Source organism: Chlorocebus sabaeus, chromosome 12 (genome assembly GCF_047675955.1).
Source record: "Chlorocebus sabaeus isolate Y175 chromosome 12, mChlSab1.0.hap1, whole genome shotgun sequence".
Lineage (NCBI taxonomy): Eukaryota > Metazoa > Chordata > Mammalia > Primates > Cercopithecidae > Chlorocebus > Chlorocebus sabaeus.
The window spans coordinates 47,585,306-48,416,696 of NC_132915.1; the positions used below are offsets into that span (position 1 = coordinate 47,585,306).

Below are 831,391 nucleotides of genomic sequence, written 5' to 3' on the forward strand. Positions count from 1 at the left end.
AGACTAGACTCTTCCTGAGCTTCTCTGCTTGTACCAGTGGCACCAACATTACCTTAGTCAAGTTGTCATGAATGCTTAGTGCAGTCATATGCTCTTCTTCAATGAGATATCAAAGATACACATCCAACCTCTGATATAATTTTGCATTTTTCCTTTTTTTATACCAACTGCTACTACCCCAGATAAGGGCTGGAACACTTTTGCTAAATGAAAGAGAAATGGTTTTGTGTGTGTATGTGTGGGGGGGGGGGGGGGGGAGGGGGCAATTTATAGCTGCCTACAACACTGTGTTGAGAAGAACTCGGATGTTGCATTTGCGAAAGGGTGCATTATCACCTGGCAGTGTTTGCCAAGAATGTGGAAGAGAGAATGGCAGCCTGTCTGGCACAGACTCTTTCAAGAGTTTTCTAATTTATCTGCTCACTTCTAGCCTCTCCCTCATTTCTCTTCATGTATAAAACACTATAGATTATTCTTCTGAAAGCACAGTTCTGTTGGCTCAAAATTGTCTGCTATATTAAGTAAAAACTTCCTAGCTCAGAATCCAGAATTTTCACATTTTTCATCCTAAATCCCATCTACTTCTCCAGTCTTTGACTCATCTGCTGCAGCCAAACTCAATTACTCTCTCCTTCCCAAACATTCTTGCCCTTGCTTTCTCCTCTTTATCCAAAATGTGATCCCTCACTCCTCCCCTTCACCCTTCAAGCATGAACTCATGTAATGAGTGTGTATTACTTTTTATTTGCATTTTGTTTGAAGGGTCTGAAATGGAGCTTGCATCTGACAAAGACTATCAAGGTGGGAGTAACAAGTTAAGGTCTGTTGAGCTGTTACATGGCAGGTGTTAGATCAGGGAATTCCTACCTCAGTATATCAGGGACGCAAACAAAGATAAAATCCAAAACATTATTAAGAGAGTCTAAAGCAGCATTGTCCAATGGAAATATAATGCAAGCTGCATATGTAATCTAAAATTTTCTAAAATACATTTAAATGAAAAGAAATAGGTCAAATGAGTAATTTAAAATATTATTTTGACAATCAATATGAAAAAATTGTAAATGGGATACCTTATATTCCTGTTGTGATAGTAAATCTTAGGAATTCCTGTATTTTTCACTTATAACATGTGTCAGTTTGGACTAGTCGTATTTCAAGTGCTCCATAGCTACTCGTGGTTTGTGACTGCCTTATTGGGCATTGCAGGTCTAGAGTATCACCCAAGCAAAGGCACTTTAGGCTAATACAAAAACTGGAGTTCAAAATTGGAATTATGGGGTTGAGAAAAATGGGTCAGGATATAACTGGGGTCCTTAGGTGTCCCAGTTGAGAAGTCAGAATGGAAGAAGAGAGTAGGTGGCATCCACCAGCCCTCCACTGAGTTCCCAGGACCTTGATTAGTGTCTGGTGGAAAATAAGAACACAGCCTTTTTTTTTTTTTTTTTTTTTTTTTCCCCAGTGAAAGAGTAAAATTAACAAAAAGCAAAGGAATCTGGTCTAAAGTTTTTACTCAGACTGCATTTTGAGTAGCGACACAATTTACCGCTCTGAGTTTTTAAACTTTAAATCAAGCTTCTGCATGCAAAATTTCATTTTTTGGTTGTCCTTTGCAATCAATTAGCTGCTCCTTAGAAACCCAAGTGTCACCGTTTTATTTTTTGTGGTCTGAATTGAAATCTTCAAGTTTTTTTAGACAAATTAGCAGAGAACTACTCTTGCAAAAAGAATGGCGAATTGTTGCTATTACGATACATTAAAAGTTATTTCGTCCTATGTCCCTCTACTGGCTGCTGTGGGTAAATTACAGACACAGATTAGACACAGATTCTGCCCTTAGGGAAACTATAAACAATCAAGACTTTTATTTTTTAATAACCATGTCATCCTAGAGCCATCTGGTGTATATTTAGAGTAATGTAATTTCTTCTCTTGCTTGATGATACTGATATTATACAGCAAATATATTGCATTTAGAAGAATAATTGGGTTAATTTCTGCATGTAATCCAACAGTGATTTAATCTTTCATTCTCTGTGAACCACAATAAATTCTGAATTAGTTCCAGTTTTAGAAAAGTCATAGAAAAAGGGGTACACTGAAAGGCCAATGTGTATTACCATTTGGAAACACAAGATGATTTTTAAAATATGTTCATCTGTTAGGCTGGTCTAAGGGTACCCAAATAAGAGAAAGATAAAAACATCAGATACAAGAGGAATGGAATCTAAGCAAGGATAATAATAATAGTTATTATTTGTTGAGTATTTACCTATGTCAGGCAGGAAGTGCCAAAAAGACTTTAGCTACATTTTCTTATTTAATTTTTATAACAGTTCTCTAAAGTATCTGCTATTTCACCCTTTTTAAAGATTAGATAAATGATTCAGAGAAATTAACTTACTCACTAGAAGTTTGATAGCTGCAAAGTGACATATCTGAGAGAATACTCTTCCATATGTTTTAATATGTGAATCGTAGCAGGAAGACACACACACACGCACACATGCACATACATACACACCTACATACATACATAGTGGTGGCACCACTACCAGTAAGAACCACATCAAAATCAAATACCTTCAGAAAGAATCGGCATTACAGTAGGCCCAATGTAATAAATACGTGGTGTGGAGAGGAGATTTTCTGATGACTGCAAGACAATGTATTTATTACTCTTTCTAAAACTCAATTCAGGAACTCCTAACCTCGGGTTTGATTGGGCTTCAGAGAGGTTCATGCAGTCATGTATTTTCTACAGAACCTAGTTGTGCATATGTTTTTCTGGGTATTAAATTTAGATTCTCAAAGAGATACATGACAAAAGGGTTAAGAATAGTCACATTAATAAATATAACTATGGAAAGTGTTGAAGGCATGAGATGTATAGCATTTTATTCACAAATAATAACCACAATATCCCATGTTCTAATATTAATAGTAACAGTAATAGCAAATATAGCATTTATAGCTAATGTAGTCATCCATCTATGACACTAATAAAATTATCAGGGTGCCCTAATGAGAAACAAGATATAATAATTATCATAATTACTTATATTTTGAAGAAAAAAAAATATCATTTATCTCTTTATTCATCTATTTTCATCAACAATTTTCATTCGTTTGTTTAACAAATACATGTTCGGAGTTTATGTTCCAGGTGTTTGGGACATAGCAGTGTTCTCAAAGTTCTGTCTCTTGTGGAGTTTACCTTGAGGGAGGTACTGAGAAAAGAAATAAATACATACCAAATACTAAGTTGGTGGGAAGTGCTAAAATGAAAATTGAATCAGAGAACAATGGAAAATTATGCTTGTATTTTATTTTAGTTTATTGATTGATCGAATGCTATTCTTAATCTGGTGGTCCAAGAAGGTCTTTCTGATAAGGTAACATGAAGGCAGAGGCCTGAAGAAAGTGTATGAAGAAGCCCTGTGGCTACAAAGCAGAGGCTTCATGGAGGCCTGTGTTTCTAGACGGAGGGAAAGGCAGAGGAAGGGAAGGAGGGAAAGGCAGAAGAAGGGAAGGAGGGAGGGAGGAAGGGAAGGAATACCAGTTGTAGATAAAAGATAAAACAAGTGTATGTGGAAAGGGCAGGTTCTGGGAGGCCTTGCATGCCTGGTCAAAACATATATATATATATATATATATGGATTGGATACTAAGGTAGGAAGCTGATGGAGTGCTTTGTGCAGAAGATGTCTTCATCTGTCAGCCTAGGTGGTAATTTTATTTTCCTTTTCACAGACTGGGGAAGATATTCCAAAGTTGCTTTCTTTATTTGTGGTTCGTTTAAAAGGTTTCTCATTTGTGTACTGGCCGGGTGCGTTTTAGTTACCAGGAAACCTATGCCTTATTTAAGCCTGAGCTTAATTGAATGTAAAATTTACAGGATGCAGCTTTGAACATTGCTAGATGCCATAATTTTAATATTTTCAAAAGGAGTAAACCTGAGTATTCACATTGCTCATTCTCTATGGCAGTGCAACATGCAATAGCTGGAAGAGAGGAGGCTCACATGTACCCCATCCTTCCTTTCTGAAAACGGCATCAGACAGGGTCAAAGATGTTGGACTGTGGATTATGCGGTATGTAAAAAGATTGGCTTCCCATATTTTCTATTCCAGACTGCTGCATTGGGACAAGAAAAGCCAAGGTGTTTTCAACCAGTTCAGCAGCCCATCCAGGGGCTAATTTCCAAAACACTGTTCTATGTTATTGAGAAATACTAGGTCTGAACATTAACCAATAGGTTGAGTACTAGACAGTGGTGCCTGTAGTATATAAAAAAAAAGAACTTTGTGGCAGTTAAACTCTTCAACCAAAGCCATGGAAAGAAAATGAAGCAGTAGCATATAAAAATCACAGTCAGAAGGTTTCAGAGCCGCTCCAGGGCTAAGACTCTTCCACGTGCCATTCATTGAGTTCCTGGACTGCAGCAAACACATCCTCCATTAGGGGGCCCATAACCCTTTTCTGATCTGTGTGCCTTGTCACTACAAAGAGATTCCAATTCTGATTCACCCTCTCAGTCTGTCTCTCCCTCAATCAATCTCTCTCTTTGAAAACAAGATAGGGTTAGTTAGTCAAGAATGTATTGTGTGTATTATATTTTTTCTTACATAGTTGAATAAATCCCAGCTTTTGAACAAAGAAAACAAAGTACTGTGTGACATAGTAAGGAAAAGTTGTGAATGTAGCACCGTTCTGTACCCCGTACACAGTCTGAAAATTCATCTGAGTTTTTGGATAGATTTGCATATGGATTGAGTGACCGTAGACTGATGAGAGGATTCTTGGATGTTGTGAGGAAAGAGCTCTAGATCTCCTGGAGACATCCGTGATGCGAGAGAGCCTTGCTTGTCTGCCCCTCACCTTCAGACACGAAACAAGGAAGCCACGTCAGCAGTTGTTTCATTAATCCTGAATGAGAAATAGCAAGTTGTCAGTAAAAAATAGAAATGATGGAGTATAGGTAGGATATTATAAAAATATTCCCATTTGCTCAAATCACAAATGCACATTCTAGACTTGCCAAGTGGAAATTAACAGCATATAAATGCATTTTTAATGGTTTGAGTCTCAGCTTATTACCTAAGTCTATAGAAAGTTATCACTTCTGTCAATAAGAGTCTTTTGAATTTAATACAAAATACTTCAAACCTACAGAGAGGGACATTACATATAGAGACATTAACATAGAGACATTAATATAGAGAGGGACATTGCAAACACCAATATACTCATCCCTGGATATAACAAATCTTACTCTTTGCCACATTTGTGTTAGGTTCTTTTTTTAGTAGATCAAGTCATCCATTAAAAAAAACTAGGCTACTTCAGCCTACTGTTGTTGTTTCGTGCTTAATTAGAATATTTTATATTTCATGGAAATTCTTATGTGGCATTGCTAAGACCCTGTGACTCAAGAGTAATCAACCGTTACATTTCTTGAAAACCCTATGGATACATAGGTCTCAAGGCTCCTCATGTTACTCTCAACCAAAAGCCAAAACCAAAATGTGTGCCTCAGAAACTATTGAAATGAACTATTTTTTGGAAGGGAGAGTTCAGGGCAGAGAGGTTGGCCTGGACTGTTATTGACTAGGGTGTAATTCACGGACGGGGATAGGGTTCTCCGAGGAGCAGTCTCTAACCTGTTTGGAATCCTTGATGTAGTTCCCAATGGAATCATGTACTATGAGGCTCCTCAAAAATATATACTTATTACAAACAAAACAGCATGCTAATGATTACCTGTAATAAATACTATCTAATATCCTACCCCTTTGTATGTTAGTGTGAATTAGTCTTGAAGTAGAAAAGTGTTATCAGTGTAGCTTACACGAGTTAAAGTTCTTGCTTGCTACTATCTGCTGATAAATTTCCTCATTCTATTTTAAGTACATTTGAAGTCAGACACAGAAGCCTGCCCTCCAGTCATTCTATACATTTTTTTCAATGAGCATTTGAATTCCTCAGGGTTATCATTGAGATTGTCTATAACTGGAAGATGACTAAGGGTCTGAGAAATGTCTGACAAATGTCCAGTATTTCATGTGTTGAAATCCAGTAACTAGATATGTAGGGACAGGATTGAATGCCTGTTCCTGACTCCCTCTTTGGGAGAGATGTCTGGAGGGTACCATTGAGGACTGTGGTTCTCTTGAGAGCATTAGGGACTAAAGAAGTAGGGGATATGGTTGCCCTGGTTCCTGGTGAGAACCTAAAGAATGGAAGCAGAGGAAAAGAATGTCCTTTTTCAAGACAGAGCGAAGGCCCAGCTTTAGACACTACCTTCTGAGCCCTAGAAAGCCTGGGAATCCCTTCTGCTCAAAGAGGCTCCTCAGCTATGGAGTTGATCTCTGTGACCTGGAACGCCTAAATCAGTGCTGCAGATGTCTGGGGCCTTGTGAAGTGATGCCCATGGAAGTCAGAAGCGTTCTCACGCCTTGCTTGTGGGAGAGGGGCTTCGTGTTCCTGGGAAGCTGGGGATACAGTGGCGGTTTTCCACACCCCGTTCAATGTTCGAGGCTCCTCATTCCTGAATGAATTCATTGCAGATGGTTAAGTGAAGAAACGACTCGTTTTCTACCACCAGCCCATTTGCCACTGCTAAGGAATCTCTACCAACCTTTGTGTGAGCGCTAAAGAAACACAAAACCCTGGTCGGGAGAGAATAATGACAACTCACTAAAGAAAAATGTGATCCTGACTGTGAACCCGGCTGTGACTGTCCTAGAGCAGCAGGTCTCAATGAAGAAATAGAAGAGAATGTTAACAAAAAACAGAAACAGCACAGCACTGTCAGGAAGATGTAATTAGGGTACCAAAATTTAACTCTAAAACTAAAAACAAAAAAGAGTATAATTAAAAATTAATAGATAACTGGATTAGAAGAATCATTACTGTGAAAATTGAAATTGTGATGTAGAAGATCAAAAGGCAGAAGTTGAAGTTTACAGAAAACAGACTTGGAAGACATATCTAGAACACACAGCATGCACTCATAGAAGTTACAGGAAAAAAAAAAATGGAGATAAAAACAGGAAAAATCATTAATAACATATAAAATAGTTTTCTGAAGACAGTCCTAAGTTTCTAGACAAGAAAGGTTTATCGAGTCCTGAAGGAAGCATTTTGATGTTTCTGAGTGTCTTTCTAAACTTCAAAAGGACAGTGAAAAAAACCTGACAATTTTCTAGACAGAAAGTACAAGTTACCAACAAAGGATGTACTTCTGAATGGCAGTAGAGTATATGACAGTATCATAAATGCTTATCCTTTAAAATTATTTTAATTGAATTCATTTTCTATTAGAGTATCAATTGGGTTTATGTATTGTTTGTTTGCAGAAAGGGACTGGATAAAATGATTTCAAGGCTCACATGAAAGAAAAAGGGTGTGACGAGACCCAAGAAAGTCCTGGGAAAAGAGTTGTGTGTGGAACTTGCCTTACCGGCTATCAGTAGTTTCTGTAAAGCTACTAAAAACCCAACAGGATAGAGCTGGCACAGGCACAGACAGAGATATTGGTGCAACACAGTAAATATCCAGAAATAGTTTCAAATATGTGTGAAAAATTAAAATTTCACGAGGATGGCATTTCAATTCAGTGGGAAAAATTTGGTTCAACTAAAAATTGGATAGCATTGCTGACCTAATGACTGTCCAACACAGGAAAAAGCAAAGCTAAATGCCAATCCATATTACAAAATGAATTCCAGATCAATTAAAGGTATAAATATAAAATATGAAATTAAAAATATTTCAAAATTTCCTACCAAGACAGGAAACCAAGATACTAAAAGAAAAAAAAAACGAACCATGTAACTTTTTAAATTGGATGATATAAAATAGTGTAAAAAGAAGAAAGAAAAATGAGAGGTTAGGAGAAAAGTTGCAGTACATAGGAAAGAGGAAGGGTTAGTATCCCTAATATTAAAAGTTTCTATAATTAGTTTTTAAAGACGTATAACTCAGTAGAAAAATAGGCAAAGAATTTGAAAGTGGAATCCAAATGGCCTATAGACATGAACATGACCTATAAACGTGCTCAACCTCATTTACTAGTTCTAGAAGAAATGCAAATTAAATTAAAAATGAGATACAGTTGTCCCTTGTTATCCATGGGGGGTTGGTTCCAGGACCTCCCATGGATACCAAAATCCTTGAATGTTCAAGTCCCTGGTACAAAATGGTATACTATTTGCATAAAACCTACACATAACCCCCTGTATACTTTAAATCACCTCTAGATTACTTATATACCTGATGCAATGTAAAGGTTATGTAAACAATTGTTATACCATTGTTTAGGAAATAATGACCAGAAGAAAAAAGTCTGTACATGTTCAGTACAGATGCAATTTTTTTTCAAAATTTTCTATCCACAGTTGATTGAGTCCGTGGATACAGAGCCCACTAATAAGGGGGTGCTGACGGTATTTTAAAGTCCCATCATATTAGCAAAACTTCAAGAGTAAAATTATCTATTCCTGGTAAGAATGTTAGCAAATTAGCATCTTAAATGTTGCTGGTTGGGTATTAGTTGTCACCATTTTTGAAAATTATCTTGCTGTATCTAATAAAATTTACAAATACATATCTTTGACTAAGCTATCCAACTTTGGAGAATCTCTGGAAAGCAAGCAGCAGGAGGTAAACATATGTTACAGTATGGTTATTGCCTCATTATCTTCCAGTGCTTTAAACTGTAAAGAAAATAAATTTTCACCATTAGGAAAATATTTGAATTGATTATGGCACGTCCATATTATGGAATATTGTGTGGCTATTTGTAAACAATGTTACATTTATGTCCGTCAATTTGGAGAGGTGTCTGTGATGTAGACGTCATGATGAGTGAGGAAACCAAGGTGTAGAACAATATGTATGGTACTATCTCATTTCTAAGCCAAATAAACTGAAACCTTATTTATGCCTATATATGAGTGTGTATGTCTGGATATACAGAAAGTGGTAGAAGGATGAACATCGGATGTTAATATTGGTTACCTCAGGAGGGAGGGAATGAAAGGGACTCTGTGTGGATGGAGATGACTCATTTCTCCTTTATATATCTTTTGAAGATTTTATTGGTAACAATGATCACGTATTAGTTTAGTGCTAAAAAATAACAAGAAAGTAAAATAAAATAATTCTAACTAGTTGTCGAATTTTATCAAAGATAGTGTAAAAAGCTAGTCCTGTATTTCTTTTCTAAAAATAGAGTGAAAACTTCCACTTCCCCCATTACTATAAGAAGCATCATTGATTATTACTTACTAAATCCCAATAACAGAAGCAGCGGACAAAAAATTAAAGTGCATTCTGAGTGACCTGGGTTGTATATCTCTCGCTGCTCTGTGGGCAAAGTCAGGGGAAAATGCCCGTTTCTAGAAGTTGTCAAGCTTCCCTGCGGTCTGGTTGGTTTCTTGTTTCTAGCTAGAACTGCTTTTCAGGTCTTTCCTTTTAATCTAATTTTATGCTTTAAAGAAATTCTAGCTGGTAGGAGCAGCCCCAAAATTTCCAGAGATCTCCCCTTAAATAACCATTCTACTAGAATCTTAGCTTCACAGAGCTTTAGGAAAATGATAGAGCTGTTTTAAATAACCATTCTACTAGAATCTTAGCTTCACAGAGCTTTAGGAAAATGATAGAGCTGTAGTTCTTAGGTAGTGGGGATGAGGCAAGCACCAGCAGTGATAATGGCATGCTTTTTAATGAATCTTTGATGATATACAACTTTTCAAGCGCATTCCCATCTTCATTCCTTTGGCAACACATTTATACCAGGCCAATTCATGTGCTGACCTATCTGTGTGCAACCGCCACTGTAGACCAGATATCCGCGTGTTTGGGAGGCAGCACCTCCCTGAGAGATTAAGAGCCTGAGCTCGGGAGTCAGACTCCCTAGATCTGAATTTTACCCAAGCCACCCTGTAAGCTGTGTGGTCTTAGACTCAATTTTCTCCCCTGTAGGATGGGAGAGCTAATCACATCCTCCTCATTGGTTTGCTATGAGACAAACTCTATAAAACTCTTAACAAGTAGTGTGTTAGTCATCATTATTATTTGAGAGCTAACATTTACTGACGGTGGCCACCTTTTCATAGTGTCTTAAACAGCCTCACCTATGGAACTACCCTCAATACTCTTTTTTTTTTTTTTTTTGAGAAGGAGTCTCGCTCTGTCGCCCAGGCGTGATCTCGGCTCACTGCAAGCTCCGCCTCCCGGGTTCACGCCATTCTCCTGCCTCAGCCTCCCGAGTAGCTGGGACTACAGGTGCCCACCACCTCACCCGGCTAATTTTTTGTATTTTTGGTAGAGACGGGATTTCACCGTGTTAGCCAGGATGGTCTCGATCTCCTGACCTCGTGATCCACCCGCCTCAGCCTCCCAAAGTGCTGAGATTACAGGAGTGAGCACCGCGCCCAGCCCGCCTCAATACTCTTAAATACACTTTGCAGTAAGGAGAAAGTGTGGGAAGAAGGGAATTGTGAGTGAAGCATTTTACAATCATTTTTAAAATTAAGAATAGTTGGTATGTATAAAGTTATTAGCTATGTGGCAAGAAGGGGAAAATTGGTCTGCTTTGCTAATTTACTCTTTGTTAGACTTAAATATGATACATAAGGAGCTAAATTTATGACATTATCTAGAGCAACAATTAAATTAGTCATCTTTCCTTGTCTTAGCAATAGAGACCCAAGTTTCCAAAGCTAACTCACCTGCATTTGATAATCTGTAGGTTATATTTTTTCTGTAAAGTGTGACCTTACTGGATTTGCAAATGATACTGCATTGATCTTCATTAAATGTTTGAGTGTAAGTTTATGTATCTGACTTGTCTTCATTTTTCCTCCCAATAAACTTGGTATTGTTTGAAATCTTGTTTGGCATTATAATATTAACAAATTCAAGCTTTCAGTGTTTTAGTGTCCTGGCTGTCAAGGGACGAAAGCTGAAGGGCCCCGTGTATTTGCACGTTTGTGGGCTGTAACTTCACCCAGAAACCACTAGGGGGCGCTACCGCATTCTTTACCTTGTAGCAGGCGTATGAACGTTTGCTAGCATCTTTAAAGCATGATGTGTGTATGCTCATACTTAGAAAAAAAAAGAATGAGGCTTTGAGAGTAAAAACAGATGAAACTCTCAGCAGGTTTCACATGTCAGTACTTAATTTCTGCAGAGTCAGAAAGAAGGCTTTGTTTTTTAGGCTGTACTCCTGTGACCAACTACTTATGTTAACTTCTAGAAAAGCTTTGAGCATTTCTGTGACTCCCCAGTGCATTTAGCATTTCCTATGTAATAAGAAATAGGCCTTTTACATTACAGGATATGTATGAATAAAGGTGTGAAATATGAACCAATCATAAATATAGTGGTTTCCTCTCTAAAGGAAATATCTATGTTTGCAAATCCAGAGACAGGTGAAAATGAGGACTTTGTCTTTTCATAGGCTGTTATTAAATCTTATTTATTTGGATGCAATTCATTGTTCTGTCGAAATCCCACTCCTTGCTCACTCCCTCCCTCCTCTCTGCCTCTTTCCTGGTCTCCAGCTGGCCCTTGGTAAGCCTTCCCATCTACCCTCTTTGTCGGAAGACCCAGGGCGTCTTTCTGACCACATAACTGAGAAGCAGAGATTATAATCTGTTTCTAAATCTGATTGTGGTCTTGTTTCTCATATGCTGCTGACTTTTGCCCCCATCAAAGAGCCCTGTTTTTGTTTTTCATGTCTGGATGATTACAACATTATCTTTGGCAATCTTCCTTGTTTCCTAAAGATTCTCTTCCAACCAAAAAGTATAATTTCTCTCACTCTTATGAGACTCCATTTCTTAAAATGTGACATATTGCTTCTCTGAGCATAGTCTACAAGTCTACATTCTGCACCTTTAAACCGAAGGTCCCCTCCTTACTCAGCTTCCATGACATGACATCTCATAAATGACCTTGAGGAAGGTTTTATTTGTGCTAGATCAAGGGCAAAGGGCATCGTGCAGGCTGGGAAGTTTGTCTAAGCATGAGGAGTGTGACAAAGATGGAAGATGCTAGGCAGGCAATAGGTTGGTTGTAATAACAAAGGGCAACTTAGACCCTTGAACTCCTGATAGGGTTTCCAGGAGTTCCTCAACGGTAGGGTGTAGGTACAGGAAAGGATGCAGAGTACAGTTCAATGAACCCTGAGGTTGGAGGATATAGATGCTTAATGGAGCTTGCAAAAGTCATCGTGGACCTTCTCTGTCTAAAACACTACCCTAGATGTTAGAGGGTGTTTTGAAAAAGAAATGGGTATAGACATGACATGGTTTCTGACATCAAAGGAACTAACAGCCCATTAGGGAAGAGCAAGGAGCCAATGCTATAGTAGGAGAGGAACAGAGAGGCTTAAGAGCTAATTGCGGAAGCTACTAGCTTCAGGAAGTTTTGCTTCTAGCCCAGGATTCATTGCTTACACATGAACCAGATGAGCCAGCGGTGTTGCCCAGCAACCATCGTAATATACAGCCCGGGTGCTGTGATAGTGACATCTCCCTGTCAGCGCTGCCTATTCCCTGGGAATGTTTTCTTTGATTCATTTTCCCAAGAAATTTCATTAAGGCATGTTCAAAGTAAAAGAGTTAAACTCCCACTGACTTTTACTCCTCTTCTGTGCTTGTACTTTATCTGCCAGAGAAGTCCCAGAGACAGCTGTACCCCTGCCTCAAGCTTACTTACATATTTCATGAGAGTGGTTTTTGTTCATTAAAAATAATTTCCTGATATCTTCAACTTATCTTAAATCCATCCACAAAATAAACTTGATTGATGGACAGGTAGAATGTTGGATAGATGACAGGTATGAAATAAGTCAAATATAAAAAGTATCAATTACAAAAACTAGATGTCAGGTATGGTGATCATCACAATACAGTTCTTTAAATTTTCCTATTTGAAATTTTTCATAAAAATGTTTTTTAAAACAAAAAAATTATTTTGTAATTTTTTAATTTATCGAGAGTATCTTGCTATGGAATGGAGGAGATCCAAAAAGACAATGTAAAAGGCAGAGAATTCCACACACACAAAAAAAATCCAAACAACTCAATTAAAAATTTGCATTGGACTTGAATAGACATTTTCTCTAAAGATATACAGATGCTCAATAAGTGCATGAAAAGATACTCAACATCACAGTTATTAGGAAAATGTACAATAACACAACAATGAAAGACCACACTACAATAGTTAGTATTCCAAAATAATAATAATAACAACAGAAAATAAAATGTGTGGGTGACAATATAGAGATATTGGAATCTTTGTGCGTTGCTAAAGAGAGTGTAAAAGAGTACAGGCACTATGAAAAACAGTTGAGCAGCTTCTCAAAAAGTTAAGCACAGAATCATTTTATCTAGCTATATTGTCTTTCTAGGTATACACCGCTAAAGAATGGAAAGCTCACACCCATGTTTCTAGTGAATTATTCACAATAGCCAAAAGGTAGAAACCACAGACGAATGGCTAAATGAGGCCTAGACATAAAATATTATTTGGTCATAAAAAGAAGTGATTCTGATAGAGTTATAATGAATCTTACAAATATGTTAGGTAAAATAAGGACAAATACTGTGTGATTCCAATTATAGAAGGCACCTAGAATAGGCAACTTCATAGAGAGAGAAACTAGAATTGAGATCTTCAGAGCAGAAGAAAGGAGGGAAAAAGGAGTTATTGTTTCCTGGGTACAGAATTCCTGTTTGGGATGATGAAAAATTTCTGGAAATAGATCTTGGTGATAGCTGCACAACATTGTGAATGAGTGTGCTTAAAGCTGCTAAGTTGTACACTTAAAAAGAGGTAAAATGGCACATTTTATGTTATGTGTATTTACCAGTAATAAAAGAAAAACCAGAGGTTTTGCTAAATTGTATACTTAAAAATAGGTAAAATGGCAAATTTTATATTATGTGTATTTACCAGTAATAAAACAACAACCAGAGTTCCTTTCTCAAACAAGATGCATACCTAAGAAAAAGATCAATGAAAAGTCAAGGTGATATGCTATTATGCAAAATGAGGAATTATCTGAAATAAAAGAGTTGGAGATGACAGAACACTGGGAGAAAGAGGGTTCTGAGCCCGAAAGCCACACAAGAGAAAAGGGGGTGGGGAATGCAGGGAGAGCCTCAGAGCATGCCAGGGCCTCCTTGTAATTCCAACTTTCTCTTTTCTCTGTTCTTCCCTTAATCTGCCATACTTGCCTCTTGCCATTCTGTTCCAAAGGGAGAGGTCTCACCTAGCAGAGATAATCCCATTCCTGTGTGACCTGGATCTTCACATCCACCACCAGTACCTTCCTGAGGACCCCATGGCACCAGCATCGCCGCCCACATTGTTGATCTTTCCCTGGCCCCTGGAGTCTTCCGGCAGCACTTCTGTGTGCTCACGTTGCTCTCTCAAATGAACCAACAAAGCCTGCAAATTCTGCCTGGTCCCTCACACACCAGGTTGTCTCTCATCTTTCTCCTTGTCATAACCAGGCATCTTCACTTACTGTCTACACATCCTTTTATTCAGTCTTTATTGTACTTTGGCTTCTCTCCTGATTATTGAATGAAATTGCTTCTGCATAGGTCAGCTATGACCTCTCACCAAGTCCAGTGAACATTCCTCAATCCTTACCAGAATTGCCACCATCATTTGATGTACTTGACGACTCCCTTCTTGACATAGTCTCTGCCCTTGGCTTCCAGTTAAGTAGCTTTTCTTCGACTCCGAGTCTTCCTTGTTGGCTTCTGTTTCCTGCATATTTCTCCTGGCTCCATATTATATCCTCTTTCCTTCTCTCTACGTTCATTTCCTAGGCAATTTCTTATGCTCATGTGGCCTAAAACACCATCCATGTGCTTACCAAAGTCATAGCTTCCAGCCCAAGCTTTAGGAATAGCCAACCACCTACTACCCATCTTACTTAAATTCTTCATCTACCCTTTGGGAGGCTAATGCGAGCAAACCACTTGAGCCCAAGAGTTCAAGACCAGCCTGGGCAACGTTGTGAAACCCGTCTCTACAAAAAGTACAAAAAATTAGCCAGGCATGGTAGTGCTTGCTTGTAGTCCCAGCTACTCAGGAGGCTGAGGTGAGCCCGGGAGGCAAAGGTTTCAGGAAGCTAATATCCTGCCATCACACTCCAGCCTGGATGACAGAATAACTCTGTCTTACAAAAAAAAAGAATCCTCATCTAGCATCACAAGCTCAATGTGCTCAGGTACTACAGCTTACAAGTCTCCCGGTGGGCACAGCCCTCGTCTTTCTGCCCCACTCTTCCCCCATCACACCTCCTTTGACTTGTTAGGTTTCTGTCACTGTGACTTTTCTGAAAGTTTCCTAAATGTGCCAAACTCAAATTTTCTTGGGAACTGGGGTCTAGTAATGCCTAACGCGTTTGTAAGATGAAATAAGATAATAGGTGAAGTGCTTAGAGTAATAGGAAATGATACCAATGGGTTATCATTTTTATTCCTATTCATGCTAGTCTTCTCAGTTAAAAACAAAAAAAAAAAAGGAAAGAACAATTATATAAAGTTCACAATTATGGTTGTTTTTTAGTCACTGTGAGATCATGATCTTTTTTTTGTAACTATTTACCATTTTTAACTCATTCAAGGAGTTGGAAATAATTTGCTGATACGACCTATCTTGGAAATTAGTTTTTATCTTATTTTAACATTAAGGCTGGCATTTAAACCATCAAAGGCATCAGCCAACTCAGGGTAAATCGTCACACTATTATGTATTGTTTATCCTTGGGAAAAGCTTTAATTCTATTTCAGCTTTCCAGCTAGCAATGTTGGCATTGTGTAGACACCACCATGGATGGTAAAAACGGGGACTGGCCAATTAAAGCCCCCTGCTGAGTCTTCTACCCACTGAACTAGAATCCTTACTTTCACACAGCTCAAAGCAAGAATGCTTCCAGTACCAAATCATTTGGCAGTCTTCAATGGCATGAAAAACAACTGTTTGTACAGCAAAATATTTTCCAGAGCTAGAAGCCCATGAAGATTATTGCCTTCTTTTTCGTACACAGAAATATTCTGCATACATGACTGTCTCGGCTTTCAGCAATATGGCACCCACCAGGGAGAAGGCCCTCTCCATTCCTACCTTGTTGTCTACTCTTGGGCTACCTGGGCCTAGGATCCTCCATGGTGCCTGCCCATCCTCCCACGAGTCAGGCTCACCATTGGCCATCCCAACCTGAAGAGAAAGAAAATCCAGCTGGCGAGGCTGGCCCTCCCTGCTGATGTGGGGGCCTTGGCATTGTTTCTGCTGCCAATCTGGTTGCCTACTTGTTGCCTCTGGAAGCCTGCACTTTCTCTGCGGCTTTTGTGGTCGTTTCCATCCGCCAGTGTGGTCCCTCTCCGAGGCACTAGTGTGCCAGACCAGCCTATTTGAATTGGTGCCAGGCCACTTACGGGGGAGGTGAAGCCAAATCCCATATATTTAAAACTGTAATGCTTTGCTTGTCCACCTAGCTCCTGTCTCCTGAAGTCATTAGTTGTGGTTTTACTTTACTGTTAAAACACTCTTCTTTTTTTTCCCTTCTCTCGGCTCTGGCTATGTGCAGCTCTATATATTTAGCAAGTTGTATGTAAGTAGAGATTCTGCTGTTCTACTTAAATCTCCTCATTTTTTTTTCTTTTTTTTTTGGTGTGTCCTACAGAAAGAGAATGTGTTTCCTATTAAATGGGGAAAAGGATCGGGGAGGGGGGAGATAGAGAGACCTGACGTTTAACTAGAATGGAAAGTGATAGAGAGTGGCAGTCTGTCCAGCAACACAGGAGTAGGGTGAAGCCCATTTCTGTGGCCACAGGACAAATATCATCCCTGATCTTGAATTTCTTTGGGAAAATAGACCTGTGGTTGCTTGAGAGAGGCCTTTTGTGCTTCATTTTGCTTGGCACATTTTAAGGTCCTTAGAATATCACAGGGATCCCTTCGCACAGCATCTAAAGCTTTGTAAAGATAGAGCATGGTTGTGCAATCTAACACAGATAAATAATAACATTTCCATCCGACAGCTGCATTAGGCAAGTAAAGTGATTTTCCTGAAATCCCTCAGGAAGCTCGAGACACATCTAGGAACACAACATGTGAATTCTAAGCCTCAGACCTTTCACCCATGGACACATTGCTCTGTCTCTATTTACTCTAGAATTCTGCACGTATGTTTTTCAAGTAAATATTTGGTTCTGGGGAGACTTTAGGGGAAAATATTCCAACCTTTGACAGTTAAAGGTGCTGGATTAACAGTGCTATAGACCAAAGTCTGTCGTTTATCAGTATGTAACCATTCCTTGAATAGCTGTTGTCCCACAGTGTAGATGCTGTGGGCTTACACTGCAGTCCTAACAGACCTTGTATTTACTAAAAGCAAAAAGAGAACTATTGTAGCTGGCACTCATATAATATGTGTTTTCTGGAAGCACCCTAAATAAAATAAAAAATGGAATTCACAGCACGGAGAAACATTCTTTGTGGGGTGACAAAATAGTTTCCAATAGTTGGTAAATATGAAGGCTACATGAAAGAAACATGGGCTAATGAGTCTCTACCATAAAACCTATGTAATTAATCCTCTGCAAAAATACATGAATTTCTCATCTGACTTAAAAAATGCAATTACAATATGTGTGGTAGATAGATGTACTGGGACTTGCAAAAGGTGAGAATTTGACTAATGTGTTAGATACATATAACGTGTTTGACTAATTTGGTAGATATAGCCAAACAAACCCTACAACTTCATTTTAGATAGATCTTACCAGAGTGAGGGTCACAAATTTAAGTATTTTCAGAGCCTGATAAATAAATAAATGAGAGTAATGACTGGTGGAGTATACAGGAGCTAAGGATCATATATTAGGGAGTGGTGGAGACTGTGTCAAAATAGAACACCCAAGGCCCTTGTGAAGGATGCAGTGCCCACAGCTTCAACTAATGCATGTCAGGAAGGAATGCAGCCCCAGTGTGGTCAGATCATCTGATCTTTCAAGAGAACATGAAAATCCAGATTTTTACATAAACATATTCCAGTTTTTTAATGTGAATAACTAATTTTTTTAAATGTATGCCCTGTGTTGGCCAAAGAAAGCATATTGTATAAGAGACATTCTTCAGGGGATAGAGTACCACTGAGCTTCTTCTATTCTTGAGGGTGACAATTTATATGATGAAATATGGGAGCTTCATCATCACTCGCCATCAGAGAAATGCAAATCAAAACCACAATGAGATACCATCTCACCACTTAGAATGGCAATCATTAAAAAGTCAGGAAACAACAGGTGCTGGAGAGGATATGGAGAAATGGCAACACTTTTACACTGTTGGTGGGACTGTAAACTAGTTAAACCATTATGGAACACAGTATGGCGATTCCTCAAGGATCTAGAACTAGAAGTACCATATGACCCAGCCATCCCATTACTGGGGATATACCCAAAGGATTATAAATCATGCTGCTATAAAGACACATGTACACATGTTTATTGTGGCACTATTCACAATAGCAAAGACTTGGAATCAACCCAAATGTCCATCAGTGACAGATTGGATTAAGAAAATGTGGCACATATACACCATGGAATACTATGCAGCCATAAAAAGGATGAGTTTGTGTCCTTTGTAGGGACATGGATGCAGCTGGAAACCATCATTCTCAGCAAACTATCGCAAGAACAGAAAACCAAACACCGCATGTTCTCACTCATAGGTGGGAACTGAACAATGAGATCACTTGGACTCGGGAAGGGGAACATCACACACCGGGGCCTATCACGGGGAGGGGGGAGGGGGGAGTTATACCTGATGTAAATGACGAGTTGATGGGTGCTGACGAGTTAATGGGTGCAGCACAGCAAGATGGCACAAGTATACATATGTAACAAACCTACACGTTATGCACATGTACCCTAGAACTTAAAGTATAATTAAAAAAAAAAAAAGAAAGAAAGAAATATGGGAGCTTCTTGCAGGAGTTAGTAGAGAATGGAAAAACCCAGGGAGAAATGGGATGGTTTGGTATAAGTCAGAGATTCTCATTTGGCACCTACAAGAGCAGTATGTTGATCACAAATAAAAAGTCCTCCAAAAATATTTCAAATAGGAAAAGACCAAGGGAAATCCAGAAAAGCTCATTGGGGTATTTGTGCTCAAAAGATAAACTGATTCTGATTGGTTTCTGCAAGTAGGAGAGCAAGAGATTATATGGAATGTTCAAATGACAAAAGAGAAAGTGCTTTTGATCTGGTTACACCAGGATCCACTCTGAAAGAACACATCATTTGAACTAGGTGAGAGCAAAACTTGGAACTAGTAAGTGAAATATAAGTAACATAAACATCTGATTAATGAGTTACGCTGTGCCAAGATAATTAAACCAATGACAACTGGCTACAAGTACTGAGCTAATATGCACAGGATGTATAGCCCAGTGCTTGCTGACATCAGTAAAGTAATTGTTTCACTAGGAGGATCTTAGAAGGCATGTGTTATTTATCTTTTTCATCACAGCCCCTATCACAGTGGTTGGCACATGAGAAGCCCAGAAAATGACCACTCAGTAAAGAAACCATAACCACATGATAGCACATTTTGGACTGAAGGGGACACAGGGGAGCAATGCTGTATTTAGTGCCAGATTTAATGGCTACTTCTCAGTGCACATACTCTTCAGTGAAGGAGATCTAACATTATTGAAACTCCAATCATCCTCTCTTAGAATTTTCTAATATCTCTCTTTCCTCATCTTTTCTTTACCTTTCTATTTTTTGGGCTTTACCCCTTTAATCTAATTCCCTGGTTCCGGTTGCTTCCTCCATGTGCCTCTTCAATGTTGGTGTCACCTGGTGTGGTAGAACTCTCAGCACTTCTCCCTCTACAGTCTTCTTTGGTGATTGCATCCATGCAGTCAGTTCAGTTCTCATTTATATGTTGACATCCCCACATTCCAACCTGACCTCAAATTCCAAAGCCAAATTTTTAGCTACTGTTGCGGACTGAATGTTTCTGTCCCCTACCCCAATTCTTATGTTGAAGTCCTAATCCCCAGTGAGGCTGTATTTGGAGATGGAACCCATAAGGGAGTAATTAAGGTTAAATTAGTTATAAGGGTGGGGCCCTGACATGATAGGATGAGTGTCCTTATAGAAAGAGACACTAGAAAGCTGGTTGCTCTATGGACATGCACCACAGAAAGGCCACATGAACACACAGGGAGATGGTAGCCGCCAACAAGCCAGGAGGAGAGCCCTCAGCAGAAACTGAATCTGCAGCTCCTTGATCACAGACTTTTAGCTTCCAGAACTGTGAGAAAATAAACGTCTGCTGGGTAAGTCACAGTGTATGGCATTTTGTTAGGGCATTCTGAGCAGACTAAGACAGTTCCTGGACATTTTAACCAAATTAATCTATCTATGCATTAAATGCAACCTCTTTAAAAGAGAACTTGTCAGTTACCTACCTCCTACATTCTATTTTCCTCCTGTCTGCCGTGTCTCTATTACTAGCATCTAGATTCTCTAGAATTTTTAGTCATTGTCTATTCCTCCTTCTTTATGACCTACTTAATCCAGTTATTTATTTATTATTATTAAAGTCCTAATAATTTTGTCTCTCAAATGCCTTCAAATGTAGTTTCTTTTTCTTGATTCTGGCTATCTCATCTATATTTTAGGACCTCACCATGTCTTGCTTGAAATTTCTGTTAATAGATCTGTACTTCCAATGTATATTCTACCTTATATCCGGAATTATTCTTATAAAACATCTGATTGTATACCAGCCCTGACTCCTGCCCGGTGTCTAAGCAACTTGATACGACATAGGAGAGCTCTGTACTGAAGACATGTCCCATTCAGAATAACAACCTGTAAAGGCTGGGGAGTGATGTCCACAGATGGGATATGGAAGAAGTCAAAAGTCACAGACACTACCTCAGGAGTCCCCTTAACAAGGACCCCAAGGAAGCTGAATGAAACAGGCCCCTGATAGGAGTGAGATTTGATAGTAAAGAAGTAGAAAGTTTAGCATCTGGATGCCACAGGGAATTTTCACTTCCAATTTAAGGACTTAATGTTTATTACAGGTTATTCCTGGTGATTATCAAGCATGCCTACCAAAATTGAGTTTGCCACAGATATGATGGAAGTAGCTAAATATTTGAAACATCTCTGTATCTCTTGTATAGGATATTAATTCTTGTTGGAGGCTCTGGACTCAGATTTAGACTGCCTAGACTTAAGTTCTGGCTTCACCTCCCATTGTATGTCTTTGGGCAAGTGACTTTACCTTGCCAAGCCTTCGTTTCTCTGTTACATGCATACGTAATGATAGTATGTTTTAATAATAGTAAATTGTCTTACAAAATTGTTAGAAGGATTAAATAAAGTAAAGCACATAGCACAGTGCCTGGCCTATGGGAAGGACTTGGTGAATGTTTACGCTGGTGTTAGTCATAGCCACAGGAATAGTATTTTCTAATAATGTTTTAGTAAAAGTGCTAACAAAAGGCACTTTAGAATTCTAGAGCTCAAGGAAGCCAGTTTGAGAAACGCTGACCTAAGCTCCAGACATACTGGCCTCCTCCTCTCCTTAAATATGCCAGGCCTCTTGTACCTTGGGGTCTTTTCTCTTTCTGTCACTTCTTCCTGGATACTCTTCTGCCAGAGCTCTGCATGTATTGCTCCCTCAGTTAATTCAGTTCATTTCAGACTCACCTTCTTGGTGAGGCCCATCGCCCCACCCATAGCCAGTGCTTCCTATCTATTCCTCTTCCTGATTTATTTCTGCTCTTGAATACTTATTACTAGCCCAGTATTTATTATACTTAATAGGAGAGACTTTTATTCTCTCTTTCTCCCAGTACATGAAGCCAGGGATTTTTGTCTATTTTGGTTCCTAGCACTGATAGAGTCTCAGTAACTATTTATTGAATGACTGAATGAATAAGCTGTGGTAAAATATTTAACATAAGGGTGTACACCCTGAGCACAAAATGTTCATTTAACAGCACCTGCTAAAATAAGATTTTTTAAATGCTATTTATTTTTTTAAAAGAATATACTAACTGTTGTACTCATACGAGCATTGAGAAATTTTTGCCAAAAATGTCTTTTAAAATAATCTGAAATAGAATCATTGCACATGGCATACAGTTCTAAAAGAAAGGAAGACACCTAAATGTTTAGGAAAATGAAATTATGGGAAAGGGAGGTTAAAATGCAGCATATTATAAGTTTTTAGATACGGCACAGGATCAGTGATGTTACCTAAATCATAAATATCACCTAGAATGAAAACCACTATTGTGAAAATTAGACCTGGCTCCTGCCAACAAGGACATTTACTATTTTTTGAGGGATATTTGTGACATTAATATAAAATAACTTAAATTTAAAATAAAAATAATTGAAATTTAAAGTAAAAATAATTTAAGAACTTTTTAAAATTTAAATTTATAAAGACCACTCTGGCTTATAGCATTATCATTATTAGGCACCAATATCCCAGAAGTGCAATTTACAAAGACAGCAGGCGCCACTGCTGCTCTAATTATACGCTTCTCATTGTCTTGCCTTCTGCCTAGTAAAGCTTATTTTCTCATTCATATTTCTTTGCTGGTGTTAACTTTTCCACCTAGATAAACTGTGGTTTGGTGGGAAGAATGCCTTAGCAAGGGCATGGGTCACATCTAGGAGGCCATCACCTCCTGAAGTCACAGTAGACCAGAGCCTGGTCCTCTGTCCAAAAATTCCACTGTGTTGGATAATCCTGAGTCAGTCAGCCAAGAGAACTGAATGAGACTCACTAACCAAACTGATTTGAGTAGACAGCAACAGATACGACTATGGATATCTATTCATAATCAAAAATGATACTTCATGAGCTTCTGGTGTCTTAGGAGCTATTGAGTGAGGGTCAGACTCTTTCTTCCCATGGATGAGCTCTGGAAAAGTTAAAACTTGAATCAGAAGTTATATTTGTTTGTTGAGTTTTCAGAAACATAAAGCCAGAACAAATTCATATGTCTCTAAAGAGTCACCCTCAGGAAGGATGGCGTGCTTCCATGGTCCTCATCATAGTGATGGTCTCACTTCAGGGGCCCTATCGATTAACCCCGTTGGCCAAGACTCAGTAAACATGGCCAACTTCTGACTCTTTGGAATGTTTTCATTTCTCACATCGATGGCTCCTTTTTTCTTTTTATAAATCTTTCTCTAGACAGATGAAAAAAGAGTTGATTAGGTATTAGCTTGCCAAATTACAATCATATTCCAGGTCCAGGCTCCTTGCGACAACTTCTCCTGAGTCCTTCCTGTTGGAATTGCATTGTTTCTAACCTCTTCAGTTTCCCACCTGAAGACGACATGCACAACAGGAATGAGTTTGCTCAGGTGCAGGGGAGATTGCAGGCCACATCTTGCCACTACTTCATTTGATCTGACTTCTTTGTGCTTTGCAAATTGCAGTGGCATTTAGCAGGCCTATCATACAGGACCTTACAGACATCACTTTATGTTGCTGTTCTCTGAAGCGAACTGGAGCTATTTTGAATCATGTCTGGACTCCCAAAGCCAAGTTAGGTGCAGTGTCATTTGGGGACTATTTTTCAGAGGCAATATAATCAGTCATGCAATGATTTCTTACTTCATAGTATGAGTATCAGCCAAGCTCAGTTCCAGATGGTGTTTAAAGGGTAACGTTTTGAGCTTTTATCTTTTATAGTTCTTACAGGTGAGAGAGCTGGTAAACACAGGACCTGACTCTTGCATGTGGCCAAATTGAATTTAGAGTAGTTCATACTCAGAAACTTATCAGAAACACATTTTTCTTGCCACCAGAAGAGAGGACAAATGGCAGGAAATGTAAAATTTGTGCATTACCATGCTTCAGCGCATGGCTTACAGAAATGAACCTGTCATTGTATTCAGGGCCACAGGAGTTCTTAGTTAAGAGGCAAGCACTCTATGAAAACTGAAGAAAGAATAGACAAAATTGCATCAATAAGTGTTCCAATTGTAAATACTCAGTTCCTGACTCACCTTTATAAGTGTTTTTTAATAATTTGTTTTAAGTTTAGAAAAGTGAATTGTGAACCCTTCTATATTTCTCAGGTTACTCAAAGGCTATTTGCTCCTTTCAAAAAGAAACAAAAACAAAAAAAACCTTAATCTCAGAAAAATAAGACACTGGGCCCAGAAGCCAGGACTTTGTCTTGTAGTGTCTTTGAAAGATACATTCTTCTTTGAATGAAAGGATTCTTAGAGATTTTACTTTGACTTCTAATTTCTCATAATCTCACAATGTACAGATTTCTCATAATCTCAGAATTTCTCATAGTCTCATAATGTACAGATTTTAAAAATTTAAGCATTGTGCTTAGAAGTAAAATGTATTTAATTAGGAAAGATTGATTGATTTAAATATAGCCAAGAAGATGTGAACCTTCCTTTGGTATAACATTTTGTCTTTCAGCATAAAGCTTTGGAAGCTGAATATTATGCTATGTGTTTAAAATGCAATTTATTAGATACTTTAAGTCACTGTGTTTATTCTGATATCTCTATTTTGGCTGGTTTCCTATCATCTATATCAAAAATAGTTTGAGGTTGAGTCACTGCTAGTTGTATTGATTATAATAGTATAACATGTGAGCAAAATAACCGCTTTTTGGTGCATATTGCTTCCAAAACCACTGGTTTTCCCCCCCCTTCTTGTTAGTTTCTTTCTACTCTGATTTGGTTTATCAGTTTTGAATTACAAAATCACAGCAGCTGCACAAAAATGCACATGATGGGATTTCAGAATTGCTCTTTTATGTCGTTTGGTAAGGTATCAGTCATTTAAAGATATTTAGGAGAAGGAGAAGGAGGGGACATTGAAAACTATGACACATGTGTGAAGCATTCCCATCTTCTCTGGGCTGACAATGCCTCCATTCATTTCTCTAGACTCTGGGGAATATGTTCTTCCTTTCTTCCAGGAATGTAGGTTGGCCAGAGAAAAAGAAAAAGAGAGAAGGGCAGTAGAGTCCTCTCTAAATCATCAAATACCTTTCCAACTGACAGACTGGCTCATTCTCAGTGTGGACTTTAAAAGAAGGAAAGTTGAAATAAGTTCTTTCAAAATAGCATATGGTGATTCCTTTACTAGTAAGATCTTGTTGTTTATTCTTGAGATTGGAAATAAAAGCAATTGGGTAATAGTTCATTAGATTTTTTTCTTGAGTTCTTTTTTTCCTATTGTATATAAAATTGTGTAGCACATTCCTTAAAAAAATGAACATGTATTTCTCAATAAGGTAAGCTTTCAGTGTCATCAAAATCTCACAGAACACTGTTGTAAGCAAAATATCCACCTACAAAATGGTATTTCTTTTAGTTTTGCAGTTCTATACAAATCATTGTATATAACTTACACAGTCTATATTATCACATAGTATAAAATAAGAAGAAAACCAGATACATGTTAATTTTTGGTAAGCATTTACCTAACCATGATAAATAATCCTATGCGACAAAGAATATTCTATAGATTAAAGTAATGTGATATATTATGCTCAATAAAATTTGTAGACTCTTGCTTTATAGTTATTTATATACGTATCATTTCTCTCCAGCTGCACGGTAAACTCTTTGAAGGAAGAGATTAATTTACTTTTGAATTGCTCACAGAGCTTAGCATAGGGACTCTGCATCATAAGTGCTTAATAAACATGTACTACATGAAGGAAATAACACTGTGGGACCCCTCTGCATGGATTTCTTGAGACCTTCTCTATAGGTCCTACAAATAAACTTGACACTTGGAGTTCTAAGAAGGTATATAACACATCAAATAAAAACCTGACAATTGAACACTAGAAAAAAAATACTAAAGGAGAAATATATAATGGTTTTCTAAGAACAGAGAGATGTGGTCTCATTATTGATAAATTTGGCAATGGTTTTCCTTCAAAACATAGAACCAATTAGATCATAATAATCTTGGTCACTAATTGGTTTTGCAAAAATGTCTTCTTTCATTTTATAACTGATCTACTTGAAAATGTGGTGAACCATAAAAGGCCATTTCCTTGGAAAAGAGTATGGACAAGCCCCTTGCAGTTTTGTTTGGGTGATATTCAAAGCCAAACCCTAAGCCTTTCCCAGAACTTGAAACAAATGCTAGTGTTACCACAAACCAAACGGGGAAACTCTGCAGAGAGTTTGTTTCCTCTTCATCCCTTTTTTTTTAAATTTGTGCATCCCAACTGCTTATTTAGATTTATTCTCCTTTCTCATGGATGTGTTGTTAGCTCTATACAGTGGAATCTCAGGGACCAGGTCTTTGGAATAGCAATTTTTGGGAGGTTTATAATCTAATGCCATCTCTGCAAGACTCCTTCCCGTAATAGGCCAGAAGTGACTTTATCATAGTCCATTTAGGCTGCTATAACAAAATACCATTGATTGTGGAGCTTCTAAATAATAGAAATTTAGTTCTTATAGTTCTGGAGTTCTTATAATTCCAAAGTCAGGGTGCCAGCAGATTTGGTGTCTGGTGAAGACCCACTTCCTGGCTGACAGATGGTACCATCTTGCTGTGTCTTCACAAGGTAGAAGGGACTAGTTAGTACTCTGGGCTACCTTTTATAAGGACATGAATCTCATTCATGAGGACTCAGCCCTCCCCAACACCATCGTCGAGAGGGTTAGTATTTCAACATATGAATTTGCTGGGGAACACAAACATTCAGACCATAGGAGACTTCTAATGGGATAATTCAGCTGCAATCCTAAAATCTACAAAGGCCAAATTATGTTTGTATCCTTACCTAGATCCAAAAAGCCTTTGCTGAGAAGCTGAATCTTTGATAAGGTCTTTATAAAATGATAATAATTGAATGGGATAAATGCCAGCTGAGAAGTGAGTATTGCCTGTATAATGCCTTATTAATATTTCTATAATAATCCAGTCAACCTATTGCCTTATTGAAACTTGTATCCAGAAAGGCAACATAATTTAGATGTAGTGACCTTAAACATATATACTTTCAGAGGTGTGGTAGGGGCAGCTAACAGACCATCACAATTTCATGTTCCCCTTTCACAATGTTGAGTTGTCATGGGGAAGTAACTCTTCAGCCAAGGACCACATTTTTCAGCCTCCTTATATCTAATTCAGCCATTAACTGGTTCTACCCAAGGCAAATATGAGTGGAAGTGATATATGTCACTCTGGCAAGTGGTGAAGAGGAAGCTACATCTTTTGCATAGTCTCTTTCCCTGTTGTTCTGAAGAAAGAAGACTCTAAGACCCTAAGAAGGGAGTAGGGCCACAAGATGGAAGGGGCCTGAGTTTCAGAATTACCATGCTGGGGCATGGTTGGAAGGCTACCCAACTGGGGGCACCTACATTAGTCTGCATCATGAGCAAGAAATGCATGTTTATTGTTGTAAACGGTGGAATTTGGGAATTTACCTGTTCTAGTAACTAACATGGCTCTAACAAATACAGGGGATAATAAAAACGTCACAAAGGTATTATGAAATCAGATTTTCTCCTATTCTCTATTTTTGTTGAAATCTTTGGATTTAAACAGTGAAGGCGGGTTTTGAGTCATATTGAAGTTGTAGGATTTCTAAGAGAAGGCACACATGTTTCCTGGATGCTGACCTATTCCTAACTAAACTTCACAGAAAAATGGTTTTCCTAGACATTGTGTTCATCCTGGAGGCTCATCTCTCTTCAATAGACCTGGCCCTCTCTTAACCATTTTTTTTCCACTCCATTTCCATCTCCTCCGTGGAGCCTTTCCTTACTACTAAAGAGATCATTTCTTTCTTTGAGCTCATAACAGTTAAAATCTGCACCAACCTTTGTTTTGCCTCACGTGCTGCCTAATGAGAGAACTAATGAGAGAACTCATATTAGTATGTTACTTTTTAATGGGTAAGTGCATTATTTCTTACAGTGGGGGAGAAGAACAAAATGTTATAAGTAATTGGCATTGAAATACTGAAAATAGATACTCATTCTTTTGTGTGCAGAAGGATGATTGCACGGACCAAAAGTCCAGGTTGTTTTATACCTTGCAGAGTCTCACTCTGTTGCCCAGGCTGGAGTGCGGTGGTGTGATCTTAGCTCACTGCAACCTCTGCCTCCCAGGTTCAAGCAATTCTCTTGCCGCAGCCTCCCAAGTAGCTGGGACTACAGGCATGTACCACCATGCCTGGTTAATTTTTTGTATTTTCCGTAGAGACGGAGTTTCACCATGTTGGCCAGTTTGGTCTCAAACTCCTAACCTCAAGTTATCCGCCTGCCTTAGCCTCCCAAAGTGCTGGGATTACAAGTGTGAGTCACCACGCCTGGCTACCTCACAGTCATATTGACATCCATAGTAGAACACTTTTAGTTGTGTTATTAGATATAGCAGTCTCTGAGCCTTTTATGTTCTCACAAAAATTAAGACTTTTATTTATAAGCAGAAAAGTGGAAAATTGGTCAGGGCCTGTGCAGGCATTTCTAGTAATTTTGACTCTGCAGGCCCCCTGGTTACATTTATCTTCCAAATTTGAAAATATATTTTCAACAAATGTAGTCCTTGGCATCATTCTCATTCTACCACTGAGAGTGTCAAGTGTGGTACCACTAGGATGGCAATTTTATGTGTTGATCCAACCTAAAATTCAGATTCATTCTACTCACAGTGCCAACCATGTGGTCAACTTCATCTAGTTCCTTGGATGTAACCTAGGTTTCAATGGACAAAGTGTAATGTGAAGGCTCCATATCTTATTACCTAATTCTGAGTGATCAGTCCTCCACTGTTGAGTATCAAATATCTACATTCATCATACCAGATCTTAATCATGGTCAACTGTGCAGAAAGATCCTTAGAGATTTTTATATGCATTAAATTCTGGAAATTCTCAGGTATGTTTCCCTAAAATCTGTAAATCCTGCTGCTGTCTTGTGTGCACACATACAAATCATAATTTAAATGGCCTATTTAACATTTAGGTTTAGATCATTTGGAGGGTGAGTCCAGAATGAAGCCATGGAAGAGAAATTTTCAATGAAGGAATTTAGATATCTCTCACTTGTATTGCAAAAGCAAGAACTGTGAGTTCCACTCATGCAGCTTAGTTTGATTTTTTCAAATGTGCCATGGGAAGAAAGCTTGAATCTTTATCCCTATCTCTAAGCATGGTTTATTTGATGCATTTGTAAAAATGTGCATAATATCTAGTGCTCTTTCTTCTTGCACATTAAGCTTTGATTAACATATGGTAATAATATAGCATTGTTGAGTTGTCCAAATCTTAAAAAACATGAAATGTAGAGTACAAAAGCACACATGTGCAAACTGAGCTAATATTTCTTCCCCCAAATAAGCAAATTTTTCATCTAGCTTATTTTCAGTTATAGCAATTGATTATATCTTCATGAAAAGAGTTAGTAGTTTGAAAAGAAATCTGCAATGTCTGAGGTATTTCTTAATACAGCAGGAATAGGCAAAATAAAAAGGAAGTTTGTACCTAATGCAAAAAAAAGATTTATTATGCTAATGTAGAGAGAAACAAATCTGAAAAATTTTAGCACCAAGGTTAATTTTTATTATATAATAAGTGCGCTAAAACAGAGTTTGGAAAAGGCATGATTTTCAACCACTTTTTCTAGCATAAGACAAAAACAACAAAAACTAAAATGAGGCAAATCATTGCAAAAGAGACTATCATAAAAGATAGTAAGTAAATGTATACAGCATTCATTATATCAGCCTGTTTGCAGCACTACATTTGAGATTGTGTCAGCACTTCCATTATAAGCCTGTACTTTGAGGAATTTGGAATTTGGCCAATAAAAGATCATTCTGAACTAAAAGTTGGCACAGAAAATTTCCTCCCTTGAGCAAAAGTTGTTTTCATTATTTCTTCTTCATCATTGTCTTCTTTTTTCTTTCCTTTTTACAAAATTCCATGAAACCTCATCTGGTTGCTTTTAAGCTTGGATATCTAAAGTAAGAGAGCCAACCCAATGGTTTGAAGACAATACATCTTTTGTCCATCTGGGCAAAATTTGTATTTGGCATTTTATGTGAAAGAGGCATACAATTCAATTGGGAGTATTTAAAGAAAGAGTAAAAACTAATTTCAAAAGACCTCTTAGTCATTACCTCTAATAATGAAGTTAAAAGGAACAAAATGAGGGTGGGAGAGCTTGTTCACTTACTCCCATTATTGTGTGCATTACTTTATAGCTATTATAAAAACTCTTTTTCAGAGCGCTTCTGCATAGTTTCATACCCATTTATTTTACAACTTTATTGATGTGTTTTATATATACAATAAAATTAGCCCATTTTAAGTGTACAGTTCTATGAGTTTTGGTAAATATGAATAGTCATCCAACTATCACCAACCACAGTCAAGTTTCAGAACAATTTCATCAGCACAAAAAGTTCTCTTATCCTACTTGCCAGTCATTGCCCACCCCTAATCTCACCTTAGCCCTAGGCAACTACGGATCTGTTTTTATTTTTTTGCCACTACAGATCTGCCTTTTCTAGAATTGTCTATAAATGAAATCAGATAATATATGATGTATTATGTCTAAATTGTTTCACATAGCATGATGTTTTTGAGGGTCATCCGTAATCTTTAATGTATCAGTAGTCTATTCCTTCATATTGCTGAGTAGTATTTCATTGTTTAGATGTACCAGAATTTGTTAATCGTTTAATGAGTCATAGACATTTGGAGCTATTTCCAGTTTGAGACTATTATTAATAAAACTGTTAAACATACTTGTGTGCAGGTCTTTATGTAGGCATGTTTCTACTTCTCTTGAGTAAATACCTCAGGGTAGGATTGTGGGCTCCTATGATAAATGTATGTTCAACTTTATATGGAACTGCTAAACTCTTTTCAAAAGTGTATGTGCCATCTTGCATTTCCACCAGCAATATATGAGGGTCTGGTTTCTCTACAGCTGTCCTTTCTGAAAGTTTCTTACTTAAAGTCTGTTTCGTCTGATACAGGTTTAGCTACCAAAAGTCTTCTTTAGTTATCCCAGTGGTTGTGTACTGGTATCCAATTGTGCTTATTTGCCATTTGTATATTTTCTTTAATGAGTTGTTTTTTCAGACCTATCACTCCCTCTTTTTTATTGGGTGTTTGTCTTTTTATTATTAAGTTGAAGGGCTTCATTAAATATTTTAGAAAAGAGTTCTTTGTCAGATATATGTTTAGCAAATGTTTTATACTAATGTGTTGCTTCCCTTTTCATATTACTGATGGTATTTTTTTTGATCGGCAAAACTTTTAAGTTTTATGAAGTGCAATGTATATATTTTCATTTATGATTTATTTACTATGTGTCCTATGAAAAATTTGCCTAACTCAAGTTCTCTACGATTTTCCCATTTTCTTCTCAAAGTTTTATAGTTTCAGCTGTTAGGTTTGGGTGTCCTACATATTTCAAATTAATATGTGTGTTATTCCATTTTGCATCTCTATAAAGGAATACCTGAGGCTGGTTGATTTATCAAGATGAGAGGTTTATTTTGGCTCACAGTTCTGCAGGCTGTACACGAAGCGTGCTGCCAGCACCTGCTTCTGGTGAGGGCTTCAGGAAGCTTACAATCATGGCAGAAAGCAAAGGGGGAGCAGGTGGTGGATACCACATGATAAGAACAGGAGCAAGAGAGGAGGTAAGAGGTGCCAAGTTATTTTAAACAGCCAAATCTGGCATGAACTAATAAAGTGAGAACTCACTCATTATGGTGAGAATAGCACCAAGTTATTCATGGAAGACCCACCCCCATGACCCAAACTCCTCCCACTAGGCCCCCCTCCAACGCTGGAGGTCACATTTCAACATGAGATTTGGAGGGGACAAAACATCCAAGCCATATCAATGTGTATGCTGCATCCAGTTGTGTTTGCCTCAAGATTTTTAAATTTCCCTTTTAATTTCTTCTTTGGCCTATTGGCTATTCAAGAACATGTTTAATTTCAATGTATTTGTGAATTTCCAAGATTTCTCTTGTTATTTGTTTCTAGTTTCATACTATAGTGGCTAGAAAAGATACTTGATATGATTTTCGTCTTCTTACATTTAAGACTTGTTTTGTGACTTCACATATGACCTATCCTGGATAATGTTCTTTGTGCACTTGAAAATAATATGTATTCTGCTGCTGTTGGATGCAGTATTCTGTATATGTGTGTTCAGTACCTTTGGTCTAAAGTGTTGTTCAAGTCCACAGTTTCCTTATTGATTTTCTGTCTGGATGATCTATCCATTATTTAAAATGCCATGTTAAAGTCCCCTATTAATATTGTATTGCTGTCTATTTCTCCCTTCAGTTCTGTTAATATTTGGTTTATATATTTAAATGCTCCTGTACTGGGAATATTAAGTATTCCTCTACTGGAAACATGTATTTATGGTTGTTATATTGTCTTGATGAATTGACTTCTTTATCATTATATAATGACCTTCTTTGTTGTTTGTGATAGTTTTTAACTTAAAGCCTACTTTGTCTCATGTGAGTTTAGCCACCTCTGCTCTCTTTTTGTTACTAGTTGCATGGGCTGTTTCTTTCTATTCCTACTCTTTCAGCTATGTGTGACTGTAAAGCTAAAGTGAGTCTCTTGTGGGCAAAATGCAGTTGGAACTTTTTTCAGTCCTTTCAGTCATCCTATGTCTTTTCACTGGAGAATTTAATCTATTTACAATTTAAATAATTACTGATAGGTAAAGACTTACTACGGCCAGTGTAGTAATTGTTTTCTGACTGCTACTTATTTCTGAAGGAACAAATAGTTTCTTTATTCAATTATTCCTCTCTTGTTGTCTTCCTTTGTGATTTTGATGATTTTTTTTTTGTAGTGGAATGGTTTACTTGCTTTATCTTTTTTGTATTTTCTATCTGTGTGGTTGTTGTGAAGCTTACATAAAATATCTTACAGTAGTCTATGTTGAACTGATAATTACTTCAACTTCATATAAAAACTCTCCGCTTTAATTATTCTCCCCTACATTTTTCCCTGATTATCTGTGATCCTCTGACCTTGCTTTGGTGTCTGTCCATTTGAAAAACAGGCACCACTTCCATTCTTTTCAGATTCGCTTTGTCAGGGAAAACCCTTCACCACTTGGGGAAACATGACACCACCAAAGTGAAAAAATAAATCACTAGTAACTGACCCTTAAGAAATAGAAATCCACAAACTTAAATAATTCAAAATACAGCTGACCCTTCAACAACACGTTTGAACTATGCAGTTCCGTCTACACAGATTTTTTTTTCTTTAACCAAATGTGAATTAAAGATGCAGTGTTCACAGGTTCCACAGTTTCTTGGCAGGCCATCTTGTGGGGCTCACAGGTGCCAGCCTGATGCTGGCGTGGTTCTGAATGCTGGGTCTATGGGTGCTGGCCTGAAGTTTAGAGCTGCAGGGGCTTGCTTGGCACTTGTTCAGGCCTGAAACTTGATGCTGGTCTGGAGCCTAGGGCCCAAGGGGGTGACTTGGCACTGGGGTAGGCCTGGAGCCTGCAGCTGTCCATGTAAATTTTAGTCAACTTGTTTATCTCTCAAAAAAAAAAAAAAAAAAAAAAAAAGCTTTCTTTTTAATCCTACTGGAGCTTTTATGGACTGTGATGTATTTGTAGATCAGTTTGGCAAGAATTGTCATTTGAACAATATTGAGTCTTCCACTTTGTGAACATGGTTTGCCTCACCATTTTGGCAGAGTGGGAGGTTAGGCCTTCTTTAATTTATCTGAGAAATGATTTGTTTGCAGATTTAAGTGCTCAAGTTTTATACATTATTTGTCACATGTATTAAGGTTTTTGGTTACTTGGCATTATAAATAAATTTTAAAATTGCATTGTAAAATTGATATTAGTTATGTAGAAATATAAGTGACTTGTCTTTCAACTTTGTATCCTATGATTTTGCTAAATTCACTTAATTGTTCCAGTAGCTTTCCTTTGGATTCCTTAAGATTTTCTGATACAAATATTTAAGGCTCTAAATTTCCCCATAGTTACTGCTTTAGCTGCATTCCACTTTTTTTTTTTTTTTTTTCTGAGACAGAGTCTCACTCTGTCACCCAGACTGGAGTGCAGTGTGGTATGATCATAGCTCACGGTAGTCTTGAACTCCTAGAGTCAAGTGATCCTTCTGCCTCAGCCTCCTGAGTAGCTGGGACCACAGGTGTGTACTACTACGCCTGCCTAATTTTTAAAAATTTCTTGTGGAGACAGGTGTTCTGTGTGGGAGATGCATGAAGGGAGAAGAAAAGGCACACACACACAATACCTTTAAGAGTAAATAAGCTTTATCCCATGTAAATAGCAATGCAGATATAATAAGCAAATGATATAATAAGCAAACTAATATAATAAGCAAATTGCGATGGGAAGGGAAGAAGGGAAAAGATATATATATATATATATGTACATATTTACACTCACCAGACTATGCAGGATTCACCACCGGACTGGGAAGCAGCAGTCTGGGCTCCAGAGTCAGACACTTCACTCACCAGATTACAGAGGATTCAGCACCAGACTGGGAAGCAACAACCTGGCTCCAGAGTCAGCCACTGGTCCGTGCACAGACGAGGAGAGGTCTCATGAAGTTCGGCGCAGTCTGGGACCATAGCTCTTTTTGTAACAAGTTGTTTGGCATGAGGCCCAGTCACAAGGGCCCTGCACAACTGTGCTCAAGGAACACAAAAAGGTCAACTTGTTTTTGCGATCGTCTATTGTTTTTCAATAACTAGCATGTAAAAATAGATTGAAATAGAGATTTCTCTGAAACAACGCTGGGTGAATGCCACAAAGGGCTCTCACAACCTGTTTCGGGACCATTGTTTGTGTCCATGTTCAATTGAGTCCAAATTTAACTTTTCCTCCACAACAGGGTCTTCCTGTTTTGCTCAGGCTGGTCTTGAACTCCTGGCCTCAAATGATCCTCCCACCTCAGCCTCTAAAAGTGCTGGAATTATAAGCATGAGCCACTGCACCTGGCCCCATTCTATAAATTTTGATTTGTTGTGTCATTTTCAGTCAATTCAGTGTATTTTCTTATTTCTTCTTTGACCCATAGGTTATTTGTTTTTGTTTTTGTTTTTGTTTTTTAACTTAATTTTAGATTCAGGAGTTACATATACATTTTCCTTCCATGAGTATATTGCATACTGCTGGGGATTGGGCTTCTAGTGTACCCATTACACAAATAGTGAACCTGTACCTAACATGTTATTTTTCAATCCTTCCCACGCTTTTAGATTTCCCAGTGTCTTTTATTTCCATTTCTACGTCTATGTCTATGTGTTTTATTTCCATTTCTACGTCTATGTGTACCCATTTCTGTTTCTGTGTTAGTTCACTTAGTATAATGGCCACCAGATCCATCCATGTTGCTCCAAAGGACAAGATTTCATTCTTTTTATGGCTGCGTAGTATTCCATAGTTTCTGTATACCAAATTTTATTTATCCAGTCAACTCCTGATGGACAATTATATTGGTTCCATGACTTTGCTATTGTGAGTAGTGCTGCAATGAACATACAAGTGCAGGAGGTATCTTCTTAATATCATGATTTATTTTCCTTTGTTATTCATGGGTTACTTTGAATTGTAACAATATGTGAAAATTTCCCAGATTAATTTATATGATTAATTTCTATTTAAATTCTGCTATGGTTGGAAAATAAAATTTCAGCTCTTTAAAATTTATTCAGGCTTGCTTTATGGCTTAGAATATGGTTTGTGCTAGTGAATGTTCCATGTGCACTTGAAAATAATACGTGGCCGGGTGCGGTGGCTCACACCTGTAATCTCAGCACTTTGGGAGACCGATGCAGGTGGATCACCTCAGGTCGGAAATTCGACACCAGCCTGACCAACACAGAGGAACCCTGTCTCTACTAAAAATACAAAATTAGCCGGGTGTGGTGGTGCAGGCCTGTAATCCCAGCTACTGGGGAGGCTGAGGCAGGACAATTGCTTGAACCTGGGAGGTAGAGTTTGCAGTGAGCCAAGATCACACCATTGCACTCCAACCTGGGCAACAAGAGCGAAACTCCGTCTCAAAACAGAAAAGAAAATAATATGTATTTGTTTTTAACCTGAAGTTTTCTATACATGTCAGTTAGTTCTGGTGGCTTATATAGTTTTTAAATCTTCTGTATCTTTGCTGACTTTTTGTCTACCTTTTCTAACAGTTGCTTAAAAGAAGAGAATTGAAATCTTCAACTATAACTGTTGACTTGTCTATTTTCTTTTCAATCTTAGTTTTTGTTTCATTTGTTTTGTTGCTCTGTTGTTAGGTGCATAAGTTTATATACTCTTACAATTGGTGTATCTTTGATCCTTTATCATTATAAAATACTCCTCTCTTTCTCTAGCAATATTTTTGTTTTAAAATCTATTTTGTCTGATATTAATATCGTCTCTTCAGTCTTATGCTTACGCTTTGCATGATATATTTTTCCATCCTTTTACTTTAAACCTATCTTTAACCAGGTGTAATGTTCATGACTTTAATGCCAGCATTTGGGAGGTCAAGGCAGGAGGATCACTTAAGCCCAGAACTTTGAAAACAACCTGGTCAACATAGTGAGGCCCCATCTCTACAAAAAATTTTAAAAGTTAACTGGGTATGATGGTACACACCTGTAGCCACAGCTACTTGGGAGGCTGTGGCAGGAGGATCGCTTGAGCCTGGGAAGTTGAGGCTGCAGTGAGCCATGATTGCACCACTGCAAACCAGGGTGGGTGAAGGAATGAGACACTGTCTCTTTAAAAAAAAAAGAAAAGAAAAAAAAAAAAAAAGAAGGCCTGGTGTGGTGGCTCACACCTGTAATCCCAGCACTTTGGGAGGCTGAGGAGGGCAGATCACCTGAGGTCAGCAGTTTGAGACCAGCCTTAACAACATGGAGAAACCCTGTCTCTACTAAAAATACAAAATTAGCTGGGCATGGTCCCACATTTCTGTAATTCCAGCTACTCAGGAGGCTGAGGCAGGAGCATCGCTTGAACCTGGGAGGCAGAGGTTGCGGTGAGCTGAGATCGCACCATTGCACTCCAGCCTGGGCAACAAGAGCAAAACTCCATCTCAAAAAAAATTTTAAAAAAGAATTAAAAAAACATTTTTTAGATAAAAAATACATGATGATACTACCATAGTTGCTTTTTATTTTCCCCCTTTCTATTCCAGACTTTGTCCATATGCTTTTGTACCAATTTTAGCATATTCAGTTTTAGCAGTTATATTTTTTTCTACCATTAGAACTTTCCATCTTTATTTAATATATCATGTATATTTTTGATGATGTGATAGTTCACAATTCCATGTTGCTTCATCAGAATTACTTGTATTACTTTAATGCAATGTCTGCACTATTTCTTATGATAGATGAGGAAACTTAGGTGTAAATAACAGAGTTAGGAAGTTGCAGTACCAGGTTTTATAACCAGGTAGTCTGAGTCCAAAACTCATGGCCTCAAGTAATAGGCCTGTTTCCTGTGTGATCATGTTGAATTTTTCTTTAACATAAAGAAGAAAATAAAACTTACCTTTTATTTCATAACCCAAAGATAATACTACTGCTCATATTTTATTTCCTTCCAGACTTTTAATGCAAGTATGGATATTTATTTTTTACCAGAAAGTAGCATATTATATATTGGTGTATTATCTGAGTTTCCTCACTTAGCAATCTGTTACTAATATTTTATATGAAAAAATAGAAAACTATCTGCATTAACATTTTAATGGCAGTTTAGTGTTTCATTGTGTAGATGTGCCACAATCTGTTTAATCAATCTAAGACTATTGAACATTTTGGTCACTTTGAAATTTTTTCTATGTTCAAACAATCATTCAAGGAACATCTTTGTGTTTGTATCTTTGGACACATCTAATGATTTTCTTAGGGTAAATCCCTATGGTGAATGGTTGGATATTCAACAGTATTTTTACAGTTGTTTTTAAGATGTTTGTTGTGTCTAGCTAAATTGTCCTACAGAAAAATAAATACATTCAGACTCTCAAAGGCAGCATATAAAAGTGTCCATTCCTTCATATTACATATTTTATGAAATCGTATATGCCAATTTTATAGTAAAGAATCAAATCATAATAGCATTTATTGAATTTTACTATATTCCATGTGCTATGCTGAATACTTTATATGTTATCTAATTTAATTCTTATATGACCCTCTGAAATACATACCCCATTGTACTGATGAGAGTGAGGGTCAATATGAGAGATGAGAGAGTCAATAATTTGCCTAAAGTCGCAAACATTAATAAAGTAATATACCCTATAGTGATCTGACATTAATTTTAGAGTTGTAGCTATTGCAGTTTATTAGATTCCAGTGTGTTTCACCTTTTAAATACAATTATTAGATATTTATACTACTTTGGAAACTCTGCAGCTGTAACCTTTCATTTCAAAATTTTCTCTTTTCTTTTTTTAAGATGATGTATAAGGAACCTTGTTGTGGCAGGAATGTTGACACTGTTTCATCATGTTATACAAGTTTGTCCCTTTCCTTTGTTTATAATCATTTTGAATGGTTTAGTTTTTACTGTAGTCAAATATACCACTCTTTACCTTTATTATTTTTACCTTTGATATTGCGCTTAGGGCTTCTCCAATATTAGAATTTTTGTTGTTTCTGTTTTCTTAAATACAACAGCATTATCAAGATATAATTCACAGTGCAATAGAACTTACCCATTTGAAGTGTGCAATTGAGTGTTTTCTTTTAGCATATTCATAGGATTATGAATATGTCCTATTTAAGAAGATTTTCATCACTCCCAAAAGAAACTCGATAGCAGTCACTCCCCAAGTTCCCAACCCCCTAGCTCTTTGCAACTGGTTACTTTGTCTCTCTCTCTCTGTGGATTTACACCTGTATTTGTTTTGCTAAGTCCTGTTTAAATAAGAAAAGAAAAGCATCATTTCTATGTTGGAGGACAGTACTCAAATCAACCTTGTGGGCCAACCATGTTCTAGCAAACGCTTTTCCATATATGTGTGAAATTTGGAGGGAAATTGTTTAACGTGGTCTATATATCTAAAAACATAAACCTAGTTATGATTCTGTATTCAGTCTAAGAACATTTAAACTTAGAAAAGTAGTACATAAAATGTTCATGAAATACAGGAATGGACTCAGTGAATATGTATTAACTTATTTAGCTTCCTTTGAATATACATGATGATAATAAACTTTTTGTTGGCTCCTTTTCTTTTTTTTTTTTTTTTTTTTTTGAGACGGAGTCTCGCTGTGTCGCCCAGGCTGGAGTGCAGTGGCGCGATCTCAGCTCACTGCAAGCTCCGCCTCCCGGGTTCACGCCATTCTCCTGCCTCAGCCTCCCGAGTAGCTGGGACTACAGGCACCGCCACCACGTCCGGCTAGTTTTTTGTATTTTTAGTAGAGAAGGGGTTTCACCATGTTAGCCAGGATGGTCTCGATCTCCTGACCTCGTGATCCACCCGCCTTGGCCTCCCAAAGTGCTGGGATTACAGGCTTGAGCCACCGCGCCCAGCCTGGCTCCTTTCTATTCTTCTTTTTAAAAGATACTTCACTGGTTAGCTGGCTCCTGTTTGAAAATTAGAGGGTAGAGAGACAGAGTCAGAGAGCAAGAAATCCTCACAGCCCTGTGATAAACAGAACTTGCATCCAAAGATGACAGTAGATACTTTGCGTTTGTATAGCAATTTATGGTTTGCAGATCTCATCATTTTAATGCAGCAGTCCAGACATATTGGAAAGTAACAGGGTCTTTCTGAATCTGTGCTCATATTTGATGTTAAATTCCCTAGAGTTATCGAAATAACTCCTAGGATTATGCATTATCAGGCCCATTCCCATAAAAGAATTTTCCATAGAAGAGAACAAACACATTTCTTTTCAGTCTCCAAAGACTAGAAAGATTCCCACCTAACTATAAAAAAAAATGTAATTAATTCACTACAGTAACTCACAAATTTTGTGTCTATGTTATAAAATATAGATTTTCCTTCAATCTCCCTTAAATAATAGGATATTCCCTTCACCTGTAATGTATATAAAATAGCATTTAGTCTTTGTGAATCTATTAAAAACAAGTTAAGAAATAAACTGTATAAAACACTATCAGCCAGGATAGGCCAAGGGTATAATGTGGTAACAAATAATCCCAAATTCTCAGTGCCCTACACTAACAAATATGAGTTTCTTCCCTTCTTCTGCTATATGTCTGCCACGGGTCAACTGTAGTTGTACCTCCTGTAGGCTCCCTCCACGATCCAAGGTAATAATGTGGCCTTGTTACTGGATATTGCCAGTATCACTGAAGAAGAAAAGGTGACAAGCCACCTACCAACTCTTAAAGCTTCTGCTTGAAGATAAAACACTGTTTTGGCTCTCATTCCATTGGGCAAAGTAAATTACATGGCTCAGCCTGGCATCAATGGAAGTATATATGTAATATTTTTACATATATATGTATATGTATTTTATATATATATGTAATCTATTTACATATACATGTAAGTATCCCCCTTCGTAGTTCCTACAGGGAGATATATAGGGGTGCATATATATAGTCTTCCAGTAGGAAGGGACCCCACAGAACCATAGTGGAACAGTAATATAATCACAATAAATTATATTATTGTCAAACTATTCACCGCTCCTCTAATCCCATTCGAGTTTTTCTCCTAGTCCCTGAAGTATATGTAATTAGTAATAAGCTCAACTTAGCCAATTAAAATGTAGAAAGCTTTCTTACTGACAGTCCTAAAGTGTATTGAGATTGAGTTCTGCTTTGGATCACACCTAGGACTATGCTTGAAAGAATTGAGCCTGAGAGGTGGCACTGGCTGTGGGGAATGAAGAGAGAGGATGACAAAGCCAGGATGGACAAAATAAATGGGGCACATGATTGGGAAGTTCTAGGTGAAGTAGGAATGAAACCTTATATCACATTCAGTCAACAATCTCGGAAGTTTCCGGCCAGTATAAACAGACCAATGAGAACGCATACATTGGAAATTAAGACCGTTATCCAGTGAGGAATACCAGTTCAATGTCTCCGGCAGTCAAAGCAGTTATCGAGAAAGAACCAAGCTGGGTGCACCATCTGGATAAATTCTCTGGCGAAGGTTTATGTTACTACATATTTTTTATGTTTGCTTGTTTGCTTAGGTATTTGTTTTTTTATTGTTGTTGTTCTTTAAATGTAGCAGTTCTGAATTTTTCAACTTTAAAGGACCATATTACTTAGAAGGACTTTCTTTAAAACTGAATTAGATTTCTTAATATTGTATATAATACTTAGGTCATGTGATTAGCTGCTTTAGACGTATGATTTGAGATTCTCTAAGTTCCCTTCATTCAAACTACTTCACAGAGGCAGAAGCCAGGAATGCAAGAAGGCAGGAAGGCAGGAAGGTAGGAAGGCAAACAGGCAAAGAGAAAGGAAAAGAAAAAGATAAAGAAAAAAAGAAAAGAAAGTAAAAGAGGCAGCAGAGGCTAAAGAAGCCAGCCAGCTCTAGAAAGGATTCACAAAAATGAGAAATATCCTCAGGGCTCTCAGCCTGAAGGCTGCCCTGGCTGTTCCCAGGGTAATTTGACAAGAACCAGAAACAAAGAGTATGATCTAAATCAGAAGTTAGGAAGCCAGTGTGGTATAAATGGGCTAGTTCACTATAGAAGGACAGTGTTTAAGAAACTGAATTGATTGGCATTGTGAAACTGTAGGTGAGTTCCTTAGTCTTTCTAGCCCATGGTTTCCTTACTTTCAAGGGGATTACACCAGAGGATCCTGAAAATTACTTTAAACTGTAAATTATATGAGTCTAAGTTAGAGGTAGTAGAATTATGTATTAGTCTGGGTTCTCCAAAGAAATAGAACCAAAAAGATATATACCTAATACATATCTTATTGGTGTGTATATATGTATATCTATCTATCTATCTATCTATCTATCTATCTATCTATCTATCTATCTATCTATAGAGAGATATAGATATAATTACTTACTATTAGGCCTTGGCCCACATTATTTATGGAGGCTGAAGTCCCAGTTTCTGCACTTGGCAAGTTGGAGACCCAGGAGAACTGATGGTATAGTTCCAGTCTAAGTTTGGAGGGCTAAGAAGTACCCTCACAGACACCCAGAATGATGTTTAACCAAGTATCTGGGCATCCTGTGGCCCAGCCAAGTTCACACATAAAATTAACCATGCAAATTTACCAAAACCCAGGAACAAGAAAAAGACTTGAGATAATACAATGATACAGAGTTCAGCCAACCATAGGAATCAGAATACCAGGGTGGCGTGTAGAGTTGCTGAGATTGTTTCCCAAGGAGCCAGTATTCTATTAACAGGGAAGACTGCCCAGTAGCCAGGAATTTAAGTGCAATCAGCCAGAGAGACTCAGTTACCACAAAACCCTGACCTTCTCAGATCTAGCTGTGGTAAGTATGATCGTGTTGAGGACGAAAGGAATGCAAAAATGACCTTTGTCCTGAGCTCCTTCCTCAAGTTTCTTTCATTTTTATTCGGCTGCTGACACCTAGAGAGGCACCAGCTCTTTTTTTAATGTTCTGGCCAAAGTATGACAACTTTTCTTCTCCCGATTTCCCAAGACAGGCTGGAACCTTCAGCAAAGTTTCCAGTTTATAATTCAAAAGGAAAACAATATGGAAACAAATACAATGATTGCAAAGGTAACCAGCTAGTGAGAGATACTGAGATGTCTTTTTACCCTCTGGGAGGGTGTTACGGCAAAAGGAGATAACATTCTCTAAGAAAAAGTTAGCAAATTCTTCACAGCAGGTTCAAAGAGGATAATTTTTCAGTGTGAGTGTGCCTGTGCCTTCCAAGACCAAAAAGACTAGACTGGGAACTGTAATCATCAAGGGATGTAAGAAATTACAGGCAAGGATACATATCTTTTAATAGAAGAGGTGATTCAACTTGAGCTCTGCATGTTCCTTGATGAAAAGCGAGAGTGCCTATATAGTACTTATCACCATTCCCATTAAGTCAGGGCTGGGTGATGTTTTCTTTGAAAGCCGCTCTGCCAGGGGACTAGATTTTTTTTTTTTTTTCTGTTGCTGCAGGGTTGTGGAGAAATTGGCAGGAGCAAGATGACAAAGCAGTGAGAAGGGATAATGAGGAGATGTGTATTCCCACAATTTGGTGTGCTGAGCCAATGTGAGTTCACCATAGATCACACAGACACCAAAGAATGTGGCTGGGATTGAACCATCTTGCAAGAATTCTTTCCTTCCTGGCCCCACAAAGATAATAGCCATGGTAGAGGCTTGGGATAGGGTAGGGAAGAGGTCACTTTTAAAATGGCTCTCTCACATGGGGGCTGTGATACAAAAGGCCACAATAGGATCTTCCCCCAGCCCAACATACGTACTCCACGGAAGAAGCCAAACACGCAGCTAGAAGCTATGCCATCCATTGTTAGACCTAGAAAGGAAAAGAACCAATGAAAGAAGGAATCACCACAGGCAGTGTTCCCCTTTACCTTACTCGATCACAGAGTGTTAAGGGCTCGGGGTTGAAAGCTGACTTATGAATTGGGTAAGAGATGAGATTTTGCCCTAAGTCATCTAGCTAGGGATATAGGTAAGCTGAGGAAGAATAGAGGAAGAGGGTTCAGAATTAAATGAGACTTAATTTTTAAAATAAGTGAGACTAAATCCTAAGAGCTAGAATGAAGCTTGATACCCATTGGTAGCAGCTACTGGAAAATTAAAATTGATTTCATATTTATTTGTGAATAAGTCAGAACCCTTCAATAACATCAGATGGTTCCTCAGGAAACAAAAGCCAGCTTACAAACTAGAGGCTCTGATGCTCTTATTTATTCATTCACTCCATAAATATTTACTAAGCACCTATGGTATGCTAGACCCTATCATAGGTGCTGAAGACATAGCAGCAAATGTGGCTCTTGTGCACTGTCCTTCTCAACTTACTGTCTTAAAACACCTACTTTAGCCCCAAGGTGATTGAACCATTTTGTACACTTCATAATTGCCTTATGTAGACTCCCTTTGTCTCTCCTTATACCTCCCACTGAAGATCCAACTACTGGATTCTTGCCCACCATTATAATCAAGACCAAAAGGCAATCTCTCCACATCATCTCTCTCTTTCTCTCTCTCTCCCTCTCTCTCCCTCTCTCACACACGCACACCCCTACCTCTCTTAGAGAATCTCCTTAAATTCTGTTTCGTAGTCTAGAAAGCATACCTCTAGACACAAAGAATGCCATTACCTGTCTGGTGAGACTTTGGCCCTTCACACAAGGATATGCTTTTACGCTTTGCAGCCAATATTGTTCATGCAACATCTCATTAGCCATATTTTATGAATTATATCCATTAGGTATTAAGAACTGAGTGACGTAGTAAGTAGCCCAGGGAAACCGGAGCAAGTGGAGAACAGCAGAGCTGAGACTCAGAAGCAGAATTTTGTTTATCATAGAAGACCAGCCTGTGTCAGAGCAGTGTTAGGCACTGAAAATACCCAAGGCATAAGCTGGTCATTTGGTAAGTGGAAATACCAATCCAAAGAAGGATCTGGATCTGCGTCATCTGTCTCTAAAGGAAGCTTCAGGTGATCTTCCAAGAACCATTAATTTAGAAGTTCATACAAAGTCCAGATGATGGGCCAAGCTGGATAGGTGAACAGCAGATAATTGGCAGAGGCCTGGGCCAGCTCGCCATCTTGGTAGCTGTAATGGATATGATAGCAGTATGATCAAATGGTAAATAAAACAGTTAACAAGAAACTAGGGTGGTAGGCAAATTTTCAGTCTTAGGGACTGTGATGATTAATATTGAGCATCAACTCGATTACATTGAAGGATGTAAAGTATTGTTCCTGGGTGTGTCTGAGAGGGTGTTGCCAAAGGAGATTAACATTTGAGTCAGTGGACTGGGAGAGGCAGACCCTCCCTTGGTCTGGGTGGGCACCGTCTAATCAGCTGCCAGTGTGGCTAGAATAAAGCAAGCAGGAGAAGATGGAAGAGCAGACTTGCTAAGTCTTCTGCCCTTCATCTTTCTCCTGTGCTGGATGCTTCCTGCCCTGGAACATCAGACTCCAGGTTCTTCAGCTTTTGGTCTGTTGGACTTAAACCAGTGGTTTGCCAGGATCTTTGGCCACAGATTGAAGGCTGCACTGTTGACTTCCCTGCTTTTGAGGTTTTGGGACTCAGACTGATCCACCACTAGCTTCCTTGTTCCTCAACTTGCAGATAGCCTACCATTGGACTACCTTGTGATCGTGTGAGTCAGTGCTCTTTAATAAACTCCCTTTCATATATACATATATCCTATTAGTTCTGTCCTTCTAGAGAACCCTGACTAATACAGGGGCTCACGGCTAGTCATGGTTGTTGAGGAACTGGAGGTATCAAGATTAGAGTAGAACCAGTTGGAAAATGAAGAGGAGGTATATTTAATACTTTGAGGTAATACTAAGTGCCAGACATGATCTTATTCTTTATGGCTGCATCGTATTCAGTGGTGTATATGTACCACATTTTCTTTATCCAATCCACCATCGATGGGCACCTAGGTTGATTCCATGTCTTTGCTATTGTGAATGGTGCTGCAGTGAACATGCAGATGCATGTGTCTTTTTGGTAGAACAATTTGTTTTCTTTTGGATGTTTGCCCCATAATGGGATTGCTGGATCAAATAAGTAGTTCAGCAATACAACTTTATTTTAATAGATTAAGCTGCCAGCTATATTTGGTCCACGTAGTTTGGTGACTCCTACAAGGAGGCATATGTCATCAAGAACTGAAGACTAGCTAACTTGAAAAATCATATTAATTGACTAGACCAGCAGTCATCATCTTAAGAATACTGTCTGGGCCAGTACTGTGGGCCTGCTGGTAGCACAGAGGCCCTGGGTGCCAAGTTCAGTGGAGAACACCGAAAGGTATGCAGAAAGAGTGAAAAAAGATGAACTTTGCTGATCTCACACTTTTTCTCAGGTCGTACCAGAGTGAGCAAATGAAGAATCATGGGGAAGATAAGACACTGAGAACTTCATATGCGATTTGGCCTTATTTCCCTGCTGCGGGATTGTACATGGGCTCTGGCCCATATAAGAAGGAAAATAAACTTCTGTTTAACTGGTTATTGTCAAGATGTATTACCTTCTGCCTGTAAAGTGGGTCTTAGTTCTAGAGACTGCATGAGTTACTTATATAGACTATACAACTGAAGGATTTGCAAGTACTAAATAAGGAATATGGTACTTCTAATAGGCCAAAAATGGGTTGGAGGATGGGGTGGAGGAGGAGGTGATATATTGTAATAGCCATATTAAACTGTACTAAACATAAAATAACAGGGAAAATATTTCCTTGAAGCTAATAGGAAAAATCAGTTACCAGACTCAGAACCATGAATCTAAGTTGTCATCCAGCTGCACGGGCTTATGAGGAGAGTTCCTGTGCTGAGGTTTTCATTATAAAACACAGAGGCATTATTGGGGATAAATGAACCAATATGAATGAAATACCTGTAATTGCCAACCTGAAATTTCACGCCAAAAATCATCTGATTCCCAGGTTGATGTGGAGTGGTTTTCTTACAGTTCAAAAAGAATCCACTTTATTAGTGGAGTGGGATGCTTTAGCAGGAGTGTATTTATAAACTTGGAATCCTTCAGGTTTCCTCTAATATTGGAAACAGAAATAAAAGGAAGTTCTTCCTTGAATTGTTTTTCCTGCATCTACTTGTGGTCTTTTGTTTCGTGTGCTAAAAATAACAGCAATGCTGCCCAGCCATAGGAGTGAGGAGAGCCAAAATCTTGCCCAGGCTCTGTGGCTGGACTGGGAGCCATTGTGACTGTGTTTTCCTGGGGCTGGGTACCTTTGTCTAATTCATCTGTCCAGGTGGGTTGCCTTTTTCCAAGTTTGCACAGAGGAGCCACATAGTCTAAGCTGGCATTGCCTGGTGGTGATATTGGAAGACTGGGCCTGTCTTGAACTAACGGGGAAGGGAAAATGCTGTGGGAATGCTTGAGCCCTTTCTAAGGAAATCTGTTAGTCTAGAGACTCCAGAGGGGGCTCTAAACTGAGCTGTGCACCCCCTTCTCTCATACCCCCAAGTTCTTCTTTTTGAAGAATTTTTCAGAATAAAGTCACATAACAGATGATACCCAGTGGAAGGTGGGTAACTATTGGAGGAAACTGAACAAGAGTTTTATGGGAATCCCCATGGGTTGTGAGAGTCAGAGGAAGGCCTGCCATGCTTTCTCTCATTTGCTTGTATTAGATAGACTTCTGTGTCCTTCTGTCTTCCCTCTTCCTCTTTGCTCCTTCTTCTGCTCTCTTTCTCCCTTCCCCTTATCAGTACCAAGATCAGCTTAGATCACAGCATGTGGCTCTCTCTCCCTTCTCCTCCCAGGCACTCACACCCCATTTCCTCTTGCTGTATGTGTGTGTGGCATGCTGCTGCTTAATGTCCTTAGAAAGCGTCAACCTGTATGCTGCACTACATAACATGGTCACAATAGAATGGGCCACACAACTGTGCAACCCAAAGGTGATGAGTTCATTAATTGTGGCAATGAGGACCCAGGTCAGTAAATCATTAGCTTTACCGAAAGGTCACAGTGTACGAGGCACCAAATTGCCAACATAAGGAGAGGGCAAAATGGATGATATTAAAATAGAATTCAAGGATGGAGATTTTGACTGAAACTGTTATTTTTTTATTTTATTTTATTTTTTTAGACAGAGTATCAGTCTGTCACCAGGCTGGAGTGCAGTGGCGCGATCTTGGCTCTTCAACCTCTGCCTCCTGGGTTCAAGCAATCCTCCTGCTTCAGCTTCCTGAGTAGCTGGGACTACAGGCATGTGCCACCATGCCCAGATGATTTTTTTGTACTTTTAGTAGAGATGGGGTTTCACCATTTTGGCCAGGATGGTCTCAATCTCTTGACCTCATCATCTGCCCACGTTGGCCTCCCAAACTGTTGGGATTATAGGCATGAGCCATGGTGTCCGGCTGCAACTGTTATTCTTAATCACTTTTGTATCTTTATTCCCTTTGAAAATGTCTTGAATTTCATCCTTCCCAGGAATATGCCCACACATAACATTTTGCAAACAATTCTAAATAGTTCATGTACATACTCCAGGCATGGATCGGGCCTAAAAATTCTTGCATTAGAAAAAATCTGTAATGAATCATACACAATATAATTAAGTACCATCAAAAAAGACATAGATTTGGGTTTTCTAAAATGTATTAACATAAAGAAGAATATGTGCCTTATGTTGGAGAGATCTGTCACCACCTTAAATTAAGTGATATTAAGTGATTAACCTTAGTATTACTAATATAACCTAGTATTATGTGCCTCTTGATAATGATGCAATGTAACATGAAATGCATAACCAGTGACGTATCCTGCCCAAAAATGTTTACCTTGCATCTAAACAAGAATTTAGGCCTAACTTTTAGTTGACAGAAAATTCAGGAAATAAAGGGACAAGTTAATGAATATTCAAGGGAAAAATCAGACAAATTCAAAATATGAAACTTTCTAAAGACAACTAGTCCCTTGAGAAAGTCAAAATCTTTAAAAAGCAAACAAACAAAACAGCTGTAAGGACTGTTATAGATTAAAAGAGAGTATAAAACATAACCAAATATAACATGTGAACCTTGATTGGATTCTGGTTCAAACTGACAAGCTGTAATAGAATAAAAAAATTTGGATAACAGGGAATATTTAATATGGGTTGGATATTATATTAGGGAATTATTTTTGTCTTAGATATGATAATGGTATTATGGTGATATAAGAGAATTCATATTAAATAATTTAGAGGTTAATTGTCATGATGGCAAAAGCTTTCAAAAAGTTCAGCAAAAGTAAACAATTTTATGTATCTATGTTAAATATGGGTGGATATACATATAAATAAATACAGTAAAACCTTAATGTTGCATTATGTTATTCTTTAAACTTTTCTATATGTTTGCAGTCTTCAAAATAAGAAGAAAAAATGAATTTCATACAGATATTTTTTAAAAGGGAATAGGACAATGAGTTTAGTTCTTATGTATTTTACCAGTTTAAAGTCCTCTGCTGGAATACCTGGCTCTAAATAGTTCACAGATCCAGGATTGAGCATTTTGCTGTAGATCATCCTTGAGCAAGAAACCAGTGTGGCTCTCTTGTGGTTTCTCTCATTTATGCTGGAGGTCAATGTAATTAAGAATCTGTCCCTTTCAGGCTAAAAATGCAGCATTGCTTTGGAGGACTTTGTATCTCAGAGGCTTAAACAATAGTTGCTGGCAAATGCTGAAGTTGAGTACTTTTTAAAAGAAAACATCCCACAACTGCCACTGGCCACCACCACCTCCACCAGGCTCCTCTGATGTAATAAAAGGAGATACACAAAAGTTAAGGAAATGTTATCACCTGAAGATCACATTTTCCAACTGGAATTCACTGGGAAATAACAAAGTTGGACTTACAGAGTCACGATTTTCCGGCATCCCAGAGTCTAATTAAGTCAGCCCATATTATCTCATGTCCCATTTGGTGCAGTCTGTGTAATGCTGCAGATTACTGGGGATTGCCAGGGACTTACTACACAGTATTAAATTGTATAGATAATGACTTTTGGCATTTTTGTTAGGAGGGACTGGTTTCAATATGCAGTAAGGCAACACCATTTTACTCACAGTGGTTAGTTCATCACCAACTAACTTTTTTCATTCTTTCTTTCTTTTTTTTTTTTTTAAGTCCTGAAAATAGCTTACCAAAGATTTGTCATTTCCTGCCTGGAGAAAGTTCTTCAGTATTTGTGTTTTTATAAATATCAGATGTGTAATCTCAGACGTGAACTTATAACTAGCCCCAAGGCATCATGAACTGCAAGTTGCCACACAAAAATTAAAGGGGTCAAATTCAAAAGGAATATGTGTCAAAAGGTTCCGTAAAAGGGCATGTGCTTAATATGCATCCCTCAGATGAACCTGCAGTTGCCGCAGAGCCTGCCATCTGTCTTTCGCTGTTGGTTAGGCTCCCAAATACCTTTTGCAGCCCCCTAGGGGTGAGTAGTGTCCCTTGGGCTCAATTTGAAGAAAAATATATTAAGTTGGCTCTTCTTAACTGAAGGGAAAAGGGAGAGAAGTGTTTAAAAGACTTACTATCTCTTGGGCTCTATTTGCTCTGTTAAAAAATATTGTACCTAGTATTTCAGAAGTGAGAACCCTTTGAACCGCAGCAAAAGTCTTTTGAGGGTCATTTGGTCTCCTTTTGGAGCTGGGGACTTGATGCTATTGTTTTATTGGCAGCATTTATCATTCAGTCCCACGTCCTATTTTACCTTTTTCTTTAACATGAGATGATAAAGTAGCATCATAAAAACAGACCTGCAGGTTTGAATTAGTCTCCATTCCACTAACCCATTGTTTGTCAATTGGAGTCTGCCACAACCAGGCAGAAATCCCGTGAGCTAGGACGTATTCCCAGAAGAGTGAAAAGACAGAATTCACAGCTCGGGTGCGGGTGGAGAGTAGAATAAAAGGCAAACTCCTGGGAGGCTCCAATTAAGATAAAGGTATGGAGAATGGCAATTATTTATACACAGGAAAAGAGGGACCAGATACCAAAAGTGCCAGAGACCCGAGCAGGGTAAAAATGAAGATATATGGCCCACGAGTCTTACAGAGAAACAGACTCTTCTTGTTTAACGGAAAGGGACACCAGAAAGCAAAATCAGATGACAAAAAGTGTTCTTATCCAAAATGAAAGGAAGGAGGAGCTGCTTTGAATCCAGTAGCAGTAACCATGTGGCACAAGGCACTGACTAAATTTTGACCTAGAAACATAATCTCTGGTCCAGACAGGTCAGCTCAGAATATTTGAGTAAAAGATGTGTGTGTGTTTGTGCATGTATGTCTGTGTGTTATTCACTACTTATTGTGACCAACACTGAGCGAGTGCTTTATGATCATTTAACTATTTCTTCTCCAAAATTACCCTATAAAGCAAGCACTCTCAGTATTTTCATTTAACAAGTTAAATAAAAAAGTCTGGAAGTAAGCAATTTTCTCCTGTAATTGGTGTTAGTCAAGAACAATAATAATCGCCATTGTTTTTGCTAAGTAACGTGTATATTTACCTCATTTAGTTCTCATAATAGCTGTGTGATATAAGTACTGTTTTTTATCACCATTTTGCAGATAGAGAAACAGGCTTAGAGGAGTGGGTAAGTTTCATGAACTCATACACCTAGTAAGTGTGAGAGCCAGAATTCAAACCCCAGACTACTAGCACCTGGCTTCTGAGCCGCCACAATCTTCTGCCTCTTTAGGTATTTTTTACTGTATAAATTTGAACTCCCTCCCCACACATGTCTACCTCTATCTTCTCCATTGGTAGAAAAAGTACTTTATTACAAAATATGAGTTTTCTATTTAGATATATGGATATGGGAAATATTTCTCCTTCTACATGTGTAGATCTTGCCTCTGTATCAAAATTGTAAAGTATTTGAAGGCCTAAATTCAAAATACTCTGGTGCCAAACAGAGTGCTAGGTATATAGTGGGTACTCTATAAATACACACAGGTTGATTTTAATGTGACTTAAACCCTTTTTCTAGCTTAGGACTGAAAAGAGTTAAGTGCATATGTAACAGTCTAATAATCATTTACGCATACTGCCTTTTAATGCTTTGTCTTATGTTTCTTACTAATGCTTAATGGTGGCTTAGATTCATAAGAATCTTTTAAATTTTGTGCTTAGAAAATTTATAATGAGAAAGTGCTCATTGAAACAAGGCCATTTACTTTTTAACTTTACAATGTTACCTGAGACTTTTATATTTTGGTTCTTACTTTTTTGAATGAGTGCATGTTGTACATGGGAAAGAGAAATATCTAAGCTAATGAGATATATTGGACATGAAGGTATCTGAAAAACTTTTCCAGAAAAGAAAGTTCAGTTAATAATGGTCCTTTAATACATAAGAAAAGATGCAGAGAAACTCACACTTTTATCTTTTACCATTTATCAAGTATCCTTAAATAATTGAAAGGGTAGAGTATGGAAAATGTCTAGCATTGTCTGGTTAGTTAGTAGGTACTTATTTAAAGAAAATAATGGAGATAGATGCTGAATACCAGGTTTGACATTTAGAGGAATCAGGAAATCCTCAAGGAGTGTTCATGTACAAAAGTAAGAAACCAAAGATACATAGCTGTAATAATTTCTTTTTAAAGAGTTGTTGAATGTCCTGCCTCGAGTTGGATTGCCTACCCTGAAGAACTTTCTCCAAACTTTCACTCCTCCCAGGAGGCAGAACTAGTCAGGTCTTCCAACCTCAGCCAGAGAATGAGATAGGTTTTTCTTCAATAGGTTTCCCACAGCTTCCTGTCTGGGATGCATCACAGGGAAAGGGGAGCATTAGCTGTTCCTTCTGGCAGCACAGGCAGTGACAGCTCGCTCCACTCAGCTCAGTCCAAGGCCATGAGCAGGCTTCTTCAGCTACCATGAAGGTCAACAGAGTCACTGTGAGTGGGTTTCATGTTTAAGTCCCTCTCCACAGTTGCTGAGACATCCAGCTGAGGGAATGAGGGAGCTCTAAGGGAAAGAGGAGAATGACAAGAGTCACGAGAGGAAGAGAGTGCGCAGAAAGGCAGGGATGAGGGTGTGAAATAGTGGACCTTGCTGAACCCAAAGAGAATAAAGAGCAATCCCGTCTAATGAGGAGAAGGGTGATGGTTTTATGACCATTAATGGATTTAGCAGTGATATTTTTCTTTTTAATAATCCTGGAGTCCATTTGCAATTTTGACCCGGGCTTGAAATATCCTGCTTTTCTCTCCTGCACCCTGCTATGCTGTCTTCCTTTCATCCAACAGCCTTTCAGTTCTTCCTTTCTCTGAGAGGCCTTTTTGGGCAGATCAGTAGGGAGGTGACAGCTCCCTTCCCAGAGCTCTCCACCAGTTTCGACAGTTACACTGCTCTACACCAATAAAATGCATTTAACCTTGGCCTGTGGGGGATGTAAATCTTTCAGGATCTATTTATGTATCAATTTAATATTTTTATTTCCCTGTCTAGATGTCCTCTATGTGTCTGTCACTGTTATAAAACAGTGGCTTTCACTTTTTTTTTTTTTTCTGTTACAGAACACTTTGTTCAAACTCATTCTCACATAGAACCCAATTTGTTTGGAAAGCAACATGAACCTGGGATCTTTGAAGTGACGGTAGGAAGAAGGGGGTCTGGAGCTTGGCCCACTTCTTTTACTCCTGCCCCTACCCTCAACAGGCCCTGAGGGGCCTCAAGGAATAGAGTTTTGAAAAAGACACTTTTAAAAAAAGAAAACCTTGTGAGCTACTGGGTGTTGGAAATGTTTATTTTTTAATTCCACTGTACTATGCCTAGTGTTGTTTATCATGTGATATTAAAATAGCAAAACCTCAATTAAAATTTGGAATCAGTAATTCTTTCCAAAGAGTGCAGGCTCAGATTTGTCTTGTACTATTAGTGGAGCAAAGGATTTTCTCAAAAACCCACACTTAAAAACATATATAAGCATGTTGTTTACCTACATTGAGAAAATAAACTGCATCCAAACACATTTGGTATTGCTGATCTGGACAGGTTTGGTAGCATAAGGGCCTAAACTTTTATTTTATTTTATTTTATTTTTTTAAGGACTATTCTTTAGTATACTCATTATAAAACTTCCTCTCTAATGAATAGGAAGATTCTGAAAAAAATAGTATCTTTGTTACTTGTATGGAGTATAGGCATATTCTATAACTCATATTTGCATTAATTCAAAATGACTTTCTCATGGCTCTAAATTAGGAAAGTTTTTACTATAAACTATTTTTATAAGAAATAGAAAAATGTTTCTGTTTTATTCTAAGAAAATATATGCTTAAAAAGTGTACATTCCTGGGCAAGATGGCTGAATAGGAACAGCTCTGGTCTGCAGCTTCCAGCGTGATCAACACAGAAGGCTGGTAATTTCTGCATTCCCAGCTGAGGTACCAGGCTCATCTCACTGGGTCTAGTTAGACAGTGGGTGCAGCCCATGGAGGGTGAGCTGAAGCAGGGTGGGGCATCGCCTCACTGGGAAAGTGCAAGGGGTCAGGGAACTCCCTCTCCTAGCCAAGGGAAGCCATGAGAGACTGTGCCATGAGCAACACTGCACTCTGGCCCAGATACTATGCTTTTCCCATGGTCTTCACAACCCACAGACAGGAGATTCCCTTGGCTGCCTACGCCACCAGGGTCCTGGGTTTTAAGCACAAAATTGGGTGACTATTTGGGCAGACACCGAGCTAGTTGCAGGAGATTTTTTTCATTCCCCAGTGGCGCCTGGAACACGAGTGAGACAGAACCATTCACTCTCCTAGAAAAGGGGCTGAAGCCAGGGAGCCAAGTGGTCTAGCTCAGCGGATCCCACCCCCAGAGCCCAGCAAGCTGTGATCCACTGGCTTGAAATTCTTGCTGCCAGCACAGCAGTCTGAAGTTGACCTGGGATGCTCAAGCTTGGTGGCAGGAGGGGTGTCCGCCATTACTGAGGCTTGAGTAGGCGGTTTTCCCCTCACAGTGTAAACAAAGCCACAGGGAAGTTCAGACTGAGTGGAGCCCACTGCAGCTCAGCAAAGGCACTGTAGCCAGACTGCCTCTCTAGATTCCTCCTCTCTGGTCAGGGCATCTCTGAAAGAAAGGCAGCAGCCCCATTAGGGGCTTATAGTGCAAACTCCCATTTCCTTGTGACAGAGCACCTGGGGGAAGGGGTGGCTGTGGGCGCAGCTTCAGCAGACTTGGACATTCCTGCCTGCTGGTCCTGAAGAGAGCAGTGGATTGCCCAGCACAGCACTCAAGCTCTACTAAGGGACAGATTGCCTCCTTAAGTGGGTACCTGACCCCCCGTGACTCCTGACAGAGACATCTCCCAGCAGGGGTCAATAAACACCTCATACAGGAGAGCTCCAGCTGGCATCTGGCAGGTGCCCCTCTGGGACGAAGCTTCCAGAGGAAGGATCAGGCAGCAATTTTTACTGTTCTGTAGCCTCCACTGGTGATACCCAGGCAAACAGGACCTGGAGTATCCAGCAAACTTGCAGCAGAGGGGCCTGACTCTTAGGAGGAAAACTAACAAACAGAAAGGAATAGCATCAACATCAACAAAAAAGACATCCACACATAAACCACATCTGAAGGTCACCAACATCAAAGACCAAAGGTAGGTAAATTCATGAAGATGAGGAAAACCAGCACAAAAAGGCTGAATATTCCAAAAACCAGAATGCTTTTTCTCCTCCAAAGGATCACAACTCCTCACCAACAAGGGAGCAAAACTAGATGGAGAATGAGTTTGATGAACTGATAGAAGCAGGCTTCAGAAGGTGGATAATAACAAACTCCTCCAAGCAAAAGGAGCATGTTCTAACCCAATGCAAGGAAGCTAAGAACTTTGAAAAAGTTAGAGGAATTGCTAACTAGAATAACCAGTTTAGAGAAGAACAGAAATGAATGATGGAGCTGAAAAACACAGCACAAGAACTTAATGAAGCATACACAAGTATCAATAGCTGAATCAATCAAACAGAAGAAAGGATATCAGAGATTGAAGATCAACTTAATGAAATAGATCATGAAGACAAGATTAGAGAAAAAAGAATGAAAAGGAATGAACAAAGCCTCCAAGAAATATGGGACTATGTGAAAAGACCAAATCTACATTTGATTGGTGTACCTGAAAGTGATGGGGAGAATGGAACCAATTTGGAAAACACTCTTCAGTATATTATCCAGAAGTACTTCCCCAACCTAGCAAGACAGGCCAACATTCAAATTCAGGAAATACAGAAAACCTCACAAAGATACTCCTTGAGAACAGCAAACCCAAGACACATAATTGTCAGATTCACCAAGGTTGAAATGAAGGAAAACATGTTAAGGGCAGCCAGAGAGAAAGGTTGGGTTACCCACAACGGGAAGCTCATCAGACTAACAGTGGATCTCTCTGCAGAAACCCTACAAGCAAGAAGAGAGTGGGGGACAATATTCAACATTCATAAAGTAAAGAATTTTTAGCCCAGAATTTCATATCCAGCCAAACTAAGTTTCGTAAGCGAAGGGGAAATAAAATCCTTTACAGACAAGCAAATGCTGAGAGATTTTTTTCACCACCAGGCCTGCCTTACAAGAGCTCCTGAAGGAAGTGCTAAATATGAAAAGGAAAAAACAGTACCAACCACTGCAAAAACATACCAAATTTTAAAGACCACTGATGCTGTGAAGAAACTGCATCAACTAACAGACAAAATAACCAGCTACCATCATAATGACAGGGTCAAATTCACACATAACAATATTAACCTTAAATGTAAGTGGGCTAAATGCCGCAATTAAAAGACACAGATTGGAAAATTGGATAAAGGGTCAAAACCCATCGGTGTGCTGTATTAAGAAGACCCATCTCACGTGCAAAGACACACATAGGCTCACAATAAAAGGATGGAGGAGTATTTACCAAGCAAATGGAAAGCAAAAAAAAATCAGAGGTTGCAATTTTATTCTCTGATAAAGCAGACTTTAAACCAAAAAAGATCAAAAAAGGCTAAGAAGGGCATTACATAATGGTAAAGGGATCAACGCAACAAGAAGAGCTAACTATCCTAAATATATATGCACCCAATACAGGAGCAACCAGATTCATAAAGCAAGTTCTTAGAGACCTACAAAGAGACTTAGTCTCCCACATAATAATAGTGGGAGACTATCCTAAATATATATGCACCCAATAAGGAGCACCCAGGCTCATAAAGCAAGTTCTTAGAGACTTACAAAGAGACTTACACTCCCACACAATAATAGTGGGAGTCAATATTAGACAGATCAATGAGACAGAAAATTAACAAGGATATTCAGGACTTGAACTCAGCTCTGGACCAAGTGGACCTAATAGACATCTACAGGACTCTTCACCCAAAATCAACAGAATATACATTCTTTTCAGCACCACATAATATTTATTTTAAAATTGACCACATAATTGGAAGTAAAACACTCCTCAGCAAATGCAAAAGAACAGAAATCATAACAAATAGTCTCAGACCACAGTGCAATCAAACTAGAACTCAGGATTCAGAAACTCACTCAAAACCACACAACTACATGGAATCTGAACAACCCGCTCCTGAATGACTACTGGGTAAATAATAAAATGAAGGCAGAAATAAATAAGTTATTTGAAACTGATGAGAACAAAGACACAACTTACCAGAATCTCTGGGACACAGCTAAAGCAGTGTTTAGAGGGAAATTTATAGCACTAAATGCCCACAGGAGAAAGGGGGAAAGATCTAAAATCAACACCCTAACATCACAGTTAAAAGAACTAGAGAAACAAGAGTAAAAAAATTCGAAAGCTAGCAGAAGACAAGAAATAACTAAGATCAGAGCAGAACTGAAGGAGATAGAGACACGAAAAACCCTTCAAAAATCAATGAATCCAGGAGCTGGTTTTTTGAAAAGATCAACAAAATAGACCACTAGCAAGACTAATAAGAAAAGAGAGAAGAATCAAATAGACACCATAAAAAAATGATGAAGGGGATATCACCACTGATCCCACAGAAATATAAACTACCATCAGAAAATACTATAAACACCTCTGTGTAAATAAACTAGAAAATCAAGAAGAAATGGATACATTCCTGGACACATACACCTTTCCAAGACTAAACCAGGAAGAAGTCAAATCCCTAAACAGACCAATATGATGTTCTGCAATTCAGGCAGTAATTAATAGCCTACCAACCAAAAGAAGTCAAGGACCAGATGGATTCACAGCTGAATTCTACCAGAGGTACAAAGAGGAGCTGGTGCCATTTCTTCTGAAACTATTCCAAACAACAGAAAAAGAGGGACTCCTCCCTAACTCATTTTATGAGGCCAGCATCATCCTGAAACCAAACCTGGCAGAGACATAACAAAAAATACAAAATTTCAGGCCAATATCCTTGACGAACATTAATGTAAAAATCTTCAATAAAACACTGGCAAACCAAATCCAGCAGTATATCAAAAAGCTTATCCACCATGATCAAGTCAGCTTCATCCCGGGATGCAAGACTGGTTCAACATATGCAAATCAATAAATGTAATCCATCACATAAACAGAACTAATGACAAAAACCACATGATTATCTCAATAGATGCAGAAAAAAGCCTTGGATAAAATTCAACACCTGTTCATGCAAAAAACTGTCAATAAACTAGGTATTGATGAAATGTATATCAAAATAATAAGAGCTTTTTATGACAAACCCACAGCCAATATCTTCCTGGATGGGCAAAATCTGTTTTCATTCCTTTTGAAAACTGGCACAAGACAAGGATGCCCTCCCTCACCACTCCTATTCAACATAGTATTAGAAGTTCTGGCCAGGACAATCAGGCAAGAGAAAGAAAGAAAGCGTGTTCAGATAGGAAGAGAGGAAGTCAAATTGTCTGTATTTGCAGATGATATTATTGTATATTTAGAAAACCCCATCATCTCAGCCCAAAATCTGCTTAAGCTGATAAGCAACTTCAGCAAAGTCTAATGACACAAAATCAATGTGCAAAAATCACAAGCATTCCCATACACCAATAATAGACAAACAGAGAGTCAAATCATGAGTGCACTCCCATTTAAAATTGCTACAAAGAGAATAAAATACCTAGGAATACAACTTACAAGGGATGTGAAGGACCTCTTCAAGAACTACAAACCACTGCTCAAGGAAATAAGAGAGAACACAAATGGAAAAACATTCCATACTCGTGGATAGGAAGAATCAGTATCATGAAAATGTATAGATTCAATGCTATTGCCATCAAGTAACCACTGACTTTCTTCACAGAATTAAAAAAAAAACAAAAAAACAAAACTACTTCAAATTTCATATGGAACCAAGAAAGAGCCTGTATAGCCAAGATATTCCTAAGCAAAAAGAACAAACTTGGAGGCATCATGCTACCTGACTTCAAACTATACTACAAGGCTACAGTAACCAAAACAGCATGGTACTGGTACCAAAACAGATATATAGACCAATGGAACTGAACAGAGACCTCAGAAATAGTACCACACATCTACAACCATCTGACCTTTGACAAACCTGACAAATACAAGCTATGGGGAAAAGATTCCCTATTTAATCACTGGTGTTAGGAAAACTGGCTAGCCATATGCACAAAACTGAAACTGGATCCCTTCCATTCACCTTATACAAAAATTAACTCAAGATGGATTAAAGACTTAAATGTAAAAACCCAAACCATAAAAAGCCCAGAAGAAAACCTAGGCAGTACCATTCAGGACATAGGCATGGGCAAAGACTTCATGACAAAAACCCCAAATGCAATTGCAACAATAGCCAAAACTGACAAATGGGATCTATTTAAAGAGCTTCCTCACAGCAAAAGAAACCATCATCAGAGTGAACAGCCTACCTGTAGAATGGGAGAAAAATTTTGCAGTCTATCCATCAGACAAAGGACTAATATCCAGAATCTACAAAGAACTTAAACAAATTTACAAGAAAAAAACAACCTAATCAAAAAAATGGGCCAAGGATATGAACAGACACTTCTGAAAAGAAGACATTTATGTGACCAACAAACATGAAAAACATGGTCATCATCACTGGTCATTAGAGAAATGCAAATCAAAACCACAATGAGGTACCATCTTATGCCAGTTAGAATGGCGATCATTGAAAAGTCAGGAAACGACAGATGCTAGAGAGGATGTGGGGAAATAGGAACGCTTTTACACTGTTGGTGGGAGTGTAAATTAGTTCATCCATTGTGAAAGGCAGTGTGGCAATTCCTCAAGGATCTAGAACCAGAAATACCATTTAACTCAGCAATTCCATTACTGGGTGTATACCCAAAGAATTAGAAATCATTCTCCTATAAAGACACATGCACATATATGTTTATTGCAGCACTGTTCACAGTAGCAAGGACTTGGAACCAACCCAAATGCCCATCAGTGATAGACTGGATTAAGAAAATGTGGCACATATATACCATGGAATACTATGGAGCCATAAAAAGGGATGAGTTAATGTCCTTTGCAGGCACATGGATGAAGCTGGAAACCATCATTCTCAGCAAACTCACACAGGAACAGAAAACCAAATACCGCACGTTCTCGCTCATAAGTGGGAGCTTAACTATGAGAACAGATGGACACGGGGAGGGGAACATCGCATACTGAGGCCTGTTGAGGGGTAGGGGGTTAAGGTAGTAATAGCACTAGGAGAAATACCTAATGTAGATGACGGGTTGATGGGTGCAGCAAACCACCATGGTATGTGTATACCTATGTAACCTGCATGCTCTGCACAAGTATCCCAGAACTTAGGGTATGGTAAAAAAAAAAATGTATAAATCCTTCAGAATGGTATCGTTTTATCACTGTCGTCGCCTGCTGAAGCTAGTAGAATCAAATAGCACGTCAGTGTGTTTCCATTTCAGAGTATCAAAGTTAACAAGTGTAGTAGCTGCCCAGTAGCTGGAAGTAGCAGAGTCAGCCTGGCTCCATCACATTTATTCAGTATTGATCTGTACTCTAGGTACTTCCCTAGGCCTGAACTGCTGAACATCATGAACAGATAGAATTGGCCTCAAGTCTCAGTAAGGCTACAGACCATAGAATCCTAATGGGATTTGATGCTGGAATCATTCATGGTTTCAATAAGAGTTTCCTGAGCTTGAGCCAGGGAGCCCTGAATGTGTCATATTGGCAGGGAGGCAGTCAGTCCCTGCCTTCAGGACTCTCACAGTTCAGTGGGGGAGATTTAAATGGGAACACATTTAAAATATATCTACAATACAGTATTACAAAGGGCTGCAATAAAGATCTCCCTCCTTCTGCCCACAGTGGTCTAGAGCTGTGGCTGAAAAGGCATTTGTCAAGTGGGCAAGGAAAAAAATGTATCCCAGGGATAGGACAGCATGTGGAAAGACACAGACAATTACATATTTGTCGAATGCCTTTTACGTGTTGTTCTGGGTACTAATGATAAAACAGCAATTAAAGTTCCAATTCCCACCGAGCTTACATCCTAGTAGAATGAGAAAATGTGTAGTATTTAGGCAATAACAAATAGTTTAGTATAAAATAGGGGAAGTGGTGAAGATGAAACTGGAGTACAGATTAGGGGTAGCTGCCATCTGAAGGGTCTTGAAGGACAAGTTTAGGAATTTGAACTTTAACCTGTAAGGGGGTTCCAGGGACTATTGACTAGTTTATCATCTAGAGGGCAAGATTGGTGGCAACTTCCTGTGGATAAAATTAAAACCACATGGTATATCTAAAAACTCAGTAATATTCATCCTGGCATTTGCTTGAGCAAAAGCCCTGGAGTTGATTTTATATCCTCTGTTGGATGGGTATTAAGTGCCACATCATTGTATCTAAGAGGACTTAAAAGGAGAAAAATTAGAGTAAGAGTAGGAGTTACAGGAAATGGCTGCTAAGTGGTGACCTTATGCACTGGCCTTGGCCTTGAACCTGAATTGCTTTTGCCTGGCAGTGGTGTGGACTGTGCATATGACTTCACCTGAGGCAGCCAGATGGATAACTGTGTTTGCTATGCCAAGACGATCCCACTGGGTATTTTAAACATTCCTGGAGCAACACACAACTTCTGTACAAAGCCTAGAAATGTGTAAGCTGGGAACCAATTTTTCACCCTCAGTTTGAAAACAAATCAAGCCTGTTGATTCCTGTCAGCCCCCACCCCAGGCTCTCCAACTGTCTTGAAAGTGCCCAACATACAACTCTCTGCAAAGATGATTGATTTTTTTTAATGACAGTCACTCTAATAGCTTAGACTCCAGTGGAAAGAGTATTTTTAATGATATTTTTATGAATGATGTGCTGCTTCTGGCCACCACCCACTAACACATATACTTCTGTTCTTTAGAGTACTAATAAGGGACACTGATTCATTTACATTTGGCCAAAGGCTTGGATTAAAAGTATAGTCTGTGGAGATAATAAAGCTTCTTCTTTTATACAGATCAAACTCATGACTGTGGCCTGAAATAGCTCTTTAACCAGTGATTCTCGAAATTTTCATGTGGATTGGAATCACATATGACTATTTAAAACACAGATTGCTGGGCTATACTTTCAGAACTCCTGATTCAGTGGATATGGGGTAAGGTCCAATAATTTGCATTTCTAACTAGTTCTCAGGCAATGCTGATACTGTTCGTCCTCCAGACAACTCTTTGAGAACTATTTATCTTGTATTCCAAATTTCCCTGACTTATTGGAAAAGAATTTTCGGGGGAAGAGTCCTCAGATGCTGATATTTTTTTCAGTGTCAGGTGATTCATTTGGAAAATGCTGTTAACTCACCCCAGGTGAGTTATGTGGTCATTATTTCTAACTTATTTTAACAATCATTCAAAGAAGTGGTTCTCAACTTTGGACACACATCAGAATCATAGAGAGTTTTTAAAAAATACCAATCTCTGGGTCAAACCTCCAGAGATTTTGATTCAGTTGGTCAAATGAAGCCTGGCATCTGTCTCTTTTTAAAAGCTCTCCAAGGAAAGGATAGTCTTTCCAATAAACAGTGTTTGAAAAATGAGATATCTACATGCAAAAGAATAAAATTAGGCTCTCATACAAAATTTAACTTGAGATTTTTTTAAAACTTAAATGCAACACCTGAAACTGTAAAACTCCCAGGACATGAAGAGTGTTGTAGGAGTTTCCTAGAGGAAAATATAGGGAAAGAAACCTCTTGACATCTTGGCAACAACTTGATTGGTATGACTGCAAAAGTGCAGGTAGTGAAAGCAAAATAAATGGTAGGATTACATTAAACTACAGAGCTTCTGCACAGCAAACAGTCAACCAAATGAAAAGGCAACCTATAGAATGGGAGAAATAATTTGCAAACCATATATCTGATAAGGGGTTAATATACAACATATATAAGGAACTCAAACAACTCAGTGGCAAAACACCAAATTACCCAACTAAAAGAAAAATGGGCAAAAGACCTGAATAAACGTTTCTCCAAGGACAACATAAAATGCTGACAGGTATGTGAGAAGATGCTCAACATCTATAATCACTGGGGAAGTGCAAATCAAAACCACAGTGAGATATCATCTCACATCTGTTAGGATGATTATTATCAAAAAGACGAGAGATAGCACGTGTTGGTGAGGGTATGGGGAAAAGAGAACCCTGGTTTGTACACTGCTGAAGGGAATGTAAATGAGTTCAGCCAATATGGAAAACAGTATGAAGGTTCTTCTCAAAATAAAAAGTAGAAATATGATCTAGTAATCCTACTTCACAGTATATATCCAAAGAAGATAAAACAGTATCTCAAAGGGATAGCTATACCTCCATATTTATTGCAGCATTATTCACAATAGCCAAGATATGGAAATAACCTAAATGTCCATGGATGGATGAATGGATAGGAAATTGTGGAATATATGTAGAATTGAATTTTATTCAACCTTTAAAAATAAGAAAACCTTGTCATTTGTGACAATGTGGATGAACCTGGAAGACATTATGATAAGTGAAATAAACTAAACGTAGAAAGGCAAATACCATATGATCTTACTGATATCTGGTGTGGAATCTAGGAAAAAAGCCAAATTCATAGAAGCAGAGAGTAGAACAGTGATTACCAGGGGCTAGAGGAAGGGATGGGGAAAAGGGTAGATGTTGGTCAAAGGCTACAACTCTCTGTTATAAAATGAACAAGTTCTGGGGGTCAAATGTACAGCATGGTGACTTTGGTTAATAATACTGTATGCTTTACTTGAAATTTGCTAAGAAAGTATATCTTAAGTGTCCTCAACAAACATACACACACACACACACACACACGCTCACGTGAGCAGATTTTAACTAAGTTTGGTGATGGATGTGTTTGCTAATTTGATTGTGATAATCATTTCACAATGTATCCATATATAAAATCATCACATTTGTACACCTTGGATATATACAATTTTTGTTTGTCACTTATGCCTCAGTAAATTTGGGCTGGCGAGCCCTTCAGTATTTCTCATGTTCAGCCAGGGTTTGGCTGAAAGCCTGCTAAAAGGCCTTTAGTCCCCATCTTTACCAGACTATTTGCTTCAGCACCCAGCCTGCTCACCCCCAGGTCTTTCCTTACACTCTTACACCTCTATCCCTGGCCTTGGTGAAGTGCTTCTCCTCTGCAGAAGCAATATTTCCATCAAAACAGTCGGGACAAGATTGGGATTTAACAGTTTCCCCTGTTAGAAAACACTTCCTGAGAACAAACACCAGGGTTGAACTTTCCCTGAATCCCAGTGCCTAGAGAACCGGATTTAGCCAGCTCTTTAAGAAGTAAGTGGAACTGTTTTGTTTTCTGCACTGCTTAGTGCAGGATAACATAGGCCAGATCTGGCTCTGCCCCTTACCAACCCAGAACACTGGACATGTTAGATATAATTTTAATCTTGCTGAGCTTCTGTTTTCTTTTCTGTAAATTGGACACCTCTTGGGCTAGTTGTGAACTTTAGAAGAGATGACTAATGTACTGCATGTCTCATGATGCAAAGTGTGTCATAAGCGATTTAGAAAATGTGGGTTATTTTTATGTTATGTTAATTTGCATTGGTGAGTTCACTGTATGTTCTTCAACATTATCGCTGTGAGAGAGGTCATAGTTTATCCATACGTGGCAATGCATTTTAGAGAATGGCCCCAAAGTATGCTTTATGGACGGGTACTTCTACTTTCTTGAATTCTTAGACTAATGGTTTTCAAACTATGGTCTGTGTCTGGTCTGACAATATCAGTCAGCACTACCTGGAAACCTGTTAGAAATGTAAATTCCTGGGTGCCACACCAGACCCACTGAATCCAAAACTCAGATTCTGAGTAGCAGTAATCTATGTTTCAACAAGCCCTTCAGAAGATCTGGATATACACTGAAGGTTGTAAGATACTGGTTTAGAAGAACCACTGTTTAAAAACATTTTAGCAACCTGATACACCTTCCTAATTCTTTCTGAACCACTGGTTCCTGACCAGAGGAGAGAAGGATGACACCTCTTCCTTACAGTGGTGTATCAGGTCTCTGAGGGGCTTATGTGATTTGAGAAAGTACTGCAGAGATTCTGATATCTCCTCTAGAGGCCATGTTTCTTGTAGCTGATTTTTTTTTTTTCGTATGTGATTTTAGGCCATACGTTTGGAAGCAATTCAGATTCAGCAAGTCTAACGGCTGAAGGATATTATATGGATGTATATTTAAAGGATATTATATGCCAAGCTGTATGCCAAGTGCTTTTATAGATATAATTTTATAGATATAATTTTATTTAGTCCATGTGTCCACAACTTTATTATTGATACTTTACAAACAAAGACACTGGGCACAGTGGCTCATGCCTGTAATCCTAACACTTTGGGAGGCCAAGGTGGGAGGATGGCTTGAATCCAGGAATTTGAGACTAGCCTGGACAATATAGCAAGACCCCATTCCTACAAATTTTTTTTAAAAATTTTCTGGGAGTAGTGGCACACCTGTACTATAGTCCCAGCTACTCCTGAGGCAGGAGTATCACTTATGCCCAGGAGTTCAAAGCTGCAATGAGCCATGATGGTGCCAGCCTGGGCAACAGAGTGAGACCCCATCTCTATTTAAAAAAACAAAACAAAACAAAACTGAAGATCAGAGAATGTAAGCAGCATGCCTTTAATAACAGATAATAATGACGGAGCTAGATTTAAACTTCCTAAATCACATGGAAATGTCTCTTTCAATTATATTTGTATTTTCCACTTACGTGGCCTCAGTCTATTGATCTTTGAAATGAATTAAATACAAAACAGTGTTAATTTAATCATCCTGTTATTATCAGTAACTTCACTGCTATGAACTATAGTAATAATATTTCTCCAACTTCAAAACCAAGGGATTTAAAGGGAAAGTTTTCACTTCTAATAATGGCTGACTCTCCCTAGATAACTATGTAAACTCTCAAAGATATAAAAAATAAAAATCTGAAGACTATGGGGAGAGATAAAAAGCCACCTCACTTCTTGGCTTGTAGCTCCCCCATTCAGGAGGGAGTTTGACCCTTAAAAGAAGAGCAGTACATTTGCTGAGATCCATATCTATAGATTTCACATGGAAGAACAACTATTAAAATGGCAGCTGAATTCTCACCAGAATGGAGTCTATGGTTGGCAGAATAATGTTCACCTGCCCTAAAATGTCCACATCCTAATCACCTGAATCTGTGAATATGTTACCTTACACAGCAAAAGAAATGTGGTAGATGCAATTCAAGATATGGCCTGTAGAAGGGGAGGTTATTCTAGATTATCCCAGTGGGCCCAGCTGGAGTCAGAGAAACATATGAGTAGAAGACAAGAGAGATTTGAAGTGTGATAGGACTCGAAGCATTGTTTCTAGCTTTGAAGGTGGAGGATGGGGGAGTTGCAAGCCAAGAAATGAGGTGGCCTCTAGAGTTGAGAACAGCCCTCATCTGACAGCCAGCAAGGAGACAGGGACATTCATCCTGAAAATGCAAGGGACTGAATTTTGCCAACAGTCTGGATGAACAAGAAAACAGATTCTTCCCTAGAGTCTCCAGAGGGAGTAATCCCTGCCAATGCCTTGATTTTTGTAGTGTGAATTGCTAAGAAAAGGAACAGTTAAACCATGCTATACCTGAACTTCTGACCCATGGAACTGTGAGATAATAAATTTGTGTTGTGTTAAGCCACTAAGTTTGTGGTAATTTGTTATGGCAGCATTAGAAACTGATGCTGCAGAAAATGCATCAATATCTTTAAAGTCCTGAAAGAAAAACAAGTCCACATATAGTCCTATATCCAACAAAAACATCCTTCATAAATGAAAGTGAAATAAACACATTATCAGATAAAGGAAAGCTGAGAGAATTTGGTGCCTGCAGATCTACACTGTAACAACTGCTGAAAGAGCTCTTCAAGATGAAGGGACATGATACATGATAGCAGATGGAACTCCACATCTAGAGGAAGAAATTATAAATAAGAGGGTAAATACAAAAGACAGTTTTCTAAATTTCTTTTAGAAATAGCTGGTTTTTAATGCAAAATTCCAACATTACATTATGAGGTTTATAAATGTATGGGAAATATATTAAAACGTTAACACGAAGGATGAAGAGAGGTTAATGGAATTATGCAGTTGCAAAGTACCTCTATTTCTTGTGAAGAAGTATGATGTTAATTCTAAATAAACTGACAAAGGGTGTGTATGTGTGTAGTAATATCCAAAAATGTGCAAAAAGATACAGTTAAGCCTTTAGAAAAATTAAGATGGAATATTTTTAAAAATGTGTATTCAAAAGAAGGCAAGAATAAGAGGCAGAACTATAAAAAAGATGAGAAATAAAAAACAAATAACAAAATAATAGATATAAATACAACTCTATTAATAATTATATTAAATATTAACTGAATAAATTCAGATTGAATTAAAAAGTAACACTCAGTTTTACCTTGTTTATATGAAACACACTTTAAATGTAAACCCACAAGTAAGTTTTAAGTAAAAGGATGGAAACAGATATGACATGTAGACAAGTAAGCATGAGAAAGTTGGCATGGCTCTGTTAATGTCATACAAGGTTCATTTCAGGACAATATGTATCACCCAATATAAAGATATTTTGTAATAATAAAAGAGTTAATAAGAAGACAAAAGTATCATAAATGCGTAGTAACAAAATTTAACAATGTAGAGAGCAAAAACGGACATATTAAAGGGAGAAAAAGGTAAATCTGCAAACGTGGTTGATGATTTTTAAAAGCTCTTTCGTAGTGTTTGACAGTACAACTAGACAAAAGAAATCAGCAAGAATATATAAGATTTTATTAACACTATCAATCACCTTGACCTGATTAACATTTATAGAGCATACAGCCAACAACTCAAAAGACACATTTTTAAGTGCATTCTTTTCAAGTGCAGTTAGAGTATTTACCAGTGCATCACATGCTATATCATTAAATAAGGATCAGTCAATTTTAAAAGATTAAAATTTTACAAGATATGTTTTCTGGTGACAATGGAAGTAAATTAGAAATCAATAATAATAAGATATCTAGTAAAAATCACCAAATATTTGAAAATTAAACGTATATTTTAATCTATAAGTCAGGTAAGACATCAATGGGAGATTAATAAATATTCCAAACTAAACTATAATGAAAATGTTAGAATTTGTGGAATGCAGCTAACCTGTTGCTTAGAGAGAAATTTATAAACTTTAAGAAAGGTTTAAAATCTATCAATTGAGTTGCCCCTTTAAGATTTTAAAAGAGGAATACATTGAACCCAAAATAGGTAGATAGAAAGAAATAATAAAAATAAGAGCCAAAACCAATTATATAGAAAAAAATTAAGTTAAAGTTCAAACTACAGTTTTTAAAAGATTAATAATTTTGTTAAACCATTAGCAGTATCGGGCACGGTGGCTCACACCTATAATCCCAGCACTTTGGGAGGCCGAGGTGGGAAGATCATCTGAGGTCAGGAGTTCCAGACTAGCCTGGCCAACATGGTGAAATCCTGTCTCTGCTAAAAATACGAAAATTAACCAAACGTGGTGGCGGGCACCTATAATCCCAGCTACTCCGGAGGCTGAGGCAGGAGAATCGCTTGAACCCAGGAGGTAGAGGTTGCAGTAAGCCAAGTTTGTGCCACTGCACACTACAGTCTGGGTGACAAGAGCGAAACTCTGTCTCAACAACAAAAATAAAAGAAGAAGAAGGAGAAGAAGAAAAACAGAAAAACCATTAGCAATGCCAATAGAGGAGATAAGAAGAAAGAAAAAACACAAATCACCAATACCAGAAATAAGAGTGGTTATTATAGATCCATAGATAGTAAAATGATTAAAAAAAAAAGAATATCAACAACTTTATGCCAATAAATACAGCAACCTAGATAAAATGCATACATGAATGCAACTTTAAAATGTTACAAGAAAAAATAAATAGAAAATATCAATAACTCTATTTCTATTTCCCTCACAAAACAACACACCAGGCCAGTTTGTTTAGACTAGTGAGTTCTATGAAGCATTTAAGGAAGCGCTAATACCAATCTTACACAAAATCTTTCAGAAAAGAGGAGAGAATACTTTGCTATTTGTTTTGAGACAAGTGTGACCCTGATACAAAATCTCAGAAAAAAATATGTTGCAAGACAGGGATATTACACATCACTGTATCTCATAAATATTTGCAAAATTCTCTAACAATGTGTTGTAGATCAAATACAGTAATATACAAAAAAAATTAATAGAATATTAGCAGCCCAATTAATCCTAGGAATGCAAGGTTGGCTTGACATTTGAAAATCAATCAATGTGACATACCAAGAGAATAAAAAAAAAAAACTATAGAATCAGCTCAATGGTGTCATAAAAATCATTTGACAAAGTTCAACACCCATTTGTGATTTAAAACTTTTGGCAAATTAGAAAGAGAAGGAACTTTTAAAATCTGATAAACAGTATATAAGAAACCTAAAATTAGTATCACAGTTAATGGTAAAATAGTAAATCCTTTTCCCCTTAAATTAGAGCAAATTAAGGATGTTGCACCTCTATACAATATTTTACTGGGTTATTAAGTTAGAACAAGAAGAAAAAATCCCCTAAAATTAGCAAGAAAGAAGCCAAACTCTCTTTATGGACAGACAGTATGGCTTTATTGTCCTAAATCATCTACAAAAACACTTAAAACTAGCAAGATCATAGGAAACAAATTCAATATACAAAAATCAGTTGTATTTCTGTATACTAGCAACAAATATTTGGAAATTAAAATTTAAAAATACTTTTTTTCAATAGCTTTAAACATATGAAATACATAAGGGATACATTTAACAAAATACATGGAAAATCTGTGCACCTAAAATCACAAGGGACTGCTTAGAGAAATCAAATAGGCCTAAATAAATGGAAAGATATGCTATGTACATGGGTTGGAAGATTCAAATTGTTAAAGATGCCAGCTCTCCTCAAATCGATTTATAGATTCAGTGCAATTGACTTAAATTGCAACAGGCTTTTTTGTAGATATTGACAAGCTGATTTTGCAATTTATATAAAAATGCAAAAGGCTCAGAAGAGCCTAAAGACTTTTGAAACGAAGAATGAGATTAAATAGGATTTATACTACTTGATTTCAAAACTTAAAGTAATAAAGGCAGTGTGATATTGTTCTGAGAATAGACAAAATAGATGAATGAAGCAGAATTGAGACCAGAAATATACCCATATGTATATTTACTTTTTACAAAAGCACCAAGTTAATGCAATGGGAAAGGAAAATCTGTTTAACATGTATCCTAGAAAAAAGTGGATAAACATATGGGAAGAATGAACATTGATCACTACTTCACACTCACACAAAACTGAATTCAAAATGGATGATGGGCCTAAACCTAAAAGCTTAGAAATATCAAGCCTTTCGTAATAGCATAGGAGAAAATCTTGAGTGTCATTATGAAATAGAATACACAAATATATGTATATTTTTTACAGGGAGCACAAACAGTATTAAATGAAAAAATAATACACTACATCAGGCTGGGTGCAGTGGCTCATACTTGTAATCCCAACATTTTGGGAGGCCAAGGCAGGCAGATCACCTGAAGTCAGGAGTTCGAAACCAGCCTGGTGAAACCTCATCTCTACTAAAAATACAAAATTAACCTGGCGTGTTGGTGTATCCCTGTAATCCCAGCTACTAGGGAGGCTGAGGCAGGAGAATCACTTGAACCCGGGAGGTGGAGGTTGCAGTGAGCTGAGATCGTGTCATTGCACTGCAGCCTGGGCAACAAGAGCAAAACTCCATCTCAAAAAACAAAACAAAACAAAAAGAAAAACAAAAACACTACATCAAAATTTTAAATTTTGGTATCTTCACCAAAAGACAACATTAAGAAAATATAAAAGTAGGCCACATCCTAAGAGGAAATATGTACAATACATATCTGATGAGAGACTTCTAAATCAATAATAATGAGGTAACCCAATTTCTTAAGTGGGCAAAAAAACAGACACTTCACAGCAAAAGATATGTGGTTAACCAATAAATATATAAACAATGTTATCAGCAACATTCATCAGGGAAATGCAAATTATAATCACAAGAAAATATACACTCAGTAGAATGGATATAATTAGAAGACTGACATCACTAAATGTTAGCAAGAATGCAAAGCAACCAGAATCCTCACCTGTTGATGATGACTATGTGAACTGGGACAACCTCTTTTAAAAGGTTCAACAATTTCTTAGAAAGTCAAACATATACCTACCCTATGACCCAGTGATTCTACTTTTGTGTATTTATCTAAGGGAGATGAAAACGTAACATCCACAAAAACATATGCTTAAAGTATTCATACCAGTTTTGTTTAAGCCAGCCTAATGTTGGAATCACCCCAAAATCAACAATAGAATGGGTAACACGATTGTGATATGGTCATACCACACAGTATGACTTAGCAGTCTAAAAATAACTATCATTACATACATATTCATGTGGATGAATCTCAAACATTATGTTGAATGAAAGAAGTCTGACACAAAATAAGATACACTATTGGATATATGTAGGATATATATTTGTTTGTGCTGCTGTAGCAACATACCACAGACTGGGTAATTTAAAAATAATGGAAATTTATTTCTCACAGTTCTGGAGGCTGGGAAGTCCAAGATTAAGTGCTATCCTCTGATCTGGTGAGAGTATCCTTGCTGCATTCTCACATGGTAGAAAGGGAAGATAATGTAATCTAGCTAGGCGTTGCCTGAAGTCTCTTTTAAAAGGATCTTTTTTTTTTTTTTTGAAACGAAGTTTTGCTCTTTGGCTTAGGCTGGAATGAAGTGATACAAGCTCCACTCACTGCAACCTCTGCCCCCAGGATTCAAGCGATTCTCCTGCCTCAGCCTCCCGTGTCACTGGGATTACAGGCATGCAACACTACGCCCGGCTAATTTTTGTGTTTTTAGTAGAGACAGGGTTTCACCGTGTTGGCCAGGCTAGTCTTGAACTCCTGACCTCAGGTGATCTACCTGCCTTGGCCTCCCAAAGTGCTGGAATTACAGGTGTGATCCACCATGCCCGGCCTAAAAGGATCTTAATCCCAGTAGAGAGGGAGCAGCCCTCATGGCCTAACCACCTTGTAAAGGCCCCATCTGTTAATGCTGTCATAGTAGCAACAACTGAATTTTGGAAAGGATCAAGTTTCAATACGAATTTTGAAGGAGACAAAAATATTCAAACCATAGCAGCTGTGATGTACTATAATAAGGCAAAACTTATCTATAGTAATTGGAATCAGAACAGTGGGTACCTCTGAGAAGGAGGGCTTAACTGGAAGGAGGCATCAAGGAATTTTCTGGGGTTTTGGAAATGTTCTGCATCGATTGTGGCAGTGATGTGGATGTATTTTTTTAATCAAAATTCATCCAGTTATACACTTAAGATGTGTGCCTTTTTCGTATATGTAATTTTTTACCTCAAAAAAAAAAAAAAAAGTAGAGATGGAGAGGAGTCAACAATTTGAGACTGGTTGCTAGACATTTTTGAAAATACAGGTCATAGTGTGCTGGCATGCTTTGTATTTTACTAACTGTAAGAAAATACATTTTATTATACATTTGACATTTAATATATATCAGGCATCTTAAATATTAATCAAAAATTGATTTAGAAACATTAGAACCTTAGCACATTCCTCTTGAGTAATGGATTTTCACACATTGGCCTTGCATGGGTCCATGCATCCCTTCCCCCTTGGTAAATGAATGCAGGCTATTGAGGCTGTTTTGCAGATCAGAGCTTCATTTTCCATATACTTGACCACTTTATAGTATTTGAGTATTTCTCAGAATGCATTTTGCCTAATGTGGAACTTTTATATGAAAATGTCTCTAATATAAGGCTACTTGCCATTATTTAAGTGAAATATGACCTGTTGCTTGCAACTGGATTTGAATGCTAAGTCAATCTTGAACAAAAAATTGAGACCAGTTAAATATTTTTTCAAAAGCCCTCTTTTGGCTAATGCAAAGGGAAACAAAAAGCCAACAGAATTTTATATTTAAAATCTGTTTAGCAAATAAGGAATGATTTTTTGGTTTGCAGTAGAGGGAAAACTTAGCGAAAGCTGATTAAAAATTTTTTCAAATTACTGGTACTCTACTTTTGAGTTTCATAGTAGGTCATTTTTAGTTATATGCAGCTTCCTTCTAAAGAGCAGTGACACTCCTGTTTCTGTAATAACTGACTGGGCAAAAACCTCTGCTCTTCTGATATTGCATTTTACCAAATAACTGAAACATAAATAGAATTAGACTTATGGGTGTTGGGCATGATGTCATACTATGGTTATGCTACTCTTGACCTGAGTGATCTATTCCGAAAGAATGAATTGAGGAGACCATTAATAATCCCAGAGTAGAGTCAGGCCCCGTGGGCATACTTTCTCTTTTTATTTTGGGGGATTTAGAAGCTGACCTTTCAACCCAAAACAGGGGAATCTGGGCTCTTTCCTTAGCAGAGTTGGAAGTCAATCAGCCCAAGTAGGCATTTTTCCCCTCTTATCTGTGAAAAGTAACAGTATGTCAGAGATGTTCTCCTCATTTATAGATGTAGATACTATCATAACAACAAACTGGGTGACTTGGGGTTTCTAAAGCCTCAGAGTGAGGCAGAGATCAGCAACAGTTACACTTCAGGTTCCCAGTTCTTGATCCAATAGTTTAATGTTTGTTTTGTTAGGCAAATGGACTTATAATCAGTTCATATGAGTGCCTTTGAGCTAATATAAAGATGATTATAAAATGTCTCAACTAAAAGCTTAAAGAGTTATATGCTGAGTTTATATAATTCAAAATAAATCCAATTAGGAAAAGAAATGTTAGGCAGAAGCTTAAAGAGTTATATGCTGAGTTTATATAATTCAAAATAAATCCAATTAGGAAAAGAAATGTTAGGCAGAAATAGATCTTGCTTACCAATCTAACCAAGTTCACTTCTCATTTATCCATTCAACCATGATATTTAGCTGTGTCAATTGTGGAAGCTCAAAGATATTTAAGATGGTTTTCCTGTTTTTTGTTTGTTTGTTTGTTTCCTGTTTTAAAGTAACATACACTCTATTGTAAGAACAAGAAATCCACACCAGAAAGCTTGAATTAAGTAACAGGACAAGATTCAAATAATGTTATAGTATATCTCTCAAAGAAGTGTTACAAGTCAAAGATCATCAGTGATTACACAGATTTTGAGAAGGAAACTGAATATCAAGGAAGAATTGAATCCTGTTTGCACAAAGTGCTTACGTGGGTGCCACTTCAGCTGTTTATCCAATTTTTTTAGTTTTCACGGCTGTGCAGAGTGCATGTGTGTTCTCAGCAGAATGAAATGAGCTGCAGTTCTTATTATATGTATGTTTAACGGCTGGAGCTGCCTATTATAACTCTCCACACAATGCATTATAATCAGTTATTTTCCTATTTGTCTCTTTAACTATATTCAGTGCCCCTGAGGGCATGAACTGTGACATAACAACAACCAGCATTTATTAAGCTCTTACTGCATACCAGGTATCATTTTAAATTTCAAGTGTTTTCCATGTATTAACTCACTTACTTAGCCCTCCTAATAACATCATAACATAGGTATCATCCCCATGTTTAGAGATGAAGAAATTGAGGCATGGAGAACTGAAGAAACATACCCAGAAGGGATAGAGAACATGTGGCAGAGCTAGGCTATGAAAACAGGCAGTCTGCCACTAAGAGATCATGCCTTAATCCGTACACTGTGCCACATCTCATCTTAGTGTCATTTGTGCCTAAAATAATGAGTGACACGGTATCATTGGCTAGATGAACACATGGATGAGGAATAGTTTATATAACTATGAGTTTTTAAAAAGGCATCTGAGTATTAGTAGAAGCACATGGGAGGCAACTCCAGAAAGGGTCACTGACCCTGGAGGATACAGAGTACACAGATGCCCCCCAGAAATGACAGGATGTCCCCAAACCATGGATGTCCTTATGCTTTTAGTCCTTCCTCTATTCCTCTCTTGAGCTACAGTTTACATTTTAGCTTGGATGATTGTCCAATCAAAGCTTTTTCAAAAAACAACCCCTATATATATATATTGCTATAGTCTGAATGTTTGCATCCCTTCAAAATGTCCTATGTTGAAAGCTAATCCCCAGTGTGATGATATTGGAGGTGGGGCCTTTGGGGAGTGGTTAGGTCATGAGGGTAGAGCCCTCATGAATGGGATTAGTGCCCTTATAAAAGAGACCCCAGAGAGTTCCTTTGCCCCTTCTACCTGTGAGGACACAGTGAGAAAATGGCCATCTATGAAGCAGGAAGTAGGTTGTCACCAGACACTGAACCTTAATCTTGGGTTTCCCAACCTCCAGAACTATGAGAAATCAATTTCAGTTTTTTATAATACACCCTAGTTTCAGTTGTTTATAATACATATTAGCCTAAACAGACTAAAATACCCTCAAACTCACTCAAGTATTAAGTTCATGAAGAGAAATCTCATGCATATAAGTGGAAGAACATTTACTGGGGTAGAGAAAGAACCAATTCCTAGAGATACAGTGTGACCCAAGGAGTCCTCCCAAAGGTGTCTGCTACAAGAATGTTAAATTTGTACTTTTACATGTTATGAAGTAAATGTCACTTAAGGATTTATTATGTTTTTCTCGTGGTTTAGGGATCTAAGATACTCAAATGAAGGCAGTACTTAAAACCCCTCATTCAAATAGGCAGTGGCGCCGGGCGCGGTGGCTCAAGCCTGTAATCCCAGCACTTTGGGAGGCCGAGACGGGCGAATCACGAGGTCAGGAGATCGAGACCATCCTGGCGAACACGGTGAAACCCCGTCTCTACTAAAAATACAAAAAAACTAGCCGGGCGAGGTGGGGGGCGCCTGTAGTGCCAGCTACTCGGGAGGCTGAGGCAGGAGAATGGCGTAAACCCAGGAGGCGGAGCTTGCAGTGAGCTGAGATCTGGCCACTGCACTCCAGCCTGGGAGACAGAGCAAGACTCCGTCTCAAAAAAAAAAAAAAAAAAAAAACAAATAGGCAGTGGCTTATCTTTATCAACCACGCTAACCTAGTCATGTCCTGCAAGGAATCGAGCCATGTATCCCAAGTGCTCTGGCCAAAACCAAAGTTCTCATGCCTTTCCTCTGAATACAGGGTATTCATCCATCAAAGCATTCATTTCCCCAATTATGTATGCATTCATTCATTCATTCAGCAACCTTGCTATTCCTTGTTCTTTGCTTTGTATTTGCCATGGCTGGCACCAGGCAGTGCATATGGAGTGGTTAGCAGAACAGTCTCAGGCCATGATTTCTTGGAGTTTACAGTTTAGTGGTGTCAATATATAAACATGTATCTTAGTGATTTTCTGTATATGTCATATGTAATTCTTAGGCATTTAAATTCTGAATCTTGTTTTCTCATCTGCATAAGGGGGTTAAAACAGGCCTGGCCTTTTTCACGTGATGAAATGAGACTTAATGTCAGTGAAGTTCCCTATTTTAAATGTCAAAACATAACCCAGAAATAAAATGTCCTTATTTAATCAGTTAACTGACATAGATAATGTTGATAGCTGGAGCTATCTTGCAAGGTATCATCTTGCAAGGTAGTTTGGAGGACAAGAGAGAGTTTGTGAACCACTTGACACAGTTAAGTCTTCAATAAATGCTGGCTATTATTTTCAGTATCATCAGTTGTTCAGAAATTACATATTAGGATTGTTAGTTTTCCTAAGTATCTTCCTTCTGCCCTTTTTCTGCCTCCCTGATCCTGCACTCTTGCATTCACTGGCATTGTAGTCACCACCTACAGTGCCCTGTTGAGGACTACCTCAGTATCATAACCTTCTTTGTTTCACCAACAAAAACTAAAATTTCTCATCCTATTCCCTCAGGGTCCTGCTTTCCATGTGGATGCCCGAGGCTGATGGTATCATTCCAAGATGAATTCTGTTGGTTCATTTGTTGTATGCCAAGTGTGTGCTGGGTGTTTTAGCTCAAGTGTTCCTCCCAAGCAAATATTATTTCCATTTTATAGACATGTGGGATATTATCCCAAATTCACACAGTGGAAAGTGGTAAAACTGGGATCTGAACTCTTTCTCCTGAATCTGACACCTACTGACTCCCTATAGACAAATATGAGTTATAAAGAAATACAACCTTTAAGATAGGGCAGTAAGCAAACCAATAGTTAGGGACTATATTTTATGAAATACATGGCTTTTGTAAAAGCAAATGCATAAGACTGCTGATTAACTGTTGTTTACTGAGCACCAGTTACATGCCAGGGACTGTCCCAGATCTTCAACATACAGAGATGGATAAGCATGATCTTGCTTAAAGAAGCTCATGTAGCTGGAGGAAGAGAAGTGAAGATAAAGTCATGTAACTATGAAATAATTCAGCCTAGATTGGGTATGGCATAGTCAGGGCATATTTCACATGTTGTTTTGGTGGAGGGTACTCACAGAGAGAGGAAGGAGAACAAGTGGATCCAGGGTAAAATAAACGCTGTGACAAGGCAACAAAGGTGTAAGACAAAGGAGCTGTTTGAAGAATTGCAAGAAGGAGTGTGGCTCGATAGAAAAATATGTTCATGGAGAAGAGTGAGAGAGGATACTAAGGAAGTATGTTGAGGTTAACCCAAAGTGACAGAAAGGTCTTTGATGCTATGCTGAGGCTGAGGTTATAGACTTGAGTCTATAACCAGTGAAGAGCCATAAAAAGTCTTTGTTTAAAACTGTATTTTAAAATAATAACTGTGTGAGTATCGTCTATCCCCACTGTGTTGGCCTATGGTTTTTAAGATACCACGCAGCAAATTGTGCCTCCCTCCTGGATATACTACAGGGTAAAACCTTAGTATAATTCAGTCTGAATGAACAATAGTAATTAGTCCTGAACTATGCCTTGGTGTTATAATGCACTGCACATGGTGATAGAAAATAAGCCCCCGGGGACTCATAAACAAAATGAATGAATTATTGAAATCCCTGAACTAATTTTATCTCTAGTGTAGATGTTGAACTATCCATTAGAGCAATTCTAGGAAAAATACAAAACAAAAACAATTTGCCACAAGACCTCAACTTTTCTATCCTACTGTCACCTTTCCTTTCTATCTTGAATTCTATTTGAAGCTGTAACTTTCCTAAATCAGATGCTAGAGTTTTAGGAGCTATGCATCAGTAGCTCTGGCATGGCTTGAAGTCTTCCTTAATCCAGCAATGGAACTAAAATGAAAATAGAATTACCAAAAGGCCAGATGCAGTATCTTATATCACTTTTATTATATTATATTTTAGCAGCTGAGACAGGAGGGGAGAATATTATAGAATCAGCTTGCTGCAGTCTCGCCTATAATTATATTTTTCCTTGATAAGGCATTGGCAAGTAGCCCACCAAAATATTGATGCGAAACTTGATCTCCCAGGGATGTGGAATTTCTCCAGCCTTGGGATTGAGACTGAGAGGTTTTGGAAGTGTTTGGCAGCTGTAGTAAATTCAGGAGCTGGAGGCAAGGAACAATTCTTCTAGCACAAGCCCAAAGTCAATATATTATATAACTACAGAAGGCACACTCCTCACTCTACTTTTATACTCTTCATTGACCATGTTATCTTACATAGATGTAAACATACACTTTACATACTATTTGAGAGAAGCTGGGAGTCCTATAAAGTCTTCGTAATTTTATATTTAGGGATGGGTATGTTAATTATAAGTGGAAATGAGGATTCAGGATTTCCCTCAAAATAAGAGGAAGTGAGAAATTATCTGCATGCCCCATTTTATCCCATAGTTTGAGTTTTGCCCTGTCTTGCTATCTTTTTTATATGCACCAGCCCAATTTTTCTCCTTTTCTTAGAGACAAAATCCTACTCTCTCACTCAGGTTGGAGTACAGTGTTACAATCATAGCCCCCTGCATCCTTGACCTCTCAGGCTCCAGCAATCCTCCTGCCTCAGCCTCCTCAGTAGCTGGGACTAAAGGCATATGCTACCATACCTAGCAATTTTAATTTTTCCTTTTTTTAAAAAATTTGCTACAGTATGGACATACAGCATCAATAGAGTTTGTTGATAACCACACAGTTATGGTTATAAGTTAAGTTATTTTAAATTAGAGCCTATATAGTTATTTTCCTAGGTGAAACTGCAGGCATCGTATCCTCTGGCCCATTGAACCACCAGAATTCAGTAAGAGTGTGTCAGAAGGCTGCTGGCAGAGTGAAAAGAGCATAAGGTTAGGATCCAGACACACCTGAATTTAAAATCCCAACTCTGGCACTTAGGAGCTGCATGAGCTTAATGAGCATCTGAGTCTCTTTCATCATCTGTAAGCATATGAGGAATAAAATGGTATCATGTACAAGAAGCACCCAACCATTGTTGGCACCTAACAGGCATTATTTTCCCCCATTTTCTTTTCTCTTTCCCACTTCAGAATGGCCAGAATTCCAGGAAATTTACATCACAGATTATCTAGCAAGTAAAGTATTTGGTGATCAAGGTTTTCAAAATGGCTTCAGGTGTGATTATTTTTATTTTTTAATGTTGCCATGTATTTATACCAAGTGATATGGTTTAGCTGTGTCCCCAACCAAGTCTCATCTTGAATGGTAATGCCCATAATTTCTACGTATCATGGGAGGGTCCTGAAGGGAGGTAATTGAATCATTAGAGCAGTTTCCCCCATGCTGTTCTCATGATAGTGAGTTCTCAAGATACCTGATGGTTTCATAAGCATCTGGCATTTCCCCTGCTGGCGCTCATTGTCTCTCCTGCCTCCTGTTAAGAGGTGCCTTCCACTATGATTGTAAGTTTCCTGAGGACTCCCAAGCCATGTGGAATTGTAAATAAGACTGTTACCCAGTCTCTGGTGTTTCCTTATAGCAGCATGAGGATGGACTAATACACCAAGCCAATTTTGTAAAAAATTATTTAAGATAGCTTTACAAATAAATTCAGTTGGTGGGATAAATGATAGTACAGTAAAAAGATAGAGAAACAGGGACAAAATACTCTAAACCAGTTGCCGTAACTGAGTACAATATTTGGTCAGGGAATTTCCCAAGGAATTTCCATTATATGTAGCTTCCATTATAAGAAAAAAGCAAAGTTAACAGTTCATCAGAGGAGACAGAGTTTACCCTAGAAAAAAGAAAGTTCTTATTTGAGTAACTGTGTTGAGATTCTTCAGAGGGATTATTGATTTGATATGACAGGCAATATTCTTAATTCACACCCTTGAGAATCTAACTAGAGCAATCAGGCCTGACCGTGGCCGCAGGGTATACACAGGGTCTGTCCATATCTTCCATTAGAGCCCCAGTTCTGAGTCAACTAGCTTCACAAGCGACCCAGAGAAGACACTGTGCTAAGTGAGGATTTCCTAGACTCTAAAGCTAAATCAACTTTGATTCAAACTCAGATCTGCCTCCTACTATCCTTGAAGTTTGAGCAAGTTAGTGTAGCTTTCAAATCATAGTAAAAAGTGATTAATAGTACTTACTTCTTAGAGTGTTAGTAAGCATTTAATGAAAAAAAAAATATGGAAAGGGAGAAGTATGTGCCTAAATGGTCTGCCTTTGGTCCCAGGAGTGCCATTTCATTCATTTTCTAAGCACAATACAAATTGGAATTGTGAACCTCTGATTAGGCTCTATTCATCCTATTGTTGGAAAAGCCTCAACAGAGAGAAGGCTTTCAAGCCATCAGGTCCTTAGCAAATGCTTGGGCACATACACGTGTGCACATTTGCACACATGCAAGAGATTAGTTCTTATATATTATATTGTGAATTATGAAAAATTATACCAGAGAATTATGCCTATCCTGTTTTGTTTAAAGTGCTGCTGTTTGCACTTTAATTCCAAAATTAAATTCTACATTATTGGCTGGATTGTAGGTTTGAAACTCTTAGTCGTAATAGCGGTATTACCCAGTCAATATTTTGTTTGTTTGTTTCTTCAACATTGGACATACTTACAAATCATCTTCTTTATAAAGCAATTCATCTATCTAATTTCTGCATTTGTTCCAAATTCACATGGTAGACAGAATAATCTTCTAACAAACAGAGTCTGTTATCAATTTAGGTCACCAGTCTGGGACTTGGAAAAAACAGAAACCAAATAGAGTAAAGACTTCTCTCTTCTTTTATTTAAAGCTACCACTTCCATTATAAGAAAAAAGGAAGGATTCTAATTCATCAGAAGAAAGGGATTTTGTCCAGTATCCAAGTCAGGAGCTAAAAACAATTCTCACTTGGTCAATTTTCTAAGCGTTCCCTTTTCTAGTTCTTTATTTGGAATATTTTCTATTGTTTTATTAACCAAGACAGATCCTCATGCATGTAATCATATAAACTTGAAGAATTATTTGTATATCATATATAATACAAATTCCTGATAATTTAGATTCCTTAATAACCAGAAAGTATATAAGGCATTATGAAACTACACCAGCATCTTAGTGTAATGACAAAGACAATCAAAGTAGTGATAACGATCTTTGATAAAGATATGTCCTTCTTTCTAAGGGGCTCCATTTCTAGTAGAAAAGAGGCAACATATTTACATAGTTGTTTTTTTAAAAAATATATTGAACATGTCCCTAAAGTTATTGGGTTAAGACAGGCAGCAGATAGAAAATATTCTAGGCAGCTATTCAACTTATTTTCCTCTCATTCTTTTTTATTTTGTTTATTTTTATTTTTGTAGAGATGGGGTCTTCCTGTGTTGTCCAGGCTGGTTTTGAACGCCTGGTTCTATATTTACCAACAACCAACCTACTGACCACAGATTGATTCCAAACTGGGGAGGCAACATATCACAACCTTCGTAGTGGGGCTGCCACAGGTGGTAATCTTTACAGAGGTATCGTGTGTGTTTGGTTATTGTAACCTAGTTTTCTGAGGACAGATGACCCCATAACAGAACAGATTCTGGACCCCTCTTAGGTGCTTCACATGTTCAAGACAATATTACTGTTCACTATTCCCATTAAATAACCTCATAGCTTTCCCACTTTAGAACCAGGTACTCCAAAAATAAATCTTCAAAAACAAAAATCTGAACTATCTATGCCGTGTCTGTATAAGGTGATGTAAAACATATATTAGTGCTGTTAGATTTTGAAAGTATTTGGAGGTGCTGCCATATTTTACATGGGCTTTTATTACTTTTAGACTTTCATAGAACAACAAGATAATTGAAGATTTGAACGTTTGCCTAGTTGAATTTGGTAGGTTGTAGAAATGTTTCCAGAAAGAGAAACAAAAGTTCTGGATTCCTGCTTTTAGCATCTATAGGAAGGAGTATATTCTATAGTTTTACAGGAGAGAATAATTAACCTAGCATTATGGGAGGGGCATTGAATCAAGTCTCTTTAAGGCATAGTCTTATACGAAGATAAGTAAACAAGTTCAGGTTTTATTTCATTGCACGTAGTGTAAACTGGAATTTAATACTTTACATAAGCCTTATCCCAAAACTTATGCCATAGAGTCTATATAAATCCTGGTGAAACATTTAAAGAGTTTGTGTTCCCAGTAGATGGACCTATGAAAGAGCTTAGAGTTTGTTTGGAGAAATATTGTTTTGTCTGTAAGACAAAATTTAAGTAGCTTGTAAAGATTACTTATGATCTTTAAACATTTTGCTTTTAGGGGAACAATGCAATTTCTTTTTTTTTTTTTTTTTTTTTTACCACAGGCAACAATTTTTCTACTTGGACTATCAGCCGTGAATACATCTAAGCTGAAGTGGAAAAAAAAGATATCTAAATATTTAAAGTCACTCAAGAAAGATAGTTAGATTATTTCAGTTTTTCAAAGAGAAAGTAAAACTGTGAGAGAAAAACATACAATGTTGAAGGTAACAATCTGCCGGGCTAAATATGTAAAAAGTAGAACCATGTGGTTTGTATCAAATTCTTTAGACAATACAGAGTCTTTTACATCATAGTATTTAAAATTTTTAATGTAGCCTAACGTCTATTTTTATAGATAGGTGAAGTGGAAGATTACAAAAAGTAAAAGGAACTTGGCAGATCTTACCCTGCCTGTTTACCAAAAACATCACCTCTAGCATTACTAGTATTAGAGGCACTGTTTGACAGTACATGCAAGTTAATGTGAATGTTGGACTAGATTTTAGATTTCTATCTTTGTCTATTTATAAATAAAGATCAGACTGTGTTTGTTGAGATGGTCATCTCATTGGGACCATGTGGGAGCAAAGAAACTCTAATAATGATATTATAATAATATCATGACTATGCACATAAACCTCACTGTGTGCCAGACATTGTTCCAAGCCTTTTATTTTTATTAAGTTGTCTTTTGAATTAATGCAGTGGGTTATTGTGATGGTTAACATTGAGTGTCAATTTGATTGGATTGAAGGACGCAAAGTATTGTTCCTGGGTGTGTCTGTGAGGGTGTTGCCCAAGGAGATTAGCATTTGAGTCAGTGTACTGGGAGACATGGACTCACCCTCAATCTGGGTGGGTACAATCTAATCAGCTGCTAGCACAGCTAGAATAAAAGCAGGCAGAAGAACATGGAAGTACCAGACTGGCTGAGTCTTCCAGCCTTCATCCTTCTTCCACTGGTGTAAGACCCTTGGACTTATACCAGGGGTTTGCCTGGGGCTCTAGGGCCTTTAGCCACAGAATGAGGCTGCACTTTCAGCTTCTTTACTTTTGAGGTTTTGGGACTTGGGCTGGCTTCCTTACTCCTCAACTTGCAGATGGCTTATTGTGGGACTTCACCTTGTGATGGTGTGAGTCGATACTCCTTAATAAACTCCCTTTTATATATACATCTATCCTATTCGTCCTGTCCTTGTAGGGAACCCTGACACATACAGTTATTATCCCCATTGTTTCTTTCCTATCAGTATTCTCGTTTTACAGATGAGGAAGCTGAGACACAGTGAAATTATATAGTTAACCCAGGGTTACACTGCTAGTAAGTGGCAAAATTGGGATTTAGACCAAGGAGACAAGTTCCAGAGTCTGCTTTACTGTTAACTACTACAGTATGAGCTAAAGTTTAAACTCTTCACCTCATAGGCAGAATGTAATTAATGAACAAGTTTTCGTATGTTGGTCATCACTGGTGCTGCAGTTCATGGAGAAAATAAATTCCTTCTGGGTTATCGACTGTGATTGTATCTTCAAAGAGAGACATCTGGAGATACAATACTGAAAAGTGGTAGAAATACTGAATATAGTATTGAACTTTGGAAATCAGCCAAACTTCCTCCCTGCCAAATGGAAATTCTGGGCTCCACCTGGGCTAGGTTCTACAGCTCTGACTGGTGTGTGGGGGTGGTCAAGCCTGTCTTGGTTACAGGAGTGGGGCAAAAGATGAAGTGGTACAGGGAGAAAGATTATTTAGGATCCTGAGGATCCATGTAGAAAAACCATACAACTTTGTTGATTACTTTCACTGTTAATACATGGTCTACTACCTCAACCAGGTCCTCAGAGCTACCTAATCAGCATTCTGTTTTTCATAGTCCGCTTGCTCTTCCTGGATGCCATAGTAAACTGTGTTTTTGAAATGATGTCTTCTAGCCACTGACCCTTAACTTTTCCACCGCACTCTCAGCATGGAGAAAATAGTCATCAGCCTGGAATTCCCTTGGTCTCCTACCACCAAGAGATGAATTTCCCACACGAGCATCCACCTTTGGCCCCTTTCCTAGCTCAGTGGGCTTCCTTCCTATTAGTGGCTGGTTTTTTATTTCCATTCAGGTTCCTACCCTTCCTGCCTGCTCAGAGTCCTCACACCTCATGTAACTGATAATCCCCTTTTCTGGTTTTGGCTTTTGTGTTTTTGAGACAAGTTCTCATCCTGTCCCCAGGTTACAGTGTGGTGGCATAATCATTGCTCACTGCAGTCTTGAACTCCTGGGCTCAAGCGATCCTCCTACCTCAGTCTCCTGAGTAGCTGGAACCACAGGGGTATGCTACCTTGCCCAACTTATTTTTCATTTTTTAAAGCTTTTCTTTTAGGTTCAGGGGTACATGTGCATGTTTGTTATATCGGTAAATGCATGTTGCAGGAGCTTGACGTACAGATTATTTGTCACCAAGGTAATAAACAGTACCTGATAGGTAGTTTTTGAATACCCTCCCTCCTCCCACCTCCACCTTCAAGTAGGCCTCAGTGTCTGTTGTTCCCTTCTTTGTGTCCATATGTACTCAAAGTTTAGCTCCCACTTAAAAGTGAGAACATGTGGTATTTGGTTTTCTGTTCTTTCTCTTCCTTTGTTTCCTGTAACTCAAAGTAATTACCAAGCTCTATTAAGTCTGTGATATGGTTTGTCTCCCTACCCAACTCTTACCTTGAATTGTAATAATCTCCATGTGTTGTGGGAGGGACCAGGTGGGAGGTAATTGAATCATGGGGGTGGGTTTTTCCTATGCTATTCTTATGATAGTTGAATAAGTCTCATGAGATCTGATAGTTTTATATAAAGGGGAGTTCCCCTGCACATGCTCTCTCTTGCCTGCTGCCATGTAAGATGTGCCTTTGCCCCACATTTGTCTTCCACCATGATTGTGAGTCCTCCCCAGCCATGTGAAACTGTGAGTCCATTAAACCTCTTTCCTTTATAAATTACCCAGTCTTGGGTATGTGTTTATTAGCAGCATGAGAACAAACTAATACAGTCTACTTACCTGTCTCTAAAATTTGTTTATTTTTTCTTTATCCCCACTGTCACTACTGTCATTATCCTAGACCATTAGCCTAGATCAAACCCCCACCACTTCTCAAATGGGTGATGACTACAGTTTCCCAACCAGTCTGCTGTGCTTAGGGTTTGTTCCAGCAACGCAGCCTGGATGATCTGTCAGGAACACAAAATTGATCATTCTAGTCCCTATTTCAAACACCTTAGCAACTTCAAGTTGTCCTCTGGATTAAACCCAGACTCCCTACATGATTTGCAAGGCTCCTCACAAGCTGGTCTCTGCCCATCTTCTCAGTTTTATTCTCAATACTCCTCTTTCAGGCTCTCTGGTCCAGTCTTAATGAAAAAATTTTCATCTCTGAAAGTTTCATGCTGTTTCTTTTGTCTGGGTTTTTGTTATGCTGTTCCCTTTGCCTATTCAACATTCTTCATTATACCCTTTATCTTCCTAACTTGCATTACTTCTTTATCTTCCTAACTTGCATTCATCTTTCAGGTTCCAGTTTCCAAATGACTTTCATTTTGGAGAGTGTTTTCTGGCCTTCCACATCCAGAAAAATGTCCCTCCATAGCCCTTTTGACTTCCTATATGATGGCACTTATTGCACTGTATTATAATTGCCGGCACTGTGCTTGGATGAATAATTTATAAGTATTTAATAAGTATTTAGTTGAATAACAGAAACTGAATAATATTTTTTATTTTCTCTCATTTTAGAAATTAAGTCAGTAAAACCTGACAACTATCACCCCACAAAATAACCCTAAATTCATTATAGTTTTATATAACTTCATTCTTTGGTCTAATAAACCTTAATGTATAAATGTTTCTCCATTGCTTATGTAGACATAAAATAAGATATGCCAAAGGCGGGTAATGGGAGAGAACTGAACCAAGTGTGCATTAAACCAAGGCATTATGTTCAATGAAAAACAACATCTACAGGTTTTAAGGGCTAAGATAAAGGTATACTTGGTTGATGTCCACTTTGGTTTGGTTAGTATTTATTGGGCATAATATACCATATAATGCCGTATTCTCTCTGTACTGAATACTTTTGTATGGAGGATTTATTATATGACCAAATAATGAATTAGGTAAAATGTCATGCTACCATTTTTTCCCACTTGCTGCCTCAAGGCTGATCCTACTCCCAGTTCTTCATTTCAATGAAATTTTTCTTCCCCCAGTGTCTATATGTGGGGCTGATTCATTGAAAAGATATGGCACAGGCCCAATGAAATTGCAAGCTGATTACAACTTGGGAAAATTAGGCTTTTATTTCCTGGATCTTTCTTTGAATAATCTTTTTTAAAAAATATTTAGACAGCATATAGGTCATTGACTTTAACTTTTATCTCATGGCTTTCATGTTGGTTTGTAAGTTTCAGACACTATTCTCAAGTTTCAACTCAAGTGGTAAGAAGCATTTGGGCTACACAAATGGCAAAGAGAGTAGCATGGCAAAAGGACTAAGAGGAGGGTCCACTCATTTAGGAAAGTTGTCTCGTAGCTTGTCTCATTTTAGTTGCATCTCTCTAAGTCAGAGAATTATATTAGAAAATATCACTTTTTACTTATTAAACATATGTATATATTTTAAGTATTTAACCTTTACCTTTTGGCTTCTAACAGATCAAACCATGGTTTAGTGAGATATTTTAGTGCTGAGAAAGTGGCCATCATGGCTAGTGCTGCCCAACCTTCTTCTTCCCCATGTGGTTGTGCATATTTAGAAAAGCTGAGACCTTTGAAAATCTGTGTACTGGTTGTTTATTTCTGAGTCTTCATTTGCTTTACGTTATAATATTTAACATCTTCTCAAGGATTACTTCTCTCTGTTCTGAATTTAAAAGAAACTGGACTCAAGAAAGATTTGATCTGAAACTTCTGATATCTCAATTTCTCTCTGCCAACAAACCCTAGCATGTCAGTACATCCTGTAATATGGCTGCTGGTGCTTGGATGACAAGATACACTTCAGCTTAATGGAAGTGAGCATAATTCTCACTAGACTGCACCCATTTTTCATTCTCTTTCAAAAATGTGGGGTTTTTTTGTTTGTTTTTGTTTTTTGCCATGGTTAGTAACTCACACCTGCAATCTCAGCACTTTGGGAGGCTGAAGCAGGAGGATTGCTTGAGACCAGGAGTTTTAGACCAGCCATGGCAACATAGTGAGACCCTGTCTCTACAGGAAATAAAAGTTTTTCCTTAACATATACATCAACTGAGTGGTTAGTTTTTCATTCTCTTTTAGGAAAGCTTCCCCCATATGCAATTTTTAAAGCACGTTTGTTCCTCTTTCATCTTTCAAACCTTATCCTATGCCGCTACTTCTATGCTTTCCTTTTCCCCCTCTCTCTCTCCCTTGCTTGCATATTAATATCTAAAAATGAGGTTTTCTGCTTCACGATCTGGACCCCACCAGTGATCAATGAAGTGGGTATCAGTTACAAGCACAAGTCCAGCAGGAGCCAGTTTGGCTGAAAATCAACCAACCTTGGTAAACCAAGAGAATATATAATCCTGATTGATTACTCCTAGGAAATATATTTGTGTCATTGGTAGTCAGTGCAATTGAACTAAAATAGTTCTTAATTCTAAACCTTCTTTTAGATTTTTACCTTCTCACATGTCTATGCCACAAGTAAATGGTTTGGATAAAGAATGAGGAGATGAAAACTTATTTCAGAGCTTCGTACAGTACTGACTAGGTCGCACCATCTGAGCTCCTTAAGCTTCTTAGAATTTGTCTTAGAGGATGTAATAAACTGTGATGCATTGATCTGGCTTAGGGTCCCCGGGCATTTGTGCTTGAAGAATTCCATTTATTGAATCCTTGACTCTACAGCAGTGACTCCAGGCTCAACCTATTATCAAAACAGTTTTATGTCTGAAAAATAGGATAAGCATGCTTGCTTCCCTAGGAAGCAGAGTTTATGATTCTGTGTATGCAAGTCTCTCCTGAGGCCCAGGAGAATATCTCTTGCTACAATCCCATGTTATTTCTTCATCTTTAGTACAAATTACTAAATCATCAACTTTTCCCCAGAATTACTTCATCTTTTTCAAAAACACGCATTGGATAATAGTCCTAAAGCCTGTCTTTGCAGTCCAGATCTCACTTTCTTTGTCATGAGTATAAAACATGTTTTAATTACCAAAAATAAGGGTTTGATTCACCCGAATACTGAAGTTCTTTTGTTTAACTAAAATTCCTTAGGCTCTAATAATTTTTTTTCATTTATTTTCTATATCATTCTCATAAAAAACTCTTCAGATTCTCAAAGGAGTAATCTAACTTTTCCTTTTGCTGTTTAATAACGTTTTAATTATTTTTTTAAATTAACAAAATTAGTTTTTATAGAGATGGGGTCTCGTTATGTTGTCCAGGCTGGTCTCAAACTCCTGGCCTCAAGAGATCCTTCTGCCTCAGCATTCCAAAGCACTGTTTTGTTTTGTTTTTGTTTTTGTTTTTTTTTATTACAGGCACCTGGCCTTAATTATTTTTAATGACATATTCTGCACCATATCTATATGTATCTTTTAAATTTGGAAACTTTTACGTGCATGATACACATGTGAGATTCACAAATAGGCTCTTGTTGATAGTAATGGTAGAATACATTTTAGCATTTCATATGGAGAGGTCCAATCCTGAGTGCATACACTGACAACGAATTGGGGGTTCTTGAATCCTAGTGTTTCCTTTGGCCATTAACATTGATACAGGAGCAGCAAAGCAAAATCCTGGGGAAGAGCTAAGTGGAGCTACAGGGCTGAGATAATGAGTAACTGTGAGGTGGAGGTGGAAACATCAGTAGCAACAGGGGCTGAGTCTAAACACCTCATGCTTGAAAACTAACATTCAAGACATGCTTGAAAACTAACATTCAAGACTTGATCTGAGGCCGGGCGCGGTGGCTCAAACCTGTAATCCCAGCACTTTGGGAGGCTGAGACGGGCGGATCACAAGGTCAGGAGATCGAGACCATCCTGGCTAACATGGTGAAACCCCGTCTCTACTAAAAAAAATACAAAAAACTAGCCGGGCGAGGTGGCGGGCGCCTGTAGTCCCAGCTACTAGGGAGGCTGAGGCAGGAGAATGGCATGAACCCGGGAGGTGGAGCTTGCAGTGAGCTGAGATCTGGCCACTGCACTCCAGCTTGGGTGACAGAGCGAGACTCCGTCTCAAAAAAAGAAAAAAAAGACTTGATCTGAGTTCAGAGCCCATGGGGTTCTGGAGGAAGCTCAACAGGAGACCTTGGAAGCTCTTTCCTCATCCCGATGGAGCTGTTTAAGCAGAGTTCCCCTTAGGAGGCCCTCTTTTGACAGCCTTGTGGATATCCCTCCACTAAGCTCAAAGGCATGGTCCTGGCTTCCAATAGACATGAGAGTGGCCAGGTGACTCCGACCTCCTTCTCCTGTCCCTGGAGGTTTGGTCTCATCATCCAGAGATAGTGTTATACTTTCCTCACATTCACTTTCACTCTGACTTCCAGTTCCCTACAGGATCTAAGTGTCTGTCAAGTATATCCACAAGTCAGACAGCATATTGGCCACTGCCTAAATAAGGGAACATACAAGTTAACCCTTTTCCTGTCTAGAAAAATAAGAAAAAGTGCAACTCACTGCCAATGCCCATTTAATTGTACATAAACATAGTATTTGAGGCTGAAGCAAATCTAACTCATTTTCAATGTGAAAATAAAATCTAAAAACTGTTCTAGGAGTTATTTCTAAGCGGAACTAACATCCAAATCAACTGAGTCATCAGAATCCTCTATTTCAGAAAAAATTGAATAAATCAAATGAATCTTTAGCCAATAACTCTTCGAGAATGATGTTAACATCACATGTAGGAATGCTGTGTTTTCTCGGATTTGACATTTTCGGCAATCGAGAATCACTATATTTTGTAAATGGACATACCACTACTAAAAATAGAATGCTATAAATAGAATGATGTCTTTTGTTTCCAAAGTCGATATACTAGAGCAATGCAAAAATAGTAATAAAATTAAGATATTTTGTGGCAAAGTTATCTTAGGGTAAACGCTGCAGCTGCAAGCACCACTGGAGAGTATTCTCAGGGCAAATGGGAAAGGGAATGAACGTGTATCTCAGAGGTGAGAGGAGCTGCTTCTGTAGCAGCTACCATGGGGTTCCAAAGCTCACATGCCATTGGCACAACACAGAACCCTGAGCTGCAGAATTGGCCACTTAGCATCCAGAAGCCCATGTGACAGGTGATACCCCAAATCAATGATGAGGAGTTGAACATGGAGATCCACTCAAGGACTGCAGGCCCCGCAAAAAAACAAATCAGGGACTTCAGCCCACTCTGTAGCAGTGGGCCTGGCCCTCTCATTTTTCTCCTTTTGTGACTGTCTCGTCCTGCTCTGTTCTTGGATCAACCCTCTTCTAATCCTCCCTAATCTGTACCTTACCCCCTGACCCTGTACGCTACACATCCATTAGCCTTCTGCTTCTTGTAGGTTTTTATTATTTGTTTAAATATAACAAACACATTGATCTTAGTACTTTACAAACATGAATCCCTACAATGATGAGATGATGAGGTAATCCTAGCGTTACCCCCACTTTGTAGAGGAATTTGTCGTCACTTTTGCCTATTAACGTTCCTAGACACTGCATATAGCCAGTCTCTTGGGCACCCAGCTAGTTCAGCATCACTATTATCAGTCTCCTATCAGTGCCTTTCTCAGAGCAGGGTTGGATGGTACCCACTGTATGGTAGCAAAAGAGCTTAAGCTTTTGGAGCTGGGCAGTCTGGGTCTGCACTTCACGTTTCCCACATACTAGCTGAGTGACTCTAAGCAAGTAAGAGTTTTCACATCTGTAAAGTAGGAATCAGATCTACCTTGGAGAGTCATCCAGGAGGTTGAACATCACATGAAGAAAACCCTAGCACTGTGCCTAGAACAGAAAAGTGATTAGGAAATGATAGCTACTGTTACTCCCCCAGGAGTATACAAAGTCCTGCTTGACTACATTGCACACAGTTGAAACTTTAGAAGTAAAAGTGGCCTTCGATTTTGGCTAGGTGGATTCTTTCCTTGTTGAATGAGGAAACTGAAGCCCAGAAATCTTTAGACATTTTTGAAGTCACCCGCTAATTAACAAGAAAACAGAGAAAGCACTGAGGCCACCTGATTCCTTACAGTGTCTTTAACTACCACCACACCCTGCCTCTGCTGAACTTGAAAGGCTCAGTCTCACAGGGGCAGAGCCCAGAACAGGAGATGATCTGTCAGACAATGGAAGGCCGCAGCACATTCTCCTCCTTCCATTCATTTTCCAGTAGAAGCAACTCTTTGCCTCAGATGTCTTCAGGTTCAGAGAATAACAAAGCTATTGTTCAGAGACAAATACACAGAGCTCTTGCTACAGCTGTCTGCTTTTCAGTCACGGTGGTTTTTGACTCAATTCCTCCAAGTTTTGTAGAGGCTCATCTTGTTTGAAAGAGAAATGTGCCTTAGTCTCTTCTTTTCCTCCTTCTGTGAATGGTTACCCCACTTGTAGGGCGATAAATGATATTGCTTTAGCTTATATTTATCCTCTCCCAATAATTTACAGATTGAAATTTACTTCTTAGAGACAAAAAAATATTCCTGGGGCTGAAGTTGAACAATGTGATGTCTCTGGTAGCAGGAATTTTGTTGTGGTAATATCGTTACCATATGGATAAATACATAACCATTGAAAACTGGGATGAGAATTCCAGGACATTTTACTGGGACCACCAAGATGATGAATGACATATTCAATTCTAAGGAACTGAAGTGAAGAAGAATTCTGCATTTTAAATTGGAGTATCATGTCAAAATGAAAACCTTATTATAAATAAAAGTACATATACACATAGGAGCAAAACCTCTTCAGCTCTGGGAAGGATCTGTGTGACACCAACATAGTTAGAATGTTTCAGAATTGTTTAAAAAAACAATGAATCAGCACAGCTGTCATCATCATTTATTCCTTTCTTTCTCTATAATGAAGCACTGCTCCTTTTCCTCTCCCAAATGAAAATCAGTTGGGCCTGTCCTAGAATATTGAACTATTTGGGGTTTTCAGGCCTTTTTGCTCATGATATTTATCATTGAGGCGACTGACTGGTGAGCTGGACCCATTGTGCTCTGAGGAGATTTTTGTTTCAAGCACTGCTTTGTTTTAAGTTAGGTGTTGAATGCGGCATCAAAGGTAGGCAGGCAGACATTCAGAGGCAGATGTGGGCACATTCCCAAAAGTTCAGTGCCAAGGGCCTTGTGTTTCTTAACAGAGGTGACCTGGAAAGATTCCAAAAACAAGATGAAAAATACAAAGTTGAATTTAGTTAAAGGGAAGGAGAAAGGAAAGCATTGAAAGCTTGAATCCTGTTAACTTGAAAAGTTGAGTTCTGGTCTTTTAAAAGCTTCCTTCCAAAATAGACCCAAATTAGTTTAATCTCTCGCCAATTGTAGGTTTAAATTTAGCTTCTCACACTTATTAATCTTTTTAGCAGTGAAAATAGCCATTGTTGCTAATAGGAAATTGATTTAGTATTTTCTGTTTATAATGAACTTTTAGTTAACTTGGATGGTTAAAACAAAGACCCTCATTACTGATTTTATTAATGGGTCCCTAGCTGAACAGACGGAGGGAGAGTCACAGGGTTAGGGCCAGCACACAGTCAGCCATACTTGCACACGTCTTCCATCACTTCCACTACTGCTGCTTTTCATTTCAAGCACTGCTTTGTTTTAAGTTAGGTGTTTAGGATGAATTTTGGATTTTGGACAAGTTGCTTAATTTCTCTAAACCTCACTATTGTCATCTATAAAATGGGAATATTTTGTGACATGTAAGTCAGCAAATGAATACGAAGTATAACACTTGCTACATAATGAGTACATTCTATAATTCATAGACATGTTAAATTGCATATATTTGGAAAGATCTGGAAGTAGTATCAGGACCAACTGCAGACTTCCTTTTTAAACATGAAGTAGTGAAATAGAGTTGTCAGATGCTTCACCCAGGACCATGTGGCCCGCAAGTCACAAATTTGGCCCGAGCTATGGTGAGAATCCAGATCTTTACCTTCTTTCCGTTGAATCTACTTTGTATATGTATAAGGCTATTTTAAATCTAATTGCCGTAAAATAATGATTTTATAGTGATATAAGATATGTATTATTACAGTGATATAAAACATATTATAACTCCTATATAAAATAACAACTACCATTTATTGAACATGTATTGCCAGTCATTTTACTAAGTATTTACATATATTATCTCATTTAATCCTCATATTGACCATGAAGGCAAGTACTACTATTGTACCTATCTTTCAAAGTTGGAGAAAGTTAAACACAGAAAATTTTTTGTCCAAAGTCATACATTTACTAGTGGCAGAAACATGATTTGGATTCAGGAAACCCGTCCGTGAAGTCAGTGCTCTTAACCATCACACTGACTGTATTTGAATATTTGAAAATGAGAAGAAAATGAGGCACTTGGATATTTGAAACTGAGAAGAAAATGAGACGTATGTGAATTGTTATCACTCTCATATACATGGGTGAACTTGGACAAAAATGAGGGCATGTTACAAAGAACAGTAAATTCAGATAGCCACGTGTTGGTCATCACAACTATATGGCTGCATTTAAATGACTCCCCAGAACGCGTAGGTAGCTGTGTAGCTCTTAAGGAAGTTCAGGTGTCAGATGCCCCCTTTTCAGGTGTCAGAAGCTCTGTTTTCAAATCCTGCCTCTGTGTCTTTCTAAAGAATACCAAACTTGTGTCCTCATACTTGTTGGGCTTTGGTTATCTGTTTTGTTAAATGAATATGATAAACATCAAGATATTATTGGGGGGATTTTAAAAGATGTAAATGCAATTGTATGGCATATAAAACGGCCCCAGAGAGGGTCCCTGCCTTAGCGGAAAATATTTGGTATCCTTCTCTAGTTTCCCTGAATCCTCTACCAGCTTTTAGAGAATTAAACCTAGTAACACATTGACCCGTTTCCTTTGGGCTGGAATCTGTTCAAGGTAAAATGCAGTCATTCCCGGGTCAGCCCGCCTGAGGCACAAGCCCTAAGCACAGGACTGACTGCGGACAGTGATCCTCTTAAGGGTTGACTTAAAGGAGAGAGTTTCTGCCCCCCTCAAGTGTTTCAGAGCGTTTAGCTTTCAGAAGCACACATCTGCTAGTTTGAGAGATGCTTTCTATTAGTAATGTGTGTTTTTATAATGGCTGTTTTTGCCGTTACTTTTGCACAAACCTAGTATTTTTCTTTGAGGTTAGACCTCCGAAGACAAAGATAGACAACACAGCACAACGTGTTGCTGGCCTGCAGTAACCCGGGCCTCAGCACAGCCAGAAATGGAAAAATACCCTCAGAGAGCTAGAGAAGGGGGAGCAGATCTGAAAAGGGGTTTAACTAATGTGGCAAATGGCCCGGCACACACTCCCCTCTCCTGGTTTGTTTTGATACATCCCCACCTGGTCCCCAGGTGTGTAAGAACCACAAAATACTCTTCATGCCACTGCTCTGGGCCAGACTCATGCAGTGGGAGCTGGGCTGTGCACCTCAGAACAATGGCTTTATTCTTTCAGGTGCCTGAAGAGAGGTCTGAATGTAGAAGGAGCTGCTGCTGCTAAGGGCAGGGGGAAAAAAGAGGTTATATACCTTGAGGAATTTGGGCCCAATGAAGAAAACTGGGAAGTGGAAGTTGCAAGATGCCATGTTGAAATGTGAAGCCCGTCCTTCCCTTCTAGCCTGTACCCCAAGTTTGAGATAACCGTGAAGGTGAATTGACTGCATATTGAGAAGGGAAAGGAGCAAGGAGAAAACATTTTTTTCTGCGAAAACCCAGGAGTTTAAGTCTAGAAATAAAGGAAGTTTTCAGAACGGAAAGGTAGGGGGTGTTCTTGACACCACACAAAGATCTGTAGTAATAAAGCAAGTTCTGGGGAGTTTGTTTTGGCGTTAATTATTTCACACTGGAAATCATCATAACAAAATGGCAAACTCTGGAATTTCTACTTTTCCTTCACCTGAAGAGGGTATACATTTTTACTTTGGCCAGACAGAGACCTCATGTTATTAGAGACAAGGGTGAATTGGAAAGAACAGTTTTCCACCTCACAGTTTTATGGAATTGGCAGGAAAACTTTACTAGTCTCAAGGCAAAATACAGACTATGATATTCTCAAAGTTTTCTATTAGGAGAAAAGGTGGCAAGAACTTCATAGAATTTTGTCTGAGGAGATTTGGCAAAGCATCATGTAGATGTATATGTGAAATTAAATTTCTTATCTGGAGCTTTTAGCAATGGAGAAAACAAATTGTATCTCATATAAATGGGATGAGACTTAGCCATTTGTAACCTCATTACGTTGAAATAACTAAAATTGTAAAGAGATATTAAATAATAATCTGCCTGCCTAAACATGGATTTTCTAGTTTGAAATGAATGCTTTGCATCTAGATTAATAAGGTGACGCAAGACACTACATCATCTGCCAGGGGAAGATTTAAAGCAGGTCAGGTTCCTTGGGAGGAGAGAAAAATAACTTTTAAGATGAAAGACCAAAAGAAAAAAAAAAGAAAGAAAAGAAAAGAAAAACCTGTGTGTGGTCCAAACTTCTTTTTTAAAAAACAATTTGCCAAAGGTGTTTAAGGTGCATGGTGATAGTTTTCTCAAAGCTTTAATGATTCGCTTGCAAGGCATAATTAGTCGTATCTTTGAGCAGATGAGGAATATATAAATAAACCCCCCCCTTTTTTTTTAATCTTTGGTGTTTAATTCTGAGAGTATTGGGAAATGTGATGAGAGAGGTGCATGTAATAATGCCTATTTCCCAAGGAGGGTTGAGAGAGTGTTGGCATTTGATTGCCCATAAATCTTTAAAAATATAAATACTTAGTAAGTTTAGGCCAACAGGGGAAAGAACTCTTCGGCTAAAACAGGACAGACCTCCCTGAAAGCTTAAACTTGACCTTCTTATTTCTGCTCTTGCAATGGGTACACTATTAAGACCTTCTTAACCTGTGGCTCAAATCTTCGAATTAGGAATACTTTGTCTATTTATTGCACTTTGAAAATACATGTGCGGGTCTTCCTGAAACCACATTCTTTGAAGCAACCAATGTGGTACAGAGTAGCTTTATCACCAGAAAATTAGAGAGACCTTTTAAAGAAATACATTTGTATATTCTTTTATACTTCACTTGGTAGTTAGGGAGTATAGACAGCGGTTTCAAATATCAATGATGACCTAGTTGTTTAATTACAGTCAATCACTCTGTAATTTGTAGCTTCTTTTAGAGCCGTGAGGAGTAATAGATGGGATTTCTTGTCCTAGCAGCTATGTAGTTGCTAGGGTTTAGCAAACTTTTTTTTTTAGTATCTTAAGTTCAAAATATATAAAATAGATGTATTCTTTGTTCTTATTTTAAAATACACAGTTGTAGCTTCTATGGTGTTATCCTTAGTGCATCTTTGAATGGAAAACAAATAGTATATACTATAGAGACTGACGCTAATGAGAAATCTCTTAACGTTGTAAGAAGTGTATGGAAAAGGAAACAAACAATGAATTGTACAGGATTTCAGGTGTTACTATATGGGGGAAATGGCTTGAAAGGCAGATACTGTAAGATTTGGAAATGATTTATAACTACGCTTTGCATAAGGATGTTGTTCTAAATCTTCCTTCTACCCATCCTACAGATCAGTATCCTGAGGACATGTGCCAAGTCAAATAATTCCTCAACTCAGTTGACCTAGTGTCCTATTCTAGGCCTTGTTCTGTATGTAACTGTCCCAGTGCATGTCTTCTCTCTGGACAGCCACCTTCTTCAAGTCAGGGATTACATTTAAATTTTCTTTGTATCGCAGTATTAACGATAATTGTATGTGCATGTGTTCATGTCCCTTTGCCTTTGTACTTTGTTAACGTATTACTCTATTTTCCACCCATACCTAAAAATGTACGCCATGTGATTCCATTTTGATTTATTCCCTACAGAAAACCATCAGATTATTTTATTTTTTATTAGGCAATAAATACACAGGGTACAAAAATTAGAAGTCATAAAAGGGTATGCAGGAAAAATACGTTTTTACCATATTTCTCAATCATTCAGCTTCCCTGGCAAGATGCGAAGTCTGTTAGGTATCTTGTTTCTTAGGAATCCTCCTAGAAATATTTAACATACATAAGCAAATAACATATATTTGGTAGTCCATGACTAATCCCATTAGAGGCCCTTAATACAGTGAGAAATAAACTGTGACAAGGTAGAGATTTCTTGGATGGCAGAGGCACAGACTCTTGAGTGTTAGCATGATATGCCCACTGAGCGCTCCTGAAGCATTAAGTCCCCCATTCTGGGTTCCTCTGTTACGGTGATTACTACGCATGGCTGTGCTTGACTTGAATGTCAGACTTGCTTGTATCGGGGCACAAGGGAAGCCCTGAGGAACTCAGTTCATTTATATTCTTATCTCCTGGATATTATTTGTAGTGCTTCTTCATTGCTGGGTGAAAACAGTAGTTGCAGCAGTGGTAAAGTGGTGAATACCTTCATAGCGCTTACTATGCACTAGACAGGGTTTTGAGTATTTACTTAACTCATTTAAACTAAAGTAAAATCAACCTTAAACCTGGACTCAAGTGTCTAGTTCGAACACAGCTTACTGAAGAATTTACTCCCATATGAACTGGATCAATAACTTTACATACTTTTGAGATAAATTCATGGACATCCATAATATTTCTGGAGGGTAAAAGGATTTTTTGGCATAATCCACAAAAGCACAGGTTAGGGTGAACATGGACACACTCTTGGTCATAAAACTATAATTTATCTGACTTTGAATTCAAACATTTTATGGGTTAAATATAGTTAGTAAGGAGGCCCATAAAGCTGTAACTTATCTGACTGTAGAATCAAATATTTTATGGGCTAGATGTAGCTATTAAGGATGCCCATAAAATTTCTATATTGCTCCACCAGGGGACAATGGAAAGTCATAGTCATATTTTCTGTTTTCACAGTTATAAGGTATAAACCAGAGGTTGCCATCTTTATGTGGATGGGTGGGTGGATGGGTATATAAAATTCAGTCTCCTTTTCCTCCAAAATGAAAATAGCCTTATTATGTCTTCTGATTACAAAAGTAATACATACCTACTGCAGAAAACCTTTGAAAATTCAGTCAATTATAAAGAAAAAATAAAAGTCGTAATCTAATCTCTCAGAAATAGAAACCAGTGCTAACCTTTGCCATTTTATATCTTTCCAGAGATTTTCTATACATATATATATCTTTATATACATATATATCTTTCCAGAATTTTTTTCTATACATATACATACCTATAAATTTTTATTTTCTTTTTTTGCTAAAATAAGATCATATTCAACATAGTTTCCTTGTCTAATGTAATATATCACATACACCTGTCTCTGGTATAAATACATATTTATATTACCTTTTAAAATAGTTGTATAGTGCCCCCTTGTATAAATGTACCATAATTTAATTAACTAGTCATTTATTGATATTCTTTTAGATATTTGAAAAGTTTTGATAATATAAATAAATATTATTGTACATAGATCTTTATCTCTGGTGTTTTTCACGTATTTGGTTAAGCTGTTAGATAGATTTTTAAACAAATGATATAACCACATATTCCATAAGTATAGTGATGTCTACATATGGAGTGATAATTCAGAAACTTTGCTGTTACGTTGGATGTCACTTCTTTTTATTTTAATTGAGAATCCATTTCTCCTGACACAATGAGATCACTGACATGTAGTAATAATCAAGATTTCATTACCCCTTCCTCTGTTCATTTTTGAAGAGGAATCTGGAAGGTGCAAATTGATGCCAGTGCAGACAGTAGGCAACACAGTGGTTAAAGGTGGGAGAGTGGTGTGTGTCTAATGTGGTTATGATGACTTAAAAATAAATATCTGGGCCAGGCATGGTGACACGCCTGTAATCCCAGCACTTTGGAAGGCCGAAGTGGGTGGATCAGTTGAGGTAAGGAGTTCAAGACCAGCCTGGCCAACATATAGTGAAACCCCATCTCTACTAAAAAATATAAAAATTAGCTGGGCATGGTGCATGCCTGTAGTCCCAGGTACTTGGGAAGCTGAGGCAGGACAGTTGCTTGAACCCGGGAGGCAGAGGTTGCAGTGAGCCAAGATTGTGCCAATGTACTCCAGCCTGGGAGACAAAGCAAGATTCCATCTCTATAAACAAACAAACAAACAAACGGACTAGGAAAATTGACAAAGCACCTTAATATTGCCCCTCTCTCCTTCATGCTAAGTTCCAGGGAGCCCCAGCAAGACCAGGTTTGGAAATCCGTAGTTGAGAGTCTACACCTGTGAGGCCCTCACTGATAAGGTCCCTGAATCCTGCTGTTTCACCTTTTTGATATTGTATATCTTTATAGAATGGTATCACTGTTCTCCCTTTCTCAGGCAGTACTATAAAATGAACCAAATACCAGTTATTTAAAGATCCTTGAAACTCTAGATGAAATTCTTTAATGGTAGAGAGCTGTAATATAAAGTATATATATTTAAAAATTTTTATAACAAGTCTAAAGTAGGCTGATCAAATGACTTAACTTGTTGCATAAAGTATGTGTATTTTAGGAATACCAGCAGAATATTAAGCTGGCTCAAAGATTGGAGGTGATGTTTTCATCCCTATCCGTTGTCATTCCATAGCAAGGATTCTTAAAATTGTATAACCCCTTTTCAAATTCACATGAGAATATGAGATGTTTCTAAAGCTATTTTGATGTATTTCTGTAGTGTTAAAGAAAGACATTGATAAAAATACTTATAGTATCTAAAACTCCATTCTGTTTCAGACCAGTCTATGGATATTCCCCAAAGGGAATGTTAAAAGGGTTGTTCAGATCAATCTTAGTTTCTTTAACTTTCCCTAAATACACCAAGTAATGCTTCTTACTAAAAAAATTTAAAAATTTTAAACTGCTGGCCAGGCGTAGTGGCTCACATCTTTAATCCTAGCACTTTGGGAGGCCAAGGTGGGAGGGTTGCCTGAGGCTAGGAGTTGCAGACCAGCCTAGGCAACACAGCAAGACCCTGTCTCTACAAAATATATATATATTTTTTTAATTAGCCAGGCATGGTGGTAGCACAGGATTTTCTTCTCAGTTACTTTGCAAACTGGGGACCTCCAGCCAGTGATGCCGTGCCTGGGCCTTGCTTGGCTGTGCTACCTGATGCAGGAGATGGCCCACTCACTTGGCCCAGCTGGGCTGAGTCTGACTTTAGCAGTGGTTCCCAAGTTCTTGTCCTGTGCCCAAGAAGAATGAAGATGCGCTGACAATCTAAGAGTGAGCAAGGAGAATAGTTTTACTGAGTGATTAAAACAGCTTTCAGTGGAGCGGGGATATGGGGGTGTCTCCCTACCCAAAGGCAGGAACATCCCTCAATGTGGCTGAGTCCTGGGGCTTTTTCTGGGCTCAGAATAGGGGAAGAGCAGGCAAACGGAAACAGAAGTTCACAGTTTGGCTTGCAGGTTTCATCCAGGACCAGCAGTATATTCTTTCAGCCTTCAGGCTGTTTTTGGCTTGATGGTGGGGTTTCACCAGGGACCTGCCCCTGTCTGCCTAAGCATTTGGCTGCCTCCTGTTGCTGCCAGTGGCACAGGCCTGTAGTCCTCACTATTTGGGATACTAAAGTAGGAAGGTCAATTGAACCTAGAAGTTCAAGTCTCCAGTGAGCTATGATTGTGCCAGTGTACTCCAGCTTGGGTGACAGAGTGAGACCCTGTCTTTTTTTTAAAAAAAAAAAAAAAAAAAAAAAAAAAAGCTATCATCTGCAGCCTAAAATTTTTATGCAGCTACTCAATACACAATAAAACACACACACACACACACAGAGACACACACACACACACACACACACAACTTTCGTACTTCGTTTTGCACTCTTTCTAGAAGGTATTAAAGTGAATCAATAAAATTGACACATAACCAAAGTCAGGAGGTAAGGGAAAAAAGCTCCATGGTCAGAGAGATATAGAAGCAAGAATGGATCTAAGTAAATGAAGATTTAGAACAAACTGCTGACTAGCTTCATAGAAAAAGAAAGCACTATGGTCCATTAATTCATGTTCTAAGAAGCAGAAAACTTTTCACATATCACACACACGTGGACATCTGTGCTGAGATCTATCTATGCTGAGTTTAAAGTCCATCACTCCTAGTATAATTTGTCCTGGCTTATTCCTGTAATAATTTCTTAGTAATGTGTACATGGAGTCCTTTTAATACGTATTAAACAATACTGTCAAAGCTGGGAGGCCTCAGATTTGTCACTGCCACCCATCTCTAAAGCCCACACACACATATCAGCCATACTGGGACATCTTTTCTTCAAATTTGCAAAAAGTTATTGGGTGCCTGAAATGCATAAGTTAATGCTTTTTAATAGAAAGGGCTCTAGAGTATATGCCCTAATCAGAAACCTCCTCTGGAGGCTCTTGGTTAAAATTATAAGTAGGGCCACCCCAAGCAAAGTATTTTTTTTAATTAGCTCAAAATAATCCTGTTAAAAAAAAACTGAACATTTTGATTAAGCACTCTAATTAAATATATGTTGAGGTCCAACAGTTGACAATCCCTTTGGTGGAAGGACTATTAATATGTTCCGTTTCACTTCAGCAGAATATGAAAAAGGATGAGGATTGAATTCCTCTGCCGCATAGATTCCTAGAGGGCAGGGAGTTCTAGAGCAGAGTTTTTCTAACCAGAAGAATGCTTCAAATGCTTCCTAGGGTTCTTTGGTGGGTATTTTGCAAGCAGAGATTAGCTTAAGCATTGCTAGCTTTTTTTTCACTATTTCAAGTTTGCATAAGGATAATATTTCAGAATCTGAATCTAGTTCCTCTTTCTTCATCTGAATTGTATTCTTTAGTTATATGTATTTGTTCTTAAGTATAGTCAAATATAGTGCGAAAAGCTCAATAGTCTAAGTATTGCCAGCTACAAGGTATAATATGTATTTCATTTGTTCTTCCATAACCTAGAATTGGAAAACATGAAAATGAAGAAGACCTGTCATTTACAATTATGCAGCCTCCATCTCTATATTTATTATTCTACTAGAATGATACTGCTATCATTTCAGACCTGGAACGCTCTCTACCCTGTCCAGCTCTCTGCATATCCCTACCCCCACTGCTCCAGTATGAATTAGACTCCAAATAATATATTTTACTTTACTGTTCAGTCTAAAACTCCCTCTCACCCTGTTTTCCAAGGAGGCTGTATTGAATAGTGAATGAGAGCGTTAGGCTTTGGACCAAATAGACCTAAATAGTTCAAATCCTGGCTGTTCCAGTGACTTAGACATGTTACTTTGGTCACGTCAGTTAATCAGTTTTCCCATCTGCACATTTAGAATACCAGTATATACTTACAGTTGTGAAAATTTAGTGAGAAATATATTAGGTACATTACAGTGCATGGAATAAGGGAGAGCTTAATGAATGCTAGTTAACTTCAGATCTGTTTCCCCAGATATTGAAGTATATGGAAGAAATGATAGTTGGAGTCAATTATTTTTCTGTTCTTTGCTCCTTCCTTTTGTGGGAAAAGTAAAACCATTAAGAACTTTTTTGCATTTTTTATAGAGATAAAATTCGTATAACATAAAACTCATTATTTTAAAGTATAAAATTCAGTTATTTTAGGATATTCACGATGTTGTGTAACCATAACCACTAATTCCAGAATGTTTCCATTATTCCAGAGAGAAATCTCATACTTATTAAGCAGTATTCACTCTCAATTCTTCCCCAACCCTTATCCCCTGGAAATGACTAATCAACTTTCTATCTCTATGAGTCTGCCCATTCTAGACATATTATATAAATGTAATCATGTGATATGTGGCCTTTTGTGTCTGGCTTTTTAAATTTAACATAATGCTTTAAAGGTTCATCCATGGTATTGCATGTATCCATACTTCATTCCTTTTTATGCCTAAATAATGTTCCTTTTTATGTGTATACCATATTTGTTTTTCCGTTCATCGTTTGATAAACATTTGGATTGTTTCCATATCTTGGCTCTTATTAATAATGGTACTATGAACATTTGTGCACAGGCTTTTGTGTGAACTTACGTTTTCAGTTAAGACCATTAAGAATTTGCTTCCTGATATCACATGCTAACTAGTAGCGATTATTGTAATTTTCTACAGCAGACATTCAGAGTCATGGAGGATGGGGTAGGGGTTGGGAATGTCTTAAATTTCAGTGACTTCAAAATGTTTAAACCCTCCTCTCTTTTTAGAATGCATGCTACAAGCAGATGTACTGCCATGCTCTTATCCTGTAATTTAGGTAAAGTTAACTAAATAATAATTATATACAATTGTGTAACATACATGCAAACATATATGCATGCACATGCTGGGCTGAAGTGACTTTTTTAGTTCAAAATAAGCTCTGGTCCTGCACCTACTTATTAAGGAGTTTTGTGTGTAAAGATATCCCCTTCCCTCTGTCGGGGCCCTTTTGGATCACTTCAGCCTCCATCTTTTCCATTCTTCTGCCCCCAGAATCTGATGCTGTCCTAAGAATGTTTGGCACCAATCATCTTTGAGAAAAGGTTGCACAAATTAAATATTTCAGCAGGGACTTATAGTTTAACAATGTGCTTCTTTTCCCAGAAGTAGTTCCACATTGAAGGAGAACAAAGTGAGGACAATGTTTGACACAAAAGATGGTTACTAATGGTGGGTTTTTTACTCATCGGGAAGATATTTGAATCAAGGTCCTTGCCAGTGTTCATAGCTTCCCATTAGGGAAATGTCTGCTTTGTTCTGCACCAAGATTGTGTTTTCAGATCTTTTTCCATCTTCTGTAAGCCTTCACCCATTTTGATCATGTAAGATATATATAAAGCCTGATTCATACTATTTTTAACTTTTCTGAGGGTGTTCCTTATTAAAGTGTTGGCATTATACTAGAAGTCCCCATTCAGCAGGATTAATGCCCCACCCCACACAAATATCCTGCTTTGACATTTGATTCCTTGGACTCAAGTCTTGTTAAGTAACTTTGAAAAAGTTATTTAAGCTCTCTGAGCCTCATCAGTGTCCTCAGCTCTATGACAATACTACTACTAATAATGTTAACCCTCCATAATTATTGGGCAGATTAGAGATGAAAACATCTAGCAAAGTACTTAGCACTTGATTAGTGCTCAATATATAGTAATTGTATTATTGCTGTTGTTCACAGTGAGAGAAAAGTCAGACGTGGTTTCCTAGGTCCTTCCTATTTACAAAAGGTTCCTGTGTCTGGTGTAGCTTTCTTAGGTTATGCTCTGTCCTCTGATCACCAAGCAGCTGCCTCTGTCTCTTTATCTCAATCACTTTAACTCCAGATTGAGTTGAATTGAATTGAAAGCAAAGAGAAAGGAATAGTAATTTGAAGACATATGATCTAGGAGCTACACAAAAACATGTTGAAGGGAAACAAACAACCTAGGAGTCCTGTCATGGTTTCAGTGCACTGGATTGTAGGAAGTCAGAAACTTGGGCGCCAGTTCTGCTTCTGTCATTTGCTAGGTGCAAGATTCTGGGCAAGATTTTTGAACTCTCTGAGCTTCAGTGCCCTCTTCCATAAAATGGAGTTAACATTGATACTACTTCATGCTTTGGGGTAAAGAGGTGAGATACCCTATGTGAGTGATGACCAAACAGAGGCAACTATAAATAAAAGTTTCTTTATTTCCCCAGTGACTGAGGGGAGGCTGTTACTGTTGATGGGAACAGAGACATTAACACTCTCCAATGTGGGGCTGTTACTGTTGATGGGAACAGAGACATTAACACTCTCCAATGTGGGGCCGTCCCATATAACAAAGAATTGTCCTATGGCAGATGTCAGTAGCACTCCTATTGAGAAACACTGCACTTAATGAATATGATTTTGAAATTTTAACACCTAACATGAAAAATCATTCCAGTGCCCACCAATTAATACGTGGATATCATTGACGGGGGTCTCTCATGTTCTGTGACTAGTATGTCTTGAGCATATTCCTAAACTTTTCATTTTCCCTCAGAAAAATGGACTCCAAAACAACCATTTTTAAGTTTCCAATCTCCTGCTTGCCGTGCCACCAAATAAATGAACAAATCTCAATCTGAGTAAATCTCAGGAGTTAACAATTGGTAAGAAATGTATCTCAGAAAAATGGTCATTAGAATCATGAAATGAAGCTTGTTAAATATGTTTTGAGCCCGTTGGAATGCAGGAGTTTTATAAAATACAAAATGGTATTGTTTTCCCCCGCATGTGGGTGCCTCCATGAGTTGTACTGTCGACAGGTTTACATTTTACAGCAGTATGTGAATGGCATGAGAAAAAACAAAACCATCTGTAATGTATCTAGGATTCTTTTCCAATAAGTGTATTTTTCTATTATAAAGAGCATTAAAGTCACATTATAGAAAATTTGGAAAATAGAGAAAAGAACAGAGGAATCATCTATAATTATTCAACTCCTAAAATAACCACTATTAAAATGTTGATGTACTTCTTTTTAGTGCATTTTACTTGGTATATTCTCAATTTTCACCAACAGTTTTGTCACTGAACATTACATCTAATATTTATATGATTCCTTTTGAAATTAGAAGTTGTTTGGCAGTAAATGTCTTTATGGCTGCAGGCTTTAGGGGCAAATTGTAGGTTCTTCCATTTAAATGACTTTGAACTTAATGATGTGTTGTCCCTTCAAGCAAACAATAGGGAAATTATATTTTCAGCATCTAGAGTTGTTTGTGTTACACTCCAAAGCCACTTCTTTTTTTCCAGTTTTTAATCCCCTAGAGTACTTGAAGGAGCAGAACTATGAGAAGCAACATCACACTAATTTAGTTTTCGTGCAGAGAAAGATTCTAGTGCTGGATTCAGATATTTTTGTGAGCAAATAAAATCTCCAGAGACTTTGTAGCTTAGTGAATAAAGGATTGGCTTCCAACCAAACCCAACTAAATGAATTTGGTGGTCTCAGCTGAGTTTCCAGCAAGTTTTAGCCTGCATTACAAATTCATCATGCACAATTATGTGCAATTTGGCACAACTTCCAATCCCTGCTTAGTAGAGGGCCCCTGTTTGGGACAGAAGGGGAGCATAAAATACTTCTTGTGCCTAGAGGGAGCAGTTCTCTTAGGTCAAGGTTGTGTTACATATGGAAAGGGATGGGGTAAAAGTGTTGTCAAGCACAAAGAATCTAGGAATACATGGGTACTGAACATTAGCTGTGTTTACCATTTGAAATTTCTCACTGTAAGTATCTTCATTCAAACAGAAGATGACAGTTCTGACACCAGTGGGCACATAGGTTCTCTCCTAGCTAAAATTGGAACAGGTGAGTTAAGATCCATACAATTTTGTACTCACCTAACACTGGAATATAGAGCAGAATGCAAAAGCAGTTTAGAAGGTAGTTGGGAAAAAACTCAGACCTGATGAAGTGCCTAATATGTTGGAACAAATATATTATGAATCTCTAGAAATATCAAATATGTCTAGTATTGCAGTAATGCAGAATAATTGTTTGACTGAACATAGGCCAACTCAGGAAATGAAAATTTTAGCAATTAACTTTCTTTCCATGGTCCATTCTTCTTATATTCCATATATTCAAGTTGGGTTTGTTTTAATTATTTGGAGAGAAGTATATTGAATAGCTGAGTGTTCCTTGCTTTGTGTTCTAGTTCTTAAAGAGCTGGCATTTTGCTGGCAGTTCATGCTGCGTAAGATGAAATGTATAGATTCCTAAGTATATAATCATAATCCATAATCAGAGATTGGACAGTGAAACACCATTAAATGTCATGCATTTTCTAGGTCTGGGTAGCGAGGTAAAGCCAGTCTGGGAGAGGTGTTAATTGATAAATCAAGATTTCCTTCTCTGAATGAGTCTTTCATCAGTGTCTAATATAACCAGAATACTGAGACTAGAGTTTGTTGGTAGTTAGACAAAACCTAAAATAGCCTCTGCTGATTGCATTATCAATAATTGAAACTTAATGGAAACCAACAAACTTGATTTATCTAACAGAGCAAAGAAATCCAACCAAGTAGCCAAAGGAAAATAACCCCGATAAGCATAATGTTGACATTTCAACTCTTATTCCAAAAAACGCTGGCATGGATATTAAACAGATTGTCTTTCTAATTTAGAACAAAAGGACTCAAACTAGCCAAGAGGGCAGAAGTTGATACCAGAACTTCCTCTTTCAGTTTCACACCGAGAAGTGTCATGGGAGACAAAGCAACTGATGAGGGAACCAAAAATATCCCAAGGCAGTTGGTTGAGTGGCAGCCCTAGCCTTCTCTTTCCCGGGGAAAGGTTAATACCTTTCTGTCTAGATGAGGTGTTGACTGAGGGACCCACACCACTCCCAACAGCTAACCCATCAGGCATCCTGCCACAAATTGTTGGCCATAGCTAATGTGATTCTTCTGAGGTCTCTCCTAAGTAAACAATCATAAACTCAGTTGTGTAGGCAATCCAATTTCTCATTTGCCTATTATAAGACGACCAGTGTATACAGGATTTAATTAATTCTTTGGGAGACAGCATGGAAAGAACTTGGGCTTAGAAGTCAGATTAATGTTCAATTTTGCCTTGCCTCTTCTGTGTGACCTTAAGTTAAATTATTTAACTTTTTGTGGTTTGGTTTGTTCACTCTTAAAATAGGAATAGATAATTCCTTACATTTTTTAGTGAAGAATGCTTATAAACCACTTAACATAGAACTTGGCACACAACTGTAGGTATTACAGATGAACTTTTAAATCTTGGTATGGTACTTATGGCGAGTCCATGATATACAAAGGCAATAGTATGTAACAAAGCCCTTCTGATTAATGCTTGAGGAAGGGGAAAATCAGAGCTGACAACTCCTCCTTTCTAACATGTTACATCCTCAAGTAATATCTAGCTGCTTTGGTTCGAGAACAAATGAGAGAGGGAAATTAAAGGAGAAAGAGGTGAAGAATGAAACAAGCAAGATAAAGAGAGTGCAGAGGTGCCTCCTAGAAACTCTTGATAGAGGAGAAGCAGGATTAAGACCACTAGAAACAGAGGAACATAGTTTCTAGCAACATGGTCTAAGCCTCCCAGACAGAACACCTGAAGATACAGAAAAAAAAAAAAAAAATCGAATCACATTTTTTAATGCAAGTCTAAGCTGGAAATTAAAAGAAATTCCTAGAGGCAAAAATGAAAAGAAAGAGTGAATCTGTCAGGGAAAGGCTGGGCTGGAGTCCATTGGCAAGCCCTGCTGGCCTTATATTACCAGGACCAGAGACAGAGCCTGAGAGCCATAGATGAGTAGGAGGTCAGAGTGGAGATTCCTTCATAAGACTGCAAAACCCCCCACTCAACCAAATAGCAGTACACTCAGTGAGAAAAAACACCTGGCAGAGGAACATCCTAATCTTTCTTGTCTTTACCATGACTCTGAATAGAAAAATTCTCTATAGGATGGATACTCACAAACACAGGTTTGAGGACCACTAAAAAACTCAGGTGACAATTTTGGTTAAATTGTGTCCATGTTGATAATGCCTCAGGGGTAGAAGCAAACCCCAATTCTCTCTCAGACAATATAGTTTAATCTCTGATCTTAAAGAATTCCCAGAGAGAAAACTCCAAGAAATATGAGTTCTTAATCAAACTCACTGAACCTGTGAAAGCCTTCATGAGGTCCAATCAGTAAAAACAATAACCTGTATAAACAGACCCTCACAGAATATTGGAATTACAAGATACAGAATAACATGCCTGTATTAGTTCATTCTTGCATTGCTATAAAGAAATACCTGTGACTGGGTAATTTATAAAGAAAAGAGGTTTAATTGGCTCACAGTTCTACAGGCTGTACATGAAGCATACTAGCTTCTGCATCTGCGGAGGCCTCAGGAAACTTACAATCATGATGGAAGGTGAAGGGCAAACAGACAGGTCATACATGACTGGAGCAAGAGGGAGAAAGGGAGTGGGGAGGTGCCACACGCTTTTGAACAACCAGACCTCACAATAACTCACTATGCAGTACCAAGGTGGGTATTAAACCAGTCATGAGAACTCCACCCCCATAATCCAATCAATCACCTCCCACCAGGCCCCACCTCCAACACCGGGGATTACAATTTGACATGAGATTGAGTGGGGACACAGAACCAAACCACATCAGTGCCCATATCCTATGACCCAGATATGTACCCTATATAGGGTCTGGCATATTCTCCTGGAGATAATGTACAGAATATTCACAGCAGCAATTTTCTTAGTAGCTCCAAACCGTAACCAACCTAAATTTCCACCAGTAGTAGACTAGATAAGCAAATTGTAGCATGTATTTTCAATGGAACACTTACCACTGAAGCCCATACAAATTAGTGAATTATAGATATACTTGTCAGCATCATCCAAAACATCCAGGAATAAAGAGAAGTCACAGATACTTATACCAAGTATGTTTCCATTAATATCGAATTCAAAAGCAGCATACTCTTTAGAGATTCATTCATATGTAGAAAAACTATATGTGAAAAAAAAAAAGCAAAGGATTGATTAACACAAAATTCAGTATACTAGATACCTCAGAGCAGAGGCGACTCTGAAGCTGAAGGAAGGTACGCAGGTGTTCATTTTTTAAAACTTTCTGCAGACTGTCATGCACATCATATATATTCTTTGGATATATGGCAATTTAACAGTAATAAGCAAATAAAAGCAGGAATTAGAAGAAAAGGGAAAGAGGAACAAGAGCAGTTTTTTAGGCTAGGGTGAGTTGAAGGGAAAAAGTGGGAGATCCTAAAGTGGAAAAGGGAAAAGAGTGTGAGAGAAAGAAAATGGGGGAGCATGATTTACGGCAGGGGTGTCCAACCCTCCAGGCTGTGAACTGGTACCTGTCTTTGACCTGTTAGGAACTGGGCCACACAGCAGGAGGGGAGCGGCTGGGGAGCCAGCATTACTGCCTGAGTTTCGCCTCCTGTCAGATCAGCAGTGGCATCAGATTCTTACAGGAGTGCGAGCCCTATTGTGAACTGCTCATGGGAGGGACCTGGGTTGTGTGCTCCTTATGAGAATCTAATGCCTGATGATTTGAGATGGAACAGTTTCATTCCCAAGCCTCTCGCCTGCCCTGTCCATGGAAAAATTGTCTTCCACGAAACCGGTCCTTGGTGACAAAACGGTTGGGGACCACTGTATTTTGAGTGTAATCTCCCTTTGGCATTTTTTAGAGAAATACTAATAACGATGTAATCTACTTTTTTATTTATTTTTGGGTGCTGGAGTGAGGTTCCTTTGAATGCAATGAAACAAGAAACAAGGCAGTTCAATTTATATGGGTTTATGTACATAAACTCATGAATTTATATGGGCTATACAGCCTTTCTTTCTTGTGTTTGTATTTGCTTGTGCAAGTTTTTCATAGCAGAAAAAGATTGAGCCTCCATCAGTTTCCTTATATACATATGGCTGAAGTCATTGCCATGCTACCTCTCATGTGCCTTAGGCTATTTTTACCCCATTTCTGTTCCCCTTTTTTTCATTTGTCCCATATACTATAATCCTCATTTATATGTACATTTGTAAGCATCATCATATACTGCTTTCTCATTTTGGGGACACACAGGTTTTTATATTATAAAACCTCTTTGGAAAGTGGGTGGCATTTCATAATCAGCCTGCATATTCATTGTGGTATATTAATTTTATTTTCTCTTCCAACAAAAGCACTGTTATTTAAATGAATGGTGCCTCTGAAATTGCCAACCTTTTTTTTTTTTTTTTTTTTAAGACAGAGTCTCACTCTGTCACCCAGGATGGAGTGCAGTGGCACCATCTCAGCTCACTCCAACCTCTGCCTCCTGAGTAGCTGGGATTACAGGTACCTGCCACCATGCCGGGCTAATTTTTGTATTTTTAGTAGAGACACCAATGGCCAGGCTGGTCTCAAACTCCTGACCTCAGGTAATCCACCTGCCTTGGCCTCCCACAGTGCTGGGATTATAGGTGTGAGCCACCACACCCAGTCAAATCACCAACCGTTTAAAGTGAAAAGAATATGAATATAAATACTTATCCCTTACTCTTTTTGTCTCATTCAAGTGCATTCTCATTTAAGGCAAAATCATTTCCCCTCCCCTGAACTTGCTAAGTATTTAAATAGTAACATTTCCTCATGTCAACTGCCCTTGCTGCCTTTTTCTTCTTTAACTCTTTTTTCTACACTACTTAGAAAATGTGTATTTCTCAACCTACCAATGTAATCTGCCCATTTAATGGTTCCTAGCAATGTCCAAATTGACAAAGGTAATAGCCAAAAAATAACTGTGACAAAACACATGTGAATAAAATGTTTTATTTAAAACAAATCTAAGATACAATCCCCAGGAATGCATGAAATTCATGCTTTTTCATTTGTAATGGACCATAAGAATTTAGTTACTGGAATTAAAGTATTTCAGATAAGTGAATCTTTCAGATAACAGAAGATAAGATTTTTTTTTTTTCAGGGAAATTTCATGACATAATGGAAAGAAATGGAACTTGGCATGAAAATATCTGCCTGGGTCTAAGCCCTAGGGTTGCCATTTACTAGCTGTGAAAATGGGGAAGCCAAAATCTCTAAGTCTATTTTTGAATCTCTAATAATATTTTAAGACATTAATAATAGAAATAACTTAATATGCTATATATAATATATATGGTATAATATATATATATGATAGCTATGAGGTACTAGCCACTGTTGTTCTAAGGACTTTACATATTCTAACTCAACCCTCAAAATAACCTTATGAGCTACATACTATTATTATCACCATTTTGAACAGTGGCAGAAACTTAGGAACAAAGAGACTGAATAACTTTTAGGCACAGAATTACACATTTATAGGCACAGAGTTACACATTTAGTGTCAGAGCCAGATTTGGAATCCAGGCAAAGGATGGGTGGATGGATGGGCGGGCAGGTGGGCAGCCAGACGTAGCTCTGAAGATAAGGGGGTCTTTTAAAAGTGTATCACGTGCTTGCTGGCCTCATCAGTATGAAACATCAGTTAACCTTTTACTGCCACTACACGACTTTCACCATGAGCACACATTAAAACACACTGCTGTACCAGAGTGATGCTCCCATGCTGACTGCTGTGGTAATGGGGTGTCTTTGTAGAGATGCCTGTGGTCCATGATTGGAACAAAAGGCAGTAGAACTCATACTTGTTGCGTAAGTACAGCATGTGTCCATTTTCCTGCATATTTTATTTGGACAGATTTTTTTTATCACCATGTTACAGAAGAGGAAATTGACTCAAAGAGGGCAAGTGATTTGCCAAGTGTCTCACAACTCTTAGACAGTAGAGGCAGGATTGGCGTGTAGAATAGTTTGCCTCCAAAGTTGGCCTGCATTCTTTATGCTCACATGCTGCCTTTAATGTTTTTTATGTTATTTTTAATTGACAATCACAATTGTATCACATGCTGCGCCTTCTGTGGTGAGACTAGACCCATCATTCCGAATGGTGAATATGTTTTATCGGTTTATAAGCCCATGTTATGATCATTTCAGTAACATTCATTTAGTGCAGATATATAAAAATTGTAGACATCAAGTAATGAAAAAATAATCACCACTGAGATTTTAGGGCACTACTATTTTGTTCAGGATTTTGTGAGGAAAGTATAAAACATAATACTTCACTGATGGTTCAAACTGATATGTGTTCTTTATACTTTGCCTCCTGATTAACTTTGTTTATACCCAAAATGAGGATTCCATTCTAGAGTTACTATTCTTCACTTGCAGATGTGTCTAAATATGTTAATGAAAGGAACTGGAACTGTGCAATGTTATAGGGTATTATTGAAACTGATCTATTAACTATAGTTTATATAGAAAAAAGTTGGCTAATGTAGTACTTTTCAAAAGAGATTTCATGTTTTAAGAAAAGCTCATACTTCACTAGGTATAGCATAGGCTCTTGAATTAGAGTTTCTTAGCTGAACCCGCAACTCTACCTCACGACTCTCTAGTTGTGAGATTTCAAGCAAATTAATTAGCCTAACTAAATCTTAGTTTTCTTATCTGTAAAATGGATATCACAATTGTATCTATATCATATGATTGCTGTTAATTCAAGTGGCCAAGAAAATATGATAAAGTATTCAGTATCACTAATCATCAGAGAAATGCAAATTAAAACCACAATGAGCTACCATCTCACATCAGTCAGAAGGGCTGTTATTAAAAAGTCAAAAAACAACAGGTGTTGGTTAGGATGCAGAAAAAACAGAATGCTTATACACATTGGTGGGAATGTAAATTAGTACAACCACCATGGGCAACAGTATGGAGATTTCCTAAAGAACTAAAAGTAGAACTACCATTAGACCCAGCAATCCCACTACTGTATATCTAATCAAAGGAAAAGAAATTATTGTATCGAAAAGACACCCACACTTGTATATTTATTGCAGGTATATTTATTGTAGCACTATTCACAATAGCAGAGTCCTGGAATCAACTTAAGTGTCCATCAGTGGATGCCTGGATGAAGACAATGTGGTATCTATACACCATGGATACTATGTAACCATAAGGAAGAATGAAACTATGTCTTTTGCAGCAACATTTTGCCTGTCTTATAATTACCTGGAGGCCATTAACCTAACCTGAAATAACTCAAATACAGAAAATCAAATACTACATGTTCTCACTTATAAGTGGGAGCCAAACAATGTGTACACATGGACATAAAGATGGAAATAATAGAAACTGGGGGCTGGGCACAGCGGCTCACGCCTGTAATCCCAGCACTTTGGGAGGCCGAGGCAGGTGGATCACCTGAGATCAGGAGTTCGAGACCAGCCTGGCCAACTTGGTGAAACCCTCTCTACTAAAAATACAAAAATCAGCTGGGTGTGGTGGTACATGCCTGTAATCCCAGCTACTTGGGAGGCTGAGGCAGGAGAGTCGTTGGAACCCAGGAGGCAGAGGTTGCAGTGAGCCGAGATCACGCCATTACACTCCAGCCTGGGCAACAAGAGCAAGACTCCATATCAAAAAAAAAAAAAAAAAAAAGGATACTGGGGACTTCCAAGGGGAGGAGAATGGGTGAGTGTTGAAAAATTACCCGTTAAGTATACTCTTCACTATTTGAGTGATGGGTTCACTAGAAGCCCAAACTTCACCATTATACAACATATCCATATGAAAACCTGCGTATGTACCCCCCTGAATCCCATAATACAAATTTTTGTTTTAAAATGACACAGCCCACTTAAAGCACTTAGCAGGGTGCCTCATGCATGCCAATGGCTCAATAAATGATAGCTGTTCATATTTGTATTGATATGGTTGGTAACAGAAATTGTTATAGCCTTCATTTTATTTATCATTACTTATATATCTAAGCAATATGTCCTCTTTTGGGTTGTGTGTGTATTTCATACATAAATAAGGTGTGTTTGCAGAGAATCTTTTTTTTTTTTTTTTTTTTTTTTTTTTTTTTAGAAAGAAAGCACAGCTCTTTCCTATCATTTCAGCAATGCTGGTTATGAGCCAGGCACAACCTTCTGACTAAGTGGATGTAGACGGAGACAAGTGATATTACCCTTGTTTTTTTTCAGATAGAGAAATTGAGGTACATAATCCCAGGTGTTCCTCTCAAATCATAAATTAGCATACAAGTTGAGGGAAGTGTTGATAGATAAATATTCTAGATGTAGTCATTTTAAATTGTATTGCCTTTTGCTCTGATTGTTATAAGACGCTGCCTTGAAAGCCATTGTTTAAGAGAGTAAAAGCTTTTTATTGGAATTCTTTTGACCTTCATGTCCAATTATTTTTTTAATTGCTATATTTGAGTAACAACATATCTCAATTTAAAAACTAAATTCTTGCTTTAAATAATACATGGATTCAAATAGAATAGTGCAATACTCAAATAGAATTGTGCAATACTTACACAATTTTTATTCATGTTCTGATGCTTTGTTTTCTGAGCCACATATGTGTATATGCATTGTCTACTCTGACCTTGTTTAAAGATCTTGATTTAAGTTTGCTTTTTGATATAAAGTTCAGCATAGCTATCATGCATTCCATCATTAGAATAATACATTCTGATTAAACACCAAGTGTCTGTCTCCTGCAGTTGGTATTTTAATAAGGGTGGAGTACATCTGAAACTTATATCACATTGCAAGCTGCATATATTGCCAAACCTTAAAAACACACTAGACACAAGAGGGAGGTCTTTCTTTTTAATGGAATCTGATATTATCTGAGTTGTTACACTTAGGTTTACTGGGTATTTTTATTTCTTTATAAATATATGTTTGCTAAAGCATAATAGTTTTATTATTGTGATAGGTTTATGTATTTCTTTTCACATATATTGTTAAACACAAAAGGATAGTAAAGTTATATTGAATAGGGTTTTAGAAGCATGAAATACATGCCAGTAAAAATTTATCAACTTTTTTTGTTACATCCTGAATTTTGGAAAATGCATTTCACAATCACAAATAAATGTGGGCATTAGGATGTGAGGAGGCAAATTTTATTCTAGTTTAGAATCTCTCTCTGCTGCCAGATGTGGTTTTTGATGAAACCCGGATAACTTGAAGGGTAGATATGTTATATAAATAAAACAAAGTTTCTTCCCTATAAGAGCTCTGGGCTCAGCTCTGATGTTAGATCTCTGCATGCTTTCTCACCATCAGGCACCAGGTAATTCTAACACAGGCAAAATAATGTGTTTTATTATAAAATAAATTTTACATTTCAAACAACAGGAATTTTTAATTAATACAAGATTAGTCTTGAATAACAAGGAGACTTGAAAGTCAATAGCAAATCCTTCAACTGTACTTCCTCAATGACTGATTTGGAGAGCGAAATCTGGGAGCTTAGAGGTAGCAAAATAACATTTGTCTGCTGTACAGCACTTAAAACAAGAGGGAATACATAATAAAGTAACCTAGAAACTGACTTAGAAAATGCAGCTCTCAGGTCTAGGTAGTACCAGCAAGAAAATAAATAAATGTCTTCATTAGGGTTTGGAGGAGAAGAAAGGCCTGGGGAAGGATATGAATGAGTAACCAGAAGGGTAATCGCATGCCATGACTGGGATTATTTTGGAATAAAGGGAACAGCACTTTGCAGCTTTACAAAGACCTTTAAGATAACTATCTCATTTGATTGCCATGACCACCTTATGAGAAGTACAGCAAGAATCATCTACATTTTATAGTGGATCAAAAACTAAGGGAGAAGAAAGGGGATACAGGCTAGCCCAAGGTCTTAATAACGGGCTTGAAATGAGGTCTTCAGACCTCCTAGTTCAGGCTCTTTCCATTACCACACAACCAAATTTCAAATTTCACAAGTCTTATTTTTCCTAAATTTAATGTCTGTTCACCAACATTCTAAAAACACATAATCACTAAGCTCTATCATCAAGGTCTTTTGGTTTGGCTCTTAATTGAAGGCTTGCTCCCATCTATCATAGAGATAATACAGTATTGAAGGTTTTGGTTACGTGTGGGTCTCTTTAAAATATATGCCTTCTGTATACCTAACCACTTCCTGATTCCAGATTGAAATATGTGACAAATCATAATAAAATCATAACCACAGCAAAAATAACACTAAATGGGACAAAGCAACAAACTATGGAATCATCTCACTTCCTCACTTATTCCCAGTGCTTGGGCTGAAGCCACATCATAAAGAAGATTCTGTCCTGAGCATATGATAACTCCTAAAGTGAAAGTGAGGCTGGTATCAGGGAAAGCCTGAAGGAGGCTAGCTGCATGATCCTTAGGGAATCCCTTATCTTCTGGAACTTCCTGCTATAATTTCTAAAATTATAGGTTTAAGTTGGATTATTTCTAGAGTCTCTTCCCATCCAACTCTAGGGTTTAATTACTCTTAGTTGACCTTCTCAGTCCCCAGAATTTTGATCATTAATCCTTATGTCACAAAATAACCTCTGAATTAACTGTCCCAGCTCACATTTATTGAGAATTTATTCTAGGCTGATCACAAGCCAAAGAGCTTTCCACTTTTCTGTGAGGTCATCTGGAATTTAACCTAGTTATAAACGTGCAGAAAGTGTGGCATCATTTAATGAAATTACTTAATCCTGATTATAAGCTGACCACCCTGCTGGATGGGTAGTGCCTTATAGTATTCCAGTCATCTTTCAGTTTACAACAATATTTTCATACCCTTTCTCCTTTTTTTTCTTCCTAAGGTGGCATCTAAATGCAGGTTGGTTTGGCTCTACCCTTGGAAGTTAGGAGTCATAAATTTGCAAACTGATTCTCCTCTACCATTGTCCTCTGGAATAGTAATACCTTCCGTCATCTGCCAACAGGGGCTCTTCTAAATCCAAGGGAGACTTTGGAGATCTACACTTGACACCGCTGCCAACTCTAGCAGCCTAACCATGCCACACCAAAGAGTTTACTCAGCTGCACATTCCCCAGGCTAATACAAGGGACATAGCATTGTCCCATTCTAGAGTGCCAACTTACAAACAGGGCAAAATCTCCCTACTTTGGTCTTGCCTGCTACCCACAGCATTCTCCCTCTAGGACTTTCACCTAGCTACTAGGAGCACTAGGGAATGCCATGACACACATATCTCCCCACCTGTGTCTCCTACCACTGTCCCCAGCTCCCCATAGTCTCCAAGTCCTGAAAGGGATGATAGTAGTCAGCATGTGTTGGGCAGTTATCATAGACTAGGAACTGGGCTAGGAACTTTCCATTTGGGGAGCTTTCTGCTATACCTTAGGATCACCTGAGGAGTTTCAAAATCATAGACAACCAGCCCCACCCAAGGAGATTCTGACTTAATTGAACTTGTGTATGGCCTGAGCATCAGCAATTTTAAAAGCTATCCAAATGAGTCTAATAGGCAGCACAGATTTGGAACCCCTTACCTTTGCCAATGCCTACTCTTTTTTGCCCTAATATTTGCCCTGGTCCTTCCTTGGAGCCATAAAGAAAGGTGCAGTTCTGAAAGAGAGATACTGACTTAGCAATAGGGGACTATGCATTGCCAGATATTTTATTTTATTTATATTTATTTAATATATATTTTTTTTATTTTGTGGGACAGGGTCTCATTCTGTCACCCAGCAATTGTGCAGTGGTGCAGTCACTGCTCTCTGCAGCCTCGATTTTCCAGGCTTGAGTAATCCCCCAACCTCAACCTCCAAGTAGCTGGGAATACAGATGTGCACTACCTCACCTGGCTAATTTTTGTATTTTTTGGAGAGACAGATTTTGGCCATGTTGCCCATGCTGGTCTCTAACTCCTGGGCTCAAGTAATCCTCCTGCCTCAGCCTCCCAAAATGCTAGGATTACATGCGTTAGTTACTGCACTTGGCCTGACAGATTTTTTTTAAACATTATTCCTGTTTCACCTACAAAACACACTTACTCCTTAAAGCAAATGCATTGTACAAATGAGTGGGATTCTATTCAGCCTCACCTGTCTACATGACCTAATAGTATTAAAAAAGCAGTAGGCTTGCCCATTCATTAGATGCACTAAAGAAGAAAACAGTATCGGTCACCTATCAACCACCTCTCTCCATTTTCACATCACTTGTCCCAGGGCTAGATGTTCAACTACTGGGGGATTATCCCCCTTGGATGAATGGAGCTGACAATAGTTAATAATAGTCAGTCATTTGGGACTATGATTTGAATACTCTAGGTACCTGTCAATTGTTTCCTAGATACCTGTCGCTGGCACAGGTACCTTCAGTAGCTTTTAGGGCACTGGGAAACATCTTGCTCACTTCAAAGTAAAGGAATCAGCCTGGATCACCAGATATCCATCATCTAGACAAGAGGAATGTGCCAGCCATAGTACAGTAACCCCTGACCAGAGCTGAGACAGTTCATGGAGCTCTTCCTCAGTTCCGCCTTAGGAGAAATGAACTATTCTGATAGAGAATAGCCCTTACTGGTTCATTTCTTCTAAGACTGTTACACTAGAGGAAAGACACAGTCATTATTTTTCTATGGATTATTATCTCAGTCATATCCTATAACTGATTACTGGTAGGCTAATTACTAGTTTTTAATTTATTTATTTTATTTAATATTATACTTTAAGTTCTAGGGTACATGTGCACAACATGCAGGTTTTTGGGCTTTACCTGCCTTAGGTGGACAAAATGCAGAAATATGTAAAGGTACACCTTTGTTTTTGTCTAATTTGTGCTGACAAATACAAGTTTATTTTAAATTCATTATACACGACCAAACAAAAATGTACTAACTGCACAACATATTTAGTATGACTCCTCCTTCTGTGTCCAGAGTTGGTTCCTTCCTGCGGGTTTGTGGTCTTGCTGACTTCAGGAATGAAACCATGAACCTTCACGGTGAGTATTATAGCTCTTAAAGGTAGTGTGGACCCAAAGAGTGAGCAGCAGCAAGATTTACTGTGGAGAGTGAAAGAACAAACCTCCCACAGCATGGAAGGAGACCCCAGCAGGTTGCCACTGCTGGCTGGGGTGGCCAGCTTTTATTCCCTTTTTTGTCCCCACCCACGTCCTGCTGATTGGTCCATTTTAAATAGTGCTGATTGGTCAATTTTACAGAATACTGATTGGTCCATTTTACAAACTTCTAGCTAGCCACAGAGCGCTGATTGGTGCATTTTACAGTCCTAGCTATGGAGTGCTGATTGGTGTATTTTACAATCCTCTTGTAAGACAGAAAAGTTCTCCAAGTTCCCACCCGACCCAGAAGTCCAGCTGGCTTCACCTCTTACTTCTTCTGTTCCAGAAATAATATTCTGCAGAAACTTCCCATGCAGTAAATAATGCATTCCTTTTGCTCTTATTTCCCAAAATAAAATGATCACAAACAGAATTTTAAGATGTTTCTTGTAAGCCTTAGAGTTTATAAACATCCACTCATTCAAAAATATTTATTAAGAACATGGTTCTAATAGGGAAGATAAGATATGTACACAGATATCTATGATGCAGAATTACAAGGAAATGTCAAGGGCTGTCAGAGATAACATGGGTGAGGGTGAGAGCTGAGAGGGTGGAGAGAGAACCTAAAAGCAGTGAATGAGGAAATGAAAAGAAGAATAACTTGAGAGATACTGAAGAGGAAGAAAGAGAATTGCAAACAGCTGTTCACCTTCAACAAAGAAAGTAGATGTAATAGAAATAAAAGACATAGGGCCGAGTGCAGTGGCTCATGCCTGTAATCCTAGCACTTAGGGAGGCAGAGGCGGATGTATCACCGAGGTCAGGAGTTCGAGACAAGCCGGGTCAACACGGTGAAACCCCGTCTCTACTGAAAAATACAAAAATTAGCTGAGTGTGGTGGCACCCACCTATAATCTCAGCTACTTGGGAGGCTGAGGCTGGAGAATCACTTGAACCCAGGAGGCAGAGGTTGCAGTGATCCAAGATCGCACCACTGCACTCAAGCCTGGGTGACAGAGAGAGAGACTCTGTCTCAAAAAGAAGACTTAATATTGATGTTTGTTCAGATAGTCAAGAAAACTGATACTATTTGGTTGACCACATTTCTATATGCCATTGCAAATACCCTTACAAATAGTTATTTAATATAAAATACATGTTTTTATTTACATCTTTATTTTTATACATGTTACTTATCAAACATTATCATAGAAATTTCATTTTGATTCAAGAACAGAGCAACCAGTTTGTGAAAACAAATCATCAAAATTCTCACAGGTAGAGTCTGATAGAGTTTTCTTCAAATTTATCAAACTCAACTTTATGAATATAGACTGAGAAGTTTGAGACAACGGTTAAGACCATGGGCTCTGAAATTGGATTATATGGGTTCAAGCTCTTTCACATCATTTACTAGCTGTGTAAACTCAAGGAAGTTATTTAACTTCTCTGTGGATTTCTAATCTGTAAATGGGGAGAATGTAATTGTACCTCTTGCTTAAGTTTGTTATGAGAACTGCCTAAGTGCATAGAATAGTGTCTGGCAGTAGTAGGCACTCAGTGAATATTATATTTTGTTTAAAGCATTCTTTCTGATAGTGGAATTACTGTCTACATCCAGATATCGAGATCTTAATTTTTCAAGAGTGACTGTGAAAACTGAAATCATTGTTTAACTTAAATTCATTAAATACAATGTGGATTTTTTTCAAGAGTGACTGTGAAAACTGAAATCATTGTTTAACTTAAATTCATTAAATACAATGCAGACATTGGCATTTCTAAGTATAAATTCATCAGGCGGGAATTTCAGTTTGTGCAACAGGACTACATTTGAATTGTGAAAGATTCACTTTTTGTTGTTGTTGTTATTTTTGTTTTTGAGAGAGAGTCTCACTCTGTCACCCAGGCTAGAGTGCAGTGGCACGATCTTGGCTCATCGCAACCTCCGTTTCCTGGGTTCAAGCAATTCTGCCTCAGCTTCCCAAGTAGCTGGGAATACAGTCGTGTGCCACCGTACCCCGTTAATTTTTTGTATTTTTAGTAGAGACCAGCTTTCACCTTGTTGGCCAGGCTGGTCTTGAACTCCTGACCGCAGGTGATCTGCCCGTCCGGCCTCCCAAAGTACTGGGATTACAGGCGTGAGCCACCATGCCTGGCTGAGAGATTAACTTTTATAAATACATTTGGAAAGGCCTAGTGTACATAGACTCCCTCCCCCTCAATTCTGTCCCTATAATCATAACCTGAAATGGGCAATGTGTTTCTCAGTACCCTGAAAGCTGCTGGGGGTACCCCTGCCAGCATCTTGGCACTTCACCTTCGATGAGCCCCCTGATGATGAGAACATGATTCTTCTCTGGGAAAAGGCATCTTCTTTCTTCCCTTCTTTTCTCCTCTGTGTAAAAGGGTGGCAAGAGGAGGAATTAAGATTGCTTTTGTTGACTCATATCTCACGGCTCTGAGGACAAGGGACCTGCTTCTAGTTCTGCCTTTGACGTAGGAAATGAGGCTTTAACCAAATTAAAATGCAAAGATTGTTATTTGAGGACTAGCGGAAATAGTGTATGTAAGCTCAGGTGTCTGGCACATAGTAAACACTCAATAAATGGTAGCTATTTTGAGCTATTTTTCAAAAGTGTAATGAGAGTAAGCAAGTAGAGACCTTGAATAAAGAAATCGTTCAAGAATCTTGGCACTAAGCCAGGGAGGGATATAGGATTGAGGGGTCTTTTTAATTTTGCTTATATGCTTTATTTCTATTTTAAAGATGAGAGATATCAACTTAAGATATTAACTTGAGAAGCACATCCAAACAGAAAAATGTCTTTGCTGACATCTCTTCCATGACGCTGAGGTAGATCCAAATGATTCCCCTGGCAATATCCCATTTCTCACACCTCACCCTCTTCAGAACAAGCCTTTCTCCTCCTTTACCTACCCGTATCAGCTTTTCCTCCTTCTTCCTTCTCTTTTCTGGCTCTCCTGATGCCCACTTTAGTTCTTTACTATGTACATTAAGTTCATCTCTTTTTTCTTTCATTCCTTGGCTTCCTCTCCCTCTCTGGTCATGTCGTCCTCTGACCAGTCCCATATCAATAAGTAGCTTTTTTTGTTGTTGTTTGTTTTTCATTACAAAGGTTAATGGAATCAAGACAGGGATAGGGGATAAACATAATTGATAGAGTAAGGTCCTTGGAAGGGATAGGGTTGAGAATCCAGATGAAGAATTAGCTTTGGGCTGCAGGACACTTGGTCATCTGAAACCAGACAGAAGCAAGAAAAAGTAAGTAGAATATCAGATACTCATGAAGGGGTCAGAAACATGAGGGAGCCTCTACTTTTTTCTGTAAGGAAGGAGGCAGTGTCATCTTCTGAAAGTAAGGGGGGTAGTCACTGAGGCAAGGGGCTAGATGGTGTTAAACAAAAGTTATAGAAGGCCACTGTTTTGGACAGAGCTTCTGCGCTAGGCCCCAACAGACCAGACCAAACCAAATGGAGTCACTCATGCTAAATGCCACATCATCAAACAGAAACTCCAAGGAAACAGATGGATTTCAAAACAGACTAGTTTTTCGTGAGATCGAGAGATTCCAATCTACCTGAGTCAGGGTAATGAGGAAATCCCCTCTGCTCTAACCCTTGCAAAAACATAAGTAGAAGTAACCTGATATTAAGCAGTCAGCTTTTTTTCCCTATTGTTCAGTTTCCTTGTTCCCACCTTACAAAATCCACTGTTTTTGCCATTGCCCAGTGGAGGCTCTCATTCTATTTTGTACAATGGAAGCTGCCAGATTCATGAATTACAAGTGATAACCAATTAGATCTATAATTAAATTTGTTGGTTTTTTTTGTTTTTGACAATGGGAATGAGCTGAAGGACCAGGACAGCCATGGAGAGTGTGGGAGAGGAAGCTGACTGGGCTGACGAAGGCTCTCCGGGCTGTCTTTAAAGTCTGGGAAAAGGAAAAAAGAGAAACTGGTTTTATACCGGATGAGAACATTAAAAAAATGGAAAAATGATGACTATGAGATGAAAGAAAAAATGTAAAGTAGGTCATAGAACAAAAAAGAAAAGCCACAATTATTGTAAGAAGGTGTAAAAGTGAGTCAGTAAATTAAGAAATGAGCAGCACTTCCCATTTTTACATTCTTGGCCATTTCCTTTACTCCATCCTCCCATTGGGGATTAAAGGCTTTCATTAAAGCCCCCCTTCCTGTTTTCCCATTCCATGGGCATAAAGAAATAAAGCACATACGGAATGGGATCGCTGAATTTTGGGAGTACCCAGGGGCTGTTAAAATAAGAAATTGTTGACTATTTGCCTACTTGCCCATTTTTCTCATTCTTTCTTTCTCCTTGCTGTCTCCTTTCCCCTCTATGTTCTTATTTCTTCATCTATTTTAACTTTTTTAAGATTTCTGACTGTTTATTTTAACAGCCTTTCCTCCACTTATGCATTCCCTAAGCTTTCCTTTTAATTTGAATGTTGTACTGTCACTGTAAGACTCTAGAAATTAGAGTATGGGGGAAGGAGGATTACAAAAGATTAAAAAATGAGAAGAAATTGGCTCAATGAGAAACTGGAAGTTTTAGAATGAATGCACAATTTGTGAAACAAAAAGAGAGGCGTAATACATAGGGAAGAAGCAGAATGAACAGAAGATATGAAATACAGGTAGAAATAAAACATATTAGGGAAATAAGGGAATAAAAATTAAGGAATAGGTATATTTTATATAGATACTATACAGCAAGTTTGAGTTTGATGTTTCTTCCCTCCCTTCCCTCACCAATAACCCTCATAGTCATTTTTCAGTTATAAATAATTTTTTACTTGTTGGCTTTACTCTTCTGGTCATCCCATCTGGGAAAAGAACATAAAAAGTTGCCATTTACACATGAGGCAAAGAGCAGTTTAATGAAAAAGTTGGGAGGGAAGAAAGTGCACATTTTCATGAATAAGGTTTCACATGACTTGGTCAATCTGGAGAGTTCACATTTTATATATTAGAACTTCATAAAAAAAAAGAATTTTGTGTTATCATGTTTTTCTCATTAAGGCTGAGTTCACCTCCGTTTCTGTCCATTCTATTTTCCTCATTTACTACAGTCTGTCAGGTGAATGCATGCCACAAACAAATGCAGCATGAGCTGTTACACAATACAGGGAGAGGAATTGATCCTTCCCACTAAAGAGAACCCTTTATTCGGAAGGAGCTACAGACATCCCAATTGGTCTTGATTGAAAACCCATGTGAGTAGCGTGTGTCTCCTGCTAGTTCGTCTCCTCTGTCCCAGAAGGTGTACTAGCATATTTGAGTATTTATGTGGTCTTCTTTAGACTGTTGAGTTCTTATTCCGGCTGAAATCATGAAAGTGGAATGCACTTGAATGGGTGAAAATGCTTTGGGGTGAAATGATAATGTTTATATGTTTGATTTAAATAATGATGCTTACAATGGACTTTCCCTTTAGGCTAATCACTACATTATTATTTTAGTTTTCCATTCATCTTTTCCCTTATGTTTAAAGTTTGATTTTCTTCCTGCTGTCAAAAATCAGTAGGTCTTTGTGTTTGGCTTTCTTACAGTATAATAGTAGTATCAATCACGGCTTCCATTTATTGAATCCCTACTTTATCCCAGGTACTGTTTGGATATTTTATCTTTAGTTTTTCGAGAAACTTTGGAGACAAATATTAGTCCTATTTTATAAATCATAAAGCTATGGCTTAGAAAAGTTAAGGTTCTTGCCCAAGGCCTTATGCCTATTTTAGAACAGGGCCTCACGTGTGTCTGGGACATTCTGACTCCTCCACTACATGCTGTGACATAATCCCACATTGCTGGTTGAGATTGCATTAATAGAACAGAAGCCTTCACCTGGAGAAGAAAGAATTTTCTTCTTTTTCACAGAGAAGGAGAAGGTTCCTGTAATGAAATGTGTGTAGAAATCTGGAATTTACACTCGATGAAGGGTCATGATGTTACTGGCTCTGTAAAGAAGCAGGGGAAGAAAAATGAGCCAATTTTTGAAACTATGTATCACCGAGAACCTGTTTGGAGCAGGAGAGGGGGAATTAGACTTTGATTCCCTTCACATGCTCCTGGTGAACTATCGCGCCGTCATTAGTAAGGATCATTTTAAAGACAGCCAAAGGATGAAAGAAAAACACCAATGTTTGCACCTTTAATTTAAAGTGTAGTGGTTTTAGATATTTTCTTTTTCCCTTCCCTAGCCTGTAAAATACTGTTTCTATGCAGCTCAATGAAATATTTTTTCTGTACTACATCTTGGCTTGTTCCTGATGGCTTCTGCTTCTCCTGTAGCTGCTGGTGCACGAGAATGATAAAGCAGACTAATGCAATGACTGTGTAGATCGACTTGCTGCTAGAGAATTTTGACTGGGGGCAGGTAGCATGCTCTTCCTTGCAAAGTGCCTTGGAAAATGAGTGGCCTTTAAAACCAGAAAACCTTACCATGATTATGTGTGTGTTACCTAGGCTGGCAAATGCAAAAGGGTAGCTCAAGTTCAGAGATCTGTTAAGTCTTTAGGATGTCAGTGAGGACTACATCTTTCTGTAGTGAACTCTAGCAATGGTTATATTACTAGTTGCCAAGCATATTGCCACATCTCACAGTCTTATCACGTGTGACCTTCTGATTTAGATTTGCTTGGAAATTTTAATTTTTTCAGAATCCTGGCAGGAGAGATGACTCCAACATGCATGTCTAAATATAGCCACTTTTCCTTTCAACTGTGGTAAGATTACGTTTCTCTTTTTTTAATAGCGAGAACTGCTTTAGGGTGGGAAGAGTGGGAGGAATGTTTGTTTTGGAGAACCTCTACTGGCACATGGAGTCTTACAGTACAGCAAGGAAAGAAATATCAGTATCTCCAAAGAAACAAAGGAGCCATAAAATCCAGAGCCTGTTTAAGGGTATGTTAATGGCAGGAAGGAGACCAGGGCTTCAGGATGTACCCTGAATATGTGTGAGACTGCGTCATGAACGACATCACAGTGTACTTCTTGTGGTTTCCTTGCAATTACCCCTCCGCCCTACTGAACACCTAGTGAAAAGAGATCTCCACTAACAAAGTTCTAAGTTATGATGAACAATGCTCATTATAACACAGCTCTGTGAGGCTGGTCGTCTTTGCAGACTTCCAAATGGTTTTCAGATGCCAAATTGAAGGATGACAAGTATACAGAGGGAACATGGGAAAACTGCAATCAGATCGCACTGAAACAGAACATCAAACAATAGAACATCTGAGTAAATGTGGAGTAATAACCCTGTGTTCTCTCCTTAGACATTTCCTTAAATGAGGTAGAAGGGGACAGCTAGACTAGGATCCATTTCTGGCCCAACCATGTGCATACTGTCCCTCTGAGAGTTTCTGAAATGCATTAAGATTAACTTTCCTAATCTGTTAATTCTATATTATAGGACTGTGGGGTTTTGTGAGGGAAGGGAGTTATTAAATAAGGTAACTTAAATTACAAATGTCACAAAGTCTTCTATACTTTCTTGTATCTATTGTATTTCCCTAACTCTTCAGGGAGTTTTCTGTAGACACTGCTTTTGGCCGTGGAGACAGTGGTAAGGAGAGGACACCGTCACCCCAGGTTAAAGACTTTTTTCCTTTCAGTACATGTTTAAGGCATTTGAGTACATGTTTAAGGCATTTGAGTACATGTTTAAGGCCTTTCATTTGCAAAAGGTGGGCCCAGGACAGAGAAATGGTTCTCTGGTAATGGAGTCTTCAGCTGCCCACAGAGATCAGCCAAGCCAGAGACCAGAACTGCCCAGCTGACCCCCAGAATCATCAGAAAATTTTTTAAAGTAATAATTACTTTAAGCCACTGTGTTTCAGGGTTGTTTGTTACTGAGCAATGAATAACAGATGTGAGGCTTCTGAGATGATGGAAGCATCCTGGTTGACTGTCCCCTTGGACTAAGGTTAGATCCTGAATTAATCAGATCTTTGCCACAGCAAGACTATTTTCAACTGAAAGACACCGCCCTACCTTGAGGCTACAAATGAAAAGTAGTTTTTCTTCCAGCCAGATAGAACTTGAGGGCCTGTGATGAGGCTGAGTTCAGGTATGGAGGAAAAATGTTACATTCCTCTACTTTTGAATACCTTTTTATGAAAATTGACAATGGTGCTCCTGAAACTTTACATATGAATCACCTGGGGTCTGGTTAATGCAGATTCTGATTCAGCAGGTCTAGAACAGGCCCCAGATTCTGCATTTGTAACAGGCTGCCAGGTAATGGTGGTACTGCTGCTCATTGCTTTGTGGACCATACTTTGAAGCTTTGCATTACCAAATGCTTGGTACCTGTATTAAGTCTGTTCTCATACTGCTATGAAGACATACCTGAGACCAGGGCTATAAAGACCTGAGGCTGGGTAATTTAAGAAGAAAAGATGTTTAATTGACTCACAGTTACATATGCTGTATAGGAAGTGTGGCTGGGGGGGCCTTAGGAAAATTACAATATGGTGGAGGGCAAAGGGGAAGCAGGTACCATCCTCACATGGTGAAACAGGAGAGACAGCGAGTGAAGCGGGAAGTGCCACACACTTTTAAACTATCATATCTCAGGAGAACTCAGGATCACAAGAACAGCAAGAGGGAAATCTGTGCCGTGATTCAGTCACCTCTCACCAGGTCCCTCCCCCAACATTGGGAATTACAATTCAACATGAGATTTCAGTGGGGACACAGAGCCAAACCATATCAGTACCTGATCATGTAGATGATACTCAGCAAATGTTAGGTCCTTCCTCCTTCAATGCCCTCATCTCTCTCTCTCTTTCACAGCTCCCTAAGAAGTCTTATATGAAGAGTGTTGAATCCAAAAATGCCCTCATAGGCATCAGTAATGAGGTGCCTGCCCCACTGGGTCATGTATATCTCATTCCTTTGCCTCCTGTAACTTCATAGGCAATCTTGCCATCCACTGAATTGTGGTTGGATCTCTGATGTCCTCTGGGTCAAACCCAATAGGATTCCTTTTACCAGAGCTCCCTTTCCTTGACATTCCTCCTCCATTTGTCACCACACAGCACCTTAATGTGGAAATGTTCTCTTCCCATCGATGTTGTTGTGCTTAATGAGCTCTCCTGATTGTACTTCCATGTACAATCACCTTACTCTTTCCTGGTCCCTCTTCTTTCTCCCATTCTCTTCCAACATGCCTTGTAAACATCTTGCGGAGAACTGCCTCTGTGTACAGCTTCTAAATCTACACTTTGGGACTTCATCTTCCAATCTTTTGTGTCCACTCAGTAATACACCTTCACTGAACTCCTCCTATAGTGCCAACTCCCTGGGGATGCAGACATAAATACTGTATTTCCTTCCCTCCCAGAGCACACAGTCAAATGGGGCCACATTACAAGCAAAGTTTGGATGGGCAGAGACATTTAAATAATGCTATTGTGGACAGTCTGGACTATTTTTCTCTTTTACCCAACGTAGAAAATTTTATCCACCAACTTTCCCACCTAAATCCTTTCTCAGAATTGACCCTTTGCCTGCATTTCTTGAACTCTTCCCTGGTTGTCTGGCTTTATGATCTACCCAGATTCCCACATTATCCTCCAAGATCTAGTGTTGCCAATTGCCAGACATCCCTTGAGGGTAGGGGTGGTGTTACTCATTGTATGGTTAAATGAATGAAGTGTCTCCACTGAAAACAATGAGGAATTTACTTTGATTTGGTTCTAAAAGATTTCTCTTACTTTCACCTTGCTCCTTGAAATTATTTCAAACAGTACATTAGTTATAATGATTTATTTTAACCAAAAATGCTGTTTATTTACATTTAATTTGAAGATAGGTAATAATAAAGAATTCAAACTACCTAGCCCTTCATTTTGCAATACCTTTTCCATACAAGAGTTCCAAAAGCTTTGAGTAATGTTAGCTGTAAAATGACTACTCGGTTCTAACTTCAGCTATGAAAAGAATAGTTATGCATCTTTAAAATTTCACCCCTCTTTTTAAAAAGCAAAAAATTAATTTTTAAATCCTTGATACATGATGAATTGTGGTTTTCCCCACTCCAGTAGTATTTGGCTGACATTTCATTTCATGCTTGTCACATTTATAGTCCCAAACTAGCAACACATGGTGCAGGAAAGGAGTTATAGGCAGTGGGTGGCAGGATTTGTTTTAAATGATGTGAGAATGTCGGTTACTCATTCTTGTTTCTCAAGTAGGTTTCTCCCCACCTGCACCTTTTCTATTCCAAGCTCAGATGATAATAATAATTTTATGGCAGCATATAAATGCCAGCAAAGTCAAAGAATGCATAATAAAACAAGCATCCGAAAACCATTAATTCATCATATCTGTGCTTAACTATTTTTTTTAAATCAACAAAATGTTATTTTAGCTCTAACTCCCTCCCTCTTTGTTGCAGGATTAGTGTTCTTTTAGGATTCATTGTCTAAAAGAGTTGCTTGATAAAGAGTGCTGAAGAATGTTATTTTAAACGAACTTGAAAATACACTGTTGGTTCATGGAAAATGATCACTGGTTTACCATTTCAAAATAAAGGCAACAAAATGACAAATTGCTGAGTGTTGAACCTTCGATTTGATACGGTTCAGTTTTTCAGCTCTGCATGATTTCTCAACCATGATGGTTAGTGGTGAGGTAATTACTGGAGCCCGCGTAATTAGGGACTATATCACATTATAGACACTGGAATACTTGGGTTCAGAATTACTGCTGTGTTCCAAGGTAATAGTGTGCCTCCCCACAGATTTGCTATCAGACTTCTTCATGCAAAATTTTAAAATGTTTTTCTCCTTTTTGAGAATTTTGAGCATTTCCTTGTTTAGAAAGGTGGCTCTCTTTTCTCTTTTGATTTTTATACTTAACAGAAGGTTTACCTGGGCTCATTCTGTAATTTTGTGTACCTTTATCCAAATTTGCTTTTATTCCTTATGTGCTTACCTAATAATCTGATCCAGATTCTTAACTTTGTGACATGTTAATTTGATTTATATTGTATTCTGCATGTAGTCATTGTATGTCTTTTTATATTTCCCTGTTTAACATTTTCAGATCCTTTAGACTGACTCCAAAGAATTTCTTTGCTGTTTTGGATTTCTTCTCAGCAATCTTTCTCACTTATTTTTGAGAAAGCACAGTGAGCCGAATATTAAAGACTATATTCTTTAATCGTCATCTTCCTTTCTTTAAAGCTCTAAATTTCATAGTTACCCAAATTTTATATGCTTTCATGGACAAAAATCAAGAAGGTGTCCAAGAAAGCAATTTGTCAGTATATACCAAAGGTCTTATAAATGATGTGGTAGAAGTATATTTATTGATGTGGAAGGGATGTTCATGAAGTACTGTTAGGTGAATAAATAACATTCAAAAATTAGTGTGTGTATATATATATATATATATATATGGATCTCATTTTTATATATTTTTATAGATATGCTAAATATTTTATATTTAGGATATAATATATAGAAAGAAAAACCTGTAAGGATAGGTGCCAACATAACAAATCGTTTTACTGTGAAATATTTAAATATATAAAATGTGAAGAAACATATAAGATAAATAAATAGTCATACACAATAGGCAACTTGTGTGCCCATTGCCAAGTTTCACCAGTCTTAAAGACATATAGTAATGATACCATGGAATCCTCGTATGCAGCCTTACTATATTTCATCCCCTTCCTTCCTCCTATGCAGTCTTACTATATTTCATCCTCCTCCTTCCTCACCCAAAGTATGATGATCCCAAAGGTAATATTCATTATTCTCATGTGCATTTCTAAATTATTACTAAATTTGTAGGCATCTATAGATCATATATAGTATTACGTTACATTTTAAAAATTATTTCACTTAGTATATAACACCACTTGCTTTTTTCTCAAAATCATGTTTTTGAGATTTATCCTTATTTACACACGTAGTTCTGGTTTATCTTCATTTTTAAAATTGATTTTGGATTTGATTGCATTATAATCAAATAACATTATCTATATAATGGTCTTTTAGACTTTCTTTAAGACCAATTACTGGGCCATTTATTGTAACTGTAGGCTTGAAAAGTATTCACACTCTAGAAGTTGAGTGCAGAGCTATGAATTAGTTGTTCACATTTTCTCTGTTCTAATTTTTGTTTGATCTATCCATCGAATGACATGTTTTTGACGTTTTCCTCTAAAATTCTCAATTTCTTCTAATAATTCTGGAAATTTTGCCTTCTGTATTTTGAGGCTGTATTATTAGGTACATAAACATTCAAAATTGCTGTATCTTTCTGATGAGGAATTTATATCTTTTTTCATATGTAATGTTCTTCTTTATGCCTATTAATGCTTCTTGGTTTGATATTTAACAAAATTAGGCCTGTTTTATCTTGGATAATATTTGTCAACTAGTTTTTAAACCCTATATTTTGAACCTTTTTATGTCCCTGAATTTTACACATTTTTTTTGTAAACATATCTGGATTTTGTTATTTTTTATCTAATCTGATAATTGCTATTTCATAAGTAAATTTGGTCTTTTATACTTGTCCTTATTAATGATTTATTTATATCTATTTATACTTGATTTTTTTGTTTTGTTTTTTTTTTTTTTTTGAGACAGGGTCTTGCTCTGTCTTCCAGGCTAGAGTGCAATGGCACAATCACAGCTCACTGCTGCAGCCCTGACCTCCTCGTTTCAAGCAGTTCTTCCACCTCTGCCTCCTGAGTAGCTGAAACTACAGGCACACACCACCAAACCTGGCTAATTTTTGTATTTTCTGTAGAGACAAGGTCTCACTATGTTGTCCAGGCTGGTCTCAAAGTCCTGACCTCAAGTTTTCTGCCCGCCTTGGCCTCCCAAAGTGCTGGCATTACAGGCCTGAGCCACCGTGGTCGGCCTGGACTTTTTATTTAACAGACTGTTCCTTTACTGCCTTTTTTTTTTTTTTTTTTTTTTAAATTGCTTCCTTTCTAGACTTTTCATTTTCTAAATTTTCTCTGATATCCTTTTTTCCCCCTCTACTGGTTTGGAAGTTAAGTATTCTATTTCAATTTTTGTTGTTGTTTCTGTTTAATAGCATTGAATTTTTTTGTTGTTGTTGTTGTTGAGACAGAGTCTCGCTCTGTCACCTAGGCTGGAGTGCAGTGGTGCGCTCTTGGCTCACTGCAACCTCCGCCTCCCAGGTTCAAGTGATTCTCCTGCCTTGTCTCCTGAGTAGTTGGGATTACAGGTGCCTGCCACCACGCCTGGCTAATTTTTGTACTTTTAGTAGAGACAGGATTTCATCATCTTGGCCAGGGTGGTCTTGAACTCCTGACCTCGTGATCTACCCGTCTTGGCCTCCCAAAGTACTGAGATTACAGGCATGAGCCACTATGCCCAACCCTAAAGCACTGAATTTTAACACCTATATTTGACTTCAATAAATTTAAAATGTATGAATATTTCTACCCTTTCTTAAATGATAGAGAGATCTCAGATTTCTTTTTATTTCAATAACCCCAATTTCTACCTCTTTTTTTTTTTAAAGAAACTGAACAGAGTTTCAGATTCTTTGCTTAATTCCTGAAATATAAGACCTCTTCAGGAATATATATATAGGCCATGTCAGTAAATTATTTCAAGAACCACTTTCTGTGTATCTTCTAGAAGATGTAAACTGCTTAATGTACATAACTCAATGTCATTTTGGTCACCAATCAAAAAATTTGCACTGATGATCAAGTACATTTCCAGAATTGTACCAAATATCCTGAGATATGTAAAGAAGCTGGTCGCCCAGTTCTCTCTTTTATCCAGTCAGAATGGCTATCCTACATTCATATTATTGAAATCATTTCATCCAGACTTAGTGAAGCTAGTTGTGTTGTAGTTCCTATTAGGAATTGAACTCCATAATTCTTATGTCGCTGCTTGTGTCACAGATCCTAAGTGTGGAGAGTTCATATGCAATATGTAGGGATAAAACTTCATAACAAGCCTAAACATAAAAAATTAAGCTACACATTCTCTTCATCAATATATTAATTTCTGAACACAGGAGTTAATCGTGGTGAGTACTTGACAAATAAAAATACAGATGGCCATCATAGTATCATTGGAATAAAAAGTAAATCCCATAAAGAGAAGAACAATTGAAATTACAATCTTATATTTAGTGGTTTTTAAGTCCAAATATTTAAAGATACATAGCTTACATGCCTCAGAGAAGCACAAATTGTCTTTTCGCAGTGATGTCTCATCTTATGTATTCATCTATACTTTGCATTGTTCCAAAAAGGGCTTTAAAGAAAACAATAGAATATAATACGTGCAATGAGATCAAATAAATCCTAAATAAGTATTTGATGAAATTTGGGCAGGTTAAAAATTAGAATAACAATATTTAGTTTAAGCCAGATTTCAGCAAAATATCTACCATGAGATTGTATACATTTATTAGAAGTGAGATACAAATTTGGCTCTAGATTTCCTAGCAGCTAATATGGGGCGGGAAGGGGAGATACTTATGTGATTCATCAGTGACCATATGATTAAAAAAATAATTGCTTGAGAAAAGCAAACCATTTCTGTTACAGAAACCAAGAAGTAATTTTCCTCCGGGTAATCACGACACACTGAAATGTAGGGCATGCTAATCTTAACAACTAGCACAGTAACTTCTGCAGTAAGATGCACAGGTGTTTTCTGGGCAGACAAGTGACATCAGATATCAACAAAGGCAGTCTGCAATATTGAGTTCTAAATTGAAGGGAATTTGTTGGACTGTCTTTCAGGCAACCCAAACTTCATTTCTCTCAGTCAGCTTTTGCTTATGTACTGCATGACAGTAAACACGAGAGGTTTACCCCATGGTGAGCATCTGGAGTGCAGCTATTCTCCCTATTAGCAAGTGTGCAGAGCCGCATGCTGTAATCATCAGCTGCGCTGGGTCTGGCCAAAATCTCAGGAGTGTTGACAAACTCCCAACAAGAACACTCAGGAGAAATCTTCCCCACCTCCCAGTGGAGGAAAACAAGATACTTGTGCTCAGCACCAATGTTTTCTCAAGACACAACTCAGGACCCACTCTAACAAACAGATAAATACAAAAAAAAAAAACTCAAAACTCCGACAGTGAGGACCCACAGAACTTTAACCTTTCCTAGTATAAGTAAGTCTGTCCAAAAAAGCCCTCCAAGATAAACAGGGTTGGATAATAATGTATGCTGAGATAACCGGAGGTGTTAATTTGTTTATGGCTGTTAACTATAGGCTGGATGTTGGGGTCATCTAATGAAAATGATTGCTTTGGCTGTAAGAGGAAGGATCTACAGGAGCCCTTCTTCCTGGCAGTCATGAGTGAGTGGGGTCTCTTGTCGATTCACTCTATTGCTATTTAATAACAGCAAAGTCATGCCTTGTGCCTGGAGGTGAGGAATCTCATTTATTTTGTTAGACCTAAAACACTGGGGACACTTTTGATACCTAAACTCTGGTCATTTTTATACCTTTTTCCTATAAAAACTCTGATATTTTAAAATCTACTTTCTTGACCTTTTCAAGTTTTAGAAGCCATTTCAGTATAATTTTATCAAAATTACTAGAGATTTTTTAGTGGGAATTACATCCGTGTTATAATAGTTTGCTAAATTTTATAAAATTATATCGCTTATTTACTCTCTTCTATAATGCAAATGATAGAAAATTATTTTACTAGACAGGATGTTACATAGTTTAGTTGGTAATTTAAACATTTTTTTTTTTTTAGAGACAAGGTCTTGCTCTGTCACCCAGGTAGGAGTGCAGTGGTGCCATCATAACTCACCGTAGCCTCGAACTCCTGGGCTCCAGCAATTTTCCTGCCTCAGATATCAATAATTGAAATACGGGGTTATTGGGCCATTATATTCATTGGCACAATAATTATTCTCATGCTGAATATTTCATGCTTCTTCCAGAAACAATGTTTAGGAGTAGATTTTGTCCTGAAAACCAATTTTCTTTAGTTTTTAAGAGAATTTTTAATTAGGGAGCGTGATTCAACAGAGAAGACAGTGACCGAAGACTCAGAGGATTTTGGTTCAAGTCCTGATTCAACTACTTTCTTTTTTTTTTTTTTTGAGACGGAGTCTCACTGTGTAGCCCAGGCTGGAGTGCAGTGGTGCAATCTCGGCTCACTGCCGGCTCTGCCTCCCGGATTCGTGCCATTCTCCTGCCTCAGCCTCCCGAGTAGCTGGGACTACAGGCGCCCGCTGCCACGCCCAGCTAATTTTTGTATTTTTAGTAGAGACGGGGTTTCACCATGTTAGCCAGGATGGTTAACCTCATGATCCGCCCGCCTAGGCCTCCCAAAGTGGTGTGATTACAGGCATGAGCCACCGTGCCCGGCCCTGAATCAACTACTTTCTAGATTACCTAGCACAAGTCACCTAAATTATAAATCTCAGTTTATTTGTTACAAATATGATTAGTAATAAGGGTCCTACTACTTTACAGTACTGATGTGATTACAAAATAATGTCATATGTGTGAAAACATTCAAATTACATAAAGTCACTGTTGCTTTAGTACTTGTGGTTAATAGACACTCACTAGCCTAACTTCATGGTGACAGAAAAAGGAACAGTGCAGTAGGTTGTTTAAAAAGCTTTCTGTAGTTCAAACTATCATGCATACAGTGGCATCTTAGTGCCTGCTCTCCAATAAGCATCTCTTTACTTCATCCTACATCTTCACTTGGCCTGGCTTGCTCTACAAACCTGCTACTGACAACAGTTTTCCCTGCTGATAGCCCTTCTCTTTTTTTTTTTTTTTTTTTTTTTTTTTGAGACAGAGTGTCGCTTTGTCATCCAGGCTGGAGTGCAGTGGCGCGATCTGGGCTCACTGCAGCCTCCAGCGGGTTCACGTCATTCTCCTGCCTCAGCCTCCCGAGTAGCTGGGACTACAGGCACCCACCACCACGCCCGGCTAATTTTTTGTATTTTTAGTAGAGACAGGGTTTCACCGTGTTCGCCAGGAAGGTCTTGATTTCCTGACCTTGTGATCCGTCTGCCTCGGCCTCCCAAAGTGCTGGTATTACAGGCGTGAGCCACCGCACCTGGCCGATAGCCCTTATCTTTATCTCTGTTACTTAGTATTTTTGAAACTTCTATCGTTGGTCCCTGCATTCTGGGCATCCATTCCAGGCTACCTGTGTGTACATGTTCAAACAAAGTAACCTTATACAACATAACCTCAAAAACATAGTAGGATGATGGAATCAACCAATCCTGTAGCTTAGAGAATTATGCAAAATAATTTATTTTCACATTTGTAAACTTCAGAGGATACTCTAAATTCATACAAGAAAAAAATAATAATCTTAATTATGAGCCAGAGCAGAAACTTTTCTTCACCTACCTCTACTCTGGGGCCTCCCTCACTTTTGTGGTAGAAAATCAGGTCTTTGCTTCTGCCAGTCTTAGGCTACACATGGCTATTTCACATGCTAGCTAAGGTAAAAAGATGCTTTACTTTGCATTTGACTAGTACATTCAGGATGACAATTATGGAATACTTGTCATATTCCAGGCATAATGCTATGTGTAAGAGGCACATGATTTTCTCTTACAGTGCTTGTGGACTACTTGTAGAAAGGGGTCTGCTTTGAGTATTCTACTCCAGTTATTAGTGGATGAATGAATGTGGGAAGCGGGAAATGAAGGAACCTCTAAATTTTACTCCAACTTACAGAGTCTGTTATCCTCTATATAAAATATAATTATTATCACAGATTATATACATACACAGTATGCTGGGGTTTTTAAAATTAGAATTATAATTTGGGCATTAAGAAGTACTGTTGCTGTTGCATTCCATTTAATTGCCTGTGAATGTATTACTTCCTCTACATGTTCAGGAGAGTTCATGGTTGCTTGGACCTGGTAGGGATTAAAGGAGAAGGTAGAGTAATGACTCACCATCCCAGTTGTCTCAAGACTCATCCAGTTTTAGCACTAACAGTTCCACATACTGGGAAACCCCTCAGTTCTGAGAAAACAAGGATAGCTGGCGCCTTAGAGAATGTCTGAGTCATATTTCTTCTTATATGTTGCATCATTCAAACTTACTGTGGATGTTAGAGAAGACAGTGTGGTGATAATTGAGGTTGGCTCCCAACATCCATTTCATCCTAGTAAACTTCTACACTCTTGCTGTGTTTTGTTAGAGGTGGCAAGGGCTAAGGCAATTTGGCTCAAAGTGATGTTAGGAGAAGCTTGCTGGGGACTTCTGAACATGGCAGTGCCTTACTTTTAAGAGAGAACATAGAAAGGCAGCCTTTCTCTCCTGTTAAATGCCCCAATATTCCTGGCAGTCATCCCACAACCTTGAAAGGAACAAGGCTTGGAGGGAAGCCAAAAGTGAAGGCAGAGAAAACAAAACCTGGGTCTTAGATGATACTGTTCAGTTGTGAAATAAACCAACTCCACAGCCCACTGGACCTCTGACTACTTGTTGGTAAACAAATATCCTAATGTGTAAGCCAGTTTAAGTAAGGTTTCTGGTTTGTTTGTTCCAGCTAAAAGCATTGCAGATGATGATCATGGAAAGTAATAAAGCCTTTAATTACCAATTGTCCTGACTGAATGGGTGAAAAATGTATCCTGGCATAAGAAGACGGTCATGCAGTGAAAGCAGAGCCATAAAGAAATTGTTGCTTTAACTTTAAAAGTACAACTAGAACAAGGAATGTTTTTGTTTTTTAAAAAAGAAGAAGCTGTGAAACAATGGAATAGACCATTGACCAATAAAAATTAGCTGGAGGTTGCATTGTTTTAAATCCTCAAGTTGATTGTTAAAAATAGTAAAAAGTTTTTAAAGGCCATATGCTTTAAAAGGAGGTAAGATGCCTAATTCCAATAACAGAATCTATCCACAGCACTGCTTTTTGGTCCCATGCCCCAGGAGATCCCTTTTGGTTTGTCAGATGTTATTTGTTGAATGGATATGATATTCCTGACATTGTAAATGTAAGCCCAAATCAAAAAGGATAGAAATAGAAATGAATAGACCCATTCTGCAAGACAGAGAGAGACAGAAATGAAGAAAGAATAGGAGAATAAGAGAAAGAAGTTTGTTATAAATTATTGTGCTTTCAACTTATCACAGAAAGCTCATTTTTGTATTCCCAAACTGCAAAGACAACAGGTTAAAATAATAACCTTGAGTATAGATAAAAGAAAGTTGATTAGAAATTCAACATGGGTTTCATTATTCGTTCTGTATCTTAAGATGACATTCATCATAAAGGCACACCAACCCAGAAAATAGTTACCAACTCTCCATTTTAGACAACATGAGACAGTATGAGAACAGCAGGTCTGAAAAAAGGAAAGCATTTTTTGCATTACACTATTAAATGGAACACTTAATCAGCTTTTTTTGCCAAGAGAAAACTTCCCATTATGTTAAGTTATAAATAGGGCTATGGGGAAAATGTCTGCAAATAGAAAGGCTGTGGAGATGTGTCCGTCGACTTGAGTTGTTTCATAAAGTGTTAAGAGAGTCAGCATTTGTCAAAGATTCTTGGAAACCTTGGTTTAAGAAATTCTCTTTACGTTTTAGTCTGAGATTTGATGTCCCAACTTGGTAAATAGTGCATTTTTCAGGACAAATCTGTCAGAGTTTCCTCTTGTTCCCCCTTCACTCCTGTTCCCCCTTGTCCTTAGGCCATTGCCAGGTGTGTGAGTATTATGTCAGATCTCCAGCATTATGTCATGGAAAAGCAACAGGAAGATCTGTAAACTGCCTTTCAAAATAGTTCTCCAGGAAGCCAGTCTGAATTTACTCTGGTTTTAAAAAATGAATCATGCGTTTGACCAGCAGTGACTTTAAATCCTGCTTTTATCCACAAGAGATAAAGAAATGAAAATGTGCGTATTGGTTTTTGCTGGCAAGATGTTGACCTAAAGTTTGTAGCATTCAGCATAAAATAAATGCACATGCTTTATTCAGAAATCTCATCCATTGTTAGATGGGATCATTTAGACACAGGACTAATAGACTCTACCTATTCTTCTCCAAAGGAAGGCCTTGAGGATTTGCACTCTGTATGACATGATGGAAACAGACCCATTTTCTGATAGAGTATTTATTTGTCAAAATCCAATAAATGAATGGTTGGAGAGTCGGTATAGAATCTGTTCTGGAGCTTCTGAAGCATCCCTAGACTGAATTATATCCTGAATTATACAGGTCTATCATCCTTCTCAACTGCAAGTGGTCAAAGAGCTCTGAGCCTGTGTATTTGAAACTGACTGGTGATGAAAAGTGTAGTTTAACTAGTCTTGATTCAGCCTGGTTTAAGCGGGACACATTTTAGTTTCTTAGGTTTGTGACACAGATGCCTGCTGGATGAGCACGATGCTAGAAGATGAACTAAAATGTACAAATATGTCATTTTTCTGCATAGGTGATATATACATCAAAGAAGAAGTACAAGACCCCTATATGTTGTCTTCTGCTTTCCAGATGTTTCTGAAATTACTTACTCCCTTTCAGTCTGGCCTTTCTGTAGAAGGAAACCTTTGATGCTAATCAGCATTTGAATTAGACCACTGATGTTGAGAGTTCTTGGGGCTAGCTTTTGCCTCTGAAGAGAACTTGCATAGGTTATCTACTGTAACCTACAAGGCAGTCAGTGCCCCCATACTTTATCCAACCTTACAGCACTCTGGTTCTTTTGATTAAACTATTGGCCGCCTCTTAGGTGCTCCTGCCCTTGCACAGTCCCAGTTGATGATAAGACAGTTGGTGGCCATGGCTGTGGAGATTTAGCTCAATATGGAAGTAGTCAGGAGTTTGACTGAAAGCTGGAATGTCAGGGTACCCCCTCCTGGACTTATTCAATATAAAAATTAGATTCTGACTTAGTTCAGAGGAAGTTTGCTATTAATCCGTAAAACCTGAGTCTCTTGTGCTGCAGTTTCTGTGTTAATATTATTTTAACCTAAAAAAATTCATTAATATTCTAATAAATAATAATTTAATATTAAATTTTATATTAACAAATATTAAACTTTAATAGGAATGAAATTATAAATTATATTAATTTATATCATGTAATATAATTAAAATTAATATTAATTAGTTTTTACATTAATAAATATTAAATTTTAATAAATATTATTTTTATGTTAATATTATCCTGTGCAAATAGAGTACAAGCCTTTATCAGCTTAAAAACTGGGTTCCCTTGCACAAAACTATATCCTTGTTTTGCCATGGTGTTCTCAACTGTCAAGGTTTAATCACTCACATTTTTAAACTCTTATTAGTTCACTTAGTCACTTCTAAATTACAAGTATAAAAATTCAGCACATTTTTATCATCATGCCACCGCACTTCAGCCTGGGCAACAGAATAAGACCCTGTCTCTATCTTTTTGTTTAAAAACAAAAACAAGAAACAAAACCTTACTACATTCCTAAATAGGTGTCCTAATAAATGTATGCCTTGGTTCTATATACACTATGCCTATTTATATCTTAACATTGATCTGGCTCTTGTATCTTCTAACAGAATCCCTGGTGATGATTTTTATTCTCTGTGCCATGGTATTCACAGTGATCCTGGGATCTACTATTTTTAACCCCTATGCATAAATTAGACATTATCACTAAGTTTAGGTTTGTTTAGATTTCTTATCCGATTTTTGTTTCCTCTTTTTCCCCACTCTTTTACCCTTATCCACAGGTGGTATTCTTGAAATGATTTAAATAGTCTATGGAGTTATGAACTTAGAATGAGTTGAGAGTGCCTTGCTTCTTTTCCCATATGATATTATCATCCCAGAAGGAAATCCTGCCTTGTGGTATAGTTCTTTTCAAGACGAGAAAGGAACATATTCTCTGAGCTTTAAAAGTACTGTATTTCTTGAGTATATGATGCCATTGAATCCATGAAGAAAGATGCACCACTAATATTACGTGCACTCCAAAATAGAAAAAATAGAAAAAAAAGCTCAAGATGAAAAATCTAATAGACTTGCACTTAAGAGGGCTACATCATTACTATGTGAGTAATTAAATGAACAAACAAAACCACCGTGTGAAAAGAGACAGCAAGAAAATGTATTTCTCAACATTGGCACTGGTGGAGGAAAGAAAAAATTCTCCCCTGATTATTTGAACCAAAACCCAGTACAAATACATATTTTCAGTCTGAATTCATGAAAGTGATCGTAAATCACCATTGGATTATAGGACATACCACAATTTTAGAGATGATGAAATACATTGAAAATTGTTTATTTTTAAATCAATGAAATACACTAAATTGTTCAAAAGTTAGTGTTTGTCTATATTTTTCTTCTAAAAGGTTTGGGTAAGCATCTATACCTCATTGTCCTACTCCAAACTGGATTTCCAGATGTCTTAAGGTCATTTATCACTGAATAAACCTCTCTGGATTCAACTTGATGTTTTCTCCCAGCCTCCATAAAGATGGAATATTTTAGAGGCTAATGTCCATAATGAGGTGTGTACATTTTAAAGACCCTGGGAGCAATACAGTATTGTCTTGCTCAGGGCAGTGTACATCAAGATGTAATTGTCAGATGTAAAATGACACTGAAAGTATATTCAATCTAACAGCTGGCTTTATAATATTGGTTTTCAACACTCTCTTTCCATCAGAGCCACAATAGACTATCATCTTACTAAATTTCTCAAATTAAATAGAATCAGCCTTCTCATTCATATTGAATGGTAGACTCCCAGTGAATACCCTGATGCTTTATGCAACATATGTGCGGTTGAATTACTCTGCTACTGACCCATAGGTTCTCCCATGGTGTCATTATGATAAAATAGAAGTATGAGGTCATATTGAGTAAAATAATGTAAAATGTTTTTGTTTAAGAATGACCTGAACACTGTCTGTTCATCAGATACAGTTATATGCAAATTTTCTTCTACTTCGATCTAGATCAGAGTTTTCCACTCTGGATCATTAGTGCAGTTATTAATATTAATTAAATTTGGAAAATTCTATCCACTCTGTTCCCTTCCTTAGAATGTCACAATGCCCATTTGAATTTTAAATGCCTTGAAAGGCCCTGGGATAAGGAGATTTAACTTTTCACAGTCAACTTTTTACAATTATTTTACCATGAAGCCATGTCTTTCACACAGAATTTATTCTCATTTTGCTTTACACAGTTTAAGGTGCTGTCTAGATCCTATTTATTCATTTTCACTCTATTAGCAATGATTAGAGAGGCAGATCTGGTAGGACCTTATAGGCTGTTTTAATAGGAAGTCACCGAAGGGTTTTATAGGGGAGTGATCTAATCTGATATACAGTAGGAGTAAGGAAATCAAATTCCCTTCATCAATAAAAAGTTCATTCATTTATTCATTTAACAAGTGTTTAATGAGTTTCTATTATGTATGAGGCATTGTATTAGATATCAAAGAGTGAAATTCAGATGATAATGTAGATGGTACAATGTGACCAATACAATTACAGCCATCCCAGGGCCTGGAATCTTAAGATAATATATTGAAGTGTAAGGGTAGGGAAATTCAGTTCAATAAACACATACCACAGAGCCACTTATGTGCTAGTTAGCTGTTCTCTCCTGGGGTTACAGAGATGAATCCAGTACAATTTTAGCTCTTGGGGAGCCTACAAGCTTGTGGGTGGAGCCACAACTGTTCACTGCCAAGTGTCAGAAGCATTTATAGATCAAGAGTTGAAGAAAGCAGAACAATCTTTTCTTTGCCCAGAAATAACTCACAAACTTAAGGACTGAAGGAGCTGATAAATTTCTTTAGTTCCTCTGTCTACTTTACATATATATTTATATATATGTATTATTATTATTATTATTATTTTCTTTTTTTCTTTTTTGAGACAAAGTCTTGCTCTGTCACCCAGACTGGAGTGCAGTAGCACGATCTTGGCTCACTGCAACCTCCGCCTCCCGGGTTCAAGCAATTCTCTTGACTCTCAGCCTCCCAAGTAGCTGGGATTACAGGCTCATGTCACCATTCCTGGCTAATTTTTGTATTTTTCATTGAGACAGGGTTTCGCCATGTTGGCCAGGCTGGTCTCAAAATCCTGACCTCAAGTGATCCACCCACCTCAGCCTCCCAAAGTGCTGGGATTACAGGCGTGAGCCACTGCACCCAGCTACTTTACCTTTATTTTAAAGTCTTTATTTTAGAATACTGTATGCCATAACTTTCAAAAATAATGCATTTTGTTATCAAAGACTATAGGAAAATATAAAAAAGAAAATTTGAAGATTTCACAGCCATGGAGCTGGCTTGTTCCAAGACAAAAACCAAAGTTTCCTAGAGTTACCTTGGTTCCTGACAGATTTTTTAGTTTTGGTGCTAGTCCAAAAGGTTCTTATAATCAACTCCCTTATTATAGGCAATAACTCAGGAAAGGTCTGTGTTTATACATCAACAATCACAATAACAACAACAACAACAACAAAACTAATTAGATATACTGTAGCACTGAGGTGATAGTGCTATAGTATATCTAATTAGTGATGATTGATGAGCGCTTTACTTTCCAATAAAATGTGATTTTTAGCTACTGGTGCTCAAGATAATGTCTTTCACTACGTTATTGTACTTAAATCTAACCCTAGCAACGCCCTCTTTCCAAAGCCATTAAGTTATGACAGAATCTTACGAAGTTGGCTTCATTAATTTGCCCATTTTCTAGATGAGGAAGCCAGGGGTTTGTGACTTGATTAACCCAAGATGACACTGCCAGTAAGTGGCAGAGCTGTGATTTCAGTCTGGGTTGGTCAAATGGATTGCAATGCTAATTCTGTTAAGGGCAGCTTAAATGCTGCTCATTTATCATATTTTCTCATTTTCTTGTAATCTTTTTTTTCATTTTCCCTATTTTATTATTATTTTATTTTTTTGAGACAGAGTCTTGCCCTGTTGCCCAGGCTGGAGTGCAGTGACATGATCTCAGCTGACTGCAACCTTCGCTTCCTAGGTTCAAGCGATTCTCCTGCCTCAGCCTCCAGAGTAGCTGGGATTACAGGCACACACCACCACACCCAGCTAATTTTTGTATTTTTAGTAGAGAGGGGGCTTCACCATATTGGCCAGGATGGTCTCGAACTCCTAACCTCAGGTGATCCGCCCGCCTCAGCCTCCCAAACTGCTGGGATTACAGGCGTGAGCCACTGCGCCTGGCCCTTCCCTATTAAATTTTAAGTTAGTTCCTCAAGGAAGGAGACCTTGACCAATTTCTCTGTCTCAACAGCTCCCAGCACAGAGCCTAACACATGGAAAACTATCACTAAATAGGTGTTTAATGCCTGGATCATAGATATATAAGTGAATTAATAATTTTGGCATCCTAAAGACATTGATTACTTGCTTGTAGAGATCTGTGGTAGGTACCATTTATCTTTCCTCACCACACTGTCTCCTCCATCTCATATTTTTGTTGCTCATTTGACTGGCATGATCTTGTCATTCAGTTTCTTTTGAAATTTTACTTTCTTTATCTAAAGTTTAATAACATTTATTATGTTACCCAAAAATATTTTAAACCGGTGTTCTTATGGTCTTCCACATATATTAACTTTGAGGGCCTGTTGTTGTTTTTGGTTGGGGAACGGCAGGGGTTATAGTGATATGTGAGCCTTTTATGTAAAACTATACTTCCAAGAAATTTCTCAAATCGAGTGCCCCGTGGAAGGATCAATAGAAGGGAATAATGATGAGGTTATAGCCTCTGTTCTATCATTTTATGGCTTACAATAAAATAATGTTATAATTGTCATAAGGGTGATGTTACTTACCCTTTTCTCATAGAAACTTCTTTCACAAATAATACTCTATCTCATCACATTCTAGTTTCTCTGACTCTAGATTAATTCTTTTATTTCAAGTATCTGCAATAAGTTTATGCTTTTTAAAAGTTATTTTATAGAAACATTTTTATCTTGTTTCCTTCATACTTCAATTTATTAGGCATGATTAACTCCTGAATACTTTAAGGCCTTCTTCATGATGTATTACCAAACAGTGATGTAGAATCATGGCAGTTGGTTGTCGTGAAGGATTTTATGAATATTTGAATCTAAAAAGCCTCATTCTCCCATAGCTCAAAGAATGCAGGGTTTACATGTTTCTTTCTAGTTGCTTTGAACCCATGGGGAACACAGGTCTAAATCATATTAGGTTTTGTTCACCAGGCTCAAGTCAGCCTCTGAGGTGGTGCCCTGTAGTCTTGACCTCTTTCCAAATGACCCGATGATGAATTCACCCAGGCTTTCCCTTTCAGCTACAGTTCTCCCAACCAACCTAAGCGTCTTTTGACAAACAGTCTGAATATCTTAATCAGTTTTTCTCCTCTCTCATTACCTCTCCTGTCAGGACCCTGGCATTGTGCCCAGTGGAAGAAAAACAGTAAATTTCCATTAAAGATCATCAGTGGGGTTTCCATTGGATTTCTAGGTGCCACCTTTGAGAGTTGCAAAGGCTCCCATTACAGAAGCTGCCCAAACTAGGTGTTTTGGAATTCTTGGCTCCCTGGAATGGAAAACCACTACTCACCCTTTTATTCCACTTCCCCCTTTTCCAGTTTGTATCCTGTTGTTCCATATGTGCCCCTCCCCATCTTCTCTGGTTCATCTCTCTCCCTCTCTCCCTTTGCCCCTGGATCTAGTCTGCCATCGAGTCTGGCCAACAACTTTCTTGACTAGACTTGCCTTGAATCTCCCTCTTCCTTTTTTTCCAGAGCTAGACCTCCCCAACTGGCCCCTAAATACCTCACATGTTTGTCTCCCTCCAGCCTCATGATGTAAGAGCTGAGGCTCTACCTGCGTAGCTGCATCTTTTTCTTTATGGTGCTGTGCAGTTCTCACTATATTGAAATTGACAGAAAACACAAATCCTCATTTCCAAGGCCAAAGAATTACATGACTTTCTGATCATGCCAGCCACAGCAAATACCTTCTATTCAGTGTCGTTCCGCATCTACGCCTCACCCTCAGCACAGCTGCTGTGTTTTCTTCATTTACGTAGACTGAAGGCAACTAAGTTGTCTCCAGACCATGAGGTTGATGAGAGGATGGAAATGGAAGACAATAGTGATGACACAGAAAGGTCAGGTAGCAGATGGCAGGGGCACTTTACCAAACCTCTGTGAATGTCTACAGTTTAAATTCCAAAATCATTCTATAGGTTTGGCATTGGGCCACCCTGGGATGTAGATTCCAATCAGGCCAAGCAGCAGTTGATGTGAGAGGAGGGAAGAAACATCATGCCATGCTCATGTTCCTACAAGTTTTCTCTTTGGAGAGAAGAAAGGGCAAAACTTGGAAAAACAGAATGAAAAAAAAAAAAAGACTTACCTTGGGCTCAAGTTAATTTAAAACTATTATGATGGTTCCTTGAAGATTACATATAGCAGTAACTAAGATTTTATATAATAATGTATCATGTTTAGATATAGAAGACCTTTAAAAAGACAGGGAGGAAACGAAATATCACTCATATTAATTAATGTAATCTTGTGGGTATTCTTCTTCACCTGACCATTTCATGGCCCCAGATAGCTTGGTTTGGCTCTATTTCTTTTTTTAAAAGAAACAATTACTCTTGGGATCTATTTCTGCTCTTTCTAAGCAGAGAAAGCTACAGTTAAGTTACCCACATAATTTATCATAAATATCTTTAAACCTGGTTGCTTAGCTCTTCTTCGGAATGTTAGGTCTTGAACAAATTATATTTTAGATACCCATGATTAAATTGGCAAGACGTGCAAGTTGAATGTAGTCCAATTGTGTTTTAGAGATTTTTCTCCAAACACATCTTCTCTTCACTAATTCATAAAGATTTAGGTCTACAAAGCAATCTAGTTTTCCAATTCCGAATGCCTGAGGGAACAGAGAAATCATAGGGTCTTTGGTGAAGAACACCCTATTCAAAGAGTATGCTTATGAAAGTAAAAATAAAATGGTATGGCTCGTTGGTATAAGACAGTTTTTTCTTTTCTTTTCTTTTTTTGAGACAAAGTCTCACTCTGTCTCCCAGGCTGGAGTGCAGTGGCACGATCTTGGCTAACTGCAACCTCCGCCTCCTGGGTTCAAGCAATTCTCCTGCCTCAGCCTTCCAAGTAGCTGGAATTACAGGCACACACCACAATGCCCGGCTAATTATTTTTGTATTTTTAGTAGAGACGGGCTTTCACCACGTTGGCCACGGTGGTTTCAAACTCCTGACCTCAAGTGATCTGCCTGCCTCGAGCTCCCAAAGTGCTAGGATTACAGGCATGAGCCACCATGCCCAGCCAAGAAATATTTTGTTATGGAAAAAATTTTAGTGGAAAACTGCTCCTTTGTTTCTATTAACTAGTAATCTTTATTATTTAGATAAGCAAAAGTCATTAATATTATCTATTGTATTCTACTCGTGTTGCTTAATTGTGTTTTACTCCCATATGCACTGGAACCCTGGATACAGAATGAAGATTTGAGTACATGTTACCGGTCTGCCATTAAACAAATGTGTGCTTGTGGGAAAGTTTTGTTTTTCCTTATTTGTAAAATAGAAGTCATATTAATAATATCTACTTCTCAAGGAGGTTGGAGAATTGATTTTGAGAATAAATGTGAAAAGCAGGTTTATAACAATAAAAGATTTATGTATTCATCCAATGAACATTTATTGAGTTTCTGTTAGGTAACAAACACTATCCTAGGAATTGGGACTATAACAATGGAAATCAAAGCCCGTCTCTATGGCACTTTGCTGTCCAATGGAGCCCATATTCAAGCAGTTAAAGAATGAGATACTTCCCTGAATTAAAGTCTATACAAAGTGCAGGAAGAGCAAGGAAAGCACTCAAACCTGCCTGGAGTTCTCACAAGAGCTTTGCAGAGAAGATAGACATTTGAGCTAAATTAAAGGAGGAGGAAAATTTTCTCAAATGATTGAGCAGTGGAAATTGATCCAGTGAGAAGAAATAGAATGTGTGCAGACCCAAAAGCATGAGGGAAGATGGTACATTTATCATCTGGAGCTCAGGATGAAGAATTGAGTTGCAAATAGAGATCTGGGAATTTTCATCATAGAAGAAGCAATTGAATCCTGGATAGAATGAGAAAAGAGAGTTAAGGATTGTTTCAGAGGGAAGATGGGGATAAACATCAAGTAAACCCATGAAGAGGAATGAGAAGTAGTAGCCTGGGAGGTAGATGGGAAGCCAGGGTAACGCAATGTTTTGGCAATTAATGGAAGAGAAAATTCCAAGAATAAGGGAGTGGCAATAGTTTCAAATACAGCTGAGAGATCAAACAAGGTATCTACTAAATTAAAAACTTAGATGTCTTGATCATCTTAATGAGGATCAGTGAAGAGGTAAGAAGTGGAAGCTTACAGCAATGTTTTGAGGTGTTAATAGGAAGTCAAAAGGTGAAAAGATTATTATCTCACCTTTGGCTGAATATGGAAAGAGAAAGCTGAGACATTGTCAGAGAAGAATGAGAGGGTCAAAGATGTTAGAGAATGTTGATTCTTATTTCCAGCAGCTTTGCTAGGAGAAGAAGAAACTTTATGGAGATGTAACTAGGGAAGACTGTAATGTTACAGGGGATGTTTCAGTTCGAATAAAAAAGACTGGAACATTTTTTTAAAAATTTTACATATATATAGTATATATATCTACATAATTTAGAACATTTTGAGTCCCCACAAAGTACATTGTGATGTTTTTATCAATTAAAATATGAATATGAGTATTATAGCCTATGACTGAAGATAGATTTTAGAAACACAGGTAATTTTCTTTAAGTTCAAGCTGAGAGGAACAGTTATCCATCCTTTCATTTAAGAAGTATATTAAGGGCCAAGTTCTGTGGCTTACGCTTGTAATCCCAACACTTTGGGAGACCAGGGCGGGTGGATCACCTGAGGTCAGAAGTTCAAGACCAGCCTGGCCAACATGGTGAAACCCTGTCTCTACTAAAAATATAAAAAAATTAGCTGGGCATGGTGGTGGGCACCTGTAATCCCAGCTACTCGGGAGGCCGAGGCAGGAGAATTGCTTGAACCCAGGAGACAGAGGTTGCAGTGAGCTGACATGGTGCCTCTGTACTCCAGCCTGGGCAATGGAGTGAGACTCTGTCCCCTCCCCCACTACCACTCCCAAAAAGAAATATACGTAAAAGACAAGTGTGTTCCCTGCTGTTCTAGAACTTACAGTCTAATAGATGAGGCAGATACCACTGTTAATATTATAAAAACGATTATTGAAACAAAAGTATGTTCAGTCTCATTCTAGATATGAAAAGTATGTTATGTGTCATTCTAGATATGAAATCTCACATTTCTAGTTTTCGAGTTGTTAATAAGTATCACAATTATCCCCATTGCTATCCACAAAGATTTCTCATTTCAGCAGGCATTTATTGGACATAGAATGTTGTCAGGCCATCAGGCATAAGAGAAAACAAGGAGTTGGAAGACATATGTTCTGCCATGATAGAAATAATTGTGCTAACTGAACCCAAACCTTTTAAGAGTAAAATATAATATAGGGTCACATAAAATAAGTTTAAATGAGAGATAGATCAAACAATTTTCATAGGAGTTTTACAGATTTACTTTGATACACATGAAGCTTTTTTTTTTTTTTTTTTTTTTAACTGCTCTTTTAACTTATTAAGATCATGGAAATTAGAACTATAAGGGATATTATTGATTGTGTAATCTGTTAATCTATTTTTCAAATTGGAAAACTGACATCCAGGCTGGGCACAGTGGCTCCCACCTGTAATCCCAGCAGTCCGGGAGGCCAAGGCGAGCAAATCACCTGAGGTCGGAAGTTTGAGACCAGCCTGACCAACATGGTGAAACCTCATTTCTACTAAAAACACAAAATTAGCTGGGCATGGTGGTGTGTGCCTGTAATCCCAGCTACTCGGGAGGTTGAGGTGGGAGAATCGCTTGAACGTGGAAGGCAGATGTCTCAGTGAACTGAGATTGCGCCTCTGCACTCCAGCCTGGGTGACAAGATTGAAACTCCGTCTCCAAAAAAAAAGAAAAAGAAAAAGAAAACTGACATCCAGAGAAATGAGGGACTTACCTAAGATCCCACAACTTAATCAAAAATTGACATTCTAAGCATATACTTCCATTTGCATGTTATGCAGCCATTAAAAATTGAGCTATAATGTTAAATACAACAGGAAGATTTTTATGATACAGGGTTAAAATTTTTGATTATCACTTCTTTGTGATATCCCAGTTTAAACTGTTTTTGTGTGTGTGTTCTTTCCCTAGTTCTATTATTCCCAGTTAAAACTCATGATGGTCAGTTTTGGAGTCTTCAAACTAGACAGCCATAACATGTGTGTATGTATACATATATGTATCATATATACATAACATATATGTACACATACATATATGTTATGGCTCTCTAGAAGACTCCAAATTTTTTATATATATAATGAAAATTTATATATGTATACATATATATAATCAAAATTTGTTTCTTTCCTATTCCTGAATGTTATTTATTTTATGCTCTTCAAACTACACAGCTAGGATATCCATTATGATAGAGTCTCAATTACAAGTATCTTTGCTTTCTTCCTGAGTTTAAATGAAATACTTTTAATATTTTAATATTGAGCTTGGTGTTTAATGTACACTTTTGTAGATACCCTTTATTACATTACACAAATGTTTAATCCTATCCTTAGTTTAAATATTTTTTTATGAATCATTGTTGAATTTTATTAAATGATTTCTGAATCTAATTAGTCTCCGAATCTTTTTTTTTTTTTTTTACTTCTTTTTTTTCTTTCAACTTTTGTTTTAAGCTCAAGGGTACATTTACAGGATGTGCAGGGTGGTTACATAGGTAAACATGTGCCATGGTGGTTTACTGCACAGATCACCCCATCACCCAGTTATTAAGCTCAGCATCCATTAGCTATTATTCCTGATGTTCTCCCTCCCTCCGATGCTCTCCCACTCCCTACAACCCCCAACAGGTGCCCAGTGTGTGTTGTTCTCCTCCCTGTGTCCATGTATTCTCATCAGTCAGCTCCCACTTATAAGTGAGAACATGTGGTGTTTGGTTTTCTGTTCCTGTGTTAGTTTGCTGAGAATAATGGCTTCCAGCTTCATCCATGTCCCTGCAAAGGACATGATCTTACTCCTTTTTATGGCTGCATAGTATTCCATGGTGCATATTTATCACATTTTCTTTATCCAGTCTATCACTGATGGGCATTCAGGTTGATTCCATGACTTTGCTATTGTGAATAGTGCTGCAATGAAAATACACATGCATGTATCAATATCTTAGAATGATTTGCATTCCTTTGGGTATATACCCAGTAATGGGATTGCTGGGTTAAATGGTATTTCTGCCTCTAGGTCTTTGCCCTGAATCTTTTAATCTATTAATGTATTTAATCAACTGGTAGATTTTCTCTCTCTCTGTCTTTTTTTTTTTTTCAGATAGAGTCTCGCTCTGTCACCAGGCTGGAGTGCAGTGGCATAATCTTGGCTCACTGCAACCTCCACCTCCCAGGTTCAAGTGATTCTCCTGCCTCAGCCTCCCAAGTAGCTGGGACTACAGGCGCACACCACCATGCCTGGCTAGTTTTTGTTTTGTTTTGTTTTGTTTTGTATTTTAGCAGCAACAGGGTTTCACCATGTTGGCCAGGATGGTCTCAATCTCCTGACCTCATGATCCACCCACCGCGGTCTCCCAAAGTGCTAGGATTTCAGGCATGAGCCATCGCACCCGGCATTTTTTTTTTTTTTTTTTTTTTTTGAGACAGGATATCTCTCTGTTGCCCAGGTTGGAGTGCAGTGGTGCAATCTCGACTCGCAACATTCACATCCCAGACTCAAACGACCCTCCCACTTCCACCTCCCACGTTGCTGGGACTACAAACATACCACCATGCCTGGCTGATTTTTGTTTTTGTTTTTGTTTTTTTTTTTATAGAAAATAAGTTTCACCATGTTGCCCAGGCTGGTCTTGAACTCCTCAAGTGATCCACCCACCTTGGCTTCCCAAAGTGCTAGGATTATAGGCGTGAGCTCCCATACCCGACCTGATTGGTAGATTTTCTAATGTTAAACAGACCTTAAATTTTTTCACTCAGTTCAACTTGATTGTAATATATGTATACAATTTCTAGATTTATTATCAGAATTGTTATATATACAATAAAAGAATAGTAAAACACACCCTAATGTTATCACCTAGCCTTAAAAGATATCAGTATTTTGCTATTTTTTTCTTCATCTATCCTTCCCCTACCTCCATTTTTTAGAGTATTTAAAAGCAAATCTAAGACGTCATGTCATTTCACCCATAAATATCATAATACGCATCATTAACTGGTAGGCACTTTTAGAAGATATAGCAGCCATCCCATTATTACACCCAAAAGAATTAATGGAAGTTCCTTAATATAATTTAATACCTGTTTTATACTCACATTTTCAGGAAAGTCTCTGAGGTACTTTTTATGTAATTGTGTCCTCCCCACATTATTATATAAAAGGAGGTTCATACACTGGAAATTGCACATCACTTTTAGGTCTCTTAAAGCTTCTTTATAGCAGTCTCTACACCATTCATTCCCTTTTGTAAGACATTGACTCGTCAGGGAAACTGGATCATTTGTCCTACAATATTCATTCTGCATTTTGCTAATTGCTTCCTCATGGCACCATTTAACTTATCCTTCAGTCCCCACTTTTCCTGTTAACCAAAATTCACATCTAGAGGCATTATTTAGGTTAGATTCAATTTTTCAGTCAAGAACACTTCATAGGTGGTACTGTGTCTTTCCTATTGCATCGCATTGTGATGTACGAAATATCTGATTGACCCACACTTGGTGATGTTAAGATTAATCGGTGGACACAGGTGGAATCAGCCATCGTAAAGTCTCCCATCGTCATTTACCTAATGGTTTCAGCATCCATCTACAATTATTACCCACGTGTATTATTTCATTACAGGTTGTAAAATGGTGATTCTTTAATTCTATTATGAATCTTGCATTTATTAACTAACTCTTTTTCGTAAAAGAACATTTCCGTGTCAACTTTTTAGGTATAATGAAACAGAGTTCATACAGGAAAGATAGGATAAATGCTTCATTCTTTTCCTTTATTTATCAACTTTCAGACTATGAATTTTTGTCCTAGCAGCCACCAGTGATGATCAATGAGGTGGTTTTGGTTTTGTGTTTTTGCTACTATGGATTTTTATAGTTCTAATGTGTTTCCATCCAATAGAGTTACTCCTTTTGATTTTCAAGTTATCCCATGTTAGGCCACTAGAAGTCACTTCTCAATTTATTCTATTTTCTTTTGACATAATTTCATTCATGTTTAAAAGTCTCTTTGCTTTCTGGAACAACAAGATGTTCCAGGCTAAGCTTTTTTTTCTTTTTTTTTTCTTGCCTTTATCAGATATAGAGTCAGCCATTTCTTCAAGAAGCTCTGGTTCCTTTAAATGGGTATAATTTATTGATATTTTGTACGTGATTTTTTTGCATCTATATTCAAGAGTGATATCAGAGGTATCCATATGTGTATGTGTTAAACACACATTGCCTTGTCATTTTTTGTTATCAAGTTTTTAGTAGGCTCATAGAAAAGTTAAGGCACGTTTTACCTTTTTCTATGCTCTGAACTAATTTGTGTAAGAGGAGAATTACCTGTTTCTCGACTGCTTGTGTATTTACCTGTAAGCCCTCTAAGGATAATTTTTTTTTTTTTTTGAGACGGAATTTCGCTCTCGTTGCCCCATCTGAAGTGCAGTGGTACAATCTTGGCTCACTGCAACCTTCGCCTCCTGGGTTCAAGTGATTCTCCTGCGTCAGCCTCCTGAAGAGCTAGGATTACAAGCACCCACCACCACTCCTGGCTAATTTTTGTATTTTTAGTAGAGATGGGGTTTCACCATGTTGGCCACGCTGGTCTTGAACTCCTGACCTCAGGTGATGCACCTGCTTCGGCCTCCCAAAGTAGTGGGATTACAGGTGTGAGCCACTGTGCCCGGCCAGGATAATGTTTTCTTTTTGAAAACATGCTTATCTACTGATTCGGTGTTGGTAATATTTATTTTACCACCAGCTCAGCTGTGACTTCAACAAAAAAAATAATTTTTAATATTTTCCATAGCATTTTAGGTGTTTTCTATTGGGAGAATTATCTCAGCACATCTGGTACAGTATATTGACTTATGATTTGTTTTTAAGGAAGGCAAGATGGAAGAAAAAGTTTCAATTACCCCAGAGCCTAACTCTTCATTCTCTTTTATTATCGAATTGTTGTGGCTTCAAAGTCTTAGTTGTAAAGTCTCTTTCCTCACACAGCTTCCCGTCCCATTTTTCTTGCCTTCCATCATGGCAGAATTATTCAAGACATGTTTATGGGATTTCCAGCAGAGCTTTAAAATAAAAGATTGGCCACAGTATGATATCCTGGCTAAATTTTCTGTTTCTCAGATACTCAGAAGAAGAAAAAATGCACGATTCTGTCTGAACTACTAAATCTTTAGGAAAATTACAAATTCTGAATTGTTGGAGCATCACAGTGAGTGGCAAAAAAGCAAAGGGACTTGCCAGTTGACTCAAGGCAGTGAGATGTTGGGTATAGCTGGTGTTTTTAATTAGTTACAAAAGATATTTTCTCTACAGTTGACTATTCAAGTATGAGTGTAATAATGACCCTAAGGCTTATATCATAAAATGTTGTCACTTCATCAATTTTAATTCTAATTCTTCTAAAGAGGTTTACCCTTCAAAGAAGCTAAATCTGAGATGTCACATAAAATAGGCTTATTAATGCATTTATCAACATCTGGAACGTACAGTATGTTCTCCCTACTGATTGGTTCTAAAGAGGACTTTAAGATTTGAACAACGCAATCAACTAACTGACATTTATAGGATACTCTGGACATTTATAGGATATTCAGTCAGAATACACATTATTTTCAAGTGTAGATGGCACAGTTACCTCAATAGACTGCATTCTGGGCCATGAAACAACTTTTCAATAAATGAAAAAGATCCAAGTCACACAAAGTATGTTTACTAATTAGACTGGAACTAAATTAGAAATGAATAACAAAAAGATGTCTGCAAAAATTTTCAAAATATTTAGAAATGAAATAACCATTGCTAAGTGAGCCATGTACCAAAGAGGAAATCAAGGAAAATTATAAAGTATTTTGAAGTGAGATTCCACTAGAGCATTACTTGAGAGGAGGAATTTATAGCGCTAAATTTCTGTTAGTAAAGAAAAAAGGTCTTCATACAATGACCTTGGCTTCCACTTTAAACGAGAAACTAGAAAATAAAGGCTAAATGAGACCTAAAGTAAGCAGGAAAACAACAAAACAAAACAAAGATGAGAGCAGAAATTAATTTAAATTGAAAAACAATAGAGAAAAAAATCAATAAAAATAAAAGCAGTTCTTTGAGGGAAACAACTAAATGGATAAACATTTAAAAAGGTCAATCCAGATAAAAAGAAGAATTAAATTACCATATCAGAATGATAGAGAGGCTATTATAGACTGTGTAGAAATTAAAAAGAGAATATTACAAACAACTCTGCTCATCTAAATTCAACAATATAGATGGAATGGACCAATTCCTAGCAAACCACAAACAACCAAAACTCATCCAAGATTCAACAGAGTAGTCCTGTAACTATTTAAAAAGTTGAATTTGGAGTTAAAGTTCTGTCAAAAAAGAAACCTCCAGACCCAAATGGTTTCACTGCAGTTTTTTACCAAACATTTAAAGAAGAAATAACAGCCTGTCTACCCAATCTCTTCTCAACTAATTTTATAAAGCCAGAATAAGCCTGACACAAAAACCAGACAAAGATAATAAAATAAAGAATAACACTATAGAGCACAAAAATTCTCAACAAAATATTACCAAATCAAACTCAGCAATATAGAAAAAGAAATAATACAATACGACCAAGAGCAACCTATACTGGAAACTGTAGGCTGATTTATTACTTTTAAAAATCAGTCAGTGTAATCCACCACCTTAATAGTGTAAAGAAGACACTGTCAATTGAGGCAGATAACAAAACTCAATATTCTTTCATGATAAAATCTCTCAGCAAACTAGAAAAAGGAGGGAGTTTCTTCTACCTGATAAAGAGTATCTACTAAAAAACCCAACCAAACAAACAAAAAGTCACTACAGGTAACATCAAACTTAGTGCGAAAGACTGAACTTTTCCCCCCAACACTGGAGAAGACAGTGATGTCCAATCTCACTGCTTCTATTCAACATTGTACTGGGAGTCCTAGCCAATGCAGTAAGAAAAAGAAATGAAAATTATATAGATCAGAAAGGAAACAAAACTACCCCTATTTGCATAATACGCAGTTTTGGTTGTCTATGTAGAACATCCAAGGAATCTACCAAAAACTACTAGAAGTTTAAGTGAGTTTAGCAAGGTAGCAGGATACAAGATGATCAGACAAAAATTAACAGTATTTCAATTGATAAATGAAATTAAAAATCAATACTATTTAAGAAATAGGGATAAAATGGGGGAAATGATATAGGGCTAACAAAATATGTATGGGATCTGTATGCCAAAAACTAAAAAGTGCTGATGAAAGAAATCAAAGAAGACCTAAATAAATGGAAAAACATACCTTATTTATGGACAAGAATACTTAACATGGTAGTGATGTTAATTCCCCGCAAATAGGTCTATAGATTTTACACCATTCCACTCACAATCCTATGAGGTTATTCTATATATACACAATCTGATTCTACAATGTATATGAAAGGAAAAGGAATAAGAATAGTTGAAACAATTTGGAAAAGAAATAAAGTTGGAGGAATTACATTACACAGTTTTAAGACTTACTATAAAGCTTCAGTTATCAAGACAGGGTGGTAATGGCAAAGAGAGAGACAAATAGATCAATGGAACAGAATAAAAAGTTCAGAAATAGATTCATATAAACGTGGCCAATTGATTTTTGGCAAAGTTGCATAGCAACTCAATGGAGAAAGAATTGTCTTTTTAACAAATCATGTTTTTAAAATAGAAATCTACATATGCAAAAACAAAGCAAAACTCTCAACCAAAACCTTATACCTTATGGAAAAATTAACTCAAAATGGATCATTTGTCTAAGTTCAAAGTATAAAACTTTTCAAAGAAAACCTAGGAGAAAAATCTTTGTGACCTAGGATTAGGCAAAGAGTTCTTAGACATGACACAAAAAGCATAATTCAGAAAATAAAAGATTGATAAATCTTAATCAGAACTATTAATTGGACTTAATCGAACTATTTTTTTCTCTTATTATAAAATGTTGAACATGTACTTACCATACAACCCAGGAGTCCTATTGCTGGATATTTACTCTAGAGAAATAGAAAATTATGTTTGCACAAAAACCTATATATGCATATTCATAACAGCTCCCTTCATAAGCACCCCAAAATTCACCAAGATACCATTCAACAGAGGAATGGATAAACAGCCTGGTACCTTTGTACCATGGAATACTACTCAACAAGTAAAAGAGACACGCTGCTAGACACACTACATGTAATACCTTGAATAAATCTCAAAAGTATGCTGAGTGAAAGAAGTCAATGTCAGAAAATTACACGCTGTATAATCTCATTTATTTGACTTTTTGTTTTGAGACAGAGTCTCGCTCTGTCACTCAGGCTGGAGTGCAGTGCGATCTTGGCTCACTGCAACCTTCGCCTCCCGGGTTCAAGCGATTATCCTGCCTCAGCCTCCTGTGTAGCTGGGACTAAAGGCACATGCCACCACACCCAGCTAATTTTTGTATTTTTAATAGAGGTGGGGTTTCACTGTGTTGGTCAGGCTGGTCTCAAACTCCTGACGTGGTGATCCGCCTGCCTCGGCCTTCCAAAGTGCTGGGATTACAGGCGTGAGCCACCGCACCGGGCCTATTTGACATTCTTAAAAAACAAAATTGCAGTGTTGTATTAGGTTGATGCAACCGTAATTACAGTTTTCACCATTACAGTTTCGCCAAATAGGAGGCTAAGCATTACTTTCGCCATTACTTTTTTTTTCTTTTTTTAATTTATTTATTTTTATTCATTATTATTATTATACTTTAAGTTGTAGGGTACATGTGCACAACGTGCAGGTTTGCTACATATGTATACTTGTGCCATGTTGGTGTGCTGCACCCATCAACTCGTCATTTACATCAGGTATAACTCCCAATGCAATCCCTCCCCCCTCCCCCCTCCCCATGATAGGCCCCGGTGTGTGATGTTCCCCTTCCCGAGTCCAAGTGATCTCATTGTTCAGTTTCCACCTATGAGTGAGAACATGCGGTGTTTGGTTTTCTGTTCTTGTGATTTTAATGGCAAAAACCGCAATTACTGTTGCACCAATCTGTAGAACAAATCAGTGATTACTAGGGGTTAAAATTGGGGGTAGACTTTGGTTATGGCATTTATAGGATGAACTGGAGAGGACAGTCTGTTACAGTTATCCATATAGGAGGGGATAAGGGCTTGAACTAGAAGGGTATACTGATTATACATCTGTAGACCCAGGACCAGCATTAGAAATAGAAGTGTATGTGTCTGGCATGGAATCCCTTATATGGTGATAGGGTGGACTCTTGGATGCTAACCTGGCCTTTTCTCAAATGTACGTAAGAAAGGCAGCAAGCCTACAGCTCAGAGTTTCTCTGACCTGGTGGCTTTCTCCTTCCTCTCAAGCTGTCAGTACCTCCAAATATTGGACATGCCTTTGTGAGGAACTAGGGTGGCATGGAGAGCTGTGCCCACTCACCTGTGTTATCTGGTGTATATTTACTCTTTCAGTGCTATTGCTGGTATCATTGATAGCTGGGGACCTGTTGAGCAGGAGAGGGTTCGAAAGGGAGGATGTTGCATTCAATAGCCAGCACATGGGAAGCTCTTTACAGTTTGCTGAATGAATGGAGGAATGAAATCCTTCGAGACACTTTAAAAGGTATATTCCTTAAGGCGATTAAAGAAAAAAAAAGGACTAGATTCAGGGAAAAAAAAAAAATTGTCTTGAATACCAACTCTGAATGGTAATGGGTGCCTAGAGCTCCCAGTTGAGTGGAAAATGAAGGCTGTGTCTTGGCCCGCTGAGAAAATGTGCCAGGCGTAATCCTCAATGTCTGCCTAGATCATAGGAGAAGGAATGGAGGATAGGAAGCTAAGCAGAGGCTGAGAAAGAATTCAGATTGGGCAGACTGGGACTGGAACATCATCAGCAAAGGTGAAAGTTGAAGCCTTTTCAGTAGATGAGCATCTGAAAGAGGAAATGCAGAGGGTAAGAGAAGTCCCACATCACTGGAATGTGTTCCCTGATCACCTTCCTCTCCTGTTCCCAGCTACCTTTCAGTTGGGCTGAGTGGGAAACAGGGAAACATAGCTGTAGCTATTCTTTAGACACATTTAATATTATGAGTATAGATTGCTGTTAATAGCAGCAAGGACACAAATTTTGCTGTCCTATGTTTGAATCCTGGCTCTATCGCTTAGTAGCTCTGTGATGTTGGCCAAGTGTCTTAGCCTTTCAGAGCTGGTTTTCTCACCTGTAAGAATAGAATGATAATAACTTGTAAAAACTTTGCAGTATGAATGAAGTGTGAAATAAAATAGGTGTTCAATAAGTGGTAGTTATTACAGGTATGGCAGAGTTACTCAAATGCAATACTATATTTACCAATGGGATATTACTTTTATATGGAAGTAGATTATTATAAATAGTCAAGGATTTAAGAATGTAATTGCAGGATGTTTCTTTCATCGTCATTTGCTGCATAATCCTAGCAAAGTAATTTTAGTATTAATTAGCTGAATGCTACTGGAACTGGTGATAGCTTTGTTATACAGAACTAAATAAAACGATGGTAGTCATTTAAATGTTGTACTACCTATATCTGTTAAACACTGTAATAAAATTGGCGACTTATAACTGTATCCGGCTCATCTCTGTTTCATTTCTCCCTGGTATCCTATAAAATCTCCCTGGTGATTTTCTTTAGTTAAAAGTGCAATCTGTTCTGCCTATTGAATAATATCATAAACACACACACACACACACACACACAAGCCACCTTAAACATGGAAAGTGTGTCTAAGATGTTTGCCACTTTCTAAATTTGGATGAGGCTCCTAAAAGTTCTAATCATCGAAAGAGATACCCCTCTTTCTGATGTCATTCTCTGGCATCTTCTGTGAGTTATTCCTACACCTCACTGAATTCCCTTCTTCTAGACCATGAAATAATACATTGATTTCTCTCTGAATAATGGTAAATTGTGTTACTGTGGCATTCAGACACATCTTCCCTGTGGGTTTTTATGTGGTTTGTCATCCATTTTTTGAAACAGCATTGGGCATGAATTGGCGCCTGCTTTCCTGAGCCTCATTGTTCACCCACATAGAGAACAGGCTCCAGCTACTCCTGCTTCTTATATTTCACCATGCACTGCGTGCCGCTGCATGCCTCTGTGTCCTTTTACCATCTTGCCCTCACTATTCAGAATACCTTTTCTAGTTTTCACAAAAACTCACCCTTCAAGTGCCCACTGACACATCTGGGAAGCCTTCCTGGGAATTCATCAAAGGGCGTAGATCCTTCCTCTTCTGTGTTCCTGCAGCATCTAGTATGGCCTCTGTCACAGCCTTCCCCATATAAGCCAGCAACTGGTTGCTTTCTTGTATGTCTTCTCACCCCTAAAGATAACCAACAGCCCCCTGTGGATAAAGACTTCGTCTTGCTTCTTTTTGTGTCCATAACACCTATGCCAGTGTCTTACTGGCATAGAAATAATTAAATGCTACTGAGTGACTAAATGAAATAACCTTGCCCTCTAATGTTCTTTCTCATGGTTGACAATAGCACTGTGCTATTAAATAGTGTTCATTGCAGAAGCTTCTGGAAGATCTCACTTGCCTTCCAGACTTTGGTGTGTCCTGTGTGTAAGACCTTTGTATCGGATAGGAAAACTCCCTCATGTTGTAGTGACCAATTTCTTTAATTTCTTTCCCCTTCCTGGAAATCTCTTTAATTAAATTTTCCGAGGCCTTTCGCTGGTGACCTAAAGGCCCCAAGGGATTACGTGTGTAGGAACTAATCTGGCTCTGAGCCTAAGAATGGTTTATTGCTTCGGAGAAATTACTTTCTGGACAATTTAAACTAGATTTTCCTTCTGTATATGTTTTTAGATAATAATGGAAAAAAATCATAAATTACCCAGAACCTAGGAAAAAGGGTTTTAACCTTGTTGTATTACATAGGTCACCTAAATAGGAAATGAGCATTTTCAAAGATGCCAACAAAAAGCTGATAATCTTGAGTCTCTGGTCCAATTGATTCCCCATTAGATTCATACTCTCATCCCCATTAATGGTTAAATAGGTAAACATATGTACTCAGTCTCTTTGGTATTTTTTGAGAGAGAAGTCACTTAAGTGAATGTGTTCAACAAATCTTTCATGAGAATCTGTTTGAGGCAAGGCATTGTACTAGGCACTTTCAGGGATGCAGTTCCTTAAGGACAATATTGTCCCTGCTTGCAAGGTAAGAAACATAAAGAAAGCAACATAAAAATGGCATTATGCCTTGTGAGAAGTATAGGAGCATGCTTTTGGAGGTCAGAGAAAAAGAAGGGCACATTTGCCTGAGCTGCATTAGAGAAGATTGGGTGTTAAAGCCAAATCTCCTGGTAAAATGTCCAAGAAATCCATCTTACTTGCAGTGTAGGGACAAAATATGATGGCTTCCATTATCTTTTAAAATAATTTGGAGATTTAAAATGTATACATATCTTCAATCCTAACTTTCATATCTTTAGTTTTCCAGTATGAGATTAAGATAAACATATGCGCGAATGGCACTTATCCTCAAAGTCTTTATCCCACAGGCTAATGGGCAGAGTCTTGGTATGTCAATAATGCTTCTGAAGAAAGAGCAGAAATGTAGCTGAACATGAGAATGTTTGAGTTACTTATTCAAAGATATGCTAAATTTAATCTCAAAGAAATCACTTTAGTGGTATCTCTGAATGTCTTCTAAAATAATATCAATTTCCCTCTGTCTGGAATATTTTAAATATGACCTTGCTTAATGTTGAAAGAGTAGACAAGAAGCTGAACTATTAATGTTTCTTCCATTTCCAAGACTCTCTGCTGACCCTCTCAGCCAATAAAATACAAGGAAGTGGGACTGAGAAACAATTAATTGCCCTGTTGAACTCATGCTATGAGAGAAGTTGTGCAATGTCCAGGGACACATTCAGTGAATACTTTAGACAAAATACTGTGCTAAGCAGAGGGCCTGGAAAGATGAATCTTATACAGTCCCCATGACAGCACTCATAGCTCAGTGGGGCAACAGTGAACATGCATCTCCTATATTACCATCAATCAATACATAACATAATAAGTGCACAATAAAAGTGAAACAAGTAATATGGGGTAGATAATTCTCCAGGATAGCCTCACAGAATGATCTCATTTGATAACATTGAATAATAAACCCCAAAGTTAGAAAAATGCAAGAATCAAAACACCAAATATATACGAGGGGAGGAAAGCTGTACCCATATTGTCCTGTTTATTAGAAAGAATGAAGATGATTTACTCACTCATAGTCTAGAAAGAAGAGCTTTGCATTATCTTTCTGGTAGTGATTTTCATGGAGTCATTCAGACCTACCCAGTCTTTTGCATGATCAGGATGGGCCTTATTTTCAAGTGGAATCTTGAGGTTTTTGTGAGGAGGTGTTCTACATCCAGCCTTTCTGACCCACTAGGCTCTTTCATACTGTTATGGTATTTGAAATGTGGTTCGTCGCAAAAGATGATGCCTTGGAGTATTTACGTCTTTTAGTCTTCAGATGACCTCTTATCCACATATACACCCAGAAAGTGTTTGAATTACCACCCGTGATCTGAATATTAGTTGGCAACTGGCTAAAAACAATGCTGAACCATTAAAGGAAGTAGTACAACCTTTACAAACACTACTAAAGGTGCTAAGAGGAGAGATAGGGCTGAAATTTGAAACTGATAGTATCTGCTTTGCAATTTTTCTGTACAGTGTGCTTTCTCTCTCTCTCTCCCCTCCTTCCTCTACCTGCTCCCCTACTTCAACTTCTCTCTCATTTTCTCTTCCAGCCCTCGTCCTCCCAATCTCATGCTCTCAACTAAAAAAAGAACTGTAAAAATACTAGAGTAATGGGAGTTTTCATAGTTGAGTAGAACAACCTTGGCAAGATAGGTACAAAATGCACACGTGCCATCTTACCACCATTTCTTAGCCAAATTTACTACTCAAAGAGTTCTATTAGAATAGCAAAAATATACCTTCTCCCAAAAATATACCCTCTGCTAAGCACCAGAAATCCCCAAACATTGCTAAAATATCCAAGAGCACTTCAAACGTCTGAAACTCTGGTTAAGGATAGTTCTTAGTTTTACAGCAATAGTTCTGTGTGAGTTAAAAAAGAAAATTTTCCAGGCACAGCAGCTTGCATCTGTAATCCCAGCTACTCTGCTCAGGGGGCTGAGGAGGGAAGATGGCTTGAGGCCAGGAGTTTGAGACCATTATGGCATCAGAGCAAGACCCCATCTCTAAACAAGTTAAAAAAAAATAGCTGGGAAGGTGGTGCATACCTGTAGTCCCAGCTACTCTGAAGGCTAAAGTGGGAGAATAGCTTGAGCCCAGAAGTTTGAGGCTGCAGTGAACCATGGTCACCCCACTGCACTCCAGCTTGGATGACACAGGAAGATCCCTGTCTCTTAAGGAAAAAAAAGACCTGTATAGATTTGGGAAGTGAGGGGAAAAGATGTTATTTTGGAAGGTGAAGGATGAAAAGATGTTATTATTGAAAGATGAGAAAAATTTCCCAGAAAAGGGCTGACCTGTTTAGCATCAGATGTGGAATGTTTATATTTTCCCCTTTATGTTTAGTTTATTTCATCAAAAGTGTGGCTATAGTAATCCTAATCAGAACACTTTGCTGGAAGGTCACTGACCCCTAAAGTTCTCAGAATCATGAAGAGATCAGATAAGGCAGCCTAATTTGTGGCACTACTTGGTTAAGAAAAAAATCCCAGGGATAGGAGGGAGAATCCTTGCCTAGGGCCCAGTCCAGTGGCCAGCTATGATACACCCAGGAAGTCTCCACGACCCAAGTCATAGAGGGCTGGGATAGAAGAAAGCTTTATAGGAAGAAACTCTTCACTTTGCATTCAAGTTATTCTCTCTCCCTAAAGGGATACCTGCATTTTCAAGTTCCCTTAAAGTTAGATTGGCAAATAATTCCCTAAGTATAAGAAATGTGTCTTAGAAATGTGTAGAGTTATAAACACTCAGTAATTAATCTGCATTTGGGACTTAGCTTCTGCCTCCTGGAAGTAACCATAATTATGAACTTGTCTACTAATAAGAGCTACTATTGGTTGATTTCTTACTATAGTTAGGAATTTTCTAAGCATTTTAAGTACATTTTCTACTTGTAAGGTAATGACATCTCAAATGATGAGACTTTAGGTACCAAAGATCACAGATTTAGTGTAGGGACATAGCTCTGAGCCCAGGGGGTTTCACCCTCAACCAAGAAGCCATGCTGCCTCCTGGAAGGAAACTGAGGCCCTGAGATACTTTTTACTTGCCCAAGGCAACTTGACTTGCTGAATTCAAATGTGGGTCCAAATCTTTCTAAATTTTTATGCTCGTAATCTGAAATGAACAAGCTTATACACTAATCAAATGAAGAACAGGGAACAGTTTATCATTTTATTTTTTTCAAGGAAAGCTGTTCCTTAATGAATCTTATTAAGATTACAAAGGGTTTTATTGGGAGACTTGGAGAACTGTAGTATCTTGGAAGCATTTTTATCATTTTCTGTACACATCCCACATAGCACCTTGCTCTGAAGTCACAGCTCTCTTGACAGACTTTAAGCAGAATGGATATTTTGATGCTTCCATGATTATCATTCCCAAATGTTTTTTTCTTCCATCTGCCAGTCTAATCATCTAAGACAAATCTTGTAGCAAATTGAAAAACTTGTCATGAAATAAATCTAACTAAAACTTAGTGCACACAATTCTTAATTACTTAGGAATGGACTCAAGAATTATCAGCTATAGTTAGAAAGATTCCAGTTTAGATTTGTATTAATTGAGTTACTGAATTGCTGAACAGGGATATACTCAGCTGTGTTTTCAGTGGATGCTTTCCATGGCTCAGACTAGGGATAATTCCTGTATTTTTGAACGAAAGCCCCTTGATAGGTAGAAAAACAGGTTCTCGAGCTATGTCATAGAAGTGTGTTACTAAAATATTTGGAAGCTGACTTCTATATCTAAACAAATTATAAGTCACCATAAACAGATATTATAGAAAGTTGATAAAGCAACAATGGCAAAAAGAAAGAGAAATATGATTTTTTTTAAGTTTCAATCCTTTTGTGCTTCTTGGCTAAGAAATCTACTTCTTTTAGTGCAATTCAACTTAAACTAGAGGCCACACTTTTCTCTGGCTCTCTTAAACTCTAAAGAGATTGTCTTGCTGAGGCAGGAGCCCAGAACCTGCCTTGAGGCTTGAAGTTTCAGGAGGTAAGCACAAAGCCTTGCAGGTTACATTTTCCTCAACCTTTCAATTAGCTAAAAAGTTTCATTTAAGCTTGTGTTGGCTCTCGAAAGCAGAGGCGGAGCCTGCTCTGCCATTCAAAATGAATGTAGAGGCGATGAGACTGCTCAGTTCCTACTCATTTCCCATGACTGTGTTCAAACGGATGTGCTTAATACTTGGTAAAGAGTAGAGTACCTCTTCCTTCTTCTGTGCCTAGTCCAGGTCTTTGAAGTCTGATGTCTGCAAAGCTCTGCAGTGCTGGAGCTGTCAGGCAGTTTGCCACCCTCCTTCTCCACCTATCCTGTATCCCCCAAACAAGGTTATTTCTTAAGGAGTACCCTTTGTTTTAAACATCTTACAGTCATCCAAGCATGGTAAAGCAATTTTGGATCATTATATAATTTTTCCACAAACTTCAATAGGCTTTTATAAAATCTGTTGTGTTTGGCACTGTATTTGGACCTAAAGAGGAAACAGAATATTTGGAACATAGTCCCTGATGAATGCAAGGTTCTCTCTTGTTTACCAATAAAAAAAGAAAAGAAATTATACAAATACAAGAATTGGGGCTGGGTTTGCCATCCCACACCTATCAATAGCTCACATCTATAAATCCCAGCACTTTGTGAGTCCAAGGTGGGAGGACTGCTTGAGTCCAGGAGCTTAAGAGGAGCTTTAGTAACATTGTGAGACCCCTATCTCTACCAGAAAAAAATAAAATAAAATAAATTAATTAGCTGGCAAGGTAGCACGCACCTGTAGGCCCAGTTATTCAGGAGGCTGAGATAGGAGAATTGTGTGTGGGTCCAGAGTTCAAGGCTACAATGAGCTATGATCACACCAGTGCATTCCAGCCAAAACCCTGCCTCAAAAAACAAAACAAAAAACAAGAAAAACACAATTGGAACATATCAAACAGCGGCATGTAAATAGAAGAAGCAAATTGTGCTATATATAAAAGTGAGGCAATCTACATGATTTTTGACCATTTCAACTGTATATTTCTTTAATGTGCATAAATAAAAAGCTTCAGTTCTTTTGAATGCCTTCTTTCTTACTCATTCTGATCTTTAGTGTGTAATCCATAAAAGGCCATTGCACCCTCCATAAATCTTCTTTAATTCAAAGCATAACTCTCAGAGTTCAAAAACTGAGCAGATTAGCTATTGCTGCTCCTCACTGAAATTGTCGGTGTATAAACGTCTCCCTGGAGTCACCACTACAGTCGGCATAAAAATAAATCAAAAGTCAGCTATAAGTTCCAATGATTTATCAATGAGTTTTTTAATGATGTGTGTCTGAATTATAGCATTTTTACAAACCCCACCACCAGTTGCTATTTTCATTAGTTCATAGCATTTTTGAGTTTATGTGTGTATATAAATATACATACATACACATACGTGAATTTGCATCTATAAATTTTGCATTTCATAATGACATATTCTTTGCCACTAGATCAGCTATACTATTTTTGGAAACATTACTCTCTACTTGGAAATCATAACCTCTCAGTCAATCTAAATATGACTTCATAACTTTTATAGTTTTTACCCATACTTTTGCAAAACCTTATTGTGATTGCAAAATAGCTCTGTGTGGTTAAGGGGATAAAAGAGAGTAACCTTGCATTACATACCCTAAAAATGCTTCGAGTCTCTGTTTGGGTATTGGGATCTGGATATGTCTGATGTGTCCGTGTGCTAGTGTGAGCAGAAAATCTAAGAGGTTAAATAAGTGAGGGTTTTTAAATCAAAACTTTGACTCTATTTCTTCTCCAGTTGCTAATTAAATTAAAGTCGAATACCCAGAACAATGCTTCCAGGATTCCCTTGATCCTGGAAAAAAGATTAACATTAACTTAAAATGCAGAGCAGCATTAATTTTATTCATTAGGCCTAAATAACGCTCTTATTAATTTATCATTCTCCTTTAGAAGGGGGGTCTAAAAGTTCTATTGTCAAATGCTAAGGATTTTTTCATTAAAAATTTTATTCTACTTTAATTCTCTATTGACATGATAGTAGTACATTTTGATTTTTGTTTTTGTTTTTGTTTTTTGAGATGGAGTCTTGCTCTGTCACCCAGGCTGAAGTGCAGTGGTGCTATCTCGGCTCACTGCAACCTCTGCCTCCTGGATTCAAGCGATTCTCCTACCTCAGCCTCCCAGGTAGCTGGGATTACAGGAGTGTGCTACGACACCCAGCTAATTTTTGCATTTTTAGTAGAGACAGGGTTGTACTATGTTGGCCAGTCTGGTCTCAAACTCCTGACCTCAAGTGATCCACCCACATCAGCCTTCCAGAGTGCCGGGATTACAGACATGAACCACCATACCCGGCCGATAGTAGTAAAATTTAAAACGACTTCTTAAAATTTTATATACACAAAAATCACCTGGGGATATTGTTGAAATGCAAATACTGATTCCGAAGGTCCAGAGTTGGGCCTGAGATTGCGCATTCTTAATAAGCACCAGGTGGTTTCTAGACAACATTTTGAACAAGATTTTAAAGTATCTAAGCATGTACTGCAAAGTTTCACCAACAGCATTATTTTTCTGTGACCCACAATGGCTTCCTAAAGTGTGCTTGCCTGAGTTCTCCTTCTGATGCCAAGTTCAGCATTACTCACTCTTTTCTTACTTATGTTAGAGGTTGCTAATCCAGAAGAATGTCTCAATAAACCTTCTTATGGACTTGGAACTGATCTAGTTCTAACTTTTCTCCAGGTGTGTGTTTGTGCGAACCTTAAAAATATTCTAGCGGTGTGTAGAAAACTAAAGCATGCTTTAGACACATATTTTGTGCATTTAAAAGGGTTTCATGTGACTTACTCCTGGGATCTCATCCCAAACTGCCTATACTGTTTCCCTAATCCCCATGCATGACAGAACTAAAAGAGGCTGGTGAATTCCTCTATACCAGAGATACTAGGGCAAGGCCAATCCATTGCCTTTCAACTTCTCCTTGCACGAGGCACACATCCCTTGAGCTAGAATGAAAACTGTACATCTCAAAGGGATAAATAAATGTTTGCTGAATGAGATTGAATGAGAGGGGCAGAAAGTTGAGGCCCCCTGTACCACTAACAGAACAGTAAGTACTTTTAATTGGGCAGGAAGTGGGTTAGAATGATTAGCCCCATAGTGATTTAGCCATAAATGATCTGTACAAACATAAAACAGGCTGAATGGGTCATATGACATTTGGATATATTAGGTCCCTACAGAGATGGTAGGGAAATGGTGCCAAACTGCCCAGATGCGTACGCTAATCATTGAATGCCAGAGAGACTGTATAGGCCAGGGATGTGGAACAATGGTTAAATGCCCTCTACTAGGTGTACACACTACACACACGCCATACCTGTGCCATCAACCCCTGGTCACCTACTGGACAATATCCAAAAAGTAGATTACATTCAAGACAGACCTAGGGGACCAGTTCAGGTTCAGAAATGCCCCAGAGGTGTTTTTACTTGTTGAAATGTTGAATTTATATGTCCAGCATGCAGATGCAGAAGAGGGCTGCTTAGGATGACTTTCAAGAGTCTGGCACTGTCAGAAGAAAATCCCATAAAATATCCCACTGTTGGAAGAAGCTAAAAGTGTATCAGTGTGCCTCATTATTCACAAGTCTCTCTTGGACTAAGCTTGTACATGTTCATTCAGAGACAATTATGAACATCCTTTAAGATGTTTGAAGACCCAGATTCCTGAAATTTGGAAGAAACTGCACTGGGGATAAGAATTAGTATATAGGACTCTATACTAGAAACTTAAAATCTTAGACTTGGAAGCAACATTAGAGGTCATTAGTCCAAACTGCCACTCAAAGCTGGAATCCTCTTTGCTATATTCCTTGGCAGATGGTCACCCAGCCTCTGCTTGAACATTTCCAGAAGTCTTCACCTTCTTCCACCTTGACAAAGAAAATCTCTCAGCTGCCCCAAAGTCTTCTCTGTCTCAAGTCAACAGCCCCGTTCTTCTAACTTTTCTTCCCTTGACCAATCCTTACCCACCTAAATAAGTAGCAAATTATCAAGATCCTTCTAAAAATGTGACCTCCAGGACTGATCATGGTACTCATAAGACCTCACTAGTACAGATGCAGCACAACTAATGTCTATGTATGCTGGGTTGTTTTTTTAAATTCATGTGGCATAAAATTGTACATTTTTCCACCAGCCATGACACTTCAGAATTTTACAAAGTTTATAGAAAACTGAAAGCCCATAGCATTTTCACATGAACAATGATAAAACCCTTCCTTATTCTCTGTAGGATAATGAATTTTCCTTTTAAACCTAAATTCAGAATCTGACATATATCTCTTTAAAGAGGCCAGCTCATTAACTTTGGTCTGTTGTTCTGGTTGGAAAGGAGTTTTCTTAGCTACTCATCTCAGTTGTGTGCCAACCATAGATTACATAAAATACTCTTTTTTGTGTCTTTAATCAAATCGTTGATGAAAATGTTTATTAGACCAATCTTGAGTCTGTCACATATCTCTTTATATTGGCATTAATTTACTAGTTTCTGTAGACCTATCAGAGAGCCCAGCACATAGTAACTGCTCAATAAATGTTTGTTGAGTTAAATGTACAGGTTTTCACCACGTATGTATCTTTCAACTAGAATCTTAGGTAGCCCACATTATTCTGTGTTTCCCATAGCAAATAACCAAAAATTATCAAATGCTTTGCTAAAATAGTCATATAGTAGAAATGAGCACTAGATTGAGCCGATAAAACCCACATTCCGAATCTTATGTAGCTTACATTAGTCTGTCTTTCCCATAGCACATCACCAAAAATTATCAAATGCTTTGCTAAAATAAAGTAGTCATATAGTAGAAATGAGCAGTAGATTGAGCCAAGAAAACCCACATTCCAGTGGTTGCTTGCTGAGGGCCTCAGATAACCTCTTTTATTGTCCTTGTTTCCCCTTTGTTTGAAAACAGGAATCATTAGTACCGGCTCTGACACTCACACAATTATTATAAGGATCAAGTGTGATAACATATGTGAAGATAGTTTATAAATTATTTGTAGTATGATGGTTCTTCCATGAGTTAAAATTATGCCTGTACCTTTAGTTGTGGGATTTAGTGTCTTCAGGTAGTAGCAAGTGTCCCTACCTCCTTTGTTTCGAATCTTGCTTTAGCTTTTGAAACTTTGACTACTGGAAAATATATAGAGGTTTTAATTGACGTTTACTCAAAATAGGCAACATCGTCTAGTAGGATTAGAATGAAAACATTTTCATCTTTCTTACTATTTAAATCTTTTAAAATAACTTTGGCTAGTTGTTTTTAACCAACAAAACCTCCTGTTTGTTTTTAAAAGAATGGGGAAGTGTAAATCCTGTAAAATGTGAATAGATGAGTAGGCTTTTATAAACCCTTCCCATGCTGGCTACAACTAAAAACAAAAACATAAAAACTTCATTTGTATGACTTTATCACTCAAAAGTTGTGAACACTTTTAATGACTGTACATTAATTCTTCATATAGATTCTATTGAAGGCCTATAATAACCAAAATGGTATCAATGTTTGTGTTCTTTCCCCTAAAAGAATAAATGTCTTTATGAAGTGAAACATAACAGAATAACTCCTTATTTCCTCTGGCCTAGATTGGATAATTTTATTCATGAACTATGATATAAATTATTGGAATGTCTTAGGATCTGTAATGGGTAGATTTAATTTAATATTGCCATTAAGAAAAAACAATTTTGAACTTCCCTGATGGGCTGATATTGGGGAAGCCAAATTGCTTTTAATAGACTTGATCTTGATATATGTAAAGTTGGTGATATACCTCAGCTCAAACTGGGCAACTACTCAGAAAGGTCAAATTCAAGGCAAAATTTGAAAAGGAAGCCATGATTTTATAACCAGCTTTATATTAATCCCAGAGATCTGAGCAGAAAACTTCATTTATTCACTCAAAGCTAATTAAACCTAACTACTGGCTACACACTTAAGAGTGGACTAGGAACATTTTCAAATAGTTCCACAAGTTTTAACAAAATGACTCATAAAATTGTAAAAGATCTGTTCCATAATGTGTATATGTCCTGACATATAGAACATGGAATTTCTACTGGATTCAATACAGAATGTGTCCATATAACACTTTGTTGTTTAGGGGAATGCTAACTGCAATTCTCATATCTTTTCACCAATTCAAAGAGCTGTTAGAAACTGTAAATTTTAGTGTTTCACACAGGTAGGTTATCATAACAAATCATCTGGCCAGGAGATGCTGAACCTTTCTGTAACTTTTCCAACACAGGAAGGATAGCTTGTTCCATAGCTTCAGCAGCTTAGAAAAGAGCAATTTTAGGGAGAGTACATGTTTATATTTAGCCCTAAGCTGAGTTCCATCAAGGCAGCTCTTAAGAGACTGCAGAAGTTTTTAAAATTATCTTATTTAAAAGAATTCATTGTCATAAAAGCTTTGGTCAAGGTCCTTATGGGCCCATTTTCATGAAAAAAACAAAAAAAAAAAAACACAAAAAAACAAGAGGCCGAGCTCAGTTAGTAAAGAAGAAATGATATTATTCCCAGAAGCTCCAGCATGCATCTCTTCTGTCTCACCTCCCAAACACAAAAGTTAAAATTCAATTTTGGCAAATTTTTATGGATACCTAGAGTATGCCTGAACTATTGTATATACTCTGTAGTAAAGAACAGGATAGACAAGATTCCTGATCTTCATAGAGCCAACTTTCTATTAGAGCAGGCAGATGGGATACATGAGAACAGAAAATGAGAAAAATAAAAGAAAATGTTCAAGAGTAATGAAGATTTTGAAGAAAATAAAACAGGTAGATTACCTGTTTTAAATTGGGCAGGTGGTTAGAAAATTCTGCAAGAGGTATGGCATCTCCACCCTGAAGACAGAGTGATATTTTAGAAATGCAGTTGGTTAATGTCACTCCAACCCTGAATTGAAACACTCAAATGGCTTCTACAGTCTTTAACATGACCTGCCTGCCCTGCAAGATCTGGCTGAGTCTGCCTCTCGCATCTCATTTAGTACCGTTCCCCAGCTTGCTGGTATCACCTTATTCAGTATTCAGTTCTATGTGCCTCTTCAAGATCATAACCACAGTTGAATTTTTCATGTATGTGATGCTTTGACTGGTGTCTAAGTCAACTATTAGACTGGGAACTCCATGAAGACAGGGACTACATCTGGCTTTGATCACCACTGTATCCCCAGCACCTGGTGCAACATCTGGGTCACAATAGATGCTAAATGCATGCTTTGTAACTTGTGAAAGCATAAAAGTCAAAGAGGGAGCTGAGATGTCATGGCATAGCAGTTCCCAAAACCAGTCTGCTCTAGGATTATACAATCTAGTAATTCTTTTCAAGAATCATTTTAAAAGTTTATTGCTCACACAGGTATGGTATATTGAGTGCCTGTTGTACAAGGACTTATACTAGATACTTTAGGAAATAAAAAGATGAAAATACATGGCCTCTGTCACTACAGAATTTATATCTTTAGTCTCTTCATAAGTGAGAAAACCTTAAGGTAGACTGTAGCAAGTATTCATTTATTTATCCAACCAATAAATGTGCCAGACACTGCTCTGGGGATGTAATGGTGAGTCTCTGACTTTACATAGTTATGATCTAATGGGGAAACCAGAATTGGTCAAATACTCACACAAATATGTAGCTGCAACACTGATCTGTGTTATGAAGGAACACACTACTATGAGAATATATGGAAGGGGTTGGAGGTAGGGGCTCTGATCTATTTGGTTAGGTAGGAGACTTGAAGTCCAGGGAAGGGTTCTGATGGAGAGTATTCTAAGAAGAAATGGAAGTGAACTGGACCTTTGAAGAGATCTGTGAAGCCAGGACAGAGAGCAGAGGAATGTGGTGTATTAATCCATTTTCACGCTGCTGATAAAGACATACCCAAGACTGGGCAAGCCTCACAATCATGGCGGATGGCAAGGAGGAGCAAGTCACATCTTACATGGATGGTGGCAGGCAAAGAGAGGGCTTGTACAGAGAAACTCCCATTTTTAAAACCATCCCATCTTGTGAGACCCATTCACTATCATGAGAACAGCACGGGAAAAACATGATTCAGCCATCTTCCTCAGGTTTCCTCCCACAACAGGTGGCGATTATGGGAGCTACAAGATGAGATTTGGGTGGGGACATGGAGTCTAGCCATATTATGTGGTTAGATAATATTTGACCTTTTACTTTAAAGAATAGGTAAACGTGTTTAAATGGATAATCTTGCGTAAAGCTAGAAGGGCAGGTCAGGGAAACAGCAACAACCAGATTCAACAGTAATAGAATTGGGGGCACCCTGGAAGGTTTTCAGGGGTTTAGATTGGTTTGAGGATTGCAAGTCTGAAGGAGGCTAGTGGGAAATAAGGGCAGAAGTAGAGGCTGAAGAAGATTGTACAGGACTGTAAATGCTCAGGGAAGGATGTGGGGCTTGCTTTAGGAGAAGGTGTCCAGCCACTCACCTCTTCCATTTCCTTCCTTCACACTTCTCTATGGCCAGTGTCAGAGAAAAGCATGACTGGACCACATCCCATGCACCTCCTCAAGCAAATCACTTTTTTCATGCTCTGCTCTTTTCCCAATTTCAGCATCCTCTTTCTTGCTCTTGCTTATTTCACCTCTAGTCAGTTCTTTTCTGATCAGGGGAACACTTGATTCTGTATCCTTCTTTACCTTGCACTACATTGGCTCCCTTTATCTCAACAGACAAGCTTCTTCAGACAGTGGTCTGCACGGCCTCTCTGCACTTCCCCAATTGCCCAGTACATCTTCAGCCCACTGCTCCTTTAAACTACTCTTGCCAAGGTCACCCACGGCCCACCTCTCTGTTGCTCAGCAGACACTTTTCAGCTCTTATTTTACTTTACCTCTCTGTGAGTAATTGATGCTGCTGATTCCTCCCTCCTCCAGGAAAATCCCTCTTTAGTTTCCAGAACCACATCCTTTTTTCTCAGCCATCTTCATAGAATCCTTTCTCCTGCACTATATTATACAGCATGACCTGGAAGCAGACTCTGAGATGGAGAGCTTCCTGCAAAAATGTTTGTTGGGGAGTGCCCTTGAGAGATACACCTGTAAGGAAGACAGGAAGGCAGGAGCAGTAGGTGGAGGGTTAAGCTGACCCACCGTCAAGTTGTAGCCAACCATAAGGGACACTCTAGAGCTAAAATAACCCTTCGGAATTGTCTTAAATTGTAGCCAGAGTGGCTCAGTCTTGTTATCTGAGCATCAGCCAGTCATTGGCTGTGGGTCACCATCTAGGACGGTTGTAATCTTGGGCAAGGCAATTCTCTGTGGCTAAGAGGGATTCCCATGGAGGGCCACACTGCATATCAAAACTGAACTCACTATCTCCACTCCAGTCCTCTTGCAAATCCACTGCTTATCTTCATGTCTCAACTTCCTCAATAGCAGCAACAGCGTCTGCCTAGCTAGGCTGCCAGAGCAGTGTTCTCTCCATGTCCCGTGTCCAAATAGTCACCATGGCCTGTAAATTTTACATCATTCACATATCTTGTATTCACTCCCTTTTCTCCATCCCCAGTGCTGCTAGTTTGGTTCGGAGTCTGAATTGTCCCTCCAATTTCTCCCAATGAGACCCCTTCTTCTAGTCGTGACAGACTGCAATCTATTACTCTGTTTTGCACAATGCTTAAAATCCTTAACTGCCTTCTCACTGCTACAGGGCCAAGTCTGAACTCCTTAGGATGTCACAGAAATCATCTACTGACCTGCCTCCCTGTCCACCCCCAGCACCTCCCTTTCTGAATTCTTTTTGAACTTGCTCCTAGCTAACTGGCCTTCTAGGGTCTAAGTTACAGAGATAACTTTTGAGAGGTAAGGAAAGCTACCGACAACACTAGATCATATTATACTTGGCAGTGATTTCTTCTCAGTGACAAACAAAGCCCTTGACCCAGAACAGTGATAAGCAAAGCATTTCATTAAATACCAGTATTAACCCCAGGAGATCACATGACCTTTTGAGCTGACCAGCTTTGGCAAAAACACAGCTCCTGCCTGCTAGCTGGGCTAATCTGAGACTGAAAGTTGCCACTAAATCCTGATTAAGCATGACTTATGCCCCCAGCTGTTAACACTGATACACTCGCAGTGCCAAGACCAGGCGCCATTCCCCAGGCACTTACACACGCCTGTCTGCTAATGCCCGCTGCTGTTGCTGCCCGCTGGAATGGGAAGGAGAGGATCAAGGTCACTCTTGAGTCAGTGAGGAGCCAGGAAACTTTTGCTAACGCGTGCCTGATGGTGGTATGCTGGTTTTTGTTTATTCTCTGCATCAGGCCAGACAACGTCAAGCAGAATCTGAAGTCTCTTCATTGGCATTATGTGACCTGAAAGCATTCGCTGCACGTTTCTAGTCTTAATCATAGGAAGAGAAAGGAGGGGGAGAGATGGAGAAAAAATTAGGATAGGAATGATAAGAGAAAGAGAGAGAGAGAAAGACTATCAACCGAACTTGTTATTTTTGAAAAATAACTTCTGGTGAAAATGGAGCTCCTCTGGAAAACACAGGCCAGTTTTGCTTTCAGAGCAGGAGCTCGCCTTTTGATCTTTTGCTAAGAACCCAACACCCTCAGGGCAGCCACCCCCACGGACAGCTGAAGGCGGCCTCCCAGCCCCTCGGGTGGCCAGGGATGTTTTTGCTTTGGTGTCAGCAGGACCTGACGGCAGTATTTTGGAACCAAGGCTGGCTTCCTTCTCCTCTCTCCGGCCCCATCCCCTTGCTCGGGTTTCAAGCGTGTCCCTTCTGCACTGCCCTCTTGCATTCGCTTTCTTCTCGAGCTGGTGAATGTTACCCTAGAGGGGGCTGCAGCACCGCAGGCTTCCTCCTCGCCGCCACCATTTGCTATTGTTGGCTGCGACTCCGGTGCCCGGCGCCAACTCCTCCGCAGCTAGTGAGGACCCTGCACTCGGCTCACCCAAACAGACGAGCCGGCGCAGAGTCTGCACACGCCGGGCAGCCCCTCTCCCTCACCCCCACGATTCTGAGCACGGAGATGCTCATTGCACCACGTGTGCATTTCCCCACGTGTGCATGGTCCACTGCACCCAGGCACATGCAGCCTCGATTCACACTGGCTTATCTCCAGTCCGGAGCCTTTGTCCCCCACCCGCGTTTATGCACACTCCCCTGCGCCCATGATGGGTTGTTGGCAGGGTTTTTTGTTTTTTTTTTTTCTTTTTTCTTTTCCTTTTATTTTCAAAGGATCCATATTAGTTTCCTGTAAAATTCCTTTGGAGGCTTCCTGGACATTGCGTTCTGAAAGCTTTTTATGAAACACGGTGTCATCTTCACTAGGTCATGACCGCCCTGCCAGGGACTTGTGTGTCCTGCATTCGCAAATTCCAAGCCCCTCAGGCAACATGGCCTAGAAACAAATCACCCCTGGTGCCTATGTCTTCATTTTCCTTTAATGTGTTCCAGTAAGGCATTAAAGAATAGATAACACTGTAACACTGAATTTGCTCGTTGTTATTCCTTACTGAGGATGCTCAGTTTTTGGAAATATGTGGCAGATATCAGTAAATGGCAAACATCATTATAATAGCATTTTTGTTTGTTTCTTTGTTTGTTTGTTTGTTTTTGAGACAGAGTCTCGCTCTGTCACCCAGACTGGAGTGCAGTGGCATGATCTCAGCTCACTGCAATCTCTATCTCCCTGGTTCAAGCAATTCTCCTGCCTCAGTCTCCCTAGTAGCTGGGATTACAGGTGTGCACCACCACACCCAGCTAATTTTTGTATTTTTTTTTTTTTTTTTTTTTTTTTGAGACGGAGTCTCGCTCTGTCGCCCAGGCTGGAGTGCAGTGGCGCAATCTCGGCTCACTGCAAGCTCCGCCTCCCGGGTTCACGCCATTCTCCTGCCTCAGCCTCCCGAGTAGCTGGGACTACAGGCGCCCGCCACTGCGCCCGGCTAATTTTTTTCTATTTTTTTTAGTAGGGATGGGGTTTCACCATGGTCTCGATCTCCTGACCTTGTGATCCGCCCGCCTCGGCCTCCCAAAGTGCTGGGATTACAGGCGTGAGCCACCGCGCCCGGCCTAATTTTTGTATTTTTTGTAGAGATGGGGTTTCACTATGTTGGCCGGGATGGTCTCGATCTCCTGACCTTGTGATCTGCCTGCCTCAGCCTCCCAAAGTGCTGGGATTACAGGCGTGAACCACTGAGCCTGGCCTATAATAGCTAACTTTAAAAAAAAATTGGAAGACTTAAAATTGTATTTTGTTCATGGCTGTATTCTGAGACTCTAGTGTCTGACTCTTGAATGCTTTATCAGTACTTACTGGAGGAATGTCAGGTAAGGTGCTAGGCACTTTATATTTTATCCCATTTCCTCTTGATACAGCCATCTGATAGATGACAAAAGGATAATTTGTGTGTCCAAGATCATATAATCAGAAAGTGGTTGACCCCTGATCCCTCGTGTGGTCTGAGCCTAAGTTTTTAATCTATAGTACACTACTTCATACCATCCAGTAACTTACTATGTGTATTCAATTTTAAATTTGTACTCAATTTTAAATCTTCCTCAAACACCCTGAGATATGTTCACTGTGGTACTAGCTAGCTAGCCACTGCAGATCCTGCTTAAAATTCTCTTAAAATTTATTTATTATGTTTTTGGTAATATTCTCAGGTAGCCTTCCTTGCATTATTCTTCGTGATTATGCTTTTACGCAGACAAGAGCTCTGCTGTGGTACAATATGCATCTCTGGAAAACACCTTGCATCCTGGGAAACACACACTAGAACCAGACTCATGAGAAAATTAGATACAGGCAGACCCCTCAATACCCATGCAACTTTGTTAACAGAACACCCACAAAAACAGTAACAAATCTGTAAAATCACTAGCACAGTTTAAAAGATGTGTTAGGTTTCTATAAATACTACTATAAATATAGGACTCTGTCTTAAAAAGTAAAAGTTTAATGACAGGGTAGATAAGGACCCATTCTTCCACTCATTCAATAAGCACAAGACACTGCAGTCAGCATCTAGGATGCAGTAATTGGCCTGACAGTCCTACTTTATGAAAAGCATTTTAGGTTAAATTTTTAGGTAAATAAAAACACGACTTTATTTTAGGAAACACTAGACTTTATCAGATATATAATGTGTATATATATGCGTTATCTGTATATCTTTAATTCAAAGCCAAATGCTTCTTTATTATAGGTAGGCTTTCCTAAAAATTACTGCAATTTTAATATGATGCATCATTTTGAAGAGATGGTCATATTTAAGGGCCATTTACTTTTTCCAGTGATTTTTATTGAGATATGAAAGCAGAAGAGGGGAAAATCAAGAGGTTTATTTTTATTTACCAGACTACCAGGAATTTCTTGACTTCAAAATCTATTTGGTTGAGCTATTAATATTTTAGCATATAGGTTAATCTTTTCCTTAACGCCATTTGGAGACCCATATTAGCAACTCGCCCGAACAAAGAACAACAGTTTATGATAGGCAAAAGAGCAGAAAATGTGAAATATTATTTAGCCGTAAAAAGGAATGAAGTACTGATTCATGTCACAACATAGATGAACCCTGAAAACATTATGCGTTGTGAAAGAAGCCGGACATAAAAGGGCCCATATTATATTATTCCATTTGTAGTTAATGTTCAAAATAGTCAAACCCATAGATACAAAAAGTAGATGAGTTGCTGTCAGGGGCTGGGAGTGGGGAGAGGAACGGGGTTTCTTTTGGGGGTATAAGAATGTTCTGGAGTTAGTGATGATAGTTGTACAATCTTATACAGTTAAAACCACTGCACTTTACACTTTAATTCACTCACAAAAAAGTGAATTTTATGGAATGTGAAATCGTATCTCAATTTTTAAAAAGGAAAGAAAATGCTGACTCCATTCATTCTTCTAATAGCTGACCCTCTTTGGGGAAATCCAGACTACTGAGAGATTTGTGTGGGCTGGTAAATATTAGTTCTTAGTCACAAGGCTGCTATACATGTCTTACTTCTAATCAGTTTTAAAATAAGACAGGATTTCAGATCCAGTGTTTTTTTTCTGTTGGGGATAGAAAGGAAGATCTGGGAAATTCACCATGGACTGCCAAGGGAAGGAAAAGAATTCACTACAGAAAATACAAACAAAGCTAAAGCCTCATGTGTAATGTCAGAAGATGAAGAATGGCATGATGCCTCTTCAAAGACCTTCTGAGTTTGTAAAAGGAATCCATTTTTTGTTCTATAATAGGAGATGCTAAGAAGACAAAAACCTTAAATATGTGTGTCCCAGGAGGCAGAGAATGTAAAGATCTCAGCCTGGGAGGGATAACATTTTGAAATACGGTTTCTCCAAATGATTGAGCATACAGTTTTGAGCTATATTACCTGGAACAAAAGGTTCTCAGTTCAATTTTTAACTAAGTTTTTGGTGCTGCACAAGTATACAAATATTTAAAAGGAAAAATATATGTTATAATAATAATAATTTGTAATGCCAAATGAAAACCCAAATCCACTAAAGGGCTACTTTGGGATAGTTGGATGATAATGGTTATTATTCTCACACATATAACAATTGTGAGTAAAGTTTTGGCTATAGAAGAGCAGCTGGCTTTTTATTATTACTTTGTGTATCAAAAGTTTCCTCTCTTTTAACACTCTTCATAGATGAAATTCGAAATATCTTCTGAAGACAAATGAGAGCTTTATTCTAAAAGAGTCATTGTATCAAAGAGTTTGGTTTAAACTTTAAAGGAAATGTTATACATCAAAGTAACATAGGATGTGTGATAAATGTATATTTTTATCTACATAGCAGACTCCAATCTTCTATTTTCCTGTAGTAAGATTTCCAAAGTTTGAGGAAAATTTCGGAGAGAGAGAGAGAAAACAAACAAACAAACAAACAACTTTCTTGCGCTAACATTTTGCCAGGTGTTTATTAGGAGGATTAACGTGGACTCGTAAAGGTTAAGTCGTATCTTCTACACAGACTTTCAAAGGCAGTTATTAAGATTCAAAGCTGGGAGGCACTGGCTTTTCAAATGACTCTGCAAACAAGCAGCTCAGTTGAATGTGTGGTTTGCTGTCTTCAAAAAAGAAGGAAAAAAATCATAGGTCCTCAATTTAGTTATATATTTCTTTATTGAGTCTCTCAAATGTGCTAGGTATTTGCTTCTATAGTCTCAGATGATATTGACTACAGGATTTCAAAATGAGTTGAGTAATATACCTTTAGCTGCTATGATAAGGAGAACCTGACAGATTTTTCTTTTATCATTTAAACTGTTTAAGAAGATGGAGCTCCTGACAGGTGGCCTTGCTGTCATGCAGACTGGGTAGTAAAAAGGAGCGCCACCTAGTGGCCTGCAAGTCATTTGGTCAGTGCTGCCCTCCAGGGGAAAGCGGGGCTAAGGAAAAGCAAATAGGAATTACACTTCTCAGCCTTCTACCACCTGCCACAAACCAGCACAGTACCTGATTTTATAGAACAGAGTGATGGTTCCCCTTCCATGCCAGCCCCTCCCTAGTCAGGACTGGTGTTAAACTGTGTCTTTACAAGCCTGTGCTTGCAATTTCTAGCTTTGCCGTTGCCACTGCCATCTGCTTAAAATGAAGGCTTTGGGGGCCTGGATATACCTCTTTCCAAATGGCCAGTCATAGAAGACTTTGAAAATCTGGCCTTTGATGTATTTTATAGGGATAAGGAGCCATATATTAAAGTGAGCTCTGCTGCACACACTAGGCCACATAACTGGGTCAATACTAAAGTTGTAATTTCATCTTCAGTTTTTGAGGAGCTTAACTGTTCTAGCTTCCCTGTTGCTGATGACATCATAGGAAGTCACTGATGAGCTGACAACCTTTTATGATCTAGCTGAGGATACATTACTTTTTGTCTTTCTCCTTCAGTGTGTAATGAATACCAGTGCTTACATAAATGTTAAAGAATTATCTGCAGGAGAAAACTGAACCTTCTCAGTAAGCCAGCAGTAGATTAAAAGGCAAAGCTAGTGAGGTATTCTTCTCAGGGTTTTGTCTTTTGCTCTTTAGTAAGCCATGGGAGTTACAGGTATAGAACTCATTCAGCGCTGGAAGACAGAGAGTGGAGGAGTGTTTCTAAGAAGATGAATATTGGAGATTACAAGAAAGAAAATAACTTCATAAATCAGTTCAGGGTGAATGAAAGTTTGGATAGTTTGCAGTCCTTTTTCAGTCTAAGTGTGTACTATACTGACTTGTAGTTTCTCCACAAAGATATGGAGAAATCTGCTGTATACATGTGGCCCAACTCATGAATTCAGTGTACATGGCTTATAGCTCCGTTAAAATGATCTTAGAAGAGAAAAGCTAGGACTTTCTCTGTACATAGACTATGACATTGTCAGCATGCTTTTGAATAGATTGTCTGTATATGCCACAAACAGAAATGGATCTAAACCATAAAATAGCAAACCATTTTTTTCATTAATTGATGAAATTGTGAAGTATAAGTACCTGTGATGGAGATGATCTTGTGTTCTAATGGCATAGGTGTAGATTATGTTCACATTTAGGTAAGAAGAACAACTATGTTACTAGTATTTACTATAGAAATGATATTGTTTTTGTGAGGATGTGTCAGAAGTTATTTTACTTGGGGATAAAACAGACTAAATAATGCTTGCAGGGTTTACCATGATGTCTAGTATGTGTGACAATGGCTGCATGGTTTTAGAGAATTCTTAGAATCTTTATCTTTTTAGTTTATGCAGTGAATGAGAAAAGAAAAATTATTGAGAAAATACTAAGGGTGAGGCATTGTGCTGGGCACTTGGCAAATGCCATCTTATTTAATCCCCACATTGATCTTTTGAGCTAATGGGTAATATATTCCTTTTATGGATGAGGCCATTGGAGCTCAGAGAGACTAATGAACTTGCCTAAGTTCATTACTAAATGGTGGATACGGGATTTGAACTTAGGTCTTTCTGATTCCAAAATTCATTGTTCTCCGATGTTGACTTATATGTGAACAAAGAAATAAATATGTATTATGTATATGTAACATTCCACTAGACTCTACTATTTTGAATTTTAGCCTATAAGGATAAAAACATAAGCCTTGAAGACTGGCCTCAAGCAGATCCTCAGTATTTCACCTGTGTACACCTCTGTTTCTATTTTAAGAATAGTCCACTTCTTGAGAACAGGTTTATGTCTTTTGCTTTACCTTAAATAATTGGTAAAGGGAAAACAGATGCAGATAATAATGGTAGTACAAGTTAAGGCCAAAGGGATGGTTCACAGGCAGGAGGATAGGAAAACATCCTTAAAACTTTTGTTCAAGTGCAGAAATGCTCTATTTAATGTCTTTCCTCCTATTGATTAAAAGACATCTGTCTATGAATCTTACCAAGAGACTAATAATATCAGCAACAGCTAACACTGTTGAGCACTTAATTTGATCCAGGCCCTTTTCTAAGTATTTAGCATGCCTTCTTAGGCACTATGATTACCCTTATTTCACAGGTGAGAGAACTGAAAGTCAGAGAATTTAGGTAATTTATTTGCCTAAGGTCAAATAGAATGTTATGGATTCAGGATTCAAACCCAGTCAGTTGAACGCCAAAGCTCAAGTTCTTAAACACTGTGATATTCTTCAGTTCAATAAATGTACACATTAATTTTCCTTGGTGGGGATGGTTCCTCCTCAAGAAGTTTGAAATTCTTCTAGATTGTTCTGACGGCGATAACCAGTTTCTCTCTTCTCTATCTGTTTTGCCGCCCCTTAAAGTACAACTTTTGGTTTCAGAGCTAACCAATCTGTCACTACCATTAAGCATCAAATATATGTTTTATCCTTGGGGAAAAATTAAGATCATTGATAATGAACTCTTTGACTTTGTTTGTTTAATGCAAAAATAAATTGAACCTTGAACTTGATAAGACAAAATCTTTATAGTTCGCCTACATTCCTACATACAAAATGATACCCTTGTGGTACATCTTTTAATCACAGTATATTTAAGAGTTCTTCAATATCCCATATTTACAAAATGGGTAGTTAATAGTAATATTTGGTATCTGTATTATTCTGTGATTTCAAAGTTTTGCCATCCCATTTTATTGATGGGGAAACTGAAGACTTAAAAGTATTTGTTATAAACAAAGAGTTTACCAAATGTACACCAAAAAAGAAAATACTACCCAAGACTCATATACAAAATGCTGAAAGTATTCGATTTCCTAGTTGACTGGAGACACCTTGAAAAATTTTTTTTATCATCAGTTGAGTTTTTTAAAAATATCTTTAGTTGACCTTTACTTGCATGTATTTAGAAAACACAATATTTTTTAAAACCTACATTTAATTCTTGTCATGTGAAGAAAATTACAATTAACAGAATAATCAGAACAATATACTAAGGATAATAAGGAGCTAGTAGTGACTATATGCACAATACTGTATCAAATATTTGTAAACATTTTTACATTTAATTCTTATACTAACCTTATCATGTAGGTATTCATCCCCCTACTTTATAGAATAAACTGGTTCATGAAGATTAGTAACCTGCTTAAGACCATATAACCAGGAAGTGATGGACCGAGAGTTTGATTCCAGATTTGATTCTAGAGCCCAAGATTTCTTCCTGTACTGAACAACATTTACATTAGCTCAATTTTGCGATTACCTCTAGTAGAAAGGTAGAGGTATAAATGTCTTACAGGACAGGAAAAGGAAAAAAGCAACTCCACAGTGATCTTTTAGGATTGACGTTCCAGAAACTCTATACATGGGCTTAAGTCTGAGATGAAAACTAAATCTCACTCCCAAATTCTCCGTGGGAAGATACGCCTGGAGGAAAAATGTTGACATAAATATTAGTCTAGATTCATGCTGGTATACTTGGTTTTCTCAAAGCATTTAAAGGCATGAACTGAGAATGTTCTGCTACTCTAAATTTGTTTTTCTTTCTTTAAAATGCAAAAATAAACAAGTATGGGCTTTATTGATTTTTAAATCAATTAGAATTCTACCAAATTATAAAAAGTATCACAAAATGTCAACCAGCAAGGATGCCTGTGCAGGTAGTTGGGTTGACATGTTTATTGTAATGTGAACGTGCAGAAACTGGACCATACAAAAGGCCAAAGGGGTCCATTCCAAATCAATCTTTTAAAGCAACTTGAGGTAAACAAGGCATATTGGTCCTAGAACAAAATAGAATCAGCAAAGCCTCTGACATATATCTTCATATGGATAAAATGCATCTGGGTGCAAACACATGTTTTTCTCAACATGTTCTTACCTATGTCATCTAAAAAATAGTATTCTTGAACTTAAGGGAAATAGTGCTTGTCTTAGAACAGAATTAGGCCTACCTTGGACCATATCCAAAGAGAAGATTTGGTTCCAAAAGTACCGTAAAAGGAGTTCATTGTAACATGATTTCCTATGAAGGCAGTCAGAAGTGTGGACTGAAGACAGTTTTGAGGGGTAAAACTTGCTTTAAAATTTCAAATTAACATGAACATTTTTTTTTTAAAACAAAACTTTCCTTGTGCTGGAAGGGGAGGTGAGACAATCACAAAATGTGTGTCACACAATCACTATGCGGGTTGTTTACATAGTTTTTGACTAGTTTGGAACAATGGTAGTAGAGAGTGTTTTGAACTCTGTTTACCACAAGTAACAAAATCAAAATAAATATTCAGCTGGCTTCATAATGAAGCAAATATTTTCTGTGTTATATAGTAATGAAAGTCAGTGTGCATGGTAAATAAAGGTTGTTCAAGGGCTCCGTGAGAAAAAGCCAAATGCTGAATGACAGCCAGAATTCTACTACAGAGCAAACAGAGCTTGGAAATGTGTCCCAATCCCTGAAGCTGAATGTTGCAGTGTGTTTGGTTTGGTGCTTGCTTTATTTTGTAGAAAGGGGAAAGTGTACAGTGCCGGTAGGACTGGCTTCATGCCCTTGGTGTCATTACTCATTGAAGTAATGGGGAAAATGAGTGCCAAACCTGTGGGGAAGAGGGAGGGAGGGAGACTTCACAAATACCTCAGTTCAGTATTTAAAAGGAAGAGACAAAAATAGAACCACTAAAAGAAAGAAAAGCAGTGACATTGTCCTGGATAGGGGAATCAGGCTGTTAGAGTCACCTGATGTAAAACAAAATGTCTCGCAATTATAAGTGTGTGTTTGGAGGCTTAGCAGGACACACACTGCTAAAGAGTCCTCAGGGAGCTCTTTGCTAGACCCTCTCTGAATGTCTATTGCTGTTCATTCTTTCTTGAAATAGAGTACCTTCCTCCGGAGAGTCTCATACGCCTCTCTGCCAAATGAGTTTGCTTCCTTTCTCTATATGCATGCCCCTCAGGGGCCTGATGACAGGAGCTCTTTGAATGCAGAAGAGCCTAAACTTTGATGTATAAAAAATTGCAGGTGTCGGGTACACATGGTTGTGCATTTGTGGGATGTGAGCAATTTGGTTTGGTTTATGAGTTTCAGTCCAACGCTTTGAAAACTTTGGAAAACACTTTTCAAGACTCCACCAAAACAAGAGATTTGTGTGCGTGCTCACTCTCACTCTCTCTGTCTCTCTCCCTCTCTCTGTCATAAAGTATTTGCCCAGAAAACAAGAGAGAACAAAAATCAATTAATAAACAAAACCCGAAGCCTCAATAATAAATTCTTGTATACACTTTGGAATACCCGGTTAAGAACCACTCTGGGTGTTTCGTTCTTTTATGATGCTTTTGCTGAGCTGCTCAGGAGGAATGTCAAGGAGGAGGCTTGGAGAAAGAAGTTTGGCATGAACAGTCAAGGGTCTGCTGCCAGCCAGCCAATGTGGGAAGGACACAGGACACTGGATGAGCTAGCCATCCACTTGGTGTCAAGGGAAAATTATTGCTATTGTAACCACAAACTGAGAAGCTTGAAACTAGGACAATGAGATCAGGGCCAAATGTCACAACTGCCAGGGAGAAAAGGGAAAGAATTACAAAGGTCGTGACCCACCTTTCCAAATTTTTACTTTTAAACCCCTAAAAGAATTTAGAAAATATCTATCACAAGCACATTTGTAAGTTGGCATTTAAAATTCATTAACATAAGTTGAAATAGTTGCAAAGGAAGTTATATCTGGAAAATTATAAATATTAATTGTAGATATTTCTACTAGAATGTAAATACCACGCCACTTAGATACGAAGTTATCCGTAAAAGTAAATATATTGGACATTCATCTCATTTTCTTTTCTCTTTAGACTCATGCTATCATAATGTAGTATATTTTACAATTGAAAGTTTTCCTCTTTCTGCAAAACAAAAAAGAACTAAAAGTATGGCCACCCAATTATACCTTACTGCAAAAAATATATAAAACATAGAATTTAATTTTAGAGTTTAATTTTTAAAAATGTTCTATGGTTACAAGGCTCGAAGGTTTAAAATTTATGTGAGTGATATTATTTCAAGTATTATTAATATCAATGGCACAAATAATATAAATGTTGATAATATGCTTTATTGAAAATACTAAATAAAATAAATGGGGGTTTTCTTTTTTCTTAAGTAGTTCATCAGTGGATAAACATTTCTTGCCATAGTGAGACATCGTTACTCATAAATCCTATTTTTAACTTTCACATTTATTCATGTGAGTGCCGAAGAGCACTGATTATATAAAAAGCATGGGTTGGGGGGATTTGGAGAGGAATTCTTAAATAGCATAAATTCTTTGAAGTTTTTCTGAGTTGTATGTCAAAAATCACTTAGTAATTAATGGTCAAAAATTAAATTTAGTTTATCAGCTAGCAACTATTATATAATTTAAAAATATAATTATATACTTTATATTTAAAAATCTAAATAGCTTGACATGCAAAATGATTTGTAAAACAGTGATTAGAGCCAACCGAGTCATAGAGCCATTTGCCTTCTTGCTTTCTGGAATGTATAATACCAAAGGGCTTTACCAAGACTTAACAAATGACTATTAATTATATCTGTTGGTTTTTCTCTTAGAGGAGCCTTGTTTAGCTTAATATATTCAGAAATAATTAGGATAATTGATATATACTTAACTTATCTTTGGCAATACAATTTATTTTGATAAAATGGTATTATCACATCTCGTGTTTTAAATATACTATTTCCAAGGCTTTGTAATTGCGAAAACATATGTCAGATAAAGGACTTGTGTCTAGAATATGTAAAGACCTCTCACAACTCAGTAACAAGAAAATAACGCAATAAAAATTAGACAGAAGATCTAAATAGAAAATAGATGCAGATGATAGATATGGGTGTCAAATTAGCACATGAAAAGCTTTTTCAGCATTATTAGTCATTAGGCAAATGCACAGTAAAATCACAATGATATATTACTATATACCTGGTAGAATGGCTGGCATTTTGAAAACTGACAGTACCAAGTGCTGGCAAGGTTGCAGAAAAACTCTCTGACATGGTAGTGAGAATGCAAAATGGGAGAGTGCTTTAGAAAATAGCTTGGCAGTTGCTTATATTAAGTTAAATATACACTTAGCATGAAATTCAGCAATCCCATTCCCAGGTATTTGTACAAGAGAATGAAAAAATGTCTCCTTGCAAATATATGTACAGGAATGTTTGTAATAGAGTCGTAATCACCAAAAATTGGAAGCAACCAAATGTCCATTAACTGGTAAACAGGTAACTAAATTATGGCACATCCATACAACAAATGTATATTCTGTGATAAAAAGTGGAACTGGCTGACTACAACAAGACACAAGGGAATTTCATGGAACGATGGAAATATTCCATATCTTGATTGCTGTGGTGGTTACATGATTGTATATATTTGTCAAAACTTATAAAATTGAATGCCCAAAATGGGTAGATTTTATTGTATTCAACTTATACCTCAATAAACTTGATGTTTTAAAAAAACGCACTTTATAGCTGCAAATTTAGCTCACTCAATTAATGAAAAAGTATTTGCCATATAAGTAAATCAGCAAAGTCAGTCAGGAAAAGGCGAATTTTATCTTTCAGTTGAATGGATGTGTTAATATGTAGCTGCATAAAAACCACATCTCTTTTTAATTCTAGGAACCCAGATTCATATATACATATACATGTGCATATATGTGCATGTGTGTGTATACACACGCACAACATAGAACTTTTCTGTGACTCAGGTAAAGTACGTTAATCCCCTTTACCAAACTTACCAAACTCCCTTTGCTTTGTTGTCACTAGACAACCTCTGAAGTGATTCATTCTTTGACAATAGTTGAGAGAGTAGGAAGAGGCAATGTGGTTAAGTGAAAAATGTGATCATTTCCGTTGTCCACTCTACAGTACATATGGATTCAGAATATCATTACATAGAGTAAAATATCCTGCTTCTAAAGCCATGCTTTGCTTTTACAAAATAATTGTACAAAACAGGGAAAGACAAGAACTGCAGTCTAGGTTTATGGTGCCTTAATTAAAGAAAGTTTCATTTAAACCAGTATTTTGAATCATTCATTTGCTTGGGGTCCTGAGTTTTATACCCAGGGGTAAGACACCAAGGTAAGGTTCAGGTACTTTTGAAAAGTCAAAGAAACATGCTATAAGAAGGGGCACTGAGATAGGGAGCCATCAGCACACCACAGCTGCATGTGCATTCTCCTGCTGTTCAGTTTGAGGAAAACTATTTTTACCAAAGCTGAGAATATCCTTTTCCTTGAAACAATCATGTTTGTATACTCCTTGGAAAGATGTTGAGTACCTCCATGCATACCTCAATGTAAAGGGCATACTAGTATATCAATTTTTATGGTAAGATCGCCACATAAGATAACTTGCTGTCATTTTTTCAACCTAGCTCATAATTAGTTTAAAAGTGATTTTATGTCTACAATTTCCATATAATTTTATACCTGCAAATTGAACAGAGCTTTACCTGTCTAAATGAGGTTCTTTATGTGTACCTGTAATATAGCCATGTGAATGAACAGAAGAGAAGAATTATGTTACTGAAACCATTATTTAAGCAACTTTCAGAAAAGCTATTGCTACTTACATAAGTATTAGCTTAAAATTTGTATTACTCAACCAGCTCTTGTGTAAATATACTTGTTTATCTGGCTACCCCGGAAATGAAACCTTACAAATTTCAGCTCCATGTGTTACTAATTTACTCTATCTGAATTCATTGTTTTATTGCTTACAGTTCTTCTTCAAGCCTGAAAAGGATGGAGACTGTCTTAGTCCATTTTGTGTTGCTATAACAGAATACTACAGGCTATGTAATTTACAAAAAAGAGAGATTTATTTCTTACAGTTCTAGAGGCTGGGAAGTCCAAGATTGAAGGGCCCACACCTGGCAAGGGCCCTCATGTTGCATGGGAGAAGGTGGAAAGGGAAGAGAGGATGACAGTGACAGAGCAAGAGAGGTCCAAGCTCCCCCTTTTTTTTGAGACCAAATTTCGCTTTTATTTCCCAGGCTGGAGCGCAATGGCACAATCTCAGCTCACTGCAACCTCCGCCTCCCAGGTTCAAGTGATTCTCCTCCTTCCTCAGCCTCCCGAGTAGCTGGGATTACAGGCATGTGCCACCACGCACCGCTAATTTTGTATTTTTGGTAGAGATGGGGTTTCTCCATGTTGGTCAGACTGGTCTCAAACTCCTGACCTCAGGTGATGCACCCGCCTCAGCTTCCCAAAGTGCTGGGATTACAGGCATGAGCCACCGCACCCTGCCCCAAGCTCCCTTTTATAACAAATTTACTCTCAAGATAATGAGCCCACTTTTATAATAATAGCATAATCCGTTCACAAGGGCAGAACCTTCATGACGTAATCACCTCTTAAAAGTTCAGCCTCTCAACACTTGCACTGGGGCTGACTTTCCAAAACATGAACTTGGAGGAATACATTCAAACTATAGTATTCTGTCACTAATCCCTAAAGTCACATCCTTCTCACATGCAATATGCATTCATTCCATTCCAATAGTTTCAACAGTCTTAACTTACTCCAGAACCAACTCAGAAGTCCAAAGTCTAATCTAAATCAGATGTAGATGAAACTCCAGGCATGATTCATCCTAAGTCAAATTTCTTTCTAGCTACAAGCCTATTAAACTAAAGTTATCTAACTCCAAAATACGGTGGTGGACAGGTGTAAGATAGACATTCCTATTATAAAAGAAATAGGCCAGAAGAAAGGGGTAGCTGCCCCCAAGTAAGTCTGAAACCCAACAGGGAAAACAACGTTAAGTCTTAAAGCTGGAGAATAATCTTTGATTCCATGTCTCACATCCCGGGAACATTAGGGTAGAGGTTGGGCCCCCAAGGCCTCAGGCAGCCTCATTCCTTTGGCTTTGCTGGGCTTAGTCTACCAGCAGCTCACATAGGTTGGAGCCCCAGGCCTACAGCTCTGATAGCCTGAAGCTGTAAGCTGGTAGCTCTATAGTTCTGGGTCCAGGGGTGGCCCCATTTCCAAAGTTCCAATAGGCTTTGTCAAGTAGGAGCTCTCCGCGGTGGCTCTGCCCTTGTGACAAGTCTCTATCTGAGCCCCCAGGCTGTCCATGACATCCTTCAAAATTTAGATGGAGGAAGCCATGCCCCCACAGCTCTTGCTCTCTGTGCACCTGCAGAATTAACACCATGTAGCCATTGCCAAGGTTTACAGCGTATGCCTTCCAGAGCAGTAGGTTGAGCCTCACCTGGACCGGCTTGAGCTATAGCAAGGGTGGATGAGAAGCCAGAATGCAGAGAGCAGAGACCCAAGGTAGCTCTGGGTGACAAGCCTGTGGAGGGTGCCTGGGGCTTGTCTCCCCAAACCATTCTGCCTTCCTAAAGCTCTGGACCTGCAATGGGAGGGGCAGCCTTGAAGCTCTGAAATGCCTTCAGCATCATTCCGTTATTGACTTAATAATCCCTTCTATTATCTATCTATACTAATCTCCTTAGCAAATGGTCACTTGGCCACACCCTTGGTTTGTCATCTGAACATGCTTTTTAAACTTTTTTCAGGGCCAGGCTGAAATTTTTCAAAATCTTTTAGTTTTGCTTCTCTTTTAAATCTAAATTCTATCTTTAAGTCTTTTCTTTTTTCTTGCAGCTTACTTTATTCAATTAAAATTAGCCACACAGCTCCCTCAGTATTTTGCTTAGAAAGCTCTCCTGCCAGATACCCTAGTTTATCACTCTTAAATTCCACCTTCCCCAGACCCCTAGAGGATGGAAATAATTCAGCCAACTTCTTGGCCACTTATAAGTGGTTGATTAGGAATATGAAATGCAGATATTTTGTGTATCTCTAAACAGTTCATACCATGAACTATCAGTGCTCTCTGTGCTATTAGAAATAGAGTCCTTAGCATTTTTTGATCTAATCAGACTAGTGAGCAAATTCTAGAAACCTCCAAGCCAATGAAGGAAACTCATTCTTATAATTATCTTCCTCTAGAAGCACTCATAGTACCAAAATCCGTATTAGTCAGGGTTCTCCAGAGAGACAGAACCAATATCTGCCTATAGATAGACAGATATAGATATTGGTATACAAGAGGTATATTAGGGGAATTGCCTCATGTGATTATGGAAGCTGAGAAGTTCCATGGCAGGCCATCTCTAAGCTGGAGACCCTGAGCATAGCTCAGTCTAAGTCTGAAAGCCTCAGAACCAGAAAAGACAGTGGAATAAATATCAGTACAAGGCCAAAGGCCTGAGAATCCAGGGGGCTGATGGTGTAAATCATATAACCCCAAGACTGGAGAAGCTGGAGTTCTGATATCCAAGGGAAGGAGGAGGACACTGTCCCACTAAATGAAAGAGAGAGAGGAAATTATTTTCTCTCCTTTTTTGTTCCATCTAGGACCCCAGCCGAGTAGATGGTACCCACCCACATTGAGGGCAGATCTTCCCCACTCAGTCCACAGACTCACATGCCAATCTCCTCTGGAAACATGCTCATAGACACACCCAGAAATAATGCCTTACTAGTTCTGTAGGTATTCCTTAATCCAGTCAAGTCAACACCTAAAATTAACTCTCACAGAGACCAATGACTTGATGCAAATGTCTCGATATGTCCGGGAACACACATGTCCATCTCAGTCATTGTTACGACAATTCAGGCTTGCATTTTGTGCTACCAGATCAGGATTCCAGAAAACAGAGTTCCAGTCCCACTTTATCTCATTATTTCTGGCCCTTAATTTCTCTGCTAGTCTATATTATTCCACCTTTTTAAAATAATGGAGCCAAGGCTAATGTGAGTTTAAATTTGTATTGTGTTTTATAATATAATTATTTTATACTAAAAATGAAATTATTACTGGTTAGCAAATTAAAAAAATAGGTTACAATCATAGACAAACCCAACCACATTTATTTCAAAGATACAAATGAGCTTTTTAGGCTTCATAAACTATGTATCTTCTACTATTGCTTCAAATTTGGAGGTAAAAACAAAATAGAATTTAATGTTTCACCTGCTTCACAAATACTGCAATTCTTCCCTACCCCGACTTTGCACAATTCATAGGGTGGGTGGGTGTGGATATTATCTGTATGCCAAATTGATTATGATTTTTACTACACTACTTCCTGTGGATCTCTAAAATTTATATTTATTGAAAACTGTTTAGTCCATCAAGTTAAAATTACTGTTTATTGCAAAGTAAGCTTTAGGTATGAGAAATTTAATATGGAACTTGATAGTCCCCCACTTAGTAACATTATGATTTCTTTCAGTGTTTTACTGCTTGCTTATAAATACATTTTTTGTTAAAACAGAATAGTGTATTCATAGTCACGATTGTATACAGGTACAAGTTGTGCACTTTTCTCATACATTTGGAAGAAATGCAAACAAAAACCATATGTTTTAAATATTCTACAGAATACCTTTCTCCCATTTACTCATATGTTGCAAATGTTTTTAAGGTGGTACTATTCCAGAGGAGTACCACTTACCCCCAGTTTTATGACAAATATTTCTATATATATTCATAAATGCATTTTACACTTTAATGTAATTTTAAAAACCCAACATTAAACTCCTAATCTTTTTTTTTTTGAATCTTTAGGACAGCCATACATGTAGGTCTCAGAGTCACCTAAGTAGCTTATAAGATGCTAGGCAAACTTGAAAAGGCCCCTCTCATTCACTTTCCATCTTCAGACCAGTGCTCTTCAGCTCATCTAAACAGATGAGAATATAATCCATTTTTTAAAAGTAGTGGTTTTTAAACATTGCAGGCATGGACCCAATCTAATAAAAGTTGCCAATCTCTTCCCACCCCCCTCAGAATGTACGTACATACACATACACCCACACAGTTTTGCATTGAGCTTGGCAAGGATCACTATCCCCATCTATATGGAAGGCGTTCAAGGATCTTATGTTCATAGCCCCCATTTCACAGTTTACAGAAAGAGACCCAAAATGCTTGCTAGGTAACTCACTGTGTTTTGGATACTTTCTAATCCAGAAATTCTTATCTCTAACTAAAAGCCTTACCATTTCAACTTGTTCTCTTCCTAGAAGTCGTAAAGAACAGTTAGTCACCATTATCTTTCATATTTTTGAAGGCCCTGTTAAAGGCACACCTTGGATATGTCCTCACCAAGATAAATAATCCCAGCTAAGTGATTCCAGTTTGGCTATACCTTTTCTCAGAGGCCCCATTATTCAATTCTTAATCATCTTCATTGACTTCCTCTGAACAGCCTTCAAGTTTTTCATACTCCTTTGAGTTTACTGAGGCTATAATTATTCCTCAGACTCTAGCGAAGGTCTACATAAGTGTGCATAAGTGACTTGGTCCTTAACAAGCCTTGAATAACCAACAGTTGAATGTTTCTCCCATGCATCTTCCTCCTGCCACACTGGTAATCCTGAGCTGACACATTGCTGCACACTTCCTCAGTGGCACTCTTGGTTGCTTGGTCCACTAGATTTTCCTTTTGGAATACATAAAATATCTTACACAGGCTGCCAAGGTTGTGAGCTGCACTCAGCAGGGGTGTCATTTCCATAACACAAGGGACATCACTGGCAGCCTGAACAAAGGTTAAGAAGAGGTCCTTCCCTTAGTACCTAATGGATTCATTTAAAATTAACTTCTATAAAAATTTTTCACTGCCTGGATTTCTTTGTTTTTGATTACCAATTTTCTATTTTGTTTTCTTTTCAAGTCAGGAGATTTTTAAATAAGAACTATTTAAATATTAGTGCTCTCACCAACTTGCTTTATTTTCCCTAGAAACCTTGGCTTACCTTCTTCCTGTTCACTGAGATCTTGGTTCACAGGTCATCCCTAAACAACCACCTCAATCTGATTTGCACTTCAACCCCACCACGAAGCTACTCCTGTTTGCTTTTGGTCGTAGCACTCACTGCTATCTGAAATTACCCTGTTCATTTGTTTAATTTTTTCCATACCTTTCACTTCTGGCTAGAATGTAAGTGCCACAGAATCAGAGATCTTACCTGGCTATCTCATTCATTCATTTAGCATCTAGAACAGTCCCGGACATAAGTGAGGCCCTCAGCAAAAGTATGCAGTTTTTTGTTTTGAAAGAAACTGTTTCATCCTCTGTTTATCACCTTGTCACTCCACACTTCAAGATCTTTAAACTGCACACACAGTGAAAAACTACTTTTCCATGCATTTTGTGCGTATTATACTGGAGTGCTGCAGTCTTTCCAGTTATTGAGCTAATGTTGAGGTATTACTTTTACAAAAGCCAAAAACTGTTTGGTAAATGGTTTACAAAAAGGGAATAAATGAGGAATAGTGACACATCAGTTAAAATAAAATCACAGAAAAAATGTTATATAGACCTATATTAAGGAGGGAATAATTTCTTTCTTTTGTGTTTTTAGAGACAGGGTCTCGCTGTCTTCAAGGCTGGAATGCAGTGGTGTGATCATGGCTCACTGCAGCCTCAAGCTCCTGGGCTCTAGGCATCCTCCCACCTCAGCCTCCTGAGTGGCTGGCTAGGACTACTTGCATGTGCCACCATGCCTTTTTTTTTCCTCAGTTTTTGTAGGGACAGTATCTCACTTTGTCACTCAGGGTGGTCTTGAACCCCTTGCTTCAAGTGATCCTCCTGCCTCAGCCTCCCTCAGTGCTGGGATTACAGGCATAAGCCTCTGCACCCAACCAGAAGAATTTCTGTTAGGTGTTTCCACTTCTAGAACTTCCCTCCATGTCTTCTGGAAGCTAGTATGCATTCTGAGTAATGCCTTAGACAGAAATACAGTATGCTGAGGAGGAAAGAGGAGTTAGAGAGAGTGATAATGTTTTTCCTTTCTCCAAGGGATGTAAAAAGAATTCCTAATTGCAATTTTCTGTATGCATATTATACTTCAATACAAAGTTATTCAAAAATCCCTTGTCTGGCCTGTATTCTGTCTAGCTCTTGCACAGTCACCGTTAGGCATAGCTGACATCTAGCCTCCATCAAGCACTAAATAGGGATTTTACCTATGTGTATGATCAGATCCATTATATGGGAGAGGTTGAGGTCAGTGATCTTGGCTTCTGGCATTCAGAATCAATGGGTCTGTTTGGTGCTTCTTTCCTTTAAGAAAGAAACCTTTCTATTCATACCCTACTCCTTTTTTTTTTTTTTTTTTTTTTTTTTGCAACTGCATGGGATGCCCATAGGATGTTCAGGATTTCATAGAAGTAATTATAGAGTTTGAAGGGAACTTGAAAAGCTGTTTTCATTTAAACCAAGAGTTTTCAAACATTTTTTAGTGTGTCCCACTGGAAGAAATAAATTTTACATGATGACCTAGTGTGTATATACCTACACTGAAACACACACACACGCCTGAAATAAAAGTTTCACCGAACAATACATATGCTCACTATGTGAGATATACTCAATCTTTTCTATTCTACTCTGAACATTTTTTTATACTGGTTGTTACAGATGAAATTGACTTCATGACCTATTAGTGGATCACTGCCCACAGTTGAAAAATAATGATTTAACCATTCCACAAAACAGCTCATGTGCGATCTGAACACTTTACCTAGTTTTGCCCTAACCTTCCATAGCCTTACGTGTCTTCCCTCAGTTTGGGTGTCAAGTTCCCAGACTCAATTATGGCCCATGATAGGTTCTCCTTAGCTATTTCACAAGATTTTCAGAGCATTCTTAGAGGAAAAAGACTTTCTACTGCGGCTTTATATATCAGGAAAAAGATTCGGTCCAGGCGGTGCTGAATCAGTGAGGATTTTCTCTCCAATGACAAAATCCTGAGTGACTTTAAAAGGCACTGCTTCCCCATGGGTAATTATGGGTCATTTGTTTTTTAAAAAAGAAAATACCAGAGTCACGAAATTCTAGATCTAGAAGGGACTTTAACAAATCCAGCCCAGCCCTTTGATTTTATGACAAAAATATTTCCTTGCATGTTCTGAGGAGTTCAGAGCAAAACTCCTGTTCCCTTATCAACAGTATTTTAAAAAACAGTATTTGCTGCCATAAGCTGACATATATTAAACAGAACCTTTGTGTTTAAAGAAATAACACAGGCCTAAAATTTTCTAGTATTATAGTTTGAAAGGGGGAAAAGGTGGGATCTTATCTTTGTTTTTTAAGTTTGCCATAATAACTGAGTTGTAGAAGCCCTATACTCAAAATCCACATGTCTGCTTGAGACAATAGTCCTATGCACATGGATTTTCCATTATTTAGACATTCATTAAATAAATATTATTTGAGAACCTAGTATCTGTTCTCAAGCGGCTTATATTATAGTGAAATATAGAATGTTTGTTTTTTATATTACGAATTATATTATCCAGGAAATAATACCTCATAAACAGTGTATCTTTTATATTTCATTGGTCAGACTTTATCGATGTTTTATTGGACATAGTTGATGTACCACTCTGGATCCTAGTTTACTAGCATGGATCTAGACCTTTTGATTTCAAGTCCTCTGTTGCACTTGAGGACTTCCCTCACTAGTTACTTTATTTATTCAATAAATATCTATTGACTATCTTAGAATAGTCAAGCTTTGTTCTAAACACCGGAGTTGCAGAAGTGTGTTAACAGGAGTCACCAAATCTCTGCACCCAGGGAACTTGCCTGCAAAAGAGCCCCATCATGACTTAGTTAATCGAGTCAGTTTACTAAGCCCATCTGGCTTAGTTCATCAGACCCTTTGGGAGAGTATTGAACATTGAACTATATCGTATTTTACAAAAATTGATTCTCAAACCTCAAGCAGAACTAAGGAGACTGACGTTCAAGGCGTTGGATGTATTAGGTCATTGTAAAAATCGAGAGCTTATTAACCCACATTGCTGAGTGTTTTGGAGGCAATTCGTAAATACGGTTCTTCTCATTTGGTTTTAAACCACGCAAGAACAATGACATTACTAATCAAAAATTGACAAAGAAACGCGGAGAGAAGAGAAGGATAAAAGGAATGTGGGAGGAAGGTGGGTTGCAGGGGTGGATGATATTCTCAGAATGAAGAAGCAAGCAAGAATAAAATCAAGATTTGCCGAGAATATTATCTGAGTCATGAATAGGCATAGTAACAGGAAAACCTGCTAATGCTCCTAACTTGAATAGAGTTGACTCTAGCAGAAAAAGTGGGAAAGCTGTTGGCACTCTCATTGCAGAAGGGCATTGTTTTGATGTTCTGACTCAAGTCTTAAGCATGACATTTCATGATCAGCTAAGCTGCTGAGCAACCACACCCTATTCTTGGCAAAAATATGCATCATATTACATTACCAAAGACAGCACAATGGAAAGTTTTTCAAAATAGTAAATAAACACCATATCTTATTTATAAATCTTGTCAAGATTTTCAAGGACTTGCCCAACTCCATGGCGAAATCCCTATTTGCTGTAGAAGATACAGCATGCAGAGTATCTGCCTGAACAGCAAGCTCCTTTTCAATTTCAACTTCTTCAGCCCTAACCAAGGGGGACTATCCTCTTTAGTGGTAAAAGTAGATCCAGGTTTTATGGCTGGAGAGAGTCCAGGGCACTCAAAAGTGAAGCAGACGGTTGTGAAAAATTATTTATGGCAGATTTTGTGATGCCTGTGTTGTACTCTGATTTAATAGGGGGAAAATGAAATCTGAAGCAGAGTGAATTCATTTTCCAAATTTTACTAGGTGTACATGCAGGTTTACACCAGGGTACTATCGCTACCCTCAGCTTCTTTTCATTGCTTTCATACTTTGCAAAAGTAAATTCTTCCCTGAACAGACTCATGAAAATACTGCATTGGGTTACCCACAAGAAGCCTCCAAGACAACGCTTTTGACATCCATAGAGTGGACGTTTCTTCTGCAACACATACAATAAATGACATCCTCTATGTATACTACTATGAACAAACTCACATTTCAATGAAAATCACCCCTCAAGAAAGGAGAATAATAAGAAGAAACCTAAAGCAAATGACACCTCAAATTGCTCTTGCAGACTCTTTATAAAAGCATTTTATTGGCATGTGAGTGATAACATTGGCCATTTAAAGATATCAGAACATTGTCATTTTGCAAAATGACGTGTACAGACACGTGTCATTTTACTTGTGTCCAATCTAATTTTTAACAAATGTAATTTTTAAAGAAAATCCTGATTGTTTTTCCATGCCTCATTTTTAAAGGGAATATTGCAAATCCAAGAAAGTTGCATAAAGAATAAGCAAAATAAATCTTACTTCATTGTTAAGAAACATTTTAGTAAATATTAATTTTTATAGATTTTAGTAAATATCAGTAATAAATATTGCATATATTTTATCATATAATCAAAATGTTATTGTTGATAAGAATATTTCATTTGCATCATCTTTTTCTCTTTGTTAGGCAATCAAGTTAATTTATCATTATTATTTTTCATGTAATTTTACTTTTTTAATCAACAAAAATTGTATGCATTTATAGTGTGCAACATATTTGAAATATACACATACATTATTGAATGGCTAGGTTGAGCTAATTAACATATGCATTACCTCACATACATTATTATGGTTCTTCTATTATGGTTGATAGACATGTTCAATATATCACTTTTGTTCATAGATAAGGTAGATGTAGATGAATTTTTCTTTCCTTTTTATTTAATCTGCCTAGCCTCTTGCATTATTCAACTGGTATTCTAGAATAAAATTTAAAGAAAAAATGAAATTACATTCAGTTGCAAGGCATTATCTTGCCCTAACCTGTCCAGCACAGACCTCAGGAGTGAGAGAAGGGAGAAATGAAACAAGATACTGAACCGCAATATTAGTATTTGAGGAAGCAGGTAGGAAAGGAAGTCGACACAAAGAAACTTCATTTTGCTTCACTGACCCATTGACTAACAGTTAGAAGATAAATAGTCATCCTTTGACATACATGGAGGATATTTGTTCCAGGACACACCCCCTCCACTCCCCCATGCCCTGACATCTTCCCCTTGCCACATATACTAAAATCCATGCATTCTCAAATCCAGCAGCCGACCCTGTAGAACCATGTATATGAATAGTAGGCCCTTTCTATGTGTGAGTTTTACATCCCATGAATATTGTATTTTCCATCAGCTTTTGGTTGAAAAAATCTGTGGGTAAGTGGATCTGTACAATTCAAGCCTTTATTGTTCAAAGGTCAAATGTGAATATGTTTACAAATACAGATATGTATTTATATAAAGTTGCAGTGTGTGTTTAAGGCATACAGAATATGGGTCTACATTATATATATATATATATATATGTGCATGTGTTGTATAAAGTGTTAAAAAATGAAATGTCCATTATTTATTACTGACTTTAAAAAACTGAATGCAATCAATGACCTTCAACACTGCTGTATAGAAATGAATTTATTTCTTCAACAAATACTTGATCATTCAACAAATATTTATTGAGCGCTATGCTACATACTGGGATACAGTGGTTAACAAAATGGAAATGGTTCCTGTCTTTATGGAGCTACATTCTAATGAGGGGAGAGAGACATTAAATGTATATTACACAAATAAATATAAATACAAATAAAAATTTTTATATAACTATGAACTTTGGTAAGTCCTGTGCAAGAAAACAAATGACAGAAGAGTCTAGTTCAGGGTGACAGATCTATAAAGACCTATCTGTGGAAGGAACTTTTAAGATGATATATGAGCAACCAAAAGGATTTAATCAGTAGAAGAATGAAAAAGGGGCCGGGGGTGGTGGCTCACGTCTCTAATCCTAGCACTTTGAGAAGGCAAGGCGGGTGGGTTACCTGAGGTCAGGAGTTTGAGACCAGCCTGGGTAACATGGTGAAATCTCATCTCTACTAAAAATGAAGAAATTAGTTGGACATGGTAGCACACACCTGTAATTACAGCTACTTGGGAGGCTGAGGCAGGAGAATCACTTGAACCTGGGAGGTGGAGATTGCAGTGAGCTGAGATAGCGCCACTGCACTCCAGCCTGGGTGACAGAGTGAGAATTCATCTCAAAAAAAAATTAAGAAATTAAAGAATGAAAAAAGGGAGCACTCCAGGCATCAGGAAGAGTAAGTGCAAAGGCTCCAGGAGCACAGACTCATACCCATCTAAGCTAAAATAACCAAATCCAATCAACATATGTGAAAATTTACTCCAGAGAAATACTTCTTTAATATTGGCTTTTCCTTTGAGTGAGGATGGCATTGTTGAAGTAGCATTGATAAAGCTTGTGTCTTTTTTTGAAACTTACAAGAAATTAGTAATTAGACATAGTTCATCACACCTATTATCACATTGAGTTTCTGCAGTTACTTGGCACAAGATTTCAGAGTTCACATAGGGGAATTTCATTGAGATTGCTTTTACATAAGTAAATTTTGTAATTTTTCTGTTACTATCTTTTTTCTCTTCTTTAAAAAAAAATTTTGTGGTAAATATATGTGACGTAAAATTTACTCTTTTAACCATTATAGGTATATAGTACTGTGGCATTAAGTATATTCACATTATTATGCAACCATCATCTCCATCTATCTTCAGGACTTTTAAATCTTCCCCTACTGAAACCCCATACCCGTTAAACATTAATTCCCCATTCCCGCTTCCCTCAGGCTCCTAGCTATCACCATTCTACTCCCTGTCTCTATGAATCTCTCTACTCTAAGTACCTCAAATAAGTAGAATAATACATATCTTCAAGGTTCATCCATGTTGTAACGTGTCAGAATTTTCTTCCTCTTTAAGGCTGAGTAATATTCCATTGTATGTATATGGGAACATTTTGTTGATCCGTTCATTTGTCAGTGAAGACTTAGGTTTTTATTTGTGGCTGTTGTATTAATATATAACACTGCTATGAACATGGGCATACAAATATCTGTTTGAATCTCTACTTTCATTTCTTTTGGGTATATACCCCAGCAGTGGAATTGCTGCATCATATGGTAATTCTTTGTTTGATTTTTGGAGAAATCAAACCTGTGCTTTTAAAATTCATACATTCGGCAAATGTCCATTAGACTCCTATTATGTGCCATGCAGCTATGCCAGAGGTGGGGAATGAATGAACAGGCTTACTGTTTCGTGTGAGTAGCTGTTGTTACTGTTGTTCTTTCTTTAGATGGTGATAATGATTTACTGTAGAATCGTTAACTCTCTTTCCCAACCTTCTTGAGACTATATAGTACATAGTAAGCATGCCCTCATCATCCCAAGCTTCATTAACTTGAAGTTCGGAGCCAGAGCCTCAAGCTAGATGCAAACATTACATTGTCATGACTCAGGATATCTATAAGAGAACCCCTCTCCCTTCTGTGTCATGTGTGGTAGTAGCTTGAAGAGAAAATTATTTCAGCTAAATCAGAGATTTGATTAACAAAAACCTGTACAAATGAAATTGTAGTATTGTTACACAAATAATACTATTGTATATCATAGTATTATATGAATTCTATTAAGATATTAAATTTGAATGAGAGAAATAATTTTTCCATTTGAACGACATTATTCCAATAGAAGTGATACATAAGAAAGGAAAATCCGCTTTGAATAAGTTTTCTTACCAAAATGTGAAACTTTGAAAGTATAGAATAGCCTTTGAAAATTTAATGAGTTATGACAGTCAACAAAAATTAATCACCATAAGGATAAAGAAAAACAATGTTTTCATCACATGAAATCAATCTGATCCTGCCTTCTCCTTAGGAGAGTGGTTCATAGCCACTTTACTTTTCATAATTACAGTGTTTTATTTTGTATATTTATAACACCCCTTCTTCCAAACAAACCAAAAGCTCATTTAGTGTAAAGTTGCACTGCAAAAAAGACAGAATCATTTACATGGAGTAGGAAAATGAACATCAAGAGAGAAAGGGTGAGATTTTTTAAAAACTATAGCCTGAGAAAAGATTTAGCCATTGAGCACAGATTTTTCTTCTGAGCTTCCTGGTAGCCAAAGAAAAGATGGCATCACAGAGAGTGATAGAGCTCTCATTATCTAAAAGATAAAACATAATAACCAACAACACATTTCTTATATTTGATCATTATATTCTGAGAATTCGATGTAGGGATTCCTATATAATTAAGCTACATAAGGAAAATTATCCTAGAAAAGTTTACAAAATCTCAGGAGTATTCCACATACACATGTTTCTATACTGGTCATTAATCAAAGCCAGGGGCATGTTTATTCACAGACTTTCCAAGGCAATTCTCCAAGAGGCCAGTATGAAATGGGCCAAGCTTGCAGCTTTCAGCTGCTAGAAGGATATATAGCTTGGCCCGTTCTTTTAATAGTTTTGCATAGTCCTGCCACCCTGTATTGCTTTAAAACATACATGTTGTAATAAACACACTTCTGTTTCTCATAAAAGTCTGGAGATGGGCAATCCAGAAGCATGGTGATACCCTAGAGTTTCAGGAAGCCAGGGCCCTTTTTCTGGTTCATAATATCCGCTTCAAGGTTACTTCGTGGTTCAAGATGGCTGCTCCAGCCTTCACATCATCATTCCAGACACACATGGGAAAGAAAAGGAAAAAGGGAGACAGGGTATGTCCCTCTCTTTATGGGCGTTTCTTGGAATTGCACCCCTTTGCTCCACTACATGTCCTTAGTGAGAACTTGTCACATGGTCACACATAACTGCCAAGAGAGGTTAAGAAATGTTTCTGTTCTGGGTAGCCATGTATGTTTGCACCAAAGGAGAAAAAGAATAGCTATGGAGAGATGGCTAATATTTCTGCCAGAAGTATCTTTTTGTTTTGTTTTGCTTTTGAGATGGAGTCGCTCTGTCGCCCAGGCTGGAGTGTACTGGCGCGATCTCAGCTCACTGTAACCTCCACCTCCTGGGTTCAAGCAATTCTCCAGCCTCAGCCTCTGGAGTAGCTGGGATTATAGGCGTGTGCCACCATGCCCAGCTAATTTTGTTTTTTTAGTAGAGATGGAGTTTCACCATGTTGGCCAAGCTGGTCTCGAACTTCTGACCTCAGGTGATCTGCTCACCTTGGCTGCCCAAAGTGCTGGGATTACAGGAGTGAGCCACCGTGCCCGGCTTCAGATATCTTATTTAAAAGAACTTTTTGTCCTTTTAAAATGCAGATAGGCATTTAAGGAGGAAGTTTTTCCCCTTTATCCTTGGGACCCTGTGCTTTCCATAACTGCCAGTTTCTGTGCTGGGAAAACGTTTGGGATTTTAACTTCTAGGAAATTGCACTTGTAAAAAGAGATAAAATGCTGAATTTTTTTGAACCTATGTTTCTCTCAGTTGCACGCCATATTTTTCCCTCAGGACACCTGCATATATAGTAATAGTTTTATTGTTGTTGGCTTGTATTCAGTTCTCCATGCTGTTATCTTATATTTTATTTCCTTCTTGCCATACTCAACAAGTTCCAAATTCCTTCATGAAAGTCATTTCAAAAGAAAGGCCCACCATAGTTTCAAGTAGGAAAGATAAAATATCCAGTTTTACCCACAAATTCCGTGTCCTTTCTGGAAACTTTAAAAATAAACCACAAAAAAATCTTAAGTATGTGAAGTAATGCATAAGTTAAGTAAGTTAATTTAGCCATTCCACAATGTTCAAAACATAATGTTGTACACCATAAATATATGCAATTTTATTTGTCAGTTATTTAAAATAAATGTTTTTAAATGAACTATACTACAAATTAACTTTAGTTATAGGGTTTTTTTTGTATTTGTTTGAAGGATTTTGGTATTTCTTTGTGACAGTATATTTAATTATGATATGAGATAATTTTTTAAACAGAGAAACTATTAATCTAGTTCATGTTAGCAAATATAAGCAACCCAGAACAGGAATAAAATTGAAGAGCACACAGTGATCTGTTATATTTTAGGGGAAGAGTACTCTGATTTTCCATGGTTTAATTGCTTTTCTGAAATTCAAATTTCCTTTCATTTTTTATCTACATTTTCCTTGGTTTTCAGAAACCATCTTTTCTTTTGTAATTCTACTATTTGCTTTTCTTTTTCTCTACTGTCATCTCTGTGACTATCTCATATGTTAATAACTCACATGTTAATTTAACAAACATTTATCTAATGGCAGTTATGTAAAGGGTGCTGTGGTCTGTTCTGTGAATACGAGAGTTTGTAATCTTGATATTTGCTTTCACAGGATTTACAATCTAGTTGAAGGAGAATGACACTCTACTTACAAACAGAGTGGCAGGTGAAAAGTACCTATAGATATATGAGACCCATTTTGTAGGGGTACACAAAAAGGAACTATTATTATTTGCTATTTAGATTGGTTAAACAATTAAACATTAAAATGTCAAATTAAAAAATAGAAAAATGTTTGCCACCACAGAGAAAAATAACTCTTAAAGCTTGAAGCAGTGGAAGAAATCAGAAATGAAAATGATCAGTAACTCTTTGACAGGTTTAAAACTTCTGTACAATAAAAAACTAGTAAAACTAATAATATTAATAATAAAACAGTGGGGAAGATTTTTTCCAATAAAAGGAGGACTCGTATCTATGATATATAAACAATGTATTCAAATATATTGAAAATATTATTAATATTCCAGCAAATAAATGAGCAAAAGGAAAAAGGTTTTAAAAAATCACAGTTAGGAGAAGGCTTTGTGGAGGAGCTGACATTAGAGCTATATCTTAAAGAGTAAAAAATATAAATTTTAGCAAGGTAGGGATAGAAGGAGGGACCTTCCAGGCAAAAGGGACAGGATGAACAAATACACAGTAGTCAAAAGACTTGGAGTAGTTGGGTAATATTTCAATCGAGTTGGAACATGGCTTTCTATTATCCTGGGACTGGAAGCAGATCAGGGAGGTCCTTGAATGCCACGCTGAGGAATTTGGCTTTTGTATTTTAATCCCACTCTCTGTATATTGTCTATAAATCTGTTAACAGCTCTTCACCTTATTGTCTGGCTCTGGTATAATTGTTTTATCTGTGGAGGATGATGTCATGGAAATAGAACTGAACTAGGAATCAGAGGCCTTGGATTTATGTATTACACTTGGGTTTACTATATGAATATTGCAACCATAATTCAAACCTTAGCAATTAAAATGATAAGTTTCTCTATGTCAAAAAGACTACAAAAGAGAGTTTATTGCCAGGATTCTCTGTAGCATTGTGCATTGCATACAGCAGGTGCTCGGTAAGTGTTGAATCTAATTCAATAACAAACCTCTTGGGTGCAGCACACCAACACGGCACATGTATACATATGTAACAAACCTGTACGTTGTGCACATGTACCCTAGAACTTAAAGTATAATAAAAATAAATTTAAAAAACCCTCTGAGATCTGTGCCATAATTTCAGCAATGTAGAAAAAAGAACAAGGACAGCAGGTTTAAGGGTGCTGAACAAGTCTATCCTCCTGGTTCAGTTCAGTGCTCTGCTACAAGTTCTTTTTTGTGTTTTGTTTTGTTTTGTTTTGTTTTGGGGGCAAGTATCTTTGAATTTGAATCTACATTACGATAATATTTTTCCCAGAGTTTCGTTAGATCTTTCAAATGTGGAAAAATTGAGAGACAAGTTCGGTGGCTACTTCTATATCCACCACCTAGAATGGTACTGATTTATTATCTCCTGCTTATATCAGGCTCTTAGCTAGACACTCTACAAACCTCTCACTCTACTGCCCACAACTGCCTGGTGGTGGTGAACGTAACTCTCATTGTCCAAAAGCCTAAAACAGAACAAGCAAGCAAACAAACAAAAACACTCTAAGCTCAGAAAGTTTCAGCAATTTATTTCCTTAAAGCCCTTCGAGTAATAAATGCAACAGCTAGGATTTAAACTGTCTGGCTCTAAAAACTTGAGTTCTTTCCATGGTACCAAACAGCCTCCAGAATTCCTTTCTTCTACTAACTGGGGTCACAGATTTTAACCAAGCACCTACAGTATGAGAAGCCCTGAATTAAGTCTTGTAGGAAGAACTGTAAGCTGAGGCCCTTGGGGCTTCTGTCCGTTGGAGATGAATCAGATCAAATTTTACAATTGTTGAGTTTGTCACGTAAGTAACACATGCCATGCTGGACACTTTGCAGGGAAAGAGAGGAAGACCATGGGACAAAGAATCTAAAATCATAATTTTTGCCCATTACACAACCTGCAATAGTGAATCAGATTGAGTAAAACAGGAGTCTTACCTTTTTCTGCGTTCTCTCTGCGTGCTCTGTTCTCCACAGCTGTAAAGCCTTTCCTTAGTTTCTTTTAATTACCTAAAAGTCTGTGTACATCTCAAAGCCTTTTTCAGTTTCCATTTTCCTCTACCAAACTCCTCACTGAGTCCTTAAATAGGCACTGACATCTCCCTTCTCTGAATTCTCATGGCCCTTTGCTTTACAAAGAGTCAGTAGTGGTTATGAATACAGATTGCTTGGGTTTAGATCTTGGCCTTTTCCCTCTTTGGAGATATGATTTGGGCAAGTACTTTAATTCTCTATGCCTCAGTGTTCTCTGTTAAAGGGGATATATCAGTTGGGATTCTGTTGCAAAGAACAGAATTTATTCTTGCTATTTTAAGCAGAAAGTGATGGGTTACAGGATATTAAGTAAAACATAACATTTGAGTTGCCAGAGAAAAAGACTCTAATTTGAGCTTTCTGAAGATTCCAGTGCTACTTTACAGAAACACATTACCATGGGAGTTGCTGCCTCTTCCACAGCCAGGAAGTCATCTGTTGAATGGAAAAGCTGAATATGAAATAGCAAGTGCTGCAAGGGCCATGCCCGCCTTCCCTGATCCAGCTAATAAATGCATGTCCCATGCCTGCCTCTTGACACCTGCAAAAATAGCAACTGGTTAGCATGGTTACAAGGAAAACCTCATTGCTTTGTAGCCATTTTTATAAGCAGAGAGAGCAAAGTGTAGTAGTTTCTGCCTCACTTCCTCCTTCCAAATTTTTGTAGTACTTCAGAGTGGCCAGTTCTCAATTCCATCCAGTACCCTAGCTGCAAGGGAGTCTAGAAAATGTTTCTGGACTTCAGGCACTGGTTGGGATGAAGTTGACTGCCAATCCATCATTAAAAACATCTATGTGAGGTTAATAAATGTACCTACCCCAGAGAGTTATTGTAAGGATTACATGAAATAATACATACAAAATACTTAGAAAAGTGCCTACACATGGGAGACTCTCAGTGTATATCTATTGTCTATTTTCATCTGTCAATGTCTCAGATGGTAGTCCTGGGGAAAGTCAAACAGCCTTTGATAGAGCCCCAAATTTCCTGTCTGCTAATAACTTTGATGAACCCATTTTCTATGTAGGAAGACTGGTTTCCTCATCTGCAAACTGGGGATAATAATCACTCTCTGACTCCTAGAGTTTCTGTTCCTGTCACATTAGATCATGTGTGAAAGGTGATTTGAAAACTGTAATGAATGCTCTAATGGCGTTAGTGTTAAATAGATACTAGGTAAGTTGGCAAGTTATGGAGTAATGCTCAAATTCCAGTTCTGCCCCTGAGAATAGCAGTCTGCTTCCTATACTTTTATCTTAGTCACCCTTACTTTATTTTTCAGAATTAGCCAGGGAAATCAAACTTCACTGCATCCCTGTGAGGAAAACAAGGCTCAGATGCTGCCATAACGACCTCCTTAAAGAGGGGAGATTAGGCCCTGGCCAGCTCTTGAAATCCTCCCAGCCCTGAGTTCTTTCCAGGAGACCCTGTGTCCCCTGTAACACCAGTTTCTGCAGCTGACGGGCTAAGCAAAGAGGCTCAACCTGAAGAAAGAGACAGGTGGCTCCAGAGCAAGGCTTGTAATGAATTCTCCCCAGGGAGAGAAATACCGAAAGTTTAGCTCACTCTTTCCTCCCATAAAGCACACTGAATGTTAACAGCTTGCTTCTGTCCAAGCTGGTGTTTTTTAAATTAAGTATTGTTAAATCCATACCATTTGGAATGATGCTTCAGACAGCCCTGACACTCTCTCTTGATTCTGCTTTCATTTCACCTAATATGTTGTGCATGGAGCCAGTAACCAGTATTATTCGGCTGCGGCGGCTTCTGCTGGTGCTGCTGCTCACACACTTGCAGACGGCTTTAATTTAGATACCTGAAGAGGAAAAAAGGAATTTGGCCAACACCCTGCTCAGATGCTATAAGGGGTCTTTTCCCGGCTGCCACTAATATGGATCTAGATTACCTAAAGTTTTATGTTATTTTTCCTAGGTGCTGAAAAAGTTTTAGACATGAGAAAGTCAAGAGACGTAGAAGCTGGAGGCTAAAATAAGATACTTTCCATCGTCAGGTAACATATACCCATAGTAAACCCTGGTAGCCTACTTTCCTTTTCCTATAAACATCCCCCTTCAACCACATCACTGCCAACATGTGAATATATGTGTGTGTATACATCATATATAGATATAAATGCACATATGTGAATATGAGATGAGGGTGGATTTCGATTTGGTTTATGGCTCAATGGCCAGTTCTAGCCAGCAAAACTTCAGTCAAGTTACTTAACTTCTCTGAGCCTCAGTTTCCACATACATAAAATGGGGTGATTACTTAATTTCGAAAAGTAGTCACAAAGGTCAAATGAGATAAAAACTTGTAAACCATAAAGATAGCACGTAAATTTTGGCCATTATCAAAATGAGTTCATTACCAAAACTTTCCCCAATCATCTTAACCCAACTTGATTTTGTTCTTCCTTTTCTGAAGTTGTAGTAAATTTGTAATTTCCCCTGCACTGTGTAGCTCTGGATGTGCAATTGCTTTTCCTAGTTTCTCTGGGTATTCCTAAGAGGAGATAATGCTGTGAGGAATCAGAAGCATGAGACAACGTGGTGGGCATCCTCCAGGCATTCAATAGGTGATCGAGGCCTGGACTTTAAAATAGTGTATTATTCATTGACTTCATTGAGGTGACCTCTTGCTGTACATTAGCATGCCCATCAAAACTCCAAGGCAGAAATTCTGACTCAAAATACCAAGGCAGTATTTATTTGCAAAGCAGAAAGGAATCTAGACTAGCATACAACTGGTTGCCAGTTATTTTCTGACCATGCCGATTATTTTTCTATTCCTCTACAAATAGTATCTTGTCGTTAGCATCGTTGCTACTTTTCTTTCTTCCATTACCTGTTCTTCCCTTTGCATCTGCTTAGTGAGCGGGGTTTATGTGTGAAGAGGGAGAACGTGGTATTAGGTAAAATGTTCCATTAATAGAACTAGTTGAAACTCTTCAGTTAATGACTCTGATAGGAGGGAAAAAAATAAACCCTTTAGCAGAAAGCTCTGGTGTGTAACAGAAAGACACATATAACATAGCTTTATATATGAAAGTTTATTTCAGTCAATCACCTTTCTTTAATGTGATGAGGATTTCAGATAAAAACAATAGTGGAAAGACAAAGTTAAGCATTTTTATATCTACTTGTGAATCCACTTTAGCTTATGAGCATTAGCTAGTTTTTGAGAGATTTGTAAAACAAATCTTTCTAAAAGGGAAAATATATTTCGAGAATAGGCTCTCTTTGTTATGGATTTGTACTATCCATTTTTCTAGGTCCGCATACTTAGTATTGAGAACAAAGGTGAATCTTCGTATGACCTTGACTTTCCTAACAGCTTGAAAATAGGATTTTTAAAGTTTCTCTCTCTTTAATTGATATACCATATGAAGTAGGTAACCTAAAGTTGAACAACCTGCTTTTCTTCACCTTTTTGAAAAGCAACACAGCAGGTATGTATATAGGCAGACCTGCCTGTATTCACATGCCCATTATGGCTTGATCAGGTTTTCCATATTTGTGTATTTCATATCTCTTCTCAGTACTTTTTAATAATGAAAGGAAAGAACGTTAATTCTAAATGTCTTGTGCGTCCACCGCATATATTTCTGGGCTATCAGGAGGTCCGTAAAGGGAAAACGTCCTGGTGACACACCTATGGCAATGTAAGGCCAAGGCTGCTCTTTTATTCTTTCAAAACTCAATGATTTCCTTTGCAGATAAGGGGAAATACATCCTTGTTTGACAGTTGACACTTTTCTAAAACTGTAATAAAACCTTCCTCTGGTAGAGTCAAATCTCCCTTGCTGGTGGATTAAGCAGCTTCAGAAGCTTCCTGACCTTCTCGTTGCTGTTACTGGCCTTGTCGTCATTTCACTGCTCATTAGCACTTCCTTCAGGGTTGGACTGGCCTCCAAGGTCATCTCGTCCAACCCTCTTGCAATAGTGGACGGAAAAATGAGGTAAAACTCAGTTCACCCTTTTCTGTATTATAGCAGCTCTGATAAAGGATGTGGGTGAGGTGCAGAGGAAGCTGAAACTTGGTTAAAAGAAGGTTTGAGGATTAACTGAGGATTTAATTCATCCTTTCTTTCTCTCCCGTGGCTAAAGCAGATAGTTGAGAGTTGGCAGTGCATCAAAACCAGGCTGCTCCTGAACCCCAAATTTCAACCCCACTCATCCTGGAGTCTTTGTTGAGGGCTTCTTTTTAAACTGGGGGATCTAAATTTCTAATTGTGCCTTTACAATTAGCAAATCTTAAATGCCTTAAATTGTCACTTTACAAAGAAGCAACTTGCTTTGTGGGTTTTTTTGTTTTTTGTTTTTCTTCCAAATTAAGTCCTTAATAACACAAAATAACTTATGCCACTGTTTAGGCTTAGTGAGGAACCTTCAGAAAATGTATAGAGTGTTTATTTTCCAAGTCAAGAGAGAAAGTAAAGAGGAACTTTATGGAGGCGAAATAAAACAGTTGTACAGAACACATTTACAGGGCACATTAAGTCGGTTTTTGTCTATGGTTCTTTCCCTTTATGGCATATGTTATATATTGACAGGGATTAAGTTTCTCTCCTGAATGGAACAATACACAGTCACAGGGAGCTACTGTACTTTACAAAGCAACAGACATCAGCACAGGCAAATGGCAAATAGAAACGCATCTCACAAAGAACTAACCAGGTCCATGGGAAGCACAGTGCTTGACTTCATCTTTTGCAATTCTGCATCTTTTGCATTTCCCTTCTCGCTCTGCTGCTCGCTCGCCTTTCTTTTTCGTCCTTTTCCCCCTTTTTTGCTCGCACTGTTACACTTTCTCTGTCCTCCTGGCTTTGTTATTCAGCATGTCTGATTAGCAGGAGCCTGATTGGCTGGCTGCCTGCTCCGAGAGAGATTCCATTCAGCTTACCCCCCACCCATCCACCCACCCACCCCTCGGTCAGGAAATGTGAGCGGGGCTGATGGAAGCTGATAGGCAGGACTGGAGTGTTAGCACCAGTACTGGATGTGACAGCAGGCAGAGGAGCACTTAGCAGCTTATTCAGTGTCCGATTCGGATTCCGGCAAGGATCCAAGCATGGAATGCTGCCGTCGGGCAACTCCTGGCACACTGCTCCTCTTTCTGGCTTTCCTGCTCCTGGTAAATGTCTTTTCATTTCAATACATTGCTATTGCCATTGAGTCTGGGTGCTGGGGTGTGTGTGTGTGTGTGTGTGTGTGTGTGTGTGTGTGTGTGTGTCTTTATCTTAAAGCTCCAGGTGAAATAACGTACACGATTACAAAGAGAGAAAACTCCTTCCAGAACTTTGAACCCCAACTTCCCAAGCAAGATGAAGTCTGCAGGACTTTCTGGAATTAGTTACTGCTATATCGTAATACTGATACTGAGACATGAACTTTGGGACATACTGCATGGAGTGTGGGAGCTGAGGACTGTATACATGGTGGTGCGTATGCTCGGAATTTGGATAACAGACATCCTGAAATCAAACTCACTCACTCTGGTGTTCCGAACTTTTTGAAGGATAGGCTTTGCCGGGCTTGCCCGTACTGCCTTTAATGAATTATTTTCCGTCTACGCACATGTACTAAGGAGCCAGGTAAACAGGGGAATGAGAGGCTCTTTGCAGCCAACCCAGATTATAGCTCATAATTACTGCAAGTCATTTATGGATAGAAGTTAATGCTAGGATTTATGAATTGAGGATTATAGTCTTTGATCTCTAATTTACTTTTAAAGAAGAAAAAAGAATGATGACTTTTAGTACGGCTGATTGCCACAGCCATAGTGATAAGATGCTCTGCTCTTGAACATCAGTACACATTGCATTTTTGACTCAAAGTAAATGTTCCATTGTGACTCATACTTGGTTTTATGGGCAGAAAATGAACATTTACTGTCCAAAATAAATCTACACTCAAAATATTAATAGCAATGCACATTTTTTTAAACCAGAGTGTTCTGGGCAGGCAGCTTAGTAAACCTCATCTGAAGGTTTGATTCCAAAATTTGCACACACTGATCCAAACAAATGTGATTGTAGTTTTTCCTGTCACATTTATAACATGCCAGAACTTCCTCAGAAGGTAACAAGGCAAGAAGAGAACAAGGTAAAAATGTAGTAAATGAATAGGTTGCATTGATTCCTTGATGGGGAAGGAATGTTTTGTTCTGATTAGATTCTGACACATCTGATCTGCCCTATAATTTTGAAGTAGGGAAGCAAGCCATTTGGTACAAATTGAAAAAGTCCAGGAGATTCATCAAATAGAGTAGTCAGACAGAGATTAAATATTTTATACATTCCCACTTCTTAATGATTTGCATCTTTGTAGCTAAGGAATTATAATGCTGCATTGCAGGTGCTATAAATATAGAAATATATTTTTAATATATTTTTCATAGAAATTTAAAGGCAAACTACATTTTAAGCATGAATGAACTGTAAGTTTTAGCTGTTCTGAAAAATATAAAGAACAGAATGTTTAGGTATGCTTTATGACTTGTGGAGCAAGCGATTTATGAAAGGTGTCTCATTTTTTCCATATGGGATGTGTTACTTGTATACACCATTAGTTTGTCTCATCTTTCCTTCTTTGTGATTTTTTTAAGTGTGTGTTATTTTCCCATTATATTGCATCATAAAGCAAATTACCAGTACACATTACTTTTTTTGATATTTTCATATGGAAGCATGATCTCATTATACTTTAATAAAACTTTCCCATTCAGGAATAGATTGTTTTGCTATCCATTTGGTAAATGCATTATATCCCTCTGATATCTTGAATATTCATATATGTATTTGAGCATATAATTTGACTTATGTGGAATGAAAAGGTATGTATGCTTATTTCAGAAGGACTTAAAACATATCATGTTTAAATTACAATTATCGTATTATAAAGATAAAATTAAAACAAACCTAGGTTTGTTTTACCCCTGCATTTAAATGAAACGGAAATCTGAGAGTTATGCTACAAAAGAAAGAACTGACTGGTGTTTACATACATCCCTTTGCAAAGCAATAACAGCATTAGTAATTGCTGTCATGTATTTTCTGGATGAATATGGCTAGTTGTTTGAAAATCATTACAATGAATCCTTACAATAATCATACAAATAAGACATTTTTAAACCCATTTTTCAGGTAATGAAATAAGCTTGCATTTGAATCCAAAGGTCAAATAATGGAGAGAATAGAGCATGTTTGCTTCGTATGGTGGTAGTAAATATTTAGCAACAGTGAAAACAGTGGTGCAGGTTAGTCTGTACCCTTTGTTGGAGATATTTAGGCTTTTTGCATCATCTTGGTCATTAAAGATATCTACAATATCATGAGCGCTTGTTAGACTTGCTCATTAACAGCCCCCTTTAACATTAAATTTAATTATTGGCTTAAGAGACTGTGACCTTTAGCCTGTTCTGTACTTGATTTAGAACTACAAGTGTAGCATCGTCAACTCAACCTTCAAGCTTGATAGAGAAATTGAATTGAGTTTTTTTGTTTTTTTGGTTTTTTGGTTTTTTTTTCATTTACACATTGCAAGGATTCTGTCTATTTTTGGACTTACTTTGGGCAATTTCTAAAGGTCTCTGTAACTTAATTGGAAAAAATCCTGTCCATTTAGTGGCAAGCCCAGTTTCTACCTTATCAAAATATCCTTCATTTCATTGACAGCTGAATCATCTGTATCATGACTAGGTTCTTCAGTGTATACAAATATTGAAGGTTGTTCAGCCTCCATTCTGTCAAAATCCTTTCCTCTTGGAACTTACTTCTTAGAGAATGGGCTTCCTGTGTCTTGAATCTATTTTAGGTTACCACCCATATTTTCATGCAAAGAACATATATCATAGGTTTTTCTTATATTCTGGACACAATAGGACAAGTCATACTGATCAAGAGATTTCATTTGATATTCAGGTGAAATTAAACTACATAATGCCATTTTCCCAATCCTCCCATCCTGCTCTCTCGTTTTTATTCTCTCTCCTTTGTCCCAATTTGTTTAGCTCAAAAAGAATGTGGCAAAAACCATGACCGGCCATTGACATATGTGTCCATCTACACTTGAAGTCAAATCACTTCTTGTCAGAAAGGCGTTTAATCAAATTTGCATTTGCCTTTTGTTTCTTTTAAGTAGTTTTAAGCTCTTTCGCCTGCTATTGTGAGAGTTGCAAGAGTAACACTAGGAATTATAATAAAGTACATGTGTTTTTCTGTTGAATTTCTTTTTCTTCTCTGCCCTAATTTATACATGGCAACTAGTCAAACACAATAGCCCATTCCCTTCAGTCCCTCTGGCACTCTCTCCCACTATTATCTAAGTGGATCTATCTTGGATGGGGAGAAGCGCCATTAGCTTGTGGAATGAATGTTAAGTCCCTTATTTACAGGAGAACACAGCCTGTTCCAGCAGCTTGTATGTCTGTGTGTGTTCATGTGCATGCACAAGCACCTTTCTATTAATTGTTCACTCCACACAGATTTCTTATTCTCAAGCCTAGATTGTCCTTAAATCAAGCCTGAAGACTTTTCACATAGATCTAAAGGACACTATGAAGCATTTAAAATTTAAAAATCACTTTCTTCAAGTTTTTGTGAAGTTTCTTATCTAGATATGGCCAGCTACATTTTTTTTTTCAGGTTCCTGTTTTTAGTGTTTCAGTGTGTTCAGGACCACTTTCTGGCCCCCATTATTATTTTCACATACACCATTTATGTTGCTGCATTTAAGTTGAGGGAAGAGTGTCCAACAGTGGTCACTAGTGAACTGCAGAAGAATCTTGTTATACCAGGAACATTTTTCCTTGAAAATGTATATGAATATTGAAGTCTTTTGAAAGACAAAGAGAATGAATAAATAAATGCATGTATGTGTTTGTACATTTGTAAGTTTTAATACATGTTGGTGCCCTTTACTATTATATATGTATAATTTGGAGAGCAGTCTTCTAGCACACCATGCAGTAGGCTATTACTCAAACTTAGGAGGTGCACAAAGTTTATTCTTATATCCTACTAACAAAATTACAGTTAGGATTTGCCATTTTTATCAGTTAAGTGTGGTTAACCCTATACAAGTTACTCATTTTTTTTTAAACTTAGTTTATTTGGGCTGTATTTTGTTTGGGGATTATATTAGCATGAGACATGGTCTGGGTGTTTTGGTTCTCCCCTTTATTATGGCTTACTCAGAAAATAATTTTAAACTCTTCCAGGAAAAATATAGTGTCCTATGAATTTCTGCTTTTCCCGAGTGCCGTGTTGATATGTGAACTAAACGAAAAGAAAAAATGACTTACAGAGACTATCAAAGGGTTCTTTAATTCTTCATATTTTCAGTGATTCCTAAATTCATATGTGTAGTTCTGTTTCTTTGGTCAAGTGGCAGCTCTGCTTTTAAGGCATGTATCTTTCAGTTTCCGGGAATGACACACTCTCAGGTATGGCTATATACGTTTATTTGTGCCCTCCTCTCAGTAAGCGTATTCTACTGTTTCTGTGGTCTCATGAGTAGAGTGACCCAGAAATGACCTCTTCGTAGCATAAGGACTGGAGCCTTTTCTTGAGTGAGGGCATTCTTTGAATCACCATGAATAACCTACTGGTTAAGTGTGTTGAGATAGTCACAGGAAAATGTGTCTCAATCAAGTTTTAGAGTCTTGTCATTGTTACTAATTTTCTTCTTTTAGAGAGCTGGCTTCAAACTTTGTGTTTTCACCAGAATGAGACAAGTGCATGTCATTTTCTGTCTACATCATAAAAACCATACCATGTGGTTGAATTTTGGCTTGATTGGCAGTACTGGCTCATGAGCAGCTTAGGACTGGCATACCAGAGGTGATGTAAGTCCTAAAGGATCCTAATTGAAATAGGCCAGCACAGCTGTGTGGGGAGCCTGCCTGCTAACTGGGGTAAGCTGTTGCTATCAACCCCTTCTTTCCATGAGCTCAAAAATAAATGACTAAATCTTCCCAATTCCCGAACTTCAAGATTAAAACCTACATTGAATAAAGCTTAACTGTTCTGTTTCGCCTCTCAGGGACTCTGTTAACTGGAGGACCCAGCCTGGAGGGCAGTTAGTTAAAAGTTTTCTGGCCTCGTCAAGAAGATACCCAATGGCCGTAATCTGCAGCCAACAGTGACCTTGAGCTTTTTGTTTATTGTCTTTCCCAAGAAACTCAGTATTTATAAATCCATTGAAATGTTTTGCTGTATTCCCAGGCATTCTTTGTTTTGATTACAGAAATATACTCTATCTCATGAAGTAATTGTAACCTTTATTAGGAGAAATACCGTAATTTCTGTGTTCAGATAGTCTCATCCCAAACTCTACCCATATATAGCTATGTGTATAGTCAGCACTTAGTAATTGCTTGTCAGAAGGCATAAATGATTCATTGTAATCTCTCAAATATTGTATATGTGATTTTTATAGTTCTTGGGCTACTTTGCATTTATCTGTGCCACTGCCCGTCTCCTACTTATCTTATACTTCTGTCTGTTCCACAAAGCTGTGGGGGACAGCAGAAGGAGTGACTTGTTCCTCCTGCCTCTTTCAGAATGCCTGGTAATTTGATCTCAATAAATGTGGGTGAATGAATAAATAAATGGAAAAATAAGAATGACTTGGCAAGAAAAGGTGAAAACAAGGAAAAGTACAAGTAGGAAGGAAAAATGTAAGCATTCATTTTACATGTGAGGCATTTCACTATTTCTGGTTTTAGTAAGACCAAGTCAACAACCCTAATAAATGCAAAAGAGGAATATATTCTGTATTCCTTTCTCTGTCTCTTAAATATACATAGCCACACACTGAACAACAATTAAACAACAACCCCTTTTGCTCTTGTTAATTAGAATGAATCATTTTGGATGTTTCATATATTTTTTATCCATTTAGTTCTCAAGTATTTTTCCTTTTACAAAACTTGTCCTCAGGAAGAAAATGATATTTACATTAGTCACAGTTTTATAAAACTTGAAAGTACTTATAATAAATTCTCATGTTAGCAGAGACAATGCTGTGGATTCACTAAAACCTATTTCTTCTTACCACTGGGTACAATGATAAACTGTATTTGCCAGCCTTCCCTGTGATTGGATGGTGCTATGTAATTGAGTTCTCATCAGTGAAAAACAGCTAGAAGTACTATACTGCACTTGTAGGCCTGATCCCTCAGCTCTATGTGATCCTCCAAGCATCAGACACTCTCTTTACCTGCCTGCTGGATGCAGAGAATCCACTAGAAGAAACTTCATGGATCTAAGGAATGGCAAAGCCACCAAATGGAAGTCTAGGTCCCTGAATGACTACATGGAGCACGGCCCCTCAGTGTCACTCTCACAGACTTACACTGTGAACATTCATTTAACCACAAGCAAGAAATAAACTTTGTTTTGTGAAAACCCTGAAATTTGGGGAAAGGTATTGTTTGTTATACTGAAAACTTTTAAAAAATAACATATGCTTCAAATTTGGATGCTATGCATGCCAGTACTTACTCATAAGTAAGTACTAATACCATTTTCCATTTATTATATGGGAAAAGAGAACTAACAAGATGCCACATCATCCTAATGGTGGTTTGATCTTTGTGGTTTGCAATTGACTGCATACCTAAAGTGTGATAAGTAGTTGGGGGTATGTGTCAGTACTACAGGGAATATAGGAAAATGGGTCCACTTTTAAAACATAGAATCTGGAAGTGGATGAGGGAGTGGTAGAAAATGAGGAAAGAAAACCGAAGAGGCAAGGCTGTGGTGAAACAGTTAGAATCTCCTGGGACAGAGTGGGATCAAACAGTGAGGCCAAGGACACAGAAGCACACAGATCCAAGGGGAAGGCAAATATAACAGAAAAAGACTCTGAGAAGCTGAAACCAGGGTGCAACACTGAAACTGCTCCAAGGGCAGAATGTCAGAAAACCAGAGTGAACAATTCACAGAGAGGGGAACAGACTCCCAAAGGCAAAGAAAACAAATGTTTTGTACAGCGGTATACAAAGCAAACCACACTTCTTGAATATCCCTAGTTTTAAACAATCTTTAACACATTTTTCTTGGAGGTGTTTGAGTGCCGTGAAAGAACAGTGATTTTAGGCTGGGTGCGGTGGCTCATATCTGTAATCCCAGCACTCTGGGAGGCCGAGGAGGGTGGATCACTTGAGGTCAGGAGTTCGAGACCAGCCTGGCCAACATGGTGAAACCCCGTCTCTACTAAAAATACAAAAATTAGCTGGGCGTGGTGGCAGGCACCTGTATTCCTGGCTACTTGGGAGGCTGAGATGGATTTGCTTTAACCCAGGAGGTGGAGGTTGCAGTGAGCTGAGATCAAGTCATTGTACTCCAGCCTGGCGACAAGAACAAAACTCCATCTCCAAAACAAACAAACAAACAAACAAACAAAAACACAGTGGTTTTAGAATGGAACCATCTGGGCAGCAGCACTGATTCCAGCTCCATGTCCGTGGCCCAGTCACACAATTCCCTTCAGCTTCTATCTGCTCATCCATGCTCTACTGCCCATTGCACCCAGCTCTCCAGGATGCTGCGACAGGCAAAGGCACTGTTAGATGTCGAGGTGTTCTGGAAACTCCCAAGTACTGTAACAATTCAGGTGATTACCCTCATTCATGTGAAAATCATTTCTCTGTCACCAACTGTCTACCAGTGGGTAGAGCCAGGCTTCAATGGAGACAGACAAAGACTCCATGAGAGATTAAGACACTATCTCTACAGTGAAGAACTTGGTAGTGTGTTGGACATTTTGTTGTCAAGAGTTGTTTGTTTTTTAATTTTTCAAAACACAGCTCTTCTGTAGGCAAGTTTTTTGATGGACATTATTATTTTCAATTTCCCCACAAGCTGATTCATCTTGTAAATAACTCTCTGCACTTGCTTAGATGCTGTTTGTTTAACCCTTTTATCCCTGTGTAAGTGTAAATCATGGCTTTCCATAGATTATGAATGTGTTATTTTCAAATTATCAGTCACTATTTGACTCTGAACATGAAAAATTATTTTTACTTTTTGTAGAGTTCATAATCTGAGTTTGTGCAACAGAACACATTGGAACAATTTTTTTAGTTAATATTCTTTAGGGAAAAACTATTCTCAAGATAAATTGTTATCTTTGAGAGGATTATCATTATGTGTGACCAATATCTAGAGAGTTTTCATCTGCCTGGTAATTTGATCTCAATAAATGTGGGTGAATGAATAATAAATGGAGATTCCCCACTATCACTGGGGAATCTGCTGCCAGATTACAATCTGTACATAGTTTCTACTACATTTTGCTTTCTTTGCAACAACCAAAATCCATGCAAAAAACAAATACATTCCATTTGGAATTACATTTCTGTCAGTGCAATTACTATACAAGGTTGGATCTCCCATCCTCGTTAGAATTATACCTAAAGTTCTTATTAAAATAAATTAATTACAATAAGACCAAAATGGCCTTGTGCATCAAAAGGAGGATAGTTGAAGAAAGGGAATAGCAGAAAAATCACGTGCATGAGCATATGCCATTTATAATACAGGAGATTTATTCCACTTCTGAGGCAAGAAATTGCCGGACTCTAATAGTTTCACCACCTGTGAATTATTTGGGTGCACCTCATAAGCGGGTTCTTTCTTCTATTTGTTTAAAGAAATAAGTGGTATGTTTGCCAATTCTACACTACATTAATTTTCACGGAGTTTCCATTTTCATCTTCATTGCTTTTTCAGATTTTTTTCCAAAGCTTCTGCCATTCTCCAACTAAAGCTTTGGGTATTTTCCCCTTCAATTTTTGTCCAGGGACTTTCTCTAAGTCAATTCAGTTTGTTGGCATAAATGTTGGGATGAAAAGAGTGTGATAACCTAAGACATCCTGACATAAATTCCAAGAGCACTAAAGAAATGAGACAGGAAATTGTGAGCAACCTATAATAAATTCAAACTGTCTAATAAAATAAATATACCTCACTTTGTTCCCATAGTAAGGTATGGTAGGGTGTCTGATTTCTCAGCCTCCTTTGCTGGCTGTCATCTCAGTCACCATCTGAAGTCTGTAAGAGTATTGTTAGAATATTGTACTGCATCAATAGAACCAGGAATGAAAAAGAGTAATGGAAACAGTAAGAACTCCTACTGTTCAGGTGTTCTTAAGTGAGATTTGAAGGGAACATTTTCAGAACTAGCTGGTTCTTTTATTCTAGTTGTTATAACCATTTGTCACTGAGATCTAATTTAATTTCCCTAATACACCACACACTTTTAATTCTTATTTGGGGCTTGTAGCTGGTCTGAGATAACAAACATGCTTTGAAATTACTGTTATGAAGTTAATTGGCATTTAAATTCCCAGCCCATAGATTCATAGCATTTCAGAATTAAAGGGAATCTTTGATGCATGCAGAATGTGACCTCAGTTGACTGGGATCTCTTTGAAGGCAGGGGTTTTGTTTTATTTTGTCCTGAATATCTTTGTATGTCTAGCACCAGACAAAGAGTTTGATATAGAAAAACTGTTCGATGTAAGTTTGTTGTTTGAATAAATTAATTAGTTGCCTATTCTAGCCCTTTCATTTTGCAGATAATTTAATTTAAAATATAAATGTCTGTAAAGAGATTCGAGTCATATTTATTAGGAGCACCTAGTACATAGCATCTGGATACCGGAATCTTGTGCTGTTTCCTTTGAGTCTGTTCTCCTTCTGTTGAGTTCATTCTCCTGTATTATACTGTGTGGCCCCTTAAGGACCTTTCAATAACAGCCATCATGCTGGCTTTGGTAGAGAGGGATTCAAATGTTGAAATGTCACGTGCAGAAGAAACCGAGGATCGAATGAAGCTGCTGCAAAACAATCTTCAGTTAAAACTCAAAGATTGTTGTTGGCTTATAAATATCAAGGTGACCTGACAAGAACAGAGAACTAAAATCTGTAAAGTTGTGTAAACTAAAATCTTCCCTAGAGTTGTGTCTTACCAATAAGCCTCATTTATCTTGTTTCCCTATTAATGAAAAATGTGGATAATTTGGTGATGTATGTGTGAAAATAACTTCATATGGGATCTTGCATGTAGCAGGTCTCCAAGAAGTGCTAGCTTTCTTTCCTCCCTCAGTGCAAAATAGCATCTTCATTGAGAACCTGCTATGTATCAGGCACTGTGCTAGGTACTTGCTATGCTGTGTTGAACAAAACAGACATGGTCCTAAAGATGAGTCCCTCTACATAGAATATCAGTAAGGATTTGGGACAGGGGTGAGGAAGACAGGAATTAATTGTCTAGTACTTTCCATCGGTTTTATGTTGCTGTCATGATATTATTTTCTTTAAACTGTATATTTAACTATTGCTGATGTAAGGGGGTTTCTGCCTAAAGAAATAGACACATTAATTCATTATTTATAGGGATTCAAGAAAGAATGTGTTAGAAAAACTCTAAATCTCTACAGATTTATATTAAGGTCATTTCTTTGACTTTTGCCTTTTTTTCCTGAAATCCTCTTTTTTAGGAATACTGAAACCTAAGCTTAATGAGTGTATTACTTTGTCTCTGTGTTTATTTGATACATAAACACCTGTCTTTTCAATCTAGAGCTATACTAAAGTAGTAAAACCTTTAAACCAGCCCTCTTTCAGGCAAATAAAAGGCCAGTCAGCTGCCTAGAGAAGGCTAATGACAGTAGGTTTTCCCACAAAGGGTTGGCTAACTTCAGTTTGCTGGTGCTGGGACTCTTATTAAGCAGGACTGTTTTGGCTGCAAACTCCAGGATCTTGATTTTAAGAAACTCGATCAGTGGGTTTTGCCCAATTGAGAGTTCTAGATGATTTACAGCAGTGATTCTCAGACTTTTGAATTTCATAGACTATTAAAATTTCAGAAGAAAAATAAAGCTGGTTGGCAGGTAGGTAGGAGTTATGGAAAATAGAGACAAAATTTCTAATTTTTTGTATTGTTAACTAAGGATGCTAATAAAATAAATTTCTATCACCATAGTTTCATCAATGAAATAACATTAGTTAATACTAAAGAGAGTACTTGCTTCAAAGTAAGGAGCACTTTATAGACACTGCATTAAATTGTCTAATTCCCAAAAGAACCCTATGGACGGAGTCATGACAATTTTCCATCTTGACAAGGAAACTGAGGCACAGAGAGGTTATGTAACATGCTTAAGGTCTCTCAGTCAGTAGGGGAAGGGTACAGATTTGAACCGAGGCAGAGTTCATTCGTGTCTCAACTCTCCCATTTTCTTTTACCAGTACAAGAAATTAAAGGTCATTTGAAAAAGCCAAAAGTCCCAGGTACATGATTTCAGAAGAAAAAAATAACTAAACATGTTTAGCTTTATGGAAAGCTAACCAATGTCCTTATTGTCTTTATTATATGTGTCAACACATGCTTTGTCATGGATTGGCCTGCTCTCTGCCAGTCACTTTCCTTGAAACACAAAGATGAACAAGACCGAGTCTTACTCCCCAGGAAGCTCACAGGCACCAAACAAAGTTTTAAAAAAATAATAGACTGAGGCTGAGCAGAGGATATGAGGTTCTGTAGTAGCACAAAGAAGAAAACAAAGAATGGGAAGGATGCTGGCATTTTTCTGTCTGACGTGTCCCAGGCACTGTCCTAGCAGAGAATAACTCAATGGAAGTTCATCAGGCAGATAAGAGAGGGAAGAGGGGGCATTCCCAGCAGAGGGACCTGCACCGGCAAAGGCCCGGAAGAAGGAAAGGGAAGGGAAGTTCAAGGAACAGTGAGTGAATCCCTATAGCTGGAGCACAGCCAGATCATGCAGGGTGTTGCAGGCCACCCCCAGAAGCTCTGACCCGAGTTTTTGTTTTAGAAAGACAGCTGTGATGGCCACATAGAGTGGAAAGGCCTGGAGAAGGGAGGCCAAAAGTTATTAGATTATTACACCGCTCCTGGTGAGAAGCCACGAAGGCAGTAGCAACAGCAGCAGCAGTAGTGATGACAAAGAGGCCTAAACGTCCAGCTGCAAGGCTGCATAGTTACTGGTAGCAAAAACCTCGTGTGGGCTCCCTTTGCTGTACCTCTTGAGGCCCCAGAGGCTCTTATAAAGTGCCAGCTGGGTGCTAGGGTTCTTTAGATCCCACTGTGTAGCGTAGAACCAGGGCCTGGAACTGAGTCGGTGCTCAACAAATGTTTGCTGAATGAAAGTGTGAAAGAGTTAGTAAATTTATTCAAGGCCCCCCAGTTAAAATTTTTGACCTATAGTTAGGGATTATTTTTCCCAAATTATCGAAGGTCTTCAGGAGCAACAAATGTATCTGTATCCTCAAAAGTTAAGAACTTTCTGTCACCCAGCAAGGTGTGAATTGAGGCCCAAGTTTTCTGAAGAGACTGCCAAACTGTTGTGACTTAACCCTTTATTCACTCTAAGCAAACTTTTGAAAATAAATAGAGGCTATTTCAAAAGGGCAATCCTGGCCTGGCCAGCATGGTGTCTCACACCTGTAGTCTCAGCACTTTGGGAGGCCAAGGCAGGAGGATCACTTGAGCCCAGGAGTTCAAGACCAGCCTGGGCAATATGGCAAAACCACACCTCAACAAAAAATGCAAAAATTAGCCAGGCATGGTAGTGCATGCCTGTAGTCCCAGCTACTCAGGAGGCTGAGATGGGAGGATTGCTTGAGCTGGAGAGATGGAGGCTGCAGTGAGCCAAGATGGTGTGACTGCACTTCAGCCTGGGTGACAAAGTGAGACCTTGTCTCAAAAAAAAAAAAAAAAAAGCCGGGTGGGGGTGGAAATACTGTGCTTTTGAAAGCTTTGCCTCCCTCGTGTAACACAGAGCCCATAACCGGCAGCCATTTTTATACCTTCGAGTGACTATTATTATCTGAGACTGTAGTAGTTTCCCATGTGTGATCTTTATCTGTTTTCTCACCAAACAGTGTCCTACTCCACTCCTTAGATTCATGTCACAATTACGAATCTTTCCATGGGATGCTAGCAGATCGCTTTGCCCTAATTCTTGCAGCTTTTCACATTGTCTAATATGGGCTCCACATGTGAAGTTCCCTTTGAAAACAGCTACAAACGCTGGTAAAAGATGTAGCATTAAGGGTCTAAATGTATCTGCCCTGTGGTAAAAGATGTAGCATTAAGGGTCTAAATGTATCTGCCCTGATTAAATATTAACCGTGGTCTTCAGAAAATAATCAGGCCATATCTGAAATTCCTCAATTTATCATTTTATACTAAAAACCATAATTTGAAAAAATAACTCCTAAGTTATATTAAAGTGAGTTAAATGTCACATAAATTCTTTATGCTGTTTCTTTATTAATCAGATTGCTAAGGCATCAGATTTTTAATCAGGCATTGGAATCTGGTGTATAGAATTTCTTTTCCTAATTATAAACAAATAGTCTCCACTGTGCATGTAGCTCTTTACACAGCATTAGTACAAAATTGATTATAGCCTGGCCTCACCTCATAAAGTAGATTTGCTTTGGAACAGCATCAAATAGGTATTTATGTTTTAAATCACATGGTCCTTCTGACTTTCATTCAATTTTGGACAATTACCACTTTTACTTTCCTTCCGCCTTCCCTGAAATTGACTGCAAACACCATGAAAATGTCTTTAGACTTAGCAAAAGGGAAAAAGAAGTTAATTTCAGTCTCCTCCTAGGTGCCAAGTACTGTGCTATTTGTTTATGTATGTTATGTCATATAAGCCTGACCACAACCCATTTTACCGGTAAGAAAACTGAGTACCAAAACCTAAAAGGTGATACTAACTTCTCAACTTTTCATGTATGCATATTCAGTGCTTATAGCAAACAAATATTGAAATATGCAGTACAGATTATTTTCCATGTTGTTTGAACTATGTTTTTGGCCTTGGTTAGCAGGAGCCTCCCCAGTGTGCTGAGTGATTTCCACAGCTTCAGAACCAAGTTCATTGCAGTTCACAGCTTGTACCGTATTTCATCGATCCTAAGATACACATTTTTTTTCTGATTGTAGCAACTTGAATGAATTTCATAATTATGGCAGCCATAGTTTAGTGAGTGGCATTTTTAAAAGGGTTCATAATGGTATATAAAATGAGAATGTCACTTTAATCTATAGTGTCTTAGGTTTGATGCAATGCTGTATCAGAGTCTTTCCCATACCTAACCAATGGGAGCAAAGCTAGGCTTAAGATTCAGATGCAGAAATATGATTATGGAACTCTCTCATTCCCTGTCCTCTGATGTGGAATATTCCTGCCTTTACTTACTGATCTCCCCAGTCTGAGGCCCTGGAGAGAGTCTGTATGTTGGTCTCACCCTAGATCTGTTCTGTTCCTTACCAAGATCAAAACCCTCTGCCCAGGACCTCCTTTCTTCTTAATCTAGGGGTGCCTATTTCCTTATCTGGAAGCAAGTATACTGTAATTCAGTAGTTTTCCATGTTTGGTCAGTAGCCAAATCAGCTGGACACTTGTTAAAATTATGAAGTCTCTGGCCCTTCCTACTTCAATGAGTATAGACCTCTGGGTATTTTATTAGCTTTCTAGGTAAGTCTGATACACACCAATGTTTGATAACCACAGGAATAGTGGTTAAGAGATGGACTGCCTGGATTTCAACCCTGGTTCCACCAGTGTAACCTTTCTGTCATTTTCTGTGCCCCAGTTTCCTTGCCTGTAAAACAGGGATCAACAATGGCATGTACCTCAAAGGATCACTGTGAAGTTTAATAAAACAAGTCATGCAACCTACTCAGCACAGTACCCCACACAGGTAGCAGGTGCCCAATAAACATCAGCAATTATTACTCTCTCCCTGCAAGGCTGACATTTCCCTACCTCATTCCAGAAACCAACCTCTTGTCCTTCCCTGGATTCACAGCAGCTGACAGTGTTGCCTTGTGCCTACAGTCTTCCATGCAATCTCAAAGAAAGGGACTGAGATGAAAAACTAAGATTGCTTTTGAATTTGTGGGGTCTGGAGCCCATTGAAGCCAGTAAGTCTAAGACAGAGTAAAGATAAAAATTGGTTCAAGAAAGTCATCCAGTGAATTCACCCATACATGCTTGTCTAATTTAGGGTTCTCAACCCTCTTCTGCATAAAAATCACCTCAGGAATTCCAAAGAAAATATCTGGGTGGCTGGCAGCCTCCACCCCCAGAAGAGATTCTGATATGGTTGGTCTGGGGAGAGGCCCAGACATTGGCAATTTTCCCAGGTAATTTGAATGTATAGACAGAGTTGACAATCACTGATCTAATGGAATATTTAAAGGGTTCCAAAAACCTCTTAACTGTTAGGGGATATATCTCTTACATTTGAAGGTGCTTTATAGACTCCCATCCTCCCTGTGAAAAATCAAAAACTTAGCAGTCCCTTGTCCCTAAAACAGGGATGATATACCGATTCCAGGAACTCCTGTAGTTGATGTGAATGCACTTTGTAGATTGTAAGTAAGCACGTGAGAGGAAGGATTCTGGTGCCTAATGTGAAGATGATCATCCGATCCTGTTACATAGCATGCACAGAGATTCAGAAATCCTCCAGTTACCAGGATGTCGTGTAATCTGAAGTATAATCCACCAGCAACTTCAATGTATACACTTTTCATTCAAAAGTAGGAACCATGAACATGTTAAATCATTTCATAAAAGATAGAAGAAATTGAAACCTTCCTGATCCAGATTTGAAGGGACAAAATAAAACAGATATGCTGAGAGCATTCAGTCTTCCACACAGACTAGTCATCTCATCTTTTATTTTCTTATTTTTCTTTTTCTAGATGGCCATTGTGTGAGATTAAGTATTTGGTCATATTTCCCACTCCTCTCCTCAGACTGCTAAATTTAATTCTTATCTGAATGACCAGCTTACCTATCTATATCCCACTTAATTAGACATAAAGAGATCCTAAATTTCTCTCATCTGTTGAGGAAATGATGGTAACCTGGCTTTCTCTCCTATCCTTTAACAGCAACCATCAGTTCCCCTTTTTCCCTAAAATGCCCATAAACCTTCAGTGCCTCATAGAAGTATTATGAGGATCAAATAAGTATATGTAACTACTTTGAAAACTGTAAAACCTCAGTCATCTCGTGCTCAAAAGCCTTCATTGGCTCCAGCTGTCTGGAGTCTACTCAAGGACCAATCCCAAACCATCATTCCTACCTTACGTTCAACTGTTTTACTGCATGTGTCCTGGCACACTGAGACCCATGCCACAGAGGAACTGGCCTGGCCAGAGCTGGAAGCAGACTGGGGTCCCACTTGTGTGTCACGTAGAAGACTGCAGCAAGAAGAGTCTGAATGGGGGCTCTAGAAGAGAGAGGGAACAGAAGGAAGCTACACAGCAGAAGCAGAATAGGTGGCACAGGCAATTGATTGGAGGGAGGGAGAGGGGGTAGATGAAGGGGATGAGGAGGAAGACAGAGGAGTCTGGAGAAAGGGGAGTTGTTGTATAGCAGCATCTGTATGTTCATCAATGTGCTAGGGGAAAGGACTGCTTAAAGACTGGGGCCGCAAATACTAGGCTTGGTTTTGGATGTGCTGAGTTTAAAGTATCAACATGGCATTCAGGTAAGTGGAACTAGAATCCTGGAGACTGGAAGAGATGTAGATTTGTAAATCACCTGCAAGGAGAAGACAGTTCAAGTGAGGAAAGTGGGTAAGATCAATTGGAGCACAGAGAGAACAGGGGCCTAAGGAAAGAACCTTGGGGATGACAGCATTTGCTAGTCCAGATGAGTAAGAAAAGGCAGAGGACTAAACAGGAGAGAACTCGCTGCCAAGGAAGCCAGGGGAGCATATTCCACAGCAAGATGTGAGGGAAGGTCATAGGATGTGGTGAATTTTACAGGATGCTGGTGAATTTCAGAGGAGCCACGTCAACCAAGTGGTGGGCAGAAGCCAGATTACAAAGCACTAGAGAATTTGGGGGTATTGGGGAAGTGGGTGCAGTGAACATGGGTTAGCCTTTCAAGAAGTTTAGAACTGAAAGGAAGGCAAGCAGGAGACAAGTTAGACCTCACCACTGACAAAGTGGAGTGTAAAGGCAGGAAAACACAGAGCAGGAGCTATGTGATAAAAGGGAGCTTGGTTTTAATAAAAAGAAGAGAAAGTGCTTTCGTCTTAATAGCTCAAAGAATGCTGATAGCAGCCGTGTGTGAAATTGATTTCTGAGGCCCAGCACCAGAGACAGAGAGGCTGTGAGGCAAATGGGGTAGTAAACCATGATTTAGCACCTTCACTTTCTCTGCTTATTACAAAACAGACTTTAAAAAAGATGCCTGTGGTGCGCCTCAGCAATCTTGATATTGTCTGTGGCCAGGATCCATTTTAATATATTCCTGAGGCATTTTTGGTAATTCTAACACTGCTTGAGACATTAATCTATTAACTTTTCACATTGCTAAGCATGTTAATGCAATTTAAATATTATTTCTCTATTAAACAATATTGAATGATGTGGAAGGAAAAAGAACTATTCTTGCTGGAAACAAAAAGGTAACAGGCTGAAAATGCTTACACATTGAAAAGCACAATTAAGCTTTATAAACTCTCAAAGTGTTTGCTTCTACTTTGCAAGCATTGAGAGCCAGAGAGGGCTCACAAGAATCACAAAAAATCATGTCCTGTTACATGTACTATTAATAATAAACATTTAGTAAGTCGTTTTGGAAATGGCTCCTTAACATGATCATTTAATTTATAAATTAGAAGATGGCAGTCCTTCCTGTATATATAATATCTGGATGATATTTTTCAGTTTTAAAATGCCAACAGTACACAGAATTTAGCCAGCCCCAAAACATAAATATTTCTGTTGAACTTGACTGGAAGATAGGAAGACTGCTATATTTGTCTCTAATCACCATTATTATTTCCCATTTTAATACAAGTAGAGCTGTACTATTTACAGATAATGATGACAAATTATAATGGCCTGGGAAGGACAGGTTCTTTTAGAAAGTTATTTTAAATAGGGCACTTATACTACAATCTACTCTGGACAAGATTTTAAAGAAAAAATTGTAGAATACCATGTTTTTGAAATAAATACCTATTTAACTAGAAAATGCATGGCCTGATTGATGTAGTTACAACAAATGCTACACTAAGACAATAGTAACTGACTCTCATTTATTATTGATAAAGGACTTAATATGTAGGAAAGCATTTTTTTATACAGTAGGGAAGCACAATAACAGGGTTTCTGTTTTGATACAAAACAAAGTATGTCATGAAGATTATTGATATAGCCCATTATAATACAAACATCACAGGAAGAAAAAAAAACATCATTCCTTAACACTTGGCTAGGAATTAAGTCAATACAGAAACTGAAAGCCATCAAATAAAGCTGACTTTTATCTCATCATTTGGAAGACTTTTGCTTACGAGCATTTATTGCTTTTCCATGTATTAAAGAGTAAACTCATTAATAAAAAGTACAGATTATAATTTAGCATTTCTTTTATTATTCAGAAGTCACTTTAGGATCTGCCATAGGTTCTGGATGCAGAAAATTGTACTAGTAAAGAAAGAAAGTCCCAGCAGAGATTCTCTGTTTCAAGAGTTGCTTTGTAACAAAACAATTCTTAGGACTGAAGCTGTAGGACTGCCTCTACTTGGATTTCATTTATTAATTGCACTGCACAACGTTTTTTCATATATTAGCACTTCTATTGAAAAAAATAACTGTATGAGTTATATAGAACAAATGCTCACGTTCCATTTTACAAATTAGAAAATTGATTTGTAAATGTGCTTAAATGAAATAGACTAATTTAGAATCATAGACATTTTTGTAGCTAGAGGTGTCTTAGAAATTATCTAGTCGAAATTCTTTTTCGTGGAAGCGACTAAACTGAGGCAGACAAAACTAAGTTGCCTAAAATACAACAGCAGCAAAGTCAAGATATAACAAAAACACCAGAGTGGCCAAATCCTGTTGCCTAGACTGTGTCCCTGTTTAGAAGTTTTTGCTCTCAGGCCAGGCGCGGTGGCTCAAGCCTGTAATCTCAGCACTTTGGGAGGCCGAGACGGGCGGATTACGAGGTCAGGAGATCGAGACCATCCTGGCTAACACGGTGAAACCCCGTCTTTACTAAAAAATACAAAAAAATAGCCGGGAGAGGTGGCGGGCGCCTGTAGTCCCAGCTACTCGGGAGGCTGAGGCAGGAGAATGGCGTGAACCCGGGAGGCGGAGCTTGCAGTGAGCTGAGATCCGGCCACAGCACTCAAGCCTGGGCGACAGAGCGAGGACTCCGTCTCAAAAAAAACAAACAAAAAAAAAAACAGAAGTTTTTGCTCTCGATATTATGTATGTATACTCTGAAACATTTTTAAATTAGAAGTGCTCACCAAAAACTCAGCTGAACAGTAAACATCCATTGAACATTAAACTCTGTATCAAGCCTTGTGTTAGACATTAGGGGTTAAGCTGAATATCACCTAGTCCCTAGCTTCAAGAACACTGTATTGATATTTTGCCTCTATAAATTTATTTTAACATGAGAGCTCTATTATTTGAATTGCAAGATTTAGTTTTACGGATAATGTAATGGAAATATATTCTCCCGAGTCCAAAACTCTGACTTTAAAATGTGTGCCCAGATTTGCTTCTATCAGGTTATTTTTCCTGATTAATTCTGCTCAACTTTACATCTTTCTGTGATCTATGGTTATCTATATATTGTACTAATTTTTACACTCACTAAAATATGATTTAATAAGTATTCTTTACTTCTTTTTAATTGGTAGAGGCCTATGCTTTTAATTAAGTCAGGACTTCCTCACCCACCTCTCTTCGTTCTCATTCCCAGTTCTCCTTCTAATCCCAGCACACTCATCTTCAAAAGCACAGCTTCCCAAGTGCTGCAGAGGGATGAAAATTGTTTACTCAGTGACGAGGTCCCTTTGGCAAACAAGGATCTAGTACTTGGATAAAGCTAGATTAAGCCAAGATGTGACAGGTTAATCATCTTTCAGCTTTACACATTTTGGGTAAATTTAGAGTTGGCATAAGAAGACATGTGAATAAGCAGAAATGTGATCCTTTTTGTGCCCCCATGGTTCAGATTCATTTTTGTCCTCTTATATTCCCTTGCTTATCTGCAGTTTCTGCATGTATTTTTCCCTCTGCCTTTAGATAATTTGAATGTATACGGACAAGAGTGAAAGCTGACAGCTGTTATGAATTAGACATTCAACTGCAACTTATCCTAGCCTGCCTTGTGTTAATCATTCTTTTAACGAATATTCCCTGAGACCGATTACGTATCTGGTGTTCCACAAAGTACTGGGCATATTCAGAGGCATATTCCTCTTTGTCACAGCCCTTAAGAAGCACACAGTCCACTTCTGGGCATAGATGTGTAAACAAGTAACTATACTGGGTGGCTGACAAATGCTAAAACAGCCATTTGTATCAAGTTCTAGCAATATGCTCAAAACACACAGGATGGCCGGGCAGTGGCTCACACCTATAACCCCAGCACTTTGGGAGGCAGAAGTGGGCAGATCACCTGAGGTCAGGAGTCCAAGATCAGCCTGGCCAACATGGTGAAACCCTGTCTCTACTAAAAATACAAAAATTAGCCAGGCATGGTGGCGGGTGCCTGTAATCCCAGCTACTCAGGAGGCTGAGACAGGCGAATCGCTTGAATCCAGGAGGTGGAGGTTGCAGTGAGCTGAGATCACACTACTGCACTCTAGTCTGGGTGACAGACTGTCTCAAAAAAGGAAAAAAAAAAAAGAAAAGAAAAACAGGCCAAGCAGTGATTGATTCTACCTAGAGATAAGATAAAATTTTACTAGACGATGGCAGTGGCATTGCATCTTAAAGCAGGAGCAGAAGTACACAAGTCGAATGAAATAAAAAGATGTGAGCAAGATGGTGAGGAGGGGAATCTAGGTACTACCAAGATCATGACCCGATTACTAGAGGTCCTCACAGCACCTGTGTGACTGAGAATCATGACCCATTACTGGAGTGTAGAGGCCATGTATGATCACAAAAAGCAGGAATGAATCTAGAACGCTGATTTAGGGCCAGTTTATGAAGGGTCTTGTATGCTATGCAAATAACTTGGACTTTACCCTATATCCAATGGCTCTTCACCTTTTTCGAAGAATTTGATAAAAGCTATAAATTCTCTCTCCAGAAGTATGATAACACACATATGCTCAAAATGTGGCATAGAGTTTCTGAGAGTTCACAGCCCACCTGGAATTTATTAATACTACTAGGTCCCACCAGTTTTAGGCAGTGGAGCCATAGAAAATCTCCTAGCAAGGAGTGAACAGTTGAGCTTTGTATTCTAGCAAGATAACTGGCAATGATGAAGAGGACAGATTGGTGGGAAGAGAGGCTGGAGGTCGAAAACACCAGATGGTAAGTCGATTGCAAAGTGCCAGACATGAATGGTAGTACTAGAATTATGTCAGTGAAAGTAAGATTGGACGGGGTGAGAATGGAAGAGAAAGGCATTTCAGAAATGGAATTGATAAGACTTGATGTCTGATTAATTACAAATGATGTTGAGCAGTTAAATATTTTGTTGTTATCTTAATCTTCCCCACTAAACTGTAAATCCTCTAAAGCTGTTGCTGACTCAAGCAGGACTCAGGGAATGAGCAGGAATGAACACATAAGCATGCAGGATTAGAAACTTCACATTCATATGAAAGCAACAGGTCCCTCAAAAGCCAAGAGGCAGAGGGCTGTGAGGTAGGGTAGTGACCTCTGAGGCTAATCACTGTTTATGGACACACAATCAAATAAGGTGCTGTTGAAAATAGTAAACCTGAGTAAAGTAGTGATTAACTTGTCGGTTGCCATCTCTACCTTACGTGGTTTCCCCGTCCCAGAGCATCTCCTGGATTGCTAAGAGACTAGGTTGGTTTGCTTTACATTCATAATGGGAAATTATGACCAGAACCTCAAAATCAACCTACTCCCAAAACTGCAAAATTTGCCAAAGTGTTCCAGATATCCAAGCTGCTGCCTGTAGTTACAGCTACAGGTTAAGCTAGAGGAAAACGTTATCTATTAAAGGTACAAAGATATGGTCATTGAGAGAGCAACTGCTTTTTAGAACGAAGTCATCTAAGTTGCAGGCACAGAGTTTTTGATGGAATTCATCTCCTAGTGTGTGTGTGAAGGTGGGGGAGTGATACATATTTGAGCTGGAGAACAGAAGAAAGTCCCCAAAATGGAAATCACTTGGCAATTTTAAGTGACTAGATATTTCTCATGCTTTTGCTTTCTACCCCACCTTATGCTTACTCTATGCTGTGTGTACCTTTTTGAGAGATAAATGACAAATATGTAAACATTTAAAACAAAACATACTTCCAGGCATTTCATCATTGATTAAATATTTGTTGAAATCTCACATTTTCTTCAAAATGATATTCTTAATAATTATTTCAATAACTGCAGATAACTCAAAAATAGAAAGCATCACCCCTGCCTTTAAAGAGCTTCCAGTCTAATTGAGAAGATAATTGTTAGACAGAACGATAATCCCAAAGAGCTACAAAGTCTTGTTTTAATTTATTCTATACTGATTCTTTGTAAACTGATACTACATAATGAGACATCAAGTAACTTCAGGTTAAAGAGAATATTGCAATACTAAGAGCTTATCATTCTACTTTTTCTGAGTAAGGAGAACTGAACTTAAGCAAAAGTAGAAACAAGAATGTAAAAAAGAAGAAAGCATAATATTAAGCCAGGGAGAATGTTTTAAATTTCAATCCCATACATCCTACAATATCTAGATGGTATTTAAGAGAGAATGCATCCAATTATAAGCGTAGGAATAGAACCTAAACCACATCCAGCATCCCATGGAACTTAATTCAGAACTATTACACCACATTTTTTTTCTTGGCTCAGATGGCACAATAGTCAACCAAAGAAGAGAGAAAGTTCTACCAAAACCAAAAGCTGACTTGTTTGAGAGTGACATGAAGTTAGCTAGTCATTTCATGCAGCTTCCCTTTTATCAGTTATAATTTGGGTTTTTTTGCCTATCAAACCCTAAGCCATATTAATCTATTAATGTTCCAGTTTCCTCAGCAAATCACAAAATGAGATTTTTCTCCAACAGGAATTCTTTCTCTATGATTCCAAACCCCAACATGTGCTTTCCAGAGCCTCAGATGTTTCCTTGGTTCTACAGATGTTTTGTAAATTCATTTCAGCTAAATTTGCCAGCGCTGCAGAAAGTATCTATGGCTGATTGGAGTCACAGTTTGGATGGAGCTCTAGTTAGATTAGATGGAAATGGAAACTAAAACTTCTAACTGGCTCACCAGGAAGTCAGGAATTCACAAAAAGAGCAGAGAAGGAATTTCGTGGGAGGGGGTGTTTCAAACATGCCTGTTTCGGGGAGTGGAGGGTGTGGAAGCCCTGGGGGGTGACTCTTCACTGTTTTCCTTGGTGTTGGGCCTACATATTATTTTCCACTGGAGATTTGTTTTCCTTTCTAAGTATAGGAAAAAGAAGAAAACAAAAAACAACAGCAACCAGGAACAGTTGCTTCATTTTTAGAACTCCAGGTTAAATGGCTGTTTCACACCTGAGGTGAAATAGTATCAGGGTTTAAAATACCCCTACAGGCCAGGGGCCAGGAAAGTGATGACTTCCTTCAAAATCATGAAATAAATGAATTTTTGAAAATGACTATAGTTTCTACAGGATACAGTTCTCCTGTTGTCCACTTTTCCTTTGTAAAATACATGAATTACCAGCTTCAGCCTTCTACTCCTAATTGAGCACTCCCTAGGTCTAGAAGTTCAGCTATTATAGTTATTACAAAGCAGATTATTATCATGGAAAAAGAGAACCAGACTGACAGGCTATTTCTAGTAGAAAATCTCCTTAAGTCTTGCAAATTAAAAGTGTTTGAAATCTCTATCAGAAAAAAATGCATTATAATGTTTATATTAATATTCTCTTAGTCTTATGACAAAGCAGTTATAGTGTTTCCATTTGCTAAGTTTGTGCTTTTAAAGTAATAGAAACTGACAGTGATCAAATATTTTATCTATGCCTTCCCTTGAGATAAGCTGATTCAAAATATTTAATGGTCCGTCGAAAATTTCCTGAATACTAATCTTTGTTCATATTGGCAATTATTGATTTTAATTCAACTGGCTGTGAAATTGTGTTCCATTGAAGCTTTCCAAAACGCCCAGAGGTTTCTCAGCAGTTTTCTAGATGAGCTATAATCCAGGCTTGACCTTGGATAGAAAACAAAATAAAATCAAGTTACCATAGTTCTGAAATGAAAACCTTACAGAAGTATTTGACATTGAACAGAGTCAGATTTTTGTTTCCTAAAAAGTGATGAAGCTGTTTTAATTTCATCTCCAAATTGTTATCCCGGGTTGAGAAGGAATTCTGAGAACAAAATAATATTTTAGAAGAAAAGCAACACAGTTGTCATTTTATAGTAAATTAACATACTGATAAATACTCTTTGAAAAGGAAAGAAAGGTCAAAATATGCAGCTAGGCAGCAAAAAAAAAAAAAAAAAAAAAAAAAAAAAAAAAAAAAACCACACAACAAAAACAAAACAAAACAAAAGATAGATATAGACATAAAATCTGGCTTTACCAGATATTAGCTATGTGACATGAGTGTGTGTGTGCATTTGTGGTGTGGGGGTGGGAGCAGGGAGAGATAAAATAATTGGCACTAATATTCCAGAAACTACACTAGGTATTTCCCATGTGTTCTCTCTGTTAATCACCATATTATGAGAGGTATCAATGTTTCCTTTTTCTTTTTTTTGAGAATGGGGTTTTACTCTTGTTGCCCAGGCTGGAGTGCATCGGCCCAATCTCAGCTCACTGCAACCTCCACCTCCTGGGTTCAAACGATTCTTGTGCCCCAGCCTCCCAAGTAGCTGGGATTACAGGCAAGCGCCACCATGCCTGGCTAATTTTTTGTGTTTTTAGTAAAGATGGGGTTTCACCATGTTGGTCAGGCTGGTCTCAAACTCTTGACCTCAGCTGATCCGCCCGCCTCGGACTGTCAAAGTGCTGGCGTGAGCCACCTTGCCTGGCCACTGTTCCCATTTTATCCATGAAGAAACTCTGGCTAAACGAGGTCTGACAACACGTCTAAGTCAAGTTTACCAGTATATGACTAGGAAAGTCCATCTCACTCTCAAGTCTGTGCTCTTTCTCCTGCAGCATGATACAGGTTGTTCAATCTCACAGCCTCAATTTTCTTATTTCTAGAATAAGGAAAAAAAAATTCTTACCTGACCTGGGTAATTGTGAGGATTAAATACAATCATTTGTCTAAATCTTGGCATGCTTCCTGGCATGTAGGTACTTAAGAGACCCCAGTTTTTCCTCACCGTCAACTCTTTAGGCGTAGGTGCAGTTAGGTGCCTTAACAGGAATGTGCAAAAGTGCACTGGAATGTGTGCATAGATGCTGAGAAAGCAAAAGGGAGACAGGTACCCAAAAGTCCTCCTTGGCCTGTATAGCTTTTACACCCTGTTATAGAATTGACTTTTCTCTTCAGTAGCAAGGGACAGGCTTCATGCAGTGGCCTCTGAAAGACCATGCACTGTGTCACTGGCAGTTCATCATATCTCCCAACAGTGCAGCTGTGATAAGAACCAGATGATCCAAATTTCCTAAGCAAAGCCAGCAGCAAATATCATCTGGGAAGGCGCATGCCTCAGTATCCACACACTACACTCTTTAAGAAAGTACATCAAAAAGCTAATGGACTTTTACAAGAGCCCAGTTACTGCTTAATGTCTGTGAGCTCTCAGGAGCAGGGAATCACAACCCCTACCATGTACAGTTGGCGGCAGAACCAGTATTCCAACTTGTTAAAGAAGCCAAGGATTAGATAAGATTTATAGAGACCTGATGTGGGTAGGGCAGCTAAAAATGGAATCTGCAGATTTGTTTCCAAAGCTGCAGACACGGCCAGGATGTTTCTGTGTATAGATTGCTCCACTTTGCGTGGGCAGACCACAGGAAAAATGGTTCTCTCATCACTGGAGGAGTTGCCCCTCTTTTTAATACAGAACTGTGTGACATCCATTTGATACAGCCACATACACAGCTCCAGATAGCTTAAGCTAAATGCTGTCTGTCTGGAAGTGGAAAACCAGAGGTTCAGGTACCTTCTTGATGTTCTTAGAATTGTAAGCGCCATTCTTTGCCTTGTCTCATAGCCTTTTTGTTACTTCTGAGGATCTGTTGACATCTGAAAAACACTTCTCTTATACTATAACTTCAGCTGTTACATGACTTCATTTTTACAAAAAAAAAAAACTATCAAGCATTTCCTCAGCACCTACTTTTTTTTTTTCATTTAATTTTGTATAGCTTGACCTCTTGTTTTAACATTTGGAAAAAATATTTTCCAAGTACCCTGTATGTATGTGTCTCTGAGCAAATATAACTCTAGTCCTTCATTGCTAATTTCTGCTTCATCTTACATCTTTCACCTATTTGATAACCTGTGCAGGTTCCAATGAAAGAGGCTATGGATAAGTAGTACATAGGAGGTCATTCTAAGGTGAAGTGTCTATTGGGCAGAGGGCTGCAGGGAAAACATTGCTTCATGTGATTACTCAAATTGTTTAACTACTTGTAGCTGTCAGGCTTGGAGCTGTTCACCTGAGACTTTGTTGCTGCAATTGGCTCTGGAATTAACCACAAAACTATCAGATGAAAACCACGTTTAGATAAGCCAGTAATGGCAAGAAAATGACACCATTCTGAGGTTGATGGATGCAGGAGAGTTCTTCTAGTATTTGTAGAAGGCATATAATGATCTGTGACCACAATCTGTATTCCATGCACCTGGCATTTACTGAGGCTGAGAACGTCTTGACTGGCCAGGAACAATGTATCAATGGAGTTGGGGGGTTGATTGCTGAGTTTCTGAGAAGATAGCAGTTGATTTAGGAGACTTAATCAACACTACATTTAAAGGTCAAAATGTGGCACCAAAGATCTAAAAATGGCTGAACTGTTTCTAAATTCAATAACTCAATGGGCCTAGTCAATTTCCATAAAATTATAGGGCCAAAAACTCAGGCACTTCTCTCAGTGGATTTCTCAAATGCTAGATCAAAACAGCTGCCAATTGTCCATTCTCACTCATCCAATGCCTATAAAGTAAAATAGTTGTTGTAATAAGAAAGGGCTTTATAATGGCCTTTTCCCTCAAGTTCAATATGAGATGCACTCTAGACTTTTTATGATAAATCTCCTACTAGTGAAACATTGCCTTACATAAAGAACTTACTGGTTGTTCTTTAGTTCTTTGTCATTGATATTAATAGCTAAAGACCATCATCTCACATGAGATTGCTACTGAAATTTCCAGCAGTGGGGTCAGGGATAATCTTTTGATCACTGTGTTCAATAGCACCCATAACCTTCCTTTTGAGACACTGAATTACAACATTACATTTATCTGATGAAAATCAAATTGAAGAACATTGGCTGGCCTGTATAGAAAAACTTAGATGTTTTAATTTCAGAAGCAATCAGCATTACTTTTAAGCAACCCATTATCTGCTGTTTATTTTTCTTCTGCCTCTATTTCCCCTGCTAGATGCAATTCAAAGTTTACCCTTTAGAAAATTGCTGCTGTAAAGTTAAAAGGACTGTACATTCAAAAGTAAAAGAGTAATGGGGCCGAGCATGATGGCTCATGCCTGTAATGCCAGCACTTTGAGGGGCGAAGGTGGCTGGATAGCTTGAGCTCAGGAGTTCAAGACCAGCTTGGGCAACATAGCGAAACCTCGTTTCTATGAAAAATACAAAAATTAGCTTGGTGTGGTGGCAAGCACCTGTAGTCCCAGCTACTCAAGAGGCTGAGGGAGGAGGATCCCTTGAACCCAGGAGGTCAAGGCTGCACTCCAGCCTGGGAAACAAAGCAAGACACTGTCTCAAAAAAAAAAAAAAATGTAGAAGAGAAATAAGTATGTGTTCTACCAGGGCCAGACACAAAATTTGTTTATCGTGAAGAAAGTCTTAAAAGCTGCAATAAGCAAATACTTCTAGATTTTAAATAATCAGAAAAGCATCTCTAAAGAGTCATTGCTGGTTATAGATGTAAATGTCTGGCACAGTTAAAAAGCAGAAAAATTACTTTCTCCAACATTAAACATGGATTCCATTGGAATGAATTATGTTTATTCTACTTGTTAAAAGAAAACTTGGAGTTTGTTTGGCTTTGTGAGATAGACCTATCACTTGCTTCTGGGTTTGCATGAGATCTCATTCAGAGACATCGTGGGCACTTACTATGTGTAGTGCTGAAACGTGTAATATGTGATGAGATAAGATGCTTAGCAGTGAAACCTCACCATTGAAGCTTTTAGCACTTCTTCAAACAAGGCACATGAAAAATATCAAGGAACTTTAGCACAGAGTTTGAAACAACTTGTTTTTCTAGAAGAAATCACAACCGTACATTATTTACCAAATATCTTACCCAGAGAACAGCCAGAGGGAAACTCCCCAAGGATCTGGCATTGGAGTGTTTTTATCTCATATGAAAATGCAGTTTGCCAGTGAATGTTGCATGTGGATTTTGTTTTGTTTGGTTTTGTTTTGTTTTTGCAGTTGTAGTAATGGATAGCATCAAAGTTTGTAATCACTCATTTCAATTACTGCATGAACCTTAACATTTGTGATACTGGTTTCATCAAAGTCATATTGAATGTGAGTAAAATGAGAGAAATTGCATCACACAAATGTATATTTGTCACACAAATAGAAACTGCTTCAGGAAAATCCTGTACCTCTCTCAGCAGTCAGCCATCCTGTCTTCTATTCACATGCAGCAAACAAAGAGTTAGAAGATACACAATTAACTTTTAAAAATCTGAGGGATGAATTTAATGGGCCATGGAGAAGAAATTTGGGTATGGCAAAGAATCTTTTCTCTCTCACTGTTTTCGGTTCTGAAAACAGAGCACCTCATATTGCAGTGATTAAAGATTGATTTTAATCATCCTAAAAACCAGGCTTTGGAGCTCAATAAATTCTTCCTTTCAAAAGTACAGATTTTGGGGTTACCAATGTGGCTCTGTTACCCAGGCTTTGCCACATTTTATAAGAACATAAAACTGCTGGCAGATTACATCACCAAGCAGATGCAATATGACAAGTGGCTGCAAGGTCGTACTGTGGGAAAGTCAGGGATTTCAGGGAGATGATATCTTACGAGTACAGTGTCTCAACTCAACTCAACAGCAAAAAGCCTGGTGCCTTACCAGTGTACCTCCTGTAAACTTTCAGAGCCCATATATGTTTATACATATTAATAATAAGTAATAAATAATGTTAAATAATAATAGCAACAAATGCTTATACAATGTAGTGCTTATTATTTAGGCCCTATGTACTTTTAAAAATATATGTGCATATTTGTTTTTATGGTAGTGAAATGTACTGATACAAAATTTAACATTTTAACTATTTTTAAGTATATAGTTCAGTGACATTAAATACATTCACATTGTTTTGGAATCATCACGACCATCCATCTGCAGCACTTTCTCATCTTCCCTCACTGAAACTCTGTATCCCTAAAACAACTCCCCATTCCCCTCTCTCCCAGCACCCCCTAGTCTAGACGCAGACACAGACATTTCTGTGTCTATGAATTTGACTATTCTAGGTACCTCAGTAAGTGGAATCATGCACTATTTGTTCTTTTGTGTCTGACTTATTTCACTTAGTGTCATGTCTTTAAGTTTCATTCATGTTGAACCTGCATCTAAATTTTCTTCCTTTTTAAGGCTGAATAGTATTCCATTGTATGTATATATCACATTTTGTTTACATATTCATCCACTCATGGACATTTGGGTTATTTCCACTTTATGTGCTTTTTATATATCAACTCTTTTACTGCTCACAAAGATTCATTGATTCGTTCATTGATACAGTATCTTTATTATCTCCATTTTATGATAAGAAAGCGGAAGCATATGAGATTGTGTATGTGCCCAAGTTTATGGAGCGAGGAAGCTCTGAAGCCAGTATTGCATCCCAGGCTGAGTAGATCCACAGTTCCTGCTCCTAATCACTATGCTATCTCATCTCCCTTTCAAATGATTCAGGAAGCTAAGTATAGCATGCACCAGTTGGAAAACCATTTGTGTAACATCCTAAGGCCAAGTTTCTGACCTAATTTGTACAGGTTTTTTTTTTTTTTTTTTTTTTTTTTTTTTTAATTTATTTATTATTATTAAACTTCAAGTTGTAGGGTACATGTGCACAACGTGCAGGTTTGCTACATATGTATACTTGTGCCATGTTGGTGTGCTGCACCCATCAACTCGTCATTTACATCAGGTATAACTCCCAATGCAATCCCTCCCCCCTCCCCCCTCCCCATGATAGGCCCCGGTGTGTGATGTTCCCCTTCCCGAGTCCAGGTGATCTCATTGTTCAGTTCCCACCTACGAGTGAGAACATGCGGTGTTTGGTTTTCTGTTCTTGTGATAGTTTGCTAAGAATGATGGTTTCCAGCTGCATCCATGTCCCTACAAAGGACACAAACTCATCCTTTTTTATGGCTGCATAGTATTCCATGGTGTATATGTGCCACATTTTCTTAATCCAATCTGTCACTGATGGACATTTGGGTTGATTCCAAGTCTTTGCTATTGTGAATAGTGCTGCAATAAACATACGTGTGCATGTGTCCTTATAGCAGCATAAGTTATAATCCTTTGGGTATATACCCAGTAATGGGATGGCTGGGTCATATGGTACATCTAGTTCTAGATCTTGAGGAATCGCCATACTGTTTTCCATAATGGTTGAACTAGTTTACACTCCCACCAACAGTGTAAAAGTGTTCCTATTTCTCCACATCCTCTCCAGCACCTGTTGTTTCCTGACTTTTGAATGATCGCCATTCTAACTGGTGTGAGATGGTATCTCATTGTGGTTTTGATTTGCATTTCTCTGATGGCCAGTGATGATGAGCATTTTTTCATGTGTCTGTTGGCTGTATGAATGTCTTCTTTTGAGAAATGTCTGTTCATATCCTTTGCCCACTTTTTGATGGGGTTGTTTGTTTTTTTCTTGTAAATTTGTTTGAGTTCTTTGTAGGTTCTGGATATTAGCCCTTTGTCAGATGAGTAGATAGCAAAAATGTTCTCCCATTCTGTAGGTTGCCTGCTCACTCTGATGGTAGTTTCTTTTGCTGTGCAGAAGCTCTTTAGTTTGATGAGATCCCATTTGTCAATTTTGGCTTTTGCTGCCGTTGCTTTTGGTGTTTTAGACATGAAGTCTTTGCCCATGCCTATGTCCTGAATGGTACTACCTAGGTTTTCCTCTAGGATTTTTATGGTATTAGGTCTAACATTTAAGTCTCTAATCCATCTTGAATTAATTTTCGTATAAGGAGTAAGGAAAGGATCCAGTTTCAGCTTTCTACTTATGGCTAGCCAGTTTTCCCAGCACCATTTATTAAATAGGGAATCCTTTCCCCATTTCTTGTTTCTCTCAGGTTTGTCAAAGATCAGATGGCTGTAGATGTGTGGTATTATTTCTGAGGACTCTGTTCTGTTCCATTGGTCTATATCTCTGTTTTGGTATCAGTACCATGCTGTTTTGGTTACTGTAGCCTTGTAGTATAGTTTGAAGTCAGGTAGCGTGATGCCTCCAGCTTTGTTCTTTTGACTTAGGATTGTCTTGGAGATGCGGGCTCTTTTTTGGTTCCATATGAACTTTAAAGCAGTTTTTTCCAATTCTGTGAAGAAGCTCATTGGTAGCTTGATGGGGATGGCATTGAATCTATAAATTACCTTGGGCAGTATGGCCATTTTCACGATATTGATTCTTCCTATCCATGAGCATGGTATGTTCTTCCATTTGTTTGTGTCCTCTTTGATTTCACTGAGCAGTGGTTTGTAGTTCTCCTTGAAGAGGTCCTTTACATCCCTTGTAAGTTGGATTCCTAGGTATTTTATTCTCTTTGAAGCAATTGTGAATGGAAGTTCATTCCTGATTTGGCTCTCTGTTTGACTGTCACTGGTGAGGTTTTAAATGTTCAAAGGAGTAGTCAGTTTAACAACCGAACCCCATAGCAACTGATTTATAAAGGATCCCATTGCTACAAAATAAAAATTAGTGCTCTGCTCTGGCACTAGTTCTAGGTGTGCTAAGTTCATTTTGCTAATCTTCCTATATAATATGTGCGTGTGTGTGTGTGTTTGTGTGTGTGTGCGCAGTAGCATGGTTATGTTATCCCCACTTTGTAAAAAGGGAAATTGGAACATAGGAAGGTAGTAAGTTACTTGTTCAAGGACTCATAATAAAAAATAGAACCTGTACCCAAACTCAGATAATCTGTAACTCCAGAGCCTATTCTCTTAAGTATAGCACAAATTTTATCTTTTTCTTGAATGTGAAGCACAGCATTGAGACCTGTACATAGCCACAAGTATTCTTACAGTGTATGGAAATTTTCCTAGAAAGCCTGTAAATAACCAGCAAGTCTATTTGTCAAGAGACAATCCCTGCATTACTAAAGTTATTTGTATAGTTATTTCAATGAACAAATCTGAAAACTAGGAATGCAGTTGCTTTATTAAAAAGTTGTCAATGGTATAAAACATTGTTAGATTTTGGGAAGCAGTTTAGTATGCACATGCCAAGCTTCTCAGGACAGAAACATTCTGAGAGCAGCTTCTTTCCCTCACAAAGAGATGAAGAATACACTCATGAACCCTGAGCAGAATTGTGACTTCAATGCAACTGATTGTTTTCTAACCCAAATTCCTGTTTCTGGCTTCCTTTTCCATTTGTTCTATTTGTTCCATTTGTACAACCTCGTGCCCACCTCAGTCATTGCCCAGGGCCCTTAAATTTAAATATCCCTCTCCCTGAACATACAGGCAGTATGAAATGGAAAAGAATCCGAGAATCTTGATTGCACGTTTTCATTCCTGGCACGGCCACCATGTACACACGTACAGGCCAGTCACATTTTAGGACACATGTTTCAGGGTTCCATGGGGATATGATGCTGACCATTCTTTTGTTTCTCACAGAGTTCCAGGACCGCACGCTCTGAGGAGGACCGGGACGGCCTATGGGATGCCTGGGGCCCATGGAGTGAGTGCTCACGTACCTGCGGGGGAGGGGCCTCCTACTCTCTGAGACGCTGCCTGAGCAGCAAGTAAGTCCTGCACCCTTTGAGGGTCTTTGTGAGAACCAGAGGTAGCAGGTTTGAGGCATACTTTCGTGATTGGGTTTAATGAAGAATATTTTGTTGCTTACAGATCCAGATAAAAGAAAATAATTAAAGGAACGTACAAATAATTAAATTTGTGTTCTTACGTGTTTTTACTTGTGTACTTATGTCCATCTCCAGCCAGGTCTTTATACACTCTTATCAGACGATAAGCAATAGAGAACTTATCATCTTTACCAAGCACATGTTATCTGTTTTCATGTTAGGACTGGAAGGAGAATTTATTGTTAGGAATGGTTCTGGAATTATTAGCTCTATAATATATTGTACAATATTGGTGTTAGTAGCATATTGGGTTTATGCTGGATTTTTAGTATTACCAAGTACTTTACAAGTGAATAGCATATTGGTTTATCTTTGTAGATGTCCTAATAGCCAGAATTTTCTTAAAGTCATTCAGTTCAATGAATGATGAATTTTGGATATAAGGAAGTTTGGAAAAATAGAAGCTTCAGTGGAAATCGGGTCAGGAATAGTGAGAGGGATGAAGAAGGTAGACATGAGGGTGGCTAATGACATTTAAGCTAAAAGGAAAGGGCCTGAGGCCTTAGAATGGAAATTTTTACTTAGAGTAATAATAATTTAAAACTCCTTCTTGAGCTGTGTGATCTGTGACTAGATCTGTCTCCAAACTGTAAAATATAAAGTACTATGGTAATATTTTTAATGAAAGATTTTATTTGACTCTGAAAAGTGTTATGTACAGCAAGTAGGAGATTTGATCAAAATTACTGTATATACTATATTATAAAACAGGAAACAGAAAAAGAATTCTAGACATTTCATAAACAAATAGCAGAAAGTGGTGAGACAGAGGTTCAGAAAAATGTCAACTTACTTTAATGAGAGTGAGAATATCTTGACATCAGCATCTGAGCCTTATTCCTTTCTGTCTCTCCAAGGCCTGCACAGGGTCTAACAGATATTAGAAGCCCAATAGATGGTTCTTCATTGAATCACGAAAGACCATTTTGGCTCCAGGCAGGTCTCACTGGAAATGTTATAACCTGAGATATATCCAACAAAACACCAGATCAATTCTGATATTTGGCCACTGTGGCATTGAGGTGTGCACTAAAAATGGGTCAATGTGATTATATCTACCAGTAAGTTTGTTTGTCTCATTTTTGAGGCTAGCTTCGAATCAGCGAGAACCTTAAGCTGATAAGAAAGACTAGACTTTTGCTCCTTATGATTCACCTGCTCTCTTAATCTCGAATATACAAAACTTCCTAAATCTGCAATATATGCTGCTACAGGGTGATAATGTAACTGATAATATTCATACATCAGTAAAGCCAAAAAGTATAAATTTAGAATGTTCCTGTTACCTAGTTTTCTCAAATTAGCATCCTTGAATATTTTTTAGAGATGAGCCAAAACATGTGTCTCATAAAACTAATAAGAAACAAAGGGGAATTTTCATACTGTCTCAGTGATATGTATGTTAGATTGCGGTAGGATCTTTTACTAAGTGAGAGACTGAGAAGCAATTTAGGGAGTACATTAAAATCACAAATCATTCAGCAACTAATCAAATATTGATGCCATGTGGAATTAAAAATAAAACCAATTTTGCCACCTAGTAAGTTAAAGCTCTAGGTGTTAGGGCTCTATTATGAAACTACAAAAGATATCAGTTGTCTTCTACTTCTAAAGCATTAGAAAAGTAGGATATAAATGCTGAAATTATAAACATATAGAAGATATGTCCCTATTTTACTTTCAAGTATTAAAAACATATATTCAGTAATCTCATACAAGGCTGAACAAGAAGTTTACAAAATGGGGCAGAGGTACACTACCCATTCTTTAGGAAATTGAGAAGAAAAAATGTCTCCAAATAGAAGGCATTTCCAAATCCAACAAGAATATAAAGAAATATTAGTTTCTTAAAAACCAGTGCTTAGTATGGACTGATACATTATACACATGGATATGTTCTATACTGTTAAATTCTAGTAATTCTTTAGCAAATCGAAAACTTGTCATCATCATTAAACTCTGGAACAATCTGGACAGAAATGTAATATATATTTTTAATTGTGAAATAACTATTTATATATGCCCTGCCATATATTTTGACGTCATTCTTCAATAGGATTTGTATTGTTAGGCTAAACTGTATTAATTCTGATCCTTGTAAGACAAACAACATAGAGGTTGATTTAGCTGTTCAGTCTGAGATTCTAGTGGGCTTTCTGGAGACAAGCAGCTCATGATATGACCACATTATCGTATTACCTCTGTGCCCTAATGAGTTAAATCTTACAGCTACGGATTTTAAAAGGAGCAAAACTAAGACTGAGTTACTGTCTTTGGGGGTGTGTTGATTGTAGAAAATCTGCATCTCCAAGGACAATTTAAAGATCTACAGTGACTAAGTAAATACTTTATAATAATACCAAAAAAGTATGTAACCCGTTGAATGTTCATAAATGTTATAATGCTGACTTTTAACCTATTAGGTTGGTGCAAAAGTAATTGCAGTTTTTGCTATTACCTTCAATTCACTAACCCAATACTTTAGCTTTTATGGCAAGTATACACTTATTTTCTAGAAGGCACAACAGAATATGCTATTATTGAACCACTTAGATAGTTCCTGCTTTGATTCAAGACCTTTGTGTATGTTGCATTTTTCAAAACAAGGCATGCATATACACATGCAAACCCCCCACCCCACGCATGCATTTGTGTGTGTGCTGAGCTGTGATAGAAAATATGTATCATTTCAAAAGAGTCTGAAAGCTTCTGTTGCAGAGAACTTAACCTGGCAGGGGCCCTTTGTGGATGCTAGTCAGACCCACTTACCCAGGGGAGACCTTATCCTAAGTGACACTGGTCCTCAATCAAAATTCAGTTTGGCCAGGCACAGTGGCTCACGCCTGTAATCCCAGTACTTTGGAAGGCCAAGGTGGGTGGATCACCTGAGGTCAAGAGTTCAAGACAAACCTGGCCAATATGGAGAAACCCCGTCTCTACTAAAAATACAAAAAATAGCTGGGCATGGTGGCGGGTGCTTGTAATTCCGGCTACTGGGGAGGCTGAGGCAGAAGAATCGCTTGAACCCCAGAGGCGGAGGTTGCAGTGAGCCAAGATCGCATCACTGCACTCCAGCCTGGGTGTCAAGAGTGAAACTCTGTCTCAAAAAAAAAAAAGAAAAAATTCCATTTTCTTTACCATGGGATTATTATGTTTGGAATCAGAGATTCTCAAATGTTTGTGTGTCCCTGGCTTTCTCTTTCTGCTGTTCTGTATCACTTCACAAGTTTTATTAATAGGATTTTAGCCCTGTGTTTTCTCCTTTTTTATGTGTAATGAAAGTGTGGAGCAAGTCCCCTTTGGTATCTAAAGAGAATCAGACAGTTTGGATGATTTCATTTTAGATGATTTATATTCTCCTCCCTATATAGTTTGAATGCATCTGCTCAGGATCTTGGATGGAAGCGTAGTTGTCTTCATTATCTTTTAACTTCTCAAGCACCTAAGAAGCTGTTTGTTTTCTTGATAATTTTTATTTGCAATCAAGATCTTTCACTATTAACAGAAATTCCTGGGTTACAGCCTCATGTTTCAAAAAGCTAGGTTTCAGCTATCAAATTTCATGGAGATACCTAGCATTGATTAAACTTTTCAGTTACAGTCATGTATAAAAATTTTAATTTTCATTAAAATAGATAACTTTAAGCAGTAAGAAATATTAAACAAGTATACTTATAAAAACAAAATATAATATTAATGAAATGCATTCCAACATTTTTCTCATTCATGCTTAACTGTAATTAAGTCATTGCTTAAGTATGGCCCTAAATCAGTCCTTAGGCTGAGTTTAGAATGTATTTTGACTCTTATAATTTAGAAATAAATATGTTCTGAGATACGTGCTCAGCCTCAAGACTTCAAATCAGTTTGATTTTTAAAGTTTTCAAGTTTTTTCCGTCAACAACTGATTCTATCTATTCTAGTACCAGCAAGAATTTATTAGTATACTCTCCTTAGTTCCGTACTCTAATGGAAACTCTAATTGGTGTAGCAGTTATTCAGTGCCACAGTAATGCTACATAACAAACCACTAATCCTCACTAGAATATCAGATACGGAATTATTGCTGGACTAGGTGGCTCTGATGGACTTGGATGGTCTTCATCACATATCTAGGGTTGGCTGGATGTTGGCTGATCTAGACTGGCTTCATCTGAGCCAACATGGGAAACCCAATTCTGCTCCACAAGTTCCTTATCCTCTGGCAGGCTAGCCTAGGCAAGTTCTCATAGTGACAGCAGAGGAGGTGTAAGAGAGAGCAATTCCCAGTGCAAAACCTGTTTCCAGCTTTTGTACCATATTTGCTAGTATCTCATTGGGCAAACTAAGCCACCCACCAAGTCCAGAGTCAGAATGGGAAAGCCAAAATGTTACATGTGAAAGCATGAGTTAGAGAGAGAGTGAAACATTGGGACTATTCTTCACTCTACCATGAATAGTCTTCTATGGCTTTCTTACTCATTTTTATTGGGATAATGAACTTAATGGGTTCTGTCTCATTTATCCACTCCAAATTTATGCATCTAAATTCAGTTCAGTCACCTTATATGCCTTCCCAATAGGGAAAGATCAGAGGTTATGAATGTATATATCTTAGAGGCCTAGTAGGTAACTGGAATGTATGTAGTAGCATTCATATTGAATCCAAATAAATCCCATCTACCAGGTAAATTAACCTGCCAGGCCAATTTTCCAACTCTGGTAACATGACCTCTTAGATCACTCTCAGGTCTGATAAGTTTTTCAAGTCTATCAGCCAATGATTACTCTATTCCCAATATGACAGAACTGTAAAGGAAACTAGATTACTCAGATTTTATGGAGTAAATGACAACTACACATGTTAAATATGAATACCTTCATTCTCAACAAGCAGTACTTGATACTGGAGAGAAGGTTCCGACCCAGGAACATACTGAGCAGAATTCTTTCCTTGGTTTCTCCCCTCCCCTTTCTCTGAGGCTTGCAGAAAGTAGGCAGTGCTTGATTTTCCAGATTTATGATATTGGAATACTGATCATTGCCTTTACCTGCAACCTTGGTTTGAACAACAAAGACAGTGTATGAACATTGTCTCCCACCTTTACTAATTTTTGTAAGATTATATGAGGTTTCATTGAGTAACTCTTATAATGTAACTTTTACTAATCTAGTATCACCAAGTAGAATATAATATCTGTTTTTATTTTTCATCAATTAGAAAAGAGACTATACCTACTGGTGCTTGATGATGGACATTTATTTTACTTCAAATGAAGTACTAGCTGCCTTGAGAAGCTGCTCCTCTCTCCAGTTCCTCAACCCTCCTACTAAATACTCTGAAATAATACTTATAGTGAACTCATTTGTCTAGCTTTTTAAAAAATACTTGATACTAAAGATCTATCTTTCAGAGCTCTAGGTTTTTCTTCAGCCAGCTAATTTAGCTTTGCTCATAAGAAGTTCCAAATGCATAAGACACTTAATATGGTATGTAACATTGTCTGTCTTATTGTATTAAGTCAATGCCAAGACCAGGCTCAAAGGAGGAAACTGCAGCTCGTTTGAGATGGCAGCGAGTCAGATAGCTGGCTGCTCTTAGGCGTGATGTGAACCTTTGCACTGGTGACTAAAGAAGATTTAAAGGTCTTCTGAGACCTTTTATACTGTCTGAAATGCCAAATTCATCTAGCTAATAGTATAGATTAATACTACATCAATATTGCATTAAGAGCATAATTAATTAATACAGTCAGAATACAAATATTATGCTAAATCTTAACTGATACAATGATGGGTTTGGCTGTTTCATATCTATCCAAATAGCAAAAACTGATCTTATGAAGGATGGCAGAATTGTTAAAACGTTAATATATTTTGAGTTAAATCTTAAAATTGAATTTAAAAGTTTTTGAGGTAAATACGATTATTAGATGAGCAAGAAATAAAAGTCACATGAGGGGTGCCTAAAACAAGTAAGATTATAGTATTATTCCAAAGGCATGTGGCTGCCAGAATGGTGTCAACATAAACACAGAAAAATTAAAATAAATAACCCCAAGGAGTCTTAGTCCACAGGAATAGGAAAGATCATTCTACAAGTCTCATTTCATAATAATTGTGCTAAGAGAAAGTAAGCTGACTTCTCTGATTTTTAATTGCAAACACAGATATTCTGCCATGAAAATATTGATGCACTAATATAGGCTTTAGTTAGCGTCTTATTTCTATACTGTATAATAATATATACCAAAAGAAAATTTTCAATGGTAAGATTTTGCTTCTAAAACAAATGTTTGTTTTTTTCTTTCAAAGACATCTCATCTCTATCATAACAACCAATTAAGGTTCACAGGACTTGTTTTAAGAGATTTTAGAACTTTCAGGTCAAGTGAGCCCCAAAGCAGGCTTTATCTGTTATTCTTCATCTGGTGTTGTATGTTATCACCCTAGTTTTCCTTGGAAATGTTTGAATTTTTGTTTAAAAGAAAGATATACAAGTTCAGAGTGGGTATGACTACTCATGTCATTTGTATGAGATGGTCTTTTTGTTTCATTAAAGGAGACTGCACATTTTGGAACAGATGCTTAAGAGTTTGCAGTTGCCTTCCTTTTACTTTTTGGGTGAAAGCCTAGTCTAAATGTATTACCAGGACTTCTAATATTTCAGGTCATATATCTTAGGGGGCGGGTGTATTGTTCCAAGATCTGATCTCCTTTCAGGAGGCAAATGCTCTAAGGCCAATGACTGAATGTTTAAGACCAATTTATGGCCTGTTTTATCCCGTAAGCCAATTTGTTGGAATAAAAGATGATTGGAAATGTGTTTGTTGTCCATAACCTTTACTTGCCATATCAGGAATCTGTAACTCTTAGCTGTCTTTTTCTGTTTATTAAAAAAAAAATCCTTACGTGGCTTGTTCAGTAGCCCTTCTAAAATTTGTATATCTCCTCAATTTTAATTCATTCATTCAATAAATATTTATTGAATACCTACTATGCATTAAGCAAATTGGTAGGTATAACCAAGGATAGAAATCCCAAGGGGCCAGAGTCTCAAGAATTTACCAAATTATTAATCTGCCTCTGAGTTTCTACTGATTATAGTTGTAAGATATTTTAAGAACTAAGAGAACTTCCCCCAATTATGTAAATAATACATATGTAGAACTGGGTTTTTAAAATATTTTATATGTATTGTTATTTTATTATGGTAGCATCATTTTATATAATAATGCTTTCTTTTTCTAATTAAGTTGTATGAAGTCCTCCTTTTTTACAGTGCTTAGCACACAGCAGACACTCAAATGTTTAATAATTGGCTTTTAAATGGTATATGCAGTATTGTCATTTTATTTCTTCAATCTGTACTTTAAAGAGGAGGAAAACTATGTGATATTAAACATCTCTACAAAAGAATTGGGAACCTAATCCCTATACCACAGAACCAAGGTTGGTGGAACCAATTCTGCATTTGCAGAATTAAGAAAATATTTCAAACTTAGACCTAGACTGAGCTGAGAAGGATCTTAGAGCTAATCTCCTCTCTAATTCCCTCTTTTTTATTTTCCTTCCTTTTTTTAATTTTATTTTTATTTTTTATTGTGGTAAGACAATTTAGCATGAGATCCACCATCTCAACCAATTTGAAGTGTTCTATACAGTATTGTTAACTATACTAGGAGTGCTGTGCAGCAGATCTCTACAATTTACCATCTTGTGTAACTGAAACTAGACTCCTTGATTGGCAAGCACGATTTCTCCCTCCCCACCAACCTCTGGCAGCCTCCATTCTACTGTCTGCTTCTGTGTACTTGACTAGTCTAGATACCTTATATACGTGGAATCATGTAGTACTTGTCCTTATTTCTGACTTATTTCGCTCAGCATAATGGCCTCAAAGTTCGTTCATTTTTGTTGTTTCCTTTGCTGTGCAGTCTCTTTACTTTGATAGTCCTACTTGTCTATTTTTGCCTTTGTTGCTTGTGCTTTTGGTGTTACAGCTAAGAAATCATTGCCAAATCAATATTAGGAAGCTTTGCCCCTATATTTTCCAGTTGGAGTTTTATAGTTTCAGGTCTTACATTTAAGTCTATAATCCATTTTGAGTTAGTTTTCGTATGTGGTGAAATTTTGATAGCTGTTTATTCTTTCACATGTGGATATCCAGTTTTCCCAGCACCTTTCCCCACTGTGTATTCTTGTAACCTTTGCCAAAGATCAGTTGACTGTATATGTGTGCGTGTTTTTCTACGTGTTCCATTGGTGTGTATGTCTGTCTTCACACCAAGGTGTCTTTACCCTGGCATATCTTTACACCAGTACCATACTGTTTTAATTTCTGTAGCTTATAAAGTGTTTTGAAATCGGGAACTGTGGTGCCTTCAGCTTTGTTCTCTCTCGATATTGTTCTGAACATTCCAGATTCTTTTTGGTTTCATATGAATTTTAGAACTGTTTTTTCTATTTCTGTAATAATCAGTTACTGGGAGTTTGATAGGCAATGCATTGTATCTGTAGATTACATTGGGTAACATGGACATTTTAACATTATTAACTCTTACACTCCATGAACATGGAATGTTTTACCATTTATTTGTGTCATCTTTAATTTCTTTCAGTAATGTTTTGTGATTTTCAGTATACAAGTCCTTCACTTCCTTAGTTTATTCCTAAGTAGTTTATTCTTTTTGATGTGATTGTAGATAAGACTGTTCTCTTAATTTCTTTTGTGGATAGTTTGTTCTTAGTGTGTAGTATTGCAACTGATTTTTCTATATTGATTTTGTATCCCTTAATTTTACTCAGTTTGTTTATTAGTCCTTCATGAACTGTTTAGAGTTTTCTGCTTATAAGATCATGTCATCTGCAAACAGAGATCATTTTACATCTTCCTTTCTTTTTTGGATGCCTTTTATTTCTTTTTGTTGTCTTACAGATCTAAGACTTTCAGTACACTTTTGAACAGAAGTGGCAAGAGTGAGCAACCTTGCCTTGTTCATGATCTTAGAGGAAAAGTCATTGAGTGTGATATTAGCTGAGGACTTTTCACATATGGCCTTGGTTATTTTGAAGACATTTCCTTCTATGCCTAGTTTGAGATTTCACATCATGAAAGATGTTAAATTTTGCCAAATGCTTTTTCTGCATCTGTCAGAGATGATCATGTGGTTTTTATTCCTCCTTCTGTTATGGAAGTAATTCTTAATCCTAGTTAAAAAATACAAATATCTGGGCCCTACCTGGAAAGCTTTTAAAAAATAAAAATATCTGGGCCCTACCAAAGAACAGTTAAATTAGGATCTCTTGGGGTGGATTCCTGACATCAGTAATTTTTTCAAAGCTCTCCAAATGATTTTAATGTGTATCCAGGGTTAAAACTGCTGCTGTCTTGAAGGGCGTGATAGTTCAATGATGAGGTTTATCTCCAGCTCCCTGAAAAATTAGAGGTTAGGGTGAAGAAGAAAGGAAGAATTTTTGTTTGTTTGTTTGTTTGTTTGTTTTTTCAGACAAGATCTGACTGTATTGCCCAGGCTGAAGTGCAGTGTTGCCATCTCGGCTCACTGCAACCTTCGCCTCCCAGTTTCAAACCATCCTCCTTCCTCAGCCTCCCGAGTAGCTGGGACCACAGGCGTAAGCAGCTATGCCTGGCTAATTTTTGTATTTTTTCTAGAGACAGGGTTTCATTATGTTGGCCAGGCTGGTCTCTCACTCCTGAGCTCAAGTGATTTGTTCGCCTTGGCCTCCCAAAATGCTGGGATTATGGGGGTGAGCTACCATAGGATTTTCTGATAAAGAAACTTCTTTTATGTTCAAATCCCCACTGAAGTTTCTGTGAAATGATGGAGTCTGCCATGTGGGAGAGAAGTCGTGGGTACAAGCATGTCAAGGTATAACAGTGGGAATTGCCCTAGGTACTACTCTGTATCTGCTTTTCTGGTCTAGTATTAGTCATCATCAGCCTTGTCCAAAGTGGTGAATGAACTAAGTGATTTCTGACTTATTCTTTCATCCTTTTATTACTTAAGCCTACAAACAGGATCCTTTAAGCTTCCAGCTTGTTGGTGAATGACCAGGTTAATGTCCTAGTGATTCTTGGGTTGTTTATTCAAATTCTCGGAGACTCACCTCTCCTTAAAGTCATTAAACTTCCTATCCACATAGTTTAGTTGAGTTTTCCATCTTCAATTCAGCATCCATCCCTCCAGGTCCTCCCTCACCTCAACTCCACACACACACACAAAAAAAAAAAATAGAAAGAAAGAAAGATTTCCTAGTGCTACTTACATTATTACTTGAATTATTTCTTTGGTTTGGGCCCAATTTATAGAAAATAGAAAAGAGTTATCTGACCCTGTTTTCCTTAGTTTCAGTCACTGAGAAAGAGAGAGAAAGGAAGAACGAGAGAGAGAGATGGAGACACATACTGGATATTAAGAGCAAACAGAGGGTGGTCCATCCAAATCATATACAATGGGGGATGGGCACCTCACCTGGAGGCAGGAAGAATAACTATAAAACCCTAGGTGATGTTACATCCATGCATGGATCATCAGCTGAAGCCCCTAACTAATATACCAACCTCAAACAGCTGCAGAGCCAGCCCCTGCCTTTGGGCTTTGGAATGGGAATCCCTGGTCCAGATAAAGACCTTTTCCTACTGGGAGAGAACCACATGTTGTGGGAACCAGAATTTGTAGCAGTGAGTTTCATTGCCTACTTTGTGGATTATTCCTTTTATTTTATTTTTCGTAAAACTACTGATTTTGAATTTTGGCACCGTCCTCTATTTGTATGACGTTGGACTAGATTTGAGTTTCTCTGGGATTTTGTTTGCTTATCTGTGAAATCAGGTGGGCAGTGCCTGGAACAGAACAAGTGTTCCATAAATATTTTTGAACAGACATCCAAGGTGCCCTTCAACTCTGAAATGTGTGCCCCTAAAAAAGAGAGAGTTTCTCCTCCAGATATGCAGTCAAGCCCATTTTGCTGTTAGATTGGAAGAGGAGCAGAACTGCTCTTCATATAACTGGTTTTAAAGAAATATGTTGTGACTCTCCAGACCCCCATTTTGCAACGAACATCTGGGTGACATGGAAGGATTGGAGAGCTTTTGTCTCTAGCCAAAATAATTCATAAATTTCCAACTCAAGGCTTGTATCGGGAGAGGTTGTTAGAGTCCTAGAGTTTCATAATATACATTTTCCTCAGAGGGAAGATGGAAAAGTTGGACTTGATGTTGCTAAAACACATTTGTTTTTATTCGCATTCTTTGCCTCTTTTGGCTACCGAGCAAATGTAAGATCATTTGCAAACCTTATGGCATGTGTGTGTATACTATAAAGTCCATGTCCTTCCTGCTAGTGGATCTTTAGCCAAAGGCAGCAATCCCCCGGCCCCCACCCCTAGCCATCTTTCAGAGGAACCAAATGCATTGCAATGACAAACACAACTTATAATAAATATATGAAAATAAACGTGTTCATTAAAATAGAGCCCAGTGTTTTTTACTTTGGTAGCTATTTAGTTTCATTTTAAACTTTTCATCTTGTTATAGAAAGATTTTAATCAGGTTTCAAAGTTCAAAAATTAGAACAGATGTGAGGCTGAAAGTTCATCATGGCCTGAAATTATCTTTATAACATTTCCTTCTGTATGTTTCTTCCTTCTTCCTTTGGCCATTTGTTCTTTCCTTCCCTCCTTCTATCCCTCGTTCCCGGGATTCTTTCCTTCCTTCCTTCGCTCACGAAATATTTGTAAAGCACTAACAGTACACCAAGCACGTTGCTAGATTCTGCAGCTCAGAGACCAAACAGACTGCAAGGGAGAAAAGTAAATCAATATCCAAAAATATTTACTGTTTTTTATTTTAGATTCATGGGGTACACGTGCATGTTTATTACATGGGTATATTGCATAAAGGTGGGGTTTGGGCTTCTAATGTACCCGTCACCCAAATATTCAACATTGTACTCAATAGGCAGTTTTTCTACCCCCATCCCACAAACCCAGCCTTTCCTCTTTTGGAGTCCCCAGTGCCAAATATTTCCATCTTTATGTCCATGTGTACCCATTGTTTAGCTCCTACTTATAGGTGAGAAGATACGTATTTGATTTTCTGCTTCTGAGTTAATTCACTTAGGATAATGGCCCCCAGCTCCATCCATTTTGCTGTAAAGGACATGATTTCATTCTTTTTATGGCTAAGTAGTATTGATGGTGTATATCTGCCACATTCTCTTTATCTAGTCATCCATTGATGGACATCTAGGCTGATTCTATGACTTTACTATTGTGAATAGTGCAGCAATAAACATATGAATGCAGGTGTCTTTTTTGTATAATGATTTCTTTTCCTTTGGGTTGATACCCAGTGTGGGATTGCTAGGTTAAATGGTAATATGGTTTTCTTTTTTTTTTTTTTTTTGAGACAGATTCTCCATGTGTCACCCAGGTTGGAGTGCATTGGCGCAATCTCAGCTCACTGCAACCTCTGCCCCCTGGGTTCAAGCGATTCTCCTGCCTCAGCCTCCTGAGTGCTGGGATTACAGGCATGCGCCATGATACCTGGCTAATTTTTGTATTTTTAGTAGAGACAGGGTTTCACCATGTGAAAACCACCAGGTTGGTTTTCTAAAAGTGAAAGAGGCATGGGTGCTACAGGTTGGTGTCCTAGACCTTTAAAGTGCTGGCCTTTTGCTGCCTCTGTGCCTCCTCTCCTGGTGAGCTCTTCACCTACAATGTCCCTCCCTCCACGTGCTTATCTGTCAAAATCCTAAATGTTATTTAAAGCCACCTTCACCTGTACCCCTGAGTCTCACCATGCTGTATTTGTGGGGCATTTTGTTTGCACTACCTTTAAGTCACCTTTACATAGTCTGGCTGTGTTATCGTTATTTGTATAGTACTGTCTCTAATTAGATTATCAATGTTATGATCTCGGGTTTTATTTTCCTTTTCTTTATACCTTCTTGCCTTGCACAGAGTAGGTATCTAGTCACTGTTAGGTGAATTTACTGAATTAAAACTAGGGTAAGAACCTAGTGTAGTACTCGAGGGAGCAGGAGTAGGAAGGGATGACTGAATCACAAAGTAAGTCTCCTTTCTCCCATCACATTCTTGGAACTCCTATCACCCATATAGGACCTCCCACCTAAGATACTTCCTTTGTAAGCTATTGCCGTCTCCTCAATCTCTCCTTTTTCAATTCCTTCTGTATTTCATATTCAGATCATTCCTATGAGTTTTTCACCAGGCATTATACTGTTGTGTGTTCTATTCTGATTTGTGTGGATTTGTTCAAGTAAATAATAACTTTGATAAGAATCAGGGAGGTCATTATTTTTGTCTTTCACAGTGCCTTGCTTAGTACTAGTATAGACCAGATGTCCAATGAATGTGTTAAGTGACTGCAAATTGGAAAACATTGTACAAAAAGTGTGTTAACCAGGAAGCGCTGCCCGGGGCTCATTTTCCCCACTGGGGTGTTTATCGTACATTGTCTCAGATTTTTTGAGCAGTATGTTCAGAGCAGTTTCTGGCTTCATTAGAAGCTGGGCATGACCTTCATGGTCTATGTTCTCATTCTCGCCTTTTTCTTTTCTGATTACATGAGTATACTCCTCATTTTCATAACTCCAGCCCATATTTGTGAAAACTTGATGCTTTGTTATAACATGTCTTTCTTTGAAGAATAGGCAGGGATATGTAAAATCATACTTGTTTGGAAAAAAAAAAATTGGCAGTGATTTTTCTAGTTATAATTTAGACATACCAAACAGTCATAATAGCAAATAAGCCAATTTGAAACTTAAAGGACAAACTCCACAATTCAGCCATAACATTCTCATGTGGGTCTAAATTTTAATTTACCAGCCTCCTAACTGTTGCTCAAAAACCTGTAAAAGTACAGAGATGCTTTCCTTAGTTCCGTCTGGTCGAGAGAAGATCAAACAGCCGGAGAGGATGTTGTCTTAGACTGTTTTCCCCAAACCTACATAATTTCCATTTATATCAAATTTAGTCTCCACAATAAGTTTTAGTAACTCTCTGGATATACATAAATCAGTGTTTCCAAGTTGGCACTGTGTTCAGAACATTTTTATAATGACAAATTAGGATCGAGCAGAAGTGTTGAATTATAAAACTGAGGTCACAGAAATATGTTATCTATGCCAAAGAAACACTTTTAAGTCTAGTTCACAAGTTACAGCACCATTTTTTAATGTGGACCTTCACTCTCCCCTGATCAGTTTAAAATTGCTTTGAGAATGCAGCTTTAAGGGCGATTCTTCTTTTGGCTCCCTAGGGCCCTGTTAGTGCCTCTGGCACACTGGGATGAGCTAACATGGCACCAGGGCTGTGTCTCCAGCTCACCTACTGATGGATGATGCCTGGCAGCATGCCACCTTGTTGTTTCTTGTATTATTACAACAGAAAGCATTTTCAAAAGCCACATTTATCAAGTCGTCATAATAGTTTGGCTTGTGTATCTATCTATTCAAAAAATAAATAAATAAATCTTTCCCTTAGCACTAATCTGTTTGAGCCACGTGATGTCTCCCATGTAGAAAAGGCAGTGGAAAACTGCGTCTATGTGGGATTCAAGGACCTTTCGACCAAATGTTTAGGAGAAAGGGAGATTTTTTTATTTATGCTTTTGAAAGTCCCAAAGCACCAAGAACCTCTGTTTTCTCCTTTCTACTTTTATATGTACAGGGGATGCATTTAGTTCTAGAATTATAGTGGCTTTGTTCAATGAAGGAGATTTAACCTTAAATGAGAGAAAAATGTGAACGTTAGCCTCAAAAAAGGAGAAGGACACATTTTAATGTTTAAGGTCAGTTTCCATAGGCAGGTGTTACCAGATTAAACATTACTTGTTATGAAGTGTATTGTAAGCAAATTTCTTTTTTTTTAAAAATTTTTTATTATGCTTTGAGTTTTAGGGTGCATGTGCACAACGTGCAGGTTTGTTACATATGAATACATGTGAAATGTTAGTGTGCTGCACCCATTAACTTATCCTTTATATTAGGTATATCTCCTAATGCTATCCCTCCCCACTCTCCCCTCCCCACAATAGGACCCGGTGTGTGATGTTCCCTTTCCTGTGTCCAAGTGATCTCATTGTTCAGTTCCCACCTATGAGTGAGAACATGTGGTATTTGGTTTTCTGTTCTTGTGATAGTTTGCTGAGAATGATGGTTTCGAGCTGCATCCATGTCCCTACAAAGGACACAAACTCATCCTTTTTTATGGCTGCATAGTATTCCATGGTGTATATGTGCCACATTTTCTTAATCCAGTCTGTCACTGATGGACATTTCGGTTGATTCCAAGTCTTTGCTTTTGTGAATAGTGCCGCATTAAACATACGTGTGCATGTGTCTTTAGAGCAGCATGACTTATAATCCTTTGGGTATATCCCCAGTAATGGGATGGCTGGGTCAAATGGTATTTCTAGTTCTAGATCCTTGAGGAACTGCCACACTGTTTTCCACAATCGTTGAACTAGTTTACAGTCCCACCAACGTGTAAAAGTGTTCCTATTTCTCCACATCGTCTCCAGCACCTGTTGTTTCCTGATTTTTTTAATAATTGCCGTTCTAACTGGTGTGAGATGATATCTCATTGTGGTTTTGATTTGCATTTCTCCGATGGTGAGTGATGATGAGCATTTTTTCATGTGTCTGTTGGCTGTATGAATGTCTTCTTTTGAGAAGTGTCTGTTCATATCCTTTGCCCACTTTTTGATGGGGTTGTTTGTTTTTTTCTTGTTAATTTGATTGAGTTCTTCGTAGGTTCTGGATATTAGCCCTTTGTCAGATGAGTAGACTGCAAAATTTTCTACCATTCTGTAGGTTGCCTGTTCACTCTGATGGTAGTTTCTTTTGCTGTGCAGAAGCTCTTTAGTTTAATGAGATCCCATTTGTCAATTTTGGCTTTTATTGCCGTTGCTTTTGGTGTTTTAGACATGAAGTCCTTGCCCATGGCTATGTCCTGAATGGTATTACCTAGGTTTTCTTCTAGTGTTTTTATGGTTTTAGGTGTAACATTTAAGTCTCTAATCCATCTTGAATTAATTTTCGTATAAGGAGTAAGGAAAGGATCCAGTTTCAGCTTTCTACTTATGGCTAGCCAATTATCCCAGCACCATTTATTAAATAGGGAATCCTTTCTCCATTTCTTGTTGCTGTCAAGTTTGTCAAAGATCAGATGGCTGTAGATGTGTGATATTATTTCTGAGGGCTCTGTTCTGTTCCATTGGTCTATATCTCTGTTTTGGTACCAGTACCATGCTGTTTTGGTTACTGTAGCCTTGTAGTATAGTTTGAAGTCAGGTAGCGTGATGCTTCCAGCTTCGTTCTTTTGACCTAGGATTGTCTGGGCAATGTGGGGTCTTTTTGGTTTCCATATGAACTTAAAACAGTTTTTTCCAATTCTGTGAAGAAAGTCATTGGTAGCTTAATGGGGATGGCATTGAATCTTTAAATTACCTTGGGCAGTATGGTCATTTTCACGATATTGATTCTTCCTACCCATGAGCATGGTATGTTCTTCCATTTGTTTGTGTCCTCTTTGATTTCACTGAGCAGTGGTTTGTAGTTCTCCTTGAAGAGGTCCTTTACATCCCTTGTAAGTTGGATTCCTAGGTATTTTATTCTCTTTGAAGCAATTGTGAATGGGAGTTCATTCATGATTTGGCTCTCTGTTTGTCTGCTACTGGTGTATAAGAATGCTTGTGATTTTTGCACATTGATTTTGTATCCTGAGACTTTGCTGAAGTTGCTTATCAGCTTGAGGAGATTTTGGGTTGAGACAATGGGGTTTTCTAAATATACAATCATGTCATCTGCAAACAGGGACGATTTGACTTCTTCTTTTCCTAACTGAATCCCCTTGATTTCTTTCTCTTGCCTGATTGCCCTAGCCAGAACTTCCAACACTATGTTGAATAGGAGTGGTGAGAGAGGGCATCCCTGTCTTGTGCCAGTTTTCAAAGGGAATTTTTCCAGTTTTTGCCCATTCAGTATGATATTGGCTGTGGGTTTGTCATAAATAGCTCTTATTATTTTGAGATACGTTTCATCAACACCAAATTTCTTGAGAGTTTTTAGCATGAAGGGCTGTTGAATTTTGTCAAAGGCCTTTTCTGCATCTATTGAGATAATCATGTGGTTTTTGTCTTTGGTTCTGTTTATATGCTGGATTACATTTATTGATTTGCGTATGTTGAACCAGCCTTGCATCCTAGGGATGAAGCCCACTTGATCATGGTGGATAAGCTTTTTGAGGTGCTGCTGGATTCGGTTTGCCAGTATTTTATTGAGGATTTTTGCATGGATGTTCATCAGGGATATTGGTCTAAAATTCTCTTTTTGTGTTGTATCTCTGTCAGGCTTTGGTATCAGGATGATGTTGGCCTCACAAAATGAGTTAGGGGGCATTCCCTCTTTTTCTGTTGATTAGAATAGTTTCAGAAGGAATGGTACCAACTCCTCCTTGTACCTCTGGAAGAAATCGGCTGTGAATCCGTCTGGTCCTGGACTTTTTTTGGTTGGTAGGCTATTAGTTATTGCCTCAATTTCAGAGCCTGCTATTGGTCTATTCAGGGATTCAGCTTCTTCCTGGTTTAGACTTGGGAGAGTTTAAGTGTCCAGGAAATTATCCATTTCTTCTAGGTTTTCTAGTTTATTTGCATAGAGGTGTTTATAGTATTCTGTGATGGTAGTTTGTATTTCTATGGGGTCGTTGGTGATATCCCCTTTATCATATTTTATTGCGTCTATTCAATTCTTCTCTCTTTTCTTCTTTATTAGTCTTGCTAGTGGTCTATCAATTTTGTTGATCTGTTCAGAAAACCAGCTCCTGAATTCATTGATTTTTTGGAGGGTTTTTTGTGTCTCTATCTCCTTCAGTTCTGCTCTGATCTTATTTCTTGCCTTCTGCTAGCTTTTGAATGTGCTTGCTCTTGCTTCTCTAGTTCTTTTAATTGTGATGTTAGGGTGTCAATTTTAGATCTTTCCAGCTTTCTTTTGTGGGCATTTAGTGCTATAAATTTCCCTCTACACACTGCTTTAAATGTGTCCCAGAGATTCTGGTATGTTGTATATTTGTTCTCATTGGTTTCAAAGAACATCTTTATTTCTACCTTCATTTCGTTATGTACCCAGTAGTCATTCAGGAGCAGGTTGTTCAGTTTCCATGTAGTTGAGTGGTTTCTTAGTCCTGAGTTCTAGTTTGATTGCACTCTGGTCTGAGAGACAGTTTGCTATAGTTTCTGTTCTTTTACATTTGCTGAGGAGTGCTTTACTTCCAACTACGTGGTCAATTTTGGAATAAGTGCGATGTGGTGCTGAGAAGACTGTATATACTGTTGATTTGGGGTGGAGAGTTCTGTAGATGTCTACTAGGTCCGCTTGGTGCAGAGTAGAGTTCAATTCCTGGATATCCTTGTTAACTGTCTGTCTCGTTGATCTGTCTAATGTTGACAGTGGAGTGTTAAAGTCTCCCGTTATTATTGTATGGGAGTCCAAGTCTCTTTGTAAGTCTCTAAGGACATGCTTTATGAATCTGGGTGCTCCTTTATTGGGTGCGTATATTTTTAGGATAGTTACCTCTTCCTGGTGAATTGATCCCTTTACCATTATGTAATGGCCTTGTCTCTTTTGATATTTGATGGTTTAAAGTCTGTTTTATCAGAGACTAGGATTGCAACCCCTGCTTTTTTTGTTTTCCATTTGCTTGGTAGATCTTCCTCCATCCCTTTATTTTGAGCCTATACGTGTCTCTGCATGTGAGATAGTTCTCCTGAATACAGCAAATTGATGGGTCTTGACTCTTTATCCAGTTTGCCAGTCTGTGTCTTTTAACTGGACCATTTAGTCCATTTACATTTAAGGTTAATATTGTTATGTGTGAACTTGATCCTGTCATTATGATATTAGCTGGTTATTTAGCTCGTTAGTTGATGCAGTTTCTTCCTAACGTCGATGAACTTTACATTTTGGCATGTTTTTGCAATGGCTTGTACCTGTTGTTCCTTTCCATGTTTAGTTCTTCCTTCAGGATCTCTTGTAGGGCAGGCCTGGTGGTGACAAAATCTCTCAGCATTTGCTTGTGTGTAAAGGATTTGATTTCTCCTTCACTTATGAAACTTTGTTTGACTGGATATGAAATTCTGGGTTGAAAATTCTTTAAGAATGTTGAATATTGGCCCCCACTCTCTTCTGGCTTGTAGAGTTTCTGCTGAGAGATCTGCTGTTAGTCTGATGGGCTTCCCTTTGTGGGTAACCCGACCTTTCTCTCTGGCTGCCCTTAACATTTTTTCCTTCATTCCAGCTTTGGTGAATCTGGCAATTATGTGTCTTGGAGTTGCTCTTCTCGAGGAGTATCTTTGTGGCGTTCTCTGTATTTCCTGAATTTGAATGTTGGCCTGCCTTACTAGGTTGGGGAAGTTCTCCTGGATGATATCCTGCAGAGTGTTTTCCAACTTCGTTCCATTTTCCCTGTCACTTTCAGGCACCCCAATCAGACGTAGATTTGGTCTTTTCACATAATCCCATATTTCTTGGGAGCTTTGTTCATTTGTTTTTACTTTTTTCTCTGCACTTCTCTTCTCGCTTCTTTTCATTCATTTGATCTTCAATTGCTAATACTATTTCTTCCAGTTGATCGAATCAGTTACTGAAGCTTGTGTATTTGTCACATAGTTCTCATGTTGTGGTTTTCATCTCTGTCAGTTCTTTTAAGGACTTCTTTACATTGGTTATTCTAGTTAGCCACTCGTCAAGTCTTTTTTCAAGGCTTTTAGTTTCTTTGCACTGGTTACATAGTTCCTCCTTTAGCTCTGAGAAGTTTGATCAACTGAATCCTTCTTCTCTCAACTCGTCAAAGTCATTCTCCAACCAGGTTTGTTCCATTGCTGGCAATGAGCTGTGTTCCTTTGGAGGGGGAGATGTGCTCTGATTTTTTGAATTTCCAGCTTTTCGGTACTGCTTTTTCCCCATCTTTGTGGTTTTGTGTGCCTTTGGTCTTCGATGATGATGAGGTACTGATGGGGTTTTGATGTGGGTGTCCTTTCTGTTTGTTAGTTTTCCTTCTAACAGTCAGGACCCTCAGCTGCAGGTCTGTTGCAATTTGCTTGAGGTCTACTCCAGACCGTGTTTGCCTGGGTATCAGCAGCAGAGGCTGCAGAAGATAGAATATTGCTGAACAGCGAGTGTTGCTGTCTGATTCTTGCTTTGGAAGCTTCATCTCAGGGGTGTACCCAGCTGTGTGAGGTGTGAGGTGTCAGTCTGCACCTAGTGGGGGATGTCTCCCATTTAGGCTACTCAGGGGTCAGGGACCCACTTGAGCAGGCAGTCTGTCCATTCTGAGATCTCAACCTCCATGCTGAGGGAACCACTGCTCTCTTCAAAGCTGTCAGACAGGGACATTTACCTCTGCCGAGGTTTCTACTGCTTTTTGTTTAGCTATGCCCTGTCCCCAGAGGTGGAGTCTACAGAGGCAGGCAGGCCTCCTTGAGCTGTGGTGGGCTCCACCCAATTCGATCTTCCTGGAGGCTTTGTTTACCTACTTAAGCCTCAGCAATGGCAGTTGCCCCTCCCCCAGCCTTGCTGCTGCCTTGCAGTTAGATCTCAGATTGCTGTGCTAGCAATGAGGGAGGCTCAGTGGGCATGGGACCCTCTGGGCCAGGTGTGGGATATAATCTCCTGGTGTGCCATTTGCTAAGACCCTTGGTAAAGTGCAATATTAGGGTGGGAGTTACCTGATTTTCCAGGTGTTGTGTGTCTCAATTTCCTTTGGCTAGGAAAAGGAATTCCCTTCACCCTTGCACTTCCCTGGTGAGGTGATGCCTCCCCCTGCTTCAACTCTCGCTGGTTGGGCTGTACCCACGGACCAGCACCAACTGTCCGACATGCCCCAGTGAGATGAACCCGGTACCTCAGTTGAAAATGCAGACATAACCCATCTTCTGTGTCACTCACGCTGGGAGCTGGAGGTTGGAGCTGTTCCTATTCGGCCATCTTAGGTGTGCCCCCCCAGCAAATTTCTTATTATTTGAGGTACAGTGTTATCTGCAAGCATGTGGCATAGAGGAGGGGCCTCAAAGTACATTTTAAAAGTACTAAAAGAGTGTAAGTAACTTGTTTGTAACATAAAGGATAAATGTTTGAGGGGATAGATACCCACTACCATAATAATTATGCATTGCATGCCTGTATCAAAATATCTTCTGCACCCCATAAATGCATACACCTACTAGGTACCCACAAAAATTAAACATTTTTAAAAAACATTGTCCTGAATAAATATATATTTATTCAATGTTTATTAAAAATAATTTAAATATGTTAATATTAATAAAGTACTCACTAGAGATGCATACTGGAACATGTCTAATTGTTTAGAGATATGATATATAATGAAGATACAATATAAGCATGATTGTCTGCAGATACTTTTAAAGAGGAGACAGTGCTGAATTGACTCCTCTGGTTGGGAGCAAACTCCCTCAAAATAATGCTTTTACATAAATAAGTTTCATTGTAATTTTTATTTATGACATTACAAATTAGAATTAAATAATAATTATTTTAAACACAGAATAAAATGTAGAACATGATAGAATGACATTTTTAAGTACAAGAGTAAAGCAAAGCTAAGAAAATGATTAGAATATGGGACTTGTGAAACTGTGAAACCCACAGGGACGGCTTGTCATCTAACTCCTCTTTCTCTCCCATACAAGGTAAGACCACAAGTAACCATCTGTTATGCACAGGCTCCAGTTCTAGTCCCTGGGTGTTCAACATCCAGTTTGAACCACAGATGAGGACAGTGAGCATCTGAGAAGAGCTTTACACACAGGGTCCAGTGGTTCATATAGTTTCCTATTTCATGGCCAAGTTGATTGACATCAAGTAGTTCCTGAAAGAACCTCTTACAATAATGTGTCTGTGCTAGGGACTACTACAGAGGAGGAGGAGGGATGGGGTTATGAGCTGAAAAACTATCTAACAGGTAGTATGCTGACCACCTGGTGACAGGATCATCCATAATCCCAACCTCGGCATCATGCAATGTACCCATGTAACAAACTTGCACTTGTACCCCTGAGTCTAAAATAAAAGTGGAAATTATTTAAAATAATAACAGTGTATCTGCAGAAAATTAAAAGAAGCTGACAGTACACTTGCGCTTGGTTCTCTCAGTTGTTCTCAGAGTTTATTATTCCTCTTGAGTTCTTTGTAAAGAGCCTCAGAAATGTAGAATTTTTTTAACTGGCTGGTTGGGGCAACCTCCTGCAGTATAGCTTCAGTGAGTACTGAAATGCTCATTTGAAGTGAAGGGAGAAACCGTGTTCCAGTACTACTTGAAATCCCTCGGTGGGGTTGCAAATCCGCTTGTCTTGTTCTAATCTATGCTTGCTCTAAGATCCACAGTCTGAATGGCCCAGGCTTCCTGGAGCTTGAATTGCAAAACATGGCTTTATGTCTTTTCTCTTGTAAAGAGCTCATAGATTTCTTTGGATGACTGAAAGAAGTGAGATATGCTTGTATTCACAGTGCTTTAGGAGGCTGAGGTGGGAGGATCACTGGTACCCAGCCGTTCATGGTTCCAGTAAGCTATGATAGTACCACTGCACTCCAGGCTGGGTAGCAGAATGAGATGAGACGCTGTCTCAAAAAAAACAAAAACAAAAACAAAAAAAACAGATGGACCGTCCTGTTTTAAAATTCTTTGCCATAAGTCCTTATTTGAAAGGCAAGTAATGTTCAGGGAAATACAGTAACCCATTCTTGCTTAGCAACATTCTTTGCTTTTTAGCAATCAGAGATAAAGCCTGGGGTGCCATGAGCCTTATATAAGTGCAATTGTCCTTAAAAACCCAGAAGTGTTAAATACACATGATCAGATTTTCTTGAAAGAGTTTATTGACACCAGGTATAAGTCTGGCTATGTCACCAGAAGGATCTTTTGCTTAGTGAAGAGATGACAAGAATAAAGGCAAAAGAGCGATAAATCAAATGCCTCCCCCTTTTTAAAAGGCTTAAATGAGAAGGGGGATGGGGAAATAAGAAGTCAACAAGTTGTTTGACCCTAGAGAAAACACTTTTAATTTTTCATGTCAGTTCACCTCTTCTCAGGTCGTTAAATGATGACAGTTGAAACTATAACATCAGGATTTTAAGAAGTGGAAGTTTAGATGGTGTATTATGTGTTAATGAGAGACAAAGTATGTATCGAGTCTATACTAATCTCTTAAGTGAATTAAAGTCTGAATAATTCACACATAATAGCTTGTAATTGAGATTATTTCTATTTTTGAGAGAAGGAATTAAATCAAAATTAATGTGACTGGCCTGGAGTAAAGAGTTGATTAAGCAAATAAGGAACTTTCGATGCAAATTTGAATTAGAAAAAAAAAAAATATATATATATATATATATATATATATATATATATATATGTAGCCCAGGCTGGAATGCAATGGCACAATCTCAGATCACTGCAACCTCTTCTTCCTGGGTTCCAGTGATTCTCCTGCCTCAGTCTCCCGAGCAGCTGGGATTACAAGTGCCCGCCACCATGCCCTGCTAATTTTTGTGTTTTTGGTAGAGACGGGGTTTCACCATGTTGGCCAGGGTGGTCTTGAACTCCTGACCTCGCATGATCCGCCTGCCTCAACCTCCCAAAGTGCTGGGATTACAGGCATGAGCCACCACACCTGGCCCATTTTTAAATTTTTTTTTCTTCAGCTTTTATTTTAAGTTTGGGGTACATGTGTAGGATATGCAAGTTTGTTACAAAGGTAAACATGTGCCACGGTGACTTGCTGCACAGATCAACCCATCACCTAGGTACCGAGCCCAGCATTCATTAGCTATTCTTCCTGGTGCTCTCCCTCCCGACAGTCTCCCCAGGCCTCAGTGTGTGTTGTTACCCGCCATGTATACATGTGTTCTCATCATTCAGGTCCCGCTTATAAGTGAGATTGATTTTCTGTTCCTGCATTAGTTTGCTGAGGATAATGGTTTCCAGCTCCATCCATGTCCCTGCAAGGGGCATGAGCTTCTTTTTTATGGCTACATAGTATTCCATGGTATATATGGACCACGTTTTCTTTATCCAGTTAGTCATTAATGGCCATTTGGGTTGATTCCATGTCTTTGCTATTGTGAATAGTGCTACAAGAAATATACGTGTGCATATTACATGTTTATATTAAAATATATTCTAATACTTATATTTTGTTCTTTCATACTTCACCCAGTTTCTGAGTTCATAATTGATATAGTTCTGAACTGCCTAAACACAGTACTGTAACTATTTTATGGTTTATATTGGGAGGACATCTTTATTTAAATCCTCTCCTATCGTTTGTCTACAGCTTTCCTCAGACATCATTTTGGACTGAAATTTCTAATGTTTGTTTTCATCCCCAGAGGTGAATTTTACTTTGTTTAAATGTGAAAGAAATCCCTCAGCTGTTTTGTATTAATGACCTGTTAAAAACATGAAGGAAAATATTTTTTTACTGCTTAATTCTCAGACAGGGATTTTGTGCCCAAATAAATGCCTTGGATGAAGAAATTCACACTTGGCAGGAATTAAATCCTTGTGGTGGAATAGTCACTTAGCTACTTATGTAAAATTTATGTTCAAATTTCATAAACTCGAACTTTCAAAAATATAAGCTTCTCTGCACTGAAGTTCTTTCACATTGCATTTCACTGATGAGCATGGTTTTCTTGGAAATGTTCCAGTGTGTGTCTACCTATGTTTTTCTAGAAGTGGATTTACCAGAATTGAGAAATAGTTTATAAACTGATATAATAACAACAAGGCACAGTCAACCCTCAGGCCAATTCCCCTCTCAGCTTTCGGGATCTTTAGCTTAGTGTTAGTATACTGTGTATCTTGAGCACATCATGTTCCTTTTCTTACTGTTTGATAGACTTAGGAGTTAGTCACGCCTAAATTCCAATCCCTGGTTCACTTTTCTGTGTATGTAGCTTTAAGCCTCCTCAGCTTTCTCTGCCTCAGTTTTCTCATCTATTAAATAGGAATAATAAAATTTTATAGAGTTGTTGGAAGATTAGAGATAATATATACAGAAGACCTAGCACTGGGCCAACTACCTATAGCAGGCACTGAATAAATAGTAGAGACCAGTGTTTCTATTATAATCTACAATTTGATAGTGTCTTTCAATAATGATCACTTTGCCATACTTAAGCATTACCACCTTAATATCCTATTTCAGTCAAATTAAAGAAGCTCTCAAAAAAGTAATATATTAAAGGGAAGATAGTTCAGAGGCATCCATAAATTACTTGCAAATCCATATTAGGCGTTAGACAATTACAGGATATTCTTTGGAAATTATGACAAGTAGTTTTTCTTTGCTTTGCTTTTGTTTTATTTTGCTTTTCCTAAATAATAAGTATTTAAATCAACCTTTTACATTCTATGCTAATATCCCCTGTTATTCAATGATGCCTATAAAATTTGTGTAGGTATTTGCAGATTAAAATATCTGGGAAAAGGCTCGTTTAAACTTTTGAAACGAGTATTTTTCTGCTTCGTTTTGTTTAGGAAGCGGTATCTCTGTAATAATCCCTTGGCGTTTTAACAGAGCTTTTGTACATTATTTCAGTTGGTGATCCTAACTTTATGCATAGGTATTCCTATATTCATTTGGCAGATAAGGAAACTGAGACCCTAAGAGAACAAGAGGTTTATGCAAGTGGAAGAACAAAATCTATATCCCAGATCTTCAGACTCCTAATTCAGTTTTGTTTCCATTATTTCTTTCATGGATATAAGGTTAGGTAAAAAATAAAAAATAAAAAAAGAATGAAAAACAAATAGTGTTAAAGTCCCAATAGTTAACACCAGGGTTTACCTTTTAAAAGCAAAATCTCACCATTGAATCTCCTCTGTTTTAATACCTTCAGTGGTTCCCCTCTGTGTATTACAAAGTTCAAAATTAGAAGGTATTTCACTCATCTACTACAATTCCCCACATAAACCCTAAACCCCACAAAACCAGAACTGTTTGAAAATTTGGGAGCACACCAAATCTTTTTGTGCATCTATGCCTTTGCTTAGTTTCTTCTCCATATATCCTTGACCTCCTTTCAATAGCTATTATATTTTTACATCTATTATGTACTTAATTAATTTATCAAATGTCTACATAATGCTTACTGTGTCCTAGACACTGTCTGAAGTGATTCACAAATACTTACTCAGTTAATTCTTATAATTCCAGGAGATAAGTAATATCATCCCATTTTACCAAAGATAGAACTGAGGTATAGAGCCAAGATTCTAGAATGCAGAGGCTGTTTTTAAACTGGGTACTCTTAAGCACTGCACTGTGGTACATATGCAGCAGGAACTTCAAAATTGAAAAGCATACCGTATTTTGCAAACACTGATGTCTAGATGGGATGCTACCAAAGACTTCCCAGTTGTAGAATTCAATTACCTTGTAAATTTACCATCAACTGGAACCTAGCTCTGAGTCAGAAACCTGATATTTTTCAGCAATAGCACCAAGAACACATCCTTTTCTTGGGCGTGTACTCACAATGACTCAGCCCATGAGATGAATATTTCAAACTAGAGTGCCAGTTGATTAATTTACAGCAAGGAATAGAACTGTCCATCACATGGACCAGAGTACCCACATCGGCATGGCCAGCACTCTCTGTTCTCAGCAGTCACGAAAATCCAGATCACTCTTGGTAAGTAGCTTGGTCAACCTGATACTATAATGAGAGGTGGTACTTGGACGAGCTGAATGTTCATCGGTATCAGCAAGGTCAGCATGAGTCATCTATGTGGAGATTGCAGCAGTCTTGTCAATGGGACACGCAAGACTTGAAATTCATTGGCCTTTTGTCTTGGACATTGCTGGACTGGACACTGACAAACATGTGTCTTTGTTTCTATGGTTCCAATGCCTGGCCAGTCATTCCTTTTCTATTTTTAATGCATAGTAGTAGTCAGTCTGATTACAGTCAAGTGTTTAGGAATAGGAACCTTTCTATATTTTTAAGATAGTCTGTGTATCATTGTATTGTCAGATGACATTTTCCTTCTGGTAACATTCTCAAGACCTAATACAATTACTATGTGCATTTCTTACATCAAATTATATGATTAATTTTCTTAATAACAAAGACCAAGTCATATTCATTCTTCTTTGTATTCTTTGTAGTAATTTCATTGCCAAACACATAACAGAAGCTCTGTGGACATTTATTGAACAAAAAAGTAAATTAGGAGGCATTAAAGCATTGTGATCATGAGTGTATGAGTTCTGAAGCCAGATGGCTTGGTTTCAAATGTCAGCTCTACAACTTAATAGTTGTGTCATTTTGGCAAGTTACTTAACCTTCCTAAGCTTCAGTTTTGTCATCTGTAAAGTGGATATGATGATGATATTCTATCTCTCAGGGTTTTTGAGAATATTAAATAAAGTAATACATATTACAAACTTATAAATGTACCTGGAATTCTAAAAGTACTAGGTATTAGTATAATCATTCTCACAGGATTTTATAGTATATTTTTACTTTTTAAAAAAGTGTGACATATTTTGAAAAGAGTACAGTACTGTTTTTCATGACTTAAGTGTCAACATTGAATGTTTTATCAAAAGTTGATTGTTTTTATTCATAAGAATTCAGTAAAATGGAAACTCCCATGTATTGCTGGTGGGAGTATGTAATGGTACAACCTTTATGGAATGCATTTTGGCAATATTTATGAAGAACCTTACAAAAGTTCATTCCCTGTAGTCTAGTAATTCTCTTCTAGAAATTTATCTATTCAAAAAGCAGAGTCAGAAACTTTGATAAAACATAAGCACAAAGTTGGTTTATCATACTATCATTTATCAAACCCCAAAGTGGAAATTACTTAAATGACAAATAATGAAAGAATAATTATGCAAAAAATTAGATCATTTGTTAGAATATTATGTAGCTCTCAAAATGGTGTTTTTAAAGTTATTTAATACTGTGAGAAAATGCCTCCCAAAATATTTTAAAAGGAAACAAAAACAGGCTACAAAATTGCATAAGTGATGTGATTTTTTTATTTATACTGGAAAGGGCTAAATAAATCAAAATAATAGTGATTGTCTTTAGATGAGGCAACTAGCAGGGGACTTCTTTTTTTTCTTTTTGCTAATCTGTCTTTTCCAAAACCTCCATAATGAGTATATATTTTAGAAATAAAAATAATTTTTTAAAGAATTATGACTTTCCACATTCTTAGAATTATGATTTTAAGACATGTTGAATATTAATTCCATTAATTCCAATTTATTTTCAAGATCTAAGTTTTTCAGTGAAATATATCTTCAGTTTTATATCAGAAATAAGAAAGGATTCATTGAATATCAGTTTTTTCAGAAAACTTTGCACTAACAGTTATTTGATTAAATATGCACTACGCACTTATTTTGAAGATTTTTGAAGCAAGACAAATACTTTCAACCCTTATAGAGAACAATTGACATCTATAACTTCTTTAGATCTGCTCATTTGATTTTTAATAGTAACCCCTCTAAGAACATGCTTAGAAGAAAAGAGAGGCCCTTTTACTAGTGTTTAGAGGAAAATTTTTATGAGAAAATATTTCTGATTTTGAGCCTTTCATAAGTAGTAATTTTTTTTTCTTTTTGCAACCTAGGAGCTGTGAAGGAAGAAATATCCGATACAGAACATGCAGTAATGTGGTAAGTATAAGGTTCTGAGATTGTGATCATGTATTTTTGTTAGCACTGAATGGTGCTAAGCAGTTTTATATCCTGAGCAGGAAATCAACCAATTAGAATTTCACTGAAAGTTTTTATCTCATACTGTACTGATTATGCAGGACTAAAATGATATTTTTAATGTTCCTCAATATAAACTTCTGATCATTTGAGCAGCTTGAAACTAACTAGACTGTTTCAAAACAAGGACTCTGCATTTCCTCCCTACTTTCTGCCTTTTTGCATATAGATCTCATGAGGATGAGTAAGAGGGATGATAAGAGGGAAACAAGTTGGGGTATCATGAAATAAATATTAGTAAATCAAACTCAGATTTGACAAACTCATTCATTTATTCAACAAATATTATTCAGTGCCAACTATGTATGAGGCACTACACTAGTACAAGAATAAATAACATATGGTCCCTGTTTTAAACATCTGTAGTATAGTAAGAGGTATAGAGAAAGAAGACAGATGTGCATTGCACATAACCACACTCTAGGACAAAATATGACAAAACTATAGGGAATGAATAAAGTTCTTTGTGGGTTAAAACAGAGAGAAATCCAAAGGGTCTTAAAGGAAAAGGTGATTTGAGATAGGGCTTGCAGGACTATGACTAGCCCATATTGGGTTTGAAGGGATGACAGTCAGTCCAATGGAGAGGACATAAGGGGCAACTTTGGAGGCAGGAATATCTGAACACTCATTTCGGTAGAGTTGAGTATAGCAGTATAAAAGAGAATTGAAATGTATTTTTGAGGTTATACCATAAAAGGATTCGAATGTTAGTCTTCAAAGTTTATATTAGTTCAGTGAATAATGGGAGTTACTAGAGCAAGAGAATGGTGTTGCAGTTTCACTTTTAGAAAGGTTAATTTTTTGGTGATACAAGGGTTGCACTGGAACAGGAAATGGATGAGGAGCAAGAAGTAATGAAGGCTTAAACCTTCATTAGTAGTCGCAGCTACTCAGGAGGCTGAGGCAGGAGGATCCCTTGAGCCCAGGAGTTCAAGACCATCCTGGGGAACATAGCAAAACCCTGTCTCTTAAAAACAAAAAGAAGAAGAAGAAGGAGCACTTAAACCCAGAGGAAATACTAAATAGATACAAGAAAGATCAAAATTAAGTTCACTCTGCAGACTTGAAAATAATTTGATATTAGAATGATAAGTTGAAGTGGAAATAAAGGAAACAAAGAGGCATATGCATATTTAGGGCTTTTGTACTTGCTGATTCCTTTGTTGAAGAAGCTCTTTCCTCAATATTATTGACATTTTTATTATTCCACATTTCCCTTCTGCATTGCCCAGCAGGGATGCTCTGTGAGGGCTCCACCCCTGCAGCAGACTTTTGCCTAGACATCCAGGCATTTTCATACATCCTCTGAAATCTAGGCAGAGGTTCCCAAACCTCAGTTCTTCTGCACACCTGCAGGACCGCCACTACATGGAAGCTGCCAAGGCTTGGGGCTTGTACCCCCTAAAACAATGGCCTGAGCTGTACCTTGGCCACTTTTAGCTACAGCTGGAGTGGCTGGGACACAGGGCACCAAGTCCATCCAGAGGCTGCATAGAGCAGGGGTCCCTGGACCTGGCCCAGGAAACCATTTTTCCCTTCTAGGCCTGTGGGCCTGAGATGGGAGGGGCTTCCAGGAAGGTCTCTGACATGCTCTGGAGACATTTTCCCCATTGTCTTGGTGATTAACATTCATCTCCTCATTACTTATGCAAATTTTTGCAGCAGGCTTGAATTTCTCCCAGAAAAAAAATTTTTTTCTATTGCATCATCAGGCTGCAAATTTTCCAAAGTTTTATGCTCTGCTTCCTCTTGAATGCTTTGTCACTTAGAAATTTCTTCTGACAGATACCTTAAATCATCTTTCTCAAGTTCAAAGTTACACAGATCTCTAGGGAATAGGCAAAATGTCACCAGCCTCTTTGCTAAAGCATAAATAAGAGTCACCTTTGCTCTAGTTCCCAACAAGTTCCTCTTCTCCATCTGAGACCACCTTAGCCTAGACTTTGTTGTCCATATCACTATCAGAATTTTGGTCAAAGCCATTCAAGACTGTAGGAAGTTCCAAACTTTCCCACATCTTCCTGTCTTCTGAGCCCTCCAAGTATCCACGAAGTTCCGAACTTTCGCACATTTTCCTGTCTTCTTCTTAGCCCTCCAAACTGTACCAGCCTCTGCCAGTTACCCAGTTCTAAAGTCACTTCCACATTTTTGAGTATCCTTATAGCAGCACCCCACTCCTGATACCAGTCTACTGTATTAGTCCGTTCTTATGCTGCTTTAAGGACATACCCAAGATGGGGTAATTTGGAAAAAAGAGATTTAATTGACTCACAGTTCTTCAAGGGTGGGGAGGCCTTAGGAAACTTACAACCATGGCAGAAGGGGAAGCAAACACATCTTTCTTCACAGGTGTCAGGAGAAAGAAGAATGAGCACTGAGTGAAGGGAGAAGCCCCTTATAAAATCATCAAATCTTGTTAGAACTTACTATCATGAGAATAGCATGGGGGAAATTGCCCCCATGACTCAATTATCTCCACCTGGTTCTTCCCTTGACACATGGGGATTATGGGAAATACAATTTAAGATGAGATTTGGGTGGGGACACAGCCAAACCATATCAGACTCTGACCTCATATTACTTAAAATCCATAGCACTCCATGAGCCAAAATCTTTTTAGCTTGTAGAATCAAACTGACACTGAATTTTTTAATGAGAATCTAGCTTCTTCAAATAATTTGAAGCTTTATTTTCTTGCTTTTAGTAATGACAGAAGCAGCATTGCCAAAAAACACAAAAATAATTTTTTAAGAAAGAATCTTTTCATGATCACATCCCAGTTTTTCAAATTAGGAAGTTTAGAACAATTCAGTTAAATATTCTTTGTTAGATGCTTGATTTGGAAAAACTTGAGAGTCTCCAGGGTCATCTTTAATCCCTGGACAACTTCCTTGGGGCACTTCTGAACTACTTCATCTCCAAAGATTCAGCTTCTTTTCCTATTTTTTGTAGAATTGCTACGTATAACTTTTTGGGGAGTTCATATTCCCCAGGATAATCTGAGGAGTAGAAAACATGTCCCCAGTTTCCCCTTTTTTTTTTTTTCCTGAAAAGTCAGCTCACAGACTTTTAAAAATTTATTGCCAACCACTCTATAAGTGGTTTGTCAATACAAGAAAGTTAAAGTTCCCATAATGTTTGCATAGTTCTCATAGTCATGGTACTTTCTTACATTCTGTGTAGCTGGTTCAAGGAGACTATTTTCATTCCTAAGGACAGAGTTTATCTAATCTTTCCCATTTTACAGTTGCCTGCTCTATTCTAAGGAAGCAGCAAGGTGCTCCCTCTCTGGAAGGAGAGACAAAGATGCTATTGGTAGACAATAGATGTGAGCTAGCAAACCAATCAAACAGGTCATTTAGGTCTCAGAGATTTCACCACAAGACTAACTGAAGGAGTCTCTCAAAAAGGTTTCCTTAGGTCATATCTTCACATTAAACCTCAAATTTGATCCCCTTGAACTTAATTAGGGATTTTAAAGTGACTTACAATGTGTTTAGAGTACTTATAAACTGTTTCTTTTGCACTCTCCTTAAGGTTCATATGAGTTGGTGTTTAGGAGACAGTGACCATAATTAGCAACATAATAGGCCACGCTGCTTGTGGTAGCTGGTGGTGCTCTTAATTTCTTTATTAAATTATTTGTTGCTCACTACAACATTTTACTGTTTTTAAGACAACAATATGTATTAAGCTCAAGAATTGTTCTTGGTCCTGGGGTTCATTGTTAAATAAAACCAAGACCCAATTCTCCCGAAGCTTTCGTTCTAATGGAGGAAACGGGGTTACAAACAAGCATGCAAACAAATTATTTAAAAGGAAATACATGAGATAGCAGTTGGTGCAATGCAGAGAATTAAGCTATTGGTAGCTAGTTCAGAGAGGAAGGTCAGAAAATCCACTTGAAGAGTAACACTTGAATAACAAGAAGGAAACAGCTATATGAATACTTGATGAGCAGAAATCCAGAAAGCACAGCTAGTGCAAAAGCTGTGAAGTACGAGAGAACTTGGTGTGTCAAGGAAAGCATAAAGCCAATATACCTAAAGTCTAGTGTGCAAGAGAAAGAGTACTGGAAGATAAGAAAAAATCAAAACCAGAGGTAGGTGGGAGCTAGATCATGCAGGACACTGTAAAGTACTTATGTTATATTTTAAGTTCAAAAATTAGCAGCTACTGGATGGCCAGGCACCATGGCTCACACCTGTAATCCCAATGTTTTGGGGTTGGGGGACAAGGCAGAAGGGTCACTTGAAGTCAGGAGTTTGAGACTAGCCTGAGAAAAATAGCAAGACCTTGTTTCTACAAAACAAAAACAAAATATTAGCCTGGTGGTGTGCACCTGTTGTCCCAGCTACTGGGGAGGCTGAGACGGGAGGATTGCTTGAGCCCAGGAGTTTGAAGTTGCAGTGAGCCTTGTTTACATCACTGCACTTAAGCCTGGAAGATAGAGCAAGACCCTATCTCTATTTTAAAAAAAAACAAAAAACAAAAAACAAAAAAAAACAGAAAAAGAAAAGGAAGAGGGAGAAGCTCCTGAATAGTTTTAAGCAGGCGAGAGTAGAACTGGACTTAAAATGAAAAAGATGGGTTTGGCTGCAGGCTCAGCCTGGAGAATGGATGCAAAGCAGGGGAAAGGAGCAGAAATTCTAGGAGGGCGATCACTGCACTAGTTCAGGTGGGTGCTAATGGTTGCGTGGACTAGAATGGCTCTGGTGGGAGCATTTGGGTATGTTCTAGAGATAGAAGTGCTTTTCCTAAGTTACGGTGCCTCATCCTCAATTTGACATGATTCACTCTTGAGATCTCCAGTATTGTTGTGTGGAGCAGGAGGCAAAGGCCGCAGCATTATAGCCAGAGAGAACAGAATGATCATGGCAAGTTTATAATTTCTTTGAGCCTCAGTTTCTACACTCAAACAGTGAGAGATTTGAAACGGATGACCTCAAAGGTCCCGTCCACCTCTGAAATTCTGTAATTCTTAGGGAGTATCATATCTGGACTATACTGGATTTGGATCTGAATGCAGATTAATGAAGATGTCTATGCTAGTTTAGTAATTGGCATGACTATAGTGAAAAGATTCATAGCCAGGGATAAAGTAGAGTCAGAGCAAAGAGAGTCAATGTGGAGAGTAGAAGCAAAGTTCTCATCCTTGCTGTACAATTGACCATTCATCTTGACTAGTAATTCTCACTGAGGTTTTGAAAATTCACGGGATTCACAGAATTGTTTATGTGGTTCTTAATGGTGGTCATAAGGTAAATTACCATTTGGTCTATATGTCCATTTTTCTCATAAGGCCTTTGTATATCACGAAGTCAGGGAACATTTGCTGCTTTATGTCAAGGATCAAATGGAACATATGGAAGAAACAATAACTCTGCTACAGGTCTTCCTTGGTCAGAATTTGAAAGAAACTGTTTAAACAACATTCAGACCAGAAAAATGCCCCTGAAATCTAGATAGATGCTCTAGAAAATAATAACAACTGCAGGAGTTGATCAGTGAGCCTGCACACTGGACTCTTTCCAGCCAAGAGGCACTCTAAGATGGGAAGTAGGCTAATAAACTTTCCCATAATCTAGTCCTTATTATTCTAGCAATTGAAAATAAGGCATGATGCTACTTGCCAGGGCCATTTATTTGTTTGCGTATTCACTTATTCATTCTCTTGATCAATCAGTTTTAAAACAGCATTTATTGAATACCCAACTCCTGTTCTGCACTAGGGATATTAGGAGTTGCCACCATCAATAAAGAGATAGGCAGGCTGCCCTTGGGGAATGTCAGAGGCTACTAGAAAAGATAAATACACAAACACAAAACTAAATAAAGTATGATGCATGCTCTCAGTATGGAGGTAAGAACAAAGTGCTAAGTCATGGAAGGACCATGTCTCTTTCACCCCTGTACACTCAGGGTCTGGCATTCAGTGTCTGACACCATGCCTCTTGCACTGTGAACTGGGAAATGCAGAAAACGCACAGACCTGCCTCAGGATATTTTAAATATTTATGGGAAACATATCAAGACTTAACATATATTGAACACTCTTTGAACTATTTGATCATGCTGTATTCCTTTCTATGGCATCTTATCTTCGTAAAGTTGGGTTTGCTTTCATAAAAAGCAAGTACTGTGAGAAAAACAACATGGAATAGGAAACAAGAATGAGGATTATCCAATCTGATTCCAGGCTTTGGGAAGTAGTACAGGCACACACATCCCATTAGTAAATAAATGTTATTTATGAATGAAGTACAATAGTACCTTTCTCTCAAGTTATATGCATTGTTTTTTCAAATGACTATTAAGTCGTTAGGACACAAATATATATTAAGTTGCTTGGACCTAACTGCTTAATAAATGGAATTGTTTGGTATTCCTGCTGGCCTAGGAATACCACAAAAAATTGCCCAGACATTAATGGTACTGTAAACAGAAATTAAGAGCCTCTGATCCAACTCACTGTAGTCATTCAACACGTAGGATGAATGAAAAAATGCATGACATTCTAAATAAGGTGACAGTTGAGCTGAACTTTAAAAGATGGGAGGGATTTTTTTCAGGCTGCAATGAGAGCGAGAAAGAGAGAGAGACAGAGTTAGTTTTCTGAAAAATGGAAGTAGAATCAACAAATCCACTGGGATTTACTAGGTCTCAGGTACTTTCTCTAGGCACTGGGATATAATATTAACAGAGAAAGATAATGCCCCTGTTCTTATGAAGCTTATATTATAGTGCAAGAAGACAGATGATAAATAAAGTTTTAAAAGATGACAGTTTCATATAGTGAAGATTATGCTACACTTGATCTTAGCCAAAAGGCTGAGAAGCAATAGTGAATGATTATGAAAGAAATAAAGCAGAATAATGGGATAGAGAGCGACACAGGGGTGGAGGGTTGCTCTACATGAGGTGGTCAGGAAATTCTCCCTGAGGTGACATTTAAACATCCTTAGTATGTGTGGAAGGTGAGGCATGAAGGAGCCCAGCTTATTTGGGGGCTTGTGGGTCATTTTATCAGGTGCAGTACAAAGTATATTATGGGGGAAGAAGTGGGATATTTATCTGTGCTGAAGAGTCTGAACTTAGCCCCAGATGTTATTTCATAAGGGACATTCTTAGCCCCTCACTGAGGGTGATGAGCTTTGGAAGAGCAGAAGGCTGAAAGAAAACTTGAGGGCTCTATCTACCCCTTCTGTGCATTTCTCTTCTCCCAGGCCCGGTCTGCCAATCTCAGGTGAAATATATCCAAGGCAGGAGAGGGATTTCTTAACCTCAAGTAGGAAGACTCTTAAGTGAGAAAGAAATTCTAATTGCTAGAATGTTGGATTCTTCCTAATAAATGTGCCAAATCCCCCACCTACTAAGGAGGGCCTCCAAGGACCTGGCTGCTGCTTCACCCTGCCGCAGACACACTCTTTCCAGTAGTGGACCAAAGAAATGCACTTCTCCCCAGACCCATCCATGCTTCAATCTTCCCTGACCTATCCAGCTGAGAAACAGAAATTTCCCTCATACTATGTAACCTTCCCTGAGATAAACATTGCTCTCATGTTAAAGTCAGATAGGCCGTGTCTTTTCCAAGTCACTTGATGAAGGCTTGATTTGTACGCTGATATAACAAAATTTGGAGCAGGCTCTCCTCTCTTTCAGTCTACACGCATTCTGCATTTGGACAACCTCTAAAAGGCTATTACAATGTATGAGTGGCCAGGTGCAGTGGCTCATGCCTGTAATCCCGGCACTTTGGGAGGCCGAGGCTGGTGGATCACCTGAGGTCAGGAGTTCAAGACCAGCCTGGTCAAGATGGTGAAACATTGTCTCTACTAAAAATATAAAAATTATATAGGCGTTGTGGTTGGCACCTGTAATCCCAGCTACTTGGGAGGCTGAAGCAGGAGAATCACTTGAAACCAAGAGGTGGAGGTCGCAGTGAGCCGAGATCTTGTCATTGCACTCCAGACTGGGCAACAAGAGCAAAACTCCATCTCAAAAAAAAAAAAAAAAGAGAGAGAAAAAAAAAGATGTTTGGGTGGGAGGAGTGTGGAGAGTAATTTAAAGGATATATTTTTCACTTTTCAATCCCATGGATAATGAAGACTTAAAGCAGTGTTACATAGCAGAAAGAACATGGACTCTCCTGAGTCCTGAGCTGCCACTTACTAGTTATGTGCTTTCAAACAAATTTATGAACCTCTCTCAATCTCAGTTTTCTTACCTATAAAAATATCCTTCTAATGCATGTACAGAGAATGTTAACACAATGTTAATGGTAATTTTAAAATTGGAAACAAATGGAGGATGGCTGGTTCAATAAGGTATGATATGTTCATAGCATGGAATGCTATACAGTCTTTAAAAAGATTAAGGTGGATCTATTTGTACAAACCTGTGAGTTCTCCCAAATTGTCGTTAAGAGCTTAAAAAAGCAAATTGTGGAGTAATAACCTATAATATGATCTCAGTTTTTAAAAATCCCCAAACTGAAGTGTGTCTGGTTGTGTGGCACCGTCCCAAGGCATTGAAGGACACACATCCAACTGATCACCTAATACAGAGCAGGGAGGGACTGAATGAGTTAGGGGGACTTTCATTTTTTATTCTATATGCTTTCATAGTGTTTTAATTTTTGGTAATCAACACATATTCCTGTATTTGTAGTATAATTTTAAAGAAAATACAAAACAAAAGAAGATGAGGTTGGGCAAAAATATTTTATATATAATTGAATTTTTATTTGTTTTTGAAACAAAGAAAAAAATACCACCTCCCAGAGTTCTGCTGAGGATTAAGTGAGAAAATGTCTAAAATGCACTCAGCCTGGTACCTGACTCAGTTGTGTTGGCTCTACTCTTCCTTATTACCTGTTGTGGTTTGAATTATGTCCTCACCCCATTATGTGTTGAAATCCTAAACCCCCATACCTCAAAATGTGACTGTATTTGGAGTTGTGGTCTTTAAATGTGTAAATAAGGTCATTAAGGTAGACCCTAAATCAATATGGCTGGTGGTCTTTAAAGAAGATATTAGGATGCAGACACACAGAGAGAAGACATGTGAAGACACAGAAGAAGGCTGCCTTCCACAAGCCAAGGAGAGAGCCCTCAGTAGAAACCAACCTTGCAGACCCCTGATGTTGACCTTTTAGACTCCAGAATTGTCTAAAAATAAATTTCAGTTGTTTAGCTCACCCAGTCTGTGGTATTTTTTTACGGCAACCCTAGTCAACTAGTATACTACCTTTATTCAACTTCCTCCTCTCTTCTGACAAAGTACTCTTTCTGAAAGACTACATTCTTTTTTAAAAAGTGAAAATTAGATCACTTTGAAATTCCAAAGATCAGCCTTATTCTATGGCATCATAGGTAATTTCTCCTGATTGTTTTGCCAAATGACAAGTTCCAGGTATTCTGGAAGGAGAATGTTAGACCTCATTTCTGGCAGAACTGCAGGCTTATAATGGCCCTTCTTTTGGACGAACTTTAGAAAAACAGACTTTCTATATAATGCCCAATTATTAGACTGGACAGTCAGGTCTCTGGCAACTATCATGGCTTGGCTGTTCTTTGGCCAAATACTTGATTGGAATTGCTGTATATTCTCAGAATTATATCCCAGGGGACAAATCAGTATCCACCAAAAGAAGTCTAACTTACTGTAAAGCCAGGATGAATGTAGGATGGTGACTAAACTCATTACAGGACGTTGTGGTTTGTGTGTTTCTCCTTTTTGGAGTTGAGAAGAACTGCTGTTGCTAGAACAAAAGGATGTTCTTTAGGCAACACATCTGCAAAAAATCCTAATTTCTCTGATTTGACCCACAGCTTTTTTTTTTTAATGCTAAAATTAAATAACAAAGGGAAACAATGTTTCTGAAAAGAGAAATGATGAGTGACTTTGATCATTTCTCTGAGGGCAGAGTCCCTATCCAACCTGCGATAACATCAAGGCTAAATGAGCTTTCAGTATCTTGCAAATAAATTAATCTCTAAATGCAATTGCACAGCATGCCATGTGGACAACTGGAGGTTGACTTTGGTTCAAAACACATCATTTCTTTTTCCCTAGTTAAACACTGAGCATTAAGAGTAATGGTTGAAAATATTTGCAGCAATTATTCTGGGAAAAAAAAAAAACCCTCATATTTTATGACTAACTGGTTTATCATTTGTGGCATAAAGAAATAAACATTTTTTTAATGATTCACAGATTCCTTCATTTGGTGGATCTAGTGGCTGTAGATCTCCCTGCAGTGCTTGCTGCCAGGCAGCTGGCCAAGTTCACTGGGTGTCCCCCAGCCCCAGTAGGTTAGGCCTTCTGCTTTTCCTCTCCCCTCGGCCTTCTTCTGACTGCGGCACACATTTCTTTTTTAATGCTTTTTCTGACATGTCTTTATTTTACTCCTCCTTATTCTCTCTCCTTTCCCTTCTCCTTAATGTGTTCTCAATTTCTTATCCTCTGCTTCAACTCTGACTCTCTGGGGAGGGTTCTGGTGTGAACACTAGTCAGAGAAACGAACACAGGCTTGGGGGCTCTGTTACTTACTAACTTTGTGGTTTGGGGAAGCTCTTCAGCTTCTCGTAGACTCAGTTTCCTCAGTCTTAAAGTGGAAATAATAGTAATGCTCAGTTACAGTATTCCTTTATAGGAGTCAGTGCAATAATGGAAATACATGGGAAATACTCAATAAATTTTAGCTCTTTCTTCCACGTTACCTCGGTAAAAGCTAAGTGAGTGATGCTCTTACAAGAGACAGGGCCCAGTGAAACCACAGCCCACAGTATCACATCAGCATTAAACATTTCCTTCCAAAAAGTTAAATTCCTTGGCTAAGGACAATTTCACTCTTGTTCATAACTCAAGGTGATATTTAAAAAACTCCAAATTGTGAGGGAACATATAAAAAGGAATATATTAGTAAAACTGATTTCTGCTTGATGGCATCTTTCTGGTATACTTAAAGGGCCATACGAGACATTGTCCCCTAAATTGATCATAGTTTTTTTTTTCAGCCAACATCATCCCATGGAGACTGCCAGAGTGGGGGTTAGCAATAGTTGTAAATGACTTTGAGTGATATGAACTGGCATTCCTGGCCTGAAGAGTCACATCTTCCAGCTCATTTGTGTAATGCTGACTGACAAGCAATCAGCTATATTATTGTCTTGTGGATTGATGGCTAATGCCAAGCATCTACTTTCCTTGACTCTTAGTATGAATAGGAATGCCTACTTGGCCAACCCAGAATTTCCTTCAGTATTGCCATGATCAGTTGTTATATTGAGACCCTCTCAGCTAGCGCTAACTCCTATTATTAATGATATAGTAATGACTAAATGTATGTTTAAAGAAAAGAAAAATCATTCAACAGCTCAACTTTCAACTGATGAAGAGAATTAAGAATGAGACCATCATTTTCCACAGGGTTGAAAATTATTAGATTGAGAAAAGGTGATGTGAGTCCCCTCTCCCGGCTAGCTGCATGAGCTTAGGCAGACAGCTTTCGTCTCTGTCTGCCACAATTCCCCTTATTGACAATGACAGATCAAGACTGATTACATACCTCAAAGAGATCCTGGCCAAGTTATAGACTCATAGAATACTAGAATTACAGAAGAATTAGTATATTTGGGTTGTCTGCCCTGTGCCAGGCATGGTACCTTATGACCTTTTGCCCCAAACTTATTCAATTCTCACAACTGCCTTGAAAAATGGGCATTACCTAATTGTACAGATAAGGAAATTGGAACGTTTAAAGATATGAAATGCCTTATTTAGGCTACACAGCTAAGGAGTGGTCCTGTCAGGTTTGTAAATGGCGAAGCACATGCTTATTTCACCATAACACCAGGAGGTATATGGATGATCTGGACTAATTCTCATTTAGTAAATAGCAAAACTGAGATACAAAAAGTTTAAGCCTCAAGCATTTTTACAACATATGCTTTTTTTTTTTTTAAGAAAACAGATATTCAAACAAGTCTACTATAGCAATTATAATTCTTCAAGGCTAGAAGTATATGAACTGCTGAGAATTTTAAGTGTGCAAATTAAATACAGCAGAAAAAGTAAATCCAGGAATCCTTGCTGAAGACATCTCTAATTCTGTCTCCTTTGAGCGTCGCTGCCTGTCAAGAGGATATAAATTTATTAAGTCAATACTCCTCAGAATTTACTTTCTCAAGTCCTAGTTTCTGAATTTCATAAAAAGAATGCTGGCCTCTAGTGAACCAGATAGAAGCTTGAAGCAGGGATTTGAGAATGATTTAGAAAGAAATTACTACTGCAGTTCATCCCTTGGCAAGGCCCTATGGAATAAAAAATAAGCTGCCATGCCTAGGCTGCTAACATGCAAATACTTGCCTGTGCTCAGCCTGGTTTATATGAGCCTAGAAATGATAAGCAGCATCAAATCTTCTGATTAACACCAAGATGTGCTGAAACTCAAGCAGCATGAACTTGCAGGTTTTTCCCTCCAAGACATCACTTTGTGCTGGGTACTATAAGCAAGGACCGTTATTGAATTAGTTAACAAGTTTTTGTACTATCATTCTAGAAATCTTGTCCTTCCTATGTTTTCCTTTGCATTTTAAACATTCCCTTCCTTTTAAGAGGAAATTGTGAAACTTAAAGAGGTTATCTTTGAGTTTTGGCTATATTTTTCTTTATAATCTTGCTATGAGCAGTAACTACATATGGCTGTTGGAGAGTGTTTAGTTTGGGTTTCAACTCAGTTAAGAGTTTTGAGTGAAATATGGTCATCACAGTGGGAAGGCTAAAGAGGCATTATTATTTTCATTATTATTATTTTTTAGAGACAGGGTCTCGCTCTGTCCCCCAGGCTGGGTTGCACAGGTACAGTCATAGCTCAATATAACGTCAAACTCCTGGACTCAAGTGATCCTCTCACTAAAAAGCATTATTAGGTTCCTTTTCTTTTGAATCTTCACTGAGCAGATATACTTTATAGCTCTTTAACATGCATATCCAACAACGTACCAACATCCCTTTCCTAAGCAGCATATTCGTTACCAAAAAACTCCTTTCTTCCCCAAATAGAAATTTTTAAAATTTTTTAAATTTTTAAATAGAAATATATCACTGTTTTACATTGTGTAATTTATAACTTTTTATTTTTTTTCCCATTAAAATATGACTAGGATTTATTTACTTTGAATTGTTATAGATATTGGAAGTAATTTAGGCAAAACTCTCAATTCTTATAGAACAGTATTTTGAAAAAACTATTTTCAAGCTACTTTTTATATTTGACTACATGACTGGGCAATGAAGACAAGCAGCCAGATTTCTAGGCACACCACCCCTGTTTCATTCAAAACAACTCTGCTTTTAACTGCTGTATTTATCAGCATCCTATGTGGATTTCTTTGGAAGAAAAATAATTATGCAACAACAAAAATAAAGTTTGAAAACACCTGCTTTATGATATCCCATGAGGTCTTCTAAATTTTGCATGGCTATTTCTAGGTAAGAAATTCTCCAACAAATGTCTATTTTGTACACTTCTAATTGCCAAGAAGATGTTTCTTACGCAAAATGATGTGTACTTTCTTATTACCATTTAATTTAGTATAACAGATGGTTTTTGACTATGTGCAAAGCATGGCTCTAGGAGCAAATGAAAATTAGAAAATATGTAAGATTTTGTACTCTCAAATGTTTTAAAATCGGAGGAAGGACAAGAATAAAGACAAAAATATAGATAGGATTTGATGCAGAATAAGTTACAAAACTGTAACAGAAGAGCTCAGAGGACTTCTATGCAATCTATTAATATCTATTAATCCTCCCCTTTCCAAGCAAGCAACAATCACAGATTAAATATAAAATGATAAAACCAGTGGCATAGCCAGGTTCAAAAGCAACAGAAAAAGTCCAAGGACCAAAAATGGAACATAAATGCAAGATGGTGAATGGCACTGATTTCATAGGCTTTTTGGCTCCAAGACTGGAATAAAGCAAAGATTGGCAGTAGCTTGACTCCGGTAGGATACCAGGGTTGGATTTCCTTCACAGAAGAAGCGGGACCTAAGCCAGGTAGAAAACTTGATGTCAGGAGTTTCAAGGAGGCTCTCTGTTGTGAAGAGAGGCTGTATATCAAAAAAAAAAAAAAAAAAAAAAAGAGAGAGAGAGAGAGAGAGAGAGTTGCCAGTTACCTAGGATGAGAGCTTTATCTGAAATTGTGGGTCTAAGAGAGGCTGGTTGATGGACATAGATACCATATCATGAACTGAAACTCTACCAAGCCGTACTTTTCCTCTGGATCTAGACTTGCAATTTCTTCATTATGGATTAAAACCCAAAATTTTAGTACAGTATCTGATTCTGGACCAGGGGCCATGTGAACCATATGGAGATAATCATAAAACCATTGGAACAGGCAAGGACAGAGAGAACAAAAGGAAAACAAACAGCTTTTCACTAAAAATGAGCCTGCAAATAAAAATTCCAAATCATAGGAAAAATATGTATATAATACCAAGAAAGACAACAAAATTAACCTTCACACCAGATAGAATTCTGCAAAACAGTTTGACAAATAACTTCAAAATTAATAAAGTCAGTCCTCTTTATTCATGGATCCTTGCCATTGTGAATTTGTCTACTCACTAACATTTACTTGTAACCCCCTAAATCAATACTTACGGTGCTTTTGTGGTCATTCATGGGCATGTGAAGAATAGCAAAATCTTTGAGTCACTGAATGAGCATGTTCCCATCTGTGGTTGAACAAGGGACACTCTGCCTTCCTGTTTGAGCTCTCGTACTGTAAACAAGTGTCCTTTTGGCAGTCTATTTAGTGTCAAGTTTTTCACGTTTATTTTTGCGCTTTTTTGGTGATTTCATTGTTTAAAATGGCCCCCAAGCATATGCTGAAGCGCTGTCTAGTGTTTGTAAGCTCAAGAAAGCTGTGATGCGCCTTATGGAGAAAATGTGTGTTAGATAAGCTTCCTTCAGGCCTGAATTACAGGGCTGTTGGATGTGAGTTTCATATTAATGAATCAACAATCTCTACAAGGAGTGTTTAAAAAGAAACATACATTAAATTAGGCTATCTACAGATCAGTTGGTTAAAATGTTGTGACCAGAGACATGAAGGAACTGTATTTCTCCCTAAGTGCAATGGTTCATTATTTGCTAATTCAGCATTTATGGTAATTTTCTAGAACGAAAGTGACACAAATCATGAGTACTGACTTTATGTTGAAAGCAAAACATATTGAGAAATAACAACTCTTAAAAATAAAGAATAAATTAGGGAGTAAAGACAGAAATAAAGTATTAAATAGATGGATGAAGAAAATAAATTATTAGAAATTTGCAATTCAAAAATCTAGTAATTGAAATAAAAATTTATCCACAGAGAGGATAAATTCCAAACAAGACACAGAATCAGTGAAAATTTGAAGATAGGAGTTAGAAAGTTTACCCAAAATACAGCCCAAAATTCCAAAATATATAATACAAAAGAGCCCTTAAGAGATACAAAGAGTGAATAAAAGTCTCCAATATACATCAAATAGGAGTGTTCAAGGAGAAGGGGCAAAATTACATTTAGAGTATTCCAGAAAGGAAAAAAGTAGTTATCAGACTAAAATTGCAATGAGAGTGCTGAACAGGAAAAGTAAAAATACATAACCAGACATATCATAATCCAGCATCAGAAGGAGATTCCAACTTTAGGATAAGGGGGAATAGTAAAAGCTACCAGAGAAAAGACAGAGTACCCACAAAAGAATGAAACTTAGACTAAAGCCTGAAACTTCTCGGTCATAATGGAGTCTAAAAGATGAGTTAGTATCTTCAAAATATGAATGGAATATAACTGTCAGTGTAGAATTTTGTACTCTCAACTATCAATGAAGAGTGTAAGCAAAATACAAACATGTCCTGATCTACAAAGATGAGCATTTACTACACATGGACTTTCGCTAACATAATTACTACAGGCTATATTTGAGGAAGAAAAATATAGGAAAGTTGGGCAAAAAGGAAAACAATCATGATCCCCAAAGGGATATGTGAGTGGGTATATGTATGTATGTATGCATGTTACATGGCGTCTCTTCAATAATATTTCCGGTGTTCTTGTCCTAATGAGTATCTGGGACTACTGAACTTCCCCAACACTTTGAAGTTAGACATGACCACATACGTTGCTTTGGTCACTGAAATGTGGGTTTAAATGAGCTATGTTACTTTCTGGAGGAAGCAATCAAGGGACACTGTGACAGTCCCCAAGTTCTTTCTTGCTGTAGTGATCAACAAGTCTATGTGCCCTAAAATCTTGCTTCTCAAAAAGTAGTTTGGGCCGGGTGCGGTGGCTCATGCCTGTAATCCCAGCACTTTGGGAGGCAAAGGCGGGTGGATCATGAGGTCAGGAGATCGAGACCATCCTGGTTAACACGGTGAAACCCCGTCTGTACTAAAAAATACCAAAAATTAGCCAGGCGTGGCAGCAGGCGCCTGTAGTCCCAGCTACTCGGGAGTTTGGGGTCCAGCAGCATCAATATCAGCCTGCTTCCTATGAGAAATGAATATCAAGTTTCATCTTTGGCCTGCAGAATCAAAATCTTCAGTTTAACAAGATCTCCAGGTGACTCATATGCACGTTAAAGTCTGAGAAGTACTGATCTATCAGATGGTCCTTCCTCTCCCAGCCTGGGTCACTGAGTTACCCCACAGATGACAGCTGCTCTGGAAAGACATTTTATGAGTAAGAAATAAATATTTGTTGTGTTAAACCAAAGAGATTTTGGAGAGGAGTTGTATTTTCAAAATCACCTAACTTATCCTGACATCTGCAGTTAATATGGTAACACAATGGTTCTCCAAAGATATCTGTGTCCTGATCCCTGAAACTTGTGAATATATGTTACATGGCAAGAAGTATGTACTTCTGTAATTAAGGTTGCAGACCTTAAGATAGGAAGAATATCCTGGAGTATTCAGGTGAGCCTCATCTAATCACACAGACCCTTAAAAGCAGAGCACTTTCCTCAGCTGGAGGCAGAAATGATTGTAGCAAAAGAAACCAGAGATTCTAAGCACAAGAAGGCATTCGTGTACTGTTGTTATTGACTCTGAGATGGAGGGGGCCGTGGCAAGAACCACAGAGAGGTTTCTAGGAGCTAATGGTATCCTCCGGCTGATGCCTAACAATGAAGTGGGATATCTGTCTTAAAACCCCAAAGAACTGAATTTGGCCAACAACCTCAGTGCATTTGGATGTGGATTCGTCTCCGCAGCCTGTGAAAAGTAAGCCCTTCCAACGCCTTGATTTGGGCCCAGGGAAACTAAGAAAAGGACCCACTGAGCCATGCTTTATCTGGGTGTCTGTACTACAGAATCGTGAGATAATAAACTTGTGTTGTTTTAAGCACCTATATTTATGATGAATGTTTATGGCAGCAATAGAAAACTAATAATTATTAAGCCAACTGCTGACCATAACTTTGGTGGGTTTTTTGAAAAAACATATTTGTGTATTACCAACATTCCAATGTTTAGTGTGTGCTAAGATCCCCCTTGTACTGGGGAGGAAAATGGAAACACAAGATAAGGTTACCTTTTTAGGAAACGCAACTTTAGATGTATATTTAAAAATTTTAAATATTCATTAACAGACTAGAAATATCATCTGTAGCTTCCAAACTAGCAGAGAAAATCTAGAGAATAAAGAGAACCTTACCAATTTAATAGAAGCTAGGAAAAGAGAGAAAAGAATCAAAAAGGATGGTAAACAAAAAATACAAAGCAAAATGCCAGCGTTTTCTAAAGTGGTGGTTTCAGTCCATACTCCCACCAGAATTATACTTGTTCTCTTTGCTTCGTATCCTTGCCTTGATATTGTAAGACCTTTTAATTTCTTTTCCTATCTTGTGGGTGCATTCCTAGAATATACCCAACTCGCTCATAATATATTATATTGCTTACATACTTCTTGTTTTGGTTTCCTAATAATTTGTTTAGAACAATTTGCCTCTATGTTGATGAGTAATTTTATTTCTTATATAATTCTTATCTGATTTTAGTAAAAGAAATTGGGAAATGTTTCTTCTTTTTCTAGTCTTTGAAAGAGTTTATTTTATGTTGAGATTGTCTATTCCTTTCATGTTTAGTAAACCTTGCTTGTAAAATTATGAGAAGGGATTTTCTATGGGGGAAGACTTTTCATTACCGCTGAATTTTTTAAGTCTACATGTAGTACAGCACAGTGCCCAAAGAATGAGTTTTGGAGGCAAACTGTCTGGGTTCAGTCTCAGCCCTGACTTCCTTACAGTGTAGAAAGTCATTTAACCTCACGGTGCCTCAGTCTCCTCATTTGCAAAATGAGGCACATAGGGTCGTTGTGAGGATTTCATGAACTGATATATGTAAACATGTAGGATAGTGCCTGTCACATAGTAATACTATAAACATTTACTTTTATTGTTATTTCTCTTTCTTCTCGAACAGTTTTTTTTTTTTTTCTCATTTGTCTAAGACTGTTTTTAAGTATGATAGCTTAAAGTAGGTGAACTTCTCTGTAACTTTCTCTTCAACTCTGGTTGTATCTGCATCTGTCTCCCTATTTGCATCTCTAATGGTGTTTGGGATTTCTTCTTCGTTAAAAAAGAAGAAATTCAAACTTCATCATTTAATGAAGTTTGTCGGAAGTTTATTTTATTAATATTTTCAAGTAGTAGCCTTTGGCTTTGTTGAGCCTATGGTTTTTGTATTTTCTATTTCATTGATATTTATATTATTTTCTTTAGTCTACTTTCTTCAGACTTATTTTAGTGTACTTTTTGTAATTCCTTAGGTTTGAAGCTTGGTGTTTTACATTTCAGACTTTCTTGTTTTCACAGAAATGTTAAAATAAATACAGCTTTAGTTGCATCCCACAGTGTGATAAAAAAAATTTTCATTATTCAGTTCTAGATATTTTTAAATTTCCATATGATTCCTTCAAGTCATAAATTATTTACAAGTCTGTTCATTAACTTCTAAATATATGGGGGTTTTACATTTTTCTTTATTAATTGCTAACAATTGCATTGTGCTTTTTCCAAAATGGCCTTTTTATTCCATTTCTTTGGAATTTGTTGAGACTTTGTTTGATGACCTATTATCCATGTGTTATTGTAGAGAACATGTTTTCCTGATCTGGAGTGTAAATTTCTGTACGAGTATATCAAATGGTTTGAATGTGTTTATTAACTGTCCTAGTTCTTTAATGATTTTTTAAAAATACTTGAGAGAATGATTTTTAAAATCTTCTTGTTTATTAGGTTAATTTTCCAATTTCACCTTGTAGTCTGTCTGAGTTATTTTGGCCTGTCTTATTAGGTAGATATACATTTAAAATTGTTTGATCTTTCTGAGGAAGTTAATCTTTTTTCATGAGTTAGTGACTATCTTTATCAGTAGTAATTCTTTTTGCCTTAATATATAGTTTATCTGATATAACTATCCCCCTTTCCTTTGATTAGATCTGTCTCATATCTTTTTCTTTTTTTTTTACTTTCCACCTTTCTTTATATTTATGGATATTTAATGTAAACATTTCTAATTTTTAATCTTATAATCTTTGCGTTCTTCCATCTATTTGGTGTCACTATGATTACTATAAAATTAGACTTATTTCTGTCTTTATGGATATTTAATGTAAACATATTTTTAATTTTTTATTTTATAATCTTTGCTTTCTTCCATCTATTTGCTGTCGCTATGATTACTGATAAAATTAGAGTTATTTCTGCCATCTTACTTTCTAATCTCTATTTAGCCTGCTTTTCCAAGGTTTCCTCTTTTCTTCTTGCCTTCTTGGAACTAGTCCCACTCTTTTTTTTTTTTTTTTTTTTTTCTTATTATAGTCTTCCCTCTTCCCTCTACTGGTTTAAAAGTTATATATCCGTTTCTATTTTTTTAGTAATTACCCTAACTTTTAATATGCATACCTAAAGTTAAATAGTATCTCTCCCCACCTATCAAATAATTCATGTCTCTTCAAACACTTTAACTCTGATTACCCCCTCAGATTTATGTGCTATTTTTGTCAAGTGTTTTAGCTCTATTTTTCTTAACTCACAGTTTAGACACTTGATATAGTCAAAGTTTATTTAGATATACTTGAAAACATTCTACTTTATTTGATCCCATTTTTTCTCAGATCATAGATCTTCAAGGATTACTTTCCTTTTATCTGGAGTATATCCTTTAGACATTCTGTTAGTGAGGGGTCATCGGAAGTGAGTGGTTTTGGTTTTCTGTATTTTGTTTGTCTAAAATATTTGTATTTGATGCTCTCTCTTAAAAGTTAGTTTTGCAGTGAACTTAACTCTAATTTGACAGTTATCTTGTCTCAACACTTCAAAGAGAATTGTCCACTGACTTCTAACTACCATTGTTGCCATTGAGAAGCCAGCTGTCATTCTAATTTGTTCTTCCTTTATCTTTTCTCCCTGACTTCTTTTATTTATTGTTGGTGTTCAGTAGTTAGCTATGATCTTTGTAGAAATGAATCATTATTTTATTCTCATTAGACTTCTAAATCTGAGGATTTGTATTTTTAATTATTTCTGGAAAATTCTCATAAAATTATTCTCTATGTAATTCACAATTCTTAGTCTGTTATTAATATTTTTATATCTTTGTCTCTCTATATTGTATTTTATATAATTTCTTCAACACTTTCTCTCATTTAACAGTATCTCTTCCCAGCTGTATCTAATATGCTTTTTATTTGACCTAAAAATTTATAAAAATATTTATATCTGCATTTGTATGAGTTCTGTTTTTTTTTTTTTTTAAATCTACATGATGACACCTGTTCTTTGGTTACTCTTTCAAAATTCTTCTTAAAAATATCCATAAGCATGTGAAATTTTTTATTTTGTATCCTGTGTCTGATAATTTCACTATCAGAATTTTCTGTAGGTCTGATTGTCTTGTTTCTGCTGTCTGCTTTTCATATTGCCTTGTTTCCTCATGTTTTATGATATTATATGCTTTCATGATTGTTGGAATTTAAGAGGGAGTTTCTTATAATCGGGTTTACGATGTGTACTTCCTGGAAGAATTTACATTTTACTCTTGAGGAGGAGGATGTTGGCATGGCGTGACCCAATGCTAATCCAAGACTGCTTTACATTCCCAGCTGTCCGCACTAAGTGAATTGTGTCCCAAACTCTCATGAGTCCTATTGTTAGAAACTCCAAAGGAAACTTCTAACCCCAACCTTTACCCATAGCCAACCTGAGATAAGCAAGTTTTCCTTATTATTTCTTTATGGGGATCTGAGTGGAGTTTTTTTATTTTGCTTGTTTGCTTTTATTATCTCATTTTATTTTAATTTTTTAGAGAAATTGTAGGTTCACAGCAAAATTGAGCAGGAAATAGAGAAGGTTCCATATGTCTCTGCCTACCACATGTACAGTCTCCCCCACTATCAATGTCCTGTCCCAGAGTGGTACATTTGTTAGAATTAATGAGCTACATTGACACATCATCAGCTAAATCCATAGTTTACATTAAGGTTTACTCTTGAGTTGTACATTCTATGGGTATTCACAAATATGTGATGAACATATATCCATCTCTGTAGTATCATACAGGATAGTTTCACTACCTTAAAAATCTTCTGTGCTCCACCTATTCATCCTCACCTCCCCGTAACCCCTGACAACTACCTGTCTTTTTATTGTCTCCTTAGTTTGGTGTTTTCTAGGAGCTGAGTGTGATTTTCTTTTCGTAGTTTATTCCTTCTCTGAGGGTTTTGCTTTGGAATCCTGGCATTATGAACAGATCTTCATCTTCTTCTGCAACTTGCAGTTCATAGACTTTATCCCCTGTTCCCTGCTTATATAGACTGTTAGAATGGAAAGTTCAAAACCATCAGAAACTGACAGATCCTTTCAGAATCGACTTCCATCAACTTCCTCTCTGGATTTGTGCCTTTTTATTGTTTTTGTCTCTGAGGAAACTTCCTTGCCAGCCCAGCTGTGTATTAACAATTTTTTAAATTTTTATTTATACTTAAAGCTATTATTTTTAGTCACTTGTAGTGAGAAGCTTTCTCAGAGTTTCTAGTCCTACATCCTGTTGCAACTACAAGGTCCTTAATTCATTCCTTGATGAATGTTATTTAGCATTCATTTTGTATCAGGCGTGGACAAGGCCCTTGGGTTTTCACTGTTTTGGAGGACACAGATAGAAAAAACAACAATGTGTGAAGTCCAAAGATGGATGCATGCACAGGGTGCTGTGGCATCCCAGAGGCAGTTGCCTCACACAGGCTGAGAATAGGGAGTTGTCAGAGAAAGAGACCAGGAAGTGACACTTGAGCTTTGAAGGAGTTAACCGGGGGAATAAGAGGTAACCATGTTGAATCATGTCAGCCAGAGGAGTGAAACAGAGAGAGAATATCAAATATGCCAGCATCAAGTGTGGGCTGAATGGTGACAAATAGGAAGAAAAGAAGCTAGAAAACAGGCAAAGCTGGGTCAGCTCCTCACAGAAACTTTGTGAGGTATTTGTTGCATTGCCACACCATGTAGAAAGGAGAAAACAGAGACAGCTCAGCTCTCAGGATCAGTAAGGAACACTGATGACTTGCAGGGCAAGAAACAGATTTGACATTCTTTTTCCTTTACTGACTTGCACAGAATCAGTCTTAAAGAAAGACAGAATAGGAAAGGAAGTTGGCTTTGTTCAAAAGTAATCGTCCACTTTTGAATTATCTGCCCCTCTGTCTATAATTCTATCATTATAATAAAAGCTTGACTTATGGTCTTAGCATCTATCTTTCCCCTTTAAATTGGAAGTACATGAAGGCAGGAACAATAATTGACTTTTTACTATAGCTGAGTGCTTGGTAAATGTCTCTATGTTTTTGAACATATGTGGCCAACAGTTATTGAGAGTGATTAAGTGGAAAGCATCATTAATCATGCAAATCTTACTCTAGATAACTTGAATCAGTTTTTCCCCCTCTTTACCTTTATCTAAGTGCAGTCCACTGAAGGAAATGTAATTTTCATAGGAAGAAGAAAGGAAAATTAACTTTGGAGCCTAGTACTATTCAGGAGGGGGCTGGTGCTAAGAGGCTGTGCTGTAAGCCCCAAAGGACAATCTAAAAGCACTGGGTTTTAGAGGTCAGAAAATACATTTCTCTATTTTTTAACTTTCTTAAAATATGTCCATGCTCCAAGATCAACAAACTAAGAAGTATGAGCACGTTTGAACAAAGTTGAATGTTGTCATCCATTAAACTTATAACCCAGTACTAACCCAGTAAATTTGGCACATGATATTGTTTGATTAGACTCATATGTTAAGCCACTCATATAAGTCACTTTAATTAAAATTATATTTAAAGAAATTATATTTAAAGTGGTTCTAAAGGCAGCAAGGCATGGTTTTTAACCTTCAGTTTGGAAAGAATTGTCACCAAATCTATAATGAAGCTTTTTGAGACCTAAAATACTTTTACACGGGGTCAATTTATATGGCATTAACCATGAACTTGGATATCTGTAGGAGGAATTCTGATCTAGAAGTTGGAAAGAGATTAAGGAAGGAAGTGACAGGGTCATTAAACTCTTTCCATGGTTTTGTCCATATGAACCCTACTTCTTTCCCCTCATTCCAAAGGCTGTAAGGAAAGGCACAGATAGTCTTCAGTGGTATCATGAAACAGTCTGAGAACTCCTTGCTTTCTCTCTTTGGACAATGAGACATAAGAGAACACCCTGTCTCTTGCCAAGAGAATTTGTATTAGTGGTCAGGGTTAGAGTTTACCACCCAGGGAGGAATCTGGGTGACAGGAGACTGTTTTCCATTCCAGTGATTAGAGAATAGATGTCTTTCTCTTTCACCCATAGACCTGGAACTTTCTCTCAGGTGAGAACCACCTCCAGTTCTAGAATCATTCTTCAATGAACTGATTCAATAGTGATTAAAATGAGAGCTTGACGTTGGCTTTGCAGAAACTGACCCAGGTTAACCTTAAGTTGTATGCTACAAAAATGTTACTAAAAGAGGTATTTCAAGTCATTCATGGTGCTATGTTGCATGCCGCCAGTAAAGGAGCATTGATTAGATATATTGCCAGGAAATACACAGTGTTATCAGGATTCACTGACAACCAAAAAGAAGTTAAGCCTGCAGACAATATCAGGTGGTTTGTTAGAGACTGGGAAGGAGAGAAGGTGAAGAGAAATGCTAGAGTCTTCTGCAAGTTGCCCAACATGGCATTTATCTTTTAATTGCTCTAGAAAGTGCCTTTTTCCATTTGTCTGGTAAATGACTGGCATAAGAACCACATGTTCCATGAAGCAACTGCAATCTCCATATTGGCAATCTATCAATCTCACCCTTTCTCATCTGTCTGTTTTTTTTTTTTTTTTTTCTATTTAGCATGTTTCATTGTAGATTAAACAGATTTTATTCCCTGTTGCCTGGTAATTATATATAATTAAAAAGCACAGCGGAATGTGCACAAAAGCACGATGAAGTAATAATCATATGAACAGTGTCTTATTTGAACTGTTGCTTTTTGAAAAAAATTATACTTTAAGTACTGGGATACATGTGGAGAATGTGCAGGTTTGTTATGTTGGTATACACGTGCCATGGTGGTTTGCTGCACCCATCAACCCATCATCTACATTAGTTATTTCTCCTAATGCTATCCCTCCCCTAGCCCCCCATCCCCCAACAGGCCCCAGTGTGTGATGTTCCTTTCCCTGTGTCCATGTGTTCTCATTGTTCAACTCCCACTTATGAGTAAGAACATGCAGTGTTTGGTTTTCTGTTCCTGTGTTAGTTTGCTGAGAGTGATGGTTTCCAACTTTTATCCATGTCCCTGCAAAGGGCAGGAACTCAACCTTTTTATGGTTGCATAGTATTACATGGTGTATATGTGTCACATTTTCTTTATCCAGTCTGTCATTGATGGGCATTTGGGTTGGTTCCAAGTCTTTGCTATTGTGAACAGTGCTGCAATAAACATATGTGTGCATGTGTCTTTATACTAGAATGATTTATAATCCTTTGGGTATATACCCAGTAATAGGATTGCTTGGTCAAATGGTATTTCTGGTTCTAGATCCTTGAGGAATCGCCACATTGTCTTCCACAATGGTTAAACTAATTTACACTCCCACCAACAATGTAAAAGTGTTCCTATTTCTCCACATCCTCTGTAGCATCTGCTGTTTCCTGACTTTTTAATGTTCACCTTTCTAACTGGCATGAGATGGTGTCTCATTGTGGTTTTGATTTGCATTTCTCTAATGACCAATGATGATGAGCTTTTTATCAGATAGTTGTTGGCCGCATAAATGTCTTCTTTTGAGAAGTGTCTGTTCATAGCATTCACCCACTTTTTGATGGTGGGTTTTTTTTTTTCTTGTAAATTTGTTTAAGTTCCTTGTAGATTCTGGATATTAGCCCTTTGTCAGAGGGATAGATTGCAAAAATTTTTTCCTATTCTGTAGGTTGCCTGTTCACCCTGATGATAGTTTCTTTTTCTGTGCAGAAGCTGTTTAGTTTAATTAGATCCCATTTGTCAATTTGGCTTTTGTTGCCATTGGTTTTGGTGTTTTAGTCATGAAGTTTTTGCCCATGTTTATGTCCTGAATGGTATTGCCTAGGTTTTCTTCTAGAGTTTTTATGGTTTTAGGTCTTATGTTTAAGTCTTATTCCACCTTGAGTTAATTTTTGTGTAAGATGTAAGGAAGTGGTCTAGTTTCAGTTTTCTGCATATGGCTAGCCAATTTTCCCAACACCATTTATTAAATAGGGAATCCTTTCACCATTGCTTGTTTTTGTCAGGTTTGTCAGAGATCAGATGGTTGTAGATTTATGGTGGTATTTCTGAGGCTTCTGTTCAGTTCCATTGGTCTATATATCTTTTTTGGTACCAGTACCATGCTGTTTTGGTTACTGTAGCCTTGTAATATAGTTTGAAGTCAGGTAATGTGATGCCTCCAGCTTTGTTCTTTTGGCTTACAATTTTCTTGGCTATATGGGCTCTTTTTTGGTTCCATATGAAATTTGAAGTAGTTTTTTCTAATTCTGTGAAGAAAGTCAACGAATGGTAGCTTGATGGTGACAGCATTGAATCTATAAATAACTTTGGGCACCATGGCCATTTTCACACTATTGATTCTTCCTATCCATTAGCATGGAATGTTTTTCCATTTGTTTGTGCCTTCTCTTATTTCATTGAGCAGTGGTTTGTAGTTCTCCTTGAAGAGGGTCTTCACATTGCTTGTAAGTTGTATTCCTAAGTATTTTATTCTCTTTGTAGCAATTGTGAATGAGTGCTCACTCATGATTTGGCTCTCCGCTTGTCTATTGTTGGTATATAGGAATGCTTGTGATTTTTGCACATTGATTTTGTATCCTGAGACTTTGCTGAAGTTGTTTATCAGCATAAGGAGGTTTGGGGCTGAAACAGTGGGATTTTCTAAATATACAATTATGTCATCTGCAAAAGAGACAATTTGACTTCCCTTCTTCCTATATTTGTATACCCTTTATTTCTTTCTCTTGCCTGACTGCCCAGGCCAGAACTTCCAATATTATGTTGAATAGAAGTGGTGAGAGAGGGCATCCTTGTCTTGTGCCAGTTTTGAAAGGTAATGTTTCTAGCTTTTGCCCATTAAGTATGATATTGGCTATGTGTTTGTCATAAATAACTCTTACTATTTTTAGATATGTTCCATCAATACCTAGTTTATTGAGAGTTTTTAGCATGAAGGGATGTATAATTTTATTGAAGGCCTTTTCTGCATCTATTGAAACAATCATGTGGTTTTTGTCATTGGTTCTGTTTATGTGATGGATTACATTTATTCATTTATGTATGTTGAACCAGCCTTGCATCCCAGGGATGAAGCTGACTTGTTTATGGTGGATAAGCCTTTTTATGTGCTGCTGGATTCAGTTTGCCAGTATTTTGTTGAGGATGTTCACATCGATGTTCATCGGGGATATTGGCCTGAAATTTTCTTTTGTTGTTGTTTATCTGCCAGGTTTTGGTATCAGGATGATGCTGGCCTCATAAAATGAGTTAGGAAGGAGTCCCTCTTTTTCCATTGTTTGGAATAGTTTCAGAAGGAATGGTACCAGCTCCTCTTTGTACCTCTGGTAGAATTTGGCTGTGGTCTGCTCCTGGGTCTTTTTTGGTTGGTAGGCTATTAATTACTGCCTCAATTTCAGAACTTGTTACTGGTCTATTCAGGGATTCAAATTCTTCCTGATTTAGTCTTGGGAGGGTGTATGTATCCAGAAATTTATTCCTTTCTGCTAGATTTTCTAGTTTATTTGCAAAGAGGTGTTTATATTATTCTCTGATGGTAGTTTGTATTACTGTGGGATCAGTGATGATATCCCCTTTATCATTTTTCATTGTGTCTATTTGGTTCTTCTCTCTTTTCTTCTTTATTAGTCTGGCTAGTACTCTATCTATTTTGTTTTGTTAATCTTTAAAAAAAAAAAAAATAGCTCCTGGATTCATTGATTTTGTTTTTTGAAGGGTTTTTTGTGTCCCTGTCTCTTTCAGTTCTGCCCTGATCTTAGTTATTTCTTATCTTCTGCTAGCTTTTGAATTCCTGTTCCTGTTTTGAAATCCGTTCCTGTTTGCTCTTGCTTCCCTAGGTCTTGTAATTGTGATGTTAGGGTGTCGATTTTACATCTTTCCCACTTTCTCCTATGGGCATTTAGTGCTATAAATTTCCGTCTAAACAGTACTTTAGCTGTGTCCCAGAGATTTTGGTATGTTGTCTCTTTGTTCTCATTGGTTTCAAAGAACTTATTTATTTCTGCCTTAATTTCATTATTTACCCAGTAGTCATTCAGGAGCAGGCTGTTCAGTTTCCATGTAGTTGTGCAGTTTTGAGTGAGTTTCTTAATCTTGAGTTCAAATCTGATTGCACTGTGGTCTAAGAGACTGTTAAGATTTCCATTCTTTTGCATTTGCTGAGGAGTGTTTTACTTCCAATTATATGGTCAATTTTGGACTAAGTGGGATGTGGTGCTGAGAAGAATGTATATACTGTTGATTTGGGGTGGAGGGTTCTGTAGATGTCTATTAGGTCCGCTTGGTCCAGAGCTGAGTTCAAGTCCTGAATATCCTTGTTAATTTTCTGTCTTGTTGATCTGTCTAATATTGTCAATGGGGTGTTAAAATCTCCCAATATTATTGTGTGGGATTCTAAGTCTCTTTGTAGGTCTCTAAGAACTTTATGAATCAGGGTGCTCCTGAACTGGGTGCATATATATTTAGGATAGTTAGCTCTTCTTGTTACATTGATCGCTTTACCATTATGCAATGCCCTTCTTTGTCTGCTTTGATCTTTGTTGGTTTAAAGTCTGTTTTCTCAGAGACTAGGATTGTACCCCTGCTTTTTTTGCTCTCTATTTGCTTGGTAAATATTCCTCCACCTCTTTATTTTGAGCCTATATGTGTCCTTGCATATCAGATGGGTCTCCTGAATACAGCACACTGATGGGTCTTGACTCTATCCAATTTGCCAGTCTGTGTCTTTTAATAGGGGCATTTAGTCCATTTACATTTAAGGTAAATATTGTTAAGTGTAAATTTGATCCTGTCATCATGATGCCAGCTGGTTATTTTGCCCATTAGTTGATGCAGTTTCTTCATAGTGTCAATGGTCTTCACAATTTGGTATGTTTTTGCAGTGGCTGGTACTGGTTTTTTCTTTCCATATTTAGTGCTTCCTTCAGGAGCTCTTGTAAGGCAGGCCTGGTGGTGACAAAATCCCTCAGCATTTGCTGGTCTGTAAAGGATTTTATTTCTTCTTTACTTATGAAGCTTAGTTTGACTGGATATGAAATTCTGAGTTGAAAATTCTTTTAAGAATGTTGAATATTGGCCCCCACTCTCTTCCGACTTATAGGGTTTCTGCAGAGAGATCTGCTGTTAGTCTGATGGGCTTCCCTTTGTCAGTACCCTACCTTTCTCTCTGACCCCTTAACAATTTTTTCTTCATTTCAACCTTGCTGAATCTGATGCTTATGTGTCTTGGGGTTGCATTTCTTGTGGAGTATCTTTGCGACGTTTTCTGTATTTCCCAAATTTGAATGTTGGCCTGTCTTGTTAGGTTGGGGAAGTCTCCTGGATAATATCTTGAAGAGTGTTTTCTAGTTTGTTCCATTCTCCCCGTCACTTTCAGATACACCAATCAAACATAGGTTTGGTCTTTTCACATAGTCCCATATTTCTTGGAGGCTTCATTCATTCCTTTTTATTCTTTTTTCTCTAATCTTGTCTTCACAGTTTATTTCATTGAGATGATCTTCAATCTTTCATGTCCTCTCTTCCACTTAATCGATTCGGCTATTGATACTTGTGTATGCTTCACGAAGTTCTCGTGCTCTGTTTTTCAGCTCCATAAGATCATTTATGTTCTTCTCTATACTGGCTATTCTAGTTAGCAATTTGTCTAACATTTTTCAAGGTTCTTAGCTTCCTTGCATTGGGTTAGAACATGCTCCTTTAGCTCGGAGGAGTTTGTTATTACCACCTTCTGAAGCCTACTTCTGTCAATACATCAAACTCATTCCCTGTCCAGTTTTGTTCCCTTGCTGGCGAGGAGTTGTGATCCTTTGGAGGAGAAGAGGCATTCTGGTTTTTGGAATTTTCAGTCTTTTTGCATTGGTGTTTCCTCATCTTCATGGATTTATCTATCTTTGGTCTTTGATTTTGGTGACTGGATGGGGTTTTGGTGTGGACGTCCTTTTTGTTGATGTTGATACTATTCCTTTCTGTTTGTTAGTTTTCCTCTAACAGGCCCCTCTGCTGCAGGTCTGTTGGAGTTTACTGGAGGTCCACTCCAGACCGTGTTTGCCCAGGTATCAGCAGCGGAGGCTACAGATCAGCAAAGATTGCTGCCTGTTGCTTCCTCTGGAAGCTTCATCCCAGAGGGGCACCCACCAGATGCCAGCTGGATCTCTCCTATATGAGGTGTCTGTTGACCGCTGCTGAGAGGTGTCTCAGTCAAGAGGCACAGGGTTAGGGACCCACTTCAGGAGGCAGCCTGTCCCTTAGTAGAGCTCTAGCGCTGTGCTGGGAGATCTGCTGTTCTCTTTAGAGCCAGCAGGCAGGAACATTTAAGTCTGCTGAAGCTTCACCCACAGCCTGCCATTCCCCCAGGTGCTCTGTCCCAGGGAGATGGGAGTTTGATCTGTAAGCCCCTGACTGGGCCTACTGCCTTTCCTTAAGAGATGCCCTGCCCAGAGAGGAGAAATCTAGAGAGGCAGTCTGGCTACAGCGGCTTTGAGTAGCTGTGGTGGGCTCTGCCCAGTTCAAAGCTCCAGGGGCTTTGTTTACACTGTGAGTGGAAAACTGTCTACTCAAGCCTTGATAATGGTGGACGCCCTTCCCCCCACCAAGCTCGAGCATTTCAGGTCGACTTCAGACTCCTGTGCTGCCAGCGAGAATTTCAAGCCAGTGGATCTTAGCTTGCTGGACTCCATGGGGGTGGCATCTGCTGAGCTAGACCATTTGGCTCCCTGGCTTTGGCCTCCCTTTTCAGGGGAGTGAATGCTTCTGTCACGCTGATGTTCCAGGTGGCATTGGGGAATGAAAAAAACACCTGCAGCTAGCTTGGGGTCTGCCCAAACGGCTGCCCACTTTTGTGCTTGAAACCCTGGACCGGGGTGGCGTAGGCACCTGAGAGAATATCCTCCTCTGGGCGTTGCGAAGACTGTGGGAAAAGCATACTGTCTGGGCCAGATAGCACCGTCCCTCACACAGTGTCTCATGGCTTCCCTTGGGTAGGGAAGGGAGTTCCTCAACTCCTTGCACTTCCCGAGTGAGGCAATGCACCATCCTGCTTCGGCTCGCCCTCCATGGACTGTACCTACTGTCTAACCAGTCCCGGTGAGATGAGCTGGGTACCTCAGTTGGAAATGCGGAAATCACCTGCCTTTTGTGTTGATCTCGCTGGGAGCTGCAGACCGGAGCTGTTCCTATTCTGCCATCTTGCCAGCCCCCGCCTCACTTGCAAATAGAAACATAAGGAACTTGTTTTGCAACAGACCCAAGGAATAGTGACGAGGAATTTATGTGCTGAAATATCTCCCTTATACTAGTCCTTTTCACAACCTGACTTTCCACCACAAATATTTTGGTAAATGCAGTCTGAAAACAAAGCACTGTATAATTGTGTGCTTGTAAAATGAAATTGTATGCCATGGTACAAAAGGATTATGAATTACTCCTTCAGATATGCTAATTTTAAGGAGGTGGGAGAGAACACTTATTTTAGACTATAATAAAAAATAATAAAAGGTCAGAAATGCTGATTTAAGAAAAGATACTGCTAAATTGGAGTGAATTCAAAGAAAGGGACTAAAAATAATAAAAAGCCTCAAGGAATGAATATTTTCAAAATTGAGAGAATTTAAGACTCTAAAATGACAAACTACAACCAGTCTTAGAAATACCTCTAGGGAGCTGGATTCCAAACGTCTGCATTCTTCAAAGGAGAAAAAGTAAAAGCACTGAAATAAAAGCTACCCAAAGGAAAAAAAAATGAACTTTTAAAACTAAATGTTTTTACTTAGATCAACTCTCAGATGCCTGGAGACATTAAAAACTAGCCTGGCAAAGCATTTGTTTTCAGATAACAAGCTATAATAGAGCAAAGAAGGCGGGGTTGATGATTCATTATGTCACACATTTCATGTCTTTTATGTCTGGACCTGAATGAAGACATTGGAACAGTTCAAAGCTGTTTAATATGCCTGTAACTAGTGTTCTTTTAGTAAACACGTAGTAGGGCACACCCAAAGTTTGAATAAATCAGAAAGAGTTCCATATTATTTTCAAGGTCATAGAGTTGTAAAGGTATACTTTCACTGAGCATGAACTTGATCCACAGTAAGGCATTAAGATGGTTAATGACTAATTTTCACAAACACTCATTTCCCTTGAATATGTTATTTTCCAAAAGACTTGAGAGTTTGAGGGAAAAGTAAAATAAATCTGTGAACCTTTTGCACCAGGAAAAAGAACAAAAACAATGAGTTTTAAACTATATCCAGTATACATGAAAATATGGTGCCCTGAGCCATTTAATCCTAGTTTTGGGAAAAACAAACAAAAAAAAAAACAACAAAAAAAAACCCTGTTGGCCTTTTCAAAAAGGAGGGAAAATTAGCCAAGAACAGCCTTTACCTACTATGGCACCACCCTCCAAAACTGACCCCGTTTTCTGTTCTTTGCATTTATAGTGATGTGTTAGAGATTTAAATATTATGCTCTTAAAATGTAACAGAGTTGTCTCCACACAGACTGTCTAGACAGGGCAGCAACTATGTCTGTTTAATTTCATTTTACATGGCAGCTGAGTCTTGCACAAATAAATGTTTTTGATGATAATTTTGATGTTAGTATAATCAGGTGGCCAAAATTTGGGGGTTAAAGCTTGGTACCTTAACATGAGTACTTTATAGTGTGTGCGTATAACATTAAATGTTATATGACATTTACAAATGTCTGGCTATTTTTAAAATAATAAATGATTTCAGCACATTTTATGTTTCTTAATATTGGCTTGTTAAATTTGTTTACATGGAGAAGGAAATATCAATCTGCCTATTCAGAAACTAGGCAAGACTCCCTAACGAAATTTCCTAGTGTCTGAAATGTATTAGTATTCTTGTAAATGTATTCTCATAAATTTTTTTGAAAGAAAGAAAAAAATTAGATATTCCATCAATTAGAAAACTAAGATTTAAATTCCTGCAAGACTTGTGAAAGCAGAACTGGAGTTCCCACAATAAAAAATATGACCTCTGTTTCCTTTATTCAATGTGTTAGTCATTCTTTCAACAAATATTTGAGTACCTGGTATGTAACAGAAAGGCAAATGGGAAAAGATTGCTGTCCTTCTAGAGGTTCTGCTGTAGCAGAAGAAGACAGACAATAAAATATTAAGCACAATAGATGAGTAAATTATCTGATATACTTAAAAGTGACTAAGTGTTATAGGAAAAAGGAAAGTTGAGCGGAATAAAGACGAATCAGCAGTGGGAGTGGGATCCCAGTTGTACACAGAGTAGGCAGCCTAAGCTTTGTAGAGGTGATATTTGAGCAAAGACTTGATAAAGGTGAGGTAATTCGCTCCTCAGAATCTGGGCAAAGAGAATTCCAGGCAGAAGGGATGGATAATGCATGCATCCTAAAGTAAGAGTGTTCCCGGAGTGTCGCTGAAGATGCAGGACCTTGATTCCAGAAGAATCAAGGGTGACTGGAGCTAAGTGAGCAAGGACAATAGGATGTGATAGGCCTGAGGGATGATGGAGTCTCTCATAAGATCATTCTGGCCACTGTGTTGACAAAACTTTCCAGGAGAGCAAGGGTAGAAGGGAGATAAGGAGACTATTGCAGGAACGCAGGCATGACATGATGGCTCCTTGGATTGTTTGTGCTCAGATTCTGTGTTTTTTTGTATCTAGAAAAATAGTTCTGATAGATTGGATGTGGAAGTCAAATATGGCTCTAAGTCAGTGGTTCTCAAAGTGTGATTGTCAAATTAGCAACATTCGCATCACCTGGGGTCTTGTTTGAAATGCAAATTATTAAGCCTCACCCCAGGTCTACTGAATCAGAAGCTCTGGAGGGTGGGACCCCAACAATCTTGTATTTTAAAAAGGCCTTCAGGTGATTTTGATGTACGTTTAAGTTTGAAAACCACTGCTTTAAAGTTTTGGGCCAGGCTGGGCGAGGTGGCTCATGCCTTTAATCTCAGCACTTTGGGAGGCCGAGGCAGGTGAATCTCTTGAGGTCAGGAGTTCAAGACCAGCCTGGCCAACGTGGTGAAACCCTGTCTGTACTAAAAATACAGAAAATTAGCCAAGTATAGTGGCACACGCCTATAATCCCAGTTATTTAGGAGCCTGAGTCAGGAGAATCACTTGAACCCAGGCGGTAGAAGTTGCAGTGAGCCGAGATCATGCCACTGCACTCCACCCTGGGTGACAGAGCCAGACAAAAGAAAAAAAAAAAAGTTTTTGGCCTGAAAAGTATAGAGTTGACATTGACTGGGATGGGGAATGCCGCAGGGAGAGCAGATTTCATGGGAGTAGCAGGAGGATCAGGGAGATTCAGGTTTGGACATGATGAGTTTCTAGTGTCTTAGATGTCCAGATGGCAAGTGAGCACTTGTACACAGTAGTCCCCCCTTAACCTCAGGGAATATGCTTCAAGATCCTCAGTGGATGTCTAAAACTGTGGGTAGTACCTAACCCTATAGATACTAATACAGATATTTTCTTATACATACATACAATGAATGTATGTGTGTACTTATGTAAGAAAATATAGATATTTTCTCATACATACATATGATAAAGTTTAATTTATAAATCACATTTATAAATTAGCAAAAATAATAAAATAGAATTTTAACATTTAATGTTGATAGAATTTTTATAACAATACACTGTAATAAATATTGTATTGTTACAACTCTATTATAACTATACTGTTATAACTCTATGCTATTATAACTCTACTGTAACAACATGCTGTAATAAAACTTAGGTGAATGTGATCTCTCTTTCGTTCTCTCAAAATATCTTATTGTACTGTGCTCACCTGTTTTCAAACTGGTTGACTGTGGGTGACTAAAACCCCAGAAAGCAAAACCACGGATAAGGGGGACTACTGTATATAAGTCTGAATTTCAAGCAAGGAGGTCTGAATTGCAAATAGAAATTGAAACATTGATTTTTTTTTTTCTGAGAACAAAATATAGTACGATGGATTTTATCAACGAATATTTGCTATTCAGTGGTTTCATTTTAACTTTGAATAAAAGATACAGAAAGCCAAGTAATAAAGACCAAAATATCTAAAAGAGGCAGCCCACCATCTACTTAGGTGTGCTAAAAGATTCGAAAGCTTTAGAGGATATATTTTCCAGAGCATTTATCCATTTATTATAGAGCAGCCTTTTATGGTAATCTTTTCTGGTTTTACTGTCAGTAAACTGAGGATTCCTAATATTTTGAGGGTAAAACAACTGGTAAGATTTTCTAACATCATCCAGTAGCTGGTAAATTTCTACATATGTTTTTATCATAAAGTGGTTATCCATAGTTGTTGGAGGATAGAGTAGATGCCTTGTTAGACAATTCTAACTGTATTTCTTGTATAGTAACTGTTGTGGAGAGTGAGTGATTAGGACAGTGTGGAGAGGCAGTATGGGGTTTAAAATACATTTTTAAGAGAGGAAAATTAAGTCAGAAGCATGGATTTATTTTTCCGGTTGCTACAGTACATGTAGTCATCTGAATATGATTTCCAAAGTTCTTGACACTATCAGATACAAATATTGATTCTACACATAAAAACATTAATAGCATGGCACTCACATAATAGGTTAAATGAAACAACAAAATTAATAGAATAGGACAACCACTGAATATTTAAGGGCAGAGGAAAAGCAGAGGTATGTCTCTCTGAAGGAAAATGCCTTCTTTAAAAAGAATGAAAATAAAGAAAAATTAATGCTTCTCCTGACCCTGAATCTACATTCTGTATATTTTTCAAAGTCGCTTTAAAAACCTTTTATATGCTGCCACCTGAGCTGCTGTGATAGAATCTTTTACATTTCACCCGGTGAGTAAACTCTGGGAACCCTTACCCTCCTTTGTCCCACAGTGTAATCCGATCTACCGTCATCATCAGGGGACATCTGGGATCCATCTTATCTTTCCCACTGGATAGTTGATTAACCAGAAAATGTTTTGAATTGGATTCATATATGGCAGAACTCCATGGACTTTATGAATTATAATGGGAGCAAATAAAAGGTCAGATTTTATTTTTGTGCTTTTAAAGAAGAGAGCTCTGACACCATTAGAATTAAGTGCTTAAAACTTGAGGAGAAAATGATTATATTAAATGGCTAAATACAGTAATTCGTGGGATCATGTGATTATTTCAAAGAAAATAGACTTTTATAGTGAGGAAGCCTTAGCCCAGTAGCATGACACAGAGCTGTCAATCCACAAGTGTATTTAGAGTTTATTGGAAATAGACAGGAAACTAAGAGAAAAAGTATTAGATTGCTTTCTCTTGCTCCATTTCTATTTGATGGCAATTCTGGAGATGTATGAGGGGCTAGAAGTGGTAGTCTTTAGTCCTGTGCATCCCTGCCACACTGTGTTTTTTGCCGGGTTCTTGTTAGGGGATGGAATGCATTTGGTCCATATAACTACTAGAGTTTTTGACTATTTTAACTGTCTCCATCAGTCTTTCTATGAGCCAAGTTCAGTGCAAAAATCTATAAATACATGTAAGCATATTTAAGCCATAATTCGTTTTATTCTTCATTTTAAATATGCCAGTTTAAAGTTTATTATTCCTACCACTAGGGTTTTATGAGAGCAGAAATCCCACATTATGTATATTTAGTACATTCTACATTCAGTTTTCCTTAAAGAAAACTACCCCTCATGGTTAAAACTGATTACTTGTAGTATCAAAAAGCATGTCTCCAAAAGCTGATATTTCAAAGATGTGCCCAGTAAAATATATTAAGCATTTTTCAAAACAGTTAGGTTATCATTTTCTAAATCTGACTTTTAAAAGGGTCAAGCACAGTGGCTTACACCTGTAATCCCGGCACTTAGGGAGGCAGAGGTGGCAGGATAGCATGAGTCCAGGAGTTCCAGACCTGTCTGCGCAACTTCAAGACCTGCCTGGAGAATGAAGGGCGAGACTCCATTTACCACAAAAAGAAAAAAAAAAATACCAAAAAACCCCACAAAAGGATCAGGAGGTGTGGTGGTTTCATGGACCAATTTATAATTAAAAACCAAAAACTTTGTAGATGGTAAATCTCCATACAAATCATTTGTATTAGCATACTTGTGGAACAAGAAGTTACAATGACTGCTTGAGTTTCCACTCTTGCAGCTGGATGATCCCAGATGCATTAGGGGTTCAATGGATGTCTTGAACTATGCTTGAAATGTTTTCGGTTCAAACAAAGAATGTTTTGCCAAATCCTTCTTCCCCTTAATTTTTAAACATGCGTATTTCAAGGGAAATTTGATTCATATGTTTCTGATTCATTTACACTTAAATCATCAAAATGTTATTTTGTAAAAGCTATTTGATGTCCAAGAAGCTTTCTGAACCTGTTTTATAAGTTTTCTTAAGTCCTTTTTCTTGATACAGGAAGTTGCATTTTGCCAAGTACAAATAAACTCACACACTAAAAAGGTTCAAGTTCAGTTTCCAACTCTGAACTCCAGGTTTTAAGAGCATTCTCAATTTAGCAAAATATATTTTCCCACCCCTACAAAAATATAGGTGGAAGGAAAGACAGGAGTGATAAAACTGAGTAAAGATGTTCTTAAGCATTATTCTTCTCGGAGCTATTTCTCTAGTTGTGAAACCATAAAACTTGTAACAGGTGTTCTTGAAGCCATTAGATACAGATGAATTGCAAATAAGAACATCTGTCTGCATGTTGATTCTCTATGATGTGTCTAAATATGTTTACTGTGTTTGTCACAGAAAACAGAACCTAAAAGTCTTAACATTTTAACTTCATTGTTTTACCTTTGACTACCTTTAGGTCTTATTTGTTTTAGGAAAGGTGGGAAGAACCGACACAATTTATTGAACAGAAGGGAATCACAGGAGACTCTGTAGAAGTTTTTTGTCTGTACTAAGATGATATTGCATTATCAATTGAAAAACATAATTGACACTTTTCTCAGAATAGGAAAAGTGCAGAAAATTTTTTCTGGTTCATACTAAGAGGTCTCTTAATTATATCTTCTGCTCATGAAGGCGGAGGTGATTCAGCCTGAGCCTTCTAGCTGTTTCACTTGTATAGAAAAAGGAGGCAAAGGAAATTTTAAGAGGAGTTTGGAACCATTTCAAACAATTTCGTCAGTGTTCTGCTTTATTGTATTTCAGTATAATAAAGTACTGTACCTTCAGTACAATGTACTCTATTTCTTCTGTACTGCTGAGTAATCAAGTGACTGCTGGGATGATATGTATTATCAAATGAAAATACTGTATTTAAACATTGCTAAACTGTCAGTTCAACTGTAGACACTCCCATGCAATGACCAGGAACTTGTGGATCATATAAAGGTAGGTTTATTAAACATGCTAAGCCGGGGAAAGCAGAACCTTGGCAGAGACTCTATCATATCTCAAGTGGGGAAATTTAAGGAATGCTATGTGTAGAGTTTGGGGGCAGTTGTCAGTTATAGAGTTGTCTTAGGGCAGAAGTTAGTAAGTGAGGCCTAGGCAGATATTGGTAGAATTTGTACATTAGACAAGTGGAAATCTTGTCTTTGGAATGTGAGTTCATTAAGAGCTAATATTAAACCAGTTTCTCTGTGCTCTAGAACATAGGGTCTGAAAGGAGCTGGTGTTAAACATTTAAAGTTGTTTGTGGCCAGTTGCGGTGGCTCATGCCTGTAATCCCAGCAGTTTGGGAGGCCGAGGCAGGCGGATCACCTGAAGTCAGGAGTTCGAGACCAGCCTGGCCAGCATGGCAAAACCCTGTCTCTACTAAAAATGTTTAAAAAAATGAGCTGGGTGTGGGGACATGCACCTATAATCCCAACTGCTCAGAAGGCTGAGGTAGGAGAACTGTTTGAACCCGGGAGGCAGAGGTTGCAGTGAGCCGAGGTCACGTCACTGTACTCTACCCCGGGAGAGAGAGCGAGACTCCATCTCAAAAATAAAATAAAATAAAATAAAATAAAGTTAATTTGTATTGTATGTCATGGTTCAACACAATTTACCTGTGTTGTAATTCATAATATAGTTTTGCTGGTTGTAGTTTTTGTTTTATTTTACAAAATAAACAAGTAAACAGCCTGTACAGCACACATATGTATTTATTTATGGATCTTTAAAAATTTAAACTGCATCCTATTATCTAAAAAATTAATAAGTAGTAAATTTTAATCATACTCCTTTCAGACAATATTCCAAATGTTAAGCCTTGCTGGGTGCCTGTGTGTCTATACCTATGTTATATACATTATTCTTTTCCTTTACTACTATGTTTTATTCACTCTGAGAACATGTAATACTAACCTTAAAATGTCTTTTACAATTTTTATTGTTTTTTGAACAATTTCATGTTCATCCTAAATGAATATTTGTTTCTACCCCACATTGCCTAGAAAGAATTTGTGCTCCCTCAATTACCAGAGCTTTATATGCTGTTTAATGGTATCACTAACTTTTTGGAAAAGAGTCAAAATTTTCAATCCTGTTCTTAGAATGCTTATTTAAAGGTAAAGAGATTTTCAGAGAAAGAAACCTTATATAAGAGAACTCTCACTGTGATAATGTAGTAACAGGGAACTGCTGAAGGCCACCTGGAAATCCTTTATTTAAAACAAAAAATTAGAATAAAAGCCTTTCTATAGCTGGAGAGTCGACGACAGTCTTCCACAGTAAATTTTAATCTGAAGGCTTGTAGAATAAGATAAACCTATCAAAAAGCCTTTCCAAGGGATAGGCAATATTTGCCGTTTTAAAATTAAATCTTACTTGCTTTTACTGAGGTTTATTATTCATTAGATAATGGCCATTGTTAGCCATAGTTTTACATTTTAAATTGCCCTTTATGAAACTTCATCAAAAAGATTCTTATTTTTCCATTGATCTGTAACAATATAATTTAAAACTCAAATTGAGAGAATCTGCTGATACTCCATCCCTTTGTCTTCTGTGGCCTCATTAAATAATCATAGTAATAGCTACCATCTACTCAGTATATTCCTTGTGCAGATATTTGGCCAGCATGAGCTCATGAACTTCTCACAACAACCTTGAGAGCTGTGCAGACTTATTGTCTCTGTTCTAACACAAGACTAGGCTTCCCTGTGTTAGAATAGGGCAATAACTCTGCACTGCATTGCAGCCAGCCACTCATCTAAGGAGGAAGTCCATGCTCTTTCCATTCTGCTATGCTGCCTTAAGCCAAAGCAATTCATATATAAATGGTTTCGTATTTTTTGTTCCCCATGTTTAATTCTAGATACTATGCAGCCTAAGTCCTAGACAAAAAGTTACAACTCCACAAAAACTTTTTGAATGAAATTATTATAACTTTTTACTGCTAGTTATTCAAATAAAGAATTGTCATAGCTCTCAATATCAGAACGGAAAGAGACAAATAATTTCAACTAATCCTCTGACTTTACTAGATTCTACTTATGAGGAAGTCAAAATGATAGTACAATGTGGAAGAATTCATGAACCAATAGACAACTTTCAAAAAATGTATGTCCCAACTAATCAGAATATCTATTTCAAGCCAATTATTTTTCCATTTAAACTCAATCAGAAAATGTATTTTGAGGTGATTACTTTCTCAGATTTCTACATTTTTGAAAGCCAAATAATTATGTAAGCTCTGAGATGATATTATAAGTTCCATCTGTCATGACCAGGACATTTGTTTTGCTTTCTAAGATCTAAGCAAACCATATAGCTGCTTTGGTTTCGTATTGGGGGTATCCTCTTAACCTTTGTTTGTCCTTTCTCTCTTTTTTCTCCAGGACTGCCCACCAGAAGCAGGTGATTTCCGAGCTCAGCAATGCTCAGCTCATAACGATGTCAAGCACCATGGCCAGTTTTATGAATGGCTTCCTGTGTCTAATGACCCTGACAACCCATGTTCACTCAAGTGCCAAGCCAAAGGAACAGCCCTGGTTGTTGAACTAGCACCTAAGGTCTTAGATGGTACTCGTTGCTATACAGAATCTTTGGATATGTGCATCAGTGGTTTATGCCAAGTAAGTGCTGATTTGTTTTCATTCAACGTGTCCAGAGGGTTTCAGTGTCTTTGTGTAAATGGTTTACATAGTCTCACTCTCTGAATCACTCATATTTATACTTTTTAGAGTTTATAAATGGTGAAAGATTTGAAAATTAAGGTGTGATTTCAGTGAAAAGTACAAGTGTTGTATTGTGTGAAGGAGAAGTGTACTAGAGTTATTTTTCTTTCCTTGAGTGTCGCTTGAATATAAAAGAATAAAAACTTTTGAATAGTGTTTGTCAATTATGTGCTAGACTTTGAAATTACCCCCATATTGGCTATTCCTGAAAAGTGTGTCTGTGTGTGTGTGTGTGTGTGCGTGTGTGTATTTAGAAGCCTTGATTTTCATTTACTCAGTTTCAGAATAAATCAGGTAAGATCAATTCGAAAATCCCCAAGTAAACTATAAGAAAACTCACTACTTTACTATAATTTCCATTGTATTGAAAATTCAAACAAGAAAGTCATGAAAGAGCCAGCTAGGTTGGACTTAAGTCGGTTAAATCTTTAAAACAGGATTACAAAAAATTTGATTTCTGGTATCCATCCATTCATCAATGTCTACTTTAGGTACGGAATTAGTAAGGTGAGTAAGAGTTTGTATGTTTGTCATGTCTTTGCCATCTTTATTTTCAGGTCCACTTTTTGAATTAGGATGACCAGTCTAGTTTTTGGAGCAAGCAGTTGCTATTAGTTTTCTGTGTGCTATATTTGACTATATAATTTTATATTTCATGAAGCAGACACAAAATTTTGAGAATATTTGCCTGTCACAATATGATATCAGCTGAAATTTTCTCTCTTCAGAATCTGTAATATCATGGCTAGGAATATAAGAGAAATATAAAATATGTTTTAGTAATTTGTTTCAAATTCATTTTTTTTAAAACGTAACATCTATATTTGGATGTAAAGGCAAAAGCTATAGTGTACATGACTATAAGAAATCTGAGATGTCACGCAAGGTTTTATATATACAAGAGGGAAACAGACATAGTCAACCTTCATAAAGTTTAAAATCATGAGAGAGAAACTGGCGTCATATAGGAGAATGCAGATGATGAAACGTATCTGAAGGTTTCCTTATATACAAGAGATATAGGAATTTCAGGTGTAAATTCAAATATGAAATTTTACTATTTTAAAGCTAGGAAGGGCCTTAGAGTTATTGAATCAACATTCTAAAAGCAATATATCTGAACAAATCATTTCTGATGTTTGCTATTCACTTCCTCCTCTAGGACTCTTAGTGGTATTGAAATGGAATTATGGAATCTGAAAAAACTTTAGGAATAGTAGAGAATTGTAAAGCAAATAGATTTAGAAAGGGGGCTGTGTTGTAGGGAATGGCAAACAAAATAATAATAACTCCTATGTATGTATACTGTTTGAGTAAAAGCAAGGAAGATTTCCATTTTAGAAGTGAAAAAACTGAGGACCAGAAAATACACATGATCTTCTGAAAGCTGTATGTTTGGTCATGCCAGAAATTGGACTAAATTCCACGTCTCCTGAGATCCAGTTCAATGTTATTGCTACTATATTACCCTGCTGAATGAACCAAAATAAACAAGACAGCTCAGCAAATTAGGTTTCACTTGTTTCTTTTGCAAGGGAGTTCAATGTGGCATATTTTTTCCTAAACTAATCCTGCCAGCAGGCCTCACGTACCTTAGCAACGGAAAGATAATCCTATCTTAGTTGCTAAGGAATAAATTTCATATATAATAAATATGGAGTGATAGTACTGGACTTTGGGTTACAAGTGTAAACATGCTTTAACTTAGATTCTTATGAGTATGACAGATTTGGGAGCAAATATAAATTATACTGTATTTGAAAAGCATTGTGACTTATACATAGAAATAATGACTGGTTATTATTATTATGTTCTTCATTTATTTGTCTTGTTAGAGGCAATCATGTAGTAAAGGCGATGGAAAAATAAAGATTGCATTTAAGCACTAACAAGACATTTAGTTTGGTTGGAGAGCCAGATAAGACCTAGCTATGCAGTAAGAAGAGGGAGGTAGTTTGGGAGAGAATCATGGAGGCTTGAATGGCAGACAGGACTGTGGTAAACCATGGATGACCAAGAAAGAGTTTAATGGTGAAAAGACATAATCAGAGCTCTACTTTAGAAATATTATTATAGGCCAGGCACAGTGGCTCACACCTTTAATCCCAGCACTTTGGGAAGCCAAGGAGGGCGTATCACCTGAGGTCGGGAGTATGACACCAGCCTGACTAACATGGAGAAACCCCATCTCTACTAAAAATATAAAAATTAGCTGGGCGTGGTGGCGCATTCCTGAATTCCAGCTACTCGGGAGGCTGAGGCAGGAGAATCACTTGAATCTGGGAGGTGGAGGTTGCGGTGAGCTGGAGATCTGCACTCCAGCTGTTGCAAGAAGCTTAAAGTGGAAGGCTCTGGAGGGAGAGACCAGCTTCACTGGAGGCTTTTACAGTGGGAAGTGAGGCAAGGCATGAGCTTGGGCCAGGACAATGATAGCAGGAACAGAAAGAAAACTGAGTCTAAAACCAGGAAGGAGTTTTCATTTTGATTATAACAGAGGGTAGAAAGCAATAAATCAAACATGCTCAGAGGATCAAAAACTGCAACTTAATATGGATTTGTAAGGGATGTCATCTTGGATTCTGTTTTATCACTACCATCACAGCCTGTGTCTTCATGATTAAAACCTATTTAAATTTTACAAAATGAGTAGAGAAACAGAGGATGACAAGATGATAGAAGAATAAAGATGAAATACTTACCTGCGGTATGTACTCTTTCAGAAGAACAAGGATGAAGATAACCAAAAGAAAAGTTGAAAGACACCACTACGTCAAAAAAGAATTTAAATATATAAATTCCATTCTACTTAGACAATAATCCTTCATTTGAATTGCACCTGAATATTGATGATAACTATTTTCAGACTTTGGCAACAAACATTGAGAAAAAAAACTTATTTTTATTTTTTTTAAAACATGGTCAGTAATTTTAAAGCTAGCTTTTATTTTATTATTATTATTATTTTGAGATAGAGTCCCGTTCTGTTGCCTAGGCTAGAGTGCAGTGGCATGATCTCAGCTCGCTGACACTTCCTCCTCTCGGGCTCAAGCCATTCTCCTGTCTCAGTCTCCTGAGTAGCTGGGATTACAGGCACATGCCACCATGCCCAGCTAATTTTTGTATTTTTAGTAGAGGTGAGGTTTCACCATGTTGGCCAGACTGGTCTCGAACTCCTGACTTCAGGTGATACACCCACAAATGTGCAGTTTTCATAAATGGCTTCTCCTAGTTTCCTGAAAAAAAGTCATTTCCCCTGCCCTATTTTTCCCATTTCTTCCTTGTCTACCCTATTCATTAGCTTTTTCTCTGGTTTTATTTTTGTCTTATTATAATTTTGGGGGGTAAACTGCTTCAAATATTTTTGAGCATAGGCAGATATAAATCACACACTACAAGTAAATGAATATTTGGATTTGCACATAGTCTTACCTTGATAGAAAATGACAACATAGCTATAGAGATTTGTCATTCATATGCACTAATTTATTTCAAGTATACCTGTTTAATACTCTTCAAAGAGCCACATTCTCAAGACTGGGTCTTTAACTCTTAAACACAATCATAGAGTCCTGGACTTTTTAGAGCCAGAAGATAGCTTAGCAGTTCACAGATATTGCTTTTATATTGAGAAGGAAACCGAGACCTGGAGACTGTCCTGAGATCAAGAATAATTTGGGTGACATGTATTTATTGTAAATTTGCTTCAGGAAAATTCCAGAATCATCACTATTTATGATATATACCTAATTCTTATCTGGTAATAATAGAGCATCATACGAGGTAGCAGTAGTAATGATAATAACTTCCATTTTTGAGTGACTACCATATCTAGGTAGTTTTTTTTTTCCCCAAATATTCACAGTTCTGCATGTTAGACATCGTTATCCTTATTTCACAGATGAGGAAACTGGAAGCTCAGGTCGATTTTATATGTTGCCCAGAGACTCCCAGTTCTGTCAGAGTTCAAAACTCCTATTCTTTCCAGTGAGACCAGGTATATAGAGGCTCAGACCATTTGGTAGTGGTCCCCAGATTTGGCCGCCTATCAGAAACACCTGGAGAGCTCTTAAAAGACACAAAAGTCCTGTCTTCCAGAAATTCAGATTTCTTAATGCTATGTATTGAAAACACCTTTCTTATGATTCTATCATGGCCAGATTCACTTAGACTGGAAAGCAGACAGAATTTAAAGTCAAAAGACATGAGTTGGGGTCAGGCGCTGTGGCTCATGCCTGTAATCTGGGCATTTTGGTAGGCTGAGAAGGGTGGATCACCTGAGGTCCAGCGTTTGAGACCTGCCTGGCCAACATGACATAACCTTGTCTCTACTAAAAATATAAAAATTAGCCAGGCATGGTGGCAGGTGCCTGTATTCGCAGCTGTTTGGGAGGCTGAGGCAGGAGAATGGTTTAAACCTGGGAGGCAGAGGTTGCAGTGAGCCGAGATTGTACCAGTGTACTGCAGCCTGGGTGACAGAGCAAGACTCCATCTCTAAATAAATAAATAAATAAATAAATAAATAAATAAATAAAACATGAGTTTGAATCTAGCTCCTCTTTAATGAACTGTGCAGCCTCCCTAAGCTCTATTTTTCAATCTGTGGAAAATGGATTGTCTCCTAGACCATAGTGTACCAAAGTGAGATAATATATGTGAAGATGTTTAATAAAGTGTAAAGTGCTGTAGAAATGTAGAAGACTCTGAAAATTTTGAGTTGGAAAATACATTAAACTAGTGGTTCCCTATATAAGATTTTATAACTCTGTAACATTTCAAAAAATTTTCCAGAATGTGACAAAGTAACGAACTTCTTAATTGGCTAGGTAGTGACTTTAAAAAAACAAAAAGAGAACTCCTACCGTGTACTATCCCCATCATCACTTCACAATTGAAACGTTCATCACAAGAAAGTAGTAAGAAGCTAATTTCAGAATAAAAGACAATTCTTTGAACTGGAGATAGTTTGCCTTATGAGAAAGTTACTACCCCTCACTTTACTCTTTTTATTTTTCCCAGAGCACAGAAATTGTCACTAATAGCGCTTCACAGCCCAGCGTTTGAAAGCAGGGCCTTTGAGATCATCTAGTCCAGTCCCAGGAAATCGTTGTATGATTTTCCCTGGAGCCTATGGCTAGTTAATGACAGACTAGAGGTCAGAGAGTACTGGTGTTTGTCAACGTTTTCTAACTATGCTCCCTACATTATTTCTTCAGTTTATCCCATGGGCTGAGATTTTGTCTAGCTGTAATTCTGTCATTAATATTATGAAAACAATAGGTTTAATGAATATACCTTTTCAAACCACTTTCTCCTCCTTTCCTTTTCTCTCTCCTAGAATCTGATAATCATCCCCAGGGGGTCATTGTGTTATCCCTCTTCACCTTGCATCTCAGACTGAGAAACACTGGGATTCTTATTTGTTCATTATCATTCTAGACTAGATGAAGTTGGAGAGAGGGCTGAGCTAGGGAAGCAATTTATCATTGTATGAATAGTTAAGGACAGAGGCTCTGGAATCATACCATCTAAGTTGGAATCTAAGCTCCACCACTCGTTGGCATGTGCCTTTGAGCAAGTTCCTAAGCCTCAGTTTTGTCATCTGCAAAATGAGGATAATAATTTTAAGAATAGGATTAGAATGAAGATTAAGTAATCAAATGCATTTAAAGTGCTTACTGTGTGCTTGGTAAATACTACTAGTATTAATTGTACCCAAGTTATTTCTTATCTTTTTCTTTTTCTTCCTTACAGCCTTTCTCAGTGCATGATTTAATATGGTTAGACATACGAAAGGGGTACTGACTTCCCAATGAATGAACAGACCTTCTGTTAATTTCTTATTGCAGTCATCTTTTGTAAATAGCTCCACATTGTCCAATTATCAACTCCTGATCCAGGGCAGTGAATTACATCCTGTACAGAGTTAATGAGCCATCACAAATAGGATCAGTTCTATTAGTACTGCTGTTATTCATTTATTTTCATTATCCAAATTACCCCTATTTATATTTGTTGTAAAGCACAAAGCTGGTTTCTGTTTTAAATATATTTTTTAAAAGAGTAGCATAAATTTACAGATAGAACATCTGCTGCTGTTAAAAATAATTTTGAGGTTATTTTGAAAGCAAATAGAGAAAAGTATGTTTTATTTTCATAATTAATAGAATTCATCAGCTGATACCTAATATATATCAAAAGAAAAAGTATGATTATAAACAAGCCTTTTATCATGAATCTGCATATTTATAATATTGCTTATTGCTATTTCAAATAATTATGCATTTCAAAAAGGAAAAGAATTCCTTTCAAGTAATGCCTTATATAATATTATTTTAAAATGAATAATACAGTACAGCAATAAATTGAATCACAGAGTTTTGATGTCTATACTTTATTCTGGCAACATTGAAATGAACCATACTTCTAACAAAGAAATTCTTTTCATTTTTAATAATTCCTGTGGTGAGTAGTTTGAAATGAATTGAATGGAATGATTATTTCTCCATCTCTGTCTGTGACCTAAGTCACTAGTATCAAATGTCTTCCAGTTATTCCAAAGGTGATGATGTCAGAAATAAGGTGTTGGACACTTTTTTCTTCTATACTTTATAATCTAATTCCACATGGAAGCATGGTGTTGCTTAAAATATTTAATGCACAGTCTTTCTTATTCTCCTCTTTTCATAACATAGTAAAGATAAAACTAACTACTGCTAACTAGTTGAATTTCCTTAGTTTCAGAATCTTGTTTATGCATTCTTCCAACAGTCTGCTCTATGTTGATTATTGAGGATATAAAATTGATTAAGATCTCTTTCCATAGGAATGATACATTTTTAGAGTTATTGTGAAAAACTTTTAAAAATTCATTTGTCTGACAAATTTTACTTAGGAATTAACAGTATGCTAAATACTGAAAATACATTAATGGATAAGAAGGACAATCCCTGTGCTTCCAGAATTTTCACTCTGAGGGGAGATAAATAAATAGGAAAGTGTACTGTAGTCACTATACTATATTCCCCTCACTGTAAATGGGAAGCTCTTTCTAAAATACAGATTTGGTTCATTTCTCATCTGCTTGAATCATTTCAACTGCATTTTTTTTTTTGCCTTCAGGTTAAAAAATATCCCAAATTCCTTTACATGGTGTCTTAAAACAACAGAAATTTATTCTCTCACAGTTCATGAGGCCAGAATGCAAAAATCGAAGTGTCGTCAGAACCATGCTTTCTCTGAGGCTCTGGGTGGAATCCTTTGCCTCTTTTGCCTCTTTCTAACATCTAATAGTAGCCATCAATCCTTGCTGTTTCTGAACTTGCAGCTGCGTCACTCTAATCTCTGCCTGTGTTATCACATGGCATTCTCTCCTCTATGTCTGTGTCTTCACCTCTTCTTATAAGGACGGCAATCATATTAAATTGGAGCCCACCCTAATGGACTATGAATTCATCTTAATTTGGTTACATCTGCAAAGATTCTATTTCCTAAAAAGGTCACATTTATAGGCATCAGAGGTTTTGGCTTTAGCAGACACAGTTTAACCCATGACAGCCAGCTGTCTGACTCCCAAATTTACGTCCTTCCCATGTGACAAATATTAACCTGATCCCAATATCCCAAAAGTTTTAACCCATTTCAGCATCAACTCTAACTCTAAAATATTATTAACTCAAAAACTCCAAATTCTATCAGCTGAATCAGCTATGGCTGAGACTTGGATGTGGTGCATCCTGGGACATCATTTGTCTCCATCTGCACACACTTGCAGCCAAAAATAAGTTATCTGCTTCCAAAATGCAACAGTGAGACAAGCAGAAGTAGATTCCCATTCCCACTCAAAAAGGGAAAAATACAAAAGAAAGAGGGATCATAGGTCCTAAGCATGTCTGATACCCAGCAGGAAAAAAGTCCACTAGTTTTCAAGGCCTGAGAGTAATCTTTGTTGCTCAATGCTTCATTCTATGTGCCTGCCAAGGAGGCAGTCCTGCCCTCTCACCTCAAGGAGGTAAAGTCAGCCCAAGCTTCTGCATCTGTGGCTCAGACCTCAGAGTCATTCTTCTCTCACTTTGTCCCATCTCTGGGACGTTTATTCTAGGTTGTCAGTATTTCTGCTGGTATGACATTCTCAGAAACCACACCAATCTTTCTTGCAATTAACAGGCGTCCAAGCCATCAAACAAGGGGGTCCTCTACAGTTCTTTCCAGAATAACTGCATCTCTATTCCTGGCTTCTGCTAAGATGTTTGAGGGATTCATGAGTCACATGCCTAATTTCTTTAGCACATGGTTATCTAGCCATAACCTTGGCCCTGTTACCAAAGCACACTACCTGAATAAGCTGAAAATGTTTCAACTAATCAAGTGCTTAACAGTTCATCTCTCAGCTTATCTCTTTGCTCTCACATTTTACTATAAGTACCAAGGTGAAATCAGGCTGTAGTCATCCATACTGTGTTTGGAAATCTACTCAGCTAAGTACATAAGTTTATTGCTTGATATGGTTTGGCTATGTTCTGACCCAAATCTCACCTCGAATTGGAACTACTACAATTCCCACATGTTGTGGGAGGAACCCAGTGGGAGGTGATTGAATTATGAGGGCCGGTCTTTCCTGGGCTGTTCTCATGATAGTGAATGAGTCTCCTGAGATCTGATGATTTTTAAAAAGAGAAGTTTCAGGCTGGGCACGGTGGCTCACACCTGTAATCCCAGCACTTTGGGAGGCCGAGGCGGGTGGATCTTGAGGTCAGGAGATTGAGACCATCCTGGCTAACATGGTGAAACCCCATCTCTACTAAAAATGCAAAAAATTAGCCAGGTATGGCTCTAGAGGCTGAAGCAGGAGAATTGCTTGAACTGGGGAGGGGGAGGTTGCAGTGAGTCAAGATCGCACCACTGCACTCCAGCCTGGGCGACACAGTGAGACTCCATCTCTAAATAAAATTAAGTAAAATAAAATAAAAATAAATAAATAAAATAAAAAGAGGAGTTTCCCTGTACAAGCTCTCTTCTGTTGTCTGCTGCCGTGTGAGACATGGCTTTCACCTTCTACAATGATTGTGAGGCCCCCCCACTCCAGCCACATGAAACTGTAAGTGTAATAAACCTCTTTGTTTTGTAAATTGCTGCATCTTGGGTATGTTTATAAGCAACGTGAAAATGGACTAATACAGTAAATTGGTATCAGTAGAGTAGGGTGCTGCTGAAAAGATACCCAAAAATGTGGAAGCAACTTTGGAACTGGGTAACAGACAGGAGGAAAAAGTAGTTTTGTGAGCTGGGCCCAGAGTCCCCATGCTGTATGCACCCTAGGGACTTGGTGCCCTGCATCCCAGCTGTTCCAGTCATGGCTGAAAGGGGTCAATGTAGATCTCGGGCTGTAGCTTTAGAGGGTGCAAGCCCCAAGCCCTAGCAGCTTCCATGTGGTGTTGAGACTGTGAGTGCACAGAAGTCAAGAATTAAGGTTTGGGAACCTCCACCTATATTTCAGAAGATGTATGGAAACACCTAGATGCCCAGGCAGAAGTTTGCCACAGGGGCAGGGCTGTCATGGAGAACCTCTGCTAGGGCAGTGCAGAAGGGAAATGTGAGGTCAGAGCCTCCACAGAGTCCCTACTGGGATACTATCTAGTAGAGCTGTGAGACAAGGGCTACCATCCTCCAGACCCCAGAATGGTAGAGCCACTGACAGCTTGCACTGTGTGCCTGGAAAACCTGCAGACACTCAACACCAGCCAGTAAAAGCAGTCAGGAAGGAGGCTGTACCCTGTAGAGCCACAGGAATGGAGCTGCCCAAGACTACAGGAACCCACCTCCTGCATCAGCATGATCCAGATACGAGACATGGAGTCAAAGGAGATCACTTTGGAGCTTTAAGATTTGACTGCTGTGATGAATTTTGGACTTGTGTGGTGCCTGTAGTCCCTTTGTTTTGGCCAATTTCTCCCATTTGGAATGACTGTATTTACCCAATGCCTATATCCCCATTGTGTCTGGGAAATAACTAACTTACTTTTGATTTTACAGGGTCATAGGTGCAAGGGACTTGCCTTGTCTCAGGTGAGACATTGGACTGTGGGCTTTTCAGTTAATGCTGAAATGAGTTAAGACTTTGGGGGACTGTTGAGAAGGATGATTGTATTTTGCAGTATGAGAAGGGGATGAGGTTTGGGAGGGGCTAGAGTGGAATGATGTGGTTTGGCTGTGTCCCCACCCTAATCTTATCTTGAATTATAAGTTCCACAATTCCCATGTGTTGTGGGAGGATCCTGTTAGGAGATGATCGAATTATGGGGGCAGGTCTTTCCTGTGCTGTTCTTGTGATAGTGAATGAGTCTCACGAGATCTGATGGTTTTAAAAAGAGGAGTTTCTCTGCACAAGCTTTTTCTCTTGTCTGCCACCATGTGAGATGTACCTATCACCTTCTGCCATGATTGTGAGGCTACCCCCAGCCATGTGGAACTGTAAGTCCAATAAACCTCTTTCTTTCGTAAATTGCTCAGTCTCAGGTATGTCTTTATCAGCAGCATGAAAATGGACTAATACCTCACTGAAAGTTCTACTTTCCACTCAATGGCAGAAAATGACACAGCCGAGTTCTCTGCCACTGTGTAACAGGAATCATCTTTCTTCCAGTATCCAATTAAATGTTTATCATTTCTTTCTAAGGCCTCACCAGTTACCTTTAACATCTATGATGGTTAATTTTATGTGTCAACTTGACCAGATTTAGGGATGCCTAGATAGCCGCTGAAGCATTGTTTCCAGGTGTGTCTGTGAGGGTTTTTTTTGGAGGAGATTGCCTTGTCAATCAGTGGACTGAGTTGGTAAAATTTGCTTGATATTGGTGGGCACCGTCCAATTGACTAGGGGACTTGAAAGAAACAAAAAGATGGATCCATGGATGATGCAGCAAGAAGGTCCTCACCAAATGCCAGCACCTTGATCATGAATTTCCCAGTCTCCAGAATTGTGAGGAAATAAATATCCATTTATCATAACTTACCCAGTCTCAGGTATTTTGTTATAACAGCGCAAATATACTTTGGTAACATCTATATTTCTATCAACTGCCTCTTCGATCTAGGTTTTTTTCTATGAAGCACCTCAAAATTCATTCAATCTCTACCCATTATCCAATTCCAAAGCTGGAAAGTGACATTTCATAGAAATTCATTTATTTTGTAATATTTTATTTTTGTCACCTTAGCTGGTTTTTTTGTGTATTCAAGTATTATTTTTGTTCATGGAAGGGGTTCTTCTGCTATATTGACATTGTTTTCCATCTTGCTATTCCATTTATGAAGTGAAAGTTTCTATAGATTAATAAAAAAACTTTTTGGAAAGTTGTATATGTTTAATTTTTCCTTTGAAATTATCCCAGAGATGCAAGATTGGTTCAATGTATGCAAGTCAATAAATGTTGTTCATCACATAAACAGAACTAAAGACAATAGTCCCAGAGGCACGAAAATACTTTTTATAAAATTCAACATCTCTTCATGTTAAAAATTTAATAAACTAGATATTGAAGGAAAATACCCAAAAACATTAAGAGTCATCTATGACAAACCCACAGCCAACATTATACTGAATGAGCAAAAGCTGGAAAATTCCCTTTTAAAGCCAGCACAAGACAAAGATGCCCTCTCTCACCACTCCTATTCAACATCATATTGGAAGTGCTAGCCAGAGCAATCAGACAAGAGAAAAAGATAAAAAGCATCCAAATAGGAAGAAAGGAAGTCACACCATCTCTATTTGCAGACAACATAATTCTCTGTCTAGAAAACCACATGGGCTCAACCCAAAAGCTCCTTAAGCCAATAAACAACTTCAGGAAAATCATTGAACAAAAATCATTAGCATTCCTGTACACCAACAGCCAAGCTTAAAGCCAGATCAGGAATGCAGTTCCATTTATGATTGCACAAAAAGAATAAAATATCGAAGAATACAGCTAAGCAGAGAGGTGAAAATTTTCTACAATAAGAATTACAGACCATTGCTCAAAAAAAAAAAAAAAAAAAATCAGAGATAACACAAACAAATGAAAAAACATTCCTTGCTCATGGATAGGAAGAATCAGTATCATTAAAATAGCCATACTGCCTAAAGCAGTTTACAGACTCAGTGTTATTCCTGTCGAACTACCAATGACATTCTTCATAGAACCAGAAAAAAAACTATTTTAAAATTCATGTGGAATTTTTAAAAGAGCCCCATAGTCAAGGCAATCCTAGGCAAAAAGAACAAAACTGGAAGCATCACATTACCTGACTTCAAACTATACTACAGGACTACAGTAACCAAAACAGCATGATACTGGTACAATAACAGATGCATAGACCAATGGAACAGAATAGCCCAGAAATAAGACCACACACCTATGACCATCTGATCTTTGACAAAGCTGACAAACATGACCAATGGGGAAAGGACTCCCTGTTCAATAAACGGTGCTGGGATAACTGGCTAGCCATATGCAGAAGACTGCAACTGGACTCCTTCGTTATATCATAGACAAAAATTCACTCAAGTGGATTAAAGACTGAAATGTAAAACTAAATACTATTGAAAAAAACTCTGGAAGACAACGTAGGCAATACCATTCTGGACATAGGAACTGACAAATATTTCATGACAAAGATGCCAAAAGCAATTGCAACAAAAGCAAACATTGACAAATGAAATCTAATTAAGCTAAAGAGCTTCTGCACAGCAAAAGAAACTATCAACAGAGTAAACAGATAACCCTACAGAATGGGATAAAATATCCGCAAACTATGCATCTGATAAACGTCTATTATCCAGCATGTATAAGGAACTTAAACAAGTTTACAAAACAAACCACCCCAAGAAACCCCATTAAAAAGTGGGTAAAGGACATGAACAGACACATTTCAAAAGATGACATACATGCAGCCAATAAGCATATAAAGAAAGCTCAATATCATTGATCATTAGAGAAATGCAAATCAAAATCACAATGAGATATAAGGTATACAAGGTGTAAAGACCAAATTAGAGTAACTGGGGTATCTATCACCAAAAACATTTAGACCTTTTCTTTGTATGGGGAACATTACAATTCTTCTTTTCTAGCTATTTGGAAATATACAATAACTTATTGTCACTATAATTTTCCCCACTGTACTGTCAAATACCAGAACTTATTCCTTCTATCTGTGTTTGTATACGCAATAACCAACTTCTCTTTATTGTTCCCCTCTTGCTTCCCTTACCAGCCTCTGGTAACCACCATATTACTGTCTATCTCAAAGAGATCCACTTTTTAGCTCCCACATATGAGTGAGAACATGCAATATTTGTCTTTCTGTGCCTGGCTTATTTCACTTAATGTAATGACCTCCAGTTCCATCTGTATTGCTGCAAATGACAGGATTTCATTTTTTATGACTGAATAATATTCCATCGTGTGTATATATCATGTTTCATATCCATTTATTAATTGATGAACACTTAGGTTGATTATATATCTTGACTATTGTGAATAGTGCTGGAATAAACATGGGAATGCAGGTATCTCTTTGATGTAGTGATTTCCTTTCATTTGGATATATACCCAGCAGTGAGATTGCTGGATCATATAGTAGTTCTAGTTTTAGTTTTTTGAGGATCCTCCATACTGTTTTCCATAATGAGTGTACTACTTCACATTCCCACCAACAGTGTGCAAGTGTTCCTCTTATTCTGCATCCTCACTAGCATTTGCTATTTTTTGTCCTTTTGATAATAGCCACTCTGAAGTGAAATGATATATCATTGTGGTTTTGATTCACATTTCTCTGGTGATTTGTAATGTTGAGCATTTTTTCACATGCCTGTCAGCTGTTTGTGTGTCTTCAACAAATATCTATTCAGGTCTTTTGTCCATTTTTTATCAGAAATTTTTTTCTTTGCTGTTGAGTTGAGTTCCTTATATACTTTGGTTATTAATTCCTTGCCAGATGGATAATTTGCAAATATTTTCTCCCATTCTGTAAGTTGGCTCTTCTCTTTTTAATTGTTTTCTTTGCTGTGCAGAAGCTTTTTAGCTTAATGTAATCTATTTGTCTGTTTTTGCTTTTGTTTTCTGTGCTTTTGAGATCTTATCCAAAAAATCTTTGCCCAGACCCTTGTTGTGGAGCATTTCCCTAATCTTTTCTTCTAGTAATTTTACAATTTCAAATCTTACATTTAAGTCTTTAATCAATATTGGGTTAATTTTATATTTAGTAAAAAATGATCTAATTTTATTCTTCTGCATATTGATATCCAGTTTTCCCAGAACCACTTATTAAAGAGACTATTCCTTCCCCAGTGTATATTCTTGGGATCTTTGTTGAAAATGGGTTGGCTCTTGATGCATGGATTTATTTTTGGGTTCTCTATTCTGTTCCATTGGTGTATCTGTCTGTTTTTATGCCAGTACCATGCTGTTTGGGTTACTATAGCTTTGTGCCATATATGTATGTATGTGTGTGTGTGTGTGTGTGTGTGTGTATATATGTATATATTTTGTTGTTGTTTGTTTTGTTTTGTTTTGTTTCAGACAGAGTCTTGCTCTATTGCCCAGGCAGGAGTGCAGTAGTGTGATGTCAGATCACTGCAACCTCCACCTCCTTAGTAGCTGGGATTACAGGTGTCCACCACCATGCCTGGCTAATTTTTATATTTTTAGTAGAGACAGGGTTTTGCCATGTTGGCCAGGCTGGTCTCAAACTCCTGAACTCAGGTTATCTGCCCACCTTGGCCTCCCAAAGTGCTGGTATTACAGGCATGAGCCACCACACCCGGTCTTGTTAACAATATTAATTCTTCTAATCCATCAACATGGAATGGCTTTCCATTTTTTTGGTGGCCTCTTCAATTTCTGTCATCAATGTTTTAGTTTTACTTATAGAGATCTCTCACTTCTTTGGTTAAATTGATTCTAAGGTATTTTTTCTTTAGTAGCTATTTTAAATGGGATTGCTTTCTTGATTTATTTTTCAAATTGATCACTGTTAATATATACAAACACTACTGATTTTTGTATGTTGATTTTGTATCCTGCAACTTTATTAGATTTGTTCACAAGTTATAAGAATTTGAGGGGAAAATCCTGGGGTTTTTCTAACTATAAGATTATGTCATCTACAAACAAGGATAATTTGACTTCTTCCTTTACAATTTAGATGCCCTTTGTTTTTTTCTTTTGACTAATTGCTCTGGCTAAGATTTCTAGCACTGTTTAATAAAAGTCATGAAACTGAGCATCCTTGTCTCATTCCAGGTTTTAGTGGAAAGGCTTTCAGTTTTTTCTGTTCAGTATGTTAGCTGTGTGCTTGTCATTTATGACCTCATGTAGAGGTAATTTCCTTCTATACCCAATTTGTTGAGGGTTTTTATCATCTACAGATGTCGAATTTTATGAAATGTCTTTTCAGCATCTATTGAAATGATCATATCATTTTCACTCTTGATTTTGTTCATGGACTGTATCATGATTATTAATTTGTAAATGTTGATCATCCTTGCATCCTTGGAATTAATCCCACTTAATCGTGGTGAATGATCTTTTTAATGTATTGTTGAATTCTGTTTACTAGTATTTTGTGGAGTATTTTTGCATATACGTTAATGAAGGAGGTTGGCCTATAGTTTTCTTTTTGGTTGTGTCTTTGTCTGGTTTTGGTATTAGGGTAATGTTGGCCTTATTGCATAAGTTTGAAAGTTTTCTCTCCTCTTTGATTTTTTTTGAATGTTTGGTAGAATTCAGCAGTGAAGTCATTGGGTCCTGGGTGTTACTTTGATGGAAGACCGTTTATTACTGCTTTGATCTCTTTATTCATCATTGATTTGTTCAGTTTTCTGTTTTCTCCTGATATGTTGAATGTGTCCAGGAATTTACCCATTTCTAGATTTTCCAATTTATTGTTATATAATTGTTCATAATAGTCTAATGATCATTTATATTTCTATGGTGTCACCTGTAATGTTTCCTTTTTCATCTCTGATTTTAATTTTTTGAGTCTTCTCTATTTTTTTCTTTGTTAGCCTAACTAATGGTTTGTTGATCTTGTTTATCTTTTCAAAAACTCAACTTTTCATTTTGTTGATCTTTTGTATTAGTTTTTAGTCTCAATTTCATTTATTTCTGCTCACATCTTCAGTATTTATTTTCTGCTACTAATTTAGGATTTGGTTTGTTCTTTTTTTTCTAGTTCCTTGAGATGCGTCATTAGGTTGTTTATTTAGATTCTTTATATTGTTTTGATGTAAGCATTTATTGCTATAAATGTCCATCTTAGTATCACTCTTCTTCCTGTAACCCATAGTTTCTGGGATGTTGTGCTTCCATTTTCATGTTTTTCAAGAATTTTTAAAATTCCTTCTGTATCTATTGACTCAGTAAGCATTCAGGAGCATGTTATTTAATTTCTATGTATTTGTATAGTTTCCAAAGTTCATCTATATTTGTATAGTTTTGAAAGTTATTGATTTCTAGTTTTATTTTGTTGTGTTCAAAAAAGATACTTGATATAATTTGAAAAATTTTGATTTTTTTTTAGATTTGTTTTGTGTCCTAATATATGGTTTACTCTGGAAAATGTTCCATGTGTTGATAGGAAAAGTATGTATTCTGTAGCATTTGGATGAAATGTTCTGTGAATATCTGTTATGCCATTTGGTCTAGAATATAGTTTAACCCTGATGCTTTTTTGTTAAATTTCTGTCTGGATGATCTGTCCTTTGCTAAAAGTGGGGTGCCCTACTATTTTTGTATTGCCATCTATCTCTCCTTTTAGATCTGTTAAAATTTGCTTTATATATTTGGGTGTGCTAGTGTTGGGTGCATACATATTTACTCTTGTTACATCCTCTTGCTGAATTAACTCTTTTATCATTACATAATGACCTTTGTCTCTTTTTACAGTTTTTGACTTAAAGTCTCTTTTATCTGATATAAGTATAGCTACTCCTGCTCTTTTTTGGTTTTTGTTTGCATGGACTATCTTTTCCCATCCCTTCACTTTCAGTGTGTGTGCCCTTATAGGTGAAGTGAGCAGTATATAGTTGGGCTTTATTATTTATTTCATTCAGCCACTCTTTATCTTTTAATTGAAGAATTTAGGCCATTTACATTTAATGTTATTATTGATAAGTAAGGACTTCTTATTTACATTTGGTTACTTGTTTTCTTGTGATTTTGTAACCTCTCTCTTCCTTTTTTACTGTCTTTTTTTGTGGCTAAGTGATTTTTCTCTAATATTAGGTTGGTGCAAAAGCTATTGTGGTTTTGCACCCTAAATTTTAAATCACTATAATTAGGCTCAAACACATTTTTATTAATCAAAATAGGAACCATTACAAACAACACATTTTGGCCAATGAGAAATAAGTTTGTTTATTCCTGTAGCATAAAAATTCATGCTTCAGGATTTGACAAACCCTTGGAAAGCATTTTCTGCATCCTGCTGGTTGTGGAGGTATTTTCCCTGCAAAGAGTTATCAGGATGCTTGAAGAAGTGGTAATCAGTTGGCAAGAGTTCAGGTGAGTATGGCAGATGAGGCAAAATATATAGCCCAATTCATTCAACTTTTGAAGTGTTTTTTGTGCAATATGCAGTCGGGCATTTTCATGAAGAAAAATTGGGGTCTTTCTGTTAACCAATGCTGGCTGCAGGTGTTGCAGTTTTCAGTGCATCTCATTGATTTGCTGAGCATACTTCCTTGAGATAATGGTTTCACCAGGATTCAGAAAGCTGTGGTGGATCAGATTGGCAGCAAAACACCAGACAGTGAGCATGACGTTTTTTCTGGTGCAAGTTTGGCTTTGGGGAGTGTTTTGGATCATCTCTTTGTAGAACCACTGAGCTGTTCTTCACTGCTTGTCATATGAAATCCATTTTTCATCACACATCACAGTCCAATCAAGAAATGGTTCCTTGTTGTCGCATAGAATAAAAGAAGATGACATTTCAAAATTATGATTTCTTTTTCTGGTCAACTCATGAGGCACCCACTTATCAAGCTTTCTCACCTCTCCAATTTGCTTCAAATGCCAAATGACTGTAGAATGGTTGACGTTGAGTTATTTTGCAACTTCTCGTGCAGTTGTAAGAGGATCAGCTTCGATGATTGCTCTCAGTTGGTTGTTGTCAACTTTCAATGACCAGTCATTATGCTCCTCATCTTCAAGCCTCCTTGAGTCCTTTGCAAAACTTCTCAATACCATACTATTTTGGTTACTATATCTCTGTAGTAAAATTAGAAGTCAGATAATGTGATTCCTCAGTTTTGTTCTTTTTGCTCAGGATAGGTTTGTCTATTCTGGGTCTTTTGTGGTTCCATGTAAATTTTAGGATTGTTTTTTCTGTTTCTGTGAAGAATGTCATTGGTATTTTGACAGAGATTGCAATGAATCTGTAGATTGCCTTGAATAGTATAGACATTTTAACAATATTGATTCTTCCAATCCATGAACATGGAATCTTTTTTCATTTTTTGGTATGTTGTTCGATTTCTTTCATCAGTGTTTTCTAGTTTTCATCATAGAGATATTTCACTTCTTTGGTTAATACCTAGGTATTTTATTTTATTTGTAGCTATTGTAAATGAGATTACTTTCTTTATTTCTTTTTCAGATTGTTCATTTTTGGCATATAGAAATGCTGCTGATTTTTATACATTAATTTTGTATCTGGCAACTTTGCTGAATTTGTTTAACAATTCTCGTAGTTTTCTTGTGGGTCTTTAGGTTTTTCCAAATATAAGATTATATAATCTGCAAATACAGATAATTTGACTTCTTCCTTTCCAATTTGGAAACCCTTTATTTCTTGCTGCAGTTTGATTTCTCTAGCTAGGACTTCCAGTAGTATGTTAAATAGCATGTTGGAAGTGGACATCCTTGTTGTGGTTCATATCTTAAAGGAAAGGCTTTCAGTTTTTCCTGATTCAGAATAATACGAGCTGTGAATCTGTCATATATACTTTTATTATATTGAGGTATGTTCCTTCAATATCCAGTTTTTTAAGGATTTTTGTCATGAAGGCATGTTGAATTTTATAAAATACTTTGTCAGCACTTGATGAAATGGTCATATGATTTTCTTCTTGATCCTGTTGATAAGATATATCATGTTGATTGATTTGCATATGTTGAACCATTCTTGCATCTCTGGGATAAATACTACTTGGTCATGATGAATGATCTTCTTAATTTGTTGTTGAATTTGGTTTGCTAGTGTTTTGTTGAGGATTTTTACATCAATATTCATCAATGATATTGGCCTGTGGTTTGTTTTTTAATGTGTCTTTGTCTGATTTTGGTACTAAGGTAATCTTGGCCTCCTAGAATGAGTTTGGAAGTTTTTCCTCCTCCTCTATTTTTCAAAATAGTTTGAGTAGGATTGACCTTAAATGTTTAGTCGAATTCAGCAATGAAGTCACTGGGCCCTGGGCTTCTCTTTGCTGGGATAATTTTTATTATGGCTTCATTCTCATTACTTGTTAATGGTCTGATCTGGTTTTGGATTTCTTTATGGTTCAATCGTGGTAGCTTGTATATGTCTAGGAATTCTTCTAGATTTTCCAATTTATTGGCGTATAGTTGCTCATAATTGCCAATAGTGATCTTTTGAATTTCTGCAGTATCAATTGTAATGTCTCTTTTTTCACTCTGATTTTATTTATCTGGATCTTCTCTCTTTTTTTCTTATTCTTCTCTAAAGGTTTGTCAATTTTATTTATCTTTTCTAAGAAACTATTTTTTTTTGTTTCCTTGATCTTTTATATTGTTTTCTTCATTTCAATTTCATTTATTTCTGCTCTGATCTTTTTTATTTTTTTCTTCTACTAATGTGGGTTTGGTTTGCTCTTATTTTTCTATTCTTTAAGATGTACTGATTGTTTATTTGAAGTTTTTCTTCTTTTTTGATGTAGGTACTTACAGCTATAAACTTCCCTCTTAGTACTGCTTATACTGTATCCCATATATTTTGTTATGTCATGTTTTCATTATCTATAATTTGTTTCAAGACGTTTTTCAATTTCCTTCTTAATGTATTCATTCACCCACTGATCATTCAGGAACATATTGTTTAAATTCCATGTGTTTGTATAGTTTCCAAAATTCCTCTTGTTATTAATTTCTAGTTTTATTCCATTGTGGTCAGAGAAGATGCTTAATATTATTTCAGTGGTTTTTTTTTTTTTTTTAATGTTATAAGACTTGTTTTGTTACCTAACATATGGGCTATCCTTAAGAATGATCCATATGCTAAGGAAATTATGTGTATTCTGCAGCCACTGAATGAAATGTTCTATAAATATCTATTAGATCTATTTTGTCTTTAGTACAGATTAAGTCCAGTGTTTGTAGATTTTCTTTTTACCATTTCTTGTAGATGGTTTTGTCTAGTAATGATAAATTCCCTCTGTGTTTTTTGTTTTTTGTTGTTTTTGGTTTTGGCAGTTGTTGTTTGGTTTATTTTTAGTCTGGGAAAGTCTTTAGTTCTCCTTCATTTCTGAAGGATATTTTTAGAGGTTACAAGCTTTCTTGTTGACATTTTTTTTTTCCTTCAGTATTCTGAGCATATAGTCCCACTCCTTCCTGGCCTATAGGGTTTCTAAGAAGTCTCCTTCCAGTTGTATTGGATCTCCTTTATAAGTTATTTACTTCTTTTCTCTTTCTGCTTTCAGGATTATTTTTCTTTTAACTTTGTGAATTTAATTATATCTTGGGTTATTCTTATTTGACTGAATCTGATTGGTGACTTTTGACTTTCCTGTACCTGGATACTTACAACTGTCTTCAGGTTTGAACATTTTTCTGTTGCTACTTTTTTGAATATTGTCTCTACACCTTTCTTTCTCAGTTCCCTCTTCAATGCCAGTAACTCAAATATTTGCTCTTTGATGTCCTGTAGATCCCATACATTTTGTTCATTCCTTTTCATTCTTTTTTTCTTTTCTGACTATATATTTTCAAAGAGTCTGTCTTCAGGTGCACTGATTGTTTCTTTTGTTTGATTAATCCAGCTGTTTATGCTCTGTCTTACATTTTTCACTTTATTCATTGTATGTTTCAGCTCCAAGGTTGATTTTTTAAAATTATTTTAATTTCTCTAATTTCTCTGATAAATTTTTGAATGAACTCTCTGTGTTCTTGAATTTCATTGATCATCCTTAAAACAGCTATTTTGAATTCTTTGTCTGAGAGATCACACCTCTCCATCCCTTTAGGGTTGGTCTCTGGCATCTTGTCTGTTTGGTACAGCCATATTTTCCTGAATGTTCTTGATGCTTGTGAAAGAGTAATAATGTCTGTGCATTGAGGAATTAGGTATTTATTTTAGTCTTCAAAGGGTGGTTTTGTTTGTGCTTGTCCTTCTTCAGAGGGCCTTCCAGGAATTCTAAGCTGTTTGACTATGGTGTTCCCTGAGCCTATCACAGGTGAAGATATCTCAGCACTAGAGGATGCTCTAAGCCCAGTCTTGCCCACAAGTCTCACAAATGCTCAGAGGTTGATGTGGCCATCTGTCCTAGATGGATCTGGGGAAGACCCAAGGAGAGTAATGGGGCTGTGTGGGAATGCTGGCCAAGGAACTGAGTGCAGAAGACTGTCCTTTTGGCCCAAGAGGGGGATCCCTGCCTGCAGGCCTCTACCCAGGTAGGATGTGTCCCTTACTGCAGTGAAAGGGGCTGGAGTTGAGACTGAGCATTTGGGGATCTTCTGTGAGAAGGAGGCTGGTGGTCTGTCTTATTGGATCAGATGAACATGCATCACCCAGCAGATCCCTGCACAGATGGGAGAGTTCCTCAACTGCAGCAGGAGAGGCTGAAGCTGAGACTGGGACCCCTTGAGATCTGCTGCGGGATAGATGCTGGAGAGCCTGGTCTTAGCTCAGAAAAGTATGCATCTCCCAGTAAGTTCCTGCACAGATAGGATGGTTCTCCTACTGCAGTGAAAGGGCCAGGGCTGAGACTGGACTCTTTGGAGTCTGCTGTGGGACAGAAGTAGATGAGCCTGTCAGGGAGGCTCAGACTGCCAGGCTTGATGTATGGACAAGTCTCCCTCTAAGCTGGGATCTTTGCTGAGGAAGGCTGGAATAGTGCCCCAGGGCAACTTTTGGGTTCACTGCCAAGACCAATGTCAGCAAGCTGATGAGCCTTTCTACCAAGGCAGTAGTGTACACAGTTCTTTCTGGACCCCTTGGCAGATGATTTTGGTTGTAGGCTTAAGGCCAAATGGGGCTGTAGCCAAGCCCCTTCAGGGACTGGGCTGTTTCTGGGCTTGAACCCAGAAGCAAGTTTGGCAGAGCAGATCTGTCAGCTGGGTATTGGTCTGCACTCTCAAAATGTCCCTCCTAGGTTATGGGCTCTGCTAGGCTTTCACAGACTCCTAACTGGATTCCAAGGTTCACACAGAGAGACTTTTACTGTGGACAGGTACAGAATTGTTGTTGTGGGGAAATATGAGCAGGTTACCTTCTATTCTGCCATCTTGGTGACATCATCCCCACAGAAGACAGTTTTGAAACTGAAAGGAAATATGAAATCTTGTAGTTTAATATTTCCATTTACATTTAAGATATCTGAAGTCTAAGTGGGTTCAATCAATTTTTAAAAAAGGTCTGCCATGTGGGCCAAATTAGGCTCAATGGGGACATGAATGTAAGTGTCATAACATCCTGTCTTTAAGAAGCTTATAATTGTGTAGTGATGAGGTTCAAACAAAAATAACTATAATCAACAGTACATGGTGTGGGCTTTAATTTTGTATTCAATCAGATACAAATTTGAAGTCCAGCTTCTGATCTTACTATCTGCGTAATCATAGACTAACTTACTAGGTTCTTTTAGCTTCAACTTTTTCATCTGTACAAACAGAGGTAACAGTATCTAATTTTAATGAAAGCCAGTATTGGCACTGAGCACTGACATGGTGCCTCAGCCTCCTGAGTAGCTGGGATTACAGGTGTGCGCCATCACACCTGTAAGGCACTGTGCTATGTAAGCACATGTCAGGCACTGTGCTATGTGAGCATTTCACATATGTTACCACCTTTAATCCTTGTGTGAACCTATGTGAGATGATATTGTTACAACTTTATAGAGGACGAAAATGAGGTTATGAGAGATTTAGTGTTGTTGATTCTGATCATTCAACAGATATTTATTGAGCATCTACTAATGCTAGACATCATGATAAAATAACAGAAATGCAACTATGAGTACAGGATGCAATGGGAACATACAGAAGAAGTGAAACACTGTAATTCAGCTTTGAAGAGGTAGACAAGGCTCTAAGATCCAGCTCTAGGGTCACTCTCTCTCTCAGGAACTCAGGTAAGTCCTTCAGCAAAACTCCCAGGGGAATTAATATTCATTTTCTTCTCTTGGAACCTGTTTCCTTCTTCTTTCTTTTGTCTTATGTTAAATTTCATGACCATATAGCCAATTATTTTTGAGAACTTCTCACTAGCAGAGACCACATATTACTCATCTTTAGTTTCTTTATGTTATGTTGCTCAGTATGACTGCCACATGCATGGATGGAGCAACGAGTCAATAAATCTCTCTGTTGGCTATTTTTGTCTCTTGATGACCAAACCCTCCCTAAAGCACATAAATTATTCATCTTAAATATCTTTTTTATCTTTTAATATATTTGTGCCTTGTTCTCATTTCCTTCAGGCTGTGAAACAGAGCCTGTTGATGTGAACTAAATTTTGTTGTATTCTAGGCTAGAAATAAGTTGGAATTTGGGTTCTGCTGCCATCTACTCCTTATTTACCATGGCTTAGGATTAATTGGATAATCTCAGTCATATTTCTAATTAGTTCAACTCTCTCCATTATTAATATGCTTATCTAGTTGTTAACCCTAAAATACTAGTCTTTCCAAAACTTGAGTACAAGGTTTAAAAGTATATTAAAAATTTGAAAGATTTGAAACCTTGTCCTTGGCTTTTTTCTTTTTAAGTCAAATTAAAAATAAGCAAAGTAGAATTCAGGAAGCCTTTTTGAGATTGGGTGTCTTATGACACTTCATATAATTGTTTCAAAAATGTTAAAAATCGAATTCAAATGTGAAAGGCAATTAGTAATTATACATTGGCTAACTGGCATACTTCCAAGGAAATATCAAGTGACGAAAGGGATGATTTTTTTTTAATGTTGTAGCTACTTTAATTGTAAAGATCCTTAATAAAAAAATTTAAAGCATCAAGTACCTTCCAGATTTGAACATAATTTTACCCAAATTTTAGCACGTTCATGGTTGCCAAAGACTCCCTTGGAACAATCCTAATAAGGGCTGCTTGCCAAAGTCAGGAAAATCCACCCAGGCCCTAAAATTGCTGTAATAAACCCCACCTGTCCTCTCTATTGCCTCTTTGGTTAGACTGCCCTGAGGAGCCCAAATCAAGAAGGAACAAAGTGTTTTTGCTGTGGACTGACTGCTTATGATCCAAGAGAACACTTAAGAATCTGAGAAATCTAGGGAGAATGGCAAGCAGTGATCTGTGTGGTTAATAGAACAACAAGGCCAAGACAAATTCAGAGACCTTGGGGATATTTTGAACCTCTCTACAAAGCTAATTGCAAATTAGTACCTTTGAAAGGGACCTTGGAGAAATTATCAGCTGAATCTCCTTATTTTGTTTTATTTTATTTTATTGAAACATAAAATATGACCAGCATCAGGGCAGGATGTGACTTGCCCGAAGTCTCTCAACTAGCAAGTGACAAAGCCAGAAACACTCAAACCTGGGTCTTCTGGCTCCAAGTCCATCGCTCTTTAATCTGAATGAAGTGGGAATGCTTTTTATGTGTGTTTTTAAGAACCTTTGAACAAAAAATTTAAAGTACTTTATTTGGATTATTTATTCATTTTTGTTCATCTCTTTTTATTTGGATTATTCATTTTTGTTCATCTCTTTCACCATTGCTAAGTGCACTTCTGTCCCTGTGCTAAATTTCCCTCCCTTGTGGCCAGTTGATCACAGGAACATTCCATTTACTTAAAAGTGGTTGTATTATTAAAAAAAAAAAAAAAACGTGGAAAACTTCACCAACAATGCAACATTCTAAAAACATAATACTCATCATTTCCACTCCTGTAGAAATGCCAAGTGCAAACCCACTGCACCTGCACATTGTAGTGATCTCAGGGTGGCCAAGAGCTGGTGGCTGGCTAGTCCTGTGTGAGCATGGGTTTACAAATGCGCTTGAGTACCAGTTTAGTTTCTTTGCCATTGGCGTTACAAATGATTTAAGTAACAGATATTTCAGAGAAAAGGGCAGGGGTGGGTTGGGGAGGGAAGCTTGAGAAGCAGCAGCCAAAGTCACACTCAAATGAAAGAATATACCCAGTGTTTTGTTTTCCCAAGTTTTTGACTGTACTTCATACTATCTTCTCTGTCCCAAGGGTTCTCATGGTGGGGGAGGATTTCTGTCTCCTCTAGACTCCTGAGGGTGGCTGTCAACTTCTGAGGCAGAAATCTCAGTATTAGTGTTGATTGACAGAAAGATTTATTAATTTGTTAACGCACCCATCCATGCAATTGTCTTTTATTGAGCCGCATGATATAATGTTTGTTCAGCAGTTTCCACTCTTGGCTTTTTTATTTGACCCAAGTTAGGGATGAAAGGATTTGTTTTTCAAATAGGGTAAGAAGGATTTGCTTTGCTCGGGTAAAAATACAATTTGGCTTGTTAAGGAGCAAAGACACACTTAGTGGTGAAGCAAGTTCAGCTCTCCTGGCACCTGTCTTTTCCTTCCTGAAGGTGTGCCTTGGGACAGGCATGTGCCTCAATTATTGAAGAGGTGGGTACTTAGGAGGAGGTAGGATCATCCTGTCAGGTTAGAGGAGCACTGGGTCTCCTCCTCATGCATGGGCTTCTATTTTTTTAATCTGGATATTTTTATGCTCACTTAAAACATGCTCTCTTAGGCAGTGGGTAGGTAGAATGGTTTTGTCAAGGCTATTTGGGTTTAGCCTCCCATTTTCCCAGTAGTAGTCTCCAAGTTTCTCCCTATAATTCAAAGTATGGTTTTTTAGTTTTCTCCCAGATGAGTTTCTTGGCTCTAAAGCAGAAGTTGCAACTAGCAACACTCCAGCCAGATGCAGCCTACGGATAACTTCTGTTCTGCACCCATCGTGGGGTTTTATAAAAATTTGAATTAGTTGCCCGTATTTCAATATAATTAAATTATATTTATATGATTTATTTATAAATTAAATGTATTTCCAATAAAAATCTGAATTCAAAACAGATTTTTAATCCTTTAAAAATCAGATCTGCTGCATTTGGTCTGTACTCCAATACAGCAAGCATCTGACAGAGCTGAAATGACACTGCTGCCTGGAGATGCCACATACTCTTTGGGGCCTCTTTCACTCACTGCACAGCCTGGACCTGTAGCTATCTGCTTTTCTGATGCTTCCCCAAAGGCTGTGTAGGCCAGGTATTTCTAAGGGGAAGAAGAAAGAACTATTGTCGTCATCATGGTAATGATAAGAATAGAAAAACAATCCTCATATATTAAGCTCAAACCATGCCAGACACTTCCAAGTACTTAACATGCTGTTTAAACCTCAAAGGACCCCATCTACAGCCCAAAAAGTCTAGTTTTCTTGCCCAAGGTCATATAACTTGTGAGTGACTGAGTTAGGATTTGAGCTCAGATCTGTCTGACCCTATGGCCTGTGCTTTTTATTTTACTGTACTGATTCTTAGAATTATACTTACCTCTTAGACAACACTCCCTGAATTTTAAGGCCCTGAGAATCTATGACTGGATACCAAGAATCGGGGTCTCTGCTGATCACTGGTTTTTGGTTTTCTATGAGAAACAGTAGGAAAGAAAAGGTCTGGTTATCACTGGTGGGGCTTCTGCTTTGATCTCCTCTAGCTCAGGATCAGCTCTGGGTGCTAAGGCACACAGCCATTCTCCTGGGTAAAAGGAACTCTTTGGAAATTTTTTAAAATCTAAAGATACAAAAATATAAACTCTTAGCCTGTACCTATGGTTGTTTCAAAAGCAAAAGAATAGATTTCTTATTCTTGGAACCATACATCTCATTTATGTTATCTTTCTTTCTTCCTATTGATTCCAACCCCCACATCATCTTTAAAGCCTACTGCTTTTCAAATCCAGAGTATTGTCAGTTTCCTATTGGTTTCCTTCAGCATTTTTCTCCCTCACTTGTGTTTCTTTTCTTTCTGATTTCTCAAAACCTTAAACTAACTCTCTTGGTTTTCTCCATCTCCTTTTAAAACCTTTGGGAATACGTTTCCTAACAAAGTTTCCTTCTATATACTCAGCTCCAGGGTAGGACAATAAGTGCCTTTCCTGGTGAAATACATGTACTCTATTTTAGGATTCTTTGGTTACAAGCAATAGAAATTGAAACCTAATTGAAACAAATAGAAATAGAAACCTAAGCTCAAAAGGATGAATCATTGAAAGGATAAAGATTAATGACAAGAACATCAGCTATATATTTAGCAAAATATATATTAGGTAACTAGAACCAAACAGAAAGCTGAAAGGCCAGGCCTCAAGAAGTACAGGTGCCAGAGTAGCTTTGAGGTCCTTAGTTACAGGTGTGCACGGATCTGGCAAAAAATAACTTAGTTCTAATCATATTCTGATTCTTTCTGTCTCCAACCAGTCTTCAAATTCCCAGGGAAGAGAATCTGGCCCAGTCTAAGTGTCTCTATTATTGAATTAATTAGCCATGGCCAGGGGATGGAGTGACTAACACAGTCATGGCCACTGGGGATTTCCTAGGGATGCTATAAGTGAATATGGGCATAATGCCAGGTCTGTAATTATTTTTGTGTATTTATTTCTAAATTAGGGATTTGGTCTATATGAAAGTTGATTTTATTAAGTATGTAGCATATATTATACATTATATATAATGTATAGTATAATGTAGCACCTATATAAACATTTATATATTATATTATACATTAAATATACACTATAATATACATTATATATAAGATGTAATGTAGCATATATACATTTCCATATACATTATATATTTAATGTATATTGAAGTACATAGCTTCTGATGTATGGTAAAATAATTTGACAGAAGGTTCTTAGAACTTTTAAAAATCTGAAATTTTTATTGGTTAGAGATTCAGTCTGAGAAATATATCTTTTCCTATAACAGGAAATAATTTATTAAGGCAGTAGTTTTGTAAATCACATTAAAGTTTTACCATCTTCATGATTGTTAGCAATTGTAGCAGGACAATGCAGTACAGGCTTCTGCATAAGAAATGTCTTCCTAGGTAGTGAATGGATGTGATTTCACTACTGCCTACTGCCTATGAGAAGGTAGTCATACCTTGAGTCATTCTTCTGCTCCCTGTACAGTGAATTGCATCTTTTATGCTTTGGTGGGTGTATCTGTTCGGCTGGGAGTGCTCAGAAGTTAATAGTGATAGACAAGCCATGGAAAACTTCTGTCTTGGTTCATAGTAAAATGTTTTTGCACTAGGACAAAATGAACCTTCTCCTGAAAACACGAGCCTCCTCTCTTCTTTAGCCAAAAGTTCACCAGGGTTCAAACAATTTCTTAATGGATTCCAGCAAGATTTTGTGGAGCTATAAGAAATACGTTTCTGGTTTGCAGCCTAGAGGAATGTGTCTCGCACAGTACCAGCACTGGAATCAGGACCCACCTGGATTCAAGCCCCAGACTGGGTTTCTAATCTGGTTCTGATTTTGGGGGGACTTGGCAGCCTGCCTTTATTGTTCCAGGGTATTGCTGCCATCCTTTAATTCAGAGCTCGCATCTCACCTCCTCCATCAACCATTCCCAGGCTGATGAGGAATCAGCCCCATCTGTACCCCAAACCTAGTCCATAAGATCCTTTTATTCTCCCTCTTGAACAAATCTGTCAGACGCAGGCACTTCTCAGTTGTCCATACTGATGAAGGAATGTATTTCTATAGGTAATCTATGCTATCTAGTCTAAGGAGACTTTTTCTTCCCTGTGGAAAGGTATCTGACACATGGAGTTAAGCAGGTCAGACAGTGAGAACTGGCAACACTGGAATGCCCACTGAAGGGACTGTGTGTTTGGGCGGGTGAGTTTTCTCTGAATTTTTGATACTTACTTTCTAAATACTCCCATTTTTCTTTCTCAGATCAATAGGGCAACTTCTGAGAGGAAAAAAAATGAGGTAAATATTTTTACGTAAAATGAGAGCTAAGTTTCTCACTTTTGAAGAACATCAGAAAATAATATTTTAAAACACCGATTAACATCCACTTACTTTTGTTCTTCTTCAACTCCTATAGTTGGATTTGTGGTAACCATTGTAATTATTAATAGTAGTGGTAGGTGTCCCGTGATTAAACTCTGAGAGCTTTCTATTCCTTTGTTGAATCCTTCTAACGACTCTTGGAGGTATGATTGGTACCATTTTACAGGTGAAGAAACCAAGGTCTGGAGAGATGAGGTGACATGGACAAAGTCATGCAGCTAATAAACAGCAGAACTTAGATTAGACTTAGATCCATCTGTCTCCAAAGCTGTATGCTATGCTATGCTATGCTAGGCTGTGCTGTGCTGTGCTGTGCTGTGCTGTGCTGTGCTGTGCTGTGCTATACTGTGCTATACTGTGCTATATAGTATGGTTGGGTCCATATATGTCTTGTTCAGTAGAACAGCGAGTGCAAACACATGGAGTTTTGTCCACATCTAGTTAGAAAGAGGCCATAAGACCAGCTGGTATTTAGGGCAGAGGCATCATTCCATACCTCCTCAACAACCAACCATTTAGCAGATGTTTACTTTTATTTGTTTCTGTAATGACGTGGCTCTATGTATTCCTTGTGTTAATTACTTCTGTGTCTGTTGCTTTTCTGCCTGCTATTCTTATTATAGTAAAACGTAACATAGATTTTACCATTTTAACCCTTTTTAAGTTATAGTTCAGGGACATTCAGTACATTCATGTTGTTGTGCCATCTCCGGGACTTTTTCATCTTCCCAAACTGACACTCTATGCCTATTAACCAATAACTCCCTGTTAGAAATACCAAAATTGTTAGAAATAGATAATTGGTACCACAAAGAAAAGTCAGCATGGAGACAAAAGATCTCTCAGCAAGGCAATCTTCACTTTCTGCAGAAAGGGTGCTCAGTCGCAGATGGAACAATGGCGAGAGCACACCTGAACAAAGGCAAAGCAGACATATTTATCCCTTACACATTTGGGTCGTCCTTACTGCTGTATCCTGCATCCATTGGCTGAACCTGGACCTCATATTCTTAAACTGACACCCGATTTGCTAATAGCTTAAAACTTTCCTAAATAGGTAAGTGCAAGGAAGAACAAAGAAGTTGCTTACAAAATGTTTAAGGAAGCAATAACATTTCCAAATAACGAAGGGGTATAGGCTGTGAGCTGGAACACGCCTGTGAGCCTGTCCAACGGTTACATAGGATAGGGCTTAACAGAGTTATTAGCACAAAGCAAGGAGGCTTGAGGAAAGTTAGTCTTTAAAAGAAACTATTATTTCTAACACTAATGATTTATTTTTTAACAAGAAGGAAAACTTTGAAGAGGAAATTTTACTCTCTACACTCCCCATCTTCCCCTCTTTCTAATCCCCAGTAATCACCGTTCTATTTTCTTTCTTTATGAATTTGACTATTTGGGGTGCCTCATATAATGAAATCATGTAATATTTGTCCTTTTTTGTCTGGCTTATTTTACTTAACCTAAAGTCTTCACAGTTCTTCTGTGTCATAGCACGTGTCATAATTTCATTCCTTTTTAGAGCTGAATATTTTGTTGTATGAATATACAACATTTTATCCATTGTGGCATCTATGGACACTTGAGTTCTTTCCCCCTTTTGGCTATTGTGAATTATGCTGCTGTGAACATAAGCACACAAGTGTATGCTCAAGTCCTTGTTTGCAATTCTTTTAGGTAGATAGGCACAGAAGTAGCATTACTGAATCACGTGGTAAATTGCATGTTTAATTTTTTTAGGAACCGCCATACTGTTTTCTACAGCGGCTGCACCATTTTACTTTCCCACCAGTTCTGCCTCCTACTCACGCCTACTCTTAGTTTATGAAGCCCTCTAAAGCACAGCTGCTGCAACTTTTGAGTCTTTTACCCTTTAACAGCTAGGACAATACCATTCCCATAAAGAGAGTTGATTAAAAGACATGCTCATTGTAATGGAGATCATGATACTAAAATTACTTCAGCTTCTCCGGGAGATTCACAAATGTTCGGCCATGGAACTCCTCTCACTTGTATTCTTCCTTACCTTTTTTCCCTCTTCTGCTCCCAAGCTCAGAAAATAACCATGAAAATAGTGAGATGCCTCTCTGCAGGAAAGAAATAAAAGTGTAACTGTGCCTCTTTGCATACCAATGGGGTATTTCAGAGAGTGGCAACCCGTTTATCTATGCAGTTGTTGATTTATGATCGCCAGTACATGTTTGGCAGGCTGAATCCACATCTGCAATTTAAATGACTGCTTACAAAATGAGCCTTTTTTCCCTAATATCCAATTAGGCCCAAGGGTGGGCATTGTAGATGAAAAAGCAGTTATGTCAAAAACAGTTCTGATCCCAATTGCGAAAGAAGTTATCACTGGTGGAACTATCAGAAAAACTCTTGGTTCAGGAATGCAGCCTTGACAGTCTACACATTTTAAGGCAACAGCATGTTTGTACTCAGCAATGGATTCTGCACTCCACCTTGGGAAAGAAGAATAGAAAAGACAGCCTGCTTTTGGTGTAGGCCAAGAGACAGCATCAGGCCTCAGATGAGCTTCCCACTCAATTCTTCCTATATCTCTGACTTTGTACTTGCATCATCCCTGGTACTGTAATCTTGAACACTTTTGGTGCTAACGCTGTCAATTTTCCTGATTTTGTGGAATTTTTTGAGGTTCACAAATAGAAACAAGTATACAAATATTCCATTCACATGCTTTCCAAATGTTTTTATTTTAGCTTTGACTGAAAGGGGTCAGAGCTGAGTGTAAAGGTGCTTTGATATTGGAACATACTCTCCTTGCCTCACGCTTGACCCAGGTTGGGTGGCGGAAGTAGGGGTAGGTGCTATTTGTGTGAACTGTGTGTTCAAGTCAGCATGCTCTGGAATTGATAGCGTGTCCTTCTGGGTTTTCTACTCCTTTCTGACACTGCGTGGTACAAACCAAAAGTTCACACTGGGGTCATGATTGCTGGCTTTTGGCAGGGCTTGGCGAGAAGGTCTCTGCAGGGTTAGGCCGCCCAGATGCGAGCTGTTTGGGCTGAGTTCAGTTTGTTTCCATTCACTCCCTCTCCCTCCTCCCTTCTCCTGAGTCATGCCAACTGCTACTGGAGATGTTTTTCCTCTGTTTAAGGTAATAACCAAGTCAATGCTGAAGCCAAGCTATAGGCAAGCATTGAAAATAAATTTTCAAGGGGGTTGTTTTCATGTTATTAGAAAACGCCTTGGAATCTTTTTGAAAGTTTTTGTTTCCTGAGAAACTGCCCTTTGGGAATATCTTTGTTTTTTGAGTGCCTTTAGCTTGGTGCTGAGAAATAAACTTAGGAAATATGATTGAGATGTAGTGGGCTAGGTTTTTAAACACAATGCTCCAAACATTCCCTCAAAAACCATTTCTCTAAACAGAGTGCTCGCATGAGTAGCTGATTAGTGCATGTGGTGCTGCCCGACCTCTTGAGGATACACACTGTTCACTTGAAAGTCCTCTGGTATATTAGGTGACCTAGTGTAGTAGGAATGACATTTTTTAAAGAGACTAAATCCCAATTCTGTCATTTTCTAGTTAGGTGATATAGGTAGTTGCTTTGGTTTTGTCACTTGTTCAGTTGCAGAGTTTGTTTTACAGCCTTCACGAACTCTGTAAAACACCTGACAGGACTTGATCCACACACCGTACTTCAGAAACACCACAATTCCTTCCCTTCCACTATTTATGTATTTATTGCCTCTTCTCGGCCTCAAGTTTGGTAAGTGAGAACCATCCACTGCTACAGTCTATAATTTCCTAATGTAGTTTCCCACTCTTCAGAATAATTGTGGCTGACAGTATTTATTTTCTCCCTTCCTGCCAACTGAGATACAACCTCCATTCACTTGCCCTAAGACAAAAGGTTTTGTGGCCTCCAGCTGTGAAGACTAGATCTCACTGAGACAAACAACTGCTCTTATCTTAGGGAAAAAGGCAAATAAACCAGCCAACAATGAGCAATCCATGTAAGCCTTGCTCTTAGCACACTCATTAAAAAGAATTTTGAAATTGAGGTTGGAAATCATCTGACAACTCAATGCCCAAATGTTCTGGGGAGCATGCTCATAAAAATTCTCCTAGTAACAAATGTGTTCATCTCCCCTTTGATTTGTATCCCAGCCTGTGATTCTCTGGAACATGCCTGCACCTACAGAAGATAGTTGAACTTTCAATTGTAAAATTTTAATGTTGAAAAACAGCCCAAAGACTCAGTCAACACTCTGCCAAGAATCCACTTGAAACAACCCTTGAAAACCATAAAATTCATGGTCAAATATGTTTTTCTATCGAATGTGGCATTTGATAGACCCAGTTTGTAGAATACGGGGACTTTTCAATTTAGAGTCACATAGATGTATTGAAAAGAATGCATTGCATATTTTAAAAATATAAACCACTTATTGCGAATTACATGCTTTTTACACATAATACATGCAGAAGAAATGCAACGTGATGCAATCTAGCCAAATTTGACTGTGGGATGAACCATAAAAATTGGAAATCCCTTTTCTTCTTTTCCCATGGTCCACCGTGAAGCAGTAAGGTTAGGGTAGAGAAGCAGGTAATTTGGGTACTTTAGGGGAATTTGAAGATAGCATGTACACTTCCTGTGTGAAGGTAATTCTTTTTAACTAGTTTGGGACAACTGACTAAACACCAATAACCATTATAAAACTGTAGTGTTTAAAAAATTTCTAAACTTAAATATTCCAGTTACTACACAATTTAATTTCACTCTCTAATTAGACATACGCTGTGTGTTGAATTCTGTCAGATTTGGAATTTATAGTTTCAGCTGGATTTAAAGTAGGACTATAGCAGGAAAGAAAAAGAATTCATTTCTATGCATGTGAGTGGGGGTTAGTGGAATCTTAATCTTTCTGAATGGGAAAATGTATGCAGTTATTTCTTTTCATCTGAGCGCCTTTGAGTGAATTTGCTTTTGTCTAAAATGAAAGGAGAAACAGCTCATTTTTCCATTGTCATAATAGTACAGTGATTCAGCAAAATGTAACTGATTATCCTGAACCCACAAGGCTAGAGTTAGAAAGGGTAGCCAAATTGCTGTCAGCTGTTTTCCAGCTCAGTCCCATCACTACGTCCAGCAGCTCACCTTTTATCTGGCTCTGGAAATTTGGGGATCATTAAAAATCAGCCAGCTCACTTTTCTCTTAGAATTTTGTGACTCCTATTTGATTGGTTCATTATTAATTCTGATGAATAAGAACTTAAATTCCCAACTTCCAGAAGACTACTTTTCTTTTTAAAAAGATTGTAACTGATTTGCTTTTGGCTTATTCATTTAGATTCAGGAATTCCTCTCCATTAAAATAAATAAATTTTGAATATCACATATATTAAGATGGGTTGCTGAATGCCCACTTCCTTTCATTATATTCAACTGGTGTATCACTACATTCATATGGGCAGGAACACCAAAGGAGAAAACAGGACCCCAGGCTCTTGTCCCAGTCCCTGAAAATATGTCTTTCCCAGCACCTTAGGTTTTAGAAGAATGGCTGTAAGAAATCTCTATTTTGTGTTGACAAATATATTTAATGATAGTTACTTGATTGTATGTATTTGAAAGTGGTTCCTGAATGAACTCTGGATCAGTAGTCCTAGAGTTGGAGAGCTAAGGAAGGATGTTTTCAGAATCGTAAGCATTTCTCTTTAATTTGAGTACAATGCAGAGGAGATGATTTGCTACTCCACAGCAATTTCCGAAAAGTAGTTTTCATGTCTAACAGGACCCTGCCAGAGGTCATTTCCCAAACAGCCAACCACACTTGCTGGTATTTCACGGCTAAGTTAGCAGGGTAGAGGGAAGTTAAAAAAAAAAAAAAAAAAAAATCCGACGGAACTCCGTCTGCTCTAACCTCTAAAGGAGAGTATATTTCTTCAATGGAATTTGAGTTGTGATCTTACTTCCTATATGCTGTTGTCAAATCCAAAGGGGCTGAAATAGATCTGAGCTTTTGCAAACTTGACCCTGTCTCTAGAGCTGTGGGCCTTAGAGTCTACAGGTTCCCCGATCCCTAAGACACCCTTTATCGCTTCAGATGCATTTCACATATATAATGAGAAAATACCTCCTATTTGCACAATGACTACATATGCCCCCCAAAATAATCAGCACACGTGGTCTGATAATTGTGGAGACTATGAAATAGAAGAGTTGAAAATAGAGTTGTCCCAGAAATTCCAGGATATGTGGTCAGAGTTGTTATGTGCTAGGCAAGGAACTGGATCTTTTTATATAAGCTATCACCTCAAATCCTTAGAACAAGTATATAAAATAGGTCGGATTATATAACTCACAAGAGAACTGAACTCATACTGAGAGTGATATATTCAAGCCATCACATCCAGGTTGAGTTGTTGGTTGCACCACAATGTCATGCTTCCTCTTTTGTGGTTTAGGGTTCCACAACACATAGATTCTTGGTATAAATAATGATGTTCCAGGGTAAGAAGTGGCCAGGGAAGTGAATATGTGGATCAAAACCTGAGATGCAGCACTATGGTCTTGTTGGTCTTAAGTGTGACATTTCCAGAGGGGGAAATACACCTTTAGCAATTATAAAGTTTATGATAGAACTGGGGGTCATGTCATGGCTCCATTTGTTCTGTGACAGAGTAAAAATTATATTTTTTTAACAGAAGAAATTTACTATCCCATCCAAATATTTTGTGCTGTGGCTTTTTCCTCTGGGAAAGAGTCTTAGATTAACAACCTTTAGTTTCTCAAGCTGATCTGAAAATTTGCTGCCTTGTGCATGCATTCGAGATACTTTTGAGGGACAGAAGTTTAGAGTTACTTTACAGATGATGCTTTTCCTTGAACTCTGCTTTTGATCAATTCTCTCCAGGCTCTACCCTAAAGAGACCCAATGTAGACAGACAGAAATGGCAGTAGAGAACCAGGAAGGAAAAAAGGGTTATATTATTAATACATCAGTAGAGGATGTCTTTAACAGACTTTGAAAGCAGGATATTGATAGCACTGTCAAAGAAGTTTCAAATTAATACAAAGTCATAAGTTTTGAGAGGTAACCAAGTAAGAGCCAAAGAATGACACAAGCCCTCCTAACTTGGGAATCTGAGATGCATGAACAATTGTGATGGGAGGAGAATTGTTTGGGGACATAGATAAATCCCTCTTCACCTTTCCTTTTCCATCCTCTCTAACCTTGACACACAATTGCAGCCAGCACACTATTGCTGTTGGAATATTGACTTCAGATAACATTTCCAGACATGTAAATAAGAGTTTAATTGTGTGTAGAATTTTGTTTAAATTATGGACTATATCTGGAATTTAAAACTCTTTAAATATAAATTTCCAGAAAAATTTTCAGAGGTACACGTGTGAGTGAGTTTCAGCCATCATAGTAGAATAGCTACTTTGTGGTGACTTACTGAACAGACACATTCCAGTAAGATCCACGTTTGTACCAGGGCAGAATACCAGCTGCTATCCTGTCTTCTCAACAAAGGACTCTTGTGTTTAAACAAAAACTATGTACTGTATGCCCAGCAGCAGAAGGGAGTCTGAGCAGTGATGTCAAAGTATACCATGATGTCACCACAATTCACAAAGAATTACAGTTAATGCCATGTGAAGTGAGGCCAAATTCAACACTTTCCCTCTTGGGTACTTCACAGTCTGAGAGACAGAAGCAAGGCCAGAGGTCAGGCCTTTGTATAATTTTGTTTCGCATTCTCCAGACACCCTAATTTTGGAAGCAGGGGAGGGAGAAGACAGCCTGCTAAAGAAAAGTCCCTGACCATCTGCTGAGAATGAATTGTAGTGTCTGTATGCACGAATGTCTATACTAGGATAGTTCTTAGGATTTCTGCTGAAGACTACTAAATAAACAAATTTCATAAAAACAATACGCAAAAAAATCCAGATGTGTTTAGCAATAAATTCATACAAGAATTTGTCCAAGACCCTGAAGTAAATAAGACGAGCCCAAAATAAATCAGACGGGGAGCACCTGAGAGTTTTAAGAAATGTTAGAAATCAGGCTGACTTATTCTCTTTTTCCCTTTCAGAGTGTTTATCCAGTCATTAGATGGTTTAGATCCTTGACCTCAGGAAAGGCAATATAAGAAAAAATTATTTAAGATGTTTGCAATCTTAGTTCAAACAATAAAGGACAGAAATAGGACCCTTAAAAATTAGCACCTGGCAAAAGTTTATTCCTATGAAACCAGGTCCTCCTCTATAATTTAACCACAGAGGCTGCCAAAGTTCCTACCCTTTGGTGGAGGTGGGAGTGTATAGGTTGGATGTAGAAAGAGTGTGGCTTTGCCCCAGCCAGACCACCAGCCAAAGGGCCAGAGCTCACAAAAGGTAAAGGGAAGAGCCAGGCCAGGGGGTTGCCCAAGCTGAAGTCTATTAGAAAGTGCCAGGAATCAGGAACTCAGGAGATCAAGTACAAAGTGAATCTACAGATCCAGAGTTGGTGTCAGAGTCAGGGCATGAAGCCCGGGGCACTGTGCCTAGCAGGAAAGAAGTCAGAGGGAGATGCACTTGGAAATAATGAGCATTTATGCCCCAAGGCAATTCTGGAGTAGTGGGTGAAGGACCAGAGACATAGCAGGCAAGGTGACAAGTGGAAATTAAACTCTCAGATTACAGTGTTATAAAATGATTTGTCCTTAGAGATCTTTTTCTTTTGGAGAGTGTTCTTTTGGTCTTTGGAACCAGTGGCAGAGAGTTTAAATGGTAGCAGCTGTTATGTTTTAGCTTGAGACAAAGAGGAAAATTCTTTGTAATCACAATGTATCCCTGTCACCTGTGGTGTTGCCTATAGGCTGAATCCATTCATTCATTGAACACGTATATTTTAGTTGCTTGCTGTATGGCAGGCACTTTTCTAGGTGGACAATGAACAGGGCATCCAAATATCCCTGACCTAGTAGGAGATAGAAAATAAATAATATGCTTAATAAATATCCATGGAACAGAATAGAGAACCCAGAAATAAGACCACACACCTACAACTATCTGATCTTTGACAAAAGCAATGGGGAAAGGATTCCTTATTCAACAAATGGTTCTGGGATAACTGTCTAGCCATATGCAGAAAATTGAAACTGGATCGCTTCCTTACACCATATGCAAAAATTAATTCAAGATGGATTAAAGACTTAAATGTAAAACCTAAAACTGTAAAAATCCTGGAAGACAATGTAGGCAATACCATTCTGGACATAGGAACTGGCAAAGATTTCATGATGAAGACGCCAAAAACAACAGAAGCAAAAATTGACAAATGGGATCTAATGAAGCTAATGAACTTCTACACAGCAAAAAAAAAACTATCATCAGAGTGAACAGACAACCTACAGAATCGAAGAAAATATTTGCAAACTATGCATCTGACAAAGGTCTAACATCCAGGATCTATAAGAAATTAAACAAATTTATAAGAAAAAAACAATGCCATTGAAAGGTAGGTAAAGAATATGAATAGACACTTCTCAAAAGAAGACATTTATGTTACCAAAGAGCATATGGAAAAAAAGCTCTACATCACTAATCATTAGAGAAATGCAAACCAAAACCACAATGAGATACCATTTCTCACCAGTCAGAATGACTATTGTTAAAAAGTCAAAAAATAACAGCTGCTGGCAAGGTTGTGGAAAAAAAGAAACACTTATACACTGTCGGTAGGAGTGTAAATTAGTTCAAGCATTGTGAAAAACAGCATGGCGCTTCCTCAAAGATCTAAGGACAGAAATACTATTTGACCCAGTAATCCCATTCCTGAGTATATACCCAAAGGAATATAAATTGTTCTATTATAAAGACACATGCACATGTGTGTTCATTGCAGCACTGTTCACAATACCAAAGACATGGAACCAACCCAAATGCCCATCAATGATAGACTGGATAAAGAAAATGTGGTAAAGAAACACCATGGAATATTATGTAACCACAAAAAAGAATGGGATTATGCCCTTTGCAGGGACATGGATGGAGCTAGAGGCCATTATCCTTAGCAAACTGACACAGGAACAAAAACAAACAAACAAAAACAAATACTGCATGTTATCACTTATAAGTGGGTGCTAAATGATAAGAACACATGAAGACAAAAGGGGAAACAACAGACAGTGGTGCTTACTTAAGGGTGAAGGGTGAGAGGCAGAAGATCAGGAAAAAAACTATTGGGTACTAGGCTTAGTACCTGTGCAATGAAATAATCTGTACGATATAGGCCCATGACACACATATACCTATGTAACAAAGCTGCACATCCTGCACATGTACCCCTGAACTTAAAAGTTAAAAAATAAATATTATGACTGAGGAGAACAGCTTTAAATAGTCTGATCAAAGTAGATCTTATTGAGAAGGTACTGATTTTCTCAAACAAAGACTTCAAACTGCCGTAGAAGTGCCTGAGGAAGAATGTTACAGCCAGAGGTAGCAACTCAGGACTGTCCTGAGATGAGAAAGTGTCTGTTGTGTTTGAAGGGCAGCAAAGAGATTGAGCCAGAGGGAGTGAGGTCAGAGAGGTCGTTCACATAGATGCTGCAGGACGATGTGGGCTGTTGTAAGGGTCTGGTGAACCTGCAAGGAAATTTGCTAGTCCTGGCTATGACTGCTAAACCCCAGGAGAGAGAATGCCAGGTGTGGGGAGGATATGCATCCTCCTTCTGTGTGTGTCTTCATTGCCATCTAAACCTTAAGGGGAACATGGTATCTCATAGACTAGAGAGAAGCTCATTGATGACACAGTGCTATTTAGCCTAGACTTCAACTCTGGTGACAACAAATCCTAGTAATGCGATTTGTGGCAAGTTGTGTAATCTGTTTCAGTTTTATTTTTGTGAAATAGACACGATTGTAGCTAATTTTCAAGATTATTACAAGAATTATATGAGAAGTTATGTATCTAAAAATAGCAAGTTTTCACAAACACTAGTTCACATTTCCTTCTGTAAGCAGGTTTCCCTCCTGTCTTTCTCCTCCTCCATGCCCCTTTGACCTTTAGTTATACTGATCTTACTCCCTGTCTACTCTCACCTGTTTTGAGGAAATAATCTGATTAAACCCCCTCACCCTAGATTAAGACCATGCCTACCACCTATCTGTATTCCCAACAGCACCATAACAGCCAGCTTAATGCCTTATGCTCAGTTGATTTGGTCCAATTTAAGTATAATCAGCAACTTCATGTGTTACTCCTCCCAAGGGTACTGGAACAACAGACAAAGGACTACACCAGTGTTTCCCAACTTTTTAACACAAAGGAGCCCTTTATTATTTTTTTTCCTATGGGCCTTGTGTTTTGGAAGTTTCCATCTACTCAAAACACTGCATGTATTAAGTAATAATTTGTTTTCCCATTTTATAGCTAAAAAACCTGAGTTTACAATTAAAAAATAAATACAGTAAAGGTCAAGATTCAGCTTGTTTGTATAATGAGATGATTGGTGTTTTGGTGACCTTATGTAGTTTTACTGCAGGTAAATATATTTCCATTAGGCTTTTGGAAATAGTAAACATAGCTCATGGAGCACTGTTAGCACCTTTGTGAATTACTGGGGATTCTGTTTTCTCATATTGGAAATCTTAGTTGTAAACCAAAAAAAAAAAAACCAAGTGTGTAAAAGAGGAAATTTTGGTACCCATAACAAACCATGAGAGAGGTATGTATGCCTGCCTGTGTGGCAGGGGGAGGGGTAGGAGGTATGGACCACAGGTGGTGTTGGGGCTTAGCACCCTCCCATTCACTTGCTATGTGTGCTTCTAAGTCACAGATCACAGATGACACGATCTCTTCATCCCTGTGCCTAAGTGTAACTCTACAGGTAGTGATCTTGATTAGAATATTCAAACTTATTATTACTGCTCACTATTGCCAGATAAATACTGCATAGTATTCCTTTTCATGGTTAATGGGCATCCTACTATAATTTATAGTCAAAAAATCTCAAGGTGGAATTTTGGTTTTGTTATTAACCAGCAATGTGACCTTGGGGAAGTTACCTTCTCTGAACCTCAATGTTGTAATCTGATTGGTGTTTTGGTGACCTTATGAAGTTTTATTGCAGGTATTGGAGCTACGTCTTTGAAACTGCTTGTATTTATTTGCTCAGATGTTATTGAGACATTTATTTGTTCAGATGTTATTGGGACATTGTTATATGACATTGTCTTTCAGAAAACTCACAAGTAATGTGCATTATTTCAGTACTTTAATTATGGTGCTTCTGAGCTGGTTTTTGATTTATTCATTTATTACACAAATACGTATTGTCTACTATAAAGAACACATTATTGCATACATTTTCTAAAAGATTCAGTAGATTCTCTGACTCTTACAACTGCTCATGTGTTCCTATTTTCTAGGAAGCTCAAATCCAGATGTGACCTCCCCCCACCACATCTAGCAACTGTACAGGACGACATAGTGTGCATTATGTGTAGTTCTCTCATTTCTAGATTTATCTTTCTTACCTTTGCCTTTCTTTTTGCTCCATTCACTCATTTGTTTTTTAAATTTTATTGTTATATATATGCTATAAATCTTTTTATTATTTAATGAAAGGTTAAGCATAAGCAAATTAATGAATAGCTAAATCTTTTGAGGATGAGGTTAGAAATGCACTCCCTCCCCTATATATTAAAATAGTAAATAAAGAATAATCTATGTAAATCATACTGTTACCCATAAAGTTCTATCTGAATGAAGTAAATATAAATAAGAGCAGCTATGATCAGATTTGCACAGTTTAGTTTTCCATATTTGTCTTTCCCAGTGCTGAAAATAGAAGGCTTTAAAAGTTTCTTACCTCATGGTGTTGGATCAAGAAAAGCTTGACATCACTGGCTCAGTATTTGATGCTAGATTGAGGTCCTTATGGGAAACCATTTGAAATGAAGCCAGTGTGAACCCATCCTAAGAATGTCAGTCTAAGGCATGATATCTGCTTATGGATTATATTTATTTATGTTCTCCAAATTATTAGCATGGTGATCTTTCTTTCTCCTGTGGCTACTAATGAAGCCTTTTTATTATACATATTTCAGTGTCTAGAGAATTTCAGTCTTGCATACTGCCTGTTCTCTTGCTATCAGCTCTGTAAAGTGAAGGAAGAAACACCTACTGCAGGCCTGATGCCTAAAATCTGCACAACATGCTAAGTCTCTGAGCCAACTTGGATTGGATGCTATGATCCTAGTTCGTTTGTTTGTTTGTTTGTTTGTTTTTGGCAGTGGGGAGGCGGTTGGGTCGGTGGGCAGTTCTCTCCCTCCCTTTAGTATATCTGAAAGAAGAATAAAGAAAAATCAGTAGTGTTAAGTGTGTTCGCTCAACTCAAACATAAGACAAGGGACTGCATATCTTTGTACACATATATGTACATAAGAGAGGGTACAAAAAACATACATTTAAGATATGAAAGCAGAACTTGATAGCCCACTAGTGGTGTCTAAACAATGAAAACACTATTAATTTGGTAAGTTTTGGGGTGCTATTTTGCCTTTCTTTAAATTTTTCTTGGATCTTCTCACTTTTTTGTTACCTGAGATTAAAATATTGCAAAATAAGCAACACTGTGCCATGATTTTGGGTGAGGATGAGGTCAGACCACTGCATCCAGCTGACACCTCCTAACAGAGTACTAATAAGCTGTATTAGATCAAAATATTCAGTTTTCCACTGTTTGCAAAAAAATTTCGTGCAGTTGCCAAAGTTATGAGTGGTCATTATCTCACTTAAATGTTTTGTCCAGAATGGGGTGGGTCTGGGAATTCAGTGACCTAAACATTGCCTTTCGTGACACTTCTCTAATAATTAACATAGGTGCACTTGGGAAATAGTCTCTGAAAAATAATAGCCCTTTACAGCAATTCTTGTTCATGCATTAGGACAGAGGTTTAAGTAGCCTCTTGCTGTCATTTATGGTATATCTGTTTCTTTGTGTACACAGTTAAAAACACACGTACATATACATACCTACACACATGCCTGCACACATTTTTGCAGACTCGCATGTCAATGGCTACAGTCTAAGGTCGCCTATCTGCAAACTACATTGGAGCTATTAGCAAAGCATTATGTGTTTCATTGATTCAGCAGCATTTATTGTGCATCTCAAATGTCTGATACTGGGCTAAGAAGCAGAAATATCAAGATTAGTAAAACACAGGTTCTCAGGTAGCCCAGGATGTTGTGTATTGATAGACATGTTAATAGAGTAAACTCCATATAAGTTATATAACCATTTGAATTGGGTATACATGAAAAAAAAAACAAAATAATGGTGGCTTAGACACGTAAAAAATTTATTCTCTCACAAAAAAAGATGTAATCAGTCCAAGTGTGGTTCAGGAAACAGGATCTTTCTTTCTGCTCTGCCATTCTGAGTACAAGGCTTCCATTCTCAAGATTGTCTCATTTCCAAGATGGCTGCTGGAGCCAGCAGGAAGGTAGGAAGGCAGAGGGCAGAAAAGGCATTCCCCAGCTAAGTCAGCTTCTTTTAAGTAGCCTTCCCAGAAGCCTCACACAACACTTCCACTTTTATTTCAGTAATTATGATTTGGTCTCATGACGAATGAGAAATGTATTCTTTTAACTGCATGTAATGCTAACCAAGATAAAATTGGGCTTCAGTACAAGAAAAATAAGAGAAGATGAATACTGGATGACAACCAGAAACCTCTGCCACATGGAGGTATGAAGAAACGACTATGGAAACATACAGCAATAAGGCAGTTACCTCTGGAATCTGGACAGGCTTTCTTGAGGAGACATCTAGTTTGGGATTTGAAGGATGAATAGGAGTTTGCCAAATAAAGACTAGGGAAAGAGTATCCTAGACAAAAAATAATAGCACGTGCACAGAGGGCCAATTAAGCCCATTTTTGTATTTCTATTTATTTTTCTCTCTGTTATTAATAGTAGGTCTTAAAGTAACAACTAATTTTAATTAATCTAACAGTCATTCAAAATCAACAGATTAAGATATGTCAAGTATGATTATCCTGATATCTCTGCAAACAATTTTCCACTTGGACCAAAGTAAGAACATTTTATCTGATATCAAGTATTCCACATTTTTAAAATAATTGAGTTAGAAGATTTTGGCATCTTGAAGAGGAATCGATAACAGAGAAAAGGAAGAAAAAAAACAATTGTGTCAGGGAGATGTTTGTCCTTTAAATTCTGAAGCTAAACAAAGCCCATTTAAAACTGACTTGGTTCATATCCTGGGGTCCATAAACCCACACTAAGAGTGCTAAGTCAGGCGTCTAGCCAAGTTAGTCTTAAAGTATGTCACCTCCTATTTAGCTATTTCTAATATTACTGTTACTTTGGATCTGTGAAGCTGAATTGTTCGTTACTGAAAATGGTTTTGGAACCATAAGAAATCTTTAGACTTAGAGAGAGATTTTCATGATTATCTCCTTTGGCTCCATTAGAGGTATCAGAGTCCATTAAAAATTTTCCAGAGAAACTTAAATCCTTTGAGAAACCTGAAATTCCTATAGTTTAAGGAGTAAATCCAGTTAGATTTGGGATGCCTGAGAGTGGAAATTCCTGTACCCACTGCCCGTGCTGTCCTTCCACATAGCCAAGGATCTTGTCAGATTAAGTCCTCTTTAATCCCAGCAACCACAACAACAGTAGAGTCAATAATGCTTTGAATGTTGCCTAAATTAAAACTGCCATGCTTTCTCAAAGAATTTGGTCCCTCTAAGGCAATTAGGTTATCAGTTTTCTGATTTTTTTTGGCCAACTTCGGTTTTTGCTTCCTCTCCAATTAGCTAGCCATTTCTAAAGGACACAGTGAACCTCATGTGACACCTCTCTTCCGTTGTTAACTCTGACTTCACATCTCAGCTCAAAAAAGTCTCTTCCTAAGGGAAATCTTCTCTTGCCTCCCTAACCAAATGGAGTTATCCACATTTTATGCTCTCAGAGTGCCATGTGTCTGTGTTTTATAGCTTTTATCATGATTGTCATTTTACACTTTTTGCGTGTGATGATTTGAGCACTGTCTCCCTCTGCCACTAGACTGTACAGTCTCATGAGAGTGGACCCATATATGCTGAAATTCACCATTGAATGTTGCTGCTAGCACAGTGCCTGGCCCATAGCAGGTCCTCAATAAATGCTGCCTAAACAGTTAAATGAATTCTTTTATAAAGTACTTCTGTAATCCCATTTCACACTGTACTAAGAACATAAGAGTGAATACAGAAGTGATCAGCTCATGGGCGGGCCCATCTACAGATATGAATTTTGAAAATAATTTTACTGCAGTTACGTAGAAATACACCAAAGAACTCTTAAGCCAGCACATGCTTGGCACTGCAGGGATGAAATTCGGTTGCTTTCTGAAGTGGCCTCACTGCAGCCTCTGAATAGATTGAGGTGAACTGCTCCTCAGCTATGGTAAACCCACAGGGATAGAGCCCATCTGCCTTTGTCCCTGACTTTAGAACTCAGCACCATGTTTTCCTGACATCTTTGCACTTAAAAAATATACAGTTATAGAAGGAGTTGTTGCTTTTCATCTATTTTTAAAAGATGTTCATTTGCTATTAATGAAAAAATACACATTACCACATTTAAAAAATAGAGTACATATATAACACAATGTTAAATAATTATGTTTTTAAACCTTTGCCTAAACATGTGTTTGCAATTATTAATAAAAGGAATAAAAAAGAAAAGCCTCAAGCCTCTGGTCATATTAACAACAAGATTTTTGAAAGGCAAGACGAACTGTGGGGACTTTATGAAGAGAAGCCATAAGTCCCTTCATTTGTCACTACCATTATCATTTTATTTTGTCAAACAGAGTAATTGAAATAGTTTGGGAATGGAATAAATCTTTCTATATTTGATCTAACTAGAACTATAAGCCATACAACCTGGCATAGTTTGGATTTGAATTTCTAAAACTCAGATATTGGAAAGTAAAGAGGAAAGACACAAATGGCATTGCCCACATACTTTATAAAAGCCTGTGATGTCGTTAAGCCTGATTTGGACCAGGCGTAAATGTTTCACTAGAAGTCTTTAGAACTTGACTGCTTATTAGCTAAGTGACCTTGGGTAAGATTCATGGCCTCAACTATAGAATGGAGATATCTTACTTGCATGGCTCTTTTGAGAATGAATGAGGTATTTGTACTGTGCCTGGTACAGGACAGGATAAGGCAAATGACAGGGTCTTAGTGGTGTTCATCCCTGCTGCCCTTCATGCAACCCTCCTCTTCCTCACACACACACACACACTAAGTTCGTATCTGTTTGCTGACTGTCTTCTTTTTTTTAAGCTGGAGTGCTAGCTAGAAAAGGAAGTATTTTCATTATCACTCAGCAAATATTTTTTGAGGGCCTACAGTTGACTAAGCACTGTTCTCATTGCTTGGAATACATTAATTAACCCAAGATACAAATCACCCACCCTTATGCAGCTTACATTCTAAGGAACCATGTGGAACATGGAGATCGTTTATAAAATGTTTCCTGCTACCATTACCTCTTGGTTGTAGCTTTTGTCATTTGGGTGAATCGTAATTCTTAACATAGGAGTTATTCTTGAATTAGGCCCTAAAACATCAATAATTCAGGATCTTTTTGTTTCTCTTACTTTCTTTTTTTTTTTTTTTTTTTTTTTTGAGACAGAGTCTCGCTCTGTCACCCAGGCTGGAGTGCAGTGGCCGGATCTCAGCTCACTGCAAGCTCTGCCTCCCAGGTTCACGCCATTCTCCTGCCTCAGCCTCCTGAGTAGCTGGGACTACAGGCGCCCGCCACCGCGCCCGGCTGGTTTTTTGTATTTTTTAGTAGAGATGGGGTTTCACCGTGTTAGCCAGGATGGTCTCGATCTACTGACCTCGTGATCCACCCGTCTCGGCCTCCCAAAATGCTGGGATTACAGGCCTGAGCCACTGCGCCCGGCCTGTTTCTCTTACTTTCTTCCCATCATTCCCTACCCTGCTCCCTATTCTCTTTCATTCTCTTTCTTTTACCCTTCTTTCTATTTGTATATCTGAACTTTGAAAACATCTTTACCCATGCTACCTTTTTTTCTTTCCTAGCTTGATTCAAATTCCAGTTGAATTCAGTCCCCTTCATGGGCAGTATGTTTTAGGCCCCTCAGGGATGAAGGGAGGGTTGTTTTGTGGTGATTGGCCTCGTAGTGGATTCTGCCATCAGTAGGTGCTTGGTTGAATTACACATCTCTCTTTCTTGTTAGATCGTGGGCTGTGATCACCAGCTGGGAAGCACCGTCAAGGAAGATAACTGTGGGGTCTGCAACGGAGATGGGTCCACCTGCCGGCTGGTCCGAGGGCAGTATAAATCCCAGCTCTCCGCAACCAAATGTAAGACACACAGAGATGGGTGACCTTTGGACTTGTTCATTGATCCTCCCCTGGCTTAGGTCTGGCCCCACTAAACAGCCAGGGAACAACACATCCACCAAAATGATGATGAACCTGAAAATGTAGAAGGCCTCATGCTCTGGCATGTGAATTAGCTTAGGTGGGACAAGTCAGGTTACCAGCTGCAGTTCCAAAGAGGAAACCTGTCCTTCTGAGGCACATCAGGAGTGAGCCAGACATGGGGCTACAAATCCTCTCTGTGCAAACATGAGCTTTGCTGTCCAACATGAGGACAGACTGTATCCCAGCTCCTGCATGATGTGTGGTGTGCTATGCCTGGTGGAAGATAGCAGGGAGAGTGGGAAGATAACACAAATTCACTCCTGTCACTGTGAAGTCACATGGCCTTCATTTACAAGATGGCCTTTGGTCAGTACTGAAACAAGTTCTTTCAGAATTAATGTAGGGCAGTGATTACGTGAAGTTTTGGTTTTTTGGTTTTTGGGTTTTGTGTGTGTGTGTGTGTGTGTGTTTTTTTGAGACCAGGTCTCTCATGCTGTCACCCAGGCTAGAGTACAATGGGGAGATCTCAGCTCACTGCAACCTCCGCTTCCCGCGTTCAAGCGATTCTCCTGCCTCAACCTTGCAAGTAGCTGGGATTACAGGCACATGCCACCACACCCGGCTAATTTTTGTATTTTTAGTACAGACAGGGTTTCATCATGCTGGCCAGGCTGGTCTTGAACTCCTGACCTCAAGCAATCCACCCGTCTCAGCCTCCCAAAGTGAGAGATTACAGGCACGAGCCACTGCACCCAGGCTATATGAAGTTTTGTATTGACCTTTGTGTCCTGATATCTCATTACTAGCAAAAAAAAAAGTATGCTTATTATACATGTACTTGCTGAGAACTTCACACAATCATCCTCTGTAATTGTTATAACAACCTCATGAGCAAAGTACTATTAATCCCCATGTTATGGATGAGATAACTGAAGCTTAGCCAGATTATGGGACTTGCACAGAGTCACACAGTTGTAATGGAGCCAAGATTGGAGCTCAGAGTCTGATTCCAGAGCCTAAGCACTTACTTGTTCCTCTGCACTGGTCACAGCCCTGCCGATAGTCTCTGTGGTGGGACATTTGCAAAGCAGATAGAGGGATCAAGGGAAGGTGCCCCAGATGTCTACCCAGTCGGGTCCTGCTAGGATAGATGGGACAAGTTCTCATGTACCTAAGCCAAAAACGGAGTCATTAATCTGAGACATTTTATGATACACAGTCCTCTGTGACCAGCACTGTTCTAGGCACTGCAGCAGATACAGATAGAAATAAGACAGCCCTTGTCTTAAAGACATGCATTTTTAGAATTATTTTGGCGTTGCTTGGCATATTGTCTCCAGATTTCGCTACTATGCAGAATCCTTCAATAGATCCCTGATTGAGTATTTCTTTCCACATGTCTCTCTGGCTTGGGAAATGAGAATGAATATCTTTACTGAATGTGTTTTGTTATCTTTACTTGTTGACTAGCTGGAAGAAAACAATTGACATATGGGGAGTTTGTTGCTTTAAATGGACTTACAGGTCAAGGAAGAAAGGCAGATGCAGTTATTCTGGTATGCAGTGGAGAAATATTCTTAGAAGTCCTGAAAAGGCAGCTTGCCAAAGGATTAGCCTCGAGGTAAAAAGAGGGGGCAGAAAGAAAGAACAGGGACTTCTAAACACATGAAAAATTGGAGATACCAGTTTAGGGAACTCTGTACATTCTAACTCCGTTGGAAGCAGTGGAAAATGTAATTCTGCAAAAATAAATAAAATAAAATAGATTTAAAAGATTCTGGCATATAGAATAAAGAATGAGATAACTTAGACATTGATATAATACATTTAGGCAAGATTTTTCTTTGGTCATGTCTGTTGGTAGCTTCTTCTATAAGATGAAAAATTTCTAAAGTTAGAAGATGGAAACCAGAAATGGATAGAGGCATAATTCTCTTGTAAATCATGGTTGGATGTTAGGAAAGAGTTACATTTAAAAGATCACTCTTAAGAACTCTTCAAGGAATGCTAGAAGAATTAAAATCTTTCTAATTATTTCTGTCTTGTATCTGAATCAGTTTTCATTATCTAGGAATCTAGGAATTACTGTTAGGTACAAAAGGGAATGTCATGCATGTGTGCAGTAATGGCTGTATAGTGTCTTGGGAGCATGTTTTTAATGGTAAAGATGTTTCTTTATTCTCATGCCCATACCTTCTTGTTCTCATAGAGGAGCTAGACTACTATACTCAGATAGACATTCCTCTTACCATACTGTTAGGGAGGGATGGGTAACCTCTGGGGCCTGAATCACAAAACAAAGATGGAGAAGCTCCGAAGGAAAAAACTGAAGCAAATTGAGAGCCCTATATAATCTCCAAGTCTACAAATAAATACCTCAATGAAAAGTGCCCTATTCAAGACCAACAGTGGGTGAATTATATAATACACAACCTGATGATTATACATAACGGCAAAATGCAATTGATTCGTTTACCTTAGCACTGATGATGCCTCATGACAAAATGATTGATATCAATAAAGCCCAGCGTATGCATGCATCTCACCACAATCTATAGCAGATGCTGAACAAACTGCCTCACTTATGTTTTCTCCACCCTAGAAGAATCTTCCATCTTATATTTACGGACTGTGAGGCGACCCACTGGCAGGGAATATGAGGCTGCTCTGCAGGGCCCCGTGGAGCGGCCAGGTGAGCAGTTCTCCATGCCTGGAGGAGTCCTGCCAGATCTCTCCCCTGTCTTCTGCCAAAAGGCACCGTCAGCTCGCCACATGCTCTCTTCAAACTTCTGGCACTCAGATTCCCCACATTGAACTCATTTTCTTTCTGAACTTATATCCAAGTTTTTTTTTTTCCCCCGTATGTTATCAAGCCTCAGAGGAGCAAAGCAAAAACAGGAGAGTGGAGAAAGACCATGGTAGAAAGTGCCAGAAGGATAAAGAGAAGTAGGAAAAGTTTATCAAATGGCTGCCATTTGCTGGTGACTTTTTAAAAATCATCTTGTTATTGAAAGACATTACAATTGCCTAATACAAATACAGACAATGGAAATAGAGCGAGGTCAAAGTACTCTTTCTCCTTTCTTAAAGGAAAAGACTGCCCACTGGTAGCACTCAGCCGTTTCATTTTTCCTAGTTACTTCCCAACTCCCCCAGCCCAACAAAAATAGTAAAATATAGCTAACATTACCTTGCTTTTGATTCTTGAAATTTAAAGGCTCATTTCTCACAAGATGTATTGACTTATACTATATTATATATTTTCCAAGTATACTCAGAATATTCTTAGGGCTAGAGCCAGCCTATTTGCTATCAATTTGATATTTCCAGCTTTGTGGAGCTCTCATATGTATCTGTATGTTTTGAAATCACCTGGAGATCCTAAAGCTCTCTCTCTCTACCTTCCTTGCATGGTGAGGTCACTTAACTAATTTATATCAAGATAAAATTAAGCTTAAGCTTTTAATACTTACAAATGTGCTCTCAGACTGTGGCTTATGCTGATGTATGATGGCTATGGGTAAACATATTCTTGAACTATCATTCCACCTCAAAGATTTTGAGGTAAAGTACGCTTATAATAAAACACAGGCCTCTATGCTATAAAGTACAAAATACATATGGATTTTTTTAAAGAAAGCACAAAACATTAAAGAAATTTCCACTTGCTCCTGGATGTTTCAGGCTATCCTCACAAGCCACGCAAGGATATATTCATTCAACAGCACATATTTAATGGGCACCTGCTATGTGCTGAGGAACTGTTCTAGGTGCTGGAAACACAGCACAGAACAAAACAGACAAAATCCGTTTATCTTCCTAGGAGCCATGGAAAAAACAAACCAGAGCAGGAGAACAGGAAATGGGTATAGGCTGCCAAGCACGGGTGATGCAGGGGAGCTGCAGTTTTCAGTAAGTTAATAAAGAAAGGGCTCACTGATAACATGGCATTTGAACAAGGATCTAAGGGAAGTGAAAAGAGGTCACCATGCAAAAGTCAGGGAGAAGAAAATTCTAGGATATATTTGGGATATATTTCAGGAAGAACAAAGAAGCCAGTGTGACTAAAATGAGATAAGTTTCAAAAAGGCTAGAGAAAATGATGTGAGGCAGGGGGAAGAACGGCACAGATATTGTGGGGTTTTGTAAGTCTGAATGAAATGGGACGTCGTTGGAGGATTTTGAACAGAGGAATGACTTGATCAGATTTCTGCTATACTGAGAGTAGACTGTAGTTGGAAAGACATTACACTAAGCCAGGCCACAGATGACAGTGACTTGGACTGTACCAGTAGCCGTGGCAATGATGAGAAGTGATCCAATTCTAGATACACTGCACCTGTAGTTATTTATTTGTTCATTTATTTCCTTCCCTCCTTCCCTCCCTCCTTCCTTTCTTTCCTTTCTTTCCTTTCTTTCTCTCTCTCTCTCTCTTTCTCTCTTCCTCCCTTCCTTCCTTCCTTCCTTCCTTCCTTCCTTCCTTCCTTCCTTCCTTCCTTCCTTCCTTTCTTTCTTTCTTTCTTTCTTTCTTTCTTTCTTTCTTTCTTTCTTTTCTTTCTTTTCTTTGAAACAGGGTCTCACTCTGTCTCTGAGGCTTCCGTGCAGTGGCACAATCACAGTTCAGCTCATTGCAGCCTTGACCTGCTGGACTCAGGTGATCCTCCCACTTCAGCCTCCCCGAGTAGCTGGGATTACAGGTGCACACCACCACACCTGGCTAATTTGTGTATTTTTAGTAGAGATGGGGTTTTGCCATGTTGGCCAGTCTGGTCTCAAACTCATGGCCTCAAGTGATCTGCCCACCTTAACCTCCCAAAGTGTTGGGATTGCAGGTGTGAGCCATGGCACCTGGCCAGCATTTTATATTTTAGCCATTCTTATCAGTGAGTAGTGGTATCTCATACTTGTTTTTATTTGCATATTCCTAACAGCTAATAATGTTAACATCTTTTCATGTTGCATTAGCTTGCAATTGATGCTGTAACTAATTACCACAGACTAAGTGATTTAAAGCAACACAGATTTATTATTTGATGGTTCTGGGGGCGTCAGAAAACTGAAATAGGTTTCAGTGGGCTAAAAACAAGGTATTTGCAGAACTCATCTCTAGAAGCATTGAAGGAGAATATCTTTTTCTTCAATTTTGATTTTCCTGCTCCTGGAGCCTATGCACATTCTTTGGCATCTTCAAAGCCAGTAGTGTAGCATCTTCAGATCTCTCTCTGACTCAAGCTTCCTCTTCTGCCTGCCTCTTGTATATTAAAGAATGTTTGTGATTACATTGAGTCCACTCAGATCATCCAGGATAATTGCTTAATTTTAAGGTCAGCTGATTAGCAATCTTAATTCCATTAGCAATCTTAATTTCCTCTGCCCACATAATATCACACATTCCCAGATTTAAGGACTTATTTAGCAGGGGAGAGGGATACATTAGTCTACTTACCACAGTGTGCTTTGTTCATCTTTTGCATAGTGTCATTTCAAGTCTTTTGCTCATTTTTAAAAAATGTGTTGCTTGACTTTATCTTGTTGAGTTTTGGGAGTTCTTTACATGTTTTCTAGGTACAAGTCCTTTGTGGGATATTTGAATTGGAAATATTTTCTCCATCATAGCTTTTTTCTTCAAAATTGCTTAATGTTATCTTTCACAGAGCAAAAGCTTTTCATTTAGATGAAGACTAGGCTATCATTTTTATCTTTTATGGCTCATACTTTTAATGTCATGTCTAAGAACTTCTTGCCTAAGACCAGGATGCAAAGATTTTCTCTTATGTTTTCTTGCAGAAATACATTTCACCTTTAGATCAGTGACCTATTTTCAGTTATTTTTAGTATAAGATGTAAGTTTGACAGGTAGGTTGAATTTTTTTTGTATAGATGCCCAGTTCTTCCAGTACCATTTGTTGAAAAGACAACCTTTTCTCTTTTGAATTGCCTTTAAACCTTGTCAAAAATCTATTGCCACTTCTGTGTGGGTCTGTTTCTGGACTGTATTCTGATATGTGTCTGTCTCTTCATCAGTACTCCATTTTTTTTTTTTATTACTGTGGCTTTAAGGTAAATCTTAAAATGAGGTAGTGTGATTTCTCCAACTTTATTCTTGTTTTCAAATTCATTTGGCTATTCTATTCTGAGTCTTTGCCTTTCCATATAAATTTTACTATCTGCTTGTCCATATCTACAAAAACTCTTGCTGGGATTGTTGTGTTAATTCTACAGATTGATTTGGAGGGAGTAGGAATTGGCATCTTTACCATGTTAAGTCACTCAATCTGTAAGGTATGAGAATTTTATGTCTCTGTTTATTTAGGTCTTGTTTTATCTCTTTGATTAGCCTTTATTAGCTTTCAGCATGAAGATCACATATACTTTAGTTAGATTTACACCTGTTGTATTTTTTTGTAACTATTGCAAATGGCATTATATTCTCTTTTTTAAAATTAGAGGTGAGGTTTCACTATGTTGCCCAGACTGAAGTGCAGTGGCTATTCACAGATGTAATGACAGCACACTACAGACCCACATTCAGATCAAGTGATCTACCTGCCTCAGCCTCCCAAGTAGCTGGGACTACAGGAGTTACTGCGCTTGGCTTGGCATTGTATTCTTTGTTTCCATTTCCAATTATATATTGCTAGTTCATAGAAACATGATTGATTTTTGTGTGTTAGTCGTGTATTATGTAAACTTGATAAACTCAATACCTCTGAGTTTTTTGGTAGATGACTGGGATTTTCTCAATAAACAATCATGTTGTTTACAAATAAGAGTGGTTTTGCCTCTTTTCAATTTGTAAGCCACTCTTTTTTTTTTTTTTTTTTTTTTTTGTAGTCTTATTGTACTGGCTACGCATGCAATACAATAGTGAATAGGAATGATGACGATGGAGATCCTTATCTTATTCCCAATCTTAAGAGGAAAGCATTCAGTTTCTCACCACTGAGTATGATGTTAGCTGTAGGTTTTTATAAATGCCCTTTATCAGGTTGAGGAAGTTCCCTTCCTTTCCTGGTTTGCTTGGAGTTATTATCATGAAGGGATGATGAATTTTATTAAATTCTCTTTTACCTCAACTGACAAAATCGTGGTTTTTCTTTAGACTGTTATTGTGATGAATTACATTAATTGGTTTTTAAATAACCAACTTTGCATTTCTGGGATAAACTGTACTTGGTCATGCTGTATTATTCTTCGTATAGATTTCTGGTTTGATTTGGCAGTATTTTGCTGAGGCTTTTTATCTGTGTTCATGAGAGATACTGGTCAGTCGTATTCTTTTATGTATTTGTTTGGTGTTAGTATTAGCACAAAATGGCCTCAAATGATGAGTTGAGAAGTAATCTCTTGTCTTCTTTTTTCTGGAGGAGACTGTATAGAATTGATGTTATTTCTTCTTTAAGTGGTTGGTACCATGCCCCAGTGAAATTTTCTGGATCTGGAGATTTATTTTTCAGTATGTGACCTTATGAACATATGGAACACCGTTATAGTAACTATTTTAATGTCCATTCTGTGTTTGGATTGATTGATTTTTCACTTTAATATGTGCTGTATTTTTTTTTTTGTTTGTTTCTTTGCATGCCTCGTATTTTTTGACTGGATGCCAGACATTACAAATTTTACTTTTTTGGGTACTAGATATTTTTGTATTTCTATAAATATCCTTGAGCTGTGTTCTGGGAGCAGTTAAGTTACTGAAATCAGTTTGAACCTTTGAGGTCTTAAAATGTGGTAGACAGGACCAAAGCCATGTTTGGTCTAGAGCTAATTGTACCCTTTTACTGAGGCAGGACCTTTCTGAGTATACTACTCAATGTTCCATGACTTACAAAGTTTGTCACTTTGGGTGATGGGATAAGATACTATTCTCAGCCCTGTATGAGCACCATGTACTCTTCTCTGTAATTCTTTTGTGTAGTTCTTACCCCAGGCCAGGTGATTTCCTCACACTTATGTATTGATTGCTATGCTGCTGGCTACTTTAAGGAAACCCTCTTGGGTCTCCAGAGTTGGCTTCCTGTATAGCTCTCTCCTTTCTGTTACTTTGTCCCAGAAATTCTAACCATTTTGGTCTCCTTGGACTCTTGGCTTTGTCTCCTCAATTCAGGGAATCTACTGAGCTCTACTAGCCTTCCTACTTCCAAAGCTGTAGCCTGGGAACTCTACCAAGGCAGTGAGCTGAGGCAATGTTGGGCCTTACCTGATTTGTTTCCTGAGTGTACAGAATTGCTGCCCTTGTTTGCCTGATGTTCACTAACTTAAAAACCATGGTTTCATCTGACTCTTTAATTGTTTTAGGCAGAATATTAAATCTGGTTCCTGTTAGTTCATCTTTGTCAGAAGCAGAAGTCTTGGTGCTGGGCTCTCCATTCCACTCTGCAGTTACACAGAGCTAGCCAGCTTTTGACTCCTTCTGTGGCAGTGTAGTTAAGCACCTCTAATTCTGATTCCTCATCTCCCCTCAACCTCCACAGCCATTTGATTCCTAGAGGTTGAATGTGTTCCAATATTGTCTTAGTACTTTCTCCCAAGCAGCTGACACTCATTTTGTGAGTCTGATACTGGGTGTTTTGATGTTATCACCTCTGCAGGCAAAGGTATCTATGTCAGGATTATTGCCTGAGTGAGAATATAAGATACTACTGATTGTGAGATGTATTCTGATTTCATATATGTTAAGGCATGAAAAGTTGTCCCTCTTGGAATCAATGAAATAGGGTATTTTGACAATAGAACTTTTTAACTGATTAGATATAAAGATGAAGTATAGGATGCCTCCAAGGTTTCTGGTCTAGGCAAATGGAAGGATGAAGTCCTCCAGATGGGAATGAGGAGGGCATCTTATGTGGCCTGTCCAGTATATATCTTCTGTTGTGCAATTACAGATAAACCAGGGAGAAAATTGAAAGCCTCAGATGCTCAACTTCTTATTTTGTTGGATGTATTTTAAGAGTAATAAAACTGTCATGAAGATGTAAAATATACCATTTAAATCTCCTCAAGATTGGCAAACTATTTTTATATGTGGTCAATTGTATTTTAAAATGGCTCTTTCATTTTTAAAAATAAAATAAAATTTAGTATCAGCTCCATAGGCATAGAGGGAAGAGTCTTTAAAAACATGAACTTATCAATGGATCTAAAAATAAGATAAACTCAGATATCAGAATAGGAAATTCTGTCTTTTCAAAATATTGTCCTCATCACCTTCCTCTGATACAGCTGTGAATCACACAGAACATCCACATATGACAAGATTTTAAAACAGATATAAAATGTTCTATATAGAAAGTTGTGTGATATACATATAGATAAATAATTTTTAAAGAATTCTCTTACATACAAACCTTGGGAACGATTTTCTTGAGAAAAGACATTTGCAACCCATATCTATGAAATGACAGAATTTATGATTCCCACGGAAAGTTTGTCCGTTGAATGGAGAAAGGAGTTATCTGGTATCTGGAGCAGATCATTTAGAATTGTTGATTAATAAGCTAGAAATATGTCCTGAAGACTGGCATCATGGTTCAGTCAACAAAGCCAGAATAGATTAGGGCAGATGCACTTGATCCTAGAACAGTGCGCCTTTGTAGGAAAGGGCACCCAGAGGAATGTGCAGCACGGTGGGAGAGGATGTGGCCCCTGCCTCACCAGCTATACTAATGGCATTAATCACCAAGGAGGCAGGTGTTGCAATCAAATTGCTCTCACATCCTGAGAAATCTTAAACACCACTCTGTGCACAACATTCTAATAGATGCCAAGTAGAAGCATCTTCCAATCCATCCCAAATCATTGAGGATTTATCAGCAAGTGAGACAATTATTAATACCTAAACAACTCAAAAGTGGCTTTTTATGAATATGCAGAAAATGAAATTTTTAATTGTTTTTCCTATTTTGTTTTTTGTTAAAGTAAGAGTACTGTTACTTTACGTATGTTCTAAGATATATCAGCTGACTTTAACAGATGACACACATAAGAAAACGTTTTTATGAATAAACATCTTAGGTATACAATGGGTTAAATAAACTGAAATAGGTTTCTTTGGTGCAGGGCTCCTAAAAAATGAATGAATGTGCTTTGGGAATTTCATCTGTGGGGTGTAATATTTTGTATTTCCCCCATGTTTTATCTTAGATTCCTTTTTCAGGACCATCTTGTGGGACTAGTGCTTTGTTTATCTTCTTTGTCACTGAAACCCTAGTACCTAGCATGCAGCCTGACACTAAAAGACCCTCAAAAAATATTTGTGGAATAAAGTAATGAATTTGCAGATCGTTTAATGACTTGCCAGGGGTCCATCAGCCCTTTTCAGAATAATATATAAGAGAAGGCTGTGGCTCTTCCTAGTTCTGTGCCATGTGCTGCCAACTGCTACAGTTTGTACCAGCCTGAGTTGCTTCATTTCTCTTGACTAGGTGAGTGCCAGGGGCATCACAAAATACTCTTTCACCTGGTCTACTTTCTCCATATACCCTCTTCTTCAACTTTCTAGGAGGTTCTTCTCTTTTTGGGGACCATGCAAATATTACCACACCCTGTCTTCTTTAGGGAACATACAGATACTACAGCATCAGCCAAAAGCTAGGGTATTAATGTTCCACTGTATGGAATGCAAGTCACTTCCCAGCAGAGCAAGAGGGAGGCTGCATGAGCTGTGTGGGGGTCAGAAGACTGCTGCTGAGCATGGCAGGGCCAAACAGAAAGCTTTCCTTTTACTTGCACTTTATTTGACCTGTGGGTAAACAAAGACTTTCTATTTCTAGAAAGTGCCATTGTTTTAACTGCTTTGAGTTTCTTTTGCAAACTTAAAAAGTCATGTCTTTATGCAAGGCATTTAAAGCTCTGTAGGCCCAGTCTTGGCCGGGCGTGGTGGCTCGCTCCAGTAATCCCAGCACTTTGGGAGGCCGAGGTGGGTGGATCATGAGGTTGGGAGTTCAAGACCAGCCTGGCCAAGATGGTGAAACCCCATCTCTACTAAAAAATACAAAAATTAGCCGAGTGCAGTGGCAGGAGTCTGTAATCCCAGCTACTTGAGGCTGAGGCAGGAGAATCGCTTGAACCCAGGTGGTGGAGGTTGCAGTGGGTCAAGATTGCAATCAAGCCACTGCACTCCAGCCTGGATAACAAAGTAAGACTCCATCTCAAAAAGCAAACAAACAAAAAAAGCTCTGTAGGCCTAGTCCTAACATTTTGTTGTTGTTGTTCCTTTTCTATGTTCCCCTTACACTTTTTTTCTGTTGTTGTTCTTATATACCACAAACTCTTAGCTCTCTGAAATTCAACAACATATGCCATTAAAAACAGCTATAAGCTTTTAGCATGAGTGGAATATTCAACTTTGTAGAGAACTTGATAATATAACCTCTCTGAGGAAGGAATTGGGAGAATATGATTCTTCTTTCTCATTCAACAGGTAATGTGCTAGGGGCCTTGGAGAGTTGAAACACAATAAAAAATAGTTTTTCAGTCCCTGTCCTTTAAGAGATTTGGAGTAGAGGGAGGAAAATAATGTTTACAGAATACTTACTGTGTTCCAGGCTATACATCCATATATCTAGATTCATGTCTGTATTTATATCTAGTCACAACAATAGTATAAGGCAAGTTTTGTTTTCCCTGTTTTACAAATGAGGAAACTGAAGATCAGAGAAGTCAGGTAACTTCTGAGATTCACTAATTTAAACTAAATTCTCCTAAAGATAGGATGATAATATTAGGTTCAGAGAACTTGAGTAACAATTGGGATTCTCTTATTTAACCTAAATCCTGCCAATGATAGGATAATTATGTACACTATTAAAAAAATATGTCTGAACAGGCCAGGTGCAGTGGCTTACCTGTGCAATCCCAGCACTTTGGGAGGCCAAGGCAGATTGGATCTCATGAGTTCAGGAGTTCAAAAAAAGCCTAGGCAACATGGCAAAACCACATCTCTACAAAATTACAAAAATTATCTAGGCCTAGTGGTGTGCACCTGTAGTCCCAGCTACTTGGGGTGCTGAAGTAGGAGGATCTCTTGAGCCCGGCAAGCTGAGGCTGCAGTGAGCTGTGATCATGCCACTGCACTCTAGTCTGGGTGACAAAGTGAGACCCTATCTCAAAATAATAATAATAATAAGGGCCTGGCGCAGTGGCTCACGCCTGTAATCCCAGCACTTTGGGAGGCTGAGGTGGGCAGATCATGAGGTCAGGAGTTCGAGACCAGCCTGGCCAACATGGTGAAACCCCATCTCTACTAAAAATACAAAAATTAGCCGGGTGTGATGGTAGGCACCTGTAATCCTAGATACTTGGGAGGCTGAGGCAGAAGAATTGCTTGAACCCGGGAAGCAAAGGTTGCATTGAGCCAAGATGGCACCACTGCACTCCAGCCTGGGCAACAGAGGGGGACACCTCAAAAAAAAAAAAAAAAAAAAATATATATATATATATATATATATAAGATAAGTAGTATGAACAAAGAATCACACAGGGCTTCTGAATATGCTGGTAAATATTTTTAAACCTACCTTTCTCTTGTCTTCTGAAGTGCCTTCCTATCCATTTGATCTCAGACTATGCATTATACTTCCCAGAAATTTCATTTCTTTATCAGAAAATCCTCTATGCTAATGTCAGAAGTTTTGGGTGAGGGAGTAAATAGTATAATTTAGGTGAAATTGAAACTCTACAGCACCATAAAAATATAAGATACTGTCATTACAAATGGAGTTCTGAATAAGAATACCTATGATATATTTGAGATGCATATTAGCTCTAATTTTTAAAAATGTCTGCTTCTAATGAATTTAAGCTCAATTTATAAATAGAGTGAAAAGAAATCCATTATAAAGTGATCTGTGGTTCAGTCGATTTCTAAAAAAATATTTTTAAATAGAGTGTGTGTAGAGAAATGTTAAAAACATTTATGGGGTACTCACTACATATAGTTTTAGGGATAGATGTTGTGAAGGATATTTAAGAACTAGAAGGCATGATTTCTGCCCCTGGGGTTTCAGAGCATACAAATATATCTTCCCTTTCTCTTATCTGTTCTGCTCATCCAGGATACTCTGCTGGAGAGAAGTCCAGATTTTGATGTAATAAATTCATCCTTTGAACATTAGAATGTATTTTTATGTTTTAATCAGCACAAGTGTTTTTGATCATATAAGACCAGATTTTAAAATCAAAAATGAAAACTTGCAAACTGATTTTTCAGTATATCAAAATTCCTATTTTTTAAAAGGCCACATCCTCCAGGAGTTAACTAGTGACTAGCATCTTTGGCATATTTTATTTTGAGGAAAGTGAAAATGTTAGTTTCTAAATAATGGCCTTCACATTTCAAACACTTAAAAAACTGTAATTTTTAAGGTATGTAAGTCCATGCCTTTATTTAGAAGGCGATCAATAATTTTGTGTCAAGTGACGTGCTTTAAGATTTCGCTTTGTCTCTCTCTAGCGGATGACGCTGTGGTTGCGATTCCCTATGGAAGCAGACATGTTCGCCTTGTCTTAAAAGGTCCTGATCACTTGTGTAAGTAACTCTGTTGTTTTCCTTTGGGAATTGGGAATTGTAGTCATTATTATTTATTTTGTGTTCCCAGAAAAGATTAAAACACAAGAATACACATCTTTCTACTCTATCATAATATGATATTTTGAGTGCTTCTGTTTATCTTTTAGCTGCCTGATGAGATGGCAGAAAGCCCTGTGGTAATTATCTTTAACCACAGTCATCCTGAAAAATACAAAATAGATGCTCCCAATGGGTTGTTGATGGGTTAAGCACATGTTTCTGCTCTTGTATTATATCTCATTCCCTCTCTTCTTCCTTTCCAATCTCAATCTTTTTTGCCTTCCCTCTCCTTTTTTCTTCTTTCTTCTAACCCCCCCTTCTCTCTTCTTCATTCATTCTCTTTTTCTACCTACTTTCATGTTTCATTACTTCATCAATCCAGAGGAACATAGAAACACCAAACAACCTTAACACTGTAGCATTTAAAGAAAACCATCGTGGTGTAATTAAGCATCCCATGTATTAAAGAAAAATTCAGGGCCCTCATATCTTAAAGAAAGCTACTGGGATTCAGGATTAAATGGTAATCATGACCCCAAAGACCAAATGGCAGCATGGCCCCTCCAGGATCTGTGCAAAAATTGATCTTCAATCATGCCACGGCAGCAGTACAGAGCCACCTATTTCTTATTATTTAGTGTTGTTTAGATACAGAGCTGTAAATTACAGGAAGAAAATTATAGGCTATAAACAAAGAAGAGGATGAGAGGGGATATGATAGCATTTTCTGTAAAATTCCATTTCACTGAAAGGCTTCACTTCAGTTGGTTCCTTGAGCATTTCTGATCTCCTCCAATGATTGTTCCTGGGTTTCCACAAAGCCGTGTATCATCTGTCCTTTCTCCCCTCCCACACAAATGTCTGTGAAACCAATTTAGATAGCAAGTATTATTTTTCAGTAATTGGATTATGAATGAAATCATGCTAAAAAGGCAAACAAGAGGAAGACAAATTGAAGCCCATAAAAGTCAAGATCGCCTACAGTAGTCTTTCTAAATATAAAAATAAATACATTTCATGGAAGAGGTGGGATTTGAAAGGCCATGTGAAGTAAAAGAATAAGTAAGGTACAGTTCAGGCAAAACCAAAAAATGCTGATAAGTACCTTCTATGGATTCAAGTGTGTTTCTAATCCTGAACAACCCTGTAAAATATGGTGTTCGCATGTGAAGAGATAATGTATGTGTGTGTATTATTACCATTCAAATGATTCATTTTTCCCCATTTGAGAATTGGAGACAGCTAACTTCTAATGTAACAACCCCACTCAAAAGCAGTACTTTTGTGAGCAGTAACAGATACTGGAATAAAATATTCAGGCCAATATCATCACCAAGTGGGGGACTGACTCTTCATTGCAGAAGAAAGAACCCATAGGAATAGATTGAAGAGGGAATTTTTTTTTTTTTTTTTTTTTTTTTTTGAGACGGAGTCTCGCTCTGTGGCCCAGGCTAGAGTGCTGTGGCGCGATCTCGGCTCACTGCAAGCTCCGCCTCCCGGGTTTACGCCATTCTCCTGCCTCAGCCTCCCGAGTAGCTGGGACTACAGGCGCCCGCCACCTCGTCCGGCTAGTTTTTTGTATTTTTTAGTAGAGACGGGGTTTCACCGTGTTAGCCAGGATGGTCTCGATCTCCTGACCTCGTGATCTGCCCATCTCGGCCTCCCAAAGTGCTGGGATTACAGGCTTGAGCCACTGCGCCCAGCCGTGAAAATTTATTTTTATGAATGTATTAGTCTCCTAGATTTCCTAATTATGTGATCACAAAGAAGCTGAAGAATTGGCCTTGTTTGATTTAATTATCCTAAAGATTTGATGAAAAGCAAACTGGAATCTGCTTTTCTCTCCCAACAAACATACTATTGGTAGCATATGTATAACTAAATTATTTTTCCTTGTGTGTTCTTTTTTTATATTTGAAATATAATTCAGCAAAATGAATGTGGGAGTAAAGGATACCCTGCTTCTCTTGTAGCTCTTTTGCCCTTCATTTCCAGAAGCTGGTATAGTGCAAAATCAACCTTAAATATTTTGGACCAAACCAGAATAAGATGAGGCAATCTAGTCTGCCCCCTTGGCTCATCTTTAATGAGATGTACCTTGAGAAGGACAGCTGTAAGCCTCTTGATAAAATGGAATCAGGAGCTCAGATCAAACTGCAAGATTTTTCTAAAACTAAGTTAACTGATGTCCTAGAAATATTTCTACAAGTGCCTGTGAGGCAGTTTGAGAAACGAAGGCTAGAGGAAGGAGATTTAGTGCAGTTGCTTTCCCCTATGACAACAACTGTGATTTCTTCCCTCCAATATTCCCTTGATGTGCCCTATATTCTTCAGTGGGATCCCCTCTGTTCTGAGGAAAGGGAGTGAAGTCTTGTCTACTCTAGAAGAAGGGCTTCACAGACTTCATCTGAGAGTCACTGGGCATTTAACTGAAGACCAAGATTTTCCAGCTGTTGATATTCCTTGCAGTAGAGAACTACAAGTAGACCACCTCTACAATAATGTAATACAAGTATCTAGGTACTTGAGTGCGCCCAGAGACCTTAAAATTGTTTTAACCCAGAGCCCCACCCAAGCACTCCCATTTTTCTGCTGAAGAATCTTTGCCAAAACCAAACGTTCTTGTCAAGTTTTGGAAACCATTAGCTTTAGTCCATCCATCTTTCTTCATGCAACACAACAGACAGTTGTTCTAAATCACCCCTCAGTGACATGAGAACTTAGTCTTCTCTGAAACGCACATCATAATTACCATCATCCCCAGCGTGCTCTGATTTTCTACAACAAAACATGCTTCATAGGCTTTGTCATTGGCCAAATCTGGATTTGAATGCTCCAGAAATAAAGGGTTTTTTTTTTCTATCTTAAGCACTTATGAAATATCTTATATTTGCATAAAACTAAGCTAAGTATTAAAATGAATTTTAAAAAGAGAGAATACTGAAAATGGTAGCTCCTGTTCTTATGTGACTATTGTTTCTTCATTTTGAGCAATAGCATCAGTGCAGTAAGTAACCAGAAAGTATAAATAAGCACAGGTTAATGCACTAATATAAAGTCATACAGGTACTGAGGCAACTCAGAGATACACCCTGGATCTTGTAGAGCAAAAAGAAAACTGGAGCGTATCCTAGGCTGAGGGCCATCAAGATTGTAGTCAAAAAGAGACGTATGAGAATTGGTTTACTCAAAAGAATAGGGTTGCAGTAAAGTAGGGTGCCCAAATAATGTCATCTGGAGAGTCAAAGATTTTTTTGACAGGAACCCTTGAATGCCTGGCTAATGACTTTTAAAATAATTTCAATTGCAGCATACATTCCTATGTGACTCAGCAGTGCCTATATATTTTGTTGATATCACAGTTTCAATTTTGTCAGTCATATAAAGAATGATGTGTCTCCCTTACCTAGCTCTAAACATTGTTGCATGAAATGTGCTTGCCTGTGGTTGCCCTAGGAACATCTTTCTCTCATCTTCATGTGTTTGATTATGTAGATCTGGAAACCAAAACCCTCCAGGGGGCTAAAGGTGAAAACAGTCTCAGCTCCACAGGAACTTTTCTTGTGGACAATTCTAGTGTGGACTTCCAGAAATTTCCAGACAAAGAGATACTGAGAATGGCTGGACCACTCACAGCAGATTTCATTGTCAAGGTGAGCCCAGTTTAGATACCTCCTTTTCAAGCCACATCCAAACTGATGTTACTTATAATTTCCTGAGCAGAGAGAGACTTTGGGTTCTGACATATGTTTGGAAAGCCTGTTTGTCACCCAGGAAATGTTTAATCTGAGGGTGTTGAGCTAGCTTCATCCTGGACTTTATGAGAACATATGATATTTTCAGGTCATAGGAAGTCTTTATTATATAATTAATACAATCTTTATAATTAATAAAATAACCCCACCTAAGAAGCTGATGTATGATAAGTTGGTGGCTATAGATTGTTTTTAAAATAGTTTGGATACAGTCATTGACTTATATAGGCTATCCTCAGTAAAAGAGAAAAACAAACCGATTATCCACAGACTTGGTCAACTCATCATGCTTCCAATGGCAAGTTCTGTTTTCTTTTGCACTGGCAAGAAAACTAAGTTGTTTCCTTCCATCAGAGCTTCCCTACTCTTCAAGGTAATATAAAACACATTGCTGGAAGCTACATGCACATTCTGCTGGAAAAATGTACACACTAGAAGAACATTTGGGAATCACAATAAAATAAAACATATTTTTTCCTTCAGTAGGTCAGGAGGACCTGAAGGATTTCAGCTGTAAAGCTGTAAAACTTGTAATGTGTCCAGGACTCCATAAATTTTTCATCATGGGACCTGGAGCCAGAGGACCTTTGATTTAAGCTAAAGCTTGATGACCCCATGGCAGCTGGAAGTAAGAATGCTTATAGAAAAATACAATAGGCAGTAAGGTTGGAGGGAGAAAGGTTCCAGAATACTATCCTCTGTCTCCATCTGCATGGTAGTTCTCTTTAATCCAGTCCAGACGCCAGCCACGGGAACGTGAGCAAGAAGCTACAAGCCATCAGAGGTAGCTCACAATAGAAATGATGCTGTAGGTAGTTAAATGATTTCCGTTAAGCAAGAAAATCCAGTAAAGAAGTGAAAGATGTCTTTATTCTTTGAAGCCCTTGGAGTACCATTAAATAGACCACGTATACTATAGTAATTTCCCTAGTGGCCTTGTGAGAGTTAATACACATACTGAAATTATGTAACTGGATTCAAGCAATATTACTTACATTGGAACAGCTCACAGCATTGTCAAATGTGTTACATCTATCCAGTTGCCTTCTGCACCTCACCACTTGGATAATAGGCACAAGAAGCCCAACATGCCTAAGTTTAACTTGAGCCCCAGATACCTGCTTTAACATCTTTATTTTTTTAGTCTTACAAATTAAGACACTGTCTACCCAGGCAAGTGAGAAACCTTTGATTCACCCTGATTTTCCCTTCTATGTGCCGCCAGTCAGGCTTCATCCAAACTGTCTCTCAACATTGGTTTTTCTCCTTTATCCTTGCTGCCGCTGTGTTAGCACAGGCCTTTACTTTTTGTCATCTGAACTAGTACCATGGACCCTGAGCTAATTTCCCAGCCTCTGATTTCATTGCCTATGTTACCTTCAGAGTGCATTTCCTAAAACCCCTTCCCTAATTCTTCATAACCCCTCACCTTCACTCATTGCCTCTAGGTTAGAAGACAAATCCATAGCACAGCATCTGTTACTCTCATTTAGCTGGATTGTGCCCACTTTTCCAACCTCACCTTGGACTTTTCCCCTTCTGTTTCAGCCCTGAATGATGGACAGGTCCCCCAGCACCTTACACTCTCATAACTCATTACCTTTGCAGGATGCTGTGCCCTCTACCTGGAATGCTCTTATCGTGTCTTCTTCCATTCTTTTCACTACCTCTTACTTCTTCTTCAAGATCTCCTCCTTCTAGGAGTATTCTTTGACTCTACCCCAAATTTCTGTCTGTATCTCCCCACCTCTGTGTTCCTTGAGGGAAGAAACTGAATTGTATTTGTCTTCATATCTCCATGAGAAGAACCCAATAAGCACTAACAAGTGCTGGATGAATGAAGAATTTTTGCCACCCAACAGTTGTTTAAATAGAGCAGATGCGGACATCTCTGTTATACCCACAAGGAAACTTAGCTTCAGGAAATTTGAGTGACTTGCCTGAGTTCACACTGATGGGAAGCCAGCACTGAAAATCACATCTCTAATCACATCTCTTTACTTCTGGTCCGGAATGCTTTCAATAGTTTGTATTGCTTCTAAGAATATATATCTTTTTCTTTAGTGTTTCATTAGAAAACACTGGGAATCAAATAAATGTAAAGTTATTCTAAGATAGATAATGTCATTCTTAAATTAATTTGCTTAAACTTTAAAATAAGCCAGATAATTGAAGTATATAGAGAAAAAAAGAAGAAAATGATCTTTTTTTCTAGTACTTCATAATGAAACAATGTTCCCTAATTTTCATCAAATAGCTGAAAATAAGATATTACTATTATTTTTCATGATTTAAGTATTATAATTATATATATCTCATATGAATTAAGCTTTCAGTAGCATTCAAATATAGTCTCTTTTGCATTATGTATATAACACACATATATAGTTGATTAATCAAATCCTCTTTATAGATTTAAATGGCCATTTACTCAAGTCTCAAACCAATCTCACCTTGATAAGCGTCATTAGAAACACTGAAATCCATCTTCACAATAAGCAAAATAGCATCATCCTTGAGATGAGGTCATTACCCTGGCGATCTGGTATATGAAGTCAGGTGACTCAGAAAGTGGAATAAACCAAACATAGAGCAGAAAGCCATCAGTGTGGTGCTTACACAGAGGCCATGAGTATCTGGTTCTTCACAGAGAGCTGTCCAATGGCTATTTGAAGATTTTTTTTAAAAAGGCATGGAAGGATTTTACTTTTGAGATGTGGACATGTCTCTTAAAACAGTCTAATTGAAACAAGTTCTCTTTTATTTTTTATTAATTAATTTTTAATTGACAAGTAAAAACTGTATATTCATCATATACAACATGTTTTCAAATATGTATACTTTGTGGAACAGCTGAACTGAGCTAATTAATGTATGTATTCACATATTTATCAATTTTTTTATTATACTTTAAGTTCTAGGGTACATGTGCACAATGTGCAGGTTTGTTACATATATATACATGTGCCATGTTGGCATGCTGCACCCATTAACTCATCATTTACATTAGGTATATCTCCTAATGCTATCCCTCCCTTCTCCCCCAACCCCATGACAGGCCCCGGTGTGTGATGTTCCCCTTCCTGTGTCCAAGTGATCTCATTGTTCAATTCCCACCTATGAGTGAGAACATGCAGTGTTTGGTTTTCTGTTCTTGCGATAATTTGCTGAGAATGATGGTTTCCAGCTGCATCCACGTCCCTACAAAGGACACAAACTCATCCTTTTTTATGGCTGCATAGTATTCCATGGTGTATATGTGCCACATTTTCTTAATCCAGTCTGTCATTGATGGACATTTGCGCTGGTTCCAAGTCTTTGCTGTTGTGAATAGTGCCACAATAAACATACGTGTGCACGTGTCTTTATAGCAGCATGATTTATAATCCTTTGGGTATATACCCAGTAATGTACTGAGAACACTTAAAATCTATCTCTTGGCAATTTTCACAAATACAATACATTGTTATTAACTGCAGCCACCATGTTGTAGATAGATCTCTTGAACTTATTCCTCCTAATTGAAATTTCGTATCTTTTGACCAACATTTCCCCCACAATTCACTTCCACTCCAACCTCCTGGCAGCCAACATTCTACTCTGTGTTTCTATTGGGTCAATTGTTTTAGATTGGACGTAGAAATATTATTAATATCACACAGTATTTGTCTTTCTGGGCCTAGTTTATTTCATTTAACATAATGTTCTCCAGGTTCACCCACATTGTCAAAATGACAGGATTTTCTGTTTTTAAGGCTGAATAGTATTCCATTGTGCATATATACTATGTTTTGTTTATCTGTCTGTTGATGAACATCTAGGATGATTTCACATCTTGGCTCTTGTGACTAGTGCTGCAGTGAACATGAGAGTATAGATATCTCTTCAACATACTGATTTCGTTTCCTTTGAATATATACCCAGGAGTGAGATTGCTGGATCATATGGTAGTTCTATTTTTCAAATTTTTAAAGAAATCTTTATACTGTTTTCTACAATGGCTGAATCAATTTACATTCCCACCTATAGTATCCAAGGGTTCCCTTTTCTCTATATCCGTGCCAACACCTATCTTTTGTCTTTTTGATAATGGCAATTCTGTTAGGTGTAAGGTGATATCATAGTATTGAATGCCTTTTCCTGATAATTAATGATGTTGAGTATTTTAAAATATGCTTGTTGGCCATTTGTATGTCTTCTTTTGAGAAAAATCTATTCAGATCCTTTGTTCGTTTTTCAGTCAGATTGTTTTCTTGCTATTGAGTTGAGTTTCTTGTATATTTTGGATATTAACCCCTTATCAGATGTGTGATTTGCACATTTTTTTCCCATTCTGTAGGTTGTCTCTTCACTCTGTTGATTGTTTCCTTCACCGTGCAGAAGCTTTTTCTATTTTTGCTTTTGTTGCCTGTACTTTGGGGTCATATTCCAAAAATTGCCCAGATTAATTGAAGATTGTCAGTATGTTTTCTTCTAGTACTTTTATAGTTTCAGGTCTTACATTTAAGTCTTTAATCCATTTTAAGTTGATTTTTGTGTATAGTGTGAGATACGGGTCTGATTTCATTCTTCCACATATGGAAGTTTTTCCAAACAATACTGTCCTTTTCTCAGCAACTTTGTCAGAAAATCAATTGACCTTAAATTTGTGGAGTAATGTCTGGGCTGTCTTTGGTTTAATTGGTCTATGTGTTTGTTTTTAGACTGGTACCATGGTGTTTTGATTACTATAGCTTTTCAGTAGATTTTGAAATCAGGTTGTATGATGCCTTTAGCTTTTTTCTTTTTTATTCTAGATTACTTTGGCTATTTGGGGTATTTTGTAATTCCATTTTAATTTTAGGGGTTTTTTCTATTTCTGTGAAAAATGTTATTGGAATTTTCATGGAGATTGCATTAAATCTGTAGATAGTGTTGGGTAGTATGGACATTTAACAATATTAATTCTTTCAATTCATGAACACAGGATATATTTCCATTACTTTGTGTTGTCTTCAATTTTTTCATCAATGTTTTATAGTTTTCAGTGTCTTTCACTTTCTTGATTAAATTTACTCCTAAATATTGGGGGTTTTTGGTAGCTATTATAAATGGGATTGTTTCCTTAATTTCTTTTTTGAATGGTTTGTTATTAGTGTATAGAAATGCTACTGATGTTTATATGTTGATTTTTTTATCCTGCAACTTTACTGAATTTATTGATTAGTTCTAACAGTTCTTTGGTGGATGCATTATATATTAATTTAAGCACCACATTGCTTTTTGAAAAAGATATGCAGGAATCAGAATGGCCACTTGTCAGTATCTCCATGAAATTTTGTTGCCAAAATACCATTTTTGTTTCTTTAAAAGGAAAAGACTTTTTTGTGCAAAAGGAAGATTTTCTGACAGTGAGCAATTGTTATATATTGCCCTTGTTTCCAAAATAACATTTTGGAATATACTTCTCTTGCCACCTTTAAAACTAGACTGAATTCTCCTCTTGCTTCTTAGAGGAGCATTTCTTCTAAAAATTTTAAACTTGTTTCGTTGGCTCTACATACATTTTGACAATGGCAGTTTAGTGTGGTAGAATAGATAATCTGATGCTTACTGGGTGTGTGACCTCAAGAATATTGCTTTGCCTCCCCGAACCTGTTTACTCCTTTATGAAATGGTAATAAAATACTCCTCACTCCTGAAGGAGCCCTTGTGGGGGATTAAATGAGATAATGTGTATAAAAGTGGATAGATCCAAATTACTTACTTTCCATCTTTTTGAAACACTTTAACTTTCAGTCAAACAAATCACTATACTCTATCTAAACAACAGCAGGAAGCTGCTTTGCTGAAGATGGTGAGAGGCTGATGCATTTACCAGTGATATACCCAGGAACAATTTGGCAGATGTAGCCATTAAGATAAATGGCTATGAGAGCAGACTGGCGGTGACATCTGTCAGTACATTAATTATTAGAGGTGATCTGGCCATCATCTGGATAACTGGCTGGCTTAGTATCCCCTGCCTCCCTTACTATGCCATGTGCATCTTTTCTGAAGCTGCAGACCCAAGGAAAGAGAATGACTTTTCCAGGTAGAAGAGTCCTTCTCAGTCATAGGTCCATTCTTCATTAGAACCTCCAACTCAGCTCTACCTGTAAAAGCAGCTAAGATATTTTGGTACATATTCTGGTTTTGCCCATTTGAAAGATCTCTGCAGAAAGCCATATTAGACAGAGAAGAAAGTCACTGATAAGTATCTAAGCTACAAAAGTAGCAGAAACACACAGCAGAAGAGAAAGCAATAGCATACTCAGATCTAAGAGCACTAACTCATAATTCATGCACTGAAAACAAGAGAACACTTATTTCCTGCAGAGGACAATTTTAAAAAGGTATTGCATGTATATAGTTGGAAAATTTGGTTAGGAAGATTGGCATCATTCCGATTGTTACCAAAATAGCATCTTTGAGAATTCTAAGGGAACAGAAACTTTGTGATTTTTACTTGTATCAGTTAGAGTATTAGGCAAAGACGACACCTTCATATTTTGTTCTAGACAGACTTGAACATAACCTTGCATACAATTCAGGATACAAAACTTATTTTTATTATAAGAGGAAACAATACAAGGAGTCTGGAGAGAAATCCCATGTGCAAAATAATGGGAATTTATTAAGTAAGTTTATAAAATTATATGTATAATTTTATACATATAATTTTATAAAATATATATAATTGTCTCTCTATATAGACATTTTGAAATAATGATACATACCATTGAATACTAAAGAAAAAAAGACACATAGTGAAAACTATAGATATGCACTACAAGCTAATATGCCTAAGAAAGCCTTTGTGGTGGGTGGATCACTTGAAGTCAGGAGTTCAAGACCAGCCTGGCCAAAATGGTGAAACCCCATTTCTACTAAAAATACAAGAATTGGCTGGGTGTGGTGGTAGGCACCTGTGATCCCAGCTACTCAGGAGGCTGAGGCAGGAGAATCGCTTGAATCCAGGAGGCAGAGGTTGCAGAGATTGCACCATTGCACTCCAGCTTGGGTGACAAGAGCAAAACTCCATCTCAAAAAAAAAAAAGAAAAAGAAAAAAACAGAAAGAAAGAAAGCCTTTATGATACTTGGGCAGCCTGTAAATCTTGGGTAGGATTGAAATACAGTTAGTCCTCTACTTACAATAACCAACAACAAATTTTTGACTTTGTTTTGGTGCCACAGCAATATACATTCAGTAGAAAATGCATTTCAAGTACCCATACAACCATTCTGTTTTTCACTTTTAGCACAGTACTTAATAAATTATATGAAATATTCAACACTTTATTAGAAAACATGCTTTGTGTTGGATGATTTTGCCCAACTGTAGCCCAGCATAGGTGTTCTGAGCACATTTAAGGTAGATGTGGGGAAGCTGGGATATTTGGTAAGTGAGGTGTATTAAATGCATTTTCAACTTACAGTATTTTCAACTTACGATGGGTTTATCGGGATATAACCCCATTGTAAGTTGAGGAGCATCTGTAACCAATTCTTTTATCCACTGGAGGCTGAGCATTGGCCAATATTTAATCCCAGATTGGTTTCGCCCTGACACCCAGCCTGTTTCTAGACAGTCTCCCCATTTCCGTCAACCCGTGCTTATAGAAGGGAAAACCATTGTCCTAAGCCATGTGTTCTTGAGAGGAAAAGTTTAAGTCAACCGTAGGAAAGAAAAGAAGTGAATAGTAAGTACTGGTTCATTTTCCTTCCTACCCAACTTTTACGGGTAGTGACTCCGCCAATAAATATGCCCCTTTTGCTGATAGATGCCAAGCATTTCGAACTGAGCTAATCAGAATATACTGCATTTCTTATCAGATTTCACACATTGTTTTGCCAATCACACAGCTGGGTTTAGGATGTAGAGACAGAGAACTAGTTCCTCATCTTTCTTTCACTCTTGAGAGCTGCAGATCTCTGCCCAATCCTGCCTCGCTCCCCACCACCACAGTACTAAGCTTAGTTCTGGTGATTGGTTTCCTGTCCTTGTCCTCCATCTCACCACTGGGACAGTCCTTCAAGTAGGCTGCAGTCTGCTTTGCCACTCAGTATCTCCTTCCTGACAAATCTTTGCCACCCTCTTTGTTCTTTAGACAACGTTATACCTGTTGTTTCCAGAGAAGCATCTCTGATCTACTGCCCTACTCAAGGTTGGGGAGCAGCATTAATCACCACCCTGAGCTAGGTAGGTTGGGCACAGTGGCTCATGCCTGGAATCCCAGCACTTCTGGGAGCTGAGGCAAGAGGACTGCTTGAGCTCAGGAGTTTGAGACTAGCCTGGGCAACTTAGTGAGAGATCCCATTTCTGTGAAAAAGAAAAAAAAAAAAAGAAAAACTCTGAGCTAGGGGTCTATGGGCTGAACTGCACTATTTTCCAATATGGAGGTCTGGAGTTCTAGAAAAACTAGAAAACTCTATAAGAAGTATAGAGGTAAAGTTGGTACTAATAGTTTTAAAATCATTTCTAATCTACTAATGCCTAATCTTAGCATTTCCAACTGTTAAAATTATCAGGTATTTCAAACAGCAAGACGACTGAATCTGTTTCATTCCCAAAGTAAGTAGCCTTTTGGCAAGCCCTCTTCACTATACTATCCTGCCTAAAAAGACAGCCTTCCAAGGAGGGTAGAAAGTGCTCTTGGGGTTGGGTGTGGTGGCTCATGCCTGTAATCCCAACACTTTGGGAGGCCGAGGCAGGTGGATCACCTGAGATCAGGAGTTCGAGACCTGCCTTGCCAACATGGCAAAACTTCGTCTCTACTAAAAATGCAAAAAATTAGCTGGGTGTGGTGGTGGACACCTGTAATCCCAGCTACTCGGGAGGTTGAAGCAGGAGAATCACTTGAACCTGGGAGGTGGAGGTTGCAGTGAGCCAAGATCCTGCCACTTCACTCCACCCTGGGTGACAGAGTGAGACTCCATCTCAAAACAAAGTGCTCTTGGATAAACATTGTTTTGTAATAATACAGTTTCTTTTTATGAAACGGTATCATCTGATGATCAAGTGATCAGTAACATCTTCAAGGAAACTGGCAGATATATATAAAAAGATAATGACTCATTAAGTAATTTATCACATATAATAGTTTGAAATTCCAAAATTACCTGAAAGGTATATAATTCAATAGTTTGTTCATTAACGCATTTGTTTATTCAGCCATTATTTGGATACCTACTATGTGCCAGACATTGTAGATGACACTGAAAAGTGATGAGCAGGATAAATGTACCTGCCTCCATGGAGTTTATAGAATATGAAGGAGAAAGATGATAAGATAACAATTATTTCAAAATGTGGTATTTATAGATATATAACTGCTATAAGGAAGATTTTATTTTTGTTGCATATCTTTTCAAGCCCAAACAAAAACATTTTAAAATAGTCTTAACAGCAGTTCCTGAGGATACAGTATCACTGTCAACTACCAGAGCAACCCAAAATTGAGTCTAGTAGACTGACACATTTAATAAACAGATGTACCAGTTTTTCATGTTATTCTCTCCCTAGCAGGCATACTGATGTATGTTCACTGTTTCCAAGCTTTCCAAAGTCATGACATCCCTGTTGCTCTGAGAGCAGTGTGACCAAGTCACATAACACTGTGGATCCCAGCTCAGAGGTACACAGTAGTGGCTCACTTGTGGGTTCCTCTTGCCTCCCTGTCCTCGTGAGAGCAGCGACTGAAGAGCTAAGCCAGGTTGGGGGGACCCCTGATTGCCAGTCCCCTTACTGGCCCATCTGAGGCAACAGTTTCTACATCAATGAGAGAAAGAAACTTAGGGAATATCCCAAAGCTCACAAATTGCCTTTTCCCAATGAAAAAGGAAAAGGTGCTTTCACAGTGCTTTATCTGGAAAAGCCTTTGTGTGCTTAATGATGTTTTCATGTGCTTATGATATCTCCTTGACTCCTTGGATTTTACATGGAATTAAAGCTCAACCATAACCCCCCATACACATTTCTATGGTCTTCCAGCTCTGTCATGACAGTGCAGTCAATCGCTATGGAAAAGTTTTTGTCTTGTTTTTTCATGTTAGTGTGAAAAATCATTGTGTTGAATTAGAAACACTAAAACATTGTGATTATAGGAAGAAGAGTTTGGTTTGAATACTCTTTTTTATTAGCATAAGGAGGTCAAAATTACATATACCAGATGTGTTTAGCTCCCTAAACCAAATGTGTCAAACTGAAGCTTTCTAGAACAGAGTTTCTCCAAGTATTATGATGTTATATCCTCCTCACTTTGGCTGTAGGAAGCTAAGATTTTTTCCCTTACTTCCCAGGACTCAGGTTAGCATTCCAAAAAGAACACCTGCAAAAACAAACAGAAAAAGCAAAAAACAAAGCAAACAAACAAAAAACTCATCTCTTTGAATCTAAACAAACGTTCTGGTCTTTTATTTTTTCATGAATCTTATGTTTAAATGAAAGTTTTTTTCTAATAGCTTTCCAGTGTGATAACCACACATCCCAAGAGAGCTAGAGACTTTTGTAAGCTTAAAAAAAAGTTTTTAAAAAGAACTTTCCAAGGAGTATGATTAATACTACACCCCTAAGCAAGCAATTAGGTACCCTTGCATCTGACACATAGAAATGGGAAATAGGAATCTATAGGCAGTGCTCTTTTTTTTGTGAAAGACACTGTATTGCTTCAGCTGTTTTTGTTTTAAAGTAGGGAGTGGTATCACTGTTTATTCTAATTGGAAAATACGTGAATGATCTACAGGTCAAAATCCCGGGGTAATATGAGACATTCTATAGGGTTTCTCTCTTCCTTCTTTCCACCTCTCTCAGACTTTCTGGGAAACTTTTGCATATTCCCATCTAAACTCCAAAAACTGATGTAGAGTTTAGCATCCATCAATTTTTCTTGGCCCTGTTTCTTCAATATTCTTATTTTCTCCCTGCATTCTAGATGTTTAATCCACTTGTTAAATTAAGTGGCACAGAAATAAGACTGTCCTTAAAATAATCTGAAGGCCAAATCCATCAATGTGTCCTACATTACGGGCAATTAAGAAAATGGTAAGACTTAAAAACACTTAAAAAAGACTTGGGGCAGGTGGTTCAGTTGGACTCTGATACTTCTCTAATTGTTGTAATGTAGAGTAAGAAGTAATCCTCTCAATTGTCCTTGGAACCTCCTTATAGGAAGTAGTCCAAACCTTGTCCAACAGTCTAAATGTTGTATCATTCTGTCTTCATGAAATTGTTGACATAAGGTACTTTTTCCTTCTCTTCAGTTTGAGTATGTTTTCTCAACCTTGTACTCTTAAGAACCGTTAAGGACTTGTCTCACATACTCACATATCCCCTTAAAAAAAAAAGAAAAAAAGAAGTTGTAATTTCCATTAAGCACCAGTTTTATGTGAAAGTAAATAAATTGTTTTTAAGTAAATAATTGTTTTTATAACATAAATTTGTGTTTTTCAGTTTTATTCTTAAACCATCAACATTTGAGTTACCTAGTTCTCTAGACATGGGCCCAGAAATTTGCATTTTAGCCAGCATCTAGTTGGTAACTTCGCACACTCAAATATGTGAATCACTAAATTGACAAGAAGCCCAGTATGTGTCTCTGAATGGGCAGTGTTATTTAATTGTTCAACTCTTCTTTTTTCTTAACCAAAACCAGTATATTTTCTGCAGTATATAATTGTCTTAGAACAAATTGTCTATTTCTGAATCTACATTTTAAAATCCACATAATTTTATCTATTATGCCAAAGAGGTTGGAAATAAAGGACAGAAAAGGAATACCAGCTTGGATTAAGATGATAGTGAAATCATAAATTGAGATATTGCTCTCCCTTGTTCTGTGGCAACAGAACTGAGAAGATAATGATAGTGAAAGCTCATACAAGGACCATTCACTGGTGAAATGGTAGGATCAATGATACTGCCATTGCCATTTCTCCCCTGATGCAGTCCCTCACACAGCCTAAAACCATCAACACTACCATATACTCTTGTTCAAAGCTGCAAGGGACCAGAAAGCACCGCACTGTCACATTACTTCTTTTACTTTCCTGTTGACTCCTGCAGATTCGTAACTCGGGCTCCATTGACAGTACAGTCCAGTTCATCTTCTATCAACCCATCATCCACCGATGGAGGGAGACGGATTTCTTTCCTTGCTCAGCAACCTGTGGAGGAGGTAATGGTGTTCACTTAGTCTAGAAACTGTTGGCTTCTGTGAGGAAATACATGGGTATTATAAGAGTAGAGTTACTTCAGCGTGGAAGAAATTTTGTACTGTGGTGGACCAGATCCTTTCTTCTGAGCAGAGTGGAATCTCGAGGCCCTCCTGTAAGGCAGATACCTCTGCCAAGATGCCAAAGACATTTTCTGCCTGTAGAGGAGTCCCACTAGAGGAAACAGTCTTTTTTTTTTTTTTTTTTTTTTTTTTGAAACGGGGTCTCCGTCGCCCAGACTGGAGTGCAGTGGCTGGATCTCAGCTCACTGCAACCTCCGCCTCCCGGGTTCACGCCATTCTCCTGCCTCAGCCTCCCGAGTAGCTGGGACTACAGGCGCCCACCACCTCGCCCGGCTAATTTTTTGTATTTTTGGTAGAGACGGGGTTTCACCATGTTAGCCAGGATGGTCTCGATCTGCTGACGTCGTGATCCGTCCGCCTTGGCCTCCCAAAGTGCTGGGATTACAGGCGTGAGCCACCGCACCCAACCAAGGAAACAATCTTTACTTCTCACCTTGATTTTGTAGAAGGTCACAGCTAGAAATATTCTGATTTGGCAGCAGTTTGGTCCTGAAGCAGGCAGGTCCATTCACTTATATGTAAACTACTCATGTAATTGAAGTAAAGTCATCTATTCAGCTATCAATTAAAGAGTGTTTATCAGGCTTCCTTAATTAGAGAAAATAGTTTGCTACCAGGAAAAAAAAAAATCTCTGCATTTTAGACTTAGGCTCAGTTATTTTTCAACTCCACTCCATCATCCATGCAGTAAAAGAAATGCCATTTGCTTTATTTATTCATTAAAATGCATCTCTCCTGAAAAGTCACAAAATAAACTCCTGTCTCTCTCCATCATATTTGTAACACGAACAGCATTTTGTTTACTAGAAAAGGCGTTTGTGTTACCACAGAAGGTTATTTTTCCTCATTTTCTGCTCATCATAATTATAGTGTTTACATAATAATTACATTGAATTATTTCCCAATAATTTATTTAGACATTTCCCTACAGCAAATCATTTAGTTCCTTTAACTTTTATGCTTTGATAAGGCAATGAATAACTTAATACCTAAGTATTTTTCTCCTTTCAAATTATTTTCTTGGTGTAAATACTCAGGAGTGAGATTATTAGATCAAGGAATTTCAGAATTTTTATGGCTATTGGCACGCATTACCAAATTCTTTCCAGAAGGATAACAATCAGTGTGTGAATATTTTAGATTCATTGCCAACTGAGTCAGTATTTGTGGATTATCGTTTTTCTAAGTTTTTCTAATGTAATGGATATAAAATTGTATGTCTGTTCTTTTGAAAAGTAGCACATCAAATAAATTCTAGCTCTAGTTTCATAGAAACCAGTTAATTGGCTGACTTTAGCTAATCCACAGAAGTATCACTAGATTAATTTGATAAGATATAAAAGGATAGTACCTCAAAATGGAGATAAATGATAAATTTTTGGGAAACATTGTATGATGTAATTCATCTTTACCTATGTTTTTCTATCTGCACAATGTAAACAAACCACTGAAAAATGTGGTTCTATGGAGCAAAGTTGGATTTTAGCTTGAAAGAAGTCAGTAGAAGTGCCATGAAATACTTTTACTCAGTTGATAAAAAACTGTCAATTCAACATTTTAAGCATTTCGATAGAATGAGTGTTTCTACTTGTTCCATCTGTCAGGAATAGAAAATCATTTAGCTGGCCAGGCACAGTGGATCACGCCTGTAATCCCAGCACTTTGGGAAGCCAAGGCAGAAGGATGGCTTGAGGCCAGGAGTTCAAGACCAGCCTGGCCAACATGGCGAAATCCCATCTCTACTAAAAATACAAAAATTAGCTGGTGTGGTGGTGCGAGCCTGTAATCCCAGCTACTTGGGAAGTTGAGGCATGAGAATCGCTTGAAACCAGGAGGCAGAGGTTGCAGTGAGCGAAGATCATACCACTGCACTCTAGCCTGGGTGACAGAGCAAGACTCTATCTCAAAAAAAAAAAAAAAAAAGAAAATTGCTTTGTTTCAAAAAAGAAAATTGCTTTGTTTAAAAACGAACTGTCAATTACTTTGATGTTCCATGGGAATACATTATTTTGATATATTTACTAATGACTAGCGTAGGAAATAGTTTCAAGGAAAGAATCTAAGGTTTTTTTTTCTTTTGTAGAAATGAAAACCATGCTTTGTGAGAAATAGCACTTCAATTATATGCACACATACAGCTGCTATTAGAGTATGATGTCAGCAACCTTGATAATAGTTCACTACATAATAAAAACATTGATGTTAGATTCACATATATCTTACTTCTTTGGGCCTCATTTTCCTCACATCGAAATGAAAAAGTAGAACTATCAGTGGTTTTCAGATGTTTCTGGATATCAAACCTTGCTTCAAAGGAAACCTTAATTATGAAGCCAGGATAAAAGGAAGACTGTTCTGAGTGAAGGTGTGAGGGATGTGGAGACCAGCCGTCCTTCCACTTTATTTTGAAATTTACTGAAGTTTCCAGCTTGAAAATTACTGAAGAAATGATCTCTAAGTTGTCTTCTCTGTTTCTGATTCCAGATTCAACTGGTTGGACATTTTGCTTAGTGTAAAAATTGCTACTCCAAATACCATATGAAACTTTAGAAAACATGATTTTCTGATGATTTTAGTCATTTCCTTCATTTTTGCTCTAACCCTTCATTGTATCCATGCTATAATAGCTTCAAAGCAACAGGTTTAGGCTGACAAATTTTGATTTTGAAAAATAATCATCTCAGATTAATAACTTACTGTGTTGTTCCTGTATTTTACTATGTGATAAATTCTGTCCCTGTGTAGAAATTATTATCTGGAAAATTATAAAATGATTAGCCTGTTATAAAATTAGATGCTTTTTGAGTACAATGTGATTGAAAAGTAAAAGCACATTTACTTACTTAAAATGTCATTTTGCTACTTGATTTTTTTTATAAAACAAATATTAGATGGAAAAAGTGTTCTTATCCATTGCTTTCATTACTTTTCATGCTTTTCATCTTTATAGTCAAATTTTAAAAGGCCTTTTTTTAGGGTCTTTAATGAACAATTAATTTTTGTGGGTGGTCTGAGAACACAGCCTTAAGCCAGGAAATCTGGCTCATAAACCTCCTTCTGATTTCCTAAAATCTTTTGCAAGTCCCTTAATGATTTAAATCTTGCTTCCTAATATAGATTTAGCAATAACAGCACTCAACCCACCTGCTAGGGATAATATATTTGGCAGATTAATTAGGGTAAGAATGATATAAACAGCCTAATTTTTAAAAATTCTCTATGTACTTTTATTTTTCACCCCAAGAATCTAAGTCTTGATTACTACCCTACCAGAAATCCACAGGACAATGAAAAGGCAGGTAGGAAAGATAAAACATAGGAAGAGAATTGACTATTACTCAACAATACTTTTTTTGAAGAGAGGCCTCTTTAAACAATGACAATTTGTGGGTAGAGGCTAAGAAATATTCGCTGGAGACTTTTTAAAGAGAATGACAGAAGATTTTGAATATAACAAAAATGGAACAGTAACAGGGAGGTATTTTTATTAATTCTGCAGGGAAACAGGATTTGTGATGTCCACTGTTGGAATCTCAGTGGTCCATTTACTCAACCCACTCAGGTTGAATTTTAGCAAAAGTAACATTCCCAGGCAGCTGGTGGGACCTGATCCTGTGCTGGCCCCTCATATGCAAGGGGAGCAATGTGGGATTTATTTTGTTTATTTATTTGGGAGTTTATTCTGCCTAGTGCCCCAGGTACTAAGGAGGTAATTTAGCATTCTTGTATAAGATGGTTGGTAAATACTGATGATCTTTTTTGGATATAGAATTCTGCATTATATTTTTAGATCATATAAAGGAAATAACAAGAACAGTTCTCACGACAGTCTTATTATCTGGCTGGGCCCTTAAGTAGTTCAAGTCTAATTATATAATATAATTATTAAGATTTGAGTGGATTACTTGAGAAAAGCACAGTACTTGAGGTCTGCAAAAATTAATGAGCCTTCCAATTATGTGTCTTTTTTTCCTGGAAATGACTAAGGCATTGGGGAATAATTTCCATTGATATGAGCTGGCCAAAATGCATAAAGAAATATATTACATTGGCATGTACGTTTAAACTTGCCTGGATGGTTTGATACTACAGGTTATCAGCTGACATCGGCTGAGTGCTATGATCTGAGGAGCAACCGCGTGGTTGCTGACCAATACTGTCACTATTATCCAGAGAACATCAAACCCAAACCCAAGCTTCAGGAGTGCAACTTGGATCCTTGTCCAGCCAGGTCAGTCAAATTTGCTAGTTCATTTGTCATAAACATAACTCAAGTTCCAAATAGGTTTCTTAAATTAAAATGAAATATTTTAATTGAAAATAAAATGAAATGAAACATAAATAGCGTTGCTGTCCAGTGTCCATTACTAATCATGTATTAGTACCCATGCTTCCTGCTCTTGCTGCTATGTGAGGCCATCTCAGAGTCTACAGATTTTCCTTTTATAAAGCAGCAGGTGACATGCTCTTCAGAATCATTTTCTCTTCTGATTTCCTTTCCTTCTGGTTCCTTGTTTCTTTCCTTAACAAGGTCCAGGCCAATGGACCATTCAACGTTCTTAACCAATGTGATGACACAATGTTCTCAGGATTTTTTCCATTTTATCTCTGTTCCCGATCAGGGACATGATCAGAGAAGACCATATTTCAGGGCTACAGCTGATCCCTTCTAGCCTGTCCACACTGATTATATAGTGTCAAAACCAGCCTTAGAACAGTTCTGTTACCTTTGAACATACTCAGTCTTTGCTAAAGAGAAAACAGAGCTTATTCCCAGTAGTCAGATTCTTAAAACGTCTTTTAAATTAGAAGCTTTAAGCAGGCACTTGACACTTTCACACATGATTATTTGCTTTTTGGAATCCACAGTTAGCCCTCAGATTATTTGCAGGGTTAAGAATTTGCCTGATGAATGAAATATCTCAGGTGATGAGTAGTCATGGAAGTGCAGGTCAAGAATCTTTTCATGGGTGTAACATTTGCCTTTGCAGTCACAACACTTGCTGGTGATTCTCTTTAGTATAGCGTCGCTTACTCATCCTCAGCTTATGAGAGAGAATATAAGAAAAGCCTTCCCCTACAAAAGCAGTCAGGAATACCAAAAGACACAGATTCATTTTCAAACTCCTTGGATTTCTGAGAAACATCCCAGTGTTTTTTTTTTAAATCATAGTATACTAATGATGTATGCATAAAAAGAAAGCTTCAACTCATTAAAATATGACTTGGGCAATGTTGATGCAAGTCAGTCTATTTTGAAGTTACAAGCAATGCAATTTTTGTCTTTGTTTTCTGCTGTTAATTTCTTAAGGTGTATGTTCCTATACTCTTCTATCTTTACATTTATGAATGCTAAGTGCTGCATGTGATATGAGATTGCTGTTATTAATTAATTCACAGGAACCATATTCCCTACCTCATAAAAGTGAACTCAGAATAACAGGTTTTCATTAAAGGAGCAAAAAGAATAGATATTTTATAACTGTAAAATTTAGGTGAAGTTTAATTTAGCATCATATTACATCAGAAAATTATATATTAAAAATTGGATACAATATAAAAACTGAATAAGGTGTTGAAATTGTGCTTGGATTTCTTTATTTTGGAAATCTTACGGGTTTGAAATTTTTTAGCCAAGATAGTTATAACCCATGCAATTTGATTTCATTTTAAAATTATTCTACTTATACATTTTTTGTGTATAACTGTAATAGGAAGACCAGTGTGTGAAAGGCACAGTTATCCTAATTCAGACAGGTCGAGTCAGCCCTAGAGAGACCTTGAAAGTCTTTTACACATTTCCATGAAAATTTGTACGTATATTTCTAGGAGAAATGACAGTTTCACTTCCCACAACTTCATAAAGCTTTTTTCCACTAGGAAAAAAAAAAAATGTCAATTAAGAGATGGCCATGGAAGAGAGTTATGTGAAGTAAAAGCATTTTGTTAACAATTTTAAAGAAATGTTTATAATAATATTTACTCAGTCTTTCTCGCCTCTGATTTTTACCTACTCTTGTCTGTTGGAGAAACTTTTTGGCCTATTTCTTATTACCCAAAGCAAAAGGCCATTCTACAGTGAAAGAAGTCTGCCTGTGCAATTTCTACCTTTTCTATGTCCTGTGTTATTTTAAAACATTTAATACAGCACATGAATAAATGTTGGGACCGGTGGCTACTTAAAAAAGAAAGATACAAAGAAAGATAAGTGAGAAAAGGAAAAAGAAAAAATAGGCAAATGTCCAGAAGCTGCTTTTTTTGTTGAAGAAGTAATTAGACAAAGCTGAGAAAATGAAGACTAGCAGTAGAAAGGTCTAAGGGACAGCTGCTTCAGAAAATATAAGTATGCTACTCTGAGGTTAAGATTCTTCAGAAATTGCCATGAAATTCATTGAACTCTTTTGCATACCTGTAATCAAAGCAACGCTTCTGAATTCTAAGAAAATACAAAGTGATGGTCTAAGCAAAGTAGGTAGAAGAGACTCCATAAAACAGATCTGCTCTTCCATCAGCCATTGTGGAATCAAACCCTCAGGAAACTGTTTTTTCACTTAGATTTAATGGTCTAATAGTAAAATCAAGAGCGAACAATGACGTTCCACCAACACTTTTGTGTCCAAATTTAGAAATTCCCAAAAGGGAAAACCAATATTCTTGGTATAAAATCACATATTTTTAATTTCAAAAAAAAATTATTATATCTAGCCACTGAGATATTTATTCATTTTTCCTGAATCACACTAGGATTTTTACCTATTATAGTATTTAAAAGTAGAATCACTTGTAGTAAGAAAAGAGAAGGAAAAAAATTTAAAAAATTAAAAAGCAAAGTCCCAGTTAGCCAACTTTATTCCCTATCAAGGCTTGCAAGTGTCATTGACGGCAAAAACTGCATCAAACAATTAAGTCTACAACCTTATATTTATTATTTTACCCTTCTGGGCTTCCATTTTCTCACCCACAAAATGGGAAGAGAGAGTCATTTGTTGTCAAATTAGTGGTTTTCAAACTGTGCCCACAGAGCCTGTTGTTCCACAGTTGTTTTAATTAAATTTTGTTTTATGTATTTTAAAGTTTTTTAAAATAATAATTCACAAAAAAATATATTCAAACATGTTAAACTAATTTTAACTGATTCACACTAAGTTAAATTATAAAAATTATAACAATTTTAAGTGTGGTACTACCAAAGTAAATGCTTTTGCCCTCATGATTGAGTTCCTCGGTTATGTCTAGTTGAAAAAATAACTACCCTAAGATTGCAAGGTAAGCTGTAAAAACAGTTTTCACTACCAAACACTCTCTGTGATAATAAGAATTTTCTTATTACTACATATCTAAAACCAAAACAAAGAAGAAATAAACTAGACATGGCCACCAGTAGCCATAATCCCTGACATCTACTTTTTGTGTTTACCAAAATAATTTCCCTATTCTCATTATTTTGCTTTATAAAAAGTAAACATTATACATTTGAACTAATCAACTAAAATCATAAATATCATCAACATTGGGTCTATATATGTTGGTCTTTTACACAATATAAAGCCTCCCAACGACCAGGATGTTTCTAGTCACTGCATGTGATTGTATCCATGCTCCCTTCCAACTTCAAACTCAATGACTGTAAATATCAGTCATTATTTTAGTTTTAGGAAGTTTACAACAGCTTCCTAAATACATTAACAACTTCTAGAAATTGTCTGAAATCAACAGAGAACGCAACCAGTGGCATGGAGGGGTCTCAGGAATATCTCACTCCACACATCTGTCTATTGTTTGGTTCTCATTCTCTTTTCCTTTTGTTCCCACCATCTTCTTTCTTTACTTTCCCATCTCATGTTTTGTTCCTCCTTCTTACACTCACTGACAACATCCACTGGCTTCCATGGTGGTGGATTAGTTCATCTACTAGTTCTTGAGACTGGAGAGATTGTTGACATCTCGCCTATACTCTTCAAAATAATTTTTATGTTTTTATGGCTTTTTTGCTGATTCTAAGTGCTAACTTAGAAATGTTGATAAGTTAAAAGACTGTAATGAAAACAATGAACTCACTAATAATCCCCAATGCCCGCAGAGAACCTCTGTTAATGCTTTTGCTGTATTTCTTTCCAGTCTTGTCTATAGCTCATAACATAATTGAGATCATACTTTATTTGGCATTGAATAATTTGGCATTCTTGGTTTTCATTCTTCCAAAAGCAAGCCTGAATATCCATGACACATAGTAACTCAACATTGTGCTGAGGTAGGAATTTAAGTCCACTGGACTATAAGACCAACAGTTGAGCCTTGCTGGCTGCCCAGCAGTTTCATCCCAAGGAGGCTTTGTTGCTCTCTGCTGGTGTCATTTACACAGTCATTTTTCTGAAGTGATAAAACACTTTGTTTCCTGGCCAAAAGTTGTCTCAAACAGGGAGCCAAAATTTAATCCTTATAAGGGAAGTGAAGAGAAAGTAAAGTATAAAGATTTAATGACTTTTAGCTAAAATTAATAAGGTTTTTCATTAGTGACTCAGAGCTATGACATCACTAAGCCCATCATATGCTCTGTACACAGTGTATTACATGTTCTACTGGTAGTCCCAATGGGCATTCCCAGAAGACCAGAGACATACCCCTCCTGCATGTGAGGGATCTAGCGCACATTTATTTTCTGCTTTATACATTTAACACTATGTTCTGTGTGCTTTCCCATGTAACTAAGATATTTAGGATCTAGTCAAATGTAAAATCCTCTCTTGTGCCTACCATGGTATAATCAAAGCTTCTGTCTTACACCGGGGGAAATTTTTTTGGAATTTGTGCAGTGATGTGTGGCATTTTTACCTCTTGGGTGAAAGGTCAGGTCCATCATGTGACCAGAAAGCCTCCAAGTGTAAGCCCTGTGGTTCAGCAACAACTAAAAAGGGATAGCATGAATTCAGCTAATAAGCACCTTGACGTTTTCAAAGCAGCTTTAGATGTAAAATATACAACATTTAGCCTTACATATCTTAGTCTGTGAGACAGTGAGACAGTTAAGGCTGTCTGGAGGAATTTGTGCAAGTTACTCTTTGTGAGACAGAGAACCACCTTTGCAGAATTTTTTTTTTTTTTTTTTTTTTTTTTTTTTTTTGGCACAGACCTTTAGTTTTCCCTCCAAGGCAGTAATGAAGGGGGCTTAAATTGGCAAGAGGTGGACAAGTGAAAAAAGCTCTCACTCATCACACTATCATGGCCACAATTATTAGCAAACAAATCTGTTTCTAGCTGAAACTGCATCCAGATTCCCCCTTCCCTCAAGGAATTCAGAGCAACAGTCCTAAGCAAATGCCCAAACTTGTATACACCAAGCGGCAATTCTTGGCAAGTTCAAGTGAACTTTTTTATTTTTTATTTTTTGTCCAGCTCCATTTAGTTTCACAGTAAATTGCATCAATTATCTCTGGCCAGGAACCAAAAAAAAAAAAGTCTCAATTAAACTCGAATGCAACTATAAAGAAATACTCTGCATTAGAACAAGCGGTATGTGTAGTAGGCATGTAAAATCCTGATTCTCACACTAACTTGGTGACCAACTAGTCCATGGCAATATAGCCTGATGTTTAAGAGTGGGCCTTTGGCATAAAACGTCCTGGCTTGAGACCCTGGCTCTGTCACTTATAGTTGAGTCGCCTTTGGCAAATTCCTTATTCCCACTAAGCCTCAGATTTTTCATCCTGTGAAGTGAGGATAATAACAATACTTACCTCATAAAGTTGTCATGAGGAATACATGGCATAATACATTTAAAGAGCTTAGCACAGTGCCTGACTCATGATAAGCACTCAATAAATGTTAGCTGCAGCAGCTATAATGACTAAGATCATGGTTATGATGATGTTGATGTTAGCTCAGAGAAACTCCTAAGCTCTCTAGAAATCAGCTTTCTCATCCATAAAAGGAAAAGATGGAACTCTAGAATTCTATATGGGTCTAGAAAGATGGTTCTCTATTGTGGTTTTAACACCAGGAGCTGTAAGTCCTAGGAAAATCTAATCTTGAGAGTAAATCACATTTATCAGATGTTTTAAATATAATGATCACAAGAAATTAAGATAATTGGCAACTCCTGAAGTCTCAGTTCACAAGTGTCTGATAACCTCTACTTTACCAGCTGTGAGACGTTGCCATTTAATTTACATGGGATTTAGGCCAGGTATGTCTCCAGAAAAAACTCAGTGTAGGGACAAGAAAATGGTTGACTTATTTAGCAGTTACAACATAATGAAATGTTTTCTTAATTATGGAGGTCTTTTAGTTTTACTACAGTAAGTAAATGATTTAGAAAAGTAACAACTCCTTACCTTTTGATGAACCTCATTTAAGTATACTATTTTGTGCAGTAATTAGTAAACAATAAGAAAAAAATACCCATAAAATCCCATTTCCACATTCATGTATTATTCATAATGAGATAAATGAAGCAAAGTTAGGGTGCTTCTTAGAATGCATGATCATACCCTTCCCATGCTTATAGATACACCACACGTCATCAGACAATTACATAATCAACTATAACTCAATTATCTGGGAAATTCAATTTTCTGCAAAGCTGGATCATCCCTAATAGTAATATCACTTCTTATGGTACACTTTAAAGCTTTTAAAAGTGTAATTATTTGTGTAATTCTTTTAATTGGCCTGCGAGTTAATAGAGTAGGTATTGTTACCATCCTCATTTTTAACTTCAGTCCGTCCGTTTGTAGCCAAAAGACTTTACTAGCTAAGTAACTTCTTATCTAGGCCTGAGTTTTGCCATCTGTAAAATAAATATAATATTCCTGTCAGAGAGTAACTGTGAGAATTAATGAGATAACATATGTAAAGTCCTTAGTAAGGTGTCAAGCACTCACCAAACACCAGCTATCATGATTGAATTGAGAAACAGACTGGTAAAACAACTTGCCCAATGTCACTTCGGTTTGAAGTTTATAAAGTGCCTTCACATCCATTATCTTATTTAGTTTTACAATCCCTAGGTTAGCGGGTCAGGGGTTGTCACCTATATTTTACAGATGAAAAAACTGAAGCTCAGAGAGGTTAAGTGTTAGGGCCACTCTGCAAAAGCAAATTGGGATGTGGATCTAAGTTCTTCCAGTTCCACAGCATCGCTACATAAAGACAGGCTACCTGATCCCTGGTGCAGCCTTCATGCCGTCAAATCCCACAGTCATCCTTGTTCTGCATGATGCCTTCAGCAACCTGTAAGATCTGGTTCCAACCCAACGTAGAACAGCACAGCCAGCCAGCACAGAACTGCTAACCACACCAATGCCAAGTCTGGGTGTTTGAATTGACCACATACCCAGGTTACGCAAGCCTCTTTCATGTAAGTGTAAATACTGATGTTTACTCAAATCAAACAATGGCTAAATCACTCAGTGCAGAAAGAAGTAAACAAAGACCGAGGAAATATTAGTCCCACTTATTTAAAAGCAGTTCAGAAATTACATTCATTAATACCAAGAATGTTTAACCCCAGAAATGTAGATGTGAGGAAGTGTTCAATGATTTGACCCAAAATATTAAAACGCTTCAGTATTTAGTTTATTACAGAAAATGAACTTGTATCTAAAAAACTGTTTTCAGATCTGCATAAAGCAGACTCCTTTTGATCTGATTTCAGTGGAAGCCCAGATAAATGAATGTTGCTGCTTAGTTTATGGTTTTTAAAAAATGGTACCTAATTATAGAATATTTTCTATTTGCGGGATCCTAACTTGCCTCTGTACATGTTAGGGAAGTTCTCTGTGTTTTAAGAAGTCATGAAGTGTTACAGGAGGAGAAATTTTGAGAGAATTATCTTAGTTCAGTGGTTTTCAAGCTGTGGTCCACTAAGCTCTGAGTTCTACCCTCAGTAGCCACTAGGAAGGGGCAGGTAAGATAGAGTCCAATAGCATGGGTTTCCAGGCACCTACTCTTACTTCATCTTAAAACTCCTGATCTCATCCAGTACTTAGATTTTGCAGATGGCCAAACCTTGATGTAAGGTACTCAAGGTAACATAAAAAGAAAGTAGCAGAGAGGAGTACTGACCTTCCAACTCCCAGCCTCTCATGTGATCCTTTTCCTCATTATGGCTAGATCCTCCGTGCTTTGCTACTCATGAAATAGTAAAGTGCTTTTATCTCTTCCAACTTTTTATTATTTCTCTTCTGTACTCTTCTAAACTGTTGCTTAGAAATAGACTGGTTTCTATTGTCCTGAGGACATCTAGAGAATATGGAGCACCATTTTCTATACAAGAGACCCTTCTACTACACACAATTTTGTTCATTTTTTAAAAAATATAGTCACCTATTTTGTGAAAGGTTCTGTGCTTGGTGCCATGGCAAAGGTAAAAATGAATAAACTAGAATCTAGGCCCCCACACTGTCCAGGGCAGGTTGAGTTGTCCAAAGCAGCGTGGTATCTGAAAGACACATGAGAAAGAGAGAAAAGAAGATCTTTTAAAAAGCTTTCAGAGTTATTTCGGGGAGATAGCCAATGAAAAGATACAGAGGTAACCTAAGCAGGATGGAAGCACAGTCACTAATCTGTCCTTTCTCTGCTCACATCAGGCAATCACCCCTGCTTGCCAGAACAGCCTTCCTAAACTGCCAGACCACTCTCCATATCAGACTGCCCTCTCTCAAAGACGGCAGGGCCAGCAAAAGGCAAAGCATGGGACTGAATATGTGCACAACAGCGGCAGTTAGGGAGTTTCTTTCCCTCCTTTCCTAACTAGCTTTTAAAAACTTGTTTTTGCTTTTTTGTTTTAATTTTGGATGGGGTTGCATTACTTGCCTTTGCATCTGCACACTGATGACATAAGTTCACTCAATGGTTATTTACTAATCACCTGTGTGCAGAACACTGTCCTAAGAGATGCAATAAAGAACCAATATAGCTTCTGACTCATGGTGATAAACTAAAGAAAAACTTGTGCAATAGTTAGAAGTTAGTACAGTTGGCCCTCAGTATCCATGGGGGATTGGTTCCAGGACCCACCCCATCCCCACCTCCACAGATACCAAAAGCCACAGATGCTCAAGTGCCTTCCATATATAAAGTGGTGTAGTATTTGAATGTGACCTATATACACCCTCTGTGTACTTTAAATCATCTCTAGATTATGTATAGTACCTTATAAAGTGTAAATGCTGTGTAAATAATTGCTATACTATAATGTTTAGGGAATAATGATGAGAGAAAACATCTGTACATATCCAGTACAGATGCAACCATCCATTTTTTTTCTTCAAATATTTTCAGGCTATGGTTGAATCCATGGATGCAGGACCCATGGATATAAAGGGCCAATAGTACACAGTTAAAAGTGAAGAGAGGAGTTAGTATTACAGGTGTTGAGAAGAAGGAGAGAGAATTTCTGGCTAGATGTTAAGAGAGAAAATAGGCAAGAATTTAGGAGAAGTAGAATTTGACTAATAAATTTCGGTGGGCATTATGGAACCACGTGAGTCATCTAAATGGTGAAGTGAAATATTAGGTGCTTTGGCAGCAGAGTAGACTGGACTGATTTGTTAGGAGACTGGTATGAAAGTGCCTGAACTTGTGTCAGGAGGAGATCTACTTGTCAAACATTGCTGGTGTTGTGATGACAGCTGGAAGAACTGAGTGGTGAAGATAGCCCCAGTGTACAGTGGATAGGAGAATGGCCATGCCTGAATGGTAGTCGTGATCACAGGAGAAGAAGCAGGGCCAAATAATGAATTGTCCTGGGATGCACTGAACTTGAAAAGCCTAGAGCACATCTAGTTATCAGGAAGTCAGAAATGAAGATTTGCAGTTCCAGAGAAGAGGCAAGAGGTCCTGAGAGATTCACTGAAAGAAACCCTTGAAACCATAAAAGGATCTCTTTATGGCTCATTTTCATTATAAAAAGAACAGAACTGGCCAGGCGCGGTGGCTCACGCCTGTAATCCCAGCACTTTAGAAGGCCGAGGTGGGCAGATCATGAGGTCAGGAGATTGAGACCATCCTGGCTAACACGGTGAAACCCAATCTCTACTAAAAATACAAAAAATTAGCCAGGCGTGGTGGCGGTCGCCTGTAGTCCCAGCTACTCAGGAGGCTGAGGCAGGAGAATGGCGTGCACCCGGGAGGCGGAGCTTGCAGTGAGCCCAGATCGTGCCACTGCACTCCAGCCTGGGCGACAGAGTGAGACTCCGTCTCAAAAAACAAGAAAACAAAACAAAACAAAAAACAAAACAAAAAAACCCCAGAACCCCGGTAAATTAGGTGTCCATGGACTTAACTACTTTAGGATTTTTCTTGTAAAGAGAGATGTATCACAATAGTTAAATTCTACAACTGATCAGTGTGAGCCCAATTTTGGCTTGGTTTTTTTTGTTTGTTTTTTGTTTTTTAACACTGAGGACTCCTGTTCTAAAGTAGCATCTTAGATCACTTCTGCACAGACTCAATGATCTTGAAGTGACACATGGAATTTGAGGTGATGGCCTCATTTCATCCACTTACATCATAGTTCCAAAGTTTCTGTCTTTTGCTTTCTTAGATTTGAATTTTTTCATACTTGAATATTCTAATTGTTGTGATTGTAAAAGATAATATAGAAAGCTTAGAAAACAGAAAAACATTTAAAAAGAAAGCAAAAAATAGTCATAAGCCAAACACCAATAACTATTGTTGACAGTTTTTTATATATGTGTGTACACACATATATGCATGTATACATATGTGTGTATACGTGTGTCACAGGAATACACATATGCAAGTTATGAAAATGCATAGATATGTACACCATCTATATATTTTCTTAGTATTATAGATTGTATCATACATTCTATTTCATAGTCAATTATTTTTAGTTAACATTACATTGAGCATTTTTCCATGTCATTAAAAATGATTCAAAAACCATTATGTCCATGTGCTGCATAATGTTTCATTATATAAACTTGTCATAACTGAATCATTCTCCTGAATTGCCATTGGACAATTCAGTAAGACGTGTATTTTTAGAGGATGAGATGGGATGCCTTTTCTACGTATACGACATCACTCCAGAATGATCACTTGCTCATGCTCACCTTCTCTTCTTACCACCACAACCCCGATGATGGGGATATTAGATGGAGTCACGTTACTGCCCAGTGTAAGAGAAACAATGTGAGAACTGTGAGCGTAGTGGTCAGCATAGTGAAGGCAGTGGAGAATGAGTTTTACCCCCAAGCCAACTGTTTCTTCTATCTTTTCCCTTTGTGATCATTTTTATAAATCATTTTTGCCTCCTTCACCACACCCCACATATTCAGATGCACGTCTGAATGCATGCATATATGCATACACACCCACAAGGAGACCTAAACATGGGGAGAACTTCTTAAAGTCCCGAAATTGCATTATTTTTCATTATTCTTTATGATTCGCACTTTGCCTAAGAAAAAAAGTAAGCAATAGGTAAGCAATAGGAAGTTAACTTCAGGCAAGCTTGCTTCCCCCCAGTAACAGTGTAGTGAAAGGCTAGGGCCATGACATGAACCCCAGAGAGAGCTGAGCCCGTGCACACGAATATGCATTAGCAGGACTGGACAGAGCACCATTGTTTTGATATCTTTCTGTTTTCACAGGTGCTATAGAGTCATTTTATGAGTCTTCACCATGACCCATGTCATAGAAGACAAATATAGCTATAGTTTTGCTGAATCCAGGTTTCAAGCTCCTTGTTCAAACAAAAACATAATTTCTAAATCGGTCCAAAGCAAAGTTCAACGTCTTGAATTTTGTACACTCTCCCTTTTATTCTCCTTCACTTCAGCTTGTCTCCTTCAATGTTACTGTCTCCATTTTAAATATCATCAGCTGATAAATCAATTGACAGAGATCTGCAACAGTTTATTCTAATATTGAAGATGACAAATTACAGCCATAAATTTTTTCGGGAGAGAAGTCTATGGTATGCATTTCTGCATTTAGAAATTGATGTAGCATGAATAAAGATACTAGAGTAAGGTAAAATATAATTTCAAAGTCATCTTGATTTATTCCTTAATTGACTACTATTAGATAACAGTATATCTACGAACTTACTAGAAGAACTGTGGAAGATGATTGGCATTCTTTAAAATATAGTCCTTTTAGAAAAAAGTTCCCTTTATTACTAGATGTAAAAATGATTCTTACTAGATGTTAGAATGATTCTAACATAAGGAAGGATTAAGCTTTCACCTGATTTCTTATCTGTTGGAAGGTAGAAAAAAATAGGATGGTTAACTCAAAAAACAGAAAAGGTTAAAGACTGTTCATTTCATTCTTGTGTGAAGAACTGTGGGATTTCGAGCATGCCCAAAAGGCAGCATCCTATTTCTTATACATTGTTACTGAAGGTTAATACACACACATGCACACACATACACACACACACACATCATGAAAATTCTCTCACACAAATGAGTATAAAAAACTTATTCACACAAATAAATACGGAACATTTAGTCATGTAAAATAAATAAGCTAGTACTCCAATGACTTGCCCTCCTGCAAATAGATATCCATCTTAATTGCTTTGTTTCCTATTTTTTAAAAAACAAAATTTGACTTCTCTCATATATCCCCTTACCTTTCAGTAATTTCTTCAGAAACTATGCAGGCCCCTTTATCCCCCTGTCTCTCCTTCTTACCTTTCATCATCTCCAGTCAGTGCCGTTTTTATCTTTGTGATCCACACTCATGGCTCACTCTTTCTACCCAAACACCTGGATTTGCTAGCCATAATTTTTAAACCTACTATATCATCTTATATCAGAGGAATGAGTAAAAATGGAAGTCTTTATTTATTTAAATATAAAGATAAACATATTTATATTGAATATATAGATATTATATAGATATATAAATATATATGCATTCATCTATCCCAGAGGCACAGATAGAATACATGAGTTCCTTCAATAGCTTTCTATCTTTTATCAGTTGCAAAATAAGCATCTTCCACTTGTGCGCTACCGTGCTTTACATCTGTGCATCTCCATCTCCCACTCTTGATGAAGGTGCTGTTGCACTAGCAGTGTTATCCAAAAACCATGAATCATCAGTCTGCCACAAACCAGACAATTAGGCCTCTGCAGGGACCCACCAGTCTTACCAATTGGAGACTTTAGTTGAAATCAGTGAAGTAGGTTAGAGTAGTTTATTGGGATCCTAAAGGCCTCCAGAAACTTCCACACAGCCTATGATATGTCTTGTGGATCCTGAGCAGTCACTCTGTCTCTAAACCTCACAGGTTTCCCAGGGTCCTAGACGTACTAACAAGCCATGACAATCACAACCATCACTGCAACAGCAGTTAACACTGTATAATATTTCATAGACCAAAAAACCCACTTTTCATAATATCTCATTTTAACTGCCTACCTTTATTTTGGTAGGAAATTTCCCTTTGCTAATAATTGCCTACTATGTTCAGTAGTTTCCCCCTCCCCTTATAAAATACCCAAGTGGCTACTTTCCAGGTGTTAGTGAAATCCCTAGATCTGCCAAGAGAAGAAATCTAGCTAATGCAGTTACGTAGTATTGTCAATTCTGAGGTACATATTCTCCGGCTTGAATAGCTTTCTCTTTCATCAGAAGTGAGACAGTTACTGTAATTGCTTGGCAAGCATCTGGAAGTAACATGAATAATGATGATAATAAGAATGACCTCATAGGATGTATAATTTGGGGATTAAAGAACATTTACAACCTTATTGTGTCATAGTTAATGATGAGGTGCCAAGATTTCTTGCCACCACCCTTTGCAATGGTATTTCCTGCTTGGATCAGAGAACTAATTATAGTAAATGGTGTCCTTTCAAAGAACTTGCCCCATCCTAAAGCATATGCTGGCATAAAAATATAAAACTGTTTTAGTGTTGTTTTACAGATACAAGTTATTAATGTTATTTTGCATTTGTATTAAAAATTTGTATAATGTAATCATTTAGTGTTTATTTTATTGTGTGTACCTTCTACTCAGAGGGTTGGCATTATTGTTCCTAACAGTGACGGATACAAGCAGATCATGCCTTATGACCTCTACCATCCCCTTCCTCGGTACGTAAATCAATCATCCTGATGTTAGAATTAGCAAATTAGTCTTCTGCTGCTTATCGATATGTATAGATATACATATACAAAGAGAGAGAGATTATATGTTTTTAAGATGGTAGATGGTATATTTTGCAATCCATCCTGAGTTCTGCTTTTGTATAATACTAGCCTGCTCAGACTGTAAGCTTATCATTCAAAAACCATTTTAAGGTAGAATCAAGTTACACTGGAGTGAACACAGTAATTCACTCTGATTAGATACAGTGTATGGGTTTATGTTATGTCTTTCTTTCCCTCCCTTTGTTCTTTTCTATTTTTCCTCTCAATAGGACCCTAGTCATTAAAGCACTGTTGCTAACTATTAAACAAACACTGCCTAAAGTATTATTGCACTACCACTAACATGGAATTCCAGATGTGGTATTATCCTACATAGGGGCTTTAAATGTCCACTTTTTATTCAAAGAAATTATAATTAAGTACAAAAGGCAAATTTTTATATTCTAATTGTTCAAAACATTTTGGGGAACATTTTTTCTAAACAAAATTCAATGTGCTGCATTGCTTTTTTAAAGTTCAGTACTTTTAAAAACTAGAAAAAAGGTAATGAAAGTAATTCAGGAACTTTTAAAAGAAATTGTTCCCTTTATAATATATTCATAAGAAAACTGGAGAAGCTGAAAAATCCGCTAGCTACTGAGTGTGTTGCCTGCATTGGAAACAGCTCCACAGAGAGCAGAAATTAGAGTTGGGATTGAAGTAGACCTATGGTCTATTTTCTTTGCTTATTTGGCCCTCAGAGAATCAGCTGCTATTTAGAACCAAGGGTTTAAATCAGATCATGAATGGCTGGAGTAATCCACAGCAGCCTGCTCCATCTCAAATTAAACCAAGCCCAGAAAATAATTTTATTTTGAACTGTAAAGATTTGATGGAAAAATATCCAAATACCTCATGAATTAGAATCCAAATAGAGGTCCCTTGAGGTCATCTAGTGCAACTCCCCATTGATGCTTCATTCTCCCATTCCTTCTCCAACAATCACAACCATATACCACAGATATGTTTAATATATATTTACACAAATATGCATTCACATATTCAATGCATATGTATTCACACATGTATATACATATCTATCGATGTTTATATAATACATATATACAAGTGAAAATTGTCATCCAGCATCCACTTAAATATGTCTAGTGACTGGCAGGCAACTCACTTTTCACCTAATGATCACATATAGGAAAGGAATTTGACTTTTACTAGATATACTTCTTGTTTTTCTTGTTATTTTTAATTCTTTCACTATGTGGCTATGTCATTAGTCAGCTCCCTCCTACTTTCCTATGACTATATTGATAAAGACAATAAATGTCTTTACAATGTTCCTAATGCATCATTTTTCTGGTTTTATCCAGAACTCTTGTCCTTGAAAAAATTTTAATGAAAATAGCAAAGATTAATTTAACTGAACCAAGATTTCCTTTGATTTCAATTTGTGTATCTGTGAACTAAATGTTCATAGGATATACGTATCTGTTTGTATGAAAGCCATACATTTCATTATTTCACGATAAAGGTAAAGTTGAACATCAGGAGTAAGCAACATCAAGTTTATGTTTTATGTAATGACAACTCCTAGATTTCTGTTTTATCTGTGATCTCTCTTGTTTATATTTCTCTGGCATAACTAATGCCTTTATTAGGTTAAAATTGATTTCTTATAGGTTGGGATTTTCTCCAAATGCCTAAATCCCAATGATATATTAAAACGATCCTCCTGGTTGTGTGTTTGTACTGTATCCTTGTATACACTCTTGGCATATCTATGTATCACAATGGGTAAGAACAATAAACTGTATTTCTTACCCCTTTGTATGTCTGACACTGAACTAGTTATAAAGTTAGATATTCAGCTATATTGACAGACTGTTAGTAAATGGAAGCTATTTTTACAGCTGTGTTTTCATTCATAAGAAGAATTAAGGCTCAAAAATGGTTCTCAAATGGCAGCTACCTACTAATCAAGGCAATTTCAATTATTTAAATGGGGTTAAGAACACAAGTATAGATATAAAACACAATTAACATATTTTTACCTTGTTCTTTCCTGCTTTCAGCCTTTGACTGTAACACATATCTGGACATAATATGAGGATGTAGTCCGAATAATCGTAATTAATATATGTCACTCTTGTGCATCCTGCTTTATTTGAGAATTTCTTAAACACACTGTGTGTTTAAAAAAATTAAAGGCCAAAAGAGTTTAAATGTATGATATATAAATTCATTCAATGTTCTCCAGGATAAGATTCTTGAATATGTCTTTTTTTTTTTTTATTCCAAGCACTTACCTGGTTACCGTCTTCAGATCTCCTGATCTCTCTCAGCTTTTGTTACGCTTTCTTTAAAGCACATAGACATGTTTTACTTCAAGATTCAACAAAACCCTGTTATTATACAAGGATTCACATGATAATTTTCTACACGTAGAACTGTAGTTGTATGCTGGAACCATAGTATAAATTTTTGAGATAATATTAGCCTCATTTGTCTTTCTATGGTCACGGACATTGAAAAAGATACTTACTGCTATGTGTGAAATTACACTATGGTCAGGTCCAAGTGCTGAGACAGAAATTAATCACTCTCCCTTTAGTGGGGTCAAGCTTGAGAATTTTAGAGTACCAATTAGAAAATGTGTTCTTTTATGGCATCTTAATATTCTAAGTGATTAAATGTACATTTAAAAAACATATTCCTACTTCATTGTCAGGTCAAATCTAATGTGAATACATACTCACGTATTCAACCCAACTTCAATCTGAATCAGGCCTGTTATTCATCTCCAGAAGTAAGCCCTGCAGAGATTTGTGTGGAGACAAAGGAGAATTGGTCTTACCCCTTGGGAAGAGAAACTCTCTGCAGAGCTACTTCATTCTCTTGAAAGAGATCAGAAAGTCTCCCAAGGGCCAAACAGAGGGCCTCAGTTTCCCCACCATGACATTTTCTTATGTGTCTCCTGGGGAAATACACGTAGGAAAATATTGTATCTGGCAGCACGTCTTGGCTTTTGGCAGTGGAGATAACAATTGTTGCCTAAACTTTAACAATGTAGAGAAAATGTGAAGGAAAACCCTTTGTAACTAGGAAAAACACATGATTCAGGCTTGTGCAGAAGAGAAATCAAACTCACAATGTACACAGAAAACTTGACTACAGAATAATTAATGTCTCGATGGTGTGCCTGTGCAATATTTTAAAATTTTAACTATTCAAATGGATCAACCCGGTGACATTTTGTTTCTCTCATTAAAATTATATCTCTCATAATTCTAAGAGAAATCTTAAATCTCCTTAGCAATCCTCATCAATAAACAGAATATATGTAAAAAAGATAATCTCAATTCACTCAGTCCCAAAGTTTCTGTTTTTAGAAATTCTACATTCTCTAAAGCTACAGGAGGAGAGAAGAGAATTTGGCAAAGATATCTCTCTGCATCTGGGACCTAATGCTTCAGAGCTGTTTAAAGCTCTGAAAAAAATCAGTAGAAGTCTCTGAAATGTTTTGACATATTGTTATTTTCTACCCTACTTAACTATGTATCTACTTTCAGATGCCATTAGTCTTCCAACCCAAACCAAACTTCTTCACAGTTCCAAGAGTTATTTACTAGAGGAACTCTAACTACCAGTATCCCTCAACAGTTAGGGAATATGTAGATAATGTTAACACTTCTGCTCCTCAGCTTAATAATGATAGCACAGTTTGAACATCAGAATTGTGCTGAATCTGTGTGGTCCCAAAGCTGACGATTGCAGAAGCAAAGGAGAGGGTCTTTTGTTTACCTTCATCTTTTATGAGCTTCTTCTATTAAAAAAAAAAATACCTAGAAGTAATAAAGTATTACATTTAAAATAAAAAGTATCTGCAGGTGCAAACCATTAGTGTTAACTGAGTATACCACTTTAGTCTTGAGATGGATACTTAATGGGTTTAATGAAAATAAATTTTATATACACATATCTTGAAACTATGGGAGAAGGATAGAACTACATCCTACATCTTCTGAGTAGGTTACAGACAGCACAGATATCCTTCTGGACAGCTCTCAAAACTGTAATGGCTTACATTTGTGTAGAGCTTCACGGTTTGCAGAGCCCTTTTGCCAATGTTGAATCCTTCTCTCTCACTCATCAGATTTCAGGCAATAGATGGCTTTTGGTTCTCTGGACCTTAGCCTCTCAGAACCTGATTTTACCAGTAGGCACAGGGAATGGGTTGGTCGACCGGTCACTGAGGAGGCTTAGCAATGTGCATGTCTGCCCTGATGACTCCCCTTGCTTCTGTAGGTGGGAGGCCACCCCATGGACCGCGTGCTCCTCCTCGTGTGGGGGGGGCATCCAGAGCCGGGCAGTTTCCTGTGTGGAGGAGGACATCCAGGGGCATGTCACTTCAGTGGAAGAGTGGAAATGCATGTACACCCCTAAGATGCCCATCGCGCAGCCCTGCAACATTTTTGACTGCCCTAAATGGCTGGCACAGGAGTGGTCTCCGGTAACTGTGCCTTCTTTCTTTGTTCATTAGGAGAGTAAGTCCACTCTTCCCTCTCATCATCATGGCCCCTCCGGGTACCCTGAGCAGCTCCACACTTCTTGAGGTGTCTAGAAGCCTACCAGCTTAGCTCCTGGAGTAGGAATGCCCCAAATCCAGCATGACCAAAAGTAAATGATGTTTTTTTTAAAATGTCTTTCTTCAAGTTTCTTCAAGAAGCCTCTATTGTTCCCCAGACAATGTTCCCTCAAATGGCAAAGGGGAAACAACTGCCTTTCAAGGGTAATTGAGGCTGAATGACTGATCCTGAATCTGTAAAGCTGCTTTGATGATAGAGCTCAGTAGACCAGAAGTTTGATTTCATTTTGTATGTATTATGCTTTGTATCCAAAAGGGTCTAAGTAGATTAATATTAAAACTATGTATATTAGTCATGGAGGAGGGGGGAAGAGGAAATGAAAATAGCACAAAAATTAAAATTGGAATGAAGTAAGATAATTAAAACAAAAAACGTATAGATGTTAGGAAACCTGCTGTAATTAAACATAAAATGTCATTCAGAGTTTCCTGACTGTTAATGCAGAAAGGAAAGTGGCAAAGGAAATAGAAAGATGAAGTAAGCCATTGTGCCCTCAGCCTCAGAAATGACAAAAGACTCTTCACTGAGCCCTGTGGCTTCGTGGCAGCAGATCAGAGCTGTGACATTTTCTGCATCTAGACACGTTACCAGACATGGGGAACCATTAGAGGTGCAATCTACATTGGGCATCTGGTCATTCAATCTGTTCTTTTAAATATTATTTTTTCAATGTCATCAATTGGATTGACAATGCTGCAATATAATTTAGCTATAATCGCAGTTTAAATTTTTTCATATCCATGTGGAGGTATTTCCCATATTTTTGGAAGTAGCAGTCATTAGCAAAGTAACTAAAATACAATACAGTGTTGGTAATCAAAATTAAGCACACTCTACAGTCTCTTTTCTCCTTTCTTCTTTTTGGTGCTTGCTTTGAGACTTTGCACACAGTGGGTCCTTAAACATTGCTGACTGATTCATCCAAACCTATGGAATTGAAAGTGATTTAATTTTCAGCGAGCTCCACCTCAAATAGCCAAATAGAACAAAGATCCCTTGACTGGTAAGAAATGGTGTAAGTTTACCAGGAGTCCTCGTGTGGAAAAAAAAAGAAAAAAAGAAAAGAAAAGAAAACTTAGATTAAAAGTTTTAGGTGCAAAGTGAAGAAAGTAAACAAGGCTTTGCCTACGAGTCTCCTCTGTCTTGCAATCTCTTTCCAGTGCACGGTGACATGTGGCCAGGGCCTCAGATACCGTGTGGTCCTCTGCATCGACCATCGAGGAATGCACACAGGAGGCTGTAGCCCAAAAACAAAGCCCCACATAAAAGAGGAATGCATCATACCCACTCCCTGCTATAAACCCAAAGGTAACTTGACAGGTGCTCTATTACCAGCCTGTTAATTGTTGTGTGTAGTCAGATGTGTTTTAAACTCCTTAGAACATTTTTAAGTATCCCAAGTATTCTTAGTAACAATTCTTTATAACTTTACTAAAGGAATTTGGTTCTTTTAAAGAATCTTTCAAATGATTTTGATTGCAAAATTTCATTAACCACTACATGTAGAAATATATTTATATAATTATCTCCCAAGTCATAAAGTTGTTTGAGGACTATTGCTGAAGAATGCAGATGTATCTGCTTAAAGAGAGACAAGATATCCTAGAAATATATGTTTGATTTACTATCCACATGTCTTGCCTTTAAAAACAAGGGAATGAACCCAAGTATGGCTGTTTTGCTAAGGCTGAAGTACATTGGGAAGTCTCATACTTCAAACTGATGAAACAGAAAACTATCGCTTTTTATATTGAAAATTAAAACATTAATATGAGACTGAATTCTAGAACCATAATTTAAAATATATCAGAATTTAATAGATATTGCAGGAATTAATTAAAAAGAAATTTTAGGGAAGTGTAGAACTAAGCATTTAGTGAGCCAAACTTCTTATAATTACACTGGGTGTCTCAGATTAGCAAGAATACGAATTTGATTTCTGTACAAGTATTGTTACTTGTCTGTGCCAATGGAATAGAAAAATTCAAAATCACAAACCATTCAGAAGTAAATAACTCTTTAAATCTCCTTTAATTTTTAATATTAAATATGGCTCCCATTTCTTTATTTCTTTAAGCCATTAAATTTCTCTGAAAATCAGTCACATTGTAGCTCTTTATTATACTATAGGTAGTCCTAATTGCAAATGAATGGCATCATAAAATCTAAATTAATGATATAAAAGGAAACCAAAAAACCTCAGAAATCCTGATTTATTTTAATAAATGCACCTCTCTCAAAGCCTTGGTTTCCTCCTCTGTAAAATGGGTATAATAATAGTATCTAAATCAGAGATTATGTGAAGGTTAAATGAGATATACCATAAACAAGGTGGTTAACCTAGTGCCTGGAATATAGTAACTTCCACATACAGTAAGTTACTTTTAACTCCTGACTATCATCAGCGCCCTCAACTGTGGGAGGAGGTTGCCACAGGTGTGTCTGACAGGATTTAGTTCAAAAGAACAATAAAGTATTGCAAGCTTACTATTAGTGCCAAACTGAATGCTTCCTTATTGAAAGACCGAGAGCTAACCTATGCCATCAGAGACAGCTTCATTGACTGAGTCTTTTTTTTTTTTTTTTTTTTTTTTTTTAAGACGGAGTCTCGCTCTGTTGCCCGGGTTGGAGTGCAGTGGTGCGATCTCGGCTCACTGTAACCTCCACCTCCCGGGTTCAAGCAATTCTGCCTCAGCCTCCGGAGTAGCTGGGATTACAGGTGTATGATGCCGTGCCCGGCTAATATTTTGTATTTTTTTTAGTAGAGACAGGGTTTCTCACCATGTTGCCCAGGTTGGTCTTGAACTCCTGAGCTCAGGCAATCCACCCATCTTGGCCTCCCAAAGTGCTAGGATTATAGGCATGAGCCACCGTGCCTGGCCGACTGAGTCATTTACTGGGTTAGTTGTGGTAGTTGTAACATGATGTATGTATAGGTACTGTGTTGCTGTGTTTAAAATGTGAGCAAATCCTTTTGGCTTTGGCAGTTTTACATTTCTCACTTGCTTTGTTTTTTGACTATAAACAATTGCTGTGCATAGAGAACAAGAAGTGATGCCCGTAACTTAAAATAGTCAATTATTTATTAGCTTTATCTTCACCAAGCCACTTCACAGAAAGAAAAGCAGTTTGCAGTTAACTATCAAGAATCAAATCTGGATTTTCACAACTAAGGAGTGAGCCTGGCTCTCTAAACACCATTAAAATACCAAATAATTCTATGGTGCATATATGTGTAGACATATTTCTTTCATCCTTGCAATTATATGTTATAAAATGGTGATAGAGCGTCATTGGCTCATACTATAAAGGCAAATATCCCCACAAATGACCCTAATAAATATGCTAGAATGGGAATCTTGGCAGTTACTTCTGTAGGAGCAGTTATAACCTCCCTCTTCATTTTTCTCCTCCACAATTTTTTCCCAGGAAGTAACTAGAAGTTTGTTTTGAATTGTTTGGCCAGAGATAGATAAATAGGCGAAATAAGTCAAATTATGTGTTACGAGCCCTCATTTGCACATATTCCAGTTGTCAGTGAGCCTTGGGGTAGTATTGAATGAGTCAGATATCTAAACCAATGTTTTGTGAATTTCAGAGTGACAGAATTTGTTTTTGGCAATGTGACATAGATCACACTTAGCTAAAAGGCAAAAAAAAAAAAGTTAGAATTTATGAAAGTATCACAATATAATTGATTGTACTTTGTTTTCCAAGGTACATGCTGCTCTACCTTTTCAAGAGGAAATGGTGAAAAGATACCTCAATGATTTTTTATATGCATATTGAGCTAGTGCTCCTACACTTACAACTTTCATAATAAAAGGATTTTCCTTTGCTATTAATCATAATAAAGAGGAAACTTGTATGCAAACTAGTATTATTAAACATTTTAAAATTCGATTTTATTTTTCTAGATATAACCATCATCAGAGGAAGCAATTTACCTAAAAACTTATTATTCGTGTTTGTCAACATAGTAACTTCTTGGTGAGGAGAATAAGGAATTTTCCTAAAATCCCAGATTGGTTCTAACCTCTTCTCTTGTATGTGCACTCACTGAATTCTCAGAGAAACTTCCAGTCGAGGCCAAGTTGCCATGGTTCAAACAAGCTCAAGAACTAGAAGAAGGAGCTGCTGTGTCAGAGGAGCCCTCGTAAGTTTTAAAAGCACAAATTGCTCTACATTTGAAACTGATTTGTTTAAAGAAAGCAGTGTATCACTGGTTGTAGCTTTCATGGGTTCTGAACTAAGTGTAATCATCTCACCAAAGGTGAAAGGAGGCTTTTTGGCTCTCAATTAAAGATTGATTAGTTTCAAAAAGTGTTTATCAAAACTGATGATTGCATTGTAAATACTTCTGTTTTGCCTAAAGTAAGTAAATGAAGGTGTAGTGCTTACCCTCTTCTCCAAAATCGGACCTCCTCTCTTGGCAAGGGGCCAAAGGTGAGAAGGCCCAGGCTGCAACTGATGATATAACGTAGATTTGTTGGGAAAGTCTGAGCTGCTTTTCATACTCTCCCAGTTTTGCAATACAGTCGCTTACAAAAATTAAAGAGCAAGTAAAGTATACCTGAGGGGCAAAGGAAGTTCATTAACTTTTCTTTTCCCTTTCTTTCTGGGATTGGTATTAGGGGTGGACCTAGTTCTTTGCCCCACTTGATTATGTCCCATGTGTGCTCAATTTTATCAAGGTCATGGAATCTGTAAAACCGTGAGGCGCAGATTTGCCAGATGCTTCGGAAGAGGAAACAAAGAGAGACAAAAGTAGATTAAGTGGTTGATTGATGGGCTGATAAGTTTATGTATTGATTTCATTAGAAAACACTGGTAGGCATAGCTGCTACATCACTTTACAAATGAGGAGATACAATTGATTGAACAATTTCATCGATGACCCAAGAAATTTCTCAGGTTGAAAAATTTTCTAGATTAATTGATTTAATGTAAGTTCTAAGCTCTGTGCTATTCACTGGCACTTAAGATATGTCACCTACCCTCCAAGAGTTAATAGTACAGCATGTAGGATACAAAATGATTTCCAAATTTTACTGGAGATATAAATTAACATTGCATCCTATTCAAATGCAATTTAGAATTTTCTCAGATTCATTCTATTTGAATCTAAATCTGATGTGGTTTGCCAGAACACAGTTGTGTACCTGAGTGCACAAGAAATCCAAAATATAGATTTGTACAATAACCAAAGGTGATTTCTAAAGAAATGGTATTCTGTCATTTGATTTCACACATAAAAAAGATGCACACATTAGAAAACACTTTTTTTCCCTATTTTTTTATTTTTGAGATAGGGCCTCACTGTGTCACCCAGGCAGGGGTGCAGTGGCACAGTCATAACCCACTGCAGCTTCAACCTGCCAGTCTCAATGAATTCTCCCACCTTAGCCTACCGAATAGCTGGGACTACAGGCGCAGGCCACCACACCGGGCTAAGTTTAATTTTTTTTGTAGACACTGGGTTTCTCCATGTTTCCCAGGCTGGTCTCAAACTCCTGACCTCAAGCAGTCCGCCTGCCTCGGCCTCCCAAAGTACTGGGATTGCAGACGTGAGCCACCGCGCCTGGCCCAGGAAACACATATTTTTACTTAAAAGGATAATTAAGCAAACATAAATTATTTCTGTAATGTAAAGTTACTACAGCAAACTTTTTGACTTCTTTGAGAAAAAACAACTAACCATTGCAGAACTTTGGAGGAAAGGAAGTGATTAAAGATCACGATGTAACCTTGAAATGAATATATGAAGGCTTACAGTTTCTTACTTCTCATCTACCAGTACCTGATTTGACAGGCCTTCCTGTTGCTGAGGAGTAAATAAGCAGTTCTTTTTAGGGGGGCATTAATAACTTCTTAATCCAGTAAGGTCCTATCTAAGACACAGAAAGATGCTATATAATTAGAACTGGTGACTCCTTTTATATCCTATCGGGTTAAATCTATTTGAAACCAGGTATGTATTATTTTACCTAAATAAACTCTTTTCCTCTTGTACACTGTATTTTGTCACTTGGACTAAAGTGTAATCCTGTGTATAATCTTGCATTCTGGCTGATGGTAAATAATAATACAAAATTGAAAATAAATAGAAACATCTTACATCAGTAAACATCTTCCCATTATTAGATGCCTTTCAGATGAAAGCTATCAGTGGAGTTTAATGCATCCACAGAAGCATTACATAGGCCATCGTCAACCAGGTTTTGTAATGAATGTTTTCTACTAAAGGTCTGATTAAGATGCATTACGTTTAACTTTAATCTTAATAAAATCTCTAAAGTAGTTAAACATAGCTTTAGCCATTGAAAGTATAGCCATATATTAAACTATTAAGATCTACTCTTAGTGTAATGAAATTGCCATTTTGGCATGATTATTCCGAATTGGAGTAGATCGTAATTGGAGTACTGGTGCAGGGTAAAGGAAATGTATACTATTGTGCTCAGAATAATAATTACTTTTATACCAAAATAAAATAAATGACAGCTGTAGAATAATGTAATGAAAGGTATATGGTTTCCACATTTTAATACACTTTTATGTGTTTAGTGCACTGCACCCTAAGAAAGATCCTAAGTGTCACATTTTTTAAAATCTATATTGATTTTGAATTTAAAAAACATAATGTTGCATGGCCTTAATTCCATCTTTTCTTAAACCACATAGACTGGTTTCTAAATGTATGTAACAACCTATAATTACTCTCTGAAGCATAATGGAAAAAAATGATCAACTGTCAGCAAGTCATTCCTTTCCCCCACCAAAGAGACTCACACTGCTTAAATTAAATGGTAATGTTTAGAAGCTGTGACTGTCACTTCTGAACTGCTACAGCGAGGCAAGAAGAGTGGTCCACAACTATTATCTCTTGCTCTGGCTTCAGCTAACATGGGAGAGTTCTGTAATAAAGCAGTAGTTATCATTTATTTCCCCATATGGAAAGTGAAAATATTATCACCAAGCTATCTCATTACATAATACAGAAAAATCACCAGATTAATGTCTTCAGCATATCAAGATACCCTTGTTCAATGTTAGATACTTTTAGTAACCCCAAAATGTAAGGAAAAGATTGGTTAGCACTCAGGCCAAACGTATGTTGGGAAGTAACTGCTTTAAGATGTTTAGAAGAAAACAATGATAAAAGACTAAAAACTGAATTACCAAGAAATAACATTTTATAGACCAGAAGAATGTACCAACAACCAACACTGTGGTTGCACTAAACACCGTGCACAAGATACAAATCCAGATATCAGTTTCATAGAACCAGTGAAATAAATATGGAGACTGGCTCACATGGTGGTGATATATAGATAGATTCATCATAGAAAGCTGAATCTTCAACTCAGAAATACTTCTATATGTTTATTTTTTTCCCTCAACAACAGATTGGTTTGTTACGACACATTTGATTCATGTAGTGGAAAGGTAGGAATATTGTGATGAATATATTTTCTTTTCTTTTTTTTTTTTTTGAAATGTAGTCTCACTCCTGCCGCCCAGGCTGAAATGCAATGGCATGATCTCGGCTCACTGCAATCTCCACCTCCTGGGTTCAAGCTATTCTCATGCCTCAGCCTCCTGCGTAGCTGGGATTACAGGTGCCCGCCACCGTGCCCAGCTAATTTTTGCATTTTTAGTAGAAACAGGGTTTCACCGTGTTGGCCAGACTGGTTTTGAACTCCTGACCTCAGGTGATCCACCCTCCTCGGCCTCCCAAAGTGCTGGAATTACAGGCATGAGCCACCACGCCCAGCTGAATATATTTTCTAGGTGTGTACAACATGAGGAATTTAAGACCAGCCTGGGCAACATAGCAAGACCTCGTCTCTACTAAAAATCAAAACACTTCGCCAGGCATGGTGGTGTGTGCCTATATTCGCAGCTACTCAGGAGTGTGAGGCTGAAGGGTTGCTTGAGCCTGGGAGGTGGAGGCTGCAGTGAGCTGAGATCATGCCACCAAACTCCAGCCTGAGCAACAGAGCATCTCAAAAAAATAAAAATAAAAAAAATATATATATATTTATATTTATGTGTGTGTATATATATACATATACACGTGTGTGTGTGTGTGTGTGTGTGTGAGAGAGAGAGAGAGAGAGAGAGAGAGAGAAAGAGAGAGAGACCGTGACTAAGAATGCCTAATCTCCTGGGAATACAGCCCAGCCGGTCTCAGCCTCATTTTACCCAGTGCCTATTTGAGATGGAGTCGCCCTGGTTCAAATGCCTCTGACCGTTGAGGTAGACTTCTACAATTACTAAGACTCTGGGAGAGTCTGGGAGAGGGTAATAGCAGTGCCATGCTAGTAGTAGAAAAGGGGGGATGGGGAAAAGACTTATAAAATTATCTTCTGTTAAGGTTCAAACTATGTCATTTCAAATTTCCCTCCAGCTGTTGAGAGTGCTGTTAGATTTAGGATATATCATTTAAATGCCAGATTGAGGCCATCTGGTTGCTTTCATGGAACAATATGTAGGAATAGCTTTCTAGGACTTTTTGGAAACTCAAAAGTGTACCTTTATTAGGTGGGGAATTGGAACTGCAAAGTGGTAGTACAATTACATTTGTTAATCAAGTGGAAGTTAAAAAAATTACTGACAGGTTTTCCACCTCTTATTTTTATACTGTAGTTTTAGTCTTGGTTGAGATGTATGCATAAACATCACTATCGCCTGACACGCATCACCCAGGCAAGTACATAGTGTGACCCTTCCGACAGCTTAATTTCTTGAGGAAAAATGATACAATGATGATCCCTAGGACATTTAAAGAAATGTTGTTGGATAGGAAGTCATTCAGCTTACCTTAAAAAGCCTGTCTGACTTGGAACCAGAAGGAAATTGTTCATTTCCTTAACTCCTTCAGGCTACTAACAGGCCACCTAATGCCCTAGAAGGTGTAATTTGCTAAGGGACTCATGAGAAAAAGAAAAAAAAAAAAAAGGTATAGTCTGGATGCTTTAGATGCTCTTCCTGATCTCTGAAACAAGGCATCCCAGGTAGAGAAAGTGAGGACCAGTTGGCACTCAGGGAAGCCAAGTTCTTCCAGATATATTTCAGTTGCCAGTAGTTCTTCAATGGCTCAGAAGAACAATGGGATATGCCAGTTGCTTTGGACACAGTATGGCCAACATAACCATTTTATCCAGGCATTCTCTTGTTAAATAGCTGGCATTCACCAGGTGGAGAGCCTTAATAATGCCATGTTTTCAAAGGTAAGATTGGGTAGTTCTTGTGCCTTGATCTTGCATTTTAAAAGATCTTGAGTTATCTTACTAGATTTTCAGTCAATGGCTTTGCATGGTTAGGAGACTATATTTGTGCTTCAACATAATAGTCAGGGCTTAAATGTATTGCCATAAATAACCTTGTTGTGAGCCATTACAAAAAAGAAGAAGAGGAGGAAGAAAAGTAAGTAAGCAGAAGGCAGCAGTAGTATCTGGATGCCAGATGGCATCAGCTTAGCAGTGGGGTTTATTGAATAAGAAGCAAAGGGAAATTCCTGTCATGCATCTATGTGAACAGAACCCACAAGGAATTAGATGCATATAGAAAAGCCAATAAGAGTCACCATGGTGATTCTGTAATCATTAAATGCCTTGTTTACCTTGTTGAAAATAGTATTTAAAGATATATTTAAGCATATGTTTTCATTAGTCCATATTTATACCCAATAAGTAGTCTAAGAATGTAGATGACTTAACTCAGTGGTTAAGAATGTGAATTAATATTTTTTTAAGTGGCTAGAAATGTTAATTGTGTGACATGTGTTTTTATATCCCTCCTCAAAATGTAGTGAACCAAACATCATTGATGGGTCCATATAGTGTTACTATTTATATTCTAAATATGAGGTACCTGAATTATATTCTCTATGAATCTCAGGCCACAGAAAAGTAATGAGGAATATCTTGTTTATGTATAGAAACAGGTGAGATGATTCGTGATTCTTAAGAAATCTAAGATCAAGAAATTTAAACACTTCACAGATTATTCAATCAACAAAAAGAATGTTCAAGCAGCAAAGAGTTGAGCATTAGAATTATAAGATAAAAAAGCACTTAATTTTGAAAACTGGCATATGGTAGAGCTAAAGCCTCACGCTGGCCAGACAGCATCAACCCTTCCCCTACAATAGTCTTGACCTCTCTCATTTCCAACACCTTTCTTTCTGGCCTCCTCCCTATTATCTGCAGCAGCAAAGTGCTTAATATAATTTCTTGGGCTAATTCCGTATTCTAGATGACTCTAGAGAGCCACTAGACTTGCTACATTGTTCACACCTCCTAATGATGGAAGCTAAACTCACCTATAAATTGCTTGCCCTATGCCATTCTATGTACCAGGTGCAGGTATTGCAAAAATAACCATAGTCTTTGCCCTCAAGAAACCTTTAGTGCATTCTTATCACAAGAGCAATAGGATTGTGACCAAAGTGTTGAGTACTGGTTGTCTATCCATAGACTGAAGAAATGAGCTAGCTGTCTATAAGAAATGCAATTTGATGTTTGGGTATCATAGCATGAGAGGGTTACTGATTTAAAAAGGAGTTCAGGAGACTTATTTATGGAATTTCCGAATTCTCTACTAGCATATATTAGAATTTCATCTGCCTCTAAGATAAAATATCAAATAGTTAAGCTACTACATGGTAATGCATAAACATAAGAAATAAATGATAAAAGAATATAATATATACATTGAAAGGGTTTGAGGGGGATGTTGATGTGAACCGATGTTTGACAGATTATGATCAAACTGATTTGAATCTGGCTTTGATTCCAAAACTAGTACTTGGGGAAAGATATATGATGTTTTTACATAGCAAGTGATCAGATATTTTGTATCATTATGTGTACCTCAGATATTCCTACCTATATGTTAAAAACAGGCTATAGAAGTCACAGATAATTTCCTAAAGTTGATTTTTTTCAGATATATTAAGCTGCCAACTGTGTGAACTGGTGAGGGGTGAGTCTCAGTATTTGTATGCCCTGGCAAAGATACAATCCTGCTGGAATCAGAGTAAAAAACAAGTTGATTTCTGATCATGCCTCTATGCAGGACAGCTCTGCACAGTGACTAAAAGTGTGGGCCCCAGAGACACAGAGCTTGTGTGTGAATCTTGACCTTAGGAGTCATTTAACCCCATTTGCCTCCATTTATCACCTGTAAAGTGAGGATGATAATAATCTCTACCTCATAGGGTTCTTCTGAGGTTTAAGTTAATCTGTGTAAAGTACCTGGTATGCAGGAAGTGCTACGTATATAAAGTGTTGTTATGATTAGGCCTTTTCTAGCATCATTCATTTTCCTAGAGAATCTTTAAGGGAGTTAAGATGTCTAATAACTATTTATTACAAATAGAGAAATTGAGGCAGCTGTTGTATCTGCCTCATACATCTTGTATCTAATGGCATTTGAGAGAGAACAACAATATTTAACTCAAAACTCAGCTAATGGGTTCCCAGCTCACACCAACTTACTGCCTTTCTTTGTCTACACTCCTGAGGGTCTTTGAAGACTCACTTATAAGCACCATACTTTTGAGTTAGCCCAGAGTTTAAGAGACAAATCTTTATTTAAATAAAAAGAGATTTATGAGGAATTACAAAAATGAGTAAGAAAAGTTCAGAAGCTGCCTGGGTGAAAAAGCAACCTCTCTCTACTCTCAGTTAAATATACTTGATCTCCATACACAGAGACAGCAGAATCAATAATAAACTCAAGAGCAGATAGAGCCATTTTTATGTAGTCATTAGAAAAGCCTTGATTGCAAACCAAGAAGTTCTAAATTTATCAGCCCCTCCCTCTGTCACCACAGTTGCTCATTCTGTAGCTACTTTCAGAAAGCTAAATCTGAATTGTTGCTTAGCAGAGCCCTAGAGAGTGACAAAGACAAATTAATGGGATCCTTGTGTGCCAAAATAAAGTATGCACCCTGTCACCACCAATATATGTTAAGTCTGTTAAGGTCATTTCTAATGAACTGAACTTTTCATTGGAAAGCTTTGCCAAACGTGTTGAATTCAGGGAAAGAAACCTTCGCAAAATTACAAGATAAACTAATTTCGTTCCATGTAAAGAAGAAATGGTACGTGAAAAGTATTGGTTTCCAATATTTTAAATCTTTATCAAAGCCAGGGAAAATGATAGGCATTTAAACTACATTCCAATATTAAGCTGAGAACTAAAAATGCAGTGATAGCATTATAAGCTGTGATGGCATCTGAGTCCCTGGGATGTGGCCTTTTAAGCAGACTATTTTCAAGGAAAAGCAAAGCAAATTTTCAAATCACGTTCTGTTCATTTAGGTAAGAAAAGCAAAGAGAAAGAAAGATGATCTGAAACAAGTGTCGTATCCTCACTTTTCATTTCTGAAAAGAATAATTTGGCTTTATTTGTATCTGCTACGTGTAGTGAGTAGTCTTTCTTCCTTTTTTCCCAAAATTGTATGGATGTTGGGTTTTAAAAAGTAGATAAAAAAGACAAAGCTCTACCTTGGGTTTCTCTAACCTAGAAACAGTTCCAAAGTGCTCCAGCGCTTCACTGTTGAGTAGCTGATGGTATGATAAAGCAGTGTTTGACCGGAGTCCTGTAAAAATTATTGAAGTCAGCATCTGTCTCAAAGCTGCCCCTTAATATTTTATTCTTCAAAATGACATTTTATTGATATTTCACTGAAGTGTGATAGACACAGAATTTCAATTTACCTCAAGCTACATGACTACCTAACAACCCATCAAGATGAAATTCAGCAGGCATATACTGCCCAAGTATGGCTATAAGAAATATAAATGAATAAGCCCACAATAGCTGCTCAGTTTGGGTATAGTAACTCCAAGCTTTTCCTGCTGTAGGAGTTTCTTATGGTTTCTATAGCCATATGAAACTCCTACAGTAGGAAGAGGTTTGTATTTCCTCATGCCGAATGCCTAGAACAGAAAAGTATGACTTAGTTTCTTAGAGTCTTTTGGCTGTTGCCTCTTTATCTAGCTTGGTTTCAGTCTTTGGCCCTAAGAATAAGCACAGTACCAAGTCAATCATAACGTTAACTCTTATCCTTCTGTTTATCAATCCATTTATTTCTTTGAAAAATTATTTATTGAGCTCCTATTATGTGAAGTTCTACCTTCATAGAGATTTGGTCAAGTGAGGGGGACAATTATTACATAAAGATTTGCACTGTGATTATCAAAGACTGGTAGCTATTCTAAGAAAATGGAAAGATGCTCAAAGATGTTAATAGGGGACCTATTAGGCCTGAGGGTCAGTGCATTAGTCTGTTCTCACATTGCTATAAAGAACTATCTGAGACTTGCCAATTTATAAACAAAAGACGTCTCATTGACTCATAGTTCCACAGGCTGTGCAGGAAGCATAGCTAGGGAGGTCTCAGGAAACTTATAATCATGGCAGAAGGAGAAGGGGAAGCAGGCACATCTTACATGGCTGGACAAGGAGGAAGAGGGCAAAGGAGGAAGTGCTACACAATTTTAAACAACCAGATCTCGTGAGAACTCACTCACCATCATGAGAACAGCAAGGGGGAAATCTCTCCCCATGATGCAATCACCTCCCCCAGGCCCCTCCTCCAACACTGGGGATTATAATTTCACAGGAGATTTGGGCAAGGACACAAATCTAAACCATATTACCCTGCCCCTGGCCCCTCCCAAATCTCATGCCCTTCTCATATTGCAAAATACAACCATCCCTTCTCAACAGTCTCCCAATTCTTAACTCACTTCAGCATTAACTCAAAAGTTCATAGTCCAAAGTCTCATCTGAGACAAGGCAAGTCCCTTCTTCCTACGAGCCTGTAAAATAAAAACAAGTTAGTTACTTCCAACATACAATGGAGGTACAGGCATTGGGTAAATATACCCATTCCAAAAGGGAGAAATTAGCCAAAACAAAGGGGCTACAGACCCCATGCAAGTCAGAAACCTAGCAGGGCAGTCATTAAATCTTAAAGCTCCAAAATGATCTCCTTTGGCTCCATGTCTCACATCCAGGCCACAATGATCCAGGGGGTGGGCTCCACAGGCCTTGGGCATCTCCACCCCTGTGAAGTTGAGTGCCTGCAGCTTTTCTAGGTTCATGGTGCAAGCTGTCAGTGGATTCTGGGGTCTGGAGGATGATGGCCCTCTTCTCTCAGCTCCACTAGGCAGTGCCCAGTTGAGACTCTGTGTGGGGCCTCCAATCCCACATTTGCCCTCCATGCTGTTCTAGTAGAGGTTCTCCATGAGGTCTCTGTTCCTGCAACAGACTTCTACCTTGACTCCCAAGCATTTCCATACATCCCTCTGAAATCTAGGCAGAGGCTTCCAAGCTTAAACTCCTGCCCTCTGTGTACCCACAGGCTTAACACTATGTGGAAGCCTCCAAGGCTCATGTCTTGCACCTTCTGGAGCAGATGCCTGAGACATATCTGGCGCTCTTTAAGCCATGGCTGAAGCTGGAGCAGCTGGGACACAGGGAGCAGTGTCCCAAGGTTGTGCAGGGCAGTGGAGCCCTGGGCCTGGCCCATAAAACCATTCTTCCCTCTTAGGCCTCCAGGCCTGTGATAGGAGGGACTGGCACAGCTCTGAAATGCCTTTGAGGCATTCTCCCCATTGTCTTGGTTATTAACATTTGGGAAGGGCTGCTGTGAAGGTCTCTGAAATGCCTTCAAGGCATTTTCCCCATTGTATTGGCTATTAAGATTTGGCTTCTTTTTACTTATGCCAATTTCTGAAGCTGGCTTGAATTCCTCTCCAGAAAATGGATTTTTCTTTTCTACCACATAGGCTGCAAATTTTCTAAACTTTTATGGTCTGCTTCCCTTTTAAATATAAGTTCCAGTTTCAGGTTATCTCTTTGCTCATGCATGTGATTATATGCTATTAGAAGCATCCAGGTCACATCTGAAACACTTTGCTGCTTAGAAATTTCTTCCACCAGATACCCTAAATTATCACTATCAAGTTCAAGGTTCAAGGTTCCACAGTGCCTGAGGTGCCTGAGACCACCTCAGCCTGGACTTCATTGTCCATATCACTAGCATTTTGGTCAAGTCTCTAGGAAATTCCAAAGTTTCCCTGATCTTCCTGCCTCCTCAAACTCTTCCAACCTCTGCCAGTTACCCAGTTCCAAAGTCATTTCCACATTTTCAGGTATCTTTATAGCAATGCCCCACTTCTTTATACCTATTTTCTGTATTAGTCCATTCTCACATTGCTATAAAGGACTACCAGTGACTGGGTAATATTTCTTTAAAAAGAGGTTTAATTGATTCACAGTCCCACAGGTAGTACAGGAAGCATAGCTGGGGAGGCCGCAGGAAATTTACAATCATGATGGAAAATGAAGGGGAAGCAGGCACATCTTACATGGCCAGAGAAGGAGGAAGAGGACAAAGGTAGAGGTGATACACACTTTTAAACAACCAGATCTCTTGAGAGCTCACTATCACGAGAACAGCAAGGGGAAAATCCACTCCCACATTCCAGTCACTTCCCACCAGGTCCCTCCTCCTATACTGGGGATTACAATTTGACAGGAGATTTGGACAGGGACACAAATCCAAATCATATCAGCCAGCAAAGCCCTCTTCGAGAAGGGACATATATACGGAGACCTGAAAGATGAGTGGGAGTTATTCCAAGCAAAGAGAAAGGAGGAAGGTGATCCAGGGTGCAACCCACACATGCCAAAATCTTGAGTCAGGAAAGCATTGACCACATTGAAGGAAGTAAAAGAAGATTAGTGTGGCTGGAGAGAGTAGTAGCTGGAGGAAAATCGTGGGAGATGAAGTTGGAAAATGGCATAAGATAACCTTGGGAGAGAGTTTGTCTTTTTTACCTGGGGGCAGTAAGAGACAATTGAAAGCTTTACATTTTAAGATTTCCCTAGCTACGTCATCAAGAATAGGTCAGTAAGGAGTAACAGAGGAAGAAAATAGACCAGTGGCTATTGTGGTAATCCAGCAGAAAGACAGTATTAGCTTTAGTGATCATGGTATGCATGGCAGCCCATGGCAGGACAGTGAGGTGATGAAGAGCACCAACTGTGGAGCCAGCTTGCCAAGGTTCAAGTCCTGACAATACGATTTACTCAGCAGTGTGGCCTTAGAAATCATTGTGTTCCAATATTATCAACTAGAAATTGAGATGAAAGTAGTACTATTAAAATATAATTTTCGAAAGGGTACAATCATAAGTCTCATAAAAATATAAAATAATCACATGTCAAACATGTTATTATTATTATTATTTTTTGAGATGGAGTCTCACTTTGTCGCCAGGCCGGAGTGCAGTGGTATAATCTCAGCTCACTGCAACCTCCACCTCCTGGGTTCAAGTAATTCTCCTGCCTCAGCCTCCCAAGTGGCTGAGATTACAGATGTGTACCACCACACCCAGCTAATTTTTGTATTTTTTGTGTGTGTGTGGTAGAGATGGGGTTTCACCATGTTGGCCAGGATGGTCTTGATCTCTTGACCTTGTGATCTGCCCACTTCGGCCTCCCAAAGTGCTGGGATTACAGGTGTGAGCCTCCGTGCCCAGCTAAAAATTTTATTTAACTCACAAATTATTGAGGAAGCCAGTGTGATGTTAAAACTAGTTCAAATGAGAATTTGATTTAAAGTTTATATTTTCTACCAGACAAAACCACTTGCAGTGCCATGACCAGAAAAATGCATATATTATTATGGACAAGAAACACCTGTATCATCACCAGCCCTCTACAGGGAAACTTCTATCTCTATGGAGTTGCAAAACAGACTAACTAGCCAAAGACCTTCAAAGGCTCATAATTCCATAGAACAAGACCACCCCTGGAAATTTGCTAGAATATGCCAGCATGTCATTGAAAAGACAACCAGTAATCTCTTTTGCCTGTTTCAAAATGTTTCCAACAGTACCCATTTCCCAACAGTGTCATAATGAGTTGTATATGTAAAATGCATAAAGCATGTAAGTGTAATGTTAGCTTATTATTGCTATATTAAGGTGGTGGTAATGGAAATGGAGAAAAGTAAATGAGTTTATATATATTTTCAAGGGAGAATTTATAGAATTTGGCAATCAGTTAGAAGTGAGATGTGAAAGAAATTGAGGGGTCAAGAATAACTCCTGATTTTTTACTTGAGCAATTGGGTAGCCAGTAAAATCCTTTGCTGTGCTGGAGAAGATTGGAAGAGGATTGGGTTACTGAAGGGGGAAATCAGGAGTTCCATTTTGGACATTGTAAGTCGGAGATTGGAGCTGCCTTTGAAACTTAAAAGCAAAAATGTCAAGAAGGAAAAAATAGCAATGTGCAATAGTTAAGAGCACAAAACCTTACTAGCTGTGTAACTTATGCTTCAGTTTCCTCATCTGTCTATTAAATGAGAATAATAAGTTTTATCTCATAATGTTCTTGTTCACATTTAACAACTTTTGTTTATAAAGCACTTAGAATAGTGCCTGTCACATAAGAAACATTAAATAAGTTTTTGATAAATACATTAATTAATGTTTACTTTTTTCAAAGAAGAAAGTTCTAGAATAGAGATTAAATACTTAGAAGCTTCACGTACACTGATTGTATTTGAAACTAGGAATCATTGATGAACACATTGGAAGACAGCACAAAGCCAAGCCCTGAGGCTCTGCAATATTTTAATTTTTTTTTCTTTTTCCTTTTTTTTTTTTTTTTTTAGACAGAGTCTTGCTTTGTCTCCTAGGCTGGAGTGCAGTGGCATGATCCTGGTGCACTGCAACCTCCGCCTCCTGGGTTCCAGTGATTCTCCTGCCTCAGTCTGCCAAGTAGCTGGGCTTGCAGGTGCACACCACCATGCCTTTCTAATTTTTTGTATTTTTAGTAGAGATGGGGTTTCACTATGTTGGCCAGGCTGGTCTTGAACTCCCGACCTCAAGTGATCCACCTGCCTTGGCCTCCCAAAGTGCTGGAATTACAAACATAAGCCGCCATGCCTGGCCTGTGCCACTGCACTCAGCCAATATTTTGAATTTGAGAATAAAAGGACCTAGAAAAGGAGACTGAGGGAAGTAACCAGAAAAGAAAACCAAGAGAGTTTGGTGTCATGTAATTCAAGAGGAGACAGTATTTCAAGAAGTGCTTGAAAGCAATGGTCAATTATGTTTAATGCCATTGGAAATGAGACAAAATGAGGATTAGATTTGTTAAGAATAGCAGACAGTATGAGGCCTGTGTTCTTAGAACTTGATACCTGTCTTCCTCCTGGCCTTTTTCTTACTGTTAAAGACAAGCAACCTCCTGATGGTCAGCAGGACCCTCCTTTAGTAAGACTCCTTATAATGTCTGATCTAGAACCATATCCAAGAAAAGAGAAGGCAGAACTTCAAGATGACTTCAACAAAGTGCTCAAACATACAAGATCTCAGGCTTTGAAAGAGCCAGTAGTCTCTGGATGAATTGGAACTTTCAGAAAACTCATCCCCTGCAACATTTTCCCCTAGTATAAAGTCTCTTTGAAAGGAAAATGTGCTCTTTAATGCAGTCAGCACTTTTTTTTTTTTAAACCCAACTTCCAGCACTGAGCATTTTCTGCAAGAAAGACATTCAGGCATTCTTGCAGAGGCCAGCCGCCTCTCAACCCAAAAGAGCATCATTATCATGAGAAAAAGTCTGTTTGTTACTTGGAAAATGCCTCTAAATATAGCTTTTCCATGTGTTTTGCTGGGTTTTTTCCTTTTTTATTTATTTTTATTTTTTTATTTTTTATTTTTTTTGAGAGCGAGACTGGGTCTTTCTTCATAGCCCAGGCTAGAGTGCCGTGGCACAATCAGAGCTCACTGTAACCTTGAACTCCTGGGTTCAAGAGATCCTCCCCCTTAGCCTTCCCAGTCGCTGGGACTACAGGTGTGTGCTACCACACTCAACTAACTTATTATTATTATTATTGGTAGATAGGAGGTCTTGCTATATTGCCCAGGCCGGACTCAAACTCTTGGCCTCAGATGATCCTCCTGCCTTGGCCTCTGAAAGTGCTGGGATTACAAGTGTGAGCCACAGTGCCTGGCCACTTTAGTATGTTTTTTAAATTAAGTTCTTCCCTCAAATTATTACTGGTTAGCAACATTAGACAGGGACAGTCACTCAATTCTTTTCTTTTCAAGTAGTTGTATTGGTGGCTGCTTCAAAATTATGTGTTTTATTTTAATTTTCAGGATCTTTCTGTTTTTGATTATTCTACTGGGGCACCTTACAGTGCTGAAAATGCCTCATAGCCTAGGCATGACACTTGAGGATTTGAGAAATCTATGAAAAGAAGTGGTGCTGTCAGATGTTGTGAGGAGTGATGTCCTAGAACCTTTGAAAAATTTTGCTTGGAGACCTCAATATGAGTTGCATAACTAGCATGAATTATTTGCAGTTCCAGAGAGTTGTAAACAACAGCAGTTGAGAAATATTTTCATAATTCCACATTCAGATCAAATATCCTTGAGTAAAGATCTTTCCTAATAAGTAGATTCTCATTTATGTGGATTGATTTAGGCATGGTTCTAAGTAAATAGGTGGGATATTTGGATAAGTATTTTCTCAAAACTTTAATGCTCCAGCTATATTTTAAGATTGCCTTAATATTATAGATTTTACAAGTAATTTTAAAATTACTAAAGTGATTCAATTGAAGAGTTTCCCTTCCATTATAGCATTCCAAATGGTGTTTGTTTACTTATCTTAGAGGGTTTGTTTAAATCTTTCTTTTTGACATCATTGAGAGGCATTAAAGAACTAAAGAAGTAGAAGTAGAGGCCAGGCACAGTGGCTCACGCCTGTAATGCCAGCACTTTGGGAGGCAAAGGCGGGCAGATCACGAGGTCAGGAGATGGAGACCATCCTGGCTAACACGGTGAAACCCCGTCTCTACTAAAAATACAAAAAAATTAGCCGGTCATGGTGATGGGCGCCTGTCGTCCTAGCTACTTGGGAGGCTGAGGCGGGAGAATAGCGTGAACCCGGCAGGCGGAGCTTGCAGTGAGCTGAGATCAGGCCACTGCACTCCAGCCTGGGAGACAGAGCGAGACTCCATCTCAAAAAAAAAAAAAAAAAAAAAAAAAGGAAGTGGATAAGAGTAGAAATACAAAGAAGGTGTTTCCTTTTCTCTCTTCCAAGCTTCTTTCTCATCCAGTAGCAATTTTTTTCCCTATTTATCCAAAAGCCTCTTCAGATGCCAAAATGTGAAGCTTAGGTTTAGTTAACTGCACTTTATCCTAAGGTTTTTACTCCATTAATGTCTCAAGGATTGCCTAGAATCAGGAGAAGGATCAACTTTTCAAAGTTTAAAAAATACATGTAAGAATGAAGATTGGGTTAAAAATATGATGAGGCAATATGGAATTACATATTTTACCAATAAAGTATGTAAAATTTTTGGTCCTAAATAACATATTTATGGAAAAGACTTTTTGGTCAATTCAGAGTAGAATTATTTATGAAATATTTTCTTTTTCCAATACACTATTTCCAGATCCCTCTGTGGTCACTTGTTAATGGTAAGATTTTTAAAAGGGAGAATCCATGATTCTCATGTAAATATAAAATGAACATCTGTCAGAGATTTTACCTACCTCATTAACCAATGAGGGAACCAGTAAGATGTTACAGCCAATTCAAAGGAAATGTAAAAGAACCCTGTTTATTTAGGCAAATATGAATGCCCAAATGACTTTACAAATAGATGCAAAATAGGTCTAGCTACAGGGCAACAATCAACTGCATTCCACTAGACGCAATCTGTATTTCTCTGGGCAAAATCATTTGCACTATCAATTTTCTGCCACTTACAAGGTGGTAAAATATAATTGCTCCAATCAATGAAAGGCTAAGACAACCTAGAAAGAATGCACTTAACAGAGATATCCAGTAATCAGTAATCTTTGGGGTTCTTGTTTTTTTTTTGAGACAAAGTCTCACTCTGTCACCCAGGCTGGAGTGCAGTGGCAAGATCTCAGCTCACTGCAACCTCCATCTCCGGGGTTCAAGCGATTCTTCTGCCTCAGCCTCATGAATAGCTGGGATCACAGGCTCATACCACCACACCCAGCCAATTTCTGTATTTTTAGTAGAGACAGGGTTTCTCCAGGTTGGTCTCGAATTCCTGACTTCAGGTGATCCTCCCACCTCAGCCTCCCAAAGTGCTGAGATTACAGGCATGAACCACTGTGCCCAATTTTAAACTCTAGTTTTTCTCACATATTATTCAGTTTATTCCCTTCTCTTTTTTCACCCTATTGTCATGCCACCACTCACATACACAAAAATACACCAAATGAAACAAGTAAAGAGAAATCCACAACCCCTATTGGCTCATAGCTTGAAATGTAATTAGATTGAAAACCTGTACCTAAATTGAGTATTTTTAATGAGACTTCCTGCATGTTTCAATTTGCATTTTAAAATTAGGCCATGAAACTAGTGATGGCATCAAAATAAGACACTTATAAAGCTGTTTTTATTTTTAATCATCCCAATGATTTTTAAAACAAACATATATGAGAAAGGAAGAGAGAGGAAAGTAATAGGATAAAAGGAAAAGTTAATTTTCACGTTGTATTAGTCCATTTTCACATTGTATTAGTCTATTTTCACATTGCTGAAAAGACATGTCTGAGACTGGGCAATTTACAAAAGAAAGAGGTTTAATTGGACTTACAGTTCCATATGGCTAGGGAGGCCTCACAATCATGGTGGAAGGCAAGTAGGAGCAAGTCACATCTTACACGGATGGTAGCAGGCAAAAAAGAGAGCTTGTGCAGAGAAACTCCCGCTTTTTAAACCAACAGATCTCATGAGACCTGTTCACTATCACGAGAACAGCACGGGAAGGACCTGCCCCCATGATTCAGTCATCGCTCATCAGGTCCCTCCCACAACACATGGAAATTATGGGAGCTCAAGATGAGATTTGGGTGGGGACACAGAACCAAACCATATCAAATATGTTAGTTACAGACCATGTAGACATACACGTGGAGGTTAGAGCTAGCTAGTATCTGTGGTGACACGAGACTAATCAACGAAGAGTAAGTTGTTTTTGTTTAACAGTATATTAATAAAGTGATTATTTTTATTATTTCAGTGCATGCTTCTAACTCTATAATAGTCACTAATAAACTTTTAAACCACTTAGGGATTTTACAAGTGAATTTTATTGTCACTGTTTTCTATTTCATAAAAGGGACTGGTAATTACTCTAATTAAAGACTACATTTTTTGTTAATGAAAGGAACAATTAAGCTTGCAAATAGGCCAGCCAGAAGCATACATCATTCATTTGCCAGGTGTGGTTTGTTGTTGTTGTTGTTTTAATTTCCTGAAAGGAAAGACTAAATACAGAATTCATGTCAGTTACTTCCGAAGTTTTCACCCATCTTCTAAAGAAGTCATTTGTCAAACCATTCTTCATTCATCCAACGGTAGTGGTGCTAACAAAAAGAATTTTTTTTTTTTTTTTGAGTCAGTCTCACTCTGTCACCCATGCTGGAGTGTGGTGGCGCGATCTTGGGTCACTGCAACCTCTGTCTCCCGGGCCCAAGCAATTCTCCTGCCTCAGCCTTCCTAGTAGCTGGGATTACAGGCGCCTGCCACCATGCCCGGCTAATTTTTGTATTTTTGTAGAGACAGGGTTTCACCACGTTGGCCAGGCTGGTCTTGAACTCCTGACCTCAGGTGATCTGCCTGCCTCGGCCTCCCAAAGTGCTGGAATTAAGGCGTGAACGCCCGGCCAACAAAAAGAATTTTTAAACTTCCCAAATTTTAACCTTTTTGTTGTCCATTTTTACATGAAAGTGATTAACATAGTGATTTAAAAACAAAAATGTTCCCTCTATTTTAAAGGTCCCTCTTTAAAGCTTCTAGCTCAGCAAGTGCTGTTCAAGATGAGACTTCTAAACATTAGAATTAAACCTCCTAACTCACTTGCCTGCCCTCTCACTGACCTCGCTTCCTCCCACTTGTGGCCAGAAAACTCAAGATAGTAAATATGGAGTTGGGAGATCTAGGGACTTGGGGAAAAGCCTCCTATGAAAAACAGTTATTATTCATTTGGCCATTTGCACTATCAGATATTTTTCTTTTGAAACATAATCTCCTGCCTTCAGTAAGAGAGATTGTATTATATCATACACTGTATGCGCTAGAGAAATTAAGATGACTGCCAAAGGACAGCACCACTTAAAAACCAAATTGTTTTTAATTGGTGTGAACTCGATGAAGACCTAAGGATAGGGGATTGGGAGATAAGGCAGTGAGGCTGTTTTACATTTGATAAAACTCTCATTTGGGAGACATAAAACAGACATTTATTGTTTTTGCTATTAACCCTAAATGTCTAGATAGTAAAAAATTACACACATGTGCATGCGCACATATATATGTGTATATGTGTGTGTATATATATGTGTGTGTGTATATATGTTTTAATTGAAGCATGATGCCTTAAAATAAGTTTCAACCATTGCAACAAGTTCATGGGGCTTCAGTAGAATGGCCTTTCTGTTTTATGTGCTTTTGGTGTGTCTTCTTGGTTCTGGAATGACACCAAATGCGAAGTCATTCATATTCTAGACAAGCAGAGCTAAGGGTCTAGTTTGTGCATCATTTATATTCTAGATCTTATCTGGGGCTCACTTTGAAAACACCAATCAAGTTGGCTACTTGTCATATTCCATAAGCTTATATATGTAAAAAGAGATGGAAACTAAGACCTAAAATAAGTTTGAGGATTATCTATGGATCTCAATGTGTTTGTATCTCTACCAAATGTTTTTTCCTATAGCAGGGGTTGGAAAGCTACAGTCCACAGGCCAAATCAAGACCCCTCCATCACCATCCCATCACCTCCTTTTTAAAACTAAAGTTTTATTGGAACACAGCTACACTAATTTGTTTACATATTTCATTCCACAATGGCAGAGTTGAGTAGTTGCAACAGAGTTCACACAGTGTGCAAATCTAAAATATTTTCAATCTGGCCCTTTATAGAAAAAGCTTGTCAGCCCTTGCCTTGTTATAATGGTTCCTAAAGAGGGCTCTTTATAAGCAACAGAACCATAATTCTTATTGCATAGAAAAAGCTGGTAGGGTGCAGTTCTTCTTGAGATCTTGCCATCTTTCTGATTCAAAAACAAAATTTGGTACCACACTATTAAAGAAGTGTTATTCATCACACCATTGTCAAAGTTGGCAGGCTAATCATTTGCTGTTGTGTCTTTCTTACACACACAATAGTTTAGCATGCATTTTCCTTTGTGTCTGCACCTGTGTGGAAAAATCCGGTGCTTGTGTATCTGTTATGATTCTTGTCACAGGAGCCAGGCAGGTGGATGTGGATGTGTAATAAAAGGGTTAAAATGGTTTTGCTGGCAGCTTTTGGTTTTATGTTCCTAAAAAGCTCCTGCCGGGGGCATTATTTAAAGCAAGAAGACTTTTTAATATTTTAGGATACCATTTTTTCCCAAGTTCTCTAGGTGCAAAAGGTGGAACAAAGAAGTCAAAAAGGTGAGAGGGAGGTGAAATTGTGATGAGATTTTCTTGGGATAATTCTAGGTGGCCATTCTACCCTCATTCACCTTCCTGACAAGGCTATATGGGGACCTTTGTTCTCTCCTAGTGGATGACTCTTCAAAGGTAGCTGGGGTTGGGCCTTTCTCAAAGGGTCTCTTGCCACGCCTCAGAGCACTGAGCGCTGTTTTGGGGGAAGTCTTATCTTCTGAGCAGACCACCCCTGTTCCACATGAAGCCCAGGCTCAGGTCCAGGCCACAGGTTTGTTGTGTTCCTTCCAGTTTGAAAACTTGGATCGGTTTGCTGTTAGAATTTCAATTTCCTTGAACCAGATATGAGCCATTTGCACTTGCTAGCATCTAATGCTGTAACCTTCTTATCAGATCTTTCATTGTCTGCCAAAGTCGAGGTTAAGGAGCCAGGTCTGCATGCCTCCTCAGCATGACTCCCTGTGAGAAAGCAATAGGATCATGGAAAAAATGAAAAATAAAAAATTATCCCAAAGTTTTTGTCTGAATTATACTAACTTTTTGAAACTGTTAGTGGTTCCTTCTAGGCTTTTTTTCCCTAGGTCCCTCTCAAGGTCATTATAGTTATGGTCATGGTTGATTAATGAAGGTGGGAGGACATTTTTGGAGATTTGGGTATTTTTCTACGTTCTAGGGAAAAACTCAGAAGTTCTTACTAATGTGGCTTGTTTTAGGGGACTGGGTGTGAGGATGTTGAGCACACTTGTCTGAATGCAAAACCTCTCATTTACAGTGGTATGCCTGTGGATTTACATTTGTAGCACAACTTTTCTCTATGATATAAAAAGAATTGGAGCTCAGGCTAATTCAAAGAATGTGTAAGGAACAAGACTTTGCACCATTCTTGGAAACTTACACACAAAAATACCTTCTTATACATATAAATAAATCTCGGGAAGCATATTGAACAAAGAAAGTTACAGAATATGAGACCCAGACTATTTAAAAAAAAAAAAAATTCCTTAAATATCTCCAAGGGCTTATTTTGTTATCAGTATCAGTCTGCTATAAGAATAGCCAGCCACTTGCAAGAGGCACAAGTGCTGGTGTCACAGGGCAAACCCCAAAACTGAGGTCCAGCCTTGGTGGGACCTCATGGGTTCTTGGCTTCATGCAGGAAGGAATTCAATACCTAGCTGACAGGCAAAGTGAAAGCAAATTTATGAAAGTAAAGGAATAAAAGGGTGGCTACTCCATAGGCAGGGCAGCCCTGGGGGCTGCTGATTGGCTATTTTTATGGTTATTTCTTGATCATATGCTAAACTAGGGGTAGATTATTCATGAGTTCTCCAGGAGAGGAGTGGAGAATTCCTGGAATTGAGAATCCTCCCCTTTTCAGACCATTTAGGGTAACTTCCAGACATTGCTATGGCATTTGTAAACTGCCGTGGCACTGGTGGGAGTGTCTTTTTAGTATGCTAATGTATTATAATTAGTGTATAATGAGCAATGAGGACAACCAGAGGTCGCTTTCGTTGCCATCTTGGTTTGACAGGATCTGGTCGTCTTCTTTCCAGCATCCTATTTTATTAGTGGGGTCTTGTAAAACAAATTCCTATCTCACTGGAATTTAGAGCGAGGAGAAGAAACCACCAATTCCCTGCTTGGAAGAGCTTCCACTGTGGGTGCAAAGCAGGGAGCAAGCAGGTGGTCTCTGGAACGTCTTGCAGCTGGGAGTTCATGTGACCTTCATGAAGCAAGCAACCCAGAAACAGTGGCAAAATCGCTTATGAACTAAACTGAAGCACCATCACTGGACAGGGTGGAGGAGCCCTGAGCACCCCTGGGACAGTTCTGGGCAGTGGAGGCAGGTGGGATGCAGCCCCTCACAACCCCCATGGCCTCCTGCCTGGCGCTTCTCATCCTGTCCTCTTGTTTGCTTGCTGACTGCAGGTTCATCCCAGAGGCCTGGTCGGCCTGCACAGTCACCTGTGGTGTGGGGACCCAGGTGCGAATAGTCAGGTGCCAGGTGCTCCTGTCTTTCTCTCAGTCCGTGGCTGACCTGCCTGTTGATGAGTGTGAAGGGCCCAAGCCAGCATCCCAGCGTGCCTGTTATGCAGGCCCATGCAGTGGGGAAATTCCTGAGTTCAACCCAGACGAGACAGATGGGCTCTTCGGTGGCCTGCAGGATTTCGACGAGCTGTATGACTGGGAGTACGAGGGGTTCACCAAGTGCTCCGAGTCCTGTGGAGGAGGTAAGAAAGGGGACTCTGGCTCAGATCCCCGCCAACTTCTTGCTCTTTTTCTCTCTCTTCTCTTCCTGCGTGCAGCTGGGTCATGGGACTGCCTCAAATCCAAGAATGATAAGTAGGACGAGGAGGGGAGGCAGCCATTCTAAATGTAAAGCACACTCAATGAAACACAGATGTATTTCTTTCTTGGCTCCAGTGGCTCTCAGACTGTCAGCTGTGAGTGGCCAGTACAACAAATGCTTTGGCTTTCAGTTGTCATTCTGATGTCTTGCAACATATCATCGTGTATCTAGCTGAGAAACACAGTTGACACTGACCTGGCAGTGCTCTCAACATTGTTTTATTGATCTCTGCCCTTGCCTCAGTGCATGCCATGGGAACCAAGACCCAAGAACTAGTCGGAGTCCCTCCGATGTACTCAGCTGATTTCCCAAAGTAATAATCTGTTTACATCTCCAGGAAGGGTGTCTAAAAGGTAACTGATACGGTGGTTACCTGGAGCTGGAAAGGAGTTTAAAGATCAAAGTCTGATCCCATCCCCATCTCACAGATGAGAAAAACTAAGAGTCAGAGGAACAAAGTGATTTGTTCAAGATCATACAGCTGGTGAGCAACAGAGCTGGGAGTAGGACAAAGCGTTCCTTTCTCTGTCTAGTGTCTTTCCATCATACCATACTTCTTTAAGCACCTAGAGAATTCTTGAAGCTTTCTCATTATAAGTATTAGTTAACTCATGTTAAATGTTTCCACACATATCCACCTGGTTCTCCTTGGTGTATTCAATGGTGATAGAACAGTAGATTCAGTGACTCTTTCAGATGTTATGAACAGGATTGTAGTGGCAGAGGAAGGCATTGAAATCAACAATTGATTCTTCAAGATTATGATCTTTCTTCCTGCTCTAAAAATACGGTAGATTAATATTGACACCAACTCCTATGTCTAATCCCAAGAGAGATTTTAATAGATGAGGAAGTGCCAGATCTTTCCCTGGCTATTAGTAACCCCTTCGGGCATGCTGGGATTCTGTTTTCTCAGCAAAGATTCTTAATAGTAGGTGGAAAAAAGTACTAAAATGATTTCCCAAAACTGTTTTCTAAACCATGACATTTTGGAAACTTTGAAAATGCGTCTTTTGTCGTGATTGAGAACGTAAGAATAAATGTGCCACACTGTTCACATGTAGTTGAAAAGGAATGAATAGTGGAACAAGTACTAGCAAAGAATCAAATTTTCTCTAGCAGGTCTTTTGTAAGCGTTTAATAGTCCTGACCTTGAGGTTCTTGTTTGTTTCCACGTCTTCCAGTTTCAAATCCTGGAATTCTGAAGTGTTTTAATGGAGAGCCCTGGTATGTTAAAACCTAAATTCTTATGTTAAAACAAATGATTCTGGAAGACAGTTTCCTGGAACTCAGTGAATGTAACTGTGTTCATTTGGGACTCTTCACTCACTTTGAGGACATCTTTTCTTTCACGCTTAATGAGAGAGAAGTGTTAAATAAGCTTTGGTGATCTCTGGAGCCTGGGCAGGAGCTGAGAGATCAGGTAGGAAGGCTGTTAGCCAGTGGCTACAGTTGCTTCTTTCCAACATAACAGATGACTCAGAATTCAGATGGTTGTGCTTTCATCCCCAATTTCCATGATCACCTGAATTGAATGATCATTATTTCTAGTCTAAAACAAATGTGCTTTAAAACATTATTTATGATCTCTCAGTTATGGTTCTCAGTTACAAGTCAAGCCTGGAACTTTATGAACAGATGGAAAAAATAGATGCAGTAATGGAATATATAAATAACCAGATACCTTTTTCTTTAAGAGTCTAACCATTCTGCTGACCAACCAAGGGTATAAAATTCGAAGTGTTGAGTGTATGTGGAATGTATTTAATTTAAAATGTTTTCAGAAGATATTGATTTAGAAATAAGGCGTGGATGTTTGAGATACAATTGATCTCTACCTATAGAAATGAAATGTTTTTATATAACATAAATTGTACATCCTTTATATCCAAGGCAGGGTAAGTTACTGAAATTTCTTGGGTCTTTAAATGTCAACAACTGAACACACTTACCTTCAGTTATGTCACTGTGCCAAGGTAATATATTTATGCCTAAAATGTGAGAGTTGAAAATTCCAAAGTGATGAAAATATGCTTGGGTTATATGGTCCATATGATGCCCATATGCACTAAAAAATTATTTTGGTATATAGGACATGTATATTTTTCAAGTCTTTGTTTGGCAGTAAGATTTTACTGTGTTATCAACTTTGATGTTTCACCAAGATGTAACCCACAAGGTAATATATATTTTTAATTATTTCTCCTGAAGCCAACAAAAAATGTGCAGGATTAATAAATAGATTTTAAATCAATTTTGGGTTGTAGGGCCGGTCAGGCTAATGTTATTGTTTTTGTAATCTCGAGAGATGAAATTGGATAGACATAAAAGTAACCTTTCACCTAGCAGAGGTAGCAACCAGAAGGAACTAGTTAGTAATTTAGTCTGTAGTTGGTGGCTGCGTTTCCCTGAGCTGTCATCAAATATCATGTAACAATTATGCTATTCTGGGAGATATAAACACTGAAAATCCCATTTTCTGGAAGACCGCATGCGAGCCTAACCTGCTCAGATCTGTATCCTGTGTCCCACTATCACCTCCTTGTTAGATTTTAATTTCCCACATATGAACTGATAGGTGTTATCAAGGAAAGCAACTCTGAGCCCGATCAGCTTTATTGTATTGAATTCCTAGACAGTAAAATCCACATTAAAATCTAGCTGGGAGAAAACTTGACATTGACTTCAGCAAAAATGGAAGATGAAGCCTTGTACCTGTTGTTCCCCTTTTCTTACAAGTCCTCTCTCCTTTTTGCTTCTGTCAAGAAAGGAAAACCCAGAATCATCAACTACTGTGCTTAAACATGTTCTCTGTCGGTTTACAATGTCCACCTAAGAGCATGTATTAGCTGTTTTGGAAAGAGCACAAACTTGATGAGCTAACTTCTCACGTCGTGCCTGCCTCCCATGGGCCAACTCTACTGTGAAATCTAAGGTGAAACCCTCAGAATTTTTCCCTCCTCCAGCTTCCCACACTCCCAGTTCCAGGGCGGCTCCCTCACTCCAGGTTCATGCTCCCCAGGCATCCCATTCCCACCTCCCCTCAGCCTCAATTGCTTGCTGTGCTTAGAATGCCCTGCCCTTTAGCCATTGCATTTGTTCATCCTACAAAAATGTATTGAGTGTTGACCAAAGGGCTGACCCCAGATACTCCTTAATTATGACAGAACTTCTGTCCTTAGCTTCACCCACCACCCTGGGCTCCACCTAAGAAGGATGAGGCAACTGGTCCCCGTAACAACAGAGATTTAACGCACAGCGTTGGGGAGGCCTAGTGCCTTGTTTTAGAATACTTTAGATTAGAATGTAGTAACTCTGGAATGCTTCTTAGTCTCAGCACTTCATTACCCCCTGAGTTATTTTAATTTCTGAGCTATGATTATTGGTTTAGGGTAATGTAAATTTGTGTTTGACATACCTAAGGGAGGAGATTATTGGTGTCTTTCTAGAAAGGTAGCCCTTACTTTCCCCATTCCTTGCAGTCTTAGAAGGGCCTAAATTTTTTTTTTTTTTTTTTTTTTTACAAAATGGAACCACTTTAATTAAGGCTTTTAGTTTACATTTGGCCACCTCAAAGTAGTTGTAACATTAGGTTGCTCAGTTTAAATATTGTGGCTCCCTGTTGGATAGACACAATCTTTACATCCAAACGTTAATGCATACAAAGCAACAAGGCATTGTTAAATAAAACAGCAATAGTTACTGCAAATTAGGCCTTGTAACCAATTACATATGATTAAAATTACTTCCCACATTCACATCCACAGTACTCGTCCACCATGTAACATCTCAACCAAAATGTTACACGTGTAAAACAATCACTAACAGGCAAAAATACTAAACCTGTATATTTGGTATTACAAATACACTTATGCACGAGCAAGGAAGCAATTCACGGTGATAATCTACAGCTGCAGAAGCCTGAAAATAATTTGTAAAAATTGTTAAATCATTAAAAAATTGTTTGAAAATATACACTTCTTGTCGTAGACACCCACTGTACATATAACTATAAACATTATTCCTTATATAAACAAAAAAGGAAACATATAATAAGAAATTTGAAAAATCTGGACATTTCCTTCCCAACGGATATTAAAGGCAGTGTCTTTAAGACATTATACTGAAAGGACTATCGTATTTTAAAGACAAGATCACTGTCTCCATAGGTTTTTTAAAAATTTACAAAACTATATAGCTGTATTAATCAAAGCACTTATTTTGTGCAATAATAATGACCTTAAATTTCTTTTAACAAAAGCTACAATAAACTACAAGTATCAAAGAAGCAAAGTTATCTGGAATAGTCCACATAGGAGCTCTTTGGACTTTCTTTTATTATGCTACAATAGTGGTGCTTTTAGGATTTATATTATTGTACTCTCCAATACAAAGTATGAGGCAGGGGTAGGGTATTCAGTACACCATTTTCATACATGTACAACATTGGTGGATGAAGAATGTCTCTTAGCAGTAATACCGGATGTGGCCTCTGCTTTTACCAGCTGCATACTCTAGGACTATTATATAAGGAAAAATCTCTCTTGTGATACTGGAAAGTGATTAGAATGTGCCAACTGATATAGTAGCTTTCATCCACCTCTTGAGGGGTCCCACCACAGGAAAACCCATTTAAGATGTTGGTAGGTTTAACAAAGCTGGAATACTGGCACTGCTGAATTGGGCAACAGTTCTTCAGACCTCACTCAGAGCTGCAATGCATTTAGTACCTTAAAGCAGCTGACATGAGGACTTTTCGCGAGTCTTCCCAGGCACTGGAGTTTTTCTGTTAATTTGCCACTCTAGCTCATAAAAGATCTCATTAACATTTATTTTTGATTTTGTAGAAGAATCTAAGAATGCACAGTTGTTCCATTGTCTTGCTAGATTTTGACCTTGTTCCTTCCCTACGACTCTTTCATCTTCCAAGTCATCCTTATTACCAACAAGAATCATTGGAACATCATCAGTGTCTTTAACTCGAAGAATCTGTTCTCTCAAGTCTTGCAAATCATTAAATGTGGGCTGTGCTGTGATGGAATAAACTAATACAAAGCCTTGTCCATTTCTCATGTACAAATCCCTCCTTGCTATAAACTGTTCCATTCCTGCAGTATCCAAGATTTCAAGCCTATACTGTTGTGCATCTACTTCAACTTGCTTTCTATAAGAATCTTCTATCATAGGATCATATTTTTCAACAAAAATTCCTTGAACAAATTGTACAGTCAAAGCAGACTTTCCAACGCCTCCTGAGCCAAGAATGACTAACTTATACTCATGCATGATGCAAACTTGTAGAAACCTAGTACTTCTAATGCTGTCACCGGGTCCCCGCAGCCAGTATCACCCCCACGCTCCCTCCGGATTGCTACTATCAACTCCACAGCAGTCCTGCCGCTGCTGCTGCCACTCCAGCTGGTTTACACACCTGACTCTGGGCGAGGTTTGGCAGTGTCCAGAAGGGCCTAAGTTCTATCAAGAAGGAGTTCACAAAGTGGAGACACAGGTCACATTACTCACACACCTTCACACACACACCTGATACAGTCACTTTCAAGTAAAGCTTGTGACAAGCCCATGGCCCACTTCCTGCCTCAGGATCGTTGACCCAATTTCATAAGGTTTTCAACAGTTGAATAAAGCCAAAATATGTTTTATTTTAGAGTCTCATTTAGAATCTCTTGAATACTACCAAACAGGTAAATGAGTTAAAAATTTAACTTCTAAGATAACCACAGCTCCAGATTCTGTATGGGGTAGAGAGCTACATCCAGTGACTTCTCGTCACTACCTTAATAATGCTAGACTATTCCAGTGGGAAGTATCAGTGATTATATCAACAGTTTCTTATGAAGTGTTTGGCTGTGTCATCCTGCCATGAATTTCAAATGGCTCATCCGAGCTGCAACCAGGAGAACACCCTGTAGTCAGCATTACAGAATATAATGGAATAATTTGAATGTCTAATAGAAGTCTCAAATGCTCCACCCTGAACTGGCCATGATATATTTAAATTAAATGTCAAAGCTCATAAACAATTTAGAAAAAAGAAAATATAAAGATACCATCACAGCCACAGGGTAAATATTGTGATTCATTTTTTATTTTTATTTATTTATTTTTGAGACGGCATTTTGCTCTTCTCACCCAGGCTGGAGTGCAATGGTGTGATCTCAGCTCACTGCAACCTCCACCTCCTAGGTTTAAGCAATTCTCCCGCCTCAGTTTCCCTAGTAGCTGGGATTACAGGTGTGCACCACCACAGCTGGCCAATTTTGTATTTTTAGTAGAGATGAGATTTCACCATTTTGGCCAGGCTGGTCTTGAACTCCTGAACTCAGGTCATCCACCCACCCTGGCCTCCCAAAGTGCTGGGATTACAGGCATGAGCCATTGCGCCCGACTTTGTGATTTTTTTTTTTTTTAAATGTTTAATTTCTCAGACTTACAAGGAAGAAAGATGATTTGGACTCTGGTTGAGTCACTTTTTAAATGATGGTCTTCCTAAGTGGACTAGATTAATGTCACATCAGCCTAGCAGGTATTAGCCGATGATTGAGCTGATGACTTCTTGGAGGAACACAGGGTACGTAGGAGGAGAGCAGCATGATGGGTCAACTGTACTATACTAGGTAGTGTCTGATGAAGCAGTGCAGAAAATAAAGCAAGGCAATATGTGTGTATTTATATATATTGCTAAGTACATGGATAGTCCCAGACTCTGCTATAACTATATATAAATGTCCAGCTATAGATAGGTATCTTTAAATGTAAGTATCTTTATATACACAGCTATGTATGGCTGAAGGCACATTAGTGAGAATGTCCTGTCTTGCCTCTTCACTTAAACTGAACTCTGCTGAAATGATTCCAGACAAACGCCTAGGTTATTCCTAAAGATCTCCAGGGAAGCAGATATGACAGCCTCTTAATGTTTTTAAATATTAAGTCTATTGGTCAGTACTAAGGGCACAGCCATCCTCAGCTTTACCATTTACAGCTGTGTGACCTTAAGCAGGTCTTTTCACCCTTCCCAGCCTGTTTTCTTATCTGTAAAATGGGGATAAAAATAGTGCTTACTTTGTGCAATTGTTGATGCATGCCAAGCTCTTAGCCTTGGTACCTGGTTAATAATGATGCATGCCAAGCTATTAGCCTTTGTACCTGGTTAATAATGGTCATCCTGAATGATGCATGCCAAGCTCTTAGCCTTGGTACCTAGTTAATAATGGTCATCCTGTAAATGTTAGCTATTATTATGACTGGGCATCAAAATGAAATGTCTGGCTATTACATTGCTCATTTAAATGTCTCCACAAGGGGGCCAGGTGCAATGGCTCATGCCTGTAATCCCAACACTTTGGGAAGCTGAGGTGGGCAGATCACTTGAGGTCAGGAGTTCAAGACCAGACTGACCAGCATGGTGAAACCCCATCTCTACTAAAAACACAAAAATTAGCCAGCCGTGGTGGCACACACCTGTAATCCCAGCTACTCAGGAGGCTGAGGCAGGAGAATCGCTTGAACTCAGGAGGCAGAGGTTGCCGTGAGCTGAGATCGTGCCACTACACTCCAGCCTGGGCGAGATTCTGCCTTGAAAAACAATTTAAAAATAAAGTAAAATAAAAATAAGCGTCTCCCCAAGGGCCCTGCAGACCACCTTGGAGAACTTCCCAGTGTGCCAGTCACTGCTCAAACTGCTGTTTCACTAGCACTGAGTCAGGCCGTGTGGGTGTCAGTGGAGAGGTTGTTTTCCATGGCTGTGGTTATTATGCATCTTATTCTCTTTCTTTGTTCCAACTTCCAAGGCTGCCTTAGGTCACAAAAGAAATGAACCAGAATCAGAAGGAAAACAGCAAAGACTGGAGTCCTAGATTCAAGACCTCAAGAGCCCAGCAGTTTACAGAATTCTGGATATAAAACATGACCTTGGGCCTCCCTTCCAAATACAACAAACTCCTATCGATTAAAATACAAGATGTGAAGTTCTTAGGCCCTTTTTTGTCACCCTGTACTCCTTGTGCATTAAATTATCACATTCCAGCATTGGTGGCATTAGCCTCATGGCATTTTTTAAGCATTTCAAGAGTCTAGGTAGCAGCCAGTCTTCTGTGGGGGAGTTGCCCCCCTCAAGGAGCATGCTCCCAGAGGCAGCAAGCTTATGAGTACTTTCTCCCAGCTCGAGTGATGCTTGACAAGATTGGCAGTCCCGGGCTTTAAACTGCCATCTCTGACATGCAGCAAGAGTCCTACAGATCACAGGGACCTCCCACCAGCTGCCTTGTCCACACTTCATCACCCCCCTCCACACACACCCACTTTGCACTCTGGCCTGACCGTGTGATTTGTACCCAGGTGTCCAGGAGGCTGTGGTGAGCTGCTTGAACAAACAGACTCAGGAGCCTGCTGATGAGAACCTGTGCGTGACCAGCCGCCGGCCCCCACAGCTCCTGAAATCCTGCAATTTGGATCCCTGCCCAGCAAGGTAAGGGATGTGTGGCCTGCCCTGCTGCCCAGGGGCACATACAGAACTGGGTGCATCTTTCAGTGGGCAAGAGTGAAACACTTATTGTTACTCAATGTTTTGAAAACCAATTAGCATCAGTTCAAACTTTTAGTCAAATCCACTTAAGTTTAATTGAAACCAGGGCTTTGGAATTCCAGCCCAATCAATGGTCATGCCAGAGTCTGGAAGATACCGTGCATGCACATGAGCCTGTGGCATGGCTGGTAGGTGTGTGTGCCATGCAGTTGCTTTCCCCTAAAGGGAACATGAGGTGACCACAGACTTCATGCGTTCTGCCACCTTTCAGCCTGTGTCCTAAGCACTCACACTATAGTAATGAACTGGTCTGTGAATTGCAAAATATCAGGACCTGAAGCAATTGGGTGGTATAATTGATCCACTGTGAAATCTATGTGCACACAGCATGCAGATTCATTATAGCATGCTCTGGGTGTGTGTGTGTCATTCCACATGCGTAAAATCAATTAGAGCATTTCATTGTTCAGCCCTGCCTGGGTCTCATTATTATCCAACCTTGAGTCACAGCCTTGATTGAGTTAATCAATCCAATCACTGCTTTAGTCCATACAATTTTATGGTGTCTTGAGAAACTTGCCTTCTAGATACTTCTTTTTGAGCAAATCTCATCTATGGGTTTGGAAGGGAGACATTTAAGAACCAAAGCCAGACTTTCAAATCTGCTGATGGAATGAAGAAATGTTGCTGAATAGGGTCAGATCCTAGATAAAAGGGGGAATGCTGATTTCAAATGATAGTTTTTCTCTTTCTGCAAAGTGTGTCATGTAAGAAGCAGTTAATAACTGTATTGCTGTCAGGCATTTACAGTAGTTTGCTGGTCATGCTGACGCACTGTTTGTATTATTTCCTAGCTGGCTAGATTCCTTTCTTTGGGACTTGGAGGGTACAGATCATAGTCCTCCTGCAATCAGATGGAGGCACATCCCATGGTGACACTTCTCCTGCTAGTCACCAGAGTTGTTCTGTATGATGATCTGAATGGTGGACAAGGGCATCCTCTCTTCAAATACAGAAGTTAAGAGGGCAACTCATGCCACATTCTCCAAGGCAACCAGAAAATCAGTCAGCCACTGCTTTGGAGAAGCACCCCATTGATGCTTCTCCAGCAGTCAACAAGATAGAGTCCAAGTCAGGTCCAGTACATGAAATCCTGAGTAACCTCCTTTTCTGTCCCTGCCCCACCTGGTTCCACATCTCTGTCCTAATTTCGCAGCTCTCTAGTTGTTGAGCCTAAGTGCATGGGCAAAGGGCACAAACTTCTATTTGACTACAGTCCTGTCTTCTAGGAAGAAGCAGTATCGATTCAGCATGGAAAGCCTGCAAGGTTCTTTGTTAGGCAGCCAAGAGGCCTGGCTTCTCATCCCGCTGTCACCAACTAGCTCTGTGGCATAGGGCAAGGTGTCTGCCCTTTATGTTTCCACATCTGCAAAGTGAACTGGTTGTACATGATGATCTGAGGTCACCATAACTTACTCACATGTCCCATGATTCTTTATTTTGGAGGCAGAAGCATTAAACAGCTGCTTCTGCTGTGTGCTAATGATTGCTGTAATTTCTGTTCTGCTTATTTGCCATTGTTTGAAAAACATGCAAAAGGGTCTTTCTAACCACATTCCTATGTTGTAACAACACCCAAATGCTGAGGCAGTGCTGAGGAGTCAGTGCCTGGGACTTGCTTAAAACTGCTGGGACTCGTGGTCCCCAAACCCTTCTCTGAGCAGCAAAAGGAATAAGACATGAGATGTTACTTCTCATTCTCAAAGTACTACCTATGGTTAAGTTAGATAAGGTTAGGTTATCCTGTGACCCTTTTGTTGACTCACAGGCAAGAACCGTTGTTGAGCTGAATGTATTTGCATTTGTTCCAGATAAACTCAGTTCTCTGATTTCCCAGCAGCCAATTGTCAAGCCAACAGGCAAGACTTCTCACTGGGCACAGCCAGGAGTTTCTTGGGTCGACCATACACATTTAAACATTTGTAGAAGGTTGCTAATTACAACAATAAAGGGGACCAAATTATAATGGCCTAATCCAATCCCAGAGTCAAAATACATTTTCCTCCTAAAAGTGATAAATGTATAGAGGTTTCTTTCCTGTGGAATATCTCACTCTGATGTCAGAGAAAAATCTCTTCTTCCCTTCTCCTGGTGTTCAATGTATATAGAAGAGAAAATGTGTTTGGTAGGAGCATAATAGTGTATTGTTTTCTCACACAACCCACAACCTCTGTTCTGTTGGAAGCAATTTAGATCTTTAGTTCACAATTCCTACCCCACATGGTTCAGCGTTCCCTGTACATTTTTGTGTATCTTCTGATGGGATATAAGTTTCCAGACCGTGTCCTTTGGGGTCTTGGTCTGTGCTGCTATGCATGTGTTTAAAAAAATACCATAGCATTTTCAGTGGGACATAACAAAATGACATGTCAAGTCTTAGCCACTGGGCCTTTGTCTCTGAGAGGTCACCCCCTGGTTAAGATAAATAGCTTTCCCAGGCAGTCGTTAGTCCCACTGAACACCAGTTAGGAAGCCACTTTTTTTTCTTGTATGTGGTCAGAGTTATCAGATCACATGGAGAATACCAAAGGCCCCGGAGGGCAAGTCCGATCTGTTTAGCCAGGCTTTCTAAGGTTAAACTTGGCTTCTCTTGACTCTGTGTGATGGCAGGGATTGTTCAGGAGCACATGTCTAACTTTAACCAGGTTTAGGCAGATATATCCTCATACCTGGTTATTCACAACAGGAAGATGTTTTCTTGAGCTGAAAGTATTCTGATTGTTCCAATTTGTATGTTTGTGTGCATGCAGTGCCTACATTTTTTAGAACACTTTTTAAAAATCGTTATTTTCTGTTCGAAGAGTACTAGATTTTAAAGTTCTTACTATCAGCTTTGTGTCTGAATCCTCCTTTCTCTATTTCTGACACCTAGTGTAATGTTTGACACATAGCAGATGCTTATTAAGTGTTTATTATATAAATGAGTATGAAGGACCAGGGCAAAATTTATAGGTAGCAATGTTTGGACCATATTATCAATGACAGCTGGGAAGACCTCAGTGCTTTCTCTCCTCTGCATCCTCCTTATCCCTTCTCTCCTACCTTCCAGATGCTGTTGATCCTTTCCTTAAGCTTAAGGCTTTAAAAGCCAACTTAAAACATAAATGGCCTCAGGATTGAATCTTTTTTTTTTTTCTTTTTCTTTTCTTTTGAGACAGAGTCTCGCTCTGTTGCCCAGGCTGGAGTGCAGTGGTGAAATCTCAGCTCACTACAAGCTCCACCTCCCAGGTTCACACCATTCTCCTGCTTCAGCCTCCTGAGTAGCTGGGACTACGGGCACCCACCACCACGCCCAGCTAATATTTTGTATTTTTAGTAGAGACAGGGTTTCACCATGTTAGCCAGGATGGTCTCAATATCCTGACCTCATGATCTGCCCACCTTGGCCTCCCAAAGTGCTGGGATTACAGGCGTGAGTCATCGCGCACGGTCAGGATTGAACCTTTTATGTTATCATGCATGTATGGCAAAGTATCCCCCAAGTAAGTATACAAGGACAAGGTTTAATAGAAAAGAGAGGGAGAGGTGGAGGTTAAGTAAGTTATAGGCATTACCCAGGGAGGAGTTTGATTGTCGGGAAAGATTGAAAGTAGTATATGGAAGACAGATGTTAATCCCTTCACAATTTTGCCTAAGATTAACCATAAGAAGTTAGGACCATTTTTGCTCGTGAGCTACCAGTGAGAATTTTCCATGAAAGTTAATGAGTAATTTGTGTGTCTAGAAGGCATATCATCCACCCAATCCTTCAGTGGTGAAACCAGCTCAAGGGAGAAATGCCCAAAAAGGACCTAAGAGCAGTCATTCAAAAAGAAATCAGCCTCCCGTTCCTAATAAGGAGGTTTTCTGTGTTGTTATTATACAAGGAATACATGAATAGTCTCATTCTTTAAAACTCAAGCACAACAGGAGTAATAAAAAAAAAAAAAAAGTACACCTTCCCCTTTCACCACCATCTTCTTCAGTTCTAGTTCCTTCTTATACCCAGAGATAGCCATTGTTAACGCTTTGCTACATATACTTCCAGATATTTTTCTATGAATTTATATACATATAAGAACATATACAAATAGATAAAGCTTTTTCCCTTTGTAAATGGGATCCTACTGTGTGTATTGTTGAGAAATTTGATTTTGTCATTTAATATTATGCACTAAAAATCTTTTACATCCCTGAGACACCAAAATAAAAGAATCAGCACATTGATTTAGACCTGCTCTGTCACTTTCAGCTATCTGACCTTCAAGAGGCCATACACCTTTTGAATCCTCAATTTTCTCATCTCTGAAATAGGAACATAGTAGACACTCAGAAAAATTCATTATCTTCTCCTTTCTTTTCATTTTCAAACTAGTTCTTCTAGTTTAAAAGAAAACACGGTTTTTAAAAATTCAGGCCTTCAATTGTATTAGATGTTTTTATTTACCTAAAGTCTTAATAATTAAGCTTTAGTCTGGGTGTGGTGGCCCATGCCTGTAATCCCAGTACTTTGGGAAGCCAAGGAAGGTGAATTACTTAAGATCAGGAGTTCAAGACCAGCCTGGACAACATGGCAAAATCCTGTCTCTATAAAAAATACAAAAATTAGTTGGGTGTGTGTTGGTTAGGGGGGTGCCTGTAGTCATAGGTACTTGGGAGGCTAGAGTGGGAGGATCACTGAACCCAAGGAGGTCAAGGCTGCAGTGAGCTGTGATGACACCACTACACTCCAGCCTAGGTAACAGAATGAGATCCTGTCTCCAAAATAATAATAATAATAAGCTTTAACAACTATCTCCCTGGTTTACAATAGCAATGACAAGAGCAGCCCAAGGTAAAGCAGAAAGTACTACCTTTAAAAAAAGTGTATGACTGTTATTAATTATAGCATTTGATAGCCAGGCCAGTGTGTGTTGAAAAGATTTGGTAAATGTATGTGGAGGAGGGGAATGAAGTAAGCAATGAAAGCCAGATGCTGAAAATGAAGGAAATTCCAAGCAATTTCTGCAGCTTTGTTCTAACATACTTTTTAAACTAAACTTTTATTTCTGTGCAACAGAGAACAGCTGAGTGGTACAGAATAGATAAACAGGGAAGGAGAAAAAAGCTCATAATTCCAGGAACAGCACTTGGTTTCTGCCCTCCCCCTGCCCCAGCCCCAGTCTCTTTTCTCAGACCTAGGATGGTTCTTAGAACCAGCAAGAGCTATAAACGAAGCTTGAGAATCCCTGTTTGAAAGGAGAGAGTTAAGAAACACGTCTGAAAGGTCACAGAGTCTTCTCTTTAAAAGCATACTTCAGAATGCCTATTTTATTATACACTAACAAAATCCATGTATACTAGCAGCAAATGATTTTCAATTTCAAATTTTCTTTTATATTAGCTTACAATGGCTAGGGCAGAAGGTGCTGCCTTTTAACACAATCGTATTTTAATTTATTTGATGGAGCTTTCAAAGCTTTGCATGTTCTTCCCCTGTGACAACTTGTTTTAAAGGTTACTGTTTCAACATGCTCTTGAAATATTGGTTTATCTTCTGTTGTACTCCTAAATTTCCATACACTGCCTTTTGACTCTGTCCATACTAACTTTTAAGTGCTTAAAGCAAAAGTACACCAGAGCTCACTGGCATCCACAGAAATTGAGTCCATATCCAGGCGCCTTTGAAGAGTTAATGCTGTTACTACTGCCATCCCCCTTGGTAAATTCAGATGTATCTTACACTGTCTCTCTCTTTTCTTCCATTGATGGATAGGAACCTACCATAGCCTGTTCCTTAATAGTTGGGCCTGACTGGGCCAGCGAGAGTCACTTTTGTTTCTCTAGTGGGACTGTATTAGCCCAGTGATCACAACTGTCCCCAGGAGCATTTTGACATCAACAAGAGTAAAGGTCATATGTTTATTTGCCTCAGGGCTAAAATCTTCATTTTTCCTAAAGATATTCCTTTCCATGTATGACCATGGAAAGGAATATCTTTACATCACCTGTTACATCGGTCTCGAATCTATGAGAAATAAGCTTTGATGATATTAGAAATCGCTTTGAAGCCGGGCACGGTGGCTCACGCCTGTAGTCCTACCACTTTTGGAAGCTGAGGTGGGTGGATCATCTGAGATCAGGAGTTCGAGACCAACCTGGCCAACATGGCAAAAATACGTCTCTACTAAAAATGCAAAAATTGACCAAGTGTGGTGGCTAGCCCCTGTAATCCCAGCTACTCAGGAGGCTGAGGCAGGAGAGCCACTTGAACCCAGGAGGAGGTTACAGTGAGCCAAGATGGTGCCATTGCACTCCAGTCTGGGCAACAGAGTGAGACTCTGTCTCAAAAATAAATAAATAAATAAATAAATAAATAATAAAGACAATTGCCTTCCATGCATATATTTAGTTGCTGCATGAGTTTGGGGTGAAAATCAAGGGGTTAGATCTACCTTCCCATCATGTCACCTGAAAGCATATATGATATGACTCATTCTAAAGAGATAGAAACATCAGCATTAGGAAAATCCATGCAATTACGTCCTGAGAGGGAAGCTTTTCTGGTTTCTTAACTTCTATGTGATTAGACAGCACCTTAGACCACATAATTCTGCCTAGACTCTGGGAAATGCCTTTATATAGACCATTGGTTAGAGTTAACTTTCTGCACAAATATTAAAGCAGAGAGTGTTTTTGCATCCCAATTCAGGGAAAAAAAAACAAATAACAAGCATCTTTGTGTCTGCTTGTATTTGGTTGTCAGGGATGACTAGAAGACAAAACCCTGTCCTAAAGGAGTTACCAGTTAATAGATGAAGAAGATTTCAAAACAGTAACTTTGTGAATAGGGCAAGCATGGAGTTTGGTGGAAGCTTGAGGCTGAGAGAAGGCTTCCTGGAGGAGGCAATGCCTGTGCTGAATGGTAAGGCATAAGTAGGAGTTATCCAAGTAAAGAAGGAAGATGTTGCAGGCAGAAGGAAAACCATGAGCACAAAATGAAGGACAAAAAATGGAAGCAAGTGTTAGAGAGTGGACAGAGGTCAGATCCAGGAGAGTCCAGTATGCCAAGTTAAGTTGTTTAGACTTTATGTCCTGTGGCATTGAAGAGCCACTCAAGGATATTAGCCAGGGGTGTGGAACCGTCAGATTTACTTAGAGAAAGATGACTCTGGCTGCTCATCCAAGAAAGCTAAACTGGTAATGGGGGTTAGCTTTTATTGTAGGCATATTTCCTTTTTCTCATGTGGAGTCAAAAATAAAGAGTGTGCTCTGTGTGATCTGAACCGTAACATTTTTTCATTGAAAAATTAATGCCCTCCTGTCCCAGGTATGTTCACATTTTGTGTGTTGATCAACCCAGTGTGTGTTGATCAACCCAGTGTGTGTTGATCAACCCAGTGTGTGTTGACTTGGCCTAGCCACTTGGCAGGAGGAGGATACAGCCCCAAGGAAGGGTGTCAGGGCGTCATGAGCGGTGCAGCTGTCTGATCCCTGGCAACCCTTCCAGCTCTAATATTCTGTGATTCTTTGAAGGAAATGATAATTATCCACAGAATTGAAACTTTTCAACAAAGAAGGAAAAATTAAATTCTAATCAGAAAAATACTTTGAGTCAAATTTAAGTTCCAAAGACAAAGCACCTCTATTAGTTACAAAACAGGAACTGGCTTTAACTATAAAGAGTCACGAAAAGTCTGCAGGGAACAAGACTTACATGGCCATAAGAAAAATGTAGGTGAAAGCATTTGGGCATCAAGGATGGTTCCACACTGAAATGCTGAATGTTTTTATAATGCCTTAATGTTTTTATAATGTTTGTTTATGTGTAAAGGGATACATATATCCTGCATCCCTCCATTTAGAATGTTATGATGCCCTTTAAGATAACGAGAATTTCTCTTCCTTTAGTCTCCATTGAACAAATGTCTATTGAATGCCTGCTTTGTGCCAAGCATTGTGTGGGAGATCCAGTAGTGAACAAGACCCACTTTGTTTCCTGTAGCAGCCAAAGCCAGAGTTTGGGAATGGTCCTGGAGGGGTCACTCTATTTTCTAAATCTTGGATGCCTTAAGTGCTGCTCTTCTTAAGACACTTATTAACTTAAACCTCCTGAGTTATTCACTGCACTAAGAGTTGATGTATCTGTACCAGTCATCAACTTCATTGTTCTTAAGCACCATGAGAATGGAAATAGCACCAGCAGATAGCTTTCTCCTGTGGATATGGTGATGAAACATTGGAGGTTTATAGCTCAAAACCTTCCACCTTACAAATCAATCAACAGTACTAACGTGGAGTTTCCCAAAATAAATCTTTGTTTTTTCCTTCAGTTCTTTGCTTTCCCTACAATCTAGTGTTTCCAAAGTCCTAAAGTAACAATTTAAGAGCAGGCAATAATTTGGCTGATGCTTTGAAATGATGATTATTGCTTCCTAAGTATACAAGATGCCTTCTTTGGAAATTTTGAGCAGAAGGCCTCATGAACAATTTGATGAGAAGAGTTTTTCTATTGACCTTATAGTTAGAAATATGCTATATTACTGTGTTCCTTAAACTTAGAAAACAAAGTAGGAAAAAGACCTGAGAAAGAGATAGAGAAAAAGAGATGTTTAAGCGACATAAAAATGAGGGAGTGAAAAAGAGAATGCTCTGATTTGTATCCAATAATCTGGTAGATACAGTTCAGGAACAGTTCATACTTCTGAAAATATTATTCCTGTCATGGCGCCAGCCAAGGTTAGTCGGTTCTTAGGTTATCTACTGCAGTTGCAGAAAGATCTGTCACAAAGCAGAGCCCAGCCAGCTACCTTCTTTTTCATAGTGAATTCTTCCTTCATTCATGTCTTTTCCATTCCCTCTTTCTCTTCATCATTTTATCTAGTTATCTTTATCCAGGGCTGCAGTGCACTTTGGTGTTTATGTCAGGGACACAGGAAACCTAAGGGAAGAATGATTGTCGCTGCATTAACACAGCTCCCAGACCCGTAGATGTTCATTACCTTCTCATGAGGCTTCAATTTTTACATGGGAAGTTGCCATCCTTGAGGCCTAGACAGGCACAGACACGGGCCGTAGGCTGCATGCTAGAACAGCTGAAAGTGGTGCCTTCTCTGTAATTTACTGCTGTCGACTCTGGTCACTGAGTAGGTAGACACAGACACCTTTCTGGCTGCCCAAAGGAGTTACTATATGATTCACACAGGTAGAAAGGGCCCTCTGCCCAAGTTGCTTGGAGTTTGACACATTCCACTATTAGTGATGCTGGTAAATACCAAGCCATGACTTACTTTGATCATATATATATATTCCTCTGGAAGAGATAGCTGATTGTCATCTCATCATGGTGTTTCTTTTTTACCAGACATGATTTTTCCTAATGGGGGGATCTTGGCAATTTTTAAGAATGGGGAAACTTCAGTAGAATAAGACCAAGAGGAGACTTGGCAATGCCAAAGCTAAATATTCCCCACCAGGAGTAGAGACACTGCCTGGAAAAAAAGAAATATCGTAGGGTTTAAGATCAGACAGATGTTGGCTTTCTCACTTGCTCTGTAGCATGGGCTGGTGTGTTAGGCTATTCTCACATTGCTATAAACAAATACCCAAGACTAGGTAATTTATAAAGAGAAGAGGCACTGGGCGTAGTGGCTCGTGTCTGTAATTCCAGCACTTTGGAAGACTGAGGTGGGAGGATCACTTGAGCCCAGGAGTTTGAGACCAGTCTGGGCAACATTGTGAAACCCTGTCTCTACAAAGAATACAGAAATTAGCCGTCCATAGCGGCATGCACCTGTTGTCCCAGCTACTCGGGAGACTGAGGTAGGAGGATCGCTTGAGCTCAGGAGGTCAAAGCTGCAGTGAGCCGTGAGTGCACCATGCAGTCATGCAACTCAAAAAGAAAAAAATGGAAGAAAAGAGAAAAGAGGTTTAATTGACTCACAGTTCTGCAGGCTGTACAGAAAGCATAGCAGCATCTGCTTCTGGAGAGGCCTCAGGAAATTTCCAATCATAGTGGAAGGCAGAGCAGGGGTAGGCACTTCACATGGTGAAAGTAGGAGCAAGAGGGAGAATGGGGAGGTGCTACACACTTCTAAATGACCAGATATCACAAGAACTCACTATCTTGACAAGAAGTGTGATCCTGAAATGAGCTGCTGTGTCCCGATGGCCGCAACGGCCTGGGATAAGGCAGGAAGAAATCAGGAAGTGTCTATGAATTGTGTTATTCCTAGCCAGTTGTCTCCTCTAATGTTTGTGGGAGGGAAGAAGGAGAAAGTGAGGAAGGAAAGAAGGAACAAAGAGAGTAAAGGAAAGAAAAGAAGGAAAAAAGGAAAAGCCACATCATAGTAGAGATAAGGCACAGGGCATCTTGCCCCCATATCCTTGCTGACCTTCACAGGTCATCTTTGAGCAAGGTATGGCCTCCCTCATAGCTTCTATTTATTAAGCACTTACAATATGCATGGCACTGTGCCCATCACTGTATATACATTGTTTTGATTAATCTTCCCCATAATTTTATAAGAGTGATTCCATTCCTATCCTAACTTTACAGCTGAGGAAACAGTCTTTAGTGAGATATCTTGTAACTAGCCAGTGGCAGGTCCAAACTTGGAACAAGGTAGGTTTAATTCCAAAGCAGTTACTGAGAGCCCAAGGCTGTCTGTCCCTCCGTCACTGTGTTTATAGATCCATCCATCATCCCGTCTGTCCCTCACACTGTCCTGGGTACCATGGTGTAAGCATGGGAATGACCGCAGTGTAAAGAACCAACTGTAGTCTCACAGCAGCTTACAACCTAGTAAACATCACAAGTTAACAAGGTCTGCTTCATCTCTATCAGATAACCTTCATCTTATACTCTGAGTTAACGAGAGTAGGACTAGGCTCTTGGTGAAAGTGAGCATTTGAAAGACAGAGTCAAAAATTCATTAGAGTACAGATTTCTCAGGGCAGAGCCCAACACATAGGAAATGAAGCATGCTAAAAGAGAGTCTAGTAGACCTAAAGTGAATGTGTTCAAACCCACCACTGAGTTTTTAGGCAAAAAGCTCATATCCTTAAAAAAATATAAAGAAATACTAAGACATGCAGAGATGCATCCTTTGCTTATAAATCAGGAAGAAGCTTTGTGTCTTTGCTCTGCCACTGGTCTAGCTTATGCTTCGGTGATGCTTGTTCTTGTTGTAAATTACCAGCACCACCACTCCCCCCACCACCACCCACCCACACACACACACTCTCTCTCTCTCCACCCCCCACCCCACTTCTCTTCTCTTTCCCCAGGGCAAACCTGGGTCCTTGCCTCCTTTTCTGTGCCACTCTCTTTCTGACTTTCCTGGTGCCTGTTTCATCTGTCCCCTAAAGACTTATTCTCAGTCACCTTGTCTTTTGACTACCCAAATTCCCAGCTGACCCTTCTCAGTCACTTGTACAGGGTACAGTCCTCTCACTTCTTTCAACTCTTTTTCTTCACTCTCCACCACCCCCATCCCCATTCAATTCAACTCAGCTAAGAATTAGGAAAAGAAAACTACCTAAACTAATTCACACTAAGGTGTAAATGACTGATTCCTAGCCCTTCATTCCAGCTGTGAGAGCATGGGCTTCTGAGTCCCACAAATCAGGGTTAAAATCCAGTTCATATGATATGCTACCTCTTTGGCCTTGGGTGGGTTGTTGAACTTCTCAGAACTTCAGTTTCTTCCTCTTTAACCCCAGAGAGTGGTCGTGAGGATAAGGTGTTAAGCGCTCAGCACAGTGCCTAGCTCATACTAAGTACTCTATGAATGGTAATAGAGATTAGTTTTGGGTTTTATAGGGTTTTTTATGTATCTTTGTAAGAAGCGGTCCTTGATTGGAGGATGTAGGTGACTTGTGTGCACTTTAGAAAACTGTGTTCTCACCTTTTTTCCTGAAGGAAAGACAGGCTCTGTTATAGAGGAAGGGTACTGCCCAGTCTAGACCAAGAATGCCCGGCCTTCATTATCTCCTCCTATTAGCTCTAATCCTTGGGAAGGTGGGCATTTTCTACTGGTTAAGAGAAAGTCCAGCACAGTTCAGCAAACATTTATAAAATTCTTACTGTGTCATAGGTTCTGGAGAAACAATAAAGTCTAGGACATAGATGCTGGGCCAGGCACTAACAACTTATTAGGAAACCAATATACAAACAGATTGTTACAGGACAGACCCATAACAGTCATGTTAGAGATATCAACCAGTGTTTTATGGAAACACAGAGATGATGGATTCACCTAATCCAGGTTAGAGAAGGTGACCTTGAGAAGGTAACCACTGAGCTGAGTCTCTTGTTCTTAGAGCTGGTAAAATATTTTTTCTTAAAAATCTAATCACACATGTTATTGATCTACTAATTAGATATTCCCCCAGAGTCCCAATCCAGGCTTTTCAAGAAACCTCAGGGCAGTTTTGTGCCCTTCCTTCCGTCCCCTTTCAGTCTTCCAGGTAAGCCTAAAATTGCTTGATTCCACTGCGTAAGAGTATCTCTAGTTACTCTCAATGACCAGGAATCTGATTGATTTGTGTCCTGTAACCACATAATGCAATAATCACTATGCTGACTGTTAAAAATGGATCAAATTAACTTTTATTAAACCTCTGTCCCTATGGACAACACTGGAACTTGAAGCCTCACAATTTATCTATAGCTTTCATGTGTTCTCCAAGGTGCCATGCTGCCTCAGACACCTCTCATAGCTCAGGACATATGAGAGAGATCTAGAAGACAGGGCAATGTATTTATGTTGCATTTCAGGCAATGGTGAAAAAGTATGGAAGACAGAAGGACCACATGGTTCATGCAATACCAATGACTTGCCGTCTCCCTCAGTGGTAAACTCAAGAACTCTTCGGTTAGAATGTTTTGCGAAGTTTTCTGAGTTCTGTGAAACTAGGTGTTATAGAAGTACAAGATACTGAATTATTAGTCTCTCCTTATTTCTTCTTTTAGGGCATCCCTTCATCCCTTGCCACATGAGCTATTTCAGAGGGTTGGTTTTCAGAGCCCCATTATCTGATCAGTCTTCAGAATGCTTGCTTATGTACAGATGTCATTGGAAGATTTGCTTCACACAGAGAAACAGCAGTGCTACAGAGATCTCTCAGATGTGAAATGTGAAAGTTGTTTTGAAGTTTAAAAAGTAAAAGTGTCAGGAAATGTATACTCTGGCATTAGTAAAACCCCACATGTCAAACATGGGTTACTCCTTTACTAGAGTCAAAGTGCAAATGGGAGGACACCGTAGATCATTACTGAATGTGCTCAGGATGCTCTTTGAGAAATCGGATTGCACCCTTTTTCTTTTTCTTTTGGTCTTTTTTTTTTTTTTTTTTTTTTTCTGAGACAGGGTCTTGCTGTGTCACCCAGGCTGGAATGCAGTGTTGTAATTATGGCTGACTGCAGCCTCAACTTCCTGGGCTCACAAAGCTTATGTCACTGATGCACTTGCTAGGGAAATTCTCTCAAATTTTAAAAAAAAAAAAATCTTTATAGATGGCCAACAGACCCCTCACCTCCTTCTACCATACTTTTCCTGCCTCAACTTTCTCCCTAGACTAGCATGCCAACAAAAATCAGAGAATGTGATGAGCAGAGTTTGCACAATTTTAAGTTTCATCTTGCTGTAGAAAACCACAGAAGGAAATTGATGCAAGCAAGATATTTATTGACGTAAAACCACCATAGCTAGACCATTTATCAATGCTCCTTTCATGAGAAAATGATGCGAAAATTCTAATAGGGAGGAGAAGCTGATATGGAGCCAGATCTCCTTCACAAGATGTACCCCACTGTCCAGTTTGACTCTGTAGCTTTTGGGGTTTAGGGAGCATAAATGGTAGGCCATGTGTTCACAAGTGAGGGGAGACAGTAAGATGACAGTCTGGGGGCCAGGAATGCTTCCATTTCTCTCTTCTTTTTTCTGTGTTACCTGCTAGGTACTACCACAGGCCTTGGGAAGGCACATCCCAGGCACACCTAGAAACACCTTATGTGAAAATGGATAGTGTCAGGCACTTTATCTTTAACTCAATAGAAGTTGACAATATAACTGACCCATGGTGGAGTGAAGTGAAACCACATGTGAGCTGGATTGACCCTCCCTTGATCTAGAAAAGAAAAAGTGCTGTTTTCCAGCTCACCCTTCCATACCTAACTCCTCCAGGAGGGTAACTCTGCATGACAAGGTTGGCAACAGGTAGACTACTTTTTACCACATATGCTCTTACTGCAGTTGTGTGTTTATATGTGTGTAGAAAGTGGTCCCATGGATTATATTCCTTTCTCTTAACACATACAAAAATAATGTGTTGAAGTCTGATATATTTGAAGATAATATCTTGCTACGTTGTTTCATTCTCAAATGTGTAAAATTCTCTTTCCATTGTCTCTCTGTGCAGAGGTAAACTTTAAATGAAAGCCTACCCCAACATTTATTCCATTTCCATAACTGTGTAATTATTTGCTACTTACCACATTTTGGGAGCCCCAAAACCCTCCTCTGTGAACAGACTAGTATCTGAAATAGATGCATTTTCTGAGTATCAAATGTGCCCACTTGTCCACATAGAACTGTCTCCGCCTGAAAGGCCAATTAAAAAGATAAAGTACAGGATGGGCGTGGTGGCTCACGCCTGTAATCCCAGCACTTTGGGAGGCCGAGGCAGGTGGATCACTTGAGGTCAGAGGTTTGAGACCAGATTGACCAACATGGAGAAACCTTGTCTCTACTAAAAATACAAAAATTAGCTGGGCATGATGGCACATACCTGTAATCCCAGCTACTCGGGAGGCTGAGGCAGGAGAACCGCTTGAACCTGGGAGGTGGAGGTTGCAGTGAGCTGAGATCAAGCCATTGCATCCAGCCTGGGCAACAAGAATGAAACTCTGTCTCAAAAAAAAAAAGTGAAGTACAAGGAAGACTTCCACTCCAGGGCCCCATGCCCATGCCAGATAATATGGATGAATCACGTCAGTTCACCAGTGAGTCCATGATCTTCAAGTGGCCTTGGGATTCCTTCACTTCTAGTGAATGAGGGATCATGGTCACATGAAGAACTTGGTGCACGTCAAACTCTCATCACTTCCCAGTAGGCTTTATTAGCACTATTAGTCCTATCAATACCAAAAGATCATATGGCTTCATTCTTTACATTCCAAAAAACCAGAATGGTAAGAAGTTTAGCTGACAGATGTGTCTGGAATCTAACAATTTGACCAATGAGTCTCCCTTAGTGACTAGGGTTGTAGAATCCCAGAATGTAATTCAGTTAAATCCTCCCATTTTATCTGTGAGAAAAGAGAGGCCAGAGGTATTAAGCCACTTGTGCAAATAGACACTGACTGGCAAAGCTCAAAGCCTGAAAAGTAATGTTTTCCAATTTCGAGCTCAGTGTTTATCATAAACCAGAAGAACCAAGAGCTACTTTAGTGATTCAGAATGTAGTGTCTAGAACCAGACTTCCTGAGTTCAAATTCTGGTTCCACCACTCACTGGGTCCTTAAGCAAGTCACTTAACCCCTCTCTGTCCTCATTTGCTTATCTATAAGATAAAGATTTTTAAAAGTACCTACCTCATAGGGGTTTTGTGCAGATAAATGAGTTAATATATGTAAAGTATTTTTGTGAGTTCCTGGTTATTTAAGAATAGATTCTATATTCAAGTGTTTCCATTGATAAAATGCACTAAGAGCTGGACTCCTGTGATACAATAGGGGACCCAGATGGTCACTAGACATCATATATTTTTCACTAGGATAAGAAAGGATTTTCTTACAGCCCTGCTGTGAGAAGTTTTGCGCTTTCTCTATATTTTAGTTTTTAAAACTATGGAAAGGAATTGAGTATGATATGCAGTTACCCCAGGTAAAAATCTTCTGTGCTTCAAACATGTTCTTAGCCATCAATAAGAAAAGCATTCCTTGCTATTTGAGAGTGAAGAGTAGAGGGGAAGAGGTCAGCTAGACAACGAGAGTGGGAAAGAAAGAAGATGATTGCATTCATAAAGCTTGAGGATTTTTCTAGTAATTTAGTATAAATGAATGATAGTCAAGAAATAGGAATTCATCTGACCTCTGTGTGGCTTGGGGTAAGAACACTCTCCATGGTTTTTGTTTGCAAGTTGTGTGTAATCCAGTGTTCTTATTCAGAATCTAGTTGCTGGGTTGCCCCCACTGTTTCTGTTTTCCTAGCTGGAAAAATAGATAATCTGCTCTGAGGGTCAGAGGGCAACTAGAAAATTCTCTGTGGCCTAGAGAATGTGAGGCTGCATGAAGCAAAACAGTGAACTATTGTAAATGTGGGAGGCAAGGAAAATTAAATAGAAAAACAGTTACTCTAACTTGGGGATAGTAATAGCAGTAATTCTAAGCATAAGCAAAAAGGAACTCCAAAGACAAATTCTTTCTATTTTTCTCTCTTGTGTATGAGAAATAATATTATAACAACAATGATAGCAATAATAATGGTGGCAGCTACCACATGGTATTTTGTTTCCAACACCTGTACAAGCTAGAGGCTAGCAGGGAAAAACACGATTACGAACTCTGGAGTGAGGCTACTTAGGGTCAAATCCTGGATCTCTTACAACTAGCTATGTGAACTCAGCCAAGTTACTTCAATTGCCCTATATATAAAACGGCATAATAATAGTACTTAGATCTTAGGGTTGCCATGAGGATTAAATGAATTAGTACATGTGAAGTTCTTACAGCAGTACCCAGCACATAGCAAGCACCCAATAACTACTGGAAGCTATTACTGTAATTATTGTTATCGTCCTTATTTTATAGATAAACGAGTTGGCATTCAAAGAGGGTAACTTTCCCAAGGTCATAAAACACAGATGGAAGTGGATGGTATGTTGAAATTCAAAGTTCTGGGGCAGTCTGGTTCTTGACATTATGCTCACGTGTCTCCTACTTAGTAAATATAACTTAGGGATTTAGTCCAATTCATCAGTTCTATCAGATCCAAGTGTGTTTAAAAATAGTGTCCCAGGGATAAAAGTCCTAGCAATAAATGAGAATCATGGATAATCAAAAACAAATGAGGGATTTAATAAGCCAATATAAATCCTAATGTGAGGGTTTCAATTTATTCAGGCTTCAGCCTGATAATAATCCCTTAACTCGCCCTAAGATACCAAAACATCAAAGAGTAAAACATGCATTCTACATGAAGAGATCTTTGAACCTAACTTGAAAAATCAGTTTAGGTCATTTTTGTGTGGTCATATATAAAAACATTTGTGGAAAGCCTCATTCTCACTCCCCAAGTCAACACCCTTCAGGGCTAGAAAGTACATGGGCTGCTGTTCCCCACATCATGTGAATAGAACATCTGTGTGAATAGGAAGCCTGTGCAAACAGCAGGCACTGCCCACAGGGGTGTGTATGTGTGTGCATCAAGCATATGCATGTATGTCAATGTCTGTGTGTATATGTGTGTCCATGTTTACTCTCTCTGTGTGTGTGTGTGTGTGTGTGTGTGTGTGTCTCCCCAGCCCTGAGGGAATTAATCACCCCTGCATCAATAGCTAGCTGCTTCCTCTCCTGTCTTCTCACATAACATTCTCCTGAGACAGAGACAGGGAGATCTCTCCAGGGGAAATGGCTTCATCTTTTGCATTGCTCTGCCAAGCCAGGCTTAAATTGGTTTCATGGTCTGCTTAAGCAGGGTAGAGGGCCTACTTGATGCACCATGTCATCCTGTGCCGTGTCCTGCCAAACTTCTCACTAAGGCTGGCAAATCTCAGGACAGACAGGAAAAGAGCCTGCTGGCCATTCCAGCACTCAGCGGATTAGGGGAGGTCAAGAAGCCTAATCCATGAGGCTGTGATTTTGAAGGATAGTGAGCTGAAGTCACCTTTGTCATTAACGGTTTGGCTGCCCAAAGCACCTCTGCTTCCCAGTCTCCCCCGCCCCCACCCACCCCTACGTAATTACATCAAGGAGAGAAGAGAGGAACAAGAAGTAGAGTTTTCCATGGATTTACTAGGCTTTCTACTCAATGTTGTTTGTTTCTTTCTTTTTCTTTTTCTTTTTTTTTTTTTTTTTTTTTGAGAAGAGTCTCCCTCTGTCACCCAGGCTACAGTGCAGTGGTGAGATCTCGGCTCACTGCAGCCCCGCCTCCCCGGTTCCAGCAATTCTCCTGCCTCAGCCTCCCAGGTAGCTGGGATTACAGGCACGCACCACCACGCCCGGCTAATTTTTGTATTTTTAATAGAGACTGGGTTTCACCATGTTGGCCAGGCTGGTCTCAAACTCCTGACCTCTGATGATCTGCCCACCTTGGCCTCCCAAAGTGCTAGTATTACAGGTATGAGCCACCATGGTCGGCCTCAATGTTCTTTCTAGTCCTGAGCATGGGAATTTCAAAATCCCAGTTCCCTGAATGCTTCATGGAAGCATTCTTATACCTCATTCAGCCTGGAATACCTTCTTTTTACTTCTGCCTTTACCTGGCTACCACTTATTCACCTGTCAAGACTCAATCTGGATATCACCATCGTGAGGAAGCCATTGATGATACTACCTCATTCCTCTCAACTCCCAATCTATGATTCTGTCTTAGATTGTGCTTATCTGCTTCATAGACTAGACTCTGTGCCCCAAGCAAATAGGGTTGAGGTCCGACTCATTTACTACTCTGTCTCCTTACATAAAGCCTGGCACACAAAAAGTGTTCAATAAATACTAATTAAATGGATAAATAATGAATAGTATTTGTTACAGCATCTTATGGTTGTCTCTAAAAACTCTTAAAATCAAGAATATTTTGAAAATCTCTGTGTCCCAATCATTCAACATAATTCTTAGTACACACCAGATTTTCAACAAGTAAATGCATGAATACAAGTACACATACACATGCGAGTGGCTGAATAGATGGGTAGAATTAAAAATGAAGTCTGTAAGACTGCAAAGACAATTATCATGAAAGGAAAGAGGAGGCAGAATCTTACAGAAGATAATAAAATCAAAACCATAGATCCTGACATAAAGACTGGCCTTCCTAGGCATTTCACTTGTAGAGAAAACTCATGAATATAAATGTCCGGAAAGATTTCTATTTGCAATGTAAATAGATGGATTAAAAACTACTCACAATAACTAACTCAAGAGAGTGTATTAATCTGCTGGGCCTACTATAACAAACAAACTGGGTGGCTTAGAATAATAGAAATGTATTCCAAGACTAGTGTCTGACATCCAAGTGCGGACAGGGTCATGTTCCCTCTAAAACCTGTAGGAGTAGGGGCCTTCCTTGCCTCTTCCTATCTTCTGATGGTCTGCCAGCAATCTTTAGCATCTGTCAGCCTGTGAATGTGTCCCTCTAATCCCTCCTTCGCATGGCTATCTTCCCCTCTGTGAATCTATGAATTTGCTTCCAGCTTTTCCTGTCTAGGGTGTTCTTCATGTTCCTACTTCAAGGTCAAGGTCTGATTCAAGCCCTTCCTCTTCCAGCAGTGTTGCCCTCACCATCTCAACTCATTCAACTCAAGCCTCCTTGCAATTTGATTGGATTTACTGCCTTTTACATTCTACAGTACTTCCTATGTAGCTATTCTAAGTAGAGCGCTACAGCATCTTATCTGATGCACAGCCATCTTCCCCTCTGTGCATCTCTGTCATGGTGTCCAAATTTCCCCTTTCATAAGGATACCATTCCTATTGGATTAGGATCCACCCTAGGGACCTCATTTTATTTTATTTTATTTTTATTATTATACTTTAAGCTCTAGGGTACATGTGCACAAGGCACAGGTTTGTTGCATATGTATACGTGTGCTATGTTGGTGTGCTGCAACCATTAACTCGTCATTTACATTAAGTATATCTCATAATGCTATCCCTCCCCACTCCCCACTCCCCACAATAGGCCCCAGTGTGTGATGTTCCCCTTCCTGTGTCCAAGTGATCTCATTGTTCAATTCCCACCTATGAGTGAGAACATGCGGTGTTTGGTTTTCTGTTCTTGCAATAGTTTGCTTAGAATGACAGTTTCCAGCTGCATCCATGACCCTACAAAGGACACGAACTCATCCTTTTTTATGGCTGCATAGTATTCCATGGTGTATATGTGCCACATTTTCTTAATCCAGTCTGTCACTGATGGACATTTGGGTTGATTCCAAGTCTTTGCTATTGTGAATAGTGCTGCAATAAACATACGTGTACATGTGTCTTTATAGCAGCATGATTTATAATCCTTTGGGTATATCCCCAGTAATGGGATGGCTGGGTCAAATGGTATTTCTAGTTCTAGATCCTTGAGGAATCGCCACACTGTTTTCCACAATGGTTGAACTAGTTTACAGTCCCACCAACAGTGTAAAAGTGTTCCTATTTCTCCACATCCTCTCCAGCACCTGTTGTTTCCTGAATTTTTAATGATTGTCATTCTAACTGGTGTGAGATGGTATCTCATTGTGGTTTTGATTTGCATTGCTCTGATGTCGAGGGATGATGAGCACTTTTTCATGTGTCTGTTGGCTGTATGAATGTCTTCTTTTGAGAAGTGTCTGTTCATATCCTTTGCCCACTTTTTGATGGGGTTGTTTGTTTTTTTCTTGTAAATTTGTTTGAGTTCTTTGTAGCTTCTGGATATTAGCCCTTTGTCAGATGAGTAGATTGCAGAAATTTTCTCCCATTCTGTAGGTTGCCTGTTCATTCTGATGGTAGTTTCTTTTGCTGTGCAGAAGCTCTTTAGTTTAATTAGATCCCATTTGTCAATTTTGGCTTTTGTTGCCATTGCTTTTGGTGTTTTAGACATGCAGTCCTTGCCCATGCCTATGTCCTGAATGGTATTACCTAAGTTTTCTTCTAGGGTTTTTATGGTTTTAGGTGTAACATTTAAGTCTCTAATTCATCTTGAATTAATTTTCGTATAAGGAGTAAGGAAGGGATCCAGTTTCAGCTTTCTACTTATGGCTAACCAATTTTCCCAGCACCATTTATTAAATAGGGAATCCGGTCCCCATTTCTTGTTTTTGTCAGGTTTGTCAAAGAAAGATCAGATGGCTGTAGATGTGTGATATTATTTCTGAGGGCTCTGTTTTGTTCCATTGGTCTATATCTCTGTTTTGGTACCAGTACCATGCTGTTTTGGTTACTGTAGCCTTGTAGTATAGTTTGAAGTCAGGTAGCATGATGCCCCCAGCTTTGTTCTTTTGGCTTAGGATTGTCTTGGCAATGAGGGGTCTTTTTTGGTTCCATATGAACTTTAAAGCAGTTTTTTCCAATTCTGTGAAGAAAGTCATTGGTAGCTTAATGGGTATGGCATTGAATCTATAAATTACCTTGGGCAGTATGGCCATTTTCACAATATTGATTCTTCCTATCCATGAGCATGGAATGTTCTTCCATTTGTTTGTGTCCTCTTTTATTTCACTGAGCAGTGGTTTGTAGTTCTCCTTGAAGAGGTCCTTTACATCCCTAGCTCTTATTATTTTGAGATACGTTCCATCAATACCGAATTGATTAAGAGTTTTTATCATGAAGGGCTGTTGAATTTTGTCAAAGGCCTTTTCTGCATCTATTGAGATAATCATGTGGTTTTTGTCTTTGGTTCTGTTTATACGCTGGATTACATTTATTGATTTGCATATATTGAACCAGCCTTGCATCCCAGGGATGAAGCCCACTTGATCATGGTGGATAAGCTTTTTGATGTGCTGCTGAATCCGGTTTGCCACTATTTTATTGAGGATTTTTGCATGGATGTTCATCAGCGATATTGGTCTAAAATTCTCTTTTTTTGTTGTGTCTCTGCCAGGCTTTGGTATCAGGATGATGTTGGCCTCATAAAATGAGTTAGGGGGCATTCCCTCTTTTTCTATTGATTGGAATAGTTTCAGAAGGAATGGTACCAGCTCCTCCTTGTACCTCAGGTAGAATTCAGCTGTGAATCCATCTGGTCCTGGACTCTTTTTGGTTGGCAGAGTATTAATTATTGCCTCAATTTCAGAGCCTGCTATTGGTCTATTCTGGGATTCAACTTCTTCCTGGTTTAGTTTCAGGAGAGTGCAAGTGTCCAGGAAATTATCCATTTATTCTAGGTTTTCTAGTTTATTTGCATAGAGGTGTTTATAGTATTCTCTGATGGTAGTTGGTATTTCTGTGGGGTCAGTGGTGATATCCCCTTTATCATTTTTTATTGCATCTATTTAATTCTTCTCTCTTTTCCTCTTTATTAGTCTTGCTAGCGGTCTATCAATTTTGTTGATCTTTTCAAAAAACCAACTCCTGGATTCATTGATTTTTTGGAGGGTTTTTTGTGTCTCTATCTCCTTCAGTTCTGCTCTGATCTTAGTTATTTCTTGCCTTCTGCTAGCTTTTGAATGTGTTTGCTCTTGCTTCTGTAGTTCTTTTAATTGTGATGTTAGGGTGTCAATTTTAGATATTTCCTGCTTTCACTTAGGGCATTTGGTGCTATAAATTTCCCTCTACACATTGCTTTAAACGTGTCCCAGAGATTCTGATATGTTGTATCTTTGTTCTCATTGGTTTCAAAGAACATCTTTATTTCTGCCTTCATTTCGTTATGTACCCAGTAGTCATTCAGGAGCAGGTTGTTCAGTTTCCATGTAGTTGAGCGGTTTTGATTGAGTTTCTTAGTCCTGAATTTTAGTTTGATTGCACTGTGGTCTGAGAGACAATTTGTTATAATTTCTGTTCTTTTACATTTGCTGAGGAGTGCTTTACTTCCAACTATGTGGTCAATTTTGGAATAAGTGCGATGTGGTGCTGAGAAGAATGTATATATTCTGTTGATTTGGGGTGGAGAGTTCTGTAGATGATTATTAGGTCTGCTTGGTGCAGAGTTGAGTTCAATTCCTGGATATCCTTGTTAACTTTCTGTCTCGTTGATCTGTCTAATGTTGACATTGGGGTGTTAAAGTCTCCCATTATTATTGTATGGGAGTCTAAGTCTCTTTGTAAGTCTCTAAGGACTTGCTTTATGAATCTGGGTGCTCCTGTATTGGGTGCATATATATTGAGGATAGTTAGCTCTTCCTGATGAATTGATCCCTTTACCATTATGTAATGGCCTCCTTTGTCTCTTTTGATCTTTGATGGTTTAAAGTCTGTTTTATCAGAGACTACGATTGCAACCCCTGCTTTTTTTTTTGTTTTCCATTTGCTTGGTAGATCTTCCTCCATCCCTTTATTTTGAGCCTATGTGTGTCTCTGTGAGATGGGTCTCCTGAATACAGCAAACTGATGGGTCTTGACTCTTTATCCAATTTGCCATACTGTGTCATTTAATTGGAGAATTTAGTTCATTTACATTTAAGGTAAATTGTTATGTGTGAACTTGATCCTGTCATTATGATATTAGCTGGTTATTTTGCTCGTTAGTTGATGCAGTTTCTTCCTAGCATCGATGGACTTTACATTTTGACATATTTTTGCAATGGCTGGTACCTGTTGTTCCTTTCCATATTTAGTGCTTCCTTCAGGATCTCTTGTAGGGCAGGCCTAGTGGTGACAAAATCTCTCAGTATTTGCTTGTCTGTAAAGGATTTGATTTCTCCTTCACTTATGAAACTTAGTTTGGCTGGATATGAAATTCTGGGTTGAAAATTCTTTTCTTTAAGAATGTTGAATATTGGCCCCTACTCTCTTCTGGCTTGGAGAGTTTCTGCTGAGAGATCTGCTGTTAGTCTGATGGGCTTCCCTTTGTGGGTAACCTTTCTCTCTGGCTTCCCTTAACATTTTTTCCTTCATTTCAACTTTGGTAAATCTGACAATTATGTGTCTTGTAGTTGCTCTTCTTGAGGAGTATCTTTGTGGCATTCTCTGTATTTCCTGAATTTGAATGTTGGCCTGCCTTACTAGGTTTGGGGAAGTTCTCTTGGATGATATCCTGCAGAGTGTTTTCCAACTTGGTTCCATTTTCCCCGTCACTTTCAGACACACCAATGAGACGTAGATTTGGTCTTTTCGCATAATCCCATATATCTTGGAGGCTTTGTTCATTTCTTTTTACACTTTTTTCTCTACACTTCTCTTCTCACTTCATTTCATTCATTAGATCTTCAATCACTGATACTCTTTCTTCCAGTCAATCGAGTTGGTTACTGAAGCTTGTGCATTTGTCACGTAGTTCTCGTTTCATGGTTTTCATCTCTATCAGTTCTTTTATGGCCTTCTCTGCATTGATTATTCTAGTTATCCATTCATCCATTCTTTTTTCAAGGTTTTTAGTTTCTCTGCACTGGGTACATAGTTCCTCCTTTAGCTCTGAGAAGTTTGATTGACTGAAGGCTTCTTCTCTCAGCTCGTCAAAGTCATTCTCCATCCAGCTTTATTCCATTGCTGACGATGAGCTGCATTCCTTTGGAGGGGGAGATGCACTCTGATTTTTGAATTTCCAGCTTTTCTGCACTGCTTTTTCCCCATCTTTGTGGTTTTATCTGCTTTTGGTCTTTGATGATGGTGACGTACTGATGGGGTTTTGGTGTGGGTGTCCTTTCTGTTTGTTAGTTTTCCTTCTAACAGTCAGGACCCTCAGCTGCAGGTCTGTTGGAGTTAGCTTGAGGTCCACTCCAGACCCTGGTTGCCTGGGTATCAGCAGCGGAGGCTGCAGAAGATAGAATATTGCTGAACAGAGCGTGTTGCTGTCTGATTCTTGCTCTGGAAGCTTCGTCTCAGAGGTGTACCCCACCATGTGAAGTGTGAGGTGTCTGTCTGCACCTAGTGGGGGATGTCTCCCAGTTAGGCTACTCACAGGTCAGGGACCTACTTGAGCAGGCAGTGTGTCCATTCTCAGATCTCAACCACCGTGCTGGGAGAACCACTGCTGTCTTCAAAGCTGTCAGACAGGGACTTTTACATCTGCAGAGGTTTCTGCTGCTTTTTGTTTAGCTATACCCTGTTCCCAGAGGAGGAGTCTACAGAGGCAGGCTGGCCTCCTTGAGCTGTCGTGGGCTCCACCCAATTCTAGCTTCCCGGTGGCTTTGTTTACCTACTTAAGCCTCAGCAATGGTGGGCGCCGCTTCCGCAGCCTCGCTGCTGCCTTGCAGTTAGATCTCAGACTGCTATGCTAGCAATGAGGGAGTATCTGTGCGCGTGGGACCCTCTGGCCCAGGTGTGGGATATAATCTCCTGGTGTGCCATTTGCTAAGACCCTTGGTAAAGCGCAGTATTAGGGTGGTAGTTACCCAATTTTCCAGGTGTTGTGTGTCTCAGTTTCCCTTGGCCAGGAAAAGGAATTCCCTTCCCCCTTGTGCTTCCCAGGTGAGACGATGCCTTCCCCTGCTTCAGCTCTCACTGGTCGGGCTGCACTGGCTGACCAGCACTGACTGTCAGACATGCCCAGTGAGATGAACCAGATGAACCCGGTACCTCAGTTGAAAATGCAGAAATCACCCATCTTCTGTGTCACTCACGCTGGGAGCTGGAGGCTGGAGCTGTTCCTGTTCGGCCATCTTGGATGCCTCCCAAGTGACCTCATTTTAACTTAACTATCTCCATAAATACCCAATTTCTAAATAAGATCACATTCTGAGGTACTAGGAATTAACACTAATATATCTTTTGCGGGAACACCATCCAACCCATAATAGGGAGAAATCCTTAGGTTTGTAGGGTTTTAGTAAGGAATGCCACCTACAAATCAGTAAATAGATAGAGACATTTATGGTCTGATTGGATGAATGTCAAATTATTTCCTTACTCCCAAAGCACTTGATCCTAAATCTTAAATGCCTTGTGGTCTACTTGGGACAGTAACTAGGGGGAAAAACATTTAAGTAAATAGAATTGTGTCAGACTAAATGTTGTAGCAGTTTACTTAGAATAGCTGTGTAGTAAGCATTCCAGAATGTAAATGGAAGTAAATCCAATAGAATCACGAGGAGGGTACAGTTGATGTGAGCTGGGACGGTGAGGGAAATCTTGCTGGAAGAGGAAGGGCTTGAATCAGTCCTTAATCTTGAGGTAGGAACATGAAGTCAGGAAGAGCTGGAAGCAGATTCACAGATGTGAAAGAGAAACATGGTGTATTGGGAAGCCAACAAGTGGCTGAGCCTGGCAGAAACCCACTCTGTATAAAGGAGGTAATTCTAGAAAAGAAAAGGGGTTCATTTAGTGAAACGCTTTTAGTGTAAAGATGCTAATCAGTTAATATAAAATAGAGACAAACTGGAATAAAACCCAAAAGATAGTATTAGAGAAGAAACACAACAACAGATGACACCATTCATGATGCAAGTAATTTCTTCTATGATCTTGACCACCATAAGGAGAACAACCCTGGAACTATTTTTAACAAGAAATTTATACCTAGAAATCTAGACAAACCACCTAAAATATCAAACTCCTCTGAGTAAAAGTAACTTTGCAGATCATCTACCCTACTAATTTGTTTCTCAAGAGGCTCATATCTGAATTATAACAGTCAGCAGGAATTCTAGCTCATTTTAATGTGCTATCACCTGGAAGACAAGGTGATCAGAAAATGGGAACCAGAGTTTAGAAGTTTTAATTAAATCAAGCTGTGTGTAGGTGAACAGGCACATAAGTATTTTCAGACAGTGGGATGTCATAGAAAAGTGTGTTAGAGTGAGGGAAGGCTGAAGACACTTTATATAATTGGACCTAGTTTTGGTGTTATTCTGCTGTTTGGCATGTTCTGTAAAGGAAGTAGGTTTCGATGCAAATGGCATGCTAGTAATGAAATGGTAAATGTATATCAAGTGCCATTTTTTTAAGAACTATTTATTAATTTACAAAATAGCAAAGATGGTTTGACAGGAGTCATATGTAATGTTCGTAACGTTGATTTTATTTTTTTTAAGTTATTTTAGAGATGATTTCGAAGGTGCGGCAAATTGGCAAGGTCAAACTGTTTTTGAGCAGAAATGAGTGCTTTGCCACTTCAGGTGTTTGGTAATCTTGGCTATCACTACTTTTATGGAGCCAAAACCTCACAGTGTGCAGGCAGACTTCCAGGAGAAGTGTGGCTGTATCTGCTATTTCCTGAGCCATGCAAGTTACTGTTTGATAGACAGCCCCGATTCTCATGGTGTGATTTATCATACATGTTTCTGTTTAATTTTTGGCCTTCAAACATATTTTTGCTTTTTAATGTCTAACATCTCCTTTGATCTTTTACTGTATCTTTTCTAGGCCTCTTTTAAGGGTTTTCAAGAATACAGTGGTGGTAAGTGGAGAGTAGCAAATCCATCTGCGATTGCTGGGTGTAACTGCTTTTCTGACTTGACTATTTCCTTCTCTCTGTAACCCTTCGTGATTCACTCCTCCAGTCCTTAGAGACTTAGCAGGGTAGAGGAGTAACCCAAGTGCCCATCCCAACTTTGGGAAAATCACTTGTTTGTCTGAACCTTGGCTTGCTTGTCCATAAAATGGAGATGATACTGCCTGCTTGCTTACTTCAGAGTTAGGAGGATGAAGTGAGATAACGTAAACAGTCTTTGGGAAGTGTAATTGATCAGGTCAATGCAAGTAGTTATGAGCACCACACTGCACATTTTCTGAACTCTTGCAGTCCTCATGGTTTAGTCAAATAGTTTCGCAGTTCACTCATAACTGTTACCTAACATTGTTTGTTATGTCTCCTGGGCATTTGTCTGCTTTCTCTATCTTTGCTGAAAGCATCTTAAAGGTGGTAAGCATGGTTTCCACATCTGGATCTGTCACAGTGCTTAGTAATGAATGCTTAAATGAGAAACTAAGTTGGACCTGTCACAAATGCCCTTCTCCTCAGTCTCCAAAACCGATGGCTACTTTCTCTGACTGACTTTAGGAAACTGCCTCACTCTACTTACTTGTTTCCTATCCTCACAATAATCATCTCTGCATTGAACAAATACTTATTGAGCATGCAGTAATAACAGTTCATATTGGCTAATACTTACAGAGCCCTTCATCTGTGCCAGGCCCTGGGCTTCGCCCTTTACATGGAGATTCTCACTGGAACCTCATAACAACCCTGGAAAGTAGGTATTGCCATTATTCCCATTTTAAATGAGTGAATTGTTAAGCAAGTTTCCCGAGATTATTCAACAGCAGGGTGGCAGAGCACAATTCTTTCACAGACAATCCAATCTTAGAGCCCAAGGTCCTGTATTATGCCTCAATATCTGGGGGATTTCTTCAGTCTTCTATCTTTCATATAGTTGACATTTTTGAAGAGTACAGGCCAGTTACTTTGTAAAACGTCTCTCCATGTGCGTTTGCTTGATGTTTTCTTTTTTTTTTTTTTTTTTTTTTTGAGACGGAGTCTTGCTCTGTCACCCGGGCTGGAGTGCAGAGGCTGGATCTCAGCTCACTGCAAGCTCCGCCTCCCGGGTTTACGCCATTCTCCTGCCTCAGCCTCCCGAGTAGCTGGGACTACAGGCGCCCGCCACCTCGCCCGGCTAGTTTTTTGTGTTTTTAGTAGAGACGGGGTTTCACTGTGTTAGCCAGGATGGTCTCGATCTCCTGACCTCGTGATCCGCCCGTCTCGGCCTCCCAAAGTGCTGGGATTACAGGCTTGAGCCACCGCGCCCGGCCTGCTTGATGTTTTCTTATGATTTTTGAGTTTTTGACAGAAATAACAGGAAAGTGTGCTATGTTCTGCTTAGTACATCATATTAGGAGACAGCTCATGACAATGTGTCTCATTATTGGTGATGTTTACTCTTATCACTTGGTTAGGATGATGGTCAGCCAGGTGTTTCTGCTGTAAAATTAATAAATATATAGCACTTAATAAGTAAAAAGAAGTATTTTATGGGAGACAATATGAGTTAAGTAAATATCCTGTTCATCATTAACCTTTGACCCACTAGATATAATATTGATTGATGATTACTGCCTGAGTCAATTATTATTATGATGATTGCCAAATGGTAACTATAAATTCTGTCATTCCTTCTAGATTATTAATAGGCATTCTACTATAAGGTAGTTTTTTCTTCTCTCCGGTTTATTTATTTATGAATTTCCACTTTGCTCAAAGGGTTAAAATATATTACTATCAAATTGTCCCAGACAGGACCAGCAAAAGCCCTTTCAAGCTGGCCCCTATGCCCTTTTGACATATACCCCATCGTTCTTTGAGCACTTCTCGATTTTCTGGTACAAGATACTATTTCAGGCTCATTTTTTTCTTCTCCCAATTTCTGTCCAGAATCAGCTCTTTCCACAGAAACTGATTCCTTTTAGTGGAGAATGGTATTTACAACCCAAGATCTGGACACTTGATTTGCTTGATACTACTGGGATATCATTGCTTCTAGGCCTTTCAGAGAGAGCTACGAGATACTGTACACATATATGTATAGTTGTATATATGCATTTATATCTGTTAATATATCTGTGTCTATCCATCTATTAAAAACCATGAGTTCATACTGTTTGCAACAGCAATTCAATTCTACTAGATTTATCTTAGTCTTTCCACTTCGCATATTTGTAACTCTCTCCTCTGACAGTAAGAAATCTGGCTCCCATTATTTTTTATGTATTTATGTATTTGGTCAGTCCTCCCTGAATATTTGACTCCCAGCCATCCTGGCCCAGTGCTGACCCCTGTCCCAGGCCAGAGGACCACTCCCCACCAAACCTCATACTAAAGTTCAGTCCCTACAAAGTAGAAGAGGAAAGGAGAGGAAGAAGGAAAGGCCAGTTTGAAAGTTCAGCTCCAGACATGCAGTGCTCCAGTGCCCCCAGGGAGTAAAGCTGAGCCCTGGACATACTAGCTCCTCACCTCCACTGAAAGCTCAGCTTGACTCCAGTGGAGGTTTTTAATCAGACAAAGTAAGGTGACCAGATTCGCATTTTTGACTGACATTTTGGTGGCTGTGGCCTAGGGAGGAATTGGAAACCGAGAGATGTAGAGATAAATTGGGAGCCACTAGTGACAGTCCAAGAAACTGAAAGTGAGATGCATCCTAGACCCTGTATGTGCCCCTCCTTAGGCTTTCTAGAGTTGGCGCACTCAGTGGTGTCTGGTTTATTATTGTCGAATTGCTGTCCACCTCCCGACCTCAGAGGCATTCTAAGGGAAACAAATATCTTTGGAAGACAAGAAAATCACAGGACAGAAGTGTTGGACAGCAATGTCAAGTTAGAGGGTTACGCACAAGTTTAAAGAATGCTTCTGACAAATAATTTCAGTTTATAATAACTTCAGTTTCCTCCAAACCAAAACTTCATTTTAAATTTCTGAATAAAGAGAAACTTTGCTGCAAAAGTCGAGGTAAAAGAAGGTTCTTAGGGCATAATAGCTCAGGGTGGGGAGGGTCTGCCATTAGGAATTATGAACATTTATACCAGCAACAAACAATGAGTTTCTGGAGGCAATAGTCATTACCCTCTCTGAAAGAGTAGAGGAGCAAAACCTTGGCAACTCACATAATGAGCCCTTGTCCAAAGGAAGGCAAAAAAAAAAAAAAAAAAAAATTCCTCCTTTTGTATAGCTAATACAAACACAAGCTGCCAAGAAGGGTCAACCATCATGGGTCGTTGATTGCCCATATTAACCCTGATGGCCGCCTTTACAAAAAAACTAACACTTGGGGAAGACCACACTCTGCCTTTGCCCATTTGGCTGCCAAGTACACTGCTGCTTTACAGAAATAACAACTGCGAGTGGACTCATGGCGCTGGGTGGTATCAGTGTGTTTGTTTCTATTATTTAGAAATAGATCTGTCATTTTGTCATCTGTGATTTTCTGAAACTATGAGCACTAGGAATCTCAGCATTTGCCACTCAGGTCTATTAATACTTTGTTCTACTGGCCTTAAGAGATAGTATAATATAATAATTAAGCATGCAGGAGCCAGGCCGCCTGAGTTTGAATGCTGCTTCTCTTGTTTACTAGCTGTGTGACTTTGGACAGGTTACCTAACCTCTCAGAGTCTCTGTTAGTTCATCCTGTAAAATGGGGAAACTTACAGTACTTTTCTCTCTAGTAAAGCAGTCAATATATGTTCCCACATCTTGGGTAAGCTAAGTCCTGGGCTCTACCGAGACCTCAGTGAATGAGGCTTGGATCATGCAGAACTGAGGCTCATAAATCCACAGAGCTGGTCCCGTGATAAGGAGCAGCTCCATTCTCAGTGCCTTTGTGTCCACGTCATGGCGGACTTGGGCGTGACACAGGTGCCATGGCATTGAGGAAGACCCAGCAGCAGGCATTTGGAGCCATGATTTGAATTCTGCAGGCCTCAGCTCCTGCTTGTGAAAATGGAGAGGATAATAGTACCTATCTCATGAAGCCGTGGAGAGGAATAAAGGAAATAATGCACTTAAAGCAACTAGCACAGAATCTGGCTTATTTAAGTGTGATATGAATGTTAGTATCACTATTGTTATTGGCAACCATGTGTAATGTCAGCTGGATTGTGGTCACATCACAGTTTATAGCTCATGCATGGCTAAGGGTGCTCTGCCCAGCCCAAGTTCAGGGACTGGCCAGATCCAGGCAGAGTGACAGGACCACAGTCTAGCAGGCTGGACTTTGGGCAGAACTCCAGCACTGTCTGGGAAACGAAGTGGAAATTAGGAAGCCAAGCTGAAAGCTTAAAATCCAGTTAAAACGACAGGCCGATCCAGGCACACTTGAGGCTGGGCAAAGGGCAGGAAGACTAATTCCAGCCAGTAAGGTGGAGGGAGACCCTCTGTCTCCTGCCTGCCCCTGGTCAGAAGTCAATTGCTCGGGTGCTGGGCAGGGTCAAGCCAGGAGGACTTCAACTGTGATCTGTCAACTCATGGAGCCTTTCCTGCAAGCAGGTTTTGACAAAAGGGACAGAAACAGAGAGAAGAAGCAGAGAGGAAAGAAAGCAGTATAGTAAAAGAATGCTGGGGAAAGCAGCCTTCCAAATATTTTGGCCAAGAGCCCAACCATGAAGCTAAACACCTGAAGCCTAGGAGCTGAGAGAAACCATAGCAATCATGTTTACCACCCTCCTTATCTAGGGACACAATCCTTTGGCCAAAACCACTGGGGCAGATGTGTTTCAGATTCCAATTTTTTTTGTACTTTAGAAAGATGTTAGGATTACTAAGACATAAATTGAATAACACCCCTAGCAATTTCTGGGGTAAAGCACCATAATCCAACAGGCTAATCTTGCTGCGGTAAAATGTATAAATATTTACACAAAGTGGGATGCAGCCTGTCAAAAGCATGCCAATTCAGATCCAGTTTGTCAGAAAAGAGTTTACACCACACTGAAGGAAAATGTGTGGTGTTCAGAGCTCCTGGGACCTTGAAGTTGGGAGTAAACAGTTGTATATAGGACACAGTAAGATGTCCACCAGCCATGTGACTAATCTAGAGGTACACACACAGTTCACTGCAAATTCAACTCAGTTTTTCACTGCATACTAACATCTACCAGGTCGCAGGCACCATGCTCAACACTGAGGTTCTGGTCATGTATTCATATTCAGAGCTGCTGTATCAAAGTACCACAAACCAGGTGACTTAAAACAATAGAAATTTATTGTCTCACAGTCATAGAAGCTAAAATCAAGTTCAAAGTCAAGGTGTCAGCAGGACTGTACTCCCTCTGAAACCTATAAGGAGAGTCCTTCTTTGCCTCCTCTAGTTTCTGGTGGCTCCTGGCACTCTTTAGCATTCCTTGACTTGTAGATGCATCGCTCCAGTCTCTGCCTCTGTGGTCACATGGCATTTTGCCTATGTGTCTCCCTCTTTTCTTATAAGAACACAGTCACATTGGATCAAGGGCTCACCCTACTCTAGTATGACCTCATCTTAAGCGACTACATCTACAGTGACTCTATTTCCATGTAAGGTCATGTTCTGAGGTACTAAGGGTTAGGACTCCAGCGTATCTTTTTTTGGAGACACAGGTCAACAGATAACAAGTGGCAAACCAAAATAGGCATAGCCCCATGCTTTCATCAAGCTAGCAGTCGAGCGGGGAAGTCACATTACAAGTATGTTGAGAATTTTCAAAGGGGAAAGTATTAATGGGACCATACAGTAAGAGAAGTTTACCCAGTTGAGAGTTTCCTCTCTGAAGAAGTAGCATTTTAAATGGAAATGAAAAGATGAGTAAAAGCCAAGCAAATAGGGAAAAAAGGCACTAATGCCCTCACTCTCTGATGCCTAGACCAGAGCCCCGGTTCTCCTTGCACTAGGCTTCTGCAGAAGCCAGGCCCCTCAAAGAAGGACTCTAAGTGTCTCCTAGGCCACCACTCATAGCCAACCTTGCCCCTAAGCCGGCTCTGCCTGGCCTGCAGTTCCTCTCTCAGAAACAGCCAAAGGCACAGAACACAGGGAGTAGGGCATCAGCACCCAGCAAAACCCAGGCCCACAGTTGCAGCCTCTCTGCAGGAGAGAAGTAGGGGAGAGTCTCTGCTTTCTCTTTTTTGGCCTAAGTTGATTACAGTATTTTTTACCCAGAATCAGCAAAGTCCTTAATATACAGATAGCTTCTGCTGACCTCTGTCCTTGAGAATGCAGTGCACTTTTATCAGGGCAGGCAGATACATCTGTTATGTGAGTTCCTCTGAGCAGTGCTCAGGTGGCCTCATGGCTACCAAAATGCCTCTGCTTCAAGGTCCCAGGGGCTAAATTTCTGCCAGAAATGGTGGTAGAGTTTGGGGAAGTGAGGACGTAAAGCCTCTACTTTGATGAGCTTTAACCTTGGGACAGAACTAGCTGTGTAGGCAGCTATTTTATGAGACATACAAAGAGGGGTCACCAGCATTGGCCATGGATGTTAGATTTTGTTTTACACTCACAACATTTTAGTATTTCCCTTGAGTGGAAAGAAAACCTTTTTTGAAGCATAATACACGTAAGGAAAGTACACACAAATCCTATGTGTACACTTGGTGATTTTTCATAAAATGGACCCAGATCCAGCACCTAGATCTAGTAAACACCCCAGAAGCCCATCCCACTCTGCTCCCCTTCTAGTTTTTACCCACCACGGGTAACCAATGTCCTGGCTTCTAACACAGTGGATTAGTTTTGGCTTTTGAGCTTATATAAATCACACAGTATCAATTTTTGTGTTTGTGGCTTTGTTCATTCAGTTTTATGTTTGTGAGATTCATTTATGTTGTTGCTTATTGTTGCAGTTTATTCTCATTGCTTTATATAATCTTGTGTGAATATATCATAATTTTTTATTCATTCATGTGTTGATGAACATTTGGGTTTTTCCAGGTTTGAGCTATTATGAGCAGTGCTGCCATGGATATTCTTACATATGTCTTTTGATGAACATATGCAAATTGGGGAAAGGTATATACTTGTATTGGTTGTCTATTGCTGCATAAAAAATTTCCCTCCAAACCTAGTAGCTAACAATGACAATAAACATTGATCACCTCTCATAGTTCATTTGAGTGAGGAATTTGGAGGCATCTTGGACATGCAGTTCTGGCTTGAGGTCTTTCCTGAGGTTGCAGTTATCTAAAGGCAAGCTTGGGGCTGGAGGGTCTGCATTCAAGGTAGCTCACTCACACGGCTGGCAAGTCAATGCTGGTTATTGGTGGGGAGGCTGCAGTTTCACACATGAACTTTCCTTAATACTGTCTGGGTATTCTCATGACATCGTGGCTGGCTTCCCCACCACCATGAGTGGGCAAAGAGAGAGCATCAAATTGGAAGCATTATCCTTTTTGTGACCTAGTCTTGGAGGTCACATAGCATCACTTCTGTATCATTCTATTCATTAGAAGTGAGCCACTAAGTCCAGTCCATACTCAAGACTCCACCTTTGGAAGGAAGGCACGGCAAAGAATGTATGGATGTATCTTAAAACCAATAACACCACAACGTTGTAAAGCTTATAATTAACTTAAGCTAAGGGTTTAAAAATAAGCTGATCGAAATTTACACAAGGATCTAAAAGAAAGAAATTCAACCAGCTTCTCCTCTTCTATTCCTTTAAAACTTTGCAAATGTTCATAGGAGAGTTTTCAAGGTATTTTTTGGAGACAGCATGGTACAATAGAAAGTGCAGAGGCTTTAGAGCCAGAAACAACCAAGTCTGAATCCTGGATTCACTACTTACTAATTATGGATACTTGAACAAGTCAGCCTCTTGGATTTCCAGGTTCTCTCAACTGTAAAATGAGGATAATCAATAGCGCTTACCTCATATTGTTCTGGAGGCAATTAAATGAGATAATGTGTTAAGGTGCCCTTTATGATGGTTCATCTCACTGATTTGCTCATTTAGCCAATAACATTAACTATCTAAAAGGTGTTCTGATGGACCCTGTGAGTGATACAAAACTGACTCAGAGGCAGGCCCTACATCAGGAGGTGTATACACTCGTAGTGCCCTTGACACGTAGAATAATCATAATACAACTGAGAAAATGGTCAGTGTCTGGAGCAAGTATGGATACAGTGTTTTAAATATGGATTATATTTGGACATATAGAAATGAAAGACGTTTTGAAGGGCAAGGAAAGGGCAAAAGATATTCCAAATTAGAAATACAACTTGCATAAAGACACAACTAGAAAACCATGGGGCATAAATGGAGAATAACAAACAGATTATTACAGATATGGCTAACCTTAGTGTAGATAAAAGGAGGTAGTGGACACAGGTTGGAAAGTTAGTTACATGTCAGAGCAGTAGGAAGAGATTGAGCGCATACACTTAGTCTTACAGTCTGATGAAAAACATTAAGACCAAAAAATTTTCAACCAACTTTCAGGACAAAAGCTAGGTGGGACTAGCTACTAAAGGATCTACTTACCATGCTTTTTCTTGGCCAATTCCTGTTTGTAAAATCTTTGTGCCTCAGATTGTAAACAGAACTTTCTAAAACTGATCTTTAGAGGATGCTTCTGACTTAGAGCCTGAGCGACTGAGCTTTATTATTCCCAGTCTGGAGGCTGCATCAGCAGGGAAATACAGTGGGATTGTTTTCATAGGCCCTTAGTTCACTGTAAATGTATTTCTCAAGATTTGACCCTTTGGAAATGGCCAGTTCATGCACTCAACTCATCTGCTTATTTGACTGCTACATCCAGATCATGAGCCACTCTCTTCACTTTACTTCCCCTCAAGAAGACTGCTCAATTGAGCAGGCTTCACTTCTGTTACATTATCCAGTCCCAGGCAGTGATGATATTTAAACATAAGACAGAGACGTTTCTATGCAGCAATGGAACTTTGAAGGAAGCTGAAGCCAATGACCTTTCACTTTGAAGCCAAAGAATTACAAGCAAAAAATGTTCAGTCTTGCTAAGAATTGGGGCTGCAGAAATTAGCAGAAAGTCCTCTTTAAGCCTCACAATTCAGTATGTGGTGCCCAAAGCCTTTATGTACTCAATCTATGTCTCATCAAGCATTCCCCTCTTAGTTTGACGAAGTTTTTATGTCCCATCAGAATAAACATGGTTGTAACCATTATTGGTGATTTTGTGGGTAAAAATTGGATATTCTACTTTATCTCCCTCTTTGCTTTAATGTAAATGAATTCTAGAGCATTAAGGGAGAGGATAGATTCTAGGCTTAGGATAGAACTGCCAGCCAATCTTGGGCTGGCACTTCCCACTTTCCCAGTTAGGGGTTTTTACTCCATTTGATTTCATGGGAAGCGTTCTCTGCGCAGGTACTAAGGGTGTGTTCTCTTCCTCTCTGATTTCTTCTCAGGTGGGAAATTGGCAAGTGGAGTCCATGTAGTCTCACATGTGGGGTCGGCCTACAGACCAGAGACGTCTTCTGCACCCACCTGCTTTCCAGAGAGATGAATGAAACAGTCATCCTGGCTGATGAGCTGTGTCGCCAGCCCAAGCCCAGCACGGTGCAAGCTTGTAACCGCTTCAATTGCCCCCCAGCCTGGTACCCTGCACAGTGGCAGCTGGTGAGTTCTGAGTTACTCAATATTGGAGCTTTTGTTTGCAACAGTGACTAAAGGGATGCTCTCTCAGAGTGGTTTTGTCCAGGGATGTTAAAGGGATGTTCAAGGTCTGCTCATTTCTCCCTTCTTAGTACTCCCCTAAGCTGATTTAAATCCAGATCTTTTCGTTACAAATATCATGCTTTTTCTACTGTATCACATCCCAGTGACTTCCAAAAGCAATGCAGATGACCCATCTGGTAACCTGAGCATATTTATGGCAGTTGTCACCAAGCTAAGGAAAATTTTTTAAAATAAAGACAATGTGGTGGGTTTTCCATAAAGCTAAATTTGTTTTTAATTTACACCCTTTCCAGTTTTTTTGCTGTTTAAAATTCTAAGAAATAAGGGTAGTAGGCAATGATTTTTTTAACATCATTACTTAGCAATATAAGAAGTTAGAAATGCTGAGCCAATTCCAAGTATTTTATTTTCCTGGTCCTATGACTTCCAAAAGTCTGGGAACCATTGTTTCAAAACAGGGGTTGACAAACTGCAGCATTCAAGCTAAATCTAGCCTGTAGTCTTTTTTGTGTGTGTAAATAAAGTTTTATTGGAACACACCCATTATTTTACGTACTGTCTATGGCTGTTTTTGCTCTACAAGGCAGAATTGCATGGTTGTGATAGAGAACATATGGCTCATAAAATCTAAAATATATGCTATCCCTTTACAAACAAAATTTCTGATCCTGTACCAGGCATATATATAATAGCACAACTATTTTATCATAATTTCCTTTCTAAAAATAATATGCATTTATGAAATGTTCATCTTTTTGCATCCCTTTTAAAAACACAGGATTTTCAGTTGATTGCATAAAATCTTATTTTGCAATTTGCTCCCTATTAGGACATAAGACACTGCTTTAAAGGGACAACAAAGGTCACAAAAAGTAAGCATGAAAGGTGGAGGCGACATACATCTGTGTTTCACTGAGACAGTTTTTTCACTCTCAAAAGTGTCCCAATTTGGGTGATAAATGATATGGTCATCAATGGAGAAGGAGAGAGAATGACAGCTCACATACCCTCGCCTTGTGCAGAAGGGGCTCCCTTTTCTAGGTAGCTACATGTCCTCCTCTGTGCTTTCTCCTAATCTTTGGCAGAGCCCCTTCCTTCTGCTTGCTCTCTGCCCATCTTGGAGCTGTAGTTTAGCAAAACACTCAAAGAATCAAACACTGATGAATAAGCAAAACACTAAAGTATGAAGCCTCTGGCAGCAGACATTAAATATATATTTTCTTTTAGAGCTTAAATGTATATGGCTAAGTTCATTAATTCCACGATACTAGGGATGGTTTATGGAAGAGGATGTCATATATTTTGAACACCAATGTACCAGCACTTAAGAAATATATATCATCGCACACCAAGCTGAAGTAAATCCTCACAATTCAGTTAAAAGGAGGTTTTGTTAGCCTTATTTTAGGTTTGAGGTAACTGAGGCAAACACAGCTAGCAAATTTGGGGTTGGCCATCACCTCAGTCTTATGTGGCCCTTTCCACTATACCAAACCCACTGTGTATGACTCAAAGGCCCTTCAGGGATTAAACATGAGCACTTTTGTTTTACCGATGAAGTAACTGTGGCCTAGATGTAGGCTTGCTTAAGATCATAAAGCCTGGACCAGAACCCAGGTCACCTGATTACTAGTGCATTTATACTAAGTTACCTCTAATTGGAATGAATCTATGACCTTAAACGGCACCACTAACCCATGCCAATCCTAATAAAAGGTGAGGAACCATCTCAAATCAACCTCCACTGTTGAAATTGTTAAGTCCCCGTATTATTAGTAGCTTGTTGCTATTAGGTACATAAGTTATGGATAAAATGTTTACTGAATGATGAAATGAATGAATAGATGAACAATAGTCCTTATAGGCCCTGAAAATGCTGGCTTTACATCTTACTGGTAAGTTTTTTATGGTTACAGGTCTTAATATTGTTCTAGCCTTGAAATGCAGTGAAGCACCGATGTCTTTTTGATAGCCACACATGCTGCTGAATAATGACATTGACTTATAATGCTTTTTCAGTTTCTAAGGCACAGACACATATATGACCTTTTTCTGGTCAATTGCCACCACCACCACCCATACGCCCAGTATCCCTGTTTGAAACAGTGGACTTCCAGAGAATCACTTATTCTTCAATTTTCATCTACTTTGAGCCCGTGAAGATATGAATTAACTTTGAAAGCTTTTCTATTTCCTTCTTTCAGGGAGAAGCGTTTGAGGATGAGTCAGGTTTAAGTCCATTTTTCAGGTTGGGAAACTTAATAGTAAACAACTGTTTAAAGTTCATCCAATGAACCTTTAAAAAGTCTCTCCTTTCACACCTGAGACACAATAATTGTGAAAAATAGTCAAACATAACAAGAAATAAAGAACACAGAAGGTCAGCAGTGTTTCTACCCTCCAGAGACAGCCATGTTAACGGTTTGGTGCATAGGGTCTGTTTGTCCAGCAGGTGAAACCCCATCTCTACTAAAAAAAAAAAAAAAAATTATATATATATACACACACACACACACAAATTAGCCTGCTGTGGTGGCAGGTGCCTGTAATCCCAGCTACTCTGGAGGCTGAAGCAGGAGAATCACTTGAACTCAGAAGGCAGAGGTTGCAGTGAGCCGAGATTGCACCACTACACTCCAGCCTGGGTGACAGAGCAAGACTCTGTCTCGAAAAAAAAAAAAAAAGAATCTTTGATCACTTTTAGTAATCTCTAAATGTGGAGTAAACAATAGACTATTCATCTTACATTATTTACTGGAATCCAACTTCATTAGTTAAGTTTTGTTGGGAAAAATTAGCTATTGCTGACTGCTTGTGAGAAGAAACCATTGTTTATGTTGGATGGTGCAATAAGTCCAGAGTAACTTCAGGGATCCCTAGGCTAGTTGGCTGTAGTTTTAGAACTCAGCTTAGTTAGGACACCAGCTGTTGACAATCCGTCACATGGTTAGCCCTGATTCCTCAGCAGTTCTTACTGGAAAAAGGGAACTCAGTGTACACTCACCTGGTCTTTTCCATTTAGCAAGGATCTGCCAGAGGATACTGCTGAGGTCTCCAATCCTTCAACACCCAGCCCACACCCTCTTTCCTATGAAAGAAAAGGACATGGGGGAATCACATGTTTCATTTAAGGAATACAGATAACAACGTGATAGACATTACCTGTTTGAGGGGAGAAACTCTCTCTCCTCTCTATGTGAACACAGTGTTGCCACTGACCTCATGCGTATGTTTCTCTTTCTGGAGGGAAAAAAGCATAAATTATGTAAATTGTCATCTGCCAGATAGGAATGCAACCTTCTTTGTTCTTTGTAGAGTATTTGTCTGACAAATGGCAAATAGCCAATATTTACACATTCTGCAGGTCTGGAGAGGATTTGGCATGGAGTCCAAGTATTGATGTTAAGATCTTGTTTTAGAAACAATTAAGCAGAAATGAAACAGAAATCTAATTCTAGCTTTGGTTGTTAGGGGACCATCTTTATTTCAGTTCTGCCTCTTAATACTCTTCCCTTTGCTTTTCATCTCTGGTCTGTGGGAAGGATTCATATTTACCTTTACCAATGTATTAATAGCTTTAATATCTTGTTAGTTTATATTTAGATGGCTTTTGAACACTTATTTTATGTGCATTAGTCCTCTGCATCTTCTGTAATTTATTAAATACACTCATCATCATCCTCCTCCTCCTCCTCTTTGATATGGGTTATAAGTGAATTTTTGCACACCTCATGAGGGATCATATCACACGGGTGAGTTACAACACCATGATTGAGAATCACTGTTACCTATACCACAATTTAGTCTGAAACACCTTGGTCGTGACAGTCTACTGCTAGGGTTTTTCTCAGTGACTCTAAAGCCAGTACATGCCTTGTTCAGGCCTTCATCCCTCTGCACATCTGTCCCTGCCCTGTCTCCAGGCATGGCTCTCCCATCCCTGCTTGTACACTCCCCTACCTACCTACCATTTCCCACTCCCCTCTGCTGGTCAAGGCTCAGCAGGCAGCCTCCCTCTTCTGCAGTGACTCCTCTATTATCCTTCTACACTGAAACCACATGGTGTTCAGTCGCAGACAGCTCACTTAACAACCACGTGTTACCCGCTCAGGTGCTTTCTCATGACTTCTGAGTTAGACCACAAGGTCAATGAAGGCAGAGACCAAGTCTCAGTGAGACCCCATAACTCTCATGACACATCTGCAAAGCGTTGAGTTTGGTGCTAGAAAGGTACATGCCCATTCTGCTGGTGTCATTTATTGAATACTTGCTACATTTCAGGAGCTGCTGCTTTTGATAATGAGAGCATCACTTTCTCTGTGTTCAGCACAGCTCTAGACACTTTACATATTTAGCTCACTTAATCCTCACTATCCTATGTGATAGTTACTAACATTATCCCCATTTTGCATGTGAGGAACCTGAAGTACTGTGAGCTTAATAGGAATTTGAACATTCTCTTTTAGACTCATTTGCTGCACTTGGCCTCTCTCTTTTGAGCCTCACAGCAACCTAGTGAGGAAACCAAGTCACAAGGCTGGTAAATGTGAAAGGGCCCTGTGTGCTTCAAACTCATTTTCTTTTCCACTATGCAGTATGGCTTTCCCAAGACTTCTTTACTATCTGCTCTTAACTTAAACTATGAAGAGACCTGGTGGCAGTCCTAAAATCAGCAGTTTACAGAACGCTCGATATTTGTTGCCTCTATCCAGGACAGTTCATCTGTGTGTTGGCTTCCTGTTGCTGCTATAACAAATTACCACAAAAAACAACACAAACTTACTATCTTATAGTTCTGGAGATCAGAAGTCCCAACTCAGTCTCGCCTAGCTAAATTCAGGGGAGCAGCAGGCCTATGTGCCCTCTGGAGATCAAGGCGAGGATCTGTTTGTCTTTTCTGGCTTCTACAGGCCACATGCTTCCTCAGCTCATGGCTCCTTCCTCCATCTTGCTCCCACTGCTAATTCTATCCCTTCATCCTCTCTCTCTGACTCAGACCCTCCTGCTTCCCTCTTCTAAGGACCACTGTGACTCCCTCAAGCCAAATGATCCTGGATAATCCAGGATCATATCTCCCTCTCAGGAGCCCTCATCACATCAGTGAAGACCCTTTTACTGCACAAGGCAAAGTGTTCACAGGTACCAGGGACTGAGATGAAGATATCTTCGGGGGCCACTGTTCAGCCCACCACCACCTGCTATTTTGTGGGCGAAGCACTTAGTCTCCACTAGCACAAGCTCCTTGAGACTGGGCACCTATCTTCCACTACCCTTTTGCCTCTCTGCATCTAATATATCAATGTATACATCGTATGCATCAATATTCCTTCATTTTTGTTCTAAAAATTAAATTGAAACAAGGAAGTGAAGAAAAAAGGTGCTGAAGGGTTAGACTGAAATGAATTGGTCCTCTTTGAAATACAATTTATTTTTCTCTATATTGCATATGTTTTATGATTGCGTCCACCCAACTGTACGTACATATTGCACACATCTGTGCAGAGACAGAAACAATTGCCACAATCTCTGGATCCCTGCCTTGCTTAAAACTGTGATTGTGTTGCCATTTCCCTCTAAACCTTTCTTAATCGAGGTCAAATTCAAAATGCCTGCAGTTCAGCTGTGTGAAAAAGCATAAGGGAGAGGAGTCCCTGATAGTGATATAAAGAAAAAGAGAATTTTAATGATAACTATAAATGCCTGAGAATTAAAATTTTCATTGTCTAGATTTAAACACACATATATACATTCAAGCAAAGATAAAAATACCTTTGGTTTGGATTAGAAGACTGAATTCTGGCAGAGTCACATAGTAATCAGTTTTGTTATATTCCAGTGACTAAAATATAAATCCACATAAGTTAGAGGCTATATTTATTTAAAATTTTCTGTCCCAGGGAGGAAAAAAACTCTTAGGATGTTTATCTCATTTTCAATAGTGTATTTCATAAGGAAATGGACACTTGATCCTATCTTTAGAGGCAGCAATAAACATAGCAAAACAAATTGAAAGTCCAGCTTCACATGTGGTTGTTTTTGTTTCGATTTATTAGCAGGAAGCTCTTTGGCATAATTGCTCTGATTCTGATGGGGCTGGCTCTGATTCTGATGGGTGTGCAGCCCCTTGCTCCACACCATAACAAGAATGTGAAACCTTGAAGGTACAGTGTACACCCCTTGTACTTCCAGAGTCAAGAAAGCTTAATGGAGACTAGATGAACAAGGGAATTCTAATCCCCAAAATGGCCGAAGACCTCTGTTCTCATTTTAATAATTATGTTTAGTAAGTGAGATTCCAGATCTCATTTTTCTTTCTTTCCCTAGGTCCTAATTCAGTTTGGCTCAGCTATGACCTCGACTGTGTACATAGCACTGTGTCCAGCTGCCTTTGGGCTCCCTCAGTCTCACACGTTGCTAAGTTACCTCAAACTCCAAAGGTCTGACTCCAAGCTTGATACACACCTGCCTGCCACCCCTTCCCCCATTAACCTGGTCTTTCATCATTGATCATTATCGTATGGGTGACACCACCATCTGTCCTGCTTTCTACCTGGAAACTCGAGCCATTATCAGCCTCACACATCCTTCACGCTTAGTCAACATCTATACCCTGTTTTATTCCATCTTCTATATCTCCCCCACCACTCTCTTCCTTTCTAATCCCTCTCCTTACAATCAACTCGTCAAACCCTTACAAACAATCTTTTACTTGATCTCCTTGTCTCATCTTGCCTAACTCTCATCCAGTGTTTCCCAACTTGGTATTGATGATTCTTTACTACAGGTTCTCTCTTCCAGCCTTTAAAACATTAATATGCAATGAGAACCCCTGCATAGGGTTATGGTACGCAGTGTTACACATACTTATTTGACCAGGAAGCTCTTTCTCCATGGCATACCTATTAATACCTCACAAAGCAGTATTGTTTGGAACTTACTGGCCTATGCTGCCTGAGTCATTTTCAACAAATTGGAGCATGTTACCCCCTACTTTGAAACTCCTATTGATACCCCATGGTTTTAAGGTTATATCCAAAGGCACTTCACCATGTGCCCCTAATCTAATGTCTTGGAATAATTTTCCACCTACTCTTTTTCATGGACCCAATGGTGCACCATCTAAGGACTGCTCTGAGTCATCTGAACATGCCAAGTCCCTTCACACCTTGAGTGCGTACACACAGTCTGACTATGCCACATCCTCATCTCCCTGGAAACTGCTCATGTGTCATTGCTCTCTACAGCTTCCCCAAGCTTCCCAGAAAGATTTAATTGCACTCTTTGTTGTATTCCCTTTTTGTAAAACTGATCACATTGTACACTAAGTTTTTCTCCCTCACTGGACTGCAAATACCTGAGGCTTAGTAATCATTTTTTATAAGTCCCCAGCATCCAATACAGTGCCTAGCACTCAGGGGGTACTTAAAAAATGTTTGGTGAAAGAATGAATAAGTGAATGAGGAAACAAATGAAGTGAGTTGGAAGTTGTAAGCAGAGTGCAGAGTTCATTATGTTAAGTGGAAAGTTGACCTTACAAACAAAACATAAACATCACTTTGTGTTGGGTTCAATAATATTAGTAAAAGTGTCAAAGAAATCAACTCAGCTCTCAGTAAATTAAACTACCAAGAAGAAACCAGAAATTCCAGTACAGGCAGAATTTATTAATGTACTTATCATGGGAAAATCTTTAAAAATAAAGGACATTTGGGCCATTGTATTTTTTGTGTAGAGACATAATTGTTTTCCTTATTGTGTATTTTTTACTTTTCTTATAAAAATGAACCCATGACCTCATATCATGAAACGTGTATGGCAGCAGGTATAAGCAATATAAATACTTTTTGTTATTTGTTTTGCTTATTGCATATGTTTAAAGATAATACCCCTTACTGGAGATTTATCTCTTCATACTAGAATATTATTTTAAATAATGACTCATAAAGGCAAACATTTTTTATTTAATTTCATTACATTTCTCTTGCCATTGCTCCTTTGGAAACATTTTTTTCTTTGCATCCTGCCTCTTGCATAAGAACTGTCGGCCTCACCAGGTCATCTTAGCACATTCACAAAGTCATCACGACTTTGGAACCTTGACTCCTTTGAAATTCATCTTCTACAAGTTTTTAAAAATTCTAAAAATACCTTTCATCAATGCAAACACACTGAAGAAAATTTGAGAACACAGACAAGACAAGCATTTAGGAGCAAAATCCCTGACATTGACTCAGCTAGATGGCTGCCTCCCATACCTGGAGCATCAGAGTCTCCAGCAGAGCCCACACCGTCACTGGCTGAAACCCACTGCTGCCTTACTGTGAAGCAGCTCCTGGCTAACGATAAAACAGCCTGATAAAAGGTGGATGATCAGCCCATCAGCTGGATGCTTGTTTTACATCTTTTTAACATCTGGATTTGGAGCTCTTTTGCTCATCCAATCATCAATTCAACAAACATTTATGAAGTGCATGCTCTTTGCCAAATACTCTACTAGGCTCTGGGGAATATAAAGATGAATGAATTCCCTTTCCTCAAAAGACTCATAATCTTGTGTGCATGCAGGGAGGGAGAGGAAAATAGCAGGCACATAAACGATGAGCCCCTTATAGAAGAGGTAAGATACTCTTCTAGGCCAGGGTGGGTTGGAGGTGATCTGTTTGCCAAAACGCAGAGGGGTTGGAGGAGGCTTTAATAAAGAAGTGGCCTTTTAAAAAATAACTATTTTAAATTAATTTTTGTGAGCAATAGTCAGTATATGTATTTATGGGGTACATGAGATGTTTTGATACAGGCATGCAATGTGAAATAAGTACATCTTGAAGAATGAGGCATCCATCCATCCCCTCAAACACTTATCCATTGAATTACAAACAACTCAATTACAGATTTTACGTTTTTTAAAAAATCTACAGTTATTATTGACTATAGTCACCCTATTGTGCTATCAAATGTAGGTCTTATTCATTCTATTATATATTTTTATACCTATTAACCACCCGACCCTCCCTCTCAGCCCCTCACTACCCTACCCAGTCTCTGGTAACCATCCTTCTTCCGCTCTTCCATGGACCAACTTCTTCCATGGACATGTCCCATATACATGAGTTCAATTGTTTTGATTTTTAGATCCTGCAAATAAGTGAAAACATGTGATGTTTGTCTTTCTGTGCCTGACTTATTTCAATTAACATAATAACCTCCAGTTCCATCCAGGTTGTTGCAAATGACTGGATCTCATTCTTTTTATGTCTGAATAGTACTCCATTGTGTATATGTACCACATTTTCTTTATCAGTTCGTCTGTTGATAGACACTTAGGTTGCTTCCAAATCTTAGCTATTGTAAAAAAAAAAAAAAAAAAAAATACTGCAACAAACACAGTAGAGCAGATATCTCCCTGATATACTGATTTCCTTTCTTTTGGGTATATGCCCAGCAGTGTGATTGCTGGATCATATGGTAGCTCAAGTTTTACTTTTTTAAGGAACCTCCAAGCTGTTCTCCCTAGTGGTTGTACTAATTTACATTCCCACCAGCAGTGTACGGGGGTTCCCTTTGGTCCACATCCTCTCTAGCATTTATTATTGCCTGTCTTTTGGATAAAAGCCATTTTAACTGGGGTGAGGTGATATCTCATTGTAGGTTTTTTTAATATATTTATACTTTAAGTTCTAGGGTATATGTGCACAACGTGCAGGTTTGTTACATATGTATACATGTGCCATGTTGGTGTGCTGCACCTATTAACTCGTCATTTACATTAGGTATATCTCCTAATGCTATCCCTCCCCTGTCCCCTCACTCCACGACAGGCCCCAGTGTGTGATGTTCCCCTTCCTGTGTCCAAGTGATCTCATTGTTCAATTCCCACCTATGAGTGAGAACATGCGGTGTTTGGTTTTCTGTTCCTGCGATAGTTTGCTGAGAATGATGATTTCCAGCTGCATCCATGTCCCTACAAAGGACATGAAATCATCTTTTTTATGGCTGCATAGTATTCCATGGTGTATATGTGCCACATTGTCTTTATCCAGTCTGTCATTGATGGACATTTGGGTTGGTTCCAAGTCTTTGCTATTGTGAATAGTGCTGCAATAAAAATACGTATGCATGTGTCTTTATAGCAGCATGACTTATAATCCTTTCGGTATATACCCAGTAATGGGATGGCTGGGTCAAATGGTATTTCTAGTTCTAGATCCTTGAGGAATCTCCACACTGTTTTCCACAATGGTTGAACTAGTTTACAGTCCCACCAACAGTGTAAAAGTGTTCCTATTTCTCCACATCCTCTCCAGCACCTGTTGTTTCCTGACTTTTTAATGATCGCCATTCTAACTGGTGTGAGATGGTATCTCATTGTGGTTTTGATTTGCATTGCTCTGATGGCAAGTGATGATGAGCATTTTTTCATGTTTCTGTTGGCTGTGTAAAAGTCTTCTTTTGAGAAGTGTCGGTTCATATCCTTTTCCCACTTTTTGATGGAGTTGTTTTTTTCTTGTAAATTTGTTTGAGTTCTTTGTAGGTTCTGGATATTAGCCCTTTGTCAGACAAGTAGATTGCAAAAATGTTCTCCCATTCTGTAGGTTGCCTGTTCACTCTGATGGTAGTTTCTTTTGCTGTGTGGAAGCTCTTTAGTTTAATTAGATCGCATTTGTCAATTTGGACTTTTGTTGCCATTGCTTTTGGTGTTTTAGACATGAAGTCCTTGCCCATGCCTATGTCCTGAATGGTATTGCCTAGGTTTTCTTCTAGGGTTTTTATGGTTTTAGGTGTGACATTTAAGTCTCTAATTCATCTTGAATTAATTTTTGTACAAGGTGTAAGGAAGGGATCCAATTTCAGCTTTCTACTTATGGCTAGCCAATTTTCCCAGCACCATTTATTAAATAGGGAATCCGGTCCCCACTTCTTGTTTTTGTCAGGTTTGTCAAAGAAAGATCAGATGGCTGTAGATGTGTGGTATTATTTCTGAGGACTCTGTTCTGTTCCATTGGTCTATATCTTTCTTTTGGTACCAGTACCATGCTGTTTTGGTTACTGTAGCCTTGTAGTATAGTTTGAAGTCAGGTAGCGTGATGCTTCCAGCTTTGTTCTTTTGGCTTAGGACTGTCTTGGCAATGCAGGCTCTTTTTTGGTTCCATATGAACTTTAAAGTAGTTTTTTTCCAATTCTGTGAAGAAAGTCATTAGTAGCTTGAAGGGGATGGCATTGAATCTATAAATTACCTTGGGCAGTATGGCCATTTTCATAATATTGATTCTTCCTATCCATGAGCATGGGATGTTCTTCCATTTATTTGTGTCCTCTTTTATTTCATTGAGCAGTGATTTGTAGTTTTCCTCGAAGAGGTCTTTCACATCCCTTGTAAGTTGGATTCCTAGGTATCTTATTCCCTTTAAAGCTATTGTGAATGGGAGTTCACTCATGATTTGGCTGTTTGTCTGTTTTTGGTGTATAAGAATGCTAGTGACTTTTGCACATTGATTTTGTATCCCGAGACTTTGCTGAAGTTGCTTATCAGCTTAAGGAGATTTTGGGCTGAGATGATGGGATTTTCTAAATATACAATCATGTCATCCGCAAACAGGGACAATTTGACTTCCTCTTTTCCTAATTGAATATCCTTTATTTCTTTCTCTTGCCTGATTGCCCTGGCCAGAACTTCCAACACTATATTGAATAGGAGTGGTGAGAGAGGGCATCCCTGTCTTGTGCCAGTTTTCAAGGGGAATGTTTTTGCCTATTCAGTATATTGGCTGTGGGTTTGTCATAAATAGCTCTTATTATTTTGAGATATGTTCCATCAATACTGAATTTCTTGAGAGTTTTTAGCATGAAGAACTACTGAATTTTGTCAAAGGCCTTTTCTGCATCTATTGCAATAATCATGTGGTTTTTGTCTTTGGTTCTGTTTATATGCTGGATTACGTTTATTGATTTGCATATGTTGAACCAGCCTTGCATCCCAGGGATGAAGCCCACTTGATCATGGTGGATAAGCTTTTTGATGTGCTGTTGGATTTGGTTCGCCAGTATTTTATTGAGGATTTTTGCATGGATGTTCATCAGGGATATTGGTCTAAAATTCTGTTTTTCTGTTGTGTCTCTGCCAGGCTTTGGTATCAGGATGATGTTGGCCTCATAAAATGAGTTAGGGGGCATTCCCTCTTTTTCTATTGACTGGAATAGTTTCAGAAGGAATGGTACCAGCTCCTCCTTGTACCTCTGGTAGAATTCGGCTGTGAATCCATCTGGTCCTGGACTGTTTTTGGTTGGTAGGCTATTAATTATTGCCTCAATTTCAGAGCCTGTTATTGGTCTATTCAGGGATTCAACTTCTTCCTGCTTTAGCCTTGGGAGAGTGTATGTGTCCAAGAATTTATCCATTTCTTCTACGTTTTCTAGTTTATTTGTGTAGAGGTATTTATAGTATTCTCTGATGGTAGTTTGTATTTCTGTGGGGTCAGTGGTGATATCCCCTTTATCATTTTTTATTGCATCAATTTGATTCTTCTCTATTTTCTTCTTTATTAGTTTTGCTAGCAGTCTATCAATTTTGTTGATCTGCTCAAAAAACCAACTCCTGGATTCATTGATTTTTTGGAGGGTTTTTTGTGTCTCTATCTCCTTCAGTTCTGCTCTGATCTTAGTTATTTCTTGCCTTCTGCTAGCTTTTGAATGTGTTTGCTCTTGCTTCTGTAGTTCTTTTAATTGTGATGTTAGAGTGTTAATTTTAGATCTTTCCTGCTTTCTCTCATGGGCATTTAGTGCTATAAATTTCCCTCTCCACACTGCTTTAAATGTGTCCCAGAGATTCTGGTATGTTGTATCTTCATTCTCATTGGTTTCAAAGAACATCTTTATTTCTGCCTTCATTTCGTTATGTACCCAGTAGTCATTCAGGAGCAGGTTGTTCAGTTTCCATGTAGTTGAGTGGTTTTGATTGAGTTTCTTAGTCCTGACTTCTAGTTTGATTGCACTGTGGTCTGAGAGACAGTTTGTTATAATTTCTGTTCTTGTACATTTGCTGAGGAGTGCTTTACTTCCAACTATGTGATCAATTTTGGAATAAGTGTGATGTGGTGCTGAGAAGAATGTATATTCTGTTGATTTGGGGTGGAGAGTTCTGTAGATATGTCTATTAGGTCCGCTTGGTGCAGAGTTGAGTTCAATTCCTAGATATCCTCGTTAACTTTCTGTCTCGTTGATCTAATGTTGACAGTGGGGTGTTAAAGTCTCCCATTATTATTGTATGGGAGTCTAAGTCTCTTTGTAAGTCTCTAAGGACTTGCTTTATGAATCTGGGTGCTCCTGTATTGGGTTCATATATATTTAGGATAGTTAGTTCTTCTTGTTGAATTGATCCCTTTACCATTATGTAAAGGCCTTCTTTGTCTTTTTTGATCTTTGTTGGTTTAAAGTCTGTTTTATCAGAGACTAGGATTGCAACCCCTGCCTTTTTTTGTTTTCTATTTGCTTGGTATATCTTCCTCCATCCGTTTATTTTGAGCCTATGTGTGTCTCTGCATGTGAGATGCGTCTCCTGAATACAGCAAACTGATGGGTCTTGACTCTTTATCCAATTTGCCATACTGTGTCATTTAATTGGAGAATTTAGCCCATTTACATTTAAGCTTAGTATTGTTATGTGTGAACTTGATCCTGTCATTATGATGTTAGCTGGTTATTTTGTTCATTAATTGATGAAGTTTCTTGCTAGCGTCGATGGTCTTTACATTTTGGCATGTTTTTGCAGTGGCTGGTACCTGTTGTTCCTTTCCATGTTTAGTTCTTCCTTCAGGATCTCTTGTAGGGCAGGCCTAGTGGTGACAAAATCTCTAAGCATTTGCTTGTCTGTAAAGGATTTGATTTCTCCTTCACTTATGAAACTTAGTTTGGCTGGATATGAAATTCTGGGTTGAAAATTCTTTTCTTTAAGAGTGTTGAATATTGGCCCCTACTCTCTTCTGGCTTGGAGAGTTTCTGCTGAGAGATCTGCTGTTAGTCTGATGGGCTTCCCTTTGTGGGTAACCCCACCTTTCTCTCTGGCTTCCCTTAACATTTTTTCCTTCATTTCAACTTTGGTGAATCTGACAATTATGTGTCTTGTAGTTGCTCTTCTTGAGGAGTATCTTTGTGGCATTCTCTGTATTTCCTGAATTTGAATGTTGGCCAGCCTTGCTTGGTTGGGGAAGTTCTCCTGGATAATGTCCTGCAGCGTGTTTTCCAACTTAGTTCCATTCTCCACATTACTTTCAGGTACACCAGTCAGACGTAGATTTGGTCTTTTCACATAGTCCTTTATTTCGTGGACCTTTGTTCATTTCTTTTTACTCTTTTTTCTCTAAACTTCTCCTCTCGCTTCATTTCATTCATTGGATCTTCAATCAGTGATACCCTTTCTTCCAGCTGATCGAGTCAGTTACTGAAGCTTGTGCATTTGTCACATAGTTCTCATGTCATGGTTTTCATCTTTATCAGGTCGTTTAAGGACTTCTCTGCATTGGTTATTCTAATTAGCCCTTCGTCAAATCTTTTTTCAATGTTTTTAGTCTCTTTGCGCTGGGTTCGTAATTCCTCCTTTAGCTCTGAGAAGTTTGATTGACTGAAGGCTTCTTCTCTCAACTCGTCAAAGTCATTCTCCATCCAGCTTTGTTCTGTTGCTGGCGAGGAGCTGCATTCCTTTGGAGGGAGAGAGGTGCTCTGATTTTTAGAATTTCCAGCTTTTCTGTACTGCTTTTTCCCCATCTTTGTGGTTTTATCTACCTTTGGTCTTTGATGATGGTGACATACAGATGGGGTTTTGGTATGGATGTCCTTTCTGTTTGTTAGTTTTCCTTCTAACAGTCAGGACCCTCAGCTGCGGGTCTATTGGAGTTTGCTTGAGGTCCACTCCAGACCCTGTTTGCCTGGGTATCAGCAGTGGAGGCTGCACAAGAGTGAATATTGCTGAACAGAAAATGTTGCTGTCTGATCGTTACTCTGGAAGCTTCATCTCAGAGGTGTACCCAGCCGTGTGAGGTGTGAGGTGTCAGTCTCCCCCTAGTTGGGGATGTCTCCCAGTTAGGCTACTTGGGGCTCAGGGACCCACTTGAGCAGTGTGTCCATTCTCAGATCTCAAACTCCGTGCTGGGAAAACCACTACTCTCTTCAAAGCTGTCAGACAGGGGCATTTACATCTGCAGAGGTTTCTGCTGCCTTTTGTTTGGCAGGCCTCCTTTAGCTGCAGTGGGCTCCACCCAGTTCGAGTTTCCTAGCTGCTTTGTTTACCTACTAAAGCCTCAGTAATGGCAAGTGCCCCTCCCCCAGCCTCGCTGCCACCTTGCAGTTAGATCTCAGACTGCTGTGCTAGCAATGAGGGAGGCTCCGTGGGTTGGAACCCTCTGAGCCAGGTGCGGGATATAATCTCCTGATTGCTAAGACCCTTGGTAAAGCACAGTATTAGGGTGGGAGTGACCCAATTTTCCAGGTATTGTGTGTCACGGTTTACCTTGGCTAGGAAAGGGAATTCCCTTCCCCCTTGCACTTCCCAGGTGAGGTGATGCCTCGCCCTGCTTCGGCTCTCGCTCATTGGGCTGCACCCACTGTCCTGCACCCACCGTCCAACACGCCCCAGTGAGATGAACCCGGTACCTCAGTTGGAAATGCAGAAACCACCCATCTGTGTCGCTTACGCTGGGAGCTGGAGGCTGGAGCTGTTCCTATTCGGCCATCTTGGTGCAGATCTTGCTATTCCATTGTAGTTTTGATTTGCATTTCTCTGATGATCAGTGATGTTGAGCACCTTTTCATATGCCTGTTTGCCATTGTGTCTTCTTTTGAGAGATGTCTAGTCAGACTTTTGCCCATCTTTTGATTGAATTATTAGATTTTTTCCTACAGAGTTGTTTGAGCTCATTATATATTCTGGTTATTACTCCCTTGTCAGGGTAGTTTGCAAATAATTACTCCCATTCTGTGGGTTGTCACTTCACTTTGTTGACTGTTTTCTTTGCTGTGCAGAAGCTTTTTAACCTGTGATCCCATTTGTTTATGTTTGCCTGTGCTTGAGGGGTATTGCTCAAGAAATTTTTGTCCAGACCAATGTCCTGGAGATTTCCCCCAATGTTTTCTTGTAGTAGCTTCTTTGTTTGAGGTCTTAGATTTAAGTCTGTAATTCATTTTATTTAATTTTTGTATATGGCAAGAGATAGGGGTCTATTTTCATTCTTCTGCATAGAGATACCCAGTTTTCCAAGCACCATTCATTGAAGAAACTGTCTTTTCCCCAGTGTATGTTCTTGGAACCTTTGTTGAAAATGAGTTTACTGTAGCTCTATAGTTTTGTTTCTGGGTTCTCTATTCTATTCCATTGGTGTATATGTCTGTTTTTATGTCAGTACCATGCTATAGCTGATACTATTGCTCTGTAGCATCATTTGAAGTCAGATAATGTGATTCCTCCAGTTTTGTTTTTTTACTTAGGATAGCTTTGGTTATTCTGGATCTTTTGTGGTTCCATATAAATTTTAGGATTGTTTTTCTATTTCTGTGAAGAATTTTTTTGATATTTTGACAGGGATTGCACTGAATCTGTAGATTGCCTTGGGTAGTAAGGATATTTTAACAATAGGAAACCTTCTAACCCATAAACATGGAATATTTTTCCATTTTTTGATGTCCTCTTCAATTTATTTCATCAGTGTCTTATACTTTTCATTATAGAGATGTTTCACTGCTTTGGTTAATTCCTAGTTTTTAAATTTTATATGTGGATATTATAAATGGGATTACTTTTTAAATTTCTTTTTCACATTGTTCACTGTTGAACATAAGAAATACTGATTTTTGTATGTTGATTTTGTACCTTGCAGATTTACTGAATTTAAATTTATCAGTTCTAATAGTTTTCTTGTGGAATCTTTAGGTTTTTCCAAATATAAGATCCTATCATCTGCAAACAAGGATAATTTGACTTCTTCCTTTCCAATCTGGATGCCATTTATATCCTTCTCTTGTCTTATTGCTCTAGCTAGGACAAGAAGTGGCTTTTGAACTGGACCTTCAAGCACATCTTGGAAGTCTCTGGATGAACAAAGAGTTGGCAGACATTGCTCATGGACTGAATGACATGATCAAAGGCCAGAGCAGACAAGGTTGTCTGTGTGCCCAGGAAAAGGCAAATTGTCCACTGTAGCTAAAGCATGGGCACATGGCAGTATGTCAAGGAATGGGCTGGAAAGGTCCATGCAGATCAAAGTGAAGGGCATTGTCAGGAGTCTAGATTTTATCTTCTTACCATTGATAATATCCTAAAAGCTTTATGTATACATCAAAATTTTAAATGACAATTTTTAGAAACTTTTCTTGCAGCTGTTTTATCATCATGCTGTTACAGACCTATATACTGTTGGAGGTCTGTGCCTTAAATCAAGTCCTATCTGCAAACTGATAACCCAGTTGTGTTATTTTCAATGAGTGATCACTCTATAGTACAGTTTTATTACATCTATACCCTTGAAATAAGACAAATTATTTTCATTATCTACTTCCTCAATTTGAAAGAGAGAAAAAAAGTAACCTACATTGTTCTTTATTGCCAAATTCACTAAGAAACTCTAACTGAACAGCTTGAATCTGAGAACTGTTCTTATTTAACTACTTGTTTATTTTGGAGCATTTATTCAAATTGAACAGAAGCCTGTGTGCCTCATAAAATATTTAGAAAAAGAAAACTTCAGCCACTACTCATTGAGGAGATCCATACTCCTACAAATTCAACATCACTAGTGGAGTACCTAAAATGTCAATCACTGGGTAACAGAAACTTTGGGAGCATGTTCTTTATGTCTGAAGGACTCAATAGGACCCATGAGGAATCTGAGTGTGAATTATAATCAAAGGATTAAATGAAAAGTGGCTTGATGTCATTTTGAGGTTTAGGAGATAATAGTTTTATGAACCAGCCATTATTTCTCTCAGAGAAAAAAAATACACTGCATTTTCAACAGTGTAAATATTTATGGATCATATCAAAACATCATATACTCCCAGAACTTATTGTAAAATGTCACTCCACTGTTCAGCTCATACCCTGACCACTTCTTTACTGGGAAACAAACAAATCATTAATTTTAAAAGAAGGAAAAGGAGAGAGCATGTGTAGGAAAGAAAACTAGAGGTGGATTCAGTCAATCCTAATTTTTTTTAAAAGATGTAATGATATACTGGGGAGAAGTTTTAAATGAAATTCTCAAACACTTAATATATGCAACAACAGAAGCAACATGTCTTCCTTCATAGAGCTAATGGTCTAAATGGGTAATAATTTCTGAAAATATGAGAGCTATTTTCAAAAATAAAATGAGGTAATGGTGATAGAGACCCCTTTGACTACTCTAGGTAGGAAGGTTAGGGATGACCTCTCCACACAGCTGAGAATGGAATTGAACCTGGATTATTCAAGAGACTCAGCCACATGAAGATCTAAGAGAAGAATGGTGCAGGTAGAAAGAAGAGCAAATGGAAAGGCCCTGTGGGAGAAACAAGCTTGACATATTTGAGGAACAAAACAACAAAAAACAAGTCCAGCTGGAGTATACAGGGAAAGTGGGGAGTCGTAAAAGATAAGATTACAGAGGTGTACGACGCTTCTCTTGCTCTGCTGTACATTCACCTACCCAGAACCACACTTGGTTCATCATTGACATTTAATAAATTTATGTGGAATGAACTAATAAAGTTGGAAGGATTTAAGTTAGACAATGTCTAAGTTCCACCAGGGCAGGAACCAGAATCTGTAGCGGTTTGCAGGGCAGGGTTAGAGGAGTATAGATTTTATTCTTATTGCAAGGGAATGTCATTGGAGGGTTTTAAGCATGGAAATTGTGTGATCACATTTATGCTTTGAAAACATCACTCTTGCTACTGTGTGGAGAATAGAGTGTAGAGAAGACAATATGGGGTTTCCAACAGGAGGGAGGAGCTCTTTTCAAATGATCACATTTGATTGTATCATCTATATCCTGCTAGAAACGCTATTTCTTAGTCCATTCTGGCTGTTAAAACAGAATACATAGACTGAGTAGCTTATCAATGACAGAAATTTATTTCTCACAGTTCTGGAGGATAGAAAGTCCAAGGTCAGGGTGCTGGCAGATTCGGTGTCTAGTGAGAACGCTCTTTCTGGTTCATAGATGGTGCTCTGTGGCTGTGTCCTCACATGATGGAAGGGGCAAGGCAGCTCTCTGGAACCTCTTTTATAAGGATACTCATCCCATTCTTGAGGGTTCCACCCCCATGACCTAATCACCTCCCAAAAGTCCTCACCTCCTAATACTATCACCTTGAGAGTTAGGATTTCAGCGTATAAATTTAGGGGAGTGGCAGGGAGGACACAGACATTCAGACCAAAGCACCAGTAAAAGGCAAGAGATGATGGATTATGGTATGCTGATTCGTTATGTATTTTAGAAGTATAGCTTATATGTTTTGTAAGTAAAACTGACCTTATTTGGCCATGAATTGGATGTCAGGGGAAGTGGGGTAAGAAAAAGGAAAAACTCAAGGGCCTAAGTTTTTGCCCTGGATGTGGCACAATTAAATGAATGGGGAAGACTGAGAGAGAAATAGGTTTGGGATGAGGTTGGAGGGGCAGTATTAAGAGTTCCATTTTAGGCATGTTTAAATCAAGATGCCTATTTGCATTTAAGTGGACATGTTGAGTAGGCCTAGGGGAGAGGTCAGAGCTTAAAATTAAAATTTTTGATTTATCAGCACAAACTTGTTTCTTTCCGACAATTGTGGTTTCAGAAAAATTACAATAAGTTCATGGAAGAATCTTAGTAATTCACAGAATGGAAAGTATTGTGGAGAATATAGTCCCCAAATTTGGCAAATCCTTCAGAGTCAGTAATCCACATGGTTAGTTGGCTACTTATAAAAAGAAAGAATGAACAAGAAAAGTTTGTAACTAATCTGATTATAGTATAACTTGTTGGTTTGATGTAAGAATTTGACAGCAATAAGAGAAGGTTGAACCTTAAATCATGCAAAAGACTGTAAAACTAAATTTAAAACCTTAGTTATCCATAGCAACAAGAAGATTATTCTAGATAAATGGAATTCTTAGCCACTAATTTAAATTTCTTCCAAGTACCAACTTCAATTCAATGCCACAGACATTTATTGAGAACATTCACAGGAGGCATTATTCTAGGCAGTGCGGGTACAACATTAGTTAAAGAAGGGAAATCCTTTAATGTCTTATTGAACCGCTGCCAAATGAGAGCTAAAATTAAAATTTGCTTCTTCAATACATGAAAAGCCCACAGAGTCACTGAAGTGAGCCACAAAGAAGACAAAGGTTTAGGCCAGTCACTTGAATCATTTGTTCTGAGACCATAGATTTTGTTCTTAATCAAGCCCAAAGGACACACTAGAAAAGCCTTTAGAAGGAGCTGGTAGGACTTGTGATGAGTAACAAGTGGTGTAGCTTAAACGTTGCCTTTCAGAAATCAGAGTTTAGGGAGAACTCCCTAAACTTTCCAGGGTCACCAGAATGTAGACGAACTACTTTAAATTCTGCTCCCCAACCTGAATTGTGGGCTGGCTCCTGCCTGTCAGGGATGGTCACAAGAGGGGAAGCTAAGAATTGAATGGCAAAGCCCAGTTGGGTGAAAGGGTAAGACCAGGCTCCTGGCAGGCTTGGTGCTGATCAGGCTGGGAGCCCTCCTCATGAAGAAACAGTCACACTACCCTCCTTTGGGTCTGCAAAGCACACAGGAGTTGTACAACCACAGAGGAGGGAAGCTGAGTTTGGACTTGTTGTCCAGCTGTGTCCAGAGCATGGTGTCCAGTAGCTCAGTAAATGTCGCAATGAATGGCAATAAACCAATTCTAGCCCCTGTGTGGCCTTCGTTGGGTTGTTTACCTCTCTGAGCCTCAGCTTTTTCTTTTTTTTTTTTCTTTTTTTCCTGTAAAGTGGAAATAAGACCTAGCTTATAGGGTCATTTCACATTTTTTGTTAGCCTTCAATGCTTCAATGGGTAGGTAGTTGATCCCAGCAATAAGAAAATATATCCTTTTTCCTAGGGGACTCAATATGGTTATTTTTCAAAATTTGACATGGAAAAAAAAAAGGTTGCTCACCGTTGGTTTGAATCATTTAAAAGACTCTAAGACTAAAAGACTTAACTAGACAAAGTTGATTACTTTTCTAACATCATTATCCACTAGCTCTGTGACCTCAAGCCATTCACAACTGCAAACAAATGGCATGTTTGCTCAGGTGGGGTCCAAACAACCACTGGTCCTAACAGAGACCTCTCTGAGTCCCGGAGTTTCCTTTCCATGTTTATTACCACTGGGTATGGTGAGGGAACATTCATTTGGAGAAATGGTTCTCAGCCCTGGAGACACAAAAAAATTATCTGAGGAAAAATTACTTGGAAGAAGATTATACTATCTTCCTTAAAAACAAAACAAAACAAAAACTGGTACCTGGGACCCACCTCCCAGAATTTCTGATTTGTTGGGTCTGAAGTGAGGTCCAGGCATCGGTACTTTTAAAAAGGTCCCCAGGAGACCTTGACGTGCATGCAGGGTTGAGAACACTGAGTAAGAAGGTGAAAACCGGGCTGCAGCAATGTTCTGACTGTACCGAAGGACACTGGTGTCACCATCATAACCCTGACTGCCAGCAAAAACCCCCATAGCCATTCTGAGTACAACTTACTAAGCAAAGATCACCATGAGTTCTGAGAGGGGCACTCCTCCAGCAGAGCAAGTCCTTCAGCACAAACTCTCAGGCTTTTTAAAACCAGGCTTGATCTCTCAGCAAGCCCAAAGGCAGCAAGCTAATGATGAGAGACTATTCTGGAAGAAATCAGCAGGTTCCCTAAAATTTTACAATAAAATATCCCCACCACAGAGTAGTCGTGGGTTGAACACTTAGCTAGGGTTATGTCTGAGTGAAAGTGATAGAAAACCCAAAATAACATTGGCTTTAAAAAGAAAAGTCTTCCTCTCTCACTTAAACACAGACAGTCCAGAACGGGTATGGTGGTTTCACAGTCAGGAAGCCAGGCTTCCAACTTTTTGTTTATGACAGCCCAAGATGGAAGCTTACATTTCAGACATCACGTTCACATTGCAGCCAGCAGGGAGGAGAAAGGGAAGAGATGCCAGACCCTCTTTTTGGGCACTTCCCTGAAAGCACATGCAACCCTTCCGTTTATATCCCATTGGCCAGCATTAAGTCAAATGGCTGTATCTATCTTCAAGGGAGATTGGCAAATATAGTCTTTATGCTGAAAGGTCATATGCCCAGTGAAAAGCTGGGGACTCCTTTACTCTGTAAAGGGACACATATTTGAAAATAGCCAACGGTCTGTGCTTCAGGGGGCCTCCCTCCCACTTCATGCCCCTGGATCATAACTATTCAGTTACATGTAAACAATGTTTTATTGGGGTTCCTCTGAAAACCACTGACATGAGGCCATTTGTCTTGCATTCTAAATTTCAGTGGCTCAGGCTTCCACTGCCCTAAGAAATCATCAATCCTGCATGAAGAATATTCCAGGGGGGTTCTTAAGAAAACCAGACCCTAAATCTAATGCCCATTCAGTGTGGTAGAGTGCCTTCACTTAGAGAAAGGGCTGTCTTTTCTGCAAATTAATTTCTCTAAATTTATATTGATGGCAGGCGCTCTCTCCTGTTCATTCTGGAAGCAACACAGATTATTTTCCCTGGATCGTAAATATGCTGAACACTCTATTATACTAACCTTTTAAACCAGTTGTCTTGGATGGGGCTGCAAATCATAGTTCAGGAGCAACTTTCTAAGATTTAAAGGCCCCAGAAATTCCTGGATGCTCTAGTTAAATACCTGGGATTAAGTGGAGAGGGTAGATCTTGCTACAAAATTCATCTCAAAGAGAAGAAACCAAATCCTTTGGGTTGATTCCTGGTTTTTCTTCTTTTTCTGGGTTGTTTTTTTTTTTTTTCTTCCTTTACTCTGCCAAACTAAGCTGAGAATTAGCAGTCAGACAGACTGCCTTCCCATATTGGGTCTACTTTTTCTTCCTTCCTTCTTTCCTTCCCCAGTGTTCCAGAACGTGTGGTGGGGGTGTTCAGAAACGCGAGGTTCTTTGCAAGCAGCGCATGGCTGATGGCAGCTTCCTGGAGCTTCCTGAGACCTTCTGTTCAGCTTCAAAACCAGCCTCCCAGCAAGCATGCAAGAAAGATGACTGTCCCAGCGAGTGGCTTCTCTCAGACTGGACAGAGGTATGTATGTTCCTCAGGAGAGAATAAGAGAGACCCAAGTTGGAAAAGAAGGCACCCCAGACATATACATAGAAAAGGCAAGAAGAGAACAAAACAATCTTCCTAATACTATGGAATAGTATTTTTTTAAAACCATATATACCATAGTGTGTAACTAGCTTTTAACGAGACTGCAGGGACCTAAGTTACACAGCCAGCCCTGACCCAGTGATCGGAAGTTTGGAATTGTAAATGGGCTCCTCATGGAGCAAAACCAGACCTCACTGGTGTGGTTTTGGCCCAGGATTCTTTTCCACACACTGGGTTCTTCTCCTATCTCCACACAACACCCCCTCCTCCTGACCTCCCTGTACCTCTTACTCCCAGATGTTTCTAGTCTCTATTTAGGAAGGGCAAAGCCTCTCTAGCAAGTCTCTTCCAAGTTACTGGACAATAAAGGACATGATTTATTAGGAAAAGACGGCCAAGGAAATCCTGCCTGTTTACTGTTAGTTTCCTGGCTCTAAAAATCTTCAACAGCTTCCCAGCAAGAGAATTTGATTTCCCTTGTAGTCCTGCACTTTGGGAAGTGATTGCTTCAGCATTCACCATTCCTGACTTTATCTCCTAAGTTAGAGACATACCTCTGACTAACCTATCTTTCTAAATAATGCCTCTTCCAATTCTAGTGTATGATAATTCATTTACACCTAGCTTCAAGTCCTTTGTTTTTAGCTGCTACCACTTCTTTGAGTTGCCTTCGACTTCTCCAGCTCCATAGGCCTGTGTGTCTTCCATGGAGAAGTTCCCCCAAAATTGTTGCCTCACAAGATTTAGCCAAGAACAGAATCACTAGACGCGAAGTGAAAATTTCTGTGAAGCCAGATTCAAGACCTTCCTTTTTCTAGCATATAAGCATTTGAATTTGCCTTCCTAACCCCACTGTCTTTTTTTTTTGTATAGTATACAACTCACAGGAGGGAGCTGCTGCTGCTTGAAATACCTCACACAGATACGTGCTTACAGAGGGCAAAGCGGCCTGTGAAAATTCAGATCCAGCTCTCTCAACTTAGGTTCTTAGAATTCTTGCCCATATCTTATCAATCCACACAGAATTCCATGACATGGTGCCTGCTAAGTGCATTGCAATTAAGAGTTAACTTACATTACCACAGGTTTTATAATTTGGCAGTAAAATTGCTTCTTGTGGTATCTGACACCAAATGTCTCAGAACATTTGGGGAATTTTTTCTCATGCTTTAGAAAGAAATTCGATTTCTTTCTAAATTTGATTTCAAGATAAAAGTGAGTAAAATGAGCATGTGTACATTTGCGTGTGTATGTGCACGTTAGTGACGATTTTTCCTTGGGAATGTTGATTTGGGGTATGGCATTTGAAGAACACAGACGTATTTGCCAAGTGGCTGTAGATGAAAACATTCTATCAGTGGAGTATTATAAAAGGAATTGCTCCCCTAAATCTATCAGGTGATAGTCTGCCATGAGTGGGCTGCTGAGGAAGGGACTTGTGTGTGTTATAATTGTCTTCCTGTGTTCCTGGAGTTTGTGGTCTCTGAAGCATATGAGACACAGAAGATTCAGAAAAAGTTCTTTTCTGACTGCAGATTTGAGAGGGACCCTTGAGATTTTTGGACTGAGAAAAAGGTCCCATTGATACCATTAAGTACAGTAGGCCTTCAGAACAGTATCATGTGTTGTTAAGAGTTCAGACTCAAAGACAGGCAAACCTAGGTTCAAATCCTGACTCTGCCACTTACTGGCTGTATAACCTTGGGCTAATTATTTAACCTTTTTGGCTTTAGGTTGCTTATCTGTATAATAGAAATATAATAGTATCCATCATGTAGGTGGGAGGCTGAAATTAAATATAATTTAATATATATTGCATGTAAAATACTTTGGCCTACTAAAAGTGAACCCTTATGATTCTCTTCCATTTGGGTTCACTTGTCATGAGAAGGAAAGGAAATGAAAGGAAGCACTCACCGTGGCTGGCTGGGCCTGAGGCCACAGCTTAGGTCTCCTATAGGCTCTCCTGGTCTTCCTCAAGAGGAAGTTCTATTTTTGGAACTGGGAGCGGGTAGCCCTTATCCAAGGAATGTTGCTAGCTTCTGAGCTATCTGGGTTAATGAATGGAAATTCCAAACATTGGGGAGGGGCTGAGAATGGTGGGAAGTAATCCCTGAATTGCTGGGATTAAACTCAAACTGGTGCCATACTGAAGCACTCCTGGTGTTCACAAAGGCTCCACACTGGCCCTGTCATCCTGATGACCATTCCCCTGGCCCTCTGACTGAGAGGAGATGTGCATTCCACACCTCCCATGAGACTGCCCTTGGAGAAGGGAAGACCCAGATGATCTATGGGTGTTTTTCATCCTCAACTATCTTGGCTCAATCTCATGGTTACTGCACAGAATCCCACAGAGACAGAATTAAGCCAAAGTTTTAGACATTTCAAATAAAATTACTTACAGATTCTATTCTGGAAGTAAGACCTCTCAAAAGGCCATACTTCTTTTCTTTAAAAGAAACCCTCAATCTCCTGAAAGAGTTTGATATTAAATATTTTTAAACCCTATTTTATGGAAGTTGCTCCTTTCCCCCCAAAATAAACATTCTTAAAAAAGAATCATTTTAGAGCTAGAAGGAGCTTAAAAGATCCTATAGACTAATTACTTTGTTAAAAAATTAAGACCACAGAACCTTTATCAAATGAAATGTTACTATGAAGCCAATAATCTTAAACAGATAAAATTGAGCTATTTTGGTTTAAGTGTGAGTAGGGGTCTCAGATCTCCAATGGCTGGGTCTCCTCACCACCTGAGAAGCCCCTGAATCACTTCGTCAACATAGTTATGGAACACAGCTTTAAAATCCCTGCTCTAGCTTAGCTTCCTTATTCCAGAGATACGGAAATTGAAGGTAGAGAAAGAGCTAGACTTGACCAAAGTCATAACCTGCTCTTCTGACCTGAAACTCTGTTTTTATGTTTCTACTTAGCAGCCTTAAAACGACCATGCTCTTTTAAATTTTCAGGCTTCTTACTTCCATCCCACCTGATCTTGGATTTGGTGCTGTCATTTACAATCAAATAAGGAATGGGTGGAATCTGGAACCCACAATTGTCAGGCTATAAAAGCAGTGGGTTTGATTCTCACCACTATCCTTTGCATCTTAAATTTCTTTCAGGGTGGCATATATCACAGCACATCACACAAAATAGTATCACTTCAATATGTTAGCATATAACACTTGAAAATATATATAAACAAAAAAATGGTTTTTTGTTTTTACTATTATTTTTCAAGTTAACGTGGCACACTCCCACAGTCCTCGTTGAGGCAAGCCTGGAGATGATAGCCTCCTTCCCCGACACCCTGCCTCCCATCCATCGCCTGCTTTCATCCCTTACCTACAATGTTGCCAGATTAACCTTCTCACAACACCTCTTTCATCATGTCACCCCCTCTTTAGTGGCTTCCCACTGCCTTATGGACCAATCACAAACCTCTTGTCTGAAAATTAAAGGTCTCCAAAGTTTGGCCCCAAACTAACCCTCAAGCTCCTAACACTTACAACTTGAGCCCTCTGTTCTCTCAAACTGTTCTGTCCCATGCCTGCCTTGGGACTCCTACACTGAACTTTTCTGTCTTTTTTCTGGAAATTTCCCTTTCTCCCAACTGATCCGTGTTTCTCTGTATCCACCCAGACTCCAATCATCTTCAAGACCTTGGTGAGGAAATCCCTAGTGTACTATGAGCATTCAATTATTGTTAGCATTACTTTTATACTACTTTGTCTTCTAATTGTATGTTTTTACTAAATTCTGTAATTACAATTGTATAAACAGCTTTACTGAGGTATAATTTATATATTATAAACTTTGACTTGGCATGTTTTTAAGGTTTATCCATGTTGTAGCACATATAAGAACTATACTCCTTTTAATGGCTGAATAATATTCCACTGTAAAGATATGGCATATTTTGTTTATTCATTCACCAGCTGATAGGCATTGGATGATTTTCACTTTTGTCAATTATGAATCATACTGCTATGAGTGTTTGCACACAAGTCTTTGTGTGGATGTATGTCTTTGTCTCTCTTGGGTAGCTACCCAGGAGTAAAACTGCTAGGTCTCCTGGTAAATTTTCATTTAACTTTGTAAGAAACTACCAATCTGTTTTCTAAAGACACTGTATCATTTTACTTTCCCACCAGTAATGAGTGAAACTGCTAATTTTCCATATCCTTGCCAACACTTGTTGTCTTTTTTTTTTATTATGGCCATTCTAGTGGATATGAAGTGGTGTCTCATGGTGGTTTTGACTTATATTTCCCAAATGGACTGTTTCATTTTAACAATGCATTTGGAATTTCCCCCTCATTTGAATGACAGCTCTTTGAGATTTGGAACTATCTTGTACATCTTTTCTTCATAACATCTAGCACCCTACCTTAGACAAAGTAGATTCATAACTACCTTATGCTTGACACTAAAATATTGTCACTTATTTGTGAAGGAATGAAAAAGGAATTAGCAATAATTGTCATTTCTATGTATGGCATTTTAAAATATATTATCTCACTTAATTCCCAGGCTTGCAAACTAAGCATAAGTGGAAACAGACTGAGAGAATTTAAGTAACTTGCCAACTAGTAAAATACTAAGCTGGGATTTAAACACTCTATAACTCTCTAACTCTGAAGCCCAGGCTATATAAGTAAAATAGATAAAAGGTCTTCAGGAAACCTCAGAGTAGAAAATCTTAGAGTGCAATATGTCTATAAGATTGGCATGTCTTCCACATTGTGACCTCATAATTAGTATTTCTATCTCAGTGGTTATTGCTTTTCCAAGCAACTTTTCTCATATTTTGATGAGTTTGAGAGTCTATTAAAAAATTAGCTTCCAGTTCCCTGAATTTATGTACATTTGGCCTTTCTTTCTCCGCCAGTGTTCCACAAGCTGTGGGGAAGGCACCCAGACTCGAAGCGCCATTTGCCGAAAGATGCTGAAAACCGGCATCTCAACTGTTGTCAATTCTACCCTGTGCCCGCCCCTGCCTTTCTCTTCCTCCATCAGGCCCTGTATGCTGGCAACCTGTGCAAGTAAGTATGTCAGGGCTCTGGGAATGGGGAGATGAAACTCACACAGCAGCAGCTATAGCCAGCACTCCGTGGCCTTCCCTAAACTCAACACCTGTGGGAAATAGTGGGCCAGTAGAACCCCATGGAGGGCTGCAGGCAGGAGAGCTCAGCTGGAAACGGAAAAGGAATCTTAATTACACGTGGCCAGGCTGAATTCTCTTCTCCACTGGAAAAACAGTTTGCAGGGGGTAGAGCAAAGTTCACTTGCTGGCATACAGAGATCTGGAAGCTGGAGGCAGTGTATTACTAATGATGTCTAATGTTCTCCACTCTGGGGTTTTAAACGACTCTAAACAGATCTGTTTAATATTAATCCCTAGAGCCGCGACACTTCTAGGCTCTCCTCACGATGTCCTTTAGGGCTCTGGTGCCTTGCAGGACCCAGAAGGCAAACATTTAGCGGAGGACATTCTCCTCTCTATCCTCTGCCTTTTTATGACTTTGATTTATTGTTTAAAAATTCTTTTAATGAGAGGAAATGGCTTTCCCCGGGGATCCCCCTCCATCTAGAACTCTGCATCTCAGCTTCTAGGGGCAACAAGGCCCAGCAGGGAGACACTGGGTTGCCCACTGCATCTCATTAGTTCTGATTGTGGTGGCAGCTTGGTGGTCCACAGCTGGGAACGAGGTCCTCCCGAAAAACACAGGCAGTAAAGACTGGCCCCGGCCAAAATAAACCCTGAAGAATACTTTCTCTCCCGTCCCTCCGGCGCCTTCATCTCTGCTTCTCTTCTCCACTCTGGCCCTTTCCTCTGCCCCTCTCTCCTGGCTGCATCTCACCCTGGGTTTTCTCTCTCCCCACCTCTTTCTCTGTCCCTTTGGGTTCGCTCTCCTTCCAGGGCCCGGGCGGCCGTCCACGAAGCACAGCCCGCACATCGCGGCCGCCAGGAAGATCTACATCCAGACTCGCAGGCAGAGGAAGCTGCACTTCGTGGTGGGGGGCTTCGCCTACCTGCTCCCCAAGACGGCGGTGGTTCTGCGCTGCCCGGCGCGCAGGGTCCGCAAGCCCCTCATCACCTGGGAGAAGGACGGCCAGCACCTCATCAGCTCGACGCACGTCACGGTGGCCCCCTTCGGCTACCTCAAGATCCACCGCCTCAAGCCCTCAGATGCAGGCGTCTACACCTGCTCAGCGGGCCCGGCCCGGGAGCACTTTGTGATTAAGCTCATTGGAGGCAACCGCAAGCTCGTGGCCCGGCCCTTGAGCCAGAGAAGTGAGGAAGAGGCGCTCGTGGGGAGGAAGGCCGGCCCGAAGGAGGCCCTGCAGAGCCACAAACACCAGAACGGGATCTTCTCCAACGGCAGCAAGGCGGAGAAGCGGGGCCTGGCCGCCAACCCCGGGAGCCGCTACGACGACCTCGTCTCCCGGCTGTTGGAGCAGGGCGGCTGGCCCGCGGAGCTGCTGGCCTCCTGGGAGGCGCAGGACTCCGCGGAAAGGAACGCGACCTCGGAGGAGGACCCGGGCGCGGAGCAGGCGCTCCTGCACCTGCCCTTCACCATGGTGACCGAGCAGCGGCGCCTGGACGACATCCTGGGGAACCTCTCCCAGCAGCCCGAGGAGCTGCGCGACCTCTACAGCAAGCACCTGGTGGCCCAGCTGGCCCAGGAGATCTTCCGCAGCCACCTGGAGCACCAGGACACGCTCCTGAAGCCCTCAGAGCGCAGGACTTCCCCCGTGGCTATCTCGCCTCATAAACACGTGTCTGGCTTCAGCAGCTCCCTGCGGACCTCCTCCGCCGGGGAGGCCGGGGGAGGCTCTCGAAGGCCACACCGCAAACCCACCATTCTGCGCAAGATCTCAGCAGCCCAGCAGCTCTCAGCCTCGGAGGTGGTCACCCACCTGGGACAGACAGTGGCCCTGGCCAGCGGGACACTGAGTGTTCTTCTGCACTGTGAGGCCATCGGCCACCCAAGGCCTACCATCAGCTGGGCCAGGAATGGAGAAGAAGTTCAGTTCAGTGACAGGTGAGCCTTGTAGCTAACCTGGTCTTGGGAAGGAGGCAAGGGGCCACATCTGGCCCAAGTCACAATACTCACACATTCTTCAAGGTGTTTCCAGGAGTAGGGCTTAGAGTTGGCCTCAGGGATCCCATCATGGGGTGCAGGCCCTCTCTCAACACTGATAGACTACTGGAGCAAAGACAAGCTATTTCATTTTTCTAAACTGTCTGTTCTCATCTTTATAAGGGAATAGCAACATTGCCTACCCACCCCCATCCCTGTAGGATCCCAAAGATAAATGAGATACTCTCTGGATAGCTTTGAACTTCTGGCAGAAAGACATCATTCCAGGCCAAGGCATTATTATGTTACTACTCTGTAAGATGAACCATGGAAAAGCTTTGACACTGGAACACTGTCTCTGTGTGTGTGGTCCCCCAGGGCTGGGCAGAGAATGAAGCCAGCACCTGCTGTTTCCCTTGGGTGAACCCATCTTGTGTCTGGGCTGGACAAGGCTGTTTGTTCCAGAAAGCTTTTATTCCCAGTTGGACCTGTGATTAATTATCCTAATATCTCCTGTTGTCTCTGTTTTGATGTATCATTATCAGGATGACAACATGTATCACTTCCTAGTCTCTTTGGGTTATAGCCATTCATAATGTAGAATCAATAGTGGTAGTAGAATTAATAATATTTTTTACCACTACCTATGCCATACTTTGTGCATATTTTGTCTCTTTTAATCTTTACAGGGGCCTTGGCAATGAAGATAGGTGTCATTAACTGATTAGTGACTATCTGCCAGGCAAATGTAAACTCTTTATGTGTTTTATCTCACTGAATAGAAGTGGATACAGTTTTTATCCACACTTTATAGAAGAGGAAACACATAAAGTTAAGTAATTTACTAAAGGTTGTATTTATTAGGTGGCAGAGCTATGATATGTAACAAAAAGGAACTTCCCTATGGGTAGTCACTTTAAAGAATCATGAAATCATAGTCCTCTAGTCTAGATTCCTCATTTTAACCTTTTATCTTCTCAGAATCCAAGCATAATGCTCTTTTCATTAAGTCTACATCTAAATGTTATTGTTTGACTAATCGTCTTCTCTGGCTTGCTAGCTTTTGGTAAGGAAGGAAAGAAGCCAGCATTTATTCTAGGCACTATGCCAGGTTTATTTATAAGTAACTGCATTTTTTATTCTAACAGTCAATCCACAAGATTGACATTATCCTCCAGTTTTATGTAGAAAACTAAGATTCAGCAGCTCACCCAAGATCACATTTTAGTAAGAGCTGAAACAGGCATTCAGTATTTGATTTTAATTCCAAGAAGTTTATTTGATTCCAAGGAGTTCTGTCTACTCTTCCAAGACTTGGTGAATAGATGTACAATAACTTTTGTCCATCCCGCACACATCATTTTTTGCCTTTGAAATGTCAATAATACTGCCTCTCAGCCTTAGTACTTTTAGACCAAATAGCTTTGATAACAATACAAAGTATTATTTCTTTATGCTCCAATGGTATGCCAGACATAGTGCTCAGTGCTTTAAAGGCATTATCTTGCTTTATTTTCCCTCAAAATCTTAGGAACTAGTAGGTACAATTGTAGTTACCATATCTAGATAGAAAGCTGAGGGACAGATGTTGGAGCCACATAGAAACACTGGAAATGTTCTGAACACAGGCAGCATGCCCCAGAGCTTGTGCTTTTAACCTGCCCCTCTGTCCGTGCCCTCCAGCCCCCACCACTCATACTTTCCTTGATCAGCTTAACTGCTGTTATCCCTGTCGTTTTCTCCAAAAATCCTTATAACATGGTTGCAAAGATTTCAGTCAAGCCCTTTGAGATCACGGAGTGGCAGCTCCAGTGTCTGGTCCCAGGGTGATGAGGGGTGGCCTGATACTCAGGTGGGTGGTGCCCTGCAACTCAGTCCTATCAGTGCACTTGCTGTACCTATTACACCGCTATCATGCCCTCTCCTCTATCAGCCAGTCAGTTTATCAAGTGTAGGTACAACGTTTTATTTCTATCCCCGGGGCCTATTGCCTGGGATTGGTACTATTGGGATTGAAGGGAATCACAATTGGCATGAGGGAAAAGATAGAAATTAACATCTTCCTACTTCCTCCTAAAAAGCTGTGGAAAAGACAGGGCAATGGGAAAGGGTCATCCGGACTCTGCTCAGCCTTTGCCTGCAGGGAGAACATTGAGCCCCTGGCTTAGAGGTCCTGACAATTTCTTTGAGTGTTGGAGACTTTTGATGAAAACCAAGGCCCATGGCCCATCTAGGTCACCTGGTGACTGCAGGAATGATGTGGAAGGAGGTAGACAAGCATGGGGGGAGGTCCAATCTGATCTTGCCAAGGCCCTTCACTTTTCACGGTCTTAGTCTCTTCATTTCAGAAATGAAGAGACTGTACCATATCATCTCCAAGGTCCCTCCTACCTCCTTCCCTCATTTACAGAAGGCCACGGAAGGTTAAAGCCCACATGCTGATGGGAGAACCTTGACCACAGTAACTTCCAAAGTTGTGGCACAAGTTGTTTCTAAATGTTCCACAAACAGGCTCAGTGATCACATGAGTTTGAGAAGGGCAAACTTAAGGCTAAACAGATGTATGTACTGCTGGATTTTATGTCTATTTTTTTAATATCACACTTGATTTTTTATTATAAAAGTAATAAAAGGGCTATAAAATAATTCAAATAATATCTAAATCTATAAAAAGTGCAAGCCTCCCTCTTCCCCGCAATGCTCCCAGAGGCTATCATTCTTAATAATTTGGTATACATCCTTTTAGAATGTTTATATATTTTACTGTATTACATAAAAAGCATATATGCACACATAGGATTTGGGTTTTTTAGTAGGATATTAGTCATGTTCAGAAATGTGACTTGGTTTTTACTTAACAGCATATCTATGAGATGTTTCCATAATAGTATGTAGTGGTCTATATTACCTTTTTTAACAGCTGATTACTGTTCCTGAATGCATTTAACTATTCCCCAACTGAAAATTATTTGGAATTTTTCTTTTTATTTTACTCTTTTAAGCATTCCAATGTGTGTTGTGACTTTCCAAGTGGACAATACAGTATGCTGTGTTTTCAAAGTTCTCCTTTAATCACTGAACAATTTTTTGGCTTAGTAATCTGAGGAACACCAATAATTCTTGAAATAGCACTTAGGAAACACACTTTGGCCCTTTTAATTTTCGCCTTAATGGGCATTAGAGTCTAACCCCAGTGGCTTTAAAATGGAGAAGGTTCAGTGGAATCTTGCTAGAAACAGACATGGCAGCCTGGTGCTAAGAACACTAAAGCACTGGGCCTAGGCGAGCAGAGGGCAAGTCCTGGATCCTCCATCATCCAGGACATCATTATGGGGGAGGGTAGCACTCAGAGGGTAAGAGGGAAGATACCTGAGAGGCAGGAACAAACAGTTTTTGCCACCATCAATTTTTTTTTTTCTGGATCTAGCCTTTACTAAGCGTTTCAATGCAAGTGAATGGCATGTGGTAGGAATAAATAAGAGATTTCCATTTTTGATCTTTCACATCATAATTTTTCCATTTTTCTTGGCTGCTCAATAAGAAATATGGCTGGAGCTTAGTTTTCTATATCTTTCAAGTTCTGTTTAAGAAAAGAGTGACTGTATCTGCACAGAGCATGCAGGAGGCACAGAGCTGCCGTTAGGACTGCTGTGCTGTCAGCTGTTGGTGACCTTTCCTGTGTTGGGTTTCACTGCTTGTCATCATGACTATGTCTGGTGGTGGTTCAGAAATGCTCATTTATTTTCAAACAGAAGTGCTGAAATGTCCAGTGTTATAGTTCAGTTAGTCTGTTTTTGCTAAAGGCCCAAATCTACCTTCTGAATATCTGCAAGATTCAGCTGTGTGTTGGTCTGTGGGACTTTGCAGTTTGTTAAAGTAGACTCCAAATAGTATGAGCCAGCAAGATAGGTCCAGGTCAGAAAAAAGTGAGAGAAATCTGTTGCTTCTTTGCTTTTAAATATTCCAAAGTTTGATTTGAAAGAAATTAGTTTTAGAAAAGAATCACTAACAATTCTGATACTACTGTGTCTCATCATTTATATAACTTACTAGTTGAAATTCACATGGTTCTTAGAAATGCATGTCAACTCAAGCAGTCGTTTACAGGGTGTCCTTAGTGTGTTATGACTGCCTGGTTCATCATAATCCCTACTTCCTTTTTCCTTTATTCTGCAAACAGTCTCATGTCTACTCTAAGCCAGACTCTGTGTTAGATACTAGGGATGGAGGAAAAGAAGATTCATTTCCTGTTGATGAAATTCAAAGTCCATTTTGGGAGCCAGAGGAGTAAATGCAGTATTATAAGTGCTAGGAGAGAGGTATGCATATTTATTCATGGCTTAAGTATTTACTAACCTAACTATAATATACCAGGTATACATCGACTTGCTGGAAATATTGTGATAAATGAAACTATGTTCCCTTGGAGTTTACATGCATTTGGAGTTCTGCTCAAATGGCACATATTGGAGAGGCCTTCCTTGTCACTATATCTAAAAAAGCACCCCTCATCATTGTCTATCCTTTTAACTCTATTTAGAGAATTGTATCATTCTCTGATGTATTATATAGATATTTGTTGATTGCCTTTCCACAAGGCTACAGACTTTCTTCACTGCTGTATCCCCAGTAACTGGCACCAAATGTATTAAATAACAGTGAATGAATTAACAAATGAATGGAGCAAGGCAACAAACACATAAAAGTAAGCAAGAAAAATATCAGGTGGTGATAAGTGTCAGGCAGAAAATTAAAACGGGTGTGATAAGAGAATGATGTGGTGACTGCTTTAGATGGGTGTGCTAAGGAGATTACACCCAAGATCTATCTGAATGATGACCAGTGCCCAGCACTGTGATGTGAGGAGAACACTCCTGGACAAGGGAAAGGCAGTGCAAAAACCCTAAAGTGACAATGACTTTGTGTTGAAAGAACTCAAAAGAAGTCCATTTGGCTGTAGTAAGGGAGGCAAAAGGCAGAGGTGGTATGGGATGAGGTTGTGAGGGTAACTGGAGACCAAGGGAAGGGGTTCGAGTTTTAGTCTGAGTACCACAGGAAGAATTTGGAGGATGTTAAGCAGGAAAGTGACATGATCTGATTTGCATTTTGCAGATTCACATGGGCTAACTTGTGGCACGTGGATTGTAGAGGCGCATGTTTGGAAGTTGGGGGCTGGTAAGGGGCCATTGCAGTAGCCCCTACAACGCTATTGATCTTTACTGGGCATTAGATACATTGAGATGATAAATAAGAGAAGAACGCTTCTCTCCAGAAACTAAGAAACCCTCAAGTGCTGGTGTAGGATGAAGTAACTTAGGACCCCAGTTTGTATTGAACTCCAACTGGTAAAATACTTCTCTTTTAAGCTTTTAAAAGTAGATTGAAGAGGGGTTCAGAAATCCAATGTTATTAATTACCAGGGCTTGTTAGAATGCAGACTCCCACATCCTCCCCTACCATTAGAAACTCTTTCTGCAGTAGGGACCCATAATTTGGATTTAAACAAGCACCACAGGTGACTCTGAAGCCAGATTCAGGGATCACTTTGAAGAAGCACAGGTTTGCTTTGTCCACTCTAGATTATCGCAGCAGTTTCCTAATTCTCTATTTGTCTTCTTTAGACCGGGGGTTGGCAAATTACAGCCAGTGGCTTTAACATTTTTTAAAGGATTATTAAGAATGGCTTTTAAAGGGTTATTAAAAGAGCCAATGAAATTGAGCACAGAGCTGTTAGGTTAACTTGCTCAAGGTCTCACACTTAGTAAGTGGTAGAGCTGGGATTTGAAACCAGGCATGTAAAGGGTTATTAAAAGAATGACTTTTACATCTTTAAAAGGTTATTAAAAACAAACAAAAAATTATAATATACAACAAAAACTACAGGTGGCCCTCAAAGCCTAAAATATTTACTATCCGTCCCTTTACAGAGAAGTTTACTGCCTCCTGCTGTAGACCGTTCACCATGCTACTGCCAGAGCATCTTTCTAGCAAACCTGTCCATGCTGCTTTCATGCTTACAAATTCTTTGCATGGCTTCTCATCACTTGAGGATAAGGTCCAGATGCCTTGGCTTTTATCATTTGACATCCACTTATCTCTCTAGCTTCATCTCTTACCATATCCTTGCCCTCGTAGAACTGAGCTCTGCCCTCCAGCAGTACACAAATACTTGCTGTTCACAGATGTGCATGGGGCCTTCTGACACATTTGTCTTGCTAACTTGTCTGGCTAACTCCTGCCCTTCCTTACAGGAAGCCTATCCCCAAAGCCAGGTCAGATGACCCCCTCCGTGAACCACATAGTGCCCTATGCATAATACTCTCTCAGCCTTACCATTGTGTATTAAAATTAGCTGTTAGTGTTTCTAGAGTTTGTTATTCATCCACAAGGGCCTATATTTAAGAATATGTCTTATTTTCTCCATAATTCTAAGAACATGATAGACACTCAGCAAATAAAAACCTGAATGAATAAACAAAGGAATGAATAGTTGGATGCCCGCAATTAGGAGGAAGGTTTTCTTATTTTCAGGAGGCTGTGGTCTGCATGGTTTTTCATAATCTGAATTTCCAGTCTCTAATACGCCATTGTGGCAGAGTTCCAGAGTGATACCTGCTCCTAACTAAACATTTCTGCCTTGCCTGTATGTTCTCCACCAAGGAAGTTTCAGGAAACCCTTAGATTCTGTGACTCAACTGTGCAATTTGAAAAGCACTGCTGTAGTGTGTATAAGTCCAGAGAGTAATCTCCTGTCACATCCTATCTCCCATCACATCCAGGCCAGTAGAGAAATCATCAGGCTCATCATCACAGGTAACATTTATAGAGCACTTGCAATGGGCTTCAGGTGTTCATTTATCCTCACAATAACCCTTTGAAGTTACTATCCCAATTTTATAGATATTGGAGTTGAAGCACGGAGATATTAGATTAACTTGCTCAAAGTCTCACACTTAAAAAGTAATGGAGCTGGGGCCAGGCACGGTGGCTCACGCCTGTAATCCCAGCACTTTGGGAGTCTGAGGCAGGCAGATCACGAGGCCAAGAGATCGAGTCCATCCTGGCCTACCTGGTGAAACCCCGTCTCTACTAAAAATACAAAAATTAGCTGGGCATGGTGGTGCATGCCTGTAGTCCCAGCTACTTGGGAGGCTGAGACAGGAGAATCACTTAAACCCGGGAGGTGGAGGTTGCAGTGAGCCGATATTGCACCACTGCACTCCTGGGTAACACAGCGAGACTCCATCTCAAAAAAAAAAAAAAAAAAAAAAAAAAAAAAGTAATGGAGCTTGGATTTGAATCCAAGGCAGTCTGGCTTTTGGAACTATTTCTTGTTATCGATTATAACTTTAGTTGAATACAGGGACTTGCCACTGTTTTATAAGAAGGCCACTGGGGTTGACTAGACCCAGCATAAATTAACATTCAATATTCCAGCCAAGTGGCTTCCAGCTCATGAGGCTTTTGTTTTTATTTTGGCATAACTGCTTTAAAGATAGCCTTTTCTTCTGATAGCTCTACCTTTATATATACACATGTATATGCAAATATGCACTAAATTAGACACTCAATAAACATTACAATTGCTACATTTGTGTGTGTCTGTGACTGCGTATGTTTACAGTGTTGATGGCTCAGGCACATGTGTGGTTAGAGACCTAGACCACAGACAATATGAAGCTAAACTGTTCCTCGCTTTCAGTCATTCTATATAAACACCGAGCACACATTTGGAGATGAGACTCAGGCAAAAGCTAACTCCAGTCTGCTTTTGGATAGAGTATAACACCCCTAGCCAAAGAATCTGGTAAATTATCCTTCTCTACATCTAATACCAGGAGGCTCATGTAATATGGACTAATATATGTTCAGTATTCCTACGTCTGAATCCAGTTCTAGAAACAATACCTGGAAGGTCAGTGCTGACTTCCTTATAGAAAAGAAAAGCCAGATTCTGCAAAATTGGCACTGCAGGTTGGATTACCAAATTAGGAAAAATTACTGGATGAGGATTGATCTTCCCCCCAAGAAAAACCTAAATACTGCTGATAGCACCACACTGTCAGGGAAGGCCTTGCTTACCACTTAACACTATTGGACCAGAAGTAACCCAATATCACAGATTCCTCATAGCTCAGCTGATACAAGTCTGTAAGCTTTTAGGTAAGACTTTCTTTTCTTTTCAAAAGGAATGCAAGTGAACGTAAAGAATAATACGAAACTAGATGCTTGAAGAAAATACTTATTTCTTCCTATGGGTGGGAGGTCACTCCCAAGTGATACTCCACTTAACATGGAATCCTAGGGAAATGGCTAAGTCTAAGGAGTTTCAGCCTTTTAATCCCTAAGCCTGTTCTGTTTTCCTTCTCTTCTGGGCCTAGGTGTTCCCAGCTTATCCTCCCCACCCCCTTCAGCCAGAGGAGCAACCTGATGACACATCAGTTAACACAAAGGGCAGCCCACGGTGGTAGGAGACAGTAAGGCTGGAATCAGAGCAGCTTTGGCACAAATCTCAGTTCTGCCATTTAGTATTGTGAGTCTACTTTTATCTCTCTGAACCTTGGTTTTCTTATTAGTTAAATTAAAATGATACTAATACAATCAGGCACTTTTATTCTGCCCTTTGGACTAGCAGGAGTGCAAAGAACAGAAATAATGTCTGTAACATGCCTGACACACAATGGATACTCATTTGTCAGTATGCAAAATCATTGTCATTTAGACATGGGGCCATTGTATCACACTGTCTTCCAGGACATCTCTAACTAAGAAGCTTCACTCTTATTTGAGGACCATCTAGGTAGTTGTTCAAAGAGTTGGGTTAGCAAGGTTTCTAGGAAAACCACATGATGGAGAATTATCTGCCTAAATCCAGGCATCATGAGGGGATGTTCATATTCTACTGACATTCCTTGCTATCATCTCTGAGCTGATAGGAAAGTGAAATCTATAGCCTATAAATGATTGTGTTTCCCAGAAAGCTTTGTACAGTGTTCCAAAGTGGTGTTGGATAGGAGATGAATTAAGGCATATTTGGAAGTCTTTAACTTGGGCAACACAGAGTTTCAGCAGATGGAAACTTCTCAGAATGGAAGTGAGGATCAGATGGGAAATTCCTCCAGGGTCAATTTCAGAAACATAGTTGTGAATAATCCTCTATGTAAAAGTCATAAGCACGTGAAATACAGTTTCCCAGTTTGCAGATAATATAAAAACTAGAAGCAGGAAAGATAGGGAAGGAAAAATAAGCCCATTTCAGTTTGGTTTGGCTTGTTTCCCTTATAGAGCTAAAGGAAATGGAGATGACAAATGTTTTGCTCAGTTGAAAAGTATAAGAATAGCAAGCCAGAGAAAAAAGAACCATCCCAGCAAATACAGAAGCCTCAGCAAAAGCAAAGTATTGAGTGTCAACACAGTGGTCACAGAAATGACCATCATGAATCATGCAGGTGAAGAGCACTGGAGGAGAGTAGACAACCAGTGGCAACCAGACAGCACTAGTGAGGCTTCGAGTCAGGCACAGTCTATTCCCTGAAATGCTAGGGGATCTCCAGAGATCCCCCTAGCAGTTAGTTTACTCTTCCTGGAAGAGTGGTCCTAGCACATGGCAGAGTTCCAGAAAAGTGGTTAACTGTTTTGGTATAAATAAGGATGTCACTGAGATAAACCAGAAATGAAAATTTTTCCATGTTATATGCCAGAAGTCAGCAAACTTTTCTAGTAAAGGGCCAAATAGTAAACATTTTAGGATTTGCAGGCATCAGGAGTAAGGAATGACCTTTGACTATTCTTAAACTGACTATGTTCAGCTCTGCCATTATAGTGTGAGAGCAGCCATAGATAATACTTCAATCCATATGGTAGTGTTCCAATACAACTTTATTTATAATAAAAGCAAGTGGTAATTGGCTGCAGTTTGAGGACCCCTATCCCAAGTGGATAGGAAATCCAGTCAGTCATTTCATGCAGAGGTTTGTAATTTGAAATCAGTTACCTAGCAAGCAGATAAAAATACACATATTAGCAAATTCAAGACTCTGTGAACTTCTGAAAGAGAAGGAAGTTAAAGGGTCTGGCCAAAAGAAGAAGACCAGGGTTAAGAATGTGTGGTCAGGTGGCCTTTCCCATTCCAAAAATATTTTCTATACTTCCATCTGAGCAAATCATGAAGCTTCTGGCATTAAATAACTTTTAGTTGGCAATTACATTAAAAACAGTAAAGGTTAAAAAAAGTTGCCCTAGCCAAATGGTGATATGAAACTCTTCATGAACCTCAAAGCTGTTGCCCAAAATTTTTATACAAAATAAAATTCCCCCTTGCAAGCCTCTGGGCTACTATAATTTTTGGTTTCAGAAAAATAATCCTGCCCATGGAGGAATTCTCACAGCATTCCTTTTGCCTCCCATTTGAAAGTATCTAAAATCCAGAATATTTTTTAGTGATTGTCCATTTCCCAAAGTAACTACAAATCTTGACGTTAATTACCTCCCCACTGAAAATGAGGCCAAACCATATGCCTGCCAACTAGGCCCCAATCGATTCCTGGATGCTGTCAGTTTAAGAACAATCAAAGGTCATTCCTTACTCCTGATGCCACCATGTACTAGCTGAGCAAATTGCTTCTGTGACCTTTTGCCTCCTCTCTAAAATGGAAAAGTAACATCAATCTAGTAACATGGTAGTAAGAATTCAATAATATAAAGCTTATACATTTGCCTATAAATACTAGCACCCACTCCCACTTTGTGGTAGATTCCATTATCCTAATCTAAGGAATCCCTAAGCAGAAAAACACTCATTTTAGGGTAAGGAAAAGACCTCACCATCTGGTCCTATAAATAGGAATTTGGGGCTAAGGTTCTTTGTACAAACTTTGCTTACTTGCTCCTGAGTTCACTGTTTTCCGGCTCTAACTGTTTTGCTCTTGTTTGTATTCCTTTCTGAAATTGCAGAATTCTGGCTTTTTTTTTCTTTCTAGTGTTCTAAAATTTCAGTATTTGGTTGATGGTGTTAATACAGTTATGGAAATGACTAGTTGCCCTTATTCAGAGATTCCTGAGTCAAGAATAGAATTAAGGTAGTTGCCAACCCAACGTGCCACGTGGCCTCGGTTCTCTACTCCTCTTTTCTGCTCCCTGCTCCCATGCACAGCAAACCCCTTGCTCCCTTTCTATACACCCGATTTATGTTTTTTTCATTGAAATCTCTGCATTTCTCATTTCCCCATGTCTTCACAACATCTAGAATTTATGAGCCCTGGCATGAAGAGTGAATGGTAATGATCATGGCGATGTTAACTGACAAAATCATAATCATCTACATTTCTTTGGTTTTTCCTACATGCCAGGCACTTTTCTGTGTCCTTTAAATACATTAACTTATACAGAATTCTCACAACAACCCTAGGTAAGTACTATCATTCTCATTTTATAAATGAGGAAACTGTCACTGAGAAGTTAAGTAAATTACTTGCCCAAGGCTACAGAGCTAAGTGGCAGAGCAGGGATTTGATCCCATCATTAATGGCTCTGGAGTCTGTTCTCTCAACCACCGTCCGCTATGCTATACTGTGGATATGATCATTTTCAGCCCCGCTGCTTTGAAGGTAACCGAATGAGTATTCATTGTGTATTTATTTAGTGTGCCAGCCCTATGCTGAATACTGAAGACAGAACTATGGATGAGATAATAATTTACAATCTCACTGAAGAAATGAGACAGTTGATTGAAAGACTTTGTAGTGGAGTTTTAACAACTAAATCAGGAAGTGGACAGATTCTTGTGTAGTATAGCAGCATGAGAAAATAGAACTAGAACTTGTTCTTAAGGGAGGGGGAAGAGGAGGAGCCTGTCTTTAGCCCCAAGCTAATGACAAGGAGAGTCAAAGAGGCCATCTTGACTAGAGTGACAAGTTTGTATTGGGATGTGGGGCAGATAAGTTTGAAAAGATGAGGAAGCTACTGCTCTACAGAGAAAGGATACATCCATAATTTCTAGCTTCCAGTCCTGTGTTGAGACCTAAAATAGGTTTAGGAAAGTGTACCAGTCAGAATAAGAGGCCTGAGGTGGCACAATAACATATCCCAGGTAGTAGATGGACATTTCTCTATCCACAACCTAAATATTTTGTCTGACAACTAGAAATTCCAAGAAGGTTACTCAGGTTATGTGTACCATCAAAAAAAAAAAAAAAATCGTTTATTAGCTTTATCTGGTGTTTCAACTGAGACCTTTTTACTTGGAAAACAGTAAGAATGAGTTTATATACTCTTCTATGAGATCTTCACAAGAACACTCTTGAGGTCAGTATTAACCTGAATTTATAGAAGAAACTTAAAGCCTCACACAATTGAATGAGTTGCCCAAGACCACCACGTGACTCTAGACTGGAGTGCGAGTCTCTTGGCTCCAATTTGGGAAGTCTTCCCCTCCACAAGGCAGCTCCTCATAGCTGGGCATGGAGATCAATTTGAGAAGTAGGTTCACACAAGACAGTGGTGTTTACAGTTCAGCCAAAGATCCAGAGGACCCCATGATGCCGGCCTACTCACAGAACTTCTAGAGACTTTTCCTTTAGACACCCAGAGTTGCCTTTATTTCAGATAAGAGCTCTTAAGCACAGAGGAGATGATTTAGCCTGAAAGAGATTATACTTGGTAAAAACGGCCTGTGAGCATGTTGTCCATATCTTATTCTCATGCATGACAAGGATTTTTACTTGTGTACAAAAATAATTTCTTGCACCCTCTCAGCTGGTCCTTAATTTGTAGGATGCTTGCGAAGGCGTATTGTCACATAGAAGCTTACAAATGAAGGCCCCCAGAAAAACAAAACTGCTTCTTCATTTTCTGGCTAAAAATAGGGTCAAATAAGTAAAGTAATAAGTTTTAGGCTAGAAAACTGAAAAGGAAGTGGGGTACAGGTCTGGGAGGAAGGCAGGGAGTATTGATATACCTAACATGATCAAATTACCACTTGCTGTGTAGGTCTTAATTGTACCCATTCTATGTCCCCACATCCTCTGATTCCATAAATTCCAAAACAGCTCCAAAGGAATCCTATTGGTTTTGTTTGGAAAGCCACCCTATGTTTCTCTGACTGCTCATTCTAAAGCAAGCCTATCAAATTTGGAAACTAAATATAAGCTGACAGAAATAAGCTACCAGCAAATTAAGCTAAATTAATAGAGTAGACTCCTGAAATACGAAGAAAATAGTTTTTTCCAGGAATCTTTCTCTCTAGTTGCCAGGCTAGGTAAACTGAAGCAAGCCTCCGTCTCTGCAGCAAGCCCTTTCCTTTGCCTGGTGGTGCTTCCCAGAGAGCCCTGCGTGGGAGCCCCTTCCGGAACTACTGCTCCGCCTAGTGGCAGCCTTCAAGCCTTCATCTACCAATTTGATGGGTGTATTGTATGTATAATAACAGGAGTGAAATCCTCCCCTATCCCTGAAAGGACTTATGCCTTAGTGAATTATAAGAGAAAGGGAAATAACATCCAAATGGGCCAAACGTACAAAGAACACACCGTGGGCAGCTTTCTAATTACAAGAAGAAAGCATGACTAAACAATTAAGTCTTATGGTGGTCCCAAAGGAATTATAGGGTGGGGGAAAAAAGTGCTGGACCAAAAACAAGAAATTCTACTTCAAATCCTGACTCTGCCCCCAAATAACTATCTATGTACCCTTATGCTAGACAGTTCCATTTTATAACTATAAGTCACTTTTATAAGTATACACAATAAGTGAGAAATTCAGGCTTTCTCCCGTGTAGATTTTGTCTTAAGACAATATTTAAGACTGTTTTTATGAAAGTGAATACTACAGTTTATCTTTGTATACGTTGTTTATGGAATAATAGACTATACAAATGCTAAATCTCATGATCTACACATCACCCTTTCCATTGCCGCTACTCCTGTTCTAGTTCAAATTCTTAAAACTCTGTGCCCTCTGTGATGGATCACCTCCCTTCCTTTCATCAGCCTTGTAGGAATTCTTTTCCAGGCTTCAGATATGGACAGAAAGCATGGTGGCTTACTTAGTGCCTGGAGAAACCGGTGTAACTACAAAAACTAACCCCCACCTAAAAATAAATGGGCCAGGGTAGGAGAGGGTTACATCCTCTGCCTGAAATCAGACAGGTACGGTAGTTGTATGCAAAAAAAAAAAAAAAAAAGATTCTAATATGGAGATCCAATAAGTTGCCTGGGGGGAACTGGCCAATATCGTGTGTCCTTCTCACTCCTTCCTCACAATTTCCTCATCCTTCCTCCTCCCTCACGGTTAATTTGCCATTCAGAGTGTGCAGCATTAACAAGAAAAGAGTTATCGGAAATACCAAAAGAGGATCTAGAAATTCATTATATACCCCAATTTAACAATTCCCTCTAATGAGCATGAAAACATACTTCAACTGGGTTTTATAAGTTGGTAAACTGAAATAGAGGAAGGTGAAGAGATTTGCCAATGGCCATTACTTAAATCATAGTAGGACCAAAACAAAGTTCAGAAGAACTATCTTCTAGCCTCCTGCTGTGAGTGTCCAAGAACCCTTTTCTGCAGGGACAAGAGAGATGTTTCCAATGTGAGGGAGCCAACTACCCTAATGGGTTTGGGAACTTAGCATATTTTAATTTCTACCTTCGCCATGTGGTGAAATTGAATAATGATCTATTGAGTTCCATCATTCTCAGTTCTATTGAAACTTGACTAAGCCTGCTTTCATTATTATTTAGAATTTTTGTGAAAGCATAAATATTCCTGGTACATCATAAAGATTTAAATCATAAAGTTGATTTTTAATTTTCTAATCTAAAACAGCTTGAACACCTGAAGAGACTTAGCAATGATATTACATTATGTTGCGTCTTGTAAGATTCCTTCAGGAAACAGTCATACGACCTGAAATATTGTATGGTTTACCGAAGATAAGTAAAGTGTAAAGTCATCTTTCTCTTAATAGCTTCTTTGAAACAAACTAACATGTAATTGTTTGAGAAAAAAGCACCTAATGTTTGATGAATGAGTGAATGAATGGGTAGATAAGCTATAACACAATCTCTCAGTGAATGAATGGGTGGATGAGCTATATCACAAGCTCTCAGAGGCTTCCTTTCATCCCTCACAATGTTTCAGCTCTAGTTCAATGCCACAAAACGAGTGTCTCCAGTACTAGTGGTGATGGTCTGGAATAGCACTAAATCAAGCACAAATCATCCAGAAACTTCGCCTTAACTAAGGTATCTATTTCCTTCCCCATTTTACTAGAGCTGCCCATATGTAACTCGATTGATTGATGGAAGCCTTACTTCTACTTCCTGCCTTTCCTCTGACAGTAAAGGAGGTAAGAATAAGCAATGCAGTAGGCCCAAGGCTAAAAGCCGAGCTGAGGAGATCTCATTCACTGCCAGACTGTCACCCACCTCAGAATAATTGACAGCTGATTAGAAGTGGTGCTGAACTGCAAATATCATAGAGCCTGGAGAGACCCAGCAAGGGAAATAGTGAGGAAAGAATTGTATAGTGGGAGAGTGTTGCTGGAGCAGATCTGACTTCCAGGCTTAATCTTACCACAGAGTCTTATGGGTTCTCCCGACCTTTCTGTTTCCCCAAACCTCTCACTTTCTTGAAAAACAACCCCTATTAACTGCTTACCTCCTAGGGATGGATGCTAGCATAATATTGGGTGAACAGTTTTTTGAAGCTTTTGAAACTAGGGAGGTTGAAAAATCACAAAGCTAGAAATGACCGGCTTCAGGATCCCCAAAACTGGCTATTGGGCCATTTCTGTGCTGTCAAATGAACTGTCAACCTAAAGCACCTGCCAGGTCTAGGCACCGGATCTCTGAGCTTCTCCGCTGTTCCCCCAACCCTTCTAGATTCCCTCCTCCAGATACACATTCCAGTTATCAGCCAGCCTCACTAAGTCACCAAGACATCAGGTTCAAGTCATCGTTAGTCATTAATTAAGCTGGCATGATGTTACATGTACTTTCTAGAAATGACATAAATCTAGAAGAGAAAAAACAGACTTGGATGGAGTGGTTTGAAGCTCACTGCAGGCACTCACAGTTTGATTCTTTTAAGTCTTTTCAGATTAAAAAAAAAAAAGTCTAAAGTAGACTCTGATTATTCTGGAATTTTCTCTCCATGACCTTGAAGGGCAAGTTTTGACTTTATTCTACTGGGAACCTACTCTACAGAGAGTCCCCTGTAGCAGTGGGGAAAATAAAAGCAATAAATAAGACCTGAAGAGGATCATATGAACCCAGGAGTTCAAGACAGCCTGGGCAACTTGGCAAGACCCTATCTCTACACAAAATTTAAAAATTAGCTGGGAATGGTAGTGCATGCCTGTGGTCTCAGCTACACAGGAGGCAGAGGTGGGAGGACTGCTTGAACCCAGGAGTTCAAGACTGCAGTGAGCTGTGTTTGTGCCTCTGCACTCCTGGGTGACAGAGCAAGACCCTGTCTCACAAAAAAAATAAAAATAAAAAAAAATAAACACCTGAGTTTTGTGCCTTATAATATTTATAACTAAATAAAGACAATAGATGTATATATGACTACACTGGGGCTGTGACACATAGAATTTCCTTCAAATATATGTGTAAGATCCTCTCATCAATATGCAGTTCTTGGCTTTTTCTCTCCTACCTGCAAACCTGAACAAATGTCTGTCTGGTTGTTTGTTTTTTTGTTTGTTTGTTTGTTTTGAGACAGAGTCATGCTCTGTGTCCTAAGCTAGAGTACAGTGGGGCAAGTTCAGCTCACTACAACCTCTGCCCCCCATGTTCAAGTGATTCTCTCACCTCAGCCTCCCAAGTAGCTGGGATTATAGGCATACACCCCCATGCCCAGATAATTTTATTTTTTTGTAGTTTTAGTAGAGATGGAGCTTTGCCATGTTGGCCAGGCTGGTCTTGAACTCCTGGCCTCAGGTGATTTGCCTGCCTCAGCCTCCCAAAGTGTTGGGATTACAGGCATGAGACTACGGTGTCTGCCCAAGATATCTTTCTTCATCTCTGGAAGCCCTACGTTCTTTCAGTCATCCAACCAAGCCCCACTTCTCTTTGTAACTTTGCTTTTTCCTTAATGAGCCTTCCCCAAATCTATCTGTGCCATTTGTTCTAGCATCCCCCCTCCCCCTAGACATCTGTGTGTGTTATATGTATTTGGTGCACATATGTTGTCTGGTCCAACTGGTAGCATTTAGATCAAGTAATCCACAGGCTGCAAAAGCAATGAGAAACCTCCTTATTTGAGATCACTACCACAGTCACATTAATCAAAGAGGCAAGAGAGCCCAGGTTCTTGATTGTCCTTGTAGCTGGTTTGTCTCTGTTGTTAAAACAGGGTCCCGCATACATCCTGAGGTTCCTTCCTGCCTTACCAATATTGAATGCCAAAAAGGAGTCAACTGACTTGACCAGGTCTATATTTCTTTTCTGTTGCTCCAGGATTCTTCTACAGCCAGATGATTCCTTACAGATCTTGGCACCAGTGGAAGCAGATGTGGGTTTCTACACTTGCAATGCCACCAATGCCTTGGGATACGATTCTGTCTCCATTGCCGTCACATTAGCAGGTAACCCGAAAATCCCTGTTCTGTTCATTTCATAAACTTTTATTGAATGAGTGCCTACAGTGTGTCAAACGGGCCCAGAGATGCGTAGATAAAGGAGACTGAGATTCCATCTTCAGGGAGTTTGTAATCTATAATTACAATGGCAGTGTAGTATGAGGTAGAATGAAGTGCTATAACTGATAACCAAATAGTATGCAAGGACAGTACATTCCTGCCAGGAGGTCTTAGAGTTGCAGTGAGTGGAATTTTGATAAGAGACAAGGATATTTCATGCAGAAGGAATAATGTGAGCAAAGGTGATGTGTGCAAATAAGTAGCATGTTGGAACATGAATTGTGAATTATGATCATTGAAGACTCTTTTGGATCCTGTCATCTCCTTGTTCCACCTGTTGCAAGAAAGACTACAACCCTTAAGTAATTGGAATTCTGTGGTCATGGCTTGAAGCAGGAGTGTTCCCCAGAACTTCTCTCTGATTTTGCTTTATTTCAACCTCTTGCTCTAACGCACTGCCAACACTTCCCCTTTATCCATTGAGGTTAGACAATACATTCTGCACATGGTGACTTAAGAACATTGCAACTCAGAGTACAATGTCTCCCAAAGTTGTGGTCTTATAGTAAAAGACATGTAGAGCTTTTATAAAACCTCTTTGCATAGGACAAACCCATGCCTTTGAAACTGAAAGATAACTTAGATACCAGCTGGACCAGGGCCCTTGTTTCTCAGAGGCCAGGCAACCCGAGGTCACACAGCTGCTCTGCTAGTGGCAGGGGAAGTAGGGAACTGGAGTCGCCTAACTCCCAGCTGATTGTTCTCCCTGCTTTCCCACTGATCTGAGAAAATAGGATCCTTCCTCTCAGATCTGGGCCATCCAGTCTTTGTGGCTGTGTTGCATGTGTTTGTATTTATTCTTTTCAATTGCTACTCTCATCAGATGATTCAGTAGATGCTAGAAAAGTCAACATCACCCCACACTGACTTCATCTGTCCCTGCCGGGATTATGTTGTCACACTGTACTCCAGTCACACATGCTACCCCCCTTGCATATCTGTTTAGCAACAGTATGTATGCCCCCATGACTTCAGGCGGGTCTGGGAAGGGACCCTTAGCAGGCAGCTTTGTGGGGAAGATCAAAGTCAATAATGAAGAAGGCAAGTTAAGGAGCCCTGGGCCGGATTAAAGACTGATATTATTAATGCCTATTTTTTGTGAATAAAACATTTGCTTTTCTTCTAATGTATTCCAGTTGCAATCTTTATTCCCCTCTTTATACAGACTCCAGATGCTCAGCACCAATCTTAAATCTCTTCTGCCATCCACCCTCCAACCTGCTTTAGCAAGGGCACCGCTGACATTTGCTCGCAGTTGCTCGCAGATAGTGGCTCTTGCAGGATTAATTCTCTTGTTTAGATCAATCTAGATACAGTTCAGCTCTATCACAGACTAAATACCCTTTGTTCACCCGAGTTTAATACGACTAATAGAAACCTGTCTGGAATTAAGCAAGGCAATTGTAACATCAGGCTTGCCTTCAGCTCTTTGAAGAGGGGTTATTGGAGGCTGCCAACAAGTTCAAAGCCAGGGAAGAGAGACAGAGCGGCCAAAGAGGCACCAAGGAAGGGGAGGAGAGGGGCTGCCTGGTGAAGTATGACTACAGACACCACACCCAGGGCATAGGGAGCTGCATCCTTGCACCTTAGCTGCCAGGGCTTGTTTAGGTCTGCTGGAAAATCTATCAAGCAGTCCCTCTAAAAACAAAGGCTCAAAATGTGCATTGCCTTATGACTGCATTTGCACCCTTACCTGAGCTTATCATCCACACCTGTGCCAATGTCTACACTCACAGTGTTAGGTGGTTCACCAGCTCCTATTGTGAGCACACCCTCTGCCACATATTGTGGAACCTATAGCAATAAATAAAACCTGCATTTCGTGCTCCCTGATGCTTACAGACAAGTGAAGGCAAGCGATGGATAACTGGCTATCTAGAATTGGGAGATAATAACAATTTACTTCAAATGTATGCATGGAGATCCTGCTTAGTAGTTATAAGGTATAATCTGAACATAACTTAAATTGGAGGGGTGGGGGTGAATGTGTATCAGGCATTTCTAAGTTTGATTACCAGTTATACTGCTTATTAGCTATGTGATCTTGGACAAAGTATATAACCTCATTGAGTCTCTCTTCTCATCTGTAAAAATTAAGCTAACATTATTTTACAGGGTTGTTGTGAGGTTAAGTAAGATTGCATGTGTGAAAAAGCACTTAACCCAATGCCAGGCACATCGTTCACACGCAATAAATGTAAGCCTCCTTTCTTTTTCTAGCTCTTCTAGAGTGAAACAACCTGAAAACAGTTCTAAGATGTGCACACCATTATCCCAACTCTGCTTCCATGTATCTTTCAGTGTGAGTCTTCGCTGATATTTTTCAAGTATGAACTTAGAAACTGATTCAGTTCACTTGCTGTCACATCCTCATGGTGAATCTCTGCACTACTGTGTTGTTATGGAAACTGCAGGGGGTTTTCCTGGACTTCAGTATAAACGTAGGCCAAAGAGGGAACAAAAGACTTTGAGCCTCAAGATAATCACGTGTCCCCATGATTTTATAAGGGAAGTATGGACTTGTGTCTTGCCAGTGTGCCTGCATTGACCAGATGCAGGGAAATTTGTTCATGTGTCACAAAAGCAGGCATAGCATGGCAGTTAAAATCACGGGCTCCAGAGCCTTGGGGTCTAGGTCTGTGTCCTGGCTCTGTCACTTCCTAAGTGTAACCTTGTGCAACGTCTTTATACTTACTGACTCAATTTCTTCATCTGGAAAATGACAGTACCTAATAACAGTACCTGACTCAGTTCTCATGGAGATTAAATGCAATCTTTCATAAAAAATGTTTGTAATTGTGGCTAGCACATAGCAGCCACTCAATATTTGTTAGCTATTATTATTATTGAGAGAATAATACATACAACAAAGGCCAACTTATGTTTACAGTGAGAGAGACTCCTTTTCAGGGACCAGAATGCTCACAAACTCTTTGTATAGCAGCTCTCTCAATGTCTCAGTGTCAACTAGGGAAGCTAGAATAGCCATCTGGAAAGTACTTGGGGCACCTGGATTCAGAGCAAAGGAGGTGACTTGTGATGAATATTTCACACGGGCCACAGAGAGAGAGGCCTGACGGGCTCTCCCTGGCCCACAGCAAGATGCCTGACATTGAGTTTGCCCCATCCCCTGGATCCAGTGTCTTGCCAATTCTGCCTCTCAGATTGATTTCAGTTCTATTTCTTATTCTGTACACAAGTTTTCTTTGAACATGTAAACACCATTTAGTTTTAGACATAGAATACAGCCAAACCTTCCTTGCTCTGCCATGTTTGGCCTGTAAAATACTGTCTTTTGTGCCTTTTGCTCCTCTCTAAAATCTTCCATTATGTGTTGATTTTATCTTTAAGTCTCAGGGATTTGGGAGTACCTTGCAAGTGTCTCTCAGCATGGAGATGGCCAGTGTTTCCCTCCCTACCTCCCTGGAACGGCCCAGGGAACTCACAGCCATTTAGACCAAATGGCACAAAATTCCTCTTTCTGAATGCACTTAACTGGATGCCTGTTTCACTGCTCCGGGTGTAGATGAAAGTAGCTTAGGGGGGGAGGATTGCAGGGAGGGGATTATAGGAATGTCACCAAAATGTCACATATCTAACACTTTGAAGTGTTAATTTGTGTTCAGGAATAAACAGGGCTAGGTAAAGGAGAGTCTCTGATGTGTACAGACATAAACACAGAGACTGGAGAATCATCTTGGCCTGTTAAATTCAGCACTCAGCCATCTTGCTCAGAAATCTTCCAAATCTGAATGGCCTAGGCAAGGTTTTGAAGGAAAGGAAGTAGTTTACTGGTAAATTGCTTCAGTCTGGATCCGTGGAGTTTAGCTGTACTTACCAATGCAGATAAGGGCCTCTCCAGGTATAGACCATTGGTGAGGTCATCGACAAAAGGGAAACATTTTTGGTTGTTATTGATTTTATAAGATCACAAAAGAGATACTGTAAGGCCTGCCTGACATCATCAATGGGAAATGAGAATAAAATGAGGGCTGAGGGATGAGTGTATTTTTCATTGAAAGGAGTGAACACAGATGAGCTCATCTGACGTTTTCACAGGAAGGGAGAGACAGAAAATATTTCTCCTTTCCTGGCATGTTTTTTTGCTCTTTATGAGTTGAATAGCTGATACACATTGTGTCTAATAAAGAGATCACAGAAACCTCACTGGGAAAATAAAAATAAAAGGCAGTTTTTTGAAATTCTTCTTCCTCTGTCCCTCCCCATCATGATTTAGTAGTTACAATAAAAGACGAGCAATTGTGTAAGCTTATCATAATGTAAGTCACTTCAACTTGGCATTTCTGAATTTTTCACCCAGCAGCTCTGTTAATAAAGGAGGGTTTTGCTTCATAAAGAGTTAGACTCACAGAGGACCTTGTCACCAATGCAAAGGCTAACAAAGGAAGATTTACTCCCATGCACTAGATCAAAAGGAAAGGTGGTCCAGGTGCAGTGGCTCATGCCTGTAATCCCAGCACTTTGGGAGGCTGAGGCGAGCAGATCACCTGAAGTCAGGAGTTTGAGACCAGCCTGGCCAACATGGCGAAACCCCATCTCTACTAAAAATAGAAATATTAGCCAGGCATGGTGGCAAGCACCTGTAATCCCAGCTACTCGGAAGGCTGAGGCAGGAGAATCGCTTGAACCCAGAAGGCAGAGGTTGCAGTGAGCCAAGACCATGCCACTGCACTCCAGCCTGGGCAACAAGAGGAAAACTCCATCTCAAAAAAAAAAAAAAAAAAGGAAAGGTGGACAGGTTTGACTGTGTTCTCTGGGCCACAGGTTAATAGCCATTGACTGATCTAAGCTGACATCAAGGAGATTTCAAAATCTGTTAGAATACTGAATAGGTAAGGCCCTTAAGTTTTTCTCAGTAAGTACAAATGTAGAGAATGCCCATGAAAGACCTCAAACTTTTATAGAACTTACTTAAAACTGATGAGAGTATAGCAGGAGAATCTCACTCAGCTCCCCAGTTGACTAGAGGAAATAAAAAAGAAAGTACAAGTGGTTCAAGTTGGCACATCTCAATCTCAAAAAAGCAATTCCAACATCTGTTCAATGGAACGCAGGAAGGATGGTGGTTGGACAGGTGGTGGGATATACCACATCCTTCGTTAGTGGTTTCTAGAGAGGCTGCAGCATCACATGGCTGTACTAAGTATGGGGTCCCTTGGCTAGGACTCTTGCAGTGGAACATGCAAAGAATTTGTGGCAGAACCACTTCCGGCCTTATTCTACGTAGAAACTATCAACATCAATTAAATAATTAGAAGAGGTAATGGTAGTAACCTGAGCAACCTGACCCACTGACATTGGCAAAAAATATCTAAATATTGAAAGAGAATGGTAATAGAAAAAGGATAAGAGAAGGACGCCATGCAGCCTGGGAATGTCTGGGAAAAGGCAGTCTAAGCCCTACCTACTTCCTCAAGTGCTAAGGGCCCTGTAATATTTATGCTGAAGGCATGCCAACTAAGCAGAGTTTCAAAGGCATAACAGTTCTAATTCCTTCTCATCTTTTATGCAAGGCAATTAATTAGTAGTCACATTGTTGACTCTAAACAAAAACAGGCAAAATTAGGTTAAAACTATTTTTTACCTTTATTGAGATATAATTTACATATCATAAAATTCTTTGTGAATGTGCAATTTGGAGATTTATTTAGTAAACTTATATAGTTATGTAACTATTACCAAAAAGTTCTTTACCTTTTTTTAACTTCTAGGTTCAGGGGGTGCATGTCCAGGTTTTTTATACAGGTAAACTCATGTCACAGGGATTTGTTATACAGATTATTTCATTGTGTTATAGCAGAGATAGTGCTGGTGATAGCCAGCATTTATTCAAACTTCCTGCTGTGCAAAGCCATTGTTCTCACAGCTCTGCATGCATCCATTTACTTACTCCTCTCAGACACTGTAGAAGTAGAAAACTGAGGCACAGAGATTAAATAACTTGCCTAAGGGTACTTAGCTACACTATGCAGAGATGAGGTCGGGGCACCTAACCTGTAGGCAGCCCCTTCTCCTGCTCCTGCCCAATGCAGGCATCACTAGCTCATCGTGTATTTTTGCTCTTCAGCCCTTATGAATGTAACTCAGAATCCGTGTCTGCACAGTACTCCAGGAAAACTCTATCAGTCATTACATTTGGCTTCAGGATCTCAAACCTATTTGCTGTTTGTGGGCCCTTTCTGAAGCTCTCATGTCATCTCCAAACCTGCCAAATCTGTCCAGCCTGTGGCCCTTGTGTCTGCTGTTGCCCCGTTTCCAGTTATCTTCCACAAGTCTCTCTTCTCCCTGAGAATGAACACACATGCACACTTCCTAGCCTAAACTGCCTTAGCCAAACAGAGAATCTGTGTCCTTGAAGTACAACTCATTGTTGATAGCTAAGACTAGGGGAAAGTATTTTCAAGTATATTTGTGACTTAAAATGTTAGAGGAATGGAAGGAAGACCCGTTGGATTCACCCATTCAGAGTCAACAAATAGTCATTAAGCCTGGGTTAAATGGCACTTACTAACTGTTACAAAAGAACAAACAGTTCCATTTATGATGGCTAAAATATGATAGTTTATTTCTTGCTCACATAAAGTCTAAAAGAATTGCACAAGAGAGTTTTTGTATTTTGGGCCAAGAAGTGGCACACTTCACGTCTGTTCATGTTCCATCTGCTAGAACTCAGTTCCATGCTCACACCTAACCGCAAAAAGGCTGGAAAAGGGGAATTCTCTAGCTGTGTGCACAGGAAGAAGAGGAAAAGGGTTTGGCTGATAGCAAGTCATTCTCTGCCATGGCTTCTAAAATGGAAGGCAGCAAGACATTTTAAACAAAGTTTCTATTAGCAGAGGCCTGGGATTCAGCCCTGAGTAAACAGTACTTACAATGCTTTCTACTCTTGGCTTCATTCAAAAAACAAACTTTCCATCTCCTCTGGCTTCTCTCTCAATCACCTTTATATTAGGCCAAAGATATTTTTCAAACACGTATGTTCAGATTTTTTCTCACTGAATTTTGATTTTACCCCAAATCACATAGGAGAGATACCTGAACCAGAGCCCAGACTATGTGCAGGAATGGGGTTCCAGGGGTTACCCGTCTGTCCCTGCCTGTCTCTCCAGAGGTCCTCATCCTTCAGGATCAAGATGGTTCCTGGTTTGCTGAACACCTCTGTTTTTAAAGGCATCACAAGGCCATGCTCCTTCCTCAATGGCCTTCATATCCTTGGATGCTGACGTACAAGTTTTAGCCATATGTCAGGCTCGCCTTTTGTATAAGAGCTGCCCTCATTTACTAGTGAGGCTCTGTTTCCTCTGTTACATCACTTCTAACAGGAACTATAATCCAAAAGCTGTGCTGTGAGTACAGTGAGGTCTGAAGGACCCATGCAAAAATGATTCTCGTAATGCTTCTGTTTCTGTGTCTGACTATCTTGCAGGGGCTTCACTTCTCATATTGTGCCTGATTAATTGAAACGCTTGCCTTTATTTGTTTCCTTATTTTTTCTTAAATTTATACAGATATAAAACTGAGCGTAATCTCCTTCTGTTTATATGGCTCTCATTCAGCTACAACACAAATACATTTACAGATTAAATGAAAGAATGTAAACCCTATCAATTTCTATACATTAACACTAATCTGTGAGCTGATGCTGACTTGCTAAAACTAAATGGCTGTTCACAAAGCATGCATAGGACTGACTGCTGAGGCGCGGCTCATGCTGCTGAGGGCTTAGTGATGATGATTTAGCTCTCAGCACCTTTTTCTGTTTTTCCTATTCTGAAAGCCCTTTTGGTACAGCGTGCTGTGGCTTTTGTTATCTTAACACAAATGTATAATTTATCATTTCACTCCTTCTCTGCATCTTTGTTCTATTCCCCTTAGTTAACTTCTATGGTTAAACTAGTACTAGTTAATATTAATGTGATTGTAATCATGTCCACAAACATAGGTATTGGCAGTTACATGGCAGTCATCACACAGCAGTAATCAATTAGTAGGTGATCAACCAGATGATCTAAAGTAGGCTTATGTTGATTTTTTTAAGTTGGTCACTAAAATAGCAGCTCTAGCTTGAAAAAAATCTAATAGAGATCAAGTGATATCTCAAAAGATATCTCTCACCAGGAAGAAGAGGAACCAGTTAAAGAAAAACTAAAAGAGTACAACATATTGAATATCAAATCTGCCTGCATAGCAGAATCACCTAGGAACTTGTTAAAAATAGAGATTACAGCTTCTACCCTGTCATCTGAGATTCAGATTTAGTAGTTCTGAAGTGGGACTCAAAATATATGCTAACATTTTTCTAATAGGTCTAAGAGGGTCAATTGATTAGGAAACAGTATTTTCATTATAAATCTCTATTGATTATAAATAGTTGGATAACTTTGTGCTTTGTCTTAACAATGGATCATGAAAGTAATAAGAATGTATAAGCAGTAGCCTGTGCTAACAACAGTGCTTCTCCTGGCAAGAAAAAAAGGCCACTACTTTCCAGCAAAAGCTCAATATAATTAATTAAGGGCTGGCTTTCATTCAGTGACATTTGAATTTTATAGCTATACACTTGCAGCTATAAAAAAACACCTTTATTATTCAAATTCCTGTAGGAAAAATAACTTGGTAATTGTGACTCTAAAGCCCTCCGGTCCCTAACCTCATTTTCCCCATTGGCACAGTTGTTTTTATAACACAATAGAGCAACTCTTGTCTTATAGCAGGACAGATTATATTTTAAACAAGTGCCCTGGGGATTCTGAGGCAGCCAGCCCACAGACAAAGACTTGGGATTACCTATCACAAGCACCAGACTTTAGGTCAAAGACCTGGGCTCCAGTTCAGCCCTATAACTTGCTATTCTGTTGCCTTGGACAAACCATGGGGCCTTTCCGAGTCTGAGTTCTTTGTGTATGTAAAAGATAGTACTGTTGTTTCTGCCTCGCAGGGTTGTTATGCAAAAAATCCAGGTAATGCACGTAGCACACCATATAAACACATATTTTCATTTAACAGATATTTATTGAGAATCTACCAGGTGATAGAAATAAAGAAGAGAACAAGACAGATGTGATCTCTGATGTTATCAAAATTACATAATGAACTAGCAGGGGCTGGGGGGAGATACACAAATATAGAAGATAAATTCTGCTAGTTCTAGGGCTTATGAAAAAAGTAAAGTTGCCTCCATCTAAAGTATACATCTCTTCACTCCCGTGCCACACACAGGGATGCATGCTTTATATGGAGTGGTTAGAAAAGGCCTCACTAGGAGGTGTTATTTGCACAGAGACCTGAATGACCAGAAGAGAGCCATGCAGAAGTCTGTAGGTGGAAGATGTCAGGGACAGGGAATGGCCAGGGCTGACATGCTGCTGTGTTGGAGGAAAGGAAGACCAGTGTGCTGGAGCACTGTGATTGATGGGGAGTGTGGGCTAAGTGAGGAAGGTGATGTAGACCACTGGGTCTTAATGTACAGCAGATGGCTGGTCACGAAAAGGAGCTTGAGACCAGGCATGGTGGCTCACACCTGTAATCCCAGCACTTTGGGAGGCCAAAGCAGGTGGATCACCTGAGGTCAGGAGTTTGAGACCAGCCTGACCAATATAGTGAAACCCCATCTCTATTAAAAATACAAAATTAGCTGGTTGTGGTGGTGCATGCCTCTAATCCCAGCTACTCAGGAGACTGAAGCAGGAGAATTACTTGAACCCAGGAGGCAGAGGTTGCAGTGAACTGAGATCCTGCCATTGCACTCCAGCCTGGGCAACAAGAGTGAGACTCGGTCTCAAAAACAAAAAATGAAAAGAAAAAGAGCTTCAAATTTTGTTTTAATTGTACTGAAAAGGGACTGGAAAGTTTAAGCAAAAAAGTTGTATGGTTTGATTCATGTTTTAGCAAGATCACTCTGGCTGCCATAAAACTGTAGTAAAGGAAGAGTGAAAGCCAGAAGACCAGTTAGGCTGTATAGTAGTCCATCCAGAGATTATAGTAGCATTAGATCATAGCAACAGAGATGCTGGTAAGATGTAGGGTAGATTTGGAGTCAGAGCTGAGTAGCTCTAACTCTGAGTAGGGAGGTGAGGTCATTTATACTAGTGCTAATTCAATATCATTCCAACTGCTTCCTCCCACTGTGGCCATGCATTTACTATGCTCAACAATCATTATAGTACTAAATCACTCATCAGATGATACATAATCTCAAATGTATGGAATATAAGTGGTATAAGGAAAAAGTCCCCTGAACAGTCAAAATAGAGCCTATGCATGCATTCCAAGGTGAGCTTCTCAGAACATTATTCAAGTTTCTGCCCTTGAACACAGTTTTGATGAGTTTAATTACCTATGCCTAGAAGGCAAATAAAATGGCCAAGAATAAAGAGGGATAGCTTCTATTATGAGGCTGTGGGATGGTACAAACAGGAATACAGGACAAATAGATATGGGAGAAAACAAAAAATATAAAAAGCAAGTATAAGACTCCAAAGGGCATTTCTGAATTAAGGTTTTCTTCACATTTAATGAAAGCAGAGAAGAGTGAATGTAATTGTAGAATATCCTGCCTATAAAATGGTTAAAACAAAATTAAATCCACTTACCAAAGGTTAAGCTTTGGTTATATGAATATGATCTCATGTGGACCCTATTTCCCCAAGGTGTTCGATGAATGAGTCTTTTCATTGTATTTTGTAGTCATGTGCACAAAGTGCTATATTTTATTTCCAGCTGATAAAGGCCTATTAAAACACAATGTACACAGGACTTCGACTTCTGGGAAGATGGCATAGTTATACTTTTCCCTATTCTTACTGCTAAGTACCACTAAAGGTCCTGTACATTATATATAAAACACACATAAGGAGACTGAAAAGTAAAGGGAAGAAAGCCAACTGACCAAAGACCTTGGAAATCAAACTGTAAATTTGTTGGGTTTTCTTTTTGCCTCATAAATCACAAACTTGGAGCTCAAGAAGCTGGCTACTGGTAAACACCAATGAGTACCAAAAAAAAAAAAAAACAAACAAACAAAAAACACCAGCTAGAAGCCTAGAAGCCTTCTCTCTAACCAAAGGACCAGGAAAGGGGAATCATAGCAAGACAGAAAACCTTTAGCAAATTCTACTCTAGGCTACCAAATGCCACCGAAAACACTGCGTCCACCACTACCCACACCAGCAAAGGCTGAGCAGGAAGCCTAGATTCCCCCGCAGCCAGCCTCAAACGAGGTGCCCCCCAACCCTCATGGAGGGGAGTATCAGAGATTTTCAGTCCTCATTCATTACACCTACCAGAGTGTAATGTGGAGACCACATGGGGAACCTGGAGTTCCACCTTCACCCTGCAGTGCCCACATTCCCCTCCCCACTGGGATGGTGAAGAGGAGGTCCCCTGGAGAGTGAGGACTTGTACCACCTGCCCAAGGTGAGGAGGCTTCTCCCACAGCTGTGTAGTGGGGACTATGTGGGGATCCAGAACTCCCACTCCTGCCCAGCAGTAATGAGGAGCCCCCCACTTGGGTAACAGAGGAGGCCAAGTGGAGAATTTGGACTTAACCTCCACTGGGTAGTAACAAGGAGGCATGTCCCTGCTCCCATACCTGAGTGATTTTATAGAAAGCAGCTAAAACAGAAGGTTTAAATAAGATCCAAAGTCTCAACTAGAAAAATATACAGGTTTCAATTGAAACCTAGACATCATGAAAAAAACCACCTTCACTACCCTTATTCATTGTAGTGCTGGAACTTCTACCCAGTGCAGTTATGTAAGAAAAGGAAATAAAAGGCATAGAGACTAGAAACAAAGAAATACAACTTGTCCCTATTTGCAGATGAAATGATTGTCTATATAGACAATCAAAAGAAAACCAAAATAATTAGGTTAATGTAACAAAATATAACAGGACTTATATCTCAGAAACAACAAAACTCTGATGAAAGAAATTAAAGAAGATCTAAATTAAGATAAATAGACATACATACAATGTTCATGGATTGGAAAACACAACAAAGTCACGATGTCATTTCTTTCCTAATATACATGTTTAATTCTTATCATAATCTTACTAATATTTTATACATGTAGAGAAGATTATTCTAAAATGTATATGAAAAAGCAAAGGAACTAGAATAGCCAAGAAGCAGGAGAAATCAGCGAACCTAATTTCAGAATTAATTATATAGCTGCAATAAATAAGACTGTGTGGTACTGGTAGAGGGATAGACACATAAATCAGTGGAACAGAATAGAGAATAGAGACCTCAGAAACAGATCTACACAACTGTGTCCAACTAATTTTGACAAAAGTGCAAAAGCAATTCAATGTAGGAAAGATAACCTATTCAAGAAGTGGTGAGAGCGCAATTAGACATCCATAGTCAAAAAATAAATGGGCTTTGACCTCCTATGTAAATGTGACCTCTCACATCTTACCTAAAAATTAACTCAAAATGTATCACAGACTTAAACATAAAATGTAAAACTATAAAACATTTAGGAAAAAATAGGAAAAATCATCAGGATCTAGATCTAAGTAAATAGTTCTTAAACTTGATATCAAAAACATAATCCCATTTTTGCTTTTGTTGCCTATGTTTTTGGGATCTTTTCCAAAAAAATTGCTGCCCAGACTAATGTCATGAAGTGTTTCCTCTATGTTTTTTCCTAGTAGTTTTATCATTTTGAGTCTTACATTTAAATCTTTGATCCATTTTTAATTTTTATGTGGCAAGAACTAGGGGTCTAGCTTCAGTTGACCCCTTTTATTGAGGAGACTGTCCTTTCTCTGTTCTGTGTTCTTGGCAGTTTTGTTGAAAATGAGTTGGCTGTAAGTATGTGGATTCATTTCTGTGTTCTCTATTCTGTTCCATGGGTTTATGTGTCTATTTTTATGGCAATACCATGCTGTGTTGGTTACTGTAGCTTTATAGTATATTTTAAAATTAGGTAGTGAGTGTAATGCTTCCAGCTATGTATTCTTTTTATTATTTTTATTTTTATTTTTTTTTGAGATGGAGTCTCACTCTGGCGCCAGGCTGGAGTGCAGTGGCACAATCTCAGCTTGCTGCAACCTCTGCCTCTCGGGTTCAAGTGATTCTCCTGCCTCAGCCTTTTTAATGTGCTGTTGAATTTGGTTTGCTAGTATATTGTTAAGAATTTGTATATACATGTTCTTCAGGGATCTTACCCTGTAGCTTCCTTTTTGTTGTTGTGTCCTTGTTGATTACATCAAACTGAAAAGTTTCTGCACAGCAAAGAAAACAATCAACAGAATAAAAAGACAGTCTACAGAATGAGATAAAATATTTGCAACCTCTTTATCTGGCAAGGGATTAATATTCAGAATATGTAAAGAACTCCAACTCAACAACAAAAAATTAATTTTCAAAAATGGACAAAAGATAAAAAAGAACAAGATCAAATTCTTTGTAGGAACATGGATGGAGCTGGAGGCCATTATCCTTAGCAACTAATGCAGGAACAGAAAACCAAATACTGCATGTTGTCACCTGTAACTGGGAGCTAAATGATGAGAACACATGGACACACAGAGGAAAACAACAGATGCTGGGGCCTGGTGGAGGGCAGGAGGAGGGAGAGGATCAGGAAAAATAACTATTGACTACTAGGTTTAACACCTGACTGACGAAATAATCTGTACAGCAAACCCCCATGACACAAGGTTACCTATGTAACAACCCTGCACGTGTGCCCTTGAACTTAATTAGTTAATTAATAAGGGCAAAAGACCTGAATAGACATTTCTCAAAAGAAGACATACAGATGGCCAACAGGCATATGAAAAATGCTCAACATCACTAATCTTCAGAGAAATGTAAACCAAAACCAAAATGAGATATCACCTTACTTAGAATGGATACTATCAAAAAGACCAAAAAAAAAAAAGCAAATACTGGTGCTGATGTGGAGAAGAGGGAATTCTTATACATTGTTAATGGGAATGTAAATTAGTATAGCCATTATAGAAAACAGTGTAGATGTTCCTCAAAAAATTAAAACTAGAACTTCCATATGATCCAGCAATCCTACTCCTGGGTATATATGCAAAGGAAATGAAAACAGTAATCAAAGCGATATCTGCACTCCAATATTTACTGCAGCACTATTCACAATATCTAAGATATAGAATCAGCTTAAGTGTCCATCAACAGATGAATAGATAAAGGAAATGTGGTATATATGTACAGTGGAATACTTTTCCACCATAAAAAAAAGAATGAGGCCAGGTGTGGTGGCTCATGCCTGTAATTCCAGCACTTCGAAAGACTGAGGTGGGTGGATTGCTTGAGCCCAGGAGTTTGAAACTAGCCTGAGCAACATTGGGAAACCCTGTATCTATAAAAATAATAATACAAAAAAAAAAAATTCTATCCAGGTGTGATGGCATACACCTGTACTTTCAGCTACCCAGGAGGCTGAGGTGGAAGGATCATTTGAACTTGGGAGGCAGAGGCTGCAGTGAGCCAAGATCACACCACTGCCCTCTAGCCTGGATGCCAAAGCAAGACCATCCCTGTCTCAAAAAAAAAAAAAAAAAAGAGAGAAAAAAAAAGAAATCCTGTTATTTGCAGCAACATGGATGAACCTGGAGGTTATTATGTTAGGTGAGATAAGCCAGGCACAGAAAGACAAACTTTTCTTTTTATGGATCATGCTTTTCAAAATTTTTTCATTGACACATAATAATTGTACATATTTATGGGGAACGGTCTGATTTTTTTGGATACATGTATACATTGTATAAAAATCAAATCAGGGTATTTAGCATATCCATCACTTCTTACATTTATCATTTCTTTGTGGTCAGGACATTCAAAATCCTTTCTCCTAGATATTTTGAAATACATATAGTCACCCTACTGTGTAATATAATACTAGAACTTATCCCTCCTATGTAACTATAATTTTGTGCCTCTTGACCAATATCTCCCTATCTTCCTCTCCCCACTCCCTTCCCCAGTCTCTGGTAACCACTGTGCTACTCTCTACTTCTATGAGATCAACTTCTTTAGATTCTACATATAAGTGAGATAATGCAGTATTTGTCTTCTGTATCATTTCTTTTTTGAGATAGAGTCTCACCCTGTCACCCAGGCTGGAGTCCAGTGGTGTGATCTCGGCTCATTACAACTTCTACTTCCCATGTTCAAGCAATTCTTATGCCTCAGCCTCCTGAGTAGCTGGGATTACAGTTGCATGCCACCACACCTGGTTAATTTTTGTATTTTTAGTAGAGATGGAGTTTCACCATGTTGGCCAAGCTAGTCTCAAACTCCTGGCCTCAAGTAATCCCCCCACCTCAGCCTCCCAAAGTGCTGGGACTACAGGCATGAGCCACTGCCCCCAGTGCTCTGTATTACTTCTTATAACTGCATGTGAATCTACAATTATCTTAAAGTAAAAAAATTTAATTTTAAAAACAGGCCCTATAAAACATGATGTCGAAGGTTATTTGTTAATTTAATGATTAGAATGCATAAATCATCTCAATTTGTATAACATGCTCTATCTTCAAACTCTTCAATCCTTGGTCTTTTACTGACAACACTATGGTAGGTAGGTAGGTAGATGCTTTTATACTGTGCACTTACAATTTTTCAAGAGAAAACATAGTTATTTGAAAAAGTCTGGATAGACCAGCTATGCATTGGTAGTTAGCCCACACTTCAAAGGAATGCCCCAATTTCCACAGTCACCACTGAGTAACATCTCATATTCTTTCTTATCTTCAGGAAAGCCACTAGTGAAAACGTCACGAATGACCGTGATCAACACGGAGAAGCCTGCAGTCACAGTCGATATAGGAAGCACCATCAAAACAGTGCAGGGAGTGAATGTGACAATTAACTGCCAGGTTGCAGGTGAGAAATTCATGTATGTATTTGTTCACATGTTAGTGGAGCCCTGTGCTAGGTTGGGGATACAAAGACAAATTAGACACAAATTTTACTCTCAGGGATATAGTGCTAGTAGGAAAGCCAAAGCATGAACCTCAGTCCCTCTGAAAGTAGAAAGCGCTGCAGAAATTTAGAGGAGGAAAGATTAATTCTGACTGGGACAGGTAGGTTAGATTGATCTTTTTATGTGTGTGTTTCTCTTTAATCTTAGCCTTCCATACAGATAGAATGTGAACATGCAAAGATGGGGGCAAGGAGTTCCAAGTGGACAAAGGCGAGTGATAAATTCATGGAAGTAGAAAATCCTCTAGGCTATAAGAGAACAGTGTGAGCTTTAGTTTGGGTGGAGCCCAGAGTGCAGAAATGCAGGTGAGAAGTGACATTAAAGAGCCATGCTTCCAAAAGCAAAGCATTGAAGAGAATAGATTGAAAAAGGGAAATACTAGGGCAGAAAGGCCAGGTAAGACCCATCACTGTCATTTAGAGGAGAGGTCATGGAAGCCTGAACTCAGGGCAGTGGGAATGGGAAGGTAAGGACTGGATGGATATGAGAAAGACAGCAAGAGGTAAGGCCAATAGCAGCCTGGAGCTTGCTCAAATCAGAAGTGGGCAGGAGTTATTAAAGAAGATAGCCAGTGGAGTTCTGATAAAGGCATTGCCCTCAGGTGGGCCTTGCATACTCAGAGGCCAGCGGGGACCAGGAAGGCACAGGGAAGCAAGGAGTAGTAGACAATAGGGGGTGGTAATATGCTGTATATAAAAATATTTACCTTCAATTAAAAGACAGAAAACACCTACATATAGCAGAATGAGGCCCAGCTACTATTTTTCCCTTCCTGTAGACCACTCATTTGTGATGTGTACCCTAGGGGTTTCACTGCCACAACGGGATGAAGAAATGAATGGTTCTTGTGCCATTGGACAGCTAGTTTTCTGATTGCTGTCCTCATCAGATATACCACACAGTGGCATGGCCACGCCAAACCCACGTTCCCTGATCATACCCTATGGGCAGAGTAGACAGGCCGTGGCACCCCACGCTTTGGTGGTTTCTTCATCTTAGACCTTCATCATCTGAAGGTTTACCTCACTTTGTTACTTATAAGACCAGAAAACCCATTTTAAAGTAAGTAGGAAGAATATCTTAACCTAGGACTTACTGTTTCCAAATAATAGCCAAGTCTGATTTTCTCTGAAATATTCTGATAGCTTTAGGATATCTGAAATATGGCCAGACCTGGTGGCTTACACCTGTAATCCCAGCACTTTGGGAAGCTGAGGTGGACAGATCACTTGAGCCCTGGAGTTGAAGACCAGCCTAGGCAACATGGCAAAACCTTGTCTCTACAAAAAATACAAAAATTAGCCAGGTGTGATGGCGCATACCTGTAGTCTCAGCTACTAGGGAGGCTGAGATGGGAGGATCGTTTGAGCCCAGAGGTCAAGGCTGCAGTGAGCCATAGGCATGCCACAGCACTCCAGCCTGGGTGACAGAGCGAGAACCCTATCTCAAAAAAAAAAATTAGGATATCTGAAATGTAAATCTATCTTTGTAAATGTGCATTAGCTTCGCCTTTGTAAAGTGTCTCATGGCCTTTGTGATGCTTCCCTTCCAGCCTCATCAGTGAAATCTAGAACCAAGTGCCTTCAGTCCCTGTACTCCAAATAGGTAGTAAGACAAAACCCCTGACAGGGACTGGCATGAATGAGCTACCCGTCTCTGCAGGGATTAATGGTGGTGCCAGTAGGGCCCTTTCTGCAGAACCATCACCCCCCAACACACACCTGATCACTATGGATCCATGCTTTGGTGAGGAAACACTGGTGATATGATGGATCACGTTGTGTATCTTCTTGAGAGGTGGAACTGGTAGAAGTAAAAGAACAGGGAAGGGGCCAGGTGCGGGGACTCACACATGTAATCACAGCACTTTGGCGGGCCGAGGTGGGTGGATCACCTGAGGTCAGGAGTTCGAGACCATCCTGGCCAACATGGTGAAACCCCATCTCTACGAAAAATACAAAACTTAGCCAGGCGTGGTGGCAAGTGCCTGTAATCCCAGCTACTCAGGAGGCTGAGGCACGAGAGTCACTTGAACCTAGGAGCAGAGTTTGCAGTAAGCCGAGATCGAACCACTGCACTCCAGCCTGGGCAATAGAGCAAGACTCTGTCTCAAAAAAAAAAAAAAAAAAAAAAATAGGGGAGGAAAGGGCAGCAAAACAAGGAAATGGGCATTTAAAGGAGATTGAGAGAACCAGAATCTGGTTGAGGAAGTATTTACATTGGGGAGCCTACGGCGTTAAAACAAGCTTTGGTCACTCTTCCGTGTCGCCTAGGGCCCTCTCTCTGGGACTTCATCCAGAGGCTCACTTGATAACCTTATAGTGAGAACCTAGGTTGTTGTACCTAGTTTTCCCTGGCTGTGGCATTGCAGTCTTTATTTTTGTTTTTACCCATAAAACTATCTCTATTAATTTAGCTGATTAACTAAAATAAATATTTGTATATTTGTCATTATTCCTTTTGTTAAACAAGATACTTATTCAAAGTAGGTGGGAAAGAGCCTGCTTTTAATTACACAGTGAATTAGCTGGACAAGGAAATCATCTGTGAGCTGAGTCTCCAGTTAAAATACTGACAGCTATAATGCTAAATGCCAAATGGCAGAGGACTGCTTTTACTTTGCTGCTATAAGTGGCTCTTATGGCTCTTTCCTTAGTCTTGGACATCTCTATCCCATTCCTAGTCAGGCAGCTTAGTGACCTCCTGATTGGTTAGGTGGGATTCTCTGAGCACCAGTAACACTGCCAGTAGCTAATACTCTAGCTTGAGAATTTGCAACCCAGACTCTGATAATAGACAGGGAAGTGGGACTCCATAAGGGCCTCCTTAAAGAAGTATTTTATGTCAAATTCATTCATGTTATTCATTTGGCAGTTTTTTATGGAATATTTAATCCAACTTAGATTTCTCCTAATCCAAAGAGCCACAGATAAACAAGATACAATTTTCAGGAAGCTCACAGTCTGGGAAGGAGAAAAGTTATGAAATATGTAATGATAATACAATGTGATATTCAGATACAGTTGTTGTTTTCTTATTATAAAATATTAAGTACTAAACAAATTTTAGAAAACACAGAAAAACTCAGGAGGCCAAAAAGGAAAGAAAACAACTGGTTCAAAGTCGTTCTCTCCAAACTCAACCACAGCTGACATTTTATTATATTTCCTTAATCATTCCCTTTTATCCTGCTTTATTTCCTCTCAGTAATAAACATTTGTCTGTATCATAAGCATAATTTTAATGGCTATATAATAGCCTATGTTAAGAATATTATGTAATTTACCTAGACTGACTCACATGTTTGAATTGTTAGCAATTTTTCATTAAACAACTTTTTGCATACATGTGCTTTCAGCTTGTAAAGTACAGCCTCACACATTCTTCCCAGTCCTGAAGCATCAACAGCATTAGGCAATGAGTATGATAGGTTTTTTCTTGAAAAGTGACCTAATTGACTGTATTACTCCCATGCTTGTTCTCTATTCCTTCTCTGAAGAAGTCAGAAAACTGAGTCGGCAATAAAGGATCAGGGGAAGAAGCAGTGTTTCAGTAAATAGGAACAGAATGTGCAAAGGGCCTGAGGTAGAAAGAGCATGCTGCATTTAAAGAATTAAAACCTGGCTGGCGGTGTGGCTATAATATCAAGAGCAAAGAAGAAAGTAACATATGAGGCTGAGGAGGTGTGGGTAGGCAGGGGCTAGACCTTACATGTTCTCATAGATTATGGTACAGTTTAGGTTTTTCTCCTAAAAACAAAGGAAGCATTTGAAGGACTTAGGAGATAAAATCAGCAGGACTAGGGATGCACAGATAGTTCAAGAGTCAGTGATGGGTGGTGTATTAGGATAGATTAGACTCTGGTATCAAGTAGATGCCCAAATGTATAATGACTCAAATACAATAGAAGTTTTATTTTTGCTTAGCTAAGTGCCCAAAGAGTACAACTGGTCATCTGGAGAGGATCTGCCCCCACAGTGTCATTCGGGGTCACAGGATGCTGGTTGCTCTGTCATCTGAAACACGTGCCTTCCAAGGCCTTCCTAGGGGTTACCTCTATCCTATCAACCAGGAGAGGGGAAAACAGAATATGGGGGATGGTTGAGAAGGCTTTTAAGGGCGACACCTGGAAGGAGCACACATTAAGACTTTTCACATTCCTTTAGTCACATGGCCACGCACAACTACAAAGGATGCTGGGGAAGGTAGACTCACTGGATACTCAGGAAAAAGAGGGAAACTGGTTTTGTGAACAGCTATCACTGTCTGCCACAGTCAGTATGGAGAAAAGTGGAAGGCTGGAAACCTTTCGAGACTGCCATGGTTCTTTAGAATAATTGACAAGGCTGACAGTTGAGTTACTGTATCCTTTCTCTTTTCTTTCCCTAAGCCACCCTACCTCCACACCTCATAGGAAGCTTCTAGAATTCCCCATGTAAAGGTGTACCTTTGAGTGGACACCCTACCTTGAGACATTGACACACTGCCATGGTGCAGGCAGCCTTCCAAATATAATAAGAGATCCAATTAACAAGAATACTCTGTCTGGGATTTTTTTTAAAAAGAATATTATAGCATCACCCTACCTGGCAGCTCCGTGGACATCAAAGGCACTGAACCTTGTAATCATATCGAGTTACCACCCATTATGTCTAAGTTCTTTTACTGATCCTTTCAAGCAGAGGGAGAGCATGGTGCTGTTGAAAAGATATACCACAGGGGAAAATGTAAACATGGGTTCTTTTCCTTCCCGGGTTTAAGATACAAATAATACCAGGGAGGTTAGCATGTGGAGCCTATCCAAGTAGCCGGTCCACAACAACATAGCTCTTGGATTTTGTTCTGTGGTAGAGCATATTTTCTGTCATTTTCAGGTGTTTCTTTTTGTGGCATTTGCTGTCACACCACAGCAGGCTAGAAAAGATCATCTCCCACAACCTGACCAAGCTTCTCAACAAGAAGGAGCTAACAAAGCCAGAACATATGGATTCTGGAACCTCTCTCCTGACAACAGCTTGGTTTTACAACCACAGCAAAAAAAAAAAAAAAAAAAAAAAAAAAAAAAAAAAAAAAAAAACCTTAATTCTGAAAGTAGAAAGGAATTAAGCATTTGATAGTTCAGAAATAGTAAAGCAGCAGTTCAGATTTTCTCTCAAGAGTCAGGCTAGTATAATGGCAGGCGGTGTACACTCGTTAAGATGGGGACTGTTGGCACTAAAGTTATCTCAGTTTGAATCCCTACCCTGGCACTGGTGGGTTACTGATTGGCTGTAGGGTAGGGAATTCAGGGGAACAGGAACTCTGCCCCCATGTAATTGTTCAGGCATCCAAACAAATGTGACCTTAGGCAGATTTCTTAATCTCTATGAGACCCTTTTTCTCATAAAATGGAGTTATTAAATTGTATCTGCTTCACAGGATCATTGTGAAAAATAAGTGATTGTGTTTATAAAATGTTTGGCTTACAGCAAATGTTCAGTCAATGTTATTTCTCCCTTTAACACACTCAGGATATGTTTGCATGGCTCAGTACACTCCAATGTTGAGGTATTCTGAAAGTCAGTATTAAGCATATGTGTCACTACCTTTTCAAGGGACTCTGTGGAACATTCAAGGGCTGGTGAAGTTTTCTAAAGCATCATTGTCATCTCTTGAGAGAAAAAGAAAAAAAAACTTTATAACACCTCAATTATTGTTTTCTCTTTCCTCATTCTACATGTGTAATGTCAGAGCCAGTTATGGAAGGACTGGCTGTCACTCCAAGGTATCTTTGTAATATCATTCTCTGCCTAAGGCCCACAGTTCGAGGAAGGAAGTCCTCAAAATGTGGCACCAGCAACAATACCTACATCGGCAAACTCATAATGCAGATCTGTGCGTGAATGAATCTGAGAGAGGTTTGCCAGTAGACTGAAGAATGATTCCCACTTAATTTCTCTTCCCTTGGGACTACAGTCACGTCCACAGTTCCAGGTTTACAGAAACTGAAGGTTTCTTCCTCCACCCTGCTATTCTGAACATTTCCACTTCTCCCATGAAGCCCCCTACTGTCACCAGAGGAATTCCGCCCTTTTGGTTTATATCCAGTCCTGTCCTCTCAAACAAGCACAATTTTAGAGCGGCATGAGACAGACAAACATAAAGGGAATGGAGGAAGCTTGCAAGCAATTCCTGGGGGAGTGAGAAATAGCTCCCAGGTCTCTCTCCATCCCTGGGTTCTCTCCCTTCTCCCTCTGTTCCACCCTCCCTCCTCCCCTCTGTCACTCTCACTCTCATTTTCTCTCCCCCTGAGTCTCTGTGTTTGTTGCCCACAGCCCTCCTCAAAGGAAGATGCAGGCAGTAAATGCTGCGTGGAGCAATGTGAGGGAAAGAGGATGAATATTGGTAGAAAATGGTTTGCAGGGCTGGCATGGTGGCTCGTGCCTGTAATCCCAACACTTTTGGAGCCCAAGGCAGGTGGATCATCTGAGGTCAGGAGTTCGAGACCAGCCTGGCCACCATGGCGAAACCGTGTCTCCACTAAAAATATAAAAATTAGCCAGGCTGGTGCACACCTGTAATTCCAGCTAACTCTGGAGGCTGAGGCAGGAGAGTCACTGGAACCCAGGAGGCAGAGGCCGCAGTGAGCCAAGATCATGCCACTGTACTCCAGCCTAGGTGACAGAGCAAGACTCTATCTCAATAAAAAAATAAAATAAAATAAAATTGTTTGCAGGACCTCATTTTTCCTTGTTCTTTCAGAAGAAAAATAACTAAAAGTGCTTTTCTTTAACTTACTTCTGAGGCTTTCTCCTGAATGCTGTGGATCTTTTTTTTTTTTATTTTTATGGGAAAAAAACTAAGCTCAGGGCCCAAAGTCCAAGCTGGCATGGACAGGCATCATGATGCTCTTGCTCTCCCTAGTGGTGCTGTAATGAAAAATCAGCTGTTTCACCCCTCACCTGTGTCTTTTCTCCAGGTATCTTTAGAGATGATGCCAACCTGGCCCCTCTTATGCACTTGAGCATCAAGTATCCTACTGCTAGAGCCAGATTCATGTGTGCCTCTCTCTGATGTGACAAGGCTATGGTATCCAAGTCTCCACCTGCTTTCGTAGCCCTGCCTCTCTTTCTCTAGCCAATTTCAAGGACATGTAACAGATACACAGGCAACTCCTTGAAGATTCTGCATCCCCAACAGAAGGCTAGCCATTAAGGGCAAACTGCCCTTACCCCAAAGGCAAAAACCAGCCCCAGCTCAGGGAAAACACTAGATCACTAGACTAAGGTCTGGCTCCTTGGCCATTTCTGGCTTTGACCCCCATTTCCCAGGACTTGATACTTCTTTTTTTTTTTTTTTTTTTCCCCCTGAGACAGAGTCTTGTTCTGTCCCCCAGGCTGGAGTGCAGTGATGTGATCTCGGCTCACTGCAACCTCTGCCTCCCAAGTTCAAGTGATTCTCCTGCCTCAGCCTCCTGTGTAGCTGGGATTACAGTTGCCCACCACCACGCCCAGCTAATTTTTGTATTTTTAGTAGAGACGGGGTTTCACCATGTTGGTCAGGCTGGTCTCAAATTCCTGATCTTGTGATCCATCTGCCTCAGTCTCCCAAAGTGCTGGGATTACAGGCGTGAGCCACCGTGCCCCGCCAAGACTTTACACTTTAAGCATGGCCTGGATACATGCCAGTAAGTTCTATAAGTAAACTGTGTGAGCTGGGTCAGCAGGCTGAGGTGTGCCTTCCGCTCCCTAGAGACCTGTGCCACACACTTTCAGTCTCTCAACACACTCAGAGCCTGGCCTCCTATAGGATCCTCCTAAAACAGCATGTAGGAAGGCTCATCCTAAACCCCCAGGGCCTGTTTTCCAGCATGTCAACCACAAGGAGACTTCCTGAGGAATTCACAGGTTCCCTCAGAGCACAGAGCCTGGCTTCCAAAGACAGAACTCATCCCAAGTCAGCAGATGATGTCCCCATCTCTCTCACAGAAAATAAACTTGGATTGTGGAAAGAGTTGAGCACTTTCCTTTTGTCTTTTTCCTGTGGTTCTACTGATACTACCATTTCATGTTCTCTTGCTCTGAGAAGATATATAGGCTTCCAAAAATACAAGCATGTTTTCTACATAGAGTGTGAACTCCAGTAACGATCTAGCAGCTTCCATTCATCTAGTTCATACATATATTTTAACGTCGTATAGCTTTTCACTTTTTATTAAAATACATCTATACAGAAAAGTACACGTATCATAAAAGTACCAAGTGAACACTCCCCACCAGACCAGCCTCAGGTCAAGACACAGAGCATCACCAGTGGCCAAGCCCCTTGTCCCGTTTCTCAGTCACAACCCCTCCCCATTCATTCCATTGACGACTAACAGCGTAGATTAATGTTACCAGGTTTTGGTTTTTTACTTACGGAAAGGAAATTATACAGTATGTTCTCTTCTGTCTGGCATCTCTTACTCAACATTATGTTCATTTCATGTAGTTTCATTTTCACTGGTGTATACATTTAGTTCTCATGTTTTTCAAATACGTTTTCTCCAAAGAATTTGGGTACTCTCCTTCCACCTTGGCAAGCCCCCCAGCCAGTTGTCTGTTTCCTGGCCTCCCTCTTCCTGCTTCATCACTGTAGGTTTAAAAGGCAAAAGATACGGAGACAACTGATATTTTTATCTTGTATCAGCATTTATTCTGATTCTCTGGTCAGCCTGAAGTCTATATCCTCATCCTACCAGGCTCTGGGCATTATTTAGTTTGGCCAAAGCATGGTAGAAGATGCCGCTGTAGAGCAGCCCCAGAAAAGGGGAATTCAAGAAGCTATAAATGCTATAAATGCCTCTGGGCTCATCTGAATGTGTTTGACTGATGAGTTTGGTTTTGTTTTTTTTTTTTTTCCCTTCTTCCTAGGAGTGCCTGAAGCTGAAGTCACTTGGTTCAGGAATAAAAGCAAACTGGGCTCCCCCCACCATCTGCACGAAGGCTCCTTGCTGCTCATGAACGTGTCGTCCTCGGATCAGGGCCTATACTCCTGCAGGGCGGCCAATCTTCATGGAGAGCTGACTGAGAGCACCCAGCTGCTGATTCTAGGTAAACACTTCAAAGCTGGTTGCCTCTGCTGCACCCTGTTGGGGGTGACTATCAAACCCACCCTCTACCTCCTTTGTGACCTAATCCAGTTAAGGACATAAAAGGTAAAATCGGTATCCCTTGGCTTCTTCCCAGTGTAGGGCCTTTCGATAGAACACAGACTTTGAGCCCAAACAAAAGCTTGAACCCTGACTCTACCATTTACTAACTGTCTGGCACTGGGCAAGTTACTTCACTCTGCTAAGTCTTAGATACTGGTCTCTATGTGGAGACTCCAGACATGAGGACTGCAAGGGGAGAACAGGTATCTCAAACAGAGATAACCGAATTAAAACAATTATCCTTAACTCTTCCTGCATTAAGGACTTCTTTGAGAATCAGATAAAAACTATGGATTCCTCCTTCGAGAAAAATTCATACATGTAAAATGTTTCATATAATTCCAGGAAGCTTATGGTCTGGTCCACCTAAAGTCTCCGCATGCACCCCTAAATGTAAGAACCCCTGATTAAAGAGTCTGGCATGGCTCCTGGTATAAAATGGGTGCTTAAAAATAACAGTTGCTGGGACACCATCCACAATCTGATTATTGCCCAGTTCTGGACTCAGCCGTGTTGCAAGCTATTTTTGCCCCCCTGGACTAGGGATACCCTGCTGTTCTTCCCCACTGAGTCTGGGTGCTAGGGAGATAAAGTTAAAAAAAATGAAAAACTTATTTTTGGCTTTCTCAAAAAACAGAGCAATTATTAGAGCACTTATGCTCTAATTATGCTTTCTCACCTAGAGAAAGCTGTCATTCTAAGGAAAAAAAGGAAAGATGTAAGAAATAATAATTCATGCCATACATACATGCATACACATACATTACAAACTTCCTCACGGAAAAATAGTTAAACTTTACACTTCTGTTTTCATACGCAGAGTTGAAGATATACCAACTCATAGGCCCAAACGGGTTTTCATCTCACTGGTAGCTGCATAAACATCCAGCCATCTTAGGAAGCCACAGAAAATTGGCTCAGAGAAAGATGTCATTTGTTTTGCACTGGGTTTCATCCAACTGAGCTGCTAGTCTGGAGCCCAGAGCCCAGGGAATATTACCCCACACTGAGTTATGGTGCTTACCAGTAAGATTTTTCTCCCTAATAATCCTTCCTTGTTGCCTCTGCTAACAGAGATGAAAGTCTAAGATGTATGGCTGCTACTGTGGCTTTGCCAATGAAGTGTGCCTGTTCTGTAGGCAGGTGCTTACTGCATTCCAACTGTAATACAGTATAACCGTGAACATGGTGTTCGAAGAGCAAAACATCTTCCCCATTTTCATCATACTTAATGGGGAAAAAAATCACTGTCAAGACTCTTAAGTTTAAGGCTTTTCTTGATCACAGTTACTGGTTTATTAATGACAGTTTGTTAGCTTTTAATAGGTACTTTATGAACATCAAAGCAATGTCTCTTTTAATCCACAAAAATGTAGCTTAATTTTTAAAGGGGGAATTTTGTGGATGAAGCTGAGATTTCACCCAAAGTTCTGTGACTTAGCCTGTACCATGAGGACTTGAAGTGTAGTGAGGCAGACTTTCATCCACATATCCAAATAGTCCATTGGACAGATATTCATTAAGTGTTGCCATTTAATGTTGCTGACATTAAGTTCCATGTCACCTGGACACCGGTAAAGTTTTAGGAGACATGGAAGTGGTGGCCTCTGCCCCTGGAGAATTTAGTTTTCCTGGAAAGAGCAAATGGACATGCACTGGAGGGGAAAATTACTGTCAAAGCCGTCAGGACATTAGGAGGGGCCAACATTTGGTCCAAAAAGAGTTGATTGTTTTGAAGATGGAAAGTAGCCCCCGCTTTTTGCTCTTAGTAAATAAGCAAAGGTTTCATGAGTTTCAGGAAGAAATATTGAGGAGGAGAGAAGGACACTTTGAGTAAACTGCCACCATCAGTTCCTAAAATCATGGTATTCCAGAGTAGACAGAGATCTTGGAAAGGAACCTCATTCTGTAGATGAGAAAACTAAGGCTCTGAGGATTTAAATGACCTAATTAGTGAATGACAGAGCCGTGGCTCAAACTGAGGGTTTCTGAACCAGGCATGATGTTTTCTCTATGCCATATGAAAAGGGTTCTTTTTAAACTATATTTTATATACACACACATATATATATATAATCTCAAGTTCATTGTTTTTTCTATAGAATGGTCTTTGTCAGTCAAAGGCAGAAAGACTGAAGGTACGTTTTTCAAGTAGACGCAGGCACCATCATGTCTTATTAATTCACCAGCCCTAAAAAGTGCCTTACAAGGTGCCAGGCACGTAGTAGGGCCCTTGCAGAATGCTGTTGAAATGACCATCCATTTCAAGAGCAGTACTCCTGGGCTGCTGCTTCCATTCCAACAAGCGCTCTGGAGAAAAAGGTGGGAGCTGGCCTTGGGAGTGTAAACTGCAGTTCTTCAGGAGATGCAGGAAGCGGGGCAAAGGGATCTGCTGCTTTTTCAAGAGAATCTGGGATCATCCCACCGCTAAGTTCAGCGGGTGCTTGCCTCTTTATTTGTCCAGCAGAAATGATAAGCCAGTATATATTTCCCATTTTAGTCACTTTTAGCATTGATTAAGTGGGACCTCTGGTGACCTCAGCGCTGATTCCTCGTAAGATTCTGAGTGTTGAAGCATCGCATAGCAACATTCTCTTCCCTGCTTTATCTAGGTCCTACTTAGGCATTAAAATCTAAACTACAAAGCAAATTAACTTACCAACTTCACAACTTCATCTTTTGCTTCATAGAAAAAGGTCCTTTTAAATGAGAAATTCCTGTGATGTTTCTTTATCTGTGCAGACAATAACAAAGTGCCTCACTCTAAAGACTGTTACTAGGGCTAAATGAAAAATGGACTGAAATATATTTAGCACAGAACTTGGCATAGTAAATGCTAAAATTCGCTTTTTAAAAAAGGTGTCTTTATGATATAGTTTAACTTATCTACAAATGTATAGGTACCCAGTAGTCTAAAGTGAGAAACCCCTGAGCTTTGTATGCCTGCTTCTTCTTACTGACCTTATTATTTCAGGCATCAAATACCTGTATTAAGTTTGAAATTCAGACTCACCTTGATAGGGATTCCTCTACAGGAAAAATGATGTTAAAAGGCAACAACAGTAATGTCTATCTTACATACACACACACACGTGCACATACATGCATACCCACCTCTTCCTCTTCCCTTGACACAGCCTTGTGCTTTAACCTGCCTCATCCACCCTCTGCCTTCTCACAGATCCCCCTCAAGTCCCTACACAGTTGGAAGACATCAGGGCCTTGCTCGCAGCCACTGGACCGAACCTTCCTTCAGTCCTGACGTCTCCTCTGGGAACACAGCTGGTCCTAGATCCTGGGAATTCTGCTCTCCTTGGTGAGTCTAACCCTTGGAAACATTGGGCAGAAATCCAGGACTGGACAGGATTTATGGATGGGTGACTGCCTGCAGGTGGGAGGGAGGCAGCAGTGGGGGGTGGCCAACAGGAAATCACTAAATTGCCTACAGAATCCAGACTCACCAGTGGAAACTTGGCTGACTTTCCATATGAGGTGAATGCAGTTGTTAGTCTGGACTCTATGGCTTGTCTAGATTCCAGTATGGCTCCTTTCTGAATCCTCTTGGGTTGATGCCATCTCTTGAAACTTTGAGAGAACTACAGCAGTAAAGAACAGCTCCTATATCTCCTCTCCTCTTGCTAACCATTCCCCAGTACTCCTCCACTATCCCCTCCCACCTAAACTAGAGCAATAATCAACTTTCGAGGAGAAAGTCAAATATCAGCACCCTCCAAAAGGAAGACTATACTATTTAGACCAGCTTTCTGTAGATATAGCCTAAAGCCAACTCAGACAGACTCCTTAAGGCAAGTGCTGAATTAATTTCACCAAGTACAACCTCCCTGTCATCTAGTGTTGGAAACCTTCACCAAGTTATTTCCCACATGGGTAGTGCCCTCTGATAGCAAGGAGTTGTACGAGGGCATTCAAGTCCTGGGCCCTCACACCAGAATCATGGAGATGCCAGAAAAAGCTTCACACATGACCTCTGGAGATGGACAAGGTGGAAGAGAAGAATTCTTCTGCCTTCAAAAGGCCTGAGTGGGGAAAAACAGACCCATACACGTGCAGAGACAGGGAATATATGAGAAGTTTCTGTACCTTTCTCTTGTGCTGTGAAACTAAGATCTAAAACTCCTCTTTAAAATAAAACAAAGAGCCAAGGCCTACAAAGTGGTGAAAATCTTCATACTAACTATGTGATCCCAAATGTTGACAATAATAGCTAGAATTATTCCTGTGGCTCAAAATGTAAAGCTTCTATATTCTTTTACCTAGCAAGGAACAGGAGGCCAGTGAGTTCCCAGTCATACTGGTGATGACTTATCAACATGGCCACAGGGGCCTGTTACCTTTAGGATGAGAGCACAGAAAGATGACCTTCAATTTTTGTTTTCATCTGAAACTCGCAAAGAATCTTCATAGCTTATCAGCATATGGAAAAATCTGATTTCTCTCTTTTTGACTTGAGTAAAAATAAGACAGGGAAAGTAAAGTAGCCCTATTCTGTTGCCCATGATTTATACAAGTTTGGCACTGAGCTTTTCTGTATCATGTTGATCAGAATTAACAGAAGTTTCAAAATTGCATATTGCCTCTGGCTTACAAATAGTAAACTTATTCCAAATGAAATGTGCATTGTAAACTTCTTTATTTTAGACTCATCACTATGAGAAACTCTCATAACTGTTCATCACAGCCCGGTCACAAGCGGGGTGTGCAGCAATTGTTTCTTTTCAACTTCAATAACTCTTTTGGATCACTCAGGTGCCATTTAGCATGCTGGAAAAGTTAACCTGTTCATATTTTTACATGATAGCTTTACTTTCATTCTCCCTTCTTTTGGAATAACATTTTGTTTTATTTTAGCCATGGGCAATAAGAATTTATTGTACTTTATGTTGCCACAATCCATTGCTAGTTTATGGTGCTTTGTTACCTTAGCCTGGTATTTAAATCCAGCAGTTAAGAGACACCTTAAAATCCCAGTCCACATCCAGACTGCTCCATTTGAATGAGACAGTGAGTCAGTATTCATAAAGTCCCTGAATGTAACTGCCTGAACCAAATGGAGTTGAATGGTGAATGTCAGTGTCATGCCAGCACTATAGGACTAGGAGATTCACGTGGAATTGTGGAGATAAATGAGACAATGAGGTCAAGTATCAGGACTCTGAGAAGTAGGTTGACACAGACAGAGCCTCATTATGATGATTTGGAGCTGAGCACTGCAGAATAGGTGGGATTCAAATAGGCAGAAAGGAAGAGAAATGGGCACTCAAGGTGAGAAAGATTCTATGAGCCCCAAGATGAAAAATGTGCGAGATATGTATCAGATGTCTGTTCAGAAACAGCTGTAAAACACCACTGCTTTACGACTGATGACAGGCAGCTAAACTGAGATCGAAACTAGGCCATAAAAATGAACAAGCCTCAGCCACAGTTTGTCCATTCAGATTTGGCTCAGACCCTCACCCCAACAATCCTAATGCCCTCCATCCATCCTGAACTTCCCCCTCATCCTGCTCTGTTAGTCCAGTTGCTTCCATCTGGACAGGCTCCCATCCCTGACTCCTATAGGGTGGCCCTTTCAGACCACAGTGTGTGCTCTGGGTATGAGAAATAAGCCAGAGAGACTGGAGAGAAGGTTTTGTGTAGGGTTGCTGGGAAATTAACATCAAATTGTGGAGGTCTTGAATATAAAATGAAGGAAGTAGATGTACTACATGGGGAATGGGAACAAATCTTTAGGGGGTTTTTAAAAAGGAGAATGTCATACTAAAAGTAATGTATGAGAAGAATTAATCTAATATTCTGTAGGAATCATCAATAGTGGGAGAAATGTAATTTTTAAAAAAGCCCTATTTTGAGGATAACAGATATTCTAGACCAAGGTGGAAATACATGGCAAAGATACTGTTAATCACTCCACGCACAGCCAAGACATCCCTAATCAATCATGACATTCTTTTACACTCAGCCCAGGCACTGCCTTGGAATTCATTTTAACGTTCTTACCAAGCCTGGTGGTAGTTGATATATACAGGATGAAAGCCATTCACCTGCCCTATTGTAGCCAGAGAGTGGTGAGATACCACTGCATGTTTCCTCTATGTATGAGGTCAGCTGGCTGTAACAGTCTTACAGAACTTCATGGTTCTGTGGCACAGGAACAGTAACTCATAGACCCTGATTTTCATGTTTCCCAGCAGTAAGGGTAGAAGGGAGAGTTGGAGTTTTTTAAGCCATGTATCAGAGCTCATTCTTCTTCATTAAGTCTGGAGTGTTGAGATCCTCACTAGGTGAGACTATTCCAGAACTGGCTATTTTAGTTATCAAACACCCTGGCATTAATTTCACCTCAAGCCACTGCTACAACTCTCCAAAAGGAATGTCACCTCAGCAATACATGCACAGGCCCACCTGGGCCTCACTTTTCCATAACTATAAAAATGAAAACTTGAGACTAGCAAGTGCTTGTTGCTCTCACACTCTTGACCATATGGCTTAGACATAGAAATGCCCAGTAGAGGTTCGGCCATGCCGAGTGGATGCAACCTAACTGGACCCATTGTCCTAGGCAAAACAGGTGCTAATTTTTTTATCCTTGTTTGCAACTATTCTTTTTGCAGGGAGGCCAAAACTGTGCCAATTGCTCTGGAGGGCAAGGCTGGTGGTCATGCCATCGCTTTTTGGTGGTCCAGACCCAAGCAGTACCCCACAGGGCTCCAATTATAGAGCAGCAGCATTTCAGGCCTCCCTGCAGGACCAAAACCTTTTTGCAGACTTCTGCTAAATATTTTTTTTGGCCACTAAGACCTAAGACTAATATTTCTCACAGTATCATTTATAAGGCATTAGCATTGATATTTTTTGAAAAGTAAGTTTTATTGGAGTTTTTATTATGAGAGTAATACATCTTCATTTTAGAACAATGAATTAGAGGGAAGCAGAAGGAAGACAATGAAAATTATCTACAATTACCTAACTCAGAGATAATTCATTCAAACACCTTCTTCATAGACATTAATATACATATTATACATATCTTTTGCCTAAAATGAAATATACTCTATATATTGATAGTAACTTTTTTCACTTAATGGTATGTAACAGCTTTCCATGTCTCCAAATAGTCTTCTACAATTCCATTTTTAATGACTGCATTGGTAGGAGGTACTATATCTTATTCAACACATTCTCTAATGTTTTAGGTTCTTTATAATATTTTGCTATTATATCAAAATAGATATAAATATTTTTATTTCTAACTCCTTGTGTGCACCCCTATTTACTTAGGATCAATTCCTAGAAGTGAAATTGTTGTATCAAAAGCATTGAATATTTTAGATTTTTGTTGTATGTTGTCAAATTGTCCTCCAACAAAGTTTTACCGATGTTATATGCCCACCGGCACTGTATGAGAGTTCTCATTTCCCCAAAATGTTGCCAAGACTACATATGACCAAGAGTTTTTACATTTACTATTTTAATTGATGAATATACAATAGTATAAAATACAATATGAAAAATGGTATAAATGCATATATAATTTTGTTTTTATTATGTTTCTCATTTATATTCATTTATGAATTGCCTATTCAAGTCCTTTAATAGTTTTTTGATATTTCTCTTTGTTTTGTTTTTTTAACTTTTAAGTTCAGGAGTGCATGTGCAGGTTTGTTACACAGGTGAACTGTGTCATGGGGGCTTGTTATGCAGATTATTTCATCGCCCAGGTATAAAGCCTAGTACCCATTAGTTATTTTTCCTGATCCTCTCCCTCCTCCCACCCTCCACTCTCTGAAAGGCCCCGGTGTGTGGTTTGTTCCTCTCTATGTGTCCCTGTGTTCTCATTTGGCTCCCACTTAATACGTGAGAACATGAGGTACGTGGTTTTCTGTTCCTGCATTAGTTTGCTAAGGATAATAGTCTCTATCTGTATCCATGTCTTTGCAAAGGACATGATCTCATTCTTTCTTATGACTGCACAGTATTCCATGGTGTATATGTACCACATTTTCTTTATCCAGTCTATCATTGATGGACATTTAGGTTGATTTCATGTCTTAGTCATTGTGAATTTTGCTGCAGTGAACATATGTGTGCATGTGTCTTTATAATAGAATGATTTATATTCCTTTGGGATACCCAATAATGGGATTGCTGGGTTAAATGATATTTCTGTCTTTAGGTCTTTGAGGAATTGCCACACTGTCTTCCACAATGGTTGAACTAATTTACACTCCCAGCAACAGTGTATAAGCATTTCATTTTCTCTCTAACCTTGCCGGCATCTGTTGTTTTTTGACTTTTTAATAATAGCCATTCTAACTGGTGTGAGATGGTATCTCATTGTGGTTTTGATTTGCATTTCTCTAATAATCAGTGATGTTGAGCTTTTCTTCATATGATTGTTGGACGCCTGTATGTCTTCTTTTGAAAAGTGTCTGTTCACGTCTTTGCCCACTTTTTAATGGGTGTTTGTTTGTTTTTTGTAAATTTAAGTTCCTTATAGATGCTGGATGTTAAGACATTTGTCAGATGTATACTTTGCAAAAATTTTCTCCCATTCTGTAGGCTGTGTTTCCTCTGCTGATAGTTTCTTCTGCTGTGCAGAAGCTCTTTGATTAGATCCTGTTTGCTAGTTTTTGCTTCTGTTGCAATTGCTTTTGGTGTCTTCAACATGAAACCTTTGCCCATGCCTATGACCTGAATGGCAATGCCAAGGTTGTCTTCTAGGGTTTTTATAGTTTTGGGTTTCACATTTAAGTCTTCAATCCATCTTGAGTTAATTTTTGTATATGGAGTAAGGAAGGGACTCAGTTTTAATCTTCTGTATATGGCTAGCCAGTTATCCCAGCACCATTTATTAAATAGGGAATCCTTCCCCCATTTCTTGTTTTTGTAAGGTTTATCAAAGATCAGATGGTCATGGGTATGTGGCCTTATTTCTGGGTTCTCTATTCTGTTTCATTGGCCTATGTGTCTGTTTTTGTACCAGCACCATGTTCTTTGGTTACTGTAGCCCTGCAGTATACTTTGAAGTTGGGTAGTGTGATGCCTCTAGCTTTGTTCTTTTTGCTTAGGATTGCTTTGACTATTCAGGCTTTTTTTGGGTTCCATATGAATTTTTAAACAGTTTTTTCTAGTTCTGTGAAAAATGTCATTGATAGTTTAATAGGAATAACATTGAATCTATAAGTTGCTTTAAACAGTATGACCATTTTAACAATGTTGATTCTTCTTATTGATGAGCATGGAATGTTTTTCTATTTGTTTGTGTCATTTCTGATTTCTTTGCGCAGTGTTTTGCAGTTCTCTTTGTGGAGATCTTTCACCTCCTTTGTTATTCATTTATAAGATACAAGTACATCTTTATATGTTTGACCCATATTTGACAATTTGATAGTTGATATTCAATATATAATAAATATTTAAAGTTTAAAATATGATGTTTTGATATATGTATACACCTGTGAAATCATCACCACAATCAATATAATGAGCCTATTTATCAGCCCCCAAAGTTACCTCATACCCTTTGTAATTGTTCCCTCATACCCCTACCCCCACCACCACTGCTCCCACCCTAGGTGACCACTGATCTGATTTATGTCAGGGTAAACTAGATTGCATTTTATAGAATGTTACAGAAAAGGAATAATGCCTTTGTGGTATTTGATTTCTTTCACTCAGAAAAATTACTTTGAGATTCATCTATATTGTAACATGGATCAATAGGGTATTTCTATTGCTAATTAGTATTTCATTGTATATACTACAGTTTGTTTAATAATTCACCTGTTCGGAGATGGAATCATTATTTTCAGTTTCTAGTTATTACAAATCTGTTGTGAAATTCATGTATATTCATCTTTGTATGCACACATGGTTTCATTTATCTTGGTTGAACACCTAGGAGTGAAATGACTTGTTCGTATCATAGGTATATATTTAACATTTTAAGACACAGTCAAAATGTTTTCCAAAGTAGTTGTACTACTTTACATTCCCACCAGCAGTGTAAGAAAGTTCTCAGTTCTCCTTGTCCTCACCAAAATTTACTGTAGTTGGTCTTTTGCATTTTGGACATTCTACTGTGTGTGTAGTGGTTTCTCATTGTGGTTTTAATTTGTATTCCCTTAATAACTAGTAGTGTCAAACATCTATTCATGCGCTTATTTGCCATCCTTTTTTCTTCTTCGGTAAAATGTCTGCTCAATTTTTTGGCCCTTTATTTAAAAATTGAGTTGTTTACTTATATCAAATTTTGTGTTTTAATATATTTTGAATACAAGTCTTTTAATGAGATATGTGATTTCCAAATACTTTGTCCCAGTCAGCAGCTGTATTTTCATTCTCTTAACAGTGTCTTTCAAAGAGTAGAAGATACTGGTTTTGATGAGGTTCAACTTATTCTTTTTTTAATTTTTAAAAATAATTTCAACTTTTACTTTAGCTTCAGGAGGTGCATGTGCAGGTTTGTTACGTGGGTATATTGCAGGATGCTGAGATTTGAGGTATGATTGATCCCATCACCCAGATACTGAACATAGTACCCAATAGTTTTTCAGCTCTTACCCTGTTCCTTCCTCTCTCATTAGTAGTCCCCAGTGTCTACTGTTGCAATTTTTATGTCTATAAGTACCCAATGTTTAGTTCCCACTTCTAAGTGAGAACATGTGGTATTTGGTTTTCTGTACCTGCATTAATGTGCTTAGGATAATGACTTCTAGCTGCATCCATGTTGCTGCAAAGGACATGATTTCATTCTCTTTATGGCTGCATAGTATCCTATGGTATATATGTACCACATTTTATTTATCCAATCCACTGTGGATGGGCACCTAGGTTGATTCCATGTCTGTGAATAGTGATGCAATGAACACACAAATGCATGTGTCTTTTTGGTAGAACGATTTATTTTCTTTTGAATACATACTCAGTAATGGGACTGCTGGATTGAATGATAGTTGTGTTTTAAGTTCTTTTGAGAAATATCCAAACTCCTATCCACAGTGGCTAAATTAATTTACAGTTCCACCATCAGTATAAAAGCATTTCCTTTTCTCTGCAGCATCACCATCATCTGTTGTTTTTTGATGCTTTAATCGTAGCCATTTTGACTGGTCTGAAATGGTATCTCATTGTCTTCTTTTGAGAAATGTCTGTTCCTGTCTTTGGCCCATTTTTAATGAGGTTACTTCTTTTTTGCCTGCTCAATTTAAGTTCCTTATGGATTCTGAATATTAGACCTCTATGGGATACATAGTTTTTGAATATTTTCTCCCATTCTGTAGGTTGTCTGTTTACTCTGTTGGTAATTGCTTTTGCTGTGCAGAAGCTCTTTAGTTTGAAGGTCCAACTTGTCAATTTTTTGTTTTGTTTCAATTACTTTTGAAAACTATTTTGGTTACTGTAGCCCTGTAGTATAATTTGAAGTCAAGTAGCATGTTGCCTCCATCTTTGTTCTTTTTATTTAGGATTACTTTGGCTATTCAGGCTCTTTTTTGGTTGCATATTAATTTTAGAATAGTTTTTTCTAATTCTGTGAAAAATGATGTTGATAGTTTGATAATAATAGCATTAAATCTGTAGATTGCCTTGGGCAGTATGGCCATATTAATGATATTGATTCTTCTAATTCATAAGCACGGAATGCTTTTCCATTTATGGAGGTCATCTATGATTTCTTTCAGCATTGTGTTTTATAGTTCTCTTTGTGGAGATCTTTAACCTTCTTGGTCAGATGTATTCCTAGATATTTTATTTTTGTGTATTTTTGTGTTGCTATTGTAAATGGCCTTGCATTCTTGACTGGGCCCTCAGCTTGAAGGTCATTGGTATATAGAAATGTTTCGGATATTGTTCATTGATTTTATATCCTGAAACTTTACTGAAGTAATTTATCAATTCCAGGAGCCTTTTGGCAGTCTTTAGGGTTTTCTAGATGTATAGTCATATAGTCAGTGAAGAGAGAGAGTTTGATTTATTTTCTTATTTGGATGCCTTTTATTTCTCTCTCTTACCTAATGGCTCTGGCTAAGACTTTCCATTTATTCGTTTAGGGCTCATTCTTTTAGTATTGTATTTAAAAAATCTTTGCCTACTCCTGTCTCAAAGATGTCCTCATATTTTCTTCTAGAAGTTTCATAATTCTAACTTTTAAGTTAGGTATATGACTTATTTTTAGTTAGTTTTGTATATGACATGAGCTATATATTGAAGTTTGTTTTTATACATATGGACATCCAACTTATCCACTACAATTGGCTGAAAATACTGTCCTTTCTCCACTGAGTTGCCTTTGCATCCTTCTGGAAAATCAATTGTTCTTATATATGTGGGTATATTTCTAGATTCTCTATTCTGTTTCATTGATATGTTTGTCTCTTATACCACATTCTACTTAATGCCCTATAAATCACAAAGTCTGGCTTGTGGAAACAGATAGTGTTCCCTACCCTGTGTGAGCCTCAGACACTGGTACTTCTAATTCTTTTAAGTGGTTCTTCCCCCACTTCACACACATGCCGCCAATGTGCATTCTGCTGCATACTCAAGGAGATCCTCTGCAGATTTACAAAAACCACTTGTTTTTGTAAATACAGTTTTACTGTAACACAGCCACACCCATTCATTTACCCAATTGTTGTCTGTGTCTGCTTTCGTATTACAACAGCAAAGCTGAGTATGTGTGACAGGCACCGCACAGCCCAAAAACCTAAATTATTTCCTATCTGTCCCTTTACAGAAAATGTTTGCCAACCCCTGATCTGGTCCCTCTACCTTATTATTGGAAAGGACACCAAGGTCTTACGGGGGTGTTGACATATTCCCTGTTTCTGAGGATCATATCCTTCCCACCGTATCACTGTGTCCTTCATCCTGTCACTGGCTTAGGCTTTCTCCATAAGGTCAAAGAACCTAAAAGATGCACTGTATTAGCCTGTTTTCATGCCACCGTTTTCTTCCCAAGACTGGGAAGAAGAAGAGGTTTAACGGACTTACAGTTTCACATGGCTGGGGAGGCCTCACAATCATGGCAGAAGGCAAAGAGGAGCAAGTCACGTCTTACATGGATGGCGGCAGGCAAAGAGAGAACTTATGCAGGGAAAACTGTCATGTTTAAAACCATCAGATCTCATGAGACTAATTCATTATCACGAGAATAGCATGGGAAAGACCTGCCCCCATGATTCAATCACCTCCCAGCAGACTTCTCCCATGACACATGGGAATTGTGGGAGGTAAAATTCAAATGAGATTTGGGTGGGGACACAGCCAAACCATATTACACACACACACAGACACCCCCCAAAAAAAAAAAAAAAAAAACCTAGAGGAGTAGAAATTGTCCTCAGGAAGGTAGGGAAAGAGAGAAAAGCTCTAAAGAGCCTGGAGTTTCCTCAGAATTACATAGCCTCAGGTGGCTCCAGTTTAAAAAAAAAAAAAAAAGGCAACCAGGCTGGGCATGGTGATTCACACCTGTAATCCCAATGTTTTGGGAGGCTGACATGGGAGGATTGCTTGAGGTCAGGAGTTTAAGACCAGCCTGGGCAACACAGCAAGACCTTATCTCTACAAAAAAATTTTTTTAAATTTAACTAGGCATGGTGTTGCAGGCCTGTAGTTCTAGCTACTTGGGAGGCTGAGGTGTAGTCCTAACTACTTGGGAGGCTGAGGTGGGAGGATCACGTGAGCCCAGGAGGTGGAGGCTGCAAGTGAGCTATAATCACACTGCTGCACTCCAGCCTTGGCAACAAGTGAGATCCTGTCTCTTAAAAAAAAAAAAAAAATATATATATATATATATATATGTAATTACATGTGACTTAATAAAAACAGTGCCTTTTTCCAACATCTTATTTAGGTGCTGTTCAAGTATCTTTCAGCATACATTTGGCCCGCCCCTCTTTTTAGCAACACACTCTCCTTAGTGAGCAAGCTCCCATGCCTCCTTCAGAGGAACTCCTCACAAATCTCCACTGGAGGCGCATATCAGCCCCACAGAGAGCAAACAGCTCCAGCCTTTTCTCATGCCTTGTGATGTACCAAGAGGAGGGAGATTTGGTCAGTCATTCCAACCTGAGTGTACAGAAAGAAGCCTTTCCATGAAAGAATTCACTGTGACTGGCCCTTCTCTGTGGTGGGAGGCTCAAGGGGGCACAGCCAACACACACGGTAGCACCAACACGCTCACCAGGGCGGCAGGCCCATCCCAGGCAGAGCCTGCACGGGTGGCAGCTCCACTTCTTAGAGCCCTTCCAGCCCTGCAAAGCCTGGCTGTGAGGCCACAGCCAACACATTGCAGTTGGGCAGTGTTGTTCTGACCACCCAAGACAGACAACTTATGCATTTTTTCCTCTGCTTATTCCTCTGCTGAGAATTGCAGAACCCAGCTGGCATGAGACGCAGTTCAGACATCCCTGCTAAGAGCAGCAAGGCTCTTATTGACCCTAAATCTCATGCAAAAAGTTGAAGGAATTACTTCTTTCTCCAATACTGAGGTTAAGACTAGGACACTCCTACAAATAATATCACGCTGGTATAAAAACTATGGTTGGAATACAGGACCCAGGTCTGGAGTCTAAAGGCAGAGCTCACAAACAGTGTTCACATGTAACCCTCTCAAAGTAGGAGGGTATATGAGAAAGCAGTTGAATGAATATTAATATCCAAAGTTGAAATTTGTGATAAAGGGCCTAGGAAAGCACTGTCTGAAAGTAAATGGACCCATTTACTTGTTCAAGAAGTATTTACCAAGTGACTACTCTCTGCCAAACACTGTACTGTAAGCCAAGGACACACAGTAAATAAGATAAATACAAACCTATTCTGCATTCACTTATTCAAAAAACAGTATTGAGCATCTATTTACTATAACAGGCACTGTTCTAGGTACTGAGGACACAGTAATAAGCCAAACAAATCAATGTTCCTAGTCCTGTGCAGTGTGATTCCAGTGGGGGCACTTAGAGTCTGATGGGAAAGTAGTTCAAGTAAGAAGAGCATGATGGAAGCGGGAAGAGCTGGGGGCTTTTCAGGTCTTCAGCTTGGCCAAAGTTGCTTTGAGAAACCAATGTTTGAGCAAGACTGGAAGACTGGATAGAGGTTACCCAGGTGAAGAGAGGGGATGAGCGCTTCAGGCAGAGGAACGGGCAGAGGTTATAAAGAATGAAAATAGAAAACCTTTCAAGAACCTTCCTGGTAAGAGGTAAGGGGGAGTGGCCTGAGACAAGGCTGAAGAGGGAGGTGGAGCAAATTGCTGGCACTCTGTAAGCCATAGTAAGACGTTTCCACTTTGCCCTAAGTGCAATGGGAAGTCTCAAACAGCTGAAAAACAAGAGAGAGAGATTGTGTGATTTGTGTTTTTAAAAGCTTATTCTGACTGGTGTGTAGAGGATGGTTTTTTAGGGAAAGAGGATAGAGAGAGTCCCCTGTTTAGGAAATTGTTGCAGTGTTCCAGGTAGCCATAGATTACTGTGGCATAAAGTACAGAGGTAGAAAAAATGGACAGAAGTAGATGAATTCAGGGATCTGTGAGAGGTAACTTCAATAGGACTTGGTAAATAGATTAACATGAGAAGGGAAACATCAGCCATAGAATGAACAGAGTCTCAAAGACATCAAATTTGGGGGGTTTTTCTCACTGAAACTCTCATGTACCTCCTAGTGGTACGTGACAGATCTAACATCCCAGATCACTCAAGCCAGGATGTTAGAATAAATTGAGAGCTACATAGGTGTTCAATGCAGAACGTGTAGTTATAAGGAGGAGAATACCCCAAACCTTCTGTTTGCTAAGTCCTGCTCATTTCCTTAACATCTACCTGCTCAGGCTTTATTAAATACTAGGTCCTGAGCCTTTCTCCCAGTTTTCGAACAGCTCAGAAGCGTTAGGACAGACAGAAAAGTTGATCATGAGTGTAAGAAAAGCTCTATAGGTTGCACAGGAAATCAAAAGGAACAGGAGGGGAGACTGCTTTCTTTGGTGAAAAGGGGAATTGGGGTGGGGATAGGGGGCATTTAACAGAGGAACTACTCAAACTCAGCCTCAAAGGATGAGGCAAAGTATTCCATGCACTGATACAACAGACACATTCTTACTGAGTTCCTTCCATGTTTTCCGCACCATCAAAGGCAGCAGAGACAAAACGGACAAAAGTCCCTCCTCTTAGAACTGATGTTATAGTAGGAGAAATAGAAAATAAATGTATAAAGAAGCAAATGGCATCATATGGTAGAAGGTAATAAGTGCTGTAAAGAAAAAAAAAGCAGGATAAGAGGGAGAGGTGGTGCCTATGTGGGAAGGAGGTTCCAATTTAAAATTAAACGGGCCAGAGAGGGCTCACTGAGAAAGCAGTTCTTGAGCAAAGACGTGAATGTGTGCTCTTGAGCCTTCACATATCTGGAGAGAGAAGAGAGGAGAAGAGCATCCCAGGCACAGGAAGAGTTGGTGCAGAGTTCCGCCTGCATGAAACATGCATGCCTAGTGTGTTCCAGGAACAACAAAAAGGCCAGTGTGGCCACAGTGGGGTAACAGAGGGAGTACACAGAAGGAGAGAAGATCAGAGAGGCAACCAGGCAGAGGGCAAGTTGTGTAAGGCCTTGTAAATGGTCATGTTAAAGCAACAGTGAGAGAAAAATCTATAAATGCCCACATTTATAAACAGATGCAATATTGCATTGAGCATCATGGGCTTTTCCAGCATTAGACAAGGTCAGGCAGAATTGATTTATTTTATTGGAAACCATGTGGCCAACTGAATGCTACAGAGCTGACTCTAGTAAAACAGAGGCTTATCAGGCTGGCTCTGGTACAAACCAATATTGCTGATTTAATTTGGCTCACATGTGCTGGGCACCTGCTCTGTCTGCCTGGCCCTGAGCTTCTGCAGGCACGTGCCTGGCCATTTCCTTCATCTAGTAAGAGGGGGTCCCAATTGCACAATAGAGTCAGTTGGGAAGTTTAGAAAAAAAATTCCAACAGAGACCAATTAATTCAAGATCTCAGGGTGGGACAAGGCATCAGAACTTTTTAAAAATGATTCTCAGGGATAGAGTAGATTTTAAAAGTTACTTCTCCATCTTGTACAGCCCATGTATAATAGAAATTGGCATGGGAATATGGTGTGCTTAATCATTTAGAATACTTTAATCTGACATTCAAGGCTCTTTGCTATTCAGACCTAGCCATTACATCCATCCTTCCATCCTATTTCTCTCTCAGGTAATTCCTTCGTTCCAGGCAAACCTCTCCCTCACACTTGCCATGGCCTTGAGCCTCATGTAACTTCCATGCCTGAAATACCCTCCCCCACCCCACCATATCTATCTAAATCCTAAAGATTTTCAAGGCACAGATCAAGCCCTCCATGCAGCCTCTTGGAGCACCCCAGCCAGGAATGATCACTCTCTGCTGACTTCCTAAAGCACCCACCCTAGACCAGGGTTGGGCAAACGTTTTCTGTAAAGTGCCAGATAGGAAATAGTTTAGGCATTGTTGGCTATAAAGTCCCTGTTGCAAGTATTCAACTCTGCAGTTGTAGAGTGAAAGCAGCCATAGACCGTAAGTAAATGAATGGGTATGTCTGTGTTCTAATAAAACTTTATTTACAGAAACAGGACTGGATTTTGCACTCAGGTCATTCCCTTTGATAATATCAGCCTATCTCAGATAAATGAAGCAAGAAAAAGGAAAGGGATTTTGCCAACTAATGAATCGAAAGTAATGAAAACAGCATGAACTTTGAAATCAGAGCTGAACTATGGTCAAACCACATAACCTCAACGAGTCTGCCTTTCTCACCAACCTCAGCTCTAAGTCACCAATGTGATACTTAGCCTACCCCACCTTATATTATTGGAAATATTTCTTATTTCTGTCATGTCTCCCAGCTAGATCTAGGTCCTAGGAATAGAAGAGGCTGCATAAGTATTTTTAAGTAATTTCAAACAGGACTAGGTAGCAGGGTCTTGACTTGGAAGGCCTCTTGAGTTGTTTTCATCTCTCATTTCTATTCTAATGGTAGCTTTATCATCTGTCCCACATACCTCCACCCTTCACCCCACCCTGCACATTTCCTACAGCCTGGATTTTTCTTGTACAGCCTGGATCAGGTACTTCCTGGATCCAATTATGTGGTAATGCACACAATGACAGTTAGTGAATGCCCTGGGCCACATCTGTTGGGAAGCCATTTTTTATATAATTGTTTGGAAGACTAAGGCCATCACTACTTCCTCTCTTAGTTGTGGGAACAGCAAGTTCTGACGGTCAAAGGTTAGGTAAAAATTAATCCACACTGGGGACCCACCCAGCAGGTGGCAAGGAAGGTGATGCCAAGGAAGGAGAGGGATGCCGGGAAGGGGAGGGCTGGCCCCCTTAAGGAGTGGGAAAGGAAGACAGAGGGAAAGGGAAGGACTCATGTCAAAGAGGCACAAGGCAGCATCTGTTTCCTCATTTATACTGGAAGGCTGAGGTTTTATGTCACAAGGAAAATGCTTCTGATTTCCTAAAGCTTTGCCCACAAAGAGGATATGCTTTGCTATTAAGAAGAAAGGTCAGTATTTTCTGGTTATTTATGGCTCTTGTTTATGTACTTTTGTATTTTTTTTAAATAAAATCCAAAGTGTAGTATAGAGCCCCCATAGGGACTGCAGAAAGTTCTATAGCACATACAGTGTAAAACTAAATCGGCATTTCAGAGCGCATTTACAGGGAAGCCACAGGAAGGAATACAGCAGTTTTTTGGACTGAAGTGCACATCCATAAATATAAAAAGACACCAGAGCGTAAGTGACACTTAAAATAGTTGGACGTGGAAAGCAAGGCAGTAAATCTCACTGCCTCGCCACTGTTCTGAGCCATCATGAGCACCAGGCATGGGCTTATTTAAAGGCTCTAGATAGGAAATGAGGATGTTGAGAAAATGCACTCACACTTGCTCCTGCCCTTTCCTGGCAGCAGGACACAATTCCCAGGCCCATGTGCCCTCCCTACCATGTCCAATAGGAATGATGTGAATGAGTTTCATGTTCCTGAAATAGACAGGTATTGAAAGTCCATCAGTGGGAAAACAAGGAACTCTACTCTTTCCTCAATAAATCCTTCCTCAGCCCTGAAATAGCCATTGAGAATATCCACTCTTGCTCTGTGCCCCCTTGTGTTTGGTGGTGCTATAATGGCAGTTTTACAGCACGATCAGAGCCCAGAGGCCGGCTACAGAAGAGAGGGCAGGATGATGGCCTAAGGCCTTGATGTGATCTGTGAAGGCAGAGGCAGACCCTCCTGCCTTGGTTCCAAGCCAACTTTGTAGGATAGAGAAGACAGGGCACCTCAGTCAGAAAAGCTTTTTCCAAATCCTCAGCATCTGATTCCTTATTTATAAATAAATGTTCTTGGCCCTGCCCCCTTCTTGAAATAGAGAGATCGTGAAAGTTAAGATTTCCCTTAGGGACCAGATCCTGGAAGCAGAAATAAAGAAATTAAATTCTAGCCTCAGTCAACTTACCGTTTTATTAACTTACTTATTATATGCTATTCTTACTTCCTTTCTGTATTTGCTAATTAATTTAACTTACCTTTTAGTTGAGTTCCCTTTGACAAAACCAGCCAATCTCAGGTAAATTAAGCAAGAAAAAGGAAAGAGTATCTGCCCACCAAGCTCACAGAACTAATTATAGTAAAGGTTAAATGAGATGCTATATGCAATGTGCCCAGTTTAGTGCTGGTTACAAAGTGGATGCTAATAATTGTTCATTTTTTCACCTGTTCTCTTCCTTGTTGAAAATCTAAGTTCATTCTCTTTCTCACTGTGGTCTACCACAAGTTCTTCCATAAATTATAGGATCACAATTTGATTGCCATTGAGAGTGTAAATTACTGACCAAAAAATCATTCAGAAGACAGGTACCATATGGGAGGGTTCATTCTATGCCAAGCTCTGGATGGGAGCAGAGATGTGGCCCCTGACATCAAGGGACTTCACATCTAGTTAGAAAAGATCAACACAGAAGCAATGGTGAGAAAGCAGTATCAGTAGGTGAGAAAGGGGAATAAAGAGAGTGCTGAATACCTGCTCTATGAATTTATGATAGAGGAGGAAGGTTGTAGTGCTCCCCTGGAAATTCTGTTTCCATCTAGCTGTTAGCAGTGGCAAATCCATACAGGTCAGCAGCAACTCAATTCTTGCCTCCTTGGAGGAATGAATTCACTCCAGGAGCATAAGGCAGAGTCAGAGACTGAGGCAAACTTTAGAGCAGAAGTGAAAGTTTCTTAAAAATTTTCAGAGCAGGAACAAAAGGAAATAAAGTACATGTGGAAGAGGGCCAAGCCGGCAACTTGAGAGATCCAAGTGCTCTGTTCAGGGTTGGCTTGGGGTTTTATGCATTGGAATGATCCCAGGGTTTGTGTCCCTTCTCTTCTGATTCTTCCCTTGGGGTGGGCTGCCGGCATGAGCGGTGGCCTGTCAGCACGTGGGAGGGGCCACGTGTACAGTGTGTTTACTGAAGTTGTGGGCATGCTCCCTTGGGGCGTTTTTCCCTTATCAGTCAAACGTTCCTAGAGGAAGGTCATGTACCAGTTAAACTCCACCATTTTGCCTCTTAGTATACATGCTTGAGCTGACCCAGCTCCCGAGATCTTATCAGGAAGCTGCTGATCACCAGCTTCAGGTGTTTTCTACTAGGAGACTGCCTTTCCCTAGCACTGGATGCAACCAATTATTGTTTCAGAGGGACGGTTTAACAACTGCCTGACCATCACCTAAATGGTTGCCTGACATTCCTGAAGGGGTGCCCTCTTCTGCCTTGCTCATGTCTGCCTCACTACCTACTCCAACACATCCATCTAACCCTGTGCTCTCTATTGGGGTCCTTTACATGCACCTTAGAGCTTGCATAGCACTGTAGTTGGGAGCAGGCTCCGGAGCCAGAATGCCTGGCTCTGCCACTTGCTAATAGTTGCGTGACCTTGAGCAAATTATGGAAGTCCTCTCTGCCTTTGATTGTTAAAATGGAGGTAATAACTGCATATACCTCCAGGGTTTATGAAAGGAATAAATGAGGCAGTATATGTAAAGCACTTAGAATGGTGCCTTCCCACATAGTAAATGCTCAGTTAACATTAGTCATTCTTATTTTGGTAGTACTTGCTCTTGCCCCTGGCCACTTGAAGTGGAAAAATTGAGAAAGTTAAGAATGCCCTCAGAAGCCAGGTCCTGGAAGCAGGAATAAAGGAGGAGGATTCAGGCCCCAGTAAACCTATCTTTTCATTAGCATTCATTTTATGCAGTTCTTATTTCCTTTCTGTATTTGTTAGTTAATTTAACTTTTTAGTTAAGTTCCCTTTGATAATATTAGCCTATCTCAGATAAATTAAACAAGAGAAAGGAAAGGACTTTTGCCTACTAATGAACCAAAACTAATGAAAAGAGAATGAACTTTGGAATCAGAGTTGAACTATGATCAAACCACATAATCTTAATGAGCCTGCCTTTCTTCAACAGTACAGTGGGTTGATAAACTGCCCCTCGGGACTGATTTGAGCATCAAATTAGATTAAATATATAAAAACAGTTGGTAAACTGTCAACTACTCTATAAAAACCTAGTTGTTACCTTATTTCTAGGGCTAGAAGCAAAGATGGCTGCTAAGGTAGGATTTCTGGGACCCCATGGAGAAGGCAGACATTCAGGGAAGATTCTGGACCAATTGTGAAGCCTGCCTTTCTAGCCAGGAGCAGTTTCCTTACTTGTTCTTTGCTGTACACTGAAATATAGATGGTATTGTTTCTTTAAGGAACCTGGGGATTGGGGAGATGCTGGCTGTCCTGGAGAGTGCTGTTCATAAAATGCAATGACCTCATGGCATCTGAGTAGACTTCGTGGGGAAATGGGACCTAAACAATAGACTGGGATTAGACAGGCCAAGACAGGAACATAGGTGGGAATTAGACATCTCGCCATGTGTGACTGTCCAACAGGTTCTTTGTGCCTGATGCCCAGGTGGAGCCAATTTATCAAGAGAGGGGAATTGCAATAGAGGAAGAGTTTAATTCACACAGAGCCAGCTGAATGGGAGACCAGCATTTTAGTACTCAAATCAGTTCCCCCAAAATTTGGAGGCTAGGGTTTTTCAAGGATAGTTTGGTGGGTTAGGGAATGGGTACAGCTGACTGATTAGGGATGCAATCATAGGGTTGTGGGAAATGGTTCTTGTGCATGCTCAGTCCATTTCTGGGTGGGGCCACAGGACCAGTTAACAGGTCCAGGTGGAGTCATCGATCATCAGAAATGCTGGTAATCATTTACATCTTCACCTGGGGAGAATTCAGTCTCCTCTTATCCTCCTAACCTTGTGGTCTTTCGTTAACTTTACAAAGGCAGTTTAGATTCGAGAAGGGCTATTATCATTTAAACTATAAACTACATGTCTCCCAAAGTTATCTTGGCCCAAGCCCAAGACTGATTAATGGCAGTTTGGAGGCTAAAGGCAAGATACGGATTGGTTAGATCAGATCTCTATCACTGTCTTAATTTTCTCACTGTTAAAATTTTTGCAAAAGCAATTTCACATGAGAGGGAGGAACACCAAGCAAAGAGATAAGTTCCTGTTCTAAGTCCAGTACTTAGCCTGTGGAGTCTAGACACTTGTATTCGCTCTGTGTGTGTGTGTGTGTGCGCGCGTGTGTGTGTGCATGCGCATGCATGTGCGCGCACGGGCAAATAGTTGATTATAATAGAATCAAAATTCATGCAGGATTTGTCTCCAAGATCTTGTCTACCACTGTTGGTGGGGGGTGTGGGATTGTAATCTTTCACCTTTTCATGTGCTACATCCTGCTATGTTTTTGGAAAAGTTGAGTTCAGCTAATATTGTGGAAATAAAGTGACTCTCATCTGTTATAATTAGCTACAGTTTTTCCTTTCACAAAGCAAAAGAATTACTATGCAACTTCTGCCTTATAATATCTTTTTGTCTTCTAGACAAGAGTTTTGAAATTATCCCTAACACACATACACACACAACCCTTAACTTCCTCTCCTTATTGCCCAGTGGTATTGGCATTGATATTATCAGTATAACCGTAGGTTCCCTGAAAAAAACAGCTAATTTGATTGTACTTTGTTCTTGAAAGGAGAAAAAGAGAAAGGCATGCTTTTCTTTGGGGTACCAGTTTGTATATGATTTTCTTAATTTGAAAAATGTACCTTACGGATACATAAGAAACTTGGAACACTGATTGCCTGTGAGAAGAGGAACCAGGTAGTTGAGGGAGATGGGTGTGAGGAAGACTTTTCATAGCATTTCCTCTGGGTATCTTTTAAACTCTGAATCAAGTTTATTTCTTGACTATTCAAGAATAGATTAATAGAATGGATGCCAGAGATGTCAATAGCAGAGGCAAGGTGCAAAGGAGGGAGGAGAGAGGGCAGAGAGAAAAAGCTAGAGAAAATGAAAGAAAGAGAGTGAATAGCAGGGCTCTAGAAATTAACATAATAAGTCTCTGACTCTCGGAAACTTGGGAGGGGGGAAGAACATGGAAAGTGTCAGTCAACTCTCAAACAATTGTTCAGTGACACGGACCATATTATGACTATCGTCAACCCATAGGAATCATTAAATCTGTTCTCAAAATGCAATCTAATATTCTCCAAAGGAATGTAAAATTATTGACAAAGGTTACAATTGTAAATTATTTTTGATCAGGTTGAATTACCCCTCCCCACCTTCCAGGGTAAGTCTCAGGGTGAGGTCTTTGGAAATACTCATGCCGCTGATGCCTCTTTGAGTGGGAACCTCAATATCCACAGATATTCTTGTGCACTTCTACTCTGTGCCAAGAATTCTGATATCTTGACCATCACAGAGCTTACAGATTTGAGTTTTCCATTCCACAGAGCCTCAGAAACACAAGGCTAACAGCTTGGAAAACAACTTCCCTTTGCTGGTAAAAAGAAGGCCAGGGAAAATGAGCCAGAATCATATCTTGGCACCAATAAAATCCCAGTAAGGAATACATTGGTGTAGTTGGGCTTGGGGTTTTTGTGTAACTGTTTTCATGAGCATTCTGGGAGAAACATTTTGCCAGGACATCCCTGTGCTAGGGTTATAGGTAACATTCCTGAAAAGAGAAAAGGATTCTTCCTCTTTTTGAAAAATTGTATAGTTTAAAAAGGATTTTGTTGACCATCTGCTGCTCTATACCCATGAGAACCTATCAAAGCAAATCTTACAAAATAGATCAGGCCAGAAGTAGGGTAGGCCAAAGGAGAAAATGATGATAACAATAATTGTATTCCTGTTCTAGAAACATAACCTAGTAACACGTCTATATCTGTTTAAGAGTTCGAACTCTATCCTTCACCTTTAATACTTTATCTCTGAAAGGATGTAGAAAGACCAGTTTAGCTCATAAAACATCATTCTATCAGGAATCTTTTTATGTGAAAATCCATTATGATTATGGAATTCTTCATTTCTCTGTTGGCAGTGCCTGCTCAAAAATAATGAGCTCACTGTACATTTTGTTGCCAAGGAGATAAGACCAAAAATTCATTCAACGCCCTCTCTGGAACCTGGCAGAGACCATTGTGTGTAATGTGTGACTCTTTGAAGTGGTATCAAGAGAGAGAAACCAGCACAAGCCTGTGCGTCTGATGTCCTGCCAGCTTCCTGAGCCCAGAAAAAGAATTTAGGCACAGAAGAAAATGACCATGGCATTCTTACATGCACAGTAAAAACTGACCTCCTCTTAATTCTTCTCCTTGTAATCCTGTTGTTCTCTACATTAATGAACTTTCCTGGCTTCTCAGATTCTCACTGAAAGGCATGTTCAGAAACTGGTTCATGATAGTTCATAAAACAAATATCAGGGAGATAGGACCACGAGATTTTAACGAAGAGCTTCTGCTAAGCACACTGAAATGATGCCAAAAATGGTATAACTGCCAAGAGAAAAATATTATAAAAAGTTAAATTGGAGGAAAAGTGAAGGAAAATAATGCTTTTTGTTGAGCAATCATTACAATTTTTTTTTCAGGATCTAAACATCTTTTATACAAAACTTGATTATGAAATGGTTTTTGGTTCATTAATATATAAGTATTGCTTATTCAGATGATAATAATTGGCTAATTAAACTTAATTTTAAAGAACTTTCAGTTTTTTAGTTTTATGGTTGACATAGCAATGATAAACTGGTTGTTGCCAAATGATAAGAATTTTTTTTTTTTTTTTTTTTGAGATGGAGTCTCACTCTGTCGCCCAGGCTAGAGTGCAGTGGCACAATCTCAGCTCACTGCAACCTCCATCTCCCAGGTTCAAGTGATTCTTGTGCCTCAGCCTCCTGAGTAGCTGGGGTACAATGTTGTAACCCTGGCTAATTTTTATATTTTTAGTAGACACAGGGTTTCAACATATTGGCCAAGCTGGTCTCGAACTACTGGCCTCAAGCATTCCCTCTGCCTCCACCTCCCAAAGTGCTGGGATTACAGATGTGAGCCAGTGTGCCTGGCCCAAGAAGGAATTTTTTTTTTTTTAATTTGAGAAGAAATCAGCATTCACATAAAACAAAGTTATTGCATTACAGACTTTGAGTTGTCTGTAGTATTTAATGGATAGACAAGACACTTATTTTCAGAGCAAAAGCTGGTTGGAGAAAGGAGGATAATTTTTCAAAAGTCATGGAACATGTTCAAAGAACTGTAGAACAACCCCATTTTCTGAGCCATCGGCAATTTCACCTTAGATGCTCAAGTTTATCAGTTTCCTGGTCCTCCAAATTCTGAGGTCTCAGTGGATAGAGCAGGATTTTTTCCTCTCTTTTCACATGTTCTACTTCTTGGTTTGAGATGCAAGTTTTTCTGCTTTTGAAATAACTTCAGTTTTACAAAAGAGTTGAAAGTGAAATACAAAGAACTTTTTCTACATCATCCATTCGAGAGTAAGTTGCTGACATAATACCTCATCGCCCAGTGCATATTCCTTCAAGGTTTCTCAGTTATCCCAATAATGTCTTTAGTAGCAAAAGAATTCCTCCCCAAATCACACATTGCATTTAGTTGTCATGTCCCTTCTGTTTCTTCAAATGGAAATAGTTCCTCAGGCTTCCCTCAGTTTTTAGGACCTTAACACTTCTGAAGATGATAGGCCTATTATTTTGAAACACGTCCCTCAGTTTGGATGTGCCTGATGTTTCCACATGATTAGATGAGTCTTTGTTATGAGACTTTGGCAAGAACATCACAGAAGTGATGCTGGGCTCTTCTCATCACACCCAGTCACATGATTATGATTTCCATTATACCATGACTGCCGATGTTAATGCCAGTCACTTGATTAAAGTGCTATCTGCTGACCTTTTCCATTGTAGAAGTTAAGTTCCAAAGTTTTCCTTTGGAATTAATATGTCTTTTGTGAGGAGGCACCCTGGGACTGTGGCAAACATCTCATTCCTCATCGAACTTACCTGCATGAACTTGTGGCTTCCTGTCTTATCCAGTAGGCTATAATCTATGCTATGCTAACTTCTTTCATTTTAAAGTAAAACATTCCCAGATGCAGCCAATGTGACTTTAAGATGACTCATATCTTTTGACACATTCATATCATTCTTTAAGAACTTCATTACTTTCTGGCACAAGAAGATATTCTAAGTTCATCTTGAACTTTCCCTGCTCCAACCCTAGAGAATACTATTTAGACACCAAGATCTCAACATCAAGTATGTTCATTGCTACTGATGTGTCACTGGTCTCAATACCCAGAAGTTAAAAAAAATGCATATATCTGTGCATGTATTGCCAGACACACACACACACTAATATAATCATTTCTATATTTATCTATACATTGAGTCATGAGTCCTCCCTTGTATGTCCAACTTTTACCCAACACCACAGGATTTATTCTTTTTTCTTCTTCCATATTTGTAACTCTCTGGCACCCACTATCCTTAACATACTTTCTTATTTGATCAAGTTCTCTGTATAAACAGCCTCCTACCATTGCCGCCCCCACCCCCACACAGATGCTATCCTCACCTCACTCAGGTTCTACATGCCTCCTCAGGTCACCACTGTGCCCCCGGTGTAGATGCCCTTTTCACTCTGCTCAGCCTCAGTGTCCCATCCTGGACTACCACAGCTCCCCATCCCCCTATGAACATTGTCTTCTTTAGCCTTGCCTAATGGGTTTTGCCTGAATCATTTAAGAAAAGAAGGCAAAAGGATGAGGAATTGCTGAGGATTTCTGAACAAAAACCCGATTGCTTTCAGGCTTAGAAGCTAGAGGGTGAAATGGGTAGAGAACAAGAGGAGTAGGTGCTGGGCAATGCCCAGCCTCTGTGCTCCACAGTGCAGGAAGGATCTGCTTGGTCAGATCCCTGATTATTGCCTTCCTGGCCAGGCACTTGCTTACATCAAATCTTACCTATCTGCCAGGCTGGGACATGCTCTCAGATCTTATCTTTGTGACTTTGAATAAGAGAATGCTGTCACTGGAACCTCTTCCACTCCGGCTTTCTAGTTCAGGGGTATTTAACCTGGGGTCCACAAGCTTTGGGAACTCCATAGGCCCTCTAGTATATGTGCAAATACGCTTTTTCACTGGTGAAAGAATCCAGAGCTTTATTCAGTTTCTTAAATAGATGCATTACCCAGCAACATTAACTACTTACTGTACATCAAAAGGTTGACAACAAATTCAGTCTTACCAATAATTAAAGAAAAGCAAATAAAAAGAAATCCTATTTGCCATCAATAGATTGGTAAAGATGAAAAATGTTTATGAAATCTGTATTAATTTGATTGCAGCTGTAACAAATTACCATAGTTGGCTTAAAACAACACAAATTTGTTCTGTTATAGTTCTAGAGCTCAGAAGTCCAAAACAGATCTTACTGGGCTAAAATCAAGATTGACCAAGCTGTTTCCTTCTGGAGGCTCTGGGGGGAAATGTATTTGTCTTTTCCAGCTCCTCAAAGCCACCTGCATCCCTTGGCTGTAGCCCTTCTCCCATGTGCAAGGACAGCAGCATAGCATCTTCACACTTCTCTCTGACTCGCTATCTTCCCCATTATAAGGCCCCTTTTGATGACATGAGGTCTACTTGCATAATCAAGGATAATCCCCCATCTCAGTATCCTTTCTTAATCACATTTGCAAAGTCCTTTTTGTCATGTAGCATATTCATAGGTTTGAGGGATTAGGAGGTGGATTTCTTTAGGGGGGCAGTAGTTATTCTGTCTACCAAAATATCAAAGAATTAAATAACATATACTATCATGCATTGTTGTCCAAAACATAAATTAGGATAACATTTCTGAAGGGTGATTTAGCAATGTATATCAGTATTTTCAAATGATACCTATTGAGCTATCAGTGCTACTTCAGTCATGTAACCTAGGGAAGTATTTGGTCACAGAGATGTATGTACTAGGAAATTCACCACAGCATAGTTTATATTAGTGAAAAATTGGAAACATGTAATTATCTATGGAGAGTTGATTAAAGATTCTCTTTTTGCTTCATAACAGTGCTGATTTTATTTATATTTTTTTATTTCAATAGCTTTTGGGGTACAAGTGGTTTTTTGTTACATGGATGAATGAATTATATAGTGGTGAATTCTGAGATTTTAGTGCACCCATCACCCATTTAAAGAATGAGGTAGACCTATATTCATTGACAAGAAAATTGTCCAAGATTTATTAATCTGCCTAATGATGTGTGTGCATATGTGTGATTGGAATGAGTGACATTCAGATCAATTACCTCTGAGAAGTGGGACTTGAGAGATTTTTGCATTTTTATATTTTTGTGAGCTTTTCGTCTATAATGAATGTACACTGGCATTTTTTAAAGTAACAAGTTGAATCTTTTAATTAGAAAAGAAGGTATTGAATTCATCTTCCTTCTCTTGTGAAAATGGCTGTTTTCTTTGGGGGTAAAAATATATCTTGCACAGGCAGTTAGTGGCTTTACTAGACCATTTGTTCTCAGCATACAGAAACTCTAATGATCTCATACCCTCAACCAGGGGTTAGTCCTGAAGCCAAGTCTAGACCACCACCCCTTATAAATAAGATTTTAGTGGGGCACAACCATACCCATTTGTTTACATATTATTTATGGCTGATCTCAAGTTACAGTGGCAGAATTGAGTAGTTGTGACAAAGACCATATGGCTACAATACTGTAGGCCAAAGTCTACAATATTCACTATCTGGCCCTTAAAAAAAAAAAAAAAGTTTGCCAACTCCTGCTCTGGCCTTCTTACCAACAATGACAAACATCTTTGACTACTTTGTTTGTAATAATTTTTTGACAAGAGTGAAGAGTCAGATGGCAATATGTAAACACCCTGTTGTAAACACTGTTCATTCCCAATTCCCACCCCCACCATCATAATCCAAAAACATATGTTAAAGGAGAAAAATCTCATTACTGTAGGAAAAGGTTGGTTTTCCTTCTCTATATTCTGGGGTTTCTCAGCTTTGGTCTCTAGAAAGATCTAAGAGCAAACTCTAATGAAATGCTAATTGTACATTTTAAAACAGAATATAGGTGCCCAGTAATGGTACTGGATAACAGGCATAATTTCTGTCCCATAGTAATCGTACTTGCTCTGGCCAAGCCTGGATTTAGGCTTTCAAATCTGCTGTCCTTGGAATGCCTTTGAGAAGCTCTGTGGAAACTTTCGTTCTCACTTCCATTCGTTATATAGAGATCACATACACATCCCTCGTTATACAGAGATCATATACACATCCCTCTTTTAATATGCATTTCCCATTCTAGACCCTCCACCTTCATGCAATGTGAGTGCTATGGAAAATAGGAAAGCCCAAAAAGAACTGATTCAATCAAGTTATCCATTCTCAGCAGAACAGCATGTGCTCTGCCTCATCCAAGTCTAAACTGGCCTGAATCCCAGGTTGCCTAAGGAGACTGCATTGGTTTTAGGGCTCCTAAGTCCAAGTGCATCTTGGAAAGGTCAGAATTGGACCCAGGGATCCAAACCAGGCCACTTCTTCCTTAAGCCATCAGAGAGTCCACTAAATGCTCCACAGGAGTCTCTGGAGTATATAAATCCAAGGCAAATTGAGAACCACACCCAAAGAAGATTAGGAGCCAAAACAAATCAATACTAGAAATGTAGGCTGCAAGACAAATAGCAGGCATTTGGTCAACTGTCTGCCCTTCAGGTGCCCATCACAATGATGCTGTGACATTTCCAGTAAGGGCTGTGGATGGATTTCTGATGTTTCTTTATAGGACCTATCTATTTATGGGTCCTTGAAAAACCATTTGCTCTTTGGGTTTGGCTGCCAAAGGCCAGACATCACCTGCCAGAGCATATTCTTATCCCAGGAGAGAGCCAGCCAGACCCTTTCAGATACCTCTGTCCTTACTCCTGTCCTTCCTCCCTTGCCATGGCTCTCATCCCTACTTCAGCTCACCACTTAACTCTCCCCCTTCTTCCTTCCCTCACATTGTTTGTTATTTTCTTTCCTTTGCTGAGAAGTTTCTGGAGCCTCAAGACCCAGGAGACTTATGTGGGAATAATAAATCCAAGAAAGGTCTTCGCGTTCCCCTGGTAGCTCCGCCCCCACTGCTCACTGTGGAATTCCTAGTCAGCAGTGGCTCCTTCCTGTGGCTTGCCGCTGAACCCTGTGCTGTGCCCAGTGAGGCCGCCTGGGATACCTGCTAGGAATATTAGCCATTCTTCATATCCACTGCTATGCTGTGGCTTTGGTTCAGCAGAAGAGAAATGAAATGGGATGTAGACAGGGCTGTGAGTGAAGGTTCTTTTTTTGTGTTGGGGTGGGGGGCGTTATTTCTTTTGCAAAGGCTCTCACCCAAAATCAGAGCCAAACTTAGCCTGAGTTCCTAAGGCATGCTGGCTCAGAGCTGCTGCTGGCTTTTGTTTTTCCTCCAAGCTGATCTGTATATTTTCTAGCTTGCCTTTCCATTGGCTGGAGTGAGGGGCTGAGAACAGCTATATCACTCAAGAGAAGAGAATATTCATAGAGTCCACGGGTTTTCCTCTGAAACCGCTGTTTTCTTCTCAGAGCAATAGCACCTTGATTATGGAGCGCTTCCTTGAAAGTCCTAAAATAATGTCCTATTTCAGACCAAATGTGAAACATCATTTCATTCCTTACAGAATCTAATCTTGGTGAGCGTAATGGATAAGTATACATAGAGAGGGGAATTTCTGACCTAGGACTCTCCTCAAAAGTATGGTATGACCCAAGTATGATCCACATTCTAGAGTTCATTAAAAGGCCATCTCATCTGTGGATTGAAATTACTTCCTCAGCTCCAGGCAGCGTGCATCCAGGCCTTCCCAGGGTCATCCTGGTCTTCCCTCCTGCAGGCCAGGTGGCACCTGCCAGCAGCCTAAGGGTAGAGTCAACCAGGGACTTATAAACCCAGAAAGGTGAAACTTTTTAAAAAATGCTAATGTGTTCTTAAAAGGTATATTTTATGCCAAGAGCCTATTGGCAGAGAAGGACGTATGGGAACTCTGTGTATTATCCATGTGAGATAGGTTCAATTCCGATCAACACTCCTGTGAATTTTTAATATTGGACTGATTTCCTAGAGCCTGCCTGCCTGCCTGCCTGCTGCCCCCTAGAGGTGGCCCAATCCTGGAGAAGCATGCTGTTTAACACGGCCAAACTCTTATCTTACAGTAGAATCACATTTTCATAGTTGTGTGTGCATATGTATCAGAAGCAGGCATCTCATCATCTTCACCTGTAAGAGGATAACCAAGTCCTAGGGTATTAGTGAGGGTAGTAGCCACATAGTAACCCAATCATTTTGGAAAAGGCAAGGCCTTAATCAAGTCATAAATCTGGATGGAGCTACTTTTCATGCTGAGAAAGATATAAAGTTCTTCTACCAGATGCCCAGGATCATGGGAGACATTAGCATACCCCCTGCCAATGGAAACCCAAAGCTTATGCTAGGGGTGAAGAGACATTTGAGGAATGGAAAATCGGCTTGGATAGTTTTATTTTTCCGGGAACGTCTTTAAGTTAGTTTTCTTTGGGCAAATGTACATGGGAATCATCTTGGCCCAGTTATTTGACCAGCTCATTGGGAGGTCCCAGAAATCGGAGTGAAAATTAAAGTTGCTTGTCTTCTCCCACAGCCTTCTAGGGTCCAGCTGACAAATGGGAATGAGTAACTGCGCTTTTCCAATATGAATTAATCATTCCTCTCGGCCGGCTGCTTGGTGCCAGCTCCCACTCGTTCTAAGCTCTTTAGCGACCATCTCTGCCACCCAAGAGAATGCCAAACCAGAAATGGAAGGAGCCAGAAAAGGCACTGAAACAACTTCCCTACTTTTGCTCTGTCACCCCATGGCCTTAGAGTGAGGCCCGTACATACCATATACCATGAGCAAAATGGAGATCCCTCTATAAAATTTACAGGACTGAGTGTTTTCCAGTTTTGGAAAATTAAATTAAGGAAAGGACTCCCAGACTGACTACACCAAGTGCCAAGTTTCATCCCGACACACATCATTTTTATAGTAAGTTTAACTCTGTGAAAAATAGAAGATTGTAATGAAAATGCTGACAGGCCTGGAGCCAGCTCATGAAGTAATAATGCCACATCTTTCATACTTTTACACAGCATGTCCTAATCAGCCACAGCTTTCTTTTCCTTTAGAAAGCAGTTAAATAAGTGAAAATTCCCAGAGTACTACTTTTTCTCCTCCTCTTTTAGATTGTGTATTCTTATTTTCAGACCATTCTTCGTCATGAACTGGGTTCAGTCCATTTACAGCTTTTACTCTGTGCAATCGGTTTATCAAGCTCAGGTGCCTTCTTCTGAGCTGTTTTCGCCAGAGACGGGGAGAGGAGAAAAAACATGCACTCAGAACTCTTTTGCTTCTGCTCATTAAGGCTAAGAATGCATCAAAATGATCTTTGGCTGTGTGGCTCACTCAAAGTAACTGGCAGCTAATGAATGCCTGAGCTGGTTTGATCTATCCTACAAGGAAGCCCACAAATTAAGCCATTTGCCAACAATCTTGGTGATTTTCAGACCTTTGAATCAACAAAAATCCACTATATAATGACCCTTGTATTGTGAATTCAGAGCTTCTTTAGAGACAGGTGCCACAAAGGCAACCTTATGCTATGAATTTTAAAGTTAGCATCTTCTGCTGAGGGTGCAAGGAAGTGAAGCCAGGGCTGCCAGGGCTCCCAGTTTTCTACCCCAATTTCCTTCTCACCTGTCCAACTCAGGCTGTTTCCCTGAGTCAGGCTGTTTAGTCACAGAAGCCATGTAAAATCAAGAGACAAACATGCAGAAAGTCAGTGAAGTCAATTGGACAAAAGCAAGGATGTCAACTGGTGGCACATTATAGGTTACATCTGGACCGATGCCCTGTCCTTGCTGGAGGCCATTGATTCTGTCATAGTTGGAGCAAATAATGAGGGGAACTCCCTGGTCTTTAGTGTTTCCTTTTCCCTATTTCATATCTGTACTTGGGGATGTTAGACACATTCAGAGAGATGTCTTTTCTGGCATTTAAGATTAAAAAAAAAAAATCAATCACACATTTTTAAAAGGGGGCAACTTCATGTATAATTTAGTTTTCTTATTGGGTACATCTGTCCCATTCTAAACTTTTCTTACTTTCCAGATATTTTTTTAAAACTAGATGAAACTAGGGAGAGGAAACCTTACACATATGTGAATCACACCTGGCTTTGGCTCAGTTTAGAACCACTTTAGGCCTGGGAATGGGGCCTAAAGACAATATTTTCTTTCACTGGTTAAGAAGGGTTGATAGAGAGAGGCCTTCTGCTGCCAGAACTCTCGTTAGCTAAGCAGCCTTCCCACGTGCTGCATCCTCCTCAGCCACCTCACTAACCCAAACCCTTTAATAGCTGAGGCCTGGGGAGGAGAGAGCACTGTCACTGCCTGCTGATGGCTTCTTCCCTGGGGTGGAAATGCTCCGCATACATGTAGCTGGGAGGGAAACAGAAAAGACAGATGCTCGCCCCCTGCCTTAAACACTGTGAACTTCTTCGCTGAAGGAAAAGGGAGGGGTGGGAATGATTTATTATTTGGCCTCTCGGAGGCGTGGAATACATTATTAGCACGTGTTTTTTGGTGTCCTTGCAAATGGCACACAGAGATTGCTTGCCTTAAAAAAATAAAACAAAACAAAAATGACGGGCACTTCATTTATTTTAACAAATGAGAAATGTCCGTGACAGAAAGGAACCTGTTACAAGCCAGGTTTTCTCATTAGCAGTGAAATATGGATAATTATTCACTGGGAACATACACAGTGGGGATTCATGTTAAATTCCTTATTTTGACTGTCGCTGCTGGCAATCCAAAGAGAGCACTGTATACACACAGAGACATACACATAAATATGTACATAAAAGCACAGGGGCCTGTACTGCATGTGCTGAGAATACCAATTCTGAACACAAAGTTTTTATAAAATAAGCTATGTATTCAGTTAAAAGCCTTGAAAAGGCAGATGGCTGACAATTTTGTTCATTTACCTTGGTTATAATTAGTTTATTTTGATCTTTTCCTTTACTGTTGAAAGTGGACTTTCCTAAAAGGGTTTTCAATTGAAGATGAACAGTCATGCTTATTAGAAGCACATTCCCTGTGGTCACTGTCCTGATGCGAAGGGAACTACAGTCATCTCTACAGCAGAGGGACATTGCCTGAGGAATGAGAGGGTATGTTAGGATTGCTGTAGTTAGGATATACATTCAGCAGCTTTTAACAAAGACCCCCAGCAACAGTAGCTTAAAGAAGGCAGAAGTATATTCCAGTTTCAAGTAACGGTCCAGAGGAAGATGTTCCAGGCCTGGTCTGACACCATATCCTCTAGAGACCAAGGCAAAATGTCTTTAATCTCCTCTTGCTCTGACATCTCTGGGGTGTTGCCCTTATCCACCTAGGCCAGGATGGCTTGCTGTATGTACATGTTCTCAACAGCAGGATAGAGGAAGGGGCAAGAGGAACAAATCCTTTTAAAGATAGGTTTCAGGAGGTGTGCACAGCCCTCTCCCTCTCTACTGAATGTAACCACATGCTGCACACTTTCTTGCAAGGGAAAGTTGGAAAAATCTCTATTCCAAGAAACTATGTACCTCAAGTTCAGAGGTTCTTTTCCTATAAGAGGAGGACAGATATGAAGGGACTAGCAGATTCGGCCACCCACAGCAACCAATCTAAAGTTGTCAGAAGCAAAGGTGTCGAGCACAGATGAAAGTCATCTCCGAGTGCAACAGAGCTGCGTGAATGAAAGTGAACCTACCAGCAGGAATTTTTAAGTTTGACAGATTATAAAATATTTGGGGAAATATTTTTAAATAGGCTGGTACACCAATTGTTTTAAACTTGTTAAAACTTTCTAGAAAAGGTATAGAGCTGAATAGGCAAAGTATGTAAAAGCAATTGTGTAAACACAGAGTCATTCCTGATGATTTAAACAGTGCAAACGTGTTTTTCTTTTCATTATGGGTAATTTCACATACATACAAAATAAACCTAATGGTATATAGAGAACCCCCATGCCCTCATCACCACCTTCTGCCATTCTTATTTCATTTGTACTTTCACCCATGCCCCACTCCATCCCTACTCAATTATTCTTTTAGGTAAAATATATATACATTGAAATACATACATCTTTTTTTTTTTAGACGGAGTCTTGCTCTGTCGCCCAGGTGGAGTGCAGTGGTGTGATCTCGGCTTACTGCAACTTCTGCTTCCCGGGTTCAAGCAATTCTCTGCCTCAGCCTCCTGAGTGGCTGGGACTACAGGCGCCTGCCACCATGCCAGGCTAATTGTATTTTTAGTAGAGATGGGGTTTCACCATCTTGGCCAGGCTAGTCTTGAACTCCTGACCTCGTGATCCACCCACCTCTACCCCCCAAAGTGCTGGGATTACGGGCATGAGCCACTGTGCCTGGCCATAGGGTTTTCTATGGTAAACGATTATATCATTGGTGAACAGCAACAGTTTTACTTCCTCTTTACCAATTTGGATGTCCTTTATTTCTTTCTCTTGTCTAATTGCTCTGGCTAGGACTTCAAGTACTATGTTGAAGAGAAGTGGTAAAAGTGGGCATCCTTGTCTTGTTCTGGTTCTCAGGGAAAACTTTTCCCCATTCAGTATAGTGTTAGTTGTGGATTTGTTATAGATGGCTTTTATTACCTTAAGGTACATCCCTTCTATGCCAATTTTGCTGAGCGTTCTAATCATAAAGCAATGCTGGATTTTGTCAGGTGCTTTTTCTGCATCAATTGAAATGATCATGTGATTTTTTATTGATGTGGTATATCACATTTATTGACTTGCGGATATTAAACCATCCCTGCATCCCTGGTATGAAACCCAATTGATCAAGGTGGATTATCTTTTTGATATGCTGTTGGATTTGGTTAGCTAGTATTTTGTTGAGGATTTTTACATTGATGTTCATCAGGGATACTGGTCTGTAGTTTTCTTTATGTCCTTTCCTGGTTTTGGTATTAGGATGATACTGGCTTAATAGAATGATTTAGGGAGGACGCCCTCTTTCTCTATTTTTTGGAATAGTTTCAGTAAGATTGGTACTAACTCTTCTTTGGATGTCTGATAGAATTCAGCTGTGGATCCATCTGGTCCTGGATGTTTTTTGTTGGCAGTTTTTTTTATTACCATTCCAATCTCAGTGCTTGTTGTTGATCTGTTCAGAGTTTCTATTTTTTCCTGGTTTAATCTAGGAGGGTTGTATATTTCCAGGAATTTATCCATCTCCTCTAGGTTTTCTAGTTTGTGTATGTAAAGGTGTTCATAGTAGCCTTGAATGATCTTTTGTATCAGCTGTAACATCTCCCATTTTGTTTCTAATTGAGCTTATTTGAATCTTCTCTCTTCTTGGTTAACTCACTAATGGTCTATCAGTTTTGTTTGATCTTTTTAAAGAACCAGGTTTTTGTTTCATTTATCTATTTTTTTGTATCAATTTCATTTAGTTCTGTTCTCATCTTTATTATTTCCTTTCTTCTGCTGGGTTTGAGTTTGGTTTGTTCTTGTTTCTCAGATTCCTTGAGGTGTAACCTTAAAGATTGTCTATTTCTGGCCTTTCAGACTTTTTAATGTAGACATTCAAGGCTGGGAACTTTCCTCTTAGCACCACCTTTGCTGTATCACAGAGGTTTTGATAGATTGTGTCACTATCATTATTCAGTTCAAAGAATTTTTTAATTCCTGTCTTGATTTCATTGTTGATACAATAATCATTCAGAAGCAGGTTATTTAATTTCCATGTCTTTGCATTGTTTTGAAGGTTCCTTTTGGAGTTGATTTCCAATTTTATTCCACTGTGGTCTGAGAGAGTACTTGATATCATTTTGATTTTCTTAAATTTACTGAGACTTGTTTTATGGCCTATAATATAGACTATCTTGGAGAATGTCTTATATTCTACAGTTGTTGGGTAGAATATTCTACAAATATCTGTTAAATCCATTTGTTCTAGGTTAGAATTTAAGTTTATTGTTTTTTTTGTTGACTGCCTTGATGACCTGTCTAGTACTCTCAGTGGATTATTGAAGTCTCCACAATTATTGTGTTGCCGTCTATATCATTTCTTAGGTCTGGTAATGATTATTTTATAAATTTGGGAGCTCCGGTATTATGTGCATAGTTAGGCTTGTGATATTTTCCTGTTAGACTAGTCCTTTTGTAATTATATATGTCTCTCTTGGTCTTTTTAACTGCTGTTGCTTTAAAGTCTGTTTTGTCTGGTATAAGAATAACTACTCCTGCTTGTTTTTAGTGTTCATTTGCATGGAATATCTTTTTCTACCCTTTTACCTTAAGTTTATGTCAGTCCTTCTGTGTTAGGTGAGTCCCTTAAAGACAGAAGGTGCTTGGTTGGTGAATTCTTACTCATTCCTCCATTCTCCATCTTTTAAGTGGAGCATTTAAGCCATTTATATTCAACATTAGTATTGAGAGGTGTGGTACTATTCTATTCATTGTGCTAGTTGTTGCCTGAATACGTGTGTGTGTGTGTGTGTGTGTGTGTGTGTGTGTGTGTGTGTGTGTTATTGTTTTATAGGTCCTATGAGATTTATGCTTTACGAAGTTCTATTCTGGTGTATTTTGAGGATTTGTTCCAGGATTTAGAGCACCTTTTAGCAGTTCTTGTAGTGCTGACTTGGTAGCGGCAAATTCTCTCAGCATTTGTTTGTCTGAAAAAGACTATCTTTCCTTCATGTATGATGCTTAGTTTTGCTGGATACAAAATTCTTGGCTGATAATAGTTTTGTTTAAGGAAGCTAAAGATAGGACCACAATCACTTCTAGCTTGTAGGGTTTCTGCTGAGAAATCTGCTGTTAATCAGGTAGGTTTTCCTGTATAGATTACCTGATACTTTTGGCTTGTAGCTCTTTAGATTATTTCCTTTGTCTTGACTTCAGATAACCAGCTGACTATGTGCCTAGATGATGATCTTTTTGCAATGAATTTCCTGGATGTTCTTTGAGCTTCTTCTATTTGGATGTCTAGATGTCTAGCAAGGTCAGGGAAGTTTTCCTCGATTATTCCCTCAAATATGTTTTCCAAACATTTAGATATCTCTTCTTCCTTGGGAACATCAATTATTCTTAGGTTTTATCTTTTAACATAATGCCAAACTTCTTGACGTCTTTATTCATTCATTTTAATCTTGTTTTCTTTGTCTTTGTCCAATTGGGTTAATTCAAAAAACCTGTCTTCAAGTTCTGAAGTTCTTTCTTCTACTTATTTTATTCTGTTGAGACTTTCCTGTGTATTTTGCATTTCTCTGTGTCCTTCATTTCCAGAAGTTATTATTGTTTTTAATTTATGCTATCTATTTCTCTGAAGACTTTTCCATCCATATCCTGTATCATTTTTTTTGATTTCTCGAAGTTGGTATTCCCCTTCTCTGGTGCCTTCTTGAGTAACTTAATAATTAACGTTCTGAATTCTTTTTCTGGCAATTCAGAGATTTCTTCTGGGTTTGCAGCCATTCCTGGTGAGCTAATGTGATCTTTTGGGAGTGTTTTGTCATAATACCAGGATTGTTTTTCTGGTTCCTTTTCATTTGGGTAGACTATGTCAGAGGGAAGATCTGGGGCTCAAGGGCTGCTGTTCAGATTCTTTTGTCCCACATGGTGCTCCCTTGATGTGGTGCTCTCCCACTTCCCCTAGAGATGTGGCTTTCTAAGAGCTGAACTGCAGTGATAGTTATTTCTCTTCTGGGTCTAGCCATTCAGTGGAGCTACTGGGCTTCTGGCTGGTACTGAGGAGAGTATGTAAAGAGTCTTGTGATGTGATTTGTCTTCAGGTCTCTCAGCCGTGAATACCAGCACCTGCTCTGGTGGCAGTAGCAGGGGAGTGAAGTGGATTCTGTGAGAGTCCTTGGTTGTAGTTTTGTTTAGTATGCTAGTTTTATGTTGGTTGGCCTCCAGTCAGCAGGTGGCACTTTCAAGAGAGCATCAATCAGCTATGGCAGTATAGGGAGTATACAAGCTTGCCCTAGGGTCACCTGGATAAATATTGGGGTCTCTCAGGCAGTGGGCAGGACCACAGATCTTCCAAGAGATTATATCCGTTGTCTTCAGCTACCAGGGCGGGTAGAGAAAGACCATCAGGTGGGGCAGGGTTAGACGTGTCTGAGCTGAGACTCTCCTTGGGCGGGGCTTGCTGGGACTGCTGTAGCAGATAGGGTGTAGTTCTCAGGCCAATGAAGTTACATTCCCAGGGGGATTATGGCTGCCTCTGCCATGTCATACAAGTTGCCAGGAAAATGGGGAAAGCTGGCAGTGACAGGCTTCACCCAGCAACCATGCAGCCCGAAAGGCCAGTCTCACTCCCACCAACAGCAACGTTTATTTGCAGGCAGCTGGTGAGTAGGGCTGAGAACTTGGCCCAGGCTACAAGCCTCCCAGCTGAGAAAGCAAGCAGCGCTTTCAGGTTTCACACCTCCCCAACTGCCGTGGCTTCTGTGCTTGTATCTGCATTCCCTGTTAACCCCACTCCCCAAGATTCTGTCCAGGAAACTTCACATCCAGTCAAAATTGTACAAAGTTCATTTGGAAATTTCCTTCTCCCTGTGGTCTTTCCCCAGTTCCACTGGCAGCCCTCTCTGAGGACCCCTGTAAGACAAAGTCAGAAATGGCTTCCCCAGGAACTGAGAGCCAACAGGGGTCTTCTCACTACTTCTTCTAACCCTACATTTTTCTCAGCTCTCTAAATTAATCTCAGCTCCAGGTAAGGTCAAATCCTTCTTCTGTGATCTAGGCTCCTCAGTGAGGATGTGCATTTGGGGGCAGATTTTCACCCTCTCACACTTTGGGCACTCCCAGTTTTCTGGCTGTCTCATGGCACCTGCAGTGGCAAGCAGTATGTTCCTGTGGTAGTTCTTGGAGCAAAAATTCACAATGTGAGTCTTCACATGCTGCTCTGTACATCTGAGTGGAAGCTGCAAGTTAGTTCTGTCTCCTATCTGCCATTTTTTTCCCTCAGGATTATTAGAATTTAGAAGCTTGGAGGAGAGGCCACAAGGAGCTTGGACTCAGAGCTCTGCAGGGAAGGGGAGGTGACAGTTGCTGCTGGGATCTCTGAGAGGGCACAATAAGGCAACTTCTGAAGTGTGGGATAAAGCAAATTGCAAACTAGGACCAACTACTGACAGTGGAACCAGCTGCACTGTCAGGTTGAAAACCCTAAATTACCTTATATATGACATGTTTTCCATGAGCCCCTTCATTGGCTTAGTTCCGTTTCACTATATGTCAACCCAAGCAATGTAGATTTAAATCGGTCCACTTTGCCCTGGCAGTTGGCTTTGGGAGAAAGAGAAGAAGAGGGGTGAGAATGAGTTTGAGATAGTGTTAAGAAATCTGGGAACCTAAAAGCACCTTAAAGGTTATTTCATTGGAACATAAATGAACCTTTAAAATCATCAAATATTCTCACTTACAAATTAGAAAACTGAGGCCAGAGAACCCTATTGAAATTCAGAGTTTTCCTTCAGAGTCATGAATCTGTGTAACTAACTTTCACAGTAACAAAACCACTATTTTCAAAAAAATTTTCCACAAAACTGATCTTAGCCCTGATAAGTTTCAGAGGCTTTACAGTTACACCCTCAAGATACTTTGGGTTCAGTTACAGACCACTGCAATAAAGCAAATACTGCAATAAAGTGAGTCACACAATATTTTTTGTTTCCCAGTGCATATAAAAGTTATGTTTACACTACATTGTAATCCACTAAGTATGCAACACCAATACATTTAAAAGAAAACACATACATGCCTTAATTTAAAAATCCTTTATTGCTAAAAAATGCTAACAATTAGCCTTAAGCAAGTCTAATCTTTTGCTCATGGAGGGTCTTGCCTTCATGTTGATGGCTGCTGAATATTGGAATGATTCTGGCAGTTTTTAAAAGACAACAATGAAGTTTGCTGCATCGATTGATTCATCTCATGAAAGAGTCCTCTGTAGCATGTGATGCTGTTTGATAACATTTTACTCAGTTGAACTTTTTTCAAAATTGGTGTCAATCCTCTCAAACCCTGCCACTGCTTTATTAAGTTTATATAATATTCTAAATCCTTTGTCATCATTTCAACACTGTTCACAGCAACTTCACCAAGAGTAGATTCCATCTCAAGAAACTACTTTCTTTGCTCATCCATTCAAGTTTTATTATGACATTGCAGCAATTCAGTCACATCTTCAGGCTTTACTTCTCATTCTAGTTCTCTTGTTATTTCTACCACATCTGCAGTGACTTCCTCAACACTGAAGTTTTGAACCCCTCAAAGTCATCCATGGGGGTCGGAATCAGCCTCTTCCAAGTTCCTGTTCATGTTGGTATTTTGACCTCCTCTCATGAATCATGAATGTCCTCAATGGCATCTGGAATAAATCCTTTCCAGAACATTTTCTATTTACTTTTCCCAGATGCATTTGAGAAATTACTATCCATGGCAGCTATAGCATTATGAAATTTGTTTCTTAAAGAGTAAGACTTAAAAGTTGAAATTACTCCTTGATCCATGGACTGCAGAATGGATGTTATGTTTGCAGAAATGAAAATAAGAATCTCCTTGTACATCTCCATCAGAGGTCTTGGGTGGACAGGTGTGTTGTCAATAACCAGTAATATTTTGAAAGAAGTCTTCTTCTCTGAGCAGTAGGTAACAAAAGAGTGATCTTAAAATATTCTTTAAACCACGCTATAAATAGATGTGCTGTCATCCAAGCTTTGTTGTTCCATTTATAGAGCACAGGCAGACTAGATGGAGCGTAATTCTTAAGGGACCTAGGATTGTTAGAACTAGAGATGAACATTGGCTTCACCTTAAAGTCACCAGCTGCATTATCCCCTAACAAGAGAGTCAGCCTGACCTTTGAAGTTCTGAAGTCAAGTATTGACTTCTCTCTAGCTATCAAAGTCCTAGATGTCTTCTTCTTCCAATAGAAGACTGTTTCATCTACACTGAAAATCTCTTGTGTTTAACATAGCCACCTTCATCAGTGATCTCAGCTAGATTTTCTGGATAACTTGCTGCAGCTTCTACATCAGCACTTGCTGCTTTAACTTGTACTTTTATGTAAGAGAGACTGTTTCTTTCCTAAAACCTTATGAACCAACCTCTGCTAGCTTCCAACTTTTCCTCTGCAGCTTCCTCACGTCTCTCAGCCTTCATAGAATTGAAGAGAGCTAGGGCTTGCTCTGGATTAGGCACTAGCTTAAGGGAATGTTGTAGTTGGTTTGATCTTCTAACCAGACCACTAAAACTTTCTTCATATCAGCAACGAGACTATTTTACTTCTTATCCATTTTTTGTGTTCACTGGTGTAGCTCTTCTAATGTTCTTCAAGAGCTTTTTCTTTGCATTCATAACTTGGCTGTTTGGCACAAGAGACCTGTCTTGGCTTTTGACATACCTTCCCCACTAGACTTAATCATTTCTAGTTTCTGATTTAAAGTGAAAGATGTACAACTTTTTCTTTGTCTTGAACACTTAGATGCCACTGTAGGGTTATTAATTAGCCTAAGTTTAATATTGCTGCATCTCGGGGAATAGGAAGGCGGCCCCAGGAGAGGGAGCAAGATGGGCAAATAGCCATGCAGTTGAGCAGTCAGAATACAGACATTTATCAATTAAGTTCATCTTTTTATATAAGCATGGTTTATGGCACCCCAAAACAACTACAATAGTAACATCAAAGATCACTGATAACCATAACAGATCATAATGAAAAGTTTTGAAAATCTGACACAGAGACATAAAGTATGCACATGCTGGTAGAAAATCACGCCAATAGATTTGCTCAGCACAGAGTTGCCACAAACCTTCCATTTGTAACAAATGCAGGATCTATGAAGAGCAATAAAGCAAAGCACAATAAAATGAGGTTTGCGTATACTATGAAGGCAGCCTCTCAAAGACCTCTTAGTTGCTTCTTCTCCTGGGTCTTGAGTTCCAAGAACTCCACATCCATGGCAGGCCTGCCCTTGGAAACATCTCTACCCTATTCTCATCTGCACGAGGAACAGCAGGCTGGGAGGCCCTGGGAACATGACCAAGACCCAAGGCTCAGATGGGCCAAGAGAGGTTTCCTGGCTACTCACTATGGCCTCTGATTCCAAGAAGGAGGGAGGAATTTGGATGTAATTTTTCTTCAAATGTTCCTCTTATTTAGCTGACTAATGTTTCTGGCTCCCAGATAAGTAACTTCTTCAGCCGTAGAGACCAACCTAGGGGCTGCTACCACTCCTTTTTCTGCCTAAATACTCTCTCAGAAAATCCTAAGGCAGTTGGGAAAATGAGGACTAGGAGAAAATATGAAAGATTCCTTGGCCAAATGTCTTCTGTGTGCTTAGGAATAGTAAGGTTCATATTTATCAATTTAAATCTCATCAGCCTCACCAGGGCTGACCAAATAGGATTCATGGAGCCAGCATCTTGATAGCATATGGCCTTTTTTTTTTTTTCCTTCAAAGTAGATGTGATAGGGAGACATGCATTTGCCTATTTCAGTCAGGCTAAAAAGCTTTATTTGTTTTAGCTGCACTTTTAAAAGTATATTTACCTTCATACACATATAGTTTTCCTGCCTTTTATTGGAAAATGAAACCAGCATTTTACTCCAGGCTACATTTGGGGTTGGAGAGTATAGGTGCTGTGATCCCAGGAGATCCCCAGTGGACTGATTTCTCTCCCCAAGGTCATTTCTACCCTCATTTCAGAACAGGAGTGTGGTGACACCACTATAGACCTCGTGGCATGTAGATGCCTAGATGCCACCAGGAGCTTGTGCTTGTGGTGAGCCTCATTCTCCTGAGTACCTTGAGTAAGGTGATACAAGGCCAGGCAAGGTGACTCACACCTGTAATTCCAGCACTTTGGGAAGCTGAGGAGGGAGGATCACTTGAGGCCAGGAGTTCAAAACCAGTCTGGGCAACATAGCAAGACTCCATCTCTACTAAAAAAAATTATTAATTAGCTGTGCATGGTGGCATATGCCTGTAGTCCTAGCTATTTGGGAGGCTGAGGTGGGAGGATCACTTGAGCCCAGGAGTTCAAGATTGCAGTGAGCTATGATTGTACCATTGCACTCCAACCTGAGCAACAAAATGAGATCCTGCCTCAAATAAAAGAAAAAAAAAAGAGGATACAGGTCAGGCAAGAGCTGGGTCAGTACACAAGTAGCAGCTCTGTCCTATTCCAGGCCTTCAATCCACTGGCCAAGTTGAAAAGCTGGAAGATACTTCTCCCTAAATGTATCAGTTAGCTATCACCTCACACATACACATGCTGCATTTTAAAAAGCCCAAACTTGGTGACTTAAAACAACAATCAATTGTTCTTACTGATCTTACTTAGTTCAGCTGATCTAAGCTGGGTTTGGCTGGAGTGACTTGACTGTTCTCCACATTTCTCTCGTCTTCCTCTTGGGATCATCAGGCCAGTCCTGGCATGACTTTCTAATATAATGGCAAAGGCACAACAGCACAAGCAAAAGCTCCCAAGATCTCTTGAGGTCTAGGTTTGGAACTGTTACATTAGCATCTCTGCCTCAGTTTTTTATTGTGGTAAGAGATACATAAAATTTACCATTTCAACTCTTTAAGTGCACAGCCTGATGCCATTGCATACATCTACCTTGTTGTACAGCTATCACCACTGCCTCCAGAATTTTTTCATCAACTAAAACTCTGCACTCCCCCTCCCTCCCTTCTCCCAGCCTCTGGTAGCCACTGTTCCACTTTCTGTTTCTATGAATTTGGCTGTTCTAGGTACCTCATATAAATGGAATCATACAGTAGCTGTCCTTTTATATCTGACTTCCTTCACTTAGTATAATGTTTTCAAGGCTCATCCATGCTGTAGTGTATGTCAGAATGTCATTCCTTAAGGCTGTATAATATTCCATCATATATATACACCACATTTTGTTTATCTACCCATCTATTGTTGGATATTTGGGTTGTTTAAATCTTTTGGGTATTATGAATAATGCTGCTATGAACATAGGTGTACAAATATCTTTTAAAGTTCCTGTTTTCAATTCTTTTGAATATATACCCTAAAGTGGAATTGCTGGAGCATATGATAATCCTATATTTAACTTTTTAGGGACCACCATACTGTTTCCCACAACAACTGCTCCATGTTATATTCTCACTAGCAATGCACAAGGTTTCCAATTTTTTCACATATTTGCAAACATTTATATTTTGGGTTTCTTTTAATAATAGCCATCCTGGTGGGTATGCAGTGGTAACTCATGGTGGGTTTAATTTGCATTTTTCTAATGATTAATTGAGCATCTTTTCATGTGTTTATTGGCCATTTGTGTATCTCTTTTGGAGAAATGTCTGCTCAAGTCCTTTGCTTATCTGGGCATTTGCCCAAACTGGGTGGTTTGTTAGTTATCAAATTTTAAGAGTTCTTTATATATTCTGCATATTAATTTCTTATCAGATCTGTGCTTTGCAAATATTTTCTCTCATTCTGTGAGCTGCTTTTTCACTCACTTGATAGTGTCTTATGATGTGTAAGAGATTTAAATTTTGATGAAATCTACTTTTTTTTTTCGTTTGTTGCTTATATTTTCGTGTCATATCTAAGAAACCATTGCCAAAACCAGTGTCATTAAAGTTTTCCCCTGTGATTTTTTGTAAGAGTTTTGTACTTTCCACTCTGAGGTTTAGGTCTTTCATCCACTTTGAGTTAATGTTTATATTTAGTGTAAGTCATTTGTTCACATATGGATATCCAGTTTCCCAGAACCATTTGTTGGCAAGACTATCCTTTCCCCATTGAATGGTCTTTGACCACATATTTAAAAGTCTGTTTCCAGTCTCTATTCTGTTCTTTTGGTCTCTATGTCTTTATGCCAGTACAGTACTGTTTTGATTACTATCACTTTGTATTAAGTTTTGAAATCAGGAACTATGAATCCTCTTTGTTCTTCTTTGGTTATTCTGGGTGTTTTGATATTCCATATAAACTTTAGCATGAGATTCTCTATTTGAAAAATATATCATTGGGATTTTGGTAGGGATTGCATTGAATTGGTAGATCACTATGGGTAGTATTGACATCCTAACAGTATTGTCTCGTAATCCATAAACATGAGATGTCCTTCCATGAATTTATATCTTCTTTAATTTCTTTCAGCCGTATTTTGTAGCTTTCAGTGTTCAAGATTTTTGTCTCTCAGTCCATTTTGTGCTGCTGCAACAGAATACCTGAGACTAGGTAATTTATAATGAACAGAAATTTATTGGCTCACAGTCTTCCTTTGCATCCTCCAAAAGGGAGGAAAGCTTTGTTTTCACATGGCAAAAGGTGGAAGAGCAAAGAAACAAATAAGGGCTGAACTCACCCTTTTATAATGGCATTAATCCAACCCATGAGGAGAGAGCCCTCATGGCCTGATCACCTCTTAATACTGTTACAATGGAAATTAAATTTCAACATGAGTTTTGGAGGAGACCAACATCCGAACCATAGTAGCCTCGTTGGTTAAGTTTATTCCTAAGTATTTTCTTCTTTTTGATGCTGTTGTGAGTGGACTTGTTACAATAACAATGAACAATCAGAAAAGAAAAACATCTGTCTAACTCACATGGCCAAAGCCAGGAGGGGGAAGTATAACCACTCTCTCATGGGAGGGCACTGTCAAGTTGCATGGTAGAGTCAGCGGATACATGAAGGAGTGAAGAATTGGATCATATAATACTACATCCCATACTGAGCTTCCAGGGGTCCATTTTTAGGTTTATCTTTTTAGAACCCTCTTTTCCAAATAGTCTGCTCCTACCCTCTCACTACTACCTCACTACCTCAGGAAAAACAAAAATGAAGGGGAAAAAAGTAAGTGAGCAAAGAAACAAAGGAGGTGGCAAGGTGCCCAGCTAAACAAGTAGCAGGTATGGGGGAAAGAATGCAGTCCAGGATTCAGGTAGAAGGCCTGCTGCACAGTCTCAGGAAGGTCTCCTAACCTCTCTAGGCCTCAGTTTCTTCCTCTGGTGGTGAACTAGATGATTTCTAGGGATTCCCCATCTTGTGTAAATTTTAACAGTTCTATCCTTGGATTCACAAACAAGAAATATTAGACCAGGTGTGGTGGCTCACATCTGTAATCCTTGCACTTTGGGAGGCTGAGGCAAGCAGATCACTTGAGGCCAGGAGTTCAAGACCAGTCTGGCCAACATGGTGAAACCTCGTCTCTACTTAAAAATATGTGAGAGAGCCGGGCGCGGTGGCTCACGCCTGTAATCCCAGCACTTTGGGAGGCCGAGGCGGGCGGATCACGAGGTCAGGAGATCGAGACCATCCTGGCTAACACGGTGAAACCCCGTCTCTACTAAAAATGCAAAAAATTAGCCGGGCGAGGTGGCGGGCGCCTGTAGTCCCGGCTACCCGGGAGGCTGAGGCAAGAGAATGGCGTGAACCCGGGAGGCGGAGCTTGCAGTGAGCCGAGATCGCGCCACTGCACTCCAGCCTGGGCGACTGAGCCAGACTCCGTCTCAAAAAAAAAAAAATATATATGTGAGAGAGAAATTATCTGGGCATGGTGGTGCACACCTGTAATCCTAGCTACTTGGGAGGCAGAGGTTGCTGTGAGCTGAGATTGCACCACCACACTCCAGCTTGGGTGACAGAGCATAGACGCTGTCAAAAAGAAATGAAACATTAGAAAATCCCTTCTCTCTGTAGATGCATAGGCACCCACCCACACATCCACAGAGGGTAGCCACCTGTCTTAGTCCAGTCAGGCTGATGATGTAACAGACATATCATAAAAACTAGTGGCTTATAAACAAAATTGTTTTTTACAGTTCTAGAGTCTGGCAAGTCCCAGATAAGTGCAGCAGCAGATTAATTGAGGGCTTGCTGTCTGCTTCATAGATGGCAGCTTCTCAATGTGTCCCACATGGTGGAAGGGCCAAGGCAGCTCTCCAGGGCCTCTTTTATGAGGACACTAATCTCATTCATGAGGAAAGAGCCCATGTGATGGAATCACATCCCAAAGTCCCCACCCTCTGAAACCATCACCTTGGTGATTAGAATTCAATATGAATCTAGGGGGTACACAAACCCTCAGACCATAGCACCATCTTTGTGCCTCATATCTCATCATTTCCTGCCTTGCATCTGCAGTTTTGAGTGTGTTTTTTAAAAATCTTATACCAGCTGGGATCTCCCTGGAAGAGGGAAGATAGTCTTAATTATCTTATCTTAACTCTCCCCAGAGCAGTAGGTACCAAACAGATATTTTTTCTAAGTGAACTGAGGGGAAAAAAAATCTTCAGATTCTTTAATTTTCAATGACTTAATGCATTTTACATACCCAAATAAATTCTCTGTGGAAGGTAAGTTGCTGGGGCACAAGAGCGAACACAGCAAATACCCTGTCCTTCCAGGAATTTCTCTCACAACTGCAACCTGTTTATCTTACTGATTCTACACTACAAAGTCTTAGGTAGACATGACGATATCTGAGTTTATTATATCAAAATATGTTTGATGGCTCTGTAGATATGTATAATATTGTACATGTCCAGTGCCGGCTTTGCAAAAGCCTTCAGAAGACAAAGCCTTATGCAGAAAAAAAGATCCAGGTTTAAAATTGTGTTCCTAGTCTCTGATGAAAAAAATTTTGACTGGAAAAATCACATAACAAGTAAAATGAGGGAATATGATACTTTTACCAATTCAAGTTTGTTTCTTAACTATTACTATATAGTATGGTATTTTTTCCCCAACATATTGTATTTGAAGGAGGAATTTGTCAGAAAAAAAAAAATCACTCTAAGAACTACTTATCTTGAAAACACTGTTCAAGGAATGAAGATTAACTGTATCATTATTTTAAAGTTAGTATAGGGACATAAACAGAAATAGGTACTTTTGTTATCCAATAATTTTACTTAATTGAATGAATTATAGTCACCCTCCTAGAAATTCAGAGAATAAAAACATCTGTTCACCCAGGAATGGCAACTATAATAAAAATGCCATGGACAAGGCCACATTGTGTGTACAGTTTCTAAAGCCACAAAGACAGTAAACCAGTGCACCAGGAATGTGTTCCTTATGGCTTTACTAAGGCTTTCTTCTTTTCCTCTCCTCCTAGGCTGCCCCATCACAGGTCACCCTGTCCCTAATATCACCTGGTTTCATGGTGGTCAGCCAATTGTCACTGCCACAGGACTGACACATCACATCTTGGCAGCTGGACAGATCCTTCAAGTTGCAAACCTTAGCGGTGGGTCTCAAGGAGAATTCAGCTGCCTTGCTCAGAATGAGGCAGGGGTACTCATGCAGAAGGCATCTTTAGTGATCCAAGGTAAGAAACCCTGCAGGCTTTGCAAACTGGACTAATTTCTTAAACAAGAAAGCCCGTTTGGGAATCTAACTATCTAGTAAAACAAAGTGATTTCTGATCTTCAGTGGTACCTAGGGCATGAAAACCGAAGCTGTGCCATGTTTCCATACAGTGAGACCCTACTTCTGTCAACATGGCTCTTCAGAACAGCCATCATGCCCCTCCCAGCAGAACCTGGAAAAGCCAATGCTGCCTTCAGAAATAGGCCCTTCTGCTTATAATGTTGCTGTTGCTCAGGACCATGGAAACACCACTATATATCAAAGTCAGATCTCACACACACGCAGAGTAGCCTGTTTGGTTACTGCCTAGAGAGACAGGCCTGGTGCCAGTGTCTGCTGATCATCCTGAAGAGTCTTCAGCTTTAGTCATAAGCTGAGGGCTTTCCAGGCACCTTTCCTTTGGCCCTGGCAAAGAACAGACTGCGAAGCCCACATGGCTCATGCATTAACCTTCCAGGAAAATAGGCAGGTCAGAAAGCCTTTGGGCGGGGCCTGGCCTTCACTGCACCAGGAAAGAGTTGTAAATGAGGCCAAATCAGTGGGAAAGTGGGAAAAGTGGCCCTTTTATAGAAACTGTGTGAGGCTTTAGAGTTTTCCATAGGCTAGTTCAACCTGTGGCCTGTGTGTGATATATTCCAAAATGAAGGATGCAATGGGAAGGGACAGAGTTTTTTGGAGATGGAGAAAGGGAAATCTTTCTAAGCAGATAAGTTTTCTTCCTAAATATCCTCCTTCACCATTTGGCTTTTCAGACAGGAAAACAAATGTTCCATTTTCTTGCCAGCCAGCTAGTGTCTGCTGAAAACCAGAAGCCAGGGCCTATTTGCAAGACTTGTAATACACAACTTTGCAAATAAGCACTCAAAATCTGCCACCTCGTATTTATTTTTAACAGCTTTCCTATCAGTGAGTCCCAGACCCCCAAAGCAACTGGCTTTCTTACTGACATCATTGTCTCATGTAAATAAGCACTCTCTGTATAGGCTTTTTTGGGTAACATTTGCAAAGTCCAGCTCGAATCTGTACTGTGATGGTTAAGTATTTACTATATTTATATATCTTTGTAGAAAACAAAATCACTTTCTGGTGAACCAATGAGGAAAGAAAACGACTGTAGCAAATATCTTTAAAAATAAGATGACCTATGACCTTAATTAAGTACCCTTTGTATGTCAGGCACTGAGCTACTTTACTTTCATTATTTCCTGTCCCCACAGTAACTTGGTGAGGTGAGGGTCACTGTACTCATTTCATGGCTGAGGCCCCTAGAGACCACGTGACTTCCCCAAATAGTTCGGGAATGGTGCCCATCGAGGAGCAGGGCCTCATTTGTAATAGCTCCTCTCCTTCAGGCCACAAATCCACCACTTCCACCCTCTCCCTGCCCTGCTCAGAAGGAATTCAGAGTGTGGGCAATTATGCTCTATTCTTTTCTACTCTGCTCCTCCTCCCATGACAGATTACTGGTGGTCTGTGGACAGATTGGCAACCTGCTCAGCCTCCTGTGGTAACCGGGGGGTTCAGCAGCCCCGCTTGAGGTGCCTGCTGAACAGCACGGAGGTCAACCCTGCCCACTGCGCAGGGAAGGTTCGCCCTGCAGTGCAGCCCATTGCGTGCAACCGGAGAGACTGCCCTTCTCGGTGAGTGCGGCGGACACTGGCTCAGACCTCCCCACCCTAGGATGGGCCCTCACTTTTAGCGAGGTCGATGGCCAGCCCTTAAGTAGCACTGTGCAGGGAGAGATGCTATCCAAGAAGCTGTTCTCCCCTCTAGGCACAGGCTTGTCAGGCCTCTCCACCCTGCTGAAAATATCCTCAGACTACACCACCTCTCTCAGCTCTGTTTATTCCTCACCCCGCTAATGGTCAACCAGGTTTCCCAAGTGCCTAACAAGGTCTGTTCAGGGAGCAAGAGCATCCCAGGCCCTAGCAAGTCATAGAGTCCCCCACCCATCATACAGTAATCAGCTGACTCTGAGTTGTTTGTAGAAAGCAATGTCTTTTCGATTGAAGGGCTGAGGAAACAATGATTACTGGGCTCCACCCACCCTCCAAGTCTAACCTTAAACACCCGTGCTAATCAGTACTCCAGTTTAGTTGGGGAAATCTTATCTTCCTCTTTTCTACAAAGGCTTGCATCCCACTAAAGTTGAAATAAATCTTTGTTTCCGATAGTAGCCTCATGCTCAGCATTTGGGTTCCTTGTGTGGCCCAGCATGACACCCAAAGCCTCTGCCATCTTCCTCATGCTTCAAGAGGCTATGAGTCCCCCTGTGCACCCCATCCTCTGTCCTCAGCAGTAGTTAAGTGGATAATAGATGGGCTTGGAGTTGGCACTGGTGTGGTGCTCAGAGCCTGGGGGGCCTTGGCTCTGCCCTCAACCCTCAAATGCCCCTTTACTACCTATCTGTAGGACTTTCATACAATACTTAGGCAACTGCTTTCTGTTTTGCCAGCTGAGTCATAAGGAGCAGCTGAAACCAGGAGAGACTCAATGAAATATGAAACATGCTCATTAATATCAGCAGTTTGACTTGCTGACGGGAAGGTTTCCACAGGAATGATTAATGTCCTTTTATACCCTTCCTGAACTGTAACATACCCCGGCCCTTTCCATTCTCAAACCCCACACCCCAGCTCCTGAAAAATTGCTGAAACGTATATTTGGAAATAAAAGTTGATTGAAATGCAGGCCTGACATTCACCAGGGATATAAGAGGCTGGAAAACTGCCCTTGCCAAGCTATGCAAAATGAAGAAGAGATCTTTGACGTGCCAGGAACTTTTTGACTTGATTTGGTGATGGTCAGAGTCAATCAGCTTAATTTACTTCTGCAAATGAAATAATAATGGCTGTGTTTTCTTGGATTTCAATGCCCCCAGGAGTTTTTAAACACCTCTTGCCTGCTTCCTAAGTGGCTCTGCTCCTGTGGGTTGGAAATCTGCATGCAGTCATCCCTCTACAAGGCAAAAGAGCAGGGAAGTGGCCACAAAACTAAATAAGTCACAGATCCAGATTTAGGAAGAATTTGCTCCCCTTCCCTGCTACATGCCTCTCCTGAAAGCCAGATGTGGCGCCGCTTGGCTAGGACATAGCCATAGGTTCACTTTGCCTGCCAGATGTTTTGAACACTTAGTATCCTTCTTTGCACATGAACAAGTGTTGCCCTGGTTATCTCTTTAAGATACAACTGGGTAACCCTGCTGTGACCCAGGTAGCTGCTTTAACCATTTTGTTAGATAAATTTTCTCAATCACTAAAACCAAAGAGTGGGATTTTTTTTGTTCTAGATTACATGAGCAACAAGTCTTGCAACTTCCCCAAGCTGTCTCCGTCTCTTTGAGAATTATTACAGGGCACACACATGCAGTGAGAATCCCTGCATGTTTGTATATGGACCAAGGATTTCAGAGTGTTCCCAGTTTACAGGTTGGCTTTGTGAGAAAAGTCCATTTGTCACAGTCTCACTTTTGGAACCTAACATTCAGAGAACAACTATCTCTACCATGTATGCAGCCCTCTGAGAGGTATAAGAGCTATAGACTATAACACCAAGAGATCCTGTTTCCGAGGGATTGACCAAAATGTGTGGCAGGAAGTACACTGAGCACTACCAGACAAAACTTTGACTTCAGTGAGGCCCAGATTACTTTCTGTGTCAGGAGGTGACACAAATTTGGATCTGACTTCCCTAGAACCTTGTATCTCCTTTAGGAAGTACCAACACTGCAGTTACAAAACAACAAATTGATTCTCTTACAATTTTGAAGGCCAGAAGTCCACGATCAAGGTATCCGGAGGGTCTTATCACCTCCAAAGGTTCTAGGAGAGAATCTGCTTCTGGTGGTCCCAGGTGTTCCTTGGCTTGTGGCCACATCACTCCACCTTCAGCCTTTATGGTCACATTGTCTCCTCCTCTTCTCTGTATGTAATCTCCCTCTGCCTTTCTCTGTAAGAACACTTGTTATGGCAGGCATATAGGGCCCAGCCAGATAATCCAAGATAATCTTATCTTAAATCCATAATTACACCTGCAAAGAACCTTGCCACATAAGGTAACATTCACAGGCACTAGGGATTTGACATGGATATCTTTTGGAGGAGTCATTTTTCAGCCTATCTTTCCAAGTATATACTGTGAAAAGGGTACTGGCCCCAAATTAGTGGCAAGAGCAGGGATGTGGGGTGGGGAGGGGATCTCTTTTCCCCAGGGCTTGTCCCTTTAGGGCTCTCCTGACACTTCTTCCTCTCCCCAGGTGGATGGTGACCTCCTGGTCTGCCTGTACCCGGAGCTGTGGGGGAGGTGTCCAGACCCGCAGGGTGACCTGTCAAAAGCTGAAAGCCTCTGGGATCTCCACCCCTGTGTCCAATGACATGTGCACCCAGGTTGCCAAGCGGCCTGTGGACACCCAGGCCTGTAACCAGCAGCTGTGTGTGGAGTGGGCCTTCTCCAGCTGGGGCCAGGTGAGGAGTCAGAGAGGTTGTTATTTGAAAGCTAAATCTAAAGGAGTGGACGCTGCCACAGTAGGAAGTGAAATGTTATCACTGCCACCTCCTCCTTTCACATTCTCACTGGCCAGGTATAGCTTTTGTTGGTTGTCCAGCTGAGACACCCTCAGAGCAGCAGGCTTTTAATTCTTTGTGTAATTCTATGAACCAATGTGATTGAATGTTTTTAGGCAGTTAGCAACTCAAAACATCTTCTAATTGGCCATCTATACATTATTACATTTATGTCCTCCACTCCCACCCTTAGGTGTGTCCTTTGGAAAACAATCACTTGCGACTTTCTATTAAGTTAACACACTGTGGCCATCTTTAACGAAAATCAAATGTTTTTGGCCATAGAGTTCACGTTCCAACTCATAAGCCATTTGTGTCCCAGGTAAGTTGAGGCTACTGCTCAATGCTAGTCAATCAACATGCCTAACTGGAGACTCCTTTCTGGAGCTTCTACTAACCCTTCCTTATTTCCAGTGACATAATGTATATGCTTCATAATCAAAGAGGCATGAGCTCCCCTTGCCTGGGGGAATATCATCTTTCTCTTACCTGGAAAAGTCCACTTCTCATAGCTCACATACCTCTCAAGACAGCTCTGCTTCCAGGCCCTTGAGGCTTATTGGTAGTTTATAAAATTACAATAGCAAACAGATCTGGCTACACATGAGAGATGTTTCTGCACTGTGTCATCAAGGTCACTCAAGGGGGGACATATGGTGCACCAGTGATTGTTTCCTAACAGAAAGAAAAATACATATGTCTTTCTCCTTTTCTCCATTCCTTCCCCTCAAAAAAATTCACCCCCTCCTCCTCTTTTCTGCAACCCTCCAGGACAGTATGTTTCAAGCTTTAATGTGAATCACCTGGGAATCTTATTAAAGATGCAAATTCTAATATGGTATGTCTTAGGTAGAACTTGGGTTGCTGAATTTCTCAAAACTTCTGGTAACATCAATGCTCTTCGACCAAGGGCTTCACTTGAAAGAGTAGCAAGGCTTGAGGCATTACAGATTGCAGACAAATGCTTCATCTCACAATCCTGTTGATGTCTCTCTGCCGGTAATATTGCTGATACTGTGCTTCAAACTGTAGATGCTTCTCAAACATCCACACTCCACTCCTGTGAGAATGAAAGTGATGATAGTTTCTAATAAAAAATTCCTTTTGGAATAGTGTTAGACTTCATGAAGGTAGGCAGAAGGAAAAACATTTGTATAAGAAAACCATGCCGATTTTAGTCCATGTAAAACCAAGACCACCTTCTTAGCTCCAACAATCTGGCTTCATGTAATAATTCAACTTTCTTCTTTTAATCCAACATACATTTGTGGGACACCTCTCTTGGGAGGGGAATGTGTCCCATTTATAAGCATGTGTGAAGAAATGAAGGGAAAAGCAGCCCACAATGTTTGCAGGAGAATGAAATGACAGAATAGAAATAGAAATGTGGCCTGGAAAGCAGGTGCAAGATCATAAAAGGGTCTTGTATGCTGTACAAAGAATTTGGATTTTATTGTAAGTGCAACTACAAAGATTTTTAAGAAGGAGTGGCACAATCAGACTTTTAAGATTATTGTCTGGCCAGGCACAATGGCTCATGCCGGTAATCTCAGCTACTCAGGAGGCTGAGGCAGAAGGATCACTTGAGAGGTTGAAGCTGCAATGAGCTGTGATCACACCACTTTCACTACTCCAGCCTGGGTGACAAAGCAAAAGCCTCTTTTTTTTTTTTTCTTTTTTAAAAAAAAGGTATGCTGTCTGCAGTATAGTGATCAAATTGGCAAGTGAAAGGACTACAGAAAGAGAAACCTAATCTAGGTGAGCAATTTTGGTGGTCAGAATGAAGGTATTGAGCAATGCCAATAGAGAGGAATCCATTTCTCTTTATAAGTGTGATTCACATGGCTTCCATGAGCCATTGGATATCAGGGATGAGAGAAAGGAAGGAAGTCAAAATTTTACTGGAGGGTCTGAATTGAATAACTAGATAGGAATACAGAAAAAAGAGGGTGGATTAGTGCTATATGGAATTGTTTGGGACATGTTTAGTAAGAGATATCTAAGTACAGATGCTCATTAAGTAGTTGCACATACAGGTCTGGGGCTTAAAAGAGAACTGTGCTAAACACTATCAATTTGAAAGTCATTAGTATACAAGTGGTGGCTAAGAATCATAGATGGTATCATCCAGAGAGAGGGAAAGGATCAGATTAAGGAAAAAGGCACAGGACAGAACCCTGGGGAAAACACCACTAATTAACCTGGGGGAAGAAGAGGAAAAAAGATTAACCTAATGAGTGGGAAAATTCACAGAAACCAGTGGAGGAGCTTTATCAAGAAGGAAGGAAGTCAATAGTATAAAAATACATCCAACAGAATAAACAAAATACAAAATAAGCATTGGCCTTATATTGTACATACAGTGCATATTCGAACTTGACTGATAGGCAGTCACTGGTAACTCTGTGAATGGCAGTTTCAGTGTAAAAGTAGGCACTGAAATCAAACCAGCAATAGGTTTAGTTACAAATGAGAATGGAGGAAATAAGTGCTTGCAGGGACACATTACTCCTTCAAGAATTCCCAGTGTAGTCAAGAGACATTAGCAAAATGGCAAATTAGGAAGCTCCAAGTCCATGTTCTCTTATGGAAGCATCAAAAAAACAACTAGAAACTGGCTGAACTAACCTTATAAGTGTTCTGGAAAACAGCCCAAGTTCTATAGCAACCAAGTAAACAGCCAATAAAGAAAAAGCCATCTTTAAAATGATATGAAATTTCCTGGTATTTTCATTTCATCCTTGCCCCACCCCTCCTCCATGTGGCATGGTTTTGATCTTGACAACGTAGCAGCCACTAATTGTGAAATCTGCACAAGGACCACAGACCTGCAGACACCTGGGGAAAAAGATTATGGGTGGAGACATACAATTGACCCTCTAAAGTCCCAAGGAGAACCTTGAGTGAGACTCTGGGAAATTAAGACACTCAAAAGCACCTATGTATAGGGAGACGGCCCATACAAACCACATAAAAGATCTGAAGACCTTACACTTTCACCTCAGACCTTTTACTATGCTCAGAGTGTACCCAGCTAATCAGTGATGGACTGCCCAATCACAGAGCCAGTCTACAGAGAGTAGGAGAAATGGCAATTTTTCAAATGGCCAGTTTTCAACAATAAAATCACAAGCCATACAAAGAAATGAGAAAATATGGCCCATTTGAAGGAAGAAAATAAACATAGGCATTGAACATAAAAGAAAAACACTTTAAAACAACTATCTTAAATATGCTAAACTGGGAGCTGAAAGTACTATAACTGAACTGAAAATTTACTAGCGGGATTCAACAGCAGATTTTGCAGGCAGCAGAAAGAATTTTCAAACTTGAAGACAGGCCAATCAAAATTATTGAGTCTGAGGAGAAGACAGTAAACAGAGCCTAAAAGAGTTGTGAGACACCTTCAAGTGGACCAACATAAACATTTTGAGAGTCTCAGAAGAAGACAGAAAGGAGTTGAAAGATGATTTGCAGAAATAATGGCCAAAAACTTCCCAACTTAGATAAAAGACATGAATCTACAAATCCAAGACACTAAACAAACTCCAAGTTGAAAAACCCAAAGGGACCCACACTAAGACACATTAAAATCAGTCTTAAGTAAGAAACAAAGAGGGAACCTTGAAAGCAGCAAGAAAAGCAACTCGTGTACAAGAAATTCTCAATAACATTGTAAACTGATTTCTCAGCAGAAAACTTGTAGGACAGAAGGCAGTGGAATTATATATTTAAAGTGCAGAAAGAGGGGGAGGGGCCAAGAGGGCTGATTAGAAGCAGCTGTAGTCCACAGCTCTAGCAGAGAGGAATGAAAATGGGGAGTGAATTTGGCACCTTCATCTAACATACCCAGGTTCTCTCACTGGGACTGACTAGTCAATCAACTTGACCCATGGGTAGGCCACTGGCCCACCTGGGGGCAGCACGGAGCTGAAAAACCTTCACCCCCAGCCAAGGGAAGTGGTAAGTGATTGCACAACCCCAACCTGGAAACCACACTTCTGCTATGGATCTTTGCAACCAGTGGATCAGGAGATCCTCTAGTGAGCCAATGCAACCAAGGCCTTGGGTTTGACACGCAGAGCTGTGCAGTCTCAGCAGAGCAGTTGCTCAGACTCACACAGAGACCCAGAAGTCTTTCAGACTCAGGCCCTAGGAATCCCAGCAGCCAAGCAGCATCATTCTGCAGGCCCCACTTAACATGGCACCTCACAAGTTTAAGACCCACTGGCTTGGAATTCCAGCTGCCGAGTGCATCAGGCTGGAGACTGCCTGAGGCAGATTAGTTCCCAGGGGAGGGGTGGCCACCATTTCTATGGTTAGGTCAACCCAGCTGTTCTAGCCTGCCCACTCCAGTTAGTCCTGGCAGCCCAGAAGAGGGGAAGTCCCTCACAAGACAGCCCAGCTGCTGTGACAGATCATGGCCAGACTGATTATTTAAGTGGGGCCCTGATCCATCTGGCCTCCCTGCAGGAATTTCAGCAATTCCAACCAGGGTTATACTAACAGATCTCTGATCTCTTCCTGGGACAGAGTCTTCAGGGTAAGGGGCAGTCACAGTCTCTGCAGTTCAATTGACTCAGCCTTTCCAGGACTGCCTGGAAAGTCCAGGCAGTCTGGACAAAGAAGGGTTCCCCACAACACAGCACAGCTGTTCTACCAAAAAACAGCCAGACTGATTCTTTAACTGGGTTCCTGATCCCATCCCTCCTGACTGGGTGAGACCTCCCAACAGGGGTCTCCAGACACCTCCTACAGGAATATCTGGGCCAGCAACAGGTCAGTACCCACCTGGGACAGAGCTCCCAGAGGAAGGGGCAGGCTGCCATCTTTGCTGTTTTGCAGACTTCACTGGTGATACATCCAGGTAAGGGGAAAACCCAGGCAACTAGGGCCTGGAGTGATCCCCCAGCAAACCGCAGCAGCCCTACAGAACAGTGGCCTATTAAATAGAAACCAATAACAACATCAATGAAAAAGACCCCACAAAATCTCCATTCAAAGATCAGCAACCTCAAAGATCAAAGGTAGATAAGCCCACAAAGTTGAGAAAGAATCAACAATAGTGCTGAAAACTCAAAAAGCCAGAGTGCCTCTTCTCCTCCAAATGAAATTAACACCTCTCCAGCAAGGGCACAGAACTGGGCTGAGGTAAGATAGTTAAATTGACAGAAGTATGCTTCAGAAGGTGTGTAAAAGGCAAGGTGCAGTGGCTCATGCCTGTAATCCTAGCACTTCAGGAGGCCAAAGCAGGCAGACCACAAGGTGAGGAGTTCAAGACCAGCCTGGCCAATATGGTGAAACCCTGTCTCTACTAAAACCAAAAAAAAAAAAAATTAGCTGGGCATGATGGTGGGTGCCTGTAGTCCCAGCTACTTGGGAGGCTGAGGCAGGAGAATCACTTGAACCCGGAGGCAGAGGTTGCAGTGAGCTGAGATCATGCCACTGCACTCCAGTCTGGGTGACAGAGTGAGACTCCATCTCAAAAAAAGAAGGTGGATAATAACAAACTTCGCTGAGCTAAAGGAGCATGTTGTAACTCAATGCAAAGAAGCCAAGAATCACAATAAAACAATAGGAGCTGGTAACCAGAATAGCCAGTTTAGAGGAGGAGCATAATGACCTGATGGAGCTGAAAAACACAACATGAGAAATTCACAATGCAATCACAAGTATCAATAGCAGAATAGACCAAGCAGAAGAAAGAACCTCAGAGCTTGATGACTATCTTTCTGAAATAAGACAGGCAGACAAGAATAGAGAAAAAAGAATGAAAAGGAACAAACAAGTCCTCTGAGAAATATGGGACTATGTAAAAAGACCAAACCTATGACTGACTGGGGTACTTGAAAGAGACAGGGAGAACAGAACCAAGTTGGAAAATCCAGCAGCACATCAAAAAGTTTATCCACCACGATCAAGTTGGCTTCAGCCCTGGGATGTAAGGTTGGTTCAACATATGCAAATCAATAAATGTCATTCACACATAAAAAGAACTAAAGACAAAAAACACAACTATCTCAATAGACACAGGAAAGACCTTCAATAAAATTCAACATCCCTTTATGTTAAAAATCTCCACTAGGTATTGAAAGAACATACCTCAAAATAATAAGAGCCATATTTGGCAAATCAACAGTCAATATTATATAGAATGGGAAAAAGCTGAAAGCATTCCCCTTGAAAACCAGCACAAGACAAGGAAGCCCTCTCTCACCACTCCTAGTCAATGTAGTATTGGAAGTTCTCGCCAAGGCAATCAGGCAAGAGAAAGAAATAAAGCGTATTTAAATAGAGAGGAAGTCAAATTATCTTTGTTTGCAGATGACATGACCCTTTATCTATAAAATCCCATCGTCTCAGCCCAAAAGCTTCTTAAGCTGATAAGCAACTTCAGCAAAGTCCCAGGACACAAAATTAATGTGCAAAAATTGCTGGCGTTCCTATACACAAACAACAGGCAAGCAGAGAGTCAAATCAGGAATGAACTCGCATTCACAGTTGCTACAAAGAGAATAAAATACCTAGGAATACAGCTAACGAGGGAAGTGAGGGACCTCTTCAAGGAGATCTACAAACCACTGCTTGAGGAAATCAGAGAGGACACAAACAAATGGAGAAACATTTCATGCTCATTGATAGGAAGAATCAACATCATGAAAATGGCCATACTGCCCAAAGGAGTTTATAGATTCAATGCTCTTCCCATTAAACTATCATTGACATTCACCACAGAATTAGAAAAGAAAACTGTTTTAAAATTCATATGAAACCCAAAAAGAGCCCGAATAGCCAAGACAATCCTAAGCAAAAAGAACACAGCTGGAGGCATCACACTACCTGACTTCAAACTATACTATAGTAACAAAAACAGGATGGTACTGTTATAAGAACAGACATACAGACCGATGAAACAGAATAGAGAACTCAGAAATAAGACCACATACCTACAACCATCTGATCTTTGACAAACCTGACAAAAACAAGCAATGGAGAAAGGACTCCCTATTTAATAGATGGTGCTGGGATAACTGGCTAGCTGTATGCAGAAAATTGATACTGGACCCCTTCTGTACACCTTATACAAAAATTAACTCAAGATGGATTAAAGACTTAAATGTAAAACCCCAAACTATAAAAACCCTAGAAGAAAACCTAGGCAATACCATTCAGAACATAGGCATAGGCAAAGATTTCATGATGTAGATGCCAAAAGCAATTGCAACAAAAGCAAAAATTGACAAATGGGTTCTAATTAAACTAAAGAGCTTCTGCACAGCAAAAGAAACTATCATTCAAGAGAACACACAATCTACAGAATAGAAAAATTTTGCCATCTATCTATCTGACAAAGGTCTAATATCCAGAGTCTAAAAGGAACTTAAAAAAATTTACAAGAAAATAACCCCATTAAAAAGTAGGCAAGAGAAAAATTTATGGCTGTACATGCTTACATTAAAAAAGAAAGACTTCAAATCAACATCTTAACTTTACACCTTAAAAATTTACAGAAAACAAGCAAACTAAACCTAATACTAGCAGAAGAGGATAATAAAGATTAGAGAATAGTAAAGAAAACTCAGCAAAACCGAAAGTAAATTCTTCAAAAAGGTTGGCCAAAATAGACAAACTTTTAGCTATATTGGCAAAGAAAAAGAGAGAAGACTCAAATTCCTAAAATCAGAAATGAAAATGGAGACATTACTACCAGTATTACAGAAATAAAAAGGATTGGCCAGGTATGGTGGCTCATACCTGTAATCCCAACACTTTGGGAGTCCGAAGCAGGCAGATCACTTGAGGTCAGGAATTCGAGACCAGCCTGGCCAACATGGCAAAACCCTGTCTCTGCGAAAAATACAAAAGTTAGCCAGGTGTGGTGGTGGGCGCCTGTAGTCCCAGCTACTTGAGAGGCTGAGGGTCAGGAATCGCTTGAACTCAGGAGGTGGAAGTTGCAGTGAGCAGAGATCATACCACTGCACTCCAAGACTCTGTCTCAAAACAAAAAGAAAAAGAAAAAAGAAACCAAGTGTTAATCAAAAGTAGAATGGAAAATTCAATCATGGTATGTTCATAAAATAAAGTTCTATACATCAGTGAAAATGAACAAACTTCAGTTATGTACATAATACATTGTAAGAAAATACCAGATATAAAACAAACATGAAATATGGTTCATTTATGTAAATTTCAAAAACAGTCATAAACTAAACTATTTTAAAAGTTATGTCTCAGTGGTTACATGTGGAGAAGGGAAAGAGAGTAAAGAGTAGACACAAACTAGGCTCCTGAGTTGCTGACAGCATTTTATTTCTTCACGTGTATACAGGACTAGCTACATAAGTTGTGGGGCCCATTGCAACATAAAAATGTGGGGCTGCTTGTTCAAAAACTATAATGAATGTCAAGGTTGACAGTAGAGCATCAAACCAACTACAGTTTCCTTCTAAGGGTGTAGGGACATCCATGCAGCTAGCTTTGCTTTTATACAGTTGTCCCTTGGTATCCATAGGTGATTGATGTAAGGAGTACCTGTATATACCAAAATCCACACAAACTCAAGTCCTGTAGTCAATCTCACAGAACCTGCATATACAAAAAGTTGGCCCTCCATATACCTGGGTTTCACATCCCAAGACCTTTGGTTGGAAAAAAAAAAATGTATAAGTTGACCTGCCCATTTCAAACCCATGTTGTTTAAAGGTCAATTATACTCACTTTATAGAACTCCCTGAGATATACTTCATGTTTTAATCACTTTTTTTTTTTTAGAGATGGGGTCTCACTATGTTGTCCAGGCTGGAATGTAGTGACTGTTCACAGGCATGATCATGGTGCACTATAGCCTCAAATTCCTGGGCTCAAGCAATACTCTTGCCTTAGCCTTCTGCATAGCTGGGAATACAGGCATCAACCACCACACCTGGCTGTTAATCAGTTTTCTGTATGCACACTGTGCTTCACAATAAAAAGTTATTTTTTGGCCAGGCACAGTGGCTTACTCCTGTAATCCCAGCACTTTTGGAGGCCGAGGCAGGCAGATCACCTGAGGTCAAGAGTTCAAGACCAGCCTGACCAACATGGTGAAACCCTATCTCTACTAAAAATACAAAAAATAGCCGGGCATGATGGCATGTGCCTGTAGTCCCAGCTACTTGGGAGGCTGAGACAGGATAATCACTTGTACCTGAGAGGCAGAGGTTGCAGTAAGCCGAGATTGTGCCACTGCACTCCAGCCTGGTGACAGAGTGAGACTCCATCTGAGAAAAAGAAAAAAAAGTTCTTTTTAAAAATATGTTTAAAGAGATAAATTTTAGCCACTCAGGAGGCTGAGGTGGGAGAATCACTTGAGCCTAGGAGTTGAAGGCTGCAGTAAGCTGAGATTGTGCCACGGCACTCCAACCTGGGCAACAGAAAGAGACCCTGCCTCAAAAAAAAGTCCCGGTTATTGGTGTTAAGGGGTTTTTTGTTTGTTTGTTTTTACATTTACCTCAACCCTCCATGTGTTTGTGAATAATAGTGTCAAACTGGACCCTTCAGAGTCCAGAAGAGCAATAACTAACCTTGGGCACAGCTGTCTGACCCAAGAGAGCTACTTTTACCTTAAATCCTGCTCTTTCAGTGGTTCTTAATCTTTGAGGTCATGGATCCCTTTGAGTACTTGATGAAAGCTAGAGGGAACCTCTTGCTAGAAAAAAGCCAATAAACACAAAACTTTTGCTTATACTATTAAGGATTAACACCCCAGCACCACCCCCAGTGGAACCCTAGGGACCCAAAGACCCCCAAGTTAAGAGCCTTTGTTCTCAAGTGACCTCCATGGGATGCCTATCCTCTTGTTCTACTAAAATAGCAGATGTTGGCTAAAGGCCTGCTGCTTTTGTATTTCACAGACAATTGTTGCTAAGTGTATTTACTGTGACAGGGTCAGGCTCCATGAATTCTGGGGAAAGTTTAACGATCTCCATGAGCACACAGCAAGAGAATATGAGGGGGGACTCTGCATACCTAAGTCTGCTTTCTGTTCAGTCATCCTAGATTTAACCTGCAGAAAACGAAGCCAGGGAAAGAAAGGATGGAGTTGGTTATTTGGATGACTTTAGCAAGAAAACAATAAACCATATTAGCCTCTCTGCTCTGAAGGGGTGGAGCTATTTAGGGGTCTTCAGTTCTAAAGTCTACCACCACATTCCTAGCATATTATGCCAAAATATCTTTCATATGGTTAATCTGAGAGGGGCTTGACTTTCTCTTACTGGTTCTACACTACCATTAGCCATTTGCTGGCAGAATACCCACAGACCACAGGAAAGCTAACCATCCCATAAAGAAAACATATCAGTGAATGTCTTTTAGTTAGCCCAAAGAGGGGAAAGATGAATGGTCTGAGAGCCTCCAACAAGACCTACACAAGGATCTTGCATCCCATGCACCCCAAGCATGGCGGCCTCCACCCTTGACTTGGCTAATGTGCTGTATGTTACCTTTTTCTGCTTTCCAGTGCAATGGGCCTTGCATCGGGCCTCACCTAGCTGTGCAACACAGACAAGTCTTCTGCCAGACACGGGATGGCATCACCTTACCATCAGAGCAGTGCAGTGCTCTTCCGAGGTAAGAGAAAGCCCTGAATCTCCTTTTCCCAGCCCCGTGTCAACAGCACGGAAAGATGGTGCTGAGTGAATGTTTCTCTTCCTACTTACCACAGACCCAAGCCCTGCCCTCTCACCTCCATTCACCCCAAGCCACTGGCCTCCCCAGAGGCAGATGACTCAGTGTCGGTCTTGTGCTTACCTAATGGGCTAGGCTGGGATTTTCTCTCTCAGGGATGAAAAGTGCAAGGGTGTTATTCTTCTGAGAGAGGCCTCATACCTCAAGAGACCCACACTAGCCCCAGGGTGGGCAGGAGGTGAGGTCTACACAACGGCCACCAAGTCTCAAAGGCTCAAACCCCTCACTCTTGTTGACCTCCCTCTAGAAGTTAGGCTAAGATGAGAGCCCTTGTTCCTCAGTCTCGACCTACCATTCCAATCCAGTCCCCATCCTTATAACACTTCCTTATAGATGTCCCCCTGGGGCAAGGGGACTCACCACCCCCACCTAAGAGCCCAGCCTGTGAGACCAGGCTCTGCCAGTGTCCACATAGGGGAGAGCTCATTCTTCAGTCATGCGGTGAGATCCATATTCATTACAGAGAAGAGCAAATGGAGGCCCAATAAGAGGAAATAGCCTTCTTGAGATCATATGGCCATTTAGTAACAGCACAGAGATTAGAACCCAGGTCTAGTAATGCTGAAAGTTCTTGAGGAATCACCTAACATTTCTGAGTTTGCAGCACTGTTTTCACATCTGCCCTGATTCAGCCACCACAGAAGCAAACCTTAACCCTGCCACCATCCTCCTGCAGGCCCGTGAGCACCCAGAACTGCTGGTCAGAGGCCTGCAGCGTACACTGGAGAGTCAGCCTGTGGACCCTGTGCACAGCTACCTGTGGCAACTACGGCTTCCAGTCCCGGCGTGTGGAGTGTGTGCATGCCCGCACCAATAAGGCAGTGCCTGAGCACCTGTGCTCCTGGGGACCCCGGCCTGCCAACTGGCAGCGCTGCAACATCACCCCATGTGAAAACAGTATGTTCCAACCCCCAAGAACCTTCTGCAAATTCCCCACAGAGCATCAAGTGCAGAGAGCAGTCCCTGGGACCAACCCTGAGCACAGGGCATGGGGTCAGCTTCCCCAGGGACTGTGAGCTGGTGGTGGAGTTGAGCATTTTCAGTGGGGTGCATGGGTGTGTGCAGAGATGTGTATATAGGCATGACAGGGTATGCCTCAAGGGCTTCCGCGATCTCCATCCTGGCCCTGAGAGAGCCAGGTGCTGTTGGTCCAGTGCTGGAGGAAATCAGCCTCCAGTTCCCCTGCAGTCAGTCTGGCTGGTGCCCACAGGGGTTGACACATCAACAACTCTCAGGGGCCAGGCTACTAAACAGAAAGTGCTGTTAACTCTGAAGGCACACAGAGTGCCTCCCGCTTAGCCAGCCAGCTCTGCGCCCATCACAGCTCTGCTTCTCACCTGACACGGACCTGCTGACCCCCTCCTTCCCAGCCCCACAGGCATCCCCTGGAACTGTCCAGGACCCCCCAGCCTTGGAATTTGATACTCACTTCACTCCCTCCTCCTCATCCCAATACTGTTATTTGTATTCCAGTTGGGAAGGAGTTTATTTTTTTTCTTCCTCTGAACCCAAATCGGAGGTACTTACCCATGAGAAAGACGGCAAAGCTTGAGGCAAAGAATAGGAAGTAAAATCCAAATGTAGCTGTGCGGTTTTCTCCCAAACTGGGCCTCACTGAGCAATAAATTCCCAACACTAACGCAGATGCCATGTAGGCAAAAAGACCACTTCTTTTTACACACTGGGGGATGGATGATCTCTTTGTACTCGGGTAGTGTTAACCCGTTTGTGTCAGTGGCTCACCATGCTCAGAGAGAACCAATATTCAATGCACATAGTTAAAACTTACCAAACCAAGTCCGCACAATATTTAAGATCATCTAATCTGTGCCAACACTGAACTAGAACATCCTGGTGCTGTGTTTAAGGCAGAGTGGGTAGAAGGAAGAGAGACTGGAGGGCACATGAAAATAAACCTTAACAGAGAAAGTAGGCCCAAGTGCCTGGGGATGGGGGTATCCGACGCAAGCCTCACTTGCATACTCCTGCAAAGTGGGGGAGAATGCAGTCCTGGGAACCATCTTAAGGAGGAGAGTCATTTACTTAAAATACCAAAACCCATGGGAAAAGGCAGGTTTGCCTAGGAGGAGAGGTGATCACCTAGGAGATGAGGTAATCCCAAGAAGATAGAGAAAACAGGCATCTTCAGGAAGTAGAGGGAGCTACAGAAAAGCAGCAAACAAACAGCCCAGGGAGGGGCCCCATCATTCAGCCAGACAGACAGCTGCAGGCTGGTGCCACCCCCACTGTTGGCAGCCTTGGGGAGCAGGTGGCTGAACTCTGTCAGAGTGAGGCTGGAGAGCGGTGGCCACGGCAGACCCCAGGATGTACCCCAGTGGCTGAAACCCCCGGCTGCACATCACGCAGGCTGCATTCATTAGTCTCTGTTTCACATCTTTTTTCTGTCCCCTCTCCCCACCCTGTCCTCCTTTCCCAGTGGAGTGCAGAGACACCACCAGGTACTGCGAGAAGGTGAAACAGCTGAAACTCTGCCAACTCAGTCAGTTTAAATCTCGCTGCTGTGGAACTTGTGGCAAAGCGTGAAGACAGGGCATGGGGAAGCACTCTACCCTGGCCACACGAAGGACTCACGCAACCACCTCGGACAGAACCTAAGCTTTCTTCATTCTATTTATTTATTTCCCCCTCCCCACCCCACACACACCCTTCCAGCCTCCTCCACCTCCATCCTCAAGCATGAGGACATCCGCATGTTTTCTCTTTCAGTTAGCTGGAGGACAGGATGTTGGGAAAGGAAAGGACAGATGTCTAAAGGAGGTTGCAGAGCAGGCCAGGCAGACGGGGAGGCTCCCTTGAAGAGCTTCCTCCCTCCCAAACCTGGGTCTCAAAGACCAAGGAAGAGGCACGCACAGTCCCTGGGGACAGCAGGGAGCCAGAAGGTTTGTAGCCTATTGGTGCAAACATTGGACAAACACCTTTGTCTTTCCTAGAAGTGCACTATCAGAAACACAGGAGTGTGTTGCTGCTTTGTGTCCTCTTCCCCATCTGTCCCTTTAGTCATGGTTAGGACAGATGGGGAAGGGACACCATGCTGAGGCAGAAACTAGCCCAGAACTCAGTTCTTCTAGTGGAGGAGTGCAGAGAGAGGAGAACTCAAATCACCAGTAGGACGAGGTAAAAAAGCAAACAAAACAGGCCCTAAGGCACACAACATTGAAGAAAATGAGGAAGGGAGGGGAGGGGAGGGACAGAAGCAAAAAGGAGCCTGTGCGTGTTCCCCAGTGGGGCAGGGTGAGCAGGGGGTTCCAGGCTGCATGAGGCTCATGGACCGGCTCTGATTCCATGCATGTGCGCATGCTCAGAGCCCTGCTGCCCACGACAGAGCACTGTGCTGCATGGGAGTCCCCACTCCCCAGGCTATCAGAGCCAACGTTCTGCCTGTGCAGCTGCGGCAAAGCCAGCGAGAGGTGGGTCTGGCCATGCAGTAAGGCCACCCTGGGCACCTGTTTATCTCCATCGGAAGTCCTCCAGCCCTGCACTAACTGCTGCTGTGGGCCAGGGCCATTTTTAGCATGAACGGGCCAGGTTTTCTGCCTTCTAGGACCTTTGCTGCTCCACTGAAGGGCCAGGGACTATGGTCAGCTTGTCAACATCAACCCGTTAACTCGTCACTTTGCCAGCGAGTATCTGTCAGGCTGTCAGGTTGTAGCAACCTCTTCATTCCAGAGCTGGCCAGGGACTGGGGTGGGACAGTGGGTTTATGCATGCCCCATGGTACACCCTCCCTCTCCCAGCCTCCACCCCAGCGGTCTGCAGGCCCTTCCGCATGTAGTATTTATCTAGCAAGGTGGGGTGGTGGAGGCAGCACCCTGGCAAAACAGCTCACACACTGCAGCCACGCTCATCAGCTGTGGTGAGGTGGCTGGAGCAAAGTCAAGCAGCAAAATGAAAACTCTGGGACTCTGGCGAAATCCTCATTAAGCCAAGTAATTTTTGCCTCCTTCCCTAGAGTGACCTGAGATTAGGAGCAAGGGTGGCCAGAGCCCCTTACCTTCAGATAAGCCTCCCCCTCATGAAATGCCACTCACACTGGGGCTACCACTGACATCAGGGCTGCATTTTCCAGCCAGCCTGGAAGTAAAATTTGAGAGGAAGAAAATATTAATCTGTGTCCCCCCTACCAGTGAGCTGTGGACAGTTAAGTCGTGTCTCTTTCTTCCTCACCACAAAACTAGGCTCTAAGAAATTATGTTACTAAAAAATCAGTGTAATGTCTGTTTAAAATAAAAGAGAATGTTTTCTATGTCTGTATATCTTTTGTGAATATTTATTAGGATTTCTTGTATAAAAAAGTGCAATATTAATAATTGTACATTGTCATCCAGAAAAAAAAAAACTATTGGGGGGACTTTATTAACTTCCTGCAGTTGTGTTCCTGTAAACTTGGTAGTGATTATTCTATTTTTCCTATTTTTAATAGAACCTGGTGTTTAACTCTGGATCCATTCACTGTACAGGATGTGTTGTAAAAACTAACATGGGATGCTGAGGCAGTAAGAGAGAATTCATTTGTGGCGCAATAGTTGTGCACGGAATGATAAAGACAAATTCCATACTACTACTAATGTGGTTAATTATTTCTAGTTCACTAGCGATTGAAAAGCAGTGGTCACTATTTACATTTCCTAAAGAACGAGCAAGCATCCTCCAGCTCCATGTTGGGTTGGAGCAGTTGGCAGTGGGTCTCAGTGAGCTGGGAGAGCCTAGGTTTGGGTGGGAAGCAGAGTGCTCCTTGCATGAGATGAATGTACATTTAATGTTTGTTCTGTGAATTGCAACTCAGCAGCACCACAAGACAATGAAGCCTGCTGGCTAATGTGGAAGGAGGCACTTTCTCCTCTAAAACACAAAACTGTATTTGTATTTTTTGTACAGATAATACAGCTTATTTATTTAAATCTTGGCGTCTGAGTCTCTATTAAACTCAGCCTTCCCCTGGTGGTTTATGCAGGGAGCGAGAGAAGTCCCAGTCAAATTGGGTGGTGCCCAGCCAGTTATTTGTGTCTGGCTGAAGTGGAAGGATTGCAGTTTTCATCTTTACACAGGAAGCTGGGGGCCCATGCCTAGAAGTGCTAGCTCTGTAAATAAACCCAAAGAAGCTGCATTTGTAGATGTACACACATTCAGGCTGAGTGCAACCGAACGAGATGACAGTTACCTCATTGACAGGCCTATGTGGTGGGATGATGGGAGCCACAGTACCTTCAGGAAGTGAAGCAAACAGGGATATCTCTTGGGAGAGATGCAGACTTGGGTGTGGAATTATCCTCACTCATCAGGCTTCCTACCAACAGAGACACACACAGTGGGAGGCAGCTGCATAGTGAAAGTTCGATGTATGCTATTAATAAAGACTAACACTTATACATCACAACTACATTTAATCTTCACATCAACCCTATGATTATCTCCATTCACATATGGGAAAATAGCAGCCCAAAGAAGCCCAAGGTCACCCAGCTGGTGGAACTAGGATTCAAAGTCAGGCAATCCTACTCCAGCCAAGACTCGATTTGACCCACCATGCTGCCTCCCGCCCCGCTGCCTGCAACTGCTGTGCCACAGCCACCTTTGGCAAGCATGACATTTTTCCCTACTGCTTGAAGGTTGGTGGTTGACAATAACAGGACATTTTACTGAAATTGTCACTTTCTCCTGCCCTAAAGGCAGTTCTTTTACCATGATAGCACTTCTAGCTCCCTATTTTTAAAGCATTTTAATAAAAACAGCTACTGTAGGAAGTGTAGGGGGGAAAAAAAGGCACACCTCTAGAGCCCTTCATAAACAGGCCCTAGTGAAAGGGCAGCATGTTGCCAGGCCCAGAAGATGCCCACACAGAGACTATGGTGAGAGCTGCTACAGAGGACCCATGGCCTGAAAGCCCAACTCCAGCCGGTTTGCCAGCAGCTCACCCCCCAACATCACAGGCCTGTCAAACAGTGTGAAAATATACCAGAAAGCTCTTCTTGACATTTCAGTTATTTTTTAAGAAGTCGTAGGTTTTGTTTTAAAGAAAAAGTCAATGCTAGAACTATACATATTCACATACCGGCAACCAAACAATGTCTTACAGAGACCCTACAGCAGGAGGGAGGAGCTGGAAATGCCAGAGCAAAAATCCATGAGTCTCAAATGGTAGGAAGGGCTCAAATACAATGTATGGCAATTTTTCCAGCCAAAAGCAGAGTCCTTGCTTAGTCTCAAAGATTTCCAGGAAATCCCTGGTCCCATTAAGATCAAAGTGGTCAACAGTCACTGAAGCTCATTTATGCCTCAGTTTCTTCTTCCTGCAACAACATACCTCATCAGGTAGGGCTGTGTGAAAACCATTAGTTGATTCATGTTGAATTTCTTGAACCCAGGAAGCAAAGGTTGCAGTAAGCCAAGATCACACCACTACACTCCAGCCTGGGTGACAGAGCGAGACTCCATCTCAAAAAAAAAAAAAAAAAAAAAAAAAAAAAAAAAGGTTGGGGGATAGCTGGCTTATCATCAAAGCACTTATTGAATGTTAATTGCTATTATCATCAACATCATCTAAGTTACCTTGGAAGAAACAGGAAGATGAAGGGCAGGGCTGGCAGAATTTTTGCTATTTTACTTTACTTCCCATTATCAGCTTTGAAAGACTCTCCCATGTTTCCATTTTTAATTGAGAGGGAAATCAACTGCTCCTCCAAAGCTCAATACTACACAATAGCCAGGCACAGTGGCTCACATCTGTAATCTCAGCATTTTGGAAGGCCAAGGCAGGAAGATCCCTTGAGGAGTCTGAGACCAGCCTAGATATGGCGAGACCATATCTCTACAAAAAAAATGTTTAATTACCTGAGCATGGTGGCTCACACCCGTAGTCCCCAGCTTCTCAAGAGCCCTGGAGCTCAAGGCTGCAGTGAGCTGTGGCCAGGCTACTGCACTCCATCATGGGTGAAAGAGTTAGACCCTACCTAAAAAAAAAGTACACAAAAGTATAAACAAGAAAGACAAAAGACATCAATGAACCATGTTCTATGTCTTGGAAGAAAACCTATCAGTCCGTGTAGCCAACTCAAAGACTCACCAAAAAACTGACAAAAATCCAGAAATACTACTTCCCAGGAGAAATGTTATAATTCCAATGTACTGCCTAGACTCAACTCAGAACACCCAATGTATACTACTATTTCCTTCAAGTAACTAAAAAGCATGGAGAGATATTGATTCATGAGCAAATATACAAGCAAAAGCTAAAATTAAGGATATTTAACTTGCAAGTGGTTGAGTTTCTCATAAATAACATGCAGTTATCCCCTCACTTCATCCTGTAAATGAACCCAAAGAAATAGTCCACCTTTATTCATGGTTTTCAGCTAAAATGAGACAAGTTAGATCTCAATCATCTGTTAGCGGGGTTCCCAAAAGAAGTCAAAGCCATCTACTAAGGGTCAAGGAATGGTGGGGTAGAGAAAAGGATGGAGCACTTGGGAAGTAACCTCATGAAAACTGACCTGTTAGGTGAATTAACCCATGGAAGGATAAATCAGGAAACAAAATAAGGCATAACTCCCCTTTGGTCTTCTCTCTCTGTGTTCCTCATTTTGTTCAGTAAACCAGCTATCACATAAAGACTTCAGGGTTCAGATTCAGTCTGCACTGAATGTGAGTTAAATCAGAGAAGGTTATCTACCCACATCACATACTGCCAATTAGGACAATATTGGCATTGATTGATGTAAGACCTTGAAGTAAACAGTAAAGACTTGAATACCCAATGAATTCTACAATCCTCCAAGTTTAACCTCAAATTATTGTCTGCTCCCCACTCACCCAGTTCACTTGGAGATGCTTTTACAAATCAAATGTGTATGAGTTTGTCAGAGACTGTTTTTTGGCCAAACCTCAGCTTATTCATAGCACCCCAAGATTTTCAACTGTTTTGTTGCCACCCCAAAACTTAAAGGCAGATATTGGTAATCAAGCCTTTGCTAAGAGAACTGGGGTGCTGCCTTGTCAACTAGAGTTTTACAATTTCACTCAGGTTCTGTGAAGCACCTCGTCCCAACAGAGCATGTGTCATGCCTCTGATAACACAATATACAGATGTCGCTCACCTCTGTGTTTTCAAAAGGCAAATTCCATCTCCAACCTAGGATTTCCCAGGCTGCCCCTAAAGATATGGTTCATATGTGTGTAAACAGAAATTAAATGTGAGGTTATATGAGTGAGGAAAAAGCAGACGGTCAGGAATGGTTCTCCTGCCGAACATAAATAATGTTTGTTTAAGCAGAATGCTTAGGAGAGCCTGAGAGATTGCATGGTCAACGTTCAGACCAGAAAGCAGAAAGCCTGGGAAAACTGCCTCCCTCTCTGGGACTTCACGATGGCCAGGGTGGCCTTTGTTACAAATCCTGTGACGCATAGTAGACAAGCTGTGAACAACTTAGTTACCAGGTGAGCAAGTCGAGGAAATGTCTGGTGGTGAAGCCCAGGGGAGTGGTGATAAAGCGTGTCATGGCTTGGTTTTCTTCCCCTAGGCCCCCATCATCATTTTTTAAATAACAGCAGAAGCACCAGGAAATGGCTTGGCTGAGGCTAGTGAAGAATGGCAAAATTGTTCTTTAGTCACCCATCTACAGACAATCCCTGAATTACGATGGTTTGACTTACGGTTTCTCAACTTTACACAATGGTGCAAAAATGAAACACATTCAGTACACTTCTTCTCTGACAACGGGGCTATGTCCAAATAAACTCATCATGAATTTAAAATACTCTAAGTCAGAAACACACTTTTCGTTTCTGATATTTTTGACTTATAACGGGTTTATCAAGACAACTTGATTGTTGAGGAACATCTGGGTTCTGTTTCATGGCTGGAGGTCAGCATGTCTCAGTACCAGAGCACAGGGCAGATGCCAGCTCCGTGGACTCCTGAGCTGAGTTTCTTCGGCCTGCACAGGCTTGTCCCTACTACAGTGAAGAGATTCAAGGTAACCCCCTAAAAGCAGGTCCCCAAGACCTGAATCCTGTACACCCTTTGCGCGATGAGGGTTTGCCTTCGTACTTGGCCAAGTACGAAGCTGGGATGGAAAACAACCAAAGTCCTCATCTAGCCCTGGTGGTCCTCGCCTGACCCTTTTATTACCAGATGATCATCCATCCCTTCTCATCTCATCTCTTTCTTCCTGATTTCTTTTTCCATGACATACCTTTCCTTTTGCTCAGCATTTAACACACTTTGCTAAGCACCAACTCTGGGCTCCAAGCACACAGGGGTGAGAGCCTAGTCCCTGCAGTAAGGGAGCTCACAGTCTAATTGAGAAGCAGACACATCCCACAGCAAATGACAGTGTGTCCTACCACAGTTACGAAGTCCAAGTTCTGGGGAATCTCCAGCTCTTCTCCCTCATTTGGCCCCTTCCATAGTCAGCACCAGTGATTGCTCTCTTTAGTCCTAATCTTCTCTCATTGGGGCATTTGCAAAGGTCTCCTAACTGGATTATTTAAATCTACTCTGGTCTCTACCAATCCACCTTCCACACAACAGCTAAAACTATTGTTATATTGCCTATAAAACTTCAGTATAAACTGATATCTATGTATAAAATTAACTTAAATCTGTACTCTCGGGGCAGTTAGATAACATTTAAAACACCCAATCATAAATCCACCCTCCAGAAGTACCATTGCAAGTATTTCAAATATTATTATCTAACTCTGCACTAGAAGTTTCATTAATTATACAAAGTTTATTAGTCACACAGTAGTGAAATATGCCATGTTTGAGGACCAGAGAGAAGAAACAAACATGACTGCCCTTGTATAGATAATGTGAGAATCCAGCTACTATCGTTTGAGTGTGCCCCACTCCACCCCAAAATTCAACTGTTGACAATGTGGTGGTATTAAGAGGTGAGGCTTTTAAGAGGCAATAGGTCACCAGGGCTCCTCCTCTCATGAATGGGATTAGGCTCTCTAAAGAGTCATCACAGAGGGAGTTCATTTCCTTTCTGCCCTTCTACCTTCTGTCATGTGAGGACACAGCGCTCCTCCCTTCTGGAGGATGCAGCATCAAAGGCGCCATCTTGGAAGTAGAGAACAGTCCTCACTGGTACCTTGATCTTGAACTTTGCAGCCTCCAGAACTGTGAGAAATAAATTTCTGCTCTTTATAAACTACCCAGTCCGTGGTACCCCTGACAGCACAAATCGACTAAAAAACTAGCAAATCCAGTAGCCTGATGATCCAAGTCTAGTGTTGTCTTTGGTTCTATGTGCCCAACTCTGTTTGCCTGATCTGAATAGGGAAGTTTTTGGCTAATCTTACTTTAGGAACGTTCACTTTAGAGTAACTAAGTGTTTATCAGGGTGCCCAGGGTTGGACAATAGGACTTATTCAAGTTCAAGGAGCAGGTTATACAAGTACTTTGGACTAGTTTGCTAGCATTTATGCCCATGCCAGAATTTGGTCTGAGACTTGTTTTCCTTGTAACACACCACCTCAGGTACTGAGACAGTGTAGGTGGAGACACAGCCTCAGCCTCTCATGGATGGGAGCTACCCATCTTCACCATGATAACTTGGGAACTGTTGATCAACAAAAATGGCTTAAATCAGTTCAGTTCACAAAGAGACCTTCCCAAAACATGGTTTGAGTTGTATCAGTCCTCTGGTCCTCTGCTTTAAAATCTTTATACCTTCCCACTGTTGTTAGGACTGAACTCCTTAAAATATCCTGAAGTACCCTACAATAGCCCGCCTCATTTCTGGCCACTTTCTCTGGGTGACTGGCCTCAGTTCCATGAAGTTCCCATTTTCCTTCTGCTCTCCACCTTCTCAAGAGCCATGGAATAGCAACCACCAAACCCATAACCATCCACTCTTGTTAAATCAGGGCAGGGCAAATATGGAGGCTATAAAATGCTTGTTACATAAAGTCTTTAAATATTGACCAATTATACAATTTTTTTCCCCACTGCCTTGCAGCAAAGGCAGAGAGCTGGGCCCCTCCATCTTTGACAGCCTTTAGAGTTGGAGGCTGCCTGAGATCCAGAGTCACCATCAAGGGTACAGAATCCTATCTTCCCAAGCTACCTCTTCCCCTTGCCTCTCCTCGATTTCCCCATGGCACGCAACCAGGGCACACTACTTTCAGGGCCAGATCTGGATTTGTGGTGGAAAAATAAAATTATATTATTTATTGTACAATTATGTACAACATCTCTTCTTCTAACTGATCTTTTGCTGAAAGACTGAGCTTTGGAAAAACTGATCTTTTGTTTTGCTGAAAAAATGATGGGTGGGAATACAAAAGAAAGTGACCAAGAAAAGACTAAATTGTATGACATGATAAAGGATGAAGAAATCCTAAGGGACAAGATCTGGCTAATTGGCTAGAGACACCTGGGATGAGGAGACAGAGGAGAAAAAGGAAAAGAAGGGAAAGAACAGGGAGGCAGGTCACATCTCAGCTGATATTCACAACCTCAGGAAGCTATTCCCACTGCCTGAGCTAACTCCTTCTGCCTCCTCCTCCCTTCTCCCTCAAAGCACACAGCACAGTCACTATTACTTATCCAACCCTGGTGCTGGTAACCTGACTTCAGAAAACCCTTCCTTGAGGATGTCAGAAAAGACCCCTTTCTCCCTAAAGACCATGGGACAGAAAAGGGAAACAGAGGAAAGGCTTTCAGAAATCAAGGATGTTGCAATCACTTCTCAGGGACCATGGCAGGAAGCAGAAGTGCAAGGCCTCCTTCACTGCAGGTTCTCCTCAAAGCCCCACTATACCTCAATTCCCAGAAGCAGCCTGTAGTGATCCCACCCTCATCCACCTCCATGGATGGTAGCTCTGTCCTTTCAGTCACTTAAACCCCAAATTATGGCATCATGCTCAGTTCTTATTCCCAGCTCACATCCAATCAGCAACTTCATGTGGCCTACCTTTGAAACACATGCAGAAAGTGACACTTTTCTCATGGACCCCACTTATCCCCACCAGGTGTGAGCCTGCATCGCCTTCTATGGAATAAGCCTTCTACCAGGCCTTGCTTCTACCTGTGCTCCCCTACAGCCCGTGCTCCCCTACAGCAGGTGCTCCCCTGCAGCCGGTGCTCCCCTACAGCCGTGCTCCCCTACAGCCTGTGCTCCCCTACAGCCGGTGCTCCCCTACAGCCTGTGCTCCCCTCCATAAGCAATCAGGGTGACCACAGTTATGATTTTCACAGACACCAGATCTTGGCACTTCTCAGGTCCAAGCTTGATGTTGTCACCTCTCAGAACATGAGCCAAATTCCTGGCAATTGCCTGTGAGGTGCTCACTGGCCTCCTCACTGCTCTCTGAACACACCTAGACAGAAACATGCCCACCTCAGGGCCTGTGCTCTAGCTGCTCCCTGACAGCCACTTGGCTCCTTCTCTCATCTCCTCCTTCAGGCCTCTCAAATCTCACCTCCTCAATGAGGCCCTTCCTGATTGCTCCATTAACAAAAACCTGTGCCTCCCAGAACCTGAGCCTCTTCATCCCAATGAGCTTTTCCTTGTTGCCTTCTGACATATCAGATCGTTAATATGCTTATGATTTAGTATGTGTTATTTTAATTATACATTATATAGTTGTTCATTATTTATTGTGCTTATTTATTATTCATGTTTGTCTCCCGCTCACTAGACCATAAGCTCCACAAGGGCAGGATCTGAGTCTGCTCTGTTAACAGATGTAGGCTCAAACACCCAGAAGAGTGTGTGGCACCCAATAGACATTTTTGGAAAGAATGAATAGGTATAAGTACATACGGATGGATGGATGGATGGATGGATGGATGGATGGACGGATGGGAGGGAGGGAGGGAGGGAGGGAGGGGATGTGGTCAATGCTATGACAAGGCATCCCATCCATCCTGATGACCAGAGCTAAGTCAGCTGCGACAGGCAGTGGAGGAGGAAGTAGGCAGATCTAGGAGGGGGTGGCTTATATGATAGGACATATGGAGGGAGAAGGCAGGGTTCCTGAGTCCCCACCTACCACACAGGGAACTCACTGGACAAGTAGAGAAAATGAACGCCTGGAAGAGGCTGAAGACCACCGGGGGCCACCTGGGCGGGCTCCCTGGGAGATGCCCTGGGACAAGAGAATGTTAGAGCAACCGACCCAGGACTCTGAGAGAGGGTTGCACAGGCCAGGAAAGGGCACTGTGATAGTCTCAAGTCAGGCAGGTTCCTGGAGCCCACGGGAAAAAAGGTAGGAGTCTCATGGAATCTTCGTGAGCTTCTTAACCAAGAAGATAAATGTTTCCTAAATACCATTGTTTGAGGTTTTATAAGATAAACTCCAAGATGTGACTATGTGTTACCAAATCACAAGACAAAAATACCTTTTTCCTTGGTGTATCCAAAGGAATTGTTTTCTCGAGAGAAGAGAATCCAGTCTAAAGTGATTAACTGTTTCAAACCAAGAACTTACACACTGAATGATCTCTTCAAATGACCTTCAGCTCCTGGCTGTAATCGTTCCTTTTTACATATTAGTCTTGTAAATAAACATCATGTAAAAAAGCCCCATTGGAATCTAATCAACATTTTTGTATCTGTGTTCCCAGAAGCAATTATTGAATAGATCTGAATGGTAACTCTATACTAGGTACAGTGGAAGATCACACACACACACACACACACACACACACACACACACACACACAGAGTTACTGTTCCTAAAGTTTTTTCCCACCTATTTCTTAGGTCATACACCTATAAATTGCATGTCCCTTTAAAGGTATTCCAAAATTCATTCTTTTCTCTCAATCTGAATGAAGAGATTATTCTTGCATCTCTCTAGCACTCCCCTTCTTCCAAGGTACCATTCAAAAACTACTGTCCACAAGGTTTGTTTTACAAACCTCATTTCCTCTAATCCCCTGAGCAATCCTGTGAGGACTTTGCCAAGTTGCATGACCTCTCTGAACCTCAGTTGCCCAACTGGAAAGGCAGGAATAACAACAGAGAGGGGCTTTGTGGATTGAATGAGACGGGATGTGCTGGTGCTTTTAGAACTTGAAGGGGCTTTACGCAAGTGATACTCGCATGAGTCCATTGTCCATCACAAATGAACTTTCCCAGGCTCTCTGTGCCCTGCACTTTGGCTGTACCATAACCTCTCATTTATTAAGAAGCCAAACAATCTAAACGTCAACGACCAGGATATTTTAACATTCAGAGCTGACCCTGAGACGCTACAGGATCCAATGAGATTTCTGAATCATAAAAGATAGATTGAACTTCATGTCTGCACGGCATGTGTATTTTATGGTATTCTAAACTTATTTGAAAAATTTATGATGAGTATTTGGCAGTACTTCTCCATGTGTGTTCCAACAGGTTTTACACAATAAAAAGGCTCTATCGTCAGAGCTGAAAAATGTTGCTTCTTCCTGATCAATGTTCGTCCCTCCCTTCCCTGGAAACTATACCTCAGTTTTCCTTTGGGTACCCACCCCACTCCTTCAGCCCTCATGCAGTTCATGTAGTTCACACGAGATTGACCCCACACATACACACTGCTCCGTCCAGGGGTGGACCCCAATTCAAGCCTGTATGATTAGTATTTTCTATTGCTACAATGATCAGTTCAGGGATCCCCATAAAACTCAAGCCAGGCAAGACTCAATTCAGGGATTTTTACTGGAACCACTGGGAAGCAGAGGCCCTTTTCTCTCCGTTGGGATTGCTAGCTAAAAGGATGCTGTAAGGCCTGTATAAGAGGGCAATGTAGAAGAAAACGAAGCCAAAAGATGAAGACCAAGACCTCATTATATCACTGAAGCCCCTGGTTCCAACTATGCCTAAAGTCAACAGAGAAGCCCTAGACTGTACAACTGCCTGAACCAATAAATTCTCTTTTTTGCTTAAGCACTTGTAATGGCAAGAATGCTGATTCATACACTGGGTCATACAAAGTTAAACAAGGTTTCTTTACTATAGGGCTTCACAGAGCCTTCAAAATATTAACATGCATTATGACCCTCCAACAGGGAGATATAATATACAGCACTCCTCAAACTTACGTGTCCAGTGAATTTTTTTTTTTTTTGGAAGACTGTATCATTGGACTTGTATTCCATAGACAACACCTTGGGAAAGGCTAATACATATTACCTATAGGTTAACCAAGTATTAAAAACTACAAATCCCTATTCCCTTATTATTCTGGATAAATGAGACAAATGGGAATTCATTTATCCAACACTGTTGATGCATTTATTCAGACTTTAAAAGATGTATGTATATAATTTTTTCTTTTTTTTTACGAAATTGGGGTCATAAGCACAAATCATGGTATATTTTTCCAGACTTAATAAAATATGTGTATATATACAGTCGTTTTTTATTATTATACTGGGGTCATAATTCCTGAGTGGCTATACTTTTGAGTTCTGCATTTTAAAATATTTTGGCCCTCTAGTCTCACTGCCAAGTTATCAGCTGTCACTCTGCTTTGTTTAAAAGTGTCTACCTCTAGCAGCAGCCCTGTAAGCTGTAAACAAAATGAAAGAAACTCATTGGAACTGTGTGTTTAAAAACAGAACTCGGGGATGGGGGCAGTATGCTGACAATGAGAGCCAGGGTAGGAGTATGTCCTGAGTAGAGTACCTCAGTTTCTGTACATGAAATCTATGTCGATGTGTCGATGATTTTGGCAATTTAAAAGCCACTTATTTCCAGGTTCCTGCCTTGGTTTTGGACAGCTAAAGTTTCCAAATAACTGACCTTCGAATATGGGAATTGTTATACTACTTAGCCAAGAAAAGAACCACTCCAACTTGATAGTAAGCACTGAACTCTGCTTAGGAACTTTAAAATGAAAAATTCTTTGTTTAAGGCCAGGAGCATCCATAGTCCAAAAATTCCATTTCCTCATAAGTCATCCATTGGCACAGAAGTCAAATTTCAGTCATTTTTCAGGCGTTTTTTTTCTGCCTATAACTCTCAAGTCACTGATTGCCTGTTTAAAGGGTATTTGCGGGCTCCCCTGTTTTATGATCTTATAATAAAATAGATGGGGATTTGAGACAACAGAGAGGTAACTAAACTCCCTTCTTGTCATTGAAAGTATAGCCTTGGCCCTAAGCAGGTAGGCAGAGCAGAGGCAGAGGCAGACAGGCTGGTCTGGGCAACAAGGCCCATGAAAATCAGTGTTAGATTCAATCACAGCAGTGGAAACTCCTGTGTCTTTTTCATTTGCATCAAGCTGGGTTTGCAGCCACATTTAGAGGCTTGACAAGGAAAATGCATCAGGATTTCTCATGTAAGTATCTAAGGATCCAAAGGCTTCAAGAACCAGGGCACCTGCAGCCCAGTAGTGTGGCTGAAAGAGGAGCCCAGCCTTGCATTGCCCTGATGCTTTTTCCAGATTCCAGAGCACATGTTCTGGAAGGGTCACAGGCTCCTGGGCCACTGTTGCACCCTCAAAGTGGGGAGGAGCCAAGCACCTGCTCAGACAGCCATGTGCAATTCTGAACCTGCTCTGCCAAAGAAAACACCCCTGTCTGCCCCAACCCCAGCATTTATGTTCAGAAAGGCCTCTGTCTTCCCACTTCGAGGGCTGCTGACCAGATGTGGACCTGGGTGAAGGCGGGGCAGGTCTGAGGAACCAGGAGGCCATTAATCTGCAATAAGGACTGTGCACACCCCCGCCTGCTCCACCTACTTCCTCTTGACAACTGCACAGCTAAAAAGCACTTTTAGAGGAAATGGATCCCTCAGTTCATCTTCCGGATGAGTCATTTTGGAAAGAGTTTTTGTGCAGATCTCATTGCCCTGGGGCAGTTAGCGCCACTCAGAGGCCGAGGTCAGGAGATCAAGACCATCCTGGCTAACACAGTGAAACCCCATCTCTACTAAAAAAGAAATACAAAAAATTAGCCAGGCGTGGTGGCAGGCGCCTGTAGTTCCAGCTACTTGGGAGGCTGAGGCAAGAGAATGGCATGAACCTGGGAGGTGGAGCTTGCAGTGAGCCGAGATCGCACCACTGCACTCCAGCCTGGGCGACAGAGTGAGACTCCACTAAAAAAAAAAAAAAAAAAGCAGAAAAAGGAGGAGGAGGAGGATCTTATTCTCAATATCTACACTACTTCATTTCAATTTTAGGGCAATGAGACTAATGAAAAGGCAGTTAGAAAACACACACAAAAGCAAAACCTTAAGATGGGACAGGAGTGCTGGCTCCCTCAGCTCAGACCCCAGCCAGGACTGTTGCCCCTGATGTCAGAACTGGGCTGTGGTGTCTGCTCAGCTGCCCCTGGTCTGCTGGTGCTATCTGAGAGGGTGTGGAGGTGGACAGCTGGGGCAGAGGATGAAGGTGGGAGAGCATAGCCGCAGGGAATGGCCTGGGGTTCAGGGGTTAGCGACCCCTGCCAGGGTTCTCTTCACCTGCACACACAAGTTAGCCTGGTGCTTATTCTGCTCCAGGTTTGCCCTTCTGCCCAGTCAGAGCCAAAGTCACACTCCAGGTATGCTTTGCAGTTGAGAAGACCGGTGAAAGCCCATAAGCGCTTCACCCCCTCCAACTGGCTCTAGGCCAGGTCTAGCAATGGGCTGCCTGCCTGTGCTTACTCCTTCCCACTCCTCACTCACACAATACTAAACTACAGCAGAGGAATAATGAAACATAAAATGACATCATGAAGAAATCAGGAGGAATGCCCTCAAAGGACAAGGGATTTCAAGAAACCTGAAGAAGGCAGGAGGTGAATGCTGGAGTGATGACTGACAAATGTATAAGAGGAAGCCACAGCCTGGAATGAAGACACTGCCAGGGAGCTGGAGCTGCAGGGAGTGGGGTCTGTAGAAGCTGGTGGGGCTCAGGATTCGAAATGACAGGTACCACAGAGGGCAGGGGAGCAAGCGGTGCTATAAACATGGGCATCACTGACAAGGGACCTATCCTTCCCCATCCTCCAACCACTGTCCAGCACAAGAGCTTGAAGCCAAGCCAAAAAAGGAGACTCATCTTTAAAGACATTGATTCCTGAGAAAATGCAGCCAGCAGTAGACTGAAGAGTGCTTTAAGCTGATTTGGTGCTATATTCAGACCTTAATGGGGGAGGGGGTTGAAAAGCGAATTCCTGATCCCCCTCAAAAAGAAGGCAAAGTACCAGAATCTCTACCCACACAGGTGGCCCCAGTGTAATGTGAATCAAACAACAAGGCCTACCCTGGTCACCTAGCCTGCTGACAGGATGGCAGACCTGCCCACAGCCTGAGGTAGTCAGATACCACCATCTTAAGAGGACTGCATGCCCAACGGATGTCCCTGGGCACCATACCCTAAACCAGCAGACCACTTCCAGCCCAGCCCAGGGCTCCACACAAAGCCCACTCTCCCCAGCCAATCAACCTCACTAGAGAATGTCCTTTCCTCTGATGGAAAAGAATTCACCATCTTTCAGTTGTAAAAGCTCAACTCTTATTTTCTGCCCCAGAACCTCATCCTCAAGAACCTACTCGATCCTGCATTGAAAGTTTTCCTGCATAGCCATAAAACTTTTTGCCTTGTGTTCTATTATATTAATATCTTTGACCTCTAGTCATTTTTATTTAATGGCACACCTAAAGTTTTGGGAACCCTGGGCTAGGGTAGGTGATTAAGCTCCCACTTCATTCTCCTAAGTGGACAATATGCAATATAAGCACGTGCACACATTTTTGAGAGAAGACTACATGTTTGAAGGTTTCCCATTGTCATATTTGTTGAATGAGATCATACCAGGTATAGGGCAGTGCGTGCACATGTGTGTGCATGTCCTTTCATCACAGAGCCTTTTACCCGCAAACTCAATATGGAAGCACAACACGCAGACCTGCTAAGAAGGTGCTCAGATGAGAACTGAGGAGGAAACCAGCGCCCCATCTGCTCAGCTCCTCTTTCCTCCTCGTGGCCCAGCTGCTTTCTCAAACCAGATTTCTAGGAAACACAGTTAGCAACTCTGACACAAAACAACTAAAGACTAAGTTACCTATATGAGGAAAAAACACATATATTTTATTTTGTAAAATACATAAAATAAAAAATGAGCAGTTATCCTTACCTGCGCACTTGTAAACACTGACTGATGAAATCATAAGTAGATTCAGCCAGTTCCAGTTCAGCAATTGTCTTCCTCACCCTCATCTACATTTAATGAGAGTTAACTGTGAGTCAGAGCTAAGTGACTGACGTATACACTATCAATCCATCCAAACAGCAAAACCATGAAGCCAGGATTGCTATTATCCACATTCTCACACGTTGAAGAATTTGACCAAGCTCTCATAGCTTGTGGTGTCAAGGGCCAAGGTGCAAAACCAGGTCTGGACTCCAAAAACCATGCATGCTCTTCACTACCATGTTTCAGAAGGCCCAAATAGGTGCTTTGTATTTATTTTTCTGTATATTCTAAGTGTTTTACTTGTATTAATCACTTTCATAATATTAAGGACATTTTAATTTGGAAGCCAAAAAAAAAAAGAAATAGGTAGTAGGGGGAGAATTGGTTTCTTAGGACCAAGAGGAACAGGCAAGGAAGGGATGCTGTAGGGTGGCCTCTCCAGCCTGGGGTCACCATGAAGATGGCCTCATTACAAAGGCAGAGCTCAGACAAAATTCTTCAGGGTCTGTGACTCCAACAGGGTCTGTGATCCTCAGTCAGCCAGTCAATCCCATCCTTGCGCTTCCTCCCTTCCTGGCAATTGATAACATTAGCAAAGCTTATTAACCTTGATGTTACCAAACACTGTCATGTAATTATACCGAGAGGTGAGAAACGGAGGGTGTATGAGAACCAAAATTCCTCATCTGCCAAAACAAATCATGTCTGAAGTCGATGAATCAGCACATAGCAGTATATGTATATTATTTAGGAATGTGAATAGAAGTATTATCAAAATAGATAATTTAAAACTGTTCTCTCTGGGGAAATATCAATGGGGGAAGGCTAAGCAGCTGGGACATTAGAGATTGCTGTATTTTTATAAGCATTTTAGCACTATTTGGCTTTTCAAATCAAGTGTCAATTTTTTTTGATTTGTTAAAACAAAGTAGTAATAATAAAACTTACCCTTCTTAGTGTAATCCTTTAGCTTAATGAACTCCAGTAGGCTCAGACAGAATGTGGTTTGATGTAGTTTGTGGAGCCAGGAGATCTGAGACACAGAAGATGGGAGGTGCCTGGTGTTGTGGAAGAGCCATGGGTCAGAAGACCTGGATTCTGACCTTGGCTCTGCTGCTCTGTGCTGTGTGACCTTGGGAAAGGTGATTAACCAGTCTGAGCCTCTCTACCCCTAAAGGCAGGCACTCAGACCCCATACAAACCAATGAGAGGATTAAATAACATAGATCCCAACCCAACAATGAAAACAAAGCTCATGGTGAGGATGCAAGGTATGGGGACCTGTGAGGCCTGTGTCAGGTGGGTGACAGCCATGGAAAGACAGAGCCCTAGATAGAAAGGAACAGGCCCCTGGCCCCTCCACCAGGCCCTGAGCCCAAGCCCAAGGCTCCAGACATGAGCTGAACTCCCCTCACCTTCTCCATGCTGCTCCCAAGTTCCCTGAGACCACGAAGTGTATTTTAGGCTGCTGTGAACTAGAGAGAGTCAAGTGTCCCAGACTGAAGTCTGCATCCCTCTGTGAGGCTCACCCAGACCCATGAGCTCATCTAACTGGCACAAAGTCTTTCCTCAATTCTGCCCAATTAAAAACAAAATCTTCAAGTTAATTGGCTGTATGGGACCCTCTTTAACAAAGTCCCTCCTCAATTTTGCTCAATTAAAAAAATATAAATAAAATAGCTTTAAATTACTTGGCCTTAGAAACAAACGTGGTAAAAAACCTTAGGCTCAAGAGAGAAACTCCAGGGTGGAATCTGGCTCACCACTAGGTCTAACTTTGTCACAGGTCTGGTCACAGCTGTCATTTTAGGACAAGCACATCCAGGCTCTCCAGAAACAAGGCCAGCCTGGGGCAATTTCTTCCAGGCTCTGAGCATTTAGAAGAGCCCACAGCTTTTGCTCACAGCTCAAGGACCAGGTGTTGACTGCCTGGTTGCCAAGGCTGCTTTTTCTCCCTCCTCTCCCTGGAATCATAGCCTGTACCGGCTTGGGGTTGGGGAGAGGTCTGGTAGGTTCATGCATCCCTGCCTCCCTCTTTCTTTCCCTCCATCACCTGTGACCAAAGATATCCACACCCCATCGAACAGCCCATCGAACAGCAGTATTCTTGCTGGTATGTCATGCAGTGAAGAGGTAGAAGGATGCTTTGTGAAGCAGCCCTGCACACAGAGAACCCAAAACAAGACACCAGACCAGGCCCAAGGCACCTCCACCAATACTGGCACACAGTGGGGATGCTAACATAAAATCTCCCAAAGGTCCCAAGCAATACAGACTACTGTCTGCACAGCCAGCACATGGGTGTAAACACACAGAGCTACAGATTCATTCCCCCCAAAATAAAATTTATTCTTTGGTGCTTCATACTTGGCAAGGGTTAATCATTATGTCAGTTCATACAATGATTAAATTAATAAAATACATCTGGATCAGAGAAAACCTCAGAGACCAATTTTGATTCCATAAGCACAAAGTAAAGAACCTGAAACAGAGTGGGGATACAGTAAAGGAGAAGTTAAGGGGAGTTAATTAGCCGGTGATTAAATGTCATTTTCCCTGAGTCAAGTGATTCTCATTTTATTCAAGTGCTCTGGAAGTGGTGAAGGTTTTTTTTTCTGTTTTTTGTTTTTTTCTGTCATTTTAGGGAATTCTTTTTTTGTCCAACAAATAATTCTCAGTTGTCTGCTTTTAAAAGTACTGTGTAATTTCTAAATTACAATTTTTCAAAATCAGGCTGACACTTCCAACTTCCTCTGGCTGGGGTTTTCTGAATCATCCACAGAAAGATGGCTGCTCTGCTGAGAGCCTGCCTGGGAAACCGGCTTGTATATCCTGTGCCCCAAAGCATCCACTTCCTCAAAGGTGTAGCCAGGAGGCTCAAGATATGAAGCTAGGCACCTGCTCATTTCCTTGGGAGTAAAGCTGATGGTGTAGGTGGTCTGGCCTTCCACAGGGACATTTCCTCGAGGGCCAGACCAATGAGGCTTACAGCTTTTGGTATTCATAAGCGGGTGGGGCACATAGTGGGCCCGAGTGGTGGTCAGGCAGTCCAAGGGCTCGGTGGGAAAGTCCAGCTGGGGAATGGGCTTGACTGGCTCTGTGCGAATGCTGGACCACTGCTTGTAGTCATCCTTGGTGGTGGAAGAGCCTTCAAAGCGACCGCTTTTCCTAATCTGAGGTGCAGGTCGGCAGGACTGAGCTGGGACACCCTTAGGGTATGTGTAATGGGCCTGCACTGTTGTCAGAAGATCCATCCTGTCTTCAGGAGGGACGTAGGTGATGGGAGCTTTGGAGAACATCTGGGGCGTTGGCCAAGCTTGGTACTTATCTCGAAACTCAGTGGTGTTAGAGAAAGGCATGTCTAGCCCAGGGGGCCTGGCTAGAGGTTTCAAGCTCTTGGCAGGCTCACCCATCAGGCCCCGGTAGGATTGTTTATGAGTGGTAAGGCTTTCAAAGGGGATTTCACAGGGCCTGAACTTCTCTGCTTCGTGCACAAAGCGCTTCTCCACGGGGTGGGCCACGTAGCTCATCTTGTAGTTAGTCACATCCTCCAAGGGGATGTTACAGAGCTTTGGCATGGCCAGAGGTTTACAGCTCACGGTCTTCACAAGGCCTTTTATGGGGTAATCGTCCTGGTGTGTGGTCCTATTATCAAACCTGACTGATGCTGGCTGGTATTTGTGTTCCAGACGAAGTGGTTGCCGCCTTGGTTGGTTCCAAGGCAAATAATCAGCTGAAATTAAAGCAGAAGAGGTAATTAATAATAAATCAAGTCAACCAACTTGCATATATTCTACAGAGCCCGAAGGTCATAAGCCAGTCTCCAATGAAGTAGTCTTTGAGACAAAGGAACGACAGAGCACATCCCTGCTATCACTTGATATAGTGAGATAGGTAATTCACAACCCACCACTGGCAGGCCACCAGCCAGACGAACCAGGCCTACCTGGTCATCTGTGGGGTGACAGCCCACTGTGTCCCTGTAATCCACACATCTAATCCACATATATCAAATATGCTGCTCCAAAGGAATAGGGCATTGTATTGGCTGGTGAGAGAAAAGTGGCTGCCACCTGTATAAAACTTATTACATAACAGGCAGTGTTCTAAGTGCTTTATATATCAACCCACTTAATCTTCAGACTGTCCTAATAAGGTGGGTACTATCAATGCCAGTTTTACAGATGCAGAAACAGATGCACAGAAAATGAGAGAATTTGTCCCAGCTCACTTGGCTAGAAGTGGAAAGGCACAAATGCAAATTCAGACCCAGAGCCCACAATCTGACCCACTCTCTGGTTCTAACAATTAAGGAATACCAACTACATGTCAGTCAATTGTGCTAAGTCTTTCCATACATGATCTTGTTTCATCTTCACAATAACCCTTTGTGATGGGCATGATTCTCTCCATTCTACAGATTTCTAAAAACAAGGCTCAGAGGAGCTAAGAAACTTGCCCAAAAGTCACATGGCTAGCGAGTTGGGTTGGAATTTAAACCGTATTGTTGACTCCAAAGCCATGTTCTTCTGATACCTCATATCACACTTAGGGGCATTATATTTCCAGATGGAGTAAAGGTGAAAGAAAAAAATAATCTAAGGGAAGATTTGCAGGAGGAAAACAACTTCAGAATGTTTGAAGAATGAAAAGAATTGGCCATTCTAGATGTCCATCTCAAGAGGAACCTCTGCTGTGGGGCTAAAACTGCCAACACAAAGGGAGGCCTGGACTCCAAGGAAATATGCAGTAGAGATGGCCTCCAGGCATCTTGAGGACCAGACACTGTCTTCAGATAGCACTGTAAGCCTTTGAAACTGACTTTATCACACAGACCCTCAGGGCCAGCACTAAGACTGAACGTCTAGGTGAGAAAAATGGGACAACAAACCATGTGATTCAACTGCCGTGGCACTGCTGGCATTCTTTCAAAATACTTGACTGACATCCAAGACCTAGGTTGCCCCACTGGGCCCCATAAATTACCAGGTTTAAAGTAGCGCTAGTGAGCCCTCTAAATCTATAGGGAATTCTCTTGCTTATCACTTTACAAAAGGTTAGAAAAAAAAGCAGCTTCCGAGGAGCCTTGGGTATATACACCAACACTAGTGGAGTCCGCAGGCACAATTTGTAACAGCTTTATTGAAGTCTAATTTGCATAATAAAACGTACCATCTTAAGTACACAATTTAGTGACTTTTATAGAGTTGTATATCCATCACCAAAATCCAGTTATAGAATATTTCCATCATGCCAAACATGCCAATTATCTTCATTTGTAGTCAGTCTTTACTCCCATCTCCAACCCCAGGCAACCATTAATTTGCTCTTGGTCTCTGTATCTGTGCATTTTCTGGACTTCTCATATAAATAGAATCACCCAATAAGTAGCATTTTGCATCTGGCTTCTTTCACTTAGTGAATGTAACTGAGGTTCATCCATATTGTAGCTTATATCAGTAGTTCACAATATTACATGATACCAAATTTTGTTTATCCATTCACCAATTGATGAACACTGAGTTGTTTCTACTCTTTGGCTATTATAAAAAAATTCTGCTATGAGCCTTTGTCAAGAAGTGTGTGAACATATATTTTCATTTCTCTTGGGTAGATACTAAACTGAAATTTCTAGGTTGTATGGAAAAATCTTACCTTTAGCTTTTTTTAAAAGATACTGCCAAATGTTCTCAAAGTGAAGAAGTAGATGTGCCATTTTACATCCCACCAGCAATGTATGAACATTCTCACTTCTCCATGTCCTCATCAACACTTGTTATCATCTGTGTTTTTAAATTATTGTAGACATTCCAATGGGTATTTAGTAGTATCTTGCAGTGTCATTTACATTTCTCTAATGACTAATGATGTTGAGTATCTCTGCATGTGCTTATTAGCTCCTCATGTGCTTTCATTGGTAAAATATTGAAATATTTTGCTCATTTTAAAATTAGATTGTCTTATTGAGTTTGCATATTCTTTACATATTCTAAATACAAATCTTACACCAGGTATGTGATTTACAAATATTTTTTCCAAGTCTATCACTTATCTTTTCATTTTCTTATTATTTTAACAAAACACTCACCTGACACCTGACCCTTTTCATTTTCTTAATGGTTTCTAAGTGCCCAAAGGTTTTGAATTTCAATAAAGTCCCATATATAATATCTTTAATAAATCATGCTTTTGATGCCATATCTAAATTATTCGCCTGTCCCAAGATATCATAGATTTTTCTCCCATGTTTTACTTTGAAACATTTATAGTTTTAGCTATTACATTTAGGTTTCTGACTCTTTTGAGTTTGGATGAGGTAATTTCATCTTTTTGCATGTGGATATCCAACTGTCCCAGCACCATTCATCAAAAAGACTATCCTCTCCCACAGTGAAGTGCCTAGGCACCATTGTGAAAAGTCAGTCACAATAGGCACAAAGGCTTATTTCTGTACTCTCAGCTTAGTTGCATTGGTCATTTTACTTGTCTTTATGTCAGTATAACTGTCTCAATTGCTGTAGCTTTATAGTAAAGTTTTATAATCAGGAAGTTTAAGTTTTTCAACTTAGTTCTTATTTTTCAAAAATACTATCAGCTATTCCAGTTTATTTTGATTTCATACATAAAACCTAAAATTAGTTTGCCAAGTTCTAAAAAGGAAAAGGAGTCTGCTGGGATTTTTATAGGAACTGCATTGAATCTACAGATCAACTTGGGACAACCCTACCTTAATAGTACTGAATCTTCCAATCCATGAACACAGAATGTCCACCATTTTTGTTCAGATTTTAATTTCTCCCAGCAATGTTTGGTAGCTTTCAGCATACAAGACTTGCACTTGTTTTTTTACATTTTATTCCAAGTATTTTATTAATTTTGAGGCTATTAGAAAGAGAACAGTTTTCTTGACTCCACTTTGACTGTCCATGCTAGAATACAGAAACAATTGATTTTTATATATTGTTCAGTACTGACATCTTGCTGAACTCATTTATTTAGTTCTGGTAATTTTTGTGGATTCCTGTGGGTTATCTGCACACAGGATCATGTTGTCTGAGAATAAAGACAGCTTCGCATTTTCCTTTCGAACCTGGATACATTTACTTGTCTGCTTGCTTTTCTTACATTATTGCACTAGCTAGAACCTACAATACGGTATTGAGTTGAAGTGGTGAAAGCTGACATCCTAGCCCTTGTTCTCAATCGGGGGAAGCCATTTACTCTTTTACATTAAGTATGATGTTTTACAAGTACAGATTATTTTGTGGATGCCCTTTATCAAGCTGAGGAAGTTTCCTTCTAGTCCTAAGCTTGTTGAGAGCTTTTATGAATGTTGAACTTTGTCAAATGCTTTCTCTCAACCAAGTGGCTTTTTTCTGTTACTTTATTAATGTGGTATATTAATTGGTTTTCTGATGTTACACAAACTTTGAATTCCCGGAATCCCATAGTTTTATAAATGTTGAGTCTGTAACTGTCTTTTAAAAGAAAAATTACCTTTTTAATGATTTAAGAAGAAAACAAATAAAAGTATATATTTAATACCTAATTACATTTACCAGTATGCTTTATTACTTTTTATAATATACTTTATTACTTTTGTGCTGCCATCTGATATCATTCCCTTTTAGCCTGAAGGATTTCTTTTAGTACTTCTTGCAAGCTAGGTAGCTGTAACTTCTCTCCATCTTTATCTGGGAATGTATTTTGCCTTCATTATTGAATCATAGTATCATTAGATATGAAATTCTTGGAGGATAGACTTTTTTCTTTCAGTACTGTGAATATGCAACCAACTGCCTTCAGTCCTCCATTGTTTCTGAAGAGAATTTAGCCATTAATAATGTCATTTTTGGGCCAGGCGCAGTGGCTCACGCCTGTAATCCCAGCACTTTGGGAGACTGAGGCGGGCAGATCACGAGGTCAGGAGATCCAGACCATCCTGGCTAACATGGTGAAACCCCATCTCTACTAAAAATACAAAAAATTAGCTGGACGTTGTGGCGAGCGCCTGTAGTACCGGCTACTCAGGAGGCTGAGGCAGGAGAATGGCGTGAACCTGGGAGGTGGAGCTTGCAGTGAGCCGAGATCGCATCACTGCACTCCAGCCTGGGCGACAGAGCAAGAATCCATCTCAAAAATAATAATAATGTCATTTTTCTGTACGTGATGAGTCATTTTTTTGCCTCTTTCCAAATCTTTGTTTTTGGCTTTCAACAAATTTGACTACGTTGTGAATAGATGTGGATCTCTTTGTACTTATTCTATTTGGGTTGTGCCATTTGAATGTATTAATACACATTTTTCATAAAATTTGGCAACTTTCAGCAATTAATCTAACATTTTTCTGCCCCCTTCTTCTCCTTTTGGGGCCATCATTATGAGTATGTTAGTACACTTTATGGTATTCCATGAGTCTGAGTTTGGACTTTTCCCTTAATTTTCTTCTGTTCTTCAGATTGGGAATCCCTATTGAACTATCCACATTTTTGCTGATTTTTATACCAGTTCAAATCTGCTGTTGAGCCCCTCTAATGATTTTTTTATTTTAGTTATTGCCCTTCCAACTCCAGAGTTTTCATTTGGTTCTTTAATATTTCCCGTTACTGATATTCTCTATTTGATGAGCAATTGTTGTCATACTTTTATTTCTTTAAACATGCTTTCCTGTTATTCTTTGAACATATTTATAATAGCTACTTTGAAATATTTGTCTGCTAGGTCCAACATCTGGGATCCTACAGAGATACTTTCTGTTGACTGCTTTTTCCCCTCCATTCATGGGTCATACTTCCCTTTTTCACGTCTTACAATTTTTTTGTGTAAAACTCAACACTTTAGATAATATGCTGCAGCAACTCTGGATTCTGATCCCCACTGGGAGTTGGTTTTACTTGTGTTTAGTGGCTTAACTGCACTAATTCCATAGAGTCTTATCTTCCCTGCAGTGTATGGCCACTGATATTTTTGTTCATTTTTTTCTTTTTAATCTGTTTTTGTTTTTACTCTGTTTGTTTGTTTTGAGATGGAGTCTCGCTCTTGTTGCCCAGGCTGGAGTGCAGTGGCACAATCTTGGCTCACTGCAACCTCCACCTTCCTAGGTTCCAGTGATTCTCCTGCCTCAGCCTCCCAGTAGCTGGGATTACAGGCACCCACCACCACACCCAGCTATTTTTTTTTTTTTTTTTTTTTTGTATTTTTACAAAAAAAAAACACAAAACCTCCTGACCTTGTGATCCGCCCACCTGGGCCTCACAAAATGCTAGGATTACAGATGTGAGCCAACATGACTGACTTCCTAAGGGTCACTCTGTCAGCATAGTTTAGTGGTCAGCCACGACTAGTCAAAAGTTAAACTTAAAAACTTTAAGCCAGTAAGGCATTCACACTTTGCCAATGGAACTGTGTGTGGGTTAGGAAAAACACATAGAAAGATCAGGCAGTTTGTAAGTCTGATTTGGCTTTTACTTCCTACTGGGCTTTCTCATGTCTTCCCTGCACAAGAACTAGGCCTAACCAGGGATGATTAAGGATGATGAGTTGATAGATGGGCTCCTTTCTGATTTCCTTTGAGCCTGCACACAGCCTTGCCCATGTGCACAGCCTTCCAGACTACTCAACCAGAGATGATGAGTTGATAGATGGGCTCCACTCTGATTGCCCTTGAGCCTGCACACAGCCTTGCCCATGTGCACAGCCTTCCAGACTACCAGGAACACATATGAGCTTATCAAGATCCACTGTGCCTATCTCATTCTCTGGATCTCCCTTCTTAAATTCCTGGCTGGTTTGCTGGTCTGTTGGTTGCCACAACTAGCACTGCAGCCTCAGACTAACTCAGAAGTTGTCTTCCCTGATTTCTTGCCATTAAGATCACTGCTGTTTTTATTGAAACCCCTGGGTATGCACTGTATTCCCAATCAAGTCAGGCCCCACTGACAGCAGAGCTGCTTGTTTCCACAGACTAGCCTGCTCAGGCAGAGCCACTACACAGATGAAACAGTGGGGGTGGGGATGGGGTGATGGAAGCAGCCCCAGAATAAAACATCACAGACACCTAGTGTTAATAACCAAGGTGCCATAGTTTTTCTTTAATAAATGCTTCTGAATTTTTTGCATACCAGTGGTTGATTTCCAGAGTCTAGAAATGGTTGATTTTCACCATTTTGTCCAGTTTTGTCATTGCTTTTTGGGAAGAGGATTTGCCAAGCTCCTTACTCCTCCACTCCAGAAGTCCTGATATCCACCCCCACCACCCATCCCCCAGCACACTCTTAAGTTTATTTTAGGCTGATAATACTACCAACTATTTATCCAAAATTGGCTTCATCTTAATTGAAAATCTACTCTTTCTCCAAGAGCTATTAATGGCTCTATCAGCATCTTGAAAGCATTAGGGGCCCTTGGAGGGAACCATCTTGCTGAATATAAACCACATGTTTCCACCCCACCCCCGCCCCCAGACTCTAGGCCTCACTTAAATGGAGGCATCTACCTGTAGAAGCCTACACACTGCCTCAAGGTGCTTGGGGGTGGGGAGGACAGGGCTTTTCTGGCTCTCTTCTGTGATGGATGAAGTGTTAAGAAAACAGGTTTCTAAGCTCAAAGTTGCCTCATGTGATTTCTGATACCCAACAATATAGTTGAAACCACATTGTTATCCAAGACTCCCGACTTCCTCCACCCAGCATTTATTACCAAAAACCTCCACAAGACCCTGAAAAACCTCAGAATTTCACATGACAAACTATTCACACGCCAGTAAAGCCCTTCAGGGCCAGAGTGTCATGTGGGTAATTGGCAAGAACTTCTTTAAAACGGATTCCATTCAATAATGTGCCTTAAAAAAAAAAAAAAAAAAAAACAGCTAAACCTAAAGCTGAGCATCAAGTAATTACACTCTCAATCTTTCCAATTGCACAGTGTTTTGAAAATGTCACAAATTACAACCAAATGCTGCTAAAGCATATTTTATTGGTGGTTTTCTGGACCCCAGTAAAGGTGCTGGCCATAGAGTGAAAAGGGGAAAAAAAGATTTCATATTTTTTCTGTGGAACAAATGTAAGCAGAGTATATAGACAAAATCTAGATGGCAACCATTGAAACATGTATTTAATAACCTTGGTCTTTGGTTTCTTTTTGGGTGGTGGAGGAGGAAGAGAATCAACGTATGGTCATAAAACACGAACATTGTTATGGAAAAGACTTACTAAAGCAGCAAATTTCCACAAGGCACAAACAAGTCACCCAAGGGGTGATATACCAAGAGATAAGGGTGTGACCCCTCACAAATGCATGGGGTTATTAAGGACTGATCCAACCACATGGTAAGTGGCATGGGCCTTCTCAATCCTCACTTCTGCTCCTGGCCAGGACCCATTGGGTAATAGCCTGGATGGGGATTTGTGTAGATGTTCCAACCTCTGTCACCTGGAGCCCTTGTAAACAATGGCTCAGAACCATTCACCCACTGATTCCCTCACTTGACACAACACCCTTATAAACAATGGTTCAGAACTATTCATCCATTGATTCCCTCACTTGACACAACAGCCTTGTAAACAATGGTTCAGAACCATTCACTCACTGATTCCCTCACTTGACACAACACCCTTGTAAACAATGGTTCAGAACCATTCATCCATTGATTCCCTCACTTGACACACTTTGTTGTGTCATTCCCTGTGTTTGATGATGGGAATACAGATGTTGGGCATTTAAGGCAGTTTGGGAAGCCCTTCTATCACAGGTGAGTGACAGAACAAATAAACCACTTCAACTAATAGAATGTAAGTATTTGCTATAGTCTGAATGTGCCCCAAAATTGATGTGCTGAAACTCAATCCCCAATACTGTGATATTGGGAGGTGAGGCCTTTTGGGAAATGATTGCATCATGAGGGCTCCACCTTCACGAATGGATTAGCACTGCTATACAATGGCTAGAGGGAGCCAGCCGAGGCCCTTTTTTCCTTCTGGCTTTCACCACATGAGGACACAGCAACAAGGCACCATCTTGGAAGCAGAGAACAGACCCTCACCGGACACCAAACCTGTCAGCACCTTGATCTTGAACTTCCCAGCCTCCAGAACTGTGAGAAATAAATGTCTTATTTATAAATTATTCAGTCTCAAGTATTTTTGTTATAGCAGCACAAATGAACTAAGAAAGTAGTATTCACAAAAAAACCCTCATAAGACACACATGTTGCTAACTGGTACCTATAGGTTCATCTAACTATAAATATGTTTCCTTTAGCTACATACTGATTTGTTTTAAAATCGGAATTGCAGAGGAAAATATGAAATCCAACCTCAAATGCACATGTTCCAAGAACAAAAACCCTGTCCATCTATGCATGCCTGGTTCTGAGCAGTCCAGTTGAGACTTGACTGGTGTTCATTTATCAACTCTGTTTAAGTAGGCAAGCAGTTAACAGGTACCAGAAGTTTAAGGAAAGTGAGAAAGAAAATAGGATTTTCTCAATTTTAACTTTGTCAGTAGGGAAGTCAGCCATTATATTAGTCAGTTCTTGCACTGCTATAAAGAAATGCCTGAGATTGGGTAATTTATAAAGAAAAGCAGTTGCACTGGCTCATGGTTCTACAGGACGTACGGGAAGCATGGTAGCATCTGTTTCTGGGGAGGCCTCAGGGAGTTTTACTCATGGTGGAAGGCAAAGCATGAGAAGACGTCTTACATGGCAGGAGCAGGACAGAGAGAGTGAGTCGGGAGGTGGGGAGGTGCCACACGCTTTTAAACAATCTCAGGAGAACTCACTCACTATACAGTACTAAGGGGGTAGGGGGGTGCTAAACCATTAGAAACAATCACTTCTCACCAGGCCCCACCTCCAACACTGAGGATTACAATTTGACATGAGATTTGGTGGGGGCAGAGACCCAAACCCTGTCAGCCATGATTCAGTTTAAGCTGTGGAATACTCACTCTTCTGTAGTTTGAAGAGGACAGCCTGAGATGTAGCTGTATGGACAAAGGGAGAGACCGGGGAAACTGGCAGTGAAAGAGATTAAAGAAAGAGTACTGGTGGGGTGTGGTGGGATGCGTGCATGCATGTGTTTGTGTGTGTGTGTGTGTGTGTGTGTTGAGTGGTAAGTAGTTTGCTGGGGATAAGTAGGAAGGACTTCTCTTTAAGTACTACATGTAGACTTCCTCCATCGTTGCCAATCCCCAAGACAAGCAAGGAGCATTTTTCACTTGCAGACCTCTCCCTACACCTAGGGAAAGGTGGAAGACAAGGAACTGAACTGACAGGCAGGAGCTCTGAAGAGTCTCTCTCTACAGTAAGATTCATAAACCAACAGGGCACACAAAGACAGTGTAGAGGAGAGGTGAGTCCGCCATTGGATATGCCCTATCAGAGTCCCTTATCCCCTCCACCAACGGTGGAAAGCGCTTACTGCAGTTTCATTCCTCTATCCCACTTGCTCAATATCTGTGGTGCCTTATTTCTGATCTTCTTGTAAACACTGGATTAAAAGGGAGAAGAATGTATTCAGTAGAGGCAAAAGTGCCCCCCAACACCCTGCCCATGGTCATACACCTGGTTGTATGGACTCCTTTGTAAAGCACCTGTGTAGTGCCTGCTGTGAGAGGGTAATTGGCAAAGAAAAAGACAAACAGATCCCTGCCCCTGGGAGCTTACAGCCTGACCATTAAAGGAAGCATTAAAAATACACAATGAATGACAAGACAGGGGAGTGCAAGGCACCCATATAGCATCTAGTCTGACATAGGGAAGGGCTCAGAATGTGATCTTTCAGCTGCTAGCTGAAAGGGTAAGTGCTCAATCAAGGAAGCAGAAGGATTCTATGTAGAAGACATCACATGTGCTAAACAAATGCCCTGAAGCAGAAAAGAAATGTAGGAAGGGACCTGAAAGAAGGCCCTGAGGCTGGAGCAGATGGGCTAAGACATCAGGACCTCCAAGGCATCAGAGGAGGCAGTCAAGGTTTGGGTTTTTATCGTAATAGGATCATATGATTTGATAAAATAATGATTTTATCAAATGATTATCTGAGGAGTTTCATACACAGGAGAGGTCAGATCAGATGGCCATGCTTAGAAGACTGCTCTGCTCCCTTTCTGTGGAAAATGGGTAAGAGCTGACAAGACTGGATATATGCTCAGGTGTGTGCCCAGGTATAGACATGGAGAAAACAGGATTATGGCTTTGCCAGGAGGAAATAGCAAAAGGGCTGAAGAGAGAGGGAGTCTTGGCAATCAGTAGCAGGTGGGCTCCAAAGATAGGCCATGGAGTAGACTCCGTGGGGAGGGACAGACACAGGAGGGGCTGCTGGTAAGAGGGAGGGTTGAGATGTCAATGGACTGGAGGTCCCAACAGGGCCAAGGACTAGCGTGGTGGGAGGAGATAAGAGGACAAGCCCAGAGGACAGGATGCCAATGTGCACAAAGGCTTCAGAAGTGGGGCCATTTCAGGGTATGATAACATTCAGAATATTAATCAGTTTTTGTACTGCTGACGAAAGGTGGCTTGACCAAAAGTAGCCATGGGTGAGTGTTAGAGGAGGAAGCTAAAGAAAATAAAAGGGCAGAGCTCAGATTGCTGAAGAGGCCCATGCCAATCCAGTCCTCAGTTCCTGGAAGAATCAGAGAAACTCAACTAGGCACAGGGTCCTCCAGGATGACAGAATTAGAGGCCCTTCTAGGAGCTCACATCCCTCCAACCTCCCTACCTCCACCACCATCTTCACCCTAAATGCTTGGCTTGACTAAAGAAAAGTGGCCCTCTCTCTTCACAGCATTTAGAGGTCTGTGAACTGTTTAGCATGTCCTCCTAGGGCAAAGGTGGGTATCATAAGCATGAGTTATTGATGACAAACCTGGTCTCCAGTCTCATGGTCTCAGTCTTTGCAGCTGAGCTCCATAGAGTGGCTGTCTGCTAGCACAACACATATGACCACATATTCTGTCTCTTCGCTAGGCCAGAAAGTCAAGGGCAGGCCATTATGCTTCCTTCAGTTTCTAGGACCACACCTCGTAGGTAATATCAATAGATACTCAATAAAGAAAGAAGCAATCCTGTTTATATAAAGTTCAAAACTGGCAAAACTAATTTAAGGTAAGGTATTAAAGGTTAAAATAATGGTTACATTCTCGTTGGGAAGGGTGACAGAAATGGGGTAGTAATGTTATATTTCTTGATCTGGGTACTGTTTACATGGATTTGTTCAGTGCAAATTTATTGATCTGTATAATTATAAATTGTATACTTTTCCATATGCACGTTACATTTTATTTTTTGAACACGTGAACGATATATTTATTAAACACGTGAATGAATCAATCACTTAATCAGTGGTAGAAACTAACTTAGCTTGAACTTGAAATGCTTCCCCCAATATAGGATTCAAACTGCAAGCTAAGGCAGGGGTTGGCAGATATTCTGTATAAGAGCCAGGTATTAAGTGTCTTATGCCTCACAGAATGTGGCGTCTCTGTCAACAACTACTCAACTTTGCTACTATAGTGCAAAAAGTAGCCATCGATACTGTGTAAGTGAATGAATATGGCTGTGTTCTAATAAAACATGAACACTGAATTTTGAATTTTATATCATTTTCACAGTCCTCAAATGATAGCCTTTTGATTTGTTTTTCAATTATTAAAAAAAAAGTTTAACCTTTCTTAGCTCTCCAGCTATACAAAAATAGGCTGCTGGCCAGATCTGGTCCGTAGGAAGTAGTCTGCCAACTCTTGCACTAAGTGACTTTGCACATTAAACACGTTTCCTGGCCCGCACACAGGCTCAGACTGTCTTTCCCCCAATCTGCCCCTGTGCTCTCCCACCTTTATAAGTAGGCAAATACTCCATCTTGTTGCTATATGGATATTTACTGTCCCGAGGTTTGATGGGGTCCACTCGACAGACAGTGTAGGGACTGTAATCTTTCTTATACGTCGTGAGCAAATCCATATTCTCTTCACTTGGGACGAACTGGTCATACTGGTGGGCCTTCACTGGTGCCACTTTGTGAGGCCCAAAATCTCTCCTGTAAGGAAGCAAGTGCATGCTGTTGGGGTCCTTGGCTTGCAATAAGGCTTATGTTTTCTGCTCAACCCAACTCTATAAACATTTGCTGAGAAGTCATGTTCTACTCTACCTGCCTTCTCCGCTCCCCTGAACTGTTTCTCCTCTATTTCCCACCTTTGGGAAGGGTACCATCAATTATTTCTCACCCAACTCAGACACCTGTACACATCTTTGACCTCCTTTCCTCACGGCCCCAGAGCCTATCATTCACCAATGCCCCTCCACGCCATTGGTTTTTCTTTCCCCTTGGTCCAGACCCTGACCATTTCTCACCTGGATCAGGTAACAGCCTGCCACCTGAGCTTCCTCCTTCATCCCCACCACTTCCATCCAATCCCCATAATGTGGCCAGAATAAACTCTCTAAATGGAAATCAGATGGCTTTCCCCTGTTTAAAAGTCTTCCAGGTAAAATTCAACTTCCTAGCATAATTTATAAGTCTTTCTGGACCTGGCTCCTGCCTTACTCACCCTTGTCTCTCACTATCCCCACCCCACCTGAGCACCCTGCACTCCAACCACAATGTCACTACTTCTACTCCTGTGCTCTCCACCTTCCTTCCACCCAACCCCTTCATTGTGGAGCTAACTTCCTTTCAGGTACCTCCGCCACCTTCTCTGGTTCCCAAAAGCTTCTCCTGCTAATGTTTATCTCCTTCTTTTGCTTAGCCTACAGAAAACCCAGAAGAGGAAAATAGTGAAATAATTGGAGACCCTAAGTCTTTCATTTCTCTGCTATCTGGTGTCAGCGCCCCCATTATTTCAGGGAGTACCAAAACAACAGGAGCGAAAAAGTATAATGGTCTTCGCTAAACAGGAAGCAGTCCCTCCCCAAAGTATCCCAGATAAAAAGGCCCAGAGGCTCACTGCAATGCCCACCAGGAACTGCCCTAAGGAGCCAGGGCTTAGCTCAGACTTGTGTTGCCCTGCAGGGCACTCGCAACTTCCCACCTCTCAATGCTAACATTTCCCTCTGAAGGGTGTCTGCTTCACACAACGAACTGTTTTTGCCTGGAACCCATTTATTCAACCGGACAAAGGGAGGTTAGATTTTCCCTGATGGTGCTTGCCAGAACAGCCCTGTCAAGGGAAGGGGAAGGTTTCCGGACAGGAAAACATTAGGCCCAAACACCAATAAAACCCACTTCCCGGCCAAAATCTGGAGCAGCATTACTGAGCCATGCTTGACTAGCAAAGGTAACACGCTCCACTGTAACCTGTCTTGCGTGAATTATACACATGATTGTCAGTAAACCCGAACCGGGTCCTGAAAATGCTTGGTGGGATGGGAGGAGGAAGTTAGGAAGCAGGAGAATTAGTCTCTCTAGGGCTCTAAGGAGGAAATGGGAGATGCTTCAGTTGAACTCCCCTAACACCCTCTGGGTAGATTTAAAAATATATCTTAGCAGCAGTTATAGGATGTTCAACCTGGGCTCCCTTCGTAGGGGCCCCGCTGTTAGCCTGAAGTGTCTGGAAGCTGACTGTGTATATCGGGGCTTATGGAGGGAATGGACTGAACAAGAAGCCAAGGGTCAGCTCCTATTTCTACTGTTCTCAATGAACAAGTACTACACCCTGGCGTCTATTCAGCACTAAACCAATTGTAACAGGGAACTAAGAGGGTAAGTCCTTAGGCTACAAAGACAAATGGAAATGCCCAGAAAACTCCATCTGAAAACCAGCTGAGTGGAAAGGGACTCTTGGTCAGAGAGTGTACATTCTAAAGGGAGTGCTCCCAAGGGAAGTTGAGCTTCCTCACTCTCAGAAGGGATGGACAGATTTCAAGGCAGCCTGAGACCACACATTCCTAAACCCTTATAAAAGCGTGTGTTCAGTGATGGCTACCTAAGCCTGCACCCTATTCATTTCCAGGGAGTATCAGGAGGTACCAAGGGCAAGCAATGAGGAACAAAGCTGGGTGCCTATGGGTGCCTGAGCTGCCGCGCTGAGCCCACCCAACCTCAAAGCACCTAGGAATGCTTTCCAGCTGTGAGCCTGCCACTCTCGGGGACCCTGCACAGAGAGTCCATGGCAGCCTCTTCTTCAGTTACTCTGACCAAGAGGACCAGCTTCCTCTCAGGGATGCCACAAAAACCTCCCTTCAAAGGCTGCCAGCCTCTTGAAAACTAAAGCACATTTACTGCCCATCTCCCACGGCTTCTACTGGAAAAGAACAGACAAAAGCCCACAACCAAATTCACCAGTTCACAGACCATTCTGAAATTGGTTTCCCAAAGACAAAAGCCAATCGTCTTTTCCAGTAGAAAATTTAAGTTCCTTTCTAAGTGTTCCTCTATGGTTTAATTTATTGATCAACTATAACTAAGGCAAATGACTATGGGGGGGTGGGGGGAGGCAGTATCTACTTCTTAAGAGAAGAAAAATTTTAAAGTTTGACTTTTTTATAACCTACCTAAACATAGTTACTGTGGCTTAGGAATGAATTTAATCAGAATTTATGTGTTTCCTCATTATGTTTTTATGTTGAGAACATTCACTGAAACCTGTCATTAACCACAACATAACTGCATGTCCCCAATCACACATAATCTTATAGCCTTTAAATTCACGTAAAAGAAAAGTCTATATTTTAGTCTTCCCAGAATTGCTCAAACTAACTAGCTTTTCTTTTTAAGAACACTGGATCTCCCCTCTCTTTCTGTGGTACATTTCCCAGTCTCTGTGCACATGTGACGTGAACCAAGAAAAAGAAACTGGTGAGAGAAATAAGTTTCTTTTTGGTAAGTAGCTATAAAAGTTATAGAGTAGGGAAGGCCAAGAGTTAAACTCAGAGTTAAGTGAAAGGCTGGAGTGGTCCTGCTGGGGAAGTCATAACAACTTGACTTCAAATCATTTGGCAAAGCTGAAGAAAGGTGTTTGACAAGACTCCGACAAAAGGAAAGAGGAAATAATCTAACAGTGAGCTAGGGTCCCGAGCCTGGCAGTGGGAAATGACGATTTTCACCATGACAAAAGGGCCATGCATCACATTTTTTAAACCTGTTTTTAATGTTTATTTATGCAAACTTCAAGATTTGTTAGTGTATCCAAGTAATCAATTATATTAAAATGGAATCCATCTTAAAAGGAGTTCCTCCTCTTGGCCAAAGCCAACCTCTCTCACCCCTGCCCTCTTTCTCGGGAACCTCATCTATAGACCATCTCCTAGGCCATGCTTTTCTCTCTTCCTCCCTACTGCCTCCTTGCTCCACTGAGTGTTATCTCCCATCTTTAAAGGTAAAGAGCAAAATAAGACACAATCCTCACTGGGCTCCATTCTCCTCTGGTTTTCCCTTCTCTCTTCCAGAAGGTGTTGTCTACAAGTACAGACTTGCCTTCCTCTCCTCATGTCCCACCCATCAAATCTGATTCCCCTCACTCCTGGATACTCCAAGCATCACTTGTTTTCCAGACCCAACCGCTGCTTCTCATCCTTATCCCACTGTGCTTGTTCAAAGCGTCCATTCTCTCACTCAGTTTTTCAATTCTCTCTCCCTTGACTTCTGCGATACCACTCCTCATGATCTTTTCTCCATCTCCTCTATGGGGTTCTGCTCTTTGTCTGTTGATTTGACTTTGTCACTTCTACAGGTAATTCTCAAACTTCCCAATGTCAAAAGGCACCCTTCTAAAGAAACTATTCTCCCATCCTAGGCAGCTTGGGGAGTCCATCCCAATGTGCTGCAAAAGATCCTTGGCTGAATCACAGGGCTTGATTCATGCCCCTGGTCCTTATGGGACACAGAGTCTGCCTTACCTTCACTATAACAGATGGGATTCCAAGCCCATGCACTCCAGCATCCAAGTTACATAGCACCTGTCTTCTCCTCTGCCCTCTGAGCCCCTCCACTCCTACTAAGGCTGAGGCAAATATCTGTCACCACTTCATATAAACTCCAGACAAACTATTTCAAACGACTTTAAAGCTCTAAAAAGGTGGATTCTGGGGAGAGCCAACAGGTGGAAGCAGAAAATGGCACTGTTTGAGGCTTCATTGCTTAATTTTCCATTAACTATTTAAGATTCAAAGCTTCTAGCCTGAAGGTCAGCTCCACTCTGTGCCAGGCAAGGCAACTAAAAGGCAGATCTCTATTGATTATCTTTTCTTGACTCCAAAACCAGAGGGCCGGCCAGGCATGGTGGCTCATGCTTGTAATCCCAGCACTTTGGGAGGCCTTGGCAGGCAGATCACCTGAGGTCAGGAGTATAAGACCAGCCTGACCAACATGGAGAAACTCCATCTCTACTAAAAATACAAAATTAGCCAGACGTGGTGGCACACGCCTGTAATTCCAGCTACTTAGGAGGCTGAGGCAGGAGAATCGCTTGAACCCAGGAGGCGGAGGTTGCAGTGAGCCCAGATGGTGCCACTGCATTCCAGCCTGGGCAACAAGAGTGAAAATCCATCTCATTAAAAAAAAAAAAAAAAGAGGACCAAGTTTGAGGCAACCACAGATGCTGGAAAATGGGAAAGAAACCTGGAAATGAGAGAGCCAAAGACAGGAAGCCCTAAATTCTGTACATAAACTGGGCCCAAATCTCTGCATGACCTCACATATATGGGGTAGATTTCAAGCTAAAGAACTGAAGTGAGATTTGAGCTGCCAGCCAAGACACAGAATTTGCATTGTAAATCAAATCAGGTTACCTGCCTGCCAAAGATAAAAACACTTTTTAGAGCAATGCATACAAGTATCTAAGGTGTCCACAACGTAACAACATTCTCACTATACAAAAATCAACCCAAAATCTGACCCATGCTCAAAAAAAAAAAAAAAGATAATTATAGAGACCAACTCCAAGCAGACCAGACACTGGAATTAGCAGACACGGGTTTTAAAGTAGCTTTTTAAACCATGCTCAATAAGAAAAGCAAAGTAAGGCCATAATGAATTAAAAGATAGGAAATCAGGTAAAATAAATAGAAACTAGATAAAAAAAAGAATCAAATGCAAATTCTAAAACTGCAAAATATGTGAAGTAGAATATTCATTGGATGGGCTTAAATCACAAAATGGAGATAAGGGAGAAAAACTTGGTGAAGTTTAAACTAGATTAATAGAAACTATCCAAACTGAAGAACAGAGGAGGGGAAGAAAAGACTGGGGGAAAGAAATGAATAGATCATCCGTGAAAGAAAAATTACTTGAAGAAATAACGGCCAAAATGTCTACAGATTTAATCAGAAATACAGTATAGACAATTCAAAGGCTCCGAGATTGCCCAAGCAAGTCCAGTGCCAAGAACTCTATCTGCATTGTGTTCACACTAATTCTCAGGCCCAGGCTATGGAGGCTAAGTATATGCCCAGTGGTACAGCTCTGAGTAGGAGAGTCAAGTATCTATTTGAACAAAAAAATATATATATACAAAATTCAATGGGTAGTACAAGACTCAAGCCTGCTACCAACTCTCTTGTTTCTTTCCTGACCTTTGGAGAGGATACCAAATGTCCTTTCTCTCTTAGCTCTTCCCTCCCTTACTCTCCTTGGTTTACCAAGCAGTCTTGTCAATAAGTGATAGAGTTGATGCTACCAATTCCCTGCCTTCTGCCTTTCAACCGCACCCATCGAGTCTGAACTCAATTCTATCTCCTCACTCTGTGCCTCCATTCCACTCTACCCATGGTCCCACTCCCTTTAGGATAAAGGTCCAACACCATTGAAGACTCACCTCTTTCTTCCGATGCTGTTCATTTTGCCCATCTTTAGGGAGCTGGCTTAGCTAACAGAATGTCTCAAATTGGGGTCCCAGTGTTTTACATGTCACCATGCTGATGGGGAAATGAGGCTTGAAGTGCAAACCTCTTACTCATAAATTGATCTCAGGTCTATCTGAACTAAAGGCAGATTCTACACCAGAGAATTACCAAGGGCTGCAAGAAAGAGTTTCACACTAAAAATGCCTGGAAATCACAAGCATTCCCCTCATGGCACCTGCTGTAAATCCCCAAGATTTATGGTCAGTAACAGTTGTGTGCAGCTGTAATCATGCCTCACGCTGGGATGATAACCTTTCCAGAAACCAGGTGTTTTTTTTGTGTGTGTGTCTGGGCTTAATCAACAAACTCAGCAAAGCTCTGGACCACATGACTTTTTTGTTCAGCAGGTGGGAGCCTCACGTCCAACCTCAGAAACTAAGCAAGGTCAATGCTTAGATAAAGAAGTGGGTGGGATGTTCCAGTAATAAGAGACCTAAGAGCAGAGGGGTGACAACAATCCGTGCAGACACAGGGGTGTACAGACACGGGGCTGCCATCCCTTCCCCTGTAAGCCTCCAGGGGAACACCAGATGGTAGCTTCCCTACATTTCCTGACAGTGGCATAATTTTGTTCTCAATCTACGAAAAACAGTACCCGTCATGGCAGGCACAGGGTTGAGAAATAATGAAATAGTGGTAGAAAAGAGAACACAGATGTGTTCTACTCATTTCCCCCTTACTTCTCTTTTTAGGGTAGGAAATAAAAGAGATTCATATCTGCTCTTTTTCCTCCCTGTGTATAACCTTGATCCTGCCACTTTTTCTTTTTAAGGCCCTTATGTTCATTAACAGCTTATTTTGGAAATTCTTGCACAGTCTGCTTTCCCCTACTTTAGCCACACTTGAGGTACATGATATTTATTGTTACTCTGGCTCTGGGAGAGGCAGAGTGGCCTTCTGGGTGATATGTTTGTTGTTGTAAGTGACACAAGGCAAGGATAATTTAGGACCGGTCAGAGGGTAAGTTTTTGTTTAGCGAAGCACCATCAGGAGGAGGGAGGCTATCTGGAGTTGCATCTGGGGGCCTCAGAGCTAGGTGCTGGGGCAGGGCTTCTGCCCTAGACCAAGGGTTTGTCCTCATTCTCCTAAGCTTTGGGCAGCTAACAAAGCAACCCGCACCAACCAACCTTCAAATCATCCCTGTCTATACTTTCAGAATAGGAAATATATCAATGTCTGAAGCCAACTAGACATCTCACAAAGTGTTCTTCATTTCTTGCAAACTGGATATAAAGAGATAAAAAGACCCACCCCTGGAGACCGAACAAAATATTTGCAAGCCACCCCTCAGTACTACTCTTATCCTTTCCTACTGATTACATGTCCCTTATACAGGTGCCTAGGACTCTTACTCGGTGTTGACCAGGGCTTCCTAAAACAAAAGCAATGCTCAGAAATGGTTCACACTTCTTATTATGGTCTTCAGATTCTCAGAGACAAAGAATACTGTTTTCCTGGCAAAATGAAGCCCAAACTTTAGTGTTAATATTGTTTAATAAATCATAGGTTGAAAAAACAACTGCATAAACTACAATGTTTTAATACATCAGGACCCAGAAACACTCTGTTTAAACCAAATCATTTAAGATGATTTGGAACACTCTGTTTAACCAGAGTGTTCCAAAACAGAAACACTGTTTAAACCAAATCATTTAAGATAAATGGTTAGAATAAACATAATCATCTGGCCTTAGCAATATAGCAAAACCTTATCTCTACAAAAAGTTTAAGAAATAGTTGGGCATAATGGCCCATGCCTGTAGTCCCAGCTACTAGGAGACTGAGCGGGGAGGATCCCTTGAGCCCAGAAATTCAAGGCTGCACTAAGCGATGCACACCATTGCACTCCAGCCATGGCTACAGAAGGAAACCTTGTTTAAAAAAATACATTTTTAAAAAGTGGCCTGATTCAACTCAAGCATCAGACAAGGCCCTCAACTCCCTCTCATCCTCAAGCCCCTGTCCAGTGGTTTCCACTAAGCTCAGGAATCCTTTGGCTCCATTTCTCCCATTGTGGGTGCTCCTACCCCATTACCCAGACATGGACTTCCTGTGGATTTAGAAGATGGTAGTGTTGTGTAGAGAAGAGTACTTCCAACTCACAGTCTCAAGAGATGTGTCCAGTCCTATTCTGGAGCAAACCTGAAGGCAGAATGAATTAGAATGGTTCTGCTTCACCTAAACCATCTGGGACCTTTACTAGCACAAAATTATGAAGCAAAAGGGGAACAATAGGAAGAAAAGTCACCAAGTCTGAGGCACTGATGTGCAAGCACTGTGCTGCAACAGTCAACATTCACCATCATCTCCACCTCACAGCAACCCTGCCCGTTACGGGGATGAGGAACAGGGAAAGCAGAGAACACATCAATCTTTCAGGGCTCAGCTGAGGACAAAACTATACAACCTGAGACTGCCCAACTGCACTCAAAGATGTTTCTGCTCTACTAGATCACCAGTCACAGGTCACTCACTGAGTTGTCCACAGCAGAATCTGCAAGAGCCTTGCCTGTAGAACAACCCTGAACTGACAACTTTTCTGTACCCCCTCAGTACAAACACCTCTGCAACACTAATATACTGAACTGTGTGGCTCAGCCTCCGCACAGAACTAGAGCTAAACGACCTTAGTTTGAGAGTCAATAATAATTTAAAAGAAAAACATTATTTGTTCACATTTCTTGAAGAACATTCAGGAGAACCCCAATTCAAAATTTACAGCATAATCTTAAGGGGAAAAAAAAGCTTACTTTTTCTCTACTGCCAAGTTCTCTTTCATCACCACCACCACCACCACCCGCCACCTACCCAAGCTGGCCTGGAGCTTTTCATGTAACAAAGCCCAAAACTTGCTTTTCAGCAACATCCCCCACTCTTTCCATCCCTTAAATATTTTTCTTAACCTCCAATCCTTTATTATATAAATTAATCCAGCCTTTCCCCACCCTTTACTTCAGCAAGTAAGAATCCTTTCTCTTTAACAGAAAATTTGGAAAAAACTGAGAAGGCTCATAAATGCAGAATTTTCTCTCAGAGACATAGTACATTAAGGCATTAATATTACATGTTGATACTGCATATTAATACATTAGCACTACACATTAATATTATATGTTAGCACAGCATATTACTACATTAGTGTTGTATGTACCTGCATATATTAACACTGTTTGCCCTCACCTTGATGTAGTCAGGCCTTCCATTGGTATAGACCCTTTCTGGTACTCCCGCCTTGGCTTGAAGGACTCTCTGGGCAGGTAAGAGTGATAGCAAGGGTAGTTCTCGGTATATTCGGAGAGAAGACATGGTTTCTCTGTTTTATCATAAATCTTGGTAGGGAGATGTGGACAGTGATGCTGCCTATAAAAGACACAGAGTTAGGTTGATTACCTTCTTGGGAGAAATAAATTCAATTTGATAAGAGTGCTTCTGCCAAATGTGACTCAGACTGCAAAATCATATGACTGCCAACGCTGAAGACCAGAATTCAACCCTTACTTTTTTCCACTAAGCTATGTGAAGTGGCCAGAATATAAAGGTGGTCTGTAACTACAATTGGTTAATAAAAATTCCTTGGATCACAGAATTATACACAAGCTGTTACAGATGCCACATTGCTTGTGTAAGCATGGAAATAATTCCATACTATAACAGAGAAATGGCTGTGTTCCCAAGCTCTCCAAGTGCCACCCAGCTGCCTCAGGTCCTCCCCTGAGGTCTCCCAACAGCCCAGGAATTTAGGGCTTACTACTGACCCAACAGGGTGCTCTAAGGCTCTCCAATAGGGCCAGCCAGTGTCTTTTCTAACTGGTTGACTCCTGAGTCAACTCAGAATATCATCAGTGTACACAAATGACATCATTCAAAGCAAAACCACCTTAGTTCTGAGTCCACCAAACACCACTGACTATGTGAAACCACTTTCACATCGAAAGTCTCCCTCATTCATTCTTTCAGGTCTCACCTCAGTTATTACAGCCTTAGAAAGACTTTCCCCAATCATCTTATACCCAGGAACCACCCCGCCGTTGCATCCTGTCTCCCCACCAATCTTCCCTGCGTGTGCACGTATTTTCTCCCATCACCCTGCGTGTGCCTGTCCCATCACTTACAGCTACCTGTGACTGGCATGTCTGTTGGCGAGTTTATTGTCTCATCTGTCATGCTCAGGGCCTTTGTATCAACCTTGTTCACTGCTACACTGTACATGTACACTGTACATTTTTCAACCTTGTCCACTGTTCATTGTACATGATGTACATCTCTATGTATCATATCCTGAATTTTTCATTCAGTAAATATTTACTGTATACTAGCACATTCAGTAAATATTTATTGAATGAAAGACTGTGTGCATAAGTGAATGATTAAATAAACTTTATGCCTAGGGATGAAATGAACAAATGATAAATAGATAGTATTTAGCAGGTACAATTTTATAGTGAGTTTTTCCATTTTACATGCTTGGTAGTAATGAAACTTACTTACTTACCACTTACAGCTGGACTGAGGCAGCTGTTAAAGCTGTCAAAAACTAAGTGAAGGCAGTTTATCAATTTTGTATATGCCCACATACAATCTTCACAATGCAGCTGGGATCCCTCTCATCATCAGGCACCAGCACATCAGCAAAAACTCCATGCTGGTGTTTTCCAACTTAGCTACCTTCAGGAATGGCATAGAATTGTTTTCCCATTTTCACACTGGACTGATTTTTAATCACAGAAACTAAAATGCAATACTTTGGGGCAGTACATGGGGGAAGGGAGATAAAATCAGAGAAAGAAACCAAGAACTCCCCACTGCTCTAATGTAAAGCTATTTTCCAGGCAACAGCTGGCATGCTGCTCCTGTTAGTAAGTTCAACCTTTTATATAAATATTACTGCCACCACTATTGTTACTATGTACCCCTCTTCAATCTACTCCCAAGAGAAAAATCATCAACACCTGTACTGTTCATATGGCTAGAATTGCATATTAACAAGTACCATTAGAGATATCCCTACTTATTTTCTTCTCACCTATAGATTTGTTATCAGAAATGCCTTGAGATGGCATGAAATTGCCTCATTTACTTTTTATTTGTATTGTAAAAGCAGTATTGATTCATGGTAAATATTTTAGATATTCCTCATCATTGACAAGGAAATCTTTCAGAAATATGCCGTCCTTATAGTATGAATATCTAAATTTCACAATGTTAAATACAATAGGTAAAAGTTTGGTTTTTCTTTTTCAGAATGCACATTCTTGGCATTTAATGTACAAAGCTATGTATTTCTGTTATACACCTTTAATAAAATATCTCCTAATTGTTGGCACATAAATTGAGTGCTTTAAAGTATCTTTTGTACATTCAAGAGATAAATTGTTATATGTGCATAGTAAACAACCCATCTCCCACAGTAGATACATGTTAAGTATTACTGCCGTTTCTATGCTCACAATCAGTCCAACTATCTGAGATTTCAATTTGAGCCAACCAGTACCCTATCTTTTTAGGATTCCTACAAACCTCAAATCAAAAGCCAAGAAGCACTGGCTACCAAAAATACCTCTGCATGTATATTTTATTCACCCACACTCTAAAAGAAAAGTCAAGATTTTATTCAGGATAACTTAGTTTCAGGCACTTACAATAAAACAGGCTCCACAGGCAGAGTGATATTTTCCCTTTTCAGGGACCCTGTTTTTTAAACTGGTAAAATTACTTTCATATAACCCCCTTTCCATATTGTTACTTTTAAAAAATGTAACACACTATAAGGATTTATTCCAAAAGAAAAATACATTTAATGGCAAAATACTGCAATATGATCGGCATCATGAAAGGTGATTTCAGTACAGCAACAAGCTTCTACCCAGACATTGATGTTCCATTAAATGGAATCATATCAACATATTTATAGAGCAGACTTTGACTTATTGCTGCTTAACTGAAACCTTGTCTCACTTTGAAATACCAAAACTCTTATGCAAAAATAAATGTTTCATTGACTGAGTGTGCTCATGGAGTCATCTCCTTTCCCTACCTGCACCATGAACGCCCTGAATACCCCTCTCAAGATACCCAGCACCATGTCTTCTCACTGGTGATCTGCCCAACCCTCATTAACCAGGAATCCCTCAAGGATAAAGATCAAGTCCGACATCTTTTTGTTTTGGAAGCTAGCCAATATTATATATGTATTTAATAGATGGATGAATGGTATATAAGAGGATGATCTGCTGAAAGAAAGATATCTAAAAGTTATCAAGAAACAGAAAATAATTCGTTCTAACATTAGTAGAGTCAAAAAGGTAAAGACAGATTTCTCAATGTTTAAGAACCAATTCTATCTAAAGAAAGTTTGTAGAATTGCCCTGCCTAGGGTATTTAAAATGAAGTCTGGAAGCCATAATCCAAAGAACTGAAACTGCTTCAAGCTCTGTGATACTTGTGTCATTCCAAGAGCTCCCCTCACCACCTTGCTCAGGTACACCCGCAAACAAACCCAGATGGAGCCATAGGCCAGGAAGGAAAAGGGAGAGAGAAGGTTTATCTAGCCTACCAGAACAGAACTCTCTAAAGTCTTTCCACTCAAGAATTCACAATTCCCAGGGGTAAAAGGACATAACACTGACTTTCTGATACTTGGAAAAGAAAGTAGTAGAGACCTTACGATGGAACTCAGAAATAATTAACAATACTTGATTCTGAGCATTGGCTCCAAGCTAGAATCATAGAATTTTTTTTTTTTTTTTTTTTTTTTAGACAAGGTCTCACTCTGTCATCCAGGCTGGAGTGCAGTGGTGCCATCACAGCTCACTGCAGCCTCAACCTCCTAGGATCAAGCAATCCTCCCACCTCAGCCTCCCAAGTAGCTGGGACCACAGACATGCAAAACCATGCCTGGGTAATTTTTGTATTTTCTGTAAAGATGGGGTTTCACCATGCTTCCCAAGCTGGTTTTGAACTCCTGAGCTCAAGCAATCCACCTATCTCAGCCACACAAAGTGCTGGGATCACAAGCATGAGCCACCACACCTAGCCTAGAAACACAGAATTTTTAAATGGAAAGGGGGCATAGGGAATATCTGTTCTAGTATCTCCATTGTGTTATGTAGATGAAAAATCTGAAGTTCAGAATGGTGTACATGAACCAATCATAGATATAGGATACGTGTTTATCACTTCCAAATGACCAGGTACACTTCCTGACATACAATGAGCTCAAGTCATCTATGACTCTCAGGCAATCCTAGAATGGATAACAGAACTTTAAGAATGTAACAACTGCACTGGTACACCGGTAAGAAAAAAAAGTCAAAAAAAAAAAAAAAAAAAAAGGAAGAATATGTTCCTCTAGAATAACATCATCCAATGGAAATACAATGCAAGCATGTCATATATGTCATTTTTAATTTTCTATTATAGTAGCGATATTAGAAGGGTAAAAAAAGCCAGGCATGGTGGCACCTGCCTATCGTCCCAGCTGCTCAGCAGGCTGAGGAGGGTGGATCGCTTGAGTTCAGGAGTTTAAGGCTACAGTGTGCTATGACTGTGACTGGGAATAGCCACTGCACTCCAGCCTGGGAGACGTAGTATCTCTAAAAAAAAACTAAAGCTTTTAAAACAGGTAAAAAGAAGCAAGTGAAATTAATGTATTAATGTTTTGTTTAACCCAATATACCTAAAATATCATTTCAACATCCATTTAAAAATTAATGAGATATTTTACTTTCTTACTATACTTCAAAATCCAACGTGTCTTGTACATTTCTTTCAGTTCAGACCAGACATATTCCAAATGGTCAACACATACAACAGATAGGTGCAAATGCAACCAACTAGCAGTCACTGCCTGAGCGCTACGCTGGAAAGATTAAGAGGCTACCACCAAGTTTAGTGAAAAAGACTACCTTGATCAATTAAGCCACGCCTGCCAAAATCCTGGGTTAGGATAGGGGGTAGGGTGAAAATCTGTGCAGGAAGGGAAAGGAAGAGAAGAGAATTCTGATGGAAATGTCCACAGGCTGTTGAACATGATGACTTGTAGAATCACACGTTTGGAAGACATCTGGAACAACAATGAAGCCATAAAAATATGAATTGGAAAGTACAGATCTAAAATTCGAAGGTACAGACAAAAGAACTGCAAGCACTTGGGTACTGGAAGTTTTCTCTAAAAGTGTAGGAAAGATAAAGACACTAAAAAATATTTTTTGTTGATTAATACAATATCCGTCTCTTTCTTAAAATCTCTTTGACCTGTCTTCATATGACATAATCATAGGCATTAAAACAAATAAAAAATAAAGCAGTTTTTCTGACTTCCATAATTCATCTCCATCTATAGCACCAAGTTTCAGTTGTATGCACTTGGAACACTAGCTGCAGCTGCTCACTTTCCTGCCACTCTCACTTTTCTCTGTCTTCAAGGCCCATCTTCAATGCTACCACTACCACCCCTGACTCCCCACAAAGCTGCTGAAGATCCCGTGACACAGTTACTGGCTGTGACTCTTCTGCTCAGAGTGTGCATGGGATTATGTCCCCACTTCTTCTTCTACTGCACAGCCTTGCATGATCCTCTACTTTTAAACTTGTGTGTGTGTGTGTGTGTGTGTCTTTTAGAGACAGGGACTGACTTTGTCACCGGGAGTGGAGTATAGTGGCACAACCATAGCTCACTGAAGCCTCAAAATTCCTGGGCTTAAGCAATCCTCCCACCTCAGCCTCCCAAGCAGCTGGGACTACAGGCATGCACCACTGTCCAACTTGGCTAATTTTTTTATTTTTTGTAGAGATGGGGTTTTGCCATGTTGCCCAGGCTGGTCTCAAACTCCTGGGCTCAAACAATCCTGCCTCGGCCCCTCAAAGTGCTGGGATTATGGGTGTAAGCACCAGGATCAGTCTCAACTTCCATGTTAAGAATTTTCTTGGCTGCAAACAAAGCTATTCGTCAAAACAAACGCATGACCATTCTCCCTGCCACCAACTGGAAGCTTGAACAGTAGCTGGTATAACATGACTTTGGGCTTTTCAAACATATGAACTTTCAGTAGTTTTTTAGAATCTAACCTATAAAAAGGGCAGCATCTTGTAGGATACTCATGACTTGTCTTGCTTTCACCAGTCTTCTGGACCCCCTCCTGAGCCTAGCCTGATGTGGGAAGTGAAGAGGGTTCTCCTTCACTCGAGGAGGCAGGGTGCATAGTGGAAAGGGGCTCGGAGGCAGGAAGATCTGGTTTACAATCCTAGTTCTGCTACTGACTACTTGCGTAACACTGAGAAAGCCACTTAACTCCTCTGAACTTCAATCTTCTCCTCTTTAATCTGCAGATAACAATTTCTACTTATGTGGATGAAACCAGGTACTGGAGTTCAAATGCCTAGCCCTGTCCAAAGCAAGCACGCTGTAATTAACAGGCTAATTTATGGAAAAATTACCATGCACCACACAGGCAAAGGGTTTTGTATACCATTGCATCTAATCTTCACAGCAATGCAATGGGCAAGGCACTATCATCACCATTTTACAAATAGGAAAACCAGTCCTAAGAAGATGTTATCCTGCTTAAGGCCACATAACCGGAAGGTGATGAAGCCATGACTGGACGCCCAGGTCAGCCTGATTTCAAAGCCTATGCTTTTAAATCACAGCCGTACATAACGTGGCTTGATGGAGTGCCAGCCTGTACCAAATCTCTTTTCTGGCTGCTCTGATAAACCTAAGGGCAGTCAATAAATAGTCTGTCTGCCCTTCCAAGTTCCCTCAGCTACACTCAGAATCTTCCAAGACATTCTCCTCTTTCCCACTGAGCGTAAAAATATCCCAATACAGACCAACAAATAGATATAACTCCACTCCTCTTTAAAATTCTGATTTCCCACAGAACTTCCTTTGCTGCTTAAACAAGAGTGTCATTAGATAAAGTAATAGTGGTAATAACCAGGGAAATAAAGAAAATGGAATGCTAGATCTAGGAGAACCCTAGAGACCAGCCAGCCCTACTGCTTCATTATACAGATGTGGATGCTGAGTTACTGCCCAAGGTCACACAGCTGGTCAGCAGCAGCCTTCACCCCAGGGCCCAATCACCTCCCACATGGCTGACTTCCACTTACAATCCAATTTCAAACCCAAAGTTCAGACTCTTAAAGGATTTGCAGCCCATTTTTCCTTTTACCCAGTAGTTAAGAGCTTGTGACCTGTCACAGCTGCTGTGCAAGGGAGGAAAGCAGTGCAAAAAATACATTCTCCATCTAGGAGAGGGGAAGCTGCCCAGGATCGCCAAACACCAAGTCATAAAAGTCATCCTTCCATGCTAATAGCTTAGAATGATTCTAGGCTACCTGGAATCGCAAAAACTCTGGATGCTACAGGCAAGGCCTTCTCAAAGGATGATCTATGTCTCTAGAATGGTGTTTTGTCTTAACAACCCCAAAATCCAATTAGCCTCAGAGAAAGAATAAAGCCCACACTTTTCCTAAAGTACATTTGTGTTTACCTGCAGTGGTTTATCAACTTTTAAAATATTTATTCACTAAAAGTTGTTCTCTTTTATTTATGATAGATCCGGAGGCCAAAGGACAAGTGAGAATAGTTTTGTGAATTGCAAACTAAGACAACTTTTGGACATAGATATACTTTACAGCAATCTTGAGGCAAGATACCTCACACTTCCTACCTACACCTTGTCTATTAAGATCTTTAAAGAATCAGAACAGTATGAGAAATCTGAATAGCTCTGGCTTATACCCCACTCATGGTGCCAGTGAAATGATCAGGGATCATAAACCAGAACTTAGCCGGGTGTGGTGGCTCACGCCTGTAACCTCAGCACTTTGGAAGGATGAGGCAGGTGAATCACTTGAGGTCAGGAGTTTGAGACCAGCTAGGCCAACATGGTGAAACCTCATCTCTACTAAAAATACAAAAATTAGCCAGGTGTGGTGGTGGGCACCTGTAATTCCAGCTACTCGGGAGGCTGAGGCAGGACAATCATTTGAACCTGAGAGGCAGAGGTTGCAGTGAGCTGAGATGGCGACACTGCACTCCAGCCTGGGCGACAGAGGGAGACTCCGTCTAAGAAAATAAATAAGTAAACCAGAACCTCTGACAAGGACTAACCCCTCAGGCAACTAGAAATTGGGTAACAGAAAGCAGGGCCAACCCTTGAAATATAAGTCAGAGAAAAGCAACCTTAATGGTTATCTGGTACACATATAACAAATAGGTGCAAATGATACACCAACTAGCAGTCACTGCCTGAGCGCTACGCTGGAAAGATTAAGAGGCTACCACCAAGTTCAGTGAAAAAGACTACCTTGATCAATTAAGCCACGCCTGCCAAAACGCTAGGTTAGGATAGGGGGTGGGGTGAAAATCTGTGCAGGAAGGGAAGGAGAAGAGAATTCTGATGGAAATGTCCACAGGCTGTTGAACATGATGACTTGTAGAATCACACATTTGGAAGACATCTGGAACAACAACGAAGCCATATGAATGAAGTTGCCAGAAGAGAAGAGGAAGGAATAAAAACAAAACCTTGGAGAAACCATATTGGCAAAGAAGGAAAATAAGTTTCTGGGGGGAAAACTGACAAAAAGAGTAAGAAAACTCTGTCACAGGGATCAAATAAAGAAAAGACTTCTACACGTTCAACACTTTGATGCCACAGAAGAATCAAAAGTCATGAGGGCTGGGAAAAAGACATCTTATTTGGTGGCTAGAAAACAGCTTTAGTAGAGCAGCTGGGGTGGGACCAAGGACTCAATCCTGAAGAAGTGGTGCAAGAGACAAAAGACCATGATTCTGAAAAATCTGGTGGTGAAAGCAGCAAGAAGTTACCCAGGAGGTACTCAAGAAATGTTAACTCTGGGGTGGTCATCATGGGGTAGTGGGTGGAAGAACTAAAATCAAGTCATCTTGCAAATACAGAGGAACAGATTCACAGATAGGAATACTCTGATGAACAAAAATAATTGGTGGAAAAAGAGCCTGGACTGGCAAGAAGGCATGATTAAAGAGGGCAGATGGATGATATTAAAAAGACATCTTGAGAAGGGAGAGAAGAATCAGAGCGAGGTCTGCTGGCCCTGACCCAGGGCATCTACAGACAGAGAGAGCACGAGGCAGGACTAGAAGCTAGGAAGAGATTCAAGGTGTGGTTCATGCCTGTAATTCCAGCACTATGGGAGGCCAAGGCAGGTGGATCACCTGAGGTCAGGAGTTCAAGACCAGCCTGCACAACATGGTGAAACCCTGTCTCTACTAAAAATACAAAAATTGGCTGGGTGTGGTGGTGGGCATCTGTAATTCCAGCTACTTGGGAGGCTGAGGCAGGAGAATCACTTGAGCCTGGGAGGCAGAGGTTGCAATGAGCCAAGACCGCGACCTTGCACTCCAGCCTAGGCAACAAGAGCAAAAAAAAAAAAAAAAGATTCAAGGTGTGTACAGGGTACTCTAGGGAGTGTGCTGAAGGCGATGTTAAAGAGTTGCAGACTTGATTCCAGGAGTAGTAATGCCAAGGAGAGGCCCTGCTGGACCCAGCTGGCCCAGTGTTGGGACTTTGATCAGTAGAAATGCAAGGCTAAGGGCAGTTGATGGCAGGTGCTGATTAGAGGAGCCCTGCTGGAATGGGCAGGCAGGCGTCAGGCTGAGTGGGCAGGAGGGATGCCAACAAGAGCCAGAGCTGAGGGATGGGAGAGAGCAGCAAAGGATATGTTCAGTGGCTACTGGAGAGCACCTCATGGGTGCCCCTCCCACCTTGGCAATCAAAAGGTAAAAGAATTTCTTCTGTGAAAGAATATTTAGATTAATTACAGAAACCTCTTCAAGAAGGTACAATTGGTTAAGGCATCCCTGGGAGGCATGGGGTAGGATTTTGGCAATGGCCTCATCACCTCAGAGGGAGACACAGAAAGAAACACGTCTGCAACTCTTTTAATTCTTGGACAGCCAATTCTCTGGGGGAAGGAAGGTGCAACTCTGGAATGTTTTAACTCTGCACTACTCCTTTTTATGAGGCTCAGGGAACACTCTGCCTGAAAGCCTATTCCTAGCCTTCCCTATTACTTCCTTGAAGTTTGATTTCAAAAATCCCTCCTACCAGGTCTTCCTGGACCCCCTGGCAAGTCCATATTCATGTTACTCTTCCCCACACTCACACACCACACACTTGCAGCCCCTGCTCAGAGTCTGGCTTCCGCCACTGCCTCAGTGCATGGCACACGATGGGCACTCAACACATGATTGCTGAAAGCATGCAAAAACAGAGCAAGCTCATAGATGGGTCAGTTTTGTTCACTGGACTGCGGCCTGCCCCAGCAGCAAACTTGCAAACTGAGAAAAAAACCCACCAGCTAGATTCCTATACACGTGTCCTGTGTGGCACATCCTAAATGAATGAAAGGTGGAAACTGGATTTAAAAACAAATCCCTGAACTTCAACCCTATCTCTCATACACATACATAATTTGAGCTAGATTATAAACCTAAATATAAGAGCTAGAATTATAAAGCTTTTAGAGGAAAATATAAGAGAATGTCTTTATGACTTGAAAGAAGGCGAAGATTTCTTAGATCACACAAAGTAATAACCATAATGGAAGGAATTGGTAAATTAGACATTTATCAAAGTCAAATACTTCCACTCATCGAAAGATATCATTGAAAAAATAGATAAACCACACACTTGGAGACAATGTTTGCAAAGGGCTGGTATCCAAGATATAGAAAGATCATCTACAACTGAGTAATAAAGAAAACCGAAAAGCTAGGCAAAGATTTGAATATACATATCACAAAGATATACAAATGGCCAACAAACATATACAAAAATGCTTAACATCGTTAGTAATCACAGAAATGCAAATTTAAACCAAAATGAGATCCCACAACACATAGACCAGAATAGGTAAAATGAAAAAGAAAAACAACAACAAAACCTACTGTTGTTAAAGTGGAGAAACTGAAATTCTCACACATTATTGGTGACAATGTAAAATAGTACAACCACTTTGGAAAGTATGGAGGTTTCTTATCCATTACTAGGTGTTTATCCAAAAGAAATAAAAACCATATATTCACAAAAAGAGTTCGATAAGAATGTTCACAGAAGCTCATTCATAAAACTGAAAAGGAGAAACAGCCCAGGTGGTCCATCAGTAGGAAAGCAGATAAACTGTGTTATTATCATTCAACAGGATACCACTCAGCAGTAAAAAGGAATGAACCACTTGCACAACCACAACAGCATAAATGAATCTCAAGAATATTTTGCTGGCCGGGTGTGGTGCACTCCTATAATCCCAGCACTTTGAAAGACCGAAGTGTGCAGATCCTTTGAGCCTAGGAGTTTGAGACCAGCCTGGGTAACACAGCAAAACCCTGAATCTACAAAAAAACATACAAAAGTTATCTGGGTGTGGTGGCATGTGCCTGTAGTCCCAGATACTTGGGAAGCTGAGGCAAAAGAAACACTTGAGTCCAGAGGACTGAGGCTGCAGTGAGCCATGTTCACCCCACTGCACTCCAGCCAGGACAACAGAGCGAGACCCTGCCTTAAAATTTAAAAAAAATTTGCTGAAAGAATTAATCAAAAGAGTACATACTTTATGATTTAATTTATATGAATTTCTAGAACAGAAAAACTAATCTTTAGTGGGAAAAAAAAGTCAGATCAGGGGTTCCCACTGAGAGTGAGAGAAGGCAGTGAGGGCGAAGGGGCATACAGAAACGTCCTAGAGCACTGGCAGTGTTCTTCATCTTCATAGGGACTTGGGTTAAACAGGCACATGATTTTGTCAAAACTCAGCAAGTGCACCTCAAGATTTGTTCATTAAATGCTAAGTTTCTTGCAAAAGAAAAAAACAATTATTGAACTGTAGTTAAGAAAACAAATCCTAAAGTATTTAAATGAAAATTTTACTTGATCTCTTATTTACTTTGAAATTCTTTTTCTTTTTTTTTCTTTTTTTTGGAGGCGGTTCTTGCTCTGTCAGCCAGGCTAGAGTGCAGTGGCGCAATCACAGCTAAGTGCAGTCTCAACCTCCTGGGCTCAGGCCATCCTCCTGCTTCAACCCTTCCAGTAGCTGGGACCACAGGCATGTGCCACCACACCTGGCTAATTGTTTTTTGTTTTATTATACTTTTAGTTCTGGGATACATATGCAGAACATGCAGGTTTGTTACATAGGTATACATGTGTCATGGTGGTTTGCTGCACCCATCAACCCGTCATCTACATTAGGTATTACCCCTAATGCTATCCCTCCCTTTGCCCTCCACCCCTCAACAGGCCCCAGTGTGTGATGTTCCCCTCCCTGTGCCCATGTGTTCTCATTGTTCAACTCCCACTTATGAGTGAGAACATGCGGTGTTTGGTTTTCTGTTCCTGTGTTAGTTTGCTAAGAATGATGGTTTCCAGCTTCATCCATGTCCCTGCAAAGGACGTGAAATCATTCTTTTTTATGGCTGCATAATATTCCATGGTGTATAAGTGCCACATTTTCTTAATCCAATCTGTCATTGATGGGCATTTGGGTTGGTTCCAAGTTGTTGCTATTGTGAATACTGCTGCAATAAACATACGTGTACATGTGCCTTTATAGAATAATTTATTAATCCTTTGGGTATATATCCACTAATGGGATTGCTGGGTCAAATGGTATTTCTGGTTCTAGATCCCTGAGGAATCACCACACTGTCTTCCACAATGGTCGAATTAATTTACAATTCCACCAACAGCGTAAAAGCATTTCTATTTCTCCGCATCTGTTGTTTCCTGACTTTTTAATGATCGCCATTCTGACTGGTGTGAGATGGTATCTCACTGTGTGTGTAATGGCAAGATCATCACTCACCTCAATCTCCACCTCCTGGATGCAAGTGATTCTCCCACCTCAGCCTCCTAAGTAGCTGGGATTATAGGCATGTGCCACCACACCTGGCTAATTTTTTTATTTTTAGTAGAGACAGGGTTTCTCCATGTTGATCAGGCTGGTCTTGAACTCCTCAACTCAGATGATCTGCCTGCCTTGGCCTCCCAAAGTGCTAGGATTACAGGAATGAGCCACCACACCCGGCTCTCATTGTGATTTTGATTTGCATTTCTCTAATGACCAGTGATGAGTTTTTTTTTTTTCATATGTTTGTTGGCTGCACACATGTCTTCTTTTGAGAAGTGTCTGTTGACCCACTTTTTGATGGGGTTGTATTTTTCTTGTAAATTTAAGTTCCTTGTAGATTCTGGATATTAGCCCTTTGTCAGATGGATAGATTGCAAGAATTTTCTCCCATTCTGTAGGTTGCCTGTTCACTCTGATGATAGTTTCTTTTGCTGTGCAGAAGTTCTTTAGTTTAATTAGCTCCCATTTGTCAGTTTTGGCTTTTGTTGCCATTGCTTCTGGTGTTTTAGTCATAAAGTCTTTGCCCATGCCTATGTCCTGAACGGTACTGCCTAGTTTTTTTTCTAGGGTTTTTATGGTTTTAGGTCTTACGTTTAGGTCTTTAATCCATCTTGAGTTAATTTTTGTATAAAGTGTAAGGAAGAGGTCCAGTTTCAGTTTTCTGCATATGGTTAGCCACTTTTCCCAACACCATTTATTAAATAGGGAATCTTCTCTCCATTGCTTGTTTTTGTCAGGTTCATTAAAGATCAGATGGTTGTAGATGTGTGGTGTTATTTTTGAGGCCTCTGTTCTGTTACATTGGTCTATATATCTGTTCTGGTATCAGTACCATGCTGTTTTGGTTACTGTAGACTTGTAGTATAGTTTGAAGTCAGGTAGCACGATGCCTCCAGCTTTGTTCTTTTTGCTTAGGATTGTCTTGGCTATACAGGCTCTTTTTTGGTTCCATAGGAAATTTAAAGTAGTTTTTTCTAATTCTGTGAAGAAAGTCAATGGTAGCTTGATGGGAACAGCATTGAATCTATAAATTACTTTGGACAGTATGGCCATTTGCACAATACTGATTCTTCCTATCCATGAGCATGGAATGTTTTTCCACTTGTTTGTGTCCTCTCTAATTTCCTTGAGCAAGTGGCTTGTAGTTCTCCTTGAAGAGGTCCTTCACATCCTTTGTAAGTTGTATTCCTAGGTGTTTTATTCTCTTTGTAGCAATTGTCAATGGAAGTTCACTCATGATTTAGCTCTCTAATATTGGTGTATAGGAATGCTTGGGGTTTTTGCACATTTATTTTATATCCTGAGACTTTGCTGAAGTTGCTTATCAGCTTAAGTTTTGGAGCTGAGACAATGGGGTTTTCTAAATATACAATCATGTCATCTGCAAACAGAGACAATTTGACTTCCTCTCTTCCTAACTGAATACCCTTTATTTCTTTCTCTTGCCTGATTGCCCTGTCCAGAATTTTCAGTAGTATGTAGAATAGGAGTGGTGAGAGAGGGCATCCTTGTCTTCTGCTGGTTTTCAAAGGGAATGCTTCCAGTTTTTGCCCATTCAGTATGATACTGGCTGTGGGTTTGTCATAAATAGCTCTTATTGAGATATGTTCCATCAATACCCAGTTTACTGAAAGTTTTTAAATTTTGTCGAAGGCCTTTTCTGCATCTATTGAGATAATCATGTGGTTTTTGTCATTGATTCTGTTTATGTGATGGATTATGTTTACTGATTTGCAAATGTTGAACCAGCCTTGCATTCTAGGGATGAAGCCAACTTGATTGTGGTGGATAAGCTTTTTGATGTGCTGCTGGATTCGGTTTGCCAGTATTTTACTGAGGATTTTTGTATTAATGTTCGTCGGGGATATTGGCCTGAAATTTTCTGTTTTCGTTGTGTCTCTGCCAGGTTTTGGTATCAGGATGATGCTGGCCTCATAAAAGGAGTTAGGGAGTCATCTCTCTTTTTCTATTGTTTGAAATAATTTCAGAAGTAATGATAAAAGCTCCTCTTTGTACCTCTGGTAGAATTCAGCTGTGAATCCGTCTTGACCTGGGCTTTTTTTTGGTTGGTAGACTATTAATTACCGCCTCAATTTCAGAACTTGTTATTGGTCTATTCAGGGATTCCACTCTTCCTAGTTTAGTCTTGGGAGAATGTACGTTTCCAGGAATTTATCCATTTCTTCTAGATTTTCTAATTTATTTGCATAGATGTGTTTATGGCAGTTTGTATTTCTGTGGGATCAGTGGTGATATCCCCTTTATCATTTTTGATTATACCTATTTGATTTTTCTCTCTTTTCTTCTTTATTAGTCTGGCTAGTGGTCTACTCTGTTAATCTTTTCAAAAAACCAGTTCCTGGATTCACTGATTTTCTTGAAGGGTTTTTCATTGTTTCTATCTCTCTCAGTTCTGCTCTGATCTTAGGTATTTCTTGGCTTCTGCTAGCTTTTGAATTTGTTTGCTCTTGTTTCTCTAGTTCTTTTAATTGTGATGTTAGGGTGTTGATTTTAGATCTTTCCCGCTTTCTCCTGTGGGCATTTAGTGCTATAAATTTCCCTCTACACACTGCTTTAGCTGTATCCCAGAGATTCTGGTACATTGTCTCTTTGTTCTCATTGATTTCAAATAACTTATTTATTTCTGCCTTAATTTCATGCAGGTTATTCATTTTTCCATGTAATTGTGTGGTTTTGAGTGAGTTTCTTAATCCTGAATTCTAATTTGATTGCATTGTGGCCTGAGAGACTGTTATGATTTCCGTTCTTTTGCACTTGCTGAGAAGTGTTTTACTTCCAATTATGTGGTCAATTTTAGAATAAGTATGATGGGGTGCTGAAAAGAATGTATATTCTGTTAATTTGGAGTGGAGAGTTCTGTAGGTATCTATTAGGTCCACTTGGTCCAGGGGTGAGTTCAAGTACTGAATATCCTTGTTAATTTTGTCTCATTGATCTAATATTGACAGTGGGGTGTTAAAGTTTTCCACTATTATTGTGTGGGAGTCTAAGTCTCTTTGTAAGTCTCTTAGAACTTGCTTTATGAATCTGGGTGCTCCTGTATTGGGTGCATATATATTTAGGATAGTTAGCTCTTTTTATTGCATTGATCCCTTTACCATTATGTAATGCCATGGTCTTATTTGATCTTTGTTGGTTTAAACTCTGTTATCAGAGACTAGGATTGCAACCCCTTTTCCTTTTTTTTTTTTTTTTTTTTTTTTTTTTTTTTTTTTGTGCTTTCCACTTCCTTGGTAGATCTTCCTCCATCCCTTTATTTTGAGCCTATGTGTGTCTTTGCACGTGAGATGGGTCTCCTGAATACAGCACACCAATGGGTCTTGACTATCCAATTTGCCAGGTTGTGTCTTTTAATTAGAGCAGTTAGCCCATTTACATTTAAGGTTAATATTGTTATGTGTGACTTTGATCCTGTCATTATGATGCTAGCTGGTTATTTTGCACATTAGTGGATGTAGTTTCTTCATAGTGTCAACGGTCTCTACATTTCGTTATGTTTTTGCAGGGGCTGGTACCAGTTTTTCCTTTGCATATTTAGTGCTTCCTTCAGGAGCTCTTGTAAGGCAGGCCTGGTAGTGACACAATCCCTCAGTATTGGCTTGTCTGTAAAGGATTTTATTTCTCCCTCACTTATGAAGCTTAGTTTGGCTGGATATAAAATTCTGGGTTGAAAATCATTTTCTTTAATAATGTTGAATACTGGCCTCCACACTCTTCTGGCTTGTAGGGTTTCTGCAGAGATCCACTGTTAGTCTGATGGGCTTCCCTTTGTGAGTAATCCAACCTTTCTCTCTCGGTGCCATTTGCATTTTTTCCTTCATTTCAAACTTGGTGAATTTGATGATTTTATGTCTTGGGGTTGCTCTTCTCATGGAGTATCTTTGTGGTGTTCTCAGTATTTCCTGAATTTGAATGTTGGCCTGTCTTTCTAGGTTGGGGAAGTTCCCCTGGATAATACCCTGAAAAGTGTTTTCCAACTTGGTTCCATTCTCCCCATCACTTTCAGGTACACCAGTCAAAAGAGGGTTTGGTATTTTCATATAGTTCCATATTTCTTGGAGGTTTGGTTTGTTTCCTTTCATTCTTTTTTCTCTAATCTTGTCCTCACGCTTTATTTCATCAAGTTGATCTTCAATCTCTGATATCCTTTCTTCCACTTGATTCATTTGGTTATTGATACTGGTGTATGCTTCACCAAGTTCTTGTGCTGTGTTTTTCACCTCCATCAGGTCATTTATGTTGTTTTCTAACTGGTTATTCTCGTTAGTAGTTTCTGTAACCTTTTATCAAGGTTCTTGGCTTCTTTGAAATTGGGTAGGAACATGCTCCTTTGGCTTGGAGGAGTTTGTTATTACTCACCTTCTGAAGCCTACTTCCGTCAATTTGTCAAACTCATTCTCTGTCTAATTTTGCTCCCTTACTGGTGAGGGGTTATGATCCTTTGGAGGAGAAGAGGCATTCTGGTTTTTGGAATTTTCAGCCTTTTTGCACTGTTTTCTCCTCATCTTCATGAATTTTATCTACCTTTAGTCTTTGATGTTGGTGATCTTTGGATGGGATTCTTATGTGGGCATCCTTTTTGTTGATATTGATGCTATTGCTTTCTGTTTGTTAGTTTTCCTTCTAACAGGCCCCTCTTCTGCTGGTCTGCTAGAGTTTGCTGGAGGTCTACTCCAGACCCTGTTTGCCTGGGTATCACTAGCAGAGGCTGCAGAACAGCAAAGATTGCTGCCTGCTCCTTCCTCTGGAAGCTTCATCCCAGAGGGGCAACTGCCAGATGCCAGCTGGAGCTCTCCTGTATGAGGTGTCTGTCTACTCCTGCTGGGAGGTGTCTCCCAGTCAGGAGGCATGGGGGTCAGGGACCCACTTGAGGAGGCAGTCTGTCCCTTAGCAGAGTTCAACAGCTGTCCTGGGAGATCCGCTGCTCTCTTCAGAGTTGACAGGCGGAAACATTTAAGTGTGCTGAAGCTGCGTCCACAGCCATACCCCAGGTGTTCTGTCCCAGGGAGATGGGAGTTTTATGTATAGACCCCTGACTGGGGCTGCTGCCTTTCTTTCAGAGATGCCCTGTCCAGAGAGGAGAAATCTAGAGAGGCAGTCTGGCTACAGCAGCTTTGCCACACTGTGGTGGGTTCTACACCCAGTTCAAACTTCCTGGTGGCTTTGTTTACACTGTAAGGGGAAAACTGCCTACTCAAGCCTTCGTAATAGCGGATGCCCCTCTCCCAACCAAGCTTGAGTGTCCCAGGTCAACTTCAGACTGCTGTGCTGGCAGCAAGAATTTCAAGCCAGTGGATCTTAGCTTGTTGGGCTCCATGGGGGAAGGATCTGCTGAGCAAGACCACTCAGCTCCCTGACTTCAGCCCCCTTTCCAGGGGAGTGAACAGTTCTATCTCACTGGTGTTCCAGGTGCCATTGGGGTATGGGAAAAAAAAAAAAAAAAAAAAAAACTCCTGCAGCTAGCTCAGTAGCTGCCCAAACAGCTGCCCAGTTTTGTTCTTGAAACTCAGAGCCCCGGTGGTGTAGGCACACAGCAGAATCTCCTGGTCTGCAGGTTGGGAAGACCATTGGAAAAACGTAGTGTCTGGGCCAGATAGCACTGTCCCTCACGACACAGTCCCTCACGGCTTCCCTTGGCTAAGGGAGGAAGTTCCCCAACCCCTTATGCTTCCTGGGTGAGGCAACGCCCCACCCTGCTTCTGCTCACCCTCTGAGGGCCACAGCCACTGTCTAACCAGTCCCATTGAGATGAAGTGAGTACCTCAGTTAGAAATGCAGAAGTCACCTGCCTTCTGCATTGGACTCGTGGGGAGCTGCAGACTGGAGCTGTGTTTATTCGGCCATCTTGCCAGTCTTCTCTTTTTTGTTATTTGTAGAGATGAGGTTTCCTCATGTTGCCCAGGCTGGTCTCAAACTCATGGGCTCAAGCTATCCACCTGCCTTGGCCTCCCAAAGCACTGGGATTACAGGTGTGAGCCACTGCACCCGGCCAGAAATACATTTTTAAAAGATGCATGGATAATGGAATGAATAGATGTAGAGATGTGTCAATGTTATGATAGAATCTAAGCAACAGATATGTAGCCATTCACTTTTAAATTCTCTTAAGTGTGTTATACACTTGAAGTTTCTCAAAGTAACATTTTGGGGAGAAATAGACAGTGAAAAAAGTTTTCTAAAACTTCTTGGACTTTTTGATGCGATAGATAGTGGCAACATGGTTCAGAAAATGTCCCTTTTTTTTTTTTTTTGAGATGCAGTTTCGCTTTTGTTGCCTAGGCAGGAATACAGTGGCATGATCTCAGTTCACTGAAACCTCTGCTTCTCAGGTTCAAGTGATTCTCCTGCCTCAGCCTCTCGAGTAGCTGGGATTACAGGCACACGCCACTACACCTGGCTAATTTTTGCATTTTTAGTAGAGATGGGGCTTCTCTATGTTGGCCAGGCTGGTGTCGAACTCCTGACCTCAGGTAATCCACCCACCTCAGCCTCCCAAAGTGCTAGGATTACAGATGTGAGCCCCTGCACCCAGCTAAAAATGCCCCTACTTTTAGAGAAGCATAATAAGGTAGGTAGGGGTGAAAAACATGGCTGGCTGGGATTGATACATGACTGAGATTGATGGATGAACCCAATGTGGCAAAACTCTGATCACTGTTGATGCTGGAAATGAGACACATGGGGACCCACTCTGTTCTCTTTTTGCAGTTTTTTTTTTTTTTTTTTTTTTTCTGGCCAAATTAAGGAAATAGGAATACAAATCCCTAAGCAGTGGGGCCTACATGAAACAAGCGTGTATCTGCTTAAGTAAGAGCTTCCCTTGAGGCTAATAGGCTTTAGTCCAACCACCTGGATAAAACAGGATCTTGATTTAAGCTGATGATAAATGCAGAGCCAACAACCAAAGGAAGCGTCACTTCTCACACTCTGAAGTTTGTGTCAGCTGCAGTAGGCTTGTTCCCACATGGCCTTTTAGTGTCCTCCAGCCAAAAACCAGCAAGCTCACTTGATTGGAGTTTCACTCTCTTCGCAAGCAATCTAGGACCCTGTGAATTTCGGACAAAACCCAACAGCTGTGCTAAACAAATCTTTCCAAGGCTCTCTTCCAGGCACTGCAAAAAAATAAAAAATAAAAAATCCAAAGCCCCTCTAATCCATATTTTAAAACAGTAACTGTTCGTGACCCACTATCTCACCCCTACCCAAGACTGGGTTGCTTGCACAGCACACTGTAGATTACTTTTATCACAGCATTAATTCCACAATATTAAAAAATGCTTTTTTATCACCCAAACTAGATTCCTTGGTGAGGAAGGGGGTATCTTGTTCACTATTACATAAACAGCTAAGCACAATGCCTGGAACACCTACACACTTAATATTTTTGGATGAACAATTTGTGAAACACACAGTTTCTAGAGCTTTGCTATACAGTCTTATCTTATTCTGTCTGCAGCCCTGAGAGCTAAGCAGGGCAGAAATTATTATTTCTGCTACAGCTGCCGCCATCACCAATATCCCAGATGAGGAAGCAAGGCCAATGGGGTTAAGAACCTGCTCAATATCATAGAACAGTCCATTTTAAAACCAGGGCTAATGCCTCTTTTGCTGACTCCTAAAAGGATGTTCTTTTCATTACATCTCATTCCTTTCTGAGGAAAATTCAACTTGATCTCTCAGAATATAAGGACACTCCTCTACCCATAAGCACAGAGCTTGGAGTTGGGGATTGTATGGCCTCTGCCTTACTAAGCTTGCAAGTGGATGGGACCCAGTGAGCATGGCTGATACTTGGAAAGTAGGGAGTGTAAACAGCTGGATAAATGCCACCATCCATACAGCCCCAGATGTTTGGCTTGATGTGTGAATATGTTAAATCTCATAAAATTAATTAAGGTAAAAATGACAACAGTTATGCTATACACCATGTTAATTTCAACCAGCCAGCTGACATCAACCACTCAACATGTATTAATCTGCTTCATAATTTCTCCCTCCACAAGTCCCTTTCCTCATCCTGCATAAATAACAATCAAGTGCTGTGTGTTCACTGCCCCTTTCTTGGGGATGCTCAGGTATTGGCTAGGATTACCCTCAGCTGTCACCTTTGAGGTCAGATTAACCCCAAGCAGCTCATAAAAGACTCCTCCTCTCCTCTCCTAGCTTCAAGTTCAGGCAACGAACTGGAAGTTCTGGATGAGTCTATAAACAAACACTGGCCCTAGGGTGTGGTCGCTGCCACTGCTCCCTACCCAAATCTATCTACACGCATATGAGACACAGCCCTAGAGTTGTGCTTTGTGTCTCAGCAGGTGAACTGGCGACAACTTGAGTGGGGCCAAAAGGCCCAAACGATAAGATTCCTGGAACAGTTGCATTTCATCTCCTTCAAGAGACTGTCCCAGTGTCCCAACATCCCTCTCTGGGGTACAAGCAGGCGTTTTATGACATGGATGGAATTACTGGAAGTCCTGGAGTCCTCAAGTGCCTTCTGAATTACTATTGCTACACAGCTTCCCCGGCATTTCAGTGTTTATAGTTGTCCCACTGCCTTGAGCCCCAAAACTTAGCCCAAGGTCTCTTAGCCTCCATGTCAGGTTTTCAGTGCCAAAGTCTCCCTGCGTTAAGGCTTCAGGAGTCTTTCCTTCTCTAAGCGTGGCCCTGTCTCATGCTGCAGGTAATGAGGAGGATAAATGGGTTCCCCTGGGCTTCCCTGTCCCCTCACCCCCAACCCCAGTCTGACCTGCACCAGCCCTCCTACCCAACCCATACCTTTTCCTACCTGAACAGCTACCAAAGGGAGTGATTTTGTCCCGAGTGGGGCCTTTCTGCAGCAGCAAGTGGTGGAGCAAGATGTGCAGACAGGAAGATCCTGACTTGATAGCCAATGCCATATTCAATTGAGCAGCGAGGATTTTCCCCACTGCTTGTAAGCTGCCAAAACTGAATATTCCCCATGCCCCACTGCTGCTTGCTTCAATTCTCCAAACTTTCAGAATTCCAACAGATAACCAAAATCTCAACTGTCGCATCTTCCATCAAAATGTACCAGTGCTAATCTATATTTTCTGTCTCTATGGAGCTTTTCAAAATAGGAGCCAAATCCCCTATAATGTCACCAAAGCAAAAGAAAGATAATTTAAACAATGAATGGCATGATTTTAGAAAAAATGTCCTCATTTCACTATGCCTGTTTCTTTGACTACCAAAAATATTCTTCAACAAGCATGTGATTCTTAGGGACCTAACTCACTGTTGTAAGACAACCCCTACTTTCCAAAACAAGTAGGAGGCTGGACTTCAAGTTTAATTATTACCACAGCTGAGCAGCTGGAATGAAATTACTTCCCTGTGCTGTGTGTTCATAATTCGGTATGTCAAAGTTGTCTCTGATTTCACTAATGATTTTTTTCTCTACTTTTCCTCAGATGTTTAGCCCAAAGGGAAAATTTTTAAGTTACCCCTTTCCAACTGTACTTTTTCAATATATTCTCACTGGAAATTAAAATTTACAGATAGTATAAAACGCACTCCTTCAATAAAATATAGCAATGTAAAATGTTAAAGGTAACCCACTCTCACCCCCAAATATCCTGTTTTATATTGATTCACTAATAATCAATAACAAAAGAGCCAGGTTTTGCTTTTGTTACTTGACAAACACAAGAAGATTTCTAGTATAAAGAACAACGTTAGAAAAATTGTACTTTTGGTTTATATGTTTTCACTGAAGTCAGAACTTGTTAAACCCCTTGGGCTTCTGGAAGAATGCAGAGGATTTAAAGAGCATTTCCTACTGGACCTCCCAGATGCTGGCAAAGTTCAAGGGAATGAAGAGGTGTTAGGAGAAAACAGGCAGGGCATTCATTCCATTTTTTATTTCTGGTAGAAGATAGCCCTTCTCTACAAAAAACAAGATTCACAAAAATAAAATTCTCAGCTTACTCTCATCTTTGCAAAGTAGCCATCTTCTTGTTCTCATCTCAAATTACTAAAGAAACAAACACCATACGTTTCTATTAGACTGGCTGGAGACTGCTCTCCATGAGACCTTTGCCCTTTTGTTCATAAATGTATAGAATTTGTGCACCAATACATTTGTACAACTTCAATGATAACAATATGAATATTCGACATTTGCATTGACTGTGTGGCAGGCATAGTTCTTACCTGTTTATCTGTATTATCTCAATCTTTACCATCTTATTAGAACAGAAGGTCTACAAAAAAACTCAAAACCTGACGTTGTGAGTCATGCTACACGAACAGTCTAGGGCTACAAAGGACCCTCATAGAACCAGATCAGACACAGAAGGACATTCAAGAGGAAGTGGACCTGGAGTCTCCATCTCTGAGGCTCTAAGAAGCCCAAGGTACCAACAGCAGGGCCTCCTCCAGCTTCTACAAAATTCCATCTCTTTCCTTATACTCTCCTCTTTGCTATTCCTTTGTCCAGCCCCTACGTCTTTTTCTCTTCTTTGTGCCCACACTGCACTAAGCCTCAAGTCCTTCCGGATCTAAGGCCATGGCCATTTGCAACCCAGAGTACACATGGGGAGGCAAAGGCCATTCACGAAAGCAGTGGCAGCAACCTCAGGTACTCAGGATCCCACCCTCTGCCACCAGACAAAGGAAAAAAAAAAAACACTCCCCACAAGCCCTCTCACTGACTAAAATTAGGGCATAAAGCCACCCCCAGCTGCACGGGGAGCTGCAAAATCAAAGGTGTGGAATCAGAACACTGGAAAATAGGCAAGAGAAATGGGACTGGGAAAGTAGTTCAAGTGACCACCCAACAAAATCTGTTCTCAAAATGAGTCAACAAAATAATGTGTTATTTATTTATTGTCAGTGTCGATTGGTGAAAATTCTAATGGAATGATACCTGGTTTTAATTATGCATAAAATGAGCTTTGTGCATATTTATGTACAACTGCACACTACTAGAGAAGAATCATCTAAAGTACCAGCACCTTTAAAGTGGCATTCAATACAGTTGCCGTACAGCTGCACATCTCAGCAGAGTTGTAGACGGGTATCACAGGACACTGCATGCCAAATGAAATTTCAGAAACACATAGGTAGATAGGAGTGATTTCTCTAGAGTGTTGCCTTGTATTATCTCTAGCGCACACACAGAGCAATCTCAAACTAAATGAAACAGCCAAAACCCAGACGTGTCTTGCCGTTGTTTTCATCATTACACATCCTGGTTAAATGGCCCTCATGTGCCTGGTGCTGCACTGGTAAGACAAACTGGGTGCCTCATCTGTCAACTAATTCCAGACCAGAGTTTCTTTCAGCTCATCTGGCTACTTAAGCAGGTATCCCTGGTATCTGATCCCTTTCCTCTGCAGCTTTCCAAAGCTACTCACTTGAGTGAAAAGAGACAAAAATCTTCTCAGATACAGAAAGTGCTTGGTCTTACCTATTATATCCTGATCCCGGTAATCCCTGTAATGTTCACAAGTTAAACAATGTACCATTTTGTCTTTTCATGTATTTGCCCACTTATTCATTCATCCATATGACATTCACAAAGCTCTTGTTATATGCCATGTACTGTGTTGGGTAATAATTAGAAAGATAATGTACATATTTCCTTGCCTTAAAGGAACTCACCTATCACGACCCATCTTCCCTTCTTGACATTGGTGCTCAGTATCTAAAAACTCAGGGTCCTTATGTCTTATGTTGGTGGCAGTGTGCCCTTATGGTCAAGGAAGCAGACAGTAAGGGGTTGTAGGTACAATGGGGCAGAAGAGGCATCCAGAATAGCTAGGAAGATTGGTTATGTTTTACAAATTAGTAAATATATTCAAAATAGAAGGAGCCGGGTTCTCAAATCTATTTCTAAACATGGAAAGAAGAAAGCTAGAAAGACCTCTGGAATGTTGAAATGGAATTTGAAGTATTGGTATGAACTGATGGGTTTTTCATATACATGCACAGATATGGAAAGAGTTATTTTCCATGTGTTTGTGTGTATTATGTATATGTGCACATTGATATGCACGTTGGGTTGTGTATCTATATAGAAGCAACAAACACAGTGAACAATCAGACCTTGGTTTCTAAATATTAACCTCAAGTAAAAGGAGGCAGAGCTGTTAGGAACATTTTGACGGTTGAGGTAGAGAAATACAAGATGAGCCTGGAACATCTTGTGTCAGAAAGTCAGGAAATGCTGAACGGACAAGGAACATATGTCAAAAGGACACGGGAGACAGCTGGAAGGAGCTCAAACAGGGAACAATTTGAGCATTAAAATAAATGATGATAGTAATAGGTTATAACCCACTGAACAAAATAGATTAATGAATACATACTGAGATATACATATGTGTGTGTGTGTATATATATACGTATATATATACACATGTATAAATGAGGGAGAAGAGAAAGCTCTTTCTTACAGAATGCCAAATAATAAATGTAGAAGAAATGATGAAAATAAGGCATCACCATTTGGCAACCATGGTGGTGACAGTGGTAGATTCAGGTGGATTCATTCAACCATGGATGGATGCTAAGGCTGATGGGTAAAGTTTTGGTAAGAAACAGGATATTGGTATAATATCAGAATCTCTCTCCATCATAATAAGATACAAAGGGAACATGGTGATTTTACAGTGGAGAAATCTGGCAGACCCTCAACCTTGACCATATGATCAAGGTTGGCATCATCATGACCGTGTAGGTGTGGCTAAGGAGCAAAAAAGTGGGGAGGCTTCAAAGGCAGTAATACTTGAATCAGGTGTTGAAGGATAAGGCAGCTATGGAGAAACAACAGGCAAGAGATTTCCAGCAGAAGTTAGGCAGATGCAAAGCCATGCTGGAGTGACAGCACGGGTGCTGGGGAAGCGGGGAGGGTGCAGGCTGGGGAAGGATAAATAGTTCTGGACAGGTAGACAGAAACCAGATCAAGAAGAGTCTTATGGACCATGCTTAGAAGTTCAGACCTTGTCCTCTTAGTGATGAGGTGGCACACCTGCTGCTACTACCACTCTCCACATATATCAGACATGTTTATCATAGCACTTTATGCACTTCAGAGAGCACAAACTTCAGACACCCCTGCCAATTGGCACCTGAAATTGAAACATTTGCCCTCCCTACTCCAGGCAATGAGGAGGTTTAGAGGATTTTTAACAGGCGGCAGGTATGATTTGCACTTGTATAACAAAACTAGACCCTGACATCAGTGTCAATGGATCAAAGGATAAACTCTAGGCATAGTGACAAGTAAGAAGGCCTCCACAGCAGTCCTATGCATTGTACAAATGACAGCATACAAATTTATACATACACTGCCTAAATGAGACCATACAAAGTCAGATTTGGTTCAAACCCCATGCTTTTCTCTAGCCATTATCAGAGCACATATTATGGTGGAGGGAGCACATAAAACATTCTTTGAACAAGAAAACCCAAGGCCCAGCAGAAGCTGAAAATTGTGCTGAGGGAAAAGTGAGACCAAAAAGAAAGAACTGCAGCTCAAGTGGAGCAGACAGACCAAGAGAGATGTAAGTTTCACTCACCCTGAAACTCCACGCAAACACAGTTACAAACTAATACAGCAGTACTTCAGCACCTTGGCGCTACTAGACTACTTATCTTTCCCTGCCATACTTAGGTGCTCACTGAAAGATTATCATCCAAAGGTAATCAGTCACAGTGCCTATGTCTTAGGAAAAAAATGACATTCCAATATTTAAGTTAAAACACATAGATATGCCCATGTGTGCACACATATGACATAATTAGAAAGCACTCTAAGCCAGGTCATGGGCAAAAAAATTGTTCTCTTGGGTTTGAGGGGCACTTGAGTACTAAGAGTAGAAAGAACTGCATGGAACTGGGGTTCATCTCTTCTCTAGGACTGAAAAATGTGAGGGCTGGAAAAGGTGGTCTTTTCTAACATGATAATGCCGACTCCTAACTTCCCTCTCAGAAGAAAATAGCAGGGAGATCTGGGAGAGAGCTCTTGCTACAAGCACAAGCAAGTCAGGCTAAATCCTTCTGCGTGCAGGTCTGTGAGGGTAGCAGCTCATATCGTGGCCAGAAACTTGGTAATATGATTGAGAAAACTAAAAACACATTGTAAGTGAAGTCCTGGGGTGCATACAGCATTCTGCTTTAAGATGCTGACTGTTTTTGAAATAAAACTTTAAAACATGCCATAAAAAGCAACTATTCCTCTGGGGAAAGAGTGGCCTAAAGTGTCTTTGATTGTAACTATGGGAAAGACTTTCATCCGCACTCTTTACGAGGTTAATTGTAACTCTCCCCCAAGCTCAGGGACGCTTTCCTGAGTCTTGTGGTTGTAATCTTACACGTTGCATGATAAACTTTCATTTTCCAATAAGGACATTCCAAAATGTTAAAAGTCATGGCTCCAAAAGCAGTCAAATGAGTGAAAGCTGATAAGAAACTGGTTTAGCTAGTGCACACATGCACATGTGTGCACACAGCCTGCTGTCCTCCAGCTACACCAAGTCAAAGTCCTCAAGCTTCATCAGGAAGGACCCCACAAAACCACAAACCAAAACAAATGTGAAGCACTTAGCACAATGCCTGGCACATGAAAAGCCTCAATAGCTCATGGCTGTTATCATCCTCATCTTATCCTTTTTCTTCATTATTGCTAATGAATTATAGCTCAGTATTTAGCTGTCACTGAGAGAGATTTATTCCATCCAATGAGGTCATCTTCGTGGACTATATAACCACTGAAACATCCCTATGGAATCCTGCTGTGGTTGCCTTCTTTTATAAACTGGCATGAGACAGTTATAATAAATTTGTTGCCTGTAACAGAAACCCCCATCATGCTGATTTCCACAATTCTTTCACATACAAAACCTCAACTGAAAACTGTGGTTCATACTTTCTTCTCAGATGCCAATAGGAATTACTGCTATACTTTAGTGTCTCCCTTATAGCAGGCTCACTAGTAATAATTTTATTACCATGTGTAGATCATTTACCATATGCTGGGCATACTGCTAATGGCTTTTTTCCTTATTAACTTATTTTGTCTTCATTACAACCCCATCAGATGCTGCTGCTATTATTCTCATCTACATAGGAGGTGTCCGTCTAAGGCTTACAGAGGTTAAATCATCCAAGATCTTTCATTCAGTGAGATACACAGCTGGGCCGGGCGTGGTGGCTCACGCCTGTAATCCCAGCACTTTGGGAGGCCGAGGCGGGCAGATCACGAGGTCAGGAGATCGAGACCATCATGGCTAACACGGTGAAACCCTGTCTCTACTAAAAATACAAAAAAATTAGCTGGGCGTGGTGGCGGGTGCCTGTAGTCCCAGCTACTCGGGAGGCTGAGGCAGGAGAATGGCGTGAACCTGGGAGGCAGAGTTTGCAGTGAGCCAAGATTGTGCCACTGCACTCCAGTCTGGGCAACAGAGCAAGACTCCATCTCAAAAATAAATAAATAAATAAATAAATAAAAAGAAAAAGAGATACACAACTGGTAAGGGGTAGAACACAAACTTGAAGTAAGTGTTTCTGAATCTAAAGTTCATGTTTATGTTTTCCACTAGATTTTAATTACTAAATAAAGGATTCTTAACTTGGGTTCCTTAAACTTCAGGGGACCCATGAGCCTCTTGGAATTGTATGTAAAATGGCATGTGTATGTACACGTTTTCCTCAGAGAAAGTCCACAACTGCAGGTGTGGTGGGTCACGGCTGTAAATTCCAGCACTTTGAGAGGCCATGGCAGTGGATCACTCGAAGTTGGGAGCTCCAGACCACCCTGGGCAACACGGCAAAACCCTGTCTCTACCAAAAAATACAAAAATTTACTTGGCATGATGGAGCATGCCCGTAATGCCAGCTACTCGGGAGGGCTGAGGTGGCAGAATTGCTTGAACCCAGGAGGCGGAGGTTGCAGTGGGCCTAGATCATGCCACTGCACTTCAGCCTGGGTAAGAGAATGAGACCCTGCCAAAAAAAGAAAGAGGAAAAACAAGAAAAAGTCAAAAACTATTGTTCTAGACTCAGGTGGAACTAGATCTTATCATTAAATTCTGTGTCACCATTCCCCTCATTGCCCCTAGCACTCAAAAGCAGTACCTGGTCATAGTATGTACTCAACTGCCAGCTCTCCAATTGACCAAATTCTCTTCTCCGGTCCTTTCTTGGATCCACCCCCAACCCCACAATGGAAATGCAATGAGAGTGATGAATTTGTTTTAAGGCCGCATTTTGAAGCCATGCATGTGTGACAGCTCCTAGCAAGCTTCCCAAAGCTCAACCTTTCACAGCCACTCACATTGTGAAAGAGCAAACAGGACCCTGTCCTGCCTTCTCACCCCAGAAAACCAAACATCTGCTTGTTCTGGCCTGAAGAGCTCACCTGCTGGGGAGGAGATGCTCAGCTTGCAATAGCACAGCACATCTGGCCCTTCCTGCCTGAGCTCAAACTCCATTTTCAGGGTCAGCTGTCAAGTAATCTTCTGCTTTATAAACAATCTTACATTTTAATAAGAACCATTGTGCAAGGTGAGCTTTTGAAATAAGGTTAGTTTTCAGTCTGCAGCTGCACTTGCAGATGCCCCACTTTCTAACTGAATCCTGTGGAAGGGCTATGAAAATAATTGTCCATTATTGCATTTTTGGCATGCCCACTATGCAACAGGCACTGTTCTAGATGCATACATCCATCATCCAAAATTTGCAAAATAACTTAGGCAGATATTATCAACAGTTTGCAGATGGAGAACCTGAGTCCTGTCAGAGAAGTCAAAAAATCTGCTCAAGAGCCAAGATCTAACCCCATGTTGAGCAGACACCAAAACCCTATACATCCCCAACTCTTCATGGGCTCCCACTTTCTCATGGACCTGAAATTACTCTCTTTTCAAAGAAAGTTTACTCCAGTTGAAAAATAAGAAAGACTCCAAGGCCTCAGCATCTTAGTAGCTGCAAAGGAATATTTCACAACACTCTACTAAAATGGGATAACATCAAATTTTTGCTTTTACTCTTCACAAATAAAGGTAAGAAAACTTAGATTATATACATTGAACCTATTCTAGTACCTCATTGAAAGTCATGTTTGAATGTCTACTATTCAATTATATACAGCAACTATAGGTCCAAAGCACTAGGCTAGACAATATGAAAAAACCCAAGAATGAGATAGACTTGCAGCCTCCCCCGACAAATAGATTTCCCGATTAACTGAGCAGATTATTATATAAATTGTTAAATATACTACTAAAACAAGTGGAAGAATTCCATAGCATGCTAAGTGGACCTCAGAGGAAGGAAATAAGGACATACTTGTTTTCAGGTGAGGATAGAAAAATGTGTAATAAACTCAGCCTTTGTGAGGAAATTTCACCAGAGCTGAGAATGGTCAGATTTTGCACCTCAGGCATGACTGGACAATGGTGAATGTAGGTATCTGTGCAAAGACAGGGATTTGAGCAAAAGTTCAGTTTGGAGAAGGCAGGGGGAACTTGGTGGGACATTCCAGAGCCTTTGACCTGGGGATATGCATGAGGCTGAAAATCACACCAGGAAGGGCTGACTCAGCTGCTGACTTCAGACTCTGGATTGGGAGTGATCTGACCAGCCCTATTTTCCAAGGAGACTATTCCAGCAAGAATGCATGGGCTGAGAGGACAACAGCATAGAATTGGAACCAGCAGAGTGGCCCATACCTATAATCCCAGCTACTAGGGAGACAGAGGCAGGAGGATGACTTGAGCCTAGATGTTCAAGGCTGCAGTAAGCTATGATTACACTACAGCCTGGGCAAAAGAGAAAGACCTCATTTTTCTTTCTTTCTTTCTTTTTTTTTTTTTTAAAAAAAAAACAGTCTAGAAGTGGAGAAACCAATGACAGTTGTCTGGCTATGAGATGATGAAGGCCTACACTAAAGTGTGAAAAAGAGAAAATAAAGAGTTAAGAGACATTTCACCAGGACTTAGTGATAGACTGTACTGGGCAAGTGAAAGGAAGGGAAACACAGCCTGGTGGTATAACTTTCTGAAATGGGGTGTTTAGAAAGGGAGTCTACTTGAGAAAGGAAAGGAGCTCAGGTTTTTGAACATGCTGACTTGCTCAAGTGTTTATTCTTCATGATTAACAAATTAGAATAATTAAAAAGCTGAATTTAGGCAGAGGCCTGAAACCTAGGTTATTCTAGAGTCATTTTCATGCTGTGAGACTGCTGAGCTCATTCATAAAGCTCTGTTTCTGGCACCTTTTGACAAACTCCCAGACTCCACGGTAGGAATTTGGGCGCTGCTTGGAAGTGTGTGTTGAAGCACACAAATCAGAAATGTACTGGGAGGTGGCAGATGGCTGTGGTAGGTCATATTTGGAATCTGTAGTTTGAAAGGAAGCTTCAGGAGATGAAGAAGTTGAGTTTTAGCAACTCATTAATCCTCCAGACTCACCAAAACTGGTATGTGACTTCCTTCATAAGGAAGGCCTTGCCAGAAGGAGAATGTTTTGTCCCAGCTCTGAGCAGCAGAGTGGGGGGAGGGGGAGGAGGAGGGGGAGGAGGAGGGGGAGGAGGAGGGGGAGGAGGAGGGGGAGGAGGAGGGGGGAGGAGGAGGGGGAGGAGGAGGGGGAGGAGGGTGTGCACCAGGCTGGAGCTAAAGAAACGTTTCAGACTGGCTGGGCCCTGTCTGCCTTCTGGGATTTTTCAGATATACTAGCCCTCTTTAGTTTCCGGGCAAGTCACAAACTTTTTAAATCCTGTATTTCTTATAATATTAAATAATAGCACTACATTTGCTGTGTGGGAGGAGGGGCATATTTTTTAAAAACTGGAAAAAAAAGAAAAGGAAAAAAAAGCCTGGAAAGCACAGAAGGGTATAAGGAAAATAAAAACTCATCCAGAACCCTCACCACTCATCCATCAGTTAACATCTTAGTATATTACCTTCCATTCTTTCCCATCTGCATTTTTTACATTTTTACATAAAGGGAGATTTTCACCTTTAAAATGTGCTTATCCTGGTAGAGCGTTATCTAAGAGCTAAGGAATAAATTGACTCATGGACTTGTGAAATTCAAATCTGACCAGCCGCTAGCCCAATACCTGACAGCAAAGCAGGTGTAAAGTGTTAAACCAACTTCAAAGTCTTTCCTAGGAACCTCTGGAAATAAATCTCAAGACCTCTACAGGAAATCACTTTAACAGTAGTGCTTCTAGGTTATTTCTTTGTGACTGTGATAATTAAATACCTTGTTAATGGAAAGAAGGGAAAGGAGGGAAAGAAAGGAAGAGAAAGCCCCCTACCCACCCCCACTCTCAGTTATAAAATACGTTCTAATAGTCTCATAACAATACTTTCATGTCTATTAAATTTCAAAGCTGGTCCACACCAATTTCCAAACAGGTCTGGAAACTGAGGCAAGTGATTTATCTAAGGTCATACTTGTGGTTGGTGGCAAAGCAAACACTAGAACTCAGGCTTCCTCCTGACCCTTACCCCCTTTTCCAGAGGGGCCCCCTGAGCAGATCCTCTGGTTAAGAGGCCAGGCTAAAGCCCCTCACACAGAGCCCAGAGCCCTCACGACATCAATGTCATACTAGTGATTTTGGCCACTTCACTAAGCCAGCATGCAGAAACAAAAATCCACTCTCCCTTTCTGTGCCTCTGTATCTTTTTAATATACTGTTAGAACAGACATTCACAAAAGGGGGTGATAACTCCTGAGGGCCTGGAATGTGCCAGGAGTTCTGCCAATATGCTCTCACTTTGCATCCTCACAGCAGGCCCACAGGGATCAGGAGTCCTACCTCACAAGTGGAAAAAAAAAAGAAAACCTAAACAGAGGGGCTCAGCAATTTGCCCATGGTCCCACAGGAAGTGCCAGAACCAAAATTCCAATTCAGCTCTGCCCAACTCCAAAACCCTTTTCCTCTACATCTTGCCACACTCACGTTTAAAGGCATTTGGCTCTTGCAGCCTGGGTGAGCCAGACCCTGACACAAGAGAATGAAGAAAACCCCATCCCAGCACAGACTCCTTGCTCTCTAGGCCTCCCAGACCACACCAGAGCAACCAGTACCCTTGAGAGCCCCTTACCTGCTTCACTCCATGTTCTCCCTCCATTCTGAGAACCTTAGATCTTCACTCACCAGAGTGACCTGCAGGGTAAAAACACACAGCCCCTCCACCCAGCTCAGCCAAAACTTGCCACAATCCTCAATACTAAGATTCCAACCAATGAAGATACAGTTGCCCCCAAATTTAGAGATAATGCAAACCCATTGGCCATTAGTCCCAGGCACCAAGACAAGAAAACATCACACGATGAAACAGCCTGATGAATTTCAATGTCACATTTCTTGGAATTCCGTGGCAATTTTTATTGGGTAATAAAATTCCCTCCCCAGAGAAGGTGTACAAGGGAGCCCGAATCTGGGGCTCCGCCAGGAGCTCTGACACATCAGGGCAGGCAACCAGTCTCCTAGGAAAAGCTCTGCAAACTACAATGAAACACACAAAATGAAAGGGCCAGGGACAAGAGCTGCTGCCTCCAGGGTCTTGTGTCACTGGATGACTTCCAACAGAGTCACCATGGCAGAAGGGTTACTCTGAGCAGACCTTTCCTTATGGTGACTTTGTATATAATGTCAGCTGGGAGGGAGAGCAATAAGCTGAGGCTGACCAAACTACTCAATTAGTTTTTCACTCAGATAACTTCTTTACCAAAGCCATTACATTCACCTATGTTAACTCACTGGATGTAGAAACGTCTGCTTTTGAATATAACTGCTTTTGAAGATGTGCTGAGCAAAATACCTTGAAAATCTTACCTTAATTCATTCATTGAATTTCTATATAGCAAGCCTGTGATCATTTATGGAGATACAAACTAAAAGCTACAGTCTCAGACTTCAGAGTCCAATCAGGAGAAATGAGTATTTATGCTACAAGGTAATTGTTTTGATAGATGTATTTTATCAAGCTCAGTGTGAGCACTAAGGATGCTGGGCACCTAAATCAGCAGAGGAAATCAGGAAGAGCTTCAAAGATGAGGTGACACTTGGGCTGAGTAGAGTTAGCCAGATGGACCATTAGCAGAGAGGTTATTCAAGGAAGAAAAAAGGAGATTAAAAAAAAAAAAGGAGCAAAAATACAAAGTGTATTAGTCCATTTACACACTGCTATAAAGAACTACATGAGACTGGGTAATTTATAAACTAGAGAGGTTTAATTGACACACAGTTCTGCAACGGCTGGGGAGGCCTCAGGAAACTTAAAATCATGGCAGAAGGTGAAGGGGAAGCAAGGCATGTCTTACGTGGCAGCAGGAGACAGAGCAAGGGGGTAACTGCCAAACACTTTTAAAGCATCAGATCTTGTGAGAAGTCACTAACTATCATGAGAACAGCATAGGGGAAACCACCCCATGATCCAATTACCTCCCACCAGATCCCTTCCTCGACATGTAGGGATTATAATTCAAGATTAGATTTGGGTGGGGACACAGAGCCAAACCATACCAAAAAGTTTTTATAATATTCTAAATCCTTTGTTACTTCAACAATGTTCACTGCTTTCACCAGAATTAGATTCCATCTCAAGAAACCACTCTTTGCTCATCCATAAGAAGTAACTCCTCATCCATTCAAGTTTTATCATGAGATTGCAGTAATTTATTCATGTCTTCAGGGTCCACTTCTAATTCTAGTTCTCTTGCTATTACCAGCACAACTGCAGTGACTTCCTCTACTGAAGTCTCAGAGCCCTCAAAGTCATCCATGAGGGTTGAAATCAACTTCTTCCAAATTCCTGTTAATGTTGATATTTTGACCCCACTCCCACGAATCACTAATGTTCTTAATGGCATCTAGAATGGTGAATCCTTTCCAGAAGGTCAATACCAGCAATGCCTGGCTTCAAATCTTCAAAGGACATGCTGACTCTTGTTAGGGGTTAACCACATTCTATGGCAGCTACAGCTTTACAAAATGTATTTCTTAAAAAATAAGACTTGAAAATTGAAATTACTTTTTGACCCAGGGCTGAAGAATGGATGTTATGTTAGCAGGGATAGACAATATTCATCTCCTTATACATCTCCATAAGAGCTCTTGGGTGACTAAGTGTATTGTCAATGAACAGTAATATTTTAAAGGTATCTTTTTTCTGAGCAGTAGGTCTCATTAGAAGGCTTAAAATCTTCAGAAAAACATGCTGTAAAAAGATGTGCCATCATCCAGGCTTTGTTGTTCCATTTATAGGGCATAGGCAGAGCAGATTTTGCATACTACTTAAAGGTCCTAGGATTTTCAGAATGGTAAATGCGTATTCGCTTCAACATCAAGTCACCAACTGCGTTCGCCCCTAACAAGAGTGTCAGCCTATCTGAAACTTTAAAGCCAGGCAGTGACTTTTCCTCTCTAGCTATAAAAATCCTAGATGGCATCTTCTTCCAACAGAAAACTGTTTCATCTACACTGAAAATTTGTTGTGTTGAAAATAGCTGCCTTAACCAGTGATCTTAGCTAGATTTTCCGGATAACTTGCTGTATTCTACATCAGCACTTCCTGTTTCAACTTGCATTTTTATGTTGTAAAGAAGGCTTCTTTCCTTAAACCTTGTGAGCCAACTTCTGCTAGCCTCAAACGTTGCCTCTGCAGCTTCCTCACCTCTTTCAGCCTTCACAGAACTGAAAAGAGTTAGGGCCTTGCTCTGGGTGTTAGGCTTTGGCTTAAGGGAATGTTGTAGCTGCTAAAACTTTCTCTATATCACTAAAACTTTCTCCATATCAGCGATAAGGCTGTTTGCTTTCTTATCATTCGTGCCTTCACTGGAGTAGCACTTTGAATTTCTTTCAAGAACTTTTCCTTCGCATTCACGACTTGGCTGTTTGGCATAAGAGGCCTAGCTTTCAGCCTGTCTTGCCTTTCAATATGCCTTTAACTAAGCTTAACTGTTTTGAGCTTTGATTTAAAGTGATAGAGGTGCGACTCCTCCTTTCACATGAGCACTTAGAGACCACTAGATTGTTATTAATTGCCCTAATTTCAATATTGTGTCTCAATGAATAGGGAGGCCCAAGGAGAGGGAGAGAGATCTGAGAATGGCCAGTTGGTGGAGTAGTCAGAACACACACATATTTATCAGCTGTTTGCTGTCTTATATGGGCATGGTTCATGGCACCCTAAAATAATTAAAACAGTAACATCAAAGGTTACTGATCACAGATCACCATAACAGACATAACAATTAAAAAGCTTGAAATATTGTGAGAATTAGCAATATGTGACAGAGACATAAAGTGAGCACTTGTGTTGGAGAAACAGCAGACAGAATTCAACACAGGGTTACCACAAAGCTACATTAAAAAAACACAGTATCTGCAAAGTGCAATAAAGCACAGCACAGTAAAACAAGATACGCCTGTACACACAGTGTAGCAATCGGAGCTAGCTAGGTTGTACACAGAGGTGAAAGTCATTTTTTTGTTGGCTTTTTCTAAACAGAACAGCAATGGACTGGAGTTACAGGGCTCCTCAACTGTACTCTCCTGGCAAAGCTGCCCGAGGACGGGCAGAGACCCAGCACCTCACGATGGAGCCCAAGGGCCTCTGCGAGGAAAGGAGGTGAGAGCACGCAGAGCCACCACTCCGCCTCCCCTGCCCTTTCTGTTCCGGCAGCTGCATTCCAAAGACTAATGAGAACAAGGTGCAACATGGTTTAACAATTTTGATACATTCCTTAGCAAAACATAATTTCTTTAAAAACACATCGACTGCATTACAGTGACTCCATCAGGCAAGACACATGTCAGGGAAAAAGCATGAGAAAATTTGGCAGGTATGTCTAACGTGTCAATAAATTAAACGAAGTTTATTTTCACAAAACCAAATGGTCAGACTTGCTCATGGTTTCCTACCAAGAAGTAAGAATTACTCCCTAGAGACAGTAATCAAAGCACAATTAGACCAGGCCTGGAATTCTTTTAAATATACTATCCTTTCTTCACACATAATTGTACTTTCATTCTTAGCAGAGATCCTTAACTCAAAGAAATACTAATGGGCTTTTCTAGCTTTGGGTCTTTCTGTGATAATATGCAATCATAACACAGATTTAAAAAAAAAAAAAAGCAATTCATTTACAGCTACTACTACATATCCCTCACAATGTGTCCATTCATTTATTCATTTAATAAATAATGGCACAGCCTGTTGGGTTGGTCTCTTTCATATACAGACAAACAGAAAAACTTTTTTTCTTAATAATGTCAAAATGTTTTAGCCCCTGGGCAGGAATTTATCACTGTTAGAATATTCCATTAAGGTCCTATTTGAGTAAAAGTTTTTTTAATAAAATGAAACTATTGTTAACAGGATAACTCTATATTTTCAAAATGTAGCAAATGGTCAAAGAACAGAGAGACCAATGGAGGAAGGTAGACACAACTTTAAAACAAACCAGGTTTAAGATGAATGATAGTATTTGCCACAGCAAATAAAATGGGAATTTGATCCTATGAAAAGAAGTGACATTTTTCCTGTAGCATAACAGAACTCAAGTAGTCTTTTCCAAAAAAAAAAAAAGAAGAAGAAGAAAGGTGCCTCCCTACATCTACGAAGACTGAAAATAAAGTTTACCTGAAAATATCTACAAAATTCCAGAAAGATTCAATAGTAGGAAGCAAGGGGGCAAAGGGTGTCACACACAGTTGTGCAGGTTGTATACTGCACAAGAGTGACACATCTAAGAGGGCACTGCTCACTTCAAATACATTGTTAGGTTGTATATTTATTTTGACAATGTTTCAAGGGACAACAGCAGAGGGCATTCTTTTAATAAAATCAGCATGACAATTTTCTGACAAATGGAAGTAAAATGTATTGAGGAAGGGATGCCTGTTTCCAATTTGCACAAAGACTTCATGTGGGCTAGCCATGTCCCAAATAAAGAAATTATGGTTAATATACAACACAATTCAGGTGATTCCTTGGAACAAATTGCTGCATCGAATCAATTTTTCAACCCAATGCTTTGCACACAAGCATTCTATGAATGTTTATTAAATAAACAAAAAACCAGCAAGGTGATTGTCAGGCACAGTCCTCTCAAGTGATTAACAAGGATGTTACCGGAGACACTGTCATGATTTCATTGCTATAGAAGCCAATTATCTCAGCACACAGAAGAACTGGGAGACTTCAGCTCACACCCCTTCACCCAGGGAGAGTCACGTGTTTTCTCTCCCTCTTCCTCATACTCCAAGAACAAACTCCAAGATGACAGAACTGCAGGATGGCAACAGTGCTGATCACGTAGTCATGGCACAAAGAGAGCCTTTGATTTTGCATGATTAATAAATCTTCATTATAACTGAGATTTCAGAGTTTATTTGCGACTGCAGCATAGACTAGTATTACTTTACTAATATGCTAAGGTAAGGAAATACGATCCAGTTTTTCCTTTCCACATGATTTCCTCAGGTAGTCCACCTGCTCAGCCTCCTGTGACCTCCTGTATTTAGTAATATTATGAGGGCAAGAGTATGGGTAAACAAGAGCAAAAACTCAAGTCTCTTCCTTGGGCCTGGTATGGTAGCCCATGCCTGTAATCCCAGCACTCTGGGAGGCTGATGCAGGAGGATTGCTTGAGCTCAGGAGTTCAAGGCCAGTCTGGGCAACAGATGGAGACTCCACCTCTACAAAAAAAACGAATTAGCTAGGCGTGGTGGCACATGCCTGTCGTCCCAGCTACTTGGAAGGCTGAGGTGAAAGGATTGCTTGGGCCGGGGAGGTTAAGGCTGCAGTGAGCTGAGAAGGCACCACCTCACTACAACCAGGGCAACAGAGTGAGACCCTGTCTCAAAAAAAAAAAAAAGAAAAAGAAAAAACAAACAGCTCTTCCTCTCTACATCTTCATAACTGAAGACTGAAGTCTTCTATCAGGACTCCACATTTTCAGGCTTTGTCATGACACCTTCAAGGGTGATCCCAACTTCTTTAAACACTACTCTAAGATCCCTGAAATAATTTTACTAGCATCTGCTTAACTACAGAGAAAACAGCAGACCCTTATGGCTTATTTGAAAAAGCACAGAATGAGGAGTCACAGATTTTAGTTTGAGTTTTGCAACTTCCTAGCCACAAAGTGACTCTGAAACTGAGTATCAGCAATAAAAAAGCATTTATCAGTGACAAAGAGCACAGAATCCTCTGTGAGCATCAGTGTCCTACTCTTCGAAAAGGATTACATAATGAAACAAGTGAAAACGCTGTGAAACAGAACATACAAGAATAAAGAAATATTAACAACAAAAAGCATCCGTTCAAATTTCCCTAGGTATCCAGAGCTATGAGTCACCCAAACCTCTAAATGTCCTTCCAAATCCTAAGGTGAGCAAAAGCGTTCCCAATTAGACATGCGGGAATGCCTTTATATGTACATATTATGCTAAGCTATATGCACAAGGCTAATAAAATTTCAGCTTACATCTGTATGGCATTCTACAGTTTATTAAGTTCTTTCATATACATTAAATCATGGCAAAGCTGTGCATTTTATATGTTGAATGTATATTTTATAAAGCACTTGGGCCCTTTGGATAATCAATGTATGCACTATATGCATGCCTATTGTATGCAACAAGGAGTATAATGCTATTATTTTAAATTATTACAGTGATGTAAATTGCAGTATCTTTACTTTTATATTAGTAACCACATATATGATTTATATGATGCTGAGCACTTTGTCAAGAATAAAACCCCTAATTAAAACTGGACTCCTATGGGAAAATATGATTCACTTCATAATGATTCACTTTACATTGACTTCCAGATCACACAGCAACCCAAATCATGGTGTACCTGAGCACAGTTTGTGAAAATAATTATTAATCAGAGGGGAGTATAAAAACCTTTGGGAACTACCCCTGTATTGTGACCTTTCCCCTATAGGATGTATGCTTTTTTATTTTAATAAGAAATAAGATCATTTTATTTTAAAGGGATCAAAAAGTTATAGAATGAGTTATATTGGTCAAAATAGGGTATGACTGATCTCTCCTATCATCTATCATTACTTGGAAAATGGCAAATATCCCACCTCCTTTTAATGGCATCATCTGAGAATGGCTTTGAGACTAGCAAATTAGTAAAACAAATAAAATGATGCCAAAACAGAACATTCGATGCCTCTTTCTTTTCCTTCCCTATTGCTTTTAAGTGAAACTGAAGACCAGTCTCCTACATCTGATACCAAGTGACTAATTCAATTAAGCTCAAACTGAAGTTCTGTTTTATATAGATATTAATACTGTCTGCATTGATGTTTACAAAAAAGCTTTGAAATTTTTTTGGTATATTGATGTTATCTGAAGCCCAAGTGCTCAAATAGCCATAGTTACTAATGCAGATTTATCATAGAGAACTTCAAAAATATACATTTAATGTATACAGATGACCAATTCATACAGAGCATGAGCTAAAGGAAAATTTACTTTTTTAGCCATCGCGCGCACGCGCACACACACACATACACACACACACACACACACCCCCATCTCATGACACTTCATTCTTCAAATGTTTCATACTTTCAGGCTTTTTTAAAAATAATAATAAACAACTCATAAGTTATACAATCACGAAAAGAGTTAAGAAGTCATACATCAAATTCACTTCAGACCATGTGGAAATAAAGTTTTTAATCCGAACTGTGTCACTCCAAGTGGGTTCTTAGCATGTAGGTGGCAGGCAGCTTTTCATGGTGTACAACTTGAGGGACATAAGCTCTTTACCTGTCCAAAAGGAACTTCAATATCATGAGTGAAGTGGCCAACATTTCAGCCATTGCTCTTACAGATTGTAACCACTGAGGAACGAGGGAGATGAGAGAAAAGGAATTAACTTTTGTTGAATATGCACCACATCAAAAAGGAGTTTCCTTACCTATGTTATCTTACTTGAACCATAAAACTGCCTCTTGGGCAGGTATTGCCACCTTTATTTTGCGAAGGAGAGAGAACAGATGTTCCAAAGGATTGAGCAATTGGCCCAATGCCACACAGGTATGCTCGTGGCAGGTTGAAGCCACATTTGATTTCGGTGCTGCCTACACTGCACACAGCAAGCAGGAGCCATGGACTTTTTTTCCCCTAACAACTACCAAATAATCCACACCCCACTTCCTATAGCCTATAATGACAGGCATTTAAAAGCAAGAAAATCAATATATTCAAAGGGTTTAACAAAAGCTCCCAGTTAAAATGGCAACCTCAGAGAGACCAGGGCTCAGCCAGTCAACACACATTAACTCATGACAATGGGACAATTTTACAGATATGACTTGTTTGTTGCTGAGCACTTTGTCAGGAAATTAAACCCCTAATTAGAACTAAATTCCTAGCAGGGCACAGTGGCTCATGCCTATAATCCCAGAACTTTGGGAGACCAAGGTAGAAGAATTGCTTGAATCTCAGAGGTTGAGGCTGCAGTGAGCCATGTTTGCACCACTACACTCAAGTCTGGGTGACAAATATGATTTGCTTTACAACAGGGGTCCCCAACCCCTGGGCCATGGACCAGTACCAATCCATAGCCTGTTAGGAATCAGGCTGCACAGCAGGAGGTGAGTGGCAGGCAAGCAAGTGAAGCTTATTCTGTATTAACAGTCACTCCCCATTGCTCACATTACCACCTGAGCTCTGCCTCTTGTCACATCAGCAGCATCATAGGAGTGCAAACCCTATCAGTGAACTGCACATGCAAGGGATCTAGGTTGCGTGCTCCTTATGAGAATCTAATGCCTGATGATCTGTCACTGTCTCCCATCATCCCTAGATGGGACCACCTTGTTGCAGGAAAACAAGCTCAGGGCTCCCATTGATTCTACATTATGGTGAGTTGTATAATTATTATATATTACAATGTAATAATGATAAAACTAAAGTGTACAAGGTGGGACATGGTGGCTCACGCCTGTAATCTTAGCACTTTGGAAGGCCAAGGCAGGTGGATCACCTGAGGTCAGGAGTTCAAGACCAGCCTGGTCAACATGATGAAACCCCGACTCTACTAAAAACACAAAAATTAGCCAGGCATGGTGGTACATGCCTGTAATCCCAGCTACTCGAGAGGCTGAGCTAGGAGAGTCACTTGAACCTAGGAGGCAGAGGTCGTAGTGAGCCAAGATTGCAGTACCACATTCCTCCAGCCTGGGCAACAGAGCAAGACTGATACATGCCCACGTATGTTTATTGCAGCAGTATTCACAATAGCAACAACTTGGAACCAACCCAAATGTCCATCAATGATAGACTGGATTAAGAAACTGTGGCACATATACATCACGGAATACTATGCAGCCATAAAAAAAGGATGAGTTCATGTCCTTTGCAAGGACATGGATGAAGCTGGAAGCCATATCTCTGAGCAAAGCATCACAAGGACAGAAAACCAAACACTGCATGTTCTCACTCATAGGTGGGAACTGAACAATGAGAACACCTGGACAAAGGGAGGGGAACATCACACCCTGAGGCCTGTCATGGAGTGGGGGGCAGGGGGAGGGATAGCATTAGGAGAAATACCTAATGTAAATGATGAGTTAATGGGTGCAGCAAACCAACATGGCACATGTATACCTATGTAACAAACCTGCACGTTGTACACATGTACCCTAGAACTTAAAGTATAATAAAAAAATTAAAATTAAAAAAGTGCACAATAAATGCAATATACTTGAATCATCCCCAAACCACCTCCTGGCCCCACTCACCAGTCCGCAAAAAAATTGTCTTCCACAAAACCATTCCCTGGTGCCATCAAGTTGGGGGAATGCTGTTTTACACTAAGATTTTGAGACCTTATGACTACCAAAACCTGGCTGAAGAGGCTTCTGTAAAAACTCAAGAGACTACTAAGTTTAAAAGCGATCCAGGAACGAGGAAGTCAGGGAGTCTATGGATGATAACATTGAATGAATGCTATTTTTTAACATCTATCCCAAAATGCCAGGCACGATTTAATCCTGAGAACCCCCCAATGAGATAGGTGCAATTTGTCACATCATCCCATTCTATAGATAAGGAAAATAAGGCTGAAAAGATTTATAAAGCTGCCTACTCCCCACTACATATCACTTTCCCAGGGCTGCCATAACAAAGTCCCAAAAACTGGGTGGTTGAACCAGAAGTTTATTGGCTCACAGTTCTAGGGGTTAGAAATCAATAATCAAGGTGTCAGTTCCTGTGAGGGCTGTGGGGGAGATTGTGTTCCATGCCTTGTTCCAAGCTTCTGAGAGGCTCAGGCGTTCCTTGGCTTGTAGCTGGGATTCTCTGTGTCTTCACATTGTCTTCTGTCTGTCCATGTCTGTCTCAGTGTCCAAATTTCCTCTTTTAATAAGGATGCTACTCATGCTGGACTAGGGCCCACGCTAATAAGCTCATGTTACCTCAACTACCTCTGTAAAGATTCTTTACCAAATAAGATCATATTTGGAGGCTGGAGCATTAGGACTTCAACATCTTTTGAGGGGGTACAATTCAATCCACAACACAGCTAGGAAGTGGTCAGGCTGCATGCAGTTAACCACTACTCTATAAACCTGGCACCTCCTCAGGGAGGTCAAGGTGAAGGGCAGAGGACCTCCAAGTGACAGAGTTTAGAGACAGACGTGGGCAGACTGGGAGCAGAAAGAATGAGGGAGATGACTACCATCTCATGAGTGTGTATATTCTAATGACTTAAGAGCAATTTTTTTTTTTTTTAAGACGGAATTCAGCTCTTGTTGCCCAGGCTGGAGTGCAATGGTGCGATCTCGACTCACTGCAACCTCCACCTCCCAGATTCAAGCAATTCTCCTGTCTCTGCCTCGAGGGTTCAAGCGATTCTCCTGCCTCAGCCTCCAGAGTAGCTAGGATTACAGGCATGCACCACCACACCCAGCTAATTTTGTATTTTTAGTAGAGATGGGGTTTTTCCATGTTGGTCAGGCTGGTCTCGAACTCCCAACCTCAGGTGATCCGCCCACCTCGGCCTCGCAAAGTGCTGAGATTATAGGCGTGAGCCACCATGCCCAGCCAGAACAATTTTTTTTTTAAGTTCTGGGATGTATGTGCAGAGTGTGCAGGTACATTATATAGGTATACACGTGCCATAGTGGTCTGCTGCACCTATCAACATGTCATCTAGGTTTTAAGCCCCACATGCATTAGATATTTGTCCTAATGCTCTCCATCCCCTTGCCCCCCACCCCCCGATAGGCCCCGGTGTATGCTGTTACCCTCCCTGTGTCCATGTGTTCTTATTAAGAACATTTTAAACAATTACACTTCACATCTGTCGAGGGCTCATCCATGATCATGCCTGCTATGTGGCCAGCACCATGCTAATCCTGCAGAAGCTACAAGACTCAGCCTCAGCCTTCAGTCAGCTTTCCTTCTCACGGCTCAGCCAGCTTGGAGGGTGAGAAGGTGCAGACATGTCCCATGTAATCAACAGAGTGAAAGACATCACATCAAAGACTGTACAGGAGAAGTATGTTACAGTGCACTATGAAAATACAGAGGAGCACAGCTTATTTCCATTCCAGATGGCTTCAAGAGAGAACAGGCTCTGCTGTGGGTAGGATTTCAACAGAAAGGGGGTATAAGGTAAAAACATAGAAGTCAAGGGGAACCAACACTTATCAAGACCTTCATATGGAGACCCTAGGCTGGGGGGTTCTTATGTAAGCTACCATATTCAATCCTTAAAGTCACCCCGTGCCATCAATATTATCCCCAATTTACGAAAGAAGCAGCTAAGGCTTGGGAAATTCCAGGGAGGGGTAAGTCCAGAATCCTAACCCCCAACTCAGCTGAAAAGCCAAAGGTCTTTGATACCACAGAACTCAGGTACCTGGCTCTCCAGAGGTTGAAAAGAAAGGCGAACCTACACTATGAGTTAAACCAAATCAACTTAACCATTTCTGACACTAAAGCAAATGCGAAAGTATGGCCCAGAATGAAAACATTAGAGAATCCTTTTATCAAAAAATATCAAGTCTGCTCAAATTTACTGCTGTAAAATAAAATAGGTTACTGTAGCCAAAATACAGGAAAAATTCAGAAAGGTGTCAAGTGGTCATGTTTAAAAATGGAAGCGATCATGCCGCCAGTAAGGGTAGCCATGTGTATGTGGGTGTGTTTGTGTATGTGTTTTCACATGTACATTTTCTCCCTTAAGCCACTAAAACCTTAGGAAAATTTTACGACAACAATGTGCCATGTACGTAAAAGATGGATGGGTTAAAGTTACTGTTTTCTTAGGATCTGTCTGGCATTTGACAGCCATGCACCAGTGCACTATCTAGAAAGATTTAGGACTTCTGCTATAAAATTATTTATTAGTTGTTATTTATACTACGTGCTCACTGGCAGACCACCCAGTGCTGTAACAATAAAAGCAGTCACGCTGCATCTTTCCAAAACAAGCAAAAGACCAAGGGGGCTGCCTCTGGGTGTCACCACTGAAGGATGTGGCTTCCGGCAGGGAAGTATGTTAAATGTTTTGAAGGTGCTGCAATTCTAACAGAGACCCCGGGAAATGGAAACCGCCTGGGCTCAGCAGGAGCACTCTGCTCGGGTAAACCGTCCTCCTCTCCTGGCCTCAGTTGTCATCTACAAAAGGAAGGCCTGCCCCCAGAGTCCCTAAGATTCCTTTCCCTCTGAATTCTAGACTGTAAAAGACTGAAAGCTATTAGCAGTTCCACACTAACCCCCAGGATGCAATCTGGGGCTAATCTCAGTGCCTGGGGGCCTCAGGATCTGACAGGCTGCCAGCATCTCCTCTACATCCCAATTGGACCTGTTAGTGAGCTAACAAGACATGTTTGAACATTCTTAAAGGCCTCAAAAGAAAAGTTCCTTGCTCAATGTTTAACTTTATTAAGTATGTCAAGGTTGTGGTTCCATTAGACCATCTAAGAAGAGACTGAGTTTTTCTTTTTGAAATGTAGAAAATAACTACAAAATGTCACACTTCTACTACTTATACTTATTTAAATAAATAAGCACCAAAAATAACTAATAAAGCAAGATTCTCCCTCCCTTTCCTCCCCCTCAAAAATACCTTTGGGGATTTTTAATTATTTCCCTGTCTAAAAACTTAACCCAACGCAGACACGCCAATATCCTCTTCTATAAGTACACAGGATTATTCCATATTAATCCCCTCCTTTCTGGCGATCAGTATCTCTCTCTCTCTCAGGCTAAAGCTGGCATCAGTCAGTCTCACTCGTGGGGTAATTAACTCAGGGAGCTTTCCAGTGGTCTTAGGTCAGCCTCCTAATTTTTCCAAGGCTGAAGTAACCCAAAGCGGTTAAAAAGTTATCTGTCCAACCACGGTCACCTAGGCTTACTGTCTGAAGTAGAATTTGTGATTCCAAGCCCTGCTCCTCTCCCACTAAAGAAGAATGTTCTCCTGGCTTTCAAGAAAGAACAGAAGGGATGCTGCTATTCCCTTTTTTAAGCCTTACTCCTATTTATGATTCCTAAACCTGGCTGCATCCCAGTCACTTCCAGGGACCAAGTCCCACCCCCAAGCCTGATGAATCTACTCACAGAATCTACAGTTTTTTCAAAGTCCCCCCAAATAATTCAGGTTTAGAAATTACTGCACATTCATACCAAATACAAAAATAAAGAAAATAAAAAGAACACAATGTAGAGAACTTTAATAATATTTTTCCTTTCCAAAAGTTTTATTACATAGGCTGGGGGTGGCGGCTCACACCTGTAATCCCAGCACTTTGGGAGGCCACATCGGGAGGACCACTTGAGGTCAAGAGTTTGAGACCATCCTGGCCAACATGGTGAAATCCCATCTTACCAAAAATACAATTAGCTGGAAGTGGTGGTGCATGCCTGTAATCCCAGCTATTCGGGAGGCTGAGACAGAAGAATCACTTGAATCCAGGAGGCGGAGGTTGCAGTGACCCAAGACCATGCCACTGCACTCCAACCTAGGCAACAAGAGTGAAACTACATCTCAAAAAATAAATAAATACATAAAAATAAAATAGGCCAGGTGCGGTGGCTCACACCTATAATCCCAGCACTTTGGGAGGCCAAGGCAGGCGGATCATGAGGTCAGGAGATCAAGACCAGCCTGGCTAACATGGTGAAACCCCATCTCTACTAAAAAAACAAAAAAATTAGCCAGGCGTGGTAGCGGGCACCTGTAGTCCCAGCTACTCGGGAGGCTGAGGCAGGAGAATGGCGTGAACCTGGGAGGCGGAGCTCGCAGTGAGCCAAGATCACGCCACTGCACTCCAGCCTGGGCAACAGAGCGAGACTCTGTCTCAAAAAAAAATAAAAATTAAATAAATAAATAAAATAAGGTTTTATTATATAAATTTTCAAACATATTCAAAAGTAGAAATCATTTAATGAATCCCCAAATAAGTATCATCTATTCCTCACAATTATCCAGATTTTGCCATACTTGCTTTATCAATCCCCTTTTCTTCTTTGCTGCAGTATTTTAAAGTCAGTCCCAGAAATCATCCTTACATACAGCCATCCACCACTTAATGACAGGGATACATTCTGAGAAATGCATCAGTGGACAATTTCATCACTGTGCAAACATCTCAGAGTTGACTTACAGAAACCTACATGGTGCAACCTGCTATACACCTAGGCTATATGGTATAACCTATTGCTCCTAGGCTGTAAGCCTGTACAGCATGTTACTTCACTGATTACTGTAGGCAATTATGTACCTAAGCATACAAAAGGTGCAGTGAAAATACAGTATTAAATCTTATGAAATCATCATCATATATTCAGTCTTTTGTTAATCAAAATGTCCTTATGCAGCACATGACTATACTTCAATATGCATCTCTACAAAAAAAGCATTTGACAAAATTCAGCATCCTTTCTCGATTAAAAAAAAAACACTCACTAAACTAGAAATAGAAACGTCATAACATGATAAAGGTCATGGATGAAAAACTCAGTGGACATCACACTTAATGATGAAAAACTGAAAACTTTTTCCTTAAGATCAGAAACAGAGATCCCCACATATAAAACTCCTATTCAACATAGTATTGAATGCTCTAGCCAGAGAAATGAGGCGAGAAAAAAACCTAGTAAAAGACATCCAATTGGAAAGGAAGAGGTAAAATTATCTCAGTTCAAAAATGACATGATCTCATATGTATAATCCTAAAAAAAAAAAAAAAAAAAAAAAAATCTAGGCAAATTTAGGAGGCACTTCCAAGATGGCTGAATAGGAGCAGCTCTGGCCACCGCGCCCGGCCTCAACATTCTTAAAGAATTTTTAACCTAGAATTTCATATCCGGCCAAACTAAGCTTAATAAGTGAAGGAGAAATAAAATCCTTTACAGACAAGCAAATGCTGAGAGATTTTGCCACCAGGCCTGCCTTACAAGAGCTCCTGAAGGAAGCACTAAACACCGAAAGGAACAACCAGTACCAGCCACTGCAAAAATATGCCAAATGGTAAAGACCATCGAAGCTATGAAGAAACTGCATCATTTAATGGGCAAAATAACCAGCTAGCATCATAAGGACAGGATCAAATTCACACGTAACAATATGAACCTTAAATGTAAATGGGCTAAATGCTCCAATTAAAAGACACAGACTGGCAAACTGGATAAAGAGTCAGGACCTATCAGTGTACTGCATTCAGGAAACCCATCTTATGTGCAAAGACACACATCGGCTTAAAATAAAGGGATGGAGGCCAGGCGTGGTGGCTCACACTTGTAATCCCAGCACTATGGGAGGCCGAGGCAGGCGGATCACGAGGTCAGGAGATTGAGACCATCCTGGCCAACACGGTGAAACCCTGTCTCTACTAAAAAAGTACAGAAAATTAGCTAGGTGTGGTGGCAGGCACCTGTAGTCCCAGCTACTCAGGAGGCTGGGGCAGGAGAATGGCATGAATCCCGGAGGCCGAGCTTGCAGCGAGCCGAGATCGCGCCACTGCACTCCAGCCTGGGGGACAGAGCGAGACTCCATCTCAAAAAATAAATAAATACATACATACATACATACATACATACATACATAAAGGGATGGAGCCATCTGGGATGTGAGGAGCGCCTCTGCCCGTCTGCCGCACCAACCAGGAAGAGAGGAGCCCCTCTGCCCTGCCACTGCCCTGTCTGGGAAGTGAGGAGTGCCTCTGCCCGGCCTCTGCACCGTCTGGGATGTGAGGAGCGCCTCCACATGGCTGCCCACTGTCTGGGATGTGAGGAGTGCCTCTGCTCACCCGCTGCCCTATCTAGGAAGTAAGGGGTGCCTCTGTGCAGCTGCCGCCCCATCTAGGAAGTGAGGAGGCCTTTGCCCAGCCCCAGCATCATCTGGGAAGTGAGGAGTGCATCTGCCCGCCCGCCCCACCGTCTGGGAAGAGAGGAGCACCTCTGCCCCACCGCTGTGCAACCCTCCAAGTGTGAAGTGACAGCCTTCTGTGTGATCTTTCTGCCCTCCCCAAGTTTGCATTTTTGACATTAAAGTTTACTTTTTAATTAAAAAATAAAAACCAAAAAATTAAAGGGATGGAGGAAGATCTACCAAGCACATGGAAAGCAAAAAAAAAAAAAAAAAAAAAAAAAAAACAGGCAGGGGTTGCAATCCTGGTCTCTGATAAAGCAGACTTTAAACCAACAAAGATCAAAAGAGACAAAGAAGGCCATTACATAATGGTAAAGGGATCAATTCAACAACAGCAGCTAACTATCCTAAATATATATGCATCCAATACAGGAGCACCCAGATTCATAAAGCAAGTCCTTAGAGACCTACAAAGAGACTCAGACTCCCACACAGTAATAATAGAAGACTTTAATACCACACTGTCAGCATTAGACAGATTGAGACAGAAAATTAACAAGGATATCCAGGACTTGAACTCAGCTCTGTACCAAGCAGACCTAATAGACATCTACAGAACTCTCCACTTCAAATCAACAGAAAATACATTCTTCTCAGGACTATATCACACTTATTCTAAAATTGACCACATAATCAGAAGTAAAACATTCCTTGGCAAATGTAAAAGAACAGATATCACAACAAACGGTCTCTCAAACCACAGTGCAATCGAGAACTCAGGATTAAGAAACTCACTCAGAACCACACAACTACATGGAAACTGAACAATTTGCTCCTGAATGACTACTGGGTAAATAACGAATTGAAGGCAGAAATAAAGATGTTCTTTGAGGCCGGGTGCAGTGGCTCATGCCTGTAATCCCAGCACTTTGGGAGGCCGAGGTGGGCAAATCACAAGGTGCAGAGATTGAGACCATCCTGGCTAACACGGTGAAACCCCGTCTCTACTAAAAATACAAAAAATTAGCCGGGCGTGGTGGCGGGTGCCCGTTGTCCCAGCTACTCAGGAGGCTGGTGTGAACCTGGGAGGCGGAGCTTACAGTGAGCAGAGATTGTGCCACTGCACTCCAGCCTGGGAAACAGAGCAAGACTCCATCAAGAAAAAAAAAAAAAAGAAAGAAAAGATATTCTTTGAAACCAATGAGAACAAAGACACAATGTACCAGAATCTCTGGGACACATTTAAAGCAGTGTGTAGAGGGAAATTTATAGCACTACATGCCCACAAGAGAAAGCAGGAAAGATCTACAATCAGCACCCTAACATCACAATTAAAAGAACTAGAGAAGCAAGACCAAACAAATTCAAAAGCTAGCAAAAGGAAAGAAATGACTAAGATCAGAGCAGAACTGAAGGAGACAGAGACACAAAAAAACCCTTCAAAAAAATCAGTGAATTCAGGAGCTGGTTTTTTGGGAAGATCAACAAAATAGATATAGTCCACTAGCCAGAGTAATAAAGAAGAAAAGAGAGAAGAATCAAATAGATGCAATAAAAAATGATAAAAGGGATATCACCACTGATCCCACAGAAATACAAACTACCATCAGAGAATACTATAAACACCTCTACAAAAATAAACTAGAAAGTCTAGAAGAAATTGATAAATTCCTGGACACATACCCCCTCCCAAGACTAAACCAGGAAGAAGCTGAATCTCTGAATAGACCAATAACAGGTTCTGAAATTGAGACAATAATAGCCCACCAACCAAAAACAGTCCAGGACCAGACGGATTCACAGCTGAATTCTACCAGAGGTACAAAGAGGAGCTGGTACCATTCCTTCTGAAACTATTCCAATCATTAGAAAAAGAGGGACTCCTCTCTAACTCATTTTATGAGGCCAGCATCATCCTGATGCCGAAGCCTGGCAGAGACACAACAAAAAAAGAGAATTTTGGGCTAATATCCCTGATGAACATCAATGCAAAAATCCTCAATAAAATACTGGCAAACCAAATCCAGCAGCACAAAAAATGCTTATCCACCATGATCAAGTTGGCTTCATCCCTGGAATGCAAGGCTGGTTCAACATATGCAAAATAATAAATGTGATCCATCACACAAACAGAATCAATGACAAAAACCACAGGATTATCTCAATAGATGCAGAAAGGGCCTTCAATAAAATTCAACACCCATTCATGCTAAAAACTCTCAATAAACTAGGTATTGATGGAATGTGTCTCAAAATAATAAGAGCTATTTATGACAAACCCACAGCCAATATCATACTAAATGGGCAAAAACTGGAAGCATTCCCTTTGAAAACTGGCACAAGACAAGGATGCCCTCTCTCACCACTCCTATTCAACATAGTATTGGAAATTCTGCTAGGGCAATCAGGCAAGAGAAAGAAATAAAGAGTTTTCAATTAGGAAAAGAGGAAGTCAAATTGTCTCTGTTTGTAGATGACATGACTGTATATTTAGAAAACCCCATCATCTCAGCCCAAAACCCCCTAAGCTGATAAGCAACTTTAGCAAATCTCAGGATACAAAACCAATGTGCAAAAATCACAAGTATTCCTACACACAAAGAACAGACAAACAGAGAGTCAAATCATGAGTGAACTCCCATTCACAATTACTACAAAGATAATAAAATACCTACGAATACAACTTACAAGGGATGTGAAGGACCTCTTCAAGGAGAACTACAAACCACTGCTCAATGAAATAAAGAGGACACAAACAAATGGAAAAACATCCCATGCTCATGAATAGGAAGAATCAATATCATGAAAATGGCCATACTGCCCAAGGTAATTTATAGATTCAATGCTATCACCATCAAGCTACCATTGACTTTCTTCATAGAATTGGAAAAAACTACTTTAAAGCTCATATGGAACCAAAAAAGAGCCCTCATTGCCAAGACAATCCTAAGCCAAAAGAACAAAGCTGGAGGCATCATGCTACCTGACTTCAAACTAAACTACAAGGCTACAGTAACTAAAACAGCATGGTACTAGTACCAAAACAGAGATATAGACCAATGGAACAGAACAGAGGCCTCAGAAATAACAACACACATCTACAACAATCTGATCTTTGACAAACCTGACAAAAACAAGCAATGGGGAAAAGATTCCCTATTTAATAAATGGTGCTGGGAAAACTGGCTAGCCATAGTAGAAAGCTGAAACCGGACTCCTTCCTTACACCTTAAACAAAAATTAACTCAAGATGGCCTAAAGACTTAAACATAATATCTAAAACAATGAAAACCCTAGAAGAAAACCGAGGCAATACTATTCAGGATATAGGCATGGGCAAAGACTGCACGACTAAAACACCAGAAGTAATGGCAACAAAAGCCAAAATTGACAAATGGGACCTAATTAAACTAAAGAACTTCTGCACAGCAAAAGAAACTATCATCAGTGTGAACAGGCAACCTACAGAATGATAGAAAATTTTTGCAATCTCTCTATCTGACAAAGGAGTAATATCCAGAATCCACAAAGAACTTAAATTTACAAGAAAAAAACAAACAACCCTGTCAAAAAGTGGGCAAAGGCTACAAACAGGCACTCCTCAAAAGAAGACATTTATGCAGCCAACAGACATATGAAAAAATGCTCATCATCACTGGTCATCAGAGAAATGCAAATCAAAACCTCAATGAGATACCATCTCATGTCAGTTAGAATGGCGTTCACTAAAAAATCAGGAAACAACAGATACTGGAGAGGATGTGGAGAAATAGGAATGCTTTTACATCACTGGTAGGAATGTAAATTAGTTTGACCATTGTGGAAGACAGTGTGGTGATTCCTCAAGGATCTAGAACTAACAATCCCATAACTGGGTATATACCCAAAGGATTATAAATCATGCTACTATAAAGACACATACACACGTATGTTTATTGCGGCACTATTCACAATAGCAACGACTTAGAACCAACCCAAATGTCTATCAATGACAGACTGGATAAAGCAAATGTGGCACATATACACCAGGGAATACTATGCAGCCATAAAAAGGATGAGTTCATGTCTTTTGCAGGACATGGGTGAAGCTGGGAACCATTATTCTTAGCAAACTATCACAAGGACAGAAAACCAAACACAGCAACTTCTCACTCATAAGTGGGAGTTGAACAATGAGAACACTTGGACACAGGGCAGGGAACATCACACCCTGGGGCCTGTCATGGAGTAGGGAGCAGGGGGAAGGACAGCATTGGGAGAAATACCTAATGTAAACAACGAGTTGGTGGGTGCAGCAAACCAACATTGCACATGTATATGTGACAAATCTGCACATTGTGCACATGTACACTAGAACTGAAAGTAAAATAATGAAAAATGCAAATTTAACTTGAAAAAAAATTCTAAAAACTGTTTGAACTAACGAATGAACCCAGGAAGGAGGTGTAGGGTACAAAACCAACACACTAAAGTCAGGTGAATTTCTGCAGACTAACAATGACAATCTGAAAATAAACAATTTCATTTACAATAATGTCAAAAAGAAAAGAATGCTTAGGAATAAATTTAACCAAGGAAGCGAAAGACTTTCACATTCAAAAAACTACAAGACATTGCTGAAAGAAATTAAAGATGACAAATGGAAAGACACCCCATGTTGATGGATTGGAAGTCTTAATACTGTTAAAATGACAATATTACCCAAAGTGATCTACAGATTCAATCAAGCTCTATGAAAATCTGTGGCCTTTTTGGCCGAAAATCCTTTTCTGAAGTTCATATTGAATCTCAAGGGACCCAAAACAGCTGAAATAATCTTGGAGAAAAAAAACGACAAAGTATAAAGACCCACACTTCCTGATTTCAAAACTGATTACGAAGCTACGTAATCGAAACAATACGATACTAGCATAAGGACAGACATATAGACCAGTGGTATAGAATAGAGCCCAGAAATAAACCCTCACATATATGGTTAAGTGATTTTCAACAAAGGTATCAAGACTATTCAATGTGGGAAGGACAGCCTTTTTTAACAAATGACACAGGGAAAGTTGGATATCCACACGCAAAAGAATGAAGTGGGACCCTTACCTAACACCATGTACAAAAACTGACTCAAAATGGATCAAAGACCTAAGCATAAGAACTAAAACCATACAGATGCCCAGAAGAAAACATAGGAAAAATCATGACATTGGATTTGGCAATGATTTCTTGGCTATGACATCAAAAGCACAAAACCAAAAAAAAGCAAATTGGACGTCATCGAAATTAGAAACTTCTGTGTAAAAAAAACTATCGAGACAGTGAAAAGGTAAGCTACAGACTGGAAAAAAGTTTGCAAATCTGATAAGGGATTAATATCCAGAATATGTAAGAATTCCTACAACCCACGAAAAACAAAACCAATTTTAAAATGGCAAAAACAAAAAACAAACAAAAAAACCCACCTTGAGTAGACACCTCTCCAAAGGAGGTATACAAACGGCAAAAAGGACATGAAAAGATATTCAATATCGCTAGTCATTAGGGTAATTGCAAATCAGAATCACAATCAAATACCACTTCACACCCATTTGAATGGTTATTATTTTAAAAAAGAAAGGAAAGTGTTGGCAAGGCTGTAGAAAAATTAGACTCCTAGTGCGTTGCTGGTGGGAACGTAAGATGGCGTAGCCTCTGTGCAAAACAGTATGATGGTTTCTCAAAAAGTTAAACATAGAATTACCCTATGATCCACCAATTCTACTTTCAGGTATATATATCCGAAAGAATTGAAAGCAGGAATTGAAACAGATACTTGTAGACCAATCACAGAAGCATTATTCCAATAGCCAAAAGCAGAAACAACTCAAATGTCCATCAACAGATAAACGGATAAACAAAATGTGGTGGTAAACACATACGACGGATCATTCAGTCTTAAAAAGAAATAAAATTTGGATGCATGCTACATGAGTGAACCTTGAAGACAAATAGATAAGTGAAATAAGTCAGTCACAACAGAACAAATATTGTATGTCTCCACTGATGAGGTACCTGCAATAGGCAAATTCACAGACAGTAAGTACAATAAAGGACACCAGGGCAGGATGGGAGGGAGGGGTAATAGGAAGTTATTTTTGTTTAAACAGGTACAGAGTTTGGGATGATGAAAAAGTTCTGGAAACAAACAGTGGTAACAGCTGCACAACATTTTCAATGTTTTGATATCACAGAATTGTACATTTTGAAACTGGTTAAAATGAGACCAGGTGTGGTGGCCCATGTCTATAATCCTAGCCCTTTGGGAGGCTGAGGCGAGAGTATCACTTGAGGTCAGGCAAGACCAGCCTGGCCAACATGGTGAAACCCTGTCTCTACTAAAAATACAAAAATTAGCCAGGTGTGGTGACGTGCACCTATAATCCCAGTTACTCGGGAGGCTGACGCAGGAGAATCACGTGAACCTGGGAGGCAGAGGATGCAGTGAGAGGAGACTGCACCACTGCACTTCAGCATGGGTGACACAGCGAGACTCCATCTCAAAAACAAAAATAAAAAAATAGACCGGGTGCTATGGCTCATGCCTGTAATCCCAGCATTTTGGGAGGCCGAGGCAGGTGGATCACAAGGTCAAGAGATTGAGACCATCCTGACCAACATGGTGAAACCCCATCTCTACTAAAAATACAGAAATTAGCTGGGTGTGGTGGTGCACACCTGTAATCCCAGCTACTCAGGAGGCTGAGGGAGAAGAATCGCTTGAACCTGGGAGGCAGAGGTTGCAGTGAGCCAAGATCGTGCCACTGCACTCCAGCCTGGTCAAAGAGCAAAACTCCATCTCAAAAAAAATAAAAAAATAAACTGGTTAAAATGTTAAATTTTAAGTTACATTTTTATCACATTTAAAAAAAACAAAAAAGTTCAACTTTTTAAAATACAGACTTTTTTGGATCTAGTAATATATCCTTAAACACTTTAAAATCTGTGACCTGAAAACTAAGTCTGACTCACTTCTTTTAAAAGTTCAGATTCTCCTTCCCTCTGTGCCATTCCAGAGTGTTACCCTAGGTAACCAACTTCTGTTTAGAACAGCAAAACATTACTTTCTTTTCTTAGGACTCATTTCTACAATCATCACCTAAAATCAGGAGTCAACAAACTATGGCCTCTGAGCCAAATTCAGCTTGCTACCTGTTTTTCTACAGCTTTTGAGCTAAGAATGATTTTTACATTTTAAAATAGTTGAAAAATTAACAGGGATATTTCATGACACGTGAAAATTGTATGTAATTTCCATTTCAAGGTAATAAATTAAGTTTCATTGGAACACAGCATGCCTGTTCTTTTATGTATTGTCTATGGCTACTTTTGTACTACAAAGACAGACTTGAGTAGCCACAACACAAGGGAAACCATCTGCAAGTCCTCAAACATTTACTACCAGGTCTTTTATTTTTTATTTTTTTTTGAGACAGGGTCTCTGTCACCCAAGCTGGAGTGCAGTGGCGCCGTCTCAGCTCACTGTAGCTTCGACCTCCCAGGCTTAAACCATCCACTCACCTCAGCCTCCCAAGTAGCTGGGACTACAGGTGCATGCCATCACACCTGGCTAATTTTTGTATTTTTAGTAGAGACAGGGTTTCACCATGTTGCCCAGGCTGGTGATCTTGAACTCCTAAGCTCAAGCGATCTGCCCACTTTGGCCTCTCAAAGTGCTGCGATTATAGGCCTGAGCCACCGTGCCCAGCCTACCTGGTCCTTTATAGAAAAAGATTGCTGATTTCTGATCTAAATGATCAACTCGGAAAAGGACAAACTGCAATGTGAAATTCCACCAAACTTCCCTTTGAGCTAACACTCAGTTGTTATTTTTAAAGATCCAAACAGTATGGCCATTCTCAGATTGAACTGACCTTTACTTTCACAAATCAAAATGAAGATTTCTGGAAGGAGCAGAAAGCTATTTGGAAGCCCATGGTAAGAAATTAAGGGTGAATAGGGGAGGAGAGAGGCTTGCCATGTTTGAAGAGTTGAGTGATTATGGCAGAAAATGCTAGATACCTACCCCAATATTTATCTTCCTCTTTTTCTTTAGCAAAAGAATCCCCAAATAACTGTGCCAGCTAGAAAGTCTTCTATGATACTTCTGCGAGGTCTCCCTAAAGTGTGTGCATGTGCTGTCATACTAACCCCACTCAGTCCGTCTACGATCAGACACTGGATAAGAAACAGGACAAATCAGAAAGGAGAACGAGGGGACCCCCAGTCACTGTAGGGGACTTTTTCCAAGGGCAGGTCCAGGAACAACTGTGTCTGGCAAACACACCTGTTCTCTGGGAGCTCTTTTCAGCATGCATGCAACTTAGCAACTCAGCGAAGGGAAAGCTGATCACAGCACTGGAAGTTCATTAATCACCAAATTGAAAGCAATTGATCATCCAGCTAATTGATGGGTCAATTTAGTCCAAACTCATTCATAGATGCAGCAAATTATTATTTCAAAAATTGTCTAGTTTGCTTTCAAATAAACAAAGATAATTTATTTTAACCCCCACACAGCAACAGCAGACAGAATTAAATCTGTCTTGCCTATAATTTTCCTTCCCTGTGTTCATGGAATAAAAACTACGTAAACAAGATTGGGCTAAAACTATTTTCTGTATTTTTAGTAAAAAAAAAATCTTCACATTGTTTTTCAAATCTGCCAAATTTTTTTAAAAAATTTAATCCCAGCAGAGCTAAGAAAGGTAAAAAGGGAGTTTCAAAACTAAGTCACCCCAACCATCACAGCAGAAAACTTTCCAAGCTGAGGTTAATTTTTAAGCATGGGGAGTCCTGCCACTTCTGCCATTGCAGCTCCAGTTGAAACTAAAAACTCAACTAGGAATACCCAGAGATATAGCCATGATGACATAAACAGCTCAAAAAGAAGCCCCCAAGTTATAAGATGTGGCAAAAAGGGGGAAGCTGCAGATGCTTTTTTGGCTCTGTGCAAACTCCCGAGACCCCAGGTGGAAACTGTGAAGTAATAGAAGCAATTTGGTATTTAAATCTGTGCAGAAAGGAGTACACAGAATGAAATGGAACAAGCATCAGGGAAAATGGAGATTTCTTGTGGTGTTATTCCCTACGTGGAAGCACTTTGTCTACTAAAACAGCTGTGAGAAATCCTGACATGCTTACACTCTTTCATTACCAAAGCCAGTCAGATTTTCCTTTACTCATGCAATTTCCATCACCTCGAAAAGAATATTCACCTTCAAAAGAGGTGAAGTCCATCAAAGTTTTGGGGTTTTCTTTTAAACAATTTTTTTTGAGACAAGGTCTTGCTCTGTCACCCAGGCTAAAGTGCAGTGGCACTCTCTCTGCTCACTGCAACCTCCACCTCCTGGGCTCAAGCGATCCTTCCACCTCAGCCTCCCAAGTACCTGGGACTACAGGTGCGTACCACCACATCTGGCTAATTTTTTTTTATTTTTTGTAGAGACAAGGTTTTGCCATGTTGCTCAGGCTGGTCTCGAACTTCTGGGCTCAAGAGATCCACCAGTCAGGCATCATGCTACCTGACTTCAAACTATACTACAAGGCTACAGTAACCAAAACAGCATGGTACTGGTACCAAAACAGAAATATAGACCAATGGAACAGAACAGAACCCTCAGAAATAATACCACACATCTACAGCCATCTGAAATGGGGAAAGGATTCCCTATTTAATAAATGGTGCTGGGAAAATTGGCTAGCCATAAGCAGAAAGCTGAAACTGGATCCTTTGCTTACTCCTTATACGAAAATTAATTTAAGATGGATTAGAGACTTAAATGTTAGACCTAATACCATAAAAACCCTAGAAGAAAACCTAGGTAATACCATTCAGGACATAGGCATGGGTAAGGACTTCATGTCTAAAACACCAAAAGCAATGGCAACAAAAGCCAAAATTGACAAATGGGATCTAATTAAACTAAAGAGCTTCTGCACAGCAAAAGAAACTACCATCAGAGTGAACAGGCAACCTACAGAATGGGAGAAAATTTTTGCAATCTACTCATCTGACAAAGGGCTAATATCCAGAACCTACAAAGAACTCAAACAAATTTATGAGAAAAAAACAAACAACCCCATCAAAAAGTGGGCAAAGGCTACAAACAGACACTCCTCAAAAGAAGACATTCATACAGCCAACAGACACATGAAAAAATGCTCGTCATCACTGGCCATCAGAGAAATGCAAATCAAAACCACAATGAGATACCATCTCACACCAGTTAGAATGACAATCATTAAAAAGTCAGGAAACAACAGGTGCTGGAGAGGATGTGGAGAAATAGGAACACTTTTACACTGTTGGTGGGATTGTAAACTAGTTCAACCACTGTGGAAAACAGTGTGGCGATTCCTCAAGGATCTAGAACTAGAAATACCATATGACCCAGCCATCGCATTACTGGGTGTATACCCAAAGGATTATAAATCATGCTGCTATAAAGACACATGCACATGTATGTTTATTGTGGCACTATTCACAATAGCAAAGACTTGGAATCAACCCAAATGTCCATCAGTGACAGACTGGATTAAGAAAATGTGGCACATATACACCGTGGAATACTATGCAGCCATAAAAAAGGATGAGTTTGTGTCCTTTGTAGGGACATAAGTGCAGCTGGAAACCATCATTCTCAGCAAACTATCACAAGAACAGAAAACCAAACACCGCATGTTCTCACTCATAGGTGGGAATTGAACAATGAGATCACTTGGACATGGGAAGGGGAACATCACACACCGGGGCCTATTATGGGGAGCGGGGAGCGGGGAGGGATGGCATTGGGAGTTACAACTGATGTAAATGATGAGTTGATGGGTACTGATGGGTGCAGCACACCAACATGGCACATGTATACATATGTAACAAACCTGCACGTTGTGCACATGTACCCTAGAACTTAAAGTATAATTAAAAGAAAAAAAAAAAAAAAAAGAGATCCACCAGCCTTGGCCTCCCAAAGTGCTGGGATTTCAGGCGTGAGCCACTTTACCAGGCCTACATTTTTAATCTTCAAACAAACAAACAAACAAAAAACCTTACGTAAAAGTTGAGACCTAGTAAGGTTTATTTTCACTTACCTGCACCTTACCCTTCCCAGGAGGTTCTAAATCTCCTCAGGTAACCAGTGCCACGTGCAGTAGAGGGGTGGCCCTGGCACACCATCATGGCCACATTTTTAGGGCTGGAACTCACATTTCCTACATGCTTCTGAATCAGTCTTTCCATCAATCTCCCTTCTGATGAGAAATAAAAGATAATCCAGGGGCTATTTGCTGTTTATTTACACACTTCTGGTCCTACTAAACAAATACCCCATATAACCAGGTTCCATATTTCTAGGAAAAAAAAAAAAAAAAAAACCCTATAGTCTTTTAGAACCTGGCCAAGAGTGTTAGGAGCAGAAAGATCCTGACCACTCAAAACACTGAAGTTGTCCCAAAGCCTTTACATATGAGTCCTGGTACAGGCCCTTCTGTACTCTACTCCTTTATGCAGAAATATATTATTTGGCTAGCTGACTCTTGAGAATGGAAGCAACTTATTTTAAAAATAGGGGTTAAAAAAGACAATTACAGGCAGGTAAACTTTTCAAAGAAATCAAGAAGGTATACAGCAGTATTCTAGGAAATTTTCTTTCCATGTGATTACCAGGGGCAGTAAGGAGGGGAAACTTTTTCCTTTCTCAATAGGACCACATAAAGGAAAGCTTCTGTTAGACCCAATTACTATAATTAAAACCAAATATTGAACATTTAACTATATGCCAGGCTCTACATTAAGTGCTTGACATACATTACCTCATACAATCAATCTTTTCAATATCCCCATTTTACATATCAGGGAACTAAGGCCCAGAAAGGTTTTAAAAAGTTCACATCTGTCTAACCCCAGAGCGTCTTCTCTAACCTCTTCACTACACTATAATATCCTGCATTGCTTTCCAATTGTTTTATGTAGATGTTTCAGTTGCATAGATTTTAAACTCCCTTAAAAAGTAAAAATTAAGTCTTCTACTTATCCTAATAGCACCCTAAACCTAAGCCAAGTTCAGAGCACTAAAAAAGCTTTTAAATACATGCGTGACTGAACTTCAGTATCAAATAACTCTTTTTCTAACTGTCCTATTTCTCCAAATCCTATCAAACTACCTGCTGAGGCATTTGAGCCCACTGCCACTTTCTAATGAGGAAGGCAAGAATGGGCACAACCCCACAGTGTCACTAAACACTCATGACCTGCTTCATCCCTTGTACTGGGAACCCGAAGGCCATAGATGACTTAAACAAAACATGGCTGAAGGAGACACGCCCGGTGCACATGCAGATTGCCCACTAACCTGAGTGCATGAATAAAACTTATCCAAAGTTCTTCTCAGCATCCAAGTTCCTTGTGTGCCCAGAGCTAAGCCCTAAATTGTAGGGCCCAAGGCTAAGTCAACATCCTAACTATAGGCAAATTGGTGGCAACTAGGTCAAAACTAGGATTCAGATAGATAGATACATAGATTCAGTATTAGTTTTACCTAAGGGAATATAGCTATGTTATTCAACCCAAACCGATGAAAAAAAATTACCAGTTTTAACAACCAAAGCCAGTTTTTAAATAACTCAAAATCTAAGTATGACACCTATGAACCACTTCAGCTCTTTCTTCCTCCCTCCTCTTTTTTCTCAAATTTCCATATTCTTACTAAACCATTTCAATTTTACCAGTATGAAGAAGAGACTTTTTTTTTTTTTTTTTTTTTTTTTTTTTTTTGAGATGGAGTCTCGCTCTGTCACCAGGCTAGAATGCAGTGACACAATCTTGGCTCACTGCAACCTCTGCCTCCTGGGTTCAAGCAATTCTCCTGCCTCGGCCTCCCGAGTAGCTGGGACTATAGGCACACGCCACCACACCCGGAAAATTTTTGTATTTTTAGTAGAGATGGGGTTTCTCCATGTTGGCCAGGATGGTCTCAATCTCTTGACCTCATGATCCGCCCACCTCAGCCTCCCAAAGTGCTGGGATTACAGGCGTGAGCCACCACGCCCAGCAAGGATAGATTTTTTTTAACGAGAGAGGAAAAAAGATGAGGCAAAGAGATGTTTGTTTTGTTTTGACCAAAGGCAAACAAAGAGGAAAACAAAACAGAGAAAATAAGATTTAGAGCCTTTTTCATTCATCTATACCTACTTACCATCTGGGGGTTAAGAGCTAGTTTTATTTTCTGAAACCTTTGCGATCTCTTTAGGAGCAGTTAGAGTGCTAAGGAGCCTCACCCCAATCCTCCCCAAATCCTTAGGCCTGAATTATTAAAATAATTTGTAATAGATAAGTAGGACCTGGAGTGAAAAATGCTACATGTGAATGTAATCAACTCTGTGGTGTTGGTATATCTAAAGATATGTAAATGTGGCACGAACCATATGGGGGATGGTGGGCACAGGGTTATATGGGCCACTCTACTGAGGTACCTACAAGCACTGTCTGGATAAGGAGGCCTGGCAGAGGGACTCAACCCATCCAGTCCCTAATCTCAGAAGGATACATCAGAACACCACGGCAGAACCTCAAATGTGCAAATGGCAGCATTCCTCTTTCTTAGAACTCGGACAAGCAACTTGTGATTAGCTCCTACTTTTAATTTTTCTAAACAGAAAGTACACGGTGACCAGCAAAAATGAGTTTCTAGACATCCTCAGTAGATCTGTCTCATTCTAAATAAATTGGCATTTCAGTTTACACAGCAGTCTGTATTAGCCAGGGTAATATTAAGGGAGGCGCTGCGGAATTCAGGGGATGCTCTCTCAGGGTACTGACAAAAATCAAGATTCTGCACCAACAAAAAGCACTATCAAGTAATGCTAGGCTGTGAGGTTGTTTCTACAGGTCGCGCTTTTCTCTAGAAACAACCCTGCCTCATCAGGCCTCTGCCAACCTTCCACAACCTCCACCTAGGCTGAAGGTGGCTCCAGATGCTACACACAGGCACCTCTTGCATGCCTTTTCATCAACCTGGCCTTCCAGATAGATCCTGGAGGGGAACCACACCAAAAAAAAAAAAGAATTTGTGAAAGACCAGTACAAGGCATAAGTCATGCCAATTCAGCACACAAAATGCAGGTGGGTGCCTAAAGATCTTCACCACTGGGCAAGTAACAAGTCAAGCTATAATAGCAGATTGTGCAATGCCAGTCCCTTTTACTTTCTTAGAGATTAGATTGCCCTCTTGTGGGAAATAGGAGGGTAAAATTTCACAGTATTTCCCCCTATCTTTTTCCATGATGGCTATAGATAGAACACATCCTGTCTCAGGGCAAGAGCTGACCATTACCATTTAGGAATGCAGTCACAATACTGTCATGTCTTTTGATTTTTCAGAAGAAACTAGAAGTATGGATTTTTTATTTTATTTAATTGTATTTATTTATTTTATTTATTTATTTTTGAGACAGAGTCTGGCTCTGTCACCCAGTCTGCAGTGCAGTTGTACAATCTCTGTTCATTGCGACCTCTTCCTCCCGAGTTCAAGCGATTCTCCTGCCTCAGCCTCCTGAGTAGCTGGAATTACAGGCATGAGTCACTACGCCTGGCTAATTTTTGTATTTTTAGTGGAGATGGGTTTTCACCATGTTGGCCAGGCTGGTCTCAAACTCCTGACCTCAGGTGATCCAACTGCCTTGGCCTCCCAAAGTGTTAGGATTACAGGCATGAGGCACTGCGCCCAGCCCAGATATTTAAAACTCATGAGATTTTACATGTTACCAACCAATATCCACTTTTTAGAAAAAAATATTTAGCAGGCACCCAGTTCGTGAGCTGGGCATATTAGTCTGTAACAGAGTCTGGTGAGTCTGAAATACAGGTTGTCAGTATAGTTAATAACAAGGTGTGAGTAAAGTTAGTATATACAGAGAGTTAAGCGTCCTCAGCATAGTTTGGTGAGCCTGGAACACAGGCAGCATGGTGGGGAATGACAGGGAAGGTAGACTAGGGGCTTAAGGGTAGACTTTGTTCTATAATCAATGGAGAACTATCAAAGGCTTTAAATTGGCAAAATCACCGGGTACGGTGGCTCACACCTGTAAATGCAGCACTTTGGGAGGCTTAGGCAGGCAGATCACTTGAGGCCAGGAGTACAAGACCAGCCTGGTCAACGTGGTGAAACCCCATCTCTACTAAAAATACAAAAACGTAGCCAGGCGTGGTGGTAGGCGCCTGTAATCCCAGCTACTCAGAAGGCTGAGGCACAAGAATCCCTTGAAACTAGGGGGCAAGGTTGCAGTGAGACGAGATTACGCCGCTGCACTCCAGCCTGGGCAATACAGCAAAACTCCGTTTCAAAAAAAAAAAAACTTAATTAAATTTTAAAAATAAAAAATAAATTGGCAAAATTACCTGATTGGAGTTTTAGAAAAATTGCTGTTAGAAGTATCATTGACTAGCCCCAGATAGAGCAGGAGTGAAAATAGAAACAAGTAGCTCAAAGAAGCCACCAAACAGACTTCAAAACTACAAGATGCTTTGTCAGTGGATGGGATCTTCTTTCATAGATTTAAGACTTCCTCTGAGAGGGGCTTAGAGGCTCAGGAGGTCCACAGCTTTGTCACAGGTATTACCTACCTGTTGTCTCCTCCATCCCTGGAGAACAACCAGAATGTTGGACAACATCCAATCATAGAGGCTCTACATGAAAAATAAAGCCAGTGCCGCTGAGGGTCAGTGTTCCCTCTTTATCCCGGGGTTAGGAAGTCAAGACCATGAACAAGACCACTCAAGAGACCTGGGACATCGGGAAAGTATAGAAACCTCCCTGAGAGGCTTCTCTAATACTGAAGCGGGTGGAGAGTAAAAGGTCCTTTCCTGAGAAAGATGTAAGGCAAATCAGAGCTCAAAACAAGAGAGAGTACTTCCTGCTGCTGATGGTGAAGGGCAATGAGTGCTGGTGTCACATGTCAAAGCTGGTTCCACACAACCCCTTCCAAAAAAGCCTAAGAACAGACAGCATCTTTACCTTGCTTCTTTTTAATCGATGACTAGAAAGATTTGGAAGTCTTAAAACTGTATCCCTTCCTATGTCAACCAACCTGGAGTACAATGGCAGATCATGGCTTACTGTAGCCTCAAGCTCCTGGGTTCCAGCAATCCTCATTCCACAGCCTCCAGGTAACTGGGACTACAAGTGTGCACCACCATGCCTGGCTAATTATTTTTGTTTTTTTGTTTTTTGTTTTTGAGACAGTCTCATTCTGTCACCCAGGCTGGAGTGCAGTGTTGTGATCCCTGCTTACTGCAAGTTCTGCCTCCCGGGTTCAAGTGATTCTGGTGCCTCGGCTTCCCAAGTAGCTGGGATTACATGCATGCACCACCACGCCCGGCTAATTTTTGTATGTTTAGTAGAGACAGAGTTTCACCACGTTGGCAAGGCTACTCTCGAACGCCTAACCTCGAGTGATCCACCCACTTCTGCCTCCCAACGTGTTGGGGATTACAGGCGTGAGCCATCGCACCTGGCCCATTTATTTATTTATTTGTTTGTTTTTAAGAGACTGAGTATCACTATGGTGCTAGTCTCAAATTCCTGGCCTCAAAAGATCCTTCTGCCTCAGCCTCCCAAGTTGCTGGGATTACAGACATGAGCCATGGCACCCAGACACATTTAAAAAAAAAAAAAAAACAAACAAAAAACACCACACATCTTTATGTTTTGGGGGTTGACACTCAATGAAGTAGCCGTGTGTTTTTTAAAGTGTGGTCCATCACCCACCTGCATCTGAGTCACCAAGGTTGTCAAAACTTGCAGATTCCTGGGCCTCAGACCCACAGAATTAAAATCTATGAAGTAGGGACCAGAAATCGGCCTCCTTCAAACAGTTCTCCAGTTGATTCTCAGGTACAATGAAGGCTGAGAACACTGAAGATTCAGACATTCACATGCAGGGGAAGGGGACCATCATGAGAAAAGCTTTGTCACTCTCTAAGGACAATAATATAATATCCATTCCTGTGATAAAGCCATTAATGCAAGGCTATGAAAGCATAACCCAGCCAGGCGTGGTGGCTCATGCCTGTAATCCCAGCACTTTGGGAGGCCCAGGCAGGTCTCATGAGGTCAGGAGATAGAGACCATCCTGGCTAACACGGTGAAAACCCGTCTCTACTAAGAATACAAAAAAATTAGCCAGGCGTGGTGGCGGGCGCCTGTAGTCCCAGCTACTCAGGAGGTTGAGGCAGGAGAACAGCGTGAACCCAGGAAGTGGAGCTTGCAGAGAGCCAAGATCGTGCCACTGCACTCCAGCCTGGGCGACGGAGCAAGACTCTTTCAAAAAAAAAAAAAAAGAAAAGAAAAGAAAAGAAATTAGCTGGGCGTGGTGGTGCATGCCTGCAGTCCCAGCTGCTTGGGAGGCTGTGGCAGGAGAATCACTTGAACCCAGGCGGTGGAGGTTGCAGTGAGCCGAGATTGCGCTACTGCACTCCAGCCTGGGTGAGGGAGCAAGACTTCATCTCAAAAAATAAATAAAAGCATAACCCACGGCTTGAGAATGCTTCTAGCCCAGTGATTCTCAACTGAGGTTCTCAAAACTGAGGTCAATTTTGGCCCCAGGAAACATGTGGCAACATGCAGACACATTTTTGATTGTCAAAAGTGGGGTAGGTGCCACTGGTCTCCAGTGGGTAGTGGCCAAAGATACTGCTAAACACCCTACAATGCACAGGACAGGCCCCACAACAAAAACGCCCATTGGTGCCACAGATTAGAAACCATGCTGTAGCCTAAGTTGAGCCTTTTCATAAATGAACACAGAAATGTAAACAAACATTATTTTTAGCCAGCCATTTTCTTTTAGCTACCTAACATCTGACTTTTTTTTTTAAGCTACCTAACATTTTTTGAGGTGCCTTTCATTTGATGAATTCCCACCACATTCATCTTGTGGCAGGCAGTGTTCACCTGCCACTACAGAAACCAAGAAGTGAGGCACCCCTCCCACTCCCCACCCTTCTTCTGTGAGGCCTGAGCATGTGACCAAGGCCTGGCTGGTAAGAAGCTCCCCTCTGCAACTTTAATGTAGACAAATAGGACCTGGCAAGGTGGCTCATGCCTGTACTCTCAGCACTTTAGGAGGCAGAGATGGGCAGATTGCTTGAGCCCAGGAGTTTGAGACCAGCCTGGGCAACACAGTGAGACCCTGTCACAAGGCAAAGGCAAAAGGCAAAGGCAGAAAGAAAAGAGAAAGAAAAGAAAAAGAAAAAAAAAAAAAAAAAGGCCAAGTGATGCCAAAAAATCTGGAGTGACACTGGAGAATACAAGCGGAGGGACAAGAATTGAAAAACTACCTATTGGGTACTCTGCTAACTTCCTGAGTGACAGGTTCAACCGTACCCCAAACCTCAGCATCACACAATATACCTTCATAACAAACCTGCACACATGCTCACAGAATCTAAAATAAAAGATGAAAAAAGAATTTTTTTAAAAAAACTGGGGTGACAGTGAAGAATTCATTCTACAGACAGGGACACTGGCAGTGCCAGGACATGGCCAGTGACAGCTGTTGCAGATACAGCATGCTGCGCCAGAGCAGCCCTCAGCGGCCGGCTCGCCAGTCTCTGCAGAGTGATTTGGACTGTGGCTCTGGTCTCCTGGCCTCTCCTGTACCTGTCCATATTCCAACCTTGCCTCTCCACACTTCTGCAAACTGCCCCACAGCCTTCTTCTTAAACAAGCCAGTGTCCATTTCAGTTACTTCAACCAAGAATCCTGAATAATATAACCATTCCAGGAGCTTTCCCTAGTCCATCATTTAAAAATATCCACGCCTGGTGGCGGGTGCCCGTAGTCCCAGCTACTGGGGAGGCTGAGGCAGGAGAATGGTGTGAACCCGGGAGGCAGAGCTTGTAGTGAGCCGAGATTGCGCCACTGCACTCCAGCCTGGGTGACACAGCAAGACTCCGTCTCAAAATAAAAAAAAAACCACGGAACTATTCTCCATGTTTTCCCTTTTTATTGTACTGCATCATGTAAAGTTATTTATGATTCTTCAAATTCTTTTTGGGGAAGAAAAGCCTCTTAAAATTCACTTCTAGATAGAGCAGTAGAAGAGAAACAGGAAGGCTTGATTCATGTAAGTGTCAGAATTTCAGGAACTGCCATGGTTGGCAGGAAGGTGCAAAGAAGGCTTCCAAGACCAGAACCCAGTTTAGGAAAGGCTCCAAGATGGGTGTGAAGTGGGACATCTTAGAGAGCAACATGGGTCATTCCAGCTTTGCAACGGAACATGTTTCAAAAGTCAATACACGGCTGTTGGAAGCCTGAAATACATTTCTCACAACGTATTGCTTCACGTCATGGCTAGAGTCCCAGGCTAGCCCACAAAAGCCTCCTTAACGTGAACTGCTACATGCAGACATAATCAGGGACGTTGTGGAAGCAACAGATGAAGCTTTTTAATACACTACCCAAAAGTTATCCAACGGCTCTCAGGAAAGCAGAGGCACCAGGTAAAAAGGCAGATGCAGTAGGAGCAGTGCTTAGAGACAGGATGCTAAAGTCTGGTTATGTGCTTTATATGTTAAATATAGATGCCTTAAGAAGTCTCTTAATTTTCTTGTTTTTTTTGGGTGCATATGGATCTCAGCTTATTTTTCCTATCACATGTACCCATAGTTCTCTGTAAGAGCTTCTCAAGTCCAATAATCATATTAAAATAAATAATCTTCTTTGCTGAGACATTAATGACCAAAAAAAAAAAAAAAAAAGGCTCTTCTGTCTTTCCAGAAATCTGGGTTTCTAGTGTTGAAAGTGACCCTAGAGATAATTTTGTCAAACCTCCTGTCCAATGCCAGAGCCCTTTCCATAGCATCTCAGACACACACCCAGCTCAAGGGTCAGAAAAATTCTATTTTGGCCAGACATGGTTCGCTCGCACCTGTAATCCCAGCACTTTGGGAGACTGAGGCGAGTGTTTAGCTTGAGGTCAGGAGTTCAAGACCAGCCTAGCCAAAATGGCGAAACCCCACCTCTACAAAAAATACAAAAATTACCCAAGCATGGTGGTGCATGCCTGTAATCCCAGCTCCTCGAGAGTCTGAGGCAGGAACAATCACTTGAACCCTGGAGGCAGAGGTTGCAGTGAGCCCAGACAGCACCACTGCACTCCAGCCATGGTGACAGTGAGACACTGTCTCAAAAGAAAAAAGAAAGAAAAAATAGACCAATTCAATTTCTTATGGTTCTAACTGCTACAAAATTCTTTATTAGTATTGACCCCAAATCCACATGTGTCTTGGTTCCACATTCTGAACAATCCAGAACAAGTAAAAGCCGTCTTCTGTAGACGACAGCATTGGAATACTAGGTTATTATCCATCCATCTCCTGCTGTTGTCATGTTCAAGTTTTCTCACTTTCAGAATGCATTCCCCATAACCTAGCCATCCTGGTCACCAGCAGGTATATCAAAAAAATAAAAAGTGTCCACATGGAAAAGCATCTTTCAGTTGTGATCTGACAAGGCAAAAGTCCAGTGAAGTAATTACGTCTGCTAACCTGGACACTCTAGCTCCACTTAGCGTGAAACTAAGTTAATGCTTCTTCACAGCCACATCATACCATCAGATCACATAAAACTGTAGCTAAGTAAAACCCCAAGACCTTTTCACAAACTGAAAAGGCCAAGATAAACCACCTCCATTAAGACTATGTGTAATTGATTTTTCATCCCAAACGTCAAACTTCATGCTTACTCTTGCTAAGTTCCAGCTTGTTTGGGGCCCAGCATTTCAGCCTGTCAAAATAATCTTTTTTTTTTTTTTTTTGAGACAGGGTCTTGCCTTGTTTCCCAGACTGGGATTCAGTGGTGCGATCTCAGCTCACTGCATCACTGCAACCTCCGCCTCCAAGGCTCAAGCCATCCTCCCACCTCAGCATCCCCAGTACCTAGGACTACAGGCACGCACTACCCATAACCAGCTAATTTTTTGTTGTTGTACTTTTTGTAGAAACAGGGTTTCACCATGTGGCCCAGGCTGCTCTTGAATTCCCAGGCTCAGGTGATTTGCCCACCTCAGCCTCCCCAAGTGCTAGGATTACAGACGTGAGCCACTGGGCCTAACCAAGATAAGTTTGAATCTTCATTCTGTCACCTATTATGCTTCCTATGTTCTTCTCATTTTGTGTTCTCAGCACATTTGATAAGGGTGTCTTCTGTGTCTTCATCCACGTTTTGATTAAAAATGAACAAGACAAAGCTAATAAGAGAGTTCTAGGGCATGGGGATATTGTTCCAGTATCACTAACAATGGTAATATTATTCTAAGCAGGTAAAAAGCAATCCATTGACACTCTTTTGGCCTGCTTGTTCAATGACCCGGGAATCCACCTAGCCTAATACTATCATCCAACCCATCTTTCACTAACTTTATCCACAAGCATATCTTGGCAAGAATCTTTGGAAGGCCAATTGTTTCCTCTTAATTATTTTCTTCCTGTCTACATCCTTATAACCTAAAACAGCTCTCCTCTAGCTGCCCAGTTTGTTCTATGTAACCCCACTCCTCCTGGTGCTCAGCTTATTAGACCACAGGAGACAGCCTGATGCCAGAAGAGCCACCTGTCACAGGCTGGACCCAACCAGGTGCTCTTTTCTTTGGAATTTGGAAACGGCACATTAAACTCTTCAGTTCTCTGAAATGAGAAGCGGTACGATGCTAGGGCTGGGGCAACCACAGCCAGCCAACATGCAGAGGAAGTCAGAGTGCCCAGAAGAAAACAGATCAGACACCCCAAGAGCCATGAGGTCCGAGAAAGACACATACTACCAACTAGCCATTCAATTCTGGAGAAGTCAGGAAAACATCTGTCCACCTTCAGGTCTGTGCCCCATGTCCCCTTTTCCCTGACTTCTCTGGAGGTCACCAGCTGAGGCTAGAGAAGACCTCTGCAGAGACCTTCAGGGCCCTGACATGGAAGTTGTCTGGACCTGGAAAAACACCACTATAGATGGTGGGAACCTCACTGCCTGAGGATCACTGATTTTTGAAAGTCTAGAGATGTTAAAGGTTCACAAGGCTTATAAGTAATTAAATCCAGGACTGCAGTCCCAACAGTCATTGCATGTTCTTCCCCTAATATTACTCGCTGCCCTCCCATTTGAAGCAAGATAAAAGAACAAAGTATTCAATTGACTCTGCTCTTCATTTGGAGCTGTTGTTCACCGATGGTATGTAGATTTTCTTATTTGGAAAAGACTTGAAATGCATTATACTTGAAAGAGAAATTGGACTGTTATGGGGAAAGCTTGTGATTTTTAAAAATAGTTACTGCATAATGTAGTTTATAAAAGTTAGTTATTGACCAGCACTGGGAGCAACTTAACTGATTTTTTACATTACAAACTCAATTTGTTAACATTAGAATGAGGGGCTTTTGGATTGTCTAGATATTTAAAACATAAGGATATATTTTGCTTAGTGGCTAATTTGACAGTCATTTAGAAACACTGTTCTTTCCTTTTAGAGAAACAACCAGAGAAACTTCAAAGTTTCTTTGAACAAGATGGTAAAGACAAAAAAAAAAAAAAACAGAATAGTAGGGTATGCTATGCAGGGAGTTTGTCTTTAATCCCCAGAGTCATTGAATACTTACAAAGTTCTAAACTGAATAGCAACTTAACCTTAGTGTTTGTTAATGTCAGTCTGAACTCACAAAGCCTAATAAATGCTAGACTCAAATGTAGACATCCCAGAAAGGGCAGAGAGCCTCCCAGAGTATAAAGAGCACATGAAGTCTTTGCAGACCATTCTTATCATCCAAATTTAATCAAGCCCCCCAAACACCAGATTACATCCCCCTGAGTTAATTCTTTGAGGGCATTTTGTATTACCTGCAAGTTAGTAAACAAACATAACTCTCTTCTCTAGAGTACCAGCTCCACAGAGCTTCTGGCAGGATCTCCCACTCAGACTCAAGTGTTCTGGCAAGTATGCTTCCTCAGGCTTCATTGCCTAGAACACAGACCTTTATGCTTATTTAGTAACATCTACCTATGCCTTACTGTGGATGTTATAGTTCTATAACAATATCACATTGTTCTACCTGCGTATTTAATACTGATTCAATCCCCTCAATAACTCTGTGAGTCAGGTTCTATCTCTATTTTACTGATGAGAACACTGAGATACAGAGAAGCAGAAACTTCACTGTGAAATGGTTCAACATGACACAGCTAGGGAGTGGAAAGGCTGGGATTTGAACCAAGATAGTCTGGCTCCACAATCTGCACTTGGAACCTCAATACTCTGCCACTTCTCATAGTAAATCATGACTTAATCATTTGTTGAATCAAGTTAATAAAAAGGACAAGAATGGAATGGAGATAAAATATATTTAATGAAGTATTAGCAAACTACAAATCCACTCAGAAAAACCAAAACATTAACAGATTTAAAGTCAACCTAATTCAGATATTGGGCATTTCTGACGAAGCAAGAAGGAAAGAAGGAAAAAAAGAAAGGAAAGGAAAGGGGAGAAGAGGGGGGGAGGGGAGGGAGGGGGGAGGGGAGGGAGAGGGGGGAGGAGAGGGGGAGGGGAGGGAGAGGGGGGAGGGGAGGGGAGGGGGAGGGGAGGGGAGGGGAAGTGAAGGGAAGTGAAGTGAAGGGAAGTGAAGGAAAGTGAAGGGAGGGGAAGGAAGGAAGGAAGAGAGGGGGAGGAAGAAAGGAAGGGAGGAAGGAAGGAAGGAAGGAAGGGAAGAAGGAAGGAAGGAAGGGAGGAAGGGAGGGAGAGAAGGAGGGAGGGAGGGAGCCAGGCACAGTGGCTCACACCAGCACTTCAGGAGACTGAGGCAGGAAGATTGCTTGAGCCCAGGAGTTTGAGACTAACCTAGGCAACATAGTGACATCTCATCTCTGTATTTTAAAAAAGAAGAAGAAAAGAAATTCTACTCTTTTAAGGCTTTTTTGGGAGGGGAGAAGACTGTTTTATCTGTTTTACTATCAGCTCAAAATCCATCCATGGCTCTTTGCTGGTGAGTTCACATTCTGAGACATGTAAGGGTCCCTCTGCAACTTGCCTCCAGCAAGCTTCTGGCACAATCTCCTGGCAGGCTGAAGTGCTCAGGTGGACATGATGTCTTCCGTGTCTCTCTGACAGCCATGCCCTGCAGCAGAGGCAGTCTCACTCAACTCCAACATACCCTTTTCCTCCAGGGCCTGTGCTCCTCTCCCACCGGTGTGAGGATTAGGTGGGAGAGGAGCACAGGAGAAAGATAAAATGGTTTGCATATGCTCCCACAGTTAAAAAGTGGCAGAGCCAGCATTTGAAACCAGGCAGTCTGACTCCAGCTTCACTTTCCTCATTACTTCTCCATCCTAAAGCCTTCCTCGGCTACCCGCTCCCAAAGTGCCTCTCCCACCCCTCACATCCTACATCACTTGTTTTATTGGTCTCATTCATCTAAGGGTAGCTATTTCCACCTCTCCACCACCCATCCTGAGACATGTCATCTTTCCAAATAAACTGTAAATCACTTGAAGGTCAGTAATAAATATTTTAATAGCGATGGAGGGAATGGTGTTTAAAACTGCCCACTACAGAACAGAATTAGAACATGTTACTCTGAACGGATCCATCATCAGACTATAAGGTCGAATAGATCATATTTACTGCTGTAATTTGAATATGAAGTTGTACTCTAATTTAACAATATCTGAAATATGACATATACCCATTTGTCCTTATTTTATAAGGTGAAAGGTATTTATGAACAATTAAACATTAATTCTGATATCAAAGGCCATTTTTAAGGAGCATAACATACTTATGAAAAGTACATGAAATCTACAATAAAAATTCAATCTTAAAGTAAAAGTTTTTCTTTTTTTTTCTTGGCATTTCTATCTGGATTCTGCTAAAGATAAGTCATCAGCAAGTATCTGTTAAAGGATGTTCTTTGTCTCTTTTTTCCTTAATCAGAATTTATGAAGTCAATTTTATTTAAATTAAAAATAAGAATTCTTCTTAAAACATGTAATATCAAACCGAGTCCTCAATTTTTTTTTTCCTTCCTCTTAATTTGTAACAGAGACTCTAAGAAAATAAAATCTAAGGTTAAGGAAATTTCCATCAATGTGAAGAAAATATTTTCCAAAATTAAAATAACAAGTTCCTCCCTGGTTAACATAGCTGATTTAAGTTGCAGATACATGGCTGCCCCTGAGATCACCTTCCTCTGCAAGCTTTGTGAAAGGGCCAAATCCACATCCTTTTCAGCAATTTTTGAGTCCTCTATGGGACTACCTTTTTTTATGAAATGCTGCACATACTACCAATGCTTCATAAATATTTCATGATACATTACCCAGTCCTGGAATTTCCTGCAAGATTGCACAAAATCTTTAAAATTGTGCACTGTAAGCCATAAAATAATCAGATATAAAAGTAAGCTCTATCAATCCCTTCATTAACAATTTTTTTACAAGAATTTTAGAAAAAGCAGTGTTACTACATTTTATTCTCAGGAGTAAGATTTGCTATTTATATTACTTTACTAAAAGGCTTTTAGAATTACACTTATTTTTTTATATCAGATACTATTTTCTTAGTTGGACAAGAGCCTTCATATGGTACTCTAGAGTCAAAAATGGCCCATTGTGGGAGTTGGGGGCACTAATTAAGTTGGTTAATGGATACAAAAATACAGTTGGATAGAAGAAATAAATTCTAGTGTTCAATTATACAGTAGGGTGACTCTAGTTATAATTTGCCATATATTTCAAAATAGCTAGATTATTTATAAGGTTCCCAATACAAAAAAATGATCAATGTGTGAAGTGACTGATATGCTAATACATATTATATGCATATATCAAAATGTCACTTGGACCCCAGAAATATGTACAATCATTATGTATCAATTTTTTAAATGGTCCAGTGTGACTCAAAAACAGACTGGACTGTAAATTTTAACACCTAGCACAGTGTCTGATACCCAGTAAAAGATGAATAAAATTTAATTGATTGACCTGAATTGTGCCTGAAGCTTGACAAAATGTGTTCCCATATATTAAAATTAATCTCAATGTTTCTATTTCCTCATCTGTAAAATAGAGCTAGAGACCGCTAAGATCCCTTTCAGCTTTAAAAGGCTGATTAACATTTTACTTTATCTACAGCAGCCCTGCCTTGTGCCACCCACTCCCCACCAAACCATAGTTTCAAATTTAGTCATCTGGGAAAGAACAGCTCAATAGACTGAAAACATCCCCAGGGAAAAGACAGGCTAAAATCAAGGAATCAACTTTCCAAACTAAACAATGGTCCTCATGTTGAGGGACTCACAGTAAGATATTAATATATGGGAAAATATTTTTTGAATTTTCAAAATACTATAAAGATGGAAGGTGGTTTAATATTATAAAACTCTGGGCCAGGAGTGGTAGCTCACACCTGAAGTCTCAGCACTTTGGGAGACTGAGGTGAGTGAATCACAGGAGTTCAAGACCAGCCTGGCCAACATGGTGAAACCCTATCTCTACTAAAAATACAAAAACTAGAAGAGAAGATGGCGACCGTGTGGGATGAGGCCAAGCAAGATGGAACTGGGGAGGAGGTGCTCAAGATGTCCATGGAGATCATACACACACACAGCTTCTGGACAGTGAGATCAAGATCATGAAGAGTGAAATGTTGAGAGTCACCCACAAGCTCCAAGCCATGAAGGACAAGATCAAAGAGAACAGTGAGAAAATCAAAGTGAACAAGACCCTGGTGTACCTTGTCTCCAACGTCATCAAGCTCCTGGATGTTGATCCCAATGACCAAAAGGAGGATGGTGCCAATATTGACCTGGACTCCCAGAGGAAGGGCAAGTATGCTGTGACCAAAACCTCTACACGACAGAGGTACTTCCTGCCTGTGATTGGATTGGTGGATGCTGAAAAGCTAAAGCCAGGAGACCTGGTGGGTGTGAACAAAGACTCCTATCCGATCCTGGAGATGCTGCCCACAGAGTATGCCTCGCGGGTGAAGGCCATGGAGGTGGATGAGAGGCCCACGGAGCAATACTGTGACAATGGGGGCTTGGACAAGCAGATCCAGGAACTGGTAGTGGCCATTTTCTTGTCAATGAGAAGTTTGAGAACTTGGGGATCCAACCTCCAAAACGGGTGCTGATGTATGGGCCCCCAGGGATGGGAAAGACTCTCCTGGCCTGGGCCTGTAGGGCACAGACTAAGGTCACCTTCCTAAAGCTGGCTGGCCCCCAGCTGATGCACATGTTCACTGGAGATGGTGCCAGGCTAGTCCGGGATGCCTTCGCCCTGGCCAAGGAGAACGCGCCCTCCATCATCTTCACTGATGAGCTGGATGTCATAGGCACCAAGCACTTTAACAGCAAGAAGTCCGGGGACAAGAGGTGCAGAGGATGATGCTAGAACTTCTGAACCAGCTGGATGGCTTCCAGCCCAACACCCAAGTTAAGGTAATTGCAGTCACAAACAGGGTGGACATCCTGGACCCCGCCCTGATCCGCTAGGACAGCCTGGACTGCAAGATCGAGTTCCCAATGCCCAACAAGGAGGCTCAGGCCAGAATCATGCAGATACACTCCCAAAAGATGAACATCAGTCCTGACGTGACCTACGGAGAGCTGGCCCACTGCACAAATGACTTCAATGGGGCCCAGTGCAAGGCTGTGTGCGTGGAGGCGCCTATGATCGCACTGCGCAGGGGTGCCACGGAGCTCACCCATGAGGACTACATGGAAGACATCCTGGAGGTCCAGGCGAAGAAGAAAGCCAACCTACAGTACTACGCCTAGGGCGCAGCAGGCCAGCCCCGGAATCGCGGCTGAAGTGCGCAATAAAAGATGGTTTAGGGGCAAAAAAAAAACAGAAAAATACAAAAATTAGCCGGCTGTAGTGGTGGGTGCCTGTAATCCCAGTTGCCGTGGAGGCTGAGGCAGGAGAATGGCATGAGCCCGGGAGGCAGAGGCTGCAGTAAGCCGATATCGCACCATTGCACTCCAGCCTGGGTGACAGAGCAAGGCTCCGTCTCAAAAAAAACAAAAAAAAAGTTATAAAACTCTGAAGGGTAGCATTTTTTCAATATCAGGAAATGCTGGGGATAATCAGATGCAATTGGAAGCATTATACTCCCATATACAAGTTATTCTATTCAAAGCACTCCCCCACCATGTGGCTTCTGAAGTCAAGATAATTAAGTGGTACATTACTTTCAAAAAAATTTTTAGATGCTGGCCTTACTGTATTTCTACAAACCACAAATACTTTGCTTATTTGGTGCTGATTATGTTGAAAATAGAATATTATGACATTTTATGGTAATAATTCCAATCGCAAGATTTTGATCATCAAGGAAAGGAGCAGAGTGTTGTTATGGAGGCAAAGCCTTGAGCTCGAAGCAGTAAAATACGTCTGATTTTTTTTTAGCCCAGCAAAGCTCATTACAAAGTTTTACGAGTGGTTGGAATCTTTAAATTTAGACATTTGAAACACTTTTCACTTTGTAATCTGTCATCTACTCTGAAAGGCGTACCACTTTCCTGAGCTCTGCTGGACCCTAAACTCTAATTGCTCATTTTAGAAAACTTAAGATAAATCTATTTAAAAATAAAATAAAATCCAGAACTCCAAAGATTTTGCTTTTCCATTTAGGCTGATTTGTTTTAACCCGCAGTGAGAATTGATCAGGAAAAGTCTGCCATCTTGTGGCCAAATATAAGAAATTGCTCCAAGAGAGTCACCCATTGGTGGCTTTTCCCTAGCAGCCTTCGGCAGCTGCTCCTGCAGACGGACACCTTATTATTCAGGCCTCTGAGCATCTCCAGAGCCCCCGCACCAACAAGTACAATGTCCTCAAAAGTTAAAGTTGAAAGGACATTAAAGAATTATTTGCTCAAAAAAAAAGCTTTGGAAGAAGAGAATGTGGGAGAGAAGGGGGAATAAATGTGCCTCTCTCCCTCCCTGGCAGCCCTGAGGGTCTCCACAAATCTCCAGTGACGCACTCAGGAACCCCGGTCTCCCCCTCCCACTCAAGGGCACTGTCTCCGACTTCTTCACACACTCTTGTCCTCCAGACTTCCCATCGCTTTTTCCCAGGACCTCAGACTGGAAAAGCCAAATATAGACTTCTACCGCTTAGAAAATACCTATAAAATTCCTCACTCCATCCCAACCAGTCACTGAGCGGATTTAATTGGGGTGGGAGAGATCAAGAGTTCCAAGATAATGAGACTCAAGATCAGTGTTGTCCAACAGAACTGTCTGCAGTGATGGAAATACTCCATACCTGCATGGGCCGGTGTGGGAGCTACTGAACACTTGAAAGGTGGCTTGTGCAGTTGAGGAACTGAATTTTTAGTTTTATTTAACTTTCATTTATTTAAATGAAATTGCCACAGCTGGCTACCATACTGGACAGAACAGCTCTAAATCTTACTTTCCTAACCCAGTCCAGCATGTTATGACCTTGACAAACAAAAAACGCAATCCGTTCATTCAAAAACATACGCATCGGCTGTTATAAAGAAAACCGTATGTTGCTGTAACACAATGCACACACAAAAATAGAAAATATCTGTTTTCCCAGCATATATATAATTAATCAAGGATATAAAGCATGCCGATGCATAATTAGAGGATGAGAACACAGGGAGCGGGGTTCTTCTTTGATGGGGAGCCACAGGGCTGGGTTATTGGGGAACTTGCAAGTGAAACAGGATCTTGCAAGTCCAGCAGGAGGAGGGAACATAGGTATTTTAGAGAAAGGGCAAGGGTAAGGATCAGAGAGGGGAGATCCGGAGGTCCGCTCGGGATGCCAAGAAACCTGATCCAATTCAAGGTGGAGTTTCATGTAAGGGAATCATGGGAGAAAAAAAACTAGAAAGGTACTTTAGGACCAGTTTCCAAACATAAAAATGAGAGAACCAGGGGGGTTATAATGGGAATAAAAGGGAAGGGACCAATTAAAGAAAGATTATAATGCAGGAGGGACCCAGACTTTAGAAAAGACTCAAATGTGCCAGGCATGGTGGCTCACGCCTGTAATCCCAGCAATTTTGGAGGCCAAGATAGGTGGATCATTTGAGGTCAGGAGTTTGAGACCAGCCTGGCCAACATGGTGAAACCCCGTCTCTACTAAAAATACAAAAATTAGCCCAGCATGGTGGTGGGTACCTGTAATCCCAGCTACTTGGGAGGTTGGGGCAGAAGAATCGCTTGAACCCAGGAGGCAAATGTAGCAGTGAGCAGAGATCGTACCACTGCATGACAGAGTAAGACTCCACCTCAAAAAAAAAAAGAAAAGAAAAGAAAAGAAAAAAGAGATTCAATGCTGTGGTTGAGGGAGAATAAGAGATGATTCAAAATTTTCACCCAGGGTGAATGGAAGATTGCTGGCACCATGAATGGGGCAGATACCAGAAGAATGTTTGAAGGTTATTGAAGCTGAGATTAATGAGACAGATGGATCACCAAAGCACTTTGAGAAGGTGACAATGAAACTGGAATTCAGAAGACAGGAGAGACTATTGGCTGAAACCATAAAGTGGAGGAGAAAACACAGGATGAGGAGAGAAGAAAAGGAGAAAAGACACAAGAACAGACCCGGCTTCCAATGGAAAGTGACTCCTTTGCAGGGACAGAACGAGAACAGAGTCAGAGAAGGAACACCCAAATGAGTCATACCCCTACTGCAGGGGCAGGAGGGAGACTTCTCACTACATATGCTCTGCACCTCTTAATGAGCATTCTGCCTTCCTACCTAGACTGCACGCTGTGCAAAGATGGAGATTATGTCTTATACATTTCAATCCCGATGCCTAGAACAATGCAGGACACAGGAAGGTAATGTAAAGGGTCCCAGGAGAAAGAAGGCCTTAGAGGCAGGGCATGGTGGCTCATGCCTGTAATCCCAGCACTTTGGGAGGCCAAGGTAGGCAGATCACCCAAGGTCAGGAGTTCAAAACCAGCCTGGACAATATGGTTGAAACCCTGTCTCTACTAAAAATACGAAAATTAGCCAGGCATGGTGGCATGTGCCTGTAATCCCATCTACTCAGGAGGCTGAGGCAGGAGAATCACTTGAACCCTGAGGCGTAGGTTGCAGTGAAGCGAGATGGCACCACTGCACTCCAACCTGGACAACAGAGCGGGACACCGTCTCCAAAATGAAAAAAAGAAAGAAGGCCTTAGAAGAAAAGGTTTTGCTGGGTAACATGTAGTCCTAGACTATACACTGCTCCGGCCCCACTTAAAGCTCAAAAGCAAGACCCACATTTGTACATGTTCTAGTTCAGTGAGTCCCAGTCCTAGAAAATGGTCAGAATCACCTTTAGACAGTTGGCAGGACCCACCCTGAGATTATAAATTCAATGGCCTGAGCAACTGATAGTTTTCAAACTCCCTGTGTGATTCTAATCAGCAGCCAGAGTTGGGAACCATGCATTGATGCCAGAGATGTAGAAGGTTGCTGATCCAGTTTGTAGAGTGCCCTTTAATTATCCACACTACTGATACCATTTTTATCTGCATGTGTCATATTTGCCCTTTTTTCAGATTTCAGGACACTAACATATTACACACAGTCCATGTACCAGGACTCACGTACATGATCTTAACTTTTATCATAGTCCTATGAGGTAGGTATTGTTGGTACAGATGAGGCACCTATGACCTGGAGTTTATTTACCAATCCAAGATCCCACAATTAATGACAGCCCAGGAGAACTGACCTCAGAACCCTCTTGCCTGTTGCTCCTCTGCTGCCCACTCCCTGCCCCAGCCAAGCAGAAACCCAACTGTCCTGGGAAGCAGGTAGAAGGAACATCTAAGAGATCATGTGAGAGACAGCAGACCAGTCAGCCTGTGGGACTCTGACTAAAGCCCATGATTTCCCCCAGGACCACCTTTACTGTGCTTCCACCCAGACACGCTCCTTAAAGGTGAGAAGAGAGACCTGGCCAGGCCAGGCGACTGTGAAAGTAATGTTTTCATTATTCTCATTCAACTCTACACAATGTGGAAACAAGTTTTACTAATACCTTATACTTCTTTGACAAAGTAACAATTTCTCTGAATGAGAAATTCAGTTACACTACAGGAATTCTCCTCCCATCCTATCACTTTCCCAAAAGGAGCAAGACTGGTCCCACTGGGCCAGGTGTTCTCCCTCCTTGGCTGACGCTTTCTGGGCTTCAGGGAAGGGAGTGCAGGCTGCCCAGCCACGCCTATTTCAGCCTTCCTGCAGTTCTGAAGTGAAGCGGCACAGAAGGCCCAAAAACAGCCACATTTGCCAGAACTGATGTTGCATCTGCGGGCACAATGCTAGTTGACAAAATTGTGGCCTAAAAAACGTGACAAGTGAACGAACCCACCGTGATGCCGCCTGATGAAGCAGCTGGGGGAGGCTTCCCTTCCTCGGGAGTCTGAAAGCCCAGGCTCCCCCAGCCTTGCCCTGAGCACAGCCACCTTACCCGCAGGAGCACAGTTCACAGATGCACTTCGTCTTCATAGCGGCCATCCTGAGGCCCTGACGTCCCCTCAGAGCATCGCCAGCCGCAGCCGACTCCTGGACCCCAACCACCTGGCTTGGGGCACGCCCAGGCTCGAGGGCCTTGGCAGGTGTTCTGTTTACTCGAAGGAAAATTTAAGTGGCCCTTTTGCAATGTCCTGTCGTCTGTTGCCCTCCTGGAGCTGGCCTAGCGCGAGGGAGCAGCCAGGGAGACCTCACCCTGCATGCCACCGCCCCGGCCTCCGCAGCCCAGACTCAGGCACCTGGAGCTGCTGACTGGGCCCCAGGAAGCTGCGGGGTCCGTGCCCAGGTAGCCTCTGTGATGTCGCCAGGACCAGGAGGGGCACAACTCAGGTGACAATTACATCATAAGAGCCGCTTGTGAGGTTGGGAAGCTCCCAGCAAGTCACTGGCAGGCCCAGGACGGGGGTTCCCCGGTGGATCTTGGAGAAACCTGGAAAAGGTGGAAGTCACTAGAAAGCTCCTGGTGCAGTAAATGGTCACACGTGCAGAAAAGCTGAAAACTCCCTCACCATCACTTTGGGTGGCATTTGCTGTCTCTAAGATCCATGGTGCCCCCTCTTAGGGGAATACAGCCCTTGACTTCCAAAAGGCTTGCCTTGAATAGGGTTTCCATATCTTCCTGTGGAAACCTAAGCCTTTGGCTTCAGATGTCTGTTAGAATTACTCTCACCCACAGACCTGCGCTCTGGAGAACACAGCGGTTTAAGAGAGCCCAGGCCTTCTCTGCTCAGGTGGGTTCTCAATCACTTCTCCAGGTGCTGGTAATGATGCCTTGAAGCAGACACGCTCAAATTTTAGTGGGCATCAGGACCACCTGGCTTGATGAAAACCAGATTGCCAGACCCCACCCCCATAGTTTCTGATTCAGTGTTTCTAGGGTAGGCCAAGCACTTCCATTTCTTACAAGCTCTCAAGTAATGCTGGTTCTGCTGGGCCAGGGACCACACTTTAAGAACCACAGCTTTCGAGATTCCTTTACACCCCCTGAAATAGTGTTTCTTCCGCTTACCTGGTCCCAAGAGCACACCCCCAACCAGAAGTCTCCCCTGCATCAAAACCTCTAGTCCAGGAATCTAGCGTCAACAAGAAGCCAGGTGATTCTGGTCATGAAGCAAGTTCCAAAGACACTGCTCTGGCCAGTTGTTTGGACTTAAACCATTTTGACTTCCTGCTTATGGGAAATGGGAACTTAAAGTATTGACAATCTTTATGCTTGTTTTTCTTTCCTATGCTTCCTAACTCTTTCCATTCATTTTAGTGAATGAGTCAGTCAGAGGCATCTTGGACTGCAAGACACTTAATATTCAGAGGGTTTTTTTTTTTTTTTTTTTGGTTTTTGGGTTTTTTCTTCAATATTAGGCTCTAGAATAGAGGTCAGCAAACTATTGTCTGCAGGTTGGCCACTTGACTCTATCTGGCCATTGAGCTAAGAATGGTTTTCATATTTTTTAATGGTTGAAAAAATTAAAATAATAATATTACATGACATATGCAACTTACCTAAAATTCAAATTTCAGTGTCTATAAATAAAGTTTTGAATTTTTTCAAAAATTTTGTGTAAACATTCCTGATTTTGGCTCTCGGCCCACAAAAGCTAAAATATTCACTATCTGACTTTTTACAGAGAGAGTGTTCCAACCCCAGGTACAGAAAGTCAACAAGGTAGATTCAGACAGGAGCAAAGCTTACTGATCATTCTTAAGAACAGTGGGTTGGGAAGCTGCTCCTTGCCTTCCCAGTAGGAAGTCAGAATGCTAAAGGGGAGAATGGAAACCTGGCCAGACAAAAAACAGGTGGGAGCTATTGGAAGTCAAAGCAAAGCCTGCATGCCATCCATCGCCATTGACAGAGAACATCACAAAATCCTCACAGAGGAAATAGAGTGCTGGACACCAGCCTTTTCTTGATGGCTGCCTAAACATTATCCATAAATCTTTCAGCAGAAGAATGCCTGTTCATTCTCCCTGCCATTCAAACTGCCCTTGTGGGTGGCCACCTTGTCAACAATCACGGTACTCCCTACTTCCCCCATCCATGCCCTCAATAGAGGGTAGAGATCTAGAACGATGAAAATGGTGTGGATAAAAACCTCAACAATGATATATCCAAAGATGCAGTGCTAGACAGTAGGGACAACCTCCCCTCACCTAGTTACACTTACTGTCCATTTTTTGTTACATCCAGCCAACCTTACCCTGACCCATCTGATATGGTTTGGTTCTGTGTCCCCACCCAAATCTAATCTTGAATTGTACGCCTGTAATTTCCACATGTTGTGGGAGGGACCCAGTGGGAGATAGTTTGAATCATGGGGGCGGTTTCTCCCATACTGTTCTTATGGTAGAGAAGAAGTCTCATGAGATCTGATGGTTTTATCTTCATTTTTTTCTCTTTCCACCCACCATGTAAGAAGGGTCGTTCGCCTCCCACCATGATTCTGAGGCCTCTCTAGCCATGTGGAACTGTAAGTCCAATTAAACCTTTTTATCTTCCCAGTCTCAGATATGTCTTTATCAGCAGCGTGAAAATGGACTAATGCAGTAAACTGGTACCAGCAGAGTGCGGTACTGCTAAAAAGATACCCAAAAATGAGGAAGCAGCTTTGGAACTGGGTAATAGGCAGAGGTTGGAACAGTTTGGAGGGCTCTGAAGAAGACAGGAAAATGTGAGAAAGTTTAGAACTTCCTAGAGACTTGCTGAAAGGCTTTACCCAAAATGCTGACAGCAATATAGACAATAAAGTCCAGGCTGAGGTGGTCTCAGATAGAGATGATGAACTTGTTGGGAACGGGATCCAATTTTCATTTACTTCTTAATATGGACATCTTTGTTTAGTATTCTCCCTAAAATTTTTTAGTAAAATTAATACATAGTGGTGCTGCACAATTTTTATTCTGTGGCCTTATAACTCACCCAACCCCAAACTTATTGCTATATACCATCTGAAAAGCAACTCTTTACAGAACATTGTTTAAAGTGGTGAGATCACACCACTGCACTCCAGCCTGGGCAACAGAGCAAGACCCTGCCTCAAAAGAAAAAAAAAGAAAAGAAAATATTAGCAAACTGAAACCAGCAACATATAAAAAGGATTAAATACCATGACCAAGAGGGGTTTATCCCAAGAATACAAGGTGGTTTTAATATTGAAAAACCAACTGTGGTTAAATGTTATTGCTGGTGCGCTGCTTTATTTAATGTACTGTGGAACAAAATAAGGGTATTGTTGGGATGTGATTATGATAACTCTAGGCTTTTAGCTCTCCTCAAAGTTTGAGGTTAAAAAAATGTTAAAAGACATGAGTTAAACTTTATGTGTATGATGTGATTTAGCTATGCAGAAAATATTTAAGTTGGATGTACCTGTTTTATGTACATCCACTGTACTTAGTCCCTCAAAGTTTAGTCCCTTATTAGTTTCTCAGTGTTCAGGTTACCTTGAGAAAGGCCACGCTTAGAGAACTGGATTTCTCCTTTGAGAACTTTTAGTATGGTTTGAAGAAATCAAGTGATAAAGGAGTATGCTGAATATGCAATAATTTACTTCTACTGAGTGCTGCATTTTAAGAACCTAGATGAAACGAGTAGTTGGTTGGCTTTGTTATGTTTTTTGTCTTTGAAAGAGATATATGTCTTGGAATTCACTTTTTTTTTTTGAGACGAAGTCTTGCTCTTGGCCCCCAGTCTGGAGTGCGATGGTGCGATCTCAGCTCACTGCAACCTCCACCTCCCAGGTTCAAGCAATTCTCCTGCCTCAGCCTCCCAAGTAGCTGGGATTACAGGTGCCTGCCACTATACCCAGCAAATTTTTGTATTCTTAGTAGAGACAGGTTTCACCATGTTGGCCAGGCTGGTCTTGAACTCCTGACCTCAGGTGATCTGCCCACCTCGGCCTCCCAAAGTGCTGGGATTACAGGTGTGAGCCACCGTGCCTGGCCTGGAATTCACTTTTTAAATGTTATATTCCAACCTTATATGTTCCTTATATCTTATATTCAAGGTGCAGTGTACTGTGAATCTTTTATTTTAAAAAAAATTGCAGGTGCTTTTATGTATAATTTGAATTATGCTAAATGAATTGTTTTTGTACTTAACCATTGTAATCCAAAAGATAAGGGTAAAGTTTACATGCTTTTCAAAAATTTTTATTAAGAAATAGCAAATGAATGGTTTAGGATTTCAAATACTGATACCCTCCCAAGACATGAGCATTTGGGGAAGTCAAGCACCCAATACAACTCATTTAGCATGGGTGAAATTTGATTAAAGATGTTAGAAAATTTTTTTAAAAAGAAAAAGGACTGAGCACAGTGGCTCTGGGAGGCTGAGGCACGTGGATCACTTGAGGCCAGGAGTTTGAGACTAGCCTGGCTAACATTACAAAACCCCGCCTCTACTAAAAATACAAAAATTTAGCCAAGCATATTGGCACACACCTGCAATCCTAGCTACCTGGGAGGCTGAGGCATGAGAATCACTTGAACCCGGGAGGCAAAGGTTGCAGTGAGCAAGATGGCGCCACTGCACTCCAGCCTGGGCAACAGAGTGAGATTCTTTCTCCAAAAAAAAAGAAAAAAAAGAGAGAGAAAGAAAGAGGCCATAAAACTATATATTATACGATTCCACTTATATGAAGTTTCTTGAGAAGGTAAATCTATACAGTCAGAAAGCAGACCAGCAGTTGCCTGAGTCTCAGGGTAGATCTACCAGCAGAGATCAAATGCAAACAGGGACAAGGGAACTTTTGGGGATGGTGGAAATACTCTAAAATTGAGTGGTGATAACAGAACTATATACTTACATAAAATAAATGAATTTTCTAGAATTAAAATTATACCTCAATAAAGCATTTTTTAAAAATATTGCAAAAATTCCATTTCAGAATAAAGGGCATCCAAATTGAAAAAGAAAAAAAGTCAAATTATCCTTGTTTGCAGATGATATATTCTTATATTTGGAAAAACCTAAAGGCTTCACCAAAAAACCATTAGAATTGATCAACAAATTCAGTAACATTGCACGATACAAAATCAACCTACAAAATCAGGAGCACTTCTACATGCCAACAGTGAACAATCTGAAAAAAAGGTAAAAAGTAATCCCATTTACAATAGACACAAATAAAATTAAATACCTACGAATTTACTTAACTAGGGAAGTGAAAGATCTCTACAATGAAAACCATGAAACACTGATGAAAGAAACTGAAGAGGACATGAAAAAGTGGAAAAATATTCCATGTACATGGATTGGAAAAATCAATTTTGTTAAAATGTCCATGCCACCCAAAGCAGTCTACAGATTTAATGAAATCCTTATGAAAGTACCATGACATTCTGCACAGAAATAGAAAAAACAATCCTAAAATGTATATGAAACCACAAAAGATTGAGAATAGCCAAAGCTATCCTGAGCAAAAAGAGCAAAACTGGAGGAATCACATTACCTGACCTCCAGTTATACTACAGAGTTATGGTAACCAAAACAGCATGGTACTGGCATAAAAACAGACACACAGACCAACAAAAGAGAAAAGAAAATGCAGAAACAAAACCATACATCTACAGTGAACTCATTTCAACAGAGGTGCCAAGAACATGCATGGGGTAAAAACAGTCTCTTCAATAAATAGTGCTGGAAAAACTGAATATCCATATGCAGAAGAAGGAAAGTAGACTCCTATCTCTTGCCATATACAAAAATAAAGTCAAAATGGATTGAAGACTTAAATCTAAGACCTGAAACCATGAAACTATTACAAGAAAACATGGGAAAACTCTCCAGGACATTGGTCTGGACAAAAATTTCTTGAGTAATACCCCACAAGCACAGGCAACCAAAGCAAAAATGGACACATGGGATCACATCAAGTTAAAAAGCTTCTGCACAGCAATAGAAACAATCAACAAATCAAAGAGACAACCCACCGAATGGGAGATATTTGCAAACTACCCATCTGATAAAAAATTAAACAGAAAATATAAGGAGCTCAAACAACTCTATGGGAAAAAATCTAATAATCTAAATTTTTTAATGGGCAAAAGATCTGAATAGACATTTCTCAAAAGATGACATACAAATGGCAAACAGGCATATAAAAAGGTGCTCAAAATCATGGATCATCAGAGAAATGCAAATCAAAATGACAATGAGATATCATGTCACTCCAGTTAAAATGGCTTTTATCCAAATGATGGGCAATAATGAATGCTGGCGAGGATGTGGGGAAAAGGGAACCCCTGTACACTGTTGGTGGGAATGTAAATTATTACAACCATTATGGGGAACAGTTTGGAAGTTCCTTAAAAAACTAAAAATGGTACTATCATATGATTCAGCAATCCCACTGCTGGGTATATACCCAAAAGAAAGGGAATCAGTATATCAAAGAGATAGCTGCACTTCTGTGTTTGTTGCAGCACTGTTCACAACAGCCAAGATTTGGAAGAACCTAAGTGTCTATCAACAGATAAATGGATAAAGAAAATGTGGGCCAGATGCGGTGGCTCACACCTGTAATCCCAGCACTTTGGGAGGCCAAGGTGGGCGGATCACCTGAAGTCGGGAGTTGGAGACCAGCCTAACCAACATGGAGAAACCCCGTCCCTACTAAGAATACAAAATTAGCCAGGCATGGTGGTGCATGCCTTTAATCCCAGCTACTTGGGAGGCTGAGGCAGGAGAATCTCTTGAACCCAGGAGGCAGAGGTTGCAGTGACCTGAGATCATGCCATTGCACTCCAGACTGTGCAACAAGAGCAAAACTCTGCCTCATAAAAAAAAAGAAAAAAAAAATGTGGCCAGGTGCAGTGGCTATAGCCTGTAATACCAGCACTTTGTGAGGCCAAGGCGGCAGGATCACTTGAGCCAGGAGTTTGAGACCAGCCTGGGAAATATAGCAAAACCCTGTCTCTACAAAAAATACAAAAATTAGTCAGGCATGGTGGTGCACACTTGTAGTCCCAGCTACTCAGGAGGCTGAGGTGGGAGGATCACTTGAGCCTGAGAGGCAGAGGTTGCAGTGAACCAAGACTGCACCACTACACTCCAGCTTGAGCAACAGAGCAAAACTCTGTCCCCCAAAAAAAGAAAATGCGGTACATATACACTATTCAGCCATAAAAAAAGAATGAGATCCTGTCATTTGCAACAACATGGATGGAACTGGAAGTCATTATGTTAAGCGAAACACGCCAGGCACAGAAAGACAAACTTCACATGTTCTCACTTATTTGTGGGAGCTGAAAATTAAAACAATCAAACTCATAGGCACAGAGAGCAGAAGAATGGTTACCAGAGGCTAGGAAGGATAACAGGGGGGTTAAGGGAGAAGTGAGGATGGTTAACGAGTACAAAAAGTAGTTAGAAAGAATGAATAAGACCTAGTAGGGGCCAGGCACAGTGGCTCACACCTGTAATCACAGCACTTTGGGAGGCCAAGGCGGGCAGATCACTTGAGCCCAGGAATTCAAGAGCAATCTGGGCAACATAGTGGGATCCCATCTCTACAAAAAATACAAAAATTAGCCAGGCGGCCGGGCACGGTGGCTCACACCTGTAATCCCAGCACTTTGGGAGACCGAGGCGGGTGGATCACGAGGTCAGGAGATCGAGACCATCCTGGCAAACACGGTGAAACCCCATCTCTACTAAAAATACAAAAAAATAGCCGGGCGTGGTGGCAGGCACCTGTAGTCTCAGCTACTCGGGAGGCTGAGGCAGGAGGATGGCATGAATCCGGGAGGCGGAGCTTGCAGTGAGCCAAGATCATGCCACTGCACTCCAGCCTGGGAGACAGAGTGAGACTCCGTCTCAAAAAAAAAAAAAAAAAAATTAGCCAGGCATGGTGGTATGTAACTGTAGTCCCAGCTACTCGGGGACACTGATGTGGGAAGGATTGCTTGAGCCCAGGAGGTGGAAGCTGTGGTGAGCAGTGATCACAACACTGCACTCCAGTCTGGGCCACAGAGTAAGACCCTGCCTCAAATAAAAAAACAAAAACAAACAAACAAAAAAAAGACCTAGTATTTGATAGCACAACAGGGTAATTATGGTCAATAATTTCATTGTACATTCAAAAATAACTAAAAGAGTATAATTGGGCCTGGCACAGTGACTCACGCCTGTAATCCCAGCACTTTGGGAGCTGAGGCAGGCGGATCACCTGAGATCGGGAGTTCGAGATCAGCCTGGCCAACATGGTGAAACCCTGTCTCTGCTAAAAATACAAAAATTAGCCAGGCATGGTGGCGGGTGCCTGCAGTACCAGCTAGTTGGGAGGCTGAGGCAAGAGAATCACTTGAACCTGGAAGGTAGAGGCTCCAGTGTGTCACGCCACTATACTCCAGCCTGGGCAATGGAGTGAGACTTTGACTTAAAAAAAAAAAAAAAAAAAAAGAGTATAATTGGATTGTTTGCAACACAAAGGATAAATGCTTGAGGGGATGCATACCCATTTACCATGATGTGATTATTATGCATTGCATGCCTGTATCAAAGTATCTCATGTACCTCATATATACACCTACTATGTACCCACAAAAATTCAAAACAAAAAAACTTTTCAATTCCCTTTCAGTATTACTTACTATCGAATTATTATTATTCCATTTGAGCATTTTAGATTAAGATCTCTCCTATTTCCAAGTAAGCGAGCAGACTGAACACATGCAATTATCTTTCTCCAGAATCCCACAAACATGAGAGAAATAGGATGAGATAGCAAGAACAAAAATGGGGTAAGAGATCATAAAAAAAAAATTTTTGGAAGCAGGAATGCACAAGCAAGAATGGTAACTGACTTAGCTGACTCAAGAAAACTGAACCTTAGCCAATAGTAGGGAAAGACAAGGAGCAACATTTTTACCACAGAACCTCCAAATGATTCAAGAGTCGGTAGCATCAGTGAGAGCAGAGATTGCACTAAAAAAGGAGGGATTGTTTGAAGAGCCCTTTAAGATGCAATTAGACTTACAGATCCCCTCGCAATTTCACATAGATGGGCAATTGCCCGTCTCTCATCTAAGACTAGCGGTTTTTATTCCCTGCAAAGAGTAAAACAGGGGGTCTCTGGACTAGGGAAACACCAGAGACACTGAGGACTGGAGTACCATATTGTAAACAGGATTAAGTTGGCCTACAAACTGAGTATTAGCAACCTAGCTTTCTTCTCCCACTTAGTAACCAGAATGCTATTTATCAGGCTTATACTCACCCCATCCCAGTAGAAGAATCGTGGGAGAATCTAACCAGCCAAAGAGAACAGGTCTAAAGGTGGCAGGCGGCAAGACTTTCTTCAAAGAAATGGCCCAGACATTTCAATGAACCTGACAGTCTTCAGTGCTACCCACGGGTTTTAAATAACTTTAAATAGGAGCAGACAACCACTGATCACCGAACAAATGAGTAAAGTTTCTAACATGAAAATGCTCTATGATTTCCATAAACTACAGCAAAGGCCATTTTTGAACTTCTTTTACTGCCGGGCGCGGTGGCTCACCAACGTGGAGAAATCCCATCTCTACCAAAAATACAAAAGTAGCCGGGCGTGGTGGCGCATGGCTGTAATCCCAGCTACTCGAGAAGGGTGAGGCAGAATTGCTTGATCCTGGGAGGTGGAGGCTGCGGTGAGCTGAGATCGCGCCACTGCACTCCAGCCTGGGCAACAAGAGTGAAACTCCGTCTCAAAAAAAAAGAGAGAGAGAGAGAGAACATACAAACAAAAGAAACTTGGAAGAAACCAAGACTAAACAGGATAAAAACTTTTATTAATGTTACTATTATCCTCAGAGAGATAAAAGAAGATATTTAATCCATGAAAAAAATAATTTTATGTTTTTAAAAAGAACAATTAGAACAGCCTGTGGAAATTAAAAATATGATATTAAAATTTAAAACTCTGGCCGGGCGCGGTGGCTCAAGCCTGTAATCCCAGCACTTTGGGAGGCCGAGACGGGCGGATCACGAGGTCAGGAGATCCAGACCATCCTAGCTAACGCGGTGAAACCCCGTCTCTACTAAAAAAACACAAAAAACTAGCCGGGCGAGGTGGTGGGCGCCTGTAGTCCCAGCTACTCGGGAGGCTGAGGCAGGAGAATGGCGTGAACCCAGGAGGCGGAGCTTGCAGTGAGCTGAGATCCCGCCACTGCACTCCAGCCTGGGCGACAGAGTGAGACTCCGTCTCAAATAAATTAAATTAAATTAAATTAAATTAAATTAAATTAAAAATAACATAACATAAAATAAAATAAAATAAAATACTCCAAAGAGTTGGAAAATTAAGATGAGAAAATTCTCCTGGAAAGTAGAACAAAAAGACAGAAATAGAAAATAAGAAAGGTTTACCAAAAAAATACTTAAAAATTAGGCAGGGCAGGTGCAGTGGCTCACGCCTGTAATCCCAGCACTTTGGGAGGCCAAAGCAGGCGGATCACCTGAGGTCGGGAGTTCAAGACCAGCCTGACCAACATGGAGAAAGGAGAAACCCCGTCTCTACTGAAAATACAAAATTAGCCAGACAAGGTGGCACATACCTGTAATCCCAGCTACTTGGGTGGCTGAGGCAGAAGCATCGCTTGAACCCGGCAGGCGGAGGTTGTGGTGAGCTGAGATCATGCCATTGCACTCGAGCCTGGGCAACAAGAGCAAAACTTCGTCTCAGAAAAAAAAAAAAAAAGGCATAGTGGCACACACCTATAATCCTACCTACTTGGGAGGCTGGCATGTGAGGATCCCTTGAGCCGAGGAGATGGAGGCTGCAGTGAGCTATGATCTCACCACTGCACTCCAGCCTGGTTGACAGAGAAAGACCCTGTCTCTAAAAATAAATTTTAAAATTTTTTTAAAAAAGAAAAGAAGGCCAGGCGCGGTGGCACACGCCTGTAATCAGCACTTTGGGAAGCTGAGGCGGGCAGATCACTTAAGACCAGGAGTTTGAGACCAGCCTGGCCAACGTGGTGAAACCCCATCTCTATTAAAATTCAAAAATTAGCCAGGCATGGTAGCAGGCTTCTGTAATCCCAGTTACTTGAGAGGCTGAGCCAGGAGAATGGCTTGAACCTGGGAGGCGGAGATTGCAGTAAGCCGAGATAGTGCCACTGCACTCCAGCCTAGGCTACTGAGCAAGACTTCATCTCAAAACAAAAACAGAAACAAAAAATGTATAAAACTTAGCCAGGCATGGTGGTGGAGGCCTGTAGTCCCAGCTACTTGGGAGGCTGAGGCAGGAGAATCTCTTGAACCCGGGAGGTGGAGGTTGCAGTGAGCCAAGATCGTGCCACTACACTCTAGCCTGGGCAACAGAGTGAGACTCTGTCTCCAAAAAAAAAAAAAAGAAAGAAAAGAAAGAATACATTAGAGGAGACTCCATAAAATGTGATATCCAGACCTTAGGAGTATTCACATGACAGAACAGAGGAAATACATCATCAAACAATTCAAGAACATTGTTCAGAATTCAACAACATGGTTTCCAAATTAAAAGACACATTGGAGGGTCCAGCACAATGCAAATTTGAGCTCAACAATGCCAATTATCATTAAATTTCAGAACACTAGAATAAGGAAATTTTGAATATGTTTTTACAGAGGAAAGAACAGATCAAAACCAAGAAGCAGGCATCAGACTACTGGCAGCTAAAAGATGATGGAGCAACAGAGCAACGCCTCCAAGACTCTAAGGAAAAATTATGTCCAACCAATCAAGTGTGAGGGTAAAAACAAAGAAAATTTGAGACATCCAATGTCTTGAAATTTTTACTCTCCTCATACTTCTTATCTGGAAGCTATTGGATCATGTGTTCCACCAAATTAGCCAAAAATGAGAAGATGTGAAATCAGGAAAAAGAATACCCAACTCGAAAGAATGGGGAAGGGAAACCCCAGAATGGTGGTGAAAGATAAGAAGGCTCCAGAAGAGAGATCACCAAGGAGATGAAATTGAATACACTGAGAGATTTTCCACATACTATATTGTATTATGGAATTTCACTCTGTGATTTCCATAAACTACAACAAAGGCCATTTTTGAACTTCTTCTACTGCACATGTTAACAGTAGGAATTTTTTTTAATAAATGAAAGAATGGAATACCTGAATTTGTACAGTACAGTATACACTTTGAAAAGGGCTTTAGGCCAGGCACGGTGGCTCATGCCTGTAATCCCAACAATTTGGGAGGCCGAGGCAGGTGGCTCGCTTGAGGTCAGGAGTTCGAGACCAGTCTAGCCAACATGGTGAAACCCCGTCGCTACTAAAAATACAAAAATTAGCCGGGGGTGGTGGCAGGTGCCCATAATCCCAGCTATTTGGGGGGCTGAGGCAGGAGAATCGCTTCAACCCAGGAGGCGGAGGTTGCAATGAGCTGAGATCATGCCACTGCACTCCAGCCTGGGCAATACAGCAAGACTCCATCTCAAAAGAAAAAAAAAAGGACTTTAAGATAAATATAGAGGCTTCAGTATCCTGATGACTCTCATTCATTCTGTATGAACGATACTGGAGGACACTGATTCTCTTATCTACTTGAAGACCAAGAGCAGAATCACATTACGCTTTTAGAGGGGCACAGGGTGGCCTATTGTTAGGCAAATAGACTGTAGTCAGACTAAAACCAAATTCCATTTCATCATTTAGTATATGTGTAACTTGGTCAAGTAACTTAACCTCTCTAACCTTTGATTCCCTCACTTGAAAATAGGGTTACTAATTAACAGGGTTACTGTGAGGATAGAACTAATGCATGGGATTCCATATTATCGTTTCCTAGAGCTTTGGAATTCTAATTATAAATTCTAAACTCTGAGATTACGGGAAAAGCAGATGTGAGAAAGGAATTAAAAGCACCAACTGGAAGCCAGGATGTCTCCCAGGAGGGACTCGCTATCGTCTAGCTGCGCAGCGGTGGGCAATCGCTTAACTTGTCTAAGTCTCACTTTCCGCATCTGCACATTCTCCATCTGCCCTGCCCCTGTACTCACTGGGCCAGGGAACCTGGGGAGGCCTAAGCGGACTGGGAAGTTAGGCTTTCCCTCCACTTCATCAGTCGGCTGCCCCTGCGGAAACCCGCCCAGCACACCTCGCTCCTAAAGCCAGTTGCGGTAGTGGTGGTGGTTGGGGCTTTTTTTTGGCCACCAGAGGGCAGCATTTCCCCCTGCCAACCATACACGTACCCCTAGCAACCGCAAACCCAGCTGCAACAGAACAAAAGACCGCAGTCCTTGGGCTTCCCTTCCATCTTAGGGCTCACGCTGCCCAGGTTGGGTTTCATTAGAGTAGCAGCTTTTCAAAGCTCGTCGGGCAGGAACGGCGGAGGGACGAAGCTCTCGCGAGATCGCCGCCGGAAGTGGGTGGTGGCGGGGACGCAGCGGTTCCCTCTCCGGAAGGCAAGCGCGTCTCCCAAGCCGTTGCTACCGACAGCCGCAGGCGCTCCCCTCTGAGGAAGAGCCAGCCCCGCTGCGGCCTCTCCAGCCCCGGGTTCGCGCTCTCGCCTCTCCTGCCTGCCCAGCTGCGCGGCGGAGCGGAGCGAGGCACCGCCTGCGAGTCTCCGGCAGCCCCCGACCCCTCCCTCGGCGCTGCGTGTAGGCCGCGCCCTCAGGCCCAGTCCGCGGCGGCCCCGGCGGGTGATGCCAAATACAGCCATGAAGAAAAAGGTGCTGCTGATGGGGAAGAGCGGGTCGGGGAAGACCAGCATGAGGTCGATTATCTTCGCCAATTATATTGCTCGCGACACCCGGCGCCTGGGGGCCACCATTGACGTGGAGCACTCCCACGTCCGATTCCTGGGGAACCTGGTGCTGAACCTGTGGGACTGTGGCGGTCAGGACACCTTCATGGAAAATTACTTCACCAGCCAGCGAGACAATATTTTCCGTAACGTGGAAGTTCTGATTTACGTGTTTGACGTGGAGAGCCGCGAACTGGAAAAGGACATGCATTATTACCAGTCGTGTCTGGAGGCCATCCTCCAGAACTCTCCTGACGCCAAAATCTTCTGCCTGGTGCACAAAATGGATCTGGTTCAGGAGGATCAGCGCGACCTGATTTTTAAAGAGCGAGAGGAAGACCTGAGGCGTCTGTCTCGCCCGCTGGAGTGTGCTTGTTTTCGAACGTCCATCTGGGATGAGACGCTCTACAAAGCCTGGTCCAGCATCGTCTACCAGCTGATTCCCAACGTTCAGCAGCTGGAGATGAACCTCAGGAATTTTGCCCAAATCATTGAGGCCGATGAAGTTCTGCTGTTCGAAAGAGCTACGTTCTTGGTTATTTCCCACTACCAGTGCAAAGAGCAGCGCGACGTCCACCGGTTTGAGAAGATCAGCAACATCATCAAACAGTTCAAGCTGAGCTGCAGTAAACTGGCCGCTTCCTTCCAGAGCATGGAAGTTAGGAATTCCAACTTCGCTGCTTTCATCGACATCTTCACCTCAAACACGTACGTGATGGTGGTCATGTCAGACCCGTCGATCCCTTCTGCGGCCACTCTGATCAACATTCGCAATGCCCGGAAACACTTTGAGAAGCTGGAGAGAGTGGATGGCCCCAAGCACAGTCTCCTTATGCGTTGAATAATGCTCTTTCTGAAAATGCTGAATTGCCTTTTTTGTTTGCATCCTTTATTTTTAATATTCATAATGTCGTGTGCTTAAAAGTGGGCTTTGAAGTGTGTGCTGCTTACTCCTTTCATCTTTCTCCCCGGCTCCCCAGTCTTTAAACATTGGACGCTATTTACTCGGCTACCCAGTAGAGCTTTGAAGCTGGCCTTTCTGAGAAGTTGGTATGATGTAACACTAAAGTAGGTGGTTCGTGTGTGTTCTCATTACCTGGTTATAATAGATATGCACATCAAAGCCTTTACCAGTATCTCCTGTATTCCGTATCAGATTGCAAAGATGGAATGTTACTATTTTATCAGCAAGGTATTAAAATGCATTTATAAATTCTTCTTGGCTTCATTCATGAATAAACGTGTTAGCAAGTTAAAACATGGCCTTATTTGAAATAACTCGAAAGTGCTTAATATGTAAATCTAAAGATTCTGACTGCCCACAAGTATTGCTTGACTGGCAAATTTGATTCTGTGAGTTTAGCCCCCAGCATTTTAGTGATGTTTGGTAGCAGCTGTAGAAGTGCTTATGCTATGGACTCAAGCTAGACCACCTGAGTTAGTATTCTGGTCCCTTCACTTACTAGCTCTGTGAACATGAGCAAGTACTTAACTTCACTACACTTGTTTCTTCATTGGTAAAATGTGGGTCAGAATACTACTTTATAGCCAGGCGTGGTGGCTCACACCTGTAATTCTAGCACTTTGGGAGGCTGAGTGGGAGGATCACCTGAGACCAGGAGTTCAAGACCGGCCTGGGCAACATAGTGAGACCCTGTCTCTAAAAAAAAAAATTTTTTTTCATTAACTAGGCATAGTGGGGGGTGCCTACAGTCCTAGCTGCTTGGGAGGCTGAAAAAAGAGGATTGCTTGAGTCCAGGAGGTAGAGGTTGCAGTGAGGTATAATTGTGTCACTGCCCTCCAGCTTGGGTGACAAAGCAAGACCCTATCTCAAAAACAAAAACAAAAACAAAAAAAAAACCCACTTGAAAGGATGTTTAAAAGGATTAAATTCAACATGGTATTTAGGAACGGTGCCTAGCGCATAGCGTGCATAGGGTCCTGTGTTAACTACCATTACCATCTACTGAGCCATTCTTCCCAAAATTACTGGATGTGAAACCTATTTCAGTATTTGATCCCTTACTAAATGTCAGGTGTTCTTAAGCACGTGTGCATTTATCTTACTGAATCCTCACAACCTATGTGGTAGGTTACTTTGATCGCTATTTTAACAGATGAGCAAATTGCTGTGACCTTATTAAGGTCATACAGCTAAACCCAGGCAATCTGACTACTGACTCTCCTCATCATTACACCCCATTACTTCCATTGAAAAGTTAACCGTAAGAGTCATAGCTTTTTATTTTTTGTTGTTGTTGTTTCTTTGAGATGAGTCTCGCTCTGTTGCCCAGGCTGGAGTGCAATGGCGCGATCTCACTGCAACCTCCGCCTCCCAGGTTCAAGCCATTTTCGTGCCTCAGCCTCCCAAGTAGCTGGGACTACAGGCATGCACCACCACGCCCAGCTAATTTTTGGTATTTTTTAGTAGAGATGGGGGTTTCACCACGTTGGCCAGGCTGGTCTCGAACTACTAACCTCAAGTGATCCGCCCATCTCAGCCTTCCAAAGTGCTGAGATTACAGTCGTAAGCCACTGCACACGGCAATTTTTTTGTTCTTATAACTTGCACAGATCAGCACTGATGGGTCTTAGCTTTTTAAATGTGTATTATTCCTTCATATAATTCCGTATTTACATACTGAGTAAGCTGAAGCCCAGGAAGCTAAGTGACCTTCCTCAAGGAATAGTGTTTCACTCATTTTGGGCAAGATCACTTTCCCATTTGCATTTCTCTGGAAATTGGATAATACTGAACCAGATTCTTGGATCACCTACTTTTAAGAAAGGATTTTGAGGTTCCTAATTTGGATTGGCAATGTGTAGTAAAATGGGCAAACAGATCTAAAATGTCCCATTCCAGTTCCAGCAATAGCTGCCTTATGAATTGTTTGAAAAGAAAGCTAAGTATTTTAGAGCCAAGAGACCTGTGATCAACTCTAAGCCTCTCATTTTACACCCGAGGTGCTATCTTTGTATGGACAGTATATATAAGTGATAGGGCTTTAGAATTTCTAAGGCTTTATAAAATTATTTAATACTTATTAAACCCTTTCTAGCAGCAGATGTGGATGACACTACTTATGAAGAGTAAGAAGCTATTCAGGTGTAATTTATAAAAATTACCTAATTAGGGCCATTGGCAATACATTAGTGTAAAGACTCCATATGAGAAAAGTGACAGTATAGATATTACTTTAAAAATTCATTTTAAAATACTATGTACAGTAAATCTAGTAATTAAAATGGAAGTAACAAAACATGTTTACCGGAATCACTGAACCTCTCAAATTTGTTGATCAGGTTATTAATATACCTTTATATGTGATCATCTTAAGGTTTGCAGGGGCATAGTTCTTTTTGATATTATACAGGAAATTCCAGAGCCAGATAGTATAAAATATTTATTGAAAACAACAGTATTTAAAATATTTACAAAGACTCCCATAGAGGATTCTCAAATATTTTCAGCTTAGGATGCGGACTTGCTATTCACAGTGCCTAAAGAAAAAGGTGATCTCTAGAGCAACTATGTATCTGCAACATAAAAGAAACATTTACTTCAATACTTCTACATTGAGGAAAACGTCATTAAACATATTTTAATTTTAGTACACTCACAGTAGGAAGATAATAGTCTGCTTTTACACAGGTCTCCAGAATTCCTGTTTTTCCTTTAGATAAATTTGACTTCATAGTCAAGAGACTCATGGTAAAGAAAAGGTTTCAAAATACTCGTATTTTTGTTTTCAGTTCAATTTCCCCCAATTGTTAACTTCAACTATTCTTTATTCCACTTGATGACATTTTTCATGTTTAGCAACATTATATGGTGGTTCTCTTTAAACATTTAAAATAACTAGAACATTTTAACATTATCTCAGGTTTCAAGCTGATGTAGAGGTCAGTTTATACACCTTTGTATCTTACAAACAGTGAACAAAACAGTACATTCTATATAATGTCTGATATGAATGTAATGAGAAATCCACTTACAGTAATGAATTAGCCCTCTTTACCATTTATTCCATGATATAGGAGGCAAACTAAACAATTCCAAAACTTAAACAATTGATAAAGATGACACATGGCCTTGGGGTATCTGTGTGTGAATACATACTCCCGACACACATTTACATAGGTGTGTATGTATTTATGTATGTATGTATGTATTGCTATAACTAGAGAGACCACATGCAACCATAAAAAATATATAATAAAATCAATTAGTGGGACATAAAATGAATAAAAAGTTAAGATAAACCATAGGAGATTTCAGAGAAGGAATAGGCACATGGATATAAAAAGCGTGGATTAAGACTTCAAGGTGGAAGTGACATTTTTTCTGAGGCTTAAAAGAGAGCTGTAATTGTGGTAAACCTAGTAGAGGAAGGCAAGGTATTCCTGCTTCAGAAAAATTGTAAACCAAGACCCCTAAAGACCCATGCTCACTGAAGCATTTCAGTAAAAAAAAAAAGGGAGATTACAGCAGAAGGGGGAATAGAAGAAATCTGCTATAGGGGAACTTACATGCCTTTAAATTTGAACTCTGTTTTAGAATTAACAATGAACCATTAGTGGAATTTCAGGCAAGGAAGTGACCCAATCAACACAGTTCTTAAGATCAAAAGGTAACTATGCAGGAGATATTGGATAGGGAAAAGGCTGCAGGCAAAAAGCCGCAATCACTTTGGTTTAGGAGAAGAAAGTGACAGATCTGAGATATTTTTTGTTTATGGTACTGGAATATGAAGAACAGGAAAGAATGCCAAAAACTTTCCGCCTATCACAGGTATAACTCAACAACGTGATTTTTACAAATCCAAAATGTCTACAGACATTCTGCTCATTTGATTCTCAGTAATTAAGGGTTTCTCAGACTTGAGTGGCGAACTTGAGCTTCCCTATCGATAGTTAACAATCTCTACCGAAGTATATATGAAACAACATACCTGCTTCTTAAAAGTACAACAGGGTTAAATGTGAATCTCTATTTCCTAGCAGCAGTTCTCAAACTCTTTCTTGAGCTTAAGAATTACTAGGGAAGCACATTTAAAATATAATTAAATGAAATAATACACATTAAGTGTCTAGCAATGGCCTTGGCACTTCTGCAGATGCTGATATGATAGCGTTACATGCTAAGATTTTCAGATACTGAGTTTTCTTAAAGCAGACTAAAGGTTTCCCCATAGACCTGCATAGTCCCTGATTTGTTTTATTAACTAATAAAAGAAAACAGCAACTTAGAAGCTTTTTTTCTTCTGCTTTTCTATTGCAAAGAAGGTAGTTACATGTGCTTCATTTTGTCTTTTCTCACAAAAAGATGAGTCTTCACACTGGGACAAGACAAACAACTTAGAGAAAGGCAGTCCAAGATAAATGAAGAGAGATGAACTATTAAGCCATCTACTTCCATAAATTTCCCCTCCACCTTCTTTCCTTGCCAGTTTTTTGGGGGCTAGTGGATAAGATTTTGATGGTTGTGAGATGGGGACTACAAAGGGTATTGTAGGTACTATCACCCTTCCAGTGCCTGTTCCATTCCTCCTGGTTCACAGAGGGCAATAGTATGTGTTCACTTGGATGCTAGACCCAAGTCTTTTTCTAGGCAGGGCACTTGAAGGAGTGAGGCAGGAGACTACAAGTGTGACAAGTTATTTAACTCCAGGTTCAGTTTTCTCAAGTTATTGTGGGGCTATTCTGTAGGGACTGAGGAATTTTGATGGTTGTTCCTTGTTCCCTTCTCTCAACAGGGAGTACAAAATAACCCAACAACAATAAAACAGACTAATGAAAATTTTAATTTATATTTTTGTTAAAATATAAAAGTAGAATTAAGTTAAATTATCAAAGTCTAAATTAGACTAAATATAAATGTTACACAACCCACTGAATGGGTTTATAGTTTGACAGTGTTCCTTACAAGTGTCTACTCATCTTCTTCCATCTTTTTCCTTTTTTTAAATCATTCTGCCCCAGTCTTCACTTAATCATCACATGCACTTTATTCCACCAAACATCACTTCTTAGGATCATTCTACTTGAATAATCATTAAGCTTGTTTAGAGCTTTTCCAGTCTTAAAATTTGTCATCTTGACTACACATCCCAAGGTACTACTTTTCTCACTTTTTCTGGTTAGCCAGAATGTTCCATAAAGAAACAATAAAAGTTGTATAGTTCTCTACGATGAAAGATTAGTATATTCAATGGCTATTAACCACTTAGTGAACATACAACAAAAACTACTCATCCTTATATTAACTGACTGAAGTTATAACATAAGAAATTAGTTACACTACTACTTTGTCATTCACTTAATGCTTACAAGATTACTCAAGAAATCAAAATGGCTTCCCATTGCTTGACGTTTGTTTTCCAAATACTTCATATTTCAATCTCATATACCTACAAAGAGAAAAAATCCAAACATACTTTCCTTACCTAAAAATATTAAAGAAGGCTAAAAGGCATTTGGAATTTTTTTAAAACCTTGAAAAACAGTGTTACACTTCCAACATGTATTTAAGTTATAATTCAGTTTCTATCCTGTGGCATAGCTTCAATTTAAGTGCATCATAGTTATATTAAATAGGTATGTCTTCATCTTGTCAAGTCAGATGGTGGTTCTTTTGCATCAAGGCTCTTATTCAAAATGTCTTCTTCTGCAAATTGATTTTTAAAACAAAGTATAAGCAAACATTACAAAGAAAAATAAATAGAACAGATTCCAAGCAGTTGCAAATTTTAGTCAAGATAAAAAGTTCATAGTTTTGCAAATACTCAATTATGATAAAATTATCATTATTCTCACCAAAGTACTCTCTTTCTCCAGAGATCAATACATTCCTCCTTTTTTTTTTTTTCTGTGACAGGGTCTTGCTCTGTCACCCAGGCTGGAGTGCAGTGGCGTGATGGCAGCTCACTCCAGCCTCAAACTCCCAGGCCTAAGCAATCCTCCCACCTCAGCCTCCTGCGTACCTCGGACCACAGGCATGCCAACATGCCCAGCTAATTTTTTAATTTTTTGTAGAGACATAGTCTCCCTGTGTTGCTGAGGCTGGTGTCAAACTCCTGGGTTCAAGTGATCCTCCCATCTAGGCCTCCCAAAGTGCTGGGATTGCAGGCGTGAGCCACTGTGCCCAGCCAAATACTTTTCAATATAGCAGTCAGTGTATAACTATTATGGGCAAATCAGAGTGATACGTAATGAATCTGTATCACCAGACCTTATCTGTCCTAATGAGCTACAAGAGCGATTTTTTTAACCTTTTATGAGGAAAACATTCAAACATACAAAACTGATGAGAACTATGATTAACTCAATGTATCCATCACCTAGCTTCAATAATTATTAATATTAACTGTTATGAACTGAATTAATACCCCGTTGAAGTTCTAACCCCAGTACCTCAGAATGTGACCTTATTTGGAAATATGGTCATTACAGATACAATTAGCTAAGTAAGATGAGGTCATACTGGAGTAGGGTGACCCCTTAAGTAGCTAATATGACTGTGTCCTTATAAGACACATACACACACAAGGGAAGAATACCGTGTGACAATGGAGGCAAAGATTAGAATTACACTGCCACAAGCCAAGGAATGTCTGGTGCTACCAGAGGCTAGAAGAGGCAAAGAAGGATCCTCTTCTAGTGGCTTCAGAGGGAACATGGCCCTGTCAACACCTTGATTTTGGACATCTAGCCTCTAGAACTTACTGTCTTCAGAGACAATAAATTTCTGCTGTTCCAAGCCACCCACTTTATGGTGCTTTGTTATGGCAGCCCTAGGAAACTAATACACTGACCTGGCTTCTTTTATTTCTACACCCCACTCCCAGATACTACACCATTACAGTGATGATATTTAAAATTGGGTTTCTCAAGTTTTTAAAAACCACCTTCCAGTGGGCAAGATTTTGATGACATTTACTTTTCAGTTATTTGTATTATAAAAGCAGTAAGTTTCAGGTTGGGGGGGCTTTTTTTTTTCCCCCACCCCTGTCTCAAATCAATTGTAACTACATATACATAAACAGAGATTCTGAAAGGACCTTTACAGTGAGGGATCATTCCCCTCATCCTAAATGAAGGAAGGAGGAGCACATTAACAATAAAGGTCATGCAGCATCCATTGTGTACTGGTTTTATCAAAAGTTGAGAGAAAACTTCAACAGGTGAATATGCATAGGTCTAGTTAAACCTTACCTTTTAAATTAGGTAGTTCTCCAAGACTACATGATATTGTGGTCCTCAATCTTTGTTCCACTGGAGAAAACTTAATTAGTGGTGAAAGAGACTGTTTTCTTTCACCGATGGACATGGGTAAAGATGTCTTTGTATGGTCAGTATGCAAATCACGGGTGTCCAAAAAGTTAAGCACATCATCTGTTTGTACATTTTGGGGAGTAGGGCTCAATTCTGGTTTGTGTCTTTCGGGTGTTTGGGAATTCGAGAGGTAAGATTCTTCCCTTTTCTTGGAAAGAGATTTCTTCAGAGCCTCGTATCTACTGCGAAGAGCCTGTATATTGAAGTCTGATTCTGGAGTAATCTGTCTCCCTCCCACAACGTTTTCTAGAAGAATGCCACCATGCATAGGACTATTTGGCTCCAGTTTAAAATTGGCCTCTGAACTACTGGAACTATTAAAACTTAGGTGACCAACTTCTTCCGGAAGAGTTTCATGTAATATGCCAAAATCATTATCTTTAAAACTCTTAGAACTAATTCCACTTGATATCTGAAAAGAGTTCCACAACATAGTTTTATTTGTGGAAGGTTTGTTACAAGAAACTTCTAAGTGGTCCACTATTTTCATAAACTCCTCTTCACTGCCACCCATCACATCTATCCTATTGCCAACAGCTGGGGAGAATGTCTCCATGTGGCTAGTTTCTGAAAGCTTGGTGAAGGCTAAACATTCCAAATCTTGCTTGCAAATTACTTTCTTATTTAACAAATCTGACTGACTTTGTGTTGGTGGTTCATCTATGTGACTGGTCAGTACAGGTTTCTGAGGCACACACTTGCAATCTGAAACAACTTTCTCTTCAGTCAAACGAGACTGGCCAAAATCTGACACAGTGGTTTCTAAGAGAAAATCGTCCATGCTAAATTCTCTTTGACTGTGCAACACAGGTAATGATTCTGGCAATACTTCTCTATGTTCAGCATCCATTTGAGTTGGTTCTGCAGTTCTGTCTTCTTCCATTTCAATAGCTTTTCTCCATGAGCTCCTAATTTCAGTTACTACAATTAAAGGGGAGAAAAAAACAATTTACTAACATTCCCAAACATAGAGCATGCAATGAATCATATTATTTCTAACACTGAAGATAAAGCTCGACTCAGTATGTGTTCCATAAATATACTGGTTGGATGACAAGGCTCCACAATGTAACCAATCCCAACATCAAAGAACCCCATCTCCAACTGATCACACACAAATAAACACATAGAAAGAGAGGTGTTCTTAAAATGTGCATCAATTTTTACGCAGCACATATGAATTACATGTATTAAAAAGATCTTTTCTTGTCCATCTAAGCCACAGTTTGGCAAACATTTTCTATAAGGACCAGATAGTAATATTTTAGGCTTTGCAGGTCATCCATTCTGTCAACTACTTAACTCTGCCATGATAGCATGAAAGTAGACATAAACAATGTCAACAAATGAAAATGCTTATGTTCAATATAATTTTATATACAAAAACACACAAGGTGGGGCCAAATTTGGTTCATAGGCTATAGTTTGCTGACCTAGGCTGTGGCTCAGTCCAAACTGAATTATATCAGCAGCAGAACAGAAATTATTTAGTTACTCAACCAAGATGATGTGCCTACCTAAGGACACCAATATCAGAACTTTGCCTACACAAATTACAAGTTATAGCAAAAAAGGTATTGGGCAGTTTGACTCATTTGGGAGGGGTAAAGACCTCCGCACACATGGTTTATGGCTAACGCTTCTGGTTGATGACTGGTAGAACACAGCCTATGTACTCTATAAATATGTGGATCACAGGTCAGACCAGGAGGCAAGAGATTTTTTTTTTTTTATGCTCAAATAAGATCTTTCTAGATAAAAGCAAAGTAAACAACAAGACAAAATTGTATATTATCAAAATTTTATATCTCTATATACTGAGTACACTAAAGGCACAAAATACTGCTAAAAGACTGTTATGTGAGAATGCCCACACTTAGTATGTCGAGTACAACAGCATAAATAAAGAATCATTGGCAACTAAACTAAAAAGATCTGTCAGGTCATGGTTCTAACAGTGGTTATGTCAAAGAAAGAAAAAAGAATAACAGAAAGCATTATTAACTTACTCAAGTTTTCTGGAGTTCGGGGAATCTGATTCCTTGTTAGGAAGGGGTTAGAACCCAGAGAGTCAATTAGTTCCTCTAATTTTATTTCATTTCCTTCAGAGAGTTGTGGTGAATCAGATAAAACTGCTCTGGCAATCTAAAACAGAAAAGAAAAAGTAAAGCAAAGATTACCAAGCCCATTGTTAGAATGCAACAAAACCCCTGATAAGGATAATAAGCACTTCACAGTCAGCAGCCCCTCCCATTGCAGACAACACAAAAAATAAGCAACAAAGAAGTTCCCAAACAACTCTGTATAGACCACCTAGGTACAATCCTGTAAAATGAAACACTGAAGTATTTCCTCATCTTAAATGGATAGCCCATTATAAAGGAGAGAATAGATAAGAACCTTTACACCGGGAAGATTTAGGGCAGTTCCAATTGTGCAGTGACCTAAGCTGCTGTCCACCACAGCTGCAAGTTTGCCAGCTCTATATTCACTAAAATGACTAGTTTTAAAGGAAGCAGACTCTTCTCAATTATAATCAATTTGCACAGCAACACCTCTATTAAGAAACAGAATCATTCTGACAACATACCTCTTCACCAGAAACCTCATTATCAGATCTAAATTACTGAAAAAAGTATAGGTACATTCTAAAACAGAAACGTATCCAATATCAAAATAGTGCTCTCTATTAACTATCAATAAAACTGAAAAAGAAAAAACATGCAAATTAAAAACTCTGCCCCCGACATCACTAAAAAATAAACTTCTGGAAGCCATAACTAAATTGGCCCAAGAGGCCGGGCATGGTGGCTCACGCCTGTAATCCCAGCACTTTGGGAGGCTGAGACAGGTGGATCACTTCAGGTCAGGAGTTCGAGACCAACCTGACCAACATGGAGAAACCCCATCTCTACTAAAAATACAAAGGAGCTGGGCATGGTGGTGCATGCCTATAATTCCAGCTACTTGGTAGGCTGTGGCAGGAGAATCGCTTGAACCCGGGAGGCGGAGGCTGTGGTGAGATGAGATGGCGCCATTGCACCCCAGCCTGGGCAACAAGTGCAAAACTCCGTCTCAAAAAAATAAAATAAATAAAATAAAAAATACAAATAAAATTGGCCCATAGAAAAAAAGGGCTTCTCCTTCAAGAAAACAGAGTGCTTCTGGGAATTCAAACACTAAATATCCCCTGTCATGAATACTCTTAAAGAAAATTAATTTTACTTTCAGAGCTTCAAGAAATTTTAAGACTTTACTCTTCTATCTGATCCCATTGCTAAAATGAATTCTTTTAATCAGAAAATGTGTTTTTCCTTTCAAAATTAGGAAAGTAAAAAAGACTAACCATCTTTTCTTTAGTGTACAGTCAATGACGAGAAACAAAAGAACTTTAGAGATTTAAAAGTACTTAAGGACCATGAAACTAGACCTGTTACAAACAAGAAAAATGACTGACATCCAGTCAGGCATGGTGGCTCATGCCTGTAATCCCAGCACTTTGGGAGGCCAAAGCTAGAGGATCACTTAAGGCTACGGGTTTGAGACCAGCCCGGGCAAAAGAGTGAGTCTCCAACTCTACAAAAAATAAAAAACTTATTAGCCAGACAAAGCGGTGCACGCCTATAGTCATAGCTGTTTGGAAGGCTGAGGTGGAAGGATCCCTTGAGCTCAGGAGTTCGGGGTTACAGTGAGCTATAATTGCACAACTGCACTCCAGCTTGGGTGACAGAACAAGACCCTGTCTTAAAAGAAAAAAGAAAAATGTCTGACATCCAGTTCTCTTATTTGGACAATGCTCATTTAGTTTGATCGGGAATGCAATAAAGGAGGGAAGTCTAATGCCTGAATTAATATCCACTAAACCAAATTTTATTCAGTCTCTCAGGAATAAAAAGTAACACTAATTTTCTGGCTGCTTAACCAAATCCAAGCAATGCTAAAGCATGTTATGGGAAATGTATTAAAAATAACATTAACAAATAACTTCAGAATTTAACTTGCGTGAACTGAGTTCTGTAATGCTGACCAATGGTAGCACTGTGTGGTCACTTACCAGTGAAAAGCAGAATAGTGTTAAGGGATGGGGCTGGTTAGGAAAATCAAGTTCATGAACAACAATGCATCTAATCACTTTTGAAATATTTTAGACAGCAAAAAGAACAAAACCTACCCTCAGTGATATGATACTGCAACGTGTTCTAATATTCAAAAAAAGAGGAAACTCAGCTAAGCAACAAACAACACTGACAAAGTATTTTAATAAAGTATAAACCCTGGGTACATTTATCTAACTATGTAATGGTTAATCTCCAAAATTTCTCAAATGTATCATTTGTATACTTTCAGGTAATGTTTAAAGAATGGGAAGTGGGTTCTGCACCACAGTTGTAATATTAACTAAAAAAGTTTATATTGAATCTATTCTCACTTTGGAGGAAAACGAATTTTGCTTTAACCATAATTTTTATTATCTGTAGCCTTCTTTATCCCATATTACCTCAGGTAATCAATAATTAACTGTATTTCGCTTAGGATCCCAACACCATTGAGAAAATACTTGTTTTTGATTTTGTTTTTTGAAACAGGGTCTCAGTCTGTCACTCAGGCTAGAGTGCAGGGATGCAAACACAGCTCACTGCAGCCTCAATAGCCTGGGCTTTAAGTGATCCTCCACCTCAGCCTCACCAGTAAGTAGCTGGGACTTCAGAGACGTACCACCATGCTCAACTGGTTTTTTTTTTAACTTTTTTGTAGAGATGGGTTTCACCATGTTGCCCATGCTGGTCTCGATCTTCTGGGCTCAAGTGTTCCTCTGACTAAACCTCCCCAAGTGTTGGGATTACAGGCATGAGCCACTGTGCCCACCTAATAACTGATATTTAAGTATACTCATTATAGTCTTTTCTCACCTCTTCTACCAAATGATCTTGCTCTTGTTGAAATGGATCACTTTTTTTAGCTGGCAGAGACCCTCCAAATGTACTACTCTCTGTATTCGTTGCAACATCTGATAATGGAGAATTTTCCACTTCAAATTCTGGTATTTTCTTAGAAATTGCTTCATTTTTTTCTTTGGGAGTTCTCATCTTTGTGTCCTGAAGAAGACAGATATGTAATGTTAAACCCTTAATAATCATGGCTGATCTTGAAGCTTTCTTCATTAGCAGTTCACTGGTTATCATGAACCTATAAAAGGTTAACATTATTGTGAAATTGTATGTCACTGGCAGAATTAACTAATTCCAATATTCCCACTTAGCAATAAGGAATATATAAGTAGATATGGTACAAAATATACAAATATTAGAAAAATGTAAAAACAGACATTAAATTTAACTGTAGTATCAAAAAAATAAATAATATTTCATAATTTAGTATGGCTAGAATTAATTGAGACATTTTAAAATATACCTTTTCAAGTAGTGTAACACTGTTTCTATCTGATGATGAAACTGACTGCAACAAGAAAGAGGCAGGGCTAAAAGGGAAAAAGATAACAAATCCAAGTTATAACAAGGAAAGAATTCCATTCCCTTTACAAGTCTACTGTAAAATCTGTCTGCCCCGTATCTGTCCGTTACGATTTCACTCAATTCGTCCCGGTCATCAAAAGGCAGTTCATTCTAGGGAGGCATGGTGACAAGCAGAGCAGTATTTCAGCCCAATTTGTGTATCAGCCTCCCAATTATGAAGACTTTACTTACCACATACTGAGTCAAGAATATGTTGATTTGAAAGAGTTAAATGACAATGAATACTCCACAACCTGAACACAGGTTAAAAACAGATTCAAAACAGAACTGTATTATTATAATGTCACAGGGTCCAAATCACAGTTTCTTTGTAGCAGATCCCTTTTTTTTTTTTCTGAGACGGAGTTTCGCTCTTGTTGCCCAGGCTGGAGTGCAATGGCGCGATCTTGGCTCACCACAACCTCCGCCTCCCAGGTTCAAGCGATTCTCCTGCCTCAGCCTCCCGGGTACCTGGGATTACAGGCATGCACCACAACACCTGACTAATTTTGTATTTTCAGTAGAGACAGGGTTTCTCCATGTTAGTCAGGTTGGTCTCAAACTCCCAACCTCAGGTGATCTGCCCACCTTGGCCTCCCAAAGTCCTAGGATTACAGGTGTGAGCCACCACACCTGGCCCAGCAGAGACTTATTTTTAAGATACTTTTGATACTTCATATCCAAAATCAATTTCTCATATGCTAAATTTTACTCTACAGCAAACATGTTACACTTTCACAGTAATGTCATAAGGTTAGAATTTTAGTTTGCCGCATTCTGTTGTATTTCTTAATCTTTTGTATTCCCTTGCCCTTTTGGATAAATATTAAAACTTTATGCAGCTATTCATGCTAATTATAAAACGTTATTAAATTTAAAAATCTTCAAAGAAGTGGTAACTTTTTTCCTTTGATCTTAAAAACCTTTAAAAGTTAAAAGCCTAAAGCTTTTCTACTCTAGTTAATATAAGATGGGATTATCAAGACCACTTTCAACAACATGCATGTTGGTACTTTCCTTTCTTCTTATAACTAGAAGTACAAAATTAATAGCATTGCAAATATTTTATATCATAGTAAATGTATTTTCAAACTTTTTCAAATATGCACTCTTAAAGAGTCTTTGTCCACGTTCCAAACATAATTCAAAATCACTGCAATCACTCAAGCTTCAACATAGCATTGACAAAATATAACCCAGATATCAAAGGCAAAGGATTGATCATCTACTAGATTTTGGGGAAACCTTTACATTAAAATTATCACAAAGCCCCCTGAAACAGAGCCAGCAATCTATGGACCAATGCCACTAAGGTGCCACCACCACAAGAAGGTAAGGACAAAGGCTATGTCTTTCCCTAAGGCTATTCCCAGAGACTAACACAGTGGTTGGTAGTACAATACATACATGTTAACTGTTTGATGAACTGATGGAATCGATGAGTAAATGCCACTTGAGAATGGGGTTCTATAGGTGACAAGTGTTTCCATTTGAATGATTCTTGTGGAACCTTATGGCAGAGAACAATGGAAACATTCTGTACCCTCCCCTCTCTCATTTCTGAACTAGCAACATGCTATTAAGCCTGCTAACATCGTAATCTAAGACAACTTTAAAGCAGCCCTGGCTCAGTCTGTATACTTCATCCATTTGCCATGCCAAGATTGAGGCCCATGAAATCCTAACACTGTAACAAAACAAAGAAAAGACGGTGATCCCATTGTGGAAATTTATCCTAAGGGAAGAACATAGAGGAAAAAAGAGGAACACACTTTTTATAGTAGTAAAAAATAAAATTGAGAGAAAATTCAAATCTAAAAATAAAAGCAGTGTTACAAAGCTATTATCAATGAAAATTGGTAAATATGTTATTTAAACATACAGCCAAAAAAATCACAACCATTTATACTATGTTAATGTTTTAAAATTTGGGGCTGGACGTGGTGGCTCACACCTGTAATCCCAGCACTTTGGGAGGCTGAGGCAGGCAGATCACCTGAGGTCAGGAGTTGGAGACCAGCCTCGCCAACATGGTGAAACCCCATATCTACTAAAAATACAAAAATTAGCCAGGTGTGGTCATGGGTGCCTGTCATCCCAGCTATTTGGGAGGCTGAAGCAAGAGAATCGCTTGAACCCGGGAGGTGGCAGTTGCAGTGAGCCGAGATTGTGCCACTGCACTCCAGCCTGGGCAACAGGAGCAAAACTCCGTCTCAAAAACAAATAAATAAAATTTTGTACTTTAGAATTTTGCATTTTAAAATTTGTATTCAGATTGTATCCATCCTTTGATTACAGCTTTTTGGTTTTTTTTGAGACAGACTTTCACTTTGTCACCCACGCTGGAGTACAGTGGCGGGATCCTGGCTCACTGCAACCTCCATCTCCTGGGTTCAAGCACTTCTCCTGCCCCAGCCTCCTGAGTAACTGGATTTACAGGTGCCGACCACCACACCCAGCTAATTTTTGTAGTTTTAGTAGAGACAGGGTTTCACCCTGTTGGCCAGACTGGTCTCAAACTCCTGACCTCAGGTGATCTGCCTGCCTCAGCATCCCAAAGTGCTGGGATTACAGGCGTGAGCCACCATGCCCAGCTAGAGCTAAATTTATATATGGTGGTATACAAAGCCTAGAAAAGTACTTGGCGGGGAAAAATGTTACAAGTGATTCCTTAAAAACTTTAACCAATTATTTCTCATTTTTATTTGCTGCTGTTGTTATATCAATAATTAGGAGAAAAATAAAAATAGAAACTATAAAAAGAGAAAGATATGAGACTAGAACCCAATTTCTAACACAAATGATGTTTAGCTGGCATGTATGCAAGATCATACTGCCCTCCTTGTCTTTGAAATGTGGTATAGGAGAAAACATAGAAGTTAGATGTCTAGAACAACAGCATCATTACCATTAGAAATATCATGGAACCCACCCACACACACACAGACAGACACAAAAAGCCACTGCAAAGAAAGCTAATGCTCACAGTGTACAGCAAAGGCATCACCAATAGCTGAATTCTGGTTTTAAGTATAATGCAGCCTCCATGAGCTCGCTCTGATCAGAAGCAGAAATGAAAGTCAGGCAAGGTGGCTCATGTCTGAAATCCTAGCATTTTGGGAGGCCGGGGTGGGAGGATCACTTGACCTCAGAAGTTTGAGACCAACCTAAGCAACATAGTGAGACTTCATCTCTAAAAAAAAAAATTAATTAGCTGGGTGTGGAGGCGCATGCCTGTACTCCTAGCTACTTGGCTAGCTGAGATGTAAGGATCACTTGAGCCCAGGAGACCAAGGCTGCAGTGAGCTGTGACTGCACCACTGCACTCCTGGGTAGCAGAGCAAGACCCTTCTCAAAAAAACAAACAAAAAAAAGCCAGCAATGAGATTTATGGAAAAGACTACAATCTTTTGGTATCCGTGAATGACAACTGCATGTGATAGGGCTAATAACACTCTAAAAACTACATTCTTTCCATTTTTTTAGTTGAATGGTTATATTGATCATATCCACATATGAATTTCCCAGTTAACTACATTGTTACTGATAAAAGATGATGTATTGCAGATAAAACAGTATAATTGCTGAACTACATGCAAAAAAGGTATTCTTTTCTTTCTTTTTTTTTTTTTTTTTTTTTTTTTTTTTTTTTTTTGAGACGGAGTCTCGCTCTGTCGCCTGGGCTGGAGTGCAGTGGCCGGATCTCGGCTCACTGCAAGCTCCGCCTCCCGGGTTTACGCCATTCTCCTGCCTCAGCCTCCCGAATAGCTGGGACTACAGGCGCCCGCCACCTCGCCCGGCTAGTTTTTTGTATTTTTTAGTAGAGACGGGGTTTCACTGTGTTAGCCAGGATGGTCTCGATCTCCTGACCTCGTGATCCGCTCGTCTCGGCCTCCCAAAGTGCTGGGATTACAGGCTTGAGCCACCGCGCCCGGCCTCTTTTCTTTCATTAAGTACAGTCCATCTACGTTACATATTACTGATGGAACATTTAACTACATATACCTTTAACGGTGAAGAATTCTGAGCAGACTACTTCCATGTCCCAGGAACTTAGCTTTTCACAGTCCTTCTGTTCTGTCCCGCTATCTAGCAATAATAATCTTTCATATCCCATTAACCATTTATCCCTCACCACTAAGCCTTCCCCTTCCTCCCTTCAGTATCTCCAATCTATAATTAAAATAATCAGAATATAACTAAAAGATCCAGGAGCTTAGAAGACAGATATGGAAATCAAAGTATATCTAATATAAGTTCTATTTCCTATATTAAGAGTTTCCATTTGAACTAAATTATTAGGGATTGAGTTTCTGGCTCCTACAGAATTCTGATAGTATCTTGGTACAAAATTCTTCAAAAAAAGAATCTTTTTTTCTTTTTCTTTCTTTTCAGATGGAGTTTCACTCTTGTTGTCCAGGCTGGAGTGCAATGGTAAAACCTGAGCTCACCACAACCTCTGCCACCCGGGTTCAAGCAATTCTCCTGTCTCAGCCTCCCAAGTAAGTAGCTGGGATTAGGCATGCACCACCACATCCAGCTAATTTTTGTATTTTAAGGAGAGATGGGGTTTCACCATGTTGGTCAGGCTGGTCTCGAACTCCTGACCTCAGGTGAGCCACCCACCTCAGCCTCCTAAAGTGCTGGGATTACAGGCATGAGCCACCGCACCAGGCCCAAAAAAAAGTATTCTGAGGTTTAATGGGGTTCATGAATAAAATCTGCTATCTGTATTAATCTAGTATCCCCATCAATCTGTAATCCAGCAAAACACCTTAATCAAAATATTTAATTTGCTCTCAAGGAAAGACAAAATCAAAAACTTAACTGAGTTTAGGAAGCACCAATCATACCCTCCCCCAGCCTGCCATAAAAAGAATTATGATATGAGTGTAAAATGGGTAGGCCAGTAACTTTACTATCTCTTCAACACCAGGTCGTCACGGAAGATTTCATATTTTTCTTTAGGCACTCAAAAAATTAACACCAAATCCAGACAGACTAAAACATAGTTCTTCCACAACTAGTCCTGACTGCCTATGAACTAGATCACTGCAGAACCAATTACCAATAACTCAATTTCACAAAAAAAGGCTTAACTGTGGTTAGTGTTACAGTTTTCACTAAGACTATATAGAATGGTGAGTGCTTCAATTCATTTAAAATTCAGGATTTTCTTTTATAATTTTCCTAAGTATTTTACTTTCATCTGTCCCTCATCTACTTGGGAAAGTTGTAATGAAAGACACCTATGTAGGTTAAAAAACAATAAAACAAAAAAACCCAAATACAGGAAAGTTTCTTCGTGTTTGATTGCTACTTAATAATGCTTAATTTCAATAAAGAACTAATATGTTCCCCAATCGGATTACAAACATTTAGTTCACAGATTTTCTGCTCATAAAATCTGTAATCAGTCCAAAATGGGATAATAGAGGAAAAAAAAAGGCAATAAAGAAAATAGGAATATTACTGAAGGAAGTTAGAACAAAATTCAGTTTTTTCATATGTTAAATCTGGTAGTTACAGTAAATCAGAAGTTTTCCAATTTTTTTTTAAGCATGGAACTCTTCTTACCAAACAGTTTACCAAACACCCCAATGTATAATATATATAAAAGAGCAAGTTGCCCAGGCTAACGTAAGAAAAGGTTGGACCAGCCACAGGTTACATTACATTCATCCACAACACCAAATGGCACTATAGGATATAGTCTGAAAACTATCCGGACAAGATGATCTCAAAGGCCCCCAAACACTTGAACTTAGAGTAGTTTCAAAAAAGTTCACATACATAAAAACGCAAAAACTCCCAAATTTGCATTAGATAATTTCCAAATAATCCCCATGAAACCCAATATTTAGATAAAGAATAGAAAATACCCATTATCATAAATTTTGGATCTTTTCTGAAAATGTGGGTCTATGGTAGAATAATATTGTCCAGTTAAAAGGGCAAAATTGGCCGGGCGCTGTGGCTCACATCTGTAATCACAGCACCTTGGGAGGCCAAGGCAGGCAGATCACCTGAGATCAGGAGTTCGAGACCAGCCTGGCCAACATGGTAAAACCCCATCTCGACTAAAAATACAAAACTTAGCTGGGCGTGCTGGCAGGCACCTGTAATCCCAGGAGGTAGCTTGAACCCAGGAGGAGAACCGTTTGAACCCAGGAGGCAGGGAGGTTGCAGTGGGCCAAGATCGCGCCATTGCACTCCAGCCTAGGAGACGAGAGTAAGACTCCGTTTCCAAAAAAAAAAAGGGGGTGGGGGGGCAAAATTATGCACTATCCCAGAGTAAATAAGATTGGAAACTGTTTTAAGATGGGAATAAAATTAATATAGAAAAAAATAATATAAAAATCAAATTTGGGTCAGGCATAGGGGGGTAATGACCATAATCCCAGCACTTTGGGAGGCCCAGGCAGGAGGATCACTTGAGGCCAAGAGTTAAAGACTAGCCTCTGCAACCTAGAAAGACCACACCTTTTGTTTTTCCTTTTAGAACAGACAGGGTCTTGCTATGCCTGGACTGGTCTAGAACTCCTGGGCTCAAGCGATCTTCCCACCTCAGCCTCCCAAAGTGCTAGGATTACAGGAGTCAGCTACTACATCCAGTGACTGGTGCATTTTTACAATCCTCTTGTAAGACAGAATAGTTCTCCAAGTCCCCATCCAACCCAGAAGTCCAGCTGGCTTCATCTCTCAGTCCCATCTCTATTTTTTATAAAATAAGAGTTTTTTAAATGTTTAACAAAAGAAAATCAAATTTGTTTTACCTGTTGGCTAGATCACGTAGAGCTCCCAAGGTATTACTGTCTCCTCTGCAACCATTTTCTTGGTTATGTTGCTTATGTGTATCTAAAGAAAATTAAAAATTGATTACTCTTTAATTAGGTTTGTACATTCTAACATTCAAGGATCCCTTGAAATTCTAGAACAACTTCTAAACAGAAGAAAACAAAAAAACCAAAACACAAACACTAATAGGAAAAGATAATTATTCAATTGATAAGTGTAAAGTGATGAGCAGAAAAGTAATAGAGAATATCTGGCTTTTATACAAGAAATGATGACTAATACTAAAACAAGTTTCTCAAAGAGTAAGAATCCATAATTCCCCAGTGTTACATGCTTCATGTTTACATACACAGATCATGAGATTATCACAAAAGCCAGCAAGGCCAAAAAGTTACAGTCTTAGCATATTTCAGTGCACATTTATGATATCAGTCAACCTACATAATTATTCTTCAACCTACGACTGAATAACTACATGCTACTACCATACCCACATGCTACTACCATACCAACAATGGGAGAAAGAAATGAAAGATGGAGAGGTTGCCTCCGAAAAGTCAGTCTAGGAAAGGATAGTGATGTGTCAAGTGTTGTTATACTTCTACAGTATTATGACAGAAGTATATACAGAGTTTAAGGAAGCAGAGGAGAGACATCCAGCCCAGACTGCAGAGTGGGAAGAAGGCATGAAGGTACTGAGAGAACGAGGTACAAGCTGCTATGATGGAGCACAGGGTACATCCAGTGGAAGCATGGTGGGAAATAAGACTGATGAAGAAAGCCATGGCTGGATTACAGAAGATCTGATATTCCAAGGGCTTGACCTCTTTCAACATGTTACCTTCTGAAAGGCTTTTCCCAGTTGTATGTGTCCAAAGTGGAACAGAAACCATAATGAAAGAAGATGACAACATGAAAACCAGGCAGTTACAGAAAAGAAGTAAGTAAGGATTAGAGAGGTAAAAAGTATATATCTATGACTACTAAATACTAGACAGACAGGTCAAAAAGCAAATTAAACATAACTAAAAGATAATCAGTGAGTTATAGGAGCGATCTAAAGAAAATACCTAGAATGAAGCCATGAGATACAAAAAAGGTGTAAATATGAATGAGAAGTTAAAAGATACGAAAGACAGAATCAGAAGTCCCAACAATAGGAGTTTCAGAAGGAAAGGATCAAAAGAATAAGAGACAAAGTAATATTTTAAGAGGTATTGGTGAATAAGTTTCTAAAACTGAAGATACGAGCTTTCAAAATAAATAAGCACACACAAATCCCAAATAGGCTAAATAAAACAAAACTACATTTAGATATATCCCAATGAACCTGCGTAATACAAAAGAAAAATATTTTCTTTTATTCTCTTTTTTTTTTTTTTTGAGACAAGTTCTTGCTTTGTCACCCAGGCTGAGTGCAGTAGCACAATCATGACTCACTACAGCCTCGATTAACTGGGCTCAAGTGATCCTCCCACTTCAGCCTCCCAAGTAACTGGGGCCACAGGTGCGTGACACCATGCCCAACTAATTTTTTGTGTTTTTTCTGTAGAGACAGGGTCTCACTATATTGCCCAGGTTGGTCTCCTAGGCTCAAGCAATCCTCCTGCCTCAGCCTCCCAAAGTGCTGGGATTACAGGCGTGAGCCACCACGCCCCGCCAAAGAAAAATCTTAAAAGCAACCAGAAATCAAAAATTAACTAACTATAAATGGGCCGAGTCCAGTGACTCATGCCTGTAATCCCAGCACTTTGGGAGGCCAAGGCGGGAGGATCACCTAAGGTCAGGAGTACGAGACCAGCCTGGCCAACATGGTGAAACCCCGTCTCTACTAAAAATACAAAAGTCAGCTGGGCATGGTGGCACATGCCTGTAATCCCAGTTACTTGGAAGCCTGAGCTAGGGGAAGAGCTTGAACCCAGGAGGGAGAGGTTGCAGTGAGTGGAGATCATGCCATTGCACTCCAGCCTGGGCAACAACAGTGAAACTCCCTCTCAAAAAAAAAAAAAAAAAGAAAAGAAAAATTAACTAACTACAAATGAGATGACTCACGCCTGTAATCTCAGCACTTTGGGAGGCCAAGGCATGCAGATCACTTGAGGTCAGTGGTTCAACATGGTAAAACCCCGGCTCCACTAAAAATACAAAAATTAGCTGGATGTGATGGCACATGCCAGGAATCCCAGCTACACGGGAAGCTTAGGCAGGAGAATTGCTTGAACCTGGGAGGCAGAGGTTGCAGTGAGCTGAGATCACGCCACTACACTGGAGTCTGGGTAATAAAGACTCTGTCTCAAAAAAAAAAAAAAAAATTAACTAACTACAAATGAATGACAACTAGACCAACAGCAAATAGCCTCAAAAACAACAGAAAACAATGAGATATCATCGAAGTCTGAAAGAGAAATAAGTGCCAATCAATCTAGAATTCTATATCCAACTAAACTATCATTCAAAAATTAGTGAAAATGAAGACATTTTCACAAAAAGACTGAGAATTTTACTATTCAGAGTTCAAGAACTAAGCATATACTTTGACATACACTTCTCAAAAGAACAAAAGAATAGACCAAAAATGTCACCAATCATGTTGCTCAATTTTTTTTTTTTTTTTTTTTTTTTTTTGAGACGGAGTCTCGCTTTGTCGCCCAGGTTGGAGTGCAGTGGCCAGATCTCAGCTCACTGCAAGCTCCGCCTCCCGGGTTTACGCCATTCTCCTGCCTCAGCCTCCTGAGTAGCTGGGACTACAGGCGCCCGCCACCTCGCCCGGCTAGTTTTTTGTATTTTTTAGTAGAGACGGGGTTTCACCATATTAGCCAGGATGGCCTCGATCTCCTGACCTCGTGATCCGCCCGTCTCGGCCTCCCAAAGTGCTGGGATTACAGGCTTGAGCCACCGCGCCCGGCCTTATGTTGCTCAATTTAAACACAGTAATTGTTACAAACAATTTTTATCAATGTCATTAAAAAAAGACAGGCATTATTCTAGAACAAAAGTTACTAAGAGAATAAAACAATCACATGTAATGAACTAACCCTCTCTGGATCCTGGTTTGAAAAGTACAAACATTAGCCGGGCGCGGTGGCTCACGCCTGTAATCCCAACACTTTGGGAGGCCGAGGCGGGCGGATCACGAGGTCAGGAGATCGAGATCATCCTGGCTAACACGGTGAAACCCCGTCTCTACTAAAAATACAAAAAATTAGCCGGGCATGGTGGTGCGTGCCTGTAGTCCCAGCTACTGGGAGGCTGAGGCAGGAGAATGGTGTGAACCCAGGAGGCGGAGCTTGCAGTGAGCCAAGATGGTGCCACTGCACTCCAGCCTGGGCGACAAAGCCAGACTCCGTCTCAAAAAAAAAAAAAAAAAAAAAAAAAAAAACAACGAAAAGTACAAACATTAACAAAGAACCTTTTGGAAGATAATTTTAAAATTTTCATTTATAAACTTTAAAAAAGAGGAAGAACACTATTACATATTATTTATAGGTCTATACATAGGTAACAAATTTATTTTATAAACATACATCAGACTAAAGATTAGATTCAGAATAGTGATTACCTCTGTGAAATCAGTAAGGAAGGTGAAGAAAGGTGGATATCTAAGGATTAACTATATATGTACATTTTTAAAAACCTAAAGTGAATATTGCAAACCTTTGCCAAAAAGGTGTTTAATAAACAAGTATTTATAATACTATTCTCTGTACTTTTCAATATGCTGAAATATAATTTTAAAAAACATTTTTAAAGTAAATTAAGTAAGATGCAATATGTAAGGTACAGGAAGGCAGAAATGGTTGTTTTACCACAAAAAATATAATGTTTAAGTAGCCCAGCTCAGATCAAGGTTCTATACTAGGAGAAAAAAAAGGGGGCGACTCCCAAGAGTACCACTTCCAACTGGACTTCCTAAATGGACACATTTTCCCTCAGTATAAAGGCAAGTAGAGAAACCTCCAAATGGACATGAGAATTTCACAGATTTGAAGGGGTAAACTAACCCTGGTGAGAGTGCAAAAGCCCTTTCCCAACTGAAATGAAAACACAATACAATGCCAAGAGCTCTGTTGACTAGTGGATTTGAAAAAAAAAAAAAAGAGAGAGAGAGAAATAATTCAAAAATAAAAAATAAAAATAAAAGAGTTAAAAACAAAGCCAAGAGCTATCAAAAGAATTCTACCATAATTAAGGACTGTCCACAGCCACCATGGAACCAGAATGGTCTATCTGAAGCTCCTCTTCATTTATCAAACCATGCAGCCTTTTTTTTTTTTTTAAGAGACAGGGTCTCATGCTCACTTCAGCTGCACATATATTAAAATTGGAACAACACAGAGATTAACATGGCCCCTGAGAATGCATAACACTAATTTTTAATTTTAAAGAAAAATTTTAATTTAAACTTTAAGAAAAAGGGCCAGGTGCGGTGGCTCACACCTGTAATCCCAGCACTTTGGGAGGCCAAGGCAGGCGGATCATGAGGTCAGGAGATCGACACCAGCCTGGCTAACATGGTGAAACCCCATCTCTAGTAAAAAAACAAAAAAATTAGCCAGGCGTGGTAGCGGGCACCTGTAGTCCCAGCTACTCGGGAGGCTGAGGCAGGAGAATTGCTTGAACCCGGGAGGCGAAGGTTGCAGTGAGCCAAGATCGCACCACGGCACTCCAACCTGGACGACAGAGTGAGATTCTGTCTCAAAAAAAAAACAAAAAAATTTAAGAAAAAGAGAAAGAGAGAGAGAGGGTCTTACTCTGTTGTCCAGGCTAGACCACTGGGCAGTGGAACAGTAATAGCTCATTGCAGCCTTGAACTTCTGGGCTCAAATGATCCTCCTACCTCAGCCTCCTAAATAGCTAGGACTACAGACACACACCACCATGCCTGGCTAATTTTTCATTTTTTGTAGAGACTGGGTCTCACTATGTTGTCCAGGCTGGTCTCAAACTCCTGGGCTTAAGCAATCTTCCACCCTCAGCTTCCCAAAGTGCTGGTATTATAGGTGTGAGCCACTATGCCCAGCCCCATGCAGACTTTTCTGTCTTCTCTTCTGGTTGCACCTAAACTGAGCCTTGCTCTCTAGTCTATAATCTTTCCCAACCAGTGTCCTCCCCAAATACACCTGACTCTCAAACCAATTACCTATCCCAGTGATTAAGTCCTGTGCTAACTGCTGTCATGACCTTTCGCCTGAGTGAACTACAGCCTACAACTATTACTTGCTCCAATTTGGCTGTATAATTTGTTTTTTATTCATTCATTCCTTATCTATCCTCTATTTACTGAACCTAACTGTCTTGTACACATGTGCTAATTAACACAGGTTAATTATTGTCCTATTCTTTCATGTTAAAAAAAAATTGTGAGCTTCCACAAAAAACCTGTATGGAATGTTTACAGAAGCATTACTCGTAATAGCCAAAAGGTGAAAAAAACCCAAATGTCCATCAACAGATGAATGGATAAACAAAATGTGGTAGAGGCATACAATGGCATATATTCATAAAAAAGGAATGCAGTACTGACTGATACATGCTACAACTTAGATGAACTTTGAAAACACTATGCTAAGTGAAAGAAGCCAGTCACGAAAGTCTATGTATGATATGATTCCATCCATATGAAAATCCAGAACAGGGAAATCTGGAGACAGAAAATATCTTCGTAATTGCTTTGAACTGGAGAAGTGAAGGGGATTAGGGGGTAATAGTTAAAGGGTATGAGGTTTCTTTTTCAGGTGATGAAAATGTTTACAATTGCGATGATGGTTGCACATATTTGTGAATTTAGCAAAAACCAAGAAATCATACATTTTCAATGAGTGAACTGTATGATATGTGAATTATAACTCAACGAATCTGATTTTTAAAAATTGAAGGCTGATACATGCTGCAAGATGTAAAAAACTTGAAAATACTGTACATGTGGTGCCTCACACCTATAATCCCAGCATTTTGGGAGGCCAAGGAAGAATTGCTTGGAATCAGTTCAAGAAAACATTGTGCAAAGTTAAAAACAATGCAAGTGAAAGAAGAAAGAAGACAGAAACAAAAGGCCTCATATTATATGACTTCATTTATATGAAATATCCAGAACAGGCAAATCCATAGAGATAAGAAGTACATTAATGGGCTGGGCGCAGTGGCTCATTTAATCCCAGCACTTTGGGAGGCCGAGACGGGCGGATCAGTTGAGGTCAAGAGCTCAAGACCAGCCTGACCAACATGGTAAAACACCGTCTCTACCAAAAATACAAAAAAAAAATTAGCCAGGTGTGGTGGCACATACCTGTGATACCAGCTACTCAGGATGCTGAGGCAAGAGCATTAATTGCTTGAACCCAAGATGGAGGTTGCAGTGAGCTGAGATTGCGCCACTGCACTCCAGCCTGGGCAACAGAGCAAGACTCCATCTCAGAAAAAAAAAAAAGCCGGGCAAAATGGAAGTGACTGGTTAATGGGTTAGAGGGTTTTTTTGAGATGATGAAAATATTCTGGCGGCTGGGGCTCAATGGCTCATACCTGTAATCCCAGCACTTTGGGAGGCCGAGACAGGTCAATCATTTGAGCCCGGGAGTTCAAGACCAGCCTGGGCAATACAGTGAAATCCCATTTCTACAAAAAAAATTACAAAAATTAGCCAGGTGTGGTGGCACACACCTCCAGTCCCAGCTATGTGAGAGGCTGAGGTGGGAGGATCACTTGAGCCTGAGGTAGTCAAGGCTACAGTGAGCTGAGATTGTGCCACTGCACTCCAGCTTGGGCAACAGAGTGAGCCCTGTCTCAAAAAAAGTCAAAGAAAGAATTCAGAAACTAGATAGTGATGATGACTGCACAACACTGTAAATGTACTAAATGCCATCGAGTTGTATACTTTGCAATAACTGAAACTGTGAATCTTAGGTTACATGCATTTCACCACAATAAAAAAAAATGGAGGAAAAAGACAAGGAATATAAAGAACTATTATAATAATGAAAAAGAATGACAGGAAGGAGGTTTCAAAGAGAAAAACAAATAAATAACCAACCTGGAAGTGAAGCAGGATACTGACAAAGAATACTCTTTGCATATACTTCTTCTGAGGCAGGATCAAACAAAAGGGGAGACATTGGTGGTAAAAGATCTACAGACTTAAAACAGAAAATTCACAATTTTGAAGTAAACATATTTGCTAACTACTATAATAACAATGCTGAGTTAATCTATGAATAGATTATTTTCTCCCTAAGAAAGACAGAATCACCAAGCATGTATCAGATAACTATTTTTATTTATTTTTCTTAAAGACAGGGTCTCACTCCCTCGTCCAAGCTAAAGTGCAATAATGACATTATCATAGCTCACTGCAGCCTCAAACTCCTGGGCTTAAGCGGTCCTCCCACCTCAGCCTCTCAAGTAGCTAGACCTACAAGGACATACCACGACACCCAGTTTTGGGGGTTTTTTTTTGGTAGAGAAGGGGTCTCACTATATTGTCCAGGTGGTCTCCAATTCCTGGCCTCAAATGATCCTCCTGCCTCAGCCTCCCAAAACAATGGGATGATATGTGTGAGCCACCACGCCCAGCCCTATAACTATTTTTAAAGCAAAGTACAACATTAGGAGCAAGGGGGATTACTTAGTCCTTGAATTTCTCAAACATCACAGTACTTCACATCAAGAGGAGTCTTGCTTTCTGGCTGGGCACAGTGGCTCACGCCTGTAATCCCAGCACTTTAGGAGGCAGAGGTGGGTGGATCACCTGAAGTCAGGTATTCAAGACCAGCCTGACCAACATGGTGAAACCCCATCTCTACTGAAAATAAAAAAATTAGCCGAGCATGGTGGCGGGCACCTTTAGTCCCGGCTACTTAGGAGGCTGAGGCAGTAGAACCACTTGAACCTGGGAGGTAGAGGTTGCAGTGAGCTGAGATAGTGCTACTGCACTCCAGCGTGGGCAACAGAGCAAGACTCCATCTCAAAAAATAATAATAATAATAATTGTTTTCTTTTTAATACAATCCTTCGAATCTAAAAATATTAACTGTAAAAGACAACAGCAACTTATGGATATTATATTATATATATATTTAGAAAAATTACAGAAACCATAACATAGAAACTTTAGACTCAAATGCAAAGATGACATGTGGGGAATAGAAAGAAAGATCAGCCTGTTACTGTGTCTATATAGAAAGAAGTAGACATAAAGGGCCGGGCGCGGTGGCTCAAGCCTGTAATCCCAGCACTTTGGGAGGCCGAGATGGGCGGATCACGAGGTCAGGAGATCGAGACCATCCTGGCTAACATGGTGAAACCCCGTCTCCACTAAAAAATACAAAAAACTAGCCAGGCGAGGTGGCGGACGCCTGTAGTCCCAGCTACTCGGGAGGCTGAGGCAGGAGAATGGCGTAAACCCGGGAGGCGGAGCTTGCAGTGAGCTGAGATCCAGCCACTGCACTCCAGCGTGGGCGACACAGCGAGACTCCATCTCAAAAAAAAAAAAAAAAAAGAAAACAAAAAAAAAGAAGTAGACATAAGAGACTCCATTTTGTTCTGTATTTGAGATGCTGTTAATCTGTGACCCTACCCCCAACCTTGTCCTTGCAAGAGCCATGTGCTGCGGTGACTCAAGGTTTCATGGATTTTGGGCTGTGCAGGATATGTCTTTGTTAAACAAGTGCCTGAAGGCAGCTTGCTGGTTAAAAGTTATCACCATTCTCTTAATTTCAACTACCCAGGGACACGTACACTGCCAAAGGTCGCAGGGACCTCTGCCTAGGAAAGCTAGGTATTGTCCAAGGTTTCTCCCCATGTGATAGGCTGAAACAATGCTGCTAAAAGGTTTATGGAGATGTTTGCATATGCATCTCAAGGCACAGCATTTTCCTTTAAACTTATTCATGTCACAGAGGTTTTTGTTCATATGTCTTACTGCCGATTTCCTCCCTACAATGATCCTATTGTCCTGCCACTCCCTTATCTTTAAGACGGTAAAGATAATTATCAATAAATACTAAGGGAACTCAGAGACCGGTGCTGGTGTGGGTCCTCTGTAAACTGAGCGCCGGTCCCCTGGGCCCACTTTCTCTTTCTCTATACTTTGTCTCTGTGTCTCATTTCTTTTCTCAAGTCTCTCCTTCCACCTAACGAGAAACACCCACAGGTGTGGAGGGGCAGGCCACCCCTTCAATGACATACATACAACATTTCTAGGTCATTCATAACACAATAAATTCACAAATTGCCATTTATTGAACTATTCTCCAAAAGGCAAATTGGCTGAGTGCAGTGGCTCACGCCTGTAACCCCAGTACTTTGGGGAGGCCGAGGCAGGAAGATCACTCGAGTCTAGGAGTTTGAGACCAGCTTTGGCAATGTAGGGAGACCCTATCTATAAAATTAAAGAAAAAATTAGCCAGGCTTGGTGATGCACACCTGTAGTCCCAGCTACTCAGAAGGCTGAGGTGGGAGGATTGCTTGAACCCAGAAGTTCAAGGTTACAACAAGCTATGATCATGCCACTGTACTCTAGCCAGCTATGATCGTGCCACTGTAGTCCAGCCAGCTATGATTGTGCCACTGTACTCCAGCCAGCTATGATCGTGCCACTGTAGTCCAGCCAGCTATGATCATGCCACTCTACTCCAGCCTGGGCAACAGAGCAAGACAGTGTCTCAAAAAAAAAAAAAGTGGGGCAGGGAGAACAGGGGCAAGTCAACATTACTTACTGGAGTCCAATCTTTAATTAGACTGAAAGGAGACACACCAAGAAATTCTTTCCACTTTTTATGCCATTCTCCTTGCTTTTCAACAACAGATTGTCTTATAGTTGTGAGATCATCTTTAATTCTATACCTATAAGAGTATAAAAAAAATTTATTCAAAATATGAAGATACAAAAAAAGCACTGAGTCAAATTTAAGAAAATAACAACAGTTGTAGAGAAGTGGAAGGAAATGGAACTGAAAGTTCAATCAATATACCACATATAAATTAAATAAACTTCTCACAGGTGAATATTCAGAACCTAAAATACCCTTCTCTTTTTATGACCACAAAGAAGGCAGGGAGCAGTGTCTCATGCCTGTAATCCCAGCACTTTGGGAGGCCAAGGCGGGCGGATCACCTCAGGCCAGGAGTTCAAGATCAGCCCGGCCAATGTGGTGAAACCTCGTCTCTACAAAAAATACAAAAATTAGCCGGTTATAGGAGTGGGTGCCTGTAATTCCAGCTACTAAGGAGGCTGAGGCAGGAGAATCACTGGAACCCAGGAGGCAGAGGTTGCAGTGAGCCGAGATCATGCCATTGCACTCCATGCACTCCACCCTGGGAGACAAGAGTAAAACTCCATCTCAAATATAAAAAATAAATAAATAAATAAATAGTTTTTAAAAAATAGTTTAAAAAAAAAAAAAAAAAAGACCAGAAAGAGGCCGCGTACGGTGCCTCACACCTGTAATCCCAGAACTCTGGGAGGCCGAGGCAGGTGGATCACGTGAGGTCAGGAGTTCGAGACCAGCCTGACCAACATGGTGAAACCCTGTCTCTACTGAAAAACAATAATAATAATACAAAATTGGCTGGACGCGGGGGGCGCGCCCCTGTAATCCCAGCTACTCAGCAAGCTGAGGCAGGAGAATCACTTGAAATCAGGAGGCAGAGGTTGCAGTAAGCCGAAATCGTGCTATTGCGCTTCAGCCTAGGCAAAAAGAGGGAAATGCCATCTCAAAAGAAAAGAAAAAAAAAAAAAAGCAATAATATATCTATTACTCCATTTTATGTATTCATTTTTTTTTTTTTTTTTTTTTTTTGAGATGGAGTCTCACTCTCTCACGCAGGCTAGAGTGCAGTGGCGCAATCTCAGCTCACTGCAACCTCCGCCTCTCAGGTTCAAGTGATTCTTCTGTCTCAGCCTCCTAAGTAGCTGGGATTACAAGTGCATGCCTGGCTAATTTTTGTCTTTTTGGTAGAGACAAGGTTTCCCTATGTCGGCCATAATGGTCTTGAACTTCTGACCTGAGGTGATCCACCTACCTCAAGCCTCCCAAAGTGCTGGGATTACAAGTGTGACCCACCACACCCAGCTACTCCATTTATATATTTTTTCTTTTTTTTTTTTTTTTTTGAGACGGAGTCTCGCTCTGTCGCCCAGGCTGGAGTGCAGTGGCGCGATCTCGGCTCACTGCAAGCTCCGCCTCCCGGGTTCACGCCATTCTTCTGCCTCAGCCTCCTGAGTAGCTGGGACTACAGGCACCCGCCACCACGCCCGGCTAATTTTTTGTATTTTTAGTAGAGACAGGGTTTCACCGTGGTCTCGATCTCCTGACCTTGTGATCCGCCCGCCTCGGCCTCCCAAAGTGCTGGGATTACAGGCGTGAGCCACCGCGCCTGGCCTCCATTTATTTTTAAAATAGAATTTCTTCCTTGCTCTAAACTTGAGTAGGACTTTCACTCCCACTCTCTATCCATTCCTATAAGCATACCATACTTTCTATTCTTTCTGCTCAATTAAAAAACTGTTCAAGTGGCTGAGGCAGGCTGATCACCTGAGGTCAGGAATTCAAGACCAGCCTGGCCAACATGGTGAAACCCCATCCCTACTACAAATACAAAAATTAGCCAGGCATGATGGCACGTGCCTGTAATCTCAGCTACTTGGGAGGCTGAGGCAGGAGAATCGTGTGAACCCGGGAGATGGAGGTTGCAGTCAGGGGAGATCATGCCACTGCACTCCAGCCTGGGCAACAGAGCAAGACTCTGTCTCAAAAAAAAGAGGCCGGGCTTGGTGGCTCACACCTATAGTCCCAGAACTTTGGAAGGCCGAGGCAGGTAGATCACCTGAGGTCGGGAGTTCGACAGCAGCCTGACCAGCATGGAGAAAACCCGTCTCTACTAAAAATACAAAATTAGCCAGGTGTGGTGGCACATGTCTGTAATCCTAGCTACTCGAGAGGCTAAGGCAGGTGAATCACTTGAACCCAGGAGGAAGGGGTTGCAGTGAGCCGAGATCGCACCATTGCACTCTAGCCTGGGCGACAAGGGCGAAACTCCATCTCAAAAAAAAAAAAAACCTTTTCTAAGGCCCAGTTTTATGATTAGACCCAACAAAAGGAAACTACAGAAAAGCTAAATTTATTTCATAAAAAAATTATCATTCAGGGCAAATCATTTATCCCACTAATTTTCCTTTTCCTTTCTGCTTCACGTGTATCTCCAAGAGTTGATTATGTAAGGTTTTTGAGTACTAGAATTCTCATACTTGTTTGCCAAAGCTGAAGAGCTATTAAAGTCATACAAGTTTTGTTAAGAAAACCACCCTACTCCTCCCACAGTAAAATAACAGATCTTTTTAGAGTACCTCATATGCTTCAGATCTGATAATCTTTCCTTCTGAAATTTGGTCTCTTTTTCAAGGTAGTGAAGGTCTACGGTAAATCTTGCCTCATCAGCCTGACAACGTTCATATTTCATCACTTTCAAGACTTCATTTAATAACTGAATAACTGTTAAGAGGTTCAGTTTTCCAGCCTCATAAACATTTCCTATGTGCAACTAAGGAATCAGGAGGAGAAAAAATTGGTGAACTATAGGTTATTATAATAATAAACTATTACATAAAAATATTTATGTTTTTTATTATTAAAGTTTATCTTAAAGAAAAGAGAAAGGCCAGATGTGGTGGCTCACGCCTGTAATCCCAGCACTCTGGGAGGCCGAGGGGGGCAGATCACCTGAGGTCAGGAGTTCAAGACCAGCCTGACCAACATGGAGAAACCCTGTTTCTACTAAAAATACAAAATTAGCTGGGCATGGTGGCACATGCCTGTAATCGCAGCTACTCGGGAGGCTGAGGCAGGAGAATCGCTTGAACCCAGGAGGCAGAGGTTACAGTGAGCTGAGATCACACCACTGCACTGCAGCCTGGGCAATAAGAGCAAAACTCCATCTCACACACAAAAAAAAGAGGGAAAAAAAAATCAAATATCCCCAAACATAAAATGATGTAAATAATTTTGGCCCAATGAAAACCACTAGGAAAGAATTAACATGCCTTGCTACATTCTTTGCTACATTTTTATATTATGCAAAAGGTTGAAAACTAGAATAAAAGAAATGTTAATAGATGGAAAGAAAAATAAAGATTAAGCAGAAACAGCAGGTTTAGTGAAAAGACCATAAATTCATTTTTTAACAGAAGTTACAAATCAATGACCCCTAAAGGCCGTATCTGTACTTAAACATGTTTCTTTGGCTACACAGTTCTATGTCTTAAAATCATTTGAATTAGTCGCCAATTTTTTTTTTTTTTTTTTTTGAGACAGGGTCCCACTCTGTCTCCCAGGTTGGGTGCAGTGGCTGAATCTTGGTTCACTGCAGCCTCCGACTCCAGCTTGCAAGCGATCCTCTCACCTCAGCCTCCCAAGTAGCTGGGACTACAGATGTGCACCATCATGGCCAGCAAATTTTTGTATTTTTAGTAGAGACGGGGTTTCATAATGTTGGCCAGGCTGGTCTCAAACTCCTGACCTCAGGTGATCTGCCCACCTCAGCTTCCCAAAATGTTGGGATTACAGGCGTGAGCCACCATGCCCAGTTTCCAAACTTTTTAAATCATAGATTTCACACAAAAATTATGAGCCAGGCACAGTGGCTCACGCCTGTAATCCCAGCACTTTGGGAGGCCGAGGCAAGAGGTTCATTTGAAGTCAGGAGCTCTAAGCCAGCCTGGCCAACATGGTGAAACCCTATCTCTACTAAAGAGGTGTCTCTCTTCAGAGTCACAACAATATTTTATCTTTGTATCTCTCCAGCATATAGTAGATGCTTGATGAATTCTTTTCTAAGAAAACAAAAAAGTAAGCTATCCAGATAATGTCCCATAAGCAAGTGGAAATAACTGGATGGAGTTTGGGTTGATGAGGAGAGACTGTTGAAGTCATGAAATTGGTAGAAAATACAAATAAATTCATAATGAGGGAAAGAAAAAGAGGGCATTAAAAGAACCAAGGAGAACATTATTTAAAAGTTAGACAGAAAGGCCAGGCGCGGTGGCTCATGCCCCAGCACTTTGGGAGGCCAAGGCGGGCGAATCACAAAGTCAGGAGTTCGAGACCAGCCTGGCCAACATGGTGAAACCCCATATCTACTAAAAATACAAAAATTTAGCTGGGCACGGTGGTAGGGGCCTGTAATCCCAGCTACTTGGGAGGCCAAGGCAGGAGAATCACTTGAACTGGGAGGCAGAGGTTGCAGTGAGCTGAGATCACGCCACTGCACTTCAGCCCAGGTGACAGAGTAAGACCTAAAAAAAAAAAAAAAAAAAAGTTAGAAAAAAAGAAACCAGGGCGAGCACAGTGGCTTAAGCCTGTAATCTCAGTACTTTGGGAGGCCAAGGCGGGTGGATCACTTGAGGTCAGGAGTTCAAAACCCGCCTGGCCAACATCGTGAAACCCCGTCTCTATTAAAAATACAAAAATTACCCAGGCGTGGTAGCACACGCCTGTAATCCCAGCTACTTGGAAAGCTGAGGCAGGAGAATGACTTGAACCAAGGACAGGGAGATTGCAGTGAGCCAAGATCATGCCACTATACTCTAGCCTGGGTGACAGTGTGACTCTGTCTCAAAAAACAGAAAAAAAGAAACCAGTGTGAAAAACAGAGCAGCAGTCTGAAAGACCATAGAAAAGCAGAGACACTGAGTTTATAAAGCTAAAGGAAGAAGACTATACAAGCAATACTTAACAGTATCAAGATAAAACAGAAGCCAGGGGATGGAGACTTTTTAAAAGGACATTTGGCAATTAGGAGATCACTGTTCTTCTCTTTAAGAATTTATAATGAACTAGTACAGTACCATCTTCCTACTAAGAAACTTCATACTGTCTACACTATATAATGTAGTACTGTACAGGTATGGGGCAATTAATAAAAATCGATAAATATAAATATACACACCTTTAACAGTATCCCTCCTTATGAAAGTTTTACTAAATACACTCATAGAAATAAATTCTGGCCGAGTGCAGTGGCTCACGCCTGTAATCCCAGCACTTTGGGAGGCCGAGGTGGGTAGATCACCTGAGGTCAAGAGTTCAAGACCAGCCTGACCAACATGGAGAAACCCCACCTACTAAAAATACAAAATTAGCTGGGCGTGGTGGCACATGCCTGTAATCCCGGCTACTTGGGAGGCTGAGGCAGGACAATCGCTTGAACCCGGGAGGCGGAGGTTGCAGTGAGCCAAGACCATGCCACTGCCCTCCAGCCTAGGCAATAAGAACAAAACTCTGCCTCAAAAAAAAGAAAGAAATTCTGAAAGCAGAAGAACACTGCAAGAAAATATACAATTATATCACAGGAGTTTTCTCAAACGCTTACCTGAAACATTTGTTTCTCAATCTTGTCAAGTAAGAGCCTTGGAATATTGATAGCAACATCAGTTCCATCTAAAGCATAATATTGGTTAACAAGACTAAGGACCGAACTAACAACTTCTCTCTCTTTTTCCAAAAACATGAGCGTTTCATTCACTGAAGCCCACAAAGACCGAACCTTTGGAAACAGAAGCAAAATATTAAAGTTCACACATAATCCATATATATATTTTTAAAATGTAAATATATGTTCACTCTTAGTAAGAAATTTCCTAGAATGATTTCTAGTAAGAAAATTAAATAATTATACTTTTATAGTTTAAAACTCCCTTTGGATATTATTTCCAAAGGGAATTTTTGAAAAATGTATCAGGAGAATCTAGCTCACTATAATTTTCAAACAAATCTAAGAATTTTTTTGTTTTTAGAGATGGGGTCTTACTATGTTGCCCAGACCGGACTCAAACTCCTGGGCTCAAGCAATCTTCCCACATCAGCCTCCCAAGTAGCTGGGACTAAAGGCACACACCACTGCACCCAGCTCCAAATCTAAGAAATCTTATGCAAGATACAGTTAGCGTTTTCTATATGCTGACATGTAATCAATCTACCGAAGATCATTCAGGGAGAAATAATTTTTAAAATTTTTCAAGAGAAGCCGGGCGCGGTGGCTCATGCCTGTAATCCCAGCACTTTGGGAGGCCGAAGTGGGCAGATCACAAGGTCAGGTGATCGAGACCATCCTGGCTAATACAGTGAAACCCCATCTCTACTAAAAATACAAAAAATTAGCCGGGCATGGTGGCGGGAGCCTGTACTCCCAGCTACTCGGGAGGCTGAGGCAGGAGAATGGTGTGAACCCGGGAGGCTGAGGGTGTAGTGAGCCGAGATCGCGCCACTGCACTCCAGCCTAGGGAACAGAGTAAAACTCCATCTCAAAAAAAAAATAAAAAAATTTTTCAAGAGAAAAAACTACTACATCTCAATTTTAAGTCATTCAGTTTGAGGAAGTTAAAGTGTGGGAAATTATGCCTCATTAAAAACAAAAAATCTTAGGCATATACTAATCTATATTCATTAAAATTGATACACAAGAATATTTAGGCAGGCACAGTGGTGCATACCTGTAATCCCAGTTACTCAGAAGGCTGAAGTAAGAGGATCCCTTAAGCCCAGGATCCTTGCAAAAAAAAAAAAAAAAGAATACTCATAGAATGTCTATTTGTAATAATCAAAAAGTAGAAACAATCCAAAGGTCCATCTACAGTAAAAAGGGTACACTGGTGCTATGTCCATAAAATAGAACACTAAGCAGCAATGAGAATAAACACACTATGATTACACACAATAGCATGGATAAATACCATAAACAATGTTGAGCCAAAGTCAGACACAAAAGAATATATTCTATATACTCGCATTTATATGAAGTTCAAAAACAGGCAAAACTAATCTTTAGTGTAACACGTGAGGGCAGTGTTTCCCCGTGGGGGGAAACAGTGTAAACTAAACAGGTTCAAGGAAGATTCTAGGGTGCTGGTAACATTCTATTCCTTAAACGATATTGGTTACACGGACATGTTCACTTTGTGAAAATCTGTCAAGCTATATACTTATGAGTTACACATTTCTTGTGTATACGTTATGCTTTAACAGAATTTACAAAAGACGGAGGGAGGTGGAGAAATATAATTACACACGTTCTTCCTGCATGATAAAAATACAGTATTAAACATCTCTAATTAGTTCACTTTTTTTTTTCTTTTTTTTTTTTTTAAACAGGGTCTCATTCTGTCACCCAGGCTGGAGTGCAGTGGCACAATCATGGCTCACTACAACCTTTGCCTCCCAGGTTCAAGTGATTCTCGTGCCTCAGCCACCCAGGTAGCTGGGACTACAGGAGAGTACCACCACACCAGGCTACTTTTTTATTTTTGGTAGAGACAGGGTTTCACCATGTTGGCCAGGCTGGCCTTGAACTCCTGGCCTCAAATGATCCGTCGTCCATCTTGGCCTCCCAAAGTGCTCGCAGGTGTGAGCCACTGTGCCCCCACCTCCTTTTTTTTTTTTTTTTAAGACAGGTCTCGCTCTGTTGCCCAAGCTGGAGTCCACTGACACAACAAGAGCACACTGCAGCCTTGAGCTCCTGGGCTCAAACAATCCTCCTGCCTCAGCCTCCTGAGTAGGTGAAACTATAGGTGTGTGCCACCCTAAGTATCTCTGACATGTTGCATGGCAAGGTAAAGTTGTTCCCAAAGGAACACTCATTGGCTAGCAGTCTAGAGGTCTCACAGGATGGCATTTCCTTGATGAATCTGTAATTATCTAGGATCTGGCTCTCAGATTTTCCAAGTCTAGATTTTTATCTTGTCAAGGGCTCAAAGTTGACTGTACTCAGAGGAAACAAATATGAACCAAACTCAGAAGAGACTGCTGTGAAAACTTTAATAGGTTCTGCAAATTATTTTAATTATATAATTTGCAATAAGAGATTCACTAAATGGAAAATTCCATGAAGGAAGTGACTTTGCCTTGCCTGTTCTCCTCATTGTTTTGGCCCTAATATCTACAAGATACCTAGCACATATCAGCTATCAATAAGCATTCACTGAATAAAAATATTTCCTTAAGAGGGCGCTCACCTTTACAAGTGACAATGTACCTTGGAAGCCAAATTTACACCCACAGCAGCTTGGCGTGGCAATCACAGAATCACAACAAAGAGCTTGAGAGAGATTTTATCCAAAAAAAAAAGAAAACCTAGAAAATACTTACCTCACATCAAACTCTGGAGGTCTCAGATCATTTTCATTTGTCAGAATCCTCCCTCCTGCCAAACCAGCCTCATTTTGATTCCTCATTTTCCTTTCACACTTAACATCTCCCTGCAGTTAACCCATTTTACTTAGATAAATTAATACCACTGACAAGTATAACCTTGTAACTGACAAGGTTATACTACAATCAAGCAGAGCTTTTTGTACTGGGGTGGAGAATTTTTAATTAATCATATCTAAAAACCCTTTTGAATATAATTAAGCTTACAAATTATAAGTTCACTTTCCCATTATATTCAAGTGTTTTAAAGGCACTCCATTAATATCTTTATACATACGACCTATGAGTTAAAAAAAAAAAAAAGTAATAATACTATAAAAAGAAATGGGACCGGGCACAGTGGCTCACGTCTGTAATCCCAGCACTTTGGGAGACCGAGGCAGGCAGATCACCTGAGGTCAGGAATTCAAGACCAGCTTGGCCACCATGGTGAAATCCTGTCTCTACAAAAATATACCAATTAGCTGCACATATTAGCATGCACCTGTAATCTCACCCACTAGGGAGGCTGAGGCAGGAGAATCGCTTGAACCCAGGAGGTGGAAGGTTGCAGTGAGCCCGAGACCATGCCACTGCACTCCAGCCTGGGAGAGTGAGACTCTGTTTCAGAAAGGGGAGGGGAAGGAGAAGGGGAAGGGAGGCTGGGCGTGGTGGCTCATGCCTGTAATCCCGGCACTTTGGGAGGTCATGGCGTGCAGATCTTCTGAGCTCAGGAGTTCAAGACCAGCCTGGCCAACATGGTGAAACTCTGTCTCTACTAAAAATACAAAATTAGCTAGGCGTGGTAGCGTATGCTTGTAATCCCAGCTACTCAGGAGGTTGCAGCAAGAGTACCACTTGAACTCAGGAGTCGGAGGTTGTAGTGAGCCAAAATTATGCCACTGTACTCCAGCCCAGGCAACAGAGCGAGACTCTATCTCCAAAAAAAAAAAAAAAAAAGGTGCTAAATAGACTATAAGAGTCCTACCAACTGAGCAAACACTGCATATCACAGAATTTTAAAAGATTAAATTTCTCCTTTTATAAGTTGTCTCACCTTTTGAATTTTTTCTTCTATATTACTGTGGTCATCATAGGGTTCCATTCTAATAAAAATTAAATAATCTAGTTAGTCACATGAAAAATCACATGGTAATTTTATATCCAAAGAGCTAATCTGTCTGCAAACGCACCCACCAACAACCACCCCAACAAAAAATAAAATTTAATCTGCAAGCGATAAAAATTTACTAGAAGAACTGGACTAGCAGTCATAACTATGCTCTAATCCTATCATCGTCTGGCTATTGATATATTATTTTAATTAATGTTTGTGGGAATCTGTTTTCTCACCTGTAAAATGCAAAAGCTAAACTAGTATCTAAGGCAACTTCTAGCTCTAAAAGTCACTTACTTCTTTATTTGGTTTTCCAGTCCTATACATTCAGATCTCAAGTTTCGTACCTGCTTAACTGATAATCTGCAAGAAAACATACAAAATGACAACTATAATACCATTATAATTAATTATTATAGCCCACTTCTCTATTTTCCCTTTGCATATCCTTGCAAGGCCTCTGGGTACAGCCACCAGCAAGCTAAAGGACTCTAAATTCTCTTTATCACACAAGTGATTCAACATACAGGCTCCTACTGAGATGGACCTAGGACTCGTAGGTTAGTATATCCTCTCTGATTAGAATGATGGAGGTGGCCGGGCGCGGTGGCTCAAGCCTGTAATCCCAGCACTTTGGGAGGCCGAGACGGGCGGATCACGAGGTCAGGAGATCGAGACCATCCTGGCTAACACAGTGAAACCCCGTCTCTACTAAAAAATACAAAAAAAATAGCCGGGCGAGGTAGCAGGCACCTGTAGTCCCAGCTACTCGGGAGGCTGAGGCAGGAGAATGGTGAAAACTCGGGAGGCGGAGCTTGCAGTGAGCTGAGATCCGGCCACCGCACTCCAGCCTGGGTGACAGAGGGAGACTCCGTCTCCAAAAAAAAAAAAAAAAAGAATGATGGAGGTTAGTAAGACGACTCTGCTCTTATCCTCATCTCACATACCCAGGGGATAAATTTAAATGTTATCTAATACAGTCAGGCAACATTTCAGTTAATTTCAAAGGATTCTATAGCTTTAGTAAAATACAACAAAGCATTCTACAAAGTTATCCTACTGTAATTGTCTACAGTTGCAAAAAAGAAATTAGGCCAGGTGTGGTGGCTCACACCTGTAATGCCTATATTTTGGGAGGCTGAGGCAGGAAAGTGGCTTCAGGCCAGGAGTTTGAGACCAGCCTGGCTACAAAGCAAGACCCTGTCTCTACAAAAAAATTTTAAAATTAGCTGGGTGTGGTAGCACACACCTGTACTCCCAGACAGGGTAGGAAGATCACTTGAGCCCCTGAACCTAAATATAAAATAGCATTAAGTGGTTTTAAAAAATGATGACTACCTACCTGCAAGAATATCTACTTAACGAAATACCCACTAATCGGACTAATAGACATTAAAAGTAATATACTGGCAGGGTGCAGTGGCTCATGCCTATAATCCCAGCACTTTGGGAGGCTGAGGTGGGTGGATCACCTGAGGTCAGGAGTTCGAGATCAGCCTGGCGAAACCCCTTCTCTACTAAAAAATACAAAAATTAGCTAGGCATGGTGACATGTGCCTGTAATCCCAGCTACTTGGGAGGCTGAGGCAGGAAAATTGCTTGAACCCGGGAGGGGGAGGTTAGAGTGAGCCAAGATTGTGACACTGTACTCCAGCCTGGGCAACAGAGCGAGACTCCACCTCAAAAAAAAAAAAAAAAAAAAAAACATGGTAATACACTATGGCAATATGGAAAAATTTACAGGATGAAATATCAAGACAAAAAAGGATATGAAATAAAATAAACACTACAATTACAACTTTAAAATATATTTCCATATTTTACAAAGTACATAAGAAAACTGAACTTTTTAAACTAAAGTGGGACGGGCAAAGTGGCTCACACCTGCAATCCCAGCACTTTGGGAAGCCAAGGCAGATGGACCACTTGAGGTCAGGAGTTCGAGACCAGCACGGTCAACAAGGCAAAACCCCATTGCTACTATAAATACAAAAAAGAAAATGAGCCAGGCGTGGTGGTAGGCGCCTGTAATCTCAGCTACTCGGGAGCCTGAGGCAGGAGAATCGTTTGAACCCAGGAGGTGGAGGTTGCAGTAAGCCAGGATTCCACTACTGCACTCAAGCCTGGGCAACAGAGCGAGACTCCATCCCAAAATAAATAAATAAATAAATAAATAAAGTGATCTTTTCTTTTTCTCTAAACTTACACTTACAGTATGCCTAAAGTTTTAAAATATTTTATGCATAAGTTATCTGACTATAGCCAGTCATAGTGGCTCATGCCTGTAATCCTGACACTTTGGGAGGCTGAGACAGGCAGACTGCATGAGCTCAGAAGTTTGAGATCAGCCTGGGCAACATGGTGAAACCCCGTCACTATTAGAAACACAAAAATTAGCTGGGAATGGTGGCCTGCACCTATAATCCCAGGTACTCTGGAGGCTGAGGTGGGAGGATGACTTAAGCCTGGGAAGCAGAGGCTGCGGTGAGCCAACATCACACCACTGAATTCCAGCTTAAGAGCCTGGGTGACAGAACCAGACCTTGTCTCGGATAGGGGAAAAAAAAAAAAAAAAAAAAGAAGTTATCTGACTTTAAAATGGAAAGATAATCGCCAGGGTTTTGAGGTAGGCATGGATTATTTCTGCTGACATTATATTGGTGACATCCGTTCAAAAGAAATAAATTATTTTCTAACTATCAAGGTACTACTTACTGTGCATTTTCCTGATACTTTTGGGTAACACAATCTTCTCTTTGCAAAATTTGTATAAATCTGCTACGTGCGAAATGGCATCTGGCAATGCATTTGTGCAAGTCCTGTGGTTTTGTGTTAAATGTCTCTACAAAATGATGAGAAGAATCTACACGGAACACAAATAAGATTATAGAAAACAGGCTGGTCTGATAGTAGTGGGTTATGAGAACTGAACATCAGTGTCACTAACATTGATGGTATACAATCTCCCACTGCTAAATTTGATTGACTTTTTAAAAAAGGAAAACAGATTTACAAGCTAATAAATACCAAAAATGTTAAATTTTAATATTAAGAAATTAACATCATGTAACTAACAACTCCCCAAAAGCTAGTATACCATAAACATATAATAATACAACTAATGTTTTGTTTTGGTATTTGGGGTTTTTTTGAGACAGGGTCTCACTGTATTGCCCAGGCTGGAGTGCAGTGATACAAGCATAGCTCACTGCAGCCTCAACCTTCCAGGTTCAAGCAATCCTCTCACTTCAGCCTCCACAGTAGCTGAGACTACAAGCACATACCACCATGCCCAACTAATTTTTTTTTAATATTTTTTGTAGAGACTGGGTCTCAAGGTGTTGCCGAGGCTAGTCTTGAACTCCTAGACTCAAGGGATCCTCCTATCTCAGTCTCCCAGAGGGCTGGGATTACAGGCCACCACACTTGGCCTGACACAACTAACGTTAATGAAAGTAAGATGACCTTTTTTTAACGCAGGCAACTAAAAAAGATTTTTAAAGGTGAGTTATTTTACACAATTAAAAATTTTCAGAGCGCATCAACCTAAAAACATTCTTATTATAATTTGAGACATCTAGAAATACATTTATATCTATAGTGTATTTATTTATAGATATCTCAAATTATAATAAGAGCTACTTTGCTTCCAAAAAGAATATTTTTTCTTTTTTTTGAGACAGAGTCTCCCTCTGTCACCCAGGCTGGAGGGCAGCGGCGGGATCTCAGCTCACTGCAAGCTCCTCCTTCCGGGTTCATGCCATTCTCCTGCCTCAGCCTCCTGAGTAGCTGGGACTACAGGTACCCGCCACCAAGCCTGGCTAATTTTTTGTATTTTTAGTAGAGACGGGGTTTCACCGTGTTAGCCAGGATGATCTTAATCTCCTGGCCTCATGATTCGCCCGCCCTGACCTCCCAAAGTGCTGGGATTACAGGCGTAAGCCACCGTGCCCAGCCACAGAACCTTTTAACAAAGGAAGAAAGTCAATATAAAAAGGTAAGAGAGGATCACATCATCTCCACTGCTGCCATCAGTTTACTTTTCCTCCTAGTAAGACCAATAGGACAGGATAACCAAATAAAACCACTGTTCATTTCTCAAATAATTATTCACTGTGTTACTAAAAACCAAAGTAGACCTGAGAATAACCCATATAAATATTTCAGAGTTCAGGTTTTTACCTGTAATAAATCCTACTTTAACATGGCTCAATACAACAAAAACATGAGTATTCTGAAAATCAGGGACTTCCACAATGCATTAACGTTGCTTATCCAGGTCCTAGTATTGCCTCAGAGAAACCACCAGAATTGGCCGGGCACGGTGGCTCATGCCTGTAATCCCAGCACTTTGGGAGGCTGAGGCGGGCGGATCACAAGGTCAGGAGTTCGAGACCAGCCTGGCCAACGTAGTGATACCCATCTCTACTAAAAATACAAAAAAATTAGCCAGGCATGGTGGCGTGTGCCTGTAGTCCCAGCTACTCAGGAGGATGAGGCAGTAGAATCGCTTGAACCCAGGAGGTGGAGGTTGCAGTGAGCCGAGATCACATCACTGCACTCCAGCTTGGGCAACAGAGTAAGACTTCGTCTGGGGAAAAAAAAAACAAAGAAATCATCAGAATTACTAAATATTTAACAGGAAAGGAGTTTACCGAATTTAGAAGTTATCTAGAGACTGAACATGTTGACTGAATTGGTTTAAATCCAGAAATAGGACAATCCATGCTTACAAGTCTTATGCCTTATTAAATCCAAACATGTATATTTTATATAAAATAGTTTGTATTACATGTAATTGGGGCAGATCATCCACTAGCAGAAAAATTGGAAACAATCTTATATTACATTTGAAATCCTGGCACTTTGGGAGGCTGAGGTGGGAAGATTACTTGAGACCAGGAGTTCAAATCAAAACTAACCTGGCCAACATAGGGAGACGCACCCTATCTCTAAAAAAAATAAAATTTTTTTTTTGAGACTGAGTCTGCTCTATTGCCCAGGCTGGAATTCTGTACTGCAATCTTGGCTCACTGCACCCTCTGCCTCCCAGGTTCAAGCAATTCTCGTGCCTTAGCCTCCCCAAGTAGCTGGGATTACAGGTGCCCACCACTATCCCCAGCTAATTTTTGTATTTTAGTAACGATGGGGTTTCACCATGTTGGTCAGGCTGGTCTTGAACTCCTGACCTCAAGTGATCTGCCTACCTCGGCCTCCCAAAGTGCTGGGATTACAGGCATGAGCCACCACACCCAGCCAAAAAATAAACATTTTTTTTAAGTACAAATTGCTCTTAAACATGAAACAATTTTCAACCTCACTAATAAGAGAAATACAAATTAAAACTATACTGAGATCCCACTATAACCTATCAGACTGAAAAGATTAAACTATCTGGTCACAGGCCGGGCGCACTGGCTCACGCCTGTAATCCCAGCACTTTGGGAGGCCAAGGCCGGCGGATCACGAGGTCACGAGATCGAGACCATCCTGGCTAACATGGTGAAACCCCGTCTCTACTAAAAAATACAAAAAATTAGCCAGGTGTGGTGGCGGGCGCCTGTAATCCCAGCTACTCGGAGACTGAGGCAGGAGAATGGCGTGAACTCAGGAAGCGGAGCTTGCAGTGAGCCGAGACCGCTCCACTGCACTCCAGCCTGGGCAACAGAGCGAGACTCAATCTCAAAAAAAAAAAAAAAAAAAAAAAAAAAAGGTCTAGTCACATACTATGTTAATGAGCCTTTAGGAAAACAGACATTATCCATACACTAGTGATAAAAGTATCAATTGTCGCCAGGAGCGGTGGCTCACGCATGTAATCCCAGCACTTTAAGAGGCCAAGGCAGGAAAACTGCCTGAGCACAGGCATTCAACAGCAGCCTGGGAAATATGGTGCAACCCCAGTATTACCAAAAAATAAAAATAAAAGGCTGGGCGTGGTGCCTCACGCCTGTAATCCTAACACTTTGGTGTAATCCTAACACCTTGGGAGGTGGAGGCGGGCAGATCACCTGAAGTCAGGAGTTCATGACCAGGCTGACCAACAGGGAGAAATCCCATCTCTACTAAAAATACAAAATTAGCCGGGCGTGGAGGCGCATGCCTGTAATCCCAGCTACTCAGGGGGCTGAGGCAGGAGAATCGCTTGAACCCAGGAGGCAGGGATTGCGGTGAGCCAACATCACGCCATTGCAGTCCAGCCTGGGCAACAAGAGCAAAAACTCCGTCTCAAAAAAGAAAAGCCAGGCGCATTGGCTCACACCTGTAATCCCAACACTTTCAGAGGCCCAGGTGGGCAGATCATCTGAGGTAAGGAGTTCAAGACCAGCCCTGGCTAACATGGTAAAACCCCGTTTCTACCAAAAATACAAAAAATTAGCCAGGCATGGTGGCACACACCTGTAATCCCAGCTACTCAAGAGACTGAGGCAGGAAAATTGCTTGAACCTGGGAGGCAGAGGTTGCAGTGAGCTGAGATCATGCCATTGCACTCCAGCTTGGGCAACGAGAGCAAAACTCTGTCTCAAAAAAGAAAAAAAAGGGAAATGTTTCCCAATCCTTGCATTAGAACATAATAAAATAATATAAATAGTAACTATGTTCATTATGAGAAGATTTCAAAGTACAGTTCCAGTAGAATATTAACCATTTCCTTTTTGGGGTACATCAATGTTTTAACTTACTTTGCTTTTACTAAGATCTCCTCATGATTTAAAAACTGTAAAGAACAATAAAATTTAAGAATCAAAACAAAAAAATATTTTATAAGTTGAACTTACTTTTAGAATTGGATTTAATATATTTCATTGCAACAAATCTTGCAAAATGATACATGAGATGAATAAACTTAGGACCACCAGGAGAAAGAAATAGTGAACCAACAACTTGAGGAAAGCTACTTCCACATTGACCCTATGAAGAAAAGAAGTAAGATGATTTGAAGACTTTGTTAACAATAACTCTTACATTTACATCACACTATTTTTGTTCAAGGGTGTGACAGTCTTGCAATAGAAGTCCCACATTTTCTTTTTTTTTTTTTTGAGACGGAGACTCGCTCTGTCGCCCAGGCTGGAGTGCAGGGGCCGGATCTCAGCTCACTGCAAGCTCCGCCTCCCAGGTTTACGCTGCCTCAGCCTCCGGAGTAGCTGGGACTACAGGCGCCCGCCTAATTTTTTGTATTTTTTTAGTAGAGACGCGGTTTCACCGTGTTCGCCAGGATAGTCTCGATCTCCTGACCTCGTGATCCGCCCGTCTCGGTCTCCCAAAGTGCTGGGATTACAGGCTTGAGCCACCGCGCCCGGCCAGAAGTCCCACATTTTCATGAGCACTATGCTACAGGTTGGCATGGGGTTCCCTAGTACCTCTTCATAGCACAGTGGCTTGGACGTGTCCAACTCTGCAGCAGAGTACAAAACAGTCCAAGGGGGTAAGGCCCCCAGCCCACTGTCCCCTCATCATACTATTTTTGAAGCATAAAAGAATTTGATCAGGACTGGGTGCGGTGGCTCATACCTGTAATCCCAGCATTTTGGGAGGCCGAGGCAGACAGATCACTAGAGGTCAGGAGTTCAAGACCAGCCTGACCAACATGGTGAAACCCCATCTCTACTAAAAATACAAAAGTTATCTGGGCATGGTAGCACATGGCTGTAATCCCAGCTACTCAGGTGGCTGAGGTGGTAGAATCGTTCAAACCTGGGAGGCAGAGTGGCAGTGAGCCGAGACTGTGCCATTGCACTCCAGCCTGGGTGACAGAACAAGACTCCATCTCAAAAAAAAAAAAAAAAAAAAAGAAAGAATTTGATCAGAATTATTCCATTTAAACCACAAGTTAAACGTTTTGGGTTTTGGTTTTTCTAAACTCTACGTGGACCTGGTCAGAAAAAACAATTATAATGATACAGACACAATCATTGATACTACCTGGGGAAACAAACTAAAATAATATACAGTTGAAAAAGTTTTCTTGGCCGGGCGCGGTGGCTCAAGCCTGTAATCCCAGCACTTTGGGAGGCCGAGACGGGCGGATCACGAGGTCAGGAGATCGAGACTATCCTGGCTAACACGGTGAAACCCCGTCTCTACTAAAAAGTACAAAAAACTAGCCGGGCGAGGTGGCGGGCGCCTGTAGTCCCAGCTACTCCGGAGGCTGAGGCAGGAGAATGGCGTAAACCCGGGAGGAGGAGCTTGCGGTGAGCAGAGATCCGGCCACTGCACTCCAGCCTGGGTGACAGAGCCAGACTCCGTCTCAAAAAAAGAAAAAGTTTTCTTTAAACAAAAACTGTGCTATAAACTCTCAGGAACTCTAAAACCTATTTTCAGTGCACCTGGCCAGCAAAGCTGGTTTCTTCGAAATACATAGAATCCCAACCAAAAACCATCAAAGAAGACTTTTTAACTAGTATTTCCTTGCTTATACTGATAGCACTAAAGCATTAAAAAGATTTCACCTGTAAAAAGTTAAAGAGTTAAAGTAGTTTTTGACTTCTTAAAGTCTGTATCTTCTAATAAAAAGAATACTTACAGAAATCCTTTTTATCCATTCACAGCAATGTTTTCGGAATTCAGTATCACTTTTTTGGTCAAATGGGGGCCAACAAAATCTGGAAAACAAAAATAAAAGCATTAGGACTATGCACAACAAGAGCCAAAAAAAAAGCCTCAGCAAATTTTTTAAAAATCAAACTTATTTCTAATACCAGAAATATTAACACATGGCTGGGCGTGGTGGCTCACAATTGTAACCCCAGCACTTTGGAAAGCCAATGCAGACAGATCACTTGAGACCAGGAGCTCGAGACCAGCCTGGCCAACATGGAGAAATCCTGTCTCCACTAAAAATATAAAAATTAGCTAGGCATAGTGGTGTGCGCCTATAGCCCCAGCTACTCGGGAGGCTGAGGCACGATCACTGCTTGAACCCAGGAGGTGGAGTCTGCAGTGAGCTAAGATGGCACCACTGCACTACAGCCTGGGTGACCCTGTCTCAAAAGAAAAAAAAAAATTAAAGTGAAATGAATTAAAGTTAACATTCTTAAATAACAGATAGAGAGACACCAACCTGTGAGAAATTGAATTTTTTAATTTATAAACATCTATAGGATTGAGTTCTGTTTCATACAAACAACTAAAACGTATTAAATGAGGGAATGAACAGCTATAAAAATTGCTGAAAATCAGCTAAAGACAACAATCTCAATGGACCCACTGGACTAGTGCATAAAGACAATATAAATAAACTAGTAAATTAAGCCTGAAAAGAAATAGTAATCTTGCGGGACAGAAACATAAACAGATATATATGAAGACAAAAAATGGCATACAAGATCATGACTCCTAGAGATAATCCTTATCATACTGTGGGTGCTATTGCTTTGTGGCTAAACAAGACAGAAAAACATGAAAAAGAAAATTTTGCTTCAACTTTGGTCAAGCATATTAGGGTTTAAAATTTACCTACTGCTTTTCTTTCAGTCAGGTTTTTCCAAATTTTTATTCTGAGGCATAATTATTTAAGGCCTCATACTTTTTCTATAACTACATTCAGTATTTGCAGAAAAAACTGAGCATGCATAGGGAATAAAAAGACTAAAAGGCTAGAATGTCAACAGTGATACTCAGTGGTTGACGGGTTTCAAAACAATTTTTACATTTTCCTATATTTTCTGAATTACTTAAAATGAGCCGTAATGTTGATAATCAGCAAAAAAAAAAAAAGTAAAAATCTATTTTTATTTGGACAGAAGAAACTGCTCTATACCTTAATAATAGGGAATTCCAAAAAATGATCCAAACATACCTATTCTCCTGCACACTCAGAACTTTAAATAAAGGCAAAATATTCAAAATAGATTATCAAAAATGAAAATAATGCCCTAAGCAATAGATCTACTTGTTGCTTTTCTATATAAGATTGATGGCACAACATAAACATCAAAAGAAATTTGAACACTTTTTTAGATAGAAGAAACACAAATCACATGCAAAATAACTTAGAACTGAGACTAGTGGGTGTTTACATTTTTATCTCCTTCTTAAACAACAGCATACAACAATAGAGTAAATGTAATAGGAATGATTTTTCCCTACAGCAATTGATGCTTTAACATATCACTGAAAAAAGTAAGGATTTACAGAGAACCATGTAGACAAAACAACACTGCCTATAGGAAAAGCAGTAAGGCATAGAGTACTAAGCAAAATAAAAAATAGGGCAAAATCAAGTTCATACAGATTGACATCAGTTAATTGTGCTGCTAACAATAATTTGCTTAATTATTAAGACCATAAAGAAAATGTTAAGAATTATATAAAATAAAAACTATATTACCTATAAAATACACAATGATTTTAAGATATGTACCAAAGAAAAACGTCACCCAGATTTATAAAGATTAAGAATTAAATGTATAAGACTCAAACCTGAATTTTGTAATATTCATTCAAAACATCAAAGGCCAAGTTGAAATTCTGGCTTATGTTGGGTGTAGTGGCTCACACCTGTAATCCCAGCACTTTGGGACGCCAAGGCAGGTGGGTCACCTGAGGTCAGCAGTTTGAAACCAGCCTGACCAACAAGGTGAAACTCCATCTCAAATAAAAATGCAAAAATTAGCTCGGCGTGGTGGCAGCCACCTGTAATCCCGGCTACTCGGGAGGCTGAGACAGGAGAATTTCTTGAACCTGGGAGGCAGAAGTTGCAGTGAGCCTAGATCGCGTCACTGCACTCCAGCCTGGGTGATGGAGTGAGACTCCATCTCAAAAACAAAAAAAAAAAGAAAAAAGAAATTCTGGTTTATATCAAAACACAGTCCATTTTCAAATTTGGAAAGAAACTTAAGAAAATGAAATTATTTTTCCTTACTTGAAAACTTCTTTGGTGAGAGACTGGTCCAGAGCTTGAAACAAAAAATAAGAAACTATATGAAAGGCATCACGGTTCAGCTTGTCAAACATGTTCCTAGTGTTTAAAAATGAAATAGAAATAGAAAAAGAAAATGGTTAGTAAACTAAACATCATCAAAAGCTGAGTAAGAGTTCGACACAAATCAATGTTTTCATTCTCTTCAGGAAGTCAAGGCAAATTAATTTTTCTCATTCATGTACATTTTATAACCAGTTAAGAAAAACATACAAGCTTTCATTTTCTAATTCTCAAAACACAGATTCAATATAAGACTGGCAGAACTGGCTTTAATGAAAACACTCTACAGAAAAGGAAGGAAAACCTAATTCAAGAGAGAACCATGCCTTATAATGGTAACAACCTACATTGACTGAATAACAGTAAATAGTTAATATTTATTAAGAGTTTCCTATTTGCCAAGCATTCTTCTAAGCCTTCTACAAGCAGTAACTTAGCTAATCTTCACTACTATCACATACTATCTACTTTAACACAAATTATTTTATTTAATCCTAATGACACTAGATAGTAGTTTATCTTCATTATACAGATGAGGAAACTTAAATTTAGAGGTTAGAAATTTGCCCAAAATCACTTAACCAGAAAGTAGAAAAGCACTGATTTGAAATATGTCACCTCACCCTAGAGTCCAGGGTCTTCACTACTAGATTTTTATTCCCAGAACCATCTTTATAACATAACGCTGGCATTAGTTTTTATTGTTCCAATTACCCTAATTAATCGAAACAAAGCCTAAAAAAAAAAAAAAATGTGAAAACAAAACGAAAAAACACTAAACCCTTTAAGAAATGTCACACAACTATAAGGAATCAAGAGTTAACTTAAACGGCAAAGCATGAAATTTACTTCCAAAAAATCACATCAAGTGAATTTCTGACTTAGGATTACCATTCTCTTGCGTAAGTTCCTATGCCTATCCATTTGTCAAACAACACTTTTGTCCTTAGAATGTCTCTACTCTTCAAGTAACACAAATGAAGTTCCATCTATCCTACTTCCCTACCATCTCTCAAACCTGTTGTTTTTTCATAAAATACCTTGTTCTCTTCTCTTTGACACTTACTATAATTTGTAATAAGATATTTGTTGAAGGCCGGGCGCGGTGGCTCAAGCCTGTAATCCCAGCACTTTGGGAGGCCGAGGCGGGCAGATCATGAGGTCAGGAGATCGAGACCATCCTGGCGAACACGGTGAAACCCCATCTCTACTAAAAAAATACAAAAAACTAGCCGGGCGAGGTTGCGGGCGCCTGTAATCCCAGCTATTCGGGAGGCTCAGGCAGGAGAATGGCGTAAACCCGGGAGGCGGAGCTTGCAGTGAGCTGAGATCCGGCCACTGCACTCCAGCCTGGGTGACAGAGCGAAACTCCGTCTCAAAAAAAAAAAAAAAAAAGATATTTGTTGAACGTTTGTTCCTTCACTAGACTAAAATACTGTAAGGGGGCGGGTGCAGTGGCTCACACCTGTAATCCCAGCACTTTGGGGGGCCAAGGCAGGTAGATCAAGAGGTCAAGAGATCGAGACCATCCTGGCCAACATGGTGAAACCCAATGTCTACTAAAAATACAAAAATTAGCCAGGTGTGGTGGCATGCACCTGTAATCCCAGCTACTCAGGAGGCTGAGGCAGGAGAATCGCTTGAACCCAGGAGGCAGAGGTTGCAGTGAGCCAAGATCGCACCACTGCACTCCAGCCTGGCGACAGAGCAAGACTTCGTCTCAAAAAAAAAAAAAAAAAAAAAAAAAATTCTGTAAGGGAAAATTTATATCTATTCTGTTCATCGCTGTATAGCCAGGTCCAATACTGTGGTCAATAAATATTTGTTGAATGAACAAATAAATGAATCACCTCTTTTTATTCCTACTGCCACTTTAGTTCAGGCCTAGATAACTAACTGCAAAGCCCTTCTTCCGCTTCTATCCATTCTCTGTAATGCAACCATATGATTTTTCCAAACTGCAAACCTTTTGGGCAAATACCTTGGAATGGATTGCTGAGTCATATATTAAGCATATGTTTAACATTTTAAAAAAGTGGAGCCGGGCCTGGTGGCTCATGCCTATAATCCCAGCACTCTGGGAGGCTGAGGCGGGTGGATCACCTGAGGTCGGGAGTTCGAGACCAACCTGACCAACACGGAGAAACCCCGTCTCTACTAAAAATACAAAATTAGCGGGGCATGGTGGTGCAAGCCTGTAATCCCAGCTACTCCGGAGGCTAAGGAAGCAGAATCTCTTGAACCCAGGAGGCAGAGGTTGCAGTGAGCCGAGATCATGCCACTGCACTCCGGCCTAGGCAACAAGAGCAAAACTCCATCTCAAAAAAAAAAAGAAAGAAAGAAAGAAAAGTGGTCATACCACTTCAGGCTCATAGAAAAAAAAAAAACTCATAAACTGCAAACCAAAGAGAACGTATGTATATGTACAAAATATAAGTGAATAAAAAATAATGGGTTTTTTTCTTTTTTGTTTTTAAGAGACAGGGTCTCACTCTTGTTACCCAGGCTGGAGTGCAGTGCTACCATCATAGCTCGCTGTAGCCTCAAACTCCTGGGCTCAAGCAATACTCCCACCTTGCCCTCCCAAAGCACTGGGATAACAGGTGTGAACCACCAAGTCTAGCCTAATTGCTTTTTTAAGAGACAGGGTCTCACTATGTTGCCCAGGCTGGTCTCAAACTTCTGGCCTCAAGCAATCTCCCACCTCAGCCTTCTGAGCAGCTGGATTTACAGGTGCATCGAACAATTTTAAAAGCAAATTTGGCAGGGTGCAGTGGCTCATGCCTGTAATCCCAGCACTTTGGGAGGCCGAGGTGGGAGGACCACTTGAGCCCAGAAGGTCAAGATCAGCCTAGGCAACACAGTGAAAACCTATCTCCACAAAAAGAATAGAATTAAAATTAGCCAGCCGGGCGTGGTGGCTCATGCCTGTAATCCCAGCACTTTAGGAGGCCAAGGCAGGTGGATCATGAGGTCAGGGGTTCAAGATCAGCCTGGCCAAGATGGTGAAACCCTGTTTCTACTAAAAATACAAAAAAATTAGCCAGGCATGGTGGCAGGTGGCTGTATTCCCAGCTACTCGGGAGGCTGAGGCAGAGAATTGCTTGAACCAGGGAGGCAGGGGTTGCAGTGAGCCGAGATCACACAACGGCACTCCAGCCTGGGCAACAGAGCAAGACTCCATCTCAAAAAAAAAAAAAAAGAATTAAAATTAGCCAGGCGTGGCAGCAGGCACCTATAATTCCAGCTACTTGGGAGGCTGAAGTGGAAGGATCACTTGAGCCCAGGAGATGGAGGCTGCAGTGAGCCACATTCAGGCCACTGCACTCCAGCCTGGAAGACAGAGCCAGATTATCTCAAAAAATAAAAACAAAAAAGTAAATTTGATGCCACATCCATGTTTAAAGCATTTAAAGAGCCGGGTGCGGTAGCTCACACCTGTAATCCCAGCACTTTGGGAGGTCGAGGCAGGTGGATCATGAGGTCGGGAGATTGAGACAATCCTAGCTAACATAGTGTAACCCCGTCTTTACTAAAAAAATACAAAAAAAATTAGCCGAGTGTGGTGGCAGGCACCTGTAGTCCCAGCTACTTGGGAGGCTGAGGTAGAAGAATGGCGTGAACCCAGGAGGCAGAGCTTGCAGTGAGCTGAGATAATGCCACTGCACTCCAGCCTGGACGACACAGCGAGACTCTGCCTCAAAAAAACAAAATAAAATAAAATAAAGCATTTAAAGGCCACATGTGTTACAAGATGGTGAATCCTGCAGAGAAGAGGGAATGCTTGTACCTTGTTGGTAGAATGCAAAGTAGTACAGCCTGGCCAATGTGGCAAAACCCCGTCTCTACTAAAAAATACAAAAATTAAAACCTAGGTAGTACCATTCAGGACATAGGCATGGGTAAAGACTTCATGTCTAAAACACCAAAAGCAACGGCAGCAAAAGCCAAAATTGACAAATGGGATCTAATTAAACTAAAGAGCTCCTGCACAGCAAAAGAAACTACCATCAGAGTGAACAGGCAACCTACAGAATGGGAGAAAATTTTTGCAATCTACTCATCTGACAAAGGGCTAATATCCAGAACCTACAAAGAACTCAAACAAATTTACAAGAAAAAAACAAACAACCCCATCAAAAAGTGGGCAAAGGATATGAACAGACATTTCTCAAAAGAAGACATTCATACAGCCAACAGATACATGAAAAAATGCTCATCATCACTGGCCATCAGAGAAATGCAAATCAAAACCACAATGAGATACCATCTCACACCAGTTAGAATGGCGATCATTAAAACGTCAGGAAACAACAGGTGCTGGAGAGGATGTGGAGAAATAGGAACACTTTTACACTGTTGGTGGGATTGTAAACTAGTTCAACCATTATGGAAAACAGTATGGTGATTCCTCAAGGATCTAGAACTAGAAGTACCATATGACCCAGCTATCCCATTACTGGGTATATACCCAAAGGATTATAAATCATGCTGCTATAAAGACACATGCACACGTATGTTTATTGCGGCACTATTCACAATAGCAAAGACTTGGAATCAACCCAAATGTCCATCAGTGACAGACTGGATTAAGAAAAGGTGGCACATATACACCATGGAATACTATGCAGCCATAAAAAAGGATGAGTTTGTGTCCTTTGTAGGGACATGGATGCGGCTGGAGACCATCATTCTTAGCAAACTATCACAGGAACAGAAAACCAAACACCGCATGTTCTCACTCATAGGTGAGAACTGAACAATGAGATCACTTGGACTCGGGAAGGGGGACATCACACACCAGGGCCTATCATGTGGAGGGGGGAGGGGGGAGGGGGGAGGGATTGCATTGGGAGTTATACCTGATGTAAATGACGAGTTGATGGGTGCAGCACACCAACATGGCACAAGTATACATATGTAACAAACCTGCACGTTATGCACATGTACCCTAGAACTTAAAGTATAATAATAATAAAAAATAAATTTAAAAAAAAAGAAAAAAAATACAAAAATTAGCTGGGCACTGTGGCAGGTGCCTGTAATCTCAGCTACTCAGGAGGCTGAGGCAGGAGAATTGCTTGAACCCGGGAGGCGGAGGTTGCAGTGAACCAAGATTGTGACATTGCACTCCAGCCTGGGAGACACAGCACAATCTGTCCCAAAAAAAAAAAAAAAAAAAAACTAAAATTGCCAAAACACTGGAGAGAATGATGCAGTGACAATGAGGGCCATTCTCAGTGGAACTCTGGAAAAGCTTCAGACTTCTCCACCAGTATAGAGAAAATGTGACTGTGCTATGGGCCATCAAATCATGTGAAACAAATAATACATGAACCTGATAAATGCTATATGCTTGTAATCAATTTTTTTTTTTTCCTGGAGACTGAGTCTCCCTCTGTCACCCAGGCTGGAGTGCAGTGGTACGATCTAGGCTCACTGCAACCTCCACCTCCTGGACTCAAGCCATTCTCCTGCCTCAGCCTCACCAGTACCTGGGACTACAGGCGCACGCTGCCAAACCCGGCTAATTTTTTTGTATTTTAGTAGAGATGGGGTTACACCGTGTTGCCCAGGCTGTTTCCGAACTCCTGAGCTCAGGCAATCTGCCTCCTCAGCCTCCCAAAGTGCTAGGATTACAGGCACGAGCCACCACGCCAGGCGGTACTCGATTTTTAGAAAAGACTGCTAGACAGGCCGCTACACACATTAATAGTAACTTCTCAAAAATAATTACCAAACAAAACTTAATTACAGTTGTAAATCTTGACAGAAAAAATACAGCCAAAACAAGTCAAGAGGGGGAAGGCAGAGGAGGAGGAAAGAAATCTTATAATAGCTCGGTTCATTGTGAAATTATGGTAGGAATCAAAAGAGATTGATGAATCAAGAAATACAGGTCGCTGGGCGCGGTGCCTCATGCCTGTAATCCCAATACTTTGGGAGGCCGAGGCGGGTGGATCACCTGAGGTCAGGAGTTTGAGACCAGCTTGACCAACATGGCAAAACCCCGTCTCTACCAAAAACACAAAAATTAGCCGGGCGCAGTGGCGGGCACCTGTAATCCCAGCTAGTACGGAGGCTGAAGCACAAGAATCGCTTGAACACAGGAGGAGGAGGTTGCAGTGAGCCAAGATTGTGCTACTACGCTCCAGCCTGGGCGACAGAGCCAGACTCCGACTCAAAAAAAAAACAAAAACAAAAACAAGGAAAAAACCACAGCCACAGTCAGGCGTGGTGGCTCAAGCCTATAATCCTGGCACTTTGGGAGGCCGAGGCCGGCGGATCATGAGATCAGAAGTTCGAGACCAGCCTGGCCAATGTAGTGAAACTCATGTCTCTTACTAAAAATACAAAAATTTGCCGGACATGGTGGCGGGCGCCTGTAGTCCCAGCTACTCAGGAGGCTGAGGCAGAAATCACTTGAACCCGGGAGGCGGAGGTTGCAGTGAGCCGAGATCGCGCCACTGCACTCCAGCCTGGGCGACAGAGCGAGACTCCGTTTCAAAAAAAAAAAGCCTCTAGAAGAACTGAAAATATGTAATTTACAAAAATCAAACAGATTGAGGAGAATAGAAGATGGCCAATGTATCTATCCCAAATTCCCCTTGGCCTACAGTGGGAATGATGAAACAGAGATACTGGCTAAAGGTGATAAAACACAGAAATATAAACAGAGTTATTTACAGTGGGTTATTAGGAGGGATCCATAACCTTAACAGAAGTGGAAAAAGTAGGGAAGGGGCTTTTACTTTCCATACTTTTCATTAAAAGGGTATTAGTTTTTAATACCTTCTCCGTTGTTTTATGCTAACTCCAGCATGCCTTACTAATCCAAAAATTAAAAATTATAAAGTTAAACAACCACCTTCAAAGGCTCCCTTGAGTTCAAAAGGCATTTTGTACCTAACATTCCCCTGCTCTTCCACTACTACCCGCCATCCCTCCCACTACTCCACAGACCACCCCTCCACCACCTAGGCAGAATTAAGCTGTCCCTCCAGTTTTGCACTCTGCCCATCTGCAGACTCTGCACTCGCCTACAGATCGCTTCCGGCACTCTTCAATTATTTACTGTCTGCCTCTGCCACTAGGCTGGCAGCAACTGGGAGTAGGAACTTTGGAGTCAATGCCTGGCACAGAGTAACCGCTCAACCAATTCTTATTAATCAACCTCCGGGGTATACAAAAGGGCGAGGCCCCCGGGGTTCCCCGGCTCAGGCTCCCTCGCCCCGCCGGCCCCGGCCTCCTTACACTCCGAGGTGCGTGTGCGACACGATCTTTCCGCAGGCAATGGTTGCCGGGCCTGGCTCGAAGCCGAGCGCCTGCAGATACATCCAGAGATGCTCCTTCTCGAAAGCGGTGACCGAAGCCGAGCTCATCCTCGCGGTAGGCACGGCGGCTGCGAAGAAAGAAAGCGCAAACCCAGGGGACTCGGAGGGCCCTCAAGATCCCTCCCTACGGTCAGCCTGAGGTCGCGGCCGTCCTTCCATTGCCGAAGTCTGCTCCTTTCTCGCCCCGAGCCATTTCGCCTCAAAGGGACTTACAGCCTCCGGGAAACTGAGCTTCTAACGGTAGTGCGGCCACAACTGTCTCAGCAAAGCCACCACAAACCGAGACTCCCGCCCTTAAGGAAGAGCAGTATGCGCCTGCGCCGCCAGTCTTCCAAAGGAGGAGGGACTTCCCGGAAGGACTATATCTCCCGCCATGCCATGCGCCCTTCTCTCCTCCCTTCCGGTCATGCCCAGCCAAGAAACTACAAGACCCACGCGGCATTGCGCGGCCAGCGACTTGTTCTGCGCTTGCGTAACGGCTATCTTGCCCAGATCCTCGGGTCTTCGGGTTTTTCTGATTGTTGGTGCGTGGGGTCCATTTGCTTGTGTATGCTAGTTGTTACGTCACATAAAAGCCATAAATGGAGCACTGTGCCTCGGTGTAGAGAGAAGAAGCATTGGTTCCATCCTCCGCTATGCTTACTGTGACTCTGATCAAGTCACGTAATCTCTGAGCCTCATTTCTGTCATTAGCGAAATCTATGCCCTCAAATGCTAGATGCTTTTTTGCCTGCTTTAAATGAAATCTGGCTCTCTACTCCCCCTGCAGTCTTTTTTTTTTTTTGAGACGGGAGTTTCGCTCTTGTTGCTCAAGTTGGGGTGCAGTGACGAGATTTCGGCTCACTGCAACCTCCGCCCTCCGGGTTCAAGCATTTGTACTGCCTCAACCTCCAGAGTAGCTGGGATTAACAGGCGTCCACCACCACGCCCGGCTAATTTTTTGTATTTTTAATGGTCTCTGAAAGCACAATAGAGACAGTTTCACCATGTTGACCAGGCTGGTGTCGAACTCCTAACATCAGATTATCCGCCGTCCTCGGCCTCCCAAAGTGTTGGGATTACAGGCGTGAGCCACTGCGCCCGGCCGCCTGCAGTTCTCTTAACTGTCGGCTGTTGCCTACCACAAACCCCATAGACAACAGGGCCTCGAAATGGATTAGGTAACCTGCTTTTAAGTCTCATTGCTACCTCTGGCAATTATTGCCTCCTGCCTCACTAAAACCACCTTAATAAAAAGAGGCCAGGCACGGTGGCTCAAGCCTATAATCCCAGCACTTTGGGAGGCCAAGGTGGGTGGATCACTTGAGGCGGGGAGTTCAAGACCAGCCTCACCAACATGGAGAAACCCGGTCTCTACTAAAAATACAAAATTAGCCGGGCGTGATAGCGCATGACTGTAATCCCAGCTCAGCTACTCGGTAGGCTGAGGCAGAAGAATCGCTTGAACCCAGGAGGCAGACGTTGCATTGAGCCAAGATCCTGCCACTGCACTTCAGCCTGGGCGACAAAGTGAGACTCTGTCTCAAAAAAAAAAAAAAGAGTGAGAGGAGAGAGAGAGAGAGAACCCACCAAGTTGCCCAGGCTGGGCTCGAACTCCTGGGCTCAAGCGATCTATCCACCTTGGCCTCCCAAGGAATGAGCCACCGCGCCCAGCCTAAAACCACTTTTTGAAGTTTATGCATAGCTTTTCACTGTGGAGGTCATTGTAAGATCTCTGATTCCATTCTGGTGGTGCAGCCTGTGGTCCAGTTGCGCAGGAGGCTGAGGTGGGAAAATCATGTGGGCCCTGGGAAGCTGAGGCTGCAGTGAGCTGTGATTGCACGATTGCACTTCATTCAGCCTAGTGACAGAGCAAGACCCTTCTCCAAGCAAAAGAACAGCAACAGAAAAAATCTCTGACTCCTGTACAACAAAGAGTCAAACTCTGTAAAATTGTTACCGGTAAAAACAGAGTCTTGATCCAGACCCAAAGAGAAGGTTCTTGGATCTTGTGTGGGAAATAATTTGAGGTGAATCACAGAGCACAATGAAGGAAGGAAGTTTATTGGAAACTACTCCGTTGAAGAGCGGAGCAACCTCAGAAAGGAGGCGGAGGAACACACGGTCCTTTGTTACTGTCTCTACTTATGAGAAACTATAAAGAGCTGTAATTAAACTTGGAATGCGCAGATGTGCTCACTAAAGGTGGGGCTATTGTGCTTTCAGAGACCATTAATCTTTCAACCTATGCTTGCTCATTAACATCATCTTTAAGTGGGCTGCTCTTTAGAGCATCTGGACATTCTGCAGGCTTAGTGGGAGATGTCCTGTATGGCCATAAATATTCTGTAATTATAATTGGTGGCAAGCTTAGAATGTGGCTGTTTTTAGACCATAAGCATTAATTTTATAGGAGCCTTGTAAGTGCCTAGCTAGTTTAAGATGGAGTCACTTGAGTCATGTTTTATTAAACCAGAGGCCTGGAAAGCAGGGGTTCCTCTAACAAAATATTTAAAGAAGTTTATTCTGAGCCAAATATGAGTGACCATGGCCTGAGGCACAGTCTCAAGAGTTCCTGAGAACATATGCCCCAGATGGTGGGGCTATAGCTCGGTTTTAGGGAGACATAAGACATCGATCAATACATGTAAGGTATACATTGGTTCTGTACAGAAAGGTGAGGCAACTCAAAGTGGAGGATTCAGGTCATAGGTGGACTCAAAGATTTTCTGATTGGCGCGGGCATGGTGCCTCATGCCTGTAATCCCAACACTTTGGGAGGCCGAGGCACTTGAAGTCAGGAGTTTGAGACCAGCTTGGTCAACATGGTGAAACCCCGTCTCTACTAAAAATACAAACATTAGCCAGGCGTGGTGGTGCGCACCTGTAATCCCAACTACTCAGGAGGCTGAGGCAGGAGAATCGCTTAAACTCGAGAGGCCGAGGTTGCAGGAACCTGAGATCGCACCACTGAATTCCAGCCTGGGCGATTCGGTGAGACTGTCTCAAAACAAAAAACAACAACAACAACAAAGATTTTCTGATTGCTATTGGTTGAAAGAGTCAAGTTACTATCTAAAGACCTAGAATCTATAGAAAAGTGTCTATCAAGATAAGTGGTTGTGGACACCAGGGTTAGTATGAAGTCTCATAGGTGGCCACCCAAAAGTACTAGAAGCTGGGTATGGTGGCTCATACCTGTAATCCCAACACTTTGGGAGGCTGAGGCTGTGGATTGTTTCAGCCCAGGAGGCAGAGGTTGCAGTGAGCCCACATCATGCCACTGCATGCCAGCCTGGGCAACAGTGCAAGACCCTGTCTCAAAAAAAAAAAAAAAAAAAATTTACGCTAGACACAGTGGCTCGCACCTGTAATCCAGCATTTTGAGCGGCCAAGGTGGGCAGATCACCTGAGGTCAGGAGTTCAAGACTAGCCTGGCCAACACAGTGAAACCCAATCTCTGCTATAAAAACAAAAATTAGCCAGGCATGGTGGCAGACGCCTGTAGTCCCAGCTACTTGGGAGGCTGAGGCAGGAGAATTGCTTGAACCCGGGAGGCAGAGGTTGCAGTGAGCTGAGATCACATGCCATGCCACTGTACTCCAGCATGGGTGACAGAGCAAGTATTGGATTCTCAGTTAATCTCTTCAGGATGGGGATGGCCTGCCAGGGGAAAGATCTACTTATTTCAATAGAGATTCTATTTATGTATTTATTTATTTATGAGATGGAGTCTCACTCTATCACCCAGGCTGAAGTGCAGTGGTGCCATCTTGGCTCCGTGCAACCTCTGCCTCCTGGGTTCAAGTAATTCTCCTGCCTCGGCCTCCCAAGTAGCTGGGATTATAGGCATGCGCCACCATGCCCAGCTAATTTTTGTATTTTTAATAGAGAAAGGGTTTCACCGTGTTGACCAGGCTGGTCTGGAACTCCAGACCTCAGGTGATCTGCCCGCCTCGGCCTCCCAAAGTGCTGGGATTACAGGTGTGAGCCACCGGCCAGTTTCTTTACAGATGTAGATTTCCCCCCATAAGTGACGGTTTTGAAGGACCATTTCAAAATATAACAAAGAAACATATTTTGGGAAAAAATATTTTAATTTCCTTCTTTATCTGTCAATGTTATGCCAGTCAAGTTGGAAAGTAAGCTGGGTTATATAGGCTTAAACAAAACCCATCTGATGAGATTTTTATGACTTGTAGGACATGACTCCCCAAGTTCTATAGATAGGAATTTGGACAAGAAAGAAAAAAGGTCGGCCGGGCGCAGTGGCTCAAGCCTGTAATCCCAGCACTTTGGGAGGCCGAGACGGGTGGATCACGAGGTCAGGAGATTGAGATCATCCTGGCTAACCCGGTGAAACCCCGTCTCTACTAAAAAATACAAAAAACTAGCCGGGCGAGGTGGCAGGCGCCTGTAGTCCCAGCTACTCGGGAGGCTGAGGCAGGAGAATGGCGTGAACCCGGGAGGCGGAGCTTGCAGTGAGCTGAGATCTGGCCACTGCACTCCAGCCTGGGCGACAGAGCTAGACTCCATCTCAAAAAAAAAAAAAAAAAAAAAAAAAAGAAAGAAAGAAAGAAAGAAAGAAAAAAGGTCAGAGTTTAGTCCTCACTCACTAGGCCTCATTCTAAGATTTGGCAGCTAGGCGCAGTGGCTCATGCCTGTAATTCCAGCACTTTGGGAGTCCAAGGCAGGAGGATTACTTGAGACCAGGAATTCCAGGCTAGCCTGGTATTCTCCTGCCTCAGCCTCCTGAGTAGCTGGGATTACAGGCATCCGCCACCACACCTGACAAATTTTTGTGTTTTTAGTAGAGACAGGGTTTCACCATGTTGGCCAGGCTGGTCTGGAGCTCCTGACCTCAAGTGATCTGCCCGCCTTGGCCTCCCAAAGTGTTGGGGTTACAGACATGAGCCACCATGCCCAGCTCAATTTTTTAAAGGCTTTTTGTTATAGAGAGAAGGTCTCACTATATTGCCCAGGCTGGTCTGGAACTCCTGGGCTCAAGTGATCATCCCACCTTGGCCTCCCAAAGTGTTGGGATCACAAGTGTGAGCCACTGCCTGCAGATTGCTTCTACAATTTACTCCCTTAATTAATACTTTTTTTTTTTGAGATAGAGTCTCGCTCTGCCACCCAGACCAGAGCACAGTGGCATGATTTTGGCTCACTGCAACCTCTGCTTCCTGGGTTCAAGCGATTCTTCTGCCTCAGCCTCCTGAGTAGCTGGGATTACAGGCCTGTGCCACTACAACCTGGCTAATTTTTTTTTTTTTTTTTTTTTTTTGTATTTTTAGTAGAGATGGGGTTTCACCATGTTGGCCAGGCTAGAAACTCCTGACCTCAAGTGATCCACCCACCTTGGCCTCCCAAAGTGCTGGGATTATAGGCA

At 39.7% G+C, this 831,391-nt stretch overlaps 5 protein-coding genes, 1 long non-coding RNA gene, 2 other non-coding genes and 1 pseudogene across 15 annotated transcripts; 4 read left to right on the top strand and 5 right to left on the bottom strand.

The window, feature by feature from the left end:
* Nucleotides 1-160,029: 160,029 nt before the first annotated feature.
* LOC140713050 (uncharacterized) lies at nucleotides 160,030-177,258 on the bottom strand. The gene is made up of 5 exons (XR_012094930.1): nucleotides 176,756-177,258; nucleotides 176,275-176,479; nucleotides 168,111-168,216; nucleotides 162,284-162,445; nucleotides 160,030-161,012 (listed from the first exon to the last, which is right to left on the bottom strand). It is a non-coding gene; the product is annotated as an uncharacterized lncRNA (long non-coding RNA).
* Nucleotides 177,259-214,077: 36,819 nt separating this feature from the next.
* On the top strand, nucleotides 214,078-633,209 carry ADAMTSL1 (ADAMTS like 1). 3 transcript variants are annotated; one of them, XM_007969153.3, is made up of 29 exons: nucleotides 214,078-214,249; nucleotides 247,178-247,305; nucleotides 276,127-276,172; nucleotides 316,886-317,122; nucleotides 364,774-364,900; nucleotides 378,420-378,494; nucleotides 382,032-382,189; nucleotides 394,375-394,486; nucleotides 398,699-398,837; nucleotides 412,637-412,687; nucleotides 417,044-417,248; nucleotides 418,545-418,692; nucleotides 421,456-421,540; nucleotides 443,848-444,149; nucleotides 452,627-452,756; nucleotides 489,474-489,684; nucleotides 512,836-513,015; nucleotides 517,976-518,129; nucleotides 519,008-520,133; nucleotides 537,632-537,759; nucleotides 553,638-553,766; nucleotides 562,758-562,937; nucleotides 566,220-566,354; nucleotides 612,747-612,959; nucleotides 614,460-614,640; nucleotides 617,256-617,463; nucleotides 628,064-628,173; nucleotides 628,967-629,187; nucleotides 630,728-633,209. In XM_007969153.3, the coding sequence occupies exons 1-29, from the start codon at nucleotides 214,187-214,189 to the stop codon at nucleotides 630,832-630,834; spliced, it is 5,289 nt and encodes a 1,762-aa protein (XP_007967344.3). In that variant the 5' UTR covers nucleotides 214,078-214,186; the 3' UTR covers nucleotides 630,835-633,209. The 3 variants fall into 3 exon arrangements, with proteins under 3 accessions (XP_007967344.3, XP_007967346.3, XP_007967345.3); XM_007969155.3 differs by lacking the exon at nucleotides 553,638-553,766; XM_007969154.3 differs by lacking the exon at nucleotides 412,637-412,687.
* On the bottom strand, nucleotides 448,075-449,868 carry LOC103219406 (ras-related protein Rap-1b-like). The gene has a single exon (XM_037998364.2). The coding sequence runs from the start codon at nucleotides 449,552-449,554 to the stop codon at nucleotides 449,000-449,002; it is 555 nt and encodes a 184-aa protein (XP_037854292.2). The 5' UTR covers nucleotides 449,555-449,868; the 3' UTR covers nucleotides 448,075-448,999.
* A 16,554-nt stretch (nucleotides 633,210-649,763) lies between the features above and the next one.
* On the bottom strand, nucleotides 649,764-767,425 carry SAXO1 (stabilizer of axonemal microtubules 1). Of its 4 annotated transcripts, none has more exons than XM_073021639.1 (6): nucleotides 767,271-767,425; nucleotides 764,634-764,731; nucleotides 763,601-763,758; nucleotides 672,447-672,626; nucleotides 663,263-663,465; nucleotides 649,764-651,164 (listed from the first exon to the last, which is right to left on the bottom strand). In XM_073021639.1, exons 4-6 carry the CDS (start codon nucleotides 672,467-672,469, stop codon nucleotides 650,161-650,163), a joined length of 1,230 nt encoding a protein of 409 aa, XP_072877740.1. In that variant the 5' UTR covers nucleotides 672,470-672,626; nucleotides 763,601-763,758; nucleotides 764,634-764,731; nucleotides 767,271-767,425; the 3' UTR covers nucleotides 649,764-650,160. The 4 variants fall into 4 exon arrangements, with proteins under 4 accessions (XP_072877740.1, XP_072877739.1, XP_072877743.1 ...); XM_073021638.1 differs by having other exon boundaries at nucleotides 763,601-763,783; XM_073021642.1 differs by lacking the exon at nucleotides 763,601-763,758 and having other exon boundaries at nucleotides 767,271-767,281.
* On the top strand, nucleotides 747,832-749,918 carry LOC103219405 (26S proteasome regulatory subunit 6A pseudogene; annotated as a pseudogene).
* RRAGA (Ras related GTP binding A) lies at nucleotides 767,417-769,040 on the top strand. The gene has a single exon (XM_007969147.3). It carries the CDS (start codon nucleotides 767,724-767,726, stop codon nucleotides 768,663-768,665), a length of 942 nt encoding a protein of 313 aa, XP_007967338.1. The 5' UTR covers nucleotides 767,417-767,723; the 3' UTR covers nucleotides 768,666-769,040.
* Nucleotides 769,041-771,215: 2,175 nt separating this feature from the next.
* Nucleotides 771,216-826,347, bottom strand: HAUS6 (HAUS augmin like complex subunit 6). 3 transcript variants are annotated; one of them, XM_073021636.1, is made up of 18 exons: nucleotides 825,941-826,029; nucleotides 819,310-819,421; nucleotides 818,627-818,722; nucleotides 816,287-816,365; nucleotides 814,539-814,671; nucleotides 810,475-810,622; nucleotides 808,057-808,122; nucleotides 807,700-807,748; nucleotides 803,830-804,003; nucleotides 800,810-801,003; nucleotides 798,180-798,306; nucleotides 795,497-795,599; nucleotides 788,448-788,529; nucleotides 781,571-781,637; nucleotides 781,069-781,254; nucleotides 778,168-778,303; nucleotides 776,039-777,079; nucleotides 771,216-774,491 (listed from the first exon to the last, which is right to left on the bottom strand). In XM_073021636.1, the coding sequence occupies exons 3-18, from the start codon at nucleotides 818,716-818,718 to the stop codon at nucleotides 774,430-774,432; spliced, it is 2,739 nt and encodes a 912-aa protein (XP_072877737.1). In that variant the 5' UTR covers nucleotides 818,719-818,722; nucleotides 819,310-819,421; nucleotides 825,941-826,029; the 3' UTR covers nucleotides 771,216-774,429. The 3 variants fall into 3 exon arrangements, with proteins under 3 accessions (XP_072877737.1, XP_072877736.1, XP_072877738.1); XM_073021635.1 differs by lacking the exon at nucleotides 819,310-819,421 and having other exon boundaries at nucleotides 825,941-826,347; XM_073021637.1 differs by lacking the exon at nucleotides 819,310-819,421 and having other exon boundaries at nucleotides 818,627-818,660; nucleotides 825,941-826,062.
* LOC119624613 (small Cajal body-specific RNA 8) lies at nucleotides 781,713-781,843 on the bottom strand. The gene has a single exon (XR_005240769.1).
* LOC119623224 (U6 spliceosomal RNA) lies at nucleotides 792,763-792,864 on the top strand. The gene has a single exon (XR_005239592.1). It is a non-coding gene; the product is annotated as a U6 spliceosomal RNA (small nuclear RNA).
* Nucleotides 826,348-831,391: the final 5,044 nt, after the last annotated feature.

Bases quoted from the DNA above. Each gene is read 5' to 3' on its own strand.
- HAUS6 (XM_073021635.1), bottom strand. From the start codon at position 826,068: ATGAGCTCGGCTTCGGTCACCGCTTTCGAGAAGGAGCATCTCTGGATG. The intron at 814,672-816,286 runs GTAAGTATTCTT...TTTTCTTCATAG, and splicing joins AATGGATAAAAAGGATTTCT to GGTCAATGTGGAAGTAGCTT. The intron at 774,492-776,038 runs GTAAGGTTTAAC...ATCAATTTGCAG, and splicing joins AGAACTACCTAATTTAAAAG to AAGAAGACATTTTGAATAAG.
- SAXO1 (XM_073021639.1), bottom strand. From the start codon at position 672,469: ATGGAAGGCCTGACTACATCAAG. The intron at 663,466-672,446 runs GTGAGGGCAAAC...GCTTCCTTACAG, and splicing joins GAAGGCCTGACTACATCAAG to GAGAGATTTTGGGCCTCACA. The intron at 651,165-663,262 runs GTGGGAGAGCAC...CTTTAATTTCAG, and splicing joins GTATTTGCCTACTTATAAAG to CTGATTATTTGCCTTGGAAC.
- RRAGA (XM_007969147.3), top strand. From the start codon at position 767,724: ATGCCAAATACAGCCATGAAGAAAAAGGTGCTGCTGATGGGGAAGAGC.
- LOC103219406 (XM_037998364.2), bottom strand. From the start codon at position 449,554: ATGCATGAGTATAAGTTAGTCATTCTTGGCTCAGGAGGCGTTGGAAAG.
- ADAMTSL1 (XM_007969153.3), top strand. From the start codon at position 214,187: ATGGAATGCTGCCGTCGGGCAACTCCTGGCACACTGCTCCTCTTTCTG. The intron at 537,760-553,637 runs GTAACCCGAAAA...TCTTATCTTCAG, and splicing joins CATTGCCGTCACATTAGCAG to GAAAGCCACTAGTGAAAACG. The intron at 617,464-628,063 runs GTGAGGAGTCAG...TCTGCTTTCCAG, and splicing joins CCTTCTCCAGCTGGGGCCAG to TGCAATGGGCCTTGCATCGG.